Source organism: Balaenoptera musculus, chromosome 10 (genome assembly GCF_009873245.2).
Source record: "Balaenoptera musculus isolate JJ_BM4_2016_0621 chromosome 10, mBalMus1.pri.v3, whole genome shotgun sequence".
NCBI lineage: Eukaryota > Metazoa > Chordata > Mammalia > Artiodactyla > Balaenopteridae > Balaenoptera > Balaenoptera musculus.
In genome coordinates this window covers 57,006,817-58,144,816 of record NC_045794.1, presented here as the reverse complement: position 1 = coordinate 58,144,816, position 1,138,000 = coordinate 57,006,817, and the positions used below count along the sequence as shown (strand labels likewise).

General features: G+C 38.2%; 7 protein-coding genes and 1 long non-coding RNA gene across 23 annotated transcripts; 5 read left to right on the top strand and 3 right to left on the bottom strand.

Annotated features, from left to right (window-relative positions):
* Positions 1-10,982: 10,982 nt before the first annotated feature.
* Positions 10,983-130,219, bottom strand: LGR5 (leucine rich repeat containing G protein-coupled receptor 5). 4 transcript variants are annotated; one of them, XM_036867092.1, is made up of 19 exons: positions 129,890-130,219; positions 74,129-74,200; positions 59,453-59,524; positions 52,011-52,082; positions 36,605-36,820; positions 34,759-34,830; positions 31,904-31,972; positions 30,448-30,519; positions 26,799-26,870; positions 26,582-26,650; positions 26,369-26,440; positions 22,972-23,037; positions 21,743-21,814; positions 18,735-18,806; positions 17,783-17,908; positions 16,613-16,758; positions 14,827-14,910; positions 12,911-13,600; positions 10,983-11,777 (listed from the first exon to the last, which is right to left on the bottom strand). In XM_036867092.1, coding segments are annotated over exons 1-19 (2,328 nt in total). In that variant the 5' UTR covers positions 130,102-130,219; the 3' UTR covers positions 10,983-11,775. The 4 variants fall into 4 exon arrangements, with proteins under 4 accessions (XP_036722987.1, XP_036722986.1, XP_036722985.1 ...); XM_036867089.1 differs by lacking the exon at positions 10,983-11,777 and having other exon boundaries at positions 12,435-13,600; XM_036867091.1 differs by lacking the exon at positions 26,799-26,870 and having other exon boundaries at positions 10,983-13,600.
* Positions 129,815-380,975, top strand: TSPAN8 (tetraspanin 8). 4 transcript variants are annotated; one of them, XM_036867093.1, is made up of 11 exons: positions 129,815-129,891; positions 153,789-153,904; positions 257,608-257,702; positions 289,566-289,615; positions 353,761-353,823; positions 366,821-366,958; positions 368,407-368,481; positions 368,582-368,689; positions 372,607-372,741; positions 376,064-376,147; positions 380,750-380,975. In XM_036867093.1, exons 2-11 carry the CDS (start codon positions 153,894-153,896, stop codon positions 380,801-380,803), a joined length of 813 nt encoding a protein of 270 aa, XP_036722988.1. In that variant the 5' UTR covers positions 129,815-129,891; positions 153,789-153,893; the 3' UTR covers positions 380,804-380,975. The 4 variants fall into 4 exon arrangements, with proteins under 4 accessions (XP_036722988.1, XP_036722990.1, XP_036722989.1 ...); XM_036867095.1 differs by lacking the exons at positions 129,815-129,891; positions 153,789-153,904; positions 380,750-380,975 and adding exons at positions 346,201-346,369; positions 376,547-376,706 and having other exon boundaries at positions 257,675-257,702; XM_036867094.1 differs by lacking the exons at positions 129,815-129,891; positions 153,789-153,904; positions 257,608-257,702; positions 380,750-380,975 and adding exons at positions 288,287-288,393; positions 346,201-346,369; positions 376,547-376,706.
* Positions 380,976-427,699: 46,724 nt separating this feature from the next.
* On the top strand, positions 427,700-808,547 carry PTPRR (protein tyrosine phosphatase receptor type R). The gene is made up of 23 exons (XM_036867331.1): positions 427,700-427,982; positions 442,928-443,209; positions 446,402-446,484; positions 479,892-479,954; positions 484,510-484,594; positions 510,170-510,316; positions 544,241-544,307; positions 546,282-546,312; positions 548,524-548,752; positions 572,287-572,585; positions 686,255-686,368; positions 689,394-689,549; positions 696,362-696,472; positions 706,437-706,699; positions 759,239-759,346; positions 762,085-762,271; positions 764,855-764,939; positions 774,749-774,828; positions 775,288-775,425; positions 787,714-787,824; positions 789,171-789,328; positions 792,883-792,996; positions 807,381-808,547. The coding sequence occupies exons 9-23, from the start codon at positions 548,701-548,703 to the stop codon at positions 807,472-807,474; spliced, it is 2,070 nt and encodes a 689-aa protein (XP_036723226.1). The 5' UTR covers positions 427,700-427,982; positions 442,928-443,209; positions 446,402-446,484; positions 479,892-479,954; positions 484,510-484,594; positions 510,170-510,316; positions 544,241-544,307; positions 546,282-546,312; positions 548,524-548,700; the 3' UTR covers positions 807,475-808,547.
* A 666-nt stretch (positions 808,548-809,213) lies between these two features.
* On the top strand, positions 809,214-922,607 carry PTPRB (protein tyrosine phosphatase receptor type B). 3 transcript variants are annotated; one of them, XM_036865996.1, is made up of 34 exons: positions 809,214-809,298; positions 810,560-810,955; positions 820,098-820,348; positions 838,436-838,709; positions 850,347-850,622; positions 851,523-851,780; positions 853,427-853,690; positions 855,809-856,078; positions 857,086-857,346; positions 865,878-866,144; positions 869,899-870,162; positions 874,147-874,410; positions 874,943-875,206; positions 876,002-876,265; positions 878,424-878,693; positions 882,095-882,358; positions 884,183-884,446; positions 885,190-885,471; positions 888,665-888,943; positions 889,479-889,628; positions 891,856-892,099; positions 898,105-898,211; positions 901,122-901,221; positions 902,059-902,142; positions 902,243-902,260; positions 902,383-902,464; positions 904,019-904,109; positions 904,846-904,922; positions 906,838-906,972; positions 908,039-908,161; positions 908,348-908,511; positions 910,047-910,182; positions 919,132-919,252; positions 921,186-922,607. In XM_036865996.1, the coding sequence occupies exons 1-34, from the start codon at positions 809,244-809,246 to the stop codon at positions 921,206-921,208; spliced, it is 6,642 nt and encodes a 2,213-aa protein (XP_036721891.1). In that variant the 5' UTR covers positions 809,214-809,243; the 3' UTR covers positions 921,209-922,607. The 3 variants fall into 3 exon arrangements, 2 of the variants coding, with proteins under 2 accessions (XP_036721891.1, XP_036721892.1); XM_036865997.1 differs by lacking the exons at positions 809,214-809,298; positions 810,560-810,955; positions 820,098-820,348 and adding an exon at positions 837,621-838,013 and having other exon boundaries at positions 921,186-921,473; XR_005021510.1 differs by lacking the exons at positions 901,122-901,221; positions 904,019-904,109; positions 904,846-904,922; ... (4 more) ...; positions 919,132-919,252; positions 921,186-922,607 and having other exon boundaries at positions 902,383-902,456.
* A 19,794-nt stretch (positions 922,608-942,401) lies between these two features.
* Positions 942,402-1,011,157, bottom strand: KCNMB4 (potassium calcium-activated channel subfamily M regulatory beta subunit 4). The gene is made up of 3 exons (XM_036867324.1): positions 1,010,595-1,011,157; positions 983,821-983,948; positions 942,402-945,743 (listed from the first exon to the last, which is right to left on the bottom strand). The coding sequence occupies exons 1-3, from the start codon at positions 1,010,928-1,010,930 to the stop codon at positions 945,575-945,577; spliced, it is 633 nt and encodes a 210-aa protein (XP_036723219.1). The 5' UTR covers positions 1,010,931-1,011,157; the 3' UTR covers positions 942,402-945,574.
* Positions 999,870-1,000,545, top strand: LOC118901954 (hypoxanthine-guanine phosphoribosyltransferase-like). The gene is given in 2 exon segments (XM_036865797.1): positions 999,870-1,000,076; positions 1,000,078-1,000,545. Coding segments are annotated over 2 exon segments (675 nt in total).
* Positions 1,010,489-1,013,953, top strand: LOC118902699. The gene is made up of 2 exons (XR_005021597.1): positions 1,010,489-1,010,906; positions 1,012,311-1,013,953. It is a non-coding gene; the product is annotated as an uncharacterized LOC118902699 (long non-coding RNA).
* A 9,624-nt stretch (positions 1,013,954-1,023,577) lies between these two features.
* CNOT2 (CCR4-NOT transcription complex subunit 2) lies at positions 1,023,578-1,137,070 on the bottom strand. 8 transcript variants are annotated; one of them, XM_036865339.1, is made up of 17 exons: positions 1,136,988-1,137,025; positions 1,134,075-1,134,201; positions 1,095,704-1,095,776; positions 1,068,315-1,068,437; positions 1,057,522-1,057,588; positions 1,046,687-1,046,834; positions 1,045,756-1,045,938; positions 1,043,400-1,043,479; positions 1,040,629-1,040,754; positions 1,038,736-1,038,860; positions 1,037,590-1,037,710; positions 1,037,340-1,037,496; positions 1,034,698-1,034,759; positions 1,034,559-1,034,608; positions 1,032,596-1,032,696; positions 1,030,888-1,031,032; positions 1,023,578-1,024,722 (listed from the first exon to the last, which is right to left on the bottom strand). In XM_036865339.1, exons 2-17 carry the CDS (start codon positions 1,134,182-1,134,184, stop codon positions 1,024,636-1,024,638), a joined length of 1,758 nt encoding a protein of 585 aa, XP_036721234.1. In that variant the 5' UTR covers positions 1,134,185-1,134,201; positions 1,136,988-1,137,025; the 3' UTR covers positions 1,023,578-1,024,635. The 8 variants fall into 8 exon arrangements, with proteins under 8 accessions (XP_036721234.1, XP_036721240.1, XP_036721235.1 ...); XM_036865345.1 differs by lacking the exons at positions 1,134,075-1,134,201; positions 1,136,988-1,137,025 and adding exons at positions 1,078,889-1,078,946; positions 1,105,278-1,105,436 and having other exon boundaries at positions 1,095,704-1,095,846; XM_036865340.1 differs by lacking the exon at positions 1,134,075-1,134,201 and having other exon boundaries at positions 1,136,988-1,137,070.
* Positions 1,137,071-1,138,000: the final 930 nt, after the last annotated feature.

Below are 1,138,000 nucleotides of genomic sequence, written 5' to 3'. Positions count from 1 at the left end.
GAAATACTAGGCAAATTTGTACATCTGTACATTTTTATAATGCTTAGTTAAAATAAAGCCATGTTTTGATACTCTACTAATGTGCCTACCAGACAGTGCATATTTGGCTAGTAAGTGCTGTTTGGTGAGGTCAGGAACAGAACCCATTTGTCTAGGGTCTTTCATTAAACCAAAAAGAGGCTGTATGGTTTTTATCTAAAACCAAAGAAACTTGGGTGAAAGATAGTAATCCCAGAGGGGTATTCCTCCATTGTATGCATTTAACTATTCAACCTTGAAAGCTTTTCCTTCCCTGATTATTTGAAAACCACTGTTAGGTGCTTGGAAAAATATTTCCAGTCTGTCTCCCCATAGTGTAATATTTTTGGTATTAATTGAAATGTCTCAGTAGTTTTTTGGAGACTGCTGAATTTTGAACTTCTGTAAATTCTAAAACCTACCATTTGTTGCAGTAACAGTTCCATCAGCAGTAACATTTGTCTCTTTTTAAAAAAAAGAATGCAACTGCAAGATCCAGCCATGCAGGCTGTACATTGTAACAACTCTAGAGGTCCCAGTTCACACGCTCACAGTCATGCAGACAGAGGCCTTAGCATATGTTAACCAGCTGTTTCCTTTTTGATCAGTTGTCGTATTGCTACTTAAAATCATGAAGCTATCTTATAGAAATTATATTGCCTTAAAGATAATGTCACTTTTTCTTCCTGCCATTTTACAGACTCACTTTAACCTCCACAAAAGAATAGCAAACACTGCTTACGAGTGAGGTATATGTTCCTGTCATCCTTCCATATTCACTTTTACTTTCTTTTTAATGAAGTGCTTTGAACAAGTAATAATTAGAAGATTAAACAAAACTTGGGGTGAAAGTTGATAGTTATTGTAGTAACATGAATATAATACTTAACATTATGACTAAAGTCTTTCTTTGGGCAAAGAAATGTTATACAGTGAGAAAAGGTTAGTCATTGAGAACTGCAGTTCCTTACACTCTCCCACTCCTGTCAGGGGGGGAAAAACACAAAAGAGGCATTTTAGGCTATGGGGTTTTATCTCCAATAAAGGAAGTGGTGTGGCAGATTGCGGTGTATTTTTATGTGTTTTTCTTCATTTTAGAGAACAGCCTAATATTTCTATTTGCCTTTTAACGGAAAGTGGACCTTGTAACATTGTTGTCACTGGCTTATCTAAGGCGGTTTGCTTTCAATTAAAGGGCATATAAACCTACATCATAAAGCAAGCAAGAATCTCCAGGTGCAACATCTAAGAACTAAAGGCACTAAGCAGACAAGCAAAAGCTGACAACAAATGTAGAGGGACTTTATTGAAGATTGGAGTTTAAATATTTATTTTTCAAGGTTGTTGAAAAAGTAGGAACATGTGGCTATAATACAAAGCAGGACCAATATTCTTGCTTAAAGCTGTCATGTTTTCACAGATAGGTCATAATTTCCTTAAGTCTGCTTTCATATCTCTCTGTTAACATTAGTGCGAGGGAAGAATGGGGAAATACGATTTTAGTGACCTTGCAGGTTTGGGGATTATGCCTGCAAATGTATCATTGCCCCTCAGTACAAATTAACAGTCATCATACAGAGCATTTTGGAACAAGAGCTTTTCAAGAAAAGGTAGGCTTCTAAGGAAGATTTTTTATATTCTTTTTTGTCCTTCACAATTTCACAATTGGGTCTCTATCTTTCCAAGTCATGGTACTTTTTAATGTAGGTCATAGACCTGAGCTGAAAAAGAGGTTTTTTTTTTTTTAATTAAAAGAAATTCTTTTAAGGCTCTATTCCATATACCACCAAAAAATGCCCTCACTTTCTACAGGTGTTCTTCAGTTGTGTGCTCACTGTTTCAGGGGCCAGTGAACAGCCACCTAAGGGTGTGTGGCCCCACCCTACTCTCATTCCCATCTTCCACCACCACTCACATAGCCTTCCTCAGTAATCGTTAGGTGATACTTTTTGAGTACTACTTGATTGAGATATCTGCATTAAATGTGCAAAGAGCTTTTCATTATTTTCTCTCTGACATCTTTGAGGTAGATAATAGAAAGCTGTGTCTGTCTTTCGTAGATGGTGAAACGGCTATTGAATTTGTCTCCACTTTTCATTCAGTGACCTTGACAAGAGGGACCCAATAACATGTTTTCAGAGGCCCCACAATGGAGAGTCGGGCATTTTTTCATTCCAGAATGAATTTGAGCACTGTGCTAAGACACTCTCAACACAAGGATGAATAGAGGTCCCTTAGTCTAACAGAACAGCAGAGTATATACCAAGGAAGCATTTCCAAGGGGGCTCCAAATTTGGGGTTGGAGGTTGGGAAAGTCTTCCCGGATAGAAGTGGGTTATTGGCTAAGTCATAAAATAGAAGGATGAAAACTTGAGGCAGGTAATACTATTTTCAAACATTATGTGGTACTTACACCTAAATGTTGTAGGATGGTTTGTACTGTTTAAAAACCTGTGGATTTTTAAAAACCTTCTAATGTATTTGTGGGGAGGAGGGTGACCTTGACGTCTTACTCTTCCGCCATCTTGAAGCTCCTCTCCTAAAAATCTTCTAAAAAGCTTCTCTGGCTTTGTGCTAATTCATGCACAACTGACAATTTGTTAGACATGATGACATGTAAGACATGTGAAACTCCATAGCAGCCACATGGGTCCAGAAGAGAGACCTCTTGAGGCATATTGTGCTTCTAAATCCATATGAGCATGATTGAGTAGGAGTCAGTCTTATCAGGCCCAATTTAAAAAGCCTTGACATAGAGAGTCAAATTGGAGTTACAACTGCTGCTACTAGTTTTTTCCTTTCTTTTTTCCCTAACTTTGGGTAATATATGAATAAAATGCTACTTTGAACATTTACTGGTATCTGCTGCAACTTGCAGAGCCCTGTTTCATTCCCAGCCAAGGCTATAAGGTATATTCTGTGACTCTGTTACGAATCATGGTTATTTTTCTATTTATTTAGAAGAACTACGTGGAGATGGCCAAGTCTTCAGTACTTTAAACTGATTTTTCCAAATGACATATTTTAGCGCAATTCCAAAAATGTTTCAATTGACGTGGAACTCAGTAATGCCAGGAATAAAATAATTCACTTGGGGAGCAAAAAATTTTGCATGAACTTAGAAAGAATATATGCTTCCTGTTTTCAACAAGAAAGCAGAAGATCTGAAATATTCAAGGCCAATTTGATTGGTCTTAAGTGATGTGACTTTATGGCGAATGCTGGTGGGTCTGAATTTTTTCCTCCAGTTTAAAGACACAACTGCATAGAAGACAGTGAATAGACTGTTAAGAATATGAGTCTGTTGTATCACAGCTACCACATAGAATTATGAATATTTTGCTCTTATGCAAAGCTTTTTAGTAAGTTTTGGAGCCCACCCAAAACAGAACCAAATATGATTCTTCAAGGGCATCTTCAATGAATTAAGTAAAAGCCTGAATCCAAACATGAAAGCTATTTGCACAGCTGTTCTAAAAGAGAATATACTGCATTTGTCCTTTACTTGGTCATTTTAAAGCTTCAAGATTGAATATCAATTCAGCCAAAATCAAAAGGTGGGTTTACAATGTTGTTTGGTCTGTCAAGCAAATTAAATCTTGCAAATGTTCTTACGTAGTGATGTAAGACTTATGAAAGAGGATAACAGCCAGCAGCCTGAGGGAGCTGAACCAATTAGAAAGGGTGATAGAGAGTTGGTGAGCTGTTTGCATTAATGGAGGTAATCAGGACATCTGCCAAGGCCAAAACAGACACTCAGCTTGGCACATCCTACAGTCGAAATGATGAGACTGCCTGTGGATATATTTGGCACTTTATGCTGGTTGAAATGGAGCTACAAAGAAAGAGAGGAGTGTGAACCATTGTGAGTAATGAAAAAAGCATATCTAAAAGATCTGGATATTAGATTTAGCTCCCACTAGCTGTGTAATCATGACAGGACATTTCATTGCTTCTCGTCTGTTTCTACATATACAAAATATGGAAATATGAGTACTTACCTCAGGGGTGTTGAGAGATCATATAATAGAAATTATCTTTAAAAAAATTAATATTTTGAGTTTGGGATCATTTTCCAAAATTTTGAGGTCAAAGAGATGCTATAAAATAACAATTTGCTTTTTTTGGACATAACTTCATTGCCATCAGTTGGAGCATATGAGTCTACCAATAGTCAAGCATGAATTAATTGCTGTCTAATTAAAAAACACAACAGAGATCACTGCCATCTAAATTCTGTGGTTCATTCCTGGTGTTATTGCCGAAAATAACAGGTAAGACGATCCATTAGCAGATGGTCTTAACTTTAAGTCAAAGGGGTCAATATGAAGACTCTGTTTTTCAATTCTGAGGATTCTCAGCGTGTTGAGTGGGCTCTTTTTCTGGTGTAATGGAGGGTGAAGACCACTCCTCAATTCGGGACTCAGTGTTCACTTGCTGATGGGTCCAGAAAGAGCATTCATTGCTCTGTAAGTGCAAAGAGTAGCCAGTAATCCAAGCCACTTTCCATACTTTTTATTGGAATTGCTTATGAAGGGCATGGCAGTATTGACCAGTTTAAGCTTACTTATGCTTCCAGGCAGAAGTAATAAAATGACCTAATCAGGCAAGAGAAATTGCATAAAGTTTGCATGATCCCCAAGCTGGAAGACAGCCCTCCAGGAACGTAATCTTAAGAGTAGAGAATTGCCTTATTTTTAACTATGATTTTACTTTTTATTGTAACGAGGCCAAATCTGGTGGGAGCTCTGGTCCCGGTGGTGGAAAGAGAGAAAAATCACAGAACGTAAAGCAGGAGGTAATTGGCAGCATTGACTTTTGGTGACTGATTAATGCAGTACGGAATAAAAGCAATGTGATCTAGCGGGGGGTGGGAGAGGAGAGTCTGAGTAGAAATAGCCAAGAGTAAAAGAGTAAAATCCAGGGCTTCCAGTATATTGTAAATGAGCCTCCTATGTTAGGACTGGCGAATGAAAATAGCAGTGGATTAGATAACCAACAAGGACCTACTGTATAATATAGGGAACTGTACTCAGTATTTTGTAATAACCTATAAGGGAAAAGAATCTGAAAAAGAATATGTATATGTATAGATATTTAACTGAATCACTGTGCTATACACCTGAAACTAACACAACATTGTAAATCAACTATTAAAAAAATAATAAAATTATGCAAAAAAATAAAAATAAAATTTTAAATTGGCTACAAATACAAAAAAGAAAGAAAAAAGATAAAGAGGAAGGAAGAAAGGAAGGGAGGAAGGAAGAGAAAAGGAAGGAAGGAAGAAAATTTCTCAAGTAAAAATCCAGGCGATGTGGCAAGAAGGGAGAGAGGGAGGAAGGAAGGAAGGAAGAAAAGTTTCTTAAGTAAAAATCCAGGCAATGTGGCACTCCCTGGTGATAGAGGGCCTAAGCACCTTCTGTCTTGTTGCTGTCTTGTGTGATCACCATTCCCAAGAGAGCTGCCACATATGGTTCTGCTTGTCATGTCCTGCACATGGTCAAAGCCCATGATCAGCTAGCTTATCAAGCATCCTAGGGCACTGGTTGAGTCGGTCTGGAGGAAGGAGGGTCTTTTTCTAATTCACAAAAAGAGACCACCTGGACCGCAAGTTCTATGGGGAGGGTGGGCCTTTTTCTGAATTGCACACAGCAGTGTGGTGGTCCTGATGGTTCAAGATGGCTTTTCCAGTCCCAGGCCTTTTGTTCACATTCCGTTTAGCAGGAAGGAAGAAGAAGGAGAAAGACAAACCTCCTCTCTTACGAGTACTTCACAGAAGTTAAATATAACCATATCTACTTTTGTCCCGTTCTTCAGACATTTGGCCACTGCAAGGGGGGCTGGGGCATGTAGTCTTTATTTAGGTGGCTATGCGGACAGCAAAAATTCAAGGATGAAGCATAGAATACATATTTGGGGACAGCTAAACATCTCTCCCACACCATCAAATCAGAGTAAACAGACTATAGAATGAGGTTAGTGGCTTGAACCTAGTTCTGATCTCTAAATAAAACTAATGGTGAACCACTAAAATCCCTTCCAGTTTTATAATCCTACTCTATAAATCTTTAGTTTGGAATAGGAAAACAGAAAGCACATTTCCCAGACTTAGCTGATTAAAGTAGGTTCAGGGATGGGCATTTAATAACTAATACTTAGTTGAGGCCTTAGTCTATATCAGACACTGTTCTAAGTGCTTGAGGTTGATTAACTTATTTAAATTCTTATATCAGCCCAATGAGATATTGTTAAAATCCCCATTTTATAGATGATAAACTGAGTCACAAGAGGTTAAGTAACTCAACTGAGACACAGTAAATGACAAACCTGGGAAGGTGACTTCTGAGTGCATGCCCTTAGTTGGAAACCTACAACCTCTAAAGTGACTTAAGTTGGTTCACTGAGAAGCAATCCTGGGGCCTTTGGGGGAATTATTGAGAAGGAGGCTCTTTGTTGTTGTTGTTGTTACTAAACTAGTAGAACGTAAGCCTGGAACTGTGGCAGCCTGGAACTACTTCAGAAGCAATGTGAAAGCCCATTGGGAATGAGGTCCAGGAGGAACGCGGAACTGAGATGGAGAAAGAGATATTCTGGTGCTAGCAGGATTCACTGTGTCTGAAATCAGATACCCCTAGATTTTTCAGGTATTTAAAATTTTTTATTCTCATCACTACCTCCACCTGCCCCACATACCTTTTTTTTAAATTGAGCTTCTGAGATTCAGTAGAGTTGTCTTCTGACAACACAGTAAGTTAACCAAAATGAGTTAACATTTGTGGACCTATGTCTGAAGATCATTAAGTTGCATCACTGATTAAGACTGGTTTCTTATAAAAGGATATAACTCAGAAACAGCCAGGTGGAAGAGATGCATAGGGCAAGGTATGTGGAAAGGGCTCTGAGCTTGCATGCCCTCTCCAGACCCTCTCGCCAGATCTCCACATGTTCACCAACCTGGAAGCTCTCTGAACCCTACCCTTTTGGATTTTTATGGACGCTTCATTACACAGGCTGATTGATTAAATCACTGGCCATTGGTGATTGAACTCAGTCTCTAGCCTCTCTCCCTTCCCAGGAGATTGGGGACAGGGTAAGGGGGTGACTGGGGGTGGGGTGGGGGTGGGACTGAAAGTTCCAACCCTCTAATCACAGGGTTGGTTCCCACAGCAACTGGCCCCCACCGTTAGATTAGTAGGGACTTCCCCAAAGCCACCTCATTAACATAACAAAAGACACCTTCAGGGCTCTTCTCACTTAGGAAATTCCAAGAGTTTTAGGAGCTCTGTGCCAGGAATGGGGAACAAGACCGACTATATATTTCTTATTATAAATCACAACATCACACCTTCTAAGAAGACTAACACAAGAATTCAGCTAAAACATTGAGAATTGAAAAGTTAGCCATTATTTGATTTAATTTCTCCTTCAATATAATTGATTTTCTTTGGTATCCAAGACATCTGACAAATGAATCTTACTTAGATTAAACCCAACTCTGTCTCCCTGAATTATTCACCAATTGGTTCTTGTTCTCTGAAAGAGTAGTTCAGCTTACTCTATGACTGCCTTTCAAGTGCTATTAACTAAAAATGCAAGTTTTAATACTAGGTCCTCATCTTTGACCTTAGGGAGTGACTTAAATACTCTGACTCACTGTTTCTTCAACTGCAAAATGGCAAGTCTTACTTTGTTCATGTCATAGGGTTGTTGGGAAAGTAACAGTAACCATTTATTAAATATTTACTATGTTCTAGGTACTAATGAGAACTTTATACACTGAGTTATTAATACTCGTAATCCTATGAGGCTGGTGGTATTATTCCCATTTTACTGAGGAGAAAGTTGAGACTGGGAAAAATTAAATAACTTGCCCAACTACTACAGAGTCATAGGACTAGAATTTGAACACAGTTCTGTCTGGTAGCAAATTCCTGGACTTAATCATTTTACTTTTTGGCCTGCTATGAAATAAAGCACTTCATAAATTTCAATTATTCAAATATTTCAAATGATTTCCTTTAGCCTTTTCTCTGGGTGAAACATTCTCATTTTTTTCAGTTATTCCTTGAAGAACTATCATTTCCCCAGCCCATATCATTAGATTCACTGTCCTCATGAAGTAGCATGTTTTTAAGGTTCCCACTTAATATATCCTAACTAGAATGGGAAGTGATGTCCTAATGTGGCTAGAGTTAGGAACAACATTCCACAATGCTTCTCCAGCTCATAACATGTGTGTTCTACCTGTTTCTGAACCCAGACAGGCTAAAGCGTTGTTATCATCCTCCTCAATAGGCTGCAAGGGTCAAACATGCTGGGACTTGTGTCTGAAATGAGTGAATCAGTGTAGAATCTGAGTTCAACATCTTAAGAAATGTCCATAAGGAGGATATTGAAATGGGGGTGTCGTGACAGAGCCCCTGACCGCTTCACTTGCAAGGAAAACCTACCATAACCTTAGTGTATTTTAGGGCCTCTGTCCTGAGAGAAAGTTGTCAGTGTTCAGTGAATTGGAAGAACATAGACCCTCTTAACTACATAGTTAAACTGTAAAATAAAATTTCCAAATGCTGAAGAGCAAGAATGGAGCTTATGTCATCACAAGGAGCCCCATTTATTTATCTAGGGCTTATTCTCTTGTTGACCAATGGGCCCCTGAACTAAATGCAATGATAAGATTAATAAGGAAAGCAAGACATTGTTATTTTTTCAAATGTTAGAGTTTTCTGGTTCAAAATGAAAAAGGTGTTGTGAATTTTATTACCTTTTACTACCTGGCCTTTCTACTTTTGGCCAAAACAAAATGAAAAGATGTTTTCTATTTCATGTAAGAATGATTTTCTCCAGTAGCAGTTGTGAGAAAAAGTTATGTGCAATAACAACCACCTAATATATTTTTATATTAAAGTGTCATTCAAAACAGTTTGTAGTAGATGCCATATGAATAGAGGAGCTGAAAATAATGAGTTTTATTGATGTAAATTGTTGAACGCTAAAGCAAAGGTAGCTCCTCTTTTGAGTAAGATCTTTAAGTTTTTTTGTTCTGTTTTGTTTTTTTTTAATTTATTTATTTTATTTTTGGCTGCATTGGGTTTTCGTTGCTGTGCGCGGGTTTTCTCTAGTTGCAGAGAGCAGGGGCTACTCTTTGTTGCGGTGCACGGGCGTCGCATTGCGGTGGCTTCTGTTGTTGCGGAGCACGGGCTCTGGTGCATGGGCTTCAGTAGTCGTGGCTCACGGGCTCTAGAGCGCAGGCTCAGTAGTTGTGGCGCACGGGCTTAGTTGCTACGTGGCATGTGGGATCTTCCCGGACCAGTGCTTGAACCCATGTCCCCTGCACTGGCAGGCGGATTCTTAACCACTGCGCTACCAGGGAAGCCCAAGATCTTTAAGATGTATCTTTCCAGAGAGAGTTTCCTTGGGCTCTGCATCTAAAGTAACTTGCCAGTCACTCCTGTCATGCTGTTCAGCTTCATTTCCTTCATTCATGTTCCTGTCATATATTTCCTTGTTTATATTTGCTCATTGTCTATCTCTGCTCTACTGAAATGTAAACTCCAGACCATATTTTATTATCCCCGTGCATAGAACACTGCATATAGTAAGCACATGATACCTGCTGAATGAATGAATCCGTTTTGAAATCATAAAATTGTTAACCATTTACTCTAGGCTAGCCCACCAGTTTGTGTTCTTTTGTTTTGTTTTTGTTTTCACTGTTGTTCAGCCTGTCAACAGTTTATTATATCTTCTCCGTCCACTGTGGATTTATTTATTTGCATGTGATTCCAGTCATTCTGATTTAGTGTATTATAGCGGAGAGCATTTATCAGATACTTCACAGAGCAGTGTTTGGTGTGAGGTGTATTATAACTAGGTTTTGCTAATAAAGTAATAGAGTTCGTGGATTTTTAAAGAAATAAGTCAGAGTGGGGGTTTTTTTCCTTTAAAAAAGTCACACCACTGACTTGCATTTTCTTGAGTGGGAGAGAAAGGGAAGGGTGGGCTTCCGGGACGTTCCTAACTTTGGGCACCCAAGAGCAAGTATGTGGAGAAGAGAGACTGAGATCCACCGCTTCTGAGGCAACTTTTCGTATCAGCTGCCTGCGCTAAGAGGTATGAGGTTAAGAGCAGTGAGATGATGTCATGGCCCTTGTTTCAGCTGGAGACAAAGTGTAGACTGCATAGTAGGATCCCACGGGATGCCTGTTAAGTAGGTTAGGTTGAAGCATGTGATGATATCTGATAGATGGGTGGGAAGCTCAGTGCCAGGTACCCTGGAGGTGCTCAGTCGATATGGGTTCGTCTTAGCAATAATGCTGAGGCTCCAACTACTACCGGATGGTTTCATTTTACAATTTGTGCGGGCAGAGCAGGAATCATCACCGAAGCTGGGAGGGTCTGGCACTAGGTGTTTAGAAAAATCATTTCATTTCTTATGTTTTGGGGGATGAGAACTAAAGGGGAATAGTGTATTTCTTTGTGCCCCGAGAATCACATGTATTTATCTTTTGGCCTTGACATGGTCATAAAATATGTTTTCTTTAAAGGAAAAATTTATGGAAAACTCATGTTCATGTTGAATGATTTTAGGGTTGATTTGTTATTTATACATTTCTTTCTAATTGTGTTTTTTTCTTTTTACATTGCAAAAGAAGTAGATTCTGGCTATGAAGTCCAAACTATCACTGGGGAAAATGAACTTCACCAAGTCATTTGTCATGACAAAAATGGCTTATCAGTCATAGTTAAAACAATCTAGGAGTTGGTAAAGATATTTTGATTTGTTCTTGTGAAAGATTTACTTCTTAAGACAAGTCCAAAATACTTAAAATACTGAAGTGCAAATACTTAGATAGCAGATGTATTTAAACCTCAAAACTCAAAAACATTTAGGTGACCATGTATTTGCCTATGGGCTCAATAAAACACTTGAAAATATTTTGTTTTATAGTCACACATTTTATTACAAATTTCTTTTATTTTGTACCTAATAGAAAAGCAAGTTTGGAGTCTATTTACAAGTACTATATACATTTACATATATTACATACAGTTAATGAATTTAAAGAAAATGGGCAGAGAAACACAATATATATGGAAGAATATGCCACTGTACATGGTTTATTATCATGGTCCTTAGTATTACTGAATCTTTACTGTAGTAATAAATACAGTTCTATATTTACACATCTTATAAAACATCTCATAAATGTATTTTTCTCAATTCCAAGTTAAAACATCTGATCAAAATAAACATGCTTATATAAAAATAAATCTACCTAACAGTCTTTTGGTTTGGATGTATTGAAGCTAATGTAGTATAATAGAAATTATGAATTAATCCTTTGACCTTTAGTATTTAATAATTTTGCCTTGTACAATACCTAACACATGTATTAAATATGGAATAAGCAGAGAAGTCATGTTCTTGACATCAGGTGGGTTGATCCAAAGACAACATAGCTAAAACCAAGCTACATAAACAGGATAATATATTACCAAGTTTCTGTTGAGTCAAAAGTGGTTTCAGACATTGTTGCTAAAGCTACTAGAGATACATGTAAGAAGTTATGCCAGTGGATTTAGTTTATGCTGTGTCTCCATTTGATTGTTACCTTATGATGCACATCAGTTTGAATCAAGTGATAAAACCTCCTGTGAAAAACGTGCACTCACCCAGGGGGAAAATAATCCCAGGTTGCTTACCGTCTTTTCTGCGTATGTCCATTGCCGGCAATGGAGTTTTCTTCGAACCTCTGGGCACCAAGGAGTTAAAAATGAATTAGACAAGAGAACCTCATCTGTACGTCACTGCCTTCATGGCAATTTATGAATTTAAGTTCATTTTCCTTTCAAAATATTTGTAAGCAGTTTTATTCCACTGAGGGTGGAACCATCTAGTGCTGGTACATAAAATCTAGCATCTCTAAAAATGATGTGACTATGAATGAATTAATAGTGCCTTATGTTATCCATTCACAGGGGTATTGGTGACCTGGAAGGATCCTTTCTGAGGAAAGGTGAAGCAGTACTAAAACATCTCCACATGGTCATTAAAATGAAATCCTATTGGTCACAACCATTACTTAGTAATGTAGGCCATTTAAAAACTCTTATTTTCCTAATACCTCCAACCATATATGAAGGGGTTTTCTGGTTTAAAACCCCTTTCGTAAGCAAGTGAGTTGAAAAAGAATTCAGTTGAAATCATGGAGAATTTTTTGAACATTTCAATCTGTTTTTTAAATATTTATATATATTTTAGGCTTACCTGAATAGTGTGACTGAGTTATATAGCTGAACGAGTTATATAAGCAGCATTTAGACTTATTTTTCACTCTCTTGTATCAATAATTATCAGCTTTTTGACACTGAGAGGTTTTTTTTTTTTTTCTAAAGTTTCAACTCAGCTCTTTTTAGTTACTGCTCTGATATACTCAACCTCACATTTTTGGGTTTTCAATTTTTGAAAACTTTCTCTCACATATTAATTAGAGACATGGGACAAATGCCACAGATGAAAGATGACAGCTTTCGGTCATCGGATAAGCTGGTGGTGACCCAGAATTGGAAGGCAGGTCATAGGCTCTGCTGGCACTGGTGAAGGTTACCAAGGCCTGGGTTGAGTCACAGGACTGTTTCTCAACATCATCAGAGTTAATAGACATCAGGCTTGTGTGTTTCGCTCTTGTCCAGAAGTGGGTTTTCTTTCCCAGGCTCCCCAGATCCTCCTTAAAATGGGGATTGAAGAGGATGTAGAGAAGGGGATTGAGACATGCAGGAAGGGGGACAATCACCAGAAGGATAAACTTAATTACTTCAGGGCTGATGAATGTGAGGTTCAGTAAAGAGGAGAAGGACAAGAAAGCCACCGGGCAGTAAAGGATACAGTTGGTGAAGAGCAACAAAGCAATGTGCTTCACCATAGAACAGTCCCAAATATTCTCCAGGTCTCCCTTTTCTAAATTGCAGTAGAGCTTGGTGTAGGCAATGGTCATCACGAGGAAGCAAAGGGAATTGAGCAAGACGAGGGCCACCATGTAGCCTGTGGCGCTGGGCTCCCCAAAGGGCAGCGGCAGGCAGAGCGGGGAGGCGCTGTACTCGCTGCCGCCCAGCAGGGGAACCGCGGCGACGGTCACGGCCAGCACGGCGCAGAGCACAACGATTGCTTTCAGACTGGAAAAAGGAGTTTTCGTTTCGAATTTCGCAGAGCATTTCACAGAGAACCCACGCTCCAGGGCTGCCAGGGTAAGCAGGAAAACCGAGGATTCCGAAGCAAAAATGGACAAAAACCCGACGACCTGGCAGCCGACCCCCTGCTCCCACCACGCACCGTGCTGCGCAAAGCTGCCGAAAGTAAAGGCATCGACGCCAGCCAGCACAGCACTGGAGACCCCCGTGAGCATGTTCACCACGGCTATTAACCCAATTAACAGTTTTACGGAGGAAATGTACAGAGGGGCTCTGAACACGGTTGAGGTCACCAGGGCATTACACGTCAGTGCCAAAACTGCTATGGTCCACACTCCAATGCGGGTCAGCCAGCTACCGAACAGGTATTCGCAGAGTTTGAAGGGGCCTAGAAGTCCAAGGAAGAAAAAGGCTGGGTATCAAATTAGGGTTCACAACTTTTGCCAAATTACCTCTTTGTTTCTCCTCTATCTCTTGGTCTCACCAAGAGATAGAGACCAGTAACAGCCATGGTAACACACAGTTCCCTTATGGCACACTCCACTTTATTAAACCACTATTTAATGCAAAGGTGAGTATACCGGGTGCCCCGATTTTCAAGCTATGCCCAGAGAAATGGAGCCGGGGAGTTTAAATCACTGGATTCAGGTCGCCCAAATACAGCAGTGTGAGGGCCAGGTAACAAGTCAGATCTCTGTTTTGTTTTTTTTTTTTTTTAATAGAGTTTTTTTTTTTTTTTTTTTTTTTTGATGTGGACCATATTTAAAGTCTTTATTGAATTTGTTACAATATTGCTTCTGTTTTTTTTATGTTTTGTTTTTTTGGTCTGGAGGCATGTGGGATCTTTTCTCCCCGACCAGGGATTGAACCCGCACCCCCCTGCATTGGAAGGTGAGGTCTTAACCACTGGACCACCAGGGAAGTCCCTCCTGGGCTTTTTACGATATTTGTCCAGAATGCTTCAAAAAAGGTTCTGTAAACAGGGAAGGAGAATCCTAGGGAAATACTCAGTGATGTTAGAAGAGGAAGTATGAAGGTGCATTTCATGAGAACGTCGTCTTAGGTTTAGATTGACATTTGACGTTTAGGAGCAAGGAACCATCATATTGTTGAAAATAAAATATCAACCCTCCCCAGCTGTCTTTTTTTTTTTCAACTGGTCTATCCTATTTCAGGGAATGGGACAAACAATTAAGTGAATAATATATATAGTTTTTACTTATCTCTAAAACTATCATTTGCTTTAACCAAATAGCTATTTAGAGAAGACTTACAAGAAATCACGGTCAAAAATCAGTGATTACATGAAGCAAGACTGTTGCATACCAGACTAAATTGCTAATATTATTTTAAAAATTACATATACTTCTAACTATAAGATTGGTTCTTTAATTTCCATTAATCTGAATCAAAAGTCTCCTACAAAAATCCTATTTAAGAATGGAGACCAACTCCAGGGAACGAACATTTGTATTTTAAAGGTCCCCATGGGGTGGGATATTGATGAGATGCAAAGGTGGCACAGATTTTGCCTTGAAGTGTAGCCAAATGTCCCTGATGGCCTCAGAGTTAAGGGTGAGTACTGCTGCTGAGCAGTTCTGATGCCTTTCTCACCTGGGGAAGGTGAGCATTGCACCGAATGAAGGGCTTTCAGGTCTTCCTCAAAATCAAGCAGGAAATCTTCAAGATCACGCTCATCTGCAGGAATGAGAAGTTCTGGAATGATTAGTTCTGTCTCTCTTTTCAGGGACCAACTTCCAGGGAGGAGAGTCCTGGATTGCCCTGGAGACATGAAATGTCACAAAGGGAACTGAGAGTCAGACATCCCACTTTTCCCTGGGCTTTCTTGCAAGTCTATTAAAAAATTGCTTTGGGATGTTCTACTCAAGCTACTATATGACACTATTTTAGCAGAACTGGGGGCAAGGGATAGTAACCCTGGACTCCCTGTCATATGTCGAAGCTCTCTCATTCTGTTCTTGTTCCCTGGAGCTCACAATGGCCCCAAATTGCACTGACCTAAATTAGAGAGAGAGCGTGGGCCTCTCCATTCAGTGGAAGAACCACTTTATCCAATTTTCTAACACTTAGATGGCTATAGTGCAAATGTTCTGAGCTGTGTTCTCTGAGTACAAGGGGGAGAATTAGTAAGTTTCTATCTTTCTGGGGAATTCTGCTTAACAGAGGACAAATCAGGTAACTGCTTGGTGCTTGGACTAGCTATCCATGAAACAGGAGTTTTGTGATCTAACACACTTACTGATTTAATTGGTCTGGTGTGAGGTTTGGGCACCAGTGTTTTTTAAAAGCTTCTGTGTGATTACAATATATGGACCAGGGTTGCGAATCATTGTCCTTGAAAATAAACTCCACGAAGAACCTTGTCTCTCTTGTTCATTGTGTGCCTCTAGGGCACAGAACACAGTGCCTGGCACACAGTAGACACTCTAATTGTTTATTTTTTTGGGGGGGGGGGGTGAATAAATATAGTAGAAATTAGGGTGGGTGAGGCAGAAAAAGCAAAAATGAAAGCAAGAACAAGAGCAAGACATATGCTGTAGCCTAAAATAAAAAAGCCAAAGGCTATAATATCAGCTCCTTAATCAGATCTGTGTGCAGGAAGAAAAGTTAAGATAATGTGCAGACAGATTGACTCATACTTGCTTGGGAATCAACAAATCATTAAGACCCAAAGGAAGAAAAGCCAGTCTATTTAGACTCTGTGCAAACTTGCAAGGTTGGCAGGGAAAGGAAATTGGGGACTGCCCAGAGCACTGCCTCGTTACCACAGGTGTGGTTTGAGGTACATTGTTGTCTATTTAAGTCAGGTCTTGCTTCAAGGAAAGCCAAGTGCTTTACAGACATTATCTCATTTCACTTTCCTGACAGCTAGCCTTGTGGGGGGTAGGTGGGGAGAATGTTTTAGGATTAGTTGGATAAGAAGTTGGATTCCTAAGCCCTTCTGCTGAAATATGGAGGCATCTAAAATGTCTATATCCTCCACTCCCCACTGGGGTTTAAGAATAAAAATAGATTGTATTTTCTGGAGAAAAAAGCGCAGAAGCATGTTTGAAAAAGTTATCCACAGGGATAAGGCCCTCATAAAAGTTTATGAAAATATTGATAATCAATTTTAATATTTACCCCTGAGGACAATATGTGCTAAAAGGGATCTAATTGTAAATATAAGTATTAAGAAATCCCTTAGAGAAAAGATGACTTTTTAGAATGAATCCTAAAGGAGTTTTCTCTTTCTCTAAGAATCTTTAAAAAGTGGGATTGATTCTCAACTTGCTGGGGTGATTACATAGGGACTTGTTTGGCGTTCAGATGATCTGCTTGATGACTTTTCAAGCCCCGTTCAGACACAATTTCACCACAGTGACATAGCAGCTCTTACCTTGAACTTGAAACATTCCAGCATCTTTCTTATGAAGGTCATCTGCACTGCTGTTGTCGCCTTTAGTCCATTGATTAGAAATTTTATAGACATTCTCACATACTCCAAATGCACAGCACTGATATGCATAAGGCATTTCTATAACCCTTTGAATGAACAAAACCAAACAAAAACACACACTTAAAGAAATAGATTGTTAAATACAGTGCTTATCTTTCACTCAATAATTCTGCCTGTGGATTTTAGCCTTAATTAATAATCTAAAATATTAACTATGTGCATAAAGATGTTGATTACAGTGCTATTCATAACAATGGAGTTATTAAAAATTATTGCCATGAAATGTTGACAGTTGCTGAGGTTGAGTGATGGATATATTATTTTCTCTACTTTTGTGTTTGAAAATTTCCATAATAAAAACATTAAAAAATGACTGTTAGGAAAATTGTAACACCATTAAAAAGTGCTTATGGTATGACATAACGTAAAGTGACAAAAACTTGATATAAGTTTGTATACGTACTGTGATTCTAACAATTAAAAATACATTGGAAACAAAATCTGGAAGGAAATAACATAAAACTTTGTTTAAGGGTATTTGTAGACATTTTTTTCTCTCTTTTATTTTCTAAACTCTCTTTTGGGGTTATGGTTTTAAAGTATGTAAAAAGTACTGTGGTTTAATATATATATAGAAAATATATATGTGTCTATACATATATATATATATAAAATCTTTCAAGGGACTTTATCGCTAATAAGTGTAACAGGTTTTAAAGAGCATTACTTCCTCAAACAAATATTAATTTAGTACATTTTATTAGAACATATACATAAGCAAGACGAATTTAAACATGTCAACAGGAGTACAATTATGTTATGATGTTATTTAATTACATGTCCTAGTTTGTATCTCATGGATCCCTGGTTTTCAAACTCTTCCCATGAACTCTGTGGTTCCAGGAGGCATCTTTGAAGAAGGAAGGAAGTGCGGTCAGGAAGACACTCTCTCCCACTCCAGGGCTTGTCCTAACAATGCCCCAGGGGTGGGGGACTTGAAGGCATGAAATGCAATTCAAAAGAGTCCCATAAATTTTGAAAACCACTATAACACGTCTATTGTTTCACATGACCACAAATGTATCTTATTAGTTTTAATGACAAACTCACTTGAGTTCTGGAAAGTTTTCAGATGATATCAAGCTCTGTAAGGCATGATTTCCTGTTAATTTTAAGTGAGTTAAACCATGTAACCCAGTTACAGGAAAAGACGACAGGCGGTTGGATGATAGGTCCCTGCAAAACATCAAACAACAATTGGCTTTTAGTCTGTGTTAGCATAAAACGATTATGTTAAAAAAGCAACCTAAAGATGATTAAACTGCTCCATAAAAACTTCTAAGCAGGGTCCTTCCTCTTAATGGTAAAAGGAACCATTTTGGTTTTAGCTCCTGACAACTCTTCTATTTACAATCAGAATTGCAGGAGGAAAAATGTTTTAATCACACCCAAATTGTAATTTCTACATTCAGCTTAATTTTGCCAGATGGGGACATCGAAAATCAAGTGGAGGGTGCTACATGTAGTTTGAAAAGTAGTGCTGACTAGATCAAGTTAGGGGTGAGGGGGAAAACATTGTTGGGGGGTTATTTTCTTCCTTCTCACCATAACTTCTGTCTGACCAATTCCTTCTTTCTCTCTGAGACACGGGAGAGGGGGAGAGGAAGGAGCAAGAGGTGGAAAGGGAGGGAAAAAATGGACAGGAAGATCTTCTGTTAGTCAAGATGGCAAACTGTAAAATGAAAGACCTTTAGAACTGAACTGATGTCTTAGTCCAGTCCACCTGATGGCTCAGCAAAAATGGAAAATTTCACCTCAATAACCAGAACCAGCTGTCACCCAGATCATCATTTATCCACGTAAGGACGCACATGGCCTTGGAGGGGCGGGGGGTGGGAAGTGGGGTGCTTCTTTCTGGTGTGATCCAGCTCCAGTGCAGGAGACACTGGGGGCTGGGCATTCTGTGCACTGCAGGCTTTTTCAGCAAAAGCAACATTTTTGATTAATCAGATGGGGCCCAATTATTAAAAGACATGCCATAAACAAGTCATGAAATACTCACAGCTTTCTTAGAGATGGCAAAGTGGAAAATGCATTGGGGTGAATAATGGCAATTTTGTTCCAAGCTAAATTCCTATTAAAAAAAAAAAAAAAAAGGCAAGTGAGAGGATTATATAAAAGAAGACTTCGTGAAGTTTTACCATATATATTCATTCTTCTAACAAAACGTAATTTCCATTCAGGGCAGGAGCAATTAACTCATCAAATCATCTTTCAGATGCAGATATTAATAGTATAAAATGATGAAAGAGAGAATTTTAAAGCAACCTTGTTTAAATCAATCCAGGAAAATCCTTCAGGTGGATATTTTAGATTTTACTCTCTTCTTGCTAAAAAGTTGACTTTAACATGGTTGTAAAATTTTATTAGGGCATTTCTAAGATGAGTGGGGGTCAGGGAGTTGGAAGAGACAGGAACTTCTGAGGCTCTTCCTCTGACAGGCAAGTAAATTTTAAGTTATAAAATGCCCCCGGATATGTAATGAAACTCAACAAAAATTTGTGTACATTGTCCATGTATGTCAGGCCTTAAGAGAAACACAGAGATACTGTCAAAAAAATTCCCAGTAAAGAGAATGGACATTTAATTCTTAACTGGAAAATGAAGAAGAGAGGGGCTAGCATATGTTGGAAATAAAAGCCTTTGATAACAAAATCTACAATTTATTGAGAAATAAAATTCACTCACCCCTTCCCTCCACAGACATATATGTAATGAAATGTAGATAATTTTACAGGAATAAGAACTTCCACATTTTAAAAAAAGAGCAATGAACTTAAAATTTGTATTTTTAAAATGCATAACTCATAAGGGAACTAAAGTGTAGACATTTGAGGAAACTGAAAGTGATCCCCGTCAACTTTTCTCTAGCACAGGTAAGTAATTTATTCATGGTGTTGGGCCCCCTGAGTTACCTAGGATAAATGGTATTCACAGAACATTTACATTCTCATTTGAAAGGCCCCGAACTGGGGGAAACTGGAAGGCTTTTTAGTTTGCTCCTTTCATCGATCGCAGAACAAAAGAAAATTCCAGCTAACAAGGGGAAGGAATGGCATGGAAGGAGTGGGAAAGCCACAAATGGGAATTGAGTAGGAGACTGTCTTCTGTTGAGCTGCTCATCAAATACGTGTCCAGTGAGGGTTGCAAGCCCTGCCATCTGCACTAGATGCTGGGGATAAGAAGATGAAAAAATTCTCGTCATTTTCAGGTAGGGCGTGGTGTACCTGTTGGCGGTGCTGAGTGTTGAGTCCTGTAGCAGAGAATGTGCAAAGCACATCAGAGTGGAGAGGGCTCAGAGACAGGAGATCTTGTTCTTATGGGATGGACAGGGGCAAGTTAAGAGTGGGGAGGAATCCAGTGGGCGACAGGACCAGGAGAAACAATGGTCCATGTGTCAAGGGACTGGGAACTGGTGGGTGAGAGATGAAGGTGTTCCAGGGGGTTGGAATCAGATTCTGAAGCATGGTGTTTGGAAGTTTGGTTTTGGTATTGAAGACAATAGGGGAATAACAGAAGATTTTTGAAGCAGGGAAGTAACATGTTTCAATTTCTACTTAAGAAAGATTCTCTTTGGAGAATGAGATGAATGGGTAAAGACTGATGGTGGAAAGTCCGGTAAAGAGGGTGATGACAGTGATCTAGGAGAGTGATTCCATGGGTCTTTGGTGAAGAATATTTCAGTTCTACTCTCTTAGCAAATTTCAATTGTACAACACAGTGTTATCAAATATATCAACCTTTGATATATTTGAAAAAGAACTAACTTTTGGAAACAGTCAGAACTCCAACCTGGTGAATAAGGCAGGTAATAAAAGTAGGTAATGTACAATATCTTTGTTTCACATTTATTTTAAAAAGTTAAGGAACTTCACAAGCCGATTTTAGACCAAACGTAAGGAAAGGGCAACACAATTAAATTCAGAACAAGATGGTTTTCACAGTGAATTTTTGGGAGAAAGTGATTCTCCAAGGTGAATTTAAAATGTTTTGAGGAATAGTATTATTTTATGAAGGTATAGTCTCTTAAATGTTAAGAAAAACTTTAGGAAAGAGAGGGTTTTTAACAACATCCTGCAGTTTAAACATTACCTATTGTCATCGTTCACCAAAATTACACTGAAATCCAGTTTCGGGATGGAAAAAAATCTGTCACGCACAAAAAATCTGTTACCGGGTTTTTTAAACTTATGGTTAATATATGGTATTTTCAGGTAGTGTGTGGTCTACCTGATGGCAGTGCTGAGTGTTGAGTCCTGTAGCAGAGAATGTGCAAAGCACATCAGAGTGGAGCAGTATTTATGGTACTTTCAATATGTATTAATATATATAATAATCTATTATAGTACATATTAATATATTATACATTTATATATAATACATTAATATATATAATATATTTCAAATATATGGTATTTGCAATCATAAAATGGAATTTAATATTTCCAAATCTTAGTCGTCTGAACAACAGAAGCATTTTCCGGGACAGTTGTGCTTAAACCTTAGTGTACTTGTTAAAATACCGATTCTCAGGCCCTACTCCAGAGGGTCTAACTCATGAGGCATGTGAGACCTGGACTCTGCATTTTTTACAGTCACCTCCAGGTGATTCTTAAGCACTTAGAGAGACTCACATTGAAAAACTGTTTAACCAGGAAAGAAAACCAGGCAGGAAGAACTGTGTGGTCGCCCCAGTTTTGCAGGCAGAACAATCTCTGCCGATTCCCGGCTAGGAACAGAAACACATTTTGTAGGCTGTTCAATAGCTTGGCCTCCTTCCTCTTTATCAGAGTTTCATGTCTGCTGACTGGCAGAGAGCAGATGGCAAGTTTACTGCTTTTGAACCTGTTCCTGGAAATGATCATGAGCAAAATATTTGCCTTCTCCTAGCAGATACGTGCACAAAGGCCCAACAATACAAGTATACAGTGAAAAGAAGATATTAGGGGAAGACCCGAAAGAGATAAAAAGTGCTCGACGTTGGGGAAGCTGCTGAGAGACAGTACTCACAGAGAGCGGAGGCTAAACAACTGCTGGAAGGTGTTGGCTCGAATCTCACACATTTCATTATGTCGCAGGTCTCTGAAATGACAGGTTCCAAAGATTCATTTCGGAGCCACCGGTTTCAAAGATTAGTCTTCAGAGAACTTTTACAGAGGGGTTACCTGCCCTCAGTCACAGGAACACATGAACTACGGCTACCCAGTGACATTGAGAAAAATTTCTCTTTGTTTAAAAAAGAACACTTGCAATTTATCCACATAAACAAGTATTGCCTCTCTTTCAAAGCAGCTATTCCCTTTGGGTGAATCTGAAGCTATATTCCAAATGCCAACATCATACACCTTGAGGATGCCTCTCTCTGCCTTCTGAGCCTTTCTTATATTCCTGGAGGGTCTTCAGGAGTGTCAAGTCTTTACCTTTCAAAGTGGATTTTTTCCTCCTCCCTTCCTTGCCCAAAGGCATTCGGAGAAAAATTAAGCAGAAAAGGATAGATGGTTAATATTGTTTTGACCAAAACCAAAGCATGACTATAAAGCAACAAGGCTGATGTTTTATGGAGAAGGCAATTTTAAGAGAGGAATTCTAAAATGTTTCATACATAAGTAGCATCAATGGCACCTGAAATATGACTAATATGGACCTCTTCTGAAGGTTACTATTGTGGTTTAGAATAGAAATTTTTTTTTTTTTTGGCCGCACGCATGGCTTGCCGGATCTTAGTTCCCAGACGAGGGATCAGACCTGGGCCCCCGCAGTGAAAGTGCCAAGTCCTAACCACTGGACCACCAGGGAATTCCCGTGAAGGTTACTATTGTGAAGCAAACATACCAACAAACTCAAGTACCCCCATATTAAAACATAATGCCATGCAAATGAGCTTCACTTGTGTTCAGGAAAAAAACAAAACAAAACAAAAATAATGCCACTCATTGGATGTGTAAGTTAAAAAGCATTCCAAAGCTCAAATAAACCCAGTTCATTACTATACCAGGTTAGGGACAAAAAACCAAAACATAATAAATGCTTTACTTATAGTATAATGCATGGTAAAATAATATCGTCTATGTCTCCCAACTTTACAGACATCCTATACAGTCACAGCTCCTGTGTGTAAGAAGGGAAAGCATCACATGTCTCCCCAGTGAACCACAGGGTAAGCAAACCAATGACCCCTGGAAATGTGAGTTTTGGCTCTTGGTTTTCGCTAGGTGACTTAGAGACTCTTAGAGACATACATTTTCTGAAGCTTTTGGCAGACTGAAAAACTGGGTAAATCTTCTAGCAGGTTATAAGATAGATCTCTGAAAAACAGAAGGTACAAAAGGGAAAATCTGTTACATATTAATTGTAAGGAAACATGCTTTGCTCTCTTTTCCCCTCCACGGTGATCTAGCTCCCAAAGGCAGACTATGAACTTTTCCCCAGCCCTGATGTGCAGCAGGTAGTCATAGACATTATTAGATTAAGCAGTAGATTCAGATGTCAACTGAAATGTAACTGTTATACTTCTTTAATTGATTTAAATAATTTACTTAATGAATTTATTTATGTTTTGTTAGTGATGATCTACAATGTTCTAGCTATTATCTTACAGAAATGAGTACAAATTAAATTAAGTAATTGTGCCTCTGTTTCTAAGAGCTGCTATATCTCTGCAGCTAAGAGAATCACTGTTGGTTCTTTTCTAATCAACAGAAAAAGAATCCCAACAACAATTCAAAACATAGCACTAACTTTGAAATCAATCATTACAAGGGGGGAAAAAAGAATCTAAGAAAGTCTTCAGCCAAAACTCAACAAATTACGGAATAACAAAAACATCTGGACATATTTATAGTATAATATAACTAATCTAAAACAAGCCATGGTAATTTGCAGAAAGCTTAAAAAAAGAAAGCTGGTAGATAAAGTAACAGATATATATAAAATTTTGCCTCATGTTTTAAAAGTTATCAGCTAATCAACTAACTCACTTTCATGCCTGATTCTAATTCTTAAAACCAGATCACCACTATGCAACTGAAAAATTCATATTGTTTTCTGAGAGGATTTTAAATTACTTTATTTTTGAAATTGATCACTTTATCTTACATTTATTGAATAAATAGAACTTAAGTAGAAATACAGTTCAATTTACTACACATGAATAATTCAGATAAAGCTGTGTGCAAACACAAATTTGTAGTTTACACGAGAGATTTGAAAGACCAAACCAAACCAAACCAAACCAAAACAAAAATGCCCCACACCTATGCACAAATACAGCTGATTAACAATATGGTGTGTATTTTTGGAAAGTAGTGAATGTGATCAAGTGGACACACATATTATCAAAGCTGATAATTTGGTTCACTCATTTCCACAGACAGCAAGGGGAACAATCCTTCCTGTGTAGTTCTTAGTAGAGGGTACATGAAACCTTCTTCCACATAAAGACACAGTGTCACCACCTTCCTACCTATTACCTAATGATTTTCATGGCTAACATTGACCAAGCACTTCTTATATATAGACACTATGTTTACAGCTTGACCTGAATTATTTCATTTAATCCTTGTGGTCACCTTATGAAGGAGACATTTGTGTTGATTCCCATACAAAGCAAAGACTAAGATCACCAGCTAGTAAGTGGGGAAAGCCACACACAGTCAAGTCATTCCCATGGAGAAGAAGCAACTTGGAGGCAAAATCACTCATGTACAGTGACATCGCCTCATGTAACAGCTACTCAGTGGATGACGCAGCCAAAGGAAGAGAGCACTCAGACCTGTACTTCCAGAACATAAAGCAGAGTGGAGTAAAGGTCACGACCCGGGGTTCTACTCTCAACTTTGATTCTACTTCGTTGATATGCTGGACGAAGCATTGATGTCTTTTTCAATTCTCTTCTTAAATGAGAAGATACTGGCTTTGCTGATCTTGCAGGGTTGTTGTGAAGAACAAATCAACACTACAGGCTGACGTGCTGTGAAAACGGCCGGATACTGCCACTGATGTAGTTGCCATCTTCCAGGCCTTTCTAGGTTTCTACTCCAGGAAAGAATAATGGTGTAAAGGAAGCGGGAAAGACAATGATAAGAGCTAACATGGTCCAAGAGTTTACAGTGCTCCAGGTGCTGGTATAAGTGTTTGACGTGTAGTAACTTACTGAATCCTCATGACGATCCCCTGAAGGAAGTGGCTACATCTCTTATTTTATAGGTTGGGAAATGGAGCCCCGGAAGGGATAAATAACTCGCTCAAGATACTGTGATAGCAGAGAGGCCGGATTTGAACCAGAAAAATAGACCCCAGAGCTTTTGCTCTTAATCAGTTTGCCAGTCAGCTTCCGTGTATGCAGCTTTAGACCCGGGTGGTTTACCATTCGCTGTGTGACATACTGGAGACAGATGCGATTTAAATACTGGCTCCCTACTTATTAGTTACAGTATGTGAAATCCTGGTCATGTTACTGGGCCAGCTTCCTGAAGAAATGAGGATGGTTATACTTATTCTGGGTGCGGTGGGCAGAGTTCAAAGATGGCTCCTGCGATTTCCACCACCTGGTGTCCATGCTTGTTCTCCCACTTATTCAATCAAACCATCTGCATTTGAATTCGAACTCTGCTACTTTCTTGCAGTGTGATTTTTGACAGATGTACTTTACTTCCCTAATTCTCTCTTTCCTCACCTGTATCTATACCTTCTAGGGAGATATGAGGTGAAGAAGAGGAGACTTGCTCTTGATCCCCTTCCTTTATACAGGAATGACTGACTTTAAGGCTGTTATGGGGTTTATTGCAACTCCTATCACTGAGCAACTGCGGCCTGAAAGTGACGTAGTGGGCTGGGGATAGGGGAAGGCAGAATCACTGAAGAACGTTCCCATTCTTCCACTTAACATTTGTAGAGCTGCTTGTAGTTCTGCTACGCCGGAAAGCTTGTGGTGGAATCACAGGTGTTCGACTGCCGCAGAAGTCTGCCACGTGAGAACAGAGCCGTGCGAGAGACTAAGGGTGCTTTCACTACATCCCAGCAGTGCTTGAGAAGATGATCACAGGGCGTTGAGCGGGGAGGTTGAACATGGATGGTCAGAACAAGGCTCTTCCAATTCCTACAAACTACTTTTTGTAAAATGTGGGAAGGGCAGAGGAAAAAAACCCCAAGTCAACAGAAATAACATATGCAAGCTGTTTAGCCATTAGACGAAACATTAGAACATGGCACCTGCAACTATACCGGAAGAATGTTTGGTTGCCTTTATCAAGGTCTGTGTGGGTCTGATAATTTTATTTTGGCATCCATATTGGGTTTTTGATCCATGATTATCTTTTTTTTTCTTGCTCTGCAGAGGATTTGGGGCTGAGGGCAATGAAGTTATTTTGGCTTGTTCATATCCATTTTCTGAAGGGAAATGTGTGCTAGTTGAAACTCTAATGGGAGACTGTTTGAGACTTGGAAACAAGGGGTACGTTGCCATTTATTACCAGGGTCACATCCAAGAGCCACTTCCCTGGCCCCAAGCAGGCAAAGGAGGCCTGACCTCCTGAAAACCTGCAAGGAAAGAACTTTCTCCTCTTTTAAAGGATTATTGAAATAATGTATGTCATTTCACCCCCGTATACACAACATTATTGCTTTACTGACACGCACAGCGCTTGGAGATTCGGTAACTGATCGCAGACAGTTTGAGGAAGAGATGAGATCTGTGCTCCAGTTAAAGTCCTGTTGAAACACAAACCAGATATCATTCTTGTATTTAGGCATCACACAGTGACATATTTTGATTCACTGATGTTAAGACTGGTCAGGCTTGAAGGGTAGTGCAAGTTCTGGGCAAAGTCAGGAGCCTACTCAAGTACTTACAGACTCTCCAGGCTCGCGGTACCAGTTAAATCAGGAAATTCAGTTATTTGTGAGGCGCCATTCAAAGTCCTAGAAGGAGGAGTACATGAGTATTACTGGGAGAAGATTCTAGGAAGGGGTCATTTTTATGGCCATTTCAAAGCACTTGAAATGTTCATTTGGTCTTCACAGCAACCTTGCAAAGGGAAAATGATCTGTAAGAGAAATAAACACTTACAGTGTTCTTAGTTCAGGTAAATGTTGAAAAGCAGATCTCCCAACAACCTGGATAGGGTTGTCATAGAAATGTCTGAAAAAATCCAAAGACCAACGTCTTAGTATAAAACTTGAATGACAAATGAATACCTGTTCAGAATTTCAACAAATGCCTTCAATGTACTTATGTAATTTTGATTACTTGGTTTCAGGTAAACCTCAAAAGTATTTTCATTCATATTATGAGACTTTTGGTGAGAAATCCATACTACATAAAATTGAAAATTTCTGACAGCAAGGCAGATATGAATGTCAGTTCCTATGGAGAAAAGCAAGTGAACTGACTATAGTTATACTTAAAGCTCTTCCTCTGCCTCCAGTATCTGTGGACTATCCATTGAGTGGCAAAAGATAGTTCAAGGTGCTGGCAGTTATATCATTAGCTAAAGAAAGATGAAGTTCTATATAGTTACATGAGGGTCATATCCTCGGTCAAATCTTATGACACACACACAAAGGATCCTTCAAATTATTTGAGAGGAAATTTGCTACTCTGGGTTTTTGTAACATTAGATTTTAAAAAATCAATGATTGCTCTAAAAGGTAAGACATTATTAGAACTTCAAAAATATTTTGTTTTACAGATGTTTTCAATGTAATGGTATTTGAACTGCCTGGTCAGTGGAGTCCCACAAACAGTTCTTAGCTGAGACATCCTTCCAGTTCAATTAAATTCAACAAATATTTATTGGTGTCTCTTATGCTCAAAGCATGAGGGTAGGTACTGCTTGCATTTAAAGACTGATTTATTAAGGAGGCTGTCATTAGCTATCTACTATGTGCCTGGCATTATGCTAGATGCTGGGGATGTGAATAAGAATGATAAGGTGTCCCTGCCCTAAAGAAGCTTGGAATCAGTTGGGATAAAACAAATAAATAAGGGGATATGACTCTCTGGTTGACAAAGCATTTTCACATCTAGAGCTCAATTAATCCACCTGCCAACTTTATAAGATCCATGGCATAGACACTTAGGTACTATTTCCCTCATTTTTGGAGGAAGAAGCTGAGGCTCAGGTACTTTGGTAAGTTCATTATCTCCCAGAGCTTCAACTTTCTAATCTGTTAAACTAATGTAATAATACTTAGTAGTAGGGTTTGTGTACACATTAAAAGAGCTAATGCACATGTAACATCTGGCACAGGACCTGGGATATAGCTGTCACTCAACATGCCCAAATCCCCTTCCGCACTTCCACCCCCTGACTTCTTCTTTTCCCTTCGATTAGACAACTGGTAAGAGAAAGGGCTAGAGCTGGACTATAGGTCTTTTTTGTTTGTCCTGTCTTGTACATCTTTTTATTATAAATCTTTTTCTAGAATATTTTTATTGAAATATAGTTGATTTACAATGTCGTGTTAGTTTCAGGTGTACAGCAAAGTGGTTCAGGCATATATATATACACATATATTCTTTTTTTACATTCTCTTCCATTATAGGAGGACTATACATCTTACGATTTAAAAATGGAGTTGTCCTCAGAATATTACATTATCCCTTATCTACACTATATGCTTGTTTGTATGTAATTATGTTCATATACCTGCATGCATGTAAGTACAATGGGTAGCTATGAATACACATGCTTATGTACATAAGGCATAAGTATCACAAACACAAAGGCGGAGCTATAGGGTTCTCAGGAGGGAGTTCTCTCATGAGGTCAAGAAAAACTTCATGAAAATGCCATTTGAAATAGACGCTGGAAAACAGAATTTCGACAAGCATAGTGAGGGGATGGAATCATAGGAGCAAAGGAAATAAAGGAAGGGATTTGCTCTATGAATGTAGCTCAGTTGGTCTGGGTTATGGCGTAGGGTACTTGAGGAATGGGTCAGGACGGTTGGCTTGGGCCATGTGGAAAGCTGAGACTGTCAGGGAAAGGAGTTGGCGTTTAATGTACACAGACAAGCCTGACTGTATGTCTCACAGCACGAGAATGACAACATGGACGCTGTGCTTCCAGGGCGAGCGCTCTGCTAGTGGCAGAGGCAGGGGGGTGAGTCTTAGACTGGTAGAAATCTAGAGGTAATGGCTAGCAGAGGGGGCTGGTGGCAGAGGGGATGGAAAGAAGTTATGGATAGGATGGGGACTACAGAGGTAGAAATGAGGCCTGGGTAGCCAATGGACAAGGAAAGCAAAGAAATCTGAGTCAGGGGGAGTATGGGCCGGGGTGGTAGTGACAGAGATAGGCATGGAGGCAGAAGCAAGGAGAGAAGAGCTTCCGGGAGAAAACAGTCAAGGCCAGCAAAGAGTGGAGAGAAGTGCTAATAAATATTGGGGGCTGTTAGTCCTCTTCAAGGGGTATTAACATATCAAAAGGGTGATTAAGAAAACCAGTCCTGTGGCTTCAAGGGAAAAAGGAGCAAAGAAAGGCAATGCAATCTGCCAACTTCTCAGTATGTAAATTCTCTCTAATGAGAACTAATGTTTACTGGCAACAAACTTTAACCCCCTTAGTTTGCCAACATACTGTCAGAACGTTTCAGAAATGATGAATGGTATTTTTTTTTCTCAGTTGTCAGGGCTAATTGGGATTCCAGCTCATTTGTGACAAATGCTACACGGCTCCAGAAAGCCTCTCAATCAAGTTGGCACAGGATGCCGAAAATCTGCCAAGAAGTGCCCTAGAGTCCTTTTCAGAAGTCGTCCTTACTCTCCTCCTCCATATTTCAGACCCCTCACCCATGACCTTAGGCCAATACTATGTCCCAAACTTGCCAGTTGTCTTTTAATTAAGAGCCAGCCTATTACTTACATATTTTCACCTTCCTATACGTACCTACACAGGATCAATTTTCTGTTTGTGCTAAATATGAAACATAGAATTAATCCTACTTTGAAGTTGTAACTCTATCTTATGCCATTATGGCATATAAATCCTCATACACACCTTTCTAGCACATATGCACCTTTCTAGAATTACATCCTAGTTTGTATAAATGCAACTCAGTGTTTGGACTCGAAAATGAATGGGTATAGAGACTTAGCATAAAAGAGTAGTCTCTTCATCTCCCCCTCCTTGCAGTAAAGGACCTCTATCATATATAATAATGTATGTATGTATGTATTTATATTTCAGCTTTATTGAGGTATAACTGACATATAAAATCGTACATTTAAAGCTTACAGTGTGGTGATTTGATATACGTATACATTGTGAATGGATTCCCCCAACCTAGATAATTAACTATTTATCACATATTTATCTTTTTGGGGGTGAGAACATTTAACATAATAATTTATGTTTCTAGTATACTTGGGTTCAAGTTCTGAATGACTAGGTGACCTCGACATTGATGCTCTAAAAATCAGTTTTATTCCTTAGAAAACAGAGATAAGCAAAAAAGCATTTCATAAGATTACTGTGAAGTGAGACAAGGCATTTGAAGATACCAAGCATAAGGCAATGCACATTGTAGGTCCTAAGAAAAAGAATCTCTAATATTGCTTCAGCATTTGGCTAAAACTTAGCAAAACATCTCCATATACACTACAGTGACCGAGACAAAACTTGGGCAAATATAGAACATTTATTGTATTATGTTTAAAAGTGCAATGCATGCTCTATTGCAGGATAGAAAAATTGAAAAGAACTATGGCTACTTACATTGTAATAAGAGAAGGGTTGCCTACAAAGGCTTTCTCAGGTATCGACTTGATATTGTTGCTATGAAATCCTCTAGAAAGAGAGGAAAAGATAATTTATAGAAAATAACCTGTGGGGTAAAATTGTTTAATAGTCCCCTCACCAAACCCGTGACAATAATCAGCAATTTTAGTAACTAGAGGATAAGGTTAAATTCCTCTATGCATTTTGAAATGTTTGTGCCCTCACTTACTCTCTAGGAGAAAAAGATATCACAAGCTGTCATCTTGAAAGAGGAATAAAGAATCTGAAAATAATAACTGTGCTTTATGGAAACTTACAACCTAATGCTATAAAAAGAAAATCCATCTGTTAATATCCAATAGAGCATCATGGTATAACAACTTGAGACCGAGGAAACCATCTTTGGAGAGAGGATTATGATCACTCCTCCTCACCCCATTTGAAGCCAGGAGAAGAGAAAATTGACTTAAGCTGCAGTCAAGTAGAGATTTAAGTAATCTCCTTATGAGGACAAAATTTCCTGAGCTGAAGAAAGGTGTCCCAGCCCAGTGAGTCTGTAATAACAAATTGATTCTCATCTGTCGGTGCTAATGTTGTCTGACTGGCAGAGGGGCAGAGTCAATGGTCTTTGGTCGATGTGGGTCTGTGGCTGAATGAGGCGAACGGCAGTCCTGGGGCTGCCTGACCCGGACAATGATGACTTCCCAGCTAAGCCCCGTGTGGGGTTTCCTGAGGCAGAACCACATAGAGGCTTTTTCTTATAAACAAGCCCTGCTGTCTACCTTCTTTAGCTGTGTGTCTTATTTCTCTTTGCCAAGAGAATAGGCTCTGTGTTTATTTTCCTTTCCAAGTGTTAGAACATTACATAGGTTATTCATATTTTTAGGTACAAAGAAAAGTAATTAAATTATAATATATAAAAGACAATATATGCAACCTAATAGCTGAAAGTTCGCTTTACTGTAGTAAAATAGTGGGTTTCTTTAAAAATTAAATAAGATTTATGAAACATTAAAAAATATGAAATAATGTATATGAAGGCATCTAGCACTATACTGGGCACATATATTGTGTTCATCCAGTCCTATGCAACCTAGGAAAGTTTGTCTTTCGAAATGCTCAGCAAATAACTGAATTCCGATAGAGTTCTCTACAAACTTATAACGTATATAAATGTTGGGAAAATGTGGCTTAGGAAAAGAGTATGGCTTAAAGAAATATGTATCCTTTTTTTCTAATATATATATATTAGAGAAATCCATTATAAATTAAGAAAAGATTATCTGCCGTTTGTTGGTGATAGAAGCAAATTAAAATATATTTTGGATGTAGTTAATCATTATTTACATGACCTTTTAAATTTTTCTGGTAAGTCGTATTAGGTGCAATAGTCAAACATATTCTAATATAAATTCACAAAGAATAGTTCTCCCACTAAATTTGTCCTACTTACAGTTCTTTAAGGTTGGACAGTGTCCTGATTGCAGTGGGGAATTCATCAAGATTATTATAATTTAAATCTCTGAAAATAAGTAAATAATATGTTCAGTTTTTCACTTAAAATTCATATATATTACATTTACAAGGAACGTTAACATGCTTTTCCCATGGACCAGTATCATTGATAACAATTCTCATTCCTTTTCTTGATGAAGAGAGATTTTGTGGGTTGGCTGACCACCATCATTCCACAAGTATCTGCATTAAAATGGTCATTAGACCAGTCATGAGAAATTTCAAAGAGTCACGGCTCAATGGCACTGGGCATTAAAAGAAGGGAGGGGACATACAGCAGTGTGAATGTCCAAGCGGGAGGGACACTTGGCCAGGTGTTGGCGGCTGGCCGCTGTAGCTCTTCACCCGAACCCAGCTCACCAAGCTGCCAGCTAGTCTGTGCCCTCCTCGGGGCTCCTGAACCTCACCCACTTTCCGGTCCCCTCCTCCATTCTCTGACTTTGTCCCACTGCTTTTCAGAGTCTCTCCTGAGAGGACATCTAGGGGAGTGGCTTTGTTCCTGACTCCGGTACAGTTCCTGTCTTTCTCCCAGCCTGAGGTCCAGGATGATAGCCTGCTTTTGGAGGGGCTTATGTGGTACAGGGCACTCTCAGGAAGGACCTCAGGTCTAGAATTTCCACACGGTCACAAATAAAGATTCAGATCCGAAGGGTGACATTTTCCTTGGTCTGTGAGGCAAAGCTCTCTATCATCCTTCCAGCATAGAGATGGAATGGCCGAACAATCTCAAATCATTCGTTTCTCTATCTGTTATGACACAAATGGCTTTTCAGTTCCATTACTCACAAGCGCTTTATAGACTTAACTCCACCATTTATCTACATCTCCATATGAAAAAGTAATTGCCTCCTTGTCTCTGGGAATGGCAGATTTCCCAGATGACGCAGAAAAACCTTTTGGTCAGGCAATCAGATGTGGTTAGATCTTCCTCTGTGGGGAAGAATTGCTATTTAATTTTAAGAGAGAGATAATTTGACCAAGTTAAACATGAATCAAGATTCCTACTTGTCTGGCACAAACCATCCTTAAGCTATACAGCAGGCAGGAAACTTGTGTCTTTTGTGGACATAAATTTTCTTCCTGTTTGTAAATCTCTCCAGATGCTCTGTTTTGATTAAACGAGGATTGGGTCCTTATAAATTACTTAGATTTCTAGTGAGGGAAAGGAAGAGGTTGGGGAAAACCAATCTACTGAGTCTCTGTAGCCCTGGGCAAGGCGAGGGAAGAGGGGACATTGACACTCACATGAATTTGCCCTGAATGCATGTATTGCATGAATTTGCAATCCTGGGTCCTTACCTCAAGCGCTGGGGTAGGGGGGAAGGGGAAGACTATTTATGGAAATACCTATCAAAGCCCATCTTGTTCTTTTGTTCCCGTTGTGTTGAAAAGGACTGGAAGGTGCTATCCATTGCTAATATACACCAGCCCAGCCTTGGTGTAAATAAGGGAGACGTTCTAATTTTTCCAAGCCGCTGATGGGAACAGCTTGCCTGTGCCTTTAAGTTGACTTCAAAGTCCTGCCTGGACAAGTTCACCTTTGGCATCTCCTTATGAGGCTGATTCCTCCTTTCTAAGAGGAAGCACAGAGTGACTTAAGTAACCCTGGAAGGACAGCTGTTAGGTCCCGCAGGAAATGAGTGGACCCACATCTGGTTAGAAGCTAAATTGACCAGGTACAAAGTGCTAAGCTCTGTATGCAAATGAACAAGGGCTCCAAAGCCATAGGAGGTGTGGTCTTTGGTCATGTCCTTCTGCAGTCCTGGTCAGAGCCAGGGTTGTAGATTCAGCGGCGCTGTGTGGCTTAGTACACTTGAGTGTTAAAAACATGGAGGTGAGGAGGGCGCAGCTGGAACCACTTCCTCTCCCAGCACACACAGTGTCCCCACTGCTTGTCACGGCACCCTCGTTAGGCCTCTTACTCAACAGGGCGATGAAGAGCGGCCCCTCCCCTAGGAAGCAGCTCAGCCCTGGGGAGGCCCGTAAGAACTGTTCTCGTCGTGGCTCCGGGTGGTCAGCTGGCTGGACTCTATGTATTTTTATTACAGATAGCAACTCAGAGCTGAGGTTTTGACCCACTCTTTGGAAGTACGGTATAGTGGTAAGCATGGATTTTGGAGTCAAACTAGAGAAGGAAGCAAATCCCAGTTATGCTGTTGACTGGCTATGTCGTGTTGATAAAGTAACTTAACCTTACTGGAGCCTAGAATGGTATGGTAGCACCTGCTCTCATGGGATGCTTGTAGGAGTGACTGAAACAACGTATGCTGAGCGCTCAGTACAGTATTGGTTAGAGATACACTCAATAAATGTACTACTGTTACTACTTTTTAGACTTTTGAGTTGCTTCAGCAGGAACCTTCACCATTTGCTAATGAGAAGCTTGTTCCTTTTGGATTGGACAGAGTTTGGCGTGTGCTACTCTGCATCCTCTCATTCGGGGGGTTGGACCAGACTCATGAATAGTGAGCCCGAGTGACAATACGGAACTGATCCTTGACAGAGTACACATTCCTAAGCAAACAGTCACTGCTCAGTAGAGGACATCTCATTTAGCTTATAATGATTCTAACCAATTTATCACTCTTGATAGATTAAAATAAAATCTCAGTTTTATTGTTCAGCTCTGTAGGGTGTGTGCGTGTGGGTAAGATGAAGCCACTGTAAATATCTGTTTAAAGCTCAGGCAATTAACCAAACCAAATAGCAAGTCTGACTTCAAGGCTATTTTGATTCCTTCAGAATAGTCATGAAAACACTGAAAAAAGGGAAACAAATAAAAGGTCAACTCACAAAGTCTCCAGGCTGTGGAGCCCATCAAAGCATTTCTTTCCCAGGGAGTGGATTCTATTGTTATGGAGATGCCTGCAGGAGAACATTACTGACAGTCATGAAGGCACACTGCACATGGAAACTTAGGCACAACATTTTGATTGCTGAAATCCAAAGAAACTTATGCTAAATAATGCACTGATTATATATAAGAAATGCTTTGTTTAACGTTTTTGTTTGTTTTAAAGGCTATCTGCCCCATTCACTCTTACCACAGATGATCCCATACCCCAGAATTTAATAGGCAGTCACAGTTTTACCTTTTGGGTTTGAGATAGCATGGAGCGTATAATAATCACGGAGTGAGCAACGAGACTGATAAAAGTAAATTCAGGTTGTTCAGTATGGCTTTGGGATGTAGGATACTAAATAGAGATTCTGACCAACACTGACAAATGGAGGATGGAAGGAAGGTCCTAGGTGTACTAAGCACATTTTCCATTAAAGCTGATGGCTTATCATGGCTACATTCCCAGGGTGGGGCTACAGGTTAAGAGGAAACAACAATCTCAGCCACAGACAATGGGGATCAGATTTTTTGGCTGCCCAAGGAGAGTAGTTATCTTGACATAGTATAAATGGCTCTAATTATCATCTTTGGCTCAATGGTTAAGTCGGTTAGGTCAGGGCCAGTGAGAACAGCTGTGTGTATAACTGAAAACCGGACCAAGTCCCAAAGGGGTTTTTGGAAAATGGGCTTAAGGACAGGGGGAAAAAGAATAGCTGGATCTCTGTAAATCCATTCCCTCTAGTGGAGGGAAAAATTAAAGCACCTACCCAGCTTCTGGTGGGATAGAAGCATCACCTTTGTATGTGAAATTCAGTATAGAAATTTGTTACTATCACCCCACATGTCCTATCCTTTCAGACTAAGGTTTTCATTCTAATAAATATATGTTGGTTTCATGTGAGATCTTTGTGACATTTATTGAGGATCTTTTACATGCAACACATGAGGAAAGAGGGTTGAGGGGAGCCTAAAAAGATGGATGAGATGCTGGCCAGCCCTCAAAGGCGTATATACTGCAGGGCAAGAGACTGACGTGTCATCAGGAAAAGTGGAATGATTGAAGACAGTGAAGGGCTGGTGGGGGGAATGGAGCAAAGCCAGAAATAGTGCAGAAGACGCCTTCCACGAAGTCACCATGCGAACTGCTCTTAGAGGCTGTCAGGCAGCTACTGTTGTCCTATATCAGGATTGATTGACTATTATGTTATACACGTGGGGCATCCTTCTACACTCTTGAACTGATTATTTTTCAAACTATTACTTGAGAATCTTTTTGATTTACTTGAAATAGTGAAATCTGGACCTCAAAGGAAAAAAGCCATACAAATGCATAGCTGGCTGTCAAGGGTTCATTCCTTGCTTCTGTTCCCTTGGAAGGGGTTCAAGAAGTTCTTATTAAATAAGAAGAAGGGCATATTTCAATTTGACCTGCATTATAAATTATTATCAGAAATAAGGGATTTTTTTATTAACTTCGGTCACAGGACTAACCATACAGTGTGGTGATTACCTGTACAATACACAATGGCTTCCCTAAGACAGAGGTCATATTTTGTTATCTTTGAATGCCTAGCAGTGCTTGGCCCTTGGCAGGTGCTCGATAAATGCTGTTTAGTTCTTTTACACCATTAGAACATTTATGAGTCATTTTGGGGGGTTTTCCCCTCCCTTAACATGTCCCTATTCAAAGTCTGAAGGGCTATCTGTTTAAGGTCAAGGTCTTACAGTGAATTACAAGGTATTACAGTGAATTTAGAAACTGTTAAAAGAGAGAGGAAAAAAATCAATAAAACTTACAGAACCACCAAGCTGGAGAGGTTTCTAAAGGCGTAGTCTGGTATGTGGTGTATTTTGTTCAGGGCCAAGGTCATGGCCTGCAGTGCTGATAAACTCCTCAAAGCCTGGACAGGGATTTCTGTCAGAGCGTTGTCATCCAGCCACAGGTGCCTCAGAGAATACAGGCCACTGAAACAGCTGGGGGGCACGGAGCTGATGTGGTTGGCATCCAGACGCCTGGGGAAGAGAGCAAGCAAGAACAGAAGAAGAGAGCGAAGCCCAGGCACAAGCTGCGCCTTGCAGGAAAACCTCAATATGCTGATTAATAGGAGTGAGACAGGGCTCAGGGCCCTCAGGACCCCCTGACATCTGGAGCATTCTGCTCTCCCGGTAGCCTCTTCTCACTCATGAGTAGAACCACTGCTGTAAAATTCCACGGTGCCGTGATTCTCTTCCAGCCTTGTGGATAACATGCTTTCCAGCAAGGAAGTGGCCTCCCCTGGGGTATAACGTTTCAGCGTGATCTTTTAGCTTCCCTTTCTGACACCAGGAGAAAGACACCTTCTCTCCTCCTTCCCACCCCAAGACAAACAAATGCTGTTACTTTCCTGGACTCTTTCAAACATACAAAACATACTTATTGACTAGCTCTGGGAAAAGATTATTTCAGTATTTGAAAGGGACGAAGTAATTTTTACAAGGCTGTCAGAGGCGTGCCTCAGGGAGAAGGGAGGTGCCCCCCCCCTTTTTCTTACTATTGTGCTGAAAAGCCTAAACCTGCAGGCTTTCTTGCTCATCCGAACCAAAGGCATTGAGCAGATGTTTGTTTTTCTTGACATTTTAAATGAATAATAACATTAACAGCTTTCCCAGTTTTTGCTTGCTTTTTCTACACATCATTTTTTTAAAAAATGGGGAAATACATCTAAAAATAGGTCTAGTTAATAAGCTGTTGCAGCTTCAGAGCCAGCAGAGGGAGGGCAATACATTTATTTCACCCTAATCCAACATAAACAATGGCTGTAATAACAATGCCTTAACTTTTCGTATTGAAGGGACCAGACAGACACAAATTGAAATTTCCTGTAAGGTGCATGAACAACAGAACCATCGACATTCAGCTATGCGTCCAACAGCCCTCATTCATTTTTTCCAGTCTGTTCTCAAGGCTCACACATTTGTTTGCATTTTCAAAGCTAGGATTAAAGAAAGAGAAGAGCTGCATTTTAAGCAGCACATGTATTAGGAAGGATTAGAAAATCACGAGTGGATTTTGAAAAATGTTTTAGGAAGCACTTAAGACTAAACAGATGCAGGAAACACACCAGGATCACAAAATAATCCCCTGCAGACCAAATTTAAACAGTTTAGAAATAGAGGGAGTTCTCTGTGGTAGGGAGCTAATCTCAATGGAAAGCGGCTTCCTCACTTTTGGTCACACGTGTCACTCCACTCATGCTCTGGCTCCTGCTTCTCCTGACTGAATGGGGAGGGATGCCCTCAAGGCCCTGGGCCAAGTTTTGATACTGAGATAAGGTCACTTGGAACAAACAAGTCCGGTGTCACAGCCCACTCACAATTAAATTTCCAGTAGAACAACTATCATTGCAGGCAGCAGAAACGCAGCTTCCAAATATCTCAAGGTTCTGTCTACAAATGGAACTGCAAAGGTTTAGACGAACTCAACACCGTCTCTTCCCCGTATTCCAGCAACAACGTGCTCGGCCCATGTTCAAATAAGGTATAATGTCATCGGGGAATGAGGTGGTGCTTGTTTTTGTTTGACTAAGAGTAAAGCACATATGTAAACTCTCCTTAATGACTGCACTGATTAAAGCATGAAGATTTTATTTAAATAATATGAATTTCTGAGTTTTAGTTGACATACTGATGACTGCTAGTTGCTTATGCACTGAAACTACAAGTGCTTCTAAGTCCTGAAAAGGATTGACATTCAGGTTCAGTGTAGCCATCAGGTTACATGTACAGAAAAGGCTTTCTCTGCATTGAGTCACAGGCTTGTCTTTTTCGCTATTTAAGTTACTACCAAAGTTTCTGCTGGATCTTGAAGTGACCCTGGTATCAGTTTCCAATGTTAAAAAGTCCATTTCTCTGGATAGATGTCTTTTATGAATCATCTCCCACCTCCAGTAAAAAGGATGCAATCTGGCTTCTACGCCGTGATCTTAGAGCAATTTGCTATCTAAAATGAGTAGGACAGGGCAATTCTTCACAGTCCTAATACTCCAAATACTAATACACCCTGACCCAGTACTCAGGTATCCTGAGTGCAGCATTAAACGTTTCTCTTTCTCAACAGTTTCTTCATCCAAGAAGCTCCCCACAAATGATATTCCTTCTCAATGAGGTGTTTTGAAATCCGTGTCCACCTGGCTGCAGTGGTCCAAACCTACTTCAGAAAGTGGTATATTGTTCACGCTCAGAGGTATCATCTGAGTCAATCTTAACAGAAGATCCCAAGGCAAACCAGAGTATAGAATTCATCATCCAGCCACTCATACAGGTAGTTCTTACAGAGCAAGGTTAAGACTGTGGACAAAGCAGCTGGCAGGGCACGAGTTGTGCCTATTCAGTGAGTAAACAGAAAGCTCATGTTATGTCAACCTGGTCTGGTGGGGCAGTTGGGCGTTTTCTATTCATATGCTTGAAAATGCAATCGTTAAGCACTGGAGTGTAAGTAAAACATGAGAACACAGTACATGAAAACACACGTAGAAATGTGGTTCTATAATATTATCAGGTGCAACAAGTATAACTACATTATATGGCTCCACTTTTTAAGGGTTTTTTGGTTTTCATTTCTATTTCCTGCAAGTCACAAAGGTGTGTGTTTGTGTGTGTGTGTGAGCAGTCAGCTCAGAATCTGTGAATCAGTGCAGAGGTTTGGGATGAGAAATTTTGGGTCCAAGTCAGAGAGCAGCTGTATGACCATGGCCAAGTCAACAGACTTCAGCTTTCACATCTGTAAATTGGGGGTAACTCTATTTTACTAAAGAAAATAATACAACAAGACTTTGTAAACTATAAAGCACCTTAATGATTTTTAAATTATTACTGCTTGAAGTGGGTTAACAGTTTGCATTTTTGTCTTTTGACCATAGAAACCAGTCAGAAAAAAAGAAGTCAATTAAAATTTTCCCTTAGTCAAAAGTTGGTTAAAATGAGTGTCAGCTTGTCAGTGAATTTCAGTTCTGAGACATGCAGACTACTTCTTTCATCCCTCATAACAGAAATGATGAAGAGGTGTCTGCGATTAGACACCCTTACTTTTCAGCCTTCAGTATTATCATTACACGTACGTGTGTGTATGTGTGTGTGTGTATATCTATATCTATACCTATCTATCTGTCTATCTATATCTCAGTATCACAAAGGGCAAATAGTTGTGTTCCTGATACATTACTGAAGAGTACATCTTCACTCTGAAGGCAAAGAAGAAGTGGTGACATGTGATAGATGGCATATTCTCAGAGAAAGTTCCTAGCAGTGATCTTGGCATTTAAGTAGCCATCAATAATGGGGCAGAGGCAGCATAAAGCCTGCGGTGCAGTTAGGTGTAGCAAAATGAAACACTTTAACAAAGGGAGTGGCCTCACCTTCTTCTGGACAAACAAACCTCTAATTATGATCTTGAAATGCAATCTGAAAAGTAATCACTATATGGGAAACAGCACCCATTTTATGCTCTGTATGTTACTTATAACTTACAGAAAATGATAGATAAAATAAAATGTTACCCTACTTCCTATGTCACATGCAACCACCTACATAATGAGCATATGGTAAACTGGAAAGTGCACTGAGTTAGGAGAATTAAGACACAAATTTAAGTCAAGACTCTGTCACTTATTAAATTCTGAGATTAGGGGCATTCTGATTAATTTCTCTGAGGGTCAATTTTCATATCTGTAAAGCAGAATCACAACATGTCACACAATTGTTATGGGAACTAAATGAGAAAAATATATGCAGAAGGGTTTTGTAAACAGTAAAGCACTCTACAAATGATAGGCTTATTACTGGAGAAAAATCTTCACATTTAGGAAGTAGTATCATTCCCCCTGCCCTGAAGTTTCTTTTGTTTGCTCTGAAGCATCTTAATCCTTTGTAACTTCAAATCTCTCTATCGGAGATAGCCATTTTTTTTTTTTTTTTTTGGTCATATGGACTGGCAGGATGGCTGATTTTCTACTCACTGTACATCCTTAATACATATGTCCGGGGCTTCCCTGGTGGCGCAGTGGTTGGGAATCTGCCTGCCAATGAAGGGGACACGGGTTCGAGTCCTGGTCTGGGAAGATCCCACATGCTGCGGAGCAACTAGGCCCGTGAGCCACAACTACTGAGCCTGCGCGTCTGGAGCCTGTGCTCCGCAAAAAGAGAGGCTGCGATAGTGAGAGGCCCGCGCACCGCGATGAATAGGGGCCCCCGCTTGCCACAACTAGAGAAAGCCCTCGCACAGAAACGAAGACCCAACACAGCCAAAAAAAAAAAAAAAAAAAAAAAAAAAACAACATATGTCCAGCACTACATGTTTTGATTGGTGTTATAGGAAGGCTTCCTTCACAGAGAAAAGGAGATGCACACATCTTTTGTGTTTCTCCAGCAAAGGTCCAAAAAGTCCCCAAAGGCAATAATGGCTGAGGAAAAATATGATATCATCTAGTGCAAGAACAGAATTTTTATTAACTATGAGCCTCTGCAGTGTCCCTTAGAGGACCACAAGTGATGAGAAATGGATTCGTCATGCCTTTTGGGCATATGTTGAAACTCCTTCTCTGGAGGGAAGCCTGGAGGTCGGAGGGCTCTACCATTGCCAAAAGGGATTCTACCTCACAACCTGCTGGGCCAAGGGGGCTGTTTCTCAGGGACTCTGGGTTGTTTCTCCTCACCACTGGCACCTGGTCAGGACCATCCACTTCACCCTGACAGGCTTCAACAACTTTGTGTATCCAAGGTAAGCGTTTGGAGTCTGAATAACTTCACTCCCAGAAAGTTTCTGGATTACTAAACCTATGAGAAATGTCTCACCTTCCCCCAAGTGATCTTCAAGATCTGCATAAAACTATTTCTCTGGGATGGGGGTGTCGTGTTGTCTCCAGAGTGAACATCCTAATAATGGATGTGCTGTGGAAAGGTCACTCTGATAGCTGTGTGCAAGAGGGGCTGGGGGGGGGCAGGAAGTGATCGAGGCAGTTGCAGTCATCAGGGTGAGAAAGGAGGAGTGCTTTAAAGAAGTATGGGAATGTGGAGGAAGGCCTGGTATGAAGGATGTTAAATAAGTGGGTCTGACCAAACATGGTGATTTGCTAGATGTGACCAGAAGGGAAGACAAAGAAGCTATGGTGGCTCAGTGTTCTGGGCAACTGGGTGGAGGGAACCATGCAGGGATGAACGTTACCCAGTATTATACAAAATAAAGATAAAACAGAACTGCATGTTCATTGTGAATACAGTTCTGTAATATCAGTGTATCTTACGTGAGGAAGAGCTGGAACGTAACAGGCCAAAAAAAAAAAAAAAAAAAAAAATCAGTTTTTTATGTCAGGCAATGGCAAAAAAAAAGTGCTTATTTTCTTAACTTCTCTCTCTGAAGTTTTTCCCTGATGTTTTCATGCACAAAAGCTTAATTTTACAAATTTTCTCTTTTAAAAGAAACATTTTGCCAATCTGCTCCACACTCCTGAAAGGAATTTTTGCTTTATAGATGGCATTATGGTAGGGATTAGAGAATCTGCGAGGTCATTCTTGCTATTGTTTCTCCAGAAAATAGCCCTTTACATATATCTTGTATATGCTACCTTGCCAATGTATCACACAAACTTATATCTTTGTTTGAGAATGTCTTTGATGAGCCATTAACTACAAGGAAGAAAGCGTTAGTCAAAAGATAACCCATTGATATTGGCTAATTCCCATCTGAGATGACTGTAATATTGTCAATTATTAACATGGATGACTCGAGAAAAAACAAGGCAAAGGTGTGAAGAATGCTGCAGCTGCAGGTGTAATACAGCTTATGGGGACTCTTACAATAAACAGAACTATGAAGCACAGCATTTGACACAGCTATTTTATATTTGGGTGAGCATTTTTCTTCATAAGTTTTAAACAAATGATCAACTCTCTTCTACACACATTTGTACATTTTATGAGACCATTTTGAACAATTCCTGAAGAGTCAAATGAGCACAGTGATTTAGTTCATTTATAAAATTTTAAGAAATGAAAGCAGTTTCCATTATTATCTAACTTTTACTATGAAATGAAAAGCATGTAGTTCCAAGCTTGTATATAACACAATTTGACCAATTCCCTAACGTCTTTGTTATGGTGAAATTTTACTGAATTTTATTGCACTGAAACCAGTGGATCATTGGAATTGAATTTGTCAGATCATTATAATAATACTATCGGGATAGAATTTTATCTGTATGAACTCTTACAGATTGAATTCGTGTTGATTTATATGAATTCTTCTAATAATATGTCATTTTTATTGTTAGTATTGTTTTATAATATTTATGAAATCATGACAATGTGGGATTCCACCTTCTAATGAAATTTCCCATCTATAACCTAGGAAGATACTAAGCATATGAATTCATATAAACACCATGATTGCTTATATGGGAATTTCTTCTTCCATCTTTCTATTCTCCACCTTATTTACTGGTAAACTTAATGTAAACCAGGAAGAAAAATTATTGCTTTAGACTTATCTCTGAAAAGGTAAAAAAGTTTTTTCCATCTTTGCAGCTTGGGGAGAGAGAAACTCTATAGGTTCATTGAAGTGTAGGAACTTAGAGACTAGTCCCAACTCTAGTTTCTGTAATTACCTACAGATGGACAAATCCACTAATGGTGATTGAGGTCAATTTCTTTCACCAAAAAACAAACCCTGGAGTTCTAATTATAACTTTTCTTGGGAAGGGTCAGATATGCTCCTGTCAGAACTAATAGTCATATCATTTATTCTTTCTCTCGGATGATTACCAGGAGTTTTTTCAGGATTAAAAAATATATTTAGCTACAAAAAAAAAAAAAAAATTTAGAGACTAGTCAGCTGGCTCGACTAGTAGCCGGATGAAGTGTCTAATAGAACCAGACCTCTGCCTCTCTGGCATCACTGGGAAGTACAAGACTCCAGTGAGAAATATATTTTAAAGTCAATTTACATGGAGTTGCTCGGTTTCTCAGAGGTCACCATGGCTGTGAATTTTTTAACAGGGAGATGATCTACAGCCAAAGTAACATGAGCATTGACTTCTTTTTTTTAAATTTTATTTATTTATTTATTTATTTTTGGCTGCACTGGGTCTTTGTTGCTGCGTGCGGGCTTTCTCTAGTTGCGGCGAGCGGGGCTACTCTTCGTTGCGATGTTCGGGCTTCTCATTGCAGTGGCTTGTCTTGTTGTGTAGCACGGGCTCTAGGCGCCCGGGCTTCAGTAGTTGTGGCACATGGGCTCAGTAGTTGTGGCTCATGGGCTCTAGAGTACAGGCTCAGTAGTTGTGGCACACAGGCTTAGTTGCTCCGCGGCATGTGGGATCTTCCTGGACCAGGGCTCGAACCCGTGTCCCCTGCATTGGCAGGCGGATTCTTAACCACTGCGCCACCAGGGAAGCCTGAGCATTGACTTCTTTAGCTTCATTTTTCTCCATAGAAAACAAAGACCTCCTTTTTGTCAGGAGCACCGTTAGTCTCCCAGCTACCACCAGGGTTTGAAATCCGGGAGTCATTTTTGCATCTTCCATTGCTGTCCAGACTAACATTCACCAAGGTCTCTCCATTTATCTTCATCTCCAAGAGTGCCGACTTCCACTGCCTATTAAGTCTCTTATCTCTTCACACCTGCTTCACACCTGCATCACTGCAACATCACTGCTTTTGATCTCTTATGTCTTCAATTAATCCTGCAGGCTGCTGCCAGACGAGTCTCCCTACAACTGGGCTCTATGTCGGGCCCGTTAGGAATCCACAGTTCTCCCATGTTACCATTCCTTTCAAATCCAAATTTTCCATTCTTATATTCAAAGCTCATCCACCTTATCTAGCTAAACTTTTCTCTTATTTCTGTGTCCCAGTCAAGTCCCTTTTGTAGCTTCTTCCCACAGTATCTCTGAGCCTTGTGTTCAGGAACATTCTCTCACTCCTGCCTAATCTGAACCTCATCAGCCTGAGACAATATTATGGCTCCTCTCTCAACCCTATTCTTGAAGTGGGGAGTCCTCAGCTAAGCCAATGGGAAAGCTAAATCTTGTAGACAGATCAACTTCAAAATCCCTCAAGGAAACACTGGGACCCAACTCTCAGATCAGGGAGGGCAGGGAGGAAAAACCAGGGTACAGAGATAAGAGTTGGGAGCCAGGGAGATCAGTGAATGCAGGCTACAATCAAAGCGGGGGAGATTAGCTGATCTTGAGCAGCTGTTTAGAACATCATTTAGAGTTTGATGCTTTGGTTCAGTTCAACAAGTATTTCTTGGGTGCTTTCTTTGCAGGTACAGTACCTGGTGCTGGAGATCTAGCAGTAAACCAGGCAGACATGGTTTATAGAGCATGTTTTCTAAAGGGGAGTCAGTCAAATCATTACAATGAAGTGTTAGGTAACAGGAAATGCATGGTAGAAGGACCTAACCTAAGTTTCACTTTTCTTTGAGATCTAGATCTGGATTTCAGGCTGCCTATGTGACATCTCTACTGAGTTGTTCTTCCTTAAACAAGACATTTGGTTTTGAAAATGTTCAAGACCAAACTCATTATCTCCCCAAATGTCATGCTCTACCAGCGTTTCTTATCTCAGTGATGGGCTTCAGTAAATATGTGATTATATAAACCAGGAACTTACAATCATCCTCCACACCTCTTTCTCCTTCATTCTTTGTAGCCAATTCATTACCAAATACTGCTAATTTCATCTAAAAATTTCTCAAATCCATTTCCCTTTCTCCATCTCCACTGCCCCCATCCTGACAAAGTTCTCCTTTCTCTCCTAGACCATTTCAGTAACACAGATCCAATCATGCCCTTTCCTATTCAAAATCTTCCAGTGGATTCTCACTGCTTTTACAATAAAGACTAAAATTCGTGACATGTCCCAAAGAACTTTCAAGGGGTCTGGACCCCACCTGCCTCACTAGGCTCTTCTTGCACTTTTCCCGCCTCATGCTTCCTGCTTTGGCCACACTGATCTTGCTTCTGATCCATGATGTACCAGCTCCCCTCTCCCCCCACCATCACTACAAGGTTTTGCACATGTAGTTCCCTTTGTCTGGAAAGTTCTTCTCTCTTCTCTTTGTCTAATCAACTCTTACCTTTGCAATATGAACAAGATACCCTTTTCTCACCTATAGTTTCCTCATCAGGAAAGTGGAGACAAGTTCCATCTCCCAGGTAATGAGGGAATAGACAACCAAATGCACAGGGAAACACTAAAAAAGTCTGACTGGTCCACACATGAATAAATATTGTTCTCTTCCCTTCCTCAATTTCTTTATTTCTGTCCTGAAGCATTACTGCTTTTCCTCCTTTTTGTAAACCTCCATAATCATATACCTAGAGGTACTATTTGTTTCTGTCAGGCTCCTTCCCCTCACATTAGCGCATTCTGTTGCATGCCCATTCTCTGTAGTGGATTCGCTCAGGGAAGCATGATAGTGTAGCGGTAAAATTGGCAGATTTTGGAGCCAGAAAGACCAGAATTTTTATCCCAGACTTACCTCTAGCCTGACTCTATTAAAGCCAAATGACCTTGAGAAGGTCAATTAACCTGAGTTTTCTCCTTCCTCATCACTAAGGAAGGGAAAATCTTGGCTCCCACCTCATGAGGTTTCTTCGAGGGTGAAGTGAGGTGATGCAGGTAAGAGTTTCAATAAATATCGACGGCTCCTGCTTTTATAACCGTGGGTGTTTTTGATTTTGTCCTTGTCTTGTTCCTATACTTTGCTGCTTTTTTTAAAAAAAATAAATTTATTTATTTTTGGCTGTGTTGGGTCTTTGTTGCTGCGCGCAGGCTTTCTCTAGTTGCGGAGCAGGGGCTCTAGGTGTGCGGGCTTCAGTAGTTGTGGCTCGCGGGCTTAGCGGCTCCGCGGCATGTCGGATCTTCCCGGACCAGGGATCGAACCCGTGTCCCCTGCATTGGCAGGCGGATTCTCAACCACTGCGCCACCAGGGAAGCCTCTTTACTGTTTCTTTATGTGCCTTTTCACAAGTCATCAAGACCCCATCTATCCTGAAGAGGGGGAAACACTTTTCCCCGTTCACAATGTGCCTTCCCATAGCCGTCATTCTTTTAGCTTCTCCCGAGTTCAACCTACTTTCCAAAGTTAACCTTTATTTCACACTACAAGACTAAAAAAAGTTCATTTTACTTCTCATTCCATACCATCCATGTTCTCTTTGGCTTATCTATCTGATATGACTGTCATGTCTGTGATTTATCATAGCATGGGCAGATAACCTGATGTCACAATATTTCACGCCTGGGTCTTGCTTAAAGTATTCACATTTCTTTTTCATCGGATTCTGAAGACTGTGCTCCAATTTGAGTTCTCTCTTCTTGTGGAAAAAGGGCTTTTTCGCCTTTGAAAATAACTTTCTCCTAATGTTTAAATGGGGGGAGGGGGACAAGGCAAAACTCCTCCTCAGAACAATTCACTGAGTGCTGGTTTGCACATGGTGTGTGAAATGAACTCCGAAGAGTGCAACAGACAAAAGCTTTGGCCTCTAGAACTTCTCAGTGCGCCTCTATCCCTAGACGTACCTAATATGATGGCACTTCTGTGAAAAAAAAAAATACACCAAGACCATGGTGTATTTTTGTTATATAAACTTAAAATTTCTCTTTCTGGACACTATTTTAGTGGAAGGAATTATGTCACTCATACTAAAACCATTGCTTTGTTTTTTTTAGCCCTTTTGATCTTTTAATCTTATCCTCTCGGTTACCTCCCTTTGCTTTCTTTTCTTCTGCTCCTTGTCTTCTGTTACTTCCTTCCCACTCTTTATCCTGGGTCTGAAACCCAATAGGCTCCTGGACATTAATAGTGGAGAACTGCTGCTGGTTCCAGGCTTGCCTTACTTTCTGCCCGGCACTGTGAGCCCTGCCTCTTCCTCCCCACCTCCTCCTCCTGCTTATTCTCTTTTTGGATTATTAGTAGCAAAACCCTACTATGAAGAGTTGAGGTGAAGTTATTGACATTTCACAGGGTCCAAGGAGGGGGTATGTCTGTAGCTCTTAAGCTGATGTCACAATAAGATGCTCAGGCAGATCTTGTTCCAGGCAGGAGTTATATATTCTTCTCGGCTTTTAAAATAATGTCTTGTACTCTAAAGAAGATTATTAGCTAATTGGAGAATAGAGAGAATGCTAAAGACATGTCTAATTCTCCCTTCATTTTCTATTTACCAACTCATTATTTTTGTGATTGTGCATTTTCCACAATTAGTTTCGCTAGTGCAGACTTGGCATGAAAATCAACATGTATTAAGTCATATCCTGGTTAACCGGACAAACATGAATGTGTCGTTCTCTTTGATCACCTTGAACTTCCACTAATGACAGTGAGGTGCTTGAACATCATTAATGACAATCAACAAGTGAAGCAACGATGTTTTTTCATAGATCGATTTCTTAACTATGAATACAAAGGTGTGAGGTTATGGGCGGGTTAGGTTTTGAGTTTCCATCAAATCACTGTAATCTGATCCTAGTCCTCAAATGACTATAACGCCAAAAGTTTTTTGGTGAAATCCAATTCACTGTGAATTCTGATTACATTTCCCATTCCTTTCCAAAAAACAGAAAGGAAATTAAGTTATATTTGATTACATTACAAAAGGCCAACTGGTGTCTGGGCTGTCATTGCCTTGTCAGAAACCTAACGTACATATTGCACAGGGGCAGGCTCCGGGCTACTGGGCTCTGGCACGTGGACAAGCCCTCTTATTCTTTAGCTGAGCAGTTTGTAAGCATCAGCAGAGAGTTCAAAGAACACAAATGTACCTATGCGCTTTCATTATGAACAAAGCAAAATATTTGCTGTTTACATGGAATCAATGAAAATTACGTCCCTTGAAATACAAGTACAATTTATTTCTTACTCAGAGTAAGGTTACCAATTTCAATATAAATCAAGTTTCTTAAAGTTTATTCAATGAAGCCAAGTCTGTATGGGTGGGGCAAAGTATACCCATGATCTATTTCAGTAGTTCTCGACCATTTTTGGTTTGTTCATGTCATAGACACTAAAAATTTTAATTCTCAAATGCACCATGTATATAAATCCCCTGAGGATTTTGTTAAAATGAAGCTTTTGATCAAGTGACACAGAGATGGGGCCCAAGGTTCTGCAGGTCTCGGGAGGTGCTCATGTTGTCGGTCCATGGACACATGCGAATAGCAGGATAATACAGCATGTGGCCTCCTAACTTTATCTGCCCCAGATGGTCAGTAGAACTAATAGGTAGATGTGAGCTTTTCAATTAAGCACAAACAAGGCAACTTTTTGAATAAAAGGCCCATTACTTTTATTTCATATTAGTTTATACTGGAATGCAAAATATGGACTTTGTTATTATTTCAAGTTTGAAAAGAGTTCAGGAGGATATTTGCAAATCATCTTAGGACACTCATTTTCCCAATCTTCATTTAAGAAGCGCTTATCTATATCATTAAACCAGTTAGAAAACACTGATGTTTGGGTCTCCTACTCAGAGGTTCTGATTTTCATTGGTCTGGGGTGCAGCCTAGGCTTCCGGACTCTCCAGATGATTCTTCTTTGCAGCTGGAATTGAGAAGCCCCGCTTTAGAAGTTGCAAAGCCAGGCATGCATATGGGTGATGTGCTCCCAGCCCCTGGGGAATGCAGAGTGCTTCTTAGAGAGTGAATGAATAATACAAGGAAAAGAATAAAGTGGAGAAAAATAGAGTGAATTCAAGAAAGAGAAAAGAGGAACCATTAGAAAAAGGGCTAAGTGGAGGTCTAAGGGTTGACTGTAGTCCAAGAAGAGCTGGATAGGTAGCTGAACGGAAGCCTCCCAGGTGTCATGGATGAGACAGGTTTCACCCTCTTTGTTATTTGTATTGATATGAAAGTAGCACGGAGGCTGAAGTATGCATGCAAAATGAATGGATAAGGAATGCATGTTTGCAATGACCATTAGACTCAAAACTGTTTTTATTTTTGGAACTGCTTGACGGAAGCAGGAGAAATACTATTAAACACCTTGCATCTGGGACAACAGTAAAACTTTAAAAGGGCTCACAGTAGCCCAAACCTCCAAAGTGGGTAGGGGACTCCTTTGGTTGGTACAATACAGTTTCTGTGTGGTTGGTGGTTAAGTGTATGTTTTTTTGAGTCAGATCTTAATGCTTGTATCAAAGTAGCACAAAAAATGTAAGTGAGACAAAGTGTCATAGCTGCACACACTGCCAACATTCAGCACCTCACATGGTCTGCCGTGCTCTGGGCAAAGGGACCCCGGACAAACATTACATAACTGGCCGATACAATCCAGTGTGCACTGGGGGCTGAAGATCTATCTCGATGCCTCAGTTTGGATGCGATAAGCATCCTGCTAGAAAGTTAACCCTTGGCTTTTTCACAGGGAACACATATTTATAAGGTTTCAAAAGTCATTGTTTTTGTGAACCAGACACCAAATGCAAGAGACACCTGGTGAACAGTAAATATCTAGACGGTAAGAAACTAAATCCGAACACCTTGATCAGAGAGGCACCACCCAGTTCGAGCGAACAAAAGATTCACGGTTTTCGCTTTCTCAAAGGGTTCACTTCTGTGGGTGTTCTGTTTGTGATCTTCTTTCAGCTGATAGTGGCTTTTGGTTACAAACTCTTATCCTTCTATCTTCCGCCTGCCTCACAGCTGTTTAAAGATCCTATTGGCCACTGCTATTATCTCGTTTTTCAATTCAGCCATTAGTCCCCGTGCCCTGACACAGACAAACCAACTCCAGAGTGTGTTGCTGCTCTGGCTGGTTCTTTCCTTCAGGAAAAGGCTTGTGCCACAAAGGGGGACTGATACTGTGATGTCATTACAGAGCTCCTGAAAACGCAGCAGACCCGTCCCCGGCCACAAAGGGGCTCTTGTGGGCTTGGTTATCTCTAGGCTGGTGAGAACCTAGGAAGTCACTTTGTTCGACTGGAATAAAAAGCTTAAAATGGTCTCAAGCACAGATTTGCTTTCATTAAAAAGAAGAAAAAAGATCAAAGGAAGAAAGTAGCATCTCCAGATCTCACGTTCCTCCTTCTCTTGTATCACCTCAGTAAAAGACATTAAGCAAACTGTGTGTAATTGTTAACCGATGTATTCTTTACAATGATGTTCAACTCGAGTCTGCAATATTTATTTGCCTTTTTTATGCATTTATCTCCCTCATCATTCTAGACCAGAAACCAGTATTTTGTTTGACAGATGAGGACCTCCAGTGTAAGTAAGATGAAAACATATATCACACATGTGGATATTGGAAATCATGCAACATTTCCAATACACTTATACATTCTGATGAGATGCAGATACTGATCAAGAACTCATGGCATAGTGTTGCCAAATAATCACTGTGAACCACTGCTTACAACCCAAGCTCCAAAACATCTAGCTGGTAAGAAAGTTCTTTGTGTGAGGAATAACTAATTTTTATTCATTCAGAGGTTTTAAATCAGAGGAGGGTGGAAACTCCTGATGGAAAAGTTGTGGATTCAGAGTAAGGAACACCAACACCACTGCTGTGTGTGGTGTGTGAATCTGAGGTATGTGTGTGTATATCTGTGGGACTGCTTGTGAATATGTTTGTACGTCTGTGTGTGGCGGTGAGGAACTCCTGGTTAGTAGACCTGCCCAGTATGACTTTAAGAGATGCCATTAGATCTTAGCTTCCTGAATTGAGGACCCCTGGTGTGCATACGGAACTCAAAAAATTAAGCCTTTATTTGACTCAGCAAAATTGCATTACAGGGCAGCTCAGATAATCTAAAAACAGAAGAAACTGAAGATGCCAAGAGGTCTAGATTTTGACTCTCATTTTTCTAGATAAAAGGAGAAAGTATTATTCCTGATTTGAATTCAGGAGCTAAAATACTGTATAGGGGGGTATAGGACAAGATCTTGGATTTTTGTCCTGTGATACCAACATATACAAGAGGCTTTTCATTGCATGTTTTCTGATTAAGTCTCTGCCCTAAAACCTCAAACCCCAACACTGGTCTCTCTCATACATATTGTTTAATGAGGATGCAAAGAATAGTTGCTCTAATGGAAACTCTCACTGGCAACTTATTTAGGTACGGTCCCCAGCCAAGGAACTTACTAAAATGGTCATTTGGACATTTCAATGCTCCTTCCCAAACTGATCCTGAGAACATGTTGGAATTTCAACTATACTTACAGTGATTGAAGGCTTCGCAAATTCTGTAGAGCTTCTGTGGGTACCTGTCTTAGGTGATTATTCTGCAGCATACTGCGCATTGAAACAAATGAGAAAAAACCGTTACAGACAGCAATAATTAACAATAACTGGCATAGCAGTGTCAGGCACTGTTCTAGGTGTCAGGGAAACAGCTGAGCATCAGGCACAACCTTGGCCTGTGAGGAGTGACAGATAATTTAAAATTAACAAATGAGTATATAACTTGAGACAAGTGATAGGTACTATGAACAGAAAACAAAACATGGATTTGGGATAGATGGTAACAAGGGGTGAGAATTTTATTCTAAAAGTGGTCAGAGAAGATCTCTCTTAGGAGGTGATATTTGAGTAGAGACCAGAATGGCGTCATGGAACAAAACATGGGAACATCTGGAAAGTTACTGAGGAAGAGGGAAGAGCAAGTGCAAAGGCCCTGAGGCTGGAGCTTGCTTGACTTGTTAAAGGAGGACCAAAGGGTCATTGTGACTGAGGAGGAGTAACTGAGAGCAAGAGATTGGGAGACAACCTAAGGACATCTCATGAAGGACTTGCAGGCTTTATTTTATATGTGTTGATAAACTGTTGTTGAAGGGTTTAAGTGGGGGGGAATGATGTGATCTTATTTATGTTTTAAAAGGATCACTGTGATGACAATTAGATTAGACAAAATGGAAATAAGGATAAGAATAGGAGGATATTAAAGATCTTCTCCCTTCTTGTGCATGATCATATTCTGATATAAATTAATGCTTCTTGTGAACAATTGCACTTTTGCCCACCTAGGTTCAACAGTTCTGATCCGAACATGGGGACTATAGAATGGAGACACCTGGCAACAGTGAAATAAAATATATCATTGTTAGTGGGAAATAATATGGAAAAATTCCCACTAGATTTCTTATATTTTGCTACCTCATTCATAAATGTTTATAGCGCAATAATTTCACAGCCACTCCCCCCAACCCCCAGCCAGTATTTCATGGTCTATGTAAGCCAGAGGCAGGAAACTATTTTAGGAAAGCATTTTTAAAAGACATTTTAAAGAAATACTTCTACTTATTAGGTCACAAATTTATACTTGGATTTTCAGAAACAATTTGCCTGGTTCTCTCATCTCCACAATTGAAGTCTCTTTTCATTAGATGACTACCTGGGATTCAACGCCAGGTATGTCTGACTCCAAAGCTTGATGTACTTTCCACTGCCCCTTGCAGCATTCTCTTGAGGAATAATCGGACAAATTCTCACGTTGTACACCTTTCACAGTATGATTAAGAGCATGGGTTCTCGGATCTGACTACCTCTTCCCTGCCAGTAGCCCCGTGGCCTCAGGGAAATCATTCAATCTCTCCACGTCTCAGTGATCAGTAATAAGATCCACCCCTTGACGATCTAATGAGCGAAAGTACATAGAACAATACCTGCTGCCTGGTAAGCATTCAATAAAGGTTGGCCCTTTCTGTATAAATTGATAAGTCCTCTTCTCAAAACTAATGATATAGTGACATTTTAATTAATGAGAAAATAAAATCGGCCAAAAAAAAAAAAAATCTCTATGCCAGTGGTTCTCAAACTTCAGGGGTCATCAGAATTCACTGGAAGGCTTGTTAGAACACTGTTTGCTGGGTTTCACCCTCAAAGTTCCTGGTTCAGTAGATCTGGGTAGGGGCCAGAGAATTTGCATTTTTAACAAACTCTCAGGTGATCTTGGTGCTGCTGGGGAAGGCACCACACACTGAGAACCACCCTATGCTCTGCTAAGTATTTCTAAGAACATTTTCACCTGAACTTGAGGCTACATTGAGATTGGAGATAAGGTCTAAGTTTTGAGTCTTGGCAAGCAAACCATTTACCCTTCTTGACCGTTGGTCTTTTATCTGTGTGATGGGAATAGAATAATATCATCTGATTGATAAGTTGTTTGCAGACTACAATATGAAGGCATTTATTATACTTTCATAGATGCAAATATGAGCTCATATGAAATAAGACACGAAAAATATTTGGAGATCATAAAATTTATGCTCTTCTCACCATGGCTGAGATTCTGTTTTCTAAGGATCATAATTCTGTCACTTGTAATCCAACAGTTTTAAACAAGTAATTTCATTATTTTAAACTTGGATTCAATTAACATTTCATAAATCATAAGTCTCAAAATATATTGGTTCCTTATGAACAAAGTCAAGATTTAGAGGGACTTCACACTTCAATTACCGGTTAGGTAATTGGGAAAATTGTAGCTTGAATGCCGTATTTTGCAAAATTTACCTAAATATTAGAAGTTGACGTTTATATGTTATTTTATACCTTTCCAAGCAGTTTTAATATATGATATAATTTTAACTTGACAGAGATGTTTTCAGTCTCTCACTAATTGTGTGATAAATTTAAATGATAAGATACAGATAATAGACTTAATTGATGTGTAAACTTTGTAGGTAATATATTACTGGCTCAAAGTGTGTATCGAATTGTCCTCCTATGCTTTGCTAACCAGACAGTGAAACTCTTATAACGTGGTCTTTCTAGAATATTGGAAAACTGGAGTAGAGGATAAGAGATATTTAAATGGCTTTTCTTCATTGAATAGCTGCAAAGTTTCTCAGTAGTTCTATATATCTACCTTCAGAAAATGGAACTTAAACAAGCTTTACTAATGATACCTTTTAAAGCTACCCCTGAGCTACCTCCCAGCAACTTAATTTTCAACCACTTCTACCAGTTAAATACCAAAAACATAATTAAAGAAAATCACTTAAGTCCTGATCTCTCCTTAAATAAAGAACTTTTAATTACTTTCAAGTGACAAAACAAGAGCAAATTATCTCCATTATAACCTTATAGGTCTCCAGTGAGCTAATTAGAAAATTCTGTTTTTGTTTAAGATATTCCAGTGGGAAACAAAACAATTAAAGGATTTATAGCACTATGGAGTGCAATTAAAACCAAGCATTCACAACATGGTTGCAGATTTCTTTTATAAATAATCCTTTATTCAATGCAGCAAATACAAGCAGAATGTACCACGAACTGAATATGGGTTAGGGACTTACAACTTCATTTTTATCATTCACATATGGGTGAGAAAAGAAAATGAAACACTATCTCTAGAGGCAAAGGATGACTTCATATTTTCTTAATTTCTTTCCCTGAGGAGCTTTAAAACTGTAAAATATTCACAATTACATACAGTGTCCCCAAGCTACTTTAACAATACATTTTTTGGTTATCTTTTTTTTTTTTGGCCAACAGGACTAAATAAGGTCAAGTACAGGTACAGTGAAGCAGGTGAGAGGAAATTATACATTGAAAGAAGACTCTGTAACAATGGCTTGATCCTTAGGTATTTCCTCTGCCTACTTGTCCTGTGTTTAGATATCAAGTAGTTATCCAGGCTGTTTTCTGGGAAGGAGAGAATTTTAGTTGTGACTTGCCTATGGTTAGTTTTATCCATCACCTCCATGTGGCTTTGGTTCTGGTGCTGGTGGCAAGAGGATAAGCCATTCCTCGACTGAATGGCCTACACAAGAAAATGAACCTTTGTTGAGGATAGCCTGGTTCAGAATTCCATGGGACTGGGTATTTTGCAACACTAAGCCAGTAACTAATTTTTATGAAGGCCAGTATTTACAGGGATAATCATCTTAAATTTTAGTGATCTTCCAGAGCTCACAGTAACAGGATTTCTGATGTAAAACAGTCCTCACCAAGGAGGGCTGTTGCTATCTTCATTTCCCATCTTCTAGGACTGGATTACTCTTATCTTTCTCTTCTATTACCAGATGCCTTTCTTACCCTCCTTATATGATCAGGGTCCCAGATGAATATTACTTGTATATTATCTTTCTCACCATGCTACAATATAGTCAGTTATTTCTTTCTTCCAATGACTTTTGGACTTTATAAAACATTTGAGTCACTTTCCACAATGGCAGGACCAGGCCTGTCTTGTTTAGCATTTTACCTCTAGCACTGTGGTTCTCAACCCTATTGGACCCAATTCTCCCTTTAATACCAAATATTTTGTAATGCTTCATCCATTATATTCAGATAAAATTCATAAAAATGTAGCCATTTACACACATCATTTTAAAGAAAAAAAATCAACATAGTGTACTGCCCTAACTGTATGACAAAGGAGAAATAAAAGTAATTTATAATAAAGGGATATATGTATTATTATATATGTGATGCTCAGATATGACTATCCTAGGAGGTATTTCTATGAGAGAGTCAGATGTTTGCCTCCACTTTTCATGAATAATGAGAAAAGTAACATTATCAGAAGTTATTCTGTGCAAGAACAGGGAAATGAGAGTAGAGGTCTAAATGGATACTAGAATAAGATCTACAGTTAAGACATATAACAGATTATACTTATTTTATGTAATGTTTTATGGGAAAGAAGGAAATAACTTTTATTAAAACAAAGATAACATACCAAGACATATTATAGATGTTGCAGTTGAGAAAATAAGAAAGTGTTACATTTGCACAAATGAGTGTTCCTTATAGGTAAGAGTGATGTCAAAGTAATTCTCTCTCTTTTACGAGATAGGACTGAAATACCACAGAGAACATCCATCCTATCTCAAAGTTCCATTGCATGCTGAGGTGATCATCTGTTCTCCAGTACTTCAAGAGGCCCTTGGGAGCACATCCTGCCATAGGTAACAGGGAATTGAGGCTAAACTGGAAAAAGAAATAGTCATGATACCACCTGCATAGAAGTTGGGTGGTAGACCCTGCTGGATAGTGGAAGAGTAATATTAAAAATGCAACAGGCTACCCCCAAATAAATAAATCATTATATAGTTATCTCAGCACAGATTTTATATGATTGTGCTCCCAACATTTTAAAAGACCATATACGAAATATTTATAAAGCAGACTTTGTTAATGAGATTCAATGAGAGCCCTGTGTTTCATGTTTCTCTGCTAATTTAATGATAGTTATTTTTAAGAAGACGTTTTACAACTTCACAGTTACATAGCTTTAATTTGTTTTGTGGTTTCTGAGGGAATTCTTCTACTGCACTAATATCATTTGCAAATAAATATGTGGGTAGAAATCACAGGATGCACAATCTGCGTTAACTAGTCAGTGATTTTGAGAGACTATATTTATACCATTTAATTTTTCCTGTACAGATTATTAGGCTTATGCAGAACTTCATGTAAAACCTTTCAGTATGATTACATATGAAAGTATTATTGATTGAAGTTTGGTGTGGAGGGACAGTCAGAAGTCAAGAGGGATGCAGGGGGATTCTTTATGCTGGGCTGAGCAGCTTATCACAGGACAAGTTACTACATGCCAATCACCTGGAAAACCAAAGATGCCTCCACAAATTTCCAGAACATTCTGTGGCTGGCGTGATGACCATGGTTGAGAAGCATTGCTCTAACACTAAATACTTTCCAAATATTTGACAATTGGATTTGCTCATTGAATACTAGTCTTTAAGTCAGCAAAATAAAGAGAAGAGTGAATACTACTCCTGGCAGGGCTCTTGCTCCTTTTGAATCCCCCTCACATTGATAATGATCCAGCTGAAGTGCAAAGTCTGAAAGTGTCATTTTCTTGCTTACATCTTTTTCTTGGCTTCTCATCATGCTTAGGACATAATAATGTCTATGCTTTTTTGACATGACATACAGGATCCCGGTGACCAGGACCTTTTCTCTCTCTCCAGGCTCTTCTCCAGATACTCTCCACCTTCTCCTGAATGCTCAAGTACCACCTGCGTAGGGCTGTCTGTTCATCCCAGGTTCCTCCTGCCTCTGTGTCTCTATGTATAGTGTCCCCTCAGTCGGCTACCTTATATGCATGGTTGGTTCAAGGTTTGGCTTCTAGGTCAACTCTTTGGAGAAACATCTCTCCTAGGAAGTCGAATTTGAACCATCAGACTGGACAGAGTCCTTCCCAACCTCTGTAGTTCCACAGAATCAGAGTGATCTGTTCATCTGTCTTGGTCACATTATCTTGATCCCACAATCTACCACTAGATTATAAGCTCTTCTAGGGCATGGCCATACTTATTGATCTTTGTCTTTCCAGCAATAATTTGTTCAATGCCACTCTGAGTGGTGTGTGTGCATACATGCGCACGTGCACAAACACACACACAGTCTAGTTCAGTATATCCAATATACATTTTGTCAAGTGGATTAAAATAATTCATTCCAATATAATTTATTTAACAAGTTTCCAAAATACTTAGTGGTACCTATCTCGACACAGGGAAAACATCTTAGGTGTCTCATCTAAACTTGACTTACGTGATGCATTTTGAATGGTTCCAAATATTTTGCTGGATTCGTGGAAATATAGGCACATTAGAATTGGTGCTACAGCCTAGAATTTCACCACATAATGGATTAACATTAGGATCTGGAAGTATGACAACTTAAAAATATTGCTACCTAATAGTAAAAATAACTCAAGGGTAGGGAGATCAAACCCCATCACCTAAGTAGACCAAGACCAAATAACAGTTCTGCTTTTGAATTTACCTTTTAACAAAATATTAAATTTAAATAAAATTGCTCTTTAAAATAGCCTATGTATCCCTCAGGTCAATGAAATGCAATTTCTATTAAGCAGAAATACATCAAATGCCTTTTTAGAGTTTATAACTTTTATCTCAAAGGAGATAAAATCAGGTTGTTTTCCCTGAGATAAAACTTTCCTGGTATGAATTTCAACTTGTGTTATCTATTTTCTCTACCAAGGTCCCTTTCTTTTCTACAAAGAATAAACTGAAAGAAAATTAAACAATGGGTACTAGAAGAAGGAGGTATCAGTAATAATGAGTTTTCTGATAGAAAATTAGGAAGTTGGACATTAAGTAGTAAGAAAGCCCATTTTTTACAAGTCTCAATGAATTAACATTTCTCAATTAAACAACTACTCATTGTATCTACTATGCACTAGGCTTTTCTACATCTATTCACAAGTGGAACATAAACTTGATTTTTTTTTTTTTTTACCTGATCCTTATTCAGCGCATCACAAGGAAACAAATTCTGCAAATGGTTTGAGGCTGTGATCTCATTATGTCAGCATAATAGTGATTTATTCACTTGAATCAAAATGACTCAAAAAACTCCCCCCAACTTCATAGCACAAAAGGAAAGGGAAATACGCTTTCACAAGTTTGAGTTGATAAGTTGGTTATTTAGGGGCAAACAAAATTTTGACATTAAGGTTAGAAAAGGAGAGATGAAGTTTTTTCACCCACAAATCCAGCCAGGTATCACATGTTTCTATGGTATCAAGGAAGGCAGACTGGAATTTAGATGAATTATCCCATGACTCTAAATAGTTTATTGGAGGAACTCAATCTTTACAAGTTAATTAGCATCCACTTGACACTAACATCAGAATTATAACAAACAATACCCGGTTTACTTACAGAACTTTAAGACTGTAAAGGCCAGCAAATGCTCCCTTGGGAATGTATGTCAAAGCGTTTCCGGCAAGACGTCTGCGGGTTTCAAGGGAGAGGAGAGAGAGTAAGTATAGCTCTCTTCATGTGGAATTCATTTAGTTGTTAAAAATGCAATACAATTATGTGCAGACCACGAATGCCAAAAGCAACTCTAAAGAACCTTGTTTTGTTATATTTTGCAAAAAATTTCTTTAAATCTCTAATCAAAAAGCTGGCAAAAGAAGGGCCTAAGAAGAAATATAATAAATTACCTATTTTACAATAAATCACTTAATAGCTTACACTATGTATATAAAACTCTCTATCCGTTCATCTGTTGATGGACATTTAGGTTGCTTTCATGTCTTGGCTATTGTATATAGTGCTGCAATGAACACTGGGGTGCATGTATCTTTTCGAATTATGGTTTTCTCCGGATATATGCCAAGGAGTAGAATTGCTGGATCATATGGTAGTTCTATTTTTAGTTTTTTAAGGAAACTCCGTACTGTTCAAAACAGAAACAGACTCACAAACATAGAAAACAGACTTATGGTTACCAAAGGGGAAAGGTGGGGGGTAGGGATAAATGAGGAATTTGGGATTAACACATACACACTACTATATATAAAATAGATAACCAACATGGATCTACTGTATAGCACAGGGAACTCTACTCAATATTCTGTAATAACCTATAGGGGAAAAGAATCTGAAAGAGAATGGATATACGTACATGTATAACAATCATTTTGCTGTACACCTGAAACTAACACAACATTGTAAATCAGCTATACTCCAATATTAAAAAAAATTAAAAAAATAAAACTCTCCTTAAAAAATTTTTTTTTATACAAAAAGTAGGCAAGGGAATAGAGAGGGAGCCATGGGCGGTGGTTGTGAGGGCAATGGGCTATTATTTACAGGTACGACGGTTGATGGTCGGGGAAACCTCTCTGCTGAGAGGGCATTTCAGCAGAGGACTGAGCCATGCAGGGACCTATGTGAAAGGAACAGTGGTACAAAAGGTCTGAGGGGGGAGTGTGCCTGGCGTGGTCCAGAAACTGCAAGAAGACCAACATGGCTGGAGTGGAATGACCAAGGGGAGAGTGACAGCAGGTGAGGTTGGAGCAGTGTCCAGAGTCACTCTACACAGGGCTCTGGAGGCCACAGTAGGGACTTCGAGCAGGGGAGTGATGTGATCAGTTCTGTGTTTTAAAAGGGTCCTTCTGACAGGACCCTTTTGTTTTTTAAAAAAATTTATTTATCTGTTCATTTATTTATTTTTGGCTGCGTTGGGTCTTCACTGCTGTGCGTGGGCTTTCTTTAGTTGCGGTGAGCAGGGGCTACTCTTCGTTGTGGTGCGTGGGCTTCTCATTGCAGTGGCTTCTCTTGTTGCGGAGCACGGGGTCTAGGCATGCTGGCTTCAGTAGTTGTGGCTCGCGGGCTCAGTAGTTGTGGTGCACAAGCTTCGTTGCTCTGCGGCATGTGGGATCTTCCCGGACCAGGGCTCAAACCTGTGTCCCCTGAGTTGGCAGGCGGATTCTTAACCACTGTGCCACCAGGGAAGTCCCTGACAGGACCCTTTTAAAGGGGGAATAGACTTTGGGGGGCAAAAGTGGAAGCACAGGAGGCGACTGGAGCAGTTCAAACAGGAGCTGCTGGTGTAACAGTTGTGGTGGAGGAGGTAAGTGGTGGAATATGGTGGAGAAGAAGAAAAATCCCACCTGGCAAACCATTTGTGTCAAGGTGAAACGTAGGTAGCCAACATTTCATATTTATGGTTATATTCTATATAACCCACATGCATTTGATTAGTTATCCAAAGTACTATACGTAAACTGAAGGACATGGTTTGCATAGGACCGTGCTATAAAAGAGTTGCTTATTGAATTAAGACAGACTCAGACTTGGTTGACGATCACAAGTGGCTTAACTGATCAGACTAAACTGACCAGGAACTGTTATTTCAGCCAAAATGTCCTTAACTATCCTGTTCATAGTCATGACTTCAACAGTACATTTTTTGAGTTCTAGAACCTAGCCTGAAAATGCGGGCTTACCGACTCTTACTGCTGCTATGTGATCGAGTAGCTTGATGGTTTCTGAGTCATTGACTTTGGAAATGAAAAGGAGAAAGTAAAAACGTTCTATTTATTTATTTTATTAGTTTCAATTATTGTTAGAGTAAATACCTTTCTGTTACATTTCCTGAATCATAGCTCACTTCACATGAATTGTTTTTCTTTTCTGGTCAAGGACTTTCAGAGCCGCAGACTATATTCAGAACTAATCTGTATAACCACTGACCTGTGTTACCAGGGGAATTTGTCTTAAAACAAAGGAATTTATGATGGGCTATTAGTTATTTGTTGTGCTGGTGGAAGATATATCTCATTGTCCAAAACCACAATTTAAGGAAATTATTGCATCCTTCCCCTCATTTCTTTACCATGTGGGATGGTTTTAGCAGTTAAAAAATTAAATACATATAAACCATAGGGAAAAAAGACTTTTATATAAATGAGTACACAAATAGTGAGAACTGCACACAAATCTTTCCTGTGAAGATCTGAACTAACAAATCTCTGGGCAACTATGTTCCAACCCTTGAGACCCACATACCATTTGGCTGGAAGGTTTTGTTTTTTGTTTTTCTCTCTGTTTCTAAAATTATTTCACAGAAATGTCTCTTTCATCATCTTCATTTCTATAATAAGATACAACTTAATAGGAAAAACTTTTATATCTTTTTATATCATATAAAATTTTTTTTATCCTTAAAGATACCTCTCCATATAGAAGACTCAAATTGTCCTATCATTGCTAGTTTTACAGACTTAACTGCCATAAAAAGTAAAAAAAAAAAAAAAAAAGTCAGTAAGTTACAGTAGACACATTCCTCTTCAGATAAATCAAATAAGCAGAGGTTTGGGTGTTGTAACAACCAACGAAAATATTTTTGAGAATGTATGTTTCTTTGAATCTCTACAGTAATTTGAATCTCTAAAGGAAACCAAGGTTTTTTTTGTTTTTTTTTTGTTTGTTTTTGGTAGTTTCGTTTTGTAAAATGGTGGGATGAGAGCAAAGCACTCAGGTGTGGGCCCTGATTTCTCCTCTCTGGACATTGGTCTGGAGGGAAAGAGGTGAGTGAACAAAATGGGATGAGCACTGAGAGTGGAAGAGGTACTCGACCCTGTTCTCTGATTGGGACCCTCGGGAAGATTACTGTGCAGGGAACCATGGTCCAACATCGCTCCCCTTGGGTGAGTAGTATTTTCAGAGGTAAGTGAAAGTGCCTGGTGAGTTTTAATAGGCTTTCCAGGTCATGTCTTCCAAGAACCCATTTGTCTTTTAACTCTTAGTTTTTTTTTTCCTTTCCCTTTTTGGCTTACTTTTTTCTCACTATTAACTTGCAAGACTTCACACAAGTCATTTAACTTCTCTGGACCTTATTTCACTTATTATTATTATTTTTGGCCACGCTGTGCGGCTTGCAGGATCTTAGTTCCCCAACCAGAGATTGAACCTGGGCCACCATAGTGAAGGTGCTGAGTCCTAACCACTGGACTGCCAGGGAATTCCCTTATTTCACTTACTTTTAAAAAATGATAGGGTTCTTCCACTAAAGTCTTTTTCTGCCCTACAATTGTTTTCGTTACACATGCATTTCCTCCTTACCTTCATTCTTTTCTCCCTTATCCTCCCTCCACCCATCTTTTTCTTCTTGTTTATTAAGATTTCTTTTTTACATGTCACCAACATTTTAAAATCACTTTCTCATACTTTATATCAGGAGGTAGATCAGAGGTTAGTATGCCCATATTTTGAAGATACAGACACCAAAGTTCAGAAAAGCTTTATGTAAAATGAAAAACATCATCTCTTTCCTGATTTCATGTAAGTGTAATCTAGTCCTTCCTTATGGAGCATGGAAGCTATCTAACCACGGTGCTACTTAAATAATCAGAGCAAAATGAACTTGAATATGACAGCCCCTATGATATAAAAGAAGACATTTCAGACTACTAAGCAATTTCATGCTGGCTTCTAGTAATTACCGCTTTATTTTCCAACTTTTACAAAGTACATGAGATCTAGAGGGCACACATTCTATACATGTTAAATTAATCTGTATCAGAAATTTGGTAAGGGCTAACATCAGGCTTAACGGTAGTAGTTTTCCCCCTTTTCCCATTCTTAAGATCTGCCTGTTTCCAGTTTTCTGGTACTATTTTCTGTCTCGTGGTTTCCAATATTAATTTCAGTGGCTCTGTTCCTATTTCTGAATTTCTTTTTACTCTTCTGATTTATAATTACCTGAATAATTGTAGTTAAACTATCACTTAAACATAAAATTTCTGAAATGTCAAAATGTTCCCACTTGAAGAAAAATTCTCCTAAAATAAATTTAGCATAAACCATATTAATATTGTAATTAGTGACTTTCAAAAGACAAAGTGATGAGAGCAAATATACTAGTCCATTCAGATTGACTATTCATAATTCAATTCAATTGACTAAAGCTTGGCTCTGGGTTCCTGCATACAGGAGCCAAGAGTCTGGGTCACTGAAGAGTTAGACACAGATAGGATGAAACTCATAGTCTGATGTAATCTCTTAACCTTGCCTCCACTGGCAGTAATGCATCATCACTGTAACTGACTAAGTTCACCATGGTAGGTTTTCTTTCATAAGATGTCTGTGCTAGTTGGAAGGGCCCAGATACTTAGCGTTTAACCCTGTGACATTCATCTTTGGTAAGGTTTGCTGAAGCCTATTCAGCAGGCTTGAATACAAGGATTATGACAATCCACAGATCTTCTCAGTGTAGAAAAAAGTGTCTTTCTTAATATGCAAGAAATTGCGATTTTAAAACACCCTTTCTCCCCCAATAAGTCAAGCATATCTAATTGGTCAAATCCAGCCCCAAATCATTCCTTCTTAAACTGTGTATTTATGAACTGTCCATTTTGTTTTCGTTATTACATAAGATCAAAAAGATCAGATTTCAATGTTTAAGGGCTAAGACCACTGGCCTGAATAAGTGAACTCTTCATGTCAACAGGGAGATCCTTTAGTGGTTATACGGCCCTATGGTTTCTTCAACCACAGACTAATGAAGTTCAATTTTCAACTCCTTTGTGAAGTACTCCTAATTACCTCAGTCCACAGTCAACTTTCCTCTAGGTTATATTCTGTACAATGCTGTCTATAAAGGTTCATTTTCTACCATTTTATATGTAGTCTACTTGATTTGATTATAGGCTCCTAAGGTCAAGAATCTTATTGCCTGCCTAGAGCAGGGAGCTGAATTAATATGTACTGATGGATCATTTGATCTTGTTTCCAAAGACAGTTGGCCATAGTGCTAGAGTTGCTTCAGGTCTGGCTTAACTATTGCAAGATCGCTGGCTAGCCATTACATAAACAGGTCAGAAACAGCTGAAGAATATTTCTTCTTCATTATGCATCAAATTTAAACTCAGCAATTTATTTGAGCACTTTCAATATGCCATGTACAGTCCTTTGGGTCACAAAAATAGTATGTACTTTTTGTAAAAACAACTTACAAGTTCTAGGCACAATGTGAAGTACTTTATATACATTGTGTTATCTAGTTATTTTAAAAATCACATTAAACAAGTGACATGATTATTCATTCCCCTTCTACAAGGAAACTGGGCCTATTTGCTCATGCTTACGTAGAAAAGTTTACACAAGAGAATTTGGTTCAACCATAGCATTTGGGCTCCAGTATTTGAGGTTTTAAACATAACTTTGGTCAAAAGTAGGTTGGTTTGGAGCTTGGGTTGATCAGGAGCAACCAATCTGAAACAGGAAAAACCCAAGGACGCAAATGTCTGCATCACTTGAGGTACTGGCCATAAGAAAACTGTTGCTCACTGCCTCTTTTTTTTTTTTTTCAAATATTATTTTACAATCTACTTTTTATTTTTAAATTTTTATTTATTTATTTATTTTTATTTTTGGCTGCATTGGGTCTTTGTTGCTGCACGTGGGCTTTCTCTAGTTGCGGCGAGCGGGGGCTACTCTTCGTTGCGGTGTGCAGGCTCTAGGCGCGCAGGCTTCAGTAGTTGTGGCACGTGGGCTCAGTAGTGTGGCTTGCGGGCCCTAAAGCGCAGGCTCAGTAGTTGCGGTGCACGGGCTTAGTTGCTCCGCGGCATATGGGATCTTCCCGGACCAGGGCTTGAACCTGTGTCCCCTGCATTGGCAGGTGGATCCTTAACCACTGTGCCATCAGGGAAGCCCTGCTCACTGCCTCTTATTCAAAGTCCTCCCATTGCCTTCTGGATCCTGTACAATCTTTCTGCTCTCATGACTATGGCTGGTTGTTTCCCTCTCTTCTTTCTAGCCCCTCTTTTTTTTTTGGAGTATAGTCGATTTACAATATTGTGTTAGTTTCAGATGTACAGCAAAGTGATTCAGTTATACGTATACATGCATATATATCACATATACATTCTTTTCAGGTTCTTTTCCCTTATAGGTTATTACAAAATATTGGCTATAGTTCCCTGTGCTATACAGTAGGTCCTTATTGGTTATCTATTTTATATATAGTAGTGTGTATCTGTTAATCCCAAACTCCTAATTTATCCCTCTCCCCCCTTTCCCCTGTGGTAACCATGTTTGTTTTCTATGTCTGTGAGTCTATTTCTGTTTTGTATATAAGTTCGTTTGTATCATTTTTTTAAGGTTCCACATATAAGTGATACTATGTGATATTTGTCTTTCTCTGTGTTCACCCCTCTTTTAATGCTCATCCTCCAAACACAGATGTTCTTCAAGTTTCTGTCCTCACACCTGTCGTTTTTTCCTTTATCTAGTGGCACTCAAAGTTTAGTGTGCATTGCCATTGCCTTAGGAGTCATCAAAAATTCAGATCCCCAGGCAGGCCCCAACTCAGGTTTAGTGACTTAGAGTTTCTGGGGGAAACTACTCAGGAATCTGCATTTTAATAAGCAGCCCAGGTGATTTTAATATGGGTAGAGACCCATACTGGGAAACAGAGCCTCTACCCTCTCTCAAAGTCCTCATCTGCTCCAGCACCTTCCGCAATCACCTCTTTGTAAACAACTTTCCAATCATTATCTCTAGAACAGAATCATCACGCTCCAGACTCACATTCCAACTTCGTTAGTGACATTCCCATTTGGATGTCCTGCTGGCACCTTGCACTTAGTAAACCCAGAACCAGACATCTTCTTGCCTCCAAAATATCAGTTATTCCCCTTGAATTCCCTGTTTCTATTGACAGTGCCTCACCTGTCTCCTAGCACCTAATGTTATAACCTTACTCAGAGTCATCTTGCACCTTCAGACTTCCTTTCAGTCCCTAGATCCAGTCAACGATGAGTGCCTGACTCTCTTCCTCTGCTGTAAAGCTTCCATATATCCCAGTGGGTCTCAGCCCCCAGTAGAGCTTTAAAAGAATGATGTCTGGGTCTCCACTGAGACCCATTAAATCAGAATCTCTGGAAATAGGCCGTGGTAATTAGTAGTTTTAAAAATTTTCTGGGTGATTCTAATGCCTATGCAAGGTGGGAAACTCTGAAATAGTCCTCACGGTTTCATACTGATAAGATCAGCTAGAGACCTTCATGGTCTCCATCCCCGGAGACAATGATTCAATTGTTAATTATTGGGAGAATCAGGAGAGGTGATTAGTCAACAAATTTGAACAGGTATCCAGAGGAGACAGTAAGAACCTGAACTAGGTGGTGATGAAATAGAGTGAACAAATGGGAAAGACAATGCGGAATTATGAGCTTTAAGACTTGGAAACTGGCTGACACAGGAGGTGAGAAAGAATGACAGATGCAAAAGCAGTGACAGACACAGTGATCATAAGTTTGGATAATAAGAATGCTGATGGTGAGAAGCAAAGGCAGGAGAAAAATCATGTTGTGGAGGATGGTGTGTGTGTTCATGAATGAATCTGGTTCTGCACTTGCTGAGTTTTTAAGTATTGGTGGGGTAGGTGGAGGTATCACTTGGGTAGTGGAGGATTCTCAGTGTGGTCCCTAGATTTGCAGTATTGGTATCACCAGAGAATCTGTTATAAGTGCAAATTCTTGACATCCTCCCCTTCCACCTTCAACCTGCTGAAGAAACTCTGTGGCGGGGTCCAGCAATGTGCGGCTTCACAAGCACTGTAGGCGATTCTGATGTCACTAAAATTCGAGAACAACTGGCCTGGAGTAGCAGCCCTTAAACTTCATCATGCATCAGAATCACCAGGAGAGCTTGTTAAAGGAGTGTCCTGAGCTCAGAGTTTCTGACTCATTAGGTTGGGGTGGGGCACATGGGTTGGGGTTTGCATTTCTCACAAGCTCATGTGTGGTGCCAGTGCTGCTGGTTCAGGGACCACACTTTGAGAACCACTGGTCTAGCAGTCAAAGACAAAAGAGATCTCAACTAGAAATATGGATTTGGGGGTCATCTACACAACAGAGGTAGTTCAAATCTTGACTTTCTTTCCCAGACAACGGTAGTTGTCTCCTAATGAGTTTGTAGCCTCCTAACAGGTCTCTCTGCTTCCGTAATACCCCAATCTATTTTGCATACAAAAATCAGAGAAATCTTTATAAATCATAAGCCCTATTTATTGCACTAGCTGCATACAATCCTCCACGGCTTCCCATTGCTCTTATTTGAATTCTATACATAGCCTGATGGTTCCTGCATGATCTGACCTCTGCCTTTCTCTGCAGCCCCATCCCCTGTCACCTCCCCTCCCTCTCACTCTGCTCTGGCCACCCTGATCTTCTTTCAGATCCACAAACATATCACTTTCTTTCCTACCTAAGGGCCTCTGCTCACACTATTCCCCTACCAGATACACTCTACCCTAGCTCTGCAGACCCCCAACTGCCCCTCATCCTCCTGATCTCAGTTCAGATGTCAGCTTCTTTGAGACACTTTCCCTCCTTGTCATCCCTTGTTATTTATTCTCTCCTTAACCATGTTTGTGTTCTTTATCACCCTTGTCATAATCAGCAAATATCATCCGTGTTTGTTTCCTTGCTTATCATCTGTCTCCCCCTCTAGATTGTAAGTTCCCCTGGAGTGGGGACTTGTTGACTGAATGAATGAAACGTAGCAAGTCATTTTCATTCTTATGTCCCCACTGGCTAAATAAATACACGTTGAATGAATAACTGAAGAGAACTGAGAAAGGAGGCAATCTAGGGAATGTCTATATGTTACAGGAGTTAGGGGTAGAGGAGAAAAGAAGGCTAAGGAGAAAAAGAAGAGGAGGCAGAGAGGTAGGGCACTTTAAGAACAGTGCCCTAATCGCCATTACAATTGTATATATTATACATATATATATATATATATGTATAATATATACACACACATGCACACACAAACACATGCACATACACACACATATATACATACACACACATATATATATACACACACATATATGTAGATACACACACATATATATACATACACACATATATGTAGATACACATACATACACAAGGACAGATATCTAAATCTCTATATCCAGCTGTATGAATAGACATTTGGAAGGGAACATAAAATAACACTAGAGAAAAAAAAGTTTCAAAGAGGCAGCATTTTTTCTTTTCTTATATTTTAAATTACTTCTTTAAAGAATTTTAATACAGATTTTAATGGTAAAGAGGCAGCATTTATAATCAATTACCAGATCTCTGAAAAGGAGAGACAGAGCACTCTGACAAGGCCAAGGGCCAGGGAGATTATTTATGGGCAAGAAGGTGTTTTCATTTCACTAACGCAATCCAGTAGGTGAATTAGAGTTTACCAAAGTTCTTTCATCATCAATTCATTTGATCCTCAGACAAAAATCTCAAAAGACAGGCAGGACAGCTCTCACTATTTTTAGCAACATGATGAGGAAGTAGAAGTAACAAGCATAGACTGTACCTTCAGGAAGTTTGGTGGTATTTCTTATTACTAATTTCATCTGAAATAATAGATATCTACTATTTATATAGAGATTCTTTAAGGCCAACCATAATAGGAGCAAACAGTTCCAGGGAACAATAGTAACTTAAAAACAAACCTCGCTAGAGCATCTCAGGTTTCCTTCCTAAATCGAGTATTTGATTCCAATAGCATTAGAATCTGGGAAGATTTTAAGATAGTACTGGGAAACAAAGGCCTTTAACTTCAACTGTTTAAAATGGTAACAATTCATTTTTCCCTCTGGTTTAATCAAGCTACCAATCTAAGTTTAAAGGAACTTGTGCATGTCAGCATTAGGCACAATCTTTTAGTTCCTAATATCTGAACCACACTCTGATGGACCAAATGTAGGATTTATTATTTGTCCAAATAGCAAACATCAACATGAAGTCCTTAGCAGAACTGAAGAAACAGAACTGGGAGAGATACTGTTGGAGAGAAATGCAATTATTGCTCAGGATGTTCAAACTTGGTAAAAACTACCTGCACTGGTTGCCTATATCCGTTCAACCTCATGGCTGGAAACAGTTTTTCCTTCACAAATCCTGGATCCCTGGGATTACTCCAAAATCAAGCTCATGAAATAGGAAAGAAGGAAGTGAGAATCCTCTTGAAAGTGTTTTCATTTCGCTAACACAACTCAATATGTAAATTATAGTTTACCAAAGTTCTTTCATCATCATTTCATTTGATCCTCAGAATCTCAAAACAGGCACAGGCGGCTTTCACCATCATGCCCTGAGGCCCAGGGAGGTCAAGTGGATTATCAGCTAGTAAGTGGCAGAGCCAGGACAGGAGTCCTGGGCTTGCTTCTGCTTCTAGGTACTGTGTTCTCCTCTCTACACAGCACACAGCCTAACCACACTCAGATTTTTTTTTTTTTTTTTAAGAAAAAGGCTCTCTCTCTTCCTTGTGCTATCACGTTGCACCAGCAGAGCGCTTTGCCTGTGCATGCCTGGTCACCTTGCGGAGTCATAAAACATAAATAACAAATAACACACAAGACTTGAACGTACCAAGACATGTGACACAGGTAGTAAGTGTTCCAGAATGTCAGGAGGAAGAGAAGAAGACCATTAATCGTGATGGCTTTAATTCTTCTTAAATATTTGCTTCACATAGTCACTTTCTCCAGGGTTACAATATATTTAAAAAATACATTAGTGATACCTCTAGGGCTTTATTGATTCTTAGAGGATTGTGAAATACGGCACCAGTGATGGATGAGAGATGAATCATGACTGTCTACACAGCTTATGATATTGATGGTTTAAACTAGGGAGATGATAATTGGGCAATTAGAGCTAATGGGAAGAGTGGTAACTTGGCTTCATTAATAGTGTTTTTTAAAAATTGAGTTTTGTGGTGGGAATTTTATTAATATCATTGAGAATATCAGTAGCAGGTTCTGAATGAATGGATAAAGAATAAAGCATAGAGATGAGCTGAGTAAACTGAACAAAAGAATACTTTCAGAACAGTTTAACATTTTAACAGTTTGTCATAACAAAAGATACACACACACAACAACAGATACAATAACAGATGTAACACACACAATAACAGATATCTAAGTGTCTGTTTCTAGCTGTATGGATGGTCATCTATTAGTTCATTTATTTATTATTTGGTCATTTATTTATTATAATATCTTATGGAAAAACCCGGACGAACTTTTTGGCCAACCCAATAGAATACTATATAAAACATGCTGCTTAAGTATATTTATGCATATGTAAAAATAATAACTAAGGCTTTGTTCCTGTTGAGTAATATGAAATTGGTGAAATTCTGCACCTGAAAATTATGATGATACTTTTCTCAGAGCCAATATATGAGGGTAGGGAACGAATAACCTAAATATCCAATCTCTCCCTGCTGGGTAGACAGCTCTTTCTTGCTTTCTGTCTCGCTCTCTCTTTTTCATTCCCTCACATATTCCCAGACACAGACAGATGAACACACCTATCATTACAAAGCTCAGTTTAACAAGAGTTTAAAGTGTTCAGCTGTGCAAACCACTATACTAGGTACTATCGGAGAAAAGAAAAGCACAGATGAATGAAGTACAATTCCAAAGCCTCCTTCTGCTTTCTGAGTATGGCTTTGAAAGTGAATTTGAATCTTAGTTCTGACACTTATGTACTCCATTATCTTGGGTAAGTTCCTTGTTTTCTCTGTACTTTTTTTTTTTGATAATCTTGAAGTGAGAATAATAATAATATCTACTTTTATGGGGTTGTTAAGAGGATTCAGTGGGATAATGTGTGCAAAACATTTTGAACAGTGCCTGTCACAGAGTAAGCTATTACTGTTGTCATTATAATTATATTATTATTTCGAAGATCTTATACTCCAGAAAAGAATACAGACTTAAACATAGCTGAGTCTAATGGAAACAATCAGCACATAACAAAGGCATGATCAAAATGCTCTGCTAAATGGGTGTGTGTGTTTAAACCCACAACATCCTAAATTTAGCCTTGGGAAGAAAGGAATAGACCAAGCAGAGTTGATCATTTTTCCAGGTTCTATAAATATTATCCCCTTTTGCCACTAAATGAATAATGATGCCTTCAAAACATCAGTTAGATGCAGCACAGAATTATATATGGGAAAGTGGTCTTGCTTTTAAATTCAGCAAGTTGGCCAGCTCAGCAGAGGGAATTTCAGAACAGAAGGAGAAAATGGAACGAATAGTCTTTAAAGGGTCCCATCTACTTCTGAAATTCTATGATTCCATGGTCAAGATACTTGATGGAGTTTCCAGAGGCATAAAAATAAGGTAATTTGTAAAAATAGGCTTTTCAAATGGTAGTTCCCTCCCCTTCTTTCCTCTGTTTTTTCTCTCGATTATCTTTTGAAGAACTGGTCTTGGATGAAAATTAACATTCACCTCATGAAGAAAGAGGAGTTATTCTGAATGAATTGGGTCACCAAGGGAGGAACTCTATTAAACAAAATCCTTGGGGAAGTGAATTATTTATTGATTTGGTTTGTGGTCTAAAGCTGAGGTGTATGTTGAAGAAGAATGGAAGCCTTTTGCCATTGCATATTATAAGGAAATTAAAGAGAAAAGCACTGGGAATGCATATTTTAGAAATATGGGGGTAAACAGGACTAAGTATTGTATACTAATTATGGTGAGAGAGGACAGATGAGAAGAATGTAAACAAGAAAAAAATGCTGATGTTTGAAATTTACTAAAAATAATCTAAACATATTGGCTAATGTCAACTAAATCTGTTACTTTTTTCTAAGGTGGTGAACAAGGATAAGAAGCTCCTTTTACATGTTTTGCTTTCTCATTAGTTCATTCATTCATTCATCAAAAATGTATTGATTATTCATTACATACCAGCCAAGACTAGGACAGACATGGTCCCAGTCCTGATGAGGGTTAATTTTTTAGCAACAGAAATGGCCAGAGAGGAAAGAGAAGAGGAAAAAGAGGAGCCTGGACAACCCAAAGTGAAAATCCATTTTTTGAATAATAAAAACTTGCTGTATAATCTAGTAATCTAAGCTTTTTTACCATACTCCTCGATAACAATCTGGGCATGTTCAGCTGATTTCAGTAGTAAAATAATAACATTTGTGAGAAAGCTAACGCCATCAAAAATAAATATAGATCCAACTCTACAGGGGAGAAATTTGAGAATATTATCCTCTTGAAAAAAAATGATCAATGTAGTGTAATTTGGTTGTGATGGATGGTTCTTTTCACCTCCCAAGGTGGATCGTGCAGTGCATCAACAATTTAAATTACTCCCCAGATTGGACCCTGACTCTAGGAATTATAAAGGGGTACTTTCAAAAGAGGTCATTGTCTAAACAATTCCTTTAATCAACAGTCAGAGGATTGATTTAGCTGATGGTGCCAAACCTTCTTCATGACGACTATGACGACAGTGCATCCCTCCCCTAAGTCCCCGTCCCTCAAAAGAGTTAAGAGGATCAAATGAATTTTTAAATGCAGATTTTGGTTTATAGAGTTCTTTTTCATCTTCTGGAAAGTGATTACCAGACTTAATCAGGATTCCTCTGTGTATCATTAGCTAATTTTAGCTTCCTCCTTTTTAAAAAAATTGAATTTAATTTTTTTACAGTGAGTTTGGGAGAGACCAGTTTTAAGTCCTCTGTGGATTTCATGGTTTTCGGTTCAAGCCTTCAGGGAAGCTCAATTTAAAAGCAGGAAAACAGTAATTAAAAGTGATTAAGACAAGAGGTTTTGGTGCTATGAAATGAGGACTCAATTCTCCCTGTCATAAGCCAAACCAAGAGGCAATTTTTGGGTTTGATTATGGCTTTACTTGCAATTTTAATAAACATGAACCAGTATTCAAACTTCTAATATCCTGCTGCTTGACTATTTCCAAAGAGCTATCCAGCTCTTTTAAACAGCTTTTGTTTTAAACTTGTAATTTGTTTGGCTCAGCCTCACCTTAGAAAGTTGTAGCTTCATGGTAAACCCTTTTATAAGTTGATTTCCAGAATCCTAAGCGATTCTTGCTTTTCCCCTCCCAGCTAAGTGTTTCCTCATGTGCCCAAATCGTTGGTGCTGACAGCTTTCCTGCCTTGTTTTATCTTGTTCCCACAGTAAGGACGAGAGACAAATACAAGAACGTGTCCAGCGTTGACTGGATGCGGCACGACTCCGCTGATACTTACAGCTCCTCCAGGAAGCGGAGACCGTGCAGAGGATTCGGGGGAAGCTGACTGATGTTGTTCATACTCAGGTCTCTGGAGAGGAAGAGAGGCAGTGTGTGAGGAGCGGCGTCTGCCACCACAAGGCAGTCCAGCTGTTCAGTTCACACATTTGCAAGCAATACAGCCAAAGGAACTCGTTCTGTTGCTTGACAAATGAATCGCTCTTTTGCACGTTAAATATATTCCTTTCCTCCCATGCCCCCCCCCCCTCAACATCATGGGCTCTCAATCAAATCAGAGACCCTAGGAGGAGCTGATATGGAATTCAAAATGATTTAGACCATTCATGGGCACGGTTGTAATTCTTCATGTTTAAAATGACCAGAGTAGACCAGCAAAGGGAACAGACGTAACTCAACCACCCTAGACATAACTCAACGTCAGGTCCTGCTTTAAATTTTGTGGCAAAGAGAAATGTCTTCACCATGCAACTCTGGAAGTCCTGTTTCTCTGGGACTATAAGCACCTTGTAAAAACAAATGTTTTGATTCAAAGAAACTTAAAAAAACAAAACAAAACAAGACAAAAAGCCTATCCCTCCTTCGAACATGGTCCTTTTGCAGGTTCTCGGATTGCATTAAATAAGTGAAATGAACCATAAAACAAGGGTGTAATGCGATCCTGCTCTGTAGCACACTTCCTGCTGGGCCTGCACAGTAGTTCCTGGCACAGGAAACAACAAGCCACTTTGGGCAGAACTCAATCAATTTTTGTTTTAAGTGAAACTCCATGTAATTAGATTTTATTGTTTTTACTTTTCTATTTCTTTACTGTCTCCCACATAATCCTATAGCATCACTGGTATATGCTGTCTGTATCTCAGAGGCCAAAAGACCAACTGATAGGCAGCGTCTACTCAAGACCAACTAAGACCACATAACAGTCAGCTGAAGGTTGACTTAAAAAATGACGTGCTCAAACGGGAAGACTCAGAACTAGTGCCATTATAATCTCAGAGCAGGTCTACATACTTAAAATTTATCTTGAGATAAGATAAGGAGCTTATTTTTATTTATTATTTTTAAAAAATGATTCAGTTGACATATAACATGGTATTAGTTTTAGGTGTACAACATAATGATACATGTATATATTGTGAAATGATTACCACAGTAAGTTTAGTTGACATTCATCACCACAGAGTTACAACATTTGTTTTCTTGTGATGAGAATTTTTAAGATTTACTCTCTTTAGCAACTTTCAAATATACAACACTGTATTATAACTGCAGTCACTATGCTGTACATTACATCCCCAGGACTTATTTCTCGCATAACTGGAAATTTGTGTCTTTTGACCACCTATGCCAATTTCACCCAGGAGCTTTTATTTTATTTTTTTTAACAGCTTTATTGGAGTATAATTGCTTTACAATGGTGTGTTAGCTTATGCTGTATAACAAAGTGAATCAGCTATACGTATACATATATCCCCATATCCCCTCCCTCTTGCGTCTCCCTATCCCACCCCCCCATCCCACCCCTCTAGGTGGTCACAAATCACTGAGCTGATCTCCCTGTGCTATGCGGCTGCTTCCCACTAGCTATCTATTTTACATTTGGTAATGTATATATGTCAATGCTACTCTCACTTCGTCCCAGCTTACCCTTCCCCCTCCCCGTGCCCTCAAGTCCATTCTCTACGTCTGCGTCTTTATTCTTGTCCTGCCCCTAGGTTCATCAGTACCATTTTCTTTCTTCCTTTTTTTCTTTTAGATTCCATATATATGTGTTAGCATACAGTATTTGTTTTTCTCTTTCTGACTTACATCACTCTGTATGACAGACTCTAGGTCCATCCACCTCACTACAAATACCTCCATTTCATTTCTTTTTATGGCTGAGTAATATTCCATTGTATATATGTGCCACATCTTCTTTATCCATTCATCTGTCGATGGACACTTAGGTTGCTTCCATGTCCTGGCTCTTGTAAATAGAACTGCAATGAACATTGTGGTACATGACTCTTTTTGAATTATGGTTTTCTCAGTGTATATGCCAAGTAGTGTCACCCAGGAGCTTTTAAAAAAAATCCGGATTATTCTTGTTATTGAAGTGGCCACAACCATTGCACCTAACCAGCAGATTTCAGTACTGATAGCTTGATACCTTTATCAAATATTAACTTTTAATCAGTGGTGCCAAGAACTAAGGGATCATTCACTCTGTGCCTTTAAAAAGTCACGAGCATGTACAGGGAAGATAAAATATTTTGCTAAATGTTTTAGAGTATGGCAAACCCCCCAGAGTTATTAATTTTAATATTTATTAATTTTAATTATTAATTTAAATATCATTGTTGGTAGACAATGATGTAGCTGAGTAAAATGCTATATTCTCAAGCTAAAACTAAACAATGCTAAAAATATAGACTGAAAAAATTTGTATTGTCCATATATTCAAAATCTGATTTTTTTTTTCCCGGCACTGTTTAGATAAGAGAGCCAGATAATTGATTCGCAATTTTAGTTCCCTGTGCAGATATTTCTCTGAAGTAGCAAGGTTGTTTAGTTCACTGGACAGGCATATATTAAACTACACAATACAGTCTCTGGATTCCTTACAGTGACTATATAATCTCTGCAAAGACTTGATATTTCTAAGGCATATTCACTTACTTTTAACTGATATCCCACTTATTTCCTAAAAGGACCGGGTGGTTTGCTTCTGGAGCATGTTTATTAGTAACTTAGATCAAACCAGTCTCAAGACAGCTGGTGTGGATAGCACTGACATTCCTCTCCTCTCGTATTTCCCTGTGTGATATGCAGATCAGTCTGGGACAAACACCGATCTTGTCTATTGCAGAAAGCTCTAAATAGAACAAGGAAATTTATGTTTAAGGAGATTCATAAGCACTCCACATTATTTTACTATTTATTACCCTATTTCAGAAGTGAAGCTTACATCAGCATTCACTCTCAGGTTTCCCCCTGGAGCATTTTTATGCTGGAGCAGCAGAAAGAGTGCAGGCATTGTTAGTGTACAGTGTCTTGGGTTTGAATCCTGGCCTCCCCAGGTACTAGCTGCATGATCTTGGGAAAATGAACTTCCCTGTTCAGGCTTCCTCATATTTAAACAAGGGTGTTCCTACATTAATAGTTTCATACCCTATGATAGCTGTTTCCAGTCAGGAGGGAGAGACTTAATTTGCTTCTTGAAAAGGAGAGTACCTCCCTTTCCCAACAGGAAATTAATCACTTCTCCCTGTTACCTGACATTGTGGTTCCTCCCAGAAAATGAGCTCGTACATTCGGCCCTCCAAAACCGTGGGTTTCGCATCCCAGATTCAGAAAGCTGACTGTATTCATTGAACTACACCATTTTATATAAGGGACTTGAGCATCCTCAGCCTTTGGTATCCACGGGGGCTCCTGGGACCAATCCCCCAGTCACACCGAGGGACGGCTGTATTGCTAAACCGACCCTTTACGACTTGTTTTCTAATATAGACTGTTTACTTTCTTTTTCTTTTTTTTTTTAATTGAAGTATTGTTAATTTACAGTGTTGTGAAGGCGGTTTTCTTTTAAAGAGCTGCTAACAATGCAAATAAACCTATGGCGCAAAATAACTTAATAATAACAATCTAAAGTAAAATGAAATAGACTTTTAAAACATGAATCCGAAGTGGGTAAGGTAAAAATTAGTCGCATTCACCTTTCCTCTTCTGTGTGCACCTTTTGCATTGACGTTCAAATGTAAAACGGGTCTAGCTCAGTGCTTCCCAAGCTGTCCATGGTAAAAGACCAATGAAAACAAAGTTCTACTTTGCCGTGGACTTATATTTTTATAAAATTAATTAATAGAAAAGTGAAATAACACAACGATATACAAAATACAAGCCTCAATATTTTGTTACGTGACTTGACAGATTATTCAATTTCTGTGAAAGTTTCTAAACCTTTACTCTCAAATCCTTTACTCTCAAATCCTTATCTGTTGTGGATTAGTAAAAAATAACCCTGGCCTGGGAGGGGTCCTCAGACCATGCCTTTTGCTGAGCAATGCTGTTCTTGCCTTCTTGTCAAGAAGGGCAAGACTTAAAATTACTTTTAGCCAGTTCAACTTTGAGTAAAACATGATAGAATGAGAATGCTTGGCTGCTAGAGAGGACTGGCCCTCAGCAGGGCGAGGACGCCCACTTAAGAAGGAAGAAAATGAGGTTCACGGAGGTGAGAGGTCTCCAAGTCACAGTGCAGAATTCAGCAGGAAAGCCCCTGGGCTGGAGCCTAGAACCCTACTTGCCCTAGGTTTTTGGCTTTTCCTTTTTTCCAACAAATTTTCCACTCTGTACAAAAACATCCTCATTCTCACTCTTAAATTATTTTTTAAACTTTTCCATTTTTTCTTCTATAGTATTTGGTCTTTCTGACCCCTGGAACACATACAACCTTAGCAGAATGAAGGGATCTTAAAATAGTTTCCAAATCTGTGCATTACTTACTTTTTAAACTATCATTTAAAAAAAGTCCCTATTTTGCACCACATTTGGCCCATGGTTCAGTTTCCTAAAATCAGTGAAGCAATGTAATGCATTTCTTTAATTTTTTTCATCTTTTGCCAAGATGTTGAAAGTAATTTTGAAGAACTGGTCACTAGGTAAAAGGATTTCATCAGAAATGGAGGATTCATTGTGACAAGATGGTCAAATATGTTAAACCATTCTTCCCTGTCTCTGACCCAGCTCTTGTCTACACTGTGTTAATGACCACATCTAGAAATCTGGAATAGGATTTGCAAAGTTCCATGGGAGCAGCTGACTATCTATTGGAATCATTGCAGGAGCTTTAAAAAATATAGATGCCTGGGTCCCATCCCCAGAGTTTCTGAGTCAGTTGGTCCAGTATAGGCATTGGGATTTTAAAAAACTTCTCAGGTTATTTGGATGTTCAGCCAAGGCTGTGAACAGTGCTTAGGAATAACTCTTTCTAAATTTCTAGATGGGTGCTCTGAGTTCTACAACTCACTCAAAATTTAGGAAGCTAACTAAAGATACTGTTTCCTCTGGGTAGAGAGTTCCACCCAAGCAGATAGTATCATTCTCTTGAAAGTGTCTTTGTTGCTTGCAACTCTCTTATTTTTTTTCTTCATATGACAAAATATTAATTGAGCATTAATTGTGGTCAGGTCTAGGAACACAGTGGAGAAGAAATCTGAGTCATCTTCAACTTTTCCCTTTCCTGCTGTCCCTATGTCCCTAAGGCACCCAGTGTTAATTCTGCTACAAAGCTTCCTTCTTGGCTGCTACTTTTGGTCAGGTCCCTGCTCTGTTGATAACTGTTCTACTCTCCTGTTTACTGTGCCTCCTCATTCTAGGTCATCTTCTACACCATGGCCAGAGAGGTCACCCTGAAAAGTCCATCCGATCATGTCACTCCACTCAGAGACATTGCTAGCCAATAAGAAAGGCATCCCCTCGGATGACTTGGAGAAGCGCTTCCCTTCTGGGAGGGGAGGGTGGTAAATTAAAGAAAAGGTCATTTGCCTTCTGCAGAAGCAGCCAGGGAGCAGAGTGAGTGGGTTGGCAAAGAGAGCTTGGCTTGGAGTTCAGCCCCCCATGGCGCGCTCCGGTGCCAGGCACAGCCTGCACAACCATACCCAGCTTGGACTCCCCTGTCTGAGAACTTGGGCGGACTTCAGGCCTCTTAGAGGAACCAATGTCCCTACCTTCGTAGGCTCTTCACAACCTGGCCTAAAGCATGTTTCCACCTTGATCTTACGCCACCTTCCTCTCTGCAACATGTGTTCCAGTTACACTGAAATTCTTTCTGTTCCTCTTTGCATCTGTCTTTACCCATGTGATTCTCTTTCCCTAGAATGCATTATCCTCTCTATTTCCAAATGACTACTCTGGTGCTTAACAGACCCCCGTGTTTCAGACACAAACTCTTCTCTTTCCAGCTTAGTTGTTCTCTATCTCCACCTCTAGTCCTTGGATATTTCCAGGATCAAAGCCTTGTCTTAGCCTAAGATCATACAATGATCTCCTGGATCACTATCTCACCATCACCCTGAACTGTCTTTTGTTTCCCTCTACTGGCAAAACCCCAGCTCTGGGAGAAAACCGTAATTCGTCTTCTCTTTTACTATCTCAGTGGACTGAGTGCCACTAGAAAAGAAAAACTCACAAATGTGCAGATTAGTTACTATAAATTCATGGTCTTTGTGGGCTCTCTACACTGCTGCACAGTCCTGTTATTTGTTATGGCTCAGTTTACTCCTGCAGGGACTGCTGCCAACCTTCACCGCTTGCCTCAGACCTCTCAATGGACAGCCACTCCCATCATGGGCACCTTCCCTCTGACTTCGTGGGAATAACTGGGATTCTTTAGATCAAACACGAATAGGCCAAATTTTTGTTCTCTTTTGTCCCTTGCTTGAGATAACCACAGTTTTCTCTTGCTCGTGGGTCCCATCTCCCCACCCCCAGGATGCTACAGCACATGATTTCATGAACAATTCCTTCTATTTCCTGCATTTTCTATTTCTTTCTCTTCCCTTTCAATGTATAAATGTAGTCAAGTCTTTTCCAAGAGTAAAACAAACAAAAGACCAGATCTTTCGATCTCATGTCTTCCTCTACCTGCTACCTAATCTTTCTCATTCCCTTTGGGGTTGTTTCTAGTCTCCAGTTGTAGTCTCCACCTCCTATTCCCTTCTCAACCCACAACACACAGGCTTCCATCCCTACACTCCAATGAAACTGCTCTTGCCATAGAAACAATGACCTCCATGTTGTCAAATCTAATGAACACATGACTTACTGGACCTCTCTCCTACACCAGACTCTCTCTTTCTGGAAGCTCTATACTTTATAGTTTCCAAGGCATCACTCTCTCAGGATTCTTTCCCAACTTTCTATAGACTCTTTGTGGGATTGTCTTCTATCTACCCCTTATATGGCAGTATTCTCTGGAGCTCTACCCTTGGCCTAATGTTCTGCAATCTCTGCCCTTTCTTCTTGGTGACTGTTACTTACTCTCATGGGTTTAAGTATCACTTAGATGCCCATTACCCCCCAAAGCCATATTCCTAGTCAATGTTTCTCCTTCAGAATCATTTATCTAATTTCCTTCTGGATATGTCCATTTACCAGTCTTGCAGGAATGCACTGTGTCCAAAATGGAAATAATTATTTTCTATTCTGAACTCATTTCTTTTTCTGTGGGGCCAGTTTCTAGTTAATGTCACCACCATCTTCCTGTCAAAAAGCCCAAATCTTAGATACTATTCAAGTCTTCCTATTTTTTTTTTTTAATCCTCTCTGTCTATCCCTTTTTCTCTCTCCTAACTCTGCCCTCACTATCTCTGACCCAGTCATCTGAAACTGCCTCCCAGCTCTGTGGCTGCCTGCTTCCAGAAGCTTCCTACTTCTTATCCTTTGAGGCCCACCCTCCGAATGGCAACTAGAGTGATCTATCCAAAAATGCAGAATTAGCCACCCTACTTAAAACTTTTCAATTCCTATCATCACCTTCCAGATGAAATCCCCATTTTTTAGTATTGCATACAAGCTCCACTGGGTAGCACACCAACCCTTTGTCACTCTGGCATATTGATTCTAATTCATCCTTCAAGTTGAGTGGGTGTCATCTCCTCCAGGAAGCCTTATCACATTTGCATAAGTGATGTGCTCTCTGTCCTCCTGTATCACCCCATACATTTAATGACATCATATTGAAATGATGTGTTCATGTGTCTGTCTCCTGCAGTAGGCTGTATTCCTCATGATCAGGGGCCATTTTTTCATCATAGTAGTCCTAGTGTCTAGCCGCATGTTTGCATACGGAAGATACTCAGCGAATGTTGAATTGAACCCTCTTCTACTGCCTCTGTCCTATGAGTGAGCAGATGATCTTACCCAATCCATTTAAAAAAATCAGGTTTCTCATCAAATGGCTACATAATCCTAACTGTGAGGCATGTAATCCTTCTGGTATAAAACACTTTTGGGAACAAAACACACTTTGTGTTGTGCCCACCTTCCACAATGACTTTTGCTCACAATTAGGGTTGTGGTTTCTCTTTTCAGTCAATCCTATTTGTTTTCTGCCCTAGGGATTCCTGAGAGATTCTCCTCCATTGAAAGTCCCCTTCTACCCCCATGGTCAAGTACATTCATGCTGATGCTTCTCCTCCCCCACCTCCCCCACTCCTTCTACCCTTCTGCTCCTCCCTATCCCCCCTCCTGTTCTTCCTCCTTCTTTTTATTCCTCTTCCTCCTTCCCCCTTCTTCTTCTTTTTTTAAACATTTTTTACTGGAGTGTAGTTGATTTACAATGTTGTGTTAGTTTCAGGTGTACAGCAAAGTGAACCAGTTATACATATATATATATCCACTCTTTTTAAGATTCTTTTCCCATATAGGTCATTACAGAGTATAGAGTAGAGTTCCCTGTGCTATACAGTAGGGCCTTATTAGTTATCTATTTTATATATAGTAGTGTGTATATGTCAATCCCAAGCTCCCAATTTTCCCTCTTCTTCTTTCCTTCTACTTTTCCTTTTCTCCTCCTCTCCTGCAAAAATATCTACCTTTCTTATCATTTCTATGGATTTCTTGTGGGAGAGGCATGACTGCAGTAAGTATTTAGTCCACCATCTTAAAATCCGGCCATACTGTCTCTATTTGAGACTTGATACGTGAATCAGTGAACAGAGAGGCCATTCCTTATAGTGTGATTATTAAACAAAGAAAGCAACAACAACAAAGGTTCTTTAACCTCCGCCACAGTTGAAGACAAATATTTTCTTCTTTAGCAGCACCGTGCAATTCCTATTTCTTCTAAGTACAATCATGTTAAATTTGTCTTGGGAGATCCAATAGCATTTAGCTTTTTCCCAGACACCTTTGTTAACAATGGATCCAGGATGGAGACATTCCAGCACTTTTTAATTGATCACTTTTTAAATACATTTCTAGAGATAAGCCCTCCTGTGAATTTCAAAAGGAAAGGTGCAGGCTTGAGTAGCATTTTATGACAGTATGAATAATGTATGTCCGGATACTTTTCTCATGTTATTGTTTTTAACTCCAAAACAATGTATCTTTGAAAAATACTTTTTACTGAAGTATAACATATATGGGAAAAGGAATAAATACTAACTGTCCAACCCACTGAATTTTCACAATGTGAACTCACCCTTGTAAACCAGCACAAATCACTGCTACCACCTCAGAAGCTCCTTAACTCACTCCTACCCCCAAAAGGAACCAGTCTGCTGACTTCTAACATTTATATTAATTTTGCTTGATTTTGATCTTTCTATAAATGGAATCATAAAGAGCATTTTTTTAAGACTATTTTTAAGAGCATTTTTAGGTTCACAGAAAAATTGAGAGGAAAGTACAGATATTCCCTATATACCCCTTCCCCCTCCCCACATGTATAGTCTCCCGCCTTATCATCATTCCCCACCAGAGTGGTACATTTGTTATAACTGATGAACCTACTGATACACCATAATCACCCAAAGTCTGTAGTTTACATTAGGGTTCATTCTTGGTGTTGTACATTCTATAGGTTTGGACAAATGTATAATGACATATATCCACCATTATAGTATCATAGAGAGTATTTTCACAGCCCTAAAAATCCTCTACGCTCCGTCTGTTCCTCCCTCCACCCCTGGCCCGCACAATCACTGATCTTTTTACTGTCTCCATAGTTTTGCATTTTCCAGAATGTCATATAGTTAGACTCATACAGTATGTAGCCTTTTCAGATTGGCTTCTTTCACTTAGTAGTACAGAGAATAGCTTTTTGTCTTTTTCTAGCTTCTTTCCCTCATTTATGAGATGTATCCATGTGTTGCACATAGCAATAGTTAATTCCTTCTCAATGCAATATGTGTCTCATTTTGTTGTTACACTACAATTTATTTATCTGCTGAACTATTGAACATTTGAGTTCTTTTCAGTTTGGGGCTCTTATGAATGATGCTGCTATCAACATTCTTAAATATGCCTTTCGTTGAATGTATATATAAGTGCATGTCTGTTGGGTATATATCTAGGAGTGGAATGGCTGGGTCTAGGTATATACGTATTGTATATCCAGCTTTAATAAATCCTGCCAAATAGTTTGCTAAAGTGGCTATATTGATTCATACTCCCACCGGTAGTGTGTTAGAATTCCACTGGTTTCCATTTGTTATAGCCAAAATTCGCATTATTTTTCTTGAAATCTTAGTTGTTTTGGCTAAATGTATGCACAATGGTATCTCACTATGGTTTTAATTTGCATTTCCCTCATGTCTAAGAGAGTTGAGTGCCTTTTCATATGACTTTGACCAGCAGGATACCCTTTTTCGTGAAGTGCCAGAAGAATATTTTATTTGATGACCTTCAAATTAAAACTTACTTGTTGTAAAAAGTGAAGCTATACATTGATATGTAAAGAAAAAGCTAATAATCTCCTTACGCCTCTTCTAATAGTATTATTCTTTCTGAGGTTTCAAAGTTGTTCTTTGAGATAGTTGAGGTGTAATAGTTAGGAGCATGTATTCTGGAGCTATTTTGCCTTAGTTCAAGTCCTGGCTTTGCTATTTCTGAACTGAGTAACCTTGAGCAAGTTATTTAGTATCTCTGTGCCTCAGTTACCTAATCTGTGAAATGGACTTAATAATAGTATCTGCTTTATAGAACTGTTGTGAGAAATAATTGAGTTAATATATGTAAAGTACTTAAAACAGTATCTGGCACGTTATAAGCACTACATATTTGCTATCATTATTATTATAAAATAGAATTTCTTTTATGTTTTTACAAATTAAAACTTTTACCTATACAGATGTATGAAGAGCAGAGAAATGTTAGCTTACTGATATTTATGGTTATCCTGAAAAAAAAGTTACAGGATAATTTTTAAAATGTTTAGAGACAGTAGGCTTATGTTCTACTGGTCCCTTTGCTTTATTAATATTAATTTTTAATGGAAGCTTTGAAAAGACAGAGCCTCAAAGCTCTGTCAAGAACAAGAGAAGAGATAGATACAGTTTTTGTGAGGAGATCACTTATCTAAAAACCTCATGTACTCAGAACACACCCCAAAATAGAAAAATAAGCAAGCAGACAACAAAATAAAACAAAACAAATGAACAAAGGAAAAAATAGCAATAGCAAACCAAATCTTTTTTGAACAGTCAGAATAAGAAGCCCACAGAGCCAGTCGTGAATGTTTATGTACTTTTCTCAGAGGAAAAGGTCCCAATCAGAAAGGAAGTATTCTTTATTTGGGCAATCTTGTTGTTTGTTTGGTTTGGTTTTGAAATCCATGGTAGCAAATTACTCATGGGAGGCAGACTCAACAAAGTTGGCAATGATGTGGGAAAGCAGATTTAAGAACTAAAATCATCATCATCATCAAACACATAGATCTTTATTCATCTAGTGTAATAGTTCTAGATATTCCAAAAGCTTCCCACCCAATTTGGAACCAATTTCCCTGCACCTCCCACAAGACAGTGTAGAGCTTTATATGTTCTAAAGGATGGAATAATCATCAAAAATCATCAGAAAAGTTTAAGAATCTAAGAATACACTAAGGTTCTATCTTTTCTACTTCTCTCTATTCTCTGTGAACAATTTCTAGACTTGAACTTGCACCTGCACTACAGATCTTTATTTCTAACAGCTTTATATTTGGACTTCTCCATGTGGTTAACTGACCAGTCACCTACAGCCCAACACATTTCAAATTGGACTCATTGTTTTCTCTCTTTTTCCCAGACCAGCTTTTCTCCTTGTGTTTCCTCATCTTGAGTAATGCATCACTGTTCTCTTAAGCAACCAAGCTGGAAACCTCAGGTTTATTGTTTTTTTTTACGTCATCCTATCATTCATCGACCAAATGGTCATTAACCCTATTGATTATATCTCTGAAATGTTTCTGGAATAATAACTAACATTTATCTGACACATACACACACACAGTCCAATGAATCTTCAGATAACAACCCATTTTATAGATGAAGAAACAGGGACACACAGAACTTTAGCTTTCCCAAGATGACACTGGCAGTAAGTGGCAGAGCCAGGGTCTGAACCTGATCTGTCTGACTCCAAAGCTTTTGGGATCAGCCCTTTTCAGCTACACTATATACTAGAATCCAAGTTCTCATTTCCATTTTTGGCTGCCATAGCTTAAGTTCTGGTCCTAATACTTGTATCACCTTTCTCACTCTTAAGAATTACCACGCATGTAAGGAGATAGCTCAGGGAAAGTTTGCTCCTCACTTTTCTGAACCTGGTCACAGGTTGGTGGCATTTCTGGCTGCTTTTACCTCTTGGCCAGCACTTTTGGAGTGACTATTCAGACCTCTCTGTACTACCGACTCTGCTTCCACTTAGCCTTTGGACACCATCTTTTGGGTCCTTCTTGGCTTCCTGGTCTGTAGCCCCTGGTCCATCTCTCTTCCATCCCCAGATCTCAGAATTCCAGTCATAACTCTGGGTTTCACACTCATCTGGCGGGGGGAGGTCAAGCAATTTCAGTGGGACCTTAATGGTCCTCTCTACCTTCATTCTTCCCTCTTTCCCAGTCCATCTGGAATTATCTTCATTTTTTTCCTGAAGGATAAAGGAGCTAATATTTTATATTGTGTTTCATTTTTCTTTTAACAATAACTCCACTTATTTGTCTAGAACTGTACAGTTTACGAAGCTCTTTCATGCCCACAAATTTGTCTTTGTATTAGGTATTGGAACATGAATATTTGCAGAGTCCAAACTAAGACTGTACTATAATTCACAATACTAATGTTCACTTGAGGAATATATTGATTTTCTTTATGCTTGAAAAAAAAATCAAGCAACTGGCTTTGGAACTAGAACAGGGTTTCTCAGTCTTGACTCTATTGACATTTGGGGCTGGATAATACTTTGTAGTGGGGGGATGTAGTAGCATCCCTGGCTCTACCCACTAGATACCAGGAGCAACCCTCCCCCAGTGGTGACAACCAAGAACTTGACTGTTATGGGCTAAATTATATTCTCCCCTCCCCCCAAATTTTTATGTTGAAGTCCTAACCCTCAGTAACTCAGAATGTGATTGCATTTGGAAATAGGGATTTTAAAGAGGTAACTGAGTTAAAAGGAGGTCATTAGGGTGGACCCTATTCTGATATGATTGGTGTCACTATCAGAAGAGGAAATTTGGACGTAGACAGATACAGAGGGAAGACCATGTGAAGACACAGGGAGAAGATGGCCATCAACAAGCCAAGGAGAGAAGCCTCAGAAGAAACCAACCGTGCTGACACCTGGGTCTTGGGACTTCCAGCCTCCAGAACCATGAGAAAATAAATTGCTGTTTTTTAAGCCACAGCCTGTGGTACTTTGTTACGGCAGCCCTAGGAAACGAATGCACAGACATTGCCAAATAAATGTCCCCTAAGGTCAAATTGCCCCTGGTTGAGAATCAGTTAACCAGTACACATGAATTACACACAAGAAAAAACTATTAATTTTGCCTTTTGCGATGACAGGAAAAGTAAGTTTCCAATGACCTTTTTTCTTTGAAAGAGGGAATTTAGAAAAACCTTCCCTCCCTACTCCTCTTTCACATCATAAATTCCTTATAGCAGAAAATTTCGTTACTTTATTATTGAACAACGAAAATATAAAACAAAGAGCAGAGCCAAAGACTATAAGATATGGTTCATGTATAACCCAAGGAGTGACTCTGAGGCTGTGTCATTGAGTCTTTTAAACAATTCTGGAGCTGTGGCTGCACCGAATGTTTCCATAATAATTACCCAGAAAAGACCCTCAAGGCAATATTTCAAAGAAAATCTTCCAAAAGCTTTCATGAAAGGAGCTAGATCTATTTTATTTCACCCAGGCAGAAATGCCCATTGTTTTCCCTGCCCTGTGCAATAAGTAAGACACTGAAATATCTTGCAGTTAACATGGTGTGACCATGGGACCCTTCCATGCCAACAGGATGAAATCTTTCTCTCCCATCCACATTCCTTCTAATATCCTGAAGCACACACAAAGGCTCTGAGTTATTATTAAAAAAGGCAGATCTGACCCATCATCCTACCTCATCCCATGGGTTCAAAAGGCCTTTACTTGTTGCCCATCATCTGCAAAATGGATCCCACGTTGTTCTCTAGCTGTGGTATGAGGATAGCAAAATGGGTTACAGTTTTGAAAAAGAGGTCAGGGTCTCAAAAGATGGTTCTGCCACCAACTTGCTTATTGTCAGTTTTATGTTTTTCTGGTCTTAACTTCCTAGTAGGTACTGTAACACCTATTTCATGCTGCCATGCTGAGGATTAAATGAGATAATGTAGGCGCATGCCCTTAGCTCAGCATCTGGCACTTGAAAGGGCTTTACTGGTTGTTGGCTGAAGTCTCCATGGTCCAGTCCGGATCCACTGGATTAGGTTTACCTCCCTCTAAACCCTTCCAAACAGTCTATATTCCAGTCACACCAGATTGCCTTTTATTCTCCCAAGGTGTCCTGAGGTTTTACCCTTTAGATGGACAAAAGATATATTTCCTGCGAACCTTGTGTTCAAGGGAAGGGATTTGGAGCATCTTATCCTGTGGCTTTCTGTGCTCAGACTTTGTTGGAGTCACACAGACTAGAGAAACTGCATGTCAAGTGCTTGGCACAAGGCTCCGTCCTGAGGAAGCAGCTGTCATCTCCTCGTAGTCACATCTGCCCGCCTGTGTCCCACTCAGTCTTCATTCCTAAGTGCTCTTTCACTTCCTGCTTCTACTCCTGGATCCTCTGCAGATGCTCCACGTGGCGACCAAACATAGCCCTTCTAAACAGAACTAGCTAATTCCCTGGCATGGCCTGAAATTCCCCCAGTGGATTCCTGTTTGCTCTTAGGTTAAATCCAAATGCCTTAGCATGGCAATTTTTCTGTGTGTGTGAACAATAAAGTGGGTTTATTTAAAAAGAAGACTACAGAATTGGACAGTGAGAGAGATATAAAAGACCCACAGGATTTAAAATTATTAAATACAAAAATGATTGGCTATAAACAATGTAAAAATACATTTCCCAGTCCCCAAACAGAGGTATGGCAATTATAAAATTTTTGTATTGTATGTGCATTTCCCTTATAATTTTTAAGAACCATTCAAAACAGTCTATTTGTGTACAATATAAATTTACCATAACCGTTAATAAAAAATTATTTTATATTTGAGTTTACTGAGTGTGCCTTTTTCTGTAAGTAATGGTATCTTTGGTTTCAAGTTCACCTTGAAATTTTTATTTACCACAAAGATCTTTTTACTCTTAACTCCTTCTACAATAGAAGACAGAGGCTAATCAGTCATGGGTCCTGTAAAAAACAATGTGAAGAAAGGTTCTAGAGTGACCCAAAATACCAGTGAAGATATTACCTTTTGGGGGCCAGCTAAGAGGTCCATTCTGCGCCAATGAAACAAATGGAAGTGAAACCTCAGAACAAGCAGAGCTTAAGTTCCATGCCAACATACTGTGGATGTGAGGCCAGCAGAGGACATTCCATCAAACTCAACTGAGCCCAGTGCATGAGTGGGGACTCTGAGGTAGCCCAGATGGTCTGCTGTGAATCCCAGCTGGGTGCAGATGATACTTGAAAGGACAACGGTATAGCTGGATGTGAAATTTGAGAACCTGCCTACCACAAGCTGCTTATCTTTGAACCCAAGACCTTAGACTCAAGACCCAGGCTATTTCTCCTCTCTCAGACAGCACACCTAGTAGAAACGGCATCCAAGATTGGTTTCATTATCTCCTAAGCAGGTAGTGGTGACATCACCACTAGCACTAGCATCCAAGCTCTGATACAAATGGATAAGGTTCTGAGTCAGTAAGAGCAGAAGCTGTGTCCAGCCATCTGAGTCTGAAAACCATCCACAACACACAATTGGCAGATGAGAAATTAAAAAAGGATGAGGTCATTAAACTGTCTCACTGGAAACATGATTCCACTCTTTCAGACAGAAAACCTACTAGCCCGGGAGACTTTCACCAAAGTACTGAAGGATCTGATGCACGGGCTCATTGTCTGAGCCCTACAGTCTTGAGTCAAAAAATCTACCAGGAGGACAAGAAAAGTCTAGTCTGTGAACCACTTGGTCAGAAAGGTCCCGTTTAAAAAAAAAAAAAAGACCCACTTTAAGAAAGGTCTCGTTCAAAGTGCCCTGGCTGGTTGGCTCTAAGACAGCCTGCCAGCAACAGACAGTTCTTCCAAATTATCAGAACTGGTTATGAAGTGTCTTCTGAGAATAGTTTGACTACTCCCTTACACCATCAACAGTATTAAACTGGGCAGGAATCTCTGGATATTCACTTTCTTAAGAAGGTCTCCTCATCCTCATCCCGACTCACCGTCCCCTCACTCACCCACTCAGGTTATACCTGCCACTGGGTGGTTCCTCCTAGACCCCAAGTGCTTTCCCTTCTCAGGTCTCCTCCATGTGTTGACCCAGGCCCATGACACTCATCTGCACCTCACCCTCCCTTCCAAAGGCTGTTCCTCTTTGTTCTTAAATATCGCCTTTTCAGATAAGTCTTCTTGACCTTCTAACCTGGAATAGGTCCTTTCCCATATCGCCTTGCTCTTCTTCCTGTCTCCCTCTACTCCCCGCCCACCCACCCCGCCACCTCCCACCATCATTCTTTTCCCTTAAGAATAGTTTTTGGTCACATCTTTATTTTTTATTTTTATTTTTTTTAACATCTTTATTGGAGTATAATTGCTTTAAAACGATGTGTTAGTTTCTACTTTATAACAAAGTGAATCAGCTATACATACACATATATCCCCATATCTCTTCCCTCTTGCGTCTCCCTCCCACCCTCCCTATCCCACCCTTCTAGGTGGTCACCAAGCACCAAGCTGATCTACCTGTGCTATGTGGCTGCTTCCCACTAGCTATCTGTTTTACATTTGGTAGTGTATTTACTTTCCTGTCCTCCTTTCTTGAATGCCATGAGGGCAGGGGGCTGCTAAATCACCAGCTTTTAGCGCAGTGTCTGGCACATGGTTGACAATCAATAAACATGCTTGTTGAGTGACTGACGAGCTGAATGCCTGTCACATTCTCTGGCATTATTCCCTTCCTTTCTTATTTCTAGGAGGATTATTTTTACTAAGGATGTTTTGAGTCTCAGAGGATAGCATAGCATGCAGATTAAAGAATACTCTACCTTGTTTTTCCTTTAGACAGCTGGCTAAAGTGTACTTTAAAAAAATAACTCTACTATAAGTGCTAATCTATTTATCAAAAAGGTATTGATGAAAAATAGATTAAAAAAAGAAAAAGAAACCCAATAAATCTCACTAATTTTTGAGTTAGTTTCTGGTTGAATATGAAAGATGTAGAAACATGATTGTATTTCAAAATCAAATAGAGAGGGCATACATTCTATACCTATTTTGCTTTTGAACAGTTTATGAGCCTGCATAGACACATACACTTTTCTCTAAAATGAATTTTTTTCTCCCATTAAACAGAACAGTCTTTACTGTTCTTACCTCAGCGGTATGGAGAATGTGAATTCAATGTTTATAAAACGTATTCTGAGATCCTTTGAAGCGCCTACCATATACTTAATGAACTCTTGTTATTTTTGCAATGCTTTAAGGCACTTAAAACTCAAAACAAATTAGTAAAAACAGAAATGCAATTCCCCAAAAAGCCAGAATGCTACAATATTTGAATTAAATTAAACTACCCAAGAGTTTGATTTAAACATTCCTTTTCTAAGGTGTTCCTAAACACTGACTTGCATTAGAAAGATGAGAGACAAAAGTTTCTCCGTGTTGCAGTGGAACTTTTCAATTATGCTATGGGAATAATATCCTAGCTTAATGTTTGTCTTCATTTCAATCTGGGGCTGATAGACCAACTCTAAAGAGACACTATTCACTTTCAGATAAACTTTTTCCATTTAATTTAACCAAGATTCCAGTAGAGGGAGCAGAGTCAACAATTAGAGAAGAGAGACTTTCGAAGTTCAGACACTCAACAAGGAAAAGATCAAGGGCTGAATTAATTTGATAAATATATAAGACTTAATTTTAGCTACCAATAACTTGGCTTATCTATCTACCTTCCAAAGTATTGCTGTCATAAAAAGCAATTGTCTGCCTTTCCTTAACTACTGCCATGGAACATTCATTTATATGCTTCTAAGTGCCTCAAGAGCCAATAAGTCACTGATGAACTTTTGAAAACAACCAAAGGTGTAATCATTCATTGTTATTGGTTAATGAGTTGCAAAGCTTGAGAAAATGTAAAAATAAGTGTAACATTTAGAGCCTTTTAGACCAAGTCTGACTACATATACAATCAGAAATTCAAAATGTCAGTGTAAGCTATATCAAATGTACAGTTATTAACTGAGAAAAAAATGGAAGAGACAAAAACAGGGAAACCTTAAAAAGGTAAAATCTGTGCTTGTATTTTTACAATGAATCTTGTTAAGGGAACTGAGTCAGATGTGGGAACTCAATGATTGCGTATTGATGATGAAACTAAAAGAGCAACACAGGCAAGGAATTGTACGAACCACAAGCGAGTGAGTTTACAAATCTCACTGCAAATTAAACAGTAAGAAGTAGAGTTCTAACACTCATGGAAACTTACCATTAGTTGTCACACTGCCAATTCTAGTTGACCTGGAGTTGGGGCATACACAGCTTGTGTGACTGTGTGTGGCAGGCCTACTTACTATGTCCCTGGCAGTTCAGTGTCATGAAAGGAGGCCATGATTAAAAAGAAAAATCCCCAGGGCTGCCTGTGGAATAAATGATCAGTAACAAGATAAGGATTTTAAGAATTAATACAATAGTGTGTAGTTTTAAATGTGTTTTCATGAGTATGAAACTTTTTATTCTTTTATTTTACTTCTTTAAATTATAATTAAATTTAAATTTTATTTTAGGTCAAAGTGATTATACACACACACACACACACACACACACACACACACATTTGTACCTACCTACGTACATATATATATATCAAACAACTACAAGCCTTATAATGAAAAAACAAACACAAAAACAAAGTCACCAGGCCCCTGTGGCCCTTTCCATCCCTGATTCCCACTTCTCAGAGGCAACCATTTGCATCTCATAGTCCAGAATGTCTCAAGGGTCACACTCTTCAGACTGTAACTTTCCAGTCTTCTATCAGGGTTATTGTTTGTGGTGGGAGTTTGGTTGGTGAGGAGACAGTTGTCTGACTGTGTGAGCTAAGGAGATGTTTAGCTGCTTATTATTAAACTTTTCAATGAATCTCCTTATTTTCAATAATCCTTGACCTTCAAAAGAACCCTTTTCTAGGATTTTACAGAAGAATTGGCTTGCTTCTTGACTTAGTCCATGCCATTTCTCTGCTAAGTCATTTCACGAAGTTGTTAACACATCCTGCCTATTATAATTTTCTCTCCTGTTCTCTTAGTTTTTGTAGGTTTATGCTTTTTAAATTACTTTTCTGCCACTGAGATAAGCATCTGTTTAATCTGCTTTGTGTTTCTGACATTTTTCTTAAGCTGAAACCACATACCAATTATTCGAATATTACTTGTTTCAGGTATAATGTTTTACTTTTCCAATCCATAACAGCCTGATTAAAAATAGTCATGATATACATGGCTTTTCTCCTAGTCGTACGAAGGAACTTTAGTCTCCAACACATTTTCTTCCCAAATCATTCTGGAAGTTCCAGCCTTGGCTGCGATGACAAGAACTAGTTCTTTTGACCACAGCGTGGTATCTGTTTACCCCTTCCTCTGCCCTGACTTGCTATGGTGATGTGTGAAAATGCTGTCCATGATCAGTCAGCTGGGCTCCAGATGCTCAACACAGGCATTTTCTACCTGAGACTAAAAAGTATCCAGGGCGTTATTGGTACCATCATCACCAATGCCACCACCACTGCTGATGCCACTGCTCTTGACTTTTGCAGGTGGGCACAACTCCTTTTACATCCTTCCTACAAGCATCTTGGGTCCTGCATGTAAATAAACCCTTCCTCAGTTATTCTTGAATCCCACAGTAGATACAGCTTGAGCCCAAGTTAAGTAACCTTCCCAGAGTGATCCCACTTAAAAGCCTGTATGCCTCTAAAGAACATGTCTTTAATTACTGCCTGTCCAGAAAGCTGTCAACACATTTTCCTTTAGTTGGGAGGGCTTCTTGAAGGAGATGAGGTTTCAGTAGCTTCTTTTAGTGTTAGAAGAATAGTAAGGTAAGGTGGGCATTCAGAGGGAGTGGCTGGAGTTCCAATGGGTGGGTCTGTGTAACTCTGCTATCCACCTACTGATCTGGGTGGCTGGACAGTGTCCTATTCTTCCCTCATTAATATGTGAGTCCCATCTGACTACTCAAAGAAAACAACCTTCCTCAATAGAGGAATCCTATGTTTCAATCATCAACATATTGGTGACCTTCTTCTATCCTATAAGCATCTTCAAGCTAACTCTCAAAGTCCCAGGGTAGGAGTAAAATGACCAAGGGGGACATGAGATGTACAGAATAAAAGCCTTTTTTTTTAAGTAAAATAAAAATGGTAATAAAAGTTTCATAGTCCTATGAATCTAAGACCAATCTCCCCATAAAATCCCTCCCAGATCTTAACTGGTTGGGAATTAATCTCTTCCTTCACCAAACTCTCAAAGAACTTTCTTTTTGCTTACATTAAACAGGTAATTATGTTTCTACTATCACAGTCCTAAGAGGTATCCTACACTTAAACTGAGTCTTAGAGAGATGTATTGGCTGGGATAAGGGGAAGTGTGAGAGGGAAGAGCGTTCTCAGGGAGGACAGCATGCACGCAAACACCAGGGCATAAGACAGCGGGCTGCTCTCCAGAAATTACAAATAGGCTGGCATAGTTGAGTGGAGGTGCTTGTGTTGCAACATGACTCAACATAAGACCTGAAAAGCGTCAAGGGCCAGAACCAGACCAAGCTGGCCGCCTATGTCATGTTGAGAAGCTCAGCGTATCCTGGAGACTCTGAGAGCCACTGCAGGACTTTAAGCAGAGAAATGACATCATCTTTGGATTTAGTAATTCTCTTGGGTGGTAGTTCTTTTTCTTTTATTTAAAGACTTTAAAAGGGGAGTGATGTTTTGTTTTCGGAGATGGTGTAGTATATTTTCTCTATTTCTTGAGAGCGAGCATTGAATATTTTGTCATTTTTTGGTGCATATTCCATATTAATTTCGAGTTAGACACACTAACAGGCTTCAATTAGAACAATTCTTCACACTTTCTTTCTTTTGTGGTCAAGAAATCTTCCTAGATGTATTTTTAAAAGCCTTACATGTCTGCTAGCCTCAGACAGGCTGTAAGAATCTTCTTGAAGCTTAATTGCAATTCCAATTAGTCATAGATCAAAACATTAATGTGGACAGATTAAAGCAGAAGCCCTCATGCTTTATTTCCTAATATCATCTGTCTTTGCTTTGAAAATCACACCAACGGAATCTTCTGCATCTGCACACCCCAAAGGCAATTTAATCTCCCTTGGCCAACATTAAAGCTTTAAAGTAATTCTATGCTATGATGTATTTTTCCTCCTTTTCCAAGTTCAAGTATTATATAATTCACTTTTTATCAGCCTTATTCTTGTAGATGGTCAGTTGCCACATTGTTTATAGTTTTAACATCATCTAAAAGAAAAGCTTAAAGTTAAGTAAATTGATTTTTCCACACATTGTCATGTAGAACTGAGCATAGTCAAGGACATAATCTAGAGTGTATTAACATATGTTGCTTTGTAATATTTTTATTAATTCACTATTTTAAAAGATCTTGGAAGTAAACCACTCATTTATAAGCCTTCAATGCAAAAACGAGCAATTTCTCCCCACTTACTGGATGTGTTTTAGAATATATATTTCATAGATGTGAGTTTCCCACCTAAATTGAATCTTACCCTTTAAAATGCCAACTTTTTTAAATGTTAAAATTTCACATATAAATCTTAAATTTTTAAAATTCTATAATGCCTTCTTAAGAAGAATTAAAATTTTTCTTGATATTCATAGTTGCCATCTTAATGGCAGTACCTGCGCTGGAATATCTTTTGACTATTGAGTGAGGTCTGTAGGATTCCTTGTCTGGACACCAAATGATGGCGGATAGGTTGGTTTTATTTTGGGGGTCTAATTTGGGCCAATTTGGGGGTCTACTTTCTGCTATTGATTGGATTATCAGTTGATAAATCTTGCAGTTACCAGTGAAAAGCGGAAAATGTCTTGGTGTTTAGCTTTTATGTAATCGTAATTTATACTCAGCATGCATTCAGAAGCTAAATAATCAAGCTTATCAAGATTATATGTAAAAGAAAACAAACAGGACATGAAAGAGAGTCAAAGCCTCCTTTTTAAAAGAGGCTTTAGTGTATGGGATTTATACAGTAATATTTGACACTCAGAGTCCAATTACATTTCTTGGCTCTGTTTTAAGAGGCTGAAGTTGCTAGAAGGCTGACCTCTGGGAAAGGGAGGCCTTATTCATCTGGCTGGTATGACTCCGATTCTTTAATGGGTGCAGATGAACACAAAGTGTATCACTTTGGGGTCTGAAGACATACATAACTATTTTATAATTCATTTGTTGCATACAATAACACCAGTAATCTGATAAAGTGAATAATCATCATACTCTGAAAACTAAGGGTGACTTAGGTTATTATCCTAAATTTACTCTTCTTTTTAATCATATCTTAAAAACATTTAAAAGTGAATTAGACAGGACAGTGGAAATTAATGGAAACCTTATTGACTTTTGGGTCTCAGCTTGTCATATTAATTCATTTAAAGTTCATTCATTTATCATTCAATGAATTAATAATGAACATTTTAAAAAAGTGTTGAATAAATGTTAATTTATAAACACATTATGTAATTTCCCCCCAAGTCATAATTCATTCACTCATGCATTCATTTATTGAGTCAACCAACATTTATTGAGAACCTTTTATGTGCCAGGCCCATGAAAAGTGCTGGGAATGCAGTAAGACATGGACACTGTTAAAATTTTCCCACCTGGATTGTTAATCTCTTTGAAAGCAGCGATTTAGTGAGAATTAAATACTAAAATATGATTATGCTCACATACGAATTATTTATAATATAGTATATTTGGGCTGAAGCCTCGACCAATGGATTCATTGAATACTCAGTGAGAGAGAGAATTTAACCCGAAGTCATAAAGTTTGCTCCCAGATGTTCCAAGTGAATTCTGCTATCCACTTAAGATTAGTTTTGCATTGTCCTTTTTGATCATAGGATGTGCTTCATACAATCAACTCATGCTGCAGTATGCATATGCCATGTGTAACACATTTTTTGCTACTGACTACAATGATTGAAGTCAGATGTTATAAGCACTCGTTTAGCCAGTATTCTTAATAGTGTCATAATGCTGGTGTTGAGAGACAAGGATCTCGCCTGTGTGGTACAGACCCCCCAGGCCTATCCTTTCTCAGGTTATATTTGTTTAGCAGCATTCTTGAGACAAAAGCTCTGCCTATTTTCCATTTCAAAAGAATATTTCTTATTGTAAAATCTCAGACAAGACAGGAGGGCTTGTTGTGGCAGTTTGATGTGGGAGATGTGTTTAAATAAGGAAAGCATTGTGGAGCCTGTCATATCCATTCAGGCAGTTCTGTCTATGGCCCATTACCCTACTTGTGGGGTATGTATATGTGGGCACACTTGCAGGAGAGCCTGGCGTACCAGAAAGGGCACTGACCTGGGGGTCAGATGCCTTCCATTCTGCCACTTATAAGCAAGTTACCCTCCTCCATAAAAAAGAACAAAATAATGCCATTTGCAGCAACATGGATGGACCTAGAGATTGTCATACTGAGCGAAGTAAGTCAGACAGAGAAAGACAAATATCATATTATATCGCTTATACGTGGACTCTACAAAAAGGGTACAAATGAACTTATCTACAAAACATAGAGTCACAGATGTAGAAAACAAACTTATGGCTACCAGGGGGTAAGGGGGGAGAGGTAAATTGGAAGATTGGGATTGACATATACACACTACTATATATAAAATAGATAACTAATAAGGACCTACTATATAGAACAGGGAACTCTACTCAATACTCTGTAATGGCCTATATGGGAAAAGAATCGAAAAAAAGAGTGGATATATGTATATGTATAACTGATTCACTTTGCTGTACACCTGAGACCAATAAAACATTGTAAATCAACTATACTCTAATAAAAAATTAAAAAAAAAAAGCAACTTACCCTCTCTCTGTATCCCTTTCTTTGTCTATAAAATGGGAATAATGACAGTTATCTCATAGGGTTGTTCTGTGGATTAAACTGCAACATAATGTGTGTATTTGCATGCATTTTATTATGAATTGTTCATAATATACATAGGATGGCTTATCAACCAAGAATATTATATATGTTATAGGCATATCATCATTTGTGAAAGAACTAAGACAGTTAATATTACAAGTACGTTAACATATGTCATATTTTCCCCCCTGATTCAGAATCCACTATGTAATCCTTTAGCAATAATGGTAGCTATGGACTTCCCTGGTGGTCCAGTAGTTAAGACTCTGTGCTTCCACTGCAGGGGGCACGGGTTCAATCCCTGATCAGGGAACTAAGATCCCGCATGTGGCGTGGCCAAAAAATAAATAAATAAATACATAAATTTCCTTTAAAAAAATAATGGTAGCTAATATTTATTGAGTGCTACTATTTCACAGACACTGGGCTAGGCATATGCAGTCTTCACAATGATCTTTTGTGGTACGCACTGTTGATAGAAAAGAGACTGGGTTACAGAGAAACTAAATACCTTGCCCGTGATCACTAGCTGGTAAATTGTGAAGGATTCAAAGCTAGGCAATCTGATTTAGAGATCTCACTTAAAAACACCCACAACTGTGTTGAGATATAATACCATACAATTCTCCCATCTAAAATACACGATTCAGTGAGTTTTATTATATCCAGAGAGTTGTGCAATCATCACCAAAATCTAATTTTAGAACATTTTCCTCACCTAGAAAAGAAATTCTATATCCACTAGCAGTCAATAACCATTCTATTTTCTGTCTCTATAGACTTGCCTATTCTGGACATTTCCTATAAATGGAATCATACGCAAGGTTTATTCATGCTATATCATTTATCACTACTTCATTCCTGTTTATTGTTGAATAATGTTCCATTGTATGGATATACCACATTGTATTTACCCATCCATCAGTTGATGGACATTTGGGTTGTTCCTAATTTTTGGTAAAGCCCACATTCTTACCAGTTAAGGTAGGCTCCATTATTTAGAAATTGTTTACTGTACTATTATTAAAGTTTTGGTTATTAGATATTCTGCTTGTTTGCCTTCCAGGTAAAAAGAATTTGTTAATTCATAAAACATTTATTAAACAAATATTTTATTCCAGATGCGTATGTCAGGGACTGAAACAAAATTGCTGTCCTCATGGGGTTTATAGAATAGGAGGAGAGATAAATAATTAAAGAGTTACAGAAGTGGTAAGTGTTTTAATGAAGATGTAACCAAGATGCTGTGGGACTCAGTGGAAGGGACCTGTTCAGCCAAGGGGAGTACAGGCAGGGTGGGTGAGATCATGGTGCAGGAAGCCTTCCTGGAGGGTGGCCTAGTGCTGAGTCTTGAGGGGTGAGTAGCGATTATCTAGGTGGAGAAGAGCGTGGAAGACCATCTAGGCAACAGGGACAGCACATGCTCTACAGGAAGCCCAGCGTATACTACACATGCTTATTATGGTTTGTTACTAGGTGCACATAAGGCTGCGGAGGGAGCTAAGCCCGCCTGGAAATAGGGGTGGGAGTAAGACTGTAGTGGGACTTATAGCTCATACAAGGAGTTTGGGCTTTATTTCATAACTCTGTGTTTCTCCCAAACTACGCAGGCATTGTTTTGCCATATAATGGCAGTAGCTGAACTATTATTTTATTTTTTCAAATACTCTTTTATATATCTATATATTGTGTATATATATATATGTATATAGAGATGTACCTATAGATGTATAGATATATATTGACTCAGATTACCTAGGTAAATTTAATAAAAATGAAAAATTTCTATTACCACCTATAAATAGAAAACCAGTATCACCTGTCATAAATAGAAGGACGTTGTTAAAGCATACACAGTGAAAACCAAATGATGTTATTAAATCCTAGATAGATTCTTAGTTAGATTTGCCAAGTCAAGCTAAGCCTGAAGCCTGTCTTCCCTGTGATAAGAAGGGAGTTCAGTGGGTGTAAGAGAGGAGTTGAAGACAAACTAGCCCTCACTGAGACTTTCTTGGTGATGAAGCCAGAAGGGCTGAAAGGGAATGAAAAGGGAGTAACTCTCCCACTATATGATGAGACCAAGTACCACTACTCAGGCGCTGCTGGTGGTATGGATGCCCCTGGGAAGTCACTGAAGGATTTTTGGCAGAAACACTTAAGGCATTAAGATGACATTTCTGGAAAGATTGCTCTGGTGGTGGCCTACAGAATGAACTGGAGGACGGTCAGCTCAGAGGGGGCCATTCCAAGAGTCCAGGGAAGAAAAGCTGGCATGTGTGTCCTGCGATGCTGCCCTGGTTATGGGTGAGCCTTTATTAGGTTCCAGCTTCTAAAAGAAAGAGCAGGACGCTGACTACTAGGCTTTCTAGCTATTGCAGGGAGGGGTTGGAGGCTCCTGTGTCCAAACCCATCCTTCACGGCACCCGGCCTTTAATTGTTGCCAAGGCAGTCAAGTGGCAGCATTTCTCCCTGGGCTGGGGGCGGGTGTGGCCCACTGAAGTGAGCCAACAAACCGGCTCTAAGCCTTCACGTGTTTATCCTTTCAGCTTCTACTTCACTGGAGTTTCTGTTTCTCCGCTTTGACCTCACCCCCATCTCCTGCCCCTCTCAGCTTCTTTGTGTCAGTGTCGCTTTCTGTCAGATCACTGTCAGCGACCTGGGGAAATGGGCAAACAAGGCCAGAGCGTGTTGCTCCTGAACCCGCTGGCGCCCCGGGCAGCACCAGAGCGACCGACCGGAGTCTGCCAGGCCGCACCCCGCCCTAAAGTGACTCATCCAGCTCTCCGGGGATCCGTCAGAAGATAGGAGGAGCCTTCCTGCCTGTGAAATCGCCTCAAGATCTCACTGAACTGAGTACAAGAAGGAGGACAAAGTATAAAGTGGGGCCAGTTCTCATCCACACTGTGACTGGCTAATACTTTAAAATTGCACGCAGGTTTTTACGCATGAATACCCTGGAGAGATGACTATGTACCCTATAGAGAAACGTTTTGAATATAATCTCCTTGGCAATGGGTTACTCTTTCGGCTGAATAAATTTTACCTGGGCCATAAAACCAATGACAAGATGCACAGAAGAATGAAGGTGGAAAAACAATGATGCCCATATTCGTTAAAATCTGATTTGTAATATGTATGTGTCTGTGACATTCTAGAAGTCTAAAGTAATCTATATATCGACATAAAAACTAAAAAAAAAAAATCTAAACACCTTTCAAAGCCTTTAATTGTGTATTTGAACGATGTTGCACTAAACTTTCAATACTGGGGTGCTATTCGCAGCCCTATATTAGTAGAAAGGTAATTGAGAAAGATACTCTATATGAACAATTGCCTGGTAAGAGTTTGTCTAATGCTCACTGACAAAAAAAATATATATATAGGTATCTTCTGAACACAGGAATATATTAGAGGAAGGCTTACTCTCTTCTTTTTCTGGGCCACATGTAGGAATTCAGCAAAGATGTAGAAAAAAAAAGGCAGGAAAGAGAAAACTCAACGGCATGTCCACACACCTAAAAACCAGAGGCTACCACAGAGATCCTTCAAAGTCGTCTTCTATAGTGGGAGGATTTCCTTTAAATCCTTTTCAAAAGCATATGGCTGGCTTTGAAAGCTTAAATGGCATTTGTCAACCGTCAGTAAATCTTTAAAATTGTTTCTGCAAATAGGCCAACTCAGTTTCGGCTTTTCCCATTAATCTTTAGGTGGGACCACTGAAGACTTTTTCAGAGCCTAGATAATGCCTTGATTAAAAGGCTCATTCAGGACGGAAGGCTTCAGCATTCACCTTGGGTACATAGTCATTTCTCCAGGGTATTCATGCGTTGTTATTGCAACTCTGCAATTGTGCCCCAAACAAGACGTTTTTGCCACAAAGCTTTGAGTAGAGACATTCTTTAGTGAATTACTGAAATCTTGCCCTTCTGTTTATCACAGCTTGTTATTTTTTATCAAGTGCAATCAGTTCAAATAGGAGCCTTAGACTGACAACTTTACAATTGTTACTATTTAAAACAGACAACGTTTTGTTCTTTTTTTCCACGTGCACCCGTGGTCCTGCTCAAACTTCATGTACCTGTCTCGGTACTGCCTTACTTACCAGTTCATCATTTATAGCACAGCTTCTGGCAAGCAAACATAGAAACAAATTAAAATAGATGAAGGCTAAAGCATGAACAATATTTGATGATCATTTTAAAAAATTAATAATGTCTAGTGAAAATTAATCTGCTTATCACACATTACTATTACATAATGTCCCTTAGTCTATATAATATTTTTACAAGTATCTCAGTTTTATAGAAATACTGTGAGAATTAATAAGAATTCAGATAAGGCTCTGGGAGATCTTTGGATGCAGTGGTGCTATACAAGTTTAAACAATAAAATACTTCTTTGGATTTTCATGAGGTTAAAGTACACCTAATTAGGGATTTCACCTGAGGTTCATCTCTAGAACTTACAGCATTGTCGTGGAAATGGCATGAACAGAATAAGTAGTTTATAGCCACAATATTCAGAATTATGGCAACTAAAATTTCTGTCCACATCATTTTCACACAACCTGCCAACTTAGTGTCAATTATTCTATTCTTCCAGGTCCAACAGAAAATATCAGCTTTGATCTCTATCGTCATTCCAAATATTTTTTGATATTACTAATTACACTGAAGTGACATGCAGATAACACTCTCCTTAGGAAACAGCACCATTAACTGGCAAACAAACAAACAAAACCACTTTGATTACCTCAGGAAAGATCACGATAATTGGAGACACAGTTGAAATGACAACAAGCCATTCCTGATGCAGATGTTAAAAATGACAGCAAATGGGGAGTGTACAGATTCTTCCGTACTGAGTCCCCTGGCATTTATTGTGCCACCATTTCTTCAGGCCAAATTCACTCCAAAGGTACTGCCACACCAGTGAAACCTTGAACAATTCCCTCTCAAATATACAATTACCTTCACCACCTTTTAAAGCGCCTTTTGTTAATTAAAACTTCAGCCTTCTGAAAGCAAGTTAAAATCTTCATCACAGATGATCTTACTAAGGCAAAATTCATATTTGGAAATTCTTCTTGCAGTCCTGGGGAAAGCATAGGCTTTGGAATCATACAGGCCTCTTTTCAAGTTCCCTCTCTCCACTATTTATTAGGCTTGTGACCTCAGAAAATTCTTTAACTATTTTGATTTCTTTACTTATGGAATAGAAATAACAAATCTCACTGGTTTAATATCACGAGTAATTAAGATAACATATGGGCAGTCCAGCACATCATAAATGGTGGCTATTTTTGTTAAAAAAAATATCTGGTCTACATTATTTTCCTTTTCTCTTTCCTCATCCTCCAAGTATTCAGACCCTGCCTCAAATAACTATTTTGGTAACTCTCATTATCACTCAAGATTCACTGCAATGTTAAACTCAGTTGCATTCTCCTTAATTCCAAGGAGGACGTATTTCCAATTTCACTAAATAATAGCTCCCCAAAGAGCCATAGTTATGTTCCTATCTCCTCAGTTTCCTTAAATTTGGAAAATCTGAAAATGACAACCAGATCTTAGATACCCAAGAAAGTCTTTTAATTTTTCAGTTCCTTATAATTTGCCAGATCTTCCTCAGATACTACCCATAAAAGGTCAGGGCAGAGAGAGGAAACTATTAATCATATGTAGAATCTATTTTGTTTTTCCTTGGCAGGTAACCCAAATGCAAAATAGTATCATGATGAAGAATCATAGATGCAGAACATCTTTTGTATTACTTTCTTTTTATCCCCCAAACAAATGGATGATTCAAAATTTTAATCTGCTACATTTACTTTCCATTTCTTCATCATCTTCCCTTTTTACTTTACTTTTTCATTTTTGTTTTAATTTAATTTTATTTATTTTTTATACAGCAGGTTCTACATCTTCCCTTTTACTTTAAAGGTGTCAGTGCAAGATGATTTTTCTTTGCATGATACCCTCAATTCCACACCATCTAATATTTTACCGATCAAGAAGTCCTGAGTTACTGCAAGCTTAGTAAGAACACTTAAACTTTTTAAAACTCTATTTCATAAAAGAAAAACATTGCTAAAATGAAATAAACGAATGTTAAGCCCTTTCAGGGTTGATGATACAGAAGTAACATAATTTCATAATCCTCCTTGCTCCTTCAGTTCTCCCCTTGATTCATAAAGAAGGATTATACCCGTATATTTTGTTCTCATTAAAAAAATACAAACAAAAAACTGTTCTGTTCAATGGATAATCCTTATAGCAGTCTGTCTAGGTGCTGTAATTCATGACTTTCTACTTCCACATAAAGGCGCAGGAATGACTCAAGTACACCAGCCATCTAGTTGGTGGCAGCCTGCCAGTGTTCCCAGGTGCAGCGTTGGATACAAAATTATCTCATTCTATTGAGTTCTAACAGTGTGCTAGACATTGTGCGATGAAAAGGAGCACGGAACAGGTGTAATTACTGCCTTTCAAGAGTTCAGAGTTGAAGACCAACAAAACATCTTTGCTGCTGTTGTTTCACTGAATTATTTTTATTTAGATTTTTCTGAGAGGTTAGGAAGTGGCCATTTGATAACCTCTGTGCTGTGGATTATCAGAGACTGCTTGTTTTCTCATTTTCAGTTAATCAGTTTATGTTACCTGAAAAGGGGTTTCCGAGGTAAGTTTCTAATAGAGGAACTGAGAAACATACTTTTGTCAGGTGTTAAGTGGCAGGAGGCTTACCCAATGGACCAGGAGAATATAAATGTAGGAAGAGAGGAAGTTTATGCAGCTGGTTGGGAGATGAAGTTGGGCTAGTCTGGTAGTATTTTGAGACTCTTTTGTAACTCTCCGAGGAATCCTAGGAGACAGAGTTTTGTTTAAAAGACAGGTGGAGAAAAGCCAAAGAGCATAAACATTCTTGGGACAGGAGAAACGCACAAACATAAATACATGTGATTAAGACAGGAAAGGAACTCGCTAGAAAGTTAAAGGAATCTGTGGAAGAGAAGAGAAAGAAAATGGAGAAGGAGGAGGAGAATTAAAGTCTGAAATAATTTCCAAGATCCTGTTGAGGTCTGGTCACTCTCAGAGTGGCACTGCCTCACTGTGGCAAGTCAACTCTGATTACTTTCCTAAGAAGCATGGCACTCTGGCTGGTTCCCTCCCTCTTCCAGACTAAATCTTTCTGGACCAGTCGTAGGGGATGTTATGGTATGCCTCTCAGATGCCCCCCCTTCAGGACTGAGTTGCTCCTCCAGCCAGCTAGAGCTCCAGCGGAGTCGCCCTGCTGAGCAATTAAAGTGAGCCTCCTTGCTCAAGGTCACAGTCTGGGTGGGGGGATGGGGGGGCGGGGAGGGTGTGGAAGGGAGAAACCTACATCTGATAACTGGTCAGTGTGAGGCATTAAGAGACACTTCAGAAGGGCCACCCCCATGGTAGCGCTCCCTGGAGGCTTGGCTGAGGACTTTGCTGCAACCTCAATCCAGTTCAGCTTCTTCCTCCGCCCAATCCTGCCTCCTTCACTTCCCTCTCTCCCTACAGGTGTGATCCCGAGGGCATGCCCCAGGAAACTTTCTGTACTCAAATCTCCAACTCTGAGCCTGCTTCCCAGGAAGTCTTTTCTTTTCTAACCTACACTCCTGTTTTCTGAACAGAAAAGTCTCATGCCGGGCTTCCCTCGTGGCGCAGTGGTTAGGAATCTGCCTGCCAACGCAGGGGGACACGGGTTCGAGCCCTGGTCCGGGAAGATCCCGCATGCCGCGGAGCAACTAAGCCCATGCACCACAACTACTGAGCCTGCGCTCTAGAGCCCACAAGTCACAACTACTGAAGCCCGTGAGCCACAACTACTGAAGCCCACGAGCCACACTACTGAAGCCCACACCCTTAGAGCTTGTGCTCTGCAACAAGAGAAGCCATTGCAATGAGAAACCCGCATACCACAATGAAGAGTAGCCCTCGCTCACCACAACTAGAGAAAGCCCGCACGCAGTAAAGAAGACACAGTGCAGCCAAAAAAAACAGAAACCAAAATTCATGCCAATTTTTCATGCTCAGAGAATTTCAAATTAAATATCACTACTAGAATAAATCAAAACAATTATGATATTGAATGTACTTAAACAACATACATATCCTCACGCTGTCTAGCCTGTTGAAACTCACTTTAATAGGACTTAGGACAATTTCCTGCCCGTCTACTTGAGGGCTATAATTGTAGCTTATGTGATATAATTCTGATTTTTCTTAATTTGGTTGTTCATTTTTCTGTCTCTTTCACTCTGGAGTCCTATCTCTCCTCTATTTATGTTAACCCTTCTGGACATTCATCATCTTCTTCCTAAAACATTTATTAAGAGTACTGGATGTTACATATTTCTGAATATGTCAGATGCCCCTAGCTAGACTGTAAACTTTGGTGGGTTGAGGTTGTCTTAGTCTTTTTTGTACTTCACAAGCAGTTCAAAGTTTATTCTGTGCACTGCTCCTGGTTCTGTAATAACCACTCTATGCGGGAGTATATAGATTCACCTCTCCCTTTCTCCCATCTTCCTTTCTTCCTCTCACTCAACAAGTCCGTACTGGCACTTTCTATGTGGCAGGTACTGTGCTAGGCTCACAGGATTCTACAGTAAACAACGCAGACATAGTTCCTGTCTTTCTAGAGTCTGACATTGAGATATTTGTCATGGAAACAGACATTAAACTAATCATAATGCAAATAATATTTAATTACAATTGTAAATGTGAAGCAAAATAAGATATTTTGACACAAAACCATGATATGAATAATCTTTTTAAACCTAGTATTTAAGTCCTCTATATAGTAATATATTCTGGCAGAGTCTTCTATATCACTTTGGCCAAAGATTCACACATCAAAGGGCCATCAAGTAACCTCTGACACAGTGCTTTGTTTTTACCTATGCCAGCAAAGGCCTCCAAACGCTTTTGGCTTAAAAGCCAGACAAGGCCCAAAATTTTATATGGTCACATGATATACTGGAGATTACACACATACACACACACACACACATACACACGCACACACATGCGTGCGTATATTACACACACAAAATACAATTCATATATGCTAAAATGTATTCTAATAACCTAAGAGAAATAATAATGTAAGAAAGATAGTAATCTTTTCAAGTTGAGTAATCAATTAACTTGTGTTAATAGTTCCTTGAGTACTATGTGAATTAGTCTTGAAGCTACTCAGCCGATTAGAGATTTGAAGAGAGAGACATAAAAATCATCATTGTCATCATCACAGTTGACATTTATTGACTGCTTTCCATAAGTTAGGTGCCGTCCTGAGTGCTTTGTTGACTCAGTCTGTTTTTATCTTCCTCTAGAGTGACTACCAGCATTGTATACAGATGTAGAAACTGAGGTTTTGAGATAAAGTAATTTGCTCAGGCACACATTTAAGTGACAAAGCTAAGATACTAACCGAAAATTTTTTCTCTATTTCTTTTAGTATAGTTTAGTATAGTTGATTTACAATGGTGTGTGTGTGTGTGTGCAATATATATGTATATTCTTTTTCATATTATTTTCCATTATAGGTTATTACAAGATATTGAATACGGTTCCCTGTGCTATACAGTAGGTCCTTGTTGTTTATCTATCTTATATATAGTAGTGTGTATCTGTTAATCCCAAACTCCTAATTTATCCCTAACCTAAATGTTTTTGATGTTAAAGTCTGGATAAAACTCTTGACTGAGGCTAAGAGAATATGCAGTCAGAACTACTCTTTCCAATCTCTGGGTGTGGCTGGAGCTTTCTGAACAGGGAAGTTTAGGAAGATGAATTTGGCAGCAGTGCATGTGTGAGATGAGAGGAAGTAAGGAGAACAATTAAGAGGCTGTCCGTGTGTGGGCCAGACATAGATAATAGGCTTTATTAGCCCCGTTTCACAGATAAGGAAACTGAGCTTTGGACTGTGGCCAAACCCAGGCCTGGCGGATTCCAAAATGTGTGCGCATTCGGAGGCTGGAACTGTGGAGGACTTACCCCGCTGAGGGAGGGAGGAGGGGATGGTTGGCAGAGTCGACTCCAGCAGAGTGGTCAGGAAGACGGAGGGCTGAGAAAAGACCATTTGGATCTGGCAGTAGGAGGTCCGTGGTGGTGTCTAAGAGGGTGATTTCAGTTGAATGGTGGGGGTAGCAGGCTGATTTCAAAAGGAATGAAAGGGTGAGTGGGTGGTAATGAAATGGTGGCAGTGAATATAGCCTCCTCATTCAAGAATTCTGGCAGTGAGAGGAAGCAGAAAGAAAGGAAAATAATTTGAGGAAATAGCAGAGCAGAGGGAGGAACCCCTCATTCCACCCATAGAAAATATTTATATAACACGTATAGGTGCCAGGCACTGTGCTAGGCCGTGCGGAACATGACGATAAATAGCCTATATAGGGAGCAATAGAGGATGCCATCATAATAACTACCTTTAAGTGGAAATCCTATGGGGTAACATGCCAGCTTACCAAATTTAATATAGTATGGAATAAGACCAACCTTTTCGATTTCAAGCTTCCAGAAGAAAATGACCTGATATCGTCTTTATCTCTGTGTCCTCCCAAAGCACCTTGCATGGCACACTCTCAATAAATGTCTGCTCAATAAATAACCCATGGGTCACAGGAGATAAGAGGGAAATCCAAGCTGGGGGTAGCTTTGGAAAAGAGACAGGACATGTGCCTTCTGAGCCATGAGGGAGAGGGAGGTGGGGTGCAGAGGACTCAGAGGTCACCAGAAGCCTGGAGGTCTAGATAAAGCTAAACTGTGGATTCCAGCTGCAGTGCTCACGGCCAGAAAAGCTGCATGAGTTGAGATTACAGTCCCCAAATGAGAATTGATAAGGAGCAGTTCCTGGGGCAGATCTGTCATCATCCTGTTTTCAGCAGAGGCAACAATGGCCTCAGGAGTGGGTGGGATTGAGTTTCAAGATACAGCAGAGTTGAGAGCGCCATCCAGAAATCATTCATTCCTCTATTCTTATTTCAGAGGGTGGGAAAAGATGTGGAGAAGGAAGAAAATTAACCTTCTTTTGGAAATGAAGTGGAGTCTAAGGCAGCTTGGAATGAAAGCCACTGTGTAAGGGAGGAGGATGACTCCTGAGAAAAGAAGCTGGTGTGGAGAAAGTCCCAGTCTTCTTTCACTTCTACTTTTCCACGGGGCTGTGGACTTGCAATGCCTGTGCATGGATGGGGGCATTAATTTGCAAGTCAAGCATTCCGGGCTATACATAAAGTTAAGCCAGGGTAATATTTGCACTCAGATGGACACTGGATGGATTTTCTCATTTAGCAGATGACACACAGATCAGAAAGGGTAAAGGGTAGCTCTCAGTCATATGATTAATCAATTGTAGGGCAAGATCACAACCCCAGGCCTTAGAGGGTTGGTCTCCTGTGGAGGGCCCAGGCATGTGTAGACCCAAGACTTTATTTGGCAGGCATCAGTCATGATTAGAACTGTACTTTACCAAGTTTCTCTATGCTAAACACAGTCTCTTCTTGCGACTTCTTGGGGCCACTCAGATACTTTCTGTACTCTCTCTCTCTTCAAAGCTCTTCTCACTCCCAGTTGCTGTTGCCTCACGTCCAGCAAACCGGAAAATTTCCTTCCGTGGGCTTTCCCACTCCTGTGCCTCTGCTGATGGGGTTCCCACATTCTGAAGGACATGCCCCATCCTTGTGGTAAAATCCTCCCCATCCCTTAAGGGCAGGGCAAACATGACCCTCTCTGGGAAGTATTTTCAACTCCGGGTGGAATGAGTGGTTTCCTTCTCTATGTTTCCATGGGACTTTATACTGACTTCTGTAATATTTATTGATAACTAACCTTACCTTGTATTTACTACCTGCCAGGCACTGTTCTAAGTGCTCTGCAAATAATAACCCTCATGAACAACCCTAGGAGAAATGTTCTGTTTCACAGATGAGGAAACTGAAGCCGCAGGAGTTGAATGATTTGCTCAAGGTCATAAGCGGCAGTGCCAGGATTCCAACAAAGAGCCCCTGACCCCAGAATGAGGCTCTTAACTACTCTACTGCTTTGGTTTACTGTCTGTCTTCCTCAAGCAAATTGTAAACTCCAGCGAGCGGAGGCTGCTCCCTAATTCATCTCTGTTTCTTAGGCTTAGTCTAGAACTGCCTGACAGTAAGTGCCCAGTAAATGTTAGATGAATAATTGAAAGAATGAATAAATGTGCACGCTTAGGTCTGACCAGTTCCCCCTTGTGAACAAAAATTGGAAGAGTTTACTGCAAATGAGAGAAGGACAGAGGGCAAATCTTGCCTTCTACTTCTTGGCTTCCCATTGAATCCAGGAAAAACATACAGTTTACCACCTGTATACAACACATATATGGTAACATTCAACATGTTACCACCTCCTCTCTTCAGGTTATTATTAGGGGTGCAAATAAATGAGTTCATAATTGTGTTTCAGCAGGACTGAAAATGAATTTGTATGCCCAGTAAACTAAACGCTAGTAAAGCAGAAAGTATACTTATGAAACCAGAGTACATCTGTAGAGCCCCTTGCCATACAGCTCCTTGTAATATATTCCTAGGAGAGGGTTCCTAGTAATGATAGGTCAGATCTCACAGGAGGATCCTGCTCCCTAGGAGTAACTGTGTTAAGACCTCCCGAAGTACAAGGTACTTACTGGTCCTTGGCATCATACTTTATGTTACAGTTGCAGAAGGCGTAGAGAAGAACTCAGCCAGCGCTCAGACTTAAACAGGAAAGTCTGTCTAGAATGGTCTTTCCCTCTCTTTCTTCTGGCCAACTCCAACTCGTCCTCCAAGTCTCAGATTAAATGTCACTTTCTAATGGAAATCTTCTCTGACCACCAAGACCGGCAGGTTCTCTTTTCACGCACTCGCATTCTCCATCAGAGCTATTTCATAATCTTAATAATATACATTTAAATAAGCATTTTCTTAATGTCTGTTTCCTCTGCAAAGGCAGGGATTGTGTCCATCTTGGGCACTGCAATACTCTTATCATCTAGCACAAAATAGGCAATCGATGAACATAAATTTTGTGAATGGATGAATGAATGTTGAGAACCTGAAGTTGAACACTATTAAGATCTCCTCCACAGCCATAGATTGACTTCTTGGTCCTTATAGTTGGCATCTTTTCTAGACCTTATGATACTTAGCCACAAAGTGAAAACAGACTTATTTGCATTTTTAAACACTTCTATTACTAAGAACTTCTAAGAGTTAAAATGTTTGTTGACTGTAGTTGTCCAAACTAAGGGGAAGATATGAGAAAAAGTAAATCAAATGATTTTGAGTAATTTTAAAAACAAGGTAGAATAGCGCCCTTATTTTCTAGTTTCCTTTGGAATTACCGTATTCTGCAACAATAGTTTCTATATAACTTTGAAACTTGGTGAGCTCCAACCTCACGGAGAGATCCTTTTAAAAGATCTACTTATTTTATAAGACACAATGAGTCTGACATGAAATGCACACTTTGGTAACTAAGAACCCTAGCAAAAGAGATTAGTAGTCAAAAAAGCAATTAAGTTTACAGTAGGGTTACAGATACCATATCTAGTACAACAGCTTGGAAAAGGTAGTAATGCAAAGGTCATATCAACAAGAAAAAAAGGTACACTAAATAGTGGAGTTTTTAAAGAAACAAAATCCTATATTCCAAAATCTTTCCTTCTCATCTAATAACTACATGTGTTTGGGTGTTTAGGAAAAAAACAGGAGAGGAGGACGTGGCATTAGTGAAGTTGGTAACTGGCACAAAAACTGGTGAACCAGCCTGTGAAATTTAAGCATCTGGGGAGTCAGGTTCCTGATTAGCTTTTTCAGTTTGATCTCAGATCTCACTCTAGTATATCTAAGATTGTAGAATCCCAAGCTGGCTGTGCCTGTGTGCTTTAGAGGAGTAGTGCTTTAGGATTCAAAAGAACACATCCAACTACTCCAACCACTTAAACAACTTAAATGCAGAGCTTTTGGAAAAACCAACAGTGTTTTTAGGACGAGGCAATAATCGTACCTTTTCACATGAAGGTAAAGGTCTCCTCACAAAAGGACAGGGCTATATGACAGATACCAATTATAAGTCACCCTTTGTAATTCTATTTAGTTACATAGCATTGTAGGTCCCAGGATTTACAATGGCTGTGCAGCCCAGGAAACTATCTTTAGCTGGAGCTCCTCTTCTGTGTCAGTATTCTATTTTGAACTAACAATGCTCTCAGATGAGCCGAAAAGATGTATTTAGCTCCCACCATTACAATTTCTGATCCTCTTTACTTTAGCTCTTTTGAAATAACATGAAAGCTTTGGCTTGCTAATTACTTTTATCCAGCCCATAGAAAAATTAGTTTATCTTCCTGATCAAAGCAAATTAGGCAGATCATGGCTGATTAGAATGCAACAGTAAAATCGCCATACTTTCTCTCCCATCCCCTTTCTCTCAGAAATAAGGCCTGTGTCAAATATGTAGGTATTTCCCACGGCCAGGCCGGACTCTGTTTCCAACAGGGACTGCAGCTTGGACAATGGTTCTTACACACACACTAAAGTTCTTTAGTTCAGTCATTGTGTTCGAAAAGAACTAGTCACCCCTTAGCTAGCATTTGATGAAACATCTAGATTTACATATTTCCTTAATTGCATTTTTGAATGTGAGTGAGATTTATCTGACCAGAGTTAAATGCCTTCTTTATTCCCCTACTCAAGGCAAAATTCAACTCCATGCTCTTAAAAAAAGTGAGGTGGGGCTGTGTGTGTAGGGAATCTTACTCAATTCTGATCTGAATGAATTTTAGGGTTTCAATAAAGTGGGATGAGGGAGTTATATTACCAAAGACAGGAAAGATAGACCTTTACCTCTCAAAGTGGAAATGTCAATTTCTAAAGCTTTGGCTTACTCAGCTCTTTCCAAAAGCCTATTTTGATTTTAATAATGAATGTGATTCCTTGCTGCCAAATTCCTCCAATCAGTAGCTAAAAGGCTCCCAAATTATCGTCCTTCATAATTTCTCACTAAAATTTCTATGTGACCATAAAAACTTGAAAGTTAGGTTTTATTTTCTTTGTTTATTTACTATAAATTAACAGTAAATCTTGTATTTAGCTCCATTTAAACCTCCCTCTGCAGCTGCCCATTTGAAAATTAAAATGGTTGCCTTCTTTCACTTCAGTGGGCACAATACAAAACATCCATTGAGCTTTCTCTTTATTGCAGCTGCCAATGCCCAGCCGACTTTTAGCAAACCAACCAAGCGGAATCACAATGCAGCTGCAACATTTTATGGTATTTCTGTTGGTTCTCTTTTGAGACTGAAGGTGTTAATTAGGAATCAAAGAACACAACCCTGCCAGCTTTCTTTCACAAACCATACCCTGGTCACTGCAGTTTTCAGAAGAAAATAAATCTAATAAAGGGATAAAAATGTTGTTTGTCACACCAGTAAAGTGTACTTAAGACCCTTTGATCAAAAGCTTTTTATGTAGTCTTGTCAGATGGGCTGGAAATATTGTATTTTTCCCTTTTCTCTCTCTTCTTCATGCAGACTTCTCTGAATTTTGAATCTAATTTAAGACTGTCTGGAAGAAAAAAGGGTAAGCATGGTCGCATGGAGGATTCTTTATAGGTGTTAACTGGTCTCAGAGAGTAGAATCATTTTGCTTCTTAGAAAATTATTCATATTCAACAGTCCATCATGTTACAGCTTCACACAACACTGGGCCTCCTATTAGCGTATTTACAATATTCAGACCATAGGTTCTCATGCTTACACTTTACATATGCATCTGCCAATACCATATTTAGTGTAATGATTACTTATTAGGTGAATCTCAGTGTTTTAGAGGATCCATTTTTTACATCACAAAATTGAGCATTTTCATAAGCATATAAACCATATATTTATACATATACACACACATGCAAACATATATAATGTTAATTTATCAAAGTTTGTCATTTTGTATAGTTTCTTGAATGCGTCTTGAGTATCATGCACTCAAATGTAACAGCGTGAAGTCATTACCTTTAATCTTCAGTCAAAGTTAAAAGCTTAAAGTAAGTTTATGAAGTTAGCACTGCTGGGAATTAGTCAAGCCTGCTAGCTTTCTCAGCACGAGGTTTTGCTGCTAGATGCACAAATCATGCCAAAATCCATTAATCCTGCTTGAGAGAGGCAGAAAGAAGGTCTGCTTGTTGATTTAATGTTAATGAAATGAATGGGCTCCTGAGGCTACCTACAGAGGCCCTCTAAACTGTAAAACAAATAAAGTCATTTTAAGTAACGCTCACTGCAGGAGGGTAAACAATGCTCCCAGAATTGCTGCACAAAATGGGTTTGACTGTGGGTGTGTGGAAACCTCCCATTTTCTACAATCCTGCCACACCTGCCCTAGGACAATACCCACACATGTCAAGCTGATGGATTCATAGAATGAACGATTTAGGAGCTATCTCAGAGCATGTGCTCACCTCTCTTACTTTACAGATGTGAAATTGAGGCAGGGAGGCTCTGCATCTTATGGAGAGGAGAGTCTACGGCTGATATTAGTGGGGGTAGCTAGACCTAGTTCAGGGGTTCTCAAAACTTGACTGCACATTGCATTTGCCTTGGGGAGTGAAAAATCATTCTGATGCCTAGCTTCTTCCCCCAGAGGTTCTGATTTAGTTGGTTTGCTGTGTGATCTGGGCCTGGAGATGGTTCACATTAGGTCTCAAATGGAGCTGAGATGCTGACAAGCTTGACAACCGTGGATCTAGACTTCTAACCTAGGGCACTGCTCCTTTGCATGTATTGGTTGTCTTTGGTTTTGCTGCACCATAATAGTAATGATTTCCCAGCTCCTAGCAGTGTGCCAGTTGCCTTGTAGATAGAGTAGATACATGTATTTCGGGATTTTGAGGTTGTTTCCAAAAGGAGTTTCCATTGTGTAAATGCAGAGATGTGCCCGTGTGTGTGTGTGTGTGTGTGTGTGTGTGTGTGTGTAGATCTTTGAAGGACTGAACTGTATCCTTTGGGTGAGCCAACCCCACAGCAGAGACAGTAGCCAGGGTCTGTGTCACACTTGACAGCTTGTCCTCTAGCCTCACTCTTCTTTCGATCCTTCAGTTCACCTCACCTTTGAGTCTCTCTTGACACTTTTGAAATCCCTTCCTTATGTGTCACAGTCTCCTCGGGACAGTCACTTTCCTCTTACTCCCCTTCCACCTAAAGAACTTTGCTTTGCCTGAGAGACAGACCCTTCTGACTCTTCATCTGAAGTTGTTCAACTTTTGCTGCCTTCGATCCCCCTTGGTTTAGTGATTATTTAGACTGCTTTCTAAAGCCAGGCTGATAGATCCCATTTCACCAGTCTGTGCTGCTGGATAACACATAATGTCTGTCTGAAAGTTTCTTTAATTCTGGCTTTAGGGTTGCAAAATAGATCAGCTTCCTACTTTAGTAATTCAGTAGGCACTTGAGAATTCCAGAATCATCTTTTCACATTTAGTAAGAGAGAAAAGTGTTCCTATGGGGGAGATTTCCCTTGTCCTTTTCAGACCCGCTCTCTTGATTTTGTTGGTCATGGGTAAAGCAGCTTGCTTCTTCTGCAGAGGGGTGCCGAGAATCTGTAGAGATGGTGACACGGGCTTATCCAGCAGAGTTAAAAGACTGTCCAGTCCAATAACCACCCACCCATCTCCCCTCTCTGCTGGGGATCCACTGGACCTAATTCCAGAGGCCTCCTGCTTAAATATAAGCCGGGTGGTACTCTGACCTCCTATTTAACTTTGAATCCCTCCCCCACTCCCAGATTCAAGTCGCTGGTATCTACGATTCCCCAGGAAATAATTTTAGCCTCATTGTCATCACTAACTACAAACATCCTTCCTGTAATTGCATAGAACCAACTGCTTATGTACTGAAAACAGCTACTGAAATTCCTCATGAAAGTTCAACTCTTTTGAATGTATTTTCAGATAGACATAGCCTATTCCTTAAATCAGTTTTTTTTCCTTAGAGTATAATTATTTTTTCAGTGGTTAATATTAAAAAAACACCACATTTTTATTTTGTTGAAATTGTGTTTCTTTCCCTGAGTGCATCTTTGGCTCTGAGGAAAGGTTGGGTTCCCTATCTCCCTCTTAGTCCCCCTAAATCCATCATTTCTCGCCTGCTGCTATAGCAAGTCAACTGCTGAGATGGAAGCTTCTAAGAGCCCAAGAAGTTACCAAACTGAATTTTCGCCACATACTCAGGAAAAATTGTGGGGACGGGTAAGATGAAAAATGAGAGGATAAAAACAATTCAAGCCCAGGACCACAAATGGTGGGCCATTCATGAAATCATGTCTGAGGAGTGTACCCCTAGCATTGGGCCAGCAGCCCACAATCTGTGACAAAGCCTTCACTCAGTGTCAGCTACCCTGGAGATGTGTGCAGCGTCTACACAACGCTATACACACACGTGAGAATGTGGTACTTCATTCAATACACAGAATCTTTTATCTGTTTGGTACTGAGGATCAGAGATGAAGGCTAAATTTTTTTTTTACTTGAACAGGTACTGGGTGATGCCTTACTCACTTCAAACTTCCCCTTCTTCCTTCCCCTACTCTTGTACCTAGTAGGCATCTTGTTCTCCCCTCATTTTTAACATTAAAAAATCTTGTTTAACGAAAATTGCATTTATACTTGTAAAATTTTAGGGCAATTGATTTAACTGTTTTGGGGGGATAACAACAGGAGGCAACACTGTGTATTTGAAAAACATGGGTTTAGTGTTATAACAACTGTAACACCATGGCCGACAAAACCAATAACATTTAACATTTCATGCATGCTCCACATATGAGGTACTACGCAAAGTTCTTTACATACGTTATCTTACCAATCTTCACAACAATCCAGTGAGGTAAATGTCATTATTATTGCCATTTTACTGATGAGAAAACTGAGATGCGGTGTAACTTGCTAAGGTTATTCAAGACGGGGCTGTGAGCTTTGTCAAAAGATGTTCTCATTTCTAAAGTAGGGCTACTCATAACTATTTTATGAGACTCAAATGAGAAATTAGGGGTAAAAGTGTTAAAAAGCACGTTTTGATTTTTTTTTTTTTTTCTGTTTTGGGAGTTTACAAACAATGCAGTCTGCCAAGTTCAGAGGGAAGGGCCTCTTGGTCACCACATTATAAGATTATACCGGAGATTCTATCAGCTTATCTCACTCTCTGTTATACACTTGGTGGTACCTTGTATCTTAGGCGTGGATGATGTGCGAGTCTTACGTAGAGTTTAGGGGAACAGGGAGTGTCCCCTAGAGAGGGAAAATGGTGTTGACTGTCCCTTAAGTGCACCCCGGCCATAACGGCTTTTGAAGTTGCCCAGGCACAGGCGTGCAGGGGCAAAGGGTGTTTGAAGATGTAGGTGTTAAAGTTATTCAGGTATAGTATTGCCTATAGAGCACAAGATGACTGCTAGTGAAAAGATGGTTTGTCATTCACAGTTGCCAAAAGCAGGGGGGCACATCCAGCCATGCAGGACCACTTGGTGGGTAGAAGAAGGAGAGGGAAGAAAGCAGGGGCAAGAGCCTTTACTGTGGTTTCCATGGGAAGGAATGGGCAGGACAAGCAGACTTAGAATTGGCTAGTTTGAATAATGTCATCAGGCTCAGGGTGTAGGTGTTGCCCCGAGTTATCTGGTACCTGGCCCTGGGGTGATTAGGGCAGGAAATATTGACCTAGCGTGTAAGAGTCCTGCAAGAGCCTGATAAAGAAGGAGGTTGGGGGTGTGGGCTTTGGGTTGCTTGGTTTGCACTTGAAAGGCGCACTTGCAGGGGGAGTCATTGCTATCTCCAGGGATAGCCCTGGGCGAGGCAGTCCCTCCTGGGTAAGCAAGGTCCCAAGATAGCAAAGCATCATAAAGTACAGAAAATGAAAACCATGATTGATACCTAGGGATTCTGTGTTCTAATCCAGTGAGACTCCTTTCTTCTTTGGTCCAAGAAAATCTACAATTCAAGGGGAGTTTACAAACAATGCAGTCTGCCAAGTTCAGAGGGAAGGGCCTCTTGGTCACCACATTATAAGATTATACCGGAGATTCTATCAGCTTATCTCACTCTCTGTTATACATTCTATCAGCTTATCTCACTCTCTGTTATACACTCTCTGTTATACATCACTCTCTGATCATACATATACATGGTGATCACAGGCGGTGAGTGCTGGGACAGTCTGGGCTCAGGACGATGTGGGAGCATCAGACAGGTTTCGAAAATGGTGGGTCACAGAAAGCTTTCTGGAGGAGGTGATGTTTGAACTGAGTATGGAAAAACTCACAGAAGTTGGAAAGATGAAAAAGAAGAAAGGCATTCCAAGCAGAGACCAACACATGTGAACACCTGGGGAGGCCTGAGACATGGAAACTGCAGGATGTGGTTTGATATGGCTGGAGAGGAGAGAACGTGGGGGGTTGGGGAGGAGGGATTGGCAACAGGGTTTGCGAGTGAGGGATGAGGCAAGACAAGTTGATTTTGTGGGTTAAACTAAGGAGTTAAACTCTACCGTGAAAGCCACAGGAAACCACTGAAGGACTGAATGTACGGGAGACGTGAGCAGAATTTCATCTTGGACAAACTCGTGGGGTGGCAGGGAGTGTGTGTGTCTTGGGGGTCTACGCAAACCAATATAGGAGACTGCCACAGTTATCCAGGCAAAAAGGGAGGAGAGCCAGAATTAAGGCAATTTCAGTGCTAGGGGAGAAAGGGAACAGAGACAAGAGACAAGAAGGCTACCTGAATTTGGTCAAATTAAAGTCCCAAGTGAAATTTAAATTACAGTAAAGACATGTTTAAAGACTATGAACTGAAATTTGGGAAGTTAACTATTTATTCCTCAAACTAAAACTGATTGCTTCTTTCTGCCTTACAGATTTTTTAGGTGATACAGAGACACTTTATCTGTATCTACAGTGGGCCAAAATCTTACCAGGCTGAGATTCAGGCACATACCTAGATATGAATATATAATATGCATAAGCAACAGGATACTTGGTAACATCTAGAAAAGTAACTGGGAGTTTTAGAATTCACTTGAGTATCTGGCACTGGAGCAAAAAGGTGGAAAGAAGGAGCATTCAACCGGGGTTTTTGGGAGACTTGGGTTCCAATTCCATCCTTGCCAGTTATGTGATTTTTGGGTATGCTGTTTACCTCTTACAAGCATGAATTTCATCATCTGTGAAAATGAAGGTGTTGGATTAGGTCATCTCCAAGGTCTTTTCTATTCTAAAGCCTGTGGGTAGACATAGCTTTTGACTCATCAAAAACCTCTGCAACCCATCTAAGTGATTTTAATTCCGCTTATTTGCGCAATTAGGGTAATGCTCTAGCAATCATGATTAAATTTCAGTTTTGCACTGTGTAATGTGACCTCAGGTATACAGCTTAGTCATTCTGGTAATTTGTGGATAAAAGATTATCCTTTTCGTTCTTTACAGTAGAGCTTACTCTAAATGTAGTTAGCTATTAGTGCGAGCTCTGAATTGGTTTTACTGTAATTAACATAAATCTACCAAAATTAGCCTTTCTCTTCCCATTATACAATTAACTGTGTTCTGAGGAGTTTCTACAGCTAAGGCAAAGGGGGCTTCAAATTACTCTGTAATAGTCATTCAGGACCAGACCATATCCACCTAACACTTCTCACGATTACAAGACCCTGGGGCAGTGGACTTTATGCTCAAGCCAGCAGCTGTAAGATGGAAGGTGGATCCTTGCTCTCAGTTAATCATGCTGCTAAAACTTCTGAGATCTTCAAATGAGATAGGCTTACACCCTGGGAGAATCTGGTTTAACTAGGATTTCCTTTTGCTGCTGAGCTTGAAGACTCAATGAAAAAAGATCTTGAACTTCCTCCTGTACTCCGCTGCACTGAGCCCCGGAGAATAACAGCTGCTGGGGGATGGGGGCTTCAGTGAGTTCAGGTCTCCCACCACAGGGATGGTGGCTTCCCCACGTTAAAATCCAAGACCCCGATTTCAGTGCGCTTAAGAGTTGATAATTTTAATCCGCAAGACTCTTCTTTCTAAACTTCCCTTCGTCTTGTAGATTGAAACCCTGGGGGGTAGAGTGTCTGAGATAAGGAAAATGCATTCTTCCGGTCCTCCTCTGATACTATCTGGAAGAGAGGGATGGAGAAGGATAAGGAGAGACACAGGAGAAACGTACCAACCGGGGCTGAATGCCTTGCGGAGGTCTCACCGTCTCTCTGTTCTGCCTGTGCTATTTCTTAGGTGGCAGATTTCCACACACCCTTTCCATCTCTCTTGCCATATTTTCCTAGGCTTTACTCTATTGGGCAGACAACACTGCTAATTATAGAGTACAACTATGGCTAAATGCAAGGAGGTCTGCTAAGGGTCCCTTCAGGACAAGAAGTATGAAGAGAAAATAAAGAGGAAGATTTCTTATTTCAGTCTTTACTAGAAGACCCCAAACTCATTCTGTAGATTCATTCAACGAACATTGTGAAATAAATGTTTACTGTGAACATCTTAATATATACACATAATGATTAAGGAATGTAGCTCCTTCCATGGAAATTTTTATAATGAAATAATCTTCACCGTATATGTATACAAAAAGTAAAAGGTTATTTTTGTACTGATAGATTTAAAGACCAATTGATTATGTAACAGAGTTCCTTCAAATAAGTGCCTCACAAGAAAATTTATAACCTAAAAACGTCCAGCGCCATGTGGTATTTTGTGTGTCGAACCAATAAGCTCATTAAAATAACATTGGGTAAACCCAAACACAATACAATGAAAGTTCTAACACAGCCCACATTAACCAACGAACTTTAAAATAATATCTTTGTTACGTGCTAAGGTTAAAAATTCAGCAAATTCTTTATATTTTTTCCACTTGAGATCATGTGTGGTTTTCTACTTTCCCGAGAAGTACACTTCTGTGGCTTTTTTGATCAAAGGAAGGTTATTTTTGCAAAGAGACATCTTTTGCAGAGGTCCCTGTTCTACTTAATCAAGGTTTCAAGAAGAAAAAGGAGCACAAGAGCGTTTACTAGTTTTTTAGCGAAACATAAAAATTCTTAGATTCTCTTCTTAGTGTGGACTTTGGAAAGGAAGGCGTGCATGTAAGGTTAGTCATCACTGTGTGTGTGTGTGTGTGTGTGTGTGTGTGAGAGAGAGAGAGAGAGAGAGAGAGAGAGAGAGAGAGACAGACAGACGGAGAGACAGACAGACAGAGAGAGAGAGGCAGAAAAGGAGGTGGAAGGAGGAAATAAAGGAATTTGGCTGCAAAATTGAGTAACAGTTTGAAACACTTGGCTTCCAGTTGTGAAAGATGAGTAACACTGGGGAAAAGGCTGGGCTAACAAGGGACCACTTGAGGAAAGCTTAATCTCAGCTGGCAGGCTGACGAGGAAGGTCAGCTCGGTGCACGCGTTCCCAGCTGGAGTTGGGCTCCCATTGCCAGAACAATTGTCTTCTGCATTTCAGCTTCTGAAGCTAACTGAAGGTGCCTTCACAGCCAGCTCCTCGGTGTCTCCCCTTAAAAGGGTTGGCTCTCTGCTGCCATGCCATGTCAATGTTATGTATCATTTCCACCGAGCAAGCGGCACAAAGGAAACTGTTTCTTATCGGTGTGTTGCTGTGTGTGTGTTAGTGTGTGCATGAGATGGCTTTCTTTCCCCTTGACCATCACAGTCTTTGTTGGAAGATGAAATCAAACTCCTTCTGAAGCCAAGAAGGGCAAAATGAACATGGAAAAAATGTGCATATGTTAAAAATGAGACACTTGAAAATTAGGGATTGCTGAATAATTTTTTTACATATATATTCCTTTTCATATTCTTTTCCATTATGGTTTATTACAAGATACTGAATATAATTCCCTGTGTTATACAGTAGGACCTCGTTGTTTATCTATTTTGTATATAGTATTGAATAGTTTGTATCTGCTATAATTTTAAATTATTAATGTTCACAGAAAACTACAGTTGAGTGTCCTGTTGTAAGAGCTTTTAGAGATTATATCCCAATGTAACCTAAATTTTCTAAACATCAGTTCTTCCTTGAGGAGGTGCTCTTTACATTGAATATGTTTTATAATTAATTGGTCAGCTATTGGTTTTTCATGTCGACTTTGTAATACAATAAATGATTAACACATAGGTTTACAGCAGCAAATGAACTGAAGGACTGAAGAAACTAAATGGATAGTTCAGGAAAAGTTCTTCTTTGTTTGAAGGAAGGGACTTTTCTCTGACTTATCCAGATTTCTTATTTACACAGAAGTCTGTATCACTGGCTTAATTGTTAAACCGTGCAGAGCTTACAGAGTGATCGATAAGTAGATAAAACTTTGAAATAATTCTCCATTCTGAATCAAATAAATGATGTGTCAATTCATCTTATCTCATCAGTTTTAAAGGTAAATACAAACTTAAATAAAATTGGCCTATTAAGAAAGTTCATGTCTCTTTGAATTGACAAATAGTTCCAAAGAATTCAGCTACTTTATTTGACACATAGATCTGGTCATAGAAAAAAAAAGAAGTTTCATTTTTAACTTGGAAGTTATTAGTCAACTGATCACTCTTTATAATACTTGGGCACTACCACAATTTATCTTCGACTTGGAAACAAGAGAAATAGTTTTTGTGGTAGTAAGAAAATGGATATATGAAAAGGTATCTACTAATCTTAAAAGATTGGCCCTAAGCTATATAATATTATTCTCATTTTACTGAAAACTAAAAACTGCATTTCCCAGGATTCCTTGAAGAAATATTTGTGGTATTAGGGCTTCATAAACTGTGTTCCTAAGAAGAATTTCAGCACCAATTACAATTACTATGAGGCATAGCTAAACATTAGAAGGCTCGTTTTCTTGTGTTTCTGGTAAACTGACCCTGAAGATAATTTCAAAGAGGCCCCCCAAACGTTTTGAGCAATGGAAATAGCCTTGCAATAAGCTAACGGGCCCCCAAGATAGGGATGATAATAGTACCTGTGTCAAAATGTTGTTGTGGGATGTGGGATTGAGTAAAGTAGTAGCATAATGCCTGGCACTCAGGAAGAACAGTATAAACGTCAGCTGTTATAATTAGTGTCATTACAATAATAAAGTAATTTAGACAAGTAAATTCTGGTGTGTTTGTTAAACAACTCATGGCATCATTTAAGCAAAATACAATTTAATTGTATTTCCAAAGGGGCTGAGCCATAATTGTGGGATACCAGTAGCCTTGTGTTGTTCTCTTACTTGCAGACAAGTAGTTCTCATCTGTCTTTCTCTGGGCTCTTTTAGCCACTGGGATTTCAGCAGCTGGTTCAGCCAATTTTATTCAATTCAACATTACAAGTATTTACTGAACATCTCTTAAGTGCCAGGCACAGGTGTGGGCACTTGGGAAATAAAGTAGAAAATTTCCTAGCCTGGCGGAGCTCACAGTCTAGTGAGGAAGATAAACCCTGAAGGAAAGACAGCCCATCATTACCTCCTGGAGAATTATTCCATCTGATTTTAAGGAAGATGGTTTCATGGACAATGGTTGGTTCTTTTGCATACTTTTAAAGTAAATTCCAGCTTTTCCAATCCCAGATTTAAACATTGACAATGAGGGTATGAGGAAGGACTCCTGCTTACGAACCATTTTAAAAATAGTTAACCCAACGTGTGGTTAATGGATGTTGACTAGACTTATCGTGGCTATCATTTTTGATACAAATATTGTATCTTTATGTGTACACCTGACACTAATGTTATACATCAATTATATCTCAATTAAAATTAAAGATTTTTTAATTAAAAAAAGGAAAAAAAAAGTTAACCTACTAATTTGAACACCCTGTTAACCGTCTTTTAGCATTACTACTAGATAACATTATTCCATATTGTGAAATCAAATGATCAACATTCTTCTACCTACCACTTTCAAATAAGGCATTTCCACTGGGCTCAACCAGTGTAAAAAAAAAACAAAAAAATTAACTTGAAGAGGTGGGAGAAAACACCAGAGATTTCAAGAATGAGCCTGCTTCCTACCATGTCACCTATGGAGAACCAAATTAATTTTGAATTATGAAAATTTTTATAAAAAATTCCACCACACAGCCTATGCAATGTCTCCTTTTCCCATAGCTAAGGAGTTCCATGGGTGAAACTGAGCATGTAGTTGGCGTCTATAATGACTGAATAAAACTGTATATCGAAGCTGACAGATCTGGGAATAAAAGAGTTGTGGTAGGTTGGAACTCATGGGTAGTTTAACAAATGAAATCCTAAGATACATCAAAAATAGCAATAGGACTAAATTATCAGCTTGGTAAGTAATATATCAGTGGTGGCGCTAATGCCAGTCTGATTCACTTTTCTACTACAAAATGAGACTGTATAAAGGAAAACACTGCACCAGGAGTGAGGAGGTTGAATCTCATAGGAAGGAATTTGCCTTCTCATGAAGAATTCAATTTACCAGAAATATCCACTTGTGGGTGTTTACAAGGAAATGTGCCATTTAGCATTATTCTAAATTTATATAAATAACTGAACAAAACCAAAAGAATTACTTCACAAAATTGCTCAATGCAGCACTCACTACTGTTTTTCATTTCTGTATTATGGCATATGATTTGGTTTAATTGGAAACATACTTAAATTTATAGCTAAAATGACTTAAATGTATACATTCAATAGAAGAAATATAAAAAATGCTTTATTAAGGTAAGTAGATATTAGGTATCAGTTGTAAAACTATAAATATTCCGCAATGTCTTTAATTTTATGATAGTTAATTGTTTACTTGGTTATTATGTCTATGCTTTTGACAGTTACATGTTTTGGAAATTAAAAACGAACAGTTCAGTTAAAAACTTGACTTTGAGAAATTATAGACTAGTTTTGTGTTTCTGAACTTTTAAAAGCACATCCAAGTGGGAATGGTTTCATTATTAAAATATAATTTTATTTAATTACAAAGGTTATTTTTTTATTCCAATCTTCTAACTCATTTGTGACTGCCACCTTTCACTGCAGATCAGAACTCCGCCTTTACTTCGAAGAAAATGTGTAAAGGGAAAAAAGATCGAAGATCTGATTGAGGATCATGCTTACTATATGTAAAAATTCATTATTGTCACAAAAACTCTGCCATGCACATGTTGAACATATTCAGTAAAATATTTATTCTAAATCTACACCACAAAATTGTTTGAATCAGAGCCACTACTTAAAAAAGAAATCACTCAGACTAACTCAGTCAATTAGTTTCAATAATTGCCCCATAACAAAAACACTACTAAGAAAACCCGGGCATCCTGAAGAAAAAGAAAGAACTTCATTAAAATGCAGAAAAGTCACTGATATCATTATATTTTTAACGAATTTTGCAAGTAGGTTGTAGAGCAAACTATGAATTTTGCAACTGACCTAAATTTTAAGACTGCTGTAACAATTAAGGCTTTTGTAACCATCTCTAAAGTACAAAATTTTCCTTCATTTAGAATAGCTTTCTTTGCTTGAAGGGAAGTAGGAATATATTAAATAATTTTCAAGGAAGATTCTGAAAAGTTTCTTTAATTTTGAAACCGTATCTTAAATGCTTAGAACACACGTATGACACCAGGGCATCCTTAATTAGTTATAATTGAGATTTTTGATTGATTTTTTAAATTAAAACTAGTTTTACCAGTTATGTGTAAAATTAAATTTTGTTACAAAGTTACATATGAAAAAGTAACCAAACTACATAAAATTTAAAAAAAAATCTTTCTCTTGGTTCCTTTAGTTTATGTGACATAAATTTGCCTGTGGATGAAATGTTCATGTCTTTAAGCAATAGCAGGGAAAAACTCAGTTTTCGTTTAAAAATAAAATGGATGTTCTAAATCAATAAAGAAAAGTATATTTACTATATTAAGATGTCAATTAGGATTTATTTTTCTATTTGGATGCCATACTAACTGGATGAAAGATACATCAAAGTAGTATAGGGAGCTTACTTTTAAGACCCTATTAGCAAAAATGTCCACATTTGATGCATTAAAATAACTCACCTATAATAAGATTAGATGCTAGCACTACTTTATTTCTGACAGATCACTACTGCTAGGTTGAGATGTACTAAACGTTGGAAATAACTATTGTCTGCTTTTATGTCTTAACCTTGGTGTGTTCCTTGTTTTCTGCTGAGTGAGCTTTATCAGCCCCTGTTGTAAAATCAGAGCCCATAATCACTGGAAGAGAGAAATAGAGAGACAGAGAGACAGAGAGAGAGAGGGGGAGGGAGAGAGAGAGAGAGAGAGAGAGAGAGAAAGATTAAGATTGAAAATTTCCAGTGTTTATACCATGCATGTTCAGTGGTCCAATTACAGATCCACTGGAGAATGCAGTTCAGTAAGAAAAGAGAGTTAATATTAATGTTTGGACTGGCTTAAGACTAAGCTTTTCTGGGGAAGAAAGATTCTAAAGCTGTACATAAACAGCTCTAACCTTCTCTGAAGAGACTGAAGAAACTTTCTTTACATACGAGTTGGACTAGCCAGTTATCAGATTGTGGCAAATCTATTTGCCAAACGTGTACAGCTGGAACTTGACACCATCAATCTGAAGAAAATGAAATGCTTGTTCTTTTCTGGGGAGAGGAGGAAGATTAAGAGATAACAGTTTCACTCAAAGAAATGGTGGTAACTTATTACAAACAATAAAAGGTAGTAGTCTGGTCTTTCACCCACATCAGTCTTTGCACACTGCAACTTTCTCATCAAAGCTTAATTACCACTGGGCCCCAGTGGAGCGGGGCTGTAACTTCGTGTTCCCATTTAAGAGCAAAAAGAAGTTATCTCTTAAACTAATACAACCAGTAAAACACAAGCTTATTTATTCGAATATGAGTAAATAAAGATTTCTCTTTCAGGTTGTGAGTGCACAAGTGAAGGAGAAATGGTCACTTAATTCTAGGTGTAACCAAAAGAGGGCACCATCTACCCTTAATGTCGGCACAGAGTTCCTGAGGTTGTCAAAACAAACCCCCCAACCTCAAACCCTTCAACCCACCAAGGCAGGGCATCCGATGGCCTCTGGCATTATTGTACTCTATAAGGAGATCAATTCTGAAATTGCCCATCACGAAGAACATCAGTTTGGTTATTTACTTCAGGACTGATTTCTACATTTAGCACTCATATTCCCTGAAATGTTAACCATTAGATGCAAGTATTTGACATTTCACTGTGACGCTTTTCACAGACACTCTGAGTTTAATATTTTATAGGACAATGAGAAAATTTCCCCTTAGGCCAGGACACAGGCTGTCATCAACTAGCACGAGAAAAAGCTGACAATTAACTTCCTAATGGTATCTTAACTCCAAGGGGTTATCCATAATGATAGATAGGGAACAGTGGCAGTCAGATCTCCCCAGCACATGGAGGATGCAGTTAACTGCATTTGAGGTATGTGGGAAATGATTTGAAGCAGTATTTCATGCCAACTTTTAGTAACAGAAGCCTAACAAATGAGTGAGAGAAAAAAAGTCGTGACATTTATTTTCTGTATCCTTAAACAAATTTTCCAACAAGTGTATTATTTAAATAGGTAAATGTTTGGGGGGATTGCACAACTCCCTTGTATATGGCCAGTTTCTTCAGGGTGATGGGGAAGAATAGTTCTAGGCTCTTAAGTGCAACTGCCAACCACTCTTAGAAATTCACGATACAGGAGAATACGTGATTCTTGAAACACTGAGTTTAGCAGTTAAACCCAGAGACTGGAGATGAATGGTACAGACAGTTTCGTAGTACAGATAGCTGTTTAGGAGGAGGAAATGTGACTTCTTAGAGAATGATCACTTAGGGGAGCAGATTTCCATCACTGTAAAAATATCACTACACCATGCAATTAAGTGCCACTGAAGGGAAACCTGGTGGGGAAATAGATTAATTTTATAAACTTTTCAGATAGGGAAAGCAGCCAAAATAGTTTTATGGTAGGTGAGGAAGGGACTGCCATCTACTAACACTAAAATATAACAGGATAATCCCTCCCTTTCAACGCAAAATCAAAGCAAGTAAAAAAGAATTTTTTTTCTTCCTCACTCTGTCTCTAGAAAAAGAATCACTATCTAGTGTAAAGCGTTGTGCAAGCCTCTTCATGTTTCTTCCCTCCAGAAAACAACTAAACAGAGGAAAGACCGAGTTCACAAACATCCCAGCTCGCTCCTGCCAAGGTACATCAGAGAAGCCGAAACTGGGATTGCCAGGGTTTGGGGTGGGCTCACCGCAGTGCCTCGAGTTCAAACCTAAACATGTAACCTTGTGGCCACGAGTGCCCCTTTTCCCGAGTGGTCCCGACCCCTGGTCTCTCTGCGCGAAGGAAGCGAGCCCCAAATTCTCCCCAGGGCGATGGAGAGTTGTCGACTTGGTTCCCAAGAATCGGGTTCCTCCTGGGTCACCTCATCCACCCAACCACCTGTTACCCTCCGGGCCTGGATTTTCCAGAGACAAGATTATGAAACGAGCCGCTGCCTCGTCTCCGCAGTTGGGGTTTGGAGTCTGTGGTGGGGGGATGACGGGCTGGGAGGATCCCCGAGGGATGACAGAGAGCTTCAGGTCTCCACTTGGGTGTCTGCGCCGCTGTTTACCCGCCCCGCCGCCTTCAGCCCACTTCCCTTTCCTCCCCCAGAGGAGGAGATGGTTAAAGATTACACCGTGGCCGCGGGCACTTCAAAGGCCGGCTCGGGCAGCCAAAGGTAAAGATAACGTTCTGGCAGCTCTTATCGGGCTTGTGGTTGCCACATTATAATCACTTCATTAAAAAAAAAAAGGGGGGGGGGGGGGAGAGAAAGAAAAAGAAAGAAAAGAAAAGAAAAAGGTTACATCACGCGACTGTGCAAGGGATGCAGAGTAAATTCCTTTGGAGCTGGACGAGTTGGAGTTCTCCTTTGGGGAAATTTTTACAGCCCATCTCTTCGTGGAACGCGACAGGACAAGGAGGGGAGGTTGGGGCAGGGACCAACTGGGCAGCCTGCCCTTGGGTTCCAGGCTCAGGGGCACAAATGTCCACACTGCAGGCAAATGCCTCCAGTCGGAGGAATTCGCGCGGCGACCTGCCTAGAGCTGGACCGCAAAGCTGCAGCGCACCAGCGCTTTCCCGGGTTGCACTTGAAGGCGCTTCTCTGCGGGCCCAGAAAGTGCGGGCGTGCTACCCCGAGACACGTGCATTTCCCAGGGGCCCAAACACGCCTGGCCAAGACGCCCTTTGCAAACTCGCCCGCCCCCTCCAGAGCAGGCGGGAGCCGAGGAGCCCCCAGCCTGGCCTAGGGCCCGCCTCCTTTCCTCCCTCTGCCCCCTTTCCGGAGCGGAGTGAAGGCGCACTTACAGGTAGGAGGTGAAGACACTGAGGTTGGAGGGCAGCTCCGAAAGCCCCAGGTCGGAGCAGTCCACCCTGAGCAGCATCCTGCCGTCCGCCTCGCACTGACAGTGCGCGGGGCACCCCCGCAGCAGCGCGCCCGGCCTCGGCGAGCCGCCCCCGGCCGCCAGCTGGAGCAGGACGGGCAAGGCCAGGAGCAAGCCGGCCGAGGAGGTGTCCATGGTGCCCGGGCAGGGGGCCGCGAGCGGGGCGCGGCGGGAGGGCAGCGTCGGGCTTGCGGCGGAAGGTGGCGCGCCAGGCGCAGCTCGGCGGGCTTCTGCGGCTCCGCGGGCGCCTACAGCGCGGGGCGCCGCGCTCCTGACCCCCGGCGGGGGCGCCGAGGAGAAGCGCTGCGGGGCCCGGCCGTGCCCCTGCCGCCACGCGGGCCTCGGGAGCGGCCCTGGCTGCAGCCGCTGCGGGGGCCGTGCGCGCTGCTGCTGCAGGCGGCCTGCTCGGTGTGGAGCAGCATCTCCGCTCGCACGCTCGTTTTTTAAAGCGCTCCGGCCCGAATCGCGCGCCCAGTGACGTCAGCGCAGCCCGGCTTCCCAGGCACCCCCCGCCTGGCCCCACTTTCCCTCCTCCGACCCCCTCCCTTCTTTCCCGACTCCGCGGCTTGGAGGCGGCTGGCGGCGCGAGGTGCAGGCGAGTTCTCAGCGCTCGGGCTTTGCCTCCGGGGCGCGGATTCCGGCGCTCAGCACCGCAGGAGGGGCAGAGGAACCCCATCCCCACCCCCACTCCCTCCCGCGTCCTGGCGACCCAGGTCAGAGAGCCGAAAGGGACCTCCTTCAGACGGACGCAGACAGACGCGCAGGGGCCGAGGGATGCGGCACGCTTCCTCTAAGAACACTTCAAATAATGGAGGGACTACATGGAGTGCTTAGAAAAAAAAAAAAAAAAGACTACAATTCAATCCAGAAAAACAGTTACACTAACAGGGTAAGGAACCAGGCGTCCCCAGGCGAAGGATGGGTGGCCTTTTTGATCCTTACCTCAAGCCGCCCTGTCTGGCTCGCTTTTGCCCTAAAATCGAAACGCTGGGCTAATCGCTAAGTAAATACAGCTCGTGAGCAAGCACTCCAATTCTGTCTAATCCACGGGGTAAGAAGTCGAAGTGACTGTTTTTTTTAAAGTGATTTAGGATCCTCTGGAAGTCAGTCACCTTTAGTAAAGCAATGCGGGACAGACAGATAGATGGGTGTTTGCTTTTGTTCGGCGGCCTTTTCATCCTAAGTGTCCCAGGGTTTTCTAAGTGCGTGCAGTCCCACCCAGGTGTGAGAACCATTGCCCGTGCAAAATGCGTGTTCTCACATTCTTCAAAAGTGTCCTGCAGGGAACCCGCAGGAGAAAGGAGGAAAAGGACTCAGGGCTTTCTTGGAGAAAAGGCCTCGGTGAGGAGCAAGTCGACATCTGCAGACCTGAGTGAGTGGCTGAAAGAAGTTAAGGCCCAAGCCTGCCACTTCAACTCACAAAAATGTACAGTTTTCACTCCAGGCACAATGTCTCCTTGCTTCATGAAGGTGGAGAACCCTTATGGCTTTTAAGGCCTCTCTTAATCTTCTTCCATCCTGCTGAGTTTCCCATATAAATTTCTGAATTTTACAGTTGGGAAGATTTTTTTCTTTGTGTGTATTTACTCTCCTTCATTTAAGAAGTGATCCCCAAAGCTGGCTAACCACCTTTGGAACTTTAAAAAATATATAGATTCCTGGACCTAAATCGGTATTCTGAACATGTTCCTTTTTATGGAGAATCCCATCATTAGCAAGCTTGTGATTCTTTGGACTGGATGGAAGGAGAAAGTGGCTAAGCTTTATATACTCCATTCTCTTCATTTTGCAAATAAAGATCCTGCAGCCCAGAGATTTTGGAAAATTTGACAGTGGCTGCTGAAAACTGTGAGTTAACCCTGATTTCTAGATATCAGTGCAGTGCCTAATTCTGTCCTGGTCCTTCACTTGTCCCTTTAAACATCACGTCCATTACCATCCCTTTGCTTATTCTCATGTTATTCTTGCTTCTCCCAGCCATTCCTTCCACATTTATAGAATGCCTACTGATCACCTATTTTCCTTCCCTTTTTTAAAAAACCTATCCCCAGATTACTTATTTTGTAAGTAAGCAGTTCAAGACTTACTCTTTCTGTAAAACCTCCTGTAACTGTAGTCTAATTAATCATCAGGCAACAAATCTTTGTAGAATAGCTACAATCATGATACAGCAGTGACCTAGGAAGGCAAGTTACCTCTCTTCATGGAGCTTGCAATCTAAGAGGAGCACAGACTCTGCACAGGAATCCCAGGAATCTCACTGAAAGTGTATGTTATAAATACCACATAATTGAGCCCTGAAGTTTTCTTGAATGCTGATGTGTTTTGTTTTCCCAACTTTATTGTGATAGCTTTGGAGACAGGGAGTAGGCCACTTGTCTTTACCTGTAGGACTCATACAATGGACTCATGGTAGTGGAAACTTAACAAATATTTATTGACTGACTGATTTATCAACACAGGCATCCAAATATGGTTGTGTCCATCATCTTACTGAGGGCTTTTGTCAACGGTTTCTATGATTTCAGGGTTCCAAAAAGAGCATAGCACTTTGGTTGTGGAATGAATCAGGCAGAACTGGATTTGAATCTAGGTTTTGACAGTTTTAGGCATTTGATCAGAAGCACAGAATGAGCCTATCTAAGTCTCTGTAAAGGAGGATTATTATTTACCTAGGTAGTTCTAAATGTGAAAATCTCTGGAACTTGGCTTAGAGCAGAGTAAATTTTCAACCTGTGCTAGTGCCTTTCCTCTTCTGTTCAGGAATTGAAGCTTGTTAACAAATTCATGTAAAGCAGAGGGATTTCTGATTCAATTACAAGGAAGAAAGACAGCTATGCTGGATGAAGCCAGGTGTAATGAACATCTGTTACTTATTTTTTGTTTTTTCACATGCCCAACATTTCTCCTTTTTCTTTTTGGTAAGAGCACTCCACACTTCCTTTGGGAAACTACCTCCCAAACCTTAGGTGACTCTGGTAGAGCTGTCAATCATGTAGCCCCACTTTCCTGCCCCTGGGGTAAGTATATGACCCAAGCAGAGAAATCGGAATCCATCTGGGGGATTGTCATGGACTCTGGGGTGAGAGGCTCTTTTCTGGCTTCATGAGTTCTAAGGACAAGGAAACCAGGAGCTCAAGGGAGCTGTCATTCTCCCTTGTGGAGAGAGCTCACCAGGAACTGAACATAAGCATTAGTGAGGAGAAAAGCAAAATCCTAAGATCCTCTTTTAAACATCTGGATCTAAAGCTGTTTCTACTCCATCACTTCCCAACTGGGTGAACCAATCAATTTTGTTTTGTCTTGTTGCTTAAGGTAATGAGTAAGGATTTATCTGTGATCACTTGCAATCAAGGATGCTCAGTAAAAACCTGCAAGTCCAGGAAGCATGAATACGTGAGTGAGACCTGATGAAATTCAAGGTCTTGTAGACCTTAAAACATAGAAAATCATACGGGTTGAAAATAAGAATGGTTCTTCTAATAGTGATTTTATTGTCTGAATGCATATATGCTAATTACTTTATCTTAGCTAATAAGAAAATACAGCAAACCAGATTCCTTGTGCACTACAAAGAAAAAGAAAAGAAAGAAAGCTCTACTAAGGGCTCTGAGTAGTGGTCTCTCTGTTTTATGGCAAATAACATTTAATTTATAAGATCAAGTTATCAAATTGCATGATAAGGACCATAAGCATTGACTCAGCTCTTTATACATTTACGTGTTCGCACTCAGTCCTCACCTCATACCAACCTTATGAGGTCAGCATTATTCTTACCCCAAATTTAAGGATAAGAAATGCAAGTCATTTTCCTAATGGTGACTAACAAGTCAGTGATGCAACCAAATTCTAACCTGAGTCTTTGACTTCAAGTTCTTTACCCTTTCCTAAATCCCTTGGGAATTCTAGACATACAGAGAGTTAAACTGGATAGTATCTTGGGTTTACTATTGTTTTACTGAGAAAGAAATTCACATATTTTGGTAAAGAAAAAAAAAGTGTAGTCTTTTTGGACTGCAGTGGAACAATTTGGAGCAGAGAATGGTGGTTTTTCCCTGTGACAGAAAGGACAAGTATATATTCAACGTTTTCCCCCTTAAGTATATATATTTCTAGTTTCTTTCGACAACCAGTTACCCACAGGAATACATAGCGGTGAGATGTCAGAGCAAAACAACTCCACCCCTTACATGTGATAGTAAGGTTAGTAGGCTAAAGTAGATTCATTTGGTATTATGCCTCTGTGAGATGTTCATATTATTTATGGTTTTGAAAGGTATCTGACTGTTAATGAGCTGGTGTGTAATGGGAATATCTCATGCCAGGATTGAAATCCCTTTTTACTTCTTAGACTCTTTGCAAGTTCCTAAAATCAGTTCTGGTAAAGTACAGTCTAGTTTGTGTTTCTGGGCTTGCTAAACGGATGCTTTCCTAATTCTTTAATCTTTGATAAAAGTCCACAACTAAAAACATTTGTGTACACCGCATGAATTACTAATAAGCTTAGGTGAAGCATGCCAGGATAATTTAAGTTAACAGGTAAGTCAATAGTTCTTTTACAAGTATAGTGAAATAGTGTTTACACAACTGGTGGGCCATTACGGACTTATTTAACTTGTTTGAAAGAGTATAGAGCCCATTATGTGCCCTGCTCATTTTACATTCATGATATAATCAGGCTTATGCTGAATTTCTTAACTTCCTTTTACCAACAAAGTCTAATTAATTGAGAAAGGAGGAGGATTTAAGAATAAAGATCTATTTTCTTTCAGAATTATTTATTTAGCAAGAAAGCATTAGTTCAGCTAATTCATTACTTTGAAATAGCTTATTATATAATATCGGTCGGATCTGTCTTTGATATTATCCAACACAAAGGAAACCTTTAAATATATCCACATGTTCACAACATGCTAAGAGAAAGGACAGTGGTACAGGAGGTTATTAATTCTTTAGCTCATTTTGATCTCCTTGTTTTATTTCATGTATGATAATGAACATGTATGATAATGAACATGTATGATAATGAACATGATTCTACTGGTATGCAGCCTGCATCCTGGGAACATGTGTCCAATCAAATTCACATGTAAACCAGAGAGAGGTTTTCTTTTCAAACTAAGAATAAGATTAATGAGCAAAAAAATAATAAAACACTTAAAATTAAATGATCTTCCTGCTCATTCCCATGTTTTAAAAATTCTGCCAAATATCACCTTAGCATCCAGACAAACTCTTCCATATGCCCATTTTGGTGGATCTTTTTATGGTTTCTTTAGAACTACACTTTTTTAGGATTTTTGACCATCTATCGTGTCCACATGCTCATATTTAAATGTCAGGGTTCAGACAGACCACACACCTTGCTCCAAAATGATGAGAGGCTAACAGGTTCCCATTGGCAGGGATGCTTCTCCCAAGGCCCATTGCTAGAGTATATTCAGATCTACAATCTCTCAACTGCAATTCTGAAATCCTAAGAGCTCTGAAAAAGGAAAGGCTTCTGAAACAAACTTGGTGGCACAATGTGAACTGAACGGACATGAATCTGTTTATAGTCTTTTTCTCGTTTCGTGTTAATATTCGCTCAGTTTGCCACAGAAATGTTGATGTGTTTGACTGCAGGGTGCTTCCTCAGACTCCACTGGGGGTTTTATATAATATATGGGATATCATTCCCAATATAGGCTATTTTTCAAATCCTCCAAAATTCTGCATTTGCAACAGCTGTGACCTTGACATTTTTGGCAAAGGGATTATGAACCTATAAACATCAGCAAACTTTGGAATATTCATCTCGTAAACAATTTTCAGAAGAAAGACAGAAAAAAGGAGCGTTAGAACTTGTTGGATGAGGAAAGAGAGGGAAGTACCTTCGAAAGCACAACCCAGAGAGAGGAGAAAGGAAGTGGTCAGCTCAGGTGAGTGAGCGGCCATCATTGGACACATTCTCCTTTGCAGAGTACAGGGCAGAACTTCCTGTCTCTTCTTCTGGGGACATATCTGTGGAGTAGCTAGTAGAAACCATTCTATATGTTAGGAACGAGCTCTGTCTCAAACACTAGAGAATAAATAACCATTGATAAGCATATTTCAGGAAAGAAAAAACAGAGGTGTTGAGCAGATAGTAAAAGTAAGGGGAAGGAATTGTACAGCTCACTTAGAAGAACAAATTTATGGATTTTATTCCATGGACATGCAGGATTTATAAAGGAAAGTAAACAAATACAGAGCACGCTATTTCCCCAAATGCTTTATTTTGATAAGTCTGGTGTATTTTCATTGAGTATGCATAGTAGCATTTCACTGCAAGTGCAGTCTCATAAAGCAGGGCAAAATATATTGCGCAAACATTGTGGCTCAAGTCAATGAGTCATAATAAAACATTGTCCAGATTGCTGCAATTAAAATTTACAGAAGCTTTTTGTTGAGTGTTGTTAGGTTTGTGGATTAATAAAATGAGCCTGTTTGTTTTAATTTTTCTTTAACAAGGACTAACATTTTGATTTTAAGTTTCATAGATTTTTCTTCTTTTGCATAGATTTTAGATTGTATTTAGTAGAAAGAAATCTCATTGCAGCTTTAAAAATATATAGATATTCTAAATACATTTTCTAAGAGGCGATCCCTCTCCTTTTCTTCCCATCCTTCACTCTCCTTTGTTCACATTCTCTCTGTTTTTCCCCCTCCCATTTTCTCCCTAACTTCCCATGGGGATGGCTGGGAGAGTGTGGAATGGTGTGAGGGTCATTGGCTTGGTCACCTATGAGAAGGGCAGCATGACATAGCAGCACAGTACAGGTTTTGGGTTCTCACAGGCCAGGGTTCAAATCTCTGCTCTGTCATTTACAAGTTGTGGGACTTGGAGGAACTTCATCTGTGAGGCCCAGTTTCCTCATGTGCACGATGAGGACAATTGTACCAACTTTGCAGAGCCATTAGCAGAACAAGACCTAGTGTGTTACAGGGACTTCCATGCAGTAAGCACTTAATATATGGTAGTAATAAAGGACCTTCCATTCTTTTCTTGAATTTTTTCCTTGAGAAAGTCTATTCAACTCTATAGAGACTTTCACTTTTTTCTTTCACTTTTTTCTTTTGCTAATGACATGGTACTTTGAACATTTACTGTGGTTTCACATGAAAGTAGAGTGTTTCACAAAACTTTGAGATGACCTTGGTCGGGAACATTTGCTAGTGAAACAGTCTGAGTTACATTTATCAGGCCTCAGTTTCCAGTTTTAGTAAAGCCTCAATTCCCAGTTTTAATTAAAATGTATCTATCCAAAGACGTATATTGCACGTTCAATAGATGCCAAGCACTGAAAACGTGGGGATAAATACATATGGCGCCTGCTTTCAAGTAATTCACCACTGAGTTGAGAAGACAGACATGAAAAACAGAAAATTAAAATGCAAGATAATAACAGGGATAAAAAATAATGCTGCTAGGGTAAAAAGGAGGGAGGAACTAACTCTGCCTCAGAGAAAGGCTTCACAGAAAAGGTGATATTTGGAGCAAGTTCTTGAAGGCTCAGCACGAGTTTGTTAAGGGAAGAGAAGTGGAAGGCCATCCCTGGGAGTGTGATGAGGACAAAGGTAATTTTTAGACAATGATTAGCATGGTGCTAGCTCAGGGTGAACATGTGTGAATCTTGGGAAACTGGCATAAGGAGAAGCTGGAGAGATACACTAAGGCAGAGGGATTGTGAAGAGGGTGTTACATGCCATCTTATTAAGCTTGGGCTTGATCCTGGGTGCAATAGGGGGCCAGGACATCTTAAGCAGGGGAATGATGTCACATTTTTTCTTTGGGAAAAGAGAACTTTAGTGTCAGCATGGGGCACTGTGGGAGCAGGAGTCAGGAGTTATCACTGATTTCAGTATATGCATATTTGAGCAAGAGGTGAGAAATGTATGTAGCACTGGACATGGCGAGGTAGTAGGTGTTAGATTCCTGAGATATTTCGGGGGTGGAATTGGCACAACTTCGTGCCTATGATACCTACAAGGAACAGAATGGTTGTAATGTCTGTTTTGCCTTTAGCCTGGGAGGCTGGGTAGATGATGATTATTTACTGAAAAATGTTGTTACCATTTTTGAGTCCTTATTTGTGCCAGGTGCTGTGCTAGGTGACTTAAATGCATCTTTTAAAAAATTTATCCCTGTCAGCAACTTGTAGGGGAAATATAATTATCCTCTTTTAAACAAATAAGGGAAGTGAGGCTCAGAGAAATTAAGTAACTTTCCAAAGTTGCTTTTCCAATAAGTGGTGAAGTTGACATTGAATCTGTGGTCAGATAGGACTCCAAAACCACACTTTTAAGCCCCGGAAGAGGATCAGGCTTTGAAAAAAAGATAGTAAATTTAACTTTGGACACGTCAAGTTTGCAGTTGAAAAAAGTTTTCAAAAATCGCTTAGGCTGCTGACTATAACATGGAATTTTACAGCTTCAGATCTTTCTTGTGGACTCTTTGATTTAAGCCAGACATAAATTCTTGATCACAGGCTTGATGCAATGGCCTCTGTGTTTGTGTTGCTCTCTCCCAATGGTAGATCACATGCAGGGCTCAGAAAACCCGAAATTCAGGAGCTGTGACAATGTCCTAACCAATTATGATGGCAAATATTTTTGGCAAGTGACTTCCAAGGTTCTTTATTCTACTTGAGCTTTTTCCAGTCACATAATGGCTGAAATTTAATGCATTTTGAAGACATAAAAGACTTTTCCCCCTTTTATGAATGATATTACCCAAGTAATTAAAACTTTTTTCCTCTTATAAACTGTCATTATTCTTCATCTTTCTGTTTCATCAGGCCATAATGTAGTTTCTGAAGGCATTTTATAAATGTTTCTTTGATAAGTCAGTTACAAGAGGAATGAATACAAGCTAGTTGTAGAAATATTGAAAAATAAACAATTATAGAACAAAATTAAAATCATGTGCAACCCCGCCACTTGAACATAAGAGCTGTTAACATTTTACCTATTTCATTTCAGTGTTCTTAGTACATATATATATTTTACCCAATTGTGGTAGTTTTCCACTTATAATGGGAAAATATTATCCCTCATTAATAATATTTGTAAATACCAGTTTTTTAATGTCTTCATGATGGTTTATTCTCCCTATCCCACAGATGAGGAAATTGGTGCTCAAAGAACTTGAAAAACTTCCCAAAGTATGAAGCAGATTTGACCCCGTTCTATACACTATGTGACCTCTCAATTTGGCAAGGAGGATTCAAGATTTAGAGAAATGACCATACTAGAATGCAGGGTATGGGAAGTTCGTGAGGAGAAGTTCAGAGGTTTTAGGAGTTTGGAGGCAGCAGGGAGTATGTCCTGCTGGTAGAATTAGGGAAGGCTTTATGGGGCAGACTGCATCTGAGATGCATCTTAAAGCAAGGGCAGTAATTTGACATTGGAGAAAGATATTTAAGAGCAGGGAACAGTATGAACAAAGGGATGATGGCAGGAAAGCTTGGAACCTATTTGGGAAATTGTGTTTAATTCAAACTTGGTTGACTTTTGGGCTTTTAAAAAGTTTTTGTGTGCAAAGCTATAAAATTGAAAGTTAGGAGAAGATTGAATTAATTTCAGATACTTTGTAGATGGATGGGTAGGAAAGCAATTATGCCTTAGGAGCCTAACTTTGGCATTGGGGCCTGGGGATGATTGAAGGGAGAAGGTGGCAGAAAGACTACTGATTCAGTGTATACTTATTGGGCACTATTATATTCTGGGTATACCAGCTAGAACAATACAACAGACAAAGTTTCCAAGCTGGCTGGTTGAGAGAAAGGTGGTGCTATTAAAAAAATGAGCAGATGTGGGAAAGAAAAGTCCAGGTTTGGGTACGTTGAGTTTGGGTGGCCCAGGACTCAACTGGATATTCAGGCTGGTTCTTCAGAGAGAGGGGAGGGATAGACGTCCACATGTTTGGGAATTCTAGCTGATGAGGTGGTCATGGTTGATACTGATCTTGAGAGGTGATGGATGTAAGTGTGGGAACTGGTGGAATTGTGGAGGAAGGGATTGTAGATAAATATCTTACATTTACTGACTATTCATCAGGCACTGTTCTAAGCATTTTACAGGTATTATTTAATCCTCAAACCAACCCCATGAGGTAGTTATTATTTACTTCCCCACTTTGTAGATACCCCCATTTTACCTAGAGATATGGGTTTGCTTCCAGACGACTGCAATAAAGCAAGCCACACAAATTTTTTGGCTTCCCACTATGTAAAAATTATGTTTATACTATGCTGTAGTCTATTAAGTGTGCAATAGCAGTATGTCTAAGAAACCGATGTACATATCTTAAAAAATACTTTATTGCTAAAAAATGGTACCCATCATTTGAAACTTCAGTGATTCATAATCTTTTTTGCTAGTGGAGGGTCTTGCCTTGATGCTGATGGCTGCTGACTTTTCAGGGTGGTGGTTGCTAAAGGTTGGCGTGGCTGTGGACGTTTCTTAAATTAAGACAACAATGAAGCTTGCTGCATTGATTGACTCTTCCTGTCACGAACAATTTCTCTGTAGCATGTAATGCTGTTTGAGAGCATTTACCTACAAGCAGAACTTCTTTCAAAATTGGCGTCAACCTTCTCAAATCCTGCTGCTGCTTCAACGCCTAGATTTATGTAATATTCTAAATCCTTTGTTAACAGTCGATTAAATTCACCTTCTCATATGGGTACAGTTCATGCACCCAAAACAATGAGAGTAGTAACATCAAAGATCTCTAATTAAAGATCGCCGTAACAAATATAATAATAATGAGAAAGCTTGAAATGTTGCAAGAATTACCAAAATGTGACACAGAGACACAAAGTGAGCAAATGCTGTTGGAAAAATGGCGCTCATAGACTTGCTTGTCACAGGGTTGCCACAAACCTTCAGTTGTGAAAAATGCGGTATCTGCAAAGTGCAGTACAACGAGATATGACTGTATAGATGAGGAGACTGAGGCCCAGGATCACACAGCTGGAGAATGTTAGATCTGGGATTTGACCTCAAGCAGGCTGACTGTAAACCTATGTTGTCAGGCTCTCCTTTCTGCTTCCCAAGGAGAAGAGAGAGAGAAGACAAATCTGAGAAATCTCAACACTTCGAGGAGATATCAGGAAGAGGAGTCAGCAGAGACCAAAAAGGAGCAGTTACGAAAGGGCATTGGAAGGAAGCCCAGAGAGGCTGTCACCAGGAGGATGGGTAGGCACAGTGTCAAACACTACAGGCACATCTGTTGAAAGGCACATCATTGCGGGTATGAAACAGGTGTCAGTGAAACACTAAGGCTGCATCTTTGTGGTTTGAAACAAGGTTTTGTTTAGTTACTTAGCCAGGAAGAATATTCAGAAGAAGTATGGTTATTAAGCAACTGGTACCTGGTTGATTGATCATGGTCTATATCTACATTTACATATTCTTAGTTTTCAATACCAGGACTGATCACTTATTAATGGAAATCTGACGTAACCTCACCCACTAATAATTTTGAATAGCTGGGGGAATAACTCATTTGAGGGAGAGAAAAGTCTGACTCATATGCTTTTTGCTGAAAGGAAATATGTTTACTAATTTAGAGTACGAACAAAAAAGAAAACTACTCCTGGAATTGGGTTTAACAAAATTGCGTCAAATTAAGCACATGCCTGAAGGAAAGTTACAAATGACTTACAATTATTATTTCAGTGGTTTTATGAGTAAATTTGTAGTTCCAGAACCACCTTCCTTAAGGCTATCCTCTTAATTTAATTCAATAAGAATTTATTGACCACTATTACAGCTTTAAGCTGTGCCAGGCACAAAGAGTGCTGTAAAAGGGATATTTACTTATTTATGGAATAAATATTTACTGAGAACTTACTTGGTTTGGCACTGTGTTTGGTACTGAGGATAGAATGGTGAGTGAAATGGAAATGGTCCCTGATCTCCTGGAGCTTCTGGTCTAGTGGGAGTGATAGACATTGATTAAAAACAGGCACACCACAAATAAGTACTTGCTTACAAACTGATCTGAGTGCCATGAATGATCTTTTTGGGAAACAAGATTTACCAATGAGAGAATAAAATGACATGCAAAAATGAGTGGCATTGCCTAGAATGATGTTTATACCATTAATTTGTTTAGTAATCTCTCTTTTAATAGATAGATGAAGTAAACACTATTCCAAACACTAATAAAATTATTATCCTTCTCAATTAGTGTGAGTAATTGAGTTTTACTCAATTGAGTTTTACACTTTTAATTTCATTCACCCTTTTCCTTTAGGCATTGTTTATCTCTCTCTATTATTCCTTTGCTTGTAAAACTGTGTAATTGTGGTGGCAGCTCATTGGTTTGCAGGTTCATGCTAGTGGCAGGCAAGCGAAGACAATGGAGGAGGAATCATATTAATAAGAGTTTTAACACTTCAATTTTGAGGCTGCTTTGAGTGTTGTAAAGGTGTGTGTGTCATCTCCAGCAAGGGGACAGGTGGCTATACTAAGTAGCTGAACTTCCTCAGATACTTACTCGGTTGAAATCTCTTGAAAGAGAGATCAATGTTTTCTACAGTGTTAAAAAATTTCTTGCATGACCACTTCAGTGCCAAGTCACTGTGGACAGTCAATTGTTGATCGACATTAATGTTGACTTCCAATGTTGGCTTGAGTTGTTGGTTTGTCTGTATATGAAATGTCAGAAGAGGTGTTGTTTTTCCAGGAAATTCAAAACCTTTGAGAATGTGCTTTTCATTTCATTTCCAAATGCTTTTCAACCTTCACACTGAGCTTGTACTCATAGCCCAGGACAGAACATGTGGCAGAAATCTGGCAAATCTTTTTCAGAGGAAGAGGTGTATTAGTTACAAAGAAAGAAAAAGTGAATATCACAGACTTTGGAAATGGAGAAAAGCTAAAAGAAGAGGCCATCTTAAAAAAAAAAAAAAAAAAAGAACAGCTTATTCTGAGGTATAAATGGAAAATATAATATGATTTCTAAAATTAACTTGTCTTTCTTTAGAAACTGTCAAGATAGGCAACTTTTTTTTCACTAAAAGTCCTTTAAAAGTAAAGTTTTTGTTTATTTTACATAATGTGGGCAAGACAAAGGGAATTTTTAAAAAGTTATAAAAAGTCTATGGTGGAAGAGTATTAAAAAGAGTAATTCCTTAGATGGTAAATTTAGAATAGTAAAGGAAAACGTTTATTCTAATAATAATATTTAGTTACTATCTCTGGGTGGTAGAACTTCAGTTCTTACGTCAATTTACTGGCCATAGCTCTAGGATGGCTTTTTATAAGAATTAGGATTTCTTGACATACTAGAGGATAGTAAAAACAAAAACCAAACACTAAAACCCAAAAAATGTGGTTAACAAAAAACTTGTGATGGAATTTCACATGTCCTGTGATTTCTTCCCTTGTTGGCTGTTTCACTTAAGGTTCCAGGTTCTAGGATGAAGAAATGGATTCTTTTCATGTTATTGAAAACTCTTAGGAAAAAGGGGAACTGCTTCCTGACTTCTAATTTGAATTCTTATGTATATTAACTATAATTCCGCTGAAGTGCTGTTTTGCAAAACACATATTATGTAGTTACCCCCAAAGAGAAACAAGAATGGAAATCCTTAGAGGAAAAAGAGCAGCATGTGACTAAGGTTTAAGTTCTGGTTTGATGTATAAACTAAACTTAGTGTGGTGCTATAAGAGGAATGTGTTTGCCTGTAGTTTATATTTATCTATGAGTAAATATACATATATATATATATAAATATATACACAGAGTATATACACAAACAGAGGATGTTAAGGGACCAACTATTCTGCGTGCTATATAATAGAATTTGTTTCATAAGCAAGTTTTTAAAATTTAAAATTGATCAACTTAAATGCCAAAAGCCTTAAGGCTTTAATTATATTTAGGAGGTTAATTAACATTCTATTCTTGGCCTAGGAAAACTATCCCTTCATCATTTTCACTTGTTCAACAAATATTTATTGAGTACTTGCTATGGCAAGATGGCGTTCTTGGTTCTGGAGACACAGCAACCAAACAAAATAGAAACAAATTCTTTTTTTTTTTTTTTTTTTTTCAAAACATCTTTATTGAAGTATAATTGCTTCACAGTGGTGTGTTTCTGCTTTATAACAAAGTGAATCAGCTACACATATACACACATTCCCATATCTCCTCCCTCCTGCATCTCCCTCCCTCCCACCCTCCCCATCCCACCCCCCCAGGCGGTCACAAAGCACTGAGCTGATCTCCCTGTGCTATGCGGCTGCTTCCCACTAGCTATCTATTTTACATTTGGTAGTGTATATATGTCCATGACACTCTCTCACCCTGTCACATCTCACCCCTCCCCCTCCCCATATCCTCAAGTCCATTCTTTAGTAGGTCTGTGTCTTTATTCCCATCTTGCCACTAGGTTCTTCATGACCTTTTTTTTTTTTTTTTCCTTAGATTCCATATATATGTGTTAGCATACTGTATTTGTTTTTCTCTTTCTGACTTACTTCACTCTGTATGACAGACTCTAACTCCATCCACCTCATTACAAATACCTCCATTTCATTTCTTTTTATGGCTGAGTAATATTCCATTGTATATATGTGCCACATCTTCTTTATCCATTCATCCGATGATGGACACTTAGGTTGCTTCCATGTCCTGGCTATTGTAAATAGAGCTGCAATGAACATTTTGGTACATGACTCTTTTTGAATTATGGTTTTCTCAGGGTATAGGCCCAGTAGTGGGATTGCTGGGTCGTATGGTAGTTCTATTTTTAGTTTTTTAAGGAACCTCCATACTGTTCTCCATAGTGGCTGTATCAATTTACATTCCCACCAACAGTGCAAGAGTGTTCCCTTTTCTCCACACCCTCTCCAGCATTTATTGTTTGTAGATTTTTTGATGATGGCCATTCTGACCGGTGTGAGATGATACCTCATTGTAGTTTTGATTTGCATTTCTCTAATGATTAATGATGTTGAGCATTCTTTCATGTGTCTGTTGGCCATCTGTATATCTTCTTTGGAGAAATGTCTATTTAGGTCTTCTGCCCATTTTTGGATTGGGTTGTTTGTTTTTTTGTTATTGAGCTGCATGAGCTGCTTGTAAATCTTGGAGATTAATCCTTTGTCAGTTGCTTCATTTGCAAATATTTTCTCCCATTTTGAGGGTTGTCTTTTCGTCTTGTTTATGGTTTCCTTTGCTGTGCAAAAGCTTTTAAGTTTCTTTAGGTCCCATTAGTTTATTTGTGTTTTTATTTCCATTTCTCTAGGAGCTGGGTCAAAAAGGATCTTGCTGTGATGTATGTCATAGAGTGTTCTGCCTATGTTTTCCTCTAAGAGTTTGATACTGTCTGGCTTTACACTTAGGTCTTTAATCCATTTTGAGTTTATTTTTGTGTATGCTGTCAGGGAGTGTTCTAATTTCATACTTTTACATGTATCTGTCCAATTTTCCCAGCACCACTTATTGAAGAGGCTGTCTTTTCTCCACTGTATATGCTTGCCTCCTTTATCAAAGATAAGGTGACCATATGTGCGTGGATTTATCTCTGGGCTTTCTATCCTGTTCCATTGATCTATATTTCTGTTTTTGTGCCAGTACCAAACTGTCTTGATTACTGTAGCTTTGTAATATAGTCTGAAGTCAGGGAGCCTGATTCCTCCAGCTCCATTTTCGTTCTCAAGATTGCTTTGGCTATTCGGGGTCTTTTGTGTTTCCATACAAATTGTGAAATTTTTTGTTCTAGTTCTGTGAAAAATGCCATTGGTAGTTTGATAGGGATTGCATTGAATCTGTAGATTGCTTTGGGTAGTAGAGTCATTTTCACAATGTTGATTCTTCCAATCCAAGAACATGGTATATCTCTCCATCTATTTGTATCATCTTTAATTTCTTTCATCAGTGTCCTATAATTTTCTGCATACAGGTCTTTTGTCTCCTTAGGTAGGTTTATTCCTAGATATTTTATTCTTTTTGTTGCAATGGTAAACGGGAGTGTTTTCTTAATTTCACTTTCAGATTTTTCATCATTAGTATATAGGAATGCAAGAGATTTCTGTGCATTAATTTTGTATCCTGCTACTTTACCAAATTCATTGATTAGCTCTAGTAGTTTTCTGGTGGCAGTTTTAGGATTCTCTATGTATAGTATCATGTCATCTGCAAACAGTGACAGCTTTACTTCTTCTTTTCCGATTTGGATTCCTTTTATTTCTTTTTCTTCTCTGATTGCTGTGGCTAATACTTCCAAAACTATGTTGAATAACAGTGGTGAGAGTGGGCAACCTTGTCTTGTTCCTGATCTTAGTGGAAATGGTTTCAGTTTTTCACCATTGAGGACAATGTTGGCTGTGGGTTTGTCATATATGGCCTTTATTATGTTGAGGAAGGTTCCCTCTATGCCTACTTTCTGCAGGGCTTTTATCATAAATGGGTGTTGAATTTTGTCGAAAGCTTTCTCTGCATCTATTGAGATGATCATATGGTTTTTCTCCTTCAATTTGTTAATATGATGTATCACGTTGATTGATTTGCGTATATTGAAGAATCCTTGCATTCCTGGAATAAACCCCACTTGATCATGGTGTATGATCCTTTTAATGTGCTGTTGGATTCTGTTTGCTAGTATTTTGTTGAGGATTTTTGCATCTATGTTCATCAGTGATATTGGCCTGTAGTTTTCTTTCTTTGTGACATCTTTGTCTGGTTTTGGTATCAGGGTGATGGTGGCCTCGTAGAATGAGTTGGGGAGTGTTCCTCCCTCTGCAATATTTTGGAAGAGTTTGAGAAGGATAGGTGTTAGCTCTTCTCTAAATGTTTGATAGAATTCGCCTGTGAAGCCATCTGGTCCTGGGCTTTTGTTTGTTGGAAGATTTTTAATCACAGTTTCAATTTCAGTGCTTGTGATTGGTCTGTTCATATTTTCTATTTCTTCCTGGTTCAGTCTCGGTAGGTTGTGCATTTCTAAGAATCTGTCCATTTCTTCCAGGTTGTCCATTTTATTGGCATAGAGTTGCTTGTAGTAATCTCTCATGATCGTTTGTATTTCTGCAGTGTCAGTGGTTACTTCTCCTTTTTCATTTCTAATTCTATTGATTTGAGTCTTCTCCCTTTTTCTCTTGATGAGTCTGGCTAATGGTTTATCAATTTTGTTTATCTTCTCGAAGAACCAGCTTTTAGTTTCATTGATTTTTGCTATTGTTTCCTTCATTTCTTTTTCATTTATTTGTGATCTGATCTTTATGATTTCTTTCCTTCTGCTAGCTTTGGGGTTTTTTTGCTCTTCTTTCTCTAATTGCTTTAGGTGCAAGGTTAGGTTGTTTATTCGAGATGTTTCCTGTTTCTTGACGTAGGCTTGTATTGCTATAAACTTCCCTCTTAGCACTGCTTTTGCTGCATCCCATAGGTTTTGGATCGTCGTGTCTCCATTGTCATTTGTTTCTAGGTATTTTTTGATTTCCCCTTTGATTTCTTCAGTGATCACTTCGTTATTAAGTAGTGTATTGTGTAACCTCAATGTGTTTGTATTTTTTACAGATCTTTTCCTGTAATTGATATCTAGTCTCATAGCGTTGTGGTCGGAAAAGATACTTGATACAATTTCAATTTTCTTAAGTTTACCAAGGCTTGATTTGTGATGCAAGATATGATCTATCCTGGAGAATATTCCATGAGCACTTGAGAAAAATGTGTATTCTGTTGTTTTTGGGTGGAATGTCCTATAAATATCAATTAAGTCCATCTTGTTTAATGTATCATTTAAAGCTTGTATTTCCTTATTTATTTTCATTTTGGATGATCTGTCCTTTGGTGAAAGTGGGGTGTTAAAGTCCCCTACTATGATTGTGTTACTATCGATTTCCCCTTTTATGGCTGTTAGTATTTGCCTTATGTATTGAGGTGCTCCTATATTGGGTGCATAAATATTTACAATTGTTATACCTTCCTCTTGGATCGATCCCTTGATCATTATATAGTGTCCTTCTTTGTCTCTTGTAATAGTCTTTATTTTAAAGTCTATTTTGTCTGATATGAGAATTGCTACTCCAGCTTTCTTTTGATTTCCATTTGCATGGAATATCTTTTTCCATCCCCTCAGTTTCAGTCTGTATGTGTCTCTAGGTCTGAAGTGGGTCTCTTGTAGACAGCATATATATGGATCTTGCTTTTGTATCCATTCAGCCAGTCTGTGTCTTTTGGTGGGAGCATTTAATCCATTTACATTTAAGGTAATTATCGATATGTATGTTCCTATTCCCATTTTCTTAGATATTTTGTGTTTGTTATTGTAGGTGTTTTCCTTCTCTTCTGTTTCTTGCCTAGAGAAGTTCCTTTAGCATTTGTTGTAAAGCTGGTTTGGTGGTGCTGAACTCTCTCAGCTTTTGGTTGTCTGTAAAGGTTTTAATTTCTCCATCAAATCTGAATGAGATCCTTGCTGGGTAGAGTAACCTTGGTTGTAGGTTTTTCTCCTTCATGACTTTAAGTATATCCTGCCACTCCCTTCTGGCTTGCAGAGTTTCTGCTGAAAGATCAGCTGTTAACCTTATGGGGATTCCCTTGTGTGTTATTTGTTGTTTTTCCCTTGCTGCTTTTAATACGTTTTCTTTATATTTAATTTTTGATAGTTTGATTAATATGTGTCTTGGTGTGTTTCTCCTTGGATTTATCCTGTATGGGACTCTCTGTGCTTCCAGGACTTGAATAACTATTTCCTTTCCCATATTAGGGAAGTTTTCAACTATAATCTCTTCAAATATTCTCTCAGTGCCTTTCTTTTTCTCTTCTTCTTCTGGGACCCCTATAATTCGAATGTTGGTGCGTTTAATGTTGTCCCAGAGGTTTTTGAGACTGTCCTCAGTTCTTTTCATTCTTTTTTCTTTATTCTGCTCTGCAGTAGTTATTTCCACTATTTTATCTTCCAGGTCACTTATCCGTTCTTCTGCCTCAGTTATTCTGCTGTTGATCCCGTCTAGAGTATTTTTAATTTCATTTATTGTGTTTTTCATCGTTGCTTGGTTCCTCTTTAGTTCTTCTACATCCTTGTTAATTGTTTCTTGCATTTTGTCTATTCTCTTTCCAAGATTTTGGATCATCTTTACTATCATTCTGAATTCTTTTTCAGGTAGACTGCCTATTTCCTCTTCATCTGTTAGGTCTGGTGTGTTTTGACCCTGCTCCTTCACCTGCTGTGTGGTTTTTTGTCTTCTCATTTTGCTTATCTTACTGTGTTTGGGGTCTCCTTTTCACAGGCTGCAGGTTCGTAGTTCCCGTTGTTTTTGGTATCTGTCCCCAGTGGCTAAGGTTGGTTCAGTGGGTTGTGTAGGCTTCCTGGTAGAGGGGACTAGTGCCTGTGTTCTGGTGGATGAGGTTGGATCTTGTCTTTCTGGTGGGCACGTCCACGTCTGGTGGTGTGTTTTGGGGTGTCTGTGGCCTTATTATGATTTTAGGCAACCTCTCTGCTAATGGATGGGGCTGTGTTCCTGTCTTGCTAGTTGTTTGGCATAGGGTGTCCAGCACTGTAGCTTGCTGGTCGTTGAGTGAAGCTGGGTCTTGATGTTGAGATGGAGATCTCTGAGAGATTTTCGCCGTTTGGTATTACGTAGACACAAATTCTTGCCCTTTACATTCCAGAGCGAGTGTACATTCTAGACAGGCACACAATGAACAAACTGATAATTAAAATACATAGAATGTCAGGTGGTAATTAGCAAAAGTAAAGCAGGAATGGGGAGGTAGGGAGTGTGAGGGCAGGGAGTGTGAATTGCAGTTTTAAGTAGAATGACCAGGGTAGGGTTCAATGAGAGGTGACATCTGGATAAGACCTGAAGGAAGTAAGAGAGTGCGTCGTGCAGGCATCGGCGCAGAGGACCTTTCTGGGAAGAAGAAATAGCAAATGCAAGGCCTCTGAGTGGCAGGGGCAGGACTGCCATGTTTGAAGGACAGAGGGGAGACCAGTGCAGCTTGAGTGCCCCGAAGACAGAAGGCAAGGCTACTGTAATCTGGGTAATGGTTTGGGCCAGGGTAGTAGCAGTGGAAGTGATGACAAGTGGCTGGTTTAGGGGTTAGATTCTGGAGATATTCTGAAAATAGAGCTGACAGAATTTGCTGATGGATTGGATGTGGGGTTTGTGAGAGGGAGGGAGGAATCAAGGAAGAATTCAAGGTTTTTGACCTGAGCAACTGGAAGGACTGAAGTTGCCATTAATTGAGAGGGGGAAGACTGCAGGAAGGAAACGTCTGGGGGTAAGAAAAGAAGGTTGGAATTGGACATGTTCATTTTGAGAGCATATTGTATGTCTGAATGGAAACACTGAGTTTGTAGTTGAATATGTATGTCTGGCATTTGGAGGAGAACACCAGGCTGGCAATTTAAAGTTGATAATTGTCGGAACACAGGAGGCATTAAAAATGAGCTTTTCTTTTTTTTAACAATAATATCCTTTCAGAAATTTCTAACTACTTTGTAACTGCATGACTTAACCTGGTGACAAAAGCAGTTATTAAAAAGACTACCTTTTCCAAAAAAAGAATAAATAAATAAATAAAATAAAATAAAAGCAACAAGCACTTTGAAATGACTTTTTGAGATCATTAAGTGAGTGAGTGCAGATAGAAAAGAGAAAAGATCTGAAGACCAAGCCTGAAATACTCTGAAACTACCCTATAAAAAGTCTACAGTAGAGGTTGGGACACTGAAGCATTACCAGCAAAGGTTAGGAAGGAGAATGGCCAGTGTGGGAGGAGGAAAATCAGGAGAAAATGGTGTTCTGGAGGCCATGGGAAGAAAATACTTCAAGTGGGAATGAGTGATCAACAGTGAAATATGCTCCTAACAGATTTAAGATGAAGAGGGAGAATTGTCTATTGGGTTTAGCGTAGTGCAGGTCATTAATAAATCTTAGCAAGAGCAATTCTGATGGAGTGATGGGAACAGTCAGTCTACTTGGAGTGCATTCATTTAACCTATTTGAAACAGAAATAGAAGTTATTTAATCTATTTGAGAATGTCTGAGATAAATAAAACAGTCGAAAATATTCTATGTTCAAAAGACCTAAAACAGGCTTTCAGATACTGAAACAAAAAATAACAACTGACATTTATTCAGCACCTACTTGTGCCAGGTACTATGCAAAAGTGCTTTAGAGGTGCGATTTTATCTTTCACAATAAATCTATGAATTAGGTGCTATTATCTTCATTTTATAAGTGAGGAAATTCAAGTTTGCCAAGTTTAAGGGGCTTTTCTAAAGTCATGTAACGAGTAAGTGATAGAGCTGAGGTGTTGGAAGTATTTTCATAATGCCCTTAAACTGACCAATGATTTAGTTTCTAAGTTATATCTATTGATTTTTTGGAAATTAACAACCTCATTCTTTAGAAACTATTATTCTTTCATTTTGTTCATTCCATTTATTTCATGTATCTTTATTTTCCCAATATCTAGCACTTCTGCAATATTGAAAATTTATAACCAGTTTCTTTGATAGTTGTTTGATTTTTTTTTTTGGATGCAGAGAATTGAACCTCAAAATGTTTCAATTTATTGAATTTGATTGACGTGGTCAATCATGTTAAAATGTTATCAAAGACCTATATGGGAAAAGAATCTAAAAAAAGAGTGGATATGTGTATAAGTATAACTGATTCACTTTGCTGTACACCTGAAATTAACACAACATAGTAAATAACTATACTCCAATAAAAACTTAAAAAAAATAAGTAAAACAAGCCAAAAAAATGTTATTGAAGAGAATGTAATTTTCTAGAATAACTTCTATTTTTTGTACAGAAGTTTTATTTTGAGGAACTTGATTAAATTTTTGGAAGTACATTCTTTTTTTGATTGAAGGATAGTTGATATACAATATTATATAAGCTACAGGTGTACAATATAATGATTCACAATTTTAAAGGTTATATTCCATTTACAGTTATTATAAAATATTTCCTATATTACGTGTGTTGTACAATATATCCTTGTAGCTTATTTTACACCTAATAGTTTATACATTCTTAAAGTAATGATATGGAAAGCCACTGAGCATTGAACATGCTCATTTCATGTTCACGACCTCTCCATGAGGTGGACATTATTATTACCTACATTTTACACTCACGGAACCAGATGTTTGGGGAAGTCAAGTAAATTGCCCAAAGATACGACTTGTAAGTGGTGGAGTAAGGATTGACCCCACGTCCTCTGAAATTACAGTCCATGCTCTTTCCACTACAACATGCATGTAAATTTAGTTAATTCCAAAGCTTGGCTTGAAATATTATATCTTTCCTCATCTGTGTAAAATTGATTACCCTCATTTGATGCACCATTGTAATTCTAACAGCTGGTGCAACGAGGGGTCGCAATTTTAGGAAGCATGTATACATTTTTAAATTAGACGTGTTTTCTCTGGGAAACGTGTGTACATTGATTTTTTTTCCCTCTGTATTAAGAATGGCTCTACATAACTTCAGAGAGGGAAAAGCAGCGTTACTGTTTGCTTGGGTATGCTTTTCATAGTTGCTGATTCTTTTTGAAGATGTGGCTAGGATTGGTGTTGGTAGAGAACTAGGGTAAACACAGATTATGCCATGGATTCTGGAGCCTGCCATGAAATGGGCCTGGGAGTATGTCATCGTTTTTCTAGAATGACTCTTATAACTTCCCACCGCCCCTGAACCTCACATTTCATTCACAACAAAATGGATGGTTTCTTTCAACTAGCATGCCCCTTCCCACTTCTGCTTTTGAGACTCTTTAATCAAGTTTCCACTTTATGACCAGAGTGGTCTTGTAAAAATGCAACTCTGACAACCCACTTGTGTGCTTACAATTCTTCAGTGGCTCCCCGTTACATTTAAAGTAAAATACAACCCCCTTCCTAGAGCCCACAGGGCCTTACATGACCTGGCACTTACCCTACTCTCTAACCTCTTCTAGCACCATGTTCCCTGTGCTCATTAGGCTCCAGCCCAAGCCTTCTTGAAGCTCCTTCAAGTCTTTTCCTGACTCAAGATGCACACAGTAATATTTCCTCTGCCTAGAACATTCTGTCTTCCATTGTCAGTGTAATTGCTAACTCCTCAGAGACTTTCCCTGACCGCCCAATCTAAATTAGACACTCCTGTTATCATTTCTCTAATTACCTTGTGCTTTTCCTTCAATGTACTTATTATAATTTAGGATTACATCTTATTTATATGTTTGTTTAATATCACCTTTCCCCCACCTGAGTATAAGCCATGAGGACAGTTTCTATACCTGCTTTTTCCCCACCACTGACTAGCTTATAGTAGATATTCAATAAAATTTCTTGAATAAATAAATGCCCTTTCAAAAGCTGTTTCTCAGCCTGGAATGCAACAAAAATAGCTAACATTTATTTTGCACTAAAATCCTAAGCACTGTGATAATATTACAAATCAGTTGATCCCAGAGCTGGAGCAAAGATGGGAGGTGCAACTAGGTAGCGTGTAATGATAAAGACATTCTATGGATAGGATGCTAACTTTTTGTTCTTCTGCTGGATTTCATTGACTGTTTTAAAAGCAATTTATAGGGAAAGAGCACAGAAGTATTCGGTCAAACATCATATTCTATCCTATTATAATCTAGATATTCTTGTGTTATGGAGAATACAATGTAATTGAAAAGCTGAGATGTGTAAGAGGATCGATGTGGGTTTGTTTTAAAGAGATGAATGCTCATATCAACTTTTCAATCCTTTTGGTGGGGATAAGTAAGGATAAAACTGAACTATCTTTCATTTTCTCTAAATTTGAAAATACTCTTTTTCTGTCCTCACAGCGGTTTGTGATTGGGAGCAGAACGGATAAAGCTATCGTTTGAGCTCCCCCTGCTGGTCGTGAGTGATGCTTTTTCCAGAAGACAGATGAAGAGAGTGCAAGCAGTATGGCTGAAAGGTGGGGATGAAACACCTTTACCGTCGCTGTTACACTCCCCATGGTAAAGGTAGGAAGCACACATGCTAATTTTAAAACAATTTTTAACAGCAATGTTGAGATATAATTTACATGCCATAAAGTTCACCTGCTTAAAATTTACAGTTCAATAGTTTTTAGTATATTTACAGAGCTGTGCAACCATCACCATAATCTAATTATAGAACGTTTTCATCACCCTCCAAATAAAACTTCTATCCATTAGCTATTATTCCTTATTTCTCACTCCATTCTCCTCTGCCCTTAGCGCCTGGCAACCACTAACTAATCTTTCTGACTCTGTCACTTACCTATTTTGGACATTTTGTGTAAATGGGATCATACAATATGTGGTCTTTTGTGATTGCCTTACTTCACTTAGCATAGTGTTTTTGAGGTTCACCCATATTGTAGCATGTACCAATGTTTCACTGCTTTTTATTGGCAGATAGTCTCCCACTGTATAGATATATCACACTTCATTTATCTATTTATTAATTGCTGGACATTTGGATTTCTATTTTTTGGCATATGAGCAATGCTGCTATGAACATTAAACATTAGTGTACACGTTTTTATGTGGACATGTGTTTTCAATTCTCTTGGGTGTACACTTGAGTAGAATTGTTGGGTCATATCTGTTTAACATTTTGAGGGACTGTCAAATTGTTTTCCAAAATGGGTGTACCTTTTTACCTTCTTACACAATGCTCTCTTGGATAGATTTTAAAAGTAGTACTTCAGATAAAGATAACTTCAATTTAATAAATGCGCTTTATCAATTACACATTCTTCTATTATACTTGTGTATTTTTGCATTGTCCCCATTTGCTTTTTTATTGTTTGCTCCATCTATCTCTTCTTCATTAGTACTGTGAAATCTCTCTAGTTTTCTCCCCTGTAAAGATGGGTGATGGGATGATGTCCAAGTACTTGCTCAGCTCAGAAATATTAGGTCAGGATGAAAAACGAAAGTGCTTTCTTGATTGCCTGCTTCCTCAATGATATTCCTGGAAAACTTCTGGAGAAGCATATCACAATGGCTTAGACTGTTGTTTCTGGAGTCAGACAATCTGGGTTTAGATTTTTGGTCTTACCACTTTCTCATTGCATAACCTTGGGCAAAGACTTAATTTTCTAACTCTCATGCATGAAATGGGAATACTAGCAGTAGTAATCTAATGGGATTGTTATGGAGACCGAGTGAGAAAAAATGCTTCACAGAGTGCCTGGTACGTATATCGGGAGCTCTCAGTAAATACTGGCTATTATTGAGTCTATCTTACTCTCAGCTCTCTGAACCTGGCACTGGAACTACAAATGGGTCTGTAGGTGTGGAGATTGCTCCTGGAATGGGTATTTCATTAATTTGGGGCTCCTGTAGAAAGCAGGAAGAGAACAGGGTAAACAATCAAGACAGCTGCTATTTTATCAATGTCTTCAATCAGCAGAATCTTCAATCTATACCTCTATCTTCAGATGCAAAATGCTCAACCATGGCAAAAATTTTGTGGCATTGAAGGGCTGAAAAATAGTATGAAATAGAAAATTTGCACTTCTTGTTAATTTAACTCCTCTAAAACTTGTTTTGGGGGGCCATCTACCATATTTAAAATTTTATAAAAACAATGAGCCCTGTCTACATAAAATACTAAAATGTGTATGCACCCTAAATTTGCATAAACTTTCCGGGTAGTCGTGTACTGAAGCATTGAAGGCCATAGGAATCCATGTTAATAAGAGCTGCATTAGACATAAAAGATTATTTATTTACGTAGCTTCCTTTAGGCATTCTGAAATTCTTTTTTACTTTGAAAAATTTTTATTCCCATTCTTCTCAGAAAACTTGGAAAAATGCATGTAAGTCCCGTGCTTACACCATTAAAATGGTCAATCCATTTCCCGCCCATACTTTAAAAAAATTATACTCATGGGATTTAGGGAAAGATACTCTGAATCTTAAGTTCTTGGTACAATAGAGACAAAAATGGTACTCAGAGAAAAATGCATGGCTTCCATGTATGTAAAAATTTTTGAGCTCAACTCTGGGATACTAAGCCTGTGTTATGAGAGCCTTGAGCATTTTATACATGAAGGTAAGAGAGTAGAATGGAGAATGTGATGCCTTTTCTCCACATTGGGATGGACGGGAAGGCAGCACTGAGTGGGACTCTGTGGTCCCTTCTGAGGTTCCCAGAGGCCTGAAGATCTGGGAATAGTCCAAAATCATCTCCCAGATCTTGGAGCTCTGTCAGATTCTCAGAGACTATGAGGACAGAGGAGGTGGAGAGTGCCTAGTGTTTTGGGGTTCGTTCCTTGATGGCTGAGAAGTTCCCACTTTATCTCTAGAACTTGCAATATAGGGTTGAGATTAGATATGGAATGAGGCACTTTTTTCCTCCTTACATAGATGCTGGTAGATGAAGATGGCACCTCAAGATTTCTCCTCTGTTCCACCCTCCTCTTGGACTGCCATTCTATTACCTCCTCAATTCTTCTCTGCTTGCTTTTCTCCTGCCCAGTTCCCAGCCCTGTGTGCACAATGCAAGACTTACCCTTCCTATAACCAGGAGCTCTCGTTGGATCCACTGTCTAGTGTCTAGTGTCCGGAGATGTGGCCAAGTTTTCACTGTTCACTCTTTTACCCATAAATTTAAAATAAAACTCTGAATTCTAAATCAACAGGCTGAATCTCCAATATGGGAGCTGATAGAAAAAGTTGTATGATCATTTATAAATTGGAATTTTTTTGGCTAAATATCTTACATTTACTGTCAGGAAATTGAACGTTATAAACTGCAACTCCAATCTGCTACTGTGAATAAGTTGATAACCAAAGGTTTTATTTTATTTTTTCATGAGGGCTCTTTGGACCTGTAATGCAAGAGGCATTTCGAAGTTTGGATCGCCCTTAAAAAGAAAATGCCAAGTATGTTAAATTGTGCACTTAGCTTTCAGTGTGGAGGAACAAATCCCAGATTCAATGAACTAACACAATTTTTCAGAGCTTGAAAGAGCATTTGCAATTAAGACACTGTACTTGCTGTGCACTGGCCGATTCTTTCTCCTGGAAAGCTTTGTTCCTCTGTGAAACTGAAAATCCTGCCATTGATCTGTACTCACAAAACCCTGTTGATTTAAACAGGACTCCCAGAGGTGGAACAACAGCAAAACCAAGAGACTCAATTTACTGAGCTTGGGTTACAGGAAACATATTTAATAGCAGACAGTTCCTGTTTTCATTGTTTTCCATCTAAGTTCCTACAAAATCAGATTGTCTTTAAATAGATGCTGCTGCCGTTGGGACAAGGTTCAGTTTCACATCCCTAAAGAAATAAAGAGTTTTGTAAAAATTCACTCTACCTTGGCCTCACGTATAATGGGCTTAGGTCAAGCCAAAAGGATCAAGATGGATATCACGCTAAAACAGTGATAGAATAACGACACCAAAGATGTGAAACACATACTTTTTAGACTCTTTAATGTAGCCCTCAATAACCAAGGAATGAGTGCTGGTGGAAGGAAGTGAAAAGGGATTTCATTTGAGAGCAACCTCTTTTTGTCTTTTTTAGAAGCATAATACAGGTTGGTTTTAAAGACCTCTAAGGAAAAAAAGGAGGGGAAGTAGTTTGAGAAAACCATCACTTAATGATTGATCTCATTGTTTGGAAAGATCCTGGGTTTGGCAGGATTCCTGGAGTTTTGCATTGAAAGAGATGAACTTTGACCAAACAGTGATAAAGCTAATGCTAATAATGATGATGATGGCGATGATGATGATGATGGTGATGGCTAATATTTATTGAGCACATAGTATATGTCACAGGTCCTATGCTAAGCATTTTCTCTCTCTATAATCTTGTTTAATATAATAACAATTCATAATGCTTGGATTAAGGCTCTACCCTGGGTGGCTGCATAGTATGATAGTTAAGGGAAGGTACAGGGTTTTAGTTCTTCTCCCACCATGAAATAAGTGACCTCAAGTAAGTTATCTCTGAGTCTTTGTTTCTTAATCTGTAAAATGGCACAGTAAGGCCTACCTCATTGGTTTTCAGAAGGATTAAATAACACAGGCCAGCAGTGGAGACAAACAAACTGCCTTACAATTTGAATACAGTGAGATCCATGGGATATGGATTAGAGCACTGAGAGTAGCTTGTGGGAGGATTTTCTGCTCTCCCAAGACTTCGGGGATGCAGGACTCCTGGAGAAGCTGCCCTCTAAGTGGACCCCTGGGCTATGGATGGAAAGAAGTCAGGAGAAGCTGAGGGAAGGGGGTGCTAGGTTGAAGGATTAGCATGTTCGTGGGGAATTGCGTGTTGCTGAGCAGCCTTGATGCGGGGAGGGGAAAGGCTGAGAGACAAGCCAGAGAAATAAGCTGACCCAGGTCCTGAAGGCGTTGGATGGCATACTAGGGAGTTCGAACTTTCTCCTGAGGTCAGAGGGTAGCCGTTAAAGAGTTTTAAATAGGAGACTGACATAATTAGATTTGCTTTTTTGTGAAGTTCATTCTCTTTGAGATTAAAGATACTGTCTGTCAGGACTTCCCTGGAGGTCCAGTGGTTAGGACTCCACGCTTCCAATGCAGGAGGCATGGGTTTGATGCCTAAGATCCTACGTGCTGCGCGGTGCGGTCAAAAAAAAAAGGATACTGTCTGCGAACAGAGACCCTTTCTTGACCTCATGTTTGAGCAAATTCATAACCTTGACCTCTTTGGTTTGGGGACTGTCATCAAGTGAGCTAACAGGTGTTTGACTCCCGCTGCTCTGACTACTGTTATAGCATTTTATTGCTTTGAATTGTTTCTTATCTGAGATAAATGTGGCGGTTCAGAGGATGGAAGTCTGCATCTCCGCTCGCAGACATGGCTGTGGTCCATGGGGTGGGCCACCCAAATACATTTTTTTTCTTTTCTTTTTTGACTGTGCCGCATGTGGGATCTTAGTTCCCCGACCAGGGGTTGAGCCCGGGCCCCTGGCAGTGAGAGTGCCAAGTCCTGACCACTGGACCGCCAGAGAATTCCCCTTTTTTTTCTTGAGTTGCCTTGTTTGTGGATTATATACTTACTATATTATATGCAGCTAAAATTTAATCTCAGATTGACTTTCAACTGCTTTCTTCTGGATTGCAACCATTTCTGAGAGGTGGTTAGGCAAAGAGAATCATTTCCTAATGTTAATCTAAGTAAAACAATAGTAAAGAACATTTGTAGACATCCTGTCTCTTCTTACCCTCAACCTGGCTGCTTGTTATTTGAGTAAAATACACAGTAAAATCCAATTGCATGAGTAATTTTTTTGGAGTGGGGAGGGTTATCTGTGCTTCTGCTCGCCTTGAATAGAAAATTGACTCCATTTTATGACAATATTATATTCCCAGAAAAGTCCAAGAAAATCATATTTTTAAAAAAAATTAGGTAGTAATATCTTTCTAGGTCATATTTTATTAAATGATTTGCAATTACTATTTTGTAAAATATTTGTCAAAATATCAACTCCTGCGTAGTTACAAGGTTAAAGTTAGATATGACAAGAATAAAAAGTCACCTTAGACTGTTGGATTTCTGGTGAAGCAAGCATTTAAATATTGAAATCAGGTGAATGCTTATTTAGAACTCCATATGTTCTATACTTGTGGTAAAATTAGAAAGTTGTTAATATATCCACAAATAATAATCTGTGCATAGTGTCCAAAGGGTAAATAATTATAATTTAATTTTAAGAGAAATTAAGTGTCAGAGGACTATGATAAAACTTCTATTGGAAAATTTTAGAATTTCTTAAGAAAGAAAAATATGTATAATGGAAATCAAATATATTTGCTTTGAGTTGTTCGTGAAGTGACTTAGCACTCTTGGAGCATTTTATGTTTTACTAATGCTGTTAAATCCCATCTGGTGTTTGTAAAGTCTTTTACTATCCCCTGCTGGGACAGGCAGACATTGGTTTGCATGACTGTGTGTTCCCAAAATATTTTTAAAAAGTATCTAGTGGATTTATACCAACTGTAGCAGGATGATAGAAGACCACATTTCCATTATAATGCCTTCAGAAATGGAGACAAATGTCATCAGGTCACAAAAGATCCATCAGTTTTACACTGTGTGACATTTGGGGAAGAATGTAAATGATTAGTGGTTTTCAAAAGTTGTTTGGAATTCAATATCCTGTGTAGATATTACTTGAAAAATATTTATAGGTTCTGAGTCAGTGAGATGCAATTTATTCCTCCATGGAATTCATTCTAGAATGTGTGGAATATTGCCTTGAACCTTAGTTGTTCCGATATATTCCCTGGAAATATCATTATTGTCAATAAACAGGTTGTTCTGCCTCCTTGAGTGCTTTTTATTGTATTTTGACCACCCAACATCTCTGGAAATCAACAAGATCTTTGTGTAGAGAGAAAATTTAATTAATTAATTTAATTTAATTTAATTTAATTCAGCAAGAATTTATTGAATAACTTCTATATTTAAGGCAGTCTGATAGGCATAGGGAGAAATGAAAAAGAATTAGACACCATCACTATCTTCAGACAATTTATAGTCTAGATAAAAAAGAAGGTAAGCTAAGAGTCAGGAGAGCCAGATAAAAAACAAGGTAAGTTAAGTTTCAAAAATGAAATATAATAAAGATGTTATACTAATACTGAGAAAGGATTGATTAAATTTGATCGTGTGATTTAAGAAAAAAGCACCATGGTGAAAATAAAACAGGCCTTAAAAGGTAAGTATACTTTTAATTTAAAGAAGGTGGTAGGTAGAGGTCAATATAGGTAAAGTAAGTAGCATATGTTAAAATTTTTTATATTCGGTGGGAATGTAAATTGATACAGCCACTATGGAGAACAGTATGGAGGTTCCTTAAAAAACCAAAAATAGAACTACCATGCGACCCAGCAATCCCACTCCTGGGCATACACCCTGAGAAAACCATAATTCAAAAAGAGACATGTACCACAATGTTCATTGCAGCTCTATTTACAATAGCCAGAACATGGAAGCAACCAAGTGTCCATCGACAGATGAATGGATAAAGAAGATGTGGCACATATATACAATGGGATATTACTCAGCCATAAAAAGAAACGGAATTGAGTTATTTGTAGTGAGGTGGATGGACCTAGAGTCTGTCATACAGAGTGAAGGAAGTCAGAAAGAGAAAAACAAATACCGCATGCTAACACATATATATGGAAGCTAAAAAAAAAAAAAACCGGTTATGAAGAACCTAGGGGCAGGACAGGAATAAAGACGCAGACATAGAGGATGGACTTGAGGACACGGGGAGGGGGAAGGGTAAGCTGGAATGAAGTGAGAGAGTGGCATGGACATATACACACTACCAAATGTAAAATAGATAGCTAGTGGGAAGCAGCCGCATAGCACAGGGAGATCAGCTCAGTGCTTTGTGACCACCTAGAGGGGTGGGATAGGGAGGGTGGGAGGGAGACGCAAGAGGGAGGTGATATGGGGATATATGTATATGTATAGCTGATTCACTTTGTTATAAAGCAGAAACTAACACACCATTGTAAAGCAATTATACTCCAATAAAGATATTTTTAAAAATTTATTATATTCCAAGATAAAGTCATGTAGAGGTCAGAATGCAGTGAAAAGAATTGGTGGCTAGACATCTGAATTTTAATCTTGGCTCTGGAACTAACAGTGTAAATTTAGGCAATGCTCAGCTAACATTTATTGAGTACTTATTCTCAGTCACTGCTTTACCTCCTGGAGTTACAATGCTGCTGACAGTCAGGGTATCTAATAGTATGCATTTTAGCTGGAGGAAATGCGAAGAAATAAATACAAAAATTAATGGAAAAAAAGAAAACAGCAGGTAGTAACTAGTACTGTGATAAAATAAAACTGGGTAATGTGATAAGGAGATAAGAGTGAGCTGCTTTAGGCTGTCATGAGAAAGGACCCATCTGAGGAGAAGGTGACATTTCAGCTGAGACCTGAATGACAGTGAACTTTCCACGTGAAGGTCTGTGTAAAGATAGTTCCAGAGCAATAGCAAATGTAAATATCATCTTTCTATTCCTCACTCCCCCAGACTCAAGAAGAAGAGATAGCAGGATGTAAACTGGAGGGAAGGCAAAATGATAGCCAGGTTCTAATTAAAGAACTAGTAATAGGGCTAGTGAGTTTAACCTCAGGGCTGGACCGAGGGCAGGGAAGCAGGTAGAGGTAGTAGTATCATGGGTTGGTTGTAAGTAAGCACATTAAAATGGTTCCTCCATTTGTTTATATTTTTCTGTATATCAAGGTCTGATCAGTGATATTTCAAACTTTATTGAGCTGACTGATCTTTTGCTTTCACAGTAGTTCTTCCGATATCTTTTCATTATAATATCACGTTAATCCATTACCTGCCTTTAAAAAGTGGTTAGTTGTTGTCACATCTTGAAAATGTGTTGCAGAAATAGTTGCTTTCTCTGCTGCCTCTGATTTGGAGTGTGATTTGTGTTGACTTTTATGGATGGAGAAGAGGAATGAGATGAATTATGTGATAAAAGAGCACTGGACCGGGAGCCAGGCATATTGAGTTTTAGACAGTCCCAGCTCTGGCAGCTGTGTGACCTGGAATAAGACACTTAATATCTTTGGGCCTTGGTTTTCTCATTTGTATAACTAGTGAGTTAGATGATCTATATAATTGAACAGTCTGTAGTATGCTAAAATCCAGCCCACGGGAAGACTATAGAATGTAATTTGAAATACTCATTTACAATAGTCAGTGTTATCAGTGGGTTGGCAATGGCTGCAAATAATAGTGGAAAGCACACACTGAAAGTAGCTTTAAGAATAGGGGAAATTCACTATAACATAAGAAAAAAGATTCTGAGGTAGGTTGGCTCCAGGTTTGGTTAATATTTATTACCTCCTAGGATTATTATGGTTATTCTACGTGGTGATAATGTTATTATCCCTACTTTACAGATGTGTCAGCTGAAAGCAAGAAAATTAATTCATTCATCCATGGTCACAAAGCCAGCAAGTGGCAGTGCAAGGTTTTACCCTCCCAAGCTGTCAGACTCCAGACCATATTTAAATGCTCTGTCGCCTCCTTTTGGCCACTGAATCAGGATGCTTTAAATTACATTGTTTGCTTTGTTGACTGATTATCAAGATTAAGTGGAAAACCATGAGGAAACTTGAAAAATAGTCACCAGATTGACTACCAAGTATCAGGCTGTGGGCAGGGAGAGCTGATCCTTGATCTTGTGACTGGAGAAAGGTTTCTATTTTTACATGCAGTGAGAGCTTTTGGACACTAGAGGACACTTTGCAGACTATGTACATACTTCAGGACAGCAACTGCCTTCACGGAGCTTAAGTCTTCAGGCAGCACCATGTTTTATGGCCTCAGAAAAGAGGCTACTTTTACGTCTGGCTACTGCTCCAGTTCTGTGTCGTAAACTCCTAGAGGCCATGTTGGGGTCTTATCTTTGTTTCAGGGTGGCCCCCATGTCGGAGTTGTCTTCCAAATCTCAGTATGGGCTCCCTCAGCCCTTTATGGCCTTCCCCTTTTCACCCAAGTTACCTATTCTGCAGGTAATGCTCCAAATATTGTACTTTCTAGTTAGGCTAAATGTCCCCATCTCCCCATTGGCACGTCTGCTTCAGGTAACTGCCTGTGTTCTACATTTAGTTAAAATGAATTATGTTTTTCACTCATTCCTCTGCTCTTGAGTAATCATAATAATTTAACTATTAGAAAAAAAAATTCTAGCATCAGCTAGTGTTTGTTTTATTGTTCCCTTTTTTATAAGTATGTTTAGGTTTGTTCATATCGATATTAGTTAGTATAATTTTTAAAAAATCTTTTTTTTTAAAACAAAGTCTTCAACACATATGGGTGCTTAAAATGCCCTTAAATGATGAAGTTGATTAATTATTCATAGTTAAAATTCAACAGGACAAATTTAAACAAGAAATACAAAGTTTTTCTGGATAATAGACAATTTAATTTACAGGTTCTTAAATATGCTTGCCACACAGTCATAGGGTAGAGAGGACAGCATGACAATAGAAGTCCTGCTGTGTCACTTCAGTGGGTGAAGATGTGAGGAGACCCAGGGGCAGGATGGAGGGCAGCTATGCTCTTCTAGCTTTGCAGCTGGGTCAGCCTGGAGGAAGGAAATTCTCAGCTATTGATGCCAGTACTGAGCTAGGTTTTTAAAATGAACTACCTTCCCTTTGTTAGAAATTGTAGCATAGATTTATACTTAGGGTGCTTGAAGATATGGTGTCTATGAAATTATTAATTGGGATACTTTGTGAAGATAAAAGTATAAATTTTTAATATATTTATAATTTATGAAATCTATAGGAACCTATTACAGTAGATCTTCTATATTTTTCTTTTAAATTCAGGCATGAAGTGGGACATTATTTTACCTTAATTCTTAGTTCCATTTGTTTTTAAAGGCCTAGGCCTTCTGTTACACCTATTTATCACCACTTATTACATGGCTTTGCAAGTCAACTTGTCTCTTTCCTCCACCAGACTCTTTCCTTAACTGTTGTTGTCTTTAGTAGACAAGAGGGTTTGGAGAAGCTTCCTGTTGCAAACACCTCACTAGTTGTTTGGTAAGAGAGTTAACTTGCTGTTGGTATAACGGCACATCCAAGCACAACAGAGGGTAATGGATTGTTTCCCAAGGTGAGGGGCAGGTACCATGAAGAGGTACACGTACAGGACTCCTCAGTCTGTTTGATATGATCATAAGCTATAATGAACTTAAAAACAGATAGTGAGTAAATCATTCCTTTTGAGTTTTCTTTTGATTCTTCTAATTAGTTCAAAAGAAAGGCTTAGTTTGGCATTAATCACACTTACAACATCTAACACTTTGAATCTCTCATTTGAAGAGGGGGACTAGGTCTCACACTCGGTCTTTGCAGGTATTTATGTAGCATTAAAGACTTCTTCTTGTTCTTTTTTAAACCTTTAAAAGTAAAGTTTTTTTTTTTTTAAGTTGATTTTAAAGAAAAATATAAGTAAATAATAATACAGAAATACAGATTGTCTACAAATATTTCAACCATGTGAAACTCATATCTGACTGATAAAGTCTTGTGAAACATTGATGTAATTGTGTAAGGGCACAGCCTTTGGACTTGAATACTGTCTCTTCCGTTTTATCCGTGAGGTACGTGGGCATGAAATTCTCTCTAAGACCTGGTCTCCTCAACTCTAGAATGGGTTGATAACAATACCTATATCATAGGGTTATTTTGAGGATTAAATGACATTTAATATGAAGTTCTTAGCACATTGTAAGTCAAAGGGTGTTAGCTTCCTCTACTTCTACTACTATTTCTGTTACCACCATTACTTTTATCTGTAGTTTTGGTCAAATCAGATACAGATTCTGAGCAGCAATTAAAAATTACAAATAATAGGGATCTACTTTCATCACTATAGCTTTATTTTTATGAGCACAATAAGGCCCTCTACTTCCCTTTAGATAACTTAGTGACTAAAATGTATCGAATTATGATTGCTAAGGTTAGTGAGATCTCTGAGGATAGTACGGGTAAAGTATGGGGGTGAATGGTAGAGCAAGGAAAATTTAAGAAGGAAAACACAAAATCAGGATAACTCTTGGGCTGACCTTGAGGAAATGAGTCTAACTCCTCTAGGAATCCAGACAACTGACTTGTAATACTTTTTATTCTGCCTATTTTAGGTAGTTTTTGTTTCTCCTGTATGAAACTTAAGGACATTTCTTTAAACATTTATTCTATTTTATTATAATATTCAAAAGTTTTCTATATTAATTGAATATAGGTGATCTATAACAAAGTGCACTGTGCCTTTTAGAGTCAAATAATTAGAAAAGTAAATCCATGAAGCAGCATAGTATAATGATTTTCTGCTCTGTTGATAGAAGTGGGTACGACCTGTATCCACTCAAAAGAAGAAGTGAATTTATTATTCCAGGTAATAGACTGCAGTTTTATTATTCAATACTTATAATAGAATTTATTATAAGGTGAGTTAATTAAAATGACATAAATAGCATGCTAAGGCCATCCAATGGGAAAAGGACAGTCTTTTCAAAAAATGATGTTGGGAAAACTGTATATTCACATGTGAAATAATAAAATTGAACCCTTACCTTACACCATATAAAAAAATAACTTGAAATGGATCAAAGACCTAAATGTGAGAGCTAAAGCTCTAAAACTCTTAGAAGAAAACATAGGGCAAAACCTCATGACATGGGATTTGGCAATAATTTCTTGGATATGACATCAAAGCCATAGGAGATGAAAGAAAAAGTAATAAGTTGGACTTCATCAAAATTAAAAAGTTTTGTGCATCCAAGGAAATTATCAACAGAGTGAAAAGGCAATCCTTGGAATGGGAGAAATTTTTGCAAATCATATATCTGATAAGGGATTAATATCCTGAATATGCGAAGATCTTCTACAGTTCAACAACAACAAAATAACCCAATTAAAAAATGGTCAAAGGACTTGAACAGACATCTCTCCAAGGAAGATATACAAATGGCCAATAAGCACATGAAAAGATGTTCAGCATCACTAATCACTAGGGAAATGCAAATCAAAACCACAGTGAAATGCCACTTTACACACATTAAGGTGACTATTATTAAAATAACCAACCAAACAGAAATAATAAGTGTTGACAAGGGTGTGGAGGAATTAGAACCTTTGTGTGTTATGGGTGAGAATATAAAATGGTATAGCTGCTGGAGAAAACAGTACGGAAATTCCTCAAAATATTAAACACAGAATTACCATATGATCTAGAATTCCAATTCTGGGTATACACACAAAAGAAATGAAAGCAGGGAGTGGAACAGATATTTGTGCACCCATTTTTATAGCAGCATTATCCGCAATAGCCAAAAGGTGGAAGCAACCTGAGTGGCCACTGATGGTTGAATGGAGAAGCAAAATAGGACACATACATAAGATGGAATATTATTCAGCATTAAAAGGGAAGGAAATTCTGACACATGTGACAACATGGATGAACCTTGAGGACATTATGCTAAGTGAAATAAGCCAGTTACAAAAGGATAAACATTGTACGACTTCACTTACATGAGGTACCTAGAGTAGTCAAATTCATAGAGACAGAAAATAGAATGGTGGCTCACAGGGGCTGCAGGGGTGAGGAAGGGGAGTTAGTGTTTAATGGGTACAGAGTTTCAGTCACCCAATCCCAACATTCCCCAAAGTCTCAATGTATTATAGCAGCAACTTGAAGTCCAAATAATCTAATCTCATCTAACTCTCATTAGCTCAGAGTCCCAGATCTCATAATCTAACCAGATATGTGAGATACTCATCTCTAATCCATCCTGAGGCACAATTTCTCTCTATTTATGAACCTGTGAAACTCGAGAAACAATTAGCTGGTGCTAAAATACAGTTGTGAGACAGGCATGGGATAAAAGTTACAGACCTTCTCACTCAAAAAGGGAGAAAAATGGAAGAAAAAAAGCGGTCACCAGTCCCAAGCAATTTTGAATCCAGGAGGGCAGGTGACGTTATGTTCTAAGGCCTTGGAAAAATCCAGTGTGGTTTCTGGTTCCACCCTCTGGGCTTGGGCCTCCACCTCTGGAGTTGTCGTTTTTTTCATGAAGGGTAGCATGTACTTGGAACTGCATAGTGTTGTCAGTCTGTTTTCTGCTTGTGGAAAACCTTCTTTCATTCGTCCTCTCTCTGTCCAAACGGGTTCTGCTTGTCCAGATTGGTTCTGTTTGTATAAAATTCTCAAGAATCTTGTGGACCTCTCGTGTATGTGTTGGAATTGATTCCACGAAACAAGAGGTTCTTCCACAGGTCTTTCCTAGATAATCCCATCCTTATTTTTGGCTTTTGTTGAGCTGGCTGGGGAGGATCTATGAACTACATATTTAAATTTTTCAAAATACTCCAACATTTTGACCCTTCTAAGGAACTAGCAATACATATTACACACATATGAATACTTATTTGAGGTATGATTAATATTCAATAAAATTTATAAATTTTAAGTAAACAGTTTAATGGATTTTAGCATGTATATGCTTTCTTGTAACCGCCCAGATCACACTATAGAACATATTAATTTTCTTAACATTCTTTGGTGTTGTTTCAGCAATTCCTTCAGCAACTTCCCAGAGGCAATGATTATTCTGATCTTTATCACCATAGATTAGGTTGGCCAGTTCTTGAATTTCACATAAATGAACTCCACTGTATATGCTCTTTTGTGTCTAACTTCTTTGGCTCAAAGTAATATTTTTGAAACTCATCCCTGTGTGCTTGCAGTGTGTGTGTGTGCATGCGTGTGTGTGTGTGTGTGTGTGTGTGTGCCCTTTTTCATTGCCAGGTAGTTTTCTATTGGCTAAGTTGGGAGAGTGAAGCCAAGAAAAATTTCTGTTGGATTGGATGTAGGATGTGGGGGAAAGAGGAGAATCAAGATGATCCCAAGGTTCCTGGCCTGAGAAACTAGAAGTTGCTATTCACAGAGATGAGGAAAACTGTGAGGGGAGTGGATTGGGGGGCAGGGAGTTTAAACTGTCAGGCACTCAGTCTAATGGAGATGTTGAGTAAGCAGTTGGGTGTATGAGTCTGGAGTTTAGAACTAATATTATAAATTTCGGCATCCCCGGCTTTTTGATGGTCTTTAAAGCCCTGAAAGTTGAAGTGATCTATGTATATAGAGACGACTGAAGAAGAAGTGCTGCAATATTCCAGTTAAGTGTTAAGAGATCAAGAAGTTGAGGAGGAACCTGCAAAGGTAATGACGAAGGAGGAATCTATGAAGTAAGAGGGAAAGCAGTAGCATAGCTACCCTGAAAGCCATGTTAGAGTCCTATGAGGCATTATAACAATGCTAAATATTTATTTTGTGTTTAATTTATTTTAACATAAAATCACTTTTAAGGTTCTTAAAAAGTTTATAAACAACTGCATTAATACTGTTTTTCCAGGACTACAACTAGGGAACTGGTGGCTATTACAAAAGTGGTCAACAAATTCTATCACTAATAATTTTGAAATGACTAAGGATCTATTAATCAATATTCTTTTATGGTGACTGCTTACTTTGGGCTTCAATTTGATACTTGGGCTTTGTTAGTCCCTGAAACTGAGCTTCTCTCATGAGAAAATTGGCCGTGGTAAGCTTCTCAGGAAACAGATTATAGAACTAGAGACCCAAGAAAAATATCTGAAATCCATACAGCATCAAATAGAGGTTTTAAAAAAGTCTTGTAATTCCACACGAACGAACAGGCCGTGTGTTTAGAAATCCCTCAACTTTTAGAGAGAGTAGGGAGTTTCTCTTTAAATCTCACCCTAAAAGTTAGGATTTAGCTGGAATAAACTTAAACGATGCACCTGGATAAGCTAAGTCTGGGCTAATTTCCACCCCAATATCCACTAACAGTCAGCCAAATGACATCCCAATTGTTCTGAGTTTCTCCCAAGCAGTGATTGTCAGCTCTGCTTATATCATTGCTGGCTTTGGTTTTCTAATGAGAATAAATGACTCCTGGAACTAGGTAGCTACTATTAAATTTTGTTTTTGATGTGATTGTAAGCAAATCACAACCATAGAGCCTTATATTACTTACGATACGTTTATGGAACTTTTGATGCTAGTGATGAGAATACCATGTGTGCTAGTCCGATAGCATAAAACTGTAAGTGGGAAATTATACACCAAGTCATAGTCTCCATCCTAAACATTTTTCAGATTCCCAGAGCTGTTTAACACAATGGTGCTATGTGACCTTCATGCCTTCAGAGAGGAAATGATATAGAAAATGACTCTCAGCAGATTGACTGATGACTTGCTAATGATGGCAGTGTAACCTGTCTTAATGGAAGAGTTGTCAGCAGCATTTCAGATGTCTGACCACATGGTTCTGTGGTCTCTGTTACAGTTCCTGGTTGGTTTGGTTGGCAGATGCCTGCTTTTTTAAACTGGCTTTTGGAGGTAGGTGAAAAGGGCATTAAATTCCCTGGAAGAGCTTTCCCTCCTGTTTTAAATACGATTGGAAACTATTTTTTATTTATTGAGAGTGAAGTCATGGCCAGATAAACAAAGATCTGAGCAGTGAACTAATCAGCATCAAACTTAGGTATGATTAACCAATAGATGCCTTTTTGTATTGTTATCTTTTTGCTTAGTTTTCTCTGTGTGTGTGTGTGCGCGCGCGCGCGTGTGTGTGTGTGTGTGTGTGTGTGAGAGAGAGAGAGAGACAGAGACAGAGACAGAGAGAGACAGAGACAGAGAGGGATGTGTGTTCTGAAGATGTGGAAAGTTGCTTTCTTTTATGCAAATATTGAATATCAAATATGGAATTGACAAGGACGTTTTTCCACTCCAAAGATGTGGGGACTCAAAATATATTAAAAAAAAAACAAACCCATAGTCAATGCTGATTAGATTATTTGGTTTTACACTGTAGGTCTTGTATTTTTACAAGGTTTAACTGCCTGGCTCAGAGCAGTTGATCAGTAAATACTCATTGAATTTAACTGGGGAATTAAGTTGGGCTGGGCTAGAAATCTCATCATCATTAATCAGTTTCTTTTGCTAGTTTATTAATTAATTCACCTATTCACTTATTTTTATAGTTGATACCTGACATCAACTATAAAATATACTGTATTTTATAGTAGAGTATAGTTGAGTGTGCTAGGTCTTGTGAGGAAATATAAGGAATTTGACATGGACCTTGATTTCTAAGGGTTTATAATTTCAAGTGGGAGATGATGTATATGCAAGGAACCAGAAAATAAAGTAGAAAATTATTACAGTTGGAAAAGATATTCTGAGTTCCAGGTTTATAAGTTCCAAGCTCACAGATTTCTGAACCCAAAATGGTAAGCTCAAGGCCACCTGTGAACATTTATTTATCTTTATTTACCTGTTAAAAACTCTTTAAAAATGATGTATACAGAATTTTAATTTATTTATTTTAATTAATTAATTAATTAATTTAATTTATTTACTTTTGACTGTGTTGGGTCTTCGTTGCCGCGCGTGGGCTTTCTCTAGTTGTGGTGAGCAGGGGCTACTCTTCGTTGTGGTGTGCAGGCTTCTCATTGCGGTGGCTTCTTGTTGCGGAGCACGGGCTCTAGGCACGCGGGCTTCAGTAGTTGTGGCTCGTGGGCTCAGTCGTTGTGGATCTTCCTTGAAAATATGAATGTGAAAACTTAATATGTGATAGTAAAAACCAGTTCCACTAGTTACACACCTCGTATACAGTGGTATAGAACTTGTGTATCTATAGTTCAAAGCATAAATTATTTTAGCCCTTTTTCAGATGACTATAATACTGTTTCTCTATCCCCCTGGTCAAAATTTGGCAAAGGGAAATGAGAAAACCCAGGAGGTAAAAGCACAATTAAAACCATTTTAAGTTGGAAAATGTGTTCAAATTTTTAGTTTAGTTTGGAGCTTAGTGTTCTATTGGCAAGAAACTCTATCTCCCAAAATAAAGTTTTCGATTTCTTTATTAATAAAAACACCATTAGACATTGTGTTGCCTAAGTAGCAGATCCGGTAGAAATGTTCAAACATCACACTTAACAGAGAAACCTTAGAAGCCTTCCCTTTAAGGTCAGTAACAAACAAGGATGCCTGCTATGACCCTTTCTGTTCAACAAAGGACTGCATGTCCTGACCAATGAAAGATGAGAAGTAAGAGAAATAAGGGATAAGACTAGAAAGGAAGAGACAAAACTGTCAATATGTGTAGATGATTTAATTATTTATATAGAAAACTCAAGAGAATCAACAGACAAGCTATTAATGCTAAAAAGAGAGTTCAGCATGGTTGCTTGAGCACAAATCAATAAGCAAAAACCGATAGAATCCTTTTACACCAATAGCCAGTTAGAAAAAGTAGTAGACCATAATATGATATTTACAATTGTCAAAAGGAAATAAATAAAATATATAGGAACTGACTTAAAGATGCAAAAGTTGTTATGGATAATATTTAAAAACTTTTTTAAAGGACACAAAAGTAGACTGGCATAGGAAAAACTAATGTTGTATGTCAATTGTATCTCAATGAAACAAAAACAAAAACAAAAAAAACACATAAAAATAAAAAACCCCATCAGCAGTGAATTGTGCACATACAAATCCACACACAGCCAAACCAATTCTTAGAAAGAAGAACAATGTGGAGAATATCTTACCAGATATTAATACATGTTATCAAGCTATAGTAATTCAGTGTGATACTGGTTCTAGAAATGCCAAATAGATAAAGAATAGGATATGATCTAAGACAAATTCATGTGTGTATGGGAACTTGATGAGTTGTTGGTAGATCATTGAGGAAATGGGAGAAACAGGATTTTGAAAACTGACAAAATATTTGGAGAAAAAACAGCCCCAAAACTCACACCACAACATCATACAAAAATAATCTCCCATTGGAATAAAGATGGAACAGTAAAAGACAAAATTATAAAGCTATTATAAGGTAATGTTGGAGAAAGTCTTTGTAAAAACAGTGGGAAAGGATTTCTTAAATGAGGTGAAAAAAAAAGCACAGACCATAAAAAAATGGTGTAATTGATGACATGAAAATTAACGATTTCATGTTTTGTGTAAGAAACTATCAACACAATGGGAGAAGATGTTTGGGATGTGAACAACCAATAAAGGATTAAAACATAATATAAAGTGACAGTTCACAGAAGGGGAAAACTAAAATACCTAAAAAGCAAATGAAAAGAAGCTCGATTGGATAACTGCAAATTAAAACTTTGCACATGAGAATGGCAATGGTAAAGAGAGTTGGATAATATCAAGTACTGCCAAGGCTGTGGGAATCAAGAACCCTTCATCACTGCTGGATGGGTATACGTTTGTGCAGCCATTCTGAAGATTTAGGGACATAAGGAGGATTTAGGGACATGGCATGTGTACAAACCCATTGCCATAACACTTCTGTGACTTGATATACCCCCCAGAGGAAATCTTGCACAGGGGAACAAGGAGACATGGATGAGAATAATCTTTTCAGTATTGTTTGTGATAGAATTTTCTAAACTTATTGAATACCTACTTCTTTTACTCTTAGAACATCTAATTGGACTGGAATTCCATAGCAAACACTAGGGAAACAGTGATTTTAGTGAATAGTTCTTTTTTTTTAATTTTTAAAAAATTTTTATTGGAGTATAGCTGCTTTACAATATTGTGTTAGTTTATACTGTACAGCAAAGTGAATCAGCTATATGTATACATATATCCCCTCTTTTTTGGATTTCCTTCTCATTTAGGTCACCACAGAGCATTGAGTAGAGCTCCCTGTGCTATACAGTAGGTTCTCATTAGTTATCTATTTTATACATAGTATCAATAGTGTATATATGTCAATCCCAATCTCCCAATTCATCCCATTCCCCCTTTCCTCCTTGGTATTCCATACATTTGTTCTCTATGTCTGTGTCTCTATTTCTGCTTTGTAAATAAGATCGTCTATACCAATTTTTTCAGATTCCACGTATATGCATTAATTTGTTTTTCTCTTTCTGACTTCACTCTGCATGACAGTCTCTAGGTCCATCCATGTCTCTACAAATGACCCAATTTTGTTCCTTTTTATGGCTGAGTAATATTCCATTGTATATATGTACCACATCTTTTTTATGCATTCCTCTGTCGATGGACATTTAGGTTGCTTCCACGTCCTGGCTGTTGTAAATAGTGCTGCAATGAACAATGGGGTGCATGTGTCTTTTTGAATTATGGTTTTCTCAGGGTATATGCCCAGTAGTGGGATTGCTGGGTCATATGATAGTTCCATTTTTAGTTTTTTAAGGAATCTCCATATGATTCTAGTGAGTAGTTCTTAAATTTAAGGTCGTGCCCAATTAGAATGTCAATGAGCGTAAGTACATTTCTACATCACTATCAAACAAGATCAGCTTGTCTGGCATAAAATGATCTATTTAGTACAAAATAGAATTGTACTCAGTAAAAGTGCTCTAGACTTGTGCAGCATTTAAACCATACCAAACGTAATTTATCATAGTTTGAGAGTTTGCTAAACTCTCAAACATAGTAACAGAGTTTGCCATCTCTCTCTCGGATTATCTAAGGTGGAGAGTGAAGAGACCATTTAGTTCTGAGAGCTGTAGCAATTATGGGGATGATTATGCTTTAGAAAGGTACTACCAAGTTGAGAATTTCTTTAAATAGAAATGGAGTATTTGTGGAGCCATTTTTAAATATACCATCTAACGTCATGTTAAACAGGATCTTTAGCTAATATATGTATACAAAATAAGATTATGGACCAAATGGATATGGCTTGTATCTCTGGAAAATGAGATTGCTAATGTTTATTTTTTTCTTTATACCTTTCTGTATCAAGTAAATCTTTTATAACTAGTATTTACTGATTTTTAATCAGAAACACAATAAACCTTTTTCCTTTTGAAAATAAATTGTGTATTAATTTCTCTAACAATGTAAAGAATGAAATAGTAACTATTTTCATCCTCCATATAAGTTGAGGAATGTATTACACTTTCAATTCCTTCTCCTATCTCATCCCACTTTTGAGTTTTGTCAAAAGAATCTGGGATTTTTAGATCCAGAATATTATTACTAATGTTTTTCAGCATCCTGTATCATATCTTTTAAGATATATATTTTTTACTTTTGAACAGTTTTATGGCAATATTAACAACAATTAGGTAATACATTATACTTCATTTCAGGATCTATTGCTATGTAACAAACCACTCCAAAAGTTAGTGTCTTAAAAAACAACAATTTGTTATTACCTCTCAGAGTTTTCTGGGCTGATGGGGCTCGTTTGGGTGGTTCTCGCTTGAGGTCTCTCATGTATTTACAGTTAGATAGAGGCTGAGATTGGAGTCATTTGAAGGCTCAACTGGGCTAGATGTCTGGGGCACTTCATGCCCCTCTATGCGGCCCCTCTCTCTAGCAGAACTACTGGTCCTTCCTACAGGCAACTCAGAGCTCCCAGAGGAAGGAAGCAGAAGCTGCCAGGTCAGTTAAGGGCTTTGTCTGGACCGAGCATAGTGTCGTGTTTATAGTGTTCTACTGGCTGCAAAAGTCACAGGTCTAACCCAGAGACATGATTGTGGAGAAATAGATTCTACCTCATTGCTGGGGAGCAGCAAGGCCACATCACTGAAGAGTTTGTGGGAAGGGAGATAACGTTGCAGCTGTCTTTCAAAACTTATCACAGTTGTTCATTTATTCTTTTGTTATGCTTTTTCCATCCTTAAAATACTTTGATTCAAGTCTCGGTTGGAATACTTCTTAGCGTAATTATTTCACAGAACTGATATACTTCCTGAATCTTTATAAAACTTTTTGTCCTTAGATGTGAATGAATTCAGAATCCTTGGAGCACAGTCTTTGTCTTTAAAAGCATCCAAAGCATGTAGTGTTTTGTAGAGGAGATGTCTGTTTCTAAACATTTTTCTCTTCGTGCATTTTCTCTTCTCTTCTCACCTCCCATTCCCTGTCTGGTCTGGGTATATGTAGTTTTCTTTTCCTAAAGACCTCAAATTCATTGATTTTATCAGTAAATATCTAGGTTTATTTCTTTCTACATAAATTTGACCTGTCATTCATTAATCCATTTGGGCTGAAGAAACAAACCTTCTCATAAGGAAAACTTGTTCCATAATTTCTAATTTCTATGATAAAGTAATGATTTACTTGATATGTTCTACTTCTACACAGAGTTCCTATTATAAGCAAATTCTACTTTGTGGATTTGTTCTCCATATCTCTTATTTTTGCATCTTTAAAAAAACAAATTTACAGATTCAATTTTCTATAGTAACCTCATATAAAAATTGATATCTTATGGTAATAATGATTATGAATAAAACAATATTTATATACTTTAGGTTATTCCTTTTTCATAGATACAGTGTATTTTCAACTCTTGCTTGGAATACAGGTAAAACATTTGTAATGCTGTCTCCCATTTCTTTCACAAAAGTCTGTTTAGAGGGAAATGTTTACCTAGTGCTTCAGATCCCTAACCCTCTTTCAAACTACTAAATAATGTCTTAAGTTGAGTGATCTTTCTCTTTTTTGCAAATTCCCACACTGGGGATGCAGGGGTTGATGTTTCCCCACCATTTGGAGTTATGAATTTTGTAGATTATGTGGATTGCCATTCAAATCCTTTAGATGCTAACAAAAGAATAAAACACTTGTTTGTTGTCGTTACTAGTTCAGAGGCTGGTGGGTGGAGGAAAGGAGGTTTGGCGCCTTGTCCCTTTCAGGTTTCAATTCTAATGCCACCTCTTCAGAGAGACCATCATTGACCCTTTTATCAAAAATGATCTATCGCAATTTTTCTCCCTCTCAAGGGTTGGCAAACTACAGTCCACAGGCTAACTCTGGCACACTGCCTGGTTTTGTAAATGACATTTTATTGGAACACAGTCACACCATTCATGTATGTTTCGCCTGTAGCTCCTTTTGTGCTGTGATAGCAGAGTTGAGTCGTTGCAACAGAGGCCATTTGGTCTGCAAAGCCTAAAACATTTACTGTCTGGCCCTTCAACAGAAAAAATTCTCTTACACCTGCTCTATCTCATCATCCTGTTTGTCTCCTTTATGCTGTGTATCACACTTGTAATTGTCTTATGTATTTCTTCGGTTATTTATTATCCATCCCCACAAGGATGAAAGCTCCGTGAGGTCAGATACTTAGTCTGCCTCTTCATCTATCTCTGTATCTCCCATCCTGGCACAGTGTTTGAATACATAAATGAAATAGATTTTTAAAATGTTATATTGATCTATTCATTTCACTGGGAATTTGGGAGCAGGATGGGGGGAATTAAATGTATCTTGGCTCAGTTAACATATTAAATTGGAAGTAGGTAACAGGAATATTTAGGGTATGAAACAAAGAAAATTTAGAAGGGAAGGCTGAGATAGAGGAGCCTAAGAGCTATGAAGAAACCCGTAGAGAGTGGTGCCCAAAAGTCAAGAGCAGGAGGATTTCAATGGCAGGGAGTAAAAAATTTTGCCAAATGCTATATAGCGAGACATCAAATTTAAAGAGTCTTAAAAATTGCCCTCTGGATTACAAAGAGCCCATTATGACATTGTTTCAGTGCAGTGGCTGGGAGCTGTATTAATTTGCTAAGGCTGCTATAACAAAGTACCACAGACTCAGTGACTTAAAACAACAGAACTTTATTCTCTCACTGTAGAGACTAAATCAGAAGTCTAGAAGCTAGAGGTCTGAAATCAGAGTGTCAGCAGGGCCATGCAGACTGGAGCGGAGGATCCTTCCTTGCCTCTTCCTAGCTGTTGGTGGTTGCCAGCAATCCTCGGTGTTCCTTGGCTTGTTGATATATCACTCCAATCCCTGCTTCCATTCTCACATTGTGTTCTGTAGGTGTGCCTCAGTGTTGCTATGCTTCCATATGGCCTTCTTATAAGGACACCAGTTATTGGATTTAGGGCCCACTCTAATCCAGTATGACCACATCTTAACTTAATCTCATCTGCAAAAACCCTATGTCCAAATGAGGTCATATTTACAGGTACTGGGGGTTAGGATTTCAACATATCTTTTTGGGGGGACACAATTAACCCACAATGGGGCCAAAGTCAGGTTGCAGGGGGCTGAGAAGTGAATGCTGCAAGTAAGTAAAGACAATAAAATCTTCAAAAATCTTGGTAGTGAAGAGAAGGAGAGAAGTAGAGCAGTAGTTAGAGAGAGAGACAGGGTTTAGGGAGATGTGTGAAGGGCTAAGAGGAAGATACACTAGAGGGAAAATGAAAAGATACAGGAGAGAGAAAACATGAATATATTGAAGAACACGAGAAGGGGGGAGAGGACTGTGGTTGACACTGTTACTTCTCCCTCAGTATCCATTCTTCCTCTCTCTGCTTCCCTTGATTTTTAGCTATGTTCATCTAATTGTTCATATCAAGAATAAATTTCCTAGCTTCTCTTGCAGCTATGTGGGCCTTATGATTAAGTTCTGGCCAACAAGAGGGAAGCCGATGCATTGTTTGTTGACTGGAATGCATACACATTGGCTGGAGCTCAGTAGTTATCTTGGACCATGAGGTGGAAGCCGTGTGTTGAGAATAATGGAGACACATGTCAAAAGGAACCATATCTCTGATGATTGTGGAGGTATTATATTAGCCCTGATTTGCTTATGTAAGGTCTTAATTTTTACAAAAGGGAAATACATTTTGTGTATTTCCTTCCCTTGTAGTTGAACTGAATTGTGACTGAACTTAGATAGATCTAGAGCATGGTGTGAAAATTAGGCTCAGTTCAAGCAGAAGATAACCTAATTCACTGAAATGGGAGGGAAGGATGGAATAATGGTTGTGAATATAGATGTACTGCTAAGTAGATGGTAGGAAGTTTAGGAGTTCCTGTCTTAAGGCACTGATTTTCTCTGTAAGTTAAATGTAGAAATTAGTTGGTGAGAACAGCAGAAGAGAGATTTTAGTAGAGCAGGTTTGAGGTTTAAGGTAGATAGTGAAGATTTAACAAAGAGTTGTGAGGCATGAGAGAGAGCTAATAAGTAAGGGTTTGGGAGTGGCATTGAGATTAGAGACTACATAATTATAATAGTCAAGTGAATTCCTCTTGTAGTGTTCTGTGGGATGGAAGAAGGTTCACAGTAAAGGATCAACGACTAGACTTATGCTTCATGGGAATAAATAAGGGACCAGGGGACTTAGCTACTGTCAATTCGACATTTTCTATATGGTAGGTGGACTACACAAACATGCCAAAATGCAACAATTCAGACTTCACTCCAACTGTGAAAGGAACCGGCTTGGAAGATTTAGCCCTTGAAGAAAGCTCCTGAACACAGTGGCAGAGTGTGTGGGGAAATGGGTGGGTACCACTTCTGAACATGTTGAGAAGTGAAGAAATGCCCTAACATTTCATAGTTTATACCATCATTACCATCTTTAAGACAAAGGGAAATAAATCTAACAGGGCAGGTAACTCACTGCTGCTCCATGCTTAATTCTATTCAGAGTTATTAGGACTTTTGTGTAAGTAACACACGTATGGAGAATGCAGCAAGCCCTACTTCAAACTTTTTTTTAATGTAAAGAAGTCTTTTTAAAAATTTTATTTATTTTTGTCTGTGCTGGGTCTTCATTGCTGCGCACGGTCTTTCTCTAGTTGCGGCGAGCGGGGGCTACTCTTCGTTGTGCTGTATGGGCTTTTCATTGCAGTGGCTTCTCTTGCTGCGGAGCACGGGCTCTAAGCACGCAGGCTTCAGTAGTTGTGGCACATGGGCTCAGTAGTTGTGACTTGCGGGCTGTAGAGCACAGGCTCGGTAGTTGTGGCACACGGGCTTAGTTGCTCCGTGGCATATGGGATCTTCCCGGACCAGGGCTCGAACCCGTGTTCCCTGCAATGGCAGGCAGATTCTTAACCACTGGGCCACCAGAGAAGCCCTGTAAAGAAGTCTTTAACAGACTAATATTTTGTTTCGGTTTTATCACTGTGGTGAAAAAAGTATTATCATTTAGAGACAAAAGGAAGCACCTGAACAAATAGTGATAAAATCATGATGAAATTTGTGTTACAGATTTAGTACCTGGCAGTTTTCAAGATATATTCCAAATATATGTTCCCTCATTTAATCTATAAGCATTACTGTAAGGCAGGTTTTATTATGACTACTTAATTTACAAATAAGGACATTGAGACTCAGAGGTTAATGATTTTTCCAGATCATATAACTAGCAAATACTAGAATCCAGTTTTGCCTCCAAAGTCCAATGGGTGCATTTCACCATGTTCATCCTCAATATGATGATTACTCACAATAAGTAATTAGTCTGGACAGCTCCACCATGAAGTAGGCAAGGTTTTCATTTTCCATGAAGGTTCTCCAAGACTCTGAGGCTTTTTCAAATTATTATTTAAAACTTCAATTTGTGGTTTGTGGTTGTTAGTTCAAGGCAACATATCCACCTAAAATGGAACCTCTCTTCTCTTGAATTTGCTCTATTTTCTAAAGCCTATAAATCTTAAACTCTTGAAGATTGTACTTTGAGGCACTGTTTGAATGAATAAAATATATCACATTCATGTTGGCCTCTAGAGGTCACAAATGCAACAGAATCTTGTTTCCTTCTCTTCTCTTCAAGAGTGATTTTGACAGCCCACAAACCACAATGGTTTTGATGCATGTGTGTGGTCACTGTAATTCTTGTGATTCTAATGATTGCATTACAAGGATAAGTTTGCTTACAAATATGTTCAGAACCTTACTTTTAAAACCAGCATTTTCTAAATATTAATAGCCTTGGAGAACAGGAGAAAGCAATAGAAAGATGTCTTTGGAATCTCTGCAAATGTTTTTTAAAAATGCAGAAAGTGAGGATATATTATTCTGAAGAAGTCCAGTTGGAATTGTTTGCTATCACTTTTGTGTACCAATGACAAATAAAAAACATTTATTTAAAAAAAAAAAACATTTATTTTATATATTCAATAAAAATATTTGAAAAATACTTTATGTATTTGTGTATAAAAATAAATGGAAAAGTACTGTTAGTGTGCTATTTACATAAAGTAGTTAAAACATAATTTAAATTAGTTAAAATATTATGAAAACATTTTAAGAAGCAATAAATTTGGTGGTCAGTAGAGCTCTGAATTTTTTAATATTTTAATTTTGTGGTGTTTTCTAATAAAAATCTCTACCACTTATTGGTCATTTATAACCCATGAGGCATCTCCTAAATGCTCTTTAAACATATTATTCCATTTATTTTCACAACAACCCTATGTAGACCTTTTGCTAAATTTAAATATTGATGCTTTTTATTTGCTTGTTTTTTCTTAATAAGTGTTTCCAGCAAAGAGTTGGAAAGACCCATTTATATTAATCTGGAGAAAATAAGCATAGGTATTTCAAATTTTAAGTAACTATTTTAAATGAAAATATCGGTCAAGCAAGTACATAGATTCATTTAATTGAGAGACAATTAAAAAAAAGAATTCCAGGTCAATATAGGCAGTTAATAAAACGTGACTATTATTGCTATATCACTATCCTAATTTTTGCTTACTTTATGTTCCCTAGAGATTACTTCATAAAGCCACTTCTCAATATTTTGCAAGCTATGAATTGCAATAATGCATACTAAGTATTTAGTAGTAATACTGAAGCGGAGCAGGACCCTATGGTCCTTGCCCCCCACGTCCTCCGCCTGCCTTTTTTCTGTGGAAAAACGTTAGCCAAAGAATAAGTTTAATCAGAGAAGTGAGAAAATGCAGAAGCAAAGAAAAGCAGTCAAACAGGACAAAACAATAATAGTTTAGTCAGTAAGCATAGTCAAGGACCTTTAGTTCCTTCTCAAGGGCTATAGATAATATTCTGAGCCATATCCTATGAGCTGTCTTATAGATACTGAAATCCCCACCAGGTGGACGAAGTTAACTACATGATGACCAGACTGTCATAAGATGCCACAATTCTGAGAATTGGCCTCAAGGAAATGGGAAAAAACCGACCCGGAGCTGAAGATTAACTGTACTTAAAATAATCAAGATGACGCTGGTCAGACCACTGATGACCAATTTCAAGATGACTGTCAGAGCCGACTATCGTTTCTGCATGTAGCCCCTCCCTCCACCTATAACAGCTCTTGCCCACTGACCGTCAGCTGGGGGGAGTCGGCCTTTGGACAGATGTCCCCCCTCCGCCCCGCACCGGTTGCTGGCATCCAAAATAAAGCAAACTTTCCTTTCCACTAACCTTGCCTCTTTATTAGCTTTTGAGCGGCGAGCCGCCGGACCCCACCTTCGGTTACAATACCAACCCAGGAACCAATGTTGAAAATTACTCAATATGTCATTTTTATAGAGGAAATGTTAAGACCCAGTGAAATGTACAGATATCATCAGGGGAATTGTCCTCTCCCGTCTGAGCTTGCTTCTTCACAGTGTGGAAAGAACATGCCTGGGCTTTGGAGTTAGAGCTGGGTTTAAATTCTGACTCCTTTATCTTGGGCAAGTTATTTATCCACTCTGAGCCAGATTTCTCTCTGTGAAAGGTGATAATTATATATTCTCAGCATGAAGCTGCCAGCATGGTGAGTGCCCAGCCTGCCTCTCCTTCTCTTTACCTTCCTCTGACAGGCAGTCATTAACTCCTTAGCGCTATAGGAAAGAAGGAAACAGCTGTGAGGTGGAGTCTTCTCTGCTCTCCATTATCTTCCACACTTCCTCCCCAGCAAAGTTCTATTAACTCTCAGCAGTCACTCTTTTTTAATTAGATGATTGGAAAAGGAAAGGGATCATGGAGATTACTGGTTGGCATCTGGATTGGTTGGCAAGGGCAGTTTGGATGAACAAACAACGTGAAGAAAGAGTTTTGTACCTATGCCCCAGGGGTCTCAGAGCAAATCTTCAAATACAAGAGATGGTAAAAGAGAAATACTATTTGTAAAGTGGACAGACAATACAGCAGAAGAGTTGTGAGAACGGGTTCCAAAGCCAGACCGTCGGGCTTTAAATTCCACCTCTGCCACTTGCCCGCTGTGGAACCCTTTGCAAATTACTTAACCTTTCTGTGCCTCAGTTTCTTCATCTTTAACATGGTGATTATTAGAGTCCTCACCTCAGGGGCTGTTGTGAAGTTTCCATGAGTTAATATGTGTGAAGCGTTAGAACAGTGCCCAGCATTGTAAGCTCCACATGGGTGTTTATTGCTGTTATGAATGATTACAAAATAAACCAATGCAAACGTGACTGTGTAAGTTAAGAAAAGTTTAAATTACGCTCTTTAAAAAAATGTCATTAATATAGGCTACTTCCTTCCCCACCTTGAATTTTGATCCTGGTATATGGGTTTGAATAACTGAAAACAATGCACAGTTGAAGTCAGAGTGTAAATTCCAGGACATGAAATAGAGCAGAACCACTGCATTACAGTTTTCATACCAAACCTAAAATGAATCCAGGTTTGCTTTAAGCTGGCACCTTTGTTTTGTTTGGTTTAGTTTTAAAGAGTAGGTTGTTCCTAAAAGACAGTATGGCTTTTGGTAAGTGTTTCAAAATGTCTGATGAAGCTTCAATGTTTGAACTAAGACCAGGCCAGGTGATTTTGTTATAAAAAAAATTGTGCTGATTTGCAAAATGCAGTTAAGACCTCTGAAAAAGAGGACTAAATCTTGCCAAATCTAATATTATAAAGACACAATGATATTATCTACCTTTGTTTGTCTTTTCTTTTTCCCTTTTCTTTCTTTTCTTTTTTTCCCCTGCACACTAATTTAAGAAAACTCAAAAAATAGAGTAAGACCTGAATTTAGACTGCATTTAATTGCTTGTGCATGGATAACTTCCCTCATATCCAGATGAATTTTTACATAGATATCTACAGTTATTTCAAACTCAACACACTCTAATGAAACTTATATTCTCTTTTAAAACTCTATCATTTGTGGGGCTCCTCCAGTTCCATTAAGAGCACCGTCATCCACCCAGTTTTCCATCTTGATACCTTTGAGTCATCATTTTGATCATAGAATCTTGTTAAATCTACATCTGGAATAACTGTGAAGTCTGCCTTTTTCTTTCCCAGGGCCAGCCTCACTCTCTGCCCCTCTTTGTCACACAGCTTTTGCTTGTCCATGTTGGATAGTCTAAGTAATTTCCTGGTTTTGGGCCTCAAATCTAAAAATTTGCAACAGGTTTTTAAAAATATATTGTTTTAGTTACTCCCTAGAATCTCAGTTTAATTACAGAATTCAGCTTCTCTCTCTAGCCATCCTGGAGATCTTCTCTTGTCTTTGTTTCCTGAGTATTGTGTGTCCTAGAACATGGTAGATGTTCCATGAATGTTTGTTGAATGAATGAATAAGCCCCCCAAAGAGTGTCAATTTATTCATGTGCCAAAATGGTTTCACACAAGGAGGTGTCAACTATGAAGCAGTTCTAAGAAACAAAATGTAAACATAATTTATTTGAATTGATGGCTTGAAGGGATTCTAGTTTCAAAAGCATACACATTTTGGTAGGAAATCTAAGATTTGAAGAGAAGTATTTGTGAAGAACAAGTTTAACACTCAGAGAGAATCATAGATGAGATCCGCAATCAGATATTTTTTAAATGTGGTAGGAAAAAAAAAGCCAATTCCCCTCCCCATCCACAAATGAAATCTATGGCAGGAATGGCCAGGTGTCCCCCAGAGATCTGTGCTCCACCCTCTCTAGTGTTGAGTTGTTGCTGGGAAGCAGCTGCCTAGCCAGCCCTCCAGGTGTCGGTGGGGCTATGTCATTGTTCCCACCAGTGGGTAATAGGGAAGGTGAGTTATTTCACTTCTGGACTAAGGAGGTTAAGAAGTGGCATACCTTCTTTATTCTATCTTTCCCCATCCACCAGCTAGCATCAGAGGACTACAAGACTTCCAGCAAGTGACAGAGAAACAAGGTGGAAAGAGCCTGTATCGCTGCATCGTTGTTGTTGTGATTTTTAAGAATTAACCTTTGCTACATAGAGTCTGGGGTGTTGGATAATGAGCTCTGATTCAACAAAAGGCCACAAGGGAATTGAAATAGAGAAGCTTGTTACTCAGAGGTCCTGGAGGAGGTACATGGTATGCCTCAAGGACCTTGTGGGGAGGCCAAGAAAGAGTACAGGAAGAGAGACAGCAGAACTTGGGGCACATGCCTTTATTAGGGTCTCTGGGGAGAGTAGTTTGGGATTCCTTGGCTAAGACCAGATTGGTCAGTTCAAACCAAGAGTGGGTGAGAATGCTTATCACAAGTTGGTTGGGGGAGCATATCAGGAACTTAAATCTACTTGCAACTCTATGGGCTGTTATCTAATGCATGTGCTTGAGGGAGGGGCTAGTGGCAGTTTAAGGCCCCCCACAGACTACTTAGCCACAGAAAACGTATGCCAACGCAGCGATATTATATAATCATCAAATGGAGGGAAGCCACCTTCAAACAAGGAACATGCACAATAGACTCTTACATGAATACGAAATAGACTTTTATTGGGTTAGGCCAGCAGAATTTTGGGGTATATTCGTTATAGTATTGCTGGTATTTGTGTGTATTATATATGCTAGTATTTCTCTAACTAATACACTGTCTGATTCCCATGTGTTCATATACTGACTCTATAATAATATTGCATGTCCTTCACAGGCTGGCAATGTGTCTCATAAATTTTTGTACCTACCATAACACTTAATCTAAGGCTGATCACATTCTTTTCAATTCATAAGCATATATGTTTATAAAATTGTGTATATCAGATAAAATGATTGAACGTTGTTTTGAGGGAAACCATCTTCTACGAAACATCTCTTGCTGTCTTCTTAATACATAGGGCAGTCATTTGAATGGTAAAGTCATTAAACTTGGTTGCTAGTTTTTTTTTTTTTTTAATAACTTGAAATTTATTGAAGAATTTTCAGCTCAAGTTTGACTTTACAGAGCATTTCCTGACAACCTTACCTCATATGCCCCAAGGTAGAAATAATTACTCTTTTAAACTTGTAAAGATATTTCTATAGTAACTTCAACCCTGTATTGCTTAGTTGCTTGTGTATCTGTCTGTCTCTACTCTACTATAAGCTCTTTGAAATCAGGCACCATGTCATATGCATCTTTTTATCTCAATAGGCTAGAAATTCACTGATGACAAGACTTGGCCTGTGGTGCTTACTGTCTTTTACTTACTAGTAAGTAAGGAATAGATGTTTCAATTTTTACTTTCTGTATTACTTTCTCTTCCTAAACTAAGATCATTGAAGAAAATTGTGATTTGTTATCAAGAGCAGAAATATCTGAAATGAGATCAAGATAATAAAATAATAAAAATTTAAAATATATCAAAAGTCTTACCCATCTGCAAATCTGAAAATGTGAGAAGGTTTTAAGATAAAACAGCTACTACTCTTTCTAGAGATGAACTCATAAATGAGAGAAGATGAACAAGACAATCACATATTTGAAAAACATGGTACTACACTATATGTTAAATCTCAACATTTTAATTTATTAACTTTTAGTATTTTTAGAGAGGCAAAATGATAAAATAGAGGATGGCTATATTGTGAGTCTTGATTCTAAAGTGGACTGGCTATATATTATTGGATAAATCAGTCACTTAACCTTTCTGGGCATGAATCAAGTTCTTATCTGTGAGATGGGATTGTTAGATTGTGCATTCTAATTTTATGGTTTCAAGACTCATTATGAATGCAGGAGGATTAAAAAATATGATATTCATTTAAAATGTTTTGTCTAGTATTTATTCTACTCATATATATTCAAAAGGTTGCATTTTAAACATTTGCAATCACTTTAATATTGTAGCTTAGTTTCTTTTCTTGTTTTTCAATTACTAACCTTTTAAATTATGTAATTTTTTACTTATTTTGATTTGATTTAAAAATACATAAAAGTATAAAGAAAAAAGTATAAATCACTTAGAGTGTTTTCACCAAAAGGAAGAAAACACTTCATATTTTGTTATAGGTCTTTTCAGTATTTTTATTGTACATATTTTAAAAATTGGAATTGTGTTCTATGTAAACATTTTCTCTTTCTCTTTCTTTCTTTTATTCTTTCTTTTTGATTGTAACATTATCTTTAAAGCATTTTCACTTGTCACTGATTTGATTTTTTTTTCGGTATGGAAGATCCAGAATTTATTTAACCATTGCCCTGAATTTACTGTTTAATTATTTAGTTATTTTCACATTTTTAGTTTAAAAAAAGCTACTCTAAACATATTTCATTCACATCAAGCCCTGTTTATCAAAGCTGATTATGAAATATAGTAAAGTGTACTTCAAATAGAAAAGACTAAAATTCTATATTCTTAAGTTAGTTTTCTATGCACGAGAAGTCAGCCATCTATTAACTTAAATTTTACTCCTAACTAAGAATTCCTTAATTACTAGTAAAGAAAAAAAACCTGGAAAAACCAAATAGCATGAGAGTACCTTTTATGGATCAGGAAGTGTTTTGAGAAACCTTAAATAAGTGATTAGCATGGTTTATGTTCTACTCTTTTAAGAAATTATTAATTCAAGTGGCACAGAGTCAAACTTATAAATCACAATAAACCCATTTATATAGTTTTCTTTCAATAGTATTTAGGCATTGTATTTAATCACTATTATGTTTATATTTCTTAATGATGGATAATGATGGATAGAGTCATTTGTAAAAAGTTGCTTTGTGTTCATAATATTTTCTGAAAATGAAGATTTCACTATTTGTATTAAAACACTACACATTTCCAAATATTGTTCTGAAAAAAAAGTGCATCCTGATGAGAAATTTTCTACTACCACATTATTTAAAGAGGTTGAACACTCCAGGGAACTAAGGGCATGGTGCGATGGAAGGGCACAGTTCCAGAAAATCTATCTTTTTATCTTGGCTTTGTAACTCTTTAGCTATTTGATTATAAGTGAGCAAACCTCTTTGTGCTTCCACATAGAGTAAATGAAAGGATTTGAGAGTGTAATCACTCAATTCCCTTTCAGCTCTAAAATTTTATGCATCTCTGATTCTCCTTTCCTAAGATGAGGAAACAGACTGTATCAGAAAAATCTGATTCTGATCTATGATACATTGATTACAGAAATGGCCCCAATTTTCCACCCCTCCCTGATTTGTACCCATTGCCATGTGACTTTGAATTTCTTCCCATTAAAAGGTAGAGTCTATTTCTCTACTCCTAGAATCTGAGTTGGCCTTTGACTTGCTCTGGCTGGTAGAATGTGCAGAGGTGAAGCTGTGCCCAGTTCCGAGCTAGGCCTCAATAGGCCTTGTGAGCTTTCACGCTCCCTGGCTGAACCTTGCCACTGTCTTGAGAATGAGCCTGTTGGTGGATGAGAGATTATGCTGGGCAGCGCTGAGTCAGCCCAGTTGTCACAGCCAAAACTTTAAACCCAGCCAAGACAGCTGGTACCTGACTACAAAAGCATGAGTGAGTCTAGCTGGGACCAGAAGAACCATTCAATCACCAGCAGAATCTAGAACTAAATAATTGCTTATTATTTAAAGCCATTGAATTATGTAGTTATTTGTTATGTTGTGCAGCATCCTTGTGGCAAATAGATAGCTGGTACATAATCCTTTAGAGCATTGTACCTACCTTGTTTGGCCCTTACTCTTGAGAATTCAGCTAGGGGTGTTATTTTCTTCTACCAATCCAATAGCTTACCTGAAAGTACTTGGTCCTGTGGGCATTGCACATGCAATGTATTTATGATTGATGTCATCATTTCTCCCCCTCTGCATCACACCAGAGCTGCTCCTTATGTATTTCCCATCTTGGTAGATATAGTATCACAGTTCTTCCAGGTTGCCAACTAGAAACAATCCTGGAGACACACTTGATACGCTTTCTCTCCTCCACTGCCTCGCTGCCCCTTTTACTGCTGCTGTCTTAGTTTCAGCCTTAACTTCGCTTCAGAAAAGTTGCATTAAGTTTCTAACTGAGCTCTCTTAATGTATAAATTCTCCCATAAGCTAAGCCTGGAGGCTCTGAAAGACAAGAGCCCATGCTAAACTTTCCATAGAGAAAAGAAACGTATCATTTTTGGACACTTGATCAAACTATCAAAAGAATATAAGATCAGCTATATACACTATGAACCCAAGTCAACAGTTTTGTTGAATCTGCCAAAAAAAAAAATCTTTAAAATCTCAGCAATACAGAAAAGAAAGACCAATTGTTACCACATCTAAATAATTTTCTTTGCTGAAACATCATTTCTTTGGGGAAACTTAAATACTTGCTGGAAAATATTAATGAAGGAATTCATCAATCATGGCACTGAAGTCACTAAAATGCTATTTTTTTTAATGAAAGTTTTTGTTTATCTGTCCATTGCCTGGCACATATAGACACTCAGCAAATATTTGTTGTTGTTGTTTTTCTGTATTTTAATCATTGGTTCTGTGTGTCTGAATTTCACAAGTGTGGTGGGTGGAATTCCACATTGTTGCGTTGAATTCCATACTTAGCTTCTGTAAATATTTTCACATACTGATGTGTGTAATCAGGGCAGAAGATATCTAAACTGACACATGGTTTTTCTTCAGTCAGAACTAGAAACAGTCACTTTATTTTGTGGCTTTATGAAAAGTACACTTCTGTGTGTGAACATCAGCCTCTGTTTTCAAAGATTGGAATAGCTACAAAATGAAAGAGGGTCTGTGGTTGTTAAGACAGATGCTGGGCTTACAGTAAGAGTAAATAGGATTTTGTGGCTGGCACCTAATTTTTGGTGAAGATCAAAAGGATGAAAATAAAATCTACTCACTGCTGAGAAAAGGAATCTGGGGCCTCTTGAATCATCATTAAAGTGTCGACTAGATGCAGCAGTCTTGCTGGGAGAGTCTTCTGGTGCAGGGGTTCCCGAATCTGAAATGCCGTGAGGACCATCTGAAGAGTACCCCAATCAAAACTAAGAGAGTCCTCAGCCAGACCCTTTAGTGGGGCCCAGTCCTCTGTATGCTTTAAAGACTGACCAGATAATTTCAATAACCAGGCATATATGGGCTCCAGTATAGGATAAGGTAGCTACAAACTTTTTTTTTTTTAGGGCAGTGCTAGTTTTCCCAGTGCTAATTTTCTGAAGAAAAGAAAGACAATATAGTAAGACTTTTTTGAAAAAATAGATCAGAAAAAGGAATGGAAGTCAGGTATATTTTTTTCTATCCTGAATATTGAGATTTTTTTGGGTTGAGAAACTATATAGGCCTCTGCCAGTGGAACCTAAAAATGTTGAACTCATAGACACAGCTGAATAGTGGTTACCAGGAGCTGGGGGTAGAGGAAATGGGGAGATGTTGGTCAAGTGTACAAACTTCCAGTTATAAGATGAATAAGTTCTCCAGAAATAGACTCACAGACTTAGAGAAGGAACTTATGGTTACCAGTGGGGAAGAGTGGGGGGGAGGGATAGATTGGGAGTTTGGGATTGACATGTACACACTACTACAATATATTTAAAATAAAATGCCTGTCCATGAAAAAATAATGAGTAAGTTCTGGAGCTCTAATGTACAGCATGGTGGCTATAGTAAATAATCATGTATTATATACATGAATTTTGCTGAAAGTAGGTCTTAAGGGTCCTCACCACACACAAAAATAGGGCAACTATGTGAGTTGATGGATATGTTAATTAGCTTGATAGTGGTAATCATTTCATAGTGTATACGTATATCAAATTATCATGTTGTAGACCTTAAATATATGCAATTTTTATTTGTCAACCCTATCTCAATAGAACTGGAAGAAAAACATTAAAAAAAAAGCTAAGCAGAAAAAAAAGAAACTATACAGGTCTCTTCTTATGATGAATTTTTGTTATAAACCTTAATACTGACATTTCTCTATTTAACCAGAGGACGAATCATTTATTTTGGGTGATTATAATTCTAATTTCCTTTATTGTGCCACCTGAGCATCTTATGATAGGGGATATTGTGCAAATGCCTTAAAAAATAGTATGCTTATCGATTCATAAGGCTTATTTGCAATGTCACCTTGTTTACTTTGTACTGAAAGTTAAAAACTCTTTTTATAGCCAGTAAGCTATCAGCTGTGACAGTTGACTGCAAAAAGGGAGAACTCCTGAAGGAGAGGGAAGATATGAAGCCTTTCTGGGAAAAGTTGGTCTCAAAACAAGTTCTAAAAACTGAATAATTTCCCTAGGGACAGAGGGTTGAATTTTGTCAAAACATTGGCTGCCTTCATTACAAAAAAAAAAAAAAAATCAACTGCCAAAGTTTTAGCTAAAACCACTGAGAACTGTCAAGAATCAACCAGATGGCAGCCTACCTGCCTGATGAAGCTGAAAAATTAAAACAACATGTGAATGGGAACACACGAAAAAGAAGCAGCTCTTCAATTTGACTGTTTTCTACTTGGAGCACTTTTTAAAGGAGCAAATATATGCAAGGCCACAGACCAAGTTTAATGCATCTTTTTTTAAAAAATTAATTGATTATTTTTATTTATTTTTGGCTGCGTTGGGTCTTAGTTGCTGTGCACAGGCTTTCTCTAGTTCTGGCGAGCGGGTGCTACTCTTCGTTGTGGTGCACGGCCTTCTCATTGCGTTGGCTTCTCTTGTTGCGGCGCACAGGCTCTAGGCGCACGGGCTCAGTAGTTGTGGCACACAGGCTTAGTTGTTCCGCGGCTCGTGGGATCTTCCTGGACCAGGGCTCGAACCCGTGTCTGCTGCACTGGCAGGCAGATTCTTAACCACTTTGCCACCAGGGAAGCCCTAATGCATCTTCTAATGATGTTTTGAACCAAGAATAAATTCCCAAAAGATAATCCAGTGCATAAGTCAAGAATAAAAGACAGAGATTAATCATGGGTGCGAAATAAAATGGAGTTTCAGTTATTCAGCAAATGTTTCTCTACTGACAAGTTATTTTGTTCCACACTGACAGGTGTGAAACACTATACATTTGCTATTATGATTGATCTAGGATAGTTTCTTGGTCCTTTGAAGTTTGTTTTTATTCATTTAGTTAACAGATTTGAATATCCACCGTGTGCTACGTGCTAGGGACACAAGAAGAGATCATTTCGTGCCCTCATCAACCTTTTGGTTTAGATCATGATCATCAAACTGTGGCTACATCTGGCCTGTCACCTGTTTTGGTAAATAAAGTTTTATTGAGACACAGGCACATTCATTTGTTTACATATTGATCAGGACTGCTTTCACGTTACAATGGCAGAGTGAGTTAGTGGTGAGAGAGGGGCTGTACGGTCCTTGCCTAAAATACTTACTATCTGACTTTCTCAGAAAATGATTGCTGACCCAGGACTAGGTTCTTTCTAAAGCAGTAAATCTAGTATGGGGAAAGTAAAGACAAGACACAAAAACACCAGGGCTGTATATTTTTTTAAAATCACTGTGCCATACATATAGTACATAGATACTAAAAAAGTTTTTAGTTGGATAAGAAATATCTTTTCCTGGCTAGCTCAAATAGTTATAACAGCATGTTAACAAGTCCAAGACCATATTATTGATCCTCATAAGGGACAGTTACCTTTCCTCTAGGTATTACCATCTAGACTATGAACACAGACTTAACTATCAATGCCAGTGAACTGTGCTGCACGTTAACGGTGCTGGTGATAAGGGTGAGAGGTTGAAAGCGTGCGACTTAATCAATGCAAAATTTCCAACATGGCAGAACAAATAACTTAAAGCATATCCCTTTCCAGTGATGGGCTTATAGTGTCTTTGCAGGTTAAACTGAGAAAGAAGTGTTGAGGAAAAGTAATGAGTTTAAGAATCTCCAGTATTGCCCCTGTAACCTTGAACCACACGGAGAAAGCCTGCTTCTAATTTTGGGCTGTAAAGTAGAAGGGTCACCAGGGAGGATGTGGACATTACTGAATTTCTTGTCTGCCTACGAAGGTGAATCCATCACCAACTCCATGCTGCCATGACTGTGCATCTATTGAAGCCTGACAACCCTGCAAGGGTACAGAGGAAGCGATAAGCTTTTCACTGCATTGCTCTACTAGAGGAGGAGGAACACTGGGGTTCTCCCAGCTCTGGGAAATCGGGGCTAAAGATATTCCTGACTTCCTTATGTCACAGATAGAGGCTAAGCTTACTGTATATGCAAAATGCCTGGGGTGGGATAGGGAGGGTGGGAGGGAGGGAGACTCAAGAGGGAAGAGATATGGGGATATATGTATATGTAGAGCTGATTCACTTTGTTATAAAGCAGAAACTAACACACCACTGTAAAGCAATTATACTCCAATAAAGATATTAAAAAAAAAAAAAGCCTAACAATTGATTTTAAAGTGGCTTGGATAAATGACCTCAATGCAATGCTTTGGGTTGGGAGAGAAAGTGAGATAATGAACAATTCAACTTCACTGAATCATCAAAGAATGCAAGATCTCATTTTCTTCAATTAAATTAGCTTTACTTGTTCATAATTTGACTTATGATATTAAACTTGGTAAAACACATAAATTGTCTGATTTTTAGTAAATAGGGGTGACCAATTCAAGCAAATGACTTCACTTGATCCAGGAAAAACCTAGTCAATACTCAGTAGAAGCCCTAGAGAGAGAAAGGAATAACATCCCAGCAGAGTAAATTTATTTAAAAAGATCGAGCTTGGTGAATTAGGCAGACTATCTGGTTTCAGGACTTTGGCCTTTAATCTTGGCCTAGTGAATTCCTTGCTGTGTCACTTTAAGTTAGCTTCCTGCCTTTGGTTTGTCTTCAGAGGTTTTTTGTTTTGTTTTTGTTTTTAACAAAATCAAACATCCCGATTGACTAAATGTATTGTATAACTCTCTCCATTTTCTTCTTCTACATAAAAACGGAACTGGAATTTTGGGAAACTCCATTACTTTCCTAGAAAATATCTCCATGGTAAAATCAATACTGCTTAATAGGTAGTTGAAAAGTGCAAATATAAGCTGATGTATATAAGCACTGTTGAACAATAATCAATATAGAGGCTGCAAAGAACAAAGAGCTTTATTTGGGGTCTTAAGAATTGCGATTTGGGAGACACAGATTTGGATAAAACTGAAAGAGTGTTCCGGGGAAGAGAAAGAGTCAGGAGCTTATAAAGGCAAAGGCCACAAGGCTGTACCCTGACACAAGAAAGGAAATACTTCTCCTTAAGGGATAGGCTGTTATGAGTTGTTTTAAGTGAAGGGTCTGATAATAGACAGGCTGTCACAAGTTATTTTAGGGTAAGGGTCTGATAAGTATCTTGAGTTTCTGGCTGATGTTCTGGATGTCTTCGTTCGGATAATAAGTGCTCAAAAATTCAGATTCCATCCAGACTGAGATGTGCATAAGTCACACTTCCTCTATGGCCTCCAGGTTCCTTTTTAGAGAGCTCTCTTAGCAATACCAGCTCTATTTGGATTTTCCTTTCACAATATGAAAAGGTTTTTTTTTTTTCTCCTTCCTCTTCTTATAAGCATATTCTTATTGGTGGTTCCCTCTAGTTCTTACGTCCTTCAGCTCCCTGTTCAATCTGGTTGAGCTGATAACTAGGGTGGCCCCAACTTTCCATTCCTCCTAGAATCAGGGGGAAGGATACTTTCTTTGACACTGTTTTCCTTCTTTTATAAAATTGGGATTATTATAATAACTAACTAGGTTTCTCATGAGGCTTAATAACACAATGCAGAAAAACACTTAGCAGAGTGTCTGGCACATAGTAAGTGTTAAATAGATATGAATTATTGTATTTCAAAGTCCAAAATAAAATGTGGCAAACATTTCCCTACCCAAACAGTGATTGTGATTGAGGGGGTGTGTCCCTTGCTGGAAATCAGAGTGTGGGTTTAAGTCTCCATATGGGATTCTAAATATTTAATTCTGGAGAATCCAGCCTATTTTTCTGAGCAGGAATAATTTCTGTTCCTCTGAAGACCCAGATCCTTTGGGCGTGATGGGATGCTTTGTCTTGAGCATCCGGGCTGAACAAAGAGGAAGTGAGGAGCCCTCATCTTCCCAGGAAAAGAGAGTGTGGCTTAGATGTTCTAACCATTCAAGATGGGTTTTACATTATGTCTAGGACCCGGGTAAGAGGCATGATGATAAAGACCTAGAGAGGCTAGATATGGCTTCTGGAATGTGTATGTGTATTGTGAGTCAGAATAGGTATATTGTAAAGGAGTTGTGACGCAGTCTGGGAAGGCAAATTATTCACTTACTGACTGTGATTTGCTTTGATGACAATGGAGTGGTTGCATGAGCAGAACCATCAGGGAGTTTTTTAGAAAAGAGTGAGATCATTGGACTGAGGATATATGGAATGCCCACTGTGCTGTGTGCTTAATGTGGGTTATCTCATGGGAACCTCACAACAACCATATGAGGTGACTATTATTACTCCCGTACACAGATGATAAAAAAGAGGCTACAAGAGGTTAAGCCATTCTTCTGAGATGCATAGCGAGTAAATAGCAGAGCTGGGATTAAAATTCAGTTCTCAGACTCTAAGGTTCATGTTCTTTTATTTTAACTTTTAATTATAAAATACCGTCTTCCTTTAAAATAGGATGTTCAGACAAAAAGACAGAAACACACACAGAGAAAATTCATATACTAAATACCTGGCGTTTTGGGGTTGAGAAATAGCCTTAAAGGAAAAACCAAAAGCTCAGGACACAAGAAATTGAAAACAGAGGCTGAGCCATGTTAACAAAAGTTGGGGTTTGTGAATGGGAAATTGATCTGGGCCACTGTGCCTTCAACCCTTCTTACTGCATCTCACTCACCTCTCATTTAGAGTGATGTGGCTGGAGAAAAGGGAACCCTCTTGCACTGTTGGTAGGAATGTAAACGGATACAGCCACTATGGAGAACAGTATGGAGGTTCCTTACAAAACTAAAAATAGAATTACCATATGACCCAGCAATCCCACTCCTGGGCATATACCCTGAGAAAACCATAATTCAAAAAGACACATGCACCCCAATGTTCATTGCAGCCCTATTTACAATAGCTAGGACATGGAAACAACCTAAATGTCCATTGACAGACGAATGGATAAAGAAGATGTGGCACATATATACAATGGAATATTACTCAGCCATAAAAAGGAACGAAATTGAGTTATTTGTAATGATGTGGATGGACCTAGAGTCTGTCATACAGAGTGAAGTAAGTCAGAAAGAGAAAAACAAATACCATATGCTAACACACATATATGGAATCTAAAAAAACGGTACTGATGAAACTAGTGGTAGGGCAGGAATAAAGATGCAGATGTAGAGGATGGACTTGAGGACACGGGGAGGGGGAAGGGTAAGCTGGGACGAAGTGAGAGAGTGGCATGGACATATATACACTACCAAATGTAAAACTGATAGCTAGTGGGAAGCAGCCGCATAGCACAGGGAGATCAGCTCGGTGCTTTGTGACCACCTAGAGGGGTGGGACAGGGAGGGTGGGAGGGAGATGCAAGAGGGAGGGGATATGGGGATATATGTATACTTATAGCTGATTCACTTTGTTGTACAGCAGAAACTAACACACCATTGTAAAGCAATTATACTCCAACAAAGATATTAAAAGAAAGAAATAAAGTGATGTGGTTGGGAGACAGCATGATGCAGTAGAAAGAGTCCAGACTTCAGTGATGGATAAACTTGGGCTGAAAGTTTTTCAGTTAATTGGTGGCTCTGTGATATTAGGCAAATCACTTAACCTCTCTTAATCTGTCGAATGGGGATAATCGCACATGTAGTTGAAGAGAAAAACTATGCGAATGATCTAGCATAATTATAGTATTAATCATTCATAATCTCAGAAAATCCCTGCTTCTTCACATTGAACTAATCCACCCTCTCCCCCACTTATATTACCTTTTATCCTAGGGAGATAGACTCTGAGATGGAAATTTGCAGGCGGGAGATTTATTTGGGAGTGTTTGCAGGAACAGCACCTGTAAAGGGAGGAGGGAAGCTGTACTGGGCAGTGGGAGAAGTTGATCTGTGCTGCATTTGCAGCAGAAGTCCCAGTGGATCCCATCCGGCACTCTGAAGCTGGGACGGCACTTTATGAATGTCCTGAGTTGAGCCTTTGGATGCCTTTTCCTCCAGCCATTGAATGCAGCTGCCTCCGGGACGGGGTATGGCTTTGGGAGAGACACCTCCATTCAGGCCATTCCCTGAAAGGGACTCTGCTGTGACCTGTCAGCAGGCAACACTGTTGGTGGCTGTAGGAAGTGGGGCTCCGGCAGCACACCACAGCATCCACTGCATCTCTGCTGTCCCAGGTTAGCTCATCATCCACTTGCATCCTTCACTGTCCCTTCACTGCTTCCTTCTCCTACCTCACTCCTTCAGTCTAGGGGACAGAGCATTCATGTTTACTGAGTATCTTTTGTGTACCTGGTACTGTGGTGGTATGTAGCACTTATATAGTTATATAAGTTATGTAAGGCATATGACATATGCAATCTTATTTAACCCTGTGAGGGAGCAAAATTTGCCACCCCAAAATGTGTCTCGTTGGCCTGAGGTTTCAATTAAGTTGATTATTTTTAAGGAACAGAAGAGTCAGGAAGTCTTTCTTTTTACTTCCCCGTTAGTTGCCTAAGGAATTTAAATGGCGGACCATTCCAGAAAGGGAGTATCACCATAGTTCACTATGGTATGAACTAGGTATAGTAGACAAGGCGGAGTCTAGCAAATTCTGCTTGTTAAAATTCCTCTCTGTGTCCCACTGTCTCTGCAGGGCCCAGCAAATATTTATTTACCAAACATTTGCTTTTCTATCTTCATGTCAATTGCTTTCCTCCTCTTCGAAGTTCCAAATCACTACTCCCAACATCCTCTGTTGTCTTTAGCTGAAGGTGATATTTAAGGTGAAGGTTTCAGCCATTTTGGTCAGTTATTCAGTTTTCCTGGGCCTCTTCCATGTATATGTGTTATTAAACTTTCGTTTAATTTTCTCCTATTAATCTGTCTCATGTCAATTTAATTCTTAGACCAGCCAGGAGAACCTAGAAGGGTAGAGGAAAATTTCCTCCTCCCCGACAATCCTCAAAACAGTTCTAAGAAGTAGGAAGAAACTGAAGTTTATAGAGTAACTTGCTAAAGGTAGCAAGAGCCAGGGCCATGTTTCAAATGCCAAGCAGTTTATGGCCAAAGGCCATGGCCCTCCCCCACCACTGCTATATCTCTTCTTTGCCCCCATCATCTCCATTCCATTTACAGTTTCCAATATGACTATTTCTAGTGTTCCATCTGCAGATATCTCTAAAATACGCCTTACCACGTAGCTTTTTGAAACTGTGTTTATTTTATTTAAAAATACCTACATCATCCCTTTTAATACACTGTATTTAATTTACAGGGAGTTATACAAGTTAAAGTCTGGTAATCATCAAGGATCTATAAATATTAAGGTGAAGACAAAATAATTTCATTATGTTTGTTGGAAGCTCACTAATTTAATTTAAAAATTTTTCATCAAAAATCCTTACAGTATGATAAAAATATATCTTTAGGTTGGGATCAGTTTTTTTGACCTCACATACTGAGTCATTAAATTCTGTCTTCCCCTAACTTTCAGTAATGGAGTTAAGAGAATCACCTTGGAGAATCACCTCTTGAAAATAATAACAATCAAAGAAGTTCATCTGACTATAATAAATTGGGAATTTTTTCAAAAAATGAGGATAGTAAACTAATGTCAGCTTAGTAACAGATAAAAGGTAATTTTCTCTCCTTGATTTTTTTTCCCTGTGAATTTTCATAGTACTTCCTAACCCCAAACAGATCATCGTTGTTGTTGTTTTAAAGAGGTGTCCAAGGGAGAAAACGTTTCTTGGTCAAATTCTTTCCTTTCAGAACTGTTGACAGTTTAATAAATCTTATAACAATTTCCGGTTCTTTCCTTTCCTCCAAAGAAATCTTTAAGATAGCTTTGAAAAACTTTTGTGTGTTAGTCCCACAGATTATCTCTAAAATATATAGCTGTGAATCAAACTTTCAAATCAGTGCCTTCTTTTCCCTACTGTAAATGGTAATGTAATTCTTTAGTATTCTTTGGACACTAAATTTGCAAGTCCCAGACGCTACTGGTTTTTTATACCCACCTATCAAATCAACAAATCCTGCTTATTACAGAGATGCCTCTAGAGAAGGCTGAAAAAAATCTTATTGCTTCTTTGCTCCATGGAAGGAGCTACCTTCTATTTTGTGCAATTCCCTACAAAGAGTAGATTTAAGAAACAAAACTCACCTTTCAAAGTCAAAATCATGGTGCTTACCAGAGAAATGTGGCAAAGTCCATGGCCAACGTGCCACTTCTTCTTCCATTCTGGGAGCAATGGCAGACGTGAATTTTAGTTTCTGACCTAATAGTTGATTTGCTTTTTCACGTAGTTCACTTTTTTTTTTTAATTTTTATTTTATCTTGGAGTATAGTTGATTTGCAATGTTGTGTCAGTTTCAGGTGTACAGCAAAGTGATTCAGTTATACACATACATATATCTATTCTTTTTCAGGTTCTTTTCCCATATGAGTATTAAATAGAGTTCCCTGTGCTATACAGTAGGTCCTTGTTGATTATTTTATATATAGTAGTATGTATATGTTAATCCCAACCTCCTAATTTATCCCTACTCCCTTCCCCTTTGTTCTTTTTTTTTTTTTAAACATCTTTATTGGAGTATAATTGATTTACAATGGTGTGTTAAGTTTCTGCTTTATAACAAAGTGAATCAGCTATACATACACCTATATCCCCATATCTCCTCCCTCTTGCGTCTCCCTCCCACCCTCCCTATCCCACCCCTCGAGGTCCTCATACTTGCAGCTAGACTCCTGGGCAGTCTGTCCCCAGGAGTCTTCTCTGCTAGAGTTTCCTAAAGGTTTACTTCGTGCAGACTGGCCGCCCAGTATTATAGCAATATAACTTTTGGAAGTCTCTCTGTTTCTTTCATGCCATGTCCTTCTCCATTCTTTTATTTCATTTAAAACCAATAGTACTTTTTTTTTTTAAGTACCCTACTGCTTAAGCATTTTCCATCAGCATCTCAAAAAAGAGAAAGTGTTTTTGAGTTTTGACCACCCTGATTAGTAAAAACATTGAAGCACAAAATGATTTAAAGTTTGTATGCTTTAAAGATCAAGTAATTAAAAAATACCCTTTGTTCTTAGTTTTATGTGTAGGAAAATGTTGAGGTTAATTCACTGACCGTGTGGGATAATTTGACTCTCAATCAGTAAATTTAAAAGATCTTTCATAACATAAAAAAGATCCAGCCCTGCCAAGGACAAATGACTGGCACTGAAATTCCTTTGTTAGCTTAAGTCATTGATATGTAAAACAAAAGAAAATTCTTTGGCAGGAAACAGAAGAATGTCCAGATGGTTTCTATCTATTTTCTCATTGATTGTATAATTAAAATCCCCTTTAATCATCAGAAAAATTGAGATAGAATGCTTGTAATAGAACAGTACTGTGTTTTAAAGAAATACTTCTTCTGTGGTAGGTTCACTAGTAATGAAGCAAGAAAAATTGAGATAGAATATTTGTAATAGAACAGTACTGTGTTTTAAAGAAATACTTCTTCTGTAGTAGGTTCACTAGTAATGAAGTACTGGCAGCAATATTTTGTGAATTTGCCCTGTGCAGAAAAGGTAACCAGATAGTTCACCAGGGGATGTGACTGTCTACTTGTAGCATTATGTTGGTTGTGTCAGATAAGATCAAACACTGATCCATTAAAATGGATATGAATTAGCAATGATCACCTGATTGTCACGTAATATTTTTCCTTACCTGAAGCAGGATTCACACCTTAGGTTTATTAAGAGGTGGATTAGTTTCTTTGTGAGGTTAGTTACTAATAAAAGCACTAATAAACTAGTTAGTAAACTACTTATGATGACTTATGTCATCAACAATTATGGGACGGAATTTATTTACTCAGGGAAATGACCTAATCTTGCTATACTGTATTCTGTGTAATGATGTTTCTGCTGATCAACATGAATGATATTGGTCAACAGAACTACATTCCCTTGTGTTCCTTCTTCATTCTACATCGTTAGGTTGTATATTATTACTCTGTACATATAGAATGTGCATATATATGCGTGATTTTAGTTGATGGATGACTTTATCTTTTTAGGTTGAGTGACTACTTAGAACTTTGTGGTGACCTTGCATGACATTATATCTATGTCTAGATCCAGATCTAGATCTCTTTGTATCCTTCGTTTATAAACGGTGTCAGTAATGGTTTTAAAGTGGAAAACAAACAAACAAAAGCAAAAATTATAGTGACTGATCTATAATTTCTAGGGTGTTTTTTAACTTAGTGGTTATTTTCAAGGTCTTTACTTTGGTCTGAGGAATGAGGCAATATTGTCATGATTTAGGATGCTGATGAGACAAAATACAGGAACATAGGATCCCCTTTCCCAGCAGTTCTGAGGAAAGGCTATAGGGGTAAAGTTATGGTGGACCCAGTACTACAGAGAAAGCAGTACTGTTATTCTGGTTGCTGGCTTCAGGAAGAAGGAGTGGAGAAAAATGAGGGTAGGGTTTTGTTTTTTTATGGCTCCTTGCAAGCTCCTCGTGTGGTTTCTGATGAGTAATGACTCACAAAAGGCACAAGAGGGTAGGGTAAAAATCATAGGTTCAAATAACTGCTATGCTTATTAAGTACTTACTATAAGCCGTGTGCAGCGCTAAGGACTTCACACGGATGATCTCATTTAACAGCCAGAGATGTATACTGTCATTATCCCCATACCATGCATGAGGAGTAGTTAATTTGGAGGATCTGCAATTCAAATCTGAATAATTTGAATGAGAGGCACATCTCAGTCATTACATTGTTCTGCCTCAAAGAAGGACTTTGAAACATCTGTATCGATACCAGGGAACATTCCAAGAAGGGAAACTGCTGTCTGCTTCCGTCTGTTGCTTTCCTTTCCTCTCTCTGAGCCTAGGAGCTTCAACAGGGAGTAATGGTCATAGGAAAGATTGGAAAGGGGGTGGACGGCACTCAGGGTTTGCCCTGTAGTGACTCTGCTTGACAGTTGCAAGAATGCCTCAATACCTGCTGTGTATTTCCAAGCCAAGATTTGTTTTTGTGTAGGTTTTGTTTGATTTGGTTGTATGTGACTGTTGTTTTAGCTAATAACTTAGAACTCTGTGGTGATTCTGCAACATGACCTATTTTTTAGCACACTGCTTTATTTAATTTTCCAATAATCCAAGGAGGCAGATATTATTACTATATTTCCTCAATTCATTGCATCCTCCCTTCCCCTCATATTTTAACATCGCTAAGTCAGAATGTCTTTTGGAATTGATGGTATGTACGAATCTAGTTTAGTTGGTGGTACTGTTTTTTCTTTTACTTAGTGGCACATAAAATAATAGCACAGCTTAAAAAAAGATGGTGTTTTGGATGCAATGAGATACAGTATCTCCATTTTTCAGAGGCAACTGTAGAGATTAAATAATTTCTTTTAGGTTACCCAACTAGAGATTGGTTGTGACAGGTAATGGATAGCTGTTGAGAAAATCAGTTTCTTTTTCATCCTGGGCACAGTTGATCTACATTTTCCAACCTCTCTTGCAGTTAAGTTAGGCATGAGACACAATTCTGGACAATGGAACATAGATGGATAACTGGACCCACAGAAACCACTTGATTTCCTCCACTCTTTCGTTTTCCTAGTCAGCCAGTTGGACACCAATGTCCAAGGCAACCCTGGGAGCCCCTGTTGAAGACAGCTGAACTTCTGCCAATACAGCTCATGAATGACTGCATGGAACAGAGCTGCCTTCCCTCCCCCACGTTCTCTAGTCTACAGACTGGCTTTACATGCATGAGAGAAAAACATATTGTGTTAAAAAACTGAAATTTGGGGATTAATGGAGCCTTGTAAATACGTTTCAAATTATACTTATATAGAAACTTCTCTAATCTTAATGATTTTCTGGTGTCACATTTTCCAGCCTAGTCAGTAAATTTTCTATCCATTCAATGACCTTAGTCACTATATAACTGATTTTGTGTAAATTATCAAATAATAATTTTTATTAAAATTCTTTTGAGGACAGGGTCTGAGGTTTTCTTATTTACCACTGTATTCACAGCTCCCTGGCACAGTATCTAGTGCATGGTAGACACTCAGAAAATATATGCTACTCTAGTTAAAGGGGTAGCATGAGGTAGTGGAATGGATGTTGAATTAAGTGTTAAAATGTGTCCTTAGTATGGAATCTGTGAGTCTCAATTTTCCTTATTTATAAAATAAGAATACTATTATTCCACTTACTTAAAAGGATTCTATGATGATCAAATGAAATAATATATACATGAGTGCTTTGTGAAACTGTAACGTAAGATACTAGTACCACTACTGGAATTAAATGTGTAGAGTTCAGGAGACTGTATTTAAAACATATATTTTCCCACAACTGTTTGGCTTTAGTACAGACTTTATATTACATATGGGTGATAAAACTGAATCATATGTCTTTTCTCCTTGCAACATGAGGGAAGTTGAACCTCAGTAAAACTTTTGTGCTCATCCTTGCTTAGGTCCCAGAGTCATCCTGTTTTCTGAGCATGTCACAGAGTCACATGGAAATGCATTCAGCAAGTACTTAAAAGAAGGATATAAAGAACAACAGAAGGACCAGAAAAAGTTAAAAACCACATAATGAATAATCTTTTAGATAATTTATTTGAGAAAAACAGAATTCAAGTTTGGAAGTCTTTTTTCTTCCTTTCTGAATGTTGCCGTATCTGCCTTAGAAGGAGCAACACGTTAATAATCAAAAGCAGATTAGTGTCTGAGTAAGTGTCCTTCCCATCAACGTCTGATTTCCCTTCGGTTCTGTGCAAGAAAGGGCTCATTACTTTCATTGGCATAAGCTTCTTATTTTGAAAAGTGCTTGGTTGGAATGTGCCCTGTGGTATTGAGTATTCTTGTTAATGTACCTTGTATATTGGATGTGTTGTCGAGTTTATTTGGACCCTCTCTAAGTGCTAGCAGTGAAATTATCTTGGATTGCTTTCCTTCAAACATGAGTCTTTCGTCACTGCTGGATCCGATGTTTTTATTGCCAAATGACAGGACCACATGTGTGGGATATTTTCAGGCAGCAGTATATGGTGCTGTAGCAAGAGAAGGCAATAAAGCTTTAGGTTTTGGTAATGCACGGAATGGCTTACTCCCTTTTCCAAGAAACAATTCCAGAAACAAAATGTTTTCTCCTGAGCTTAAATGAAAAGCAGATACAACAAAGGCTTTAAACTGAGAAAGAATAGATTCCCTGGCATCAGGTACTGAAGAAATTGCACATTATTTAGACTTCTCAAAAAATTGGCTATGCTTCTTAGCTGGGGGTCCAAAAATTCTCTGGAAATTATTGTCTATGTTAACCATAAAACTACTAAACAGTTTATTATTGTCAAATTCACTTAAAATGAATAACCTTGATCTCTAAGTAATTCCCTTTAGGGAATCTCCTGTGGTAAGAATATATTTTAGAAGTCCATTGTTAAGCATTTCAATAAATCAATATGATTGAGGAAAATTTGATATTCCTATGGAAATTTCCATGCTTTCATTGCTCTTTCCATATTATTAAGATTAGTGATTCCCATGCTAAAGAATCTGGGACTAACATTTTCTCAGTTTAAAGTATAGTTTATGAATACTGATGGAAAGAATGTTACTGTGGAAATTCATTTGTTTTCCTTAGTCTACATTATCTATCTTCTTATTCTCCTAGTTTACCTTAAACTCCTGTCAACCTAAATTAGTTCTGTTATCCAATCATAGCTATAGCCTACATATTTACCATGAGAGGGATGCAGGCCCCAAATATTTGCTTAACCTAGTTTTCTGATGGAGCCTTATAAAAGTTATTGTTGAGATCATATAGAGATGCTATAATACAGATTTTAGTGGTAGGTGAACAACCATCCCTGTTTGCTCAGGACTGAGGAGTTTCCTGGGACGTGGGACAGTTCTCTGAAAACTTGAACAGTCATCCTAGTGTATTAATAATATACATTAAAAATTATATGAAAAATACCTAACTCAATAGCATAACATTAATTATGAAATATATATCCCAAGCAGGTCTTCAGTTTTTGGGGGATTGCCATTAGGATTTAACTAATTCTTTGAAATATTACTTATTTAATTATTGATCATCTTAACAAGGAGATAATTGAATATTTCTGACTTTAAAAAAAATAAAATTTAGTTATTTATAGGTATCTATATTTAGCCTAGATTTTAGTATGTTAAAAATACAGAATTTGCTGTAAACCTTTTACATTATTTCTTAGTTTTCATTCAATAAATCATAAGAAATTACTGACCAAGAACCTCATTAAGAAATATTTTTTGTTAATTTCTTTTCCAGTTGCTTATTTTCTGTGTTGAGATATTTACTTTTAGAGGTCACTAAACATATTTCTACTTCTTTGTGAGTCTGAGCAGAGTAATTATGAAGTTCCCCATGTACTGTTTTTGCTGAGATTCAGACACTCAGGTTTTATATGTCTGAAAAATAAATCTCTTGTCAACACTCCTTACTCCTTTTTCTTTTCCCAGAGCTCTGGTTTGTGAAACAGGCTTGATGTGTGTTGGCTTTCTCTTATAGATAACTCTGCTCCCTCTCGTGAAATGTTGTAATCCAAAACTCCAAAGAGCTTGAATTATCCCAAATATTGAATATTTTAAGATTTATTTCAGTGAGACATAGCATATGAGACAAAGAATACCTAGCAGATTTCTGGAGACTTTGAGCTTGGAGGAACCATCTTAGAAAAAAAGACTCTCCTTTCTTAAACTTTAATCTGAAGGGCTTTCCTTCTTTCAGAGTTGCAAAGAATCAATTTTAACCTGCAGGAGTAAAGTGGGTCATAATATTGAACATAAAATGTTACAAAAGCTCATTAATTCACTCTGGTTATAACTGATAGTTGCATTGTATGGGCACACCTGTCTGGTCCGTTTATTCCTGCTGATTGGACATGGAATGACAAATGCATTGAATGCCCATTTCATTCCTGAAGGTGTGAAAGGAAAATAAAAATGGAGTTGGTATTGCTAAGAGAGCTCTCTAAAATGGAGCCAGGGGGCCACTGAGGAAGTGCGACTTATGCACATCTCAGCCCAGATGAAATCTGACCTTTGACCACTTACTGTCTTAACGTAGGCATCCAGAACATCTGTCCAAAGTTCCAGAAATGCAAGATACTTATCAAACGCTTACCCTAAATAACTCATGACAGCCTATTCCTTAAGGACAAGTATTTCTTTTCTTATGTCAGAGTACAGCCTCATGGCTTTCCCTTTATAAACACCTGACTCTTTCTTTTCCCCAGAACATTCTTTCAGTTTTACCCATATCCGTGTCTCCCGAATTGCAATTCTTAAGACTCCAAATAAGACTCTTTATTTGCAGGCTTCTGTGTGTTTTTGTTTTGTTTTATTTTTGTTTTTTGTGGGTTTCTTTTGTTTGTTTTGGTCAACAAAGAAAGTGAGAGGAAATAGAAGGTCCCCTTCTTTAGGAACTTATGGAAATAGATGTTCTAATATTATATGTCAGGAGATGGCCATATTAAATGATAGAATTAGTTGTAACCACGTTTTCCTTTCTTTTGTAGTTCATGGGCTGTTTTGCCATACTGCACACGATCAAGGCCTCAACTGCCCTCTGTGGTCTTCTTCTCCTCTTCAGTCTTTAACAGTGAGCAGACCCTAATACAAAAAAGGGCAAAGGCAATAAAAATGGAAGAGATATAATTACTAAAAAAAAAAAAAAGGCAAAGAGTTGAACTGCATGCCATACCTAGTGTCAGGTGAAATCCCGCTTTCAGGAAGAACTAGTATCATTTCCTTTGTAGGTCCTATGTAGGATCAATCTCTCAGTATATATATATATATAATAATTATATTTTAATTATATAATTATACTTTAAATATTTTAATGTTATTTAATTATATTTTAAATATTTTAGTTTTTAGTATATTTAATATTTTTAATATTCATATTATATATTTTTCCAATGATAAAAGACAGATTTTAATTATATCACAAATAGCTTTTTTAAAAAAATTGGTGTATAATTGCTTTACAATGTTATGTTAGTTTCTGCTGTACAGCAAAGTGAATCAGCTATATGTATACATATATCCCCTCCCTCTTGGACCTCCCTCTTAGCTGCCCCCATCCCACCCATCTAGGTCACCACAGAGAACTGAGCTGAGCTCCCTGTGCTATACAGCAGGCTCCCACTAGCTATCTGTTTTACACCTGGTAGTGTATTTATGTCAATCCCAATCTCCCAATTTATCCCACCCCCTCCTCCCCCTCTGTGTCCACACATCTGTTCTCTATGTCTGCGTCTCGATTCCTGCCCTTCAAATAGGTTCATCTGTACCATTTTTCTAGATTCCACATATATGCATTAATATATGATATTTGTTTTTCTTTTTCTGACACTTCACTCTGTATGACAAACTCTAGACACTATAAAACTCTTAGAGGAAAACATAGGCAGAACACTGTCATAAATCACAGCAAGATCTTTTTTGACCCACCTCCTAGAGTAATGAAAATAAAACCAAAAATAAACAAATGAGACCTAATTAAACTTAAAAGCTTTTGCACAGCAAGGAAAACCATAAACAAGACAAAAGACAATCCTCAGAATGGGAGAAAATGTTTGCCAACGAAGCAACTGACAAGGGATTAATCTCCAAAATATATAAACAGCTCATGCAGCTCAATATCAAAAAAACAAACAACCCAATCAAAAAATGGGTGGAAGACCTAAATAGACATTTCTCCAAAGAAGACATACAGATGGCCAAGAGGCATATGAAAAGATGCTCAACATCACTAATTCTTAGAGAAATGCAGATCAAAACTACAATGAGGTATCACCTCACAAATAGCTTTTCACGACACTAATTTATACCTACAGATCTGGCTATAGATATATTCCTTGAGTCTAAAATAGATATAGATAGATAGGTAGAAAGATAGATGGATAGATAAACAGATAGATAGGTAATCTTCTGTAAGGGAATAAAGCTGCATACTAACTCAGCAGTATTTCATGATGCCTTTTCCTACTGCAGTAATTCAGTCGCCTATTCAGGATTTCTACCTGACAGTTGCACAAGAAATGTTACTTGTTTTTGACTTTTTTTAATTATTTATTTTTTAAAATTAATTAATTAATTTATTTTTGGCTGAGTTGGGTCTTCGTTGCTGCGCACGGGGTTTCTCTAGTTGTGGCGAGCGGGCGCGACTCTTTGTTGCGGTGCACGGGGTTCTCATCACGGTGGCTTCTCTTGTTGCAGAGCACAGGCTCTAGGCACGTGGGCTTCAGTAGTTGTGGCGCACAGGCTTAGTTGCTCCGCGGCATGTGGGATCTTCCTGGACCAGGGATGAACCCGTGTCCCCAGCATTGGCAGGCGGATTCTTAACCACTGCGCCACCAGGGAAGTCCCTTGTTTTTGACTTTTGAAGAGTAAATTTGTGTTTCTCTCTTTGGGTAGTAATGGGAAAACCAGGAAATGTGAATTTTAACCCCTAATGACCACCCTTAAGATTTTGCTTCCAGGTCATTCTTTTTTTAATGGTTAATAGTCTTCCTTATAGTCCTAAGCAATGTATAGCAAGCTATCTACATCCTAAGAAATGTAAATCATACATTATCTTTATTCAGAATTAGAACATCTTCTGGGTTTTCCTCTCCAGCAAATTGTTCTTTAACCACATATACTAAATTATTCATTCCCACCTGTCAGCCGTTTCTCAAATGGAGCCATGGAGGAAGTCTGAAGTGGTCAATGGTTAGCTGTTCTCTGGACAGTCATAAATATACAGTATGTGTAGCTAAGTACCCATGAACAAGGGCAGAGTGCCAGAAGTAATTAGGCGTCAGGGCTGTGCAAAAGTAAGCTGAAGGGCTAAAAAGGAAATAAATAAACATGGCATTTCCTTCTGATGGCATCTTTTGTCAGGCATACTGTTTCCAAGGAAAGGGTAATAGTTCTTCACCAGACTTTAATACTGAAGCAAATTAACCATCCTGTACTTGTGGGGCCCAAAGAAAAGTATTCTGAGTCTTTTTCCCTTACTTTGTTTAGATAAATGAATTAGACATGAGAGATCTCTAAGAATCTCTGTCTTTCAGAATTTCTATTGGGGAACAAAATCTGAGGAATTTGACATCTTGGTGAAAGGAGAGCTAGTGAGTCCACGAGAGCAATGCTGGAGGAAGTGGGACCTGATAAGTTCTGAGTCTTTCATGTCTTCTCAACTTTTTACTGAGGTTGCAGAAGAACCTGCTCTTCTCTGACAAATAAAAATTGTATGTATTTAGGTTGTAGAACATGATTTTTTTTTTTTTTTAATTTATTTATCAGTAATAGTGGCTCACGGGCTTAGTTGCTCCGTGGCATGTGGGATCTTCCCAGACCAGGGCCCGAACCCGTGTCTCCTGCATTGGCAGGCAGATTCTCAACCACTGCGCCACCAGGGAAGCCCCCAGAACATGATTTTTTGAGGTGTACAATGTGATGATTTAATATATGTATACATTGTAAAATAATTGCCACAGTGAAGTCAATTAACACATCCATTAACTCACACAGTTACCATTTGTGTGCGTGTGTGTGTGTGTGTGTGTATGTGTGTAGAGTCTTAGCAAATTCCAAATACACAATACAATACAGTATTATTAACTACACTCATCTACGGAATGGGAGAAAATATTTGCAAAACATATATCTGATAAGGGGTTAATATCCAAAATATATAAGGAACTCATACAACTCAAATAGCAAAAACAAAACAAACAAACAAACAAACCCAAATAATTTGATTGAAAAATGGCCAAAGGACCTGTATAGGTATTTTTCAAAGATGACATACAAATGGCCAACTGGTAGATGAAAAGGTGCTCAACATCACTAATTATGAGGAACATGCAAATCAAAACTACAATGAGATATCACCTCACACCTGTTAGAATGGCTATCATCAAGAAGACTAGAGATAACACACGTTGGCGAGGATGTGGAGAAAAGGGAACCCTTGTGCACTATTGGTGGGAATGTAGATTAGCGCAGCCACTATGGAAAACATTATGGAGGGTCCTTCAAAAACTAAAAATAGAACTACCATATGATCCAGCCATTCCACTGCTGGGTACGTATCCAAAGGAAATACTATTCTTTGAACTTGCCAAGGTCCCACGCTAAGCCTCAGAGACTTTGCATTTGCTGTCCTCTCTGCCAGGAATGCGCCTTCTCCAAATCTCAGAGTGGATCTTTCACCCTCTTCATTCCAGTCTCAGCTCAAGTGTCTTCTCAGGGAGGCCTTGCCTTGTAGACCACACTATCTGCTTTACTATTTCCACTAGAACACTTACGACAGAGAGTCTGAGACTGCACAGCTGTATTCACTCACTCATTTAGTATCTGTCTCAGCCCCTAGGATGTAAGTTCCACGTGGGCTGGAGGTTTGTCAAGCTTATGACTGCACCCCCAGCCATATATACTTCAGGTGCTTGATAAATGCTTGTTGGTGAATGAGTGATTGAATTTAGGGTAAAATAGAAAATGTCATACATTAGCTCTTTTACCATAAGGAGGAAATACTAATTTTTCAAGTAAGAAGCACAAAGAATCTGTTTCTGGCTTTAACATATGCCAAGATCAGGTGAGAAATTGTAAATTACTTATAATAGACACTAGATGGTGAGTTGTATTGGAACAAAGGTCCGACTGGGAAAAAAAATAACTCTTAAGATCTGAATCAGAAGAAGATCCTGGATATGCTTCCTCTGCAGGCAATCAACATCAGCATCATCCCCCCAGGAACACATGCTTTTTGACCAGTGAAACTGTGCCTGCCTCTCTTCTGACGATACCTACAGGCAGCAAGGAAGAAGCAGGTGGTGACTGCAAATGAGAACGAGCATGAGAAAGGGTGTAAAGATTATGGGGCCATATTGGCTCTAAGTCTCTTCCCAGCCTCATTTTAGTTAATCACCCAAGAGCATATGGCACTGATCACTCACTACTTCTTGAAAATATTCCTCCCTCTTGCCTTCTATGAAGATAGTTTCCTGATGTTTGTCTACTGCCCTGTTATCTTAACCAGCTCGTCTTCCTTCGTCTACCCCTTAAAAATTGGTGTTCACTAGAATTCTGCCCTCTGTCCTCTTCTCATTCAAATCCTGCCTAATAGCTTCCCCTGTCATCTTCATGCTGATGATAATTCCTTAACATATGCCTCTAGCATCAACATTTCTTTCGGTTCCCAGGCTCGAATTTCCAACTGTTACTTGATATCTTTGCATAGATTTTCCTTTTGGTACCTCAAGATTATGATGTGTCAAACCAAATATGTTATAGCGTTTCTTCTACTTTTCTCATTTTATTGGGCTGGCCAAAAAGTTCGTTCAGTTTTCCTATAACATGTTATGGATATTTTCTAGTCAACTCAGGAGCTATCTACTTCTTATCCCACATCTCACTTGCTGTCTTTTGTTTTTCTCCTCATCTTTTTCTCCATCACTCTGAAGCTTAGACTTTCATCATTTCCTATGTTGACTAATATAGTAACCAACATGGCTTCTGATATCATCATTTCCCTTTCCTGCAAACTCCTTGCTTTTTTTTTTTTTTTTTCCCCAGAAGAGATTTCCAATTTCTTTATGAAGGTGTAGAAATTCTACTGAAATCTGGTCCCAAATATCTTTCTAGCTTCACGTGCTCATAGTCTCAACACACCCAGCCACACTAGATCGTTTGTGCCCCTTGGGTGTCCCCGGGTCTGTCTCCTCTGTGCCTTTAAGCACACCCTGGTCTCAGTTTATGTGCCTTTCCTTGATTCTTTACATATAAAAAAATCCCATTCACTCTTTGAGATGCTGTTTAAACGTCTACTATGAAGCCTCCCTTTGCACTTTGAGAGCTCATGTCTCTCCATTTATTTAATTCTACCTTGTGTTAGGATGGCTTTCTCCCTCACTAGACTGCAGTCCCCATTCAGATCAGCTGTCTGACCTGTCTTTCTGATTCCCTTCTTAGCATCTTCTAGTATAGTGTCTTGACTATAGTAGACATTCAATAAATATTGCTTAAAATGACCTCTGTTGTATGTCTTGGGCTCATAGTAAAGTGCCCATTCTAAGTGATGGCTGATAAACTATTGAAGATTCATTGTCTCTTATTTGTAGGATGCCATTCATAAGCTCTTCATGTTTGGCAAAGTGGTTAAGACGTGGGCTATAGAATGAAGCAGATGTGGGGTTGAGTCCTGGCTTTGCCATATACTAGTTCTGAAGCCTTGGGCAAATTACTAACCTCTTGTAAGCTTCAATTTATTTACATACAAATGGGGCATAATAATATTAGATAAGAATATCTAATGTAGGGTGGTTGTTAGGACTGATGAAATACTAATATAAAGTACTTAGCACAGTGTCTAGCACATAGTAGGTTTTCAATAAAAACGACTTATTATTTCAAGCTTCTAAATAGTTATGTCCAGTCCAAAGATATCTTCATATCAAATGTTAGCTGTAGAGCACACTTCCCGTGTAACTCCTTTATGTCTTCGGAAATAGAATAGATGTGTCTCATGATGCAACGTCTTTGATGGTATAATTTCTTGATATGCTTCTTGTCATTCTTGTCTTTTGTCTATGCTCTTTTGAAAAAGCAAGACAAATAAGTATAAACATTATTCATGGCATAAACAATGCTCATCAATGATATGAAAACAAAACAATTGTAACCTGATGTGGATTACAAAGATAGCACACTGGAGTCACCAAGATTGTCCTTTTTACTTTCCTTTTGAACAGCCATTTAAAGCTAAATTAATTTAGATTGCTGAAATATAATCTTGGCTACAGTTTCTGGCATCTTAAAGCCAAAAGTAAAATTGCAGTTTAATTGGCTTCCCTGACTTTGGCAATAAATAGTATAATAGATTTTACTTAGGAAATTTTGACATTTCCAAAAGAATCATGATTTTTTTTAACAGTCTCTGAAAGACTTTATTTAAACCTAGGAAGAAAGAGAGGGAGACAAAGAGGGAGAGAGAGAGAGAGAAGGAATCATGAGAGAAGTATATATTCTGGCTCTGAACAAGTATAATTTCTGGACAAGAAATTGGGCTGAGGTGGTGTTTGTAAGGCAGTTTAAGCTTCATGAAAGAAAACTGGCATTACAAACACAGAGTTATTATCTGCATATGTGTTTATGTGGCATCTATCTATATGCTGTAAAAGAATTTAGAAAGAGATATTAAATTGATGTTATTGAACATGAAGGTTATCAGGTTAGCACTCCAAGGAACACTGTATCCTGGAGTCTCTAAGGAATCCCCAGAGTTGTCTAGCCAAGTCCTCTCCTCTGCCCAGAAATATACTTAAGGTCTACAAGGAAATGGCTTCTCTGGGTTCATCTAAAGGCTTTCCACAGGTAAAATCTGTTGGTTGATCTCAATGTGTAATAATCTTTCCTGGGAAAAATGCTTCCATTTCCTGAAAATCTAGTCATCATTGGTGTGAGGCTACTATTTTTGTGCCTCTCTTATCTGAACACAACTGTCTTATTTGCATGTGCACTTAAAAATTGCTATTAAAAGACTTTAAAATAAAGAATGTTACAAGAGACAAGGAAGGACACTACATAATGATCAAGGGATCAATCCAAGAAGAAGATATAACAATTATAAATATATATGCACCCAACATAGGAGCACCTCAATACATAAGGCAACTGCTAACAGCTATAAAAGAGGAAATTGACAGTAACACAATCATAGTGGGGGACTTTAACACCTCACTTACACCAATGGACAGATCATCCAAAATGAAAATAAATAAGGAAACAGAAGCTTTAAATGACACAATAGACCAGATAGATTTAATTGATATATATAGGACATTCCATCCAAAAACAGCAGATTACACGTTCTTCTCAAGTGCGCACGGAACATTCTCCAGGATAGATCACATCTTGGGTCACAAATCAAGCCTCAGTAAATTTAAGAAAATTGAAATCATATCAAGCATCTTTTCTGACCACAACGCTATGAGATTAGGAATGAATTACAGGGAAAAAAACGTAAAACAGACAAACACATGGAGGCTAAACAATACGTTACTAAATAACCAAGAGATCACTGAAGAAATCAAAGAGGAAATAAAAAAATACCTAGAGACAAATGACAATGAAAACACGACAACCCAAAACCTATGGGATGCAGCAAAAGCAGTTCTAAGAGGGAAGTTTATAGCTATACAAGCCTACCTAAAGAAACAAGAAAAATCTCAAGTAAACAATCTAACCTTACACCTAAAGAAACTAGAGAAAGAAGAACAAACAAAACCCAAAGTTAGCAGAAGGAAAGAAATCATAAAGATCAGAGCAGAAATAAATGAAATAGAAACAAAGAAAACAATAGCAAAGATCAATAAAACTAAAAGTTGGTTCTTTGAGAAGATAAACAAAATTGATAAGCCATTAGCCAGACTCATCAAGAAAAAGAGGGAGAGGACTCAAATCAATAAAATCAGAAATGAGAGAGGAGAAGTTACAACAGACACCGCAGAAATACAAAGCATCCTAAGAGACTACTACAAGCAACTTTATGCCAATAAAATGGACAACCTGGAAGAAATGGACACATTTTTAGAAAGGTATAACCTTCCAAGACTGAACCAGGAAGAAACAGAGAATATGAACAGACCAATCACAAGTAATGAAATTGAAACTGCGATTAAAAATCTTCCAACAAACAAAAGTCCAGGACCAGATGGCTTCACAGGTGAATTCTATCAAACATTAGAGAAGAGCTAACACCTATCCTTCTCAAACTCTTCCAAAAAATTGCAGAGGAAGGAACACTCCCAAACTCATTCTATGAGGCCACCATCACCCTGATACGAAAACCAGACAAAGACACTACAAAAAAAGAAAATTACAGACCAATATCACTGATGAATATAGATGCAAAAATCCTCAACAAAATACTAGCAAACAGAATCCAACAACACATTAAAAGGATCATACACCACAATCAAGTGGGATTTATCCCAGGGATGCAAGGATTCTTCAATATACGCAAATCAATCAATGTGATACACCATATTAACAAATTGAAGAATAAAAACCATATGATCATCTCAATAGATGCGGAAAAAGCTTTTGACAAAATTCAACACCCATTTATGATAAAAACTCTCCAGAAAGTGGGCATAGAGGGAACCTACCTCAACATAATAAAGGCCATATATGACAAACCCACAGCAAACATCATTCTCAATGGTGAAAAACTGAAAGCATTTCCTCTAAGATCAGGAACGAGACAAGGATGTCCACTCTCACCACTATTATTCAACATAGTTCTGGAAGTCCTAGCCACGGCAATCAGAGAAGAAAAAGAAATAAAAGGAATACAAATTGGAAAAGAAGAAGTAAAACTGTCACTGTTTGCGGATGACATGATACTATACATAGAGAATCCTAAAGCTGCCACCAGAAAACTGCTAGAGCTAATGAATGAATATGGTAACGTTGCAGGATACAAAATTAATGCACAGAAATCTCTTGCATTCCTATACACTAATGATGAAAAATCTGAAAGAGAAATTATGGAAACACTCCCATTTACCATTGCAATAAAAAGAATAAAATACCTAGGAATAAACCTACCTAGGGAGACAAAAGACCTGTATGCAGAAAACTATAAGGCACTGATGAAAGAAATTAAAGATGATACCAACAGATGGAGAGATATACCATGTTCTTGGATTGGAAGAATCAACATTGTGAAAATGAGTATACTACCCAAAGCAATCTACAGATTCAATACAATCCCTATCAAATTACCAATGGCATTTTTTACGGAGCTAGAACAAATCATCTTAAAATTTGTATGGAGACACAAAAGACCCCGAATAGCCAAAGCAGTCTTGAGGCAAAAGAATGGAGCTGGAGGAATCAGACTCCCTGACTTCAGACTATACTACAAAGCTACAGTAATCAAGACAATATGGTACTGGCACAAAAACAGAAACATAGATCAATGGAACAAGATAGAAAGCCCAGAGATAAACCCACGCACCTATGGTTAACTAATCTATGACAAAGGAGGCAAAGATATACAATGGAGAAAAGACAGTCTCTTCAATAAGTGGTGCTGGGAAAACTGGACAGCTACATGTAAAAGAATGAAATTAGAATACTCCCTAACACCATACACAAAAATAAACTCAAAATGGATTAGAGACCTAAATATAAGACTGGACACTATAAAACTCTTAGAGGAAAACATAGGAAGAACACTCTTTGACATAAATCACAGCAAGATCTTTTTTGATCCACCTCCTAGAGTAATGGAAATAAAAACAAAAATAAACAAATGGGACCTAATGAAACTTCAAAGCTTTTGCACAGCAAAGGAAACCATAAACAAGACGAAAAGACAACCCTCAGAATGGGAGAAAATATTTGCAAACGAATCAACGGACAAAGGATTAATCTCCAAAATATATAAACAGCTCATTCAGCTCAATATTAAAGAAACAAACACCCCAATCCAAAAATGGGCAGAAGACCTAAGTAGACATTTCTCCAAAGAAGACATACAGACGGCCACGAAGCACATGAAAAGATGCTCAACATCACTAATTATTAGAGAAATGCAAATCAAAACTACAATGAGGTATCACCTCACTCCTGTTAGAATGGGCATCATCAGAAAATCTACAAACAACAAATGCTGGAGAGGGTGTGGAGAAAAGGGAACCCTCTTGCACTGTTGGTGGGAATGTAAATTGATACAGCCACTATGGAGAACAATATGGAGGTTCCTTAAAAAACTAAAAATAGAATTACCATATGACCCTGCAATCCCACTACTGGGCATATACCCAGAGAAAACCGTAACTCAAAAAGACACATGCACCCAAATGTTCATTGCAGCACTATTTACAATAGCCAGGTCATGGAAGCAACCTAAATGCCCATCAACAGACGAATGGATAAAGAAGTTGTGGTACATATATACAATGGAATATTACTCAGCCATAAAAAGGAACGAAATTGAGTCATTTGTTGAGAAGTGGATGGATCTAGAGACTGTCCTACAGAGTGAAGTAAGTCAGAAAGAGAAAAACAAATATCGTATATTAATGCATGTATGTGGAACCTAGAAAAATGGTACAGATGAGCCAGTTTGCAGGGCAGAAGTTGAGACACAGATGTAGAGAATGGACATATGGACACCAAGGGGGGAAAACTGCGGTGGGGTGGGGATGGTGGTGTGCTGAATTGGGCGATTGGGATTGACATGTATACACTGATGTGTATAAAATTGATGCCTAATAAGAACCTGCATTATAAAAAAAGAAACAAACAAAACAACTAATACTAAACTTTCATTGGGTTATTTGTATGGAAATATGTTAATATAAATGTTTCAGACATTACATGAAATTTCTAAAAATCTAAAAAAAAAAATATATCATGATCTTCAACTTCAAGTCATTGCAATTTAACAAATGTTGCAGTGCTTACTACATGCAAGGCACTGTGCTAGCTGGTTAACTTCCCTCCTCCCCCACTCTCAGTGTTGTCAGACATGTGTCAGACATGGTCCTTTTAAAAATCCATGGTTGCTTTTCACTTGCCTCTCAGAGAGTATTAAAGATATGAATCGTGAAAAAAAAAAAAAAAAAGAAGACACTGATTTTCTGAGACAAACCTCTTGTACAAAATAAATTGAGAGATAATAAATCTCTATATAAAAATGATTGTACACACACACACTTATATGCCCACAAACACATATTTACCTTTCATTTTAAACAAATCACTAGGAAAATAAGGGTTGAAGGAAAAGTTCCTTGCTCCTTTACAAGGTAGGCAAATCAACATAGGGTAAAAATAATACCCCAAGTCACCTAATCTATTTTGGAATAGTAAAACCAAAAGAGATGAAGAATCAGTTTTGTCTTGGGGAAGTTGTTTCTGATTTTAAAATGTAAGCACAATACACATGATGATAAAATGGACTTCTCAACTCAGAATAAATGAACTTTTATGAGTGTACATAACTCTAAAGTAATGATAATGAAGTAATTCAAATAAAGGGAAGATTGGTGTGTGAGACGTCTCCAAAATTTTTCATAATATTTGGTTTTCCCTTTACTTAGGACTTCTTTTAAACAAGGCGAAAACTTAAGGTTTTCTGGCCTGTTTTGGACAAGTTGTTATGAATTTTAGCATCTCATCTTTAAATCTCTATTCTTGAACTCCAAATGTTTCCCTCGATTACAGTGTACAGTAATAAACAACTGCTACTCTCTGCTTGTTCCCACCCACTTGTACAAGTAAGTCTGTAGTATTTCAGGACCTCTGATTTGGTTTTCAAGAGGCTTTTTCTTGTCACTGGCTCTCCTCCATTTCTGCTGACTCAGGCTTCCAAGAGTGTGAGGGATAATGGGATACACTCTCCGAAGAGTTTGATGCCTCTCTTTTTATTTGTTTTGCTCATCACTGTATTAAAAACATAAAATTCTAACTGAGTAAATTTGAAGATCGAATTGGCTTTATTCAATGATTTATGAATCGGGCAGCATCCCATTGAGCAAGTAGAAAGGAGCTCTGCGGAGCTGTAAAAAATGTAAGAACTTTACAGGCAAGAGGGGGCAGAAAAGGGAAGTTTCTAGCTAAGAGTGGATTGTTTCAGGCAGGGTCACCTTCCTTTTGGGGGAAGGTGGGGGGTCACCCCTCTAGTGCTGACCAGGTAATTCCAGATCTATTGGTGAAAGGTCCCATTCCTGAGAGAGGCTGAAACTGCAATTAGGTTAGCTATTAAGTCTTGGTTTGCTGACGTGGGACTTAGCACAAGTGACTCCGTTTGGGGTTTGTTGTTTCTTTACTAACAACTGTATCTCATTCCTAGCTCTTAACCCCAGTACCTAGATACTTGCTGGTGAATGGATGACCAGACCAGTGAATTCAGAATTTCAGAGAAGTTCTTTATAATGAGAGACAGGCAGAGAAATGGCAGTTCTACCACCCAGTAAGTTTTGAACTCTTGCAGGTCTGATGCCCAAATCAAGCGTGGGAACGTGAACAGTGAGACTGAGTGAAAACACAGCAGTTCTTTGTGTTTCTGTTAGAGAAACACTGGTGGGAGACAGAGGACAAAGGAAGGAGACACAGGACTGGAGTGACCTCAGCTGGGGGCGGGGTTTCACATTGTTGGGTGCTGCAGAGAGGTAGTCAGCAGGAGCAGGGGCTGTGTACATCATCAGAGGCATTTTTTATTTTATTTTATTGTTTTTATTGACGTATAGTTGATTTACAATCTTGTGCCAATCTGCTGTATGGCAAAGTGACTCAGTTATACACATATAGACATTCTTTTTTTATATTCTTTTCCATTACAGTTTATCACAGGATATTGACTCTAGTTCCCTGTGCTGTAGAGTAGGACCTTGTTGTTTATCCCTCCTATATATAATAGTTTACATCTGCTAATGCCACACTCCCAGCCCTTCCCTCTCCCACCCCCCTCCTCCTTGGCAACCACAAGTCTGTTCTCTATGTCTGTGAGTCTGTTGCTGTTTCATAGATAGGTTCATTTGTGCCATACTTTAGATTCCACATGTAAGTGGTATCACATGGTATTTGTCTTTCTCTTTCTGACTTACTTCACTTAATAATCTCTAGTTGCATCCATGTTGCTGCAGTCATCAAAGGCATTTTAGAAGAGGCTCTGCTTGCCATAGCTTCTGGCAGCATTGCTTCCTACAGTGGAAAGAAGAATGTTGTTGATGGGAATTCCCAAAGTTGGGCTAAAGTTGGGGTGAAGTAACTTTTCTAGGTGAAGAGGTGATCTTTTTTTTTTTTTTTTGATTTGTATGTGTGTGTTTTATTATATATTAGTCTCTTAAATCAAATAGAAGACAAAAAGTGGAGCTACAAACCAAAGTTACAACAGTACTAGCTTTTCTCGTCGCCCGTCTGTCTACTTTTACCAGATGTCTTTATTTCTTCATAAGGCTTTGAGCTACTCTCCAGGGTCCTTGACTCCAACCTGAAGAACTCCCTGTGGCAGGCGGGTCTGGTGGTTAAGAACTCTCTCAACTCTTGATTAACTGGGAATGTCTTGATTTCTCCCTCATTTTCGAAGGAAAGTTTTGCTAGATATAGGATTCTTGGTTGACGGTTTCTTTCCTTCAACACTTCAAGTACATTGAGTCATGCCATCTGGCCTCCGAGGCTCCTGATGAGAAATCTGCTCAATGACCTTCCTGGCAAACCTTCTCTCAGCTTCATAGACTTTCATAATGTACCGTATCATGTCTTATGCAACAGAACATTTTGTATAGTATCGTGAAGTCAGTTAAGTTGTAACGTTATTTTGAGACCAGAATTTAAGGAAAAGGAATTGAACATTTCAAGTGTAGACATTATGAGGTCTCTAAAATTATTACACATTTTCAAACTAGAAATAAAAAGGCCACTGAAGTATCCTGCAGATTTTTATTTATAACAAAGTGAATACCAATATCTAATAACACACGTAAAGAAAAATTTCTTTGGGATCGTTTTTCCTAAGTGTAAAGGGGCCTGGAACTCAAAAAGTGAGAAAACCACTGTGGTGTATCCCCAGCGGTGATGGGTCCATTTCTTGCTCTGACCTCAGAGTGCACCATTGTGATGTACTTCACAAAGCCCTATGAAAGAGAAAGGTGGGCCCAGGTTTTTGGTCCTTAGAGCCCAGGAAGCTGCTTTTGGTGACCTGACGGCCTTGGACCTACAGTTAGCTTGTGTTTTCCTCGTTTCTGCCATTTTGTTGATTTTCGTTTCTCTTTTCTCTACTCTTTTTTATTTGTGTCATTGTTCTTTCTACAGTTAGCATAGTGAGTATTGTTGGTATAGTTGATACTTGATTAGCATAGTTAGTGTAGTTAGTACTAGTTAGCGCTGTTGGTACAGTTAGCGTAGTTAGCGTTGTTAGTAGAGACAGCATACTTAGCCCTGTTAGTACAGTTAGCATTGTTAGTGTAGTTAGCGTTGCTAGGTAGTGCTGTCAGTGTAGTTAGCAGATCACCATGATGCAGGGCCTCACAGCCAAATCTGCTGGCAAGAAGGCTCATATTGATGACTTCGAGATCCTCCACACCATTGGTGAAGGCACCTTCGGTAAAGTGAAGTTGGCCCGGCACATTCTGACCGGGACACAGGTGGCTGTGAAGGTCATAAAGAAAAGGCATCAGAGCTTCTCAAGTGTCCAGGCACTTTTCCGGGAAGTGTGCAGTCTGAAGGCTCTGAATCACCCCAATATTGTAAAACTGCTGGGGGTGATTGACACAGAGGAGACATTTTTCGTGGTGATGGAGTACCTTAGTGGGGGGGACATGTACCGCTATTTGAAGATCCATGGCCGTATGACAGAGGCGCAGGCCCGAGGCCCGTTCCAGCAGCTGGTCTCCGCCCTGCAGCACTGCCACCGGAGGGGCATCGTGCACCGAGACCTGAAGCCACTGAGCCTCCTCTTTGATTCCAACATGAATATCAAACTTACAGACTTTGGCCTCAGCAACAAGTGTGATGACATTGTCCAACTGGACACGATCTGCGGCACACACCCTTATGCTGCCCCGGAACTCTTCCTGGGGCAGAGCTACAGCGGCCCTGCGGTGGACGTGTGGAGCTTGGGAGTAGTGCTGTACACCATGGTAACTGGGTCCCAGCCCTTTGTGGGAAAAGACTTCCAGGAGCTGCGGAAGCAAATCCTACAAGGGCAATACCCCATCCCACCTTATCTGTCTTTGAAGATAAGGGATCTGTTACAAAAAATGATTGCCCTCAACCCCAGTGACAGAGGCACCTTACCTGACCTCATGAGGCATCCATGGGTCAACATGGGCCAGAAGGAGCCACTCCAGCCACCCTGTGAAAAGGACCTGGAGGTGACAATGGTGAGGACTCCGGGCTTGACTTGCGACCAGATCCAGGACACTGGGACAGGCAGTGTGAGCTCCAAGAAACCCAAGGTGGAGGTCTCCATCATAACTCTGAAGCCCTTCTCTTGCGGGGACCTCTGTGGCAGTGAACTTGAGCCTTCTCCAAGCCCTGTGGTGTCCTCCCTGCAAACCAGGTGGCTCTACCACAGAAAAAATGTGCAGCTGCAGGAAGACCAGCAGGCAGGTCAGAAGACCGGTGAGTCTGCCTGTCCCCCACCCAGCCTGGAGGCGAGGACTGCCACCCCCAGCCCAGCCCCCCAGTGTGGCACTGGGACATCCACCTCCAGCAGCAGCAGCAAGATTGGAGCCCCAGAGGGAAGCAGCTGCCCCCTGGGTGTGTCCAACACTGGAAGGTCCTCCCACGCTGGGCAGCCTGAGAGTGTGTCCTCATCCACTCTCTCTGGCCAGAGCCAGAAAAAGCAAGGGGTGGCTGGGAGAATCTGGAACTTTATTTTGAAACATCTTTGTTGCAAGCTGCCCAGCATGAGGCGTCATAATAAAGTGAGCCCATGTGAACCCCATGGATGACCAAGGCAGGAAGGTCAGGCCGCCACGCTCCCTGGGGCCCGGTGCAGGGGAAGAGGAGTGTGTTCTCTGCACGGCCTTCAGAAGCATCGTATCCAAGACCCTGGCCAGCTCAGAGGAAGGTCCGGAGCAGCCCGGGCGACCGAAAGCGAGGCCACCGTGGCTGCAGGTCTGCCCCTCAACCCCCACCTGGGTGAAACTTGAGAGACTGGACTGTCATTCCTGGGGCACGTCTCCCCTCCCCCACTCTTCTGTCTTCCGTGTTGGTGGGGGAGGGGGATAGTTCTTGTTCCAAGAACTCCTGGGTTCTTCCAATTCTAGTTAATAAACTTGATGCTCCAGAGAGATGCATCACACTCTGCTTTGCGTCGTCCCTGCACAGAATTGGGGCTGTGCATTTTCCAGTTAGACAAGTGTGTAGCCATGCAGTGCTTGGAGTTAATCAGAACAACTAAAGGGAAACATGACCTAAGAGAATTAGCACAGTGACTCCCAACAGCAACAACTGCTGCACTGCAGGGCAGAAATGCAGAAAGTGTGTATTACCTTCCTGCACTACCATTCCCGAACATTTTCAGAAGGGCCGAGGGGAACTTTTGGTCCCTGCGGCCTGTGTTAATTACAACAGAGAGGCCCATTAATAGGATCACAAGGTCCCGTGAACCAGCCTCTGCGCGGTGTGGTAAGGTCCCTGTGCAGCTGAGTTTCATGACTGTCGTGCAGCAATAAAGCAGTCTTTATTGAAAAAAAAAAAAAAATTGCTATTAAAGAATGACTAGACTTACTGTAGTGATCATTTCACAATATATACATATTTTGAATCATGTTGTACACCTGAAACTCATATAATGTTATATGGCAATTATATCTCAATAAAAAATAGTAATGTATGTGCATGCAAATAGTTAAAACAGGATAGAGGTGTGCACGTGGGAACAGGAAATTTTCCCTTTCCTCACCCTTGTCTTACTCCTCAGAGAAAACTTTTTGATCTCAGGACGCTTTTAGACTCTTAGAAATTATTAAAGACCCCAAAGAGCGTTTGCTAATCTATCAATATTTATCACATTAGGAACTGAGAAAATTATAAAATATTTATTTATTAATTCATTTAAAAATAATGATAAACCCATTGCATATTAACATTAAAAAATGCCATTTAAGGAAAAAATAATGAAAAAGATTTTCCATGATAGTGAGAAGAATAGTATTGTTTGTTTTTGTACATCTCTTTAATGTCTGGATTAATACAAGGCAAGAGGATTCTCATCTCTGCTTCTGTGTTCAATCTGTTGTAATATTATTCATCATGTAGCCTCTAGAGAACTCCACTGTACAACGATGTCAAAGTAAGACTGAAAAAGGAAAATAATATTTTGGTATTATCAGGAAAACAGTTTTGACCCGTGGAGCCCCTGAAAAGGGTCTGTGGACTCACTTGGTCCTGGGCTATATTTGGAGAATCGCTTTCTCCAACAAAACTATTTTGGACCATTTCTGGACTTGTCTTTTCTGATTATTAAGTATTAATGTTAAATATTCTGCTTACACCTCTAGTTGTTTACTTTTTAGTTAAATTTGTATCTGATCGCTCCCCCTCCTTAAATTGTCTCCTGATAATTGTTAGACACTTCTCCTTCCTTCCAATTATATAAGATGAACACTTTGGTACCCCTCTCCATTTCTTCTTTTCCTTTCTCTTTTCAAAATCTGCCAACTGTACTAGGACTTTACATGTACCAGTACTTTACATGGTCAAGTTTTATAGCTTGAATTCTTTGCCATTGTTATAAACAGAGCTTTCATGTCATTTCTGTAAATTGAATTTGAAATGGAAACTAATAAGAAGCATTTAAAATATGATGATTATGTAAATATTTGTATGTGTAAAAATCCATGGAAAAAGAAACAGAATCAGAAGAGAGTGGCATTTATGTAGTGGGTGAGAAGCACCATCTCTTTTTTAAAAAAATATTTATTTCTGTATTTGCAATGTTTATGAATGCTTGTAATGTTTATATTCATGTATTACTTGAGTAATTTAAAAATACAAATACATTTTATAAATGGTTAAGAAAAAAATAAAGAAAAAGAAACAGAATCTTACATCCCTAAATCTGTACAGTTTGGAAGAAGATGCTCTAAGCATAAAAGTCAAGCAGGTTGTCTTTCTCAGATGTCTATTGCCCCAAACAATGACTTTTTTTTGGCCACCTGGCTTGTGGGATCCTAATTCCCCAACCAGGCATCAAACCTAGGTTCCCAGCAGTGAAAATGCAGAGTCCTAACCACTGGACTGCCAAGAAATTCCCAAACAATGACATTTTAATATGCTTTCTACTTGGATTGTAAATTTCTTCTACAGTTTTAAATTCTTTTTAGCGTTTCTAAATGCCTTTTGTGGTTTTTGTTTTTTTCAGAAAAAAACTTGTGCCTTAAAAAACTATATTCCTAAGATAATTCAGTTTCTTAGTTATGCTGTTTGTTAGATACACCAATATGTGTCCTAGGCCTGCTGTAGAGGCATTATTCTGGGCTCTCTTGGATCTTATTTCTTCCTTTTTTTTGGTTTCCTTCTTAATTTAACTGTAGTGTATCTTCAAGTAATGTTTTTTTTCACAGAAAGGGAAATACACCTACTGATTATATGTAGGTACAAAAATGTTTTTTTTTTTTTTTAGCAACGGGTTTATAGCTACTTTATTTATTTATTTATTTATTTTGGCTGTGTTGGGTCTTCGTTTCGTGCGAGGGCTTTCTCTAGTTGCGGCAAGCGGGGGCCACTCTTCATCGTGGTGCGGGGGGTCACCCTTCATCGCGGTGCGCGGGCCTTTCACTATCGCGGCCCCTCTCGTTGCGGGGCACAGGCTCCAGACGCGCAGGCTCAGTAGTTGTGGCTCACGGGCCCAGTTGCTCCACGGCATGTGGGATCTTCCCAGACCAGGGCTCGAACCCGTGTCCCCTGCATTGGCAGGCAGATTCTCAACCACTGCGCCACCAGGGAAGCCCCAAAAATGTTTTTATAACCTCTTTACAGTTTGATTGAAAATTTGGCTAGGTACAGAATTCTAAGTTGAAAATAATTTCCTGTTTTATCTGTGAAGGCATTGTTTCCTTAGTTTCCAAGAGTCAGTGTGTCTGATGAGAAATGTGATACTAATCTGTTTTTTCTTCCTTGTAGGTAACTTCTTTCTTCCTGTGGATACTTTTTGGTCACTTTGTTTGTCTTGCTATGCTGAAGTTTTATAAGTATGCGCTTAGGTATGGGTGTGATTTCGTTTATCCTGCTCTGCAGCCAGTGAGACAATTTGAAGACTTCTGTTTTTGGTTCTGGCAAGTTTTATTCTATTATTCCTTTTATTATTTCTTTCTCTTGATTTTATGTTTGTCTCTGGAACTCTTATTAAGTGGAAATTGGATATCCTTGATTGATTCTCTTTTTGTCATTTTTCTCTCATATTTTAAATAATTACATTTTTTTCTTTACTTGTGCATTACCTTAACTTTTTCTTCCAGATTTCTAGTGAAAATTTATCTTTGCTATCAGATTATTATTTTCCAAGAGCTCTTGCTTTCTTATTACTCCTTTTTTTTTTATATTACTCCTTTTAAAGCCTTTTCTTTATGTGTTATTAAAACCTTCCTTGATGTCATTGACAACATTAATTAAAAATTCTCTTGATTGGATCTGAATTATTTTTGTTTCCTCTTGGGTCAGTTCTATTTATTCAGCTTGATCCTTTTCCTTGGCTTTGCTGCTCTTCCCCACGTGTCTGATGACCTCGGTTTTCTATTTATATTTGTGAATGAAGAGTGAGGTTTGACTCATACAGATAAGTGCTTTGCTGTCCACCTGACTTTACTAGCCTGTGTCCTGAATGAGAGAGGTGACTGAGCTCTGTGTAACGTGAACAGCTTGTTGACTGTTGATCTCACTCCAGGCTGTATAGGCTTGGAACAGGAAAGCAAAATTCTCCACCCTAACCCCCCAAGACTTGCCAAAATAATGAGAGCTCTGCTATGTGTCTCCAGCCCCTGACTTGGAAGCCTTAATTCTTTTAAGGCAGATAGCTCAATTTCTTCACAGCATAATTTTCTGCTTCAGCTTGGGTGCATATGACCCTGCTGCACAGGAAGGAGTGGGGCAGTCGCTCAATGCAGGCATACTGCAAACAGTTCTTCAACCCATCACCCTGCTTTCTCTCCTTCTTTCTTCTTACTCTCACTCTCTGTTTATTCCTACTTCTGCTCTCTATCGGCTGTCTGGGTTAGGACGGGGCTGGAAAGAGAGCTCAGCAATGAGGAATTCTTCTATTCCACTGATGCTTTCTCTTGAGGATCCCTAGGCTTGTAATGCAATGTTCCTTAGTGTATTTTTGGCCCCAGTTAAAGAAGGTGGTCATTAGCTTTCCTTTCAGCCTGGTTGAAATAGCGTGTCTGGTCAATTCTCATTTTCTACTTATACCCGGAGAAGACAGTTTTGGAGCCTCATGAGACCAGATGGGCATGTGTAGGCAAGCACATCTAACTGACAAATTAATTGGTGAAGCATCCTGCTGAAGAATTCTTAAATGGTTTGCCCTTTATGATTTCAAACATTATTTGAGGAAACCTGACACCGAGACCTGCAAACCTGGCTCCATTTGAGAGAGGTATGCAGTCCCCTAGAAGTACAGGGGGGCTCCAAAAGCAGTTCTTTGGAACATAAGCTGTGCTTTTGGGCAGAGAGAAAGAATTCTGCATATTAATTAAAATGAAACAAGCTTGATTTAATGAATGCACATACATTTTTACAGCAGCTTTCTAAGATGACGCTCTCAATGATGTACATAAGCCTTTATGAACAAAACAAGAATGTTTGCCAAATGATATTTTTTTAAAAGATTTATTGATTGATTGATTAATTGCTATGTTGGGTCTTTGTTTCTGTGCTAGAGCTTTCTCTAGTTGCGGCAAGTGGGGGCCACTCTTCATCGCGGTGCACGGGCCTCTCACCATCGTGGCCTCTCTTGTTGCGGAGCACAGGCTCCAGACGCGCAGGCTCGGTAGTTGTGGCTCACGGGCCCAGTTGCTCCGCGGCATGCGGGATCTTCCCAGACCAGGGCTCGAACCCGTGTCCCCTGCATTGGCAGGCAGATTCTCAACCACTGTGCCACCAGGGAAGTCCCCCAAATGATATTTTTAGGAAGCATTTAATGAGTGCCAGTATGCTTGCAGGACACCGAAAGGAGAATAACAAGGGTTGCATTTTATCGATGTCAGTAATAGCTTGTAAACCTCAGACGTGACTTCACACCCAGAGGTTGCTTCACTGCCCGGAATGAAAAGCCATTTTCAAGGGAACTCCTGGCATCCGTTTCAAGAGAACGGAGTGCGTGGCCACATTCCGAGGCTTCGTGTGAAAGGCAGAAGTGGCAGCTGGTGAGTACACAAGCCTCTCACCTCTGGAGGTCTGAGTTTATAACTCAGCCTTGCTTTGGCCACAAGAAAAAACTTCCTTGGTTCATTCTCTCCCCGCTTAGCCTCATTAGAAAACCATCACATCATCTGGCTTGGTTTGCTCCAACTGGCAGTGTCTGTTGAAGGGGAGGCCAGGGGTTGGGTAAACAGGACCCGGCTGAGGTGGGCTGGCTCTGCCTGCCACCTGCCTGGACGTGTGCGTGCTTCAGGCCAAGCGCTATTAATCCTTCTCTGTCATGAACATGAAATCCATGTCAAACTTTTTTTTATCTTAAAACGAATTCATTAGGTATTTGCTCTTCTGAAGTTGGAATTGGCAAAGGGTTAAAACCTGAGACCGATTGTAAGTAAAACTGTTAACTGCGATGGGGTGCTATTTTTGAAAACATTTTGTTTTTATCTCACCAGGGTACTCCCTAGCCATTCGTGTGTTATGGTTGGTGGTTTTTTTTGCTTTTTTTTTTTTGTGGATTGGAAGTAAGGTGTGAGTGTTTAAGGTTTTCCATCTGAGACTGTAAAAATAATGGGAAGAGTGGAAGCCTTTTGAAACAGCTTTAAGGGAAACAAAGGATTATCAGTGCTACAGGGTGGGGAGATACTGACAAATTCTGCTCTTTCTGCACCATGCGTCCTAAGGAACATCTTGATCCGATGACAATAGGAATCTCGCAAGGTTTTATATTTGAGATATAAAGTTTCCTCATCGGCTTTTCTGCTGCACCACACCAGGGCCCCTGCTCCAGCCCAGGCAGGTCCTCACTTTCTGTCCTTTTCTTTCGTGGACAGCATCCACCCCTCCACCCTCTCTTGTCTCTGCCCAGCTTGGCCACTGCTCCTGAACATAAGCATGCTGGCCCTTTCAGTTTTAAAATTGTCTCCAAATTAGCCTCAAACCTCCTAAGTTCTTATTAGGAAAAAACTTTCTCTGAAAATAAAATTACACATTGTCATGAAGTCAGATCAAAGAACCAACAGGGAGGAATCTTTTTTAAATTTTGGGGAAAAAGAGATTCAGGAAAAATTAATTTCAGTATTTTAAGGGGATACACCCTGATTATCCCTTGACAGATCTGTTTTTAAGATAAGCTGTAAATGATCTGTCATTCACTCTGCTGCTCCAATTCTGCCATTTGGGGAGGGAGGGCAGAAAGTTTTAAGAAGCTGAGATTCAAGAAGAAAGAACCCACAGAGGACACAGAATCTCTGAGGCTACATTCCTTGACCCACTAGAGGCAAAGGAGTAAAGATATAAGATGTGTTTCTACTAGCAATCTAAAAGACAAAAGTATTTCTGGAGAGGCTTTGTCTCTGAATGATATTTTCAAATTCTCACAGCAGAGTAGAGAGGAGACTAGAGTAGTAATCAGAGTTCACACCTTAAATGTCACTTCCTTCATTAAACCTCTGTCACCAAGGAATCCCCAGGGATCGCTCCCCCTCACTTTTGAATTTAGATCTCTACCACACACTTGTTCCACAAATATTTATCGAGCACCGTCTATTTGCTAGGTACTGGACTAAGTGCTGGGGATACAGTGATAAGTAAAGTAGACATCGTCTCATCTTGGAAGGAGCTTACATTCTAGTGACAGAGACAGCCTATATGTTCTCAGTTTTATCTTCCTTGCAAAAGTCTGAGTTTCATCCTATTTGCAAGCTAACAAGTTAGCCTGCCGGAGTTTCACGAATGCTGTTAGAAGAGATGAGGCACCTGGATCAGAGATAAAGGTCATTTTATTACTCAGAGTAATAGCAGTTGCTGGAGAGTCAGCATTTACGTGCAAGTTCCTCAAAGCCCACTTCCCGCAGGGTGCATGTGAAGAGGGCCAGATGATACCTGCAAGGGCAGGAGAGGACCGCTCCTGTTTAGCAGTTTAGGAGCCTGAATCCACAATAATGGGCAGTAAGCATGCCTGGCCTTTATTTTGGAGAGAGACATTATCTTTTATTATGCTGGAAAGTAAGCATGCCTGCCCTTTTCCCTAGAGGGAGACCCTGTCTCTGCCTTCCAAAGCTGTTCACTATATAAACATCCTGAAAAAGGTGGTCTGGAACAAAAAGCACTCAGTGCCTCGTTTGCAAGACGTGCAGAAACAAGAGATACCTGTGGGGAATTCTTTTCCAACAGTTCAAAGCCATGGGCTGATTCATCAGATTAGAGACAGCTCTGCTTATAGGGGTGAAAAGTAGTTTTTTCAAATGCTGCCTTCTGGGACTTTTGGATGTGACCACAATAGTAAAAGGGGCATGTCTTTGGGTGGGACAGAGGAGGAACAGGGCTGAGCCAAGGAAACCTCTGATGTGTCAATTCAGTTGGCAGCTTCCAGAAAACTTCACAGTCCTATGACAACATGAAACATTAACTATGCATCTCATGGTTAGAAGGTTGGGCTGCAGGTGTCTGCCACGCCAGCCACCAGGGTGACCAGGCATCCATCCGGGGTGTTGGATGAAGGACTTGGAGAAGAGATGAGAGCTAGGCATGGAATAGTTGCATTAAAAAAAAACAACCTGTTTTTGATGTGAATTAGTTTAAATAAGTGTCTTGTGTTGGCCAGGATATATTTTATTTGAGCCCGATATACAGGAATTTAGAAACAGCCATATGGATTTTCTTGAAGGTTGGTAGAAACAAAATGTGCTTCTAAACTCTCTGCCAAGTTTCAACCTTAGTTAATTTTTATGGATGAGTTTAAACTCCTAAAAAACAAATGCACAGTAGAAGAGCTGATGTAGATATCGACTTAACTGTAAAAACATGCAGTGGAAGCTGAGACAGACATCATGGAATTTTGCAGGAAGAGTTTGATAAAGGTGCATTTGGTATGAGAATAAATTTGAAACAGAAGTAAAATGAAGTAAAAATAAGAAAATACTTACTGGTGAGAAGGATGTGTAAAATGAGTTATAATGTCTCTTAATCAGAAATCCAAGAATACAGGATGTATATTTCCTGAAATTCTCAGTGCATATCTGTCTGGAGTAACAAATTGACCTGATGAAAATTGTTGTTGATAGGATTCTTGTCTGAATTCTTCCTCACTAATACCGTTCACAAAGTAGTAGCTGTATAACTAATTTTCCAGGCTGCCTAGGAGAGAAGCTACTGTGCATTTGTTTAGTCTTAAATTTTTTTTTTAATCCCCCTTCTATATACTCGCTGTGCCAAAGCTTGCCATATGTGTGCTGGAAAAGAATATTTGTGTTTAATTTTTTTTAACATCTACAAAGTGCTTTTGCTACATTGTTGTGTTGGATCCCATTTGTTCCTGAGAATTACACTTTGCATAGAGGGATTATTATCTCCTTTTTACAGATGGAGAAACTGAGACAAGTGGAACCTCAGTGATTGCCTAGAGCCATATCACTAATGAGAGCTCAGGATAATGAATTGTCAAAAAATACTCCAACTTGGTTCCTCTTGAAACAACCTCATTATGTAAACAGCTTATTTACTTGGTGAGATGGCAATTTCTAGTTTTAGATAACCATTACAGTGAAATTATCTCCATTAAAAAAAGTAATAAAAATATGTAAATAAACAACACACACAAGTGTTTTCTGTGGTTCAGTTTTATAAGAGGAGAAGTTATACCAGTTCTTTCAGTGCTTCAAAAATAAAGAAAAGGAGAAAATTAAAGGGAAAAAAAAGGATGCCAGGCAATGCCTGAGATTCTGTTTGGACCTTAATTTCTGGCCTATGAAAACTTAAGAAGTAGGGGCAAAACTGCTGGAAGATTTGGAATTCAGGAGATCAAAGTTCTCTTTTAAGAAATTATACATCCGGGGCTTCCCTGGTGGCGCAGTGGTTGAGAGTCTGCCTGCTAATGCGGGGGGCACGGGTTCGAGCCCTGGTCTGGGAGGATCCCACATGCCGCGGAGCGGCTGGGCCCGTGAGCCACAACTGCTGAGCCTGCGCGTCTGGAGCCTGTGCCCCGCAGCGGGAGGGGCCGCGATAGTGAGAGGCCCGCGCACCGCGATGAAGAGCGGTCCCCGCACCGCGACGAAGAGTGGCCCCCACTTGCCGCAGCTGGAGAGAGCCCTCGCACGAACCGAAGACCCAGCACAGCCAAAAATAAATAAATAAAATTAAATAGCCTACTTTATAAAAAAAAAAAAAAAAAGAAATTATACATCCTATTTTGCTGAATAATTAGGGGGAAACATAAAAAATTCATTTACTTAGTAAATATAGTCTAAGAAAACAAATGTTTTTTAATAAGGAGATCAATTTTAACTACTCAGAAGATGTTAAATATATTTAAACAAATTTAATTCTATCCCATACAGTTTTGAATGATTTCCAGTTTAAAAGATAAACAAATTTTAGGACTGGTTTAGTACTAAATTCAATGACAACCGACATTTTCATGGTGAAGAAAGCTTTACCATCATATAGATATTAAATTCAGCAGTAGCTTAGCAAATAGAATTAGAAAACTGTGTCAGTATTAACATAATCATAAAGTTTTAAATCTTTATGCAAAGAAAGTTGAAGTCAAAACGGATATAACTGCCATATCTCTTCTTCTACACTGAGAATTATGACAGTCATAAAACACAAAATAAGAGACCACAGAGATCCATTCTGCCTATGCTTCTGTTTCTGATAGTGACCAAGAGATAGATTAACCAAATCCATTGCTTTCTGCGATGGCTATGGTAAACTTTTAAGTGAAAGCCCCCCTTCTCCCTAACCCCTCCCTCCATATACAGACACAGAAATATGAAAGGCATAACTTGCCTCATTCTGAAGATGGGAAAGGTGGAAATAAGTTGAAATTTAATAAGGCTTAGAGAGTGAACTTATGGTTACCAGCAGGGAAGGGGGGGAGGGGTAGATTGGGAGTTTGGGATTGACATGTATACACTGGTATATTTAAAATAGATAATCAACAAGCGCCTACTGTATAGCACAGGGAACTCTACTCAATATTCTGTAATACCCTAAATGGGAAAAGAATTTGAAAAAGAATGGATACATGTATATGTATATAAGTGAATCACTTTGCTGTACACCTGAAACTAACACAACATTGTTAATCAACTATACTCCAATATAAAATAAAAATTAAAAAAAATAAGGCTTATAGGAGTTACCAAAGTTCACAAATACTATCATGGCTATTTGTGTGGTTCCCTGCTCCCAAATACAAGCACTACCAGATATCCTAGTGCTTAAAATTTCACCAGTGGATTTATTATTTTGGGTTTCAAGTGCCTTTGGGTCACTGAGAATCTTTCTGGGAGAAATAACACCCAGTATTGGGTCTGACATACAGTGAATGCCCAAGAAATGTTTTTAAATGGAATTTTTATTACCTTCTTATGGGGATTAGTTGACAGCTAAGTGAGAGTAAGTTAGGTCCTCAGTTAGACTGGGAGCAAATAGAGAGTATCTCAGAAGCCAGGAGTGAGGATATGGGATATGAAAGAAAGTACAAAGGAAACCCTTTGTTCAATTCACAGATTCACTGAGGTTTGTCTTTCTTATAAATAACTTTTCAGAACTTATTTTCTCTTCCTTTTGTTCTTTCTCCTTTACTAATTTTTCACTTTTATATCCTCTTTCTCCCTTCCATTTCTTTCTCATATGTCTAGTCCCCAAATGGATTTAAAGGTGAGAAGTCAGCATTATTAGAATCATAGGTATTATGAGCAATAAGTAATTTGCATGGATGGTAAACTAGAATTATTTCAGCTATGCATCAATTCAGAGAATTTTCTGTGTCTTTCTTATGCCTTTCCTCACTGCTTTTCAGGATATTTAGAGACATTAAACACACTTGGAAAGAGCGTACATTTTATTCTGAATTCACAGAGGAGCAGCCAACTTGCCTTACTGTCTTTTCCTTTAATCCCATAGTTAGCATTAAATAAATCTTTATTGATGTCAGAGGGTGGTGAGATCACTACTTAATATTTGAAATAAAAAGACAGCACTGAATTTGTTTATAAGGGAGAACTACGCCTGAGAAGTCTCCCTGAGAAGAGTAGACTGCTGATGTTATATAGGGTTTTTGAACCGCATGGGGTTCAGGGATTGGCCTACTTTGAGAGGCATAAGTAGGTTGACATCATCTGTTTAAGCATGATTGCTCAAGTGAGATTGTTGCTGATTGGCTGGCATTCAGAGGCATTTTTCTTAGAGTGAGTTTGTTTCTCATTGGCTGACTTTTTGAAGCGAAGACCTGTTATTGATTGGTTGGCTTGCAAAAGCATGTTAATTGAAGCAAAATTGTCATTGATCAATTGAATAAATGTAAAAGTGGTTCTGATGGCTACTTGCTACCATAGCTATAGAACAATCATTCTTTGTCCTAAGATTGTGAGAATATCTTTGCACTCTCCCATTTTGGTCCTTATCCAGATAAAGCTGCAGGAAGATTGCCAAGATACATACTACTGTTGTTTACTCTCAGGAAGATGAAATTTCATCTTTGATTAACATGTTTTCATTTTTTAATTATTTGTTAAATCATCTGTTTGGACAGTGGCTGTGCAGAATCATTTAAGACAATGAATAACAAATATTGAATAACTGTGGCACAAACAAGTATAACTAGAAGTGTTATAAAAAGGGCCTGGAAGACACTCTGGAACCATGACTCAAGATTTCTCAGGCCTGGTCAGGAAAATAAGAATTCCTGGAGTCTAATTTAGAAAGAATACTTTTTCTTTTAGCTTAAATATATATCATTCCATCTCACCTGTAGCATTAATCCAGGTATAACATGAAGTGGAAACAATGGTGTAGAATCCTCCTAGTTGACCAAAGTAAATAAGTAAATAAATAATAAGTAAACAAACAAACAAATGCACACACAAATAAAGAAAATCCAAGGCTATTGTATTGGATTAAGGAATTAAATTGGCTTATTGTGCCCTCATTGCCTGAGCTGATTTGTTAGTGAGGAAACAAATATTTTTGATGACTACACCAAGCTATCTAGCTCATCTTTAGGAGAGTTATTACTTATTTCCCCAGTCATTTTTTGCTGTGTTTATTAAAAAATAAAATAGACAATTTCATGGCAGGTCTGAGTTAAGAACAAAAAAAGAAAAATTATATAATATTAAGTATGGTAAAGGAAATATAACTCTAAATATTAATAAGATTAATAAAATTTTATAAATGTTATGTGGAACTGTCTGGTATAAATTGGAAAATTTATCACATAGTTTATTAGGTAATTTAACAAGCAAAATATAAATACCAGATTTTGCCCTAAAAAAGATAAAAAACCTAAGTAGACTAGTTGCTGTAAAAGAAATTAGAAATGTTGTTATAAAATGTTACAGAACACTCAGTATTTTTAAACATATGAGGCCCAGGTGGTTTTACAACTGTGTTCTAAGTAACATTTGAAAAGAAATAATTCATGCATAATACAATAATTCAGGATCACAGAAAAACTACAAACACCATTTACAAAGCTAGCATAACCTTAATATCAAACTCAATACTGACAGTATAAAAATTATAGATCTAGAAATGTATAGGCAAATAACATTTAGCAGTGTATTAAAAGAATAATACATCAAGAAAGTTTTGTGGGCTTCCCTGGTGGCGCAGTGGTTGAGAATCTGCCTGCTAATGCAGGGGACACGGGTTCGAGCCCTGGTCTGGGAAGATCCCACATGCCACGGAGCAGCTGGGCCCGTGAGCCACAACTACTGAGCCTGCGCGTCTGGAGCCTGTGCCCCGCAACGGGAGGGGCCGCGATAGTGAAAGGCCCGCGCACCGCGATGAAGAGCGGTCCCCGCACCGCGATGAAGAGTGGCCCCCACTTGCCTCAACTAGAGAAAGCCCTCGCATGAACCGAAGACCCAACACAACCAAAAATAAAATAAAATAAATAAATAAAGTAGCTATAAAAAAGAAAAGTGCTTTAAAAAAAAAAAAAAAAAAAAAAAAAAAAGAAAGTTTTGTTCCAGGAATGCAAGGATGGTTCAATTAAAAAAGGTGAGCAACATAACTAATTTCATAATCGTATGAAAGAAGAAAAAAACCCCAGTATCATTCTACCAATAATCTTTAAAAAGCAGATTAAATTAAATTTAAAATTAACTGCATTTATAATAAATAATGCTAAGAAAAATAGTGACAGAGGAAATTATCACAACACAATAAAGCCACTTATCAAAAAGTTTGACAGCAAGCCTCAAAGTAAGCAATAAAATATTAGCGTTATTCTCATTTAAAGTAAGACTAATGCTAGGATACTCACTGTTTTCCTCATTATTAAATGTTGTTTTGGAGGTTCTAGATAAAGCAATGAGACAGGAGAACAAAGGAGTGGTATAAATATTAAAAGGGACAAATATCCTTATTTATTTATTTACTGGCTGTGTTGGGTCCTCATTGCTACACTCGGGCTTTCTCTAGTTGCGGTGAGCAGGGGCTACTCTCCATTGTGGTGTGCAGCTTTCTCATCACAGTGGCTTCTCTTGTTGCAGAGCACAGGCTTTAGGCATGCGGGCTTCAGTAGTTGCAGCATGTGAGCTCAGTAGTTGCGGCACACGGGCCCTAGAGCTCACGGGCTTCAGTAATTGTGGCGCATGGGCTCAGTAGTTGTGGCACGCAGGGCTCAGTAGTTGTGGCTCGCAGGCTCTAGAGTGCAGGTTCAGTAGTTGTGGCACGTGGGCTTAGTTGCTCTGTGGCATGTGAGATCTTCCTGGACCAGGGATCGAACCTGTGTCCCCTGCAATGGCAGGCGGATTCTTAACCACTGAGCCACCAGGGAAGTCCCAAAAGAGACATATATCCTTAATTGCATGTAATTCAAGTGATTCTACTAAAGATATTAGAGTTTGGTAGAGTGGCTGGATATAAGATTACTGTAAAAACAAGTTGATTGTTCTTCTTCATATTAGTAAACAGCTAGAATGGAAGGAATGCATTTAAAAGAACATTTAAGGATTTGTGCGGACAAAACTATAAGACATTATTGAAGGTTCTAAATAAATGAAGAGACACGCCCTGTTCCTGAATTGAATGAGTTAATATTATGAAACTATCAGTTACTCAAAAATGAATATATAAAATCAAGTTATATACATTCAATCAGAATTTTCACATGTAATTTTTTAAATAGGAAAAAAAAATTTTAAATTCATCTGGAAGAATATATGTTGCAGAATTGCCAACAATTATTGGGACAATATTAGTGGTGGGATTCTTTCATTACCAGATATCAAAACTTATCATAAAGCTGTAATCTATAATCAAACCTGTACAGTTTGGCACAGAAGTAGATGAGTAGATGAGTAGAACCAAATAGAGAGTACATGTGTATAGTAGAGCCTAATATATTATGAAGGTGACATTTCAGTTCAGTGGGAAAAATGATATGTTTAATAAATGGTGCTGGCAGAAAGACAATTTAGTTGGGAAACACAAAGTTAGATTCTTATCTGTTGTCATATATTAAAATAAGTCAGTCAATGAAGGCAGTCAAAAGGTACAAACTTCCAGTTATAAGATAAATAAGTACTAGGGATGTAATGTACAATGTAATTCTACATGTACATGTAATGTACATGATAAGTATAGTTAACACTGCTGTATGTTATATATGAAAGTTGTTGAGAATAAATCCTGAGTTCTCATCACAAGAAAACAATATTTTTCTATTTTTAAAAATTTTATATCTATATGAGATGATGGATGTTCAGTAAACTTATTGTGATCATCATTTCATGATGAATGTAAGTGAAATCATTATGCTGTACACCTTCAACTTATACAGGGCTGTATGTCAGTTATATCTCAATAAAACTGGAAGAAAATAAAAGTGAAAAAAAAGGAAAAGAAAAATTAAGACAGAAGGAACACAAAGAAATAAATAGATGGATGACTATAGAAAACAATTAAATTTCTCTATATGTGGAACTACATCATTAAAAAAGTCAAATGACAAATTCGGAGAAAATGTTTTCAATACTAATAATAAATAAAGGGTTACTGTTGCAAACATTTAAAGTATTGCTACACATTTATTAGCAAAAAGACAAAAAGCCTAGTAGAAAAAAATTAAAGTCAAATGTCCAATAAATATTTGAAAATGTGATCAAACTTACTAGTAGTCAAGAAAATACATCATAAAGCAATAATGAAACATAATTTTCACCCATTATATTGGAAAACATTAAAGAGCTTAATAACATTAATATTCATATTTACCTGGAGTGAGCTCATTTAATCTTCAGGAAAGTTATTTGTCAGCAAGTTCCTCTTTTGGGACTATGTCCAAGAGAAATACTTGCCCAACTGCATAAGGAAACATGTACAGTTGACCCTTGAACACTACAGGTTTGAACTGCGTGGGTCCACTTAAACATGGGGGAACTCAGCTCAGTGCTTTGTAATAACCTAAATGGGTAAAGAATTTGAAAAAGAATAGATACATGTATATGTATAGTTGAATCACTCTGCTGTACACCTGAAACTAACACAACATTGTTAATCAACTATACTCCAATATAAAATAAAACTTAAAAAAAATTTAGAATATTATATAGTAAAAAAAAAAAAAGTAAATACTACAGTGCTGCACTATCCACCAGTGGCTGAGAATAGGGAGGAACCACGTATATAGAGGACCGACTATAAGTTATATGTAGATTTTCTTCTGCGAGGTGGGTCAGCGCCCCAAACCCTATGTTGTTCAAGGGTCAACTGTATATGGATGTTTGTAGTAGAAACACCTGGAAACAAACCCTGAACGTCTATCAGTTTAAAGAATTACTGAAAATATTTAATTTAATAAATCCACTTTGTGGAATATGATGCAAGTCAACTCAATTATATATATATGTGTATATAATATGTATATTCATCTACAGGCATGTCCAAGATAAATTTTTAAGTGAAATAAAACAAGTTGCAGAGTAATATATAAAGAACAATCTGAATTTTTAAAAATATGAAGTAAGCAAAATTCAATATATGGACATATATGTTGGTATATACCTTAATGAGTATAGAGACAAGATTAGATACCATACAGATGACATTGGTAATCTCTTGAGATGGGATTGATTGCGGTTAATGGAGATTATTAATTTTTCTTTTTACTACCTCTCTGTTGTTTACTTTTTAAAATGAGCACATACTACTTCAAATAATTAGAATAGTAAAAAACAAGCAAAATGGATATTTATTCATAGACAAATAGCTCATGTAAAGCATTTTAAGATGTTAGACCTCTTAGAAAGTTAGGAAATCTAAGTAAAAGAATAAATCATACAAACGAAACAGGTACACTAAAGGCGTTTCAGGAACCAAGGGAATGAAGAGAGATGATAAAAATCCTATGTATTTTTGGACTTTCTATAAACCATAGCTCTAACATTGTTATAACACTAGATAACTAGTTATTAGGTATTAGTTATTATATCCTACATCTATGTATTCATGACCAACTTGAATTAGTATATATAAAAAAGCAAGCAACAGGCAAGCAAGAACCTTGAAGACTGTTGGAGATTTATCTAATGGTGGGGATCTGGAATTATCAGTCCTGAGTCTTGTGTCAAAAACACAACCTCTGGTTTTCTTGGTTCTCATCCAGCTTTGCCGTCTGTATACAGATATGGTATTTAAAGTATTCTCTGAGGACTCCCCTCGTGGTGCAGTGGTTAAGAATCTGCCTGCCAATGCAGGGGACACGGGTTCGAGCCCTGGTCTGGGAAGATCCCACATGCCACGGAGCAACTAAACCCGTGCACCACAACTACTGAGCCCACGTGCCACAACTACTGAAGCCTGCATGCCTAGAGCCCGTGTTCCGCAGCAAAGAGAAGCCACCGCAATGAGAAGCCCGTGCACTGCAACGAAGAGTAGCCCCTGCTCGCCGCAACTAGAGAAAGCCCGCGTGCAGCAATGAAGATACAACTCAGCCAAAAGTAAATAAATTAATTTATTAAAAATAAAGTATTCTCTGAATCACAATAATTTAACCAAAATAATTATCACGAGAAGTTAACAATGAGGAAATTGTAATTCAGGAGGTTCTAACTTGCCAATGTTCAGGTGAGTCAGTGGTGAAGTTGAGATGGGCCCCAGACAATCATTTTAAATAAAATTCTCTCTCTCCTTCTAAATTTTGGGTACTAAGATAAGCCCTTGTAAGATTATGCCTTTCCCCCCAGCAAGCCATAAATAATGCTGCTTTAACATAAAAATGAACACATGTGATAAGACCGTACTTGCTTGATTTTTAAAATACCTAAAGGTTGTCTCATTATTCATAGTTTTGGTTTTCAGTTTGCTTTCTATAGCCAGTATATAAACTGACTAGATTAGTAGAGATTTAAATCTCACAGATATCCTGTTCCTGTTTTTTTCCTGCAGTGACATTTTAGAGGAGATAGAGCCAGAGATAACAGAAATGCAGTATAAGTAACGACATGGATGCTTATCTGAACTCTGTAAACATATATGGTTAATTCATTTAGATTCTGTGCATGAGTTTAAAATGAACAAAAAATATATAATGAAACTTCGGCTCCCTCAAGAAGATCCTAATGGGTACCCTTATATTCATGGAACAACCTTTGATTTTCCCTATAAATGATCATTTAGAAGAAGAAATGTTTACATTTAAGGGAATATATCTCTTAAGAGAGTATATTTTTTCTACTTATATTTATAGTAAAGACCCTCACGTGTCTATATCATGATGCAGGCATATCAGGTCAACCATTCGAGGCTGAAAACTAAAATAAAGTTACCATTTGTACGCATTTTGAGTTTGGTCCCATATAAAAAAATACTTAGGCACGTTGGAGAAATGGCTTTAAATTCAGCCCCTTTTTCCTAATTGGAAACAGCTTTGCATGGAAACATTTACCGATGCTTGTGGAAATGACTAGAGTCTAGGACAGCCTGCCTGTTTTTGTACTGACCACGGGCTAAGAATGGTCCTTACATTTAAAATGATTGAGTGAAAAATATTTTTAAAAAGAATATGTTATGACACATGAAAATGATAGGAAATTTAAATTTCAGTATCCATAAATCACACAGACCCATTCGTTTTTGCATTGTCTAGGGCTGCTTTTATGCTACAATGGGAAAGTTGAGTATATATGAGAGAGACTGTATATTCCTCAAAGTTTAAAATAGTTATGGTATGGTCCTTTACAGAGAAAGTTTGCTGTCCTCTGGATTAGAAAATTCCTTAGTGTATTTGCTGTGAGGACTTGTTTATGTTTTGTTTCTTTTGTGGAAGCCTGAATGACATTAATTAATTCATTTATTCTTTTATTCTTTCATTCAATAAAACCTTTATTGAGTACTGATGCTGAACCAGGATTAGGAATAGAGAGGTGTGTAGGACAAGTTCTTTGTCCTAGAGAAGATTATATGAAACGATTGCATGTTATTTAGACAGTCATACTAAAAATTTTTACAAAAAAATACCGAATTGGGCAGAGAACCATAGTAACTTTAGGTCCTCCAAATTCTTTCCTAAGAAGAGCTCTATCCCAAGGTTTGATGCAATGCGTGCGGACTGTGAACTTTTCTCTCCACCCTCTATGCCAGCATCCCAGACCTCCTTTTCTCTTCCCACATGGTTACACAAGTTCCCTGCTCTCTGGAGATAAGCACTGTGCTTCCCTATCATGACAGTTTTAGAGTTCCAGATTTGTGGCCAGGGTCTTTGCTTAAATGATGCCATTTGAAATCTCACATGCTGCAAGGTAGGCATGACCTCCTTGTAAATGAGGAAACAGAATGTCAGTAAAGTCAAGTAAACTGCTAGTAAGTGGCAGAGGCAAGGCTTCAAACAAGGTTGCGTGTTTCCAAGAACCAATTCTTTCTGTGCCAGTTTACTAAGTTTGCCTTGTTTTTAAGACAGATTCTCTCCCCGCAGTGCTGTCTTTTGAGGTTACTTTTGAGATGTCAGTTGTTAGCTAAGTTTTCTAGGCTGTGGCTATGGGATAGAAAATAAATATTTTTCTGGAAGTATGCTGTTTCCATGTTTGTGGGTGGCAGTGTCTTTATACAAGAACTAGTTTCACCCTGAATTCCACTTTTGTTTCCTATCTTTGTTTTTAAAACATTTGTGTTTACTAGGATGAGAAGAATTTTCCAGGCAGTGACTCACTGTAGGTTAGAATCACAGGGTACGTGGCAGAAGAAACATGGGTTCAGATTTAGACTCTGCCACTTTCTTGAGTGAGCCCTTGTCAACATCACTTCACTCTCTTAGCCTCAGTTTCTTCATTTGTAAAATCATTCATGGTGGAATTTAAGATAGGTGTCTGTCCATTCCCTATAGGAATAGGGCTGTCTTTACAATGTTTCCCACCCAGTCCTATTAATGGTGATGTCTTTGGCTGGTAAGATCATAGACTCTTAGAGTTGGGAGGAGCAATATAATGGATAATCTTTGAAAACAGATAGACTGAAGTCACTACTAGCTGAAGGATCTGAGGCAACTGACTTCATTTCCTTGAGTCTCAATTTCCTTATGTGTAAATGGGGGAAGTATCATACTACCTCAAAGGAATCGTAATGTTAAGTGCTTACTATGTGCCCAGCACTGTTCTAAGCACTTTGTATGAATTGAATGATTTAATCTTTATAACTCTATGAGGTCATTACTAATATGAACCCCATTTTTCAGAAAAGGAAATTGAGATGGGGAAAATTTTAGGAAGTGGAGAAGTCAGAATTTGAACCTTAATAGCTTTGTTCTTGAAACCAAGTCCTTAGTAATTATGCCATAGCTCCCAGAGAACTATGTTGAGGTTTAATTAAGAAAAACCACACAAAGCCATTAACACAGAGTGGATTTTCAATAAATGTTGGCTACTCTCCTTTGAAGAGTGTTTTTAAAAATGTGCCCCACGTTCACATGTATTGAAATCACCTGGGGTGGGGGTAGGTTTGTCAGAAATGCTGATTCTTGGACTCCAATCTGGACCTACTGGATTCTGGGAATTCTGCCTTTTAAAAACATGCTTCTTGGCTGATTTTTAATACACCAAAGCTTGGGAGATTCTACCTTAGAATGAATCCAGCCCAGTTTGCTAACAATGCAGAAATCCTTTCATGGCATCACTACAATCATTCCCAGGCTTCTCGGGAGTTCCTGAGGATGGCGAGCTTCCTCTCACAAAAGGAAGCCCAACTTGTTTTTAAAAAGGCTTGGATTATTAGAAACATCATCTTTGTAATTGAATGAAAAACATCTTCACGTTATTTTCTCTACATCTGACCTATTCAGTCTTCTGAGTCACGAAGATTATCGGCGAGGAAGGCAATGGGAAAGCCATTGTGGGAGCATATGGGACCTGGGGATGAGATATGTTTACAAGTCTGACAGGTGGAAGAGTCTCCAGAGTCAACAGTTCCCTAAGGAGGAGGTCCTCAAGGTGATGTCTATCCCAGCACAGTGACAGGGAACCTGTGCATGGATCAAACACAGAAGTCCAGGCAGGGAGGCAGACAGGTGATAACATCATCGGGAAGATGATCCAAGCATACAGAACACCAAGGACTCAGATGCTGAAATGGGGAATGGGGTTATAGTTTGGTCACAGGATAAGAGTCCATAAACTCATTGTGGAGTCACCAATAATTTTACTTGACTCTGAAACAAGTGAGTTGCTAAATCAGGATTCTTTAAGTTTTCCCTTAGTAGAGACAGGATTCATGTTTCCATATAGTACACATTAGAGGTATTTAATGAGTGAATAAAAATGGTGCCAGGTGGAGATCTTGTGGAGATCGCAAGACAGGGAACAGGGCACATTTCAATCATCAAAATATTCAAGGGAAGGCTTTCCTTCTCCAGCTTAAAAAATTCTGAGTTTTTTCTGCTGTCCAGCATTGGAGCATAGGATCTGTTTCCTGGAGCCCTTTCCAATTGGCAGCATCTTCAGACACTTGGGTTTGTCAATATCCCTCTTAAAATGTGGTACTCAGAGCTGAACACAGGGCACTGATGTGGCATGACCATAGTGAGTGCAACAGGCCCTCTAATTCTCTTATTTTATGTGTTACACCCTCACTAATGGCCACACCAAACTATTTCCTAATTAAATGGGCTTATATCATAAATAACTCACTTCTGCTAAGGCAGCCTACACTCACACTAGCTTTTCTAGCCGCCAAAGCATGCACTTGGCTCATATGAAAAATTCTGTCAGTGAAATCCCTGAAGTTTTTTGTCACATAAAGTACTACTAAACTACGACAAATTTGGCTTGTAGTTGTGCAATTGAGTGCTTGAACCCAAGTGCAGGATTTTACATTTATCTCTGCTAAATTGCTTCTTGTTAGTTTTGGCCCAATAGTCATGCCTCTAGAGGTATTTTTAAATTTTATTTCTGTCATACAATATATTTAGCTAACCCTGCCATCTCTGTGCCATTTAAAAATATTACCAAGCTTTCTATACCCTCATCCAAGTCACTAATAGAAAATATTTAACAGTAATAGGCTTGTGCATTTCCCTAGGATCTCCCTTCTAGATGACATTGCTGCACTTGTCAATATTCTCTTAGGTACCTATTATATACCAAATGACACATGATGTCCTAAGGATAAATTGTGAACTGCTTATCCCTGCTATCAAGAGGCTCACAGCCTAAGGAAGAAGACTAACACATTAATAGACAAATCAATACTAGAAGGATGCATGAGATATGCAGGTAGAATCAGGACTTGGGTAGAGTAATCATAGAATGATGAAAATCCATTTGGGGTCAAGTAGACCTACATAGTTTAGAAACACTCGTCTCAGGTAGTTCCAATCTTACGAACCCTTTTTGTCACTCTTATGCAACATTTTAAAAATTACCACCATTGTGGGTTTATTGACCATTAAGTTGAAGGCCCAGCAATGGTGTGGTACTGAACTCTTTATCATGTCTGGATGCTCTTTACCAGATAGATGAGAACAACCACTTACTGCTCTCTGTGAAGACTATTTTTGACCCTTTTCCTTTTACATAACTTATCTATGCTCCCCCCACCCCCGATTCTGCCCCATACCCATGACTAAGGTGACTTAACTTAGTCACAGATGGCAACAATTAGCTGTTTCCATTTCCAATTACACTTGTGTTTGTGTGTGTATTTAAATGATAGTTGCTCTAGTCTTGTTTAACCTAAGTTGGGGTAGAATGCCAAAGCTGCTTTAGAGTGCTTCTAATCGGGTCTCCCACACAAAGCAAAATAGTTAGAGGAACAGTTAGCTTGCTGCTCCCCACCCATTCAACATCATTCAGGCCAAAAACCTTGCCTCAAGATTCCATGGAAAATATTAGTTATTTTTATATATACAAGTCGGCTCTGAATTAGTTTAGAAATAGTTTTTTCTTTTTTTTTTAAGCATAAAATGAAGCTAGAGAGATTTGGAGAGCCACCCAGATGGAAACTGGACTAATTCAGTATTTGTAACTTGGGCCATTTCTAGTCATTCCCATGTGTAAAAAAAGGGGAGGAGGTGCTGGACTCCTTTGGATTGAGTGCTGGTAATGGTGGGTGGGGGAGGTAGAGCTGATTAAGTACAATTTAGTTTCATCCAGCAGCTCATTTAAAAAATCTTGTTTTTTTTCTCTTTCAGGGAATTGTCTTTAAGTTCTCTCCTCTGGTTTCTGTTTCTGTGGCTATTTTGTGGGGTGTTGTGGATTAAGGATTTGCTTCTGGAGTCAGATGGCCTTGGGTTTGCATCTCATTCCTTTGTAGCTGTGTCCTGGGTGGGTCACATCCTCCCTATGCCTCAATTTTCTTGACCATGAAATGGTGACAAGAGTTTCTTGCTCATTGGGCTGTCGGGAAGATTAAACAATATGTGAAAATGCTTAGGAAGGCACATGGTATAAAGAGACTGCTCAGTAAATGTGAGCTATTTTATTGTTGATCTTAAGATAATGCTTTGAAGATCTGGATGATGAAGCTGAAAAAATAAAAATGAAATTATTGGATTCCCATAACTAGAGTACAATAGTTCTAGGATGTTTCTAACATTGTCTCAGGGATTTTGTTCTCTGAACTAGTATTGATATGTCGGACCAGATGATTTTTTTCTTTTTTTTCCTTTGGGGGTGTTGGTGCTATGGTGTGCATTGTAGAATGTTTACCAGCATTCCTGGTCTCTACCCACTAGGTGCCAGTTGCACCCCACCCCCAGTGTGACAACCAAAAATGTTTTCTGACATTGCCAAAATGTCCTTTGAGAGACAAATAGCCCCTGGTTGAGAACCACTGTTCTAGGCAAAGAATGATCAAAAGTCACTTTCTAAAGATGCTACCAGAAAACTCCTAGAGCTAATCAATGAATTTGGTAAAGTAGCAGGATACAAAATTAATGCACAGAAATCTCTTGCATTTCTATACACTAATGATGAAAAATCTGAAAAGGAAATTAAGAAAACACTCCCACTTACCATTGCAACAAAAAGAATAAAATATCTAGGAATAAACCTACCTAAGGAGACAAAAGACCTGTATGCAGAAATTATGACACTGATGAAAGAAATTAAAGATGATACAAATAGATGGAGAGATATACCATGTTCTTGGATTGGAAGAATCAACATTGTGAAAATGACTCTACTACCCAAAGCAATCTACAGATTCAATGCAATCCCTGTCAAACTACCACTGGCATTTTTCACAGAACTAGAACAAAAAATTTCACAATTTGTATGGAAACACAAAAGACCCCGAATAGCCAAAGCAATCTTGAGAACGAAAAATGGAGCTGGGGGAATCAGGCTCCCTGACTTCAGACTATATTACAAAGCTACAGTAATCAAGACAGTTTGGTACTGGCACAAAAACAGAAATATAGATCAATGCAACAGGATAGAAAGCCCAGAGATAAACCCACGCACATATGGTCACCTTATCTTTGATAAAGGAGGCAAGCATATACAGTGGAGAAAAGACAGCCTCTTCAATAAGTAGTGCTGGGAAAATTGGACAGATACATGTAAAAGTATGAAATTAGAACACTCCCTGACACCATGCACAAAAATAAACTCAAAATGGATTAAAGACCTAAGTGTAAGGCCAGACAGTATCAAACTCTTAGAGGAAAACATAGGCAGAACACTCTATGACATAAATCACAGCAAGATTCTTTTTGACCCAGGTCCTAGAGAAATGGAAATAAGAACACAAACAAATGGGACCTAATGAAACTTAAAAGCTTTTGCACAGCAAAGGAAACCATAAACAAGACCAAAAGACAACCATCAGAATGGGAGAAAATATTTGCAAATGAAGCAACTGACAAAGGATTAATCTCCAAGATTTACAAGCAGCTCATGCAGCTCAATAACAAAAAACCCAATCCAAAAATGGGCAGAAGACCTAAATAGACATTTCTCCAAAGAAGATATACAGATGGCCAACAGACACATGAAAGAATGCTCAACATCATTAATCATTAGAGAAATGCAAATCAAAACTACAATGAGGTATCATCTCACACCGGTCAGAATGGCCATCATCAAAAAATCTAGAAACAATAAATGCTGGAGAGGGTGTGGAGAAAAGGGAACACTCTTGCACTGTTGGTGGGAATGTAAATTGATATGGCCACTATGGAGAACAGTATGGAGGTTCCTTAAAAAACTAAAAATAGAACTACCATATGACCCAGCAATCCCACTACTGGGCATATACCCTGAGAAAACCATAATTCAAAAAGAGTCATGTACCAAAATGTTCATTGCAGCTCTATTTACAATAGCCAGGACATGGAAGCAACCTAAGTGTCCATCAGCAGATGAATGGATAAAGAAGATGTGGCACATATATACAATGGAATATTACTCAGCCATAAAAAGAAATGAAATGGAGGTATTTGTAATGAGGTGGATGGAGTTAGAGTCTGTCATACAGAGTGAAGTAAGTCAGAAAGAGAAAAACAAATACAGTATGCTAACACATATATATGGAATCTAAGGGAAAAAAAAAAAAGGGCATGAAGAACCTAGTGGCAAGACGGGAATAAAGACACAGACCTACTAGAGAATGGACTTGAGGATATGGGGAGGAGGAGGGGTGAGATGTGACAGGGTGAGAGAGTGTCATGGACATATATACACTACCAAATGTAAAATAGATAGCTAGTGGGAAGCAGCCGCATAGCACAGGGAGATCAGCTCGGTGCTTTGTGACCACCTAGAAGGGTGGGATAGGGAGGGTGAGAGGGAGAGAGGTGCAAGAGGGAAGAGATATGGGAACATATGTATATGTATAACTGATTCACTTTGTTATAAAGCAGAAACTAAGACACCATTGTAAAGCAATTATACTACAATAAAGATGTTTAAAAAAAAAAAAAAGGGGCCATGAAGAACCTAGTGGCAAGACGGGAATAAAGACACAGACCTACTAGAGAATGGACTTGAGGATATGGGGAGGGGGAGGGGTGAGATGTGACAGGGTGAGAGAGTGTCATGGACATATATACACTACCAAATGTAAAATAGATAGCTAGTGGGAAGCAGCCGCATAGCACAGGGAGATCAGCTCGGTGCTTTGTGACCACCTAGAGGGGTGGGATGGGGAGGGTGGGAGGGAGGGAGATGCAAGAGGGAAGAGATATGGGAACATATGTATATGTATAACTGATTCACTTTGTTATAAAGCAGAAACTAACACACCATTGTAAAGCAATTATACTTCAATAAAGATGTTTAAAAAAAAAAAAAAGTCACTTTCTTCAGCTGTAGGATCCCATAGTTCCCATTGTCTTTCCTGAGAGCTGTGAAATTGAGTTTGGCTTTGGCGGAGTGGATCTCTGTAACATTTCATTAGGTGTGTTCTTTAGAAATAATATTCATGTTTTCATGTTGCTGACAATGTACCTATATGACACACATGTACCACTCAGTGGGCTTCCTGGTATAATTCTGGAGTGGAGAATAACAGTGCATTGCATTTATTGATTGATTGATTGATTGATTGATTGATTGCTGTGTTGGGTCTTCGTTTACGTGCGAGGGCTTTCTCCAGTTGCGGCAAGTGGGGGCCGCTCTTCATCGTGGTGCGCGGGCCTCTCACTATCGCGGCCTCTCTTGTTGCGGAGCACAGGCTCCAGACGCGCAGGCTCAGCGATTGTGGCTCATGGGCCTGGTCGCTCCGTGGCATGTGGGATCTTCCCAGACCAGGGCTCGAACCCGTGTCCCCTGCATTGGCAGGCAGACTCTCAACCACTGCGCCACCAGGGAAGCCCCATTGCATTTTCAGGTTATTTCACTTGCTACTTTTGATCCAGCAGTGAATTCTGCAGGAGGAAAGAAGAAATTTTCATTAACAATAAATGCCGTTTTCAATAAATATTTTTAGGACTCATTAAAGGCAAAACACTGAACTAAGAAAAGGAGATGGCAGAAAAATATTATTCACATAAAATAAATGTGCTAATTGGCAAGAGTGGTTCAACAGGACTTCTCTGCTCTCCAGACACTTTGAACTTTGCCCATTTTTTCCTTGGCAGTGCAGTATAAAAATGGATTCTGTGAGCCTCTCAATGACATTATTTTAGATTCTAAGACATATTGCATTTAGATTTGTGATCTGCAAGAATTCCATCTGTACCATTCACTGGAGACAGTGCCACTGATGATGATTCCAAATGGTCTACTTTTATTATTTATTTACCTGGCTAATAAAAACGAATTAAACTGAAAGAATAGTTTAACTTGATTTGGAGAATTCAGTCAGTTATTTTATGTCTTAGAGTGGTTTGTGTGGAACGAAAAATGGTCCACATTTTGTATAGAAATAGTTCATTTTTTGTTTTCGTTCCTGAATCCACCTCAGAGATTTTTAAAGAAACCACTGCCAAAGGACCCTCTTACCAGGTGAGTGGTAGAGGTAAATAGCATAATAAAACCTACAATTATTTTAAATCAATTACTTTTTGCCTTTATCCTAACCCAAGTTAATAATGTCAATTAATTTAATGAGTCAACATTGTACCACTTTCTAGATGCTGGGATTCTTTGAGGGCCGGCCCCCATGAGAATGAAACACAAGTTGCTGGCTCAACCTTGGAGGACCAATTATGTAGATTCAGTTGGTGGCTATTGTCATGGCCACTTAAGTGTCAAGGCTTTTGATATCCATTTGTAACCATAACCTTACATTTAAAAACACTACTACTTTCTTTGGCAGCCATCCTAACCTAATTAGGAACTAACGCAGACTTGTACATTTCTTGTAAACACATCCCGGACCATAGCATCTGGCCAGGGCTAGAGCATGATTGGAGCTTGATTGAGGGGTTTATCTTTTTCCTCCTTCCTGTAATGCTCTTACAGGTCTGGACTATATTCAGCAGAGCTGCTTTTCCTTTTATTTCCCAGTTTTGACATTTTAAATTGATTTACGCTCTTGTTCTCATTCTCTTGCTCTCAGTCCTCTTTGGCTTTGCTTCCCCCCCCCCCCCCCTATTTTGTTTTGCTCTTTTAAAAAATTGTTACAATTTTATCTTTTAAATATTAACAGAAGAGCTGGTCTGACAGTGAGGAACAAGACTTAATGATGACATCAGGGATGATTGTATTTTTTAAAATGAGAATTGTATATTATAAGTTTGATAATTTTTTAAAAACTTATTTTGAGAGGAGGGCTGCTCTGTTTCCTGGATGGTTCTAGCAGTAGTTTGCCGTCCGATGAGCACACAGAAGATACCTATTCTGATGTAAGCCGTGGTGAAATGAGCACTTTTGAGTCAGGGCATACAGTTCTACCCTAGAGATGAGTTTTGGTGGACCATGTAAATATTTTACATATTGCAGATCACCAGTGATAAGGACATAGTCACCAATCTGGGTTGTAAAAAGTAGTAATAGTATTAATAGCTAATTTTATGTGTCCACTATGTGTCAGGTTCTGGGCCAAGTACTTGACCTATTTTTCATATAATCTTCACAACAACCCTATGGATATGAAAATCATTTTCATCACCATTTTGAGATGAAACTGAATCTCAAGGAAATTATGTAGCTTTCATATAATCATGCAGCCAGTAAGTCTGATTTCAAAACCTATATTATCAGACACTACCTTTGACTGTCTCCCCATTAATTTGAATATAATTCTTTCTATAATCCTCTAGAAAAAGAGCATGAAAAATGGAATTGATAAGATAGAGATGAACAAACATTATTCCTGGTAAATGTCTATCTGGACCTGGGCTAAGAAAAATCCTGTTGGGTACTGGTATTGTCTGTGCCTTGTATTACTCCCTGGGTGTACTAACAGGTTTTAGCAAATGCTAAGGGGCAATGTGGCTTTTCTTTCAAGATTTGTTACATTTCATCTGTAAAACTTGTTCTTTGAAACTAGTTCTTGTACCAACTTTGGAAACAGAGAAGTCTGTTCGGCACAGAAATGAGCATAAGGTGCAAATAACACCATTTCCTGTGGCCCTTAATCTCTGGAGTGCGTTTTCAGCTAATTGGAGGTGATAAGTAATGGAGCTAAAATTGTAACACAGTTATTGAACTTCAAATGATGTTGAACTAGATGGTGTTCCTGTTGGCCAGATGATCTTCCAGGTTTTGGCTTTTAAGATGAAAATGCTGAAGAGTTGTTTAGAGATTTGATGTGAAAATAATAAACGTGGAAAGTTAAAACCAGGGTTTTGTTGTTGTGATATTTACAGGATGAGATGCTCTAGTACAGATAATTAGGTACCTGGTCCTGCGTGCTGCTTGTGTGGCTTGGGAATGCCTGTGGGTACAAGGAACAAGTGGGGGCAAAGGAAAAAGCAGGAAAATAAGAGCTAAGAGAACAGAGCAGAAAAGGAAAGGATGGAAAGGGAAGGGTGACCTGGAAGGAAGTAAGATTGATGGAGTAACAGGAGACCAGTAGAAGAAAGCTGTGTTCATGGTGGGAATAAATAACTGTTGTCTCAGGCAGATGCCAATGTCATGGTCTATAGTTAAATTCCTCTAAACACTGGTATGGGAGAATTTATTCTATCATTGAATGACTTCCATGATGGGATAACAAACCCCTTGAAGAGCGATTCTTTTTTTTTCCTTTTCTCTTTTATTAAACAAAAAGGAAGCATATGATACATGGCTGTTTGCCTCTTGCTTTTTACACTTCATCATATATCTTGGAGATTGTCTATCTCAGAACACTGAAGACCTCCTCAGTTTTTTTGTAAGTAACTTAGTATTCCTTTGGTGATATAGGCTGGTGCATATAATTAGTCCCCTGTGTTTTTTTTAATCTTTATCTTTTTCAAACAATGAGGCAATTACCAATATTGTACACACCATGCTGTGTGTGAGCAGGTTTATCTGTTGGACAAATTCCCAGACTCAGGATTACTAAGTTAACAAGCGAATGCCAAATTGACCTCCACTGAGTGTTACTATTTTGGGACTTCCAACAGCAGTGTATGACTATTCGGTAACCCACTGCATTAATACTGATGACAATAAACATTAAATGACTGCTTACTATTTGCCGTATTTTGTGCTAAGAGCTTTAAATGTATTATTGTATTTAATGTACCCTGAGTTAGGTAGTATTATCTCTATACATAAGGAAAATGAGACACAGAGAAACAAGTAACTTGAACAGAATTGAAGACATTTCAAACTCTGGTAGCCTGACCTCAGAACTTACATTCTCACTGTCACAATCTGCTATTCCACTGAAACTGGGCAGGTCACCAATGGCTATTTGTTTCCAAATCTAACAATTCTCAGTCCTTATCTTTATCTTTTTCAACTTCCTGGCTGCATTCAATGCAAGGGACTAAGTCTTTGAAGAGTTACTCCTTGATTACCTCTCATTATGGGTGTTTTAGGCCTTTTCTACAAGTAAAAGAGAAAATAAAACATATGTCATTTCCAAAATTATTTAGGAAGAAAATGCCATATGTCAGTTCAGACTTGATGAAAACACCCTTGAATAAAAAATTGAAGTGTCAACAAGAGGTCTTAAAAAGGTTCTGCCATTTAATAATAATGTTAGAAATTTGTAAAAGTCTCTACTAAAGCTAAGATTTTTAAAATTTGGAAATATCTTATTTTAATGATTTACGTAGTTGGAGGAAATTTTCTTTAGCATTCTTAAATGTTTATACTTTGTTGTTCATATAATTACTTAAGCAATATTTATTTGTAAGAGTAAAAATTTTGACACTATACATCAACTTTCTGGCCTGGCCTTGAGAATTCAGGGTAATAAGTAGGATAATAAATTACACTATCTCTGACCCTGATTTAGTCTTGGATAAAAGAGAATATGTGGATAAATACGCATATATTGATATTTTTTAGTTCCATGATTAGGTGGAAGGTAGAGGAAAGTAGAAAATCTAGTTCTCAACTAAACCATATGTTAACTGGTAATTAAAAATTGCTCAACATCATTAATCATCAGAGAAATGCAAATCAAAACCACAATGAGATATCACCTCACACCAGTTAGAATTGCTATCATCAAAAAGACAAGAGATAAGAAGTGTTGGTGAGGGTGTAGAGAAAAGGGAACACTTTTGTACTGTTCTTGGGGATCTAAATTGATATAGCCACTGTGAAAAATAGTATGGAGGTTCCTCGAAAGATTAAAAACAGACCTACCATATGTTCCAGCAATCCCACTTCTGTGTATATCTCCAAAGAAATTGAAATCAGGATCTCACAGAGATATCTGCACTCCCATGTTCATTGCAGTGTTACTCACGATAGCCAAGATATAGAAACAACCTAAGTGTCTGTCAACAGATGGAACAAATCAAGATAATATGATACACACAGACACACGCACATGCATGCACAATGGAATTATTCAACCATAAGAAGGAAATCCTGCCACTTGTGACAACATGGATGGACTTTGAGGACATTATGCTAAGTAGAATAAGTCAGACAGAGAAGGACAAATACTGTATGATCTCATTTATGTGTGGAATCCAAAAAAAAACAAAGTCCTGGAAACAGAGTAGAGTGCTGGTTATCAGGGGTTATGGGGTGGGGAAAATGGGGAGATATTTGGTTAAAGGATACAGACTTCCAGCTATAAGATTAACAAGCTTGGGGATCTAATATACAGGATAGTGATTAAAGCTAATAATACTGTACGAATGTTGCTAAGACAGTAGATCTTAGATGTTCTTACCAAAAAAAGAAAAAAGAGAGAGATATGTGATAGAATGGAGGTGATAGTTAATACCATGGTGGGAACTTGTAAATTTATAAGTGTAATTTATGTTGCAATTTATAAATGTATCAAATGAACGTGTTGTACACCTTAAACTTACACAATGCTTTGTGTCAATTATATCTCAGCAAAGTCGGAAAATATATTTCCAGGAGAAAAAACCTAAAAAATTGACTGTAGTTTTGAACTAATTGTTCCTTTTCTTCATTTCTGAGAAGGCAATTGAACTCCTCTTGAAAATGTAAAATATGCTTTAGTTAGTTGCTGAGAGTATCTGACCTCTCAGTTTCACCCCTGCCCTTCTCTATCTTCCTCTCCATTTTGGGGGCTGAAAGCCGGCACACCACTTTCCCTGGATTCCCTGGTCAGTTGCCTTCCTATTAAGTTCTGCTAATGGGAGACACTGGCAAGTGATTAGGAGTTGGGAAGAGGGCAGGAGCCATGTTCTTCCTCCTGGCATCTGGCAGCTGCGTCTGGCGGTAGATAGACGTCACTAGACAGCGTGGGCTCTGGATTCTTGCTCCAATGGCAGCTACGGTGGGTGTTTGAAGAGGCACTGGCACCAGGAGCCCCAGTGGAGCATTGCTAGTAGGGGTCCTCAGCAGCCTCAGATGCCCACACTCTGGGTTCTGGTAATACCATTTCCTCTTTCACTCCTCTGGTCCTAGTGGCTCCCTGCAGTTACTGATTTTGGAGTGAACTTCTCTCTTCTGGCTCATGGAGCTCTTCCAGCATTTTTGTGACTGGTTTCCTGTATTAAATTCTCTCTGTTTGAAATGCACAGAGTGGTTTCTGTTATCCTGACTGGACACTGACTGATACAGTTTATGAAAGTTTTTCTCTAGTCCAGAAACTAGAGCTTATTTCCTTTAAGGTGATTGCACCCAGATAGGATGGTGTCAAATTTTTATGGCAATGGAGATATTTATGGTACAACTACACGCACGCCAAAGCAAGTGACTGTAAAGCTAAATTGAAAAGAATCACAGTCTTCTCGTGCTGTTCCTGTGTGTGTGCCAGTGCCCCACTCCTGTCACTACATTCTTGGATTGAACTTCCAGCAACTGGTAAAATCTTTTATACTGCACAAATATGGAGTTCTTTTTCCCCCTTACCTGAAGGGCAATAAAGTTGGGAGAAAAAAAGACTATTAAGGGTCATATTAATTTCTACCTTTTGTGGCCACATGTCTTATTATAGGAGCTCATCAAAATTATTGTATAAAAGGATTGTCAACCAGTTTGTAAATGTGTGTATATAAGAAGTTATTGATAAACTTTTAAGGCAGACATTTGTCTCACTTTTGATTTTATTGTATTTTATGAAATAAGTGGTCCATTCCTGGGCTACAAACTATTATGGGTCCATTAGAAGATAAGACACTTACATCAGAAGGCAAATCAAGTACATCATTAAGCATACAGAATTAGTTCACTAGTTATTATTACTGTAATAAGACTTTCCTGATGAAGGAAGCAGTGTATTGACTTATTTTAAGGAGCACTTCTCAAGAAGGCTTTAATAAAAGGTTCAAATTTAGTGCTCCCTTCTCTATAGTTTCATATCATTTTGCATATAGAATTTTGATATAGAATTTAAGGATAATATGATATATAATAATATGATAGTATAAATAAGAATTAGTTGATTGTGACTTTGTCTTCCTAATTTATTATGGCATCTTTGAAGATTACCTGTGGCCTAATGATAATAACAATTTTTAAAAATTATTTATCTTTAGGAACCCTATTAGCATATTCTAAATACTTGTTAAATAAATGTTGCATGAACATATAAAGATAAGTTAGATTCTCATTGTTTTTGAGGGAGTGGAAAACTAGTTAAGGTATAAATAAGGGTAGGAGAATAAAACTAATGATTTCTATAAAGGACAACTCAAGGAGAGTTTATTTAAAAAATGAACTATTTACAAGGGATAGCACAGGGACTAAGGGCTAATATCAGCTCAATTCTTACCACTCATAGGCACAAAGAGATGAAGCAGAGAGCAGTTATTGGAATTAGAAAGAACCACAAAGGAGAGAGAATTATCTTGAGTTGTGTTGAGCAGACCAATGAACTTTGGTGGATGGGCAGGCCAATTCAAGGCAACCTAGCAGAAGGGAGGCAAAGGAATAAATATTTTGACCTAAATTTACCCCTTCCATTTGATTTCTTGGGTGCTCACCATTGATTGAGCCCAACCAGAACCCAGAGGATGGGGAAATCCTGTTGATGTGGTTGGTCCAGGTCAGACTCCAAAGTCACAGAGCAGGGTGCAGAAATATGGTGAGTGGAATGGAAGATTATATACAACTGTAGTTTTCTTTCAAAAGATTTCTCTTTTGGTCCGCTGAAGGAAAGGATTTCTAAAAGACATACATGAAAAGAGAGACATAGGGTATTTATTTGAATGGAAATATCTCTCTCTATAGCATTGCCACCTATTCTGAGGCTACTTAACGATTTTTTCATTTTAAGAATTATTTCAGACCTATATAAGAAGGTTTATATAGAGAGCACCGTCATATACCTATCATCCAGCCTAATAACACATTAAGAAAAACAGATGGAAGCCCCTTGGGTATTCTCCTCATTCACTTTCCGTTCCACCTCCACAGAGGTAACCAGCATCTGGAATCTGGTGGTTATCATTCTCATTCATGTCTAGAAATGTTACCATATATTTTTACTTACCCCCAAATTTATAGAATTATTGTTGAATTGGTTTATAGTCTCAGTTATGCAGGATGAATAAGTTCTAGAGATCTGCTGTACAGCATAGTACCTACAGTTAACAAGACTGTATTGTGCACTTAGATATTTGTTAAGAGGGTAGATTTTGTGTTGTGTTCTTTCTTACCACAAAAGGAAGGAAGGAAGGCAGATGGAAACTTTTGAAAGTGGGGACATATCTATTACTTTGATGTGGTGATAGTTTCACAGGTGTGTGCATATGTCCAAACTCATTAAAATATACACATTAAATATGTGCAGCTTTTTGTTTTTGGCCTTGCCATGTGGCTTGTGGGATCTCAGTTCCCCCACCAGGGACTGAACCCAAGGCTGCAGCAGTCAAAGCCCGGAATCCTAACCACTAGGCAACCAGGGAACTCCCATGTGGAGCTTTTTATATAGCAATTATACCTCAATAAAGCTGTTAGAAAACTATAGAAATGATACCACACTGCATGTATCATTCAGCAACTTGATTTTTTCACTCAATATTTTTATTTTGAGGGATCTCCTCAGGTTGATACATTTAGCACTATTTCTTTTTCATTCACTTTCATTGTTCTACAGTAATCTATGACTTAATGGCACAACTTCACTTTCTGTTTTCAACATTAGAATCCTATGATTTTAAAATTCAGAATCTTTACTGTAGCTATGCCTTTGTATTTTCTTAATATTAGTTCATTTCCTTCTCAGGTTGCATTCTGCAGTAGTGAAGATTAGTGAATCCCAGTAATTTTCTTTTTTAAGTTACTCCATGACAGGGGAAGCCCTAGGTAAATTTTATCTTCCACTGTCTTTATCGTGACTTGCAACCTCAAATGTGTTAACCTGTGCAAAGTGCTTGGAAGGGAATGAGGCACAGAGTAAGTGCTGGAGAAGTATCATCTGAGGAGCTCTGGGAGCATTAGGGTAAGAAACCAGACTGTCTCGGTGTGAATCTCAACTGTGCTACTTGGTACCTGTATGTGACTTTGGGCAAGTTACTCAGCCTTTCTGTGCTTCAATTCCCTGATCTGTAAAATGGGGGTATAATAATAGTCCCTACCTCATAGGGCTGTCTTGAGGACTAAATGAATAAATGAGAATATGCAGAGAGCACAGAACATACCCAGCCAGTAGTAAGTTGTTTTTGTTATTTCAGGTTCCTCGTGCCCTCACTCCAGGCATTGTGCACTCTGGTCCCTGCACTCTCTTCCGTCTCGGAACCTGGATACTCCAGCTCTTGCCAAGGTGCTGGTGAGTTGCTACATCGCTCCTTTCAGAGGTATTTCCCTTTAAGACACTCATGCTGAATGAGCCTGATGGTGAGCGCGCCTTCCTGGTGCCACACTTCTATTTCCATCTGGTCTAGACCATCTGCATCCATTCATCTTCCTTCGCAAGGTGTTATGACACAGAGACTTTCAACTATACATTGTTTTCCTTTCTACACGAATGTACATTTTTGTTGAAAAAGCTGCTAGGAGCTGAACTGGTGACATGACTTAAACTTTGAAAAGTGTTTTTCCTTTCCTTTCAGCTTAATGCTTCTTACTCATGCCACGTTTCTTTCCTCTAGCTGGAGGTAGGGGGCGGGAACAATGGTCTGAGCCTTGTTTGGTAGGAAATCCAGTCTTTCTCACCTCATTGAGTTTTTCCCAAGAAGTCTGACAGGGTCTCACACATAATTAGAGCTGTGGCCTCTCCATCTGATGCTGTCTGCTTTTGCATTGCTGTTCCACGAACCTTTTGTTTCAGTGAGTCACCGATCTGCTGCCGCCTTCATTGCCCATTTACTGTTAATCTTTAGGCACTCTGCTCCCCTCCCGCTAGGCTCAGACCCAGGCATGGACCCAGATTGAACACAGTCCCTGGAACCCATCTTCCTTGAAGCTCAATCTGCCCACTTGGTCAGGCTGTTGTCTCCATTTGGGCAATTTTTGTTTTTGTTTTTGTTTTCAATGCTGGACTTTCTCTTCCCTCAGTCTGGTTTCTTTCAGGGAACCCTTGTACCATGTAATGGGCACATGTCCAAACTCCAATTGCTGGTCAGGTTTCAGTTCTTTCCTACAGAGCTCCGGGGCCTATGCAAAGTAGGGTCCCTGGCCATTCCATGTCAGGAAACAGTCTGACCTGCTTGGAGCACACAGGAGGCATCTAGGTGTGGGGTGGCCTGCCTCTTCAAGTCATCCTGAAGGACCGCTCTCTGTACCCAAGATAATATCAGCTGCTAGAGTTTCTAGGTGGATATGGCAGTCACTTTATAAGCAGAAAGCCCAGAACCTGTAAAGCTTTAAAAAATGACAGTTATTTGAGTATTGAAATAAGAGTGTTCTTGTGAAACCACAAGAATGTAAAATATCAGCGATGGAAAAATTTAAAATGCTAGACAATGTTCTGTCTGTAGGGTATGAAAGGATTATGGGAGTCTTTATGATTGACAAGTATCTAAAGAAACTGATATAACACGGTTCCCTTCATAATGTTGCATATTAACCAAGTACTGTTTTGTACCACGAACATTGTTGAGACTAGAACTGCCCATTGCCAGGCTGTGTTCTGTAAAGCAGGCTACGGTGATGAACACAGGGAAGCTCCCTGCTCTCATGGAGCCTATGTTCTAGAAGTTTTGGATTTGATTAGACTATATTCTAGGAGATTTGGGAATCTAGTCATTTTATATGCAGAAAAGGTGGCTCTTCCTAGTATGAAAGCATATATTATGAGAGACAGAACTGTCTGTTTGAGGATAAGGGGAAAAATGAATGTTCAGAAAATAGTGAAGACGTCAGATGTGAGTATAATTAAAATATAATATGAAAAATGCTATGGTAGCATATAAACAAGATATACCTTAGAATAATGGGCATTAATCAGATTTCACAAGAGGGTAAATTTAGGCTGTAATAACAACCTAATAAACGAGTTTCAGGAAACAGCACCAAGCTGGACCAGAAGAGAGACTTCCCTAGCTGAGAATCAAGGAGACATGCAGGAGGTAATTACTGGATAGCTCAGGACATCTGAAATATAAGAGAGGAGTCTCAGAGCAGATATGGGTAGACCTTTCTCCCTGAGGGTCAGAGGTGGAGGCAGGTCAGACAGCGGTTATAATATCTGGGGGAATGGTGGAGGCATGTCTAATATAATAAAATAGCCAGAAGCCCAGATTCATAGCTTGAGAAGCTCTGCTTTCTGGTTTGGCTTTGCATCATTGTGAAATGGAAATAACAGGTTATTAAAATAATTCAAATTCCTACTAAAAGGAAGTCTTAATAACAGAAATCTCTTGCAATTCAAAGTTTATTATATGAAAATTATATGATAATTGGTAGGATAACATATGGTTCCTTTGCCCAATTTCCACTTAAGAAAAGGAACAGACTTTAGTCACGTTAGATGGGGTTAGAATAGGGCAGGAAAACTTTATTCTCCTCCAGAATACTCTCCATTTAGTTGTAATAATAATATGTCTTTCATATAGAAAGATGAAACTTTTGAACCACCATTAAGAGGGAATATCTTTCGAGGGTTCCCTTAACCACCCCCTCAAAGGTGAGGTAATTGGATTGGTGCCCTGGTCTCACCTGATCACTCAATAGCTAACATGCTGGCTACCAAATATATGTGTGCAAGGTACTAGGAACATAAAGAGGCATGAGATGTGATGTATATTCCCAGCCTTCATAGAACTTAAAATCTTGAGAGAAAGACACAAGAAAAAGCAACACCAGGTAGGATAGCGTTAAGGTATAGACTAAGGTCTTGGATCAGAAACCAGCTGTGTTGCCCATACACAAACCTGGAACCTTGATAGAAGAAGAATGTGTAAGAAACTGAGGCTAGACATTTCTCCAAACAATTTCTCAGGACAATTCTCTAAAAATAAATTTCCAAAAAGTCAATATGTTGAAATTGATGAATTATGGAAGATTTTTTTCAAAGTTTTAGTTTTGTTATAGTCTTTCCACCTTTTACTAAGGATTTATCTGTTCAATTTAGCTGGATGCTAATTTCACACGTATTTTACACTCCATATGCCTAGTATTTTTCAAATGCTTAATGCTTTATCTGTGAATGTGTGGTCTTTTAAAAAATATCCGGTTTATTGCTGGACTATTTAAGGCTCATCTGTTATTGGGACTTAAGGGTTTATTTTCTTTCAGATCCCTCCTATTCCTCTTGAGATCTAAGTAAAGAAAGGGGAAGCCCAAATGGGAAAGGGAAACCTATTGGAAGCCACGAAAACACAGACATTACTGAATTGTTTCAGCAATGTTTTATTGTCAGAAAAAGATTCAAAAGATATATCAGTATGGGCTGCCTGGGGATTATGTTATGGGAATTTTGATTATCAAATAACTAAGATTTACTCCAAGAGGCATATTTGTAGTCATTCCTTGCTAGGGATAAAAGAGGGTGATGTAAGCTTCAAGAGTAAAGTAATGTGTGATATATTTTGGAAGAAATAACTGGAAAAAAATAACAAGAACTTCTGGCTTGATGTTCCAGGAATACAGCTAAGCAGACCAAGATTTTATTAAAAAAGAAAAATTGCATATTACAGAAACGAGAAGACAATGTTGCATGGGTAAAAAGGCACTGTGATGTTTTAAGCTGGATGAATAAAATAGAAGATGACAATGGAAATATGAATAGGAGGCATAGAAATGGGGGCTAGAAAAAGCCAGATGTACAAATATTTTTTCTGGGAGCGGAGAGAAGTTCATGTTGGTAAATGAAACCACTGTGAACCCGCCTTATAAATGAACGTGTGAATTTTGAGGAGTTGGTTGACTTTTGCTCACATGGTTAGAATACTGGGAAAGTTGCATTTAAAATTTTTTTTTAAATTTTATATCGTAGCATAGTTGACTAAGAATGTTGTGTTAGTTTCAGGTGTACAGCAAAGTGATTCAGTTATATATGTATACATGTATCCATTCTTTTTCAAATTGTTTTCCCATTTAGGTTATTACAGAATATTGAGTAGAGTTCCCTGTGCTATACAGTAGGTCCTTGTTGGTTATCTGTTTTAAATATAGTAATGTGTACATGTCAAGTCAGACAGGGAAAGTTGCATTTAATGAAGAGATAAAAAATCTTGATTTGAGGAGGAACATTTTTTTTCTAGGCTTTAAACGTATTTGAATAGAAAACATAAGATAAAGAGAAGATGAAAAAATTAGAGGTAACCAGATTTGATCCTGCCTGTATTTTGTAGAAGCAGAGAAAAGATCTCTTGAGGGAAAAAGAAAATATTTTTATTAATTAAAGAGAGAACACTTATTCAGAGGGATTGGAGAACAGAAGGTATAGGAAAAAATTTCCCTGTGTGATGCATCAACCTGATTCTTATTTTGTGACCACTAACCTGTTAGAAGGTACTATCTGCTTAACATGCTTTTACTTTTTAATTTTATTTTTAGCTGTTAGAAGAACCAAAAGGACATTGCTATAATTCAACACTGCTGGCAACATTATGTTGGGACATAAATTCCAAGAACTGTATTATATAGAGTAAGGGCAAGATTGTATGAGAGTAAGATAAGATAGGGAAAGAAGAGAGGAATAATGAAAACGGACACCATAACCATGTTCAGAAGAGAACAATGAAAGTAGAGTGGAGCACTGGGGAAAGTGCTCTGGCCGAGGCCCAAATCGTCAGAGAAAGGCTTTCGAAAATTAGAGAATTCCTAGAGAATGTGTCAAGTCTTATTTGATACCCCAATGTGTATCGGTCCGGTGGGGAGTAGAAAGTTGAAGCATCTTTGTATTTAGAGAGAAGAGCCCATGATCGTGTGCTTCCTGTCTAACTTCCTTCCCTTTAAGTGTGTCATTTTGTCCCCTTCAATGTTATGTGGGATCCCAAGTCAGTAGGTCACAGATTCTGTAAGCCTGTGGAGAACAGTGCAGGCAAGAAAGGCAAACCCATATTAGGAATATGTGTGGATTTCAGTCTAGGTAAATTACTGCATTTTCCAGGGTGAAAAGAGTCTAGTGTAATCAACTTGACACCAAGTTGGTCTGGAGAGCTGGTGCCATATTGGCTGCTCAGAATTTGTCTCTGTTGCTGGCAGGTTTGGACGTTCAGCAGAAGCAAAATTGAAATCAGCTCTGGAGAGTGGGAGCCCATGCAGTTAGGCTCATGCCCCCGTCCGGATCACCGTGGCTGTCCTGTTCATGTCCACATTGTGCCAAGATGGGACAGAGGCTGCTGATGGCCCCTGGCAGTCATTCTTTCTACTTCTTGTTTATTGTCTTCTCTGCGATAGGCGTTCTCTGATGGATAAAATGCAGTACATTTCCCCACTCTCACAGGTGCCTCCGTATATGCCTTTCCAGACATTTGTGTCTTCAATCTTACGATTTATTCTTTAAGCCGTATTTATTCTTGACTCAAACCCTTCTCTCTCCACACAAAGTGGATGACCAGGTGGACTGCCTAAAGCCCTATGTATTGAGAGGATTTCCCTCCCCGCTTCCTTTCAGGGCTGCTCTGAATTGGGCTGTACAGCGGCAACCGTCTATTTTCGGCTTATACTCACATATGGAGTTGATCAGGCTGTGAAACAAACTTGGCCATTTCCCTCCTCCATTAGCTGATCATAGTGGACTCCCCATGGAGCCATAGATATGAGCTGGGAGAGAGGTACTGGTGTGATGGTGGTAGATAACACGAGGGTCTGGGGCAGCTGCTATGCAGCTTATTTACACCTGATCCCAAATGTACCATTTGCATCTTATGGGATGCTGCTGGGCCCACCCGACCTATGGTTTGGTGGGTCCAGTAGAACTCAGCTTGTGGTGGACATGCATGTCCCATATAGTCTGTCACATGTCTTCTGTGAGAGAAGAATCTCTTAATTCACTTAAGTTTCTGTAGTTGGGTCTTTTATCAGCAGCTGAATACAATTTCTAACTGACACAAAACTTTATATCTCACAACATGATACTCGAACTGTGTTGTGTAAGCTAGTGTCAGTCCCGGACTTTGCTAGCAGTGGCAATAAAATCAGAAACTAGCGCCAGAATATAGACCAATTTCTTCACTAAACACACTGTTCAATTCAACTAATTTTTTTGGGGGGGGTTGCAAGATGTTCTCAATCAGTGAAGCAGTATGATGATTTATTTTCTGGTGTAAGCCCTTTATCTCATGACGGACTGGTAGCAAAGAGTTTGTATACTGCCACCTTAAGAAGCACCGATCTGAGAGATACATCCCAAAGTGTACTTTTGAGACAGATGCACTGGGAGATAAACATTCAATTGTTGATTCCATTTTGAAATTTAAACCTGTCATTATTGACTGGGACTATTGAGAAATCTTTTTTTTTTTTTAATAAATTTATTTATTTATATTTATTTTTGGCTGTGTTGGGTCTTCGTTTCTGTGCGAGGGCTTTCTCCAGTTGCGGCGAGCGGGGGCCACTCTTCATCGCGGTGCGCGGGTCTCTCACTGTCGTGGCCTCTCCCGTTGCGGAGCACAGGCTCCAGACGCGCAGGCTCAGTAGTTGTGGCTCACGGGCTTAGTCGCTCCGCGGCATGTGGGATCTTCCCAAACCAGGGCTCGAACCTGTGTTCCTTGCGTTGGCAGGCAGATTCTTAGCCACTGCGCCACCAGGGAAGCCCGAGAAATCTTCTTTTAAGGAATCCCTTAACTACCTCACTTGGAAGCATGATAGTGAAAAATTATTACACATGATTTGGTTTCACAGACTTCTGTAATCACAGCAGTGTCTGACATTTTGTTTACTTGAAAGCAAAATGAAAACTTTTCATTACATGCTTCTTAGTATGCCATTTGTCTGACAGTAAACTTTGCATACCATAAAGCAGTTGTTTTACACGTAGATTCGGCTTCAGTTTCAGAGTGGAGATCGAATTACATGGTTTGCCAATACATGTAGTAAGTGCTAAATATATGGCAGCTATTATTCTTATTTGAACTTGGGTTAGTTCAACACTATTCGACCCCCATCCCCCAGATCCTACTGTGTTTATCAGAATGTATTTTGTATGGTTAGAAATAAATGGACAGACCTGTGTAAACCTTTAAGGACAGTCTTTATTACTGCTAAAATTACTTAGCTAAGCCCCAACCTGAACCACTACACTTCTATCTTTATCTGTAGAAAACCATGGAATAAACACCAATAGCTACTCACTGCTCTAGCTCCCATAACTCTTTCAACTTTCTAGTGAGGGTTAAAATGCTCTATTTCAAGATCATATTATTCTTGGGAAGCACTTACTCTGACTGTATGCACAACTTTTCTTTCCATATGAATTCAATTGGCATTAATTCCATTAGAAATTCTGCCATAGAAAATCTTTCCTCATTGCCAAATGATCGAATGGTATGATTCTTATCATCTTTTTAGTCTAATGAGGTCAGCCTTCTGGATGTGGTAAGGATAATGCTTTCTTAACTACAGAACTCAATTTCCCTAGTCTGCCTTTCAAGGAAATGTACTCTTTGAAGAAATTCTATGGCCAAGTAGAAGACATTTCTAACTAAGTCATCTGCAAATCAGCGGAGCATGCTCATATAAAGAGGGACAATAGCTAGAATTTCTACTTTTGAACAAAAATGGTCTGTGACAACTGGGTATGACCAGGTTAGCATCTTAAATTTTTATGGGATTAGAAAGGGAAGAAACTAATTTTTCTTCTCAACAGTGACTGAAACTGAAAAAACAAAAAAACGGGAAAGAGAGAAGGTCCAGGTGGGAGAGGGGGGTTGGAGAGGGTGGAATGCAACCGAGGAAAGCATCACCGGTGGGACTCGGAATGGCTCAGGTTTCCTTCCCTTTTTAGGTCAGTCCTTGGGGGGTGAATTAGGTGCTCTCCTGTCTTGTGTTACTTCTCACTTTTCTTATTCTAAGGACTTAATGCATTTGTATTTAATTCGACTTATAGGAGAAGAAATCATGTCACTGTTCTATGCTTTAATTACCTCATAAGCATATCTGATACTAAAAAATTTAACAACTGGTATGGCATGGGCACTGACCAATTAGAAAAAAACACTGTAATCAATCAGATGGTTCATGAGCCACAAGTAGAGAGGCCATATAATTAACTGTCCAAATCAGGACACGGTGGAGGGTGAAATGAGCATATTAAAAATTATGCCAGAATGAGAGGCATAAACAGGGGCCATCCCAAGCAAACGTGGATGTGTGGTCACTCCAGTCATAAATAAAGAGTAATGTGTGTACTGGCTGAATAAAATTAAAAGTTTGGCTTGGAGTCTTTTTCAAATCTGTAACATTTTATGTATCCATTGAACATATTTAGTCTTAAGAGTATTTGATACATTTGTCTAACACTGGTTTCTAGAGCACATTTCTAAAAGAATCCAGCCTACATGAGGGAGCAGCCTTTAGACACGCCTGCAGGAAGAGTGACAACAGGGTTTAGACTCTGCTAATACCCTAGGCAGATACACAGATTTACATGTAGCTATAGCTACAGATATAAACAGATACAGATATTCAAAACTATCATCATATTTTGTAATTTTTTTTTTATTATTTGGTTGCACCGGGTCTTAGTTGTGGCAGGCGGGCTCCTTAGTTGTGGCATGCAAACTCTTAGTTTCGGTATGCATGTGGGATCTAGTTCCCTGACCAGGAATTGAACCTGAGCCCCCTGCATTGGGATCGTGGAGTATTAACCACTGCGCCACCAGGGAAGTCCCTATCATGCTTTGGAGTGTTTACTGTTAGCCAGGCTTTTTCAGTTTTAGATGAATGCTGAAATGGATGATGAAATTGAGGTCAATTCAGGAAGGTAAATGGTGTGACCGCCGGACTCATAACCTCTTATCACTTGTATGTGATGGGATCGGAGCTATGTGAGAGCACCTCCCACTACCAAAGGCCTCCCTTATTGCTGATACTTTGCTTCCTTGCTTAGGGTCTTGTAGAGCAGGGGACAGACAAATAAATCTACCACTTATAATTCCATATAAAATTTGCTGTGATACATGCAAAGCAAACGAAATCATATGGGTAAGGGAAAACTTCCTGCTGAAGGACTGCTCGAGGTGAATTTTTAAGGATGGGTAGGAGATAACCAGAAGCAAAGGGATCTGTGTGTGCAAAGACACCCAGCACGAAACCCTGCATGACACGTTTGGGGAATAATAAGTATTTGGGGATAGTTGGAGGTGAAGCGGTGGTCTTCATGCTCAGTTGATTAAGGTGACAGCATTCTTTACACCTTCAGGAATCATTTCAAAAGGCTTCCAGTGTAGTAACAATGTGATTTATTTGCACTTTAGGAAGAACTTTCTGGTAGAGGTGTGGCAGACAGATTAGTGAGAGGCCAGCTTGGTGGCAGAGAGATCAGTTAGGAATTATAGGAATTTAGATGAAACGTTATGGTTTTGAAAGACCATCCATCTCCCCCTTCCTTAGTTCCAAAGCACTCTGAGTCATAAATAAAGTGTGAAAATAGCAGAAGAATGAACAAGAACAGCCTAAGGATCTAGGTTATTAAGTGGAGGATAGATGCTTGGAAGCTTCAAAGGAGATGAAGAGATCAAGCAAATGGAAGATGAGAGGAAGGGAGGGAGGGAGGGAGGGAAAAAAGAGGGAGGAAGGGGTGGGGAGGAAGAGAGAGGGAGGGAGGGAGGGGGAGGGGGGGAGAGAGGGGGAGGGGGGGGGGGAGGGGGGGAGAGAGAGAGAGATAGAGAGAGAGAGAGAGAGAGAGAGAATCCCTCCTGTTGCTTACTTCCCATCTTTGCTCTACTTTTTGTTTCCTTTGCCCAACTCTGCCCTTGCCACTACTCTCAATAGTTTTTCCTTTGCTTCCTTCTCCTAAATATAACTACCTCAGTTTCTTTGTATTCTTAAAAAGGGAAGAGTACTGCAGTAAGACAAGTGAGATCAAACCAGAAAAGTCTTTGCCAAGTTGTGGACTTGTTGATAAGTTCTTCTTATCTCCTTTACTTCTTACCTTAGACGTCCTCCTTGTCATTGAAGAAGGTAGTAAGTGACATTGAGGCAAGGAAAGACCCAGAACATTCACTAATGAATGTTCAATCATTAGTGATTTAGTTAAACCCATTAACTTATGACTGATTCAGTGTCATGTGTATGAAGTGATTCACCCTGAACCACTTTAAAACTGCTTTTGCCCTTCTCTGTGCTTCTTGAATCATCTTCCTTCTCGCCTCATTGCTACGTAAGCTTTCCTCTCTGACTCTCATTGCTTGGGATTTTATCTATCACATTCCTACCTTTGCTCCCCGTTTAATGTAATGAAAGCTGCCACCTGTACACTAGCCAGGCTGTTCTCTTTAGCACAGGAAGCAAAAGAGTCCACTTTTAAAAAAGAAAATAAGCTTTTACCCTAAATGTAGTGAAAATGTAATGCTTTACTATTTAGGTTGAAGTTAATGCAAATAAATAGAAGAGAGAAAGAGAATGAAGAATAAAGAAAGATAGAAGATTAAAAAAAAAAAAAAAGTAAGACTGCAGAAAGTGACCAGGAAATAGAGTAGTTTTGTTTGTACATTTATGTCTGTGTTTTTCTAATAGTTGTTGGAATTGCTCCATGTGGTTCTATTTATTCTATTAATAAAATCTGATGATTTAAGACATTAGAAATAGGGAATGGAAAAATAATGTATTTTCCAGCCAAACCAAACCCAGCCCTTAGCTCTTATTTTCTGAGGTTGGCCCCCTATAGACCTTACTTTTACCAACTGCTAGCATCACAGAAGCCACGAAAACCTCAGGTAAAAAAAAGAGCCCTAATGATTTTAAATTAAAGAAAATTCAAATTTGAGAACTAAATAACTTTTTGAATTATTATTGGGTATAGACTACTTACATTTCTAACCTTTCCTCTAGTTATACATTTAGGATAACATTCACCACACCAAAAAAAATCTAATTTAAGTGTTGGAAAGATTGAGCAAAACAAAAGTTCTAGGAATAAAAGCAGAAAATAAACACATCCTTTCATCTAAGTTTTGGACTCAAAAGACCCCACCATAAGGTAGAAATAATGTATGAGGGACTTTTTCATGCTTGACACATACTTTTAGTATAAGATTCTTCTGCAAGAAGCTTCTAAAGAGTAGAAATATTCATAAAACAGCTTATGTAAGTACCATATAACTAATCCATGAACAATTTAGTTCCACTCAGGCATTTAAAAGGTAAATGTTATCCATTTCTATATATTTAAAATTTTCAGCCAAAACTATTTTAGCCATATAACTTTACAGCATACAGAAAAAAAAATACACATAAAAGTAAAAAATGTGTTTTGCAATGAATCTGCCACTGATATGATACGAGTGTGCAATTAAATGGGCCATGCTGGAGAAAGGAAAGATTGGCTACTGGGTGGATGCCAGTGGTATCCTTTGACGCTTCTTGGCTTCATGTGGTCCTGATCAGGCAGCAGGGATCTGGCAGACCCAGGCCAGGAAGGTAGAAAACAGAACAGATTTTACTTTCAATTATGGGGTTGAGAGGGAATGGGACATAGAACACACATTTGATCTGCTGTCAAATATTTTATTTCAAAGCCGAATGCTAAATTGTAGCATAGAATTGTTACTTTTAAAGACATTTTTTTCTTATTTGCTTATTCTGAACTTCACTGTGGCATTTCATGATGGTGTAGTGTAAGGAGTACTAAATTCAAAGCCTAAAAACCTGACCAGGTGTGGTTAGCTACGTGACCGTGGGCTAGTTACTTAAGCACTCGAAACCTCTGTTTCCCTGTCTAGAAAATGACGTGATTGGCTTAGATGATTATAAATTGTATTGAGTGGCCCTTGGGTAAATCTGGCTTGCAGATGTACTTTTGGCCTTTGCAGTATCACAAGATGTGTTAACTAGTAACCAATATTAAAAAAGCAGGACATTTCACTAAAACATAGATTTCTGGCTTCTCTTGAAAAATTGGAAGGTCTGGTAACTCAGGACCCACAGTTTTATGGAGCAAAAATATGCTGGTACTGAGTGCATCAGATACCTTTTGATCTAATTGGGAATGTTCTCTTTAGGCTGTCCCATTGCCAGCCACTGGACCCATTCAACTCACTACATTTATTTACTTTACCCACCTGACCTTTTTAGACATTTTAGTTTTCCACTCCTTGTCTAGAGCAATGGTTTCTAAATGTGTCTTACAGGGCCCTAGTCATTAAAGGAACCTTATGAGGAATCAAGAGGCTGGGAACAGGGATCCAACCTCTCACCACCTTTAAGCAAAGAGTTCAGTTTTTATTTGTTTTATATATTAGGATCTAAAATGACCTCTGGGGCACAGACTTTTAGCTAATTCTCTCAAATATCTTCTGTTCTTCCATAGTAATTGAATTTTAGCTGAGTATGTGAATGTTAAGAATAAACACTACAACTCCCAGCATCCTTTGCATCTAGGTATGGCCATGTGACTGATTTCTAGCCAATGGGATAGGAGCAGAGTGATGTGTACAAAATTCAGGTTGTGCCTGAAATAGGAATTTGGTGATGAGCAATCTAGGACCATGTGGACAAAGATATCACGCTAGAAATGACAGAACAACATTATGGAAGAATCCTGGGTCCCTAGATGACTCTATAGAGCAGAGTATCCCTATTAGCAGTTCGCTACTTCAGTAGTGTTACATGAGAGAAAAATTAACTTCCATCTTGTTTAAGCCAATTTTAATTTGGGTCTCTATTACACACATGTAAAGCTGTACCTGAATTAAAACAACCTCTTAGGTCTTTCAAGCTCCAAAATTCTCTGATTGTTTTACCCCTAGTTGATTTGGAATTTGAATATGTTTGAGTAATTTTGACTTGAAAAAGGCAAATCATTGTTTTAAGCTTTTGGAATTACTTCCTTGAATGCTTTTTTTTTTTTTTTTTAACTGAGTGGAACTTAAATTTATTTTCAGGCATGCACATGGTTATATTTTTATGAAATCATTATGCAAAAATACCGATGACCTAATGTATATTGACCAGGGAGTGTATGTTCTATTTCCTTCTAAATGATCAAGTGTTACTAACACCCTTTGCAGTTCCATTTCATCCAGAGAATGAATTTGCCCCAAGGGAGTGGAGTCAAATGTGCAAAATAAATGATGTGAGTTTGCTCTGTTTAACTATGTAGATGGCTAGAGTAAAAAAAGATAAAGTTACTAAGCTGTCCAAGAGAGGTCTTTGAGGTAGGCTGTTTCAGGCTCAATTTAAAATCTGGCAATGATGGTCCCTAAAACTTGGACTGCTATAACTGTTGTTATAAATAAGCAGAGGATTTCATTTTTCAAAGTCTGGGGAAGGAGAAAATTTCTATGGCAATGAATTTTATTTTTAAAATAATGTACCTGAGTGGAGATTACTAATGTTGCTCATCATTTTGAATCCATGTCGCTGCCTCATAAAACTTATGGATTGTGGAAGATAAGAAAAAAAATCCAAGACAAACCAACCTTGGATATCATTCAAGTGATGCCTTGGAAATGATGTTTTTAGTAAGTTTAACATACATCCCCCTCCTTGCCCCAAAACCTGTTATGTAATATTCAGAAGATCCTGGGAAATATTTAAATCCTAACATTTGGAACTAAAAGCAGCCACCAATAGAGATGATAAGGTTAGAGCTGGTTCTGATGAGACTCATATGTTGGGACAGATATGTTCTTGATGTTTGGAAAGTAAAATTCTTTCTTCGTAATGTTTATGGGATTTGAAGTGATATAAGCATCTCACATCAATAAACTACCCCTTGAGCATAAACAAATTCTTTTTGACAAATAGACCATCATAAAGAAAGATATAGCTATTTTGCATTAATGATTTAATTCAGCTTTCTAACATCCTCATTTTGCTCACTTCAAAATTTGGCTTAATAAAGTACAAGGGACCATTCTCATAACAGTTGGGCAGAGTAAAACATTTATTTTTAAGGTTAATTTGGGTCTTTACATGCATAGAATTAAAAGAGAAACCTGTTTTCTATGTGGATCGGAATATTTGGAGCTAGGAGTTGTTTTAAAGGCCTTAATTAATTTCTTTGTGCCCGATGGCCAGAAGGACATGTTAGGTTCTTTTCCTTTGGTTGAATTTCAGAATTAAGTATGTACTCTCAAGACTTATTTTGGAAAATATTAATATTTCTCCCTAATTTGATGACTCAAAAAATGAAATAATAGGTGAAAAATCATTTCTCTCAGGAAAGTTTATGAATAGGCACTGAGCCCTTTGATTTCATTCTGAAATAATGTACTTAACTGTGAAATCTCCTTTCTTACGTAACAGTGAACTAGAGAGCCATGTGGTCTTGGATATTTACATGTTACCTATGCTAACATTCTGAAATTTTTATTATATTTCTACATATATGAATATAAAAGGGAAGGAGCCTTCTTATAATAAAATAACAGTGATTTGGGTTCTGGTTTGTTACTTATTTTGAACTTTGGTAAGTCCTCTTGCTTCTCCATGCCTCAGTTTCCCCACCAAAACAATAGAGATGTATGCTTTCCTAATTATCTCCCAGGCTGTTGTCATGAGAAACTCATGGTCATTTTACATCAAAAAATGCCACCAAATAACTAGGTGGCTACTTTGAGCAAACACTGAAATAGATGCTCTGTTATAAAATAAGATGCTCTATTTTGAGTGTGATTAAATACTACCTGTGCAGCCATGAAAAAGAGCCTCTCAGAGCTCCTATTGCAGAAGGCATAATTAACAGATGGTCCCAGCTGCCTCACTCTAAATCCCCCACTGCTGTCACATGGAAGCCACACTTACCACGGGTTGCTTCAAGTCTGTGATTGAATACGGTAGGATTACTAAGAGAGGGCCATTTCTTGAAGAGAAAGGACTCCTCTGGTGGGAGACTTTGTCTCAAGGACTTCCCAGCAACCTCGCTGAACTTCCTTCAAATTGCATTGCAGTCTCAGATGCTTTTTACCCAACCCCACATCCTTTCCTCTTTCCTTCACAGGGGTCACACTTGCATTATGGTCTGACAGTTCTCTGAGCCTCCCCTGGAGCCCTTCATCATTTTCCCTCATAGATGTTTCCTCCATTAAATCTTTTGCATAACTAATCCCATCTTGACATCTGCTTTTACACAATACCTTTTTGAAGGACAATCCCTTTGAGAATACATTGTGAGATTTTTCTACGGTTTTGTAATTTGGTAGCTAAGTTTCCCTATCAATCTGTAGTATCCATTTACGTGGGCATAAGCAATAACCTATTTTATACCGTATAACAATACAGACATTTTCAACTGTTAAATATTTTCTTTAAGAATTATAAGAATGGTTTGTCAGGAACACATCTGATGCTTTTTATGATACTATTTCAAAAGAACTTGAGTAACTATCCTCCTAAGAATAATAAGGATAACATGCAAACAAAGGAAACATGCATACATGGCATGGTTTCGAGTCATTGTGACTATTTCTTTCTCTTATTCCTCCCAGGACACCCATCAAAACAGCAAAAGCAAAGCCAATGGAAAGTATTTTTTATTTCTTTTTAACAAAGATGTAATTAGTAGACCAGCTCACATGAACAAAGTAAAGTGGAAATTTAAGGCTAATTAGGGCACAAGTTCTGTTTTCACTGAATTAGCAGAATAATTAATGACTGCTAGTTAAATGAAATATTTTCAGCCCTTTTCTTATACATAGTTTTTATGTATTTAATCATACTGTACTTAAAATTTTATATTTCTTATTTTTTCACTTATATCATAAGCTATTTTTCTATTGCTTCTTAATCATTCTCACAAAATTATATAATAATCTAACTAGAGGATATGTCATGTCTTACATTGTCTATCTTATTGAATATTTAATTTGCTTCTAATTTTTTACTGCTGAAAATAATGCTGCTTTGTGTAGTTTTATAAATCTCTCATATTTATAATTGTTTAGGATGAATTCCTAAGGGTGTACCCATTAAAGTTACACATTAACTAATTTGTTTCAAAAACATTTGGATCAATTTATACCTCCCACAGAAATTATATGAGATTATTCCTTTCATCACACCCTTGCTAGGATGCTAGCATTAGAAAACAAAATCTCCAAGTCAGTTGGCATGGAAAAGTGGATATTTCACTGAAGTGTGGTTAAATAGTTGCCTATATGTTTATTATTGAGCCGTATTTACACTTTTGTGAACTATTACACATTTATACATTGAGCATTTTCCTTATTTGTAAGAGCCTTTAGCTAATAAAGAAATTACTCTTGATCTATGATATTGGCATCAAATATTTCCCCCCAGTTGGTTGTACCTTCTTTTCTGTTTCTTTGTGTTTTGCCTTATTCATTCTTTCTTTTTTTGAATTTTATTTTATTTATTTTTTTATACAGCAGGTTCTTATTTGTTATCCATTTTATACATATTAGTGTATATATGTCAATCCCAATCTCCCAGTTCATCACCACCCCCCCCCCGCCATTTTCCCCCCTTGGTGTCCATAGCCTTATTCATTCTTAATGCTCAGTAAGCATCTACTGAGCACTTAGATTTTGTTAGGCTCAGTACTGGAAGCTGAGGATTCAATTTTAAACAAAGACGCAATCCGTGCTCTCTTGTAGCTTCTACAGCATATCAGGAATAACGGAAAATTAAACAAGCAGTTATCAAAAATATATGATATGTGCTAGATTAGGGAATCAGATAACAGGGAGCTATTGGTGTTCTTTACAGGCCATCTAACTCAACAGAGAGATCAAGGAATTGTAGCTGGATAAAGAGGTGGAAATGGGAGAATGGAGCCAGCAGATGAGACTGGAAAGGGCAGAAGAAGGTAAAGTTGGAGGGTTTTAAGCCATGTTAAGGAGTTTGGCTTTTATTACAAGGACTATGGGAGGTAATTTAATGGTTGTTCAGTAGAAGAGAAACATGACGATACTTATTTTAGAAAGATCATTCTGGCTGCTGTGTGGAGAATGGCTTAAAGGAGAGCAAGCCTGGACACAGACCTGGTGGAATAACACAGATAAGGGCCAGTGATGGCCTGGATGGGCATTGTATCAGTGAACACATTCCAGAAGTATTTAGGGGATAGAATCCAAAGGACCTGGGAATGAGATGTGGGCAGCAAAGGGAGATGGCAGACTCCCAGACTTCTGACTTGAGTAGCTAAAGTGAAGGTGCCATTTTTTGCAGAAACTAGCTGGCAGGAAGGAATCAGTTATAGATTTTTATTTATTTATTTATTTATTTATTTATTTATTTTTAGATTTTTAAATGCTGTATATTCATATAATAACATTCTTGGCAATTTGTTATTATGTAATGCTAATTAATTCATTGCCATCTTTATTTTAAGTAAATTTTTGAATTTCTTTTGGCCTTAGTTAAATGGAGATTTGCGATTTGCTTTAGGAGAGAAATTTCAGGCATTCTAAATAACAAAAAGTTAGGTTATCCATTGGGATTCCCCAGATGGATGAAAAACGGTTGGGTCTAGTTATGCAATTCTAACAGCCCTAAAGTGAGTTTCAAGATTTAGTTGATAATCATGAGAAAGATGTTCTAAAAGAACAAACAATTACTTATTATCTCCAAGGGATACACATAAATAGATGACACAGAGATGATTTTAAATGTTGCCAGTTTGAAACATCTTTACTATCTTTTAAACATAGTGACCCCTAGCAGGTAAATGAGTTTATGTTCCATTCTTACACATCTTTCGAATTAGGTGGAAGAGAATATATGTATGCGTAAGATGTTAGCCTCTTTGTTGGAGGGGAGAAAATTTCTTTCTTGGAGGGCATGTTTCTCTCCATTTTTTTTTTTTTTTTTGGAGGGGAAAAGTAAGTGCAGAAAGCAAAGAACCCGGGCAATTCTGAAAAGTATGGTTAACAAAATAAGACATAAATGATCTTGGCAAAAGGTTCTGGAACACAAAACTTTTATTATAGTTATACACTAGTGTCTTTTGGGCTCACCTACAAGTACTAAAAATTTTGTTTGCTAAACAGTAGTTGGGAACATTTCTTGTACTTTATAACTTTCTTAATGGATCATTTGGAAGCTAAATAAATTCCTGCTGGGAGTATCATGTTCTCAGGTACACTAGACCCTCAAGCATACCGTATGCTTCTGAAACTGGTTGTGATAACTTTAAACTCCAACAGTAGTAAACTAGCTCGATCATTTCTCTCCCTCCCTCTCTCTTGCTCTCTTTCTCTTTCTCTCTGTAATCATGTAGTCTTGTAGAATACTGCTATGGTTTAATTTTATGTCCCACAAACATCCTCATTAAATAATAATTTAATATTCCTTGGATTTAATATTCAACCTGTTTTCAGTCTGTGCTTTCATAAAAGCAAACAAATGGCTTTGGAAAGGGCATAGAGCATGCCAGTGAATGTGGGTGACTGGAAGGGTTCTTATTGCCTGACCATAGCCCACAATGAAACATTTCTCTAAAAAAATTATTTGGTCTGTCCTGTCAAAACTAGAAAAGGCTTATATACGAAGCATTTGTTTTCCATCACATGGACAGCCCAGATTACCGGCTGGCTAAAGTAATTACGTGACTAGTACGTCTGGTTTGAAGGCTGCATGGTCAAACCAGAAATCATGTCTTAAAGACAGGAAATTGAATTGTATTTATTAACCTGATTTTTAATATATATTATATTCATTTATACTATACAAATTTATATTATATACATACATAATATATATGAATATATATTCATAATATATATGTTGCAACTAATTTTCTGAACACTAAGTTTCTTTGAAGCTCTTAGTTTTCTTTCTGTTTAACTGTAAGATAATGCAACAGTGGGTTTGCCCAGTTTTTTCAGCTTAACTCAACTCAATAGGCAATGGGCAATAAGCCATGGGCAATCCATTCTGCAGAGTATAGTGAGGTCTTCTAACATGGTACAAAACGGACTTCTGATTTTTAGAAGAACAAAGTTTGTCCCTAGTTTTTCCCTCGTGATAAGGCAATTGTGAATAGTACCATGACTTCTTGAGCCAAATGACTTGTTCATTATGTTTCAGGGGTTGGGGTAGGGTAGAGTGGTGGGGAGGAACCTTGTCTCATGTGCAATTGGCTCCTGTTGAATTAGTTTTTAATTTAGCAATATAACTGATTTTAATCTTTCTTGGAATTTTGCTTCTTTATGTTATTTCAGTGCTTAGACTGAAAACAGCACACTATTCTGGTGACCTTTTGGGAAGTGATAGAAAACTCATGATAGAATCTATTCTCAGCAACTTTGTAATCAGAATCGTGATAGTGTCATTGATGGTTTGAAGTTTCTAAGTTTGTGTTTGCATCCAAACAATTATCTTCCCTACCTTTATGTATATGATTTCATAATTGAACTGTAAATACTGTGGAGAGGGAGCTTTTTGCACTTAAGGTAGTTGAGGTAGGAAACAGGCATGTTGTCAAGAAACAGAAACTCGTAATGATTGTTTGTGTAGTTAAAAGGTTACCAACCAAAGATAGGCAAGACAAAACCCCTTTTTATTAATCAATACTAACCAGAATTCTGGATCCCAAGAGAAAGGATCTTTGGGATATGTGAAGAAGGACAAAACAGCTTCTCTTCCTAATTTTGGATTAACAAAACAAAATTTTGAAGCACATGAAATTTAATTTTGACATTGCCTCACCTTGCTTTCTATAGCCCTTTCCTGCCATCTAGTCTCAATCCTTAGTACTTCTATGTTACCCTCAGTGCTCCACTGCAACATGCTATTAATATTTGATCCCTTTCCCCCCCACCAATGCCTCCATATGCCATGGTTATCTGCCTTCCTTTATCCCCAATCCTAAGCCCAATTCACTCAACCCATGATTAAGAGGAAAGCAACTGGGTCAAGCAAATCATTCTAAAATGTAATTGGAAGATAGTAACCTTCAAAATGGTATTTACAGTTTAAAGAGAAGGTGATTTTCTAACCTGAATGAATCTAGGATTAATGTCATTCCGATGAGGAAAACAGTTAGGGTCAGCTCCCCTAAGCTGGTTTTATTTATTTTTTTCTCCACTTTTTCCCATAAGGTATTTAAAAGCCACAGATTTTTTTTCATAATGGCTCCAAAGCAGTAGTTGAGGGGGATTCTGGTTCAGAAGGTAGGGCAGGGTGGGATAGTCATTTCTATGTATGGGTGAAATATATGGTATGTGTTTGTAAGTATGGCAACTGTATGTAAGTATGACATCATACATCATAACAGAGTAAAGGGGAAAGCTGTTTACCAAATCAGAAACCCCTACAAAGAGGTTTAAGTTTAACTGATTTGTTACATAAGTATTTTATATACTACAGCATGCTTATAAAATAATAAAGCATGATACGTTTGATTAAAACTCAACATAAAAGCTATCTCTTTGTATGTGCAATTCATCCAACATGTTTCAGTGGGGGAGAGGGTACTATGATTCTCTCTTTCTTCTATCCCCTTTTCTACTCTGTTGAAAGCTGGATCACATATTTAATCATTTTTTAGTCACGTTGAATGACCTGGAAGTAATGTCACATCACGTCCCAAGCTCCCCAAGTCAGTAAATATTACCTTAAGATCAAAGAATTAGTTTAACAGCGATGGAACATACCAACCCCCTGACACCAACTTCAGTTGTGCCTGGTAGCAGTAAAGCAAATTCAATCTTGTTTATATAAGGAGAAAGACTGGAAATCAAGAGATGTGATGGATGGTTATAGAAGAATTGGCTAGAAACTACATTTCTCTCTATAAGACTTCTCACAATATGCAGGTTTTTCTTGGCTCGGAGGAGATTCTGCAGGCAGTAACACCCAACGCTTTCCAGTAATGATAATGGGAAAATCATAAGGTTCAAATTAATTTTAAAACTTTTCTGAGAGTGTTTAAGATTGCTAACAATTTTTCTCCTAGCAAAACACATGACAAACATTAAAAAAAATAGAATGAATGTATATAGAGTTCCCTATATAATAGCCTTATTCATAGGTAATGTAGGAAGTTCAATGTTTCCCACCAAAAATATTTTTCTTCTGGCTTCCTCAGGGCTGGAAAATCCACTATTAAAGATTTATAGTTTTGGCTTAAGCTTTTTGGTTATTCCTGTTGTCTTCTTTCAAAGACTAAATGCATCTAAGTGGGAAAATTTGTGAAGGGTCATGGCTTTAGGGAATCTAAATCTATATTCATTTATTCATTAAGTCAGCAAAAAGCTACTGAACACCTCCTGTGTGTCAGGTATACCACGAGCACTGAGGATGGAAGAATAAGGGAAGGTTCCTGCCCTCACAATGCAAATGGTCTTTTGATCCTTAGCTTGAGCTGCACTAAAATCATGCATTTCCAAGTGTCAGTGATATGAACTTTCTTTTGGTCCATCAGTCCCTCTAGCTCAGTATATCTGTGATGAAACATATCATCTTTTCTTAAAAATTGGCCATACTTTCTGCCTTTCTCAATTTCATCAGTGTTACCACCTTTCCCAGGCAATGGAACTTTTCCTGACAACTCAACTCCACATTAATCTTTCCCTTCTCAAAACTCCACTGCATTAAACTCAAAATCACATAGATTAGCACTCAACTGTTCTCTAATTATTCAATGCATGATCAATTTGCTTCCCAGCTGTTATAAAATGCTTAAAGGCAAGGATTTCTTTTATATCATCTAAACCAGAGGTTCTTCAAATATAGACCTCATAACAAGCCGCCCAGATGAATGTGATTAAGCTAAAGTTTGAGAACCTTTGCTCCAGACCACTGTCTCAAATTTTAATGTGTTTACAAATCACTTGGAGATAATGTTAAAATGCAGGTTTCAATTTAGTTGGTCTGAGATTCTGCATTTCTAACAGGGTTGCAGGTAATACTGATGCTTTAGGAGATAGTCTGAAGATCAAAGAAACAATGCCTGTAGTCCCAAGTACAGAGTTGGATCCATGGGGAGATGTCCAACAAATATTTAGAGATTTCAATCAAAATTACTCTAGTGTGAATTAGTTTATACAACTGATTGAAAAAGTGCATACACAACTGAGAGAAAATAACATTAAGAAGGATAAGGAGAGCAAAGGAAGACAAAATTTACTTATGTAACAATTTTACCCAAAGACTTACCTGAACCCCTAATTTGAAACACTTGTAAAGTTTTATTTTGTTTTCTAATTTCTTGTATATCTTTTTTCTAAATATCCCTGTACTCATAGGCAAATATACAAATCTTATCTTTGAAAAAAAGTATATTTACAGGATTTACCACAATGCCAGTCACTTAATTTGACATAAGCTTATTAAATTGAATTTCCTTAAGCAGACCCTTCCTTTTAGGTACAGGAAAAAAGTTATCTTTTTCAGAAAAATTTTAAAGCATAGCACTAAAAATTATAGAATATCTACAGTATATGTTCTTGAAACAATTGAAAAATGTTCTAAACACTGCCTTTAGCAGAATGTAGTAGTTGAACGGCAAATGGAAGAGAAGAAAATACATATTCTTTTTTTTTTTAAACTGTGATTATTTAACAATTGTTGGTGATTCTTTTTATTTATTTATTTATTTATTTATTTATTTATTTATTTATTTATTTATTTATGACTGTGTTGGGTCTTCGTTTCTGTGCGACGGCTTTCTCTAGTTGCGGCAAGCGGGGACCACTCTTCATCGCGGCGCGCGGGCCTCTCACTGTCACGGCCTCTCTTGTTGCGGAGCACAGGTTCCAGACGTGCAGGCTCAGTAATTGTGGCTCACGGGCCCAGTTGCTCTGCGGCATGTGGGATCTTCCTAGACCAGGGCCCGAACCCGTGTCCCCTGCATTGGCAGGCAGATTCTCAACCACTGCACCACCAGAGAAGCCCGAAAGTACATATTCTGAAAGAACCAACATGATTCATCATTAAGGCTTTTCAGGGATACACGAATGAAATAATGAACATCAGTGTCCTGGCCCTGATGGGTTTTATATTAAACTATGACAACAGTATCCTTGGTTTTCTGCTGTTTCAGAATTACGCTTTCTTAGCACAAAACACTGTCAACGCCTGGTATATGGTACGTTCACCAAGCAGTCAAAAGCAATTAAATGAATGGTTTGGACAAAGTCAATTTTTATACATTCCATGCACATTGAAAAAACAAGTTCAAATAAACCTCAAACAAGACAAATTTAATAATGAATGGGTTTTATATTTCATGAGACTCAAGTACAGGCAAGTAACACCTACAGCATGTTACTCTACATCTGTGGCAAAGTTGGAATAAATAGTTACTTAAATGATCCACTTCTGGCAAGATCCATCAATTTTATGACCTCCTTTGAAATTATGGCAAAAACAATGCTTTTATTACAATTTTTTTAATCATAAAGAGGAGGACAGAAGTCACACGGTTTCCCTTCAGTGACTCAGATTTGTGGAAGCCTCTCCAATATTTTCACCTCTGACTGTGGTGGAACTTGTTCACAAGGGCACAGATGAACATTCAGTTCAGGAACCAGCTGTATGATTCAGGGAAAAAAAATAAGTGGGCTAACTTATACCCCACATCAAACCAGAATTGAATGCTTTCCAGGGTTTTAAAACATCTGGAAAATCTCTTTAATACTGTCCCTTCTTTTGGTTCTATCTTTTCACTTATTTCTATCCAAGATGGGAGGGGAAAAAAAGGCTGAAATGTCATGAGAAAGTTATATTCAGCTGAAGCTTATGTAAGAGGAACCAATGCTTTTTCCTACTTGACTTCCATTCCAATATCGCATACTTAAGGGCTAGTCTTCTAAGGGTGCCAGCATTCCCCTGAACCAAAATAAGCAAACATCCAAGTACTTTGAATTCTCTTCCTCAAAATTATGTTTCATTATTCTGGGATCTTGACAGAATAAAAGAACACTGCTGAATTCTAAAAGGTTTTCACATTTATCTGTACATGCAATAATGTGGAAGAATTTATCCATTGGATTTACCTTTTTTCCATTTGAATCCTACCCTGCAAAATTCCCGACAAATCTGAATTATCCTCTGTGAAAAGAAGAGGCCATTAAAGGAAATGTTCCTCTTATTTTCCCAGAATCCCCCAATCCACAGCCTAGTCCAGAAGCTTAAAGAAACTTAGTCAAGGGAGTTCTGCTGCAAGACATTGTCCCCACTGACATGGTCACGTTGTTGGAAATCACTTTGAATGAAGGCATTGAAGGCCCCCGTGAAAACAAATTTTACTGCTTTTGTATGTAAGAGACCCAAACAAATTGAGACTGGAGAATTTTCCACTTTGGCCTTTACAAGTCCTTGTATCCCCACTCTCACCCCGCAGCTGTTCCTTCCCATCCCCTCTTACATGTGACTTTAACCCCTAATTCTTCCTTTTTACCTCGCTTCGTAAAATCCAGCCTGCCCGAACAATGACTCTTATTCCGCAAGAACAATCCCTCTATTCCCATTTCCAAAACTAGCTGGACTTCAGCCAACCCCTTATCCTGCTAGGTCTAGCTGAACTTCAGCCAACCCCCTCCTGCTAAAGCCATGCAAAATTTTCCGTTGTCCTTCTCCAAGTAGAATGCTTCTTTGGAGCCTTCCTTCAGAGCCTTATGCTAATGGCTCTCTAGTTGATTTCTTCCACAGTTTTGCTGCTGAGATTCAGGCAGGATTGGCCCCTTTGCTGCTCAGCCCAGGCCACTTCATAGAGGAGCAAGTCCTTCTATGGACCACACCAGTGCCCAGCTCTCTTGGTGTTGAAGCACTGCCTAAGCCTTTATTCTTCCTCTTTATTCTCTTTGGTATACATCTCTTGGTTTGATTCATTCTACTAATAGAGGTTCTCACAGTCATGGTGGGGCCATAGTGCCAAGGAGGTTTCGTTAGTTTGTTCAGGCCACTTGAATATAGGTTTAACATTATAAAGCCAATAGCAGTAAACATTGGAAGCTTTGGGAGTAGTTTAGAACTTCAGAGACCACCCTGGGGAACTTGGGATATGAGTAAGACAATGCCTTTGTATGGCACCTTAGCATGAAAAGATTCAAAGATTCCAAATATTCAATGGTTAACAAAAATTTAACTGGTATGAAGAGGACTTTTAAAGACAAAAAAACCTCTAAAAGACAGCAAAGTTATAAAATTACTTCTCTTAAGGACTCCTTAGGAAAATCTAATAAAAATGTGAAGGATCTAAAAATCCAAACTTAAGCTCTCTTTTTCCACTTCTGCTCCATCTTTGGATTGGCTTTCCTCCTGGCCCCCTGTATCTCAATTTCCTCCTGTCCCTGCTCTGCTCCTTCCCTCCTTCTCTTGCACCATATCTCAACCCCCTTCTCTATCCTCCACTGCCCATTCCTAAATATAGTCCTCTCACTGGAGAATATCTCCTCAGAGTATCTTTTAATGTAGATGGAAATGATTCTGCAGCTTTAAATCTTGGTCAAGATCAGATTTTCATAATGTAGCAAGGGACTTTCTGATTCCTCCTAGGGAAAAATGGAAGTTAGTTGAAGATTTTAAGCATTGTCTTAGGAATTTAGAGTCTGGGCTTCCCTGATCTCTATCAGTTAGTTCATCTCTTTGTGGGAAACCAGAGATGGTAGAACTTCATTTGAAAAGCAGGATGGATTGATTACCAAAATGAAACAAACAAAAAAAGGGACAAATTTTAACTGTAAATGAATGTAAAAAGTATAAAAATAGGATCAGATCTCTTAGCAGCTATTCCTGAGGTATTTCCTGTCAAAATGCATTGGTGAAAAATCCAGTTATGTAAGGAGGGAGAAAAATAGATCCATCCCTGATTTCAGAAACAGCTTAACTACCACATTCTAGAATATTCTTTTCTCAATAGGAATGAAGATATCACAGCTGCCCTAACTACCTTCTTTGTTGATGGTCTTAAACCTGATGTGACAGATTTAGTTAGAAAACAGAATATAGGATGGTAGACTGCTTTCCCTCTGAATTACAAGAGCTTGGTGAGCGCTTTGAAGATACTTTGGCTCAGAAAAAAAAAAATTACAGATTAACTTAATAACTTTTCAGATTAAGCACTTAGATAAATCCAGGAACAAAAACATCTCTATGGCTAGTCTAGACAAAGATACCTGTGGATATCATAAGGAAAAAGGACCCTGAAAAACACTTGCTTTGCCTTAACTTTCATTGAAAGACAGACTCTAAAGTGACAAAGTACCAACTTTGTCTAACACAATGACTCCTCTTTGAGTAAGTAGATTCTCTGGTTTTCTAAAATTGCCCTTAAAACAAAAAGAAGAAATTTCCATGCCATCATGAAAAAAATCTAGGATCTTCCTTTTTTGATACCAGATGTACACATTTCTACCATCAACCCAGCTTTCCATCATTCCTTCCTTGGAGTAACCAAAACATTTCAGTGGTAGGAATCTCAGATATTCCTCTCACTAATCAGCATTCTCTTCTGGGTAATGAATCTGTTGAATGAATATGGTGAATCTGTTGGAGTGAAAGCTACTTTGCTAATGTGGTGCCACTCTTAAATGTGCCATGGCTGGACCACATCTTTCTGGAATTCTATAGAAGAGAAGAATCATTTGGTGTTGGTACAGATTGATTTTCCAGTACCTGAGCCCCTGTCTGGGATAGACTCACCTAGAGCCTTGTGTAACTTTAAAAATGCCTTTCAGAAGCTCCTATGCTTCTACTCCCCAATTACCATAGACCTTTCTTTCTGTTTGTATACAAAAGATCCAAAGACAAGCTTTGAGGGTTCTAACTCAACAGCACAATGGGTTTCAAACACCCATCACTTAAACAGCCTCTCATTTTACCCTACACCAAAAGCCTACCCTCTTTGTTTGTGTTCAGTGGCAACAGCAGCAAAGTTAACTGAGGCTTCTACTGACTTAGTCTTAAGATCTCCACTTAACCTTATGGTCCTTCATGTCATGCAGATCTTACTCTTTACTGAAAACACTCAATGCTTTTCTGTTTCTAGACTGACCTTCTATGAAATCCTCCTCTTCTCATTCACACATGTTTCTATCCATTGCTATAGTCCCCAAAGCCCTCCAACTTTTTTCCTCTCTCAAAAGAAGGAAAACCTCACCACTGTCATGCACGTATTCAGGAATTTCCCTTGCCTCACTCTGATCTCCTCGAAACTCTTTTAGACAACCCAGATTTAGAACTGTTTTTGGAAGGATCCCATTTGAGAACTGAACAAAGAGGCTATCAAGCTTAGTGTGTGATTGCAGCCCACTCAGACTTATGTGAATATTGTCTTTTCCCAGAGGCAAAATCTATACAAGTTGCTGAAATTGCAGCACTTACAATTGCAGCCTGCCAGTTAGGTAGAGATGAGAGAGCAAATATCTATGCATATAACAAATATGTGTGTGGAGTAATTCATGATTTTGATATGCTTTGGAAGCAGTATGGCTTCTTAACTGCATCTGGTTTTCCAATTAAACATGGCAGTCACATAAAAGTCCTATTAGATGCCTTGTTTTGCCAAAGGAATTGGCTATATTAGGGTTGAGCCCCACAGTAAAAAGCAGACTCAGGGAGCAAAGGGTAGTGCTTTAGCAGGTTACTACACTAAATGAGCTGCTTTAACACCTCCAAGCTGTCCAGCAAGTCCAAGAGTCAAAGCCAAAACTGACTCCTAACTATTGGCATCAGGTCTTGAGTTAACGCCAGTATTAAGCATTTGATTCTGAAAAAGTGTATTGAAAAAAGTCAAATTGTTTTCTTCTCCCAGAAAGCTATAGTGGCACCAAGATGATCTCTTGGTCTGCCCCAAGATGCTGAAATGAATCTTCTCAAAAAGTGTTACATGTTGTGACCCACTATGGAAAGGCAAATTTAAAAACCATCAAAAATAAACGTTGGTAGGGACATTTCAATAAGATCTCAGAGTACATCTCTGACGTATTTCCCATCTGTCAAACCTACCATCTTGAGAGAATTGTAAAGCTGAGGCATAAAGACAAGCCAAAACCTTTAGGACCTTTTGGAAATCTATCTACAAATGGACTTCATTCAGTTATTCACTTCATGTGGTTATGAATATGTCCTTACTAATGTGTTTTGTGTTTCCTGGTCTTCTAGAAGTCTTTCATTGCCATAAAGCAACTCCTTTGATAGTAGCAAAGAAACTTTTAGACTTTGTTTTTTCCACTTGGCAATACCCACCTATTTATCTAGTGATTGAGGTACTAACTGAGACTTGTAAAGCTATCTGAAGAACTTTAGTTGCCAAGGCCAAAGGCTTTGCCCCTAGTTCTCATGGCCATTAGGGCCAGTCTAACAGGAACTCATAGACTGTCCCCATATGAACTTGTCACTAGATGCCCATTGCCCTTAGGGTTCTCACCCCCTCTCTTGACTGCTCTTTTATAGTCCAACATGGCAAATACTGTAGAATATGAATGCAGCATATTCAAGTTCATAATCAAAGGTCCAAGCAGCTTCTCTCAATCATAAAGCACAGGAACCCCTGCATGACCTTCAGCCTCAAGTCTTGAATTACAGGAAACAACAACAACATAAGACTCTTCTCAAACTTCATTGGAAAGGATCATATCAAGTGTTGTTAGCCATAAACACTGCAGTAAAACTCTAGGGGATCAACCCTTGGATCCTTGTTTCCAGTAAAAAAGTTATCATACATTTATTTCCTAGACTTCTATATCAACAGGAGATCCAAAACAGAATCCCTTGGAATCTTCCAGAAGACGACATCAAGAAGGTGATAGCTTTTCCAAGATCTTTGGACAAAGCAGCAGGCTGCTCAAAATGGATAGCTTCTATCCAAGATCTTCAGTTCAAGACCTCCTGTACCCTAAAAATAACATAACAAACTACCACATCCTTCTTCATCTCCTTTTCATAACCATCTGTGAGATTCTTAAACTTTCTTTCCATAGTTTTGTTTCTCTGGATAAATCAGGAGGATGAACAAGTATTATACAAACCTATTTAGGTCAAACATCCCTTCACTAAAGACTCAGGGTGGAGATGGGATTTGTTTTCCTGGATAATCCCAGATGAGGCAGGATCTTGGCTAAGAGGCATTGTCCAAGGCCTTCTAATGATTCTCATGTCAATACTTGTCTCCACAGTCATTTGCTATATTCTCTCTAGAATTTTAAATACTTCAGCCACTCACTTGACAAATGATAAAATTCAATCACAAAAGCAAAATTTACCAGGAAGACAGGAAAAAGAGGTACAATGTTAAGAAAAGCCCCAATGGCATCATTACCAATGAGTCTGTGACTATAACTGCCTCAAGTGATATAGACCTAGAAAACTGAACAAATCAAGATTTGGTTGAATGAGACTCAGTCTCCCCATTGACCTAGAGGAAGGACTGTGAGAATTTTCCACTGTGGCCTTCTTATGTCCTGGTCTCCTTTAGCTGTTACTCTGTACCCCTCTTATGCATAACTTTAGCTCCTGTTTGTCTTCATCCTTCTTGAGAACATCCAGACTGCCCAAAGAATGGCTGCTAATCCACAAGAATAATCCCGCTTCTTCCCATTTGAATTCTGCATTGGGGAGTCTGGGAAAATATCGCAAATAAACCCAGGCACAGCTTTGCATGAGGTAGTAACCATCCTGGAGAATCATGTTTGGAACAGAAGGTATTTGAGGCTGTGACATAGAGACCTCAAAAAGAAGTAGCTTTATAGAACGAAGAAGCTCTTATCTCTTTCTCATAACAGCCTTGGATTTAACAGTCCAGCTTTGGCCATGTCTCTGATCCATGTAGACATTTAGAGATATGCCGTCTTGTTGGTCCATTATCCCCTAGAGCGTAGCAGAAGCTGGTCACAGGCATTAGCTTTTAGACTGTAGGAAGAGGAAGAAGCTGCATAGGAACACATGTCCTGTGTCTTAAGGCCTAAACACAGGGGCACATACCTCTTCTACTCACATTCAGTTGGTGAGAAGATGGGCAAATGTTCACATCTAGCTGCAGGAAGGTCTAAGGAATGTGTACTAGCTGAGCAGTCATGTGCTTAATTTTATATCTCTCTATCTATCTATCCATCTATCTATCCATCTATTTATCCACCTCTCCCTCTCTCTCTCTTTCTCTCTCTGAGTGTCTATAAGTCTCTTCCTAGATTTGATTTCCAATGGCCTAAAGAGTTATGGGAGCAGAGCAGATTTCTAATATAGATAAAATGTTAAGAATGTCAGGCACCAATAGCTGCCTACCCAGTATCTATTTTCTTTCCATCCTTTTGAAGAGAACTCGAATTCTCCCAACTAAAGACAATTGCTGGACACATTCTCTTGTAGTCCAAGGGTTCAAGGTGGTTATATGACACTATCTGGCCAATGAGATATACATGATACATTTCTGGGGGGCTTTTTCTTCCTCTTTTTCCTTTATCCTTCTTTCTGCCTACTACACAGATGTACCGATGTGCTGCTTGGAGCAGAAACAGCCATCTTAGAACCATAAGACAACCAGAGTGAGGATGAAAGCAAAAATGTCGATGATGGTAGAGCTGAAAGATGGGTTCTCAATGGCTCATTGGGTCATAAAACTACTTATGTGAACCACGTAAACCTTTTTGCGTTTAAGCCAATATATGGCAGACCCTCTAATATTGGCAGTTGAATGGGTTTCTAAGAAATGGAGAGGGTGAGCAAAGGGAGAGAGAGAAATTGAGAGAGAGAGAAAAGAGCTTCCTTTCTGCTCCTGCCAGCTTCCTGAATATATATATATATATATCTGTCTGTTTGTTTTTTACCTAGACTGGGGAGAGAAGAGAGGGAGGAGGAGTGACAAAAGCATAGATATCGGTAAGCCTATGATGGACATTTTCCATTTTACCCCACAGATCCACTTCCCATCCTTCATTCTGCCTGGTGCCCTGGGTGGCTGTCCATATGGAATGCATCGACAATTTCCTTTCCCTCCATTCTTCCATTGGGTTTGACTAGTAGAAGACATTGGCAAGAGATCTGGAGAGCAGGAGGAAAGTAAGGTCAGGATATTTATTCCTTCGTCTTCCCAGCTGTGCTCCTCAACTAAAGGCCACAGGTCCTCTCAGATGGCCTTCTCCCCACAACTCATTTTCTTGGTTCCTGTAACCACTTCCTCCCCTCATTCATTCAGGCTGGGGTGTAGGGTGGTGATGGATCCCTGTCCCATTCTCTGTTGCTTTTCCTGAACTCTTCCCACATTTTTGTAAGCAGTTCCTTTATGAGTTCTCCTTAAATTACCCAATTTGAAAGTGCCATTTGATTTCTGCCCGGATCCTGGCTGACCCATTTCTGGAGAGTGGGATTAGAGCCCTGCTTCCAGGATTAGATTCACATGGAAGCAGGAAGCTCTAGAGGTAGAGACAGCCTCTTGGAACTTCCTGTGCACCAGAGTAGCTCAGTTTTATCATGTAGTGGTAGGATGAGAGGGACCAGGAAGACAAGAAAGAGAGGTATAATGCAGAGGTTAGAGCACAGAATCTGAAGCCAGACAGCCTGAGTCCAGCAGCAGGGAGATGCCATTACATCTTTTTTTCTTTTTTTAATATTTATTTATTTATTTATTTATTATTATTTTGGCCACACCACTCGACATGCGGGATCTTAGTTCCCCAACCAGGGACCGAACCCACGCCCCCTGCAGTGGAAGCACAGAAACTTAACCACTGGACAGCCAGGGAAGTCCCAGATGCCATTACTTCTGTGCCTCACTCTCCTCATCTTTAATTGGGATAATAATAGTACTTGTCTCATAAGATTGCAGTCAGGATTAAATGAAATGTACATGTAAGACACAAGAGTTCCTGGGACTTTGTAATTAATCAATAAATATAACTGTAATAATAATTATTCTTAAATACCAAGGATCAGACGAGATGCTGGTTGCTTCAGAGGATTTCTGTGTGGACAAGTGAAATCAAAGACAAATGCCCTTCTAATGAATAATCTGATTTCATATTTTGATATTTGACCGCCGACACCTTCTAAGCCTTACCTCTTCCTCTTCCCTTTCTGCCCCACGTCTGGACAAGCTGATAAAAAAGCCTGGGTGCTCACCATTTTGGCACCAGCCAAACCACAAGACGTTGCTGCATGGGGACTCTCATGCCCAGCCCCAAACCCTAACCACAATAAAAACCCAGGCCAGTCTCATTTCCTTGCTTTTTTATTTCAGACTTGCTTAAGAAGCCTATCCTGCTCACCCCAGACACAGACACCAATTATGTAAGTAATAAACCTTTCTATACCATTTTGGTGTGTATGTGTGGCAACATCAGTAGCAACATCTGAACCAAACTTTGGGTGTGGATCCATCTGCCTCTGCAGGTGACATAGTAGCCTTCCATTCAAAACACATTGGCACTAAAACTACTGGTCCACTACTCTACTTTTACCCACCTTGGGGTAAGAGAAGGAAAACCTTGAACTGACTGAACTTATTTTCCTTCCTACAATGAATGGGCATCTCAAAAATAGAAAATAAGTTGAGTCACAGAAAATGAACTTCTATTTCTTTCCCACCTTGAGTTGTAGACTGAGATTCACATCTTCTCTATCAGGTTACTGACAGTTTAGTCACTGAGCAGGGCACCATCTTGCCCAGCCTTAAAAGTCTCCTCCAAACCAAGCAAAGCAGAACAAGGACCAGAAAAGAGGGAAGACTCAGTAGTGCCTAAGGTTTGAGAACTTAGACTCTGAACGGTGCTGCTTTACTTCCGTCTCCTTCTCTTGACCTCCAAATTGACGACCACTGCCTGCATGCCTCTTATATCTTTACCAGGACCTTCCAGTGAGCACACCCACCCACTGTTTCTTGGCCACCAGCAGTTTCCTTTTCCTCCTTAATGTCCTTTTTCTCTTTTTTGGTAAGTTATAAAACTATTCTGACACAGGCTCAAGTGGACAGCCCCCTTCTGGGTATGGCTTAGCCCAGAAGACTCCCATGGATAGACATGAGAATCATTAGAGGAATTAAGAAAAAATTAAATAGCTGCTGGGAGCCTATCTCAGACATGTAAAGTGAGACTTTGCTGACTTGGGGCAGATAGGGATGGAAGAGGTGGGTTAGGAACCTGTATGTTTAAATTTATTTATTTATTTATTTATTTATGGCTGTGTTAGGTCTTCATTTCTGCGCGAGGGCTTTCTCTAGTTGTGGCAAGTGGGGGCCACTCTTCATCGCGGTGCGCGGGCCTCTCACTATCGCGGCCTCTCTTGTTGCGGAGCACAGGCTCCAGACGCGCAGGCTCAGCAATTGTGGCTCACGGGCCCAGCTGCTCCGTGGCATGTGGGATCTTCCCAGACCAGGGCTCGAACCCATGTCCCCTGCATTGGCAGGCAGACTCTCAACCACTGCGCCACCAGGGAAGCCCAGGAACCTGTATGTTTAAAAGAAGTTCCCCAGCTGATTCCAATGATGAATCAGGTATAGAACACATTGAACCAATTAATTTTGTGACCCAGGATTATATTGATCCAGGGACGTTTGACCCAAGGATATGATAATCCCACCATTGGCTCATTGCTCTGCCATCAACATGAGTGGTTAGTACAGAATACCCAACTTGACTGGAAATATGTTAAAGAATTAAGTCATCAATACAGAGAAATTCCAGACAGCAGAACAACTTTGAAATAGCTGAGGAAACTTCTCACAGTTTTCTCATTAAAAAGAAAAAAATGTCCAACTATCAGTCCTTTATCCATTTCCTACTAAATATTATTGGCAGGAATAATCAGTACAAAAGAAAATGACAGTGGTGAAAACTGCACACGATAAAATTTGTTAGAGATGAAAATCTGAAGAATCGTGCCTTAATGCTCACATTGAAACATGCAAACGTTAAACAGGGAAAAATTAGACTTGGCAGAAGTAATCAACACTAAATAAAACTGCCAACAACTACACTGGCACATGTTAAAATTTATTATTGCCTAAAAATTGACAGAAGAATCCAATTTTTTGACTAAGTTTAGGAATGAATAATTTGACCTGAGACAATTGGATTTGGTACAAATAATGGCTATAAAAGAAAAGCTGCAATTGCAGAAACTATAATCAATAAAAATTTGATATGAGCAATAAGGAGAAAAACCACATTGAGTAACATTTTCATTTAAACCTTATGTGGAAAATAATTGATTCCAATGAAAAGAATTTCAGTAAATTAACAATTAAAATGGAAAATAATTAGAAATATCTTAATGCCTGGGAATAAAAATTTTATCAAGGAATTATAGTAACTTAATAGAAATTACTATGGCTCTAAAAATACTTTCTTAATGGTATTTTAATCTATGTATGCAGAATTTTAATGTAAAGTTTTAACTCCCAAACACAGGGGTCAAAATATTCTCAGATCAGAAAGTCCACAGGGTCGACATGGATAGGTCAAAACAAAAAGGCTTAAAACTTTCTGCATCCAATTATTTATTGCGGGGTGTCAGGAAAGGAGTGGTCAGGAAAAGTCTGGAATGTGGGGCAAGAAGGAACGTGCCCAAGAAGGGCAAGCATTCATGGAGTGCCACCACTTCAGGTTCCTGGGCATCCAGATGGCAGGATAAGGTATGTGTACCTAGGAGAAAGAGCACAGAAGACAAATCCTTTCAAATGTTTCCTAAGCCCCTCTCTCCTTATCTAGTTTCTTACTGAAGGAACTGAACCATAATTCTAAGTCTTGAAGTTGACCGAAGTCGTCATCTCTCAAAATGCAAATCCCACTATAAAAAAGAGGAATAATAACAAGTGTGGGGGGAGGATGTGGAGAAATGGGAACCCTCTACACTGCTAGGGAGATTGTAAAAGGACACAGCCACTTTGGAAAGGAGTCTGGCAGTCCCTCAAAAAGGTTACACATGGATTACCATATGACCCAGCAATTCTGTTCCTAGGTATATACCCAAGAAAAATAAAAACATATGTTCACATAAAAACTTGTTTACAAATGTTCATAGCAGCATTATCCATGATAGGCAAAATGGAAACAATCCAAGTGTCGATCACGTGATGAATGGATAAACAAATTTGTGCTTTATCCATTCAGTGCCATATTTTGGGGCAATAAAACGAGATAAAGGACTGATCCATGCTACAACACAGATGAACCTTGAAATCATGAAGGTGAGTGAAAGAAGCCAGTCACAAAAGACCACACATTGTATGATTTCCTTTATATTAAATGTCCAGAATATGCAAATCTGTAGAGACAGGAGGTAGATTAGTGGTTGCTTAGGGCTGAGGGGGCTGAGGAGAAAATGGGAAGGAAATGCTAAAGAGTACAAAATTTCTTTTTGGGGTGATTCAAATATTCTAAAATTGATCATGGTGATGGTTGCACAACTCTGTGAACATACTACAAACCATTGCTTTGTACATTTTAAATTAGTGAATTGTATGGTATGTGAATTATATCTCCATAAAGACTATATTAAAAATGCAAATCTCCAAAAATGGAGTCACATTCTAAAGCCTCAATTTTTATCTCTGGGTATCAGTCTCCTTCTCTGTATAGTAGGAATGATCTTAATAGTTTATGAAGATGTTGAAAGAATTAATGAAGCAATGTATGTGAAAATGCTTACATATCATGCAACACGCATGGTAGAAATAGCTAACTGCCCAAGATCTGTGCTTTTCCTTCTATGGCATAGAATTGGCACAGGGAAAGAGTTGCCCAGGCAGAGACTGCAATTTCCATGGCTTCTTGCATCCAGTTATTCCATGATCTAGTTCTAACCAATGGTATGTGAGCAGAAGTGATGTGTGTGGTCAAGGTGGTTAGGCAACTGCTCTGTCTCTTTCATCCTCTGTTTGCTCTCCTAACTGGATGCTGAGTAACTGACAGGGAGGGTGGAGCCATAAGATGGGACATGCCTGGGCTCTTAAATCCCTCTGTGGGTAAAACCCCACCCACCAGCCACCCTGGGTTGATCATCTCAGTGAGAAATAGGTTCTATTTGGTTGAAATGTTTTTGTTATAGCAGCTAGAATTACCTTCACTAACACAAAAGTTTAAGTATGTATGCCCTCAATAAATTTTTGATAAGAAAATAAGACATCTTTGTCATTTGTTAGTACCTTTGGAGTTTTAAAATAAAAGCCAGTAGAGGCTGAGAAGAGGACAGTTATGGAAATCTGAAAAGTGGAGGACATGAATGGATGTGGGGTGGCCTGATACTGACTTGATTCCACCCCAAATCATATGAGGTGTTTATTGTACCATTCAGTGCTTATCCTTACTTAAGGCATTGATGCACTTCATTGAATCCCAAAGTCATGGAGCAGATACCATATCAATTCTGAGTCCTCTGCACTATTTATCAGCCCTAATCTCTACAGTGAACCTACATTCATGAGGAGGGAAACAGATAATAAATCAAACAAATAAGCAAAGCATATGATATATTTGATAGTGTTGATTGTCATGGATAAAATAAAGCAAGAAGGGAGTGTGGGAGCTCAGGAGTCATGTTCAGTTTTAAATAAGATGGTTAAGGAATGTGTAAAGAGAAGATGACATTGGAGCAAAGGCTTGAATACAGCGAGGGAGCAAGCCATGACTTCCAAACAGAGGGAACAGTGGTACAAAGACCCTGACGTAGAAACATGCAAGGTGCATTAAGGAACAGCAAGGAGATTAATGTGCTTGGGGAAGGCTAGGCAAAGGGAAGAGTGACAAGGAAGAGGCCAGAGAGGTAATGGAGTGGGACTAGATTGTTTGGAGGTCTGAGGACTAGTCAAAGAACATAATGGGGGATATGAAAGAGTTCAAGACCAGAGATAATTGGCTGCTCTTATTGACTTCAGCAGCGAATGCCAGCACAATGCCCCAAAGACAGATAGGTCCATTTTCACTTCAGCAGATATCAGTTCAGGACCTAGATATAGTCCCACAGCAGGAACCAGCAAGAACTCAGATGGTGAATGGGATCCAAGATCCCCCATCCTCCCAACACTTGCCATAATGAAGTCACATCAGTGCCTATGTACCCCAAGATGACACTTCCTGTAGGAGCAAAGAGGGAGGAAGTTTGAAAGACTGAGCGTTTACCAGACATAGATTGTTTAATCTGGAAGAGATTGAGTTATAAGGATAAGAAAATAAAGATGCTATATATTTTTTTGCACATCTTAGTTTTACTGGATTAGATTTATGGTGTCCCACAGATTCCTTGGGCCTTATTCACTTGTTTTCTTTTAATTGGTGATGGTTATGTTTTATTTTATTATTATTATTATTTTATTGAAATATAGTTGACTTACAATATTATATTGTTTCAGTTGTAAAATGCACTAATTTGATATTTTTATAGATTATACTCCATACAAAGTTATTATAAAATATTGACTATATTCCCTGTGCTGTACAGAAATAAGTGTTGGAGAGACTGTGGAGAAAAGGGAACCCTCCTACATTGTTGGTGGGAATGTAAATTGATACAGCCACTATGGAGAACAGTATGGAGGTTCCTCAAAAAATTAAAAATAGAACTACCATAGGATTCATCAACTCACTTCTGGGTATTTATCCAAAGAAAAATGAAAACACTAACTTGAAAAGTTACCTGTACCTCCACATTCACTGCAGCATTATTTACAATAGCCAAGATATGGAAGCAGCCTGAATGTCCATCAATAGCTGAATGGATAAAGAAGATGTGGTACATATACACAATGGCATACTACTCAGCTATAAAAAGAATGAAATTTTGCCATTTGCAATAACATAGATTCGTTTGCTTTCCTTTAATCATTTTTCTTTCTGTTCCTCATACTTAATAATTTCCATTTTCCTATCTTAAAATTTGCCGATACTCTCTTCTGATTGCTCAAACCTACCTTTACCTGTAGTGAATTTTTTCATTTCAGTTTCTGTACTTTTCAGCTCCAGAATTTCCTTTTGATTTCTTTTTAGATCTTCTGTCTCTTTAATAATATTTCCATTTTGTTCACACATCATCTTCTTGAGTTTTTCTATATCTTCCTTTAATTCTTTGAGCATTTTTAAAACAGTTGTGTTAAGTCTTTGTCTTGGATATCTGCCATTAGGTCTTTACAGAGAGTTTCTGTTGATTTATTTTTTGCCTTTAAATGAGCTGTACTTTCCTGTTTCTTTGTATGCCATGTGCTTTTTTTGCACACTGGACATTTGAATCTAATAATGTGGTAACTCTGGAAATCAGATTCTCCCTCTTCCCTAGGATTTGCTGGGTTTTGTCATTATTCTTGTTTTTTGTTTTATATGTTTGTTTTTAATTGTGTCAGGTGTCTTTGTGCTGAGGGTCAGGCTGAGTTGTAAACTTAAGGTCTTATCAGCTCTTTTCTGAGCCTTTCCCTGGTCATGCATGGTCACTTTCTAATTTTCCCCATATATGTAGTTGTTTTTGAATGTCCCAATCTTTAATGTCTGGCTTCTGAAAGAGGGAAAAGTGAAAAATGAAGCGGGTAGGGGCAGAAGGCTGGCCCTTTAAATTCCCTGGAATTCATTTCATCTGGAAGGGCTTGCAACAACGGCTGCCTGCCTTTTTGTCTGCACCTCTGTGATCAGAAACAGCAATCAGTGAGCAGTGCATAGGTTTCCAATATTTAGAGGACAGGATCCTTTTTGCCTGCCCTGGCTCCCACAAGCTGTGTGCAAGCTGCTCCAGGAACATCAGCACAGCTGCCTGCCATGGGGCTGGGAGTGGGGGATGGATAGCTGCTACTGTGCTAAGAGCTGAAATGGACTAAAATTAACTGCAATTTACCATCCAAGGCTTTCCCTAGAAATTGCAAGCCTTCAACAGATTCCAGAGTTCCAAGTACATCAGAGAGATTCTGCCAATTGTTGTTTGCATGGCGAGACGGATTCCTGGTGCTCCCTCCTCCACTATCTTCCCAGAATCCTCTGTCAGTGGACAGAATCTTCCATCTTGAATAATATGTTGATTCTTATGTGTTCTATTAGTCAGTGTTCTCAAGAGAAGGAAAACCCATAGAATGTGTATGTAAAGAGATAGAGATTTATTGTAAGGAATTGGCTTGTGTAATTATGGAGGCTGGCAAGTTTCAAGATCTGCAGGGTGAGTGGGTGAAGCTGGAGACCCGGGAGAGCTAATGGTGTAGTTCCAGTCTGAAGGCCAGTAGGCTTACGACTCGGAAAGGGCCAATGTTTCAGTTCAAGTTCAAAGGCAGGAAAAAGTCAATATACTGGTATGTAGGCCATCAGGCAGGGAGAATCCTCACTTTGGCGGGGAGTCAAGACTTTTTATTCTATTCAGGCCTTCAACTGACTGGATGAGGCACACTCACATTATGGAGGGCAATCTGCTTTACTCAGTCTACCAATTTAAATGTTAATCTCATTCAGAAACACCCTCACAGAAACACTGGATAACATTTGACCAAATACCTGGGCATCCCATGGTCCAGTCTAGTTGACACATAAAATTAGCCATCACACTTAAAATACAGAAATTATATCTGGAAACAACTGGATGTTATGGTCCCTTTAGAAAAGTTTGATAAAAACCCAGTGGCTGCATCTTCTCAATGTGTTACTCAAATATCTGTGGAATATGCCCAGTACACTATGATCCTAGCCCTGGATAAAAAAGGCACTTTACTATTTTGGTGATGATGATGATGAAGTGCAAGTCACTTAAGTACTTGACAGTTATATTTATGGAGCGAGACATTTCCTTTAATGCTATTTTATAGGCAAGAGGGAAATGCTGCAAACATATTTTGGAAAACATACAAGTTTGTCACGGGTCTTGAGTTACTCCATGCTCAGAGTGCAAGAGTACCTTATGTTAATATGGAACATTCACACTTTACATAAGCAGGGCTTGGGGAAGTTTCAAAATATCCGGAAAACAGACCTTGTATAAAGATGCTCATACTGTAACGATGAGCCTATCACAATGTCCCCAGGGAACAGCTGAATAGACAAGGCTGATTCAGAGGCAACTTTGACATAGTAAAAAGTCTTTAAACTTTGGAGTCTACTGTTGCAGGAGTACGCGACGGGAAAATCAAGAGTGGACGACATCTCATGTTTTTTCCACCTTGTTCAAAGCTCAAGCACTTCTTTCAGTGCCAGACCAGGGAACAAAGCCTGGACCTGAGAGGTGAGCTGTGGATAGAAACATTAATCTAATTTGCTTTGAGGAAAGTTACTTACCTGGATCGCAAAACATCTGGGAACTTTGTCACAGGCCATTCTTGGTTCTTCCTTGGTGATTATCAAGAGAAATTAGCCAGTCTCTAAATATTCCTCCAACTCTTAAGATATGATTCTGCAACCTGGATTAGGAGAAAAGTGAGAGAGAGTAATCGCCAAAGGACTAGTGTCCCAACCACCTGGCCCTTGATTTACCAACCAAGGACCCCACTTGATGATTTGAGTCTTCTCGCTTTTTTTCTTGATGAGTCTGGCTAGTGGTTTATCAATTTTGTTTATCTTGTCAAAGAACCAGCTTTTAGTTGTATTGATCTTTGCTATTGTTTCCTTCAGTTCTTTTTCATTTATTTCTGATCTGATCTTTATGATTTCTTTCCTTCTGCTAACTTTGGGGTTTTTTTGTTCTTCTGTCTCTAATTGCTTTAGGTGTACAGTTAGGTTGTTTGAGATGTTTCTTGTTTCTTGAGGTAGGATTGTATTGCTATAAACTTCCCTTTTCGAACTGCTTTTGCTGCATCCCATAGGTTTTGGATCATCGTGTTTTCACTGTCATTTGTTTCTAGGTAGTTTTTGATTTCCTCTTTGATTTCTTCAGTGATCTCTTGGTTATTTAGTAGTGTATTGTTTAGCCTCCACGTGTTTGTATTTTTTACAGATTTTTTTCTGTAATTGATATGTAGTCTCATATGGGACAGGTCGGAAATGATACTTGATACTATTTCCATTTTCTTAAATTTACCAAGACTTGATTTGTGACCCAAGATATGGTCTATCCTGGCGAATGTTCTATGAGCACTTGAGAAGAAAGTTTATTCTGTTGTTTTTGGATGGAATGTCCTGTAAATATCAATTAAGTCCATCTTGTTTAATGTATCATTTAAAGCTTGTGTTTCCTTATTTATTTTCATTTTGCGTGATCTGTTCATTGGTGAAAGCGAGGTGTTAAAGTCCCCTACTATTATTGTTACTGTCGATTTCCCCTTTTTTAAAATAATTAATAATTTTTTTTAATTTTTGGCTGCATTGGGTCTTCATTGCAGCATGCGGGCTTTCTCTAGTTTCAGCGAGCAGGGGCTACTCTTCATTGCAGTGCACGGGCTTCTCATTGCAGTGGCATCTCTTGTTGCAGAGCGTGGGATCTAGGCATGCGGGCTTCAGTAGTTGTGGCATGCAGGCTCTAGAGCGCAGGCTCAGTAGTTGTGGCACACCGGCTTAGCTGCTGCACGGCATGTGGGATCTTCCCGGACCAAGGATCAAACCCATGTCCCCTGCATTGGCAGGCGGATTCTTAACCACTGAACCACCAGGGAAGTCCCTCAATTTCCCCTTTTATGGCTGTTAGCATTTGCCTTATGTATTAAGGTGCTCCTATGTTGGGTGCATAAATATTTACAATTGTTATATCTTCTTCTTGGATTGATCCCTTGATCATTATGTAGTGTCCTTCTTTGTCTCTTGTAATAGTCTTTATTTTAAAGTCTATTTTGTCTGATATGAGAATTGCTACTCCAGCTTTCTTTTGATTTCCATTTGCATGGAATATCTTTTTCCATCCCCTCACTTTCAGTCTGTATGTGTTCCTAGGTCTGAAGTGGGTCTCTTGTAGACAGCATGTAAATGGGTCTTGTTTTTGTATCCATTCAGCCAGTCTATGTCTTTTGGTTGGAGCATTAATCCATTTACATTTAAGGTAATTATCGATATGTAGGTTCCTATTACCATTTTCTTAATGGTTTTGGGCTTGTTATTGTAGGTCTTTTCCTTCTCTTGTGTTTCCTGCCTAGAGAAGTTCCTTTAGCATTTGTTGTAAAGCTGGTTTGGTGGTGCTGAATTCTCTTAGCTTTTGCTTGTCTGTAAAGGTTTTAATTTCTCTGACAAATCTGAATGAGATCCTTGCTGGGTAGAGTAATCTTGGTTGTAGTTTTTTCCCTTTCATCACTTTAAAAATGTCCTGCCACTCCCTTCTGGCTTGCAGAGTTTCTGCTGAAAGATCAGCTGTTAACCTTATGGGGATTCCCTTGTGTGTTATTTGTTGCTCTTCTCTTCCTGCTTTTAATATTTTTTCTTTGTATTTAATTTTTGATAGTTTGATAATTATGTGTCTTGACGTGTTTCTCCTTAGATTTATCCTGTATAGGACTCTCTGTGCTTCCTGGACTTAATTGACTATTTCCTTTCCCATATTAGGGAAGTTTTCAACTATAATCTCTTCAAATATTTTCTCAGTCCGTTTCTTTTTCTCTTCTTCTTCTGGGACCCCTATAATTGGAATGTTGGTGAGTTCAATGTTGTCCGAGAGGTCTCTGAGACTGTCCTCAATTCTTTTCATTCTTTTGTCTTTATTCTGCTCTGTGGTAGTTATTTCCACTATTTTATCTTCCAGGTCACTTATCCGTTCTTCTGCCTCAGTTTTTCTGCTATTAATTCCTTCTAGAGAATTTTAAATTTCATTTATTGTGTTGTTCATCATTGTTTGTTTGCTCTTTAGTTCTTCTAGATCGTTGTTAAACGTTTCTTGTATTTTCTCCATTTTATTTCCAAGATTTTGGATCACCTTTACTATCATTACTCTGAATTCTTTTTCAGGTAAACTGCCTATTTCTTCTTCATTTGTTTGGTCTGGTGGGTTTTTACCTTGCTCCCTCATCTGCTGCATATTTCTCTGTCTTCTCATTTTGCTTAACTTACTGTATTTGGGGTCTCCTTTTCACAGGCTGCAGGTTCGTAGTTCCCATTATCTTTGGTGTCTGCCCTCAGTGGGTAAGGTTGGTTCAGTGGGCTGTGTAGGCCTCCTGGTGGAGGGGACTGGTGCCTGTGTTCTGGCAGATGAGGATGCATCTTGTCTTTCTGGTGGACAGGACCATGTCCAGTGTCGTGTTTTAGGGTGTCTGTGAACTTATTATGATTTTAGGCAGCCTCTCTGCTAATGGGTGGGGTTGTGTTCCTGTCTTGCTAGTTGTTTGACATGGGGCGTCCAGCACTGGAGCTTGCTGGCCTTTGGGTGGAGCTGGGTCTTAGTGCTGAGATGGAGATCTCTGGGAGAGCTCTTGCCGATTGATATTACGAGGGGCTGGGAGGTCTCTGGTGGTCCAATGTCCTGAACTTGGCTCTCCCACCTCGGAGGCTCAGGCCTGACACCTGGCAGAAGCACAAAGATCCTGTCAGCCACACAGCTCAGAAGAAAAGGGAGAAAAAAAGAAAGAAAAAAAAATTTTTTTTAATAAATAAAAAAAAATTTTTTGTGTTAAAATAAATAAATAAATAAATAAATAAATAAATGAAGAGAACAGCCAAACCAATAAACAAATCCACCAATGATAACAAGTGCTAAAAACTAAACTAAGATAAACATGAAAATCAGAGGGACTTCCCTGGCGGTCCAGTGGTTGAGAGTTCACCTTCCAGTGCAGCGGGTGTGGGTTCGATCCCTGGTCAGGGAGCTAAGATCCCACATGCCTCATGGGCAAAAGAACAAAACATAAAACAGAAGCGATATCATAACAAATTCAATAAAGACCTAAAAAAAAAAATCAGAAGCTAATCAGTCGCAGACAGCAAACCCCAATTCCACAGTTTCTCCCAAAGTCCACTGCCTCAATTTTGGGATGATTCATTGTCTCTTCAGGTATTCCACAGATGCAGCGTACCTCAAGTTGATTGTGGGGATTTAATCCACTGCTCCTGAGGCTGCACAGAGAAATTTCCCTTTCTCTTCTTTGTTCGCACAGCTCCCGGGGTTCAGCTTTGGATTTGGACCCGCCTCTGCGTGTAGGTCGTCCTCAGGCTTCTGTTCCCCACTCAGACAGGATGGGGTTAAAGCCGCGGCTGATTAGGGGGCTCTTGCTCACTCAGGCCGGTGGGGAGGGAGGAGTATGATAGTCATAATTGGAATGTGGGGCGAGCCTGCGGTGGCAGAGGCCGGCGTGACATTGCAACAACCTGAGGCACGCCGTGTGTTTTCCCGGGGAAGTTGTCCCCGGATCACGGGAGCCTGGCAGTGGCGGGCTGCACAGGCTCCCGGGAGGGGAGGTGTGGAGAGTGGCCTGTGCTCGCACACAGGCTTCTTGGTGGCGGCAGCAGCAGCCTTAGCGTCTCATGCCCGTCTCTGGGGTCCGCGCTGATAGCCGTGGCTCATGCCCGTCCCTGAAGCTCATTTAGGCGGTGCTCTGAATCCCCTCTCTTCGCGCACCCCGAAGCCATGGTTTCTTGCCTCTTCAGTAGTTCCAGACTTTTTCCCGGACCCCCTCCCGGCCAGCTGTGGCGCACTAGCCCCTTCAGGCTGTGTTCACGCCGCCAACCCCAGTCCTCTCCCTGCGATCCGACCGAAGCCCGAGCCTCCGCTCCCAGCCCCCGCCCGCCCCGGCGGGTGAGCAGACAAGCCTCTCGGGCTGGTGAGCGCTGCTCAGCGCCGAGCCTCCGTGCAGGAATCTCTCCGCTTTGCCCTCCGCACCCCTGTGGCTGCGCTCCCCTCCGTGGCTCCGAAGCTTCCCACCTCCGCCACCCGCAGTCTCCGCCCGCGAAGGGGCTTCCTAGTGTGTGGAAACCTTTCTTCCTTCACAGCTGCCTCCCACTGGTGCAGGTCCCATCCCTATTCTTTTGTCTCTGTTTTTTCTTTTTTCTTTTGCCCTACCCAGGTATGTGGGGAGTTTCTTGCCTTTTGGGAAGTCTGAGGTCTTCTGCCAGCGTTCAGTAGGTGTTCTGTAGGAGTTGTTCCACATGTAGATGTATTTCTGATGTATCTGTGGGGAGGAAGTTGATTTCCATGTCTTGCTCCTCCGCCATCTTGAAGGTCCCTCCTGATGCCTTAGTTGTAATCACAGTGTACATTTTGCATTCAACTTTTCACTTATGAATCATCTTAGCAGAGTCTTCTCCATGAACGTTATATCACAAGCATTTTCTCCATCACTATCTTCAAAATGATTTCTTTAAATATGTATAGATTGCCATATAATTTGTTTATTCTTTTACTTGGGGCATGTAGTTGTATATCATTCAGTAATAAATAACATTGTGCAGTAGCTTCTTTTTTCTTCTCTTGAACTGTGCCTTTCAGAAACTAAAGAGGTGAAATTCTACAAACTGGAGTGGTGAGATGCTTTTCTTCTGTGTTGAGGAAGGTGAGAAATAGACTGACATACTTCTGGGTCACTCAATTTATCCTAGAATCGCAGCTGACTAGAAGAACCAGTGTGAAGCAGAAAACCAAACTCAACATTTTGTTACCCAATGCATGATACAAAGATGTTATCCTCTTCATTTTACAAAAAATAAAAAAGAAAGTAGAGGGAAAGGTTTCTATGTATACACATTCATAGGATTATATATACACAGAAAAAGAAACATTGAAACTACTGACAGGGTTTTAAAATATATTTTTTGAGGTATAAATTATGCTTAAGTTATCACATATTTTTGTTAGCCTACTGAATTCTACAATGTGAGATCATCATCAAAATGACCACAACCTCTTGTAATATAGAAAGAATTCTTTTCGCACCATTTTGTGATAGATCCATCATCGGTTAGTATTCTTTCCCTTGCCAACCATAGACTTTTCTTCTCGTAAAAGTAAGTATGGACTAACTGGAAGAAAAGTCTGTGCCATTTTAACTCTCTTGCTTTGCTTCTCCAAAGGGTTATGGATGGGGAGCTGGGGGTTGATATTCCTGCTGGGAGCCCTCCTGTGGCTCTCATGGCAATGTCTCTAACGAAGGACAAGTAATATCTAATGAAGAGCAGGATCCATAAAGCAGTTAAGTCGAGTCTTGCATGCTTCTTCTGGATTTCAATTATTCTGGGCAGTCTGGTAGATTCTGAATTACCAGCAGCTGCTCACTTGCTCACTTTCTTATCTGCCACAGCTGTTCTCTCTTTCTTAACCCCGCCCCCCATATCCAGATGCAAACAGCTGTTCTCTCTTTCTTTACAATTGTCAAGCAGTGGCTCGTTTTGCCCCAAACACATGGACACCTGCAGCAATAGGAATTTTATTTTTCAGTTGTGGTGAAATACTGGACAGCTTCAGGAAGGTTTAATGGAGGGAGGGAAAGAGGGAATGAGAGGTGGTTAGATGTAGAAGAAGCCTGTGTTGGCAAGCTGGAAGGTAGACAGGACACTTCTAGTTGTTTTTCAGGGGTGAATAAGTCAGCGATAACAGATACCCATACTTCTTCCTTGGAAAGCAGGGCATCATCACTAAGCACCTAGGAAGAGATTATGATGGTGCTTTGAGGGTTTAGTCTTCATTCATTTAAAAAAAATATTTATGGACATTTACTACATGGCAAGCACTATTCTAGACACACAGTAGGTGCTAAATAAATGAGTATGCTTTTTATAAATGAGCATATAGACACATACATACACACATTTCTCAGTCTAGTCTCTGTTAATGATATCAAAAGCTAACATTTTAAATGAATTTTTGCTGTGGAATTCAGCCTCTCCCGCTCCCAACATTGGGACTGGGGACTTGGTCCTTGACCAAGAAACATTCCTAGTTCTCATGTTTCTCTCTTTTAGAGAGGGAAGGTGGAACTAGAGAAGAAGGAAATTCACATTTATTGAGAGTTTACTATATTCCCAGTACTGTGCATTGTCCTTTTACATAGATTATTTCATTTCATCTTCATCAGAAACTTAGGAAATCAGCATGACTATTCCCATCCAGCTGATGAGGAAACTGAAGTTGGAGGCATGAAGCTGCTTACCTAAGGCCACACAGCCAGGGAATGTCAGAGATAGATAGGACTGGACACAGACTCTCCCACTCCCGAGCACAAGCTCGTTTCATCACAGCCTACTTCCTTACATGCTTTTTCTTTCTGCTATTCAGAGAATATTAATGTTAGTATTAGAGAATACTAGTGATAATTGGGTTTAATACTGTGATTGTAGAAGTCGATGTATAATTGGCCCAAAGCCTTTATCCTCAATTGGAAATTGGTCCAAACTTCACTTAACCATTTTAAGCTGTGGGGCACTGTCATCAAGGGTGAAATAAAAGATGAGATACTGAGGGCGCCTAGATAAAGTTGTTATCACAAACATCATCTCTGCACCCCAGGCTGTCCTCTGTTAATAGTGCGTTTTGAAAGAGTATTTGGTCAAATATGGGAGGACTCAGTACCCCTCATTTCACACCCTAAATCCATCCATTAGTGTCCAAACAATGTTAGTGATTATCCTCTGGGATACTGAGTGGGAAAGAACTGGCTGAGGCTCTAAAGAAACTTCCTATCGTTTAGGGATCCATTAGGAAAAACTCCTTATTCTTGTAAAAATTTCCTGAACTTTCAGGGCCAGGTTTCTGTGGCTGGCCAAGAGTCAGCCTCAGTTAGCATGCTGCCAAATTGAGCATTGGCAGCTCATTTGGCTTGGAAGACAAAGAAATGAAAAACAACTGATATTTGTATACTTGAAATTATGAGCTGTTTCTCTAACAAAGAGACCAAACACTTTCGGCTTGTTTTACAGTAAACATACACATTGAACGATCTGGTTGGTTAGCAGCTGGCTGTGCATATGTAGGGCATATGTGAACACATATGGATGCATAAAACTCACATATGTTCACTTAAAAGGACACTGTCAAGTCACTTTATGACTTTTTTTTTTTTTGTTCTCTGGGCTCCATTGTTTATAAAATCTTCTTAGAAGCTTAAAAATACAATTTCTTTCCCTACTGATTTTTGTTCTTTTCTTTTTTTAAAAACACGTAGTTTGAATGACACTTAAATAAATGGGGCTGGTTCTATTTAATAACAAATCCTACTTAAGCATATACAGTAATACATCATCCAATCAGAAATGAAGCACTAAGAGGGAGACAATCCCTTATGAAAAAAAAATAATCATCTTTGGCCCTCAGAGTAGACATTCCAGAATTGAATAGTACTCACAAGATTATTTCCTGGCACCCCAGGGCTTTTAGTTAGTGTTAGACATTACATATAGATACTGGTGACTATGATAAATCCTATTTTTCTATTTTCTAAAATATTTTAGCAATATTTTTCTAGCATCTTCACTAAGCAAAGATCCTTTTAAAATATTCTTGCTTTGGGCAAAAGCTGTGAAGAATCAAATCAGAATGGCCAAAACACCTGGCAAGATGCTCAAAATCATAACCAGTGAGGAAAACAAAAAGTAAAATAATGATGAGTTATCCCTTTACATCCATCAGGATGGCAAAAAGCAAAAAACAAAATCATAACATTGCTAGTGGAGATATGAAGAAAAGGGCACTTTCATATATTGCTGGTGGAAATGGGAATTTTTAAACAGCTTTTTTGGGAAGTAAATCTGGCAACATTTTTTTTAAAACTAAAAATACATCCTTAGCCTTCAATCCAGCATTCCCCTCTTGGGAATCTAACTCATAGGGACAAAAGCACTAGTACATAAGATATAGGCCCAGGATTTCTACAGCAGCATTATTTATTGTAGCAAAACAAACAAACAAAAAAAGTGAAACCATGTGAATACCCTTCAGTAAGGGACTGTTGTTGAAAAAATTAAGGTATGCCTATACCATGGAATATTATGTAGACTCACAAAAAAGTGAATTGGAGCAATACTAGTTGCTTAGAAGGATTACCACCAGATATTGCTGAGGGAGAAAAGCAAGATGTATAGACGAGTATATTACGAGCCCATTTTATAAATCACTGATCAAAAAACTTTTATAGGTATACGTTTAATCTGTGTATAATTTGTCTAGACACACATTTGTATACGGTCCTATGGTGATGGAAATGGATATGGATGGACACACACTAGGTTAAGATGGGTTTTCTGGAAGGAGGTGGGAGGAATTGCAGTGGTGACATGTGAGAAAGATAAAGGAAGAGGCTGATATAAGAAAATTAGGTACAAAAGATATGGTCACATTTATGCAAAAGTATACGTATAATACATGCAAAAGAATTTTTGAGATAATAATAGATCATTATCAAAATAAAATATACTGTCTTCCAGTTTTCAGGATCTCCATAGATTAAGATAAAGGAGGATGTAAGTGTTCTGGAAGAAGTCAAATAATCATGAAAAAAAATTTGACCTTGAAGATTGGCTGAAGACCATTATGAGTCTAAAGTTTCCAGTGTAAGATCAAGAGCAGTGAGTGCATTCAATCATTTCAAGGTACTGGTGCCACCAAGTGGTGTCTGAAGCAATTGTTGGTGCCATTTTATTACCCTACCAGTGAAAGAAACTCTTGGCTTACCTATGCTGTGCATAGTAACAAGAGGTCTATGGAGGGCTTCAATCCTCCTTGGGATGAAGCACACACCTATGATCCTGGTACTGACATGAACAGAAAGTATGAAAATGGATAGGGAGCAAAGGCTTTTGCTCTAGAATCTGAGCTCCTGTTTGTTTTTCCTATTGGCAGGTGCTCTGCTATGCCCAACCTTCACCTGTCAAGACCCTTGAGAGGTGTTCAATAAGTTATAGCTACTTGGACTAGTTTACAACCTGTCTGACTTCTTTAGCTGCCCTATCTCTTTATATAGGATTGCCACCATCCTAGCTTGGCCTTTCATTTTTTCTTTCCTAGCCATAAGAACGTCTTCATGGGCTTTCCTATCCTCAGTCTGTCTGTGCTCCAATCCAGCCATAACCCACTTTTATACTAAGCTCCCTGAAGTCTTGGTCATTTATCAACACTACTCAAAAGCCTTCAATTGTCTCTCCCTGTCCACGAACAAACTCTGACCTCAGCGCACAAGCTTTCAATAGGGTGACTGTATGTCTCTGTTTGCCTGGGATGGTCCCAGGTTACTACTGCTATCCCAAAGTAATTGCTGTGACTTTATTCACTTCCAAAAGTGCTCTGGTTTGGATAACATATTATATGGATACCCTAGCTTTTAACCACTTGGTTCTCCTGCCTCTAATACATACAATAACTAAACTAACAGAAGAATGTATAAAGTTCCTGGTGGATGGAGGAACTGGGTACAGGAAGAGAGTATATCTTTTTCCTCAAATATTCAAAAACTAAATATAAATGACTTGGGATTTATTACCCTATCTAAAATTTGTTTTCTTCTGCCATTTAAATGATAAGTGAGGTTTTTTGTTCTAACTCTAGTAAGAAAATCTACCTTTGTATATTTTTATGTAGCTCTTTTTGTTTCTAACAGATGAGTATAGTCCTATCTGGGACCTGATGAATATCACATTCATAATTTGTTACTCAATGTAAGAAATCTTCAGCTAAGTAATAATATAGAAATTTAAAGAACTCTGAAGAGGTAGAAACACTTATACTGTGAGCTTCTTCAGCAAAATGTCATATCTTTTTTAATCCAGCAATTAGTACAGTGCTTGTATATAAATGCTGTCAAGTAGAAATTAGAGCATTCTCTGCCAGGTTATAGAAATGAAATTTGAGTACTGTATTCTGGTTTAAATATTTTTTTCATCCAGTTTTATTGAGATATAATTGACATACAGCCCTGTATAAGTTTAAGGTGAACAGCATAATGATTTGGCTTACATACATCATGAAGTGATGATCACAATAAATTTAGTGAACATCCGTCATCTCATATAGATACAAAATTAAAGAAATAGAAAAGACTTTTTCTTGTAATGAGAACTCTTATGATTTACTCTTTTGACAACTTTCATATATAACATAGAGCAGTGTTAATTATATTTATCATATCATACATTACCTCCCTAGTACTTATTTATCTTATAACTGGAAGTTTGCACATTTGACTTCCTTCATTCAATCCCCCCTCCCCATACTCCCCACCTCTCATGACCACAAATCTGATCTCTTTTTCTATGAGTTTGTTTGTTTGTTTTTGAAGTATAATTGACTTACAACACCATTAGTTCCTGTTACACAACATAGTGATTTGATAATTGTATACATTTCAAACTGATCACCACAATAAGTTTAGTTATTCCCTACACTGTACATTTCATACCCATGACTCACTTACAGCAACTGGAAGTTTGTACATCTTAAACTCCCTCTTTGAGTTGATCCTATTGCGGACTCTCCATGCTTCCTGGACCTGGATGTCTGTTTCCCTTCCCAGGTTACGAAAGTTTTCAGCTATTATGTCTTCAAGTGTGTTCTCTGCCCCTTTCTCTCGCTCTTCTCCTTCTAGGACCCCTATAATGCAAATGTTAGTATGCCTGATGTTGTCCCAGAGGTCTCTTAAACTGTCCTCATTTCTTTTTTTTTCTTTTGTCTTCTTTCTGTTCAGCTTCAGTGATTTCCACTACTCTGTCTTCCAGCTTGCTGATCTGTTCCTCCGTATCATGTAATCTACTGTTGATACCTTCTAATGTATTTTTCATTTCAGTTATTGTATTACTTCATCTCTGTTTGTTCTAACTCTTTGTTAAAAAATTCTAACTTCTCACTCTGTTCGTCCAATCTTCTCCTGATTTCTTTTTTTTTTTTTTTTTCTCCTGATTTCTTTGAACACCTTTATGATCGTTACCTTGAACTCTTTGTCGGGTAGACTGCATATCTCCTCTTTACTTAGTTCTTCTTCTGGGGTTGTATCTTGTTGCTTCTCTTTGAACACGTTCCTTTGTCATCTCATTTTTATTTCTATGTGTTTAGTAGGTTGGTTACATTTCCTGACCTTGGAGAAGTGGCCTTTTGTAGGAGACATCCTGTGTGTCTCAGCAGCACACTCCCCTCTGGTCACCAGAGTTATATGCTCTAGGGGTGCCCCCTCTGTGGGCTGAGTGTGCCCTTCTATTGTGGCAGGCTGACTACTGTGGGTGGTCTGGTAGGTGTGGCTGGCCCTGGACTGGTTGGTTGCCAGGCTGTGCCTTGTATGGAGGCTGTTGGCCTCTGGTTGGCATGGCTGGGTCATGAGATGCCTGGCTGTGGAGCCCAGGGAGGAAATGGGGTGATCCCAGGGCTAGTGCTGGCCCACTAGTAGGTGGAGCCTGGTTTTGGGGTGGGTGGTTACAGGGCTGAGGTTCCTGGATCTAGTGTTGGCCTGCTAGTGGGTGGAGCCAGTTCCTGACCCAGCTAGCTGCAGGATCTGGGGTGTCCCAAAGCTGGTGCTGGCCCACAGGTGAGTGGGGCTGGATCAGAGCATGGCTGGCTGAGGGGTCCAAGGTGTCTTGGAGCTAGTGTTAGCCTGCTGGTGAGTGGGCTGCGTGCTGACATGGCAGGCTGCAGGGCTGTGGTGGTCCTGGGACTGGTATCTGCCTACCGGTGGGCAGAATTGGGTCCTGGGGTCTCTAGCTGTAGGACCTGGGGTCCCAAGGCTGGTGCCCACTGGCTGGTGGGCAGGGCCGTGGCCCAGGGTGTCCTGGGGCTGTTGCTTGCTCACTGGTGGTTGAGGCTGGGTCCTGGGGTTAGTGCCAGCTCACTGGTATTTGTTACAGTTTCCAGAGTAGACTCTCGTGTTCCAGAAGAGAAGTGTGGATCATCTCCATCTTTATACCTCCACGGGCTTCCCTCTGCCTATGGACAAAGTCCAAACCCTTTGGCAGAGCATGCGAGACTGTTGTGCGTCTCTTTTTGCCTGTGAAATATCCGTCCTCAGCTTTCCTGGGAGCCGTACAACTCCAGGAAATACCCAGATCCAATGCCCGCAGGCTTGCAGGGCTGTTATTCAAGAAGCCCTCTGCTCCCCTGGCCAAGCTAGACCAATTCTCTCCTGAACATTTTCAATTTTGAATACAGAGAAGGAAGGATTGAAAGTAGTTGGAAGCGATTTGTCTCAGGTACATATTGTAGATTCTGTTGCTGACACGTATTCTAGAGTAAGGCACGCTAAGAAGATTGACCATTTGCTCCTGTTACCTGGATTCCCTTAGTTGTCCTGGATTCTTTCAAAGACCTGCTTATTCAATGTTTTCTTTGCTTCTGTATGTTATCCGCAACTTTTCAATAAATTGTCTTCTCCTTTCCCTTGTTTTCTTTGGCTTAAGTTGACAAAACTTTGTTTGTCCTGACTAGATGAAACTGCTAACCAAACAGAACTGACACAAAATTCTTTGGTAATCTGACCCAGAGGTAGTTTGCCAGATGCCATCTTCTGACTTAGGTTCCTAAAATGGTTCATGTTTTCTCATAAAACGTAAAAGACTCAGAAAAGTCTTTCTTATATGCCGAATGAATTCCTATTCCCTCAATGCTGGGATCAGGCACCCCTTTGGTAAAGCTTCCCTGGCGCCTTTCCACACACAGTTATAGGCTCTTCCTTCCCTGATATTTGTGCATCCTGTGTGTACATAGCAAGATTAGGAGTCAAATTTATTACCTGTCCAAAACCATGCTAAGCATTTTTAATTCATTAATTTACTTCTTCCTACTGTCTAATAAAGGTAAGTATGGTTATTAACATTCCATATTATGCATGATGAAACAGGGGCAGAAAGGTTAAGTAACACCCTAAAGCCCAGCTAGTAAGTGGCACAGCTAGGATCTTAACCTAGCCAGTCAGACTGTGAACCACTGTGTTATACTGCCTCTCAGAGGTTCTTTATGATGGTCTTTTTAAATGTGTTCACATGCTTATCTCCACCTCCAGGCTGAGATTCTGTTGAGGGCAAGGATTTTTGCTTTGTTCAACTTTGTAATTCCATGTCACAGCGTGTGCGTAGCACATCAAAAGAGTCAGTAAATGAGAGAATGAACCAATGAATAAATTCCCCCTTTTTTAAAAAAAATTTTATTTATTTATTTATTTATTTATTTATGGCTGTGTTGGGTCTTCGTTTCTGTGCGAGGGCTTTCTCTAGTTGCGGCAAGTGGGGGCCACTCTTCATCGCGGTGCGCGGGCCTCTGACTATCGCGGCCTCTCTTGTTGCGGAGCACAGGCTCCAGACGCGCAGGCTCAGTAGTTGTGGCTCACGGGCCCAGTTGCTCCGCGGCATGCGGGATCGTCCCAGACCAGGGCTCGAACCCGTGTCCCCTGCATTGGCAGGCAGATTCTCAACCACTGCGCCACCAGGGAAGCCCCTAAATTCCCCTTTTGATGCATGCAATTACTTTATTTCCTCATTCTAAGATACATGTTTTAAAAACTTTCTGAAATTAGAAAATATCTTACAAATAATATATATATATTTAATAGGGTGCCTCTTTGCCCTTCACCATCTTGGAAAACAATATTAAAGTGGTACATCCCACAATCCATGGAGTCAAGGAAATATGAGGATCATTTTGGTCATCCAAAATGATCCAATGCCGATAGCATTTGGTTTGCTATCGGCAAACCATAGCAATTGAGCTCCTTCTTACTGGTGCCTCCCTTCTGAAGCATCATCTCTATCTGTCTGTCTCACTCTTACTGAATTGGGTTGTTCCTATTCATTTCAGAGAACCTCATGAATTTTCCCCCCAAAAACCAGGGCTGTGACCATAGTTGGACAATTGTTTGTTACCATGGTGAATTAATATGACCTTGAAAGGGGCCAAGAGAGGTTTCAGATATTAGAGAAAATCAGTTTGGAAACAGTTTTAATCTGGGACAGGGCCTGGGCCTTTGTTGGTAAGGAGTCAAGCGCATAAAAAAGGGGCCATGCTTTGATTACCTTCTGTACCTGACTCAAGGTGTGATCGCAGAATGTTTCAGTGACATTGCTTTGTTTTCTCTCTTTTCATCACAGTTTACCTGCCCTTGCATATGGGCTCCTTTTTAAAAAACTGAAGTACAGTTGATTTATAATATTATCATATGAGCCACTTTTGAAGAATATACTCAGGAAGGCTAATCATTTTTCTCTTTCCTCAGTTCTAGGTCTGAATAACAGGATCAGTGTGGTTTTCTTCACGTGCCTATTCCTTTCCTCTTAATCGTGACCTATATTAGAATGACAACTGCATATTTTAGGTGCTGTTGCTTAAATGTCTCTTGGATTTGCTCCGATTTTTTTTCGGTCCCAGAGAAATAGCCGCTAAATTGCTGACCTTGTTCACTTTTCCTGCTTGCCCTCTCTAGTCCTTCCTCTCTACTGGTTTTGACTAGTTACTATAGTAAAACCAATCCAATCTACTCAGTCACTTGTTTAAAATACGTGTACTGCTTCTCTGTTACTTTCCAAATGGAGACCCTTGCCCGTAAGCGGATATTCACAACCTGGTTTCTGTTGGGATTTAATGGAAAGACTCTATACCATATTTTTTCAGTGTTAGGATGTCACGGGTATCAAGTTACCCTACCAATTTAATGTAACATTTTCAAGGAGAAACAATTAACAAAAAAAACAGGCTTTTTTTGGTTTTGTTTTCAAACAAGTATATATATATATTTTTTTAAATTAATTTATTTATTTTTGGCTGTGTTGGGTCTTCGTTTCTGTGCGAGGGCTTTCTCTAGTTGCGGCAAGTGGGGGCCACTCTTCATCCCGGTGCGCGGGCCTCTCACTATCGCGGCCTCTCTTGTTGTGGAGCACAGGCTCCAGACGCGCAGGCTCAGTAGTTGTGGCTCACGGGCCTAATTGCTCCTAGGCATGTGGGATCTTCCCAGACCAGGGCTCGAACCCGTGTCCCCTGCATTAGCAGGCAGATTCTCAACCACTGCGCCACCAGGGAAGCCCCCTCAAACAAGTATATTAAAATGCATGGTGAGACCTCAGTAGCTAGTACTTGGTTAGTAATTTTCCAAAATTGAATTCTTTCAGGTCAGCTGGAGGCCTCTTTTAATTGTTGTGAGTGAATGCCTAACCAGAGATCTGCAGAGGTGACTTTTTTTTTTTCCTCAGAGACTTTGATTGTTATTTGCAGGAGAGAAAATGAAGCAAATCTTCCTCATTCTGTGCAAAACATTTAATTGGTTTACCTCAGTTATATAAGTGTGAGAAAATATGAATCATTTTCCTGATGGAAGGGTATAACTAGCTCTTTTATATTTCGACCTATTTAAACCAAAATCCAGGAAAGCTTCCTTCATCCTGGGGGAGGAGGTGGTGTTGGGCACGGTGCTGTCTACTTATGTGATGAAGGAAGGCCCAGTGCTCTGGGAAGTGGCTGTACAGGTCACCAGAAAGCAAGCATCCGATGTAGGACAGCTGGGACCTCGGCTCCAGCTGCGACCACAGGGCAGAGGAGGGCGAAGGGTCCTTTATCAGTGGGACCTTAGAGTGCGGCTCTTGCAGTCCCAGAGCCTTACATCCAAAGAAGCCTAACTCCAGAGGGTTCTATAATTAGGAAACCAATAAGCCTCTTGACCCCAGAACATTTGTTTTCATATTTTACTTTTTATTAGTCATCTGGCAAAAAAGAGATATTTTAAGGCTTGAGTACTGATTTGAGTCGCACATACTATAAAGCCCCTCATCTCCACCTCTCCCCATCCCTGAAAAACCAAAGTGACAGCTTCTTTAAAGACTTAGCCTGTTGCTGTTACTTCATATCAGCTGGAGTTTATACTCCCAGCATGAGTCTATCGTCGTAAGTTAGGATTGGGTTGTAAGAACTATTTCAGTTTCCTCTTGGCCCATAGCTACCTCTTGCCTTAAATACAGTATTCATAGAAAGTACATTTAAGTGCAGCTTCCAAGTTCAGGGATTCCTTTAATGGGCTGCATTTCATGTGACATAGCAAAGATGGTGCAACCTCCACTCAGAAGCCAAGGTGAGAGGTGATAGAGCTCCTGCAGACCTAACCAAAGACACACATCTATAATGGGACCAGAACTACAGAAAAAATCGCAATGGATTGAATTGTGTTTCTCTTCCTTCAGATTTTAGGAGAAAGAGGCAAATAGCTGTAGCATAACTTTACAAAGAGATTTATTTAAAAATTTTAAAACAAGCAAATAATTTTGAAGCTATATCTTATATGTGTCTCTCATCACCTAGAAGGAAGGTAACAAGAAAAAAACAGCACCTGGCACATTGCGGTACTCAATAATGATTTTGTAAATGAATAAAGCTTGCTCTCTTTATACATTTAGCTGACTCCCTGTACCTTCTCAGTCTTTTAGCTTCACTATTTTTTTCCGTATGTACTTATCTTTAATGTCCAGAATGTTAATGTTAATCATAATGGCTAATACTTACAAACTTACATAGAATTACTGTTATTAAGCTCTCTCTCTCCATATATATATACATATATACATATGTGTGTATATGTGTGTGTGTGTATGTGTGTGTATATCTCCACACAATAATCCTAATAGCCTAAGAATTAGGTATTATTATTCTTCTAACCTTAAAGACATGGGACTGAGGCATAGAAAGGGTTAACAAAAACTTGCAAAGTCACAATAAGTGACAAGATTCAAATCTAAACAGAGTCACTGCTAGGTCCTCAGTTACCAAAAAAACCCCCTAAATCTGTTCCTCCAGGCCTGCTTACTTGAAGTAGGAAAGTGAATCCAGGTCTCTCAGTGACTGGGGACAGGAGATTGTTGTATAACCTCAGTTTACCAGGAACCCAATGATTATGCCCTGGATTCTGGCTTTGCAGGGTTTTTTAATTGAGACTAGCATTATCTGGTCTCTTCAGAAAAGTTGACACTGATTGGAAGCCTGCTCTGTGCCTGGTGCTGTCCTGAGCCCTCTTCTAGACAGCGTGTCATGGTATTCTCACAACAAACCTACATGGGTAAGAATTCCTACCCACGTTTCACAGATGAGGACTTTGAGTCTTGGGAAGTAGACATCACTTTCCTGAGGTCACACTGCTGTTAGATGGCTGAGCTGGAACTCAAATCTGGAACCATCTGACTCTAGAGTTTATTTCATCTCTGTTGTTACCCCCTATTTTTTAGGCATTTCCAATCAATCTGCCTTTCCAACACTGTTAGTGGCAATATGGTAATTAATGTATATTTTAATGAGCTGAATGTCCCACAGAGAATTTCTTGAGCTTTGTTCCTACCACAAAGTATTAGTGAAGCAAATGGTAGGAAATCTTATCAAACTCAAATTGGGATTATTCCTTTTATGTATTTTTCTTGCGCATGGTTGATTAACCATTACAACCATTACATTAGTATTGAATAACCAATGTATTCTGGTTACAAATGTGAGAAAAAATATATAAGCAAAAGGATCTGGTAGGCAGTCAGCTCAGTGTATCATTACACAGCAGATTTCATTATGGGGTATTTTGAATGAAAATGGATACTTCCTAAATTCCCAATTAACTTTGGCTTTGTTGCTAGAGTACAGATGACCTTTTAGTTTAATGTTAGCTATTATTAACACAAGAAGAATGCTCAATCACATTTCTGTGTTTATAAGCATTGCAAAGGTAAAGGTTCTGGTTTCCAGCTTTGAATTGAGGGGGAGTGCAATAAATGCTATGGAATGAATGGCAAGAATCCACTTAGCCTGAGTTGTGAAACTGACAGTTTGGGTGCTTCCTCCTTGTTGACCTTCTTTCTCCTCCTTGAATGCCTGATCCCCCCCGTTTGCTCCAAACTCTGAGTGAAATAATCTGATCAACATGAACATTGGTGACTTAACGAGTTTTTTTTTTTTAAATTTTATTTATTTATTTATTTATTTATTTATGACTGTGTTGGGCCTTCGTTTCTGTGCGAGGGCCCCCTCCAGTTGCGGCAAGCGGGGGCCACTCCTCATCACGGTGCGCGGGCCTCTCACTATCCCGGCCTCTCCCGTCGCGGAGCACAGGCTCCAGACGCGCAGGCCCAGCAGTTGTGGCCCACGGGCCCAGCCGCTCTGCGGCATGTGGGATCCTCCCAGACCAGGGCCCGAACCCGTGTCCCCTGCACTGGCAGGCAGACTCCCAACCACTGCGCCACCAGGGAAGACCACGAGTTATTTTTTTGAGAAGTATTTGCAATTTCCAAAGGGAGTTAGCCTGAGTGTACATGTAGAATTTTTCTATCCACAAGGGGCAGGGGGCCTCTAAGACCTGTCAAACCAGTTTGGGAGCGGGTGACTACTGAGGTACTAGATAAGCTGTTAGCTGGGAGAACGCTGTGTTTCATGTGCAGACATCAACGTGGCATTGCCTGTATCGAGTGCTGGCTCCCGCCTTTATCTTTCCTTTCATCTCACGGTGATTCTGTGGCAAGGGCAGCATCAGCGATCAGAGATCCTGCCACCTGGCTTCGGACTTGTCACAGCGATCAGAGATCCTGCCACCTGGCTTTGGACTACTGCTTGCCTTTGTCTCAGTGCCACATGTGAGATGTTTGGTTTTGGTTTTTTTCCCTCCCTCAGTGTATTCACTTTGTGCAGTGTCCCTGATCCACGGACACAACTATCATACCTTGCCAAGGGTTATCAGTGCTGAGAACATTTAATAATCACACAATGTAACTCAAACAGACATCTCAACAGAGTCCAGATGAAAAACCTCTATAATTTCCTAACATTTATCTAGAGATTGGCAAACTAAGGCCCTTGAGCCAAATTCTGGAGAACTCTTTCTTTTGTACACCGAAGAGCTAAGAATGGTTTTTACATTTTTAAACAGTTGGAAAAGAAAAGAAAAGAAGAACAATATTTTGTGATATGTGAAAATTATATGAAATTTAAATATCAGTGACCATAAAGTTTCGCTGGAGCAGAGCCACACTCTTCATGTATATATATAGTCTGTGGCTGCTTTTGTACAATAATGGTAGGGTTGAGTAGCTTTGACAAAGGCCTGCAAAGCTGAAAATATTTATTATCTGGCCTTTACAGGGAAAGTTTGCTGAATCCTGATTTAGTCACTCATCTGGCATCTACCAGGAGAGCTGCCTGGAAATCATTGTGAAGCAGATCCGTGCCATTTTCCCCTTGTAGGCATTTGTTTTCCCTGGAAGTTCTGCCAGCTTGATTAGTTGCGTCAGTGGATATTAACACTGGACAAGGAAGCTCATATTTGCCTGTGCTGCTGAGCTATCTAGGTTGCCTAGTAATGGTTGTGTGTTACCAGTTGCCTGGGAATAATGAAATAGAAATAGAAGGAGCTATAACTGCAAGTTAACATTATTAGTTTTACAATGTAATTTTTCTGCTCTGTATATATTTCAGTAGCTGAGTTTAAAAACCATTATGGTTACAGAACAAAGCAAGACAAAGATAGTTCCTACTCATTTGGAAAACATGAACAAATGAAGGCCCAGAGAATTTAGACAGCCTTTCTAATATCATACAGCTACTGAATAGGTCTAGAAACTAGATATCTGACACCTCACTGCATTATGCTGCTTCTCATGAATGGAACTGCCATATGTACGACATTGTGTAGAATACGCTTATAGATTTCAGACTGAGGTTCTTCTTTTTACTCATTTCTCTGGAAAAGCAATGTATGGGCATTTAACTAATTAAATTAGGCCTAATCTATTCATTTTCTTCATTAGTAGGTAATTAAAAGATTCTTGGGGGAATTTTTTTCCAACTCTTTCACTGGAGAGGGCGAGACTGTTATTAGATGAAGCTTGGAACTAATACTGAATGCATCTATGGCCTCTAGATTCTCACCCCCAATCAGTGTATCACAGATGCATACACTTCTGATCTACACAGATTTTTAAATTTTTTTCTGGAGACAAGACCCTCTTAAAATATAGGATGTGCTTATGTGGTGATATACCTGTGATCCAGGGTGCTATGGACATATACTTTGCTACCAGTGGTTGTAGCAGTGTGAGTTAAGAGTTAATGGTTTTTGACACTGTACTTTTTGCACTGCTAGGTTTTTATAACTATAAACATACCTCCTGGAGATGCTGAGTCTCTACTCTTTTGAATATTTTGCCCCAATAAAGAAGCATGTTTGCAAAGTTGCATCCTAGGAATTTCAAAGGAACAATGCCAAGCTTCTGACCTTAGCTAGTATTTCTGTATATATGGAAATTCACAAGGAAAAAAAGAGGACCGTATGTGTGAAATTAAAAAGAATTAAAAGATTAATGCTATACATCCAAAATGTGTGTAAATTTACTGTCAGCATTTCCTTTAATTGATTTTCAGGATTTGGTCTTGGCAGTTCTGCTTTATTGATGGTGATTCTATGTCTAATGTATGGAGGAACATCTGATTAGTTTATTAAAGCAGAGTGCATTTATGTTCATCTTAACAGCTAAAATGTTTTCTTTAATTTGTTCTTTGACTTTTGTCTATATGTCTTTGTTTTTTTGCGTTAAATAGTTTGTTGAATCCTAACCAATTTGAAACATAGTGTAGTGAAGTAAGATTATTCATATAATGGTGGAGCGGAGCGGAGCGGGGCGGGGCGGGCGGGGCGGGACTGCGCAGGAGGAGGGCGCGTGGTGGCGCTTTACGGGTTCCAGCCTGAAGAGTGTGGGCTCATTGGCCAAATGATGTCACAATAGATAACGTGAGTAAGATACGTCACTTTATTTCATATACTGAAGCCAGCAGAGCAAATGGATACTTCCTGTCTCTGCACCAACTCCTGTCCCAGGGTAACTGACTTTATGCTAATGATAAAACAGCTATTATGTTGATTAGTTATGCAAAAAAAAAAAAGGACCATGGCAAACCGTTATAAAAAATTCTCAATTGATGACTAATGAGAACCTGCTGTATAAAAAAATTAATGAAAATTCAAAAATTCTCCCTCCCTCCCTTCCTCCCTCCTTCTTTTCTTCCTTTTTAGTTGTTAAAGCTTGTTTGTTCTCCCTATAAAAAATACACTCTTGTTGTTCATCTACTCATACTCACCTGGGAAAAACAACAATTAACTTTGAACATGGAGACAGGTGGCTGGGCAGACTTAGCACAAATCTGGTTAATCAAGTCTAGTCTGGAAACAAAACAAAAAAGAACACTCAGTATTAATGTGAGAGAAGAGACCTGCATTGCAGCTGTTCTCACTAAGCTCATTGCAGATATTTTAAATGAAACAAACTGTTTGCTTTGATGAAACTGTAACATATGATGTAGTTTGAAAAGAGAGAAGAGTACAAATCTCTGAAAGTCACACAAGTGATGAGATTTTTAATTTTGAGTGTTTTCCTTGGGTGTGACAGCCTCATATTTGGGATGTTTAGCATAATTATGAATGTGGAACTGTTTTGTATTTTGAAGTCGATTCTGGGTTTAGCTGGCATCGGTGTGCAAATTTATTCTTTATTTTCTAACAAGGTAAGCTTGGATAGTTTCTAGAATCTTCCTTGTGGAAAGAAAAAAGTCTGTTAAAGTAGGCAGAGCTTTCTGAAGATGGTGTGTATAGCATGCACAAACATACTCTATTTTTTGATGTCCTTAGTGTATCTGGGTTTGGAGTATACAGCAAGATGACCTTAGAAGGAAAATATAATTTTATATGATTTTTAAAAGAATTGAATTATCCTTTTCTAACTCCTGAGGGTGTGACTTATTAAAATGGCTCTGTGCTGTGCCAGTCCTCTGTCTGCTCCAACTGAAATAAACAAACAAGGGCTCTTTCAACAGCCAAAGAATAAGATGTGAGGAAAGTAAAAACCATGATTAAACAGTTCAGGTAGTGGAAATTTCTTACAAAATTTTTTTTGGGGAAAGGAGGTCCCAAGGACAGTTTTCACATTGATTCTACTTCAAAAAATCTCAAGGTCAGGATAATTTTGTGAGGCAAATTTTCCATAGAAAACAGAGTATTGTTTCCTGGTTCTTTGGGAGAAAAGGTTGTCCTTTGAATATTGCAAGGCAGAGAAACTCATGATTAGCACTACTGCTTTAGCGGGAAAGAAATGAAGTTGTTCAGGGAAATGCCTTTGTCTTTTAAAAGGACCAGGCATATCTATTTGCAGCATCCACTTGGGATTGTTGAACCTTGTGTGGTACAATGTGAGACTTATGAAGGAGTAATTGTTGTATGATCTTATATTTATGCGCAATGAGCATTCTTGTTCTGTTCCTTTATCATAAAAAATAATGAGCTGAGTTTAACCTATCAACTCTTGCATTTACATTACGTGGGAATTAGGATGCACTTTGTGTGTCTCCATGTAATAGTATGCATATATAATTTCCTAAATTGAAGCCATCGAGTGTCTTTAAAAAAATTAACGAGAAATATTTACCTATCACCTTTGGGCCACATACATAACAGCAACAGATAAGGGGAATTCAGCTCTACACACTGTTATATTCCCAGCTATAGTATTCAGAGCTGGTTTTATTGCTGCACTTTCTCCCAAACTCTTAGTCAGTTCTGAGCTGTTTAAAGCAGGGCATGTCACTTAGCCAATCTGAATCCCAATTTTTTCCATAAAACATGGATAATCATGTATAACTCGTGTTACTGCTAAATTTGATAAAGTAACATAGAGCTCTGGCATATAAGCACACGTACACACACATACGTAGTCATCTCCAAACACTAAAGAATTCAGGAAGGATGTTTGTAATAGGAGGGGAGTTTATATAAGCTTTGTAGTGGATGTCAGCTCTATTAGAGACTTGCATCAAATGTGCTGTGGAGCAAAAAGGAGAAATGGTCTTTTCCACGGACCATTGTTTAGGGTTAAGCCCTCATTCTTTTGCCCTTACACCTTGGGAGCAAGAAAGGCAGTAGCACTTGCTGCTATTCTAGGGCTCTGGAGGGTGACACGCCTGGGTTGGAATCACAGCTCAGTCACTTCTAATTCCTTAAAGTGAGGCTAATATGTATCATACTTCTGCTCTAGGGTGGCTGTTAGGAGAATAACAGAAGTTAATGAAATGTAAAATGCTGACACGAATATACCAAACATAGACAGTGTCTGACACACTGTAAATTCTCTATTAATGATAGTCCTTTCTGTTTGAAATGCAACTAGGAATGACATTTGACAAAGTGCATTAATGGGGGAAAACTGAAATGAAACTTTAACACCGTCTAAGAGGATGGAGGTAATTGATTACATATTGCTCCAGGGCTATGATGTATCATTTGGAAGATGTGATCTTACAGGACAACTGTTGGTGGCATGACAGATTTACGTGGCTCTAGAAATGCATAGAAGATGTAATTTGGTGAACCTGTTGTTGAACTGCCGTCCCTACGTTAAGTGTAGAGTTAAGCAGGTAGCCACCGCAAGATACCGCTGCTGCCTGTCTCCTTGAGAGATGCAAAAAGGAAAAGATTTCTTTTAATTATAAGAAAATACCAAAGCCTTCTTTGCTATGCTATCAGCATAGTTTCTCAGGAAGCAGGTGCCTATCAGTAAGTAAAAGAGGTGTGTGTGTGTGTGTGTGTGTGTGTTCATGAACACAAGCCAACATTTACTGTTGCAGGAGTGGCTTGAAAAGGCCATGGATCACTGAGTGCATTGACTTCACAACATAAAAACAAAAATAGTGGAGACTGATTTTGGAAACGAGGAAGAGTATCTCAAATGTCTAGTGAAGATTCAAATTCCATAGTTCATTGAGTTTTGAGAATTTGGCATTAGAATGTTGTGTTTTTCCTGCTCCTCCCTGCCAAGATCACTTCATTTTTGTCTGTAATCACATACACTTCCCCCCACCTCAAATTTTGGAAGAGGTTTCCCCTCTTATTTGCAAAGTTGTGCTTTCCAAGTCAGTTCTCCCCACCCCCATCAAGGGGAGGACCCTGGTCCTGTACAGTTTCCTCTGTCATCTATATTTGTAACTTCTTTAGATGTTCTGACTCTGACATTGCAACTCGTATAATGCTCAAGCATCTCATATTTTTTAAAAACTTCTCGTGTCTTTCTTTACCTACCTACCTATCGCTTACCTTTTCTTCCCCGCCAAATTCATCCAAAACTCATGTGTGCTTATCTCAACATCCTCAACTCCCATTCACTTTTTTAAAAATTTAGTTTACATTTTTACCAAAATGTAAAATTTGATTAAAAGTTCAGCTTAAGAGGTCAGATAGTTTTCCAAAACTTGTAACAAAACCCCTAGCTTTGCCTCTCTGGCAGCCCATAAGCAATACACTTTTATTTCCTTTATGTTTTACTCTTTATATCTCTGTGTAACATACTACTCCTTGATTTTTCCATTGTAGGCAATATCTATTGACCACTTCTATTCTATGAAAGATGAGGATTCTTCTATTGCTAACACCATCCTTCACACATACGTTTCCCAGAACTCCCTTTCCTATATAGTTAAATGCTAATCTTGTTGTCACGTGACTATGACTTTCAAATGTCATTCATAGGTGAATCACATGATTATGTTTCCTTTCCTGCACACCTTTTTGTATTTCCTAGAGTTGACAATTCTTCTTTCCCTCATTTGCTTAGTTTTTCTACGAACTGATTTAATCCCTCAATTATCTAAATTTGCTCTCATGTTCAAACGCACCAGGGATTCTATCAGTTTCACCTTTTGCAGACTTCTTTGCTGGACCTTCTGATCTGCTTCAGTTTGGGCTGGTTGTTACCAATGCCTGTCCTATTGTAATCTTTCTTCATCACTCAGGATTTCCTCTGCCTCACCCTTGAGGTGGATTCCCTGTTTCCATACCCTCATTTTGGTAGGGTATTCACGATAACTTCTGCAGAAAGGGTACATAGGGGAAGTGTGTAAATATTTTGGTTTCCTGCATGTCTAAAAATGTGTGTAGTCTTATCACACTTAATTAGTAGTGTGTTTGTATGTAGAATTCAGAGCCAGAAATCACTTTCCATCAGAGTTTTGAAAACATTCTGCCCTTGTTCCTGTGTTGCTAAGAAATCCAAAGCCATTCTAATTCCTGATCTCTTGTATGTGACTTAATTTTGCTTATTTATTTAGTTTTACTAAAGAATAGTTGATTTACAATATTAGTTTCAGGTGTACAGCACAGCGTTTCAATATTTTTATAGATTATACTCCATTTAAAGTTATTATAATGTATTGGCTATACTCCCTGTGCTGTACATTATATCCTGTATCTTATTTATTTTATATATAGTAGTTTGTACCTCTTAATCCCCTAACCCTATATTGCCCCTCTCCACTTCCCTCTCCCCACTGGTAACCACTAGTTTTTCTCTATATCTGTGAGTCTGTTTCTGTTTTGTTATATTCATTTGTTTGTTTTATTTTTTAGATTCTACATATAAGTGAAAACATATAGCATTTGTCTTTCTCTGTCTGTTATTTTACTAAGCATAATACCCTCCAGGCCCATCCATGTTGTTGTAAACAGCAAAATTTCATTCTTTTTTATGGCTGAGTAATATTTCATTATATACATTTTTTATATATATGTATATCTCACATCTTCTTTATCTGTTCATCTGTTGATGGACACTTAGGTTGCTACCGTATCTTGGATGTTGCAAATAATGCTGCTATGAACAGCAGTTTTTTTTTTTTCCTGGTTCTTTCACTTGAAGCATGATCCTCTATCTTCTTATTTTGTTTAACTTTCTCTGTCTCAATGAAATTAGGTAAAACAGTTACCTATCCCAGTTTGAAGGTGTGTCCTTGTGTGGGAGCATCCCTATGTAGTCTGTGTGTGCCCACTGGCTTTGGTTGGAGATACGGATCTGAAGTGAGAAATGTCACATCTTCCTCAGGGATGTGCTGGCAGCCACGACCTTGGTGAGAGTAAGGCTGAAAATGGAGGGGCTGGAGCCAGAGCCAGGTGTGAGCTGAGGCTTCTCCTATGCTCAGTGACATTCACTGCCCTATTGGGGGTGGGGTCGGAGTCCAAGGGGTTGGAGCAGACACCCTGAGGGAGTTGGGTAGTGTGTGTGTGTGTGTGTGTGTGTGTGTGTGTGTGTGTATGATTTCAGTCTCTGACTTGGGTGGGGGGTAGTGTCAGTGGCCTGAGGACCTGGGGCTGCATTTCTGTGCTGGTTTCACTTTTCTCCCATTGTGCGCACCTCGGTTAGAGCCTGAGTCAGGGCTGGAGGTGTTGATGACTCGCTCCTGCTGGCAATGTCAGTCTCCGACCTGGAGCTAGTTTTGCTCCTCCTAAATGTGGACGGAGTCGTGTGAGCTGGCAAAGGCTGCCTCTGCCCTTGTCAGAGGCAGGGTTAGGTCTGAGCTGATTTCATTCGCTCCGAGTGTGTGCGTTCTCCTTGGCAATGGCAGCATCTGCCCTGGTGGAGAGCAGCACCAGAGCAAGAGGGGCTGGAGCAGGCACCTGGTGTGGGGTGAGGTATGCTCCGGTTTGGTCCTGGCTAGTGGGCCAGAGCCACAGACAGTTCTCAATCTGCTGCCTCTGCACTGTGACTGGGAGCAAGTGAGTGTGCGCACGTGCTCTGCACGAGCAGTCTCGGCTTCTTACAGACCACTGATTTTCAAACCAGCTAAGGGGACTCATTTTTCAAGGGCTGGACTCCAGGGCTGGGGTGCCTAATATGTGGCTTGAACTTCTCACTCCCCAGGGAGGATACCTGAGCCCATTATATTTCTTTCTTTTTCTGTGTCCTCTGTTAGGAGTGTGGGTCCTGACCAGATTGCTTCTCCATGCTTCCCACCAGACTCTGTGTGGATCTTTCCTTATAGCCTTGGTTGTAGAAGAGTCTTCCTGCCAGTCTCCAGGTTGTTTTCAGGAGAGTTGCTCCACATGTGGTCATATTTTTGCTGTGTTCACAGGGGGAGATGAGCTCAGTGTCCTCCTACTCTGCCATCTTCATCTTCCCTGCTTATATTTTCATTTTATTTTTTCCCCACGGTTACTTTTTAGGGCCACATATTTGTGCACAGTGTCCTGAAATTTCTCAGGTTGTGCCTTGATATGGATATATTTTATCTGTTGTATTTTGGGGGAGCGCGCTGTGGATGCTTTCAATGTAGGAAGTGTTCTTGAATTTGTTACTTTATGATTTCCTTTCCTCCATTTTCTCTATTCATTCTTTCTGAAACTTCTACTGTTGGACTTCTTTGGTTGATTTTCCAATTTATTTTCTCGTTATATTTTGCTCTACTTTTTTTTTTTTTTAATTATTTACTTATTTATTTATTTAATTAATTTATTTATGGCTGTGTTGGGTCTTCGTTTCCGTGCGAGGGCTTTCTCCAGTTGCGGCAAGTGGGGGCCACTCTTCATCGCGGTGCGCGGGCCTCTCACTATCGCGGCCTCTCTTGTTGCGGAGCACAGGCTCCAGACGCGCAGGCTCAGTAATTGTGGCTCACGGGCCTAGCCGCTCCGCGGCATGTGGGATCTTCCCAGACCAGGGCCCGAACCCGTGTCCCCTGCATTGGCAGGCGGATTCTCAACCACTGCGCCACCAGGGAAGCCCTGCTCTACTTTTTAGGAGATTTCCTCACTATCTTCTAACCCCCTTTTTAGTTTTTCATTTCTGCAAACATATTTTAATTTTTCCAAGCGTTCTTTCTTATTCTTTGGTTGTTCCCTTATCAATAGCATTCTGTTCATGTTTCAAGCGTAACACATCTTATTTCTCTGACTATATAAATACCAGTGTTTTGAGGTTTTCACCTCCCTGCACAGGTGATTATTTGCTGCTTGTTTTGTTTTCTATCTTTCGTGTTAGAGGTTTTCTTTAGTTGTTTGGGGATCCTTGACTGTATGTTCATGTTTAAGGTTGAAGAAGTAAAAAGCTGATGGAAATTTCTGACGGGGTAGTGTGCATTCTGCATTGTTGACTGTGAGCTTGATGGTGGAGATGAAGTTGGCTGTTTCCGCAGAGAACCCCTGATGTCAGTATTTCAGGTCTTTTCCCTTATGCTGGTTAGAGTCTGTGGAGAAGACTCTTTTAGTCTCCTGCCTGGAAGGTATAATTCCAGCTGCCAGTTTTATGGGGGCAGAGTTAGGGAGGAGGGCTGAAGATTTCAATATTTGGTATTAAAGTGTCCTTTAAATTGCAACCTCCACTGTCCCGGAATTCAGAATGGCACACTTCAATGACTTGGTGTCTTCTAGTGCAAGAACTTTTTCACTCTCTGCAGACTATTAATTTCTAGTCTTCCATAAGAGGTGAAGTCTACCTTCCAGAGAGGGCTGCCATCTTGGAGTCTGTTCTGTACAAATTCTCAAATGATTCTTCTCTTTTTAACCCCACTTTCATTCAAACTTCCAGCAGCATCACAATCTGGTGCCACTACTTCCAGAATATTTGATAAGGGATTTGTGGTACGAATTGGTTGCCTTCTTAACTTTCCTCACTGTTGATTTAGGATTCTGCTTTCTTGATGTCATGAAATCATCTACCACTCATCTGTCAGCTTTCCAGATTCCAAAATTTTTTTGTTGCCTCCTTGCTTGTTGGCTTTGTCTTCACAGGTTAATGGATTTCAAAAGCTCTTTACTCTTATCTTGGTGGATTCAAAAAAGAACAAGAGTACAGGAATATTTTCAATCTGCTACCTTTAACCAGGTATTCCTACACACCTTTCAAGTAACTTTTCCAACCACACTTTTCACTACTGAAACCTCTCCAGTAAGGAAGCTGATGACTCAGGCCTCAGCAGGACTTGTCTTATAAGTAGCATTTTATCATCCTTGAAACCATTCCTTTCTCTAGGATTTGCAACTCTCTCACTCTTGAATCCCCTACTTCTCCTCATTACTAGTCCCTTCATGGGGTCCTCCTTCTTAGTCCACACTTTTAATGTTAGAGTGTCCCAACATTCTTATCTCTGTCTCTTCTCTTTTGACTTTTCTGCCTACCTGGGGTCATTTAATTTCCTCTCATGGTTTCACCTACCTCCTTACGATGAGAGATTCATGAATCTCTACCACTGCTTAGACTTTTCTCCTGAGATCTAGTCCTTGGTATACAACTTTCTTCTGGATGTTTTTAACCTCAACTTCAAAATATTCATAACTAAGCTCATCTTTCCTCCAAATCTGTCTTTTCTTACCTTCCTTCTACCTCAATGGATGATTTAACGTCTCCCCAGTAACTTAAAATAGAAACTTTGTTATAAGCTACCTTAAAATCATTGGTCTCTAATAGCCCTATATCTAAGTTATATCAACTCTATTTCCTTTACATTGTGTGTGTGTGTGTGTGTGTGTGTGTGTGTGTGTGTGTGTTTGTGTGCATTCCTCCTTTACTTCTCCAGTATTACTGCCTTAGTTTAGGTCTTTATCATCTTTTGCTTGCTCTATTCCCATAGTTTCTTAATGATTATCCCAGTCTCGAATCCATTTTCCATATTGCCATCAAAAGAATAAAGAGCATAGTTCTTTCTAAAAAGCATAACGGATCATGACTTTCCCCAGCTTTAAACTCTTTGTCAGTTCTCCATTCACCATAGATAAAGTTAAACAGGTTTAGTTTGGCCTAAGAGGCTCTTCATGATCTGATCTCTTCCTAGCAATACATATCTCGGTATGTTAGTTCATGTGGCTCTCTTTCTTTCTGGAAAGGTCCTGTCTAAATCTATAGATGCACCCCGGTCATCTTTCAAAATTCAGCTCAGCTGTCTCTCCAGTGTTCTACCCGTATCCCTTACCCAAGGTAGAATTAAGTGCTCTGATCTTTGTGGATTGTATAGAATAGAGATTGGAGTATGGGCTCTGGAACCCTGCTTAGGTCTATATTCTGATTCTACCACTTGTGATCTATCACATTTTGGATACATGTCTTATTTCTCTGTGCCTCAGTTTCTTCATCTATAAAATGGGGATAGTAATTGTGTCTACCACATGACACTATGAGGCTTGAAAGGAAACACTAGTGTAAAAGCACTTAGAACAATTCCAGGCACTTACTGAAGTTTACTCATTATTTCTGTCCCCATAGTGTTCTGTATAAACCTTTATTATAACCCCTGTGGCACTTTTTTGCCCTCAATTGTTTACACATATGTCTCTCCCTGTGATATTTGAAGGTATTTGAGGACAAGGATTATGTATAATTCATCTCTGGGTCCCCAGAGATTAGCACTCTGTCTGGCATATAGGAATATTTCCATATACATTTGGGGTTGAATGAGTATAGGAATGACAGACAGTGGAAAGCATATGTACCATTTACACTGTAGGGAAAATTTTGTGCTTCAGTGGAAATCTCTGCTTTTGTTAGAACATTTCTTTCTGGGTTATCCAATTCTGATTTTATGAAAGCACTGGGCCTTTTATTGCCTTTGAATTATTTTACAATTCTGTAAATTATAGATAATTGATAGCAATGAATAATAGTTCTTGTTTTAGGCATGCAAATAAATTCAGCACAGTAGAGACTCAGTTGATTCCTGTCCCTCACTATGAAAGCAGCTAACTTTTCCTCCATTTGCACATTCATTTCAATACTCTCGACCTACATATTGTCTTTGGAGTCTTCTTTAAGCTGCTTGTAACCTCTTATCAACTCCTTCATTAATGACTAATTAAATACAATCTTCAACACATGCTTATTTGATATCTACATGAACATCATGACTTTATCTTTTTTTAAAAAAAATCCTTTAACAGTACCCAAAAGTTGTCTTGCATGATTGTCTTATCTAATGATTATCTTGGATATTTTAAAATATTTTATGAGATGGTTTGAATAAAACACACTCTAGAGGTGATCTGAAACCATCCTTCCTATAGGACATCAAGATTATCATTCAACACATTAGTCATTTAGAGCCAAGTTTAAAACTTTTTGTCTAATGAGAGGCCTGACTTCAGGATCTTGGTGCTAAAACTTGCAAAACTTTTCTAACAATTCATCTCCTCCCATGAGGCTGAGAACAAAGACAATTTTTTAAAAAGTATGTAGAGTATCATATGGGGCCCTTATGAGGCTCTGGACATATGGAGTTAGAGATGTGGGAATAGTCTTGAGGATTATAGAAAGGAATATTTGGCAGAATAATAAAGGAAGGAAAATTACATCTTGAACACCCTTTCAGTCTTTATCAAATTATAATTATTATAAAAATCATTTAACCATAAAAGAGTACACCTTAATTGGATCCACTAACTTCTGAAAAATAACAAAGTATGAATTATAAAAATCTACTAAAGGAAAGCAGGTCAATTTAGGACTGGTCACACAGAGAACTCTAATTTGGACTAACTGAAGAAAAGAATCTGTCTCAGTTAGTGGTATACCTTATTTATGGCAAACTTTGACAAGAAATATAAGTTTATGAAGGTCAAGTGTTACAGAGTAAGATCTTAACGTGTCTTGCTTTCATGAAAAAATCCATCATTTGTAATCACATTAATTGTACGCAAATGTATGTGGTTAAAAATGTTCAGAAACAACAGGTTTCCTTAATTAAATGAAACATTCTTCCTCCTTCCATTTTGATTACATTATTCATTTGCTTCACAGAACAAATGTAAAATCCCTAATTATCAGCATGTGAATTAGTGAGGTTTTGTCATAATACAGAAATCCAGAGAATGACTAATCAAGGAAAGAAGAGAGAAAGGATACTGAATTTCTCATGAGATTTTCTTTGTTTTGTAAAATTTTCTGTATATTTCCCTCTTATCTAAGTATGTAACTGCTGATGCTTATTATTTGAGTGTCCATTAGGGTTTAGAAGATCACTCAGTGTTCTGTAGGCTTTTATAGACTGGCTACCAAGAATATAAGGTCAACAGTCATAACAATTACAAGAATGAACACTTGCTGAGAATTTACAAAAAGCAGTCTTGTGCCAAACACTTTATATGTAACCATCTTGTGAAAGAAGTAAAACACCTTTCCTCTTCCTGAATAATTTTTCCCCCACACTCTTAGTATGACTGGCTCCTTATTTTTCACATCAACTAAAATATTACCTCCCAAGAGGTACCTTCAAAGTATCAATAGGTTCTTACTATCATTGACATTCTCGACACCTTGTCTTTTTCCTTCATGACACTCATCATAATTTTTAAGTTAAAATTGATTTGTTTATTTGCGTTGTAACTATGCCCTGCTAGATTGTAAACTCTACCAGGGCTGAGACTATATTTGCTCTAGTGACTCTCATATACCCAGAATCTAGCACTTTATAGGCACTTAGAATATTTGTTGAATAGACAAAAGAACAAAGTTCTCTGAGTTGGTAAGAAGCAGATTCTTACTTTCCAAACTCAGGACTCCGTGAAGGCAAAGCCCATGCTTTTGCCAACAGCAAGTGGTTTGCACGTCCTTCTCTTCGGATCGCTGTGGTCTCCCTTTTTTTGCCTCTTTACCTCACAGTCTCTCTGATGGAGCCTTCTTATCTCCCCTGCAAGCTAGGCTGCCTTGGACATTCCTGTTTCTGGGAAAAGAAGTTGTGAACTTTTCATTCTTGAAAACATTGTGTTATTCTGATGTCAATGGACACTGTTTTCAACCTGCTGTCTGTTAGCTTAATTGGAACCTGCCTTCCTCTTGGGAGGGCTGGGCTGTGCAAGTTGACTTCATGATGAGCAGTGCTAGCATGAAAGCACTCAAGGTGTGTCAGATAGTTAGGAAAGTTGGAGGGGATTTTAGTTAAGAGACTAAAAGGAATAAAAAGAGAATAAAAGTCAAAATGCAGTTTTAAAAAAAAATTTATTTATTTTTTATTTGTTTATTTTTGGCTGCATTGGGTCTTTGTTGCTGTGCGTGGGCTTTCTCTAGTTGCAGCGAGCAGGGGCTACTCTTCGTTGTGGTGCATGGGCTTCTCATTGCGGTGGCTTCTCTTGTTGCGGAGCACGAGCTCCAGGCGCGCAGGCTTCAGTAGTTGTGGCCTGCGGGCTCAGTAGTTGTGGCTCGCGGGCTCTAGAGCGCAGGTTCAGTAGTTGTGGCGCATAGGCTTAGCTGCTCCACGGCATGTGGGATCTTCCCTGACCAGGGCTCAAACCCGTGTTCTCTGAACTGGCAGGTGGATTCTTAACCACTGCACCACCAGGGAAGCCCAAAATGCAGTTTTTGATTTTGCTTTGTTACTCTCACATTAGGTTAAAATATTGGGTTGGCCAGAAAACCCAAACGAAATTTTTGGCCAACACAAATATTACAGCAGATTGAATAAAAAGAAGCAGTGGGTTTTGTGACAAAACCACCAGGAAGTCTAAAAAGTATCTCTAATTATGGTGATGGTGAGAAAAAGTTGGTGACTTGGGAAACAGTTGTTTCATTGACAAAAGGGGATAGTTTTTCAAAATCATATCCTCTTACAGAAATTATTTAGGGAGAAACAATAATCACAATATTTATTTATTCATTCACATATTCAATATTCACTAGATATGGGTCATAGTGTGAGAGACACAAAGTTGAAGAATATAGACCCTGTTGCTTGCACTCTAGTAGAAAGAAAATGCAAATAGATGACTAACTTTAATAGAGAATGCTTAAATTGAGTTATGGGGGAAATGCCGTAAGAGATGAGAAGGAAGAGATCTATTTAAAAAACATGTCATGTGAGAGGTATCATTTGAGTTAAGAGTTGAACAGATCTGATTGTATCAGTGATTGTTGTTATGGGGAGAACATTTGAGACGGGAAGAATGGAAGGAATAAAAGGGTAGATTGAGATGGTAAAGGCAAAAAAGTCAATATTGGTTGGCATGGATGGTACACGTTGCCGAGTTTTAGGAACTAATATTAAAAGGGGAGATTGGGAGACTGGTGTTGAAGGGCCTTGAATGCTCTGCTAAGGAATTTATATTTTGTTTAGGAAATAGAGAACTATTAAAGGTATTTTTGTTACACATAAGGAGTTTTTAATTGAATCCTTATTTTGATGTCCACCATGAACTGGAGAGATGGAAGACTATTTGGAGGAAAATTCTCCATGGGTCACTCACACTTCTGCATATCTTCTGAGCAGACATTGAAAGCTTTCATTTCAGATAACTTTTCAAGAATATCCTTGGAAGCTACTGTATTTCCCTTGTGGCAGAGGGAAGATTTTAAAGGGGAAGGAGCCCCTTTAACACATCGGAGCTTCCTAACCTCAGAGTTTCTCAGCGTGATACAAACTTACTGTGTGTTCGGCATCTGCCTGGGCTGCTGGGCATCTCTCCTTTGGCACTTGGGGAACAAAAAGAACAAATACAAACGGGGTTCATAGAGCTTGCTGTGCTGTGGGTTATACAGACGCTCGTCTCTGACCCAGGAGTTTCATGTCTTCTGACAACAGCCATTAAACTGCAGCAGGCTAACTTGTTAGTTTGGAAGTAGGGTAAAATCTCAGAGCCTTCACAGCTCTTGACAGACTGAAATCTTGAAGCCCTAGGAGACTGTTAATGTAGTAATGTAATAACGTATGATATAAGGTATTGGCAGTGGACATGAGGCTAGAAATTTCCAGAGATGGAATTAACAAAATGTGTCTGTAAATTGGAAAAAGAATTAGTCAAGAAAAATGGATTTTGAGTCTCAGTTTCCTATGGAATGATGCTTGTCTCATTAGAAGACAAACGTGATTAAGAGAATGAAAAGACAAGCCACAGAATGGGAGAAAATATTTGAAAAACACATTATCTGATAAAAGACTGTCTCCAAAAACTTAGCAATAAGAAAACAAACAACCCAATTAAGAATTGGGCAAAAGATCTGAAAAACACCTCACAGAAGAAGATATACAGATGGTAAATAAGAGTATGAAAAAAGACTCAAATCATATGTTATTAAAGATTGCACGTTAAAACACAGTAGGGTACCACTACACGCTTATTAGAATGGCCAAAATCCAGAATACTGACAACAACAAATGCTGTCAAAGATGTGGAGAATCAGCAGCTCTCAATCATTGCTGGTGAGAACATAACATGGTAGAGCCACTTTGGAGGACAGTTGGCAGTTTCTTACAAAACTGAACATACTCTTACCGTATGATCCAGCAATCATGCTCCTTCGTATTTAACTAATTGAGTTGAAAACTTCTGTCAATATAAAAACTTGTACATGCACGTTTATAGCAGCTCTATTCATGCTGCCAAAATTTGGAAGCAATCAAAATGTCCTTCAGTAGGTAAATGGGTAAATAAACTGGTACATCCATACAATGGAATATTATTTAGTATTAAAAAGAAGTGAGTTACTGAGCCATGAAAAGTCATGGAGGAAACTTAAATGCACATTCATAAGTGAAAGAGGCCATTCTGAAAAGGGTGCTTTGAACTGCTTTTACTCACAACACTTCTGATCCCAAATATGTGGTTTTTTCCCCCGCATATCAACCAGTTCTCCAACTTTTCAGACACCAACTAGATGTCCTACAATTCAGTTCAGTCCTGACACTAACGGAGTTAACACAAACCCCAGGGGTTAAGGACTCAGTCCCACAATGTTTCCCCCTCCCCACTTCAAATGCTGGTCACTTCTGAGGGACTGGCTCTAAATTCGGGGGTTCCCACACTCCCCCTTCAGGTTCTGTAATTTGCTAGAGTGACTCACAGAACTTAGGAAAGCACTTAACTTAAAATTACTGCTTTGTTATAAAGGATACAACTCAAGAACAGCCAAATGGAAGCGATACATAGGAGAAGGTACGGGGGGTTGCTGTGCACAGAGTTTCCATGCCCGCTCTGGCCGTGCCACCCTCCCAGCACCTCGATGTGTTCACCAACTCAGAAGCTCTCTGAATACCATCATTTAGGGGTTTTTATGGAGGTCTCATAAGATAGGCATGATCGATTAAATCCTTAGCTATTGATGATTAATTCAACGTCCAGCCTCTCTTCCCTCCCAGAGGTAGAGGGGTGAGGCTGAAAGTTGCAATCATGCCTTGGTCTTCCTGGCAACCAGCTACCATCCTGAAGTTATTTAGGGCTCCCCAGCCCCCAGTCTTTTCATTAGCATACAAAAGACACTCTTGTCCTCTGGAAGTTCTAAGGGTTTTAGAAGTTGTCTGCTAGGAACTGGGGACAAAGACTAAATATATATTTCTTATTATGCCATGGATACAAACTGTGTAGTTCCAACTCTGCAGCACTTTAAAAAAGGCAAAACTGTAGATACAGTAAAAAAAAATCAGTGGTTTTCAGGAGTTGAAGGGGGTGAAGGAAAGAGGGATGAGTCAGTGGAACACAGGAGATTTTAGGGCAATGAAACTGTTCTGCATGATACTTTAATGGTGGATATATGCCATTATACATGGGCCAATACCCGTCAAATGTACAACACAAAGAGTGAACCTTAATGTGAACTATGGACTTTAGTTATTAACAATGTATTAATATTAACACATCAATTGTAATAAATGTACCACACTAAAGCAAGATGCTGTTAATAGGGGAAACTGTCACAGGGTCAGGGGTTTTCTCCATTTTCTCCATCTTGGTGACATCACTATCCACCAAGTTGTTCACATTAAGATCTGAGTGGCAGCCATGATCCTCTCCTTCTCTCACCCTCAACATTGATTTCACCTCTAGAGCGTATCTTGAATCCAGTTGCTTCTCTTCCTCTCTACTCTCATCCTAGACCAGCCACCATCCTCTTCTGCCTGGATCACTGCATCATGTCACTTTAACTGCTTAAAACCTGCTATATTAATTTGCTAGGGTTACCATACCAAAGTACCACAGACTGCGTGACTTAACAGAAATTAATCTTCTTACAATTCTGGAGGTTAGAAGTCTAAGCTCAAGGTGTCGGTGGGGTTGATCTCTTCTGAACCCTCTCTTCTTGGCTTGTAGGTGGTATTCTCTTTGTCTTCACATGGTCTTTCCTCTGTGCGTCTATCCTAATTTTCTCTTCCTATTAGGACATTAATCATATTGGATTAGGGCTCACCTTAATGACCTCATTTTACCTTAACTACCTCTTTAAAGAGGTATGACCAAATATAACCACATTCTTCTTTTTTTTCCCTTCTTTCTTTCCCTTCCTTCCTTCCTTCCTCCCTCCCTCCCTCTCTCTCTCTCTTTCTCTTTCTTTCTTTCTTTCTTTCTTTCTTTCTTTCTTTCTTTCTTTCTTTCTTTCTTTCTTTCTTTCTTTCTTTCTTTCTTTATTCTTTCTTTCTTCTGTTTTATTGTGGTAAGAACACTTAACCTGAGATCTATTCTCTCAATGAAATTTAAGCGTACAATACCTTATTATTGAATGAATGTACAATATTGTAAAGCAGATCTCTAGAGCTTATTTATCTTTACTGAAACTTTATGCCTGTTAATATATAACTCCCCATCCCCTCCTCCCCCCCCACCCCCAGTTCCTGGTTTTGATTTTATGAATGTGACTATTTTAGATACCTCATGTAAGTGGAATCGTGCAGTACTTGTCTTCCTTTGTCTAGCTTACTTCACTTAGCAAAGTGTCCTAAAAGTTCATCCATGTTGTCCCATATTGCACAATTTCTTTCTTTTTTTCAGACTAACTAGTATTTCATTTTATGTTTATACCACATTTTCTTTATGTATTCATCTGATGATCAAAATTTAGGTTGTTTGTACATCCTAGCTATTGTGAATAGTGCTCCAATGAGCATAGGAGTGAAGATATCTCAGTGAAATCCTGATTTCAGTTCATTTGGATATGCACCCAGAAGTGGGATTGCTGGTTATATGGTAGTTCTATCTTTAATTTTTTGAGGAACCCAATACCATTTTCCATAGTGGCTATACCATTCTCCATACCTATTTACAGTGTGCAAGGGTTCCAATTTCTCCACATCCTCACCAACACCTGTTGTTTTTGTTTTTTTGTTAATAGCCATCCATACAAGTGTAAGGTGATATCTCATTGTGGTTTTGATTTGCATTTCCCTATCTTAGTGACCATAAGCATTTTTTTGTATGCTTGTTGGCAATTTGTATGTCTTCTTTGGAAAAATGTCTATTCATACCTTAGCCAATTTTTAAATTAGGTTATTAGTTTTTTTGTTATTAAGTTGTATAACTCCAAGTCAGGCAGGGCAGAGGTCAGTCCCCGGGGGAGCCCCCTCAGAAAAGTAGGGGTGCTGTACACACGGCTCTACTCTTTCCCTCCCTGGGGGAATCTGAGGGCTGGGCTTTTTCATCCACACACTCTGTCCTGAGCAGGAGGTAGGGCTATGATGTGTCTGTGGTCCCACGCTGCTGTTTCCATTTTCCTTCAGGCTGTTTGTTGGGTGGACCCATCTAACCTCCAAGACTGACAGGACTGAGGTCAAACTTCTGGGGAGGAGCACTGGATAGGCAGACCAACCCCTCCCCTCCCCTGGGAGAAGGGGAGAAGTCAGGAGCCAGGAGGTCTCTTTCTGACCATATGATGCTGCACCAGGGGAAGGGACTCCAGGAAGAGGATATCCTGAATCCCTTTTCTGGTTTCAATAAATCTGTTTTCATGGTCACCCAGTGTTTAGGAGCCTTTCACTTAGTTTCTAGATGCCTCATAAAGGGAATTTGTGAACTATTGCTTATTTGGTGTGTTTGTGGGCAGAAGGATGGTCCAGGGCCCCCTACTCTGACATCTTGCTGATGTCACTAACACAGTCACATTCTGAGGCAATGAGGGTAAGGGTTTTACCATATGCATTGGGGGGGGATACAATTCAGCCCATAAGACTTGCCTACACTTCCAATAACACGCAAATACATTACATTCTTTTCTCCTGGCTTACAACTCTCTGCAGCATCTGACCTGAAGAACTGCCTCTGATCTCATCTCAAACCCTGCTCCCCATAACTTTTGATTCTACCTACACACCAGACTTTTTTCTCCAACATGCCAAGTTTGTGCTCACCTTAGGGCCTTTGTACGCTCTGTTACCTTTGTCTGGAATTCTCTTACCCTAGCTCCTGGCATGGCTTGTGTCTTCTTATCATGCAGGACTCAGCTTATTTGTTTGTTTACAGTATATTAATTTTTAATAGTAATAGATATTGCTTGAGAGCTTACTTTGCATGAGGCATTATGCTAATATACTCTATTTTATAGAAGCAACATGGTTGAAGACACCTAGTTGGGAGCTAGACTGCCTGGGTTCACATCCAGGCTTTATCACATATTATGGGACCTTGGGAAAGTTATTTAACTTTTCTGTGCCTCAATTTTTCCCCCCACAGAGGCCGTTTATTTTTATTCTAAATAATTTCAAACCTGCAGAAAAGTTACAAGAACAATATCAAGAATCTCTATATATCCTTGCTCAGAGACCCCATTCACATTCACTAATTTGGTCAGTAGCATCTTTTATATAGCAAAGGATCCGATTCAGGGTCATGCATTTCACCAAGTTGCCATGTCTCTCTCTAGCCTCTCTTGAATAGGGATTAATTCCTTAGTCTTTCCCTAACTTTCATGATCTTAACATTTTAATTGATTTAGGCCAGTTATTTTGTAGAATGCCCTTGATTTGGGCTTGTTCAGTGTTTCTTCACGATTTGACCCAGGTGCAGGACCCAGTTTAAGTGTCACCTCCTTAAGCATTCCATCTCATGTGAAATAAGTAGTTCCCTTGGTCACTCTGTAGCACAGGATCCTGCCATTTTTCTCTGCCTGGTGTTTTCTTGTATATTTATTTGCGTATTTGTTTGTTTGGTGGAATATAAGGTCCATACAAGCAGCCTCATTTTTCTTTTGCAATGCTGTATCCCAGCACATACGGAGATTATAATTGGCCAGTCACTGTGCTAGGCAGTGAGAATGTAATGGTGAACACAACAGATGCTCTTTGTTATTATTAAAAAATAAATTAGTGTATTCAGATAACTTGCTGTTTAGTCATTCATTCAATAAATATTTACTGAGCACCTACTATATTCTGAGCCCCAGGGATAAGTAATGGACAATACAGAAATTGTTCCTGATCTCCTGAAGTTTACACTCCAAAAGGAAACTGACAGTAAGACGAACAGACAAATGAACATGCAATACAGTGAGCGGAGAGGATGAGCCGTCTCCTCTGTGGATGAAGCCATCTGCAGATGAAGAGAATTCCACAGGGGAGAGAGGAGATGGAAAGGCCCCTGAGCTGGGAGTACACTTGGCAAGTCCAAGGGCCAGCATGGAGTCCACTGTGGCTGGAGCAGCATGAGTGAGGGAGAGAGTAGTTGGAAATGAGGTCAGTGAGGCAGCCAAGGGCCCATCTTGTGTGGCTTTGGATTTCATTTTAATTGTGATGGGAATCCATTAGAGGGTTCAAAGCCTGGGAAATCTCTTAAATATCTATTAAAGAGATATCTATTAAAGAGAGATTACAGTGATATCTATGACTGTTATTTAAATTTAAAGTAAATCTCTTACTGCATGGAGAATTGCTTTATGAACTATTTCTTTCTCAGAAAGCTCTTCAGGGGATTGGCTGAGACTCACTGATTCTCGAGAAACTCGATATTTCTGGCTGGTACTTCTTATACTTCAGGCCCTGTACTGGTAGCTAGAAATCCTGGAATGTGTTCCCAGATTTGCACATTCCTTTTTGTGGGACTTGGCTAGGCCAATATTTTTGGCTTAACAATACCTCTTCACACTCATGTATTCAAGAAAGCATGAAGAGTGAAGAGGAAAGAGAGCAGAGCACTTACAGGAATTCTCTGGCTCGATGAAGCTTCAAGTACGAACTTGTATAAATATATTAGCATGCAGAAAAGTGTTGGGTTCTTTCCACAATTAAAAAAAATCAGTATGTTTTCCCTTGGAATATTTCCTGAAGGTTTAATGATTAGTGTAGGCAAAATTAGAGGTCAATATGACTCCATGTAAAGAAAAACAATCCCTTGGTTTTGTTTTACCCATAGGCACTTGATGACCCCAAGAGTAGCTTATTTAAAAATGTTCTGATCTCCTCACATGGTTGGTCTATGGCTGAAGCATTTTCTGAATCAATCACATTGTTAATAAATAAGAGAATTACTTGGAAGTTCAGGGAAGGATACATTAATGCCTGAGTATAAATGAAGAAAGGAGCTAGAGGAGATTTCTAGGAGAAATGGTGTATCCCATGCCCAGTTTCTGGAAAAATTTCATTTGGATATTGTATCTTTAAAGATTGCATTTGGAGAGTGTACTTTCATTTCATATGGATTGAAATTAGGGTGATCCATTCTTATGGCTTGACAGTGAGGAAAATGCAGCCAGACCCTCTTGTTTCAGGAACGATGGTCTAGGTGTTAGACCACAGGCTTCCTGGGGTATCTGCTTCTTTTGCCTTCTCGCATTAAGAGAGGCCTTCCAAGTGCTCAAGGAAAATCTAAATAAGACTCTCTGTGCTTAAAAAAAATTCAAACCAGAGTCTGAGTTCTTTTCTACCTGAGCTTATTTGGGATACATTTTGTCGCTTCTTATAAAGGTATAAAATGGAAGTTTGGGATTTCCTGATAAATGACCTTTTATCGTGACTTCCTGTTATTTTATTTTCTCCTGGGAACCAGAATAGCCATGCAATTCATTCCCACTCTGTGAGGTTGAATAAACCTTTATAATTTGGAATTAGTCACTTGTGAGATCCTAATTAGCATTATGAGTAAAATGTCTATGTTTTTTCCTGACCAGTCATGGGAGAAGCCTGTGTTAAATTCTGTGTCACATTTTCTTGGCTCCTTTAGTATAAGAATCTGGTGTCTGATACAAACATTAAATATCCCCGCCCTATTCTATTTTTTTTCTTTTTAAATTCTGTGTTGGTGGCCTCCACTTACTTCCCTACCTCTTAATCACTGTTACCACACAGCCTAATCATACTGGCAGCCAATGTGTACCTTGTGAGCTGACCAAACAAAGTCTGATTCAGAAAGAACTCACGGGAAAGCAGGCTGGCATTTAAACTTTACACTTAAAAGCAAACAACCAGGCAAATATTCAGCACAAAAATGGAGTATCCAGTGATTCTGGGCTGGTGATTACAAAGCTCTGTTTTGTATCCTTCATTCTCTTGTTGAATATCATTGTCTGTACAAGGGCACACATCCCAATTTGGAGAGAAGGACAATAAGATTGACCTCTGAGAAATCAACTAGTAAAATCTATAGGAATGGATCAAGAAAGCAGTCATGTTTAAGTGAAGTATTTTGGAAATATTTAAAATGCAGTGAAAAGGCAATCTTGGAAGCAGGACTGAACTGTAATTACAGTTTGGTAAATGAATACCTAGTGAATTTTGATGTCCTCTTATCTAGGGTTAGACTGTGATCCCAAGAGGGGGCCTGGACTGAAGAGAGTACAGGGAAAGCAACCTGGGGGAGAAAGAATAAGGTGGTGTGTCACAGCCATATTGAGGGACAAGAGCATCTTTTGGAGGGTTTAGCTTTTGGATTCCTGGGATGGTTCTAGACTCACCAACAGCCTATCAACTCTTGGCAATGTATCTACTACCTCCTTTACTGAATTTACCATCCACTCCCTCCACCAAGAAACCATCTCTGTATGCTCTGCTTCTGTGCTGCTTTCTTATAGGAAGAGGATTTTCTTTCTTTTTATTATTATTTTTTGAACTTTTGAAATTGAGGTATAGTTCATGTACAATATAATACGTTTCAGGTGATGCACAATTTTTAAAAGTCATATTCCATTTATAGATATTATGAACTATTGGCTATATTCCCTGTGCTGTACAATATATCCCTGTAGCTTATTTATTTTATGTATAGTAGTTTGTACTTCTTAATCCCTTACCCCTCTACTGCCCCTCCCCCTTCCCTCTACCCACTGATAGGCACTAGTTTGTTCTCTATATCTATGAGTCTGTTTCTTTATGGTAGAGGATTTTCTGATCTGCTTTTATATTATGCTGGGTGGCTTGATGTGTGCATTTCTCATGATAAACTAAGAAATTGACATTCTGGCTCCTGTGAGATACTTGAGGAAAGGCTGGCAAAGCTGAGCTTAGAGGGCCGCCAAGCCAAGGACCAGACCCTGGACCCCACCCAGAAGCTGGCCACTTTTTCATTTTGCTGTAATTGTTGCAAATATAAAAGGAGTATAAACACGGCAGTGAGGCTAATAAGAATTCATGAGCATCTCTAATCCATCATGGTCAGAATACACATTTTTAATTACTGCACCATTTTGCCTCGATCTTTACTTATAAACACTTAACAATAGATTTTGGTGATCCAGAGTCTATTTTCTTATACATACTTTCATGTTTTTCTTTATATGACCTTTATTGGTTATTAACTTTATGTCCAGGTAAAAATTGTGAATATTTTAGAATAAAAATATCTATAAAAAGAGGAAGAATATCGGTACCCATTCTTCATAAGCACCATATTGCTACTTCACAATGACAATTCCAAGCACATTCTTTTTTGAGCTGGAATTAACACTGCAAGTAGATATGGTGGTTTCAAAATGTCCTGCAAAGCAGGAGATGGATCATTCTCATACCAGATGCTTCCCATTCCCAGTGGGAACATGCAGAAGGTTTTTATGAGCCAGGCTGCATAAGCACACAGGATAGGAAGCATAGAGCATGGTGTTCAAATGAAAGCATAAGAGGAATGTCGGTCTCAGGAATGCTGGAATCGGACTGGAGGACAAACGCCAAGCTTCTGCTCCTGTAAAAGGGATCATAAAATCCACAAATGAGCAACCTCAAGTTTCCTAAAATAAGAAAAAAGATTTTTGAAAATGAGAAATGCTAAAGAGTACCAGAACTTTCTCTTCACTCTGCTTAGAATGCATGACCTCATGACCTCATGCACCCACACACCCACACCTAAGCAGAGTCATAGGGAAGAGAAACTTCAGCATCATTTTTCTTGCTCCTGCTACCAGCCTTTGAGAAAATGAATTGAATATTCACAATACCATAAAAAAAGCCCCTTTAGTATAGAGTGATGGTGATAATGGGAGAATATATAAGATGAAAGAGAATGTAATCTTTTCTTTAAAACACATGGTTTGGTTTTTCAGTACACACTCCACTGACAAATATATTGGGTAACTAGATTTTTGAAGCAAAAATACAAAGAGGAAGTTATCTTCCTTTCTGGAATGTAAACTTCAAGAGATCAGGAGTATTTCTGTGTTGCTGTTTACTGCCATATCCCCAGGGCTCAGAATATAGTAGGTAATCAATAAATATTTGTTGAAAGAATGACTAAATAGCAAGTTATCTGAATACGCTAATTTATTTTTTAATAATAACAAAGAACATCTGTTTTTGTTGACATTATGAGAAGATAACTTCCTTTTTACACTTTTGTTTCCAAAATCTAGTTACCTAATATATGTGTGTGTGTATATATATATATATATATATATATATATATATATATATATATACACATATATATATATTAAAAGCCTCCGTGAAGGCAGGGGTTTTTATCTTATTTTGTTAACTGCAGTATTTCCAGTTCCTCGTATCATGCACGGGACATAGAAGGCATTCAAAACATTTGTTGAATGAATTATTGGGCATATCTTGTAGAGGGAAACATGATATAGTGATAAAAATATGAACCTCCTATCAATGCCTGTTTTCTGGTTCAAGTCCCAAATGTGGGCCTGATTTGCTTGATGACCTAGAGAAAATGCCATATTTTACATAGGGTATCTGACGGTTCTATTCATGCCCTTTCCTCTACTCTGAGCACAGAGAATCTCTCTCTGTCTTTTTTCTGTGCCAGGGTCCCCCGTACTGCTATCAAAACCTAGTTTAATATGACTGCCTCGTGGAGAGTCTTCATGATTAATCAGATTTGAATCCTCATCCTGCTCTGCCCTGTGCATTCACTGTGTGTGATAATAATTGACATGATGGCAGCATTAGGAAAACTTTATCTAAAATTATTGAGACTTACCTTCTGCTCTTTCCTTCAGTTACTGTTTCTTGTGATATCCCACTCTTCATTGCCTCTCCTTCCAGACCTGGCCTTTTTCACTGGGCCTAAGAGTTATTGCTGACACTCTCTAGCCCTGCCCTACCCGCTTCCCTTCACTGTTAACTATGTTATATGACAATTTCTCATGATCTAAGGTGGTAACTGACTCATCTTACAATCACACTACGTAACCCAAGAGATAGTTGATGCAAGTGGACAGAATACTGATCTGATCATCATAAGACCTCATTTTTAGAAAGAGCCGTGCCACTAACCAGCTTTGTGAGCTTGGGCTACTCAGTCTCTCTGGGATACCCTTTTCTCATGTATAAAATGTGTGGGCTTGTCTAGATCAGTGTTTCTATAAGTAAGTGCTATAGCACTGATCCATGTATTTGTCTTTCAAAAATATGTTCTGGGGTCACATGCATTTGGGAATTGCTATGTACTTTGTCACCTTCTTATACATGTGCAAGTTAAGGTGCTGACAAGTCCCAAAATAAAGGAAATATTTTTCTTTACCCAAAAGCTGACTTTTATTGTGAGGAGAGGAAACACGTTGGTAGTTGCTTGGAAATCCATGAGGGAATCTTGGTTGAACTTTCTAGAAATCTTGGCTGTAATCGCACATCCCTTTATCTTCAATGCCAGCTGCTGTGGGTATAGAGATAAGTAAGTCAGGATCTTGGCCTTTCATGTATTAAAAAATCAGAGGGTGGACACAAAAATCAGTGTTGTAAAGGATGGCAATTTTAGACTAAAGCTTTGTTCAAATTATAATGGGCATAAGGATTGAGAAGCAAGGAGGTCTGCCCAGAGTAGGGGCAGTGGATAAAGAAGGGGACGCTTCCACAGGTGAGGTGCCATTTGAGCTGAGCACCAAGGGATGGTTGCAATAATTCACTAAGTAGAGAAGGTGGGAAAGGATAGTCCAGGAAGAAGGAACAACATGCACAGAGGCATAAAAGCCCCAGGTATATTCTAGGCCTGTGAAATAATTTTGTGGTTATGGAATCTAAGAGTGGAAGCTGTCTTGGGAGAGAGGAACAGGAGAAAGTTCTGGGAGATGAGTAGAGGCCTGTTTGCCATGTGCTTTAAGTGCCATTCTATGGAGTCTGAATTTATCCTTTAGGTAACAGGAAACCATCCTTAGATTGGTTTTTGATCAGGGGAATTACATGATCAATAAATATTTTATAAAGGGAATTGCGGAAAGAAAAGAGAAAATTCTGGAGTGCTAAGATGGATAGGAGGGGGAAAATGTTGGCAAGAAAACTAATTATGGTTCTATTGAAATGGCTCAAGTAAGAGATGATAAAAAGCTGAAAAGCAAAAGGATGAGATGGAAGAAACAGATCTGAAGGAAATGTAGGAGCTCAACACACTCCGGGAAGTGATTGGACATAAGGCAACAAAGACAGAGGAATACAAAGTGACTCTGCAGCATTTAGCTTGGGCAAATGTTGTGTGATTATAAAATTTACTGAGATAGGAACTTAGAGGAGTGAACTGTTTCATATAGATTTGAATTGGACTGAGTGTTCTAATACACAGAGTAATTTTGCTGTAAAAGCACATCCATCGAATTTTACGTTTTTGGGTTCAATAATGATTTAGCTAAAGACTATATTCTTCTTAAGGAGATTCAGCATCTACAAAAAAGTCTATTCCAAACTGGAATTCAGTAGGTACTCAATATATTCTTGTCAACAAAACAGCATTGTAATCTATATATTTCTTTTGATTTTATCTCTAAACTATAAATAATCAATTCTAGGTCTATAAATCCATTTGTTTTTTCATTTAAGCAAAAACTCTCTTCATTCAGCCATGGATAATCCTATATACATTAATGTCTCAGTAGAAGTTTGTGAAATTATTTCCATTTTCTAGGAGGAAACAGCACAGAGCACCAACAATTTTAGTAATTATTTAAATATTAAGCGATTATTTTTGAACTAATCCTAAATTTGGTCTTAACACTAGATATTGTTGTCACTGTTACATTAAAAATATATTATGTTTAATAGTCAGGTAATGGGATTGTTTCAAAGACACCTTTGTCAGTGTAAATTAGAAAAATATTCTTTTAGCTAATCAAATTTTTAAGAAGTCCATGCTTGCTTATTGTATAGAACTTCACAAAGATTTTAAAGAATTATTTTCCCCAACAATTTTTGAAGTATACGGTTCTTTTATTTGGGGGAAAAAGAGCTCCCTTTTAGAGGCAGGATGTGGAAACTAGCATGACCCAAACTGTTTACAGAAAAGCAGTCTACACCTCCCTGATTAGGTCAGGGAATTTTGCCTCTACCTGTGCCAGCTGCCTTCTATTAGCACGAAAAACAAATTGTACAATCTATGTTCACTGAACTATGACCACCTTCTCATTCTGAATTTTTTGTCCAAGAGGACCAGAGAATCCAGACACTGAGTTAGTGGAGAGGAGTGTTGTTAGATACAATTTGTCAGAGGAAGAGGAGTAGAGGGCCCACCTTAAAGACAAACTGAGCTCTCAGAATGGCTACATGTTAGAGAATGAACACAATAGGGACAGTCAGAGAGTAACTCCTGAGAATTTTTTCCCTTTTACATCATAAAGAAATAAAGATAAAAACTAAATGGTCTTGTGATGGAGAGGGCAGCCTCTCCCTCCCCGCTACCCCCAGCTGCACTGCACTGAAGGCAGCTCCGTGGAATTGTTTTGAAATAAATTTAGAAGCTTTGGGAGGCAGGTCCATGTTAGGTTGTTCCCACCATTCTGGGGTTAAGGATAAAAGGTTGCTGTGTCTTAAGCCTTCAGACTTTGCAGATTTCTAAATGCATTTTGTTGTATCTAGAAGAAATTTTGCACTCTTGAGAAAAGGCAGTGCAAAAATGAGTTGAGACACAATGTCCCTTTATCTCAGGGCAAAGCAATCTTATTTCCCTGTAGTTGAAATAGAGGCAGGGGAAGTCAGGTTGTGGTATCTGAAATCAACAACCTCCTATCGCTGTGCCATTCTCTCCCTGCTCTAGCACCACTCCCTTAACTTGGTATCTGTTTACTTTACAGAAGGCAGTTTTGGAGAAAGGATCATAAATATCCTGGCCCAGTACCCTAGGGGCCACGACAAGCAAAAGAACACACCTGCCTAGTGATAGACCTTGTGATATTTAACTGTGTGTGTTACTTTTTTAATCCACTTTAATAACTGGATTATCCACCCTCCACACCCCCAGCCCCAACTTCTTTGCTTTCTATTTCTGCTCTGAGGCCGTGAACACAGAAATCTCTGCAGGCAAATTACTCCAGAGCCATTGCAGAACAATCCTAGAAGGAACGGTTAAACTCACAGCATCTGGATTCCTGATCCTTTTCCGACATGGCAGGTGTGAGTGTCTGTATAAAATATTCTATGTTTATCTTCAACTTCGTGTCCTGGGTGAGTGTTTTTCTTGTAATTATCAATTTTATGCAAGAAAGGGTATCTTGATATAAATATCATAAATGAGAACAGACTCTGCACGAGAGAAATAGGAGAGGAGGAGAGGGTATTTTCCATTTACTTGTTTGGATGTGTTTGTTCTTTCTTTGGTTATTTCAGTAATTGAAAATGAGCCAGTGACTCAAAAAAGTGCACTTCAGGTTCTGTGGGGGTAAACATTTCATAAATGTTTTGATATTGTTACAAAACAATCACAGAGGAAAAAAAATACCCCTTAACTAAAAGACTATTCTTAGTCGTATATCATTCAGGCCTCCCTAGTTTAAGGACCCTGTGGGAAAAATCTGATTTGATTCCATTTGGAGCCTACCTCCTAAATTCTAACCTTTACCTCTGGGTTTGAAACAGGTGGATGGTGGGGTGTGATGAGAAAGACGTGAGAAGAGGATCATTTTCAGAGACCCAAAGAAGAAACAATGGTCATGCTAAACTTTAAAGAGTAACAGTAAAATTACTTAATCATGGAAAGATTAAACTAAGGCACTAGTTTTGTATCAGAAATTTAAAGTTAGTATTTTGATGTGTCATTGCCCCATCTTTTAATCAACAGGGTTTGTGTTTTAGCCAGCTCTTATGTTTCTCTTGAAAGTCTGCAGACATAAGAAATAACAAATAAATTGATAAGCAAAATCTAACATTGGAAAGTTGAAAAATGAAATATGGAAAGGCAAAATGGTTAAGGGATGTTGGATGTTGGGATGTTGGAAAATTGATGTCATCATTTGTAATATAAATGATGCAATTAAAGATTGTTCAAAAGTAAGTCAATAGAAATAGCCCAAAATACTTAAATGAAAAAATTATTTTGTGTACTGGATTAAAAAATGGCTTATGCAGTATAAGCAGGAGAAAGTTCTGGTTTTGTTTTTTTACCTGGTTATCTTTAGTAAGTAGGCAGCTGGTATCTACATGTTGGTAAATTTCTGTCCTGTTAAAATAATGATGTACCTAGCTAAACTTAAATAGATGAATATAGTCTTATTGTCTAGAATGACTTTCCATTCAATGTCAGTAGCCCTAATGAGTACAAGTGATATACATTGGTAAAGAAAATAAGTAAGTGAGACTATAAATGAATAAAATAAAATAAGAAAGGTTTGTTCTTTGTACTTCCTCTTTTCCTTAGAAGAATGGGCTGCTTTTGCAAATACTAAATGAAGCTCATGAATATATGCCAGATTTTAAAAGTTTGTTCTGATAAATTTCTTCCCTTGAAATATTTAAAATTGGTTAAACATTGAGATTAGAATATAAACAAAGACATTCCTATGTACTTTGGTTGGTTTTGCTTTTAACTTTTTATTGTGGAGAACCTCAAACATTCACAAAATAGAAAAGGATAATCAACCCCATCATCCAGCCCCAAAAGCCATGAAACCATGGCCAATCTTTCCCGGTCCATATTCTCATCCACTTTCCCCACCCCATATTATTTTGAAGCAAATCCTGGATATACTATTTCATCTGTAAATACTTTAGTGTATATTTCTAAAAGACAAATAATTCTTTTTTTGAAAAAATGCACCCACAATGTCATTACACTAAAAACTTAATAAGAATTTTAAAATTGGTTATCAAGTATCTATCCAGGGTTCAAATTTCCAATTGCCTCACATATGTTCCTCTTTGAATCCGAATACAAACAAGGTCCACGCATTGTGATTGATTGGTTGATATATCTTTTATGTCAACTTTCATCTTTAGGTTCTCCATCCATCTTCATCTTTCCCCCACCCTGGAAGTTTTATGTACTTGTGTATTTGGTTTGTCCTATTGCATTTTCTGTGATCTGGATTTTGCTATTTGAATACCCATGGTATAGTTTAACCTGTTCCCTTGTCTTCTGTGTTATCTCTAACTTAGTAGTTGCACTTGGCAGTTTGATAAAATTCAGGATATTATTTCGGGGGATGGGGCACAACTAGCTTATAAGTGATATTTTGTTCTTTCATCAAGAGGTGTATACTGTCTGACCATCTCACTTTTTGTGATGTTAGTAGCTATTGATGCTTAAGAACCTCAACCCATCAGTTCACTGAGTTTCAAACTGGTGACATACTATTTCTATCATTTTCTTCATTTACTAGCTGGAATACTTTCAATAAGGAGAGATTTAGCATTTACTAATTGGTTACCATTAGTGCCCAGTTTTTATTTTTTAAGAAAGGCAGCATAAATGTTTCTTACTCTTTACTCAACAGATTTCAAAGTGATGAGTTTATTTTCTGGTATCATACAACAGTGATAAGCAAGTATTTCTTTAAATATTCTTATGAAATAATAGATATAAATACCATCACAGTTCTTATCCTCGTTGATGTGCAATTTATTCCATTTTTGGCCAGTGGGAGAGTCTTCAAGTTGGCTCCTGAGTCCTTTTGACCTGACCCTAATAACTTTGATAACTTCTTCACTATTTGGGATGATAAGATGTTCCAGGCTCACTTCCCTATTTCCTGCCCCAGACCTGGAATCAGCATTTCTCCAAGAAGTCTTGATACCTGTTTCTGAAGAGCTGCAACCATTGTCTCTTTATGATGCAGAATATATATGAGCCATTTAAACAAACCGAAATATAAATATGCTAATAAATGCATGGCTTCTACTTTAATAACGTCTCAAAGTCTTCAAACTAGTAGCAATCCTCAAATTATGAAAGAGTCAAAATATATCCATGTTGTATAAAAACAGCATACAAAGTGTTGATGGCTGTTTAAAATACATGAGAGGTCAGTATTTCATTAAATAGCTAATGAATAGCTATTCAATAGCTAATAGGAATTTGAAACAGATCTGAATTTTAAACTGAAATGAAAAAAAAGACAGTCTAGGAAAGGGGTATGTTATAGGTTCAGGATTATAAATTTGATATAAGAGTATAAGGTGAGTTGTAGACATCTGTACAATACTGTACCCAGACATTGTTACTGCTTTCCTGGAGAGCTCTGATTATTTTATGGTTACCGTTATCTCTGTTTTTCTGATAATGAAGTCTTTCTGATGCTACGGATTTCAGTTAGATATTTCTAACTTCCCTTAAAAGGCCTTGTTCTTCCCATCAGCATAGTGATGGGACCTATAATCTTTATATGAGACATCTTGAGTAAGAGCAACAGTTGTAAAGACCAATGATAACGTCTCAGCCAACAGGTGACATCAATATTTTCATTCACAAGTTAGAGCAGGAGGAGTCTGTGAGGTTAGGGAACCATCCCTATTTCTACTCTCCCCTCTACTCCCAGCCCAGAGTTCTCAGCTGGAGTTTTATAATCCTTCATAGGAAATTAGCAATTTGTCACATTTCTAACGTTTACTTAAGCGAATATTTTACGGTCCCACTGATGTGGTTTTCTTGTAGGCATCCATGGCCTTATGTTTTCAAATGAATTCTTTCTGGTGTAACTTTCGAGAAACTCAGCCTTTGCAAAGTAGGGCCAGATGTTGGAATATCTCTAAGATATGCATATGGTCATTTAAGCTAAACATACCAGTTTCTTTTGTGAGAGAACTTGAGATATGCCACATAAATATGCAGTGATTTCTATTTGTTAGAATTAGTAATTGAAGAAAAACGTGAGAAAGTAAAAATAATTCCTAATCACTCATGCTAGAGTTTGATGCAAATTAGAGTGAATTAGAGGTGCAGTAGATAATAGGTAAATCATAGGTGCAAAACCTATTTCTCTGAGTCTTGTGTCAAAACAGATAAACTGCCCACATTTTCTTATGCTCCTCTTAGATAAGTCAAGCATGGGAGTGTTGTGGATGCTTGGAGTGTCTTAGGGGTCTGGGTAAGCATGGAACACAGGGCCTTTAGCCCACAGATACAGTGGAACCATTGCCAGAGGCAGAGAGCTGTGGAAGGGCTGGCTCTTTATGAAGGAAAGCAGAGTGATGTAACATTACCAAACCCAAATGGGGGAAGGTGAGAAGGAGGAGCCAAGTTGTAAAGCCAAAGGTGTTAGCAACTGAAGGAAACCAACGCATGAAGAGATTTGAAGAGAGCACAAGGAAGTCAGGAATTGAGAGAGTTCAGGAACCAGCATTTCAATGTCATCGTTGTATTTTATATGGTACCTGGGACACTAGATTTGTTGTGCCAAGCGCAATGAAGAGAGTTGAAGCAGAGTAGACATAACTATGAGACAGGATAACTGAAAACTAGGGTGTAATTATATTTCATTCTGATTGAAGAAATCCCCCAAGATAGACTTGACTATGGCTGAAATGTGTGAACTTTGTAAATACAGTGGTTGCCTGCCCCTATGCAGTCAGCTTGGAACTTAAACAGTGATAAAGACACTGGAGCCCAGAGGCTAAGAGCTGAACCTCAGCTCCTTCACCACCAGCTGTGTGGCCCTGGGGAAATTGGTTAACCTCTCTGTGCTTTATAGTTCCTTATCTGTAAAATCGGGATAGTAGTAATATCTATTTCATGGGTTGTTGTGAAGTTTAGATGGGTTAATACATATAAAGAACTCAGAATAATGCTAAATAAATGTTTAAGAAACAGACGTTTCAGCCATCATTGTACAGGCTTTTTTATGAGTCAGGAGTATGAAACCACTCTGCAGAGTGATGAGTAAATTCCAATTTGGATTTTGAAACAGAGGAAGAAATAAAATAGCAAGAATTATGATAAGACAGAAATTCTTCTATCATAAATTAGAAGAATGGAAAGTTGATTTTGAAGAAACAGGTAGACTGAGATTCAAATCCTGAATCTACATTGCTTTGTGGCCTGGAACATGTTCCTTGATTTTTCTTTGCCTCAGTCCCTGCACTTGTTAAACGAGGATGGTAATTTTACGCAGCAGGATCAATGGTGAAGTTTAACTAAGATACTTTATGAAAGTCTGTGACCAAGGACTGACACACAATAATAATTTAATTAATGCTGTTTTCCCAGTTCCAACAATCATATTGCTTTTTAATTTAAAAATATTGGAATCCGGTGTGATAGTATTTTAGTCCTACTATTTTCCTCCTCTGGCCTCGTGGGGCAAGGAATCTGTGGGGCTGGAGGGAGATGCTCTGAGTCTGGCCTCCACTTTGGGTACTTATCTCAAAATACAGTCACACTGGGGACTAGGGTTTCAACATATGAATTTAGGGGCACATAATTCAGTCCATAGCATATTCATAAGCAAACATCAATTACATAATTTCTTAGAATGCTGGCTCAGACCAACTGCATCCTAATTTCATAAAAAGAAGGATGTCCCATGAGAGCTGAGTGGCAACAACAGTGACTTTCTTCAAAGAGAAACCAGAAAAGGGTAGTGGGGTGTAGGCCTAGTAAGGTTCTGCAGTGTCCACTGATGGCTAACCTGGGGGCCTAACATATCAGCTAATTTCCTTTTACAACCTTATCAACAGAAAGAAGGACATACCTAGATGCTTGTTTCTTAATTCATACTCCAAATTATTTAAAACATTATGAAAAGATCAAGGGCAAACCCTTAAAGCCAAACTGGAGAAAGGGCTCAAAGAACAATTATGATGATCAATCTTGTAACAACTGGGATAAAACAGGTTAGTACCAATCATGGCTCTAGACTGATTGTTCTTGATAGAAAACCAATTACTTTTAATTAATTTAATTAGCAAATTGTGATACAGTTCTTAAAATATTCTCATCGATAGTTTTATAAAAACATCAGATTAAGATGATAATCATAATAGCTATTCAGATAATGTTATTTTCATTTAAAGCTGAAAGCCAGAGTGACTATTAAGACAAACAATGTAAATCTACCTATGAAAGGAGAAAAAAGAGAAAGAAAAATATCAGTGAACAAATTGGAATAACAAAAAATCCAACTGTTATAAAATTACTGAAAATCACAGAGGGTCTCATTATCATTTGATATAAATTCTTGCAGGTTTATTTATTAACAAAGAACCACTAAAATGAGCATTTATCTCCATCTGCAAATGAAATTAGGATTTAGTGGAAAAGAGGAAAAGAAACAAGGAGAGTTTTCAGGCTCTAAAGCTGTTTATTCAAAGATGTGCAGTTTATAGTGTGTGCGTGTGCACACCTATAAGATAATTAAATTGTATAGGTTATTTGGTGATTTGGCAAAGAGCTCTTTGGTAAAAAGCTTTGGTTTTCCATTGCATTTGTTGTTTTGCAGGAGTTGAAGCATGTAGTAAGGGTGGGGCTAGATTAGGAGTGGTGCTGGATTTTTACCATGTGACCGTTGTTATCTCTTGGGATTCCAGTTTCTTTAATTTGAAATGAAGGGCTTGAGCCTAGATGAATTTTGAGATCTTTTAGGGAGCATAGGTTCAGCTGCTGTTTGCACTGCCTATTCCTTTCACAAAGCCCCGACTCTACTCCCAAAGCAAACGTAACGAGAAGCCGTTAAGTGAAACTGCTGTTTGGGGGTTTTGGGCATATGGCCCAACCATGCATGAAAGCAATGATACTACAAAGTCATGGGGTTTGGAGGACTCAGGCATTTCTCTGTCAGAGAACCCTCAGGCCAGAATAGTCTAGAAACTCCTCCAAGGTCTACTGCTGTGTTTGGTATGTTACCAAGCTTGTTCTCAACATCTCTATCTAATAATAGATCTTTGATTTTTTTTTTTTTTTGAGGCCACAACATCTATACCTTAAAAAATCAAAACAAAGCTGAAAGACAAGGTTTTTTTCTTACATTAAAGTAAAATGTGTTTCACATTTTATGTGTTGGTCTTGGTCCAAATTAAATAATCTGGTAAAGTCATTAAAGGAATTTAAGACTTTAAATACTGTTCCTCATTGTTCCTCTTCTCTGGGTAAGCTTTACTACCTAAAAGAGCTTATTTTTAAAAGAGCTTATTTGGGTACAAAAAGTGTCGTAAACCCTTGTTGCTTAACTGCAAATTTTGTCAAATGTTCTGCTGTTCCCTGTACATCCTGACTTCTTGAATCTTGAAGGAACGTTTGGTGATTAATCAGTTATTCCCTTCCTTTATGGTCTAAGACAGCTTCTCAAAGACAAACCCAGAGGCCCAATAAGGATATTTTGTCTTTAAACTGTTATTACCTATCTTTTATATGTTAAAATCTAGCAGAAACGCAGTTAAGAGTTGAAACATGGAAAACCATCTTTCCCCTCCCCTGTAGTGGATGGAAAACAGATTATTCTTATCAAACTTTCCAATTACAACAGAACATTTTAGCAGTTATCTACACATAAATATGCCTCATTTATGTCTTTTAGGTTGTAATGGTAGAATTAATGATAAACCATTGTTACCAGATGGCTAGAGGTGTGTGGAATTAGAGTTGTAGTTTATCTTAGGCGTGCTCTAACATTTTTTTCTTTTTTCTGCAGCTATGTGGTACCTCAATCCTGGCAGTAGCAATTTGGCTACGAGTAGGCAAAGATGGTCGAGAGGTAAATAAATACAAGTTTCTCCGCTGCCAAAGTAGTTTATTTCTCTTATAATGATGAAAGTAATGACAGTAATAATAATAATAAAATATTTCTATAGCATTTCCTTAACTGCCTCATGTAATCATTTGTGCTGATCTGTGATTTTATAATTTAATTAAATTTAATCAAAATTACTCACTATGTGCCTGACACTGTGCCAGGCATTGATCAATCCTTCTAGAGAATGGAGAAGATGTTATTCCCCAAATAGGAAGATTGCAATGAAGGAGGAGGTGGGAAGGGGCCAAAGCAGAAATTAGCCTCCTTCGTTATTTGCTGAAGTGCAGCCTGAAGTTATCTAGAGGATATAGACCACCTTGCCTCCCCACCAAGAGCAATTTTTGTACAAGGTATTGACGATAATTTGGCTGATTCCCAAGGTTGGGTAGTGATCCAAAAGAAAAGAAGGTGAGAAGTTCTCTTGGAGAAGAAGAATTTGAATCTGTGTTTTAAAGGCAGCAAAGTACAAAGATAGTTGGTAACTACTTGGGGCACTTGGTATTGAGGGTAACCCCTTGTAACAGTAAGATGCCGGTCACACCGGTGTAACTCAGCAGTTGACTGGCGATGTCCAGCCTCCTGACACCAAGATAAGATTAGCATGATCCCCTGTGCCCCACCGCACACCGTTCCATGGGTGGCAAAGGTCTTACCAAGATTTCTGCGGGTCTGGAGGAAGTTTAGTTCCTACAATTAATTCTAGCTCTGGTCTTTGGATTCCACACACACTGTCTCTGTTCTGTACCACAGTGTCACAAGTGTGGAAAGAGTGTGTGTGTGTGGGGTGGGAGAAGGGTGAGCATGTGGGAGGGTTGGTCTGTCAGTTTCACTTAACACAGTGCCTGGCACCATTTCCTGGCTCCCCTGCTTCCATTCTCCCAGCTCGCTTCTTCCCAGGGGTGTTACACCCCGCAAGTTATGATTCTTATCTCACGCAGGGCAGTTACCTTGTTCTTTGTTATCTGGGCTCTTGCCACTATTCAGGCTCACATGTACTCCTAGGGCCCTTTCAAAGTGTTTGCCTAAATGAAGTTCCCCCTCTCTAAGAGGAATGTTGATTCCTATTTAATAATTATTAAGATATTATTAAAACAGAAATTAAGGTAATGCATTTCCTATTAAAACTTATACCACGGTGCAGTTACATGCCATCGGACATAGCCTAGTTGAAAGAAATATTAAAAGCAAAAGCAAATTGACATCTGTTCTGATTCCCTTTTTAAAAGGATTGGTGTTTTTGGACTTTTTTTTCTTGCTCTCTCACTCTGTTTCTCTCCTTCTTTTCCTTCTTTCTTTCCTTCCTTTTTTCCCTTCCTTCTCTCCTTCCCTCTCTCTCTTTCTTTTCCCTTTCCTTTCCTTTTTCCCTTTCCCTTTCTTTTATTTTCTCTTCTCTTCTTTCCTTTCTTTTATTTTCTCTTCTCTCTTTCCTTTTCTTTTCTTTTCCTTAAAATTTGCTTTCTACCATTAGAGAACCCAGAGAATCACAGTGGCAATTCGCTGCCTCTTCATTCTGTGCCTCACCATGGTGAAGAAATTGAATGGGGGATAGGTGTCGCGATAGTTGGTAACATTCTAGTCCATCAGGATTTCATTTGTTGTTTTATAGTGATATAAATGTATCTGTGACTTCTTGATGCCCTTGGACTCTGGGATTTGAGTCGTAGAGGAGTATTTGAAGATTCTTAGAATCATTTAGAAACTGATGTTTGACTTTGGGGCTCATAATTAAGCACAGAGATTAAAAGCTATTGATTTAGAGGGTGCTTTGGCCTTTTTAAGATGTGTATGCAGCCTGTATTCTATTTTTAAATTTTATTTTATTTGTTTGATATGGGAACATTTTACTTCCCCCCAGTGCTTCTGGTAAACAAACTTGGTGTTGAGCCTAAGAAATCACACACATTGAATGTATTAAAAAACTGTTGTCCTTGAGAGGGTGTTACTGTGAATCTGGGGATAAGATGACTTAATAGAGCTAGGCAGCATCTTTAGTTACATTTTGACTCTTGTGCTCTGTAAGCCTCTAACCCTAAACAAAAGTCAGTATCTTCCAGGACGATTTTAACCAGCTTGACTTACGTGAAATTGGCTTGATTTATTTTTATTCAAAGTCAGTGACAAAGAATCAAGACTGTGCAGAAAACTGAATTTTACTAGTGGAAAAACAGAGGAAAAAGTTTTAGAAGGAGAAACCTGAGTGCAAACACAGAAAACAAGGATGTCACGATGTCTTTATGCACATCTTTTAGCAAAGCTTTTGGTGCTAAAGTGTCTCCTTAGGGATGCCTTGTTCTCCATCAGGATGAACTCAGCCCTGCATGAGGCAAAATGTATGCACAATCATCCCTGTCCCAGGAGATCCTTTATAATCCAAAGAGGACCCTGAGCCCTCTTCTTCAAAGTTCAGCCATGTCCCTTCCTGTAGAAATTCTCCCCTTGTTCTAAGACACACACAGACAGTGTTCATCCAAGACAGCTTTTAAAACTCTCCTGTCTCTCCCCCAGAACAAATACCTGAACTCAGATTTCTATTTCTTTTCTGAATAAGAATAGCCACTTGTTGAGCTGGACTTGAAACAGTGATCCTCAGGTAGCCAACACATTGCTTTCTGGCCACTTTGGCAGTGGGTCACTCTGCCCAGATCAGTCTCAGAGAAGTGCCTCATTACCTGCCAAATAAGTGCTGGCCGCACTATGCAGGTCTCACTGGTAGATATTTGACCTATTGTTTCTATATCTGGACTGACTAACCAAGTCTTCATAACTCAGCCATTGAGGCTTAAACTGTCTTAGATACCTTAGGGTTTTCCTGCATTGGCCACAATGTACTAGTGAAGCAGTCTTTGATGGTGAGTAGATAGAACGGGGTTTCTAATGCTGCTTTTTTAGGGTTTTTTTGGTCATTATCTATTTTGACTCAGTTACCATGCCTGTTTATTAACGAAACTGATTTCTTAGCTCCAATCTTAACAAGCAAACCAACAACAACAACAACAAAAACAGAAAACCTGAAAAAGAGACAAAAAGAAAATCTTTAGGACATAACCCAGCTTTCTAAATATGTAAATCGAAACATTATCTGTAAGCATAGACTCTTAGAGACAAAGGAAGCCTTAGGTATCACAGAGGCTGACCTAATTCCCTTTATAAGTGAGAAACTGGAGCCCAGTAGGGTTAGTTGACTGTTCTATGGTTAGAAACTTAGTTATTTATAAAGATTCTGACTGGAATATAGATTTTGGGTTTTAGTGCTCTTACAACTTTAGCATATTCCTTCCTCCTGATTATCAAATAAAGGTTTTGTCTAGGCTATGAGTTGATTTTAAAAGTTTTTAAAAATGTAAAGATCATGAATAGTAGTGTGTGTTTGTTTGCTTGTTTTGTTTTTTATTTTGGTATTTCCTGTTAAAGGAGCTGGTCTACATGCTGTGCAGCAGATTCCAAGAGGCAGTCTCTGAGCTAGTGTAAGACCTAGTGGTCTACCTAGAAATAGCCCAGTAGATAGAGGTCATAAGAAGTAGATGGGCTACACATAGCACTCGAATATAACAGAGGCACAAGGTTTCACTTTTTAATTGTGATTTACTTCTGGACATATCTGTAGAACAAGAGATAGATTGAGGCTAGGTGTTATGTAAGTGATGAAGAGTATACATGTGGGGGAGAGAAGAACCGAATTATGCAGAATGGGTAGCCCAACCCATCATAATGGGCCCTAGGATATTTTCCTCAATATCCCATTACTAAATAGTCAGTCAAAATAAAGAGTCTCTGGAAGACTCTATAGACTATATACTTCCTGGGAACAAGGAGATAGACTTGATATGGAATATTAGAAACTAGACTTATTTTATTTTCTTAGTTTAAATTTTTGTTTGTTTTGGCAAATGTATAGACCTATGTAATCACTATTACAATCAAAATGCAAAGCATTTTTTTTTTTTTTTTTACCTCAATAAAATGTTTAATTATCCCTTTTTAAAAAGTAACAAAGTACTGATACACACTATACGTTGACAAAAGTTGAAAACATGCTAAGTGAAAGAAGCCAGACACAAAAGTCCACATATTGTACGACTCCGTTTACATGAAATACCCAAAGTAGTCAAATCTATAGACACAGAAAGGAAGTTACTGGTTGCCAGGGGCTGGGGAGAGGAAGGAATGGGGAGTGATTCCTTAGTGGGTACAGGGCTTCTTTTTTTTTTTTTTTTATTCACACACACACACACTGTATTTTATTTTTACAAGACATAAATAGACTGACACCAAGCATTGTACATGGATGACCACAACAAAAGCAACAATGATTGCAATTACCAAACATGAAACACACTCATACTATGTCATAATATTGACATTCAGTCCAGTAATCCTCCACTGTAACAGCTCCTTTACTTTGCAGTGAAAATTGATTTGTATATTCTTTGCCTCTGAGTCCTTGTGGGATTTTTTTTTTTTTTAAATTCAGACAGAAAGTCACAAAAATTATACTCATCCTCATCAGTTCACTCAGTCCCATGTAATTAATTTTTTTTTCATCTTGATCTTTTGTTAGCACTTTTATGAGTTCATCAGTTTTTCATTAGAGTTCTGAAAATGCTTATTCATTCAGTTCAGCAGTACAGTCAGTTACCAGAAACCTGTACTTGTCAGAGTCTTTTCCATGAATTTCTTGAAGATGAAACCCTTTTATAGGAACATATTTGCAAAATCATCAGAGTACACCCAGAACTGTCTGTAAATGACAAAAGACTTAAAAATGACCACGGTTAAAGATTTGATGAAAGTTCATAATAATGCAGTTGACAAGAAAATTAGTTATTTCTGAGATATACATTTTAAAGTAATAACTAGGATTATTACTTATAACATTATACCAGAACATATAAGATTTTTAGAAATTTCATGTAATGTCTGAAACATTTATATTAACATATTTCCATACATATTTCCATACAAATACAAATATAAGATTTTTAGAAATTTCATGTAATGTCTGAAACATTTATATTAACATATTTCCATACATATTTCCATACAAATACAAATATAAGATTTTTAGAAATTTCATGTAATGTCTGAAACATTTATATTAACATATTTCCATACAAATAACCCAATGAAAGTTTAGTATTAGTTGTTTTGTTTGTTTTTTTATACTGCAGGTTCTTATTAGGCATCAGTTTCATACACATCAGTGTATACATGTCAATCCCAATTGCCCAATCCAGCACACCACCATCCCCACCTCACCGCAGTTTTCCCCCCTTGGTGTCCATATGACCATTCTCTACATTTGTGTCTCAGCTTCTGCCCTGCAAACTGGCTCATCTGTACCATTTTTCTAGGTTCCGCATACATGCATTAATATACGATATTTGTTTTTCTCTTTCTGACTTACTTCACTCTGTATGACAGTCTCTAGATCCATCCATGTCTCAACAAATGACTCAATTTCGTTCCTTTTTATGGCTGAGTAATATTCCATTGTATATATGTACCACAACTTCTTTATCCATTCGTCTGTTGATGGGCATTTAGGTTGCTTCCATGACCTGGCTATTGTAAATAGTGCTGCAATGAACATTCGGGTGCATGTGTCTTTTTGAATTACGGTTTTCTCTGGGTATATGCCCAGTAGTGGGATTGCTGGGTCATATGGTAATTCTATTTTTAGTTTTTTAAGGAACCTCCATACTGTTCTCCATAGTGGCTGTATCAATTTACATTCCCACCAACAGTGCAAGAGGGTTCCCTTTTCTCCACACCCTCTCCAGCATTTGTTGTTTGTAGATTTTCTGATGATGCCCATTCTAACAGGAGTGAGGTGATACCTCATTGTAGTTTTGATTTGCATTTCTCTAATAATTAGTGATGTTGAGCATCTTTTCATGTGCTTCTTGGCCATCTGTATGTCTTCTTTGGAGAAATGTCTATTTAGGTCTTCTGCCCATTTTTGGATTGGGGTGTTTGTTTCTTTGATATTGAGCTGAATGAGCTGTTTATATATTTTGGAGATTAATCCTTTGTCCGTTGATTCATTTGCAAATATTTTCTCCCATTCTGAGGGTTGTCTTTTCGTCTTGTTTATGGTTTCCTTTGCTGTGCAAAAGCTTTGAAGTTTCATTAGGTCCCATTTGTTTATTTTTGTTTTTATTTCCATTACTCTAGGAGGTGGATCAAAAAAGATCTTGCTGTGATTTATGTCAAAGAGTGTTCTTCCTATGTTTTCCTCTAAGAGTTTTATAGTGTCCAGTCTTATATTTAGGTCTCTAATCCATTTTGAGTTTATTTTTGTGTATGGTGTTAGGGAGTATTCTAATTTCATTCTTTTACATGTAGCTGTCCAGTTTTCCCAGCACCACTTATTGAAGAGACTGTCTTTTCTCCATTGTATATCTTTGCCTCCTTTGTCATAGATTAGTTGACCATAGGTGCGTGGGTTAATCTCTGGGCTTTCTATCTTGTTCCATTGATCTATGGTTCTGTTTTTGTGCCAGTACCATACTGTCTTGATTACTGTAGCTTTGTAGTATAGTCTGAAGTCAGGGAGTCTGATTCCTCCAGCTCCATTTTTTTCCCTCAAGACTGCTTTGGCTATTCGGGGTCTTTTGTGTCTCCATACAAATTTTAAGATGATTTGTTCTAGCTCCGTAAAAAATGCCATTGGTAATTTGATAGGGATTGCATTGAATCTGTAGATTGCTTTGGGTAGTATACTCATTTTCACAATGTTGATTCTTCCAATCCAAGAACATGGTATATCTCTCCATCTGTTGGTATCATCTTTAATTTCTTTCATCAGTGTCTTATAGTTTTCTGCATACAGGTCTTTCGTCTCCCTAGGTAGGTTTATTCCTAGGTATTTTATTCTTTTTGTTGCAATGGTAAATGGGAGTGTTTCCATAATTTCTCTTTCAGATTTTTCATCATTAGTGTATAGGAGTGCAAGAGATTTCTGTGCATTAATTTTGTATCCTGCAACTTTACCATATTCATTAATCAGCTCTAGCAGTTTTCTGGTGGCAGTTTTAGGATTCTCTATGTATAGTATCATGTCATCCGCAAACAGTGACAGTTTTACTTCTTCTTTTCCAATTTGTATTCCTTTTATTTCTTTTTCTTCTCTGATTGCTGTGGCTAGGACTTCCAGAACTATGTTGAATAATAGTGGTGAGAGTGGACATCCTTGTCTCGTTCCTGATCTTAGAGGAAATGCTTTCAGTTTTTCACCATTGAGAATGATGTTTGCTGTGGGTTTGTCATATATGGCCTTTATTATGTTGAGGTAGGTTCCCTCTATGCCCACTTTCTGGAGAGTTTTTATCAGAAATGGGTGTTGAATTTTGTCAAAAGCTTTTTCTGCATCTATTGAGATGATCATATGGTTTTTATTCTTCAATTTGTTAATATGGTGTATCACATTGATTGATTTGCGTATATTGAAGAATCCTTGCATCCCTGGGATAAATCCCACTTGATCGTGGTGTATGATCCTTTTAATGTGTTGCTGGATTCTGTTTGCTAGTATTTTGTTGAGGATTTTTGCATCTATATTCATCAGTGATATTGGTCTGTAATTTTCTTTTTTTGTAGTGTCTTTGTCTGGTTTTGGTATCAGGGTGATGGTGGCCTCATAGAATGAGTTTGGGAGTGTTCCTTCCTCTGCAATTTTTTGGAAGAGTTTGAGAAGGATGGGTGTTAGCTCTTCTCTAAATGTTTGATAGAATTCACCTGTGAAGCCATCTGGTCCTGGACTTTTGTTTGTTGGAAGATTTTTAATCACAGTTTCAATTTCATTACTTGTGATTGGTCTGTTCATATTTTCTGTTTCTTCCTGATTCAGTCTGGGAAGGTTATACCTTTCTAAGAATTTGTCCATTTCTTCCAGATTGTCCATTTTATTGGCATAAAGTTGCTTGTAGTAGTCTCTTAGGATGCTTTGTATTTCTGTGGTGTCTGTTGTAACTTCTCCTTTTTCATTTCTGATTTTATTGATTTGAGTCCTCTCCCTCTTTTTCTTGATGAGTCTGGCTAATGGCTTATCAATTTTGTTTATCTTCTCAAAGAACCAACTTTTAGTTTTATTGATCTTTGCTATTGTTTTCTTTGTTTCTATTTCATTTATTTCTGCTCTGATCTTTATGATTTCTTTCCTTCTGCTAACTTTGGGTTTTGTTTGTTCTTCTTTCTCTAGTTTCTTTAGGTGTAAGGTTAGATTGTTTACTTGAGATTTTTCTTGTTTCTTTAGGTAGGCTTGTATAGCTATAAACTTCCCTCTTAGAACCGCTTTTGCTGCATCCCATAGGTTTTGGGTCGTCGTGTTTTCATTGTCATTTGTCTCTAGGTATTTTTTGATTTCCTCTTTGATTTCTTCAGTGATCTCTTGGTTATTTAGTAACGTATTGTTTACCCTCCATGTGTTTGTCCTTTTTACGTTTTTTTCCCTGTAATTCATTTCTAATCTCATAGCGTTGTGGTCAGAAAAGATGCTTGATATGATTTCAATTTTCTTAAATTTACTGAGGCTTGATTTGTGACCCAAGATGTGATCTATCCTGGAGAATGTTCCGTGCGCACTTGAGAAGAACGTGTAATCTGCTGTTTTTGGATGGAATGTCCTATATATATCAATTAAATCTATCTGGTCTATTGTGTCATTTAAAGCTTCTGTTTCCTTATTTATTTTCATTTTGGATGATCTGTCCATTGGTGTAAGTGAGGTGTTAAAGTCCCCCACTATTATTGTGTTACTGTCGATTTCCTCTTTTATAGCTGTTAGCAGTTGCCTTATGTATTGAGGTGCTCCTATGTTGGGTGCATATATATTTATAATTGTTATATCTTCTTCTTGGATTGATCCCTGGATCATTATGTAGTGTCCTTCCTTGTCTCTTGTAACATTCTTTATTTTAAAGTCTATTTTATCTGATATGAGTATAGCTACTCCAGCTTTCTTTTGATTTCCATTTGCATGGAATATCTTTTTCCATCCCCTCACTTTCAGTCTGTATGTGTCCCTAGGTCTAAAGTGGGTCTCTTGTAGACAGCATATATATGGGTCTTGTTTTTGTATCCATTCAGCCAGTCTATGTCTTTTGGTTGGGGCATTTAATCCATTCACGTTTAAGGTAATTACCGATATGTATGTTCCTATGACCATTTTCTTAATTGTTTTGGGTTTGTCTTTGTAGGTCCTTTTCTTCTCTTGTGTTTCCCACTTAGAGAAGTTCCTTTAGCATTTGTTGTAGAGCTGGTTTGGTGGTGCTGAATTCTCTTAGCTTTTGCTTGTCTGCAAAGCTTTTGATTTCTCCATCAAATCTAAATGAGATCCTTGCCGGGTAGAGTAATCTTGGTTGTAGGTTCTTCCCTTTCATCACTTTAAGTATATCATGCCACTCCCTTCTGGCTTGCAGAGTTTCTGCTGAGAAATCAGCTGTTAACCTTATGGGAGTTCCCTTGTATGTTATTTGTCGTTTTTCCCTTGCTGCTTTCAATAATTTTTCTTTGTCTTTAATTTTTGCCACTTTGATTACTATGTGTCTCGGCGTGTTTCTCCTTGGGTTTATTCTGTATGGGACTCTCTGCGCTTCCTGGACTTGGGTGGCTATTTCCTTTCCCATGTTAGGGAAGTTTTCGACTATAATCTCTTCAAATATTTTCTCTGGTCCTTTCTCTCTCTCTTCTCCTTCTGGGACCCCTATAATGCGAATGTTGTTGCGTTTAATGTTGTCCCAGATGTCTCTTAGGCTGTCTTCATTTCTTTTCATTCTTTTTTCTTTAGTCTGTTCTGCAGCAGTGAATTCCACCATTCTGTCTTCCAGGTCACTTATCCGTTCTTCTGCCTCAGTTATTCTGCTATTGATTCCTTCTAGTGTAGTTTTCATTTCAGTTATTGTATTGGTGATCTCTGTTTGTTTGTTCTTTAATTCTTCTAGGTCTTTGTTAATCATTTCTTGCATCTTCTCAATCTTTGCCTCCATTCTTATTCCGAGGTCCTGGATCATCTTCACTATCAATATTCTGAATTCTTTTTCTGGAAGGTTGCCTATCTCCACTTCATTTAGTTGTTTTTCTGGGGTTTTTTCTTGTTCCTTCATCTGGTGCATAGCCCTCTGCCTTTTCATCTTCTCTATCTTTCTGTAACTGTGGTTTTTGGTCCACAGGCTGCAGGATCGTAGTTTTTCTTGCTTCTGTTGTCTGCCCTCTGGTGGTTGAGGCTATCTAAGAGGCTTGATGGGAGGCTCTGGTGGTGGGTAGAGCTGACTGTTGCTGTGGCGGTCAGAGCTCAGTAAAACCTTAATCCACTTGACTGTTGATGGGTGGGGCTGGGTTCCCTCCCTGTTGCTGTGGCGGTCAGAGCTCAGTAAAACCTTAATCCACTTGACTGTTGATGGGTGGGGCTGGGTTCCCTCCCTGTTGGTTGTTTTGCCTGAGGCAACCCAACACTGGAGCCTACCGGTGCTCTTTGGTGGGGTCAATGGCAGACTCTGGGAGGGCTCACGCCAAGGAGAACTTCCCAGAGCCTCTGCTGCCAGTGTCCTTATCCCCACGGTGAAACAGAGCCACCACTCGCCTCTGCAGGAGACCCCCCAACACCAGCAGGTAGGTCCGGTTCAGTCTCCCCCAGGGTCACTGCTCCTTCCCCTGGGTCCCGATGCACACATTACTTTGTGTGTGCCCTCCAAGAGTGGGGTCTCTGTTTCCCCCAGTCCTGTCAAAGTCCTGCAATCAATTCCCTCTAGGCTTCAAAGTCTGATTCTCTAGGAATTCCTCCTCCCGTTGCCGGACCCCCAGGTTGGGAAGCCTGACGTGGGGCTCAGAACCTTCACTCCAGTGGGTGGAATTCTGTGGTATAAGTGTTCGCCAGTCTGTGAGTCACCCACCCAGCAGTTATGGGATTTGATTTTACTCTGATTGCGCCCCTCCTACCGTCTCACTGTGGCTTCTCCTCTGTCCTTGGACGCGGGGTATCCTCCTTGGTGAAGTCCAGGGTCTTCCTGTCAATGATTGTCCAGCAGCCAGTGGTGATTCTGGTGCTCTCGCAAGAGGGAGTGAGAGCACGTCCTTCTACTCCGCCATCTTGGTTAATCTCCGAAACCAAAGCATTTTTATTAACTCATAAAAGTTCCTTCATATCCCTTTGCAGTCAGTTCCTTCTTTCCTTCATACTCTGCTCAAAGGCCACACTGCTCTGATTTCTATCATCATAGCTTAGATTTACCTATTCTTCTTTATTTATTTCCCAAATGGATACTTTTTAAAATTGAAATATAGTTGATTTACAATGTTGTGTTAATTTCTGCTGTACAGCAAAGTGGCTCAGTCATGCATATATATTCTTTTTCATATTCTTTTCCATTCTGATTTATCACAGAATACTGAATATAGTTCCCTGTGCTATACAGTAGGACCTAGTTGTTTATCTATTCTATAGATAATAGTTTACATCTGCTAATCCCACACTCCCAGTCCTTCCCTTCTCCACCCTCCTCCCCCTTGGCAACCACAAGTCTGTTCTCTATGAGTCTGTTTCTGTTCCATAAAAGTTCATTTGTGTCATATTTTAGATTCCACATATGTTATGTCATATGGTATTTCTCTTTCTCTTTCTGACTTACTTCACTTAATATGATAATCTCTAGGTCCATGCATGTTGCTGCAAATAGCATTATTTCATTCTTTTTGACGGCTGAGTAATATTCCATTGTGTGTGTGTGTACACACACACACACACACACACACACACACACACACTACATCATCTTTATCCATTCATCTGTCAATGGACATATAGGTTGTTTCCATGTTTTGGCTATTGTAAATAGTGCTGCTATGAATGTAGGGGTGCATATATCTTTTTGAATTGTAGTTTTGTCCAGATATATGCCCAGGAGTGGGATTGCTGGATCATATGACAACTCTATTTTTAGTTTTTTGAGGGACCTCCATACTGTTTACCATAGTAACTGCACCAACTTACATTCCCACCAACAGTGTAGGAGGGTTCCCTTTTCTCCATACCCTCTCTGGCATTTGTTTTTTTGTAGACTTTCTAATGATGACCATTCTGACCTGTGTGAGATGGTACCTCATTGTAGTTTTGATTCACATTTCTCTGATAATTAGCAATGTTGAACATCCTTTCATGTGCCTGTTAGGCATCTGTATGTCTTCTTTGAAGAAATGTCTATTTAGCTCTTCTGCCCATTTTTTGATTGGGTTGTTTGTATTTTTTGTTGTTGAGTTGCATGAGCTGTTTGTATATTTTGGAAATTAATCCCTTGTGAGTCGCATTGTCTGCAATATTTTCTTCCATTCCATAGGTTGTCTTTTCATTTTGTTTATGGTTTCCTTTGCTATGCAAAAGCTTGTAAGTTTGATTAGGACCAATTTGTTTATTTTTGCATAGATTTACCTATTCTTGAATGCCATATGAGTGGAATCATACAGCAATCACTCTTTTGAATATGGTTTATTTAGCTCAGTGTAATGTTTTTGAGATTCACTCATATTGTTGAGTCTATCTGTTTGAGGAACTTAGGCTTTATAATTTAAATAATTAAACTGCCATAAAAACATGCTTTATGATGCTAGCTTCAGGTATAGAACACAAAATATGCAAATCAAAGATCACATCATGGGTGAAACTACCAGTCCTTCTAAGCTTTTTAGAATAATTGGTGTTTTAAAAGCCTATTTCATTTCTTCCATCCAACATCCAATATATCATCTTCAAAAAATATAAAATTGGAAACATTATCTGGACAAATAATACCTCAATAGAATAGAATGTAAGTGCCTTGAAGGCAGGAATTTTTGCTTGTTTACATCCTTGAGGTATCTCAAGGTCCTAGAACAGGGCCTGGCACAACAGTAGGTACCCAGTGGATACTTGTGGAATAAAAAACATCAAGAAAAGGGATTTTCTGTCACTGATCTTTTTCATTTTCAGATTCTCAGTCCTGGGGATGCTACCATTAACCCCTATATTGCTGTGAATATCTTGATTGCTGTGGGTGCTATCATCATGATTCTGGGTTTCCTGGGATGCTTTGGAGCCATGCAAGAAAACCAATTCATGCTTGTTTTGGTGAGTTTTCCCAACAAATCCCAATACCCAACCTTCAGACTTTAAGGATTATCTCCCATCCCCATTGTCTGTCAAAAGGACTTGCCAAGACTGATGACACTCTCTCACTTTTGTTTAGAGGATTTGGTTGTGGAAACTAATATATTTATCTTAGATTAGAGGATACTGTGAGAGAAGACAAATTTTAGTTATTCATTCAGTCATTCATTCAATTACTAAGTACCTGCTATGTGCCAGATACTGTGCTAAAAGATACATAGATATGAGAACAATTAGAACCCATTAGGGAAGATTGACAAGTAAACAATTAGCAACAGTGAAGGTGGCCCAAGAAGAGAAGGGCAAGGATAGAGAAGGGAACTTTCAAGCCAGAAGCAGAAGTGAATAAGGTGTTTGTATGGGTGAGGGTGTGATGAGCTTTCCAGGGAGAGGACCTGGCAGTACAATGCTAGCATGTTTGGGAAACTGCAAAGCCTTGGGTATGGCTAGAGAGTGCAAGGGCTATTTTCAGTAAATAATGGAAGATGGGTCTGGGTGTGGGCTACAGTCAAATCACAGTCCCTGCTACGAAAATTGTAAGGGTGTGAGATAATCAAATTTGTCCCTTAGAATGTGTCAAGGATAGATTGGGTTGGGATAACCCACAGATATTCACTTTTAACACATATACAGTAGAAAACAATAAATGGGTATAGAAAAAAATATTAGAAAAATTCATCAAGTATTTACTAGATAGAAATCTGACATGAGTTTATCAGAGCTCATCGAAACTTGTTTCTCTGATAAAAGTAGTATTGTGTTAGTCCCTGAACAAATAATTTTTAACTGATGGTTGATTATGAGGGAAGGTAAAGATAGAGTTTTAATGGGACTCTAATAGCATCCCTGGTGGTTGCTTTTTGATTAATAAGGCCTCATTTGCAATTTGGGGAATTTAATTATTTGCAGAGCTTATTTTAACAAAAAAACTAATTTGTGGGATCCTCCAAAAGTAGGAGCCAGTAGATCTGAGGCAGATTTCAGGACTCTATATTTATAACAAGACCCCAGGTGATTCTAATAGTGGTAGAGACGTTGTTTTGTATTCAGTTCTGAAGTTTGTCTTGAAGTTTGACTTTGTGTTTGATGAAGGACGAGAAAGATCATATTCAAATAACTTCATCTAAGTTTTCAAACTTCCCTCCATTCAACATCATACCGATGCATACAGTCCTATCAATCGATTTTAGTTTTAACCATTTTCCTTAGTCAGTCTTTGGAGAAAATGTTTCTGAGTAGTAATGACCCCAACTTTGATTCTTGAGGCAAAGGATGGAGTAAATGAAGAGCATGGTTAATACTCCTACTGTAATATGATCCCAACTGCAGAAAGAAGCATGATGCCAAAATGCCCCTAGATGTTACTGAATGTACTGGGGGTAATATGTATTCCTCTTCTTTTCTTTCAGTTTTTCATAGGATTGATTCTGATCCTACTTCTGCAAGTGGTGGCAGGTATCCTAGGAGCTACTAACAAATCTAAGGTGTGTACACGTATGATACTTAATAATCTTGGAAAAGTCTGAAAAAATTGACATGCTACCTTCTGGCATGAATAATTTAACAATACTTTTCAATTTTCAGACTGAACGTGCTCTGAATGAGACTCTCCAGACTAATGTACATCTTTTGAGTGCAACAAATGAAAATGGAAAACTATTCCAGGAAGCCTTTTCTGAAATTCAAGAAGAGGTAATTAGAATTTGTAAGTTATCTGGAGAGTTGGACATAGTTCTCTGTTTACTTAATTTTTAACAGGTGTATTCTTTAAAGATTGAAAAATGTCTCTCCCTTCTGCAGATTTTGACTGATTATTCTGTCACTATGCCATAAGAAAAATCCAGGAATATTTCTAATTTTTTTTCCACCTTCTTACGAAGTTCTGAGGCAGCTTAGGACAGAGATTAAGAAGATATGTTTATGAAAGATTAAGCCTCGATTGAGCCAGATCAATAAGGGTTTTAATATTTACTATTTAGAAGGATAGTGTGTTTGGGATGCTTGGAGTTTCTCTCTCTCTCCTTCTCTGCCTCCATGCCCACCCTTCTCTCATAAAATTAATTATAGCTATCATTTATTGCTACTTAGTATGTACCAGATTTACATTCAGTAGCTCATTTAATTCTCACAACAACTCTATGAGATGGATAATATCTTTATCCTCATTATCTTTATTAGACAGATGAGGGGATTACAACTTCAGAGGTCTGACAGCTAACAAGTGATGGGGTTGGAATTTGAATGCAGATCTGTCTGACTCACTAATTCTTTTTAATCAGTACAGTAGCCCTTCCCGTATATATGTATGCATGTATTTACTTTGGCTACTTCACTGTCTTCAGGGTAAAGTCAAAATTTGGGCAGGTATTGAAGGTATTCTACTATCTGGATCCTACCTAATATTTTAACTTTACTAAACACTACTCCATGAAGAAAGCACTCTAGTCCAGCCAGGTTTGTTTTCTCAGGATCTCTTAAACAAATCTGCCTTCCTGCCTTTGCATCATTCCTCATCCTTGGAATGTACTTACTACTTTTCTTTCTTTACAAATACTACATGTGCTTTGAGGTTTGACTAAAGTATTGCTCTGTGAAACTCCTCCCAACCACACCTTCTTTACTCAGAATTTCCATCGTATTAACTACATGTAGCATTTATTTCACGTATGTCATAGAAATCCTCCTAATCTTAGAGGGGAGCTAGATTTTACAGGACATTTAACCTGACTTCTCATTAATTGAAGTATTTTATGTTTATGTTCATCCACCCTCTAATTAAATATTAAAGAGCTGAAAGTTTGCACATTTTTGCCCATTCCATCCCATTCCCTTTACATCTAAGTCTGATGATTAATGTGTTCTTTCTTAATTTGAAACAAAATCTTCCTTCCTAGAATTTATATCATTTAGTCTTAGTTCTTCCTTCTGGAATTTCAGAGGAAAAAGAAAATCTACTTCTAAATAGTGCAATTTTTTTTTGAAAATGGCTTCTTGTATGACTTCTAAAAGCTTTGACTTTAAACTTGTTTCTTGAACTATTTATCAGATCACATTTTTCCCAGAGTATTCCCCAGTTCCTATTTGGATAGACCCCAGCTTGTAAAAATTCTGCTTAAAGCATCATTTCCAGGAGCTGAAACCTGATATGAGTTAGTCTCTGTTTAACTTCCTCTGTGTTGTGTTTTTCCTAGCTCCCCCAGAGCTGTATTCCTTGATCCTCTCTCCTCCAGGATTATTCCCACTTTAGAGTCCAGATTAATCCAGGTTTAAAAGCAGGAGAATTTAGGCAACTCAGTTTCTCCACTGGGTGGGACCAAGCATCCTTGATCTTCCCTGCTTGCTGATCTAGGACAAAATGTACTACAGGTAACCACTGGGTCTCTGGGTTGGGTCCTGCATCACACTTGTTGCACGTTGTCCCTGGTATCCAAGGTCTTAGTGCCAACCATAGGGTTTTAAATGTTCTGTTTGATGTAGCACAATTCTGAATTACTTCTGCTCTTGTACACAAATTCTGTGCCTGAAGCTCGTTGGGTTCCCAGGTTCTCTTTTATTGTCTATTCTGTTTTTGTTTGTTTGTTAGTTTTAAATGTATATCCACAAGGATTTTCTTTTCTTTTTTTTAGTAATGCCTCTTTGGAAAAAGAATCCTACCCCAAACTCTGGCTGGGTGACCTGGGGCCCCATCACACACAGACAATTTGTAGATACTAAGTGGCTTTCTTTTTGGTTTTCAGGGAATTCCCACAGAAATTCTCTGCTAACGTACTAGTGGAATGTGCCTCTCTTGAATTCTTAGTGATGACTACTTGTCTAGAGATTATTGTATCATTCGCTGAACAGTGCCTTGTTCATCCAACTGCTATCACACTTTCAATGCATCCTGACCAACCTCTTCCCCACCTGCTCCCACATCTGATCTGGTGACTAGATATTATACCAAGTTTAGCCTTTCTACCTCCTGCTCTGTCTTCTGTAAGTGTGTCTCTATACCTCCCTAAGGAATACTGTATTCCAAAAATGGATTGATCTGTGAGTGTATAAAGTGGGACATATTCTTTTTGATCTGGAGTGTCTGTATCAATATCATTCAATATTATTTAATCAGAAAGAGTGAGCAATTAATTATGTCTACCATGGAAACAAGAAAGGAGGTTGTTTCAAGATTACTCTCTTTGCTAATATTGATTGACCTTGAGACCATCAGAAATCTCCAGCTCTTTGTCTCGTGAATGTCTAATGAGTCATACGTTTGTGCAAGTAAATCTTTGAGCTAAAGCACAAGACTTTATATCTGCCACAGTTGAACCTGTTAGTTTAAGTCCATTGTTTGAACTACTTTTGGAACTCCATTTTGTTCTCCAATGTATTAATCATCACTCCCAGCTCTGTATCAACTACAGAGTTGAAAAGATACTTACTATAACGTTATCTAAAGTACTGATATCAATGTTGAACAGATCACGTTCATGTGAGAGCACAAAGGAAACAACAACAATAAACACAAAACAAAAACAACAATGATGACAGTTAACATGTGTTGAGCACTTTCTATAAGCCGGGCATTGGGCTAAACACTTCATATCTTCACATGGGTATTCTATTTTTATCTTTCCAACAACTCTATGAATTAGATACTATCATTAGCGACTATTATTATCTGTATTTTACAGATGAAGAAACTGTGGCACAGAGAGGTTTAAGTAACATGGGTAAAGTGGTCACCCAGCCAGTAAGTGAAAGTCCTTTCAATAGCCTACCATTGCAATGCATTTGAGCCTTAGAAAAACACCCAATCTTGGTTCTATTTTCTTCAATTTTTTTCTACCTTTCTGCATGAGAAGTTTTCTCTCTAATTAAAGCAAATAGGACAAGATGAGATAATGACCTCTCTCTTTCATCTAATAATATTATGTGCCATTACTCTGAGTCATTGGGCTTATCCCTTTCTTGTTTTACTTAACCAAACATGACCACAACTTTCCTTAGTGTTTCCCCATGTTTTGGTTTATTTTGAGCCTTAACCTTCCTGACATTATTCTAAGAGTTTCATTCATCATTTTCACCCCTTAGCTGTTTTACAGATGTCCGTGTAAAATTCAGTCTCATGGAAGGCCCACTAAGCATCTTCTTTGGCCTTTGAGATGCCTCTCATTCTTTTCCCCCTCTCCTCCAAAAGTGATCAAAGGTCATGAGATAGAAATTTCACTTTTTAAACCTCTCATCTTTTTTGAGTAAAAGTTCTTTAAAGAGACTTTGACTCTCTCATGAACTATCTGGAAGCTTCTTTTCTAAGACCTAAGAAGCATAAATCTGATTCTGCCCCTCTCTTTTGTCATTAAAAACTAGAAGGTGAGTTTTTTATATTCTCTCCAAGTTCTTCAGACTTTTGCATCTGAAACTCTATTTTTTCCTTCATTAATATGAAGACCAAAATGGAAGATTCCTTCATTTTTGTTTCTTCATTCAGGGAGTTAGGTGAGGTGACTTACACGATATTCTAGTATAAGAAACATCTTAATAGTGGTTTCAGAAGAATGTGATTCAGTGTATTGACAATGTTTTTGTCTTCTCTCGTGGCTTTTTCATATCTACTTTTCATCAAACAGTTAAAATGTTGTGGTTTGATCAATGGAGCTTCTGATTGGGGAAATAATTTTCAATACTATTACAAGTCATGTGAATGTCCAAGTGCATCAGATTCTTCTTGTACAAAGTATGATGGAAAAACTATTTACAAACAGGTGAGAACAAATCAAATTTGTCACAGTAAGTGCTTCTGTTTTTTTTTTTTTCCACAATGAAAGTGTCTACAAAATATTAAATTGCAGCAATTACAATGGGAATCATGATATAAAAGTCCCAGGAATTTCCCAAATAAAAAAGAAATCCTTATTTAAAGATAAAAGTAGATATAAAAAATGAAAGTATTTTATTTCTTCTATGAGTCTGGCATCATTTAAATTCAACTTTAGTAGATCAAAGAAACATTCTACTGCAAGGGGAGGCAAAGTACAGGCTAACAGATAAAAGTTTATTTTGTCCTCTCTTTGGTGACTTTAATCATTATTCTCCTCTATTTTTCTATTTTAACATAGGCCTTAGAAATCTATATTTTCACTTTAATTTTCAAAGTAAAGCTTTCTTTTTCTAATCAAAGTTTCTCTTTCTCAAGTAATTGTATTGGGTGTAAAGAAATAACTTGGGCTTTAGAGGTTTTTGCTCTGGTTGTTAAGTGTACCTACCAATTTGCCTAATTATTGCTCCAATTGAGAAGTTGCCTCATGCCTTTAAAGTCAACTGAAAAACTTGGGGGAATTCCCTGGTGGTCCAGCGGTTACGACTCCGTGCTTCCACTACAGGGGGCACATCCCTGGTCTGGGAACTAAGATCCCGCTTGCCACTTGGCACAGCCAAAAAAAAAAAGAAAAAGAAAAACTTAGGTTTGTCTTTCATGTGTTGTAGATGGCATATTTATGTCACTTGTGAATGTTAATATGTGGATGTTATATTTCTTATTATTGCTTAATTCATCAAATATTTATTGACCACTTCCTATGTATTAGCCTTTTACCAGCTGCTGGAGATCCATTCCTAAATAGGGCGCAATGTCTGCACTCACAGAGTGAATGCTCTAATAGGGAAGAGAGAAAGATAATTAGGCAACTTCAATCCAATGAACTATTGGTATTTCTTGGATAGGACCAGGCACAAGATATGATGGGACCCCATTTAACTCAGTCTTTGGGGTTCAAGATACAGCTTCCTGCAGGACATGATATGTCTCTTACCATAGGGCTTTACATAATTTGTTCCTTCTGCCTGGGAGGAAAGTGTACAAAAGTGACAGTTGATATTAATGTTTCATTTATTTGCTGTTATTCTTCACTGCCTGCTAGGTGTCAGACAGACCCTTGCTGGAATCAGACATGCTTGTGGACCCTCTAGGAGATTATAGTCTAGATGAGAGAAAGATACATGAAAGCTATTATAGTTCAGTGAGTTAATTTCTATAATCCCTAAAGAGTATTTTCAATCTAGCATTGGTTTAGTAATGGCTACTGAGGTTAGTTATATATTAGGAAATAGAAAGTATCTCAGGGGAAACGTCTCACCTGTTGACTATCACATCCCTTTTACTAATTTTATCAAAATAATGGAGACTGTTCTGAAGGGAAATTGCTGTTACTACTATTTAAAGTAACACATGGGGGAGAAGTTATCTACCAGATTACAGAGCTACCATGTCTTTTCATCATCAAAGTAATATCACTAAAATTTTTCATTATTAATTTTTATATTCCTCCCTGCTCTCCTCTCTATGTAATTTTAGTGACACAATATCCACAAGGAGGAGGGGAAGTAACTATGGTGTAAACAAATGTAGTTTCCACTTAGGATAATGAGGAAATTAGTAAATTAAATTGTAGATTGCTATCTGTGTCCTGTTAAAGATTCAACTCAAAGATGTGTTTCCTCAGGATAGATTTTGAAATGCCCTAGCATTATCCTGAAAAATAATAGATATTCCCTCCAAATTCACACATAATTCAGCTGAAGATAGACTTATAGCTGCACCAGTTTCCCAAAAGGAAGATCATAAATTCATGAAAGACTTCCATCTGCCTTGTGTCACTTGCAAGAAGTCTGGAAAAATAAGAAATCTGGAATGGCCATAATTCACATTTCTTTTTTCCCCTCCCTTTTGCCAAGATAACCTGGTTATCTAGAGGGGGAGGGGGGAGAAAACCCCTAAAATATAATGAATGTGACTCAGTAGATACCATTAATCTCATAGTTAATCTTAGATGATGTAATAATTTCCTCTAATGTTTACCACTTTGGATCAGATGAGAATGGAGAAACCCATTACATTCAGGAATGAAGGGGAAGAGACTGTCTTAACCTCACGGAGAACTTTTATTTTATTTAACAAATAGCAATATTTTGTTAGCCCTTTGCACATATAAGACCATCATAGGGATGATATATTTTCTGGCAATACAGACAATAACACTATTACATTGTATATTATTTTTCCATTTTTAAGATTATTCATATAATTTACAATTGTTGAAATTTTTAGGTCTGGTCTAAAATATGTTAAGCTTGAAATTTCATGCTGGTTTGAATAAATTTTTTAAAATGTGGCAAAGAGACAAATTTCTAAAGTCTCTTTTTTGTCTAAAGTAAGAGCATAACAGTGGACAGAATGATTTTTTTTTCCTTTTTAAGGTAAAAATAACCCTGACACATATTAAGGGATTTTTGGAAAAAAACCTCGTTTTAAAAATGAAAATGTAGGGACTTCCCTGGTGGCTCGGTGGTTAAGAATCCACCTGCCAATGCAGGGAACACGGGTTCGATCCCTGGTCCAGGAAGATGCCACATGCCACGGAGCAACTAAGCCTGTGCACCACAACTACTGAGTCTGCACTCTAGAGTGCGCGAGCCACAACTACTGAGCCCGTGTGCCACAACTACTGAAGCCCGCGTGCCTAGAGCTTCTGCTCCGCAACAAGAGAAGCCACTGCAATGAGAAGCCTGCGCACCACAACGAACAGTAGCCCCTGCTCGCTGCAAATAGAGAAAGCCCGTGAACAGCAACGAAGACCCAACATGCCAAGAAATAAATAAAAATTTTATTTAAAATCATTAAAAAAAATGAAAATCTACACTATAATTAGCTGAAACCTCAACCAGGGAACTCTCTGCTGCAGGTTACAAACCTAAAAAATACACAGTCAAGGTGATAACAGCTCTAAAATGAACAATCAGAAGTTAGGATAAAATGAGTATTTATAACTAAATAACCCTAGATTCAGTAATTAGGTAGTTGAAGCAAAACTTTGTTCCTCAAATGCTTCCTAATGTATGAACAAACCACAACAGTTACAACCTTTCGGAGGGGGGAAGGAGCTTGGAGTGGCCGGAATAATCCAATTCCTTTCTGTTGAGTATGTTCCTTGATAGCAATGTAAAAAGTTAACCCAATAAATAAAAATTTGTACTGTACTAAAATAGGTCAAAATTTGACTAAAAGTAATTTTTTAATGTTTTTAACAGTCATGCTTTTCTTTGCTAAGAGGCTTATTTTCAAGACGTCTTTCCATAGTTATTGGGCTAGCGTTTGGACTTGCAGCTGTTGAGGTATAGTATTATCTTGCATTATTAATTCTTTGTTTATTCCCTTGTTTGCTCATTAATTTTTCTAACAAATATTTATGAAGAGCCAAATAAAAACCAGGTGCTTCAGAAAAGCACTGGGTACCAAGTGCCCAAGGCCCAGCATCTGCCTCTACTGGCCTTGGGTCTGGGGAGGGGATTATAGTCTTAGGAAATTGGCAGGGCAGAAACTATTATTTCTGAATGATCTCTCTCCTGGGGGAAGAAGTTGAATTAATTTCCACACAGTTCTTAGTCCCAGATATCCTTTTCCCATTGAAAACTAGCACAAGGGTTAATGTTTCCTGAAGTTAGAAGAAGCACCAAACAAAACGAAAACACAAGCTTTACAAGTTTTTATCTCTCTTTCTGATTTTGAAACAGAAAATAAAAACCGAGCTCAAGAGTGTGGAGAACTGTTTTCCTGCTATTCTAGTCTAGAGAAATCTAACAAGTTCTAAAAACTAGACAGTTAACTTTGATTTTCTCACTGTGAGGACTATGGACTCACTTGGAGAAGTTTTTAAGGATGCTCTGCTTGAGGTTTCTGCATTTACTCTCATCAATTTGATTATTGACTTTGAAAAAAAAAATCCTGTATAGGATTTTTATCTTGCTAGACTCTTCTGGCATGGTGTTTTCAGAACCTGAAGGATTTTTTTTTTTTTTTTTTAACGTGGCCTGAAATTCTTTGCAAAAAGATGAAATAAAACTATTTCAGGGAAGTGTTTTTGTAATCACCCCAGATCTTGCTAATTTAGATATCAAGTGAGTCAAATTCACTCACCAGTCCACGTCAGGGCATTGGCAAGAATCCTAACGATGTGAGGTGTCTCCCTAGTTAACGCCTCTGTGGGCTGGTTTGCTCAGCTAAGTGACTTATACTTCACTCTCATGAAATATTGTACAATGTTCTCCTTGGGTTTTCTGGCAGCTTTTACCTCTTACTTGTGCCACATCACTGTCAAAGAGTAATTTTAGCTGAGATTGAAGCAATTTAGTGTCCTAAGTGGTCATTTAGGTTACCGGTGGAATTTCTCAGCCAACCATAAGAGAAAGGGCTGGAACTATGAGCAGCAAATTGGGCTATTAAGCATGACCTCCTTGTAGCCCAAACGAATAGGTCCAAATATGAAGCATTTTCTGTTGGTAGATGCGGCTGTCTTCCTTTATGTCCGATATATGACCAAAGTCAAATGGTGCTGTGCATTAGGTCTGTTTCTCTCAATTCTACCCATTGTAAAATGTCCTTTGTTTCTCTGCTTTGTATTTTGGGTTTATGCTAATTTAGAAATATGAGTTAATGGCTGTGGATGTAAGTGAGCAATCACACATATGTACTCACACATCCATAAACTAAAACACACACATATGTTGGTAAACTAGACTTTAAATGAGCCAGCTTTAAATGAGGTTTTCAGGGCTTCCCTGGTGGCACAGTGTTTAAGAATCTGTCTGCCAATGCAGGGGACACGGGTTCGAGCCCTGGTTTGGGAAGATCCCACATGCCGCGGAGCAACTAAGCCCGTGTGCCACAACTACTGAGCCTGCGCTCTAGAGCCTGTGGGCCACAACTACTGAGCCCGTGTGCCACAACTAATGAGACCCTTGCGTCTAGAGTCCATGCTCTGCAACAAGAGAAGCCACTGCAATGAGAAGCCTGCGCACCGCAACCAAGAGTAGCCCCTGCTCACCACAACTAGAGAAAACCCACATGCAGCAAAAATGACCCAACACAGCCAAAAATAAAATAAATTTATTAAAAAAAAAATTGAGGTATTCAATGTAAGTGTCAATATAAGTGTCAGATTCCATCTTAGACTCAAATTCAGACAATTGACTTTGGCCACAACCCACAGATGCTTTTAAGAAGCTTCTCAAAAGCAAAGCCAGGGAAAAAAGGACGTAATCAGCTGGGAAGATTGATGTCTCTCATATCATAGCCAAAGACATTGCCAAGAATCTAAAGACATCTGATGGAAAATAAGATTACAAGAGGAACAGCATTTCAGTATTTTATGAAATTGGTATACTCCATGTGTTTGTTATATATTTAGATATTCTATTGGTTGTTCTAAAGATATATATATATATATATATATATATATATATATATGAAAATATCTTACTGAAAACCTTTCATAGAGGAATTTTTAGGTATAGAATTTACATGGTAATATCACAAAATATAACCATTTCAAGTTATGCCAGTTAAGTGTGATTTCTAGACTTTTTGTAGATACGATAAATAGTTGGTTCAAAAAACTGTTTGAAATTTTTTTTTTGTTCACTCTCTCAATAGAAAATCTGCCCTCCCTCTGGGATTTGAGGAGAAAGAAAAATCATTTTGTATTCCTTCTCATTTTTACTTAAAAAAATAGCTTTGAAAATAGTGTTTTGATAGCTATTCTATAAAAACGTATCCAAAAAATGTCCATCAGTCTGTCTTACAGTCTTAATACTAGTTGCCTAACACTTAGGCCTGTCTACATTCTCTGTTCCCCAACTTCAAATTCAAGAAAACATAAAGATATATAGACAGAAAAATACTTCTAATAAATATTTTTAAGAAGCAAACAGAAGCAAATATCTCCCTGCAGAAAATACATTTAAACTATCTCCAAAGAAAAATATCATATGAAAAAAACCACCCTCTGACGTTTACACCTTTGGCATTAGTCTGTTTAGGCATAGGCTCTGATGGAATGGCCAATAGTTATTGTCAAGGCTCTGTTAAGAACATATACCTGAGGAATTCTTCTCAAGTAGGATGCTAGAAATCTATGCAAAATGCTTTATTTTGTAAGAAAATGTTATCTATAGACACTGGAATTCTCATTATTCTGCATTAACCAGATTATCATATCTCTCCTTATTTGACTACAGCAACTTACAAGCACAAAAAATGATCAGCACTTTCTCTCCTCACTTTAATTAAGAAAAAAAAAAAAAAGCCATTGACACTGATAGTCACCACTTTGTAGGATAAAAGTTATCCTGAAAAAAAAAAAAAAAAAAAAAGTTATCCTGACAGGAGGTCCCAGGAATGGACCCAGGAATGGTCCCAGGAATGGAGCAGTTAAAAGAGAGAAAAAATAATTTTACATTTTTTAGATGGCTTCAGAATATGGGGAGCACGTGTACATTACTTAGCAAGTTTATCCTGAGTCTTAGCATTCATTACTATAAGATGAATCTCTTTTAATTATTACCTATTTTTACGAACAATGATACATTTTCTTTTCAGAGGCAGCGAAATGCAAGAAAGTATGGTATTAATCATCTAGTCTGCTGATGCATGCTGAGCTTCTATTTCAAGGATGAGACAGTGAAAGATGATAGCTGCCTTATCCCCCTGTTTTGCCCATTTTCTTTATTCTTTCCTGATACTCATCTCCCAGACTTAAGGCTTGGGACCAAAGCAAAAGACTAAATTGTAACATTTTCTCCGGTCATTCAAAAAGAATGACTTTTAGAACATTCTGAATGAAAGTCATTATTTTTGCAAAGAATTGATGTCAGTATTTTTTTTTTTAAGATTTTTTGATATGCACTATTTTTAAAGTCTTTATTGAATTTGTTACAATATTGCTTCTGTTTTCTGTTTTGGTTTTTTGGCCACGAGGCATGTGGGATCTTAGCTCCCCGACCAGGGATCGAGCCCGCACCCCCTGCAATGGAAGGTGAAGTCTTAACCACTGGATGGCCAGGGAAGTCCCTCAATATTTTTTTTTTTGAAGGAAAAAATATTGGGCAGCAGTTCTCACTTGAAAGGCATTTCCGGGAAAGAATTAGTCAGCAGGACATCTCCGTACAGATGACTCAGCATAAATGGCATCTCAACTTCTCCCTGACTCCCCTCAGAGGAGGCTGGTGGAGAGGAAACTTTCTATCTGCAATACACACAGGTTCTGTCATTTCTACATCAAAGCCACAGCATGCCACTCACCAACTTCAGAGCCGATTAGGGCAAGTGCTGGGGTCCCTCATTCTTGGGAGAGCCACTTAATGAGATGGAAATTATGCCCCAGATTTTCAGCTGTACATGTTCACTTCAAAGGAAATTCCTGAATGATGCCATTCCCCTTCAATTTAGAAGCTTTTTAAGAAAAGAGTTCCTTTTTCTTTCATTCCTCTTGGCGATGCCTAAAAATATGGCAAGAGAAATTCTAGACTCCTTGATTTTTATGTGGATGATCTAAACCAGATGATTATAAGCTTTTCATAGAAGCAGTAGGCATCTTTAGACCCAGAGGCCTGAGTTCCCCAGAGTTCCATGGCCATGCCCTACAGAGGGGTGTGTGTATTCCAAAAGGGTGGGTTGCTCCAGTGCCAGCTGCTACTGCACAGTCAAATAGGGCCAGTTAGAGGCAGATTGCTAGCTGAAAACCCTGATTGAAACACAAAAATACTGAGTGTTTTCTGAATGTTAGAGTCTCTAATTTCCCAGGAAGAGAGATGACTTAGATAAATAACATTACAATTGTCAGTAGCCAGAATCTTTTCATATATAATGTTCTTTTTATTTATAATATCTCTAGTGTTTTACTTTAAATTCCATGTTAATCCTGTTATTTTATTTTCTAGGTACTTGGTCTGATATTCTCTATTGTCCTGTACTGCCAGATCAGGAAGAAATAAGTCTGTGGATGTGTCAAGTCATCATCGGTCAAACCCCTTTAAAATTTTGCTTTGGATTTGTAACTTTAAATATATGAGTGCTGTGTTAAGAGCAGCTGTCCTATTAAAATGTGTCATTTAGCTAGATCACAGAGATCTTCCAGTCATATTGAACATATTTTAGATTTCAGGGACACAAGGAAATTAGATGAATGTGCATTTTTCCTCAAAATAAAAGTAACATTGTTTACATTGATGCTTTTTCCTGTCTGATCATTGTGTTCAGGTGGTACTGTGCTTAAAGCATTCATCTGGAGCCACCCAGTGGAATAATAATCTCTAAGTAACAGGACCATAGTTAGTTAAGGCAGTGCGTCTAGGCTTTTCAGAAGCCACACTCTGTCTTGCATGATGTATCAACCATTGGTGGTAAGATCGAATTAAGCCTCATGTTGGAAGGTTGAGAGTGGCCCAGCTAAAAGAGTCACCGTCTCTTGTCTGTTTATGCCAGTGTCAACTAATGGTGTTTCTTTTTCTCTCTGTTGTGAGGACAAGAAGATCTGAATGCTGCCTTTCCAGCCATTGAATCTCTGGTACGTCTCTGAATCTTCCTCTGGGAAATAGTTATAAGTGCTTTTCTCTTTGTAGCTCTCACAGGCACTTTTACATTTTACTTTATATCAAGGTATACTATACACACAATAAAGTGAACAAATCTTAAGTATTCACTACCTGGATAGCAAGCGCTGTCCAGATCAAGATATAGAGCATTTCCAGCACACCAGAACACCCCTTCATGTTACCCCCTGGGGCGGCTGGAGTTGGAGCTAGGAGTTAGGTAATTTTCCCAGAGCCAAACCATAAGTAATTGGCAGAACTGGGATTCAAACCTTGACAGTTGCCTCTCAAACCCTGTCTGTGGATCATGCTCTATTTGGCTTTCCCAGAATATGTCTGTTAATAAACGTGCCATATTTTATTATGATTACCTGTTTACGTGTTTGCCTCTGTGAGTATACTGCAACTCCTTGAAGACATCGATTGTTTCTTATTTGTCTTTATGTCCCTAGTACCTATCCCAGGGCTTGGCACATAATAGGCACTCAATAAATTGTAGCTAAAAATAATATTTAGATTTATTGAGAGTTTACTATATGCCTAAAAATATTGTAAGTACATTGCATAGAGTAACTCATTTAATCCAGAATAACCCTCTTAGGTTAGTACTATTATTAGACCCATTTAATAGAGGAGGCTACCAGGGTCTAATGAGATTAACTACCTTTTCTTGGGTCATGCAGCTGGTAAGTAGAGGAGTTGTGACTGAGTCAAGTGACTCAAAACTTGTGCTCATTATGTTGTATCATTTTGCCCTACCTTACAGAGCGTTTGGAAGAAATAGATTAGGAAATGAATATGCACATGCCTTTTGCATAGTCAGGCACATATTAAGATAGTTCGTGGTAAATATTTTATGGTATCAATGATGTAAAGAACTGTGTCAGTCAGGGTAGGCAGAGAAACAAAACCTCTCTAGCCATTACAAATAATGGAAATATAACACAGGGAACTGCTGTTTTAGTTAGCTCAGGCTGCTGTGACAAAATATGACAGACTGGTGGCTTAAACAACAGAAATGAATCTTCTCACAGTTCTGGAGGCTGGGAGTCCAAGATCAGGGTCCTGGCAGATTCAGTTCCTGGTGAGGGCTCTCTTCCTCGCTCGCAGACAGCCACCTGCTTGCTTCGTTCTCACGTGACAGGGAGAGAGAGTGAGCTCTCTAGTGTCTCATCTTAAAAGTACAGCAATCCTATCAGATCTGGGCTTCACCCTTTGACCTCATTTAACCTTAATTACTTCCTTATTCCAAATACAGCCACACTGAGGGTTAGGGCCCAAACATATGAATTTGGGGTGCAGGGGGGACACAGTTTAGTTCGTAGCAACTGCTCGCATGGGTAGGTGATGGAAGAAGGAAGAAGTCAAATGCGATGGCAAGGTAAACCAGAGATTAGCAACGGTAGGAAGTTGCTACCACTTGGAGGCCTGGAGGGACAGAGAAAATGTTACCAGATCCCAGGATCTAAGGCCACCTGGTGGAAGATGGAACCATGGCAGGGACACAGAAGAAGGACTATCTAGCAGGAATGGAAGCCATGAAGGTGACTCAGTGGCTACTGTCAGAACAGAGAAAGGGAGACGTGCCGTGGTTTCTTCCTTCTTCCCCTCTCCAATCTTCTGACAGTGCCTTCCATTGGCTGACCTCACCTGGATGCCAGAAAGCAAGGGAGCCTGGGAAAGGCAGTTTCCTCTGATGCAAAGCAAAGCTGAGATAGGCAAGGATTGGACTAAGCAGACCGAGAAGACTGCCATAGCAATTGAAGATCTAGAGAGCAAGCACACAGGTGTTGAACTTTTTGATTAAAGGGTATGAAAATTATGGAAAGTATAACTAAGATTTAAAATTTTCGTGTGAAATTATATGAAGTTTCCTGGATTCTTTCTGCTTTGATGAATATTCAAAGCAATTTAGAGATAGAGAGGACTTTAGAGCAGTTGTTCTTACCTGGGTCCATTTGCCCCTCAGGGGATATTTGACAATGCCTGAAGGGTGGTCACAGCTGGGGTAGAGGGGCAGTGGTACTGGTATCTAGTGGGCAGAAGCCAGGGATGCGGCTAAACATCCTACAGAACATCTCTTTATCTACCATGTCTACCATGTCACTCTGCCTTGTTGATACTTCTATTGTATCTTCTTTCTTCCTCTTCCCCTAGTCATGGCCCTGGTTCAGGTCATCATCATTTCTCTCTAAGATCATTGCAACAATCTCTTGATGATTTTTTCTACTTTATACTGTCTTCAAATCCATTGCCCATTGTGCCAGAGGAATGATATTTCTAAAATGCAGATGTTATCGTGTTATATTACTTGCTCACAAGTTTGGAATTGACTACAAGGCTCTTAGTAAGAACTAATCCCCCTCTTCCCAGCTCATCTCCAGACACTGCTCCACTAGCACCTCATGAGCCTTCAACTTTCTTTTCTTCTGTTATCTCTTCATATCTTTGCCATGCTGCTCCCTATGCCAGGAATGACCTTGGTAATCATTTCGTTGGATTCCTTCAAGGTCTGGCTCAAATGTCAGTGAAGCTTTTCTGGATCCATCAGGACTGAATTAATTTTTTCCATTCATCTGCATTTTCCCATAGCACTTTATATTTAAATATCACTTATTCTAATGTATTTTGCCTAGTTTTTTTTTGTTGCCTCCATTTTATTATAAGCTTCTTGGGTATTCCTGAGCCCCTAAATTGAATTTGTTCCCCAGACCCTGGCAAGGTACCTAGAATATATTAGAGGTGCATTAATAATACCTGGTCTATATGAAGAAAGTTATCCATTCTTAGTTTATAAAGATTTTTCATAGATTATCAATATTTTTATTTATAGTAAAATATTTAATACATATAGTATTATATGTATTATATGTCAGGTAATGCTCTAAGGAATTCACATGTATTAACTCATTCAATTCTCACAACAATTCCATTATTAAAATTATTATCCTCATTTTATAGGTAAGGAAACTGAGCCACAGGGAGGTTTAGTAAGTTGCCCGAAATTCATGGAGCCAGGATTCAAATTCAACTACCCTGACTCCACAGCTTACATTCTTAAAACACAACACTGTAGTATATCTCTTGGGAAAAAGCTGATTTGTTAAAGAAACAGTTTTAGATTCTTTCCAGAGTAGCTAAATTGCTGAGGGTAATACCTGAACATCAGAGTATGTTGACATATTGCCATAAACCCAAATTGAGTGGTCTCCTTTCCTTCAGCCTTATGCTTTGTGCACACCCCCATCATAACATGCATCACTCTGTATTTCAAGCCTTTGTTTCCATGCCTGCTGCTTTTGTCTTTTTGGGAACAATTGAGGCAAGAAATGTGTCTTTTTTAACTTTATGTACTACCCACAAGTAGTATGGTACCTTCTGACAGATGCTTATCCAACCAATGTTTATTAAATGAAAGAATAAGAAATAGTGCTTGCATTTTTAAAGACATTAAAATTGCCATATCCATAAATGAAAGTTGACAGGTTCTATGACTTACAACCGATTAACTTGACTCCAAAAGATACCTGAAAATGAAAATATCCTGTCCTTTTTTCCTGAGAAGAGTTTGTTTAGTACCACTTTGATCTCCTCTTTCTATTACACTAGGTGGTGGATAAGAGCTATAGAATCTGGAATCAGATTTGTTCAAGTTCCAATCATGGCTTCACTATCTAGTCATTGAGTGATCTTGGACATATTACTTACTTTCTCTGTACCTCATCGGAAAACCAAGGATGAAAAGAAATCTCTATAGGGCTGTTGTGAGATTAAATGAGGCAATCAATGCATGCAAAATATTTAGAACATATACTACAGTTAGTACGTAATAAATGTTAGTAGCTGTAATATCACCATCATTTTAAGAATAAGTAGACCTAGCATTAGCATTTAAATACTCACTTATCGAGTTTTGGTTTTGATTATGAAGCTTCTTTACACTTCAAAGAAAGTTTGGGGCCATCAAGGAATTCATCTTCAAAGATCTGAATTTTTGAAATGGATTTTGACACCAGCTCCTCCACAGAATGATAAATCTGCTCTCTTTCCAAGACTGCTATCCAGAGATTATGTTAAGTTATGGAACAAAAAGACAGAAAAGGAATAATGAGCCAGGAAGTGAGCCGCATGGAATGACAGACAGTAAATGAAAAGGGATGTAATCCAGGAATCATCGTGATGTTAAACAGCACACACCAAATGGAGAGAAAGCTCAGTCAGCTTTGCCGGTAAGGTGAGACCCAAATAAGTCATGTCTATTTAATACAATCTGAGCATCAGTTGCAGCAAAGCCAAGAGCAATAACTAAACGAGGCGAACATGACATTGCACCTGGCTCATGATATCTCCAAGAGTAATTTGTGACATTATTTCAAGTGATTCCAACAAAACATGTTCTCTGCAGAAATTGTGATTTTGGAAAACAGGTTAAGGGTCATGGCAAAATTTGAAATGGAAATGGTCAGGAATGTTATAAATATGCAAGAAATCATTAATAAGTTCATAACTGGAAGCCGTCGTAACTGGCAATCGGACCTCTTTTTTTTAATAACCAAAAAAAAAAAAATTCTTAATCTAGAGACAGTCAAGAAAACTAAGCCCAATAAGTACTCAGAAATAAAATGAATATCAAATGTGTATAATGAGCATTAGGATGCGGTGAATACTTGTTGACCTGGGAAAAGCAAAGTCTCATGGGTCTGGCAGCTGGAGCTGTCAGGCTGTGGGCCTGGCTTTGTGCGATGCTGGCTAAACCCCCAATACCTTTTTTATCCTCATTAATTATCCCTCAGTGGTTTAAAATTCTGGACTTTGGAAAGTACTTTCCAAAGATCTGAAAATCCTTAGATAGAAAGAGCAAATTTCTGATGGAAGAACCAACTTTCCTGGGAAGAATCCAGCCATAAAAAGTCTAAAAATATCTTGGAAACAGCATATATTTGAAACATATAAAGCAGAAATTCTATTTCCCTACTGCTCAGATTACTCTTACATGTAATTATCCTATATCTTTATGGTTGGTAGTAATGTGTGTCCTGGTTAAAGAACTGAGAAACTTGTATTTTTTAATTCAGGGAAGGGGAAAATGAAGGAACAATGTTGGGATTATGAGACTACTAAGTCTCCAAAGAAAAATAACTGCTTTTCTGAGATGGCTGCATTTAAACTGCAGTGTTGGATTACCTGTTGTGAAAAAAATGTTGGTAAGACCATTTAAATCCTTTGGGTAATTTACCCAGTCATCCTAGGAAAAGGAAAGACCACATTGTGTAGAGGAGGAAATTGGGGCAGGCACCAACATCTATTTAGAAGATGCCAGCTACTTGCCAGGTTCAAGGCTAGGCACTTTACATACTTTATTCCAAGTTGATATCTCAATACCAATGCCTGGCTCCTATCCCTAGAGATTTTGAATTAATTGATGATTATATGTGCTGTGCAGTTGAGAACCATGTGTTTAGACGAGTCCAGTGAGAACCAGTTTCTGCTCCACAGTACCTATTTTTGGTGTGCTGTTGAATTTCATAAATTTTCTCAAACATGTTCCCTCAGAGCACCTGCATGCCACCTACAATAACGGGATCACCTTGAAACACACCCAATCATTCTTAAATATTTTCTACTCTTGAACTTCATAAATTCAATATTAGGCCTTCCATAGATTCCATCTCATCCTTATTTCAGAGTGAATTTGGGGCAGCTGATCAAGTTCTGCCTTCATAAAGACTGGCTCTGATAATTCATAGCTATTATCTCCCCAGTGTTCTGGAGCATGGAAAGGACTCAAGAGTCTTGCATTGAAAGCAGCAAACATTATTCTTTCTTCTACTGTGTAATGTGGAATGACTGTCTTTTAGTCTTGAGTCTCTGCCTCAGGTGTGCCTGTGGAGTAAGATGCAATAGCATGTGTTATAAAACCTCCAGCATTTGGCTTAGGGTGGGCTAATGGCACACACTTTTCCTGAGATTAGAACTGCACCTCTTCAACCCACCCCAGGTCTCCCACCCCTATGCCTTTGCTGAGGCCTACATGGTCCAAAGACTTGCATGAATCCACCCATGTGCACAGTTCTGCCTCTATGAAACAGCCACTAGCCTGTGGACAAAATTGCCAAAAGTAGGAATCACCTGCCAAGGTCAAGTTGCAGCAGTTACATTCCAATCACACCATGGTAAACCCCCTCTTGGCACAGTGTAAGTCAGGCTTTATGATCTGCCAAAGGGTCATTCCCTCCCCACACATTCAAGTCCATTGTCCATGAATCCAAGCCCTGCAAGAATACTCTTAACGTGTTATTTGGGTCTATAAATTCTACTCTCAATTTTATTTCTGTGTCAAAGCACATACACCAAAAGTTGGGTTTGAGATAACACTTCACAAACTATAAAATTCGGCCATGAAGTGAGCTATCTGACACACTTGCTGGCTTCCAAAGGGGAAAAGGAGGAATTAAGCCCAGTTTATTCATCTCCGATTTACCATCAGATGAATCCCTCTACCGCCCCTGGGGAGGGGAGGCTCCTAGGATAGTTTGGTGTTGAAGAGGGGCTGAGAAGGGCATGAAGAGAGCCTTCCAGAGTTAAACTAACAGAGCTCCCTGAATATGGAAGAAATACCAGATATGGGGAAGAAGAACTCCCTAACAATGCCCATTTGAAAGAATATTTATTTTTAATTTTTATTTTTTTTAGGCTTAGATTCTTTATTTCCAGTTTTATTAAAGATATAATTGACATACAGCACTGTATAAGTTGAAAGAATATTTGTTTTAAAATTGCATTCTTTGATAGGGGGACCTTCAAGCTGGTGGAGGAGTAAGACGTGATCACCTTCCTCTGCACAAATACATCAGAAATACATCTACATGTGGAACAACTACAGAACACCTACTGAACGCTGGCAGAAGACCTCAGACCTCCCAAAAGGCAAGACACTCCCCACGTACCTCGGTAGGGTAAAAGAAAAAAGAAAAAACAGAGATAAAGAATAGGGATGGGACCTGCACCTCTGGGAGGGAGCTGTGAAGGAGGAAAGGTTTCCACACACTAGGAAGCCCCTTCACGGGCGGAGACTGCGGGTGGCGGAGGGGGGAAGCTTTGGAGCCGCGGAGGAGAGCGCAGCCACAGGGGTGCGGAGGGCAAAGCGGAGAGATTCCGGCACAGAGGATCGGTGCCGACCAGCACTCACCAGCCCGAGAGGCTTGTCTGCTCACCCGCCGGGGCAGGCGGGGCTGGGAGCTGAGGCTCGGGCTTCGGTCGGATCCCAGGGAGAGGACTGGGGTTGGCTGTGTGAACACAGCCTGAAGGAACTAGTGCGCCATAGCTAGCCGGGAGGGAGTCCGGGGAAAAGTCTGGAGCTGCAGAAGAGGCAAGAGACTTTTTCTTGCCTCTTTGTTTCCTGGTGCGCGAGGAGAGGGGATTCAGAGCGCCGCTTAAAGGAGCTCCAGAGACGGGCGCGAGCCGCGGCTATCAGCGCGGACCCCAGAGACGGGCATGAGACGCTAAGGCTGCTGCTGCCACCACCAAGAAGCCTGTGTGTGAGCACAGGTCACTCTCCACACCGCCCCTCCCGGGAGCCGGTGCAGCCCGCCACTGCCAGGCTCCCGTGATCCAGGGACAACTTCCCCGGGAGAACGCACGGCGTGCCTCAGGCTGTTGCAACGTCACGTGGGCCTCTGCCACCGCAGGCTCACCCCGCATTCCAATTATGACCATCATACCCTCCCCCACCACCCCACGCCTGAGTGAGTCAGAGCCCCCTAATCAGCTGCGGCTTTAACCCCATCCTGTCTGGGTGGGAACAGACGCCCTCAGGCGACCTACACGCAGAGGCGGGTCCAAATCCAAAGCTGAACCCCGGGAGCTGTGCGAACAAAGAAGAGAAAGGGAAATTTCTCTATGCAGCCACAGGAGCAGCGGATTAAATCCCCACAATCAACTTGATGTACCCTGCATCTGTGAAATACCTGAAGAGACAATGAGTCATCCCAAAATTGAGGCGGTGGACTTTGGGAGAAACTGTAGACTTGGGGTTTGCTGTCTGTGACTAATTAGTTTCTGATTTTTTTTTTAAGTCTTTACTGAATTTGTTACAATATTGATTCTGTTTTATATTTTGTTATTTTGGCCGTGAGGCATGTGGGATCTTAGCTCCCTAACCAGGGATCGAACCCGCACCCCCTGCATTGGAAGGCGAATTCTCAACCACTGGACCGCCAGGGAAGTCCCTCTGATTTTTATGTTTATCTTAGCTTAGGTTTTAGTGCTTGTTATCATTGGTGGATTTGTTCATTGGTTTGGTTACTCTCTTCTTTTTTATTATTATTTTAAATTTTTTTAAAATTTTATTTATTTATTTAAAAAATTTTTTTGTCTTTCTTTCTTTCTCCCTTTTCTTCTGAGCCATGTGGCTGACAGGGTCTTGGTGCTCCGGCCTGGTGTTAGGCCTGAGCCTCCGAGGTGGGAGAGCTGAGTTCAAGACATTGGACCACCAGAGACCTCCTGGCCCCTCATAATATCAATCAGCAAGAGCTCTCCCAGAGATCTCCATCTCAGCACTAAGACCCAGCTCCACCCAAAGGCCAGCAAGCTCCAGTGCTGGACGCCCCATGCCAAACAACTAGCAAAACAGGAACATAAACCCACCCATTAGCAGCGAGGCTGCCTAAAATCATACTAAGGTCACAGACACCCCAAAACACACCACTGGACATGGCCCTGCCCACTAGAAAGACAAGATCCAGACCCACCCACCAGAATACAAGCACCAGTCCCCTCCACCAGGAAGCCTACACAACCCACTGAACCAACCTTAGCCACTGCGGGCAGACACCAAAAACAACGGGAACTACAAACGTGCAGCCTGCGAAAAGGAAACCCCAAACACAGTAAGTTAAACAAAATGAGAACACAGAGAAATATGCAGCAGATAAAGGAGCAAGGTAAAAACCCATCACACAAAACAAATGAAGAGGAAACAGGCAATCTACCTAAAGAAGAATTCAGAGTAATGATAGTAAAGGATCCAAAATCTTGGAAATAGAATGGAGAAAATACAAGAAACATTTAACAAGGACCTAGAAGAACTAAAGAGCAAACAAACAATGATGAACAACACAATAAATGAAATTAAAAATTCTCTAGAAGGAATCAATAGCAGAATAACTGGGGCAGAAGAGCAGATAAGTGACCTGGAAGATAAAATAGTGGAAATAACTACTGCAGAGCAGAATAAAGAAAAAATAATGAAAAGAATTGAGGACAGTCTCAGAGACCGCTGGGGTAACATTAAATGCACCAACATTCGAATTATAGGGGTACCAGAAGAAGAAGAGAAAAAGAAAGGGTCTGAGAAAATATTTGAAGAGATTATAGTTGAAAACTTCCCTAATATGGGAAAGGAAATAGTCAATCAAGTCCAGGAAGTGCAGAGAGTCCCATACAGGGTGAATCCAAGGAGAAACACGCCAAGACACATATTATTCAAACTATCAAAAATTAAATACAAAGAAAAAATATTAAAAACAGCAAAGGAAAAACAACAAATAGCATACAAGGGAATCCCCATAAGGTTAACATCTGATCTTTCAGCAGAAACTCTGCAAGCCAGAAGGGAGTGGCAGGACATATTTAAAGTGATGAAAGGGAAAACCCTACGACCAAGATTACTCTACCCAGCAACGATCTCATTCAGATTTGACAGAGAAATTAAAACCTTTACAGACAAGCAAAAGCTAAGAGAATTCAGCACCACCAAACCAGCTTTACAACAAATGTTAAAGGAACTTCTCTAGGCAGGACACACAAGAGAAGGAAAAGACCTACAGTAATAAGCCCAAAACCATTAAGAAAATGGTAATAGGAACCTACATATCGATAATTACCTTAAATGTAAATGGATTAAATGCTCCAACCAAAAGACATAGACTGGATGAATGGATACAAAAACAAGACCCGTATATATGCTGTCTACAAGAGACCCACTTCAGACCTAGGGACACATACAGACTGAAAGTGAGGGGATGGAAAAAGATATTCCATGCAAATGGAAATCAAAAGAAAGCTGGAGTAGCAATTCTCATATCAGACAAAATAGACTTTAAAATAAAGACTATTACAAGAGACAAAGAAGGACACTACATAATGATCAAGGGATCAAACCAAGAAGAAGATATAACAATTGTAAATATTTATGCACCCAACATAGGAGCACCTTAATACATAAGACAAATGCTAACAGCCATAAAAGGGGAAATTGAGGGACTTCCCTGGTGGTTCAGTGGTTAAGAATCCGCCTGCCAATGCAGGGGACATGGGTTCGATCCCTGGTCCGGGAAGATCCCACATGCCGCGCAGCAGCTAAGCTGGTGTGCCACAACTACTGAGCCTGCGCTCTAGAGCCTGCATGCCACAACTACTGAAGCCCGCATGCCTAGATCCCACGCTCTGCAACAAAAGAAGCCACTGCAATGAGAAGCCCGTGCACTGCAATGAAGAGTAGCCCCTGCTCGCTGAAACTAGAGAAAGCCCACATGCTGCAATGAAGACCCAATGCAGCCAAAAATTTAAAAAAATTAATTAATTATTTTAAAAAGGGGAAATCGACAGTAACACAATAATAGTAGGGGACTTTAACACCTCACTTTCACCAATGAACAGATCACGCAAAATGAAAATAAATAAGGAAACACAAGCTTTAAATGACACATTAAACAAGATGGACTTAGTTGATATTTACAGGACATTCCATCCAAAAACAACAGAATAAACTTTCTTCTCAAGTGCTCATAGAACATTCTCCAGGATAGACCATATCTTGGGTCACAAATCAAGCCTTGGTAAATTTAAGAAAATTGAAATAGTATCAAGTATCATTTCCGACCACAACACTATGAGACTACATATCAATTACAGAAAAAAATCTGTAAAAAATACAAACACATGGAGGCTAAACAATACACTACTAAATAACCAAGAGATCACTGAAGAAATCAAAGAGGAAATCAAAAACTACCTAGAAACAAATGACAGTGAAAACACGATGATCCAAAACCTATGGGATGCAGCAAAAGCAGTTCAAAAAGGGAAGTTTATAGCAATACAATCCTACCTCAAGAAACAAGAAACATCTCAAACAACCTAACTGTACACCTAAAGCAATTAGAGACAGAAGAACAAAAAAACCCCAAAGTTAGCAAAAGGAAAGAAATCATAAAGATCAGATCAGAAATAAATGAAAAAGAACTGAAGGAAACAATAGCAAAGATCAATACAACTAAAAGCTGGTTCTTTGAGAAGATAAACAAAATTGATAAACCACTAGCTAGACTCATCAAGAAAAAAAGCGAGAAGACTCAAATCAATAGAATTAGAAATGAAAAAGGAGAAGTAACAACTGACACTGCAGAAATACAAAGGATCATGAGAGATTACTACAAGCAACTCTATGCCAATAAATTGGACAACCTGGAAGAAATGGACAAATTCTTAGGAAAGCACAACCTTCCAAGACTGAACCAGGAAGAAATAGAAAACATAAACAGACCAATCAGAAGCACTGAAATTGAGACTGTGATTAAAAATCTTCCAACAAACAAAAGCCCAGGACCAGATGGCTTCACAGGCGAATTCTATCGAACATTTAGAGACGAGTTAACCCCTATCCTTCTCAAACTCTTCCAAAATATAGCAGAGGGAGGAACACTCCCAAACACATTCTACGAGGCCACCATCACCCTGATAAAAACCAGACAAAGATGTCACAAAAAAAGAAACTATAGGCCAATATCACTGATGAACATAGATGCAAAAATCCTCAACAACATACTTGGAAACAGAATCCAACAGCACATTAAAAGGATCATACACCATGATCAAGTGGGGTTTATCCCAGGAATGTAAGGATTCTTCAATATATGCAAATCAATCAATGGATACACCGTATTAACAAATTGAAGGATAAAAACCATATGATCATCTCAATAGATGCAGAAAAACTTTTGACAAAATTCAACAACCATTTATGATAAGAACTCTCCAGAAAGTAGGCATAGAGGGAACCTACCTCAACATAATAAAGGCCATATATAACAAACCCACAGCCAGCATCGTTCTCAGTGGTGAAAAACTGAAACCATTTCCTCTAAGATCAGGAACAAGACACGGTTGCCCCTCTCAGCACTGTTATTCAACATAGTTTTGGAAGTTTTAGCCATGGCAATCAGAGAAGAAAAAGAAATAAAAGGAATCCAAATCAGAAAAGAAGAAGTAAAACTGTCACTGTTTGCAGGTGCATGATATTATACATAGAGAATCCTAAAGATGCTACCAGAAAACTACTAGGGCTAATCAATGAATTTGGTAAAGTAGCAGGATACAAAATTAGTGCACAGAAATCTCTTGCATTCCTATACAGTAATGATGAAAAATCTGAAAGAGAAATTAAGGAAACACTCCCATTTACCATTTCAGCAAAAAGAATAAAATACCTATGAATAAACCTATCTAAGGAGACAAAAGACCTGTATACAGAAAACTGTAGGACACTGATGAAAGAAATTAAAGATGATACAAACAGATGGAGAGATATACCATGTTCTTGGACTGGAAGAATCAACATTGGGAAAATGACTATACTACCCAAAGCAATCTACAGATTCAGTGCAATCCCTATCAAACAACCAATGGCAATTTTTACAGAACTAGAACAAAAAATTTAACAATTTGTCTGGAAACACAAAAGACCCCGAATAGCCAAAGCAATCTTGAGAAAGAAAAATGGAGCTGGAGGAATCAGGCTCCTGGACTTCAGACTATACTACAAAGCTACAGTAATCAAGACAGTATGGTACTGTCACAAAAACAGGAATATAGATCAATGGAACAGGATAGAAAGCCCAGAGATAAACCCACGCACATGTGGTCACCTTATCTTTGATAAAGGAAGCAAGAATATACAATGGAGAAAAGACAGCCTCTTCAACTCTTGTTCTTTGAGTAGAAGACTCAATATCATAATTATGTCAATTATCTCATTAATATACACATTTAATGTAACCTGAATATGAATATCAAAGAGCATTTTCTTCTGGAGCTAGACAGTCTAAAATATATGCAAAAAATAGGTATGCAGGAAAATAAAGAGTAATAATTAAAACAATTGATATTATGATATAAATAGAATAGGAATTCCATAAATAAACCAGAGTGCATCTGGCTATTTAGTTTACGGTAAAGGTGGCATCTCAAATCACTATGGGGAAATATGAGTTTTAGTAAATTATGTTGGAGCAACTGGACAGCATTTGATAAAAGCTAAAACTGTATCCTTACTTCACACTATATTATAGTAAACTCTAAGTAAATCATGAATAAGAAAGCATACAAGCAGCAAAAAGAAACATTAAATTCTTTAATAATCTAGAAGTGAAGAAACTTTTAAAAACTATTTCATAAAATACAGAAGCAATACAAAATAATACATCTAATTACATAAAAGTAAAGAATTTTTGCATGAGATATACCCATACTGTTGTCTGTATAAGAAGTAGTATAAAAAAGCAAACCTCTATTAAAGTCAAAAGATGAAGAATAAGCTGGGAGAAAATATTTGCAACTAAAGAGTGTTAATTTCCATCATATGTGAAGAGCTATTTACAATCAAGAGGAAAAAGATCAAGCACCCAATAGAAAAGCGGGCAAAAAAACAAAGACAGTTCATAGAAAAAGAAAGGCAAATAACTTTGAAAGTAAGAGAACTATAAATTAAAACTGCTCTGAGATATCATTCCTTACCTTTCAGGTTGACAAACATCCAAAAGCTTAATGATGTGTTTTGTTGGCAGAGCTGTAGAAAACAGGCACTTTTATATTATATAATGCTGGTGGGCTTGCAAAATGGTCCAACCTCTACGGAAGGGAATTTGGAAATATCTGACAAAACTGCATCTCCGATTAATCTTTGACCTCACAATCTCAACATTTAGGAATCTACCTTGTAGCTCCACCTTCACAAATGTGAAATGACACACACAAAGCTTATTCATTAGTGTTATTTGCAAGAACAAATAATAATCTTTGCAAAAGATAGGGAGTGACCCAGAGTCCAAAAAAAGGGGGTGAGTTAAATAAACTATGGTCTACTTATGAGGTACTGTGCAGCTGTAAAAAAGAATGAGGAAGATCTCTGTGAGCTGATTCCCGGCTATGGACTGATTTCCAGACTATATTGTTAAGGGAAAATCAATGAGTATTGCAGTATCATACTTTTGTTTGTAAGAAATAAGGAGAAACAGGGATATTCATATATACTTACCCATTTGTGCAAAAGGAGACCAAAGGATGAAACAGAAACTAATGAAAATGGTTACATATAGAAGGAGTATAGAAAGGGAGTGGAGAGATAGGCGTTAGGATGAGAGTTCCCTGAACGTTTTCCCTCAAAAGTATATTCTTTGGACTTTTTAAGACAGTTTTGAGCTATGTATTTTTTCTTTATTGTACATGGATACATGTTATTTAATTTTTTTAGAGGAATTTTATTTTTGAAAATACTTTTGAGTAGAACTATTTTATAGGTCAATAATTAAAGTGAAACCAATTTATAGGTTAATAAATGTTTAAAACTTATAATTTTAATTTTCTCAATGCCCCTTTCATGCTGTAATGTGTCCTGCTTAAGATATTAAATTATGTGGTCACCTTACTTCTGTAATTCTTATTTTATATGTGTGCGTGTATATTTTTTTGCTTTCTCAACATAGCTTGCATGTATTTCAATCTCTTATAATTTCCTGCTTTTAACTCTCTGAGCTGTACTACAAAATCTCAGATTTATCTTCCAATTTCAATAATTCTCTCCCTATGCCCTCTCCCTATGTTGTCTCATAAAAAAATAAAATTAAAAATCCTGGAACAGTAAAGTATTTTTTCCTCTTCCTTTAAAATATGTAAAATGTATACTTTCTAAAAATAAAGTTATATAATTAGCAAAGTATACAAAAATAATAGCTAGAAAACATAATTTTAAATGAGAGTCTCTTTTTGAATATTATATTATTTTTTAAAAAATTAATTAATTAATTAATTTTTATCTGCGTTGGGTCTTTGTTGCTGCACGCAGGCTTTCTCTAGTTGCGGCGAGCAGGGGCTCCTCTTGGCTGCGGTGCGCGGGCTTCTCATTGCGGTGGCTTTTCTTGTTGCAGAGCACAGGCTCTAGGTGTGCAGGCTTCAGTAGTTGTGGCACACGGGCTCAGTAGTTGTGGCTTGTGGGCTCTAGAGTGCAGGCTCAGTAGTTGTGGTGCACGGGCTTAGTTGCTCTGCAGCATGTGGGATCTTCCCGGACCAGGGCTTGAACCCGTGTCCCCTGCCTTGGCAGGCGGATTCTTAACCACTGCGCCACCAGGGAAGTCCTGGATATTATATTCTTGCTGAATTGCATGGAGAGAGTTTTTCTGCTACCTCAACGAGCAATTATCTTTCAAGCATAGTCATTTTATGGCTGTTTAGAATTATTTATAAAGCTAAGTTACAGGTCAAGTAAAAATTTCCACAAACTGCTCTATCATGGTTCATTTATTACCATCCTCTAGGAACCTGACCCTTTGAGAGGGGATAAAGAGCTCAGGAAATACGAATAATTCCATTTATTCCCTTAGTAATCTTATCAATGGGTGGCGTCAGATGAAAAGAAAAGCTAATATTTTTAAGAATTGAAACATTATGCTCTGACTCACAGCGGAAATCCAGGACTATAGGGATCATCTTGGACATAACTGTGAAGTCAGAAATATCATTCTTTTGTACTGTTCTACGTTCTCTTTCAGAAAGCTTTCTCCAATGCCCTTTTTTCCATTGCTCCCCCTACCCTGTAGCCATACACTTAGAGCCTATGACTGATGTTTCAGCCTCATGTGCATTTTTTGCTTTTAACTGACTTCTATTCTTTATCTTTTAAGGTGTTAGAAAATAAAGCTGAGGGCTCTACAAAATGAAATGAATACTTGACTGAGACCCAAACAAATGAATGTCTCGTATTTTTGGCACCATGCTTAAAAGGAGTTATTTTGGGGCTGGAGGACATGCCCACATTGCTTAAGTAACATACTGGCTTTCTACTTACTTATTCATAAGTTAAATCATAAGTTAATGACTAATAAACATAGTAGATAAATGTAAGTAAATGTATCCTCACTGGGCAGCCAACTAAAATTAGTTTGCCTAGATATCTTGGTTAATTATCATTCTACAGTGTAATTAGGATAAAAATAGAATCAAGCTAGGCTGGAGGCTTACTCTTCTTATGATCACAATAATACATATCTTAAACATTTTTAAAAAATAATTAAAGTTTAAAGTGCTTTTAAGGATATAATGGAGTAAATATTTAATTCCATTTTGCAAAGATTAGAAAGATGATGCTGTCCGTGACATCATTTAATGAACGTATAATCTGAACAATATTTGGCAAAGAGAAGATGTTAGGCTATGAGCATATAAAGCCTCAGCTGGGAAGAGTCATCACTTGGATTCTTTTTATCCTCCTATTACTGAGAGAATGCCTCGACTGGGAAGCAGTCAGTCACGCACAATCAAGATGAGAAATGTGTGCTGTGCTCGGAAGGTGAGTTCTGTCTAGTAGCTGAGGAAGTCATGTGCGGTCTCCTCTGAACACTGGAAGCTCACTAAGTGCACTGGTGCTGGAGTACTTTATCCAAACGTGGCCCAGAGGAATGATGACTATAAAACAGCAGGCCTACCACTCAGTTGGTCTAAGACAAAGCCAGTAATAAAAGCAAGTGTCCAATAGTTTCTATTGTTTTGTTCCCCAAACTGATGGTTTGTTCTGTCCTTGGACTTGATTTCATTTTAATGATATTCTCCAAGGAGACAGTCAAAATAATCTTTTAAAAATATAAATCAGATCATGTCACTCCTCTGCTTATCCCTCTCCCTTCCCACCCCATGGCTTTTCATTGCACCTAGAATAAAATCCTAAGTCCTTCAAGGTTCTGCGAGACCCAGCTCCTGCACTCTGTCCAACATCAGTTGTGACCTTTGATGACCATCCTCCAGCCATTCTGGACATATTTTTCTGAATCTCCTATGTTTAGAGTAGCCCCAGGACATAATTGGTAGTCAGTACATACTTGTTGAATCATTGAATGAATGAATGAATATCAGAGTAACTGTTAACAAAATCAGCTACGCATTTGAATTACCAAGAAAACCATAAAAACTAAAGACTCTGAAACCCACCTCTAGAGTTTCTGGTTTAATTTCTGCTATGGAGTGAGACATTAGTATTTTTTAAAGAGTTTCTCGGGTGATACTGATATACAGGTAGAGACAAGAAACAATGATCTAGAGGAAAGGATAATTGTTAGTAAATTACTAACATGGCTTGTTCAGAACCTAAAACTCTTGCCACCTGTCACTGTCATATAACACTATGTATTCTCAAAAAATAAATACTTCCCTATTTATTGTTACGAGAGTCTGCTAGATTTCAAGTTACCAGTAGACACTGGCTGTTATGATACAATAAACCTTGGTTTAATTTTGTTTGCTCTGTGCTAGAATCACTAGGTTATGTTCCCGGAAATTTCTGACATGGAAAAGGAAGGGCCATTTGAATCTGTTTCATACACTACAGCTTTGCTGATTAAAAATATCTGGGTCTCAGCCAAAGGTGTCGTCATGTTGGCTACATGAATATTGCAAACAAACCCCAGCACCCAGGCAGATCTGAAGTTCAAAGCTTATTTAGACTGGGAACACTTATTAAAGAAAATGTCATTTGCATTCAGAATAATGGCTTGTAAGTCTTCCAGCATTATTTTTCACCTAATCGGATTTGTCTTCTACAGAGCAAACTCAAAGGAGGAAATCTGGAAATTTTGGCCTGGTATATACACAGAGACCAGATGGCCGACAGGTACTGAGCTGGTTTTTGTAGTGGGGTACACTGAATGAAAAAGACAAGTCTCTTTAAGATGACAATAAATTTCCCAAATGGCCTGTGTGAAATCTTTAAAAGTTGAAGATAAAGGTTTTGGGTTACATTGTCCTTAATATGAAAGGGGGATAAATGGAGCCAGGTGGGCTGCTATTTCAGGCCTGACCAGAACTGTCTTCTGAAACTGTGAACATTGTAAAAGAAACTGGATGGAGTTTGGAAGCAGTAAATTACTGTAGAGTATGTGTTGGAAGCACATACACGTGCTATCTACTTGCAAGGACCCTTTTGAAGGTGAGATGCTGAGGTCTCAATTAGAGAGGATCAACCCTCAAAAGATTCTTTTAACTATTGCAAATGGAGAAATAGTTTCTTTTCTAGACAGGAAGACACTAAAATAATAGGAATTTTTCTCCCTTGTTCCCTTCTCACACTCAAATCCTAGTTCCACTACAGGTCCACAATTCATGAGCCTCAATTTCCAAATCCAAAAAAATCCTTGAAAGTGAGTTTTTGTTTTCATAATTCATTTGAGGACAAAACTTGTCCTGAATTGACTTGAGGCTATTAATAATCTTCATTTATTCTACTGAGTGTGAATATTCATGTTTCACTGGAGTCATGATCCTATGACTGATTGGGTGTTTCCTCAGACTTCCCTGGGGATGCTGCATGGTACTTGGAATATGATCCTTATTACCTTTCCAAAATCTGAAAAATATGAATACCAAAGTATATCTGGCTTACGTTAGGAATATGCCCAAACTTGAGAATTTACAAGAATGAAAATGCTCTCTAGGGTTGGTGGATTGGAGATGCCACAGCTGGTACTTTTATTTTTCCCAGGCCAAAATGTGGCAGTAGCTATGGGTGTTTACAGGGAAACACACCTCTGAGGTAGTCTGAACAGAGTAGGAAGACCTTTTCACATGTTAAATGGTTCTTAATTCAGAAAATAGAAGGCAACATCTAGTAATGTATCCTGAAGGTTCTTTTTAGCACTCCAGAGCTGGTAAAAGTGGAGTCTAATATGAAGTTTTTACCATTAAAAAAAATTATTATTCTTTTGGCAGCCTTCAAGCCAAACCCTGAGTGATGATTGTGATAAGATTTATGTAAACATCACAGAGATAAAAGGATTGGTCAATTGAACTGGGATTGAGCTGGGCTTGGTAATTATTCTGGACTGATATGTAACAGATTTATTTGGACTAGATTTATAAGTTCCTTTCCTATGACGTGGTCAGAGTTGAAAAAAAATGAGTTGATTGCTTTGATTTTGCCTATTTGGAGTCAGTTGGGCAATTTTATATGCCTGAAAGCAATTAATAAGAATTTCACTTAATTCAGAGGCCTTAATATGAAGAAAACACACACTCACACACACACTCAATTACATAAATGGAATTTTTGAATGTACTGAGTTCAGTTGTAACATCTGAGACAAGAACAAACACAGTGACAGTTTTTACTCTGGCTCATTTGTTGGTTAGATTGTTGACAGTTGGTGGTTGAACATTGTGGATGATAGATCCCCCAAAAATCTAAGCAGGAAACTGCAATTTATAATAAGAAGATTATTGGGCTCAGGATCTCCTCAGGGTGTGTTCGTTGTTAAGATGTTCACCACAAAGACTGTTTTTTTTTTTTTTTAATGTAATGTGTTGAAAACTACAGTGCACTTACAGAGGTTATAGATTTCTTTCCCTATGCCCCAACTGTAATCGGGCAAAGCCTTGTCTTGAATTATCACTCCTTTGGAAGAATATAGACATCCTAAAAACTTTTGAACTGGGAAGATTTTTGGAGATCACCTACCAATCTCTGCATTTTACAGGTGAGGAAATGAAGAGTGTTTATCATTTTCCCTGTTATGTACTGAGATGATGGAACCCCAGGAAATGAAGCAAATTTTATTGTAACTATATGTTCTTCTAGTCTACTTGAAACCCAGTTTAGAAAACTCTCTGTTTTTGAGCATCATGAAGGAGGAAGACTTTATAGTTAACTAAATATCTTTACTACGGGAAAGTTTCCCATATCCCATAGTATGCCTAGAATCTGTTAATCATTAAAAGTACGCAGTTTATAATTTCATCTTTTTAGAGAATGCAGAAGGCCCTGTAGGACTACATTTGGTGTATTTTGCCAAGTCCTCTGACTTACATAATCTCTTTTAAGTTTCCCCAAAACTTTAGAAGTGGATAAGATAGATATTATTATTTTTATTATTATTACCTATGTTTTGCAGATGAGGAAACTGTGTTTCAGTAAAGGGGTTGACTTAACTAAATAGTTTGCTGAGAGTTAAGATTTGAACCCAATTTTTGTATTTCTAAATCATGTGACCTTTTCACTTTACCATTCTTTCGAGTGACAAATGAGCTAGGTAAGTGAACACTCTAGTTTTATCAATAGTTCATTCGGATGTTGACTTCTTCTCTCAACCTTCTATGCATATAATAAAGATTTAGTAGACTTATCACCCACTCTCTAGCCTGTCGCAGCCTTTGTTCACGATGGTGATCAACTATTTGGCAACAAGAAGCCAAAAACCTGAGAATCTCTCCGAGATTTCTCAACCTCAATTTGCCAGTGTTAAAGCTGAGTCTAAATTTATTTTTTCAACATGAATGATTTTTATTTTTTATCCTGTTTCCTGACATTTATTTTTTATTCTTTTTTTGTATTATACACACACATTTAATTTTGGAATAATTTTAGAATTATATAAAAGTTGTAGAGAGTAGAGAGAATTCCCCTATACCCTTTACCCAGCTTCCTCTAATGTTAACACCTTACGTAACCACAGTACATTCATCAAAACGAAAAAACTAACATTGGTATTAAACTATTAACTAAACTATAGATTTTATTCAGATTTCACCAATTTTTCCACTAATGTCCTTTTTTCTGTTCTAGGACCCAATCCAGGATATCAAATTGCATTTACTACTCATATCTCCTTAGTGTCTTCTAATGTGTGTCAGTTTCTCAGTCTTTCCTTGCTTTTTATGACCTTGATGCATTTAAAGAATATTCTGTAAAATGCCCCTCAATTTGGGGCTTATCGAGGTTTTTCTCATGATTAGACTGGGGTAGTGTATTTTAGGGAAGAATATCAGAGGTGAAGTGCCCTTCTCACATCAAGGGGTACATGATGGCAACATGGCTCATCACTGGTGATGGTGACCTTGATCACCTTGTGAAAATGGTGTCTGCAAGTTTTCTCCACTGTGAAGTTTCTATTTTTTTTCCTTTCCATACTCTATTCTTTGAAAACAAGTCACTAAGTTCAGCCAACACTCAAGGGGAGAGAAATTAAGCTCCACATCTGGAAAGAGGAGTATCAAAGAATTTGTGGACATATGTTAAAACCACCACAGTAATTAATATATATTTTGGGGGAGTTACATTGAGGCTATTCAAACATCCTGTTTCTCCTAAAAGCTTCACCCACTAATTTTAGCATTCATCCATGGATCTTGCCTGCAGCAGTTATACCCTGGTGTTCTAATGTTGGTTTCCTATTTCCCTCATTCCTTTTACATTTAGTATTTGAATTCTTCTATAACACATATTTGTTGTCTTTTACTTGTTTAATCAATCATGTATTAATATCAGTATGGACTTATGGATGTCTATTCTATTCTTTGGCAAGTTATCCAATCCCACCATCATTTATTTATTGCTCAAATTGTTCTAGCTTTGGCCATTAGGAGCTACTAGAATGCAGTGTTTACAGCTCTTTTTCTCTTACCATCACAGTTTCCTGACAATATTTTGAAGGTGAGTTTTCTCCTTGTCTCATCCTTCCTGGGTCCACTGACTCATTGTTAAGCATGTTTTCTTTCCCGGGAACTTCGTTCTAGGTCTCTCTGGCCTGAATGTGCTTAATTGTGGTATTCACTTCCTGTGCTAATGCTCAGCTCTGGAGCCAGACTTCTGTTCGTCTCAAATCAAGAGGCATCATCCCTGGTGTGACTGAGGCAGAGAACGGGTTCTGTGGTTCTGCATTGCCACTGCTCCACTGTCCGTGGCTGAGATACTTACAGAAGACAGAAGATAACAGAAACCTAGCCTCACTATCTTTACATTTTAGATACTTTTGATGAAAATAGTTCTAAAATATATCATGGATTTTCCAAAGCAATATGAACACGATAGATCTTTTTTATATCTCAAGATAGTATCAAGGACATTTTTTTTAAATTCCATTTTTAGGAAGGAAGGGCCTCAAGAACATTTGATATGCATAATGCTGTTTTTACTTATAACGTGAACGTCCCCTGGATCCCACAAGGTAGTAGAACTTAAATGAGGTCATTCTAACCATTGTGTCCAAGTCTGCTGAATCAATAGTCCCCACTTGTCAGGTGACAGGGTCTCAGCTCTTTCCCTCAAGGGAGGGTTGCCTTTCATAGCATTCACACCCCTCCCACCTTCTTCATCCTCTGCTCCAGCTGCTCTCACTTTCTCTTGTGATTATTGCTGTGGATCTACTCATTGCCTGTACTTCCTACACAGTCTGTTAATTGAATCATGCATCAAAATCATCATTTATTAAATCATTTATTAAACACCTACTATTCGCCGGGCACTTTTCTATAGACTTGGGCTACACTAAACAAAACAAACAAAAATCCCTGCTCTCCTGGAGTATTCAAGTCAGGGGAGGCAGAAAATAGGTGATATAAATCTCCTTGGGATGCTCTCTCTGCTACTACTGCTCTAAGTACCTTGCAGGTCCATGAGCCTCTGGATCTCAGGCTCTTAACTTTCTGTCTTTGACTAGCATCCACCTTTTAGTGTTCCTAAAGCAGAGCTGCTAGGACTCCTGAATTTATATTTATAACCTTTCAGGGATGGAATGGGAGGAATTAGATCCCGCCCTCGTGCTCTATCCCAGAAAAAACTGCTTCCAATCAACACATCATGTTCTGTTTCTAAACCTCCTTTTAAAATAATGGTGATTTTTCCATGCAAGGGTCCCATGCAACTTGAATTCTGTGACCATCTCTCTCTCATTCTGTCTCACATGTCGACATATGTCCAATCTCCAATTATGTTACAGAGCCCTTTTTCTTCCCATGACATACTTTTGCACAATTAAAATCTTGGAAATCTGTTAGATACCAGTGATGGCATCACCTAAATTCATGCAAAGCATATCTGAGCCTCAGCTTTGCCCCAGCTGTCAAAGATATGCATAAAAGATTGAATGTCTTCTTGATACTATACATAGAGAATCCTAAAGATGCTACCAGAAAACTACTAGAGCTAATCAATGAATTTGGTAAAGTAGCAGGATACAAAATTAATGCACAGAAATCTCTTGCATTCCTATACAGTAATGATGAAAAATCTGAAAGAGAAATTAAGGAAACACTCCCATTTACCATTTCAACAAAAAGAGTAAAATACCTAGGAATAAACCTACCTAAGGAGACGAAAGACCTGTGTGCAGAAAACTATAAGACACTGATGAAAGAAATTAAAGATGATACAAACAGATGGAGAGCTATACCATGTTCTTCGATTGGAAGAATCAACATTGTGAAAATGACTATACTATCCAAAGCAATCTACAGATTCAATGCAATCCCTATCAAACTACCAATGGCATTTTTCACAGAACTAGAACAAAAAATTTCACAATTTGTATGGAAACACAGAAGACCCTGAATAGCCAAAGCAATCTTGAGAAAGAAAAACGGAGCTGGAGGAATCAGGCTCCCAGACTTCAGACTATATTACAAAGCTACAGTAATCAAGACAGTATGATAACTGGCACAAAAACAGAAATATAGATCAATAGAACAGGATAGAAAGCCCAGAGATAAACCCACGAACATGTGGTCACCTTATCTTTGATAAAGGAGGCAAGAATATACAATGGAGAAAAGACAGCCTCTTCAATAAGTGGTGCTGGGAAAACTGGACAGCTACATGTAAAAGAATGAAATTAGAACACTCCCTAACACCATACACAAAAGTAAACTCAAAATGTATTAAAGACCTAAATGTAAGGCCAGACACTATCAAACTCTTAGAGGAAAACATAAGTAGAACACTCTATGACATACATCACAGCAAGATCCTTTTTGACCCACCTCCTAGAGAAATGGAAATAAAAACAAAAATAAACAAATGGGACCTAATGAAACTTAAAAGCTTTTGCACAGCAAAGGAAACCATAAACAAGACGAAAAGACAACCCTCACAATGGGAGAAAATATTTGCAAATGAAGCAGCTGACAAAGGATTAATCTCCAAAATATACAAGCAGCTCATGCAGCTCAGTATCAAAAAAACAAACAATCCAATCCAAAAATGGGTAGAAGACCTAAATAGACATTTCTCTAAAGAAGGTATACAGATTGCCAACAAACACATGAGAGGATGCTCAACATCACTAATCTTAGAGAAATGCAAATCAAAACTACAATGAGGTATCACCTCACACTGGTCAGAATGACCAGCATCAAAAAGTCTACAAACAATAAATGCTGGAGAGGGTGTGGAGAAAAGGGAACCCTCTTGCACTGTTGGTGGGAATATAAATTGATACAGCCACTATTCAGAACAGTATGGAGGTTCCTTAAAAAACTACAAATAGAACTACCATATGACCCAGCAATCCCACTCCTGGGCATATACCCTGAAAAAACCATAATTCAAAAAGAGTCATGTACCACAGTGTTCATCGCAGCTCTGTTTACAGTAGCCAGGACATGGAATCAACCTAAGTGTCCATCGACAGATGAATGGATAAAGAAGATGTGGCACATATATACAATGGGATATTACTCAGCCATAAAAAGAAATGAAATTGAGTTATTTGTAGTGAGGTGGATGGACCTAGAGTGTCATACAGTGTGAAGTAAGTCAGAAAGAGAAAAACAAATACTGTATGCTAACACATATATATGGAATCTGAAAAAACAACAACAACAACAACAAAAAAAAAACACGGTTCTAAAGAACCTAGCGGCAGGACAGGAGTAAAGATGCAGACATAGAGAACAGACATGAGGACACAGGGAAGGGGAAGGGTAAGCTGGGACGAAGTAAGAGAGTGGCATGGACATATATACACTACCAAATGTAAACTAGATAGCTAGTAAGAAGCAGCCTCATAGCACAGGGAGATCTGCTCGGTGCTTTGTGTCCACCTAGAGGGATGGGATAGGGAGGGTGGGAGGGAGAAGCAAGAGGGAGGGGATATGGGGATATATGTATATGTATAGCTGATTCACTTTGTCATACAAAAGAAACTAACACACCATTGTAAAGCAATTATACTCCAATAAAGATGTTTAAAAAAAAAAGTGAATGTCTTCTATAAATTGCCTGTGTCTAGGAGTTCCTTTTTTCTTTTCTAATTTTTTCTGGGTTGGCAAACCGTATTATTAATGTTGTTAGACTTCTATATAAAGTAAGAGTAAATAGTTGTAGAGAAGGCTTAAGTGGTTCTCTTTTAAGAAATGTGCATGGAATTAGAATCTTGGTTTTGTATTGTTCAGAGACTTGATTTTTGGTTTCCCTTACCCTTTCTTCCTTCTGGTTCTGATTCTGTTCTTGATAGGTATAGTTTCTGGTAAGTGAAGTATACTCAGTAAGTAATTCATGTGGCATATTTCAAAACATTGGCATCTGGTATCGAGTGAGGGCCAGGATTAGAACTTCAAAAGTTTGGGGGCTTTTGTCTAGGATTTCTGGGGACTCTTGATTCTAGGGCAAATCCTTGAGTCTCTCTGTCTTTATATTTAAACACGGCACTACAACTGTCTTCAGATCTTTCAGGTGTGACCGTTTCTACTTTCTTACTTTAACTTCAAAGGCATCTTCCAAATTTACTGAAGGGAACACTTTACTGTAAAGAAACTAAGTGGCAAATGTGGACTCTCAGGGAGGCCAGCTGATTCCAAATCTTCTGTCCTTTACATTACTCTTAACTGGGACATAAATATGTATTCTTATATATATATTACTGTAGTATTAGAAAAATAAGCAAATTAAACTGAAAAATTTGAAAGGAAGGTATTATTTTATCAAAGATAATGACTTATATCTCCTTGTTACCCACAAAGTATCTGTGGCAGACAGTTGTGATTTGGGGGTCATGTTGGCTCTCCATCCTGTGAGGCATGAGGAAAACGGGTTTAATATGATGGTGTAGAAAAAGTGGCTGAATGAAAATTGAATCCCACTTTAGTCTAGCAAACAGAACCATATTTATAAACTTTGTAATGTTTGTTTTCATATTTGTGTAGTCCTTGACTTTTACATTCCAGATTAAATACAGAGAAGCAAAGAGAGGCAAGAAAAGAAGAAAGAGAGACACAGAGAGAGAGAGAATGTTGTGAGGAAAAACTGCTCAAGAAAAAAAATTTTTAAGCTCAATTTTGTAGGCTCACGAGGTTTATATCATTTCGACATGCTTTGAGTAAGTATCTAAATTGAAACAGAGCTAGAAATTGTTTGATGTTCATCCATCACTAAATTTAACCTGTTTTTTGCATTATGCATGTTGCCATGTTGCTTTACCAGTACTTTGCGTCCCTGGGGACAGTTCCTCATCTTTAGGATGTCTTCTCCTGTGGTTAGGAAAACAAATGTCGCTCTGTTGTATGAAGAGTTCTGTGGGACTTAAGGCCTGTGAACGTGTCAGGTCAGGGCATGAGTGCATTTGAAAGAGCATCTTACTCTTCTCATCTGCACTACAAAAACATTTCATTTCATTCCTTCACTTCAAATGAGGCGATTTCAAAACTCTGTTTCTCAAAGTATGACAAATTAGTATTATGTTCAGTATGGTGGTGGATAGAGGATAAACACAGAAATGTATATTTATGGGAAAAACTATAGTCATCAACTGACTCCTATTATTTTGGTTAAGTTTACTAACAAGTAAACACTTTATGTCTTCAGCAGAGACTGAGTTGCTCTGACCATCCTCCAAACACTTCTCATTCAGGAGGGAACTGAACATGGATTTGAAGACAGGATCCAGGGGGATGTGCTTCCGGTAACCTCCCCAGATCTGACCTCAGGCAGATGTTCCATCCTGTCGTCTGGAATTCTTTGCCCTCTGTAGTTTGCCCTAGGACCTTGACCTTCAGGCAAAGCTTTGAGATCTTTTCCATCTGACTTATTCTCTCTGTGCAGGTGTAATGGTGGGGGGTGGGGGTGGGCATTGTTTTAAATAATTCGATGTTGTTTCATGCGGTTAATTATTATTGTCCTGTTTCTTCTAATGCATTTTCATTAACATTTTATTGTAGCCTGAGGCTAGTTAAAGTCCAGGAGAAACTTTTATAAACCCACACCCCTTCTCTTCCAGTTCTCCATCTGCACTCACTAACTGGTTCACTATGGGTCACTTGCAGAACCTGCAAGTGATAAAGATTTTAGGACAGCTGACTTTATTTTTAGTGGAATAGGAGCTAAACTTTGATCAATAAAACAGCCATAAAAGAAAAAAAAACACATGAGTTTCTTTTGATTCTCAGCTTTTTCAGTGAGGAAATACAAGCATAATCATGTTGAAATGCTCTCTCTTTTTTTTTTTTTTAAACATAGCAGGCCACAAGACTTGTGACCCTGAGCCATGGAAATTAGAAAAGCTTTCTCTCTATTCTCTTAGATTTCCAACAGTGGTTGCTTTTATACAATACAAGCAAATTGATAGCTCTGTAAAGAAATGTAGGAAACTTGAAAGAAACAGAGCAGGTGAGCTGGAGCCTGGATCAGGTAGAAAAGGTACTGGAAGATCTTTATTTAAGGCCTGGGAACCCTCTCATCTGGTGGCCCAGCCTCATGTTGGACCCCTTTCCAAACTCCCTACTCCTTTTCTGTCTCTTTCCCACCCTCACTTCTCCTAACACCCATTTACAGCATTAGAACTTGATGTGATGCTTCCACTATTTATGTAATTGCTTCGACTAGTAAACACCTGGCTTTGTTTTCCTGAAACTCCTCCCCTGAAATTCACTTGTCCAAGGGACTCTACTCATGGTTCCCATCTTGTTTCCTGTCTCTGTTAACCACGATGTCCAGAGTTTTTAATACTAGTAACTTCACCCAGACTTATATTCCTGAATACATGCTTTTTTGATAGTTTGGCTTTGATCTTCTTTAGGACTATCACTCCATGATAATCTGGCTAGAGCGGCTCAGATAAAAGCGCTTTTAATCCAATTGCCATGGATGGGTACTCTCCATCTGAAGCCACCTTCTTCATCTCTGCCACCTGCAGGCTGGGTGCTAGGGCTTGGGGAGTCCCAGAAGCCTCCTTCCCACAGTATGTGGCCCTTCTTGTCCATGGGAAGAGCTGGACTCTCTCTGAAATGATTTAATTAAATGGATGACCTCTATTCTTGGTCCTGTTATGGTGAAGCAGTCACTTTTTGAGAAGTGGTGAGAGCTGATCCTGATTATCTTCTTACATCCTTTCCTTCCTATTGAGTTTATAGGTGTCCTCCTTAACAACTTAGTATTAATGGAAGCCTTCACTAAGATTCACCAATGACCACTAACAAATATTGGGCACTAACACATACTTTATTTGTAATACGAAGCATTATGACAGATGAAGTGGGGGAGAGAAGAAGTTATTCAGAAGTAAAAATTTACCTTGGCCCTTCCTGCTTTCAAAAAGCTTAACTTCTAATTGGGAAGACAGGTAGAATTTCCTAAGAACTGAACAAGTTGTAGTGATTAAAAATGAAACTGGAGTTTGGAGAAGGGAGAGCAGATCATTTGTGGTGACTTGGTCCAGAAGTTCTTCATAAAGGAGTTTGGGACTTAAACTGGCCATTGAAAAATGTGGAGAGTTCCAACAAAAGGGGAGAGTTTTGTAAAGGTATATTTTTTAAGCGTGGTTTCTATGTCCAATGTTCATTTTCCTATATGTTTCTACTTTATATCCATATATCCATTGCATTATTGTAGGTTGACTTTGATCATAGGTTCCAGGAGGTAAAAAATAAATTTTCTTTCACTCTTTTAATAATAAATATAATTGGTGAAAATAATAAATAATGAAATTGTAGTTTCTAGCTGTCTTGAATAACGTTTGAAGTAAGTGTTCTGGGATTTGAATTATTTTAACTTCTTTTTTAATTTAAAAAAGAAGAAACAAAAATTTACTTCTGGAAAGCACACAAAATCTACAAAGAGGAAAATAAAAATGTCTATAATCTCTCCAGAGAGATAAACAAAAATTTTTTTTATTGAAATACAGTTGATTTACAATATTATATTAGTTTTAGGTATACAACATAGTGATTCATTTTTATAGATTACACTCCATTTAAAGTTATTATAAAATATTGGTTATATTCCCTGTTCTGTACAATATTTCCTTATAGCTTATTTATTTTATACATTGCAGTTTGTACCTCTTAATCCCCTCCGCCTATCATACCCCTCCCCACTTCTCTCTCCCCACTGGTAACCACTAGTTTGTTCTCTGTATCCGTGAGTCTGTTTCTGGTTTTTTTGGCTGTGCCACACGCCATGTGGGATCTCAGTTCCCCATCCAGGGATGGAAACTGTGCCTCCTGCATTGGAAGCATGGAGTCTTAACCACTGGACCTCCAGGGAATTCCCTGTTTCAGTTTTTAAACTAAACGTTTGGTAGATGCCTGGAAGGATCGTCATGTACTATTAGACTGGTTGTGCACTTCATAGCCCTGACACCCATACTTGGGACATATCAAATGTATTCATATAACCTATTTTCATTTATTAATATTTCAAGATATTTTTATGTAAAATAAATAGGTATCTCAAGTATATTTTTAAATAACTAACTGTATTTCATTTTTTAATATGTCAAAATTTTAAACAAATTTCCTACTATTTGACATTTGGAATTTTTTCAATTTTTCAATTTAAATTAATGTCATAATGAACATCTTTGTAGGATATATATTTGAACTTTACTGTAATATTGTTCCTCAGGTTGAATTCCTAGAACGAGACTTGGTAGGAAAAACAATCAGAGCGCTTAAAGAAATTTATATTGGAGTTTAAGATAACTCATAAAAAGTGTTCAAACTGTAAGTGTACAGCTTATTAAAGCAGCATCTAGAACCAGAAGTAGTATATTACTGGAATCCCACAACCCCTCCTTGTGTTCCTCTTTAGTCATGATCCTCTAAGGGTAACCACTACATTGACTTCTAGGACCATAAACTATTTTGCCAACTTTTGTACTTTATGCAGATGGAGTCATAGAGTGTTCATTGTTTGTGAGGTTCATCCATATCACGGCATATAGTTGAGGATTGTTTATTCCACTCCTGCTAGAATTCCATTGTAGGACAATACCACAATTTATCTATCCATTCTACTACTGAAAAACATTTGATAGTTTGCAGTTTTGGACTGCTACGTATAGTACTGCCAAAAAGACTCAGTACCTGTCTTTTGGTGAACAATATGTAGGAATTTCTGTTAGGCATATGCCGAAGTAGGAAGTTGTTGGGTTGTAGGAATGCAAATATTCAGCTTTAGAAAACTGCCAAACTATTTTATAAAGTGTTTTTATCTATTTACCTTTCTAATAACAATGTGAGAGTTCTGGTTGCTCCACATCATTACTTGTATTGTCTGTGTTAGCCATACTGTTAGTGTGCACTGATATTTCATTGTAGTTTTAATTCACGTTTTTTTGTTTGTTTTTTTCTGATGGTTAATGTAAGCACCTTTTCGTGTGTTCACAGTTATTGGCCATTTGGAAATCCTCTTGTGAAATATCTGTTCAAGTCTTTTGCCCATTTTTCTAACAAGTTTTCTGTCTTTTTCCGACTGGTTTATAGGAGGGACTTCAACATTTTGTTTAAAGATCCTCTTCAAAACTTGAGTGGCATGCACAAATATTTAATCTGTTGTGCACTAGGAAGAAGAGATAGTCCCCAGAATTCACATAAGCAAAAAGGAAATCTGTTGTGTGAAGAGAACCAAAAGGATTTACTTTAGATTTTAGAGCATATTTTAATTCTGGTATGAAATTTTAAAAATAATGCTTTCTATAAAATCCCTGATGTCTCATAGTGCATGAAACAAAGTTCAAAAATATAGATGTTTATCCTGACATTTAATTTAAAAATATTTTAAAAAAATCAAATTGTGTGAATGTTCCAGTCTGGCAATCTGGAAGTAAAATGACGAGGAAACAATTTAAAATTCTCTAAAGAAGAAATGAAGAAACAACTTATTCTAAAAATGTTCAAGTTTCAAAATGTATCTCTATTTAGATGGTGATGATATATCCAGGGATATATAGCAGATGTGCTGGCTTGTTTCCAAGCCCTGCTTGGAGGTTTTGAGTCAAGAAGACTGTTACATTATGTGTGAAATGCCACTTCAGTTCAGAGTCTGCCAGTAAATTGGAAATACCAACTTCATAGTCTTTTCGGGCTGATTAGTGGGAAAAGCATTCCCAGGTGCAAATATCCACAAGTTTAAAACATTTTTAAGAAAAAAAAAGGGCAGGAAACATCGTACGATCCATCCCTGGACTCTTCTAAACACTGTAGGCTGTATGATTTTGTATTTCTAAAATCAGGTGGGTTTAAGGGCCATAATATTCCTCTTTCCCAAGGAAATAAATAATTCTATGTCATTTTAAAATTTTACTATATAAATTCTGTGGGTAAAAAAAGTTGTAGTTAAGAGTTAAGTAGAGTGGGGGAATTCCCTAGCAGTCCAGTGGTTAGGACTTGGAGCTTTCACTGCCAGGGCCCGGGTTCAATCTCTGGTCGGGGAACTAAAATCCCACAAGCCACGTGGCACAGCCAAAAAAAAAAAAAAGTTAAGTGGAGTGGACTCTCACTAGTCCACTTGGGCGTTCTTCCAAAAAAATCTTTACAAACTGTACAACTTTCATCAACTTTGGTTTGGACAAACTACTGTGGAAGACTCTGTTCATTACTTTCTTAGCTGTGAAAGGAACATTATCATCAAATATGAGGCATAATGTATGTGTGAGCTTGTATCAGGCAGTCTTTGAAGCATTAGGAAAGGGTATTCTGTAGAGATAAGACCAAAGAGAGCTTCATGAATGTGTGCTGAATCTTTATGCATCTGGCTTAACTCTTGGTCTCTTTTTCTTTCTTGTGGAGCAGAGCAGTTTTTACTGGTTTGTGGAAAGGTCAAAAAAAAAAAAAAGAGAGATTTTAACTTGATAATAAAAGGCAAATAAGAGGACATATAAACAAGTAATGAAGGAACAAAAGTGGTTTTTTCTACCATCAAGAATTTCCTGAAGAAATCACAGAATCCACCCAGGTAATCAGTACCTTATTAGGCTCATTTCTGTGAAATCTTAGACCTAAGTTCACATAGGAAACTTTCTAAATATACACCAAAGCACAAAACTTGGGCCACCATCAATCCCACAGGATAAAAAGTTGGGGGTGACTCTTAGGGAAATGTTGGTTGACTTGACTAGAAGAACAGCTGCTCTTTATGGATTTCATCAACTCATGTGATTTCATCAGCAAATGTTGGCTTTCTTTCTTCTGTGGACTTTTGACCTATGATGATCATCAATTTAAGATCAAGGCACATGACCCAGCATTATAGTTCTGGGACTTATTATAGAAAGAAAATAAATCAAGAGAAGAGGAGTGAGGTCCAAATTAACAAAGGGCATCCTATAGAAGAGATCAGTGGGGACTTTGTGTGATTTAACTAGGGCTAAAATGATTTCTAAGTGATATGAGTAAATCAGGTGTCAGGTATTTGAGGCTTTTGCATTGGAATGGAAGTATCCTCTTTTTTAAGTTTTATAAACAAAGAAGGACAATATTATAGTATTGTATGTTACTTTTCTTTGAGTGCTCAATAAGCATAAATATTTTTTCCAGATATAGTTTTATAACTATTTATAAGAGACTACTTTAAGTCATGAGATTGGTATTCATGAGTGGCTTGTGGAAACAATATCGTTATTTCCAATCATGCCTCATGCCTGTCTAGGCATGAATTTCAATCCTTGCACATAATGACTATATGAACAAGATGGATCAAAGAGACCATTACTGACTATATTTGAAAAAGAACTCTTCAAATTAGAAAAAAACTAAAAAGAAGAAACGAGGGAATAGTTCATTTGAAATGTACCATTTTAATCGTGTCTTCTGTCTACAGTGCCCACAGCATGGAGATCTAATCAGGCAATTTTAAACTAGCTTTTTAGGCACTTTATAAAAGCAAGCTTTAAGGTAACCACAGAATTACAGAAGCTAGATTTGATCATAAATCTGAGAAAATACTAACTTCAGATTTTCTCTTTGTGCTGAGAAGGTTTCAGATAATATTTTCTCCGAAGCACAGAGGTACCTGAATTACCTTGCGTAAAAATAAATGCCTGACTCATGCCATTCTCCTGCTCAAACATATCTAGTTGATTTCTCTTTATCTTCTGGATTAAGCTCAGACTCCTTAGTCTGACATTCAAGAGCCTCTGTAATCTAGATTTCCATTCTTATTTCCTATTATTATCACTCATTCTTAAAGTATGGTCCTTGGGTCACATGTACCAAAATAAAACCGAATGCTTGTTAAAGTTGAAACTCAAGCTCTTCAAATAATCCTTATACAGGTTAAATGCTGAGATCCCCTATTCTATATGAGCCCTATGCACCAACAAATGCAATCTGATGCCCCTAACATGCTTTCTGGGGTTCTGTCTTTGGACTCTGGCTCATAATAATCTAGGCAAGTCTTTTCTTTCTATTTTATTGATCAGTCAAGACACAGCTCTATTCTAATATCCTTCATGAAAACATTTTGGGGTGGTTTCTTTTGAGCCTTATTTTTTTCTATCCATAAAAGAGGATAATAATAAAATAAAAATAAAAGGATTATTGTGAGATAATGCTATTACTACAACTAAAATCCGAGTCCCACAGCTCAGAGATGGTACTACCAGTGTGATATGGGATTAGGATCCAGGTTTGAGTGATTTCAAAGAAATTCATGCTCTTGCATGCTGTTGCCCCTAAAAACATAAGCATGTTGACTGGTTGAGTTGGTTACTGGTACCCTTTCCATCCATTTTACTCAGCCAGAGATGCTACAAACATGTGGACTTGAAGACTACTGGTGAATTTCTCATTTTTGCAAGATAGGAGTCAAATGGGGAGTTTTAAATAAAATTTTCCCAGAAGGTTAATATATTTAAAAATACTGCAGAAAATATTGGTCTTTCAGAATTTTCAGGGGCACATCCTTCTAATTGCATTTGTAAGCTCTAGGAAAACTCTGGAGCCCCTGAGTATGTTTAGGGTTTCGTGAGTTTATGTGGATCCTAGTGTCATACAGACCTGGGCCAGCATCTGGTCCAAGGGAGAGAGGGATAAATGGAATTCAGACTCTCCTCAAATGTTTCTAGATCTGGCTAGACTACCTAAAGCAGAAGGAGGTAGGTGAAAAGGTTTGAAATAAAAGTTGCTCTAGAGGGGATCTATAATAAATCAAGGTCTCTTACCAGAAAGCAACTAACAACAATTAACATGCACACATAGATCTGTTCAGGACGGGCTGATGACACTTAGATGTAGCTGGCAATGGGCTTCTTTAGGCCGTGGGAGACTCCCTAATCCCAAGTTTCTAAACCATTTTATTTACTCCCACAATAGTTTTTGCTAATAATGTTTGGTTCTGCACTGGTATCTCAGCATCATCTCTTAGCTTCCTCCTTTCTCAGACAAAAAGACATTTCCGAAGAGCTTTTACATTTCCTTCAGCTGGTTCTTTCAGTGTACTTCCTTAATAGCCTCACTTTATGGTCCTTTTAATTTGAAAATGTAAATACGAAACAAATACCTTTTGGATGAGGAAATTTACAAGCAAAATTCTTAGAGTGAAACTGTTAATTCCCTAGAATAGGGAGGAGAGGAATCGAACATTTACTTACTTGAAAATTCAGTTAAAAAAATGGGAAAAGGCTATTTGAAGTAGTCACACAGGGAAAGCATGTGAGCTCAACCTGTTGGAGTCTGAGACATGACCCTGGAAGGTAACTGAATGTGGGGAAGTCTTTCCAGGGAACACTTGACACTCACTCACACTCACTCGGAAAAGAGCTTTTCCGACAGAAAGTCAAAGGACTCTAGGCCACTGCACACTTAGAGGCATTACCTGTTTTCAAACGCTAAGAGTTTGCCTGAGGAGAGAAGGGGTAGCCAAGTGAATGAGCCAAGACTGACTTAAATGTGGGTGAGGAATCATGTCAACAGACGAACATATTACCCATAGTCAGTCCATTCGACACAAACATCTTCTTGGGCTCCTGGAACTAGGAAATGTGAATTCACTTAATGAGATACAGGTTTGTCTGGACCTTGGATTTCCTTATTATAAAATAGAGAGAGACACTCAGAGTTGGAAGAACCCTTCAAGATTTTCTGAACCTGATCTCCGGTGGCCTTGGCCTGCAGGGGCTTGAAGCAGGATTTCGGTTCCCCGGCCAGAGACAGAAGTCAGGCAGTGACAGTGAGAGCGCTGAATCCTAGCCACTAGACCACCAGGGACAGTGGCCAGGGACAAGGCCCTGGTCCGTCAGCTTTGTAGAGATGAGTTTCCACATAGAGACGGAAAGTAGTGAAACAAGTAAAGTGTTTATTAGGAGGAAAAGAGTACAGTAGGTGTGGATAGACACACGGGTGGGCTCAGACAGAGTTGTGCCCTCGTGGAGACTGAATCACTTATATGGGGCATTTCTTCTGAGTTTCCTCTGGCCAATCATCTTGCTTTGTCTGGCTCTGAGTCCATATTTGGTTTATCTCAGGGTCCTCCCCTGTGTGTGCGTGCGCATCTCTTAGCCAAGATGGATTCTTGCAAAGAGGCCTATGGGTAGGCTGACATCACCTACTATGGGGTGGTGCCCCCTCCATTTTTGGCCCCCAAGGAGCCTTCCTGCATATGTGTAGTTGGGAGGGTCTCCTTGACCTCGAGAATGAGAAATATATGGTCTCTTTATCTCTCATCTGGGCAGGGCTCATCTCCTCTCTGCCCCTGCCATTATGTTTGTCTTGGACTATCTGTCCACAGGGGACAGACTCCAGCTACTCGGCCTGGAGCCCATCTATCTCCTGCCTCACACCATTCCACATCTCCCTCCTCTTCTATCTTCAAATCTCTCATTTAGTGTGTTGTATTTTTTAATTTCTAGAATTTCTACTTAGTTGTTTTTTCAAATCACCTCCTCTCCTTTAGCTTTGGAATCTGATAGATGTGGGTTTAATCTTCCTTTATGAATTGAATGGTTACATCCCCCCAACTTCATATGTTAAAACCCTGACCCTAGTGTGGGTGTATTTGGAGATGGGGCCTCCAAGGAAGTAATTAAGGTTAACTGAGGGTCGTAAGCATGGAGTCCTGATCCGATAGGATTAGTGTCCTTATAAGAGGAGACACCAGAGAGCTAGTGCTCTCTCTCTCTCTTTCTCTCTCTCTGTCTCTCTCTCTCCTCATTCCCCTAGACCCCCCAATTGTGTGCACACACGGAGGAAAGGCCCTGTGGTGATATAACAAGAAGGCAGTCATCTGCAAGCTAGGAAGAGCGCTCTCACCAGAAACCAAATCAGCTGGAACCTTAATCTTGGACTTCAAGCTTCCAAACTGTGAGAAAATAAATTTCTGTTATTTAAACCACTCAGCCTGGTACTTTGTTATGGCAGCCAGAACTGATTGATACAATCTCATTTCTTTTATCATCTGTGAGATCTAAAGACTCAAACTCTCTGAGCCACAGTTTTGTTAACTGTGGAACTGTCTAATGACATCCAACTCCAAGGGCAGTTGTAAGGATTGAATGGAAAAAAATGCCCACTTATAACAGAGACATATTAAATTTTACCTTACCCTTCCCTTCTCTATGTTTGGACATCTCCTGGAAAGGGGGGCCTACTATACTCTCAGGCAGCTAATTTTATTTTTGGACACCTCTGATTTTTTAAAATTCCTTCTTCTGATTATGTCATTTGTGTTCTTAAACCTCTAGACACACACAATGAGAGGGAGTGTTTGGGACCAAAAAAGAAGCCCTCTCTTATCTTCCATATTTCTGAACCAGTTGAAAAATAAAGCACGGGTGTCAGACAGACATCAAAACATCAGCTACCTTGGTAAAACTGATGAGCAATAACAGCTTGAGATGGAGCCTATGTGGATTTCCAATGCTCAATTAGACCTGCTAACCACTAGGTCACAAGTGCAGTAGGAATCCTTTCCCCACACAGGGTCAGAGGCTGCCCCAGGAACAGACCCAAGGTACCCCATCTGCCAGGAAATCCAGAGGAAAGATAGCAGGGCAGAGCTGAGCATGCTCAGTCCTCTCTCCCCGACTTGCTAGTCAGATAAATCATTTCTTCTCCTTGGTGAGGAAGGAGGGAAGGGGGAAGGAGGGCTAGACATGTTACTTCAATACCATTCATGCCTGGGAGTAGAGGTTCCCACACAGAAACATTAGGAGAATGGAAAAAGGATTTCCCTAACCATAACTTCAGTTGCCAAAAATAAAATGTGACTTAAATGTTGAAGAAAAATGCGAAGGCCCAGCATGTGCTGCCATGTCTTAATATTAAGTCATAAAGGGAAACCCAAAACTGTACGGGAGAACACAGACGTACTCAGGCCGTGCAGTATCAGTATCAGTATCAGCTGGTGTCAGACCTCAGTAAACACAGGTAGCTGGGAGGGAAAGTGCAGAGTAGGGATGAATTAAAAGCAGATTGAGAGGACCAACAGGTAAGATTTGTGTACAAGGCTGTGAGGAAGGGAGCTATGTACTCAGGAAAGTCTGGAGGAAGTAACCTCCAACTAACAGAAGTAAGGGAAAAGAAAAAAAGTGGGGTGGAGATTTTTAAAAAGTAAACTAAAATATGAAAGGAAAAACTTTAAAGATAAAAAACTAAAATGTAAGGAAAGACAATCTTCTGGCTAGAGCAGCTATTTATAAATATATATGTGGAAGAGATAATGTAGGCATTTCAAGGAAAAGTTAAATTAGGGGAAATTTAGCACAAGCTAGAAAGAATCAAGTCAAAAACTGAAAGTTAGGTTAAAAGGAAGTAAAATTTTTTATAAAAATTTGAAATGTTCCCTTTACATCCTACCCTTAATATGCTTTTTCATTGTCAAGGTTATTTGACACACCTTAGCTATTTAGTGTTGGAAATAGTCAAATTATTAATTTGTCACATGATCATGGATGTTAAAAATGGTTCTGCAAAGGTGCCCACATTTTGTATCATTTTCATTGAATCTAAGTTGTCATCAGTTGTAAAATGTGATAAATTTACATACCCAAAGGAAAAAAAATGCTACCTGTTAAACTCAGATATACAATCAGATTGTAAGATGCTTCAAGATCGCAGAAGTGGTGAAATGGGACAAAATGCATTTTAAAATTGATGAAATACAGTATTTTATTTTCTTAGTAGCATTTATCAGAAGTTGAAATGATGTTATTTGTTTATTACATCGAGTTTCTCTGTCTCTTTCCTTGAGAATTTAAGTTCCTTGCAGGCAAGTACTTTGCCTGCCTTTTTCATATATGAAAAAGGCTGTATATGTCTAGGACAATATATACACATAATGGAGAATACTGTTTGATGACTGGCTATTCTTGCACAAGGGAGTGAGGGAAGAAGAGAATAAGAAACTGGGAAGCATTTGGTACTTTCACTCATTCACTCAAAAAAGATATTCTTCCTAAATTAATTCTCCTACTCAAAAATATTTTAGGTATTCCCACCTCTTAGCAGTACAGAGTACCCCTCCATCACCACCACCACCACCACACACATTTTCTTCCAGTACTTGGCTTATCCCTCCATTTCATCTGGGGTTATACTCTAGCTTCAGTGAGTAATGTGACCTTTGTGCATAGCTGAAATACCATAGGGATCCCCAGGAAGTTTCCATATTGAAGAATGACAACATTTCAGAAATTCAAGCAATAGCCAAGTTTTCCCTTAGGGTAAGAGCAGATCATGGTTTCTTTTGATGGGCACCAGATGAAAGAATTGGCATATATTTAGGGGCCATGTATATGAAAAATATATATCTCTAAATCCTAAAGTCACACAGAGTGTGAGAGATGCTTTCACTAGGGGTGAGGCTGTCGCAGAAGCAGCTGATCCACGTCTCCCATTGCAAAGGCCTGTGCGCTGTCAGCGCAAGGCAGGTGAATCACATGCAGTATTCCGATCTTTTATTCCTTTTCTTTTTCTTTCTATATGCACATAGTGGAAGCAGAGTATGGTCTAAGCACACAGGATGCCATCCCACAGATCATGTTTATATTACTTTGAATGCATCCTGGTAAGATGTTCTCTTACAAGATGAAGACAGAATTGATTTATATTTATACTATTATGAATTATTTTTATAACACCACCTGTCAGTTCTAATAATAATCCTTCGTATTTCCAGAGTCATTTAAATAATGTTTCACATTTCTACATTGCTTCACTTTACCATGCTCCTGGGTTAGATAATGCATCATAGAGTGGCCTCTAAATTCAAAATGTCCAGCTTCAGTAACTGGTCTACCACCTACTAGCTGTGAAACACTGGAAAAATTACTTGTCTTCTCTGTGCTTCAGTTTTTTCATCTCTAAAGTGTGGGATGAAACGATAACTAATATCTAAGGTTGTTGTAGGATTAAATTAGATCATTCATATAAACTTTTACCAACAGTACATGACATATGATGACTAGGTAATAAAATGTGAGCTGCTATCTTCTGTTGCTCTTCCATATTGGTTATCTTATTTGATTCTCATCCAACCCTATGAATGAGGAAGAACAGGTTATTCTTTCATATGAAAGAAAGGTTTTAAAAAATCAGGAGCACTTCCCAAGTTCACAGGTCTCGCCTTGTGAATGTCAGACCAGTACTAGAATGAGTATCTTCTGGTAGAGTATCCCTGAGATCTTCTGGTATTTAAGAACAATGTAGTCTCTCAGGATTTCATAATCCTTGTCAGGAAAATAATATCTCCGAGATTCCTTGCAGCTGTTTTGTTATGTGTTTACCCTGTAGTTCTTGGGATCCTGAAGAGCCATGTGCTACTACTAATAGTTGAGAAGCCACTAATAGCATGAGAGACACCCTCAAACCATAGCCCATCAGGATCAGATGAGTTCAGGCCCTGGACCAAGGGCTAGGTCCAACAGTCATTCATTTTTTATGTATTATTTCTGGAGTGTATGTTCACGGTATTGTTATCATCACAATTTATGATTTATTGAGTGCCATCCCTTTGTATGGGACTGTGTGGAGAACACACCAGACAGGGTTTTCCCCCAAGGAAATGGAAATGAAATTCAGATGGTCATGATTCATGAGATAACAATAAAGCTACTCAGGGTGTGCAAACATGGTTTGCAATGAGATCAGCCTTGGAAGGCTCAGCTAAAGGAAGTGTTTTTTTAGGAGAGGAAGGGGGGAAAGTTGCTTGACACTGAAGGCACAAGACACGTTTCAGGTACGGGAAGCATCGTGAAGGTCAGCAACAAAAGGAATAAGAAGTGGGGGGTGGAAGTGAGAACACCAGGATGACAGCAGCCATCCAAAAGGAGCATCATGGGGAGGAGCAGAATGAGGACAAGTGACCCAGCCCAGAGTTGTGTATTTATGGCTGTATCCTGGTGCCATGTGCTATTTGTCCTGGGATGGACTGAAAGGACACGTCCTGCCTTATGAAGGGAAGGGGCTCCATGTGGCTGCCTAGACCAGGCTAGGAGTGGAAAGTTATATCACATCTGTACTGGTTTTTAATCTCCGTTTGGTTTTGTTTGTTCAAGTTAATGAAAATGATGTGCTATTGTTATGTAGTGATGCCAGAAAAAGTTTCACCAGAGACTTCAAAAATGTTTTTGGTACTGTGCCCATTTCATGTGGTTTCACTTTCCCCATCCTCTCTCCTCCCTCCCTTTTCACTTTCCCTTCCCCTGAAGTCCTTCTCTGATACTGATGGATTAATATCATTTGACTGGAAGGATATCTGGAGAGAATTCAGCTAAGCAGGCAAGCCAGCCCCCGAAAGATAAAGTGATGGAAAAATCTAAGGGTGAATGGAGTTATGATCATTTATAGAAGACATATTTGTAGAACCATCCAATAGAAACACATAATTAATAGCTCCTCAAATTCATAGCTGGAGCTGATGAATTAGGCTGAATACACCTCCATCTGGGAATAATTAATAGTAATTTATAAACTCCTTAAGGAAAGGAGCTATGTCTTCACCTTCCTCAGTCAGTCTCCTGGGTGCCATAGAATCTGTTTTGTCCATCTAGTCTTTCAAAATTTATTAAGTACTAGGTAGTACACAAAGGCATTGGAAGATACCAAAGAAAAATAAGGCATCCTTACCCTCACAGCACTTAAAACTTTGGGGAAGAGAGTAAAACAAGATGGAATATAATATCTGCCCTCAATAAGGTAAAATCAAAGAGATGTGGGGCTTATCTGTCAGGAAGGGGGGAGCATATAACTCAGGCTTCCCAATACCAAATGAGAGAAACTCTACTCAAATTCGTGGATTAAACCATAAATGGGAATTTATTGGCTCAGTCAACTGCAAAGTAGAGTGTTACTAGATTTAGGCTGATCAGATGTTCAAATGACCTATCAGGAATGTCCTTCTCCATTATTTTGGCTCTGCCTTCCTCTGAGTTGGGACAGTCTTAAGACAGGCTCTATCCGTGCTATGGCAAAGATAACCACTGGCAGCTTTATATTTATGCTGTACCACTTGAGTAATAGTAGCAGCAAAAGAATACCTCTTCCTAAGAATTTCAGCAAAACTCTTGGAATGCCCTCTTGTTGGGATAACTTTGGTAAAGTGCCTAGCCATGAGTTGATTTTTGTTGCCAGACAGATGGAGTAGGCTTATCGGCGAGGCTTATGTCATGTACCACTTCCCTGGACCCCAAAAGGTGGAGTCGGGTCCATCCAAATCACAGAACTCAGAGTGAAGGAGGAACACTTTTCCAAATGAAAATCAGGGTTATTAGAATAAGAAGACACGAATGCTGGGCACATAAAAGCAACAGGACTTCGGAGATATCCCAAACAATTGATGGCAATCTATGAAGGAATAGTTGTGACCTCCAAAGGGTGGGTGGGTTTGAGAGGTGGAGATGAGGACTGGGGGGACATACATTCCACAGGGCTTCAACTTGCATGTGAAAAAGTTTAGTCACGTGGGTACACCTCACTGCAACATGGGAGCTAGGCAAGGCATTTCCTAGCTATGCCATCATAAGACCTCCCTAGAAAGAGAGAATAGATTTTAATCAACAGCTATCAGTTCCCAATACGAAGAGGAATTTACTTAGGGAGATATGAAGGGATGCCCAGAGGAGGTGACATCTGAGAGAAGAGTAACAATTAAACCAGGAGGAGAATGGTTGTGAGGTGTCTGTGTGTTTCAGCTCTGGACTGGAGACGCAGTGACCCAGAGAAAAGTACGTGTGTACATACAGGCCGATTTGGGAGGATTTACGCCCCAGCATTCTCACTGTCACCCCAGGGCTTAGGACAGGAAGAAGAGAAGAGGGAGATTATTAATTTTTTCTTCATGTAACTACATCATTTAATTTGACACAATGAACTTGCATTGCTTTTGTAATATTTTAGTCCCATAAAATAAAGTAAGGTATTTGCAGAAAAATGGCATCTAATACAATGGAATTGCAGATTGAAAAGAGAACTTCAGCATCATTCCTAGAAGCTGAGGGAGGTAAAGTAATTTTCTTAAATCTCATCCAACAAACAAACACTGGGATTAGAATTCAGGTCACTTGGTTTAAAAAAATATATGAGGTTTTATAATACAACCATCCTTTATATTTTCCCCACCTTTTCTTTGTGTGAATAATGTCTGTTTATTGAGCATGTACTGAATGCTTGGCACTGTGTTAAGCCTTGAAAACATTGCCATGAACATTGCATTTATGGGCTCTGGGCTCATAGTTTCAGTCCAGCTTAAGTTCACTCATAAATGTCTGTCAACTCTTAAAGACAATGTAAACAATAGGTAGACTATCTATTTTTCAGGTACATGATTCCTAGAAAAAGTTAAATTTGAAACCACACAATTATGGTTACATGGTTGTCCGGTATCTGGGTAGTAATTTTGCTGCTGTTGTTTCATTCACTTGGATGCAGTGTGATATGTAAAAACTATTTCTACTTGAGATGGTTGCATCGTCTCATTTAGCAACAACTTCACCTTAAGTTATCCATCTTTCAGCCACGTTAGGTGACCAATACTGAGAACAGTGTTAGCCCTAAGTTAGAAAGAGGAGAACAGGAAGTTTAAGATTCTCAGGTTAAGTCCTTGTGGAGATGTCCTTTCCAAGAGACAAATGTCTGCAATAGTCTTCCACTGGGGTGTTTTAACTATTTGTTATAACGAAATAAACACTATAGGAGAGATATAAATTCAAACTTTATCATGACCCATGACTTTGTAAGATACTTTCAGATTTCCCTGGAGCTTTATTTGAAATTCCATGGAAATAAAAGACTTATTCAGGTAAAAGATGGGGAGAGTGAAGTGGAAGGACAGGGGAATTCACTCAAACACTCTCACCTGAAATAAGCTTATACTTGAGCTGGGTAGATAAGGTTAGTGTCTTCTGGACCCATTTCTAATTTGATGCTAGAAAAAGATTTTTGAACAGATTTTTAAAAAGCCAACTTCACTTTTAAATGCCTTAGTTTCCAGTTGAACACTTCTTCCCCCAACATGAGCTAAGGCAACATAGTAGATTACGTATTACTCAATCGGTCTTTGAACTTTCCAACTGTAATTCACTGTGATGAAGCAGAAAAACACAGATCTATACTTCATTGGTCAGAAAGCTTTTGTACTGTTATAGGTCCAATTTCATACTTAACTTTTATGGTACAAAAGACACGTCGTGATAATATGTCTCTCTGATTATTTCTTGGCACCAATGAGGACTTTTGTTTTCTCAAAAACAATCCTATCAGTCATTACCAAAAAATTGGCCTTAAATGTAATTCTGGACCTAAAAGCAATTCTGCACATCTGGTCTCTCTTCTCCCAGTGAGTTACATCTTTATAGGATTTAAAAAAAAAATAATTGAGAGTAACCTTCAGGTGTGGTTGGCAATAAGCACATATGTCTTCATATGTTGGAGAAACAAGAGAAGGTGGAGGGGCAATGAAGTGGTCATGAAGAAATAGGTGTCTCTGGAACCAATTAATTAATTAACTCATTAATTAATTCCACAAGCATTTATTGAGTGCTTGCTACATAACAGACACTGTACTAGGTGCTGATAATTTAAAAGTGAATAAGATAGATATCCCTGCAATAACAGAAATGAGACTCAGGCAAGACAATCATTAGTCTCAAAAATACTTATTTGCCATTAATATTGTGACCCATACTATGTTGAAAAGTTACAAGGTATTAGATCATATTTCAGAGGGGTCTCATGTGGACTGAGGAATCCAGGAAGACTTCCTCCATGGGAAAATGACATTTAAACAAAATTCCTGAAAGATTAATGGAAGCCAGTGAAATGAGGGGCAAGGGAGAAGAGGTCCAGACAGAGAGACCAGCATGTCCAAAAGACTAGAGGCAGAACGTGATGCATTTGAGGGGCTAAAAGCCAGAAGATAACTCTCAGATTTACAATTCTGGGTCCTCACCTTCCCATGAAATCCATTCTCTTCCATCTAGTTGTCAAGGTGACATCTTCACCTGGATGTCTAATAGACAGCTCAAACTCACCAAGGACAAAACACAGCTCTTGACTTTTTCTCCTAAAACCTGTTCTTCCTCCAATGTTTGGCATTTTAGCATTGCTATTTACTTAGCTGCTTAGACCCCCAAACCTTGGATATTTAAGTCTTCTTTTGCTCTCACATTCACTCCCTTAGCAAATTCTGTTGGATATGCATTTAAAACATCCCCGCATATAGCTGCTTTCCAAAAGCTCTTCTCCAGCTGCCTCGGTCTAAATCACCACCTTCAGGCCAAAGCAAGAGCTTTCTGACTTCTCTCTCTGTCTCCACCTTTGCACTGCCTCAGTCTATTCTGCAAGCATGAGCAAAGTATAGCTTTTAAGCATCAATCAGATCCTGGGACTTCCCTGTTCAAAACCCTGCAAGGACTTCCTGTGACATTTGGACTCCAACTCACATGCTGTCCTACCTTTTCTGGCCCTGCCTACTTTTCATTTACCATCTTATGCCACTCTCCCCTTCCTTCATCTGTCCCCAAGAGTCATCTTTTTCCTCACAAGGTGCAGTGCATGCATGATTTACATTTTTTAAAATTTTCAATGAAATTGTCTGTGAGCTTGAATGTTTTATTGACCTCAGGAATAAATTCAATGGACCTGTCGTTAATGAATGCATTTTCAGTTGCTTTATATAACTCTGTTTAACAAAAATCACTTGTGTGAGATTAAAAATAACTCCTTCTATAGAGCAGAATAACCTGATATCATGTAATTTTTAGTCTAGAGGGGCAATAACTGCTATGTGACTTTTAGGATAAAAACATTATTTTAAAATAATTAAAATTTTATTATTACCAAACAAAATATACTTTCTTATACTTTTATAGATTATGTTAAGCCTTGATAGACTTAGTTTACTTTTATCCTTATGAAGATAGTGGTTTAAATAGAATGCCTGTTCTGAGGTAGAGGATAAAAATGAAAAGAGCCTTTAGGGTTTTTTGAATGAAGACTGGACTACAGCCTAGCACAGCATTTAAAACTTTTTATTCTATGGGCTACTGACATTTCCCAACATATGCAGAGGTATTTCATGTAAATAGGATTCTGGTGCCAGATGAGTTTCAGAAAGGATGGGTTAAATGAGACTGTGTCTTTAATTCAGGATTTCCAGAGCCTGTAATTTACTAATGTGCGCTCGGAATCCCAGGGTGGGGACCCAAGCAGCATTTCCCATTGCCACCTCTTCACAGAGCCCCTCTTCTGCAGAACATGGTTTGGGAATTGCTGATGGACTGAGACCCAAGGGACGTTGGTATAACGCACAGCGTACTAGCAGGGTGGCTTCATAGGTGGGCAACCTGGGCAGTCCTACAAGGCCCAGCTCTCAGAAGGGGCCCTGTGTCTGGTTAACGCTCTGCTGGCACCATCTAAGTGTTTACTGTCTCTGAACTTGAGTTTTGCAGGTGAAGTCCGAACGGACACTGGAGCATGCGCAAAAGCAGAGGCGTGGCACGGAGCGCAGCGTGCGTACAGGAGGGGCGAGGCCCTCGCGGCCCCGAGCGGTGGACCAGGCTTGCCCGGCGTTCGTGCGCCTTGGGCCAGTCCGGGCGCCCGGGGGTTCGGAGGAGGCAGCTGAGGCTGGAACCTGGCTCCGGACTGACGGGGCCCTTGAATGCAGCAGCAGTGGCCGCCGCAGCACCCTGGTCCCCAGGAGAGAGGAGGGCTCCACTTGGGGGCAGCAGCAGGACAGGGTGGGGGGCCGGCTTGCCTCTCGTTCCCGTGGCCAGTCTCCTTCCTGTGGCGTCTGCAAATGTATTAACTTTCAGGCCTGAGCATTGGGACAGGACCTGCTGGCACTCAGGTAATAAGCTAGTCAGCAAATATTACAAAATAAAATTGTTCACATGGATAGCCCAATAAAGCATAATCGGAGTTGCCAGAATTCTCAAAAGATTTCAGAATCTCTGGTTTTGAAAACTTCTGTGACATTGCAAAGCAAATTCTACATTTGTAGACTTAGAAGTTAAATTTAAAGATCGTCACAGCCATTGGAAAACAATGCTATTTTCGAATAAACCTTTGGATGAACCAATTATTAAGAGGAAGACAGTTTTAAAAATTCCTCGTGGCTGGAGATAGAATGCACAAAGAGGCACTTTGAACTATGCGCAAATCATGAAGCCAGTTTTGGGTTTTGGTACAAACTCCACAAGTTACAAGAAATGTCAGAGGAAACGTTAAAATGCCGTTGTATAAATTTACATTGACATCTAAATTCAGACTTACGTGAAACTGGTACATGTGAAGAATTAAATCTTTCCGGAAAATTGCTCCACAAGAATCATTAGTTCTAGATGTACTAAAATTTATATTTTGAAATAATTTATCCAAAATTTATTTCTTTGTTGTCACAGTCTATAAAATATTCTTAACAGCTCTATTAGCAGTTGCATTAGCAGAAAGATCTTTCTCTAAATTAAAAATTACCAAATTATCTGTGGTATTCCATTTGCCAAGAGTAGCTGACATCACTTTCAATTATATCAATTGAAAATTAAGTTGCTAACTGTATAATTTTAATGAACTAATAAAAGTAGTTTCAGCAATCCAAGCCAGAAAACTTTTACAATTAATCAAGATATAATATAAAATATTATTTTAAATTTTATCATATAAAATTATAAACCAAAATGATTTTTTTGCAATTTGTAAGTTTATGCTGGGACTCATATATCACTATTACCCTTGTTACGTTTTATAAATATTAACATTTTTAAGGGAAAACTTTGTGCTTTTTTTAAAAATTGAAGTATAGTTTATTTACAATATTATATTAGTTTCGGTGTCCAACGTACTGATTCAGTATTTTTATCGATTATACTCCATTTAAAGTTATAAAATATTGCTATATTTCCCTGTGCTGTACAATATATCCTTGTATCTTATTTTTTGTACATAGTAATTTGTACCTCTAATCCTCTCTCCCTATTTTGCCCCTCCCCCAATCCCTTTCCCCACTGGTAACCAGTAGTTTGTTCTCTGTATCTGTGAATCTGTTTCTCTTTTGTCATATTTATTCATTTGTTTTATTTTTTAGATTCCACATATAAGTGAAGTAATACAGTATTTGTCTTTCTCTGTCTGACTTATTTCACTAAACATAATACCCTCTAGGTCCGTCCATGTTGTTGCAAAGGGCAGAGTTTCATTTTTTTAAATGGCTAACCTTCCATTGTATGTATACACCACATCTTCTTTATCCATTCATCTGCTGATGGAAACTTAGGTTGCTTCAATACCTTGGCTTTTGTAAATAATGCTGCTATGAACATTGGGGTGCATGTATCTTTTTGAATTAGTGTTTTCATTTTCTCTGGGAGTGAAATTGCTGGATCATATGGTAGTTCTATTTTTGTATATTTTTGTGCTTTTATTGTACTTTCCCCCTGCTTTTTGAACAAGGCGTCTTACATTTTCATTTTGCAGTAGGGCCCAGCAAATTATGTAGCCAAGCCTTGATACTGGGCATGAAATGATGAAACAAACTTGTTCATGCAACTTCCCTGAAGGGTGTTTTGAAGGAAGTGTCAAGGTAGTGGACAAATGTGTGATTTGTTTTAGGTTTGGATTCTGTAGCAAAATTTGCACTTTTTACCAAGCAAGCTTTAAAATCCTTCTCACTTTCATAGCACATAAGAACCTGGAAGGCAATGTTGGCCAATAGCTGAGAACATAGGAGATACAAAGAAAAGTTTGCACATCTGGCATTGTCAATAGAATTATTAGCAGTTGGTTTCCTTCAAGAATTAGAAAAGTCAAGGTCAACTCCTGACAGGGGAAATACAACAGAGTTCCCTAAATGAGAAGACGTATCCTTAGGGTTGTGTACTTCCAGAATGTCAAAAGGATGACTTTTACGTAAAGCCTGAGAATAGGTGAGGTGGAATCTTGGGGTGTGTTTTTGTGAAAGCTGTGTGTGTGTGTGTGGTGTTGTATGTGTTGTCATGGAGGTGGCGGTGGAGATGGTGGTGGTGATCATGGAAGGGATGACTTGCCTGCGGAGATAAGAGGGCACAAGAGCATGAAGGACCTAACAGGCCATGTTATGGATTTGGGGCTTTATTTTAGAGAATCGGATGGTCCTATAATTCTGGAAGCAAAACACTATTTTTTCAATAATCTTTGGCTCATAATGTGATGTGGAATAGTTTCCCACAGCATATTTCAACAATAATTTACTAAAGAGAACTGTTGATTGATGACATCATCTTTGTGAATCAGGAGGTGCGATGAAAATTATAGCTTCCTTACTCTGTGAAGAATTTTCACAGGTTGTTTCCCATAGGAAAAATTGGGCCAGTCTTTGTTCTAAGAAAGCTCCATGACTACGTGGGATGCTTTATGGCTTGTTTCACTCCCTTTGATGAATGGATAAAGTGCTTTGAGCAGGCAACCAGAGCAAAAGCTGCAACAATGAGCCTGAGTAGATGAGAGGACTAATTTTAATATCATGATTTTATATTGGTGAATGGTTTCCCAGCCCTGACATTATGTAATAGATTATACAACCTCGGTGACTACTGATAAACTTTGTTTTTAATGTGACCAAACATTGAATTAAAAAATTCAGGTATAAGGAACAGGACCTGTAACCCAAGACATTTAAGCAGACTTAGAGGCATGTCCTAAGAACTTAAAGAACTCTCAAATTTGCAAAAAATACTAGATTATTTAATTTTTTGAATAATTCAGTAAAGTATAACAAAACTATAATGTGACATCTTGAGAGCTTAATTACACATTCCGCTCTAAACTTCTATATAATTTTTGGCCAAGAACCATTCACTGTTTTTTCATTACCATTACCAGCACTAGCAATTGGCTTTCTTTTCAGGACCATATTCCACCAAGAAACAAAACTTTATTACTTCTCAGGAAATGCTGAATAAACGATAATGAGTAAAACAGGAGAGGCAGATTGAAATGCTTGAAAAACACTGGCAGTTGACATAAATGAAAAAAGAGAACCATTTTTAAAAATTCAGATGACTATTCTTTTACTTTAAGAAATATAATGATTCAAGTGTAATAATAAAAAGCAACTTAACCTGGTTTCATCTGGGAATAATACAGAGTAAGGAGTGTGGCAAACTAAAGAGTACACATCCAGCTAATTCTTGCCACATAAGAATTTTTTAAGAGAAGTTATAAATATTTTCTTTTTTTTAATTAAAAATAATCTGACTTCTTTCAGTTTTTAAACTTTGGCTAGATTTTTAAATGCCACGAAAACCAAACAAAATATGTCAGCAGGCTGATTAACCCCAGAGGCAGCCAGTTTGTGAATGCTTGAATACAGAATAATCCAGGCCCACTGAGATGTTATACTAGACAGTTTACTAGACCGGTGTTCTCCAAAGAGGGATATGGAAGGAGAAAGGGAAGAGGGAGGGGAGAGAGAGAGACACCAAGCTCAAAATGTTTTATTAATAAGGGTGAGCAATCAAAGAAGTTTAGAGATCCTGGCTGTGCTAGACTCACCAGCTTTAGCACACCAGCCTTACGACTCATGAAATTCACATTAATTTCTCAGCAAAATTAAAAAAAACTACTATAAACCTTCGGGGTAGCTTAAGACCACCTGAAACTGCATCTATAAAATGCCATGCATCTATTATATCTTAATTGTACTACCAATCAATTATCTTACAGAAATCTAGGACAAAATTGAAGGCTGTTTCTTACTTTAAGGATGAGGAGATTTAACTCATATCAGTGTCAAACTAGAACATTTCTTTGATGGAACAATATCTGTTTTAATTTTTACATGAATTATTAGGATTATAGACTAGAGAACAAATGAATTGTTCTAGTGACCTTTGGAAATATGGAGAAAAACTCATGCACAATGTTTTTCCATGAGAGTAGTTTTCCTTATTAATTGCCTAGAGCCCTAAAGAATTATTTATCCAGGGCCTACTCTATCACGCCCTTATTTTATGGAGCTAAGGGGAGGCTCACAGAGAGCAGACCTGCCCTGTGGTTTTTCCATATTTCATTCTGTTTTCTTTTCAGGGAGGGAGTAAATCTCACTGTGATCTCACTGATGAATAGGCAGTCTTCAGTCTGGTAGCATTAAACAAGCACCTGTTCATTCTGATGATTTTATGATGGCTTGTTTCATTTCAGTTTATTAATACATAAAAAAGTCTGAATAGTTAGAAGTCTTGAGCCCTTCCTATGTTACTGCTGCTACTAGATAGTTATATATATCATGTTGAATCTACATAAAAACACCAAAAGATTGATGTTACAATCTCCACTTTATACTAGAGGAAAATAAGCCTCAGAGTGGAAAACTTCTGAAAGCCACAGAGCTAGTTAGTGGCTGAGCCATGATTTGAACTTGGGTTTTCCTGACCCTGAAATCTGGGTTCTTTACATCATACAGCACTGTCTGTCAGTTTACTCAGTGCTTCTATTGATTCCAAGGTGCTTTTTCCCCCTCCATTTTAACATCTCTGAAATAGAGATTCACTTTACAATTAATATAGGTCATAGTTAGCAGCATTTTTTGTTCTTTCTTAGTGTCACATAAGATAAAAGTGTGTTTTACAATTAATAGAGTCTTTTACTTTATGAAGTATGGTAAGCATTCCAAGATCTGGCAGCTAGAGAATGATGGAACTATGATCTAAACTTGGAAGCCTGGAGAAGGACAGGGAACAAGATTAATAAAGAGAAGCCCTCTGGCTTCCCAATTTCCCTTTCTCCCTCCCTCCCTCTCTCTCTGCACCACCCTCTCTCCTTTTCTTTTACAAAAGAGCACCTTGTTTCTCTGGAATCTCACTAGTCCAAACTGATGGTTGACCCTGGTTTCACGAAGATATCAAAGCTCTCTGTCTTCACTGGGATCGTGGTCTATAGACATTGGTGCCGTGAGGAGCAAAGGCTGAGGTGGCTTATTTAACAGGACAGGGTCTTCTCACCTGCTTTTCCCCTGATCTGCAATTCATGTATTGTAGATTAGATACTACTTTCTGTTACTGTTCACTTGAGATTTTACTGTGTTTACAATTGGAAAAACTCACTTTGAGAGACAAGTGTCTCTATTCCCACTTTTCTTTCCTCTAATGTTAAAGCTCTGGCTCCCTCTGGTCTAGATATATGAGCTCTTAGCTTATCTATAAAACAAAACCTAAAGGGTGAGTGTAAGGGAACTGGTTGTTCAACCCTTTGTACAGTCTCTATTTTTAACACTTTATCTTCTAGAGTTATCAAAGGGATGTTTATATCAGTTGAGGTTACTTTACCAAATACACTTTTTAAATTGCTTTAAAAGTTCTGGTGACTCTCAGTTGCACAGAGAATGAAAATGCAACTGCTCAGGTGTTCACCTCAAATCATCCTTAATTTGACCTTTCCCTGCCTGTCTGGCTTTATTCCACTGCACTGTACCCTCCATGCCATCTAAGTACACAGCAGCCCTAACGGAGTCCCATCATTGTACTTCCTCTCCTTTCCTTTGAATCACACTTCACTGACCCATCTCTGTCTTCGCTCCAATCAGTGGTAAATGTTCTATTTTTTACTTTCTTGTCAGTTGCTTGTGACCAGGAGGTAGATGGTCCTAGAAAGGAAAGGTAGAACATTCCTTTTCTAATTGCTCAAAGCATTTGATTGTCATGTGACTCTTTCCTTGGAAGATACAGCAAATTGACTTGCAATCTAAGAAACTCTTTTCATTCTCTTTATTTATGAATTTGTGATTCTCTGATTTTCAGCTCACTTATGCTTTCCTCAGCCATGACGGCCTCGTTCTCAGGTGCCTTTGAGGATTCGTGCCTCCCTGCTCCTGCTTCCACGCGCCCACCAGAATTTTTTACTCTCCACCGTAATGCTTACCCGCTAATTCTTCCCACCTCGTGACAGTAGCCTGTGCTTGTTAGAATTCTGAGTATTGGAATTTTAACTACAGTCTGCATCTCCTGAGCTTTCAAGCATCACACTTGCCAGGCCTTCATTTGAAGGAGTTACCATTTTTCCCGATAGCACATGCACGCTGAGTCAGATTTTGAACACATTTGCCAAGGCACCTTTCTTTTTTCTTTTTTTTAACACACACAAAGGAATACACTCATATATTCCCTTCTGTGGGGAAAATGAGCACATTCATTCATAAAAAACATATAGTAAATTATAAAATCAAGGGGTTTTTGTCATTGTTGTTTTTCTCTTATCCTCTGGCAAAGAAAACAAACAAACAGAAAAGCCGAATGCCAAAAGTGATGATGTAGCCAAAATTTTAGTACTCCTTTGAGTAAGAATCTCTAGGATTGTGGGCTAGAAGAGTATTGGTAGAATCTGGGTGTTGAGAAACTTTAAATGACCGTCATGCTAAGAATTCATGTTACATACACGTACTAGGTTTTTCATGTGGCTGATAGTCTTGTCAGTAATAGGGCATGAAATATACTTCAAAATCCATTAAAATAATTGTTTGGAAAATCAACCTGCTGCTTCATCAGGTGTTTGGTCTTTGGGGGGAAATGTGCACTTTATAAAATGATGGAACTGTCCTTGCATTAAACATAAATGGAAAGGACCATGTTTTGAAAATCATTTCTAAGGCACTGTATTAGTTACCTATTGCTATATAACAAATTATCTCAAAACTTAGTGGCTAAAATCATAATAAACATTATCTCACACAGTTTACGTGATTCAGAACTTTGGGAGTAGCTTAGCCGGGTGTTTCTGGCTCAGGGTGTCTCTTGATGTCACAGTCAGGATGTTGGCCAGCGTACGGTCATGTGAAGGTCTGACTGAGGCTGCAGGATCCACTTCCAGGGTGGTCCACTCGCATGGCTGGTGTATTGGTGCCGGCTGTTGGCAGGAGGTTTCTGGTCCTCACTATGTGGACCTTTCCCTAAGGCTGGCTGAGTGTCCTCAATATATGGCAACTGTCTTCCCCCAGAGATCACTGCAAATGATCCAGGAAGTCAAGATGGAAGCTGTAATGTCTTTTAGGACTTAGCCTTGAAAGTCACATACCATCATTTCCACAATATCCTGTTTGTTGCTCAAGTGAGCCCTATTTATTGTGAAAGGGACTGCATAAGGGCATCCATTGGGAGTCATCTTGAAAGCTGACTACCACAATTACTCATTAATTTATTAATATGTTGATCAAATTTCCCTGAGAGTGTCTATTGTGTAAAAGTGTCTGGGCTAGCTCTGGCAGTAGTTGCAAAAATTTTGTTTACTTATTTAACAAGTTTTTTGTTAGTACCTCCTATGTGCTGGGCATTCTTTTATGCATTGAGTATTTTGCAAAGAGCAAAACAAATCAAGTTCTGCTTCCTTGTAGCTTATATTTTAGTTGGGGTGGAAAAGAACAGTGGATAAACAGATAAATGTGTAATGTGTCAGGTGATGATGAATCTATAGACAAAAAGCAGATTATGAGAGAGAGAGAAACTAATAGGAGGGTAGGTCCTATTTTATATGGGTGATCAAGGAAGGTTTCTGTGATAAGGTACCATCTGTGCAAGACCCTGCTAAAGTTGCCCCTACCTTCTAAGGTGGCCCAGGTGCTGGGGAGAGCAGAATGTTTGAGGCAGAGGAAGCGTTCAGTGCAAATGTTGGTGGAAAGATGCATGGAAGAGCAAAACAGTCTACAAGAAGTTCTTTATAAAGGTCTCCTTAACTATGTTAGGGCTACTAGTAGACTTTAAGTCACCTTTGATTCTTTTCGGTTTTACTCCTTTTAAATCTAAGTTCAACACTTGAAGCCTATTTAAAGAGCAAGAATGTCCTTACCATAAAACTCAAACCCAGTTTATAAATATTTTTTATTCCCCTCGTGTTGGTTTACGTGGCTCCTTAGACCAGTCTGCCCAGTGGCTGTTTCAAATCTCTCCATGGTCCTCAAGCTCCAGACTCCAACTGAACCATGATTTTCCTCAGTAGCTTATCACTTACTCTCCTTGAAGATCAAGGCCATCTACCAGACACTTTCTCTTTGCCTCAAAGAGATGGAAACTTTAAGTTCCTTATTTTATGTCTTCAAATAGAGATCCGCCATCCTTTCCAAATGTTACCCCTTCCACCTGCGCTTTACGTGTACCCTTTCACATGTGTTCATGTGACTTTGGCCTTAAACCACTGTCTCTTACCTTTTTCTTCCAGTTTAATTTTCTTTCTCATTGCTCACTGCTCCTTTCCTTCTCTTGAAAACAGTCTACGGTTTCTACTTTCCTTAGCAAATAATTCTTCCTTCCCGCCTTGTTATCTTATGTCATAGTTTTTAGTGAGGCCAACAGAGTCACCTGAAGTATTTGGTAAAAATGCACGTTTCTTTCCCAGATCTGCATAATCAGATTTTTCTAGGGGGTGGGGCCAGCAGAGTCTATTTGAAAAAAGTTCTCCATATCATTCTGATGAGCAGCTGTGTTGGGGAACTGCTGGTATATACTCTTTGATTTTTTTTTTTCTCTTACAAGATATTAATTCATTTTCTTACTGCATGCTAATTCTCAATTTCTTTCCTCCATCAAAACTCATTTCTCACAGCGTTCCAGTGGTATCTCAACATTCAAAGCCAATGACCTTTTCTCAGTCTGTGTCGTGTTTGTATTTAATGCATCATTTGATCTTATTGACTGTCATCATCTTCTTGGAACTTTCTCATTTCTCTCAAGTTCCATAACACTGAAACCACAAGGTTAAGACATTAGAAAGATTTGACATAAGTTGTGATTACTATTACCATTTTATATCTATAAAACTCAGGGATGGAAAAAGTAAAAATAAATCATTGCCTGAACTAAAGGTAGATATTCTTGAATCCTGTTTTTCTAAATGTCCTCAAGAACATTTGGGACACTAATTATCTTCTTTTTTATTTCATCATTCTTGAGTCTTATTGCTTTCTAGAATCCATCTGAAACTTAATATATGTATAGCTACAACCTTAGCACAATAACATTTCTTTTAACTTGTATATTAGGAGACTGTTTGGTCAAAGACCAGTGATACTTCCTTCTACATGCCAGATCCTAAGCTAATTAATTCTTTCAATGAGTCCATAAGTGCAAAGTTTAGAACTCTAAGGCATAGTCATTAATTAGAAGGTTTTCTATTTGAAGACCTTTCACCTTCTACTTTCTATTCAAGATTATGTTTATTAATGTGGTAGAGATGCCTAGCTGTCTACCAAAAATACATGCTTCCCTTTCCACATGGTGGAAAGGGAAGCATGGGAAAGGGCTGCCCTGTCATTGACAGCATCTGCCAGCCTCCTCCCATCTCACCCCCTCCATATATCAAGGTGTGGCCTCATGACTAGTTCTCACCAATGAAATATGAGCAGAACTGATGGAGCATATAGGGTAGAGGTTTTAGACAGCAGATGAGTTTTGAGTCTTGAAGAGATCTCAGAGACCCTTGGGAATGATGGATCCACAAGGTGGAAGGGAGTCTGGGTTCCTAAACATCGTCCACAACCAGGAACATTCTCACTGGAATGGTACATGAGCAAGAAATACACTTTTGTTGTGTTAAGCCATTGAAACATAAATATTTGTTTATTTGAGCAATAAGCTGTCTTATTCGGTCACAATGAGTTATTGGCCTCATAATGAGCTATAGTTTCTCAGTCATTTGCTGGTGATTTTTTTTCTCCAAAGTTTCAAATTTCTGAACAGAACTAGTGATGCCCTCTCCCTACCACCACCTCCATGTAGGAGGTACAGACAAAAAGGAAAAAATGATAAAATGACAAAAGCTCAAGATCCATGGCCTATTCACCCAAATTGACCAGGGCTCCCCTGGCCAATTTCCCTAATCCCTCTCTTTTCCTCTTTTTAAAGTCAAGTCATGTGATATAATAAAATTGTCGTTGACTGGGGCTAGCAAAGCACACAGGACTCTGGACTTGATTCAGTTCTACCGTGAATTGTGCTGCATGGCCTTACATAGGTTTTCTGACTACTCTGGGCCTCAGTTTCTATCATGTGAAGTGAGAAGGTTAGATTGATAATCTCCAAGTTCCCCTACAAATAATACTTTAAATAAAGATATGTGCAATGCTTTTAAAAGAAGACTAGATAATTATTCCATTCTTTAAAAGTAACTCAGCTAACCCTTTTTTTTTTAAAGATTTTTTTGACGTGGACCATTTTTAAGGTCTTTATTGAATTTACCACAATATTGCTTCTGTTTTACGTCTTGGTTTTTTGGCCACAAGGCATGTGGGATCCCAGCTTTCTGACCAGGGATCGAACCCACACACCCTGCGCTGGAAGGCTAAGTCTCAACCACTGGACTGCCAGGGAAGTCCCTGAGCTAACCCTTTCTAATAGCATATTTTAAGAAAGGCACTGCATTTTTCACTGTGAGGGAGAAAATAATAAACATTACTTGGCTCTGGGAAAGTGTGTGTGAAAAACAGAAAACTTACACAATCAATACAAATAACTATAACTTCTCAGTTGGTTAATAAAAGGGGGTCAAAGTCCTGGGAAGAAGCATAGCTTACACCCTGAGACGTTGGGTCGATTCTGACCCAGATCTTGAAACATCTGAGTCAAGTGTTTACTTACTCCAAGTGTAGTGTAGGTGGAAGGGCTGGGCTGAGACAACTAGCGGTAGGGACATTACTTTCCTGGCAAAACGCTTAGAGTGTCTCTTAGCCCAGGATCATCCATGGGCCTTAGATTTCTTGCAAAGTAGTTCAGATTTCAGATCATCTAAAATTCTTGGAGAGGCCTAAAACCACACTGGCTTCTGTGAATTCTCTGGATCAACCAAGAATTGTGGCTTTATGCAGTGCCATCATTCCCAACACTGGGTGCTGCAGGGGAAAGTATGAATCAAGTACTATGATTTAGCTCCAAGTGGACCCAGTGTTGCCCTTAGGCCTAGGACCTAGGCAGAAGAGGCAAAAAGGACCCCTACCTTGAGCCTCCCCCACTTTAGAGGCCCCCCTACATTAGAGGGTCCTGCACTGGTACTCCTCTGGCTATGTTCCTCCCCTTGAAGCAGTCAAGGGAATGTGCCACAGACCTCAGAGTCCCCTGCCCAAATGGCTCTGAGCTAGCATCCAGGCCTGGGAGGGCCTCTTCCCACTCAGTTCTCCCAAAGATTGCCCGTGCTGCCAGTGTGTGCCCCCCTCGGCTGAGATGTGGCCAAAGGGTGGCTGTTTTCAGGGCCGTGGATAGAGTTCGCACATACTGGCTGGGGAGTCCACACACATGCAGGTGTGGCCCCTCACGGCGTTCGCGAAAGGTGGGATAAGTCACTGCAGGCAGGAGGTCAGGTTCTAGCGTGGAACTTTGAGGAGTCTGAGAAACCTAAATTCAAACTGAGCTTCCAGACCACTGTGAAGGTTTATTTGTCCAGCTAGCAAAAATGAACGTGTTACCTAATAGAGTGTTAGCTTAGTGTCTGTTAGGTATTTGGCTTATGATGTCTGGATCTCCATTTGCACTGTTACTCTGGAGTCCATGAATGCTAGGAGTGGGCCTGAGTGACCAGCGTTGTGTGACTGCACAAGAGGAAGTTGGATGGTACGTTTGCCCCAAAGCATTTACATTGATCTCTTCACCTGCACTAAGGCCCCTAACTTTCCTTGGACAAACTCAGATCAACACAAGGTATGTGTGTATGACTCAATTACACAGATTTTACTGGGTTTTTTTTTTTTTTATGCTTCGTAGAGTCAAAGGCTTTGCTCATGGTGTTCAATAAATAACAGTTGTCAACAGGTGTGATAGTCGATGCCTGCAGAATCAGTTTCCTTGTGGTTATTTAGACATATTGTCTCTCAAAATAGTAGTTCTGTCTAGTGTTCCAGAGATTCACTTGGCTGGGAGGTGTTCACATCCTAGTCTTAATCCTCAAATTCCTGCCTATCAGTTCAGTCTTACACTAGTCAATTCTGGGGCAGCTGTTCAAGCAAATACTACTGTGGAGATCCACTCAAGGGATTCTTCTTACATAGCTGTTTGAATGCCAAGGTAGGTGTTAATGGAAAGTGATCTGGATTATCTCATGAGTGTAAACCTGTTACTGTAGTTTTCACAGAGTGTGGGTCTCTGGTGCAGGTGCGTTAGTTATAGCCTAGTTAAATATCATTACCCTATAAATCAGTGCATACAGTAGGTCTGAGTATATTAGTGACTTTTTGGGTGGGCTAAAACTGACTGGAGGTGGAGATCCAAAGGGGTGTGTTATTTTTCTCATTGACAGTAAATTCTAAGGTCTTTTTCTTTAAGTACAGAATTGAATGAATGAAAACAGCAGATGGTAGTCAATCCTTTGTGGCTCATCTAAGCAACTGAGCTTTCCCCAAAGCTCTAGAAAGGTGCTGATCTGTAGGGGTGGCAAACTCACTGGCCTATGATAGGGGCCAAGCTTTAGGGATTTAAATTAATGCGAGAATATTTAAGCCCATATTTCACCTCTAGTCATTTATAGTCACTTTTTTAAAAAAAAAGACTGCGTTGCAAACAGTGCTGGTTGGGCTTGTTTGTACCCTCTGACTTGGAGGTGACCTCCATGGTCTGATTTATGATTTCCAGCACACTGAGAAAGTTTCTTTTGCCTTAAATAGCTCCCTTATATGAATGGAACAGTGCTTGAAATTCCACTATTATAAAGGCATTCTTTCAGATTAACCAATCTCTCTCTTCATACACTTCAAAAAAAATAAAAGAATATGTCTTGATAGGTATTTATATCAATAATTTTTTCCTTCATGAGTGTTGCAGGGCCCTGATCTCAAAAGAGGTAGGGCACTGTTGCAACAAAGAGGGGCAGAAGGAGATTAGGAAACAGAAATAACGTTCTGCTAAACGAAACTCCCAAATTTATTCAGCTATGACCTGACAGGCATTCTTTAAAAGAGTATCTCATTTCTTTCTCAAAAAGAAATTGTGATTTAGGAGTACGTATTCTTGTTGACCACACAAGGAAACAACCTAGGAGCAATTAAGTGGCTTGCCAAAGATCATATAGTGATACAATGCATCTAGGACTCAAATCTAAATTCTTTTGTCCTGAGTTTTATGCTCCTTCTACTACACCTTGTATTTCCTAAATCATGCTGTCCAGGAGTAAATTTGTGATAGTCCCTGCTGTGGAAAATTATAGCTTCAGTTAACCAAGCACCTTATATGTGTGATAAACTCTTGGGAGCCAGGTGGTCTGGGATTGTCTCAGTTCCAGCAATTACTGATTGTATAATTTTGGACAAATTACTTACTCCCCTTGGATTGTATCTATAAATAGGAATAATAATCTTACCTACCTCATGGGTTTATTGTGAAGATGATTTGAGAAACTACATGTAAAGTGCTTAGAACAACTTCTGGCACACAATAACTGCTCAATAATTCTTAGCTATTATACTTATTACCTCATTAAATCCTTCCCAAAACACTCTTAGGCACATATTATCCCTATTTATAGATAGGTAAACTGGACTCAGGAAAGCTAGGCGACTTGCCTAAGATCAGGATCAAACAAACTAGCAAGAAAGTTTATTTTATACCAAGTTTCATTCTACACTCTGCTGCAAAGTTGAGATGGTGCTTGTACATCTGATAGAACAGATGTTTAATATCCAGGACTGGCCTGCACATGGTAGAGAGCTGAAATAAGACTCTATGTACAAGAAGTAATCTCAAGGTTTATTTATTTATTTATCAATTTATTTATTATTGAGGTAACATTGGTTTATAACATTATATGTTTCATGTGCACAGCATTATAATTCGATGTCTGTCTATACTATGGCGTGCTTACCACAAAAAGTTTAGTTTCCATCCATCACTATACAGTATATACACTGTATACACTATACAGATTTCAAGGTTTTGAAAGCCACTGCCTGTCCAAAAGAGATTCTGTAAACAATGGTCATGGCTGTAAGTGTCCACGTTGGAAGTCTGTCTCCAAAAGATAGGAAAGTTTGGGACAAAGCCTGAAGTAGGGCATTGACTGAGTGAGAGTACAGAAGGGGAACAGATGGGTGAGGCTGGGCAGGCATTAGCATTACGAGATTGTTGGCCAAAGGAAGCGGGACTCAGGCAAGGGGATCACTCTTCTCCTACTTTGTAATGTTTGTCTTAGGTTCAGTGCTGAGTCAATGGGAACAACCCAGATTTGTAGCTGTAAAAGATACTTATGCAGTGAAGGAGGTTCCATTTTTCATATTCTAATTCCCATTTCCAGATGATGAAATTGAAATTTAGAAAGATTAACAACACAAGGCCACAACTAGTAAAATTGCTGAGACAGTGCTTGAACCTGGAGTCTTCTGATGGCAAAACCCTTGGCTCTTTTCATTACAGGGACTGCCTTTCAGAGGCCAGTTGCTGAGCACTGTGTACTGGGAATGGAAAGGAAACAGAAATGTGGGGCTGGATATTCACATATGTAGTGGATTTCACATCATTCCTTGATTTTGCTAGTTTATAAACCCATTGTGGAAGTGGCCTCTGTGACATCTCAGTATTAGCTTGCTTTGTGAGTAAATATTAAACCTCAAAAATATGCTTTCTTGGCAATCAGTTTATACTGATTTAATATGATGTTAAATTGCTCATAGAAGTTAAATATATCTCAGGAGCCCGAAATTTGATGAAAGTTTCCCAGGATTTTTTATTGCATGTTCATAAAATTTTACAAGCACTGCAATTTGTGGCTTCTGACAAAGTCTCTGCAAAGGACAATGAATTAATTAGAGAACGAGAAGTCTATTGCTCACAAATCTTTGTAATGCTGTGTTGTCATCCTTAGGAATTGCAATCCCAGAAAAGTCCGAAATTCAAGTGAGCCGAATACAAACCGAAAATTCAGCTGTCAACTGCAGCACTAGTCGAAGCAAAGGCAAGTCCAGAGTGAGGAGGAAGAATTTTGGTCTGTATGGAAACAATCAGATTCCTTTCTTCCCTTGAGAGTGGATGCATAATTAAAAATAGGAAGTAATTACTTCCCTTCTGTATTTGAAAGAAAACTGAACAAGGAAAAGGCAGCTGGAAGAATTAAACCACAGGTGAAGGCAACTTTGCAACTTGGGAGGTAACTGCCACATAATTTATACTGCGTCATGAATTAGGTTCCAGATGAGGAGCATATTGGTGCACATAACATGTAGCAGCTCATTTGTATAATAAGCAGCAGGAGGATATTTTAATCTTTCAGATCATCACTATGTTAGTGAAAGGCAAGGATGATTTTAGCAAAAACTTCACCTAAATTGTGAACCCCAGACTGAAATGACGCTTACTAATTAGCTGACCCTCCCCCAATGGAAAACAATTTTTATTTTAGCATATATGTATTTTAAAAAATAATTTACAATATGCGTGCTTCCACAAAGGACTTAATACAACCTAATTCCACTCTAAAGAGAAAGCGAACTAGCATACAAGGCAAACTAAAGTATGGGGTATGTGTGTGTGTGTTTGTGTGTGTGTGGACAAACTAATAAAACTATCCAGAAGAATTCTAGATATTTTATATTTTTAAATGAAAGAATAAGAGGGCTAAATAACAATATGGAGGGATTTCCCTGGCGGTCCAGTGGTTAAGACTTCACGCTCCCACTGCAGGGGACACGGGTTCGATCCCTGGTTGGGGAACTAAGATCCCATATGCCGCGGGCGTGGCCAAAAAATTTTTTTAAAAAATCCCGGCAATGTGAAAATATTCTCTGAATATAATTCTACAAAACCAATATTTTTTCCATCTGTAATAGTTCAGTAATCCAATCACTTTTTGCCCCTTAGGAGGGCCTTTCAGGTTTTATTTGATATTTTTAGTTCAGTTATGCTTTGTGACACTAACTGTTAGTGCTCACAAAAATTGAGTTTTTCTCCTTTCCCAACGCATTGCTGGGGTACATTTCCCAGAGTTCCTGTGTCTAGATAGGTCTGGGTGACTAGTTCTTAACGATAATAATGCTTACCACCTCTTAGCGAAGGTAGTTAAGAGCAGGTTTGCCTTCTCTGAGCACTGCCTTCTTCCCCATCCACTAGCTGAACACTGAAGGCAGTTGCTGGAGGCTTATCCAGCAATGGTTCTGAAAATGGGGTCCCAGGAGCAGTAGCACGTATGCCACCTGGAAACTTGTTCAAAATGCAGATTCTTGGGACCCACCCAAGGCCTACCAAGATCAGCAACTCTGGAGTTGGGGCCCAGCAATCTAGGTATTAACAAGCCCTCTAGGTGATTCTGAATTTGAGAAACACCCTTCAAGACAATAGCAAGGCCAGAGGTTGGAAGAATCATGGGTCCCTGGATGACTGCACAAAACAGAGACCCCTCTCCTGTCCCCCTTCTCACTTCGCTGGACTGAGACAAAAGACACATATCGTATTACATTAAGCCCCTGAGACCTTCAGGTTACTTTCTACAGCAGTTAGCCCATCTTGACTAATACTGCTTCCTATTCCTTTTTCTGTTATTGCTCTTGAGGACTGCAACAACTTCCCGCTTTTGTCCTGGCTACCACAAGTCCTGTAGGGAATGATGAAATAGAAATAAACCAACCAGCTGATAAACATTGTTTTCCCTCAGGTTATGCTATTCTCTCCCTCTTTGAATTTTCACGTACTGTTCCCTCTGCCTAGATTGTTACCTGCTGCTCACCGAGTGAACTCCTACTCATCCCGCAAGCATCTCCGCATCTATAAGATCTTTTAGGAGCACTTTATATAGTATGCGGACCACCTTTCTACATAATCTTACAGAATTTCTTGCCCTTCAAAGATCTGAGCTCCCTTAATATGAGAGAAGCTTCTCAAACATCCAAAGTTTGGCATAAAATTACATAAGATGCTCTTTATATAGTTGACATTTTTGAATTTTAAATTTTATGCCACATTTTTCTGTTTTCTCTCTTTAGGGGAAATGCTTTTCTCCCACCCTAAATATGTACTTCTACTGAATATGTGACTTAGTTCTATCCAATCAGAGTCCTTCCCTGAAATTTTTCTAAGTGGGCTTATCGGAAAATTTTAAATTGTTCTCAACATTGTAAGATTGCGCGACCCTGGAGCTATCTGCTACCACGTTGACTGTCGTGGAAAAGTCTGTCTGTGAGAAAGAAAGAGGCGAACACTCAGAGATAACAGTGTCAGTTCTGACAATATCCTACCCCAGGGAGCCAGTCATACCTGAAGTTGGATCCACATCTCTGTGGTTCGGATACTTAAGTAATAAATTTTATTCCTTTGCTTTAGATAGTTTGCACTTCTATCACTGGCTTTCAAAAGCTGCAAGCTGTGATGAATATGGAAATCATTTTGTTCATTCCTGAAAAAGAGATTGCAATAGGCTTTGGGCTGCCAGGGAGAAGAGTGACCTAGAATAGTAGGATGAAGTGAAAAAAAAAAAAAAAAGAGTATTTAAGCTCAGCACTGAGAGAGAATATAGAAAAATGTCAGATGAATGAAGAAAGTCATCTTGGTTAAGATAGAACAGTGCTTCTCAGATCTAATTCTTTACTTAATAGCTTCATGATTTTTGCCTTTTTGGTATACATCTATTTAACTTTTTAAACTTAAAAAAAATGTAGTCTCATTCTAAGCAATAATGGCAACAAAATTATGGGTTGATTTGCTAGTTTTAAATACATGGCTATTAGAATTTTTTAAGCTCATTGTGACCTCCTAAAGTGATTGTTTTTGTTACAAATGGCATGAATACCACACTGGGAAATACTGAGATAGAGGATCAAGTCTGCTGCGGGCTGGAGGGGGAGACATAGGGAGAATAGAGGAGGGAGAAAATCAGCCTCCTCCTCCCATGTCTTGAATTTAGCCAGCTTAGGAGCAGCTTTGCTACCTTTGGTTGATAGCCTGAGGGCTACAATGAATGCAGTAGACAGGAAAACCCCCATGATATATGCAGACAATATGGCTGCCTTATGGCCATATCTGTTGTTAAAACACTGAAATACTTCTGTGCAAGCTGAAAAACAGCTATTGCTCTGAGCCCACATGGAGCTCCAACACCCTGGTGACCTTGGCCTCACCTCAGGACTGTCTGGATCACCCCATGATCCAGCAAGGAAAGGGGAAATGCCAGTACAGCAGGGAGCCTCTGGGACTTTGCGCCAGCCTTATGGCTAGCTTCTATTCTGATTGGTCGGTGCCTTTGCCAGCTGTTGTGAAATAATGTAAAACTCCTGGATATATTCCTTTATTACTGTATGGATCATGGTGGGTTGTATTTATTGACTAACTTGTCTGTTGTTCTCCTTCCCAGATTGTCACTCGTCTAAAGATAAGAATTCTATTTGTCATTTTATCCACTGTCTGATATGAATGGAGTCGTCAAGTTGGAAAGAGGTGAGGAGTTGGCTGGGATCTAGAACTTACTTTCTGGCTGTTTAATCACGTATTAACTGTATTATAGGAAGACGTTAATAGTTGGGCAGGAGGCAATCAAGTGCTGGATTCTGAAGTTAGTCTGCCTGAGTTCAAATTCTTGTTCTGTCCCTTACAAACTGAGTGCTCTTGGATAAGTTATTTCATCTCTTAGTTTCCTCATCTGATAAGTAGGAATAATAACAGGACCTATCACATGGTGATGATCTGAGGATTATATGACTTAACACATAAAGCATTTAGACTGGTGCATACAGGCATACAGTAAACATTCAATATGTAGTAGCTGTAATTATTATTATTACTTTATGCAATGTGAGAACAACTGCAAATAAAAGTTACTTTATTACTCTAAAACAGTTTTATATAAACAATTTTACTGTTTTTCCACATGTAAGTAGGCCTTCCACATAAAGACTTCTGTGGTCAGTTTTGGTTTGCAAATGCAGAATTAACCAAGATTAAATAAACTTTGCTGCTGGATACATCAATATGCTAATCTATTCTATAAAACTCTAAGAGGGTTTTTAAAAAAAATCAGCTTGAAAAACCCTGATTTTTATCATCAAACTTTTTGTTTGTTTTTGAGAATACTTTTATGGAAATGCCACTCTAAGGATTTTGACCTCAATCCTTATGTAAAATACCTGGCCCTCTTGACTGGATCATAAGGAACCACAACGTGCTTTTTGAAAGAGGGCTAAGTGGCCTAGACACAAAATAGGCATGTGGCCTCCTTGGCCTTTTTTCCCTAGACTCACCTTATGTAGGTGAGATGACTTATCTTCTGGTGTGAGAAGAAGCAAGGAAACACCAACCTTAGTTCAAGAATCCAAGTGAAAGGACCTTTCTCCCTTAAGCTTACAGTGGCTCACCAAGGCCTTCTGCCTCGTGCTTTGTGACTCTACTCTGGTCCTGCTGGTCCTTCCCAGGCCAAAGGTTTCCTCCTACATTGACGTCAGTCCCAGTCACATTTTACCTATCAATGGATTTTGGTTTCAATAGACATTTCAAAGAAAGATTCAGTTTAAAAACACATAGACACAGGAAACATGACCATCTTGGCTCATCTCACCAAAAGCATCACCTAACTAATCTAGGAAGTAATGATGTGCTTGACCTTGACCCAGCACATGAGTACCCCTACTTATGTCTGGAGTCAGGAGGAGAGATAAAGGCTCAAGTGTGCCCTGAAACCTAGAGCACAGTCTGGCACAGTTAAATGTCAGTATATGCTTGTTGAATTAATGCAAGCATTAAAAATGAATATTTAGGTATAATATAAGAGATAAATGCCAAATTTTTAGTGGTGCTCATAATATTGCTGACATTCCATAAATTCTATCAATACTAAAATAATGAACTTAAATGTACTTAATCAAATCAAATAATTTTTTACTTTAACTTATAGGGAATTTTAACCATTTTTTCCTTCTCCCTTTCATTGCTCTTCAGCAGTTTCATGTAAGGGTTTGGCATTCTCATTTCGTTTGAGTGTCCTAATTTGGTAATGAGATTTAATTTTGTTGACTTGTTAGCATCATCTCTCTCCCTTAAGCAAATTCCTGTCCCATTTCTCTCATTTGCTTATCTCTGAAGCTAATTTGATGATCATTTTGTCCTCTCATTCAGGGCCTGGGTGTTGTGGATAATACCCACAGTGATTCCTGAAGGCAGGGTACTCAAGTGTGCAGAGCAAAGAGCATCTGTCTGTTACCTTCACATATGAATGAGTGGCAGCTTGGTCTATAAAGTATTCCTGCAGAAACTCTTGTCAGGGCTGTGAAGTCATCACCCCATTATCTTGATTATCTTCTGGCATTGAGTGTTATAGCAGAGAAGTCTGAGAATTTCCTGATTTTGGCTTCTTTTAATGCAATTTTATTTTTATACTTGGAAGTTTAGAAAATCTTTCATTTTTATTGAAATTTAAAGATTTTACCAGATTTTGGTTACTTTACTGCTATTGATGTTGATTAGACAATAGTAAGCCTTTTCAATATCCAATTTTAGTTTAGTTTTGCTTTTATTTAATGCTGAAAATTTTTCTTCAGTTATATCCTTAATTATCTGTCCTGATGTGTTGATTCTACATTCAAAAATACATGTTAATTTTTAGTTAGATTGCTGTTCTACTTTCCACATCTGTCATCTTCTCTTACATTATTGTTTGTCGTTATGTATCCCGCATATGTTCCTAGAATCTATCTGTTGTTTCATGAATGTGATTCTCACAGGAAGGGCTATACTTTTTACTGCCACTGCTGTCAGCAGAATAGTTCTAGAATTCAATCTAGTCTGTCTTCGCCATTCTTCTTTTCATCTTGTTGATAATGGCTAATAGTCCTAACTCAAGCATTTCCTTTGAGACTTCTTCTGCACATTTCTTTTTCTCTTGTTGTGGGCTATTTTCTTAGTGTGGTTGCATTACTCATAATTTCCTGTATCCAGGATGCTGGACTTAGGCTGTGGTTCCAGGAGCATCATAGAAGTGGGTCAAGATTGACCTGTGGGTTAAACATTGAGGAGAAAAAAATCTGAAAAGCAACATGGAGTGATGAAGCCAGGGTCAAGATCCAAGGAGAAAATCCAAACAAGGCAGCAGTGTGAAGAAAGAGAGGCAAAGACTTGGTGTAAAACCCTGGGATGGAAAGCGAAGTAAGTGGCTTTGGATTGGAGGGATGAGGGTTGAGTCTTAAATCCCTAAGACTATAGGGAGCTAGTAAATGATGTACTGGGCAATTTAGACAGAAGGGGAAGTTGGGGCAGACAAAAAAATCCTATCTCATACTTGTTGTGAAGCTCATGTTAGCGAAGACTAGGATGGGGCCATATGGCTTCTGATAGAAATCCTTCTTGAGACAATATTTGTAGGTCAGTTTGGGGGCCAGTATTGCCTCAATTGATCACAAATAAGAATGTGCTCAATTCCATTTGCTTTGGCAATTGATGAGGTGGCTTCTCTCCTTTGGATGATTCTACAGGTATTTTAATGGAAAAAAGGGAAAGAGTTCTCAGGAGCTTTGATTCACTCCACTATTTTCTGTTAATTCCCAATTTTATTTAAAGGCATATATCTTTGTAAGATACTGAAAAAACATGAATATAAAACATAAGTCCCAATTGCTGTGTGTAATATTCTGCAAACATACTTCCCCCACACCCACTTTCAGAACAGACTAGAATTAATTTAAGACATCTAGCATCATGGAGGTAGACTGTCTGCATAAGATGGTGAACAGAAGTGTCAGTTGCCCAAGCTTAAGTGATATGGAAATGTGCCCAGAAGAAAGTAGAATGAAATTATTAGATCACTTTGGACTTTCCAAAGCCTTAATATGATAATCTCTTTGAGAGATGACTGGAAAGTTTTGGTATTAAGTTTCTAGCATTGGTGCCATTTAAATGAAGCATATCTTTTCAGAGAATTTTAGGAAAGCAAATGTGTCGGGGTAGAAGTATTAAGATAAGAGTCAAGGAAGCTTGCAACAGAATGTGCTTTACTGGGCTAAGATATTGCTGTCTAGCTCCGTCCTGGATCAGTGGAGAAAACCTCTGAGACTTGTAAGAAACATAAACAGAACATTGAGCCACAGCACCTCTTGGACTTGAGAAATAAGCCTTCCAGCATCAGTGCATATTTTTATTCCACAATGCCTGACTTAAATTCTACTTTACACTGAACTTTAAAGATACATGAACAGAGTGCATATGCAGCATGTGATGGCTAGCGACGGAATACACACAATTACAAGTCTCAGGCCAATGGAGATCAGATTAGGACTTCTGTAGTTAGTATACATCACCTGGTCTTTCGAAGCGTGGAGGAATGCTTCCTTCATTTCATTCATAAATGATGACTTCAAAATTTGCTCTTGCTTGGGGACTATTTTCCTTAGCACTTATTTATTGATCTCTTCATCCATCCATCCATCCATCCATCCATTAATCCATCCAGTATCTTTTGAGTGCTTAGTATATGCCGGTCCTCAAGTGAGTGGCTGGGAATACAATGAAGAATAAGAATAAGACAGACTCTGTTTTTGATCCTGTCTTCTGAAATCTAGCTGCCTTTACCTCCCCAGACTCTCAGCCCCTCCTCAACTCAGGAATTTCACTGGATTCTGCCTGGGTTTTCCTTCCCTGCACTGTGGAATGGAAACTTTCCCAAGGCAGTAGGCTAGGAAATCATAGGGCTCACTTCTTTCCTTTCTCTTGGGATCACTGTCCATTATCTTAAAAACCATTGTGTCATATATTTTGTCCATTCTGTTTTGGTTATTTTAGCCAGGAAGGTAAGTCCAAGCCCTGTTTCTTGATCTTGTGTGGAAGCAGATGTGTACTACTGAGTTCTGAGAGTTCTTTATATACTCTGGACACAATTTTTTTTTTTGTCAAATATGTGATTTGCAAATATTTTCTCCCAATCTATAGTTTGTCTTTTTTTTTTAAACATCTTTATTGGAGTATAATTGCTTTACAATGGTGTGTTAGTTTCTGCTTTATAACAAAGTGAATCAGCTATGCATATACGTATATACCCATATCTCCTCCCTCTTGCGTCTCCCTCCCACCCTCCCTATCCCACCCCTCTAGGTGGTCACAAAGCACCGAGCTGATTTCCACGTGCTATGCGGCTGCTTCCCACTAGCTATGTATTTTACATTTGATAGTGTATATATGTCCATGCCACTCTCTCACTTTGTCACAGCTTACCCTTCCCCCTCCCCACGTCCTCAAGTCCATTCTCTACGTCTGCGTCTTTATTCCTGTCCTGCTCCTAGGTTCTTCAGAACCTTTTTTTTTTTTTTTTTTTTTAGATTCCATATATATGTGTTAGCATACGGTATTTCTTTTTCTTTTTCTGACTTACTTCACTCTGCATGACAGACTCTAGGTCCATCCACCTCACTACAAATAACTCAATTTCGTTTCTTTTTATGGCTGAGTAATATTCCATTGCATATATGTGCCACATCTTCTATGTCCGTTCATCTGTCGATGGACACTTAGGTTGTTTCCATGTCCTGGCTATTGTAAATAGAGCTACAATGAACATTGTGGTACATGACTCTTTTTGAATTATGGTTTTCTCAGGGTATATGCCCAGTAGTGGAATTGCTGGGTCATATGGTAGTTCTATTTTTAGTTTTTTAAGGAATCTCCATAATGTTCTCCATAGTGACTGTATCAATTTACATTGCCACCAACAGTGCAAGAGGGTTCCCTTTTCTCCACACCCTCTCCAGCATTTATTGTTTGTAGATTTTTTGATGATGGCCATTCTGACTGGTGTGAGGTGAAACCTCATTGTAGTTTTTTTTTTTTTTAATTATTTATTTATTTATTTTTTGGTTGTGTTGGGTCTTCGTTTCTGTGCGAGGGTTTTCTCCAGTTGTGGCAAGCGGGGGCCACTCTTCATCGCGGTGCGTGGGCCTCTTACTGTCGTGGCCTCCCTTGTTGTGGAGCACAGGCTCCGGATGCGCAGGCTCAGTAGTTGTGGCTCACGGGCCCAGCTGCTCTGTGGCATGTGGGATCTTCCCAAACCAGGGCTCGAACCCGTGTCCCCTGCATCGGCAGGCAGATTCTCAACCACTGCGCCACCAGGGAAGCCCCCTCATTGTAGTTTTGATTTGCATTTCTCTAATGATGAGTGATGTTGAGCATCCTTTCATGTGTTTGCTGGCAATCTGTATATCTTCTTTGGAGAAATGTCTATTTAGGTCTTCTGCCCATGTTTGGATTGGGTTGTTTGTTTTTTTGATATTGAGCTGCATGAGATGCTTTTATATTTTGGAGATTAATCCTTTGTCTGTTGGTTTGTTTGCACATATTTTCTCCCATTGTGAGGGTTGTCTTTTCATCTTGTTTATGGTTTCCTTTGCTGTGCAAAAGCTTTTAAGTTTCATTAGGTCCCATTTGTTTATTTTTGTTTTTATTTCCATTTCTCTAGGAGTTGGGTCAAAAAGGATCTTGCTTTGATTTATGTCATAGAGTATTCTGCCTATGTTTTCCTCTAAGAGTTTTATAGTGTCTGGCCTTACATTTAGGTCTTTAATCCATTTGGAGTTAATTTTTGTGTATGGTGTTAGAGAGTGTTCTAATTTCATTCTTTTACACGTAGCTGTCCAGTTTTCCCAGCACCACTTATTGAAGACGCTGCCTTTTCTCCATTGTATATTCTTGCCTCCTTTATCAAAGATAAGGTGATCACTTGTGTGTGAGTTTACCTCTGGGCTTTCTGTCCTGTTCCATTGATCTATATTTCTGTTTTTGTGCCAGTTACCATACTGTCTTGATTACTGTAGCTTTGTAGTATAGTCTGAAGTCTGGGAGCCTGATTCCTCCAGCTCCGTTTTTCTTTCTCAAGATTGCTTTGGCTATTCGGGGTCTTTTGTGTTTCCATACAAATTGTGAAATTTTTTGTTCTAGTTCTGTGAAAAATGCCATTGGTAGTTTGATAGGGATTGCACTGAATCTGTAGATTGCTTTGGGTAGTATAGTCATTTTCCCAATGTTGATTCTTCCAATCCAAGAACATGGTATATCTCTCCATCTGTTTGTATCACCTTTAATTTCTTTCATCAGTGTCTTATAGTTTTCTGCATACAGGTCTTTTGTCTCCTTAGGTAGGTTTATTCCTAGGTATTTTATTCTTTTTGTTGCAATGGTAAATGGGAGTATTTCCTTAATTTCTCTTTCAGATTTTTCATCATTAGTTTATAGGAGTGCAAGAGATTTCTGTGCATTACTTTTGTATCCTGCTGCTTTACCAAATTCATTGATTAGCACTAGTAGTTTTCTGATGGCGTCTTTCGGATTCTCTATGTATAGTATCATGTCATTTGCAAACAGTGACAGCTTTACTTCTTCTTTTCCGATTTGGATTCCTTTTATTTCTTTTTCTTCTCTGATTGCTATGGCTAAAACTTCCAAAACTATGTTGAATAATAATGGTGAGAGTGGACAACCTTGTCTTCTTCCTGATCTTATAGGAAATGGTTTCAGTTTTTCACCATTGAGAACAATGTTGGCTGTGGGTTTGTCATATATGGCCTTTATTATGTTGAGATAAGTTCCCTCTATGCCTACTTTCTGCAGGGTTTTTATCATAAATGGGTGTTGAATTTTGTCGAAAGCTTTCTCCGCATCTATTGAGATGATCATATGGTTTTTCTCCTTCAATTTGTTAATATGGTTTATCACATTGATTGATTTGCGTATACTGAAGAATCCTTGCATTCCTGGGATAAACCCCACTTGATCATGGTGTATGATCCTTTTAATGTGCTGTTGGATTCTGTTTGCGAGTATGTTGTTGAGGGTTTTTGCATCTATGTTCATCAGTGATATTGGCCTGTAGTTTTCTTTCTTTGTGACATCTTTGTCTGGCTTTGGTATAAGGGTGATGGTGGCCTCCTAGAATGAGTTTGGGAGTGTTCCTCCCTCTGCTATATTTTGGAAGAGTTTGAGAAGGATAGGTGTTAGCTCTTCTCTAAATGTTTGATAGAATTCGCCTGTGAAGCCATCTGGTTCTGGACTTCTGTTTGTTGGAAGATTTTTAATCACAGTCTCAATTTCAGTGCTTGTGATTGGTCTGTTTATATTTTCTGTTTCTTCCTGGTTCAGTATTGGAAGGTTGTGCTTTTCTAAGAATTTTTCCATTTCTTCATGGTTGTGCATTTTATTGGCATATAGTTGCTTGTAGTAATCTCTCATGATCCTTTGTATTTCTGCAGTGTCAGTTGTTACTTCTCCTTTTTCATTTCTAATTCTATTGATTTGAGTCTTCTCCCTTTTTTTCTTGATGAGTCTGGCTAATGGTTTATCAATTTTGTTTATCTTGTCAAAGAACCAGCTTTTAGTTTTATTGATCTTTGCTATTGTTTCCTTCATTTCTTTTTCATTTCTTTCTTTTTTTCTTTTTTCTGATTACAGTACAGTTGACAAGGGAATTAGGTTTTTTCTGTTATGTGAAACATTTTAAGTAGAATTATGACTGATAACCTATACCAGGACATAGCAGATTTCCAGGAATTTCACATGGTTTTTCTTTTTTAATTTTTTAATTTAATTTTATTTTTTTATACAGCAGGTTCTTATTAGTCATCCATTTTATACACATCAGTGTATACATGTCAATCCCAATCTCCCAATTCTTCACACCACCATTCATTTATTTCTGATCTGATCTTTATGATTTCTTTCCTTCTGCTAACTTTGTGGGGTTTTTTTGTTCTTCTTTCTCTAATGCTTTAGGTGTAAGGCTAGGTTGTTTATTTCAGATTTTTCTTGTTTCTTGAGGTAGGATTGTATTGCTATAAACTTCCCTCTTAGAACTGCTTTTGCTGCATCCCATAGGTTTTGGGTCGTTGTGTTTTTTTTTTTTTTAAATTGCTTTTTTAATTTAATTTTATTTATTTAGTTAGTTAGTTAGTTAGTTATGGCTGTTTTGGATCTTCATTTCTGTGCGAGGGCTTCCTCTAGTTATGGCAAGCGGGGGCCACTCTTCATCGCGGTGCGCGGGCCTCTCACTATCGCGGCCTCTCCTGTTGTGGAGCACAGGCCCCAGACGCGCAGGCTCAGTAATTGTGGCTCACGGGCCCATTTGCTCCGCGGCATGTGGGATCCTCCCAGACCAGGGCTCGAACCCGTGTCCCCTGCATTGGCAGGCAGACTCTCAACCACTGCGCCACCAGGGAAGCCGGTCGTTGTGTTTTCATTGTCATTTCTTTCTAGGTATTTTTTGATTTCCTCTTTGATTTCTTCAGTGATCTCTTGGTTATTTAGTAGTGTATTGTTTAGCCTCCATGTGTTTGTATTTTTTACAGATTTTTTCCTGTAATTGATATCTAGTCTCACAGCATTGTGGTTGGAAAAGATACTTCATAAGATTTCAATTTTCTTAAATTTACCAAGGCTTGATTTGTGACCCCAAATATGATCTATCCTGGAGAATGTTCCATGAGCACTTGAGAATAAAGTGTATTCTATTGTTTTGGGATGGAATGTCCTATAAATATCAATTAAGTCCATCTTGTTTAATGTATCATTTAAAGCTTGTGTTTCCTTATTTATTTTCATTCTGGATCATCTGTCCATTGGTGAAAGTGGGGTGTTAAAGTCCCCTACTATGATTGTGTTACTGTCGATTTCCCCTTTTATGGCTGTTAGCATTTGCCTTATGTTTTGAGGTGCTCCTATGTTGGATGCATAAATATTTACAATTGTTCTGTCTTCTTCTTGGATTCATCCCTTGATCATTATGTAGTGTCCTTCTTTGTCTCTTGTAATAGTCTTTATTTTAAAGTCTATTTTGTCTGATATGAGGATTGCTACTCCAGCTTTCTTTTGATTTCCATTTGCATGGAATATCTTTTTCCATCCCCTCACTTTCAGTCTGTATGTGTCCCTAGGTCTGAAGTGGGTCTCTTGTAGACAGCATATATACAGGTATTGTTTTTGTATCCATTCAGCCTGTCTATGTCTTTTGGTGGGAGCATTTAATCCATTTACATTTAAGGTAATAATCAATATGTGTGTTCCTATTACCATTTTCATAATTGTTTTGGGTTTGTTATCGTAGGTCTTTTCCTTCTCTTGTGTTTCCTGCCTGGAGAAGTTCCTTTAGCATTTGTTGTAAAGCTGGTTTGGTGGTGCTGAATTCTCTTGACTTTTGCTTGTCTGCAAAGGTTTTAATTTCTCCGTCGAATCTGAATGAGATCCTTGCTGGGTAGAGTAATCTTGGTCGTAGGTTTTTCCCTTTCATCACTTTAAATATGTCTTGCCACTCCTTTCTGGCTTGCAGAGTTTCTGCTGAAAGATCAGCTGTTAACCTTATGGGGATTTCCATGCATGTTATTTGTCATTTTCCCCTTGCTGCTTTTAATATTTATTCTTTGTATTTAATTTTTGATAGTTTGATTAATATGTGTCTTGGCATGTTTCTCCTTGGATTTATCCTGTATGGGACTATCTGCACTTCCTGGACTTGATTGACTATTTCCTTTCCCATATTAGGGTAGTTTTCAACTACTATCTCTTCAAATATTTTCTGAGTCCCTTTCTCTTCTTCTTCTGCGATCCCTATAATTCGAATGTTGGTGCGTTTAATGTTGTCCCAGAGGTCTCTGAGACTGTCCTCATTTCTTTTCATTCTTTTTTCTTTATTCTGCTCTGCGGTAGTTATTTTATCTTCCAGGGCACTTTTCCATTCTTCTGCCTCAGTTATTCTGCTATTGATTGATTCCTTCTAGAGAATTTTTAATTTCATTTATTGTGTTGTTCATCATTGTTTGTTTGCTCTTTAGTTCTTCTAGGTCCTTGTTAAATGTTTCTTGTATTTTCTCCATTCTATTTCCAAGATTTTGGATCACCTTTACTATCATTACTCTGAATTCTTTTTCAGGTAGACTGCCTACTTCCTCTTCATTTGTTAGTTAAGGTGAGTTTTTGCCTTGCTCCTGCATCTGCTGTGTGTGTCTCTGTCTTCTCATTTTGCTTAACTTACTGTGTTTGGGTTCTCCTTCTCGCAGGCTGCAGGTTTGTAGTTCCCATTGTTTTTGTTGTCTGCCCCCAGTGGATGAGGTTGGTTCAGTGGGTTGTGTAGGCTTCCTGGTGGAGGGGACTGGTGCTTGTGTTCTGGTGGATGAGGCTGGATCTTGTCTTTCTGGTGGGCAGGACCGCTTCCGGTGGTGTGTTTTGGGGTGTCTGTGACCTTATTATAATTTTAGGCAGCCTCGCTGCTAATGGGTGGGGTTGTGTTCCTGTCTTGCTAGTTGTTTGGCATGGGGTGTCCAGCACTGTAGCTTGCTGGTCGTTGAGTGGAGCTGGGTCTTAGCATTGAGATGGAGATCTCTGGGAGAGCTCTCGCCGATTGATATTACATGGGGCCAGGAGGTCTCTGGTGGTCCAAAGTCCTGAACTCGGCTCTCCCACCTCAGAGGCACAGACCTGACACCCGGCAGAAGCACCAAGACCCTGTCAGCCACACGGCTGCTCCTCCGGAGCGGGATGGACTCAACTTACAGTTTGTCTTTTTATTCTTTTAATGGTGTCTTTTGCATAGAGAAAGGTTTTAATTTTGATGTTCTATTTGCTCTCACAGCCAAGAACTCTTTTCCTAAGCGTCCAGGTCACAAAAGTTTTCTCCTCCACCTTTTCTACTTTTTAAGCTATTGTTCCTTTCATTCTACTTTAGTTGTGTGCATAGGGAAAATGAATTTTTGTTGCAGCATTGTGTGATATCTATCTCAAACCATATATCTGTTCGAGGCTATAGTCCTTGGGGATTTTGACACACCTGTAATTATTCTGTATCTCCACTGGATGTCAATACTGCTCAAGGAAAAGAAGTTCAGACAGCATATTGGGTGCACAAAAAGCAGTCTGTGCTTTTAAGTGTTAGGTTGGAATTGTCAGAAAGGAGGCTAGAGGATGTGAAATAACAAAGAAGAATATCTCTCCTTCAGCCCTGTAATAAACGTCAGGCAGAGTGTTGGGATATAGTGCTGGAATTTGTAGCAGTGTTGAACTTCAAACTTGAAAGACTGAATTCTGTTTTACACTCTGGCTCTTTGGTTGCTGACTCATGCAAAAATGAAACCACATTTTTGCTTGAATTATTTGGCTAATTCTTACAATGTATTTTATTGAACTAGAATTATCAGTTCAGTCTTTATTTCTTTTGTTCACTTCCCAAACATGTACAAATTTCAGCAGTGATAAGTTAGAAAGAAATGACTCTGGTAAGAAAATTACCTGGGCCACTTTGGTCTATATCCAAGGATACCACTAATCTCAGGAATAAGAAACAGGACCCCAAGAGTCAAGTGACCTCTGATCATACTTCTGAGTAGGTTTTTCTTCCAAGAAGGGCGCATTTTGTTCAAGGACTGAAACAAGATAAGCAAAATTGGATTTATATTGCTTTCTCTCCTAATGATCTGCTACAAAATTGGGATATGAGGCTTAAAAGCTTTAAGAATTGAATTCTAGCTAGTTGTTTTTAGTTTCCTCATTCTGAAGTAGGGAACTATATATTTTATCATTATGTTTTTTTATATAAAATCTTATCTGTCTATAAGATGACCAGTTTTGAAAATTACAAAGAATAGAACCTACAGTATTTTGACTGTATGTCCTATAGGTGGGACACAAGGATACAGGACTGACCAGGTTCTTCAGCAAGGAATTATTTCAGTACATGTTTTATGAAATATCTCAAGTGCATTATATGATTATATTTAACAAAGCTGTCAGTTGACAGAACATAAAAGTCATCATTGACAAGCATTGTGCTAGTATGACTAGCAATAATAAAAATATTGAATGAACAACAGTATCTAAGCAGATGGAATTTTTGAGTAAACAATTTAAAAAATGTTCTAACATTTGGAAAAATATACCTGAAATACAGCTTGAGATATGAGGATAATCTGATTTAAGCAGAACTATCTCTTAAAAGTAAGGTGCTGGTTTTTTTGTTGTTGTTGTTGTTTTAAATAAATTTATTTATTTTTACTTTTGGCTGTGTTGGGTCTTCGTTGCTGTGCACGGGCTCTCTCTAGTTGTGGCGAGCAGGGGCTACTCTTCGTTGTGGTGTGTGGGCTCCTCATTGTGGTGGCTTCTCTTGTTGTGGAGCACGGGCTCTAGGCACGCAGGCTTCAATAGATGTGGCACGCCGGCTCAGTAGTCGTGGCTTGTGGGCTCTAGAACGCAGGCTCAGTAGTTGTGGCGCAAGGGCTTAGTTGCTCCATGGCATGTGGGATCTTCCCGGACCAGGGCTCGAACCCCTGTCCCCTGCATTGGCAGGCGGATTCTCAACCGCTGCACTACCAGGGAAGCCCAGTAAGGTGCTATTTTAATAAATATTGTATATTCAGTCGTTGGTGATAGAGCAAAACTAAGGTTTTTAGCTCTTTCTAGGGACCGTGAATTTTCAATTATGACATGTTTCCTGTGGGAGCTTAACTTCCCTATATAGTTAAATATCCAATGAACCTGTTATATGAATTGTAGTAAGTGTGCTGACCAACAAATGCGTGCCCCTGACATCCCAGGAGTCTTCTATCCAGCTATATATGATTGGTAGAGTTTAATTGTATTCAGTTTTAATATTTCATATGGTGACAAAATTCTGTCCTAGTGTGCATCATTTTTGACCTATTCCTCTACAACGTAAAGCATGTCAGATTGTTATAATCTTATACATGCTTTGGCGACTGGCTTAAAGCTTTGCACTAATATTCATTCCCTGGGTCAATAGGATTTGTAAGAAATGTAAAAATTAGCAACACTTTTATTCATAGAATTTGCTCATATCAAATGGAAGGCCTAGATTGTCTGCTTGTAACTCATGGGTTAGATTTTCCTATAGGTTGCTGGCATAAGACACAGAAAATTATGAAGGTGTAAATCATACTCCAACATGGCTAAAAGCTTTGTTCCAGACGTGGTATTGGCACGAAACTAAAAATATTGGATTGATTTTCCATAAGTTCAGATCCATGGTTTTCATATCCTTTACTTTAGTGCCAAATTATATCACTAGTGTTATTTTTCTGTTTTGACATGATCTTGTGTTATGGTCCCTCTTTCAAATTTCCTATTCAAATTATTCTCTGGCTTGTGTTTATCAAACCAGAAGAATTCTGAATCTGGAAGACTGCTTAAAATCCTTTGGATGACCACTTTAATACTTAAAGGTAAACTACAGCCACTCTACAAAGATGGAATATTGGAAGCATTGCATTGGAATAAAAACAAAACATTAAAACAGATTCTTAAATAGCAATCATTGGTTCCAGTGTGTCAAATTAAATCTGTGCCTCATAAAATAGTAATTTTTCAAATTAATTAAACTAAGTTTTAACTTATGTGGCATAATAAATCTTTTGCTATATTTTTCATTTGTTTGGATAATCAGTAAATATTGGATTATTTGGATTAGCGGTTCGTTGTTTTATAAAATTTTTTCCTAGAGAGGAAATGAGTGGCAAGGAGAGAGCCTATCTCTCAATAAAAATAATTAAATGAATTTTTAAAATCCCAGATAATTCAAGAACAGACATTTTAGTATTACTTGCTGCTCAAGATAAATTTCACATAAACTCGATCAGCAGTGGTGTTTTCTTAGATGATTCAAAAATAAAAATTTAAAAATAGATTTTACCATCAAAATCCTTAGAGTAGAAGGTATAAGGCCAAGTATTTCCTTTTTTTTTCAATAGCGTTTGCAAACTGGGACGTCTAGAATTTAAGAATATGTGGCTTTTGGCTCCAGAGAATCATTTAATAGTATAGCTGAGTCACTATTCCTAGTGTGTTCCTAGTGTCAAGTGGGCCCATAGTAGGTGTTCAGTAAATCAGTCATCTACGCTAATTGAATGAATAAATTTGTGGCCTCAGGGTGTTAACGTGTAGTACAACCAGGGGTTCTCTCAGAGTGGCAGTGTAGTTTTGGAAGCAAAGCATGGAAATGGAGTAGCAATAAAAGCACCAGCGGTAGAATCTGTAGCATCTTTATCCCCAAACTAGTAATTTATGTTGAAGGAAAGCATACAGGCCCACAATCTTTTATTTTCAATACTCTAAAAGCTCAGAAAACTGAAGGCCTTTTCCGTAACTTATTTGAGGGTAAAACCAGACCTAACCTGACAGAGGCTATTTGGGTTGTTTATTTATCCCACTTAGTGTAAATATTCACGTATTTTGCTGCAAAAATACTGGTGCATTTGATTTCTGAGTCCCACTTCAGACCTTGGTGAGAGGTTATATAATATACACACTTTAGTACATTTCTGAAATACATACAATTCTGAATTCTAAAACATTTTGGCCCCAAGGTTTGGGAGAGGGGCTTGTGACCTTATATATAGTTTGCGAATAATTGGGATGCTTTCTGCTTATTTTCCTGTTTGTCAGTCATCCTCTCCTTTCTGATGCTCAGCTTGAAACAGCTTCCTTGCACAGGAGCTTCTCTTCCAGAGGGTGAATGCTACCGCCTCTGTTCCTTGATTCACAATGCGAATTGCTGCTCCATCATCAGCCATCAACCCTCAATGTGACTTGGTGCTCTGGAGGTGGTGCTGTGTGTGCTTGGTTAACATGGGAAAGACCCAGTGCCTCACATGGCCTAGAGGAGCGCTCAACATGTGAGCTGGCTCGCTGTGACATGTCTGGGACCATCAGAGATGTCACATTGTGTGTATGATCACACACGCTGAGTGATCAGTATGTAGACTGTGCACAGTTTTCTCCATGGAGTATAACAGAATAGAACCTATCGTTTGGGCTTTACTAGTTTCAAGCATTACCCATGTGGAGATCCAAGCTAGAAAATCCAGCTACTACGTGTTTATCCTTGACCAAAGACTGGTCCTCCTGTGTCATTGGAGAAATATTATCTGGATAAATTGAACTTTTCCATGAAAGCCAGGTCTGATATATCTACCCCATGCGGGACAACTCCCAAGCTAGAATGCCTTTACGTCTGGCTTTAAGTAACTCATCTAAATTGGCCCAGATCGAGTCTTAATCAGGAGGGAGTAGGAGTAAAACTAAAATTAGTTAATTCAGTTCCTCATTAATAGTTCTGGCTACAAAATTTGTGGGGAGGATTAGGAGTATTTAATGCTCTAAATTTATCCATGTAATCACCCTGCCTAACCCTACTAGAATTGCATTGAGACTTGGCAACCCAGAGAACTAGTAGCCTGCTCTCATAACCCAGACATAGGAGGATGGGCGTTGGGTGGCTTGCACTTCCTGTTTCTCCTTGACCCTGGATTTTCCCTGGTGACATCTTTCTCCCTCCCTCTTGTACCCTTCCTCCTGACCCTCCTCCCATGCCCCTGGCTCTGTCTTTCTCTCTGTAATCATCTTTTGCTCACTGTCACTCTCTTTCTGCCTGACTGTGTCTGTCAGCTCATCTGTTTGCTTTTTTTTTCCACACTGGGAAAGTATGAGAAAAGATGGGAAAGGAGAGAAGTGGGCATTTGCTATCCTCTACTGAGATTTAAAAATATTACCAAAATCATTTTTATACCATTTTTAGCCTTATAAAAATAAAGCCTTCATGTAGTAGTCATGGCAATTCTTAAATTTCACTTTGAGAACCACTTAAACAAGAGATCATTTAGTTTAGATGCTGTGGAAAGGAGAGCTAATCTGTAAACCATTTTGAATTCCTTGGGAGATTTCAATTGAATTGAAGGGTGCTAATCCTTTGTTATAAAATGAACCTGCTTATCTGTTGACCCTGGAATACATTTTCCCAAATTACCCCATGTAGAATTTATTTAGCTATCTTGTCAAGGAAGGATCTGAAAGTTTCATTTTAGAAGGGTGCCCATGGGAAATTTTCTCATCCAAATTCTTGTCTTGATATGCTGACTCATGTGACTATTTTACCTATTCAAAAAACAATTAAACAAATAAATAAAACTCCAGAGTCTATAGAAAGTGACTAAACACTTCTTTTCTAATGCTTCTGAATGCTGTGCTTGAAATTGTATTGTGAAATGTGTTAAGGAAATCTTTTTGCCTTTCTGAGCATATTGTCAACAAGAAGCTAGAAGGTGAGTTTAAAAACAGTTGCTGGCAGGACGGCTGCAGGGGACTAGGCTTCTTAAGTGGCGTCTCTAGGGGGAGGTAAATCCCAGCTTTTCACCTTGAAACAAGCAGGAATAATAAGAAGTGTGCTCTTTGGGAAGCGTTGAACCTTAATATCCTGTGTTCTGGCTTAGGCTTTTTGTGGTGCCATCCCCTGTCTTTCACCTGTGACCCGGGGGGTGCCCTACACTTCTTACCAAGGCTTCAATGTGCCTGATGGTTGCACTGACGCTAGAAGCAAGCATTACAAACACAAAAGCACACAAGTCCCATGTTTTCCTCTAAGAGCTTTATAGTGTCTGGCCTTACATTTAGGTCTTTAATCCATTTTGAGTTTATTTTTGTGTATGGTGTTAGGGAGTGTTCTAATTTCATTCTTTTACATGTAGCTGTCCAGTTTTCCCAGCACCACTTATTGAAGAGGCTGTCTTTTCTCCATTGTATATTCTTGCCTCCTTTGTCATAAATTAGGTGACCATATGTGCATGGGTTTATCTCTGGGCTTTCTATCCTGTTCCATTGATCTATATTTCTCTTTTTGTGCCAGTACCATACTGTCTTGATTACTGTAGCTTTGTAGTATAGTCTGAAGTCAGGGAGCCTGATTCCTCCAGCTTTGTTTTTCTTTCTCAGGATTGCTTTGGCTATTCAGGGTCTTTTGTGTTTCCATACAAATTGTAAAATTTTTTGTTCTAATTCTGTGAAAAATACCATAGGTAATTTGATAGGGATTACATTGAATCTGTAGCTTGCTTTGGGTAGTATAATCATTTTCACAATATTGATTCTTCCAGTCCAAGGGTATGGTATATCTCTCCATCTGTTTGTGTCATCTTTGATTTCTTTCATCAGTATCTTACAGTTTTCTGAGTACAGGTCTTTTGCCTCCTTAGGTAGGTTTATTCCTAGGTATTTTATTCTTTTTGAAGCAATGGTAAATAGGACTGTTTCCTTAATTTCTCTTTCTGATCTTTCGCTGTTAGTGTATGGCACAACACTATGGAGAACAGTATGGAGGTTCCTTAAAAAACTAAAATTAGAACTACCATATGACCCAGCAATCCCACTCCTGGGCATATACCCAGAGAAAACCATAATTCAAAAAGATACATGCACCCCAATGTTCACTGCAGCACTGTTTACAATAGCCAGGACTTGGAAGCAACCTAAATGTCTATCAACAGAGGAATGGATAAAGAAGATGTGGTACATATATATAATGGAATATTACTCAGCCATAAAAAGGAACAAAATAGTGCCAGTTGCAGAGGCATGGTTGGACCTAGACACTGTCATACAGAGTGAAGTAAGTGAGAAAGAGGAAAACAAATATCGAATAATATCACTTATGTGTAGAATTTAGGAAAATGGTACAGAAGAGCTTATTTGCAAAGCAGAAATAGAGACACAGATGTAAAGAGCAAACTTATGGATACCAAGGGGGAGAGAGGGTGGGATGAATTGGGAGATTGGGATTGACATATATACACTACTATGTATAAAATAGATAATGAGAACCTACTGTAGATAATGAGAACCCACTGTATAGCACAAGGAACTCTACTCAATGCTCTGTGGTGACCTAAATGGGAAGGAAATCTAAAAAAGAGGGGTATATGTATACATATAACTGATTCACTTTGCTGTACAGCAGAAACTAACACAACATTGTAAAGCAATTATACTCCAATAAAAATTAACTTAAAAAAAAAAAAAAGCACACAGATCGCAATCAAGAGCTATAAATGAGTGAAGTGGGCCTGCAGTGAATGGGCAGCACAGCCCAGACAGAAGGAGAGGTTTCTACTTAGCTCTCAACCAGGACACATACATGACCCACGTTGTTAGAGATTCCATTCTTTATTTTCAAAAGAAACACAAAATCCAGACTATCTTTTAGATGCAATTTTGTAATTTAAAAATATGCTATTCTGATTATTCAAGTTTTTTTGGAAAAAAACCCAACCATGGCAGCAGGCTGGATCTGGCCTGGGAGCTGCCTGCTGTGACTTCTGCCCCAGATGAAACAAACCCAGGAAAAGACATCTTAGCAGTTCACCTCTGTACTCAGTGGTTCATATAGCCCACATTTTAAGACTTAAGGGCTTGTTTTTAGTTTAAAAGGAATCACAGCCCAAACCTAGAGACTGTTTAATGCCACATGCATAGAATGTATGAAAGAGCTATAGCACCATGGTCTTGACCATTCTTGGTTGTTAGAGACGATCTGCACACCGAGTAAGAAGAAAGAGATGTTGGTCAATTAATGTGGTTTTGTGCTGTCCAGCTATGATCTTGCTGCAGATTCTATTAACATTGACCCTTCAACACATACCCTGCTTTAACGAGGAGGTGGTACCAACATGATGAGCTAACCATGAGGAACCCCCTCCAGAAGGGACCACCCAAAAAGAAGCTGAATTAAAGTCCCCATAATACAAACCATTGCTCCTGGAAAATGAAAAGGACTTAAGAGACGACTGAAATTTACAGTGATTTCAGACCCACTTGGCCTCTGTCTCTTTCCCCCAAATAAAGCAGTCTCATTTCAAGTGATTTGCTATAGTTTGTGATTGTAAGAGTCATCCATTTCGGACCTGGAAACAATTATCTCAGAATACAACTATTATAAACCCATAGTAAACTGGATCACCTGAATTTTATGGTTGTGCATCTGGCTTACCTGGATCTTAGACATAAACTGTGTCTACATGATGCAAAGTCAGAGAATGTTGTTTTTAATTTCAACAAATGATTACTGAGTTTTATGCCAAGTGTTAGAAACTGAAAGATAATTCTGACAATACCTGTCATCCAAACCCTGAAGTCTGTAAGGAAAGCGAGAAATATAAGTGACAAGCTAAATGTTAGGCGTTGTTGTGACAATGGTATGTACTGCTCCACCAGCAACCCCTGCTGCTTCTACTCCAGCGTTTATGTGGAATCTATGCGCATCCCTCTGTTGGCATTATCCTAGTCTAAGATGCTGTTATCACTCCTGGACCACCCACAGCCTGCTGTCTGCTCCTCACACGTCCTTTCCTGCCACTGCCATCCCCATCCAATTCATAGCAACCAGAGTAATCAAAAACATTAATAAAGCCTTGCAGGGAAGGCCGTCGCCAATCTCTCCAGTCTTATCTCATAGCACTGCCCCTCCCAGTCTGGTCTGTGTCATTTCTCACAAGGAGCTAAATGCTTTTCTGGCTCAGAACTCTGCTGCTTGCTCTTTTCTCTACCGAGAAATCATGTCCCCTGGCTTAAATGTCACCTCCTTAGAAAGTTCTTGGTCACCCAAAGTTCTCCTCTTTAAACTCCATTTCTGTTTTGTTCCTAACCTTTATTGAATGTGCATTTATTTTTGTCTGTTTTCTGGATTTTTTTTTTTCCTGTCTCTTCCACTAGATTTCATGAAATCAGCATCTTGGTCTCTGTTGTACTCTCAACATCTAGCAGAGAGCTTGGTGTACACAGTGTCCCTCAATAAATATTTATTCTAAGAGTGAAGGAATCACAAGGCCCTATTGGACGAGTACAGGAAGCAGTTAATTTTGTTGAGATTAGAGAAAGGGTAAGGACAGTCATTGTATTAGATTTCTAGGGCTGCCATAAAAAAAAAAGTATCACGAACTGGATGGCTTAAAACAATAGAAATTTATTCTCTCACTGTTCTGGAGGCTGGAAGTCTGAAATCAAGGTGTCTGCCTTGTTCTTCCTTGGGGACTTAGAAGGAGACTCTGTCCCATGCCTCTCTCCTAGCTTCCGGCGGTTGCTGCTAGTTCTCGGTGTTCCTTGGTTTGTGGCAGCGTAACTCCAGTTTGTGCCTGCATTGTCACATGGCATTCTCTCTGTGTGTCATGTCCAAATTTTCCTCTTCCTATAAGGCACCAGTCATTGGATCATGGTCCTCCCTAATCCAGTATGACCTTATTTTAACTTGATTAAGTCTGCAACGACTGTTTCTAAATAAGGTCATGTTCACAGGTGCCAGAGAGTTAGGACTTGAACATATCTTTGGGGGCAACACAGTTCAACCCATGACAGCCATCTGTCTCTCAGAGAGTGTAACGGTAGAATGGGATCTTAAAACATGAATAAAAGTTGGAGTGGGAAGAGAGTCGAGCAGTTAGAAAAATAAGCAGGACAGTACATTTTGCACAAGAAAGACATCAAAGTTGGGCAGTAGTCAGCTGCGGGCAGCCTCGAATTCCATATGAAAGAGTCTCCATAGCTTGTTTTATCCTATTGTCCTAGTCTGTTTGGGCTGCCATAACAAAATACCGTAGATTAGGTGGTTTAAACAACAGAAATTTATTTACTCACAGTTCTGGAGACTGGAAATATAAGATCAAGGTGCCAGCAGGATTGGTGTCTGGTAAGAGCTCTCTCCTTGGGTTGCAGACCACCACCTTCTCTCTGTGTCCTCACACGGTGGAGAGAGAGAGGTTGCTAGTGCCTCTTCCTCTTCTCATAAGGGCACCAGCGCTATTGGACTAGGTCCCTACCCTTAATGACCTCATTTAATCTTTATCACCTCCTCACAGGCCCTGTCTCCAAATAGTCACATTGGGGGGTTATGGCTTCAACATATGAACTTAGGGTCGGGGGGAGGGCACAAACATTCATAACACTTACAGACCAGGGGTCAACAAACTATGGCACGCAGGACAGAGTTGAGACTGTGAAATGAAGCAAACCTGCATCTCAGAGATTATCTGTGTGCTGAGTCAACTGACCTTCGGGCAAGTGATATTCTAGACACTTCTTACTGTCTTAGATTGTCCAGTGGCACGGGGAGAGATGATCAGTTATATTCCTTCCTGTTCATGAAGTCCACGAGCCCATTAACAAAATGTTTGGAGATCATATATGTGCACACTTGTCTCATAGACTAGGGGACAGATCTCTTAAGGAAGCTGGCCTAGAGGAAGAGAGACCCTGAGGTCCTCGAGAGACAGTCATCCCAAGGGAGAAAGTAAACACAGCTAAGCCCTGGGAGGCATGTGACTCCTGCTTCCTCATGCGACTCCCCTCACACCTGGAGCTGCCCCGTATTCTAGGAAGGAGAGGCTGTGATAAAAAGAATGAACTAGTCCTTTGGGGCTCAGCTGTTCTGCTGGGGGAAAGCCACTCTGAAAAAGCTAGTCATGGAAAGTGGCAACCTTCCTACTGACACTGGGGCAGAAGAACCTGGGGCCCTTGGAAGGGGCAGTGATTATATGTGAGACAGTCCCCGTGCCCCATGCCCCAGAATTCTCAGAGGAATTGACTCCCACATGGGTTACATGCAGCATCCTTAGGAATTTGGTGGAACCTTCAGTGAGGGAGGTCCTGAGGACATACTGGACTTCATCTTAGAAAAGCAAGAGGGGATTCAAAACATGAAGATCTGGTGTACTGTGGTAAATGTGGTTTATTTTTACTACCCTAAAGTACCCTAATGTTATGTGAAGAGGCAAAGTGTGAGGAAAAGATTTAGTGATGAAGTTCAACATTCAAAGTTCAATTAGTTAAATTTAGTTGTTTTCTCCCTTATAAGATGGGAGGTATCACAGTCGTATCATCATACATTCATCACTACTGACCTCAACTGGGCCTTCGATATTCTCCAGCATCCTTGCTGAGTTTCTCTGGTCAGTTTGCTACCTTGCTTCTCCACAATGACTGTTTCAGACCATCTCTAATTTCCTCAAGCCCTTGAACACCTTTGCACTCTTTCCTTCTCAGTAGGTAACCCTTCCTCATATGTATGTTGCTAATCAAGGCCACTTTAGGGAACTCCTTCAAATTCCTGAGGTTGTATCTGCAAACCCAAGTGCCTCTGTACCCATCCTTTCTCCTCTCTTGTTACAGGTGTCAAAGAGAAATTGCACCAGACACTCATTAAAAACAGCAAGGAAGATTTTATTCAAGACTATTGCACTGTGGGGGAGAGGTTGAACCCAACTCTGCTGAAACAAAAAATGGGAGAGTTTTTAAGTGCTGGGATGAGCTAGTGGAAAAATACTGGAGGACATTAGGAAGAGGTTGGGCAATGCAGTTAGGTCATCTGTGTTTGCTAATTGGCACTTATTGAAGTTAGGCTCCTATCCTCCCCCTGAGACTGGGAGATAACGACCCTATCCTTGTTGATGATTACATTTCAAGGGGATGGCTCCCAGGTCCTTGAGAAGGACATTCCTGGGTGGTAGAAAATTTACATCTCAAAGGGTCACAGAAAGAATTCATAATTGCACATTTTCTAAAGTAAATAAGAAAAGGGAGGTCAGGAGCCTATAAGTAGGAAGAAAACTGTCTAAAGTTTGCTCAGGCTGAGGGGAACTTAATGGCTCTCTCAGTCACAGCGAAAGAATTCTCCCTTCTTGAGTGCCCTGACTCCCAGCTCCTTTTGCCTCCTTGAGTGGTGTCAATTCTTCGGTAAAATCTTTTCCTATCTCTCCACCTTCGATGTTATTCTGGACCCTTCCTGACAGTATTCAGACATTTTAAACACATCCAATGGCACCCATCTGAAACAAACCAAACCAACCAAACAAAAATCCCACAAACCTCCTCTCCACTTCCACATCTCCCTCTGGTTATGGCTCCATCTTTTTGTTACCGTCATAGCCAGACTTTCAGATAGGTTGCTTGCACACACTTCCTCCACATCCTTACTGCTCTCCTCATTTTTCTCCCCTCTCTCTTTTTTTCCTTCTGTGAGACATATACATATAGACTCAGGAAAAAGGAAGTGGAAACTGCTCAGCTAGTTAAGGGCTGTGCCCCAAACTGGCACAGCACTACTCCCACATATTCTGTTGATCAAAGCAGGGACAGGGCCCACCCAAGCTCAAGGGCGTGGAGAAATGGGCTCCACCCCTTGATGTGGGTTCATTTAATTGTTGCATCCATCTTTGGAAAGTACTATTGCCATATGTCTTATACTCATGAATTTTTAAATTTCTTTTTGTGTTTTGTAATTTTTTAATCATATGTTTGAGGCCATGGAGTTAGTTGCATGCAAATTTAAAATTATTTTATCTCCCTGGTGAATTGTACCACTTATTTTTATGAAGAGATCCTCTCTATCTTGTGATGCTTTTTGCTTTTATCTTTTCCTTGATAAATAGCAACTTAAAAAAAATTTGCCTGGTACATTTCACTGTTCCTTTATTTTCAGTTCTATGTTTTAGATGTTCTCCTTTTATCTGACAATCTTAACTATATCATTTAGTCAGTTGCACTGACTGTATGTCTAGTTGTTTAATGATATATCTAGGTTTACATCTACTGTCTTATATATTCTATTTACTTATTTTTTCTAGGTTTTTTTCTCTCTCCTTGCTTGCCATCTTTACAACTAATGTTTTCTCTTAACATTTCTCCCTCAATTAGTTTAGAAGCTGTATACTGTTTCTATTACTTAGTGATTACCTTTGAAACTAAAGAAAACTAAAGTCTAAATTTAATCAATAACTTTAACTTTCTCTGGGATAATAATAATTTTAAAAGGCTTTGAACAGTTTAACTTTATCCCCCTCACCCCACATTCTTATATGTTACTGTTTTTGTGTAATTTAATTCTGGTGTTTAACCTTACAAGACAGTATTAGTATTGTTTTAAACAGTTGATGTTCATTTAGATTTACTCAAAAAATTATAATCTTATGTGCTTTTCATTCCTTCTTGCATCTCAAACTTTCTGTCTGGGGTCACTTTCTTCCTAAAATGCTTACTTTAGAATTTCCCTTAGTAAATGGCCTTAAAGTGGCAAGCTATCTCTTTTTGTTTGTGTAGAAGTAACTTAGTCTGTGAGTACAAAAGCACATTTTGGCAGTTGTGTTTTTTGAGTATATTGATATTATTACACAATTTTCTGGCTTTAATTACTGTTGTGGAAAATTTGGTTTCACTTCATGTCTGTCTTCTGAAGGTAATCCGGTGGCTTTTAGGATCTTCTTTATATCTTCAATATTCTAAATGTTAATTATTCCATTTCTAGATATGGATCATTAAAAATTTATTCTGCTTGAACTTCTTAAATCTGGGAACTATTACCTTTTGTTAGTTTTGGAAAATAATCAAGTATTATCTCTTCAAACACTGCATTTTTTTTATTATCCCTCTACTCTCCTTCTAGAATTACTATTGTACTTATGTTAAACTTATCAATATTTTTTATTTTTAACCTCTTTTTCATAATTTCTTTGCTTTTCTCTCTTGTATTCTGAACTTTGTTCCCGCTCACCAAATCTCTCTTCCACTGGATCTGATCTACTGTTAATCCCTTTAATAATTTTTAAAAATTTAATTCAAGTATTATGTTTTCCATTCTTATAAATTCTTTTTTGTTTATTTCAGGTATAGTACAAGGTCATATTATTTGTTTTATCTGCCCCTTGAAACTACTTTTAGTACTGAGTTGTCCAATAAAAAAACATACAAAAATCTGAAGTCATAGTTTTACTTTAAAACTGTAGTTGCCCAAGGCACTAGGGTAAAGCAAGTGCAATTCTTTCTGGAGGAATTTACCTTTATAGTAGGTTTCAAAGAATCCTTATAAATGATCTTCATAACCAAGTATATAAGGAAATTTTGCCTTTTCTGGGGGGGCAGTGTATTTCCACACTGTCCCATGAATAACCTTTTCTTTCCCTGCTGCTCTTCTTCTCAGCCCCAAGGTTTTTCCTTGCAGTCCCCTGGGAGTGGGAGATCAGTTGAGTTTGCTTCTGGTTTACCTTTAACTTGACAGTATAGTTTTGAGTAATAGTTTTATGGAGGAGAGAGATCATCAGTTCAATGGATACATTACAGTTCTCGCCCCATTTGAACAGTCATCACTTTTGATACCGTAAGCTACTCCCTATGTCTTGAATCACTGACTTCCCTTGGCTTCCATAGTGTGTTATCTTCTGGTTCTTTAGCTTTTCAGTCCTACATGGGAACTAATCCTTCTGTCTTCATCTTTTAATGTTAGAATTTCTATGACTGTTATTGACCCTCTTCTCCTTTTGTGTTCATTTCCTAGGTAACTTAATCTAAGATGACTTTAAACACCATCTTGTTTCTAATGAAACCTAACGATCTATGTACAATGGAATTTTGTGTCTCTTCTGAGTTCCATTCCCATTTGACATCTTCACTTGAATATCTCAGTTTCCTGAAACTCAGTATGTCCTAAACTAAACTCAGGTACTGATGTCTTTCCGTCCTCCAACAGCCTCCAAACCTGATCCTTTTCTAGTCTTACTTATTTCAGTCGTAAGACACCATAATTCAACCACTCACTCCAGAAATCTTCCTGCCTCTCTATCTTACATTTTAAGACATTTTCTCTCTTACTCACTAGGCTGCAATCACGCTTGTCTAAATTCTAAACTTCTTGGGAACTCTTACCCAAGTTCTTTCATCTGCCAGGACTAACTCCTACACCTGCTTCAAATCTCTGTTAAAATATCATCTCATCGGGTGAGTCTCCCCCAACTGCTTTTGCTGAGTTAGAGGGGGAGTCCTTTTTACGCAGTGTCCTTACATGCTATCCTTCTCCTTCATAGTACTTTTAACAACTATAATATAAATAATTATATTAAAAATAAGTCATCATTTTTTCAACATTTCCTGTGTGTCTCCTCCACCATAAGCTCCTCGAGTGTGAGGTTTGCCTGCCTAGTGTACCACTGCATTACCAGAGGAGTGCTTGGCACATAGTGGGCATTCACAATCATTTGTTGGATGAATACATGAGTGGATTGTTAATGGCCCCATTTATTACTCACACACTTGTAAAATGCTTTTGTGAATGCTCGGGAGTTCCCAAACCTACCCAAACTAAAGTATGCTATGAAATTTGTTTCACTTCCCTGAGAAATAGTTTCGGATTTTTCAAATTTGGGCTCTATTCATGGAATTGCGGATTTCAATTTTATCTATCCTGTCAGTTGGGTGGAAAATAATGTTGAAAATTACCAGTGGGGAATTGTTGAAGGCTTTTGATCAAGGGAATGGAGCATGGTCAGATATATGGTTCAGAAAAGGAACTTTAGGATCAGTGTGCAAATTGGATTGAATGGGAAAAGATCTAAGGCTAATGAAAAATTATGAGAGACAAGTAGAGGAGTAGTAGTGAGGCATGGGAAATTGGAGATTTATTTGAGAGGCATTTTAGAGGTAGAATTTGTAGGGCTTGGCAATATCATGGAGGTTGTGATAGAGAGGGAGAGATTCAGGATAGATAGGAGAATCTGATGAGATTGGGATTAATCTTGTTTTTAATTCACCTGTATTGCTTGTGGTGTGGTTAATTAGGCATGCATGTTTATGCATATCAGAATTTCTCAGTTTTCCATATTATAAAACTGATAGGGCCCTGATTTTCCTGACTCCTATTTTTATTTCCTGACTCTAATTTTATCTGTTATGAAAGTTTTCTCCAAATCCCCAGCTGTGTGTCTCCTCTACCATAAGCTCCTTGAGTGTGAGGTTTGCCTGCCTGGTGTACCACTGCATTACCAGAGGAGTACTTGGCACATAGTGGGCATTCATAACCATTTGTTGAATGAATACATGAATGGATTATTAACGACGCCATTTACCCTGGCTCCTTGGCTGGCTCCTGATACCCCAACTGAGAAGGCTCAGTAACCTCTCCTAGAAGGTTAGGTTCTGTCTCTCAACTGGCAGTCCCAATTCAGAACCTATTGTGATTTGATTACCCCATGCCAAATTTTCTTTTAGAATTGTTGCTGTATGGACCCCCACTGCTTACATTAATTAGTATTTCTTGGTCCTAGGATTTGCTTGTATTACCTCTGGCTTTGCTAAGCCATTTGGATATTCAATTATCTGACTGCTCTCATAAGAGCAAGCTTACTGCCAAGTTAATTTCCTCCAACATGCTTCCTGCCCCTTCTCAGCTTTTTCTCAACTGGCCTTTGTTTCTGACATCTTGCTCTGTCTTTTCTCCCAAATGTTTGTTAGTGGTGGAACTTTCTAACTCAGGCAGCTGGGTAAATGAAGAATCAGTTTAGACAACCAACCTCCCTCTCCCCTTTTGCTCTACTGAGTTTGTTGCCTCAACATTTTTTTTTTCAATGCTTTTGTATCATAATAAATATTCGTTCTTTCAAAAGCAATGTAATTTTTTCTAGCCTTCAAATTCATATTGTCTTATTGATATATAACAGCTTCTTCTAAATATGCAAAGCTTCCACTCAGTGTTTGGCTCTACAAGGTTCTCTACCTGACTGATCCTGATGGGCCAGTCATTGCAAAGCTGAACCTATTTAGCATAGGGCTGCCATCTTCCCGCTGCCCCAGAGAGCATTTCTGTTCTTCAAGAACACTGAGTGTGTGTGGGGAGGGCATCATCTCCCTCCACACTGCTTATGATCAGCCCCCTTTATCCCTCACTGCGTGCTCAAGGTCTTTTCTGAATGTGCTTTTGTTTCACAGTCTCATTTCAAAGCTTTAGAGAAGTAAGAATTTCCTCCACAGAAAGTTTATGGAACCTTCCATTAGAGTTTTGATTGGTTGTTCTCCCATGAGAGAGCCTAAAGATGATATGAAAAATTGTAATTTGTAAAATGATGACTTCACATACGAAAATATGTAAACATAGTTAACTTATTAGACTTCATCCAAATTGTTTTAGTTTGGGAAGTTTCATCAAAATATATAGTTAATTTGTGTGTATGTATAGATTATAGATTGTATCCTATAAACAGTTTAATGTGTACTTAATGTGGAACATGATTTTGATTTTAGCACATATATTAAACTATTTGAATATGAATTTTGTGTATTTATCTTAAGGAGTAGAAAGCAAAAGTCTATTTTGGAAGAATAAGATTCTGGAGGGGAGAAAAACAGTATTTTACAGAAAGATTGAATTACATGCCAAAAGTACTCAGAACAAATTCTGTTGTTTTAAATGTATCAAATATCGAAATGTAATTTTCAAATTTTAAAAAGTGCTATTTACATTAGCTTCTCAAATTTTTGGAGCTTGTTAATATTAGTGAGCAGTGCCAAGTGGCTCCTAAAACCAAGTTATTCTTTTCCCTTTAAATTGTGTTTTCCAAAATCTGTAAGGTTATTCCACTCCAATATTCTTAGATATATTTATATATAAAGTCAACATCTTTGGATGAGATATTGAGTATCAGATTGACTGTAATATTTTGTTATAATCCATAGATATTTTACAGTATAAAATATTTAATTTACAGGTATGATTAGGAAAGATTCTTTAGATTTTTATCTTACAAAAATAATGGAAAATCATCATGTCAGTTGGATATCGTGACTGGATACTGCCTAAAGTAAGTAGGCTTCTAATAAATTGGCAGTTTCCAAGATGGTTACTTCATGTTTTCTAGTCAAAAAATATACTGGAGCCCATTAAGACACTTGTACAGGGTTGTACAGGGGTTGCACACTGCTTGTACAGGGGTTGACAAGCAGTCTTCTCCTCTTAGACTCTGCTACATCCAGTTTTGTACTACCTGTCATTATTAGGTTTTAGAAGCTTAACCTGATGTACAGTCCTTGAAATATAAAAATAGTCTTTGTATTACAAAGTGATGTACCATAGAGTTCCTTTTAAATGGCAGGCTTTTTACACGGCTTTCCTCCAGCTGGGCCAGGACCTGGTCTGCCTTTGAGAGGACTATATTTGTGACTGCTCCTTTGTCATTCATCTCTCAGAGGCTATTGTCACAAATCAGAACAGAGAAGCCTCAACCTTCCTCTGATGTTCCCTCCCTACACAACGAAGCTTTGTTCAAAGAACCAGGAGTCCTCATAGACTTTGTCTTTACACAGTAGGCTGGCCCACACAAGTCCCTAGAATTTGGAACTAAGATCCTTCTGTCCTTATTCACAGAAAAAGTGCTGGAACCTCAGTCCCTTGCCCAACTCCAAATCTGAGAGCTCCCTGAATCTTGAATCCAGTCATTGAATAAGTCCTCTCTATTCTACCTGTAAATCTCAGAATCCATCCACTTTTCTCCATGCCCACTACCACTACCCTAGTTCTGGTCACTATCATCTCTTGTCTGTATCACTGCCAAAGCTCCCTACTGTTACCTTGGCCTTCAGTCTCACCCCCCAGAAGTTGGCTGTCTATACTTCAGTGTTACTGAAATGCAAATACTTCAGATGCTTCCTTTTGTCACCAGGATAAAGTCCAAACTCAACATGGTATTTTTACCCCTCTCTACCGTCAGTTCTCACTTTCATGTTTCCAGCTTCTTTGTGTTTCTCATATTCTTTGTTGATCCTATATGCCTTTGCATATGCTGCCCTTGGCCTGGAACGATGCTCTCCTTCTGTTCTCTCTCTGCCTCTTCCATTGCCTTTCCCCCCTCCTCCCTGACAAACCATCTTGCCTGCCCAGTTGAACTCATCATTTAGATATAAACCTTGATGTTGTACACTCTGGAAATCTTCTCTGACTCCCCAGACTGAATTAGATAATACCATGCTTGTGTGCTCCCATAAGACATACTACTCTGTATGGAATGGCCTATTTATTTGTTACCTTCCCTACTAGACCATGAGTTCCTTGAGGACAAGCACCATGTATTGCTCAGTGCTGAGTCTTCAGCACCTGTGATGTTGCCTGGCACATAACAGGTAGTTGCTTTATACTTGCTAGATGAATATTACCTTGTGCCCACTTACCCCTTACTCCTGATTTTGTTCCTATATTTCATTGGCTTCTGGACATCTGGGCTTCTCTCCTGAATGCTATTTTGTGATTGCTGCCGTTGAATCTGACGTTCGGTTCAGCATTTCTTCTTTTGATCTTGGCACTTGTGCTCTCTTGGATGTATTTTATACCAGCCCTTGGAACCTCTCTGTTTTAACTGCTTTGGAAAACGACCCTCACCGTGACATTGCCTGTCCAGCTGATGTCCCGTCCTACCCTGTGTCTGTATGAAAGGGGGGGAGAACGGGGGATAAGATATCTTGTTCCTAATTATTTGTTATTAGAGTATCACTGTGCGAAGGTAAACAAATTTGACTTTCTTTTGGACAGCTAGAGAACTACTGTGGAGCCTTACCCTATCATCTGAATTCATCAAAATGCGGTCACATTTTCCTTACTGATCAATTATGTGGTGCCTCTGCTAGAAGTCGTGCGCCTGTTCCTTTCAGTGCATTCGCTGTGAGCATCGTCTCTAACTAGCTGCTTTCTCTAAAACCTCAGCTACCTCTTTTCTTTATCTGAGACTGCTTTCAAGTCATAGCAACAGGCAGGGAGGAATACCTTAATTATTGCTTTTTCAACAGCCTCTATCTTCTTTTCTCCCATTTCCAAGTTCTAACTCAAAGGACAGAGACAAAAATGTTCCCCCAAATCTTTTCCAAGCCTCCAAGATTTTCCTGCAAAGAAAAGAGAGTGACTAAATTATTCTCTCTTGGTTCTGTTTTCTCCTCTCCTCTGCTTTCTGATCTGTCAGGATGTTTTGCCCTCCTGAAGAGTGACTTTGTTCATCTTTCCATATACCTGTTGGTCATTTGTATGTTTTCTTTGGAGAAATGTCTTTTCAGGTCCTTTGCCTATTTCTTAATTGCTTTTTTTTGGTTGGTTTGTTTGTTTTTGCTATTGAGTTGAAGGAATTCCTTACATGTTTTGGATATAACCCCTTATCAGATACGTGGTTTGTAATTATTTTCTCCCCTTTTATATGCTGCCTTTTCATTCTGTTAATTGTTTTCTTTGGCTGTGCAGATACATTTCAATTTGATGTAGTCCCACTTATCTATTGTTTGCTTTTGTTATCTGTGCTTTTAGGGTCATATCCAGAAATCATTGCAAAGTCTAATGTCATGATTCTTTCCCCCTATGTTTTCTTCTAGGAGTTTTCGGTTTCAGATCTTACATTTAAGTCTTTAATCAATGTTGAGTTGGTTTTTGTGAATCCTTAAAAAATTAAAAATAGAAATAACATGTGATACAGCAATCCCACTTCTGAGTATTTATCCAAAATAATTGAAGTTAGGTTCTTGAAGAAATACTTGTACTCTCATGTTTATTGCATCATTATTTACAGTAGCCAAGATGTGGAAACAACCTAAAAGCCCACTGATAGATGAATGGATAAAGAAAATATGGTATATACATACAATGAATATTATTCAGCCTTACAAAAGGAAATATTTCCATATTCAACTTGAGAAAGTGAAACAAATCAGTCACAGAAGGGCCAATCCTGCATGCTTCCACTTATATGAAGTATATAAAATAGTCAAAGAAACAGAGAGGAGAATAGTGTTTGCCAGCGTCTGGGAGAAGGAGGAAACGGGGAGTTGTTATTCAATGGGTATAAATTTTACTTGTGCAAGATGAATAAGTTCTAGAGATCAGCTGTGCAGCATTATACAGCATTGTACATCATTATTAACCAGTAAAAATTGCCTAAGAGGATAGATCTCATTTTAAGTGTTCTTAAATAATAGTAATAATAATGATAATGAAAATAATAATAATTAGTGACTTTGTTAACCACAATTTTGGTTTCTTTTTGAGTCAGGTATGCCTAGCAATTTAAAGCATTTTATAAACTTCTACAAAGCCCTGCTTAAGGGACTTTGAGTAATTTTTCCCTTTGAAAATTAAATAGTTCAAGTAGCAACTAATCTTTTAATGGTATCACATTTGTACACCTCTCAGAGAGATCCCCAAACATTTTTTTTTTAATTTATGGGAAGTCCTTATTCATTTGTGACACAAATTGATGTTTTCCTGATGGTCAGGAACAGAGCATGGATTTTCATTTTTAAGTAACAAAGTATGAGTTCATGAGTGTCTGTCAGAGCCCTGTTGAATAAAACTTTATAGATGACCCTCGAATGAAAATGATTTTAATCTTTAGAGAAAATGATATAGGCTTATGTAAGACTTTGTATCTGAGAATATCTAAGCAATACTGTGTGAATTGAGTCAGAGTAAACTCAGTTAAATTTCTCATAACAGTAGGTCCACTGGTCTGCAAAGTAACAGTGGAAATGACTTTGCTTAACCAAAGCAGCACTGCACAATAGAAATAGTGCAGTCTTCATATGCAATCTTAAAATTCTTAGTAGCCTTATTTAAAAAGTGAAAATAAACAAGAGAAATTAATTTTAATAATATATTTTATTTAGCCAAATATATCCAAAATGTTATCATTTCAACATACAGTCAATTGCATATTATAAACGAGGGGCTTTTTTGGGTACTAAGTCTTTGAAATTCTGTGTGTATTTCATACTTATAACCCATTTCAATTCTGACCAGCCAATTTCATGTGGTCAATACCACATTGGATAACAAAGATCTAGAGCCTGAAGAAAGTATCTGTCTTAGGTAATATCAGAGTGGCTGTAAGATGAAAACTGAGGATTAGATGCTTCCCTAATATGTCCCTCTTACCATGACACTCATAAAGTCTTCCCGATTTAGATGCCAGCTCTGGGAAGAATTAAGGTCAGAATCCTTAAGGTGGATGAGACTGAGTTGCTTTCACTTCACAGAATGGGGGCCTAAAGTACAAATTAAGTTTAGCTATGAATGAATTAGAAATTTGTGTTTCTTATACTCTCCAGTTTGTAGTCTGACTTCCCTACCTGTTATGCTTACCTCAAAAAGTGGTTTAGATTATTAAATAGGAAAATTAAAAGAATGTGATACAGTGTCTGACCTGTTGAAGGAACACAATACCTTCCCCTTTCCTCAATTACTTCAAATCCAGAGAAGCCAAGGCCATAGGTTTTATCTCTTTTAGGATCAATAAACTTTTGAAGATGGATGTCTGAAGATTTCAGGATGTGGTCCCTGCAGTCATTAGGTAAGAAAGTATAAATGAATAAGTGCCACTTATTTTCACTAAAGGATGATAATTAAATTATATGACATTCTGGGCTTCCCTGGTGGCGCAGTGGTTGAGAATCTGCCTGCCAATGCAGGGGACACGGGTTCGAGCCCTGGTCTGGGAAGATCCCACATGCTGCGGAGCAACTAGGCCCGTGAGCCACAACTACTGAGCCTGCGCGTCTGGAGCCTGTGCTCCGCAACAAGAGAGGCCGCGATAGTGAGAGGCCCGCGCACCACGATGAAGAGTGGCCCCCGCTCGCCGCAACTAGAGAAAGCCCTCGCACAGAAACGAAGACCCAACACAGCCAAAAATAAATAAATAAATAAATAAAGCCAGAAAACATCTTAAAAAAAAAAAAGCGAATTCTTATTTAAAAAAAAAAATTATATGACATTCTGATACTGTAATATCCACATCGTCTGTGAAGACCAGTGCTTGGAATTGGAAACATATGTATACTAAGAAGTGTGTTAAGTACAGGTATATACATTGGCCTATTCATTCATAAATAGACTAAACAAAGTGCTGAAAAAATTATATTTAGAGAAAAGTGTTTAAATTGTTTTAAAAGTGAGAAAAGCATCCTAACCACAGGAAGCACCCAGGATTATGGTTTTATTTTTTTACTGTTTTTTGAGACACATATTGATTTTGTCATTGTTGTTTAGATCAAGTTTGAATGGAATCCTGTCATTTTGTCAACAATGTTCAGGCCTAACCAGTAAGAAAATGACATTAGAGGCAGAGGCCAAAAAGAAAATTCATGTAGTTGATGTTAACCATACATGTAAGCAGCTGGATGGAAGAATACAGTTATCCACAATCATGGCAGAAACATACCATGGAGATATCTTATAAAGAGGATGAAGATTTAGGAGAAAAGATTCAGATCCTTCTTTGTGTAGTATTGTATGGCAGTGAAATCTAGGTAAATATTGCCTAAAGACATCAGAGTTAGGATATAGGTATAGCTATTATAATAAAGACCCAGAACACCAGTGGTATAAACAATATAAAATTTATTTCTCTCTCAGGGAATTCTTTAAGAGCACGCAGCCCAGAGCAGACATATTGTCTCCTTAGTATGGTCTGTACCCTTCTAGGTTATGGCCAGTGTGGCCCTTGACCAGGTCAAGAATGGCCCAGCCCTTGGCCCTGTCTTTGAGAGTTCTGCACCCAAACTCAATAAAAATCATGGAGGAAGGACAGGATATCCACAGTAAAAATGCTCAGTCAAAGCAGGGAAGAATGGGAAGCCCTAGGGCAGTCACTGGCTTTTAGCAATCATGAAATCTTGCTGAGGAGGACATTGCAGAACCTCCATGTCTGGCAGCTTGGTTAGTCCTTGGTTGGTTCATTTGGAAACCTCTTATTCTCTCTGAGGAAATTCTTCCTTCTCTGTGCTCTGTGGTCCCTGGATTTGCCCTCTGGGACACTCTTCCGTGTCTGTGATCCTCCATAGTAACTTTAGGTAAGCAGGAGACCATATGTTGCTCTTGGGAAATATTCTCAGGGGTTGCTTTATAGGTTGAGCTAACACAGGCTTTTTCACACTATATGTATGGCTTCTTTAGCAATATATTTTCCTCAAAATCTTAGTATTCTTATAGTCTGTTGGCTTCAGGCAGATTTCACAAACAAGTAGCCAAAGATACTCTCTAGTCAGACTTACATCTGAAGACCTTTTATTAACTGGACTTGTTCCTTTGCCCATTCTCCCCATGTTATTAATGCCTCCTTGAGGGTATCCAGAACAACAGGGTTAATTGGGAAGCCTCTAACATTAACAAGATCATTGCTTGTGAACTGGACTCACTGACTTATGGGGAGATGCTTGAGAGAGAGGGCCTGGAGGCACAGTCTTAGGTCATGCTGAGTCTTCATCTTTAGAACCACTTCTTAGCTCTGTTTCAGTTTTGGATGTAGAAGTAATGAACTTTTTCAATGATCCACGTTTCTAAATTACTGGACTCTTTGTCCATTTAGATTGAAGTTTACATGCAGAGAAAAACTTCCTTATATGTATTCCGTTCAATCTACGCTCGCAAATGTTCTAGAAATGTTCTAGGTGTTTTTTCTAGGTCTTTCCTAAAAGTCTCAAAATGCAGCCAATATACACCAGCATTCTGAGTTTTTCCAACAAGTTCCTAGACTCACAGGCCATGCTCGAATGTGTTCTGTCTTCCAAGGCATTGGAGGTAACAGTTTTCTTAAACGTATTTCCAAGAAATAGTAAGAGTCACCAACTTTCCAGCTTCTAATGTCTCTGTCCCATCTGCCCGCTGCCTACCTCTTAAGGTCAAGGTCACATGTATTAGATTCTGTTGTGGCAACTCCAATTCTAGTATCAGATTCTAAATTAATTAGGCTATAGACACAGTTGCTATTACGGAATGCCAAAATAACAGTAGTTTAAACAAGATAAGCCTATTTCTGTCTTCCATGGTAGCCCAGATGAAAGCGGTCCAGAGCAGGGAAGGCAGCTGTGAGACAACTTTCACTTTGTGGTTGAAGATGATTTCTTGAGCTTTAGTCATCACACTTATGTGATAGCTGCTGCAAAGCAGGAACTAAGAGAGGGAAAGTACCTTCTTTCTCTTAAACACATGACTTGAGAGTTTTGTATCACTTATGCTCCTATTACATTAGCCAGAACTTAATCACATGACCACACCTCACTGTAAGGAAGGCTAGAAAATGAGGTCTTTAACTGAGCAGCCATGAACCCAACTAAGAATGTTTGGACGATGTTGGCATTGCTGTTCATCTGCTTTACAGACATTGGGTGACTTTCGTTTTATCACTCAATAACTGTTCTCTCCTTTCCCTTCTTAGAAGGAAATAACCAAGCATGAACTTAATTGGCGCTCATGGGTTCCAAAGTGGCAGAGTATTTTTGAAGAACTTCTATTTTGTTTGGCAAAGTAATTAACCTCCTGGAAAGATCAACATGCATTTCTTGGTCTTGAAGATTTTATAACATTTCCATAGACCACAAAACTAATAGGATATCTGTGAACAAGAATGTTGGAAACTACGGAAACCAAAGGAGTGTCTCCCAAATAAGCATTTATTTTTTTAATCTTCCTTTCTAGACTTGCTTTCTAGAAACAGCCCTCTTCTTGTCTTTGCATTCTACAATGGTCTTTCACTGAATCCACACAGATAAAAAGAACAGAGCATCTAAATCTAGATTCACATCTCCTTGACTGCAGTGGTAATTTCCCCCTAGACCTAACAAGGGCATACATTAGGTGTCCCAACTATTCTTTAGACTGTTTCAGATTTTTCACAGCATGGATTAAATGGTGGTGTTCAAACACTGGAGCTTATTAATTCCACTATGAATAAAACCAGACCTGACTTCTGATTCAATTTTAATACAAAGTATTGGAAAGTGTACAATCCTGGGGTCAGAGAGACTGTGGTTCAAACCGTGCTCTGGTATATACGTCTTAGTAAATCCCTTATATGTGGCGGAGCAGATGTCAGTTTTCTTAACTCTTCAAGTTTCATATTCATGATCTTAATTTTAACTATCAGTTCTCAATATATATCTCTAACTCTGTTCTTTTTCCTGAGCTTTTTTCCCCTGTATTTCTAATTGGACAGTTAGGGATAATAATTGAACTTACTAGGGCTGTAGATGGTTAAATGGGATGACATTAAAATTGCATAGGATGGTGCCTAACAGTCAAATCGTAATTATTATTATTGTGGTCATGTGGAATGAACAAATCAATAAATCTATCATCTGTAATACACTTCATAAGAAATGGTACAGGTGTGTGTGTGTGTGGTGTTAAAATAAAAATTGTTCACATTAACAGACAGGTACACCCGAACATTTTTCTTTAAAAAAGGAGCTATGGGGCTTCCCTGGTGGCGCAGTGGTTGAGAATCTGCCTGCCAATGCAGGGGACACGGGTTCGAGCCCTGGTCTGGGAAGATCCCACATGCCGCGGAGCAACTAGGCCCGTGAGCCACAACTACTGAGCCTGCGCGTCTGGAGCCTGTGCTCGGCAACGAGAGGCCGCAATGGTGAGAGGCCCGCGCACCGCGATGAAGAGTGGCCCCCGCACCGCGATGAAGAGTGGTCCCCGCTTGCCACAACTAGAGAAAGCCCTCGCACAGAAACGAAGACCCAACACAGCCATACATACATACATAAATAAAAAGAATGTAAGCAGACAAGAATAGCATTAAAAAAAATAATTAAAAAAATAATTAAAAAAAAAAAAAAAGGAGCTATGATTGAGAAATACTACTCTAACCTAGAATTTCCCCTTTCTCTTGCTCTAAACTTTGCTTATAATAGATAGGTGGTTAATAAATGGTACTTATTAACATGAGTTTACTAATATGCAAATTTTAAAATTAGTCTGAGACTCTTCACTATTAATATATTTATATATTAATACATTAATATTAATAACATTAATAGCCCTATGCCAGTCATCATTAAATACATGATCTCACTTGAACTTCACAATTACATTTGATGGTATATCTCATCTCTGTTTTACAGATAAATACTCTGGTGCTCAGAGCAGTTAGCTGACTTACACAGAAGTGAATGGCAAGGAACTGGGAGATGCAGGTGTAGAACTCAGGTCAGTTGTGTCTAAAGTCTCTTCCTGTCATCAAAACATTGTACAGAATTTTGAAATGTATATGTGAAACTATCAGAATGGCTGCATTCTAGCAGTATGTACACCAGTGACACAATCTTAGAACATTTTTCTCTAGACCAGCCTGAGAGCAGGTATTCATGGCCTTGCTCTCCCAGAAGAGCAGGCATGTAGAAATACCGAATTCACCTGCAGTGGGAAATGTCAGTCAGAACTGTCAAGTGTATCTTATGGACGCTTTTTGGCTTTGCGTTGTATTTTCAACTTCATTTGGATCTAAGAGTGAGGGAACAAAAGAGGAAAAGGAGATTCAAAGAAAGAGTTCTGACACCCATCATTCTTTTAGTCCTAGTGCCAACCTTCAAAAAAAATGCTTTCCAGTTCATCTCTCTTTGACTAACATATGCAGAGATGTGATCAGTCATCAGAATGATCAAATGCACTGGAGAGAGCCTGTGAACAATAAAAAGGCAGCTGCAGTATCTTGGCAGACCGATGCCATTGTCAATGGAATTTGCAGTTAACATTTTTAGCTGCAGTTGAGGAAGGCTACCATAACAATGGTATTAGACCCTTTGGTGGAAAACTTCTCATTAGAACATAATGGAACAGTTTAAAATATTCAGAAATGGTAGCCTGACTAGAGTCCCTGTTGTGGCGGTGCACTAGTTTTCTATAGCTGCATAACAAACTACCAGAAACTTAGCAGCCTAAAACAATACACATTTATTATCTCGGAGCTTCTGTAGGTCAGACATCTGAGCACAGCATCGCTGGGTTCTCTCCTCAGTGTCTCACAGGCTATAATGAAGGTGTTGCCCAGGGTTACAATCCCATCTGAGGCTTGGGTCCTCTTCCAAGCTCCTGCAATTTTTGGTAGAATTTAGTTCCTTTCATTTGTAGGACTGAGGCCCTCAGTGTCTAGAGACCATTCATGTAAATGTCTTAAAAAAATGTAAACTATTACTTATAGGGACATAAAGCAGATCAATGATTACCGAGGGAAGGAGGCAGGGTAGAAAGGGGTGGATTACCAAGGGGCAAGAGATAATTTTGGAGATAATGAATTTTTCATAATCTTGACTGTGGAGATGGTTTCACAGGTATATACATATGTTAAAATTAAACGAATTCTATACTTTATGTGCAGTCTATTGTACATCAGTTGTATCTCGATAGCTTTTAAAAACTGAATATAAGGAAAGAGTGACCAGAGTGCAAAATATACTGAAGTCTTCCTGTGATGAAGAACTAAGATACCCTTAGCTTGTCACAGAGGAAACAGACATCATGAGACAGACCTTTGCCTGGCCAACCCGGCTAAGACTTAATTAGTCAGCATCTATTTATTGAGCACCTGCTACACACCATGCACGGTGTTAAGCACTTTGTATGTATTATCTTATGAGATCGTCACAATAACTCTGCAATACAGTAACTTTGTGTGGCTCACTCCTTCCATAAAAATAAGTGCTTTGGGACACTCCACACAAAAACATTAACAACCTTTCCTCTCAAATAGAGATCAGCAGTGTTCTGAGAGGTGCACAGCAGGGGCCTCTGAGTTACAGAATACTGCAAATAAAAACTGGCTGGCTTGGTGATTCGAATTTTTCTTCACAGGCTATATCTAGGAGTTTTTCTGGTTCAAAAAGCACAAAATTTAGGAAAGAGAAAGGGATAAATGTCTCTGTACACTGATATTTAAGTCCATGAACAACAAAATCTCTAGCCAGTAGAAGGCATTTCATGAAATGTATAAAATTAGCCCAACATTGTACCACCACTGTTTATTCCAATGGACAGCAAGGTCCATATTCTCCACAGGAAAGGGAACTGTCTTGAGATTGAGGTGTGGAAGAAGGTCGAGATCTGACATAATATTGACCCAGATCAGTGAATTCTTTACATGAGTAAATGAGATATTAGAATGGGGAACAACGTTAGAATCAGAGCAGCCCTATCAAAGCGCTCCTGTAATGTGAGAATGGGGTGGTTGGGAGGAAACAGTAGTGTCACAGTTAGGTCCTAATCAGGCCTGGAAACTTGATGAAATAGAATCAGACTAGTGAGATGAGCCATGACTTTGAAAATCCTGGTTATGTAGCTATGGGGCATTTCTGAGCGCTGTGCTGGGGTTGCTCATTTTAGATCTACATGCAAATATATATAAAGTCACGTGGTTTATGGAATTTCTCTGATCGATCATGCAGACGAGCAGCAGACACTTACTTGGGAAGGTTCGGGAAACTGGCCTGTTGATCATGCAGATAGTCTTATCCACCCATGGAGTAGGCATCACATGAGTGAGGATATTTCAAGGGCTTTAAGAAGGCTGATTTTTTTAAAAAGTTGGTTCATGCCTCATATTCCATATTTATTAACTTCATTTTGAAGCTGTGATCACTATTAAAAGAAAATAATCTCTGAAAAGGTTAATAATTTTAGGAATTTTCATTATAATATTGATGTATTAATATGCATAATATATTCTATAATATATAATAAATTATAATTTGTAATTTAATAATATAATTATACTATTTAATTATAACTTCTTTGATTATAATTATAGTATATAATTTTATAATTATATAATTACAGTGTTTTAAGGATGATAAATCAAATATCTAACATAAGGTGCTCACATTGCTTTTTGGTCTTTGTTTCCAATGAAGTCAAATGTTTTTATGCAATAGGAAAGCTGTTGATATAGAAATATAAGTGATATTAGATTATTTCACTGGGCTCTTAGGAATATATCTACTATAAGCGAAGAAGGGGCTTAGAAATAAAGCAGAGGAACTTTAAAATTTTTCAACTGCTGTTTCATTAGACAAAATCATGCTATTACAAATGACTTGAATCTAGAAAGTAGTAATTGGAATCGAATACAAAACTATCACTGATGATAACATTGCTATAGCATCAGGATTGTAAAACAAGCAGCACCTTTTGGAGTGAATGGTGGAAATTTACCTTGCTGTAGAATGCCGTTTGTCTTCAGAGACTTGGTCCAGTAATGCAGTTTGGGGCTCTGCAAGTATGTTACAAAACACTTGTAACACGTTTGAACAGACTGAATCTCTCCCTCTTGACCTCTCCTGTTTCAGATTCCTTTATTTTCTGTAATAAAAATTTGCATCCAATCAACAAATAAAAAATGAAAATATGAAAAGGTAACAAATTATCTTTCAAGTTGGGCACCAGACCAGTTTTCAAAATTTAATGAAATTAAAATTAAGATAAAGTGACACATCAAAAGAAGATTCTAATGGTTAAAACCTGGTTCGATGGAGCAAAATTTGTACTAGGAAAGCTGCTTTTCTTTGTCTCTTGCTTTTCTGAAAGTGAGTGGTCTTTTTGCCCATGTGATACTGCTCATTCTAAACTTAGAAAACCTTGCAGGACTTCCCTGGCAGTGTTTTTACTGCCAGGGCCCAGGTTCAAGCCCTGGTCAGGGAACTAAGATCCTGCAAGCCGTGCAGCGCGGCCAAAAGAAAGAAAAAAGAAAAAAAGAAAACCTTGCTTAGAAAATCTTTTGCTTGGCTCTCATCTCAGGATTTTATTGTTTTTACATATTTATGAACTTCTCCCAGAGCAGTAACAGTAAAAAATCGCCAGAATGCCCTGTACATGCCCTGTGAGGTAATTATGTCAACCTGTACTGGACCAGGCAATATATTGTCATCTCTTTGTCTTTGCATATCTTATTCTCTCTGCTTAGGGCACTCTCCTTTGTAAACCTGGACATGGATTTGTTAGAAAAATATAAAGTAATGGACTCTTTTCTCATAAATGCACATACACAGAATTTTGCATACCCTGCCTGGCTTAGACAGAGTCCCCTACAAAGTAATCCTTACACTGCCAGACGCTGATGGTGTGCCCACATCTGTCATTGTATTTGGAATATTTGTTTATGTATTTGACCATCTCCAGTATGCTAAACTCCTAGAAGATGAGGTCTATCCCTTATCCAGGTTTTATCTCCTGGACGCTCAATATATATTTGTTGAATGAATAGATGCCTTGAGTTTCAGCTACTTGAGGCTCAATTTGTCACCAGTTATAGACATTTAAGGGCAAATTCAAAGACTGGACACAGGGGTTTCTCAACAAAGGTTGAATGAATGCTGCAACATTTTAATGCCTGAAGGTATGGTACTTTGTAATGGAAAAGATATTTATCATGTATTAATTTTGTGAATAAGCCAAACCCCACTCCCGCTCTCTCTTTCACACACACACACCCACACACACACACACAAACGTTCTAGTTAGAACTGGACAGTATAAGAAAGCTACTAAAATATCCAGTCATTCATATATAACAAGACATTTGTATATATTTAATATTTTGATGCTCTGGGATTGTAAGGATCCTACCTAAGGATAAAGAAGTATCAATAATCCCACATTTCTCCATTCTGAAGAGAGTCATCAAGAAATTAAACCAGATATTTCTAGGCTTGCTGTGAGATTGTTAACTGGCCCTGCTACCTCCTAGATATCATGCCAGCACTGACGCCCACCTTAAGATGAAATAAGAGGAACAGACAGGGAAGAGAGAGGGTATACTAGTTTTCTATTACTGCATAACAAATGGCTTAATGGCCACAAACTTAATGGCTTCAAACAACATGAATTTATTATCTAACAGTTTCCCTGGGTACAGGTTAGCTGAGTCCTCTGCTCAAAGTCTCATGAGATTAAAATCAAGGTGTCAGCCAGACTGTGTCCTCATCTAGAGGTTCAACTAGGGAAAGGTTTGCTTTCAAGCTTCCTCAGAAAGTCCGCACAATTCATTTCTGTATGCTTGTAGGATTGAGGTCCCCACTGGCTTACCTGTTCTCGTCCTAGAACTACTTTCAGCTTCTAGAGGCCATTCTCAGGCCCATACCATGTGGTCCCTGCCCTTGGCCCTCTCACACTTCCGATCTCTCTGCCTTCGGGGAGGGAAGGCCCAGTTTCTTTTAAGTGCTGATCTGATTAGATCAGGTCCACCCAGATACCTCTCTTTTGATGAACTTGAAGTCAACTCATTAATAACCCATTCAAGGAGTAATATCCCATTGTGTTCACAGGTTCTACCCACTCAAGAAGAGAGCATTACACAAAACATGTACACAAGGGGCAAGAATCTTGGGGGTGCCCTGAGAGTTCTGTCCACCCCAAAGACATTATGGGAGGGGTCTATGGAGCTCTGTAAGTGCAGTGAGAGGTGATCTAAGACGGGAGAGAAGAATCTTGTGTCTCACTGCAGTCCTACCCCGTTGGTGCTATTGGACCAGCGCAGAGCATGGTAGGGGAGTTCCTGGGAGAATGTGAGGCACATTCCCTGAAGTTTGTGGGTATACGTAAAAATTGTTCCTTTTTACGGCCAGTGTATTTTCTGCGAAGGAGAAGACTTGGCGGAATACTTGGCAGCAGAGAGGCAGTAACAGATGGTGATGTGGTGTGCCTTAGAAGAGGAGAGAGTCCCCCATTCCAGTTCCCAAGACTCCCAGGGAGGAGGTCAGGAGATGCACCACTCTGCGGTGGGGGGTAGGGACGAGGGACACTACTGGCACATGGACTAATTGAGAGAGACTAAAGGGAGACCAGGCGGCCCCTCTTTGAGGGCCCCAGGGGCTGAGGAAGCTGAGAGAAAGTTGAAATCCTTCCCAAGAGAGCCATGCACAGAATCTCTATGGAGACTGTTATATCAGCAGAGCAGAGATTCCAGACCTGAGCCTGACTAAGACCTTGGTTGCCTCCCCACCACGAGCAGGTGACCAATTATTCCAGAAGATCTTTGCCTCTCCTCTTTCTCCTTTCGACCTCCCAAATCGGAGGAACTGAATGTTGAAATACAGAAAGGAAGGAGTAACCAGAATCAGACCATTCTTTCACCCCACTGCAGATCTTTCACCCACAAGCCTGGTCTACTGGGGAGAGGGAAGAGGAGTGGGTGGGAAGATTAGCAAATGTCATTTAAGCCCATATGAGATGAGAGGCTTAAACAGACCTGGACTTCTAGTGGAAGGTATGGCACATTTCCAAGATGTCCATAAGGAGTAAGGAGCTGACACTGGACAGAGCATGATTGAAAAAAGTGACTAGAGAAAAATAAAAACATTTCATGTTATAAACCCATGTTGAGACTATTTAATAAAAATTATAAATGTATTTAAAATTTTCCCCAAGCTTCCAAATTTTTTATGTTCAAAAAAGAATTTTTCCCCCCATGGATCCCAATTTTCCAAGAAACAAATGATATCACTAAGTTACATAGAAGAGTGAATTAGATCCAGATACATTTCCCAAGAGCAAGTTTTGATAAGGAAGGCTAAGATGAAATCAGTGCACAGCATATATTAGTGGGGTGGTGAAGAAAGGATGCCCCTAAAATTGCTAAGTAGGGAACTGGCCAAAAAGCATATCTGGATGGAAAAATGATACATAGTTTGAAACATTTGCCTGTTAATAGGCAGGACATTAAAATGAGGTCCTAATATTTGTTTCTGAACGCAGCTATTATTTCATGTATGCTTGGCATTTAAAAATCACGTGAAGATACATCTGAAAATACAAAAGTATTTCACAAGAACTCAAAGAAGCAAAGAAACCATGGAAACATAGCTGATTTTGAACATCCCCCTTTAAAATATGTTGACTCATTATAAGTTGAAAAAAGTAGTTCCTGTGATGCTCAAGCATCTGAATATAATTGTGCCGAATGTAAATAGTTTCTATAAAACTTAATGACAAAAGATAAATCCACTAGTTGTTATCCTTGCATTGCTAGTGATACCCATTCCATTTTGAATTCCCATGGCACATATAAAACAGTATGCATGAGTGTGTGTGTGTGTGTTTATAAGTCATCACAGCATATCATAGTATAAACCTTTGGAAAAATTTATCTTTAGGCAAGCAGTAGTAAGATCAATTTAGCTTCAGAAGAAACCAATCTCTTCCAATTTAACAATAAGAAGTATTGAGTGTTATAGTAAATGTTGCATTCATATGTTGGAGAAAACCACATGTCCTAACAGAAGGAATAGTAAGCTACAAAGAACTAATTTAATTTTTCTGGTTCGGCACGTGGATAGCCAGCACAGCGAACAGACCATTTGAATGTTAAAATAACTTTTAAGACATAGCACCATTAAAATCCAATTTTGTTAAACTTCTTGGTTTTAAGACAATTTTATGTAAAATTTCAGTCTTTGACAATAAATATTTGAACTATTTGAAATGATTACCTCAAATATAAGAACAATTTTGGTAGGAAGTCCTGTGTGCTATGTATTTCACGTATGTGCAACAAAATATGAAGGCACGGATGGAAGATGAGTAGAGTGGCCGGCAAGCCACTAGTGAATGGTGAGCCCTCGAACACTCCTTGGCAACACAATTGAGACTACATGGCACGCATTACGCCTGATTTTAAATGTGACTAACAGTATGATAAGATTTATTCTCTTTCAAGTTCAGATGTACCTTTTTATAAAAGAGAATTTGCTGTCTTAGACTGTTGTGTAGGGTATGGATTTTTTTCTCTCTATTTTGGATAATTGAAAATTGTTAAAAGCGTATGTTATATATATATATTGAGATATATATATATATATATCTAAATGTACACACATACATAATACTTAAATGCTTGACTGTGCAAAGGATACTTTTGGATGGTGAGGAACTGGTATAAGTGGCTAGCTCTAGGATTAGAATAGTGTGGTCAGGGACAAGGGTGGGAGGGTGTCTAAGTTTGGTTTTCTTCCAAAGCAGAAGCTGAGTTAAGAACTCGGGTGCAGGTAATCCCTGAGAGGTGATGGCAGGAAGCACAAATATAGGAGTGGGGAAAGTGAGACCAGAAAAGTAGAAAATCCGAAGAGTATGATCATGAGCATATTACCCGTTTGGACAAACAGGGCTCAGTCCCACAGGGGACTCCTTCAGAAACAATGTGAAACACACTTCAAAATTTTCTCTCGGGATGATCCACCCACCCCCACTCTTAACCTGCCCCCATGGTCGAGAGCACCCCAGGAGCGTTTTCTCCACACTTGCTGTGCAGAGAAGAGAGACTCAGATGCTTGAGGTGGAAGCTGCCGTCATCTCTCCAGAGATTCTTCGGGGTGCTGGAAGGCTGGGGAGAAAGTATTTACATTTCATCCAATCCCCCTGGCTCTGAGTTCCTGCTTCCACTGTTTTGCACTGCGTTGCTCCCTGTTAGACCCTGCTTCCCATCCCTGTATTAAAAGTTCGGGATAACAGAGCCTGGAAAACCTTAAACAACTTAGAATTAATTATTAGCATCTCTGTTCTTAAAAGGCTCCTGGTGATCTCCCTTGCATCACTGCAGGGTTTCTCACTGGACCCTTTTCATTGTAGTTTCCCACCATGCAGTTTAGCCTTCTCTGCCTCTGCCCTAAAAGTCTTTCCTTTACCCACTCACTGTTTGCAGGATCATAAATTCCTAAACTTCTTGGGCAGAGCAGTTTGACTCTGCTTTGCTGTTTGCTTCCAAATGTTTGCAAAGCTTCACCTTCTACACCCAAGATGAGTTACCATGTTATTTTCTTACCAAAGGCAGTTCCCTCCCTAAGAGTAACTTTAGTTCACTCTTAAGATAACAATTAATTATTTTTTTACCCTACTATATACGTAAAGTTGGAGCACAATAAACCATCATAACAATACAGGGGGTTCTGATAGTATTATGTATTATCTTGATTCAGTCTGGGTCCACTTCTTAGCTTCCCCGATTCACTCTTTTCTTCTTATATAGTCTTTGTTGGAATGTCCACCTCTTGCTTCAAAGTCCTGATCACTGATGTTTCTTAGATTTTTTTTGTTTACCCCAGGAATCACTGTGTAATGCTCTATGCTACCATATAACTGGTTGTTATCTCTTCTCGTTTGTGAAGGATTAATGTTCTTATAGCAGGAAGAGAGTTTTCTGGATTGTAGTTAAAACTGAAAGCAGCCTCCCTCCCCCACTCAGCAATTTAATCTTCCTTCTCCCATTTGGGTCAGACTATGGCACTTGCTGGGTAATGCCATTCAAGCCTCTCCAGGCCACAGCAGCTCTGAACATTACTGTTTAATTATGCATGTTTGAATGGCACCCGTTGATTTCCTTTTATAATTATCAGAGGATACATGAGAGATTCTCAAATTGAGTTTGAAAAAGACTTGTATTTCAAGCTGCAAGTTCTCTATCCTGAGCTGAGCTGAGCAGGTAATTTTAGGAAAACTTTAGGGAAATAAATACGTTATTTATTTGCTCTGGAGCTTTTAATGTTGACATTATCCCTCTTTTACCATGAGGGAGTTTGACTAATGGCTTAGCCATGTCTATAATAGCTAGAAATTAGAGAAGAAAAAAAAAGGAAAGCAAGATTCTCTCCAATCTCCACCTCCACCCCAATCCCCAGGCCAAGATGCACTGTTTAACAATCATCCTTTTAGGAGGAAGATGAGTTCTGATGAAAATACGACTTCAAGCAAATGCTAAGCCCAGCTTTCCTTCTTAATGATCTCGTTCGTAATTGGTCACAATGATTTCCCAAAACGTTCTTGCAAATTAACATTTAATTTAAACAGTCAACTTCCAATAAGCCCTTGAGCCAGGTCATGAAGACACAGATTTATCTGCTGAGGATTTTTAGGTGCCTAGGCAGCTAGGTTTGTCCATCTTCAGGCATCTTCCAAATTACGATTCTATTACTCTTTCCCAGAGGTTTGGCATTCTGCAGACAGCCTGGGAGGTCTAGTTCTTGCTCTACCTCTGTCTCAATCCCCTCGGTTTCTCTCACGGCCAAATGCAAATAACACTGTCAAGCTGGTCTAACATCATTGCAGTGACTCATAACTAGCAATTCTTATTTTAAAGCACTTTCCAATTATTCAAATGATAGCTTATTTTAGAAAAGAAATAAGCTAGTATATGGAAAATACTGGATACAGTGGTAAAATACATACCCTAACACCTGCTTTGTTTAAAAATGTCTCAAATCAAGAAATGAGAAATTAAAGTAACTATATCTTTAGCCTAAACACACAAAAAGACCTGACTGTCTATTTGTCTATTTATGTATTAGGAAGTAACTACCTTTTAATGTTTGGGGAAAAAATGCTTGTATTATATCACAGACATACATGCTCAGGGAACAAGGGGAAACTAGAACACAAGAAAAGCAAATCCTCTTCCTCTTTCCTCTTCCTTCCTCCCCTCCATGCCCATCCTGGGTGACTGGTGCAGCTGAAATGGGCTCAAGTAAAGAAGATGATGATGTCAATAATACTTTACATTTGCATAGCATCTTATGGTTTCCAAAATGCTTTCACCTAGATTGTTTCATTTAGAGAGAAGCATTGCACAGATGTTTTGTGGATTTGCAACCGTTAAAATTGCTAATTCTGATTAAACTAGTCTAATATTTCAGGTTCTGTTTCACTCACTTATTTTATCCTGCCTTCTGGTTCACAAAGAGATTTTATTATGCTGATGTAAAGTGTCAGGTCATTTTCCAATTACTAAAGCTCTTCCTTAAATGAAATCATAAGAAAGCTTAAGTTGGAAAGAACTTTGGAGAAATTTTTATTCTAACCCTTTTATTTTGTAGATGAAACACTGTGTTTCAGAGGACTTTGCAAATTGCCCAGGGCTTGGCTCCATTTTCTACTCTGAAATCTGTAAGGTTTGCTGATGTAAAGTGTAGGTTATTTATTTATATTTTAAAATCCTTTCTGTGTTTTAGAAGAGACTTTTCAGAAGGAAATTTATTTGATATTTAAAGTGAATGCTCCGTTTTTTTCTCTTGTCCAATATTACCAGATATCTTTTATTTTTTAATTAAATCAAAGGTATGTACGTTCCTAATTAGATGTCATTTTTCACTCTTTTCTCTATTTTTTATTATTATTTATTTATTTATTTTATTTATTTTTGGCTGCGTTGGGTCTTAGTTACAGCACGTGGGATCTTCGTTGAGGCATGCGGAATTTTTCTTTGCAGTGTGCGGGCTCTTTGTTGCAGCGTGCTGCCTTCTCTCTAGTTGCGGCATGTGGGTTTTTTTCCTCTTCTCTAGTTATGGCGCACAGGCTCCAGGGCGTGTGGGCTCTGTAGCTGTGGTGTGCAGGCTCTCTAGTTGAGGCACACGGGCTCAGTAGTTGCGGCGCATGGGCTTAGTTGCCCCACAGCATGTGGGATCTTAGTTCCCTGACCAGAGATCGAACCCGCGTCCTTTGCATTGTAAGGTGGATTCTGTACCACTGGACCACCAGAGAAGTCCCCTCTTTTCTCTTTAGATCCTTACAAGAATCTTGTAAAAGAGGCAAGGCAGATATTGTTAGCCTCATTTTAGATTTAAGAAATCTGATACTCAGAGAAGACACATGAACTGTACAAATTTACATAACTAGTTAGTGGAATTCATAATATTAGAAACCACCTTGTCTGATTTTTAGTCCAGTCTTTTTTTTTTTTTTTTTTTTACTACATATCACTGTTGGCCTTAGAATGATTGAGGATCATCAGATTTTCCTCAAGATAGATTTTTGCCTTTTTCCTAAATAGCTTGAAGAAGGAAATGGTAATCAATATATGCCATTGAATTGGATACAAGTGAAGTTATCATATATGCATGTATTTGTAAAAATGCCTGACTGTAACATTGTTTTCTTTTTAATATTATTTTCTATTTCTAGCATTTCCAAAATTAGTTGGGTGAAAGATTTTTATATGATGCAAATATACTAAATTTTAAATAGAAAATTTTCCATTTAAATTAGATATGCAGTCAAAGGGTTGGAAAAGATCCTGACTGGAAAGTGGGTAACTGACATTTATTGTGTGTTTATCATATGTCATAAATTTACTTTTTCAGTGTAAATGCCCACAAGAAACCTGAAAAGTCCCTAATATTATCCCCCTTTTTATAGATAAGGAAATTGAGTCTCAGAAAAATGAAGTAACTTGCCCAGAACCACAGTTCTACATGATTCCAAAGTTTGTGTTTTTTCCTGCCATACTTCTCATCTTTCCCCAAAAGCACAAATGAACTACAAAATCTCAAAGCATGTAGATCACTAATCATTTCAGTCAATTCTGAGAAAAAAAATTACTTGCTTTTGACTGAACAGACCTGTAAAGATGTCTCTATGTACATTCCTAATCATCTATGCCAACAAAACACAAAGTATTCTAGAATGCATGGCCAATATTACATAGTGACCTCTCAGACTAATAGGATTAATCTGTCCCATTTTTAAAAATAGAGTTATAGAAAACATTCTTTCCCTAATGGATAATTTATCCTTTTTAACTTATACTTATGAAATAATAATAATGAGTATTTTTATCATAATAAATAAACTAAATCAATTGTAATTGAGACTTGAAAAGATATCACAAACTGTTATTCATATATTTGGAGTTTCACCAACTCTGTTGGCTTTAACTTTTAAAATGTGCAGGTCAAAAAAGAAATTTTGTTTTAAATTTACTATCACTTAAATCATGAGAAGGCAGTGTACTGTTCTAAAAAGCATTGAATATTATGACAAATAGCAGAAGACCTAAATTCTTAGACACAATATATTTGTTATGAAATCTTGAAGTTTATTATTTATTGTGTCAAGTTTAATAATGTTATTGTCAGTATGTGCTTTTATAAAGACATGTATAACATGAATTCTTTTCATTTAAAAATGTTTATAAACATAAAATGTAAAACATTGCATACATAAAGAAAAATACTTTTAAATGTACAGTATAATGAGTAATTATTAAGTGGACATTCATAGAATAATCAAACAAGTTGGGATATAAACACTAACAGCACCCCTGAAGTCCCACTTCTATATATCCATTGCCCATTGTTTTGAGAATTTCTACTTTCATTTAACATTATAATTGGCTAATTCCATCCCCATTATTGTGTGTTGCTTTAGTTTGTTTATTTTTTTGATTATATTATTAATTTGATTGAAATTTTACCACAAGTTTATTTATCCATTCTACTGTTAATGGATATTGTGTTTCCAGTTTGTTGCTGTTACCAGTCAATGCTGACATACATATTCTTGTGCATATCTTCTGGGACATATATAATCATATTTCCCTAGGGTATTATACCAAAATTAGAATTTCTGAGTTGTGAGGCATGTATATGTTAAATTTAATGGAAGATATTGCCAATATTTCAAAATATTTGCACCAATTTACACACCCACCAACAGTGAATGAGAAGTCCAGTTGTTCCATATTTTTAAAAATACTTGGTATATTCAGAGTTTTTAATTTTTTCCAGCATAGGGTATATGCGCAGAAATTGGTATCTCATTTTAGTTTCAACTTAATGTTTTCTAGAAAGTTAAGGAGATTTAACGTTCATTTGGATTTCTATTTTTTTATGAGTGCTCACAATTTTTCTTCCATTATCCTATTTAATTTTATTTTTCTTATTGCAGAAGTTCTCTATTCAGATTATAAGTCCTTTATCAGTTATATATATTGAAAATATTATCTCCCATTCTGTAGCTTTTCTTTTCATTTTCTTTTTGATGTCTTTCAAAAAATGCAAGGTTTTTTTTTTGCACTTTTCCTTAAAATTAATTTTATTATTTCTTTTTAAAAAATTTTATTGGAGTATAGTTGATTTAAAATGTTGTGTTAGTTTCTGCTGTACAGCAAAGTGAATCTGTTATACATATACATATATCCACTCTTCGGTAGATTCTTCTCCCATATAGGCCATTATACAGTAATGAGTAGAGTTCCCTGTGCTATACAATAGGTCCTTATTAGTTATCTATTTTATATATAGTAGTTTGTATATGTCATTCCCAATCTCAAGGACCCAGGGAATCTAGCCCAGAAAAAATAACAAAGGGAATTCCAAGACGGAGATCAGAAGAAAGCCCTAGGATTATGGTTGTACAGAACACCTAGAGAGCAACAAAAGAAACAAGAAAAAGAGATTTACAGAGGAAACATTTCCCAAAAGACGGAAACTAATACATTTCAAAGCAGTTAACATATCCAAGAAAAAAAACTAAGAAAGGAAACCAAGTAAGGACTTAATGTAGCTGAACTCTTTTGAGAGCAGCATAGCCTAAATATAACAACTTGATAAGAACATTACAAAAACAAAATTATGAACAAATATTTCTCAAGAACATAAATGCAAAAAAAAATTCTAAGAAAAAATTGTAGCACAAAATCCTGAGAGATATATATGTATGTACATACATGTATACATACACACACACACACACACACACACACACACACACACACAGTCACCTGATGATGACAAAAGTGGCAATGCACTGCAAAGGGAAAAAAAAAAACCTTTTCAAAATAGTACTGAGTCAATTGGATTTACCTATGGGGGAAAAGTTTCCTGATCTCTGTCTCACACTCATAACTGAATAGCTTACAAATTGTATGGGAAAATATAAAACTGACTCTTTTTTACGGACTACATAATTAGCTATGTTAAAAAAAATCCTTAGGAATCTAAAAAAGTAGCTGATGGAACTAATAAGGGAGGTCAGCAAGGTCACAGACACAAGTGTAATACATAAAAATTAAATAAAAGCTCTACAGACTACAAAATTGAATTTTCGAAAATACCATTTACTATAGCAAAAAAAAAAAAAAGAGAGAGAGAGAGAGAATTAATTTGGGGAAAATTTAACCAAAAATGTGCAATGCTTGTACACTGAAAACTACAAAATATTGCTGAGAGAGACTGAACAGCTCAACACATGGAGATACACAATATTCATGGATCAGAGGACTCAATATTGTTAGGATCTCAGTTCTCCCCTGTATATTCAATATAGTCCCATAGACTATAGTCCCATAGAAAATCTCAGCAGGCTTGTTTGCCAAATTGAAAAGCTAACTCTAAAATGTATATGGGAATTCAAAGTACTTATAAGAGTGAAAAAAATCCAAAAGATGAGCAAAATTGGAGGACTTACACCTGATATCGAGACTCACTTGGGTGATAGTTATCAGAATAGCATAGTATGGGCTTAAAGATAGGCATATATGTCCATGGAACAGAAGAGAGTCCAGAAACAGACTCTAAAATATATGATCAGTTGATCTCCTACAAAGGTGCCTGAATTTAGTGTGGGCTGTGATAGTCTTTTAAAAATGAATCTTAATGAATCTCAACATAATTATGCTGTTGAAAGGAACCAGACATATTAGACAACATACTGATTGATTTAATTTATACAAAATTCTAGAAAAGCAAAACTATAATGATGGAAAGTAGGCTGCTAGAAGCTGAGAGCAGTTTTACTGCAAAGAGGCACAAGAGAACTTTTCGGGGGTGATGGAAATGTTATATATATCTTGACTGTGATGGTTGTTAAAAGACTATATACATTTGTCAAAACACAGGTTCATGCAGCTAAAATTGGTGAATTTTGATTTTATCTCAATAGAGCAGATTAAAAATAGTTTTTAAAAACTGTGAAAACAAATGTTTCCTCTATGGAGATGGAAAATAACATAACTAAGCAACATATTGAGGCTATATAGGGAGTCGCCGGTAGAGTAGCACCAGAATTGGCAAGTTTCTGGATCTCCAACACAGTGCTATTTTCACTGTCTCCCATTTCTCTTAGTTGTTAAAGAAATGCTTGTTAACATTAGTTTTGGTTATTCTAGATAAGCAATACACACATAAAATTAACTGGAGAATAAGATGATTCTGCACATTTGTTACTTAATTATAGTTTACCAAGATGAAGACTATTATGTATTTTATTTTATTTTTTAAAATAAATTTATTTATTTATTTATTTGTTTGTGTATTTTTGGCTGCATTGGGTCTTCGTTGCTGCATGCGGGCTTTCTCTAGTTGTGGCGAGCAGGGGCTGCTCTTTGTTGCGGTGCACAGGCTTCTCATTGTGGTGGCTTCTCTTGTTGCGGAGCATGGGCTCTAGGCGCACGGGCTTCAGTAGTTGTGGGACGCGGGCTCAGTAGTTGTGGCTCGCAGGCTCTAGAGCACAGGCTCAGTAGTTGTGGCGCACGGGCTCAGTTGCTCCGCGGCATGTGGGATCTTCCCGGACCAAGGATTGAACCTGTGTCCCCTGCGGTGGCAGGCGGATTCTTAACCACTGTGCCACCAGGGAAGCCCCTATTATGTATTTTAAATAGCCCACATACTATTTCATTGGTAACAGAGATGAGGAAATCATCTCTAGATTTCATACTGTGTTTGAATTCAGGCCAAAGAAAGAGATACCATTACATTAGTAATGGTACTATTACTGGGTCTCACAGTGTGGAGGCGAGTCTCAGTCTATGTTGAGTATCTCTACAAATCCATGGAACGATTTTTTGTGAGTCAACTTTGTTGCAACAACCTCAATCTGTTTTTCTTTTTTTCTAGAATTTATACTTGTTGTCAGTAGCAGTTTATAATAAGGAGGGAGGGAGGGAGGGAGGGAGCGAGGGAGGGAGGGAGGGAGAAGGTAAGAAAACCTAACATACCTAGCACTGAATCATCAAGACTTCAGGATGTCAGGAATTGTGTCTGTAGTTTGAATAAATTACCACCTGATGGCACTTTTACACATCTGGTAGTGCAGAATGTGCCATAAATTTCCAGCCAGTACTATGAATTGCAAGTCAAGTTTTCTTAAGTAAGCTTGTTATTGGCAGAATACAATTACGTAAGTTAGTAACTTGCTCTTTTTTTTTTTTTTGAAAAACAATGTAATCAATTAGACATAACTTTTTTTTTAACATCTTTATTGGAGTATAATTGCTTTACAATGTTGTGTTAGTTTCTGCTGAGTAACAAAGTGAATCAGCTATACGTATACATATATCCCCATACCCCCTCCCTCTTGCGTCTCCCGCCCACCTTCCCTATCCCAGCCTTCTAGGTCGTCGCACCTGTGCTATGCAGCTGCTTCCCACTAGGTATCTATTTTGCATTTGGTAGTGTATATATGTCAGTGCCACTCTCTCACTTCGTCCCAGCTTACCCTTCCCCCTCCCGGTGTCCTCAAGTCCATTCTCTACATCTGCATCTTTATTCCTGTCCTGCTCCTAGGTTCTTCAGAACCTTTTTTATTATTATTTTTTTTAGATTCCATATATATGTGTTAGCATACAGTATTTATTTTTCTTTTTCTGACTTATTTCACTCTGTATGACAGACTCTAAGTCCATCCACCTCACTACAAATAACTCAATTTCATTTCTTTTTATGGCTGAGTAATATTCCATTGTATATATGTGCCACATCTTCTTTATCCATTCATCTGTCGATGAACACTTAGGTTGCTTCCATGTCCTGGCTATTGTAAATAGTGCTGCAGTGAACATTGTGGTACATGACGCTTTTTGAATTATGGTAACTTGCTCTTCTGTACCAGAAATAATATATTATTTGAACATGCAAGTTCATGCTCGAAACCAAGCATTTTACTCAATTTTTAATTTCATTTATGCCTGCCCCAACTATATTCAAGATGTTGCCTTCCTATAGGCAACAGGAAGATGAACAAAGCTTATTTGGGGGTCTCTGAGAGTGATCAAGCTATAGATAAATGCCAATATTAAAAACACTGCAATTATAGTGGTACAAATAAAGTGCCATAAAGTCTACAGAAGATATTAATTCTTGCTGGTAGGATCAAGAAAAGTTTTATTGGTGTTGATGAAATATAAAATCCCCTGATTTTCTTTGTCTTGAATTTAAATTGTGCATACACTACCAAAATCTCTTCCAGTTAGAAACCTTCCATTTCTTCTCTTGAAATAGATGATGAATGTTCAGCAGCTGTCTCAGTGCCTGACACAACATAAGTGCTTAAGAGATGTCCATCTCCTTTTCCCCGACCAATACACCCAAAGTTGCTTCTGGCTGTACTAGGAGAGTTCAGCCTACTGAAAACTTCCATGAAGGAATCAAAAATCATCTGTTCTTTTTTTTTTTTTTAATTGAAGTATAGTTGATTTATAATGTGTTAGTTTCAGGTGTACAGCAAAGTAATTCAGTAAACATACATACATTCAGATTCTTTTCCATTATAGGTTTTTTAAAAATTATACTTTTATTTGCATCATCAAGAGAAAGATTCACTTGTGTCCAAGTCAAACGTTCAAAATCATAATGGCCAGAAAGATTTGATCCAAGCACAAGTCCACGAAGGAGGGGACCAAAACAGACCAAGAAAAGTAACCACCCCATATAGAAAGATGAACAGACAGCTTCACCACGAACACGGATGAAATGTTTGGACAGAGGCAAATTTCACACGGTTCATTTCTGTTCCTTTTTAAATACAGGTTTGTGGGGTGGTATTTTTTTTCCACCTATTAAAAAACGCCCAAAAGTGCATGTATGAGGGGAAAAAGGCAGAAATTAAGCAACAAAGTAGTTTTCCCTGGAGGGACATGAGGAAGAAAATAGGAAGCAATGTTGAGAGAATTCACTTTTCTCACCATTGGGCTCTTGCATTTTATTATGGTCCACTAAAGTTATATTCACATTCTAGCTTTGCTGCATCTCTTTCCTGGGATTAGATTGGTAAAAAGCCCTCTGTGAACTGTAAAGAAAAGACCAGGGACTTGGCCCAGTGCTCAGGTTCCGTGCTTTTCTAGGGATGGATGGTTCTGGAAAGGAATAAGGACTCCAGCAGCCCCTGGGTCCCTCAGCACCAGTATGACAGTCCCCTCCTCTCTCTGGGGTGTGTAAGAAAAGTCCCCTATTTTTAGGAAGGGCTGAGCAGAGGGCTGGCAGCAAGATTCCAGTGGAATCCATTATATAATAGGTTATTACAGAGTATTGAGTAGATTCTTGTGCTATACAGTAGGTCCTTGTTGATTATCTATTTTATATATAGTAGTGTGTATATGTTAATCCAACCTCCTAATTTATCCCTCCCCTCTTCCCCCTTTGGTAACCATAAGTTTGTTTTCTATGTCTGTGAGTCTATTTCTGTTTTGTAAATAAGTTCACTTGTATCATTTTTTTACATTCCACATATAAGTGATAACATATGATATTTGTCTTTGTCTTTCTGGTTTACTTCACTTCATATGATAATCTCTGGGTCTATCCATGTTGCTGTTAATGGCATTATGTCATTCTTTCTTATGGCTGAAAACTCATCTATTCTTGAAACCCATTTAATACTACTCTTCTTTACCTGGAACGTCCCTTCTTCTTCTTCATGCCTCTTTCCCTCACTCTCCATCCATACATGTTATAGCAAGAATCCTCATCTTCCAGCTAGGAAATAACTAATATTTATTGAAAGCCTATATGTACCAGGACCAGTTATAAATGTTTTATGTCATCTTAGGATTTATTAAGTGTGATAAAATTAAATTCTCTCATACACACTCACACAAGAATGTGCTTTATTAGAGAGAGATAGCATGGCATAGATTAGAGGTCAAAAATTTAGACTGCCTGGAACCAGACTGCCTGATTTAAATCTTAGCTCTCATGCATACTATGTATGTGTGTGTGAGCAAGTTAACTTACTTTTTTGTGCCTCCGTTTTCTCATTTGTAAATGGACATGATAATAGCATTGTTGTTAACTGTGGTAAATTGTATTGGCTTGGCCAAAAAGTTCGTTTAGGTTTCTCTGTAAGATCTTATGGAAAAACACGAACGAAAATTTTGGCCAGCCCAATATTTTCCCAAGATGGCTGGAATAACATCTCCCATCTCACCTGTTCTTATAGTGTGATTTTTTGCTACTTCCTCTCCAAGAGTTGGAATCTGTATCTCTTCCCCCTGACACTGGGAAGAACTCTGTGACTGACTTAACCAATAAAGTATGACAGAAGTAAAGTTATGTGACTTTCAAGCCTGGGACATAAACAGCTATACAGCCTCTGTCTGGCTTTCTTTTGGGATGCTCACTCTTAGAACCCTGACACCATGAGGAAACCTAAACATTTAGGTGCTCCAGCAGACAGCCGTAGATGAGGTCTCAGCCAATAGCTACTGTAAGTGAGGAAGCCTTTGAGATGATTTTAGCCCAGGCATTTTCTGACTGCAAATGCATGAGAGATCCTGGGTAAGAACTACCAGCTGAGCCAAGTCAACCCCTCAAATCATGAGAGATAATAATAAAATGATTATGGTTGTAAGCCACTAAATTTGGGGGTGATTTATCATGAAGCAATAGATACTTGATTCAAATCAGCTGGGGTTTTACCTGGAACTGCTAGATGTGGCCTCTTCATGTAACCTGGGCTTCCTTACAGCATGGTAGCTGGATTTCAAGAGCACATATCCCAAGAATCTTGGAAGCTACATTGTGTCACTTCCACTGTAGTCATAGACCCACTCAGATTCACAGGAAGGGAACATAGATCCCACCTCTCAGTGGGATGGATGTAAGTGTCACATTGTATGAAGGGGATGTGGAATGAGAAATCTTATTGTAGCTATCTTGAAAAGCACAATCTCTATATGGAACATACATAAATTAATTTGGCATTTTTAGAATAATGCCTGGCACAGTTTTATGAATGGTATTTATTGTTATTATTGCTCCAAAAATATAGACTGGTGGTGTGAATGGAAAGCAATTTGAGTAGAGGTAAGTCAACCAGTGATTAAAATAAGAATATATATGAACTGTCCCAGACATCCCAGGATATAGTCTCTCTCCATATTTGGCCCTTTTCTGTCCTGGTCCCTTCCTCCTTCATAGGAGTAACATTGTTATGAAGTTCAGGGGCGTATATCTAGAACTTTTTCTTGTATTTACATTTGTAAAATTACACAGTTTTGATTTTCATTGTATTTTTTCCAAAATATCATACTGTAATGTAGTAATTTGCAATCTTCTTTTTTTGTTTATTTTGATCTTTTGTTCTCTTTGTTTACTTAAGCATGACTTAAGACATTTGTCATGCTAGTATATAACAATCTACTTCATTCCATAGTTCCCCTCTGCTTAGTAATGGCCATTCAACTTGTTTCCAATTTTTTGTTCTGTAAACAAAGCTAAGGTTTGCACATTTTCACTTTTAACAGAGCCTCCCAAGTTGTCCACCCAAATGGCTGCGCTGATTCACACTCCCATCTGCTCTGCAAAGAGCACATGTTGCCTTACACCCTTGTTGACAGTGGATATTATTAAAATTTTACATTTTGCCTCCCTGTGAGATCAAAAACTGATAAATCATTTTATTTTAATTTCTATTTTTCTGACTGTCAGCAAAACAGAACATATTTTTATGTTTATTGCTCACTTAAGTCTCCTCTTGTTATCTGTTTATATCCCTTGCCCATTTTTCTGCTGGGTTGTTTGTCTCTAGCTTATTGATTTTGAAGGGTATATACATATAAATTATGTAATATACTCACATTTTCCTGGATATTAATTGATTATCTGTTATACATATTGCAAATATGAGCTCCCAAGGTAATGATTACTCTTTCACTTTACTTTTAGTTTCGATTTAGACAAACTTGTCTATCTTTTCCTCTATGGCATTTGTTTTTTGTGTTTTGCTAATTAAGGCCTTCTTTCCTCCCAGACCATAAACACTCCACCATATTCATTACTAATACTTAATATTTTCATTTAGGTTTCTAGATGAGCTGAAATTTATTTTATTTAATGATTTGAGATAGGACTCTACTTCTATACCTTTTCATTTACCCAAAACATTGAGTTCATTATCATTTCCCACTGGTTTGTAATGCTGGCCTTTATTGTACATTAAATTACCACATGTACCTCAGTAAAATTCCGGATTTTCCGAATTTCCAGAATGAAAAGTTCAGAACTTCACTCCAGTATATAGGATTAATCCATTTTGTGCTCTATCATGCATGCTGCTTTGTCACTATTTTAATTTTAGCTCTATACTTTGTTCTGATATCTAGTTGAATGCATCACACAATTTCTTTTTTCCTTTTTAAGATTGTCCTGGTTATTCTTAAGCATTTGCTCCTCCATATGAATTTTAAAATCACTTTATCAAGTTCCAAGAAATTCTTGTGAGGATTTTGGTTGCTATTTTATTTAATTTGTAGACTAATTTGGGTTATTAAAATATTTACAATATTGAGCATTCCTATCCATAAATATAGTTTACTTTCTACTTAAGTTTTTCTTTAGATCCTTCAGTAACATTTTATAGATTATCATAACTTGTTGCACAATTTTTTACTTATAATTCAATAAAGTTTTTATTGCTTTTTTAAAATGAAATCTAAAAATATCTAATCTTTGTGTGTGTTTGTGTGTGATGGAAAGCTACTAATTTTTCTTTGCTCATTTTCTATGTGGTTACCTTACTGAACTCTAGTTCACAAAGTTCTAGGTAAATGACTTCGTTTCTTTTCAATCTATATATTTACAAACTTATTTTTATTCCAATTTATATACAATTTATTTATTGTCTTGGTATTTCCACCTACAGAGGGTTGAATTGAGATTTTATTTCTTTTTATTTATCTCAAGTTTCTGCAAAGAGATAGTTGTTGCTTTCATAGTCAGAAAAAAATCAATAAGCATTGTTTCTCAGGATTTGGAAAATGAATGTTCACGAGGATAATTAAATATTTAACTTAAAATTTTAATTCACTGTCTTTTACTACTTTGTTGAAAAAAAGTGTTATATTTTATTTCTTCTATTAACATTCTTTTAGAAAAACATTAAACCTTAATATTTGTTCTAAGGATCTACTTAAATCTACTCTGTTTCATATTCACCACATTATACTCTTGGTTTTGACCAGAAAATGGAGCTTGTAGCTCCATCTGGATTCTGAGATGTCATAATACTTCTCCTTCCTGAGTATTTAACTAGTCAAGCTAACTTTTCTTGAAAGTTATCAGCAACACTGAAATGCATTATATTTACATGAAGTTTGGTCTTATTTATTTGCCTTGCATACTCTACCTAATTGCTCCCTTGTGTGTTTCATGTCAACCATTAAGTTCAGTGATTTACTTTAGCAAATTGTTTATGGAGAGTTATCAATTTCTTTCCCCAAATTTCCACATTTACTCTGGTTTATTTTCTTGTCATCGTGTATGAGTGTGTGTGTGTGTCTGTCTGTATATGATATACATGAATGTATGTATACACATAGATTTAGCTCACACACACACATACATCACTGTATATCAGTATTTCTCAAATGGGCTTTCATGACTTCTCAGAGAACATCTGGAATCACTTTCCTATAACATTGTTTCCAAATATGCTGTGATACATATTTTAAGAGGAGAGCCAATATTTCACTTTTAATTAAAAAGAATATTCTCAAAATATTACAATAATCCAATACTACCCTTGGATATTTCAGTAGGCGTAAGCAATTGCTGACAATCCATGCTTCCTTCATTACTGGTGATATGTTATCCTATAACATGAGGTCATTTGATAGTTGTTTCTATGAGAATGGTGTCCATGGATAAATTTTACTTGTACTGAGTATGTATCTGTTGTATGATTTTTGGCATTGATAAGAGAAAAGGAAATAAAATGTGACTGGACAGTTAACCTGTCAGAATTCTCTGTCTTTCTGTTTTTCTGTCTTGCACATGTCGTTCTTAGTTTATAAATCCATGCAGTGGTGAGATATTTGCTGTACCTGAAGTGGTTAGATATACAAAGTCCAGTCCCAAGAGAATAATGATTTCCTACTGGTAATTATGACTGTGATTTTGAGAGCTGCCTTCAGAGAGAAGTGGTATTTTGGCTTAACAGGGTTTAGGCTGGGCAAAATGACATTTCTCCAGATGTTACCCTTGAAAATCAAAATCTGTGTGAAACCTCTAATAAACAAACCGTTCAATAAATGTTAGTAGCAATTAAGAGCCATTGCAGTTTGTTTTCCCTGAATAACAGTTATTTAACTTTTATATATTTTCCAGTTAACCTTATTTCAAATATTTGAGATCATTTCAAATTACTTTCTATCATTTTATATGTTATTTAGCTACTTTTATACTCCTAATGATCACCCCTGAGAGCACATTTCCATAGTGTGTCTTTAAAAAGGTTGACTCTCTAAAGTGGAAAAAAATTTTTTAATTAAAAAAAAAACCCCAAACTTGAATTGGTTTCTATCTGTCTCATTCAGCATAGAGAAATTAATAAATTTTGCTCAATGGAGTGTGTTGGATGTTGTGATTATCAATGCAAACTATCAACCTGTGTTGTTCCAGGTTGAATAGAAGATTACAAGTACAATTTCTGGCAAAGTTCATGCACTACTTTTACACACAGTATTGCAGGCATTGATTTTTATTCACATGACTAACACATAAATTAAGAAGTAAAATCAATGTTCGTATGACTTCCTTTTCAAATAATGAAAAGGCAGTGAGTTTTTCTGAAGTCCTCTAGTCTAGATTCAAATTGGCCATAATGTACACATAGACCCCTCCAATGGTGAACCACCCTTGGGACCTGATGAGCTCCTAAAGGGCTAAAAGGGGCTTGAACAGAGGGGCAGCTTCTCCCCTTGAACTTTCCTCTGGTTTTCTCCTTTTCTCTTTCCAATTATGTCCACATTCTTATGTTCCGCAGTCTCTTCTAAAACTCTCTTCAGCACCTGTATTTTATTGTAGCTTGGTCCTGATGTGCTGCTGGCATGGTCAAGGAGAAGAGGCTGAAGTTAGGAAGTTGCTTCTGGCACCATGCCTGTTCCCAAAGTTGACCAAAATATGATGATAGTAGGATAAGATATGAATTGTTACATGGTTCATATATGTGCCAGTATTTTAAATAACATTCTGTTTTGTACTTTGTATTTTCTTCAAAGAAATCCTGCATATTTCAAAATCAAGGATATTCTTCTATATTAAGGTTTATATTTGTCCCATTTAGATCATTAATCAAAGTGGAATTTTTTTTTGTCTACAGTACGAGGTTGGAATCCCATTACTTTATTCCCCCATATGGATAACCAGTTGCTCCAGTACCATATATTTACTGGTCATCTTTACTGGTCTGCACCTCTGTCATATATCATGTCCATTTAGAAATAACAGACTCTGTTCTGTTACACTGGTTTATTTGTCTCTCTATGCTCTATACTGCACTGCTTTAATTATTATAGCTTTATAAGTATTCTAAGTACCTGAAGAGTAAGTAGTCACATCTTATTCTCTTTCAGTGTCATCTTAGGTATTAGACATTGCTTTCATATAAATTTTAGAATCATATTATCACTTTTACCAAAGAGTATCTGATGAGATTTTGATTAAAATTGCATAAAACATCGATTTGGAAATAATGGAAATATTTATCTTATTGAGTCTCCCAACCAATCAACGTGGGATATCTATCTGTTTAGGCCTTTTTGAAAGTCTTTCAAAGTTTAAAAATTTTCTTCAGAAGATTTTGTGTATATTAAATTTGTAGCTATTTTATGTTTTTGTGACTAAGTGATACATTTTTAAAATTTCAGTATCTCATTCTTCCATTGTTGCTGATGTGTAGAAATACAATAATTTTCTACATTTATTTTTCATTCCCCAAACTCGGTAACTATCCTATTAATTCTAATACTTTATTGTTTAGATTTTCTATCTACACAATCTTATTGAACGGTAGACACCGGTGCTCCTCCTCTTCGGGCTTGTGGACTTGGAGTAATTACACCACCAGTTTTGCTGGATCTCCAGCCTACAGATGGACGATTGTGGACTTCTCGGCCTCCGTAGCCACGTGAGTTAAATTCTGTAGTAAATCTCCTCTTGTATATATCTGTGTATTTCCATCCAATTGGTTCTGTTTCTCTGGAGGATCCTGACTAATACAGAAGCAAGTTCTTCCCCAGAGCCTCCAGATCAGAGTTCAGCCCAGCCCACACGTAGATGACAGTCTTGGGAGATCCTGAGCAAAAACCATTCAAGCCCCCTCAGACTTCTGCCATACAGAACTACGAGATAATACATAAGTGCTGTTTTGAGCAGCTAAGTCTGTGGTAATTTGTTACACACCAATGGAAAACTAACACACTTACTTTTTTTCCCTGATTTCTAATTAAATCACATCTTGGTTAGATACTATGACTGTAATAAACTTTTTTTGACATTTGTTAAGACATGTCTTATGGCCCAGTGTGCGGTCACCTTTTGTAAATGCATGGTGTGTTCTGGATGAAAATATGCATTCTGCCCATGTTGAATACTGTTAGACACACAGACACACGCACATTCACTAGGTAAAACTTGTTATTTGTGTTGTTCCCATCTTCTCTTCTATATTTTTAAGGTTTGATTGTTTCTGCCTGCTTAATCTATCAACTTCTTAAAAATGTGCATTAAAACCTCTCATTATGCAAGATAGCTGTAGAGACTAATGATTTACATATTGTGTAGCACATAGTAGGCATTTTACTAATTATTTTTGCTGAGTATTTACACTTTCATACTATAAATAATAATGACAGTTTATGGTGCTTTATCATTCTATAATACATTTTTTATGTCCACTGACTATTTAATTTTTATCCAAACTTGTGAAGCAGATTTTTTTTTTCATTTCCATATTAAGAAGCCAAAGTTCAGGCAGATTAATGACCTTCCCAAGGTCAAGCAGCTAGGAGGCAATAAGCCTGGTAGGAACCGCAAATATTTTGACTCCATGTTCAAATTTCTTTTCATTAGACCAGACAAAATTTCTTTGAAATAAATACTTATTATTATATTATTTTTGACCAAATACAGCTAATATTTAGAGTCTGCCACATATATAAATTGTACATCAAGGCAATGTTATAGGTGAAATATGATTCCTATCTAATAATTTACTTGGTAAAGAAGAAGATATTGCTTCTGATCACTATAAGTGCCAATGTAAAACATTATGGTTTATTCTTCAAAGTACAATTTTATAATTACAACAGGATATGATTGATATACTCACCATTTTTCATGTGTATGTGTGTATATTCATTTTTGAATAACAAAGGAGTAAGATTTGTTCTTTCTACCCTAGCAATGTTTAAATTAATCTGGACCTAATTTGTTTGGATACCATATTTACCACTATCTTTACATTGGTTTCATTTGCATGATTTCTCAGTGACAGCTCAAAGCAAAAATGCTTTTCAGAAATTAATATGCACTTAAGTGGACTCAGAGCCTTTGTATTATATATTCTTAGATCTCCAGGAAAGTTGTTAATAGTAATCAAATGCCACATGAATGTTATTGAGTGAATATGCCCATGTTAAGACTGTGACCAATTAAATACACTAAAATAGCAAACTGAAAGTATAAAATTGAGTCAATCAAAAGATTTGAGTTCACTCCCCACTTAATTGACTAGTTGTTGTGGTGTCACATAAACACAGTCTTAGTTTATTCCTTTTTGTTGATGGGGTTGACATGAGTAAAACTTAATTTAAAACCTTAAGAAAGACTAGAATTTTCTTTGACAGTTATTGGAAGTTTTTCAACTCCCCCTCTCTTTCTGAGCTGTTGCATTAGTAACTGTGGTTTTGACTCACTGACAATTGGAAGAAACTTGAGAAGAAATTTTGCAGGCTGTCATTTCTTCTCCATTTGAGCTAATCTTCATCGGGCTGTTGGCAATATCATTTGGCTTAAGACTATGATGAGGCGTAAAATGAGTATTATTTATTCCCAGACTGGCTAACACTATTGCTTTGATACAGTTGTTGGGGAAAATATGCAGGTTCTATTGGAGTTAGAGATGTACCTCTTGAACAAAAATGTTTGCTGATTTTTTTAAGTGATAAGAAACATGAAAAGCTTCGTAGGGATTTGAATTTTAATCAAAGATTCTGATTCCAAAATTTTTGCTACTGTGAAAGACAGAATTTTTTTCCTGCCATTGAAAAATATATTTTCTCATGTGTACTATAGCCTGCTTTATTGCTAAGAATCTTTCAAAGTTTGATCTTTAAAAATGTAGACCATAAATGCATCTCCCACACTGGCCCAAACAATGTCTTGGATGCAGTAGCTTTTCTTTCTTGACTGCAGAAATAAGTTATAAAAGGTGATGATTGCTTAGCCATTGTTATTAGGAGAACCCAGGTAGACTGATGGGTTCTCGAGAACAACATCCTATGATAAGTTTCTGGAAGGAGCCTTTGTGGAACAGCACTGGTTGATGAGTTCTTAGGAGGTTGACTGAATGAATGCACCTTTAACCTTAGTGCTGGCCAACCTTGCTCAGGCTGGGTCTTCTACTTAATACCAGTCCAACTCATGTTGTGTGACTGCTTCACAAATGCATGATGAAAAATAAAATGGTTTAATTATTTCTGAATTGATGGATCCTTTCAGTTTTGCATTAGCTCTAGACTTTTTACACTGATAGGGTTATGAAAATCTACTTTGCTCACGTAGTATTGAAGAAACAGACAAGGAGGTTGTGACTTGCTCAAGGTCAAACAACTAGAGGCAGAGCCAGAACTTAAATCCAAATCTGCACAAGCGCTCTTTTTTCCAGGCAAGAAAGCCAAGATCAAGTGTTTTTCATCATCAGAGTGTGAGGGAAAAAAGCGAGGTCTCTTTCCAAAATGAACCCTATCTTTTCCTGACAGTGGTCTGAGATATCAGAAATAGAATATGTTTGATTATTGATCCTGAATTATCCATATGCATTTGTTTTAAAAATGGTAACCCTTGTTATTTTAGAGTGTGCACGCCTACATGGTCACACCACAATTCATTGAGAATTTAGGACAGACAGGGTATTTATTGGAAAGTCATCTTCTGCTCAGCTCTTAAATGAATCCATTTATCTGTAGCACTGAACTTCATATCTGTCCAAATCTTCTCTTTATATTAGCTATAACTAAAGCTGAACGAGATTTGAAAGCTTTAAAGTAATGTCAGCTAAACTGATAAGACCAATGGCTGACATAAGTCGCTGGATAGCATGGTTAAATGGTCACAGTGTAAACCATACATATCAAATGCCCTGGCACCGCTCTTTTGGAGTGGTCCAGATCCAAAGCAGGGAGCTTTGAAAGGATATAGAACTGAAAAGAATGACCATGAGAGTATTTATGAAAATGAATTTTTACCTTCTACCCTAGGGAGCAGAAAGAGAGGAACAAAGGTAGGTAACTTCAAGAAAAGAGTCAGGTATTTGACTGGGGTTCTGCATTTTGTGCTTTGATGGAGTTTGCGGGGTAGATGCCCAGGAGACCCTCCCTAGTAGAGGGGCTTGAGGGAGCTTTCATCGTCCTGTTCAGGGAGGCTGCCCAAGCCTGTGTGAATCCCCATAAGCAATCCCAAGGGCATCGCGGAGTTAGCTTCATTCCAAACGCAGCAAGAACAGCCAAAAGAAAACATGTGATACCAAAAACAGTTTTAAGAGAGGGGCTTGGGGGAAAAGATTGGAATAGGAGGAAGAAGGGGAGGAGAAGAAGGAGAGGAAGAGAGAGAGAGAGAGAGAGAGAGATCAGTATCAATCTGTGGAATATGTCAGCCTCAAAAATTAAAGCCCTAAGCCACGTGACCTTGATTCTTGAAACACTATCTGTGACCTCAGTTTGAAACTAGTTTATAAAAAAAAAATAGAAGTAATGTGTTCTTTAAAAAAAACATAGGGACACATATTTAGGAAACTTCTCTCTGTCTAGGAACTTTCCCTGGTTCGGTATTCTGGGCTACAAAGCAAGCTACAAAGTTCTTGCATGAGAGTGTAATAATGTAATACCTTTATACAAGCAAAGTCAGGAGCTATCAGCCAACCTCCCAGCTTTTTGATATTATGAAAAAGGTTAGAAGAAAGTTCTTTTTAAAAAAACTGCTTCATTAAATTTGCTAAATTGTTCAGGCTTATAGTCAATAACAAGCAAGTAGAAAGAAGCAACCTTGTTTACAAGTGACCATTAGTTGTTCCTTGATTTAAAGAAATGAGGTTGAGTAACCAACTCCAGCTTGCCATGCAAAAGGCTACCATGTAACAGAAAACTGACTTGGCAAACTGAACAGGACAGTGTTCTGGGTTCAATCATTTTGTGGGTCAGTTAGCTTTGTTGTGCTCTAAATTCTAACCATTTCTCCCATGTATACTGTTGCTTGGAAACAGAAAGTAGAATAATACGTAAGAAACCAAATCCATCCCTACTACTGGAAAAGCAAATGAATGCCCTCAAAATGTATGTTGTACATTGGTTGATGGGTGGTAGCATTGTCTTCTTGTACAAAGATTAGCAAAAATACAGTGACCTCTCAGAAAAAGCTCAGAAATTAAAATCAAAATGTATCTAGATCATTGTTTTCTTAAATAGAATATACATACTTACAGACAATGTGTATCATAATTTGTGGAAGAACTCACAGGAAGATACATTAGATTCAGTTCAACAGACTTTTTAATGTTGCCACAAAAGCAGCAGGAGACAATATTTATAGCTTCTTTACTGGTGGTAGACCTCATAAGTTGGCTTCAATCAAGCATCACCCCCACCCCTAAGTTTCTTTTTTTTAAGTCTAAGCCTTCATAAATGCATACATGTACAGTTTTAATTTGGATTCAAAATAGGTTCTTGGATGAAAAATGTCATACATTTTTTGTGTAGTTGTATAAGTAACATTTAGCTAAAGATAGAAGGTAAAACTTCTTTTAAGTGGAACAAACGGATATGCAGGTATAGTTTTACTTTTAGAGCTACGGTTAAATACCATATTTACTTCCCTAGGGGGTTACTAGCATATTGGGTTACCAATCTATAATGCATTTACCCAAAATGGTAAAAGTATATGTAACCTCTTAGGTCTGTGTTGACATATATATGACATTACAACACTTTGAAATGTTGTGATTGATCCCATTTAACTCAGTGGGCCATGAGGAAGAGTCAATTTCAGAATGATTAATGAAGGGCAGGGTAAAACTCAGGAAGCTCCAGAAAAAAGAGAAACTGCTTGATCCTCCAGGGCAGCCATCTTCTCTGGTTCCCTTATAAAATTGAGTAAAGTAGATCAAATCCCCTCAGCTTCCCAAGGTTCAGATCTAATAAGTGGCATAGTATTATATCCAGTTATGCACCCATGTACATCTTTTAGGATTTCTGACTTAAGGTGACACAAATGTCTCAAGGAAGAGCTCAGACCTTTTTCAGGAAGCGTTGGAGAACACATTTCAAATTTGAAATACTAAGCCCTGAAATTTTTCAGATGAAATACTAAGCTCTGAAAATTTTCAAATGGATGTTGGCATAAAGTTTATCAAGGAGGGGAAGGCAGCCTTCAGTCTCAACAGAATGTACTGTTTGCAGGTCAATTGCTGAGCCATTGATTGAATAACTGAATGTCAAATCAAATTTTGTTGCTATAACAACCAAACTAACTGGCCCATTAAGGGTTGATCCTGGTCAGTAATCCAATCTGTTGTTCAGAGTATGACTGTTTTGAATGTCCCCAAAACTAATTTCATCAGGAGACTATTGAATTGGTGCCATCAGGTCTCAGAATGTTGAGAAAGGACCTACTGAGGCCTTCGGTTTCTTTCCTGAGTGTAGAATGACACAGAAACAAAACAATTCATATATTTGTTTTCTACTTTTGTTCTCCAATTATGGCATTTGGCATTTGGGGGGCACTTTAAAAGTGGAATGAATACTTTGGGTTAAATTGAACACAAATAGAGAAAAGCCAACAGTAAAAGGACTTTATTTTCTCCAGTCACATTTCAAAAGGTTACATTTATTTATAAATATCAGAGCTATAAGAGGAAACATAAAAAAGTAAACATATAAATTAGAATGCTTAAACCTGCTAGTAATTAAGGAAATGAAAATTAAAATGATAATAGGGATCCTGTGAGCTTGGGCCAGAAGATCAAGCAGCTGTGGCAGCTGCCAGGAGATTGGCATTGTAAATGTGTAGAGTCATTTTGAAAAACAATCTGACAATAAATTTTAAGAACCAGAAAATATTTCCCTACCATTGAAAATTTTTATCCTAAGGCAACAGTTCACAAGAAGAAAAAGGTTACAGTTGTGAAAACGTTTGTGGCAGACGGATTGGTTCATCCTTGTAAAAATGTGGGAGGACTCGAAATGTTACACTTCAGAGGAATGGACAGATAAGATCATAGTTCTTTTTTATTTGTTTATTTATTTATTTATTTATTTATTTATGGCTGTGTTGGGTCTTCGTTTCTGTGCGAGGGCTTTCTCTAGTTGCGGCAAGTGGGGGCCACTCTTCATCGCGGTGCGCGGGCCTCTCACTATCGTGGCCTCTCTTGTTGTGGAGCACAGGCTCCAGACGCGCAGGCTCAGTAGTTGTGGCTCACAGGCCTAGTTGTTCCGTGGCATGTGGGATCTTCCCAGACCAGGGCTTGAACCCGTGTCCCCTGGATTGGCAGGCAGATTCTCAACCACTGCGCCGCCAGGGAAGCCCCCATAGTTCTTTTTTGTTTTTTTAAAGCTCAAGCATTCAGTTTACTTACAGAAATTATACAATTATACATTGCTTCACAAAGGCAGCAAACACAAGATCATAGTTCTTGATAGAATATTACTAAGCAGCCATGAAAAGTTTTAAGTATGGGCAACGCGAAGAATGTTAAGTGAAAAAAAAGGAATACAAAATCTCTATATTCGTCATGATTACAATATGTGGTATATGTTTATATACGGACAAGAAGTGAAGTGAAACAGAAGAAATAAAAATCAGTTGTCTTTGAGTGGAGAAAATTGGAGTCATATAGATTGAGCCCTAAATATATATATATGAGCAAATGTATCTCTTCTGAAATCACTAGGTATATGGTATTATAATGAAGTTAAAACACTAAATGAACCAAAAATGTTATATTGTAAACTTTGGAGCATTTTGAATTTGAGACTTAGAGAACAGTGAGAAGCATAAACCTAAAAATGTTCCTTATAGCTATGCTTTTGCTTTCAACCCCTTTTCTTTCCTTTTTTTTTTTTTTTACAAAAGCAACATAAAATACACAAAAAAAGCCAAAAGAACAATCCATAATTCATCCCCACCCTGTCTCTCACTTTATTCCAACCCTCCTACCATGAATACTATTTAGTGACTTTATACAAAGTAGTCTGAATTTGTAAAGCCAACTTCTATTGTTAGACAGTTTCTTTCCTTTTTTCCATCATTTACTAGCAGCGAGTAGCCACTACCATTTATTGATTCAGGCAAAGTGCCAGTTACTGTACTCTTAGTTGTTGGGCTAATATCAAGTAGCTGATGAGAGAGAGAGATATCTTAGTCCCACTTTTATAGAAATGAGAGAGCTGATGTCCACAATTACCTGCTAGGAAGCGGTAGGGCTGGGAACCCAAAGCAGTTCTGACTGCAGAGTGCATGCTCTTCAACACTAGTGTCTGTTGTAAGCAGTACCACACTTATAGCAGGGCAGCCTTGGGAGCCAAGAAGGGGACCAAGCTTCAGCGCTCTTTCTCCCGTGGGACTTGCTTTGCAAATCCCTCTGTAGTGGCTGGGACCAGCCAAGCAGGCAGGGCCAGCAGGAGGATGTCCCCCCCAGACCTGGTCTGCACGTGCCTCCGTCTCCTTGTTTCCTGCTTTGGTGCTTTCTCCCACTCTCAGGCATGCGCTCTCAGGTGTTCTAGTACTCCTACTCACAACTTGAGGTTATCTCTTGATGGGCCTGTGGTTATAGCAGAGTGACTGGCTGCAGGTCACTCCTGCTGGTCAAAGTGGCATTTTTCCTTCACAGGATCGTGAGCAATTCTAACAATAACACTGGGATGTCAGCTCGTGGTCCTCCTGAAAGCCACTCGGATCCTAAGATGTATTATTATTTTTACCATGGCTGAGGCAATCTTACCATGCTGTGTAAATTTTGGAGAATCCCATTATCATAGCATCTAAGATATGAAATGGATACTTATCAGAACCATAGCTGAGCTCCCCTCGGCATGCATTGGATTACCCTCCTTTTACATCCTAAGAGCCCCCTGGCGTGCCTTGACCCAGACTTCTCCAAAAGAGACCACTCCTTCCACTATCTTCACTCACGAGGAAACTGCCAACTGCTTTCTTCTGTCTCCATCAGGCAGACCTGGGTTAGAATCCTAATTCTGTCCCATACCAGTCGTACCAGTCCTTTACCAACTCTTCATTTCTGTGTCCGTAAAATGAATACATCAACATCTAATTCACAGAGTGTGTAAAAATTGTTTAACCTACTGCCTGGTACACATAGGTCCTTGGACTGGTAGATATCCATATAAGCTTTATTTACCATTCCACCTGAACAGAAGCTAGGATTCAGCCATTCTCAATCCTGCCCTCTCTATACCCTAGAATTCCTTCTTTATTCTCTACCCTACTCACCATGCACATTCCTGGCCTTCACTCACTGCCACCATCTGCTTTCCATGTTTCCATTCCAATACTGCTAATTACAGTATTATGCTGGCAGCTACTAACTCATGCTACATAATCTGTGCTCTCTGACCTCAGTCTGCTTGGTCCTCATTGCAAGTTTTATTTCTCTCCTGCTAGATTGAAATTGCCATAGTAACTTCCCCAAATCTACATTCTTTTAAAGAACCCAGTTGCATGCCCACCTTCTTTACTCTCAACAGATTATCTGGCCTCCTGTTACGAAGAAGATCACCACTGTATAGCAAAGGGTGTGACAGCATAAATCAATACTGTAATAATCTTGCTAAAGCATCCCTATTAGAAGAACTATTATTTCTCTCCTGAAAATCATTCAGTGTCTGTCCTCACATACAAAGCAATATCATGATCATGATTTTGGTTTGATTTCATTTCCTTTTTCTGAACCCTACATTTCAACCAATCTGAACAGGAACCCCAAATCTCTTTCTATTCCATCTTTGTACTTACATTATGACCATTTCTTTTTTTTTAGAATGTCATTCCCCTGCATTTTCTATGTATCAAAATTCTGCCCGTCCTTCAGCACCATAATTAAAATTTCATATGCTCCATAAAAAACCTTCTGTGATTATTCCAGCTCACTTTCCTATTTTAAAACATATTGCTCTTTGTTCTACTTGTAGGGTGCATTCCACTCTTTATTATGTCATTTGTCTACGTTGCATCCCTCCTCTGAGAATATAAGCTTCTTAAGAAAATGCAACCAGGAGTTACATATATTTATAAGTTCTTAGGAAGCCATTGTTGGAGTAGTTCACAGCCAATGAAGAGGGCAGGTTTAAAGGACCCCCTGTACTCTTTTCCTTCTCGCTGTCTTTGAAGTCTCTTTGAAGTGAAAGAAACCTCTACCCAGAGAAAAGCTCCTCAGGGAAACAGGTCAGATGAGGATGAGGTCCTGTGTGCTCCAGTAGGGATCTTTGGAACTGAAGAGACAGAGCAGAGGGAAGAGGGTACACTTGAAACGTGGTCCAGAGGGCTTTGCTGTCTCCTATTGCTAAACAGTGTCAATGACCCTGTAATTTTCTCTGAGGCTGAGAAGTCACTTCAGTCCCAACCTTCGGGTTTTACAGATAACTCTGCCAAGAAAAGCTGCTTCTGCCTGGAACTTGATTCATGGTGATCTCAGTTTGAGTGTCTCACAAACTGAGAAATGCAAAATCCTAGTCAATATGCCTCATGTCACGCCCTTTTCCTTAAAGAGCTTGGGATAAGCACAGAAAGAATAGAGAGCCAGAAAGGAAGATTAAAAAAGCACTGATTCAAAATGCGTGTGTGTGTATACATATATATCACCCTTAATACCAGCAGCACCATCAGAACAAGACTTTTTGTCCTTTATTAGATCTCATCGTATGCATGGAGACTCTTTGGAACAAGCATAATCTTCCACTACAGTGTTGAGCTAAGCCTTCCAATAAAAATAAAGCCTAAGTTCTTAAGCAAAATGCTGTACAATCTTGTATTTCTCATTGCGTGTTTCTTAGCTACAACATTAATCCCAAATAGTTTTTAGAATCTCCTCTCCATCAAAAATAGAGGGAGATCTGAATACATCTTTTTAAAGTATCCTATTTACAATCAGAAAGGTGCCTCTTTACTTCTCTTTCTATGAAACAGTGACATCTACTGCTCGGTGGGGCTAATCCTGGGGGATATTCTAAGGCTAGAACCACCAGTGATTCAGCTCTTCTGCCTTTGGAGTCAGAGGCAGGACCACAGTCACTATCTCTTCCACTTCCCCATCCTGCTTAGGCCCCTCCATAACACTATAATGTTTGAACTTCTGCACAAATTGCATTCTCTTCTTTCTGGATTAATTCCTTCTATAACAATTCTGTCACAAAGTCTTTCCTCATACCGAGCCCAAACTTGTTTCTTTTTAACATGTAACTTTCTCTTAGCCTTATCCTTGGACTAGTGTTCAACAAGTAAAATTCCTTTTCCACATGACAGCCCTAAAGACAAAAAGTTGTCGTATCCCATCAGTTTTCTTTTTCCACCTAAATAATGTCACTTCCTTTGGCCCTCCTGGATATTATTTTAAGCCCCTCTCTACATCTTTCCTAGTCTCTACATGTTCTTCTATTGATTCACATACATCAGAAAAATAAAAGTGTGCATGCCACCAAAGGTCTATCATTATATAAATGAGTGACTTCATCCTTAAATGGCAGTCATGGCATAGTGGGTAAGCAAGTGGAATTTGAAGAGAGAAGACCTGAGTTCAATCTTGGCTCCTCCACATAAACTATAGGTCTTATGCAAATTACCCAGCAGTTCCAAACCTTTATTTACTAGGCTGTAAAATGAACGTGACAATAATAGCCACCTAGTAGGTTTGCTCCAAGGCTTAAAATGAAATTCAATGAGGCATTGTGTGAAGAGCACTTAGCACAGGTAATCTGAGTACGCAATAAATGGAAGCCTTCTTGGTATTAACCAGCTGCTGCTAAACTATATAAACAAACATGAGAAAAGTTGAGGAGAAATGGGAGGTAAGAAGCAAAAGAGGAAATAGAAGAAATAAGGAATGCGCAGCATGTTTTAAATTAACTACAAAATGTAAAGTTTCTTAAAGTCTGAGCCAATTTTATGCATATCCTATGTGCCGAGCTCATATCCAGTGTCTGGCATATAAAAGCAGATTAGTAAGTGTTTTCTGGATGAATGAACTTCATATAGATCAAAATATACTATGCAGCAATGGAGAAAAACATCATAAAGTTAGTGTTATAGCAACATTTCCTATATGAAACATGATACAATATAAAAAGCCCAAATATAGCAGATGTTGAGCCATGCCTAGGTTGCATGGTACATTTAGTAACCTGAAAGAAGCTATTCATTCAGCAATTTTTATTCATTTGGAAACAGTTGGATCCATATTGCATGCATACATCAAACTCTTTTCGACATAAGCATCATGAACAAAAATTCATTTTAGTGACTACCTATGTTTAAGCATAAGTGCTAAGAATACAAAGTATAAATTATCATTTCTTCCCTAGAGGCATTTACAATATAGTTGAGAAAATAATTAAGTCACATAAAATGATCACTAAAAATACAAAGAATAAAAGAGTCATACAGCCAGTAGTAGCCAAATCATTCTAGCAGATGTCTCACATCATACCTCATAACCAATGGAGTCATTTTCCATTATACATGAGTCAAGCCCACCAATTTTGGAGGTTTATTTTTCCCACTGTAAGTCAGGTAAAGTGCCTAAAGAAGGATAGGAAAACAGGGAAATTTGAAAGTATTTGAATGAACTTGGAGACAGTTCCTAATGCAGGTGCTAACCACATAGCACTCAGAGAATTAAAGTTCTTCAGTGGTCTCAAGGAAAGCAAGCTGGATTCCATAGTAAGCTGGTGTCCCAGATAAAGGAATTACATTTGCTTGTTTATGTTCTCAGTGTAACCTCTCTTTGTTTGGTCTCACCATTTGCCTAATGAAGAGAGGAATAACTGTGCTGTCTGAATAACAGAATCGTCATGAAAATTATATGAAATAATGCAATAGAAAGGCCTTTGAAAATCTTGCTGTGCATATGCAGATTCAAAATATACAAAGAATTCTTAAAATTCATTGATAAAAACACAGACGATCTGTTGGAGATGGCAGTCTCATGCACTCAGTGTTTCTGCCCCCACTTGTCTGCACAAGGATGGGCTTTGGGCCTGGAACGCTTCCTTACCAAGAGTTAAAGTGCCCACACAGCCTGTGCTGTACTTATCACCTTGTGTGGAAATATACTTCCTTGCTTCAGGCTTAGTGACTACTCTTTGTCTTTGCTTAAAGAGTGTGTGTCATATGGCACTTGGCCAACCCCACTGCTTTATCTGTTCTCCAAGCAAGAATGGATGGGGTTCCTTGCATTGTAGCAAGAGAAGGGGAAAGACCTTCTGGCCATGGGGTACCAATACCCACTACTGAAGCTGATCTAGCTCTGTCTCTTTTCTATCTAAGTAAAGTGTGGCGCCATCCAGTGATTGACTGTGTTGTGTTTTCCTTGGTGACTCTGATACCAAGATGCAAAGGGCAGAATTGTTTGGACTTTTACTCCTGGTGATTGACATAGTGATGAACTTTACTCTTCTCCATGTATTATAGAAATAAGCTCTCAATCCGTGAAAATACATGGAGGAAACTTAAATGCATATTACTAAGTGAAAGAAGCCAATCTGAAAAAACCATATACTATATGATTCCAACTATATGACATTCTGGAAAAGGCAAAACTATGGAGACAATAAAAAGATCAGTGGTTGCCAAGGGTTAGGGCAGAGGGAGGGATGAACAGGTGGAACACAGAGGATATTTAGGACAGTGAAACTACTCTGTACAATACTGTAATGGTGAATGCATGTCTTTATAAATTTATCCAAACCCATAAAATGTACAGCACCAAGAGTGAACCCTAATCTAAACTATGATTGTTAGGTGATAATGATATGCCAGTATAGGCCCATCAGTTGTAACAAATGTACTACTCTGGCGGGGGATGTTGATAACAGCGGGGAATCTATGTATGTATTGGGGCAGGGAGTGTATGGGAATTCTCTGTATCTGCCACTCAATCTTGCTGTGAACTTAAAACTACTCTAATAAATAAAGTCTATTAAGAAAAGTCAATAACCTGGCCAACTTCCCTTTTACCCCATCTGCTTTTTCAATATCTTCCACATGGTAAACTGTATACACACCAATCACGTTTAAAACCATGGAATTAAAAAAGTGTCTGTTACAGTTTATTTCCGTGTGCCTTTGCTTAAAGGACAATTATTCAGATGGGGGTCAAAAAGTAAAGTGAAGTAGAGATTAACAGTCAAAACCTTAAATGTTCCATTTAAATTAAATGATCTGGATAATTTATTGGGCAAATAAGTAGTAGCACTGGAATTTTAGATAAGTTAGATGTTGAATTTGAGGGTCCCACTTGCCTAGTTATAGCAACAATTAAACTAGTTTACCCTAAAAAATTGAGTTGCTAAGGTAAGCTGAACTTTGCATGACCATATGGGCATTAGTTGAAAGGGTCTCATTACACACCTTGGTCTATTTTGGTTAAGATAAACATGAACGTTTTTCATATTTGCTAAGATTCTTTAAATTCTTTGGGGAATTCCAAGTCATATAGTATTTAATATCAAGTGTTGTTCAAAGAAAATGATCTAATGCCAAGGACGCTTAGAAGGGCTTTCAGAAATACATTAGACTTGAGCAGTAAAACAAAAGTAAATGTATTATCAAAAGAAGAGAAAGAAAAAAATCATGAGAGTTTTGAAAGGGAGGTTACGCAGAGCTGCTTCTAAGTTGGTCTTTGAAAAGGAACGTGTTGGTCTTCATTTTACAACAAAACTGCTAAGGGAGTACTTGGGGAAAATTGAAAATATACATATCAACAATTCCAGATAACATGATTTTGAAGGTTAACTGTTGGCCAAGGAAATAAAAACAGTGGAATGAATGACAAGCTAAGTGAATGTCTAACAGTTGTTGATGCTTCGGAAGTCAAACAGAAACCAAAGGGAATGGAGAACATAGGTCCAAGAAAAGAATCAATGTGGCAAAATAGGAAATGTGTACTTTTGGAACGACTGTCAAAAAAACAAAAACAAAAACCACAAAACAAAACCCTGCTATACCTCTTTGAATAACATGGAAAAGAAGCAGTAAAGGCCAAAGGGTCTCTGTTATGTTTAGCTATGTAACTTGTAAATAAGGACTCTTGATTTTACAGTTAATACTGTCCACATATAAAACACTTAATAATATTGACAACATTGCTGATCTATTGATGTATATAATGATTGGGTGTTAGAAATTGGTCACATCAAAGGTTCTTGAAGAAAAATGAAATAGGACCTTTTTTCTTAAGGGAGAAAATAAATTTATAGATTTTTAACATCTGGAGCCTCATGGGAAATAAGCAAGATGCATGTTTAAGGAATGTCAATCCAGACAATTACAAATGCCTTTCTTTTTAAAAAATGGTCTGTCATAAAATGGTGATATGAAACCTTTACTATTGAGTATTGTATTCTACTGGAAATTTCTCAGGCCGTGGAATTAGGCAGCTAAGGTTACTTGCTGCTCATTATTATGCATATTGTACAAGTAACAACCTCTGTGAACCTCAATTTCCCCATCTGCAAAATGGGGATGATGAAAATATTTATAGTGTTCTGTCAGGGAATAACATCTGCAGAGTGCCTAGCTCATGTCTAGTTAGCATGAAACATTGGATGAAGACAAACTTTATAAAGAGTTTGGTGTTATGGTTTTAAATATTGGCTTAAATATTGAAATGAGAAAATTCTAACATCAATACGTATCGGGAAAGTTTTGGAATCTGACCCAAGATATTATGAAGAGATCTTTTACCCAATGGGAAGCTTAGATTCAACATACGATAGTGGAGGGCAGCTACTAGAACAAAGAAATCTATTTCATCATAACACTCCAATGAATTTAAATTCTTCAGTCAACTCATTGCAAATATATGTTTGTTTAATATATGCTCTAAATAATAGCAACTTATCAAGTTACTCAATATCCTGAAGAATAAGACTTTTGAAACATGAATACAATCTCATAGGAGAATAAAACATGTGCCTTAGAGAAAACATAAACTGTTCTTATAAAGGATACCTTCCTATTATATTTTATATGTTTGTTATTAAAAGAAACATGCTTAGTTTTTTCATCTAGAGCATTGCATAATGACCGGTGAGCATTTTTTTCTGTAATTATTCTGCTACGATATGAATAATCAACAGGCACAGAAATTAGTTTCACTGAAAGGGAAGGAATCCAAATTGTGAGAAGAATGGTACTATTGTTAATTTCCATTTTCTATTGAAAATAAGAACAAAAATGAAAACATCAAAAAAAATTGCCATTGTATTTTCTGCTGCAGAGAGAATTCTTTGAAAATTCTGTCTTTATAGCATTTATTCAACAGCATTGTCAGAGCTTTGCATAGTGAATTCTATGGAATACGAAAGCAAGAGAATGGCAATAACTTGCTGTCCCATAACTTAAGACTCCCACTGTTATCAACTGCTGCTCCTCCCCTTCTTACTGGCAGGAGAATATATCTCAAGCAGTGGTCCCACCAAAGATCACAATCCCAATAATATTTAACCAACACAACCCTATTTATTTGTGAGCTCTGAGGAATAAATACCCTATTGACCCCTCACATCAGGGATCTTCTGCAAGAAAATCTAATGAAAAAGAAAGTATTGATTATTCTTTTAGTATTAAGCCAGTATCTCCAGTCATCTGTTTACAAAGAACATTGGCTAGTGGATTATGTCTTTTAGACAGTTTTTCTGAATGACTTAGTGGTTCAACCTGGCCTCTTCTAGGTGGATTCAAATCAAAGAAAGTGTTAATTCACGTGTCAGCATATTAGAAAAATATAAGTGAAATAAAGATACAAAATGGTGTTGAAAATCACCTCCATTTTCCAGGTTTCTTTTCTTCATCTTGAAATAAAATCTCTACCCACCCAGTAGTAATATTTATCTGGACCAATATTGGAATATGTGCCTATCAATATGGAAATAAAGTGTGTGGATACACTTCAAATGTTCCTGAAAAAAAGGCAAGTCTTTCAGAGAACCACACTGGCCAAGAGGGTAACTGGTTTCCCCAATATTTCTGTGAATCTCCCAAGGAAGCACCAGTATTAAAGTGACCTTCTGGGTTAATTGGATTTTATGTAAAAATTTGTTACTGAGCACACATGTCAAAAAGTACAAACTTCCCATTATAAAATAATAAGTCATGGGGATGTAATGTACAACATGGTGACAGTAGTTAATAATGCTCTATTGCATATTTGAAAGTTGCTAAGAGAATTAATCTTAAAAGTTCCCACCACAAGAAATAATTTTTGTAACTGTGTATAGAGACAATATTAAGGTGATATTTTGTAATATATACACATATTGCATCATTATGTTGTACAATTGAAACTGATGTTATATGTCAATATAAATGGTACTGAGTAAATAGTTAAAAAAAAAGAAAGTGTTAACTCAGATTGCCATCTTGGTCAGTTTCACATTAGCTGGAAACAGACTTTGTTTACTTTAGTGCTGATAGCATGTCTCATCTTAGGGCAATTTCATGCATTCAAAGCAAATTCTTAATCTTTGCCACAAAAATATGAAGGATCAGGTATAAAACAATTTAGCTTCCTTTGAGATCCTAATGCTGGGATTAATCCATAATTAACCAGTCCTCAGAATTGGTCTGAAAAAGGTAAGATCCTTAGGGGTAGATAATTGTGTTAAGCTTCTAGGAATAGGAGATGGGGAAACCTTTGACACCAAATGAACTCATTGGTCTTAAGAAATGTAGATTCAGAAACATGGAACAAATCAGGTACCTGGTATCCATCACTAAGTAAAGAGTTCTAGGATGAAGTCTAGTATAGACGATGCAGAGAATGGATATACATTAGTGAGCTTATTAGTGAGTGAGATAGCAATCCTACGTGTGATACATAGGCAGACTACATACATGAAGGAGCATGCATTCACTTATTCATTCATCCAACAAATATTCATTGACTTTGTATCAAGTGCCTTGCTCTGTGCTGCAGTATGGAGATGCCAAGATATTCACCTTTGCACAATGCCTTTACTTAAAAACGTGTAGTTAAGGAAAATAAAGACTCTGATGTACCTGATTTTAGTGTATCATCAAGTACTGAAAAAAGAGTTGCACAAAAAGAACTTTGGAGTAAACCATTCTGTGGGTCTCCATTCATTAATAGCAAGGGATTGAGTCAGACAAGCTCTCTCTTTTCTTTCAGCTGTCAAAATTCCATGGTTTTGTTATACATCTACAAATAATCTGTAAAACTGAAAACCCATTTTAAATCATAAAAATTCTTTGTTATGATTTGTTAATCATAAAAAATCTTTTTTTGCTGTTATGAAGATAGTGCTTTGTAAAGCATTCTTCAATATCTTGTTATAAAGTCTGATGTTTTTCTTAATTTTAGTTTACTGTTTTCTATAAAACTGTTTATTTTAATTTTGATATAAGGCTGATGCTTGTATTATTATTGCTTTTAAAACTAATCTGTCCATTTAAAAATTGAAACTGATGAATGTGTAGAAATCACTGATCTGCCACAATTTCAGTCGACCTTCCAGGGGGTGGGGTGGGACTCGCAGGGTGGGGAGACTGCATTGGAGGGCTCTTTCATTCCAGTTCAGTTCAGAGAACATCTACTCTGGGCACTATAATAGGACTTGATGTACAGTGACAAACAGAGAATTATTTTGAAGGAATAAGATACCCATGTGGCTAGTAAATTATCCTAAATGATTATCTGCCATTAGAGATTCTTGGCTCTAAGCTGAATCATTACATATAGGCACATATGTAAGTAGACAAATGGTATAACACAATCACACACCCTATAGAGAGCCTACTGTGTGCCAGATAACTCGTCTACTGTGGATCGTCAAACCAACCTCTCATATAAACACACCGCCAAGAGTGCGGAAACATCCCATCGTGGGTTTTTCAGCTTCCTCCAGAATTTATCCCAATTGATAACAATTTGCCTATTCTGTCCTCCTGCTCTTTGCTCTCAGCTGTGTAATTCTCAGATTCCCATTTGGCATTAGATCTCGGCTTCTCATGCTTGGCTCAAGATCCCCTTGCTACTTTTAGACAAAAATTCCTGGCTCAAAATTTGCTGGTCATTTCCCCTCAAAGATGATTCTGGTATTTGCCCTTGTGGCCTAAGTATTGCAAGCCATGGATAAGAGACACTATTGACATCTGCTGTTGTGCCAGAATACACAGAACACTGGAGCCAGCCCTCTGGAAGAAGCTAGACTCCAGACATATTTGAATCACTTTTTTATATAAGGCTTCATGACTGGGGTCCCTGTTATCTTCCTACAGACATTCTCCTACTCAACACAGTATATTCTGCAATGAAACACTATTTGTTATCCTCCTAGTTACTTTGTCTACTCTTGTACTTCTGCGTCTGTGTATATTGAAATGTTTTCTATCCTTTGTTGTCATTCTAGGCATTCCTTCATGTCTTTCAAGGCCAGCTCAAGTGTCTTCTCCTCTTGGAAGTATTCTGGCATCCCCAAGCCAAGTGAGGTGATCCTCATCTGTGACCCTACATCAGTTAAGTCACTGTTCAGTGACTGTTTTACTTTCTCATCTGTTTTCCAAATATACTAAGAGTTCTGTCATCCTAGGCAGCATCTTGTCTACCTCTGAATCCCTGGTGCCCAGGATGAGGACTGGAATGAAGTATATGCTTCATTAAGTGTGGATTGAGTATGTGAATGCGTTCGTAACAATGGCTCCTTGACTACTAAATGTCACACTCTTGGAACTATTCATGGGATAGTGTCAAGTTCAGAAATGTTTCATCTTTTCCATTTATAATTAAATCATATTCTCCTGCTACTGCCTGCTTTTCTCAGGTTTTCATTAAGAATAAATATTGAATATTTGGATTTTTCCCTCGTGATGCTTGGGAATGTTTCTTTGTTATAAACACTTGTCTTGGCGTTTGTCTATTCTGGTGGGATACCAGCATTCATCCAGTCAGTGCATTTCTATGTGTGGGAACTATTTTACAAAGTACGCAAGCACTGTATCCTGATTGTTTAACTACCCATTATTATGACAATACCTTCTTTCTACCACCTCACTTCATCATGTCTTCCACTGGAGTCCTTCAAACTCAGCATAATTCTTCATTGCTGGCGATTTATAGCTTACTCCTGAAATTAGCCATCCTCATACATAGCTTGGGGTTTCTCAAATTTGTTCAGGTGGCAAAACGCCTGGAAAAAATGATGCATGCTGATGTAATGAACTCCCACTTAAAGGAGAAGCAATTTTAATTACGGAAAGCATGGCTATATTCTATGTACATGAGATAAAAATCACAACACCGAATGCACATATCCTTGAAAAAGAATGAGATTGGTGAAACAGACATAATTATCGCAGTAATTTATTTCTTATTTCTTTCTTTGTTGTAGAAAAGATTGAATAGAAATATTCGACATTTTAAAAAATTCTATGAAGACTCAATACTTACGGCAGGAGAGAATTTCTCCCTGGATAGAAGGTAGTTTGTATCTTTCAGAGTGTGTTAATTACTTTATATCTTGTGAAATGCTTTTTCAAACTGTTGTTTCTATAGACATATATTTCTCCATTAAATTGAATAATAGAAATATTTTTCTTAATTTATAGGTAAATTTAATGGATATCATTTAGTCCATTTTGTGTTTTTTTCTCATGATTATTCTTCACTTTTTGATTCTTCCCATGTCACCTACTAGTAGATGAGAGAATGAATTTACAAGTAGTGAATGAGTGTTAATGCAATCTCCATAATGATAATAATAAAAAAAAATCCACCCTTAATCATCTGTTCTGTATGTACTAAGCACTATCTTAAGAGTTTTATTTATATACATTATATAATGTAGTTCTCCCACTAACACCAGAGGGTTCTATTTCCATTTTACAAACGAGGAAACTGAGGTTATAGAGAATAAATAACTTGTCTAATGCATCTTAAAGTTTCTGCTGCTTCTTCATCATTATCTTGCCCTGAATTTCAGATATTCTTGGGAATTATATTGAAATGAACAGAGAAGGATATTCTAACTGAATCTCTTTGTGATATTCATGTGATGGAAAAGATTATCCCAGAACTTTTAGGCTGTGTTTCATAAAGCTTTTATTTTATTTCTAGTTTTGATGGGGAGGGTGTCATTCTTCTCATTTTTGCAAGGTAGCAAGATATGAATTGAACTTGAATACTTTAAACAATGGTCTGTTGCAACAAGGATTCTGTAGTATTAGCAAGGTTTTCTCAGTTAATTCTCATCTTACATGCCCTCTCTCAAACTCTGTAACCATCATTGGTGGTATGCTGACCTGAGTGGTTTTGTTCTAATATACAAAGCCTGAATAAAAAGCAGGTACAGTCAGGAATATATAAATTGGAACCCAATTCATGGAATAATATATTTTTCCCTTTGAAAGAGAACTACAGTCCTCTGGATTTATAGTCACCAAGGAGCTTTTATTGACACGTGAAATTCTGAACATCATTTAGATAAATCATTGAGCTTTGCCAGTCCCATCACACGATTTGTGATGCTTTCCAGTGCCTCTGGGTCCAGAAAGCAATGAATGGCTTGTGCTTATCAACTTATGCCATTCTTCATCCATGACAGACAGAGCATGGGAAATAGATTCCTGTTAATTTTTAATAAGATTCACAAATAACATCCCTTTGGGGCTCAGAAAAGAGTATAGCTGTGCAGAGAGTTTACTCTAAGATACAGTAAAAATCCACATCAAATATACATCAAGACACAGTATTAAGGTCTTCACAGGTATAGTCAGAATAACCATCCACAAGAGCATCAGTTTGCTAAAAATGTCTCAGGGAGGGTACGCCCATCACGTACAGCTCAACATCTGTGGCTTTCCATTAATGCTGAGCTGACATCAACTCTGTGGTAAATGTACCTCCACAGGCCTGCTCTGCTCTCCCAGCATGACTGGGAAGGTCACAGTTGTGAACCAATGCTCCTACCCCTTCTCCATTCTGTGATGCATTATGATTTAGTGCATCCTTAGTGCCTTAAAGACAGTCTCATTTTTAAAAAGCTATCTACGAGAAATAAGAACTGTGTGATGGCAAGGAATAACACGGAGGAACATTGCTAAAATGCTTGCATTGAGGAACAGAGTAATACCTGCCCGACAATGTTGGTTACTGTTAATCGTTCATGCCTTTGGATGTTGTCTAAGACTTGACACTCCTCTTACACTCATGCCAGGTAAAGTTTCCTTCATCATCTCTCTTCTCCTTAATATTGATGTTACTCAGACTTCATTGTGATAACCCATTGCTTTTTTGTCTTCACATACTGTTAATCAGTTATCTGATTCAGTCGGATGTCTTTATCTTTTACCTATATGCTTTTGCCTTCAGTTCTAGTCTCTACCCTGTGATTCAGTCATAGAAATCTAAATATAGGCTGTACACCTGCACTTGACAGGACCCATTATCTCTGCTCTCTGTACTCTGATTCTCTTGGTGTGTGGTCCAATCTTCTCCCGGAGCACAGAAGTCATTCTTGACTCATCTCTCTCCTACATATCCATCTTTCAGTCCGTCACCAGGTCATGTCAATCATATCTTCAGAATGTTTCTAGAATGTACTCCCTTTCTGTTCCTCTTTATACCTACTTCGACTAACCAAGTAGAGGCCCTCTCCATCTCTTCCTGCAAAATTTCGGTAGCTTCCTGTTTTCTTTTACTCCAATCCTGCTCCAACTCCTTAATCAATCCCTCCCACAACCAAAGTGGTGTCCCTACAGTGTACACCTGAGCGTATCACTCCAGGCCTCAAGACACTTAGAGGATCTCCATTGGCCATGGGATGAAGTTTAAGTTCCTTAGAGTGGCATATAAATACTTTTATGTCTTGATCCAGTCTTCCTCTACATCTAATTCCTCCTCACTCTTAACTTCATATTTCATACTCTGATAAATATACATTATATTCCTTTAGCATTTTGTGCCTTCATTCACTTTGATCCATTTAAGAAGGACACCCATCTTTCTATTCTTGGCTAATGCTTACTCATCTTTCAAGGTGTTATTTTCTTCTGGGAGTCATACATTAACCCAAGGTTGGAATAAGTGCTCCTCTGTGCTCACAAAATATCCAGTGTACATCCATATTTATTACTTATGACAGTATATTAAGTGTCGGCCTTACCCTAATATAAGCTCCTTAGGAGCTGCCTCCCTATTTTATTCTTTTACTCCATTCTTCTAGCCTAATGAGTAGCATAGTGCCTGACACATAGTAAGTGCTCAGTTAGTGTTTCCTGATGTAAACTGAGAGGGGTTTTGAACATCAACTGTGGACACATGGATCATGACTTAAATTTTGAGGCTCCTCATAATTATACCTTATTATTCAATTTTAAAAGTGTTTAGTGAATTTATTTCTGATGCTTTCAAGGTAAGGATACAAGAGGAGGGTAAGGTATGGTTCTTAATCTGAAGGAATTTACTTGTGTAATCAGAGATGTAAGATATTTCATAATCATTATTTAATTACATATATTGCATGTTTCATAAAGTTCATGTGTATACTTTGTGAATTTGTATACATTAGTATCGCATATAATGTATAAATTCAGTATATAGTTATGATTACCTATTGTATAGCAGGCATTTCACAACTAATAAGACATAATCCTTACCATCAAGGAGTTTACAGTCTAGTTTGGGAGTAAACCGAGGAACGATCACAAATTTACAACGCAGTGTGATGGGAGCTTTATGTACCAGGCACTGTGCTGGGCCCCAGGAACATGCATAAGAGAGCACACCTGCCCTTGATTTGAGGAGCTCATACAAGAACTAGCACAACGGATGGTATACGCAGTTCAGGCCAAAAGAATCAGGGAAAGGAGGGATAAGTGTATGCTGAGAAGCGAGTTAAGATTTCATAGAGGATGTGGAAACTGAGTTGGACATTAAGGGTTAGGTTAAGTGGCCTATGAGTTGACTCATCAGACAATATTAATTACTGCTCAGAATAGATAGTATATAATTGTAATCAAATTGCAGTATATATTTTCCTTTCCTCTCTTTTATCTAGAAGAGGGAAAAACCCGAATAATTTCTTGTTATGCTCTGCCTATCATATGGTTATTTCCTTTCACTCACAGTCAGGTTTCATAAGTGAAATTTATCTATGAAAATCATGCATCATATTTAAAGAGTAGTTGAAACAATATTTAAAAGTTCATTATAGGGAAACATTGTGACCTGTCTATGGCAAATTTTATGCAGCAATCTGTTTTATTTATGAGAGTTTCAGGAAGAGATTACCTTTATGATCCTTTGACAATAGCTCGGATAGGATGAGGAGAGAGAGAGAACACTCAACACATCAGAGATGGAACACCAGCACTTACTTGTATTTCTGCTTCTCGGTTAGATTTTTACTGGATTGTGGTTTTCTAGAACTTGGTAAGATGTTACACCAGCAAATCTCAAAGAATCATACGACATGGGTTCATCTTCCATCTGATCAGTGAAAATAGCATTTTAATCTTTATGAAACTAACAAAGCACTGAGGATTTCCAGTTTCAAGAAATTAAAAAATCGGTCCCAAAAGCATTGATCCAAATATCAAAATGCAAAATGATCTTTTTCCTCTTTTAGCAAGTTATTTAACTATATACTCAAGAGAAAACTTTCCTCAGAAACCTTCCTCAAGTAATGTGTAGTATAATGTGGAGCAAATGCCTACTTGTGAAGCATTCCCAAATGACCTGCAGATTACTGCAGTACACATGGCAGATCGCAGTGGCTCCCAATGGTCAGGTACATCAACCTTGAGAGCAACACTAATGCTCCTTTGTTTTCTTCCAGTCTTATTGAAATATAATTGACCTACAGCCCTGTATAAGTTTAAGGGGTATAGTGTAATGATTTGACTTACATACGTCATGAAATGATGATCACAGTAAGTTTAGTAAACATCCAGTATATCATATGGATGCAAAATTAAAGAACTAGAAAAAAATTTCCTTGTGCTGAGAACTCTTAGGATTGACTCTCTTAACTTTCATGTATTAACACACAGCAGTACTAATCGTATTTATCACATTGTGCATCACGTCCCTAGCACTTATTTATCTGGTAACTGGAAGTTTGTACCTTTTCACTGCTTTCATCCAATTCCCCCTCCCCCCTCACCGACCTCCCACCTCTGGTAACCACAAATCAGATCTCTTTTCCTGTGAGTTTGTTTGTTTTTGAAGTACAACTGAACTACAACGCTATGTTAGTTCCTGTTACACAACATAGCATTTCAATATTTTGATACATTTCAAAGTGATCAACATGATACATCTAGTTATAATCTGTCAACATATAAAGATATTATATACTTACTGATTATAATCCCCACACTGTACATTTCATACCTGTGACTCATTTATTTTGCAACTAGAAGTTTTTACTTCTTCATCTCCCTCCTCTATTTCTTTTCTCCCCTTACTCCCTGCCCCTCTGATAAATACCTGTTTGTTTTCTGTACCTATGAATTTTTAGATTCCACATATAAGTGAAGTCATACAGTATTTGTTTTTCTCTGTCTGACTTATTTCACTTAGCATGATAGGTCCATCCATGTTTTATCACAAATGGCAAGATTTCACTCTTTTTTGTGGCTGAATATTATTCCATTGTATATATATACACCACATCTTCTTTATCCATTCATCTGTTGATGTACACTTAGGTTGCTTCTGTAACTTGGCTATTGTGAATAATGCTGCAGTGAACATTGGGATGCATGTGTCTTTTTGAATTAGTGTTTTTGTTTTCTTTGGATAAATACCCAGGAATGGGATTGCTGGATCATATGGTAGTTCTATTTTTAATTTTTTGAGGAATCTCCATAGTGACTGCACCAATTTGCATTCCCACCAACAGTGCAGGAGAGTTCTCTTTTCTTCTCACCCCCGCCAACACTTTTATTTGTTGTCTTTTTGATAATAGCCATTCTGACAGATGTGAGGTGATATCTCATTGTGGTTTTGCTTTGCATTTCTCTGATGATTAATGATGTTGAACATCTTTTCATGTGCCTGTTGGCCATCTGTATGTCTTCTTTGGAAAAATGTCTGTTCAGGTCCTCTGTGCATTTTTAAATCCAATTGTTTGGTTTTTTTTGATGTTGAGCTGTATGAATTCTTTGTATATTTTGGATATTAACCCCTTATTGGATATACTTTTGATGTAAGGGGATTATGCTACTTTGAAAAGTCCTTCTCTTCTGAGAATAGAGTGACATTTTGTTGATCCATGTCTTCTTGCTTATTTGGTCTCCCAGTGACAAGAAACACACATATTTATAAAATAGCTGACTGAGGTAAATGGTGTGTTTGTGGTGATAGAACAGAGAGAAACAAATGGGCGAGCATAGATATTGAGTGGAGGGCATCAGAGAATCATATCCTGATTCACCAAAACAGAGATCAGCATTTTGGCACATCTTATAGGCATGGAGTTTCACTCTGTCTTTTTTTTTTTTTTTTTTTTAATTTTATTTATTTATTTATTTATTTATGGCTGTGTTGTGTCTTCGTTTCTGTGCGAGGGCTTTCTCTAGTTGCGGCAAGTGGGGGCCACTCTTCATCGCGGTGCGCAGGCCTCTCACTATCGCGGCCTCTCTTGTTGCGGAGCACAGGCTCCAGACGCGCAGGCTCAGTAAATTGTGGCTCACGGGCCTAGTTGCTCCGCGGCATGTGGGATCTTCCCAGACCAGGGCTCGAACCCGTGTCCCCTGCATTGGCAGGCGGATTCTCAACCACTGCGCCACCAGGGAAGCCCCTGTCTTTTTTTTTTTAATGAAGTAGAAATGATAAAATTATTGAGGAAATACAGTTTAGTGTTGACCTACTCTATCCCCCAAATAAACATTCCCAGTTATTTGCTCTAGATTTTGAAAAGGTCTTTGGCCTCTTTTAGCCAAACAGACATAACTATGATTGCAGTTACAACTAATTTTTAGAAGCCATTTCAGGCCTACTAAGTCACTGAGTAACTGAATTCACTTTTATATACCTGTTCAGTGTATTTAAAGAGCTCTTGAGGACAATTCAAGAAGAAAAACGTGTTCCTGATTCAGCTGCCTAATACTGAGTGAACAGTACCTGATTTTGTGCCGGTACTTATGTAACAATGCCCTGCTGATAATATGAGCTGGTGGTAAGCCATGGTGATCTCACCAAGCTGTACCTTATACATTGCACTTTTGTAAAACAGCATTTGGACAGAGGAAAAGAAATACTCCCATTTTCTTGTGGTTATAGGGATTTTTGTTTTAGTAGAAGTTATAATCACTAACATCATCATTATTATCTTTTCTACCAAGTTACAGTGCCTGTTATGGCAAGTATATATAATGCTTCTGCTTCAGAGTGTTCCGAAATGAAGAACAAAACAATAAATAAGGCAAGGAAAGAGTTCTCTTTCTGACAAAATGGTAGACTAAACTAACTTCTTCATAAGCCTTCTGTTAGAAAAGACCTGGAAGTGATGAATAAATTGTGACAGTTAAATTTAAAGTAGAGCCAAATTCAAAGTAAAGAGAGACGTATCCCCAAATGACAAAAATCAACAGGAAAGTGGAAGTCAGGGTACTAAGCACAACTTGACATTGAGACAGAAGTTTAGAGTGGCAGTGGATGTGGTGGTACAGAGGAGGGGGAAATTAGGAGGGTTCTATCATGTTTTGCAATTGGGCTTTAATTCCCAATGCAGACAAATAATAAACCTTGAGAAAGACAGCGAGTTGAAAAGTGAGAGACTTCTACATGTACTTGGAACCACTGAAGGACTGTCATAAATACAAAGTGTAAAGATTCTGAGTTAACGCTTCTGGTTTGGTCTAGGTGCTACTGGACCAACGCTCTCGCAGATATTAACTATAAACAGTGAACAAAAGATGCAAAAAAGATGAACTTAGCAGCACAGAAAAGAAGATAAAACTAGGTATATCGTGGAGGAGAGGTGACATTTTGAAGGGAATGGCAAAGAGTGCATTACTTTTGTGGCATTTAGTAAAGAGAGCATCGTGAACTCCGTTAAAAAACTTGCAGTTCTTCTGGAACAAAGAACTAGCGAGTGGAGTTTGGGGCAACTTCTGCTACTATAAAATCAAGAAAGAACCACATTAAAGAGAGAACAAGAAAGAAGATGCCTTAAATCATGTATATAAATTCTACTTCCAAATCATGGATGGGTGAGAGCAGATTCCTGCTAAAGAGAATGGACCTTTCTGATTCTATGTTCTGAACCTGCAAAAGGCCCATGCTTACCCTTGAGCTCCACATGCACTGGACAGGCCCAAAACAACATAGCAGAGGCTTTGAGCACTGAACTACAATTTAAACTACCACCCATCATAGACAATTCCTTGAGCAGTGAAAGCACTGGCCTTGACCCAAAGCAGCTTAGCAAAGACTTCACCTACTGAACTGATATCAGAACCACTACAAGCCCAGAAGGCAAGGCAGAACTTGTAGTCTTGACAGAACCTAACATTAACCTTACATTGTCCAGAGGATTCTAATAGGATCCCAAGGCTTAAGAGCATAGTATTCAAAATGTCCAGAATAAAATCTGAAATTACTTGATATACCAAGAGCCAGAAAAATGTGACCACTTTTCAAGTGAAAAATACAATCAATAGATCAAATCCAGGATGACTCAGATATTGCAGTTACCAGTAGACTTCAGAGCAGTAACTGTTTTCCAGGAGGTAAAGTTAAACACACTAGAAATGAATAAAAAGGTAGATGTTTTCAGCCAAGAAACTATAAAAAAGAATCCAATGGAAATTTTAGAATTGAAAAACACAATATTTGTCACAATTCACTGGATTGGCTTAATTGCAGATTTGAGATGACAAAAGAGTCAGTAAAATTGACAGTAGAAAATTAGGTATACAATCTAAAGACCTGAGAGAAAAAAATATGCGCAGAATCTCAGGGAAATGTGGGTCAACATCAAAAGGACTGATATTCATATCATTGGAGTCACAGAAGGAGAGGAAAAGGGTGCAGAAAATCTGTAATAAATAATGGCTAAAATTTTCCTAAATTTGTACAAAATTATAAATTTATAGATTCAAGAAGCTCACTACTTCCAAACATGATAAACTAAAACAAACAAACAAAAAAACCTTTGCCAAGACACATTACTGCTGAAATTCAAAAGTAAAGAAAAAAATCTTGAAAGCAGGAAAAAAAAAACCCCACGTTACATAGAAGATTAAATGTGTGCAGTTTTTTGTACACCAATTAAACGTCAATAAAGCAGGATAAACGGTGTATATCTGGGTAAATATAAAGGACTATATTTTTTAAGATCTGCAAAACATATATGACTGTTAAAAGCAAAAATTATCACATCTATGATGGGTTTCAATGTATGTAAAAGTAATATATATGAGAATTACAAGGGCAGGTTCAAGGAACCTATATGGGTGTGTCTTCTACATTTTACTTGAAATAGCAGCAGAATAATAACTCTAAGTAGACTGTGAACAGGAGGTATGTATGTTTTACTCCCCAGAGCAACCACTAAAGAAATGATATGAAGAGAGTTAGCCAAAAGGCCAATAGATAAGCTTAAATGGAATATTAAAAATAGTTCAATAATCCAAAAGAAGGAAGGGAAGGAGGCTCAGAGAAACGTAAAAAGGGGAGACAAACAAAAAATGAATAATAAAATGGTAGTGCTAATAGTCAAGAAAAGACAAATTTTAAAAATGAGATACCGTTTCATATGTATTGATTTGGCAAAATAATTGTTAAGTATGGTACTTATGTGTGGGTGAAGCTATAGCAAAATTGATACTTTTATACATTGCTATTGTGAATGCAAATATTTTGAATGCAAATTTATGAATGCAAATAAATTGCTACCAACACTATATAGAGTAACTTAGTGCTTTGAAGGTAAAGATGGTGACCGCCTGTGAGTGAGCAATTTAACTTTTATGTGTGTGCCTTAGATAAACTGTGGTAAACATGCTTGGAAAACATGTGCAAAGATGTATTAAAAAATTTTTTTAAATTTTTAATTTAAAAAATTTTAAACCCGTCCTTTTTTTTTTTTTTAAGGAACTTTTTTTTTTTTTTTTGGCTGAGCCTCGCAGCATGTGGGATCTTACTTCCCCAACCAGGGATTGAACCCTCGCCCTCTGCATTGGAAAGTCTTAACCACTGGACCACCAGGGAAGTCCCCCCAAAAAATGTTTTTAATAGAGGAAAATATGGGAAACAATTTAGCTTTATAGAATATAATACTAGTTAGTAAATTTTAAAATAAAACAACCACTGCATATTGTTTATGGATACTACAGTAAAGTTTAAAGATATGATTAGGAACTACAAAATCATGAGAGTCATTACATTTGAGCAGGAAGGTAATAGACATGAGAAGGTAGCTGTATTGTTAAGGTGTTAAAAAGAAACCAGAAGCAAAAATAATAATAATAATTTTTTAAAAGAAAGGAAATACACAATTACTTATAGCTCCTATTTATACAATTCAGTCCTTTTTACCCCATAGTATTTTTTGTGATGATAATTTCAGCATTAGTCAACTGAGTTATCCAGGGATAATGAGAAAAGGGAACAAATACTCCTCATCCATCTCCTGCTTTTATTCATCATTCTTAGGATAGGCAGGAGTCTGATTGGAATGTACACATTTAGGTTTTTCCTAATTTGCTAAGGGTTGAGGTATAACTCAAAATCCCTGATGTCCTATTCCTGACACTTGGTTTGACACTTTAGAATTTCCTCTTTTAATGGGGCAGTGGCTTCACCAGTACTAGAACTGCCATGGCTATGTTAGGAATATTAGAACTTTCATTCTCCTGTACATGTTTCTAAATATTTTACAGGGTAAGTGAGTAGCATTTGAATGCCTTTTCTTGCTTTGTAAAGCAGCTCACATTAATTGAAGAAGAGCTCTAAAAACTTAAGAAGTCAAAAATGGAATGCCATAGTGCAATGCTATGCAACAATTAAAAATAATGACATGGAAATGTGTTCCCACAAAACTATTAGGTAAAGAAACAGTTTCCAAATCCATAGTATGATGTCATTGATGTAAAAATTAAGTTAAAGTTAATAATAATTATAAATACATGCAGGCACAGACTCATATTTCCCCAGGGTAGGAGTAGAAGGGAACTAGACGTACCAAAATGCTACCAGTGTTTATCACCAGTTAATGGAATTCATGGCCACACTTTTTTCTTTCTTTTTGTATTGTCTACTGTTCAATGGATGTTTTTACTTTCGTAATTTAGAATGTTCAACTCAGACTGGAGACAATTTAGATAAGGGTAAATTTCAGAAATATGGTGTCTGTTTTGGCCACTTCCTACCAATAGTGTGGTAAAGTTAGACTGCTATCTAATTATGTTTACAACTAATTCAAAAATAATTAAATTAATTTTATTTCCACATTTGTTACTGAATTTGGTTTTGAAGGGAGTATACTTTTCAATCTTTGTGATTATCACTTTTGGAACAGACCTAATATAAAATATGATTTAGTTTAAGTTCTGCAGTCAAAATCTAGGCTAGATTACTTACTTTCTTTTCTAAAGCAGAGTATGTCTAAGACTAGAGGATCCAGATGACTCCTTTCAAGAGGGGTGATTTATATTTTTCTCCATTTGTATTAACAACAAAGTAGTATTTTGGTGGGCCCTTATTATATGGACTTGAATAAAAAAGACATTTTATTAAAATGTAAAATGAGGTTACTTCCTATTCTATCCCCAAATAACAAAAAATCAAAATTATTTTTTAAGTTACTCTAAGAAACAGGACATTTGTAAAATCTTTATTCTCCAGCATTTGGACAATACCTAACCCACGTATTTTGATGCCATTTACCAAGCAAGAAACTGAGAACACAAAAATGCTTGCTCGGGTATTTTTCTCATTCTTTTCCTGCTTAGATTTCTCATCCATAATACATTGGATCGACTCTTTTGTTGGTAATTTAGTATAAGGGCAGTTCACAAAGTTTTTCTCTAAGTCTCTTAGGACGAATAAAATATCAACATATGCAACCACATTTCTAAATTAATAAGATGTTTATTTTACACTAAAAGCATGAAATAAAGAGTGGAATTCCATGTGATTGTGTCCATTGGGTAGTTGCAATCTCTGAATTTTTGTTATTTGCAAAGTTGTATTACTGTAATTTGGAATCAGTGCAGCTAGAATTAATTTAAAAATTCTGGTGGAGAATTATTCATTTAGTCTAATTTGACATTTTTCCTACTGTATTTCTCTGTACATGCATAGTATATTTAAAGTCGTGCTGGAAATTTTTTCTTAAACAGAGTGGTTTTCCAGGTTGGTTAAAATATCTATGGAATCATGAGAGCCTTTAGCTGTTCCCTCCTCCTGGAAGGTTCTTTAACCAGGGATCTGTTTTGATAACTCTTTCACCAACTTCAAGGCTCTGTTCTTTGCTTACCTTCTCCACATTGCTTATCTTAAAGATCCTATTTAATTCTGCAAATTCCTTATACTCACATTTTGTCCCCATCCTCACTCCCCTAATTTCCCTTACTTTGATCTATGTTTTCCTTTCCCCATAGCAGTTATCAACTTTCACTGCACTATATAATTTAGTTCTTTCTTATATTTACGGTTAAATGTGTAACTCTTCCTCCTAGAATGCAAGCATCGTGAGGGCAGGAATCTTTGTGTTTTTTGTTTCAATAATATATCCCAAGAACTAAAAACACTTCCTGGATCATCACAGATACTCAATATGTGTTTTTTTTAAATCATTTGAAATCAAATGACATATCAATGAGAAGTCAGCAGATTATTTCACTGTTTTGGGAATGTATGTGATGTAGCATATCCCACTGTAACTTGACTTCAAATAATATTTTCTAGTATATTCACTGAACAGAGATACTGGTGTTGCTCCCGCACACATGGATTCTGTTGAATAAGTCAAAATCATGGCCATAGACAGATGACTGCTTAGTTATTTGAGGATATTAGTGGTCATGTTACAGTCATTTTTAGTAAGATTACCTCTAACTCTCCCTACCATGTTGTGGAGGACTAGGTCTTTCACAAAGGAATATTTTAATCTAAAAATGTTTCTCAACCCTGAAGCATAGACTGATAAATTATCTTCTTCTCTCCTGTGGACATACAGCTGCAAGAACGAGGGGAAGAAGGAAGTATAAGACAGAGAGAACCGTGACTTTTAGTTTCTAAGAGTGAGCAGTCAGTGAGAGAGGCATGAAGGCCCATATTTGGGACATGTTCTTTCACATCATCTTATAGTTATGGGAGAAAATAATGTAACAGAAATGGAGTGGCATTAAATGATCTAATCAAGCCATAGCTACATTCCCTGGATATTCTTAGTGTCTTGAGCTTTTGGTTGAATGAGTTGTTCCAAAACGGCCTCATTCAAGGAAATCCAGGAGAATGATCAAGCAATGTAGAAAATGTATTTGACTGGCCCTACATAGCTGGTCTAAGCCATAATTGAGGGCTCTCACATCTGTGTGCTGCTCAGGATGATGCATGGGGTAAGTGCATCCTGATTAGTGTCTTGGGATGGACAGAGAGCTAATGCAGGAGAGTCAGTGGTTTATAAATCTATTACTGACATCTTGGCTGAGTCTGACCTTTGCAGTGCCAGAGTAGGTGACAGTACAATACACTGATACCAAGGGCTAGCTCCCAGGAAAGTGTATGCTTCATTTTGAATAAAATTTTAATGATGAACCAATAGCAGAATCTATAGGTACTCGTAGCCTTCCTATCTTTGATATTTTGTATTTTACTAGGACAGCATATTTCACATGTATATAGAAGAATATATACCTTAGTGTGGGCACCTAATTTTTTTCTTAGAATACATATTGCTGTCTTTATGTATTTGTGTATGTGTGCGTGTATCAAACACTTCAAATAGATAAATCTTAGCAAAACTAGAGCTGTTGAATTAGGTTGTAAAATTTAATTGTCATTAACCATCTTGATTGAAGTCTGTTTCTTGAGTTGAAAACACTGCAATTTCCATTTAAGTCTTGAAGTTAAGTCCTTCCATTAATCAGGGAGTCAGTACAACAGAGTTGTTAAAGCATAGTGCTAGAGTCACCAGTCCTGACTTCTAATCCCAGCTACACCACTTACTGGCTGGATGACCATGGGCAAATTACTAGCTGTATTGAGTTTCAGTTTCTTCCTCCATCACAAAAGGAGAGTAACACCTCCCAGAGCTCTTGCGAGAGTTTGGTGAGAAAATATATATTTTGTAAATTGTAATGCTTTTCTTCCTCATTCTTAGTGTGCTTTTTATTTCACCATTTTCTTCACTGTATGCGCATACAGAAGAGTCGATTGTTCTGCTTTTTTGTGGTTAGGAAAAATATTTTAAAAAATTAATGGTGAAGCCACTCATCTGAACGTGTCTTCCCCCGTGAATTTCCAGTTCATTCCGTTTGATCCTGGGCCATTCTACTCTGAATACAGCTTAATTCACATCAATTCTTTAATTTGTAAAGATACATTATTGCTCTTCTTTTTCCCTCTTATCTGTAGATATCTCTCAGGCAAAAGGAAAGAGACTTGGTGATTGATAACGTGGCTCTGTGAAGCATGGTGCAGGGTAAGCACATTATGGATCTCAGTAACATGTTGGGCATGATCACCTATTGCTCCTGTGCACGTTGGGAAGTTCCTTGAAGTCATTTCACTGTCTCATGTCTCTTCCACCAGCTCACACAATCCCACACCTGCTCACCCAGCTGGACTCAGCTCATTTACTGTTCTCAGCTCATTTACTGTTCTCCACTAACAGCTTCTTGCCTGCTACACATTCCCACCTCCGCTGCCACCCTCCAAGAAGAGATAATCTCCTCTGGGAATTCCCCTGCGGTCCAGTAGTTAAGACTCCGCACTTTCATTGCTGAGGGCACGGGTTTGATCCCTGGTCAGGGAACTAAGATCCCACAAGCTGCGCTATGACAGCCAAAAGATAATAATAATAATAAAAATAAAGTCAATCCATTAAAAAAAAAAAAAAGATAATCTCCTCTATCCTGCTCTACATTACTTTAAGCATCCTTCTCATTAAGTTCTTCTAAGTGTGATTCTACCTGCTGTGTGTCTTTGTTCACTAGATGCTAGACCCCGGCGTCCACTGCCACAAGCAGTGCTTCACCTTTCTGGAGACAATCTCCTATGGGTGTTTCTCACCAGACCTTTACTGCCAGGTCTAGGGTCAGTGTCTTCTGCTCTGGCCCTGATCTAATTCTAGTGAGCTGCCTACAACTGGCACTATTCATGTTTATTATCTGTGCAGTAGTATATCATAGTAATTTGGTATCAAATTATCTGATCGCGCATCCTAACTCTAGCAATTTACCTTTTGGTTGATTACCTACTACTTGATTTGGGGCAAGTTACTTCTCTGTGCCTCAATTGTCTCATCTCTAAAATGAGATGATGATAATGCCTCCTTGTTAGGGGTATTATAAAGTTTAAATGGGACATCCATATGCTTAGAATAGAGCCTGGCACACAGGAAGCACTAATCAGTGTTAGCTCTCATTATATTTAAATAATAATCATAATCAAATAATTTAAATAGGAAACTCTAACAGTCAATGGATCCAATTTCTTTAAAGTGTCCTGGGGAAAGATGGCCAATATGAATGGTTTTCATCCACTTACAGACATGTTAATGTGGAGACTCATAGCAGTTATATTTGGTTTGAGGACAGGCTCTGAAAGGCTTCTTTCCTGTATAAATTCTTCCTGACTCTCACCTCATAAGAAACAGAGATTGTGCATTTTGGGGGGAGAAAAAGTCCACATGACAGTAATTTTCTGTTTCTCTTTCAAAATGTAAATGATTTCCTTTAGGACACAGCTCTGTAGGCCAGTACCAATTTGCATGGCTCTCTCATATTAATTTCCATGCTTCTTTACATTGGAACTTTTTTAAACCTTGGCGCAGTTTGTTAACCAAGGTTCTTCTCTAAAACACCAAATTGCCTTCACTAGTGTTAGATCACAGGTCAAGGGAAAGCAGCATCTATGGACTCACAGAGAATATGTCTCAAAGAAATAAGGGATTGACTTTTCACTAATTGGCTAATTCACTTACTGTCCATTGACTTCACATGTCACGGGATCAAATCTATTGAAGGTATACTAGGTCAACTCACCAAGGAATATGAATTTTTTTGCTCCTTTATCCTTTTCAAGTAAATTAATAATTACTATCCAGTCACGAAAATTACATCTTGAGGTTATTTTTACCATGCTGAACTATTCTAGTGGTATATCTAGTCGAATTAGAAATTGGGAATTTTGCTGTGAAGGGGATTTTCATGCACAGTTTAATAATTCAGCTACCTGCACCCCTGGGCAAAATAAATAGCTGGCTGAATGCTTGTTGGCAAAGTCACAAAAAATTATATTATTTGGAACTTTAAATGTCCCCCCCCCAATAAAGTTGGGATTATCTGTGGGAAAGCAAAGGGTTCAGGGCATTATAGCAGCAATTTTTCATTACCGTATGTGCATTTTCTTCTTGGAGAGCTATGTAAGTGTGGTAATTTTTTTTTTTTTTTAGGGAGGAAGAAAATAAGAGAAACACACCCACTGTAAGTGGACTACAGTTATTTCACCTCAACTCTCAGCCCTGCAGCAATTCTAGTACCTGATGTTAGATGAGAAGGGCTACTCCTCTGAGTTTTAAACACAGCTAAATATCTACTTAGTAAGAATTCAAAAGGGTCAGGATAATTGTCAAATTGAATTTTATCAGCTAATTGCTTTTGATTTATTCATTTTTTTGAGCACCTGTTTTGTGTGAGGCACTACTGTTCTAGTCAGTTGGCATACATCAGAGAATAAGATTGTCAAAGATATCTGCCATTGTAGAGGTTGGATTCCATTGTGGGAAGGGGGGGTAAGGAAAGAGATAATAAATGATAGATGTAATAAATAATTCTTTTGGTATGTTAGAAACTGATATATGCTGTGGGGAGAGGAGACTGGGGAAAAGTGAATCTACAGTAGGGAAAGAGGTTACAGCTTAGAGAGGTTTTGGGCAAAACGGTAGTGCCACAGAAATGGTATGTGACACACCCATGTGGGGAAGTGGAGGAGCTGGAGTAGTAAAGCTGCATTTATCTCTATTTTCAGCATAGAAGTCCTGTCAACGTATTAAAAATACATTTCATTATCCCCCTTCTCTCAACTATTTGAGTATAATCCCTAGCCTTGCCTCTCAGTGCTAGAGATAAAACACATTATAAAGGAAATGATACTGCCTGGGCTCCGATCCTGTGACATCCTGTCTAATTTAAGCTCTTGTGGGTAGCATGTTTCCCATTAGTTGTCCCAATTCACAGTGGATGGAGGAAGAAAGCATTGAATGAGATATGCAGTTCAATTCAACAAGCACTTACTCCTACCTCTTATTTACCTAGAACCACTTTGTTCAATTTAATTAATACAAAGATGCAGAAGTTCTTAGGGAGCCTTGGGCTGTGTTGTAAGATGAACCACAGATGAATGAATATAAAAGAAAAATATGAGGCAATGCTTAGCAAATGTTGTCTATACATTCAAGTGTGGAAGAGAAATATTATAATCTGGAGTTAGCCCAGGGCTTTCTGGAAAAGTGAGATCAAGGTTAGACCTTTTTAAACTTGAATGTGGTACTGAAGCAAGTGGGAGTAATTGGGGAAGGGGAAATAGCATCCCATGAAGACACAGAGGCAGAAAAGTCTGAGCTGATGGGATAGTTGATGGAGAAAGTCTGGCCAAAGGACTTAATGACTAGGAGTAATTAGCCACTGGAGTAACAGAAGCATCTCCACACTCCAATGTCACAGATGAGGGGGGAGGAACACCTGTATTAGACTGTTGCAGTCTCCCTAGAGACGCAGAGCTGCACGGCAGGAGACCAGTTACAGAGGTGATTCTATTATTTTTCACCTTAGAAAGTAAAAATGGAGACTAAAGATAATTATCTCCAAAAAACAAAAAGGTGCCTTCTTCTCATCAATTACATGGATATATCCTACTTCTGTCACTATGGTCATTGACTTTGAGCTTGAGTCAGGAGAAAGTTTAAAAACAGGGACCGAGCTGGAGAGAGGGGAAAAAGAAAAGGGACCGTGTGGGAAAGAAGGCACCCACAGGATGCGCGTTTACTGCTTACACCCAGCAGCTGCCCCATGACCGCTCCTCCTGGCAACCCTGCTTAGCGGAAGACACCTGTACTCTATTCCCATAGGCAGCCTGGAGAAGCTGGGCAATCTGCGGCCCAGGAAACGTCAACTGCTAGCAGTGAGCTCTGTCCACGTGTAAACCAAGATTTGGGGAAGGAGCAGGGTGGGTGTAGGGGTTGAGACTTTCTTAGGCTCTCTCCTCTGGTTCCTCAGATGGGGCCGTCATCTAGTCCCACCCCCACGTTTTGGACAGATGCTGTATCCCTGACAACCGTCCCAAGATGCTTCCCACCCCCCCACCCCCCGCCCCGCGGTGGAGCCTGCTCCCCTCGCAGCCGTAGCTAAGACCCGGAAAAGTGGAATTTCACTTTGAAACTCCCGTGCGTGCGGCGCGAGGGCCAGCGCTGGGCATGCTCAGTAGCCGCGGCGCGGCGGGGCTGCTGCTCGCGCTGCGCTGGCCTCGGGCGCCAGGGCTGGCGCGGGAGCGCCCCCCCTCCTCCCCGCGCCTTCCCCTCCGCGCCTGCGGAGCTTCCAGAAGGCCGAGCAGTAGCGGCTCCCAGGGCGTCGGCCCCCGCCCTGCGCCGCCCAGCTCTCCGCCGCGTCCTACTCCTCTTCCTCTCCTCCTCTCTTAAGGAGGCAAAGCTGGTGCTTCCTTCTGTGGGCGGCACACACGGCTCTGCCAGCCCGAGCCGAGGACCTGCGAATGAATCCCGGAGACCAGAGGACCATCGGCGGGGGCTCTTTCCAATAACACTTTGCTTGAAGTGGCGTCGTGGCTGAGTTTCTCCTCCACCTCTCAATGCAAACACTATGCGGAGAGCGGTTGGCTTCCCTGCGCTGTGCCTGCTTCTTCACGCTGCAGGTAAGGGGTTGCCGGGCATAGAGCCAGAGATGTGGATGCGATGGGAGAGTGCACATGCTTGAGGACTGTAGGAAAAGCCTGCTTCGCGAAGAAAGCCTTAGGAAGGCAAAGCAGGACAGTGCTGACAGGAAAGCGGTGAGGGAGTCATGCACCTGTTGGAAGACTGAGGCCGAAAACTTAAAGCTAAAATCAGCTCTTGATTTTTCCTTACCTCGTATGAACATTTTCACTACGAATAGAGGTTTGCTTGCTCCACCCCTCCCCTCCATGTAGACTCCCAGATTTTGTTTCTAGGCTCTGCACTTGACTGCCAGTTTTTCAGGAGGCAGACAAGACATCCTGCTGGATGTAACCTTTCTACTGCAGCGGCTACATCCGTAAGGTCTCTTGGTTTAGCGAGAGCTCACAGGGATGCACTGGCTGTAACCTGATGGACCACATCTCCTCCGCAAAGATCGAAATACATGGTTCGCATTAATGATGCCGCTCCAGGCTCCTTTGGCCCCTGCTCTTGTCAGTCGAATTTTCTAAACCAATGAGAGGAGTGAAAGATTTAAAATAAGACCCTCTCTTCTCTTTCAGCATCATGGTCAGGTTGCGAGGGCACTAGACAGAAACCCAATCACAGTTTCAAAGCTGACAACCCCGGGGTCGACACTGTCCCTGGGACAGATTTGATGAGGTCTAGCCAGGAGTGACAGTGAGACTGATTCCCGAATATAAACATATTTGATACCAGTATCAGGTTTCGTATGGAAGCAAACCTTAGGAAGTACCTGGGGAATTTTATATGCGATGTTGCTACAGACCCTGCTTTTTGGATACATGCAGCCTCTATGTAATGCAAGGACTTGCTGGACTGAATCCTTTATCATTTTTACACACACGTGAACCAAAATAGAATATGGCAGAGAGATTTTAGGAACCCTACTGCGACAGCAGTTGTCCGTGCAGTATCCCTGTAGCAATCAAGGAGTAGGTATTTTCCTAGAGTTTGCCTGTTATCCAACCACACACATTCATTCATTCTTTCAACCAACATTTATTGAGTATGTACTACATTCCAGGGGTAATGAATAAAAATAATGGTTGCAAAATTACAATTTTTGTGTTATCTTTTTAAAAGAGTGTGGGTGAGTCCTTTTCTATGTGGGTGATGAGAGTGAAATATCGTACTTCCTTATTTCTAGCTAATGCTATTTTAACGTATTGTGAATCTCTTGAACAAGTAGTGTTTAGGGACATTCAGGCTGTAGTTAAGTACCCATGTTAATTGTATAATTATGATGTTATATTGTGGAATTTTCAGTAGTTCTTTGATACCTTTTGAAAACTAGGAAATAGGTATGACTTGGTTATTAAATTATTTGCAAACAGTTATAGTGAATACTTTTATTACCACATACAATTCTTTAATGTTGAAATATAGGATGAAAATATACACATTGGGTTGAGTTTTATTTACATTATTGTTTTATTGTAGCACTGATACAAACATCTATTACCGAAAAAGCCTCACTTCCTGTCAATTTAGCTGATTTAGCTGATCTATGAAAAATTTTAGTGTCGTTATTTTTAAAGCTAATATATAACATTTCTAAAGATAACATTTAATATATCTTGAGTAATTATAACTTAAAAGCTATAAAAGCTATAGATAAACTTAAAACTAAGCAGGTGGAAAACATTTCTAAATTTATTGTAGATGAATATTTGGGATGAGGAAATAGAAGACTTTTGTTCATCAAAGGAGAAACCTAGATGTCTGTAGCCCTAGATTATACCTGGAGTTCTGCCAAAAGGGTATATTACCAAAGACAAACCAGTTCAATCCTACTTTGACTTCTTAATTTGCAAAAAAAAAAAAAAAAGATTATTTAATCAATTTGAATTTAATAAGGCAATGCATTGAAGGCTATCTTCAGATTTCAGTTGCAAGATGCTGTATAGAAATTAATTATATGCATATTTAATGTAGTGCTTTTGATAGGTGTTTTTTCACAGCAGATTGCAAGTTTAATATTGTAGTTGTCTTGCCAGTTTCATTATGAATGCATTTTAATTTAAACAGCAATTTGTGGGTCACAAGCTGTCATCAGATTAAAATTCATCACAGTTATCTAAATAACATTGTTAGGACTTTTCATTAGAACTGAGACAAACCAGATTTCTTGATCTCAGCTCCTGTAGATTTGGGTAATAAGAAAATGAGTAAGTGGGAGGGCAAAGATCAAGAAGTCAGTGATTGTCTCTACTTGTTGAATGTCTGATGTGGCCTCTCTTACAGAAGGTTCTCCTCTCAGGAGAGAAGTGAGCTTTATAAAGAAGGGAAGTGAATTCTATAGAGTCAGGCCTCTTTGGCTGAAAAGCTAATTGATCCATTTTGGTTATTCCCAGGGTACCAGCAACTACTTTATACTGGTGGAACTGATGACAGGTTACACCCCTTTTGGGATGGGAGAAATTGGCTGCCAGGATGTGAGTGCTCTTTGTAGCTATAATAGGAACTGTTGACTTCAATAGTCATTCTCCTAATGATAAGTAGCAAACTGTTTTCAACTTGAGCGTCATCTCCAATTATTTGGTCGTGATCTCCTGAGTCACTATGCAAAAAAAAAAAAAATTTTTCTTTTAAAAATTCTGACCAACCCTGAGTTCTGATTGCCTTAACAGTGAAAAGTATTGTATCTGTTTATAATGTCTGTGGGAACAAAAAGGAGAAGAGGGGGTACAATGCTGTGTAATTAACATCTCTGGGTAAGATAACCTTAACGAATTACTGAGCATGGAGCTTGTTAGAGAACCTGGACTCAACTCTTATCTGTGGCGGCTGATTTTCATAGATGTCCTTAAGGAGAAAAGTGTTAGCTATTGTCCATCTAACTGCTTAGTGTACAGGTGAGAAAACTATGATCCAGTAAATAATAGCTGCTAATTACTTTAAAGTGCCAATTAACAGTATAGCCAGGGTAAAAACCTAGGTTTCCAGGCCTGTGATTGCACACTATATAAAATCCTACACTGTTTCTGACAGTTGAGGCCACCATTGAGATAGTGGTGCCAGATTCTTTTTCCCTTACTGTCCCCATTCTTCTTTTTTTTTTTTTTAACATCTTTATTGGAGTATAATTGCTTTACAATGGTGTGTTAGTTTCTGCTTTATAACAAAGTAAATCAGTTATACATATACATATGTTCCCATATCTCTTCCCTCTTGCGTCTCCCTCCCTCCCACCCTCCCTATCCCACCCCTCTAGGTGGTCACAAAGCACCGAGCTGATCTCCCTGTGCTATGCGGCTGCTTCCCACTAACTACCTATTTTACATTTGGTAGTGTATATATGTCCATGCCACTCTCTCACTTTGTCACAGCTTACCCTTCCCCCTCCCCATATCCTCAAGTCCATTCTCTAGTAGGTCTGTCTTTATTCCCGTCTTACCCCTAGGTTCTTCATGACCTTTTTTTTTTTTTCCTTAGATTCCATATATATGTGTTAGCATACTGTATTTGTTTTTCTGTTTCTGACTTACTTCACTCTGTATGACAGACTCTAACTCCATCCACCTCACTACAAATACCTCCATTTCATTTCTTTTTATGGCTGAGTAATATTCCATTGTATATATGTGCCACGTCTTCTTTATCCATTCATCCGATGATGGACACTTAGGTTGCTTCCATGTCCTGGCTATTGTAAATAGAGCTGCAATGAACATTTTGGTACATGACTCTTTTTGAATTATGGTTTTCTCGGGGTATATGCCCAGTAGTGGGATTGCTGGGTTGTATGGTAATTCTATTTTTAGTTTTTTAAGGAACCTCCATACTGTTTTCCATAGTGGCTGTATCAATTTACATTACCACCAACAGTGCAAGAGGGTTCCCTTTTCTCCACACCCTCTCCAGCATTTATTGTTTGTAGATTTTTTGATGATGGCCATTCTGACCAGTGTGAGATGATATCTCATTGTAGTTTTGATTTGCATTTCTCTAATGATTAGTGATGTTGAGCATTCTTTCATGTGTTTGTTGGCAATCTGTATATCTTCTTTGGAGAAATGTCTATTTAGGTCTTCTGCGCATCCCATTCTTTACCTTTCTGTGAACCAACATAATGTATAAACTTCTGTTGAAAAGACCACTTCAGGAATATCCAAGGAGGCAGCTAAAAGCTACCCAATAATATGGATGGCAAAAATATTATGTGGAAGAGCCATAGAAAGCTTTTCTTCAGTGTTTCTTCTCTTTCTTTGCCCAAAGAACTATATTCTGTTTCAGGAGATGATATTTATTGGGTAGTATTTTAGTTGCAAAGGAGTGAATGTCTTGGGATATCTTGAAAATTATCATGTGAAAGCTTTCTTTTTCCTATTGAATAGCTAATAAGACATAGAAGCTGATGTCAATGGATTACTCTCTCGTCAAGCTCTGGGAAAGGTTCTTTCAAATTTCTACATTGTTCTTACTATTGGCCTTTCTGGATGGCACAGAGACTACCTTCAGTATATCTTCTGAAGATGCCTCTTCATTTTCAGAGAAGTGCATAGTCAGTTTCTCTAGTCTTCAAGAGGGAAGAGTTCCTATGGGATCAAGAGGATCAGGGAAGTCATTTGCAGAAACACCACCCTCAAAAGAAAGGGTAGATGGATAGGAAAATATGTTTTAAGATGCCTTTTCTCAAAGAAGAGTCCCTTAGAACTCCCGAATTGGTTTTTCCTGTTCAAAATCACTCAACGAAGTCCTTACACTGGCCCAAGTTCTACTCTGTTCTCTCCCCCCATTACCTCTCTGATATCTCTCACTGCTTTCCTCTTTTTTGTCTCTCTCCAGCTACAGTAGTCTCCTTCCTATTCCAAGAAGATGCCAGGCACTTGCCCACCTCCCAAAAAAGTTTTGTTTATTTCTTTGCCTGAACTATCCTTTCTCTGTACTTCCATGGCATAATCCCTCAATTTTAGGTCTTTGCTCAAGGGTTACTTTCTCAGTGAAGCCCTCACTGGCTATCCTAATTAATATTTCATATCCCACCCCCCCAAAAACCCTCTGATACCCCTTCCCTGCTTTACTTTTTAAATTAATTTTGTGAAGAATAGTTGATTTACAATGTTGTGTTAATTTCTGCTGTACAGCAAAGTGACTCAGTTATGCATATATATTCTTTCTCATATTCTTTTCCATTCTGGTTTATCACAGGATATTGAATATAGTTCCCTGTGCTATACAGTAGGACCTAGTTGTTTAACCGTTCTATATACAATAGTTTACATCTGCTAATCCCACACTCCCAGTCCTTCCCTCCCCCACCCCTCTCCCCCTTGGCAACCACAAGTCTGTTCTCTATGTCTGTGAATCTGTTTCTGTTTTGTAGATGTGTTCATTTGTGTCATGTTTAAGATTCCACATATAAGTGATATTATATGGTGTTTGTCTTTCTCTTTCTGACTTACTTCACTTAGTATGGTAATTTCTAGGTCCATCCATGTTGCTGCAAATGGCATTATATCATTCTTTTTTATGGCTGAGTAATATTCCATTGTATATGTATATATACCACATCTTCTTTATCCATTCATCTGTTGATGGGCATTTAGGTTGTTTCCATGTCTTGGCTATTGTAAATAGTGCTGCTCCTGCTTTACTTTTTTTTTACCAGAGGTCATTCACCATCTATCATACCAAATATTTTACTTATATATTTTGTTAATGTGGTTCCCCCTCTCCCCATTAAAATATAAGTAACTTGAAGGCAGAGGTATTTGTCTGTTTTGTTTACTGCTGTTTCTACTGCAGATTCTGCCCAGCCTAGCACTGGGGGTGGGGAGTAGTGCCTGGCATAAAACTCCTAAAGATTAAATAAATACATTGAATAAATAAAAACAACATAGTAATATTTCTGGTCTCCTCTTTTTGCATTTAGTTTCTTCTTGGCACTCATGCAAGTCACCTTGTCAGCTTAGCCACTTCCAGCGTGAACTTCAGCAGAGCTCATTTATCCAAAACTCAAGTTGCTCCCCAGGAGTCTCATATGCCCAGGGGACATACCATCTCACACAGACTTTGCTACTTTGGGAATTGAAGGGCAACTGGGGGTGAGCTTGAACTACTTATAAACTCAGTGGCAAAGTCCTTCCAACTGATTGCCAGATGCTGTACAGCCCAAATGCCTTGCTGGTTGGCTATACTTTTACTTCTTAGTAAAATGCTTTGTACATATGGGAATGGCTATAGTTATATGAAAGGATTCATACAGCTAATTTACAAGCAGGGTTTAAGGCACTAGGACAAACCTGTCTACTTCTTTGGCATTTGAGGCATAGGTATATGTATACAGTAAGTCCCCTACATATGAACGAGTTGCATTCCGAGAGCATGTTGGTAAGTCCAATTTGTTCGAAAATTCCACAAAGTTAGCCCAGGTACCCAACACAGGTAACACAATCGGCTATAAAGTACTGTACTGAAATAGGTTTATAGTACTGTCCTGTAATAGGTTTATAATACTTTTCACACAAATAATACATTAAAAAACAAACACAAAAAATAAAGAAAACATTTAAAATTTTACAGTACAGTACCTTGAAAAGTACAGTAGTACAATACAACAGCTGGCATACAGGGGCACGTTCACATCTTTGAAAGTTCACAACTTGTACCCTACCTTTGCTGTTTTCGTCCAAAAGGTCACCAAGTCTACTCACCAACTCTTCTCCACTTTCCGTGTCTACATCACTGCCTTGTGCTAGGTCCTTATTTCTCATATAGTATTTCACAATAACCTACCATCAAATCCATCCTTCATAATGATGTCAGAGGTAAAACTTGAAAAAGCATACCCGATCATATTCTTTCTTTGTAAGATTCTCTAATACAGCTATTTCCTTTTCTCTTAGAATAAACCCAAACTTATTAGCATGGGAAAATCTTTTACTAACTCCATCTTTATTTCCTGTCATCATGTTCTGCTTTGCACACTATTATCATACTAAGAGCAAATTTCTTTTGGTTTGCTATGCCTCTCATCCTTTTCACATACTGTTCTATTTATCTTAAATACCCAACTCTGCTTCTTTTTCTAGATAACTTTTTTCTCCAACTTCAAATCTTGGTCATTGCCTACTTTGAGAACCCTTCCTGTGACACCCCACCTCATTCAAGTAGCTTTCCTAGGTTTTCCTTTTAGGCCCTGTATATTTCTCTATTAATGCACTTAACCTGAATATTTAAAAATTTTGAGGACAATAACAGAATTGTAACTTTTATCTCTATATACCAATAGCATAGAACTTGTTATCTAGTACACCATCAATAAATGTTGAATGAATGAATAAACATATCCAGGATGTATTAGACAAAATAAATTATGATTAATTTATATTGACAGATTGTATCTCATTTTGACGATCATAAAGAATAGAATTGACTTTACTACTGCTCTTTCAATCCAATTTACATTTATTGGTTACAAAGAAGTGGAAATGGGGCAGAAAAGCTTTCATTTAAACATAGTCTGTTTAAGGTAAGTTTATGTTCTACAGGCATGATGCTCATTGTAGTGGAGTTGTTTGTTGAACTCCTCCTAGATAGATAGACATTCCTATATGATATTCTAGTACTACTTCAGGATGGGAATGAGATGAATGTCTTTATTTTAAAGAGACCAAAGAATTAGGTAAGGTACATAGCATGATAGTTTTGCACTAAGGAATGGACCCAGAACCCCTGACTCTGATTACTGATTGGTTATCAGCTACCTTGTAATAACAAACATGAGCCACTTACACATTCAAACTCAGGTGGGAGTGTGAGGCAGTGGGTTCGGAGACCAAAAATAATCCAACCCTCCTTTAATTCCCCCAAACAGAAACCAAACCATCACAGAAAATTTCTGAGTATTTGGATCGTTTTATACATTTTTCCTCTCTCTTTATATATAGACAAAATCTTTATAAAGCCATAAACAATTTTTATGGGAGCCATGCTTATACCTGAAGAATGGAGACTGGTTTACGAATTATAAAAAGTCATTTTTTATGAGATGATGGGCTCACACATCAAAGGCTCATTTATTGCCATTAGTATTAATGATAACATGGATGTTATGTTTCATGGTAAGTTTATTGTTAAATCTCTTAAAAGCTGTCTGTAAAGCCTGATTCAAAAGGTAGAGAAAGCCATTTTCCCCTTTAAAAGATGATTTTGAAAGATCCCACTTGGCCTTGAGTGCATTCTTCATCTTCAAAGTACTTAGACAAATGCTGACACACTTAGAGTAGCACTGATGTTTCCCAACAAAAGGGATTTTAATAGCCTGAAAAAATGTAATGGTAATATATTATTTTAAGATCAAATTTCCTGATGCTTATTAACCAAATAATATAACTGTATGTGTCTATTATTGAGATACTTGCCACAGAATGACAATTAGCAAATTTATATTATGAATATTAGCACTTTCCATTTAAATAATCTTTTATTCATAATGGCTATCTAGACTTTTTTCATAATCAAATCTCATTTGACTTCAATTTATTAAGATATCCATTAAAATTGCAGCCACATGGACCAACAACAAAACAAAACTAACTGTTTACGTGAAGCAATATGTCTAGATCAATATGTCTAATTGCACTGAAGTAGATGCCAAGTTCATTGGGGACATGAATTATTTTTTGTCTTAGTTCAGACCTGAAGCAATGTACATTTGCTGACTTAAATGTGCAGATTGGCTTAAGGCAGCCCTAAACTACTGATTCTTTGGAAAAGATCAATAAATGAGCACAGAGTAAGAGTGTCTCACAGTGATTTACTGGCCTGTACAGCAATATGTATAGAATAAGACTCTACAGCTATTTCACTGCAGTAATGATCCAGTTCCAGAAGAAGACTAGAGGGGACATGAAGCAATGCCCATAACTGCACAGAGTCAGCTCCCATCACTGGGGTTACTTTCACTTACCTGGGAAAGATGCTGAATACAAAGTATGCCAAACCTCATGATGAGTTAGTTTGAAAGGCCATCAGTCCATCAATATAAAGGTGTGGTTTTAAGTTAAAGTAGTTCACCTTCTTGGTCTTGTTGATTCCAGACAGTGTTTTCATTCTCCCTGGAAGAAAATGAAATAGCGTAAGCAGAGAAGTAAAAAGAAAATTGAAATAAAGGAGAAAATGCCATATTTTTAGATGACTTTTAGCAGAATAAGGTAGTAGTTAAGAGCATGTGTATTGTGGTCCAGCTCAAATCCAGGCATGATCACTTGCTATCTCTGTAACTTATGCTAACTTAATCTTTCCAAGTCTCAATTTCCTCTTTTTAAAATGGAGATCAGGTACTATACAATTGTAGGGTTGTTGTGTGTTGAACAGGATAATGTAATGTAAAATAAACTGTGCTGTCTTAGTAAGTGCCATGTAAGTGTTAGGTATTATTTGACTAGGGGTGGGAGAGGTCAGATGCTGAATGGTCAACTAGTATCTTGGAGCAATTTCTCATTCTTTTTGTGTTTGAGCCAATGCTGGAGAAGCATGCATGCCTGAGAGAGATTCTGGATTCAGATCATTTCTTCAATTTGATCTTATCTGCATAGTTTTCCTCTACCTTTGGTGTGAGCCTTACTAAATGTGCAGGTTTGTGATGGACTGTGCAGCTCCAAAACATCCACCTATTGCTTTTGGCCACTGAGAGGCTGGAGAGAGCCTGACCAAGCCTAAGACGTCAGATCTCATTCTCCCAGCCCTTCCTCAATAACCCCCACCAAGCCCCTCAATAAAATAGTTTGACATCCTCCCCCCATCCCAGTTCACCTCTCCCCCAAATCTCTCTGTAATTCCTAAATCTGGATATTAACTGAAGCTATGAAAATATAATAAAAGGGTCTCCTATCAAGATAAACATTATATTTTATAGGGAAGAAACAAATAGATTTCCTTATAAGAAAAGAAGGAAAATACAAAGGACTATTTCCTAAGTCCCTATGATGTGCTACACTCTATCCCAAGTGCCTTATATAAGATAATCATCTCACCCTTTAGGATGGAAAGTTTGTTTGAAATGACATGCTTGTACTACAGAAACAGCAAAAATACACTCTAACTCATGTAGCATAGTAAAAATAAAAAAGTTCTAGACTCTGACTGCCTGGGTTTGAATCCCATCTCTGCTGTTTACTATTTAAATTCTCTGTGCGTCCCTTTTCTTATCAGAAAAAAAGGCTAATAACATAGTAACTACCTCGTAAGGTGGTTTAAGGATTTAAAGAGCTAATTCCTAAGGGCCCACAGCATGGGGGCTGGAACACTGACTACATTCAATGGCTAGTAGTTGTAAGAATTATCATATTAGCATGTGAAAACTTTCATTGGTTCTATATTTCAGGTTCCATACTTGAAAAGGAAAAAATCAACCCACTAAAAAGAAAATCACTCTAAAGCCTTCTTTTGTGAAGAGTGCCTGCCATGAAAATCTGATTTTCATGCCTCCATTTAAAAAAATCCTTGTAGAACCTTTGCCTTATAAATTAAAAAATGCTCATAATTAGCAAGTTTGTGTCAGAGGAAATAAATGCTGTTTTCCAAACTGGAGAATCTAAGAGAAAAAAATCCTATAGCCGCCAGAGGCACTGCAATCATGGGCAACCCTCTTCCTTGTAAAGTATCTCTTAGTCTTAGGGTTTGGGTAGGATTTCTAGTATCATCCCTTCTGCTGTCTCACTCTACAAACTATCTGAACTCACAACATCCAACAGGAGTCCAAATATCCCACTTCTAATGCTGAACCCTCTCCGTGTCCACGGACACCTTGAAAGCCCTGTACATTGCATGGTTTGCATACGCCACTTTGAGAGCCCTGCCCACATACCTTTGGTGTGTGTGTGGCAGGGGAGGGTACAGGCTTCATGAAATCAGAGTTTCCACACATGCATTCTGGGGATCAGGCATCCTGCCTTCGCTAGTGTTAAATTCTGCTGAGTCGACCATAAATTCTCAGCGGGTGCAGAGCCCATGCCTCCAGGCCAGTCCTGCCCTGTGCCTGAAGCAGAGGTGCCTCCAGTCTCCCATACTTCTGCCTGCAATCAGCCCCCACTGCTGGTAACCGCCCACCCCTACCCTTGATGTCTTGACATTCACCCTCTGGAGCCGTGAGCTCAGGCTAAACCTCAACCTCCTACTTTCTCCTTCCTCTCCACCCCGATTAAAGTCTGTAGTTCTTGCTTCCCATTGCAGGAGAGGTCTCTCCTCAACTAGCTGTATTTTAGAAGAGATGTGACACACTGATCTACTCCTGATAAAAATAGCTGTTAATTGGATGGTCTTTCCCTAGCCAATGTTCATTTTTTCCAAAGACCCATGAGAAAGCAGTACCTTAGACCAGTGGCATTAATTTCAAGTGATGGATGAAGGGACTAGGACAGGATGCAGTAGACGTGTTCACCTGAAAGGCCTACCAAGTGCCCCTCAAGTCCCTAAATGCAGGCAAAGGATACTAGGTCAGGGATCTCTTCAAGTGGCCACTGTGGACCGCCTTCCTCACCCTCCTCTTGCCCTAATATTCGGGCCTTTATGTCTCTGTAGTACCATTGCTATGATAATATTGTAATTTTTTATATGTTCTAATATTCATTTTGCTATATTTTAATATAATTCCTAATCTACTACGAGAATTATTCTTAAAATAGATATTTCTTTTTCTTCGTCCTGCAATGGAGTCAGGCTTTTAAGTCATCTGGAGAACTCTACTATAAAAATGATGGTAATATTTTATAATTCCTGTAACTATTTATAAATAGTAATATTTTAACTGTTTACATAACAATGAGGCATAAAAATTAGATTTTACAAATGTACTTGGTGCTTCATCATTCAGTAAGTGCATTTGGAACGCAATTCCTATGATTTCTGCAAAAGCTAGTGTTTCTCAGCTTTATAACCACATGATCATTTTTCCCCACTTCTGCATTTCCCCAGAGGGCATATCTTGACAAAGGTCTTCTCTTAATGGCTGTGAAGTTTAAGAGATAGTAGCATTCACTCCTATCAACCTCTCCTCCAGGCATCCTCCAACTCAGTTCTTCAGGAACTGGGGCGCATCTGACTGCTTCTGTCTGAGCCAACATAAGTCTCACTCAGCAGGGTCCGAGGCCAGTGGTCTTAACCCATTTCTTCTTTATGACTTACGTCTAGTCACACTGCCCCAAAAGGTGCTGTCCTAATTGTATTATGTTTCACTCTGTAATACATTTATCAGATGAAATATAATGCTATTAAAGCTGGGCAAAACCCAGGAAACATGAAACCCTTTCATGTAATTTTGCCACCAGCGCATGGCAGACACAGATTTTTCCATTCTGTGACCCCCAGATAGAGTTCTCCACTGTGCAGCTCAACTTTGGATGGAAGAGATAAATAGGAATAATTGAGGGTCACCCACAGTAGTTACAGTGGGCTGTAAGTGGGCGTAGGAGCCACATTTTCTAATGGAATATTTGAGGAAATGTGAAGGAGTGTTTATATCAAAGAACATGCAGGAAGAGTTTACAAGATGCCTTAATTAAAATCATTGCTTATTCTTGTAGGATTCAGGGCCTTTCCTACTTGGAGAAGAATAGAGGCAGCTCTATAAAAATAAGACTAGTTACTTTGGTGTTGGTTTCTTATTTTTATTTTAGATATACTAGATACATCACTGGCCAAACATGTGAAGCATTTAAATAGTATCAGAAAAAGATGCAGAGCTTCCCCACGGGATTATATTTTCGCATCCTAGAGACCAGTGCATAGACTAGATTTTAGGAAAAACATTTCTGGAGGGAGGTGTTCTTTCTTTCTTTTTTTTTTTTTTAAAACATCTTTATTGAAGTATAATTGCCTTACAATGGTGTGTTAGCTTCTGCTTTATAACAAAGTGAATCAGTTATACACATACAATATGTTCCCATATCTCTTCCCTCTTGCATCTCCCTCCCTCCCACCCTCCCCTAGGTGTTCTTTCAATAACAAGCTCTTTTTTGGAGGGCCCATGATTGTTTACAATTTTCATAAATATAATTCAATTAAAATTCGTATTTGTTATCTTTTAGAAACACATTTCATTTTATTTTACTTTTTATGATAGAACTACTGGCCTAAAGATGTACTTTTTTTTTTGTCAAATTGGTTGTTTGGTGTCAGGACACAAGACAAATGTGTACACATATAAATATATGCATACATACATATAACGTATGTTGTAAGAACATAACTAAGACACACAAACTGAATTTTACAAAATTAGCTTTATATACAGACAGAGCCATAGTGGAGTCTTTCAAAACACTGATATAATTTGCTATTAAGATTAGTAGGAGTGAGCACATGTTATACCTGGGAGGTTATTCTAACAGACCTCAGTTGTCACATCTTGGGACGGCTATAATGTTCACCAGGAAGATTCAGTGTTGGTACTGTGGGTGCTTCTAACTGGAGATTAGTGCCGTGGTGACCTCATGGGTTAGCATTACCAATAGAATTATAGAATAACTGGAAGAGTAGTTTTAATATTAGCCTCCTTACATCCAAGGATAGTGCTTCTGGAAATCCCTGCTCCTTTAAGTTCCGAAAGGGTCCTATATTGTACTTATGGAAAAACTTAAATCTCTTTGGAAAAAATCAGCACCACGTGAATGTAACTGAATTGAGGCTCTCTTTTACTGAAGTACGTTTCTAATCTGGTTGTAGATCTACAAGAACCACCTTCACTTTCTGATGAGAAAACTGAGGCTTAGAGTGGTTGAGGACACATGCTCAAGTTCACATAGATGAGAGGGGGTGGGTACTGAAGCAACAATCTAGGTCCCTTATCTCTTATTCCATTGCTTTTTTTAAAATGTTTCTTTCCTTTCTCAGTACTATTAATTGGCATTTTCTAAGTAAACTTCCACTGGTACTTGTGTATTTTTAACTTTTCCTGAGAGGCATTTACAAATCAAATGAGAACCTTGTCATTTCTTGTGTAGAAATTCCCAAGGGACTTCCTTGATGTTATCCATTTATATCTCCTTTCTAGAGAAGAAAGTGCTGGCAATCCTTGAAAAACAATGATTGTCCTTTTACAAAATAATCAGAGAACAAAGTTGCCCTTTTTTGATTGTTCACTTTTTCAAGTCTCTTTGGTGACCACTGTTTTGTCCTTTTGTTCCTTTCACAAGTCACTAACACTGATTTAAACACCTGAAATACAAGGATTTATTCTGAGAGGGTGTATGCAAGGCCATTCTACCTTGTGCATCTAGGAATTACCAACATTGAATTTGAAATAATGAATCATGATGTATTCAAATTTAACATTGTAATTTTATACATTTCTCTTTCCTTTGTTGAAGATCTCTTTAGAGATTATCAAGGTCATATCCAGAATGAAGTTTCAATTGTGGAATTTTATGAACATCAAAACTGGTTATTCTCATGTAAATGTTCCTCCTATGATAAACGTTACTTTTATTTTAAATGCAGATAAGTATCTTTGACAAGCTATTCACTAAACATTCTGTGAGAGACGCTCTGTCCCTTAGAAGTGGAGAAAATTGTCACTGAGCTCTCAGTGAAGATGAGGAATCCTACTATACATCTTATATCAACTTTCTCTCTCATTCTTTACAAGAACTGTTTCAATCCTTCTCCGTTCTCCTGGAACCTCCAGTCTTTCTTACCTCGTCCTCTCTCTTATGATTCATTCCCTTCTGCACAGAGAAGATAGAAGCCATCAGAAGAAAACTTGCTCAACTTCCACCATCAAACCCATTAACATCCTTCATCTTCCCGCCTCTCCCTTATCCCCATATTAAAATGGAAGAAATACCTCCCTGCAATCCAAACTTCATCCCCTTGCCTGTGCTCTGGATCCCACCTCCTTAAATCTTCTGGGGGAGCTCAGTCTGCAGATTATCCATCTGCTTTCTCCTATATTTTCAACCACTTCTTCTCAACTAGCTCCTTCCCTTTAAGCATTGAATGTACTCAGATCTCTTCTATCTTGAAAAAAAATCCCTCAACCCTCCTTCCCTTCCTGATAACACACTGTGATTGTCGTATCACACCCAAGCTGGTTGCAAAAGTTGTCATATGTGTTGTTTCTCATTTATCTCCCACTTGATCCTCAATCCAATTAAATCTAGCTTTCTCCTACACACAGACACTGAAACTACTTTCTATACATTTATCAATCATTTGTTAATGAGATAGATTTATACTTAGTGATGAAAAAAGATGTTTTGATACAGTTTTGAATGAAAGAAGTAGCTTACAAAACATAACATAGCATAATCTATAGACTTTTTCGGTGTATATAGTTCTATGAATTTTAGCACATATATAGATTCATGTAATCACAATACAGAAAAGTTCAATCGCCCCAAAAAACTCCTTAATGCAATCTCCCTGCTCCTCAACCGATAAACCCTAATAACCATTCATCTGTCCTCCATCACTAGTTTTTTTTCTTTTCAAGAATGTTCTATAAATGGAATCATGAGACTTTTTGCAACTGTCTTCCTTTACTCAGCCTAATGCCTTTGGGATTCATCCAAGTTGTTTTGAGCATCAATAGTTCATTTTTTAAAATTGATGAGCAATATTCCATTATCTAGATGTATAAGTTTGTTTTTCATTCATCCATTGAAGGACAATTAAGTTGTTTCCATTTGAGAGCAATTATGAATATAGCTGCTACAAAAATTTGTTTACTGAGTATTGTTAGTATTTTTCATTTTAGCAATTCTAAGAGGTATGTTGTGGTATCATGTCACAGTGTTAATATGCATTTCCTTACTGGGCAGATATTCATGTGCCTATTTGCCATTCATGTATCTTTAATAATGTGTCTGTTCAAATCTTTAGCCCATTTTTTAAAAATTGGTTTGTTTTCTTACTGTTGAGTTTTTCGAGTTCTTTATTTTTTCTCATTATTAGTCCTTTGTTGGATATGTGATTTGCAAAATTGTCTCCCACTGTGCAGCTTGCTGTTTTATTCTCTTATCAGTGTCTTTCACAGAGCAAAACTTTATTTTGCTGCAGTCCAATTTATCAAATTTTTCCCTTATGGATTGTGATTTTGGTGTTGTATCTAAGAACTCTTTGCCTAACCCTAGTTATACAAATTTTCTCCTATATTTTCTACTAAAAGTTTTATAGTCATACATTATATGTTTAAATCTGTGATCCTTTTTGAGTTCATTTTTATATGAACTCAAAGATTCATTTTGTGTAAAGATTCATTTTGTTGTGAACAGTTGTCCTATAGTTCCAATATCATTTTGAAAAGACTGTCTTTTATTGTTTTTGCATCTTTGTCAAAAATCAAATGATGACTTTTTTTCTGGATCTATTTTTGAACTCTATTTTGTTCCATTGATTTATGTACCTCTTCCTTTGCTAATACCACACTATACTGATTACTAATTACTTACTATTAGCTTTATAGTAAGTCAGAATTGGGCAGTATTATTCTGCCACCTTTATTCTTCATCTGAAAAATTGTTTCAGCTATTCTATTTTAGAATCAATCTCTCTCTTATATATATATATATAATTATATACATATAAAATTATATATAATATGTATTGTATATAATTATGTATATTATATATATAATTCGGCTTGAATTTTTATTGTAATTGGGGATGATTAACATTCTCATTATGTAGAGTCTTCCAATTCATGAACACAGTATGTCTGTCTATTTATTCAGGTCTTCTTGTTTTACTTTCTCAGCATTTTGTAGTTTTCAGTATATATATCCTGTACATGTTTTGTTAGAATTATACCTAAATATTTTATTTTTTGCAACTGTTGTAGATTTGTTTAAATTTCAGTTTTGAATTGTACATTGCTAGCTTAGAACATGCCATTGATTTTCATAGGTTGACATTATATTCTATTAACTTGCTAAACTCACCTGATCTACAAAAATTTTGATGAGTTCCTTAGGATTTTATACAGAGACAATCATGCTATCTGCAAATAGAGCAGTTTTGTTTCTTCTCCAATATGTATGCCTTTTACTTCTTTTCTTTGTTTTATGGCAGTAACTCGGACTTTCATTCAGTACAGCATTGTATAGAAGTGTTAAGAGTATCATACTTGCCTTGTCCTCTATCTTAAGGGAAGGAAGCATTCAGTCTTTCACCATTAAACCTACTGTTAGCTGTGGGGTTTTGTGCAGGTGCCTTTTACAAGGTTGAAGAAGTTCCCTTCTATTTCTAGTTTGCTTAACTTTTTTACTATGAGTTGATGTGAATTTTGTCAAATGCTTTTTCTACATCAATTGGTATGATGTGGTTTTCCTTTGTTAAGACTGTCAATATGATGGATTACATTGATTGGTTTTCAAATATTGAAGCAGCCTTACATTCCCAGGATAAGCCTTACTTGGTTATGGTGTATTATCCTTTATATTTCTGCATTCAATTTGCTAATACTTTCTTGAGGAGTTTTGCATCGGTATTCATGAGTGATATTGGTCTATAGTTTGTTTTTTTTTAGTACTGACTTTTTCTTGTTTTGTTATCAGAGTAATTTTGGCCTCATAAATGATTTGGGGAGTGTGCCCTTCTCTTCTATTTTTTGGGACAGGTTGTTTGGAATTGAAGTTAATTTTTTCTTTAAATGTTTAAATTTACCAGTGAAACTATTTGATCCTGAAGATTTCTTTTTCAGAAAAAAAATTTAAGTAGGAATTCAATTTCTTTTATAATTTTAGGACAATTCAGGTCAGGTATTTCATCTTGGGTGAGTTTCTTTAATTTGTGGGTTTTGAGGAATTGGTCATTTCATCTAAATTGTTGAAGGTATATGCAAAGGATTGTACATAGTATTCTCCTATTATCCTTTTCATGTCTACTGGGTATTTAGTGATTTTCTTTCATCTGATTTTGGTAATTTGTGTTTTCTGTATTTCTTTGTCAATCTTGCTAGAGTTTTATCAATTTATTGATGTTTTTCAAAGAATCAGCTTTTGTCTCATTGATTTTCTCTATTGTTTTCCTATTTTCAATGTAATTATTTCTGCTTTTAACTTTTTAATTTCTTTCCTGTGCATACTTTACATTTATTTTGCTCTTCTTTTTTCTCGTTTCTTAAAGTGGAAGCTTAGATTCTAATATAAGCATTTATGCTATAAATTTTCCTCTAAGCACTGCTTCAGCTGCATCCCACAAATTATGGTTTTGTATTTATTTTCTCCTGGAGCTGTCTTTGTCTGCACTTTGGTGTCCACTATGGGTTGGCTAGAGGATACTGGGGGCAGGGGGAGATGGTAAACTTACTGCTGATGTTGTGGAATTTTGAATTCTGTTCTTCATCCCCAATCCCTCTGCTACTGTTTACTTTCCAGAGTTCTCAGATAGCTGTTTTATGCATTTTGTTCAGGTTTGATAGCTCTATTTAATGTAAGCAACAAGGCAGAGTGTGTTTGCTCCGTCTTACCCAGACTCAGAATCTTTCATACCCTTTTAAACCCTTTAAAATTATTTTACTTTTGTTCAAGGACTCAACAGGGAGGGTGCTTCGCATTGTGCTTCTAGAATGCTGTCCCCAAACCTTTTCCATGTTGAATCTGGTCCTCTGAATATCCAGGCTCAGCTGTCCACTGATGAACTTTAAATCCGTAAATCCCATGTAAGTGTTCAGGGTTGTCTTGTTTGAACTCTCAGACTGTCAGTGACACTGGACACTGACAATCACAGATCCTTGGTATACTCTTCCCATGGCTTCCATACTTCCACAGTCTCTAATTTTTCTTCTTCATCCTCTAGCTGCTCCTTAAATGTGGTCTCCTCTGGGTCTTTGCTGCAGACTCATAATTCTTCTCATTCCAAAAGGCAGTCTCATCACTCAGGGACTCAGTTTTCCATTACTATGCTTATGATGTTTAGTATTTAACTCTAGTCCAGAACTTTCTCTTGAGTTCCACATAAACGTAATTGCTTTCTAGATGTTTCTGCTTCTTTATATTGTAGGCACCACAGAATCACATTTCTCTGTCTCAGTAAAGGGCACCTCCATACACTGGGTTGCCGACTGGAAATAGAATTATCCTTAAATATCAACTGCTGGTTCCTTCCTACAATATTAACTCAATAACTGAATTTATTCCCCTTTTTTTTTGGTCAATTCCTATGTCTTAACACTTCTGGAATTTGTCTCTGCTTTGTCCCTCTACTGCCACCTTGTCTGGGCTATTCTCCTGTCATCTAAAATATTTTACCTGGTACCTTTGCACTTAGTCTTGCTTCCTCCCAATCCATTTTCTTGTATAGCCAGAGTAATTTTTGAGAAATATAAATTTTATATTATCACTTCCCTCCTTAAATCGTGTAAAATGTTCAATTTTTCTAATGCTTCATGTCTTCAATGCTATTAAAGGTATTTTACAACCTACCATGTTATCTTCAGTATCACTCAGTCTTTCTGCATTAGTGTCCTGTTGCTGCATGACAAATTGCCTGAAAATTTATCAGATTAAAACAATATATATTTATTATTTCTCAGTTTCTGTGAGTCAGAAATCTGGCCATGGCTTAACTGAGACTTCTGCTTCAAGGTGTCTCGTAAGACTTCAGTTAAAGTGTTGGCCTGCACTAGGCTCCTAGGAGAAGGCTCAACTGAGGAAAGACTTGCTTCCAAGCTCATTTACATGATAGCTGGCAGGATTCAGTTCCTCAGTCGTTGTTGCAACTGAGAGCCTCAGTTCTTCCCTGGATTTTGGCTAGAAGCCTCCTTCTTCACATGGACCTCTCCAACATGGCAACTTGCTTCATCAAAGTCAGCTGGAGTTTCCCAGCAACACAGAAGTCACATCTTTTTTAGCAGGAATGCTAAATGACATCCCATCACCTGTTGGTTAGAAGTAAGTCAAGAGCAAGATCTTGCTCACTCTCAATGGGCATGAATGCCAGTAGGTATGGGTCTTAGAGTCCCATCTGAACAGTCCACTACAATCTCTTACCTTCTTTTTCTTATTTCCTCTCTTAATTTCTCTGTGCTGCTTTCCGAATTATTACCGAAACTTTTCCAACTTACCAATTCTCTATTCAGTGGTGTCTAGTCTACTGTCTAACACATATATTGCATTTCATCAATTATGATATTTTTCATTTCTATGATTTCCACTTGGATTGAAACATGCCTGTTCTCTTTTCCTCAAATCCCTTATTCTTATTTTTCTCTTTTATCTCTTTGGATGTTTTAATTAACTTATTTTGAAGGCCCCTTTATTTTTCTCTTTTATTTATTCTTTCTTAGATAAGAATCTTCCTACTTCTCCATCTTCTGACCATCTCTCATGGCAATAGTCACCATGTGCCTTGTAATTTTTTAAGTCTATGAGTGTGTCTTCAGTGTGACTTAGCTTGCATGGAAACACGTGGAAATTCCATTTATATTCTAGTTTCTAGAGACATCACTATAAGATTGATTTTTCAGTTGCTTCTGTCTAAGACCCTATAATGCATGCAGGTTCTAAAACATTTTTTTGCTTAATCTTCTACAAACTACTCTTTCTTGGTTTTCCTCCTACTTTACTACCATTCCTTCTCATTTATCTTTGCTGGCTCCATTTCATTCAGCTCCTTGACACGAAATATTGTAATTCTACCAGGAGTTCTGTCCTATATACTCTTCTCTTCTCAATCAATCTCCAGTCACTTGACTTTAAATTTTATCTGTATTGGATGACACAAATCTCTCTCTCTCTCCAACCATGAACTAAACATTTATTAAATTTCTAATTCAATACCTCCACTTTGATATTAAATAGACATCTCAATCTTAACATTTCCAAAATGTTTACTTGAGTATATTTATAATGTCAAAGTGAAGGAGGTGATGATAGATGGGTAACGTTTGAAGACAGAAAAAATAAAACTTATTCCAGATACTAGCTTGGTGGTCCTCAACTTCAGGGTTGGAATGTGAGAAAATTTCAATTAGAAATCCAGATTTGTAGGCTACATATCCAGAGATCTGCTATGGTAGTTCTAAGCTAAGATCTGGGAATCTGCATCTTAATATCCCAGGTAATTCTGATGTAAGGATCTAAGCACAACACTTTGAAAAACTTTTTCTTACCTAATGGCTATGGTGGGGTTCCTAATATTGTGCTGCCATCTTGGTTCTCATTACTCAAGGACAAAGCAGGACTAAGTCCTTTCACATATACAACTGGATAGGGCTGGAAAATTTTAGTTGTGTTTCAACTGCACTTAAAATTAGATTTTTTTACCTTTCCCTGTAGGCCAGTTTTAGCACAAGAGACATTTGTTAGTTGGACTCACCTATTCTATTGCTCTGAAAAGGTTTTCTGTGATTGATATCATATAAAAAGAAAGATTGAAGATAACTGTGTAATTTTCTCAGTTCTTCATTCACTTTTCCCCTCCTCATAAATCTGCATTCTCTGATCTTCTGAGCCGCTTCTCTTTCTTAGTGAAATTCTTCGCCATCCCCCGCTATGGGGTTTTTTTTTTTTTTTTTTTTTTTTTTTTGCTTCCCGAATCTTGCAAGCTTTTTTTGATGTTAATTTTTATTAGCATGACTATTTCGATAGCACTATCATGTTAGATATAGTTGCCATGCTACTGAATGTTATAGATTCCTCTTTTTGGTAGAAGAGCCAATCCCTCAGGTGAAAAACCCAAATTCATTCAAGTATGCAGTATGCCTTTCCTGAAACAAGGGACCATCTTTAAATGAGGAGTATTTAAAAAGTCAACTAGGATAAAAATAATATGTGTGTTCTATTTCTTAACCCCAAGGTGACCATGTCATTGTTGCTCTTCACAATGTCAGACTCAGTCCTTTAATAGGGGAGGGAGGAAACTTCACCTGTAGTATGGAAATGCTGTAGGACATGTGTTACAGTATCATTGAGTGAATTACTTTTAGTAAAATACTAAACAAACATTTGTGGTCAGAAAGTTAATATACATCTAAAATATTATAGCGCCATTCTCCGTTAATAAAACACTGCAAGAATATTAACAGTGAAGGACCATATTCATTTACATATGTTCCTAATGACAATGTCATTTCCAAATCTGAGGAACTCTTATTTCATTCAGAGAAACAAAGTTTACAGTCATTTCAAGGTCACACTGTCCAATCATCATCTTTGGCAAATTATGGTAGCTTGATTTCTTTTAAAAAAAAAAGTTACAGTCAATTCAGCATGCTCAGGATTGAAGACATGAGGACTAGTTTCTCTTGGGTTGGCCAAAATTTTCGTTCGGGTTTTCTGTAACACCTTAAGGAAAAACCCGAATGAACTTTTTGGCCAACCCAATATGACTCTCTCAGAATTCACGTGAAATGTATTTGTGATTTGAATGCTGTAAAAGCCTAAAGTCCCTGGGACCCAATGATTTCCAAACTATTACATCATGGTGAAAGCACTTGAGCTGACTGAAAAAATAACCTGTCTTCCTATCTCTAAGTGAAATTTGACAGCATACTGGTAAGACAGGATTGCTGCAGGTGCTAGAAATATATGCTGGTCACAGAGGCTTGATGGACGGGAAAAGCTGTAAAAACTAGCAATTCCTCTACTCTAAATATTCAGTAAGAATTCTAGGCACCCCAGAATTCTTATAAAAGGAGGGAAGTAATCTTCTAAGGACAGCACTTGTACAGCTATTGTTGCCATAGGCATACCCAGGGAAAAATCTGTGGTGCCTTGGGTCGCTAGGACAGTGTGGGTGGCATTACTATGTTGTGATCTGTTCAATCTGCTTATTATCTTATATAGAAGGTCTTAAGTTTACTTTTCTAATTGGTGTTTGACCTAGTGATATTCTTTTGACTCACATGTGTATGTTATCTGTTTCCTCCTGTGGCCAATGACAAATAGGAAAAAGTTATTCAAGTCAGTGGATATTTACCTAACAGAAGAAATAAAGGAGCATGTACTACTTTATCTAGATGGCCATATTACTAAGTAAGAAGGAGAGAATGGATATCATTACACAACTGGAAGTTGCTACTACAATGCGTATACTCAGATTCCTGCCTTAGTCAGCTTATAATAGTCTATAAGTATCTTAAAAATTCCACGTAGTTGACTATAAGTAGGATAAAAGAAGTATAAAATAAGAATTGTGTGAAATGCTATTGATTAAAGGGAAGAAAGCTTGAATATGATATAAATGGTTGTCATTTGAGGGACAGTTAGCACATCTAAGAAGAGATGCTCAACGGGGTATTACGACCATGAGCTTAGATAAAGGAGGAAATTTCTAACTAAAAGAGGCATTAGAATATCTTTTAAATAGCACTTTTTCAAACTATACCCACTTCTGTCCACCCAAAGTCTCTGAGATGCCTCCATACCACCAAGTGTGTTCTCTTTGTCGGAGATAATGGAGCAGGGACAAAAATGGAGATGAACTGATCTAAATCCTTCACAATCCTTAAAGCTTCCTAAGAACGGGTAATTCTCTTTATCAGATATTCTATTCAACTTACTGAATAAGGTCTTTGATTTTTGTTTCTGTTTCTTCCCCCTTTCAGGGTGCCTTTCAAGAAATAATGATCACTTTTTGGCAATTCATCAGAAGAAGAGTGGGAAGCCAGCCTTCATTTATCACCATTCACAAGACATTGAGAAGAGCCTGGATATAGCTCCACAAAAGATACAGAAACATAGCTACCATTCCTCTTCTAAAGCTCAAATAAGCAAACGCCACCAAATTGTTAATTCAGCATTTCCTAGACCTGCGTATGACCCATCTCTCAACCTGCTGGCCATGGCTGGTCAAGACCTTGAAGTGGAAAACCTTTCAATCCCAGCAGCAAATGTGATTGTGGTGGTAAGTACTGCATTTAACTAATGCTCATGCGATGGTTTCCTCTGTGGTTGATACTTTGAAACAAGCAAGAAAACAAAACCTAATGGTGAATAGTTATCATTGGATCTCAATGACTATTTACCGTAGCACTTCTTATTCTCTGGTATTTCTTTTTGGTTACTTGATTATTATCTGTTGGCTTCCTCTTGAACGTAAGCCCATAAAATAAGAAACCTTGTCTGTATCTTCTCTACACAGCACAATGCAACGTGCATAGTAGGTGTTTAATAATTTGAACAAAAAATTGCTTCAAGAAGTCCTTACAGTTACGTTGGATCATATCCTGTACGGAGCCTCCTGACTTCTGTGATAATCTGTTCTAAGCAGATAGGCCTGAGTCTCAGTTTATGTAAATAAATAGTACTTATTAAAGATCTTCTGGTCACTTGACTCAAATTGCAAGAAATGAAGAGACCCTGAAAGGGAGAGAGTGATGTACAGGGAGGAGAGTTTTCTACAACTGGAGTAGATAAGACGGTTTGGAAGTAATTGATGGAAAATATTCCTAATATCACTGGACAAGCATCACCTTTTATTAATCAAGGCGATGTAATGGGTCCATTTTTGTATTCTTAGGGTATGTAACCAGGCCAGAGGTTCCCAATTTGTGGAAGTATCTTTAAACACATGCTAAGGTTGACACACTGTTTGGACTATAGTCCCTCTCAAGTTTAAAATTACAATAGGAGGATCCACATTAAAACACAAGTCAGTAGCTAAATGGTTGTTAATTGCACTTCTGCTCCCAACCATGACCAAATATGTTGACTTTTAAGGCAAGATGATTCAATGAAACCATGTTTGCATTTTGGCAACATCTCTATAAACCTAATGTAATTAAAATTAATGAGCTTTTTTCCTTTTCTTTATTTTTTTAATCTACTATATATAGGACACTTAGTATTGAGAATCAAAGATCCATTCATTGATGTTTTCAACTAGCATCCATTCAATATTTATTATGATCTGGCCATCATTCGGGGTATCTAGAAATACCCATCATTTGGGGTATCTACAAGTGAAATGGAGTCTCTAGTTTTGCTTGGGAAATGTCTAGGGAGAAATGTTGGTAAGCCAATAAAAATCATAAATAGAGAACATAAGATGAGCTCTTGTTAAGAGAAAATATGTGGGTCATTTGGCCTCCTGAAATACTTGAACAACTTTTCTGCATTTACATGAGTAACAGATGTTCTGAAGGTGAAAGCCATGCACTCTGTCTATTGAGTGAAGATAAATGATGTTAATGGTGTCGCTGTATCTGGATATGCCTGTGCTAATGCTCAGGCTCAGGAGAGATATTTCCTCTAGTGACCATCATCCACCCATAGTCATCAACTCTTAAAGTTGCTGTGAATTATGGATCAAGAGGTTTGTTCTATCTTATAATGTCATGTACTGTCTAGTTAATTTAATATTACGGAGAATAAAAGGCATCAGTGAGGAACTCTGGCAGGTCATTTCACTTTTAGCTCATTTGTGGTTTGGAGATTCATGAAGAAGCTGTGCTTTTTCTTTTGGGTGATGGTGACATGAAGGCAATGGGCGATTTTGCGGCATTCGCCTTCCCTAACCTCTCTTGATCTAGTCTCTAACGGTGCCATGGTGCTGGTGGCTTGCAACAACCATTGCTAGTGCTAATGTTTCCTGTAATCCACTTACATTACTTATGCACACCGTGACTTAGTAGGAAAACCAGGGAAGTGGAGTTATTTTTAAATAAATCAATGATTTTCAGCTTACTCAAAAAAGCAGAGGGTCAACATTTAACCAAGTATCAGCGGATTTGAAGGTTCATGCTTTACAGAAAAGAGATTTAGGAATGGAACGTACATGATGAAAAGGAGATATTTCAGCTGCTAAATGATTTTGGTGGAGTAATTGATATGTGTTTGCATACGTGTGTGTGTGTGTAATATATGGTACCAAAAGAATTCTTGTGGTACCAAAGAATTATTTTGTGGCTTAATTTATACCAAAATGAGCAGTATTAATGAGTATTCATTTCCTGAATTGGGGAAATTATTGCGATTTTTTTTTAGCCAGAGTGAAAAGCCACTCCCAGCTTCCAAAATATACAAGTACATAACTTTTAAATCTTCCTAGCTTAGAGGAGAGATCACTTGTTTCTTTCTCTCTCACTTGTTTCTGACATCATCAAAACCATGAGTTTTAAAATTAAAAATTTAACAGGAACATGAAAGATGCATGTATCCCTCCTCCTTTCCTGATTCCCAATTTCTGGCACAAAGCATTTCATAAGAACATTTGTCCACAAATGAATTTTTTCCTTTATCTTCTTTCTTTTATATTCAGGAAAATATGCAGTTTATTTATTCCAAGGAGAGGACAGTACAATTAGAATGTTTATCCCAAAGCATTCTAATTATGTTCCAGAGGTTCAATTAAGAAACTGTTATTAAGATTTTTGTGCAAATGCAATATACAGGGAATATGAATGTCCTCAAGGTCAAGGCTGTGGTAGGAGAAAAAAAAATGGCTTTAACCAAATGTGTGCTGAGAATTACATCAATATACATCAGGCCACAAGACTACCACTTTAGGAAGGAGGGAACCCCGGGGTGTGAGGGAAAATGGTAGAGTGGAAGCAGATGCAGGCTTTTACAGTTCAGCAAGTTCAGCATAGGTTGCTGGGTGAAGAACATTTTAGCTTGGGCAAAGTATGAGAGAACTGGGGAATAGGAAGGCTTTGGAATATAAAGGATGGGGAGATTATGGATTACTCCTTTCCTTGAAGGAAGGAAAATAAAGGGAAGGAATAGGAGGAAAGGAGGAAGAAGAGGAGGAGGAGGAGGAAGGAAAGGGGAGGAGAAGGACGGGAGGGGAAGGAAGGGAAGGGGGAAAGGGAAGGGAAGGGGAGGGAAGGGGACAGGAGAGGAAGGAACAGAGGGATGGAGGGAGGGAAGGAGGGAAGGGAGGGAGAAGGAGAAGGAGGAGAAAAGAGAAGATATAGTGGCAGTTTTGGGGGCAGTGGGAAGACTTCTGTGAGCACATGAGAAGATGATGGGGAGTCTCCAAGAGCCTGAGATGGTCGCTGTGAGATTCCTAGAATCCTGAAGCTTCTTGTCTTGCTCACCACTTGCCCAGACCGTCTCCCAGACAGACATTCTCTTGTTTTGTGACACAGAACATTCTTTGCAAAGATTTTTTTCAAGTGGTTGATTTCAAAGACCATTAAAGCCAAAAGCTCTGGATAACTCTGTGTTTCAGTTACATCCTGAGCTCTGGTTTATGCCTCTCCTCAACTTGGTTCTGCTGTTGACCAAGTTTTTGAGTTTCATCTTGCAGGTAAACAGATAATTCCTAGATGTGATTTGAAGGGCTTTGAAAGTCTTGCCTTCTTATTTCTTTGCTAGAGTAAATAAATTTTGTAGCATTTAGTGTGTTATGTGATGTGGATAAATAATTGTTTCTTAATAGACAACTTAGTTTAATCATAATTTTGTATTAGTATAGTGAATGTCCCAAAAGGTGAGTTTAAGCAGTATAACTACCCCTGGAATTCTTCCATGTCAGGGAAGGCTTAATGGTTAAGAATATTTTGTAGCAAGTGACAAGAACCCAATCAAAACTAAAGAACATTTCATGGTTCAAATAACAACACTTCTGTAGTATATCTAGCTTTAGGTATAGTTTGATCGAGGGCTCAAATAATTGGCCAGGATCAATCTCCCATCTCTGCTTTCCATGGAGTGACTTTATTCTCAGACTGATTCTGTCTTTTTCATCTTATCATGGTTTCCTGAAACTCCTGGAGTTTTATCTTTGGAGGTTCATATTCAGTGGGAAAGAATGAGTCTTTCACAACTGTCAGTAATATCCTGAGCATCCCTATAGACCAATTTAAGTTAATTACTTACTTCATCCCTGAACAGTTTGTGGCCAGTTGATAAAATAAGGCAAATTATCTCAAACCTAAACCATATGCCTCACGCCGAGAGCATCCCTAAAAACCCATAATCTGTTTATGAGAGGGGAGGTTACCTGAATAAAAATTGGAACACTATTAACGACCAAAGGCAGAATAGACACCAGATAGCAGCTAAATGTATGCTAAAGCAGAGATCTAGACTGCAGTTTTTACTAAGACATGATAGCCCCTTCAAGAAATAATGAGGATACGACAGCTTACAACTTGGCCTCAAGAATATGATTCTTGTACAAAAACATGGGTGACTAAAGTCATACTCTAAACTCTCTGACAGTGGCCCAAAAAGGCAGCAGATTCACTCTGACACAGGAGAAAATTAAGGTACCTGGGCTGTGTCCTAACACCCAGACTATTTGCCTATGAGGACTGTGATTTAGGGCAATCTGTTGGACCCAGGATATTTTATCCCAAGAATGTTTCAAATTTGTGAAAACCACTGTAGCCTGTATACTTCTTGATAGTGACTGCTTATGTGGTGGGGACCAGAAAAGCTACATTAGTACATAGGCTAAGTGAGTTGCTCGTGGTGGGCAAACTCACAGAACATGGGAAGCAAATGCAGGCTTTGGGAAAATTATGAATTATTATGTGTCAAGGGTATTCGGGGACATATAGTAAATACCAAGGCCAAAATACTACATGGATATAAGACACAAGTCTACTGCAATGTAGGATGTGACTCTGATGCCTTCCAATACAGTCCTGGGACACTAGACCCAAGTTCCTGGAAGGAATGAATACAAAAGCCTGAGAGAAAAATCTCTGCCATGTTTTTATATGGTAGTACTTTTACATGGTAGTAAAACAATCAAATGTGTAGTTCTTTTCCTTGATTTTCAAATAAATGTAGTTATATTTTAGAAACTTCTTTCTTGTCTTCCTTGAAAATGGCATTTTTTTCTGTAGACCCTACCACCTTTATCATTTTGGATTTGGTCTGTGTATTTGTTGTTTACTGTTGCATAACGTATTACCTCAACATCTAGCAGCTCAAAACAAGGACTATTTATTATTTCACATAGTTTCTGAAGGTCAGGAATCTGGGAGCAGATTAGTTGTGTAGTTCTGCCTCAGGGCTTACTGCAGTCAAGCTGTCAGGCAGGGCTAAGTCTTTGAAGACTTGACTAAGCTGAAGGATTCACTTCCAAGCTTACTCACATGGCTATTGGCAGGAGGCTTCAGTTCCTCAACATGTGGACCTTTCCACAGGACTGCTCAGACATGGCTTCCCCCAGAATATGTGAGGAGAGAGAGACACCACAGTGCCATGTATGACCTCGTCTTCAAGTCACACACCATCATTTCCACTGTACTATTCATTAGAAATGAGTTGCTGGGTCTCACCCACACTCATGGGGAGGGGACTGCAGAGGGCATGAATACCAGGAGGCAGGGATCACTGGGGGCTATCTTGGAGTTTAGGTGTCACAGTCTTCAAAGCAAAATTGGAGAATCTTTGTATTATGCCATTGCTTGTTATGCACTTCTACCTATAAAGTTCAGGGAACATGAGGATTTAAGGACCTCATATAAACTGCAGGAGAGGTAGCTGTGTGCTGAAACCATATGGCTACTGAAATTGCATCATATATTATAAAGGTGGAAGAAACTGTGTCAACAAAGAACCTTTGAGCATTAAAAAAAAACCCTCATGATTAGATGACAATTTACAGACAAAAAAAATCAAGGCCCCAAATCAATAACTTTCTCCAGGTTAATCGCTTAATAAAAAGTGCTAGAGGCAGATCAGCTCAGTGCTTTGCAACGACCTAGAGGGGTGGGATAGGGAGGGTGGGAGGGAGACGCAAGAGGGAGGGGACATGGGGATATATGTCTACGTATAGCTGATTCACTTTGTTATACAGCAGCAACTAACACACCATTGTACAGCAATTATACTCCAATAAAGATGTTAAAAAAAAAAATTAATAGAGTCGGGGATCCAAAAAAAAAAGTGCTAGAGGCAGAATTCAAATTCAGATTTGTGTGACTTCAAAACTCACACATGTTAATTTTTAATGTAATTTTTAATGTAAGTTAATTTTTTGGTTTGCTTTGGGAAAGTATTATAAATTTTCCCAATAGAAAATTTAACTTTATGAATTATATTCTATTTAAGCTAATGATAATGTAAATTCTCATGCTCTGAAAATACAGTCATCAATAGCTAGGTGTTCATGTTGGAGCCAGAGGTTAAAAGGTGAAAGACCTATAATGGCCATCCTACAGATCATTATAAAAAATGAATTATAATGTCAAATTAGATTTCACTTTAAGAAAGTCTAGAAGAAGAAATTCTGTGATCTACTTCAGGTATCTGGTTAACTTTCTACTCTTTTCTTAACCTAAAGGCTTAATGTTAAACTATAAGAGCTTCTTACATAATCACCTTTCTTTTTAAATCCCAAACGTTTGCATTTTGGAAAACTTTGTGCTTAGATTCTCCAGATATTATTGTACCCCTGCAAAATCATCTTGAAGTGGAAATTCCATTCTTGAGCTTGGCATCCTGACAGTCACAACTGTCACCATCTGTTGCTTTTCTACATTTCTAGCTACTAGAGCAGCAAGGAGGATGCTGGAACACATTCTGGAAATGCTAGAGGTCAAGCTTAGGCAATGTCTATGTGAAGTTTCAACACTGGACCACGCAGTACATCTGTTTGTTTTGCATAATTAGACTCAACATTAGGATTATTGACGTCTTAAGAGAACTGGTTTAATGATCATACTAATTGGACATTGGATATTTAGTAATGTTTTTATTTTAACTACAAAAGGAATACATTTTCATAGAGTTTCAGAATATTTAGAAATATAGCAAAGGAAAAGGAGGAAGTAAAAATAATCCTTAACTGTTAGATAACAATGTCATCTTGATATATGTATCTATATGGTCATTTATATATATGTGGATGAAGACCATTTTTTATAAAAATATGCAATCTGCATGCATAAGGTTTTTTTTTTTTTTTAATCTTTACTTATATCTACAGAGTGCTGTTCTCTTCTTTTTATTTATTTATTTATTTATTTATTTATTTATTTATTTATTTATTTATTTATTTATTTATTCTTGGCTGTGTTGGGTCCTCGTTTCTATGCGAGGGCTCTCTCTAGTTGTGGCAAGCGGGGGCCACTCTTCATCGCGGTGCGCGGGCCTCTCACTATCGCGGCCTCTCTTGTTGCGGAGCACAGGCTCCGGACGCACAGTCTCAGTAATTGTGGCTCACGGGCCCAGCTGCTCCACGGCATGTGGGATCTTCCCAGACCAGGGCTCGAACCCGTGTCCCCTGCATTGACAGGCGGATTCTCAACCACTGCGCCACCACGGAAGCCCATGCATAAGGTTTTATAGTTTTTTTTTACTTAGTTTATATTATGGACACTTCTCCATGTCATTAACTATCTTTATATAGCATCACTTTTATGAGCTGCTAAAAATTCCATTGTGTAATAGATTTTACAGTTTTATGTATTGACATATTCCCAACACATTCAGTAAGTTAAGGCAACTAATTCTGAGAAGGAGAAATAAATGTTGAATATATCAAATAGAATATTTTTTTTCATTGCAACTACCTACTTAATATTGAGAGAATTTAGAGAGCTTATCTTAAGGGAAACTACTTTCTTTATGAACTCTCTATATAATTGTAATATGGGATCTATTTTTTTGCACTTGCCAAATTATGCGTGTTCTATAGACCTTAAATCTCAAGCAAGGGAAATATTTAAAGCAGTCAAAGAAGTTAGCAGGACAAAAAAAAAGGATGTTCTGTTAAGAGCATATTCCATTTCAGGACTTTTCATTGAAGAAGATGGAAAGTGCTGTGTCTCATTATGTTAGAGCTTAAAAACTCTTCTTTTAGTCCAAACTTTTCACAATAACGTATAAACAAATGGAGTCTGCAGATAAACAAAGAGGATATCTTTTCTTTGGAGCAAATATTTACTTGTCTAAAAATTACCTTTGGTTTTCTAATTGTTAAGAACTGTTCTCTTGCACCCTCTGTGAATGACTTTGTACCTCTTTCTTTCTTTCCTTTCTTCTTTCTCTGTTCCTCCCTAATCATAAATACCTATAAATCATTCTTAGTTTTTTGTTTTTTTTTTTACTGTACAATGCTATATTTAAAGTCTAACTACCAATGGATAGTTAAACTGGGCTTTCTGGGCATCTGGCCTTGCCAGTGCATGATGGGATTGGCACCATTCAGCATATGACTTAGTTTTCTCAAGATGATCCCTGTAACTCAGATGGTAGATACAATTTGTTCCTTTCTCTCGTTTTAAGAAAACATAGGAGCTAAAAGTCTCTAGAAGGTTGTCTCCCTAAGCAAAGTTATGAAGCTTACTCATTGGTAACTTTTATCTTTAGTAACTGAGCACAGCACAGCTGCTGCTTCCTACCATGGCTGACCACGTGGCCGCCCAGGAATCAAAGGTTCTTATCCCCTGCCCTTTCATCCTTTTTCTTCCCAAACCACATGTTTTCATGAACCAGAACTGTTATAGCAAATTCCACTTCTCACACCAAAAAGCAAAGGAAGAATTCCTCCTGTGTTTCTCCTCTACTCTCTACATTACTCTCAATACTTCACTCATGACATTTCTGGCCACCAAATGTGAACAGGGGGCAAATTGCCATACCAAGCAATTCTGCGACACCAGCTGGGTATCCCACAATTTAATTCAGTTCTGACACTATCTACTTGGAGAGAACATCAGATCCCACAGGTTAAGGGCTCAGTCCTATAAGACTGCCCTCCCCCTTCCACTTCAGGTGCCAATCACAAATCCAGGTTGTTACTTGTGTTCCTGATCAACTGGCTATAAACTGGAGTTCCCACGACCCCTTTATTGGGTTTAATTAATTTGCTGGAGTGGCTCACAGAACTCAGGATAACATTTTACTCACTAGATTACCAGTTTATTATAAAAAATGTAACTTGGGAAAAGGCAAATGGAAAGATGCAAAGGGCAAGTTATGTGAGACGGGGCACAGCGCTTCCCTGCCCTCTCTGGGTGAGCCACTCTCCAAGCACCTCCACCAACCTGGAATCTCTCCAAACCCTGTTCTTTTGGGTTTTTATAGAGGCTTCATTCCATAGGCACGATTGATTAAATCGTTGGTCATTGGTAATTGATTCAACCTCCAACCCTTCTCCCTTCCCTAGAGGCTGGGGGATTGGACTGAAAATTCTGTCCCTCTCATCATTAGGTTATTTCTCCTGGCAACGTGCCCTCATCTTTAGGGGGATGGGTGGTCCAAAAGTCACCTCATTAACATAAAGTCAGGTGTGGGTGAAAGGGCTTGTTATGAATAACAAAATATACCCCTTTCACCTTCATGACTTGAGTTAGTTCAGGAACTGGGAACAAAACTAAATTAGGAAAGATGTTTCCATTGCTCTTATGTAGGAAACTATAAGGGTGCCAGGAACTGTGGGTGAAGACCAAAATATTTTTTCTTATTATAAATCACAATATCGCAGCACCTTAGCCATTTATCATTGTGTTTTCATCGAGGAGATGAGTCATTATCTTGTACTTTATACATTTTCCAAATTTTCTTTTTGAAGTATGAAAGTATAATCCAGCCATTATTCATAGCCCAAGTTGCTTCTTTCCTTACGTGTCTGCTACATTTGTACCAACTGAATCCAGAAAAATAAATCAAGAGGACATCATCAACTTTACATATCTTTCAATTTAGCCTACATTTTCATATGATTTAGTCATTTAACTGAAACAGTAAGTTAGCAACAGAAAACTTCAAAGAAACAAGAAGAAAAAAGACCTACTTTTGAGGGATAGGCCAAATGTTCACAGACAGTTCCTAAGATTGCAGGGAGCGATGTTTGTGAGATTTGTTTGCTCTCCTTTCTGGAAATGACAGCCATGTGATACAAATTCCAAGAGAGCTGGAAAGACTTAGAGAACACTGAGAATATGAATTAAGACAATCAGGGCTAACAGTCTTAATCCCAGATTTCCTGGATTGCATTTATGAATGTCTTTCATTTATTCTGAATATCTTGGGGCTCTATATGTGTTCTTGTGTCTATAGTTCAAAAGCCTCCTAATTTTCTAATAATGGGAGCATTATTGACCTAGTGAAGCTGCACTGTTTAAGAATTTGACTACTTTTCCTGCCTGAAAACATAGCAACTAGAATTAGGTGTTTAACCAGAACAAGTTAACATGTGGTTCATTGTGCTTTAAGCCATTAAGTTGCTTAGAACTGGTCTGTTTTTTAAATAGGAATTATTGGGCAGCAAATAGCAAAATCTGTATGGAATAGGCCTCTATGCAAATTCTTTGAAAGTAGACTTTTAGAAATCAGCAATCATTTTTTTATGGGCAAATGAATGTCTTAAAATTTCTTCATGTATGACAAGTGATGGTATCATCTTTATTCTTAAACATAATTTTTGAAATTACAAGATCAACTGAATAAAATCAAGTCTATGCCAAGCTGGATTATGAAAAATAGCCAAGTTATAGAAAACAATATATTTTTGGTGAGTAACCAGTAGAGATAAATTATGGAGACTGGAGAAGGAACTGAGAATAAGTAGGGGCAACTGTATCCTCAGACATGCAAAAGGTTTGATGAACACCTAATACTTGCTCCTTGAAACATTCATTCATTCAGAAATATCATTGAGTACCTCCTATGTCTTAGGCAGTAAAGTAGGCTCTGGTGATACAAGAGTGGCAAGATAAACAAGATCATTGCAGCTGTGTAGTTCACATTCTGATAGGAGAAAGACAGTAAAATAAGTTGAGCAATTGAAGATATTTCAGATGGTGGTAAGTGCGATGAAGAAAACAAAATGAAATTACGTGGCAGAGAGGAAGTGGTGGGGACTATGTTAGATTGGATATTGAGGGATTCTATTGTATATTCAGGGATACTTAGGGATTGGATCAAGGTATAGCTCCCAAACGGAAGCTGTGTGGTAGAAGCATAACTTTGGAGTCAGCAGAACTGTGTTGGAATCCCAAATTAGGTACTTATTAATTGTGTTTCCTTCAGGGACTTACTTAACATCTCTGTATTTCACTTTCCTCATTTGTAAAAACAGTGATACTAATAATACACATCCTATGATATTCATGTGGGAATTGAATGAGATAAAGCATTCAAAGCACTTAGCATCATGCCTGACACATAGTAAGATCCTTATAAAAACTGACTGCTATTATTAGCATTATATGAAACAATGGAAAATATAGCTTTCTAGTCTTAGTACCAAGAATACTTGTATTTCTCCTGAGCCACTGGCTTATAATTGTATCTTTTAAATGCTGTGAATCACGTTTCCCTCTTTCTCTTGACTGCTGAAAAGCCAAGAGCCAAATTTGTGGTCTACCTCTAGCAAATAGAGGAAACTTTATTGAGGGCCTTATTTATTTTGTGAACTAACCTCATTCTTGGCTGGTTGTTTTCTTTTCTTCACTCATTTTCCTTCTAATTCAATTTCCTCATTTCCTTACTTTTTATTCAATTTTATTTTGTATTGTATGTGTTTTTGTAAGCTGCCATAAATCCTTTGTGTAATATGTTCTGTCTAAACAAATAGTCACTACAACAAAATAGAAATCAGTATGGACAAGTTGAGTCTGAATGCTACACAGCAGGAAATCCCTTTCCAAGGAGAATTTGTTTACCCCTTGGGTTTGAAAAAATAAGAAAATATAATTCATATTTTAAAATTACAATGTGTATGATGATCTGTTTGGCTCACTGCTCAGCAGGCCCCAACCTCAACCCAATCCCAATGTCATGGACCAATCTTCATTCCCGTCGTGAGCAGTTTAAGACAGTGGGAACAGAATGGTTTTAGAAGGAGGTGTCTGGAGTTCACATACCTGTTCTGCCACTGACTACCTTTGAGATCTTGGGCAAGTCAGTGAACATTTCTGAGTCTTTGTTCTTCCATTTTAATGACAATTGTAATATCTGACCTGGCTACCTTCTTTGGCTCTTTCTAGGACCAGTGAATGTGTTCTGTAAAGCACAGCACATTGTCATAATGTCAGCTGGCACAGTCATGGTGGTGGTGGTGGTGGTGATGATGGTGATGGTGATAATCAGCAGGTTGTCAGTTTTGTTGCTGATCTACTCTGATCTTGGGGTAAAATCCCAGTACTGTAATGGGCTTCTTGCCTTGCTATACATACCTAGGAGGTACCCCTCACACTGTAGCTTAAGCCAACAGCATCCCCTGAAGCTGTGCATCACACAGCCCACGCAACCACACGTGGCGGCCCTGACTAAAACCCTCCTTAAGTTCCATTGCTAACTACCTGGGTTCTTGACATCACCTTCCTTTCTTGAGTGTCTGCTTTGTTCAGCCAACCGGCACTTCAGTTTCTCTGAGCCTGGAAACCTGCCTTATTACTAGTTCTGTCTTTGACTTCGGATGTCACAGCCAGCCCACACCTCTACCTCCTGGTAGCTTTTCATGTTGCCATTGGCCATGTCTTGTGAAACTCCCACCTGCTATTCTCATCTGCTGAAAGCCTAACCATCTCTTCTGTCAGCCAGAATGTCCTAACACCTGCTCCGTGTTCACCTCTTGTCACGCTCCCAGATGCAATGCCTTCTTTTTGCCTAGAATTTTCTGAAGTAAAATAATGTATTAATTGCTGTCAGGATCTTAACATTTGCTGTATTGTCAGTAGTTTCTGTTACAAAAAAAGACTTTTATTTTTTAAAGGTGTTATTAATCCAAATGCAGACTAACTTATTGATAACCTAATAATTTATTAATAACCTCATCATTTATTCCCAATTTATTAGAGAAGATTGGGTAATAAGGATTCCACACATATAAACACACACTCTAGGTAATTGAAGCTTACCTTTATAATTATGTAGGGATGTGAATCTTTTAAATTTATATTACACATTTCTTTATTTTAAATGCATATATAGTGTTTTTAATTGTTTTTTTAAAAATTGGGTCAGACTCTACAGCTTGCTTTGCTTAATAATAATAGGTCATAGATATACCTTGAAGTCTTTAGATATAAATTTGACTTATTTCTTCTAAACAGAAGACTAATTCTAAATAATTTAAAATTTTGAAGTTTGTATATACCACATTTTCTTAAACTATTCCTCAGTTTCAGTGTACATTCGGTTGTTCTTTATGTGTTTTGTAATTGCCACGACAAAATTGCTGCAATAAATGTCTTTAATATACACCCTTAGAGAAAAAAGAACGTATATATGTATACATATATATGTATGTGTATATATATGTATACATATATATGTATATATATATAGTATGTACATAAGTATATATTGTTCATTTATATGTATACATATATATGTATGTGTGTATATGTGTGTATATATATTTACACACATATGTGCTTATACATATAGTATGTACATAAGTATATATTGTTCATTTATGTATTTTTATATATATGAATAAGAGATTTTCAAAAGAGATTATTTATCCCAAGAGTATTTAATATATTACCAAATTATTATTTTCTGGACAGTTGTAGCAATTCACCCTCTGACCAGTAATGTATAAAGACACCTGACTGTTTCAAAATCTCTCCAGCAGCAGCTGATTGTTGATTCTTTTTCATTTTTGCTGATCTGGGGACGGGGGGAAGAACTGCACCTCGTTATTGCTTACATTTACATTTCGTGACCACGTAAAAGACCGAGCCTCTCTCATGTGTGTTGAATATTTGGATTTCCTCTCATGAAATTGCTTATTTGTAACTTGTGTATCAGGTTAATTATCTTTTTCTTAACAATTTGTAGAATCTCTGTTTATTGAGATATAATCCCTTTGCCATATGTGTTGCATAGATTTGAGATTCTCATTTCTCTTTTTTTATGGTGTATTTTGCTATACAAAATTTTAATTGTTTTGTGTTCAAACGTTTATATTTGCCTCCTTTTAAAAATAACTTTCTTGTGGCTGTCTCTTTTTTTTCTACTTAACGATATATCATGGTCATTTTTACAAGGCACATTTAACTCTTTCATTTATCTTTCCCTAGTTTCTTTATATGTGGATAAGCTTGTGCATGCATAGTTCTACATAAGTGAGAAATCATTTTATTTTTATTGTAATCATTCTTGTTTAGTATGTTTTGTGTTTTCCTTCCCCTGTCCTCCTTCCCTTCATCCGCTTTATCTTCTTCTGTTGAACCCCCATATTCTCCTGGTCATTCATACTAAGAACCTAATATATATCCTTTTATTTATTTTCTTCATGCTCATATAATCCACACACACATACATATCCATATATATGCATGATCACACACATATATGTACATGTATACATATACCTATATTGGAATTTTTGTCATTTTACGTTCCACAAAAATGGTATGTTACAAATACTTCTTTGCTCTTTTTTCCTTTCTGTCCCACTGATACTCATGGAAAACTTTTCTAGTCAATGGTCATACTACTTCATGATGTGGTTATACCATAATTTATTCAACCCTTTCTCTACTCATAGTAATTCACATTGTTTCCACCCTTATTTTTGGCCCTATTAATAATGTTATAAAAACATCTTTGTACATATGCTGCTACATGCTAGTGCTTTTATTTCTACAGAATAGATTCCCAAAAGTGATATTGCCAGACTGAAGTAGTATATAGCTGGATTTGTTTCCCAAAAGACAGTAGTAATTTGCATTTCTACCCATAAGTACTAAGTAGCCACCCTTCATCCCTATCAGCAGCGACGTTATCAGTATTTTTGTGACTGATAGGTATAAATTTATATCTCATTATTACTTCTAGTTTCTTAAAGACGCTACCAAGAATAACTTGCCCTTTCTGGATGACGGCAGATCAGTTGATTTCCTTTATTACATTGTGCAGTCTGTTAGTTTTGTGAGCTTCCTTACTCCTCTGAATGTCTCAGTGTCACTGGCTGTACCTGCCTTCATCCTACCTGCTTGGTTGTCTCTGATATGTTTGAAAAGTTTGGACTTTAAAACCAGAGGACAGCATTTGCCCTAAACATTTAAACATCAGCCAATAAACTCTCAATGAAGACCCAAAGAGTACCGTTTATGAGTTTAGCTTGATACTTCAGTAATTATTCAGTTCTTAAGAAAAATTTGTTTTCCAAAAAGTTAGCTAATGAGCAGCAGTTAAAAGGCTGAGGTCTGTTATTTATAACCACTGGACACCATTTTCAGTGTGCTTGGGGTATTAATAGCCTCAGAACCCACTTATCACACAGCAAGAAAAATGTATAACCTCAAATCACCAGCTTAGAAAAGGGTGATCACCTCCATCATGACATACTGACAGATTCTTTAATGACAAACTCTGTTTGTCACTCACTCTCCCTGCATCCTGCCACCACATCACTGAAATTTACAGACTCTGGTCTTTATAGTGTCCTGAGTGTTGGTGTCTGGGAACATTTATTTTCTTTCTTACCTCCCCCGACCATGTCCCTGGTATAGTCTCAGGGTAAAGTTGTCGCCTAGTCAAATGACCCCAGTAGAAGATAGCGAAGATGGCTCACAAAAGGAGAGAGAATACATGCTGAGTGTGGTCCTGTACACCCAGCCCTCTCCCAGGGAATGGAGCCTTTGTCAAAGGATTCCATAGGTTCATGCATAGTCAGAAAATCCTTCAGCTATTTTGGTTCCATAGGTTCATGCATAGTCAGAAAATCCTTCGGCTATCTTAAAGACTTTTTTCATTGATCATTTAAATTCCTTTTGCTTTGATTTTAGAATCAACAAAGGTGACTTCTGTTCAAGACTAGCCCTCCCATCCAGCTTAACTTCAGGATGAAAATACTCCAAAGAAAATGGGTTTTAATAATTCTGATTCCCAAGAAATTAAAAAAACAAAAACAAATAACAACAAAAAAAGAATTCTGGTTCCTGTGCAATCACTTCTCTTTGTAAATGAAATCACTAGACACCCAGCTCTCCCAGGCATCTTGATTGGCATGCGTTCTCTCAGGGTTCCATCACAATCTAGGCACTGGCAAGAGGAGTAAAGTCTCAAAGCTCAGTTCCACAAGTTGGCAGCCTGATCAATTTACCACACAGTGAAGTCTGGCCTGTTCCCACCACTTGATCTTTAAATTTGCACAAGTACTAGTAGAGGAAGTGGTCTTACACACCACCTACCTGTCTAACTCACTCATGTTTCAGATAGGCCCAGAAATATGAGGTGGCTCACTTGAGACTGAAAGCTCATCACGGACTGAGAATCTTGAACCAGATCACCTGAATCTCAATTTTTCTCATGAAAAATTAGGATATTAATGTCTGTTCCGTTTCCCTCACAAGGATTTTGGTGAGGAACAAATGAATCAATGCATATGAAAACACTTTGAAATAATTGTTTTATGCACCAATGTCAGGTATCATAAAATGGTTTTAAAGTTCAGTGTTGTATTTCTTGTAGTAGGAATCTCTGGATGGATTATAATAGCCACCATTTATTGAGATACTATCTATGAACAAGCCCTCTACCAAACTTATTACATTTAGAGGTTTTTATTGTCACACCTCTACCCTTGCCCCAAAAGAATGGAATAGTTGACTTGTTAGGCATCAGGATGTTTCTGCCATCTTTTTTTCAAAAGACATTTAAGATGGCAAATATGGGGCTCCCCTGGTGGCGCAGTGGTTGAGAATCTGCCTGCCAATGCAGGGGACACGGGTTCGAGCCCTGGTCTGGGAGGATCCCACATGCCGCGGAGCAACTAGGCCCGTGAGCCACAACTACTGAGCCTGCGCGTCTGGAGCCTGTGCTCTGCAGCAAGAGAGGCCGCGATAGTGAGAGGCCCGTGCACCGTGATGAAGAGTGGCCCCCACTTGCCACAACTAGAGAAAGCCCTCGCACAGAGAGGAAGACCCAACACAGCCAAAAATAAATTAAAAAAAAAAAAAAGATGGGAAATATGTCATGGAGAAAAGATTTGAACTCAGGCAGACCCTTCCAGCGTCTGTGCACTGAACTCACCTGTCTTTGTGAAGCCTATTTTATGTGCCACTATATGACCTTCTATAGAAATGAGTAAATATTTTTACAAACATGAAATAAAAACTCTTTCTGAACATAAAGTTATATTTACGGGGCTTATCTGGTGGCGCAGTGGTTAAGAATCTGCCTGCCAATGCAGAGGACATGGGTTCGAGCCCTGGTCCAGGAAGATCCCACATGCCACGGAGCAACTAAGCCCGTGTGCCGCAACTACTGAAGCCCGTGCACCTAGAGCCCGAGCTCCACAGCAAGAGAAGCCGCTGCAATGAGAAGCCTGCGAGCCGCGACGAAGAGTAGCCCCCTCTCGCTGCAACCAGAGAAAAGCCCGCGCGCAGCAACGAAGACCCAACGCAGACAAAAAAAAAAAAAGTTCTATTTACATCCACATTTTAAATGACCTTTAAAAGATAGAGTGAACTTTAAAAAAAATTACATATCACTTCAATTCTGTTCATGGTCTTTATGAAAAATCTATATGAGTTCAAAGTTAAAAAGTCAGGTTATTCAATTTTTTTCCATGGGTTTTTGTTCAGAAAGATGAAATCTATGTTTTCAAAAATAAGTTTAAAAGAGCCACTCTGAAAGCTCATATTGTTACTTCTCTGAATTCTTTCAGGTTTCTCCACTGACCATTATTATTCTCTTTATGAAAATGAGGCCAAGGTGTGATATGAAGCGAAGAGAGATCCCTGCCCCCAAATATATACTCTGTCACAGTCTACATTTCCACCAGTAGAGGATAATTTAATAATGGCACTGAATTTCCAGGATATCTGGGGTGAATAAAGTCTTGATATCTAGCAGTACTCAGGTACTGAGATATTCCCCATATAAATTTTCCAGATATTGCCACCAAATTGTTTATTTGTGTAGCATGCCTTATTGATCCTGGCATGATGATGTGTATTGCTGTACATGAGGGGCTGTAGATCCCTAGCCTTGTCCTAAAGGAATAAATGAGTCTTCAGATAACATAATCTTGCCCACAAAGAGAGTGATCTAGGCCTGGAATATTCTTTAAGTTGGGCTAAATCAGGCCTGGGGTTAGTGGAGATCTGAAGAGTCAGAGTGGGAAGTACAGGGTGCGGACACCTAAGAGGTGGCAGTGAGGATGATTTGATGTAGGGATGGCTCTGAAGACAAACAGCTCCTATATCCTTCTTTTCCCTCAGGCTGAGTTTGGCGCTGTTGACTTTTTTAGCAAAGTGTCCATTAGTCAGAGGGCTCACATGCTCCAGGTCTGTGAACTGAAGTTAGCCCACAGATGAGTCTGTTGGCTCCGGGCATGTGGTGGAAGTCCCAGGGGAAGGCCTTCAAGCAGGGCCTGCAACTCAGTCTGCACTAGCCCTACAGATGGTACATCCCTCTTCCTTTACTCCTTGGGTTTCCTGCCTGGCTCCTGAAATCTTTTGAGTTTGTGACATTGGTTTTGGATTTCAAAATCCACCGAACCTCTATATTCCAAGTGTTGGCTGTACTTTTAATCCCTTCCAAAATTTGTTCACATCCTTTGCCTGTTTTTTCAGGATCAAATCTGTGAATTCACACCACTTTACATATCCTCTGATCAGTTAATGCAGTAAACCTTGAAAACCTTGGTGCAAATGTCACTGTGAATCTTTGCAAAGCCTGAAGACTGCTGAATGCTATAAGCACATAGTCGGAAGCTGCGATAATTAAGCCCTTCTTTAACAAGCTCTAGGAACACACTGTGTGTATTGTACATGATGGTTGTCAGGATGGCTTAAGGATGGTGGACTTTTCGAGAAGCCTCTTATTCTTCTGACAAGTTCAAGATACTGAACTTAATCACATCTGCAGAGACCCTTTTGCCCTGTAAAGTCACATTCATAGGAGGAAGATGTTGACATCATTAGGGGCCTATTATTCAGCATACCACAGTCACTGATCCTGGTGATTTCTCCATTGGTAATGATACCCCACTTTGGGCAGCTCAGGACTGCCCCAGCATCTCCTGAGACACAGCATTCAGAGTTTCCCTCATGTGTACCTCCTCAAGGCAAGAGTGTGAGTGGCAATGCCAATTTGTGCTTCTTGCTGTCAAGCAGGACTTTCAGTTTGGTAGACCTCAATCTGGATGCAGCCCACAGATAAATTTTGAATACACTTCAGTGCATTTTTTCTTAAGTTGGGGGTTTTATACAAAAATTGGCATTTCGAGTATTTCTTTAAAAATTGGGATACCCCAGCAATCCCACCCCTGGACATGTATCTGGAGAAAACCATAATTCTAAAAGATACATGCACCCCAATGTTCATTGCAGCACTATTCACAATAGCCAGGACATGGAAGCAACCTACATGTCCATCAGCAGAGGAATGGATAAAGAAGATGTGGTACATATGTACAATGGAATATTACTCAGCCATAAAAAAGAACAAAATAATGCCATTTGTAGCAACATGGATGGACCTAGAGATGCTCACACTGAGTGAAATAAGTCAGACAGAGAAAGACAAATATCATGATACCCCTTATATGTGGAATCTAAAAATAGGCTACAAATGAACTTATCTACAAAACTGAAATAGAGTTATAGATGTAGAAAATAAACTTACGGTTACTGGGGGGTAAGTGGGGGGGGAGGGATAAATTGGAAGATAGGGATTGACACATATACACTACTATATATAAAATAGATAACTAATATGGACCTACTGTATAGCACAGGGAACTCTACTCAATACTCTGTAGTGGCCTATATGGGAAAACAATCTAAAAAAAGTGGATATAGGTATTTGTATAACAGATTCACTTTGCTGTACACCTGAAACTAATACAACATTGTAAATCAATTATACTCCAATAAAAAAAGGTTTTTAAAAAGAACCAGAAAAAAAATAAATATAAATTTTAAAAAAATTTTATTTTTAATTGGGAGATCTGGCATCACAGTGCCGTGTTTTCAAATGGCTGCATTAACAGCTTCCACTTTTCCACTTTAGACAGAGTTTGTGCTTTCCCATTCATCGTAGTCCCTGATACTGTCTGATGATGAATTACACTGGCCTGTTTCACTTATTTTAACTGTTTGGACCCTGTAGTTTAAGTATCGGAGTTTACAATCATGATTCTCAAACCACAGCATTAACATACATATTAGAGAACATTTGTTCAGATAATTAAGGCAGGGACAGTAGCTTTCTCTATATGTACTAGAAAACTTTGTGTTAATCCTTGGGTATCCGGGCAAAGCAGAGAATGATCCTTGTCATCCAGCATCATCCTGACATTTGCAGATAGGTTGGATTTTCCCTTTGGCTATTTCTTTTTTCAGCCTGACTTGTGGCCTTTGATCCACCAACACCTGGGCCAAGCATTCCTAATCATCCGTTTAATATTTCCATTGCACTGGAGGCAAAATTTTCTACCTGTCATTGGGAAAGTGACCATCCTTTCCCTCTTCCTAAGACTGTCTCATAAGTATATCAGTTTCTTAAAATTTAGAATCTACTTTATTCCAAATAAAGACTTTCATCCTCTTTATGTCCACAGTCTCAGAGAGTGACTGGCATATAGTGGATGACTTATGAATATATACTGAATGAATGAATAAATGATGGTAATGACATATTCATAATGGTAGCTAACATTTATGAGAACTTATTTATAAATGAATGTTGCATCTTTAAATGAGTTAGCAATTGCAATCGCTGTGAGGGCTGGCCCTCCCATAGGCCCTGGAAAAGCAACCCTATCGATCATGTGACCCTCTGTTCCTGGCCACAGCTGATGGGACCACAGAAAGACTTCTAAGCCAAGGACACCCTATCCTTAACCTGACCAGGAACCCACGACATGGCCTGTTGCAAAGGGCACTCCCAAGAAATGAACCTAGCCCTTTAGGGTTTTTTCATTTTGAGAACTCAAATCAAGAGAAATGGTCTGTCTAAAGTTGGCAGCAGATGCTTGAGCAAATGGGTCATGCTATGGATTAGGGACCAACTCCCAGTCTGGCTACATGCAAAATGATTATGCAGAAATAGCGCAGCGACTGAGGGATGGAGGAGAATCTCAGTTCCTGATTTTCCAGTGCGCAGTTATGTTTTACATGAGGCTTGGCTCTTTTGGGATGGCTCTGAAATTATCTTTTGTATCCTTACAATTTTGCTTCATCTGCCTTTAATTCAGAGAGGCTATCGTTAAAACACTCGCCCAGAATGTTGCCTTAATCTGGGATCCTAGTATGACAGGAGAATTTAATGAAGGAGAGATTGTCAAATAACACTGTGGCCAAAGTGAAGATCAAAGGAAACCAAGAATTCTGACGGCTTCATACTCCCAGCAAGTCGTTCTGAACAGGGACTCAACCGTTTTAAGTGCTGAATGTTTTTCAACGAGTGGCTGTTCCTGAGTTATTCCATTCTGAACGGGAAAAAAGTACTAAAAGTACCTGGGAAATACTTCACCCTCTTATAAAGCAAAAAGAAATGATAACGATTGGTTCGTTAGAATCATTGGACTGAAAAGGATGTCAATTAAACAAAAAGAAACGATTAATATTTAATTAGGTATTTGAGGAATCAGCTTGCTAAATTTGTGAAGATTGCATTCTTAGTTTTAGAATATGCTTCCTGGAATAACTACCTTCAAAGTGGGTATAATCTTTATAAAATAGCCTTGGCATTAATTTTTTATGAATTAAAGAGCGTGCTAGGGGATTAAAGCAGAATAATAGATGTAACATTGCATAAAAGTAGGACACTCATAAATCATTTATGATTTCCTTGCTCATCAGGACTTGGCTTTTTGAATCTTTTTTTTTTTTTAATTATTTATTTATTTTTGGCTGTGTTGGGTCTTTGTTTCTGTGCGAGGGCTTTACTCTAGTTGCGGCAAGTGGGGGCCACTCTTCATCGCGGTGCGCGGGCCTCTCACTATTGTGGCCTCTCTTGTTGTGGAGCACGGGCTCCAGACGCGCAGACTCAGTAGTTGTGGCTCATGGGCCTAGTTGCTCTGCGGCATGTGGGATCTTCCCAGACCAGGGCTCGAACCCGTGTCCCCTGCTTTGGCAGGCAGATTCTCAACCACTGCGCCACCAGGGAAGCCCCGAGCTTTTTGAATCTTAATTGAAAACTGTCATGGCTATATTGTTGAAAAAAACGTAAACTGGTAATTCTGATAGCAGACAACTTTCATTAGGGAGTTAATTAATTTTAGGAGGCTGAGAGCCTGGTATATTAAACATACTTACAGTCATGTTGAGTTGTGGGACTTTATTTAATTACAGTCATCTTCTGGTCAGTGCACATTGTTTCTCTTTTATTTTCATTCTGATCAATGCTAGTCAGATACAGCATAAGTTATCGTGAGCTATAATTGTATAAAAAAGCAAAAAATAGTGTTAGGCCCCAAGTAGGGAATAGGGCAATTTGTTGATAAGAAGACATATTCTACAGCAACCTTGACACTAGACCAATCCTCATGCCATCCTGTTTCCATCTTCCTTTTATGTTTACTTACTCATCAACTGCTATGATGAACTTGAACATTTTTTTAGACCCTAAATGAGATGCTATTATTAATGATAAATTAATTGATCTTTTCTTTCTTTCTTTTTGATAAATTAAACAATAGATAGAATGGCTGGTATACTTTATTGTTCTGAAGTTATTTATATAATTTCGTTAGTTTTTACCCTTTGAATTCCCTAACCATCTTAGTTCCCTTCTTTAATACAAATAATTAGGTCTACTAGTTATTGTACACTTAACAATGCTAGTTATAATACCTGTAAGTCTGTAAAAGAGGCATCATTATCTCCATTTTACAGATGAGGAAACTGAGGCTCATGTATGCCACCAACAGGTAACTTTTCCAGGGCTGCAAAGCTGAAGGTGGGATCTAAACTTGTGAAGACATTTCTTTTTAAGTAGGCCCTGGAGAATGTTCGAGCTCTTCTAACTTTTTGCACACTGCTTCACTTTTTCCTGGGGACTGTGGGCACTCGCCCTACTTTCTCCACCACTAATCATAAGCTTTGTCATACTGACTGGATTGGTGTGGGAAAGAAAGGTCTGATCATGAGCAATACTGATATATTTGCCTTGTGCCCTCACCCTCTGGCCAGATGTTATTCTGTTTAAAATTCTTCCTTAAAAGAGCATGACAGTCTGAGGATCATTCCATTCTGAATTTAAGTTTACAGCCTGGTTTTGAAATCCAAATTTTATTCCTCTAGAACTAGATTTGGAAGGCAGTAGCCAATTAAAGCCACCTGTTTATGTGCACAGTGATGTGTTTGCACATACAATGAAAGAGATTGATGGTCCTTCAATGAGGTCATAACTCCTATAGGCAGAGGACCATAATTTGGGATGGGGAGAATGGACACATCTGCTTAACCCAAGCCCTGACTAAACAAAGCTCTCTGTGTGACCTGAGTTCAGTATAACCCAGAACACAGCCCAGACTGAGATCAATCCCAATCATTCCACAAGGCCTTGGGAGATTTGCATGGATGCCATTGGAATTCAATCTCCACAAGGATATTTGGAACGGAACAGCCCAGCCTTATGGTTTTATAGATTTCACAATCTGACTGATGACCTCTGTGAAAGCTTATCCTATTTTCCATTTGCCAGGCAGTTTCTCAAGCTCAACTTTAAAGCCACCATATGAAAACGTTTCAAAATTAAATACTTATCAATTCTAGGAATGGGAAAGACGACATGTGAAATTAATTTTACAGAAACCCATGGCAAGGAAATGGTTTAACCATAATGTTAACAAATGCCCTTAGAGACCGTGCTGTGAGATCTCTTTTAATCTTCCTTCCTAGCTGGCATTTTCTCCCCATGTGGGTATCTCACCTTTCATTTCCTGCTAGGCCAAGAGGAGCTTCTTCTGTGGAACTTTCTTATCACTGTTAGTTTGCTGTAGTCTTGTCCTACTCTAAATCCTATTGCATAGGAGCCCTTCATTTACTCAGCAAATACTGGTTGAGCATTTTTACGTGCCAAGGTGAACACTCTGACCCTCCTCTTGTCCCCCCTGAAAGCAGGAAATAAATCTCCCCTCTGAAAGATACCCTCCCTCACCAGGAGGTAGAGAGACATCCTCATCACCAGAGATAGAGAATTCAGGGTCCAGAAGGCTGTGTAAACAAACTCTACTTAGATTCTTCACTAATTAGTACCCAAGCCTAAGTTTCTTTGTCTTGTCTGTTCTTCACAAACACATTGCTTCTTTGTCTTAAAGGTATAAAGCTGCCTGCTTTGGCCATTTCTCTGAGTCTTATATTTCTACATATGAAATGAAAATGTGATTTCCCCTATCGATCTACCTTATGGCAATTTAATTACTAGACTAGCCAGAAGAACCTAGAAATGTAGAGGAAATTTTTTTTCCCCAACAATGTTCTGATACAGAATGGAAAGCAACCAAGAGAGAAGAGATTAAGACTGAATCGAGAGAAAGGGGCTAGAGCAGCATTTCTTTTTTTTTTAATAAATTTATTTATCCTTTTATTTTTGGCTGCATTGGGTCTTCGTTGCTGTGCACGGGCTTTCTCTAGTTGCGGCGAGGGGGGGCTACTCTTCGTTATGGTGGTTTCTCTTGTTTCAGAGCACGGGCTCTAGGTGTGTGGGCTTCAGTAGTTGTGGCACGCAGGCTCAGTAGTTGTGGCTCGCAGGCTCTAGAGCGCAGGCTCAGTAGCTGTGGCACATGGGCTTAGTTGCTCCGCGGTATGTGGGATCTTCCCGGACCAGGGCTCGAACCCGTGTCCCCTGCATTGGGCAGGCGGATTCTTAACCACTGCACCACCAGGGAAGTCCCTAGAGCAGCATTTCTGAGAAGCCAGAGCTCTCAGGCAGAGGGTTTGTTCCCACACAGAAGAAAGGACATCATTTTGATTAGAACCACTGTAAAAGACCCAGAGGAGCCTGAAATGGATGACAAGACACCAGTGTGTATGCTAGTGGAATTCTAGGGGAGTTCTCTCTGATTTATTATCACTGATGGGAAGAGAGCTTTTGAGAACAATGAAGAAGGTTGGAAATAGTCACTGTGGAAAACTGGATTGAGAACTGACTAGGCAACTAGAGTAAAAGAACGGGGCAGTTTGTAGGACCATTCCTGTGAAATGAGAGAGGGGAATAAGGAAGGATTGGCTAAGAAGATCCTCAGACTGAAGCGCAGCTCTGAGAAAGGCTCAGCCAGCCTGATGGGGAATGAGTGCCCATAAGAAAGGTTGCCTGTAAACGGAGTCCCACATTGGGTAGGAAGGGCCTGGCTTTTGTGCCCCTGCTGAGCTCAGTGGTTGACTGGAATGGTGAGGAGAGAGTATGACCTCAGCATGAAATTCTGGTGGAGCCTGAAAGCACAGCAGCTGGACACCATCAACAACAGGTTTTCTCTTGAAGGGAGATCTGAGCAGCATACCCCATGGCTGCCACCAGCTAGGTAAATGCCACTAACCTCTGTCTCGTACTAGCTCCTCTTCTGTGCCCCCAGGCTGACTTTTATCTTGCAGTCTATTGTTGAGAAACAATATAATTCAGTTATGTTCTTGCTTTCTAGGTTTTGCATAGATTCTTTTCCTGTCTCCCTGAGTTAAATCTTGTCACCTTCATTAGGCTTTTATGTGTTCCCAAATTCCTATCACACATTCATAGACAATTTCACAAGTGGCCAATCATATTCATTATGTATAGATTTCAAAAGTTTAACCAAATTATTTTTATTCTCCCACCACTGCCAACATCCATCTCCCAAATATGTTAACAGGATATTTTATGCTTCCTGGCTTATTTCATGCAAGATAAAATAAGTAGTAAATACTATATATTCTATTTTATAGTCTCAAAGTCAGGCATCTTGAAAGAGTCTACCTTCACTTTCTCAGTTTCCATTAATCCACGCAGTATGCATCCACATTCACTCCTCCAATGAAACAGTCTTATAAAGGTCTCAGTCACCTGACTGACCAAGCCAATAATTGTTCACTCCTGTGTAACTGGAGGTTTTGATACCGTTGACTATTCCCTTCTTCATGACACTCTGTTCTGCTGATTTTTCCACTGCTTCTCTGTCTGCTCTTCCTCAACCTTCCAATCACCCTTTAAAGGCCGTTGTTTCCCAGGGGTCTATCCCAGTCCTTTTTTTTACTCTATATATCTCTCTAGTCAATATCATTCTCACTCAAGATATCAAATATCTGTTTGCTAATGGCTCTCCAAATGTATGTCTCCACAATAGACTCTTCTCTACAGCTGCGGAACCAACCACCATTTGTTAATACAATTATTTGATCATTCGAACTCTTCATCAATATCTCCCTTCAGACGTTACACATGTACCTCAAAGGTAATCATTCTAAAATCATATCCCACATATTTCCCCCATCTTCCTGACTATTATTACGTTTTCGTAAAAATTATCTACCCAGTTTCCCGAAACTAACTGCAGAGTGACACTATATTCTCTCTCTCTCTCTCTCGTCCCCTCCAGCCACATCTCACTCGCTGTATCAAATTGAACACCAACCCTAAATAATTCTAATCTATGTACTCTTTGCCATCCCAACTGCAATGTTAATAATTAGGGACTTATAATTTCCTGCTCTTTTACAGCTGTCGCCTTCAAACTAGCATTCCCGACTCCAGGTTTGATCTCTGTTATTGCTGAAGTGATTATTCTCACAGGCAAATCTGTTCATATTACTCAAAAGTCTTCCATAGTTCACCGTCAAATACTGCTTACTATACCACATGTAGCCCTTCACCATCTTGGCCCTGAAAACGTGTCCAATTCCACCCCCTCTAAGTCTCACTTACATTCCTGTGCTCTGCTTGAACTGAACTACTCACATGGGAGAACTCACCATGTTCATTCTTACCTGCCCTTGTGTATATGCAGCTGCATCTGCCAACATGGAAAATGCCTATTCTCTTCTCACACCCCCGGCAGATTTGGTATCTTTCTTCTGTGCTCCTATTCTTTCTTCCTTTCTTTTTTTTTTTTTTAACATCTTTATTGGAGTATAATTGCTTTACAATGGTGTGTTAGTTTCTGCTTTATAACAAAGTGAATCAGTTATACATATACATATGTTCCCATATCTCCTCCCTGTTGCGTCTCCCTCCCACCCTCCATATCCCACCCCTCTAGGTGGTCACAAAGCACCGAGCTGATCTCCCTGTGCTATGCGGCTGCTTCCCAATAGCTATCTATTTTACGTTTGGTAGTGTATATATGTCCATGACACTCTCTCACTTTCTTTCATGTACCTTCACTGTAGCCATTTCCATTGTCCTGTAGTTGTTGACAAGTCTGTCTCCCCACCATAAATGACACTAATTAGATGCAGAGATTATATCTTTTAATCAATATATTCCCACAGCCTGGGCATTTAAGTGCCTCATGATATTTGTATATCAGTTAGCATATGAATGAGTTGTCAAAGCTATATAAGTTCAAAGAATTGAACCTTGAAAATAAGTTTTTTAAAATATACCTTCTCCTAAATTGTTTTAAAATACTTGCCTAAAGAGATAGAGGAGAAAAAATATTGGGGAGTAAAAAAGGCTGTGGATTGTGGATGAAAATTTTCCTCTATTTACTAAAGTGTACAGATTTCATTCTATTACAAGCAACTTCAGAAGATTATCTCCAACTGCCTGTGATAGCTTCAATTGTATCAAATATTCTCAGTGTAAGTAGGACATGGGGGAGTCTTAAAACACGTTGTTAGATGAAGGTTTTCATATGCAGTGCTTTGTTGTTGTTGTTTAAATGGAATTTGGCCTGAAAGCCTTTAAAAAAAACTATATTCGTACAGTACTTAACAGTTGCCAAACCATTTTCACACCCCGATTTTATGTGGTATTTAAAGTATCTCAGTGAGGTAGTCAGGTCAAAACTGATCATCTTTTAATATACAGCAGAAGCTCTGAGAGGCTAGGAGGCTTGCTCAAGGCTGACAGTTACTGGAGCTGGAGCTGGAATTCATGACTTCTGGATGCTAAACCCATATTCCTCCTCTCCAGGCTTGCTGCCTTCTTTGTGGTTTCTATCTGCAGGGCACATAGAGCTGTGGGCTGTTAGTCACTCCCCAGCTCAGTTTGCATTCCTACATTGTTTCTCATGGCCCCAAGGTTACCGGTCACTGTCAAAACCATGGGTGTTATAGGAGTTCCCTCAATTTACAAGTGCTTTTCCTCAACAGCTTTCCCAGCTGCCCTAGTTGAGGCTGGAGCTGCCAGCTCTAGTTATTGACACCAGCTAAGCCTTTTACTGACCTTACATAATGATTATTGCTCTTGGGTTTGTGTCTAAACTGCAGTCCTGCATTTGATAGTTTTATGGTTCCGTCTTCCTGGATGTAAAACAACCATCACAACAAATTTTTTTAAAAGGATAAACTGAAATTCTTTAATTCTGCAGAGGGCTAGAATATTTATTGCATCCCTCAGGGAAGAATTTCTTAGCCCACATTTCTCTACACAAGGCTAAATTCAGCAACAGATATGTTTTGTTTGGATTTCACAGTGCTTTAAAAAGAAGTTAGAATTTGGAAGATTTTAGGCAGACTATGTGCCCTTCAGTTTTCCCTAGGCCCCATCCTAAGTCATTTATTTTACATTTCTGGCCCCAGAAGAAGTCTGAGTTTGCATTCCCTGTCTGTGTTAATATACCTCATTGGATAAAAATAACGGCTAATATTTATCAAGTACCATCTATGTACCAAGCACTGTTTTCAACATTTTACAAATATTAACATTTAATTCTCACAACAAATTCTTAACAGGTAGATAACCCTTAGCAGTAGGTACTGCCTCATCATCCCCATTTTATAAAGGAGAAAATACAGGCACCAAGAGTTAAGTAACTTGCCCAGTCACATAGTCAATAAGTGGCAGAGCTGAAATTCAGACCAGGCACTCTGCATCCAGAGCCGAGCTCTACACTCAAGTGCCCGTATACAGGGTCAGATTTTGTCAGATTCATAAAAGGAAACAGAAAACAAATCATTGGTCAGTAGTCCTTCTCAAAGAAAAGTGAGCTACAGAGCTTGAATAAATGAACTGAGAGGGCCGTGTCTGCATGTGCAACAATGAGCATGAGCCTCTGTGGGTCTAATGAAGATGCACCTATTACTTCAGCCAAACGACGTAAAGGGCACATGTCGTAGAGTGGACCCATCAAATCGAAAGGTAGTATGTCTCTTTGTGCTACTCTGATTTTGTATAAATGTAGATTACTAGATTATATTGGTAGGAGCAGCCGGCTTTGCTCTGCATTTTCCTTCTTATCAATTCCACTCCTCTTTGCAAGCCCTTAATATCGCTCAGTGTCACACAGAGGTTGAATGAGATTCCCAAGAAACCCTTATCTGTCAAACTGGGAATTATACGTAATCATGGCAAGGGAAGGGGAGGGTAAGTAATTCCTTCCCAATATATGGCTTCGAAATAATTATCATTTCTCACCTGTATGCAATTTTAGAATGGAAAATAAGAAAAACGATTCAGATGTTTCTAAATGTTAAGATTTGATAGAAAAACTCTAACACCGATAATAATAATAATGATATTTTAACCACTGGAATTTCAGAGGTTTGTTGTTGAATCAATCTGATAGATATAGAGATGGAGATATAGAGGAAGAGAGAGCGCTATATCTCACTTTCTGATATACAAAGAGTGTAGGACAGAAACATTCCTAAACTTGGAATTTTATGCTCCTTATCATTCCCACTTGTTGGTCTATAGTAAATTTTTTCATAAGCATATGTGATCAATGTTTTTTATTTTTGGTTATGGCATTGCTGGCTGACTTGACTTGGGTCCTATAGCAAGCCTGAGACCCTAGAACTGTCATGCCAAGTTAGAAGCAGTGAAGCCAAAGATAGGATGAAAGACCATCGTGTCCTGGGGTGAGCACAATAGGACCACAGAGCCCTGCACAAGAAGCAAAAACATAATTGGGGTTAGGGCAATGTCACAAGTCAGGTCAGAGACCAAAACTGAGTAAAGGTGGGTGGGAAGGCCAGAGACATGGACAAATCCAGGAGGGAGTGGGGTAGGGGAGGGGATGTGGCCTGTCAAGGAGACAAGGCAGTATTGCTTAATATAAGTTAAAAAATCTGTGTTTTGGAGTCAAATCTGGATTCCCGCTTTTCTTATTATTAATTGTGTGCATATTTGTAAGCAGAATGTGCAGTGACTAGGTACTGGATTCTGCAATTGGATTGCTGAGGTTTGAATCCTGTTTCTCCACTATCAACCATTTGACGTTGTTACCGACCCGGGTTCTTGGACTCTTTAATCAATAGAAATTGATAAGAGGCCAGATGAGAAATTCAGGCAAGGCTTTATTGGGTCTCATGCTACCACACGAGGGAGCAAGAATAAGTAACAGATGCCCTTGCTCACTCCCTGATAGGGGGTGAGCAGGTCCCTTAAATGGAGTGAGGGTGTGAGCAGATCGATGGGTCCGGCAGGAGGGTTGTCTTAGGTGGTCTGCCCACCGCCTTGCTGATGCTGTGTGCAGGGATCATGCGTGGTGCCCTACTTTTGCTCCTGGCACCTGAGAAGTGGCAGTGGGATTTTGGCTTTTTTGTATCTTATTGTTCGTACTTTGCCCCAACTGCACATGCATGCAGTTATTTTTAGTCCCTTATAGTTTTTTTTGTATTCTGTTGCTCCAGGAGATGTTTGTTCAGGTCCAAGCACTTCAGTAAAGGGTCCCAGGTGCCAGGTGCCAGCCTATCTCAACATGAGTAGGTTATTTAATCATTGGATGTTTCAGCTGTGAGTCTGGGAATTATAGCAGACCCTTCTTCATAAGGTGGATGTGAGGATTGAGTGAGTTAATGGATGAAAAGCCCTTAGCACAGTAATTACAGACAATAAGCACAAAAAATTGTTACTATCATTATTAATCATCTTTTTTGTGTTTCTGTTACTCCTTTATAAAATGGAAGTCATAACACACACCTTAGAGGGCTGTAGTGAGGAATAAATGAGATCAGGCGGGGAGGCAGCGGCTCCGGAATAGTAGTCATAATTATTATCAGGTCCATAGAGGAGATGTTTGCTAAGGTAATATCCCATGAGGTCAGAACTTCTTTTAAGAGCCGTAAGATCCTACCAATAAATCAGATAAATCAAAAAGCGTATACTCCAAGCCCAGCATCTGACAGCAGCAACTTTCCTGCCTTCTCATCATGTAAATCATAATATCAGAAAATTGAAGAGTATGAGATTGAAGGAAATTAAAAATCCTAAATTCAGTCTGTGCTTTGTACGAACAAGGGCACAGAAGCCCAGCAAAATAAGGTGATTTGCAGCGTCACAGGGCAAGTTTGTTACAAGGCTGCTTCTTGAATTCAATTACTTGGACTCCTAGTCTAATATCTATTCCACCACACCATGCTAATGCTGCCTCTTCTAAATTCTCACAGTCTATCCAGAGCCTCCTCTGGGGCTGACTTAAGTTCCATGAAGGGGCTTAGATTAACTTCAATACGGAATGAGCCTCTCCTGAGTAGTTCCCCAATTTCTGCTTGATGAGTGCTAAGTCCTTCTGATAGTAATCAGAGTACAAAAAGAAATAATACAGTATTAATCAGGAAAGTATTATGCTACAATGTGAAAGCTATGTTATGGTCACAGTTACTTATGCCATTTTTAAACACACTTTTAATTCCAGATTTCTCTTAGGTATTTTTTTCTTCCCGTAATTGATAATGTCTTGCGTGTTTTTTATATCCTTCACAGAGCACATAGAGCATATTGAGTTCACATTGGTTAACTTAATATCTGTTGAATGAATAATTTGAATAATTGATTTGTCTTAAGTCTGACAACTCATTTTGACACTTGATTCAACTTTTCAGCCCTTTACATTTTTCTGATTCTCATATTTGCCAGGTAGTTTTGGATACTGATTTGAAAAGCTTTTAAAGTATCCACACATTCTTCAACTCTCTACCCCTTCATTGACACACTCATACATTGTGTGCCTTCCTTCCTTCTAGACCATTCTGCCTTTCTTCAGAGGACTTAGTACAGCAATTAACTTTTACATCTAAACATAAGTAGTGTTCCCACAAAAATGATATAAAAGCTGATGATCAGGTACAAAATCTTTGAAAAAATATGAAGAGAAAGTGAAAAATAGAATTTAAAAAAAGAAAATGTTAATGTACTCAAACAGTTAATTCTCCAAATGGCTTCTTTTTTTCTTCTCTATTCTGCCTATAATAATAAAATGGTATTTCATTAATTCCGGGACATACTTTTTTTTAACATTTCACCATCTCTAACATTAGGATGGATCACCAAATTGATGGCATCTTGCATTTATAATAGGCACTTTTTCTATCAGAGTAACAAAAAATAATAGGTCATTGTATAATGGAGGGTGTTTTCAATATGATGAACTACAACAATAGCAATATTAGTGGCTATTGTGGGCCGGTTGTCTTCTGAGTACTTGATACATACTAACTTCTTTAATCCTCACAAATACTTCCAGAGTGGGTTCTCTCATCCCTCCTCTTTTCAGATTAGTGGAACAAGGGCAGAGCAGCAGTTAAGTTCCACATCTAGTCAGTAAGAGAGCTGGCATATAAACCCAGACTCCTTCCCAAGGCTGCACTCTTGACCTCTACCTACTACATTTTTATGGTTTTTCCACATAGGACTTTGGATGTTCTTCTTGTTTCCATCTCCTGGTTTGTCTTTTAGAATACTTCCCCATTTTCCATAAAATCACTGTAATATCCATTTTCATTCTCACTGTAATTTGAAATTAGTTAATTAATTTGTGTTTGTCTGGGTATTTTTCCCAAGGGTCATTATTAGAGTCAGGATAAATGCAGTAGTTAAAAAAAGCATCTCTGGGACAAGAAACTACCTGGGTTCAAATACTGGCTTGCCCACTTACCAGCCCTCTTACCTTGGGCAAATTACCTAACCTCATTTTCCTCATTTAAAAAAAATAAGTATTTAATGTTTTTAGAAATTCTATTTTATAAAGTTATTTTGAGTATTAAATCAAATAACTTATGCATAAAGTATTTAGGACAGTGTCTGAACATACTGAATGCCCAACAAATATTAACAGTTTTTTATGAAATTGCAGTATATGGGACTGAGGTAAGAGGGGAAGGAATAAGTAAAAAAAAAATCTTAGGAAGAAACACTCAGAAAAGTTAGCAGTTTACTAACTTGTTTGTATATTTGACAAAATACATATGAGGTTGTATTTTGTCCAAAGCAACATAGGGGCAGTATCTTCCTTCTTTTAACTAAAAGCCTATAGAAGGAAGATACCTTGCAAAATGCCTTTGTGTTCTGCACAGGGCCTGGCACTGAAAGAGTGAATGAATGAATGAGTGAATGAGAGGGAGAGGTACACCAATTCTTATCCCCCAAAAGAGTAGAGAGCCACTACTGGGCATATACCCAGAGAAAACCATAATTCAAAAAGATACATGCACCCCAGTGTTCATTGCAGCACTATTTACAATAGCAGGACATGGAAGCAACCTAAATGTCCATCAACAGAGGAATGGATAAAGAAGATGTGGTACATATATACAATGGAATATTATTCAGCCATAAAAAGGAACAAAATTGTGTCATTTGCAGAGATGTGGGTGGACCTAGAGACTGTCATACAGAGTGAAGTAAATCAGAAAGAGAAAAACAAATACCGTATATTAACGCATATATGTGGAATCTAGAAAAATGGTAAAGATGACCTTATTTGCAAAGCAGAAATAGAGATACAGACATAGAGAACAAAAGTATGGATACCAAGGGTGGGATGAATTGGGAGACTGATTTTATATACACTACTATACATAAAATAGATAACTAATGAGAGCCTATTGTATAGCACAGGGAACTCTCCTTGGTGCTTTGTGGTGACCTAACTGGGAAGGAAATCCAGAAAAGAGGGGATATGTGTATATGTATGGCTGATTCACTTTGCTGCACAGCAGAAACTGACACAGCAGTGTAAAGCAACTATATCCAATAAAAATAAAATTGATAATAAAAATAAAAAATAAATTTAAAAAATTAAAAAATAGTAGAGAGGCACAGAGCTCTGAGTGCTCAGAGAAGGGTGAAATCACTCCCAGCTAAGATGGATTTGAAGAGGTTCACTCACCAAATATTTAAGTGCCTACAGTATACTCTCTTCCAGATACAGAGAATAGAATGTCAGCCCTGCTCTCAAGAGTGATGCTTCTAGCACTTATTTATTTATGTGTAGATATTAATGATGGAAAATATCACTAAGGAGTTAAGTAGTCATTTTAGTCAACAGAGTTGGATTCATCTTATTAATCCAGGCAAGCTGGCTCTAAACTGCTGCTGTATTGTTCTTTCTTGAATGGATACAAAAGTACCTTATTCCCATAGAGAAATGTATTACTCTACTTAAATATTTGAATTAATTTCAAATTTATGAGAGCAAAAAACTCAGATGAATATTTCGGCAAAGACAAATAAAACAGTTGCATTTATAGTTTAGGCAATTGGGTATTTTCTGTTTGTTTGTATGCCATTTCTTCTGCTAAATGATTGAGCTTAAAAAAACAGATATTAATTGGTAGCCAAGAAAGTCACATGCTTATGTTTTACAAGGACAAGCAAATTCATCCTCAAAGAGCCTAGTTTGAATTGATGAAAGAAAAATGACTAAAGAGGCATTCATTCAATAAATATTAAAGGACTGGATTAAACAATTATCTTACCCAAATCACCTGATCATGAATAGTTATTGCTACTTGTCAACATATGTATATAGATAGATTTATAATTTTTTCCCATGGAAAAATCAATGGAAATGTCAAAAAACACTTAAAATATGAATATGAAAACAAAACCCCTATTCTTTTGCTTATTTCATCCACCAGATGTCCCTCTTCTCAAACATGGTGATGTGTTACTACACAAATAAGTGTCACACTATGTTAATGAAAGTAACTGGTAGCCGAGTTGAATAAAATCCCCAAAGGCTTATTTTGGCAACTGCAAAATGACAAAATCTTAGCAGCTAACTCTAAACAATCTTTCCAGACTGGGTTTCTCTCTACACTATCATTGCTAAGAGGCTATCTGGCCTTTTCTTAAGAATCTACTTCAGCGTGAAATCCAAATAGAAATCCCCAGCAGGACTTTTTGTGGAAATTGACAAACGGATTCTAAAATGTATATGGAAATGCAAAGGACCTAAAATAGCCAAAATACCTTTGAAAAAAAGAACAGCAACAGCAAAAAAGAATCTACTTCAATGAGAGAGCTATTCCTATCCGAAGCAGCTGGTCTAACTCTGGTCAGCTCTGCCTATTGGGAAATTCTTTCTTTGATCAAAAATTTCCCTCTTATGCCTATCAGCTGTTTGAATTTCTACCTTTGGAAACTATATAAGTAATTACTAATACGTTTGTTCCAAGTAATAGTCATCTAAATAATTCAGTAGCTATTAAGTACCATCTGTGTATTCTTTTCTCCAGGCTAAATATGTTATGTCCCCAAAATTCATTGATGAGTCAATTGTTTAGAATTAAGGGCATGTTTTCACATAAAAACAAAATTATAAATGGTGATTAGGGTTGTGGGCTAGATCACAAAATTTTATTTAACTTATACCAAGATAAAATAGTCACAAGTTACCTTTATTCAGTAAATATTTGTGAAATACCCAATTAAGAATTCCCACTAAGGGTTATTTAATTTGTTAATTGTATTTGGTTGAATGGAAACTACACAGAAATTTATTTGAGAGTTATTTTCCCAGATTCAAATCATAATTCTAAGCGTCTATCACATATTCTGCCCCAGTGTTTTGGTGTAGCTGTAAATAATCTGAATTGTAAATGATTATTTTACATTATTCAAAATCTAAGAGTAACTAAATAGCATTCAAAGTACATTTCCATTCTTAAATTATCAGATAAGTCTCTAATCTGATCATTACAATTTAATATCCATTAATCTGCATGAACACAGATGAGCATATAAACATCCAGAGGGAATAGTACTGAGAGAAGGAAATTTGATCACAGAACTGGGTAATTATTGCAAATGGAGATTATTGAGTGCCAGTACAGCTGTCTACACACTAATTCATTATATTTTATTTTTATGTGATGTTTGATGGTTAGTTTAGGCCTATACTGAGTCAACATCTGAACTCTGTTAATTTTAAAGGCATTCCTCCCATTATCTGTAATATGAGTGGGCATTTCTTGTAACTCATTGTAATGACCCTATGACACATATACATTTAGTTCTAGGTAGTAATAGGTTATGATCATGCCCACATGAAATAGTTTTCTCTTCAGAATCTCAGTGACAAGATGGAGTACTCCAAAATCAACTGACTGCAAATTATCTTCACTGAAAATCATTATGTTTATGCAAATCAAGTAACACAAATTACATGTTCCAACTATTTCTAAACTGGTCTTTACAAAAAATAGAACAAATACTTCTTCAAATGAAAATCCAGTCAAGTTTCCCAGTTCTGCTGAGTCTTTCTGGGATCTCTAGGTATCCATCTGGTACTGAAAGCCACAGTTTGAAATTTAAAAATTCTCTGCTTCCAAGCATTAGGGTTGTGGGAGAATTAGACCTAAAGTCCATTATTGACAAATCCTATTAATTGGCATTTCATCTTTTGGGGAGGCAGGAACAGGGAGGCAGGTGCATGAGCTTTTTCCAGAAAATCATAGAAAAGATAGATCACCAGACAGTTCTTCAGTGATAATGACTCCCCAGAGCAAGATGCCAGGATTAAGTGAATTGCTTTCTTTTCTTTCTAGACTTTACATTTTTCTCTTAGCTTCCTAGGCTCTATTCATGTGGCCATTTATAGAACTACTAGGCGCAAAGCACAGCACTGGATTTCAAGCCTTTCTTGGGCATTTTAGTCAGTGAAGACCTAGGATTCATGGTGTGGTTGAGGTGATTCTTAAAGGAAATAATAGACTTTTTAGGTTAATGAAAAAGTATATGCATTGTAGGTGTGTGTGTGGGTGGGTGGGTGGGTGGGTGTGTGATAAAGATGATTAATCCAGAAAGAATACAGGAGTCATCTTAAAGGAATTTGGAAAAGCATGCTAAATGTCACTGCTCTAAGCCCATAGACAAATCCTTTCCAAATGTGTCCTGCCATGATTCTGACTTTTCAGTCTCCTCTCTTCGATGATGTAAATATATATGAAGATTCTGTCCAGTGCAATCTCTATGGCTCAGTATTGTTTCTTTCCTTTTTTTCCCCCTTTGATTTGTTTTTCTAACCAAGATAAGTACTTCCAATATTCTTGCTCGTTTTTATTGTGAACTTTGTGTTTTGGGAGAAATTTCCTGTGCACACCTATAAGCTTCTTTCTCCCTCCACTTTTTTTTTTTTTAATTTTATTTATTTTTTTGGCTGCATTGGGTCTTCGTTGCTGCGCACAGGCTTTCTCTAGTTGCGGCAAGCAGGGGCTACTCTACCTTGCGGTGCGTGGGCTTCTTACTGCGGTGGCTTCTCTTGTTGCAGAGCATGGGCTCTAGGCGCGCGGGCTTCAATAGTTGTGGCACATGGGCTCAGTAGTTGTGACGCATGGGCTTATTTGCTCCGCGACATGTGGGATCTTCCCGGACCAGGGATCAAACCCGTGTCCCCTGCATTGGCAGGTGGATTCTTAACCACTGAGCCACCAGGGAAGTCCCTCCCACCACTTTTATATTCCTTCAACTCTCAGCTCCCACTGAAGTCTTCCTAGAAGAAGGAAATGAGCACCTGGCACCCTCCATGATCTGCTTTCATGATTTTCAGAACTTTAATGAGAGCTTGAACCAACTGCATTCACATCAGCTGTCCCCTTATTGCTCCTTCATACACTATCCTCACTTTTACCTCTTTGCCTTTGCTCATCCAATTTCCCTCCAGCTATCTTCCCTAACTTCCCCAGTCTTCTTTCTTCACTGTCCAATTCAGATCCAATCTCCCTTTCGAAACTTTGTCTGATTCCTGTAGCCCACAAAGTCTTCCCTTTTATGTTCTTTTTATTATACTTAAAAAATGTACCTCAGACTTTTGTCCTCTATGTACTGATTATTGATCTTTTTTATGTTATTGTTGTGGTCTTACCCTCAGCCAGTTTCTAATTCCCTAAGAGAGTGCAACATGATTTATACTTCTCTGATATTTTCCTACCATACCTAGTACACTGCTAGGCATATATTGTACATATAAACTGTATTGATGCTTTATTTTCCATAAATATTTGTCTACTGGTTAGTCTTTCCACAGTATCCAAATGATTAATTTTAAAGTCAATGAAAACTATCATATAATTCAAGTCCAAATCTGGTATGAACCTTCTTATGTAATGTAATCAAAACTGATAATTGGTTGACTAACTAATTCAGTTAGAGTAGGGAATAATAAAAATGATATATCTTTTAGTCTTATTTTATTTTATTTAGCTTCAATTATATAACCTTAGACCACTCTTGATTATGAATGCACTGATTAGGATACCATGTTACCTTTCTTATAAAAACCATGCTCAAATTTTATCATATCTAATTTCCACTTTTAGTGTCTTTAAAATGGAGTGGGAACCCCATATAGAAAAGTAAACTCAAAATGGATTAAAGATCTGAATATAAGACTGGATACTATAATAAAACTCCTAGAGGAAAACGTAGGCAGAATACTCTTTGACATAAATCACAACAATATTTTTTTGGATCAGTCTCCTAGAGTAATGGAAACAAAAGCAAAAATAAACAAATGGGACCAAATTAAACTTAAAAGCTTTTGCACAGCAAAGGAAACCAGAAACAAAACCAAAAGACAACTTACAGAATGGGAGAAAATATTTGCAAATTATGTGACCAATGGGGGCCTAATTTCCAAAATATACAAATAGCTTATACAGCTCAATATCAGAAAAACAAACAACCCAATCAAAAAATGGGCAGAAGACCTAAATAGACATTTCTCCAAAGAAGACACACAGATAGCCAACAGGCACATGAAAAGATGCTCAACATCACTAATCATTAGAGAAATGCAAATCAAAACTACAATAAGGTACCACCTCACATCAGTCAGAATGGCCATCATCAAAAAGTCTACAAATAAATGCTGGAGAGGGTGTGGAGAAAAGGGAACTCTCCTACCTTTTCAATTTCCATTCCATTCCATTGGAATGTAAATGTAAGTTGTAAATTTACAATGTAAATTGGTGCAGCCACTATGGAGAACAGTACGGAGGTTCCTTAAAAACTAAAAATAGAGTTACTGTATGATCTAGCAATCCCACTCCTGGGCATATATCCAGAAAAGACTAAAACTCTAATTCAAAAAGATACATGCATCCCAATGTTCACAGCAGCACTATTTACAATAACCAAGACATGGAAGCAACCTAAATATCCATCTACAGATGAATGGATAAAGAAGATGTAGTACATATATACAGTGGAATATTACTCAGCCATCAAAAAGAATGAAATAATGCCATTTGCAGCAACATGGATGGACCTTGAGATTATCATACTAAGTGAAGTATTCACCTTTCTCCTGGATAGAGAAAGGTGAATACCATATGATATCACTTATATGTGGAATCAAAAAAAATGATACAAATAAACTTATTTACTAAACAGAAATAGCCTCACAGATACAGAAAACAAAGTGTGGTTACCAAAGGGGAAAAGTGGGGGAGGGATAAATTGGGAATTTGAGATTAACAGATACACATTACTATATATACTACTATATAGAAAATAGATAAACAACAAGGACCTACTGTATAGCACAGGGAACAATATTCAATATCTTGTAATAGCCTATAATGGAAAACAATCTGAAAAAGACTATATATATATATATATATATATAACTGAATCACTTTGCTGTACACCTGAAACATTGTAAATCAACTATGCTTCAAATTAAAAAAAACCAAAAAAAAGGAGAACCTAAAAGATACAATATGAGTACAGAATCCTTCTAGAATTTTATAATTTTTCCTAGTATAGTACACTTGTCTAACCTAAACCTAATTCATCAGGGATTCTTTTTAGCTACATATGTGTCTTGAATCTTTCAAAGTTTTCAACTTAGTTTTCATAGAAATGACAACAATCTGGGTGTACATGTCAACACGTACACACTGCTATATTTAAAATAGATAACCAACAAGGACCTACTGTATAGCACAGGGAACTCTGCTCAATATTCTGTAATAACCTAAATGGGAAAAGAATTTGAAAAAGAATAGATACATGTAATGTATAACTGAATCACTTTGCTGTACACCTGAAACTAACACAACATTGTAAATCAACTATACTCCAGTATAAAATAAAAATTAAAAAGAAAAACAAAAAACAGTCTGGGTTTTGGTGCTCATTTTAATCATCCTACATAAGAGTTCTTAAATTACAGCAATGACAATAATAAATGCAATTGGCATAAACAGATTTGGGAACACACCCGACTGACTTTTAGTGAGCAGACAATGAGTTGGTGCAGAATCACACAGACCTACTAGAAGTGAATCCACTTATCACCAGCATTCAGCAGGCCTTGAGATTTGCTCTGTATATTTTACAGAGCAATTGGAGAGTTTATTGAAGAGCACTTAATTATGGAGATATCATTGAGAGCTTCTATGAGCATATAATATTCACATTGCCATTTTAGACATTCATGTTCGCCTCCAGATAGCCCTAGCACACAAAGACGTCAATAAATATCAGCCATTCACAAGTTTCATGAGAAAGTTAAATATTTTTAAATATTTTAAGTTCATAAAGACTTTTGTAGACTGTTTAGCTTGCAATCAACATTTCTGGGATGAGAGAACCATAACTGAAGAGCATTAAAACTAACAGTTAGTAGTGAGACTGCAGAACAAGTAAAGGTCTAGTTCATTCCTTGTGTTTCTTAATCCAACAATCAACGCATTATTTTAATAACTACTTTTTGCCAGCCTCTGCTCTCAGCGTAACAAAGTCAATTATACAGACAATTGTCAAATTTTAGTACAAGTATTTCTGTTTTGTTTTTTTTTTCATTTTGTGGGTAATTTCTTTCAACCCTTGGAGTAAAATATGTTTTCCAAACTTAATGAGAACAAGTTTCTTAAAATATTTAAGTAGAGTATATTTGCAAAATTTTTTCTCAGATTAGCTCTAGTTCTTCAAATAAACTGAGGAAACAATGGAATTATATGGAAGAAAAACTAGAAGATTTCAAGCAAAATAGTTTTAACTATCATGCTGTCATAGGCTAAATAATGGCCCTCCAAAAAATCTCTACACCAAATCTCTGGAATCTGTAAATGTTACCTTATTTAGAAAAGTGGTCTTTTCAGACGTGATTAAGTTAAGGATCTTGACTTGAGATACTCCTGGACTATTCTGATAGGCCCTAAATCCAATGACAAGTGTCCTTATAAGAGAAAGACAGGTAAATCTGAGACAGACAGAAGAGAAGACACAGAGAAGAGAAGAAGGCAATGTGACCACAGAGGCAAAGATTAGAGTGATCTGGCCACAAGTCAAGGAATGCATACAGCTGCCAGAAGCTGGAGGAGGGCAAAGAATAGATCCTTGTGTAGAGCTTTTGGAGGGGGTGCAGCTAGGCCAACACCTTGATTTCAGACTTCTGGCCTCCAAAACTGTGTAAGGATACATTTCTGTTGTTTTAAGCCACCAGGTTTGTGGTACCTTGTTACAACAGCCATAGGAAACTAATATGCCATAAATAAAACCAGTAAGCATCTGTCAGCTAATCCCTATACTGGGAACAACCCAAGAGTAAATAGATATTTAAGTTTTCCTTAGACAAAGATTTCCAAAAGAACAATATTTGAGCAATTCAATTTTATGAATTTTATATATTTTTATGGATTTTTATATATTTTTATGGATTTTATATATTTTATGGATTTTATGGATCTGATTGTGTTCATTATAATCTGTTATGTTGCTTATAGAGAATTATGGGGAAAAGGTAAAATATTGATATATTCATATAAAAAAGCAAAATTCACAAGTCTTAGGTATAAAGTGGTAGCAGTTGGTTACAAATACAGTATATTTTCGTTTCCATAGGAATTGCTATATTGGGCTTTTAAAGAGGAAATTTGGTTCTGAGTTCCTTCAGGGAAAATAGTAACATTGTATTTGGTTTTTGAAAACATGTAAAATTAAATTTGAAGATATGAGACCTAAGTGTTGATAAAGAAAATTGGCAATGCTAATACTAATAGAGCACCATGGGGACGTTAACAGAAAGGCTTATCCACGAAGTATTAGTCAATTGTTTTATAAGTACTGTGTGCCCACACATATACTCTCACTAATAAAATGTTAATTGGATTTTGAATTCATAGTGAAACTTAATGCCATGAGCAATTAAATGAATAAATAGTATGAATAAATAGTAATCTGGTATCAGAAATCTCTATTAAATTGGGAGGAAAGTTTTCTTTGCTTTTATTCAGCTTAAGTGAAACATTTGGAATGTGTTGAATATTTTAAAATATTTTTGTAAATTATTTTGTAAAATATTTTTGTAAATATTATTGTAAATCAGGATTAATGGACACTTTCAATCCTTACATTATTTTCAATGGACTTTCAGTTCTATGGCAAAGGTTTTCTTACTTTACCCAACCTTAAGCATCATATTGTGCAATTATGTCCCAGTTTTCAGCTTTTCCTATGGACTCTGGTACTCAGAGTCAGGGAGTCAAGTTGCGAGACTTTTGTTCTAGAGATATTAATCGTTTTGGGGAGGTCACCCAAGTCGGGGTTGAGAGAATCAGCCAAGGAGTGAGGGATATCCAGTTTGTGATGCAAATGGAGATAAATAAGAAATGTGGAAAACTATGTGATACCTCTATAGGAAATTGAGTCACCCATATCATATTAATAAGTTTGAAATTAGATCTTCTTGTCATGTAGCATATTGAGGCACTGCATCTTAACTCTACTGCTGATTCACAGGTGGTTCAGGTGAAGGCTGGCTGCTGCTATTTATGCATTGTGGTATTATCTTGATACACTGGAGTCTGAGTGCAACAGCAGTAGCGCTGGAATGGAATTTCCACTGAACAGCTCTTCTGGGGCAGAGAAAAGTCTCAGTGCAGGAATTTCTCTAAGACCAACTAAAGAAGGCTTAGTTACTGAGAGTGCAAAAGAACTTCATGGCAAGGGTCTCTTATTTCTGAGGTAAAGCCAGTTAAAAAAAAAAAAACAAAGCTGTAAAAACTCAAGATGGAGAGAAAGATAGTCTGACCACATTGATCATAGTATACCTGTATGCATGGTGACTTCATGGTATCTCTGTTAAATCTAACCCCTGTCCTGATGATTTTAGTGGAGGAGAATATTCTGGAATTCCCTTAATCTTAATCTCATGCTAGGTAGTGAAGGATATTCAAATGGAGACACAAGGACAACTCCTGCCCCTCCCACAGCGCCCCAGCCATTCTGAAAGGGAGAAGAATTTGCAGTGGGTGCTCCCCTTGGTTTTCAAGGATGATCCATGGTTAACTCTTCTGTGTGCTTTCATCCCAATTGTTCAGAGTCACATAAATCTCTATCCTGTGTTGGAAAGAGTCAAGTTGAAGAAGTAGTCCAGCTACAATCAGAGACTCAGAATTAATCCATTTAATTCAGAAATGCTTATGGTAGGCAGAATAATGACCCAAAGATATCCACGTCCTAATTCCTGTAACCTGTAAATGTGTTACTTTACATGGCAAAGGGGAAGTAAAGTTGCAGATGGAATCGTTTGCTAACAAACTGACCCTGATATGCGGAGATTATCCTGGATTTCTGGGCCCAATGTGATCACCAAGGTCCTTAAAAGTGGAAGAGAGAGGCAATGTGAGAGTGATAGAGCATGAGAAGGACTCAGTGTGCCATTGCTGCCTTTGAAAATGGAAAGAGGGAGCCACAAGACAAGGTACATGACATCCTCTAGAAACTAGGAAAAGGTGAAAGAAATGGATTCTCCCTGGCCCTGGCACCTGCAGAAATGAATGTGGTCCGATAGACACTGATTTTAGCTTAGTGAAACCCATGTCAGACTTCTACAAAACTGTAAGAAAGTTCGTATTATTTAAGGCAACAGATGTGAGGTAATTTTGTTATGGCAACAATATTAAATTAATATAGTGGCATTCAGGAACAAATACAAAATCAGAATCCAGTGACCGTGGTTACTTAATTTATGTTGCAAAATCCAAAGACATGATCACATTTATGGGACAGCATCAAGCCAAGAAGAGGGCATTAATATTGTAGCACGGCATAGGCACTTTGGTTTTGAAATAGCAGTGGTTTATATCTGCTTCTAAAAAAGGTATTTTAAGCACCAATAAGAGTACCAACCACTACTCTATACCTGGCTCACATGTGAGCACAATCAGTCAGTCAGTCACCAAGAGGGTAAGCCCAGAACCATATCACAACCAGGTTCTTTGTCCCTGTCACAAGGCTGATAATCCAATAATCATTTCCTTTACTTGCTAACTGTTTATGGGTATTCTTTTGCAGACCATAAAATGATTTCTCATGGAATGTTTTATCCTCCTCACTTGGATACCCCAAATCAATATTGATACAATTAAACTAGATTGTAATAATAGTTTTAAAATAACCTGTATAGATTCAGATGAAGCATATTTTGCAGTTATATATTCCAAAGATTTTTTTCCCCTTAATCTTTAGCAATTTAAGCCTTCTGACTTGTGGTAGTCATGTTCAAACGATCAATGATGTATTGAATGTCTTTAAGACATATATGTCCACACATACAGAATAAGGAGGAATAAAAAAGATTCACTGAGTTAGGATATCAGTCCAGTGACTTTACTTCCCTTTCCTACAAAAATCTGACCTGGTAGGCGTATCAAGTGGGCAGGAAAGTTCTGATCTATGAGTTCATCAGAGACCCATGTTGTGTCTTTCTTGCCACCCCACCCTACTTTAGGAGATAATTCTATCCACATTCACATCACAATGTCACAACATTACTCAGCATCACAATATACACATTCTGGTCCATAAGTAGGGAAAAGAAACAGAGGGCAAACAGCTCTGTTCAAAGGTATGCAGAAAGGTGCACACATTACCTCTGCTGACATTTCATTAGCCAGAGCTGAGTTACATAGCCAAGCTGCAAGAGAGGCTGGGAAATGTAATCTGTAGATAGGTGGCCACATGTTCAGTTAAAATTTGGAGTATTCTATTAGTTAAGAGAAATGGAGAGTCCGGATATTGGGGGAGTAATTAGCAATCTTTGTGTAGAGAGCTAGAGCAATCCCTACCAGTCAAACCAGATTTGTCCCAGACCTTTGTATGTGTATCCTCACCTTACTCCTGCTGTAATGTGCCTGGTTTTGATCCATTTCTGGCTGCCTGTTTGCTCCCTTTGTATCCCGCTCTGTATCTCTGTTTGCCCATCGTGGCTTTACTTGCCTTTGCTACCAGTTTACAGTCTTTTTCCACTATGTTCCTGTGATATCATTTTTGGTTTATGGTTGTCTGTCACTCCTGTAGTCTGTATTTAAATGGTCACCTTCCTAGTCAACCAAATAATCTGGGATCCCAAATAGCCCGGATTCTTCTCTTGCACTCCCAGGTAATCTCAACCAATGATGTGTGTGACACAAATCTTTATGCTGACAGTATGCAAGAGCTTTATCCTTTGCCAAAATGCATTAAGAAAGAATGACATCAGCAGGTTTTATGTTTTAGTGTTATTGACCTTTACTGTAGATAAAGCTTGTGCTATATAGCTAGTAAATCTACTTAAACAAATTAGATTGCTTTGAGACCAAATCTATATTAGGTAGTCAATATGCAACCTCATTCATGATAACACATGAGTCATAATGTAGGATTAGCAGCAGTCATGTGGATGAACCTTTGAACCCTCAATTGGATTACTTATTCTTGATATCTTTAAGATGCTTTGTTAGCATTTTGAAATTTTTGTTTGTTTGTTTTGTAAAGGAATGCTGAGAAATGAGGTCCAGACTTCCATATCAAAGTAAAGAAGAGATGTTTCCAGGTCAATAGCTTTCCCTGTAATAATCAGCAAAAGAAATACATAAGTTGAACTTGTAATGGGGAAAATCATAATATTCCACCAAAATGAGGGCTATTTATTTTCTGTCAAAGTAACTTATCAGTGCGTGTGAAGGCAGCCAATGGCCTCAGCAATGTAAAATATAAGAAATAGAAGAACACTTAGCGATTATATAACCCAGCATCCTTCGTCTTACTGATTGAAAGTCACATCCAAGAAGGTGGGGGAATTTTACTTGGGAAAGCCAGAACTGGAACCAGGTATAGATGTTCAATGCAGAACACAGTATCTTGGATTTTTGACTGACCTACATTTATAGCTACATCGCCTTTTATTTCTTCTTACCCTTTTCTTTTGTTTTTTGTTTACTAACAAGGATACTTTAATTTTGAAAATGCTCAAGGAAATAAATTAAATAATCTGGTAATGTGGCTAACCAGTTCTGCAAATTCCACATACCAGATGAGTTTATACTAAGTCAGAGGAAACAAAAACATATGCATATACGTATACAAGAGTAGGAAGAGATTTTAAAACTCTTTTAAGACTTTCAGAAGTTCACAAATTGAAAGCCCTTTAGTAGTACAAAACTCAATTGAACACCAAAATGTTTTTTGAAGGTCATGAAAAAATGAGTTCCAAGTCAATTCTATAAACCTGAAATAATATAGTATTGTTACTGAACCAAACTTGGGTCCACTTGCTGGCATGCAGTAAGGGCAACCTACTGACACCAGGTTGTGGTGAAGGAAAGTGCAGCATTTATTACAGGGCGCCAAGCAAGGAGTCCAGGTAACTAGTGTTTAAAAGGCCCAAACTCCTTGCCTTCGAGTTTGTCACCATAAATATGGAGCAAAATAAAACATTTAAAAAATGTTTAACATTAAAAAATGTAAAACATTAAAAAAATTTAAAACATTTAAACATGTAAAACATTAAAAAAAATTTTTAAATAAAATTAATTTTTAAAAAATTTAAAAGATCACATAAGATTAAGTGTAAATATATTTTCTTTAGAAATAAGTTTCAAAAATGGTTATAATATTCTAAAGGCCACCAAGGCACTATGGAACTACTGGAGTCCCACAATAACAGGAAGGGTGCCTCTGGTGCCCCAGTGCCATGTGGTGTTTTGCAGTTAACTTTAGCCCAAGCCCCATGAGGCTGATATTTATGGCAAAAGGCAAGGTTTCTGTCCCCCACAATGTGCCTGTGCAGGCTCAAAAGTCAATAACTGCCTGAATCTCTAGAAAGCCTTCTGATGGAGTCAAGGCCAAAAATAATTGTACACCCTTTTCCAAGTGTGATAAAATGCATAGCTGCAGGGGCTATTTGAAGAAGAATTGCATGGGAGGGATCAAGCAGCCCCAGAAAAGCTTCTTCAGTGTAGTCAATCTATACTGTTTGGGGCCTTTTCAGGGACCATTACAGATGTCACCCCTTAGTTCCATCAGGGGTCTTTCATTGGACCGCCACATGCAACGTGAGCTTGCCACTTGTCAGCTTAGATATCCAAATCACTGCAACGTGTAGGGACAGGAAAGCATTGCTTTCTCCTACCCACTGAGGCTTTTTGTTTGTGGGATTCAGGTCTCCGAGGGTACACATGATGGAAGTGAGAGTACTGTCTTCATTAACCCCCTGAGTCATTATCCTCTGCTCCCCACCTTGAAGGCTGTTGTGCTTCAACTCCGGTTCCCACGCTGTTTATTATCTCACCATCCACTCCCAGGACTTCAGGCCCTGTCTTTACACTGATATCTCCCCAGAAATTATCTCCAAGCCCACCTGGATGTCTCACGGCACATCATACAAAACTTGTCAAAAACTGAACTCCTTACCTCCACTTTCCCCCACACCATGAATCTACCATGCCTACTCCTGCCCCTATCTTTCCAACCTCAGTGAATGACAGGAGTCACTCACTACTCACTTCCAGCCTAGAAACCTGAGTGGCAGCCTCTATACTTCCTTCCCCCTCACTGTCGCCACTTCCTGCTTCTTCTCTTCCTATGAGCTCTTTTTTTTTAAAAATATCTTTATTGGAGTATAATTGCTTTACAATGGTGTGTTAGTTTCTGCTTTATAACAAAATGAATCAGCTATACATATACATATATCCCCATATCTCTTCCCTCTTGCATCTCCCTCCCACCCTCCCTATCCCACCCTCAAATCCGTATGTCCTCTGCATCCCTGTCAATGTTAGGTCCTCAACATGTTCCCCAGAACTGTGGTGACATCCTCCTGACTCCTGTCCCAACCCCAGTTTTCTCCTCCTTGACCCATCCTCTTAACCACTCAAATATAAATGTGAATCTAACAGTGCCATATAACCGCTAATATCCTTCATTAGAATTTCATTGCCTACAGGATGAAATCCACGTGACTTTCCAGCCCCATTTCCTGCTATTTGCCTTCTCTGCACTCCACCCTAGTACATGAAATTACTTGAGTTTCTCCAAATGTACCACATTCTCTAAGTTCTCTCTGCCTGGAATGTCCTTTCTCCATAATACAGTTCAATTTGAGGTAACATCTAAAAGTCAGAGGTTTTCACATTTTTAAAAATCTGAATTTTGAACTTCTCTTGAAAAATCAGCTCTGGCAGCATAGAGCCTGTTTTCCCACACAGCAACAATTGGCCAGAGCTCCGGGCAGCTGGTCCTGTAGATGGAACCTCAACTCTATTTCACACCGTTACTCTCAAGCCCTGCTCGCTTTACTCGTTTACATTACTTGTCCTCTCACTGTTGGCATTGGAATTTGCAACCTCTGATCTACAGAAATGCAAAAGCTTATGAAATCATTTACCAATGAATCATAGAGCTTCCAGCATATGGGACAGTTGCATTGCCATGACTTAAATAAATAGTGTTGCTGTAGTGAGCAAGGAATTCTGCCCTCTTATTCTATTCCAGGCATTGGGAATAACAAACTTGGTAAGATAAGGTTATACTGGCATGCCTCGTTTTATTACACCCTGCTTGATTGCACTTCGCAGATACTGAGTTTTTTACAAATTGAAGGTTTGTGGCAACCCTGCATTGAGCAAGTCTTTCAGCACCAATTTTCCAACCGCATTTGCTCACTTCATGTCTCTATGTCACATTTTGGTAATTCTTAAAATATTTCAAACCCTCCACCAGCAAAAAGATTACGACTTGCTGAAGGTTCACATGATGGTTAGCATTTTTTAGCAATAAAGTATTTTTTTAACTGAGGTATGTACATTTTTTTTAAAAAACATAATGCTATTGCACACTTAATAGACTACAGTATAGCATAAACATAACTTTTATATGCACTGGGAAACCAAAAAATTCATGTGGCTCGCTGGATCGCAGTACTTATTTTATTGTGGTGGCCTCAGACCAAACCCGCAATATCTCTGAGGTCTGCCTGCATCTGATATTTAGGTCTTGAAGGAGACACTAAAGTTGGGCAAGAAAGATTTTGTTTCAGAATGTTAGCATTAAAACTAAACATGTTGGTGAGCAAGAACAGGCAGCGTCAGGTTTGAACGTAATTAGGGTGCTACTAGAAGAAACCTAGTTGGGTGTAAGTGGTAAGATCTATGTTGGAAGACTTCCGGACCGTTAAGACTTTAAGAGATCTAGGAGAAGCGATGAGGTGTCAGGACTATAAATATGCCTGAGAAAGGAAGTGCTTTCTTAGGAAATAGAAAGCTTCATGTGGCTACATGCAGGTGAGCCAAAAGGCAGGCCTGAAGTGACAGCTTGCCATCTGTTCTCCAAGAGCCAGCTCTGCAGAACACCAGCCAAAACGAAAACGGTAACACTTGTGTGGGCTGCTCTATTTTGTAGCAATTGTAACAACAGAACACTTCACCCAGAATGAAGCCAGAGCATTCCATAGCTGAGTGGAGGGCTGGGAAGCCCTAATTTCCTCTGATTCCATCTTCTCCGTGGGTGGGCTCAAAGAATCACCTTTCACTTTTCTCTGCAGCCTGGCTCCTTGTTACAGAGAATGCCAAAATAATATTTGAAAGAACTTAGTTGAGCCTTTACATAGACTATTGATTGATGATTATGACTATTAGCCCATTAAGACTGTTGGGTCCAAAATAGAGAGGTAGTGCCTTCTGGCAAATTGCCAACGAAATGCTTTTAAAATCTACCCCTATCCCCGAATTCACAAATAAAATGAAGAATTAATTACTATATTCAACATTAATCATTTTCAGCTTTGCATTGTGGGGTTAAAAGTGTGGACTCTCTTGATTCAAATCACTACTCATTAGCTAAGGGAACTCGATAAAGTTATTTAACCTCTCTGTGCCACCTTTTCCTCATCTGTAAAGTGGGAATAACAGTACCTTCTTAGGGTTGTGAGGATTTAAAGAGCTGATACAGGCAAAGTCTTGAAAAAGTGGCTAGCACATGGGTTAGCTATTATCACCACTGTATACGTCAGACACTGTGCTAGGTACTGACTATCTATTGGTGAACAAAATAGACAGGGTCTCTGCTTTCACAGAGCTTAAGACTAGTGGCTGGCTAGGTGTAAAATGTTTCATAGCTACTTTGATTCCTACCACTCCAGACAGCTCATTTGGATATAAAAGAGACCTTAGAGCCCCTGATGGCAGCCTTTTTTCTCTGGCAAAGAGGTCATATCCCTGCACAAAGATATCCTCTGGCAGAAGCACAGAGTGTTGACAGCCTGCTCAGGTGAGAGATCAGTGATTGTCTTTTAGATTCAGAGGTGCTGGTTTGTCAAAGCTGCTGTCCGTAGCTGTTAGCAGCTTAAAAGATAACAAAAGCTGCTCGAGCAACTGTGGTAGACTGCACTACTATTGAGGAGATTCATTGCTCTTCCCTGGGAGAGTGTTGATGGCAGACTTGGCCATGGGACTTGCTTTAGTCAATAAAATTGGAGTGGAGTGATATTTGTCACTTCTAGGCAGAAGCTTTAGAGCCATTGTACCATCAACCATACTCTTTTCCTTGCTTCTGAGATTATGGAAGCTTGTCAAGTGAAGGCTCCCTCAGCCTGGGTCTCTGAAATATTACAGTGAGCATCCTTTGTACATGGGGTGCATCTTTTATATATGAAGTGCATGAGTGAGGATAATTCTTTATTGTCAAAGCTACTGAACGTGTGGAGCCCTTTGTTACTGCAGCATCACCTATCCTGTTTAAACTAATACATCATCCACAGGTACATAAGGTTGCTATGATGGCCAGAATACCCTATTGCATCGATCTTTCAACCTCAGGACCTCATGCTGCACTTTTTTGTTTGTTTTATGTCTTTGGTGGCTACATTGATGCTTCCAGTCTTGCTGTTCCCTTGGAGGGAATGCAGAGCAGGAGAATAAGCACGAGACCTGGAGCCAAATCCTGAGATCAAGGTCCAGCTCCTCCACTGTCTAACTCTGTGATCTTCAGCAAATCAATTAATCAATCTGAGCCTCAATTTTATTTGCCAAAATAGGAGGAGTAATATAATATCTGCTCAATGTACCCCAACTTTGTTCTTCAGAAGCACACTATAAAGTTTTATGCTAATATAGAAAATAATTTTTAGTTCTTAAGAAGTCGTGGGCAGGCCTGACCACCCGCAACCCGTGAAACTCTCAGCCAACAACACCAATTGACTGACAAGCATGACCACAAAAGGTGGGACACCTTAGAAGGTTGGTTTATGAGTGGGAGGTCAAGGTCCTTATCTAGTATGTCCTTACTCAAAAAACACTTCTTAGTCCAAAAGTGCCATTCAGAAAGAAGAGACTTGATGACAACTTTTCTTGGTTTTTCAAGGGACCCATTTTCTTATGCCAAATAATATTACAATTGTCTTTGAAATGGAGTGTGTCAGGGAGAAAAGCTCAGACCCAACCATCAATACACACAGAATTCTAATTTAAAGAGTATGTAAATAAATGCATTCATACCCAAGTTGTTTTTAGAGATGCTTCATCATCACACACAGTGGCTTGTAATAGCCTGAGGGTTTCCCCCCAGCCCTGGAAGATTCAGGGCAAAATAGGGGCAGGGGCAGTTAGAATGTTCTTTCCTATCATTCTTTCTCAAGAAGACTCCTTCTCAACCTTCCATCCAAGAAATCTTACTTGACAGCACAATCTGATTTAGATTCATTCATCTATTTATTCCTTTCTCAAGTTTTTACTGAGTGACTATAATGTGCCCGTACCTGTTCGAGGTGCTGAGATACAGAATAGACAAGTCCCTGTGTGTGGGGCTTACATGTCCAAGGGCATCCGATGTTCTGTGTTTCCACAGCTCCCTCCACATTTCCATCAGTCTCCATGTGCAATAGTCATAGGTTTGGACTACATGATCCTTAAAGGTATGAAGGAAACATATCTCGTTAGACTTTGTATCCTCTGTGCCTTGCCTGGCGCCTGAAATACGGAAGGAATCTAATAAATATTTCTTTCAAATGAGTAAATATCAGGAGTTAGAAGAGCTGACTTTCAAGTTCAAATCTCCCCCCAAAAATGTGAAAAATAAAGGATTTAGTCACAGTGCACTATCAACAGCTATTATTAACTGGTTCATTTTGTGAAAATTTATAACAAGACTAATGTTGCTTTAGGTGCTGCTGTGCATTTGTTGACAGATTTAGAGGAGATCAGAGTTTGAATAAATGCAGAAAACTAGCTACATTCTTCTAGCTTATAAAAATCGCTGTGAAGTACTTTGCAAACAGTAGGTGTCAGAAAGTACTACAGGCTAAGAAATAACCCTAACATGGTCAAGGCTGAGCATGGGAATGCGGCCATGTGAGCCATCTGTTTACCTTCGTACAGCCGGTGGTGTGTGAGTGTTGTGCAGAGGCAAAAATGTGCAGAAAGAAAAAGGAAACCAAAGAGCATATTTGAAAGTATTTTCTTCTCCTACTCATCCTGTTCCCGAGGGAGAGTCACTTAGAGGTAATCTTTGAATATTGCGGCAGTTTGTATAGCAAACTATACACAGATTAAGAAATGTTTTCCCAAAAAGGCACTATTAGTTCAGAGGTTGAGGAACTGTAAAGACAAGAGGAAGAAGGGGAGGAAAAAGGGCAAAGGATGTGGAGACAGGAATGGGCTTCTTAGTGATATTCACATGCTCGGCTACTGTCATGCCTCCTCATTGGTTTCTAAGGCATGTTGTGCACCTTACCATGTGTTTAGTTACCGAAGGAGAAGAGATACACCTTTATTTAGTCATTTAGCATGCAAATATTTATTGGATATCGACTCTTTGTATCTTTGTTTCTTAGGTACCTATTTTGTACCAGATACTATTGTAGGAGCTGGACAGACATGGACCCTGCCCTGCTGTAGCTTACATTCTGATGGGGAAAACAGATAATCAACAACTAACTATATAAATAAGATGATTATAGGTCATGATACATGACATGAGGGTGATATTAGAGGGACATACCCAAGAAGATGCCTGGAGTGGGGCAGGGTAGTGCTAGTTTAGGCAGGGCTATTGAGGAAGACATCCTGAAAAGCTGACGTTTGAGTCAAGGTCTGAACCATGAGGAGAAGCTCATCATGAAAAGCTTCAGATAGAAGAAAGAACATTCTAAGCAGGGGAAAGAGCAAGTGCAAAGGCCCTGAGGCAGGAATAAGCTTGGCATGTTCACAGAATAGAAAGCAGGCCAATATGACTGGAAGGTAGTGATTAAAGGGTAGAGAAGGTAGAGAGCAGATCCGATCGGGCCTCAAGAGGTGGCAAGGATTTTAAGGTTTTCGTTTGGACCTAATGAGAGTCACTGGAGAGTTTTTGGCAGAGGATTGAACGTGATCTAGAGCAAAGAGCTAATGAACTCAAAGTGTTTTTCAGGCACTCATATCTCTGAGCGTTCATGTGATCCATTGATGTTGAGTGTATTTTTCCTCAAACCAAAAATCCCAGCACATGAATTGACAAGTTTAAGTGTGCTTATGGGGTCAATAGGATAGAATATTTTAAATCAGAATTGTCTGGGGGAGGGCTTCCCTGGTGGCGCAGTGGTTAAGAATCTGCCTGCCAATCCAGGGGACACGGGTTCAAGCCCTGGTCTGGGAAGATCCCATATGCCGCGGAGCAACTGGGCCCCTGAGCCACAATTACTGAGCCTGCGCGTCTGGAGCCTGTGCTCCGCAACAAGAGAGGCTGCGATAGTGGGAGGCCCGCGCACCGCGATGAAGAGTGGCCCCCGCTTGCCACAACTAGAGAAAGCCCTTGCACAGAAATGAAGGCCCAACACAGCCATAAAAAATAAATAAATTAATTAATTAAAAAAAAAAAAGAATTGTCTGGGGGAAAACTTAAGATAAATGATCCCCCTGTCTCTAATTGTGCCTAGCCGTATGCATCTTGTCAGGGGGAATAAAAAGACTGGATTCTTAGGTCTATGTGATTTATAGAAGGTATTTCTCAAGTGTTATTAAACAGACATTTCAAGGAGTTCCCAGGCAGGAGTCGGGGAGCAGATGACACAGCAGGGCCCACTAGCACGAGCTGTTCTCAATGCTAGCACCACCCCCATCGCTGGGTGTAAGGGGAGGGGCGTGAGTGCCCGGCCCTTCCCACCCTCTTCTCACCTTCTCCACTATCACCATGCCATTTGCACCTCACTCCTTCTCTTCCACACCCTATTAGCACTATTCCATTTCCAGATTAATTGGTGGAAAGGTGTTACCAAAATTTCAGCCTTTTGCTTAGTAATAACCTAGGATTTTGATACCACTGACATTTATCTCTCCTGCCAATTCCTTCTCTCCTTCCTTTATTACCTCTTTCTTCCCCCTCTTTTCCCCTTGTCTCTCTCAACTCCTCCTTTTCTAGTAGAGGTTCACCCAGGACTTCAGAAAGTCCCAGACTAAAAATGTTTAAAATCCACTGTGGTAGAGAAACCTAGTTTCTGAAAAAGAAGATTAATCATCAATATATTTAAATCATGGGATATATATATATATATATTTGTAAGATCTTGTTATTTTGTAAAAAGAGACTCGTGATATCTTTTCTAGATTGAAAAGAGCTGAGATTGCTAAAGTGTCAAGTATAATGTTTATTTTATATCAATCGTCTCTTCCCCCATTTACTGAGGACCTTTTGTGTGCCAGGCACAGTGTGAGATGCTGAGGGAGATACAGGCAAAGACACACTCCCTGCCCTCCAGAACAAATATCCAACAGGGCAACACAGAACCCACAAGGGACCACAGGCAGAGAGGCTGTAACAAGGGCTATTACAGAGGCGTGCACTTCCATGGCAGAACCAAGGATGAATGGGAGATTTTTATCCCAATGGGGGCCTGATAGGGAAGGGATTTGAGAAGAGACCAGATAATACTACCTCTCACAGCTGCTTTAAGGCAGTCCCAGGCCTAGCTCTAAACCAAGGCCTGTGCACCTACATTTTAGACGGTCGGTGGCTAATTCTGGCTCTGTAGAATTATGAGGCGTATATTTGGAATTGGGTGCAGTTTTGTTAGCAGCAAGATAATACGGTGATTTTAAGTGAGTGCTTTCAAACCAGGCTGTCTGGATTGGAATCTTGCCTCCTTTGCTTACTGTCTAGGTGAACTTAGGCAAGTAACTCAACCTTTCTCTTCAATTTTCTTGACTGTAAAGCTGAGTAATAATATTGTTCATATAAACTCCTTATATACTTCATGAAAGGACTTATTACAATATTTGGTACACAATTAGCCCTTGATGGATCTTGTACATATGAGGAGTAAATGTATATAAAGCACTTAGGATAGTTCAAGAAAACTTAATAAACACTGAATGATGCTCGTGAGTGTTAATTCTAGTGGCCTACTGTCAAAGCTGTATGCGAGAGCCATCTTTGTTTGGTCCCGATGGAATGGTGCTTTTTCATCTTTACTTGTACACAGATGCTCCCTCGTGGAGACAGAGCCAAATATTTGCAACCATGTCCCTGCTTTCTAGTGCTGGGAGGACATGAAAACAGTAAGCCTCAGCAGCTGACCTCACCGGTCACACTGCCACCCTGTGGCTTCTCCCAGGCCAGGCAACTGCTGAGACCAGGGCTACCCAAGGGGACGGTGATCCACCTGGGAACCAAGCAGTGTGTGGAAACCAGGCTCAGTCATATATGGGAGAGTCCTTTCACCTGTGTGATAATGCTTCTTTTGAGGTGATCAAATACAATTTTACTTAATACCCTTCATAGTAGCTTTTAGCCATCAGTTTCCCAATGGAGATACTAACGTTTATGGCGTGATCATCCCTTACATTTTTTAAACATTTAAATTGCTCAAAAGTATGTATTCCTTCAACTGAATACATATTTGCTGAGTGGCTACTGTATGCCAGGCACTGTGTGAGGCCTTGGGCCACAAGAGTGAATAAAATACAGCCCCTGGCTCAAAAGGCTCTTCCTCAGACAATACGACAGAGAATGTTGAGTGGTGAGTTAGGACCAAGCATAGGATGCTATGAGGACACAGAGGAAGGACAGCGAACCGAGGAGCAGCTTCCCAGACGGAGTTCTGTCCGAGGTGGGAAGCTCCATCGATGCTAAGGGCTCCGAGAATGGTTGGAGGGAGGAGGCATTTGCCCCTCGCAGGTAGCGGAGAGTTGCCCTCACTGCCGCGTTGTCTCCACTGCTTGCCGCCCACAGAGCCCTGCCCCCCACCCCCTTGGGCTCCTAGCCAGTTGAACCGGGGCCCCAGGCTGAATAGCACATCCAACTCCTGACAAGACAGCAGGGGCAGCCCCTTTCTGGCTAGGCCTGCCCTCATTGGCCCTCTCTCAGCTGCTGCTGCCCTCTGAGACCTCTATATGGTCTCACATCCCCCGGGCAAGGCCCTGGCCCTGGACAGACAGCTGCCACGTCCCTTAGCTGGGGTCAGGCCTCGCCCTCGCCTGGAGATCCCAGCCTTCACCATTGCCACCGCACCCTGTGGGAACCGGAGGGAGGGAGATGAAGCTTCAAGCTAAACAGAACTAGGAGGGAAGTGTGGTAAGTGTAAGTTGTAAAAAAAAAAAACTACTACTAACATAAAATAAATACGGAGCACTGTGGGAGTACAGGGGGAAGAGCTGATCGCTGCCACTGGGTCAGAACTAGGTCCAGGGCAGTTTTCCGGCTAATCACCGTCTCTGCTTTCTTTGAGATGCTGTTGTTGGTGAGGCTGGATGCTTTAACTTGAGTGAGAGTTGACAACAGGGTCCAGGTTTCCAGATAGTTGTCTCCATCACTGATCTGCCCTGTCTGTGAGTCAGTTTTAGAATGTGCTTCAGTAGCTTACCATCCATTTCTTTCGTTGTTATAACTGCATAGTGTTATATGCAAATTACAACAATACCTCCTCTGTTCCACTCTCTTTCTAGCTTAAGGAAAAGATGGTCTTAAGTTCTGGGTAATCCTATAGTACCAGCCATGTTATTTCAAATAGAAGAATGCCAACTCTTTGTGTGTGTGTGTGTGTGCACGCGTGCACGTGCATACCCAAGCGCACACTTTGCATTGCCGGGGGAAAGGCAAAGGGAGGGGAAATTAGGGAAAAAAGGAAGTGAGCCCAAAATGTTTTTACTTGATTTTTTTTTAATTGGGCTATAGGGGAAAGGGATTAAACCCAAGCATAAAAAACACACACTCACAAAATTGGTCTAAAGAAGGTTCAAGCCCCATGACCTGCACTTTATGGGCATTATGCTCTAATCAACCAATGAATTAAGAGATGAGAGGACATTTCAATCAATTACCGTCACATGAAGACAGTGCCTTTTACTGTAGTGGCAATTTTCTAAAGGCCAAAAGAGCATTTTAAAATGCTTTTTTTCAGAGACTGTTTATTGGCGATCCTGCCTTGGTACTGATGGAGGAAGTCATTTAATTTCCTTCCTCTGCATTCATTCAGATCAGCTCTGGAAGGAGGGAGGAGCTATTTATATAAATGTGAGCTGGGAGAAAAGAGGCACCACGCTTGCCATCTAATTGCATGCAGAATCCTGGCACCTCTTGCTTTATCCTTGGCTGCTTCCCCACCATGTGTCTTATACCAGAGACATGAAATTATGAATTGGCTCAGCCTCTACAGTGCATGACACATGTTTTTCATGAGCATTAAAATTCATTTTTTTAAAATTGAGAGAAAATTAAACCTAGGTCTGGCACTAATCTCCACTTGTCTTTCTCCTGGCAGCATGAATTGTTTATTTCTATGATGTAGCAAAGCATAACTCTCTTGTTTGTATGTTTTGCAAACTCCATCCATTTTCTAGGGAAACGTTTGCTGTCTTTACCCCTCACTTGTATGGATACCAATTGGTAATTCAAGTCTGTTCAAGTTTTATGCCACTTTCTGGGTTCTCTGTGCTCCAGGTTGGGTTAAATTGTCACCTTGTCAAAAGCAGCCTTTCCTTTGTATTTCCTGCAATGCCCAGCACCATGCCTTGTATACAGTGGTGCTCAATGAATGCTTATTAAATAAGTGAGAGCTTCCTGGAATGTTAAGATTGATTTTTCTATCAGTATTTGAAATTCTGTACATTAACCACAGAAATCAGGTATGTCAACAAATATTTTACTCACTTAATAAATATACAGATTTTCCCCTACTATTCTCCCCTCACCAAGTAAGCTCCAGCCTCGCTAGTCTTCACAATGATTCGTAAGTATGCCAAACTTATTCTTGTGTCAGGATCAAGGCTGAAAGAAGCGATGGTCTCTTTCAACATATTTTGCACTTACGTGAGCAATGTTGACAAATATTGAAATATCTCTTGAAAGATGGACATCTCCTTCCTTGCGGGAAACAGTGTTGTATGGATAATGCCTGGTATTTTCCTTAATCTTTCTGAGCTGACATTTATTTTGGAGTGTTAAAGAAAAAACTTTTCTGACACTTGTTAAAGCAGTAGGGAAGACTTTATTTGGGACTACTGCACTAGGTGGCCAGACGATTGTATTGCAGTAGGGGCGGGAAACCAGGCTCAACTCCAAATACAGCGAAGACAGCTGAGGATGTATGGCCAATGAGCACAAGGAGTGATCAGTGGATGGAAAGTTACTAAGAGGAAATTTACGACATAGGGCAATTCTTGCTAAACCTATTTAACAGGATTCTTGCTGAGGGCAATGTGGGGTTGAGAGAATCGATCAGATATTGAGGCAAGGGTCCAGCCTGCTGGACTCAGCAGGCTGAAGAAGGGCCCAAGGATGAAGCCTAGTAGTGTAAAGAGCTCAGAGGAGCCTGCCTAAAGCTTAGGCAAGGAGAGAGCCTTTGTCAGGAGTCACTCTCAGTGCGTTCTTGCCCTCCTGAGTACCACTGTGCACCAAAACAATGGAACAGGGTGGTGTTTAATGGTTATTGTCGAGCAGGTCCTCCGTTGTGTTTTAATTGCACACGTCAACCATTCTGCTGACACATACATAAACATACTCACACTCCCTGCGTCTTAGATGCAGCCAGTTTGCGTCATTAGAAGTGGTTTTATTTCTCTCATGTTATTTCAAGCCATTTCTAAGATTCTTCACTCCACATATAAATATACCTTTTTTTCATTCTTTTTTAACTTTTAGCTTACATTTTCAGAAAATAGTTGCTCTTTGTTCACATTTCACAAAATTAGATTGTGGTAACTGGAGAACTTCTCTTCATAGGTGTAGTTTAGACCGAATACAGAGAATAGCTTTAAATAGTGCTATGCTGTAGAAAGTGTACACATTTATATTATTGGACTATTTAATTCTAATGCCACTGTACAAACAAGTCTGACAGAAAGCAAAACATGAAGGGGCGGTGTGTACTCTCGGCATGCTTTGCTCTCCAAGTCCCTGTACTCTGTTTACTCCAGGGCTCCACCCAATTCTTCCACGCTATGCCCTTAACTGAGCTGCGCCTTCCCTTTCAAACTGCCTTTTCCTTAAAACTCTCCTCTATGGTCATAAAGAGGAAAAGACCTAAAGCTTCCTACCAAGGAATAATAACTTAAAGGTATACATCTTACAAAACATTTACATTCTGTAGTAGGACTCTCAGGCAATGTGAAATAAATTGAAGTGACATTTTTGAACAATTGAAGTTTTCCAGCAACCCCTCATATCACAGCTCATTGGCACATCTACTCGGATTGTGACTCTACTTGTGACCCTGACCATAAATACTTCACAAAAAGTATTGAAAATACTTTTCAAAAAGTATTGTCCACAGCTCACTTCAGTTCAATTTCCTTCAGCTTGTCTAATCTACACATGCTTGCTGATACCTCTGACCTATGCTGGGTGCTAGGGACCCTGATATGAGTGAAACACAGTCCTTGACCTCAAGGACTAAGCTGAGAGAAACCTAGAAATAGACAGTGACAACTTGATGATAAATGCTGTGAGAGAGAAGTTCAGGAGGAAAGGGGTGCACAGAGCATGGACTGACTAACTCAGCCTGCAGAGCCCTGGACGACTTCACAGAGAGAAAGGCACTTAGGTTAGGCTCTGAAGGAAGAGTAAGAGCTTTCTTAGGCAGAGAGGCAGAGAGAGGATTCTAAGGTGAAATCACATTGAGAGCAAAGACCGTGAGGCTGGTGGTGATGGTATTGACAGAACAAGGTACTTCTCTCTGGGAAGCTCCAGAGAGCATATGATGGCTGAACAGAAGATGTGGGAGAGAGGGTATGAGCTAGGCCAAGAAAGACAGGATGGGGTCAATCCAGCTTCATCCAGGAGCAGGCAGAAATGGCGTTCCAGGTAAGGAGAACAATACAGCGAAGGTGAGAGGAATCTGCAGCTTGGCTAGAGGAAGGATTCTTTTAGAAAGTCATAGGTTGAGAAGGATTGTTTCAGAAAGTCATGAATGTAGTTAGAAGGTAAGGACAGGAAAGAATAACATTTAAATATCCGAGACATCATCTGCCTTTTTTTTTTTTTTTTAAATAATTAATTAATTAATTAATTTTTATTTTTGGCTGTGTTGGGTCTTCGTTTCTGTGCGAGGGCTTTCTCTAGTTGTGGCGAGCGGGGGCCACTCTTCATCGCGGTGCGCGGGCCTCTCATTATTGCAGCCTCTCTTGTTGCAGAGCACAGGCTCCAGACGCGCAGGCTCAGTAGTTGTGGCTCACGGGCCTAGTTGCTCCGCGGCATGTGGGATCCTCCCAGACCAGGGCTCGAACCCGTGTCCCCTGCATTGGCAGGCAGACTCTCAACCACTGCGCCACCAGGGAAGCCCCCATCTGCCTTTTTTTTTTTTTTTTTTGCTTTAGCATTTATTTGTCTTATCTTAGATAATCCTCTCTCTAGCACCCTTGCCACCCCACCCAATTCCTCTGCCGAGTAAATTACAGATCATAAATAAGACTGCCTAATATTGAATTACAACTCTACCATTTATCGGTTCTTTAAACTTGGATGATTTTCCAACTTTTCTTACCTCAGCTTCTATGTCCCCCAATGGACATAATAGTAGTATTCATAAGACTGTTGTATGCATTAGTAATAATAGCTAATTTCTATTGAGTATTTATTATGTATCAGGTCCAGTTCTAAGCATTTTTATATGTCAGCTCATTTATTCTCTAAACAACTATTACCTGTAGATGGTATGTGTGTCCCTATTTTATAGATGAAGAAGGGAAAGCCCCAAAAGGTTAAGGATTTGGCCTCAGGTCACAGCTATAAGCCAAAGATTCAGGATTTGGATCCAGGCATTTTGACTGCAGAGCCTACACTCCTAACCACATCCAGTTTCGCTTGCTCATAAGGTGTCGTGTTCAGAGGCCTTGCACCTGGCCCTTCAGACCAGAGTTCCTGGTGCTAAACAGCTGTGCAGACACCTCAGCTCCGTGGGCCTGTGCAGAGGCACTGCACACAACACTGTGATTCAAGATGGCGCAGTGGGGCGGGCTGTGTGCAGAGACGCTGCCCCGGCTCCCAGATCTGGAGCATTATTGGCACAGCTGTGGCCAAACCCCTCCCCGCTGAAGAAAACCCTATAAAGCAGCCCGGCCCATAGCCTGTCCCCAAGCCTGTCTGGGAGAGCAGAGAGCCTGTGCGCTAGAGCTTAAGCTCACACCTCTCCATTCTTTGGTCAAAGAATGAAACTTTTCTTCTGAACAGAAAAGAAAGAGAGAAAGAGAGAGGGAGGGAGGGCAGGAGAGAGAGGGAGAGAGAGAGAGGGAAGGAAAGAAAGAAAGAAAGAAAAGAAAAAGAAAGAAAGAAAAAGAAAGAAAAAGAAAGAAAGAAAAGAGAAAGAAAGAGAGAGGGAGGGAGGGAGGGAGGAAGGAAGGAAGGAAGGAAGGAAGGAAGGAAGGAAGGAAGGAAGGAAGGAAGGAAGGAAGGAAGAAAGTGTTGGCCAGTGCCAAATTTTTCCTACTTATTCTTTTCCCTGTTTCATTCTTCCTTTTCTGTGGAAGACTGTGATCTCCTTGAAGTCAGGGTTCATGCTTCTTCATTTGTGTATTCACTACATAAATGGGATCTTGCTCAATATATGTTTGTAGAATTAAATCAAGTTACAAGCTTGGATAAAGCCCTATCATGTCTCACATTCAAAAGTGGAGAATAGGCAACTAATCTAAAATTGGTCCTTGTTTTACAGATCAATGAAGTATTTTTTATTATTTTTATTGTTCTTATTATTATTATTTTATTTTTTTCTGAAAACATCTTCAATACAAATATTTTAAATTCATTTGATATCTGTTACTTTTGGAGTGATGATATAGATTCTTGGTAAAGTATTCCATAAGGTAAAATGAAACAGGCCTTCAGGTCAACATGAGAACTATGAAACAACTATAACTCCAATCACTATAAGATGTAAGTAGAGAAAGTCCAAAATCTTAAATCATAGCAGCCCCATTATGTATCAGTCCCTTCTAGGTTATCAATTTCAATCTTCTAATGTAACTATTTACAAATAATTTCAGATTTCCTGAAAAGTAGGAGAATAGTACTCTCATATACCTTTCACTTAGTTTCCCCTCTTGTTAACATTTTACATTGGCTTTATCATTCTCTCTCTCTCTTTCTCTGTCCCTCCTTTTCTTTCCTCCCTCTCTCTCTCTCTCCCTTTCCCTCTCCTTTCTCTTTCTAGATCATGTTTAAAAAAAAAACAATAGAAGAATGATGTCTGATGGTTATTTCTTGAGCAAGTAATTCATGATAGTTTAAGTTGTAGATATCAACTTAAAATATATTAAAATTTTTGGAACCATTTTAGAATATATTGCAAACATGTTGAGCTCTTTAACCCTAAGTAGTTCAGTATATGGTCTCTAATAACAAAAACTCTCTCTTTTTTAATCATTGAATAATTATTAAAAGCAGAAAAATAACATTGGTACTATTACCTAATACACACATCCTATTCATTGCCAAATAACCCTGTAATGTTCTTTATAGCAAAGAAAGAAAGATGAAAGGAAGAGAGGGAGGGAGGTAAGGAGGACAGAAGGAAGGAAGGAAGTGAAGAAGGAAGGAAGGAAAGAAGGAAGGAAGGAAGGGAGGAAGGAAGGGGGAAGGAATCTTCAGACTAGTGATTTTTTTGTTGCTTTCCTTGGAAAACTAGGGCGGAAGGTCTACAAATCTTTCATTTTTGCTTTTTTCATATACTTTAAGCTTCTAAAAGAGATTTTAAACTATTTTTAAAGACAAGTACATATGCTAAATTTTGACACATTGCAGCCCACAAACACATTAAAATGTGCTGCCTGCTGGACTCATTTTTGTGTAGATGTTAAGGTTTCTCCTGCTACCTCTATTGAATGGAAAGACATTCTGGCATTTATTCATTTGCTCATCCATCCACTTAGCAGTGCTAGTAGTATTGAGGATCTACTAAAGCCCTGTTCTGGATGAGATAAGCTGTTAAACTGTGATCATTCGTAGCTACTTATCTATGAGTTCTGCAAAATCCATAGAAATAAATCCAGAAGCTGAGGCTGATAAAATGCTACAACTATCCATAATCCTTCATTTCAAGTCAAATAGCTTCATCGATTTCTTGATTGATTTTGGAAAAACCAAATGTTAGAACTTGTAAGTTGGAAAATAAACAGTTTTTGATTTAATATATTTTAAAATATGTATATTATTCTTACCTTTTTATTTTTGGGGTTTACATATGCATTTGTATGAAAAAAGCTGATGTTTCTAATAATATTTTAAAATAACTTGTATAGACCTGTGGTTTCCAAATATTTTTTGGTCACACACCCATAAGTTTAAAAAATTATCATATTCCCTAATGTATGTATGCTGGTTTATTTATATAATAAGTATATACTAGTGTAGTAGTTTTTTATGTATATTATACAATATTATACAACTTACCCAAAAAAGAAAACTCTAAAAAACCAAGTAAAAATGAGTATAAAATTTCTAATAATCTCTTTCTTGACTCTATTGGATCATCTTGTTGAACCAATGGACTCCATTGGACCCCTTGTGTGTCCTTGTACCATACTTTTCAGTACTTCGAGGCTGAACTCTTTTCTGCTTTATTACCTATTCTTGGCTATCGTTTTATGGTGATGACTACTACTACAGTAAATTTGTTTAAAGGTCATTTTTCTTGAGGAATGCTTATTCATTTTCACATCTGTATATCATATAAAGGTCATTCTTCTTAGGGTGTGCTCATTCATTTCCTACCTGTTTGTAAATATTTGTGCTCTATGGCATGACTATTACATTTTTACTTGTCATAAAATTTTAGATAAGAAGCTTCAGAAAACATTTGTGCTAGAGATAAAGAATGAAAAATTAAAGAGGTGACTAAGAAAACTATTTTTACCACAAGCAATACCACCCACGTCATGCACCTGGAGAACGATTTCACATGTTAAGAAGATATAGATAACTTGGGAAAAGAGCATTTCTTCTAAATAAGCAATAATTTCACGTTCAGTGTAATATATGATAAGGAAATGAGGAAGAAACAGCTAAAATCTACTTGTGTGTCTGTCAAACAATTGTAAAATTATTTCAGCCATAACACTTGGAAGGTAACTAGATTATTAGATCTCTGAGGGCAAGGCTAGTGTTCATTTTTATGTGTTCTAATGTGCTTCTGCAAAAACAGGAGCTCAAGTGTTTGTTGAAAAAATGTTAGTGGATTAATGAATGATACCATTTTCCCAGCTTCAATACCAATAATTTTGGTCAGAATTAACAACCTGAACTGCTTAGCACATACAAATTACCAGAAGTTCTATGTTCTCTTTGCAGTCTTAATTTTCATGATGCTAAATCTGCCCCCTCTATAGTTTAATATATTTGTATTTCCTTCAAATGCCTATGTTCATGGCAAACTCAGTTTTGACAGTCTGACTTCTGACATTTTTAAACCATTTTGTGAATGAGGTTCTATATTATAGTTTTGTTTACATTTCTTCTACATTAGTTTCATTGAACTTTTTGCATATGTGGTTATATGATTTTCATTAAATTTGGAAATTTTTCATCCATTGTTTCCTTGAATATTTTTCTGACTGCCCCCTCCCTTCAGGGACTCCAATAAATAAATATCAGACCACTTGAAGTTGTCCCACAGCTAACTGAGTCTCTACTCATTTTTTTTCAATCTTTACTCTGTGTGTTGCATTTTGGATAGTTTCTATTGCTATGGCCTTAAACCCACTAATCTATTCTTCTGGCCTGTCTAATCTGCTTTTAATCCCATCCTCTGTATATTTTATCTTAGACACCGTAATTTTTATCTCTAGAAGTGAGACTTGGGTCTTTTTTATATCTTCAGTGTCTGTCCTTAGAACGTTCATGATTTCCTCTACTTCATTGGGCATATGGAGTATAGTTGTTATAACTTTTTTAATGTCCTGGTCTACTAATTCTATCATCTGTGTCATCTGGGTCTCTATCTATTTTTTAAACTTTCCTCTGCAATATGGGTTGTATTTTCCCGCTTCTTTGCATACTTTGCAAGTTTTCTATTGGAGTCCAGACACTGGGAAATCTAACTTGTTGGGTGCTAGGTATTTTTTATTTCTTAAATATTTTGAGCTTTGTTAAGTTTCTTTGTTAAATTTCCAAGTACTAAAGTTACTTATAAAATGTTTGATTCTTTCAAGACTTGCTGTCAAATCTTTGCTGATTTTTTCAAGACTTATTGTTAGGTAGGACCAGAGCAATGTTTAATCTAAGGCAAGAGTCATCAAGCTATAATCTTCAAGCCAAATCCAGCCCACTGTCTGATCTTGTATGTCTTGAGGGCACCACTCAAACACCGTGAACCACAAAGACAAAACTGGGACATCCCTCTTCACCCCCAAAGCCTGCCACCTTGCTGGTGGCCATGCCTCACTGCTATTCAGACCTGGCATGAGACTCCACTTTTAAGTTGGAGGCCTCACTGTTGGCAACCTCAAAGCATCAAGTGGTAGGCTCTCAGTCTGGGAATCAGCAATTTATCAAGGCCACTCCCCTCCAGCAAGCTGCCCGTGTTAAGACAGCCTCATGGAGAACCAGGCACAACAGGATCTGGGTGTCACTGGACAGAGCGTGAAACTGACCAAGGTGGCTACCTGTCAGTTTGGGCTGCTATAACAATATACCCTAGACTGAGTAGTTTAAACAACAAACATTTATCTCTTACAGTTCTAGAAGCTGGGAAGTCCAAGTTCGAGGTGCCAGCCAATTCAGTTCCTGGTCCCTGCTGAGAATTCTTTTGCAGATGGCTGCCTTCTTGCTGTATCATCACAAGAGAAAGAGAGCAAGCTCTCTGGTCTCTTGTTATAAGGGCACTAATTCCTTCACGGGGACTGCACCCTCATGACCATATCTAAACCTAATTACTTCCCAAAGGCTCCACTTCCTAAAATTATCACACTGGGGGCTAAGGTTTCAACATATGAATTTGAGGGGGGAAGGGCACAAATGTTCAGTCCATAACACTACACACTAGACTGACCTTTCCTCTCAGGCTAGTGCTTTCATCCTAAGAATGTCTCCAGCAGATGGCAATTAGATATAAAACATGCCTACCACATGGAATGGCCCATCTCAGTCAAATGGGGGAGTGTGATGAGGAGTTTTTTCTCTTGTTATGTAAATATTTACAAAATATATTTGATTTTTGCCTCTTGGTCTATAAAGTCTAAAATATTTACTATATGAACTTTCATAAGAAAAGTTTGTGCACACCTTCTCCAGCATTTATTGTTTGTAGATTTTTTGATGATGGCCATTCTGACTGGTGTGAGGTGATACCTCATTGTAGTTTTGATTTGAATTTCTCTAATGATTAGTGATGTTGAGCATCCTTTCATGTGTTTGTTGGCAATCTGTATATCTTCTTTGGAGAAGCGTCTATTTAGGTTTTCTGCCCATTTTTGGATTGGGTTGTTTGTTTTTTTGATATTGAGCTGCATGAGCAGCTTGTATATTTTGGAGATTAATCCTTTGTCAGTTGTTTCATTTGCAAATATTTTCTCCCATTCTGAGGGTTGTCTTTTCGTCTTGTTTATGGTTTCCTTTGCTGTGCAAAAGCTTTTAAGTTTCATTAGGTCTCATTTATTTTTGTTTTTATTTCCATTTCTCTAGGAGGTGGGTCAAAAAGGATCTTGCTGTGATTTATGTCATAGAGTGTTCTTCCTATGTTTTCCTCTAAGAGTTTTATAGTGTCTGGCCTTATATTTAGGTCTTTAACCCATTTTGAGTTTATTTTTGTGCATGGTGTTAGGGAGTGTTCTAATTTCATTCTTTTACATGTAGCTGTCCAGTTTTCCCAGCACCACTTATTGAAGAGGTTGTCTTTTCTCCATTGTATATTCTTGCCTCCTTTATCAAAGATAACGTGACCATATGTGCATGGGTTTATCTCTGAGCTTTCTATCCTGTTCCATTGATCTATATTTCTGTTTTTGTGCCAGTACCATACTGTCTTGATTACTGTACCTTTGTAGTATAGTCTGAAGTCTGGGAGCCTGAGTCCTCCTGCTCCATTTTTCTTTCTCAAGATTGCTTTGGCTATTCGGGGTCTTTTGTGTTTCCAAACAAATTGTGAAATTTTTTGTTCTAGTCCTGTGAAAAATGCCATTGGTAGTTTGATAGGGATTGCACTGAATCTGTAGATTGCTTTGGGTAGTATAGTCATTTTCACAATGTTGATTCTTCCAATCCAAGAACATGGTATATCTCTCCATCTGTTTGTATCATCTTTAATTTCTTTCATCAGTGTCTTACAGTTTTCTGCATACAGGTCTTTTGTCTCCTTAGGTAGGTTTATTCGTAGGTATTTTATTCTTTTTGTTGCAATGGTAAATGGGAGTGTTTCCTTAATTTCTCTTTCAGATTTTTCATCATTAGTGTATAGGAATGCAAGAGATTTCTGTGCATTAATTTTGAATCCTGCTACTTTACCAAATTCATTGATTAGCTCTAGTAGTTTTCTAGTAGCATCTTTAGGATTCTCTATAGTATCATGTCATCTGCAAACAGTGACAGCTGTGAACCCTCTTGCACTGTTGGTGGGAATGTAAATTGATACAGCCACTATGGAGAACCATATGCAGGTTCCTTAAAAAACTAAAAATAGAACTACCATACGACCCAGCAATCCACTACTGGGCATATACCCTGAGAAAACCATAATTCAAAAAGAGTCATGTACCACAATGTTCATTGCAGCTCTATTTACAATAGCCAGGACATGGAAGCAACCTAAGTGTCCATTGACAGATGAATGGATAAAGAAGATGTGGCACATATATACAATGGAATATTACTCAGCCATAAAAAGAAACGAAATGGAGTTATTTGTAGTGACGTGGATGGACCTAGAGTCTGTCATACAGAGTGAAGTAAGTCAGAAAGAGAAAAATAAATACCGTATGCTAATACATATATATGGAATCTAAAAAAAAAAAAAAGGTTCTGAAGAACCTAGGGGCAGGACAGGAATAAAGACACAGATGTAGAGAACGGACTTGAGGACACAGGGAGGGGGAAGGGTAAGCTGTGACGAAGTGAGAGAGTGGCATGGACATATACACACTACCAAATGTAAAATAGATAGCTAGTGGGAAGCAGCCGCAAAGCACAGGGAGATCAGCTCGGTGCTTTGTGACCACCTAGAGGGGTGAGATAGGGAGGATGGGAGGGAGACGCAAGAGGGAGGAGATATGGGGATATATGTTTATGTATAGCTGATTCCCTTTGTTATACAGCAGAAACTAACACACCATTGTAAAGCAATTATACTCCAATAAAGATGTCAAAAAAAAAGAAAGAAAGAAAAGTTTGTGGACCTTGACCTAGGACTAATTTTGACCCACTCCTGAGGCAATACCATTGTGAATACTCCAGGCAGTACCCTGTGTATTTTAAGGTTTTGATGCTCTGGCTGGTGGAAACAGGAGCTATTCCCAGCCCTGTGTGATCTCTGAGGACTATTTCTCCCATTCCTTTCTGGTGGTTTTTCCCTCTGCCTCAGGAAGCTTTGTCCCATCTGTGTGCTAATCAAGACTTAGCTGAAGATTCAAGGGGAACCCTGTACTGATCTCTGGAACAACCTCTCTAGTTGTCTCCTTTCCCAGAAGCTTCTATTCCCTAGTACCCTACCCTGCAAAATCTAGCCTCCTTCCCCTTCCTGAATTCTGAACTCAGAGTCAGCTCTGGGCTCCATTCAGGTTCTCCTCTTTACAGGCAGCAATCTGAGAACCGGTAAGACTCCCCCAATGTGGTTTCTTCTCTCAGGGATCACCATCCTGTGCTACCTGTTGTCCAGTGTCTGAAAACCATTGTTTCATATATTTGTCCGGTTCTGCATTTGTTTCAGGCAAGAGGGTAAATCAGTCCCTGTCACTTCATGATGCCTAAAAATGTAATTCCAGACTTCTTAAATTTGAAGAAACAAAATATCCATGGGATTTAAAAATTTAATCAGTTAGGTTGAATGACACAGGAAATGGATTTTGATAGGGAAATGTCTAATAGGTTTAAATTCTGTTTTGGCAAGAAAGTAAATGTTTGCTTTGAGACAAGCAGAGTTTTCAGAAGGTTTCCCAAAGGACTTGTTGTAGGTCAGTGGTGAAATTATCCTTAATCTTCTAGAAGACTTTGTCAAGAGGGTATAGTCTTCATTTAATTCTAAGATTTGTTTTATACTTTGAATGTCAACATTTTGAAAGGAAAATGACTCAAAGATATGGTATCTCATTAGCTAATGCCATAAACAGGATGATGAATTTTTGTGCTTGGGCAAAAAAGATGAAAAGCTTAGTTCCTGATGCATATTTTTAAAATTTAAAGCAGCACATATTATAGCAAAAGAGATATTGGCATAAGCAATGGTTCTCAACCCTGATTGGAAAACCATCTAAAGTGATCATATACCATAAGCAAGTGGGATTTATTCCAGGGTTGCAAGCATTGCTCAACATCTACAAATCAGTCAGTGTGATACACCACATTAAGAAAATGAAGGATAGAAATAATATTATCATCTTAATAGATGCAGAAAAACATTTGACAAAGTTCACCGTCTATTTATGATAAAAACTCTCAACAAGGCAGGTATAGAGGGAACACACCTCAACATATCAAAAGTCATATATGACAAACCCATGTATAACATCATACTCAATGGTACAAAGCTGAATGCTTTATGTCTAAGATCAGAAACAAGACAAGGAAGTCCACTCTCACCACTTTTATTCAACATGGTATTGGAAATCTTAGCATCTAAATTGGAAAGGAAGAAGTAAAACTGTCACTATTTGCAGATGACATGATATTATATATAGAAAACCCTAAAGACTCCATCAAAAAACTTAGAACTAGTAAACAAGTTCAGTAAAGTTGCAGAATACAAAATCACTACACAGAAATCTATTACATTTCTTTGCACTAGTAATGAACTATCAGTAAGAGAAATTAAGAAAACGATCCCACTCACAATTGCATCAAAAAGCATAAAATACCCATGAATAAAGTTCACCAAGGAGGTGCAAAATCTGTATATTGAAAACTACAAGACATTAGTGAAAGAAATTGAAGAAGACAAAAATAAATGGAAATATACTCCATGCTCATGAATTGGAGAAATTAATATTGTTAAAATGTCCATACTACCCAAAGCAATATACAGATTCAATGCAATCCCTATCAAAATTCCAATGATATTTTTCACAGAAATAGAAGAAACAATCCTAAAATTTGTATGAAACCACAAAATACCCTGAATAGCCAAAGAAATTTGAGAAAGAAGAGCAAACTGGAGGCATCACAATCCCTGATTTCAAACTATATTACCAAACTATAGTTATTAAAACAGTATGGTATTGGCATAAAAACAGACACAGTAGAATAGAATAGGGAGCCCAGAATTAAACCCATACATATATGACCAACTAATTTTACAACAAAGGAGCCAATAATGTACAATGGGGAAAGGATAGTCTCTTCAATAAATGGTGCTGGGAAAATTGGACAGCGACAAGCCAAAGAATGAAACTGGACCACTATTACACCACACACAAAAATTAATTCAAAGTGGATTAAAGACTTGATTGTAAGACCTGAAACCCTAAACTCATAGAAGAAAACATAGGCAGTAAGCTCCTTGACATAGGTCTTGGCGATGAGTTTTTTGAATCTGACACCAAAAGCAAAAGAAACAAAAGCAAAAATAAACAAGTAGGACTACATCAAACTAAAAAGCTTCTGCACAGCAAAGGAAACCATCAGCAAAATGAAAAGGCAGCCTAGTGAATGGGAAGAAATAACCGCAAACCGTATATCTGATAAGGGGCTAACATCCAAAATATACAAAGAACTCATACAACTCAATAGCCAAAAAAAAAAAAATCCAGTTAAAAACTGTGCAGAAGATCTGAATAGACATGTTTCTAAAGAAGACATACAGATGCTCAACATCATTAATCATCAGGGAAATGCAAATCAAAACCACCATGAAATATTGGTTCAGTTTTTTCCATAAGATGGCTCTAGTAGCATTGAGTTGTCTTTAACTTCATTCGAAACAATTTTGTTAGATTGTACGTGACAGCTGTCATATCAGCATGCATTTAAAAAAAGACATCAAAATTGGTGAATTTTTGTGTAGACATTTTAATATTGAAGATGGAAGAAAAAAAGCAATATATTTGGCATATTATGCTTTATTATTTCAAGAAGGGTAAAAACACAACTGAAATGCACAAAAAGATTTGTGCAGTGTATGGAGAGGGTGCTGTGACTGATCGAATGTGTCAAAAGTGGTTTTTGAAGTTTTGTGATGGAGATTTCTCGCTGGACGATGCTCCACAGTTGGGTAGACCAGTTGAAGTTGATAGCGATCAAATCGAAACAATAATTGAGAACAATCAACGTTATACCACGCAGGAGACAGCCGACATACTCAAAACATCTAAATCAAGCATTGAAAATCATTTGCACCAGCTTGGTTATGTGAATCGCTTTGATGTTTGGGTTCCACATAAGTTAAGCAAAAAAAACCTTCTTGACCATATTTCTGCATGCGATTCTCTACTGAAATGTAATGAAAACGTGCCGTTTTTAAAACAAATTGTGACGGGTGATGAAAAGTGGATACTGTACAACAGTGTGGAATGGAAGAGATCGTGGGGCAAGCAAAATGAACCACCACCAACCACACTGAAGGCTGGTCTTCATCCAAAGAAGGTGATGTTGTGTATATGGTGGGATGGGAAGGGAGTCCTCTAATATGAGTTCCTTCCAGAAAACGAAACGATTAATTCCAACAAGTACTGCTCCCAGTTAGAACAACTGAAAGAGGCACTTGACAAAAAGCATCCAGAATTAGTCAACAGAAAATGAATAATCTTCTATCAGGATAACGCAAGACAACATGTTTCTTTGATGACCAGGCAAAAACTGTTACAGCTTGGCTGGGAAGTTCTGATTCATCCTCCATATTCACCAGACATTGCACCTTCGGATTTCCATTTATTTAGGTCTTTACAAAATTCTCTTAATGGAAAAAATTTCAGTTCCCTGGAAGACTGTTAAAGGCACCTGGAACAGTTGTTTGTTCAAAAAGATAAAAAGTTTTGGGAAGATGGAATTATGAAGTTGCCTGAAAAAGGGCAGAAGGTAGTGGAACAAAAGGATGAATACATTGTTCAATAAAGTTCTTGGTGAAAATGAAGAATGTGTCTTTTATTTTTTACTTAAAAACCGAAGGCACTTTTCGGCCCACCCAACGTTACTTCACACCTGTTAGAATGGCTGTTATCAAAAAGACAAGAAATAACAAGTGTTGCTGAGGATGTGAAGAAAAGGGAGCACTATTGTTGGGAATGCAAATTGGCCACCACTATGAAATACGTATGGAGGTTCCACAAAAAATTTTTTAAAAATTAAAATAATTTTAAAAATTAAAAATAGAACTACCGTATGATCACTAATTCCACTTCTGAGTATTTATCCAAAGAAAATGAAAATGCTAATTTGAAAAGATATATGCACCCCATGTTTATTGCAGCATTATTTACAATAGTCAAGACATGAAAACGACCTATGTGAATATCAATGGTTGCATGGGTAAAGAAATTGTGATAGACATATATATTATTCAGCCATAAACAAGAATGAAATCTTGCCATTTATAACAACATGGATAAATCTCAAGGGCATTATGCTAAGTGAAATAAGTCAGGCAAAGAATGACAAAATACTCTATAATCTCTCTTATATATGAAACCTAAAAAAAAAAGAAGAAGAAGAAAAGAAAAGAAACACTAAGCTTATAGATACAGAGAACAGACTAATGGTTGCCAGAGGCGGGAGGTGGGGTGGAAGAAATGGGTGAACTCTGTGTGTGTGTGTGTGTGTGTGTTTTAGTTTAAATAAATTGAATAAGTTTTAAGTGCAGCATATTATGTCAAGAGTGTGCTGAAATTCTTTCTCCCAGATTCTAAAATTTAAAATTAATATGATACTCAAATATTGATTTTCAGAAAGAATACCTAAATAATCAAGCAATTAAACTAGGAGTTGATTTATTTATGTATAATTGAATCACTCTGCTGTACAGCAGAAACTAACACAACATTGAAAGTCAACTATACTTCAATAAAATATTTTTTAAAAAAACTAAGTGTTGATTTTATAGATCCAGAAAGCAGGTGGTACAACTTTCTCATTGCTGACTCTATTCAGTGAATTTTTTAATCTGTCCATCATCTATGAAAATGGAAATGCATCTGCAATAATAATGGGAAAACCATTTAGCTCTAGTTTTACCCATGAGAAGGGCACCTTCTGAAGAGTGTGCTTTTCTTACCCCTAAGATAATATCCTTTGGACAGATACACACATCAAACTGCTTCTCAAGCTACCAACTCAATGTGATAGACTGCCAAGAGAAAGAAAGCTTATTTTCTTCCTGTCATTAATAGTTAATTGTTAGAGTGCAATTTCTCGGATGGGAGATGTGGGTTAGGGAAATCACATCCATCCTTTCTAAAAGTGCTGCAGTATTATTAGAGGTGATCATGCAGCAGAAAATAAACCTATTCCTTGGAGGATTAAATGGAGTGGGCCTATGGATTTTTCTTTCTCCTCTCCTTTGAAGCACTTTAGAGAGTCACTCACTTTCACAAGTAGTCCGCCTGGGATAGTAAATCAATGTTAATGTTTCATGATAGCTCTCATGTTCTGGAATGATTTGCATTGGTGCATCTCTAGAGTTTGCCTTTTGCAGGGTAACATGGGTGCCCATGGTAATGCTTCATGCATTGCTCAAGTGTTTCTTTCACCCTCTCTACTGCCAGGGGCTCTTGTACAATTATATTGGCATTTGGAACAGCATTTCACAACACTGTGAGCCAACTCTTCTAATGTAACACCTTTGGGATTTTGTGGCTTCCCTAATTGGGGAAAAGAATAGAAGAAAAGGTGACAAAAAAGGTCAACTGGTGAAGAGTAAAAGCAGAATTTTAAACGATCCTTAAAACATAGCAGAAAGGTCACCTTGACGAGCCCTACCAACTGTGCAATATGTCTTATAAGGGGATCTTGATTAAAATAAAGTGAGCTGAAAAGCTAAAATGAAGTAATGTCTAAAACAGGAAACTCTTGATGTAAATATTAGTCAATGCTAAATGAACCCATCAAAATTTTGCTGTATTTGCTGCTTTGGAATCAGGCAAAGTCAGGTAAAAAATCAGGTAAAGTCTCTACAGGGCAACATAATGGATAATGCTCTAGAAGCAGAGCTGGGCCTTAATGTCCACTGCTTATAGCTATTTGACCTTGGGCAAGTCATTGGCCTCTCTGCTTTTCCTCTGTAGTTTCCTCATTGGCAGAGTGGACATGATAATGAAACCTATTGAATAGGAGTGTTGGAAAAATCCAGTGAAGTAGAGCATGCAAAGGTTCCATAAATGCTGGTATTGTTATTAATAATCAAAAGTATCCATCACAACCTACATTTGCTTCAGTTATTTGGAAATATACAGTGAAAGTGGCTTGGAGACAGGATGGCCTGGGTTGAAAGACCAAGATTTCTGCTGTGTTTTGCATGGAGGCCAACCTCTAACTAACAATGTTGTTCAATTGGGGGCACTTCTTTAACAGCCAAAACATTTGCTTTTGAGCATTTTGTAGGCAGCTTTCCACCCCCTCCCCAAAGAAAACCCCACAGAAGTATATTAGGGAATGCATACCTTAACTTATTCAATCAGCCAGACTATATATATGTCCTCTCTGTTTTCATTTTCCCTTTAAAGCTGCCTGAAGAATTTCACATGTGGGAACTTATTTACTGAACTTCTGACATAAAATCCAAACAAAATAAAGATGAGGATATCATATTCTGCAGGCACCTGTCAGTTCATAATAATGTCCCATGAAATTACTATTTCAAAGTACAGCCTCTCCTTGTCAGTTTTGCATTGGTTCCGAAACTGTAGTTGTGTCCATCAAATGCAAATACCTAACATCTATACTGAAGATACCCTTTTCATCTCATTTTTTATTGATGTGAGGTTTTATTATAGTGAATCTTCATGTCCCTGTCCTCACGGTCCCTGACAAATCACAATGATACTCAAGGGAACAATGACTTTTTGTAAGATGCTTCATTGCACATTCACTAACATGCTTTACCCTTTAGAAGAATAATCCTAGTTAATGCTGACAAGATATGCAGTCATAGAATTGCTGGAGTGCATTTCAATTAGGTTTGATTTTCTTACCCACAAGTTCTTAAAGCTAATTGGCTCAGAGAGCTTTTGTCTTTCTATGAAAGACAGACACACAATTATGCTATTTTTTAAGGGAAAAGAAACGTGCATGGCACTGAGATTTCCATTGTTATTTAAATGCTAGGTACTTTGTCTTCCCACAACATCCTCATTCTAGTTGAGAAACTACTTAAATCCCAAACACATTGATCAGAGAAATGTTTTCTCAGCAAGCATTTCCAGGCAGCATGAGTTTTTGGTATAGATTTCATATTTATTGTATATAAGAGCAGCATTGTTGCACTAAGTCAATATTCAAGAAGATTATCCTTTAAAACTTATACTCAAATAATTGTTTAAAAGTTAGATGATTATTCTAAAAGAGGTTTATGAATTTTACCACTAATTTTTGCACATACCCAGAAAATAAGGAAAAAGACCTCTATGGAAGTAATGGTAATGATATTACGTCTATATTCTTAATGACTAAAATTTTTTTTGGTATTATTACTCAAAGTTAGAAAATATACTGGGCAGTTCCACCCCTTAACATTTGATAACTGCTACAAAATAAATTCTAGGGACTGTATGTGCTTTAAATCCTCCCATTCAACCACAGCAATTGTTTATTAATTTTAGATGATGTTTTTATTGGGACAGGATCTGAAAATAACTTCAGAGCGGATTCTTAGGGTTTAATGAACGTAGCAGATGCTTACCTGGATGTATTTATAGGGGAAGAGTGCAAACAAGGAGGCATAAACAGTAAAAAGTGATGACATCACTGGGAAAGTCCAGCTGAATTTACATGACTGCTGCTAATTGTTTATCTTTTCCTTGTGATGTCTTACAAGAACAAATTACTAATATGCCTTCCATTCCAAAGTTCATCTAAATAAGGTGGAAATTGGCTCACTAACATTCTAAGCTCTGCTTTGCCCAGATTAAATAATATATTAATAAGGGACAATGTTAAAATCTAAAAAAGGGTTTCACAGTATCTTTAAAGAAAGTACAATATTAAGCAATGTTTATTTAGATATTATGTTTAGTTTCTCCCTCTCACTCTTAGTTGAATTAATCACATTGATAGATGAAACCATATTCAATCAATTCAGCACTGATTGGGGGTCTGTACTAAAGGTTGGGACAATATAAAGTAAATACAAAGATAAAGATATTTGAAACTTTCCATTGAGGAATTTAACATATATTGAACCAAAAATTTATAATCTAGTGGTAAAGATGGGCAAGTAAACTGTATCAATTAGGAATGCCTTCAGCAGCAAAAAACAAAAAATTCGATTAACAGAGGCTCACACAATAAATCATTTTAATTTCTCACATAGATGAGCAGTCTATAGATAAGCAGTCTTGGTCAGATGCAGTAGTTCAACAATGTCCCATTCCTTCACTTTGCCTTCCATGGCGTGTGCTCCGGCCTTGTGCTTTCCACCTCATAATTACAAGGTAGCTGCCCCATCTGTGAGCATCATGTCAATGTTCAAAGCATGAAGAAGACACAGAGAACTCCCTTCTGGTACCTGACTCATTTATAAGGAAGCATAAGGTTACTTGTTAGGCGTCCTGATTATATGTCAGAACTGTGCCATTGACCTCACTTAGCTGTAAGGAAGGCTGAGATATGAACGCTTAGTTTTACCAATCCCTCTGTGGGAAGTGGCAAGGGAGAAAGAAGGGACTTGAAAATTGCTGTCGGGTCAATCTCCCAATAATATCCCCACATGGACCAACTAAATAAGGCAAAAAGAAATGAGCTGTAGGAGAAGAAAAGAACAATTTCTCATTTGGGGGAAGGATATCATGAAAATAGCACTTAGACTGAGACTTTTAGGATAAATAAGATTTGATAAAGGAGTTGCAGGCTACAAAACAATTCATAATAGAATAAGCCAAGGAAAGGGAGGGGGTATAAAATGACATGACATGTCTGGGGATTGAGCAAAATGTGTGGATCTAAGGGAATGTATAAATGTGCTGGTGGGGAAGTAGTATGCTAAGAATTTACAAAGGGATTTCGAGATTCTCGTATAGAGGACTTTTATTGCTGAGCCAAATAGTTTAACTTTCAGTGGTTTCCCAGAACCTACAAAATCAAAATCAAACTGCATAGCCTGACAGTCAAGGCTCTTGATGATTTGGACCTAACCTGCTTTGCTAGTGCATTCTTTCCTACCACTATACCCTATGTATATGATGATATCTTTGGTAAAACTGGATTTCTTATCACCCCCCCCACCCCCGCCCCAAAACAACATTCTCTTTCTATAGCCATAGCCTCCTGCTGTGGATCCTACTGAAATGGTCCCTTCATCCCTTTCCAAACTGAAGTTCTGCCCATCAAGACCCTCCCATCAAGAGATGTAGGGGAATCATCTCTGATCACCTTAACTATATCTAGTCCCTCGTTTGAACTATTATAGTATTTTAACTGTTATCGTCCTGTATTGGGAAGGATTGGATAAGAGAGACCCAAACTCCTAGCCCAGATGCAAAGACTGGCAAGAATGATGACTTAGACTCAGTTCAAAGCTGCTTTCATTTCAGATGGCTCCCAAGCAGGCAGTCAAGCAGGGCCAAGGATAGACACAGGATTAGGAAGCAAATGAGTAGACATAGCTCCCCAGTTTCTCCCTAAACCCTCATGAAGTCATGTGTATAATTGGTTGGTCAACTCAAGCCTATGGGGGTAAGAAATCTACCAGATCTGAGGAGGGCAGAACTGCAGGTTCAATGTCGTTTATACACTTGGCCAGGGGAGGGACCTTATCAGCATCAGAGTCTATCTATTACCATGTAAGTTATTTTTTTGCTTCAGCCCAATTATGTTCCCATATTCTGTTTCTGGCCAGAACTTACACACTATCTTACCACATATTTTTTCTAATATTGGAGTTATTTATGTATATCTATTACACGTTGTAACATTATGGTTAAGAGCATAGGCTCTAGAATCAAATTACCAGAACTGAAATCTCAACTCCACCACTTACAAGCTATGTGATCTTGAGCAATGCACCTCAGTTTCCTCATCTATACAATGGGAATAATAATGGTATACACCCCATTTAGTTGTTTTGAGGATTAAAGAGCCCGTGACTCTTTAAACCAGTGCCTCAGATTAACTGATGTTGTTTGTCAAATGTAGATTTTTTTTGAGGGAGAAGACTATCTCATTCATATTTTCCTCTATCATATTTAAAAATTGCCATGTGAACAATAAATATTTGAAAAATGAATGAATGACTGAATTAATCAATTTCAGTGTTCCATGGCTCTAGAAATAAGAACAACCAATGACACAGGGTGGCAGTAGAAATTTAAAATGAGTGGGCTTATCTCAAACACAGAAAAGCATTAGTCCTGTTAAAAGGCAGCCAGCTCCACACTAGTAAACTACTGGTGGAAATGCACAATTTATGCCTTCCCTGGCAGGCAATTTGGCAAAATTATCAGAAGTCCTACAAAAAAATCATAGAGTTTGACCTAGTTATTTTAATTCAATAAATTCTAAGAAAGTAATTCAAGAAACACACAAAGAATACTGCAGGATAAAATGGAAACAACATAAATGTCCATCAATAAGGATTAATTAAATACATTTTTAAAGTTTATATAATGATACAATAAACCCATATTTTGACTGAGAAAATGACATATTAAGTGAAAACAAAAGGATAACATAAGAGCTATAATTAAAAAGAATATAAAGTAATAATAAAAAAAGAATATATAGTATCTTGTTTATGTGTGAGAAAATAAGCCTGTGAGAGAACTATAAAATATTAGTTGCTTTCTTTTAGGGAAAATATGAATGATCTTCATTTTCTTCTTTATACTAATTTTTAATTTTTTCACAATGACAAAGAAAAAATAAAGCTTTCTTCTTGTGAAAGCAATCATCTTGAAACATCAGTTTTTACAAACACCAGTGCAGTGGCCTGTGGTTCTCAGCGTGTTCACACATTCCTCAAGGCTGTCAACAGTCTGTCTTTGGATGTGAAGGTGGTGGGTGGTGTGGAAGCAAAGAACCAAGAAGCAGACTGATTCTAATCCCATTTCTGTTGTTAACTTCCCATGTGGCCTTGGGCAAACTTTCTTCCATTGTATAGAGACAGTCATATAATATTGCTATTAAATGTAGGTAAATTTACTTGTTTTGTAAGTAGCTAGCATCAGGGATCTTCAAATGCTAAAACAAAATAGCCCTAAGCCACCTAACTATAAAGAGCCTACCACGGATTAAAGGCCCAGATTTGGAGTTAGGACACATATGCACACACATACACACAGGGCCAGGACCAGGGTCAGGCAAGTGAGAAGTGAGGCACGGAAGACACAAAATGTAAGGAGACACTCACTGTAAGGATCATGAAGCAGACTTTCTGATTCTAGTCCCCAAAATGCCAAATGCTTGACATCAACTCAGCCCTGACAGTGAGAGCCTCCTTACATTTTGTACCATACATGCCTCTTACCCTAGTTCCTGCCATGCATGTAAGTGTATACACACACACACCCGTTTTATCAGCAGTCAGGAAGAGGGATGACAAATATTTCTCTAGAATGATTGTCAATTCTATAATGTTTCCTTGTCAAATACATAGAAACGACCTAATTACACTTAGAAAGAAGAAACTGCTCTGTCTTCTGATAGATGATAGGGAGTGGTAGAAAAATCTCTCTTTACTCAGACGCTATCTTGTCCTTTTTTTCCTTCCACATGATTCCCATTCTGTTTCTTCATGGACATTATTGTCTTCTTGGCCTACCCCAGAATTCCCACGTTAGAGTCCATAGGAATTGTATTAAAAGTTTCTATCCAGTCGTCCAGTGAATCTTCCATACATCTTCTCACTACGAGCTTCAAGCCTCACATGTTTGAAAAGTAGTACCTGTTGGCCTCTATCTACTGTAATTCATACACTCTTTTTCTTGGTGTTTCCGTTTATATTTAGTATCCAATTCTGGACATTTGGACTTGCTATTGACCTGACAACCTCAAAAGATGCTTCTTTTGGTTATTGCCTCACTATTCTTATATCTGTGATCTGAAGCTGCTAACCCCCTATGCCCAGAGTAGGTCCTTGAATTCCATTTGCTGGAAGGTGTTGAAGTGATAAAATTTGCAGGGTGCTGGGGAATTGTAGGGACAAGACAGCAATTTAACATGACCACTCTCTTTGACACATAGTGTTTCAGTGACAAAACTTCAGCATGACCCCAAATCAAAAATTTACTTTTATAAGATATGATAGATATTCTTTTGAAATTTTGATTTTGGAGACAAAATTAACAGTTTAACCCTATTAAATTAGGCTTTTACTCTTTGTAGATATGTAATATAAACCAAATCTACATGATAATAATTTACCCAAACACTCATTCATTCGCATGAGTTGAAGTAGGTAATTTTGACATATGTAGTTACATTTATGTTGCTATTTCAGGCCTAAATTTTTTTTGTAAACTAAGAAATTTCCAAGGCACTATATTGGCAGAAACTTACTCATTACTGAAAGCAGTTACTTATTATGTTCTCACAGAATCATGCATTGAAAATGTATCTCAAAGTATAGACACTAATTGCAAATGTTGCAAGCAAAGAGAAATGATTCCTGGCATGGAAATCTGAAAACCTGGGTAAGAGCCCCAGGTCTCCCAATAGCTGTGTGACCTCAGTTGGAAAACTAATACTTTCCTCTGAGTTTGGTAAAATGTATCTGTAAATTGAGAGAGATAAGACAACATAATCTCTAAGATCCCATTACTTAAACAAGCCTTGCTTCTTAACTATTATCTAACAGATATTTGCAAAACATATAACAGTGCATGTGGAACTAATTACAAATTCACTGCCCAGTCATTGCCGTTAATATGCAAAGCCATTTAAGCATTGGGTCATATACCTAATTCCTATAACTATACATCAATGAACATCTCACAAAATATGGCTCTTCTACACAGCTCTCTTCCATATAATTTGCTCATCATTGCCTAATGGAGTATGTGAAGCAATATTTTATCAGTCATGAAGGGACATCTGTGAAAATATTACTCTTTATAAAATTGTATCAATTTTACAAACTATGTTTGCAAAGACAGCTGTTTTAAGCTGGTGCTGCTTGTATTTTGTGAGTAATTCAATCATTGTTTTACTATTATCATTCAATTCATTTCAATGAGAATTCCACATAACCGAATATTTTCTCTTTGCTGTCAGACAAGAGAGCTAAAGTAAAGGGTGACAGTTATTTCAGTTGTATGAGCATTCTGTTTAGCAGTGTGGGTTAAAGACAAACTGACTCTTACAGGTTTCTGATAAATCATTTCTCAATTTGGTAACCACAATCTACTCTGCTACACCCCTACACAATCTGTTTTTTACCCTCATGTCTATAGGATGAAAGCCAAAACTTTCTACAAGTTCAAGGAGGATGTGGGAGAAAGGAGAGTTCAATCACAAGAAATCTGAAAAAACTGTTTTTCATCATAGAATGTCAGTATTATTAGATGGGTGTATTAGTCTGGGTTCTCCAGAAAAGCAGAATCAATAGGAGGTGTGTGTGCGTGTGTGTGTGTGTGTGTGTGTGTATAAAGATTTATTATAAGGAATTATCTCACATGGTTATGAAGGCTAGGAAGTTCCAAGATCTGAAGTCAGCAAGCTGAGACCCAGAAGAGTTAGTGGTATAGTTCCAGAATGAGTTTGAAGGCCTGAGAACCAGGAAAGCCAATGGTATAAGTTCTAGTCCAAGTACAAGTCCTAAAGCAGGAGAAGACCAATGTCCCAGCTTGAAGGCAGATAAGCAGAGAGAGCAAATTCTCTCTTCCTCAGCCTTTCTGTTCTATTCAGGATTTCGGTGGATTGGATGAGGTCCATCCACGTGGGGGAGAGCAATCTGCTTTACCCAGTCTACTGATTCACATGTGAATCTCATCCAGAAACACCCTCACAGTCACACCCAGGATAACAGTCAACCAAATATCTGGGCACCCTGTGGCCCAATCAAATTGACACATAAAATTAACCATCACAATGGGCAATCTAAGACTGTAGAGTCAACTGTATCCATTTAAACCTCAGAAAGCTGAACTCCACAGATATAAAGTGACTACCCAACTCATACAATTAGTGAGAGATCCAGGATCTTAACCTAATCTTTATATTTTATGATATATATTATATTATATATTCATTCATCTCTCATTATTGAGCATCTACTTATGTGCCAGGAAATATATGATGGGCACTGGAGTGAACAAAGCAAATGTGGCTGACTCCTCAAATTGCTAACATTCAGACAGATATATAGAGTGAATACAAAATTGTAGTCATTAGAGATCAGAATAAGTCCTATGAAAGAAACACACAGGTTACTGAGATTGTGCTGAGGGTGGGAGTGGGGTGCTTCTTTAGATAAGATGCTGAGAGTAGCCACCATGAGGATGGACACTTGAGCCAGACCTGAAGAAGGAGAGTAAAGTAGAATTTCAAGATTTGGCAGAACAACATTACGAACATAAGGAACAGCCAGTAAAAGCATTTGCAAAGCAAAAAGGATGCCAATGTGGCAGGAGCATTGGAAAGAGAGGAAGATGAGGTTAGTGAAGTGAGCTGGAGACATAGACATGTAGGGCTTTGTAGGCCAGGGTGAGAGATTAGGACTTTCTTCTAAAAGCAATGGGAAGGAAGCCTTAAAGAGTTTTTGCATGGAATATATGTGATTTTATTTACAGTTTTTAAAGATCTCTCTTGATACTATGTGAAGAACGGATTGGAAAGGAACAAGAATGGAAGCAGGGTTGTTATATCGTATCCCAAGATATAGATAATGGCAGTTTGAACTTGGTGCTGACAGTGGAGATAGACCAAAATGGGAAGATTTCTTCTGTATTTGGAGGCAGAACTGAGAGATCTTGAGGATAGAGTGGGTGTGGTGGAAAAGAAAGGATTCGTATGTGCTTCGGGTTGTTATCTTGTGCAATTGGATGGTTAATAGTTCCATTTACTAAAATGGGAAAGTTTGAAGAATAACAGGTTTAATAGTCATAATCTCAATTTCATACATATTAAATTTCAGACTCCTTTTAGACACCCTGATGGAGATGTCAGGTAACCGTTAGATATCTGGGTCTACAGAACTCAGGGGAAAGATCTGGGCTGGAAATAGACATTTGGTAAACATCAGCATACAAGGAGTGTGCAAAGCCTGGGACTGGATAATATTTCCTAAAGGAAGAGTATAGATAGAAAATAGAAAGTGTCCAGGAAGGAACCGTAAGGTTCATCAGCATCTAGAAGTTGGGTGGAAGAAAAGTCAGCAAAAGAAATGAGAAGGAAAACAACTGAAGTCAAAGAAAAGCTGGGAGGGTATGATGCCGCAGAAGATAAGAGAAGAAAGTTTCGCAAGGAAAGAATAGTCAACTGTGCCAAATAGATGCCGAGAATTAGATTAGGATATACAGCTGTCTATTGGACCTGGCAACATGGAGGTCACTGGTGATCTTAACAAGACTGGTTTCTTTCTATTGTTGGGGTCAGTGTTAGATGAGGGTGCTTGAAGAGTGAAACAGAGATAAGGATGAGGCAGAGACTACAGATGATTTGCTCGAAAGTATTTCATGTGCTGCAGAACAAAGAAATGGGACAATTGGTAGAGAAAGATATGGATTCACATCTGGAAGACAAGATGTGAAGACTTGGGGCTCGGGGTGGGGACTTGCCAGCTGGGGCGGGAATGCTTCCACTCCTCAGGCATCACTTTCCATTTCAGTGTGGTGATCTTTGCACGGGCTCCCTCAAGCATGGCACTTCAGTTAGTTACACTCTTAAAATGGCTGCTCAGGGCTTGAAAGTGAGCCTCGCAGGAAAAACTGGCAGAATCTGCATGGCTTTTTCTTACCTAGTCTTGGAGGTCATGGAATGACACTTCTGCTGTATTTCATTAGTTGATGTAGTCACAAAGGTCCACCGAGGTTCTAGGAGAGAAAAAGGAAGAAAAGTTTTCTCTTACTGGTAGGAACGTTAAAATTTATGGACATGTCTAAAACCACCATACTTTCTAAGAAATAGTCAAAAGGTCAAGAGACCTTTTTTTTTTAAGAAGGAAAGTTTGAAGTTTCATAATGGCTCGGATGATTCCAAAATTTAGGTTAAAAATAGAGAATTGTGGTCACACTGTCATATTGTAATTTTCTTTGGAATGGTACTGAAGAAAAAAATGGCTCCTTACATAATTCAACTATGATGGTGCTTAATTGCATTCAGACTGCCTGTTTTACTAAAAAGGGGAAACACGTTATTGACTTTATCTTTTGGGTGTGTAGATTTAACGTCAGTTGACATTTTGTGGTTTTGGTTTGTCCACTGAGCACGAAAATGGATATCATACTCTTAGAAATATAAATAAGTCTATTTGGGCATCTATGGTAGGCTGAATAATGGCCCCAAAGATATCTGCATCCTGGAACCTGTGAGTGAGCCTTTATATGACCAAAGGAACTTTGCAGATGAGATTAAGGATCTTGAGATGGAGAAGTTATCCTGGATTATCCATAGGGGCCTTAAGCATAATCATAAGTGTCCTTAAACGAGAGAGGCTGAGGGAGATTTGAGTAGAAGAGAAAGAAAGGTGACGAGGTGTTGTTTTAAGCCACCAAGTGGGTGGTAATGTGTTATAGCAGCCGTAGGAAACTAATGAATCCTCTTATAAAAGTTTGTGGAATATTTGGTTGACACAGTTGTTTGCACACGACATAAACTGAGATGACTTAGGAGTTTTCTGTAATTCTGTGAGGGTTAAAATGAAACTGTAAGTGCAGTGCCTGTTCATGGTAGTTGCCCAATAGATATAAGTTAAATAAGATATATGTTAACTAAATGATTAGAAAGTAGAAGACAGTAAAGGCGTGGTGAAACTGGAAGGTGGAACTGGTAAAAGCCACATGAAGGAAAGGACACAGTGAAGCAGGGTTGAAGTTGAAAGGCCCATGAGAGACTGAAGGGTGGATCTCGGGGTCCACTAGAATCAGGACTAAGCTGTCTTCCCCCAGTACTTGAATCAAGCCCCCCTTGTGGGATGGAAGGATAAGGTGTGGTGTTTATTCATTCAGCCCTGAGGACCCATCATGTCCCAAGCATGTGCTCCTCCTGGAGACCCCTAGTGGGTAGCGGACTGTCTCCAGTGCCCAGTGCACAGACCAGGCAAGGTTGGTCCCAACGAGTACACATGGAGGGCAGAGTCCTCCCGCGTATCCTCACTAGTTGAGAATTGTTTCAATTTCTTTTTAAATAGGAATATGTCAAATGCCAGACTTTAATGCTTTGAAGATATTTTTACATCTTAGCTAATAAAAGGCTAAAGATTCAAGGGGAAAACATTCAGGTTCATAATGCTTAGGCGCCTTACTGAATCTTTGTTTATATCATGTCTATTCCAATTGTCCCCTAGAAACAGCAAAGCAGAAGGCTCAAGAGCATGGATTCTGGAGCAGGAACCTGGGTTTGAATCCTAGATTTTTCACTAATTAGATTTGTGACTTTGGACAGAAATAACATACCCTCTGTGTGCCTCAACTCCCTCATCTGCCAAATAGGAAAAATAACAGTATCTACGTCACAGGTTCTCATAAGAACTGAAAGGGCTGATCATTGTAAAACACTAACAGTATCAGCCCACACTAAGGGCTACATGTTTGTTGAATAAAAGTATTAAAAACTTAAAAAAAAAAAAGAAAGAAAGATATGGACTCTATGAAGGCTTAATTTTCAAGATGGCTTGTACATATTTATATGTTTATAGGAATAATCCGGTACTGAGACAGGAACTGATAATGCAGAAGACAGAAGAGGAACAAAATTCTCAAGGATACGACAGGGGATGGGAGCATAAGTGGAGAGATTTGCCTTCGATCAGAGCAGGAAAGGACTGTGGGGGCAGAGATGGAGCCTTAATAACCATTGTATGTTCAATGCATCCAGTGCTTGGCATATATTAGAAGTTCAATAAATATTTATTGAGTGAATCAAGTAAACATCCACTCCAAGACAGGGAAACAAAACAAGCAGCAGACTCAAAGAAAAAGCAAAGAGTAGGAAAGAGCAAAGAGAGGGACTTGACGTATTCATACTCCTTGATAAGGTATTGCTTATTTTTTATGTTCTTTATGATCCTGATCGGACAACTTAGTCAAAATTTTTAAAAATCAAACTAGATTTTTAAAATGTGGAGACCCAGCCTACGTGGTGTTTAGCTAATTTAGTTTTTAGTTTACTTAATGCCTATTATGATCCCCTAACAGTGTGAATTCTCAAATGGAAGAGATATGTTTTCTGCCTCAGTAATTCATTTCCAGATCCATGGCAAGAGTCTAATACATTTATTGTTCTGCACGTAATTTTCCTTAGTTTTCATGATTATCTTCAGCACTGATAAAATTACTGATTATATTAAACCAAAACATTTATAAGTCACATACCATTTTTGCCTTAGTGATACAAATTGGCACTTGATAATATCTAATTCACAGTCATAGAGTCAATGTTTTTTCACAAGGCTAAGAAAACTGTCATGTAAAAAAATCTGTATACTCTGGTGAGGTTCAAATAAACTCACTTTTATTGTGCCTATGTCAGGATGTTCAAATGAACTAAAAGACAGATTATCTGTTATTAAAAATGTTCTGAACACATTTTGGATATACAGGACTCTATAAAATATTTTTGGAAATTTGTTATTTAGCAATCGCCTTCCTCAAAATACATGACAGCCAGCAGTACTCAAAAACTGAACACTGTAAAGAAAGTACCTCAAATCAAATACATTTAATAACCAGAAATACTTCAGATTTTTATTTTCTTTTTATATCAAGAATGATTCTACTGATGTTAATAAATCATGAAACGCTGTCAATGCATTTGGAGTAAAGGAAATAATAAATTTTGAGGTTCTCATATAGTTCTCTAGTTTAATGTAATACAAATAAATGATATATACACTCTAATGAGGTGTATGGATAATAAATGATACAGCTATATTTTTATCATATGGTAATACAAAATTGAAAAATAATATACTCAGAAGAATTCTGATGAGTTAATCACAAACATGAATTTATTCTCACAATTCAGTGGATTTATTTTATTTTATTCTGGAATGAAATTTTCATTCATGGTTTGTTAGATAATCATCAAAGATTTATCTCACCTCTTATTATTCTGTTGGAGGCTATTCCAACATCCTGATTATTTGCTTGAACTTTCTAGAGACTTTGAGTTGTACTTTATAATAGTTATATTTAGAAACAATTTCAGCTTGGGAAATAAGAAGTTTAATTTAAACTGGGGATTGTAACAAAAGAACCCCTGAGGAAGCATCATTTAAATTGAGATCCAAATGATGAAAAAGAGTGAGACAGTTGAAAAGTGACAGAGAATAGAATATTGGAGGATGTGGCAAACCAAAAGTCAAAAGAAACCCATATTTGGGGGGGGGTGGGTAGGGGAGGGAAGGATTGGGAGTTTGGGATTAGCAGAGGCAAACTATTATATATAGAATGAATAAACAACAAGGTCATACTGTATAACAGAGGGAACTATATTCAATATTCTGTGACAAACCATAAGGGAAAAAATATGAAGAAGAATATATATATACACATATATATGTGTATATATATAACTGAGTCACTTTGCTGTACAGAAGAAATTAACACAGCATTGTAAATCAACTATACTTCAATAAAAGTTAAAAAAAAAAAAACCCATATTGCCCTAGACTTACCAGCATGGTGATAAGACCTGCATTGTAACAGAAATTATTGGCATTCTCCCTGCTGCCCACCTCCTCATGCACATAAACACTACTACCGCATCTCCATCTTCTTCAGTTCTCTTCTTCAACTTTCATATTTGCTGAGACTCCCTAGAAGGTATTTCCCTTTTTCTCTTAAGCACAGTTCTTTTAGGTTTGCATGACATACTCAGAACAGATGTCTTCTGCCCTTGCTTCCTGGGGCCACCTGCTCTGTGGTCTCCTGTGTCTCCAAATAGCCATAGCTGTTGGCAGTGGTGATATCTGCCTGTGTCTGTATGGAAACTTCCACTACTGATGCTGATGCCATTGATAATGGCACCAAGGACACTGTTGTCTGATTGCTGCTGTTGCTCAAGGCCCTGAGTCTCCTGACTGAGGACCCATGTGACCTGATTACTGCCTGAGCCCTCCGTGGGCTGAAGCTGTGTTCTGTGTAACACTAGAAGAAGGGAATTCCTCTACTGCCTCGCTTCCGCCATTCTTGTGTGTTCCTTGGTTATGTATGTGCCCAAAATGATGTTTTGTTATTTCAGGCTTAATTTCCCCAGGGTACTGGAACAAGTCTAAACCTAAATTCCTCTTTCCTCCTCTTCCATTTCACCCAAGTCCATTGTCCTTAAATCCCTCTCTTGAGACCCAACCCCCATTTCCCCTACTACAGGTTTTTCCCAAGAAGCTTCTTAGGCTCTCATGTAAATAGAAAAGACACGTGATTATTTCTAGCTCATCCGTTTTCTAATTATGCCAGATTTTCCTGAATCCCCAGATGCACATATCATTATTTCAAGCTGTGGTCCCTCTCATATTAGTTCTATATTTTTGGCAACTAAGTTTCGCAACCAACATCTTCTACAAAGATTTTTCAATAATGTGATTACATGTGGATTTTTAAAATTCCATGTATGCTTCCAGAATCTTCTTTTGGTACCTATGAAGTGATCTAGAGACAACATAGCTCGCTGAATTAGTCACCCTCTCCTCTCTCATCTCTTCATTGTTAAATAGTTCATTAGTAAGGAAATGTGATTATCCTGTGATATATTATAGGAGTTAGTAGGTATATAAAATCCAGGGTAAATTATAATCTTAATAAGAGATACAACAGGAAAGTTCACAAAGAGACAAAGCATCATTTTCCATACTAAGCAGAGTGGGTCTACATTTGCTTGCTTCCTGCAGAATAGACACATGACAAAACAGAACAATTGAAGTTAGAGTAGGAAGCCCTGGTTATGAGCTCTGGTTCTGCCACTTTTTGTTTGTCATTTAAGTTTTTTGAATTTTAGTTTCCTTGTCTGTGAAATAAAGGCAAAAATATCTGCCGAGCTTAAAAATAGCAAAACAATTAATGGTAATATTTAGTGAATGCCTACTAGGTTCCAGACAACATGATAAACATCTTAGAAGCTTTATCTCAATTAATCCCCTTAACGGACCTCCAAGATACGTACAAAAAACTGACACGGAACACAAAAACCTGCATATGGATGTTTATAGCAACTTTATTCATAATTGCCAAAACTTGGAAGCAAACAAGATATCCTTCAGTAGGTGAATGGATAAATAAATTTGGGTATATCCAGACAATGGAATGTCACTCAGTGCTAAAAAGAAATGAGCCAGCAAGCCATGAAGAGACACGGAGGAAATTTAAATTCATACCGTTAAGTGAAATAAGCCAATCTGAAAAGGCTACAGACTGTTTGATTCCAACTATATGACATTCTGGAAAAGGCAAAACTATGGAGACAGTAAAAAGTGATTGTCAGGGGACAGGGATAAGGGAGGGATGAATAGATGAAGCACAGAGGATTTTTAGAGCAGTAAAAATATTCTGTGATACTATAATGGTGTATATATGTCATTATTCATTTGTCAAAACCCATAGAATATACAACACCAAGAGTGAACCCTAATGTAAACTATAGACTTTAGATGATAATGATGTGTCAATGTAGGTTCATCAATTGTAACCAGTGTACCTTTCTGGGGTGGGCAGTTGGGGGGATGTTGTTAATGGTGGAGGCTATGCATGTGGGGGGGGGGGGGAGGAGATATATGGGAAATCTTTGTACCTTCCACTCAATTTTGCTACGAAACTAAAACTGCTTTAAAAAATCGTCTTACAAAAATACTGACCTTGATAGTGGTTAAGAAAGTACAGCAAAGTCATCTAGTTATTAAGTGGAAGAGCTATGCTTCAGACCCAGACCCTCTGACTCTGAACTGCTGCGCTTATCTGGTGTGCTATACTGAATAGGAGATAATGTTCAAATGTATATGAGTGGTATTAAGTCTGAAATCACTGTGGTTATGTTCCTCTGAGATATGTGGCTGAAGCTAGTCATTTCTCAAAAACAACTGCATTCTCTGTAACTGTCAACTAATATCATTTCCCAGATATACATGGTGACTTTATATTTTTAAAATCTTGGAAATTAGCCCAACATTGTAAAATTTTATTCAAAAACCATTACTCAGAATTATTTTAATGTCTTTGTATCACTTTACAAATCTTAACATATTTATATAGTTATAAAGCATACCATACTTTGCATTATGCTTATTTTACCTAATCTTAAATTATGCATCTGCTTTATTCATTCACTCAAAAGATATTTATTGAGCTTTTGCCATAAGCTAGTCATTGTCTAGACTCTGAATCATCAAGAAGCAAAATAGCCAATATCCCTGCTATCTTGAGTAATACTTCCTAGTAGGGAGAGAGTATTATATATCAATGATGAAAAGTGCTGAGGAAAAAAAAGCAGGCAGGGTAAGGAGGCAGACAGTGACAGACAAGATGATATATTAAAATTGTCTGATTATGGAAGGCATCTTTGAAAAGGTAGTACTTGAGTAGAGACCTGAGTAAAATGAGGGTGTGAGCCCCGCATATATCGCAGGGAAAGGGTTCCTAACAGTGAGATAGTAAATGCAAAGGCTATGAGGGGAGAGGGAGTTTGCTGTGTTTGAAGAGCAGCAAGAAGATCAGGATGTAAGGAGTAAAATTAGAGAAAGAGTAGTAGAAGATGGTGGCTGGGATGAGTCAGAAGGGGATGTGGGATGGGGAGGAGGGATGCTGTTAGGGAGATCAAGCAGGAACTCTAGAGGGGTTTTATTTTTATTATTTTAAATTTTTCCTTCCAGTTTTTTTGAGATATAATTGATATTCAGCACTGTATAAGTTTAAGGTATGCTGCATGACTTTTGGACTCACATACATCATGAAGTGATTACCACAAGTTTAGTGAACATCTATCATCTCCTATAGATACAAAATAAAAGAAATGGAAAAAAATATGTTTTCCTTGTGATGAGAACTAAGATTTACTCTTAACAACTTTCTCATATAACATACAGCACAGTTAATTATATTTATCTTGTTATATATTACACCCCTAGTACTTATTTATCTTATAACTGGAAGTTTGCACCTTTTGACTACCTCCCCCAAGTCCCCACCTCTGGTAACCAAAAACTTGATCCCTTTTTCCATTGGTTTGTTTGTTTGTTTTTGAAGAGTAATTGACCAACAACACTATGATAGTTCCTGGTACACAATATGGTGATTCAATATTTCTATACATTGCAAAATGATCTCCATGATAAGACTAGTTACCATCTATCTCCAAACAAATATATTGCATAATTATTGACTACATTCCCCACACTGTACATTCCATACCTGAGACTCATTTTTTTGCAACTGCAAGTTTGTACCTCTTAATCTCCCTCAGCTATTTCTCTTATCCCCACCATCCTCCCCTCTGGCAACCACCTGTTTGTTCTCTGTATCCATGAGTCTGTTTCTGTTTTGTTGTGTTTGTTCATTGGTTTTGTTTTTCAGATTCCGCATATAAGTAAAACATACAGTATTTGTCTTTCTCTGTCTGACTTACTTCATTTAGAATAATACCCTCTATGTCCATCCATGTTGACACAAATGGCAAGATTTCATTCTTTTTTATGGCTGAGTAATATTCTATCATACATATTATCATATATATTATTATTATTTCTTTTTCTTTTTTTTGTCTGATTGCTGTGACTAGGACTTCCAATACTATTATGTTGAATGAAAGTGGTGAGAGACATCATTGTCTTGTTCCAGATATTAGAGGAAATAATTTCAGCTTTTCACCATTGAGTATGATGTTAGCTGTGGACTTGTCATATATGGCCTTTATTATGTTGAGGTATGTTCTCTCTATACCCGCTTTGTTGAGAGATTTTGTCATAAATCGATGTTGAATTTTGTCAAATGCTTTCTCTGCATCTCTTGAGATGATCATATAACTTTTATTTTTCAGTTTGTTAATGTGGTGTATCACATTGCCATGTGAATATTGAACACTCCTTGCATCTCTGGGATAAATTTCACTTGATCAAGGGGTATGATTCTTTTAATGTATTGTTGAATTTGGTTTGGTAATATTCATATTTTGTTGAGAATTTTGCATCTATGTTCATCTATGATATTGGCCTATAATTTACTTTTTTGTGGTCTGGTTTTGGTATCAGGGTGATCCTGGCCTTGAAGAATGAATTTGGAAACATTTCTTCACCTGAATTTTTTTTTAATAGATTGAGTAGGGTAGGTGTTAACTCTTCTTTAAATGCTGGTAGAATTCACCAGTGATGCCATCTGGTCCTGGACTTTTGTTTGTTGGGAGTTTTTTTTTATTATTATTACTGATTCAGTTTCATTACTGGTAATTGGTCTGTTCATATTTTCTATTTCTTCCTAGTTCAGTCTTGGGAGATTGTATATTTCTAGGATTTTGTCCATTTCTTCTAGGTTGTCAATTTTATTGGCATATAATTGTTCATAGTAATCTCTTATGATGCTTTGTGTTTCTGTGGTGTCAGTTGTAACTTCTTTCTCATTTCTGATTTTATTGATTTGGGCCCTCTTTCTTTTTTCTTGATGAGTCTGGCTAAAGGTGTATCAATTTTGTTTATCTTTTCAAAGAACTAGCTCTTAGTTTCATTGATCTTTTCTATTGATTTTTTTAGTCTTTATTTCACTTATTTGAGACTTTTCTTGTTTCCAGAGGTAGGCTTGTATCACTACACAGCTTTTGCTGTGTTCCATAGATTTTGGATCATTGTGTTTTTGTTTTCATTAGTCTCCAGGCATTTTTAAATTTCTTCTTTGATTCTTCAGTGATTGATTCATTGTTTAGTAGCATATTGTTTAGCCTCCACATTTTTGCAGTTTTTTTCTTGCAATTGATTTCTAGTCTCATTGTATTGTGGTCAGAAAAAATGCTTGATATGATTTCAGTTTTCTTCAATTTACTGAGACTTTTTTTGTGACCTAGCATGTGATCTATACTGGAGAATGTTCCATATGTGCTTGAGAAGAATGTGTGTTCTGCTACTTTTGGATGGAATGTTCTATATATATCTACTAAGTCAATCTGGTATAATGTGTCATTTAAGAACAGTATTTCCTTATTGATTTTCTGTCTAGATGATTTGTTCATTGATGTAAGTGGGGTGTTAAAGTCCTCTACTATTATTGTGTTACTGTCTCTTTATATCTGTTAATGTTTACTTTATGTATTTAGGTGCTCCTATGTTGAACACATATATATTTACAATTGTTATATCTTCTTGGATTGATCCCTTTATCATTATGTAATGTCCTTCTTTGTCTCTTGTTACAGTCTTTGTTTTAAAGTCTATTTTGAAAAAAAAAAAAGTCTATTTTGTCTGGTGTAAATATTGCTACCCTGGCTTTATTTTCATTTCCATTTGCATGGAATAACTTTTTCTATCCCCTAACTTTTAGTCTGTGTGTGTCTTTAGATCTGAAATGAGTCTCTTGTAGGCAGCATACAGATGGGTCTTGTTTTTGTATTCATTCATCAACTCTGTGTCTTTTGATTGGAGCCTTTAGTCCATTTACATTTACAGTAATTGTTGATAGGTATATACATGTTGCCATTTTGTTCATTGTTTTTGGATTGTTTTTGTAGTTCTTTTTTGTTCTTTTCTTCTTCTTTTGCTCTCTTCCCTTGTGATTGATTACAATCTTTAGCATTCTGCTTGGATCCTTTGCTCTTTTTTGTGTGTCTATCATAGATTTTTGGTTTGTGGTTACCATGATGTTTATATGTAATTATATATTATATATAATTATATATAGCATAATAATTATAATTATATATGATTATTTGTTGATGATCTCTTAAGTTCGAAGGCATTTTAACAACCTTGCATTTTTTACTCTCCCCCAACTTCACATTTAATGTTTTTGACGCATTTTACATCTTTTTGTGTATCTTTTAACTACTTATTTTACATATAGATGATTTTACTACTTTTGTCTTTTAACCTTCCTACTAGCTTTATAAGTAGTTGTTCTAGTACATTTACTATATATTTGCCTTTTGCAATGAGATTTTTCCCTTTATAAGTTTCATATTTCTAGTTGTGGCCTTTTCTTTTCCTCTTAAAGAAGTCCCTTTAACATTTCTTATAAAGTTGGTTTCATGGTGCTGAACTTTTTTAGCTTTTGCTTGTTGGTAAAACTCTTTATGTTTTCTTCAAATCTGAGTAATAGCCTTGCAGATAGAGTATTTTTGGTTGTAAATGTTTTCCTTTCATTATTTTAAGTATATCATGCCACTCCCTTCTGGGCTGCAGAGTTTCTGCTGAAAAGTCAGCTGATAGCCTTATGGGAGTTCCCTTGTACATTACTAGTTGCTCTTCTCTTGCTGCTTTTAAGATTCTCTCTTTATCTTTAATTTTTGCCATGTTAATTACAATGTGTCTTGGTGTGGACCTCTTTGGGTTAATCTTGTTTTGAACTCTCAGTGCTTCTTGGGCCTGGATGCTGGTTTCCTTTCCAAGGCAAGGGAAATGTTCAGCTACTGTCTTCAAATATGTTCTTTGCCCCTTTATCTCTCTCTTCTCCTTCTGGGACCCCTATAATGTGAATGTTAGTATACTTGATGTTGTCCCACAGATCTCCTAAACTGTTCGCATTTTTTTTTACTTTTTTTCTTTTTTCTGTACAGCTTGAGTGATTTCATTTCCTGATCTGTACCTCTGTATCATCTAATCTACTGTTAATTCCTTCTAGTGTATTTTTTATTTCAGTTACTGTATTTTTCAGCTCTGTTTAGTTCTTCTTTATATTTTCTAACTCTCTGTTAAACTTCTTACTGCGTTTATCCATTTGTCTCCTGAATTCATTGAACACCTTTATGATCACTACCTTGAACTCTTTATCAGGTTGATTGCTTATCTCCACTTTACTTAGTTTTCCTTTTGGGGTTTTATCTTGTTCCTTCGTTTGGAACATATTCCCCTATTGCCTCATTTTGCCTAATTCTCTGTGTTTATTTCTATATATTAGGTAAAGAAGTTATATTTCCTGATCTTGGATGAGTGGCTTTATGTAGGAGATGTCCTATGGGGTCCAGCAGTGCAATCCATTGTGGTCATCAGAACTATATGTTCTCGGGGTGCCCCCTATGTGGGCTGCATGGGCCCTGCTGCTGTGGCAGGGCAACTACTGTGGGCACACTGGTAGTTGATGCTGGCTCCCAGCCTGATTGGTTGCCAGGCCCTGCCTTGTGCAGAGGCTGCTGGTCACTGGTGGGTAGTGTTGGTCACAGAGCAGCTGGGCGTGGGCCTGGATCTTGAAGTTGGTATTGGCCTGCTGGTGGGCAGGGACAGGGCCTGGGGGAGGTTCTGGGGCTGGTGTCAGCCAGCTGATGGGTGGGCTGGGTCCCAGTGTAGCTGGCTGCAGAGCTGTGGAGGTCCTGGAGCTGGTGTTGACCTGCTGGTGGGTGGCTGGTCCTGGGCCCTCTGGTGGACAAGGTGGGGTCCTGAGACAACTGGGGGGCTCAAAGGGACCCAAGACAGCTGGCCTGGTGGTGGGTGTGGCTGTGTTCCTATGTGGCCAGCTCCTTGGCCTGGGGGCTGCCAGAACTGGTGCCAACCAGCTGGTGCATGGGGCCAGACCCCAGGAGGGGCCAGACCCCCTCCCTATAATAAGCTATAGGGAGGATTCCAAAATGGTGCTTACCAGCATGTGTCCTTGTGGTGGAATGAGCTCCCCAAAATGGCTTCCGCCAGCATCTATCCTGCAGGGTGAGTCCCTGATGCTTCCCACCTCTCCAGAAGGCTCTCCAAGATCAGCAAGTAGGTCTGACCCAGGCTCCTTTCAAATTACTGCTTCTGTCCTGGGTCTCAGAGTGTGTGAGATTTTGTGTGTGCCCTGTAAGAATGGCATCTCTGTTTCCTACGGCCCTCTAGCTGTCTTGAAAACAAGCCCCATTGGTGTTCAAATCCAAGTATTTTGGGGTTTGTATTCCCAGTGCAAGACCCCCAAACTGGAGAGCCTGATGTGGGGCTTGGACCCCTCGATCCTTTAGAAGAGCCTCTGAAATTGTGATTTTTCTTCCTTTTGTGGGTCACTTCCCTGCAGATATGGGTCTATATCGCATCTCTACCTTTCCTACCCATCTCGTTGTAGTTCCTTTATATCTTTAGATGTAGAAGATCTTTTCTGCTGGAAAAGAGTCTTCAGTCTGGAGTGGTTTTAGGAAGGTCCTGACATGATCTAATTTATGGTTTAAAATTACTTTGGCTTTGCACAGAAAATCAACTATAGAAGTCAGAGTGGAAACAAGGAGACTGGTTAGGAGGCTGTTGCCATAGCCCTAGTGAGAGATGATAGGAGTTAGGGTGATAATGGTGGAGGTGGTGAGAAGTGGTCTTCTGAATGTTGTTCAATTGGATTTACCAATTGTAGGGCACGAGAGAAAGAAAGGAGGCAAAAATAACACCTGTTTTTTTTAACAAATAAGATTGAAGTTGCCCGTTGTGAAGAGGAAGAAAACTGAAGGAGGAACAGATTTGGTGTGGAGGTGGGTAGGGTAGGAATCAAGAGCTCAGTGTCGACAAGATCAAGTTAACCATCTAAGTGGATATGTCAGGTATGCAACTGGGTATACACGACTTGAGTTCTGAGGGCGAGGTCCTGGTTAATTTTAGACTGTGGTTTAGAAGAAAAAGAAGACATGAAGAATTAAGGACTGAGCCCTCCAGAATAGAGAGGTCAGAAAGATGAAGGTGTGGCATCCTGGAAGCCGGGTGAGGAAAGAACATCAGGGAAGAAGAACAAATTATCTGTGTCCAAGGCTGCTCATAGGTCAAGCAGGATGGAGATTGAGAATTGACCACTGGATTCAGCAATCCTGGTTTAATATAGCAGGAGCCAATATAGGGAGAAGGGGGGTGGAATAGAGGAATTGGAAACAGTGAATACAGACAACTCTTTTTAGACCTTTGTTTGAAAGGAGAATAATGAAAAGCGGTGATAGCTGGACAAGGAGATCTTTCAGTTTGACTTTTGTTTTAATATAAGAAACATTGTAGCGCATTTGAAAGCAGATTAGAAAGACATGATAGAGAGGGTGAGCTAATGATGCAGGAAAGAGAGAGAGAATTATACAATAATTACCTGCCATTGATGTACCATAATATATTTATCCGTTTGCACCAATGTTCATTTAAGTTCCTTCTGATTTTTTACTCTAATACTGCAAAGAAAATCTTTGTGTCTATTTATTTTTTTATTCATTGAAATCATTTCCTTAAGATAAATATTCAGGTGGGGAATTACTGGATCAAAGATCGTGAACATTTTTAAGACTCTTGGCAGTACCCTATTGCCTTAAAAAATAAATTTCCCATGCCTCCCATAATGTATAAATGATTAAGTTTTATTCCAACCTTGCTAGTGTTATGCCATATATCTTGGTGGCCATAGTTTATGGAATCCCTATACTGTTTCAACTATGCTTTTCTAACAGACTGTTAGCTCCCTAAAGACAGAGATCATATCTTGAAATTATCTTCATTCCCTCCTATTTTTTAAACCAAATATTTCACTAATAATAATTACAACAATCATTTATCTGAAATCCCTCTGTGTTAAAGCATAATGGTGTGCATATGGTGTAATGTGGAAAAAATTATCAATTATGGAATCAGACCAACCTGTATTTGAACACCACATTCATTACTTGGGTTTTGCCTAAATCACTTTAATTTCCCTATCAATTAATAGATTAATGATAATGCCTGCTCTCTAAGTCCTGGTGAGGGTTGAAATGAGATATCTGTAAAGTCCCTAGCACAGAGTAGGAAATTTTGGAGGAAATAGTGGAACTTTTAGAAGAACTTTATCATGAAAATATCTTGTGAACATATATTTTTTTAAAAGACAGAAAAAAAACCTCTTCATGCAACTCACCTTGTCTATAGCCCATAGAGTGCTCATATTATAGTTTTGCTAATGGCCATGAAAAAAAAATCCCCATGCATTTCAATTCTTGTAAACTGTTGAAACAGCAAGCACCTGGGGTACCTCTTGGGAATGCACAGGCTGCTACAGTAAGCCTGGGATCAGCAATGTCTCTAGAAACGGTACCAGGCAGTTACCTCCAGGTGACTAAATGAGGCTTCATCTCAGCACATGAGCTTAGAAAGCTTTACGATTAGTCCAGCTTGCTAAGGTGAGGAAATAACAAAAGGAGAGCAAATGGAAGTCGAACTTACCACAACATCCAGTCAATTTCCAAACAGGTAAGAGAATCTTTCGTGACATTAATGGTGCTAGGTTAAGAGGTTGAATATTGAGATTTCTGTCTGTATCTGTTCCTGTGCGCATATGAGTGAGTCAGCAGAGAATCTTTGTGATATCCAGGGAAACAGCTTTAGCCTCAAAGTTTGAAATTAAAAGAAAATGATCTGCAATTATTCAATATCTCTGAACAGTAAAGACCTTACCACCATCACAAGAAGTTTCTTATAAAAAATTTTGTATCCATCCTAAAGAGAATAGAATTACAAATACATTCACTTGGACAGAACTGAAAATTTTCATAAAAGGTATTGAGTGGAGCAGCTCTTTCCTTGGCCTTGCTTACTGACACTAGGGAAAAGACGACCTCTTGCATTTATGATAACTAGAAAAGGAAAGGGGAGCTTACAGTGGGCTTAGTCACTAAATCTAGACTTTCTATCGTACCGCATCTTGGGGACCCTGCCTTTGCACGTAGACTTCACTAAAAGACTAGTCAGTATCTTCCATTGTAATCGGATGTGGGGGACCAATGAATGAAAATGCAGGACAGGAGACATCCCTCGTCTAATTCCCAACCGGGGACCTCAGCTTTGTTGTTTTCTATCGGTAAATCAAGACCCTTATTATTAAAGCTCGGCTGTCCTCATAAGAATTAGGACTCTCATTAAAAATTATGTGTGAATTCATTAGTTAATCTGTACAGAAAGTGCTATCCTCAGATGAAAAGCCTCACAAAGTACTATTTAGTTCACTTAAGTTTATTTCAAAAAATATGTATTGAGTTCCCACTGTGTTTTAGGCATTGTAGGAAGTTCTGGGTGTACAAGCATTAAAAATAAGAATTTAGTTTGAGTGTTTAAAGATAATATAGGGGTTCTGGTGTTGGTACAAAATTATGGAGTATTCTGATTTTATCTGTGGTCTGCGATGATGAATAACAATGTCAAAAAATAGTGCATCTGGTGTTTCCATCCATCTTAATCATAAAATTGGATTAACTTCCTGTCTGATTCAATGTTGCAGAAAACAATCATCACGATGCCCCAAATATATCATTTGATTCAAGAAGTCAATCTCTATTTGCCACAAAATATAGCGCTGTCAGGTTTTGTGTTTTTTTTTGTATGTCTCTAGTGTGAAACATGAGGAGATAATAATGCCAAATAATGGCTTGGCAATAATTTCAAAGAGGGGTTTAAGGTTTAGCAGCAAGATTTTAGATTAAAGAGAAGTAAAAGTTTTTAGTGATTTTCTTTTAATGTCTTTTTAATACGAAGAGGACTATCCTGTTTAAATCTGTCATTTAATAGAAATTAAAGCCTTAAAGAAGATGTGGCTTCTTAATTTTGTACACCAAAATATCTTTCCCTACAACTTCCACAATCTTAAATTTATTTTTTAAATTGCTGTTGTGAGTTATTCAGTAGATAATTGATGCTAGATTGTGTTATATGATATTACCCATTTCTATATTTAGCTGTAACAAGGAGGAATAAGATTCATATAGTCTCCTCTGTTTTTCTGATCAATCCATGTACTTCTGTTTAACAATTTAATAATTAGAGATATAGCAATCCTAATAAACACCATGACCCCAATTATGCCGAAAGGAAAAAAAAGAGTATTACTGGGAAGATCAAGAAGTAACAACAGGATGAAATTGGCACAGTCATGCTGTGCATTAAAGTTATGCTGCAGATAACCTCACTCAGAATCTTTATTTTCCAGAAATGAGATGGTTCTCGGGGTGCTAATCACAAAAATAACACATTGTGGAAAATTATACACTTATTATTTTGCCATCTCATTCTGCAGATGAAAAAAACCACAAGAACATTGACTAAAACTTATTCCACGTTCTCTCTATTCATTTTTAGTTATGCAGAAAATTGTTAATTCCCACCGTGACAGAAAAATCAAGATTACCGAGAATAAAAGTTGAAAGGACACTAAATCATAGAGTTTTTATTTGCATCCCCAAAACACATGCCAATAAACCTCGTTTTATTTTACCATGTTTCTTGGGGAATTGGGTGGTTCACCAGAAGAGTGAAAAACAGAATCCTATTACAGTCATTGAAGTGAAACATAAACTACTTCGTGGAGGGAATGGAAATGAAAGTAAATTTATAACGTCCTTCCAGGGATGTTAGACTCCAAACCACCCTTTTGATCAGACTGATGTTTGAGAGTCTGTGTGGTCTCCCTGCCACCTCACAGTCCAAGATTTTGCATGTGAAAAAGTTGAAATTCCCGAAAGAATATATTCCTGTTGATTGAATACAAGCCCATAAAAATAAAAGTGAGCCATCTCCCCACTTTACCCACATCTGGAATAAAGTACCCAGTAGCCTGTAACGATTGATAATTTCTTCATTTTTTTAAAGTAGTATTTATATACTTGGTGGCTTGGGACAGTATCACTTTCTGACTATCAAGCAAAGTGCTTGAAGAGTTGAAGGATTATTATTTTGCCCTGGGACGTCTATTTCCAAGCATCCCTAAATGCCACTTAGAAGTCAGTTTGGTCTCAATTCTTACTGGATACGATAGTCAAATTTCTCCTCTGTCCTTTCAGAAAAGCTGCATGAATGGAGCGGTCACAGCTGTGGTGATTAGAATTTTGTCATCCTGACAGGGCTGGTTGTAGAAACCTGAATTTGTCTGTGCCCTGTAATTTGTCTAACCTTGTTTTTCAGGCAACATTTGCCTAAGCTTTGGGCTTTTGTCCAGAGCGTTTCTGCCTGGCCTCAATTCCAGCCATTTTCCACTCAAGCTTTTGGTTACTGTGTCTGCCTCAGCATGAGAGATGCTGAAGGAAGGGGAGAGTAACAATTTAGAGGAGACCAAAAGAGAACACAGGAATAAGAATAATGGAGAAGAAATAATATTTAGTACATAATCAGGGGAGATGAATGTGGAAATTTCTGTTGACTTGAACATATAATAATGAGACTTGAAAACTCTGTTAAAAGCCAGTAACTTGCTATTATATTTGTTTACTGTACTCAGGATAATATCTATTTGTGGATAAATCATGATTTTCTCCTGTCTCCAAAGAACTTTATATTAAACCTCTGTTTTCCTCTATTTCATCCATAGATATGTTTATTAAAATATTTATTTTATTAAATATTTTTATTAAAATATTTTTATAAGGGTAAATGGACACAAAATCACAAAGTATAGGAATGATAGTATCATAAAAGTACATAAAGTGTTATTTTATAATTTTTGGAAGCCTTATCTCCTCCATTGAATTTGTACTTGGAAAAGTCAAGACGTTAACCATTTCAGGATTTTTAAAAATAGCTAATTATAAGGATGGGGGTTTACTCAAAATTATATAGAATTTAAAGTTTTCAGAACAATGTATAAAAGTTCTTAACTTAATTGCTAAAGTATAGGAGTCTTTAAAGGCAAAATAAAAGATTTTCTTACAAGAATGTTATTAGAGGATGTGAAAGGGAACACTAATTAAGAGGTACTATTAAAATTGAAAAGAGAGATTAATGAAATGAAGAAATAAATAGCTTATAAAGAGCTTTTCAAATGAGTAGGATAGGGCTTCTAATCTAAGTCACTAAATTTGACTGTTTCAATATTAATATTTAATCTGTAGTAGTAGAGAGAAAAAAAGAAAAGGATGATGAATATGAATTTGATTCAGTAGCTATAAGGAGTCTTCTGTACAATTTGGGATCTGATCTGATGGCTCACACAGCCATGGTTAGAAAGGGTGGATGGAGTAGGGAGTAAATGGAAGTAGAGATTCTGGAATCAAAGAACCCTTCTTAAAATGTGCTATTTTAACCTTAAACCTCAGGTATATATTCTTCCAAAAATTATATCACTTGAGCAAAATCAAATTGTTTTGACCATTGCTTTTTCCTCTGACCTAGATTTCCTAATTGACTTTTGGCTAAAACTCCTTGATTGTTGAATCAGTAAATGTAAGCACTGGAAATCCAATCAGGCCACTTCTTTGTGTATTAATATTATTACTGTTCCAGGAAATAAGTATAAGACCTTCATTTAATCAACAAAGTTGCAACTCAATGTCCCCTTGTACTGCATATCCAAAGAAGCAGATCATTTAGTTGTTTTTAACATTGATGAAGGATAAATCCATATCTTTAAGCAAAGTTTATGGGGCACTTTTTATCTGTCAGTTTTAGCTGTTTTGTGTCTGATAACTTATGTGATCCTCAAAATCCCTGTGAAAGGGATGCAGTTATCATCTCCATTTGACAGACAAAGAGACTGAGGCCCAGGGAGAGTTAATAATTTGACCAAGGCCACTCAGCCCAGGATAAATCCAAGTCTGTCTTCCTAACCCATGCTCTTAACTATTATATTATAGTGTGTCAAAGTTTTCTTGTTTGGTATTTGCTCACCTACCTGCAACTTCCAAACACACAATTATTTAAAGTCATGTACATTCTCTCTAGCTATTAGAAAACAGAGTAGGCAAAAGCTTTTAAATGTGTGAGATCATAATTCAAGAAGCTCCTGAATATCTCCCTTGTCCACTAAGTCTTTCCTTTCTAAATAAGAAATTTAGATACCTTTTCTCACTTACTACCAATATGCATTTAGCTCCTTCATAAATTGTTTTAACTGATAAGCTGATCGATTGTTTTAGCAGGCCATAACTACAACTACAGAGCCAAGGATATGAGAAACTCATGAAGTTGGCATTGCAATTGTTTTCAAAACATCTCAAAACGTTACTCTGACCAAAACTAGTGTCGGCATTTCATGTGTTAAAAGGGGTAGCTCATCACAGTGTAAGGATCTTAAAAAGAAAGATTAAGTCACCTGAAGTACTACTGCTATAGTATAAAGCTCAAAGTTCCTCCCACCTGAGGGGAGAAGATTTTTCTATCTATTTACCATCTTATCTTTCTCCTTTGTCCTCAGCAGAAATCGGTCCTGGTGTTCTGCCTGTTTTTTCAGTATACAATCACATCTTAACCCCCTCAAAGTCTCAATATACACTAATGACACACTAATTTTATTTTATGAGTATCAAATTGTACTAACCCTAAAAAACCCATTAAATGACCCTTTGGGACAAAAGAAAGTCTGTGGAATTGTAACCTAGGCATCCATATATCCACACAAAGATCCCACACTTTCAAATAAGTTCCAACAAAGACTCACTTGGCCTTCCAGTGGATTGTGGACCACATTTCGAGAATCACTACTTGAAGGCCACCAATTAGTCCTCATCAACAAATCCAAGAGTCTTTTCTTGGTCTGCATTTTTCTTAACCTTCAGCAACATCTAGCAGTGTTGACAAACTTCTTTTGCAAACTCTGCTCCTGACTCCACGGCACCATACACCTGGTTTTCCTCTAACCCTGCTGCCACTGTAAATATCCATGCTGAAATCAAGGTCAACTAACAAGAAAAGTTTTAGAGCCTTTTTGCCTTTTAGGGGTATGGGCAACAGAGTGCAATGTAACGTCTAACTTTGTGGTACCATGAGTTGGTGTTTGAGGGGGATAAGACATAGCATCCCTCTTCTCCTGCCTGAGAAAGACAGAGGAAGCAGACCTGGGGAGATAAGAAATATAACTTTATTGCTGATAGAGCTGCTGGAGATGTGACTTAGGAGCATGACATTATACTTCTATGACTGCCTTTCCTTCTTAGGTAAATTTACCCACCAGTCACAGGAGTACTGGCCAACTGTGGCCTCACCTGAAGGCACAGAGCCTTTGCAACTTACTTTACTACTTGCAATAAGAATACTAGGTTTTATTGTCTTTACAGGCAAGAGGACCCCAAAAGGAAAGCACAGAGCTACACATGCCCCAGTATCTCATTCCAAATGCACCAATTATACAAGTCACTTCCCTCCCCTGAGGAGACAGAGGAGGGAAGGCACCAGGAAAATTTCTGTATTTGAGCTGCCACCGCACAGAATAAAACATCAGCGTTGGGGAATAAGTGTTTCCTCCTAACATCATGGAAAGAGAAAAGCCATAAAAATGTGATAGTTATAGCATCACATTAAAATGGATAAATATTTGTATGACTATATATTAGATATATATCAGTATATATAATATATATATGCATTCTACATTATATTACCTACATATCAGAAAAAAAAGCTAACACTAAAAGCACCACGAGCTTTATTTCAGGATGACGGAATAAACTATTATGAATAATATTTATTTCTTTTTCCAAATTCTTTGTAGTTTCTAAATCTTCTATCATGAGCATATTTAATTTTTATAATTAGAAAGATAAATTTTAAAACTCTCAAATTAGTCACAAGAAATAGACACTTACACTGATTAAGTTTGAGTGCCATTTACAACCAATATAGCACACAACTCAGAAAACTTATATTGATTTTGCCTATTAGAAACAAGTTTCAAAGAATTGGTTAGATGAAATAAAGTGTTTTTTCCCTCCTGAACTGTGTAGTAGTCAAAGTATCAGAGGCATATTAATAACAAGCCAAATACAAATTGTGTTAAATCTACTCGTGTTTTTTGAGTGATTAGGCATTTCAAGTGAACTACTTAACCAAATATTAATCTCCTTAAGAGGTTATAACCCTGGTTTTGTAACCCTTTCTACCCCTATCATGGAACTCAGATTCTTCCAATTACAGTTTTTGACCCTCAGACAATGCGGGGCTTAGGTGAGCTGACCCCACGTGCAGTCATAAATCCGAGTATAACTTTACAGTCGGCCCTCCATATCCGCGGTTCTGCATCCTTGTATTCAACCAATCCTTGCACTGGGTAGTACTGTAGTATATATTTAGTGAAATAAATCTGTGTATAAATGGGCCCACGCTGTTCAAACACATGTCATTCACAGGTCAAATGTAGTAACTACACAATGTTGAGTATGATGATTTATGTATTCCTTCATTTCACAAAGATTTATTAAATACCTACCAAATGCCAGGCATTGTTCCAGGTCCTGGAGATATAACAGAGAACCAGAATGGCAAGTTCCCACACCAATGGAGCTCACACTTTAGTAAAGGGAGATATACAATAAACAAAAAAATAAACAAGAAACTGTCAGATAGTGATAAATGCTATGAGGAAAATAAAGCAGGGTGACGTGATAGGGAATGGCCAGGCTGGGAAGGCCTCTCTGAGGAGATGATATTTAAACTGAGAGCTGAAAGATCAGAAGGACCCACCATACAGTGATGTTGAACATCTCTCCAGCGGGCAGGCAGATGCCAAGGCCATGAGGTGGAAATGAGCACAGATTGTCTGAGGAACTGGAAAAAGGGTGGAGTGGCTTGAGAGAGAGATATGAGATGAAGTTCAGAAGGAACAGGAGCCAGATAAAGTAAGGCCCTGTAAGCCATGTAATTGAATTTAACTCTAAATGTAATAGAATGTTATTGGAGGATGTTAAAAGAGAAAGGGAGATGAACTCTTTGGAAAAAATAGATTTTAAAATGGATAGAGAAGATCAAGAAACTATAAACGAAAGTCTTGTGTCACTTCCTGTCTGAAACAGTTAAAAGAGGGCATCACAAAGAGTACACTGGCACAACTCAGAAGATAAATGAAGATAATAATAAAACACACATTATGGAATCAAAATCACATTAGAAACAAAAGAATTAGATCAGAGTCTGCTGAAAACATACAAGGACATAGAGCAGACCTGAGAAAATTTCAGTTGAATAAAGATATACAAGTGGTAAGAGACAATAAGTACATAAAGTGGTTAAAGAGAAAGAATATAAAATTGCATAATGTGTCCTTAAAGATGAACCAAAAAATATTTAGGAGAAAAATCATTCAAATATATAATAGGAGAAAATACTTCTGAAATAAGGAATCTGGTATATGTAGACTTCAAGAGCATGCTATATTGCAGAAACTATCAAACCAAGGAAATATCCTGGTGAAGCTTTTTAACTTTAAAGACTCCTGTGAGATTGCAGGCAGAAAAAGCAAGTTACCCAAAAGACAGGCTAGCCTCAGGCCAGGGTATTCTTTGTAGCAATTTTCAAAGCCAGAAGGCATTGGAATAATAGCAGCAGAGTTCAAAGGCAAAAAATAAAAATAAAGATTGAATCAAGAATTTAATATTCAGCCAAGTTGTCATTTATTGTCATTTATTGTTAAAGGCACCATAAATACATTCTCAAATGCCTCAGGAAACATAGCACTCATGAACCCTGCTTGAAAGAAGCTTTTTGATAAAGACATCTGGCTAAATAAGAGATACATCAAAATAAAGAATTCAGGAATGGTACACCCTTCTAAAAAAGAGCTGATCATGATTATGACTATTTGAATATGTAACTAATGCTATAGAAATTTAAAAATTATAATTACAGAATATATTCATCAGTGTAAGTAATGCTAGCATGATCCTAATATTTTAGTGACTTAATGCAATAGAAGTTTATTTTTAACTCACGTTACTGTTTAATGAGGATTGTTGGGCAGGGCCTCTGCTTCATGCAGTGATTCGGGTCCCAGGCATCTTCCTTTGTCTGGGGCCACCATTTTATTACAGTCTTAGGGTCATCCTGGAACCATCCAGCTTGCAGACAGAGGGAAGAGAGAAAGAGAGTGGAGAAGACTACCTCAGACTGAAAATATCACTTTACTTTCATTTACATTAATTGGTGAGCACTATTACATGGCTCCACCAAGATATAAATGGGCTAAAGTTCCAGGACGAGACAATCGGTTTGGTGAGTAGTCTCCGTTATAAAGAATATAATATAAACACCATAAAATATAATAAGACAACAATAATAATATAATTATAAAAACTGGAAAGTGATCATGAGAATTGGTGGGAAGAGATGTACATTTTCTCACTTTTCATAGCAGCAGTTAATAAATACTTTCTGAAGTTTATATATCAAGAAATAAAGATTTAAATATATTATCATGCAATATTTAACATTATGATTATAGGCACGGGAAGAAAAAAAAATATAGAACAACCAAAAAAACACCAGGCCACTTAGCAAAAGATAGAAAACTAAGGAGGTAAAAAAACAAATTTTAAAAGATAGCATAACATAAAATAACAAAACACATTTAGATCTGTCAAAATAATAAAAGTCAATCAGATAAGCTAAACTATTAAAAGTAAGAAATTATTAGATGAGACTCAAAACATGATATTCAATAACAGTATATATTATGAATACAGAAATGCATCTCAGATATATTTAATATATTAAATATATTAATATATTTCACTTATATATTAAGTGAAAAAAGCAACTTATGGAACATGTGTAGTTTAATCCTATTTGTATTTAATAATAATAAACATGTATAATAAATACATATTATTTTACATTCTATATGCATCAAAAATATTTGGAAGAATACACAAGAAATAGTATTGTTTGTTGTTGTTTGTTGTTTCTGAGGATTAGAATAAAAGGTTAGGAGAAGACAAGCATGCTTTCATTTTTTACTATGTATCTTTCTGTACTTTATATTTTTTGTAATAAATATGAATTTTTTATTATAAAAATTTAAACAAAAAATAAGTAAAGTCCAACATAGAACTGAAAGCTGCAAGCAAAGGAAGGGGAAGAAGAGGTCATGGAAATCGGACAGAATGGTGTTTGAGCTGAGTCTCCAAAGAGAAGGAAGAAGGCTTAGCCAGTGATCCACATATGCACGGACCCAATACAAAAAGGACGTGGCATGTTTAAGACACCTTAGGTACAGCTGGAGTATAATGTACATGGTGGATAAGTTTGGGAGGTAAGACTGGGAGGACAGGACAATGGCAGTGAACCAAGGAGTTAGGACCTTTCATTAAAAAATGAGATTTCCTCAAAGTATTTTAAGCAGAATAGTGACTTGATCGAGCCAGAATGTTGCACAGGTCCATATGAGGAATGAATTAGAGACCATAGAAGATTGGCAAGCCATGAAGATTCTATTCAAATAGTCCAGATAGCCATGATAGTGGCCTGAACGTAGATGGTGGAAATACAGATGAAGAGAGAGAAGATGAATTCAACATTCAAGAGATTTTTAGAGGGTAGAATAGACAGAACTTGATAATTAATTGGATGTTATGATGGTAGGGTGAAAGATAAGGTAAAAGAGTGAGTCAACATGATTTCAAAATATGGTACTTCATCGCATTATATGAAATATAGAATTAGAAGTAAATTTGATTGTGGATGAGGAGAGGGAGAAAGATAAGTTCAGTTTGGGTAACACGGAGTTTGAGGCGTAAGTGGAACATTCAGGTGGAGGGAAGCAGATGTAGGACTCTGAGAAAGGTGGGAACATGAAATATGGAAATAAAAATCATTAGTATGTAAGTAATAGTGGAGGACAACACAGAGAGTTATAAGAAGGGATTGGGTGATGGTGTAAAATGCCTCCAATAGGTCAGGGCTTTCTTCTTTGTTCAGAGACAGAGAAATTTTTGCTTTTATTCCTGGGAATCACTTGACAATCCAACTGCTGGCCATAAAGGGGAGACTCCTTGCCAAGAATGAAGTTAGAGATCCCGAGTAGCAATGAGCACACGTTAAAGTGAGAAAGAGATGAGTGGATTCTTCCTGACTGGCTTGGTCCTGAAGGAAGCTGGGTTTGTTTGTTGCTGTTGGGAATTGAGACTGGACTTCTTTGAGGGGCTTTGAGGACACCTTTTTGGCCTTCCTCCCCCTAATGGGGCCACTGGGTGTGATCTTGACTCTTACTGGGGGTGATCAGATGACAGACCAGGCTACCTTATAGCATCAAGAGGTAACTAACATTTGAAACCTGACCCCTACTCAGGCAAAAATAATTCAACCATCCTTTAAATATAAATAGCTAAAAGCCAATCACATACTTAAAGTTTAAACATAATGCTGGTGCCTAAATTCAAGTACTCCATTTTAATCAGTTTCCTCAAACTGATTTATATCTAAGGCTCATAGGCTTCAACTACTTTAGTGGACTGTCTAGTGACCAAAGAAAGAAAATCATATTACACAGTGGTATTTCCTTTGTGGGAGGAAGCAGAAGTGGGTGAAGGGACATGGGCCCCAGATAAAAGGAACTGACTCAGGAATCTCTTTACAAGGCAGAGGTCCAATAAATTTAAATACAGATGGAGTCTGAAATCTTTGAATTTTCATTATGTTTAATTTTTTCTGTGTGTTTATATATTTGTGATATCAATAAAAATACTCAATTGTTTTTGGATAGTAACTCTATTTGCATTATTCATTACTGTGAAGTGGCTTAGCATTTACCTTTGGAAAGAGCATTATAATCCCTTTCAAAGTTAAAAATTTCAGTCATTCGTATGTTAAATAATAGAAATGACCAAATGGGTTTAGAATAAGACTAAACTATATCTTGTACTGTTATATGGTACCTATGAAGCTGTGACACTGTCATTGCCATGGAAATTTATATTCTATCATAGTTGTTATGATCTCACCTAACAGGATGAGAAGAAGCTATGTATTTCTAGCATCTATCCAGGAGGAAGATGGTAACATATATCCTCTTATTATAGGAAGTCATATTTATTTTATTTTCTCTGAAATAAAATTCTCGTTTTGTCTAGGATCCTTTCTTTTTCTCAAATTGTGATCATACATAGTGTCTGGCATGTATTAGGCCCTCAAATACGTATTTTTTTGTTTGTACTGTATTTTAGCATCACTATTTTATGGTGAATCGTCAGAAATACATGTATGTGCTCTGGAATCAATCCAGCTTTTCACAGGCAAGCAGAGAACTGAGGCAAATTATTCAAATGTTTGATGCAATGAACCAGATGATTGCAGTTTTAAACTAATTATTTCAACTCACTTCTTCATTTTAGTTAGGGAGTCTAAATTTCTGTTTTAAATGCACAGCTTTACCTTCTTGGAAAGTTGCCATTTTGAGTGATTTTAAATCTTGAGTTCCCATTTCACTTCCATACACCATTTCGATCTAAGGAAGTTAGACTTTAATACTGTTTCCACAGTTACAAGCTTCGTTAATCATGGCCCTGGGAACTGAATTCTCAAGTGTGTACACAACCCCCTTGACTCTCAGTTCCCAGCGTAGACCATTGGCTCCAAATCCTGCCCGTGGGAATCAAGGGCTGTGCCTGCCTGCTCACCCTGCCTGACAGACACTGCTGGTGAGCCAGAAGTCAATGGTTCCTCATCAGTGTTTGCAAGAACCAAGGAACCCATCTCTGCAAAGAAACTCCAATCTCTTGGCAATTTCCACAGCCTTAGAGAGCTGAAAGTAAGCTGTTGCATAAAAGGAAACCTCTGTTTCTCAGAGCCACCAGGTGGATTTAGTTTTTCTAATCTCTTGGATTTTCCATAAAGCATGTTCCCATAAAACATAAATCATGCTTAAAAGTATAATGTTTTTCTCATTACTGCATTGCCATATCCTACTCATCCTTCAGGGTTGAGCTCAAGTCTTAGTTTCTGCATTAAAATATGTTTTTATATATTGGAAACATTTTTAGACTATAGAAGAGTACAGAGGATAATATAGCAAACTATTGTGAACCATTAGATGACTTTTATTTAATAAAAAAATTATTACTGATGGTGTTAATGTAACTTTTCTACCTACTCCCAGCATAATTCTCCTTTTCCCCTCCCAGGAGCAAGTTGTACCTTATAGTTGGGGTGTTGGGTAGAATTTTCAATAGTTCTTCCCTTTTGTGGATCTCAATTTTTGGCCCGAGTCCAGTTCCAGCTGCCTAACATAACCAAGCTCTATGGCCCCTGCCCCTATGCAAGTATTAAAAGATCCTAAGGTACAATAGCAGTCTAGAGCTTTAGCTCGGTCTACCATTTTGACTGGGAACCATTACACCTCTTTTGACCTCCCCAACTCCTTCTGATTCCTGTAGCAATAAGTATTTGGTCCAGTTTCCAATCACTTATTTTGTACCAACTTTATGTATAGAGGATTTATTATTTCTTAACAAAACTATAAATTCTTGGAACAGTATTATTCTTCTTCTACAGCAAACTGGGAGAAGGTCCTCTGAGAGTTCTTACACTATAGTAGATTACACTTGTAAGCCAATCTCTTTATCATAGAAGTGTGTACATAGAAGTGTGCCTCACTTTATAGAACAAATGATATTGCAGCCATCCAACAGTTACTGATAACCTACTATGGTCAAGTTAGCTAATTAAGCATTATAAAATAAGAAATGCATATAAAGGTTTGGTTTCCCCACCTTGTAAAGTATCTATTTCAAGTGATTATGGTGCATTTTTGAAAATACATAGTTAACTAGTTTATGTTGTAAATGTAATAATAGCACCCATGGCTTAAATTAAGGATGTAGTGTTAATTGTATAACTTGATTTATATTTTAGGAATTTTAAAATATTTACTTGTCCTTTTCCAAAACAACCTGAAAATTAAGAGTGTTTGCCCAAGCAATGGAATAAGAATTGTTTACCTTAGATTTAATCATCAGTTCCATTGACTTCTTTACCAGAGTTTGAAAATGCATCATTGCAGCTCATTCTTTTGCCTTGCACTGGCAGCAAATCACTATATAGACAAACTGCCAAGTCTGGTGTTACGGAACTTACACAGCATCTTCCTCTCTGTGACTGTGTGTGAACACAAATTAAAGATGTCCTCTGGCTTGGATTACTGAAATATACTTGGCTGCATATTACATTCTGTCATCTGGACTTAAAGGAAAATAAACCAACACGCATTTCAGTGAATTGATCATTCATATGATTCTTGATTATAACTAGACAAATTGCATTATTATGCAATATACCATCTTCTTAAGTAAGACCATTTAAAATTTCACATAAAATGTCCCTATAATTTTTTTTATCTCCATTAAAAATGCAATAAAGCACCATGAGTGTGAATTTCTCAAAGTCACAGGAATTGTTGTGGTCAGTCGTCCATCAGGAACTGAATGTCCAAAATCAAAGATTTACTATAATTTGAATTTTTTATTTTCCAGACACTGCAAATGGATGTAAATAGGCTGAACATAACCTTGCTTCGGATATTCCGCCAAGGAGTGGCCGCGGCTTTAGGACTCTTACCCCAGCAAGTGCACATCAATCGCCTCATTGTAAGATGCCCGCATTTCTCATTCCCAGAGTACAAGCTTTGATCTTTATTGCAGGGCTCAAGAATAATGAACAATAATAAAGAACACCCATGCTATAGCTTTATGGTCCATGAGCCAAATCTGGCATAACACCTGTTTTTGTAAAGAAAGTTTTATTTTAACAAACCATACCTATCTGTTTACATACTGTCTAAGGCTTCTTTCACACTACAGTGGCGGAGTTGAGTAGTTGCAACAGATTGTCTGTCTAAATTAAAAGCTAAAATATTTGCTATCTGGCCCATTACAGAAAAAGTTTGTCAACCTTCTCGTAGTTCAAGACTAGCTATCCTGGTAGGTATGAATAGAAGGGCCCAAAATACTTGTCTCACCAACCGGCTACTACTCCCAAAATATTCTCCCTAAGACGGAAACCTTCTGTATCAGGTAAGGCACTGTCTCCAGACAGCATCTATTAAAATCCCTTCAAGTATATCAGGATGAGGGACTTCCCTGGTGGCGCAGTGGTTAAGAATTTGCCTGCCAGTGCAGGGGACACGGGCTCAATCCTTTGTCCAGGAAGATCCCCACGTGCCGCGGAGCAACTAAGAACGTGCGTCACAGCTACTGAGCCTGCACTCTAGAGCCCGCGAGCCACAACTACTGAAGCCTGCGTGCCTAGAGCCCGTGCTCCGCGACAAGAGAAGCCACCGCAATGAGAAGCCCACGCACCGCAACGAAGAGTAGCCCCCGCTCGCCGCAACTAGAGAAAGCCCGCACACAGCAATGAAGACCCAACGCAGCCAAAAGTAAATAAATAAATAACTTTTTAAGAAAACATATATCAAGATGAAGAATGGTGAACACATAGGCAGAGGATTTTGAATAAAGAATAAAGAAGAACCATGCTTAAGGACAGCAGTCCAAGTACAATGCAAGAATAGCCTTGAAAAAGTCGAGAGAAAACTTGGATGGGTATGAAGGAAGCCCAAAGGACCTTTTGTATAAGGCTCACTTTAGACCGATCTATCACCCACATCCTTTCTTTCCCCCTTCTCCTCAGTGTTTAGGGACCTTGATATCATTCAACTACATATTCCCATCTGCACTTGAAGGTGGGTGTGAGCAAAGACAAAGAAAGGCAAATTCAAATCTTACGACTTTCTCTTTGTAAAAAGCTAATTATCCGAGGTTCCTGTGAAAAAGGACTTTAGAATCATTTTACAGTTTTAAAATTGTTCTTAATTTCCCCTGCATTAGAAACTTAAGCAAGGATTTCTTGTTCTCCTTGCCTTCAATCCTTATGTTCCTGCTTGAGTTCAGTTTTATACTGCATCAACACCTGCATTTCCCGCTATGGAGAAGAATTTGCTTTTATTTTGGTTTAGAATTTTTGTTTCTTTTCATTTTTTTTCTGTGTGGAGGGTGAATTGTTTTCGTCCCCATAATAACTTTTGTTCTGTGAGTCAACTATTTTCTGGGACTAAATAAGCTTTAAAAAAAACAAAGTGTTTAACTCAATAGCACAGAAGAAGAAATACAGCATTTCCCATTATCATGAAAGAGTGAAATAGGTTATTTATATCCAGAGTGTACCTTGCTCAAGTGAGAAGTGAGGTATTATAGATGTCTTAGATCTAGATCTAGATTTTATATATATACTCAGATATCTTAGATATACTTTTACGTATATAGATTTAAAGAGCGTAATAGCTCTTTGAGAGGATAAAAGAGGGATTTGCCACACCCAGAGAGGGATATGCATATCCTCAGAGAATGTTAGTAGCATTTATGCATGTCTATTTCTAAGAGTAGTTCTTATAATAGTTTAAGTTATGATGATACCTGAGGCAGCAGAGTACGGTGATTAAGAGCTTTAGTGCTTTGGAGACAGACACAGAATTCTACTCCATTTCCAGCTTGGCCATGTCCCAGCTCTATGACCTAAGGCAAGCTACTTAATGTTCCTTCATTTACAAAATGAAATAACTTAATACCTCTGTCCTGGAGATAACAGATTTAAGGCACATGGGAGCATGACAAGCCCAAAACAAGTGCTCTCTTCCTACTATTGTTGTTATTAGGTCATAAACTATTTAAATTATTATAAACATGTTTCACATCAGTATTATGCAATATTTACTCATTGTCTGTTGTTCACTGCAAACATGGAAACATTTTTCCTGGATGACTAGTAGTACTCCATTTTATACGTGGCTGAACTTCTGATAAATTGCATTAAAAGAAAACTTTCTAAAAAAAAAAAGAAAGAAAATTTTCTAGCAGGAGAGAACTCCATGTATCAAAAAGAAGAGACTAACAACAATTTTCTTCTATAAGTGCTTTGTATAAGTTGTCAAAGAGAATCTATCAAAGGCAGTGTCATTTTTGTGTAGTGTTTGTTTTTTATGGGTTTGTGGCATATCAGCCATTTAAGGTAAGAAATCCTCTCTCTCTGTTTCAGGTAATGAGGTCATACTAATAGGAAAGTAACATGATATCATTGCATAACATTGTTTCTACCAAACAATAGATCTTAAAAGTGTGACATATTTAAGGTGAAGAACAGGATCAAGGAAGCAACTTCAAAGACAGCATCACCTTCCTTAGTCTAGCCTTCACATTAATACAAGTTATAAAAAAAAAATACATGGGGTGGTGATGTCTAATAATTGTACTGTTAAATCAGGTTTTACTTAATTCATTTGATTTTTAAATGCTTCTTTAAACACAATTACTCAGGAAACATCTGAACAATATATCTCAAAAATTACAATACCGAATGGAAAATAAATCAGCATCGAATGAAATATAAAATTACAAAGCTAGAGGTGTCAACTAATTGAAAGAAGGCCATTTGAAGATTTTGGGCTTTGGGCTGCTAATATTAAGTGTACCAGGAATACCTAATAAAGGTGATCTCCAAGATGTCTTTTAGGATTCTAAAGCTCTGATTTTCTTTAATGTTTCTAGAAGAAAGGCAAAAATATTTCCCAAAGTTGTTTAAAATGTCTATTAACATATACAAATAATCTGCTTTTACTAGGGAAAGAAGAACAGTGTTGAACTATTTGTGTCTCCCATAAACCGAAAAGCAGGAATTTCTGATGCTCTGCCATCTGAAGAAGTGCTGCGTTCACTTAATATCAATGTTTTGCATCAAAGTTTATCCCAGTTTGGAATTACAGAAGTCTCCCCTGAGGTAGGCTGTTTCATGGAATATTTCATTTAAAAATTTGCACAGTTAGCATGACATGACCCAATTCTAGGAGGCTTTGAGATGAAAGCTGTTTATCGTGTGTTATTTGATAATATAAAAATCTCCCTAAGGGTCAAAATTCTCTGATTTCACATTGTATATGTTTCTTCCTTAAGGAAGTTCATTTTCATATGAAAGCTTCACTTTTTGACACTTTCTTCTCCAATCTTTATGGCCTTATAATTTATTTTGACTTATCCAACGAATTGTCCAGGGTAAAAGCCACTTAGGTATATTTGTCAATTGATTGCTTTTACTGAATTTTACTGAATTTGGGGTGTCCCCCAAAACACCCTCAAATCTTTCCTTCTCAGCAGGTTTACTCCTCATTGCCTTCATTGTCAAAATGGTCCCTTTTTTCCACTACCTTGGGATTAATTTGAAATGTGATTTTTCTTTTGCTGAGGAACCCAGTCTTAAGAACTATGAATATCTCCTTCATAGTGCTTTCTAAATTCGGCACTTTTCAGATTTCCCCCACCACTCCAATACTCTCATTCCCGAATAAATCCAGCCTCTTTTTTACTTCACCTACTCCGTCCCACTCCAAACTTGCTAGAATGAGCATCACCCCAAAGATATGTAATTAAATTCACAGAATCAAAGAATTAGACCTTGAGGGAACACATGTGAACATTTTAAAGACACAGAAAGTCAGGCCCGTAGAAATTAAGTGATTTCATCAAGGTGACAAAGCAAATGAGGTATAAAGCAATATTTAAAATCTAGACACCTTATTCCTAGTCTATTTCCCTTTGCAGTAAAACACACTGCCTCTCATTACAGCAAATGCCACAGGTATGGTATAAAAAGCTTTGGTACAAGATTGAGCTTGAATCCCAAAGCCAGCACTTAAAATGTGTGAGACCTTGGGTGATTTAATACCTGTGAGATTAAGTCTGTCTTTACATAGTATCAGCCACTCTGAGCCTCAGTTTCTTCGTATCCTAAATGAGTATAGAAAAAGAAAGGAAGGAAGGAAGGAAAAAAGTAAGGGAGGGATGGAAGAAGGGAGGAAGAAAGGAAGGAAGGAAGGAAAAAAAGAAGGAAGGGAGGAAGGAAAAGAAAGGAAAAGGAAAGGAAAAATGGGTAGAGTCCTTATCTTATAAACTTGAAATATGAATAAAATTTTTAAATTTAAAAAAAATACATGGAAATCTTCACAAAGAGTAGGCACTGAACAAATGTAATTTGACTGCAGAATGAAAATGTATTTCATCATTGAACCACGACTGTAATAACAACCTCCAACTGGTCTTCCTGCATTTAGTGTTGCTTCCCTCCCTGCTCTCTCTGCTGCCAACCCCAGCTCACACATGCACGTGCACATGCACAGGTGCACACATGCACACAGTGTTTTCTTTCTTGCCACCAGAGTACTCTTTCTAAAAGCAAATCTGGCCATGCCCTCCTAATGTCATGACTCTTCTTTGGCTTCCTAAATCCTGCAGAATCAAGTCTGGATTTCTTAATATGGTATATGGTTCTTTGTGTGCTGAGTTTATCATTGTTGAACAGCACTCTCTTAGTTTATGCTTCAGCCATTCCAAACTTAATAGGCACCAGGACACCCCACACCATTTCTTCCCCCCATGCCTGTGTGTGTGTTGGTCCATCTGTGCACCTTTCATGTTTCAAGATCAGTCTACTGTATAGTGAAGCCTTCCCTCGTACCTCCACAGATGTGGGTGCTGGCTTTGTGTTCTCATTGAGCTAAGTACAAAAACCCCTTACCCCATGTTGGCCTTCATGTCCATCTCTGCACTGTCGTTCCTTGAGAGCATTTCATTTCATTTTATCTGTGTCTTCAGTGCCTTCGTTCAGGGCCTGGCATACAATAGGCGTAGAAATAGCCAAGCGCTGGGCTAGGTGGTGTCCAAAGTCAGAAAAATAAATGAATAAGCAAACAAACACAAAAACAAATAAAATAAGATTTTTGCTTTCAATGAGTTCTAAAAAGGCAACAAGAGACAAGCAGATAAGGAAAACACAGGGCTATGATAACATAACCGCACTGTGCCGTGGGAGTTTTGAGAAAGAAGAGGTCACTTCATGCTTCAGAGAGACCAGGAGAAAGGTCAACATGAGCTTAAACACCCTGACCCCTCCCCAGCACTCCCTGCATGTGACTCTGAAGGGGCTCCCTTTTGTACATCAAACCAAACTCCATGCCCATAGTTCAAGCCCCTCACAGACTGACTTGCACACATCTTGCTCTGGACAATTCTTCTTTAAAATTTAAAAAGACCATTAGATTAATTTATTCTGCTTCCCATAAGCTTTCAGTGAATAATATAAGCATTTCGTCCTGTTGCTTTATTCTGAGTTTAAATGCCATTCTGAAGGCTTTAGGAATATGGCAACTTAGTGAGTCATCCAGATTTACGGACCAAGAGAAGCTCACCATACCAAAAAATTAATTAAACTCAAGTATTTGGGGGTCCTCCAACACACCTCAGCCTGGCGAAGACAAGGAGCTTAGCCTGAATGCCTGTCACAGAGCTATTAGCCCTCAATAGACCATAGGTCTGTATTGCACTTGAATAATGAAAGTGTATTTGATGATCAAGATATGATATTTTCTTATAAAATTATGGGAATCTAAAAATCTAGGAAATCTAGAATCTAGAAACTATTGTATTACAGGAGACTGGGAAGTATTTTAATTGGATATAAGGAGCATTTCATCAGGGACTGGTGTATTGTTTGAGCGTTTTGTTCTGGCACTTCTGGAATGGGCCCAGCGGTACCCTCTGATCGGAAGCTCTAACTGCAGACAGGAGAGAGCCGTCTGCAGTGTGCACAGGCCCTCAGACGGGGCTTCAGACACATACAGTCCAAGAGGCTCTGCAAAAGCATTTGTTGATAGTTGTTTAAGCTGATAGGTATTCTGTGAGTTTCCCCACTTCTTTATTCATCATTTGTGGTAAATGTGTAATAACTGCTTATGCCTCGACCCAGTCTTTCACATTTCTATCCCCAAATTATAGCTCTGTTATGGTAACATGTTTATTACCAGAACAAAAAAAGGAATATTGGTATTTTGGATTTTCATCCTTTACATGGATTACAGAACATGGTGAATGCTGTCTCGAAGCATCTCTTCCTACACTTTTATTAATTACTTTCAGGGAAGGGTGTGTTTTTTGTTGTTGCCATTTCTTTATTTGCTTGATTTTATTTAAATCAGAAACGACTCTTGGGAAACAAAGACAATTACCAAATAGAGATTTCCTTTCGCTTATTCATCTATTTTTATTTCAAATTTAAGTTTCTTGAGAGACAAAGACATTATTTCTTTTATATATTTATATATGGTACCTAGAACATTGGAGGACCTCAAATACTATTTTATAATAAGATGCTCCTAAAAATTAAAAACCAGACTTCCTCTTGCCTAATAAGTTAAATCTCAGGGAAATAGAATTAAATGCATTGTTTTAGTTTCTATTTTTAGATGTTTTTACAAAATTCAGTGTCTATTGAAGCAGTACATTCTGCAATGATAGTGAAAAAAAATGATTTAGGATTTTGTTGTTGTTCAGTTGCAAATTACCACAGTTTCACAGGTCTTATGTTTCAAAGGAGGAAGTTACCTTCTTTAAATAACAGGACAATGTACTGACTGATACTTTCATGGCATGTTTACAAAGAGAAAAAAAATCATACCAAATAAATATAAATCATAATCCACGAGTTTAGTGATTGTTCCTTTAAACATTAGCCAGCAGTCTAAAGAATTATATAGTCCTAGCCATGCAGTGCCGAGGAGGAATACAATCAATGCTAATTAACATGGGTCAGATCTCTCAGACCGAATTGTTTACCTTGTGCATGATACAGTGGAAGTTTGGCATTTATCTAACAAAACCATATTGTTGTAGGATACAACTCACTTATCTGCCTAAATCAATTAATTAACCAGCTAATTTATAACATTTCCACTTTATTCTTATTCTGTGTGCTCCATCTCTCTAAAGAGATGTAGCTCTGAAAGTCTCTGTATCATCTCTCCCAGCATTTGGGGTCAGAATTGGTTTTAAAAAAAGAAAAGAAAAGAAAACTATAGTACATCAAATTATTAAACAGGATATAGAGAAGCCATTGCTATCGGTACCGGAAACTGCCCAAATTTTATACAATCAAACAAAACAAAACCCAGCAGCTTCTTTCACTGCCACAAAGTTAAAGGGAAAGTGATATTGTTGTGACATAAGACGTTAAGATGATACAGTGCATTGGTTTTGACCCAGCCATAGAGCCTCTGAATTATTGAACCCTCAGTCCCCTGTCAAAATGTAAAAGGCATCACATTAACCTTATACAAAGGTTAGATTGGAGAGTCTTGTGAATTACAATCTTATGACTTGTGGGATCTTAAGTACAAACTTTTCCATTTATTACCCTGCCCTTATCAAGGTTTTTAGATCTCTGTACAAATATAGTAGTGCTCAGCAGGACTAGCATGACTCAGAAGGAAATCTATTTACCAAGAAAGTGCAGTGGCTAAGTTCTAGGAGTTCAAAACATGTGTCTTTCTAACTGGGGGCGGGGGATGGAGGGGTGGGAGGTTAATTCCTCCATCATTACTGCTTTGGTTAAAAGAGAAAACAAAATAGATTTGTCTTAAGCAGAAAGGAACATGTTGGTATTCCAGGAGGTGTGGAACTATAGTAGGAAAAAAAAGAAATGAACCAAATCAGGTTAGGAACACAAAATCGCTTTCCACCCACCTAACCACTCCTTTTTTAATTCAAATTTTACATGAACTAAAGCTCAGATCCTCACACTTAAATTTGACAAGTTTATGCTGCCTACTTGAAGGCTTAAGTGGTTTGCTTTTATAGCAAGCAATAGATGCTATTTATTTGCCTGCAAAAAAACTCATTTCCATATTTATACTTGATTTCTACAAGAGTTTTCTATTAGTTTCCAGCTATGTGTACAGAGGCATTGGAATAAAATATGATCTGGCTAAGGTCAATGAGTAAAAGACAAGTTGTCACTTGAACCCAAGATTTCCTTTTCAAGACATATTGGTTTCTACTCATTTCATCAAGCAAGTATTTTCAGACTCTCCATCAACTTACCATTTATGTATTTTAAAAACATGCATAAATCATTTCTTGCATCTATAAATGTGTCTATGTCTTAAAGAAGGCAAGATATTACAGTGAGCATATCTATATTTTACAAGCAAAGGAAATGGAAACTCAACTACTTCAAGCAGTAGAGGTCTTTCTCACATAGTTATTGTAACCACAATTGAACTCAAAGATCCTTTCCATTCTGTTTTGTTCAACTCCCCACCAAGACTCGCTTGAGTTTCAGGATTAAAGTTTTCATAAAATATTTTTCAAGGCAAATATTTCTTTTTGTCTAGTTTACAAATGTGGAATGCATTTTTTTTTTAAGTCTTGAAAAATAATTAACAATGATTTCCAAGTTCAGACACCTACAAGAACAGGTTTTGCTGAAGGCTTTTTTTTTTTTTTTTTTTTTTTTTGAGACAACTACTATTTATTTCTCATGACTCTGTAGGTTGACTAGGATCAGCTGGGTGGTTCTTCTTTTCCACATAGTATAGGCTGAAGTCATCCCTGGGGTTACATTAAGCTGGGAATTCATCTGATGCTGGAATGCACAAGATGACCTCTCATTCTCCAGGGCCACTCTCCATGTGGCCTTTCATCATTCACTATCATGCTTCTCAAGGCTTTCTTAATCATTAGAGACATCGCAACCAAAAGGGGAAAAAGCAGACTCCAACAAAATGTAATTTTAGATGAGTGGGAGCATTTGACTTGATTTAGCCTTTATATTCTTTTCCTAATTGTGGACCATTTGGTTTCAAGGTCAATTTTCTTTAACCATAAATCTATAAATTTCACTGAATTATTAAATTTTACTGCATTATTATAAGATGTGATTTTAGTAGATGTGCTTTTTTAAAAAGAATGGGTAAAATAAAACTAAACCACTCATTCACATGTTATTCATGCTTTTTCTCTACCCTTCCACCCCTCAAATAGTAAGCTAAGTAAATAAACAAAGAAAGAAATAAATTAAAGTAAAACTATTTTCCCTTTTAGTGCCAAATAATTCTGGACATTCTGGTGTTCCCTGTTGCTTTAAATAAAATATAAAATCCTAACAATTTATGTGGTTAAAGTGGTACATTAATCAGATTTTGACAAAATAGACTGCATTTTTAAAAAAAGATTTCATAAAAGAAAAAAAAAAAAAAACACGAAAGAAGGCAATGATGCCGACATCGTTGCTCTGTTTATTGATGCATCATGAGATTTTGTTTGCACCTGTTTCACTTCTGTTTAAAAGCTGAGAGCAGTATTACAGCACATAAAGCAGGGTGTTGATGTTATGGGAGGAGCCTGAAAGCAGATTAAGGAGAGCTTCATAAACAATTTCCTCAGCACAGAAAAGAACAGAACTCTCTCACCTGTGAACCAGGTAGTTTCCAAGAGAGACCTTGAGGGACACTCACAAAGCCTAGGGCCCGATATGCCATGTCGGGCATGCTTCCTCCTGTACAGGAGATAAAATAGCGTCTTAATGTATAAGAACGGCAATCCAATGTCTTAGATCAGATTGAGAAGCAGCTCTGGCAGCGGGGGATGTAGGTGTGTTCTACTACACTGAATGGAATCAAGCTAAAAATAGGTTTAGTGTCTGATAAGAACGCCAGTCTCCTCAAGCTCTCATTTAACATCGGACTTTCTGTTTTGCTTTCAAAGAAAAATGTTTTACAAGGGCAGCATGAAGCGGACAAAATCTGGAGCAAAGAAGGATTTTATGCTGTTGTCATTTTTCTCAGCATATTTGTTATTATAGTAACGTGTTTGATGGTAAGTTTGCTTCTTTATATATTTTAGCCTTTACTGAGCCCACTGCTTAATATTATTGGATATATTGCCATTCAAAAGAATGTTGAAAAGACTGAGAACAGAAGCAAGACTATGACCCTGTTAGGTTGGGAATATTTCACATCTGACAGCAGAGTGATAGCTAAAGGAAAACCTACGGAATTATGGATTCTGACTTGCTGAATAAGACTGTAATTGCACTGAGGCTTTTCGTGACTTGATCAACCCTGAGAACGAAGTTTTAGAAAGTGATTTACCGAGGTCACTGAAATCCTCAAAGTCATTTAAGTCTCATGGGTACACTTTGGACTTGCTTTATTTCTTCTTTTATATTATCTTTATGCAACTTGGGAAAAATTTTAAAAAGAAATATGTCTTGGGGCAAGCTTACTTCTTAATGAGTAAAAATAAGGTTTTCTTATTTTTAAAGGGCCTTGAAAGTAATATATGAAATTCCAGGCATGAAAAGGAGACAATTATAGGCTAAAGGGCTAAACAATCCATAATCAACTAATTTTTTAGGTGAATGAATAATGTAAAGGTATGAAAGTATACACTGCAAATAGCTCTGTAAATTACAAATTATAGATATGAAGACTTTAAAAGTATATTTCATATTAAAAACATAGAACCCCAAATAAACCTAAACACACTAGACTAGGCAGTGCTCTTTGGTACTGAATGAGTTAACAGTTACCTTTCCAATAGAATGATAAGATTTTCCTATTCTTTTGAAAATTCTGTGATATAACTTAAAATATTTAAAGTTTACAGATGGGTTTTAATATCTTTTCTTCCTGTGTGCTATGTTCTTTTTAATTTTGCACATTTTTTAAAATATTCCTTCCTTAGTTTTTAAAAGCCCCCCCCCAAAAGACATCATGCTAATTATTCTTCCCGCAACCAACAGTGTTGCTAAGTGTCTTAACGGATTTTGTTTATTTCTGCTCCTCCTCCTGGAAGAGGTTTATGTTAGAAAGATTAGGGCCCCGTTTGGAAAACAGAGGCTGAGTGGGTCTCAACTTGAAGGATATAAAACAATTAAGGCCTTGAATAGGGTGAAGATGGGCATATTTCCTAGAATCTAAAATACAGAAAGTAGCAAGCTCCCATTCACCCTAAAGTTTCTATCATCATGAATTTAGAGGCATCTCCTATGGGCCAGGCACTAAGAGAGAAGATTTCTAAAAATTGTGACAATATCGACAAAAGAATAATTTAAGAATTGAGTAAGAAAACGGAGTTTTATATCTTAAATAGTGGAGATTAAGGGTAAAGAATTTTAATGAAAGTTGGAGGTTTTATGGAAATTTTGGCAGAGACCTCTGCGCATTTTTTAGGTAGAGAGGGTGTGGTTCCTTGTTACGGTTAATTGTGTTTTGAAATATGTGGTTCTTCTTTTTTAAATAAAGGAAACCTCAAGTGTTGTCCTCCCTCTCATAAGTCACAATTAGGGTATTTTTCTGCTTGGAACGTTGGAAGGAAGGGGAGGCTAGAAAGGGATACAGAGTGATAAAAATGGAGATTATTCAGGGAGTAAATACGTAACAATTCAGAAGAGCAAAGGCAAGGAGGAAAGTGGGCAAGCAGATTCCCAAGCAGCTGGTGAGTCCTAGAGGGCTGAGAGAGGCAGAGCAGAGGTTGCCATTCTCTTGTTAGATATGCTCCAGATTCTGCATCTCCAACTCAGGGAGCGCCCCTGTATCCACCGTGACTGGATGAACTCCTGCCTGACATACTGATCGCAAGTAGTAATAGGACTTTTAGTAGCCACACCCTCACCTACCCGGGGCCAGGGAACAACTAACTCTTCCTTTTCCAGTGTCTGCAAAACATCCATGTAAAATTCAAAAATCTAAATAAGGCTGCTCCAAAGTTACTAGAACAAACTGAGAAAGGAATGTTTCAGAAGTGTGTAGGTGATTGCTCCCTACTGGGCTGGTAGGTAGATTCATCCATTCATTCAATCCAGGAATTCCTGCAGAGGGCTCTCTGTGAGCCTGTTGTTGGCCCTGTGGACAAAGGAAGGAACAAGACAGGTGAGGTCCCTGTGTTCCTGAGTCCTATAGTCCAGAGGGGCACCCAGACAATCATTACGTTAACATTTTGAAAAATCAAGTAGTGACCGTATTCTGTGATTCCAAGTATATGACATTCTGGCAGAGGCAAAACTATAGAGACAGTAAAAAGGTCAGTGGTTGCCAGAAGCTGTGGGATGAATAGCTGGACCTTTAGGGCAGTGAGCCTATTCTGTATGATACTGTAATGGTGCGTGCATGACATTAGGGATTTGTCAAAACCCACAGAATGTACAACACTGAGAGTGAGCCCTGATCTACATTCTAGACTTCATTAATGATAGCATATCAGTGTAGGCTCAATAGTAACAGGTATGCCACGCGAATGCAAGATGTTAATAACAGGGAAAGCTGCTGAGGGAGCTATGGGAGAGGGGGTATATGAGAACTCTGTGCTCTCTGCTCAGTTTTTCTGTAAACATAAAACTGCTTTTAAAAAATAAAGTTTATTAATTTTGTAGAAACTCAAAAGCTTAAGGGCTGTGAAGAGATGATAGTGAGCCGGAGCAATAGGTAGTGAAGCAATCAGAGACACCTGAGACATACGAACATGTAGGGAAGGGGCTCCCTGGCAGAGGATATGGCAGGTGGGGCAGCTGGGCCTCTCTGGTTTCCAGGAGAAGGGTGTAAGCTGAGTGTTTTAGGCAGAGCTTTGATGTGATCTGATTTGTGTATTTTAAAAGATTGTGGTCTCTGTTGGTGGCGAGTGGTTGGGGACAGAGCTTGGGGTGAAGTGTGGGAGCAGGAGGGCCTTTCTGGCAGCTATTGTATTAGCCTGATGAGAAATATGATGGCGGCCCAGAGTAGAGGGTGATGGTGTAGATGGAGAGAAGTGAAGGATGGAGATTTATTTGCAGGTGGAACTCACAGGACTTGCTGTGTACTGATTCTCTGGGAGGAAGAAAGAGAAAAAATGAAGGATGACTCCTACATTATTTGACTGACTACTTGGATGGGTGGTGCTTCCATTTCCTGGGAGAGGAATGCATTGGAGATGGGGAGTAGTGAGAGAGAAGAAACACATTTTGATTTGTATTCCAACAGTTCTTGAATAAATGAAAGTAGTAGAATGATATATTTCAAACACTCTCTTACTTTTTAATGTGAAAGGGTCACTTTAAAAATAACAGGGGAACCAGTAGTACAGAAAGGAATTAATATTGATAGAAAAATAAATACTACCTGATAGACAGGATTAAGGTGAAGTTGTATTTAACTGATACAGCTTAACCACTGACAAGTAAACAGTTCACATTTAGGGACTAGTCAAATGTGATTCTCTAAAATAAGCTTATCTTTGTACTTGTTCAAATGTTTTTGATACTGATCTTGATTTAAAGTAAGTTTTTCCTTGGATCTCTCAGTAATAGTTATACTATCACTTTTGTGATTTTCAAACAAGTATATTCTGGTTTCTGTTTCCCATAATTTTGTTGATTCCATGGCAAAGGAAAAGATATAACTCAGAAATTTCCCTCTGGCATTAATTATGTTTATGAAAGATCAAATGCCATTATTTGTGTCCAAGCCTTTCTCATATCATAGAAATGAAAAGCATGTGGTTTTATTATGAAATTATATAGGTAAATTGCTGTCATGGAGGATTATGTGCTCTGTAACAATAACATAAGCCTTGGCAAAATTTTTGAAATGTGGCATATTATTTACTTTCCTTAAAATTTAAGAAAAAATGTGTGTTGCCAGGCATAAAATTAGACATGCATGACATTTTCAAATGTGTGACTTATTTAGCACCTCTCAAATGTGAATGTAGAGTGGGTGGTGCAACAAATAGACAAATACAATTTTCCAAGAAAAAATGTGTGGGCAACTTCCAATCCATTCAGTCTGTTTTAGGTGGAGGAATATATTACTAAGAAGAATTAGTCCTTAAGTTGGAATAAATAATAGAAAGAACACCGTTTATCATCTACATTAGATCTTCAGTGCACTTAGAGGTTTATTAACAAGTGCACAAGTATTTATGGAATGTAGGTGGAGCTGTCTATAAACCAGATTGCTACTGAAAAGCGATTTTAGAAAACACATAAAAAAGAGCTGTTTGGGTCAATAAAAGCTCTGGCTTGTTAGACCCATAGAAGAGCCATTCATGTGTCATCCAAAGAGTTTCTCTAGTCATGGTCTTGGTAGCTGAGGCAGGAAATTCTTTACCAGACTACCTACTACAGCCCAAGCATCACAAAGAAAATGCATGTCAAAGGTGGACATAAATAGCCATACTTTTCTAATATGTTGTATATAATTCCTAGGGATTGAGGAAAATGGGACTAGATTCCTAGCTGAAACACTTTGTTTACAGAACCATTTACCAAAGTAGGCATGTCTCAAACTAATTTTCAGTTTTCTTCTGGTTAATAAAAACCATTTAGCTCAAAATACAACTCTCTCAATAATAAGAAAAATAATAATAACAATAATAATGATTATTTTCTTCCATTTACTGCCATTTACTGGTACTAAATTTACTGCCTGGTACTAAACAATGTATTTTTAAAACCACTTTATTGACATACAAAAAGCTGTACATGTTGAATGTAAACAACTCAATGAGTTTGGAGATAAGCACACATCCATAAAACCATCACCACAATCTATGTCATGAACATATATATCACCTCCAAAAGTTTCCTCCTGCCCTCTTTATTTATTATTATTATTTTGTGTTGTGATAAGAGCACTTAATGTAAGATCTATCCTCTTAGTGAACTTTTAAGTATACAATACAATATTATTAATTATAGGCCCTATGTATAAACAGTTAATGTATTTTAGTTTCCTAATTTTACTGAAGAGGAAACCAAGAATCAGAGAAGATAAGTGACTTGACCAAGAACAAGCAGTGGGTGGGTATATGTGTGTGGGTGTCTGAGGGGAGGCATTGGAATTCAAACCCAAGTCTATCTGGATTAAAAGGCTGGGCTCTTTACCGTGATCTCATGTATAAAGGAGTCACACTGTTAGTTTCTTCCAGTCCTGTCACACTATCTTGTGAACATCTATTTCAGGCCACAAAGGGGTCCAGGAATAAATGGGAATGCCTGTGTTAATCAGAGACATTCAACCCAGACAGAGGTGATAAATGTGTACCACACCATACCTGCTATTGACACCTCTCTGTTTTTGCACCTAGTATCTGGTACTGGACATCATTTTTACACATCTTTCTCTTCTGGAAGCCAGTGAACTCCCAAAAGTGAGGATTGTGTGCTATCTTTGCATCCACAATGTTGTTTCTGGAACGTAGTAGCAATTGATTCACATTTAAACTGAAAGAAATGAATGAATGAACTATTTCAGAGCTAACTATAAACTACTGCAAAGGACAAATGCTATGACTGTTAGTTGGTGACATCATTTTGAGATTTGAACATATTTTAATCCAAACAGATGTTTTGTGTGTTACCCACCTATGTGTTTTTTTATTGAAATATATTTGACATATAACACTGTGTAAATTTAAGGTGTACCACTTAATAATATTTTTAAAATGAAAATTATAAGCTGCAAAATAACTTTATAGGATTCTTTTTTTTAGCTTCCTCTCATTTCTGTGTTTCTCTGGTTCTCTTCTTCCTGCTATTATTTTTTTTCTCCTGCTATAGTTTTGACTTTTACAGATCCTTTCATTCAATATTCCATTCTCTTTCTTTTTTCAAATTACCAAATGACTCTATTGCATCCCAGGATTGAAACAAGAAGCTCTTAAAGGGAAAGTCAAAAATATTGACTTGCCATTCCTATGGCAGCTTTTAGGTTGAGTTTGGAAACAAAGTGCATTCATATAGAGAAACATGCATATGGTATATTCCAGATCTTGATCTGTGCAGAGAAAAATTTCTGACATCACTTTTCCAGAGGCTTTGGAAAAGAGGTTGGGGAGAAGGCTGTCGGGATTTAGAAGACACAGTAGAGTAGAATGGTTACAGGCATAAATCAGGAAGCCCGGATCCTAGACTTCATTTCTAACCTACCATAAATCATTCAGCCGCTCTGGGTTTAAATGTGAAGTGAAGAGATTATACCAGATTATTTTTACGGTCCCTTATACCAGTTTCTCGACAGCAGCATTGCTGACACTTTGGACTGGATAATTCTGTCAGGGGGGAAAGGGGCTGTCCTGTGTATTGTAGGGTACTTAGCATTTTCTCCAGCCTCTGCCCGCTAGATGCCAGTAGCACGCTGCACACACCCCAGTACCACAACCAAAAAAGGTCTCCAGACGTTGCCAAATGTCCCCTGAAGGGCAAAATCCCTGCCGGTTGAGAAACACTCCGTTAGAGCTTAATTCCATGACAACTGCTCTATTGCCAAGTAGCAACCTCTCCAATTCTTTCCACATTTTATCAGACAGCCCAAATCTCTCTGCTGAGTATTTAAACAGTGTCTTAGAAACACTGTATCTTCTCCAAGTTCTGCTTTTCCCTAATTAAAGATGTAGAAATCCATTTTTACACGTACTACATAGATATAGATTAAAAAATTAACCTCTAAACAGAGATAAAGTAAACAGATGACTGTAAAATATGTGGCAAAGGTTCTCCATCAAGAACATAAGCTCGCGGATGGTAAAGAAGGACTTTGGACTTGAACTAGTTTTACACTCACATCGTCATAAAAGTCGCCTGTCAGGAACTAGGGAGAAGGTCGACATTTCCTTGGCTTTCTCATTTCCATTTTTGAAATATGCTTCTCCAAAACCTGAATGTAAACAGGCAAGTGAATGTTTTATTTACATATTATAGTTAGATGTGAAAAACTTAGAATATACAATATATGCATTATCTTCTATTAAATATATTTTTGTAAAGTTACAGATATGTTTGTTTTTCTCATTCAGGAAAATAACTTGCTTACAATTAAAAAAATAAAAAGCTGTCCCACCTTAAATTCGAATTGCCTCATCTTTTAGTAATTAGGTATTTAGCTTAACACAGATGTGTCATCTGATTGATATTGTTCTAGTGTGGTTTTTGTTTGTGCAGAGTGGCGGCAAAGTGCCTTTTGAGGGTCATAGAAACTGAAAAGAAGCAATAAGTTGGAAAAAACCTCCCCATCCTTAGGCATTATGCACAGGGTAAGGGTATTCATCTTCAGTATTTTAATATGCATATCTAGTTACACCTTATATGTTCATAGAGTCCTTTTCCTTAAAGAGAGCTTTCAATGTACAAAAGATATACTCTTAGATTTGGTGCTGTTGAAACGCAGTGGTGAGAATCACATCGGCAGCCTATGTGATTTCAGAGTCAATCTTTAAGAAGGATGGTGTGGCGAAGGGCATGTAAGGGGTGGGAAGTGACCAGGCCTGCGAGGCAGAGCTGCCTTTGAGTTTGGCTCTGCCACGGCTAACTGCTGACTTTGGACCAGCAGCTAAACGTTATTTAGCTAGACTGCAATTTCTTTAATGTATAATTAGGTCAGAAGGACCTCTCGTGACCGCTCTAACTCCCATTCCCTCTGTATCCCTAACTAAAAAGTCACTTAACATACATTCACCTCTATTTTTTATTTCTCTGCCTTTCTCAAGCTTCTTTATTGTTATTACAACCTGAGATGTTGGAACTGAGACATAATTAAATTTCATTTTCATTCTGAGTTTAAATAATTCCAGAGCTCCCTTTCATATTGCAATTTCTACTTCTTCAGTTCTTCATTCTGAGTCATATTTCTCATGATTTTGAGTACAATTTTTCAAGAAGGGTAGACAGGTAATATATTTTCTGAGATGCTATGTATCTGAGAAATTCTTTCTGTTGGCTTTATTCACATGAACATCAATTTATCTGGGTATGGGGTTCATGCATCCTCGATAATGTGCGTTTTTCCTCAAGTCACAAAAATTGCTCGATTTTCTTCTCACATTTACTCTTCTTTCAATTGACACACTTTAAAAAAAAAAAACTAAGAACTTTTTTCATTCCATATCCCTAAATTCCATAAGAACAGGGTACACTCTATTTTGTTCACAACGGAATACCCTGTACCTCACACAAGGCATAAAGTAAGTGGGCACTGAAAAAAGTTTTGAATGACTTGCTTCCCTCTCATTTATTCTTGTTTATTATTTACCATGACTCTTCTCTGACATCCATATCCCGTCTTTTCTCTTGTTTTCATCTTCATTTGTTCATCCTTTGCTATAAATTCCAGGCAGTCTCTCAACTTTGCCATATCCACCACTGATTGTATTTTCTGCATTCTCAGCTCTGTTCCTTATTGCTTAAAAGAAGACTTACACCCTGCTGCTGAGTTTTCAGTTCTTTGAATTCTTTTCTTCTTAATCTCAGTCTGATACCTTCTCATCTTAGATTGTTGTGTTTTTATTTCATCCTGATTCTTTTTTTATAATCATATTTTGTCCAACAGACTGTTTTTTACCAATGTATTTTGAGAATACCGGACAAATATTTTCTAAAATTTCCCTGAAATAAATTCTCATCAGTGTTCATCCTTTAACAAGAAAATATTTATATTTCGATCTTATATATTTTCAGTAGATTTCAAATATAGAGGTGACTAGAATTTAAAGGCAATTGGAAAGAAAAAATTAGCCTCAAGACTAGTTAGAGTAAATGTGGTTGACAAGTGCCAGGACTGCCCTCTCCCCTAAAATAACAGTCATTCAGCTAATGGGCTCCAGAAATTAAACAGGGAGTCTGATTGGCCTAAAGGTTTTTTAAGATGCTGCTGTCATCAGTGCTATAATTGCAGATCACAGGTTGAGTCGCCACTTCATGTGAATAACTTATCAAATCACCTCCCTGAGAACAGACTTGAAGAAACACAAGGACATCTACTCTCTGTAGGAACTGGAGTAAAGGAGTTATTATCAAGAAAAGAGAAAAAGTACGAAATCGTTATGCGGTACATCGTAAACGTGTACAATGTTACATGTCAATTATATCTTAATAAAACTGGAAAAAATAAAATAAATTAAAAATATATAAAAATATAACAGTTCATAAGTATTTTTAAAAGAAAGGAGAGAAAGGGGGGGAAAAGGCTTATAACAAGGGAAGACTGAGGACACAGGAAGGGCAAACTTAGCTCGCCTCTCACAATTTGGTCCACTGAAGTGTCCCAGCAAAGTCAGTCTAATTCTTTTAAAAGTTTAAAAGTTTTCTGGATTGAATTAGCCATTCCAGAAAGAGTGCTGAGAATGAAGGAACATGATACTTTTGTGGTTTTTCTACATGCATTAAAAATTTAAAGGAGCAAAGGGTAAGAAAGAAAATGCTGGTTGCCCAAATTATTCTTTGACACATATCCTAAATTTAATTTTTTTCAAGTATTTACCAGATACTCAAGTTGATATATGACTAATGCAGATATTTACCAACATTAAGAAATTGTGGCTTATAGCATTACTATTCTTTAGTTAATACTTGGCAAGACTTTCTTCTTACATGTTGTACTGGATACAAATCTCTGTTTCTAAACAGGGTATATTATTCCTTCTATAAGTTTTAAAAACAGTTTTCTAAACAGGTTATTCCTTCTATAAGTTTTCCATCTCAGTCATTTTGAATAAGAGCTTACATGTGATCAAACTGACATCTGACACTTTTATAAAATTAGCCATATTTGCTTTTGAATTATATTTGAGGAGTAGATCATGTATGTATATATTTAATATGTTTGTGCTCCATAACTAGAAACAAATAGCATATCTTTTTGAGGAAAATCTTCAATACCATAAAACTGAGAAATCATCCTAGAAAGCTTTCCTTACTTGTACTATCATCAAACCTTATTTTGGTTTGTCTTCTAGGTTGGGATGGAGGAGATCATACTTTGTTGTTGAACATGAAAAATGTGACAGGAACACTTTATATCTCCTTCTATAGATTCTTTACAGATTAAAAGAAAAATTTCAGCTTTCCCTGAGACAAGATAAAGAGAAAAATCAGGAGATCCACCTATCACCCATTGCATTACAGCCAGCACAGTCTGAGGCCAAGACAGCCAACAGTTTGGTCCAGCCTGAGCAGGTTCCAAAGGTACTGAATGTGGTTGTGGACCCTGAAGGCCAATACACTCCTGAGATCAAAGCCACCACCTCTGTCTGCCCTTCTCCTTTCAAAATGAAGCCCATAGGACTTCAGGAGAGGTAAGAGCTTTTTCGGGATCCCCCTACATGTTGCTTTTTTTTTTTTTTTAACATCTTTATTGGAGTATAATTGCTTTACAATGGTGTGTTAGTTTCTGTTGTATAACAAAGTGAATCAGCTATACATATACATACATCCCCATATCACCTCCCTCTTGCGCCTCCCTCCCATCATCCCTATCCCACCCCGCTAGGTGGACACAAAGCACAGAGCTGATCTCCCTGTGTAATGCAGCTGCTTCCCACTAGCTATCTATTTTACATTTGGTAGTGTATATATGTCCATGCCATTCTCTCACTTCGTCCCAGCTTACCCTTCCCCCTGCCGTGTCCTCAAGGCCATTCTCTACATCTGTGTCTTTATTCCTCTATTGCCCTTACATTCTTCAGAACCTTTTTTTTTTTTTTAGATTCCATATATGTGTGTTAGCATAAGGTATTTGTTTTTCTCTTTCTGACTTACTTCACTCTGTATGACAGTCTCTAGGTCCATCCACCTCACTGCAAATAACTCAATTTCGTTTCTTTTTATGGCTGAGTAATATTCCATTGTATATATGTGCCACATCTTCTTTATCCATTCATCTGTTGTCGGACACTTAGATTGCTTCCATGTCCTGGCTATTGTAAATAGTGCTGCAGTGAACATTGTGGTACATGACTCTTTTTGAATTATGGTTTTCTCAAGGAATATGCCCAGTAGTGGAATTGCTGGGTCATATGGTAGTTCTATTTTTAGTTTTTTAAGGAACCTCCATACTGTTCTCCATAGTGGCTTTATCAATCTACATTCCCACCAACAGTGCAAGAGGGTTCCCTTTTCTCCACACCCTCTCCAGCATTTATTGTCTGTAGATTTTTTGATGATGGCCATCTGACCAATGTGAGGTGATACCTCACTGTAGTTTTGATTTGCATTTCTCTAATGATTAGTGATGTTGAGCATCTTTTCATGTGCCTGTTGGCTATCTGTGTGTCTTCTTTGGAGAAATGTCTATTTAGGTCTTCTGCCCATTTTTGGATTGAGTTGTTTGTTTTTTTGATATTGAGTTGCATGAGCTGCTTGTAAATTTTGGAGATTAATCCTTTGTCAGTTGCTTCACTTGCAAATATTTTCTCCCATTCTGAGGGTTATCTTTTCATCTTGTTTATGGTTTCCTTTGCTGTGCAAAAGCTTTTAAGTTTCATTAGGTCCCATTTGTTTATTTTTATTTATATTTCCATTTCTCTAGGAGATGAGTCAAAAAGGATCTTGCTGTGATTTATGTCATAGAGTGTCCTGCCTATGTTTTCCTCTAAAAGTTTTATAATCTCTGGCCTTACATTTAGGTCTTTAATCCATTTTGAGTTTATTTTTGTGTATGGTGTTAGGGAGTGTTCTAATTTCTTTCTTTTACATGTAGCTGTTCAGTTTTCCCAGCACCACTTATTGAAGAGGCTGTCTGGGTTTTTTTGTTCTTCTTTCTCTAATTGCTTTAGGTGTAAGGTTAGGTCGTTTATTTGAGATGTTTCCTGTTTCTTGAGGTAGGATTGTATTGCTATAAACTTCCCTCTTAGAACTGCTTTTGCTGCGTCCCATAGGTTTTGGGAGGTCGTGTTTTCATTATCATTTGTTGCTAGGTATTTTTTGATTACCTCTTTGATTTCTTCAGTGATCTCTTGGTTATTTAGTAGTGTATTGTTCAGCCTCCATGTGTTTGTATTTTTTACAGATTTTTTTTCCTGTAATTGATATCTAGTCTCATAGCATTGTGATCGGAAAAGATACTTCATACGATTTCAATTTTCTTAAATTTACCAAGGCTTGATTTGTGACCCAAGATATGATCTGTCCTGGAGAATGTTCCATGAGCACTTGAGAAGAAAGTGTATTCTGTTGTTTTTGGATGGAATGTCCTATAAATATCAGTTAAGTCCATCTTGTTTAATGTATCATTTAAAGCTCGTGTTTCCTTATTTATTTTCATTTTGGATGATCTGTCCATTAGTGAAAGTGGGGTGTTAAAGTCCCCTACTATGATTGTGTTACTGTCGATTTCCCCTTTTATGGTTGTTAGCATTTGCCTTATGTATTGAGGTGCTCCTATGTTGGGTGCATAAATATTTACAATTGTTCTATCTTGTTCTTGGATTGATCCCTTAATCATTATGTAGTGTCCTTCTCTGTCTCTTGTAATAGTCTTTATTTTAAAGTCTATTTTATCTGATATGAGAATTGCTACTCCAGCTGTCTTTTGATTTCCATTTGCATGGAATATCTTTTTCCATCCCCTCACCTTCAGTCTGTATGTGTCCCTAGGTCTGAAGTGGGTATCTTATAGACAGCATATATACAGGTCCTGTTTTTGTATGCATTCAGCCAGTCTGTGTCTTTTGGTTGGAGCATTTAATCCATTTACATTTAAGGTAGTTATTGATATGTATGTTCCTATTACCATTGTCATAATTGTTTTGGGTTTGTTATTGTAGGTCTTTTCCTTCTGTTGTGTTTCCTGACTAGAGAAGTTCCTTTAGCATTTGTTGTAAAGCTGGTTTGCTTGTGCTGAATTCTCTTAGCTTTTGCTTGCCTGTAAAGGTTTTAATTTCTCCGTCAAATCTGAATGAGATCCTTGCTGGGTAGAGTAATCTTGGTCGTAGGTTTTTCCCTTTCATCACTTTAAATATGTCCTGCCACTCCCTTCTGGCTTGCAGAGTTTCTGCTGAAAGATCAGCTGTTAACCTTATGAGGATTCCCTTGTATGTTATTTGTTGTTTTTCCCTTGCTGCTTTTAATATTTTTTCCTTGTATTTAATTTTTGATAGCTTGATTAATATGTGTCTTGGCATGTTTCTCCTTGGATTTACCCTGTATGGGACTCTCTGTGCTTCTTGGACTTGATTGACTATTTCCTTTCCCATATTAGGGAAGTTTTCAACTATAATCTCTTCAAATATTTTCTCAGTCCCTTTTTTTTGCTCTTCTTCTTCTGGGACCCCTATAATTCAAATGTTGGTGCATTTAATGTTGTCCCAGAGGTCTCTGAGACTGTCCTCAATTCTTTTCATTCTTTTTTCTTTATTCTGCTCTGCGGTAGTTATTTCCACTATTTTATTTTCCAGGTCACTTATCCTTTATTCTGCCTCAGTTATTCTGCTATTGATTCCTTCTAGAGAATTTTTAATTTCATTTATTATGTTGTTCATCATTGTTTGTTTGCTATTTAGTTCTTCTAGGTCCTTGTTAACGTTTCTTGTATTTTCTCCATTCTATTTCCAAGATTTTGGATCATCTTTACTATCATTACTCTAAATTCTTTTTCATGTAGGCTGCCTATTTCCTCTTCATTTGTTTGGTCTGGTGGGGTTTTACCTTGCTCCTTCACCTGCTGTGTGTTTCTCTGTCTTCTCATTTTGCTTAACTTACTGTGTTTGGGGTCTCCTTTTCACAGGCTGCAGGTTCGTAGTTCCCGTTGTCTTTGGTGTCTGTCCCCAGTGGGTAAGGTTGGTTCAGTGGGTTGTGTAGGCTTCCTGGCGGAGGGGACTGGTGCCTGTGTTCTAGTGGATGAGGCTGGATCTTGTCTTTCCGGTGGGCAGGACTGCATCTGGTGGGCAAAACAGACACTGTTTTGGGGTGTCTGTGACCTTATTATGATTTTAGGCAGCCTCTCTGCTAATGGGTGGGGTTGTGTTCCTGTCTTGCTAGTTGTTTGGCATGGGGTGTCCAGCACTGGAGCTTGCTTGTTGTTGAGTGGAGCTGGGTCTTAGCATTGAGACGGAGATCTCTGGGAGAACTTTTGCTGTTTGATATTACATGGGGCTGGGAGGTCTCTGGTGGACCAATGTCCTGAGCTTGGCTCTCCCACCTCAGAGGCTCAGGCCTGACACCCGGCCAGAGAACCAAGACCCTGTCAGCCACTCAGCTCAGAAGAAAAGGGAGAGAGAGAAAGAAAGAAAGAGAGAAAGAGAGAGAGAGAGGGAGAGAGGGAGGGAGGGAGGGAGGAAGGGAGGAAGGAAAGAAAGAAAAGAAAGTTATTAAAATAAAAAAATTTTTTTAATTGTTAAAAATAAAAATAATAAAAAAAAGAGAAAGAAAGAAGAGAGCAACCAAATCAGGAAACAAATCCACCAATGATAAGAAGTGCTAAAAACTATACTAAAAAACAACAACAACAACAAAACGGACAGACACAACCCTAGGACAAAAGGTAAAAGCAAAGCTATACAGACAAAATCACACAAAGAAGCATACACATACACACTCACAAAAAGAGAAAAAGGAAAAAAATATATATTTTTTTTAAAAAAGGAAGAGAGCAACCAAATCAATAAACAAATCTACCAATGATAATAAGTTCTAAATACTAAACTAAAGCAAACATAAAACCAGAAACAAATTAGATGCAGAAAACAAACCCCAAGTCTACAGTTGCTCCCAAAGTCCACCGCCTCAATTTTGGGATAATTCGTTGCCTATTCAGGTATTCCACAGATGCAAGCTACATCAAGCTGATTGTGGAGATTTAATCCACTGCTCCTGAGGCTGCTGGGAGAAATTTCCCTTTCTCTTCTTTGTTTGAATGGCTCCTGGGATTCAGCTTTGGATTTGGCCCCGCCTCTGCGTGTAGGTCGCCTGAGGGCATCTGTTCTTCGCCAAGACAGGACAGGGTTAAAGTATCAGCTGACTCGGGGGCTCTGGCTCACTCAGGCCGGGGGGGGGGGGGGGCGGGGGGCGGGGCGGGGGGAGGGAGTGGTACGGAATGCAGAGCGAGCCTGTGGCAGCAGAGGCTGGCGTGATGTTGCAACAGCCTGAGGTGTGCTGTGTGTTCTCCTGGGAAAATTGTCCCTGGATCACGGGACCCTGGCAGTGGCAGGCTGCATAGGCTCCCGGGAGGGGAGGTGTGGATAGTGACCTGTGCTTGCACACAGGCTTCTTGGTGGCTGCAGCAGCCGCCTTAACGTCTCATGCTAGTCTCTGGTGTCCGTGCTGATAGCTGCGGCTCATGCCCATCTCTGGAGCTCATTTAGGCAGTGCTCTGAATCCCCTGTCCTCAGGGGGGACGCACGCCAAAACAATGGTCCCTTGCCGCTTAGGCAGTTCCAGACTTTTTCCCGGACTCCCTCCTGGCTAGCCATGGCGCACTAGCCCCCTTCAGGCTGTGTTCACACAGCCAACCCCAGTTCTCTCCCTGGGATCTGACCTCTGAAGCCCGAGCCTCAGCTCCCAGCCCCAACCTGTCCCAGCGGGTAAGCAGACAGGCCTCTCAGGCTGGTGAGTGCTGGTCAGCACTGATCCTCTGTGCAGGAATCTCTCTACTTTTCCCTCTGCACCCCTGTTGCTGCACTCTCCTCCATGGCTCCAAAGCTTCCCCCCCGCCATCCCCTGTCTCCACCAGTGAAGGGGCTTCCTAGTGTGTGGAAACTTTTCCTCCTTCACAGCTCCCTCCCACTGATGCAGGTCCTGTCCCTATTCTTTTGTCTCTGATGTTTTCTTTTTTCTTTTGCCCTACCCAGGTACGTGGGGAGTTTCTTGCCTTTTGGGAAGTCTGAGGTCTTCTGCCAGCGTTCAGTAGGTGTTCTGTAGGAGTTGTTCCACATGTAGATGTATTTTTGATGTATTTGTGGGTTGGAAGGTGATCTCCATGTCCTACTCTTCCACCATGTTGAAGGTCCCTCCTCGCTTTTTTTTTTTTTAAAGAGTATTCACCAACTGAAAAAGATAGAACTAGAGATGATTGGCATATTGGGTAGAACCCTAACCTTAACCAAATGAACACCAGGAGGAAGTAGTCTTTCTTGTCCCCTAAAAGAGTCTTGCTCTGTTATCAATAATCTTTTAGTCACATCTGATTTTCATAAGCTGGTATAGACCCAAGCCGAGTCTTCTTCAACTACAGGACAACTTCTATAATCATTTAATCTTGTTTAATCGTCATCAAAACTCTGGTAGATAGAAGGACTGGAAATAAACTTAGAGTCTTTCCCACCAAAGGCCACATTCTTTGTAGTAAGGTAGAAGGAGTATATACCACAAATTAATTTTTATAAAGTTTTCCCTCTGCTTCCTTTGAGCAAAACAAACAGTAAATATCTCAAGCTTCATGACATTATCTTTGTTGCCTTACCTGCCTTTGTGATGTGCTTACACTGATACATTCTCATTTAAAGCAAATTTAAATAGGAAAACTAGAATATGCCAAATGTTTAAATGAGGGGCTAATTCTTTGCTTCCCCAGAATATTAAGCAAGGCTGTCCCATGGTATGTCTTAAAATAAGAAGCTTCATGTTTATATTTAAAATATGATTGATATTATATCCAACATTGCACATCAGGGTAGTGGGGAACTAAGAGCTTCTCAGAGTACACTCCCAGGTTCGTTCGCCACTTATTTTCCTGGATCTCTATTTTCTATCACTGTCCTTGTTGTTGCCTTAGGTTTTTAGATCATGTATACAAATTTTTATTACATTTTCCACCACATGCACATACACACACAAACACACACACCCCATATATCATTTCAGAAAATATAGGTTGGGGCTTTAAGAACTGCAAAAAGCCAAGTGGGTAATTCAAATTTCTTTGAAAGTATTGTCAAACAATAATGAATGAAGTGAAAAGAAAGGGATTTGTTGCAGTGATCTCCAAAGTTCTATAAAAGGAGAACACTTTAACTCCATAATGGAAGGGAAATGGAGAACAATCAAGTCATTCTTATTACCTCCTCCCCCAAAAGACTTTTTGGTTTCCTTATGAATCCATGAGTCTACATGGACCATTCTCTTACTTGGATGCCACCAAACTGCTGTCTTGGCTGCAGTCTGGAAAGGTAGACAAGATGGACTTTCTCCCTAAGGCCAACTAGGAGTCAGGAGAACTGGACTCCAGACCCAGCTCTGCCATTTCTGGATTGAGTGGCTTCAGATGAATCATTCACCTATCTGGGCCTCGTTTTTCTTCTTCTGTAATATGAAGGGGTTAAACTTGACTTCTTCACTTCCTTCAGGCTCTTTTACTCTTGTTACCTAAATTAGTTTCATGCCTTTATGTTTGCCTCAAAGGGAAGCCTTGAAGCAGGCATCTGAGCACTGGTGGTGTAGCAAGGGCAGGGTGGCAGAAAAGATCTGCTCAGATGAAAGTGATAAGAGGGTCACTTTCTATAGATGATTTAAAGATGATCATAAAACTGACTGAAAGTCTGACTAATTTGTATTATCATCATGCACCACCAATTCTGAGCAAAGTCAGTGGTTCAGTCCTTCGGGGAGTACCTATTCCCAGCATCCTGCCCTTTGTAGGCTACTGCTGGGCATGTTTGAATTACAAGGACCATAAGGTTAAATATCCATTAATTTGTTTAAATGAAGTGAATGTTTGAGAAAGGAGAGTACAGGGATGGTGTCTTGCTCATCTTTGTGGTCCACATGGGAGACTGTAGAGAGTAAGTGTGTGATCAGTGTTAAGTGGATTCCCTGCGCCCTGGTCATCCCCACCCATCACCTCCCTCTTCCTTCCTGCCTCAGAGCAGGAAAAAGCTCTTCTTTCCACAAGGGCTCCACGTCCTTTCCTCCCAACCTTGATGACTTACTCCATCAAATTTCTTCCTCTATGTTCAACTGCAACCTTTTTGCTAATGCTATACCCTCAGCATGAAAATGGTTCTCTTTTGTATCAAAGAAACTCCCTTAATCCAATTCCGCCTATGGTCTTGTGTTTTCTTCCTTGTTCAGATGTGTCTTAAATGAGTAGAGTTTATTTGGTGCCTCATTGGTCTTCTTCAAGTCCTGCATCCACTGTTTCTCTCACATATGCTTGCCAAGTATATCAATGGTCTAACCACCAAAGTCAAAGCACACGTTTCGTTTCTTTTCACATCCAACCCTAATGCCTACTTCCTCTTTGAAACTCTCTCTTCCTTTGGCCTCCAAGACATTACTTTTCCTGGTTCTTGGGTGGTTACCTTTAGGCACACACACTCACTCCTTTCTCCCCTTAACTTCAGAGTTCTATCAAAGAGGTAGATTGAGCTGGAGGTACTCCTTTAGGAATCAACCATGTAAAAGGTAGTAAGAGAAGAAGAGGCTGTGGTTGGATTACCCAGAAAGGAGAGAAGCGGTCCTGGGGTGAGCAGTAGAAGTGAGGAATGGGCAAGGAATATGGAGAGGGCAATTCAAGCATCACTTTCTCTTGGAAGCCATTACCTCCTTCCCTTCTTCCTGTAGCCCACCTACCAACATGGATTCAGCTCTGTCTCCTCCACTCCTTTCTACCCGAGTCCCATAGCCTTGTGTGCACACAGTATTTATAAACTTCTTAGGTATAGGTAAAATTTTCATTTACTAATCTGTCTTACCCTGTAAACTCTAAGCTTCTTTAGGGCACATATATGATTTCATTGTCTCTTTGTCTCTTTCATATAGAACATAATTCCTAAGAGGCAAGAGCTCCTGGAAATAAATGCTTAAATGAATGAATGAGTGTTATATTGAATAATTCTCAGGTTAACGGCCAGTAGTTGTAGGGAAACACTTTGCTTATTCCACCATCCCTATTTTCACCCTGCTTTTCTACCATAATTCCCTTGCTAAGATGGTATAGTGATGAGTTTTAAGAGTGATAAAAGATGAGAGGCATACAGTGTTCCATATAGTAAGAAAACTTTCCTGAGAGTTTTAAGCCTTAAAACTTCATTTATGTTTATATGTTCTAATGGTGCTTTTAAAATAGCCTTGTGTTTTACAGCCTTCCATCTCCTGATCCCAGAGTGAAATAATAGTCCTCTGTTTATTGCATGAAAGTCTGGCTTCATTAAAATCACCATGAGACCATAAAGGCTGTATTATGAGTCATTTGTCCCCCAAAATCTTTTGGGTCATGCCATATAAATCTCTCATCCCTGATGGAGAGAATCTATTACTCTGATATAATTGATAATAACATATAATTTTAAATTAAAAATAAATAAAAGAAAATATAGAGACTTATTGCATATGCTTAACTGAATACAAAGGATATACCCTGAAAGTTCTGAAGATTAAAGACTTACAAGGTGAGGGACAGAGCAGTCCCCTCATTTCTCCCTATTTCCAACTAGTCACCAGGTCATATTGATTCTTGCTACTTGGATTTTCTCATTATCAATTCCTCTCTTTGTAACCATCACCCTGGACCCAGCTCTCATTAGCTTTATATTTGAATTATCATGTCTTATGATTATAAAAATGACATCAGGACTACTGGTGTTAGATATTTCACATGTATTACTTTATTTCATCTTTTCTGTCTGATCTAATTCTTTTCTCTCCCTCAATTCATACTATACACTCTTCAGAGTTATCTCGCTATAGGAATACTTGCATTATGTTCTGTTGCTGTGTAAAAATCCTCAACAGCTCCCCTTTGCCTATAGGATAAGGTACAGAGTACCTTGCTGAGCCTTAGAGGTCTTGTACTATCTGGCTCTGATCATTCTCTCCAAGTCTGTTTGCCACTCTGCCCCCAAATAAACCCTCCGGTCTGTTCTCAGTGTGTTATGTCCCTTTCCACATGTACACCTTTGTTCACCTGGTTCCTCTTCATCCTTCTTATATCTCTCTCTAGTCTCCAAATCCCAACACGAAACATACCTTCTACCTTTGGCCATGACACCTACCGAAGCCCACGGTGATTTTTAACACCTCTGAATTTTCACATGTACCACTCCTCTAGCAGTGATTTTAATTAAAGAATAGTTTAGAAAGGGACTGAAACTGGTTTTTGATGGATTGTCCTGTCCCTTCACCAGCTTGTGAGAATCTTAAGGACAGGTACAGGCTCAAGATATTCCTGTGTGTTCCATGGTTCCTGTAAGCCCGATACATTGTAAACACTTGTAAAATATTATGGAGTTAGTTAATTCATTAATGCTCCTTTACATCTGAGGATCTCATATATTTATTTTTTTAATTCCATAAAAACAAATAGCCTAATGATAAACTACAGAGCTGAGTCTCTGTGCTAATATTACTTGACATTTACTAAATAAGTGACTCAACAGGTTAAAAGTCCTTTTGGTATAGTTTTCCCAATCTACAAAATAGGTATGATAATATCTGTTCCACCTTTTTTCAAAGGGTACCATAAAATTAACAATCAATATAAAATGGTATTGTGCCTTTGAGAAGGAAAAGGAACGTAAATCTAGTACTCTTTTGGTTTTTCATTCTCTGATCCCATTTCACGAGCCTATACCCGGTCAGCTATATTTTTGAACTCAGGAACGGGGAAACTTTTTTAAACTGAATTGATACAGTTGAACCTGCCATTTAACATAATAAATATTTTTTAACTGTCAATTGACTTACAGGTTTTCTCATTCTGTTTATAAATTGGACCATTTAATGTTATTTAATAACTATTAATACCAAATTAAATCTATTCTCATGTAACAGATGAATTCATTTCCCATGGTGAGTCCATGAATTTGGGAGACACATTCAGATGCCTGCTCCACACCTACTACATGTATAACTTGGAACTTGTTTGTTCATCTGTGATGAGGAGAATAACACATGCCCTGCACAGTTCTTGTGACAGTTAAGCCACACAACAAATGTCACATGGCTGGCATAGCAGGAGGCCACAGTTAGCTCCTGTTCCTTGTTCTTTTGTCCCATCCCTGTCTTCCTCAAATTCCTCACTTGTCACTCTCAAGGGAACTGTATTTTTATAGCTGGCTTTTGCCAGCTTCCAAATGCCCAGTAAACAAGAGATCACGTTCAGACCCTAGAACGACACACTTTCTTCTGTAGGAAGACAGAGAACTTGTATATATGAGTTTCTGCAGAGTTCCCCTTTAGGCTACTGTATGACTGTAGCCAATTTTATGGAAAGGAAATCAACAGGTAGATTCACATTATTTCCTCATTTTTCTCATCTGATTTTTTATTGGAGGTAAAAAGCAAGCAAAGACAATTAGAGAACCGTCCAGAAAGGAAGGGTAGACTCATTATAACAAGGCAGTCTCACTCCTGACTTAAATTTGCCTCAGAAATCAGTGAGTGTGCCAGTAGGAATATGGCATAAATGGAGGTTTTCTTCCTATCATAACCAAGGCCTCCCCAGGCCCCCAAGGGTTGCTGATACCCAATGAGCAATCATTCTCTAACTTTTCTTTACACTGTACCATAACATGGTTTGTTTTGGTGTCCATAAATACTGTGCAAGTGATGATACAGCACCCAGGTATGCGAGTTGAAAGATTTTCTTAGGGGTTTCAACCTGGCGGAGCCTGGGAGATTTCTGTCACAGCCAGAAAGATGTCTGCAGTGGTGGAAGCAACCTAAGCTCAAAGCCTCTGTTTACTGTAATTTCCTCCAGGCAAGGGGCAATGTCCTGACTTCTGTCCCCTGCTCTCCCTAGCAGAAAAACATTTCAGTGCTCAAAAATTTTAACTTAGGCGATGTATACTTAACTGTTCCTCAACTGATCTCCCTTTGGACATATAAGTACAGGAAAGAGTGTAGAATGCATACAACTGAATATGAGAGTACAAAGCATACAAAATACTCGGGAAATTAAAATCTGTATTCACGAAAGGGACCCATTGGTGAAAAATGGATTCAGCGCCCTCATTTTCTGTCAAGTGAAACTGAGACCCAGAATCTCCTTTTTTAGGTGTTAGGTGAGGTTCCCCAAAAGTAGCCTGAGAGGAGGATTCTTGTCCCAAGTGATTGGGAAGGAAGGTTCCAGGAGAAGCCTAAAGGAAAGTAAGGGAAGCAGAACAGAGGAGACGAAGCCAAGCAAAGAGGTGATTTCCGCTGATGTCTGGCCTCAGGCTGATCACACAGGGAGAGATGGAGCATGAGTTGTTCCGCCTTGTGGCCAGTGGGCGGGGCATCTGTACCCCATGTCAGTCAGCCATTGACTTCAGGCCACCTGGGGATGGTGGAGGCATAACTTCCCAGGCACCTCTGGACTAGGCCACTCCCATCAGCCAAAGGTGATTTCTCCAGAGAAGTGGCAGCTGTGTGCCATCCATGGCCAATACTCCCAGCAACAGTGGAGGGGAACCAGCCCGGTAAAGGTGATCTAGGTGTGACACCAACAGCTTTACTACACTGACCAAAGGTTACAACACTAGTTATAACAGAGCTAAGTTTATATTCTAGGTTTCCTTGATCTTTCCAGGCTGTTATGCACATACAATATAGCCTCCTTCAAATAAGCACCATTCGTTCTAGCGGAACCTATGACCCACACCATGCAACACAGTCTATCAACCACAACTTGTTTGCTCAGCCTGACAGTATGGGGATCATAACGTAACAGACAGCCATTTAGAAGTCAATCCTATTGAACGCCAAGTAACATCACTAAAAGTAACAACTCAATAAGATGTAGTGACCCTTTACATGCCTTATCTCATTTAATCCTCACAAGGGACTTATCCCCTCCTTACAGTGAGGAAACTAATGCTCAGAGAGTTTACGTTATTGCTGAAATAACGGAATAGTAAATTACTGGGGGTGTGAGGCTGACAAATAGAATTTGAACCCAAGCAGTCTGGCTGCAGAGGCTGTACTCCTAACTAGTCCTATATTGTTGGGGGGGAGCACGTTCCTATCTTTTATGGAAAATAAGTGAAAAATAGATTACAAATCAGTATGTTTAGTAAGTAGGCACATTATGTAGTGTCATGCTGTTATTCCTCTCAGCAAATTTCACGTTTGGCTTTCAGAATGTTTTTCAGATTTTTTTTTAAATTTTTAAATTTAATTTTATTTATTTTTTTATACAGCAGGTTCTTACTTGTTATCTATTTTGTACATATTAATGTATATATGTCAATCACAATCTCCCAATTCATCCCACCACCACCACTCAGATTCTAAATCAAGTAGAATTCAGTTTTATTATTTATGTATATATGTATGTATTGGCTGTGCTGTGCGTCTTGTGGGAGCTTAGTTTCCCGAACAGGGATTGAACCCGGGCCCTCAGCAGTGAAAGCATGGAGTCCTAACCACTGGACCACCAGGGAATTCCCCTAGAATTCCGTTTTATGAGGTAGTTTTAAAATACTCAAGGCAGGGCTTCCCTGGTGGCGCAGTGGTTGGGAGTCTGCCTGCTGATGAGGGGGACACGGGTTCGAGCCCTGGTCTGGGAGGATCCCACATGCCGCGGAGCGGCTGGGCCCGTGAGCCACAGCTGCTGAGCCTGCGCGTCTGGAGCCTGTGCTCCGCAACAAGAGAGGCCGCGATAGTGAGAGGCCCGCGCACCGGGATGAAGAGTGGCCCCCGCTTGCCGCAACTGGAGAAAGCCCTCGCACGAACCGAAGACCCAACACAGCCAAAAATAAATAAATAAAGTAGCTATAAAATACTCAAGGCAGATAAACATTTCATGGCCAGTCTAGAAGCTCACTGTTGGTCTCAGTTTTTTCTTGCATCTGGTTGCTCCTATTCTAGAGACCAGGTGCCACTCCAACACAAAGGACCAAGATGGTGGCAAACATGGATATAGTAAAGAAAGCGGAGAGGAAGACATGAGGCAATAACCCAGAAAACTCAAGTTGAAAACTGTTCTCAAGGATTGTGGCAGGGAGGTCTCTCTGTTGTTCAATCAGCCTGGATAATAACTGAGCCCATGTCGCTGTGTGTGTAGTAGACAGAGGACGAGGGAGGGCACGTGTCCATGCTCCTCCAGCAAGCTGCTGCCCATGCGTGGGAAGAGAGAACGCATAATACAAGCTGACGTATTGACCGCTCATCTACCACATGCCAACCACCAGGCTAACGTATTATCTCATCCACTCTTCACAACACCCCTTGAGGCAGGTGCTATTTTTATGTCCTTCTTGCAAGTGAGCTAACAGAGACCTAGAGAGATTGAATATCATGCACGGTGTCACAAAGAAATAAAGATGGAGTTGAAGATTCAAATCTGGACAGCCAGGCTCCAAAATCTGCACATATCCACTCTGTCCTACCTCCTCCTAGATGATACAGATAACATTTTAAGCTTCTCTTATTTTATAATCATATCTTTATAAAATATTTTTATGGGGATGTCCAGATTTGGGGAGGCATTGGAAACATGCTCCAGCCCTTCATTAATGGTGAACTTCAAGCTGTTTTCTTCTTTATTTGTAGGATAGACACAATTCCATTTTTATAAAGGTGGATTGGAGTTCTGAAGGGTTAGAAAAAAACTTTAAATGGTTCTTTTATTATTTAAAAAAACCCACTGTGATTGAAAAACTGGAGGCAAAAGTTTTTAAATCTGCCTAAAAATTTGTGGCAAATGAGACAAAAGGTAATAGTGGTAAGTGAAAGAAATGACAGTGGATACAACCCAGGGAGAGTAGAACAGAAATCAAGATGTATTTTTAAGTAATTAAATGTAGCAAAGTTCTGCCTAAAAAGGTAAAAATTGGCCATTACTTATATTGACAAGCACAGACCTAGCTTCTCTCCAAGCAGACTGAAATGTTTGAGCCTTTGTGAGTAAGTCCCAAGAGTGGAGACCTGGAAGCAGCTTTAATAGCAATCACTGTAATAGCTCCTTTCCTCTCTCCACCTTCCTTTATTTCTCACTTGTGGCCCTAGCAGAGTAACAGAAGTCCCATTGGGTCCTCTTACTACTCTACTATATCTTCCACCAGACCACCCATCACACAGGCTGCCTTGTCCTGAGATTCAAGCAGAAAGGGCTTCTCAGCACACCATCGCCCCCCATCCTTCAACATCCATGAACTTGCAACCTGATCCTGACACTGGCTTCCAAATTTACTAGGTGGTCTCCATGTCCACTCACACTATGAGGGGCAAACTCCAGTTACCTTTTGGGAACTCTTAGAGCCATTCTGTAGCGTATGACCTATTTTTAAAGAGAGTTATATGCTTCCCCTAGCTGCGTGATGGTAGCATTTCTACAGAGTTCTTGTCCTGACCCTAAAGAAGAGATTGTGTGGTATAATTGTTTGAGGTTCGTGTTCACCAATTCCTCTTCCCGTGATCAAATTAGAGTTTCACTGTGGAGAGTTCTAAATGCACTGCTTTTTAAAAAAATTTTATTTTATATTGGAGTATAGTTGATTAACAATGTTGTGTTAGATGTATAGCCAAGTGATTCAGTTATACATATACATGTATCTATTATTTTTCAAATTATTTTCCCATTTAGGTTATTACAGAATATTGAGCAGAGTTCCCTGTGTTACCTATTTTATATATAGTAGTGTGTACATGTCAATCTCAAACTCCCAATCTATCCCTCCCCCCCATCCTTCCCCCCCGTAACCATAAGTTTTTTCTCTAAGTCTGTGAGTCTGTTTCTGTTCTGTAAATAAGTTCATTTTTTTTAGATTCCACATATAAGCGATATCATATGATATTTGTCTTTCTCTAAAGTCAGAATTCAAGTCTTTGCTAGGGGACCATGTTGCAGGTCTTGATGTACAGGTTGACTGAATTAGGTAAAATAGCCTTTTTTGTAGAAGCATTTTAATCAGGACAGGCACAGACAATTCCCAGAGTATTGGCTTCCTATTTTGGGAAAGACCAGCTCTGAATCTCAGTTACTGTATCAGGAGATTTCTACCTTGTAGGCAGAGACGTTCGCTTTTGGAGTTCTTTGAAACGTGTCATAAAGCTACAGCTCAGGGTCCCACTCTTTGCATTTAATGAACTGCTTGAACATTGTTTTCTTATGAAGTGATGCCCCACTCTGTTCTCATCAGATTTTCCCAGCTGTTGATACATGAGCTCTGTAGCAAAACACTGAAAAATCACAGATCACCCATGGCAGATGACTTTAGCAAAATTATTTTCAACTGATGGGTTTGTTTGGTTTTCACCTGTAAGTATATTACAAACATTAAAGTGTCATCTCCATTGAGCAATGCGTCATGATTATCTGGGTGTAATTTAAACATAGGACAGGGCTCTGTTCTCGTATGTTCTGAAGCCGCCCCAGTTGAAGCCCATCTAATTGTAGTACTATGTGGAAATAGTGCCCTCTAGTGGAGAACTGCATGTTGAAGCGGTTATTAGCTAGTCTCATACAGGGAAAAGGAAGCTGGCTCTTGTTTTTGTAAAAAATTTTTAAAAATCCATAATGACTTTAATGTCCTCTCTGGCATATGAAGCATGATCTCTTTTGGCAGATACTTTAGAAAAAGGTCTCAGCGTAATGATGAAAGAGCTGTAACTTGAGAAATAACAAATTGGTGTGAACGTTTTCAAATATGATGTGCTTTCTAAAATTGCTTAGCTTCCAATCATTTTCATGTCTCATTAAATCCACAAGTAACTTTAAGGACAGTGTATCAGATGAAATTATTATTGCCTAATATGTCTTATAATATATGAATCATTTTATTTAGGAGCCAATTTTTTTCCTAAGTCAGAGGTTTAAATACAAGTCTCAATAATTCTTCCCTTTCCCAAGCCTGCCTGCCTCACTTCTCATTTCCCCCCTTTTCCCTCTTGAATCTGATTCCCCCACATGATGGTGTCTATAGCACAATGCCTGACACATACTACATGTTCCATAGATATTTGTTAAGTCTCAATATGAAAAAATGAACAAGTTCTTAAAATTAGGTTCATTTTATGGAAAGAAATGCTTAAAAAAAAAAAAAAGAGCAGGTGATCCCCATCATCACTCCACTGCCCTACAGAGAGAAGGCTCTGGTGCTGCCTGGCCTCATGAGCCACCACGAGGGTCTCTGAGCTGCTCCTCTTGCCGGCCCTCGATCTCACGCTGCACCACAGGGCAGCTAAAGGGAGCTAAAAAACCTTCTACTAAGGGGAGCTTAAAAACCTTCGTTCTCCTGCTCTGAGTATGGTCTCCTGATTGATTAGTTTTACTCTTGTTATGTTTTATTTGCTGTTGAATTTTGGCTCCTTTAAAGTTGAGATAAACACTTTAAAGGCTGATTTAAAAAGTAATTAATTTTAAGTTAGCATTTTGTTACTACATCTCTATCCAGGCGACTATTCTTCTCCTGAGAGAATCCTTAGATCTACCTAAGGATTCTGAGAAACAAAGTGGAATTTTAAACCCACCTTAAGCAATAATGTGAGTAGAAGTGATTAAGTGCTAAAGGATCTATGAGAGTGAGTACATTAGAAGTATAGCAAAGACCTGCTATATAGCCTGAAGGAACAGACCTCAAATGTGTATCCTCGGCCACATTATTCTCTGATGGACACTCAACACTGCATCCTTTTTCCAGTCTGTCTTTTTCCAGTCAGCTCTCTTTCTCGTTGCTCAAAGCAGCTTTTCCAGATCTGTACTATTCTCCTTAAATTCCCTTTCCTGACCCTACAAATACCTATACACACACACACACACACACACACACACACACACACACATCGAATCTCTTAAGAGCTCATTCATCTGTTTCCTGACTTCCTTGTTCCACACATATAGTTGGGATTCTTTAAATATTGGTTAAATGATCCAACGTTAGCCTCAGTCATCTATTTGAGCTCTGAAATGTCCATTTAGTTCTAGAAAGCCCCAGGGCAGGGGAAGCTGCTCACTTCCTGTTTCATTCCTGGGTGCTTACTTTCTCCAACCACTTAACGTGACCAATGAATTTTTTAAAGTTTTTTAGGCCTGTCTGCTCCTGGTTAATGAAGAGTCTTGTAAAATTAAAGAGAGTCTATCCTGAACCTGTTATTACAGCACAAATATGCATCAAGACACTTGAGCAAGAAACATCATGCAGCTGAATGCTTCCACATTTGTAAAATACTGGTTTAGAAATCTAGACAAAGGTCTCAGATAACAAGATTTCAAGTTTCTCCAGGAGAGGCAAGATTTCTTCCTCTTTGAACATTATGTAGAGCTTTGTATGGGTGACTCTCCTTATCCCTGCCTTTACTTTCCTATTAGACATTTTAAAACGTCCACCTTCTTTATTTATTTTTTTTTTTAAAGAGCACTAGTCATCAACACTTGGCTTTTATTCTTTATTTATTTATTTATTTATTCATTTATTTATTTATTTATTTATTTATTTTTGGCTGTGTTGGGTCTTAGTTTCTGTGCAAGGGATTTCTCCAGTTGCGGCGAGCGGGGGCCACTCTTCATCGCTGTGCGCGGGCCTCTCACTGTCGCGGCTTCTCTTGTTGCGGAGCACAGTCTCCAGACGCGCAGGCTCAGTAGTTGTGGCTCACAGGCCCAGTTGCTCCGCGGCATGTGGGATCTTCCCGGACCAGGGCTTGAACCCGCGTCCCCTGCATCGGCAGGCAGACTCTCAACCACTGCGCCACCAGGGAAGCCCCCGTCCACCTTCTTTTAAAAAAAAAAAAAAAAAAAAAAAAAATGAACGTTTTGCAGAGGGAAGACTCTTGCAGCCAACTTCTTGTTCCAGGTGATCCTTATAATCTTGACCTTGGTGATAAAGGCTTGATTTGCCATCATTGTTCTGTTTTATTTCACTTTTTAAACCAGCCTTTAAAGTGTATTATCTCAACTTTAAAAGTGTTCTATTGCCCACTCCATCCTCATAATTCATGGAGTGTTAAATATATCGAGGGCAGAAAGTAATAGAAAAAAAATCCTATTTTAGCCAAAATCTGTATAAGGGAAGGGCTTAGATACTGGAGCAGTTCAGAGTAGAGTGAATTTCCTTCCAGTTGAATGGGTGAGAATCAAAGAATGTAAGGAATAAAGTATTATGCATATACTAGACGTTGGGGGAGAATTTATGTATTTTGTTATTTGGGCAGATTGAGTCCAAGAGCTTGGTTGGTAGATACTTTGGAAGCATGTGCACAGAGATATTATTAGAGCACTTGGATCCTCCATTAAATGTTGACTCCTTGAGAGCCGTGATGGACATGCTCAGCAAATACTTTTTTAGGAAGTGATGACCCAAAGATTTCTAATTTAAATATCCTTCCATATATGACCTGTAGGGGGAGCACGGAAACAACAGTACACCCTGAAAGTGAAAATCTGCTCCTCTGTGTGTGACAGAAGTTCCCAAGCTTGGCTGTACATCCTCTGCAGTGATACCAGTGAAATCAAGGGTGGGGAGGGTGTCTCATGAAATCTTGACTATGGTGTCAATAAGAGTCTCGCTGAAATATGTTTGTTACGTGTCATCCAGCCCCGAGGTGGGAGGGTATGCACAAAATCTAACAGCATTAGAATGTCAAGAGCCTAAAAATATTAATAAGTAAAATAATTTAAACATGGCTTAAACATGATTATTTGACCCCAGACATTATTCTTCAAAATACTAAACTGCGTAATTCAGTAAATGAAACTGTAGGCTCCGTGGGATAAGGATAATGTCTTACATCATTTGTATTCATATTGTCTATCAAGGTGCCTGGGGCACATTAGACCTTGATAAACACTGAATCCCCTCCCTCATTCCCACTTGCTGTTGGTGGCAGTGGTCGTGGTGGGCATGGTGACAGTCTGGAAGTAGGTGGTGGTATAGTAGAACTAGGGGCTTCTTGAAAATTCAAAACTACAACATTTTAGAGTTGAGAAGAACCTTAGAGCAGGGTTCCCAAACTTGATTTTATATCATACTCCCCTAGAGATATTTGTAGAATTTCTAAATATTCTAAATAGAACAAAATTTTTTTTCTATCTACATAGAATTTCTAGATAGAAAATATTCTAGAGTCAAACTCAAATCTTTACCTCAATAGCTCTGGAGCAGAGTTCAGGAAACAGATATGGATATAGATATAGATCTATACATGATAGATATACATCAATATAAACACATACATATATATTTTTAAATATATACATTTAAATGCATATATTCAAATATGTGCACATTTAAATACATGTATTTAAGTGCCTGTGTATACTCAAATATACTTAAATTACTATATATTTACATATTTAAATTACTCATGTTTGGGAACCACGATCTTAGCAGTCCTGGTCCAAGTCCCGGGGATATTACTGTAATTATGCAGCTAGTGGCAGAGCTTCTGTCATGAAAAGAGTGATCACACACCTTATTGGAAGCAGAGCTCTGAAGTTGAAATCTCATCAATTGCAAACCCGGAAACTTTCCCAATGATTGTCTAAACCCAAGTTCACTTTCGCCCCACACTCCCCCAATAGCTCTTACCTGCTCACTTAACACTGGGCTCCTGGAGCTGAATTTATTACTAAAATTATTCGGATCACAAGATGTGGGTGCTGGAAGATGCCCCCCTTAGTGTTTGACTAATGAAAGAACTGAGACAAGGTTAAATGACTTGTTCACAAAGAGCTGTAAATCCTATGGGAACCATCTGTCAGAACTGGGTTCTTCATTGAATCGTGGCTGGATTCGTGGCTAGCTATAGGTTATTCCACATTTTGACCTAAATCAGTGGTTTTCAACTGTATCCCATAGCGCCTTAGTGGAGAGGTGGGCTGGAGGGGCCTGGGCCCTCCTCAGGCTCCCCAGCGAGCCCAGCTCTGCATACACTTGCTCTGCATATTGGCTTTGCAGGAAAGGTCTTCTTTTCTTTCTTAACCGAGAGCCCCAAGTTTTGAAAAGAGTTTGAAGACCACCAATATAATTGTTTCCTCAGATAGGGATAAACCTCTTCAGGTGGAATCAGAGACCTGAGGGTGAACACGGGTCACGTTATGTTCTGGTACATGTGTCTTTCTATCACTTGGCACTTTTGTGTGGATCACGCCAGTTGCTCTGTTTGGAAGAATTTTTCTATGACTCTTTGGGTCTGGTTCCTCTTTATTGGTGCAATGAAGTAGCTAGACTATGTTCTACCCACCTATCATTCCCCTCAGTGTATCTGAGACATTTTTAGACTTTTCTAGGGCTGTTTACAATGAATATAAATCCAAAAATAATTCCTACAAAAGCTGTTGCTTACTCTCAGATACATTTTTCATTGGCCACTTGGAAACCTGATTGCAGTAAAAAAAAAAAAGTGTCTGATAATTTCTCTTAGAAGTTCTTTTATGAAGTTTTCTTTTATAATTCTTTACAGATTAACTTTAATATGTTATGTATCACTTATGCTTAAAAGTTAATTATTCTGTTCTTTTATCCTTATAACCCATTCTAATGTTGGTATTTTACCTTATCATTATAATTAAAGTCTTCAATCACCTTTTCTCAAAAGTAATTCAGTTTTTTTAATGTTCAGCAAAAACCTCTGTCCCGGAGGACTTTTGTATCAATAAGTGTCAGAGTGTTCTAATCTTTTGAGAGAGGAAAAATCAGGACTAGGACCCAGAACTCAGTTTCGTCCAGCATGGAGCCCTTAAAAATTTGTGAGACAATTTCAAGTTTCCTTCTTCCACTATATTGCAGTCAGAAGCCATGTATGATCAAATATACAGCAATAATATGTGACATCTTTAACACTAGTAGGAATTTTAACATACGTATTCTTTCTACCAAAAACTGATCCCACCCCACCCTCATGTCTTCCCCACCTTCTTCCCTATATATACCAAAAAATTTGGGGGAAAAAAAGATAGAAAGGAGGAAATGGAAATAAATAGGAAGGAACCCTATTTTTTAAATGCAAGCTATCCCATGATGATAATAGTAATAACAGTTAACATTTTATTGAGCACTTACTACATTCCAGCCACTGTTCCAAATGCTTTACATGTATAATTCAAATACAGAACAATCCTACTATTATTATCCCTGTTTCACAGGAGGAACCATGGCCCCAAAAGGTTTTGTCACTTGCTCAAAGCACCTAGCTGGTCATGGGAACCATGGAAAGAATATAGGTGGTCTGGCTCCAGACCCCAAGCTGTCAACTGTTGTACATACATTTCTAGGGCATTAAATTTCAACCCAAATTTGAAGCCTGATTTTTGCCTTAGAATGTCTTGCTTACAATACGCACACGATAGATATTTGTTGCACTGAATTGGATTTTTGATGAAATGTTCCTGAATTAAATTGACTAAAATATAAACAAGAAGATTAAGCAGTCTTAAAAAAAAGAAGGAGGAGGATGGGGGGGGTGGAGGAGGAGAGTGGGGAGAGGGGAGGGGGAGGAGGAGGGGGAGAGGAAGAAGAAGAAGATGATGAAGAAGAAGAAGATGGAGGAGGAGGAGGAGAAGAGGCATCATTCTTTACTGGGTTTCACCTTGGGTCCCCTGGAAAATGTCTAAAAGTTATGTTGAAAACATCACCTGTCATAATGATCAATCTCTGATGTGAGGCTACATAAGAAGCAATACTATTTAACTATGATTTTCCTATTTAGGCTCAGGCCCTAGAAAGGCCCTCCCTTAGCAAAGAGAGACAAACTTACTGAGTTTGCCTTCAACCAGAGTTTTGCTAGAGTCCTGAAGTGTGAATCCATTCATCCTAGAACTTGACAAATAGTCAAGAAATAAAGTCATCCTTTGGCTCATCTTTCTCAGAGTCACATGTTTAACCCTTTGACGTTTAAAGTTTCGGGACAGTTGGTAAGGGAAATAGTAAATAGATGGTGTTCCTTTGTCATTATTCTAAAAAAAAAAATCACCTTGTTCTGAATGCTTTTCCATTCTTTTCCTCCGTTTTCTCTGTTCTACTAAAACTGTTGGTACTGTACTGCAAGGACAATTGTCAGTGTATACAAACTCACCCAAGTTGGCTATTGGTACATTTTTTCCCAGTATTCAGCTCCAAAATCAATACCTGGGGAACCTGAATTTTTTCCACTAAATGTTTAGTGACAGAAGCATAAGAACGTAATTCATTGAAAAGAAAAGAGTTAGATTTCCTGACCAAAATATGGCTGCTTTTCCTAGATTTAGTGGATAATTTTACTCCATTGTGCTTTATTTATTCTTAGTAGAACTTGAGGGGATTGTTTTCTGGATAATGTCAGGTTAATTGTTCAAAACTGAGCTATGGGCCAACCCAAGGGCATTCTCCTGGGAACAGTTAGGCTGAAATATACAAAAGATCTCTTCTCTTATCAAAAATATGTCTTCTTAAACATAAAGATAAATGAGGAAAGGTTTGACATGAGATAAAAATAACAGAATAAGTCAGTGACTAAATGTCTTATGTGATCTTAGTGCGTAGTTAGATGGCAGATAAATCGTGTCTCCCAGCCCTGTCTCTTCATGCTGACGTTATAATAGGAGGATATATAATATGCCTTCTGTGCACTGGGAAGAGTACCCTCAACACCCTTCCTTTCTCAGAAAGGTAGTATTAACCATGAGGCAGTATAAAATATTAGTAAATATGAGACCTCAGTGTATCTCTAGCCCTTATTAATTTTTTTCGATTGTTAATGAACTATACAAATAATACGTTCTTACCCTGCAGAAATGTTGAAAGCATATTTAAGCCAAAACAAAAACATAGAAATTACTTCATGGTCAGTCCCACCACCAGAGGTAACCACCATTAACATTTTGTGTATATCCCTCTAGAATTACATACACACACATACACATACACACACACACCACACCTCTAGTAATTGCTGATAACCATGACAGCAATGGTAGCATCAGGAGCAGGAACAAGCAGCAACAATAGTTCTAACAGTAGCAGCAGCAGTGTTAGCTACCAAAGGTAAGCCAGCAATAGCAATAACAAGAGAATCCATAGCCACAATTGCCATAATTGCAGAGAAAGCTGTGGTAATTGTAGCAGCTGTGTTGAAAAAGTCTTGGCAACGGAAGCAACAGCAATAGAAGTGTAGCAGCAGTAATAATATTAAAAATGCCAGGTAAGAGTTACATAGCATTTATTATGTACCAAGTACTCTTCTAAGTGTTTCACATATGTTACCTCACTTAATTTTCACAATAATCTAATGAAGTAAGTGTATTAGTTGTATCATCGTTTTACAGATGAGAAAACTGATGTACATTCCAGTGAAGTAAACTGCCCAAGATCACACAGTCGTAAAGGGCAGAACCCGAATTTGAACCCCAACTAGTCTGGTTCCATAATCCACTCTTAACCACGTCACTGGTAGTAATAGCAGAAGAAGCATGAATTCTAAAATACAGTATGAGGAGTATTTTATAATTTATATGTATATATTTATATAATGAGTGAATGAATTTTGAGAGTGATTCTGAAATTAGAAAAATAGAATAAGAAGATATGAACTAACTTCCAAAAAACATCACTTTCAGCTAAAATGGCCATTTCTTACAATTTTCAACTTAAACTGTCTTTCAAAGATAATATATTTTGCAAACATTTTTGCTTCCCTATTTCATTAGTCCTCAACAATTTGCCCCTATCCCTTTGTATGCTTGTCTAACATTTTGGAGTCTCTGACTGCAGTTTCTTAAAAAATAAAAGGCAAATGAACCAAGCTGCTTAATTTGTCATATCCTCAGTTTATAGGTGTGCCTCTATGTATTTAGATATATGGAGTATTTGTGCTTAATAAGTATTTGTGAATGAATGAATAAAGAAATAAGAAATAAAATTTCAGAATCCACACTGAAGGCAAATAGAACTGTGCTGGACCAAACACACACGACTGTAATAAGAATGCTGTTTAATGCTGATGGCAACAGGAGCAAAGGGGATAAGAAAAAACCTAAAAACGGTGAATGTTGTTGATGCTTTGGTTCTATTTTGGTTCTGTTTCGCCTTCCATAATTCCAGATTTTGAACGGTTAGATTACAAATAATATTCATAATATTTAATCTGCTTGTACACTTGGACTGTCCTTGTAGAAAAGATTTCCTCTGCCCCCTGAAAGCTATCACTCAAGATAGAGTAAAACCTGAAACAAAAATTCACTCCAGTGCATTAGTAAAATGTAATCTTTTGGATGATGGGAAATATTGAGTCTTGGGCAAAATATAAGACCCCTAACATAAGTTATAATTCTTGCGTCCTTTTTAATGATTTCAGACTGCCAGAAATGGCAAAATTAGAAGTCAATATACTTTAAATATAGAATAACTTAAAAGGAAAAAAATGCCCTTAAAAGTCATCTTGGGACTTTTCTGCTCAGTTTCAAGCTGAAGTTTTGGTGATATGACTTGATTTAATTTCCAAGTCTCTTATCTGTAGTTTATTCTTGTTACTGCAGTTGCTACTGGTTTTTAACTTGTACACAGGAAACCAGTGCCAATCAATTTTTTTCCCAAGGTGACAGGAAACCCTGGTTGGTCAGATGTTGATTGTGCTTGCCGTTCGTGCTCCACCCATCATATTTTCTTCCCTTTTGGCTGACCTTAAGACAAATTAATCAGTGGTCAACATCTGGCAGACAGTTTTGGTGTCTTCTCAGTGATTTGTTGACCTGCACAGTTAAAAAGTAAAACTTCAGGGCAGAAAACTTGTATGCACGAAAAATATAAATGCTGCCAAGAAGCCCTTACGAGGACTTGCAAGGAAAGCCCATCTTTTGGCTTTTTAGTTGAAAATGTGAATTTTCTCGAGTAATGAAACATCTGTTGAATAAATAGTTCACCTTTTTTATGATGGTCAGTGGCTTACCTCACCCTATTGTAAACTCCAGAGATGAAATGTGGCACAGGGACAAGGAAGGGCTCAGAGAATGGTAAGCTTTTTCACAGGTCTCTGCTGTTTGTGATTAACTTTAGCCACCCGCATATTTTCTCCATAGTAAGTCCTGTTCTGCATAAACATACCCCTTATCACTAAACACACTGAAAGCAAATGTTGGTACCCAGAACATGACAAGTAACAGAACTCATAATTAAAAGCTAAGCATAAAATCAAGCCAGATGACCTTCCCATCCCTCGAAGCCAAGCTTCTATGCAGCCTCCTCTTTCAAACTCACGGTTTATGACTCTATAAAAGAAAAATTATCCACTGTCTACTCGCTTTGCAAAGTGTTTTTTAGAAATCATTAGTTTAAAGACAGTGATACTAAAATGGATGTCTGATGTTATCAGGTCTAATGATAGTAAAGATCATGAGAAATGTACAAGAAATGCTTTTTTTTTTTTTTCTGTGTAAGAAGATGAAGGAAGGTAACAATGCAGGAAGGTGAGATTAAGATAAACCTAAAAAGGGCAGGTATGTTGGACCGGAAAGGCTTTTCCTGTTCCTAAAATGTCTTGTGTTCTTATACAGGAAAAGCATTCTTATCCACCCGAGGCGTTTGCAAGTCCTAGGCGCAAGACCTAAAAGTACCCTGGGTTGTGGTGGTAACGAAGCAGGAAAGAAGTGGGTGGGAGAGGAAGTGTCTGTGGTGGGTCCATAACCAGGGCAAGTTTCCCAAAGGGTAGAAATACATCCATGTCTCCTTTATTTTGAGAACAAACTCTGCTAGTTTGTTCTTTCCTAATATTTTCCACACCAAAAATTGGATACATTTAAAATTGGGGTTGACTCAGGCCACAGAGACACCACAGAATTGGTAAGCATGCTCGTTGAGAGTTCGCTGCCCTTGCTAACCCTGCGAATTCATATCATCCAACTCGCCTCCCAAAGATTTCTTTCCTTGATGCATTAGTAGGGGGAATTTTGATCCACTTGTTTTACTTGTTCACTAAAATATCTTCCATAGAGAGGCTAGGGCTGTGAAATAAAGATGAAGGGCTAGCAACATTTTGCAATGTTTTGAATCCTACCCATTTTGCAGAGCTATAATCCCGGTTTTACCAATAACCAAGTAGAAGGAAAACTCAAGACGTTAAGCAAGTATTTTTAAGCATTTTCCAAGGCCCTATAAGAAATCTGGTAGTGACCCCAAATAGAATCCTGCAGCAAACCTAAAATGCATTTGAAAAGCACTTACAATTCTCTCCTCTTGCGCTCATATCAGTTCCCTTTTGATTTGCATGACAGTCTATTTGAACAGGAGCAATCGGCTGTGCACCTGCTCTTCTTTCCACCTGCATCCCCATCAGCAGTGGAAAGGAGTGTGCCCAAGGCAGGTGGCTGTCCACAGTAGTGGTGGGTACCCCTCATCAGACGTTAGGCCAGGATAGAGGAGTGTCTACTCCTGAACAGCAGTATCACTGTGTGCAATGTTGACTGACTTTGACCGTAATCAAAACTGTTCCTTTGGTTCTTTAGCCTCATTTCTAACCTACGAAGCTGAGAGCTTTAAGACGTTTGGCAGTAGTGTGAATAAGTAAGAGCTTTTGTGGGGCATCCAAGCAATAGAAATAACAATAGGTAAATATCTGCAAACGCACTTCTTTCAGGAACTTATGGCAAGTGTATTTTTCTGGATGATCTTGTTTACATAAAACATGTGTTTTAAGTACCTAAACTTCTCTTGGCTTGCTTAGAATAGAAAGCATTACTGTTCTGGAGTGGCTTTCTGTATAGGCAAACCCTATTCAGTGAAGAACCCAACCTGCACTTTAATCTGAACCCAGAAAGAAAAAGTTGCTGGGGCAAAGATACGCGGGTGGGGGGAGTAAGATCATTTATTGGGCATATTTAAATATAGGATAACTATTATGGTCTAGTGTCCATACCAATAGGAAAAATGTCCCAGAAACGAGAAAAACCTGGATATGGCTCTGCCAATACCTAAGATTTGTTGAGCAGCTGCTATGTGCCGGGAACTGTACAAGATGCATTTCAACTATGTAGTATCATTTGCTCCTCATAACCATCTCAGAGAGGCAGATTTTATAGTCTCAATTTTAAGTGAGACAGACACTTAATAAACGTCATAGAGCTCACAAGCTGCAGAGATGGGATTGAGCCCATGTCTGTGTACCACCAAAGCTCACACTCTTCCCTATTTCCTGCCTCTCCTGATGCCCAAGGCATCCTGTAATTCTTCTGTTTTTGCCTTTTCTATATTCATGATTGGGCTGTGTTCAATTTTGTCAGTGGAGAAATAGAAACATTCTAAAACGAAATAATTTGTTCCTTCTAGCGGTCATAAACCCATCCCACTTGGAGAAGAGCCGGTGGTGCTGCTTTCCACCCCTAGGTGGCACCTGTGTGCCACAAACAGAAGAAAATTCAGGGTCAATAGCAGGTTGGGCTCTTGCTTTTGTTCAAAGGACATTTAAGCAGATCGTTTCTCTGTCCTCAAAAATCCTGCTTGAGGAATATGTTGCCTTTTTTTTCACATTTTTATTTTATTGAAGTATAGTTGATTTACAATATATGTTGCCATTTTAAGATTTAAAGCCAAGTCAAATAAGGAGAGGACCCTGTAATGACCCTAAAGCTGACAGGGAGTCTCACAAGCCTTCCCTCCCAGGGGTACCTTATCACCCTTAGAAGGCAGTCCCTGTATTTGTTCAGACAGCAAATGTACTCAACAGGGTTGCCCAGCTACGATGTCCATGGCCTGTAGAAGATTCTGGTTTGGTATTAATCAGAAGGGGTTTTATTTCTTCTTTGTTAGCGATGATAAAGGTTTATGTTATGTGGAAGCAATAGAATTTGGGTGTTTCTGCCGTTGCAGTTTTCAGTTTAAAAAAGAATGGACGTGTTACCTTCTTTCCCCCGACCACCTCCAACAAGACAATGATGCAGTTTAATCAGGGAGTCTTATAAGGTTCATTAGGATTTGCATTTAAAAAGGATTTCTGTGATAAAGCACAATTTCACTGTAGAAATGATCTGCAGGAAAAGATGGGGGTGGGAGCCTTGAGAAGTTTGCATTCGTGAACCCTGGATTCCCGTAATGCTACAGGCCTTATCGAGGGCAGCCCAGGAGCAAATTGGCAGTACATTAGAAAGCATGATTATAAGAGGGAAAGCTGAAATGGCCCTCATGTCAGCTGTTTTCCTCCACAGGATACTGGGTGATTCCTGTCCTAACCAGATACTGATTACTTAAAGCTTGGCCCAAGAGTTCCTGTCACAAACGATTTCCGTAGTGTATTTTGACTTGCTGAGGTCTGAAGAACTTTTGGAATTTGTTAGGTGTGGACCCGAACTCCAGGAACAGATTGTCTTAAGTGTCTCATTTCTATCTCATTTGCGGTTCTCTGACTGTCCTCGTCTGACATGGAGAATTATTGGTGGAAAATGCATGCATTGATAATTCAGACAAATGAAGGTTTAAAAGAAAAATTCAAAGGACTTATCTTCAAATTGTTTTTATATAGTATTTCAAACAAATGCAAACTGCTGTAAACGTTTCAATCTACAAAATTATGTATTCTTCTAGTCCCCATTATGATTGCATTTCTTATGTTTTATACATATTTCACCTCACCTATCTATGTATAATATTGAAATTCGAACTCAAAATATTTAGATTGTTGAAGACTGTTTTTAGAGTGAATAAATTTTCTTCACATGAAATACAAAGAATTAATGTAACATTCAGCTTTTCAAAATATTCTACCAGATAGTCAGCCCAAAATGGTAAGGCACAAAAAGGGTGTATGTTTGTATATAAAGCAGTGGACCATGACATTTGTCTTTTTTTTTTTTTTTAATAAATCTTTCTTAGAAATATAACTGCCAGTGTTAAGGCTTCTAGTACATTATAGTTCCAAATGTCCAGCAGTCAAGAAGCAATTCCAAATACTTTTGATACAAATAATATAATATTCAAATCAAAATAACAGATTTTCTAAAACTCATTTTATTCTGAATCAGATCATTTGAGAAACCTTTCAAGTACTGTTGCTGTGTGGGATTTTTTAAAAGAAGATTTTATTTTTCATTTCTTAGCATGGATCCCTATTCATTCCAGAAATCAAGAAGCATTATTACAGGAATATAAAGTTTTATATTGTTAGGCTATAAGTTTTATGTTATTATCACATTTTATATTATAATTGGTGCACCAGTAAAAGCAAATACTATTTTTTTTCTTTGGAAATCTCCTGGTACTTAATTCTTATTTCCTTTTCCACACCTACAAATCTCTGACGCATGTAGAAGAGAAGCACAGATGCGTAGAAGGAATTGAAATTAGGTCAATTATGTTCCACCCTGGTCGTGCTGGCAGGCGTTCTGTATATATATATGTCCTGTATTTTAATGATTTTGTTCTGGCGTCTTGTATTGACTTTGTCAGGACACCCTAAACGTCCTGTATTCAGCTTTTTTCATTTAATTACAAAAATTTGGCAGTTAGAGCTATATTTTTCAAATCTAACTGGGCATCCTGTGTTTTGTTTTGTTTTTTAAATATCCTCAAGGTTTTTATTTATTTATTATGTATTTATTTATTTTTGGCTGCATTGGGTCTTCATTGCTGCACCCGGGCTTTTCTCTGGTTGCGGCGAGCAGGGGCTACTCTTCGTTGCGGTGCACGGGCTTCTCATTGTGGTGGCTTCTCTTGTTGCGGAGCATAGGCTGTAGGCGTGCAGGCTTCAGTAGTTGTGGCATGTGGGCTTCAGTAGTTATGGCTCGTGGCCTCTAGAGCACAGGCTCAGTATTTGTGGCACACGGGCTTAGTTGCTCCGCAGCATGTGGGATCTTCCTGGACCAGGGCTCAAACCCGTGTCCCCTGCATTGGCAGGCGGATTCTTAACCACTGCACCACCAGGGAAGGCCCCCTTTGTTTTTTTATTTGCTAAATCTGGTGACCCTACACCTTGTCATCCCTTGTTAAGAGTCTTTTAGTAAGTAGACTCATTTGTATATTTCTTAAGTCCACTCATCATCAGAAATGACCATTTTAGAATGAAGTGTCACTGGTATAGCTGAGGACCATTTAGCATGCTCAGATGACAGAGTTAGTTGGTATTTAAAGTCATTCTAGTCTTGTGTTCTCCCTTTATCTGAAAAGTGATAAATATACATATTTTCTTTGTTCATTATCACATCATTCACAGAAACATGTCCGGGACATCTAATTAAAATGTCATTATTGAATATCTCAGAGGTTAAGAGTTGTCTAGATAAATATTAGGATTTCTATGTTGAGGTCTCTGGTGAATAGAAATAATGAATTAACTTAAAAAACAATATCTGAAGGAGAATAGTTTGTTAGAGAAACAAGGAATATTCTTGTAGCTGTGGTTTAAAAGCCTGTTTTTACATATTCTCCACTGCCATCTGCCTTGGAGAAGTGCTGCTGAAAAATATTAAGTTTAGAACATCTTAATTTTTTCTTTACAGTTATAGACATCATTTGGATGGCAAATTCTTATGGTGAAAACTTAGTGACTACCAGTTGCCTATCCAGAGGGCAGAGTGAAGTGGCTTCCATGATAAACCAAAAAAAAAAAGTTATTTCATGAATAATGGCTGATATGGTAGATATTCTGTTGCAGCATCTCAAGTGCATACGATCTTACATATCCAAAGCAGTTGAAAGAAGCCACCACATACATATGTAAGTCTCGATAATTGAGGCAGGGCCTCAAAGTGGGTATGTGCACCCCAGGGAATGTGCAGACTGGTCCTTGGGGTGTAAAAAAAATATTTTAAAAAATTTGTTTTTATCTTGCCCTTTCCTATTTCAAACCTTGTAAATGTTTTATAATTTGCAGTATGCACACACATAAAATTTATAAATAAATAAACTTCAGTGGATGTGCACTTACTTTTTTTCACTTACAAGGGTAAACAACAGAAGAAATTTAAAATTACTAATAATTCTACCTGAAAATGGGAGATAGAGTGCAGATATAGTGAAATCAATCCAAGTATTTTATAGTGTGTCCATAATCCCAATATTCTAATGACTCTATCCTGTTTTAAAGTCTTAGAAGCTGACGGAGGGGGAAATTAAAGTTGTAAAGAGGTTGCTTTTTGTAATTCTTAAGTAACAAAGATAATTTACTTTCACCGTACTTGATATATACCAGAAACTTATATTAATTATATCTCTCATAATTGTTCCTACAAATACATTTGCACAAATAAACAAAGATATAGTTCAAGAGTGTCCATTGTAACATTGTTTTTTTGTTTTTTGTTTTGTTTTGTTTTGTCTTTTTGGGGTTTTTTTAAACAATTCACTGTTTTTTGGGGTTTTTTAATTTATTTATTTTATTTATTTTTGGCTGCATTGGGTCTTCGTTGTTGCGCACGGGCTTTCTCTAGTTGTGGCGAGCAGGGGCTACTCTTCATTGCAGTGCGCAGGCTCTAGGCACACAGGCTTCAGTAGTTGTGGCACATGGGCTCAGTAGTTGTGGCTCGCAGGCTCTAGAGCGCTGGCTCAGTAGTTGTGGCGCATGGGCTTAGTTGCTCCACAGCATGTGGGATCTTCCCAGACCAGGGCTCGAACCCGTGTCACCCGCATTGGCAGGCAGATTCTTAACCACTGCGCCACCAGGGAAGCCCTGTAACATTGTTTTTAGTAGCAAAAAGAATTGGAGATAAATAGCTATCATTAGATGTTCATCAACACATATACATCATTATATACTTATTATTTATGAAATCTACATTGTTACTCTAATAAGATAAGCTTTCTAATATATAATGGAAAATGGAAAAATAGTTGCAAAACTGTATGGAATTTTATGATCCAATATATTTTAAAAACCATACACATGTTTATCTTTGTAAATGCACTGATAATTTCAGAAAGAGTGCATAAGAACCTGAACAGTGGTGAGCTCTGAAAAGTAGAACCAGAAAATCAGGAGATGGGAGGAACTAAGGGGGAAGGGACCTTTTTTTCCGTTTTTTTATTTGAAAACTTTACTATAAGTATGTATTAATTTTATAATTGTTCATGTTTTAAAAATTAAATAAGTTATTGCTTTCTTTGAATTAATAGATATTTATAGCATAGGTATGTCTACTCAAGATAAAATGAAGTGGGAGTGGAACAGTAACCACATTATTTGAATGATAATGTAAGTAGACACAGTCTTTAAGGCCAGTAATATAGCTTTGAGTGTCTATGTAAGAATAACCAAGAAATGACAAAACTACACTTCAATCTATGCTACGCGGACATAGCTTTAATTAGCATCCTTCATGTGATTCTTGATATTACACTGGCTTCTTTTTTTATGATATAGTTCATTTACAAATATATACAGTATTACAATATGAAATCTATGCTTATACCATCAAGCTTAATTAATAAAACATTTTATTATAAATACAATAGGAACTCTGGTTGCTTTTAACTAATCTAATTCCCCTCCCTATCCCTCAAAGACAATCACTCTTCTACATTTGGTCTTTAATCGTTCCTATAACTATTCTTACACTTTTACTTGATAAATATGTATCATATATATAGCATAATATATAGTGTATCTCATAAATAATATATAAAATATAAACAATATATAGTATAATTTTTCATAAACTCTATACAAATGGTACCCCAAAGTATGTATCTTTCTGCCTTACTGCATCTCAAATACCTAAACGTAAGAGCTAAAACTGTAAAACTCCTAGAAAACATAGGCGTAAGTCTTCATTACCTTGGATTAGGCAATGATTTCTCAGTTATGACACCAAAAACACAACAACCAAAGAAAAAATAGGTAACTTGGACTTCATCAAAATAAAAATGTTTGTGCTCAAAGGAGAGTATGTAAGTCAGGGTTCTCCAGAGAAACAACTAATAGGATGTATTTATACACACACACACACACACACAAACACACACACACACACATATATAAAGAGATTTATTATAAGGAATTGGCTCACGTGATTATGGAAGCTTGCAAGTCCCAAGATCTGTAGGGTGAGTAGGCAAGCTGGAGACCCAGAGAGCTGATGTAGTTCCAGTATGTAAGCTGGCAGATTCGCGACCCAGGAAGAGTCAATGTTTCAGTTCAAGTCCAAAGGCAGGAACAAATTGATGTCCTAGTTCAAAGGCTGTCAGGCAGGAAGAATTCTCTATTAATTAGGAGAAGTCAGCCTTTTTGTTTTACTCAGGACTTCAACTGATTAAATGAGACCCACTTATATTATGGAAGGAAAGAAGGCAATCTGCTTTACTCAGTCAACTGATTTAAATGTTAATCTCACCCCAGAACACCTAGAATGATGACTGACCAAATATCTGGGCATCCCCTGGCACAGTCAAGCTGACACATAAAATTAACCATCACAGATACTTTCAAGAAAATAAAAAGGCAATGCACAAAATTGGAGAAAATATTGGCAAATCATATATCTGATAAGGGTCTAGCATCCAGAATGTATAAATAACTTTTCAACTCAAAAATAAAAAAACAAATAACCCAGTTTTAAAATGGGCAAAGGGTTTGAATAGACATTTCTCCATAGAAGACACTGTATACAAGTCACCAGTAAGCACATAAGGAGATGCTCAACCTCATTAGTCATTAAGGAAATGCAATCAAAACCAAATAACAGACCACTTCACACCCACTAGGATGGCTTCAATCAAAACTATAGACAATAGCAAGCATTGGCAAGGATGTGGGGAAATTAGAGCCCTCATATATTGCTGGTGGAAATGTAAAATGGTGCAGCCACTTTGGAAAAACATTTCGCAGTTTCTCATAAAGTTAAACCTAGAGTTACCATATGACCAAGCAATCCCACTCCTACATGTATACCCAGGAGAAATGAAAACATATGGCCACACACAAAAAATCTTGTACACAAATATTCCTAGCAGGATTATTCATAACAGCCAAAAGTGGAAACAATCCAAATGTCCATCAACTGATAAATGAATAAATAAATGTGGTATAGCCATACAATAGAATATACTGTGCTGTAAAAAGGAATGAAGTACTGATAGCTACTACAACATGGATGAACCTTGAAAACATTAAGCTAAGTGAAAGAAGTCAGATGCATAAGTCCATATGTTGTATGATTCCATTTATATGAAATGTCCAAAATAGGCAAATTCATGGACACAGAAAGTAGATTAGTGGTTTCCAGGGACTGGGGAAAAGGAGGAATGGGGAGTAACCTCTAGTGAGTAGGGAGTTCCTTTTGGGGTGAGGAAAATGTTATACAGTTGACTCTTGAACAACACAGGTTTCAGCTGCACAGGTCCTCTTGTACATGGATTTTTTTTCAATAAATACATGGATTTTCCTATGTTGTTCAAGGGTCAGCTTGTAAAATTGATTATTGTGATGTTTACACAACATATAAACTCTACTAAAAACTATTGAATTGCACACATTAAAAAAGCAAACTTTGTGGTATGTAAATTACACCTCAGTAACAAAGGGGGAAGTATATATAACTTTAATTTTATAGCAAAATGTTGGCTATTTCTAGAAAATTAGTTGGATGGTGCTTCTGACATTTTTTCACTTTATTTGATTTGGTTGAAATGTGCTAATTTAGAACATTTTTATTTATGGAAAAGGAAAGGGATGTATTTCCTACAAGTATAAAAGTATCCTTTACATGACAAATTTCAGTTCACTCTTAAAAATGTGTATGGCATTTTGCATTCCAGAAATATTTATTTTTTACCAGTCCATCTGCTCCTTGAACATGATATAGATAATAAAACACAGAATCCAAAGTAAGAATTCTATACTTTGTCTGGTATGCATGATATCTCTCCTTGGGTGAATGGCTATGCTATTTTCAGAGTTATCTTGCATTTATTTCATCTGACAGTGGATAAGAGAAGACCCAGAAATAAAAATGAATTATTATGAATGGCATCAGACCAACAAATCCCAGTTACTTGAGGGGGAAAGGCTTGTATTAACTATTAGCAACTTTGTTCAATAATTTATATTTAAACATCTATCCTTGTAGTAGGCGTGACTGATACCATGATTGTGTATTTACATTGGCAAGAATGAGATCATCATGATCAAGTGCCACTCTCTTCGTTTATCGCTAACACAACTCTTCCAGGTAATTGAGGCCTTCCTTCCACCTGAGAATTGATGGCACTTTAGATACAATCCATGGCCACAAAGTAACCCAGCAAAATCATTTACTCTTCACTGGCCAAGAGGAAGCAACTCCCTACTCCAAAATTCGAAGGTGAAAGGCCAATGACTTTAGCTGGCCACCATCATCCTGGTTTATTCCTAAAGCATTTGAACTGACCAAAGCCCACAACTGCATTGCTGGGTGGTGCACTTTTAAATGAACACTGAACAAACACAGGAATGTATATTTAAATAAATTACTGTTCTTGGATAAACATCTGGGGAAGCTCTGGAGGCAGTAGATTTTCATAATTTTGACTGAGTTCATTTTAGGTAAAGGGAGACCATGATGGACTCCAGCTAAAGACTTAAGACACCTGTTTCTCACATCAAATAACTGAGAAGGACTTCTAGAAGCTTTCAGATAGACATTAAATTGAATTACTTTTTCAAAATATCTAATTCTTTCCATTAAATGTGAAATTTTTCTTTGTGAAATTTTAATTTTATGAATGTTCTTCTCCAGCGATTAAAAGGAACTTCAAGGGTTTGGTATAAAGCAATGTACTCTTAAAGATAAATAAATATTCTCTACCCCTCTAACTTCCTAGTCATTATTCTATTCCATAACAGGCAGCAAAATATTCGAATCTTCTATGTAGGTTTCTTTCCTGAGATGTACTATCAACATTCACTCTAGCTGCAGCCAGAGGTGAAAATACTTACAGCTCTACTACATTTTTGCACTTCAATTCTCTTACATACAGACTTAGCAATATCAGTTACGTTGCTTTATAACTATACTTCATATTGTACCACTGAGGAATAAAACTGTGCCTTAATTGCTAGTTAAAACTTAAAAAGTAGTCTTAAACTAAAAAGCAGCTAGATTTCTGTAAGAATTGCAGAGTTTGGTTTAAAAAACTTGGGCTGAACCACCAGATGTTGTTAAAAAACTGAAGAATCTGAGAAGTTGTATATTTTTTGATGATTGGCATTTTAGCTGGGCTGTATGGCTCATGGTAATCATGTGTGTCATTTCTCGTCTTGAAAGTAAGTGAATGTATTTAATTCAGTTGTAATGTTCAGTACTAAAAGGGTTCTTTGGTAATTGGTTACTTCAAGAGACAGGGAGTTATTAATTGTATTGTGTTACTTAGAAAACATCATTGTGTGAGTGTGTATGAATGTATGTTTGTATATAAATTAGCTAAAATTCAAAGAAAGACTTCTCATTTCAGAAAGAATGGTTTATTCATTGACACTTATTAATGTTTCCTCAGCATCATCCTTTTCTTAACATATGAACTTGGAAAAAGTAAACTTGGGAACTAAAATTAGAGCTACCATCATTTTGTTCTTTTGTTAAAAGGGAAACAGCCTCCTCACCATGAGTGACAGTCAAAACAATACCAAATGCCAAAAAAAGAGAAAAATTAATCATACTTGGATACAAGACAAAGCACTACTTTTTTTCTCTTTTTTACAAATGAAATCACCATAGCACTTTAGGATGTTAATGCTCAGACGTCATTGATATTCATTAAGACTCAAACTAAATATCCACTGTAACATTTACAGTACCTAGATAAGCTTGGCTCTCCATTTTAAATTTTCAGACTCCTGTCTAACATGATTTCCCATTTCCCCTGTTTTCAGAGGGTTGGAAAAGCCAGCAAGGCACAGTAATTACACATAGAATTACCGTAACCAATTCATTTGCAACTATTTATACATGCATATGACAAAAGTGTTGCTTTCCATGTGTTCAAGACTAGATACAAAGGGAAGACTAAAGTCAAAATCTTTGCCCTCAAGGAATTCACACTTTAGGGTATATCATTTCTAGTGAATATGATATTACTAGAGACATTTTGGAAAAAAATTGTTAAGAGGATTCAGAGGGAAGAGACCATAGCATTTGGGCAAGTGCATTTCAGGCATAGAAAGCAGAGTTGCAGGTTGATTGGCCTGCCTGGAGCACAGATCTAGATAAGGATGTGAGAGGAGATGAGGCTGGGAAAATATACAGGGAATAGATGAGAAAGCAATTCATGTCCAAGGGCAGCTATACATGGGTTTTATTATCATATTTTCAGTACTCAAACATCATTCTGGTGAAATCTGGAACAAAATGCATTGGACTAGGAGATTTTAGAGTTAGGAAAGTTTGCTAGGAAGCTACTGCAAAGGTCTGAACAAGAGATGAAGAGGGTCTAAGCTAATTCAATGTCAGTGAGCCCCAAGAGTCAGTCTTCATGTTTCTTCCATTCTCCGTGTATCCAGTGATTTATCCAAACTCAGAGATTTTGAGTTAGTTTTTAAAACTCCTTGACCTAAAAATAATCATGGAAATGTACAAACATTAGATTCAAGGATATTCATTTGTAGTCTTGTCTATAATGGTGAAAAACTGAAAACAACTTAGTGTCCAAAAGTAAGGTATTAGTTAAGTAAACTATGACACATCCATCGGAGGGCAGAGTCAAGATGATGAACTAGGAGGACATGGAATTCACGTCTCCACACAACTAGGGCACCTACCAGGCACTGGTGGGGGACCAAGGACACCTAAGGGGAAGGGAGGAACCCCAGCGACCACTTGCAGAATCTTGGTTCCTAGGCCAGAGGTTGGGCCTGAGCTCCTGAGGTGGCAGCTCTGAGTCCAAACTGCTGGACTAACAGAGAACCACAGACCCCAGGGAATATTAATGGGAGTGAGGCCTCTCGGAGGTCCTCATCTCAGCACCAAGACCCGGCTCTATACAACTGCCTGCAAAATCCAGTGCTGGATGCCTCAGGCCAAACCAGTAAGACAGGAATACAGCCCCACCCATCAAAAAAAAAAAAAAAAGAAACAACAAGAAAATATGTTACAGACAAAGGAGCAAGATAAAAACCTACAAGACCAATAAATGAAGACAAAATAGGCAACCTACCTGAAAAAGAACTCAGAGTAATGAAGTAAAGATGATCCAAAATCTCAGAAACAGAATGGAGAAAATACAAGAAATATTTAACAAGGATCTAGACTAACTAAAGACCAAACAAACAGTGATGAACACAATAACTGAAATTAAAAATACTCTAGAAGGAATCAATAGCAGAATTACTGAGGCAGAAGAATGGATAAGTGAGCTGGAAGATAAAACAGTGGAAATAACTGCCAGGGAGCAGAATAAAGAAAAAAGAATGAAGATAATTGAGACCTCTGTCTCAGAGACCTCTGGGACAACATTAAATGCACCAACATTCGAATTATAGGGGTCCCAGAAGAAGAAAAGAAAAAGAAAGGGTCTGAGAAAATATTTGAAGAGATTATAGTCGAAAACTTCCCTAACATGGGAAAGGAAAGAGTCAGTCAACTCCAGGAAGCACAGAGAGTCCCATACAGGATAAACCCAAAGAGAAACACACCGAGACACATATTAATCAAACTATCAAAAATTAAATACAAAGAAAAAATATTAAAGCAGCAAGGGAAAAGCAACAAATAACATACAAGGGAATCCCCATAGGGTTAACAGCTGATCTTTCAACAGAAACTCTGCAAGTGGAGGAGGAGCTTCAAGATGGCGGAGGAGTAAGACGTGGAGATCACCTTCCTCCCCACAAATACATCAGAAATACATCAGAAATACATCTACATGTGGAACAGCTCCTACAGAACACCTACTGAACGCTAGCCGAAGACCTCAGACTTCCCAAAAGGCAAGAAACTCCCCACGTACCTGGGTAGGGCAAAAGAAAAAAGAAAAAACAGAGACAAAAGAATAGGGACAGGACCTGCACCAGTGGGAGGGAGCTGTGAAGGAGGAAAAGTTTCCACACACTGGGAAGCCCCTTCACTGGATGAGACGGGGTGGGCGGGGTAGGAAGGGGGGGAGCTTCGGAGCCACGGAGGAGAGCACAGCAACAGGGGTGTGGAGGGTAAAGCGGAGAAGTTCCCGCACAGAGGATCGGTGCCGACCAGCACTCACCAGCCCGAGAGGCTTGTCTGCTCACCCGCCGGGGCAGGCGGGGGCTGGGAGCTGAGGCTCGGGCTTCGGAGGTCGGATCCCAGGGAGAGGACTGGGGTTGGTGGTGTGAACACAGCCTGAAGGGGTTAGCGCACCACAGCTAGCCGAGAGGGAGTCCGGGAAAAAGTCTGGAACGGCCGAACAAGCTAGAGACTTTTTCTTGCCTCTTTGTTTCCTGGTGCGCAAGGAGAGGGAATTAACAGTGCCGCTTAAAGGAGCTCCAGAGACGGGCGCAAGCCGCGGCTATCAGCGCGGACCCCAGAGACGGGCATGGGACACTAAGGCTGCTGCTGCCGCCACCAAGAAGCCTGTGTGCAAGCACAGGTCACTATCCACACCTCCCCTCCCAGGAGCCTGTGCCGCCCGCCACTGCCAGGATCCCGTGATCCAGGGACAACTTCCCCAGGAGAACACATGGCGCTCCTCAGGCTGGTGCAATGTCACGCTGGCCTCTGCCACCACAGGCTTGCCCCGCACTCCGTACCCACCCCTCCCCCTGGCCTGAGTGAGCCAGAGCCCCCTAATCAGCTGCTCCTTTAACCCCATCCTGTCTGAGTGAAGAACAGATGCCCTCAGACAACCTACATGCAGAGGCAGGGCCAAATCCAAAGTTGAATCCCAGCAGCTGTGTGAACAAAGAAGAGAAAAGGAAATCTCTCCCAGCAGCCTCAGGAGCAGTGGATTAAATCTCCACAGTCAACTTGATGTACCCTGCATCTGTGGAATACCTGAATAGACAACAAATGATCCCAAATTGAGGAGGTGGACTTTGGGAGCAACAATATATATATATATATATTTCCCTTTTTCTCTTTTTGTGAGTGTGTATGCGTATGCTTCTGTGTGTGATTTTGTCTGTATAGCTTTGCTTTTACCATTTGTCCTAGGGTTCTGTCTGTCTGGTTTTTTTTTGTTTGTTTGTTTGTTTTAGTATAGTTTTCAGTGCTTGTTATCATTGGTGGATTTGTTTTTTCGTTTGGTTGTTCTCTTCCTTCTTTCTTTTTAATTACATAAAAAAAATTTTTAATACTTATTTTTTGTTTTCTATGTTAATAACTTTTTCATTTTATTTTATTTTAATTTATCTTTTTCTTTCTTTCTTTCTTTCTTTCTTTCTCCCTTTTATTCTGAGTGGTATGGATGACAGGCTCTCGGTGCTCCAGCCAGGTGTCAGGGCTGTGCCTCTGAGGGGGGAGAGCCAAGTTCAGGACATTGGTCCACCAGAGACCTCCCAGCTCCACATAATATCAAACGGCAAAAATCTCCCAGAGATCTCCATCTCAACGCCAAAACCCAGCTCCACTCAATAACCAGCAGGCTACAGTGCTGGACACCCTATGCCAAACAACTAGCAAGACAGCAACACAACCCCACCCATTAGCAGAGAGGCTGCCTAAAATCATAATAAGGTCACAGACACCCCAAAACACACCACCAGATGTGGACCTGCCCACCAGAAAGACAAGATCCAGCCTCATCCACCAGAACACAGGCACTAGTTCCCTCCACCAGGAAGGCTACACACCCACTGAACCAACCTTACCCACTGGGGACAGACACCAAAAACAACAGGAACTACGAACGTGCAGCCTGTGAAAAGGAGCCACCAAACACAGTAAGTAAAGCAAAATGAGAAGACAGAGAAACACACAGCAGATGAAAGAGCAAGGTAAAAACCCACCACATGTAACAAATGAGGAGGACATAGGCAGTCTACCTGAAAAAGAATTCAGAATAATGATAGTAAAGATGATCCAAAATCTTGGAAATAGAATGGAGAAAATACAAGAAACGTTTAAAAAGGACCTAGAAGAACTAAACAGCAAACAAACAATCATGAACAACACAATAAATGAAATTAAAAATTCTCTAGAAGGGATCAATAGCAGAATAACTGAGGCAGGAGAACGGATAAGTGACCTGGAAGATAAAATAGTGGAAATAACTACTGCAGAGCAGAATAAAGAAAAAAGAATGAAAAGAATTGAGGACAGTCTCAGAGACCTCTGGGACAATATTAAACGCACCAACATTCGAATTATAGGGGTCCCAGAAGAAGAAGAGAAAAAGAAAAGGTCTGGGAAAATATTTGAAGAGATTATAGTTGAACACTTCCCTAATATGGGTAAGGAAATAGTTAATCAAGTCCAGGAAGCACAGAGAGTCCCACACAGGATAAATCCAAGGAGAAACACGCCAAGACACATATTAATCAAACTATCAAAAACTAAATACAAGGAAAAAATATTAAAAGTAGCAAGGGAAAAACAACAAATAACATACAAGGAAATCCTCATAAGGTTAACAGCTGATCTTTCAGCAGAAACCCTGCAAGCCAGAAGGGAGTGGCAGGACATATTTAAAGTGATGAAAGGGAAAAACCTACGACCAAGATTACTCTACCCAGCAAGGATCTCATTCAGATTTGACGGAGAAATTAAAACCTTTACAGGCAAGCAAAAGCTAAGAGAATTCAGCACAAGCAACTCAGCTTTACAAGAAATGCTAAAGGAACTTCTCTAGTCAGGAAACACAAGAGAAGGAAAACACCTACAATAACAAACCCAAAACAATTAAGAAAATGGTAATAGGAACATACAAATCGATAATTACCTTAAATGTAAATGGAATAAATGCTCCAACCAAAAGACATAGACTGGCTGAATGGATACAAAAACAAGACCCGTATATTTCCTGTCTACAAGAGACCCACTTCAGACCTAGGGACACATACAGACTGAAAGTTAGGGGATGGAAAAAGATACCCATGCAAATGGAAATCAAAAGAAAGCTGGAGTAGCAATTCTCATATTGGACAAAATAGACTTTAAAACAAAGACTATTACAAGAGACAAAGAAAGACACTACATAATGATCAAGGGACCAATCCAAGAAGAAGATATAACAATTGTAAATATTTATGCACCCAACATAGGAGCACCTCAATACATAAAGCAAATACTAACAGCCATAAAAGGGGAAATCGACAGTAACACAATCATAGTAGGGGACTTTAACACCCCACTTTCACCAATGGACAGACATTCCAAAATGAAAATAAACAAGGAAACACAATCTTTAAATGATACATTAAACAAGATGGACTTAATTGATATTTATAGGACATTCCATCCAAAAACAAGAGAATACACTTTCTTCTGAAGTGCTCATGGAACATTCTTCAGGATAGATCATATCTTGGGTCACAAATCAAGCCTTGGTAAATTTAAGAAAATTGAAATCATATCAAGTATCTTTTCTGACCACAGCACTATGAGGCTAGATATCAATTACAGGAAAAAATCTGTAAAAAATATGAACACATGGAGGCTAAACAATACACTACTTAATAACCAAGAGATCACTGAAGAAATCAATGAGGAAATCAAAAAATACCTAGAAACAAATGACAATGAAAACACGACGACCCAAAACCTATGGGATGCAGCAAAAGCACTTCTAAGAGGGAAGTTTATAGCAATACAATCCTACCTTAAGAAACAAGAAACATCTCAAATAAACAACCTAACCTTACACCTAAAGCAATTAGAGAAAGAAGAACAAAAAAACCCCAAAGTTAGCAGAAGGAAAGAAATAATAAAGATCATATCAGAAATAAATGGAAAAGAAATGAAGGAAACGATAGCTAAGATCAATAAAACTAAAAGCTGGTTCTTTGAGAAGATAAACAAAATTGATAAACCATTATCCACACTCATCAAGAAAAAAAGGGAGAAGACTCAAATCAACAGAATTAGAAATGAAAAAGGACAAGTAACAACTGACACTGCAGAAATACAATCATGAGAGATTACTACAAGCCACTATATGCCAATAAAATGGACAACCTGGAAGAAATGGACAAATTTTTAGAAATACACAACCTTCCGAGACTGAACCAGGAAGAAATAGAAAATGTAAACAGACCAATCACAAGCACTGAAATTGAAACTGTGATTAAAAATCTTCCAACAAACAAAAGCCCAGAACCAGATGGCTTCACAGGCGAATTCTATCAAACATTTAGAGAAGAGCTAACACCTGTCCTTCTCAAACTCTTCCAAAATATAGCAGAGGGAGGAACACTCCCAAACTCATTCTACGTGGCCACCATCACCCTGATACCAAAACCAAACATGTCATGAAAAAAGAAAACTACAGACCAATATCACTGATGAACATAGATGCAAAAATCCTCAACAAAATACTAGCAAACAGAATCCAACAGCATATTAAAAGGATCATACGCCATGATCAAGTGGGGTTTATCCCAGGAATGCAAGGATTCTTCAATATACGCAAATCAATCAATGTGATACGCCATATTAACAAATTGAAGGAGAAAAACCATACGGTCATCTCAATAGATGCAGAGAAAGCTTTTGACAAAATTCAACACCCATTTATGATAAAAACCCTCCAGAAAGTAGGCATAGAGGGAATTTTCCTCAACATAATAAAGGCCATATATGAGAAACCCACAGCCAACATCGTCCTCAGTGGTGAAAAACTGAAACCATTTCCACTAAGATCAGGAACAAGACAAGGTTGCCCACTCTCACTACTGTTACTCAACATAGTTTTGGAAGTTTTAGCCTCAGCAATCAGAGAGGAAAAGGAAATAAAAGGAATCCAAATCGGAAAAGAAGAAGTAAAACTGTCACTGCTTGCAGATGACATGATACTATACATAGAGAATCCTAAAGATGCTACCAGAAAACTACTAGAGCTAATCAATGTATTTGGTAAAGTAGCAGGATACAAAATTAATGCACAAAAATCTCTTGCATTCCTATACACTAATGATAAAAAAATCTGAAAGTGAAATTAAGAAAACACTCCCATTTACCATTGCAACAAAAAGAATAAAATATCTAGGAATAAACCTACCTAAGGAGACAAAAGACCTGTATGCAGAAAACTATAAGACACTGATGAAAGAAATTGAAGATGTTACAAATAGATGGAGAGATATACCATGTTCTTGGATTGGAGGAATCAACATTGTGAAAATGACTCTACTACCCAAAGCAATCTACAGATTCAAGGCAATCCCTATCAAACTACCACTGGCATTTTTCACAGAACTAGAGCAAAAAAATTCACAATTTGTATGGAAACACAAAAGACCCCGAATAGCCAAAGCAATCTTGAGAAGGAAAAACGGAGCTGGAGGAATCAGGATCCCTGACTTCAGACTATACTACCAAGGTACAGTAATCAAGACAGTATGGTACTGGCACAAAAACCGAAATATAGATCAATGGAACAGGATAGAAAGCCCAGAGATAAACCCACGCACATATGGTCACCTTATCTTTGATAAAGGAGGCAAGAATATACAATGGAGAAAAGGCAGTCTCTTCAATAAGTGGTGCTGGGAAAACTGGACAGCTACATGTAAAAGAATGAAATTAGAATACTCCCTAACACCATACACAAAAATAAACTTAAAATGGATTAAAGACCTAAATGTAAGACCAGACACTATCAAACTCTTAGAGGAAAACATACGCAGAACACTCTATGACATAAATCACAGCAAGATCTTTTTTGACCCATCTCCTAGAGAAATGGAAATAAAAACAAAAGTAAACAAATGGGGCCTAATGAAACTTAAAAGCTTTTGCACAGCAAAGGAAACCATAAACAAGATGAAAAGACAACCCTCAGTATGGGAGAGAATATTTGCAAATGAAGTAACTGACAAAGGATTAATCTCCAAAATTTACAAGTAGCTCATGCAGCTCAATATCAAAAAAGCAAACAACCCAATCCAAAAATGGGCAGAAGACCTAAATACACATTTCTCCAAAGAAGATATACAGATTGCCAACAAACACATGAAAGAATGCTCAACATGATTAATCATTAGAGAAAAGCAAATCAAAACTACAATGAGATATCATCTCACACCGGTCAGAATGGCCATCATCAAAAATCTACAAACAATAAATGCTGGAGAGGATGTGGAGAAAAGGGAACCCTCATACACTGTTGGGAATGTAAATTGATACAGCCAGTATGGAGAATAGTATGGAGGTTCCTTAAAAAACTAAAAATAGAGCTACCATACGACCCAGCAATCCCACTACTGGGCACATACCCTGATAAAACCATAATTCAAAAAGAGTCATGTACCACAATATTCATTGCAGCTCTATTTACAATAGCCAGGACATGGAATCAACCTAAGTGTCCATCGACAGATGAATGGATAAAGAAGATGTGGCACATATATACAATGGAATATTACTCAGCCATAAAAATAAATGAAATTGAGTTATTTGTAGTGAGGTGGATGGACCTAGAGTCTGTCATACAGAGTGAAGTAAGTCAGAAAGAGAAAAACAAATACCGTATGCTAACACATATATATGGAATCAAAAAAAAAATGGTCATGAAGAACCTAGGGGCAAGATGGGAATAAAGATGCAGACCTACTAGAGAATGGACTTGAGGACATGGGGAGGGGGAAGGGTAAGCTGGGACAAAGTGAGAGAGTGGTAGTGTATATATGGACATATATACACTACCAAATGTAAAATAGATAGCTAGTGGGAAGCAGGTGCATAGCACAGGGAGATCAGCTTGGTGCTTTGTGACCAGCTAGAAGGGTGGGATAGGGAGGGTGGGAGGGAGGGAGACCCAAGAGGGAAGAGATATGGGGATATATGTATATGTATAACTGATTCACTTTGTTATAAAGCAGAAACTAACACACCACTGTAAAGCAATTATACTCCAATAAAAATGTTAAAAAAAAAAAAAAGAAAGAAGGAAACTCTGCAAGCCAGAAGGGAGTGGCAGGACATATTCAAAGAAATGAAAGGGAAAAACCTACAACCAAGATTACTCTACCCAGCAAGGATCTCATTCAGATTCGATGGAGAAATTAAAACCTTTACAGACAAGCAAAAGTTAAGGGAATTCAGCACCACCAAACCAGCTTTACAGCAAATGCTAAAGGAACTTCTCTAGGCAGGAAACACAAGAGAAGGAAAAGACCTACAATAACAAACCCAAAACAATTAAGAAAATGGTAATAGGAACATACATATCGATAATTATCTTAAATGTAAATGGATTAAATGCTCCAACCAAAAGATGTAGACTGGCTGAATGGATACAAAAACAAGACCCGTATATATACTGTCTAGAAGAAACCCACTTCAGACCTAGGTGTACATACAGACTGATACATCCATCCAATGGAGTGCTATATAGTGTTGGCAATTCATGTGTAAATAAATTTGAAGACACAAGACACAAATAAATATGTTTGTGATATATTTAGTTAAATAAAAAGCAAGCCATAAAAGAATATGTAGACTAAAAAAAATCTAGATTTTTGTCATGCATATATACATGTTTAAAACTTGAAGGACAGACACTTAAAATGTTATTAGCAATTACTCTTCGTGTTGGTATTATAGGATATTTTTCTTTCTGGTATCTATATTTTTAATTTTCATGGCGACTATGCCTTATTTTTGAATCTGAAAAAGGTTATTAAGGTAAGAATTTTAAGGGCTTGAGGAATGAAAAATGGTCCCAATGTAGGTGACCACTGACTTTGCATATGTAACACTGCTGCTGACTCTTCATCACTAACCAACTTTCCTAACCTTGCCTTCTTCAAATGTTTATCAGCATATGCCATATAGCTGCCACACAGCCATGTGTGCATGGAGTGAAATAAGAATTATCACATGATCATTATTAATTACTATAATCATTCACATATTATGTTATATGCCAGTTATTAGGCTAGAAATGTGCATATATTTTTGCTTCTTTATCTTTTAAAATGTGAACCAATCCTGTGAGTTTTATTATTACCCCCATTTGCAGATTAAGGAGTCTGAGGCTGAAAGAGCTTAGTGAAGTGCAGAGCATTGATTTAAACTCAGATTCCAAGGTCAATGCTCAAAGAACAATGTAACAAGTTCAATTTATTTTTTTTAATGATTGTTTTGATTTTTATTTTTTAAAATAATGAAAGAAGGGTATAGTAAATTTTGCCTCATGCTGTACATATATAAAAGGTCAGATATCATTGTATGAATTAAAAAATATTTATTTAATCACTCAAAAGGGTCAGGAATGTTCTACCTAGTGAAACAGGTGCTTTCAAGTAGGGAAATCAATCATTTATCACACCAAAAGTTTTCTCTACATTGTAAGATTTTTCTTTTTACTTTAGAGTGAAATTTGTTTTTCATCTTCCTGGGCCTGGGCCTGGTATCTTTTATACTTAATACATGTCTTCCCTACAGGATTTCCTTTGGGAAATTTTATTATAGGTGGTCACAATACCTATTCATTTATTTCAGCTTCTAGAAATTAGTAATACTGCATTTATGTCACCATTTAACTTTCCAAGAGCTTTGAATTTGTCACAATTTAACTTAGCACTCCATATCCTCTTCTTTTTTTTTTTTTCTTTTTTTTTAATTTGCCCTCTCATCTGTCAAGAGATCCAGGATAGGGGTTAGCGCTATACATAATTTATTTGAAGGTAAAGAGATGGAAGGAAACAGCAAACCATTCATTAATTCCATTACCCTTAGAACTTAAAAATCATAGAATCTGGAGTTTCAAAGAACTGTGGAGGGCAATCTATACATAGTAAAGGAATTCCATCTCTGTATTTCGATGTTTTTTCTTTTGTTATTCAAATGAGTTAGAACTTTTTTTTCTTTTCTTTTTCTTTTGTCTTTATTAGAAATCTCCTAGAAAACTAAATACATGGACAAATTTAATGAGCAAAACGAAATCAGAAAAATCAAGTAGGTGGGCAGGGGTCTTAAGCACACCTTTACAATCAAGCCAAGATTATCAGGTTTGTGATCATTATGATTTTAACACACAGGGAGGAAAGGTTGGCCTGAAGGTCTCAGACTCACAACATTTCAGATCTGGAGAGGACTTCAATATTAAACTTCTTTCTTCTCACCATGTAGGGTTAGATGTGTATACTGATAAAGACAGCTCTGAACAAATCATGCGTATTTTTGACAGAACAAAAAAAAATTAAGACTGGAAAAGCTCTCAGAGAACTGTTCACCTTCACTCTGTACTAAATTCTTCTTATAATCTTTAGATGCATATTTTTCCATTCCCATTTCAAGTACTTCAAGATAAGCAGCTGCCACCATTTCCCACTGAAATGTAATTTCATAGTTCAGTAGTTTCAGAAGTACATCTTCCTGGACTCCAGGCAAAAGGATCACTGTTTCATTTTGTTCTCGTACTCCCATTTCCATTCTTTGTTGGGCACAAAATGAGGGGCCACGCTTGAAGTCTCACTGTTCTTGGTGGCCAAGGTACCGCAAAAAGAGCAGCCATATCTGAGGATTAGAGCCATGGTCACAATGCTGGGAACTGTAGCCTTTCTGCCTAAATCCAGCTTCTGAACTCCAGCATATTGCCCCAACTACCAGGAAAATAAATGCCTAGTTTCTGAGGTATTCCAGCACTCAACTGTTCTTGTATTTTTAGCTTGTATTTTCTTTTCACCTCTTGGTCATTAGGAGCAGCAAGGCAAAAACTGAACAATTTCAACAGATGTTTATATTCTCTTGCTGAAATGAATGTGTGGCCCTGGCCCATAATATTTATACATGTTTTCCTTTTTACTTAATTGTAATTAGCATGCTGTTTATTGCATTCCTTTTACCTTTCCTTAAGAATTTGCTTTTTCCTTCAATTGTTTGCATTGGTATCTTTTGAATTTCCTCCCTCTTATTTATTTTTTGGCATAAATAAAAATTGGTGCTACAGTGGGAGTGTGATAAAGCTTTTCATTATGTTCCCTTTTGTCCAACAGCAATCATAAGGTATAAAAAAACTCTAAATAGTTTGCCAGAGTTACGTAACAAAAAAAGAAGCAAAGTTTTTAATAAGACTTTGTGTTCTTAGTTTTCCGCGTTCAGTTTTTATTAAAGGTCCAGATCTCCTTCTGTTATTTTTGTTGATTTTTTTCTCTAAATCCTTTAGATTTTTTGTTCCCATCTCTTAATTTAAATTTTCTCTTAACTTCTTACATTTGTTTTGTCTTCTTTTTGAGACGTCTTTCTGATTCTAGCCTCACTTCTTACCATTTGGTTTATGGATACTATGGAGCAGAAGTACGTTCTCTTAGTTCAGTAAAGTGGTATTTTCTCCTCCAGATCATTAGTCAGGGATAGCTAGTTAAAAACCTAATATTCCCATATTTATAAAACACATCCCTTCTCTAGATTGTTTAGTAAATTGTGTTAGAAACATGGATAACCTACTTGGGGAAGAAAAAAAAAAAACCTAGTTTATTCTTACCTTTACCATACCCCCAAATACATTATAAATTGATTAAAAGATTAAGTTTTTTTAAAAAACTCTAAACTTCCAGGAGAAGAATTTCTATGGATTTTAAAGCAATGCAAGAAACCACAAAAGAAAAGATTGATACCTTTTCCTTTTTAGTTTAATATTTAATTTGTAGAATTTAATGTGTTTGACTAAATGTAAATATACTTTTAAAAAATCCGTAGTATTTTAAAGCAACAATAAGATGTATATATGCAACAGGGTCTGAAAAATATCTTACTTATCATAGCAATCAATAATAAGTACATTAATGCCACAATATAAACATTAAGAAAGAGCATGAACAGACAATTCTCAAAGGTAATGACCAATAAATGAACAATAGTCATTTGAAAATGTGTTTATCCTCATCTGTAACCAAAGAAATAAAAATTAAAACAATAAATCACTGCCAGTACTGCCTATAAAATTGCGAAATTGAAACATCAATTTAAATGTTAGTGACGTTTATGAGGCTCTGAGTGGTTTTAATTTCTTTTTTGAAACTCCTAAGTTTTATTAATTAATTTATTTATTTACTTTTGGCTGCATTGGGTCTTCATTGCTGTGAGCGGGCTTTCTCTAGTTGCAGCAAGCAGAGGCTACTCTTCGTTGCGGTGCGCAGGCTTCTCATTGCAGTGGCTTCTCTTGTTGTGGAGCACAGGCTCTGGGCATGGGCTTCAGTAGTTGTGGGACGCGGGCTCAGTAGTTGTGGCTCGCAGACTCTAGAGCACAGGTTCAGTAGTTGTAGCGCACGGGCTTAGTTGGTCCGCGGCATGTGGGATTGTCCCTGAGCAGGGCTCGAATCCATGTCCCCTGCATTGGCAGGCGGATTCTTAACCACTGCACCACCAGGGAAGTCCCTGAAACTCCTAAGTTTAAAATTTTCTACAATGAACATGTGTTACTTTTATAACAGAAAAATTAACGCTTTAAAATATATGTGGATGTGTATTTAATCTCTTCTCTCCAACCCAAGACATGACTAAGAAGTGTACACCTTTTTAAGTGGATTCTACTGATTCTGTTTCCTAATTCCACTATATTTCAGTTAACCTAGATATTGGTTGTTCCTTGAAAATAAGAATTAACAAAAGCAGAGATTTTTCCAAGCTAATGACATCCTATGGTAATATTTCATGGCCAGGATAGAAGAGCCCTCATGATAAGGGCTGTTTTGTGGAAAGTGTTTTCTGTAAGGTCAACAGCCTGTACCAGTTTGACTCCATAATTAAACTTTAAGACATTGTCTGAGGTGTTGAGGTGAAGTGTTCTGGAATTGTTTAGGGTTCAGGGAAGATGGCTTTGCCATAATAAAAAGAAATTTTAAGAGAAAGAGGTTATCAAGAAGGATGTGTTTTCCTTTACTGACAAGCTATAGAATCTATCCATTGATTTCAAAACGTTAATCTCAGTATAAAGAATTTTCGAGTTTTTGTGAAGATCTCTTAAAGAAGTAGAAGGTGAGAGTTATATAGGACTTTATTCATTATGACCCAAATTTATTAGTAGCCAAGCATCTTATTTAAAAGCAGTTTACTTAAACTATCTGGTTAATCCTTGTAATAATCCTCTGAAGTAGGTACACTGAATTATTCATTTCACAAAAGAGGAGGAAATTGAGATGTAACAAGTCTAAATAGCCAGACCAAAGGTCCACCACAACGACATGAAGGAGGCAGGGTTTGAGCCCAGACAAGTATGCCTGTAAAGATTGAATTTGTACCTTGAATACTGCACTGTCTCCACATTATAATTCAGTAATCCTAAGTTTCCCCCCAACAACTGACCCCAACTCTACATAGGGCACTGCACAGTCTAACATAATCTACCCACCTTACCCTTGCTTTTGGGTGGCAAAGCAGAAAGAGCTTGGGTTCTATGTTCTAACTTGGATTGAATCTTTATTCTGCTATCATGTTCCTATTAGTTATATCTTCACCTGTGAAATGGGGGAAAATAATACCTCAGAGAGCTGCTCTGAAGATTGAGATACCATGTGTGAAAGTGCTTAGAACAGTGCTTGGCAAATAGTAGATGTTGAATAAATAATATTCGTTTCCTTTCTTCCTTCCCTTGACAAACAAAAGTGGTTCTTCCTGACCAAGTCAGCTTGCGTGAAAATGCTTCCATGGCTCTCAGTTTATCACAGAATCCTTAGAAAATTTACTCATAAGATCAAAAAGACCTTAGACAGGGATCCCAGAGGCTTTTAATCCTCCAGGTTTCGGCAGAGTATGCTGTGAGAAGCCAAAACAGAGGTTGATATAACTTGATGCTCTGAATTCTCTCTTTTCTGGATTCAGGCAGGCTTTTTATACTCTTGTCTCTATGACTCTTGCTTCTCTTTCAACTCTCCTACATAACCCTGCCCCCCGGTTCCAAAATACATTTTACACAACTAAACTCTAGCTCAAACTGCTGATATGAGATTTCTCAAAGATGCCTTACCATTTCCTGCTCCCACACTTTTTTTTTTTCTGCCAGACTCTCTCTCTGAAATAACCATCTACTCAAAATGTATCTTTTATCTTCAAGACCCAACTCAATTCATCCTCATTCATACATCTGCTCTGACCACTCTGGACGGAAGAGACCTCACTTTCTACTAAACCATTGTAGCACTGAGTATCCCTCAGTTCACAGGTTTGTACATACTTTTGTATTTTAGGGCTGAAAAAGGACTGAATGGAATAGTGGTTTAAAATGGCATCTGATTAGCAGTCCCTTAAGCTGCTTCTCCCAGCTCCTTACTCAACCATCTATGTAACCAGCAAAAGTCAAATTCTCACAAATACACTAAAATCTAAGACCAACAGGCAAACTGTTATCAGAATTAGGAAGGAATTTCTGCAATTTAAAGGCCAAAAGAACTGGATTGAGAAACTTTAAAAAGCACTTTCCCATTAAAAATAGATTAAAATTCTTGGCCTGAAAGTAGAACCACCCTTTGCTCCTCCTCAGCTGTTTCCCCCCTCCTCAGAAAGAAAGGAGCCCTGTCGGTCATCACCAGCAGCCACCAAAAAGAAAACATGGTGGGGGGCAACCATCCCTCTTATCAGGTAGGTGATATTTTACGGGGTGTCCAAAATGCTATCCCCTAATCCCTAGTACAGTGATTCAAAAGAGTTAAAAATAATAATAGAAACTAGAAAAAGATTTTCAGGAACATGTCAAGAAAAAAAAAAAGCAGGTATGTCAATATTAATTTTTTTTAAGTCAGATGTGAGGGGTGGAGGGAGGATGAATTGGATGAAAGTGGTCAAAATGTACAAACTTTCAGTTATAAGATAAATATGTACTAGGGATGTAATGTACAACATGATGACTATGGTTAACACTGCTATGTGGTATACAGTATTTGAAAGTGTTAAGAGAGTAGTTCCTAAAAGTTCTTATCACAGGAAAAAACTTTGTTTTTGGTATCTATATGAGGTGATGAATGTTAACTGAACTTAGTGCATAATCATTTTATAATATATGTAAGTCAAACACCTTAAACTTAGCACAATGCCGTACGTCAATTAGGTCTCAATAAAACTGGGAAGCAAAAGTCAAATGTGAGGCCAAACATAAAATTAATGAGAAAGTATTTGATATTGATAAAATTTACAGTGAAGATATAATTATGAATCTCTTCAAATAACGTAATGGCTGAATATATAAAGTAAAAACTGTTAGAAATATAAGGAAAAATAACAAAAACAGTTACTGTGGAAGAATCACATACATATCTCAGGCTATGAGAAATCCAGTAGGAAAAAAGTAAGAAAAAAAATAGATTGGAATAATATCTTTAATAATATATCATAATATAATATATAAGGTGCTCTATATGTACATATATGCTTATATATGATATATAGAGATATATGTCAATAGATACATAGATAGATAACCAAAACAGCTGCCAGCAAAAGTATGTATGAAATATTTAGAACATTTTTTATAGTATTTGTCTCAAAGAAAGAATCAAGAAATTCCAGTAATTAGAAATCCATTCATTGATTTCCATGTACTCTTACTAGACATTAATAAGGACAATAAATGGGCAAACACTTATGTTACCATTGAGTTAAAGCAAGAATTAAAACTACAATTACAAACCATTTAGAAATTAACAAAAATGACAACATTATATATCAAACTGTAGAATGACACCAAAGCTACAACCAGAAGCAGATTCATAGGAGGAAAGAACTGATATGTTTTTGTTTACTGGATCTTTTGTTGTATGTTCTAACAATTTTGCATTTCTTAAAATTAAGCTGTAGCCACTTCAGTATTTCCTGAGGTAGTGTTCCATACATGTAAAATACCATTCAAAGGAAATAATATGCTGGGCCTAGCATCTTCTTGTATTCTCTCTACTCACATTTGTTTTGACCTGTATTTGCCAGTTCTCCGTTTCCTTGGGGCACCAGCCAGTTGGCACCATATTTGATCACCTGATGCTCACTTCAGGCCCCTTTAAATTTAACATTTCTTTAAGTACAATTTCTGACTTTGACCCTCAGCACATGCTATTTTATAGTTAATCCTTGGTTCCACACAGCCAATATTACTAGTAAGAGGCACTCACACCTTCTTTCAGGACACAAGGAGCCTTTATATGTTGGAAGAACACCACCTTGCCTCCCAACAAGAGGAGGGAAATCACAGAGGAAAAATCAATTGTAATTTAGTACGAGGGTCTGTGGTCTTTATGGCCCCTGGTAAGTTTATCACAGAATTAAATAAATGCATATGTGCATATGCAATTACACACATATACCTACATATGCATTACATACATACATAAATGGAGGAAGAAAAAGCTATCTTTTTAGGGATAAATCAGAAGTTATAAAAAATATATACATTTTAAACTTTTAAGTTCTATTTCAATGACAATCGTTTGAACTAAAATAAAAAGATTATTTTTCTCCTATGAGCTTCCTGTGTTCAATAAAATCATGAGTATGGTATATGGATGTCAGAAGAATTAGGGTGGATATAGAATTTATATACTGGACTCTCAGATATACAGATAAATAAGGTAGGTTTGTGTTACATCTCATTCCTCAATTCAAATGCTGTGTTTACTTTTCCTAAACTTTTCACTTAATTTATTAGCCATGTTATTACTTCTGTAGCAACTATACCCCTTAATAAACTATAGTGCATCTTCTCAATTCAGAGTTATTTCCAACAACAAAACTGTCAGTTTCTTAAGAAACTATGAGTAGTTGCTATAGTCAGTTATGGTACCATAAAAGAAGACATTGGGTCCTTATTTCTGTAATAGTTCTCACTGAATTATATGTACATACAGAAAGACAAACTGATCTGCTCACAATAATTCATGCAGTATTTAAACCTAATAACATTTTTCTCCAATGTAGACGAGGATCCAACGTATCTCTTACCCTGGACATGAGTAGCTTGGGGAATGTTGAACCCTTTGTGGCCACACCAACCCCACGGGAGAAGGTAGCAATGGAGTATCTGCAGTCAGCCAGCCGTATTCTCACAAGGTCACAGCTCAGGGACGTCGTGGCAAGTTCACATTTACTCCAAAGTGAATTCATGGTGAGCCTGCTATTTATGATTCACTCTTCAGTAGGTATTTTGATATACTAGGCACTAGAGGCACATTCTAAAATGACACTGTCTTCCACTCAGACAACTTACGGTAAAATGGTCACAGTTCAAAAGGTTAAGTGCAAGGATCTTAGATCCACCCTGCATCTCATCAACTATTGGTAAGTGTTCAAACTAGAATGTGAATTGAGGCAGAGTATATAAGGGCTGGCCAGGCAAAGTGGCAAGAAGGAGCTGAGCATTCCAGGATGAAGGAACAGCCTTGCTGTCACTGCTCGGGAAATTAAATTGTGCAGTTTGACAGGAGCATTGAAATTAAGGTGGGAAGTGACAGAAATTGAGTTTCAGATATAAAAGAAACCCAAGTCTTAATACATATTTAAGGGTTTGTACTTACCTTGTGTTTTTAAAAGATCACTATCTGCAGTAGAGTCAGCATTAGAAAGAGGTATTTTGGAGATTCTAGAGATAATCCTGTGGAGCTGTGATGGTGGTCAAAACTAAAATAGTAGCAGTGAAAATTTGGGAGGGTCTACAGGCACCTACAAGAAGTGGGCTTAATAAGCTAAGGCAGCCAAAAAAAGTCAGGGATGACACCCCAATTTTTAGACTTGAGCAACAGGGTGCATGTATTGTCATTTAATGAAATAAGGAACACAAGAGGAAGACCCAATGTGGGCTAAAAATGATGGTGAGTTTCATTCAGCTAAAAATGATACTGACCCATCAGTGTCGCTGGTGATAATGCATGAACACACGTTTCAATCCAGAGAGCATGGAGACAGATTAGACCTTCTTAGGTCTAATTGTTGCCCAAGGGGAATATCCATTTTATAGAACCCCTTGCATCTTAAAGCAGTTGTACATTTAAGCCATAGCTGTTGGGTATAATAAGTTGATGACTTTAGGGTCAGTTCAGGTGTTTGCAACCACCCTAATGACGAAAGAGACAACAATAGGTTAGATCTATCAGCTTCATCAACTATTATTAAAATACAAGCATGTCGTTTTAAAAATTAGACTTCATAGCATGTCATCTCTTATGTATGAGAAAAGTGAGACCTGGGAGGAATAAAAGAACCAGTCAGTGATCACAGAAGTGGCCAAAGGTACACCTAGTATTCTTTTCTACAACCACAGATAGCTCTTTGTTCTATTAGATAAGCCCTTAACACAGTCTACTTCCCTGAGAGATGAGGCCAACAAGGAATGCCGAGGAGAGAGAGAATGCTGGAAGATGACAAATTGTCAGTGTGTGTCAGAAAACAGGAAAGATCGGAGAGGAATAAAGATATTCACGGCTTTGCTAAAACAGACTAACTTGTTGGAGATTACCAAGCATGAACATGTGGTTTCTATTGAACATTCAACAATTTTGCTTATTTTGGTAACTTGGAACTGAGAACTTACAACATTTAGTTGGAGCAGAGAGTAGGAATAAATATCGTAAATACCTAAAATAATGCAAGCTTAGGAAACAATATTTTAAAAGTAAGCTACTCCTCTCAATGGACCGAGTCTTAGATTCACAGTGTAGTCAGGCTTTTCTTGAATTTTCAGATTGACTGAAAACAAGGACAATTTAAATAAATTTGTAGATAATTTCTTTCATTTCAATGAATATTAAGCTGTCAAGTTCTATTTTCTGTAGGAGAAAGTGTAGATAACAAAAATATTATTTTATGTGATCTAGGGACAAAAGATATTTTAATGCACATTGACCTTATCTAAGCAATCCTTTGTAGAATTTTAAGTTAGAGAACATACTATTTTGTATAATCAACTCCTTAAATATTTGTTTAGACCCTTTTGAAAATGTTGACTTTTTGTTTCCTTTGTCCCAGTCAGCATCAGACACCCACCTTTTCTGTCTAACACACAGAGCGACTTCTGCTTTAATTGTTCCCTCCTCCATCATTTGACATATATTCTGACTTAATAAAAATATTTGTATTCTTGTTAAGTGCGAGAGGACAGTGCCTAAATGCCCTTCACTACAAATGTTGCATTTACAACCACAAATGGAACAGTACAATTATAAACCATTTTTTAATCCAAAAAAATGCATCATATCGTCATCACTTAAATCAGCAAAAATGCCCTTTATATTTACCATTTGGGGAGGAAGGTTTTCATAATCCTAAAAGAGTCACAATTAATGTTAAAAGAGAATCTATCATAATAAAATTTTTGGTACTGAATCTACACAAAGATAGGAAGAAATCTGAATACATTGTTTAAGAAAAAGCAGTTTTTCAGCTGCCTGTTTATGTATTTCCAGCAATTATGTCAGAACAGGATTCTTAAAACCTAACCAAAGTTTTCTATGTCTCTTTAAGAACTACATATCAAATAATACTTTCTAACACACAAAGCCGTTTCTTGGAGTCAGCTTGTCAGGGTGCAGCTGATGTGTTTATGAAGGGAAGGGTGTTGGTCAACCAGAGGTGGTAGTCTGTTGTTTCATAAATGACTTTGAAGTCCAGTAGAGCTCTGGATCAGATGGCCCCCCGTGAAGATTTTCTTTGTGACAGCATTAAATACAGTATTTGATATCATTTATTTTTGCAGGAAATACCAATGAACTTTGTGGATCCCAAAGAAATTGACATTCCATGTCATGGAACTAAAAACCGCTATAAGACCATTTTGCCAAGTAAGTTTCTTGAATTAAATAGTTTTTGTTGTAAAGCGCAAGCCTTCCGCATCCACCCCTACCTCACCATTTCCCATCCTCACAACTTCCATATACACACCAAATTTGGAATTGCAAACACATCTCAAGACTAATAATCGTTTAAGTGGAATTCCCTGGCGGTCCAGTGGTTAGGACTCTGCGCTTTCACTGCCAGGGCCCGCGTTCAATCCCTGGTCAGAGAACTAAGATCCCGCAAGTGGCGCGGCCAAAAAAAAAAAGACTAATAATCATTAAAGTGGTCTAAGATTAATAACTTTATCTTGTATTACTCTTATTATAATGGTCTGCTCATAATTTCAGTAGACACATGGTTCTAAAACTTTACTGTGGCACACATTATGGTCAATTGACTTTCACTAAGGGTGTCAAACAATTCAGTGGGGAAAGGCTAGTCTTTTCAGTAAGTGATGCTGAAACAACTGGGTAGCCACATGCAAAAAAACTGAAGTTGGACCCTGCCCCACACAGCATACAAAAATTAATTCAAAATGGATCAGAGGCCTAACTGTAAGAACTAAAACTATAAAACTTTTCACATAAAACAGATGTAAATCTCATGACCTTGAATTAGTCAATGATTTCTTAGATATGAAACCAAAAGTATAAGCAACAAAAGAAAAAAATAGGTAAATTGAACTTGAAGAAAATTTCAAAGTTTTGTGCTTGAAGGACACCATCAAGAAACTAAAAAGATGACAATGACACAAAATGGGAGAAAATATTTATAAATTATACATCTAATAAAAGACTTGTATCTATAATATATAAAGAACTCTTTTTTTTTTTTTTTTATGGCTGTGTTGGGTCTTCGTTTCTGTGCAAGGGCTTTCTTCTAGTTGCGGCAAGCAGGGACCACTCTTCATCGCGGTGCGCGGGCCTCTCACTATCGCGGCCTCTCTTGTTGCGGAGCACAGGCTCCAGACGCGCAGGCTCAGTAATTGTGGCTCACGGGCCCAGCTGCTCCACGGCATGTGGGATCCTCCCAGACCAGGGCTCGAACCCGTGTACCCTGCATTGGCAGGCAGATTCTCAACCACTGCGCCACCAGGGAAGCCCAATATATAACTCAATTATAAAAAGACAAATAGCCCAATTTTAAAGTAAGCAAGGGACTTGAATAGACATTTCTCCATAAAAGATATATAAATGGCCAATGAGCATATGAAAAGATACTCAACACAATTAGGCATCAGGGAAATCAAAACCACAGTGAGATAACACTTCATAACCACGTGATTATAATAAAAAAGACAATAGAAAGTGTTGGCAAGGATGTAGAGAAATTGGAACCTTCATACTTTGATGGTAGGGATGTAATATGGTACAGCTACTGAGGAAACAGTCTGGTAGTTCCTCAAAAGGTAAAATCTAAAGTTACTATATGACTCAGACTTTCTACTCCTACGTATATGCACAAGAGAAATAAAAACATGTATCCACACAAAAGCTGTACACAAATATTTGTAACAGTATTATCTGTAATAGCCCAAAGAGTAGAAATAACCACAATATCCATCAACTGATGAATGGATAAATAAAATGTAGTATATTCACACAACATACTATTATTCAGCAATAAAAAATAATGAGGTACCGGACTTCCCTGGTGGCACAGTGGTTAAGAATCCACCTGCCACAGGAATAAAGACGCAGATGTAGAGAATGGACTTGAGGACATGGGGAGGGGGAAGGGTAAGCTGGGACGAAGTGAGAGAGTGGCATGGACATATATACACTACCAAATGTAAAATAGATAGCTAGTGAGAAGTAGCCACATAGCACAGGGAGATCAGCTCGGTGCTTTGTGACCACCTAGAGGGGTGGGATAGGGGGCGTGGGAGGGAGACGCAAGAAGGAGGGGATATGGGGATATATGTATATGTATAGCCGATTCACTTTGTTATACAGCAGAAACTAACACACCATTGTAAAGCAATTATACTCCAATAAAGATGCTAAAAAAAAAAAAAAAAAAATCCTCCTGCCAATGCAGAGGACACGGGTTCGAGCCCTGGTCCGGGAAGATCTCACACACCGCGGAGCAACTAAGCCCGTGTGCCACAACTACTGAGCCTGCACTCTAGAGCCACAAATACTGAGCCCTCGTGCCACAACTACTGAAGCCCAAGTGCCTAGAGCCCGTGCTCCACAACAAGAGAAGCCACCGCAAAGAGAAGCCCGTGCACCACAACGAAGAGTAGACCCGGTTGCCATAACTAGAGAAAGCCCGCGTGCAGCAATGAAGACCCAACGCGGCCAAAAAATAAATAAAATTAATTAATTAATTAATTATTTAAAAAAGTAATGTACTGATGCATGCTACGACATGGATGAACCTTGAACACATTATGCTAAGTGAAAGAAGCCATCACAAACGAACTCATACTGCATAATGCCATTTATATGAAGTGTCCAGTTAGGCAAATCTGTAGAGATAGAAACTACAGTTGTTGCCTAGTGGTGAGAGGCATGAGAAATGACTACTAAAGGGTATGAGTTTATTTGGGAGATAATTAAAATGTCATCCTTGCTAGAAACATTCTATATACTATCTTGTATCCTTACAGAGGAGTCTAGTAGCTATAGGGCTGCCTCCAGAGCCAGTCTGCTGGGGTTCATATCCAGCTGCACCACTTACTGTATGGCCGTGGGTAAATTCCTTAACTTCATCTGTGAAATGGGAGTAGTAGTTGCCACCTCACAGGGTTGTTGCAGAGCCCAGTGCTTTGCACATGATAAAGTGCTCAATGTTAGCTATTCTCATCATAACTCAGAAAGATATTATTGTTCCTTTCTTACAGAGGAGGAAAGTGAGGCTTATAGATATTAAAGAAGCAAGATTCAAATCCAAACACGTCTGCCCCCATGCTTTCCACCACTGATAGTTGCACAACTCTGTGGATTAAACAAATAAAAATAAATTATGTGATGGCACATTTTAAACGAGTGAATTGTATGGTATATGAATTATATCTCAAAAAAGCTGTTACCAAAAGATTTCATTGTGCATAACAATCACCTAGAGTCCTTGTTAAAAATCCAGTCCTGTGCCCTACCCTGGGGATTCTGTTTAAGTGGGTTCTGTTGGGCCCAGGAATCTGTACTTCTAGCAAACACCCAGGTGATTCTGATACAGGTGATAGCAGGACCACACTTTGAGAAACACTGTTTAGACTATGTTAAAACTAAATTTAACTCCATGAAATTTATCACTGTCAAGCAGTGAGCTAGATGCCTGGAACCAGTAAGGAATAAGGAGCAGCATATAAGATCAAGGAGGTCACAGACCAGAAGGGAGACATGTAAACGAGTAATTATGTTCAATGTAAGAGCCTGAATAGAGATCTTGCCTAACCGGTGTAGGAGAACTGAGTAATTAATTCTGCATAGAAAGGCAAAAATACTTTGGAGAAGAAACAATATTGTCAATCACTAAACAAACAGATATAGTTGGGATTTTGGCAAAAATCCATAAACGTCTCAAGGCAATAGCTCTGGAAAGATGGAGCCACGAATATTTGTTTTAGAGTATTGACATTGAAATAGTAGAGTCTTCATAATTCAGTTCATTAATTCACTCATAAAACACCAAATTCTTCATATTTATAGTAATAGAGCAAGAATTACTGTTAATAGTATTCTTGGTCTTCCCCTTCTGTTGGAGTTGGAAACACATTGTAATAGTTACTCCACTGTAACATATTTTTAATTGGTCTGTATAGTTAAACCTATTTACCTAAGATATAGTCACTGTTGAAAGATATTTTATAACTATAATTGGCTGAAGGGGATGAAAGTGCTGTGTGTTACAACTGGTCTCTCTGTCTCTCTGTCTCTCTGTCTCTCTCTCCGCCCCCCCCCCCCAACTCTCTCTCTCAGGACTTTTCATCTGAAATTTACCAAACATAAGTAATTAGGGCATATACATGTATTGCAAGTATTATACTTAACCACCTAATCTCAGAAGGATTTGGAAATTATTAGGACTATTTTAAAGTTCAGCCTTCTATGTTTCCTGCCAGATGCTATCAGACAACTGCTTCACAGTCCTGTGTCAGCTTTTCCATTCCCAGAACTGGGTGGGTCGCTTGAACCAGGGCACCTGTGCTGACAACTGATGTTGCAAATGACAGATTTTCTGTTGAAAATGTCTGTAGCCTGAATACCCCACCCACCCCCTGTTGCACAGAATACAATCTAGTAAATATAGCTTGGACAAGCCACATCATTGGCTGGAAAATCATCAGAAAAGACTGGAATGAATATGAAAAGCTGCTCTTTATGGTTTATTTTAGACTGTAATATGGGGTAAATTTGAAACATCACATAAAATAATAATCTTAAAATGATTAATATTTTAAATATTATAATTGTTTTAACCTACAATAAACTCTCAAGTTTAAAAGCTTCCAGCTTGTACATATTAGTGAGGTTGTATAATTTGGAGGATGTTTTGCAGCAGAAATATGGATGGCCAAGAACCAATTAAATTGTAGCTTTTTTTCTAAGGGCAGTGTCAACCTGGCTCAGAACATTCCTAAGTGGTAGATTAAAGTGCTTAGGTCAAGTTTATATCAAATTACTTTACAATATAAACAAATATTTGTGATAAAAATTTATCTATGTCCTAAACACAAGAGCAATGGGAAAAAACTGATCATATATCAATGTGAAATTATTTGTACAACAAAGAAGTATAACAAGAAATTTTATGTATATTTTTTTCCATGCAGCCAATTTATTTATACAACTATAAAACAATATAAATCAAATTTAAAAACCCTATTTACTCTGACCATCATTTTATATTTAAAAATTTAAAGTCTAGTAATGTTTCCTACTCACATTATGTTTTCCGTTTCACTATATAAAGTGCCGAGAACAGAGTAAATATGCAAATAAGTGAACCACTCATTAAAGCAACGAGTTGTGTGACTCAGCAAAATATTGGAGTTTAGACTTGATTTCCTATCCTGGCGAAAACATTTACAATTTATGGCAAGCTACTTAATCTTTCTGTGCCATCCTTTCTTTGTCCCTAAAAATAGTAATAGTAATACTACCCTGTAAGGCTATTGAAAGAATCAAATAAATATATGAAAAATGGCTAGGAAAGTTCCAACTAATAGTAAACCCGCAGCTAATGTTAGTTTCTCCTTTCCTTCTCTACCTAACTGAATCCATCATTAACCCCAGAAACAATTCCAGAAAATAAGAACACTAACCTTGGAGAGAAACGTTTACAGTTTCAAAAACAGTATTGAAGAGCCCTGTTTTCTCTTATAATGTTCACATGCACGTTAAAAAGTGAATTTCACATAATCTATCACTGCATTGCCAAATTCAGCACTGTCCACTAAAACTCTCTACAATGATGGAAATATTCTGTATCTCCAATGTGATAGCCATTAGCTGCATGTGGCAATGAGCACCTGAAGTATAGCTAGTGCACCCAAGGAACTGACTTTTAAATTTTATTGTATTTTAATAAACTTAAATTTACCTACATGTGGCTAGTGGCTACCGTAATGGACAATGCAGGCCTAGAGTCTTCTCTCTCTTCCAACAAATTTGAAGATGATTCCCAATCACCTTGAAGGTATGGCCAGTCCCTGCTTTCCTTCCATTTCCCACTTATCTTAAATTCATCTCTGAAAACTATCCTGTTCCTCTCATTCCTGCCTTTGCCCATCACTGGGAGGGATACACTTTTCCCTCATCTGATAGCTTCTCCTCTGACTTCAAACCTTAAACACATGTCTTCCTGGAGAGGAAATCTTCAACCCAGTATAACCTTTGACAAAATCTGATATGATTCCAATCAAAATATAAGGATCCTGGTACCATTTTGTCTGTTAAAAAGAAGACTTAAGATTGCCAGAGGGTATTTTAAAGAGATCAAAGTGGGGAAATTTCATGTGTTCTACACACCAAAACTTTATGTGTTCAATAATTTGTTGAGAGGAAAAAAGAAATAAGAAGGAGGGAAGAAGGTAGAGGAGAGGAAGGGAAAGAAGGGAGGGAGGAAGGGAGGAAAGGGCTCTAAGGAGGAAGGGAGGGGGAAAAGGAATGAAAGAGGAAGAAAGCAAAGGAAGGAAAGAAGGAAATACTGAATAAAAAGGGAAGAGCAGAAGACAGGGAGGAAAAGTGATCAGTGCTCAATGTGATATTTGTAATTATTATTGATACTGCCCAGATGAATCATAAATGGTATGCTAAGCATTTAACATATAATTCAGAAATACCAATTCTGAAAAAAGTTATCATAGTGAATTTGACTAATATGTAGACTTAAAATGCATCAGATGAATAAAATTATAACAATAAAGGCAAAAATAATAACAAATGATGATGATGACAAACTTTTGTTATTTTAATCCTTGACATTTTTATTAGACTAAACAACACTAAAAAGGCTTTGGTTGGAACCAAATTAATTTTCCCCTACTCCATCATATGTTGTATTCTTGTTTTTGTTTTAATATTTGGAAATCTCTAAATACTTTAAAATACTATAAATTACCAATTTTCAACATAAACTTAATTAAGCTTGACAGGACACCTGTTTCTAAGCAATTTTTGGGTTGAGTTCCCAGTAAATCATATATATATCGTAGGCATTATAAAAACTGAAGGAAGTGGGCCTCTTTTCAAGTCTGAGTGGTTAAGGGCGTTTGTGGAAACTTTTAATAATCAGTGGATACTGAAAAGTAATGGAAGTTTTCCTGTCCCCTTTGCTATGAAAAGAAAAAAATTGAAAAAAGCATTGTTTTAACTCTTTCTGATTGAAATTAATTCTGATATTAAACACTCTCTGAGCCACATACCAAATAGAAATCACAAAGGATACAAACGTTAATTAAAGACAGCCCTAATAAATAAATAAAGTAGCTATAAAAAAAATAAAAATAAAAAAATAAATTAAAGACAGCCCTTGCTCTCAAGGGGCTCATCACAAACCATTGAGGGCAAGCAAACATTTAAGCACTTACAATACAAGATGTTAAATACTAAAATAAAACTCAGGCAGCCTGAGCAAAGAAGGGAATGCCTAATTCCACCAGGAAGACAAGGGAGGGCTTCAGAAAGGAGGTATTTCTAGAACTGAGCCCTGAAAAATGAGGAAGACTTTACCATGCAGAGACGGCAGGGAAACAATACATGCAAAAGCATAGAATCTGCAAGAACGTGGAGTATTTGAGAGATTTCCCTGGGCCCATATGACTAGAGCATGTACACGTAGAAAAGTGATTATTGATAAGGCTGTGGGAAAAGATAAAGACTTGTTGGACCCACTAAGGAGATTTCATCCCCTAGATCTGCACTGTCCAGTAGAGCAGCCAGTAGCCACATATGGCTAAGTAAATTTAAATGAATTAAAATTAAATAAAATTAAAACTTTACTTCCTCAGTTTGTACTAGCCACATTTCAAGTGCTCAATAGCCAACGTGGCTAGTGGTCCCAATTTTGGGCAACACAGATAAGGAACATTTCCATTATCACAGAAAGTTCTATTGGGCAATGCTGCTCTGGACTGTCGAATTGTCAATAAGTATTCGTAATAAAATGAATGCAGTGGACAAATAAGTTTATAAATAATACCTTCTTGGAAATTCAGAGTATATTAGCATAATATAGGCCCTGAGAAATTCTGCAGTGAAAAGATTGTTGTTCAAGTTTGTTGAATTCAGTGTTTTCCATATTTATTTGATTACTGAACCCCCTTTTTAAGGATGATCTAATTTACAGGTTATATGACCTAATTCTATATGTTATAAAAGAAATGATTTACAGATAACAGTTTGGGAAATACTGCTGTGGACAATTAGGAACCATGGATGGCATTTAGGCAAGGGAATGATGTGATCAGATTTTATTTTACAGAGACCGCCTTGCCAGCTATGAGAAGGATGGATGCATAAAGAACAAGATTGAAGACAGTTAGACCAGGTGGGATGCTCAGGTCTTAGCCTAAGAAGAGAGCCTTGGGAAGAGGGAGGCAAGATAAATCCTAGTGAGTTTCAGGAAACAGAACGGACAGAACATGAATATGGAGGGTCAAGTCCAACTAGTTTTCAAACATGGACTCAGGAGCTGTGGTAGCACACCCAGCATAGAATAACGCAGGGCTATCAGGAGCACATGATCATGTGGAGTTTCACAAAGCTGTAGTATATCCAGAAGGAAATGAAAAATTTAAAAATGTGGTCTATAAGTGAGGAGAGTAGTCTGGTGTAAGATATATATTTGGGAGTCTCCAGGATATGGGTACAAAGTCATGGGGATGAGTCAATCACCCAACAAGGCAGTGTCAAGTGAGCATAGAAGAGGGTCAAGTTGAATCCTAGAATCAGCAACATTAAAGGAGGCAGACGAGGGACTTCCCTGGTGGTCCAGTGGTTAGGACTCCACGCTTCCACTGTAGGGGACACGGGTTCGATCCCTGGTTGGGGAACTAAGATCCCACATACCGTGCAGTGCAGCCAATAAATAAATAAATATGTATAAAAATAAACTAAAGGAGGCAGAAGAAATAAGCAGAAGATTGAAAAGAGACCATCGAATAGGTAGCAGGAAACCCAGAATGCTGTGAGGCAGCATCCAAGGGAAGAGAAAACTCCATAAAAAGATATATGATCTACAGTTTTTTAATTCTACACAGAGGACATGAAAAAGTAAATACCACCATGGGCTCATTGGGTTTAGTAGCAAAAGTGTCAGCAGCGGCAAGAGCAGTGTCTGCATAAGACTAGGGTTAGGATAGATTGGAGTGTACGCAAGAAGGAATGAAGTGTAGATGAGGAGGTGGGCAAAACACACACTCAGACTTTACCTGTCGGGAGAAGAGGAGCAACAGAACAATTGCTAGAGAGGAATGCATAGAACTGACTTCTTAAAAAATGGAAGGGGCCATTTAAATCAATGCAATAGACATTTACTGAATGTCTATTACATATATATAAGCACTGTGCTAGACACCAGGTCTTATACAGATCATGAAAAATCCCCACCCTGGCCTTCAAGAGGCTCAGAGTATTACCGGGTTAAAGAAATCGTAAAGGGATTATTTACGTAAATGTTGGTAAAAATCACTACCGTGGTTCACAAAGAGCCTTTCAACTCTTCTTGATGGAAAGTGATTTTAGAATTTAATACTATAATAATCTATCCGATATCAGATATTTGTGATGTCAGTGAACAAACACATGGTAACTAAAGACAGCTTCTTCCAAGTAGTGAGAGGAGATTTGGACTGGACCAAGTGTTTGCTGTTGCGCAGGACAGAAGAGAGACTTGAGTAGGGGCATATGGTGCAAATTCCAAATGCAAAGAATAAGAAAAGGAGCATAAATGAGAAATGGGGTCAAGAATCAGAAACCCACCAAAAATGGCGTAAAGTAGAAACTCATTATCTTGGGCTTATGGACGAGATCTGTGTCAGGACAAGGGGTCAAGATGGTCTCAAATGTCCCTCAGTAAACACGGATCAAGAGACAGACACACATATTTTGGAGATTAATCCTTTGTCAGTTGCTTCGTTTGCAAATAAATATACAGCAGAAACTAACACACCACTGTAAAGCAATTATACTCCAATAAAGATGTTAAAAAAAAAAAAGAGACAGACACACAGCCATACCAACAAAAAACATTGACACATGCCAGATGGTCAGTATATAAGTGTGCTATGCACTGGTTATTGGTGTTCTAAGAAACTTAAAAGAGTAAATCTGGTTAACACAGTCTTTCTTGTTTTCTTCATTAGATCCCCTCAGCAGAGTATGTTTAAGACCAAAAAATGTAACTAATTCTTTGAGCACCTACATTAATGCTAATTATATTAGGGTAAGTAAATAAATCTAAATTTCTTTCTGATGAGCATGTCAATTTACTATTTGGAATTGTTAGTTTTATTTTATTCTTTTTCCTCAGATTAATTTTTATTTAAGTTGGTTACTAGCAAGTTTGTTGCTTTTTTTTTTTTTTTTTGCATGCTTGGTCATAATCAACATTGGTAGTGGGTCATTTATAGTAAGTCTTCCTTTCCTGTGTGCCTGTGGCTATAGTGCTCCCTCTGAGGTGCTCTGGGGAGGACTGAGCTTTATAAACCTCAGTACCGTATGCTGTGCCTGACTTGCTGGGAGAACAACCCCAAGAATTGTGGTGCTAGAATCAATAAAGCTGCAGAAGTCTGTGTTGCTTTTGGATTATCAGAGCTATTTTGTTTTGAAGATCTTTCACCTAAACTTTCAGTGTAAGGCATGAACTTCAAAGCCAACATTTTTGTCTCCTTTCTCAAACTAGGGCTACAGTGGCAAAGAGAAAGCGTTCATCGCCACGCAGGGCCCCATGATCAACACCGTGAATGATTTCTGGCAGATGGTTTGGCAGGAAGACAGTCCTGTGATTGTTATGATCACAAAACTCAAGGAAAAAAATGAGGTATGACCTTTACCCAAGTATGGAATATTATATTTTTTCTGTTGCTATAGAAGAGAGATTGTTTAAGGAAAATTGCCATATACTTAATAACAGATTTAAGATGGAAACATTAAGACATTTAAAGGCTAGGCCACTTTATGCTTCCAAAAAAATGGATATTGGTGTTCTATGAATGACGACTTTCTTTCAGTTAAATCAATGTACTTGGCATACATGGATCACATTTGTACCCATGTATCTCTGTAAGGAAATGAGGGGCCATGAATTATCACTCTGATTTATAGGCAGGGAAATAAAAAATTGTTCATTTACATCCCAAGCAATTTTTGAGCCCCTACTAAGTGAGATACTATTTTAGTTGCTGGCAATATATTAGTGAACAAACACAAAGATTCCTGCCCTTGGTAGATTTTAACTTTCTAGTTGGGGAGATACAGACAAAAAACAACAAACATAATTTCATAAAAATATAGCATATTAGAAGGGAAAAATGCTGTAGGACAAAAAGGTAGCGCAGCATAAGGGGACTGAGTGTCTGAGCTGTAAGAAGGAGTAAGAGGAGAAGAGCAAGCTGCAGGGTTACACGGGGTGGGTGGGAGAAGCCTCACTGAGAAAGTGAGATTTGAAGAAAGATTTGAAGTTAACAAAAACCAAGCAACTTTCTCAATATTTTCATAAAAAGAAATTCAAGAAAGAGACAAAATTAGATTCCACATCCATACTAGTAATCTTTTCTAAGGATCTAGCTTACACAATATACATTCTGTATTTTGCATCATAAAAATAAAGTTGTGTAATTCCCAAAGGGTGCTTTCCTAGGCACTGCTTACATTTCATGGCATGTTTTTTTTTTTTTTAGCATCTCATGGCATCTTATTGAGATAATTTCCAGTCTGATTTTAGTCAGCATTTGTGATTATTTTCTTGTCAAAATTACTATACAAGGGCCTCACCATGACAATCAGAATTTAAGAAAACTGAACTTTCCTTTATACTGCTTTGGTGAGTCATAACCTTTGATTATACTATAACCCTGCTGCTAATCAAGAAAATTCAGGCTCACAAACAGCAATTTAAAGTTTTTTAAAGTTTGTTGTTTTCTTCCATTTTTGCTGCACTAGATAAAGGATCTTTTTCTGAAATTTATCCTGGAAAAAAAGTACATTTTTTGGCCAGTAGATGAAGTTTTATACTACATTAACTATATGCTTACTAAATAAATGCATTTCTATGAATCTTATATGAAAGCCTGAGGTGGCATAATAAAAATAACCCCTAATATTCTCAGGTGTTTCACCCACTATCAATCTGTCAACATAATAAACTACTGACAATTCCTGCACAGTTGTTTAATATCTGTGACAATTTACCTTCAAGGTAGGAAAAAATTCTTCAAGTTTTAAAGATGTACTCTCTGTATATATACACCCATACATACATACATAGAACTTATGTAATATGGCAGACTAGATAATCTGAAAAACCAGTCATACTGGGTGAAATATGATACAGCATGCATAGCAGAGCTTGGGAGGAAAAAGGTAAATCAGTCAAAAATTGAATAAAAGGCATAAAACCAGAGAATTACAGGTTACTTGTGTTTTAATGACAATATAAGAACTGGAGACAAAGCCTTGGGCTTGCAGGAACCAGGACTTGGAACTGAGACCTTCCATGAAGTGAACACCTGCAAGCGCTAGGCCTTCAGTGAAAGGGTGAACCACAAAAATAAACCTACCTACCAAAATAGGATTATAAGAGGAAATGAATCCAGCGAAGTCTGGCCTTCTCGTGGGATCAATAAAGAGGTACTCTTGAGTATTCAGAATTCAAAACCTAGGAAACACCAAGTGTTAAGTGATTAATATACATTAGTGATTCTTTTATTTATATAAATCATTTATAAAATAGTTTATATTCATTTAAGTAATAATATAAAAAGTAATACTGCATTGGTAACGCTCTTGTGGCACTTTACAAAAACAAAGGCAAAAACTTTCTGGATGCATATACTCTCAGCATACACTACACAGAATTTCAAAAGAAAAAGCCCAGCCAAACATAAGCTCAGAAGTCAAAATTCTGAGACACACATGTAAATAAACAACATAAGTAAAAAGCAGAAGAGGCAACAAATAGTGGAAATAGACCCACAAGAAATTGAAATAATAGAAACTATAAATAGAGGCTTTTTTATAATTAAGCACACAAAATATAAAATTAAAAAACTTGACAAAAGAACAAGTTACTATCAAAAAAGACTAGGAAGATTTAAAAACAAACCAAGGAGTCCTAGAAATAAATATTATATAGACATTAAAATGAAAAAAAGAAACCTCATGAGACAGGTTTATTAGCAAGCTGGACACAGCTGAATAAATAATTACTAGATTAAAAAATAGAACTAAGGAAATTACCTAGAAAATCACAATGACCAAAAATATGAAAGAGAGTTTCAGACATATGGAGGACAGTATTTAGATGTCCAATATATGTCTAATGGATATTTTAGAAGATGAAAAAGGAGAATATAAAAAAAGAAGTAATATTTGAGGAAATAATGGCTAGAGATTTTCCAAAACTGGTGAAAGACTTGAGCTCTCAGATTTGAAAAGTACAGTAAATCCTAGGCTGGATAAGTAAAAATAAATCCACAACTAGACACATCTGTGGAACTGAAAAACACTACAGAGACTATTTTAACAAACAGAGTGACTAACAATTGGCTTCTCAGTAGCCAAAAAATCAGTAGAATAATACCCACAAAGGAATGAGAGAAATTCACAGACAACCCAGAACTCACACAGGATTTAGCAACATTTCCTAGATCTGAATAGACTGTACTACTCCTGCCCACTTTGGTTTGAATTACAATTTTCTGAATAGATTGTCACGATGTGTTTTCTCAAAGCACATTCATACCCTTATTAATTCTATTTCTTCTATTAAAAATAAAATCAACATAGAAAAAGCACTGTGATGTATGCAATTACATAAATATAAGCATGTAAAAGTTTTGAAACAAGTTATATTTTCCACAGAAAACATTACTTTCTTGTTACATATTTATTAAGGATTGATACATGGCAAAGCATATGTGAAACAATATCTCACAAGGATTAGCGAATAGGTTGTAGTAACTGCGTAAGATAAATTATAATTTTGGTGTCTTGAGCATTTCAATCCTCAACTTTTGTGATACATTTGTTTCCTTAGACAAAAAGTCAGAAATACACCAATAGTGCTTTAACTTGTTCTTGAATCAGGGTTTCATCAGGACAGAAGAAGCCAAGACTGATGGTTAGTGAGAAAGAATTCCCTAGAAGTTGAGTAGGATGTGACATATTTTAAAGAAGTCCAACAAAGATAGTATGAACACTTGGCAAATATGCCAAAGCCCCAACAGACAGTTATATTCTTCCCTTCTGTTCCCAAGACCAAAGTTGTGATTCTAAAAGAACTGCTATATGAGATAAATATGTGTTTCAAAGTGACACTGAGTTGATTTCTGATGGTGCTCAGACATCTCCATTCTGAATGTGCAAAGGAATAGAGCCCACCTTGTTCTTTCTTTTTCAAGTGCATCATAGTTGGAGTTAACCTGTTGGTACCATTCTCAGAATTCACGTTCTCCATAGGGCAGCAAGTAGATCTGTTGAAAAGCCAGAATTTTTAAAAAATAATGGCCACATAAAGGGTGATTGAGGTTTTTATTTTTCTCTTTGGCTGCATAATTCAGAAATTGAAGAGGTATTATTTTTTCTTACCATTTTTAGCCTCTTGCCTTTTTAAATGTCTGGGATATATCTTCTGGAAATATCAAAGTAAATAGATTTTGTTACATGTTTTCTATGTGTAATTTGCTACATGTACTTTCCTGTGGCCAGTCATAATTCCAAATATTGCAATAAAGATTTTGACTTCTGTTATTGTTGATTACTCATTAAATTAAAATAAAAATTCCTTTCCGTCCAGATTCTCTAAAGATGTAAGTACAATACTATGGAGGAAACTTTGATGTTTTACAGATCAAAATGATACTGAGAAGTCTGGCTCAAAAGAAATAGTCAGTAGACTTCACACTGCCAGGAAGATGCTGTTTACCAAAAATGTGCCAACTTTCAATTGTGTTAAGCGTCATTGTTTGGAACAGACAAAAATCATTTCCTCCAAAAATATGTGAAGGTGGAGTTATCTTTAGAAATTCCCAGGCTTTATATTTTCATGAACCTTTCTATTTTCTAATACATAAATAAAGGAATAAGTGAATAATTGCCAGTTCTTATTCAATAATCCCAATATTCTCATAGTTACTTTATAAAATGAGAATAAACAAAAAATTTTAAAATAGAGCTGAAGAATCAGTTATCTTCTATGGCAAGAAAGGAGAAGAGATTTTTATTGCTGGTGAATTTGATTTCTTCATTTAGATAAATCTCAAGATGGGAATTCCTTTTGAAAGAAATAAAACATTGGAAACACAGTGTTCAAACTTTTAAGGTGAACGATTGCTTGTCTAGAGAAGACACAGTGGCCAAAACCTGCAAAACTGGAGTTAGATCAATCTAAGCAAGACAAGAAGCATTTGCATATTTCCAAAGTCCTCAGACTAGCTCAGACTTTCTCCTAGGAAAGAAGAGAAGTAGTATGAATGTTGGTCATAGTATACATACTGTGGAAGATATTTTCTACCGACTACCATTTATTAAATATACGTAGTAAGCACAGTTCATAATTAATTCTGTGCATTTTCACTCTAACTCTACAAAGCACGATTTACTATCCCTATATTATGGATGAGAAACTTGAGGCTCAGAGCTTAAACCATTTGCCTACAGCCTCAAAGTAAGTGAGTGATAGAGTCCAAATTTTAGTCCAGGTTTATTTGATTCCAAAGCTCATGTACTTAATCACTGCCCCAACATAATAAATGGGCCAAATAAGTTTACAAGACATTGGAAGACAAGGGACCCACTGTTGGCTTCAGGGAGCAGTAAGACACTGAATTTATCTTTCAGGAAGTGAGGGAATTACTTGGTGATTTGGCCTAACAAAATACTTCTCTCAAGTGTTTAACACAGCCGTATTCTTTCTTAATATTTACATCTTTCATCTGAGTTCAGCTATGTGACTTAAATACTTACAAACCCCATTTTGCCCATTGACCTATTCACACTTTGCAAGCAGTTTGACCTCAGAAAGTGAAATAAATAAATCATATTTTAAGTATTCTCTGTTTTCATTCCCTTCCTTTCTCTCTCTGGTAAAATTATGGAGAGGATTTATCTTAATCACATTTCTTTGTCCATACAGCTCATATGGGGCCTTACAGTTTTTCAGTAGGGGCTGCAGAGTAAGTAAGTGCACAAGGGAACGTAAACCAGGCAAAGCAACAGCACACAGAGGCAGACAAGACACCGCATAGCATGCGTGAGTTGAGCCGTTTGATGTTGTCTGGGCATAGTAGGGAGTGAAGGGAGATAGGGCTGGAATGTTAAATTTTGCTGACAAATATAGAGAATAAAAGAGGGTTCTGTATTCATAGTATATTCTGCTTTTAACATTATATTATGAGTGTTCTCCATGTCATTAGTAACTCATCAAAAACATGATTTTAAATGACTGCTAGAATTTCATTGTGTGGATGCTAAAACGTATGTAATCATTTCCTTATTAAGAGATATTTAAGTCATTTCCAATCTTTTTATCCACATCTTTGATTATTTAATTAATGTATATTTTTAGGTGTGACATGACCTGGCTACATGATGTGGACTTTTGAAAAAACATATTCCCAATGTGTTTTCCAGAAACATATCTAACTGTACCATCACCTTTAGCATCTGGAATTCTCCAGCTAACCTTGAAGACATTCAGTACATTCCTCTTTATAAAACATCCAATGCTGTATTTGTGCACATTCATTCATTCATTTGACAGATATTTATCAACTATCAACCGTCAAGCACCAGTGTAGGCACTTGGATTATATCTTTATTGACAAAACAGACAAAGATCCCTCCTTTCATGGAGTTACAATCTAAAAGGGGAGACACAATAAACAAGAAACAAAATTTTAAAATATTGTATACAGGTACAAAGTGTTAGGTGCTATGGGGGGTGGAGAAAACAAACATATGGTAGAGTAAGAGAGATGGAAGACAGTTTGCAATGAGATCAGTAGGTCATTTTAAAATTTATAAATGGCAGCCTATAAGAATTTTATGAATACAAAAGAAGATAAGCAATGACTTCATTAAGTCAAGTCACAGCTACTATAGATATCTTTACTTAATTAAATAAATCCAAAAAAGGTTGGGTTTTTTTTTTTGCAATATAAGTATTAATTATATCCCATGTTGACCTTAAGTTTCATTATAAAATCTGATGGGTATTCAGTTGGGAATGATTGGCTATTCAATATATAAGTAACATACTTAAAAATAGACCTTTTTAAGCTGTACATTTGAAGAGAAAATAAATTTTTCTGATAAAACACTCATAATTAAATGTTAATTATGCTATGTTATATTCTAAATGAATGAAATGAAAATACATCTTCTCAACTATTTAAAATTAGCTTAAAAATTAGAGTTTAAGTTAGATAATCTAGAAAGTTCATCAAATATACATAGAAAGTCTAGAAACTGGGCTGTGTGATCTTCCAAATAACTAATATTTATTGAGCACTAACAATATGCTTAGAAAGCAATCTTTACAATAAACATATCTGTAAATCCCACTAAAAGAGGACACTGAGGCACAGGGAAGTGAAGCAACCTGCCCAAGGCCAAACGGCTAGCAACCTGACTCCCAACTCCTCCTCCTCCTTCTCACCACTATATACGCCCTCCTCAAGTCTTCTCCCTACTTAGGGTGGGAAGGGAGAAAGTTCCAGTCCAAGCAGTGATTGTGACCAGAGAAAAGTGTGCGGGATTGCTTACAGTCCAGATTAAAATCTCTAACCGTTCTCTCTAGGAAGGAAAGAGGAGATGAACAAGGCATTTTGACTTGGTATAAAGAAAAAAAAAAGTGTCAAATCTGCTCATTCAGAGTAGTGGACAAGGGGACCTCCCTGGTGGTCCAGGGGTAAAGAATCCTCCTTACAATGCAGGGGACGTGGGTTTGATCCCTGGTCAGGGAACTAAGATCTCACATGCTGCAGGGCAACTAAGCTCACGAGCCACAACTACTGAGCTTGCACGCCTCAACTAGAGCCCGCGTGCCACAAACTACAGAGCCCACGCGCTCTGGAACCCGCATGCTACAACTAAAGAAGAGAAAACTACTGAGCTTGCAGGCCACAACTAGAGAGAAGCTCGCGCACCCCAAGGAAGTGTCCATGCGTCGCAGCGAAAGATCATGCGTAGCTCAACGGAGATCCAGCATGCCGCAACTAAGACCCGACATGGCCAAAAATAAGCAAAACAAACAAACATAAAAAACAAAGTAGTGGACAATTTGGAAGTGTGGATTGGAACTGTGTTGGGGGAGTCACGCTCAAGTTAGAGGTCAGTCTGTGAAGTGTGGAGTGGACAAGAGGATTCACATTTTGTACCAAGAATGAAAATAAACGAGCAAAGTCCCATAATCAGAGTGTCTGTACAAACAAGGTCAGGGAGGGTAATTTGGAAGACAGTGGAGACCCACTGACTGGTATTCAGCTGTCCTGGAGGACCAGAATTAGATATTTGGTATCTAGAGAAGCAGCCTGACCTAGCACTGCCCAGCAATGCCCAGCAGCCTAAGCTCATTTCCTCAAAGACCAGGGGCTTGACAGTTATGCTACCCAAGCAATTAAGAGTGGCCAGAAATTCAGAGGCTGACAGCCCCTAAGAAAAATTACTCACCTGTCCTTTCAAACATGCTTACATTCCAACTATAACTTGGCACCTTAATTTTTAATCTGCTAGGTTCTATTCAATTGCTGTAGCCTGCTTTACTTCTAACTATAGTTAGAAGCCTTCTTATTTGACACAGTTAATCCAAAAAAAAAAAAAAATCAGAGTGGAGACTCAAACACACAAAAAAACTCTAATGTTTTACTTTGTCTTAAAACAGGTACATTTGTCCATATTCAAATTTGTTCATTATTTTATTATGGGACTGTCTTTTTTTATTTTTAATATTGGCTCTCAGTCATATAGTTTGTGTAAATCATGCCCTTTATACGTCATTGAAATGTCCCATTTCAGTTTCTTTGAAATATGAGAGACCATAGAAAAATTGTTAAAGCAATATGAATGCAGAATCCTGTCTATATTTCCACACTTTGCCCTTTTATAATGGTCTCACCGGTACCTGATTTGACCGCAGTTTTCTTTACTGATTTACTTTTTTTCCCCAGCGAAAACCTAATTAACTTATGCAATTATTTCATAGAACAATTCTTTTTTTCTTTCCACCCTCATGTTTCATTGATTTATGTAAAGTTTCATTAAATTACTGGGCTCTAATAACAAGTACAACTGTCATTAAGAGGTTCGGATATAAATACCACTTGAACATACAGCTTAGCAGATAGTGACAGACTTGCTGGACTTAGTAAGAGGGCGGACAGAGGGCATTCAGTGTTCCACGAGCATCAGCATATTTCATAGAGAGAAGGGAGGGCATTGGTTATTGCTCTAGAAAAAAGTGTTGGTTATTAGTGCAGAAATCAAAGACAGAAACTTGAATGTATAAAGTGATATTTGCTCAGAGGGTCCTAGCCCCAAGAGGATGTTCCCAGAGAACCTTATGAAAACACCTGGGCTTCAGTTTTCTCAGCTGTAAAATGACAAAAATAATAATAATAACAACAATATCTACTCTCTGCTCTACCTAACACAGATGATCGTGGAAGGGATTCAGTGATATAAGGTTGGTGAAGGTGCTTTTAATATTAAATTGCTGCACCTATGTTACTAATATTTAATTGGAACACTAAGAATTAGAGTAACTAAAACCATAATAATTTTAGACAATCTGACCCATTCTGTCTTATATGCAAATGTAACCCAAATGCAACTAAGTATCTTCTTTTTGTTTATTTAGAGCCACTTTCTATGTGATGATAGTCTTTAGCTCATAGAGCAAGATCTCTTTGATTTTAAGTGCATAGAATTTAAAAAGAAAGTAACTTAAAAATAATTTTTTTTTTTCAGGCGACTAAAATACTAGCTAGACCTGTTCCTTCTTTATACATACAAATAGTCCTAATGTGGTGGGGGTGAGAGGGATGGTCAAAGAAAAAAAAAAGATTATAAAAATATCAGTTTGCATTGCTTTGCATTGCGTTCTACTTTTGCTGTAAACCACTGATTATGAAAAATTGGTTGATGTCCAGAATCTACAGTCAGGGTTCACTAATTACTTGTTTGCACAGGAGACACATGACCTTCTGGAAACCTCTTTGTCCTCCAAATTATGAATTCTTGGAATTAATAGATAATTTTACTGAAAGAATCAGCCCATCTAGCAGAAGAATAGTGATGATTTGGGGTTACATTCTGCTAGATAGCGTGCTATTTCGAATTACCTACAATTAGTGTGGTTTCACAATATTATCTGTAAGAGAGCATTTTCCTTCCTTGCATTTTCCTTTTTTATATCATTGTTAGCGCCACAATAAAGAAACCCTAAAAAGCTCTTCACAAAAATAATTTGAACATGAACTTGTGCTCTTAGAAACAACTAGGTTTGCCGCTCTCCCTCACTTCATATTCAAAAGCACCCACACTTATCTGGTCTCTTTTTCTATGTTCTCCTAAAAGGGGGGAAAAAATGTATTCGGTGTGTAGAAATAAGCTATTGTATCTCAGAAAGGAGATGGGATGCTAATTAAGGGTTGTTTGAATGAACAAGTCACATTGCATTGTCTACTGGGAGCCGGCTGCCAATTTCATTTTTGGTAAAGAGTCAAGAAAAACATTCAAGAGGGCCCCGGCAAGCTTGGGAGAGAAGCGAGCAGCGCTTCCATTTATCAAGTAGGTGCACAAGCCTGGAGTGTATTGTTCAGAGTCAGGGTGCAGGCTGAGAGCTCCTGCCTCGCAGCTTTTCTTACCGGTTTCAAGAGCCACCTTCCCAAAGAGAGGCCCTGCTCCTCAGGCCTGATCTTGGACAATGGGGGCACGTATGCCAGACTGCTGGGCCACTGAATGCCTCTTTCTTTGTTCAATACCTTTTTCAAGATCCTTTGCCACTCTTCTTGGATTCATCCAGGAGGCATGGGTTTTAAGACAAAAAAATAGCTCGGGTCTTGCAGCGAAATAATTGATGCTCCATTGAAAGAAACCAGGCAAATTGGTTAGTATGATTATCTTTAACAAACTGGGGGTATTTGAGACATTTGGCAACTCGTAAATGAGGAGGGAAAGAAATTGCTGTATTTTTAAAAGATTGCTTTTTTAAAAAAATTATTAAAATATAGTTGATTTACAATGCTGTGTTAGTTTCAGGTGTACAGCAAAGTGATTCAGTTATACACACACATATATATATGTATAATTCTTTTTTAGATTCTTTTCCGTTACAGGTTATTACAAGATTTTGATAGTTCCCTGTGCTAAAGGTTTCTTTTTTTAATGTTAATGTTATATTAGCCAGAGTAAGCCTTTAGCCTGATTGCTTGACAGTCTTGGGGGTGGGGTGGCATGTAAATAGAGGTGAAAATGATTTACTTTGTTTGGAAAAGAACCAGAACGTAGAGGATGCAAATGTGTTTTTATTGTAGTGGATGAAAAACACTGATTCCGCTATGTGAAGTGACTTCCTTGTGGCTCTATCACATAGAGTATTTGGTACTTAGCATGATAGAGCCCCAGAGGTGTGTTTCTGATACTTTATGTGTCTTCTCCTTTAGTTCTGTAATTCTGTAATGTTTTTGCTGCTACTCTTTTAAATCTATAAGTACTTAATTTTTTTCAAGTGTGGTCACATGCCTTTGACATAGATGTAAAGAAACAAGTGTCCTGAGGACTACAAAGTCCCTACTGAAGGCAAGAAGTGAAAGAATTTCTCTATAAATAGGCATGTGTGCTTGAAAGAAAATCATGAATTCTATTTAAACAATATTTCTAAAATTAAATTGCTTCCCTGGGCACTGAAAATAAAATGTCAGCTTTCACACTTTACATTCTTAGTCGTTAAAATATGTGGTAAGAAATTAATAGTTCTTTTGCAGTTGTTTAAAAGGCAGAATAATAAATAATATGAGCTTATATGTATGCTTGAGTCTCATTTTGTAGTTTTTTAAATAATGTAGCTTGGATATCATAAAAATAATATAATATTTAATGCATGATCTAATGCATATTTAAGTAATGATCTAATCACTTTAGATCAAAAACCCATTCCATAACCGAGCAGTTGTAAAATAACAATAATAGTAATAATAATAACATCATGTTTTGAACGCCTACTGTATGCCTGGGTTTGTCTTAAGTGCTTTCCGTGTATTAAATCTTGAGGAAACTGAGTCCAGAGAGATTGAGTATCCTGCTTATGGATTCACAGATAAATGGTAGCACCAAAATTTGGCCCCAGGCTCTCTGACTCCAAAGCTTGCACCTTAACCACCACATTATATTTTCTTGCTCGCCATATAATTATTATTACTTCTATTAAACCCTTCAAAGAGGATCCATCATAAAAATTTTAAAAATAATTTTGCTGTACATTTATTTCAGTGGATGCCATAGGTGAAAGGGTCATTGGCCCTAGAAAATATAATACCTTAGGTGTATTAATGGTCATTACATCTGCTTTACGTACCAGGGAAACTGGATTCTGTGGCACCTAACACATTACAGATACTCTAATTAGAGACTTTTGTTTGATGAAGCAGGAAATGTGACTTGCCTCAATCACTGTGGGAAAACATTCATTTTAATCCTAGTCATCACAGGATAAACTCTAATATTTGGATCTTAGTTTCCTAATTCTTAATTCAGTTCTTAATTAGTCCTTAATTTCTCTATGGGGATTTGGAAAATTTTGCCTTAATTATTTTTTTGGTGTGGGATTAATAGCAACAGTGTTGGGCAGACATACGTAAAAATTGATATTTTATTTAAAAAGCATTGAGATATAATTTATACTACACTATACATACTATAAAGCTTACCCATATAAAATGTATGGTTCAGTGGTTTTAGCTCATTTACAGAACTGTAAAAATTGATACTTGATTTTTTTATATTAACTGAATAGAAAATTTTCAGATGCTTGAATAAAAAATACTCCAAGGCCAATGAAAACCATTAATATTTGCTTCTTTAATATTTGTTCTTCTTTCCCCTCCTCCAGAAATGTGTGCTTTACTGGCCAGAAAAGAGAGGAATATATGGGAAAGTCGAGGTTCTGGTTATCAATGTAAATGAATGTGACAACTACACCGTTCGAAACCTTGTCTTAAAGGTAAAACTGTGGAGCTGTAGCTATCTACAAAGTAGACGATGTTGGAGGATTACATTTCTGCTTTGAAATTATTTATCCTAATAAGTACTGCAGATTCAATTTAAATAAATTAAATAATGTCAAGATCAAGGAGAAATTATAATCACTCCCTTATGGATTTCTTTGTGGTCAGCTACTATTAGTATGTGGAATAATTAAATTAATATAAGCAGCCATTAAGGAAATTGACTAAGTGGGAGGCTAAGGTCTTCTACTTTGCATAAATATGATGTCTCTGATTTAACCTTTTGAATGCCTTTAACTAAAGGCTTGTGCTGGAGACTGTACCATGATTTCTTTTTTTAATGTCCCTTTGGTCTAAGCAGATTTAAGTAAGGCCTGGAAACTGTGAAAGGGAAAATCTGCACTTGTGGGAGGCAAGAAAAGCCTGAAGTGTTGATGAGATCTCCCAAAACCTGGAGTCACAGTCATTTATGGGGACTTTCCCGGACCACATTATGTCATAGAAAAGTTATTTAAATTTGGGGCAGCAGATGCTGAGGAATGTTGCCATGGTATTGTTTTTACTTCTGGAGAGCAATCATCCCAAAGATTCCAGTTCTATCTAGAGCCTCATTACTGGGACAGAATCACCGCAGAGAGGAAGAGGGTAGATGCAGAGCCGCGCTGAGGGTTTTAATGGGAAATTCACGATAGGAAGGCACTTACTGAGACCTGTTCTTCAACACGGTGTTCTCAAGTGCCTTGTCCACACCAGGCCCCCCACTGGGTTTTGATGTGATGTGCATGGACCCTCACTCAAAGCATTTCTAATCTAGTGACCCCTTGTCGCTCCTTTACTACAGGGATTCCTCACTGCTGTGAAAAACTGGAATTTGGGATGAGTGTAGAATTATTAGAGAGACTGACTATAAAATTAAGCATTCTTATACTGGTCAATATGTTTATAATAACCTCTCAGGAATGTTCAAAGAGCAGGAAACGCACTATATCCCGATTCTTTCTTGGCTATATCTTCATCTAACATCCATTATGTTTATTTTAACAAATTACAAACATATATTTAACATATGTATGTTTTCTATATTAAATATATCTTAAACATATATACTAAATACATGTTTATCATTTAACAGAGCAAGACTGTCAAACTTTGACATCAGCATAGTTACAGTAAAGTTTTCTCAGGGTGAAAGAGTATTCTTCAAAAATCTCCTAGATTTTTTTTCCGCCTAGAAATAAGTTGCCAGCAAGATGGGAGTGATAGAAGGCATTCAGTATTGTGGTTTGGGTGACTTTGAGTTCCACAGGGCAATGAAGCATCTGGTGGCTGTTGCTATTTTCAGCAAGGAAGTCACACGCAACACGTGAAGCATTACTGGTACACCTCATGGCCCGATCACAAGACTCCAGCCAGCGCCCAGCCCCTTCTACAGCTCATGCTGGATGTGGAAGAAGACAGACTTGCCTCCGTGGGCCGAGGGCCTGTGGTTGTCCACTGCAGGTAAGGGATAAGCTGTCCTTTCTGCCTAAGCAGCTGTCCTTTGTAAAGTCATAGAGCAGGTGGAAGTTGGGTTTTACTTCCTGGTTCTGACTTGGCTGATAAATTAAATATGTATTGAAAATGGTTAACTTCCTCATACTTGAGCCTTGACCGAGACGATACTTAACAGAAATGAAGTGACATCGTTAGCATATTTTCAGCAGTCACACTGTGGAGAAAATATCACTTCTGATTAATAGCTCAGGGAACAGGAGAACTTATTCACTCAGTCCTCTACCTTGAAACGTAGATGGTTTCAATTAGTCTCATCAGTCTCATGTATGCTAGGAATGACATATGGTTTTTTTAAATTATCAACAGCTTTTTGTTGTTTCAAGATGGCCCCTGGACTTTACTAGGATTGTATCTTGATAACATTTATTATTATGTCAAATTTGGTGAAAACCAGTCAACTATTCTAAAACTTACCTCATGAAAAACAGATGGAAATAAATTTATGAAATGGGAAGTGGGCAAGTGGTAATTCGCCAAAAGGAAAACAAAGTGCTGTTACCAAAACACGCAGTACTGGAGGCTGGGCTGACACAGCGACAAGATGTCCGCAGTGGTTCCCTTCCCTAGCGTCTAGCTTAAAGGTCTTCTCCTTTAACTTATACCTCTTCCTCCTGTTTTCCCATTAGTGTGCCCAAACTAAAGCATATATTTTAAAGTTATTTACATAACCAGCCATTTATTCTCCATACTTTCTCCAAATAATTGGTGTTAATTTATTGACCCTCCTAAGTCTTGTAAGATAGTTTTTGATAGTGTTAAGAAATAAAGTATATTATTTTAGATTATAATTTAGGCCTTCTTTTGAACCTTTGTGGTTTAATTAAGAGTAAAATTTACTATATGTCTATTTATCCGAAGTGTCATTATCTAGTTTCTAACATTAGGCCTCATCCTAAACTTAGCTTGGGGCTGAAGAAAAATACCTAACTGGCCATACTTTAGGGCTGGAAGTGTCCCCCACCCAAAATCATAAAACAGTCAGGATATCTAAAATGAACTTACCATTTCCCCTGTAAAACCAGCTCCCCTTCTGATTGCTATTTCTAAGAATTAGACCATCTTTTTTCCAGGCACTCAACATCAAATGTTGACAGTTATCTTTGGCCCTTCTCTCAACTCCAGCCTCCATATCTAATCAGTCACCAGATTGGCTTTCCCTTCAAAGCTTCTCCCATAATCATCACTTCCTGCCCAACCACCCAAGTTCAGGCCCTTATGACCTCACCCATGTATTTTAGAAGAAGTCGGCTAATTGCACATACACACCCCACTTCCCCATGCTCCACCCCTAGTACAGCCTATTCTGTGCACTCCTCTTGGATGAGGTGCCTAAAACCCTCTTTCATCACATGGAGTCTACGCTCAACACTTCTCAAAGGCTTCCCATTCCCTAGAGCAAAAGTTCTCAACCTCGGATCTGTGGATTAGCTATGAGGGCCAGTGAACTTGAAATGACTTGAACAGATTTGAGTACATTAAGTTAGGTGAATTTTCTGGGGAGTGAAAACACATTGTTTTCAACAAATTCTAAAAAAAAAAAAAAAAAAAAAAAAAAAAAGTAAGAAAAAAGAGTACCATTCTTTTAGAGGATGATGTCCAAACCTTTTAGCTTTCCATATAAGATCCTTTATAGGCCCCACTGTACCTTCCCAGTCTTATTTCCCACTGTTCCTCTAATGTAACTTTCTCTTTAAGCCAAACTAGCCTACTCATTGTCACTCTGTTCTGCAGCAATTCTTTCCTTATACCATTCTCATCCATGGAACATTCTCTCTCCTTCATGATAACCAAAATGCCTGCCATTCACAGGGTATAGTTCAAGTCCTATCTCTTTATTGAGACAAACTCTCCATAGACACTTCAACTAAAAGGGACTCATTCCTCATCTGAATTCCTCTGCACCCACATTCAACAGGAAATAAGTGCCACGTAGGAGAACTAGTGCTATTTGAGTGCCAAGAGGGGAATTATTCATTCAAACCATGAGGATTAAAGAAAGCTTCTAAAAGTTGGAATAATGTTGAACAGGATCTTGAAAAAAGGTCCAATGTTTGTGGTTTTAAAAGGTGGTAGGGAGGGCATTTCTAACTGGAGAAATACCCATTAACACAAAAAGAAAAATTAGAAAATAGGAATTTTTTGCAATGATTCAAATGAAAACAATGACACAAAGGGTACAAAGTTGACAGCAAAAAGCTTGAAAGTTCGTCACAGTCATATTACGTAAGGGCCTGAATGCCATGGAAGGGTGCTTAGACATTGTGCTGTGACCATTGGGAGCCATCCACGGTTTTTGAGTAGCGAGTAATATGATCAGGTCCCTGTTTTAGAAAGATGAACCTAGCAGCTGTGTATATCATGAATTAGCCCAGGAAGAGTCTTGAGCCTTGGAAACCATAATGAGATCATTGCTAATCATAAAGTAAGATTTCAGAAACGTGAGCACAGTTTATAGAAAGGAAAGCATGGATCACAACAGCTCCGCAGAGGTGGAAAATATAAGAATTGGTAACAGATTGGATGTGGGAGTTGAGAGAGGGGGAGATGTTGAAGACGGCTCCAAGATTTCTAGGCTGGAAAACTTCTGGCTGCCTGGTAATGCCATTGAGGAAAAAGATAATTAATTCTGTTTTAGATACACTGAATTTAGATACATTGAAATGCAGCAAGTGTAAAATAGCAACAGCAAGAGTGCCAGCTAGGAGGTGGAATGCCAATCTAGAGTTTAGGAGAAACTTGGGGAATTTAAGTGTAGATTTGAGAGAAATTTACATTTGTGGTTGAAATTGCTGAGAGAGAGAGAGCGAGAGAGAAAGCTTGTTAAGTTGATGACTTACCGTCTGAAGGAGATTCATGAGTAAACCTTCCATGACAGGTAGTATGTCTGTTTAACTGTTACCTTGATAAAAAAAAAAAGACTTGGAAATATGTGCTTCTAGCCACATCCTCTCTCCTTAACGGAATTGAATCTTCAGTTATTCACTAGCATCTTCCACATCAGTATATCCAAGACCAAAGTCCCCACTCTCTCCCTCAAATCAGCCCTCATTCCCCCTTCGTCTGGATGACGCTGCCATTCTTTCAGTCCTCCGGGCGAGTCACCTCGGACTTTTTGCTTTTCTCACTATTCAGCTCCACTCCTCCACACTCACATTTATGATGTGTAGAAGTCTTTCCCCTCCTTGCTACTGCCCATACCTTACCTAATTTCAGCCCTTAATTCTTCTTTGTAGAACAACTAGTACCTTTTTCACTATTCTCTCCGCCTACTACCTCCCTCCACACCATCCATCCTACTGCTTAGACCTAAAGGGAAGAATTGCCGTTTAAGCTCTCAGCACAGGGCTGGGTTTGTACACTCAGTACACGAGAGCTGTTGCTGCTATAATTACTATTATTAATCCCAATGGTTTCCAATTTTAAAAGTACCTTTTTAAAAGAATATATTTTACCTTTGCTATTTTTCCTGTACCTTTTAACGCGTTACCTGTTCTTCTCAGTGCAGGGATAGGCAGGACGGGGTGTTTTATTGCTACATCCATCGGCTGTCGACAGTTGAGAGAAGAAGGAGTTGTGGACGCGCTGAGCATCGTCTGCCAGCTGCGTGTGGACAGGTGAGTGTCGGCGGGAGAGGGTGAGAGACACTTCAGAGCGGTGTCATCGTCACAACCTAATCCGATCAGCCTGACTTTGTCAACACCACAGGCTCTGAAGTCCTAACTCTCTGTAGAGATGTGTGTAAAATGCTTAGGAATGTACATTACATTAAAAAGCTATCAAAGAAACTGTCATTTGCAACACTGACCCTCAGGAGTCCAAAGCCAAGAGCTTATGCTTAACCCTTCCTTGTCTTTGATGCAGGTTGTTTATGGTGGTAGCTGTTCCTTCCTAGTCTCACATCTCTGTTCCTTCACAGGGACTTTGCATTTTCATTTGACTTAACTGAATCATTCACTTTAGGATCTTGATCCTTAAAAATGAGGCATATGTCATACCACCAAGAATCATCTTTCTTTTCTCTGTTCCTTTTTTAATTGCACAAAATGCAGATTACAAAATTTACCATCTTAACCGTTTTTAAGAGTACAGTTCAGAGTGTTAAGTACATTCACATCATCCTGCAACCAAATCCAGAACTCTTTTCATCTTGAAAAGCTCTGTACCCATTAAACAACAAATACCCATTTCTTGTCAACCACTATTCACCTTCTCACTCTATGAGTTTGGCTACTCTAGGTGCCTCATGTAAGTGGAATCATGCAGTATTTGTCTGTTTGTTACTGGCTTCTTTCACTTGGCGTAATATCTTCAAGATTCATCCATATTGTAGCACGTGTCAGAATTTCCTTCCTTTTTAAGGCTAAATAATATTCCATTGTATGTATATACCATATTTTATTTATCCATTCATGTGTCAATGGACACTTGGGTTGCTGCCACCTTCTGGCTGCTGTGAATAATGCTGCTATGCACATGGATGTACAAATAGCTATTTGAGATTCTTTGGAGTATATACCCAGAAATGAGATGGCCATACCATATGGTAATATTTTAAGCTTTTCAAGGAATACCATATTGGTTTCCACAGCAGCTGCACCATTTACAGTCCCACCAACAGTGTACAGGGGTTCCAACTTCTGTTTGTTTTGTTTTGTTTTTCGTAGTGGCCATCCTAATGGGTGTGAGTTGAAAGAGTTATGTTTACGTATAGATGGTTTGATCACCTTTGTGATGATCTCTGTTTATGCACTGAAAACAGAACAAACAAGAAATTTCTTTTCTTCCTTGCTCCGCAACTAAGCCTGGGGAAATGAACCCCAGTGACCGAGAACGTGCACAGGTGCGCATTGAGAACAGGCACAGAGACGAAGATGGTGTATGGGCACATGAGCAGTGGACCCCCCTGCTCTGCAGTTTACTGTGCTATCGTGGATGAAGAGTTGTTCTGAAAGCTAAGCTATGGTTTCTCTTCTTTCATTTGTACAGTGAATATTTATGAATCATCTCCTAAACGCAAGGCATTGTTCTTTATGCTGCACGTACTTAAACGAGATGAGTGTGGCTCTGCTCTCCTAGAGTTTAGATGCTAACAGAGAGAAGAGAAGAGATAATAAACAGCAAAGAAATAAACAGGACAATTTCAGACAGAGATAAATGCTCTGAGGTAATAAAACAAGAGTCACAGGATCTGAGCCTCCTGGAATTTAGCCCTGTGACCTAGAGTTTCCTAAAAGTAAAACTACAAAAGTCACATTTTTAAGTCATGCAATAAATATTTATTGAGCCCCTACTATGTACTAGGTCCTAGAATTACAATAGAGACAAAAGAATTGTTCTGAAAATTCAACAAGAAAAAATATATAAAGCACTTAGAACAGAGTCTGGCACACAGGAAGCCTTTCAATAAATGTTCACTTTGTTACTATCATCTTCATTATTATTAAAATCATCAATGAAGTTTCTCCAGTCTCTAAAAACTAAACATTCAAATCTCCTTTCCAGATGAGGTTTTCCCTCCCCATCCCTATCGTTCTTTGTTTCCTTTTAAATAGTAATTTCTAAGTCTTTGTCAGTGTATCTTCCCTCTATTTTTTTCTTAACTTTGGCTTATTAGAAGCTGTTTACCATGGTGATTAAGATTATGGACTCTGGAAATCTATTGCCCGGCTCTGCATCCTGGCTCCCACCACTTCCTGGTTGTGTGACCTTGGGCAAATTATAAGACTTCTCCATGCCTTGATTTTCTCATCTGGAAAATGGAAGTAATAATAGTATCTACTTCTTATGTTGTTATAAGGATTAAGAGATAATCTGTAAAGTGGCTGGCACATAAGCATGCAACCAAGGTTAGCTACAGTTATTATCAATAAATATAGCAAGAACCTGAACATGTATCTATAAATTGGAACTAATAATATATACCCCACAGGGTTGCAGTAACATTAAGAGGAGATTATACCTGTGGCGTACTGAGTAGAACATTTAGTCTAGGTTTCTTACCCTCTCTCTACCCACCTCCCCACTTCTGCCTTTCCATACCCCTCATGTAACTACTTCCAAAAATGTTTTCTTTTTGTGCATAAGAAGATCAGCTTCAATTCTCTCTCCCCCTCCTCTTATAATTGCTGTCTTGGTTTCCTGAAACCCCCTTGCCTTCCATCCACTATTGCCCACCCCAACTGGAACAGGATCCATTTGCTTCCCTTCAGACTCCGGGACCTACCTTCACCAAGAAGAGGGGACCTATGTCAGAGAGTGAGGGGCAGTACCCAGTCAGTCTGGAGTTGCTCCTGCGGTGACCTTGATCTCTTCTGCTTTGTGCTTCTGTAAACAAGGCTCCTGCATGGGACCCACAAATCCCCCAGGGACTCCAGTTCATGTCTGTGCACCCACTTTCCTATTAGCTAGAGCCAGAGCTCCATGAATGCCAAATGCATAGATCTAAACGGACTCCAAGTTGATGTCCAACACCTGTTCTGACCCTATTTGGAACAACACCCTGAAAAAAGGTGGGGGGGGGGGCTTGGTTTGCTCGTTGTTTGGGCTCTTGTTACTCTTAGATCTTGTCTATTCGCCATCCCATCTCCCTCCTCCCCCACCTGCTTCTATAGCCTGACCTCCACCTTGGTTTCCACTTCCCGGTCACATTATTCTGTCAAGTCTACCAAATTGTTCTCTAGCTCTGAAGAGAATCACAAATACATTTTTTAAACCATATCACAATGCCTCCTCTATCGGCTCCTTCCTTCCTAAAGCAAATGGGCAGAAATTTTTAGCCTTGGCCTTCCATCACCACCAAGGTCTCCCACAAGGCTTGTCTTTTTACTCCTGATAGGATTTTCAAAACATATTCAACTTCTCTGCTGATCTAAAGCCTATGGGTTCCCTACCCCCTGGGTCTGAATTACTGCCAATATGTGTCTCAAAATCATTCTAACTGATTTATTCATCAAGATCCCTTCTACATAAATTCTGAGCCGCTGCTTCTGTTGTTTATGAAGCAGATCGTCTCCTTGAAACTTTCCTTGAAAAGTCTTTCCTTTGCCTTCCTTCCTTCACAGGATTAACAGATTTTCTTTTTCTTGTCTCTTCCTTCTGTTGTGCACTTCCTTAGTTATTACAAAAAGCAAAACAGAAAACTCCCTCCTTTCTTTGACTCCATCCAGCTTCTTCCCAACCTTCTTGCATCTTGCTTCATTTTTTCATTCTTTTCTTGTCATACTTCACTTTCAAAATTCCAATTTGTAGGTGACTGCTGCTGTTGACCATGGCTTTAACTCATATGGGTAAAGGGAAAAGTGGCCTCAGAAAATCCAAATGTCTGTCCTTCTGCTCTTGCAGCTTACTGTTCTTCATCAGTTCTTCAAACCTTGTGCCCAATCCTGGTCTCTGTGGCAGTCCTTGCCTTCAATTTTGTCTTCAGAACATTCCAAAATGCACTGTTGACAGCAGAGGTTTATTTAATGGTCTTCAAAGCACATGCCTCATTTAACTCCCAAAATGAACCCACGAGTCAGAAAAGAGATATTCCTTGGCCTCACTTTTTTAAAATAAGGAAACAAAGAATTCAAGATAGCAAGTAACTTGCCCAATGTCACCTAGCTAAGAAAACTGGTGAAATAGACCTCTTTGGCATCTGGGACTTCTGATTTCTAACTCAAAAGGTATGACTGTTTTTGATAAAAGTAAACAATCTTTTGGAATATGTTTATTGCAAAATTGCTAGACAAAAACATAGCTCTTTGATCATTCTTTGCCAATAAAAAAATGCAATGACACTGTAATTTTTAAAACAATGGTTAATATGAAGGAGAGCTGTTTCATGAATAGATAAAGTGATATTGTCAGCAGTTGCCTTAAAAATATAATTTGAGGAACATAGAGAATTTGCCTCATCCCAAAATATCTATCTATGGAGGGCGCCTAAAATATCTGTGTGTAGTGAATGTTTAAAAGACTACTATTAGAGAGCCAATCTTTGGTTTAAAGAGTCATTCCTTTTTCAAGTTTCTTGAACCTACAGTTGAGAGGTGAGAGTGATACCTTATGTCTTCCTGGCTATTAACACTTTAAACAGGGTGGTCTATCCTTTTCCAGCTAGGGTATGTTAGCTAGAGAGTGTGTAACTCCGCACATCGGAAAGATGTTCAGAATTGAGGTTTTGATGAAGAGGAATTGAAGAGAGGGCTCCAGAAGAGGCCTTGCCATTGAGGAGACTGATAGACAGCTCTGGGCATTGGGAGGGTGAGGGCAGAAGAGCTGCAAGGCCAGCTACCTGACTTGCAGGGCCCAGTGCAAAATGAAAATGTGGAGCCCCATTTTAAAAAATGATTAACTCTTTCAAGATGGCAACAGCAAAGCATGAAGCCAATACAGGGTCCTTCTCAGCACAGGGAGATGGGGCTGGTGTGACTGAGCATGTCGAGTCCATGCAGTCGACCCTGTTGGGGGATGTTTTAGGATGGGTGTTTGTAGATGGGTGTGAATTCTGTGTCCTGTGGAACAGTCACCCACGATCTCTGCTCAGAGCAGTTCTCCTGAATCATGCATACGGTCATTCATTCAACAAACATGTACTAAACATCTACTGCTGAACATGCATCAGGCACCTGGGTGGAGCAAGATGGATTCCTTAACAGGCTTTTCCAGACTGTGTTTCTCGGGGCACATTTTAACGATTAATTACACTATGAGAACCCGCTAAGTGTCAGACTCTCTTAGCCTGTACTCAGGCAAAAAAAAAAAAAAAAAAAAAATTAAAAAGCTTCTCAATTAATTTTGAGAAAAAGCTATATGCTATATTTCTTAGAACCCCTCTCCACTTGGATATTCACAAAAAGTATTAAAGCATTAAAGGATCTGAAGTGTCCCCCAGCATGGAAATCCATTACACTTCCTTGAAGGACTCTTTCACATTTATTTGACCACACAAAACTTTCCTCAGACACTATCTAAAAGGCAGGGAAAGAAGCTGTAAGATAATAAATATAAGCTGTTCTTTCAAGAAGTTTGGTGGCGAAGAGAAGACTAGAGATGGCATAGGAATTTGAGCCTGGGTGGAGACCATTAAAAAGGGGAAAGGAAAGGGTGGGACTAATTGGAAGCATCCAGCTGAGCATAATAAGGGCTACAAAAGACAGAGCCAGTATATCAGAGGGCTAATATTTTGTACTCTGCAGGGTCCAAGCTCCATAGAATTTCTCCTATCCTCTCATACCCTCCTTAGCAATGGCCTCTGCCCACTAGTGATCCAAGGCTGCACATTGCATCTTTTTTATAGTTTACCCCCCACCACTTATATCTGCCTCCGCTAAGAAGTCCAGAGCCTGGCTCACAGCAAAGAAAAAGAAAGTGGTTTTGATACTGGAAACGGCTTCCATGATTGATAAATCAACAGTTTGAGCACTGAGTAGGATCAAAGACCTTATCAAAAAAAAAAAAGAGAGAGAGAGAGAGAGAGAGAAAGAAAGAAAGAAAAAAAGAAAGAAAGAAAGAAAAAGAAAGGAAAAATTACAATGCTTGATCATTGTTATTCAACATAACATAAACATGCAATTCGTACTCAGATCACAAGTCTGCATTTTAGCAATAAATTCAGATGGTCTGGTTTAGAGACGAGTGTGTTATGCTGAATGGATGTTTCCAGTGTAACAACAATGACAGAACCATTTAGTGGATTCCTCACTCTCTGGCAAGACATTATTTTTATTGGCTTTCAGGCAACTTCTATTAATAGATGCTACAGTTCTCACTGCAGATTCATGAGTCTGTGATTCTCCTATTAATAATACTTTTGAGCATATTTTGAACTAAAATAGGATTTCTTTTTTCCAAATAGGAGTTCAGATTCTGTGCAGGGCACCCACAGGTGTTTTATTTAGAAGTGTGTTCATGGATCATTCCTTCATTGCCATGGTATTCATTTTTAATTAAAAGATGAAGTCAGTAGCAGGCAATTGGGACAGAGCACTGGCTGGTGGGACTGGGAAGCAGGCACCCACTGGAGAAAGAGGTGCCAGAGATTACTGGACCAGATGTCAAGGAGGTTGGTGCTAATCCTGGCTCTGACCCTAATTTCCTGTGTGACCACTTGTCACTCTAAGCCTCTGTGTCTACATATGGAGAAAGAGAAGTGGTGCATATCAGAAGCCTCCAACCTCATCTGGTCTGAGGACCCCTTTTTAAGAGTAAAATATTTCATGGACCCCAGCCTGATGGTTATACTTTGAATCCCGTAATGCTTATAAATTAATCCTGTTTTATTACTTAGCCCTTCCATGTCTTGCTTAAATCTTCTAATCTTAAATATCACTAAATTATTGTGATGATACCACCTAATTAAGAATTCCAGTTGCTATTAAAGCTAAACCAACACTTTCATCATATTTAGAGCCTGCTACAAGAGATTCATTTAGGCTTGTGTGTACTGTTTTCATGGTGTGAGATAGTGATGAAGGTCATTTACACATTGAGTCTGAGAGATGCACTTGTTCCTTTAAAAATAATAATAATAATCCATAATAATAAAATGGCCCAGGATACTCAGAGACTGCCCCACATGCATATGGAGAATGACTAAGGAGCAAGATGGTAACACCAGAAGACATCTAGGCAGGGAGGAAAAGAACGTGTTCCATTGTAGGTTGACCTCAGGCAATCTTTTCCTCACTGTATTTCTTTTCATCCCACTCGACACCTCTGAACTCTGGAAGAACTTGAAAACAGAATTTGGGAAGTGAAACACATAAAATAATTTGTGATCCTGAAGCCTTTTTTTCCCTCCTCTTTCCCTCTTTTTTTTCCTTCCCCAGAAACAGGAAACAATCTGTCTAATCCACCCTTTTGAGAGTCAGTAGTGAAATCTGCAGTTGTCTTTGTACATCCTTACCTTGGAGGCCTTAAATTGGAATGACATCCAAAGACCTTACTTGTGGCTTCCCAGACAGGATAGAAAAATGCTTCCAGTGTGCGTCATATCATTGTTTAAGTTTTGATTAATCACTTTAGTTTGACGATTTTTTTTTAACTATAACAACCTAAGAAGAGGAATACATATGCCACCAGTTTCCTAGGCTAATATGTGTCCCTAGCATATTCTTTGTTTCCAAAACTAGGTTAAAATAATTCCAAAGCTAAAATTTCCACCTCTTGGTATAATTTTTACCAACCTTTGTCTTACATGTAGCCATATCCTTCTGCAATCCCAACTAATCCCAGAGATTCCCCTTAATTAGTGAATTTCAACAATCTCATTTGAAGATCAGGGATTGAACATTTTGGTTTACTTATTTTCAGAACACTTGAAGGTAAAGCTTAGAAATTGGTTTGGATTTACTTGGCATCACAGTTCTTGAGACCATAACAAGACGTCCTATCGTAAAACAGATAATGCCAACCGAATCTTCCAAGTGGTTGTCAGGACGACCTTTTCCTTCTTCTCAGCTAGGAGTCAATTGAGTGTTAACCTGGGTGTTCAGAAGAAAATTGGCTAGTTTTCAGGAAAAACAAAATGGAACTCAAGATATGCTAGTGCATTGAGTTATCATTGAATTATCATTGACTTGTGTTCGCTTTTATGCCCTACAAATACTTTGTGGAAAAAAAAGTATCTATATTCAAAACACCTGGTCAGAAACAAAACGTTTAAGTTCTTCGTCCTTGAAATGACATGGTATATAGACACAGGGAAGATGTCTGTCTGAGACACCCCAAGTTCAGCCCCAGACATTAGCCTTGTTTGACTCATGCCCAAGCTATCAGAGCTTTACCCGTGAGGCACATTAACATCCACACCTTTTGTTCTAAATTTACTGTACCAAACTTTACCAAAAGAATTCCAGATTCAAAAATAATAAAAAGCCAAGGAGCGTAAGTTCCATTGTTAGCCCAGAAGTGAGTCACCGCTGCAGCATTTCTTCTGTCTACTGATTAGACCGGATACGCTCTGGGCGGTGCAGCAGGAAAGGCTTGTTGCTCTTTGTATGTGTGAGTTAATAGTCACAAAAGGTCACAATTTTAACATGTTAAAAACCAAATCTCTCTCCTGGGCATCTGGAGGGGTTTTTTTCAACACACCCTCACAGTAGCAAAGGTTAAAAAATATATAGTTTTTTCTCTTCTAACCTGAGTTTACCCTCAGCTGACAAAGCTATGTGATTTTCTGCATAGAGTCCGAGAAGACACTGATTTTTTTGTTTGATGGGGCTAATGTGACATGTACTATCTGACATTTCTGGAAGGGCAGTATATCTGAATCCTCTCTGGCCTGGCCATACACACTGCTCATATTCTGTGGCCACAAAGAAATCAGAGCCTTGCACCCAACACCATTTTTGCAGTAAAAGAAGTGACTTTCTTCCAAAGCATGAAATGGGGCAGAATTAGGGTGAACAAATAATATGTCATCCAAACCTAGGCACTTCTGAGAGTGAAATGGGGCTTTATTAATAATTACACCAGGACAACAGGAGTAAATCAGGACTGTCCCAAGCAAACCAGATGCATGATCACCCTAAGGGCTTGTGTTAACTAAGCATTTACCAACAGAATAAGAAATAGAACACGTGGCATTTATTTAGTACTCTAAATGCCACTGTGCTAAGCATTTTATGGATTATCTCATTTAAACCTTGCAAAATGTGAAACTTTATTAGGTAAACACCGTTTGACAGGCCAGTGGTTTTTAAACATTTTTTTAGTGAACAACAGGAAACAAAACATTGGGAAGACAAAATCTTCTACAAAACACCAATATGGAAAACAATTAACAATAATTAATAAAAGAAAGAAGGAAAGGAAGGAAAGAAAGAAAGAAAGAAAGAGAAAGAAAGAAAGAAAGAAAGAAAGAAAGAAAGAAAGAAAGAAAGAAAGAAAGAAAGAAAGAAAGAAAGAAAGAAAGAAAGAAAGAAAGGAAGGAAGAAAGAAAGGAAGGAAGGAACAAAGGAAGAAAGAAAGAGGGAAAGAAAAAGAAAAACAGTAAAAAGGAGAACTGCTGCCCTGGTCAAAACTGTGATTAGAAGCCAGTCCTAAAGGCCCACGCTCCTTCTCCACTCAGGCACCACTGTAGAACCCCAGGCTCCTGGGAATTCTGTGAATAGCCTTTGGCTAGACATTGATAGGCTCTGACTCATTTAATCCTCACAATCTTGATGAGGTTTGTCTTTAATGTCATTTTATAGGTCAGGAAAACCCAGCTGGGAGGAACAAATGATTTGTTCAAAATCCTATAGCTGATAGGTTCAAAAGCAAGGATTCAAACTTGAATCTGTCAGACTCCAAGTCCCCTTCTTGCCACTAGGTCATCTACCTCCACTGTAGGTGACTTCTAGGCTGGTTAATATTTAGAAACATATTGGGATCTTTCCATCTTGGCTTGCCCAACCTGAGCAATATGGCAGAGCTATCCTCTGCCAGGTGTGCTGTTAGTTCTACAAGGTCCTCTGACCTATGTGCTAATAAACAGTTTAAATGGACTGTCCCATTTATAGTTCACAACCGTGCTATGAGGCAGGTACTGTTATTTGATTACCTCATCATTTTGCAGATGAGAGAACAGCACTGCAAAGATTATGTAATAAGGGTAAAGCAGCTAGTAAGTGGTAGTGACAGGATTTGTCTTGACAACAATGTATGGTGCCTTTTAACCTCTTAACACACTTTGGTCCCTACTGGTAATGAACGTGATGCTTTGGCATTCCAAGTGCCTTTTCAAACTCACAGTGACTCTCACAGCTAACTGGGTTGCCTTGCCCTGCTTTTACATGACCTCACCCTTTGTTGATAATCTGACTCCTGTTTGGCAGTAGATATTGTAGCTTAATGCATTATACCCCCTGGGAAAAGATTTGTGCCCAAAGAGGATTCTCCAATGAGAGATAATGCTTTAATACGATGTACTAGGTAATGGTGGTGATGTCCGTGTGCTGCCTGACTGATGACAACTTTTCTCCACTGAAGCATCATCTTGATCACCATGGAAATCTTTCAAAATCTTAACTTTGGTCAAGTTTAAACTATGATCTGTTGGAGGTCAAAGATTATTTAGTGCCCGCTCTTTAAAAGGGAGTTGGATAAAGTAAAGTAATTACCTTTTAAAGTAATAAAAAGAGCATCCCTGCTTCTTACCTTCGAAGACCAGCTTGCTTAGGAACTTTACATCAGTGATATAGATCCAGACCTCAGCAAGTCCATGGAGCCCTGTCTGACCTGAAAGCTACCTGCAGTCCAAGTCAGAGCTCTCCTGGGGGCTGAATCAGTACAGGGCTCTCTTGAGGGTTCATGATTAATCTCGCATTGTTTATTTATTCCATAAATGTATTTTGTATATAGGCACTATATTAGCTTCTTGAGTATTTTTCACTATGGCCAGCCTAAAGAAGACTGTATTTGTCCCATAACAGAATAAAATCTGCAGGGTAATCCTAGAATTCAAGTTCTTACAAAGATCAACAGAGAATTCTACATACCAATATATGCAATTGGAAATGTAATATTTTAAAAGATGAGTGTAATGAGTTCCTGATTTTGAGTCAGCCTCCAGTTAATGCATTCTGGGATGTCCCTTGCCTTCTTTTAGTCTGGAGTTTATATGTTTTCATATAACATGAGACAGCATGGCCTGGGTAACTTACTTGACAGGTGTTTACTTAGGACTAGTAAGTGCTTTTCACTTTTGCAAATATGCAAAGACTATAACATCATGCCTGCTCTTAAAGGATCTAAAACCTAGTTAGACATAATTTTGGAATGGGATTAGACAGTATATCACACGATATCAAATTACTTATAATAAAGACCCTATCTGAGCCCTGTCTTTCTCTACTACCTTATAAATGACAGATAAAAAGACATAAGGCATGTTGTTAACTATCTGGGAGACACCAATCTGGGAGTGAGAAAAGAGGCTAATATAGTGAATGATAGAAATAGTGATATCAGTAAATAAGAACTTTGTGCTGAAACCAACAAGTTGAAGTTAATAGGAATAAACAAAAAGTTCTGCATTTAGTTTGAAAAAACTCAATAGCATAAGTACAGGATGGAAGAGAGCTGTAATTTTCATATTCAAAAAAATCCTGTGGACTTTTTCATTAACCCAAAGCTTCACTTACTATCCTAAAATGCTTGCAAAGCACCAGGCACTAGGTAGGCACTGTGGGATCTTTCCATCCAGTGCACCTGTAGATGCAAACTCATTGATCTATAGCGTGGAGTTCAAGGGGGAAAATATTCCCACTGACTGGATCTCATTGGGAGTAGACACAACACTCTAAGAAGGTCATATTTGATAAAAACAGGCTGTAGAAAGGGGAGACTAGATTGGTGAGTGACAGGGAAACCAGCCTGCATAGAAATATTGAGTGACCACAGGATGTTTAGTCTAGAGAAGAAAAGATTACGGGACTTTGATGGTTGTTTTCCAGCATTTAGAGAGCTATTGTGTGACTATAAGAGGAGCCTTAAGGTTTTTTGGGGTTATTTCAGTTGGACCAATGGGGCGGGTGACAGTTAGAGCGGGGCAGATTCATTCTGATGTCTTCAGAAGTTTCCCTGCCAACCTTGGCAAAGGCTGAGCACTCCAGCAGAAACTAGCTGACCATCTACCATGTAGACTGCTCCCTTTTGGAAAGACAACATTTTGTTGGCAGTTGGAATACGTGATCTCAGAGGATGCCTCTGATGTCAATGCTCTCCCTTTTATTTTTCAAAACAAGTGGGAAGCAACCTAACTTTTCATATACCTTCCTTAAGCCTTGAGACCCACAAGAATTTTGCTAGCCTACAACTAATGAGTTCATTTCCCCATCTTCTCCAACTTCGCTGGCAGAAACAACATTGACTTAGTTAACAGAATGTCATAGTAAGTATCCTCCAAGCATTAAAATACACTGCTAACCTATCTGGGGTAAAATGGTAATTAAAACCTAGACTGTGCCTTCATTCATTCACCCGTTGGACATGTAAATACCAATGTTCACCAGAACATACAATCAGGGGAAAATCTTGCCTCCGTGTGAAGTAAATGGTGGGAGGAAGTTCACAGACCAGAGTCCGTGAGATAGAGCACATATAAGGCTCCACATACCATCTGCAGCTCAAGGAGGGGGACTAATGAGCTGTGCTGATGCCAGAGGAAGGGAGGCACCTCTCAGCTCCCTGGAGCTGCCTCAATATTTACCATGGCTGGATCTCCCAAGCTTCACAGTCAAAGCCAGCATATTCCGGACACCTGCTGTTTTTAGGTGTGCCCAGATGTCATCAGCTAAGAAGAGGAAAAGTCACCACATCCTCAGCTGGCCATTCCTGTTGTCAACTTAGGATCAAGGAACACTTTGGCCAGAAAGTTGCCTTCAGTACAACAAAATGTGCAGTTCTAGGGAAGAGGACCGATGAAATATTTCTGCTAATAAGTTGCAGTCACCAAAAAACGTATATTTACCTTTTTTCATTTCTTGCCAAATACATCATTTGGGCATTATGTCGACCAGTTTAGTGTCGTTTTGAAGGGTGAAGTGTTACTAACTTAATATCACTGCTTAGTTTAAAAGGGTGAACTCTTACTGCTTTAGTATCTTGTAAGCTTGTATTTATAGAGGTGGGCAAGTAAACATAGGTACAAGCCCAGTTTTAGTTATTACCATTAACTAGAAATCACACTACAGTGAGGCAGTATATTTCGTTTTTTAAGTTGAAGTGCTCAAAGGCCTCAAAATAATTATTTTGAATGGTAACAACAGCCACTAGGAAGAACTAGCTAAAACATAAGTTTAAAATTGGTTGTAGCATTGGTTGTAGAGTTATGAAGATTAGAAGACTTCAAATAGTTACTAATAGGGATGTAGTTATTCAGTGAGCAGAAAAAATATGTAACATTTACACAGCTATCAGTAGCTTTGCCACGTAAAAGAACCATTATCAAAAAAACAAAATGCCATATAGCTATTTTATGTATAAAAGTATAACGAGAAGCATCATTACTTCTCATGAAGTCAGATACCTTCTACTAATCTAAAACATAAGGTACTCTAGGGATGATAATGAAAATGACAAAGGGAAAAAAGCAAGAGCCAATTCTCTTTCCAACTCATATAAGGACCCACCTGCTATTGTGGGGTTTTTTAATTAATTTTTATTGGGATATAGTTGCTTTGCAATGTTGTGTTAGTTTCTACTGTACAGCAAAGTGAATCAGCTATACACATACATATATCCCCTCTTTTTTTTGGATTTCCTTCCCATTTAGGTCACCACAGTGTATTAAGTAGAGTTCCCTGTGCTATACAGTATGTTCTCATTACTTGTCTGTTTTATACATAGTATCTGCTATTGTGTTTAGATACTCGGCACACCACCCCCAAAGGTTGCTTCCACATAACATACTCAAATAGACCATTCCAAGGTAGTTTTTTTTATTTGTAGAAAGAGCAACATTTCACAGTTGCGTTTTGTTTAGTAAACCTACATCAATCAATTTTAATCCAAGTGCATAAATCCGTATAAAATGAACGATAAGGCACCCGAGAAGTAATACTAACACTCCAGATACATGAATTTATTTAACCCTCAAAACAATCCTATGAAATAGGTGCTGTTATTCTCCCACTTTAACAGAGGAAGAAACTGAGACACAAAGGGTTTTAAGGAACTTGGCCAAGATCACACAACTAAGAATTGGCATAGGAGGGATCTGAACTGAGTCTGGTTCCGAAGTCCAAGTACCTAACCATGACGCTGTACTGCCTCTCCAGTGACAATATGTTGGTAAAATTAATCAAATGCCTACTGTGTACTAGGCACTGTGTTAATCCCTTTGTATACATTAGCATATTAAATTCACCAGTTGGGTCATCTGGACGTAGGTAAGAGGGATAACAAAAGAATCACCAGGCCAACTGTTCTGTGTGTCTTTAGCCTAACACCTGCGTTTGGGTGTGGTCGCTGAGTTACTTGAGACTGTGGGAGGTTAGCAATAAATTATTATATTATCTCTTCCTTGCAGGGGTGGAATGGTCCAAACCAGTGAGCAGTATGAATTTCTGCATCATGCTCTGTGCCTGTACGAGAGCAGGCTTGCAGCAGAAACTGTCCAGTGATTCTCTGAAGACTTACCAGACCATCGTTCTCTAGGGGTGATTAGTCAATTACCCACTTGAGGCTTCTGGAAGGAGCTTCCTGCAGTGGAAGAAAAGAGAAGCTGTGAAGCTAAGCTGGGGCGTGGATTGTGGAAGATGGCAACGTATTCAAGATTGCCAGCCTCTTGTGTATATGAATGCATTTGTAAGCTTCCCCTAAATTATTCTGAAGGTCCTTTGCTGATGGAGGTATGATTGATTTCTCACACAGCTAAGGAGGATTTTGTTTTGTCTGTATTGACTATCTGCCACACAGAATATATGTATGAAATTTATGTCATCAGATGACAACTTGAAGAGCTGCTGAAGAAATTATTATTGTGTGTTTAGATGCTTTTATGTTTGCAAAAAATCTGTCTTGTGAATGGACTGTCAGCTGTTAAACTGTTCCTGTTTTAAGTGTTAATTCCTTTCTCAGTTACCAGAATCTTGCCGCTAAAGTTGTGATTGAAAATGGATTTTTAACAAATAAGTCCTTGTTTTTGAAAAAAAAAATCAGAAGCAGTAACTATTTTATATGGAAATGTGTCTTGAAAATATTACCTATTAAATGTGTATTTATCAGTACCTCGTACCAATCAATTACAGAGCACAATGATTGTCATTGGGTATATATGTATTTACTCTCTACTATTGGGCATAGAGGTGGTTTCTGCTCCAGAATTCTACCCACTGTATTTCTACATTGTGAGTCATTTTACTTTCAAAGGTAAAAACAAATTTGTAGCAACTATGATGTGTTAAGAATTTTAAATACTTGTCTCTCTTTTACTAAAAAAGAATTTTTGAATATGCTGTCTACCTGAAATCTCTCTCCCAGCAAAAGGCAGATGCCTTTGGGAATGATGTAACCTGTCCCATTTCCAGAGGTTCTTTAAAAGGATGCTGCCATGGATATCCTTAAATCTCTGAAAGGATTTAATCCTCAAGAGACAAATAAAGCTTAAAAAAAAAACTACACTCAGCAAACACTAGATGTTCTGCTCAAATATGAATTTTTAATGCAGCTATGTTGACTTTGTTTCCTACTGCCAATAAACTACTCTTAATACTAAATGTTGAGTAAGGCATGTACTTTTTTTTTCCTATTTGAAGAGAGACCATTATCTTTTGGGGAAAGCCTGAAGTCGATAGTGGGATGGGTTTAATTTTAGTCTGCCTCTCCCCACTGGAGATGACTATTTCAAACTGTAGTATTGTCATCACTTGAGAGATAATGATCTAGAAGTGCCATCATTATGTGGTTTTCCTCGATAGGCTCCCAGCTATCATTATACAAACAGTACATGTTTATGTCTTTGTATCACTTGTCATAGACTCTCATAAATTACACGATTTCTGTTTGTTCAGCAGAATCACATCACCTGAAGATATGTAATGTTGTAGGAACATTCAGTTACCTAAGATTACAATTCCTTTCTTCCCTCTTGAGTTTAAGTAGTCATGTGCCACAGGGATGGTAGAAGAAAACTTACAAGTTTTATTCTGCTCCTGAAGGCTGGAATTTTTTCTGCATAAAAAAAGAGAGGCAATCATAATCCCTTCTTTCTAAGGAAACAGAAAAGGACAACTGGTGTAAAACTTCCCCCAAACAATTCAATAGGAGGAAGTGCTCGTCACTGACTTTTCCCCCCACCATGAAGGCACATTTCCTTCCTAGTCTTTGCTTCTCTTATCTGGGAGATTTTTTTTTTCCTCCAAGCGAAGCATGAACAGTCGTTAAGTGGAAAATGGAGGCTGAATTTTACGTGGCGATTCTTACCTGCTTCATCTTCGGGAACTCAGGTGAGTGGGTCTGCCTCAGTTTCCTGAGGCATTTCTCCAACAGCCAGAAGTGGAGTCTCTGTCCTTTGAAAAGTGTCTGAAACAAGGCGGAAATGGAGCTGGGTCTCCATGGCAGTTTAGCCAAAGGAGGAGGAATAAAAGGAGCCTGCCATGCCCACACCGTTGAGATTTCTCTCCAAAAGAAAATAAATGGCCTTCTCTTGTGTCTTCCAAATGCCTCAGGCAGCTCCTGAAATGGCATCTTTACAGCAGAGAGTAAAGCAACCCTGAGGGGGGAGAATGTATCATTATGTAACAGGCTGTGGCATCTTCATGCTTTTTCCCCTGTCAGGCTATAGTTTTGTTTCCTTTGTGTTAAAGAAAGAAAGTATAAGAAATATAATTAAAGGGGGTTGGGGAACTGTGGTGTGTTTTATTTGGAAGTTGTTATTTGGAACCTCTGAATATTTTCATGGGCGAGCTGAGAAAATTAAGTAAAAGCACCTTGAAAATGGTTTTTGAGCCTGAATATCTCATTTTTTAATCCTGATGTTTAACAATTGGGTATTTAGTTTTCTTACATGGAGAATAGGTGATTTTTAAAATCTATTCGCCTTTGAAGGAAGACTGTAGATATTGTCACAAAATAGAGAAATGCTTCTCCCTAGGATTATAAAAAATTTAATTTGTGATAATCAATACTTTCATTGGTTGCTATTAGCTAGGAGGGTGTGCTAAGAAGAATGGGAAATTTTGTTTTATTTGTGGATAAATATATCCAATTTTTAAAAATTGTATTCAAACTAGTCCATTTGTATACTAACACTTATTGCAATAGTAATTTAAGGTTTGGAAAAAGGGGTGCTTTTTCCAAAAAAAAGTGGGGGATGGAGGTGAGGTGGAAGGAGTGAAATGGTTAAAACGGGAACTGGGTTTTTTATAACTTTAACATATTTAATTATTTGGGCTAAAATATCGCACCATACTCTTTGGATGGTTTTGTTTCTTTTCCAAGCTTCCTTTCATTATTTCAGTGGGGGTGTATTTTCTTCCCTAAGCCATGTGAAAGGAAAAGAAAGGGAGCTAAGTGTGACATTTTGACATTGTCTGCTTTGGGATTTTTAAATCACACGTGTTGAATCTGGGAATAGTCACTTGAAATGATAGCAATTGCAAAAGATAAGTAAACCTGATTTGTGGTTGATTTGTGGGTGAGTTGTTTTGTTTTCTGGTGGGCCTTATGATTTGCTACGTAGTACTTGATGAGCTTCTCATTTTCCAGAGGGGTTTCAGATTGTCCATGTCCAGAAACAACAGTGCCTTTTCAAAAATGAGAGAGTGGTCATGGACTTGTGCAATGGGACCAGCCAGAACCAGCAGTGGATGTGGACTGAGGATAGAAAGCTCCTTCATGTTAAATCTGCTCTGTGCCTGGGCATCTCTGATTCTTCTGGTGGCCCTTCCCGATCCGCCATCTTTGCCCCCTGCTCCCGGGCACCTCGATGGACTTGCTATGAGAAGGAAGGGTTCCTTGAGGTGGAAAATGCTTCTCTCTTTCTCAAGAAACAAGGCTTCAGGGTAGTGGTCAAGAAGGGCAGGAAGTACCTCCACAGCTGGATGAAAATAGATGTCAACGAAGAGGGAAAACCAGTCAATGAAAGCCTCTGCTCTAAAAAAGGTGAGCTCTTCCTTTCAGAATTGATTCTGAAAGTTTTTCTGCTAAATGTCTTGTTTTTTCACATTCAAGGGAAGTCCACATGCCCCAACAAAATTCCTATGGAAGATTCATAAGCTAACGGAAATGGATCACGTGGTACCCACTGACTTGGAAAACTTCATTATCTTCATTAAAATAAGCCCAACTTTTTCTGTCTATCTCTCATTCTTCCTTCCTTTCTTTCTTGCTTCTTTTGTTAATTCAACAAATATTTCTCAAGCTTCTCTTTTGTTCCAGACATTAAGCACTTTGGTTAAGTACTACTAAATGTGGGTATGTAGCTCTATGTACATATGTATATGCAATGACTAAAGCCAATGATCAGGAAATTAATATTTTTGCTGATTTAGACACTTCTATTCTCTGATTATGAGGAACTATTACAACATCATAATGGTGCTTGCTAAGACTGGGAAGATAATAAATTATGCTTTTGCCAATCTCTTGTACTAATGTTTAAGGGTAGATATTTTTTGGAGATAACATATTTTGAAACGGTAAGAACCAATGTGCAGCCACAGAGTTTTCTAATTTGTTGATCATTGATGGATATAACCTAGATGATGGACACATATAAAAACTTGTATACACGTGCATAAATTTCTGGTACAACATACAGTTCAGTCCTAGACTAGGAATTTTTATTTGTGGATGTGGCTTAATTTTCTATTTTATTGAATCATCTTACTGCTTATTTACTCCTCTATTAGAGGTTTGCTTTAGGAAGTCATGAAGGATAAAAGAATTATTACATATTAGGTATAAATCACTGGAGGAATTCTCTAGAAATGAAGCCGTTCATTAAGATTAAAATTTGTCAAGGTTAAGGGAATTGTCCCAGATAATTAAGTGGCAGAGGTATGATTAGAACCCAAGTTTCTTGATTCCTCGACCAGTACATGTTCCATTTTATAGTACTTCCCAAATGCTTACACAGACTCTTGCCCAATTGGCTACATCCAGAATCATCTGGTGGGGAGGAGGAGTAGAGGGAATCATTGCCATCATTTCTTCCTCTATGATCATCTCCAAGATTTGATTCCAAGAAATCTATATTTGGGCATGATACTTGATATTTTTTAAAAAGTTCCCCAAATAATTTTGATTCACAACCTCATCTGGGGATCAACATCCACTGTACCTTTAAATCTTTTTATTAGGTGTTGATTTTTGAGGCTTATATGAGTTTTTTCACCACACTGATCTTTGAACAGTTTTCTGTCACTCATTCACTTCAAAAATTAGACAAACATCTAATTAGGTGCCAACTAAATGCATGGGCTCTTCTACAATACAAGAAGAGTCCCTGTTCTTATAAAATTTCTGAAATGAGAGTAAGATTTAAAAAAATGTATAAAGTTAATTAGAAAATTCAACTTCATCAGAGAGTATACAGCATATAGCACCAATTCATACAATTCCTTTCCTGTAGTTCATCTAACTAGGCCTGTCCTAAACAACATAGAAATATTGTAAATATTTCAGTTGTAAGGTGCATGGTTATACACAAGAAGTGAGATTCCTCCCCAAATCCTAATCAAACCTTATTTAGAAGAATATTCTTTCATTAGAACTTTTTAAAAGCATATATGGATTCAGTAGATATGGGTTATTTAAGATAGAAGGTAATTCATGGAAAAACTATCTCCTTTGACCTTCATACAGTGATGGACTTCATACAGTCCCAATGATGGACTTCACTTCAAAAGTAAAGTAGATACAATATACCAATTACAGTTAACCACTGAACATGCCATATCCAAAAATGCCTGATAATGTGTGTTGGAAAAAAAATGGACTTCTAGAAAAAGCAGAGCTAAAATTTGTACAATTCTAGTTCAAAAAAATCTTATATTTGAATATGCATAGGTACAAGGTATACTTTTGCCTTAACACAGTTATAAACTAACAGACACATTTTTCTTCTCGATCCACACAGAATGATATTGGTTGACCCATAGCATGAACACTCACTGATTTTCTAGAGAATCCATTATGAAAAATTAAATTGCATGCAGATGTTTGTGATGAATGATTCCGAATGTCCTTTCTTAAAGAGTTGATAACTAAATACTATACTCTTAAGCAGCACAAATATGCATGTTGTTAATCCATAGGATGTGATTTTTTAAATTAGGTTCTTCAGTAAAAACATACCTGTGAAAGTCAAAATCTGAACTATACATTTCATATTTGTTTCATAGAGGAAATATTCATGATGCCATTCAAGTATCTAAGTAATATTTCTCTATTACCTACTAGGTGCCAGAGCTTGTACTAGTAACTGAAGTACTCTACACCAGTGATTCTCAACCCAAGCTTCACATCAGAATCCCAATGGGACCTTTGAAATAGAATTAATATCCAGGCTTCATCCTCTAGGCCAACTAACTCAGGCATTATAATTTTTAAATGCTTCCAAGGTGATTCTAATGTGCAGCCAAAGTTGAGAATCACTAAATATGTCTTGCTTCTTAGGATAATGGGGAAGGCAAATAAGTAAATAGTTAATTACAATAGAGTGTAAGTAGAAAAAAAAAATACCCCTTCCTCCAAAATATATTCTTGCCAGTGTGTCACATTAAGCAACTGTGGGTTTCTTTTTTTTTTTTAATTAAAAGATAATTCTTAAATTGCATACTTTTTAAACAATCCTTTGAGTGCCCACTGGATCTTGTCATAATTTAGCTGTGCTTCATTCTCAATAAGACACCTTTTTTCTTCTTCTACCTCTCCTTTACTCGAGTTCCTCTATACAGGGAGGGTGAATTGAATAGGCTTCCAAAGTGGGTTAAAATTCAATTCAAAAGTTAATGTGAAGGTTTTTGAGAGAAGGACCTATACTAGGGTCAGATTTCCTCAAATAATCAACGCTACTGCAATGATTTTTTATTAGGAGAAGAATGTAAAATTGACCTGTCTTTTAAATTTTTCATATAATTTATATTTCTTTAAAACCCCTTGGGACTTCCCTGGTGGTCCAGTGGTTGAGACTTCGCCTTCCAATGCAAGGGGTGCAGGTTCGATCCCTGATTGGGGAGCTAAGATCCCACATGCCTCACAGCCAAAAAACCAAAACATAAAACAGAAGCAATATTGTAACAAATTCAATAAAGACTTAAAAAATAAATAAATAAAACCCCTTAAAACAAACTTTTAATGGACAAATAGAATTTAATGGGACCTAATTAGTGGGAATCTAATTAAAAAGAATATATAGATTGTGTAGAACTAGGATCACCAGTACATAGTAGAATACCAAATTAAAGAAAAGATGGTTTGAGATTTTTGCCATTCCCTCTGAATTTCAAGTTTACCCTTAAAGAATATACTACATATCTTCATTCTGGACAAAAAAAAAAAAAAAAAGTGTACCTGGTAGACAGACTCTTTTTTAAAAAATCAAACTTTTAAGATCAATTTTTTAAAAATTAGAGCCTTATAGCTATTATTCTGAATAGTAAAAGTAATAATAAAAAGCATTGCCTCCAAAATGCCAACATATCTGGCTAAAAATTACAAAATTTCATTCTCCCCATATATTCTTTTGTCAATCAGTTGCCAGATATCCAGTTATCTGGAAACCACCGTACCTTTAGCAATGTGTCAATAAAACAAGTGATTGACAGATTCTAATTTTTCCTCCCTATATTTTGGTGTTATATAGCTACATCCTTGGAGTCACTGTATTAAGAGTATGACTTTTAGAAATATTTTGTGTATAATTTCTCAGTCTCTATAAATTCACACAAGGCAGTCGTCAATAATGCAATAAGGAAAAACCAAATTGTGTTTTGTTCAACAGTATAGCAATTTTATATAATCACACATTCGACTTTTTTAAGGATTATTATTACTTCAGGAGTAAAAATGCATTCTGAGGCCCAAATCTCTAATTTACAAGCTCTTAAAACATAGCACTCCTAAGTAAAGGGCTTCCTGCATAGCAAAAACCTTATAAGCTAAAGCAAAAATTATATCGGTCTACAGTTTGGGGGGTACTTGTACATTTCTAGGAAAGTTCACTAGAAATTCAACTGAAAAAATCATTTTTCCATGACCAAGTCTTTTGTATATACAGGAGATGCAAAAGGAAAAGAGTTAGAAAAACTAAATTACTGTGCTATAAACCTGTTAACAGGGATCATAACTTAGAAAACTTCATCTCCTTTAAAGGTAATCTTGGTTCCCTTGGTCAATAAATGCTGTCTAAATTAGTAAATGTTTCAACTTCTAAAAGGTGCTGAATATCAGAATTATTGGGAACAATAAAGGAAAGCTAAGGACTACTTTATGCCACTATTGAAGTCATGACTATTGCTTTTCTCTTCTTCCCAAGTTAAGAAGAATTTTTAAATCAAAAGTTACAGTTGCATCTATTCCAACAGGAAATAGTCTTGACACCACAAGCAGACAACAAAGGTTACAGTGGCCGAATCATTGAAGTTTTATGGACCTACATGATCTGGAAAATAACTCATTCATTGGCCCCCTCTTTTATATGGGTAACAGAGAAATCTACTCAAAGGATATTACTGATCTGCAAGCATATCTAAGCAAATAAGCCTTAGGAGAGGGAAATAAAAGCATTCTAAACTTGAAAAGAGTTTCCACAGCACCAGCACAAATCTATTGGCAGTTAGACTATGCTCAGGTAGTTCTACGTCTTCTGGATGAAGAGTACAAAATTCCATCTATCCTTTGGATACCTATTCCAAGGAATGCCAAGTCTCCCTACAAGTATAAACACCTGGATGATTGTCTAAAATTGTTACTTTCACTAAGATGTTTCATATTGTATGAAGAGAAACATTGTATATGTCAGCCAACCAGTCAACATTTATTCAGCATCTACTACAGATTCATTCATTTAGCTCTCATATTTATCTGAGGACAGGCAAATTTTTGCAGACATATTTCCAATATCCCTGATATGGCTGAGTTAGTAAAATCCCTAAAAGAGATTTCACTGCTGAAGTAAATCATATTGTTGGCTGGCTTGATATGCCTGTTGGTTAAAGTAATTGTTTAATTGTATTCATACAGGTGAGGGAATAAACTGCATAAGCATTGTAATAGGTAAACAATCATGTATGCTCTTGGGAGACAGGGTTTTAGTAGCTTATTTCCTTTAGGGATTGGTAGGAGTGCTTGTAAATACAGAGAGCTTGATGGGAAATGAACAAAACAAAACTGAAAGTATCTTTTGTATAGACTCTACTTTGACCAAATTGGCTGTCACAGCCATTTTAGAGTTTTTCTCCTAGCATCATTATAACAACATGGGCCTTGCAATTAACCATTTATTTACATGATCATTGAAAATCATCTGGTCATGATTATTAATATATGCTTTATACGATCATTAAAAAATATCTAACACAGCATCCAGAGTCCCCCCAACGATTTTCAACCTGTGACACATCAATGAACTTATCAGGGCACACCCAGGGCCACAAATGACTTTCATATGTGCTCTTATATCTTTGTGGGTCCCTTTCTCCACTGGGAAAAATAAAATAAAATAAGTTAATAGATTTTCTTGTGTCCTAACATTCTCATTCTTTCATGATGTGTGAAAAAAAATTTTTAACATTTTCTTTGACCCTGAAAGTTCTTTTTGAAAAATTATTTTTAAAGAAATTAAATCATTTCATGGGCCCTAAAATCATGGGCCCTAGGCAATGTTCCAATGTGCTTAATGGATGAGCCAGCCCTGGACACACCAAGTTATTCATCCACTTTCCATCTGCCCTTGCCCTGACCCTGTTTAAGTAGCCTCTGGCTCAGCATGTCTCTCCCACAGCGTGGGAGCCATGAACTTATAAGCCATTTTTCCCCCTCCATCCTTCTATCCCACCATCTCATCCTTTTCCAATGTGTGTGTTTGTACCTTCCCAAAAGAAAACATGGGGCATTAGGATAAATGAGGCTCATCTTCATAAGGCAACCCATAGTACAGTAGTTGAGTAGTAATTGGCTTTTGAAAAGTATTTCTTTGATTGGCTAAGTTTTCATTTATTTTTTTAACCTAATTTTTTTACTATGCTGTGCTTTGATGTTTTACTATGCTATGTCCTGGTATCAATTTCCATTTATTAATTTTACTTTTTTCTAATTTTGCATCTTTTTTAAGGGCTGTAAAAAAAAAAATTTAACCTCTGATTATGCCTTCTCATTTGTTGTGTCTCCCATTGTTTGTAAATTCTCCATCTTTGGTACTCTTTTCAACAACTTTTCACTTCCTTACTCACTTTTTCAAATTTTAGGCATGTGTATTTTTTAATGTATCCTTTATTTCATTGACTACATTTTCTGAAATGTTAATTATTCATTTTACCATTTCTAATAATTATTTAGACTATTATAATTCCCAGACCTTTCACTTTATCTTTATTCTATCCCAATCTTATTTAAAATATTTTATATATTAAATTTAAATATTTATGTATAGATATATATATACAAATCATCATTCTTCTAAGGTATCTTCTGTTTCATTTGTTACCTCTTTTCCAGATTATTTTCCCACTTTTAAAGGGCACATTACATTTGGCATCTTCCTACAGAATGGAAAGTATCAATATAGTTAAAATGTTCTATCTCCAAAATGAGTTTTATTCAAGTTATTTCTTTCAATATGCTCGAAAGTTTTTTGTATCATTTAAAAGAGGGAAACTAACAAATTGTGTATTGTCTTTATTATCATTATGCAAAAATTCCATTTCTATTATTGATTTTTTCTGAGACAATCATAGATGAATTAATAAACTAAAATACATATTGCTTTTTTAAGAAATGTATTTGAAATATGGGCTTTATATTATGCAGTCATTGCAAATCATCTTATTGGTGAGCTATCAGTGCTGAACTTAATTTTTACACATTAAGTGCTAAAACTTCTGAGATTGGACCCAGGACGGTCCGCCTTATTTTGAATTGTGTTCTAAGAGGAATTGTGTATAATGTGGAAACAATGTAGTGGCAATGGTACAATAAAGCTTTTTAAAAATAGCTTCAACATATTGTTCCATTGTGTAAGAACTTTTCCTTGCATTTGTCAAAATATATCTTGTTCTTTCATGAACTGTAAAATGTATATACCTTTTCAAAGAACATCAGAAGAATTATAGAACCCAAAACATCCAAAGATCTACTCTTTTTAGTATAATTTCATAGCACCCATTTCAACAAAGAGTTCAGGCAATGGAAAGATGAACTTATTTTCATCACCTTATATATTTCTATGATGGATTTTCTTTCCTCCCATCTACTTTATAATCCTTCAATGTCCACATAAGAAATGATTAGAATTCAGCTTTGCCTCATATTGTATATATGGATAAAATTATATACTTGGATGTATATTACACCTGAGAAACTTATTAGAAATGCAGGTGCTGGTTCCCACACCAGATCTACTAAATCACAATTTCGGGGGTGGAGGGTGGTAGGGCGGTTAGGTTCCAGTTGTCTAACAAGCCCCAAAGGTGATGTGATGCCTAGCAAAGTTTGCACATCACTGCTTTGAAATTCACAAAATTTGGAAATCAAATGTTAAGACTAAAGTTTCCTTCCTGCTTCTTAAATAGCACAAGTTAAAAACATAGGCACAAAGTGAAGGGGTACCAGACCTGAATATCCTGTAGGTTCTTTCTTTGGAAAAAAGGTGGTGGCCTAAAATGGAAAATGGACTTGTTTGGTTTGCAGGGTTTTAAAAATACATTTAGAAGGTTAATTAAAGACAATTACAGAAGAGTAAAAATTTTTCCATAAGATATTACAAAGCTACATGCAATGGAGATAAGCTATGTTATTTGCAGAAGAAATTTCAAGAGTGTTTTGATCATTTACCTAATTTGGGGGAGGTCTTGTTTCATCCATTGAATTAATTCTGTAAGCTGACTGAAAAAAAAAATAGTTCTCAGGATGAGAACTTACCAACTGCTCCTTAGTAAAGAAGAGTAATCATAGGTTGACATGCTAAGACACATAATTACATGCTAGGTATCTGGAAGCTTGTCTCTGTCCTCACCTCATCATTAAATCTTTTTTTTTTTTTTTTTGAGGGTCTGAGAGCTAAAATTGTCACAGCTAAAATTGAAATCCCCTGTCAACTCAGGGGATTGGCATTGGCCAAAGCTCAAAATGACCAAAATACTAATCTTCACATACATAAATTTTTACATCCCAACAATAGATCAATATCTATGTAGAAGGACATTCTAACACCTAACTCAATTAAGACTGCAGAATTAAGACTGCTTCTTGGAGTTTGTTGTAAAGGCATATTGCTAATAGTACAGTTGGGTTTGTCCTGTAGAAGACACCCCAGGGATAAATGAATCTGGTCTGCCAGGCACAATGGCAGTGATAGTGGCACAGGATTCAAGAAGATAAAAACAAACAGAAACTAGGGAGAATGTCTAAACATTTATCAAAGCCTAGATCTGGTAGATGTGCAGGTAGGGTTGCCAGATAAAATATACAACATTCAGTTACATTTGAATTTCAGATAAATGACAATTTTTTTGTATAAGCATATTCCTAATATACAACATAATATAATGTAATGTTGTATATTGGGGATGTATTAAATATACTGAATTACTGGTTATTCATGTGAAATTCTAATTTAACTGGGCATCACCTATTTTTATTTGCTAAAATTTGGCAACACTGTATACAGGGTACTCTGCACAACCCTCCACAGCTCAAGGAAAAGATGCTTAATGGTAATGATTATTTTATTTACATTTAAGAGAACAGCTGATATTTACATCTTGCTAAATGTTAAAAAATACCGTTTCCATTTTGAGCCTCTTTGTATGCTTATAGCACAGTTATAGCCCTGATAGCACAGTTTCCACAACTCTCCCTGCACCCTGTAAAATTGATAGATGGATAAAATTGATAGATGGGTGAAATGGATAGGACAAATGAGTATGGTCACACTCAAAGTATCTTCTATTTTTCATATAACTGAAGCTTATTATCTACGTGCCCATTGTTAAAGCGGTCTTTTTCTAAGTAAAATTGCTTTTATGTGAAGAATCCCTAAAACATGAGGGTAATTTTAGCAACTGTCCTTTCTTTACCTCAGCTGGCCTGGGAGCGGAAGTCTCTGTAAGGAGCACTAGAAACACAACTCCTCCCCAAATCCCCACTACTTTTAATGCACTTCCATATAGCCTGGGACACCTTATTAGCAATACCACAGAGACCTTCACCAGAAGTACTACAGAGAACTACAGCCAAAACAGCAGCCAGAGGCAGCACCCCAATCTGCAGATGGCTGGAAATACATCTTGGGTTCCCTGGACTACTCAACCCTTCTCCAGCACCACTGAAGAGGTAAGGGGAGAGGGGAGGGGCTGGAGTGTGGTTTGGTAAGGTCTCAGAAAGCCCATTGGTTGAAAAGATTTGCTTTGCTGGAAATACTGCTACTCAAGTGGGAGATCAGGCACTCTGTGTCCTGGGTGCTAATTGTACATGAATGCATTTTGTGTAATGAGAAAATCTTTGGGATAGAATTAAAATTACTACACCTTTATAAGCTGAAGATAATTATAACTGCACTCCTGTAGGTTGGTCACATTTCTGAACCGACGTCAGGGTTCATAGGCTTACGATAACCTAAAACCAGGAAATAGAAATTGAAATCAGTCCCTTGCAGGTCCCTCTGGATATATTTCACAATCGTTTATGCTTATAAGGGAGGGGACAGAGTCACAAAGCAATGGAAGATTCAGCAATCACTCTAATGGATTTGTGAACTTGGAGGAGGATAAGCAATTTCACATCAGCATCCACAAGAGGATAGATAAATGGCTGAGAAGCAGCAATGACACAGCCACAGAGTCTGTTCACATAGTGCTTCCATTTCAGGTGTTCATCTCTTCGGTTTTGCTTTCCACTCAGGGTTTTAGGCTATCATTTTAGACAGTAACAGTGTAATTAAAAGAAATTTTAAAAGCTAAGGTTTCATTTGGCAATATTTAGCTGTTTCCTAATAGGCAACCCAAATAATTTAAAGAGAGTAAAAGCCCAACACTGTGCATATGACTTACGCATTTTAGTGCTCTGGTTTCTTTCGCATTGTGCGGAAATGAGTATTGCACATGACTCCCGACTAGTGAACACATGCCTCATTATGGATCACAAAACAAATAGAGCCAGTACCATATATCTTCCCCTCAACCTAGTTCTTGCCTTGCCTCTGAATAGAAGTTCAGAAGGCCTCATGACTTTTCTGGACACTCTTTATATCACTTTAAAATTCAACACTCACTCTCAACCCATTGGCAAAAGTATCCATTTCAGGAAATAACCCAAACTCCGAATTCAATTGAAATATTAGCTTCTCCTCTCCCATCACCCCACCAAGTTTGGTCTTGAAATAAGGGAAAGGGAATATGTTCAAATTCTCTCACTTCTCACTCAGCTCTTTACCCACCTCTCCTAGCTTGATCATCATGGTTTCAGATCTGGCTGGGCTTGGAAAGTGGGAAGGGAAGACAGGAAAAAGGAGCAGGAGAGCTTTTACTTAAGGAAGCCATCATGAACTGTCACTGTGCTATCCCTAAATCTCCGAGTCCTGAGCCCTTTCAACCACCGATATCAGTGAGAGATTCTCCACCTGCTTTTGAAGTTGAACACTTCTTTGTGGAGCACTTGTTCATTTTGCCTCTGCTAAAACTGCATTCTAACATCAGTTTATAAAAGTATTTTTATAGCTGAGCTTAAATATTTATATCTATTTTTTCTGTACTGATGTGTGTGTGTGCCTATATATGTATATATATATATGTACTGATACATACCAGTACACACGTAGTGATATCAGTATATACGTACTAATTTTTATCAGTATACATACAGATATACCCATAGAGACAGAGACAGATACTAGTACAAAACAAAAACTGTGTCAAATAAGAAACGTGCTGAATAAAAACTACAATAGAAACATATCTGCCTGAACACTAAAGCATTGTCTTTTTTTTTTTTTTATATTTAAGATGAAAAGTCATTTATTTTTAAAACATAGTTTGCTAATATTTAGTTAATCATTTAATCCACAATCATAGTTTTCAAAAGCTAATCTTTAAGAGATTTTTAAGTTTTATTTCAGGAGTGAATCAATAGCATCATCACTTCATAAATGTATCATCAATAGTAGGATCATTTATGTTCTCACAGTTAGGTGAGATCTTATGGTCTCTGCTCAATAAAGTAGAGCATGGAAAACCACTGTTCCTCAACTTTTAAGTAACATTTCAGTTGCTTTTCAGTTCACTAAAATATAAAAGATAACAGAAAAGATGTTACTTTCCATTTTAAACTGTGATAACTTTAAGACAGTTTACAGATATTCCCATTCTTTGTCCCAGCACCCGGTAGGATTGCACCTTCTCCTTCCCCTTGAAGTTAGGTATGGTCATGTAACAGGCTTTGGCCAATAAATGTTAATGGAAGTGATAGATTTCACTTCTAGACAGAAGTCTTTAAGAGTCAGTGTGCAATTCACCATATACATTTCCCTACCACAGTATCCAACAAAGCTCTAGATGCCTGATACGTTATCAGCCTGAAGAGTACCAGGCAAGCTAGGAGGGACATGTGGACAAATAAACCTTTATTATTTTATGCCATATTGGTTTTTGGAGTTAACCATTACCTCAGCATGACCTAACCCATCCTGACTAATACAAAAATTGTTACATGCTGAGTACTCTGGTGAGAGTTCTATCTTGCCTACCCTCAGCAGTCCCTACTCTGAGTGGTTCTCACTGCAGAATTCCAGAGATCAGACATGGTGAGAAGGTAGAGAGTTTTGTAAAGATAGTAGGGTCACGCTTAAAAATCTCTGCTTGTAGATGATCATAGATAAGTGGAGCATAATTTTTGTTAGTGAGGATCTTCTAGATCAGTTGCAAAGTGAGATCAGAGAAATGACTGTATTTCTAAATGCAATTAGTTCACACATATTAGATTAATCCAAAAAGATTCAATCCAAACAGTGGTGAAACTTTCCTTTCATCTCAGAATTTCTCTGGCATCAAAACTTAAAGCATTGTCTTTTAGCAAAAAGAATATTTCCCCATCTTTGCCCAAGTCGGACCATTGTGAAACAAAGACACAGAAAGCTCCCAGACATGGCCAGGCTCACTGGGATGAGTCAAGGACAGCCAGCTCTAGAGCTCTGTTGCAGGCATGGCAGTCCCGGGGCCGACCCAGCACCGTGTTACAGAGCCCACGTGGTCCAGCCCCAGAGCTGGGTTTGCAGCCTTGGGCTGTGGCAACTACTCTGTAGGGTTTTTTGGTCTTTGATTTTTAGTATTTTTCTAAAGTGAAGTTCACTCTAAAGTTTATATGAGCTCCCAGATGGAGCACCAGAATGACTCTGCAGCCAAAGATCTCGTGTTCCATTTTTTTTCTTGAAGCTCAGGCAAAACCTTAACTATGTCCTCAGAAGCTGAATGTATAAAAGCTATGCTCTTTCCAAAGGCAGTTTCTAAAACCGCAGTTTTCCATGACTCTCATGCCTTAGGTGAGGCAACCCTGCTAGATCATCATTTGATTCAGTGGGAGCATTTACTTTATAACAGTCTGTTATAAACTGCTGTAGTTAAATACTTTGAAAAATAAAAATGGGTCACTTGGGAGGTAAAATCCCTGTCCTTTAAAAGTAATGTTGAAAGGTACTCTACCTCAACACCTAGGAGAGTATTAGAGAGGAATAAAATTGTTCAACTTAATCGCTTGGAATTGTGTAAAGAAAATCTTTGTGTGTCAGTTATTTTCTTTATCAGCTAGCTCCTGGTTTGGGAGGATTTTGGATTGATTACTGTAGTTGGGCCATGAGTTGGAGTGGTCTGTTATCGGTGATGATAGGAAAAATCTGAATGTGAGCTTTTGGAGGGTGGGGACTGTATTTATTCAACTTTGTAGCTCCAGCACCTGAACATAATGCTTAATGCTTACTAAAGGTGTGTAGAAAGGAAAGGGAAAGAAAGGTGTAGAGTGGAATGGAGCAAAATGGAGTGGAACTGGAGAGTGAAATGGAATGGAATGGAGTCGAGTGAAATTAAGCAGAGGGGAGTGAAATGGAATGGGGAGAATGGGATGGAGTGCTAGGGTATTGAGTTGATTGGAGTGATATAGAAGTGGGTGGAATTGTTGACCACTTGGGTAGCAAATGACACATCTACTGCCAATGTCCATCTACTGCCAAGGTGTGATGGTCATGCTGAGTAACCATGTTTTTTATATTGCCTAAGTGTTCGAAGTTTGTGTGTATCTAGTGTTTAATATGTTTCTATTATCTAATACTCTCTCTCTCTCTCTCTCTCTCTCTCTCTCTATATATATATATATATATATATATAGTTTTATTCAGGGGCTAATTATCCAGTTCCTTTTTCTCCTTTCTAATTTCCCCCATTTCATCTCTTAATCACCCTTCAACTGCCCCCACCACCAAAAGGAAAAAAAAAGTGTAAAAGAAAAAGGAGAAGGAAGCAATGATGACTGTCTCGTGTCTTTGGAAAATGTTCATGCATTCAACAAATATTTCCTGAGAACTTAACTAGTGTCAGAACAGAGTGGTTAAGAACTCAGGCTTTGAGGTCAAAGGTCTGACTGCCTCTTACTAGCTGGTGACCGAGTCTCAGTTTCCTCATCTATAAAATGAACCTCCACCTCTTAGGGCTGTAGTGAGGACCAGGAGAGACAATGCCTGTAAAGTGCTTACCGCAGTACCTGATCCTTAGTAAGCACTTAAGAAGGAATAGCTGTTATTGCTATTTTTTACTGGGACACAAAGATGAATGACAAGTTGTTGCCCTGAAGGAACTCACCATCTGCTGAGGTGTTGAGGGAGATGGAGATTACACGGGCTTGTGTGGAATACAAAAGAGAGGTTCCTGACTAGTGTGGAGGTTTTAGTAGGTGTGCAGTAGGTTAATGTCTTCTGGAGGAGGGAATATCTGAACTGAGCTTCACGGAGTACAGGAGTTAAACCAAGAAGAGGTGGGAGAGTGGGGAGGGAGGGATGTGGAAGAGCTGAGATGGGACAGGATGGAAAGTTAGAAGTGATTTCAACTTTCACCTAAAATTAGTATTTTTTAAGAAACTTGGGAATTTTATCACTTCAATCCAATCACACATTCCATGCTTGTTTATTGAGCACCTACTATCTGCCAGACATTGTGGGGGATGTGAAAAATAAATAATAAAGATGGTGTTACAGAAGTACATAGAGAGCACAATGTCATCAAATTCATTGTATAGGATCAGCAATCTGTTAAGACTGAATAAAAGACTTAGACAGTGTAAGAGCCCTGTAATAATTCTCACACATACAGATATTGAATATATATCAATGAACATTTCAAACACATGTTTTCAAATGCAGTCTTCATCCAGAAACAGACACTAGTTCCTACTTGTTATTTTAATCACTGACACTATTAGATTATCTGTCATTCCTTTTGTCCCCATACATATGTAGCCACTACGTAAAATTTAGCACACTTGACCTGAAAGAGAAATCGAGAGAAGAAAGAATAAGAACTGAAATACTAAGACCTTCTGCTTGGAAAGGCAATGTCATTACTACTAACTCACAGTGATGAAGTGACCACAGTGTTCTCGATGCACAAGCAAAGGATGAGTTAGGATTGGAACATAGGATTGGGAATGGAGGGTGGGATATCACAAAACACTTTCAATGAGAAAGTGGAATGCATTTGTGTCTTCCCTTCCATCAAGATTTCTTTTGAGTTATGAGGAAGGAAACATGAAGAGATGCTATACACCATTTGCAAAGAAGAGAATCTAGGGGATAAAAATAATAGCTAAAATTTGTGTGCCAGCAACTATGCTAAGCACCTACATATACTCTGGGAGGTGGGTACTTGTATGTATTTTCCATCACTGTGTAACAAACTACCCCAAAACTTAGTAGTTTAAAACAATGACAGCTTATTTTTCTCACGGTTTTGTTGGTTGGGGCAGGGAGCGAGGGGTTCCTCTGCTGGTTTCACCTGGGCTCACTCTTGCAGGTGCATTCAGCGTCGAGCTAGAAGTTTCACAATAGCCTCTCTTGCATGGCGAGCAGTCGATGGTGGCTGCAGGCTTGGTTCTCCACCTGGCCTCTCATCCTCCACTCGACTATACCAGCTTCTTTACGTGATGGTTTCAGAAAGCTTTGCAAGGGAGGAAACATGGAAGCTACAAGCCTATTGAGACCTAGGCTCTGTAACCACACATTACTTCTGCCACATTCTACCAGTCAACGGAATCACGAGCCAGGCCAGATTCATAATGTGGAGAAACAGACCCCGCTTCTTGATGGGAAGAGCTGCAAAGTCACATTGAAAAGGGGCATACATATTGGGTGGGAGGAATCTGTGGTCATTAAACAATCTACCATAGTATTTATTAATTTATTATTATTATTATTATTATTTTGTAGATGCCTAGTTTAAACTTAAAGAGGCAAGGACTCACCCGAGGTCAAATGATTAAAGAATAGCAGAGCAAGGAGGAGAGTACACATACACACACACACACACACACACACACACACACACACCCTGCACATCTAGTCACCTTATTCTCTTGCACAGAGCTCTTATTAATGAAGGTAAATGCCAAAAGGACATGATTTGGAATCCAGCATCACTCATCAATGCTACTGCAAAGTTGTGCTAAGTTGACTCTCTTTGGAGCAGCATTTTCTCTACCTTTTTCCTTTTCCTTCTCTTTCCTCACATCGTCTTATGCCAGTTTGGAAGGTTGAGAACCTGAGCTGGTACGTGGCTTCAAAACTCTCCTTCTCTCATCCTGGACGTGAATTAAATGAATCAACATGTATCAAGTGCCTACAGTACTGCCTGGAAAAATAGTGTTTAATTAACATTAGCTACTACTGTTATTATTGTTACCATCACAGTATTATGTGGCAGTATGTGTCTTTACAAGGACAAAGTTGGTGGAACAAGAAGCTTGTCTACATATGAGTCAGGAAATATCTAGCTCAGTGGTTCTCAAAGTATGGACCCAGATTCAGAACTTGTTAGAAATGCAACCACTTGGGCCCTACCCTAGACCAACTGAATCAGAAACTCTGGCTGTAAGGCCCAGCAATCAGTGTTTTAACAAGCCCTCCAAGTCACACAGAGGTGTACTTTTAAATTCCAGAACCACTGATCGAGATAAATCTTGTCCTTCACCCACAATATCTGTCCCATGGACTTCTAAACGCCTTAGTTTCCCACCACTGATGGCACTTTTGTGCATGTGTCATGAGGAGGTAAGAGGGGGTGGTGCCACAAAAGCTAAATAATCAAGTAGCAGAAATTAATGTATCTAATTCCAGCCTCCTGCTGTGACTTTGCAGAGTGTACAACATTGAAGGAATGGGGCCCAGGGTGGGTGAGCAGAGCCTGGAGAGATAGAGAACTGCTGCTAGACTCTAGGCTTTTTGTGTTCTAGAAAAAGGGGGTTCCAGGCACATGGTTCCACCGGGAATGCACAGGACTCTGTATTGGAACATCAGCTGGATTTCAGCACCTGTGCACGCCCTCAGCCAGGCATCCCTGCGTACCACATCCACAGAGATATACTGTGTTCTTGTGCACAAGCCCAGTTGTAGATCAGGCCAGAGGTGGGTGTGAGAAGTGTGCCCTGCATGTATTAGCCATTCCCTATGGGCAAGGAGAGACAGGCAGGGCTGGAGGCAGCAGGAAGTCAATCTTTTGGGGACCTGAGCATGGGATACAAGAGGAAGAGTTAAATGTGCAGAAGTTTCCTCCAAAGGGAGGGAAGCCAGGCCTTGGAATTTTGTTTAGCATCAAAATCTGAGCAGCCTCCATTTATCATTTGAGCAGTGGACTCTCAAGAGAGGTCCAGTCTGGATCCCCTCTCAGCCATGTGACCTCGGGGGAGGCGGTTTGATAAAGCGGTAAAGAGCTAGGGCTCTCGTGTCAGAGAAAGCTGGTTTAAATCCAAGTGGTGTCATCTACTAGTTACTCAAGTCATACTTGTTTCCTCTCTAAAATAAGGATAATTAAGGTACTCTATCTGCCTCATAAAACAGTTGTGAGGATTCAAATCTGATCAAGAAAAGTGCTTAGTGCCTTGGCTATACACGATAAGTACTCAATAATGTTAGCAAGTAATACTAACTTCCTGTTGTTGTTTCATCACCCCTACCCTGCCTGCATCACAGGGTTGTTCTAAGAACCAGATGGACCAGCGTTATTATGTGAAAATGCTTTCAAAGGAATCAAGCCTTGAACATGCATTAAAAATGTTACTGGCTGGCTCTGATTCTACTCAACATCCCTCAATCTTATTTGAAGGCACACCCCCTTCTTCCCTTCCCCACCCCGCCCTGGCCTGGGCCCGGGAGACGGACCACATTTCCTCAGTTCATGAATAGCCATTGTGGTGCTGGTCTGAGTTTAACAGCTCTGTGCTTCCTTCCAGTTGGCCCTCAGAGACATCACAAACCAACGTGAGTCTCCAAATAAGTGAGGTGGCAAATGCAAAACACCTGCACCTCCTCCCACCCCCCTCAAGTCTGGGGTCAACCCCTTTATCGTGTTACTTAAACACAGGGGAGTCTCTCCACTGCCACCACCGCTCTGTGGCCAGAACTAAAGATGGAACAATATTCCCCTTCACTGAGGCAAACACCTAGAAGGAGAAGTACAAAGATGTAGCAAAACAAAACACCCCACACCATCTCCTAATGACTCCTCATGACCAAGAGAAGATTCTTAGATTGTCTAGAGTGAATGGGATAAAAGATAAACAGACTTTTCTGAGACTACCCCTAGTGCAGGATGTCCATTCTAGCGTGTACGATATTGCGGGAGGGATGTGTTCCTGAAGACCCTAATTTATAATTAGCATCATTCAAGTCTAATTCTGACAAAGGGCTGCAGTTCTCTCAGATGGCCCACTAATATGGATTACTATGTGCCAACAGCATAATACGGTTTACAATTCACTCAACCCTCTCTGGCTTTAAAATCTCAAGGATTTTTCTTTTCTTTCATTTTCTTTTAGTTATAGGGGATTTGCCTGACTCTCCATTTTGAGCACCAAAATACTGGGTTCATATTTTGTCACAATATAAATCATATGCACATAAAATGCAACCATAAAACAGAATATGTGCATTGAAATGGGCTCTTTAACCTGCCAGTATTTCTCTGACACATGGGTTTCCCTCAGCAGATGAGGTCAAGCCCAGATGAGGGTTGATGCAGAGAGGAGAGAACATAACAAAGGAGGGGAAATGAGATCGAAGGAGAAACCAGGATGTACAAATTGAGATAGGACGTCTGTGGCTCTCAGCCCTGGTCTTACATACATCAGAATCACCTGGGAAGCTTTTTGAAGATACAGGTTCCAAAATTCTCCCTCAGACCTACTGAATCAGAATTTACTGACGTAGGACATCGGCACCAGAGTGTAAAAGTCTCCCCATTGATTATAATGTACAATTATGTTTACAATCCATTGGAGAATAATTGAATAGTCAACCTGTTAGAAAAAACCATTGAACACAAGAGAAGAGGAACAGTTCTGGGAGAGATGTACCTATAACTTGAATGTAATCATCAGGAAACATCGGACAAATGCAAATGGAGGAAAACACGTACCATAGAAATAACTAACCTGTATCATTCAAAAAAGTCAGTGTCATAAAAATCATTTTTGAAGCCTGATGAATTGTTCCAGATTATAGAAGATTAAGAGACTTGACAACTAAATATAACACAGGATCCTGGGTGGGCTCCTTAACAGAGAAAAAACAGCAACAACAAAAAATGCTAAAGGGACATGCTTGAGTCAACTGGCGAAGTTGAAATACGGATTGTGGATAAAAGCATTATATCAATTTTGCGTTTCTTAAATTTGATATCTTTACTGAGATTACACACTTAATTCAGAAGATATGCAGCCCACTCTGAAGTGGTTTAGGTAAAAGTATCATATATATAGAGAAAGAGATGATAATAAAGCAAATGTGGGGGAATGCTAAAAGAAAAAAATGAGTGGGTCTTGGTAAGGATATGTCGTAGCGCTGCATATAATTTTCACCACTTATCTGTAAGTTTGAAATTATTTCCGAACAAAAAAGTTTAAAAAATAAAAAGAGTAGTTTGCTTAAGGGCTTTTATAGGGTAGAATCCGAGGGATGCTTCTGAGTTAGGGGTAGACCAGTGGCTCAGACTTACAAAGACCTGTCCATCTTCTTCAAGGACCGGGAGGAGAGAGGGGGTGGATGGGGGGGAGAGGAGAGCAAACACCGTGAGAAATGATGATGAATTTGCAAGAAAGAGCAGTAAATCCAAGGGTTAGAACTGGTGGATGAGCTGGATGATAAGTATGAAGATAAGATAAAGAAACTCTGGAAAAGATTGCTAAGTACTTTAAATCCCTGTAATTTACCCCAGTTACATATTGGTTGCACCCACATATTCATTCCACTCACAGAATAACAGCTTTGAAAACCAGTTATGAAATACGGTGAAAAGTCACTGAAAGGGGAAATGCTATGAATTCCAGGGGCTGTCTTTGAAGGGAAGATCCTTTTCATCCTTCCCACCCTTTGGGGGAGCTGGCAACAGAATCCTACCATTGCTAAATCCAGATGAGATCACCACTAGGGTAATTTTTATTTGGAAAGTACACAGGAGGTACCTGTTTTTTCATCAAAGCTCTTCTGATCTGGATCTCTAACAGATCTGGACCAATGAACACACACTACCAGTGTAGCTTTACCAGGTGCTTGCCCTTCGTCTGTGTGTCTGTGAACATTTGTGTTTGCTCCTCTTTGTGCAAGGCTGTACTTCCAGCCCAGGACAGCAAAGCTGTGGAGAGGATACCGCAGTAGATGCTTTGTTAAGAGTTTTGACCTTGGTGGCCTGAATCCAATGACCTCTGGATTATTCTAGAAGGATTCGGTCTTCCATGGAGTCAGAGGCTGCTTGGGCACTAGCTTATCCTAAGGCTTAGGTGCTAGGTATTATTGGATTCTGTGATGCTAAGGGTTCCAGGTCTGCATTGGAGCAACTGAAGAATACAATTGCTTTTAAGATTCCCCAGTACTTAGCCATGTCCTTGTTTAGTGGTGAGGTGTGAATATTTACTGTCAATAGATGAATAGACATTGAGTCTCCACAACCTGGGCATGCAGGGGAGATAACGAAGAGCCATGACTCCTTCCAGCAGGAGGTTTCTAATCTAGCTGATGGTTTTATCATTATATTTTTGAAAAACATGGTAAGATCCTTTGATCTTCTGCTTTGATCACTCTCAGCTTCAACATTCAGGGGACTCTGAGACGCGCTGTGTGGACAAGGTGGGCAGAATGCTGGCCCAGCACGCCTCCATCTTTTTATTTTTTTAATGAAAAGTCAAAAATCCAGATTTTTTTCCCTTTAAAATCTCCTATTTTTCTCAACATTACCTGCTTATTCCATTTTTTAAAAACTATATTAAGATCACACTATAAAAGCCAGAAAAGGCGCATGTGCTGGTCAGATAGGGAACCCTCTGTTTGCGAGCTCCAGTGAATTCATGGGAAATGATGTTCTAACAACATGATACACAGAAAAAAAGAAGACAGAATCTTTACCCTCCAATCATCACTGTCTAAGGGAGATGAGATGTGTGATCATTTCTTTTGTTTTTATTTTTCTTTCCCTTAAAGCCAATGTTAGCCATGTTTTGCTTATTTACTATCCTAGAGCTTGGATAGTCACGAAAATCATGACCCTGCTCCTGAAACCAGAATGTATAGCAGTCACGCCCATATAGGCAGCCCCACTGGCCGCATTAACACCTTGATTCAGTTCGTGTGTGGGCCGACTCATTTCCGAGGGTGGGGTAGTAGCGCCGGAAACGTGGGAATGAAGATGCAGCAGAAGTGCTTGAGGTTGAAAAAGTGATTCGTTTACAGTCACATCTGGTTTTAAGTCATTCGTCTGTGTACAGTTACAAAGCTCTGACAAAAGCTATGCAAAGCTCATTTCCTCCAGATTTAAAAAAAAAAAAAAAGTGGGGGAAGGGAAGAGGGTAAAAAATTGATGTAGAAAAAAAAAATACCAAGAAACCTTAGAGATGTGTCTGGGAGAGATGGTGGGGCTGCTCTTAGAGACACATCCAGAACTCCCACCCCGCCCTTCCAGGATTTAAAAAAATCTTGGCACTACCAACAGTCAGAGCAGCCGGTAAATGTCTTCTGTGCTGATCTCTTGAGGAATTTCTCTTGAGTATGGGATTGACAGCAATGGTAATTTATTATTATTTGGATGTTCTCAGAAAGACATTCTCGTCCGTGCACTTTGTCATTCTCTCTAGCATTGCTGGGTGCTCAGCATCCATGATTTATTGTTATTCATCTACTATTATTAGTACTAATAATCATACTCTCTAACATTTGTTGTTATTCATATACTATTATTAGTACTAATAATCATACTATCTAACATACTATCATCCTTTAGCCAGGGAGGTGCTATAAATATAACACGCACCTTCTCATTTTATCCGCCCCCTCATTAAACCACCCCCAAATGCCTGTATAATTTCCATTTTCCTGGAGACCTATGACCTAGGAAGGTTACAACCTAGGAAGCTAGACAGATTCCTTGAAATATAAATATCCCAAAACAGTATCTCTAAACACAAAAGTCACGGTCCTTTTTTAAAAACTGCTTATCAAAATTATCTTACCTTAAATTTTAATAAATCTCTTTTTAAATGCATGACACCGGCTGCAGGTTAAAAATCATATTCACTTTTGATGTAATGTACTATTGAAACAGTTTCAAATTGAAACAGAGAAAAGGATTTGCCATCTTGTAATTGTTTTTAATTGACACATTCCCTAATTGCTAGGCTTTCTTCTTTTTAAAAATATCTGGGGAAACAGACATGAGGGTTGCATAACAAAAGGCATCAGAATTGGCCTGTCATCTAACATTTGTTAAGTTTGCTGCATGTTGACCTTTTTCCCTTTAGCATCTGTACTTTACTGAGAAGTTATAAATATCAAACTATGCATATAATATATATTATAGATATACTATATAAAATATATACAAAATATATTATCATATGTTACATCACCACTTTACTTATTTGACACCTTCTAAAACTGTTCAAGATCTTCTAAATCATCTATATAGCTTCTTGTAACCAGAGAGCTCAGTGAGATTTAAAAGAATAAGATATCATTAACTCTCTTTAATATAAAGTGACAACTGGATCAGGGTTTAAAGTAGGGGATTGACAATCTAAGGCTTTTGTTTGGAATTTGGATAGCTCTTCTTCACCAACTAGAGCAGGAAGGCTTGTTAAATACACACACACACACACACACACACACACATACATACACAGGTACACACAGAGATTATTTGGCTCCACCAGAACATTTCAAATTCCTCAGGTTGTAGTAGGGCCTTAAGATTTTATGTTTCTAGCAAGTTCTCAGATGATGCTGATACTAGCTTTTGAGAACCACTGTCCTAAAGGTTACTACCTCCTTCCCCTTTCTCCTTTTCCTCCCTTCATCTTCCCTCCCACTCATCTTTTCCCACCTCTTTCTCTTCAAAATCAATCTTCTCTTCTTCCTCTCTTTTATTCCTTTGCCCTTCCCTCTTTCATTCCTCTGCTCCATCCCTCCCTCCCTTTCAAGATGATATTTGAGGCATCCAGCAGGAACATGTCTAGAAGGACTTGTTTACAGTGTTTATTCAGATAATAATATTTATTGAGCACCTACAAAGATTCACTCATTCATTCATTCATTCATTCATCTACTTACTCAACAAATATTTGTTGAAACTCCACTATATGCCAAACTCTGTGCAAGAAGAGCAAGACAGACAAAGACTCTGCCCTAAAGGAATTCTCCATATGGCCAGGGAAGGCAGACAGTATACAAACATATAAATAATTGGATTATTACCAAGTGTCATTAATGTTCAGAATTAAATAAATGGGTTGCTGAGATGAAGATTGATAACAGCACACTTTTCCCCTGTGAGGTCAGAAAGGGCCTGGCCCCATAGGGATGTGTTTAAGCTGAGACCTAAAGATTGGGAGAAAGACAGCTAAGCAGACCTCCTGAGCAGGAGTGGTCCAAGAAAAGGAAATGGCAGGCACAAAGGCCCTGGGGCAGGAAAGAGTCAGCTTCTCGGGGGTGTCTCCAAAACCTAAACCAGGGCCTGGCACACGGTAGGTGCTCAGTCAATATTTGCTGAATGAATGAGTAAATGAATTATTAGACCCAGGCCACTGGAGCATAGGAGGCAAGCAGGAGAGAGGCATGGGGTAAGCAGAGGCCAGGTCATGAAAGGCCTTTTAGGTCATGAGTGAGGATTTTGAATTAACCAATCAACTTTACCAATCCAGTCTTCCTTCATCCCCCAACCTTCTCTGCACCCAGCTCAAACCCTGATGTCAAGTAACAATTCTCAAAGTGTGACCCTGGGACCCCTGATGATCGGTTGTATCATTCAACATGTATGTTCATGACGTGATAAGAGCCATGTTTTCATCCCTGAAATCATAATTAATAAATATATAAATTAGAACAATTATTCATTAATTGTTATGACTATTTGTTTAAAAGGCAGCTGTTTAACCAACGGTTTAACATTAGGCACTCATGTCTAACCAAAAGCAGTCCCACCCTTCCCCTGCAGTCTGGGAAAGGTTTCCTAGTGGCAAAGAGAAGAGGTTGTCCCCTGAAAAGTTACAGAGAGGCTGATTCCAAATGCCTGGAATGCAGTAACTTCTAAAGCAAATGTAGTGTCATTACACAGGATAAATAGGTTCAAAAGAAGTTGAGGAATTCCAAACAAAGATGAGAACAAAGAATAAAATGAATCATCTTATTTGTACTTTGTACAGTAGTTTCAAATAAACTCCTCTAGGAAAAGATGTTATCTGGCAGCCTTTCCCAGTCTCTTACTGCCTTGAATCTATTACACATCTCTCTAATTTTTCATATTAATATAAGTGTTTTTAAAAGGTAAATCAGCTTTTAAAATGTAATCAGTAAAAACCTGAGTTTAAACTTTCTCTCCTTGTTTCATAGTATGTTCATTCCTATAGGTTATTTAGGACCCACTAATTAATTGGGAGCTTTGCTGTGAGCCTTAAGATTCTCCAAAAAAAGAACCAGCAGTTATATACCTTTGGGAAAGAAATATCTCTGACTCCTAGTCCTTTCCTTCACAGATTGCTATAATTCTTCATATACATTGGTATCAAAATAGATAAAAGGCACAAGACCCTAAATGTACATGTCTCTCTGATAGATCAAAAATTAAATAATTGTATTTGAAGAAATCGCTCCTTCTTTTTCTAATTCCTATTCCCAGGGTTATTATTAGCAGGTCACTGTTAATAACAGAATTTGGAAGCATCTGAAGAGTGTTATGAGGATATTTTGTTATTGCTTTGTTTGATTAGTCCTCTTCACATTTTGCCTTTTTGTTGCAGTTGCCTTTACTATAAGGCAGTATACTGCATTATAGTCAGACAGTGTATTGGATATCAAATACTATTTTAAAATTAACTGTTAAGGTATAATAGGTTGGTAACATGTAATTTTTTTAAAAAATATGTGAGAAACCTTGGAGAACTTGAAAAAGACAGGATTTATTGAAGATTTCTGCAAAGGACAGAGGGATATTTAGTGAATTTGGGAGGGAATGTTTCAAATCTGAGGGCCAATCTATGAGAAAAATGTAAAAACCTCATTGGTTTTTGACAAAGAGAAGGATGGGCAGCAGAAGTTAGGTAAGTGGGACCTATGTGATGGATGAATTTGAAAGAGAGCAAACTGTGTGATTTGGATGCAACCTATCACTAGGCAAACTGACAATTGGACAGCACATTAAAGTTTGCAAAGGTGCTTTAACATATGTGATCTTATTCTTCATAATAGCTCTGGGAAGTATTTAGAGTAGATATTATTCCAGTTTTACAGACGAGGAAATCACATTGTCTTCTGAATATAGCCAGAAAAGAAAACGGTAATGTTAAAAAGGAATAAAGCTGAAAAAGACCCCTGTAAAGGCTGAAGGCAGCCTGTAGGATTGCAGTCTCTAACGGGGAGAGAAGAGGAGTATCTCTGATGATGCCGAAAGGAATGCCAGGCTGTGAAAAGTCATTGAACTTGGGGGCAAGATACAGAGGGCAAAAGTTCTTTGGTAAGACAAGTGACCTGGGCAGAGAAATAAGAAAGATTCCATTTTCCCAGAAATACACCCGTGTTTTAGGTTTGACCTTCTTTGAGTGTCTGCTAACTTGAAAAAGAAATTTGAGATCTCTAGTCTGGCTGCAGATTAAAAGCCCATAGAATCTTCGAAGGAGTAGAAACTTCATCTTTTCATTAAAAAAAATTTTTTTAAACACAAGTTTTCTAAAAGAATTGAAATAATTTTCACTTTTTTGTTTTTTTCTGCTTTTCCTCCAAGTAGGTACCTTTGATATAGCAGTCAATAATATAGCTTTATGTATAATCTATTTGAAAAAGAAAAGAATATGCCATCCTTCCCATTGACGTAGCTCAAATATTCTGTTTTGAAAAATCTCCTTTCTTCCGGCAGTTGTCAGGGATGGCACCCAAAGAAAAGCAGTCAAACATTATTAAGGTTGTTGCAATATTTTCCTACTATCACCTATGACCAATTAAACATTTTGCTCTTCGGTTATCAGGAACTCTTTTAAAATCCATTTTCAGATACATGATCACTCAGGTACTGAGGCAGTTGCTAAAAGTGAGCATAAAGTTAGTGCTAAAACCTAAGTGAATTTCACTTTCTTGTAGTATGTGGGAAGCGGAGCCATCAAGAGTATTTTCCACAAACGAGAGTTCATATTGCATTCTTATATTGCTTGGACAGTTATGGATGAAATGACTTTAACTACTGGATGGTCAGTGATGAAACTGCTTTGCTTGTGGGCTGGACGATTGGTGGTGATTATACTTGTTCTTGGTTAGCACCATGTGCATAAGATTTAGGGAGAGCACAGACCTCTACACAAGAGAAAGGGGAAAGTGAATGGCAGGAAAAAATGAAGGTCAAGTTGACAACGGGCACCATCCTTTCGGGGTCTTTTTCTATTGATGGCGTCAGGGGGATACGCGTTGGGACGAATGAATGCTTTGAGGTGAGAAGGGCAAAAGCACTCTAATAAAAGGCTTCAGGAAAGAGTGAGGCGACCTAGGGAAATCTGCTGTGGTCAAGTTTAATCCTGGGAAAAGAGGCCCTGGAGAAAGCAGATGAGGAAGATAGGAAGGAAGACAGGGAGCGGGAGGCGCAGGGTGTGGAGGGAGGAAGGGGGCGTGGGTGGGGAGATGGAAAGTGAGAGGGAGCAAGGCTTACTGTGGCTGAGACGGTGGTGTTGAGGACCACGGAGTGGGAAAAAGTGAAAGTCGGGCGGGGAGGCGGAGAAGGAGGCAGAGCTCCGCAGACCCGGCCGGGACCCCTGGCGGGAGAGGCGGGGGCATCTTGGCCCGCCTCGGGCCCCCTTGGCAGCCTCAGGCGTTGGCTCCTCGGGGCTCCCTCCCTCGCCGGCGCATTGTTCCTTTGCCGGGAGACGAGGAAATTGCCTTTTGATTGCGGAAGTCCGCGGCCGGGGCTCGGGGCGAGGCAGCGCGGGTCAGAATGGCAGCGTGGGAAGGGCGGCGCGCTGCCGGCCCCCGCCGCCTCTCGCGTCCGCAGCCGGCCCGGGGCGGCAGCAGCATCAGCGGCGGCGGCGGCGGCCCCCGCGCGTCGTCAGCCCGGAGGCCAGCGCTCTGCGCCCGCGGGGCGCGCTGAGCGCGCGCAACAAGTGGTCCCCGCTCCGCCGGCCGTCGGGGCCGCCCCGCGTCCCAGCCCAGCGGTCGAGTCAGGGGGAACCGCTGAGCGCCATGCGGAGCCATGGAGCCGGGCTGGCCCTGTGGACCGCGCTGAGCCTGCTGCAGGTGAGGGGCCCGAGAAGAGCTCCCCGCGGGCGGACGCGCGCCTCCCCGCCGAGGACCAAATGCCCTCTCGGCTTTCTGGTCTGCTGGGTTGTGTTCTGGAGAGGGAGGTGGCAGAATTTCTTCCTCTCCCTGGGGAAGAATGAGCCATCCTCTTCTGAGCCCCCAGCCAGACTGACAGCTCGTGCCACTGTCAAAGGCAACAAGGCACCTTCTCTTTCCAGCTGCTCCGGAGAAAAAGCAGCTAGGGAGAAGGTGGCCACCCCCCTGGGCTGCGGGCCTCTTCTCTGGCTGGGGGGCGAAAGGATGCATGGGCTCAGGCTGGGGGCCAGGGGTGAGTGGAGCAGCTTGGGGAGCTTGCTACGGACTCGTCCCTGGGCAGGTCTAGACAGCGGGCTTCAGCTGTTGTTCTGGTTCCTTTGCAGACTGGACTGGGGGAGCCAGTGAGATGCAACTTCACCCTGACAGAGTCCAGGGTCTCCAGCCGGTCCGTGTCTCTCCAGTGGAGAACTATGGCGTCACCCTGTAACTTTAGCCTCATCTGCAGCAGTGACACGTCGTGGGTCGCGTGCTGCCACCCCGTGCGGATAGACAACACCACCTATGGATGTAACCCCAAGGATTTACAAGCGGGAACCATCTATAATTTCAGTATTATGTCTCTGGATGGAGAAGAGAGAACTGTGGTCTTGCAAACAGGTAAAAAGTGACAGGTGCGGTTGGACGGCCAGGCCACTTCCGGCTGAGCCCTGCCTTTTCAAGCTGATGTTTCACTTGAGTTCCAGGCATACAAAATAATAATAATAATAAAGGTAAAAACACCTGTGAAGATAACTATTGATAAAGATTTCTAGTCTCCTCAGATCTGGCCAGAAGCAGCTTGGTTGACTTTCAGAGACTTCCTTAGTGCTGAAAACAGCGGACTAGCCACTTAAACGGGGAGAGCAGCAAAGAGAAACTGTGGGCTGTGGAGGGAATTTGTTAAAGTGATGTGGTTTGAGCTTCCATCGCATTAAATTGTCAAGCCCTGGAATAATTTTAAGTAAATGTTTTTAGAATAAATAATGGAAGTGCAATGATTAGGGATATGACTTTCCTCAACTTAGTTTTATTTTTGGAACCAGGACATAAAATCATCAGGAATAGAGTCACCCTTAGGGGGAAATTAGAAAAGTCCCTTGAGATGAGGGTATGAAAATTATTTTTTATCACTTGTGTAACTAAAACCATGCCAATATCACAGATCATCCTGTGGTTACTCTGCACCTTAAGTCAATCATTTTCTGTTCACTTTTGGTAAACCCTTCCATGCGTATGTGGTAAGAGTTTGTCTTTCCTGCCTCAGTTTTCTTATCTGTAAAATGAGAGTGTTAGACTTGGTCATTGAGGTCCAGGTTCCAACCAAGTGCCTACTAAGGTAGGGGCTGCAATGCGTGTTACCTCATTAATCCCCAGAGCCACCCTCAGATGTGCTCGGAATTCTCTAATGACTTCGATGTTTTATGACTTCATTAGTCTTCCTTTTAACGTTATCTTTTTTTGTTGCAATAGAGAAGCCTTACTTTCATGGAGAAAGTCAAATTTAACTGAAAAATTCCAGAAGTTAAATTTAGAAATGTGTCGTCCTTGCTATTCTTTCACATTCAACCTGAACAAAGATCACTTCTTTAGCTATAGTTCTTTGAAGAGGTGAGAGAACAGTCCCTTATCAGGGCAGTTACAGTAAGGTCAGGAAATGTGACTAGGTCCTGGTAATAAGTCAATGAATTGTTCTCTTGCTAATTAAGAAAGCCCAAATACATCACTTGAGTTACTTCAGAGGAAAGTTAGATAATTTCTGAGATTTGCAGGAACTTGAATTGAAAAGAGACACCACTTGTTAAGAATGTGGTTGTGTTTTTACAGGGAATCAAAGAGAGACCGAAATCAACCACATAATTAGAACATTTTTCAGGAGTTTAAGTGGCTGAGTTTTTAGTTATAAAGTTCTTGGTTTCTTGGTATGTGAAGATGTGAACACTCAGATTGCTAATACTGTGAAATTTATGACGTAGAACTTCCAGATGTGTTCTTTACATTTGATAAGGTGTCTGTATTGAATGGGGCAGAATGATGTTTAAAAACAGGTGAGCTATCAGAAGCTTATGGGAGAAAAGATGAAGACATTAAGCCAGAATATACTGATTTAACCCAGAGGTTTTACTTTTTTGGAAAAAACATTGATGAAAAAGGACTCACTGTGGGTGTTACTAGTTAGAATATGTTTTGAGTTTAATTATGCATGTAGATGTTTCAAGTCCAGAGACATTTGTGAAATGTAAGAAATGTTTGCATTTTATTGACTATGTTTAATTAAAAAAAGACTTAGTCAGCATACCCAATTGTTAGTGTTCAGTGTCTTATCATTTTTCTTAAGGAGTTACTTTTTACAGTACCACAAATATACTTTTCACCACAAATTTTATGAGCTCCATGCCAAATGTGAAGAATGAAATTTGATCAAAAGTGATGTTTGTATAATAATAATTTTTTCATACTTATTTGTGTGATGGTATAACCCTACTTGGGTTTCTCTATATTTTTAAAATAATTTTATTTAAATAAACTTTTTTAAGTTAAGTTTTTTTTTTTAATGTTTCAGGGAGAATATTTTTGGTTGGTTGTTATTTATTTTTTGTCAGCACTTTTTTCTTTTTTGGCTTTCTATATTTTAAGGACATATGTGAGTTTTCATTTAAGTTAAGAGAAAGTACTAGTATTCCTCTATATTAACTGCTAAGCTACAAAGATGAGTGTCACAAATCATATTTTACTGTTATTAAAGCAGGATCAACTAGTAGCATAATATTAAGTCTGAGATATAACTTCAAACAAAAAAAGTCATTCAAATACATTGTGCTTCTCTTATTCCATTATGCCTATCTTATCAGTATAGAGTAAAATAGAGTGAGAGCAAGGCATGATTTGGCTGGAGATACAACAGTTGCTTAGATTATCTCTGTAATCATTCTGTATCGTTCCAAGTGTGATTTGTCTGGTTGTTTTTCCTGGTAAATTATCTAAAATAACATAATGTAGACATGACCTTAAAGATCAAAAATTTCAACTAAATCAGAACTATTTCAGCAACAATCAGTTTTCGCTCCAGATTTAAAAACAGAATTGAAAAACCTATGTGGATTCAAATTCAGTTCAGCAAACATTCATCAAGCATGGCTACTGCAGCGAGTTACACCAGGTAGTGATTGGTGAGCTTATAAAGATGACAAACAAACATGGTCTCTGCCTTTGTAGTCTTGTACAGAGTTGAAAGAAGGTCAGGATGAAAGTGGTGACAGAGCTTTACCACTTCTTTCTTGGGTGAAGACCTTGCCCTGCCTCTCTCAGGTGTGTTTGGTCATAAATGGTCAATGCAACAACTGTAATAAATTGAAAGCCAAATTATTTAGTTGTGAATTCATCAGAAATAGATTATGAAGGTAACAGATATTGAAGAACTCAACACTCTTGTTAACACTGTGTCCTCAGAGTCTAGAGCAGAGGCTGCAGAGTGGCCCCTGGGAGTGTCTAGGTGTCTAAATAATAGACATGCTTGTTTGGCTCACGTAATGTTTGTGAAAAATTCAGATTATTTCACCAGCATTGAGCAGAAAATTCGCATAAATACCAGATGTATGGATTCTCTTAAAATACTGGAAGATCTGGCAAAACTCGGCCAGTCTGCCTAGAACTCTCTAGAGCTGAGTTGTGGTTTCTCTCTTTTCAGATACCAATTCACTGGAATCCCCCTGGACCACTTCATTTATTTTCTTACTTGAATGTATCCTAAGGACATTTGAGTTTGTTTAAATGAAACCGTAGAGTTTTCAATTACAAATTTGGGGGGATTTTTATCTTCCCACCAATAAGAAGTAGTTTTTCAGTACCTAAAATGGCATCTAACCCATGGTAGGTGTTCAATAAATATTAACTGGATGGGTAGATGGATGAATGAATGGGGAGATGAATGGGTGGATCTATGGATGAATAGGTAGATGATAACAGACAAATATTAATAAATGAAATGAATATTTTAGTGGGAGAATGTACATAAAAATATGATCTATTCTCCTTGGGTTATGGGTAAGTCATGGAGCCCAGGGAAGAAGTCTAGTTAGTTGTAGAGAACTTTACCTACAGGAAGAATATCTTAGTGGCATATGACTTCTTGTTAGTCAGTTTCAGATACTTATTAATCAGCCTAGAGCAAAAGGCAAAAAAAAAAGTTTAGCTCTTTTTACATGGCTCGTTCCTCTGTCTTTAATTTAAAAAAATTTTAAGAGCTTTAATTACCAAATCACCATATCAGCTATTATTTCCACCTCAAAATGTTGCTTCTTGTATTAGTTTACCAGGGCTTTTGTAACAAAATACCACAGATAGGGTGGCTTAAGCAGCAAATTTATTTTCTCACAGGTCTGGAGGCTAGAAGTCCCAGATCAAGTTATCAGCAGGTTTCTTCTGAGGCTTCTCTGATTGACTTGCACATGGCCACCTCACTATGTCCTCACATGGTCGTCCATCTGTGTTGTCTGTGTCTAATCTTCTTAGGACACCAGTCATATTGGATTGGGGCCCACCCTAAAGATCCCATTTTAACTCAGTTACCTCTTTAGAGGTTTTATCTCCAAATATAGTCACATTTTGAAGTATTGGTGGTTAAGTCTTCAACATATGAATTTTAGAGGGATGCAATTCAGTCCATAACACTTACATGGCTTTAAACACAGGCCATTATTTCTCAATAATGTCTGTAAGCTACTGGCATTAAACTCTCTTGCAGAGTTTGTTATAAAAGCATGTTCTTGGCTTCTACCTCATATATAATGAATTTAGAAAGAGTGGAGCCTAGGGTATCTGATTTTAAACAAATATCAAAGTGAATCAATGCACACTGAAGTTTAAGAACTATTGACATAGTTTTTCTATTATTCATTGGCATTAAGATTTTGGTACCATTCCTTTTATGCCTGGTTAAATCTGTAATGCCTAGGAATATTTGTTGTCTTTCCCAGGAAGAAAATAATACTCTAATATTTGTCTTGTGCTCTTATAGTATGTAAAATACTTTCACCTACCTTGTTTAGTAGGTAAGAGTATAAAATATATAATATACGGACCATATATTGTTTAATTATAGCCACATGGCAATCCTGTGGAGGGAGTATCGTGAAGGCACAGGTGGTTAAGAGTTGAGTTCTGAAAGCTGCTGCCTCCATCACTTACTAACCAAGTTGCCTTGAACAAGTTACTCACCTCTTTTAATCTATAAAATGGGGGCAATAATAAAGAGAATGCTCACTTCTTAGGGTCGTTTTGAGGTTTTAATTGATTCATACATAAATTCTAGAACAGTTTTTGTCACATACTAAGTGTGTAGTAAGTTTCCTATTATTACTTTCAGGTTGGAGATGAGATTGATATTCATAAGAATTAACTAATCACAAATCCATAGAGCTAATATATGGTAGACCTAGACCTTGAACCCAGATTTACTGACCCCAACGCCAATTCTTTCCACTACTCTGTAGAATGGACATAATTTTTTAGTTGGTTTTTGTTCTTTCAGATTACATATGATAGTTTGTTGTTACTTTTCAATTCAACTTTTAAAGAGAAAAAAATATATTATGAAATACTTTAAATCTATAGTTACTTAGCCTACACAAGGGTAGAATAATGATTAAATGTGTGTTAGTGTGATGAAATAATATTGATTTTGATTTTGATTGTGTTGAACTGCTGGTGATGGACTTCAGTATTTAGGAATCAGCCATTTGCAGTATAGTTATTTCAGGAATTCTAAGGTCAAGCTGAGCTCTGTATAGGGGAATCAACCAACCTAGTTCTCTGCACTTGACTTTTTGTGTGTTTGGAGGCTTCTTCCATTTGTCTGACTTCTGTAGGTGGGCCTGGCATCCTACAGATTAGCAAGAAATAAAATCTAATTTGTCCAGACAGAATGGAAGAAAATTTGTTTCACCTTCCATTCCCGGACACCAATTCCCTGGAAGCCCCCTGGGGGATAAAGGATAATACTGACGACTTTCTGACCTTGTAGGAGAGGTCAAACCCATTCTAAATGTATGAATGTATATAAACAAAGATGAATCTATGCAACTAAAATTAACATGGTAGGTATACATACAGATTTCCAGGGATTTGGGGTTTTGATTTTGTTTTTCTTCCTCTAGATGGAAAAGTTCAAATACATAAAAAGTAAACAGAATAGTATAAGGAACGAGCATGTACTCGTCTCCTACCTTCAACAGTTACCAACTGACAATCATATTTCATCTATATCCTCACTCACTCCCCCACCGCATATCATTTTGACACAGTCCAAGTCATAATTTAATTTCATTTATAAATATTTCAGTATGCATTTCTGAATGATAAGCATTATTTTTAACATAACGACAATATCAGTATCGTACCTAACATTGACAGTAATTCCTTAGTATCTAGATGTCCAGGTTCGGCAGCACACATCAAGCGTCAGCTCATGAATTTCTACATGAGAGCGGCTCCTGGGCAACAGTCTGGAAGAGGAGGCCAAAGGATTTCCCTTTGTACTGCATTTACGTAGGGTTTAAATAATATTGAGAAAACCTCAACTGGTTCTTGTTTGTTTGTTTGTTTGTTTGTTTGGCTGCACTATGTGACTTGCAGGATCTTAGTTCCTGGACCAGGGATTGAACCCGGGGCCGCATAAGTGAGAACGCCAAGTCCTAACTACTGGACCACCAGGGAATTCCCAAGCAAACCTCTATTGTTAATATCGAAGAGAGGAGTAGAGCTGCTGAAGGATGATGGCACGAGGGTGTTAAAGTCTCTGTCAGCTGTCATTGTCCCCTCCGTGCTCACATGGTTCTCTAATACTTGACAGAAGTGAGCTTTTCAGTGCTTTTGCTTAAACTGCTCTCTCATTCTGCAATGGCCTCTCTTCTCTCTGATTTCTGCGTCCTACTTGACCTTCCAACTTGCTCAAGTTCATTTCAAGCCCACCTCTGAGACCTTCCCCTTGGATATCATTCCCCTTTTGCATATTCAGCATTGGTGCTGACCTGTGTTACCCTTAACAGCAAGAACAGCTGCAATACTCACACCAACTGCCATTTACTGAGGCCCCACCATGTGCCAGGGCTGCACTTAACACTTTGGCTCCATTACCTCTTAACACTTACAACTCTGTAAAGTAAGTATTGTTAGTCCCATTTTACAGATGAGGAAACTTAGCCTCCGTGAGGTTAAGCAATTTGCCTAAAGTCACTGTTTGAAGTGATAGTGTTGGGATTTGAACCAGGTTTAGTCTGACGTCAAAGTCAGCCTCCCTGATAAGTTACCTTTGTGTTTACCTTTTTCACATATGTCTTAAATGCCCGAGTAAACTGTAGACTCTCAGAAGCCAAGTATGATGACCCGTAAAATAACATGGCATTCCTCACTCATGTTAATCATGATGCAAATGATTGTCAAAGCTGCTTTAATTGCGAGGCTGTTGAAACTTTGAAAGTTCCTCGCTACCTGAACTTTATATTTAGTGTATAAAGTTGATAAATGAAATGCATGTTAATCTGATATATTAGCATAATATAGTATATCATCTTATAATAAGTCAGAAAGCTGACTATAGTCAAACAGCAACAATTACAAAAGTAAAAGAAAATTACATCTCTATAAATCTATTTAATTAACTACAGATTGTGGGCAATTGCTTTCTCGTCTTCTTCTTCTGCCCTTTTTGAAAAACCTGCACCAAGGAATGGTTTGTGGCTTTTGCCCCACCCTTACCCTGGTTTCCATGAGAAAATTCGCAATTAGTTTATAGGAATAGTTGATGTTCACTCCATTTTATATAGAGTGCTACATAAATGCAGCTTCCAGTCTCCTAGCCACCCTGCTTTTAACTAGAATTGTATCCTAATTCCTGTAAAGGTACAGAAGTTGAATCTGTAATCCATAAAAACTTGATCTCTTGTCCTGGAGTTAGTGCTGAAAGATAAGGTGTGTGTTGGAGAAGTGGGTGGAGGATAATATCCTGGTTGAGGAGACCTTGAGTTGCTATGGAGAAACTTAGACTTCATCTCATGAAAAGTTCTTGGTGCTCCCCGGGAGATGAGGATGGCAGATGTGGGAGAGATATACAAAGCGGTTACTTGGCAACAGTGGAAAAAAGACAGAAAATAAGGCAGACACCCAGAAAACTCAGAGTAATCCAGACACAAGGTGATGGAACACCAGGTTAAGGCAGTAAGATTAGGGGGAAAAAAGAAACGGAGAAGAAAAACATTATTTTTAAAAAATCAATGGAACTTTCCTGGCGGCAGAATTAGATTTAGCTATTATTAGTGTTGTTATTCATTTATCTATGCTACACTATCCAAACCATCAAATGAAAGTTCTGTAAATTTGTCTGTTATTTTTCATAGAGATCTGGTTTGATTTTTTGTTGTTGTTATACTGACTGTGCGACTCATGACATCATTTTCCATCCTGGGACAACTAAGGTGTGATAGAAAAGAACTCACGACTTGGAGTCAAGTGTTAGAAGCTCAGTTGAATTACTTGTTACCTATGTGATGTAAATGAGTCACTTAATGCCTCTGACCCTCTATTACAACTAAGAAAGCACATTGTAAACGATCAGATCCTACACAGATATATTGTGTGCTATTATGACTTCAAAAAAAGCTTTTGGCACTAACTTATGGATTGCCTGCTCTCTTGTTATAAGGCTAAATTTATTTCCAAAATAAATACTATCATTTTGAATTCTAAACACTGCAAATTCCTATAGCAGTAGATAATAATGTTTTAATGACCATACAAAAGAATTTTTAAAGCAAATATCACTTCCATTTTATACATATGTGTGTCTCCCTCTTCTTAAGTCAGATTTTTTTAAAAGGGAAAAAAGGAAGAATCCATTTTGGTTCAGGAATTTAGCTAAACTTTATCAGAAAAAGTAGGTTGACAGCAAACCTACTTATGAAATTCTGGGGCTTCCTGATACTGGTAGATTCACTGAAATACAGCAGCTGAATACTATGGAATTTTGCATTTGGCATTCAATATTCCAGATCCTTCTGGAAATAAATACAAACAAAGATGTCTTAAATTGATGGCTAATGATAAATTTTGATATATTGATTGAGATTAAATTATTGATTTATGGTTTTCAACAGTTCTCAAAGCTTATAATACTTCACTGGTTGCTGTATGTATGAGAGCAGTGGGTGGAAAAACCAGAAAGGCTATAAATGCACACATGTGTGCATTGATATCTCCAGCCATCAGCATAAATTATGTAAGTCAAGTAGGGTTTTCCAATTACATATGACCTGTCACATGATCAAAAGATTACAGACCTATAACTAAATTTTCAAATAGCATTAAAACTCTCTCATATATCTATCTAGATATCTAGATATCTATCTAGATAGGTAGATGGTAGATAGGTAGGTAGATAGATAAATAGATAGATAGATGCTAGATAAAAATAGCACCCTGATGGAAGTATCTAATTTGTTTCTAATAAAATATTGAAAACTTTTTTTTAATACAGCAGAGTTTTCCTTGGGCTTAGATTGAAACAAAGTCTGAAAACTACTGAACTCCTGCCGCATGCATAGCAATAGTGGACCACTGCCAGCAAAGGGCTTTATCACAGCATAAATGGGGTTTTAAGTGTTTGTTTCCAGTGCAGGTTCTTGCAGCCCAGGCACTTCCCAATCTCATTGTTCCTTTGTTCTAGCGGATGTACAAAGGATTGACTGTTTTGTTTTCTGGCTCAGAGAGATTAGATAAAGTCTGCATTTCTGAACTTCACCCTCTAGGCACGCAACCTTAAAATTCATTTTCTATAGCTCACATTTTGCAGATTATATATGTTTAGATTATACCGATCATAAGATCATTTTCTTTAACCTTTATCTGGCTGGGTTGTGCATGTAAGTGATAGTATTGATCCCTTTTGAACAATCACTGGAAAGCAGCTGTCCCTCTCATCCTTGTCCTTAAAATGCCTCTTCAGCAAAAATGTGTCACCTCGGTTGGCTATGACAAGGTTGCTCTTGAGTTTCTCTGGCTATTAGAATCACATGGTAACAAGAAAACTTTCTGTGAGGGGAAATTATGTCCTTTCCTTTTATGATGATGTCCTTAATTATAGAGTGTTATGTAGGATAGAAAATTTAAATAATATTGCCACACACACACACACACACACACAAAACCCATACTGTTTTTCCTCAAGAACCCATAAATGAGAATCATCTTGGGAATTTTTTTTAATTTTATCTTAAGGGTTAGAATGTTAGTTCATGGGAATAAACTGATAAGATTTTTCCAAGTGCTTCTTTTTTTTTGAAGAAGGCAATTAAAGCTATTATCTGTTTAGTTTCCAAAAAAATGGTATTCCACTTTTGCCTCCATTTTGTCAGTGATTCAGAGGAAGTTTCTTTTTATGATCATGTAGACAGAATAAGTTTATATTACGGAGTGCCCACTGTGTACCATGTAAAGTCTCCTCTATATCTTGTTACTCCTCCAAACATCCAAGAATATAAGTACTATTATTATACTCCCCAGACAGAGGGGGAAATGGAGGCTTAGAAGGTTAAGTAACTTCCCCAAGTTACTGATACATGAGGGAGCTGAGATTTGAATTGAGTTCTGACTCCAAAGCCCACGCTCTCTGCCACTTCACCTCCCTGCCTCTATGACAAGGTCATCCCAATTATAGGAGGAACACTAATACTAATACTAATAATAGCTAACATTGAACACTCACTGTATGCCAGACGCTGTTCTGAGTGTTCTAGATAAAATACTCAACTTAATCTTCATAACAATTCTACTGAAAAGATAGCGCTGTTATCAGCATTGCATAGAGGAGACCGCTGAGGCACAAGGATGTTAAGGAATTGCTACCCAGCTACAAAGTGGGAGACCCGGATTCAAGCCCAGGCCGCCAGACTCTAGAGCCTACGCTCTTCAGGTGAACCTGTGCTGCTAGGATATAAACCACACAACCTTATCCTCTAAGCTCACCTGTGCTTTGGGCTCTCAAGGTTTCTGTCTTGGCTTGGCCTTATTTAGCCTATGTATGGAGTCTATAGGTGACCCGTAGTCTACTGAGCTGTCTGGCTATAAATGCCTTCTGAATATAGAATAAGATTACCTTGTTCCTATTTGTATTAATGTTAGTCACAAGTGAAGACTTTCTTAAAACATATACTGTTCTAAGCAGATGCTAGAATTCCTCAATTTCTTTCATGAGTAAGATATAATTTACCAGGAGGTAAAGAAATGAGATCTCTATAGCCATGTCACTAAAACATCTAACCTGACTTCTGAAATTTAGTCTCCAGTATCTTAATCTCACTTTCTAGACCAAGAACCACATAGGATTTCTGAAAATTACTCATATGTAAATGTCAACGTTTCTACTCCCAACATTCAGGGTAAGGAGAGCCTTATTTCTCGGATGGTCCCACTGCATCATCTGCTCACTAAATGTTATTGATTTAGTTCCTAACCTGGAGACGTGCTATTCATCCTATTTCAAGCTCTACAGTGAAGATTCAATACATGGGAAACAGGACTCCTCAAATTGACCCATGGCTTTGAGAATTGAAACTAAGTAAACAGCCAGGTGCAGGACTAACCCACCTGCTCTGGGAGCTCTGACAGATCCAAAATGTCCCAGAACTCAAGTTTAGAAAATCTAGGGACATAGGGAATCCCAGTTGTTGGGAGAATTCATTTTGGTGAGCACACCTAGCCTAGGCTTATAATCAGGTCTGTATCTTTTGTGGTTTTCCGATATCTAAAAACAGCCCAAAGTTTTGTATACATAACCCCCCCAAACCCCACAACCTAAAAAGGGGAAAGTTTAGTACAAATACAAATTTTAAAATTTCGTAATATCTGTATTTTCTGTTGAGATTTTCAGTATTTATCCAGGCAGAGCCTGGATGTTTGTCAGTGTATGAAAAGTGCAAAACTTGCAAGCCAAAGACAATATAACCTTGCTTGGATTTCCAAGCTCAGAGCTATCGTAACAAAAAAAAAGTTTTATTAGAAAAAAAAGAGCTTATATGACTAGTAGCCAAGGTGGATTTCTTTTTTAAGTAAAATAGTAAGTTTGGGAGTGGCATAAAATGCCCATTTGTATCATGAGCAGCAGATTCTTAAAGTTTTGAAGGAAAATGCATCTGGATTACAGCAAGGTAAGCGTGTATCTGCAAAATTCTTCAAGCCGCCTTCTCTTTTTTGTTTTTTGCTCTGCAGATCCTTTACCTCCTGCTAGGTTTGAAGTCAATAAAGAGAAAAGTACTTCCACCAGTTTGCATGTCTGGTGGACTCCTTCTTCCGGGAAAGTCACCTGGTATGAGGTGCAGTTACTTGATGATAACCAAAAGACACAGGGGGCCCAAATTCAAGAAAGATCTTCACGGAATGAATATACATTTTTTAACCTCACTGCTGGTAGTAAATACAAAATTGCCATCACAGCTGTTTCTGGGGATAAACGTTCCTCTACGATTTATGCCAATGGATCAACAGGTAAGACCTGTTTATGGATAGTTGCGTATTTAGTAGTCTATGATTCTTTTGAAATTATATTACATTCAGGAAATGGGAGTAAGAATGCCCCAAGATCAACAATAAATAGATAGGTGGATAGATAGGTAAGTAGGTAGATAGATAGATAGCCAGAGAGACAAATAAATACTGTTTGATACAGAGGAAAGACTGGACTGGAAACAAGGAGATGGGGTTGGGCTGCTAGTTTGCTGGGTGATTTTGAACAAGTCATGGAACTTCTCTGGGACTGGAATTTTCTCCAAAATGAGGAAGATGTTTCCTAATGGCCCTTCTAAGTCAAATGTTAGGCAACAGGATTTTCTGCCTCATTTTCTGAGTTTGTGCAATGATAATTATTTTTTAAATGTTTTCCCTCCCCTGTATATTCTTCTCTTAACTTCAAGTCATGGTGTTTCCTGAATATTCCTATGTTTGGAACAATTCTTTTCTTGCACCCACGCATCCCGTTATCAATGACACATTACCATTTCCTTCCATAACATACTTTCTTATCATTCACTTTCCCCTCATTTTCTCTCCTGCTCTGTTGCTCTCTTTCCAGTTTTCAACTTCTACAGTTCTTTCCTTTCTCTTTTCCCTTTACTGCTATGCCACATCATACTTCATTGACAAAATCTACCTTGATACCTGTTAAGTGGGGGAGACAGATAAACTATGATGTAGCTTTAGGCTGTGGTCTTTGAAAAGAGCATTAATCCAGGTTCCAATAAAATTTCAAGAGTGCTGTTTTCATTAGTTATTACACAAGTTAGATGTACAGAGAAGCATAAATGGATGTGTGGTTTCAAATGAAATGTGTCTGTACCTTCTATAAGGAAATTATGAATGACACTTTGAAAATGCATTGTATCCCACTAGTGCCATCGCCAGTGAAAGATATTGGTATTTCAGCGAAAACGAATTCTCTCCTGATTTCCTGGTCACGTGGCTCTGGGAACGTGGAGAGATACCAGCTGATACTAATGGATAAAGGAATTCTAGTTCAGAGTTATGCCGTGGACAAATCTACTACTTCCTATGCTTTTCATGGACTGATACCTGGTCACCTCTATAATGTCACCATTGTTACCGAGGCTGCAGGGCTGCAAAACTACAGATGGAAACCAGCCAGGACAAGTAAGTTTCCCTAGCTATTCTGAACGAGAATAAAGCTCAAATCAAGGAAATGTTTAATAAACAAGGTTTATTAAATTATTTGGATAATGGTAGTATAGGACAAATTGAAATGCATATGTTGTAGAAGACCTTAATATGTATCCACTTTTCTACTTAGAGAAAGAGGGGTTCCCTCTCATTCTAAAGTTTAGGCTCGTCCTTGACAACCTTTTGAAATAGCAGAGTTAATCACTGATATAGTCTTAGCTTCTCTTTTTAGTTAAAGATTCCTACTTCCTTCTCTTAAACAGGCATCATCCCCTGCCTTTGTGACATCACTCACAATGAACCAGGATTACTCTTCTCAATGCTATACAAAGACCTACTCTTAGGTCTTTGTATAAAGAAACAGCCATTGCCCAAACCCTCTATCCAACAAAACATCTCCTGAGACCCAATTCTATAGAATCTGTTCGCATAGCCTAACATAGCCAGAAAACTAATCTGTGCTAAGTTTTAATGAATCATTTATATACATACTTATTCATTCATTTGTTCATTAAATCAGTATTTATTAGGTGTAAACTATATACCAGACATTGTGGATATAACACTGTCCAAGAGAGACAAAGTCTTTCCCCTCATGGAGCTTACATTCAAGTGGATTCTAATGCTTCTGGTGGGTCTAATGTGTTAATAAATCCCCTCCTTTGGGAAGCTATGTAATTTTAAGAGAAACTCTAAAATATGTAGTGCCTTAGACATTACTCTAGAGAGGAGAGTTCCTGAAATAATAGGAGGTTGGTGGGAAAGATATTTGGGGACACCTATATATTTACATACCTTTCATATCACACCTCAAAGATATATATATATATTCCCAACAAAAATGTACCATATATTTTAAGAATTATTTATGTATATCAAGAGCAAATTGCCCTTCTAACTGGCATATGCAAAAGCAATGTGCCATGCCCATTATTTTTTTTTCTTTTTTTTTTTTTTTCATGCCCATTATTTTAATGAAACATTGTGAATTTATATTATGCCATTAGTGAGGCCCCAAATTATAGCATAGGCAAAAGGTAGAAAATATATTCACCAAAGTGTCTCTCCTTTGTAATCATTTTCCTCTGATGAAATAATGACACAACTCCTAAGCTTTAACTTTATCATGATTCAATATGAAAAAGAAAGTATTTTTAGCACAAAAAATTTTATGATGGCCAGTCAACCAATCTATTTATTATGTACTTGCTATTATTAAATACATAAAGACAGGAAGAAATCAGGCAGATGACATTCTTTGAGGATTCCACTTAAAGATTTTCAGAACTGGAAAAGACCATTTTAAGTTTTTTTGATCAAGCCATCATTAGGCAGTAAGGACCCCTAGGCTTAGTAAGATAGACAGAGCTGCCCAGGGTTGCCCAGCCAACCAATGGCCAAGTTTGAGGCAGAATCTAGTCTCCTGACTGCCATGTTTGTCCTCTCTCCACTAACCAGACAACCTTTCTTTGGTTTTGCAGTATTATTTTTATCTTGTGAAGTTGTTTTCTTCAGAGCAGGGAGTGTGGCTTGTAGAGATTAAGACACAGGTCAAAATTTGGCCATAAGAGTGGTATGATATCCTGAATTAAAGTCTCTTTCCCTTTCTTCCTAATTAGCCCCCATGGAAGTCTCAGATCTGAAGGTGACAAATGATGGCACTTTGACCTCTCTAAAAGTCAAGTGGCAAAGACCTTCTGGAAATGTGGATTTCTACAACATTACACTGTCTCACCAAGGGACCATCAAAGAATCCAGAATATTAGCACCCCAGATTACTGAAACTCAATTTAAAGACTTAGCCCCTGGACGACTTTATCAAGTCACCATCAGCTGTGTCTCTGGTGAATTGTCTGCTCATAAGATGGCAGTGGGCAGAACAGGTGAGTCTAAGGCTCCAGAAATTCCTTAGTTGCTCAAATCACCCTCTGATCCACCTTAGAACAGGATAAGTTAGAGGGAAAATCCCTTTTCCAACCTGGGAAGTATGGTCTACATGACTCAGGGTGTCTATGGGCCAGGCTCCTCTATACAGAGTCAACCCGGGGGTTAATTGCATTTGTCTGATTATTTAAGCAAATGTATTTGGATTGATTCCTGAATGATCTGTATTTCTGGCTCTGCCCTGTGCTATTTCAGGTCACACCACTTAAGTAGCACAAATGAATTAGCATTGATACTAATGAATAAAACATTTCTGATCAACTCTTATAATGAAGGCCAGTTAGCACTTACCCATGTTTCCCATAAATTATTTTATTTATGTCACCAAACATTTATCCAGTGCCTTCTTCCTGTAAATTACCATATTATGAGCTTTGAGAGTTATTAAGATGGCAGAGTTCAGCACACTACACCCTTCAGCCAAATATGGCCAGTGACCTGTTTTTGTATAGCCCCAAACTAAGGGTGGTTTTTACATTTTTAAAGAGATTTTTAAAAAAGAAAGAAAACGAAAGAAAAATGTGAGGCAGAGACCATATGTGGCCCAAGAAGCCTGAAATATTTACTTTGCCGACCCTCACTTTTAAGGAAGTTACATTTTAATCACACAAATGTAGAATACACACACACACACACACAATAAAAATATTATATTTTAATAATGGTAATTATATTGATATTTCCATGGATCAGGCACTAACTAAACACTTTACACCATTATTTCATTCAGTTCTCACCAAAACCGCAAGAGAGGTCCTGATATTATCACCAGTTTATAGGTAATTCGAAGAGGTCAAATAACATGTCCATAGTCATCCAGCCAATAAGTGGTGGGGTTTAAGCCAGGCTGTCCGATTCCAGAGTCCATTGTCTGTGCTATTGGAGATCCCAAGTAAGAGCCATATATATGGTCAGAAAGAAAAGAGAAACAAACTCTCTTTCAGAAGATCAGTAAAGACTTCTGGGAGGAAATGGCCTTTAACTGGGACTTTAAAAATATGAAGCTCTTGGCGAGTTAAGAGGGAAAAGAGGGAAGGGCATTTGAGGTGGAAGGAATAACACAAGCAAAGGCACAGAGGCGGAAGAGCCCAGGAGACTTACAGGTCTACAGAACACGAAACTGGAAGCCAGCATTCAAGAGTGGGGAACGAGGGAGGGGGGCTGCAGGGAGTAGTCAGAGTGAAGACTGGCAGGATATGGGGTCTGATTTAGGAGGGCTACAAACACCACACCAAGGACTTGATGTTTTATTCTGTAGTTAATGGAGAAACCTTAAATGTTTTTGAGCAAAGAATAATAAGATCAGAGTTGTATTGCAAGAAAATTAATCTTTTCCGTTGGAAGAGAAGCATGTTTTGTGACCACAGCATCCAGGGTCTCTTCCAAAAGATGCCACATCCATCACTGTCACCATCATTACAAGCAACATCAGTATTGTCTCTAGGGCTGGTATGCAATCAGAAAAACACAGCGTTTGTATCACTAGGTTATTAACACTGTTACAGAAGATCACATTACTAATATATTACTAAAATGATTTTAACATTCATTTCTCGAGTGTCCAATGGCTCCAGAATGCTCATTTGCAATTCACAAACATCAGGAGGGGATAGAAATGGGTTGTTGGTTTTTTTTTTTTTAATATCTTTATTGGAGTATAATTGCTTTACAATGGTGTGTTAGTTTCTACTGTATAACAAAGTGAATCAGCTATACATATACATATATCCCCATAGCTCCTCCCTCTTGCGTCTCCCTCCCACCCTCCCTATCCCACCCCTCTAGATGGACACAAAGCACCGAGCTGATCTCCCTGTGCTATGCGGCTGCTTCCCACTAGCCATCTATTTCACATTTGGTAGTGTATATGTGTCCATGCCACTCTCTCACTTCGTCCCAGCTTACCCTTCCCCCTTCCCGCGTCCTCAAGCCCATTCTATAGAAATGTTTTGAATTGCAGCTATTAGGTCTCTTATCTACTGTTGCCCATGAAAAGTGAATGAGCATCCTTACTTTTGGATTTTAGTATCTCCTTTTGACATCATTTCACTGTTTAGTTCCAGAGAAAGTTGGGGACCTGGAGGCAAACAGCAATGGTTCTACAAGGTCCCTGGTAGTGAGCTGGTTGCCCCCTGCTGGAGACTGGGAGCAGTATCGTATCCTGCTCTTGAATGATTCTTTGGTGCTGCTCAACATCACCGTGGGAAAGGAGGAAACACACTATGTCATAGGTGATGTGGGGCTCATACCAGGAAGACAGTATGAGGTCGAAGTCACTGTTGAGAGCGGCAATCTGAAGAATTCTAAGCGTTGCCATGGCAGGACAGGTAAGCGAATATCAAGGTGTTAATGACTGCTGGAACCTTAATTTGGTCCTTCTTCCAAGTAACCCAGGTAACCATCAATGTCATACCCCAGGATTCCCTGTATTTGAGACATTATAGACTGACAAACTGAAATAGGTTGGTAATGTTTAATTTTGTCAAATTAGAGTATTAGAAATCACTTCCACTAGTAGCTTCACTGTTTTTTTAAAAGAAAGACCTTTCTAACACCAAAAGAACAGGAAGGAAACAATCTGAGAGAATCCTCCCCACAAAGTAGATAGTTGATAACCTTTTGCTGGTGATCAGTGTTAGAGAATCACTGCCCTGACCCACTGTTGACTAATGGGGGATTTTCAGGTACCAAGGAAGTGTTGTTAAAGTGGAGAGGGATATATTCAGATTTTAGGGCAGAGGAGAGTGAGGCTACTGAGACATGAGTTTTGGTATTCTTGCTGTCACCATTATACTGTAATTCCTTGGGCAAGTCACAACCTCTCTGAGTCCATTTCCTCAACTTTCAAATAAGAGAGTTGACCTGCTAAACTCAACAATTCTATGAAAATCCCTGTGACATGGAATGCTCCATACTTGGAGTGCAATTCAAATATATTCTTTTAGTCTTGCCTGATAATAAGGAAATAACTACACTGACGCAGTGTTCTTAGAAGAATGTCAGAGAAATGGACCAAGACACGTCTTTAGCTTGCCCACTGTGTCTTCCAGTTATCTCTTCATTTTCCAAATATTAATATCTGCTGGAGGATGATCAAAAATAAATGACCCATAAAGTATTTTCCAAGAGTATTCTTTTGAGTCCTTATTTCTGGTTATGTTACACGAACAAAGTTTTTTTGTGATTAGCTTTTTTTTTCTAAATGCTCATAAGCATTCAGAAAAGAAATGCTCAACTGGAACACTCCTGTGGATGGAAGAGAACAGATCTCTAAAGAATACTGGAGTGTATCCAAGTTAATCAATGACCCGAATGTCCATTGCTTTTTCCCCAGTGCCCCTGGCTGTCCTTCAGCTTCGTGTCAAACACGCCAATGAAACCTCACTGGGTGTCATGTGGCAGACCCCTGCAGCAGAATGGGAGAAATACATCATTTCACTAATCGACAGAGACCTCTTACTCATCCACAAGTTGCTCCCCAAAGATGCCAAAGAATTCACTTTTACTGACCTGGTGCCTGGACGAAAATACATAGCTACAGTCAGCAGTATTAGTGGAGACCTGAAAAATTCATCTTCAACAAAAGGAAGAACAGGTAACATTTTTTATAAATTTTAGGCTTTAAAAGTATCCTGTCTGCCGAATTGTCTAACATTCAACTTACAAATGTTTTTTAAAAGCCTGTTGTTCTGTAATGGGCATTGTATACTTTTTTTTTTTTTTCATGTTTTCCATGTATTTGCTCTCTGGGCTATAGTCTGGATAATTTCCTCAGCTCTTAGTTTTAGTTCATTAGTTCTATCTAATCTATCTTTCTTTAGTTCTATCTAATCTATTTTAAAATCCACCCACTGAGTTTTAAAATTTAATTGTTATGTTCCTCACTGTTTAACATTTTCTTTGGTTCTCTTCCAAATATGTTTAGTATTCTGTTGCTCTTTCCATTCTCCTCCTTTATCGCTATAAGCAAATTAATGATTTTTATTTTCATTCTATGTCTGATCAGTATAATATCTGCAATATTCAGGAGTTCAGTGCTGTTGTTTACTGAGTTTTCTGCCTTTTTCTCATGGTGCTTACTTCCTTAAATGTTTGTGATGTTTTATTCTAAACTCATATACCTTGGGATTTTATTCTGTGGGAATTCTTTGGGCCCTTTTTTGAAGGTGGGTTTCAGAAAGAATTTTCTTTTCACTTGATTCTTTCAGGTGCACAGGATTGCTGTCAACCCAGACCTATTTTAATCTAAATTGTCAACTTGAGGTTTTTTGATCACCCAGGGTTTTATGAATTTGGGTTGCAAACTCACTGAAGCTGTCTTGACATTATGAATTCTCAGTGGAAATTTCTTCTTCTCCACCTAGTATTAAGGAGGCTGCAGTATATGAGGAATAGAGAGGAAGTATTTATTTCACTTACGCTTAGAATGTAAAGTTTCAGGATCCAATATTATGCAGAGTCACCTATGAGGTTCCTCACCCTGGGAAAGTCCTATTCATAGCTCTTGCAAAGCTATAAAATCAAAGCTTAAATTTATGTTTGAAAGATGCCCTCATGGTGACAGTCTGCTTCAGTGATCCAGTTACCTCTCTGTCACTTTCTTATAGGTCTCTGAGAATTCCTTACATTCTTGACAACTCATTCATGCATTTACATTTTTATGTTTTATCCAACATGTGCAGTTGCGTGTATTGGGGGGATTTTCATGGTTTGTGCCAGCAATGAAAGTCCAAGGCATTGTTTTAGACTTAAGATCATTTTCATTATTCCCACCACTCATATTGCTGTGTCATATGGTAAGTGAATGTTTAACTTTGTAAGAAACTACCAAGCTGTTTTCCAAAGTGGTTGTAAAATTTTACATTCCCACCAACAATGTATGATATTTCCAGTTCCTCCATATTCTCAGCAACACTTGGTATTTTCAGTTTGTTTGGTTTTTTAAATTTTAGCCATTCTAATAAATGTGGAGAGGTATCTCATGTGATTTTAATTTGCCTTTTCTTAATGACTAATGGTTTCAAGCATTTTTTTTCATATGCTTATTTACCATCCACTTATCTTTTGTGGAAGAAGATATTTTCAAATGTTTTGCCCATTTTTTAATAGGGTTCTTTGTTTCTTATCATTGAGTTTTGAGAATTCTTTTTTTTTTTTTTAATTTTACTTATTTATTTATTTATTTTTGGCTGTGTTGGGTCTTCGTTTCTGTGCGTGGGCTTTCTCCAGTTGCGGCAAGCGGGGGCCGCTCTTCATTGCGGTTCACAGGCCTCTCACTGTCGCGGCCTCTCTTGTTGCAGAGCACAGGCTCTACTCATGCGGGCTTCAGTAGTTGTGGCGCACAGGCTCAGTAGTTGTGGCTCGTGGACTCTAGAGTGAAGGCTCAGTAGTTGTGGTGCATGGGCTTAGTTGCTCTGTGGCATGCGGGATCTTCACCGACGAGGGATCGAACCTGTGTCCCCTGCACTGGCAGGCGGATTCTTAACCACTGCACCACCAGGAAAGTCCCTATACCACATTTTCTTTATCCATTTGTCTGTTGATGGGCACTTGGGTTGCTTCCATATCTTGGCTATTGTAAATAGTGCTGCTATGAATACTGGGGTGCATGTATCTTTTCAAATTAGTGTTTTCATTTTTTCCAGTATATACCCAGGAGTGGAATTACTGGATCATATGGGAGTTCTATTTTTGGTTTTTTGAGGAACCTCCATACTGTTTTCCATAGTGGCTGCACCAATTCACATTCCCACCAACAGTGCATGAGGGTTCCCTTTTCCTCCCATTCTCCCAATATTTGTTATTTGTAGACTTTTTGATGATAGCCATTCTGACAGCTGTGAGGTGATAGCTCATTGTGGTTTTGATTTGCATTTCTCTAATAATTAACAATGTTGAGAATCTTTTCATGTTCCTGTTAGCCCCCTGTATGTCTTCTTTGGAAAAAATTCAGGTATTCTGCCCATTTTTTGATTGGATTGTTTGTTTTTTTATACTGAGTTATACAAGCTGTTTATATATTTTGGATATTAACCCCTTGTCAGTCATATCATTTGCAAATATCTTTTCCCATTCTATAGGTTTTTCTTTTTGTCAATGATTTCCCTCACTGTGCAAAAGCTTTTAAGTTTAATTAGGTCTCATTTGTTTATTTTTGCTTTTATTTCTTTTGCATTAGGAGACAAATCCAAAAAAATATTGCTACGATTTATGTCAAAGAGTGTTCTGCCTATGTTCTCTTCTAGGAGTTTTATGATTTCCAGTCTTACATTTGGGTCTTTAATCAATTTTGAGTTTATTTTTGTATATGGTGTGAGGAAATGTTCTAATCTCATTGTTGTACATGTAGCTGTCCAGTTTTCCCAGCACCACTTGCTGAAAAGACTGTCTTTTCTCCAATGTGTATTATTGCCTCCTTTGCCATAGATTAAATAACCATAGGTGTGTGGGTTTATTTCCGGGCTCTCTATCCTGTTCCATTGATGTATGTGTCTGCTTTTGTGTCAGTATCATACTGTTTTGATTACTGTAGCTTTGTAGTATAATCTGAAGTCCGGGCATTTGATAGTTCCAGCTTTGTTCTTTTTTCTCAAGATTACTTTGACAATTCACGGTCTTTTGTGATTCCATGTGAATTTTAGGATTATTTGTTCTAGTTCTGTGAAAAATGACATGGGTATTTTGATAAAGATTGCATTAAATCTATAGATTACTTTGGGTAGTATGACCATTTTAACAATAGTAATTCTTCCAATCCAAGAGCACGGAATGTCTTTCCATTTCTTTGTATCGTCTTCTGTTTACTTCATCAATGTTTTTATAGTTTTCAGAGTTTATACTTCACCTCCTTGGTTAAGTTTATTCCTAGATATTTTATCCTTTTTGATTTATGGTTGTCATGGGATTCACATATGCTGACCTACAATTATATCTACTTGTTTAAAACCGATAGTCATTTAAGTTCAAACACATTCTAAAAGACCTATATTTTTTACTCTCCTCCCCCACATTTTGTGTTTTGATGCCATATTTTACATCTTCCGCTTATCCCTTAACTGTATAGTGTTATTATAGTTGTTTTTACAATTTTTTATCTTTTAATGTATGTACTGGCTTATTTAAGTAGTTGATCCTCCATTCTTATTATATATTTACCTTTCCTAGTGAGATTTTCCCTTTTGTTTAGATTCTTACTTCTTTTCTATTTAGAGAAGACCCTTCAACATGAACTCTTAGTTTTTACTTGTCTGAGAAGTTCTTTATCTCTACTTCTATTCTAAATGATAATCTTGCTGGGTGGAGTATCCTAGGTTGCAGGTTTCTCCCTTTCAGCACTTGAATATATCATGCCACTCCCTTCTGGCCTGGAATATTTCTGCAGAGAAATCAGCTGATAGCCTTATGGGGATTCCCCTGTATATGAGTCTTTGTTTTTCTCTTGTTGCCTTTAGAATTTTCTCTTTAGCTTTTGCCATTAATTATGATATGTGGTGTGGCTCTACTTGGGTTCGTCTTGCTTGGGACCCCCTGCACTTCCTGAACCTGGATATCTGTTTCCTTCTTCAAGTTTGGGAAGTTTTCAGCCATAATTTCATCAAATACATTTTCAGTCCTCTTCTCTCTCTCTTCTCCTCTGGGATCCCTATAATGCAAATGTTGGTACACTTAATGTTATCCCAGAGATCTCTTAAATTGCTTTCACTTTTTAAAATTTGTTTTTCTTTTTGCTGTTCTGATTGGGTGATTTACATTATTCTATCTTCCAGATCACCTATGTACCACTTAGTCTGCTCTTCATTCCTTCTAGTACGTTTTTTTTAGTTCAGCTATTGAGTTATTCATTTCTGATTGGATCTTTTTTATATCTTCTGGTTCCTTGTTTAAATGTTCACTGTTTAGATAAATTCTTTTCCCTAATTCAGTTAACATTTTTATTACCAATGTTTTTAATTCTTTACCTGGTAAATTGTTATTTCCGTTTCATTATTTATTGTTTTAGGGAGTTTTGTTTGCTCTTTCAATTGAGAGTAGTTCCTCTGCTTTTTCATTTTGCTTAATTTTCTCTGCCTCTATGAATTTAGATGAAACAGTTACCTATTGTGGTCTTAAAGGGGTGTTCTTATGTGGGAGCATCCCTATACAGGCTGTGTTCACCCAGTGTCTTTGGTGCAAGAGCTGGATTTGACATGAACGCAAGTTACATCTTTATGCAGAGTGTTGTTTTAGGGTGATAGATGGCAGCTGTCACCTTGGTAGAGGTTGGGCTGGAGGTGGAGGGGCTAGAGCTGGTGCCAGGTGTGAGGTGGGACTTCCTCTCTGTTCAGTGACCATCATTGCCCTGTCAGGGGTGGGGTCTGATCCCAAGTTGCTGGGCAGAAACCCTGAGGATCAGGCTCGAGCTGACTTTGTTCACTTAAGTGTGTGTTTTCCCTCTCCCAGCACCAGGGTCTTTACCCCAGAGGAGGGGAGTGCTGAAGCAAGTGGGGCCTGTGTGCAGACAGAGTTCCAATGCGCTGCCCGTGTAGGTGTCTATGGCTCCACTCAGATGCAGCCTCTGGTGCAGGTCCCCTTTGTCTCTCCCAGCTGATCACTACTGCCTGCATCCGCTGCCCCCACCCTGTTGCGGAAATGCTCCACAGGGCAGGTGGGACCCATGTGAGCTCTACATGTATCCGGAGGTTAGCTGTGGTGGAGTGGCCACCCCGTCAGAGATCTGGGCAGTCTGAGGCACTGCTTGAGTAAGCACCAAGGATAGACGTGCTGCCCCACCCAGCCTCCACCCCGGGGTGGAGCTGCTCCGGGTCACCTCTGGGTCCCACAGTCAAGTTTCTTCCCCAGCCGTGGCTGCCCCAGATCCAGTGCCACGTTGTGGCATGAAGTGAGTGGGGTCAGAATGGTTGCTTGGCTTGGGCTGGTACGTGTGCCAGGCAGTCATGGGAAACTCGGCAGCCACTAGAGCAGACCTTTCTCTGCTCTGCCTTGGCGGTTAGCCAGCATGTGTGTGCCCCTCATGAATGGAGTCCAGACTTCCTCAGCTCTTCTCTTTGTCCCAGAAGTTCTCCAACCAGCTAAGGGGGCTTGTCTCCTCATGTAGGACACCAAGACTGAGATGCCCAAACTTGGTTTAACTTGCTCACTCCCCAGGTTGAGTGTCCACCAATGTCATCTCCCTTGTCCTCTGAGTCCCCTCTGAGGTGCACAGGTCCTGACCCAATCACTTCTGTTCCCTTCCTACCCTATTACGTGTATATCTTTCTTACAGTCTTGGTTGTACAAGAGTCTTTTTGCCAGTTTCCAATTAGTTTTCAGTGATAATTACTCCACATGTAGATGTATTTTTGAGGACAGGGAGGTGAGCATCCTGTCCTCTTACTCCACCATCTTGATCTCCTCCCCTGGTTTGTCTTTTCATTAATTTATTAGTATATCTTGCAGAACATAAGTTTTTAATTTTGATGTCAGTTTACCATTTTTTTTCTTTCATGAATCATGCTTTTGGTGTCATACCTAAGGAAACTTTGTCTAACACAAGGTCACCAAAATTTTCTCCTAGAAGCTTCATAGTTTTAGGTTGTAAATTTAGGTGTATAATCAATTTTGAGTTAATTTTTGTATATGTGTGAGATATGGGGCAAAGTTTATTTCTTTGCTTATGCACACCTAATAATTCCAGTCCTATTTGTTGAAAAGACTCTCCTTTCTCCACTGAATTGCCCTTGCATCTCTATAAAAAAAAAAATCAATTGACTATATATATGTGTTTGGTCTATTTCTGGACCTTCAAGTCTGTTCCATCAGTCTATGTGTCTACTTTTTTGCCAGTATCACACTGTCTTCATTACTGTAGCTTTCTAGAAGTTTTGAAATCAGATGATGTTAGTCCTCCAACTTTATTCTTCTTTTTCAAAACTGTTTTGGCATATTAATTCCTTTGCTTTCCATATGAAAGTTAGAATTGGAATTGAATCTTTTGATCCATGTACAGTAATGTATTTTAATAAGTATGTTTGTACCTAAATCCAAAAGTCAGTGATTTCTGAGAAGGGTTGTGCAAGGTTCCAATCCCTTTGATTATCATAATTCTGGGAAGAGGCACAAAGGAGATGTATGTTGATCAAGTACCAACTTCAAGATCTGTGTAAAAGATTTGTCAATGGACAGGTTAAAAATCACAGTAGTTGTTAATTAGGTAAAGGGCACAGGCTCACAGGTGAGACAAATCAGGTTTTGGACGCCAGAATGACAATTTGTTAGCACTGTTGTATAGGCTAAGTTACTTACATTATGATCCTTGGTTTCCTCCTCTGTAAAGGGAATTAAAAAAATCAACTCTATAGAGTTTTGAATGAGTATCCAATGATATAACATCTATAAAGCATAGAGTCCATAACTGGCACATAACAGGCAATCAGTTGTTATCATTATCATTATCATTATTATTATTATATAATACTGTAACATATAGTATTGTAGCATTTTCATGTATGATAAGAATAGTCCTCTTGAGAATGTGCCAATAAAGAATTACCAGTTTCCTAGACTACAATCTAATCATCAGGTTAAAGGGATTTCCCAATACCACCCCATAACAACCATCAGCTCCAGTAGATCATGTGGCTTTGAGTTCTCACGGGGTAGGGACAGATGAAATAACATTAAGTAAGCAATCTTCAATATACGGATTGCCAACAAACACATGAAAGAATGCTCAACATCATTAATCATTAGAGAAATGCAAATCAAAACTACAGTGAGATATCATCTCACACGAGTAAGAATGGCCATCATCAAAAAATCTAGAAACAATAAATGCTGGAGAGGGTGTGGAGAAAAGGGAACACTCTTGCACTGTTGGTGGGAATGTAAATTGATACAGCCACTATGGAGAACAGTATGGAGGTTCCTTAAAAAACTACAAGTAGAACTACCATACGACCCAGCAATCCCACTACTGGGCATATACCCTGAGAAAACTGTAATTCAAAAAGAGTCATGTACCACAATGTTCATTGCAGCACTATTTACAATAGCCAGGACATGGAAGCAACCTAAGTGTCCATCAACAGATGAATGGATAAAGAAGATGTGGCACATATATACAATGGAATATTACTCAGCCATAAAAAGAAACGAAATTGAGTTATTTGTAGTGAGGTGGATGGACCTAGAGTCTGTCATACATAGTGAAGTAAGTCAGAAAGAGAAAAACAAATACCGTATGCCAACACATATATATGGAATCTAAGAAAAAAAAAAAAAAAGGTCATGAAGAACCTAGGGGTAAGACGGGAATAAAGACACAGACCTACTAGAGCATGGACTTGAGGATATGGGGAGGGGGAAGGGTAAGCTGTGACAAAGTGAGAGAGTGGCATGGACATATATACACTACCAAACGTAAAATAGATAGCTAGTGGGAAGCAGCTGCATAGCACAGGGAGATCAGCTCGGTGGTTTGTGACCACCTAGAGGGGTGGGATAGGGAGAGTGGGAGGGAGGGAGATGCAAGAGGGAAGAGATATGGAACATATGTGTATGTATAACTGATTCACTTTGTTATAAAGCAGAAACTAACACACCATTGTAAAGCAATTATACTCCAATAAAGATGTTTAAAAAAAAAAAAAAGTAAGCAATCTTCAAAAATAGCAGCCTTTTATGTATCTGCCAATCCCATACTCCTAATTTATCCCTCCCTCTCCTTCCCCTTTGGTAACCATAAGTTTGCTTTCTATGTCTGTGAGTCTGTTTCTGTTGGTAAATAAGTTCATTTATATTATTTTTTAGAATTCACATGTAAGTGATATCATATAATAAAAAAAAATAGCAGCCTTTTATTATTTAAAACTTAAAAATCAAGACTACCTAATAGGCATGCATCATCTTATCCTTGGATCTGAAATAATTTTGATTTCCCATATAAGCAGCTTTTTCAGAGTGGTAGAGTCTGTGTAGAGGTATAGTTCTCCATATTTCACTTGAAATAAAGCTGAGTGTCTATATCAAAAAATATATATATATATATTTTTAGCATTTTCAAGACTCCATTTTTTACTCATTTTTGTTATACTTCCTTAGGGTGACGAAGTGTCATCTGTTTTTTCTTCCCTGTCTATTCTGTTTTAGTGCCTGCCCAAGTGACCGGCTTGCATGTGGCCAACCAAGGCACAACAAACAGTCTATTCACTAACTGGACCCAAGCATTGGGAGACATAGACTTCTACCAAGTCTTACTGATCCATGAAAACGTGGTCATCAAAAATGAAAGTGTCTCCAGTGACACCAGCAGATACAGCTTCCACTCCCTCAAATCGGGCAGCCTCTACTCCATGGTGGTAACCACAGTAAGCGGAGGAATCTCTTCCCGACAAGTGGTGATGGAGGGAAGGACAGGTAAGAAGAGTGTCTGTGACCTATGGCGATCTGAGCACGTGGAACCTCCAGGGTATATCCTAGGCGTTTTAAAACATCCTAAAGACAGACCCAACTCTGATCTTCCTAAAAGCCAAGTTTCAATACTATCCAGATGGTACATGTTGATCTCCCAGGAAGGGAAATTGGATGATGGGTGAGAGTAGGAGAGAATGAATTCTAAATTTTCTAAAATCTCCAATACATGTGTCAGAACTCCTAGAAAACCCTTTGCGATGACATGATAGTCATCTGCTACTTAAGCTTATTCCTTCATCTAGCCAATTTTCTTTGAAATATTTATGTCCGATTAAGGTAAACAAGTCATGAACTTTTTAAAAAAAGTATCTTCCATTCTCTTTCAATTCTTGGTTTCAAGACACAGGAAAAAAGAATGATCTCCAACTTCTATGGTCAAAAGTTAAGCTAATAAAATAACCCAATCCCATATATTTTCACAAGCAACATTAAACAGTGCTTAATACTGTACGCCACCTAAACAATGTTCCTTGACCTTAAAGAGCTCATAGTCAAATAGGGCAGAGAGCTAAGTAATCAAATAAATGTCATATGGTCATATGGTCATATGTGTCAGGCAGAGGTGCAGCACCAAAGAAGGGAATATAATTTTCTACACAACACAAAGAAAGAACATAAACAAACAATATAAAATGTATATTCCAGTTTCTTAGAAAGATATACAATTAAATAAATCCAATAGAAGCTTTAATAATTATTAGTGAATTCAAGTCAGTGACTTTGCCAGTTTAATTTCATATGATTATGTTAAGTTGGATGTCAGTCTCCTCCCTCTATATTTCCAATGCTCAGATTCTGAGTATCAGCGTCAGGTATCCATAGATATATCCTTTTCTAAAATCATGAATCTCACCTGCTTAATGAACCCAAGGACCATTAACTTCATTAACTCTCCCAAAAGAGCAACTAAGTCATTGAAAAGATATTTCATAGTCTAGGTAGAAATTCACTGATGTCTGCCCATTTCTGTCATTCTGTGGCAACTGATACTGTTGCCTGTGTTCTTCCTGATACCTTCCTTCTTCTCTTTTAATGGTTCTTGGCACCACCCATCAATGTAGCATAATTGGGGGTGAGGGACTGAAAAGCTTAGTTGGGGAATCAAGAGGCCTAGATTCCGGTCCTAACTCTGCCATTCACTTATCTGTCTAAGCCTTCATTTTCTCTTCCATCCCCAGTAAGTCACCCCAACACTGGGTATCAGAGTGGGGAAGGAGAAATAACAAGTTGAGGAGAGGAGTTGAAAAGGACCTTGCATCCATTTCCCAGTGAGTTGAGTTGCAGTTGTATTAGTCAGATTAGGCTGACTTATTTCCTGCTTATACAACTGTACAATGTGGGTGTTCCTGACTGGACAACTCTATTGGTTGGTTCTTCTCTAAGCAGTAATTAAGGGACCCAGGCTCCTGCCATCTGTGGTTCTTCCTTCCTCATGAGAAATACATGATGCAGCCTCTTGCAGCCCTCAGAGGTCTCTCCATTTCTTCAGAGAATGGAGGTTATGGGGAGGAGGAAGACTACTAAAGCTGGAAGTAAACACATCACTTCCACCCACATTCCATTAACGGGAACACGGTTGTATGACTACACCTAACTGCAGGGGCGGCTGGGAAATACAGTCTAGCTGCGGTTCCAAGAGGAAAAGGAAATGGTTTTGTGAGCAAGTAGTCAGATGCTGCCACACAGGTCAATTGCCATCTTAAAATACCACAAGGGCTGTCCAGCGTAAGGTGCTATACTAAAATAGTTTGATATCTGAGATCACTTGATAAGTGGGACTTGTAATTATTTTTATACCTATATTTTAATGGCAACAGAGGTATCAATATTTGACCATTATATAACAGAAGTATGCAAAAAAGAGACAAGAAATTCTTTGAAGAATGATAATAAAGTCTTAAGGAGAGGACAAGATATGAATAAATATAAACATCAGTTATTTTATTCAAACACATTGAGTGCAGACATTATCATGAGAAAAGAGAAAAATGGGATATTACTATAGAAACACAATAACTAGAGATTTTGAAAGGTGCCTCAATTAGTAAATTCTGTACGTGGTAGATTGTAAAAAAATTCAATGGCTAAAACCTAGATAATCATTACCATCTACTCAAATTACTGAAGTATTAGTCAAGGTTGAAATAATTCACTTATATTTCCACAGAGTTGAAACATATATATAAACCCTCCCAGCTTAGATAAGGTGGCAAAATATTTAAAATTGAAGATATCAGATGTGCTTAACAAATCTAATTCTAACCTGAGAAAATGCTCATTCTAAAGAAAAATAAATAAATATTATATCTGTTTTTTTAAACATGAATTTATATTTTGGTAAAACTTTTAATAATTATATCTTTTCTAATAAAATGTTAATAGTTGCAAATATTCCCAGCAGTTTTGAAAAACAAGCATAGTTATTCTGAGAGCAACCAAGGGATATACAGATGGTTAGATGGATGAAAGAAGGACAGGAAAAAAAAAAGAAAGGAAGACATCAATACATACATAGTATGGCTAAAATTTCAATGTTATATCTGGGAAATGTCCATATGCATGGAACAGCATTAGCAGAATTATTTAGTAGAGTGCTGTTTATAATTTTGGTGATGGATAAGTGCTTGTAAATGCAAAGAAGACTTTGGGGATAAAGTCAGAGCATATTAGACGAGAAGGATTCTCAGAGGTCATCTAGCCAAATCCCGTCCATTATATGTGATGTACGGATATTGACAATTATATGAAAATATATAGCTGAAGTCAGTCAACCAATGATGAAAACAGAAATGCAGTTCATATATACTATATATTTTATTCTTATATTCACTACTGACAGTACTATTTGTCATGCATTTATTTCTAATACATGGAACTATTATTCAATAGCATGATCATTAATTTGCAGACTGTACTTCTAGCCAGGGAACTCCTTAAAGTCATCCACATCTTTTCCATTTTTGCATACTTGGAAAATAGTTGGTTCTCAGTAAATGCTTGTGACGCTAAAACCCCAACTGAGAGAAGCATATAATTAGGGTGGACATCAGAAAGGCCATTATTGCCACAGCATGTCTTTCTGCCCTCAAGTCCTGTCTCCAGACTTAACTGCTTCCAGGATAGGCGTTTAGGTTTATTTCTCACCACTAGAGGGCAGGAAATGCTTTGCAAAGGGAAATACAACCCTTTCACCTGTGTAAATGATTAGACTCCCCAGGAATAAATAAATTAATCACAAGAAGGTCGAAGCTATCCCAATGTCTAAGACTTTTAGAAAAGCTATTGCACTCTTCACATTTCCCCTCAAAAACCTTTCTTTATTGATGGGTTTGGTTCAAGCTCTTTCATTTAGATAGTCAATGTCTGTTCCCTTTCCTACATAGGGGACTTCCTGACACATTCACATAAAAAAACCTCCACTTAAAATACTTTACAAACAACCACACCATAAAAATGCAGTAGCAGCATCCTTGTATTTATGAGGCATCCAAAAGACTTCCTTGGATTTTTATCTTGGTTAATCTTATGATGTAAGAACTCTCAGCTTCCAGAAGCTACAGTGAAATCGTCACCCTTCCTTGACCTCATAGGTAATCAGATCTCCTGAGTCCACAGTCTTTTTGCCCACCGCAATAGATGACTCAGACTTTTGACTGTGCCTTTCTTTTTAAATGTTCTCCCCCCTGTTAAACCCCAGTCCCTTCCAGTGTGAGTGGAGTAAGGGTGAACAACTCTGGTCGCAATGACTACCTCAGCATATCCTGGCTGCCGGCTCCTGGAGACGTGGATAACTACGTGGTGACACTCTCCCACGATGGCAGAGTGGTTCAGTCCCTCGTGATTGCCAAGTCTGTCAGCGAATGTTCCTTCAGCTCCCTCACCCCCGGCCGCCTCTACAATGTGACCATAACTACGAGGAGTGGCAAGTATGAAAATCATTCCTTCGGCCAAGAGCGGACAGGTGAGGATCTCAGGAGGTACAGGCCTATAAGAACCAGCCGGCTATGTGGTTCAGGGCATCACAGATCTGCAACAATTCTGTAATGACGGGATTAAAGACCGTTGAGATCACAACATTATTACGGAGTCTTCATATTTTCACCCAAGAAGTTCCTTATGTGAGCAGATGTTACCTTTAAAGTAAGATGAACACCATTTTCATGGCTAGAATTCATAGTATATTCAAATATAGTAACAGGTATTTCTGTTTAGGGTTGCTAGACCCTGGCTCTATGGATGTTCACTAATTTAATCCTTATAAAGTCCTTATTGAGGTAGTTGTTGTTATTATTCCCATTTTACAGATTCTGATAAGGTGCTGAACCAAGGTTCAGGGTAACTTGTCCAACTGTTTAACTTGTTAAACAGCCAGTGCACTTCAGATCCTGGATTTAAACCCAGTTCTGAATGACTCCAGAGCCTACAAAGTTCTCTGTCCTGAAATCCTTCCTGAAATGTCTGTTGGTCAAGACCACTGTTCATCCTTTTTCACACTAGGTGAAAATGTGAACCTTTATAATTCTGGGACTAAGAGCAAAATCTTAGCAAAGGCTTTGAAGGCCTGGTCTTCGATGTGCTGGAAAGAACTAAGTTTAGACAACTACCATTTTCCCAATATACTTATGCTTCCTGGGGTTTACATCCGAGATTTCTGCTTAAGGTGAGATTAATATTTTATCAAATCTTTCCTGCTGAGCTATGATTTGATATTTGCATTTTAAAATGTCAGTTTTTCCATGAGAATCTGGGACAACTGACATCATCCAATGCCCCACCACAGGGTTTGGAGCCTAGTAGGCTCCAGAGTCATTCATTGAGTAATGAATGTTTGGTAAATGAATAATCAGAAATCACCTAGATCAGGGGTTTTCACCCAGTGCTTCGCAGGTAGACTTTAGGAAAGTAGTAACCCCCAAATTGTCCGTGAACTTGTTGGGGATAGGGCAGCTATGTGCATTTCTTTGGAAAGAGAGTGAATGGCTTTTATCAGATTCTCATAGTTTCTGTGACCTCAGAAAGTTAAGAACCACTGATTTACATTGTTACAGCATGTTAGCATTGAAAGTGTCCTTAGAATGATCTAATTCCATCTCATTTGAGATAAAGTCCCAGAGAGACACTGTGGCTTCTCCAAGGTCACACGGCTGAGCAGTAGCCAAGCCCTACTGCACTCCAGGGCTGTTTCCACTACGTCATGCTCTCCCTGAAAGAACTAGTCACGGATATAAAGAGATAGTCCCTACCCTCAAATTATTACGTATGCCGATAAGCACAATACTGACTGAGATCTGATTTCTATTTACAAAGCAGCCTTATGTCAGTGTCTTATGTTGATTAATTTGGAGCCTAAAAATTGCCAGAAATTAAAGGATATGTCATCCAACCACTAGCCCCTCGCTTCCCCTTGGTGTCAATTCATGAATGTTTCCTATTCACATGACCTTCATATTGCAAGGCCTTGTGCTAGGATTGATTTTAAATGCAAGAAAAGTGATCCTTTATTCAAAGCACCCTTTTGATGCTTTACCAACATGAACTTGGACTTGGCACGTGACTAATCAAGGCAAACCACTGCCCCTGACAAGTCAGTTTAACTGGAGAGTCGTGTCTGAGTTGTTGCCTTGTTGATTTTGGCTGATTGTCTCAATGCCTTCTACATTTCGGGTGAAAGTGTCAATATTTCTAATTCTGTATCACACCATCTCACCATACAGCAAGGCAAGTCCCACAAATTACCCCCAGTTCCACCTGGAGAGCCCCTTACTGACTTAGCATGGTATTCAGCCTGGTTTTTCTTCCTGCCTTGTCTTCAGTAAATTGCCTGGATCATTGACCTTTCTTAGCCCATACTTACAGTATCACTTCAGAATTTCTTCTGTACAAGTCTGTGATGACTAAATTCTAGCAACACTCTGATTGGTTCCAGATAAATATCTTGAAAAAGAGCACACCTGCCCTTGCTCCATATCTGTGGTGAGATATATTCCAATACAAAAACCAGCACACATAAGCCAACAAAGGATAGTAATGCAACTTGTAGGTGTTAAGAAGCTTCATGAAAAATGTAGCTTAGATACCAAAATATTGAAATTTCTGGGTCATTTCATGCTTTGGAAGAAAGTGGAAGAGAAAACTTGGACATAGACGTGGCATGTGGTCAGAGCAGAAATCCCTTAACATAAACCAAACACAGACAGAGGCCACACGACCCAGAGAACATGCTAATATTAAGATAGAAATTTAGGGCCCTGGATCTGATTGAGTTCATACTTCTTTTTTTTTTTTTTTTTAATTTATTTATTTATTTATTTTTGGCTGTGTTGGGGTCTTCGTTTCTGTGCAAGGGCTTTCTCCAGTTGTGGCGAGCAGGGGCCACTCTTCATCGCGGTGCGCGGGCTTCTCACTATCGTGGCCTCTCTTGTTGCGGAGCACAGGCTCCAGACGTGCAGGCTCAGTAGTTGTGGCTCACAGGCCTAGCCGCTCCGCAGCATGTGGGATCTTCCCAGACCAGGGCTCGAACCCGTGTCCCCTGCATTGGCAGGCGGATTCCTAACCACTGCGCCACCAGGGAAGCCCCATACTTCTTTTCAGTGCTCCTTCTCATTAATATTTATAAAATCCAGTTATAGCCAAATAGTAATGAATCTAGGGCCTACTTTTGAATTAAAATACAGCCCCAAATGAAAAAATAGAATATCCTTAATATCATGCTCAAAATACAGAATTGCCTTATTTTACAGTGTTCCTGTTAACAAGCACTGATTGACTGATTGATCAATTGAGAAAAAACCCATGGGTATACAGATTTGTTTGTTTGTTTGTTTATATGTTTATGGGGAATGTCAGGTGCAGAAAGTTGGATTAATCATAATTCTTGGTTCAGGATCCTGTGCATCAGTTGCCACTTTGCCACTGCTATTTGGTTTTATGGCATTTAATTAAATTTAGACATTTAGTTAATAATTTTTAGTAATTTAATATGTACTTGAGAAACCACTACCCAAAATAAAAGCTAGGGACTTGATAATAATCTATATCAGATCATATATTTCACACCTCACTGGTCCACCCCAAAGTAACCATCATCTTGACTCTTATTTTTCTCTCTTGCCTTCCATCCTGCAGTTTTATTATTTATGTAATCCTAAAATTATATTTTTAAAATTTTAGTTGTTTTAATACAAAAAAGGTATTTTTTATGCAGTATGTAATCTTTGGGGACTAAGATTTTTCACTTAGTATTATCTTGATAAGATTCATCCATATTTTGTGTTTTGATATTAAGGGCGAAATCCATATTTTTGTGTTTTGAGTTAAGAAAAGTTGTGACTGCTGTATAGTATTTCACTGTGTTTATATACCATTTCATTCATCCAATCTCCTGTAGATGTCATCCTCTCTCACACTTGGTTTTATCAAGTTTTTAAATTTTGCCAACCAAATGGATATAAAATGGTATTGTGCCATGGGCCTGACTTGCATTTCCTTGATCACCAATGATGTTGAACATCATTTCACATATTAATTACCATATGTGTTTCCTCATCTTCCGTTTTTCTTTTGGATTGTTTATACTTTTCTTGGTAACTTATTCTCATATCTTGAGTCACCAAGGTATGCTGGAATTATTAATATCATTGCCATCATTCATATTAATCATCAGTTATTATGTTTAATGCTCCATTTTGTATATGACACTTTGTGTAGGCTAACAACAGGATTAGAATTAATTCATCAGGTCTGTAAAAAGATCCATTTAATCAGTCCAAACAGTGTGACAATCTTTCCCCTCCAGAAATTTGTGATCTGAAGGTCTAAGATTTTTCTTTTAAATGCACATAGTAAAAATCTACTCACTTTCCTTTATCGTCCTGTGTTGTCATCTGTGATCAATTGCTCCCTCAGAACCATTAAATCTCTAGCTGTTTTCTGTTCTCTTTTGCAGTGCCTGACAAGGTCCAGGGAGTCAGTATCAGCAACTCAGCCAGGAGCGACTATTTAAAGGTATCCTGGGTACATGCCACTGGAGACTTCGATCACTATGAAGTCACCATTAAAAACAAAAACAACTTCATTCAAACGAAAAGCATTCCCAAGTCTGAAAACGAGTGCATATTTGTTAAGCTAGTTCCTGGACGGTTGTACAGCGTCACTGTTACTACAAAAAGTGGACAATATGAAGCCAGTGAACAAGGGAATGGAAGAACAAGTAAGTGGAAAGATTGCACAATTTGGTAGTTGGTTGGGACTTGAAGGTCATCGAGGAAATAACTTATCTGAACCTTGAATTTTCTCTACTTACTGATCAGTAAATTACATTCCCAGTTAGTCTCAGTTGGAGCTAACATCATTCAGCCAAGCCATGGCCTATAATTACAGAATATTTATTGGCAGATAAAAGCAAGCATAGTGGGGGGGCAGGAACACCAAATTTCTCATTTTTCTTCCCTGTCCTCCTGCATTGTAGCATTTAAAGTTCTAGATGTCTTGTTTTATCCTATGATTGAGATCAAAACTCATTTTATAATTATATTCTACCAATACTTAGCATATAAGATTTATGCCAGGAAAAAAATTACAATTTTAATAGTTGCTTCCAATTTTTCTTGTTTAATTATGCATGAAGTAGCTGAAGTGGTTTATTTGGGAAAGGGAGATGTTTGCCAGTTCTGTGAATGTGATTCATAAATTATTGTGTAGTAAACTCTGATCAGTCACTTTTCTGAAATGTCTTCTCATAGTCCCAGAGGCTGTTAAGGATCTCACATTGCAGAACAGGAGCACTGAGGGGCTTCAGGTGACATGGACACGAGCTGATGGGGACGTCGACCAGTATGAGATCCAACTGCTCTTCAACGATATGAAAGTATTTCCTCCTTTTCACCTTGTCAATACCGCAACTGAGTATCGATTCACCTCCCTCACACCAGGGCGCCAGTATAAAATTCTTGTCTTGACGATCAGTGGAGATGTACAGCAGTCAGCCTTCATTGAGGGCTTCACAGGTAATTGGAAATCTGGCTCTAGAACCTGACTAGATAGTGTGGTGTATTTAGCCTGTTGGGTAGCCAGGCGTTTTGGTTGAGGATTTAAAGGGCTACGGGGTTGGGAGGTGGCAAGAAGGGAGAAGGTTATCTTGATAGTGACAATAATGTTGTCCAAGCTGGTTTAACAAAATTAAAGTATGATGTAGGGGGAGAAAAAAAAAGCTTTCTGAAAAATAGCATTGAATTTATATGAATAGCTGTTGCCTGTGAGGCATACAGATTAAGTATAAATAACCTGATTGGTTGGCTGGATATTCCTTCTTTGGAACTCTATTAGAGAGTGTTGCTATAATAGTTAACATTTATTAAGAGTTTACTGTGAACTAGACACACAGCAAAGTACTTTATATGTACATTTTGTTCAGTCCTAACAATTTCGTGGGCTGGTCGCTATTATTATCATTGCTGTTTTTCGGATAAGGAAACTGAAACTTACAGGGGTGAAGCAGTTTGCCTATAGTCCCACAACTAGTAAATGAGAAAACCAAGACTTGGACCAAGTCAATCTAATTAGCGCCCACTATATAACTGGCATTCTTCATTTCCACTCACTGGCCTTGATGTCCCTCTAAACTTCCCCCATCAACTTCAGCTCAAGCAGAAACGTCAGAGAAAAATGGTAGATTGATACCAGTTTTTTTCATATGTATTTTTTCAGTAGATGCCAAAAGGTAGGAAGCACGAAACTTTTAGTTGAAAATTTCCACAGTTCATTCTCTAAGTGATGGTTTTTTAATTTATTTTCTTTTTTAGTTCCTAGTGTTGTCAAAAATATTCACATTTCTCCCAACGGGGCGACAGATAGCCTGACAGTGAACTGGACTCCAGGTGGGGGGGACGTGGATTCCTACACGGTGTCAGCGTTCAGGCAGAATCAAAAGGTTGAGTCTCAGACCATCCCCAAGCTTGTCTCTGAGCACACGTTCCACAGGCTGGAGGCCGGGGAGCAGTACCGGATCATGATCGCCTCTGTCAGCGGGTCCCAGAAGAACCAGGTAGATGCGCTCGGGCGGACAGGTAAGTGTCTCCCTGGAGAAGGGCCAAATAGTTCTCCATAATGGGACAATGGATGGGCTTGGCCACTCACAAATGGAAAATATCCAAATTCAAAACCACTAAGTTCGTACAATTCAATGTGGTTTCAAGAGCCTTTCTCATATTTTTTTTCTTTGCATTTTTGTTTCTGAATAGAGCGATTCAAAAACAAATGAAAGGTAATTAGAAACCAAATCATGTGAATAGATTTTTATACTTGCTAAGGGATATAATAGCTGATTCTCTAACTCTGCGTGTTTCAATTTTACCCCTTTCTCAAAATTCTTTAAAGAAAAACACACCTGTGCCATCTACTTCATTTCTGATGAATTAATAATGTATCTGTTTATTTATATTAATATCACTACTCACATAGTACTTTCAAAATAAAAATAAGCTATCAGCACCACTATAAATGCCAGGCATTTAAAATGATCTTTAGCCATACTACAAGGTAGAGATCATTATCTTCAATTTATAGATGAGGAAAGTAAGGCTTAGAAAGTTTATAAAACATTATCAAGGACACATGTAATAAGACCTAGAGCTATAATTCTAATCTAGGTCTATCTGGCTCCAAGCGTCATGCTCTCTCTACTGTGATACAATATGTACTAGATGTCTTCCATTCTCATGACCACTTATTTAGTTGTGGGGCATGGGCCTCTGTACTGTGCCCTTCTCTGTCTCTATTTCATATACGTATATCTCCAACTATATGTCAAGCACTACGTTAGAAAATGGGAATTCAGCAGCAAGATAGAGCCCCTGACCAAAGAAGCTTACAATATAGTGAAGGAGTCAGGTAAAAGGCAACTAAAGTATAGCACGATAAGTGCTAAAATAAAAGTAATGATAGGACACCATAGGAGCAAACAAAAAGAGTCAGGGAAGGCTTCCAGGAGGAGGTAACATTTAAAAAGACACTAAGAAATTATCCTGGTGAAGTATGTGTTGATCTGGTTCCAGCAGAAAAGCGAAGGCCTGGACGGGAGAGAAAGCATGGCACATTTGCGGAGCTATACACTACTTGTGCTAGAATAACGATGTGAGCCATGTGGCCAAGTAGGTAAATGGACCTAATTTCGAAGGGCCTCGTATGCCTTGTTAAAGTGTTTAGAGTTGTGGGTAGCCATTAAAGGGCCATCAGCATGGCATGCTATGAGAATCTGCCAGACACTGTGTACAGTTAGAAACAGTGGGAAGTGAGGAAGCAAGAGACTTGCAGTACTGTGGGTGAGAGATGATAGTGTCCTAGGCTAGTGAGGAAGAGAAGGAGAGAAGTGGAAAGACCCAAGAGATGTAAGATTTAGGAGACAGGAATGACAAGACTCATGTTTGATTATGTAGAAAGGTGAGGGTGACAAGTTTCTGACTTGGACCAAGAGTTGGACCAAGACTTGGACCAACAAAAGGCAATAAGGAGGTGGTGGGAGGGAGATGAGCAGTTCAGTCTGGGCATCTTGAGGGTTGGGGGGGTGTCTGTGGAACATCCAGAGAGGGATGTCATTTGCAAAAATAGAAGAGAGATCTGAACTGAGAGTTTAAATTTGGGAGTCATCACCACATGGCTAACAATTCAAACCATGGGAGTAGATGAGATCTCTTAAGGATACTATGTAGAATGAGAAAAAATATAAGCTTAAGACATAAAATATTATTAACAAATAATACTATCTGGCCTTTCACATCAGGAGCTGTAGTACAAACACTGTTATATGCTACTGCTTAGGTCAAGGCTTGAAGCTTTGACTTGAGTTAATCTTGGGAATGAAAGTCTAAACAAGCGACACCATTCAGTCATCCAAACTGTATTCATTGAATGTAAATTTGTTCAGCATTCTTCCACTTTCTAGATACATCGATATGCATCACTCTGCCTATTTATCAGTGTCACTTCCACTAATTTTTCTACTTGTTTGACTTCAAGATCCCATCTAAATCAGAGGAAAAAAAATAGAGAATCTAAGCAGTTATACAGATAATTCAGGCCAAGAAATACTTTCTCCTAAGGGCACATGGAAAGTGTCAACGATGCAACCATGAGGCATCGTCTTCCATCTGCAGTTGATTTAGAGAAGTTTTTCTCAATTGGTTACTTAACCCTAAGTGATGGAACTGGCCTCTCTTTTCTTTGCAGTCCCAGCGACCGTCCAGGGAATAACTGCAGACAATGCATACAGTAGTCACTCCTTAATAGTAAGTTGGCAAAAAGCTGTTGGCGTGGCAGAAAGGTATGATATCCTGCTCCTAAGTGAAGATGGGATCCTCCTAAGTAACACGTCAGAGGCAGCCACCACTAAGCAGCACAAATTTGAAGACCTAACACCAGGAAAGAAATACAAGATACAGATCCTAACCGTCAGTGGAGGCCTCTTTAGCAAGGAAGCCCAAACCGAAGGCCGAACAGGTAATTCGCACAGCTTGTTGTTTCGTACAATACCTCCCTGTCTGCTATTCCTTAAGAACTGTCGGGCCAAAGGGATGAAGCAACACTGGGAGATGATATATATTTCTTGACACAGCAGGGACATTCACCGTGATTTGCCACTTCCGCCAGTCGGCCTATTCACACAGCTTTCAGCCCACGACACTCCAGTTCAGATTTTGCATCAAAATTGGCTCTATTCATTTCGTATTTTTGCTGTAATAAATTGCCACAAACTTTGCAGCTTCAAACAACACAGATTTATTATCTTTTAGTTCTGGAGTTCAGAATCTGAAAATAGGTTTTATGGGGCTAAAATCAAGGTGTCAGGTCACAAAAGGGCTGTGTTTCTTCTAGAGACCTCGTGGGGAGAATCCATTCCTCACCCTTTTCAGCTTCTAGAGGCCACTCACGTTCCTTCCAGCAATGGCCTCACCCCAACCTCTGTGTCTGTCACCATATCGCCTTCTCTGCTCTCTTGCCCCCCTCTTCCATCTTTTAAGGACTCTTGTGATCACATCGGTCACCACTCGGACAATCCAGGATAATCTCCCCATCTCAAGATCCTGAACTTAACCACATCTGCAAAGTCCCTTTTGCCACATAAGGTAACATATTCACAGGTTCCGGGGATTAGGACATGGACATCTTTGGGGGCCATTATTCAGACAGCACCACTGGTCTAACTGATTGTTTATTTATTAAGCACCTAGGTCTGAAAGGAGTTTGATGTCGATAGGGACATAAAGATAAATTAGGCATGCTTCTTGTCCTGGAAGAAGTGACTGACAATTGGGGGAGACAGACACATGGACAAATAATGACAATACATTGTGATAAGGGTTGTTTGTGAGAGAGGAATGTCCAGTGTCAAGGGGAGCATGGATCAGGTGGAATTGGGAAGTCTTCTTGAAAGTGACCTTTCAGTACCGTCATGAAGGATGAAACAATTCTCCACGTGGAGAAACTCTAGAAGGACACCCAATGCAGACAGACGACCATGTGCCAAGACAGGGAGGCGTGAGAAGGAGCAGTGAGATTTTGTGGTGGCCGAAGTGTGTGTTACATGGTGGAGACGTGAGGCTGGAAAGGCAGGTTCGGGCCAGATTACATAGTGCCTGGCGTGCCTTCCTCAGGAATTTATTTTTCATCTTATAAAATAAATAAAAGGAGACAATAAAAGCCAGAGAGTGAATGTTCTATAATAAAAATTTGTACTTTAAAAAAAAAAAAGGTAAATCAGATGGCAATGGGGGATAGATTAAATGGAGAAGAGACCAAAGGTGGGGAGACAGGCTCATAAATGCACTTGTTATTGAGCACCTACTGTGTGCCAGGCACTGTCCTAAATGCTGGATACACAAAAATGAATAAAACAGCCTTCGTGGTCATCAAGCCTATATTCTAGTAGGGGAGAAAGGCAATGAATAAAATAAAGAAGTAAAAAATGTAGTACATTAAATTGTAATAAACACTGAGGAGAAAATTAAAGCAGGAAGTGAGTTAGCAAGTGCTAGACGCTTACAATTTTAGATAGTACAGTCCTGAAAGGTTCTGTTGAGAAGGTGACATTTGAGTAAAAATCTGAAAGAAGTGAGAAAGAGGACCGTGTAGATATTTGGGGAAGAGCATCCCCAAGCAGAGCAAACAGCAAGGTGAAGAACCTGAGGTGGGAGCATTGGAGAAGCAGTAATGAGGCCACTATTGGTAGAGCACAGTGAGTGACGACAAAGTGAGGGGAGGTGGTCAGAGAGGTAACTGGGGTCCTAAGGTGATGGCAGTCATAGAAACGATAAGGGTCCAAGGCAAAACTAATGCAGGGGCCCTGATGAAGAATAGTAGATATAGTCCAGAAATAGTCCTGCATTAGATAAGATGGCACTTGGTGGCTGAGTGGAGTATAAAATGAGGAATAGAAGAAGACTCTACAGTTTCTACCTGGTAGAAGATGATTCTATTAACTGAGATAAGAGAAGCAGGAGGAGAGAGTGTCAAGGAAAAAGATACGGGGCTCAGTTCTGAGCTGAGTTTGTGATGTCTGAATGACTTGCAGAGAGGGGTGATCAATAGGTCATTGATAATAGGGGCCCTCAGCTCAGAAAAGTGAGCTGGAGATAATGATTTTGACAAAAATTCTAGTTAAATCCATGTTTTAGTCTGTTCAGGATGCTATAACAAGAATACCATAAACTGGGTGGCTTAAACAACAGACATTTATTTCTCACAGTTCTGGAGGCTGGAAGTTCAAGGTCAAGGCTCCAGCAGATTTGGTGTCTGGTGAGGGCCCATTTTCTGGATCACAGCGAGCATCTTCTCACTGTGTCCTCACATGGTGGGAAGGATGAGAGAGCCCTCTGGGGTCTCTTTTATAAGGCACTGATCCCACTCATGAAGTCTCCACCCTCATGACCTAATCATCTTCCATTCGCTACCCCCTGAAACCATCATTTTGGCCCTTAAGTTTCAACGTGAATTTCCGGGGGGTCGGGGCGGGGACACAAACATGCAGGCCATAGCGAGCCATAAAGTGAATGAGACTGACTGTTTCGCTAACGTTATAGAATATGAAGGAGACAAAGGGTGAAACCATGGGAAATACCAACTTCTAAGGATCTGGCATAAGGAGAGGGGAAAAGCAAAAGAGCCTGAGAAAGTGTTTGGAGAAGAGAACCCGGGAGAGAGGAGACAGATGTCCTGTTCTATTTCCACTGGCATCCTAAGACTTCTATGGTATCAGGCAGCATCTGTGCCAACAGTTTGGAAGCAGGTCATTTCTGGTGGCACTTGATCACCTTGCCAGCAGGTAGCACGGAAGGCCAAAAGGGTTCCAAAATCCTAATGTAAACCTTTTTTAAAAAATGGTTTTGGCTTTTCCTCTTCCTTGTCTTTCCCATGTCTCTGAATCTAGTTTTCTCTTTCTGCCTGATTTTCCCTTTCTTTCATACCTAGTCTCTCCTTCCCACTGCCCTTCCCTCCAATGGTCATTTCTTAGCTCTCAGAGGGCACTCAGAGATAGATTGCTGACCTCTGATCTAGTTCCTAGTATTGGAAAAATATTTAGTCACACAGGTCAGACTAACATTTATTTTACACGCAAAAAATGTCTTTAAAGATAGTTTTCCATTAGTGGGGGTTTTTTCTTGTTGTTCTCTTGGTTTTGCTTTTTAACATTAACTTACATTAACATTAGCTCCAGCCTCGCTAATTCACAATATTCGGGTTTCTTTGCTCTGGGGTCTCCCGAAGTCAGTATTCTTAAAGGCAGGGACGGTGTGTTTTGAGCTGCTTGTTGGAGTGTGGCCATCTAGGCGCCAACCGCGGGCTGGGTCAGGGTTGGCTGTAGCAAAACTCAGTCTCATTCTCTTGCTCCTCAACCTTTCTAGTCCCAGCAGCTGTCACCAACCTGAGGATCACAGAGAATGCCACCAGACACCTGTCCTTCAGCTGGACCCCCTCAGAGGGGGAGCTCAAATGGTACAACATCTTTCTGTACAACCCAGATCGAACTCTTCAGGAGCGAGCTCAAGTTGGCCCGCAAGTCCAGAGCTTCTCTTTTCAGAACTTGCTACAAGGTCGAATGTACAAAATGGTGATTGTAACTCACAGTGGGGAGCTGTCTAATGAGTCTTCCATATTCGGTAGAACAGGTAAGACCTGAACCCAAGCTGTCATGAATAGCAGGGAAATTGTCACAGTACTCACTGGCTTTTCCTTGATTTGTCCTTACTTTCCTGTTCTACCCAGGGTGTACCTTTATATGAAATTTGTGACCTTTATATGAAATTTCTGACCCTAAATCAGACTTTTGATTCTATATCAGAATAGTTTTTGCACTGGTTTTTGCTTTGTTTCCTCCACATGCTTACCTCATAGAGTTTAGTGAAAAACATGAATCTGGCTCCTTTACTTGCCAGCAAACTGCTACGCGAGGGTTATAACCCATTGTGGCTCAATTCAAGCTGTGCCTTTCAGCTTTCTACAGGAAATAGATGGAGTGGAGAGCAGGTCCAAAGAAGGGCAGCTACAAATGGGGCCAACAAGCAAAGACTGCTGTGAATCAGAAACACAGCACTAGATGAAGTGAACACAAGAGTTCCAGGAAAATGAGAGAGAGAAACATCTCTGGGTTTTGCAAATAAGAAACTGGATCTACTCTTTCTCCATAATTTGAGTCCATTATCTCATTTTTTCTGTTCAATTTTTATTCTTTTTTTAAAATATTTATTTATTTATTTATTTGACTGTGCCGGGTCTTAGTTGCGGCATGTGAACTCTTGAGTTGAGGCACGCGTGTGGGATCTAGTCCCCTGACCAGGGATGGAACCCCGGCCCCCTGCATTGGGAGCACTGAGCCTTAGCCACTGGATCACCAGGGAAGTCCCCAATTTTTATTCTTAATTGACAATTGTTTTTGAGTGCTCTTGTGTGCCAGGCACTGGGCTCACTGTTGCACTAGGAGAGTAGACAAGACTCACAGGGCCCCTGACCTCACAGGGCTCTACACTAGCAGAGAGGAGGAGGGGGCGGGACAGCAGATTTTAAAGGGTGATGATTTTGGAACCCCTTAAATCCTCTGAAGGAAATAAACATGATGTTGTGACACAGCGTGACTCGGCAGGACAAGACTTAGAGACCACTTGAGACAGAGAAGGCTTTTCAGCTGAGACCCGAAGGTGAGAGGAGCCATGGGAAGAGCTCGTTTTAGTCACTCAACAGGAGTTCTCAGCTTGTCTTCTGAGGGAATGAAAAAGAGCAGCGGATAAGCCATGAGTGGAATTTCCTAGATGTTACCATCTTCAGGGCCATCTGCCCTCGGCACATCTTCCCTTATCTGCTCATTAATGTTTAAAATTCCTCCAACAAGGGACAACAGTCTTCACTCTCCAAAGAATCATGAAGCTTACGTGCCCACGGGACAGGTGCCAGCCTGACTAACTTATACTATGGTAGAAATGACTGTTAACACTTCACTTCCCAAGTGAGGTCCCATCAGTATAGATTTTGGGGGAAGAAAGGGCTGAGAGAGAGAACTGAGAACCTAAGAGAGGATGGAGAGGAAGTAAAGAGGCCCAGAGAGGGATGTTATGGGATGGTGGCCCGAGTGAGATGGGCCAGACTGGAAGGGGCAGGAACATTTTATGAACAACTTTCAGGGCTTTTTATATCCTAAGTTATGAACTATTTGACCAGACTTAGTCATTTCTGAAGATTTCACTTTATATGTTTATCAGAGGACATGTAGCGAGCATATAGAAGTCACCACCCCTTGTGCTTTGTTTTATTTTAATTTGTGCCAGGTCTCTAGACCACATGCCCCTAAACTCAAGTGACCTGAAGTAGAAGCAAGATCTGATTCTACAATAGGCACTACTCACCCGTACACCCAACATAGCTCATGTTTTCACCTGTGGGCCAAAATGCCTTTGTTTCTATCTGTCTTGTTTTTAATATAGGTTTTCCTTTTCTTTAAGTCCCAGCCTCTGTGAGTAACCTCAAGGGATCCAATCGAAACATGACAGACAGTCTCTGGTTCAGCTGGAGTCCAGCCTCTGGAGACTTCGACTTTTATGAGCTGATTCTCTATAACCCCAATGGCACAAAGAAGGAAAACTGGAAAGACAAGGACCTGACGGAGTGGCGTTTCCATGGCCTCGTTCCCGGAAGGAAATACACGCTGTGTGTGATAACTCATAGTGGAGATCTCAGCAACAAGGTCACGGGGGAGAGCAGAACAGGTAAGAAGCCCAGGTGCCAATGGCCAAGTGTTGGTGGGAAGTAGCTTCCACAGGCATGTTTTAATTACGGTTTTATTAATAAGAAATAAAATCGGTAATGATGTACCATGTGCTAGCCCCTGAACTTGGGAAGGCTCTGTGATAGAATGGGTAAAGGAGACAGACTTTGGGTGAAAAGATCTAGGTCCTTGGCTTAGCTCTGCCACTTACCTATGTGAAGCTGGGCAAGTCACCGAGCATCTCTAAGCCTCAGCTTTCTTATCTGTAAAATGGGGATAATCATATACATCATCATTGTGTTACTATGATCAGTGCTTTCTAGATTTTCTTATTTCTTGGGCACACACAGATAACATTGATATCTGTGTGCCACCCTGGGGTCAATGAACAAGGCTCTCTGCAATTGGATGTAACTGTCTGCGGACTCTAGGCTTCACATCCCCAAATCTGATGGAATAAATATATTCTCATACTTATAATCCATTCAGGGCACACTCATGCTCCATAGCACCCTGGAAAAAAAGCTCTGGTTATAAAAATTAAAGAAAATGTACATAAAACACTTGAGGACAGTGTCTTACATGTAGTAAACACTGTAAATGGAAGCTCTTATTATTATGTTATCATATTACCTCTTCCTACGAAGTACATTAAACGTATGTCTGAAGTCGCTCAGCTATCTTATTTATATATGTTATGGCATAGAAGTGATTACATGATTTTTTACTTTCTCATAAATACAGCCCCAAGTCCTCCCAGTCTTATGTCATTTGCTGATGTTGCGAACACATCGTTGGCCATCACCTGGAAAGGGCCACCGGACTGGACAGACTATGATGACTTTGAGCTGCAGTGGTTCCCCAGAGATGCTGTCACAGTCTTCAACCCCTACAGCAACAGAAAATCAGAAGGACGCATCGTGTATGGTCTTCGTCCAGGGAGATCTTATCAATTCAGTGTCAAGACTGTCAGTGGTGATTCCTGGAAAACCTACAGCAAACCAATTTTTGGATCTGTGAGGACAAGTATGACATGTCTTGATTCTCAGATGAAGTGGGGAGGAAGTAGGTGTTGCAACATCTTATTCCAATGGGGCTTTGGTTTAAATCCACATTTTTACCTGAACTTGGTTAGATTTGAATTCAGATAGAAGTACTATATAGATTTGTTCATTTATTCAACTTTAACAACAAGAAATAATCTCTGCCCTCATGGAGCTTACAGTTGAGTGGGAGGTACTATCATTAAAAAGACATTTTGGGTGTGATGGAGGAAGTATTTGGCACTAGAGAAACACAGGGTAAAGGCATCTGACCCAATAAAAGGGAGCTTCCTAGAAGAAGAAACATCCAAATCAAAACCCAAGGAAAGAGTAAGACTCACCGGGTAGAGATGCAGAAAGAAGTAAAGAATGTTCCAGGTAGAGAGAAAAAAAGATTCCAAAACCAGGCAGGAGACAGGAATAGAAAGGAGTTTAGTTGGCCAGACGATAAAAGGTGAGGATTAGGAGAATCAGGTCATAAAATGTCTTGTGAGCCATGGTAATGATTTTGAACCTCAGTCCATTGGAGCCACTGAAGGATTTTCAGCCGAGATATAATCAAATTTGCATTTTAGAAAGTCACTATGGGGGTGGAACAGAGAACAGATTGAAAGGGGCAAACTAGAAACAGAGGTACTGGTTAGGACCTATTGCTGTAAATTCTAAAGATGAAAATACTTCAACAATAAAGTACATATCAGTTTCTTCCCCAAGGCATTTTGAGATAAATACCACAGACCTCAAAGAAACAGAAGTTTTTGGTATAGGAACCTCAATCCAAATATTTATTTTTCAATAATACCCAGTAAATGTAGTTTCTGAGATCAGATCAGATAGTTATTGGTTATTGATAAAATACAAAGTTGAAAATTAGAAATTTAAGCCAGTAGCTGTTTTGTTAATTCAACAAACATTAATGCTACAAAAATTATAACTCTTTGGATTGTATCCAAAGAGCAGTTTGGGATCACATAGGTGTGTGTCAAGAGAAATATGTGAAAAAGAACTAAGAGTTTTAGTTTATAGCAAGATCAAGAGGGGTTTGCAGTGGCATATTGTGGGCTGTGTAATTGAATCACGGGTGTTCGAATCTGAGAGCTCAGTTGAGGTTGGGCTGGTCAGGTCACATCTGGAATATTGTATTCGGTCCTGGATGCTAGAATTTAAGAGAGGCATTTACCAAATGGGGCCTGCCCAAGAGGAAAGCAACCGGCACCAAGAGGGACTCGATGCTGAGTTTTACGGGGAATGGCGGAATGAACTTTGAGGGTTGCATTAGTTCAGACTGGGTTTGGCTGTGGGTAACAGAAAACACAAGATAACAGAGGATTAAACAAAACAGAAGTTGAGAATTTTCATGTAAAATCATTCCAGTGCCCCATTTCTCACAGACACACTCCAGCCGTGATGAACAGCTTGCACGGCTCCACCAGCCACCTTCCCACTCCTCCCAGCCCCACCCTTGGTGCCCAGGTTCGTGGTTTTCTCTGCCTAAAATGCCCCTCTCCCAATTTCTTGGCGAGGTGTCATCTCTGACAGAAAGGCTTTGCTAACTCCTGCCCACTGCTAACGCTAGAAGCAGAAAGTTGTCTGTCACTTCACACAACATCCTCTTCCCCATTTCTTCTGGTACATTCTCTTTTCTACCTTGTATTATGACTGGTTTGGACTCATCTCCCTTCCTAGAGGTTACGGCTAATGTTTTATTCACTTCTGTACTGTTCACAGTCTCTAGAAGGGCACATCGCACATAGTAGGTACTCGTTTCTTAGTGAATGGAGATGTAACCTGAGTCTTGGAAGACAAGCATGATTTAGAGGTGAAAAGGAGAGAGAAGGAACTGAGGGAAGAGATCAAAGCAAATTTCCATATTATACTTTGTGTAACTTATCAGAATTACGGATTAGGCAGGATGTTTTAAAAGAATTTCTCCAAAGCTGAAAGAGGAGGTGTCTTTGGGTCTCAGCTGTGACTTGGTTTGAAGGGAGCTCAAAAGATTAACAAGCAGTTAACGTTTGAAAAGACACAATTATTGTCTGCCTCAAAGGCCAATTCTTCCTCTATCCTGAAAAATCCTCGGCTTGATTTTTTTTCCTAAATCATCCTCATCTAACCTGCTGTGAGTTAGCTTACATTTACAGACCTTGATATGAAACAGGAATTCACTCAGTAGCACACAGATGCTGAGTGTTTGTTGAGGACAAGGACTCCTGTAACAAAGCACGTGTCAGGGGAAGGTGGGTCGTGCTCCAAATCAGAGCAACAGGTGCTGCGCTGGGAGGGCCGAGTAGGTCTATACATAGTTCCCAGAAGAGCATATATAACAGGGTAACCTACACAGTTTGGTTGTTAACTTGCACAGTCACGTGACTGCTTTTCTTTCAGATTCATGGTTGTGTCACTCACAGGAACAAATAAAATCAGCTGCCATTCAAGTCCCTACTGAGTCAGGCACTCTGTCAGGCAGAAGAAAGTGAATGACCATAAGCACAGGGGGATGAAACAGGGGGGTGGAAGAGTCTGGCATATGTGGGGAATCACAGTAGTTCAGTCCCTGGAGCGTGGCGTGTGAGCAGGGAGGAGCAGGCAAAAAATGGAAGACAGGGACAGAAGCCAGATCCAGAAGGTAAACGCGTCAGCAATGCCATTTCTTACTTTCCTCATTTTAAGAACTAACTTTTATTGAGCAGTTAGCACGCCAGCCACTGTGCTGGTTGGCTGTGCATGTTTCAGCTCATTGAGTCATTACAGTAACCATATGAAGTAGGTATTCTTAATTTCCCCACTTTACAGATAGGGCACAGATACGTTAAATCACTTGCCCACGAGTGCATCACTGGTAAATAGAATTTGAATTCAGGCAGATCAAGCTGCATCTCTCGGCTACTCTGCCCCACCTTCTATCTGACTTCTGCCACTTGATTTCAGTGCCCACGTGTACATTTGTGTTTCCAGTCACAATGGCACCTGGTGATTTTTCTAAAGGGACAGAATTTTAACGTGTAGTGTTTCTCAAAGCGGAGCCTCATAGGCAGAAATCCCCTTGGAGATCTATGAAAGACAATTCACACGAAGATTGAGAATTATTTATTTAGATCTCTGAGCTAGTTGGAGCCAAAGGAGCTAAAAGGAGGTCTCACAGAGTTGTGAAAAGTGTCTCTTCCTGTCTCCTTTAGAGCCAGACAAGATACAGAATCTGCATTGCCGTCCTCAGAACTCCACGGCCATCGCCTGTTCTTGGATCCCTCCCGATTCTGACTTTGATGGGTACAGCATTGAGTGCCGGAAAATGGACACTCAAGAAGTTGAGTTCTCCAGAAAGTTGGAGAAAGAAAAATCTCTGCTCAACATCATGATGCTAGTGCCCCATAAGAGATACCTGGTGTCCATCAAGGTGCAGTCAGCCGGCATGACCAGTGAGGTGGTTGAAGACAGCACCATCACCATGATAGACCGTAAGTGTCCCTGGAGGCGTACGCAGGGTGTGTGCCTTTCTCCATGGTATCCATCACCCCTGTTCCCGTGTGTACGGCTCACCCACAGTAGTGTGTCTTGTTGTCACTTGAAGAGGACCTGAAAGGCTCTGGGAAGTAGAAACATTTCTCTGTGTAACGCATCCTGGCAGCAAACAAGTTAAATGATCTTAAAGAACCTGAATGAGTTAGTATTTAAATACATCTCTTTGCCTGATATAGTTAGAGCCATAATGGAGCTTTTAAGCAGTTTGATGCTACAACTTCAGGAAATCCTGCTGAGGAGCTGCCTCTTTCCTTATGTTTAATGTGCTACTGGCAAATCACTTCCTCTGCCTGCTTCCCTTCAGGAGAGGAGGAGGTTTCCTTGATTCCAAGCATTACACACACACACACACACACACACACACACACACACGGTCTGATGTAGGTGAGTAGAGACCTTCATTTCACTGATATTTTATATGTAAAAGCATAGTTGTGACCCTTCTTGGTTCCCTCCCCACCCTTCTTCCAGGCCCTCCTCCTCCACCTCCACATATTCGGGTGAATAAAAAGGATGTGCTAATTAGCAAATCTTCCATCAACTTTACTTTCAACTGCAGCTGGTTCAGCGACACCAATGGAGCTGTGAAATACTTCACAGTGGTGGTGAGAGAGGCTGACGGTAAGTGATCACGAATTAACTCTGCTGTAAGACACAGGATTACTTTCCCAAAAGTCACTGTGGGAGCTCCTTTTGTGACAAGTTTTTAAAAGAAGAAAACTTAATTTTTATGTCGTTTCACTCTCTCTCTGCTGGATGCAGGGAGATGTAACAAAAAAACTGCTCAAAGGTTCTTTCAGCAATAAAGCCTATTATCTGCTGGGTTTAATTATTAAATGGGTGAGTAATATTAATAGCAGCTACATCAATAATAACAATAACCATCATTTCTTGAGCCCGTACTATGTGCCAGGCACTGTTGGAAGTGCATTGCATGTATTGACTCATTCAGTCTTCTTTGCTACTTTTTCAGTCCCGTTCAGCTCCTTTGTTCTGCCATTAAGCAGCTATATGCTTCATCTGCCTTTCCCTCTTCCTGTCTCAATACCTGCACCAATCATACACTCCCAAACCACCCACCAATTCACAAAAATATTCAAAAGCTTAAAAGAGGGGAAAAAAATGATCATGAAGAGCATTCCTCCTTTCTCTACTGAATTTTCAATAATATGTTTCATTATCTAGTCCACTAAATTATTCAGTGTTACCCAATTCTTATGGATCAGGCAAATACTAGGTAATTCTTACAATAACATTCCATACAACCACCAAGTATGATCTTTAGAGCTTATTACATCAGCATTCATCAAATCATCTGCAGGAGTGCTGTATCTGGGGGCACACATGTCCATATGTGTATTTGCCACTGAGGTCTTGTGTGTTATTTCTCCAAAACAGATGTTTGTGTCTGGAATGACATTAATATATTCTACGTGTCTTATATTTTTCAAAATTGTTTAAGGTGCTGCACTGGAGTTTCTTAAGCATCCCAGACTATTTTAACCCATTTGTGGGCAATGGGAAGCTTTAAACCTGCCATGACAAATGTTGGAGCTAAACAGTATTTCATTCTCACTGTGTATTTTTACATTTTATTTAATTGTACTAGAGCTGGTTATGCATAATTAATTCAATAATTTCAAGGGTCAATGTTGCATTCCAAGTTTCCTCACACATCCTAACTGGAGATAAATAGGTGAACTGTGGAGAGACTTTAAATTTAAGTAGGCTGCACTGAAGACAGTGTTTTCCTACCTGAATATAAGTCAGTAGCTGAAAAAAAGTAGTACCCCAGAATTCAGCCTCGTGTTCTCCAGCCAGGTGGGTTTCAATTATTGATGTCCATGGAGATGGGCTGTGCTCCCCCTGGTGATCTAAGATAACAGTCCATCTCACATAAGTGTCATTTATAGCATATATACTCTTCCTAAAGGCAACCTTCCTTTTAACTACTGCCAACAGGATAATATTTCCAAGATCCATTCATTTTTGAGCAAATTTTATTAAACAATAAAAGTTTAATAAATTGAGATTGAGTCCAGGATACAAAGAAGCCCCACAGTACCACTCCTTAAAGTTCACTGTAAATGGTATCCAATCTCTATAATATTTGTCTTCCTAATTATGCTTTCCTCCAGCCAACATCAAAACGAGTTTGCAGTGCCAAAACACACAGCAGGCTGGGTGGACAGGGGAAGAGTTCTGGGAAGTGTTCTGCATGAGGGACCAAATTCAAGCCAAGATTAAGCTGTACTCAAGATAACAGAGCAGGACACGGAGCAATTATCAGACTGGGCACGGCACGGGGAGCGTGCCTATGAGGCGACTGCTCTGGCCTCAGACCTGATTCCTCTTATCTTTTCCCCATTTCCCAGGTCATAGGGATCTCCTTATTCGCTCAGCTACAATGGTTATTGGCAAGGTAGAGACCTTTTTGAGTGGCTTGACTCTCACAATGGGGAGCGTCCAACTTTCTGGAGTTACGGGACGCGTTATCATTTGATGCAGGAGCCGCCCTCTCATTCACACATATTTTATTTCCTAGAAAAATGATAGTGTATGTATGTGTGTGTGTGTATGTGTGTGTCCGTGTGTGTGTTGGTGTAGATGAATATGCATATATAAAATTTTGTATATGCACTATTTATTTTTAATTTTTACTTATTTTAGAAAAAGCGAATTACATTAATTTCATTGGGAGAATTTCATAGCATCCTTTGAGATCACAGATTCTGCACTCCAGGGATGACTAGAGATAGTGGGTGAGGAGGTAACCTCAGAAACCTAGTTAGAAATTCACTGAAGTCGCAAGAAAGTCAGTGCTTCACTGTGGGTTTTCTCCCTCCAGGCAGTGATGAGCTGAAGCCAGAACAACAGCACCCTCTGCCCTCCTACCTGGAATACAGGCACAATGCCTCCGTTCGGGTGTATCAGACTGATTATTTTGCCAGCAAATGTGCCGAAAGTCCTGACAGCAACTCTAAGAGTTTTAACATTAAGCTTGGTGCAGAGATGGAGAGCCTGGGTGGAAAATGTGATCCCAATCAGCAAAAATTTTGTGACGGACCGCTGAAGCCACGCACGGCCTACAGGTTAGATGTATTACTGTCATTTTGCTAGAAAGGACGTGCTCCATCACTGGGCGCTCAGCTGTCTGGGCCTCAGATGCACACGAGCTCCTGTAGATTAATAATCTGCGTTACAAGAGTGCTCTACATTTTACTAGGTAATTTATAAAAGTTGTGTTCCTGCCTGCATTCACAGGTAATGTGTAAAGAAGGCCTTCGCGTTGTGCAAAAGCTCCAATTCATTATGTGAAGAATTGAAGGTTCTTGATAGATTGTCCTTTCTCCTAAAACTTCTCTAGTATGAATCAGACAATTTACTTACCATGTTAACAATTGTGAAAATGTCCAAACAGAAAGACTGAGTTCAGGGAGACTCAAGAAATATGAGGTTTTATCTCCCACTTTTAGTGAGGACTGGAATTTACCTTCTAAGGCGTAACAAGATGAAACTGCTCTTTGGTCCAGATAGAACCCTTGAAGGGAAAGGCCCCTGAATGAGTGGAAGCACCCTCTCCTCCCAGTAAGATGGCAGATGAAAAGGAGCAGCTATTTGGTTTGGCCCCAGGGAGCACTACTGCGGCCAACAGGCCCTTCCATCTGTAGGAACTGTCTGTGCCCTTCATCTACACTATGCTCCCCGAAAGCAGGTGTAAGTATACACAGCCCCCCAAACCAGGATCCCCAAGAGATAGAGAACCTAGGCTGCCATCTTGGATATAAGGCCACAGGCATCCAAGGTTAGTACTTCTGCAGAGGATGTGCCTTCTCTGTTGGGTGTTGGCAGAGCTGATATCCAGCCAATATGGCAGTCAGTCAGGTTCTCTATGGGCCAGTGTCCATTCTGGTTGGTCAGTGTCCAGGTCTTACTAACTCTTGCATATTTTGAGTATCACCCCTGAATTTCAGCAGAAACTTTTCTGCCAGCTCCAAAAGGAGACAGTGACACGGCATCATGTCATTCTTAGCCCCTCCCTTGCATCAACAAAGGCAGGCCAACAGTTTCCCTAAAACAGAGGACTCACTTTGAGCAGGAACTCTGTAGAGCTACCTCTGCCCAGGACTCACCACAAAAGTGCTATTGCCACACAGCCAAGGTTGGCACCTCCAAAGTAAACACACACAAACTTATTAGTGATGTTTGCTTGAGGAAGAGGCCATATGAGCCTACCTGAAGGAGATGAGATCTCAGACAGAGCAAAGGAGAAATATAAAAGAGATCACAATGCTGGGATCCTTTAGTTCCTTTTAGAATCAAGAGATGCCTCAGCTCCTTGGTCACTTGGGCTCCAGGAAATTTGAGGAAAAGTCTCCTAAGGGCCATTTTCTCTTTGTGGGTTGGAAAGTTGAGGCTGTTTTTGTTTGTTTTCTTGTTTGTTTTTTGAAAGAGAAGGAGAGAAGATGACTCATTACTACGTTTAAGAAAGAGAACAAGAAGCTAGAGAGAGTTCATGTGTGGACCAGGCCCCCAGCCTCCCAGCACACTCCTCTCTGTCCATAACAGCAGCCAAAGTCCTAAGAAGAGGCCCTGCATTCGAGTTCCAGCACTGCCACTTTTCAGCTGTGTAACCTTGGAAATGGCATTTCAGTTCTCTAATTCTCACTTTCCTCATCTGCAAAACATCACAGGACTGTCCTGAGGAGTCATGTAGATGACAGATCAAGCCTAGCCGTGTCCCTTCTAGATTAAGGTCTTTCAGTGGTTCCCATTCATTTCCAGGAGCAAGTGAAGATTCCAGAGCAAGGCACACAAAGCCCCCACCTCCTCCCTCCTGCCTGCCCCGCCGGCTTTGTCTCCCACCATTTGCCCCAAGTACACTCTGCCCTTTTGCTTTGCCCTATTCCTCTGAGTTCCCTTAAATCTGACGTGGCTCTCTTAGACCCCTGAGCCTTTGCACATTCTTTTCACTCTGTTTGGGATGCCCTCCACTCTCCTGTCTGACTGGTGAATTGCTTCATACACTTTAAAAGCCAGCTCAACCTGCAACTAGCCGGCGCCACCCCTGTTAACCCACAGCTGGGCGGTTGGGCCCTCAGCTCCATTTCCACAGCACCCAGTCTCTACACCCCTCTAATCCTCCAGTTAGCAGTAGTTTTTAGCCCTTTGTTTAATAGCCTACCCTCTTCACTAGGCTTCAAGAGCTCACAGTCTAATAGGGGAGACAGATATGACATCGGTCACAAAACAACATGGCAAGTACCGGGCACAAAAGAGACGCCATTAAATGTTTATGAACAAATAAGGGAATGAGCCAAGATGCTCTATGAAGAGTTACACATTCTTATTATAGCTTAATCAACTCCTGCCGTACTAATTTGTTTTCTAGGACACAGCTTTCCTCTATTTCTCCACATTTCGTTCACTCCTGTGAACAGCAGGCCAGGCAGATAATGCTTGATACGAGCACAGAGAACCGCATGCTAAGTGACCCCCCGTGTGGTAGCTGCTGAACCCAGGCTCTGTGCAGGCAGAATTCTGCCTGTCTCACAATGATAATCACCATGGTGACCCTCAATGCTCTCAGGCATCTTTTTTTTCAGAGAGAATAGGTAGACAGGAAGGAACATGGAAAAAGAAAAATTAGGATGGAAAAGAAATGAGAAATGCTAGGTTTAGCTGATATGCAAGTGTATTATGTCAACGAGTATATAATGTGTTTCCGTTCATTGTTGGGTTCCTACTATCCGGGTATAAAATTAGCGTTGTTCCATATGGGAAGAGAACGGGCGGATCATGATGGGTGAGAAGCAGTTTGGAGGTTGGGGAAGTGCTAATTTGGTTTTGTTTCTATTCTAAATAGAATAGCAATGTGACCACGCTCAGGTATCAGCTTTCCTTGACCTCATTTTCCTCAAATGAAGGAAATTGAACCGCATGATCTGTAACTTTGTGCTATAGAATTCTGATTCTGGACACATTTAAAGTTGAAAAACTTACTATCAGATATCAGTTCATTAAAATAATCTTATATACATATACAGAAGACATGTCTGTAAAATATGGGCAGAAATGTTGAAGGACATAAGAGGGGTATAGGTAAATAAATGCTATGAAGTTTCAAAAGGCTTCTTGAAGGAGGTATCATTTTGGCTGGGCGCTGAAAAGTAGGGAAGAATTTGAAACTATGGAGATTGAGGCAAGAGGAGATTCAAGGTGCAGGGAACAGTCACAGTACAGAGGCAGAAATACACAGATTGTCTAGAGAAGAGCAAATACTCCCATTTGAAAGTGGGGGTCATGTAGAGGGGTAGCGGGGAAGACAAAAGCAGGAAGATAGGATGGGACAGGATTCGGAATAGGTGCTAATTGCTGGGCTAGGAAATGTGGTTGTGGTGTCCATTACTGGAAGGGTTTAAGGGAAGAGTTCCTGTGGACCTGCTACTTTTAAGCCAAGCCTACAGTAAGTCATTATCTCCTTCCAGGGTTCCTAAAGGCCCTTATTCATCTGGATCCATTTTGTACTTTGCATTTGCACCTGTGAATCCCAGAATTCCAGAGCAGAACCTGTCAAGGTTGTTATACCCAATGCTTTTATTTTCACAGATGAGAAAACTGAGGCAAAAAGAACTTTGGGAACAATTCACCTAATCAGTGACAGTGAGAGCTAGACCTCAAACCCTATGCTTCCTAGCCCAGGCCCTTTTTTGCCACCCCTCCAACAGAAGTCACTGCTGTTAAACCAAAATTAAGCCAAGAGGAAATAAGAGACAGCAATTTGGACTACGAGTCAGAAAGTACTGAGTTTGGTTTTCTTTTACCAGCTTTCTCTATGATCTTGAGTGAGAAATGGAATCTCCCCAAGCTTCAGGTTCCAAATCTCTGAAATAATATCATAACCTTCTTATATTGGAGAGGTTGGAGATGGTCAAACAGAATCATATTTATAAAAGTTCTCCACACTTACAAATCACTATACAAATAAACGAAAAAAAAGTTTCGTTTATTTTAACATCTTTATTGGAGTATAATGGCTTTACAATGGTGTGTTAGATTCTGCTGCATAACAAAGTGAATCAGCTATACATATACATACATCCCCATATCTCCTCCCTCTTGCATCTCCCTCCCACCCTCCCTATCCCACCCCTCTAGGTGGACACAAAGCACCGAGCTGATCTCCCTGTGCTATGCGGATGCTTCCCACTAGCTATTTTACATTTGGTAGTGTATATATGTCCATGCCACTCTTTCACTTCGTCCCAGCTTACCCTTCCCCCTCCCCGTGTCCTCAAGTCCATTCTCTACGTCTGTGTCTTTACTCCTGTCCTGCCCCTAGGTTCTTCAGAACCTTTTTTTTTTTTTTTTTAGGTTCCATATATATGCGTTAGCATACGGTATTTGTTTTTCTCTTTCTGACTTACTTCACTCTGTAGGACAGTCTCCAGGTCCATCCACCTCACTACAAAAAACTCAATTTCGTTTCTTTTTATGGCTGAGTAATATTCCATTGTATATATGTGCCACAGCTTCTTTATCCATTCATCTGTCAATGGACACTTAGGTTGCTTCCACGTCCTGGCTATTGTAAATAGTGCTGCAATGAACATTGTGGTACATGACTCCTTTTGAATTATGGTGTTCTCAGGGTATATGCCCAGTAGTGGATTGCTGGGTTGTATGGTTGTTCTATTTTTAGTTTTTTAAGGAACCTCCATACTGTTCTCCATAGTGGCTGTATCAATTTACACTCCCACCAACAGTGCAAGAGTGTTCCCTTTTCTCCACACCCTCTCCAGCATTTACTGTTTGTAGGTTTTTTGTTGATGGCCATTCTGACTGGTGTGAGGTGATACCTCATTGTAGTTTTGATTTGCATTTCTCTAATGATTAGTAATGTCGAGCACCCTTTCATGTGTTTGTTGGCAATCTGTATGTCTTCTCTGGAGAAACGTCTATTTAGGTCTTCTGCCCATGTTTGGATTGGGTTGTTTGTTTTTTTGATATTGAGCTGCATGAGCTGCTTGTATATTTTGGAGATTAATCCTTTGACAGTTCCTTCGTTTGCAAATATTTTCTCCCATTCTGAGGGTTGTAAAAGAAACTCTTTTCATGGGAGAGACTCCTTTCAATGTCCAAAAGTATAAGACATTAGCAACACACACCAACTCCTCCCCTCCCACTTAACACGCGTTGACTGCTTGTTACCCTTTGGGGACATTGCACAATACCTCCATCAACAGTCTGTTATTCCTGGAAGTACAACTTTTGACTTGGAAGGTTTCTTTTAGAGATGGAAATTATAGATGTGGTTGATCAATATCATCTTGAAGATGTTGAGGAGATTATACTTGGACCTGGGCATGAGTGAGAAGGAGAGAGCAAAAGGTCAGAACAATTTGTCCTGGCTGGTACTAATGTTGGTACTACTTCAGCATTATTACAGGATGTGCCCAGATACTTTCGGGTTGAGCAAATCTAGATTTTTTTTTTTAAGGAAAAAAGAGTCGTCCATTACTTTTCATACGATTTAAATTAACCCTAGAAAAAGTTTTCCCATATAAACCGATCCTCATACTCTCAGTAAACCTACAGTCTGGGAATCTTCAGGATAGAATGGACTGAAGAGGTCACCCAAGCCAATCTATAACTTAGTGCAGGGCTGCTGTCCTACAGATTCCCTGAGAACTGGTTCTCCAGTCTCTGCTTAAACACCCTCAATGACTGGAAGCTCACTACCTATGAGGCAGCTCATACTCTAGATGTTAGAAAGTGATTTTTTGTTCCCATATCGCCCTATAACTTCAGCCTACTAAGCTTAGTTTTACATTCAAGAGTGTAAACCTTGAGATGATAGGGACTTATTCTTTGCAGTATATCCAGCTCCTGGACAGGTACCAGCACACAGTAGGGGCTCAATAAATATTTGATGAATAAATGAATGAATGCATGAATGCACGAACCCAGGGCTATCTGATTTCATAATTCATACCCTACCCTACATACATATTGACCAGGTGACCACCCTGTTTCTCCTTGACCCTACTGTGGTGAGTCACTAATTTGTACTTAAGTAAATCGGTTTTCTTTTCAGAATCAGCATTCGGGCTTTTACCCAGCTATTTGATGAGGACCTGAAGGAATTCACAAAGCCACTCTATTCAGACACATTTTTCTCTTTGCCCATCACCACTGAGTCAGGTAAGGCTAACCTTTCCATCGACTTTACATAGTCTGCCAAACACCATGTCACCTACAAGAGCCTCTAGTGGGGAGATCTGGGGACTTGGCTGATGATGGTAAGGGGAACATTTATTTTTGCTTGGATTTTAATCTTTATATGATCATGGATTGATGTGGATTAGAGGAATTTCACAACTTCTGTAGCAGAATGGACTGAAAGGGGATTAATCTTGTAAAGAAGGTAGAAAGAAATACCAGATTTTTTTCCTATTAAAAATGAATTTTTTTAAAAAACAGTGGATGAAAAACAGTCAAATCAAGAGCTTGCACAGGCCAAAACAGAAGTAGGTACAAAAGGCTTTCAAGTCGTTAGTGGGAATGTGTATATGAAATATATACATAGAAATGCATAGAAAAAAAAGACTAGAAGGAAAAAACACCAAAGTATTAATGATGAATATCTCAAAGTAGTGGGATTACAGGTGACTTTTTTCCTTTTGTTTATTATATGTTGCTTTTACATGATAAAAAAATGTTAACTTGGCTTTACATAAATTTATGTTAGAGGGAAAGCCTGAGTAATAATAGTCGCTAATTTTACTTTTCACCCTGTGGAGCAGCAGTTTTAAGCACTGTGCTTAGAATATACCTGATCCTCACTACAATCTTCTGAGGTAGATCCTATTATCATCCCCATTTTAAAGGTGAGGATTTGAGGTACCAAGAGTTTATGTAACTTGCCCAAGATAGCAGAGCTGCAATTCTGGCACTTTCTGCCTGACCTCTTAACCTCTGCACTGCTCGGATTCAGAATATTTCCAACATGCTGAGAATAGCTTTATTGTTTAGCACATTGTTCTTTGATACCATTATCTTTCCAGCCTTTCCCTGTACCCAGCCTTCCACAATGCTTGGTCTCAGGAAGTTCTTCTTTATAGCTGAAACAGCCTCTCATGCTGTATGACAAAAGATGACTCAGCCTCACAAACACTCCCATCTATTTATGCCAAATATAGGTATAATCTCCCACTTTTCAAACCAAAAAGGGATCAGAACACAGGAGGATTTAGATGTGTTTGCTTATAACTTAATGTTAAGTAAGGGATTTGTAAACACAATTCTTCCCTATTTAAATTATTGTTATACAACAAAAATTGTATGTAGTCCAATAAAGGAAGATAGTAAACATATATCCAAAAAACGAATATTAACCACAGTAAAAGAAAGATGACTGTGTTGATTTGGTAAGTAAGTCTTGAAAAGCACATTGAATAAACAAATCCAAGGGCTTAAAATGCAACTTCAAAAATGGACTACTCCACAGACCTAAATGTAAGAGCTAAAATGATCAAACTTTTAAAAGAAAACATAGGAGTAAATCTTTGTGACCTTGAGTTAGGAAATGGTTTCTTAGCTATGATACCAAAAGCACAAGCAACAACAACAACAAACTAGATAAATGGGACTTAATTAAAATTTAAAACTCTTGTGCTTCAAAGGACACCATAAAGAAAGTGAAAAGACAACCCACAGAATGGGAGAAACTATTTGCAAATCATATATCTGATAAAGGTCAAGTATCCAGAATATACAGAACACTTACAACTCAATAATAAAAAGACAAACAACACAATTTAAAAATGGGTAAAGGATGTGAATAGACATTTCGCCAAAGACAATACATAAATGTCCAATAAGCACATGGAAAGATGCTCAACATCATTAGACATTAGGGAAATGCAAATCATAACCACAATAAAATACTACTGCACACCCACTAGAATGGCTATCATCAAAAAGACAATAACAAGTGTTAGTAAGGATATGGAGAAATCTGAACCCTTATACATTGCTTGTAGAATGTATCAATAAAATGGTGTAACTTCTTTGGAAAACAGTTTTGCAGTTTCTCAAAAGGTTTAATAACCTAGAGTTACCCTCTAACCCAGCAATTCCACTCCTAAGTGTATACCCAAGAGAAATGAAAATAAAAACTTGTATATGGAGATTCATAGCAGCTTTATTCATAATAACCAAAATAATAGAAATAACCCAAATGTCCATCAATGGCGGAATGGATAAACAAAATGTGATATATCCACACAGTGGAATATTATTCAGCATAAAAAGGAATGAAATACTGATACATGCCACAACATGGATGAACCTTGAAAACATGCTAAGTGAAAGAAGCCAATCACAAACAAAGCACATATTTATTACTCAATTTATTGTCCAGAACAGGCAAATCTATGAAGACAAAGTAGATTAGTGGTTGCCAGGGTCTAGGGAGAGGGAATGAAGAATGACTGCTAAGGGGCATTGGGGATTCTTTTAGAGGGGTGATGAAAATGTTATAAAATTGAATGTAAAATAATTGATTGAATTGTGCAGTTTAAATTGGTGAATAGTATGGCATGTGAATTATATTTCAATAAACTGTTTTTAAAATGGGCTACCTGTTCATAAACTCCCAGTGGCAGTATCGAACCAGATAATAAAAATGGAATTTCATTAAAATAATTCTGAGCAATTCACTGGATTTGCCAGTGTCCCAGATGCTGTAAAACATGTTTCATACAAGTGAAATAGCATATTTACCTTGGTGGCAAACTGCTGGCCTTTATCTCAAGTGCCCCCAAAGCTTCACATACAAGCATAGATGAAGTCCCAAATTCCTTTATAAGGTGAACACCATTGACTTCAAAAGTATAATGACCAAGCTGCTGTTACATGGTAGTAGCCAATGTTTCATCTTTTCAGCTGCATACTGCTTAGCCTTTAGATAGTAAATGCCTTAACGTGGGCATCGTTTGAATCCTTCTGTAATAACATTCCTAGGGAGCTAGGGTTCCAATAGCTATCTTACTGGTTCTTTAACACTAATTTTCCCACCTGGGTTTGTTGTTGCCCTCTGGATTATTGTAGAGCCTTTGTTTGGAGTTATTGAAGGTGTGAGTGCTGGTCTGTTCTTAATTGGCATGCTGGTAGCTGTTGTTGCCTTATTAATCTGCAGACAGAAAGCCAGGTGAGTACAAAGATCCCTTTGGCAATTGGGTCCACAATTTTAAAGATGCAACTGAAAATGCTCTTTAGCCTGAAAAGTCAGGAGGGAAAATCATTTAATTTCTCCAGGTTAAATCACCTTTGTTTCTTCAGAAAAACAAGAATCAAACCCTAAAACCATGACTCACTTTTTTCAGCCTCTCTACATACCACTGCTGAGTCTTGCCCTTACCAAATGACTGAGGGGCCATCTGTAGCCTCATTTGGATGTGAAATAGCTCCTTTGGCACAGGAAAAAAAAATCGTGTGTGTGGTTCAGTTACCTCACGAAGACAGAGATGTCTGCAAATTGTGTGCCCGAATACTTTTCTGAAATATGCTGAAAAGTATGGTTGACATCTCCATTTTGTGGCTCATATCTGCCATGCTAACTTAAGAAGGGACCAAAAAGAACTAAACAGCATGTGGCCCCAATGCCATGCCCTCTTTTCTTAGGGAATTTCTTTTCTTTGGCATGTCCTCTCTCTTGCAGTCGTGTCTTGCCTCTAAGGTTTACTCTCTGTGTGTGTGTGTTTATAGAAAGCTTTATTGAGAGTGTGGGAAGTGATTATGACCTGTAGCCAAAAACCAGAAGACAAATCTTCAGCTATTACAGGATGGTTTCTGAGTGGGAAAAATCTATTTCTTCTTCATGTTCTTCCTCCCTTTTCCCTCCCTCAAAGGGATGTTGGCTGAGTGTAAAATATACATGTACTGAAAAATCCATATTTGCACAAACATGCACAGCCTTACCATAAATGGAGAAATTTGTTTAAATTATTTCGTAACCAGAATATAAGTCCTCTCCCTTGTGTTTCAGCCATGGTCGAGAAAGGCCCTCTGCCCGCCTGAGCATTCGTCGGGATCGACCACTGTCTGTCCACTTGAACCTGGGCCAAAAAGGGTGAGCACGTTTTCCTTCACTTCATTTATTGAAAGATGAGTTGACTGTATTACATGAGATTTGCTAATGAGATCTTTCTTCTTTTGGCTTTTCTTCACAGTAACCGGAAGACTTCTTGGTAAGAGAGAGAACTCATTAGTTACTGTATTATCTGCTTTTGAAATGTAACTGGGGCTGGGTATGGCATTTTCCCTGTTCTTCAGTAATTTTCTTTTCTTTCTATTATATTTTAAACTATAGCCCAATAAAAGTAAATCAGTTTGAAGGACACTTCATGAAGCTGCAGGCCGACTCCAACTACCTTCTATCCAAGGAATACGAGGTACAACTCAGAGGCAATGATGCTTTAGCACCCCTGGTCCTTAGCAGAATTTCCCTCCAAGCCTTCACTGTGGAATCACAGGCTGATTGGGCTCAGGAGTTAGGATGGCACTTAGGGTCTCAGCTGAGCGTTCTTTTGTGCCTCAATCCATTCCCTGCACAATATACCACCTAGTCTCAGAGGCCATTTTGATCTCCAGAATAGTACAGCAGACAAGGCACTACCCAGACCAGATGGTAAGAAAGAATTGACAAACTTCAGATGCAAACCAATGCTGTCAGTTTTTTTTTTTTAAACATCTTTATTGGAGTATAATTGCTTTACAATGTTGTGTTAGTTTCTGCTGTATAACAAAGTGAATCAGCTATACATATACATACATCCCCATATCCCCTCCCTCTTGCGTCCCCCTCCCACCCTCCCTATCCCACTCCTCTAGGTGGACACAATGCACCGAGCTGATCTCCCTGTGCTATGCAGCTGCTTTCCACTAGCTATCTACTTTACATTTGGTAGTGTATGTATGTCAATGCTACTCTCTCACTTCGTCCCAGCTTACCCTTCCCCCTCCCCGCGTCCTCAAGTCCATTCTCTACGTCTGCATCTTTATTCCTGTCCTGCCCCTAGGTTCATCAGAACCATTTTTGTTTTAGATTCCATATATATGTGTTAGCATATGGTATTTGTTTTTCTCTTTCTGACTTCCTTCACTCTGTATGACAGACTCTAGGTCCATCCACCTCACTACAAATAACTCAATTTCATTTCTTTTTATGGCCGAGTAATATTCCATTGTATATATGTGCCACGTCTTCTTTATTCATTCATCTGTCGATGGACACTTAGGATGCTTCCATGTCCTGGCTATTGTAAATAGTGCTGCAATGAACATTGTGGTGCATGTCTCTTTTTGAATTATGGTTTTCTCAGGGTATATGCCCAGTAGTGGGATTGCTGAGTCATATGGTAGTTCTATTTTTAGTTTTTTAAGGAACCTCCATACTGTTCTCCACAGTGGCTGTATCAATTTACATTCCCACCAACAGTGCAGGAGGTTCCCTTTTCTCCACACCCTCTCCAGCATTTATCGTTTGTAGATTTTTTGATGATGGCCATTCTGACTGGTGTGAGGTAAAACCTCATTGTGGTTTTGATTTGCATTTCTCTAATGATTAGTGATGTTGAGCATCCTTTCATGTGTTTGTTTTATACAGATTGCTGTCAGTTATTTAAGCTGGCCTTTTGCTTGCCTGGGAGACAATGTGGTTTGGTGAAAAGTGCCCAGGCTTTGGATTCAGTTCCCAGCTTTGCCACCTGTGTGACCTGGGACAAGTGAATTATCCTGTCTGAGCCTCATCTGTAAAATGGAGATGAGACTACCTCCTGTGGGGCTCTCGTGGGGATCAGAGCTGACGCACAGTGGTCGAATAGGAGGCATTCCACAAATGCAGCTAGTGTAACATATGGTTATATTGTTATGTATCTCAGGGACTGTCTGATTTGCCCTTTTCTATCTCACATTCTTCACCTGAAAACTTATTTTTGACCTAACAGGACCTAAAAGACGTGGGTCGAAACCAATCATGTGACATTGCACTCTTGCCAGAGAATAGAGGGAAGAATCGATACAACAATATATTGCCCTGTAAGTTTTGTGTTGAAATTTGTAATACTGTCTTCCTCTAGCCATTTTTTCTCTTTTCCACGAGTAAAATGGGGCAAAGCAATATGGTATAGCTGGATATGGGAGATATTCAGAGGCTCTGAAAAGTCTTTAAAAAGAAATGACTTGTATGTTATTGCACTTCCCTCCAGGGGGATAACAACCAGCTGAGATTCTGGCTCTGAGAGGCCACTTATGCTGTTGACATTTCACCATGTGGTCCTAATGCCTCTCCTTAGAGGCCTAAGAGCAGTAACAGGGTTAACAATACGGGCCAAGCTGGGTTTACTTAAAGTCTCTAGTTAGCAATTATATATATATATTTGTTTGTTTATATATGTATATCTATTTATATGTTATCCTTACCCAATTAGGTGAAGCAATAGAAGGTAGTTTTTCTGGATTGTATTCATTCTAGCAGTGAAAGGGAGCTGGCCACTCCATCGGGCAAATGATATGGTATTACAAAGGAAAGCACAGAGGGGGCTTCGGGGAGCATTTGGCTCGTCTGCTTGTGTGTTTCTGGGCCACCTGTGCAACCAGAGGCAAGTTAGTGATCCTGTCTAAGCCTCATCTGCAAAATGGAGATGAGAATACCTCCCCTGTGGGGCTGTCATGGGGGTCAGAGCTAACGCACATCAAATACCAAGCATTCTGTAAACAGTAGGAGAATCACCGCGACTCACTGACAAATCTCTGTCAATAACTTTCCTTGCAGATGACGCCTCTCGAGTGAAGCTGTCCAATGTGGATGACGACCCGTGCTCTGACTATATTAATGCCAGCTACATCCCTGTAAGTGAACCAGCCACGGGGCCACAGTGACTGGGATGAAGCTTTGACGGGTGGCTGTGCTGGAGACAACTCTCCTCCCCAACACGCTCCCACCGTTCTTAGGTCTGGAAACATGTCAGTTTTAGAGAAAAAAAAAAAAAAAAAAAGATCATGTCTGATGGTCGTAAAACGCAGGCTGTCCTATTCAATCACTGCTAAGGCCCAGTTTTCAAAATGGCTATAGTCACATATGATTATAATGAGCCCAGGAGGCATTTTCAAAGGTCATTTTCTCTCTGCAGCCCTTAGTCAAGATTAGAGCTCCCTGAGGAAGCTGGACCTCCACGGCTAAGGCTGCCTAGCTAGGGAAGCTGATTCAAAGTTTATTTGGATTTTTGAAAACCACAGACACAACTCAAAGGTTCTGTCAAACCTTTGGGCTCAGATTCTGATTAGCATTTCACCGGCTTCCTACAGCACCTACAGTGGAAAAAGCTTTAAGGTCAGACAGACCCTGTTTGAATCCCATCTCTGCCCCTTGCTGACTCTAGGACCTCGAGCAAGTTAATGTCAATTCTTTGGGCCTCCATTTCCTTTTCCAAAAAAAGTGAGGATAATATTTACCTCAAATAATCCTCCATTCACTCCATAAACACTATATAGTAAAGCACTAACTGTAAGTGAGACTCTGAGCTGTGTACAAGGAGAGGGTCAGATGGAATCCTAACCCTCAGGGAACTCTCAGCAGAGTTGTGGCATCAGGAAATGACAAGGTGCGCGACGCCCTTGACAGGCTAGAATGGTGCTTCTCCACCATTAACATATATCCACATCATCTGCGGGTCTTGTTAAAATGAAGCTTCTGACGGGACTTCCCTGGCGGTCCAGTGGTTAAGACTCTGTGCTTCCACTGCAGGGGGCGCGGGTTTGATCCCTGGTTGGGGAACTAAGATCCCACATGCTGCGCGTCTCGGCCAAAAAAAAAAAAACAAAAAAAACAAAAAAATGCAGCTTATGATTCAGCAGGACTGGGGTGGGACCTGGGATTCTGTATTTCTAACAGGCTCCCAGATGGTGCCTGTGCTGCAGGTCTGAGGACCACTCTCTGAGTAGCGAGAGGCTGTAGGTTGCTGCAGGAGCTTCTGGGAGAACATCCTCCAGCAGAAAGAAAGATAAAGGAAGGCTCAGCAGAGCAGGCACCATGCTGAGACTTGGAGGACAAATAAGCATTCGCCAGAGGAGAGGCAGTGGGTGGGGCGGGGATGGGGGTGGCAGAGGTGACACAGTGTAGAGGCCCTGAAGAGAGGCAAGGAGAGAAAGAGCTTCTACTGGGATCTGCAAGTAATTCCATGTTGCTGGAGTGCAGGATGTGTGGGTGAAAATATCCTAGCTCATAGAGTTGTGGTTACAATTAAATAAGATCTGTGAAAATCCTGACCCACAGCATGTTATAGGGTGGATGCTCAGTAAACAGTGGGTTCTCTTCCCTTAAGTTTCCCTTGCATGGTGTCTCTTACCAACAACCCAAAGCCAAGTACCTGAAATGACTAAAACTCTTCTGTGTTAAATAGGGAAAGAGCCTGATCAATGTCAGTTCCTCAGGCAGTCCATACACACACACGCACACGCACAGGTATATATATTTACACACACTCATAATTGAGGGTGAAGTGTTTTCTAAATCATTGCCTGAGTCCTCCACTGCCTTTAAGAATAAACACAACCTAATAAGAAAGAACTTGGCTCTTAACAACAGTTCAGTGTTCCGGCCTTTGTCCTTCCTGCTCCCAAGCCTTGATGCGTGTTAGTATCTTTTTTCTCAAGTCAGGGCCCTGGCAAAGACTTACATCTCACCTAATCTACAGAGCTAACCCTTTGCTTAGAGTTGTGAAGAGGCCTATTGTTTCCGACTCTCCACATTGTAAATTCATTGCAGGGCAACAACTTCAGGAGAGAATACATCGCTACTCAGGGACCTCTCCCCGGCACCAAGGATGACTTCTGGAAAATGGCGTGGGAACAGAATGTTCACAACATCGTCATGGTGACCCAGTGTGTGGAGAAGGGCCGAGTGAGTAAATGGTCTTCCTGACGTACCAACCTTGCTTTCCTCCACCTGGGTGTAATTCTACTCCCCATCCCCGTCGGAAGTTAAAGACCATAAAAGCCAAGTAGGGGTCAGGTAAGAACACTGTTAGTGAATTAAAGCCACTCGGTTATAAAAGGCTCTATCGTAAACCCAGGTGATGCCCAATTCTGATTCTGGGTCTGAAGTTTCAGTCAAAGATGTTTGCATTTGACAACTGGGATTATCAGAAGCGCCCATGACACGGAAGGATTACCTGGCCTCTCGTCTGCTCCATTCTCCGCTGTTTGGAGGGAAGAGAGAAACTGGCAGAGTCACTGGCGCTGTCCCTACTTTCAGGAAAGAAAGAGAAGTGAATTTTAGGCTGTGTCTGCAGAAACAAAGTAAAATAGTTATCTGGACAAACTAAGCAAACCTCTTGTACTGGCATTTATAATCCTCTACTTTATATGGTTACTTTGAGGATTAAAAAGAGAGATTACATGAACTGCCCAGTAACTGTGCTCAATAATGATATGTCCACAGTCTTCTTTCGCCTGTCTCCACCTGTGAATGTGAGCTTGGCTAACTGTTCTGACTTTGCAAAGATCACATGGCACATGGCACTGGATCCAGGTTGGGACAACGATATCAAAATATAAACAAAAAAGGGCCAGGGAGACAATGCCTTCCTCTTCCCAACTGGATCTTTCTTCAGAAAAACAAACAAACAAACAAAACCGAGAAATTGTTAAGACATGGCTTATGTGCTAGTGGAATCGAAATGCTGAGGAAATCAACAAAAACTCAAGCCATAGCACGCTGAACCTGAAAGGAAAATGAATCCGAGGGTGGGGGGGTTGCTCCTTGAACGGTGTCTCTCCTTACTTGGAGCAGCAGCCCAGCTTCAGCCCTGGCCATGGGCAGGTTAGTGCAAAAAAAGATGGTCAGATCACCTTAGCACCTCACCCTGGATTCCAGCTCAGGAAGACGTTTCGAGGAGGGAAAGCACAGGTTCGTGGAGGAGGCGCGTTTCCGGACTCACTTTTTTTTTCTGCCCGCCTTCCTCTAGGTGAAGTGTGACCACTACTGGCCAGCGGACCAGGATTCCCTCTACTACGGGGACCTCATCCTGCAGATGCTCTCGGAGTCCGTGCTGCCCGAGTGGACCATCCGGGAGTTTCGGATATGCAGCGTATGTTGGTTTGTTTGACTTCGTTGAATAACGCAGCTTGGGCAGGTGAAGAACACCCGTGAATCCTATTTTCTGCTGGTTCCTTCTCCTGTAGTTTCGCTCACAGGAACCCCTGCATGGGCACGGTTGTCAAATCTGAAGGTTTGCCTCGGGCCACGCCTCTTATTAGTCGCTCTGCTCTTACAGGAGGAACAGCTGGATGCCCACAGACTCATCCGCCACTTTCACTATACGGTGTGGCCGGACCACGGAGTCCCGGAGACCACACAGTCCCTGATCCAGTTTGTGAGAACTGTCAGGGACTACATCAACAGGACCCCGGGGGCCGGGCCCACCGCGGTGCACTGCAGGTACTCCGCCCCCCGGGGCCAACAGAGTGGCAGCCGGGAGTATAAGTAAGGGTGTAAGCCTGAAGAATCTAGTGGCTGCAGGATCTGTCTACCCACCCAGTCTACAGAGACCCAGGGGATGTTCTTCTTCCACCCACTCCTCCCCAACCTCACCCCTTCTCACTGTCTCTCACCCTCACTCTCCATCTTTCTCTCCCTCTTGCTCTTTTTCCTACTATAGCAAACGCAAAGTTCTTATGTGATTGCCAGGTCCCCCATAATTAGGCCCCATCTCACCCCCCTATCCAAATTCCCAGAGACTCCCCTCCCACCGTAGCCGGGGAGGAAACCGCTCACACTCATCCTTGCCTCTTACCATTCTTACTCCTTGGAATGGCCTTCTCTCTCTCCTCCACCTGTGTAAACCGTAACCAGACTTCAGGAACCCTGCTCTAGACTTCCTGCTGGGTCGAGTGGCACTTGCCATATGTGGCAACCCAATTTTGCTCTTAAATTTCTGTTCTCTCTTGACTTCTCTTTGCTTCAGTCTGTACGTGCATAAAATCAAGCTAACAAGCAGTCTCTCACTCTCTTTCTCCCTGGGGAGCCTGGTGTTTAGCTAATTAATGTTTGCAGAAACACTCTGATAACCCTAACTGAATGGCACTAATAAATGAAGAGCAGGGAATTGCTACAGTAAGAGAAATGTCAAATGTACTCATTTTCTCCAAATCTGCCCAGCACCCTAGGAGCCCTGCTTTTCTATGTCATTGGAACCCTGATGCTTTTAATAGGAATGTGAGGCTCTCAAGAGCTTCCTGCTTTCTAAAGAATGGCAGGCATTTTCACCCAATACCACTGAAAAACTGTTCTTCTTTATCTTATAAATATGTGCATCAAAAATCCCCAGGTTATGCCATTATTTTAGGGAGCAATTTGACAATCCCTGGTAAAGCTGAAGGTGTTCATATTGCGATGATCCAGCAGTTCTGCTTCTAGATATCAACCCTTGAGAAATCCCCACACATGTGCACAATGATGTTCACTGCAACACAATTTGTAATAGAGAAAAACTAAAAATGATCTCACTGTCTATCAGTAGGGAATGGATTAGTGGTGGTTTATGAACTCTATAAAAGAAATTAGAGCTACATGTAACAATGTAGACAAATTTCAAAAAACAATATTCAATAGAAATGTTGGCAAAAGAATACATAAAACGTGTTACCATTTTAGTAAATTTTTGAAACACACTAAAAGAATATATTGTGTGTGGATTTACATGAATATAGGAAGAGTATGAAAGCATGCATGGAAATGATACACAGCAAGTCCTTACCTCTGGTGGGGTGGGAAGACGGAGGAAGGAAGGAGGAAGGATGGAAGGCCAGAGCCTTGGTTATATTTCTTTGAGAGAGCACATTGAGAGAAAGAAGTATTCCTGTAGTCTCCTCTAACTTGGAAGGGAAAGGAAAGATTGTGCTAGAGTCTCTGGATGCAGTCCAGAAAGGCCAGTTTAATAAAAAGGCTCAGTCTTTCTTTACGCTCTCTTCTAGTGCCGGTGTGGGTAGGACTGGAACCTTTATCGCATTGGACCGAATCCTCCAGCAATTAGATTCCAAAGATTCTGTGGACATTTATGGAGCAGTGCATGACCTAAGACTTCACAGGGTTCACATGGTCCAGACCGAGGTAAGAGTTCGGCTGAAGGACACAGACCAGCCTGTCTGTCTCCCTCCTCGAAAATGTCCAGGGCTTTAATCTGATAAGGGGAAAGAACTATGACTCGTTAAGAGAAGAAAGAGAATTGAATATTGATGTTTTCTAGGACTTTTTATTTTGAAACAAGTTTCAGTGACCTTGAGGATGATGTATATTCTTATCTTTACTGAACTGGTTGCCCATCTTCTTTAGGTGGGTAGGAAGAAAAATGGATTTTTTTTTTAATCAATGCATTAACATGGGGAAAGGTCAGCTAGTTCATCATGAAGGTCATTTTAAGATAGGTTGGTGATTGAGCGCAAGAACTTCAGTTAGTAAAGAGGAAACAGATTCTAATCTCTTCTCTCCTTCAGTCCACCCCAGCTGCAACCCCACACCAAAGAGTGTACATTAATTGTGAAGGATAAATGCTTCCATTTATACAGTCCTTTGACATTTGCAGGGCATTTCTGAACATGTTATCTCATTAAATTTTCACCAAAAAAAAAAAAAAAAAAACAGATGAGAGAAGTATTATTTTCCATTTCCAGGCTAGAAAACTGAAGTTGAGAGGGTAAAGGGCTTTGCACAGTTATGAAGTGGCTGAGCTGGGACTTGAACCCTGTTCTGGAGAATCACAAGCCCTAAGCCCCAAGTGCCCTGCCCCACAGCCTCAGAGTCAAATCTATGTCCCCAGACAGACCAAGCCTGTCATTCCCCTGTATCATTGCCTTACCAGGCCCAAGTTCTCTTGCCCTTGTGTTTCCCAAGTAACACTGCAAAGTCCTCTATTAAAAAAAAAAATGCCTATGGTCAAAAAGGGGAAAAGTTCTACATGCTACCATGTCCCCTGTTAGAGTCACAGGATACATGAAAGCTGTGCAGGTGGCCATGCTCCACAAAACGGAGATGTCCTGCAGCAAAGGCTCCCCTCGAGCTTGGTTGAGCTCACTATTTCTGAAACTGCTTTGACCCCAGATTCCCTTCTTTTTTTTAATAAATTTATTTATTTATTTATTTATATTTGTTTTTGGCTGCATTGGGTCTTCGTTGCTGCGCGTGGGCTTTCTCTAGTTGCAGCGAGCAGGGGCTACTCTTCGTTGCAGTGCATGGGCTTCTCATTGCGGTGGCTTCTCTCTTGTTGTGGAGCGTGGGTTCTAGGCACGCGGTTTTCAGTAGTTGTGGCTCTCAGGCTCTAGAACGCAGGCTCAGTAGTTGTGGTGCACGGGCTTAGTTGCTCCGTGGCATGTGGGATCTTCCCGGACCAGGGCTTGAACGCGCGTCCCCTGCATTGGCAGGCAGATTCCCAACCACTGTGCCACCAGGGAAGCCCCTGGATCCCCTTGCTGTATAGCACATATTAATATCCTGCAGATCCTCATATTCTGTTACATGTTTTGATAAATATATTAAAGAGCAAAGGTTTCACAAGTTTTGATAAATATATTAAAGAGCAAAGGTTTCTCGCTGTGTTACATGTTTGAGAAAACACTGTCGTCATTGCCTCGTACAGGCAGTGCCCACACCCAGGACCCTCTGTCCCCAATTCCATAATAAAATTTTAAATATTTTATTATGAAATTTTAAAAAAATACATGAAACTAGGGAAAATAGTATAATGAATGTCCATACCCAAACCCCAGTCTCTACAGTTATCAGTATTCTGTGTTCTTTTTGCATTTATAGCCCACATACACTGTTCCCCCAGCTCATGACCTCATTGGAATATTTTAAAGCAAATCCTACTAATATTGTGTATTTAAAAACATATATATTTAATATAATATATTTTTATATTTTATATATTTATATATTATGCATTATTAATATTATATATTTTATTACATATATATTTTTACAGTTATATTTATATATTTTTACAGTTAAGGACTCTTTAAAAATCATGACCACAATACCATGATCACACCTTACAATTTTAATCATAATCCCTTAATATCATCTAATATCTAGTCAGTGTTAAAATATCCCTAAATATCTCAAAAATTGCTTCTTTCACTTAGTTTGCATTAGAGTCCAAAGTCCATACATTGCGTTTGGTTGAAGTTTCTTTTAAATTCCTTTTCATCTATAACAGTCCTCCCTCTGATTTGTTTTCTGTGCCATTTATTTGTTAGAAATCAGTTTATTTTCCATAGATTTTCCCACATTCTGAACGTGGCTGACTGCTTTCTCATAATGTATTCCATTTTTCATAATGTAAGGTAATGTATTCCTCTATTTCCCATAATTTTTGTCAGTGGGTCATTAGATCTAGAGACTTCATTAAGTCTAGGTTCCTTTTTACCACCACACGCTTCATGGGTGGTGCTGAGTACTTCCTGTTGCATCATATCAGGAGACACTTCCTGCCTGTGTCTCTTCTCCGTGCTGATGAAATGACAATGCTCATCCACTATAACATTTCCCATCAGCCTTTCGCTTAACGGTTTTGGCAGCCACTGATGACCACTGTCTAGCTCTGTTCTTTAATTAAGAGTTGTAGAATTATATCACACTACATCATAATTGTTTTCCTTCAGCTTTTTCCACAAGACTACGAGTTCCTAGAGGGTAGGAACTTGTTTTCCTTTGCTCTAACCTCAATATTTTTTTTAATCTATTAAATGAATGAACAAATATCCTACAATTATGCTGCTAAAAAGTCAGTATCAATGTTCCATTATTAATTTGTTTTCATTTTCACAAACTCAAACCATACTTAATTTGTAATTTGGGGAAGAGGAGATTATCACATTATAAATAATCGCAAGGGGTGCGTGTGTTGTGGGGGGGGGTTCAGGCTCCCTGGTTATTGTCAGAGCTTCTTGGGCCATGTATCACTTCTGTACACCTGCTCAGAACTCTGCAGATGCATTTTGGCAAAGAGCAGGCACCCCTACTGTAAATATCACTGGCTGACTTCCAGGGCAGGGGCAACACGATATGCCAAAGCTCTCCCTTCTCCTTGGACATAACTCCTCTTTCCCCTATTCTCTTCCCCTTCTCCTCCTAACCTCTCTGCGGATTCTATGGTTCTTGTTCTTCTGCCTGCCTTTTCAGTGTTCGAGTTCCCAAGGGGCTGTCCTCAAGGCACAGCTCTTCTTTCTCTCCATCTTCATTCTTCATGATGTCCTCCACTCCCATGGCTTTGGGAACCACGTAGATGCTCATATCTCCCAAATCTCATTCTCCTTCCCCAGCATTCACCTGAGTACCTGCCTCCTGGACAGTTCCACCAGGAAGCCTTACAGTCATCTCATCTCCAACTCAACACCCTCAAAATCAAACTCATTATCTTTCTTTAAAAACACAAACAACAGGGACTTCCCTGGCGGTCCAGTGGTTAGGAGTCCGTGCTTCCATTGCAGGGGGCCCAGGTTCGATCCCTGGTTGGGGATCTGACTTCTGTTCCCACAGTTCCCGTAGTCACATCGGAGCAGTGGCTAAGCCCTGTGCATTCTACCAAGCATCTTTCTCCTTGTTCTAGTCTCTCGCCCCGCCCTTGCCCAGCCCTTTACTAACTCCCAGCGGGCCTTCGCAGTAGCCTCCTTGTGGCTCTCCTGCCTCTAGCTTCTGCCCTAACAGCTCCATCACCACTGCCACCACCAAAGTGCTCTCTCGCTGTGTCAACTCCCTGCATAAAAATCGTGGAAAGCTCTTCATTGCTTTAAAATGAAGTTCAAGCTCTTCGTAGCCTGGTTCCAACTTACTTCCCCAGTTTCATGTCCTAACACCACCCATCCCCACTGTTTTAGGGTCTGTCAAAATTAAGGAAGGTTTCCTTCTCTGGGCCAGAATCAACAATTCTTTTGATCTTGCTGAATAAAGATTGCAATAAGATAGAAATTTTCTCTTTCCTTTTTTCTCTATCAAACAAAATCCCAAACAATATCCAGATATTATCTGTCTTGCTTGAAGGCTCTGCTGAAGGTGGGCTCCTTCTACAGTCTCAGATGCTCAGAACCAGCACCGCTCACTTGGTTCTGAGTGCAAAGGGGTGCGATCCACAGCTGAGCCCCTGTGGGTGACGGTTCCAGCAAAGGAAAAAGGACATTCTGACATCCCCTGTATTACTTTTCTGGATCCACAGAGAGAGTCAACCTCAACTTTATTCTACCTTATTTGAGAGACAAAGGCGTGCAGGGCTTCACAAGTTTTGATAAATATATTAAAGAGCAAAGGTTTCTAAACAAGGAGGCATTAGACAGGGAGTTTGCGAGTGTGTCCTTCCTTCTTTTAGCTGCGAGTGTGTCCCTCCTTCTTTTAGCCTGGCTTGGGGCATGTTTGCAGCCTGACTCTGGGAGAGACACTCGGACGGAGCAATAACTTGTTAAAGAACAATAGGTGAGAGTCACCGTCCGTCAATCGCATCTGCTCCCCACGAGGAGGAAACAGTGGGATGTTATGGGACTCAGTGCTCATTTGGAGGATTGTCCTGGGAGTTTCCCATGACCTATGCACCCTACATTTTAACTACACTAGACTCCTCACAGTTTTCAGGATATATTTGCACTTTCATGTGATTTACATCATTTGGAATGTCCTATTTCTTTGCTCAAATTCTTAACAAATGTCGCCTTTTCTCTCTAGCTCCATATTTTCCTCCCCCCAAAGTGAACCTGATGGCTTCTTCTCATGTATGAAGCTTTATAAACAATTCTGTCTTATGTTTATCACTTTATAGTTATCTGTTCACATACCTGCCCCTCTGCTAAACTGTGCATTCAGAGACCATGAAAGGCTATAAGTACAATCCTATAAATATTATCTCGTACTACAGCTATTGGTGAAATTGAATGGAATTAAGGCTTCACCAGCTTGCTGGACATAGGAAAAATGATCTTTTATGATGTGAAGTTCATACATTAGACTTTATCTACTTTTCGTTAAGAATAAAGTGGGACAATGAGGTATCACCTCACACCGGTCAGAACGGCCATCATCAAAAAATCTACAAACAATAAATGCTGGAGAGGGTGTGGAGAAAAGGGAACCCTCTTGCACTGTTGGTGGGAATGTAAATTGATACAGCCACTATGGAGAACAGTATGGAGGTTCTTTAAAAAACTAAAAATAGAACTACCATATGACCCAGCAATCCCACTACTGGGCCTATACCCTGAGAAAACCATAATTCAAAAAGAGACATGCACCACAATGTTCATTGCAGCACTATTTACAGTAGCCAGGACATGGAAGCAACCTAAGTGTCCACCAACAGATGAATGGATAAAGAAGATGTGGCACATATATACAATGGAATATTACTCAGCCATGAAAAGAAACAAAATTGAGTTATTTGTAGTGAGGTGGATGGACCTAGAGTCTGTCATACAGAGTGAAGTAAGTCAGAAAGAGAAAAACAAATACCATATGCTAACACATATATATGGAATCTAAAAAAAAAAATGGTTCTGATGAACCTAGGGGCAGGACAGGAATAACGATGCAGACGTAGAGAATGGACTTGAGGACATGGGGAGGGGGAAGGGTAAGCTGGGACGAAGTGAGAGAGTAGCACTGACATATATACACTACCACATGTGAAATGGATGGCTAGTGGGAAGCAGCTGCATAGCACAGGGAAATCAGCTCTGTGCTTTGTGACCACCTAGAGGGGTGGGATAGGGAGGGTGGGAGGGAGGTGCAAGAGGGAAGGGATATGGGGATATATGTATACATATAGCTGATTCACTTTGTTGTACAGCAGAAACTAACACACCATTGTAAAGCAATTATACTCCAATAAAGATGTTAAAAAAAAAAAGAGAGAGAAGCACAACAACAAAAAAATAATAATAATAAAGGAAAGTTTTAATAAAGCACAAGCTAGGGAGAAATTCAGGGTAGATTTTGATTCTAAAGTTTAATGCTTTCTTGCACTCCGATTTGACTGTATGTTTTCCAAAAGAAACGATCAAAGTATTGCCCTTACCAGTAGGATAGACCCAGTATTTGACTGAACATGAACTATCATTATTACTAGGTCAAGTATTGTAACTGCCTTTAAGATTTAAAGATCCAAGAACAAGGAAGAGAGATGAAATGTGAATAAAGAATAAAGGAATTCACAACAAGAAAAAAAAGAAAGTGGGAAGCACATTAACAATCTGAAGGTTTTAGTAGTAATCATTTTCAAAGGGGTATTCTGTTGGGAAAAGAAGAATTTATATTTAAGACAAGGCAAATTAATGAATTTTAACTGGTTTCAAAGCCCAGGGTGGATCATTGTTGAAGAATTTATTAATAAGGCGTAGCATAGAGGTACAAGAGCTCATTCACAGCCAAACTCTAAGTTCTCAAACTCATTTAATATCCCAGTAGAATTGAAAATATGAATTATGCTTTGGATGGGAGAAAACAGGGAAGTGTCAGTCTATAATTTGGTAGATTGTTTTCAAGATGACAAAAATGATTGCCTATACTGAAAACCATTTTCAGGAGAGTACCCTTCTTGAATTTTCAAGATCACGGTGTCATAAAACACTTATAACAAGTGAGCTCAGTTTGTGAGCAGAAATGCAGAGAATAGTTATTAATATTAACACAGGCCTCACTTATGATTGATTGGTTTCTTTGAAATATCCTAATCTAATGATTATACCAGACCTATATGATGAGGTCCCATGAGTAGATGACCATGCAACCAGGGGCAATGCCTAGTGCCAACACATAAAAATAAATACTTGTCCACTTTTAAAGATCATTGATGACGTAAGATTTTATAGTCTCCCTTTGTGTCTCAAACCTTGAAAATACTCTAAAGCTGACCACATGGATCACCTTAAACATAGGGTCTAGTAATGTTTTTCAATATCCATCTAATTGACAGCAATACAAAGTCTAATACAAACCATTAATAGTCAAAAGATGTTAGCTGTAGAAGAGACCTTGCTCTCCTTGTTTTACAGATGGGGAAACTGAGATCCCCATCTAGACCAGCTGGTGGCAGACTGCGAGCCCAGGGTCCCTCATCTGAGCAGTGCTGTGTCACTGAGAGAGCCCAAGGCTGAGCACTAAGGTTACACCGACATTCATTCCCTTATTAGACAGCTCGGTTGGTAGTAAGGAAGGAGGCCCAATGCACAAGTTTGGCCGCCTATGGCTGAGCTTCTGTTGTCAATGGAGGTCTTTGTGGTGTCCTTTTGGTCACCAAAACACTGACTCTTCTATACTTGTTTCTATTTCAAAGGAGTTAGTTTCTAAACCACATACAGGACGCACCATGCTCCTGCACCCAAATGGTAACTTAGGTCAACAACAACCAGACCCATATCACTATGCCCTGGTAAATGGGTCATACAGACATTCAGAGGAGACGGAAATTGCTTTTCCAATCTAGGAGAGTCTGATAAGGCTTCAAAGCAACACAAAATTTGTCACTTTCTCACACAAACACATAATTATATTTAAATTCTGCTTACAATACTTGCTTCAAAAATTCAGGATAGACTTGTTTTCATACAGGTCGAAATGAAAGTGTGCTGAATTAGTCCATGACTCTTTTTATGAAAATAACTCTGATATGTGACCAGATTTCATAGCTTAAAATTTGGCTGAAATTTAGTTTTGTCTTGTTCTTTATAACTCATTTTAAACATTACCTCTGGTTAACTCTTCGCTCAAATTCTGACCCAAGGAAAGGTGTCGAAGCAGCTTAGAAATTTCAACTAAAAGAATTCTCATCTCTTGAAGCAGAGCCATCATCGGCAGACCATGCATAAAAATATTTTAAAATATCATTCTATTTGTAAAGAATTTAAGCATTTCCTAAAATAAAGAAAAGCTGCACAAAGGAGAACACAACCTTCTCCAAAGGGACAGCAAAAAAAAAAAAAAAAGTAGCTTCCGGATAGCTGACAGGTGGGTCTATCCTCACTGTGTAAGCCTCTGTGGTTTTCTGCAGTCAGCCAACATGTTTGAGAGTCTTCCATGAGTCAGACTCAGATGCTGAGAGAACCAAGATATACACACCTATTGTATACACCTCCTTTTCTCACCATACTCCCCCCCAAAAAGGGAATGAAATAGCACAGTATGCAGTGAAATGATTTTCTCATTCAACAACGCAACGAAATTAGGTTTCATCTAAGAAAACTGGTGTAGTGAAAAAGACATGAAGTTTGGGCTCACACACCCAGGATTAAATCCTAGGGTCCCATTTCTCAGCTATGTGACCTTGGAGAAGTTACTTAACTTCTCTGAGTCTCCACTCATGTGGATGATTATATCTACTATATGAGGTTGTCAAAATAATCAAATGAGATAATTTATGTAAAATGCATTGCACAGTGTTTGGCATTCATTTGTATATTTAATAACTATTTGTGGAGGACCTACTATGGCCAGACATACTTATAGGCCCTCACAGAACATACTCTAAATAGGCACATACAGAAAAAAAGATGAATAAACACCACCTCTCTGCCCATTATCATTATTCTATCCTCTGTGGTAATAGAAAGCAGTCACTCTTCTACATACTAGAGACCATTAGTGAAGGGATGATCAAGAAATTTGCTAACCATATAGAATCCCATTACTGTTGAGGTTTGGTGAGAGTCCCTTGTCTTTCTTTTTTTTTTTTAATTAATTTATTTTATTTTATTTATTTTTGGCTACATTGGGTCTTCGTTGCTGCGCAAGGGCTTTCTCTAGTTGTGGTGAGCAGGGGCTACTCTTCGTTGCGGTGTGCGGGCTTCACATTGCGGTGGCTTCTCTTGTTGCGGAGCACAGGCTCCAGACGCGCAGGCTCCGTAGTTGTGGCGCATGGGCTTAGTTGCTCCGTGGCATGTGGGATCTTCCTGGACCAGGGCTCGAACCCATGTACCCTGCATTGGCAGGCGGATTCTTAACCACTGCGCCACCAGGGAAGCCCCCCTTGTCTTTCTTATGCTTGAAAATGTGCCTTCATCTGACATGTCTTCTGCTTTTTCATAGTGTCAGTATGTATACCTACATCAGTGTGTAAGAGATGTTCTCAGAGCAAGGAAGCTACGGAGTGAACAAGAAAACCCCTTGTTTCCAATCTACGAAAATGTGAATCCAGAGTATCACAGAGGTAGGAACTTACTTCACTAATTTATGAGTTTACTTATCGAAATACAGTGGATCTGGAAACCATTAAAAACCTCAAGCTTTTCCAACGTGCACCGCGCATCTCTTCTTCTACCCAAAGGCTTGAGGGAAAGGCCCTCACAAAGTGGCAACAGGAAGAGAGGCAGAGTGGGGAGGAGAGCCCCCATAGTGGAGCACAGATTTCACGTGGTATCTCTTCCTAGGCCTGGGGTGCCCTCTACTCAGGACTTGGCTTAACATTTCTAAGGGATAAGGCTCACTGCTAAGGAGGATGCTTTGAAATAGCAACTGGGAGTTCAAATTGTAAAATCCCTTTGGAGAAGAACTTGGCCACGTGTATCAAGGTCCTTAATATGTTCTTTTCACCCAGTATTTCTACTGCCACCCTAAGTACTGCAAAAGCTTTATGCATGAAGCTTTTCATAGTTAAAGGTCTGAGTGAAAAAATCTAAATGTTTTACAGTGGAGGACTAAGTACACCACAGTGCATTCACTGAGTAGAACACGATGCAGTCATTAAGAATGATATTTTTAAGGATATTATAATAGTATAGATATTCTCATAAATAAGTTAAGTAAGAAAAGAAGAACGTAAAACAAACAAAAACAACACATAAGGGGAAATAATAGACTGGAAAGAAATATACCACAATACTGAAATAAATTTCTCTGAGCAGTAAAATAATACATGATTTTTCTTCCATTTTATGTTTTTTCTAAATTTCCTAGAACAAGCATGTAACATTTTTTAAATGACAAATTCAGTAGAAAAAAATGTATAAACTTTGTAAGGCACTGCTTTGATCAGACAATAGTTAATTGACACGTGAAGGGTCTGCCTTTTCCTACTCAGGACCATCATTAAGATCTAATTTATCACATTGGCTAATTGCAAATTTGAAGTTACATTGTATTAGTTATTTATTACCAGCTAACAAATTACCCCAAAGCTTAGCAGCTTACCTCTGTATTTATTATCTCATAGTTTCTGTAGATCAGGAATTTGGGAGGGGCTTAGCTGAGTGGTTCTGGCCCGGGGTCTCTCATGAGGTTGCAGTCAAGACATTGGCCAGGGCTACAGTCATCTGAAGGCTTGACTGGGGCTGGAGTGCTCACTTCAAGATGTTCACTCATGTAGCTGTTGTCATAAGTTTCAGTTTCTTGCCACACGGACTAATATCCACCTATAGATTTTTTTGGGGGTGGGGGACAAACATTATTTTAGAGCTCTTTTATCACCATTTCTAAATGCTTTTCAGTTTTATTTAGTTCTCTGCACCCTCTATACCCACCCACCTAGCCAGTATGTTAAATAGTTAATAACCTGTAAAGCACCCATACATAAGAGGGCTGCTACTTAAGGGAGTTCTTTGTAAATCAGATAATCCTTTTGTTTTGTAAATAATTACCCCCTAATTTATCTGTATAGTAAACTGAGGTTTTTGCATGGCAGATTCTTTAAGAAGCTCCAGGATGGAGGGGGGCTCTGGAGGATCTTGGATGTTCCTTTGTATTGTTTTGACTTGTTTATGAGTCTTTCTTTAGTGTGATCTTGGGTGCTCCTGAAAGAAGCTAACTATGGCATGGTTAGCTTCAGGCATCTGAAAATTAGGATTCAGGAACTAGCTCTGGAACTAACTAGCATTCACAAGCCGTGTAACCCTGAGTGAGTTTCTGTGCCTCTCTGGGTCTGTGGGCTCATCTGTAAAACCAGAGGGGATAGACTGGAATCAGTAGTCCTTTCCAATTCTAGTAATCTATGGTTCTGAATGCAATGACCTGGGACGGTCTCATCCTAAACCATATTGAGTTTCCGTCGTTTCTGCGAGTCTTTGCCATTTGTCATTTTCATAAACAGAACAGACAACTGTGACACACCCTGCTACAGCCTCTAATTCTGGTGTCCTTCCTTTCAGATGCAGGTTATTCAAGGCATTGAGAATGCACCCGGAGATCTTCTGGATCAAAACTATTCACTGTGTGATTTCTTTTTAAAAACTTGCTTCATGCCCTACAGAGGTGCCAGCTGTTTCTGTTGATACTATGTATAATTTATTAATCTGGAGAATTTTAAAGAATTTATGTAATTTAAAGGTAACAGATATTATTGTACATAGTTGTATTTTGTAGTTCCTTCTGTAAATATGTATTTTTTCATAATGTTTAATATTAAGCTTTATATAATACTATTTTTCCACACTAAAGTGTTCATGGCTTGTTCTACATAAACTAATTCAACCTGTATCACAGGATGACTGGTAAAATGTGTACGCAGGTGCTTGCTGTGGTGGGGCCGTGGTTTTTACCAGTTTTAATGCTTACTGGACAGGACAAAGGGCAGGGCTGGAGAGAGCAGGGAGTACAGCGGGCTTGGCTGCATTGGTGTCCCATGAATCTTAGGATCCAAAGATGATCCAAATGCGATTTGGACAAATATAACAATCAAAAGAAAGGACTGGGGAGATGGGATTAAGCAGCACCAAAGGTTAAATCGGTGGTTGTGCCTCAGGTGGTTAGTGTCTCCCCTTTCTCCTGCCAGACGTTCAAGCCAACGTGGTCAGCTCAGGGGCCACGTAACTTGCCGAGCAAGTCCAGGCTGCAGGGCTGAGGGTTCTGAGAGAGAACGACCCAAACAGAAGTGATGAATTCCTCATATCGAGAAGCTTGCCACCTGCCCTCCTGACTGGAAACCTAGTCAACATGCAAAGTGCCATCCATAGTGATGGGAAACTGTTTCACTGCATCCACAGTGTGCTGTGCGAACACGCATCCCACACTGGGATGTGTGTGTTGCCCAAGGGACACACGCTCGTCTTTGTCTCATTTCTTGGGGGCTGCATTCCTGGAAAAGTCAAAATTGCACCAGTCATACTTGGTTTTCCCATTAAAGGAATATTGAGGTGGCATATTATACTCCTGATCAAAAGGCCTAACATCAATATCTATAGAAATGTCCTCAAACATCATATATCATTAATTTAAAAAACACGAAAACAAAAATTCAGTGGTGCTTAGTATAAAATTTTCCAAAAGCCTTTTTTAGTAAATCACTGAGGTCAAAATATAAGGTAGACACCTTCAGTTGCATTTAATATAAAAAGCACTACATACTCTACCAAGTTGATCTTCAGTGTGTGTGCCTATTTTGACTATAACAAATTTCAGTGAGTCAGAAAGTGGGCATTGCCCTCCCCAAGGTCCAGTTCCGAGGGTCTTCCTGGAGAAAATTTGAAAGGCATCTGCACGGTTAACTTCATGGCTACCTGAGAGATGAGTTGGGAATGTTTGCCTTTTTCTCACTACAAATTTCTCTGAAATAAACTTAAGAATTAGAAATCAAGGTTGTTGATCTCACAGCTTCATTTGCAGAAAGAGTACATTTCTTTTCAAAATGTATATTTTTGCTACATACTATAGAGTCCCATAAGTAATATAATGGGTGTCATTGGCATAGTAATGGAAAATCATTAAATATTCCTCAAAGAGTTATTTATAGTTAAGTGAAGCTTCACCCAAACTGGAAAAATTTCCAGGGCTCTTTGAAGTTTATGGAAACAGGAAAAAACTTAATAAGAATGAATTCGAAGAGGATTCCAAGTTTTCACAGTATCATTGTGCTCAATGCCCTTGTGAAATGACAGTGTTAGGCTCTGACCCTGTTTCGGGAAACCAGGTGGCTCTTCTAGAAATGAAAAGGAACAACATACATGTGAGTGTGGCAGCGGTACCACCGGGGAGAAAATAAAGGTCGGAGATTTATGAGATGTGGTGTCTATTAGGAATAACTTTCCCTGTATTAATGAGAAAAAGCAAGAAATTTTAAAAAACAGAATTATAGGGGCTTCCCTGGTGGCACAGTGGTTGAGAATCTGCCTGCCAACGCAGGAGACACGGGTTCGAGCCCTGGTCTGGGAAGATCCCACATGCCGCGGAGCAAACTAGGCCCGTGAGCCACAATTACTGAGCCTCCGCGTCTGGAGCCTGTGCTCCGCAACAAGAGAGGCTGCGACAGTGAGAGGCCCACGCACCGCGATGAAGAGTGTCCCCCACTTGCCGCAACTAGAGAAAGCTCTCGCACAGAAACGAAGACCCAACACAGCCATAAATAAATACATAAAATTAAAAAAAAAAAAAAAAAAAAAACAGAATTATAAGCTAACGTCGCTGGGCACAAAGCACATTCACACATGGAAAGAAATTCACTTTTGGCTCTTCATCTATTCAGAAAAGTTTTAGTGCCTGCAACTTGCTAGGCACTGTCCTAGAAACTACACATTTCTACTTAATAAAGAGAAAGCATCACAGTAATAATGCTGGGGTTATTGTTACTATTTTCAGTTAAGCCTGAACGAGGGCCTCAGTGAGGCAGTGAAGTTACCGAGCACCAGGGCAGCGGCAGCCTTCCGCGGACCACACACTGGCAAGCACTGACGCTGCTTCTCTAGCAAATCGCTGGACCGAGAAGAGAAAGCAATTAATTGCACAAATCAAGAATTCAAACCATAAAAAACCTACACGTCTGTAACAGTAAATACCCTGGCATATCTGGGGTGGAATCAGAGTCATAAAAATGGACGTGACAAGGGAAAATTGTATGTTCTTTTAGTCTAATGCAGGACATATTTATTCCTACCCTCCACCTGTCTAATTTTAAATCTCCTTAGCAACAAATATTTCACTATCTTCCCTCCCACCACCACCAAAGACTAAATACATAATCTAGTTGATCTATTTATTAAATTTAGGAGGAGGAAAAAAAGGTTTCCTTGACATTCAGCTCAATTGGATGTATTTTAATTTAATCCCATCATGTGTTATGTCTTGGTAAACACTCCGTTTCCTGTCACGGTGGGCATTCTGGCAGTGCACCTGTGCGGTACACTTTAATCATCAAGCCTTCAAAGTGTTATTGAGCTATCAAATCTCGGAAGGGTCCCGTCTTGCATCTTAATAATTATTTATACAAGTTCTTTATAATTAACTCCTTTAATCTCTACTCATTAAATCAATTTCGTATTATTCTGTTTTCTCTGGATAGCAGCCAGTTTTTCAGCTCTTGAATCAGATTTTTCTAAGGCTCATCTTCCTGTCTGGCTCTGCACATACTTGTCCTAAATAATTCACCAGCCCTTAACACTTCTGAGTCCCTCTTTTTCACTACTCTTCCCCTTCTCCCTTTTGAATGTGTTTGCTTTCCTAGTAGAAGGTGATTTTATTTTCTGTTCATCTTATCTCCTCACACCCATTGGTATTTCATAGTCTTTTCAGGCTCCACATTATAGAAGAGATGATGATGATTTCACTTTTAAACGCTGAAATGGCCACAGCACACAGCATATTGGGGACAGTTTTATTTGGGAGGGTCTTTAATTAATTTTATTACATCTTGGAAGAAAGCCCAACATGACATGTGAAAATAATATGAAACCACTAAGCAGATGTCCAGCAATACAAAATTAGACTTCACATGTTGTACTTCACACTCTGATTCTCTTAGTGTCTCAGGATCTAGGTTCTTGTATTTAAACACTCTCCTTACTTCTTGCAAGAAAGCTATCAGCCGTATATATACTAAATTCTCATTCACTTAGCTTTCTGCGTCTCTACGGTTGGAATCCTGGAATCATAAACCTGCCAGATCTGGATGACAGTGAGTGATAGAATCTGAGCCCCAACTCTGGGGTGCTCTAGAGTTTTAGTTCACACATGTGAGCCAAACCAAACCTGCCCTGGTGGGAAAAAGAAATAGGTAATAAGCTGCTTGTTTGAGGTAGCAGTTCAAGGACTTTCCAGGTTCCATTTCACTGAAGAAATGAAAGTAGTTGATCATCCAAGACACAGTGGCAAGCAGGAATGTCTGATCCTCCCGAAGTGGCTGTGAGCAAGGATTCAATAGTACCTCATTTCTGAAGAGACAGAGTGGAAAAGGCTGTTATCAGCCCAAATGCGCTGTTAAGGTTCTGAGTATTTTTAACCTGAGATTTCAAATCATACCAAGTATTCAAAGATTGTTTCACATCAAGGGAAAAAAATCTATAAACCATGACTGCAGAAAATGAGTGAAATGATGTAAAGAAGGAAAAATATTTGAAAAGGGGGCTCTAAGCAGACACCATCAGGAAGAGGAAATGCCATCCCTTCTGTGTGTCCAGACTGTTCTTTGGAGATGTCATATGCTTCTATTAGGGCGTATTATCCTTTGGGGGGGTTCACTTTGACTATGCTGGCCAGATGATTTAGCTGATTAAGCAATTGAATTGATTCATTTAGTTTTGTGAATTGACCAGGTGTTTGAAGAAATTGAGTTTGGAATTCTGAACACACTACCTTAGATTCTTGTAGTGGATGATGCCTTTGAAAATGTTTGGCCATTTTAGTTAAAATGCAGGGTAACATTTAATGCAGCCATGATAATAGCAAAAATCTGTTCTGTTCTAAAAATGTTTCTAGCAATGGAAATATTTCTGACTAAAAGAATACTCTTGACTTATAGGGAGGCTCCCTAGGAATAAATGTATGCAACAAAAATGAGGCATTTTATTTTTTTAAAGGTTGTCTATATAGTTGCATTCATGAAATAAGAAAATTGTTGGTGAATGCTCTTAAAATAAAGGTTTATGTAATGGAAATAAAAAGATCTATTAACAGATTTACCAAAGATTATTTTTATAACCTATATGCCAATGTACATGATCTTATGTAAGATACCAAAATAAGTTGAAAATGGTGAATAAAATCAGACAAATGTAACATGTTCCTTCTAGAATATTCACAAGAGAGTTTAGTTACGGCTGCTTTCTGCCTTAAGTAATTTCTTTTAAGAAAAACTATCTTTATCCTAAGAGCGAGCTCTTTGTTATGTTTGAGATGTTGTGTTTTCATAGCTGAGTGAGCAGGTAAGCATCCCAGCAAGAAAGGAGCATATGCAACTGTGGCTTTAGGAGTATGTCGTAGAGTTGGGTGGTGTTCCCCTGTGAGCTAGTGGGAGAGTCTACAGTGGCCTTCGTGAAATCTCCTAACCTCAGCCACACTAACAACCAGGTGCACCAATGTTCTTACCTGAAGAGTCCTTAATCTCTGGTTTCCCAGGTGGGACCCATCAGGCTTATAAACTCTGCGATGACAAGAACCAAGTCTTTAAACTCTTTTCTACTCCTACCTTATAGAAATTAGTGCACAGCTCATAGACATTCAACCTATACTTTTTTGGTGTGGAAATTGCTCCTGGCCCAATACTTTGTTTTTTTAAAATTTTGTTTTGTTTTAACATCTTTATTGGAGTATAATTGCTTTACAATGGTGTGTTCGTTTCTGCTTTATAACAAAGTGAATCAGCTATACATATACATATATCCCCATATCTCCTCCCTCTTGCTTCTCCCTCCCACCCTCCCTATCCCACCCCTCTAGGTGGACACAAAGCACCGAGCTGATCTCCCTGTGCTATGCGGCTGCTTCCCACTAGCTAGCTATTTTACATTTGGTAGTGTATATATGTCCACCTGGCCCAATACTTTGGATGTTAGGTAGTCAATATCTAATAACGTTATTGTCCATGGAGGCTCTTCTGGCTGTTCCTTGATTTGTGTGAAGCTTAAATAAATAATGTAAATACATCTAGCAACTGAGCGTATTATGTTTTATAATAGAGCACTTTTATGTTTTTGATATCATGTATTCTTACTTTGCAAATCTGGTTATTTAAAATGGCAGTAGATGATTCTATGCTTTTCTTATGGTAGTACCTCCCCACAATATTGTGTCTCTAACCAACTCTATCTGAAGAAAGCACTTCCTTAGTCTTTCTATTTAAGTTATGTATTTGCTTAATATATTTTCATATTTGTAACAGTGGTCAAAAAAATCTATATAGTGTCTTACACACCTTCTCACTAATACAGGAATAAAACTGCTGTTTGTTGAAGGAAAGTGTTCTGTCTTCTATTTGCCTGTTTCTCATTTATCAATTTCTATCATCTGTTTGCTCAGGAAAAAGGTCAGAAGTGACTGCTTCTAAATGAGAAAAATCTTCTGGGACCTCATCATGAAGAACATGGTTGTCTTAACCTTTGTTCCTGTGAGTGCTGAGTTGGTTGTCTAGGGCATCACGTATATATAATAGACTCTCTAGTTGACTGTCTCCAACTAAATTCTTGGTTTCAGTTCTTTAGTTCATTAGTAACCAAAATGTCATCTATCACCAACAGTGCTGGTGTATTCTCAGAGGCGCTGCCACAGCTGGATCCCCTGAGCCCTTCAGAGGCACTTCACATATAAGCGGGTGGTGTGACATTTAGTTAAGGGCTGCTGTGTCTATTTCCAGAATTATTATTTTGTCTTTTTGACTTTTTCATATTTAAGCGGAAAAATCAGTGTCCTTCACAACTCCAGTATTTCATTTTTCTACAACTTACTTACAGAAATCTTTATTTTTTAAAAATGTGCAATAGATTTACATGTAAAACCATTAAATCAAAGCCATCCTTTTTTTGAAAAACAGTTTCTGGATTCAGATTAAGTTAGCAAAATAATTTGCCCTATGAGGCTTGACCCTTTTTTTTTTTCCGAAGTACCTGTTTGTTTGATGGAATTTACTCTTAAAGAAAAAGAGAATCTTATGATAGGAACTAATCACTTAGTAACTCTGCTGATACATCCTCCACAATCATACAATGTTAGAGCTGGAAGGGCCACCTTAGGGATGGACAATGATGGAAACCAAGACCTAAGTTTAAAATGACACAGCAAAGTAAGATAGTGCTAGAATTGAAGCTTGTTTTCCTCTTACTTGTGGGGGAGGACCTGTCTACACGTAAATAGAGACAAAGAAGAAAGCTTCTCAGATCCAGTGGATGCAGAGGCCGTCTCCAACACTGAGACAGAACCTTCAGTGGAACTTTCAACGTTTTGTGTGATTATTCCTTTCATTTTTGGCATCTCATATGTCTGGAGACATCCATTTGCTAAACAAGTCTCAGACTGTTAATTTAGAGTCATACTTTAGCAAAAGTCGTCACAATCTTAAAGCTGAAATAGTATAGAACAGAAAAGGAGAAAACATGATTTTTTAACATAATACTATTATAAAACATTTTTATTAAGGCTAATTAAGTCAAAACACCTAAAACCCAGAAGAGGTTCTACCACTAGATTTTGAAAGAATTGGCAAGGCTTTTAATGTTGCCAATAAAAGGAGCATTCATAATAGACGTGTAAAAATTAACTGGTAAAATTCAAGCTTGAGTAACAGAGAAAACCATGCAGGGATGGTTCTGTGTAGGAGTTAACATTCACCAAAGGCCATGCTCACTAAAATATCTCCTTAACCCAGTATCTCCCATGGAAATTTGTACTATTATTTTAGAGAATTGTTGATCTAAGTAAAGCTTGCCTTTTTTTCTGGGGTTTCTTGTAATGATGCAAGAACCTTTGTGTAAAGTGTCTTAATATTAAATTACTTTTCTCTTTGCTTTTGGAGCTCTTGATCCCAGGAAGAAACTTGGCATCTATTTCAGTCTTTAAGAAAGAACCAGCAATGAAATATGTTTCCTGTCTCTGCTACCCTGCTGCAAGCTGTTGGTGGCTAAGCAGTTTCTGTGTCTTACGGCTTGCAGAGGAGCTAAGGTTAAAAACAAGAACAAAAATCAGAACCAAAAAGCTGACAATACAACTATAGAAACAAAGGGCATTAAAAGTGGAAAAGTTCAGAAGTCTGGGAACATTCCTAAATCTAACCTCAATCAGAAAATACCATTTGTAAGAGATATAAATTAAATGTTCAAGCCATATTTCATTCCTAAAGAACTTTCCAGTGAACCCTGACCCAGTCTTCACTCAAGTAGATGTTCCTTCCCGACTCATGACAGATGGCTGGGGAAGGAAACAACTGTCTACCTGCAAAGGATAACACATCAGCAATAAATAAAGGCAAACCAGGACACAAGAGAAATAAAATGAATGATCCCGCTTTGGTGGAAAAATATGAGGAAGAAGGCAAAGAGGGAGTAAAATTAAAGGTGAGAGCTAGAATCTGAAGGCGCTATTGGGAGTCTTAGACCCCTTGCAGTAGCAGAGGATTTTCTCATTTAAGAGGAAGACACTCTGGACTTCCCTGGTGGCGCAGTGGTTAAGAATCTGCCTGCCAATGCAGGGGACACGGGTTCGATCCCTGGGCTGGGAAGATCCCACATGCCATGGAGCAACTAAGCTCATGCGCCACAACTACTGAGCCTGCGCTCTAGAGCCCGTGTTCTGCAACAAGAGAAGCCACCACAATGAGAATCCCGTGAACCGCAAGGAAGAGTAGCCCCTGCTCGCCGCAACTAGAGAAAACCCACACGCAAAAACAAAGACCCAACGCAGCCAAAAATAAATAAATAAATAAATATTTAAAAAAAAAAAAAGAAGAAGACACTCCAAGTCCTGTTTAAAGTGCTACAGAAGGGGACTGCATGTTTAATCTCTAGGATGGTCACTAATAGTTTGACTCAAGGCTATTATCTTATTGAGTGCCTTCACCTGCCATATACTACTGATTAGTGAATGTTTCTACTTTATAGATAAGAAAGTAGAGGCACAGAGAAGACCAGGATATTGCCCAAAATTTAACAGAAAAATAAGAATAATAGTTAATGCATGTTACGCGCTAACTATAGTATCATCTAATTTAACTTTTCACACAGCCTAGTTCTTAAACTTATATTGGAGACAAGGAAACTGAAGTTTAAAGAGACAAAGTAATTTGCCCAAGGCCATACAGTGCCAGAGCTCCGTTTCCAATCTGAATCCTTCTGACTTCAAAATGTGTCCTCTTAACCTCTATGCCAGAGTATCCCAAAGTTTGGTCCCCAAATGGGACCTGATTAGAAATGCAACTTCTCAGACTGACACCCTCACAATCCTGTTGAATCTGAAACTCTGGGGATGAAGCCCAGGAATGCGTATTTAACAAGCCCCCATGTGATCGGATGCCTGCTTTTCTGCGTGGAGCCTCTCTGCTTTGCAATTTCTTGTCAGCCACATCTAATTCTTTGAGAAAAAACTCTGTCGAACCCCGTATGACAAAAAGGAATAGTAGTGTGTAATATTTTTGACCCCAAGTGCATAATAAGCACTTAATAAACGTTAGCAACTATTATTATTATGTTCCAGGTAGCACTCTGTATAGCCTTACCGGTGTTATATCATTTAATTCTTGCAAAACTAAATAAGGCAGGGCCTATAATTATTCCCATTCTACAGAAGAAGAAACTGAGGCACAGAGAGAAAGTATCTGGCCCTAGGTCACAGAGCTGGCAAATGTCATAGAGCTCCCAATGTCATAGCCTTACTTTGAACATGGACATAGTAATTCTGAAGTCTGTGTTCTTAACCACTTCCTCCTATACCACAGGTTGGAGAAAAGGTTGATTAATCTCCACAGCTTGAATTAAATTCAACTTTGAGCTTTCAGTTCAGCTTTGCAGACTCATTTATGTGCTGCAAATCACCTCCCTCCAGCCTGACCCTGTTCACTTTTGCTAAAAGGTCCATGAATCCATTAGCCTTGATGTTGATGTCCCTCCCAGCATTGTGGACTGAACATGAGAGCAGAGTCATCTACTCTAAATGCAATCCCATCTGTTCCCTCTGGGGCCCAGGAACATGCTGGTAAATAATTCTCAGGGTGACAGTCAATCCTTAGGGGAAAGGGACAGTGGTTGTCCCGAGCAGAAGTGGCATGTCAACACAGAATGGGAGACATAAAGAAAGGGAAGTCACCACAGAGAGGAATCCCCAAATAAGGTGGAAGAAATGGGCCCTAAAAGGCAGCTTCCAACTCTCAGAGATTCTAACAACTAGAGGCTACGAAGGTCAGGCCCAGATGACTGCTGAACCAGCGGGGAAAGGAGAGGAACAGGGACGGGCCTCTGCAACACTGTTTAGAGCAAGCAAGACAAAGAAAGCAAGCATGACTTAGGCTGTGAAGAGTGAGACAGAATGAAGGACAGGGAGGTCAGGACCTCAAAGGTACCACTGCCACTGTGTCCCCCAAGCCCTAGCCATGAACAAGGAATCTGGGATGGAACGCTCACTCATCACTTCCACTTGGGTAAAGATAGCACCAATCCACCAGACAGAGGTCCAGCAGGAAACGGATGGCATACTCCAAAGGGTATGAGCAGAGCTCAGCAAAGGGACCAATGACCAAGAAGTGGGCCGTCTTCCTGGATCCACTGGGATTTCCCTGGACCCACCACCTCTGAGCAGCTTCCCAGGGCCTCAGCACTCAAGGCTGTGCACACACTTGGCTGGACAGCTTGCCACAGGATTGGGGGTAGAGCAGTATATTTAGGCCCACTTAAAAGCTGTGTGACTCTATTCAGTTTCAAGGACCAGCTGTCTTTTCCATCCACATCTCCAAACAGGAAGTCATCAGCAGTTTCTGTATGTGTTGCTGTTTCTATTAACCTTCTAGATAGCCGGCCCTTCTCTAGATCACCGTCTGCCTGGGTTCACATCTCATCATCTCAGCAAATGCAGAGGTCCTCTATATGGTCCCTGTGCCTCTGTCTGGCACTCCAGTCCCCCACCCCCCCCCCCGCCGCCACACTGCCACCCAAGTGATTGATCTAAAATATGAAACTGACCATGGTCTTCCTGAAATTGACGAGTGGCTCCCAGTTATACACAAGATGCAGTCCAGGCTCCTTGGTGGCCATAGAAAGCCTTTGATGACTTGGCCTGTGCATTCCTCCCCAGCTGTAGCTGAAGCCACTCCTCTCCCTGCAATTTATGCTTCACTGTCTCAAACCCTTGTGGTTTCTAGGGTATATGCTGCTCTTCTGTACATTTTTGCTTTGGTAGATTCCCTTTTCTCCCCCCTGAAATATTTCTCACCTCTTCTCTGATACCCAGGACCCAGCACAGGGGGCAGGAAGGTCATTAGCCCAGGCTTCACCCTCACAAAGGGTCACAAACATAGCCCTTTGATTTATATACAAATAAAGTTAAATGTAGAGTCACAGAGATGCAGACAGGAATGAGAAATGAAGACAAGCTTCATATAACTTTCAACTCGGGCTCATTATTAGATCAATTTGCCTATAATGTTTTATAAAGAAATATTTTTAAAGAAATCCTTTCATTATTTTGTGAATTAAGCAATTTTTATAACCCTCTTCAGACATTTTTTTAGTTTTTTTTCTTTTCTTTCTTTTTCCTATACCCGGAAGTCTCAAAAATGGCAGTGACCCTCCGTTGACCCTTTATTTATTTATTTATTTATTTTTACAGTAGGTCCTTGTTGGTTATCTGATTGTTCACCAGTTCGCTAACTTGTCTCCCCAAACTCTCCTTCATCCCAGCATTACTTCTGTACCCACAGAGACATTTTTCATTTGTCATGCATAATGCCATATTATGTTGGAATAATTTGTTCTGTCTTCTCTATGAGACTTCATAGTTTCTAGAACAGGTTCTCCAAGGCACCAAGTGAACAAATTTGAGATTGATTCCAGATATTATGATGATAATAATAATAATGGAGTAATTATATAATTGAAATAGACATATTTCAACAAAGTGCCGGGAATCATTCATTTCATTCTCACACATTTAATTAACTCAATCCTCTCCAAAACCCTGTGAGATGAGAAACTGAACCCTAATAACAAAGCCAATAAACAGCAGAGTCAGGATTCAAACCCTGGCAATCTGGCTTCAGAGAGGGTGTCAACCAATCTACCAGCAGTTCTCAAACTTTGGTGTGTATCAGAATCACCTGGAGAACTTATTAATAAAACACAGATTGCTGGGTCCCCTTCACAAAGTTTCTAAATCAGAGCATTTATACTATGCTCTGGTGTTATAAAAAATAATGAAGCAAAAATTTGAAAGCTATTTCATTAAATTCTTTGAGGATGATTTCATCTCATTAAATAGATAATCATATTTCAGAAAATAAATTTGCAGCTTTTTAAAAGGATTCAACTTTAAAGCGGACTTTGTAAAGACTGAGTTTGCATTTGTAATCATTGGTCTTTTCTCTGGAAGAGCACAGTATTTTGAGACCGTCTGGGTTCAAAAAAGCCTGCTGACAAGCTCTGTATTTGCACAATTTTACAATGAGGAAATGGGTTCAGAGAAATCAGTAACCTACTCATAGCTGAGCCAGCAAACAACCCCTCCAGAACGGCTGCCCTGAGAACAGGTTGAGCTCAGGGCACAACATTCCCTGATCAACTATCTAGTCACACCATCACCAGCTCAGCCCACTTCCCCGCACCCAGTTCTTTCTAACCTCGTTTATTCCTCTGTAAAAGAAAAGCTTTTTGCTGCCTGACAGTTGAGATGCTTGCAAATCTGATGGATGGAACTTCTCCTCTTGCAACCGTCCGCTTCTCCCATTACAACCATCCCTCCCCACTCTACCCACCATTTGCAGTAATTTTTTCAAATAAAGTCTCTCCTTACCTAAACCTGGATTTATTTTGAACTTGATACTAGTTTGGGTTTGCCTCAAAATGCGTATGATTTCTCACCTGCATGGAATCTTAGATACACACTCATGATATTTTTATCCTCATACGGTAGAAAGAATAATGGACCCGGAAAGATGTGAATATGAATATGTTAGGCTACATGGCAAAGGGGAATCAAAGTTGCCGATGGAATTAAGCTGCTACTCAGCTGACTCTGAGATGGAGAGATTATCCTGGATTATTTGGGTGGACCCAGTGTAACCACAAGATTTCTTATAAATGAAAGTGGGAAGCAGGAGAAAGAGAACCAGAGAGATGATAGCAGTGTGAGAAGAACTCGGCCCAACATGTCTGATTTTGAAGATGGAAGAAAAGGGCCACGAGCCAAGGAATGTGGGTGGCCTCCAGAAGCTGGAAAAAGAAAAAAAATGGATCCTTTCCTAGAGTTTCCAGAAGGGATGCAGCACTGCTGACATTTTGATTTTAGCCCAGTGAGACCCATTTTGGAGTCTGCCCTCCAGAACTGTAAGATAATAAATTTAGGTTGTTTTAAGCCACTAAATTCATGAAAATTTATTACAATAGCAATGGGAAACTAATACACCCCATTTTGCAGATAACAGATCTGAGGTTTAGAGTTTATATAATTTGTCCAAGGTCATATAAGCAGTAAGTGATGAAGCCAAAACTGAAACTGAAGTCTCTATAATACAGAGCCCCTATTTCAACTACCATGATAATTTGTAAAACAAGTTCTAATCTCTTCTTCTACATGACAGCTTTTCAAATATTTGTAAGTAGATACCATGTCTTCCTTTAGCCTTCTCTAAGAAAACCCAAAATTTCTTTAATAATCCTCAGATGACAGTTTAAGGTCCCCTAACCATCCTGGAAAATATGGCGGCCAAGCTGAACACGGTGCCAGTGAGGCTCCAATACCACCTTTGTGTGTTTCAATTTGTCTTCTGCCAAAATGGAATTTATAACTCATAAAATTTAAACACTACTTTTTGAGTTTAAAAAAAATGAGGTGGTAGTTTTCTTATATTGACAAATTGGCTCTGAACGTAATGTTCCTACAAAATGAGTCGTTTGAATTGGAACATTAACTTATTTGAGCAGCCAGGTCCACATCACTCTGAGAAAATGGCCATTGCTCTGTCCCTACATAGATCATCCCATAATAGTCCCAACACCTGACTGTAGTTGTAACGGTTCAGGCTTCCTTCTTGCCTTCCCATGCCAACTCTCAGATTCTGGAGGTAATAAATGCCCCTTTGGAAGAGTGTGCATTTGAAAGTCCACCTGGCCACCTTTGCCCCACCCAGAGAGATCAGCTGTTGCCTGCAACTGAGATTCAATGGGACCACATGTTTTTATTACAGACAAAGTCTGTCCTATAAGAAAAAGTGGGTGGAACACTGAGCCTTCGGCTTTGAAATAGCCCTCATGGCCAGTAAGGACTGCAAATACATCACAACTGGGAAAGCAGAGATAGAGGGACACACTCAGCTCCCACAGTGGTGCTTTGGTGTGGGTCCACAAGAGCCAAATGTTAAAATTTCTGAACCAGTTGTTAAACACAGCCAATACTAAAAATTAAATTATATAAACTTGCAACTTCATAAATCATATTAAAAACAAAGGCAATAAATACTCAAAACTCATCACTTCCTAATTATTTTACCACCTTTTACTATTATCTCTGCTTTCGAGGTTATTTTTGTCTACTAGATCTGTATGGGTGAAAAACTATAATGGTGTGCCACTGCACAGCTATCCCAAATTCCGAGTTCAGTGGTGTGACACTGATGGCTTTGCAATCAGCCACAGTGAGTGGATTTACACCACAGATATCTGTAAAGGCTATGAATGGGGGCATCTCTCTCAGCCATGGCTGAGTGTCAAACATTTACCAGCATGCCACTTCCCATCAGTAAACCTTTCCACACTACAACCCAACCACCCAAACATTGCAACCCGTTCACCCCGCGGAGGAGGGAAGTCGTCAGCCTCATCATTTCATCCAATAATTATAAAGGGCAAAGTAAGCCTCTCGGTAGGACTTTTTTTCTTTTAAACATTTTTTTTGGGGGGGGCCTGGAAGTTTTATTCACACATTTATATCTCATCTGTTACCTCTTTAAATTTCAGAGTAGATTTGAATTTCATAATAACATAGAGTTGGCATTTAGGGGTATGCTGTCTCAGAAAGGAGAAATATAAGAACTAATGAGGATACTGCAGTGATTTTGGTGTCTCTTGGTCTCTGATGTATGGGACAGTATGGAAACCTCCCCGGGTATCCTCCTTCCTATATCACCTTTTATGTCCATGGTACTGTAGCTCTTTAATTAAAAATAAGTTCTGAGGTTTCCTCTAGAATTCCAATTTCATTAACTTTGTAACTTAATCAAGATTTCCTTGTTTAGACACAACCTCATCCAAAATGCTTTAGAGAAGTTGTTAGGTTTGTTCATTTATTTGGGGAAAGTGGCAGAAAAGGAAATCTGTTCAAATATCAGGGGTAAAGTATTTTTCACTTTTCATTGTTAAAATCAAATGTCACTGCACGGAGGACCTCCACTCAGGCAGTGCCCCCCAAGAAAAAGTCACCTTGAGGGGGCCTAAGTAGTGCAAATATAAAGAACTGAATTCCTCCCTCAGCTTGCCAGTGGGTTGGAAGGGGAACAGAGTCAAAACACCAGGAGGGAGGGAGGGGGAACAGATGATCCCTGCCAATCATGAGAAACCAGTGATGACCTATGACCGGAACTCTAAACAGAGACAATTAACTTGGAGTTTGCAGGCTGCTCCGAGGTCCAGGTAAGGAAGGACTGGGGAGTTAGGGGATTATAATTAGCTAACATTCACTGAACACCTGAACATATTGGGCCAGGAACTCTATTAAGCATGAAGCATTTTGCATATGTTATCTTCCACACAGGATCTCACCAATTACCTTAACTAAGTGGCCCAGAAGAGTAAATACGCTTCTTAAAATGTCTTTACACACTTCCAAGAAAGAGATTTAGACAATATGGTTAATAATAGTAAATAAGCTTTAAAGAAACCGAATAATGCTTCATGACTCCGACAAGATGAATTTCATTGGAGACCCCAGAAAAAGCTGTTGAGCAGAGGTGTTTATGAAATTTACAGCAGCAAGGGAGACCACCTTGACAAAATCTTGGTAGTCACACAAAAAGAGAAAGTAAGGAAAGAGTATTTGTAGGATTGGGGAATCTGCATTCAGGTGGTTTAAGGTAGTTCTTTTAAGGTGCAGAATTTATTGGGACTGAACCAAATTCATAAGATAATGAATCAATAAGGTGAAGGTCATGAGATAAATCTTGATTATTATCCTTAATAAGTAAGCTTTTTTTCCGATTTTGGAGCCAATCCCTGGTATTTTGTAATAGATTCTTTGAACTTCTCCAAAGGTTTGGCCCTCCAGGGCATTATGGAAACAGGATCCTTAGAAGGAGTTGTCTGTCTCTCATAATAACCTGGTAGGGCATTTCTTTCAACCTTCTGTTATCCCTTTTTATATGGCATTCCACCTCCTTAAGAAACATTAGAACACTTTAGAGTTTCTTAGTCTTTTGACCATTTTTGTTTGGTTTTTTTTTCCTATATAGATCAGGATCCTTTGTTATTTCCAAAACATTCTTCACCTCCCACCATTGCTATTAACTTAACTCTCTTATGTCTACTCAGTTGACAAGTCCTGGTGAGTACAATGAGTTCTGCCTTCTGGGTGACTTTGGCTCCAGTAAAGGATCATTATTTTAGGAGTAAGTTGAGACCTGTTTTGACATATCCAGCCTAATAATTTAATTTAAAAAAAATTTTTTTTTATTGGGGTATAGTTGTTTTACAATGTTGTTAGTTTCTACTGTACAGGGAAGTGGAGTTCCTTGTGCTATACAGCAGGTTCTTATTAGTTCTCTGTTTTATACATATTAGTGTTTATATGTCAATCCCAATCTCCCAATTCATCCCACCTCCCTTAATGTTTTCATCTTAAGGTATGACCTGTGAACAAACAAGGTTAACTCTGAGTTTTCTAGATGAGTTTCTAATATATTTGTTCAGGGCATGGACTGTTCTTGGACAGAGGTTAGATAGTCATGAGTTACTCCTTCCGGTAAAAGAAGGAAAGTAGCAGGATTTAAAGTATTACTACCAGGGAAGGAAATGGGTGAGGGAGAAAATAATAGAATTTCACGTGAGGTAAGGCTACCTGCTAAGAAATAGAGTGTCTTTTCAGTAGGCAACAAAGACTGTATATCATGAAGGTGCAAGTCTGAAGGAGTTACTAGTTAGCAATAGCCTCCACTAATTTAGCTTTAGCGACTATTAACCTGCAACCAGGAAGTGGAACTTTTAACATAGGGTCAAGAAAAAAGCTACAGCAAACTTTTCTCTGATAAATAACATGAAACTGAGTCAAAACATTAAGGGTTTGTCCAGATTGTTTATGCATGAATAGGTAGAAAGGCTTAAGATACTTAAGTTGACCCAGGGTAGAAAGATGTTAAAAAGCTAATTTTATTTTATTTTTTAAAATTTATTTTATTGAAGTATAGTTGATTTACAATGTTGTGTTAATTTCTGCTGTACAGCAAAGTGATACAGTTATACATATATATATACATTCTTTTTCATATTCTTTTCCATTATGGTTTATCACAGGATATTGAATATAGTCCCCTGTGCTATACAGTAGGACCTTGTTTATCCAATCTATATATAATAGTTTGCATCTGAAAAGCTAATTTTAAATCACAAAATGCCAGCTCATGTTTACATTCCCAATGAAGAGTTTTGATTACTGATAACTTGATTAAATCACAAAGAGACCTAGTGATTTTAGAACAGTTGGAAACTGCCTACAATAGCTATCAGACCCAGGAAATCCTCTTAATTTACTCTGAATTAAGTCTGAATAACTGGCCTGGAAAATTTTTGAATGGCTTTTAGTCTGTCCAAAGTGATGGATTTACCTCCTTGGGATAAATCTTGTCATAGGTGATACATTTTATTTTGACAAAATTATAACATTCCTTCTAACTTAAGGTCCTTTCTGAGTTAAAACTGTTAAGAAGGTTAATGAAATTAATTGAGAGAGCGCAACTCATCTTCAGAATCTACTAAAAGGTCAAGAGGTCATCCATATATTGGGTAAGAATAGAATTGCAAGGAAAGTTAAGGTCTATAAGGCCTTAGTCAGGGACTCATGAAAAAAAAGCAGGAGGGCACCTCATTAAATAAATCACTGAAGCATAACTGTCAAGGCATACTGCTGAGCTTTCCAGGAAAGGGTGAGCAGGATTAACTATTTCAATCTAAACTAAGGAACAACTAAAGAAAGCATAGCACAGATTTATGAGTCTAGAATATGTAACCCCATGATAAAATAGCATTTGGGTTTAGTATCACAGGGAAGTAAAGAATGGCTATTTTATTTATGATCCTGAGGTCCTAAACAAGTCTATATCCTCACCCATTGAGTTTCAGGTTGGTATTGTAGCATGTTGATGGGGTTCAGAACACTCTATCCCCCAGAATGGCACCTTGGCATATTAAGTATCTTAAGCTGAAGGAGTTTGAGAAAACAGCAGAAGCAAGAAGGTCACTATGACCTCCCCCCTCAGTTGTCCTTCTTCCCTGAAAGCAGGAGATAAATTTCCCTTGTAAAAGGTACCATCCCTGTACCAGGAAGAAGGAAGACATTTGGGGCTGAGAAATCTGAACCAACAAGCCTTGCTAAACTAACCCTTATCTTCCTAGTTATTCTTTACCATTTACTACCCCTAGCCCAAATCCCCTTATCTTGTCAATTCTTCACAAATTTATTGTTTCTTTGTCTAAAAGGTATAAAAGCTTCCTGCTCTGGTCACTTTTTCAGGTCTTGATTCTCTTGCGAAGGCTCCCAGGTACATGTAAAAATTCGATAAAATTTGTATGTATTTCTCCTGTCAATCTGTCTTGTCAGTTTAATTTTTAGACCTAGCCAGGGACCCTAATAGTGTTGAGGGAAATTTTTTCTCTCCTGCAGTCCATTATCAAAAAAACATTTGCACAACTGCCATTTAATATTTAAAGAAATTTCAACCTGCGAAATTTAAGAGTAAAGGGCTAAGTGGGTACTTGGTTCCCCCCCTCAGAGCACCTTTATTATTCACTCACTTTATTTTTCCTTTCTTCAGCTTGTTAACTATCACAGTTGCTTTTCCAGTATCTTTTCTGTTTACAACATCTACAGACATCTTTATCTAGTGTTTCCCTCCCTTGAAGCATATAGTAGTTTTATATATAAGAATATTCATTTATTCTAAGTCTTAGGTCTCCGGGGCTCTTTGAAAATTTTCCCTGAGGAGGTGTTAAGATCTGGCACTGGGGCTATTTCCAATTTCAGTCTTTGTTTACATGTGAAATCCCCTTTTTCTGGCTTAAGATTATTCACAAAAAGTGAGGAAAGAGCAAGGGTCACATATGCTTCAGTATCTACTCTTGAAAGCTATCTACGCTATTGAAAAGTCTATTCCTGAAGTCTCCAATAGCTTCCTTGGAAGCTTCTTCACATTAATCAAAAAATGCAGACAACTGAACTTTGCTCACTTTTTGTTCTAAGGTGCCTGGCTAATGGACAATTGTGTCTTATCAAAAGTTCCCCACTATCATTCTGCTGAACCCCTGCTTCTTACATTTATTCCACTATAACCCTAACCCATGCACTTATCTCTCTAAGTGGCAAAATTTCACCAAGAATAATTTAGAATTACAGTTAAGCTACTTCTTGATTCCTAACTTTCAGAAACGATATGAGATAATAAATGTTTGTTGTATTAAGCTGCTTAACTTTTAGAATAATTTGATAACAGAGTGATTATTCTACTGTTCACTTGTTTAAAGGATAGCATATGATATTTAAATACAAAAACATAAGCTTATCTGTTTTATAACTTTTTCATTTTAAGGCTAAAATTGCAATATATATTTGTTTATTCATTAATTTTAATTTTTTCCAGGGTTAATTATGCCCTGGGTACTATGCTAAGTGTCTTATTCTGCCCAGCTTTGGTGAAGAACTTAGAAAGCTGTTTGACAAGGCATTTAGATGCACATGGAAACCACTTAATGCGAGTTAATTGGGGGTTATTATTATCGTGGTCATTATGGATAAAAATATCTGTAAGTTTCTTGTTGGAAAGGACGTGGAAACAGTATGTACAAAGGACATAATGGATCTGGGAAGCATTTATCCATTTATTTAGCACCTTAATGTGTCAGGCACTGTGCCAGTTGTGGGGGAAAAATTCCATCAACATTGTTCTTATGGATCTTATCATCTAATGAGAGAGATAGATAATAGACAAGTAAACAAATAAGTATAAGCAGCAGTAGGTACTACAAAGGAAGAAAGAAAGAAGGATGAAGAGGAAGAGGATGACAGGAGAAATCTACTTGTATAGGATTTAGGGACGGCTTCTAGGAAAAGTCAATATTTAAGCTCAGACCTGATGAATAAGAACCAGATTTACAAATATGGTGAAAGGAGAGGCCCAAGCCATGGGACGGGACCATGGCGAGTACAGTGCCTCTGAACTGTACAGCATGTATCAGGAATGCTGAGATATTAGGAAAATGTTGTTATAATGGATTGATATATTTCAGTAATTTTTCAAAAGGACAAATTATCTGAGCCAGGTAAACGGTTCCTTATCCATGTTGTTTGGTAATATTTTGTCCCATTACTTATTGTCATTGCATTGTCTGCCCATCACTACACTTGAGAAAGAGACCTAAGAATGCATCAGAGCTATTGCAAATACATTCAGAGCTCAAAACAGGTAAGGGCAGGAGATAATAGATCTGGGAATCACCAGCTGAGATCATCAGATGAGACCATTCAGAAAAAGGCAATGTAAATTATATCCCCATCATAACAAAAGTCTAAAATATGTGGCTTTGCCTTGTTGCCAGGCGGCAAGGAAATAGATACTGCAAGATGGAAAACTAGAGACTCTTGTTATGCTTTGACTAACCATTAGGTAAAACTGGCACTAGCAACTTGAAAGGCAGACATGTGGCTATGGGGAAAGTGGTCAGAAAAAAGCAGAGCTATGATGTTTTTTATAGTGAGGAACCGTGAAAAACAGTGAAACAAGAAAAACTAGTTACAACTAGGTAACTCAGCTTTGTTACAAGAGCTGGGCCTATATCCTGTAGCCCTATGGCTTCTATACTCCAAACAGCAGATTATTATGCAGTCTTTCTCAAAAGTCTCCATTAAGTATTACTGACTGGACAATGGAAGTCAGTTGAGCAGAAAAGACCAGCTAAAGGGCACTGCATTCTTACTTAAGCCCACTTTTCTAGAAGGCTTCAAAGTGGCTGCCACTCGATTAAGGGCTGGAGATACGGGCCAAGCACAGACACAGTAAATAAGATGCTGCTACCTTAAGAACTACTGATATAATGAGAGTAGCCCTCTGGCTGTGGATACTTTCATCTGAACTAACAAAACTGAAAGCAAAAAGACCAAGAACCATGTTTTGATGAAATTTTATCACCAATGTTGTAAGCACCCCTCCGAGGCCAGATGGACCCCGTTACCCAAAATTTGGTTTGGATGTTGAGACTAATGACCACACACACATCAAGAGGGTATGAAAAGGTTTATTATTCACATAATGAATGACACTTTCTGGGAGAGTGGGGCAGTTCCCGAGTAGATCCAAAAATGACTTGACTGGCTTGGCTTTTATTATTCTTAGGGTGTGGGGCAGGGAGAGGTTTCCTGCGAGCAGGCCAGGGCTTGTGTGGTTTGAACTTCCCACCCAGTCCAAAGCAGGGGGTACCCAGGCTCTCTAATCAGCTTGCCCAGATGTGGAACAGAAGGGGAAAGGGAATGGGGAGCAGAAGGGAAAAGCTGTTATCAGTCAAACATCGAAAACGGAGTCAGACTCCGTACAACAGTCAATTAAACAACAATCCTATAAACTATAAAAATCTACATTTGTTCAGTCTCTAAAGAAATCTAGGTCTACAAATCTCCACCAGCAGGCAGGGGCCTGCAAAAGCTGTGACGCCTCCCAAAAGTTTCATACGTGGCTACGTAATCTGAAGAGCAAGAGTTTCCTGGAAGTCAATTAGAGGCCACAGAAGGCAGTGGACAAGGGAGTTCCTCCCAGAGAGCAAAGTCTAACCAAGGACTGTATATCCTGCCAGGGCAAGAGATCTTTATCATCTCTGCTCAGATTTTCATCATGGCTCCGGCCATGGACAGCTGCCCATCATTCCTGTCTTTTACTGTAGTATTCACTCTCTCCTTTTTCTTTCTCCCCAGTTTTAGTAGGACATATGTCCATCTAGCTGGAGATAGCATGTTCCAGCAGTCCTTGAAGCTAGGTATAGTTATGTAGTCAGTATTCATGAGTGGATTATGAGCACAGTGATGGGTGGAACTTCCTTGAAAGGAAATAGCTAGCTCCCAAATTCCTCTCTTTTCACAGGCTACAAATTGGGTGTGCTTCTTTGAGCCAGCTTTGACTATGGGAAGAATAACACATTTGGTAATGAGAGGACAACAAGGTAGACAAATTCTGGATCCCTTGATTACCTTATGAAACAGAGGCTGCCCTCCCTGTCCTGGACTTCTCAACTACCTCTGGATTGCTATATGAGAAAGAAATCAACTCCTATCTTACATGAGTCATCATATTTTGGGGTTTCTGTTCCAGCAGCTTATACCATTTCCTTGCTTATACAAAAAAGAAAATGAAAATATTAAGAAGTTAAACTTCTTTACCTTCTATGACCTTAAAAATGTCTCCTTGTTCGTTCAAATTCTATCTTTAATGATAAGTATAATAAAGAACCTCAAATTTAACTGGCTACAAGCAAGGAAGACCTTAAAACTATATGTGACCTCAGTCATTCAGCATGCTTCTCTTTTTTTCCAAAAATTCAGCCTACAGAATATAATCAGGTATACTCTTTGAGCCTAAATGGAAGCATTTAGTTAATATAAATGGATGAGTAAAAAACTGGTAAATAAAAACTCATCAATATATATCACCTTCCCTTTTTACCAACACAAATGTTGATGTACTATTTTTATCTACTCCCTGTAATCACTTAATCACAGATTATTGGGTTAAGATAAAAATGGATAAAGTAGACTTTATCTCTCACAATGTGATGCAAAGATGACTTTCTCTGATTCCCAGTTTCGTGTTACTCTGTGCTTCAGAATGGTTCACTGTGTTGCTAAGACAACAGGGATGCTGCAACAGAAAACTGGGATTGAAGTCAAGGCACTGTAGCTGCCTCAAAGGATGTCATAAATAGTGTGTTCAAGGCCTTTTTCACAGTGAAATCTGTAACACTTGAATTGGAAGAAAAATATCATCCAACATCCTAGTCTTCCACAGAAGACAACGGCTCACTCAATTACTTGCGTTCTAAAATTAAGAAAACATTGGTATGTGGACTAAAGTCAGGAAATCATCATTCCACTAATACGTATCTTTCTTAGAATGCTGCACAAATAACTGAGGGAAGCTTGTCCTTAAATTCCAATTTGCCTTTATTCTAATAGAAGCATGTCTGAAGAATACTAGAAGAAAGCAAAAAGAGATTATGTTGTCACTTTTTCCTTGACCAAAAATGTACATCTCATCTAAACAAAGGTTTGATTCCACATGGTAAATAAATAGGGTAGGTTTGATATTCACTGAGACCTGTGATTGATATTTGGAATCTGAGTTTATGAACAGATGCAAATAAGTATGGTCTCCTCAATGAACTTTTGATAAAGGCACAGAGAGCTCATCAGCAAAGTGATGTGAGCTGGCTTGCATCTCCAGGTGTGTCCAAGCAAGCAAAACAACTGCAGCAATATTTTCATTTTAATACTGAAAACATCAAAGCAAGGACAAAGAAAATATAATAAAATGTTTACCTGATTTTGACTATTTTTTTTTCTGATCTAAAAGAAAAAAGAAATGAAAATAGCATTTAACTAAGCTGAAAAGTGTCCTTCACATCATGTACATTCTATTGCACAGAGATAAAATCCATCAAAAATAACCTGAACAGATGAATAAAGAGGCACAGTGCTCTTGGAGCTAGGACAGGCCTTGTTCAGAATCATCTCCCTCTCTTAAGAAATAATCTGGTGAAAAACAATGCAGAGGCAAAGGCGAGTGTGGAGAATGTTTTCCCAATCTTTGAGGGTTCCTTGCTGAAGAGTCACAGGAGTGACTGGAGTCTGAGTTAACAGTGCAGTTTTCCTTTTTCAAGCAGGAGTCAAAAGGTACTCTTTACTAGTGGAAACTGGGGATTACATTGTGAGGTCAAGACTTGTGCAGGAATTCCTGTCTCCAAGTAAAAGTTTAATCTAGCAAAATCAAATGAAACCCGTAAGACCCTTTTTTAAAACCCTGGTGTTCTAAGCATAAAAAAGGAAATAGAAAAGAACACAGACCACTCTCTTTTAATAATTTTAAGTAGCATAAATCATAATGGTTTGTATTCTACACTGTACAATTATATACTGTTACTTCCCAAAGAAAATTAACTTCTATTGGATTTTCTGAAACAGATTCTCCGTACAGCTTGACCCTTTAGCCATCGCTACGACACATGGAAAACAATCTATGAGGTCCCAAGTCTTCTGGTTGTGCCCGTTTCTGCTATCATTGAGGGGGAGCCTCTCAGAGACCTCTCACAGCCCCTTCCATCTCCTGCGCCAGGAAGCAGGCTCTGCAGGTAGATGTGTGCAGATGAGTGCAGCTTCTGTGCTTTGCTTCCCATAAGCCGACTCCCCTTTAAGAGAACTTGCGCTTCTTCATGGCTTCTGCCTTGACTGCCAGGCTCTTGGCACAGATGGTCAGGACCACAATGAGAACGCCCACCACAAATGTCACCAGGGGCCAGAGGAAGCAATGCAGGAGGACAATCTCATCATGCGTGCGATGCAGGAGCACATCATCTGGTCTGCAAGACAGTGGAGAATAGGAAAGAAAGAGTGGTCAACTGCCTTGGCATGACATAACTCTTCACAGCATGGAGCTCAACTTGCTTTCTAGCCCAAAGGGCATAACCATCATTGAAAGCAAAGACTTCACGCTGACTATAAATACTGTACTTTGTGCTTCAAATCCATTATGAAAAGTTCTGAGGTCTTGAATCAAGTAATTGATGCATATTATTTATAATGTGATTTACATGTAAAATGTCAAAAGTATAGCAATCTCTTACACTATTATTTTCCTCCATTCTAAGTTGCTTAACATATTCCACTTTCTCACGCATCTTTTAATGTCGCTGAATCAGTCTAAAAATTGCTTACAGGTTGGCACTGTCAAACAAACCCAAACCCAAATGATGTTTTGTTTTGTTTTTTACCCCTTTCACCCATTTTGCCCACTTTCCCAACCCTCCACTTCTGGCAACCACCAATCTAATCTCTGTATCTATAAGCCCAGTTGTTTGTTGTTGTTGTTTATATGTATTTATATGTTTATATGTGATTCCACATGTAAGTAAAATCATATGACACATATAAGTGAAATCATATGACATTTGTCTTTCTCTATCTGACTTATTTCACTTAGCATAATATCCTCAAGGTCCATCCATGTTGTCACAAATGGCAAGATTTTGTTCTTTTTTATGGTTGAATAATATTCCATTATACATATAAAATATAATTTATATGTATAATCACATTTTCTTGAGCCATTCATCCATTGTTGGACACAGGTTGTTGTCATGTCTTGGCTATTGTAAGTAATGCTGCAATAAACATGCGGGTGCATATATCTTTTCAAATTAGTGTCTTCATTTTCTTCAGATAAATACCCAGAAGTGAAATTGTTGGATCATATGGTAGTTCTAATTTTAATTTTTTGAGGAAGCTTCATACTGTTTCCATAGTGGCTGCACCAATTTACATTCCCCCCAACAGTACACAAAGGTTCCCTTTTCTCCACATCTTCACCAACACTTACTATTTTGTCTTTTTGATAATAGCCATTCTGACAGGTATGAGGTTATATCTCATTGCGGTTTTGATTTGCACTTCCCTGATGATTAGTGATGTTGAGCATTTTTTCATGTACCTGCCAAATGACCTTAATTTACAAAAATAGGCAGTTAAAGTCACTATTTGAATTTAGACGGAAAGACCTATGGTGTAGTCTTCAGGTCGACTCAGCTTCACCGTGTGAAGGTTTTTAATAATGAACAGACTAGTGAATGGTTGGATTTAATGCATTTTTCCATGCTTCTGGGTAGGGTTAGCCATCATTTTAAACCACTGACCACTTTCTTGATAAATTTTGCCAAGTCTTAGCAATATATCTCAATCTTATCAATGTGGGGCTTCTATTTGCAATTCCAACATTGGTCTCATTCACGGGAAGTGAAGATGAGATACATTCCACAAGCCATGATCTGTCATCTTTGGCCACTAGAGAGAGATCCTGGGAATTTCGCTTTCATACAAGAGGTTTACATTTTGCAAGATATTTCCATTTCAGCCACAGGAAAGTCTGTTCCATTATGCTAGAGTAGCAATGCTTCCACCAGAAAATAAAATAATGTGGAATAATCAGTCCAATTGCCCTCAAGAACATCAGAGGCTTTAGAGTACAAGAGCAGTGCATTTAACAGAGGAATGTATTCCTGAGGCGCTCTCACTAACCACAGCTCTCATAATTCAAGACCTATTTTCCCAGAAGACTGACAAAGAATGTTGGATATGTCTCTTCTACCTGTAATGCAGCCATCACGTAGCATTAATAAAAACGGTTTTGCAGACTGGCTTTGAAATTACGTAATCCTTGCCCTTTTTTGTGCATAATATCATTTCAAATCCTGCACATAAAGTGAGATTTTTATTGACATTTGATTTCAATTAAAATTTGAACTAAGTGAATGCAGAGTCATTGTAACAATTAAGCAAAAATCATCCTAGCTTGCAGAAGTTACTCCTTTTTATGAATTCCTATAGCAACACATTGTCTTCAAAACTTGTGCTACCATTAATTTGTGATATATATTAATGTGTGTATCCTTTGCTTCTGTAAGACCCTTGACTTTGTCATTGCCTGTTTATTCTGCACATAGATGGTGCTAAGTAATGGCTTGCTACTGGTGAAGGGGAAACCATCCCAATTGCAGCCTTGTTAGTCATGCAAAATTTCAACAAACTTCAAGCCTTGAATGTGAAAAAGCAGAGGCCTGGGTCCAAAAATAGTCAGGGCACAATACAGTTCTAGTCATATTTTCCAGTCTTTGAAATCCCACCTGCAGCACTGCCATGGTTCTTTCTCCAGCTACGAGAGCTCACTGCTGTCAGACCCTCTACCTACATGTGCGAGGGAAGGTGAAAGCTTCTCGGCGTGACTTTCCTCCCTCCCTTCCTTCTTACCTTTATTCCTACCTACCTTCCTTCTTACTTTTCTTTCCCCTCTCCTCCCCTCCCCTTCCTTCTTGGATTGTTCTACGCCTGCAGAATTGATCTGTACAAAGATGAACTACATTCTTCATCAAAGGGTGAGAGTGTACAATAATGTGAATGTACTTAATACCACGGACTATATACTTATATGCGGTTAAAATGGTTTTTAAAAAGGGGGGGTTGGCAGAGGGGGACTTGAATTTTTAACACTATTTTAATGAATTTGCATGTGATTTCTATACTAACGTGTTTTACAGCTAATTTTCTAGTAAAATGCTTCAGTGAGCATCTTGTACCTTTCTTCTCTAGTCACTATTGTTGAGGCTGAATCCTCTACCACAATACAGTAGTCCCTCCCCTTATCTGTGGTTTTGCTTTCCGTGGTTTCAGTTACCTCGAGTCAACTGAGGTCTGAAAATATTAAAACGGAAAATTCCAGAAGTAAACAATTCATCAGTTTTAAAGTGTGTGCCATTTTGAGCATCATGATGGAATCGGTTGTCGTCTGCTCCGTCCCACCCAGGATGTGAATCACCCCTTTGTCCAGCGTATCCTGTCTGTTAGTCACGTAGTAGCTGTCATGGTTATCAGATACTTATTATGTCATGATACTTCAGTGCTTGTGTTCAAGTCATCCTTATTTTACTTAATATTGACCCCAAAGCACAAGAGCAGTGATCCTGGCAATTCACATATTCTCTTACTGTGCCTAATTTATAAATTAAAGTTTGTCACAGGTATGTATGTATAGGAAAAAACCTAGTATATGTAGGGTTCGGTACTAGTCATGGTTTGAAGCGTCCATCCACTGGGGGTCTTGGAACATATCCCCCATCTGCAGAGAAGGGGGCACTACTGTACTGTACAACTGAGCCAGGAAAATGGCCACAGATGAGGGGGGTTGGAACCATTATACATATTTTCTGAAACAGTTTGAAGAACATTTACTAAAAAAGAATGTGAGTAAAAGGAGGAGAGAAAATAATAACTGGAAAATGGTGGACCCAGATATTTGTTTTATTTAGAAACTGCTTGGCATTCCACACCCAAAAAAGCCCTTGGGGCAAAATTTGATTTTAATATTTCAAATGACAAAACGACGTCATTCACTTGAGTTAGCCAAGTTGAATTTGTAATCGCTTCAAAAGCCTTCTTTGAGGTAGAAATATTATATAAACATGTACAAGGTTTCTTTAAAAATAACTAGTGTCTGTTTCCATTTCATATGGTTCTAAGATGCCCCACAGTCTCCTTCGATGGGAAGGAAGGGTACAGAATATGCCACTTTGGCATAAGGATTATTTTGAACTGAAGGCAACTGAGAAGCAGCAGCTTCAAAGAGAGCTCTTCACACTTCCCCTATTTGCCTAAAAGCAGGACATAAATTCGTAAAGATAATCCTCCTCCTTTCTCTTCCTGGAAGGACGGAAGTTAATCACTGGAGACAACTCTATACCCTAATAGCCCAGAGATGGCACCAGAGGAAAAACAAACTTTATTAACTCAGCACTTACCTTCCATTAGTTCTGCATATATTTACCTTCCTACAATGTGCTGCCCTAGAAACTCAAGGTCCTTTTCCTTCATCTTGTCACTTCTCTAACAATTTATTGCTTTTTTTAAAAAAAAAAAGATGGCATAAGCCCAAGTTCTAACCACCTCTTTGAGTTGCTCATCACTGAGTGCTCTCATGTGTATGCAGGGTGCACATGTTAATAAACGGCTCTGTTTTTCTCTTGTTAATCAGTCTTTTGTCAATCTACTTTACAGGGCCCAGGGCAATGAACCTAAGAGGGGTAGAAGGAAAAACAGTTTTTCCTCCCCCATAGGAAAAACTTATTTCTCTGCAGAGTAATGCTTAAGTCCATCATTCAGTCATAGGATTTACTGAGATAATCTCTAAATTGTCCTTGTGAAATAATTAAAATTTGGCTCTTTCAAACTGGGACTTTAGTGCCATAATTGAAGGGAACACCCCACCTCCGCCTCAGCTTCCTGCAATTTTACCAGGCAGATTTCACATGGGTTAGCAAAAATTATTCCCAAAGGGGTTTAGACTTAGAATGCAGTTTTCCATAATTCCGTAATGGTGGGACTAAAGAGAAACTTTTAAAAAAAGAATCACTGTTTTCAGCATTTGGCAAACTAGATAAATGGCCTGATGAGATCTGAATATTATGTATTAAAATCAGGATGGTGCTGAGGATGTAGGCAATAAGCAACAAACAAACAAAAAAGGATGATTACTTTGTATCTGAGGACTTCAAAGAAGTAAGCAAGAGATTTGTTTGGGGTTGTGTAGAAACACTTTTAAGCCCTGAGGAGGGATGCGTACAAATATCATAAAACAAGAGTAAGTGCTGTCTGTGGGTTCCCTTAAAAATACTTTTCTAAGGGTTGGACTTACCCTGAGTTGAGCTTTTAAAGTATATTGTGGACTTCCCCGGCGGCGCAGTGGTTAAGAATCTGCCTGCCAATGCTGGGGACATGGGTTCAAGCCCTGGTCCAGGAAGATCCCACATGCCGCAGAGCAACTAAGCCCGTGTGCCACAACTACTGAACCTGCACTCTAGAGCCTGTGAGCCACAACTACTGAGCCCGTGTGCCACAACTACTGAAGCCTGCACACCTAGAGCCCCTGCTCCACAGCAAAAGAAGCCACTGCAATGAGAAGCCTGTGCACTGCAACGAAGAGTAGCCCATGCTCGCTGCAACTAGAGAAACCCTGCACACAGCAACGAAGACCCAACGTAGCCAAAAATAAATAAATAAAATAAATAAATTTATTTAAAAAAAAAGAAAGCATATTGTGATAACAGTAGCCAGAGTTTTTAAGTGCTTACTACCCTCCAAGTACTCTGGTAGAACATTTAATCTCTCTTGATCCTTAAAATAACCCTGTGCTGGAAGAATGTTTGTCATTTTATAATCAAAGAAACTGAGGCAAAGAGAGATTAGTTTTCCCAAGATTACACAACTTAAAATAATGATCTGAAACCCTATGAGTATGATTTTTAAACCTGTACTATTTACTCCTCAGCCAGCTTTTCTCAAATTTGAATCACCTCTGCTGTTTGCTGTAATGCAACCTCCTGGGTTTCAACCCCTGGTTCACTATATCAGAATTGGAGGTTGTGGTATCCAGAAATCTGCATTTTTGAAAAGCTCTTGGGTGACTCTAAAACATAATAAAGTTTAGTAAGCACTGTGAAAAATTCAAGTAGTTAAAAAAAATGTGCACTGCATGAAAGTACCCTGGGATAAGACAGGAGGGGAGCAGGGGGCTGGTAATGGGAGCAGGGATAGGGGGTGGAAATACAGACCTGAACGCTAGATTTGCCCAGGGGGGGCCTTTGTCCTAGTTGGTAAAAAGGCACTCCATAGGCTAGCAGCAGACCTAGCTATACCAGACGAGAAGATAAAGATTTGGTGTGTATCATCCTCAATATAAAAAATAGATTCCCTTTGACTTTGTCTCACCAAAGGAGATTTCTTCTACCTGACAATGCTTGTTCTGATGGCTAACAGGGAGAGGAAATGGAGACCTATTTTTTTAATGGACTGGAAAATTTCTTAAACTCATCTTAACCAGTTCGTGTAAAAATCTGAACTGCATTATAATTTACCAGTATCGCATGATGGTAATTGTACCCATCAAAAGACAAGATGATCTCCTTCAAAGATCCTATAGGAAACAGAAATCTTTCTAGATTTATTATCACAGGTACTTCTTATCTGAGCAGAGAAATTTCCTTTTCATGCTAGAAAGTTAAAATTTTGGCCCATCTCTAGCAAGACTATAATGACTTTTTTGTGCCAACCAGACCTCTCATGCTTTGTCTTATTTTCTTCACACATTTATAATTTATTTCACCTTGCAAAATTCTGTCAATCTTTAGAGCACTCATTAAACCCTTTTAGAACAGGCGTGTGTCAATTATGTACATTTACACATCAGGCATACAATAAACACTGGAAACTTTTTTAATTGTCAAGCTTTACCCATATTTCTATGAGGAAGAATATGCTGTATCATTACCGGAAATTGCACTTATGTGTTTTGATGAAATCTCATTTTAAAGTCTATAAATGACTCGTCATGATCACAATCATACAATAATGCTGCAGGCATAATATCAGTCCAATATGCCAGGCCTCTGGTATAGCAGCATAGCCAAATGACATAAAAAAGGTAATGATTTCATCCTCTGAACCTTCTGAATAGGTGCTATCTATTCCTGCTCTAAATCTTGTTTATTATTTGTAGCATGACCTACTTTTAAAAAGAATCTGAAATAGATAAAAATAAAAACAAAAAACTTAAGTACAGGGGGGTTCCCTGGTGGCGCAGTGGTTGAGAGTCTGCCTGCCGGTGCGGGGGACACGGGTTCGAGCCCTGGTCTGGGAGGATCCTACATGCCGCGGAGCGGCTAGGCCCGTGAGCCACAATTACTGAGCCTGCGCGTCTGGAGCCTGTGCTCCACAGCAAGAGAGGCCGCGATAATGACAGGCCCGCGCACCGCGATGAAGAGTGGTCCCCACTTGCCACAACTAGAGAGAGCCCTCACACAGAAATGAAGACCCAACACAGCCATAAATAAAATAAATAAATAAATAAATATTAAAAAAAAAAAAAAAACTTAAGTACAATAAAATCCTTAAACTGACAGTAAAGAATAAGTACAATGTAATTAGGATGGGGATAATATAGAAATCCCAGGCTAAGAAAAGCTCCTACCTTAAGCGTAAGTGCAACTTACCTCTGAGCTTCCCAGTGCCCAAGGAAAAAAAGAACAGAGATGAGTTACACAGCTGCCATATAAAAAAAGGAAGCATGCCAATTCACCAGATCGAACTTTCTGCTAGGGCTAAACTCCATAAATTAGGTTGTATGCGCTTTTACATAAAGCAATCTGTATAACACATTTAAAGGCCCTTAATAGCAGTTTTACAAAGCTGGTTAATGAAACCATGTGAGGGGTTTTCAAATACTGATTCCAAGGTCTCAGTTCTACTGAGGTTTTAAGTAAGTTTTCAGGCAAGGCTGACGATTACTCCCATCTGGGAATACCTGACCTAAATAATGCTTTTTATTTTTTTCCCAGCTTTGCTGAGCTGTAATTGACATACAACAAACTGCATGCACTTAAAGTATACAATTTGATGAGTTTGACACATGTATACACTTGTGAAACCATCATCATAATGAAGACGGTAAACATGTTCATCACCGCAAAAGTTTCTTTGTACTACCTTGTAATCCCTCTCTGTCACTCATGTCCGCAGCCCTACCAACAATGCTTTTTAAATATCAAATGTATCAGCCCAGTTTTTCACAATAACTGAAGAGCAAATCGTTCAAGACTGAAATCACTGAGGCGCAGTCTCTGCTATTGGTTGAAAGGAGAGTCTTCTGTCAGGTTAGATTCTGACGTGGAAGTGACAAAATACCTCAGGCAGATAACTTTGCCTGGAGTCGGGCTTCAGACAGCTCTTGAAAGTTTTCAGCAAGACTCTATGCTACGCACTTTCTAGAAGGAGACTGAATTAAAATGCACCCTATGAAGAAACTGAGTTGATCTACTGACATGATTTTTAAAAGATTTTTTTTCTATCGACAGATGCTGAAGATTAGCTGATAAAAACATTGAATTTGGTTTTGGCATAATTGAGCTGTCCTTACTGAGAGTAATTAACTAATGTGTTTGTTTAGTTGCTGTTTGAAGCAATCATAAGAACTTGCCAAGAGAGGAGAAAAGTATGTTTATCTTCTTATAGGATCACAGGAAAGCACCTAACAGCTAATCTAGTTATCAAGTTATTTCTATAAATTACAGTAGGAAACAGGGACCAGAACACAGAGACCCTTTGCAGTATTCTTTATGGTGATTTGCTCTATGGTGAGCCCATTTTTGTCCACGTGAGTTCAACAGTGATATTGTGATAAGGGCTTTTAAAAGCTTGGGAGGTATTCTATCAACATCATGGCTTTGCTCCATAGATGGCACCTATCTGTGGATGAAAGGCTGATTATAGGTCTATAAATGTTATAAACATCCTTACATTTTCTTAACTATTTTCTCCAATTAGGTGAACTCAGAGTAGTAATGTTTAATTGTATAAGCGTTGTTCCTCAAGCTTGCCTGTTCTTCATGGAGGAAATTAAATCGAGCCCCAAACTTGCAGTTTCCAGAAAGAGAAATTTGCATTGAGCAAAACTGGCAGGTATGATATTTGGAGCAATAAAGGGTTAAATTAATTATAAATAGGAAAGATTATACTTTAAGTCCACCCTGATGGAAAGTTCTAAGTCTTGGAAGTGTAGGACAGTATTTCAGAACATGAACTTGAGTCAGACGAACCTGGGTTTAAGTATGGGCTTTACAACTTGCTAACTACATGATCTAAAGAAAAATACTTAATCCCGGAGTCCTAATCTTTCATCTGTAAAATGGGGATAATAATACCTACGTTATAGGGTTCCCCTGAGGAGTAAATGAGATAATGCATGCAAGGTGTGTAGGCAGATGGCTGCCTAATAGTGAGTGTTCGATATTCCATAAGGAGTGGTAATGTTAATGACTGTCATTACAAATTTGGGGCTCACAACTCAGAAAATGATTTTAAAATGCTGGCAGTAACATATCTCCTACAAACGTCTTCTTCAGTCTAAGACTGCCAGGCTGAAGTCATAGGAAATTCTTTTGATCAAATTAAAATTCCCTTTGGTATAGATATCCTCATTCCCCTCAGCCTCCTTTGCCCCTTGTGGCCATCATTCCAGTCCTTTGTGGGGGGCTTAAAGGTAACAGTGTTAAGAAAGAGAATAGGTTTAACAAGCTAATGATTACAGTTGCCCCCGAACAACTTGGGGGTTAGGGGGACCGGACCAATCTCCACACAGTCAAAAATCTGCATATAACTTTACAGTTAGCCATTCGTATCCCAAGTTCTGCATCCATGGATTCAACCAACCTCAATACTATGGTACCATAGTATTTATCAAAAAAAAGCCCATGTATAAGTGGACCTGTGCAGTTCAAACATGTGTTGTTTAAGGGTCAACTGTACTTTCAATTCTAACATATGCACCTCGGATAGAGACAAGCAAGGGGAAAAAAATCAATAACACTAGTCCCTTGACTAGGAACACAAATATCCCCTAAATTTATCCCAAGCCATCATTTAACAACATTAAATTATTATAGTGGTTGGGCTTATTTAGCAAACATTTTCCTACTGATTAGGATGGTTGTCTCTACAGATGCAGCCCAGACAAGCAACTGTCTCAACCCAGCTCTTCTAAAGCAGAGGCCTGGGAAAACCATGGCAGCTTTGTGCTCCCAGAGTAAAAAACTTCTTTTAAGTTCTTATCCACACTGTGTAGTAATTATTTTCTATACATCTGTCTGTTTCCCCAGCCTGAGTCTAAGAGCCCTGAGGTAATGGGCCCGTTATGGATAATCCCTGCCTGAGAAAATCTCTCCTGAGTTGTCAGGAAAAAAAGAGGGATTATTGCCAAGACCTGAAAACCAGGAGGATGCTTATGACTTTTTGTCTTTAAAAAAGGCAAATCAATGAATCGATTTTACCCTAGATTCAGCTTGGCATAATTACAAATCCTGTTTTTGTTCCATTAAAAAAATGGAAAAAAATTTTAAACTATCTAGATAGTCTCTAAGGCAGACCTAAGACTGCATTAAATTTGCATGAAATCCTTTCCTCTTCCACCCACCTCTGTGAGCTGCTCAGGAAGAGTCACCTGTATCCGTGACTGTGACTGCTGGAGAGCACGACTTTCAGCTCCCTGGCGGCATCAAAGAAGAGGAGGATTTTGTAAAGTGGATGACTGTTTTGACCCAGCAATTCCTCTGAGTTTTTCTTAAGAAAAGCTGTTCTTTGGGGTAATTTGGTTTGTGGGTCTCTGAGTTACCAGGTAAGTTATTTATTTCACATAGGGTTGTAAGTGTTTTCTGGGCAAAATGCTTAAATTTAAGGTTTAAACAGAAATAAACTAGAGAAAAGAAGACATCTACATTCTATTTGAGACAGATTATTCCATAATAGTTCTCACCTTGTGTACCCTACTTAGTTTTTAAAGTGAAAATCTGATACCATTTTAAATCAGTGGGAAAGATGGGTTGTTCAATAAATTGTGTTGGGACAATACTGATCATTTGGGGAAAAAGCATTCTTTCCTCATCTTATTCTTTCCACCAAAAAAAAGAGGAAAAAACCCAGATGGACCAGAAACTTAATTGTAAAAAACAAACTGTGAATTTTCTAGAAGAACACCTGAATGTTTAAAAATAACCTTGGAATGAGGAAAAAAGAAGGTCTTTGTAATGGGGTTTTTTGATATAAGTATGTCCCAAATATTCTACTGGACTTACTTATACTAAGAAATTATTCATTGTTTATCAGAAATTAAAGTTTAACTGGGTTTCTTGTATTTTAGTTTGCTAAATTTAGCAACCCTAATTTCTAAGACATGAAATGTAGAAACTATTAAAAAAATATGGATGATCCAATTATAGAAATGTATACATTTTTGTATAGCCAAAAAACTCCACAAAGACCCACAGGCAAAAATAAAAACAAATAGCTAATATTCATATGAAAAGATACTCAATTATTTTCTTTAATAAAAAAGAGCAGGGTAGTGTCAGTAGTCAAGATGGTGGAGTAGGAAGAACCTGAACTCACCTCCTCCCAAAAGCACACCAAAATTACAACTATTTACAGAGCAACAATCTATGAGAACAACTTGAAGACTAGCAGAAAAGTTTTTTCCATAACTAAAGATATAAAGAAGGACCCACGGGACTTCCCTGGTGGCACAGTGGTTAAGAATCCGCCTGCCAATGCAAGGGACATGGGTTCAATCCCTGGTCCAGGAAGATCCCACATGCCACAGAGCAACTAAGCCCGTGGGCCACAACTACTGAGCTTGCGCTCTAGAGCCCACGAGCCACAACTTACTGAGCCCGTGCGCCACAACTACTGAAGCCCACATACCTAGAGCCTGTGCTCCGCAACAAAAGAAGCCACCACAATGAGAAGCCCGCTCACTGCAACGAAGAGTAGCTCATGCTCGCTGCAACTAGAGAAAGCCCCCACGCAGCAACGAAGACCCAAAGCAGCCAAAAAATAAATAAAATTAAAAAGAAAAAAAAGAAGGAACCACAAGATGGGTAGGAGGGATGGAGATGATGTATAGTCAAAATGCATACCCTCAGGTAGATGACCCACAAACAGGAGGGTAATCACAATTGCAGAGGTTCTTCCCAAAGAGTGAGAGGTCTGAGCACCACATTGAGCTCCCCAGCTTGGGGGTCCTGCACTGAGAAGACAAGCCTCCAGTACGTCTGGCATTGAAGACCAGCGGGACTTGAGTACAGGAGAGTTGGTGCAACACAGGAAACACAGACTCCGTGCTTAAAGGGTGCACATGAAATATCATTTGCCCCAAGTGCCAGCAAAGAGGCAGTAATTTGAATGCAGCCTGGGAAAACCCATTTGTTGGTCATGGAGAGCCTCCTGGAGAGGAAGGAGGCAACTGGGACTCCCCCTGGGGACACAGACACTGGCAGGAGCCATTTTGGGGGGTTTGTTCTACCATGAGGACATTGGTGCTGGCAAGTGCCATTCTGGAGTCCTCTCTCTAGCCTATTAGTGCTAGGGGAATATGTGCCCACCAGCAGGCCAGCACAAGCCCTGGGTCCTCCTGGGCAGGCCAACAGCCATCTTACAAAGGCAGGGTCTGGCAGCCAATTGTGCTGGGGCTAGGCCCACCTACCAGTACATCCACAGCAGTTGGCCTGTCACAACAGAAGGGTGCATGCAGCCCACATAGAGGGCACCCATAGAGTAAATAGCTCTGGTGACAAGAGGGGAGTGTGTTATTGGACCTCATAGGACGTCTCTTACATAATGCCATTTTCCCAAGATCAGGAAACAACTAACCTACCTAATACATAGACATAAACACAGAAAATTAGGTAAAATGAGGCGACAGAGGAATATGTTCCAAATGCAGGAACAAGACATAACCTCAGGAAAAAAAAAAACTTTAAAAAGGGGCAAAAGCAAGCTACCAAATAAAGAGTTAAAGGTAATGATCATGAGATCAATAAACTCAAGAGAAGAATGGATGAACACAGTGAGAATTTTAACAAAGGGTTAGAAAACATGAAGAACCAAATAAAGCTGAAGAATACAATAGCTGAAAGAAAAAATACACTAGAAGGAATCAGCAGTAGATGATACAGAGGAACAGATCAGTGACCTGGAAGACAGAGTAGTAAAAATCACCCAAGCTGAACAGAAAAAAGAAAAAAGCATTTTTAAAAATAAGAATAGTTTAAGGGACTTCTGAGACAACATCAAGCATACTAACATTTGCATTATAGGGGTCCCAAAAGGCGAAGAGAGAGAGAAAGGGGCAGAGCATTTATTTGAAGAAATAATAGCTGAAAACGTCCTTAACCTATAAAAGGAAACAGATATCCAAGTCCAGGAAGCACAGAGAGTCCTGAACAAGATGAATCCAAAGAAGTCCACACTGAGAGACACTGTAATTAAAATGGCAAAAAGACAACTCTCCCACACCATATACAAAAATGAACTTAAAATGTATGAAAGACTTAAATGTAAGACCTGAAACCTTAAAACTCCTAGAAGAAAACATAGGCAGTACGCTCTTTGACATCGACCTTAGCAATACTTTGTTTGGATATGGCTCCTCAGGCAAGGGAAATGAAAGCAAAAATAAACAAATGGGACTACACCAAACTAAAAAGCTTTTGTACAACAAAACAAAAGACAGCCTACTGAATGGGAGAAGATATTTGTTAACAGTACATCTGACAAGCGGTTAATATCCAAAAATATACAAAGAACTCATATAACTCAACATCAAAAGAACAAACAACCTGATTAAAAAATGGGCAGAGGACCTGAATAGACATTTTTCCAAAGATGACACACAGATGGCCAACAGGCACATGAAAAGATGCTCAATATCACTAATCATCAGGGAAATGCAAACCAAAACCACAACGAGATATTGCCTGGTAAACCTAAGTAAGTATTTCCCTGAGTTCTGTGAGCCACTCCAGCAAATCAAACCTGAGGAGGGGGTCATGAGAACCTCCCATCTGTAGCCAAGTCAGACAGAAATTGTGGGTAACCTGGGGACCTACTACTTGTAGTTGGCATCTGAAGTGGGGTGGGAGCAATCTTATGGGACAAAGCCCTTAACCTGTGGGCTTGAGCCCTATCTCCAGGTATCAGAATTGAGTTAAATTGTAGGACACCTAGATGGTATCGTGGAGAACTGCTTGGTGTGGGGAAAAACCCACACACATTTGGTTACCAGAAGTGAAGTGTTTTGTTTGAGGAATAAAGGAGACACACAAGAAGGAGACTGAACTGAGATTTTCCATTAAAGCCTCACACCAAGTACATATCCACGTTTCAAACTTGGAGAATTGAATTTGTCAATCCATAGAATGTAACAACACAGAACCGAAATCTTTAGAAATTTGTGGCAATTTTAAAGCTTAGAATTGAAGAAAGGCTCATAGACATTCATTGTAAAAGATAATTACACTTAATACTATCTACAAATTACTACCAGTATGTTTCCTATTGCTGCTCTAACAAATTTAACAGCTTAAAACAATGCAAATTTATTCTCTTATTGTTCTGCAGGTTAGAAGTCTGAACTCTGATACACTGTGCTAAAATGAAGGTGTTAGTTAGCAGGGTTGCTCCTTATTGGAGGCTCTAGGGGAGAATCTGTTTCCTTGCCTTTTCCAGCTTCTAGAGGTTCTCTGCATTCCTTGGTTCCTGGCCCTCTCTCTGCATCATTCCAATCTCTTGCTTCCATTGTCACATGTTATGCTACTCCTCAGATCTCCTATCTCCCTCTTTAGACCCACACATTGAGGGCCTACCCAGATAATCCAGGATAAGCCTTTCATCTCAAGATCCTTAAACACATCTGCAAAGTCCCTTCTGCCATACAAGGTAACATAAGGCAACAAGGGACGGTACCAAAAATACATGGGGATTAGGATGTGGACATCTTTGGGAGCCATTATTTAGACAACCACACTGCCATGTGCTGCTATCCTATAATCAGTTCCTTACTAATGCAAGTTTTCTATCCCTTTCCCCAGTCAGTCATTCAGAATTAAATCATCAACAAAAGCAACTAAAAACAAACAAAAACAAACAAAAAAACCTACAAAATAAACTCTTTTCTAATGTCCCAACTTGAGTTATAAAAAATATTTATTTTCATTCTTTTTTCAACTTTTGCTCTTTTTTTTTTTTTTTAAATTTTATTTATTTATTTATTTTTTGGCTGTGTTGGGTCTTCGTTTCTGTGCGAGGGCTTTCTCTACTTGTGGCAAGCGGGGCCACTCTTCATCGCAGTGTGCAGGCCTCTCACTATTGTGGCCTCTCCTGTTGCGGAGCACAGGCTCCAGACGCGCAGGCTCAGTAATTGTGGCTCACGGGCCTAGTTGCTCTGCGGCATGTGGGATCTTCCTTCCCAGACCAGGGCTCGAACCCGTGTCCCTTGCATTGGCAGGCAGATTCTCAACCACTGCGCCACAGGGAAGCCCCAACTTTTGCTCTTTTATGACAAAGGCATTTACATACAAACACACCTGCCTGAAGGTAATACAAAACAGTTCTCTTCCCTTCATCCACCCCATTTTCCTACATTGTGCTTTCTCCTACTTAGAGTTCCACCACATCCCCCAATACCCACTGTTCCTAACCACATCATTAACAGAACTCCGAAAATTTTAAAACAATCCTCCATTCTAATCCTCCCTAAGGAACTGTCTCCTTATTTTCTATAAAATTTCTTTTGTCTTCATAATACATCTTTGCTATTTCCTTTTCAACTTTACTCCTTATCAAATGTGTCCAAAGATTGATTCTTCTTTACTCCATCTTTCACGAAACGATACGGCACTAGTAATTCTCCATATTAATTTTAATCACAAGCTTACACCACATCATAAATTTGACCTTCCTGAACTTTTTTCCCCTTTATCTTTCCTTCAAAAATCTTTTTTAAAACTCTGAATTTAAAAACTGAGGTAAAAAAAAAATTAAAAAAATTAAAAATAAAAACTGAGGTAGAATTTCTACACAGGGAAATTCAGAGGTAATAAATGTATAGTTTGATAGTGTCATTTTATTACTGTTGATTTCTGATGCTTTTACCTCTAGTTTATAAAAAAAAAAGTTTTATAATTTCTATCCAACCCCTTCTATTATTCACAAATGTGCATGCTTCCATACAATTATTTCTCTCATATTTAATGATTTAATCTCATATTAAATCAGATCTTAACCAGAAATGTGGACGTTTAAGGGTGGGCCATTATGTTCCCAAAGAAGTCTCTCAGAACCCATCTTCCACCTCAGCAATGCTAACTCCTGGGGAAACAGCCTCAGAAATTAGAAATGTTGGTTTATGATGCTAATGCTCAAAATGCCCTTTGGCTTTTTGATTCCTTAGAGGAACTAATTCTTAAACATCAAAAGATGCTTGTTGTGATCTAGCATGTCTGAGAATTCAGTGATGCAAACGGAACTTCCTAACAAGCCAGGGGCTGGGAGGGACGGAAAACAACAGCACTGATTAACCAGGACATCCCAATATTCCCCTTGCTGATTAAGATAAGATAATGGGGCCCCTGAGTCACTTTGTGAAGCCAATACCAAAGCAGAAGGAGAAGCTCTCTTTACAGAAAAGGCTGCAAACACTGAAAAAATAATCACTGAGAGAAGTTATTAAGTGCCTTTTTCTCAAAATTTCCACAAACAGGGTAGAGGTTCCCCTTTGAAATTAAATAAGATGGTATCCACGGGCTTGCAGTTTAGCTGGTGTCTTCCAGGTTGTCTAATATCGTGATTCTGAGATCCCATGATTCAAACCTACTCCATTGTTTCAGGTGAAGGAAGACCTGGGATGCACCCAGCATAGTAACTGCACACATAGGAAAGGACTCTTTCGAAAGATCACTTTAATAGCCACATTTTATATCATTTCCCTAAGCTGAATCATGTTCTCATCCCTCCCTCCAGGCAAAGAGGACATGGAAAAGTAGCAGGAGATATAATCACAGATCACACACTTGCAACGTGGGTGTGAGAAACCGTTTCCAGGGAGAAGATGACAAACATACTGATGCACCCGAAATATGCATATGAGCAGGGATTCCATTGGGCGTTTGTAAGGCTGGCAAGAGCTTCAGAATTTGGTTCTCAAGGAAATGAGGCGGGTAAGGAATCCCCCCAAATGTCAACGTATCTTCTTACCATCTGAACAATGCTAGGCATACTGTATACGGTTGGAATGTGGCACTTAAAGGGAGGTGAAGAAACATTTCCCCCATGATTTTTGATATAAAATCAAGATGACAGGAGTTCCTTAACTAGCAAAATTGAAGGAGGGGCAGAGCAGTGAGGGCTCACCCACCCACCCATGGTTCAAATGCAAATGCCCCCCACAAAGAACAGCGCGATCTCAGTGGGTCTGCCCAACTCAACAAAGCCTGGATTTTTTCCAGTGGTTCCCACACCTAGAAGAGCATGACACTGTACTAAGCTCGAAATGAGAGCTCAGTAAATGTCAGTGGAATAAGAAAAGAATGAAAATCCAGCAAACACAGAGTTTCAGTTAAGCAGATCTGGGGGGGCAGGGGAGGTGCGAGTGGGGGCAGGATCCTAGACAACATGGGCGTTCTTTCAAGGGCCACATGTATTTGTTTGGGATCGTAAATACCATAGATGCAGTTGCATAAACAGTCATGTGTATTTGCTTGTGTTTTCACCGACTGTGCCAACTATTTTCAAGAGGTAATTTCCAAGAGAAAGCGATCGTGTTTACTATGCTTTTTGTCATTATAAAATTTCTTTTCTTCCCTTCCTGCTTGGTTATTTAAAAATCTATCTCTAGCCTGTCCAACCAACCCACGTGCGTGTAACTACTGTCACTGATGGTTCCTGTTCCTTCGACTCACCTGCCCCAGCCCTGCTTGGGTGCTTTACCCTCCCCAAGAAGCCTTCCAACACTGCTGTTCCTACCCATGGCACTGTTTCAGACCTAGCATGCTAGGAAATGCTGCCAGCACCTGGTAAAGCCAATACCAATGCGCCCAAGCAGGTGAAGAGACATTCTAGTTTTTCCAGACCTCTGAAAAAGATCCTTAGCTCATTCCACAACTTACTCTCAGGAAATCACTATTAATGTCTCATTAGGTGAAGTTCAATTCCCTGTGATTAGATCCTCAATGAAGAAAAATCAGCCAGTCGCCACAATTTCTTCTCCTTTCTATACCTCTCCCATCAGCATGGCTCCATTATTTCGGCAGCTCTGAAGAGAGGATCTGAAAATGTATCCTGGGTGGGGGAAAAGTGAATTGCATATCTTTTTGACTATTATGAAAGCTCGAAGGAAACAGGGCTACTTCTATCATAATTTTGTCATTCTAGACGTTTCCCGATTGTTAAAAACCCATCTCATTAAAATGTATTATGCACCAAGCAGTTATTTTTTTAAATTAAATAATTAGCAGAGTATACAGACTTTGCTGCTGCATGTAGGAAGATAGAAACAGGCTAGCATTTCTATCAAGGCTAGCAATGAACCCTTCAACCTAACCCCTAAATTATACAGTGAAGAGTACATGAATAATAGCTTTACGTTCTGTTTTGTTATAGTCTGTAATGTAGTTATTTCTCTTGGTAAAAGTACACTGAACGAATATTGAAGTACTTCAGCCCAGTAAAATTAGCTAAATTGTCAAGCTCTTTTCCTAACTGATAAATTGCTTATACGTATACGTTTGGAGAACAAAAGTTTTATAGAGAAATGTGCATAACAATGAAAGTGATGACTTATGGTACAATAATAGAATTTTTTAAACTTGAGTAATTAAAAAGACCCCATCAGTCAATCATAAAGTTTCTCTTGGCTGTGCCAGTAACTTAACTTTACCCTGGTAGCATGTGATATTCAAAATTCAAGAAAATACACATACATAGCCATCAGATTGTTGGACTAAACATGAGGAAGAGTTTGAAAATCACTAAAAAATTTTCGGCACAAGTATTCCTAGGGAAATCTGTTTTCCTCTGACGCGAGACTAATATTGATGTCCCGGAGAGGGGCCACTCCTTTAGCCAGGGTCCCACAGTGATAAAGGCACAGGGCAAAGCTGCACATGACCCAAGACAGACAGGTACTGTAAGCAGGAAATAAACTCTCACTGTTACGAGCTACTGAGATTTTCAGGTTGTTATCCCAGCACAATGTAGCCGAAGCTGACTGAATCGCAGATATAGGGTGGGGAATCCTACAGTTTCACCAAGTGAACAGCCATGATGGTCACAACCAGTCCTCTCTTAATCTAAAGCACAGAAACAGTTTGCAGGTGCACATCTGAGTATTTTAAAAGACTTTCTTGGTACTCAGTTCCCTTCCATTCAGCCATTTAACAACACTTGCAGCCCCTACAGTGTGGCGGGCACCAGGGCGGTGCTGGTGTGTTGGTTCTCACGAGCCAGCGGTAAGTTTGCAGGCAGAACACTGTCTGCTCCTATCTGTATTCCCATCACCCGGCACAATGCCAGGCACTTGCCCCAGGTGCTCTGCAAATGTTTGTTGTTTGTTTACTGTTGAGATACATTTCAAAATGCATTTGTACAAATGAAGAGGCAATACAAGAGAAGAAGTACTTCTGTGTGCCTGGGGAAGTGAAAAGGAAATATCTTTTGAGGAAACATGAAAGAAGAAGAGGAGTATAGAGTCCAAGTTTCTTGGGAGAAGACATAGCACATACAAATGCACAAGTCCCTTCATCTGTCATTTCAGATTATTTTGCCACCAATGGTACAATTAAAGAATGTTATAGTTGCAGTCTCATTGATCAGATTTCATAGAGTCCCTGATGTTATCCGATCCCAGTACGGCCTGGAATCCTGGCTGATGTCAGCAGCAGTACAAGCAGAATGCTTGAGAGCCTGGGCTATGGAGGCAGAATGCACAGGTTTGAATCCTGCTTATGCTACTTGTCAGCTGTGTGATCTGTGCAAGTTGTTTAACCTCTCTGTGCTTCATTCCCTTATGTATAAAATGAGAATTATGACAATAATGCCTTGCATGGATATTGTGCAGATTTAATGAGATTCAATGTATAAAGCACTGTTTCTGGAACAGAGTAAGCATGATATGAAGGCATTGGCTATTATTGGATAAGGCCAGAGGAAGATTACCAGGGAAATAGTCAAGTTTCTGCCTATGAATCAGTCCTTTCCAGGATTTTTATCAATAATTTAGATAAGGAGATTAAAGTCATTTTGACTTGCAATTAGGATAACATTTTACAATGGAAAAAATAACAAATATTATGCGTGCCAGAATCAAGATTCTAAGTAATCATGAGAATGGAACAATCAGTAAAAAAGCAACAGTATGTACTTATATAGGGATAAGTTTCAAATTCTTTCATTTAAATCCAGAACATCATTCTCACAGTGAAATGTTAGAAATGGGGAGAGGGGCAGACTTTAAGAGTAGCATGTATAGGGACTTCCCTGGTGGTCCAGTGGCTAAGGCTCCACGCTCCCAATGCAGGGGGCCCGGGTTCGATCCTTGATCTCGGAACTAGATCCCACATGCATGCTGCAACGAGGAGTTCACATGCCACAACTAAGAGTCCACGTGCCGCAACTAAGAAGTCCACATGCTGTAACAAAGATCCCACGTGCTGCAACTAAGACCTGGTGCAGCCAAAATAAGTAAGTAAATTTAAAAAAAAAAAAGGAGAAGACGAAGAAGAAGAGCATCACAAGCAGTGAGAACAAGTCTATTCCCAACAGCAATGGCAGCAGTGGACTGGGGGACACCTGTGGTCTGAGGGTCAAGGACTTGGGTTCAGATCTTTACTCTGCTCCTCCCTGGTCATGTGAACTTAAAGGCTGTTTGTTCTTCTGTAAAATTCAGATAATATGGTCTACCTTCCTATTGAGACCATAGGGCTAACCAAGATGAAGTTTTTTTTTTTTACTGTGGTTTAAAAAAAAAAAAATATATATATATATATGTACACACACACGATAAAATTTGCCATTTTAAGTATACAATTTAGTGGCGTTAATTAAATTGACAATGTTGTGCAACCAGCACCATTATCTGTTTCCAAAACTCTTCCATCACCCCAAATGGAAGCTCTGTAACCATTAAGCAATGACTCCCCTTTCCCTCTTCCCCCAGTCCCTGACAACCTCTAATCTACCTCCATCTCTATGAATGTGCCTATTCTAGGTATTTCCTCAGATGAATTACTGACAACTAAAAATGTTTGGAAATGGAGTAGGGTGTTTCAGGAGAAATGACATCCATTGTCACCAGAGTTGTTAAAGTAGAGAATGGAAGATACTTTCAAAAAACGTGGCAGGGGACTTCCCTGGTGGTGCAGATCCGCCTGCCAATGCAGGGGACACGGGTTCGAGCCCTGCTGGGAGATCTCACATGCCGCGGAGCAACTAAGCCCGTGCACCACAACTACTGAGGCTGCGTTCTAGAGCCCACAAGCCACAACTACTGAGCCCACGTGCCTAGAGCCCATGCTCCGCAACAAGAGAAGCCACCACAGTGAGAAGCCCGCGCACCGCAACGAAGAGTAGCCCCCGCTCGCCGCAACTAGAGAAAGCCCACGAGCAGCAACGAAGACCCAATGCAGCCAAAAATAAATAAATAAAATAAATAAATTTATTAAAAAAAAAACGTGGCAGGGATTCACTTCGGGTTGGAATAAATGACTAGAAGATGTCTCTCAGATTTGATACCCTCTACATGTGTTAGAGGCTAACTCTGGCCCCATTTTATCCAAGATGAAACTGAGGCAAGAGCTCTTCAGTAAGTAGCCCAAGGTCATACATCAAGTCAGGAAGAGAGCTATGGATAGAACTCAAGTCTCCTGACGCACAGCCCTGTCCTGCATTCCACCATCTGACGGTGCTGCACTCTGTGACCTACTTGTCCTACAGCTCCTGTGGTTTTCCTCCCAAATACCCTCGCAGCTTTAATAGCTACATAAACTATCCTAAGTGAAAAGTGATTTAATAACATCAAATTCTTAACTTTACTGCCACTATGATAAAAGCTGGTAGAAGGTGAATTTGCAAGCATAAAAACACTTTGAATAACCATCAGAAAACAGACTCTCAAATTTACATCCTAAGTAATGTACAGCCATTTGGGTGTGAGACGTTGAAAGAACACTGAAGTGAATTCCGTACATGTTCTGTAGCATACTGGAGAGGGCACAGCCATCACTGCTTTATTTATTTATTTTTTTAAAGTACAGATTTTGAGACCAACGAGAGCTTTCAATTCTGATGTAATCTCTCTTAATATGGAACCAGACACAAATGTATACAGAAAAGACTCAATTTTGGTAAGATTCCAGATTCACTGTTTTCTTTTTTAAGACTCAAGATATATCATTGGACTTAATGTCTGAAAAGAAAACCAATATATTCCTTTAAAAAACAACTACAGAACCAGTCTCTTATTTAATGAAAGATTGTAAGAAATATTTTTCAGAGTAAACAGAAAACAAAAGTAAAAAGCTCTATTAAAAATTAAATTTTTATCAGATAACAAGTCTAGTATTTAGTAATTCATTCAAAGGTCAATAAAATTTCCCTATGGAATTTATTCAAAATATCACTTCCCATATTTATATGCATGTTTTCCCCCATTTGTATCCTAAGAGGTCTGCCAGTAAAGATGAGGTTTTTTTCTTTAGTAATTTGTCTTATAAAAAAAATAAAAGGAAAGCTTAGAAGCCAATGGAACAATTAAATTCAACCTATAAATATATTAAAAGAAATCTGGTTTTAGAGCTTCACAAGTCGAAAACAAATGCAAAGACATAGCCAAAATCAATTACAATTGACCAATCATTTTTCACTGTATTGGTTATAAATGTATTCAGAGACATGTATAAAGTACAACCTCACTTACATGCTTAATCTCACTTCTGTACAATCTCATGTCCATTCCCTCCTTCCCTTCTCCACTAATTCTGCCTTTGCCCAAGCTCTTTTCATCCCTTGTTTAGACTGATGTGATACTTTTCAATTCGCTTAACCTTCCTCCATTTTTGGCTTATATCCAGTCTGTCTTCCATGCAGCCACAAGACTGGTCTCCCTCAAGTACAAATGTGACTTGCTCCTCCAGTGCACACTGAATAAAGTCTAAAACCTCAGCATGCCATAAGAGCACAGCATTATCTCACTCAACCTCTGCCGGTTCATCTATCACTTTTCTCCTAAATGCACTCTCCAAGAATATGTAGCTCCTTACATTTCTTTCAGTCACCTATAACATTCCAAATCTTAATGCCTTATTTTCCCTGAAATCCCTTTCCTTAGGCTTCATTTATCTGGGAAATTCCTACTGATTAAAAAAAAAAACAAAACAACAACAACAGCTCAAACTTTTCTCTATGAAGGCTTTTCTCTCTCCACTCCTTATCTCCATTCAAGTAGGTCCAGGCACTATACTGTGTGTGTGTGTGTGTGTGTGTGTGTGTGTGTGTGTGTGTGTGTGTGTGTAATTATGGCACTTACTAAGTTACATTCCAATTGTTTATTTACATGTTGGTCTTTCATAGTAGTCAGTGAGTTCCTTGAAGACAGTAACCAAGTCTTATTATCTTTGATCTTTGATCACTGTTGTTTGGTATAAGGCAGGTGATTAATAAATGCTTGTTGAGGGCTTCCCTGGTGGTGCAGTGGTTGAGAATCTGCCTGCCAATGCATGGGACACGGGTTCGAGCCCTGGTCTGGGAAGATCCCACATGCCGCAGAGCGACTAGGCCCATGAGCCACAATTGCTGAGCCTGCGCGTCTGGAGCCTGTGCTCCGCAACAAGAGAGACCGCGATAGTGAGAGGCCCGCGCACCGTGATGAAGAGTGGCCCCCACTTGCTGCAACTAGAGAAAGCCCTCGCACATAAACGAAGACCCAACACAGCCATAAATAAATAAATAAATAAAATAAAATAAAATAAAATAAAATAAAATAAAATAAAATAATAAATGCTTGTTGAATAAACAAAAGAGTAAATGACTGAAATGGTGGTAATTTTATGGATGAAATCTAGGATACTGAAAAGCGTAACACATGATAGAAGACTGATAATCTATTTGTGGCAGGAAGCTTTTACAGCCCCTAAAACAGTATTGTTTATTTCAAGGAGAGGAGCTAGGTATTCACATAAGTGAATTTTCCAAATAATTGAAGTTTAACCTTTCAAGTTGAATAAAAACTAATACAAATATTAAAATATAATTGGTAACATCTTTCTAAAAATGCATTACACATTTCCTTGCCTTTTAAGGAGAGTATATTGAACCAAATTTAACTTTTTTGATGACTCAGTGTCATCATTATGAAACTCAGTTACTGTTGAGGTAGGAGGACTGTCTGCTCCTCCACTAAATGGCTCCAGACTGTTAACCATTTGGTTCTTTGCTAATCTTCTTTCTCTCTCACCATTAGGATTTGATCTAGCGATTTGATCTAGCGTCTTAAGCTGTTGTAATTGTACAAACCTTCAGAATCAGGGAATCACAAAATCGTAAAACTTGAGAACTTAGAGGACTCTTAGAGATCATTTAATCTATCAATCTATCAAATTTTGTAGATATGAAAACTAAGCCCTAAGTAAGTGAGCATTCCTTTTCTGATTGACTGCTTTTAACCTTCTATTTTAATGGCTTTCAAACTGTGTTCTAAAGAGCATTCTACTCAACTTTAGCTGGGACCATTATGTTCACCTTTCTCTAAAATGCTAAGGGCAAATTTAAGTTGAAAATATATACTATAGGACCCACATACTCTGAAGGAACTTAAAAATTAGGATATAACTGTTCAGTATCAGAAGTACAATGTATTTATTTTATTTCACAATAAAATCCATTCTTTTTTGTTATTTTTGTGTGTTCCACTGCTTTACTCATCAATCAAATCTCTATTATTTATTCACTCACTCAGCCTCCAATCAGTGAATAACCAGGCTATTCACTGATTAGTTTTTCTACCCCAGTTGTTAGAAATTTACAGAGCAAGGAAAGAAAAGCACATACATTTACTAAGTACTCACTCTAGTGCAGATATGATCCTTTCCAAAACAAAACAAACAAACAAACAAAACCCTTAAGACAGATAACGTTATCCTCATTGTATAGATGAGGAAACCAAGAGCAAGAAGTTCCACAATTTCCCCTAGGTCACATAGTAAGTGGTAGATGTAAACACAGATGCCTACTGCCACATGGTTGCTGCATTAAGGAATTCATAATCTATAAAAGGAGAAAGATACATATTCAACCAACTCTATAACAGTGTGATAAAATCAACCCTAGCCCTGTAGGAGCTCAGAAGAGGAAGTGACTGATTATACCTGAAAAGGTGAGAGAAAGTTACACAGTGGCCTTTGAGGCAAATCTTATTAACAGTAATAAAAATAGGCAGACGCCTGAGTGGAGAAGGTGCTGCTGCCGCCCCCGTCCCCGCCTCCACCCCGGAGCCCGGAGCCCGGAGCCCAGAGCCCGCCACTCTGCGTGGAGCCCACCCATTTCTCCAGTGTGCGTCCCCGTCGTCCCTCCCTCCTCAGCCGCCGGGGCCAGGGTTGAGCGAGACACTCTGCTGGCATCAGGCAAGCAGGATCACAACAACTCATTTTTTCCAGTGAAATAATCCATTCATCAAGGGGAAACTGAATCGGAAAGACATCTTGCCAGCTATGTGGTTTGGAATAGATCAAGGGAGACATGGAAGGGATCTCCATTGACATCAGAAGCTGTGATATCAGGACCTCTTGCTCATCTTCATGTAAGAGTTCAACCTACAGATGCTTTACAAGTCTTACTATTAAAATTACTCCTAGACAGACCTTCAAGATGACGGAGGAGTAATATGTGGAGATCACCTTCCTCCCCACAAATATATCAAAAATATATCTACATGTGGAACAACTCCTACAGAACACCTACTGAACGCTGGCAGAAGACCTCAGACTTCCCAAAAGGCAAGAAATTCCCCACGTACCAGGCCATGTGGCTGACAGGGTCTTGGTACTCCGGCCAGCTGTCAGGCCTGAGCCTCTGAGGTGGGAAGCCGAGTTCAGGACATTGGACCACCAGAGACCTCCCGGCCCCACATAATATCAATCAGTAAGAGCTCTCCCAGAGATCTCCATCTCAACACTAAGACCCAGATCCACTCAATGACCAGCAAGCTCCAGTGCTGGACACCCCGTGCCAAACAACTAGCAAGACAGGAACACAACCCCACCCATTAGCAGAGAGGCTGCCAAAAATCATAATAAGTTCACAGACACCCCAAAACACACCACCGGACATGGTCCTGCCCAACAGAAAGACAAGATCCAGCCTCAAACACCAGAACACAGGCACCAGTCCCCTCCACCAGGAAGCCTACACAACCCACTGAACCAACCTTACCCACTGGGGGCAGACACCAAAAACAGGAACTACAAACGTGCACCCTGCGAAAAGGAGACCCCAAACACAGTAAGTTAAGCAAAATGAGAAGACAGAAAAATACATAGCAGATGAAGGAGCAAGGTAAAAACTCACCAGGCCAAACAAATGAAGAGGAAATAGGCAGTCTACCTGAAAAAGAATTCAGAGTAATGATAGTAAAGATGATCCAAAATCTTGGAAATAGAATGGAGAAAATACAAGAAATGTTTAACAAGGACCTAGAAGAACTAAAGAGCAAACATACAATGATGAACAACACAATAAATGAAATTAAAAATTCTCTAGAAGGAATCAATAGCAGAATAACTAAGGCAGAAGAATGGATAAGTGACCTGGAAGATAAAACTGTGGAAATAACTACCACAGAGAAGAATAAAGAAAAAAGAATGAAAAGAATTGAGGACAGTCTCAGAGGCCTCTGGGACAACATTAAATGCACCAACATTAGAATTATAGGGGTCCCAGAAGAAGAAGAGAAAAAGAAAGGGACTGAGAAAATATTTGAAGAGATTATAGTGGAAAACTTCCCTAACATGGGAAAGGAAATAGTCAATCAAGTCCAGGAAGCACAGAGAGTCCCATACAGGATAAATCCAAGGAGAAACACGCCAAGATACATATTAATCAAACTATCAAAAATTCAATACAAAGAAAAAATATTGAAAGCAGCAAGGGAAAAGCAACAAATAACATACAAGGGAATCCCCATAAGGTTAACAGCTGATCTTTCAGCAGAAACTCTGCAAGCCAGAAGGGAGTGTCAGGACATATTTAAAGTGATGAAAGGGAAAAATCTACAACCAAGATTACTTTACCCAGCAAGGATCTCATTCAGATTTGATGGAGAAATTAAAACCTTTACAGACAAGCTAAAGCTAAGAGAATTCAGCACAAGCAAACGAGCTTTACAACAAATGCTAAAAGAACTTCTCTAGGCAGGAAACACAAGAGAAGGCAAAGACCTACAATAACAAACCCAAAACAATTAAGAAAATGGTTAATAGGAACATACAAATCGATAATTACCTTAAATGTAAATGGAATAAATGCTCCAACCAAAAGACATAGATTGGCTGAATGGACACAAAAACAAGACCCATATATATGCTGTCTACAAGAGACCCACTTCAGACCTAGGGACACATACAGACTGAAAGTGAGGGGATGGAAAAGATATTCCATGCAAATGGAAATCAAAAGAAAGCTGGAGTAGCAATTCTCATATCAGACAAAATAGACTTTAAAATAAAGACTATTACAAGACACAAAGAAGGACACTACATAATGATCAAGGGATCAATCCAAGAAAAAGATATAACAATTGTAAATACTTATGCACCCAACATATGAGCACCTCAATACATAAGGCAAATGCTAACAGCCATAAAAGGGGAAATCGACAGTAACACAATCATAGTAGGGGACTTTAACACCCCACTTTCACCAATGGATAGATCAACCAAAATGAAAGCAAATAAGGAAACACAAGCTTTAAATGACACATTAAACAAGATGGATTTAATAGATATTTATAGGACATTCCATCCAAAAACAACAGAATACACTTTCTTCTCAAGTGCTCATGGAACATTCTCCAGGATAGATCATATCTTGGGTCACAAATCAAGCCTTGGTAAATTTAAGAAAATTTGAAATCGTATCAAGTATCTTTTCCGACCACAACACTATGAGACTACATATCAATTACAGAAAAAAAACTGTAAAAAATACAAACACATGTAGGCTAAACAATACGCTACTAAATAACCAAGAGGTCACTGAAGAAATCAAAGAGGAAATCAAAAAATACCTGGAAACAAATGACAATGAAAACACGACGACCCAAAACCTATGGAATGCAGCAAAAGCAGCTCTAAGAGGGAAGTTTATAGCAATACAATCCTACCTCAAGAAACAAGAAACATCTCAAATAAACAACCTAACCTTACACGTAAAGCAATTAGAGAAAGAAGAACAAAAAAACCCCAAAGTTAGCAGAAGGAAAGAAATCATAAAGATCAGATCAGAAATAAATGAAAAAGAAATGAAGGAAACGATAGCAAACATCAATAAAACTAAAAGCTGGTTCTTTGAGAAGATAAGCAAAATTGATAAACCATTAGCCAGACTCATAAAGAAGAAAAGGGAGAAGACTCAAATCAACAGAATTAGAAATGAAAAAGGAGAAGTAACAACTGACACAGAAGAAATACAAAGGGTCATGAGTGATTACTACAAGCAACTATACGCCAATAAAATGGACAACCTGGAAGAAATGGACAAATTTTTAGAAATGTACAACCTTCCGAGACTGAACCAGGAAGAAATAGAAAATATAAACAGACCAATCACAAGCACTGAAATTGAGACTGTGATTAAAAATCTTCCAACAAACAAAAGCCCAGGACCAGATGGCTTCACAGGCGAATTCTATAAAACATTTAGAGAAGAGCTAACACCTATCCTTCTCAAACTCTTCCAAAATATAGCAGAGGGAGGAACACTCCCAAACTCATTCTATGAGGCCACCATCGCCCTGATACCAAAACCAGACAAAGATGTCAGAAAGAAAGAAAACTATAGGCCAATACCACTGATGAACATAGATGCAAAACTCCTCAACAAAATACTACCAAACAGAATCCAACAGCACATTAAAAGCATCATACACCATGATCAAGTGGGATTTACCCCAAGAATGCAAGGAGTTTCCAATATACACAAATCAATCAATGTGATACACCACATTAACAAATTGAAGGATAAAAACCGTATGATCATCTCAAGAGATGCAGAAAAAGCTTTTGACAAAATTCAACACCGATTTATGATAAAAACTCTCCAGAAAGTAGGCATAGAGGGAACTTACCTCAACATAATAAAGGCCATATATGACAAACGCACAGCCAACATATTTCTCAATGGTGAAAAACTGAAACCATTTCCACTAAGATCAGGAACAAGACAAAGTTGCCCACACTCACCCCTATTATTCAACATAGTTTTGGAAGTTTTAGCCACAGCAATCAGAGAAGAAAAAGAAATAAAAGGAATACAAATTGGAAAGAAGAAGTAAAACTGTCACTGTTTGCAGATGACATGATACTATACATAGAGAATCCTAAAGACGCTACCAGAAAACTACTAGAGCTAATCAATGAATTTGGTAAAGTAGCAGGTACAAAATTAATGCACAGAAATGTCTTGCATTCCTATACACTAACGATGAAAAATCTGAAAGAGAAATTAAGGAAACACTCCCATTTACCACTGCAACAAAAAGAATAAAATACCTAGGAATAAACCTACCTAAGGAGACAAAAGACCTGCATGCAGAAAACTATAAGACACTGATGAAAGAAATTAAAGATGATACAAACAGATGGAGAGATATACCATGTTCTTGGATTGGAAGAATCAACATTGTGAAAATGACTATACTACCCAAAGCAATCTACAGATTCAGTGCAATCCCTATCAAACTACCAATGGCATTTTTCACAGAACTAGAACAAAAAAGTTCACAATTTGTATGGAAACACAAAAGACCCTGAATAGCCTAAGCAATCTTGAGAAAGAAAAATGGAGCTGGAGGAATCACGCTCCCAGACTTCAGACTACACTACAAAGCTACAGGAATCCAGACAGTATGGTACTGGCAGAAAAACAGAAATACAGATCAATGGAACAGGATAGAAAGCCCAGAGATAAACTCATGCACATATGGTCACCCTATCTTTGATAAAGGAGGCAAGAATATACAATGGAGAAAAGACAGCCTCTTCAATAAGTGGTGCTTGGAAAACGGGACAGCTACATGGAAAAGAATGAAATTAGAACACTCCCTAACACCATACACAAAAATAAACTCAAAATGGATTAAAGACCTAAACATAAGGCCAGACACTATCAAACTCTTAGAGGAAAACATAGGCAGAACACTCTATGACATAAATCACAGCAAGATCCTTTTTGACCCATCTCCTAGAGAAATGGAAATAAAAACAAAAATAAACAAATGGGACCCAATGAAACTTAAAAGCTTTTGCACAGCAAAGGAAAACATAAGATGAAAAGACAACCCTCAGAATGGGAGAAAATATTTGCAAATGAAGCAACTGACAAAAGATTAATCTCCAAAATATACAAGCCGCTCATGCAGCTAATATCAAAAAAACAAACAACCCAATCCAAAAATGGGTAGAACACCAAAATAGACATTTCTCCCAAGAAGATATACAGATCGCCAACAAACACATGAAAGGATGCTCAACATCACTAATCTTTAGAGAATTGCAAATCAAAACTACAATGAGGTATCACCTCACACCAGTCAGAATGGCCATCATCAAAAAATCTACAAACAATAAATGCTGGAGAGGGTGTGGAGAAAAGGGAACCCTCATACACTGTTGGTGGGAATGTAAATTGATACAGCCACTAAGGAGAACAGTATGGAGGTTCCTTAAAAAACTAAAAACAGAACTACCATATGACCCAGCAATCCCACTATTGGGCATATACCCTGAGAAAACCATAACTCAAAAAGAGTCATGTACCACAATGTTCATTGCAGCACTATTTACAATAGCCAGGACATGGAAGCAACCTAAGTGTCCATCGACAGATGAATGGATAAAGAAGATGTGGCATCTATATACAATGGAATATTACTCAGCGATAAAAAGAAACGAAACTGAGTTTTTTGTAATGAGGTGCATGGACCTAGAGTCTGTCATACAGAGTGAAGCAAGTCAGAAAGAGAAAAACAAATACCATATGCTAACACATATATATGGAATTAAGAAAAAAAAAGAAAAATTGGTTTGATGAACCCAGGGGTAGGACAGAAATAAAGACACTGACGTAGAGAATGGACTTGAGGGCAGGGGGAGGGGGAAGGGTAAGCTGGGACGAAGTGAGAGAGTGGCATGGACATATATATACTACCAAATGTAAAATAGATAGCTAGTGGGAAGCAGCCGCATAGCACAGGGAGATCAGCTTGGGGCTTTGTGACTACCTAGAGGGTTGGGATAGGGAGGGTGGGAGGGAGATGCAAGAGGGAGGGGTATGGGGATATATGTATATGTATAGCTGATTCACTTTGTTATACAGCAGAAACGAACACAACAATGTACAGCAATTATACTCCAATAAAGACGTTTAAAAAAAAGTGTAATAAAAATAATAATAGTAAAAACTTTTATAGGAATTAGTATGGGTAGGCACATGTCATCTCATTGATAACGTCACAATAACCTTATTATTTCTCCCTCTACAAAGGGAATGGAGGCACAGGTAGGTCGGAGTAACATACCCAAGACTACCCATGCTAGAAAGTGGCTAGTTCCAGCATTCCTTCTAGAACCACCATAGTGTGCTAATTCCTAGAAGTGGGAAAAGGTGAAGGAAGAGGAGACAGGGCAAAGGCATGGATATGCATGTGAAACACAGAGTAATCTGAGGTGACTGGAGCAGCTGATATAAAACTGAAAATGTTTAAATCAGGTCATGTCACCACTCCCCATCACTGGCTGCTCACTGAGTTTAAGAGAAATGTAAACCCTGCCTACTCTCTCCAGAGTCAACACTCACCACTCTCCTTCTCTCTTACAGCTCCTCCGTCACACAGGCCTTTCAGTTCCTAAAACTCACCAACCTCTTTCTTGCCTCAGAACCTTTGCACATGGTTGTGTCTCATTCTGAAATACTGTTCCCCTCACTTTTCACCTAGCTAACTCTTGACCATCTTCTGGTCTCTACCTAATTATGATTTACTCATACAGGCCTTCAAAATTCCCCACCTTGTCATAATATCTCATAGCAGCACCCCTGGCTTTTCCTTCATAGCATTTACCCCACTTTGTAATTATCTGTCTAATGGTATGATGACAGACTGTAAGCTCCATGAAGGCATGGATCACGTCTGGTTTGTTTCTTTTTTTTCACCTGATGGACACATGATTAAACAGCAGAAGTTGAACCTAGAATTGGAAGGGCATAGTCTTTATCCAATGAACAATAAGAAGGCAGAAAAATGTAATCAAGGATTGTGACAAAATCAAATATAGACTTAAATAAAGTACAACAAAACCTAGTGTAGTGTAGGTGATGGATGAGAGAAAGGCCAAGCCTAAAAGACCAGTTGAGGGTCACTTCAACTATCTAGATGAGAAACAGTGAGGGCCTCAACCAAGGGAATGAATTCAAGACCTCACAGGTGGTGTGACTGAATTGGTTCATTTGACGGGGTGTGTGTGTGTGTGTGTGTGTGTGTGTGTAAGCCTGCTCTGTGCCCTCTATGAACTATTATCCACTCAGGACGATAAAATAAAGTATTAAAAAGCAGACCCGTATAGAAAGAGACAACGCTCTCCATAAGAGGAAAAGTTCAAAAAATAAAGATCGATCACTCTTCCTTGTCCTTGGATCCAAAGGGAATTAAGGAATGAGTAACCATTTTCCAGGGACACGCCCTCTTCAAGGGGAAGCTGGTGAAAGCAAAGATGAGGGAGGAGAATTGTATGGACAGACTGAGACTACAGAGACACTTTCTAGCAATGGAATGGGGCTTTCAAAACAAACTTGGTAAGGGGGCATCACTCAGGTTTTGCTGAGAAAGGATAAGCCAAGAAAAGGCTAAGAGAAAAAAATGGTATAGGGAGGGTAAGTGTGACCTTACCTAAAGTGTGACCTTAGCAAAAAGTGTAAAATAAAAATCTACACATTGTATGGAGATTGTGAGCCTTGAGGTTGAAGGAGACAACGAGCTGAAAGGGTGTAGAGGAAGATCATGAATGGAGGCAGCCCGGGACAACTTCCACTGAGCCCTGGGCGTGAAGTCACCCCAGCAGCACCTCCTTGGTGCTCCTTGTCCTTCTTGGGTGCAGAAGGAGGGGGCGACTGCATAGGGACTGTCCTGCCATGGCAGGCATGGCTGCTGGCGGCTGCTCTGGCCGCCGCAGATTCTATTCCTGAGTACATCTCACCTAAATAAGGCTTCAACAATGGAAAGCTAAGACTCCAATCATCTTTGTCTTAGATTTTTAAAATAACACCCTTTTCTTGAAAATGGAAACTTCTTGGTACCTCTTCTCCCTAATTTCCCGAATTTGAGTGAAATCTAAAGGTTACTTTAAATATAAAGTTCATCTGATCAAGAGCATCTGGGAGTCTCTACAGTAAGTCTATTTTTATTTCATATTTAGCAGTAGTAAAAAGTGTACTAAGAGTAGATGGCACCAAGGAGCTGCCATTTTTCACACCTACAACCAGCATTCTTGTTTCCTCTTGCAAATGTCACAGTAAAAGAGCCAAAACTCCAAAGTTCTGTTTTCCCAAAGTCACTTAAAAATTATGTCTTGAGTGCTTCTGAGTTGTGACAGGCCACCCCCACTTCTATCTACACCCCGACAGTCTGAAAATGGGACCGCCAGATGATGGATAAGGAATGGGTATCCGTTCTGAAGGAGGAACGGTGGGCTTCAAAGTGCTGCTACTAAAGTTAATACAATTGATGCATCATGCAGGGTGAGCTCTTTGCAGAGAGTTCTCACTATTCCAGGGAATGGTCCTGCTTGGTTGGGCTCTGAAGGTAAGCCAGAGTTCACGCCCTAAGAGGAGGCCAAATGGGGTTGCCAGCCTTTAGAAAACTCGGTGCCTGAGTGGCGAGTGAGGGGAAGTTAAGAAGATGACCAGCAGCTGGGCAGGACAGCCCGTGGGAGGGGGCACCTGTCTGCTTCCACCCGCAAGCTAAGGTCATGGATGCTCGGAAACCAGCTTCTGGTCCAGCGCTTGGAAGCGTAAAGGCTCACCTGGTTCAGACAGTGGTGGGTTCAGCATCAAACTGTCCTGACTGCTGGTGCCCATTTCCTGTTGCTGTGCTCCCACCTCACAGAAAAACATGTCCCCACTTAACCTTTTTATTTCATCTTATCTTGTTTTCTTCAGGGCGTGTTCCCTTTTTGCCTTATTTACTATCTGTAGTCAATGTTTCCTTCTTCCTCAGCAGTTTTAGTCCATACCTGTCTCATTTCTCTGTATCCATTCCTGTTTCCCTCTCAGTTACTCATCTCCTCCCCCAAATTCTTTTTCCAGTCATGGCAAACTTCTTGAAAAAGGAGTCTGCACTTCGTAAAGCCTTCACAGTCTCACCTCAGGCTAATACAAAATGATTTCAAACCCTGTGCTTTAAGACAGTACCTAAACCGTGTTCACAAAGATCACTCACACACTCCTAATTGCCACAGCTGATGACTTCTCAGTAGTCTGTCTTGATTACCGCTTTCCCCTTAAAACACTCCCCCTTCCAAGTCTTTTCACTTTCCTCTCAACATCTGGCCACTCTTTCTCCATCTCTTCCCCTCATACCGTCAACACAGAGGATCCCACGATTCTCTCAACATTTCTCTCCTCACTCCAGTATGCATTATGCATTCTTTCTCCTTGCTTCAGCTACAGCTTGTGTGCCAGTGATTCCCAGATTCGTATAACACTGACCCTGACCTCTTGCTCCTGAACTAAAAGCTTGTACTTCTACCTCTTTCTTTTGGATATCTTACAAGACCCTCAAATTCAACACTCAGAGCTAGACTCTCCTCACACTCAGTCAAATGTGGTACCTCCCTTTTCCTCATCACGTGGTCATCAAGTTCTGGTGATTGTAACTCCAAATGTCTTTCTGATGTACCCCTCCGTGAGCTACTTCCATTACCTCTACTCTCGTCTAGGCCCTCAAACTGCTTTAACGGGACAAGAAGATGGTTAATAGAAGGAGCTTTGGGAATCAGACTAGCTGGATTCTGGGTTTTTTCACTTAAAGACTTCAGATGGAGTCTTTAAGACTCCGTTTTCTCACTTGTCAAGTGTCTTGGTTTCAGAATTTAGAACTATTATAAGAAATTTGGTGATCTAACCAAAATGTTATTCACAAAGGTTGGCCCATGGTAGCCACTCAAAATGTTATGTTTTTCACTCAGTACTCTCCTTACTTCCTCCCATCTCTGAGTTGGAGCTCCCGCCTTTAGCCCATCTCTCCTCTCCAATACACATTCAACTCTCACACCAATTACTTTCTAAATCAGAGATCTACTCACGTCAGTCTTTGGTTCAAAAAAAAAAAAAAAAAAAACTTTTCACAAATTTTCATTGCCCATATGACAAAGACCATCTCCTTAGTTTGGCATTTTTGACCCTTTAGAAATCTAACCCCAAGCTACCTTTCCAGCTTACAGATTCACCACTCCTTATTTCATAACCTATTACCTAATGTACCTTACATTGTCAAGCTTGGTTTCTTTATCGCAGCCACCCTATCTTCAAGGTCTTCCTCCCTTTCATTTCTAGCTGATGAAGTCATACTTATATTTGCATAAGCATCTGTTTCCCCCAATAAAGTCTAATTCCTTGGAAGCAAAGAACCTGCCTTATTATTCTGACACATTGCATTCATTGATACATTCATTCACCAAACATTTTTAAACTGAGAACCAGGCACTGTGCGAAGTGCTAGGGATCCAAAGCCAAAGAAGATACAGCCCACACCATTAACCAGTAGACAGTCTGGTTGGGAAGATCGGCATACAAACAATTCCAGTAGAGGGTGACAGGTGAGAGGATAGAGCAGTGGCTCTCGATCCTGGTCGTATATTAGAATCCCTGGAACCAATTTTTTAATCAGTTTAAAAGAATGCTAATGCCTAGGTTCAACCACCAAAAATTCTAATTTAATTGGTCTGTGATGCGTTTTTTTAAAAGCTCTTCTGGTATAGTTACGATAGTGAGGATTGCAAACCTCTGAGAAAGAGCTCTATACACAACATGGGAGATATACCTTATAGCTGGCACTTTTGGTTGTTCCACAAATTCTGCCCCCTTCCGTACAACCTTCCTCCACATGATTTAGGAGACATTGCCTTATCCCCATCTCAGAGGTAGATTCTAACTGGTCTTTCTTGTGATTGGTTTAGGTGTAGGCAAGGACACCTGAGGGGAGGCTGGCTGTGGGAAGTTGGGAAAAGGTTTCCTAATCTTAAGAAAAATATACCAGAAGAGATAGGTTTCTTTCTGCCTTTGGACACTGCTGTGCCTGGTTGTGACATCTGGAACCACAGCAACCATACTGTATCCATGAGGGGAGCCACCAGAACGTAAAACTGAGATCTAGAAAGGAGCAGCATTCTTGATGACACTGTCAAGTCATTGTATCAAACTACCCTACTATTGGTCCACCTGTGCATTTTTGGATGTGTGAAATAATAAATTTCCTAATTGTTTATGCTATTTTGAGTCAGTTTTCTGTTGACCTGCAGCAGATGGTATCCTAACTGATATACAAATAAACCAGACTTGAAGATCAAGGAAAGCAGTCCGGAGAAGGTGATAATCAGAGGAGAGTCTTCAGCAAGGCAGTCAAGAAGCAGGAGAAGCAAATAAATAGGGATGGATATAAAAGTATAAGATATTCTTGGAACTTCCTATAGTTCAGAATGGCTATTGCAAATAATATGAGTACGGAGATGAAGCTGGAGAGGAGGGAGTCTGGGGCGAGAACTTGAGGAGGCCTGTATGCTGTGAACTAGATTAAATATGGCCACCAAACCGTTGCCACTTCTTCTATCAAGAAGCAGAGTCTATTTCAATACCCCATGAATCTGGCTGGCTTCATGACTTGCTTCGACCAATAGAACATATCAAAAGGGATGTGACGTGAGTTCCAGAGCCAAGGCCTGGCTCTCTTTATACGCTGTCCTGAGGCTGCCATATTGGAAAGAAGGCAATCTAGCCTGCTGGCAGATGAGATGCCAGGTGGAGAACGGAGGTGCCTCAGCTGAGCCAGCACCAAGTGCTGGGCATGTGAGGGGGGGTCCATGCCATCGAGGACCATGCAGCTAGTCCAGCCGTCATGTGAAGAACCAGCAGATGAACTTCCCAGCCAACCCACAGGATCTAAGAAATAGTAAATCACCGTCGCAGTAGGCCACTAGATTTGGGGTGGCTTGTTACACAGCAACAGATACCCGATACATAGGCCATGCCAAGATGTTTGGACTTTACTCTGAAAACTATGAGGAGTAACCTGATTAGACTCATGTTTTAGAAAGATCTCCTTGGCAGCAACGTGGAGAATGTCTTGGAGGTGGGTGCAGGGCAGAGGTAGAAGGACTGGTTAGAAGACTATTGTGTTAATAGGGCTGAGAAATAATATGAATCTGAACTAAAACAGTGGCAGAGGGAAGGCAGAGAAGAGTTAATATAGGGGTAAAATCAACAGGATGGTGAATATAGGTTATAGAGTGTAAAGGAGAAAATGAGTTAAGAATTACTCAAAGTTTCTGAACTCTGTAAACGAGGCGACGATAGTGCCATTCACTAAGAGAGGGAACTATGGGAGGAAGAGAAAGCCTGACCTAACTTTGGAACACCCAAGTGGAGATGTACAGCAAGGAGCTGGGAATACTCAATACGCAATAAATGTTTGATGAACAAATTACTATGGTTAATCTGGTTGGGAACTGAAGTATTCATTGCTATATGGCATAACTTGAGTTCTCTCTAAGACAAGTAAAGTTATAATGGCGTGAACTCATTTTATGGATACTTGGTCAGAACAGAAAGGAAAAAGAAAGATAAGATTTGATGTAGCCCAAAATGCTGATAAATCTGCACATTGTTCAGTTGGTGTGCATTGATCTATAATTCTCAGGGAACATTCCTAGTATACAATGTTCTTACCTAAAGGCACTTTCTTAGTGTATCCAGAGGGTAGACTCTATGATACAGGTTCTCTCTTTTTTGTGGCTGGCAGATTCTTTACATGCCACCCAACCTGTAGAATAAGAAGGGGCTTCCCTAACTACATGTTAGAAAGAGTTGAGACTATCTCCACGTTGTATATTTTGCCAAATGAGCCCACTCTATGATTTACTAATATAATAAACTACAGAGGCTACAAACAACTTTAATATGCACATGTAAATATTGGCTTACCTTTGAAATTGATTAAAATAGCAAGTAAATGGCTGGGAACCAATCTCATCTTTCCAGTACTGTTGCCAATTCATGACACTTTCCAAGTTCTTCTGATTTTCTCTCTTACAGGGAGGGATATAGGAGCACTAACAAAACAGAACACAGAAAGTAAACCTATTATTCTATAGAATATTGAAATATAGTCCTTTTTAATAGACAGATGGCATTATGCTGATGGTAAATCTAATTCTGACGTACTTAATTTTTAACTTAACCAAACTGAAATTCCAAAACTATATTTCAAGTTTTGAATTTGGCGCAATTACAGAAAGTATTCCGATAACAAAAATACAGCCAAAAATAACTTTCAGTCATTACAGTATAAAGATACTTTATAAACAATTAGTTACAATTTATTAGTGAATTTAAAGCGTTATACTCTGTCTTTGAGGGCCTGCCAATCAACAAAGGGAGGTAACACAAAACTTAATTTTTATCCCCAATCTCTAATAAACCTTGATATTTTCTTCTTCCACTTTTAACTAACAAATCAAGCACATAGCTCTCCTCAGATACTGCTCTCAACTGCTGAAACTCCAGTTTTCTTTTCTTACGTTTTCTTGGACAACAAAATCAACAGAAAAGTTCCTCTAAAGTATATGATCAATGCATTTTGCTAACTGATGCCCTTTTCTAGCCATGTCTCTGACAAAGTAGTTCTCTCAGAAGGGACTTTATTACTCTAAGCAATATAGACTCAGCAGAATTAGAAAACTGCTCTTAACCTTAGATGTTAAAATTAACCCTTAGCATTCTAATCCATTTTCTCCATTTCAGTCTTTTATCATGATGATGATCAAGATGAAGATGATGTCAGCTTACAGTTGTTGAGTGTTTACTAGGCAAGACACTGTAATAAGTGCTTAACAGGCCTGACTTCCTGTACTTCCTACAACAATCCTATACTGATCCCCATCCTACAGATGAGGATACTGAGATTTCTGTCAGCTCTACAGCTGGAACTAGAGTCTGGTGATTCATCACATTTTACTCTCAGATGTTTTTACAAAGGTGTTCAGTATTAAGGAGCAGGAAAAAATCCATTAACTCTAGAGTATAATTTGAGTTGCATTATTTTATAGCATATAATTTGTCAATGCCTTATCACTATTTTCTGGTAAAATACAAACTTTTTAGTACGATGTATAAAGCTCTCCATGAGGTCCCTGCCCTGTCCTCGTCCTCACTTGAGCCTGGGATGCAGACGTACAGAAAGACTTGCTCCCAAATCTGCCACATGGAATCACACAGTATCATACTTGTCTGTTTTATGTCAGCCTCTCCAATTTGTTGGCAAGATGGGACAAGGGTTATTTTTTTCTCTTCTGTCTTTAAACTTAGGACTATACCTGATAACAGTGAAGTTTCAAAAATGTTGGTAAAATTAATTAATAATAACACACTTAGATACATCTTATTCAAGATGATGAAGCTATTTTCACAGTGGTTAAACATTTAAAAAAATATATAAACATTTTAAATTTTAGTAAATTTGCTTATTTTTGTTATATGTAACAAATTCACATGTTATGCAAATATCGTCTCAATGCTTGAATCACTGCACATTTATCTTCTGCATATATAGTTTCACTTCTACTAATAACAATAGTATAAAGCTAAAAAGTTTTGTGAAATTATGAATTCTGAGTTCTTCAAAGCAATAGTTGGGCTTAGAAGCAATGGAGACCATTAGATAGGGCTCCAGTCCTATTTTTTGTTACATGTTTAGACTTGAGTAAATCACTTTCTTTTTCTGGATTTCATTTTTTCTAATCTGTTAAATCTCCAAAATAATTTCGATCTCTACATCTCTATGATTCTCTTCTTGGAGATACAAGCAAGAAAGGACCCAGCAGAAGGCAGGACTACAAACACCATTGCAGTGTTTTTCCCAAAAGAGATCCTGACCACTGGGGAGATGGCTGGGAAGCTTGATGAAACCACCATTCCAGCCAGCAAGAAGGACGAGTGTGGCAGGTCTTTACCTGGGGACCTGTATTTTGCATTAGGAAAATGTTCATAAGGGGCCTTTGGTTTTCCTATTGTTTATTTCCTATAATGTGCTGGTCATTTCCTTTCCTTCTGTTAAAAATTCTTTTTCTATATCATGGTCAACTAGTTTGTAAAGTGAGAGTAGGCACCAAATGACTGTGCTCTTCATAGAACGGAGAAATTTCTAGATTTGGAGGCAGAAGCCGTGAGGTATGAAACCCAAAAAATTCATCAGAGCTCTTTTTTGCAATGGCCATACTCAACACAAGAGGTATACTAGACATTTTAGGGAATAACAACGAATAACCAAATGTAATTAAAGCAGATTTTACAATTTTGCAAGTTAACTCAGCCTGAATTCTTTACTATTCAGTTTTGGTGGGGGAGGAAGGAAGAAATGGATTTAAAAGAAACGTTTCTACTGAATGACACTCTATGATCTGACCAGGAGAATCACACCTACGTGTTTCTGAAAAAGTCAAACAAAAACTTTCACTGAGTTTGTAAAGTTTTGTATTAGGTATGTTGTGATTTTATGTGGGATAAAAGAAATGTTTCCTGCCTTTAGGAAACTTTGAGCTGGTATGGATGGATTTTTGGAAGCAAAGTACTCTTTCACGTTGGGGAAAATAACCTGTGATCAAAATTCAAGTATTTTTTCCATGGACTGCATTCTTTCCAAAGAGTATCATAGATTAAATAATGAGCTTACAATACTCCAGCAACTTCTAAAGCTCACATCGTTTTGAAAGGAAAATTGTTAAAAGGCTAAACTTTAGGCTCTTAAAAATCATTACTGTTTATTTTGTTATACCATGATTGTCCATTTAGTCGGTCTTTAAAATTTCTGTGAAGCCTAACTCAGATTCTCCCTAGATTCCGTCTCAATTTTATTTAGTGGATCAGTGTAGATTGTTAGAATTTTTTTTTAAAAAAGCTATAAATGAGAATTCAAAGCAGTGTTCTAGAAAAAAGAATTCGAAAATCAGTCAATAGAGACCTTCCTTTCTAGGTTGTTCAAGTCTGATGGTTTTCCATGCACCAAAATGCTCCTTCATGAATCTCTCTCCTTTGGGGGAGGGGCAAAAATAACAATGTATGTCATATCATCATCATCATCATCATCATTACTATCATCATGTGGCTAACATTTATTCACTATATGTCAAGCATCTCATTAATCCAAATCTCATTTAATTCAAATGAGCAAATATTATAATCACCCCCTTTTTACAGATGAGGAAACTGAGGGACAGAGGGGTTTAAGAAACTTTCCTTAGGTTACAATGGCAAATGGAATAGCTGGGATTCCAACTGCAGAGGATTCTTTTTTTTTTTTTTTTTAATTTTATTTATTTATTTATTTATTTATTTATTTTTGGCTGTGTTGGGTCTTCGTTTCTGTGCAAGGGCTTTCTCTAGTTGCGGCGAGTGGGGGCCACTCTTCATCGCAGTGCGCGGGCCTCTCACTGTCGCAGCCCCTCTTGTTGAGGAGCACAGGCTCCAGATGCGCAGGCTCAGTAGTTGTGGCTCACGGGCCTAGTTGCTCCGCGGCATGTGGGATCCTCCCAGACCAGGGCTTGAACCCGTGTCCCTTGCATTGGCAGGCAGATTCTCAACCACTGCGCCACCAGGGAAGCCCTCTGCAGAGGATTCTTAACCACTGCACCACACTACCTCCCTTTAGGGCGTCCCAGTTTTCTCTCTTTAGAGCCCCCTGATTTGGAGGTAAGGGAGATGTCCCGACTTCTGCACCCCTCTCTTGGAGAAATAGTATAACATTTCTTTGGGAATGGAATGGGTGTAGTTTTCCTGAGGACTGGTGGGCTGAGGCCATCTGTTGCAGACCTTTGTTTTTCCAATATACTCCCAGAGAAATGCATTGTAAGTCCTTGCTTGTTCCCTTCTGTCTCAATTTGGCTTCAGGGTTGGTTTTTGGTGCCACCGATGTAATTTCACTTCGGTGCATTTATAGACACAATGTGTTTGGTCATGGAGGACAATGAGCATTCCCTTGGAGAAACTTTTTCATACAGTTCTGACCTTTCTTTTTTTTCATTTGCAAAGGCAGCATTTCCCAACTTCTACTATCATTATCGCCCAAATAACCTTCACTAGAGGCTGTGTCATTTGCTGCCTAAACTTGCATGAAATCACTTTCTTTAAAAAGTCAGGAGAAAAAGAAGCATGTGAAAAAATATATTTGTTTAGTGCCTACCTTTTAGAAAGAAAATTTGACTTTTGCATTCATGAAGGAAGTTGATGGGATCCAGTGGGCTATTCTGAGTATATTAACATAAAGACTTCCAGTGAGTTTATTAAGGGAAAAACTATCATCACTTGATGTGGAATATTTGATTACGTATGTATTATCACTTATTTTCCATTATCTCATTTTAGGGTTTATCAAGATTTGTAACAGTATTCTTTTTCAGCCTACCACAATGAATTTACATTTTAATAGAATACTTCTTGAGTGGGTTCTTTGTGATGTGTCTTGAGGATTGCATTTCAGTCATGTTGGCAGAGTAGGCAAAATTCACTTTCTTCCTTTACTGAGTCATTTAAAAAAACCATTGCACAAGACACGTGGTCTATTTAAACACTGGGGGCCGGGTTCTATGATAGGCATTACCTAAGAAAGAGAAATGAAGAAACTTTTTGGTTTCAGTTTCTTTCTTGACTTGACTTGGTTAGGGAGGGTAGTACTGAAAGATATAATACTGGAATGGGTTTAGTGGATTCGATACTTTCCAAAGTAAATTATTGGTTAGAAAATGAATTCTTAAAACATTATCTACTGGAACACAGGTTTGATTATATTTTATACCATAATCCTCCATTTTCTGAAATCCTGTAAGACATCCCTGTGTCAGCTATGATTTATAATATTAATGACATTTCTGACAATATAAACATATAATCAGAAAAGCACTAAAAATGAAAAAGAAAAAAGGGGAGTTCCCTGGTGGTCTAGTGGTTAGGATTTGGCACTTTCACAGCCGGGGCCCGGGTTTAATCCCTGGTTGGGGAACTAAGATCCTGCAAGCCACACAGCCAAAAAGAAAGAAAAAGAAAAAGAAAAAAAAGAAAAGCACTGTGGAATAAAAAGTATAACTGAATCATTTATAAACCACACACTATTTCACATGCCTCATGACTTCATTAATTGTGTGCAAACATGCATGTGTGCACACACACACATGCATTCCTTATGAATGTAGGTTAACTGAACAAACATGAAATTATATGTCGGCTAAAAAATTCTAGGGCAGGTGGTTCCAGAATGTACACCCATATCTGAAAGCTAAATAAATGGAAATACTCTTATGGAAGAATTTGGAGGTCAAATACATGGCTTAGAAAATGTGAAAAGTAAGGCTAACTAAGAATAGGAGATGCTAAATTAGCTCTTCAGAGAGAGCAGGCTGGGCAGGTACAGAGAGGTGCCCAGCCCAGAACAGTGTTCATCAAAGTATGGTCCACAGACCACTGACTGTGTCAAAAAGACCCACCCTCCTGAGACTGATTCAGTAGGACTAGGAACCTGCATTTATTTATTTATTTATTTTTGGCTGTGTTGGGTCTTTGTTGCTGTCCGTGGGCTTTCTCTAGTTGCAGTGAGCGGGGTCTACTCTTCGTTGCGGTTCGCGGGCTTCTCATTGCGGTGGCTTCTCTTGTTGTGGAGCACGGGCTCTAGGCGTGCGGGCTTCAGTAGTTGTGTCACGTGGGCTCAGTAGTTGTGGCTCGTGGGCTCTAGAGTGCAGGCTCAGTAGTTGTGGCGCACGGGCTTAGCTGCTCCACGGCATGTGGGATCTTCCTGGACCAGGGCTCGAACCCATGTCCCCTGCATTGGCAGGCGGATTCTTAACCACTGCGCCACCAGGGAAGCCCCAATAAAGCATTCTCGATTGCTGAGTACAGGATACAAAGATTAGATGTTACTCCCAACCCCTCTTCTTCCTCCCCTCCCAGGAGCATGTAGTGCAGTAATGGTAGCATATGCACGAAGTGCTTTGTGATTGCAAAAGAGGAAGCGAACATTTTGGCTTCGGGAGGGGAGGGGTGGAATAAGAGAAGGCTTCACAAAAGAGGTGACACGATTGTGTCTTTAAGGCTGAACAGGAGTTCGCTTCTCAGAGAATGGGTTGGGAAGGTGACAGTCCAAGAAGAAGAAATGGAATGTGATGGATGTTCCAGAAAGACTGAATCATCTAATGTGCTTGAAGGAGAGTGGCATGGGAGACGGCATTGGAAAATGCCCAAATTATCTGAACTACTACTCATGCAGAATTGTTCCTCTGTCCTTGCATGCTCCTGTGAAAAACTGCTCAATACCTCCAGCAGAGTATTCCCACCCACCCCCAACGCTCCTTTAGTTAGAATGTATTACTATGTGTTGATATTACATCTGCACTTTTGTAATGTAACATTATTCATTTAACTTCTGGATTCAAGTAGACTGCTAAAGTTGGTGATATTATTAAAACTGAGAAAAGTTTGGAACAACATTCCACTTTCAAGAGAAAACAGTTCGTTCAGCTCTAGAGCTGGAAAATAAAAATACAGTGTCTTTGCCAAAAATAGAGGTCGAATCTAAATAGAAGTCAGACCAAAACTAGAGGTTTTAATCTGGAAGAAGCTCAATAGTTATTAAGCATGGCAGTACATGTAAAAATTTGTTCAATGGCTTATGATGATAATTTAAAATCCTTGAGGAGATGGCCAATCCTCTTACGACCACACAGAACACAGAAATAAAACAAAACATCTTAAATGCTCATGCATGCCTTCAGCTAGGCTCATAATGTGTGTATATGTGTATATACATATATTTTTAATGAAATATTACAACATCATTTCTGCATGAATGAAACCAACAAGCCCTGTCCATAAGTCCCTAGAACCAGGATTGATAGATGGGGGTGATGAAAAACTGATGCCTCCTATTTGTGGCAGAATGTATTTTCCAAAGATGGCTGCACCAATATCCATCCTATTTTACATGCTCTTACAATGTGACAGTGACACTCCTCTATTCAGGGGTGTGGGTTTCCCTTCCCTAGAACATGGATGAGCCTGTGATTACAGAGAATGTGATGCTATGTGACTTCTAAGGCTAAATCAGAAAAGAGGACATAGCTTCTGCTTGAATCTCTCTCTTGGGAATGCATGCCCTTGGAATTCTGACACTATGCTGTAAGGAAGCCCAAAGTAGCCCATGCAGAGAGATCACATGGAAAGGCCTGTGTGGAGAGGAACCAAGGCCCCAGAGTCAACAGCCAACATCAACTCTCTGATATGAGAGTAAATGAGCCTTCAGATGATTCTAGCCTCCAGCCTTCGAGTATTCTACAAGGACCTCAGACGTCATAGGGCAGAGATAAACTGTCCCCATTGTGCCCTGTTTGTACTTATGACCCACAGAATTTGTGAGCATAATAAAAATGATTTCATCAATCAATGATAATTTTTGACAGTGACTAAGAGATCATAGGACCCATAGGACTAAAAATGTGGAAAACCTTTAAGGTTCTCCTTGATCTACATACCGGAAAAAACCTGAGGTTTGATGAAGTGGAGTCCAATGAGTCACCATGATGTTAAGACAGGACTCCTTACCCAGTCCCCAGACCTAAAGCTCCTTGAATGAAGGAGAGGCTGCTTATCCTTGAAAAAGACCTGTGGCAGCACCTAAAGTAATGCCTACTAAAAATCTTCTCCTACCCTTTCCCAAGAGAACATGCAAACATTTACAAGAGTAGCTGTGCAGTGGGGAAAGGGCAGCCATTTAGAGTATTATTGGACACTGGCTCTGTGCTAACCCTAATCCCTGGGGACACTAAGTATGACTGTGCTCAGAATGTGAGCTCATGGGGTCGGGGAAAATGGAGTTTTGACCTAAGTTGATGTCACAGTGGGTCCAGTGGGGCTTCCCTGGTGGCGCAGTGGTTAAGAATCCGCCTGCCAACGCAGGGGACACAGGTTCAATCTCTGGTCCGGGAAGATCCCACATGCCGTGGAGCAACTAAGCCCGTGCGCCACAACTACTGAGCCTGCGCTCCAGAGCCCATGAGCCACAACTACTGAGCCTGTGTGCCACAACTACTGAAGCCCGCACGTCTAGAGCCCGTGCTCTGCAACAAGAGAAGCCACCACAGTGAGAAGCCCGCGCACCGCAACGAAGAGTAGCCCCCGCTCACCACAACTAGAGAAAGCCCACACGCAGCAATGAAGTCCCAACGCAGCCAAAAATAAATACATTAAATAAATAAATTTTTAAAAAAAAGGGTCCAGTGAGTCCATGAACTCTCCTGTGGTTGATATTCTAAATGTATAAATGCAATATACATGCTTCACACTGGTCGTAATTTCTACCTTGACTTCCTTTACCCATGGAGATACGGCTATTATGGTGGATGACTGAAACTACCTCCTTCCTCCCCAAATAGTAAACCACTACTGCATCCCTAGGGAAGTCACAGAGATTACAGGAGTGGGGATTCCTACCACATTAATGTTTAACTTGCCTATTTGGCTCTTGAAGAAGACATACAAGTCTTGGAGAATGACTGTTCTATTCTATTGTTAAATGAATCAGTGGTAACTCTACTTTCAGTTGCTGTTTCAGATACAGTCTCTTTATTGGAGCAATTAAACTTACCTCCAGAGCCTATTCTATGGTGACTGACCTGGCAAATGCTATCTTCTCCATCCTTGACAGAGAGCACCAGAGAGAGTTTGCTTTTATCTGGCAGAGACAGTGTAGACTCTACTGTCTTACTCAGGTCTACCTCAACTCTCTCTGGACGTCATGCTCTAGTGTGCAGGGACCTTGACCCGTCGCCCTCCCACAGAACATCATACTGTCTGTACATTGATGAGATCATGCTGATCAGAAATCAGGGAGTACAAACTGCCTTAGATTCCTTGGTAAAGTACAGGTGTGCCAGAGGGTGGGAAATGCAGCAGCCTGTTATGTCAGTGATGCTTCTGGGGGTCTCGTGGCACAGGGAATTTCTGGATATCCCCTTCAAAGTGAAAGACAGATTGCTGTACCTTTCATTCCTTAAAACTAAAAAAGAGGCACAATGCTTGATGGATCCTTTATACTTTGGAGGAAACATTTACCCACATTTGGGATTGTTCCTCTGACCCCTTACTGAGTAACCCATTTACCTGCCAGCTTTCAGTGGCAGCCAGAGCAGGAGAACCCGCTCCAGGCACTCCAGGCTACAGAAAGCTCTCTTGATTGACTTCTGTGGCCCAGGGCCTCCAACGGTATCCAAGGGGTCTGTTTCAGATTGGAGAGATAGATGGAGCCTGTAAAGAGCTCTGATAGCATAAATCAAACTCATGCTTTCTTTGACAAATCACTATCCTCCTTTTGAGAAACCCTTGGTTTGTTACTGAATGCCTGAACATGGGACACCCAATCAGCATGTTATCCATTGTATACTGGGCTATTTGACCCGCTGAGACATATAGGCGGGGTTTTCAGGGCTAAAGCAGGTCCTGCAGGCAAATAAGATTCACAAGAAAATGGCTCGCATTCCCAATGCACCTTCTCTTTTGTACTGCGGCTTTCCCCAACTTGTCCTAATGTGCAGTTGTTAATGTGGGCTTGTTTTTCTCATACCAAGACATACATAGCTCCAGGAGTACTCTGCAGTGTGCTAGGGAGTACCTGAAGCCTATGACCAGTTTCGATGGATGAAAAAATTTGAGCTCAGTTTGAGCATAACTTTGAGCACAACTTCTGATTGCTTATTTCTCTTGAAAGGCATGATGTTGAAGGTATAGACCTACACTGATTTACGGGCACTAGATAACAAATAATAAATTGCACTTTGAGTAAACAGATTAGAGTATGTTAAAGCCTCAGAAACAGAACTCTGAACAATACATAAGATCCAAAAGGTATACTTCCCATGCACCCTTTCTCAGGAAGCTACTTGAGGATGTACTCCACCAAAGCAAAGGTATAAAGAGGAAGGCACGGGGTCAAGGAAACAGAGTACCTAACAGAGGAGAGACAGAGCAGGCCTAAGGTGCAACCTAAGCTGAAAGTTCGGTTTGGGGCAGTAAGCTGAAGGAGTTCAGAAAAGTTATGCCAGGCAAGTTTTTTTTAAAAGAGAAAAAAGTAGAATGAAACAGTTATGTGTTATGAATAAGTATATGAAAAACAGTGTGCAAAGGAGTTTTACAATTCTGTGGGAGAATTTTGTTAAAGTAAGAGAAAGGTATACAAGGAAGTAAGAAAATATTATAAGGGGATGATTATCAGCTCAAAGAACATTAAAAAGTTGCAATAAAAACGAACAATACATAGTTAAAATAAGTTAAGCATTCAGTGCTAATTTAGCCAAAAATTATGATATTTAAAGGATGAAGGGAGGAAAAATGAGATGGAATGGGATGGTGTAAGAAAGCTAAATCCTCAGATTCAATCATAGGCAGGCAATTGTGTCTAAAACATATATATCAAACTGACACAGCAGTGTAAAGCAACTATACTCCAATAAAAACAAAAAACAAAAAAATAAAACATATACATCACAGAGCTTACTGTTTAGAAACATGGAGGTAAATACTAGGAAAAACAGAAAACAAAAATAGTTAAATACGGTTGTTTCTGGATGCCAAAAGGGATTGGGACAGAGGAGTCCCAATAGTAGTTCTATTGAGAACTTTCTCCATTTCCTCTATGGTAATTCGTCTACTTTTTTTTTTTTAATCACTATTAGATTGTTTTAGTTTGGAAGTTTGTATTATCCTAGAGAATTACCATATCATCCTATGGTTTCAAATTTACTGGCATTGTATTTGATCAAAGTATTCACTTGAAATTATTTTAACTTTTCCTATATTTACGGTTATTCCCTCATTCTTGTTTCTAATTTTGTGTTTTTGGAGAGCATGTCTTTGGTAACTAAACTTGCTGAGTATTCATATCTGAACTTATCTTTCTGAAAAAAAATTCTGCATTCCCTGAACATGCTCAATAAATCTCCAACGGGAAATTATTTTTTTAAATTTTTTGCCGTGCTGCTCGGCTTGTGGGATCTCAATCTCAGCTCCCTGACCGGGGATTGAACCAGGGCCATGGCAGCGAAAGTCCAGAATCCTAACCACTAGGCCACCAGGGAACTCCCTCCAATGGAAATTTTGAAGCTCTGCAAAATTTTAATGCCATAAATTTGTGTTGTTAATTTTCCACCTAGCGGCTCTGCAAAATCAAATAAGTATCTGTTGAAAAACACTGAAGGGCAAGGTGCTTGACATCAACCAGAAGAAAACAGACATTCAGTACTTCACATGGGCATGGGAGAAAGAAAGCTCAATGGATGGAGGAGGTGGATGCCACCTCGGAACTAAGCAGTAAGTGCATGCACATGCTCACACACACACACACACCCGCCCCCAGTACTGTGTAAAGCCCTCTGACAACTGCACAGAAAGTAAGCTCCAACCCAGCAGGGATTTCTTTTACCACTGCATCCCCAGAACCTAGAATAGTGCCTGCCACATGCAGGTCCTCCATAAACATCTGTTGAATTAATGATTCTACAGATATTTTAAAATAATGCAACCTGTAGAAGATTTGTACAAGTAGATATTTTCCTACCAGCTATGAAGATTAAGGAATGGAGAGTTGGAAATATCGAGATACCAGAAACAAAGCTGTTGTCTCGATATTACAAAGTTTGTGACAAAGTCCCTAAACTCTTTCCTTGTCTGTGAAATTTTCCCTACTTGATGCCTCAGTAATTATTTACAAATGCAAATGCCAAGGTTTATTTATTCCACAAGTATTAATCAATTATACCTTCTTGGATCATATTTATCCATATATTATCTATAACCTATGTTATCAATAATCCTCAGTCTGTGAAGAAACTGAGGATCAAGAGGTTGAGTGATTGGGGGCTTCCCTGGTGGCGCAGTGGTTGGGAATCTGCCTGCCAATGCAGGGGACACGGGTTTGAGCCCTGGTCCAGGAAGATCCCACATGCCACAGAGCAACTAAGCCCACGCACAACTACTGAGCCTGTGCTCTAGAGCCCGCGAGCCACAACTACTGAGCCCGCGTGCCACAACTACTGAAGCCCGTGCGCCTAGAGCCCGTGCTCCACAAGAGAAGCCACCACAATGAGAAGCCTGCGCACCGCAGTGAAGAGTAGCCCCTGTTCGCTGCAACTAGAGAAAGCCCGCTTGCAGCAACGAAGACCCAATGCAGCCAAAAATAAAATAAATAAATTAAAAAAAAAAGAAAAAGATAATTGAGGGATTGTTTAAAAAAAAAGTTTGAATGATTGGCCCAGAGGTGCACACCTAGATTCAGGTGTAGGTATCTCGATTTCAACACCGCAGCCTTTCCCACTATACCAGGCAGCTTCTAAAGGTCTGCTATGTGTGCAGCTCTGCCCTGAACACAATTAGTGAAACCTAAGATGGTCCCTGGAACATGAACCGTAGAAGAGGCTTTCCATTCCTTCAATATTGTGGCAACGTAAATTGGTATGGGTGAGGTGGGTATACAACACTCTATGGTTTTCTCAAGTAGGTAGCTTCATCTTCAACACACTGATCCTCTCAGTTGTATTCTCTAGTTGTTCCCTGTGAGCTCCACAGAGCATTTATTTTAAAGTAACATTTCTGGGATTTCTCTCATTACAGAAATAATGTTTTACCAGCTATCTGGGCATCCCTTAGCTCCAGTCAAATTGACACAGAAAGTTAACCATCACACCTAGTCTTATACTGAAGGGATGATCATTTATTGCTAAGACAGCTTCACATAATGAGTTTTGAATTATTGCTCTACCATGGTGCAATTATTCTCCCAAATTTGTCATTTTTCTTTCAATTTTAATGTTTTTTAAAAAATATGTTAAGTTTTTTCTTACTATGTCATTAAATAAATGAGTGTATTCTTTTACGATTTTTGCTCTTGTTAGCCTTAGAAAGGATTTGCCCACTTCCCAAATTATGTAAATATTCATCTATATTTTTAGTACTTTCATAGTTTATTTTTGTACATTAAAAATGTATTCCATCAAAATTATAATTTTATTTTAACTAAATATTTTCTAAATAATTTTTGAGTATTTTGCAAATAAATTTTATTTGGAAAATTAATATTTTAAAATGCATATTTTTCCAAATAGTAGGGAAGTTTTAACCTCTTTACAAGTTATTTGAAATGCCAAATTTGCAAAGTAAATCTCCCATCAACATTATTTTTTGGTAAGAGATTTACTGAAATATAACTGACATGCCATTCAATTCACCCCTCTAAAGTGTATAATTCAATGTTTTTAAGTGGATTCACAGAGGTGTACCACCGCCACAATCAATTTTAGAATGTTTTTATCACCCCAAGAAAACACCATATACGTACGCTTTAGCTATCATTCCCAATCATCCTATAGATTTCCCTACTCTAGACATTTCATGTAAATGGAATTGTATAATATGTGATCTTCTGTGGCTGACTTCTCACACTTCGCACGTTTTCAATCGTGTTGTAGCATGTATCAACACTTCATTCCTTTTTATAGCCAAATAAAATTCCTTGCATGGATATAGCACATTTTATTTGTCCATTCGCCAGTTGATGGACATTTGATTTATTTCCACATTTTGGCTATTATGAATAATGCTACTACAAATATTCATGTACAAGTTTTTGTGTGGACATGTGTTTTCATTTCTTTTGGGTATAAACCTAGGAATGGAGTTGCTGGGTCATATGTAATTCTGTTTAACTTTCTGAGGAACAGTCAACTGTTTTCCAAAGCAGCTGCAAATCTTTTACATTCTTACCAACAATGTATCTGTGTTTGTCTTTTCACTTTCTTGATGGTATTCTTCAAAGCACAAATATTTTAAAATTTTGATTATGTCCAATTATCTATTTTTCCTTTGATTGCTTGTGCTTTTTGTGTCATGTTAAGAAACTGTGCCTAATTCAAAGGCATAAAGATTTACACCTATGCTCTCTTCTAAGAGCTTTATAGTTTTAGCTCTTATATTTAGGTCTCTCATCAATTTGAATTAATTTTTGTATATGGTGTGAAGTAGAAGTCCAACTTCACTCCTTTGCATGTGCATAAACAGTTGTTCCAGCACCATTGGTTAAAAAGACTTTTTTTTTCTGTTGAATGCTCTTGACACCCTTGTCAAAATCACTTACTTATAAATGTATACATTTATTTCTGGACTCTCAACTCTATTCCATAGATTTGGAATCTATTCCTTATGCCAGTACCACACAGTCTTGATTACTATAGCTTTCTAGTAAGTTTTAAAATTGGAAAGTGTGAGTCTTCCAATTTTGTTCTCCTTTTTCAAGATTGTTTTGGTTATCCTGGGTCCCTTGCACTTTCATCTGAATTTCAGGATTAGCTGGTCAATTTCTGACAAAGAAAATCCAGCTGAGTTTTTGATAGGAATTGTAATGAATCTATAGATCAATTTGGGGAGTGTTGTCATCATTACAATATTCAGTCTTCCAATCTCTGAACAAAGGATATCTTTATTTAGTTCTTCTTTAATTTCTTTCAATAGTATTTTGTAGTTTTCAGGGTACAAGTCTTACATTCTTTTGTTAAATTTGTCAAATGTATTCCTAAGTATTTGATTATTTTGATGCTACTGTAAATAGAATTGTGTTCTTAATTTTACTTGTGGATTGTTCATTGCTAGTGTACAAAAATATAATTGAGTTTTGTATACTGACTTTGTATCCTGCAATCTTGCTGAATTTACTAGGTCCAGTAGCTTTTTTTTTTTTTTAGGGGATTCTCCAGGAGTTTCTATATACAAGATCATGTGATTTGTGAATAGAGATACTTTTATTTCTTCCTTTCCAATCTGGCTGTCTTTTGTTTCTTTTTCTTGCCTAACTGTCCTGACTAAAACCTACAGTACAATGTCGAACGCGAGTGGCAGGTATGGACATCCTTGTCTTGTTCCTGATTTTAGGGGGAAAACTTTCAGTCTCTCATCATTATGATCTCTCATCATAAGTCTCTCATCATTAGTTGTGGGTTTATCACAGTTTCCCTTTATCAGGTTGACGAAGTTCCCTTCTATCCCTAGTTTGTTGGTTTTTTAAGTCAAGGAAGGATTTTGTCAAACGTTTTTCCTGCATATACATGCATGTGATTTTTGTCATTTATTCTATTAATATGTTGTATTACATTGATTTTATTATGTTTAACCAACCTTGCATTCCTAAAATAAATCCCACTTGACCATGGTGCAAAATCAGGAACTCTTCTGCCAAAAAAAGAAGAGGAGGTAATACATCCCAGCTCATTCTGTTACTATGATACCAAAAGCAGACAAAGATATCAAAAGGAAACTACACAACAATATACCTTATGAATACAGATGCAAAAATCTTCAACAAAATGCTAGCAAACCAAATTTTGGAACATATAAAAAGGATTATATACCATGACCAAGCTGGAGGAATTGGGAGTGCGTAGTAATGGGCATGAGATTTCTTTTGGGAGGAATGGAAATATTCTGGAATTAGCAATGATGGTTGCACAACTTTGTGAATATACCAAAAACCTGTACACGTTAAAAGGGCAAATATTACAATATTTGAAATATATATACATATTTTAAAGGAAGCTGCCTGCCTTTTATTTTTCTCTTTCACTGTTCTCACTGCCTAAAAGGCAGACAGACGTGATGAAGTTAGGAAAACCATGTTAAGGGACGGTAAAGCAAGAAGACAGTAAGAAACTGGGTGTTTGAATGACCTTCCAGATCAGAATGGCACAGCCCCACAGACTGCTTACAAGCTCATACATTTACAAAAGAAAAAAATCTAGTAGCTCCTTTGTTTAGGTTACTGTTATGAGGTTCCTATTAAAGTAGCCCACACTTTGCTGTACAGCAGAAACTAACACAACATTGTAAATCAACTATACTCCAATAAAAATTAATTTAAAAAAATAGCAGACTGCCGTCAGCCTGCGCCAGCTGGCTCCGTTATGGTGACTCGCAGCCCCAGCTTCGTGATTAGTGATGATGCACCAGGTTATGACCTAGATTTATGTTGTAGACCTAATCATTATGCTGAGGATTCGGAAAAGGTGTTTATTCCTCATGGACTAATTATGGACAGGACCAAATGGCTGGCTCAAGATGTGATGAAGGAGATGGAAGGCCATCACATCGTGGTGCTCTGTGTGCTCAAGGGGGGGCTATAAATTCTTTGCTGACCTGCTGGATTACATCAAAGCACTGAGCAGAAATAGTGATAGATCTATACCTATGACTGTAAATTTTATCAGACTGAAGAGCTACTGTAATGACCAGTCAACAGGTGACATAAAAGTAATTGGTGGAGATGATCCCTCAACTTTAACTGGAAAGAATGTCTTGATTGTTGAAGATAAAATTGACACTGGCAAAACAATGCAAACCTTGCTTTCCTTGGTCAAGCAGCATAATCCAAAGATGGTCAAGGTTGCAAGCTTGCTGGTGAAAATGACCCCTCGAAGTGCTGGATATAGACCAGACTTTGTTAGACTTGAAATTCCAGACAAGTTTGTTGTAGGATATGCCCTTGACTATAATGAATACTTCAGGGATTTGAATCATGTTTTTGTCATTAGCGAAACTGGAAAAGCAAAATACAAAGCTGAAGATGAGAGTTCAAGTTGAGTTTGGAAACATCTGGAGTCCCACTGAATTCACCAGGAAAATTATCACATGTTCTAGTTTTGTGGCCAGCTACTTCGTAGAGCTTATTGAACGTATCTTCTAAGAATTTTATCCGTTTTGTATTTTAGAAAAGTCAGTTGCTGCATTCCCAAACTCTTTATTTGCACTATGAACCTACAGACTATCAGTTCCCTTTGGGTGGATTGTTTGACTTGTGAATGAAAAATCTCTTAAACCACACCACCATTGAATGAAAATATTGAAATTGTATCTGTAAGAAACATTTAAAGAGAAGAATATATTAGTTTTTTAATTGGTATTTTAATTTTTATATATTCAGGAAAGAACAGAAGTGATTGAATATTGTTAATTATACCACTGTGTGTTTAGAAAAGTAAGAAGCAGTCAGTTTCATATCAATGGCAGTATTTAGAGGTATCATTATGTCGGATAAACCATATGTCCTGGAATTATTTTAGTAGGTTTCAGTAGTATTAACTGTATTTTCCCGCTTGTTCAGATTATTTCCGGTGAAACTCTGTCAACAGTTCCTTTTAAATACAGGTCAATAATTTCTAAAAACCTACCACTTTTTGAAGTCTTCAATGTAAAAATCCTTAAAATAAAGCCTGTCTCTTTAAAAGAAAAATAAATAAAGTACCCCATCCAATATCCTAATAAATTCAATTAGATTGTTTCTACTTTTTCACTACTACAAACAGTTCTGCAGTGAAAATCCTCATATATACTTCCTTGAATATGTGTTACAGTTTTTTTAGGGTAAACTCCTTGAAGTGAACTTGTTGTCACTTCACTTGATTGTCACGTATGCACAACTTCAGTTACACATACTATTGATATGTTTGATTATTTTTCTGAGTGGTTGAACCAATTTTCCAGCAATCAGTAGGATTTAACATTTTCTCAAAACCTCACCAACATCTGGTCTTATGAAACATTAAGTTTTGCCAATCTGATGGGTGTGAAACGGTATTCCATTATTGTCATTTGAATTTCCCTGAGATTACTGGAATACAGCATTGTTTCACATTTATTGACCATTTGAGTTTTTTCATGAATTGACTGTACATAACCTTCACTAATTTTCCCATTATGTCATATGTCATTTTCTTAATGATTTGTAGACATTTTCATAAATGCTGGATAGTCTTTTGTTGATTACTTGTTTTACCATTATCTTCTACTAGTCTGTGGCTTACATTTTTACTTTGTTTACAATAATTTTAGTCATATGGAAATTATCGTTTTAACATATTCAAATGTATCAATCTTTTCCTTTTATGATTTGTTCTTTAAGCCTTATTTGAGAAAATATTTCTTAGGCCTATGTCATAAAGATATTTTCCTATTCCAACAACTGAAAGTTTTATAGTTTTCTTTTCACATTTAGGTTTTATTCCATTTGGAATTTGTTGTTATGGGTGTGAAGTATGTATCACATTTTATTTCTTTTTTACGTAGAGCTAATTACTCAAGCATCATTTATTCATAAGGTCACTCTTTCCCTGATGAATTTCCCACATCTTCTCTGTCTCTCAGTAAAATTTAATCATTTCTAGCTTAATTTCACTGAGGATATAATCTTTATTATTTCACTGCTATGAAATTTGTTAAGGCTTTCTTTATGGCCCAGAATGTGATCAGTTTGGGGAAATGTTATGCGGGCACTTGAAATGATGTGCACTCTGCTGCTACTGGATATACTATTTTACATATGTCAATTGGGTCAGTTGTTAAACATGTTATTCAAATCTGCTGGATGTGTATTGATATTGCTTTTGTCTGATTGTTTATCAGTTACAAACAGAGGTGTGTTAAAAATCTCTCATCATGATAGACTTGTATATTTCTCCCTTGAGATATTTCTATATATTTCTGCTTTAATTTTTTTGTTTTTATGTATTTCAAGGTTATATTTTTAGGTACTTCCCAATATAGAATTGTTATATTTTGTTGAATTAACTTTTATAATTATGAAATGTCCCTTTTTATCTCTAGTAACATTTTTTTGCTTCAAAGTCTACCGTATTTCATATAATACAAGTACTCCAGCTTTTCTTTCTTCATTTTTTTGGGGGTTGATGTTTGTATGGCATATGTTTTCCAGTCTATGATCTCTACCTTTTAATTGGAAGCTAGTCCATTTATATTTAATATAATTATAAATTTGGGTTTAAATCTATCTTTTTTTAAAAACATTTATTCTACTTGTCTACATTCTTTTTACTCTCTTTTATTGCATTCTTTTAAATGGCTTGCTTTATATTATTTCATTTTCCCCACTTATTAGCTTGGTAGTTATATACTTTTTTACTGTATAAATTCTTGAATTCAATTAGGGTGAAATTTCTGATTCAGTGGGTCTAGGATGGGACTTGAGAATGTGCGTTTCTAACAAGTTCACAGATGATGCTGATGCTTCTCATCCACTGCTCACACTTCGAGAACTATTGGTTTGGAGGAAGAAATTGACTAGATATAAGGAGATTAGTGAAGAGATACTATAATAATCAAAGCAAATGATAATATCTTTGACCAGGATAGTGGCAGTGAAAATTGAAAAAGTATTAATACCAGAGAATAATGATACCATTGATAAAAACAAAAGATTCCAGAATAGAAGTTGGTGTTAGAGAGATAAAGATGATTTTCTTTTGCCATTTCTCTCCTTGTAACAGAGGAAACAGGTAATTATAATCAGAATAGATCTTACTCTCACTAAGCAGTATTACTGTCTGGTTTTCCATTCTTAAGAACTATTTTAAAATAAAGTTGTGTTGATAAAGACAATTGTATAAATATATTTATTACACAGGAAAAACTGGATTAAACTCCTAGGATTTAGAATGTAATTTTCTAGGATTTAATTTCTGCTAATGAGATACAACATCAATATATGCTGCTGCAATATTGTTAGATTATAACTAGTAAATTGGACATTGCATAAGGTTTCAAAGTCCATTTGGTCTACTGCATCAGTTAGATGAATGGCACAGAAGAATTTAGATGAATGGATATTTCTTCACATGTGCTTCGGTATACAGAGAACTTCTAGTGACCCAATCTGCTGGATTCTGCTACTCAACCAAGCAAATACATGAAACAAGTTTGTTTGATTAGTTTATTTACAAAAATGATCATAAATTTAAATAATTTAATAAGCACATAGTTCCCTCCACCTTTTCTTTTGGCCATGCCACATGGCTTGTGGGATCTTAGTTCCCTGACCAAGGATTGAACCTGTGCCTCCTGCAGTGGAAGCACTGAGTCCTAACCACTGGACCACCAGGGAATTCCAGTTTTCAATTTTATAACAGTGTTTATTTTAAAAGAAAAGAGGGTATTACTAAAACTCAAAAGTACAAATTTTTACACATTGATTTATGTGACCTAGAGAATACCAAAGGCACAGCATGAGGACTAGTAAGAAACATATGTAATATTAAAAACCATTCTGTTCAGTGTTTTACTGTGAATATTTATGATAATTGTAATATAAATATACTGTTTATCTAGGAACTCAATATGAAATTCTGCTAAAGATGGGAAAAATTTTTTTAAACCCAAGGTAAATAAAACTTGACATCTTCCTTCATAAATGAGTACCAAAAACATTTTAGATAAACAAAATTGACAACTAAAAAAGTCTTTATGATTCTGAGGCAAGTTTGTGATAAAATATATGCATTTTTCCTCCAAACTTTAACTGAAATATATTGTAACATCACAAATCTCTCTTGTAAAAGTAAAAAGTTTCTGATTAGAGTTTGAGATACATAATTTTGGGAGTTCTTACAAATAATTGAGATCTTCATAAAAGCATCCACAAATGGATGTCAGGGAAGGATTATGATAAGTAATCTCAGACAGGAAAATCCTAGCAGCCTGCAGATTAGATTGTTTCTAAAGAGCTATAATATAAGTGGATATTATCTGACCAAGTTTTCAAATATCTTATCATATTAGTCACCTACTCAAAAGCCTTCCTTGACTTCTGTATTAGTTTCCTATTGCTGCTATAGCATAAATTTAGTGGCTCAAAACAACACAAATGTATTATCTTACAATTCTGAAGGTCAGAGTTCCAAAATGGGTCTCACTGAGCTAATATAAGGACACCAGCTGGACTATATTCCTTTCTGAAGGCTCTAAGAAAGAATCCATTTTCTTGCCTTTCCCCACTCCCTTGGAAAAGGGGACTGCCTGCATTCTTTGGCTTGTGTCCTCCTTCTATATTCAAAGCTGGCAACAGTCAGTTGAGTCTTCTTCAGATTGCATCCCTCTGACCTCCTCCTCCACATTTAAGGACCCTTGTGATTATACTTGGTCCACCAGGATATCTCCCTATCTTAAGGTCAGCTGATTAGCAAACTTCACTCATCTGCAAACTTAATTCCCCTCTGCTGTGTAACATAAGATATTCACAGGTCCTGGGGGTTAGGGTGTGGACATCCTTGGTAGGGGGCGTTATTCTTTCTACTATGGCTTCCCAATGTCCACCAAACCCATCCTATCTGTCAAGGACCTCTGCATTACTGGCCCCAGTTTACTCTCCTGTCTTACCCCCAGGGCTCTGATCTTTGTGCCCTGGGTTCCAGCCACACCAGTTTACCTGCTGATCCTCCAACACAGCCCATACTCCACAGCTCCACAGCTTTGCTCCTGGCATTTTTCTCTTCCTTGATATTCTCTTCATTCCTCCTCACCTTTCCTCCCAAGATAAAAATTCTATTCATTCTCAAAATTTCATGGCAAATGCTTCATTCTCCAGGAAGCTTTTCCCCTAATCATTCCACTCTAGATGTTTCTGTCATATTGTTTGCACCTCCCAGTAGAACTTGAGGTTTTGCCTTGTTTGATATCTTATCTCCTCTGTTAGATAATGATCTCCTTGAGGGAAGAAACTCAAGAATTCATCCTCACTTGTATGTCACTTAGGCATATCTAAAACTGAACCCTTGTTTTTCATGCAGACTCCTCCAAAATTACTCTTCCTCCAGTTTTCCGATCTAATAAAATAATCCTCCATCCCCAGTTGTGCTTGCCACAAACCTTGTAGTCATCCTCGATTCTTTTTTCTCCCATTCCTCACATCCAACCCATCAGTGGACCTTATCAATGCTACTCCCTGATCTAAGTCACCATCACCTTTTGCTTGTCCTACTGGACTCCCTATTTCCAATCTTGTGCGCGCGCACACATACACACACATTCTGTTCTCATCTCAGAAGCCAGAGGGATCATTTAAATTTTTTAAAAGTCTGAGTCTGATTCTATTTCAGTCCTGCCTAATGTCAGATAGCTTACCATCATGCTTAGCCTAGAATCCAAAGTCCTTATAATGTTCTATAAGGCCCTAGCCTCATCTCCCACCGTTCTCTGCCTACTCACTATCGTCCTCACTGTTCCTCACACAGGCCTGGCAGTCACTTGCCTCAGAGCCTTTGCACTTGCTGTTGTGGAACACTCTTTCTCCAGATAGCCACATGATTCATTCCCTTATGTCCCTTAGGCCACTGATCATCCTCTCGTGTTCTTTGGGTCTCTGGAAATATCACTTCATCAGAGCCACCCTCCCTGATGGATCCTATGCAAAAGAGGAGCCCTCATTCCTTCTATCACTGTCTATACCTTTATGCTGCTTGAATTTTCTTTGCACACCTATCATTACATGATACTACATTATAAATCTATTTCTTGTCTGTCACTCTTCACTAAAATGTAAGCTCCATGTGGGCAGAGACTTTGTGCTGATCTCTATTCCAGTCCTAGAACCTGGAAACACACACACACACAGCACAAAGTGGCACTTAATAAATATCTGTTAAATGCATGAACTCATCTTTGTATGTCCTCCTGTTTCTTGCCCAGTTCTCTGATCATAATAGATGCTGAAGAAGTATTTGTGGAATTAAATTTTATGTACATCCCCAATATTACTTCATATCATCACCAGAGGAAAAACAACCACAGTAAGCCACTTTTTCATGGAGAAATAAAGACTGTAGACAAGCTGTCACAATTCAGATGAGCCTTTTATTACTTAGTTTTGATATGATGGACCTCCCTAGAGCACAAAGTATTGCACATTTAATTCAAGGATGGAGTTCAGAAATTAACCCCAGCAGACCACACCATCTACACAGGAAGTATGTGTGTGCTGGGGGGTAGAGGCACACTAGTATGGATGTGTAGGATACCAAGAAGGTAACTAAGCCACGATTCCCTGTAGTTCATTATATCCAATTTCAGGGTATATACTTAAAACCTGAAGCCTCTTCTAGTTCTTGCCTAAGTTTTTATTCTCTTGAATGCGTTTCTCTTACTTTTATAGTAGTACTGGTTTCTTAGAAATAGATGTTTGTCCTCTCTTTCTAGGTTTTTCATATCAGAGAAAGAAACTCAAAAATAAAACATATAGCCTCTAATCACCTGCTCTCTTGTTCCATATACAAGAGGCTGGTTTTAAAAATTCATCTTTTCTTTGCAATCCAATGTAATCAATGAGGCAAAAGCAAATGTTTGGAACTGCACAAGCTCATTTCATTTACATTAAACCAATTTTAAATGTTTGGAACTGCATAAGTTCATTTCATTTACATTAAACAAATTTTAAATGATTCTCTTCTTTTCCTTCAGAATTTGAGTCCCTCCTCTCATACCAACTCCCTATGTTCAGTAGCATCAGTAACGTCTTTTAACCCAAACACACAAATATTAATCACAATGAATCCTTTCAGTTCTTATTTTACTTTTCTTGCACAACAGATGAGGACATTTTCTAAGCCAGTGTTTATTTTTACTCTGTCTACAGACTAGAATTACTTGTAGAACTTTTTTAAAAACACCAATGCCCAGGACCCACCCAAGACCAAGTCTGAATCTCTGAAGGCTGGACCCAGGCATCAGAATTTCTTTTTATCTTTTTTTTTTTTTTTGGCTGTGCCACGCAGCTTGCAGGATCTTAGTTCCCCGACCAGGGGTTGAACCCGGGCCCTCGGCAGTGAAAGCATTGAGTCCTAACCACTGGATTGCCATGAAGTCCCCAGAATTTCTTTTTAAAGTTCCCCCAGTGATTCTAATGTATGGCCATGGATGAGAACCAAACCTCTTAGCACACACAACTGCGAGTCACAAAGAGATAAGGCAGTGATGAGAACAGTAGCCAGAGGAAGCTGACCCCAAATTTAGATTTTGCTATGGTCAATTCAAAGAGCAGATCCTTGCCCTGTGGATAATTAGGACTTGACTTGATAATTAGGATAACTGACTTGAGTACTATATTACATGGCTGAATACAGTGATTGCTTTAGAAACAAGGATATGATTCAAAAAATAAGTTGAATAGGACTTAAAGATATTTTAAAGAAATTATTAGTCAAAGGTCTAATTTATTCACACTGTCTTCTTTAGCAGTCTATGGCTTAAGATGTTAGATATGTGCAATATTCTTTCCCCTTCCCTGCTTTTTACTGTATCTAATGCAGCAAACTCAAGGGAGGGGAGAAAGTCCTTGTTCTCTTTTTCTAAAAAGAGATTTCCCAAATGGCTTCTTGTGGTAGTGGGCCATGAAGAAGAGAAAGTTGAAGGTGATTAGGATCCAGGACACTGTAGGGAATCTAGACATTCTACAAAGAGAATGGGGCACCATTCTGGTGGGGCACCCAGGCCTTCAATAAAAAGGTAAGGTCTGGGTAGCCGAGATGTAACAGCAACGGGCCGTGGGTATTGCCTAATAGCAAAGGCACTGTGGAAACATTCTGCTTACGTACTGGACTCTGGCACAATATTTTGGTTGAGCTGAATTTTTCCATCACTAATTGCTTATGAGAATTTCCAAATTGAGCACTTCATTGCTCAAAAGTCGAAAAGTGACTGCAAAAGAACACACTTATGTTCTATAAATGGTACGATGCAATCATAATTTGGATAAATAGATATATACTGCTTTGGCCGAGGAAACCTTGACTAAATTGAATGGGATGTTGTTCATCATTTTCTGTAACATTAACATATCTTTCTGCAGTTCTGTCATTTCTTGTATACTTTACTTTATAAAATCTTACTTTGTTCAGATACTTATTCAAAACGATTGTTGCCAGGATCCAAACTGGCACTGGAAGAAAACTGATTATTTGCAACAAAAAGAGAAAAATATCGAATCCTAGGATTACATATAAAGCATTACCCCTCCTTCCAAGTGATTTAAAAATCTATGTCCTAAATCCCAATTTATTTTTTTTGTCAGATCCTTCAAAATTACCTGGAAATTGTGAAGCAGCCTTTATGTAGTAAATTCTATCTTCTCAATGTCTTGATTAGATATTAGCCACTGACTGGAAAACGTGTACGTAATTTATTAGTGCCTGAACCACAATCTTAAACTAATTAGCAATGTTTCACCAATTATAACAACACCTTTTAAATGATGAACTACCATATAATTTCTAAATCACTATTTCTTTTTGACACCTTTCTTTTATATTAATGGTTTAATCCTGAAAAAAGTGATGTTTCTAAAACCCCGCAATTTGTTTTGAAATTCCTGAGCATTGAGCAGACTAATTTACCACATTTGTCTTTGAAACATTATTGCTTCTTCAAGACTTTGAACATTATACTCTATCTAAATTCTGTATTTCTATATTTACTGCTTATATATTATCTTCATTTTTAAGGTCCTCTTCCTTTGTCAGCAAGGGCATCTTTTTTAAGAGAAGTCATATATTTTTCTTTAAAGGAATTCCCTTTTTAAAATTTCCCCAATTCAAGAATTTACTGTTTAGGCGACAAGAACAAGAGGTTTACTGTAGAGAAATGAAAAGCTTATTTTAAATACTTGTAAAATATTGATATAGGATTCTTTCTTTGGATTGATATAATTATATCCTGTCACACTTAAAGTTGTTCCTGTGTACACAAGACTCATTCCCTTCTGGACTGCTTTCTTGCTTGATCTTCAAGCACTGCTCTCACAAAGAGGGAAAACGCCAGTAACTTCAAAGACGATAAACATCTTTACTTTGATAGTTAAGCAACAAGAAGAGCAAAAAAAGGCCAAGAGGAGAAAGAAAAAACGAAAGAAAATCCTTCTTGCAAAATCAGGTGTACTACAAAGCTCAATTAGTTCACACACTGAGGACACTACTTTTTATAAGTTTTTTTCTCCACTGGGAACAGTTTTCTGAGTGTCCCTCTCTCTGCTCTCCATCCCTCGAGTCTTAACCAGGTTTTTTCGTTTTTGCTTGTGAGAACGAAAAAAGTTGCAGAGGAAGGAATATTCGGTACATTTCACGGAGGGTTTTCTATTTTCAGAAAGTTTTACCGTTTCCCAGGTGGCTCCCAATTGTTTCTAGACACACAGAGTCACTAGGCTCCCTCTAGACCCTTCTGAGAATCTATTTCATGAAAACTAGGAGTCCGCCGTACCCGCCCAAAATGGATCTACGCAGAATTTCGCGTTTGATTCCACGTTGTTTGTCGACCCACGAAAGTTCATCTTTGGACCACAAGTTAAAAACGTCTGTCTAGAGTTAAAAGGCAAGGAAACCTCTAACACCTTTCAAGGGGCTAAAAGACTCCCTGCACCTCCCAAGGCGAGTTCTGGACGCGGCCAGTGGGAGCTCGGACCTTGACCATGCGCCGGAGTAGGTGTATCCCCGCTACGCACTGGCTTTAACCGAAAAGTTAACTTTTGGCTCCTTGCATTTCTCCAAAGTCAGTCCTCTAGGGCCCTAACCTAAGCTGGGCCAAGGCCTCAAAATCTGGGACCAGGCAAGACAGGTGTGTAAAGAAAGCCTCCGGGCACCACGCACGGGTCGCCGCGCACAAACCCGCCTGAAGGACCGGGGGGCCCGGGGCTCCCCGATGTACTTACTCCTGGTTTGAGTATAGCCTGCGAAGCCTCGTCGCCTCCTGGTAACGCGAGCATACTCCGAGCCACCCCGCGCAGGGTCTAACACTGACGCTCCCCCCGCAAACCTCAAGATCTCCGCAGGAGCGAGGCATCCCTCACGGGGCGTCCTTACCTTGGGGTTGGTCAGGAGCTGGTGCTCGTCGCTGTGCAGTAGCGCCCTGGAGTTGGACTCGGAGTTGTTCACGTAGACCTGGACGCAGGGGTACTGCGAGGTGCCCCTGCAGTCGGCGCCACAGGTGAAAGTGCACTCGAACACCTCGCCGATCTGCTGCACCGACAGCACCGTGCAGTTGGCCGCCGTGGCTTGCAGATCCTGCAGCGCGGGACTGAGCCAGCAGAAACCGAAGATAAAGAGTGACACGACGCCGGAGATGATGAGGAACAAGCCGAGCCGGATGCTCTTGTCCTCGGCTTCCGTGTACTCGTAAGCCACCCGGAGCTTCGCCATCGCCCCCCACTCCCGGCGGCAGGCACGTTCCCCCCGCCCCCTCCCGCCCCCGGCGCCGAGCCCGACTGCCTCGGGCGGGAGGAGCCGCCGCCGCGCGACAGCAGGGGAGTGGGCGGCCAGGGGGAGCGCGCGAGAACAAAGGGGCCGAGGCCGGCGACGCCCCCGGCGGCGGCAGCACCCCCCCACCTCCCCGCCCAGCAGCCGCCCGGGCCCCGGAGGCTCGCGGCGCTGCCGCGGTTTCAGAGCCTCCTGCACCCTCGGGCGCTCGGAGCGCTCGGGCGGCTCCTGCCTCCAGCGCCCCCTGCCAGCCTCCGCCCCCGCGCTTTCCCCGCCTCCCCCACCCCGCCTCCTCTCGCCCAGTGTCTCCCAGTCTCCATCGCCCGCCTGCCGCTGCTCCGCGGACTCGCCGGGCAGCTGCCCGGAGGGCAGGAGCCGCAGGGCTGAGGCGAGCCCGGGGGCTCCCCCGCGAGGGAGGCAGCTCCGCCCGGCCCCACCCGCCGCCGACCGGGGTCCTCCCGCCCCGCCCCGGGGCGTTTCCCGTGGGCGAGGGGCGGGCGAGCCCCGGGGATAGCGGTGGCTGGCGCTCGGGATTCTCGTTAAATCCCTTTGGAGGGACATCCGAGATAAAAGCTTAGGATCAATATAATTTAACCGGAGTGAAAGTTTAAAACACAAAACAAAAAACAAACAAGGGAGAGGGTGTAGCGCAAGTGAAGCGGCGGGAATTTTGAACTCCAAGCGGGGATTGGTCAGCCACCGGGGAGAGTGAGCCAGCGGCCAGGCGGCGGGCGCTCCCGGGGAAACGGGCCGCCGGGACCAGCAAGACTCGGTTGGAAACCCCTGGGCGAGCGGCGTGCGCTGGGGGGCGCCCCCGTGGAAACCCTGGCGCCAGTTCCCACGCTTGGGGCGGGAGCGCACGCGGCGGGGCGGGAGGCGTGACCCGCTACCGCCCCCTCCCCGCCAGCGAGAGCGGTAACGGTCGGGCCTCAGCGTCCCGGCGCTGCCAACCGCCCTGGCGCAGCCGGCGCTCCCTCGGCCCCAGCCCGGCCCGGAAGGCAGCAGGAGAGGAGTCAAACAGGCTGAGTCAGACGGAGTTTGCAGTGGAGGCAACGCACGTGGGGGCAGGAGCCTGCGACCGGCAAGACCCGGGAAACTCGCTTCCTGGGTCCTGGGTGGACCTCGCGGCAGCTTAGGTCTCCGGCTGCCGGGTCGACCCCAACTCAATTTGCCCTACGGCTGGGGCTGACTGAGTAGGGACCGGAGGAAACAAGTGCAGAGTCTTGCAGCCCTGGAAGGAGACACCACTTTCCCCATCAGGACCCTCCCCTCGCTCCCGGCCTCCCGAGAACAGGATCCTCTCTGTTCTGTCTCCCTCCTTAGGAGTCTTGCCACCCTTGGCCCATCCCGGAATTTGTAGATGAGCTTTCCAGGAGCGCTGTGCAAGGCGATAGCGGCGTGCAGACTCACTTTGGGACAGGTACCGTTCGTAGAGCTGCGTCCTGCTCTCTTAATTCTTCCCTCCACACCCACCTCCCCACCTCGCCCGCGCATACCTTCAGCCTCTATACTTTTCGTGACCTTTAAAAAAAAAGTTAAGATGATCTTTTTCCAAACCACACTTCTATCAAAATATCAAACTTGGAGAACTATTTCGACCTACATTTTGAAGAGTCAGAATGTTCACTTTGCGAAATATATAAAGATATATTTTTCTTGACTTGCAAGTCCCAAATGAATATACTCTTAATTAAATTCAGTTATGTTCCTGATGAATATGGAAACACCAAGTCATGGAATTCTTGACTTCTCTTTCTTGGATTTCAAATGTTACTTTACTGGTATAGTACTTTTCAGCTGGAGTCCCGATCTGCTACTTTGAAGTACTCCTTGACGTGGCAGGTAACAATATTTCCAAGCAAGGGGTAAAGCAAGTTTAATTACAGGAAGACCCTAAGTGTTTTTCTGAATAAATTAAGAAGGTGCAGGGTTTGGAAAACTTCCAAATCAGGAAGACACTTTGTACTTTAATACCTTTCAAGTTTTGAGAGACTAGATTTCTTTCCTTCTTTACCTAGGAATTATATTATTTTCTTCCCTTTCTGTTGGCATAAAGACAATTGTTAGTGGTTACACACACTACCTGAAAGGAAAAGTGAGTTTAATAGTTGAAGCAGCTTAACCTAAGATCACAGATTTTCAGCGTGAATCTTTTTCCTACGGCAGGTTATAATTATCTTCCTTTTCAAGAAGGCTAAAGCCAATCTAAGATCTGAGGCAGTGGTGAGCAAATAAGATCCTATTATCTTTTAAGATCTCATAGCTCTGATAATGCTGAGCAACTTGACCTTGAGGCAGAATTAATTCCTATAGCGTTCATAAAACACAGGGATGGGGGTGTCTAAAAATAATTTAATGAATATGATTCATTTTTCAATGATTCCAGAGCTCAAAGAGTTCTGTGAATGAACCCTTTGCCTCAAAACTGAAGCAAGATGGTCTTCCAAGTAAATCTAGAGAACAAACATCAGAAAATTCTGTCTTAATTTAACCTAAATTCTTAAAGGCTTTTAAATCCATTTTTTTCAAGTTCTGCATTTAGTCACTTTCCTTCTTTATAATTATTCTAAAAGTATTTGAAGAAACTGTTGCCATCTAGCCTTCTGTTCTTTAAACATTTACTTTTCTCCTCTTATTTCCTATTTTTAAATTAGCTTGCTTCTCTTCTGAACCTTTCATTATTTCATGTGTTTCTTATTGAAAGTCAAACACATCAAAAGACTTTCCAAATTTCTGTTTTATCCTTAATTGAACACTGTGTTTGTTATCAGTTTCATTTATTTGAGGTGGGGCTGCCTTTTCACATTTCCAAGGAAGGTTGGGTATGTCAGCCCCTCAGTTTCTGAAAACAGGTCACCATTGACTCTCTTAAATTAGAATGGTAGTAAGAACCCCTGGGATGTCAGAGATGCTAAGCTCTGAGGTCACTGCGCATGTTGTTTCCCGTGGAGGGCAGAGGCACAGGAAAAAAAGAAAAAGAAAAGCGAGTCCTTTCTTTGCGTAGTTGTCCACCAGTTAAGATTAAAACTGCAATTCTCAGAACCAGACTGACTTATTTGATGTACTTCATTGTCTACAACAATATTTTCAGGAGAATCATGGCCAAGCCTTGATGAAGTTCTTTTTAAAAGAAAAATAAAATCTATCTAAACAAGGACATTAAAACCATTGTTATTTAGAGTTTGTTCTCATGATCAGTATTCTTCAAGAAGTTCTGTGACTGATGTTAAAGTTGCAATATACAATTTCATATGTATATATACTTTTATTGAAAGATTCTAAAAGGAATGATCATAAGTAGGGCTTTGGTATCCTAGGAATAGAAGGGAATTTGGAATATGTTGGGAAAATGTTTATACATGGTTTTAAAAATTGGTACATTGTGAAGTTTTTCAATAACAAACTGCTACTATACACTTGGATAGCTAAAATATATAGGGGAGAAAATTAATACTGTATCATCACCTTTTCTCATTAAAATTCACATGCTGGATAGGTTTTAGACATTTGCAACTAGAATAACTAGGTAAGAATAAATATGAATGAACGCATGAGTGATCCAACAACAAAAAATATATAGAAAAAATTTATCTTTTCCATTTAGCTTATATAACTTCAGATTTTGTTATTGTCACAGAAAATTAAGTTTCCTTTTTATTTGGTCTTAACTTAAAAAATGCTTACAGTTGTACTAAATCGTTTCCAGCTTGCTGATATTAACTTTCTTGCCATGCTTCATTGTGAATGTTAAATATTTGTTATTAGTGTCAGAATTTTACATTTGAAATAAATTTCCTATGTGGCCACTATCTTTTCTAATTACATTTATTTTTTCCTATCCATAAACTTTACCTATTATTTTGAGCATATAATTATTGAGGACACTACTTACTATTTCTAAATATTTATAATCATATTACAGCAGGAAGGGATCTTAAATATTACCTAGCTACATATTAAGCAGGAAAGAGAGCTTCCAAAGACTTTGCATTTTGTTTGAAATAGTAAAGAATGATTATTAAAAAATATTTTTTCAAAGTTCAAATTTGTTTGCATACAGCCTTTATCTTTGCAATTGAAAAAGAAAAGCAAAAAGCACAGATAATCACTTCATATTAGTAAATTAATAATACTGTACTGCAAGTGCTGGCTGTATTTCCTAAATTCTTGCCATCTGTCTTATCATGTTAATGGAAGTGAACTTCTATGGGAGGTATATATACATATATGTAGTAAAAGGGTAATCAGCTTTGAAATTGGAAAGCAAGAAGCTAAGAAATTCTGGTCTCAACATTGAGTAAATAGTTTATAACTGATGTTCTTAGATTGTTTCCTCCTCCCCATACAAAAGGTTTTGAACTAGAAGATAGTTTTAACATTTCATGATTTTTATTCCAAGTTGATTTTGTTCTTCCCATGTTCTTCAAAAACTTGGGTATTACTCTCTAATGGCACCTAGTCCTGTTAAAGAGTCTTTTAATAATTCCCAAATATGGAGAGCACCTCCTAGTACAGTGACTAAAAGGGAGAGTGTTTGTCTTTGGAGAAATGGACCGACGCCTACTGAACACCTACTATAAGCAAATGCTCTAATTTAATCTTACCATGAGATGAAGAGGAACAAGATTCAGTAACTTTCCAAGATTTCGCACGTATTGACTATGGCAGATTACAAGGCCCATTCTTTTTCTACTGTACTATATGCCATCTCTAAGGAATTTCTGTATTTAATAAAAAAGAAATGTAGGTAATACAAGCAGATTTAAAATGTGCTTATATACTTATATTCAAGTATGGTTAGGCTTGATCAACATCCATATTGTGAAACCTGACTGAAGGGGGGAGCAGTGGGTAGAGAATCAAGGAGCTGATGATTTAATCTGATCCTCCTGTTTAATTTTACTCTGAAACACTTGTGTTGAAAATAGCTCTTTTTTAGATGCATAGCAAATATAAGTAGTACTGTTTTATGCAGGAGAGGGAGATTAAGTGTAGTATTTAGGTTTCAGAGAGACTTGTTAGAAATTCAAGCTATTCAAAGTAGAAGTAAACACAGGGAACAACTAGATGTTAATACAAGTCATTAAATAGTTTTAGGGTAGAAGAAAAGCCTATCCTCTTAATGCACGGAATCACCTAATACTTTTAATAAGTTTCCTTGCTTTTGCTTGGACACTTCCAGTGATGAAAAATTCATTAACTCCTGGGACTTCCCTGGTGGCACAGTGGTTAAGAATCTGCCTACCAATGCAGGGGACACGGGTTCGAGCCCTGGTCCGGGAAGATCCCACGTGCCGCAGAGCAAGCAAGCCCGTGCGCCACAACTACTGAGCCTGCGCTCGAGAGCCCACGAGCCACAACTACTGAAGCCCACACACCTAGAGCCCGTGCTCCGCAACAAGAGAAGCCACTGCAAGGAGAAGCCCGCGCACCGCAAGGAAGAGTAGCCCCTGCTCTCCACATCTAGAGAAAGCCCACGCGCGGCAATGAAGACCAAATGCAGCCAAAAATAAATAAATAAATTTATAAAAAAAAAAAAAAGAAAGAGAAATCCATTAACTCCTAATGCTACTCATCTGATTTTTGGACCTTTTAAAAATGTATGATGTACAATTTACTTTCTTGTAAATTGAAATCTGCCTTGCCATAACATCCATGTAAATATCCTTATTCTGCCCTCTGGTGTTACACAGGTTAAAGATAGTCTGCCTTACAAATAATAATCTGCCTTACAAACTTAAGATGTGGGAAGACAACTGTCATGTCCTTAGGCCCTTTCTTCTTATGCTCATCTTTAATTTCTTCAGTATTCTCTTTTGATATGGTTTAGAAAACTACGGTCATATCCTTACCCCAAAATGCTAAGAAAAATAGATAATTGGAAGTTGGAAACATTCTCTAAAACTAGAGTCTGCACCTTTCTTTTCCATGTTATCTAGTCTAAAAACACTTCTAGGATGGTGGATTTTGTTGTTCACTAATTAACATTATCATTGCAAAATGATTTGGGCTCATATTTATTAGACAGAATTGGGATTCCAAAAAGTGATGTGCAAGTCAACTAATTTAATATTCAAATATTAAATCATTTAGAATAAGCTGAAAAAAATAATTTTTAAAAACAGGTATAGGGCTTCCCTGGTGGCGCAGTGGTTGAGAATCTGCCTGCCAATGCAGGGGACACGGGTTCGAGCCCTGGTCTGGGAAGATCCCACATGCCGCGGAGCAACTAAGCCCGTGCGCCACAACTGCTGAGCCTGCGCGTCTGGAGCCTGTGCTCCACAACGAGAGAGGCTGCGATACTGAGAGGCCCGCGCACTGCCATGAAGAGTGGCCCCCGCTTGCCGCAACTAGAGAAAGCCCACCCACAGAAACGAAAGACCCAACACAGCCAAAACATGAATAAAGAAAGAAAGAAAGAAAGAAGCTTTCATTTAAAAAAAATAAATAAAATAAAAACAGGTATAATTTTCACTCAATAAAGGGACATAACTTGTTTTATATTTCAAGAATATTAACCATTTGAAGATAATTACTTAAAACATTGAAAATAAAAATCAAACATGTCTGACTCCTAAGAGGAGAAATATTTAACAGCTCAAATTTTCTCTTAAGACAGACCATTTTTCATGCAACTGTTACATATGGTAATTAAAACTTCATCTTAAAATAAATGTTCAGTATGTAACAGATTTAAAGGTAGCTTCAAAGCATTCTGGCTGCCCCAAATCTTTATTTTTATACAAAGGATGAAACTATTTATGTCATTCCTGCATGTATTTTTTTCCTCATTGAGCTATATATTTTTGAATAATCATCAATTTCAAAGTTTTTTCATTAAAAATGAGTATCCATTGAGCTGGTCCTAGAAATAATGAAGTTCACCCAGCCACTTGTTGACATCATAACACTCTTGAAATTTGATGCATTTCTTCCAAAATGTTTAAAGAACTCTCATGTGTTATTCCTAAAATTATCTTCAGTATATACTAGAGAATAGATTAGTCTGGAAGAAAAAGATCACTTGTTAAAAGTTTTAAAAATTAAATTATGTGGTCAAAACGTTACTTAGGCTAAATACAAATGCATGGTAGCAGAACATTATGTTTCAGGATATGCTTATGAAAATTAATAAGAGACTAGCTCTGATTCATAGTGAAAATTTCTGTTTGTTTTCCTCAGCTAGTATCCTCAATTGTTGCTTAAAGGAACTACCACTTGGGGGGCATAGGGCGTTTTATTTCACCTTCTCTAACAAAAATGTCGAAATATATTTGTGGTGTGGTAGAAAGAAGCCTATCAGGCCTTGGAAATGAAAACTTAGTTTTGCTATAGAGAAGGTAAGTAGGTTATTAGCTAAAGTATTTTGGCAAGTGTCAAGTGGTGGTCATAAGCTATTAGACTATGCAATAGTTTGGGTTTTCAACAGAGACAGGAAATTACGACAATGAAGATTATCATCACTGTGCATTTTCAAGAAGTCATTCATTTAGGGACTTCCCTGGTGGCACAATGGTTCAGAATCCACCTGCCAATGCAGGGGACATGGGTTCAAGCCCTTGTCCGGGAAGATCCCACATGCCTCGGGGCAACTAAGCCCCTGCGCCACAACTACTGAGTCTGTGCTCTAGAGCCCGCGAGCCACAACTACTGAAGTCCGTGAGCCTAGAGCCTGTGCTCCGCAACAAGAGAAGCAGCCGCAATGAGAAGCCCGCGCACCGCAATGAAGAGTAGCCCCTGCTCGACACAGCTAGAGAAACCCCGTGTGTAGCAACGAAGACCCAACGCAGCCAAAAATAAAATAATTAAAAAAAAAAGTCATTTAAATGACCGAGGGAAAACTGTGGCAGACAACTGAAAATATTTAGCTTTTTAAACTGAATATTGAATTCTTATGATAAATATATCATTAAAATCTTGTCAGGTCGTAGTATTTATACAACAGGATGACTGGATTTTAAAAAGTTTGTTGATGGACATAGAGTTGATAATGCACATAGCTGCCCTTAGCAGTTTTTATGCATACAAATTGAAGTGGAAATCTAGCAAAAGTATTCCTAGGAAATAGCTAAGATTTGAGGGGTGGGGGGGGAAAGCATCTTTGTTGTGTTATACTTGGAAATGGATTTAGCTCTCCTCATATTCTGCTCTAATAAATGCTACTGTAATAATGTAGTTTCTGCACTAGAACACTGGTTGATACAGTAGAAAGTATCAAGTAAAAATGCCCCTGATACACAGGAATGCATTATCCCAAGATCAACTTAGTTGGGTTTCACCAGAATTTTATTTTATTCTAGTTAATACTTATACAGTAGGCAAAGTATAGTTTAAGTGTAATTGGTAGTTCACTAACTTCAGAAATGACTTGTGATACTTAACTAAATTTTGTATTCTTGGCCTCTCCCTAGACATTTGAAAATCAGAGTATGTAAACATGAGGCCTAAAATATATATTTTAATATGTTTTGCAGTTGATTCTTATGCACATTGTTTGAGAATTACCGAACTAGAGGATAACTTTGACTCTGGTGAGCTCCTGCAGTGGTCTAAATCCAAACTGAGCTTTTTATAATCAAATTTAATGATCAGTTTTCTTTATGAATAAGAGGATTATTGCTTAATCTAATTTCTGTGATCACTACTGTGGCAAAAAACAGGAGATTGCACACTAATGCAATGTATAATTTCAGGCTGAAATTCACCTCAAAATTAACTCTCTCTTCACTCCTTTGAATGTAGAACTACATACATAAATAAATGCGGTGAATATACACATACATATAATTTACTATTTGTTGTGCTTTAATATTTCATGTTCCTATTCCAAAATTAAAAAAAAAACTTGAGGGAAGTTGTCTTAACTCTTTTTTGATTAAATTTCTTTCCAAAGATATTGCAGTAATTTAAAGTAAACCTTACCTATGACTCAGAGAAGAGCACATTTTAGACTAGGTCAGTGTTTTAAGTATATAATTTTTAGCACTGATGACATCTTCAACTTCAGGTAAAGAAGAGTATCATCTTAAAAGAGCTTAAGTTATCAAATCCAACGTTATTCTTAGTCCTCTGAATAGCAGTTGATAGTCATCTAGTTTCTGCTTGAACGTTTTTGTTGATGGAATCCTCACTTCATGAAGCATTTAATACCTTGGGATAGCACCTTAAAATAGAGAACCAAAATCTGTCTCAACTTCCACCTGCTGGTTTGAGACTTGCCCTCTTCTTCATCTAAGACCTTCTTATATTTGAAGACGGCTGTTAAGTCTCTCCTTAGTTGTCCACTGTCTCTTCTTCAAAGGCTACATATCAACTAAATTCTTCCCATGCATGACATCTTTGAAATTGCTATGCATTTTGTAGTTGATTTCTCATACTTCAATTGAACTACTTTTTTTTCCTTAGTGATATAAAAAATAATGGTGTACCTTAAAATTGTTGGCAAATAGGTTTGCTGAAATACAGTAATCCCACTTAAACATTTTTTCAGTCAATGACAGGAACTCTTGAGGTCACCCAGTTCAACTCCTTACCTTATATACAGAACACTGTCCAGCCCGTCTCTCCTCGGTTATGTTGGATGAGGTTGAATTTAATGCCTTACAAACCAACTCATTTCAAAATCTCAATTACCTCAGTTACATTTTAATATTGTGCTGAAATCTTTCTTACGGGTCATAGTTCTGCCCTGCAGTTACACAAATGAAATGTCTTTCACTGACAGCTCTTGAGTTTGATACTTGAAGACAGATACTGTTTCCAAAGTTCATTCTCTAATGCTAAACATTCCTTCTTCCTGTTTTTTTTTTTTTTTTAATGATATTTTGGGGATACTCAAAAACCTACCTCATGATGCTATGATGAAGACAATGTATTAATGCATGTAAAACACTTAGTATGTTGCTTGGTAGCTAGAAGGCATGCCACATTCTCTTCTTCCGCCTTCCCCAGTCATGGCAACTCTTAAAAGACAGCAGACTTCCTACCTTGTTCTGAGCACTACTTTTGTTAATGTAGTTGAAGATTACTTTAGTATTTTTGGCAATAAAATCACAATTTACATTGATCTACATATGAGCCACTCTTAAGCCATGGTATATTCCACCATCCTTTATTCTTTTAGAAACCAAAGTGTAAAACTAAGTAATTATCCTGGTGCAATATGTCCTATTTGATGTAACTTAAAAAAAAAAATTACTGGGTTAGATTTAGATTCCAATTTTGACTTTCAATGTGTTTATTTGCTTCATCTCCTAGATCTGTCATTTATTCATGGTATGATCTAATTCACTGGTAACACTAGCACCAAGGAGAGAACCTTGTGACATGCCATTAGGATCTAGGTTTTAAAGACAATTGAGATATGTCTGGCTTATCTTATTTTCCAGAGACTTGTTTTAACAGAACCAGTTACTAAGTATTCCTATATCTTCTTTGTTAACTACACAGACAAATCATGGTTAAGAGAAAACGTTAAAGACAGACATTCCCTTTCTTTACACACATGCACATTTAGGTTTTCAGCAACTTTTTTGCAAAATTGATGCTATCAACCAAATTTAAGTTAAAATAAGTGCAGCCATGCTCAGATGCCAAAGAATGGAAGATCTATGGTTTTGGAATGAAGGAGGATTCAGAGGGAAGGATCAGTTAGAAAGGGTAGAGTGGGAAAAATTTGAAAGTTTTGAAAATTAATTGAAAATACTTAAAAAAGATTCTCTTCAAAATGGAACTACAGCAAAAAAGTTATTTCAAAGCCAACTGCTTTAATCTGTACATTTTATTTTCAAATTAAAATTATCAATTTATACCATTCAATCAACATGTATTTACCAAGCACCTACTGTGTCCCTAGTTCAGTGGCAAAAAGGAAAAGACCAGTTAAATGGTTTATATACTGTAAGAATTTAAATAAATTTTCAGTTCTTAAAATTTGTTATATCTAAGGAAAACTATCTGTGCAATGAAAAATCCCTGAAGATGGAGTTTGTTATAGTATCACGACAAGAAGCATAAAATATATTTGAAACTAAATAGCTGAAAGGCCTTTCCTTTGCAACTAAATAGCTTTTGTTTCCAGAAAGCCAATTATAGTATAATCACAAAAACTATTTAACATAATGTACATGGCACTAGTTACATAGGGAAAAATTAAGATAATTAAATCTAAGAAAGAAAATTTGAAATATTAGTTTATGTCAACTTCTGTACATGTACAATATAACCACAAGTTATAAAACCAAGGAATATAACAGTGTGTTATATTAAAGAGTTTAATATCGTATTTTAAAGATTTCAAATAGAATTTCAAAACTTGGATTTGGAGTCAAGAACATGGTAATTTCTGACAATTTTATTAACAAGTTATAAAAAGTTGGTTTACATATAAGAGTTTTCTCATTTTGATGATTCAGGGTAAATAGAATTCAGAAAACTGGAAAAGTGTGCACTTAAAACTTTGCATATGGCAGTTAAAGCAAACAGCTGGAGGCCAGACAACAAACCACTTGAGCTATTTTGTTTTTCTGAGTCATTCACACAGTACCTACCAGTCATGATGGTGGTGACACTTTATACTATTATGTTTATATTCATAAGAATAAAGATCCCCTTCCATTTTCTTTTTTCTTTCCAGCTGTTTCTTATGATTATGTAGGAAAAGTTACATTTTACGAAGTAAATTATTATGAAAAAATGTAACCTCTTTTTAAGAAATCGATTTCTGGATTTAACAGACGTCAAATTACATATGTGTTCTGTGAAGTTTTTTTGCACAAAAGTTAAACTAGAATTACGTTAAGTTCCATTTTCCTACAGAAGAGATGCTTTGGTTTAAATCTAAAGATTAAAAAATCCTGATATTTTTATGTCAGTTTCTTATATCTCAAAATATATAGAAAAAGGTAAATTTAAGTCATTTTATATTCCTGATATACAAATACAGCAAGGTCATAAATGTTTCATTTTCAAACATGATTTGGTAGATGTCAACAACTTCCACTCTTCATAGAAAAATACGTTAAAAATGAAAATTTAAAGAATCAAAACTTTTTTTTTTTACTTCTATCTCTAGTTCTGCTTTCATAGCTTCAGTCTTCAAACATTTTTAAATATAGTATCTTTAGATGGAAAAGAATCCATCAACTTGTATGTGAAACAACCAGGCGATCAAATTGAAGGGGACGTCTACCCCACTCCTCCTCTTTGGCTTACCTTAATTTGCACATTACTTCTTTAAGATATATCTCAAAGGTCTAACAAGAAATATCTTATACACTTCTCACAAAAGCAGAGTATTTTGATTGGGTCTCAAGAGTGTTCAGGAAGTTTTATTTCTAATGCTGCCATTGTTCATTTAAAAAATAGTTTTCTCTGTTCTGAACTTGGTTAATACTAAGAATGTCTACATTTTTAACCTACAAGTGAAACGGTATATGGTTCCATTAAATGACTTGTCAAAAGCTGGAAAAAAAGACTACGTTTTAAATTGTTTAGTCACACCGTTCAGTTGTAAAACTTTAGGTTGGTTTTCCTCTATTTTTCATGTTGAAGAAATAATTTCACAATTTCAAATCAAAGTCAACACTGCAGTGAGGAGAGCTTTTCTACTTTATTACAAAGAGAAGAAGCCTTTATGTGGTCAGAAAATACAAGATTGATCTTTTTTTCTCTTCCTATGAAACGCTGCTGTTCAAACAGCCAGAGTGAATTGTCTCAGTTCACTTCTTTAAGTCCCATCACATTCACTTGGGTATGGATGTCCTTGGCTGCTGAAAATCTGGCCCTTTAGTGCACAGGGCGACAAAGTCCCCTGACCAGCAGTTCCAGAATGTCCCATTTTCATATATTGCATCCATGCACACCTCCTAAAAATGAGGTACAGCAGGGCAAACATTTTCCAAAATAGATGTCATATATATAATATATACACATTCGTACATACATACCTTTATTCATGTGATGTCCAAAAATTTAAAAAAAATGTACACATTTATTACAAAATCGTAACAAAGACTGGACAGTGTTTTGCTCATTCTGGAAAGATGAAGCTCAGTAATAACACAACCCTGGAAACCATCCAGAGATTGTGGCAATATCCTTCTTCTAAACAGTCATATATTCTTGCGTTAAGCTTGGCGCAACTGCCTTTCAAAAACAGAAGGGGAAGTAAAATGAAGGAAGCAGACCTTGCTCATCTTTCCAAATGAAATACGAGAAGGATCTTCACATAAAAATGCACAAACATTTCTTATTTTATTACCAATAGTGCTACAATGAACAATGCAAATTTTGTCGTCTAATTCTGTTGAGTCTTTTGTGGGTTTTCTTTTTTACATTTTAGAAACTAAATGGTAAACTTCTGTCAGTGTACTTGCTTGTCTTTACAGACCCAAGTCTGTCTGCTGGCAAAAAAGAAAATAAATGAAAAAATTCAGACCCTGCTCGAACTAGAGAAAAACAAATTACAAATTTAGTTGTTGGGCAGCACATAATTAGTAAGGCAGGACCTCAAATGGTGACCCTTTGCGTAAGCCAATTGCCAGATCCTCAAGGAATTAAAACCAGGGTGCCTGAGCCACATCAGTTCTGCAGTTATGTTGAGTATTGTGCTGAGACAGCCATACCCCAAGAAAAGGGAAGTCTTTTTTTAGAAGGCTTGCTGAGCAGGGTTGTAGTTGAAGGTGGATGGCAGGTGAGGCCGTTCTTCTAATTTGTCATATTCCAGATGGAACTCCTATAAAACCAAATTTAAAAATTTAGATGATTTCCTTTCCATCTGATCTCACATTTTTGTCAAAATATATTTTATTTACTATACAAACAAAATAACTACAGGTATGAGAATGAACAGAGATATTAACAACTCTTTTTTCCGCTAAGTAAAATATAACTTGAAGAAAAATAATATGCTGTAGTTTCTATCTGATAAGTACAAAAATGTAGACTTTCTGCATAAAAGCCAGAGACTAGTCATGAACATTTATTTTATGACACAGAAATTCTATGCATTTTTTTTGCTCAAAAATAAAAGGTTGAAGGGAGCAATTACTATATCACTAATAAAAAGCACTGAAAATTATACGATATTTAAAGTAAAGCTACCTTCAATGAAGTATAAAACTTAAAATTTTACTTTTTTTTCCATGAAAAAAGTTTAGAAATAAAGGATTTTCCAATTTGTCTTATCACATGTTTTTTTAAAAAAAGCAAACAAAGTTATTCTAAACTTGTTATCTCGGGAAAACAATGAATTTAAAACTCACACATCTCCAGACTTCCCATTTCACAAACCCAAAACCCTGAAAAGATGTAACTGCCATCCCAAACTAGACAGTGGTTTTGCTGTAGGCACATCTGAAGATGAACTATATAGCTCATTTTAATTAAACTTTCAAAACACTACATGAATTTTAAAATTTAAGAATGGTGAAGCAAATTCTTCATGATACTCCCCCAAGATCAAGAGGTGCAGAATATAACTTTGTATATTAAAAAAAAGCAAACCAAAAACATACCTTTTTAAAATCCAAAACCTAGAGGTTTGAAAATTACTAATTCTACAACCTGAATTCAAGTAGCACAAACTATCTCAGTTAATCCCATTTAAAACACTATGAACCATAATATGTATTATGTACTAAAGAAAGCCAACAAGTAATGTTAGTACCATGGCTTAACATATTTCACCTTATCTGTCTTATTTCAAATTAATCCCATAGTAGATGTTTCCATTATTAAATTAAGTGAAAATTTCATTATTAAATTAAAATGAAAACCTAGGTCATGATTAAATTTTGAGATATAAAACCAAGTATTTAGAATTTAAGGATATTACAATAACAATTACAGAAATAGCAGGTATAATTTATCAGAAGCCTAATATGTGTCAAAACTAGAGACAAAGCTAAGTTTATTCTCATCTTTGTAAGCCTGTAAAGTAGATATCGTTATCTTCATTTTTGCATTGGAGGAAAATGAGGCTCACAAGTAACTTGCCCAAGGCATACAATAATTGGCAGATCTAGGATTAGGATCCAGATCTGTAGGACACCAAAGCACATGATTTTTCTAGTATAACACATTATTTTTAATATTTTTAGCCCAAGATCCAAAACCAAAACTACTTAATTACACCCCTATCCATAAGTAATATTGAAAAAAATTCAGTCCACTGACAAATGATGATAAAGAAGGCACCCTGTGATGACTTTTAAAAAGTTCACTTTAGAGTTAACTAAGGCACAGAGCTTCTTTGTCAGTAAAAACTAGCAAACACCAGAATCACCATCACAATCACCATAGCCTCCTTAATGCATTGTGTAGGCACCTCTCCCTCTCTCCCTGCTCTGTCCAGGCTTTAAAAGAATTTTATTGCCTGGCTGAAGATAAATATCTATATTAGTGGAGGAAGTATCTTCTTGCTGTAGCATTCTTTTATTAAAATTGGCTAATTTTAGTTCTAAAATATGTGTAGTTATTGGGTAAAAAGTCTATTTGTAACTGACAAATCATATACTCCACTAAGTTATATAAATTAAAATTTTCTTCAATTGTCTTATCCTCATCATTGTGCACTGGTGAACTACACTGTATAATCAGAATTTAAACTAGAGTAACTTCATCAATGCACACAATTCCCTCCGCTACATATTAAAAAAAAAAAAAGATCAGTTTAAACCTAGGGAGCATAAATATTTTAATATGATAATTAAGAAAATCTCAAAGACCTTATATATCAGATTCAGAATCAAATTTTGTCTCCCATTTTTTTAAATCATTTTTTTCTCTTCTATATATTTTCATTCTTCTTAAAAGACATAAAGCTTACAATCCATTTGCTCCCTAACTCTGATTACTGATAGTATCTTTTTTACATGTTTATGTTGTATGTACACACACAACACATACCACCACACACACACACCTTTGTATAATCTGTAGGGGCAAGAAGTGTGTCTGTTTTGTTTATCACTACCTACTACTGAGAATACTACTGAGCTGCCAGGCTCCCAGGGGGTGTGTAATTAATGGCTGATGAATCAATGAACACAAGTTTTCTTCATTTGTTTTAGGAACAGAACACAAATTTTTTAAATATTCAAAGATCAGGTATTAGAAGTTCTATGTATATATTTGCTTTTTTTTTTTTTTTTTATAAATTTTATAGCTACTTTATTTATTTATTTATTTATTTTTGGCTGTGCTGGGCCTTCGGTTCGTGCGAGGGCTTTCTCTAGTTGCGGCAAGTGGGGACCACTGTTCATCGCGGTGCGGGGACCGCTCTTCACCGCGGTGCGCGGGCCCCTCACCATCGCGGCCCCTCCCGTTGAGGGGTATATTTGCTTTAATGGAGAAAAGATTTTTAGATTACAGTTTAATGGTTTAAAGCCTAGAAAGAGTTCTAGGTATAAAAAATCACATTTATAGCAGGTTATGATATGATAAAGAATCCTAAGCATTAAAAATCCTATTCAGTGTTGGACCCACAAGGTGAAGTCAGACTGAAAGAGTTCTGAAACTTTTAAGTCTTTAGTTTGAGTAAAGCTATTGATAATAGAGGGGGAACTTCTATCACCTAAAAATTCTCTGTGGATAAAATTATTTTAAAAATCTTACTCATTGAGACTATATATATTATAACAAATTTTTAAATTAATGCGATACTGAATTATTCTAGCTGAATTACATATAGGAGGATAGACCACATAGTCTGCTGACAAATCAAGATTATCTAAAAGAGAATAAGCAAATACAGTGTCAAAATTTTTATGTACATACATTATTGACATACAGGAAATTCTTTATATAAATAATGGGCTGAATCCTATAACTCACAGAATTTTTAGGGGATAAGGAATACTTCTGATTTAAATGATCTAATCCCTTACTTAAAATTACAGTTCTTCAATTCTCTGAAAATATTAAGTTATTTGCAAAAGTGAAAGAAAGAACCTCATACAAGTGAGATTAAAGACCTGATTATGGTCTAGATCAGGTCAATACTTTTCAATGATACCATGATAACATCAAGCTATTACTTATAATACTAATTCATACTGAAGGCTTCTTATGAGTTGAAGCTATTAAATGCATGTTCTTTACCTGTGAATTATAAACCACAACCACTTTACAGATGGGGACTTTGACTTGGGACATGGCACGTCAATGGATTTTCTGTAGTTTGATGAAGTCTGTTAATAAATATACTATGGAACTAAATTTCTTAATTCCTAATCCAATTTCTGGAAAAACACTGAAAACATCCTTAAAAAACAAAACAAACAAACAAAAACTCAGAAGCCTTTGTGAAAAGTTTATTCTGTGAATATAACACAACTTAAAAGTTTTAAGTCCATGAATTCTTTAAATATAATCAAAAGAAGTGAGCTGCATATTAATACTTGATAGAAACCAATATTCCTGCTTGCTTTCATCACTATGAAATGTTTGCTTTCATCACTATGAAAATAATTTTGTTGAAGAGTATCAGCACAAGTGGCCAGTAAATTACCTTAAGATTTTTCAAAAATAGTTTAATAATAATATTTCTCAAATTTTATTTTCCAACTTCACAGCTAAAAATTTTAAAGGTAAAAGTTAAGACAAAAGCTCAACTGTACATAGGAGAGATCAGATAAAATTAGGTAAAATTATTACTTTATGCACGCGCGCGCACACACACACACACACACACACACATATAAATAATTTTCTTTAACATGACATATACCTGACTGAGGAATTGCTTTTGTGGGAAATTAGGGGCCTTATTAATGTTCAAGTTGTTTCTGAATATTTAATTTTATGGTGAGAACTTAGTTCTGGGAAACTGATTTTTTCACTTAAGTTGATTTCTTCACAGATACCAAACTAAAATTCAACTAAAATTACCCATCTATCTATTATTGCAAATACCTATTTCTTTTTGTACGTATGTTTGGAATAATTTATGATGATATTGAGCAAAAAGCTTCAACTGAATAGAGAAAACTTCAGTCATTTACTATTAGAATTTTTCCCTTCCAAAGATACTCTTTCTCTCCTGAAGAACCAGGTTCTCAAACTATGAAGCCAAAGACCAGCATGATCACTGGCATCACCTGGGAAGTTGCTAGCAATGCAAATCCTCAGGTCCCATCCACAGACTTGCTGAACCAGAAACAATGGAGGTATGACCCAGCAATTTGTGTTTTAACATGGCCTCCAGGTAATTCTGATGCAAGCTAAAGGTTGAGAACCACTGACCTAACCTAACAACAACCAGAATTTTTCCATCTTGGAAGAACAGTTAACAAGCTGTAATAATAATGATGATAAAAACAACAGCAACAAACTACCACAACTACTCTCCTGTATCAAATACCCAATATACGCCAAGCACTGTGCTCAGTGTATATGTGTGCCTGTGTAATATCAATTAATCTACATGATAAATCAGGAGGCAAAAATCATTTTGATTTAAAAGATAAGGAAGCAGACATGGAAAGGAAACTTATACAAGGTCCAAGTATGAATAGCAGAAACAGGAGTTAATTTCAAATCCTGATACAAAAAAACTAAGGTTTTCTACTTCACTACATTTCTTAAAGAACAGGTAACATACACAATGTACTGTATACTATTTGTAATTAATTATTTATTACTTATTTCATGGGTCTACCTTTTAAAGTCAAGACATGCATATTAATTAGAATTGTTAAAATAACTCAAATACAGTGTAGGGTGGTATACAGACTTGGTCTGAGAAGCAATGACATTTACCATTAGAGAAACACGCAAAAGTAATAATAAAAAAAGATTTAACCTTTTGTATGTGTCTTCTTTTGGGCGTTTTGGTTGGGCTCAGCCTTTCTATTTCTTTTTCATGTTTTATATGAAGTCTTCTTGTGATGTAAAATTTTGTAATAATTATCTGGTAAGCATTTTACACTATCTTTTTAAAATGTTTTACTCTTTTATCAGTTTAGTAAAACTGATTAAAAAAAAAAACCCCAAAACCCCAAGCCAACAACTAAAAAATTACCCAATGAACTGTCAAGAAATATTTTTTTTCTGTTTAAATTTAATAAAACCAACAAAACTAACTCTTTAGTTTTTAATCCTAAGCCTCATCAATGGAAAAGGCATTCAGAGAAATCCTGGAGTTATGAAATCAGATAATGTGAGTTATATTTTCTTCTAGGTAGACTAAGTACATACATAAGGAACTAAACACAAATGTGTAATATGCTATGACACTGATGCAAACTGTTCACATGGGACAGTTAGAAAGGTGTTTTTGTGAGGAAAAGTTGCAAACCAAAACAACTTTTTCCACTGGCCTCTTTCCCCAAATATTCAGCATACTAGTCAAAGGAACAATCATGATTAATGCTTGCGATTTTCTTTCTTTATATCACTTGCAAATAAAAACTCAAGCACATTTCCTGCAAAGAGTGCAAGTGTTTAAAAAGCCTATATACTGGTTTTATATGAAAAAATATATATATTATATAAAAATATATATAAAAATATATTTATACTGGTTTTAGGAAAAATCTCATATTTGCTTAAAGTAATAATAATATAAGAATACATGACCGGGATTGCAAGAGGGTATCTTTATTTTACAACTGAGTAGACACAAAAATATTTCAAATGTTACCAAGGCTTGTGAAAAATTACAAAATTTCTTACCAAATTCAATCATTTTCCTAAACTACAGGTAAAATGAACTGTTTCCAGATACTCTCCTAGAGTTTAAATCAAGCCAAGGAGGTGGAGACCTTTTAAAAGACTCAGCAAATATCTGGCACATTATTGGAATGGATGTACTGGTACATATAAACAGATAAAAGAGGACACTTCTTTTTAAAATCTAGATTTTTAGTTACACATTTGCACATGGAAAAAAATATACCTTAGCTACTTTCCTCCAGTTAAGACAGTCAAAGAAGTAATATGTTCCCCTCTCATATGTATTGGTTTTCATTGTTGGCTCCATGCCTGGTGCCCTGGTAATCCATACTCGTTCTTCTTTGTGGTATCTCCAATCACGGTTAAAACTTCAATTTTTAAGAGAAAAAGACAATTAATTTTTTCCTGTAGTTCACATCAAACATTTTCTACATTTTGTAAAACATTTTTCAGAAAATAGTCACACATAAAATACATAAATATTGATGCTTCTTTTCCCTGATTTTTGTTATTAAATACAACCTAGTAAAATAAATATAGGAAAAGACTTTCTTAATTTGCCCAAAAACCATACTCTTTAATTAACACACACATCTTTATTTAACTGAAGAAATTTTTTATGCAAGCAAAACAAGATCTTAAAAGCTCTATGAGCAATGTGATAAAAACTTTGGCAGACCAAAGATACACTGTGTTCCAGAAACCTCACTCCTTTCTCATTCTTCTTAACATTCAATAGAAATTAAGATACCTATTAAAACAAACAAAACCCCCAACTATTTGGATTATTTTGTAAGAAACTAAATACAAAGTCTATTTGAATTAACTACATAAATTCACATAAAATTTGTAACTATGATGAAAAACCTCCATGCAAACAAATACCTTCCTATCAATACAATGAGGAGTTATTTTAGACATGTATTTTATTTTAGACATATATTTTTTATATATTTATATATTTTTAGTCATAAATAAGATATGAGACAGAACTGCCAGTGATGAATGAATGAATGACTGATGAATTTATTTACTTATGAATAAATTAAAAGGAACAGGTAACAATTGCTATCTTACAAAAAATGAGGGAAAACATGGAAAAAAACATTCTCAATTGAGAAATAAAAAACAATTTATTATCAACACAGTGAATTTTACATTTTAAAGTATCTGATCCAAGGTCATTTATAGAAATGTTAGTAGGAATATTATAAAATACTTATTAAATCTATAAAAAGGTCTCCCAATCATTACATTGTAAGTTTTTAGTAACAATTCACTCTACAGTAAACATGATTAATAGAACAGTCTACTGGTAACAAAATGTTACCACCTGGACATATAAAAAATGACACAAAATTTTTATTCTTAGAGCATCAGGTAAAAACAAAAATGCTCAGAAAAACAATGTATTCAATGGACCAATTTCTTAAGACTAATTTATTTAAGTTGGCCAATAGGCTTCCGATAATGAATGTGGACTTTATCAATATTTCAAAATACACAAGAAATATGCACAGTGCCTTGCCCATATAATGCTCAATAAATATTTCTTAAATGATGAAATTCACTGTCATTAACATATGTGGTTCCACAAGGAGTAAGATGAACCACACACCTTATACTTCATATTTATAAAAAGTAGATTCACCACACCCATGAATCAAGTTGATTCTGTCTTCTTATACATTTACAGTTATTTAAGTTTGGAATTATTTTTATGTATACAGTGATTATGAAGACATGGTAATATAAGGTTTCAATCTAAATTAATTTTTACTAAATATAAAAAACTTAGATTTCTTGATGAAGAAATAGTTCCACTTTAAAAACAAAGACAAAAACTACAGCCACCATCATTTTAAAAAATGTTTTTAGAATAAACAATATCCACTATAATACAAAAGTTTTAAAAAATACTTTGAACATACAGCTCTACTGCAGCTAAAAGTTGTAATACGTCTCCTCCATTCATGTAATAGAGATAGAAGAGAAGGTCTTCTCCGTATCGACCAAGTTTTATTGCAGCCAGCTGGAAAAGAAATAAATTATTCTGAAATGTAAAATGAGTTTGAAAATCCTAACATATAATTGATTGCACTAAAGTAAAAATGGAAAGATAAAACAGAAACCCCTCTTTGTAGCAGATAACTGTTATTACATGATTACAGAAGTACAGTTATATAATTCTAAAGGGAAGTTTCATCATTTAAATGACTAAAGTCATTTAATAATTATTTCTGATACATTTATTTTAGGTACTAATAGGGGGAAAAAAGCTAAATAAAAACTTCTAAGCAAGACCTAACGCTGTCTTACTGGAGGTGTTTATTAATACTCAATGTGGCAATAGTGGAACACTGTGCTGCTCAGAGATGCAGGACTTACATTCAAGTCTTAATTTCATTACTTACTAATATGACCATATCCAAGTTATTTAATGTCTCTGAACTTTCAGTTATAAAATGTAGTCAACGATACCTATAAGGATTACTAAAAATGTAAATGAAATTAAGTGACACTGTGAATGCACCTTCTGTAGAGTGCCTCACAGAAGACTTAAAAGAAATAGTAACTGAATCTACATCTGACAGTGATTCACAAATCAATTATGTACTTTAGCAAATCACAGTTAAGTACAAAAATGATAAAGGGATAGTTCTTTATTTTGTTTAAATGGATGACGAAAAGATGACTGCTTTACATGTCGCTCCACAAAGCAGAAACATAACTGCCTATCAAACTATCAAACACAAGTTCAATAATCTCAAATTCTCACAGTAAGACAAATCTTTATTAAAAGCTCACTGAAATGAAAACATTCTTCTTTTTACCTAGTCCTGTATCTAAATGTTTAACTGTTGTTACACACTCTCTGAATGTTATTTTTCTGTCCATTCATATTATCCCCATTCAGGCAGCAGTCTTGAATGTGACAAATTCTCCTAAATTATTATTTCTTAAGCTGGCATAAGAAAAGGTTCTGGAACCCTCAGGTAATTGGAGCAAAAAATGAGTGCTATAGTGGAGGTGGCAGCAAATCATACAGTCCACAGACAGAAAAAACTAGCTCTCTCTATCTCGTACTTCTTATCTTCCATCTACTCAAGTATTACAAGACATGTCGAGAAATACGTGTATCTCTTTAGTTGCCTGTCCACCACATCAACAACCGTTTGGCTACACAACTGCATGGCACAGACGCAGAACGCTGTCATTTATATATATTTATATTATACATACTTATGCACCTAAGTATAACACAAATATATCATTTTTAACAAACTGTATCTATCCTTTCACATAACCAAAATCTAGATACCATTCTAACAAAATTGAACTCTCAACGCTTTCCCCTAAAGCAAAAGTGTTGTTTTCTTTCTCAGGAAAAAAAAAAAAAAAAAAAAAAAAAGATTAAAGTTCTAATCTGTTAATAGTTATTTTATAACTAGAAATTCAGGTAATTAAAACACAGAAAAAGATGACATTAAAAAGTCAAAGATTACAGTTTTAAAATATATATTTTTTCATTAAAAACATTTTATCTGTAAACATAAAATGAGAATATCAGAAGGAAATTCATCAAATTTTCCAAGTTACTTTATTCCCATCAACTGTGGTTATGATTGTACTGTTACTAATAACTATAAGAAAGATTTTACTGGTCCTGACATTGTTTTTAAAATATTTTTAAAATATAACCCAGACCTCACCAAAACACAGGATTATAAACAAAAATAGAAATTAAACTGTTACATATAACTGAATGGACATACAAAAGCATACCCCTGAGACCACTGCTAAATATTTCAAAAATATTATGCTGTCTGAACTGCAAAACAGCACCTGAAAATAGATAAGTTCACGCTGAGTAGAATAATAAACTACACTCACCTTATCCCTAATGTGAATGTTCGTTAAGTACTCAGATGGAACATGGAAGTCTGGATAATAAAATGAGAAAAGCCTTATTAACTGATTCTCAGTTACAAATATATTTTTTAAAGGTCTAAACAAAAATAGATTCTCCTACCTATGTCTTGAGGTCGACAAGGTGAAGATGCCCAGGGTGATGCAAATTTGGGGTAGAGATTTCTGAATAAGGGAGAAAAGAAACATTCTGAAGTCCAAAGTAGAAAAAGAGATTTCTAATTTTATTTCAGCAAATCAGGAAAAACAACGACTTCAAATGTAAAATGAGCATCTTTAAATTTCTAATATCTTTTCTTGGTTTTACTATGACTTATACAGCAGGAAACCGAAACAAGGTTAAAAAAACATACATACATACACACACATATCTGTATGTGAATTATTACTTCAACTCAGAATGCTTTAAATTCATTAATACAATGAATTAAAGTAAAATTACTTTCCCATTTATATGGCCAGAAAAAAAATGTCAGTAATTATTAAAAACCAAAGCTCAAATTCAGCAAACACTTACTGAGTGTCTATTATTATATGCCTGGCACTAGCATGCTTATACATCAGCAAACATAACAAAGACCACTGACAACGTGAAACTTACTTTCTGGTTGATGATGGTGGATTGGGAGGGAGGCAGACAAAAACAATTTACGTAATACATAGATAATATTCCATGTTAGTGGTGGGGTAGGGAGGGAAGATTAGTTGCATAATTAAATAGGGTAGTCAGGTTAGGGCACATTTAGAAGGTCACGTCTGAACAAAGATTTGAAGGATATGAGGGAGATAACCATATCTGTTATCTGGTAGAAAACTACTATAGTCAGAGGGAACTGCTAGAGCAACTAATGCAGAGTTATGACTGACATGTCTGACATACAGCAAGAAGGCTAGTGAAACTGCAACACGGTGAACAGAGGGAGAAGCTGTTAAGGTGTAGGTAGAGGAGAGACACAGATCATGTCTGTACAGATTAGTAGGCCTATCAAGATTTTTGGTTTTTAATCATAATAAAACTGCAAAACCTTACTGTGTATCGAGCAGAGAATGAACTTATTCAAAAAGGACTGTCCTGGCTGTCATATGAACAAAAGATTATAAGGGGCAAAGGGAGAATCAGAGACACCTGGTGATTGGCTAATGGAGTAATCCAGGCAAGAGAAGATGGTGATTCAAACCAGGGGGGGAGCAGTTAAACGTAGTGAGAAACAGGGAATTCCCTGGCAGTCCAGTGGTTAGGACTTGGTGCTCTCACTGCCGGGGCCCTCAGGTTCGATCCTTGGTGGGGACCTAAGATCCCACAAGCTGCGAAGTACAGCCAAAAAAAAAAAAAAAAGTGAGAAATAATGTAGCAATGATTCCACTATGTCAGACGTTACTGACTGGTTAAGGAGAAAGTTCCCAAAAGTAACTGCTGAATTTAATGACACAAAAGCAGTTTTAGTAAAATGGTGAGGGCAAAATCCTAAATGAAATGGGTTTAACAGAGAATAGGACAAATAGGAGATACAAAGATGGCTCTCCTGAGGAGTTTTGCTCCAAAGGAGAATAAAGAAATGGGGGCGGGGGGGGGGGGCAATAACTTACAGAATAAGCTGGATCAAGAGAAGGTATCTGTTAACATGGAAGAAGTAACAGTGTATTTGTATGCTGATGGAAATGATGCAACAAAGTGCAAAAAATTGTTAGATCCATATCTTTGAGTTTTCAAAGGTTTTAGGTAGAAAGCATGGATCAACTATGGCAACAGGGTGGAAGACAAGAGTAAGGTAGATGCAGATGGTTGTAGGTGACTGATTTCGTGGCAGGACTACGCTGACACTCTTCTGATTGCTTCCTTCGTTCTTAGTAAAGTAGAAATAAAAAGCAAGGTCACCATCTGACACTAAGCACAGGGGAAAAGGTATTAGGGGTTTGAAGAGGCAAGTGTAAAACAGTTGCACAAGAGAACAAAAGAATGAATGGAGTAGGCATGCCAGCTTGATTATGGCTGGCAGAATTAAGGGCTCATTCTTGAGGTTACTGGCCATGAATCTGAAGTGAGACCAGGCAGTGAAGTTGTGTATTTTTCTCTAGCCAGACTTAGTAGCACAGGTCAAGAATGGAATAGGCAGATATAACCAGGGCTGTAGTTTTTGCCATGCAAGTATGACAAAGCAAGAGAGGGGCAAAGCAGTCAGGGGTATATGTAAACAAGCCATCATGACTGACCATAGAATTTAACTGGAGAAGAAGGAAGTGAATTCATCTAACGGGAAGAGAGACAGGGATGTTGAGGAACAGTAAAAAGGTACAAGAATCAGTGGGATGAAGGTCCCAATGGAATCTAATGATTACAGGAGCCCACAGTAGAGGGAGAGAAATGGAAAACAGGAAGTGGCATGGCAGCACAATCTTACAGAGCAACTGAGGTTACCAAAAATGACGAAGTCAAAGGGATGACTAAAGAAGTGAGCAGCTGAGGTATGATGAAGGGTAAGATTTTCGGAGGAGAGAAATTCAAGAAGCTGGGATTTCAGGATTTAGGAAAGACCATATATGTGTATTTCGAAACTGCTAAATTATAAGAGGAATATTACTATAAAGTGAGAGTGATCCAGGAACTAATATAAGAGGGAATGACCCAAAGAGTCAGCAAATACCAGCAACAATGAGTGGCAGCAGATGATATAATTTGCAGACATGAAATTAAAAACTGCAGGGAGGTATTATACACAAATGTAGGGAGAAAAGAAAGAAACTTACTCAGGAGAGTTCAGATTGAGGCCTAATGTTGTTAAGTCACTTCCTAATGCAAGATGTACCATTCCTGGGTCTGTCTCTGCTGCCCTGATAAATGTTAACAGGCCAATCATTCCAAACTGGTCTGTCACCATCCCTTGGGGAATGTTAGTAACCCGACCTGGATAAGAAAAACATAGTCATTTTTATCTCTGAGGAAAAAGTAAAAAAAGTGAATTCTATAATATCTTTGATATATTTTATAGAGTCCCACCATCAGGTAACACCTGGATCCCTTTTTTCTGCTGGTTATTATTTTGTGTTGTTGAACTTTTATCTCCAGGGAATTTGGGTCCATCTGTACTTGAAGTTGTCTTGCCAGATGTATTCAAATTCTAACATGAAAAAAATTAAATGTGACATTAAAATTTGTTATGTGTAAAAATTTCAAGTTCATATGCTAGTACTTTTCTATTCATTTTTTATTATATTTAAGTTGGTAGTAAATTATTACCTGTTTTTCAAGTTCTACATGAAATTTTTTGTTTCCACAACTGTGCCATGGTATACAAATAAATCCTGTATTGTACATATTTGAGTACTTAAAGGACAAGAAATATATGGAAAATATTCTTATTTATCTCAGATCTTCAGTCACAGAAAAAAAAACCTCTCTATCTCAGAACTTTTTGTTTTGGGATACACTTGAAGTTACACTCCTCAATACTTTATTAGTATTTTTAGAAGTATATTTTAGAAGTATATTTAGAAGACAAACTAAATATAGTACATTACCTAAAATATCACCATAAAAGCCTCCAAGATAAGTTAGAAAATATGAACTTATTATTTTTATTTTTTTAATTTTAATTATGAACTTTTAAAATTCATATTTATTTTAATTCTTACCCAATAATCTTCTTTTATCAATTATTTTAACAATATACAACTCCCATCACACACACAAAAAGCTATTTTCAGTGAAATGTGGAAGAAATAAACACACTCGTTAAGTCAGAAAGAGGAAGCTGGGTTGGCTGAATCAACACAGGAATAAAAATGTGTATAAAGATTCTTCAAGGAGAAAACTTACTCAAGAAAAACACAGCTCCTTAGAAGGCTATAATATCAAACTTCATGGGATCCAGCTGACAGGGACTACAATAAAAGTCTAAATTAACTCTGAGAAGTTCAACAGAAATTTGCAAACCTATATGAAATAGGGAAAAAAATAGGCTATCTTCTAAGTTATAAAGGTTTTCCACATTCTTCAGAAGTTAGATTATTACAGATATTCAAGATAAACAATTTCATAATAGTATTTAATAAGTCCTTAATATAGTGTACAAAACTGTTAATATAACAGAAATCTGAAGGGAAAAAACTATATAATTCACATACATAATTCTCAGTTACTTACAGATTTACTGTCATCATTACTTGATGTTGGATCTTTATAACTGGAACCAGGTAACGCTGGAAAATCTTCGTTGTGTATTGAGAAGTCCTGGGATTGCTCATTTGCTGGTTTTGTTACCATTCCAACTATGTAATGAAAATAATCCAGAGAATTGCAATTGATATTTATAATATTTTGCTATAAATTATAAAAAGTTAACTTTTCTCACAATAATACAACAAAAGGATTTTTAAGTTACGCTATGAAAGCACACTTCAAAAAATTGGTGTTCTGGGTAACAATGAATAACTAAATTCTTATATACTGATTAATAACTAAATATACAAAATAATACAAGGGAAATAAGTGGTAATCCTATAATTCTAATCTAATGTCATATATAGATGCTGAAAAAACATAATTTGATATTGGTAATAATTATTGAAATTTTTGGTTTAAAAACTTGCTTTAAATATTTGACTAGTTATTATAAATACCAGTTAACTGTCAAATACAAATGAACAAAATAAATTTTAAAGAACATGTCAGTATTCTACTTGAAAGTGACTTACAGGGTGAGAAAATTGCAATCAATTATAAAACAACTCCATATTATTTCAGATTTTCTTGGACTCCATGTAATAGATGTAAAACATGCAAAAACTGGGAAGTAATCTTCCCACTATACTTGGCATTAGTCAGGCCCTTATTGGAGAACAATATCCAGTTTGGGGCTCCACAATTCAAGAACGATATGGAGAAACTAGAGATGGTCCAAGGAGAGCAACAGGAATGATTAAAGGGATGAAAAAATGGACCTATGAGGAAAGGTTAAAAACATTAGAGTCTGAACTGAGAATCAAGTAGCTAGGTACTCAACTTCCAGGGCAGATCATTTTTGTTTTTTTCTGGGGGGGAAGGCTAATTAGGAAACTCTTAATGTGTATAATAATAAATTTTTCCCTTCTTCACATGTTGTTATTTGTATTCATATTTTGAAAGCCACAGAAATCCCTCTTGGTTGAAAATGGGAAAAATAGTTATCTTAGAAAAGTGATGAAATGATCCCTCTAAGTTCATTGTTTCTGCTACTGGTCTGTATCAGATTCTACCAAAAGGAAACAAGTATGTGCAAAGGATAAAAAGAATATGGTTACATTCCTGTTACATAATTTTCATGTCTAGTTCATTTAGCATCTATTAGCCAAATCTCTTATTTATTAAAGACAGTGAAAAAGGGTATTAATGGTGACCAAGAGTCTACATAAACTATACATGACCCACAGGCAGTTCTCAACAGGAGGTAATTTTTTTCCCCATGAGACATCTGTCAAAATCTGGAGAGATCTGTGGTTGTCACAATGTGGGGGTGGGTGGGGGGTGCTACTGGCAGTGAGTAGGCAGAGGCCAGGGATGTTGCTAAATATTCTACAATGCACAGGACAGCCCCTCATTTACAAGAAACTACCTACTCAAATGTCAGTAGTGTGGAGGTTGAGAAACTGGCTTAGAAAAAATTGTTAATGTATGGTTAGTCATTATTAATCACTAGGAATGTGGGAATGTATTCTTTTAAAAAATGTGTGATGAATTGAGAAGAGGCAGACCATAGAATCATTATTAAGGTGAATTAAGGCAGAAATGCCTGAAGAAAATAACTTCTGAATACCAATGAAGACTTCCTTTTGGGATTTCTATACAAATTAAGTTTTCCCATTTAACTTTGCTATCATGGTATTCTGGGAGAAAAAAGCACTCTGCATTTATCAACTCTGACAAAATTACACTACTCTGATTAGAAAACACATAAATACATGTGTGTACACACACATGCATATACGTACATATATATATGTGTATGTGCGTGCAATAGAAAGTTTTCACTGGCCATAATTAAAAAGCTTAATTAATTACCATAAGGAGCTCTTCCAGCCAAGGGGTTTATTAATGGAGTTGGGTTACCACTTCCTTCCCTTCTATTTCGGTCTGCTAATGCTGGAAAATCTGAAAGGTCCAATCCTGTCACATTTTCACTTCCATCTAAATAATAAGAAAAAACACTAGTTACTGATTCTACAAACATTTTAAAGAGGTTATTAAAGACCAACTATAATAAAGTTTGAAATAACAGTGCCTTCTTCCTAAACAATGTACAGCACTGTACTTGGTATATGTAAATGTACAATAAATATTTGTGGATTGACTTCATGTGAAAGAATTTTATGAACAATTCAGCAAAGCAATATGTACTTACTAGCATAATAAAAATCCCAAATCCTAGAGACTTAACATAGAGAATAAGGAGTAAGGTGATACATTATTTCCCCTGTGAAAGATGGTACTCAAGTTATAGGTTGTTAGCAAGAGGGGAGACTGTTGCGATAAAACTACTCTTTCATTATATCCAAAAGCAGAGGTTGTACCTGGAATGCTTGGAGCTTCATTTATAACACAGGTGTGATAATGACACTGCCTCCTGCAAACAGCCTGAATCATATTTGAGGCATAAGCAATGGAAGCAGAAGCCCTAAGGACTTCTTTTTTCCTGTGGCCTATTAGTCCCATACACAAATGTGTATGCATTTGAGTGTGTGAAAGTGTGTGCGTGCGCAAGCGCGCGTGCGTGCGTGCACGTGTGTTTTGCAGCTGAGGGTATAAAGTAGGGTGGAGAATGTAGGTAAATGTAGGGTTCCCATGTCTAGTGCGTGAATTGTATGAGAATATGATACAAAGCCCAGAAGTTTATATTACCTATTACACAGTAGGCGCTCAATAAATATACAAGGAATGAATAAAATTTATTTTTGTTCATTTTGAATTTAAAAAATCAGTTTCTTTCCTTTTAAAAAATAAATTTAACCCAACATTTCTACTTTGCCTATTTTAATCGTCACCTTGATCTCTTCTCAACATTTATTATTCTATTATTCTTACAATCGTATAGTCTTAATTTTTGAAGAATTTATTTTCTAGCTTAGCTTTACCCTGACTATTTTTCTTTAATCTGTTTCATCTAGTGTATTATAACCATGTTCAATTTATTTTGCCCCCTTTTCCAGTTAATTTTAATTTTTCTCTAAATTTCGTAATTAGAAGAATCTCAGAAAGAAACTATTAACTCAAGATTACTCTGTTGATAGAAAATGGTTACATTCCAAGTCAGGTGACAGTTTAAATTTATGAAGGGTGAAAGATAAAATCATTCATACCCATTGTTTTTAAAGAAATTGCAGTTCATCAATTCTGAATTTTAAAAAGATACTACTGTATAAAAGGGCAACAATAGACATTAACAATTTATATAGTGCTTTAATTTAAAAAGCAATCTCTTTTGAATTACTTGATTACAAATTAACTAAAAACTTTCAATAAGTATTAACTTTTAATACACTTCTTCAGGTCCTCTAAGATGGAGTTTAAAACTGCCATATGCTATTTGAGAATAATTTTAACCTAAAAATATTAACTCACAAATTTTTATTTTTAGGGTAAGACTTGGAAACAATTTTCCTAGTGTAAAATATACTTAGTTAAAAATGACTTTTAAAAGTAATTCTAAAGTTTACAGAAGTGTATAAACCATAATTCAGAATATAAGATGGCACTGTGAGACACACTGTTACTTTATGGTTTATTTAGGGAAAAAACCCTCGCTAATTAAACTATGATATGCAGCCTAATTTCAGAGATATTAAAATATGAAAAAAATCTGCATTTGAGGAACAATGAAATAGGCTATTTCCTATTAGAATGCAAAACTTTAAATGCTAAAATTTGACATTTTAAAGTCTCACTTGGTCAATCTATGCTACTAAACATACAATAACACTGAAAAATTAAAAGCCGATAGCCAGAAATTCCATTTCAATTACTAAATCTTCTTGTGCTTTCACATACGCCCCATTTCATTGATCATTCTTTCACCTTCCACTTCCTTCACGTGTATTTCTCTCTCAACAATCATATTCATTTTTGCTCCTATGACCATAACAACATTCTTTATTTCCTTTCTCAGGAAAGGGTTTGGAGGCAAGGGTGGAAGAAGGTGAAACCTGAAGCAGAATAGCAACAAAGCCTCCTGTTCTCTTCTGTCTGAAGCAGCTGATAAAAGAAATAAACCAACAGACTGCAAAAATTCTTTACTGTCAAAATCAGAATTGGTTTTCCATGTAATTAAATTCTGAATTTTACACATAAAACTGGATTAAAAATTTGTAAGAGTTAAATGCCAAAATTAGTATTATTAAAACTATTAAGAAAAAATTGTAAGCGCTCCATATAATTTTAAAGGTTTCTTCAATCTGGGTCTCTATAGCCAGAATGCCATACCACTCAACCTAGTTTAGACTGTAGTAACAGGACTGAGATAGGAAAAGCTCTTGAAGCAAAAAAGATTCTGAGGCACAAGTACAGACTAAGTAAATGTTTACGCTTTCTCCAGGTGTTAAGGAAACAAATCTGATGTTACAACACTATACTATTAACATGCCAAGTGAAAAAAATATATTTAACTATCTTTCAACTGTTCACTGAATTAAATCCTATTGCCTGTCAAATTCTCCCTAAATTAAGTTCTATCATCTTAACACAAAAATTCCTTTAATATTTTGATTAGTATGTTGAATTGCTTTATATTTCAAGATCTATCATATTTTTATAGGGTACTAGCTCCAGAATAAGCTTACCTGTTCCATTAAAAATGTTACTTGATAAGGAGTTATTCATTCCAAATGCCTGATTCCTGTTCATTCCAAATCCAGACATACTGGGTACATAGAAAATAATTTTAGATATACAGTAAGAACACTAACTTTCAGTTGAAGAAAAACAAAAGTGTTTACTTTTGATCTCCTCATATAAAACAACATGTTTAAAAACAAATACTAATTTTTTCTTGAGTTGAATCTTTATTGTTATTTAAAGCTTCCCTAAAGTCCTTCCATGAACAACTGAGAACCAAAACATCTTAAACAGATGAATTAAAAAACAAAAAGCAAAGAATTTATATAAGCCTTGAGGAAAATAGAGATTAAGGGTATAGTTTTGTATACTTGGAGAGCCAACTTACTGGATATAATGGAAGAAGTAATTAACCTCAAAAATAGGCAATTTAGTTTAAGACTACTGTTCCTGAATACTTGTTTTTCTTCCACTACTGGTAAAATGTGCTATTATTACTTTTCATAAAAGATCTTCTTTCATACAGTCTGTCTTTCCCAACTAGAACATAAACTCCTCATGGACAGGGTTCATGTCATATACTTCTTTGCATCTCCTGCCCTTAGCATTCAGGAGGCTACAAAAGGCACTCTCAGTAAATGTTCAGTTGACGTGAATTAAATGGTGCTTTTCTTTAACTGAATTCAGTGTTCTAAAACACATCATCTAGTTTATCTTTTAGCTACTTAAAAAAAAAAAAAATCTCTCCATAGTGCTCTTAATTCTAAAGTAAGGTATTTGGTAAATAGTTACCAAAGCTTCCCTTTTTTGCACAAGCCTAAACATGGGAAAACAAACAAACAAAAAATAAGGCTGAATTTAAAGCAAGGCCAGAGTAATTAAGCATGTCAAAAAGAATCGTTAACACAAATTCTAAAATGAAAGTATGCATCTTTAACATCAAATAATCTGATAAAAGACATTGTATTAGTGTTATGAGTAAGGTTAAACTGTTTGAAGATGACAGGGTTTTAAATTTTTTGCCTAGATTTGTAAAACTAACTATGGCCAAACAATATTTTCATAAAATAATGCAGCTGGTGAAACACTCTAGAGAAGAGGAGAAAAGTCAATAGAAAGTTCTGTTTAATAGCATGTTAGAACTGCTGATGATATAGGTACCCTCAAACACTGAATAAGTAGTAAGAGATGAAAACATTCCATAATACATACAGCTTATCAATAGTAATAAGCAGGGCTTTAGAGACCCATACTTCATTGACAATTTATAAGCAAAGTATTTTTTAAAAACTAGAATGTGAAAAAATATGGAAAGGCAAAAATTTAAATATACATTCAATGAACGATACTACAAGAATGCAGAAAGATGTGTTAAAGCCCAAGAAGTATTATATCATCAGGAAACTGTCAAGGAGATGAGAATTTTGATAACCCTTTACAAAAATAACTTCTGTAAAAATTAAAAGAGCAGTCAAATTATAAAAGAAGTACTCAAAAGTCTAAATAAAAGTAAGAATTGGAGGTTATGGGATGAAGATTAAAAAGGAAATGTGCTAATAACCTATTTTAATTCAGAATTTACGAGTCCTAGATAAAAGAAAGTGAATTAAATGGCTTTGATGATAGCAACATCCTTTCCCCCCATATTCCCCATTAAAAAAAACGAACAATCAAACTAAAATGCTTTTTTTTTTTACAGTAAAGAAAGCCCTATTGCAGACATAACTCTCATATAAATTACCTGAATAGCTTTAAAATCCTAACAAAATGGGTAACTGTTTTTCGTATTGTTAACTATTATTTGCATAGCAGTATATGCAATGACCAGTGCAAAAAGGAGTGAAAAGCACAAATTCATCGTTTTGTTTTAAATCCCAGGACATGACACTATTTTCAAATACTACAGATGTAGTCTTCAAAAAGTCTTTGTCATTAAGTCTCCAAAGAACAAAACTGAAATTCAGTTGAAAAGGAACTTAACCAAAGCATAAATGAAGGCAGTAATAGTCAAACATGTCTCCAGTCCTATTCATAGGTATAAAGCTCTTACCACACAGGTGACCAGCCTCATTTAATAGAGGAAGGACATATCAACAAAAAATCTGCCGGTTGGCAACCTAAGAACAATCCTTTTCTAACAACAGTAACAAAAAAGCAAACTGATTTTCAAAAGAACATGTCTTTAGTTTGGGAGGTTAAAGTTGTGATGTGTAACAGAAAGAGAAGCTTTGGTCAAAATATATGATGAAACACACTTAAGAAACAGAAGCCAAGACTCAAGAACAGAACGTTGAATATGAAAAGGCAAATTTGAAAATACCCAGAAAGAACAATTATACACAGTATCAATAAACATCTTACCTGTTCACAGTAAAAGGCTGTCGAGAAGGCTGCTGCTTTGGCATACATATTATGCTTGGCGAGCTTCTGTTGGGGCTACCTAACCCTGAACTGCTCATGCTATTTGTCCTGCTAGGAATTCCAATGCCCTGACCAACCTGGGAGTGGTTCATCATATTCCTAGGATTCATAGGCAAAATACCCCTGAAAAAGAAGTCCATTATACTAAATAAGCTCTCTACAATCACTCATTAAAATTCTCTGTAAATAATCAATTGGCCTAACCCTAGAATCTCAAATATACTTTCAAATTGCATTGCTAATTTTTATTCATTTAACTCTTTTGTCTGGACATTTGAAAAGAAAAAAAGCTCTTTGAAAAGCCAAAGTAAACAAACCAACAAGAAAGGGCAAATCACAGAAGAATATATGGTGATATCGAAGATGAGAGAACTACTGGTGTGACTATGACATAAAATACAAATGTATTTCACATATATATTTAGAATAATTTCATTCCAAATGTATGTCATTCTATCTTCTTCATACTAATATGCACCATTTTTGTAATCTGTTTTATTTTATTCTCACTAGAGTAATGGATGTGTGGTGAGGGAGCAATAAACAGAATTATCTGAGGAGTGATCTGAAATTGCACATACTCCTTTGAGGAAGAGTGCTTGCTTTTGAAAAAAGCCCCCCAGGTGGTGATTAATCCTTGATACCCACCCCAGCTGATAACCAGTATGCTAGCTGCAAGATAAAACCATCTTACACTATACTTATCAATTTGCAATGAAATAAAATGAGCATAGGGTATCAACTTTCTTTTCCTCAGTGAAAGGCACTGAACCAGAAAATCAAATAATTAGTTACCTTATTAAAAAACTAAAAAGCTTGCTTAATCTACAAAGATACATTTTGAGAAATATTCTGGTCCATCAATAAATACCTGCTTGGAGATGGAGGCGTGTGAAGTGACATTGTTGGTACCCCTGTTGTTGGCGTGACGTGGCTCGGTAACTGAGTGCCTTGTGATAAGCTGCGATTTAACTGAGGGGTATTGTTGCTCATCCCCCTCATTGGAAGGCCTAGTGCACCTATTAAAAAAATTCAGAAGAAGGAAATTCATTGCCATCAGGAATGAAATTGTTATCCATCTTCTGGAGTTGGTAATTTAAAACATTTAAAAATGACCTAACGTTAATAATATGCAAATTTTAAATGGAAATATTCATTTCACTCCAAATGGACTCTGATTTTAACAAAAATGTATGTCTGAAATTTAATATTATGAATTTTCATATTGCTTCCATTATTCTATCTTTCATATTTCTTCTTTGCTTTCATATTTCTATCTTCTTTGCATATTTCTATTTTACAATAAACTGTCTGCCAATGACTATAACAAACTAGATGACTTATGTTTCAAAATAAAAACATTTTATACAAATATGCCTTTAAGAAATTTGCAATCTTGTGTGTTTTTATGTTTTAAATCATAACTGAGGTACGCAGACATTTAATCCCCACTTTGCTGAAGTAGCTTTAATTTTTATATGATCCTTTTCAAATGCATTTAAGAAAAAGTCTCTTTATTACTATTTACACATACGTACTTCTCAACATTACAATTTTTTACAAACCCAACATAAAATGTCAGCAACTGTTAAAAACTCAATCTGATATAGCTATAAGAGACAAGAATATATAACATTTTAAAAGATTTCAAAGTACAATGACCTTCTATTTGTCTAGTATTTCTGGGGCCAGGTGTGGGAATGGATGTCCAATATGTGTATTTTTCAAAACCTACTGAGGAGTTTACCATTCAGAAACAAAACATTAAAAAGAAAAATTAACCATCTGGGATAAACTTAATTGTTTCCTGCCTTGTGTTAATATGAAATATAAATTATTATTTTGTTAATGATTCAGAATAATCATTGTGGATATTTAATGTTCTGGATGTTTTTTCCCCCTTTTATCCCTCAAAGCAAGGATGTTAGCTATCACTTATGTTGTCATCACACCTGCCTATGGATGTCAATATGCCTCCTTGCCTCCATCTTCCTTACTCACACATTTTGGTGCCTTCTGTTACTAGTCTGCTGTGGAATGGCACATCAGTCAACCAAACATTCTAAACTGGAGGTTAAATAAAAGTGGTAAGATAGAATGAGAGTTAGTGAATAAGTAAGGACGTTAGCAATAGGGATTTAAAGTGACTCCCTCCCTACTTTTTGGTCTAGTTTTGGGTCCAAGAATTTCAAAGACCTGAATATTTTGAAACTATGACTTCCAAAAATTGGAATATATATATTATGTTCTGAATATTTTCCTTCAAATATCTCTGCAAATTTATCTTTTTGCATAACAGTAACCTGTTTGTAACAGTAACGCTTTGTAACCTAGGGATACCAGTGAATCACAAAGATTTCACTGGAATCTGCCAGCTTCAGTACTCAGCTTGCAGCCTAACTGCTTCTCAACTGAACGAAGCCAATAAATCCAACTCAATATAGCTGTTATATTCTATGCGTACTCATATTCCATGAAGACCTGAGCTTGGTTCTGCATTTCTTTAAGTCACACAAAGGGAACTGATCTAGATCATATGTTGGTTTAGTCATTATATGTATGTCTGGTCACTACAAGTTTTGTGACCACGAGTATACCGCTAGCTACAGCCACTTTCTCTGAATTTGGGACAAGATAAGGAAGAACAAGAGATTAAAAACCAGCCTACGTAAGATTTCTTCAGAAGATACCAGTCTTTTCCTTTTCTCAAGCACACTAGTTTTCCTCTAGGCCCTCTAGATGCTCCCGTAATGAACCACCAACATGACACTTTTCACATCACTTACTCAACAAACATTTATTGTGTGCCTACCATGTGCCAAGCACTGTGTTAGCTGCTGGGGATACAACAGTGAACAAGATAGAAAAAGCTCCTACCCTCAGGGAGCTTACATCCTTTTCCCTAAATATGCTGTCCTAAAGTCAGCTATAGCTGCAAATTTCTCACAGGAATGTGTTTCTCAGCTACTGATAACCAAGAAACCTAATCCAATGTTCACATTTTACAGATGAGGAACCTGAGCCTCAGATAAGTTAACTGACTTCTCCAAGGTGACACAAAGAACCGAGACTCCTAGTGTTCTTAATGGCAGCCCTATGGGAGCCCAAGAAAACACTAAATGAGCACCCTTGTGAGTACCTACTGACTTGTAATACCTTTTATCTATTCTTTTTCTTTTCTCTTGCTTTCTTTTTCTGAATATGTTTACTTAAAACTTTTTCTAAACCAACATCTCTTATCTCTTCCCTCCATTTTCTTCCTCTTCTTCTCTATACCTGTCAAGTTTTCTTTTCCTCCACATTTACTTTTCCTTCCCATTTCACTCTCTACATCTTCATCATTATAAATATACATGTTCCAAAAAATTGCACCCTTTGGCTCTTCAATAGGCCCTTCTAAAGACTCATGAGGTTTGTTTACTTCAACCTTTCATATACTTATTATTCTATGCTGTATTATGAAAATACGTAACTTCAGAAATATTTTAGAGATTGGAGATTATCTGAACATTAGTAAAAAAAATTTTGGAGAAGGAAACAAGAATGGGTAAGGTAATATATTTAGTCAATTACGGATTGGCACACTTGAATTAATTTATAGTGAGGAGAGTAGAGGAAGACAATATGAAATAAAGAACTCAAAGATTAGCATTTACTTTTATTTTTCCTTTAAAAAACACTTGATTTCATAAAAACAGCTAATAAATTCAAAAGCTCTGAGTTGCATTTTATTGAACCTGGTGGGTAGGAAAAAAGAAATCAAAAGAGAAGAAAGGAATGCATCAATTTCAAACTGGATCATCAACCCTTGAATACTTTATAATTGAGTTATTTTAAATTCAATTTAAAAACTGAATTCCTTTAAAACATATAGAATTAATACCACTGAGTAAGAACAGAGAAAGATTTATTTCTAGGAAACAAAATACATGGTCATTAAATTTGAGTTGCTTGAGTCAAACTATTACAACTGCGTAGGGTCAAGGGAGGGAAAATTTTACTTTTACTAGTATAATTAGAAACATGATAGAAAATTATCTAAAATGTTATACCAAGAAGAAGACATGTAAGCTGAAAGGGGGAAGAGGGGGAATAAAAAATTAGCTTAAAAAAAAATTGACACGAAATAACTACAAGTAAAAAAACATAAATATGTATGCCTGAGCTTGTGCACTGGAAGGGCAGTAGAATTAAATTTTATCAAGCACCTAAGAAATATGTGAAGCACTATGCTACTTCATCTCCTTATAAAATATTATAGAGAAGGTATTTATCCCCTTTTTATAGACAAGGAATAAAAGAATGATCAAAAAAAAACAGCTATAAAGCAGTTTAAAAGGTTACAGTTTTGAAGCAAAGTTTTCTTTCTATTTGACAAAGTGATAATAAAGGATAATACCATATTAGAAGGAATACATGAACATATTCTAAGTAGATTCCTATTTCCTATTTGGCAGGGTGCTAAACAAAGAATGAACTGAATTCTGTATTGATCATTTTTCAGAAATCCAAAAGAATACGACCTAAGAAATGTTTCCATGAATTACTTCCATTGCATAAACTGATTAACAGCACATTCCTTAAATAGTTATGGAATGATATGCCATGCTTTCGTCAATCTTTTGCTAAAGATTAACAATATTAATAATAATACAAGTTATAAGAAAAAAAATACCAGCAACCAAATCCTTGGAATACTCATACTTAAATGAAGTCTCCTGAAATCTTTAAGGAGAAGGGAGACAATTTTTAATTGATGCAAGAGGGCTTAAAGTATCCCCCATTCCATTCCCAAAGCAACTACCTTCCCTAAACTCACTGTCTTGCCCACACATAAAGGGCAACCATCTTCTTACCTCCAACCTGTCCCCATGTCTTCTTACCTCCAACTTGTCCTGAACCTAGCTGGTTAATCTTCCCTGTAACACTATTGCATTATACAATTTCCTTAATTAAAATCAAAGTATTTTAGAGATAGAAAAGTCTCCAGAGAGTATCCAACCAAGTTACAGATGAAGATCATTTCAACTTAATTATAGATGAACTAACATCAGGCATTAAGTGACTTGCCCAAGATCACAAAAAATGAAGAATAAAAACCATGATCCAGGGACTTCCCTGGTGGTCCAGTGGTTAAGACTCTGTGCTTCCACTGCAGGGGGCATGGGATTGATCCCTGGTCAGGGAACTAAGATCCTGCATGCTGCTGATGCAGCAAAAAAACCCAAAAAACAAAAAATACAAAGCAAAAAACCACACACACACACAAACAAACAAACAAAAACATGATCCAATTTCTTGACTCTAATTTCAATCCCTTTTTTCAACCAATCACACTTTCTGCTTCTTGAAGTAGTTGCTAACCTTCACATCACGTGGGAAACTTTAATATCTGTGTCCCACACCCAGAAACTGTGACTTAGTCTGGGTCTGGGAAATTCATGGGCAGTGGGATTTTTTAAACTCTTTAGGTGTTTCTAGAAGGGCAGTCAGGGTTGAGAATCACTGTTCTAAAGTTAAATCCAATCACAGTGTAGTCTTTAAAATGCTCTGTCAAGACCCAAAAGATTCTTCTAATCTTTATTTTTCCCAGCTTTATTGAGATACAACTGACATAATACTCTTCTAATCAATTTTAATACTTTACTCACCCCAATACAAACTCTTTTTAGATACCACATACTTGACTTACAATCTTCTTTGTAATTTCCCTAGTCCCCTCCCCAAAATATGCCCCGGTATCTTTACTCATATCCTTCTCCCCACCTAGAATACTTTCCCTCCTCTTGTTCTACAGAGATATACAAGACTATTTTAAAAAGAAAACAAAAAAACCACCCAAAAAACAAACTGCTATGATCAAGGTGTTTACATGCAGTACATGTACAGTGTACTTGGTGTATATGGAGGGCAACACTCAGACATGAAAGTAGAATGAATTTGGGATCAGAACATGTTTCCTAGACAATACTGTATATGAACTCAATAATGAAAGAGACCTAGCCAGGCATTTGGTGGTGGTGGTGAGGAGTCAGGGGAATAAAAATGTCACACCAGTTCGGTCTGAGAAAACTGCAAGATATATGAAAATGAGGACAAGTGATATGCCTGGAGGAAGAGTGGGCTTACCTTCTGGGTAGTAAGGATGTATGAGACAAGCATGGATGGAGCTAACCTGGCTTCAAAATCCTCAACTATGAGAAGTTGCTGCTGTGTTAGAACCACCTGGGAGTCCCAAACATCTGGCTGGATCTTTACAGCAGGTGGCACTCCATCTGTGGAACAGCTCTGTGAATCTCCTACATATACTTTGTACTCCTCCTCCTCAACCTATGTTTGCATGATACATTAGCAGCACCCTTTCACAAAGTAATGCAGGTCTCTAACGTTAGATATCATCCTTGATCCCTCTCTTTCTTTCATATCCCACATCCCCAAATCATATTAGCTCTATGTCCAAAATATCCCAAATCTAACCATTTCTCAACACCTCCAGCACTAGTCCAAAGCCACCCTACTTTCCTGCCTGGACTACTGCAGTAATTGTCTTTTTCTTGTCACTTGTCCCTCCTCCACTCAGTCCATTTTCTACACAGCAAGGTGATCTTTTAAAAATGAAACTGTATCTTAAAATCCTTCCCATTAAACTTAGAATAAATCCAAATGCTTTACCAAATCTTTACAAGACTCCATGACCTGACACCTGCTACCCATTAACCTTCCACTTTCTTTGTTCATTATACTGGCCCTCTCATTCATCCTTTAACACATGAAGTTCATTCTTACATTCTCATGAGTAAGACCCATTTGCATTTGCTGTTGTCTGTACCTGAAAATCTCTTCCCCAGATCTTTCCAAGGGCTTCCACTTCTCAACAGACTGGTTTCCATTCAAATACTACCTCCTCAGAGAACAGCCTCTTTGCCTGCTCGAAAACTACTGATCCCATCCATTCATCCATTAACCTGACAATTTTTTATAGTACTTATTATCAGAATCATATTATTTATTTACTAAGTAAATAAATTTACTTGCATGCTTATTCTGTTTTCCTTCATTAAAATATAAGCTCCATGAAAGCAGGAACTTTGTTATTTGCCATACTCTTCAATCCTGGAATGATTCTTCACTCATGGTAGGTACTAGATAAATAACACAATAAATGAATAAATCCTATCATAATGCCTTAGTCAGCAGACTCTTGGAATCTGTGTATTTAACATATGCAGTTTCTACTGTGTGCAAATTGCTTTCTAGGGTCATGACATTCAGTAAGTAATATGTAGCATCCAGGTTTCAAAGAAACTGCTGTTCTCAACTCATGTTCACATAGTAAAACTTACAAAGTAAGGCAATCCTGGTTCTACTACTTACTACCTAGGCAAGTCCCTTAACCTTTAATCGGGTTGTTGTGAAGATTAAATGAGTTTATATTTATATCAAGTACTTAACATAGCCCCTGACACATAGAAAATACTGAATAACTATTAGCTTTTGGGGGGTGAGGGTCGGGTGGGGGGATGAAACATGCCTATGGAAAGAAAATCAACAGGTGGTCCTAAAGGTAAGATAAAATGAGATAGTCTAATGAAGTAACAACGGTTTTCACCTATAAATAGTTGTTTTCTGGGGGAAAAGAGTATGCTATAGCTGCGTTCTTGAACTTGAAAAGTAGCAAATATCTTGAGGTAGATTCCATAAAATTGTGAAGATTTGTACTTCTTGGATGAAACCAATGTAACAGCCTAATAGATTTCCCTTGTCTCGATAAAGCAAACCACTCAAAAATTTATCCCATGCTGCAGATTTTGTTCCCACTACTAAAACAACCTTACTCATAGTCTCTTCAAGGACAATGTCAAACATGACCTCATCTGTAAATCCTGTCCTGATCATTTAAGGTATGTGATTACTCCTACCTTTCAAGTCTCCAGAAAACTCTGTACTTCTTCCTCTATTTTGTAGGAAAATAACTTGTGTATTTATCCTACTAGATTATATATAAGGACCATATCTTGTTCATCACGCATTCAACAAACATTTAGTGAGTGCCTATCGTGTACAGAGTAATGAGGATACAAAGGCAATGAAGACATGCAATAAATAAACGCAGCAACACCGAAGGCGTATATACACTGTACAGAGATGGCATAAAAGAGAATGCTCTCTTCTACAACACATCTGCAGTCTCTAGCATGATGCAATATATATGGTAGGCACTCAAAAATATCTGTTAAACTCAATTCCTACCTCCTTTTTGAACCTTTCCCGTACTACTGTAGCTTACTGTGCTTTTCTCTCCAATCCGCAAGTCTGTCCATATCATTCAACATGATACCTTTTAACCTATGGTATTTAATACTTTGCATATAAATATGTCTTGACCTCCCCAACTATAAAATGCTTCTAGAGAGCAAGAACTCCCAGGGTATTCATTATTAATTCAAGTATCTGTTAAATGATCCTGCTATTTCCTAAAAGCTACCAAAATGTGTCACATGCCTAACTATACTGTCAACAGCATTATTTCTGAACCATTCCACCTGTGCTCTGGTTCTCCACAAAACAAGTAGCTTTCATATATGTATTCTTAAAATAGGAGGCCAAAGGGATGTTGTTGAAAGCATAAGGCTATGCCACTGCTTTTAAGCCAGGAGTCCGGATCCCAGAAAGAGAAGTTTATTTCCTTTCCCAGCTAGTGGTCTGGGTCCTCTGAGAATTCAGATACAAATGTATATAATGGATTCATTCAGACAGCTAGTTAACCGATGTGGCTAGATTATAGGCATATAAGAAGTACTCCTTTTTCTCAAATCCTCCAAGGCCCTAAATCCTGTTGGTAAGAAAGAAAAAGTCACACCAACGATACTACCACTTAATTTCAATGCATTGACTATCCAGGGGAAATTAATTCCTGGCTCCCTGTTCATTCCCATCTAGTACACAGCTTCAGGGAGCCCAGGGGTCTTTAAACCTAGACAGTGTACTTAAAATCTTATGCACAAGTAGAGAACAAGTAGAGAACATCATGCAACTTGAATACAAGATTCCATTCACCAGCTTCTACAGTTACCACTTGATGCACAGTAGTCACATAAAACCTTGGATGAAAAGTTACATTATTTGGATACAACTATACTGTACTAGAACCCATGATCACACAAGCTCCTAATCCAGCATTTTCTGGGTATCCTTGTGTACTATACAATCACTTCCACCCAAATCTGGCGAAAAGTCGCTTTAAGCAGCTCTGTATCCATTCCAAGAGGAATTCCTTCCCTTGTTTTAAACTCAGTGAGCCTCAGTTTTGGAGAGGGCACTCTTCCTTCTCCACCTCTAATCTCTCTAATCATCAAGAACACAAAACAGATAGTAAACCTCTATTTTAATGGCTCAAATTCCTACTGAACTTTGCCAATCTGAATACAGAGTTAATGGTGGTACTCAATACACTTGGGGGGCAAAAGAACTTTGTAATATCAAGCCCAATGCACAATTAAAGTTAGCTGCCATAAGAATAACATCATGAATCTATTCCCACCTACTTATTCTATCTCCCCATCCTTTATTAAGGTCAGCCCCTCAAGTTTTATCTTTCTGACTTACTTATACTACCGAAGCCCTGACCCTCAAGTCCTACATGTTAGCTGGTGTTCTCCTCTCTGAGAAGGTGTGTGTTCAAACTACTTAGCAGCTGAAAGACTTATCTGGCCCTGTCAGGTCTATCCTAACAGACAGAGACTAGGAATTCAGTCTCTGTTTTATTTTATTTTACTAGTTGTAGCTTCTAGATCTGTGCACTAGAAAGGAATAATTGTACCCTGACTTGAGACATTTCAGTTTCAGTTGATCTAAGGTTCATTTTTTAAAATAAGTTAATACCTACAATGTCTGTTAAAAGAGTGAGCCATGAATTGAAAATGCTGGTTCATCAATGCTACAATAATAAAGCCATTTATTATACTAAACTCCAACAGGAAATATTTGTCATATGTAACTTCTTTTTAAATTACTAAGTACCTTAAAATACTTTTCCTAATGAAAATAACTTTGCTCATTTATTAATCTTTGTATACCCTTAACCATCAGCACAATCATGTACACAAATTAAGTCAATAAATGTCTACCTTACCAATGAAATAACTATATTCCAAACCTAATCCATTCTATAACTTAGCCCAATTATAACTTCACATTTGTAGGTTAAAAAAATTAGATCAGATTTTCAAAGTCCATATAGCTGATTATATTGTAAAATAATTGCCATTCTCCTTCATTAAATAACCTTGGCTTCTCAAATATAATTTTTCTCGATTCCATTATCTACTTTCTGCTGTGATAAATTGTGGGCTTTAAAAAGAAAGCAATGTAAGTTCTTTGCAGTTTCTCTATAGAAATAAAGGGTAGCTTTAAAATTTAACTAGATATTTCCAACGTAAGGGTTACCAGAAAGGTGAAAAGTAGTAGGCTTCAAACAAAAACAGTCCAAACGAAACAAACTGTTAGCTAATAATATTCCCTCAATAACTAGAATGAACATTTGCTGATAAATAAGCAACATCTTTTTTGTGTAATAAAAGGCTTAAAAATGTTTTCTACTTAACTAGAGGAAAACTAATATCTGTAATTAATAATTTTCCTTACTAATTCTGTACTAACAAAATTGTTTCATAGCAAAAAGAATGCCACAAGAGGTAGAGAGAAAAAAAATTAGATGGAAACTGTATTTGTCTAACAAAATAAGTTTTTTCCCCTTACTAAATTTCAAAATAAAATTGAAGGGTAAAGTGGTATGACAAACTACTCTTATATCTATCAAAACTTTGCCTTTCATTATACTGGGAAAGAGTTCCAAATCAAATAACTGATTTTTATTTGAAGCTGGTTAAATTATTTGGTCATCAGATTGTCTGCTTCAGTTACCCTATTATTCTGTAATCTTTGATGGGAATTTACATCCCTTTTAACACTCCCCTCCCACTACAGAGATGAGAGATTAGCAGTCTCTGACATTAAAAGATATGACAAATCTTATTAATATATAAAAGTTTGGAAAATTAATTTAAAAAAAGGGAAAATTTTATAATTTAGTTTTATAAAAATTATGTCATAATAATAGTTAACATTTATTGAGCGCTTACTATGCGCCAGGCACTGTGCTGAGAGCTATAAAAGTATTACAACACATAAAAGAAATAAAATCTTGTATACGGAAAAAGCTTTGAACTGTTAGTCAAAAACAGAGATTGTATACCCAGACTGAGCCAAAGTAAAAGAAGTATTTGCTAAACAAAGAGAACATTTCACAAACTGCTAGGTAATGGGCTTACATTAATAATAAGACCAAAAAACACAAACAAAACAACCTACTTAACTGACCAATCAAAAAACCTTTAACTTCCTCCAACTGAAAACATAGAGAATGTCTATTTTTGTTTAGCAAATCTTCTTCAAAAATATTGCAAAGGAACATACACATACAAAAGATGAAGAAATAAAATTTGATCTACCCTGTATCCAAATAATTTTGAATTAGAAAGGTCTGAAATTATGAGGTTTTTTGCTAAGTAAAATAAGAAAAACTGAAAATTAAATATCTTTCCTTTTAAACCCTAGAATAAACCCACAAGGGCAGCATTATTCTTTATTTGGTAGTTATTTTTTTTCTTTAAATAAAGTATCCCAGAATAAATACAAAATTCTTACTTTGTTGCCCGTATAAACTTGCCCCAAACTGAGACAGCTGACCTGATGTAGATGGTGATGCCAGCATCTAGAAACAAATTAATTATATTAGAGCATAAAGAAAGTACACAGAACATTGCACTGACACTTTACAAATCTGTACAACATATCGTAATATGTGAGAATCAAATCCATATTTCCCAATCTTCAGAAAAACAAAAACAACATTGCATAATAAATTCCATGTTACTTAAGAGCGTATCACAATTGCATGACATCAAACTATGCAAATAAAATTAATTTTTGATAATTAAAGTTTTTTTCCCAGTTACTCTAAATGAAACTATGACAGCATCATTACCTCACTTTTAAAAAAAGCAAACTATGCTAACAAATACATGAAGACAGTACTTCAGAAAGTCTAAATTTAAGTAAAATTACTTGATTCTTAAATAATATATTAAGCTAAATTCTAAATTCAGTTTATTAAAGTTGAAAATAAAATTACTTAAATAAAAAAGTTGTGTATTTTGTAATAGTTACTGATTTTTATATAGAAATATGTGTATCAAATGGGTAGAAAAATCTAACAAACATACACACAACCATGTACGTGGAGAGGTGATACAATACCAAAGGACAAACCCAAAATACTTACAAATATGTATAGACATGGTATATAATGTACAGTGTATGTACATTCATGGCACTTGCGTACAATGCCTTTCAATTTTTTGCATCATCTTTTTTTCCCTAGAATAAAAATTCTTTGAAGGCATGTTATATTCATTTTTTACTTCTTCATAGAGACTAGCACTGCATGTGGCAGTGCTATAAAAAACTAGATACTTAAACTGAGTAAATGAAAATGTGTACGTGTAAGTGCATGTCTGTGTATTCCCTGTCTTATATTAAGCAACCATCAAAACACCGTAATTAAATAAGACATGAGCTACGTCATCAAAAGGGTTATAATCTAGTGGAAGGACAGAATGAATTACACAACTAATTATGTTCAAGGCACAGTATGGTAAGTGCTCTTAAGGAAGTATAAAGTATCACTGAAGGAAGATATTTCTAAAAAAGGGTGAGGTAACAGGAATACTTTGTAGAATGGTAACATCTGATGTGGGTACAGATGAGGGGTCTTCCAGTGTGAGAATATGCAGTGAGTGCGATAAAAGTTAGTGACATGATTAGAACACAAACAAAATAAGAAACATCAGTGACTGAACAATAGGGTAATTAGGGAAGGGAGATAAGGCCTACCCTACGCACACTGGGGAATAGAAGAATGGGAAATAAAAGAGTGATGGGACCAGATGCAAAAGGTCTTCTTAAATGTTATGCAAAGACGGCTACTAACTATGGCGATAAAGAGAAAACATAATTTTAAGCCAGGAAGTGACATGATCAAACTGTGCTTTGGGAAGATAATTCCAACAGCAAAACTGGATGGAAATGGTAAGATACTAAGCTAGAACAGGAGAACTGCGACTACGAAGGAGTCCTACTGAAATGGTTGAGATATAGGGGAAAAGAGATGGGTGGAGAATCACCAGACAGGGAACTATCAGAGGCCTCTCTGGTTTCCAGTGAAGAACTGGGCTGACATTGACCACAGTAGGAAAGCCAGGGGGAGAAATATTTAAACAGTAGAGGTTTATACAATACACATTTCATGCTATTTTCATGTCAAAATTCAAAATTGTTTTAATTATTCTGAATTCACGCAAGTTTTTATACAACAGTAGTTTTAAACTAATGACATACACCAGACTCTTCTGGGGTTGGGCTAAGTTACTACTCTAAACACAGCAGTATTTAAATATAGTAACAAATTTTCTAAAAAAGCATCAAATCTTATAAATATTCCTTCTGAAATCTGGAGGGTATACAATATAAACAGTTAAACTGAAAGAATACGCATTTTATGCCTGACCAAGTTCTTTTGTTAGGTACAATTATCGTTACTATTACCACATAACCGCAAATATTTTAAGCACATTAAAGGTTCATTTCTAAATTGCAAGAACAAGATCAAAGAACATATGTAACATACAACAAAGCTTTAGTTGGTGACAGAAGGTAAAATGTTTATAATAAAATGCCTTAACAATCATGATTTTCTGTTATCATTATAAGCTATAAACAAAAGTAAGAGTATAGTTTCCAAAGGCTTCACATAAAAGATGCTGGCCAGCATGAATCCATGACTTAGAATGATCCATAATGTGAACATTCTAGAATGGACCACTAAAAATTTTACTTTTCCCAGAAATGTGTATGTTTATTGAGCACATAACTCCAAAGAACAGACATTTTATAGTCTACTTTCTCACAAAGGTTATACATCCACAAGTGGGTTATAGGTACGCCAACATATCACTCCTCTCAGCACTGGGAGATAAAGTAGAGAAGATGACACAACATGAAGGTAAAGGGGGAATGGCTCCCTGGGCCAAATATTTGAGTCGAAGAGCAGCAGGGTGACCCATTTACCAGTATGACATATTAAATATTATCATTTTCTCTATGTGTGAGTACATAGTACATAGAGAAGGTTAGTAAACAATGCTTTACAGAAACATGAAAGTACTTTGTTTAATGGTTTATAACCTTCAGACCATCCAAGTAAAATAAGCATTGATCAGCTATACAAACCGATGTTAAAATGACTGCTTCAAAATGTGTCAAAAATGCAAATATATAATTTCTTATAAAATCAATCCTAGCGGTATGTATTTTTAAACTCTGAAAGCATGCTTCATGAAATATATCAGTGCTAAAAAATGGATTTTAAAATGGATTTAACATACAATGAAGGAATATGGGGTAGAAACACTATTTACAAGCGTAAAGAAAATACACAAGAAATGTACTCTGGCACAGAAATTAACTACAATTAACAGATGATAGAAAATTTATATAATTTTTTAACTGCTGAAAGTTAATTGTATAAAGGTAAATTTCTTAGAAAAATATACAACTTTAGATCAAAAGACATATTAGAGTAGGGAATATAAGCATAAGTGGAAAGAGCCCGGCTTTGAGTCAGAAAAAAATCTAGGTTCGAATCCTGATTCTGCCTCTTACCTATGGGAGAGCCGAGCCTCTGTTTCCTTCCTGTAAGATGGAAATAACACTACCTACCTCATAGAGTTGAAGTGAAGATTAAATTAGATAAGATATGCACATATTAAGTGCTCAATAAATGGTAGCAGCTGCTGCTAGTAATCTAATCTTCCTCCCAATGCAGGACTCTCATTAATAGCAATCAGAGGGGCAGCCTTCGGGGAATTTATTGAATAGTACCCTAATTTTATATTCATTTTTGCTTAAGAAGCTAAAGAAAGAAGTTTATCAAATGAATTCTAGATAAAATAAGGAGCAGAACTTGTGTTCTTAGAGGGGGAAAATAGTAGAAAAAGATTAAATGTCACACAATCAGTAGAATGCTGAAACCAATAAGCAGGTTACTGTGTTCCCAGTCTAAAACCATTATAACAACTATATTCTTCCTCATTTCTCAAAGTCTATAATACAACACTACATTCAAACAACAATAAAAACCAGGAAGCAACTAGAAGAAACAGTAATGTAATACAAGTTATTTTCCTGACTCAACAAAGAGCTCCTTTATCCTTTTGCTTAATATACAGACTATCAAGGAAATCAACAAGTTAGAAACTGTATTTCTAAAATTATTTCCACTGTTACTAGATATAATTCTGAAATCCATGACCAAAAAAACTCTAAAATTATTTTGTTTTACAAAATGTATATTTGAAAAACTTAATAATAGGCCAATCTGGCTCCTTCCAGCAATCCATAAAAGGAAAGAAGTGTTAATTATTCTATCCCCCTCATGCTTCCCAATAGTGATCACCTCTCGCAATTATTCCCTCCAATAAAAAGTACCTTCAATCACAAAACCTATTTCAAGAAACATTAAAATCAGTATGGTCAAGAAATAATTTTCTACATAAAAAATGACTTCAAAATGCAACAAAGTATTATTAAATAAAAATTCCCTGACCACAAAAGCAATTTAAAAATGAAATATATAAGTTTTTAAGTGTTCCTTAAAAATTCATTGTACAGGGGCTTCCCTGGTGGCGCAGTGGTTGAGAATCTGCCTGCCAATGCAGGGGACACGGGTTCAAGCCCTGGTCTGGGAAGATCCCACATGCTGGAGCGACTAGGCCCGTAAGCCACAACTACTGAGCCTGCGCGTCTGGAGCCTGTGCTCCGCAACAAGAGAGGCCGCGATAGTGAGAGGCCCGTGCACCGCGATGAAGAGTGGCCCCCACTTGCCGCAACTAGAGAAAGCCCTCGCACAGAAACGAAGACCCAACACAGCCATAAATAAATAAAAAAAAAAAAAAAAAAAAAAATTCATTGCACAATATACTTAAAGGTATGGTGATAATATAATTCCTAGCATTCTGTTATTTATTTCAGGATGAAAACAACAAAGAAATATGATTTTGCCTATATCATATCTACAAACAAAAAAAACCCAAAAAGTTTTAAATCTAGATAGAATATGAAAAACATTTAAAAATTAAAAACAGTATGGTTAAAAAAATAAGAAACCACTGAAGTCAGAATGAAATCTAGTAAACAAAAAGAAAGACTATTAGAAGATAATATATTAAAAAGATCAAAAGAAGAAAGGGACAAGAAAGGAAGCAGGCAGGAAAACAAAATAGTCAGTTAAGTCATAGGATCTGGTAGCTTATGAATCAGAAATCAATAACAAATTATGAGTTTACCAGATATTTCAAGTAATTTTGATTAAAACATTAAGTTTTCAAAAATAACATTTTCAGAAAGTGTAATATATGCTGAAATAGTCAATGTAATTAATTCCTATAGAACATTTAACATTCAAAACATACTAAAGAAAGTATGGCAACGAAGATCTCTATATTATGTTGTCTGAATTTTAGGTTAGAGCCAAAGCACAAATTTAAAGGTACATTAAAGGCTCTTAATATGCACTGCTAAACTGTTTTCTACAAAGTTTGTATTAATTATGCTTCCACAGCAGTTACTTCAATGTTCCCTCACAGATAATGGCTACTCTTCCACTTAAAAACAAAAACCAAAAAACCAAACAACAACAACAAAAACCCTCTTTGCTAGTATGAAGAGGAATAAAATGGTATTTTCTGACTATGATTTTTTTATGATTGTTATTTACTGGATGAAAAATTTCGTAATTATTTTTGTAGATGTATCAAAATTTGTTATATCTTTTAAGTATATCATTTTAACTCCCTTTTATAAATAGGCTTTTATCTTTAAAATAACAGAGTTTGAAGATTATTTAAACGGCAATGAATTTAAGAGATTTTTAGAACACTGCCTTCAAATCATTTGACATTTAATTCTAATTTCTTTAAAGTCTGATTTATTTACATTTAACTCTATTAGGTTATTGTTGCCATATAAAATTTTGACATACTTATATACATTCAAATTAAAAGTTTTAAAGGTTATTTTTGAGTTTTTTTAGGTAAATAATCGTATCTGCAAATAATATTAATTTTGTTATTTTCAATATCAACTCATTTCCTTCCTTTTCTCTAACAAAAAGACTCAGTAAGAGCCCACTATCTCCTACATCTTATAATAAGTTTAAGAACACAGCAGTAAACTAGAGAGGCAAGGTCCTTGCCTTTGTTAAACTTAAATACTAGTGGAGTAGACAGGAGAATAAATAATTAATAAATACATACTTCAGGAAGAGATAGTTGCTGTAACTGTTAAAATGCAAGAAAGAAGTTAGAAGGATATAGTAGTAGTACTGACAGTATATACAAGGCTACTTAGGAAAAGAGTGATCAGAAAGGCTTCTCGGGTAAGATAGATTAACAGATACCTGGATGTAGTGAGAGAGAATACCATGTGAAGATCTGAAAAAACTAAGCATAAGGTCCTGAGACAGAAACAAATTCAATGAGCTGGAGAGTCAGCCAGGATGACTCTGTATGTAGTTAAACACTAATCATGAGGATGACAACAATAATGGTGATAGAAGGTATCCTTATTTTATACTAGATTTTAACAAAATATTGATTATAAATTGGCCTGAGAGAAATCCTAGTTGGCATAATTGCTGTAGGCTAACACAAGTATGAAAGTTAGGTACGAGTTCAAAATGGTTGCCATTTGTCAAAACAAGGAAGTAGTCTACTCTAATCAGTTTCATGAGTTTTTTTCTTTTTTAAGTAAGGATAGGTGCTACATTTCATGTCTTTACAGCACATATTAAAACAAGGGAAAAGAGGTTCCCACAAGTTTGTGCGTCTAAAATGATTATGCTTAATTAAGAATCACCAAATGAGTGCAACAAAGACTCAAAAGACTAGAAAATACGTTAGCAATCAAAATACAGATATAGTTTTTAAGAAAACCCTAAAATTGCTTAGATTATACTGCCCCCAAAGAGTTGTCTATTGTGTCTTATATGAATGTTTTTCATTTTCTATAAGTCTCCAAAAAAAGATTATAATTAAAAACAAATAATTAAAAATCACACAATTACATGATACAGGAACTATCAGTATCCAAGCTTTACATATAGATAAGGAAACCAAGGCATGGAAGAGGTCATATAACTTGCCTAAAGCCACAGAGCTAATAAATGACAGCGCTAAGATTCAAAAAAGGAAAAGGGAAAGGGAGAAATCAAGCCCACATCTGCCTACGATTTACTTAATCTTGTGAAAACATTTAAGTAATATATCTGTAATATTTATATTACTTTTATACCTCAAAAACAGCAAATTCAGCATTCTTCTGAAAGACACATACATGTACAGGCATCTCTTGAAATAAAAGGCCTTGGAAAATATGACGCAGCCCTAAAGAAATACTTAGCAATTTAATCAGCACACAATCTTATAAAGAACAGTTTACCAAGTACTTCTACAACCATGCATATGATGAAGAACAATTACGTTTTATGCTCTATGGTTAGGGTAAATCAGGAATTGGTTAGGTTTTGGGGGTCTTTTTGCTTTTGGGGTTTTTTTTGGATAGTTGGCTTAACGATTCACTGAACTACTGGCCAGTTTTCCTTTATCATAAATTACAATTTAAAATAATTTTCTCACTGTTGCCAGGAAATAATACAAAATTATCCCAGTCATTTATTTATTATGTTTAAATTTTTTCTCTTCAAAAGCCTTATAAAGCACCAAATAATCATTATCTGCAGATGATATACATAACTACCAAAAAAACCAAAAGAATCAATGGCATAATGTTATTATTATTCATTATAGTAGCAACATTTAATATTTACTATTTGGTCTTCTATAAGTTTTGCATACAGTTATCATTCAGTCCTTAAAACCACCACCCATTAGACATGTACTATTATTCTTATTTTATAGATGAGAAAACTGAGACATACAGAGACTGAGTAACTTGCCCAAGGACACAGCTAGTAAACCCTGTGACTGAGATATAAACTCATAAAATAGAATGTCCAGAGCCCATACTCCCAATCAACAAAAACTAATAAAAAGAGTTTTGTAAGGTAGTTGGTTATAAAATAAATATATACACATACAAACTATTTCATATATCAGTAAAAACCAATTAGAAAAATGTAATGAAAACGGCAACCATAAAACCCTACTTATTAAACGGCATAAAGAACAGAAATAGAAGAGAGACATACCTTTCTGAAAGAAGGTAAACATCAGTGTAAATGTGCAACAGTAAAAAACATTTTTGTAAAGGATGTGAAAGACCTTACCTGGCTAAGATGTGAAAATTGCCTATAAAGCTACAGCTATTCAACTATGTTGTAGTTCTTCCAAAGAATCAATATGATATACAGAACAAGAGTTAAGAAACATCCCCAAAAAATCAGACATTAGTATATATAAGGGAGAATTCCAATTAGTCATAAATGAATGGTCTAACTCAGGGGTGGGCAATTTACTGAATGCAGGCCAAATCCAGCACACTGCTTATATTTGTAGGGTGCATAAATTAAGAATGGTTTTTCACGTTTTAAATGGTTATATAAATACCTACATATTATCCTTTATTTAGCCTCTTGGCCCACAAAGCCTAAAATATTTACTATCTGGTTCTTTATGGAAAAGCCTTCTAACCTGTGATCTAAACTATAAAAAAAGTGTTGGGACAACTGGATACCAGATAACCTTATGGGGGTGGGGGGGTGGCACGAGGAGAGTAATCTGGCACCACAAAATTCACACCTTAATCCAAAACACATTTCTAATGAATGTAGTTATATGTGTAGAACTAAGCACAAAAGTGCTAGAAGAAAGTAGGTGGGGAAAGTCTTCCTAGGTATGATCTCAAAAACTGAAAACATTAAAACCAAAAAACCCACACAAAACTGATAAGTCAAATTCAATAAAAATGATAAATATTTTTATATTAAAAAAAACCTGAAAGCAAAAAGCTGAAAAACTATTTATGACAAGAGGTTATTAACCTTAATATATGGAAAACACTGACAAATAAACAAGACTTATCCTCTCAATACAGAAATAGAAAATGGCACAAAAACAGTAATCCACAAAGGAAGAAATAAAAATGGCCAACTACACGGAAAAGACACATTGCCCTGTGTGTGTGTGTGTGTGTGTGTGTGTGTGTGTGTGTGTGTGTGTGTGTGTGTGTGTGTAAATTAAGCAATGTTTTACTGCACATTAAAACAGTAAGTTTCTTTTGTTTATCTGTAAAAACTTAAAGATAATAGCTGGTATTCTCAAGGGCACAGAGAGTGCTGATGAGAGTAAAAATTGGTACAAACTTTCTAGTGAAAGACATGTCAATATGGCCCAGAGATTTAACTATTAATATATTTTAAAATAAAAATATGTGAAATATAGAATCAAAATTTTAGCCGTAAATTATTCCCGACTAGCATTATTGGTAATTTTCCCCCTCCCCGACCCCACGCATATTTTCTAAAATTTGTGCAATACCCCTTATTATTTTGTAATGAAAAAAGTATCAGCAACACAGAAATTTATAAGTAGCTACTATATTATTATTCCCATTTTCAGATGAGAAAACTGAGGCTTGGAGAAGTTCTTGCTAATAGGCAAAGCCAAGATCCAAACCCATATCTGTCCTGTTTTAGAGCCCAAATTCTTAATCTCCATGTCTTACTACCTTATTAATTCATTAAAAAAAAAAAGTTTTGTGAAGCAAATCATTCTGTTATTTCTGTGACAATTAACCTGGAATAGTAACTAACATATGTATATGACTGTATGTAAGAATTCTGACTAAAAAATTCTGACATATAATACAGTATTTCTGTTCCCTAGAAGACAGACATCTCTGTCATTCATTTTCTGCACATACTTTTTTAAGAATTTCAGTTTGAAAGCTTTATACCTTCCTGATAAGAAAGAATGCTTTTCATCAATAAGTAATATTCCACTACCATTTTTGCATCAATCTTAACTTGCACTGTACAATCACAGTAACACACATGCAGATTAGTTTCTGCAGTGATGCTACTGGAAAGACATCCCAAATTATTTAACTATAGCATTAAATCTTAAGCTTAGAAATTTATGTAAAAAATAATTGTTATAATTTACATCAAATAGCAAATAGCTAGAAAGGCAGTAAGATAACAGAAAATTAATTAGATGACATTATTCTGTCAGCTACTCAACTGCACAAGAAAGCCACCAAACACAAAATTTGAAGAGTCCTAATAATGCACTTGATAGTCTGTTGCCAAAATGACAAAATTTTCAAATAAAAATAAAGGGGAATAACACCAAAACAGGAAAACAAAACAAAACAAAACCCCACCAAAATTCTAACTTAAACCTTGAGTAAGCCTATTTGTGAAATTCTAAGACACAGGAAGTAATTTACTAATGATCAACTTTAATGAAAAATGATGGCATTTGTTACAAAACTTAGAATTTTGAAAGTGTTTTAAAACATCAGTAAGAACCTCATTAGATTAATATCTAGAGTAAATTGCTGTATAGACAGGGAAATTAGGAATAGCAAGTTTATAAAAGTTTGAAAGGGAAAAAAAAGTTGGGCAGGTACAAAGCACAAGAATGCAACTGGTTTGACTACAGTATATAGCGTATAATTTAAAGTAGCTTAACAGAATTTGAAAACAACAATGGAATTTATTTTAAAATATTTTATCAATTTGCTAATTATGACTTGGCTGTGTTCTAAATCCTTTCATTCCAAAAGAGATTACTGAACTACTAACCTTCCAAAGCATTTAACTCATACTTCTATAATATATCATCTTCCATGTTTTTGAATACAGTTCTTCAAAATTTTTCTATTGTAGCATACTTATAGCTAACAGAGGAGAGATGGTCTGCCTATCTGAGGCCTAGGATTATAACCAGAATATTAGAAAGCAAAGGAAAGGTTTCATTGCAGCCTGACATTATATCTTTAAATCTGTACAAATCAGCTTTCTGCTCTTTATAAAAGTATTGTTTTAATATAAAAGCAAGTTATTTCACAAATTAAAAAAACAATGGATGTTCTAGAAGTAATACCTTGTTTACCCCATGTCTTTTGAGTACTTCCTACCACAGTATTACCATATCCCAACTTGAGAATCATATAACATTTTGTCTCCAATAAGAATGTAAGAAAGCTCATCATCTTTGTATCCCCAGGGCCTAGCACTATGCCTAAAACATAGTCACTCAACCAAAGGTGGTACTCTACAGTTCATATACTGCTTTTCAGGAATCAGAAAGAGACAGACATATACTATTGAGTAAACACAGCTTAACTGGTTAACTTACATCTTTTTCTGACCGATGCGGAAACATAGAAGACTGGCTGTAGTACATGTTTTCGTCATGGTAGTCACTGTCGACCCCCTCTACAAACTTCTTTCTTGAAGCACCAAACATGCTGTTTGTCACCTAAACAAAAATATTACTTTTATCAAGAATAACATTTTGGAAAATGTCAGGCTTTACCTTACTCCTATGCGGAAAACATAAAATGAAGGGAGCATTGCTAAGATAAAGAAACAGATCAACTAAGAATTAATGATACAGGTGAGAAAGTCGTAACAGTGCAGTAGTAAATGTTTACTTTCAGGCCCTGAAATCAAGAGGAGAAACTTAAAGTCTGTCACATGCAATGATTCCAATTATTTTAAAAGAAAAAATATCACTTATTCTTGAAAATTGGCAACCCAATATAATTTTCCCATATAAAGATTTTTTAAAAATTGTTTGGGTTTAATTATTCAAAATTTTCACATGCATCTTCAACATTAGTGTCTTTGTCATCGCTACACCTACTTTTTAAATTATGTTTTCCAGAACATATCATCTTCACTTACAATCTAAGTTTACTGAGATACAGCACTTTTTGAGTCCATGTATAATGGCACACTGGAAATCTTATCTCAAGCCACAAGCTCTCACTCATGTAATAGTAGGATAATTTTTTCACTCATCATCCTGGTATAAATTTATGATCTCTACTACATAACCTGCTTACTCTTTTGCTTTTTAAGTCTTTACCATATCCAACACTAGTAATTTTGAGCCCTCATCAAGATAATTACTAAATCTGTGCTAATTTTTATTTTATTTTATTTTTTTCCATAAGGTGACCTGTATAAAGCTTCCAAAACTATCAATTGACAGCTTATTTAATTAAGGTCAATGTGTCTTATCCCTAATAGTACTTTGCAGTTCAAAGTAAACTGAAATGTCATGATAGGAGAGATTTGTAAAGACTAGAATACACAGTGACTATATTTTTTCACAAAAAAAAAATGGGGAAAAACTCATCAAATTTGACATCCATCTGGTACACTCATTATGAAGTGTACCATAATGTAAGGGTATTTTCTTCCACTGTAAGAAAAAAGGAACTTTCTTTTACTTCTCATTTCAAAATGAAACACTGTAGTTACTACTGTTAATCAGTAGACATGGTGAACTGGTATACTGCAGATCTTAAGGCCAAATTTGATGTGCAAGTTTGTTGAAAACATCCATGTTATTTAATAATTGCTTTATATTTTAAGTTCCTTGTTAAATCTGTAAGAAACTCAAATATTTAAGTATTCTTCCTGTTGAAGTCTGAGAAAAAGCTATTCAGTTAAATATGAACACCAGTCTGAAGACAACTTAACCACTGCTTTGTTTTATGTTTTTAGGCTATATATCTCTTTAGGTGTGAAATACAGAAAGATATTTTCAAGGATCTATTAATTTGTTAGAACATACTTTATTTTCTTTGGGCAGTGGACTCCCTGGTGAATCTCAGGCAAGTGCTTCTATAACTCTGAATGTAATTTTAGGGACTAGGTAGGATCCCTCATGCCTAGCCTCTAACCCCCTAAGTAGTCCCTAATAGGAAAGAGAGGTGTTTTTTTAGTGAGTTTTATTTCAGAAAAGTAACAGTGGAAAAAAGCACTTTAGAGTCTGTAAATTAAGACTCTTTACACATGAGATTTTAAAGGTTTGTTTTGTAAAAGTTAAGGATACATTTAATTCTCTTTAAAGGACAATTACTACTGAGTTCTAATTCTAAAAAAGGATAAACACAGGAAAATGGCATGAAACTTGCAGAATTCACTAAAATTTCAGGAGCGTACCAGGATATCTCTCATCAAATTTTACGTACATAAGTCAAATGGATGCAAAGTGAACTCTTAACAATTGTGATGTAACATTTATCATCAAAACCAATTACAGACTCTTAGAATCCTAAAATTGAAATTAATTGTACTGAATAAAAAAACTTCATTCTAATACTGTGCAAAGAGGTTTTACTGTTTTGAAAGCAAAACTAAACACGTGAAATGCCTCAGACAGAGGAAAACAGAAATGTTCTCTTTCATCAATACCAAATTTTCCCAGACTCACTGTGTGTGTGCCAGAGGGAGGGAGAGAAAACACAAACATGTAGAATTCCATTTTTGTTTTGTGTGCTTCAACACAGAAATTACACAACAGTGAAAATACTAATTATTTTTACATGACTTCAGCAAAAAAAAAAAAAAAAGAAAAGAGGTAAGAGTGTAATACTCTGCCTTCAAATGCAAGCCCCAGTCCCAGGGATGGGTACTGGTATGAAACAAAGAATTCTCTGATCCATGGCAAAATCAGAAAGAAAAAGGAAGACAACATAGTAAGTTTTTCAAAAAAGCTAGTTTTGGGCTTCCCTGGTGGTGCAGTGGTTAAGAATCCACCTGCCAATGCAGGGGACACGGGTTTGAGCCCTGGTCCGGGAAGATCCCACGTGCCGTGGAACAACTAAGCCCGTGCACCACAACTACTGAGACTGCGTTCTAGAGCCCGCGAGCCACAACTACTGAGCCCGCGTGCCTAGAGCCCGTGCTCTGCAACAAGAGAAGCCACCGCAATGAGAAGCCCACACACCACAAGGAAGAGTAGCCCCTGCTTGCCGCAGCTAGAGAAAGCCAGCGCACAGCAACAAAGACCCAGCTCAGCCAAAAAAAAAAAAAAAAAAGTTAGTTTTATTTAATTTTAAAGGGTGTGTCCTGTATTCCATACAGAATGATGAAATGGAGTAGAAAAGTATTTTAGACTAGCCAGGAAGAGTGAAACTAGGAAAGTAACAATGAAGCAGAGAAGTAAAGGAACTAACTAGGTAAAGACAGACAGGAAGAGCAGTCAGTGCAAAGTGAACAGCAAGGTCCTCAGTGGTGCGGCTCAAGCAGAATGAATTCAGTGGAAGATGGTAGGAACTGAAGTCAGAGATACTAGTGTGAGCAGATCATGTGCCTTGCAGGCCTGGGGGACTCTGGATTTTATTCTATGTGAAATGAGAAGTCAAGAGAGGATTTGGGGGAATTCTCTGGTGGTCCAGTGGTTAGGACTCGGTGCTTTCACTGCCATGGGCCCAGGTTCAACACCTGGTCAGGGAACTAAGGTCCCACAAGCTGCACGACGCAGCCAAAAAACAAAACAAAACAAAACAAAAAAACAAAAACAAAAAAAAGAGAGAGAGAGAGGATCCGTGGGCAGTTTAAGTGACATAATTTGGCATATTTTATTTATGTATATATTTAATATGACTGTAGCTACTCTGTAAGGAATGGACAAAAGAGGGGACAAGAGTGGAAGCAGGGAAACAGGTTGGTGAGAGATGATGGTGGCTCAGACTACAGTGGTAGTGGTAGGGGATATGTCAACACTGTACTGAAATATATTAAAATTACTGGTTATATCATATATATTAAAGTCAATTTGATAAACAGAAATTTTAAAAACTAATTTAAAAACAAAATCATACTTCATTCTACATTACATATAAAATTTGTTCAAATATTTGGTATATACAATTTGTCAGCTTTCTTCAAGCAAACATATAAAGGGCTTATATCAATTCTGTTAACTGACCACCTTCTCTCTCAACTCTCATATCACATGTTTTAACAAAGGAGAAGTAAAAACCTGAGATTTCACCAAGAAAAATACATGAAATATGTTGTACCAAAAGCAATATTTCTTAAGTCTTTTTTGAATACAGATCTAAAACATGTAACTAAGACATTTTATATTTGCTTTGATTCCATAAGAACTAATCAGGAGATATATATATATATATATATATATATATACACACACACACACACACACACACACACGTTAGCTTACACTAATTCTTTCTATCACCCTGACAACCCCGCCCCACCCCCAAAAAAGAGTTGGCCTCAAAATGTAGTAGAGAGGAATTAAACTGACAAGCAGAATGGAAGCACTAAGTTGGCTGGATTTTCCCAGTAAACACCTTCATTACTTCATTAGAACTAGCTATGAGTTCCTAAGGTCAAACATTCTTAATATCTAAATATAATATTTCAAAGCCAAATGCAGTAACTCAGAATACTCACAGAAGAATTCACAAAACCTCAAACTTGAGATAATCTTAACCAACAACTTCAAAGACGGGTAAAGTGGCCCCTGATCCAGGTGGGATGAACAGTAATTACAAAAGGGAAGGAATAAGAGGCAAGGCCTGGATGGAGCTTTTTAAATGGTCACAGAAACAAAGTAGGACACTTTACAAGTGAAACTTCAAAAATAAATTTAGATAGATAGATAGATAGATAAGTAGATAGATAGGCAGACAGAGATAAGTAGATAGATAGGCAGACAGATAGGAAAGGGTGAAAAATAGATCATATCCAAGGCAGGATGGGCAGTATTTAATCTTGCACAATTTTCCTTCAGCAAGACCTCTGGAGAGGAACTTACTCTAAAATCATTTATTGTCTATCATGCTGGCATGCTGGCATGCTGGCCCAGGCATGGAATCTTATTCCCAGGGAACAGAAACACATCCCATGGCAGAGTGGTCCTTTTCCTGATAGCAAACAAATATAGTTTGATTTTGAAATCTATCTCCAGTCTTAAGGTTCCAGCAGCATATTTTAAAGTGCTGCTAGACATTTCTGTATGAGAAGTACATTTTAATAAACTAAATCAGTAATATTTAAAACTGACTTTCCAAGTTACTTTCTCCTGTTCTGTTGCGCATATCATCACATTCTAATCTTTCTTCACAGTGGCTTTCACATTTGTTTTTTGCCATTCTACCTATCACCTTCTTAGTTTAAGCTATGGACTAGATTTTGTTTAGCCCTCTGACTGATCTCCCTTCACATTTCAGTGAACATGCTGAGGGTTTCCTATATGAATTATGCCAGAACCTGTGCTAATGAACACAAAAGCTGAGTAACAGCCCCAAGTCTTGAACAAGCTCACAGCCTAGCTAGGAGAAACACCTGTAAATAAACAATTACAGTATGAAAATCTGTACAGGTGTTTTGGGAACACAAATAAGGGAATATCTAACTATCTGAGGGAAACAATTGAAAGATCTTATAAAGTAATATTTGAACAAATATTTAAATGTTAAAAAATTTTTTAAATTAATTAATTAATTTATTTATTTTTGGCTGTGTTGGGTCTTCGTTTCTGTGCGAGGGCTTTCTCTAGTTGCGGCGAGCGGGGGCCACTCTTCATCGCGGTGCACGGGCCTCTCACTGTCGCGGCCTCTCTTGTTGCAGAGCACAGGCTCCAGACGCGCAGGCTCAGTAGTTGTGGCTCACAGGCCCAGTTGCTCCGCGGCACGTGGGATCTTCCCAAACCAGGGCTCGAACCCGTGTCCCCTGCATTGGCAGGCAGATTCTCAACCACTGTGCCACCAGGGAAGCCCCCCAAATTTTTTTCTTATTTTAAAAAAAGGAGAAGAGTGTAGGGTGGGAGATGAAGCAAACTTTGGCATAAGAAACAGCAGGCATAAGTTCTCGGAAGTGAGAGAAAGCCCAGAAACACAAAACTTTTAATACAGGCAACAAGGAGGATGTCTGGAAGGACAATGATAGGTGGTAAGGAAAAATAGGCTAAATTTCAATGCCAGGTTAAGAGGGCAAGGATATAGACTGGAAAGCCAGGTACAAAATTCTAGGTGAAGACTTCCCTCAACTAACACTTTACTATGATGTCATATTCATAACCACTACAACGACTTTGTCACTTTCCTACTCTCGTATCTCTTGTTAATTTCCCCTAAAGGATGCAGACCAATATTCCTGCGATCACGACCTTAACATAATTTTGCAGCAGTAATTATCTCAAAATCCAACAACAACCTTATGCCTCAGCTTAATTTGGGTTATTCACAGTTGTTCCTATACATGATAATGTCTGGAAAATGCCATCTGTAACCCCTGACATCTTCAACAATTAAAACTTAAGCTGAGCAGATTAAGTCTAAATATTTATTGAAATCATCCATATCTTTCCATCTCCGTCATTTCTGAGAACAAGCATTTCCAATATCCTTCAATCAGGTCTTTATTAATCCATTCTCATTCCCCTCAAATTTACTCTCCCACATCAGCCAAGTAAATTTTTAAAATAAAAATTTAACAGTCATGGCCCTGCTGATTGAAATGCCTCAACAGCTTTCCAAATCAGTAATAAGGCTTATAAGGCCCTATGTAACCTCTCTGACCTTAACTGTCTCCACAGGTCCCCTGTCACCACTAAACTGCTGCCACACCTTCAGTTACTCAAACCCAAGTTCTCTTCCGCCTCCGGACCTTTGCATAGGCTGATACCTCTACGTAGAATGCTCCTTCTCCCATTCTTTGAAACTTTCATACTAAATCAGGACCCCTGGTTTGCAGTCATTGAAAATACTTTATCATAACTATAATTATACAATAATAAGAAATAACTTTTATTGACCACTTACTATAATGCCAGGCAATATACTCCAAATGTTTCAAAATGTATTTATATAATCTTCATAATTTACTTAGTAATAACTATATAAACATGTATGTAATCCTCATGTATTTACTTATTTAGTCTTCATTTTTAGATGAGAAAATTAAGAACTGGAGAAGCTGGGTAACTTGCCCAAGGTCACATATCTGATGTGCCCAAGATTCCATATCTGATAAGTGACAGAGACGGGATATGATCCCAGACAATCTGCTAGAGTCCCCCCTTTTAACCACGATAGTACACTGACTCTCAGACATACAACTAATAGTTTAATGTTTGTATTCTCCCCAAACTGTAAGCTTCATGACGGGAGAAGCAGTAAAGGGCAAAAAGGGGTGGGGGGCTTACTTTGCAGTAAACAATGGTAAGTAGAGGGTGCCACATCAAATATTTGTGCATGTCAAAAAAAGATCTCTTTAGCAGAAGAATGAGAATGAACTGACTAGAGGTATGTGAAACAAACGTTAGTCTCTACCAGACTGATCATATTTATTTTAGAGAAAGCAACAATAATTTTAGAATAAAATTATGCTTAAAAGAAAGAACACCACTACACCAATTAAAAAGTAATTACTATTTCCATATTCTAAATTAACTAATATTTTTACTTTCAAAATATAGTGAACATAATTTAATCGTTCAAGGAATTAGAATGGTTATTACAAACCTCTAAATTTTTATTATAAGCTACTGAAATAGACACTGTAGCATTAAACGAGTAGAATATGTTTACCAATTGGGTTAAAACAAGACCAAATCCCTAATGGCAACTTTTTCTTGTGATTCTATTTCTAAAGTAGCCAGGAGTTTTACTGTTAACATGCTGATACATGTGTCCCATCATAAAATCAACTCTTTCACAACACTGAGGTACGAAGACTTTTCTATAGCCAGCAACTTTTCATCTTTAGCAACAGAGTATGCATCCACCTTGTATTATAAAGGGTAAAGAGAGCCAAATGTAGGTGGGGGTTGGGGGTGACAGGACTGCTCTTTTACTCCTTTTTCCCTAATGGAGATTTTACTACTTCACTCTGATTGCTGAATACAAAATTTGACTTCTTACTTTTCCCTCCCAATTTCATATTCACTATCAGCAAACACTTCACACACATACATATACACACAAGTTCTCTGTTGTTTATAAAGCAGGCAGAAAATTAATAAAAACCATAGTCAATTGCCATTAACATTTATCTGCCTTTATCAAGATGTAGTCAATCAAAATTGAAACCAATCATGAGAAGCCATAATACCTGAAGATAATCTGGTTATCTTTATTACTGGCTTTTAGAGGGAAAAGCTGATAGGTCAAATCCACTGAGACACTGCCCAAATTCTATGGAACTAGAATACTGTACACCTATATCAAATATGATATACTACCACCTAGAAATATTAATAACCCAAGGAACTTTTGTTTTAGTGGTATTTTTTGGTAATAGGATTCTGAGCTACCAATCCTACTTCACAACTGTTATAAATAATCCTAATTTTATTTCACCTGGAAAACACTAAAAAAAAAAAAAGAAAAGAAAAGAAATGGGATTAAATAAAGGAGAGAAAGGCACTTACATTAGAAAAAAAATCTAGCTCCTCAAAGAACAAAGAATTTAATATCTGGAAGTCTTTAGGAAAAGAACAAATGATCTTTCCTCCTATTAAAAAACATACTACTCTTGAAGTCCTACTAGTTCTAGAATACTATGTCGTGATATCTATAATATAAATAAATGTATAATGAATAGTTTATTAATCTACTTAGGATGGATCTAAAAAAAGTGAAGATTTAGATAAATTTTAAATTGATAATTTCTAAATTCATCAACTTAAATTGATAGGGAAGTAAAAGCAATTCATTTCATAGTTTTAGTAAATGCAGACTGCCTGATAAATGAGCAATAAAAGCCTTAATGAATACTGAAAAGGCAGTTAATAGGTAGATGCAAAGGAAACTTTGACTGGAAATGTGATTCAGCAGAAAACTAGGGGCTTATAGGAACATACCAACAATCATTATTTTGGAGAGTAGTTAAATATTTTGGCACAGAGTTCTTTACAGGGGTTACAGGAATACTTCGTAAGAGATATCATCCCCCGCAAAACAGGGTAGCTCACATTTGATGAAAAGATAGAGAGGGCATGCCAGGAGAGCGATGAAAACATATCATTCTTCCTAATCCAAAAACTGTTTACTGAAATTTGGTACCTGAAGCTGCTTTACTGAGATGACATTCCCAAAACCATGTACACCATATCTTAGGGTGTGCCCCCACCAAATCTACAAACTCTCTAAAGAGTATTACCAAAAGGTCTATCAGCGCTCCTGATCAGTCTGACTTTGATCTAGGGAGAATATGTTGTGCATGCTTCAACTTGAAGAAACAGATTTTGTGGTTTTTCAAATTCTTAAAAGTTGCCTGTATCAATATGCCTCTTACAGATTCAAACTTATAACCACCAACATACAAGCTTTAAAAGACACGTGCATCATCCTAAAATCAAAACACTAATAACTCAAAAAGTGCTAACCATAAAAAAAGCACACAATCATATATTAACTAAAGAACCAACTATAAATGGTATGCCTTATGAGCAATAAGTTAGATTTGAGAACTCACACAATAGGGCCTAAAATTAAAATAAGCAATATTTTATCCTTAAATATTAAGATATAAATTTATAAATTACAAGTGGAAGAACATATAACAGTAGAAGGCCCATAAGTTTAGAATATAAAACAAATCCTCTAAGTATGAAGGGAATGTTTTTAATGAGGGTGACTATCTTATGCCAGTGTCAGAGGTGGGGGTGGGGAGCGCTCGCTAATGCAGAGGAGAGAGGGTGGGAATCCACAAGAAACTGATGGATGGTCTGCTTTGCTGGGGGATATGGATTTCTACAAGCCTTCCAATAAATTTAAGAAACGCTCAAACTTAGAGGAAAGGAGAGAGAAACTGCTGAGGATTCTGTATTTTGAGGCCCTGCTTTGAGACTTGAAATGCCAAATACGTGGTGCCCCAATCTCTTTAATCCTGACATACTTTCTCTGAAGAAATGTTAGCCATCACAGGCTATATTCTATTTTTCCTGGGTATAATTTTGAATGTCTTGTTATGTGCAAAAGAATCTAGAAATAACGTGAATAAGAATTATATGGGATAGATCTGGGAGAACTAAAGAAACAATTTTTGAAGCCCTTCTGAGAAGTAAGAACCTAAAATGATCGTATTTATTTGTGAGCAAAGTAGTGCAGACCCAGGGCTACACTGCTATAGAACTATTTCTAAAAATTCTGCATTAAGAAAAAAAAATCTGTATTGTTAGATCATGATTTTGGATACAAGGAACACAAGCAGACAATGACAGGAGTGTTAGCATTTTACACACACACACACACACACACACAATTTGGTGAGCTTGTTCACTCAACAAATGTTTGCTGAACTTTGTACCAGATATTGTGCCTTCACTGCTTCTATACTTATTTTTGTTAGCCTCAAATCTAGAGATGGGTAGAAATGTTCCAGTCTTCCTGTCTAGATTTCAAGGAAAAAGATGTTTGAAGTTTCTATTCCTTCAAATTTTAAAAATATAGCTACTTGCCTGAAACTTCGGGAAACGGAAGAACAGCATGTCTAAAGCTAGTGGAAGGAAACTAAAATATGCCTCCTTCTGATACCAAGTTAAACGTAGCAAAATTTTTAGTCTATGGATTTATGCTTTCCCTGACTTTTTCTCTTAGCTTCTTTTCTGAAAATGAGTTTTCTGGTCCTGCTATACTCCGTGGAGAATATGAAGTTTAAAAAAATCTAACAAACGTCCTTTGTATTACAACATTAATGGTTTATTCAGTTTAAGGTTTTCCCTCTTTCACATCTAACTAATAAGAAATGAAATTATTTCTTAGAACACTAGGACTTTAATAATTTATGAGATAATTTTATGAAGAAAATAATTTATAAGAAACACTATATTTTTAAACTAACAAAATGACTCACTGAAAAAATGGCCCAACATCCACCCTTAAAATACTGATGACAGCACCATTTTTCCCCCAGCCTTTCCCACCACCTACTTACCTGTGCAACTTCTTTCAACATTGGCTACTCTGGGGATTGGAAAGCTCAGGGCTGGAGGCTGAAGTGAAGAAGGAAAGGTTGGAGGGTGAGCCATGGCACCAGCCCCGCACTAGGAGCGCCCCTGAGATACTACAGCAGGGTTGACACCATAGCTCTGAAGTTCAAACTCCAGCAAACGATAAGAAAGGAGTCCAACCAGAACATGATAAACGATGGGATTCTTCCGCTCTTTGAAAAATAAGGAAATCATGCTATAAAGATCTGAATGTCCAGTTTCAACATTATGACTCCCTGTTCACCTCTTCATCATTCCCCAACCCCAGATTCACCTCAGACTGATTCAAAGTGCTAATCAAAACAAAGAGGGTGGGGGGTGAAGTGCACAAGTAGAGCTTTCTATAAACTTGCACACAGAAAATGAGGATAGGGTTCACCTGGCCATCATAAAAACGTCCAAGACAATATGTTAAAATACTCTGCCTATCTGCCCCTTGAATACTTTCTTGCTCTCCTAAGCACTCAACATTAAATCTAAGGCTCTCATACACATTAACATTAATACCATCAGCCAGCAATATGACAGCTGGACTATTTGGATGTATTGATATTTAAATTCCTAAAAGTGGGCCAATGAGCTTTTCAAAACCCAGGGATAACTTTTGGTATAAGGATATTCCTTGGGGGAATTTCCTGGCAAGTCCAGTGGTTAGGACTCTGCACTTCTGCTGGGGGCCAGGGTTTGATCCCTGGTCAGGGAACTAAGATCTTGCAAGCCGTGCAGCATGGTCAAAAAAAAAAAAAAAAAAGTATATTCTTTGGGAGGAAACTAATTTCTTAAAAGTGTTCCACTCTGATAAAAGCAAATAAGGACCCCCTCAACTAAAATAACTTTAATCAAACTAGATGATAAAAAAATTAGACTTTTAAAGAAATAAATCTAAATACAGGACTTAAACTGTGACTTCTATGAGAATGTGAATCCTCATTTTATAATATAAAAAGTAAATTACTGATTCAGAGGAAACTAGACTCTGATTATTATGACTACTAAAGCTAATAAAAATAGATGCTCATTTAAGTTATTTAAAGATAACATCTACTCAATAACATAAATATTATTGGAGGTGGCAAATGTTTTAAAACAGTAAATTAAATATAGTGAAGTATCAGAATCCTAAATTATGTTATATGAAGCAATTAAAAATAAAAAGTACTCCTTTAGCAAGGGAACACAGGACTTTTAAAATACTTCTAAACATCTTGCCATATAAATTAATGCAGTAAACATTACTCAGTAAGCATCTACAATGTAATGTGCTAAACATAGTTACATTTATATACCCTTATGTATTTTATCCATTTGATGCTCAGAATAAAGAACATCACAAATCAAAGGGAGTAAAGAAGAAAACACATTTACAATGCTCCTGCACCATTACTCTGGCCTCCAGGCCTTAGTGAACTTACCCTTCATTACCTCTAATCTCCTACCATTTCCCCCTTCTCTTATTGTGTTCCTGCCCCACTGCCCTGCTCCCCTTGCTATTCCTCAAACACAAAAGGCATACTCCTGTCTTCAGACCTTTATACTTCTTGTACCCTTCAAGAATGCTTTCTTTTTAGGTATCTACATGGCTTCACCTCACCATACTTCATATATTGAGCTATCCTAGTGAGGACTTCACTGTTTATTCTATTTAAAAGTACACTATCCTTTTCCCTAACCTCTTAGACACTCTCTATCCCCTTTCCTGTTTTAATTTTTCCTCCATAGCATGTATCAAAATATAATACACAATGCATTTTATTTATTTTGTTTAATGTCTTCCTATACTCTAAAACATCAGCTCCACGAGAACAGAATTTGTTTATTTATTTCGTCTCTTTGTTCACTTCTGTCTCCACAGAATCTGGAACAGTGCCTGGCACTGAGTAGGCCCTTAACATGAACGTGTCCTCCTTTTAGTCCACACATGCTGTTACTTGAGTGTTATTTGACAGTAACCCATCACTGCAGTGCTTACAGCACATGTGAAAATTTTATGAGCAAAACAATTATTTTAAAAAGTAATGGAATTATGTCAAAAATTAATGTTAATTTTTGTATTTCTGAAACATATGAATAAAATTGTTTTATGCCTTTTTCCACTGAAATTGACAACCACTTCCAAAATACCTAATAGACTAACAGACACCTTCAGTGGTTAGAATGCCATGCCATGAGAAGTACCAAATAAGGATTTGGAGATGAAAAATTTTTTTTTCTATTTCCCAAACTTTTTCTCAAGTTAGATTACCTTTTAAAAAAAAGCTGTTTCACGAGTATTTCAGACTTAACAGTTTAGTATGATGAGACAACACACGTCTCTTTTCTAGCAAAAAATCCCACTAGAAGAATTATACTACTTAGAGCCACTGGGTTGCACTGTAGTCCATGGGAATATGCACTCCTTGAGAACAGTGTACTGCTAGAGCAGCCTAACACAGTGGGCCTGGTACAAATAAGCACTAATATGTGTTGAGAGTTTATCAAATGATAGGTATTACTCAAAGCACTTTAAATATATTACTTCACTTAATCATAACAAAACCCCTATAAGATGTACTTTTACCTCAAATTGAGGCACAGAAGGGTAGGGCCTATGGACTCTCTTTAGATTGAAAATATTTCTCTATCACAGTTATCATGAAGAATACCCAGTCCCTGCAACCCTAGTAAGATACTAAAGATTTAATCTCCACAAAAACCCAAGTGGATAGACTCCAAATTTTAGAAGTTAGCCAAAGCGTAGGTGAGGGTGGGGCATGGGCTTGAAAATTGAGAGATGAAGACCTACACTCTGAACTGTGGGATCCTCAGCTTTCTTTCCTTAACCTGCTTACAGAACACGATCAGTCAGACTTAAGAACCATCCCTCTACCCCACCTTTCCACCTGTGGAAAAACTGAATTGCTCCAGAGAAACAAATGTCACACACTATCAAAATGAGGTTCTCCCCAATAAAAAGGTTAACTCAACTACATGTTAACACAATGTCCACAAACACTGTTACCACTTCTTAAAAACTTATTTGGAAATAATTTTAGATTCACAGAAGAGCTGCAAAAATTGGACAGAGTTCCCATATGCCCCATCTTCCCCTAGTGGTGACATCTTATTAGTACAAATATCAAAACCAAGAAATTAGCTATTATCTAACAACTTCACATGGATTTCACCAGTTTTCCACTAATGTTCCTTTTTCTGTTCTGTTCTGATCTTGGTTAAAATGGTCTATCTGCCCATTTTCTCCATTGTAAATTACTATTTTCCTCTTTAAAACAATAAATGTTCTGAAAGAAGTACTTTGAGAGCATGCAAATACCTGTTTGTCCTTAAATTTTTGCTCACTAATTATGACATTCAAACATGGATAGTGCCTACAGCACCTATTACTGTGATGGTCTAATGATGATTTTCTATTTTCCTCATTTCTTCTACACTATATTTGTGCATCAAAATGTTTCTACAAGTAGACAAATCATCTTTTAAAGATCTCACTCTCAAATATGAATAAAGTGTCAAAGACTTTACCTAACTGACCCAAAGTGATATAGGCAGAAAGTGAAGAATAACATCTCAAAACCAGAGTCCTTCACTCTATAACCAGCATATTCTTTGTTTTATTACACTGCTTTCATCCCAGTAGAAAAGAACAGGTTTAAAATTTCATATGCCCCAAGCAGTCTCTCTCGGTACTTCTGGCCCTAAATAAGAAAGACCTTTACTTTTCTTTTTCCTAGAAACAATATCTTCCTATTTTCATTAGTACATGTAGTACAATGTCTTTAATTTACTGGGTTGGGTTAAACAATGAAGTGATGATTTAATATTCCATGTGACAGAACACAAATTTTTGAAGTAAGGAATACAAATTAGTAAAATTATTACCTCAGCTGATAAGACAAATGGCCAATGTATGTATGGCTCTATTAGATTCTAGGGAATCTTAAGGGAGGGAATGCAAGGGAAATTGTTCAACTTTTTGCTTCAGGTAAAACAGAATCACAGCTATAGATGACTCCATATATGAATTGGAAGTTATTTACTGACCTGTACTGTTCGATGTTTCTTTCCAAATGACCTTAAGTGGTGAGAACAGGTCTGATATTTCTTTGTATTGCATACCACATACTGCCTTACACAATAGAAAGTATTCGAGTCTTGACTGAACACTGACACAGAAGCTTATTCTCTCTCTCAGGAATGATTTTTCATCTATCTTCTCAACCAAAATATAATTTTTTTTAAATGAAATCTTAGGACTTCTACTTCCAACCTAGATGGAGGAGTGGGAATCCTCTCGCCCCCGTGTCACCTGAAACAACTTTAAAAATGGATAAAATATATTAAACAATGGTTTTCAGACATAGGACATCAGGCAGTACAAGATAATAACCCTTGAGAGAAGAGAAAGAACTGATGTGAGCCCTACAACTGCCCATGCTTACTGAATGGAGGAGTTTCCAGGTGCAGGTTGCAATACAAGGAGAGGGAGTCCTGGTGAAGGCCAGCAATCTCTGTGAATTGAGGAAGTGTGGCTGAGAGTCTGAGTAGGCTAAGGTATCTAGAGTGAGAAGGCTAGAGCAACAAATAAGAGAGAGCTGTAAAGAGAAAGTGTTCTAGAGATCTGGAAAGGGTTCCTGAGTCTTCAGCTAAGTACTGATCAGCATATGCATGTGAGGAACTGACCAGAGGCTGGGAAAAGAGAGAGCAAAAACAATCTCTAGGGCTCACACAACTGTGCCCTAAGCCAGAGTAGAAAAATATTGTAATTCACAGGGCGTCAGATACAGTACTCAGAAGAGTACAGCCTCAGTAGTTGGGAAAAATTAGCCCTAGACTAAAGGCTACTGTGGTTCTTTGTAACAAAACTTACAGTTAAAAAGGGGGGTGGGGTGGGGTGGGGAAATGTCTCAAAGGGCTCCAACAGCTTCTAAGTAACTGTGCCCCTAAGAAAGCTCAAGAATATTTACAAAAGTATGAAAAAATGTATAGCACTGAACAGGTAAAAATTCCAAGAACTGGTACCCAAGCAAAAGTTTCCAGGCATGCAAAGAAGCAATAAAATAAAATACATAATGGGAAACCAACAACAGAAACAGACCCAGAAATGACACAGATGATAGAATTAATAGATAATAACATTATAAAACTGTTATTATAACTACTTTTTGCATGTAAAGGGAAGAATAACTGGCATGATGAAGAAAAGACTGGTGAACTTAAAAACACAGCTATAAAAAACTACCCTAAATACACGGAGAGAAAAAAGATTTTAAAAACTGAACAGGGCAACAGTAAGTTGGGACAACTTCAAGTGATCTAATATATTTGTAATTGGAGTCCCCAAAGGAGAATGGGAATAGAGTAAATATTTACAGAAATAATAGATTAAAAATTCCAACTGACTCACTTTGCTGTATACCTGAAACTAACACAACACTGTAAATCAACTATATGCCAATAAAAATTATAAAAAAATAAAATAAAATAAAATAAATTCCAAATTTGATTTAAAAAAATACTTATAAATACACAAATTTAAGAGGTTCAATAAATCTCAAGCATAACAGACACAAAAAAAACTATACCAAGATACATCATAATTAAAATGTGTAAAATCAATGACCAAAAAATGTTAACAGCAGCCAGAGAGAAAAAGTTACATTATGTAAAGAGGACAAAGATAGAAAGACAGAAGACTTTTTGTTGGAAATGGTCTAAGTCAGAAAACAGAGCAAAATACTCAAAGCACTAAAAAATCTGTCAACTATGATTTCCATATCCAGCAGAAAATTTATCAAAAATAAAAGTGAAATAAAGACTCTTTCAGACATCCAAAATCTAAAAGAATTCATCACAATCAGAAATGTATTACAAAAACGTTTTTTTGGTCGAAGTCTATCTTGATGGGGCTTTTTCTGTAGACCCACGCTGCTGGAAACTCCTCACAGAATAATACATGGTTTGCTTTACTGATTTCTAGGAAAGAACTATAAGACAGAGATGCCACTAAAAGTGTGAAAGATCTAATGGTCATATTTTTTCATCTTAGGTACTGGAATATCCCAAAGACCTGTCCTATTCTAGGATGTGATAGTTTAGGGTGAATATGACTTGAACTTATGTTTAGAGGGCGTGTGAAATTGAGAACCAGGTAGATTCACCTACTCCAACCCTAAAAGTGGCCCTAAAGTAAACTGCTTGGAGAAACTAGATCCTAAAGACTATAGGTGGGGAATTTTTGAAGTATGTCATCAGTATGTCCATATTCAAGCAGAGATAAAAGAAGCTCAACTAAAAGAACTGTGGACTGGGACTTCCCTGGCGGTCCAGCGGTTAAGACTCCATGCTTCCACTGCGGGGGGCGCAGGTTTGATCCCTGGCTGGGGAACTGGGATCCCACGTGCCACACAGCACGGCCAAAAAAAAAAAGAACTGTGGATTGACATGACAACTGTGGGTTAGGTAAACTTTCTTTTTAAAGGGGCTATCTTGAAGATCATGACTCAAACTTTCAAGGAACTAAGGTAAGGTGACAGGCAGTGGAAGGAATCACAAAATGCCAAATTCTTAAATAAAAATTTAATGACCTTAATGTTGTCTATGTTACACATAACTTAAAAAGCTTTTTAAAACATTTAAAGTCCTTCAAGTAGAAGGAAAATGATACTATAAAGAAAGAAGGGAAGGAAGGAAAAAAAAAACAACCTCCTGGATTGGTAGTGTCTTAGGCACTAGCAGAAGCAAACACAAATCCCCTTGGGAAAAATGTCTTTCCATCTAGTCCTCAAAGAAGTCACACAGATTTCTAAGAAACATAAAATGGTAACGTACACACCTACAAGAAATCAAGGTATCATAAGTGAGAACCAGAAGAAACAAAAGACATGAGAATGATCTGTGGCAACTTTCAGCTGCTGGATTTATCACACATTAAACATAAGCATGTATAAAATGATTAAATAAATAAAAGAAGATATATTAGAGCCAAAATCTAAACAAAAAAATAATGTAAAAATGCGAAAAATAATGATAAATATGTGGGTATAGAAGATATAGATAAGATTAACGAACTTGATCTAATGGAAACAGAGCAATACACCTGCCAACTGGTCAATATGCATTTTGTTCAAGTACGTAAACAAATAATTGATATCATACTGACCACATTCTCTAGCTACAGCGGAATATGTGAGAAATCAGCAATACAAAGATAATTAGAGGGGGCTTCCCTGGTGGCGCAGTGGTTGAGAGTCTGCCTGCCAAGGCAGGGGACGCGGGTTCGAGCCCTGGTCCGGGAAGATCCCACATGCCGCGGAGCAACTGGGCCCGTGAGCCACAACTACTGAGCCTGCGCGTCTGGAGCCTGTGCTCCGCAACAAGAGAGGCCGCGATAGTGAGAGGCCCGCGCACCGCGATGAAGAGTGGCCCCCCGCTTGCCGCAACTAGAGAAAGCCCTCGCACAGAAACGAAGACCCAACACAGCCATAAATAAATAAATAAATAAATTTATTAAAAAAAAAAAAAAAAAAAAAAAGATAATTAGAAAAGCCTCATAAGTTTGGAAAATTAAAAACACTTAAAAGAACAGTAAAACAAACCCTAAGGAACAAAAGGAAATATCAATAACTTAAAGAGTATAAATTGATGAATATAAAACAAAGAAATTTAAAGCAAGGGTGACAAATAAGATGAAAAGGCACAGTAAACAATCTTACGGATGAAAAAAGGTGCTAAAAAGAAAAAATATTTAAGACGGTAGCATTATGAATAATTTCTTAATCCTGATAAAGAATATCTACAAAAAAAAACCAAAACCTGCATCAAACATCATATTTACTGGTGAAAAAGTTTGTAAGACAAGTAACAAGAGAAAAATTCCTACTATTAACACTTCTACTCAACCCTGTATCAGAAATATGAGTTCTGAAAAAAAATGCAAGTGATAAAAATTATAAAGTATCAAAACTGGAATTTCCAGATGATATATTTATTTACATGAAAGAACCCACCCCACAAAGAACCTACAGATAAATTATAAGAATAAAAATTTAGGGACTTCCTTGGTGGTCCAGTGGTAAAGAATCCGCGTTCCAATGCAGGGGACGTGGGTTCGATCCCTGCTCGGGGAACTAAGATCCCACATGCCGTGAGGCAACTAAGCCCGAGCACGACTACTGAGCTCATGCTCCTCAACCAGAGAGCCTGCGAGACACAAACTACAGAGCCCATGTACTCTGGACCCCGCACACCCTGGAGCCCACGCACCACAACTAGAGAGAAGCCCGCGCCCCCTGACAAAGAGCCCACACCAAAATGGAAGATCCCGCATGCCTCAATGAAGACCCCGTGCGCCGCAACTAAGACCCGATGCAGCCAAAAAAACAGTAATCAAGTTTAAAAGTCAACTGTATGTCAATATAACAGTACATCTATAAAATATAATTTTAAAAATACAATTTACCAAAAAAAAGCAACAAAAAGTACTTATGTATAACTCTGACTAAAGATTTATAATTCCATTATTAAAAAAAATACAACTTTATTGAGAGAAAATACAGAAGACCTCAGTGTATGAATTCAGGGAGAGGAAGAATAACATAAACGTATCATTTCTTCCCCAAATAAAAATGAAGTCAATAAAATTCCACTTGTAAACACAATGCCTTTTTTTTTTCTTCAAATTCTAAATTTGTCACTGAACAAAAGGCCAAGAAAGTGAAGACAATAATAAAGACCAAGGTGGAGAGACAGACACGAAGATTTAACACAAAGCTATAGTAGTTAAGGAAGTGGGACACTGGTGCAGGCAGAGACAAACACATCAAAGTAATAAAATAGAGATATAGGAAACAGACCCACAAATATAAACAAACTGATTTATAACAGAGCACTGCTAATTAGGAGGAAGAAAGAAGAAAATCAATACATGATGCTAATATAATTGATTATCTTTATGCCAAGAAAAGGAATTTGGTCTCCTTAAACCATATACAAAAATCATTCTCAGAAGGATTTAAACATGAAAGACAAAATTAAAAATCTTTAAAAAGACATGAGAATACCTTCTTTTACTTAATTTCAATAGGGAAATATGTCTCAAACAACCTCAATAAATTTGAAAAATTTAAAATTTGACATTATTAAATGTCAGGTCAATATGAACACTGTTGATGGGACTCAAAATTGGTATGGCTAAACATACCTAAACATATTCCTAGAAGACCTTTTGTGAATTTAATTTTTATAAAATTTGAGACTACAACATGGTTCAGAAAACTTCTCTAACTTCATAAAGCTTCCTCTTCTGTTGTTTTCATGCAGTCTCTAAAAGTACAATGGCAAGTTTTCTGAGGTCTTCTTGGCTCTGTTCCCCTCTCCCACTTTAATCTGCTCCTTCTCTTTCCTCTGTCTCTGTTGTCCCTATCCTGCTCAATTTTGATGCCACTCCCAGAAACTTCTCAACAGGGCCCTGGAAGGGAGCACTGGTGGGTCAGTCTTGAGAGTTCAGAGCTAGGCGGCTCAAGTCACTTTAGGCCTCACCACAGGTCCCTTACCCTGATCTAATAAAGTGGGCAAAACCTCCCCAATTTCAAATTGGCTAATCACACTTACCACTTTCAAAATGGCTCTTCACCACTTTGAGGTGCTTCTATGCTCAGGTCCAGACACCCCAATGCTTCTATGTTCTTATGCATAAAAACTGATAAATTTGGGTCTTTTGTTAGACTTTCACCTGCTTATATTTTGAGGTTCATGGAGATATTTCATCCCCAGTTTTTGTTACAAATGTTTTCATGGGTTTTGGTTTTCTATCTAGTTGTTCTATTTTTATATGCGAATTCAGAAAGACTAAAAAAACAAAAAACAAAAAACTAAGCTGTCACCATCAGTGCAATCATCCCAGAAGCTAAGTAAGGCCTGAGATTATATTTTAAAAGGTAACTATGCACCAGTGTTTTCTTAGGTCAGTCTCCCAAAGCAATAGAAATAAAAGCAAAAATAAACAAATGGAACCTAATCAAGCTTATAAGCTTTTGCACAGCAAAGGAAACCATAAACAAAATGAAAAGACAACCTAGGGACTGTGAGAAAATATTTGTAAATGATGCAACCGACAAGGGCTTAATTTCCAAAATATACAAACAGCTCATACAATTCAATAACAACAACAAAATCAAATCGAAAAATGGGCAGAAGACCTAAACAGACATTTCTCCAAAGAAGACATACAGATGGCCAATACGCACATGAAAAGATACTCATCATTGCTGATTACTGGAGAAATGCAAATCAAAACTACAATGAGGTACTACCTCACACCAATCAGAATAGTCATCATTAAAAAGTCTACAAATAATAAATGCTGGAGAGGGTGTGGAGAAAAGGGAACACTCTCACACTGTGGTGGGAATATAAATTGGTGCAGCCACTATGGAAAACACTATGGAGGTTCCTCAAAAAACTAAAAGTAGAGTTGCCGTATCATCCAGGAATCCTACTCCTGGGCATACACCCTGACAAAATTGTAATTCAAGAAGATACATGCATCCCCATGTTCATAGTAGCACTATTTACAACAGCCAAGACATGGAAACAACTGTCCATCAACAGATGAACGGATAAAGAAGATGTGGTACATATATGCAATGGAATACTACTCAGCCATAAAAAAGACTGAAATAATGCCATTTGTAGCAACCTGGATGCAACTAGAGATCATCATACTAAGTCAGGCAGAAAGAGAAAGACAAATACCATATGATATCACTTAAATGTGGAATCTAAAATATGACACAAATGAACCTATCTATGAAAAAGAATCACAGGCGCAGAGAACAGACTGGTGGTTACCAAAGGGGCAGGGGTTGGGGGAGCGATGGAGTGGGAGGTTGGGGTTAGCAGATGTAAGCTTTTATATATATCTACATATATATTGATATATAGGTATATATCCAATAGGATGGATAAACAACAAGGTCCTACTGTATAGCACAGAGAACAATATTCAATATCCTATGATAAACTATAACGGAAAAGAATATTTTTTAAAAAGTATATATATGTATAACTGAATCACTTTGCTGTACAGCAGTAATTAACACAACATTGTAAATCAACTATACTTCAATTAAAAAAACAGTAACTTTGCTTCTATATTTTCTGATTGATAGAAGTATCTACACTAATGTTTTAACTTTCTATTTAGTGATGAACACACTCCATATTCATGATTGGGGCAAATTACTTAAATATAAAATGTATTTCTGAAAGAGAACACAATATTTCATGTGTAAAAGCCTAGAGCTAAGTTCCCAAAGGAGCACCATAGTGAACACAAAAGGATGCCCACCAGATATTTTAAATCTTCTCAGGAAACACGTCAGATATCAGATATCTGTCAGATATCAGATACCACCTGAACTACTAAGTGGTTTAGACCTAATTACTTAATTTAACAAAACTGTTAACATTTCTGTTGGCCCAGGGGCACTGTGAAAAAATTACTAAGATACTAAGGGTGCCATAGAACCATGTATCTTAGTGAAACTTGCTTTTTGGAAAACAAATGTCACCTCATTTGATGATTTCATAAGATGAGTAAAAAAGTATCAGAACATATAATGCATTCTAAGAAAGACCAACATTGTTAGCATCACGTAATAAGCCAACCAATGAGGAACTTGGGAATTCATTTAATTTGATGTTTTTGGTTGGCCAGAGGAAGAAGAAAAAGATGAGCCATGAATGACAAATAAATGTCAAAATTTATTTGAAACAAATATTTAGGTCATGGAGTCAAAATAACTTTTGTTGCCGATATGATAGTGACATGAGCAGAAGCATCACATTTAAAGTGCAATTACAAAAGCGATCTCATTTTAGCAGGAATTGTATAACTTCAAGTGAAGACAACTTAACAGTCACGCAATTCGAGTTTTTTTATTCCCCTTCCTTCATCCTGTGGCTACAGCCATTTGTTTCCAAGAGTTTCAAGAGCAATGAACTGTGAACCAGTTCACTGATTTCAGGTACTTATTTTTGAACAAATTCCTTCCTCAGCTCACTCTTGCTCACCTTAACCCAGTGCCAAACAGCAAGGATGTCTAAAGCCTCGTCTTTCTGCTCTACGCACTAGATCTATTCTGACAACTCTTGAATTGCTAAGTACTCATTTTTAAAAAATTCTTTTCCATTTTAAGTGTTCTTTATATTATGCATCTTTAACATATGTAATATATCAGATTCCAAGTGCTCTGATGCTGGTGTTGTTTTCAATCATACTAGAAGCTATCAAGAAAAGGTTATAAGCTACTATGTTACAACTATGACTCTAAGATACCATCAGTTGTAAAATACATCCTGATAGCAGAAAGATAAAAATTTTCAATAATGTGTTATCACTTATAATAAAAGAAATGGGGTACTTCATTGCTTGTTTACATTAAATTTTTACTGCAGTGCAAAAGAAAAAAATGTAATTTGTATACAGTATTGTACAATACTCTTGCATACTGAATGGAAGCACACCTACCAGATGAGTTTGTATGTGCGTCATTGATTGTTAAATAATTAGGTAACTTGTGTTTTAAATGCTTTACATTATGCAGAATTGTCAGATATCTGAAATGTCAGATAGGTGTTGAGTGTTTTAGCAATATCTGGGAAATTGTTTACGGTTTGGGGTGGGCTGGAAAGTCATTATTTTTTTTCCTATTCAAAATAACAGAATATAGGGTACCACTTTTCAAAAAATTGCCACATAATACATAAAGATGCACCTATATACTGAAATATATATGTAATAAAAATATAAAAACAAAAAGAATGAAACAAAATTCAAACAACTGAGTACTTCTAGGGAAGGAGGCAGTGGAAGGGTGGGACACGGAAATATCTCCATTAAGTACAATATACAAGCTGTAGAAAAACGCGTATTTTTTAAAAACAAAGACAACAAATCACATCTGCACCTATATAATCACTAGAAAAGATACACACTAAACTGTTAAAAGTAAAATTGTGAAGGTAAACTTTCACATTCTATAGCTCTGTAATTTAAAAAACTAATAGAAAGGAAATAAAATAGTTAATGGCAGGGGGAGAGAGGAGGAAATAGCAATACATTCACTGCCATCATTCTCTGACAGGATACATTTCACAAAGTTAATGTGGTATTCTAGATAATGAGGTATTCTTAAGGAACATACAGACTAGGATGCATTAGATCTAGTTTATAAATAACATACATTGAACTAGCTAGCATATGATGTGATCAATGACCTCAAAGTAGCATTCTAAAAATCTTGGAGATATATATATATAAATGGCATTTCCCTCAGCACACTTTGCAGTTTCTTCCTGTCACCTCTTTCTTTGTTTTATTTAATTTTATTGAAACAACATGCATTTGAACACCTATTATGTAACTGAAACCATGCTAGGTACAGGCAGTACCAAAATAAATATGGCTCCAGTTTTCAAGACACTTGTAACATACAGTAGCACTGTCTAATACAACTCTGTGCAATAATGGAAAAGTTCTATATCTGCACTGTTCAATATGGTGGCCATTAACAGCATGTAACTATTGAGCATTTGAAATGTGGTCGATGTGACTGAGAAATTAAATTATTTTATTTTGTTTAAATGAATTTAAATACCACTTATGGCTAGTGCCTACGGTACTGGACAGCACATTGGACAGCACGGGGCTACAGCAAGACAAGGAAAAACAAACAAAACTACACTGTATCATGGTACACACTAAACTAGACGTATGCACAAAAGCTACAAAAGCAAGGGGAAGGAATGCTGAAGCCCATCACAGAATGGCTTCTGAAAGTACTGATACCTAATTCTTGAATCATGGAAGAAAGGTGAGGCATTACATGAAGAGGAACCCAAACAAGTAAAGGCTTAAAGTGTAAAAGTGCATAGCATGGAGATTTAAAAGCAGTTTTATATTACTCAATGGAAAAACTAACTATAAGCAAACAGAGGAGACAATGGAAATAAAAGTATGTGGGGTTAGAATGTGCAAAGATTATATGTAATGTTTAAGAGCTCGTCTGCATTATATAAGAGAGGGGAAGAAGGCACTGGTAAGTTAACCTGGTAATTAATATGGTTAGATTTGTGCATGCTCATAGTTGGAATAAATTAGTGTAAATTAGAGAAAGAAAAGAAAATTCTAGCCAAAAACTGGAGCTACATTTCCTTGGAAGAAGCTTGACAATCTTTCTAAAAGAATAAACTATAAACCATTTACATAATTAAATTATCTCATCTGAACTAATATACCAGTCTGTCTATGCAAATAAACTTCAACTACTCTAGTCATAACTCAAAAAACTTTTACTGGGCTTAAATTCGTAGTGAGAAATGAAACACACGAAGTAGATACCAATAGAAAAATCAATACTTCAACCAACACCCATTTAAAAGTCATTAGGTTTTAGCACAAAGCTGAGGGAATGCACCTTCCCAAATGAGTTCCTAAGTCTTTAATCAAGTCCACAACGAAAGGAGAACTGGGGAAATATTATCCTTTTTATTAAACTCTGGACTATTAGCTTATTATTATCAGAATGCTTAAATAACACTATAAGACATCAAGTACCCTCCAAATACAAAAGGCCTCAAAGATAAATTAATGAGTATAAACACGGCTACAAAGAAGTCCTACTTTATCCATGAAAAACAACAAATAAAATTCCTCCGAAATGGAATTGTTAAAAATCCAGACCATTTCATCTCAGCATATACACACTCTTAGTGCTACCAATATAAATATTAGTAATTTATCTACTATTCCTTTGAATTTCCCATATGCTCTTAATATACTCATCATAATTATCAGACAGGAAATAATATTTCTATACATGTATTTTTCAAAAGAGGCTTTTAAAAATAATTTTACAATGGCAATTTAAACAAGTGTTTCCAAGAATATTTCAACATGCATTAACTGTCACTAAGTAACAAGAAAAGAGAAAAGGGAAAATATTTTCAGGCAGAAAAACCCTAACCAAGAATGCATTTTCAGGTAAGCTAAAAAACCTGGATTATTTGTAAATAATGTGACTGAAACAGTGTGACTCTAAACCATTTTTTTAGAGTAGAATGAACAGGAATTAGGAAATCTCTTCATGTATAAAATATAATCTCCTTTTATTCCTTAAAGTGTAAAATTTGGAATTCTTTATTAATATGATTCCATAAAGTAAATTAATCATACTGTGTGATCATACAAAAGTTCTATACTTACACTTTACAAACTGGATTATAAACACTGAAAAGCCACACAATCTAGAATCACGATATTCTTAAAATAATTTAGCAGAATCTACCAAAAGATACAACAACCCAAGTAGTGTAACCAATTAAAATCTTATGAGTCAAGGTAGTTGGAAGTGGTTGTGAGGCAGGAGGAGTTACAGCAAGTATAAGTAATGAACAGAGGCCATGTTGATCAACTCTATAAAAACAATTCAGAACAGAAAAGGTTACAGGGAGAACTGATTCTGCATAGCCACAGCTTACTATGGCTCATTAAAATTATAAAAATCTGGCAAGAAACTTCAGACATAAAATTAGGTCAAATTCTAGAAAGGTTAAATATGACACTACTTTTCATTATGGACAGTGCCCAAACCAGAACCTAAGTCTTGTGTTCAAAGGCTCTTTGTTATCTCACCATGAAGACCCATTTACAATTTTCTCCAATGTTCACTGTTCCAATCTGAGGGAAGAAAAGACTAACTGGGCTAAAATAAATGATTAGAAGATAAATGGTTAGTTAACAAAAGCTGCTGCTATCACACTAGTTGCCTTCACAGCCTGGAGGGAACAAAACTTGTGGGTGGAAGAGAGAGAGGGAGGCTGGATATTTATTTGTGAAAGAAGCCTAAAGCTTATTCCTACTTAACTATGAACTACTGTGTATTCTGAGTCATTACATAATTTGATATTAAATTATTATCAAATGAATAAAGGAGATTTTCTTTGAAAAAATTAAATTCAAATGTTAGAGTTTTTAAAATCACTATTTAATAGCACTATCTTTAAAATTCACCTTCTTTTAAAAGCTCAGAAAGAAAACAGGAATATTACACTTAAACCATCCTTTCAGCATCCTTACATATTTCATAGGGGATGGATATTATTAACTAACTTAATAAATGAGAAAACAAGAATCTAGCATTATAAGGACAGCAAGCTAATGACAAATTCAATAGAATTGGGGTCTGAGTACCTTGGGATTTTCATTTCTATTTCTTCTATACTCTAACCAACTTTGTCTACATTCCTGTGATGCTCTAGTACCCTGAATATAGCCTAAGACTTCAGATTTAGTCTTCCAGAAATAATATGTATAAAAGCAATCAACATTTTGTTTTATGGAATACTAGCTTTGAATCCAGCCATGAAGTCATAAATTGTGTTTTAGATAATCTAAGTTTTGACACAGATATACACACCAGAAAATTTATGTTCTGACACTAATAGAATATATATACATTTATTATAAGAATATATATACATTATTTATAAGAATAAATATACATTTATCATAAGCATGCTTTACTCTGAAAAATGTTCCCACTATTTCAACTGTCAAACCCAATATACGTATTTTTAAAATTATAACCCCAAGTTTTCAAACTCAGGTGTATCCAACCTGATTCCAATTAAATACAACATGTTAAACAGTTCATGTAACTTATATGACCAACAGAAAAAAGGAAAAAAATTTTTGATCTTACCTGGTAGTTTCTTTTCTCAGATAATGTATGTCCATCAGTCCTCACCATAGAGTCGTGTCCTTTCCTCACAGTACTGGAGGCAATCAAATAGAACTGTCACTCAAGGGTCGTGTCACAGGAAGGACCGCCCACCAGTTCTCCCTCTAGAGTGGAATTATCCAAAAGCCGTCAAAATTACTAACATGTAAACATATGAACAGCAGCAAAAATATCCAATACGATATATAGAAAACAAAATCAAAAAGTACTCTTTTTATATCCTAATTGATCTTCCTCTTAACCATCCAGGGAGGGCTAGACTGGCAGACATACTTTATTTGAGATAGAAGTTATTAAATATGAAAACCTTTCCCTTCCAATTAAAACTGTCTGCCAGACCTCACACATAGGAAGAAACTTACAGTGAATAAAAATGGAGTGGAAAAAAAAGTTCAGCCCTGAATTGACACATTTTTTTTTCTTTTAAATAAACATCCTCCTGTCAGTCTCAGAAATGTTCAATTAATTCAGATTCAGTCATTTAATTTCAAATCCCTCTCCTCAAAATGCTTATTTATACAGCCGCTATTCATTCAGTTTATGAGGTTTATTCCTATGCCATAAGACGAGAATTCATCCTATAATGTTAGGATGATTAACAGATGCAAATCTAACTCAATATTCTATTAAAATTTACTCCAATGAAGAGTAGCAACACATGTCAACTTTCTGGAAGCCTTTGTCCTTCAATCCTCCAATTTCATGCATGCTCTAATAGAATTTGCTTATTTACATTAGGGCAGAAAAATAATGGGCCTTATTTCTTAACCTGGACAGAGCTAAATAAGTCCAAAATGACTAGGCACTGTAAACCTCAAGTACAAAAAAAAAAAAATCAATCACTGAAGCAGAGGTAATAGTCTCTAGAGATGCTAACTCAAAAACATAAATTGAAAATGGAAGACCAAAAATTCAAAAGTGGTACCTACAAAGAATTTGTAAATAGTCGTTTTTGTTAAGACAAAAGTCTTACGTTACCAACTTTTAGTAAAATGTTTACCCCAGGAAAGTAGTAAGTTAGTATACCTACTGAACTAACAATAGTTGCTAACCACTAAAAATTATATTCAAATTTAGAGCAATTATTTAATATTAGACAAAATTTACTTTCAGAGAGGATAATAATAACATCTAATTTAATTTCATAAGAAGTATGAATCAATTTTACTAAAACCAACAAACACGCACATACACATACATATGGATTACATCTAAAAAGCAATCTAGTAAGAAGGTCAGAAAATTTTTCAAGGAAAACATTAAAAATTAATATCATTAGATTTAAGTTTTAAAAAGAATTCATGTACTGAAAACCTACACTCCACCTCCTCTCTTATGCCTGATCACAAGTTAGTGGGTGCTATATACTTTTACTTAATTTTCACCATCTTGCATTGTAAATGTTTGGCTGAAATACTTCAAAGATGCCTGGCTCTATAGCAAAAATGTAAATGTGCATTACCAAATTTATATGTACTACTGGAATTAAATGTCTCTCTCAAAAGTAACAAAGGAGAAAGGTTTTTTAAAGCGTTAAGTATATTTACTGCTGTAAATATAATTCTAGCAAGGAATTAGGTTATTCATAAAGAAAAACTATTTACTGAATTGGATGTTCAAGAATCGTTAAGTGACATACATCAGCTCCACTTAAATGTTCATGACTGTCACAAAATGAGAACAAACCTATTTATTATGCATCCCCTAAACAACCACTAACCCTGTTTTAATGTATTTTTTAATATTAAGAGAGTTTAAAACAGTACTTACTTTACTATTAACATGTTCATGACAAGTCTGAATTCAATGGACAATAAGTGTAAAATTTCAGTTTTTTCTTAGAAAATAAGCATGTTTTCCTTCTTAAATAAGTTTAAGAATAAGTTTAAAGTCCATGCGCTATCTTCCATTTGTACCAGTTTCATCAAAAGATATGTTAGAAATCTAAAATCAGGCAAGGCTAGTCTATTTTCAACAGCATAACATTATATATATATATATATATATATATATATGAGATAATTAGGACTTTATATGCTAAATAATATAATTAAAAATATTTAATCTGTACATTTACCAAATTAAGAAAAATATTAACTTTGGAATACTATGGATTTAGTACAAAAGTAAAGCTTGTTTTGTTTCTTTTGTTTCCCCATCTTGGGAGATAACTTCAAGTATTTCATGGCTTAGGGTTTCAAACAACAGCCACTATAGGCATACCTCCAAAATATTGCAGGTTCAGTTCCAGATCACAGCAATAAAGCAAAATACCACAATAAAGCAAGTCATACAAACTTTTCGTTTCCCAACGCATATAAGTTATGTTTACACTATACTGTAGTCTATTAAGTATACAATAGCATTATGTCTAAAAAAACAATGTACATCCCTTAACTAAAAAACACTTTGTTAAAAAATGTTAACTGTCACTGGAGCCTCCAGTAAGTCATCATCTTTTTGCAATACTAACATCAAAGATCATCGATCACAGATCACCAAAACAAATATAAGAATGAAAAAGTCTGTAATATTGCAAGAGTTCCAAAATGTGATGGAGATGTGAAGTGAGCAAATGCTGTTGGAAAAACAACACCCATAGACTTGTTTGATGCAGGATTACCACAAACCTTCCACTTGTAAATACACAATAGAATAATAAAGCACAATAAAGCAAAGTTGTTAAGGGAACCACTGACAGAAACTGCCTGCCCTGGCCAGACACGACAGTAACCACTAGCTTGAGTTATCTTACAACAGGAGGTCCTGGTAAGGAACACAGAACTAACAAGCTACCACCAGCCAGAAGAATTTGGGAAAGGTCAAAAGGAGAGGAGACACCAGTCCATATGTCCTACCAACCTCCCAGAATCCTTCTCGCTGGAATCCATCTTGGCTGAACAACACGTGCACACACCAGGAAGAAACCCTGAGTCAGAATGATTTGGCCAGAGACGACCTGGAAACTAATCCCATCACCATAAAATCCCAAGACTGCGAGCCACGTGGTAGAGCAGTTCTCCTGGGTTCCCTTACCCTGCTGCTCTCCACTGGGCGCCCCTTCCCAATTAAAGTCTCTTGCTTTGTCAGCACATGTGACTCCTCGGACAATTCCTTTCCGAGTGTTAGACAAGTGTCCACTCTCGGGCCCTGGAAGGGAAGGGGTCCCCCTTCCTGCAACACAAATGAAACAAGATGTATGCCTGTACGTTCTCACCAATACAGGAATCACATTCTATATTGAACAATAACTAAAAATCATTATCTCCTTTCAGTAAACAAAGGGAAAAAGAAATGAAGGCACTCTATTTTCTTCTGGGTAAACATGAAAAGCTAACATTTGTCACCACTATCTTATATTAAACAAAGATGTTCAATAACAGATTGTGTTGATACTCATCATATTAGGAATGAAAGGACAGTGAATAGATAAAGGATGTGAATACATGTGTGACACACAGAATATGTGAAAAGAAGAAAACATGAAGGAGAACATGCACCCTAGGTGCCTAAATTTATTAAAGTTTATGCACTGCTTTCCCCACAAAGTCCTAAAAATATTTTAGAAGTCAGAAAAGACAAATATTTATAAAACTAAAATGAAATTTTCTATAAGGCAGGGATACCTTCCAAGACAGAAAAAAGAGAGACTATATTTACCTTCCTACATTAGATAACTAGAAAACTAGAAAAAAAATGTATGAATGAAACAATGATTTTTCAGACACTGAACACCATCTCAGGACAGAGATCATCAAAAGAAAAAAACAAAAGAAGAGTAAGCTCTATTGCCTGTAGAGTTACAAGGCTGAACACAGGGAGGGGGGTTAGGCATTGGAACCCAACTGGAGCACAACAGTCTCACGAGTTAAGGAAAAAGAGTTCAGAGTTATGGGAACACCAAGACAGCTAGAACTTGCAGGGCAAATGGAGAGAAGGAAGCTGCAAAGAGCTCCAAAGATATGGAGAGAGATTCCCCTCAAGGTTTTAGCTCAGTAATGATCTGTACATGCATGTGACAAAACTACTGAATATAAAGAAAAAGCCTCTGAAAAGGAGTAGTCAGAACAATCCTGAGCTCATGTTCCCATCAATGAAGAGCAGGGACCTCTTAACACACGGGGTACGAATAGAGTTCAAAAGGTAATGAAAACCTCAGTAATGAAACCATATAAGCTTTAAACTAAAGTATGTTCTTGACCAGCATAACAGAGCTTAAAACGAAGCCTCAAAAAGATCAAAAGAATTCTAAGTACCATAAACTGTACCCCTAAACAAAGCCCAACAATATTTAAAACAATACAACAAAAACCATCATTAAATAATGTAAAATTAAATGTTTGGCATCCAAACAGAAACACTAGCCATGCAAAGAAGCAGGAAATACAACCCATACAAGTGTGAAATATAATAAATGGAAATAAACAGCAATGATACAGATGATAGAATTAGTGGCTTAAAGAGGTATTCTAAACGTATTCCATACATTCAAGCAAATAAAGAAAACTATGAACATAATACCAGAAAGGCAAGGTATCGGGGCTTCCCTGGTGGCACAGTGGTTAAGAATACACCTGCCAATGCAGGGGACACAGGTTCCAGCCCTGGTCTGGGAAGATCCCACGCGCCGCGGAGCAACTAAGCCCGTGCGCCACAACTACTCAGGGCCTATGCTCTAAGAGCCCATGAGCCACAACTACTGAAGCCCACGTGCCAAAACTACTGAAGCCCGTTGCACCTAGAGCCCATGCTCTGCAACAAGACAACAAGAGAAGCCACCGCAATAAGAAGCCCACGCACTGCAACGAAGAGTAGCCCCCGCTCACTGCAACTAAAGAAAGCCCTGAGCAGCAACAAAGACCCAACTCAGCCAAAAATAAATAAATAAATAAATAAATTTTAAAATTTTTTATAAAAGAAAAAAAGAAATTCAAGGTATCAAATATATCTAAGTTGGCAGAAAGAGGAATTTTTTTTTATGGTGACAGAAAAGTTCTGTATCTTGCTTTTGGTGGTGGTGGTTATACGACTCTACACATGTGAAAAATACCACAGAATGATAAAAACATACAAAAAAGTGAATGCATGCAGAAAAGGGTAAAGTGAATTAATTTGCAGCCTAGTAAGTTATATTATACCGATTTCTGGTTTTGATAATGCACTACAGTTATGTAAGATGACATCACTGGAGGAAAATAGGTGATGGGCATATGGGACCTCCTTGCACTATTTTTGCATCCTATGAATTTATAATTATTTGAAAGTTAAAAGATTTTTTAAAGGCTCAAACTGATCATCTAGAGATAAAAATTCAATGTCTCTAATTAAACATGCATTGGATAGGATTACTAGCAGATTAGATACTCCAAAAGAAAAGCTTAATGAATTGAAGACATAGCAATAAAAAAAATCCAAAATTAAACACTGTGAGAAAAGAGGCTAGAAAAAAAAAAAGGAACCATGGGACAATGAACAGTGAGATATCATCACTAGGGACAGTGAACTGTTGGGCAACATCAAGCACTCTAAAATTAATGTAATTAGTATCCCAGAAAGAGCAGAAGAGCAGGAGGACAGAAAAAAAAGGCCAAACTTTCCCTAAATTTGTTGAGAACTATAAACTCACAGATCCAATAATTTCAACAACCTCTAAGGAGAACAAAAAAACACACTTCATCATTTGACAGTCAAACTACTGAAAAACAGTGATAGAGAAATCATAAAGCAGCCAGAAGGAGAAAAAAGAATACACAGAGAAACAGAGATAGAAATGACGGCAAACTTGTCACTAAAAATAATGCAAATCAGGGGAGAGGTAATCAAGTTTTTTCCTGGCCGTGAGGGGTGTGGGATCTCAGTTCCCAGACCAGGAGGGATTGAACCCGGGCCATGGCAGTGAAAGCCCAGAATACTAACCTGTAGGCCATCAGGGAACTCCCCTCAACATTTTTAAACTATAGAAAAAAAATTTTAAAAACTATCAACCAAGAATTCTAAATCTAGCTAAAATATCTTTCGAAAATGAAAGCAAATACATTTGGAAGGGTTTGGCAGTTTTTTATAAAGTTAAACATAGACTGAACATACAACCCAGTAATTGTGCCCCTAGGTATTTACCAAAGTGTACTGAAAACTTATGCTCATACCAACACCTATATGTGAATGTTTATACCATGGAAAATGTTCTTCAATAGGTGAATGGATACATAAAACAATACATCTACACAACACAATTCTATTCAACAATTAAAAAAAAAACCAAGCTATTAATTTATGCAACATGGATGAATCTTAAATGCACTTGCTAAGGCAAAGAATCCAGACCAGAAAGGCCATATAGTGTTTCCATTCATGACATTCTGGAAAGGCATAACTATAGAGATAGAAAATAGATCAATGGTTGCCAGGGAACTGGAGGAGTGACTGACTACAAAGGGGACACAGAGAGAACTTTTAAAGAGATTGAATTATTCTATATGGTACTGGAGTGGACACAGATGCTATGCATGTCCTGAAATCTATAGAACTTCACAACATGAAGAGTAAAGCTGAATGTATGCAAATCTTAAAAATCAACTAGGAGGTTAGAAATACAGAACTGGCAAAAAGAGTAACTGTATTACAAATGTATGACACAGCCACACTGAAGGGGGTATGGAAAATGGTGCTGGCCTAAATAACTTTGGAAGATGGTATTGTGACTGGTAACTGTAACAGAAAAAAAGAACTCTATATAAACACTGTGTTCTGGTTGGTAAAGTGATTCCTTACAAGGCTATGGATTAGTAATGCTGAAACAACTATACATGTCTACTGAAGATAAACAATAAGTAAAATAGATGGTGGTTGGTGGGAGCCAGATTTCCCACTTCAGGAAAGTTACAGGTAAGCAAGGAGGAAAGGCCAGAACGAACTATGTAGTACCTCTATTGGTATCAGTTTGTTCTCAACTACAAAACACTTTAAATATGGTAACCATTCAGATGATTAGAGAATGGATCATTTCACTGGTATATTGTATGTTGCTTGAAAACAAAAATTTATAAAATGCTAGGTGATTAACATGTATGTCAGAATTATATTTTAAAAGACAGGCTTGATGAAGTAATATTTAAAAGATTTTTAAACAATGTAAACAAAGCTAATTTTTTAAAGCCTCCAAATTGTACTGAATATTTGCAAATAACTAAGTCAAAAAACTTTATCTCTAATCTTTTTAACAGACTGGTAACAGAATTAAATTTCAAGAACCCAAAGTAATTCATGTAACACATGTATCACTAGTGTCTACTCATGCAATAACTTCTCTCAAATTCAAGATACTTTTAGAATAAAGTTACTGAATATACCCGTATAAATGATAAAAGAATAAACATTTTACACCTTCTTTTCTGTGTTGAAAACCCGTGAAATAGATTTAGTCATGCTATCAGCTTAAAATCCGACAAGAAGCCGGTAAGAGGGAAAATATAAACCAAATCTTAATTAATATAAGATAAGCAGGCTTATTCATCCTAGGTGTTTCCCTAAATCAGAGGCTAATAAAAATTCAGCACGTAATATTATCTAAATAAATGCTAACTGAACCCCAATTTTCTTTCAAAAGAAGATTTCTCAAAATAAGAAATCAATTGAGTAAAATTTCTAGAAAATACTTAATTGGAGAGAAAAAATAATTAACTTTATTCTCCAAATTCTATTAAATTTTGGATGTCATCATCATACAAAAATATACACCTTGAATGGAACAATAACCAGAAAACCTGAATTCTAGTTAGTATTAGCCTGATCAGTTTCTCCTCTCTGGCTTCAGTTTCTTAATCTGTAAAATAAAGTGATTAATTTAGATGAATTTTTTAATGTGTGCAGTTCCAAAATTTTATATTTTAAATGTTCTGTGTCAAAGTAATCCATTTAGGAAAGTGGACAATTACAGTTGATTTTTTTCCATGTTTTCTTTTTTCCTCCCACTTTATTGCTCAATAGTACTTTACAACATGGCCCAAATATTTTGGAGGTTGGGAATGGTATCTAAATAAAAGATTTTAGGGACTTCCCTGGTGGTCCAGTGGTTAAGACTTCGCCTTCCAATGCAGGGGGTGCAGGTTCCATCCCTGGTCAGGGAGCTAAGATCCCACATGACTCGCGGCCAAAAAACCAAACATAGAACAGAAACAATATTGTAACAAATTCAATAAAGACTTAAAAAAAAAAAAGGAAAAATGGTCCACATCAAAAAAAAAAAAAAAAAAAAAAAGATTTTAATTTGGTAGTCTTTACCAAACTCAACTTTAAGCTACAATGTGAATTTGGTCAGGTTAAGAGAGTTGAACCCGTTGGGCAGGTTTTATTTTCGGATATAGAGGACATTATATTCCAGGTTGGCTATCTTTAATTGATAGCAAACACACTACCAGATGTGACCAATTTCACTGGAGCTCAATAAAAGCTGAAGTAAATGCACTTAGCATTATCTTTAAAATCTTAGGGTTTCTCAAATTCCAGAACCATGTTAAGCAACATTTTCTTGTTAGTAGGTAGGCTGTAGTTACAAATATTTTCTGAACTATTTTCTGAACTAATTTTTGGTTTGATCACATAGATAAATGTTTTCAAAATTCTGAGTTGATGACTTGTGTTACATATAAGAAACGTGGGCAGACAAAATAAAAATAAACAAAACTCAGGAATTTCTGTTTTATACCAAACTTAGTCTGGGAAAAATGCCACATCAACTAAAAATAGTTTTTCTGAATGTTTTAATAATACATGTTTCAAGAGTCTATGATTAACATGTAAAATGAAAAGTTGCCTATATTTACAAAGGAAGACAAATAAAAATAAATCAACACTATTCTTTTGAAATCAATTTACTCTCTGGTTGTAATAATTTAATGTTTTGTCACTTAATTTTGTGTGTCTTCTATTTTCTGTACTGGTAGCGTTCCTGATGCACTATTTCTTACATATCCATGTAGTTCTGTCACATGTATTTCAAGGAGGCTTCTAGGTCCCTGACACATGGAATTTACTGAGTAATAGACAGTAGATCTATCTGTCTAAAAGGCCCAGCATCTCGAGACAAATTTTCTACTACCAAGTCTAAAAAGTTCCAAATAAAGTGAAATACAAGAGTCCTACTGAACATAAATGACAAGAGTTCAATAATTTCTGAACCACAGGCTTTCAAAAGTTAAAAGCTCCTAATTTGTTTTAGGCTTAAATGAAATTGGGGTCCAAAATTAAGATAATTAGGGGGTCCTCCTAGCCTTCCTGCGGCCTGAAACTTACATATGTGTTTATACAAGTTGCTTAAACTCTGTGTGATTCACAGAAGACTCTGTGTGTTACTTCTTATTAAGATAGTAATATCTACAAAAAGTAATATTAAAATAGTAATATCAAATAAGTTTGTGAAATTTACAATACATAAAACCTCATTTAAGTAAACAGTTGTTTGAATTAATTAGAGCAGACTACCAGATGTGAACAATCTGAACGTGTAAATGGCCAAACTATTAATATTAATACTTACTAATTTTCTGCAAGTTTAGAGCTAAAGAAAGTATTAAAATTAATGAAATGTTGTTGAAACTTTCATTACAATTAGATAAAAGTCCACAACTTTCCAAGGATTGAAGTAGTTATTGCCAAAGCAGTCCCTCTAAAATAAGACCAAGTAATATTAGTCTCAGGACTTCCCTGGTGGTCCAGTGGTTAAGACTCCGCGCTTCCAATGCAGGGGGCACAGGTTCAATCCCTGGTGGGAGAACTAAAATCCCACATGTCACGCGGCGCAGCCAAAAAAAAAAAAAAAAAAAATTAGTCTCCCAGTCTATTAGAAGGGACATACTGGTTCTATTACTTCAACAAAGGAACTTGTGTAAGTTATAATCTATAAGTCGAATTCCTTAAAATATATAACAGCTCCTTTCTTACTCTTCCTCGTAAAATGGCTTTAAGTTCATTAAATATTGTTATTTTACATCAGCGACTGAATATAGCACATGGAACCAGAAATCTGAAAACTTTAATGCTAACAATTTTTATAGATAACACATACATATTTTTTCTCATAATTTATATAAGTTGTTCATTCTACTGATAGGGTAATATTAAAAACTGACTAGTTCATATCAACTATTTAGACTTATTAAATTCATGACAATTGATTAAGCTCACCAAACTACCTCATCAAAAATTTGCTCTTAACATAAATCTAATAAGTCAGTTATATCTTAAAATAAATTTTTAAGATCGCAAAACTAATTTTTTCCAGTTTTCATAAGAGTATTAAAATAAAGCTTAAGGACTTCCCTGGTGGTGCAGTGGTTAAGAATCCACCTGCCAATGTAGGGGACATGGGTTCGAGCCCTGGTTCGGGAAGATCCCGCATGCCGCGAAGCAACTAAGCCCATGCACCACAACTACTGAGTCTGCACTCTAGAGCCCGCAAGCCACAACTACTAAGCCCGTGTGCCACAACTACTGAAGCCCAAGTGCCTAGAGCCTATGCTCTGCAACAAGAGAAGCCACCGCAATGAGAAGCCTGCACACCGCAATGAAGACCCAACCCAGCCAAAAATAAATAAATTAAATTAAAAAATAAAGCTTAAGTAAAAAGCAGAAAATAATTACACCCCTCCATTTAAAGAAGATAACACAGTGAACACTAACTAAGTAGACATTCTCCCAACTCCTCAAAGTTTATTTTTTGTAAAACACAAAGGGGCAACTACTGGTACACTGTTTCTGGCGTGAAAGTCAAGGGAATAGCCACAGATGCTCTGCAAAGCACTGATACATGACTGTCTAGGGCACTAACACAGAGAGGAAGAGACAATAGGCATATTTATAGAAAATAGAAATAGGCTAAAGGATTTACACTGTTTTTAATCACAGGATGCACATCAGAATCATCGAAGGTTTTTTTTTAAGAAATATTAAATGTCCCCTCCCTTGCCCCTACTTTAATTAATTTGTCAGGGATGGAACCTGGTCAGCAGGTGCTTTTTAAAGTGCTCCAGGTGATTCGAATGTACAGCCAAGGTTAAGGCTGTCGGGTTAAGACTTTATAAGAAAGTGAAATTCAAAAATATTTTCATCTCAGTGTAAGTACTAAGCAAAAAGAAACATTATATAAGTTGAAGGTGGGGCTTCCCTGGTGGCGCAGTGGTTGAGAATCTGCCTGCCAATGCAGGGGACACGGGTTCGAGCCCTGGTCTGGGAAGATCCCACCTGCCACGGAGCAACTGGGCCCGTGAGCCACAACTACTGAGCCTGCGCGTCTGGAGCCCATGCTCTGCAACAAGAGAGGCCGTGACAGTGAGAGGCCCACGCACCGCGATGAAGAGTGGCCCCCGCCTGCCACAACTAGGGGAAGCCCTCGCACAGAAACGAAGATCCAACACAGCCAAAAATAAATAAATAAATAAATAAATAAATTTATAAATTGAAGGTAGTATATAAGAGACTGTACAGTTCCTATGCATGCCAATGCACCCTTTCCTTGCCTCTTACTCACTCTACCTCTGAGAAATAATGCTGGGCCTTAAACATTAATTTTTTTTACACTGTTTTTTAAGCACAAGATTTCTTTGGTTGAAATACATACGTTGTAGTGCAGAAGCAGATAATCAGAAGAAGCAGATTACAATAAAACTTCTTTATTACAAGAAATTTCTAATAAAAAAAGGTGCCTCTAATATATTCAATACGTAGGTTTTAAAAATATGTCCACTATCTTAACATTTCTTCCTAGAAATGTAATATTAACTGTCATTTGCAAGCATTAGGCACTTTGCACTAAATACTTTATGTATAATTTCTTTCAACCCTCAAAATAATTCTATAGGTAGATATTACTGTCCCTTTTTTACAGATGAGAAAACAAACTCTAACAATAAGGAAATAACACAAAGTCAAGAGGTAGTTAACTAAGCTGGAAGTAACAGGGCCAGAATTTGAGCTCATGTTCACTTAACTTGAATTCAATCTTTACATACATATATGTATATGTATATATACATATACACATGCACACACATATATCTCGTACCAGTTACGGTTTCATGAAGAAATATATATATCACATTTTCTTCATGAAACCATAATTGGTATGATATCATATAAACATCATAAATACATCATATACATATATCATACCAATTATGGTTTCAAAAAAAATGAAATCATTTCTGGAAATTCCAGCTGTCAAATAATACGTCTATTCAGAAGTCTCACTATTCTTCTATAAGAAGGAAATCAGCAATGGGGTGACAAGTAACAGACATTAATCAGCTGGAGATTCAAAGTTCAGAAAGACCCCTAACAGGAAATAAAGTACCCACAATATCCTTTCACACTGAGCTGTAGACCCTAAGCAGAGAAAAAACAGGCACTGTGTCACAAGGCAAACAGCTAAATTGTTTTGTTAAAGTGTTAAGGCTACCAGATTACTATTGTCAACCGAGGTCTCTGTGTCTATCTCAGTCACAGAAACGAATAAATTCAATGTACCTTATCTTTATACAATTCTCTAAGACGGAAGCTTCAAAATTCCTTAAAGAAGTCCAGTTTCTACATCCTTCTGAATTTTTGCAAATGTTTTCTATTTTTTAAATGGTCTCTCTACAGCAGACACTCCTGGTTGACTCCCTAACAGTCCAGTCCTTCTCCCTGTGACTGCCATAGTTGTTCAGTGGTTCAAGCTTTCCCACATGACTTAAGAGGAAATGTTGATTGATTAAGTAAATATGATAATGCTACCCAACCCACCCCCATGCCCCTGTCAGTAAATGATTTGTGTAAGGGCATTTGAACCAACCTCTGGCCAGTGAGATACTAGGAGAAGAGGAGAGTAGAAATCTGATTGTAGGATTTCAGGAAAGGAGAGAGAGACAGCCCCCTTTGTTCCCCTAGATGTTGTTATATCAGACTATCACATTTAGCACTACCTACCATAGCCATCTTTCAACCGCAAGAGAGCTAGCTTGGGAATTCCCTAGCGGTCCAGTGGTGTAGGACTCTGCGCTCTCACTGCCGAGGGCCCAGGGTTCAATCCCTGGTCAGGGAAACTAAGATTCCACAAGCCTCACGTGTGGCCAAAACAAACAAACTAAACCTGTGGAGAGTTAGCTTAAGGAGAATCTCACGCTCTAATAATGGCAGAACAGAAAGATGAAAAGAATTTGGCTCTGGCCTTAATCACTTAGCTGTTGCATTAACCAACACACAAATGACCATTCCTCCAGAGACACGAGAAAAAAAATTTTAGTCAGTTGAACCAAAAGCTTCCTAAACCTTTAGGCTTATCCACACCTAATCCTTTAGTAATTTTTAAACCATTTTATGTAAAGTCTTTCCAAGGCATCTACCTTACTTTTCCAAAGCATATACAAGCAGCTTAAAACAACAGTTCTTTCCATACTCATATTTCATTAGCTTAGATCATACTTAAACTAAAAATTGTATTAACACTGGCATAAAAACAGCTGATTCTTAGGCATATACCTAGCCTAGTAGGGGGAAAGGTACATGAGTAAGCTAGAGTAGTTCACTAGCTTAAGTGCTCAGAATACTCTGAACTACAGGAATTGAAAGCAATGGTTTAAGAGCATGTCAGTTCAGTGGAGGCTTGTTTAAGGACATACGTCACCAACACATCTCTGCATATGACAGATTCTGTATATAACAAACATATATTCTTCCTCTATGGGAGGTGGGGGGTAGGGTGGGAGGAAGTTAAAAAGTCCTACAAAAAAGCCTAGGACATATGTTTTCCAGGAAAGAAGATTAGAGTAAACCTAGAGTCAAGAAGTAGGAGTATGAGTCTACTTAGTCTCAACTCCGGCCAGGTAGCACTGTAGTTAAGAGGACACAAAAACTATAAAGAACCTTACAACCTTTAGTTGTTTTACTGCTAATGAATTAAGAATAATGACAAAACCCCACAATTCAAAAATTTCAGGCAATACAGACAAAATGTACTATTTGCTTTAAAATGCATAACAGCTAAGTTCCATTTATCATACGTCCTATTAAGAATATCTATAGCAGTGTGCCATTGATAAGGGATATTTGTATTCCTTTTAAGAAATACTAGCTAGACAAATTATTTCAAGTAGAAATTTACCAGACATTCTGGAACAATTATTCAGTATTAAAACAGCCAAATATCCTTGATACTAATAATCATATTCTTTTCTAACTTCCAAAATTATTTAAGGAGCTTTACTATATCCCAGGTAGTAAATAAAGACTCAATTAGAAATACCCATAAGAAACAAAGAACAAGAGAATTTATTTCTGTAATAAAAACTCCATTTGTACAGACCCTGGGGTCAGAAACCATGTTTCCAAATTATTCTCCACAGAGTTATAAAGCAATGAATAACACAAAGTTATAGTAACATTCACATCTTTAATAGTAATATTCATTCATTGAGAAATGTATTTAATATTTATTAAGCACAATTTACGTTTACCTAACACACAGTAGACACTAAATTAACTGTCTTCGCAGACTAGGACTTCCCTGGGGGCGCAGTGGTTAAGAATCCGCCTGCCAATGCAGGGGACGTGGGTTCGAGCCCTGGTCCCGGAAGATCCCACATGCCACGGATCAACTAAGCCTGTGTGCCACAACTACTGAGCCTGTGCTCTAGAGCCCGCGAGCCACAACTACTGAAGCACGTGCACCTAGAGCCCGTGCTCCGCAACAAGAGAAGCTACTGCAATGAGAAGCCTGCGCACCGCAACAAAGAGTAGTCCCCACTCTCCGCAACTAGAGTAGGTGGAGGGTAGTCCCCACTCTCCGCAACTAGAGAAAGCCCACGCACAGCAACGAAGACCCAACGCAGCCAAAAATAAATAAATAAATTTATAAAAAAAGAAAATGTCTTGCCAGACTGATAAGAGCAGGAGTTTTTAACCTGGGTTCTAAAAATATTCAGTTTGTTGGGAATTCCCTGGCAGTCCAGTGGTTAGGACTCGGCACTTTCACTGCCATGGCCCAGCTTCAATCTCTGGTGGGAGAACTAAGATTCTGCAAGCCATGCGGTGCGGCCAAAAAAAATAAAAATAAAAAATTCAGAGTTTGTTGATCAAACGCAGAGGGTATGAACTTGGATGGAAAAAGTTACATCTTTATTCTACTAACCTCTAATTGAAATTTAGTATATCTTTAATTAAAAATGTAAGTAATACAGGGGGGTGGTGGTGGTGGGATGAATTGGGAGGTTGGGATTGACATATATACACTAATATGTAAGAAATAGATAACTAACAAGAACCTGCTGTATAAAAAATAAATAAAATAAAATTCAAACATTCAAAGAAAAAAAAAAAGTGATAATCACCAAAAAGACCACAAATAAAGGATATGGAGAAAAGGGAAACCTTGTACTCTGTTGGTGGGAACGTAAATTGGACAGCCACTGTGGAAACCGGTATGGAGGTTCCTCAGAAAACTAAAAATAGAACTACCAATGATCCAGCAATTCCATTCCTGGGTATTTATCTGAAGAAAATAAAAACACTAATTTGAATAGATACACACACCCCCTTGTTTATAGCAGCATTACTTACAATAGCCAAGATAAGGAAGCAACCAAAGTGTCCATCAACAGATGAATGGATAAAGTAGAAGTGGTGCGTGCAAGCGCGCGCACACACACACACACAACTAGAATACTACTCAGCCATAAAAAAGGATGAAATGTTGCCACTGGCAACAACATGAAAAATGAACCTGGAGGATATTATGCTTAGTGAACTAAGTCAGACAGAGAAAGACAAATGCTATATGTTATCACTTATTGTGGAATCTAAAAATAAAACAAAGGAATGAATATAACAAAACAGAGACAGACAGAGAAGAAACTAGTGGTTACCATGTAATTCTATGGGGAGAGGGAAGAGGAGAGAACAAGAAAAGGACAGGGAATTAAAAGGTACAAACTAGTAGGTATAAAATAAATAAGCTACAAGGATATATTGTACAGCATAGGGAATATAACCAATATTTTAGAGTATCTTTAAATGAAGTATAATCCATAAAAACTTGGAATCACTGTTGTACAACTGAAACTAATATATTATAAATCAACTATACCCCAATTTAAAGAAGTGTTAAAAAAAAAAGTAAGCAACAAGCCACAGTGGTATTAACCGCACCTGTGATTTTGTTACCATTAGAAACTACAGATATTTTCAAAAACACTTCAGTTGCTTCAAATCTCAAATTTTCATTTATGTTCATTACTAGCCTAAAAATTACTATACACCACTGGACATTGTTGATATGCACATTACTGAATTTATTTATTTGATATTTTAAAAACCATATTCTAATATAACTTTTGTCCTCATAAGCATGTATATTTAATTTTGCACACCTAAAATATTGAAAAAGGGTCGACATGTGTCCCCAGAGAGCCAAAGGGGTTCATGGCTCAAAAAAGGATAAGAACACCTGGGTCAGAATTTCAGGGCAAGAAGAATAAGGTTGTTTGCAGAGGACAACAGAAAGCAAGCAAATTAAGAAAAAGAAAAGCCTCACAGCATATTCAGTTGAAACTTCTTGTTTTAAAGATAAAGAAATTGTGGTCTGGTGGGAGTGTTTGAAGGTCTCACACACACAGCTAAATAGTGACAGAGCCAGAGAAACAGAATCCAGGTTTTTCTGGCTCAGGATCCAAGGCTAAATGAACTTTGATGTGACTTGGCTATAACAAAGCAAGACAGGGCAAAGACAACTCTGCACAAGACACAATTCTTTGCACTGAATGCATAGAAATAGCCCAAGTACCTGAATATTCCAAATGTTATTAAAATGTATTGTTTCTCCCACTCTTCCTGAAACATGTACTTCTTGGTCTATTTTCCCACTTTATAGAGAGACATGGGTAAAGTGAAATTTTTACTTCCCTCCTGATCTATGATAAGTACAACAGCATAAGCACAACAGTAGATATCAAATAACAGCTAGTATCAATATCAAGGAAACAACAGAAAGCAGAGACTGTGGCAAACTGGAGAGTCTGTGAACCACCTAAAGAAGGTAGCTGCTACTATTCAACTCTAGCTAAATGCTATCAAGAAAAGAACCGTCAACTCAGAATAGATGGAACAAAGGTATCCTTCAAAAAATAAAGGTGAAATAAATACATTCTCATATGAAAGAAAACTAAGATAAACCATCATGAGCCAACCTGCTCTAAAACAGGAAGTTTTTTTGGACAAAGGTAAATAATGAAGCTTAGAATTTCCTGAATGAAAACAACAAAAATGGCAAATATGTGGGAACGTATACTAGACCAGGAAACAGCAAACTTTTCTGTAAAGGGCCAGCCTGATGATAAATACTTGAGGCTTTGCAGGCCCAAAAGTCTCTGTTGTGATTAATCAATTCTGCACTTACAGCACAAGAGAACCCACAGACAATACATAAACTAAGAGCTGTGGCTGTATTCCAATAAAATTTTATTTATAAAAGCAGGTGGCACGCTGTATTTAGCCGATATCATAGTTTGCCAATCCCTATTCTTTTCTTAAATTATTTAAAATATGTGTGATAATTTAAAGGAAAATTTACATCACTGTCTGAAGGGGTATATGAACCATGTAGATATAATATGACAATTACAGCATAGATGATGTGAGGAACGGGAACTACATGGTGACAAGATTATAAACTGTAATAACTGTAGTGTGTTGAGCTGTGTACCAATAAAGATATATTCGGGTTCTAACCCCTGGTATCTCTGAATGTAACAATATTTGGAAATAAAGTCTTTGCAGATGAGGTCAAATTAAGAGGAGGTAATACTCAATTTGCGTGGGCCCAAATCTAATGACTAGTATATCTTTCTAAGAAAAAAGGAGGACTTCCCTGGTGGCACAGTGGTTAAGAATCCGCCTGCCAATGCAGGGGACACAGGTTTGAGCCCTGGTCCGGGAATTTCCCACATGCCGCGGAGCAACTAAGCCCGTGCGCCACAACTACTGAGCCTGTACTCTAGAGCCTGCGAGCCACAACTACTGAGCCCGTGCGCCACAACTACTGAAGCCCACACGCCTAGAGCCCATGCTCTGCAACAGGAGAAGCCACCACAATGAGAAGCCTGCGCACCACAACGAAGAGTAGCCCCTGCTCGCCGCAACTAGAGAAATCCCGCATGCAGCAATGAAGACCCAACGCAGCCAAAAAATAAATAAATAAATTTATTTAAAAAAAAAAAAAAAGAAAAAGGAAATAGAGACATAGAGACATACACAGAGGAAAGATAACCAAGTGAAAATGAAGGCAGAAATAGAAGTGATGCAGCTGTAAGCCAAGGAACATCAAGGACTGCTGACAACAACCAGAAGGCAGAAAAAGCAATAAAGGATTCTTCCCCAGAGCCTTGAAAAGAAGCATGACCCAGCTGGTACCTTGATTTCAGACTTCTAACCTCCAAAACTAAGACACAACATGAATAGTCTTAAATCTGCTGAAAAAACTGAATTCACACAGTTATCCTCCAGGTCAAGATAGTTTCACTAGTGAATTCTTCCAAACATTTCTAAAGAAGAAATAGTGCCAATCTGACACAATGTCTTTCAGAAAACAGATGGGAGGGATTATTTCGTAAGTCACTTTTATGAAGTTAACATTACATTGATACCAAAACCAAAGACAATACAAGAAAAAAAATCTTAAAGACCAATATTCCTCATTTTTTGCAAAAATCCTCAACAAAATATTAGCAAATCAAATTCAACAAAATACCCAAAGATTAATAAATGACAAATGAATAAGCCTTATTCTGGGAATGTATTTGCTCTCCCTTCTTTTCTCAGTTTCTTTAAATAAGATAAAATCATATGAAATAATAACAACATATTGTTGGGTTTATAAAATATTCAGCTGCAATATGTACAACAATAACAGCACAAAAAAGGGAGAAGAGGGAATAGAGCTATACAGGAATAAAATTTCTGTATCTCACTGGAATTAAATTAGTACATCTGAAGTAAATCCTAATAAGAAGAATACAGTAAGCCCTAGTGCAACAACAAAAAATAATATAAAAGAATATAGTGTAAATAACATTAAAGGAACTAAAATGTTATAGTAGAAAATCACCACTTGATGCAAAAGAAAGCAGTAAAGGAGGAACAAAACAACAAGCAAGACATGAAAACATACAGAAAATATAGCAATATAGCAGACATATATTCCACTACATCAATACCAATATTAAATGTATCAATAAATGATTAAAGAATCCAATCAAAATGCAGAGTGTCAGACAGCAAAAATAAAAATAACACAACTTAAATGTCCATCAACAGATGAATGGATAGACGATGTGGTGTATATACATACATACATATATATGGGTGTGTGTGTATATGTATTCCTACATATATAAGATATATATATATATGAATATTACTCAGCCATAAAAAGAATGAAATCATGCCATATGCAGCAACATGGACGGACCCAGAGATTATCATACTAAGTGAAGTAAGCCAGACAGAAAAAGACAAATATCATATGTTATCACTTATATGTGGAATCTAAAAAAATGATACAGATAAACTTACTTACAAAACAGAAATAGACTCACAGACATAGAAAACAAACTTACCCTTTGATTACCAAAAGGGAAGGGGGGGATAAATTAGGAGTTTGGGATTAACAAATATACCCTACAAAAAAATAAAATAGATAAATAAGGACCTACTATATAGCACAGGGAACTATATTCAGTATCTTGTAATAACCTATAATGGAATAGAATCTGAAAAACAATATATAAACACACACACACACACACACACACACACACCCCTACCTGAATCACTCTGCTGTATACCAGAAGTTAATACATTGTAAATCAACTGTACTTCAATTAAAATAATAATAAATTAAGAAATACTTTATTGCTAAAAAATGCTAACCATCATCAGAGCCTTCAGCAAGTCATAATCTTTTTGCAACAGTAACATCAAAGATCACTGATCACAGACAGAATAACAATGAAAAGGTTTAAAATATTGCAAGAATTAACAAAATGTGACACAGAGACACAAAGTGAGCAAATGCTGTTGGAAAAACTGGCACCAACAGATTTGCTGGATGCAGAGTTGCAACAAACCTTCAATTTGTAAAAAACAAAATATCTTCGAAGCACAATAAAAAAAGGTATGCCTGTATTGGTTGTTTCCCCTCATGATCACGTGGCTGACTGGGAGCTTGTGGCTTGCCGCTGCTGCTGCCCAGCATCACTAGAGAGTTTCCTACCATATATCGCTAGCCTGGGAAAAGATCAAAATTCAAAATTGTAAGTACAGTTTCTACTTAATGCATATCAGTTTTGTACCACTGTAAAGTTGAAAATTCAAGTCAAACAATCATAAGTTGGGGACCGTCTGTAATAGATTTTATAAAGTTTAATAAAAGAGTTCAGCAAGTTTGCAGAGTACAAAACAAATATGCAAAAATCAACTGCATTTCTATATACTAACAATGAACAATCTGAAGATGAAATTAAGAAAACAATTCCAGTTATGAAGCATCAAAGAGAATGAAATACTTGGGAATGCATTTAACAAAAGAACTACAAAATTTATCTTCTGAAAACTATAAAACATTGTTGAAAAACCTAAAGATCAACTATATAAATGGAAAAGACAGTACAAAGACCAGAATACATAGATGGCAATACTCCCCAAACTGATCTACTGACTCAAAACAATCTGGCTTCTTTGAAGAAACTGACAAGTTATTCCAAAAATTCAAGGGACTCAGACTAATAAAAACAATCTTGAAAAAGAACAAAGTTGAAGGATTCATTCTTCCAGACTTGGAAATAGATATAGCAACAAAAAAAGAATTGAAAGTCTAGAAATAAATGCTGACATTTTATGGTCATTTCATTTTAGACAGAATGCCAAGATAATTCCATGGGTGAAAGTATAGTCTTTTCAACAAATGGTGCTGGGACAACTTAATACCCACATGCAGAAGAATCAAGCTGGACCCCTTTTCTCACATCACATACAAAAATTAATTCACATGGGCTGTAAACATAAATGCATGAGCTAAAACTGTAACACTCTTAGAAAACAGAGGGATAAATCTTCGTGACCTTAGGTTCTTCAACATGACGGCATGAGTAACAACAAGATAATATGCTGGATTTCATCAAAATTAAAAACTTTTGTGGTGAAAATATACCATTAAAAAAGTAAAAATAAAACCCAGAGAATGGGAGAAAATATTTGAAAATTACATATTCTAGTTAGGAATCTGTACCTAGAGTATACAAGGAACTCTTACAACTGGTTAATAAAAAGACAAACTAGTTTAAAACTAGTTTAAAACTAGACAAAGGATCTGGATCCGAATAGACATTTTTCCAAAGAAGATAACACATATTTGTAGCCAAATATGTACACAAAAAAATGTTCATGTCATTAACCACCAGGGTAATGTAAATCAGGTATCTACAACATACACAGGAGGATGACAACAATAAAAATGACAAATAATAACAAGCATTAGACAGGATTTGGAGAAACTGAAACTCTCACATACTGCTGGTGGAAATAAAAATGGTACAGCTGCTTTGGATAACAGTCTGGCAGATGAAGAGGTTAAACACAGTATCATCATTTGACCAAACAATTCTACTATGTATGCAACCAAGAGAAATGAAAACATACACAAGATGAAAATCTACACAAAAACTTATACACAATATTCATAACACCATTATTCCTAATAGTCAAAAAGTAGAAACAACAGAAATGTCCATCAACTGATAAATGAATAAATGGGATATACCCATACTGCGGCATATTCTTCAGCAATAAAAGGATTAAGATATTGCTAAATGCTTCAACATGTATGATCTTTGAAAACATTATGCCAAGTGAAAGCAGCCAGTCTCAAAAGACCATGTATTCCACTTACATGAAATGTGTAGGATAGGGAAGTGCGTAGAGACAGAAAGTAGATCTGTGGTTGCCTGAAGCTGGGCGGAGGTGGGAGTTGAAAGAAAAGGGGAGGGCCCGCTAAAGGGTATAAGAGTTCTTCCTGAGGTGAGAAAAATGTTCTAAAATTAACTGCGGTGGTGGTTGCAAAGCTCTGTGAAAATACTAAAAACCACTGAACTGCACATCTTAGATGGGTGAGTTAAAACGTGGTATGTGAATTATAACTTAATAAAGCTGTTACCACTTTAAGACTGCAAATCAGGCAAGGATGTCCCAGGCAGTACAATTATGCAAGAAAGAGAAATGAACAAACAAAAAAACATAGATTGGAAAAACAGAAAAAATAAATCTTCCCTATCTGCAGATGGCACGGACTGCCTGAGTAAAATATGCTAAACAATCTACAAAAAAACTCTTAGAACTACTATGTAAGTTTTACAAGGTCAAAAGCAAGATCAAGATATGAACAAAATCCTCCTTCTGTATGCTAGTAATAGCTAGTACAGCTCCAAATAGTTTCCTCAAAATTAGACACTCAGGCATAGATATGAGATACATAGTTATAAATCTAACAAAACATGTACAAGTTCTGTATGCTGAAAACAACGAAACACTGATGAGGTAAAAGACATACTATGTCTAAGAATTGGAAAGAAATATAATTAAGATGTCAACTCTCTTTTAATTGATCTATAGATCAATTAAATACAATGCCAATCAAAATCCCAACAGGATTTTTTTTAATAGATAAACAGATTTCCATTAGTCATTAGGGAAATCCAAATAAAAACCACAATGAGATCAAACACACAAGAATGGCTGCATTCACGAAAATAGACAAGTATTAGAGAGGAAATGGAAAAACTGGATCCTTCATACATCGCTGGTGGGATGTAACATTGCTCTAGGTGCTGGAGATACAGTCAAGATACTAAGTAAAAATAAGACAGGATAGATACCTGCTATCATGGAATTTTCATGTAGCTAGCAAATAATGAACAGAAATGATATTTTATAGTGATAAATGTTAAGCCAGACAGAGAGTATTGTGATATTGCAAAAGGTATACTGGATAAAAGTAATAGGAATTACTTTCTGAGATTACAATTGATAAGTCATCATCAAAAGGATGAGGTGGGTGGGTGTGGGGGTGGGTGTGTGTGTGTGTGTGTGTGTGTGTGTGTGTATGTATAAAAAGGCTCACCTGTTCAATAAGGACTCAAAAGTATTTTCTCCTATTTATCATCTTATTAAATAAAATGGTTTTTCTCTCTTTATTAAACACATGTAACTAACCAAGGGATTTTAATCTACAGAAAATGACCACTATTACCATAAACAGATATACTGTTTACGAAAAGCCAAGAACACTAATTTTAATTAGGTTTGATTTTTGAAATACTGAAATAACGAACACACTCCTATCTTCATTGATCCCTTGGGGTATAAAGCACTCAGGATTAAGAACCACAAACCTAAATGAAGATATTTCTAGTCTATCTGAATGCCTAAAAACTGAATCTTAACTCATTTTTTTCTATCTTCAAAGGCACAATTTATTATCTGTCCCACTTTAATTACCACGTATAACCCCACTTAATTTCCACTTTGTACTTGTTCTATTAACTTTTCTTCTACATTACACACTGTCAGACTGAACCATCCTTCTTCCTGTTTTCATCTAATAACTTTTTGCTACTGATTGTGCAGTTAAACAGTTATCAATATTTGGTTTAAACAGTTATCAATAAGACAACAAATCAATTAGACTTATCCTGTAAAAACTGTTCTAAAAAATGTGACATTGGCAAACTAAAATTTTGTAGTGAAAAAACCACCAAAAGATATCCTTCAAAATTTGGCGTCCTTATTCTCAATTTTCTACATACCATATACAAGCAGCAAAACCTACTATTATTCCCCTAACATTTTAATTTGTTCTTTCCAAGCCTAATTTGATACAAGCACAATCAATGTTTATGGTCAAAATATAAAATTTAATAACCTTTTAGTTATTTAGATAAGTTTAAAACTATCTTCTGGCCACAAGCACACACTACCGATTTAATCTGCTAAAATCCACATTAACTCTCCTCAGTTCCAAGGCCAAATAAAAATATTACTGCACTCAACAAACATACAGGGGATTTAAAATCATCATCATCATCATCATCAATCTCAAAAGTCCACAAAAGTGAGGTGGAAAAGTATGTCCTAGAAAAGTATCTGCTACCTAGTAGGCATTAATTAAAATTTGCTGAATGAATAAATGGTATGTGAAAAGCACCTACTACAAGACGTAACTGAAAAAAACGTTAGTTTCCTGGTTGCTTACTCCCCACTAGCATATTACTCTTTGAAATAATTATCCACCAATAATGAAGAGTTGATATTATTGGTCTTTTTCCCCCTTCTTTGTATTTTACTAAGCCTTCCAAGCTGTTAAAAAATTTTATGACTTATTATTTTTATTAGAATTTTAATTAGCAGAAATTTTGTGACCTAAAGCAGCGGTCCCCAACCTTTCTGGCACCAGCGACCGGTTTGTGGAAGATAATTTTCCCACGGACCGGCGGGGGGGTGGGGCGGGGAGATGGTTCGGGCAGTAATACGAGCCATGGGGAGTGGCAGATGAAGCTTCGCTCACTCACCTGTCGCTCACCTCCTGCTGTGCGGCCTGGTTCCTAACAGGCAGAGGACCAGTACCAGTCTGCAGCACAGGGGTTGGGAACCCCGGACCTAAAGTAAACTAATCAAGACCTTAATCACTTTCATTAGATGAAACTTTTAGTAAGCATAAACATGTGTTTCTTCAAACTACTAATGAATACTAATAAAAAATACAAAACTGCAACTACATGGGTAGGCACAATTTTGTTAAGTAGGTAAAAAGCAGATGCTAGACACCACCACCCAAAAAACACAATTGAATTACACTCCCATTTTTACAAGAGCCTAGTATGTTTGCTTTATATACAATGTTTATATACAACACCTTTAATACTTCAACAATATTCAAAGTTAAGTATAATTATCTCCAATTTAGAAAAAAGGAAACTAAGCTTCAGAAAGGTTAAGTAACTTGCCTATATGTATAGGATGGTAGAACAAGGACAAGGTTTCATGTCAAGGTCATTTAGCTCTAAACCTTGTACATTTTTTACTATTAAATCACACCTTCACATAATCGATACACAAATTTAAGTCTAGCAACACACACAATCTGGAAGAGGATTTAGCATCCTCATGATAGAGGAAGAAATGCAGCAAAACTGTGGAGGGAGGGATACTCACTGTACCAAATATGCATTCATTCAACCAACATGTTTTTAGGCCCAGTTAGAACAGCGCAACAAAAAACTATCCAAAAGAAATGAGAGATTGATACATGAAACAACCCTGAGGAAGCAAAAATATTACGTTGATGTCAGGCACAAAAGAATGCATACTGTACAATTCCATTTGTTCAAACCTCTAAAAAAATTCTAATCTACAGTGATAGAAAGCAAATCAGAGGTTTGCCTGTGGCTACAAATGAAGACTGCCTGCAATAAGAACTCTGGGTGTGATGGGAATGTTTCTATCTGGATTGTGGTGATGGTTACACAGGTACATAAATTTGTCAAAACTCTTGTTAAAAAACCTGAAATGGCTGTCTTGTATTATATGTAAACTTCCTTGACAAAGCTGATTTAAAAATAAGAATGGTTAGAAAAAACCTTGAAAAAAAGAAAAAGAAAGGCATTAGTTCCTATAGATATCAAAATGAAAATGGGTCCTGCCCTGAGAAAGCAAAATCTTAATAGGAGATACATGTAAATATATTTTAAATCTTCCTAAAATATTTAAGTAGCATATTAATGTGCTTAAAAAAAAATCTTAGTATAATAAACATTTGACAGAAATCAGTAATAGTAATACTAGCAGCATTAGCTTCCTTGTTCTTAACTGCCCTGTCCTCTTACTACAAGATTTAATTCAGCCAACTAGTTTCCTTACTAAGTTAGAGTTTTTCTGCAAGGAATTTAAATCATATATGAATCTTCAAATGTTATATATTTTTGTAATCTACTAATTGCATTACACTTGCTTCCCAATTTAAGAGCTAGTTCTATAGATATAAGAAATGCTTTTGAAATAAACATAGAAGCCACACTTAGCATAACTCAGAGCCATAGATAAATACGGAACTTCTGGTATTCCAAAAGAAACAGCGCAGTGATTTTCAAAATACAGACTCCAACAGTGGGCCATGAAATCAACTGAGTCAAAACTACCATGTTTAAAACATGATATATAATAGAAAACATCTGAATGCATCTTGCAGTAAGAAAACTGCTTTCTGAGGTTTGTTGTTTTTTTTTTTTTCAGTCACACACGTGTGCATCAACACTCCACCTGAATCCACACTATGGATCCTGGTTTAAGGGGGGGAAAAAAAAAAGTGAACGCCTCCAGAAATATGCTAGAGCAAGAACAACAGTGTAAAGAAAAGTCATAAGCTTTGAAGTCAAAGACCTAAGTTTCTATCTTAGTTCTGCCACTCATTAGCTATATGAACTTGGAGAAGTTAATTATAGGCTGTCCTACAGAACCTTTATTTAATCAACTGTAAAATGAGAAGCATTCAACAAACTTTGCATAATAACTGTGAAGAGTATATGTAAGATCATTTTACATAAAGTAAAAGCCAAAGACCTTATGATGGCTTTACAAAATCTTTCCTAACTTACCTCTAGTCCCTACCTTTTCTTCACCCATCTACCATTCTCCTCCTTTCCCACCACACTCCAGCCACACAGACTTCCTGCAATTTTTCAATCATAAGACATCAAATCATAAAACATCCTCTCCCAGGGCATTTGCTCTTGTTTTTGTCCCTTCCTGGAACCCCTTTCTCCTGAATATGCACAGGATTGCTCCCTCACCACAGGCTCACTCCATCACTTTCTAGGGGAGGACTTCCCTGACCAATTTAAATCTGAATCCCATACATACATCATACTCCTTTGGACTCTTTCTCTCCATACCCTTACCGCCATCTGCCAAACCATGTTTTATTTTTTATTTTGTACACTATAATTCCCTTAGAACAGTGCCTGACACATAATAGGAGTTAAACATTTGTCAAATGAATGAATAAATAACACACAAAGTATCTAATAAAGTACCTAAATCTTCCTTTGCATACCCTCCACTAGCAAACCACTTACTCTTTTCAAATTCATCCATGGATATCAAATTGAAGCCCTCCAGACAGCATAAGCTTAAGAAAATAGTAAAACTATAATCTGATTTTTGCATTAACATAACATTTTAGCTACATTTTTAGTGTTGCTACAGTATATTAGATAAAAATCTCCTTAAACTTTCACATTGTTACTTTAACCTGTTTAAACCACTTTGTGGTCAATTCTGGTACAGTACCACTATATGTTTGCTAACTTCATTTATTCGTGTAATATTAATTATAAGTTACTTTTTCCCACAGGATGCTTAGGAAGGGACCACCGACAGGATTATAATTATTTTACTCTTATTCTTATTCTTATTATTACTGACAATAAAGAATATGAACAGAAAACAGGTAAAACACAAATTACACAAAAAGATACACTCTTCAGAAAAACAAAACAATTCAACTTTTTTTAAATTATAAGCTTACACCTTCAAAATTTAGGACTTTTTTTTTTTTACACAACTATACTATACTCAGTTTCACTGACAATAAAGTAAAAAAGATAATTCACACATAGCTGGTGAGAATGTAAACTGGCACAGCCTTGCTGTAAGTCAAGTAAATATTAAAAGCTTTGGAAAATAACTTTTCATACATTCAACAAATATTTGTCAGGCCCTATATGAGGCTTCAAATACACATTAGTAAATAAAACTGACTTGATCCCTTCTCATGCTCTAGTGGTGGAATAAGAGACAAACTGTTAAATAATGATTAATTGTAATAGATGCTACAGGAGGAGGGGCCTACTTAAGAAAGGGCAGTTGAGGAAAGCCTCTCTAAGAAGTATCCTTTATGCTACAGGCCGAGCTAAACGCTGTGCATATACTGTCATTCACTCAACAATCCTGAGATAAATATCATTATTATACCTATTTAACAGGAGAGGACACTAAAACTTGAAAAGTAATTTGACTAAGGACACAGCATTACATAATAAGCATTGAAAGTACCTCTAATACTTTAAAATAATAATTATACTTACAGAAATGTTTTCTAAAGAAATAACCAAATATGTAAACAAAAATTCAGGTACAAAACTGTTCATCACAATGCTCCTTATATAATTGGAAAATCAAAACAAAATTAAATGTTCAATAATAAGGAATCATTAGGTCAGTTATGCTCTGGCCATTAAGAATCATGTTTTGGGTAAATATTAAATGACACTGGAAAATGCTTACGATGTAAATTTTAAAAAAACAGAGATGATAAATCAGTAAGTATAGCCCAATTTCCCTATTACAAAAATGAAAAGAGTGGTTGTCTGTGGATGTTTTATCTCTTTTATTTTTTAAAATAAATTTACTTATTTATTTTATTTTTGGTTGTGTTGGGTCATCATTGCTGCACGTGGGCTTTCTCTAGTTGCGGTGAGCAGGGGCTACTCTTCATTGCGGTGCACGGGTTTCTCATTTCAGTGGCTTCTCTTGTTGCGGAGCACAGGCTCTAGGTGCGCGGGCTTCAGTAGCTGTGGCACAAGGGCTTAGTTGCTCTGGGGCATGTGGGATCTTCCTGGACCAGGGCTCGAACCCGTGTCCCCTGCATTGGCAGGCAGATTCTTAACCACTGTGCCAACAGGGAAATCCCTCCTCTTATTTTATACTTCTCTTAATTTTCCAAATTCATTTTTGTTACTTTAATAATCAGGAAGAAAAACCAAAAGAGACTGGAGTGCTTTTAAACATACACCACACACACAAACAGTGGAAACAACAAATAATGTTTGCCCAGGTTAACGTCTTCTAGTTTGCAGGACTGCAGTCGTTTTTATTTTCTTCTTTTCCTCAATCTTTATTTTCCACTTTTCTGTAATAAGTATATGCCATTATTATACTTTTTTTTAACCACAGGCTCCTTCAGCACATACCTCACATTTGCTTCAGCCACTCAATAACAGTATTACTTTCCTTGTTATGCTGCAATAATAATATTCTGTAATTCAAGAATCCAAAACTACAAATAGGCAAGTTATAAGAAAATCACTTCTGGGACTTCCCTGGTGGTGCAGTGGTTAAGAATCCGCCTGCCAATGCAGGGAACACAGGTTTGAGCCCTGGTCCAGGAAGATCCCACATGCCCCGGAGCAACTAAGCCCATGTGCCACAACTACTGAGCCCGCGAGCCACAACTACTGGAGCCCGTGCGCCTACAGCCCGTGCTCCACAAGAGAAGCCAAGGCAATGAGAAGTCCGCGCACCGCAACGAAGAGTAAGCCCCCACTCGCCGCAACTAGAGAAAGCCTGCGCACAGCAACAAAGACCCAATGCAGCCAAAAATAAATAAATAAATTTATATTAAAAAAAAGAACATAATTTCCATTACAACAGTCTTCCCTTTAAAAAATTCAAATCTCCATACATTAATTTGAATAATGTTAGAAATCAAAGGAACATTAACTGTCCTTTTTCTGTGCCAACTGATAAATCAGAAATAAACACTATTTCTGAAATACTGTTATAACTGACAATCTAATTTTGCAAAAGCAAAAATACATATCTTTACCATGTCTTGGGATTTTGGCATGTACATTATTTGCCCAAGGCTGGCACATACAATAAAAATAAAATCTATTTAACCATGTAGTTCAGGATGTAGACTATTCTGAAGAATGAATTCTCTAATGACTTCTAGTTAATTGCAGCAAATTAAGTAAAAAGCCTTTGGCTTTGTAAACTTTTCTAAAATGTGCTAATAAATCATCTTCTTAGAATAATAAACATAGTGGACATAAATCAATATTTGATGCCTGAGCATACTGCTGTACCTGACAATCATTATTAAAACCATCAAAAATTATAAAGGGGCGTATCTTGATCAAGATCTGAAGATATGGAGAAATTTATTTTATAAGTTTTATATGTAAGTTTTAGATAGGAGTAAGTTGTCTTTACTCCATTTAAAATTATTTGCCTTAGATATATGAAAAAATGGAGGAGCAACCTGAGAATTGGGGGTGGCAAGTTTCCAGTTTCTAGAGTTTTAGTGTATGTTTTTAGAAGGAAAACATATTTTACTTGAAAGCAACTTTTTAAAATAACAGTACGAGATTAAATAATCACAATCAGCAGAACTCACAGGCACATACCATCACTAACTAGATTTTTAGAAGGGTGACATGAAAAGCAATGCCTTTCCCTTCAATACACAATCATTTTCCAAATTCATTACTCTGTGATTCACTTTCCTGACTTTGCTACTGCAGAGCTACATTAGTAGCTGATTCTACTCTCCTTATATGGTAGTTATTTTAATGCTTTCAAAAAGGCTCAGACCCAAAAGATCTTTAAAATTATTCATACACATTAAATATGCAAAGAATATACACAGTTTCAAACTACTGCACTGACTTCTCAATGCTCTAATTATAAATTACAAATGAATTTCATTTGTAGGGAAAAAAAGGCACGCATGATATTCACAAAAATATGTTTGGCTAACAATAATAAGGAGAAAGAACACAGGTTACAAAACGAGAATAACCAGAATATTCAAAATCTTTCACCCTTAATGAAGAGGGAATGAAGACAAGGTAAGAACCTCCTATATACACTTACACAGAAAGTATCAGGAGTTCATCATGCAAAAAAACATGCAAGTATTAACTGGCCTACTCTGAGACATAGCAGAATCATTTTTTCCCGCACTCTTCCACGCTCCCCACTCCAATAGCCAAATATTTAATTAAATAAAAATGAAGGGCAAACCACATGAATGCAGCAGTACCACAAGGTAAATTGAATGAGTGAATGAATAAATGAACCACACAACTTAAGAAACTACTAGTTTCATTACAACCACTAATAATCAGTACTCATTACCATAATACTTTCACATGCTTTACAGTTAGCCAAACATTTTTGCTTTCAATATCTCAGTTCTCATCAGCAACATTAGGAGGTATAAATGACTAAAAAGATGAAGTTCTCCAATACTAATCTGCCCAGGTACATAGCTAATAAATTCATGGAGCCCAGACTAAAACCCATCTTCTGAATCCAAGTGTGGTAGTCTTTCCAAAATAATATATTATCCCTCCATTAAAAATGAGCACATGCTCAAAGGTAAATAAGTGACCTTCCTCAACTTCCAAAAAGTAAATCATAGGTGCTATATTAAGTATTTCCTCTGAACTTCCTCCAGAATTCTGAAATATTTACTCTGTATAAAGGAAAAGAGGAACCAACATTGCTAAGAACCTATTGTCAGGTGTTTTGCACTGTATTTAATCCTCTAAATAAGCCTAAGAGAAGATATTTTATTAATTTTAAGGAAATGGAAACTAAGGCACAGAGAAGTAACTTGCTATAGATAACCTAACATAACTCAGGCTGTAAGTGGCAGACACAGTCCGAGTGCTAAGTCAATGCTCTCCCCATTAGATTTATCCCATTTAACAAAGGAATTATTAAGTGCCTATTATGTGCCATGCACCATGCCAAATGCTTCAGACAGAGCAATGCTAAAATGTATCTATGTTACCCAAAATATTACACATAATACTTAACACAACACCATCTAAACAAAATTCCTGGTAGGAAAAACATGTCTAGACTGTAAGAACGAAACTGCACTCTTCTTGTTTACATTTATAAATTTGATACAAAAAAAAAGGATAGTGTACTCTATGAAATAAATTGTGGCTAATTCTCATTTGCCTCAGAAGCTCATAGTTAAGTGGCAAGTCCCACTCCAAAAACAAAAGCAAAAAACAAACAAAAACACCCACAAGAGCCTTTATTCCTAATATCAACCTTATGAGGTAAATACAGTTACTTATCCACATTTTTCGAGTGAGAAAACTGAAGTTTAGAGAGGATTAAGTCACACAGCTAATTAAAAGCATAATTGGTGATTCCAATTCAGGCTGGTTAGTACCAGAGACTTAACAAAATCATGTAAAATTCCAGCAAAATATAACTCTCTTTAATAGGAAATAGTTATAATGAGCTCCATTTTATTCAGTCAAAAATGAACTAAACAATTAGGCAACTTGGGCAGCTCCAAGTCATCACGTAGAATCATTAACTTTTGCTATGAAAAAAGTGGTATATAATGCATACTATCAAAGTAGTAATTTGCTCAAACAGCATTCTTAGGGAATCAATTCTTTTTATTTAAAAACATTCATTTGGGCTTTTTTTTTTCAATGTCAGAATAAATAATGCTAGCAACCTAAAATAAATGCACAGCTGTTATGTGCGGTATTTTGAAGAACACACACCTCAGCATTGTAAAATATGCACTGCTAGCAATATATTATAGGTATAAGCTCCTATGAATGATTATATTGCTAACTTAGATTTTTTTGGTATTACTCTAATTTACTGAAGTAATGTTAAATCTCATGCCTGCAAACAATGTCAAACAACAACATTCAAACTCTGCCTGCCCTAAAACTTACATAACAAATTCCATCCATTAATATGAAACTTTTCATTATGGGCATTGGTTTATATGTATAACAAGTTCTCTGGAAGATAACAAACTACAGAATTTCAAAGTTCTTAGTAATTAAAAAATCCTGCCAACATGAATACAGAATAACTATAATTTGTCTAACAGAGAGAAAAAAAAATCCTTCAAAAACTTTAGAAATAGACTAAAGCATCAAGCTTGTAAATTTAATCATAAATCGTCTGTGGAATCTAAAATTTCCTCCTGAAGCACAAATCTGATTTTCACTCGCGTTGTCAAAAATAAATTGGTTAATTATTCCTCATCATGTAAAAAAAAGTCTCTCACACTATGGCAAATTCACTCCCTCAGTCAACTTCTCATGAGGTTGCAGAACTGCATCAAGAACGATAGGAGATTACTGCGCCATTCTCTAAATCCAGCCTAGTCTTCCAGACTTTTTGTATTTGCAATGCTGATTCCGTATCCTCCCCTACCTAAGTGAACTCCAAATCACCCTTCAGAACCCAGTTCAAACATCACTGACCTGAAACCAACTCTTTAAACTCCCTCAAACAAGGTTGCTCTACTCTAGCATGTACCCATAACATGCACCACAAAAAGTGAACTTCAAGAATTATTCACTGCATCTCTAACAGTGTATGGCACATAGTAATATTTATTGAACTGTACAAGGAAATCTAAGTAAACATGAAAATCATTACTGATTAATTTCTTAGAAAAATCTATCTAAAATATTGCAAAAACAAAATCTTTTAGAGGTTTTGATAATTCTATGCAAACACAAAGAGAGTTTTAAGTTTACTCTCCTTTATAATTTTCCACTAATACAGAGATACCCCCCCCAACCTGATCCAGAAAACATCATGGCCTCTTAAATGAAAAATAATTCCTCCTCCCTATAGTTCTTCGTAAAATGTATTATAAATTACTGGGTCCATCACAACATTTTCAGCAGTTGAAAGACACAGATTTACATCTTAATCATCTCTTTTTCTTTTTCCCTTTAGAGTTTACCCCTATTTATGCAGAAAGCACTAAGTAACTACTGATGAAATTCCTGTTTTCATCAAACATGAAAAACTTGACTCCATCTCAGGGTCTTCTATTTTTTCTGCCTGGAAAAACATTGATCCAGATTTTTGCATGGCTTTCTCCTTTCTCAGTTTCTGCTCAAAAGCCACCTCCGGAGAGGTCTTGCCCTCATCACCCTACTTAAATAGTCTCCTCCTTCCATCCCTAACCAATTGCTGTACCCATATCCCCCTTTATTTTCATCACAGTTGCCACCCTATGAAATTGTGTCTACTTGTTTATTATCCGTCTCCCCCCTAAGACGTTAGCTCCATGAAGGCGGAAACTTGCCTTGTTCACCATCATATATACCCAGCGCTTACAGCAATGTCTAGAAGAAAATAAACACTCAAATTATTAAAGGACTTAGTTGAAAGTGTCTACTGAAAAACAAGCAAGTTCTGTGAACTTCGCATCTGCAGAGAGAAGAAAAAGTCTTCACTTTCAAACTATGCTCTGAAACATCTTAATAGCAGTCAGAGGTCAAATTCCCTGAAGCACTGGACTATATATAATTGTTTTATACATACATATCTATTTTAGATGTGTGATTCACAATCATACATAACACAAAAGTGCATCATATATCAAATTTAAAATTTGGAGACTGCTATCTCTTCCATCAGGTTAAATAGTTTTGCTATAGACCTCAAAGTTTAGCCTGACATGTGTATGAATATATGTACAATTTCTCTTAAGTGTGCATAGATTAGTTTCTATAGCTCTGAATTTTTTCTAATCTAAGGCCAGACATGCTCACTCACATAAAATTATAAAAACGACACCCCAAAAGCACTATTCCATGCACTACTAAATCAAGACAAAGTTAGCACATGACCTCAAAATATAATTGTGCGATAAGTAAATGTGTAAAATGTAGTATCTGTAATATAATATTATTACTTACTCTCACTATAACACAGGATTATTACTGAAAGTTTTGGTGTTTCTTGATGAATATGTTTATCATTTTTAAAAATGTGACCAGCTGTTGCATTCTCCCAGAAAGTCAAGCTTGAAACACAAATTTCCTAATACTTCTCTTTCAAATTTCCATATTAATTTAATTAAATGATCCTGAATCTGCAGGATGATCAATTAAAAACAAAAACAAATCTTCTACTTACATCTACTTAATTTGATAAATCAGGATTTTCCCTATAGAGTAGCATTAAATTAAGTGAGAAAGACACTAGATGCTGAGTCCAATCTAAGGATAAAATGGCCTTCAAAATTCCCATTTACTAATTTTCATACTAATCAAAACAGTTTGATTGTTCTATCTTTATGTTAATGTTAAAATTTAACCTTATTTTAAATCTTAACATCAAAATGACAGCCACATAAAATTATGATGGTGTAATATGGAAGTGCTCTGCAGGCTGTAAAGCACTTTTTAGGTACCTGTTAAGTAGTAAAATTAAGTCAAAAGGAATGAGGTCCTTTGAATGGCATGGTAAACTTACTGAATATTATTATTTTACCAATCTATTGAAGACTCTTTTACAAACAGAAAATTAAGTACAAAATTTGCATGAAGAATAAGCATCGTAATTTACAATGTAAAAAGTAACACAAAAACACATTCCTGCCAGATATGACACAAAACCAAATGTTCCTCTCGGAAACACATTGTATTACATAATCTGTCATTACATTTTGTCCAGATGCTCATACAAGATGGAGTAATGTTTCAACATCCAAGTATATAAATGGAAAAATGGTATATCAATAAGTTTGAAAAAATGCAAGTGTACTTACTCACTGTTACCTAAAGTGCCAGAACACAAAATTTCCTCTTGCTTATTTTATCATTCCTTGGCAAAGTAAATATGTACTGTGAGTGCATTCTCATCTACTTTCACATAAGGAGAGACCTTTCAATCCACTAAAAGCAGAGAAAAAACTGATGTTCCCAGTACCAGAACAAACTCTTTTTAAAATAATATACTCTCCGTATCTTCAGTAGCTTTTAGTCATTAAAAAGTCAATGAAAAAAAAAAAGTCAATGAAAAATACGTAGGCAAATGAGACATTTCTAAGATCTTAAGTCAAATGTTTAGCATCTTGGGACTCCCCTGGTGGCGCAGTGGTTAAGAATCCGCCTGCCAATGCAGGGGACACGGGTCTGATCCCTGGTCCGGGAAGCTCCCACATGCCACGGAGCAACTAAGCCCTTGTGCCAGAGCTACTGAGCCTGCGCTCTAGGGCCCGCGAGCCACAACTACTGAAGCCCGCGCACCTAGAGCCCATGCGCCACAACAAAGAGAAGCAAAGGCAGAGAACAAATAGAAGCTGGAGCACTGCAACGAAGAGTAGCCCTCCCCCCCCGCCCCCCCACTGCAAATAGAGCAGCAACGAAGACCCAACGCAGCCATAAATAAATAAATAAATTCATTAAAAAAAAATGTTAGCATCTCCACTAAATGCAATTCTGTATATCATTTACTGTTTTGATTTCTACAGTTCAAAAAAGGGACACAAAACTGGTGCACAATCTCTTATTCAAACCCTTAAAGGCCACGTATTTCCCAGAATTGAAATTTATCAGATTTTAGAAAGTTAAGATAGCATATATATTATGTATGACCTAACACCTCCCAGGGTGGCCTAGACAGCACTTGCCATCAAATACATTAATATTTCTGCATCAAAACAGAAAATCAGGTTAACACAGATAGACCATGATTAGGCTACCAATTTCAGTTGGAATTTGCCTTCACACTTGCTTTTTTAAAAAGTCAGTTTGTAGAGCTTTTGGAAATTTGGACAGCCAATAAAAATACATTAAATCATCTCAGCCAGTTTTCATAAGGAGAATGGTATTCAAAAACTAGAGAACTCCTACTTTGTACTAGGCACTAGGTCAGGCACTGGGAGTAAAAAGGTGGCGGCCAAGGGGGAGGACATAGAATCTAACGTCAAAAAGCCCAAATCTAATAGAAGCTCATGGTTAAGCAACTGTAAATATATTATGGGGTAAACACAAAGTATCTCCTTCAACCAATGACCTTAGCCATACAAAATACAGCAAGAAATATAGACCTAAACACTGCCAGAAACACTTTGTTACTTACATCCTTCCCTCAGTCCTGTACTCACTCCACACACATTTTTCTAAGAAGCTGGTTATCTAGTTTCCCATAGGTAATTAAGAAGCAGAACTGTAAGAAATGATTCAAGGAAGTAAAGGAATGCAGGATGCCCTTCTTCCCATACCCTTTTCCAATCTGTTGTTTCTGACCAGTGGATTGGGAAACAACACATGACAGCACTGTCAAATGACAATTTGGCACCATTTCAGTTTACTGCATATTTATTGATAACCTACTAAGTATTATGCAGTTAGAAGGTACCAGAAATGTAAATATAAGTAAGACAAAGCCCTACCTCTCAGGTGCTTACAATCCAGTGGAGGTTAAGGTGGACGGTGGGGATGGACAGTAAATTACAATACCATGTGACACATTCAATAATAGAAATTTGAACAATAAAAGCAGTACAGCAGAAGGATTTGGGAAATCAGGAAAGGTTTCTTTAAGAAAGTGACACCAGAGTAGTTTTGAATGATAAGAAATTTGTCAAACAACAGAGAAGTGATACTAAAAATACCACCACCATCCCCTCCAAGCCCCGCATAAAAACATATGCATGAAAGCAAAAAAAGGGAAAACTTTCAGGGTAAGTGGCAGGTATGTCCAAAATATCTAGCTATATCTAAATAGACTTAGGTCCCTGGTGTAAACATATACAAAATATTAAAGTGTGTCCAGAAAAGGAAAATTATGTTTTTTTCCTCTTAGATAATTCATTTTGCATTTCATGATTATATAAGCTATGTGGCCTTAACAAAAAATAAACATTGTAAACCATTTTATTAATGCATAATGTAGCATACCCCCAAGTGATAATACCAAGAGATTATCATCTGTATTTCAGAGAACAAGATATCAGGAAAAAAATATTAGGAATTCTTTTTTCCAATTCTTTTTTCCAATGTAGCATACCCCCAAGTGATAATACCAAGAGATTATCATCTGTATTTCAGAGAACAAGATATCAGGAAAAAAATATTAGGAATTCTTTTTTCCAAGTCATTTCTAATAGTATAGACAAAGTAAATAAATAAACAAGCCATATCAGCATGACTTGTCATGAGAGGAATTTTAAGAGTTTAAAAAAGGATGTCAAACAGAAAAACTAAAGCAACAAGAAAAAAAAATATATATATATAGTATTTAAGTTGAAGAAGGAAAAGTTCAACGCACAAAACCAAGGTAAAAATTACAAAATAATTTTAAAACCTTAAAACTCTAGTGTTCATTCTATTTGTTTTCGAAGGTAGACGTTCTACAACAGACACCATTTTTAGTATAGATCTTTCCAAAAATACCTAGTAAAAGTCACAATGAAATTCAACTCCTCTAAGTATCATGGGTAGAAATCATCCATAGCAAGGAAGAACAATCACATGTATCATCAACCAGAATGATTCCTGTCACAGCACTACATCCTTTGATATCAATATTGTGATACCAATATTGCATGTAATTCTATTCAAACATTACAGTGCAACTCAGATTAACTCTGCCTCTAAAACTGCCCTACCTGGTACCTTGGTTTCTTTGGCTTCTTTGTGCTACAAAATCCACTAGAAGTCTAGGTAACAAAATCTTGTTAAGTAGTATCTTTTCTGAAGGTTGTATCACTGTTTGCATAAATTGTCCTCAAATGCCTATTAAGCAAGCACATGGAAAGTTTGCCTTTAAATATGTAATCATCACAAATGAACTTCCTACAGTTAAAAATGTTGACAATTAAAAAATACTGTTTAACACTGCTTTTTAAAGAGCAAAGAATAGTTAACTTATTTTTACCAATCTAGTAATGTCTAATCATTATTTCATATTTAGGTGTGAAGCATACCTTTTCTTTATTTTTCTGTATTATTAGAAAATCTTATGAAGCATATTTGTGAGTAAAAAGGGTAAAACTATAACTTCCCACAGGTTACAAAAAATTCTATAAAGGTCTTTCAAAATACAAATACTTTTAATACCAGTATCTGCTGAAGAGATAAGAACCAAAACAACTGGGTTAGAAGCACTTCTAATGAAATCTACTCATAAATCTAAATATTTATTTACTTTTGAACAAAGAAAATTTTCAGATAACTAACTGTGAAGTACCTATGAAAAATCAAAAAGTAAATTAAATATCCAAGGTTATTAAGTAAAAACACAGGTAACTAGTTCTCTTGGGGAGGAATATCATTCTGAGGTTTATTTTCCAAGATCAAGTAGTACTTTGAAATGGAAGGGAATATAAATCACTCACTCATGCATTTTGTCTTCATTTTTCTGCCATATAAATTTACTTTAAAACTAAAGTATTGTAGAAACTAAAAATCTTTAAAAGGTTGTATTTCTTGCTTGGTTAAATGTACAGGCAATTCTAATTCCCCAAGAGTATCAGATTAGGCTACAGATATCGCTATACAGTATACCTAGAATAAAAGGGTTCTGCCAACAAATGATGCTTACATTAATTAGAATGCCAAAAAATGTGAAAGTTTCTCAATTCCTATCTAAAACACAATACAAAGTAATCACAGAAGTCACTGCAATTCAAGCCCTCAGGAAAAAAAAATGAGAGTAAAGAACCTTTTTAAAATTAAAGGAGGATCTTACAAAGTCAAGAAAGAAGTGGAGAACTTTTGTCTTTTTTTTACATGTACCTTGTATTTTTCCTTTAGATTTAATATTACAAGAGAACTACAAACTGAAGCGGAGTTCAACATACAAAGTTAACTAAACATCTTGGTCCATTAAGAAGTATTTCAATGAAAAGAGATCTGAATGTACACATCAAACCACCTTAATGTAGCCATTTAGCCATTTCAGTCCACTGTGATTCTTAAGCAACCCTTTAAATCTGGGATAAAGTTATCTTCCAAAATTGCAAAAGAGATGTCTTCACTGGCGTTTGGGAAATAACTTGTCAAATATACCAAGTATTCCCAAACAACAACATATACCCGGTATGTAAAGAGATATTTTCAAATTTCTAAGCCCCACCCCCTACTTTATTACTTCCACTTATGTTGTTTTAAGAGGCAAATAACGCTACACTTATGATTCTAGAGGCCTAGAAATTCCTAAAATCAAGCATGACAGAAAATCTGTTCAACTTTTAACTCTAAATTCAAGCATGGCCTCCCTCATGAACAGATTCTAACTAGGTATTTCCTACCATTTCGCCAAGAATCTAAGGGTTAATATCACTGTACTTAATTATTAGAAACCGTCCAGAAGATTAAGAAAGGAGTAGGATTCTTTGACCAAGAGTTTTGAAACAAAATGTGTTGCATTCGGTCTTCTGGATGTTGAAAAGTGAAGGCATCTCCTAGGATTCGAAGGAAGCTGATGTTTAGGTTCCTTCCAAGAGTGTGGTACCCGTATGTAAGACTTTTGTAGTTATAATATCATACCCACAGTGCCTGGAATAAACGCAAATTCTAAGACCTTGGAAATGTTCTCATAAAAGTTAAAAACTCGTATTCGCTAAGGCCCATAGTTACCAAGAGTTAGAGGCTGTCTCTCCTAGACGGACCACAGAGCCTAAACTAAGAACTAGGAGCGCCTCTTTTAACCCCAGTCACTTGTTCCGCGAAACTTTTAAGTTAGACCCAAGACAGCAAAAGGTGGAGAGGCCCCGGCGGAAGTAGAAACCTAGGGCTTGCAACTTCACAGACTGAGGCGCCTCGGGTTCCTCCGCCGCCGCAAGATTCTCCGGACTCAGTCTCTACCAGACCACGGAAGCTTCACCCCCCGGGTACGGAAGCAGAGGAAGCATCCCAGTTGCACTCTTTCTCTTCCACCACCCATAGCCTTCGGTACCCAAGGGCCTGGCAGCTCCTGAGGCCCGTTAGCCAGTCCAGTGTCCCCCACCTTTTACATGTACATACACAGAAACACACATAAGTTGCAGATGATGTGCGTGTACTGAGAGAATGTGAAGAGCCAGAGACCGCGGCAGCTGCCAGGAAGGCGGCAGCGCCGTCTAAAGCGGGCCCGGGGTCCTTGGCCACCGCCGCTGCCGCCTTCTCTTCTTCCCCAGGAAGCAGCGCGGCGGAGGCTCCTCCGCGCTGGAGGGAGCCCGGGGGAAAGGAGTCTGAGGGAAGCCCCAGCGTCAGCTGAAGGGACCGGGCCTAGGATCCAGAACTGCCGCTGCAGCGACCCGACTACAGCGACGCTTTACGTCCCGTCCACCACCCTCCCCATACACACCCCCTCCCTCCCTCCACCGCCACCACCCCCCCTCCCCGCCCGCTCTGCTCTCCCTCTCTCGATTGGAGCCGAGACAAAAGCAACGGGAAGCGGCGGGCCGGGACGCTGCCCGCGGACTCCGGGCGCGACCGGTCCGGCCCCGAGGCATTCCCCCGCCTTGCGGGGGCCCCGAATCCGCCGCCCCCGCCGCGCGCCCCACTGCCAGACTTCCGAAAATTTGCCAAAAACTCACCGCATGAATTTTCTTGTCCCGCGGATCCAAGATGGCGACGTATCCACCGCGGAGGCTGCTGGGAGCAAGACCTTTACCCTCTGACCCCCGCCGTGACCCCCGTCGTTCCGACTTCCCTCGAGGCGGCGGCGGAAGGTGGGAGCGGCGATTGCCGACGGGACAGAGTTGGGGGTGGGTAGACCGCTTCCCGCGCGTTCGAGGGGGGTTGGGGAGGAGCGCTTCACTCCCTCACCTTCCTCCCCGCGGCCTCCACCGTCTCTCTCACCGACTCGCGGGGAGGCTCGTAGCTTCTCCGCAGTCGTTACAGGGAGCAGGGCCTCTGCGGCCGCTACGGCTCCCCTGGGGCCGGGTTGCTTCGCAAGGACCACGGGCCCTAGGTCCGAGGAGGACCGCGGGCTCCAGGGGCGGGGAATGGTGAGGTGGCGTCGGTCCGCCCTCCCCGGGGACGCGGAACGTGTTTGTGTTTGTGTTCGTGTCGGACACCCCGCCCCCCTCCACGTCCGCCTCGTCCCGGCCCCACCTCGCTCCCGCCACCTGAAACTGATCTGATCGCTGTCCCCTTTTCTTCCCTCAGCCCCCGAAACCTCCGGTGCTTGTTCACGCACTTCCAGGGACCGGCAGCACGTCACCATCAACTCTTGAGAAGTGAGTTCCCCTCAGTCGAAAACCCTTGGTATTTTTTACTCACCCCCCTTCCTTTTTTTGTTGTTGTTGTTTTTTAACTTGTCGGGAGGGAGCATATTGGGGAGCAGGTTTTTAAAATACTATTGGGTGAGCTTTGCTGAGTTAGATTTATAGCACTTTTCTCGCTCCTACTCCCCAATCCCCACGTAAGCTGGAGTGACTGCGCTGTCACCAGGACCGTTTGAAATTACGGTGGCTTTGGGGGAAACTTAAGGAGAGTGAAGTCTCTGCTTCCCAGAAAAATAATTGTCACTCAAAGTGAAATTAATTTTATTTTCTTTGAAATAATAAATCTCTCTCTATTCCTTTGTGTATTGATCAACTCTTCC

What these genes read in the sequence shown, in the direction of transcription:
- PTPRB (XM_036865996.1), top strand. Translation starts at nt 809,244, where the DNA reads ATGGAGGCTGAATTTTACGTGGCGATTCTTACCTGCTTCATCTTCGGG. An exon ending in TTCCATATTCGGTAGAACAG is followed by an intron (nt 882,359 to 884,182) that starts GTAAGACCTGAA and finishes CTTTTCTTTAAG; the next exon opens with TCCCAGCCTCTGTGAGTAAC. An exon ending in CACGGGGGAGAGCAGAACAG is followed by an intron (nt 884,447 to 885,189) that starts GTAAGAAGCCCA and finishes TCATAAATACAG; the next exon opens with CCCCAAGTCCTCCCAGTCTT.
- KCNMB4 (XM_036867324.1), bottom strand. Translation starts at nt 1,010,930, where the DNA reads ATGGCGAAGCTCCGGGTGGCTTACGAGTACACGGAAGCCGAGGACAAG. An exon ending in AGCTCCTGACCAACCCCAAG is followed by an intron (nt 983,949 to 1,010,594) that starts GTAAGGACGCCC and finishes CTGTTTTGTTAG; the next exon opens with TGCTCCTATATCCCTCCCTG. An exon ending in TATTTTAATCAATTTCAAAG is followed by an intron (nt 945,744 to 983,820) that starts GTAAGCCAATAT and finishes ACTGTCTTGCAG; the next exon opens with ACCAGATGATGTGCTCCTGC.
- TSPAN8 (XM_036867093.1), top strand. An exon ending in CAGACACAGACACCAATTAT is followed by an intron (nt 289,616 to 353,760) that starts GTAAGTAATAAA and finishes TTTTTTCTGCAG; the next exon opens with CTATGTGGTACCTCAATCCT. An exon ending in TTGGACTTGCAGCTGTTGAG is followed by an intron (nt 376,148 to 380,749) that starts GTATAGTATTAT and finishes TTTATTTTCTAG; the next exon opens with GTACTTGGTCTGATATTCTC.
- CNOT2 (XM_036865339.1), bottom strand. Translation starts at nt 1,134,184, where the DNA reads ATGCAAACAGTGATACAACCTTCAGAAAAGATACTACTTAACAAGATT. An exon ending in ACGCCTCCATCTCCAAGCAG is followed by an intron (nt 1,045,939 to 1,046,686) that starts GTATTTATTGAT and finishes CTTCTTTTTCAG; the next exon opens with GGGTATTTTGCCTATGAATC. An exon ending in ACATTCACATTAGGGATAAG is followed by an intron (nt 1,032,697 to 1,034,558) that starts GTGAGTGTAGTT and finishes TTTCTTTTCCAG; the next exon opens with CTGGCTGCAATAAAACTTGG.
- PTPRR (XM_036867331.1), top strand. Translation starts at nt 548,701, where the DNA reads ATGCGGAGAGCGGTTGGCTTCCCTGCGCTGTGCCTGCTTCTTCACGCT. An exon ending in TTACAGAAGTCTCCCCTGAG is followed by an intron (nt 689,550 to 696,361) that starts GTAGGCTGTTTC and finishes TTGCTTTCAAAG; the next exon opens with AAAAATGTTTTACAAGGGCA. An exon ending in CCCATAGGACTTCAGGAGAG is followed by an intron (nt 706,700 to 759,238) that starts GTAAGAGCTTTT and finishes TTTATCTTCAAG; the next exon opens with ACCCAACTCAATTCATCCTC.
- LGR5 (XM_036867089.1), bottom strand. Translation starts at nt 130,101, where the DNA reads ATGGACACCTCCTCGGCCGGCTTGCTCCTGGCCTTGCCCGTCCTGCTC. An exon ending in CTTTACAGTCTTAAAGTTCT is followed by an intron (nt 52,083 to 59,452) that starts GTAAGTAAACCG and finishes TTCAATGCGCAG; the next exon opens with TATGCTGCAGAATAATCACC. An exon ending in GCAATGCTCACCTTCCCCAG is followed by an intron (nt 13,601 to 14,826) that starts GTGAGAAAGGCA and finishes TTGGACTTCTAG; the next exon opens with GCCCCTTCAAACTCTGCGAA.